This window comes from Cardiocondyla obscurior, linkage group LG05 (genome assembly GCF_019399895.1).
Source record: "Cardiocondyla obscurior isolate alpha-2009 linkage group LG05, Cobs3.1, whole genome shotgun sequence".
NCBI lineage: Eukaryota > Metazoa > Arthropoda > Insecta > Hymenoptera > Formicidae > Cardiocondyla > Cardiocondyla obscurior.
This window is the reverse complement of record NC_091868.1, coordinates 2,129,288-3,013,812: the sequence shown is the minus strand read 5'-3', so window position 1 is coordinate 3,013,812 and position 884,525 is coordinate 2,129,288. Positions and strand designations below refer to the sequence as shown.

Here is an 884,525-nt window from a genome sequence, read left to right as displayed (position 1 = left end):
TTTTATGCAGGTAACGCATAAAAATATTTCCCGCGGCAGGGTTTAAAAATTTTAAAGTTTAGACGAGCATAAAAGTTTGGAAAAATTTATGCTTAAACTACAAACGCGGGCCGTGATAAAGTTGTTCGGCGTTAAATATTACGTTATTTTTATTAACGATACGGAGCACCCGCGGGATTTAAGTGGATGTAACCTGAGCGGCGCGCATATGGGTCAGCTTCCGTTCTGATTGCCCTTTTGAAAGTTTTTGCATTGGAATTTCACACACGTGTAACTATCAAAAGCTGTCTATGTAACTCTGAGAAATAGTACGCGACATTACCCCGAAGGGTGCTAAGTCGAGAAGACACCCTCTGCAGCTTGCTCCCGTCTTCGAGTCGGCCAAATGGATCAAAGTAGAACTTTGCTCGCTCTCGCTCGTCTTTTATCAGCGGATCGCACCGTCCTTGGGATATAAAAATACGTCTTTCTCGTGGCACAAATAGGCGATCGGCATATGTTAGGAATGTAGAATCAATCCCGAGCATTTGTCGTACTCGAAACTTACTTTCGGCGAGCGAACGAAAACGCCGATCGCGTACCGTCGTCGTTTGAGGTTTTTATTCGAGGGGGAAGGGACTGAATAAAGGTTGCCAGACATATACCGCATGATTTATTTTTTTTTTATTAAGTTTATTTTATATATCGACAACAACACGTCATACATTAGAAAACAGAAGGTTTCTTGAAGCAAACTCGAATGAAAAGTTTTGTGGAACAATCCGAGAGACACTATGTGAGTGTGCCGCGCCATCATCTATGGAGTCGTATATATATAATATTGCGTGTTCTTGTGTTTCACATATGTCGCGTGTATGTATCTGTATGCATTTCCATGTGTTTGCACGTGTGTGGATGTATATGTGCGTGTCTCCGTGTACTACGATACTCTTTCTCTCTCTTTCTCTCGTGTCTCCTCGTTTATTTTCTCACTCGCGCATTCTTACACTCACGTCCTTTCGCTCGTTTTTTTTTTTTCATTTTTTTTTTTGTTTCTTTTTGTCGTTTCTTCACGCCCTTTCTCTCCCGCCCTTTCGCTGCATATGTCTGCACTCACATACATTCTTCCCGCCCGCCTTTCTCTCCCTCTCTATCTTACTGTCTGACATTCCGCGTGCGCTCTCCTCTCCTCTCTCGATGTACCGATAATCGATTCGCGTATTTCTGCGGAATTGGGCTCGGAACAGGGAAACTACGCGAGATCGGACGAAAATCGTAATCGCTTTTCATTCGGTCTCGCGTCTTGAGTTGATAGTCAATAACCACCACCCTCTTTTGCGTCCCCTCGCGCACGTCTAATTTCTCTCATCTCTTTCGTTAACCCTCTTTTTCTTCCACCTATCTCTCCCTCACTTTCTCTCGTCGATACGCATTCGCTCTTTCTTTCTCGCTCTTTCTCTCCCTCGATTTTTCTCCCTTTCATTCTCTCCCTTTCTCTCTGTTTCTATTTGTGGTGAATCGTCTCCGAAAATACTATATGTGGTGTTGCAGTAAGAAAAAAAAAAGAAGAATGTTTCTAAAAATAACGCATAACGTATAACGCGCCAGAAAAAAGACGCCGTTCGTCTAAGATAAACGAAAAATTTCGATATCGGTCGCGAGGGGTGCAAACGTAAAATCGAAATTCCAAACGGAAGAAATTTGCACGAGGCGCCCTCCGCGTTTCATCCAGCCGCGCGCGGAATTTCGCACGATTACCATTCTGCCATTTTTGGTGCCTCTATCTCTCTTTTTCTCTCTTCTATCTATCTATCTATATATAATATAATATATTTATATTTATATATATTATTTTGTTTCTTTGCTTCAAAAAGCGGCAGTGCATCGTCGTCGAATTCACTCTCGGGCTTTGAGAAGGGAGGGCGATCGTTCTTTCTTTCTTTCTCTTTCTTTCTCTCTCTCTCTCTTTCTCTCTCGCTCTCTTTCTTTCTTTCTTTCTCTCTTTTTCTCACGCTCTTTTACTTTCTCTCACGCTCACACATGCTTTTTTATCACTCTTACCATTTAATATTCTTCTAAGTTCAATTCGCGACGAAATAGTCACTCTTCGTCTCACGGCCGCGATATTTATCTAGGAACGTCCGGGGTTTTCGTCCGACGGCCTTTCGCAGCGACGAGATGCGAATTTTGACTCCCGTGCCGAAAGAGGTGTCTTTTACATATCTCCCTCTTAATAGCCAAAGATATACAAGAAAAACTAGCCGCGCAGCGCGAGCCAGCGATGCAACCCACCGCGCCTCCTCTTGCAATAATTTATGTACAATTTTACAACCTACGACGCCGCCGACGATATAATTTTATTCTCCTTATAGTTCACTTTTAAGTACACGAATAGGACCTAGACATCGTTAATTTTTTTCATTTTTACACTATACTAACGAAATCTAAACGTTCAATTTTCATTTTCACCACACTAGGAATAATAAATTTTGCCGTATCGTTAGTATACCTTTATAGAAATATGCTTACAAAAATAGAATTTCGTGAGGCGCGGAAAACGCGTCGCTGCCGGATGCGGGCGAGCTTATAGGAATTTTCTCTTTCATCGTCACTTTGATTCGGGAATGAGCCTCGTGCCATCCCTTAGCCCTAACTTTTATTTTCATCGCTCGGCGACCGAAATACCGCGAGTATGTGATTTTTTCTTTTGTGCACCCCCGCCTTCTCTCTCTCTCTCTCTTTCATTATCTCATTCTATATATATCTCTCCCTCGAACCGCGCAGACCGCTCGGACGCTCGTCCCCGTGCGAATAAATTTTTAGCGTGTGAATTTTCTCCCTCGTCAACTTTCGTCGCTCGCACACTCTCTTCCAACTTTGGCCACTTTTACACTTTCTCAATCTTTCCTTATGTAGTGTCGTGCACGCGCATTCATACATTTTTTTTCCCCCCTTTTTCTTTTTCATCTCGCACAACCTCGCGCTCTCGTTCGCATCTCATTCTCTCCCCGCAATCTCTTTCTTATCGCAACTTTCACTCTCTCACTTATGTGCTCAACCTCGCTGTCTCTTGCATCAATCGATCTTAGTATCCTCTCACTTTAATCGCTCGAGTCGATCTCTTCGTTTCTTTTTGTATAGTTTGCCAAGAACGTATATGTGTCTCGAAATTGTGAACAACTTATATATCGTTTCGCTGTCAACGCATCATGTACAATACAATAATACAATCTCTCAATCGCCGTAATAACGGTGATGACAATTATAATCACGATAGGGGTAGTAATAACGTAATGTATATAGTGTGGGGGAGGGTAGTGGACTTAAATCGTCAACGAACAATATCAATAATAGATGGATGACTGGACAATAGTTAATCGCAATAATAATAGTAATCATACCGATAATCGTTATAAAGATGTAATTTGTCATTTTTTTTTTTTTTTTGTTTTCGTATGCACAATAACCTCTTTTGTCCTCTCTCTTTTTTTTCATTCACGTGCACTCTCACGCGCGCTCCTAAACTTCAAGGTAACATCATCATTTAGACTCGTCATTACAATATTACATTATTAGATTACATTATATCATAATACGCTAGCGTTTATTCGATAAATTTTACATACTTTGATACGCAGTATGATGGTTTCAAAAACGGTCATCGGCCAACCAAATTTTGTTCACACATCAATACACCTACGCTCAGTAGTCGAAGTAATTTGTACTTGTAGCCATATATTATAAATATTTTTAGTAGTTCGGCCTCTCTTTCTCTCCTTCGTTTCGCAACTTTTTTTCGTATCTCTTGTTCCATTCGGTCGCCAGTAGTTCGAGGCCCTACACATTTTTTTTTTTTTTTTCTTTTGATACGAATATTTAAATATTATTTTACCACCGTTTTCCTGTCCCGTTCTCTCCCCCTCTTTCTCTCGCATTCTCAGTTACTTTCTCGCACACACACAACACTCGTTCTTTCTCTCACTTTGTTTTACGTTCTCTCTGTCGTTCCTTTCCTACCACCCTATCTTTCGTCACCGTAAACTTCCGAGCTGACGAAATTTCTTCTTTTTCTTTTCTTTTTGTCTTTTTTTTTTTTTACAAATCACGGAAGCAATACGCTACCGATTCTATCGATTTCTCGTCATTTTCGTTTACGCCACTTGTTATCTCTTTTTTTTTTTGTTTCTTTTCTTTTTTCTCTTTTTGTGACGCCTAAATGGTATCGACGTATCTTTGCCAAAAATATATAAAAAAGACATAATCGCGATTTTTATTTTTTTTTATCGAAATCGAAACAAGCGTGTTTCGGCTCGAATGAACGAGAGCGCCAAGTGCTACGGATAGAAGGGACAGAGTTCGTTTTCGCTTTTTACACGCATTTGACGTTCGCGATTTTGTCCTTTCGACTCCTCCTTCCTGAGAAATGCGCGAACGTCGCACGCGACTTGTGGACCGCGAAGTGAAAAGTCTAAATAACGTTTTTTTTTTGGATGCCGTCGCGAGGAGAGACATTTACAGAATCGTGGCTCCGCCGCCGTGCAGCGACGAGGTTGGAAATTCTCGCTGGACCCAACCCCGATGTCTCTCTTCGCGCGCGTTATCCGTTTTGGCGCCCGCGAAAATCCGAGCCAGGCATCGAGATCGAGGCGCGGTCACCGGGCGACCGAGAATCATTCCCGAAAATGTACAATAAATTTCTCTCGGTTCTTTTTTTTTTTTTTTCGCACGCGAGACTACTCGTCCCGCCAAAAGTACACACTGCCACAATACGCTCGTCGAAGACCCGCTCGTCTCCCAATGCACTCGTTTACTCCCCTCTATAACAGCTTTCTCGTCGTCTCTTTCTCTCTCTCTCTCTCTTTTTTTTACAATAACTTTTTTTTTAGAACATCCTAAAAACCACGAGAGGATAGATAAAGTCGATATCTTTTTTTTCTTCTTTTTATTCCATTTTATACACCTAAACGTTACTTGCATCCATTACGGACGGGACCGCCGGTGACCAAGCCGTCAATCGCGATAGTAGGATTCAACCTCTGCTGACATTTCGTCATTTCCTCCCTTCATCTCGCTTCGCTCACGTCCTATCGCGCTTACATTCTATCACTTTCTCACTGTCGCACATCTCCGCGTTCTCGCTCTCAATGTCGCTTTCGCTCGCGCGCTCTCTCTCTTTCTCACATTCTAACACACTGTCATGCTCGCATAATCACCTATTTATCTTTCGCACGATTATTCCCTTTCTCTCGTTTATTTTTTTTCCCTTTTTATTTTTTCATCAAATTAATATTATTATCATGAATCCTCGCTACGAATATGTCGCCCCTTTTATTTTTTTTTGTCTGCCGCATCTAACGTATTTCTTTTTTTTTCTTTTCTTTTTTTTTTTTTATCTTTCGAAATGCAACCGCGACCTTTATAAAAATGTACACTTACTACGTTTAATTGTCATCATTTTCATCATTTAAGATACAACAACATACTATACGTATATGGCTCTACAGATGTTCGCTTGCACTGTAACTCAAATGTGTGTCGTGAATATCCCCCTGCCGTCCGCCGGCCGCCGGCGCGAAAATCGGCTGATCGACGACGAGAGCGGTTACCGAATCGGAGGATCAATGGCGCGCTGAATCGCGGGAGTACCGTACTCTCGTCGTTTAGGCCCGTACTTTTTTGCTCTTTAGTTTTCTCGTTGACGGAGAGGCATCGATCGCCGGTCGTGTGACACGCAACATCGACGTCGGGGCCGTCCCTCGCCGAGACTCGATCGACCGATCGCGCGAACGTCGACGGACTTTCGGGGCATGGATTTTTTTTTTAGTGTTTATTATTCTTAAATTTGTTATTATTATTATTAGTATTAGTATTTTTTTTTTTTTTTTTGGAAAATTAGGACCGTCCCGCGTGCCGAGTCGCATGGCCACTCGGACACATCGGGAGTTCTTGTTTAGAAACTCCTACCCGCGTTATGCTTCTGTCGGGGTACCCGCAGGCAACACTTCCCGGGCTGCGTGATCGTCTTTACATCCCTTTCGCAACCGTCCTCGCAAAACAGCCGACGGTACGGTTTGCGCTACCGCTTGCTACCGTTTCGGTTTTTCCTCTTCCTACATTTTTTTCCTTTTTTTTTTTTTTACTATTTTCAACACGAGTTAATAGAGCTCGATGGGCATAACGGCCTAATGAGAAAATCAGGATGTTAATTTCCACGGTGTGTAAAACGCACGGATTATCGCGAATTCGTGGGCCAATTCTGTTTCTCCGGTTTTTTTCTTTTTTGTTTTTTTCTCTCCATCCTTAACGCCCGTGTTACGCACGGCTTTTACGACATTGTAATCGACACGCCGTGTCGATTCGTGAGGCCGCTCGACCCGCGCATCGGGGGAGGAAGCGTGCATCGATCGTCGGATCGACTTTTGATTTTCGGCCGGCGAGCCGCGGCCGGAGGAAGCATCCCCCCGCCGGGCTCTCCTATCCCGTTGCGCGGGTCGATCCCCCGAATCCGATAGTCTCATCCGATTTTCACTGTGTTGCGAGCGGGCGGGCCCCAGTCTCGTTGACCATGGCGTGTGTGTTAAAACTGGTCGCCGTGTCGCGGCGGCACCAGGCGGTATACTGTATACAAATATCATTAAGTTTTATCATTACAATATAGGATCTTTTTTTTTTTCTTGTTAAGTTTATGTGGCATGTATATACGCATTGTCATGGGAAATGAGAACCAGTCTTATGGCGCCTGTCTGTTAAGCGCAGGCATATTCTGTAACGTAAAAATATATACATCATCTGTGTGGTATGTATAGTGCTGCTCTGTAACTCAAGATTTTACATCCAGTTAATTGCATCTCGTTTAAGTCCTGTACAAAAATGTTCAGCTACGCTTTGAGGCAGATTCAGCCCCGATCGGGTGAGCCCGAGTCGCGCGCGTCTCCCCGTAACTGCCGTCTTTGATTCTTCAGCATCCTCTAAAGAACAGATTCGCGGCGTGACGATTACGAGCTGCGCGAATCGCTCTTGGGGTAAGAACGCGATCCCGCTCCTTTCTGCGAGCGCGGAGAGCGCGCGACCTAGTCTCACGGGGCAAGAACGAAGCGGACCCGCGGGTAGGTTACCATTGGTATTCATTATTTTTTTTGCTTTTTGTTTTTTTGTTCACAAACTGCACGGCAACTAGTGTTCTGTTGATCAATTTTTATTTCTGCTGTTACGTCTGTCTATTACTGCTGGTACCTGTTAGGTATACTGTGTTACGTATGCGTATGCGTGTGCCAGTGTGATATACGTGTCCTCGTGTGAAATGTCTCTGTCCTGTGTCGATCAAATGGTCGTGTGAGGATGGCGTAATCCGTGTGGTGTCCTACTAGTGTGTGACCAAACGTCTCCCATACCTTATCATCGTCGTATTATCATTAAATATCATTAGTATACTATATATAATATTATATCGAAAATAACGGATAATACAACACGTAGGGAATCAAGGGGCTGCGATTGGATAAAAGGGGCTGAGGGGGTGAGAGGGGGGGGAGCTAGTTGAGGGATAGTTGGTGTTTTCCGTGGCTGGGTGGCTCGAGGGACATCGGTTACGGGGGAATTGAAAGGGGCGCTAGCTGCTAACACCAGCTTTGGTGATTGTTATTTCGGTTTAAGGGGAGGGGGCGGGGGCGTTACGCGCGTCCGCGCTCGCGATCGGTGCTCGGGGACGTGGTCGTCGCGGGAGACGCACCGATCGACGCTCGACGTCGAGCTCTCTCGCGGAGGCAGAAACCGGCCGGGAGCGGCCGTCTCGCGGCGCGAGATCTCGAGCCGATCGCCGTGCGCTGGTTAAAACAACTCATCCGGCGCGACTCGCCGATCGCGAGGGCCTGGAACACGGCGTCAATGAGCGGCGGAGCTAAAGTTACATGGTCTCCCCACACGTGTGCGTACAATCGTAAACGAAGTTATTTTTTTTTTTTACTTTTCATTACAAGTCTGTCTACTAAAAACACTAATGATAAATACGTTATCCGGCGGGTTCTTTATACTGAGTGGATTATATTTCCGGAGGATTGATTGAACGGGAGTACGGCGGGGTGAAGAGGAGGGAGGGGGAGGGCGGTTAGATCCATAGATAATTATTCGGGGGACGAAGGGGGCGGGTGTTAAAGGGCAGGGGAAAAAGGATAATCCGGGCAATCGGTAATCGGGCTGAGATAGTTGCCGTGGATAAAAACGGGATAACTGAACGATCCACTGAAGAGGGTACTGGTATTTAATGGGGGCGGGCGAAGAGGGGAGAGGGGTGAGCGGGACTTAAAACCGGGTATCGGGTTACTTTTAATCGCTTGCTTATTAAAACTGGATTGGCTGATACAACTGGTAGAATACAAGTTTTTTTTTTTCTTTCCTTTTACATACGGCTATTACTTCGATATACGGTAGGTAGTTAGTTATGTAGTTGTCGACACACAATTCAATGATTACTGGGCGTTTACTGTTTATACTGCTTTACTGTTTGTTTAATTGTTAATAATTAAGTAAGTTTAATTGTAGTTAGTTAGTTAGCTCTTACGTAGCTCTCGTCATTCATAGTTAATGTGGTTAAATTCTACGCTTGTATTTGGGAAGTCTTAAGGGGCTTTCATGGATTCGGTGAATGTGGGGTGGCGTCGCGACGCCGGCCGCGACGATGCGGCGGCCGCGAGATGCGTACGCGGTGCAGCGACGTCGCACGATCCCGAAACGGATGCTTGCCGCATTCGGTTTCGGTTCGAGGGGGGACGGTTCGCGGCGCGCGTAGCCTGCGACCGTCGATCGCCGCGGGATCGACGCACGACATGCGGGTTACTTTGATGGGGAGTGGGAGAGACCATAGTACACATATATATTATGTAATTATACTTATCGCATAGTAATTGCATTTAATCAATACACGTGTGTATTATCGGTGCAAAGCAGCGTTCCGAACTCCTTGCACGAACCAAAATGTTTCCGTTAGGGCGTGGATAGATAGCGTGTGCATGCGAGGGCGTTTATCTTGTCTGTGTGATCGTGTGAGCGCGTGTCTGTATTGCGGATGAACATCTCCGTCCCGTGGACGTGACTTCTTTCTTTCAGCGAAATGTCATTGCGAGCGAACGATCCTGTCAAGAGGACGGACGTTTCCGAGGACGCGTTTTGAGCGCGTTTCCCGGCGAATTGTACACGAAGCTTTCATACGTCGCGGTACATGCGTTACTACAGTGTATGCGGCACAGCTCGTGCACCTGGTCTCGGAGGTATCTTATTAAGCGTACGCGTGTCACGCGAGGACGATAATGCCCATGGGATAGCCGTGGCCTCGTTTAACGCGCATCTAATGCGCGCCAAGACGAGGTCGAGGCATCGTGGTATTGTGCGCGGATTCGTCCGGAAACGCGCGACGTTGACCACTCCGGGTGTACTCCTTCCTCCTTTTTTTTCTTTTTTTTTTTTTTCTCTTTTTTTTCTTTTAGCTGAATTAACAACAGAACGTCTCACTACGATTTGATATATTTTACGCATGGTCCCGATACGAGTTACAGTAATCGGCGAACGTTTGCTGCTCGCGCGTGTCAGTGTACCGAAGATAATTAGAGGACCCCCCTCTTTCGACGTGTTACACTCGTCGTTTCCGTCCACCACGTTGAGCCACGGCGCCGATCGACAGTGGCGGTCCTCTCGACGGCGATCGTCGCTCGCGCGAATTAGTGTTAAATCTGTTTCTTGTTTCTGCATGTACGTGTGTGTCTGAGTCTGAATAGCCGGTTTTTCAGGATGAAATAAACGGGCAGCGGGCGAGCACCAGTCAGGCTTTGGGTGGGCGTTCGGTCTATGTCGGGCCCCTTTGTATAATTTTAGTATTTTTTTCGTATAAAATCAACACTGAAGGCACATTCTATCGGACGAGTCGGCCCAGTGTGTGCTGTGAGTGAGAATGGGCGCGGGACTCGAATCCACGTCATCCACGTGGCCGCGGCAAGCCTGGCGTGTTTTTTCTGCGGGACCGCGGAGGCCTTATGCACCTCCGCGGCCAGCACGGGACAATCACGGGTGATAAGGGCGGGATAATGGCGGGCGGGGGGGGTGAGGAAAGGGCAGGACAGGTATAATCTCAAAGCGGAGATATCTTTGGTGGCAGCCGCGGCCGGGCCCCGCGCGAGAAACTGTTGTTTCATGTGACAGTTATTTTGATCCGGTTGCCTTCGTCTATTGCGTCGGGTTTTGGGGGTCTGTTCATTTTTTTCGCTTAAGTCGAAATGGCTATTTCAAAATTGAGAGCCGGCCCGACGCTCGCCTGACTTTGCCCAGGCCAAACTCAACGTTCTTCGGGGTAGTTCGTGCCCACAGTCTCGCGCGTGTTCTCGCGGCGTCGTATCGCGATTCCGGCCGAGATTCGCGCCGGCGAATCGTCTGCAATTTTAATAATCAAAAATCGATTATTCAGATATCAAAGCGTCGGAGAAGACGTAGCTCAGTTTATTGCGGCTCGCAAGGATCAGCGTGTAAATTATTAAAAATATATGCTTCTATGGTATCTGTAACTAAAACATTTTTCAGTATGCTGAAAAACGTTGAAAAAATATATATTGTTTCAATAGATTCAATAGATTGACGGTAATTGCGAAATCGTGTATTGTTTGCTGTGGATGCTTCTTTTGCGACCGCCGGAGTCGTCGACGGCGATTCGCGTCGGAGTACCTGTCAGTTATGCTGTATCCTTGCGAGAAGAGGCTAAACCTAAAACCGGTTAAAACGATCGTGCAATCTCGAATAGATTATTCCCCGATCGAATCTGTTACGTGCCGGGTTATTTGACAGCGTTAATTGTTACGATTCAACGTGATCTGCGCTCCGGACGATCGGAGTCGAGCCGTACACGCGCGAACTACGGGCACTGGGATTCAAAACGTGAAGAGTCTGCGTGTATCGTGATGCGTGTGTCAGCGTGTGTACGTATGTGTATCACTCTTATCCTTTACATGTTCAAGAATTTCGACGGAGAAGGAAACATTGCTCACTGGCGTGGAAGAGCGTAGAACCGGAAGCCGTCGCCTCGATCGAATTCGAACGATGGAGATTGAACGTCTTGTGCAAATATCATACGTGCAAGCGTATAATATTCATATCTTTCGACGAGGTATAACGTCGATGAAAAAAAAATCTCGATTGGCGAAATCTTTGATGACAGGTAACGCCGATCGTTCTCGTTCGATCGACGCGTTCGTGTTACAGTTCCGCGATTTATGCGTGGCTCCTAGAGGTCATCCCTAAGTAAATTGATAATACTGCTTTTCCCCTACTGTCCGTGGCACCCTCTGATAACGGCGTAATCTATACAACAGTCGGATGGATTTCTCCAAATACGCGGATTTCTCTAAATGGTAAATGAGCGCCGTGCGACGCGCGCCTCCCACCGCGCGAGCCAAACTAGTTTCGACGAACAGAACGAACGAGCAATTAATTCCTCGTCATAATAGCTCGGCCTCGCGGCGCTTAACATGTTAACGATTTGAGTAACCAAGCGAGAGAAACAACGAAACGCGACTAGCTACTTCAATTATTTGTACAAAACGGGATGCGTCACGACGAAGAACCGAATCTACTATCGCGAGCGGTGGCGCGCGAACTGCACGGCAAATACTCAACGTGTTCAGAAAGACTTATTAGCAATAAAACATCGTTAATACGAAAAAACACATTTCAAGTCGATAATTCGAAGCGACACTTAAACTATTGCGGAATGTATAAAAAATTGGTGGCGAGCGGGAAGATCGGTGAGAACGGCACCGCGCGTATCCGGGCGACGATTTAAGAGAAACAAATCGCTCGCCGGCACGAGCACCGATCTGGAACCAAGTCTTCCAGCTTCGCTCTGCGTCTACGTACTCACTATAAAAACTTAAACTCAACAATCAGGCGAACCTATGGTTGGGGACGTCGATCGAGAAGAATGACTCGCTCGCGTCAAGCGGACGCGATTAGCTAGCTTTTTCGTTTCGTTCGCAGGAATTTTTATATTTTCACAATGTCCCAATGCGTGTGTGTATCGTCAATGTGAAGTTCTAATCGATGGACGTCACATGGTACGCGTGCTTAAAAACAGAGGCAGAGGGCTCGGTAGTGTTTCTCACAGAAATGTCTTTTCTAGGCTTCGCTTTCCTTTGCGTTTCGGGCCTTCGCTTTCTTCCAAACGACACTCTGCGCGCGGAGGGCATTTTTATTTCGCATTCTAGCGAAAATTCGAATTAATTCTCTTTTTTTTTCCTTCTTTAATTTGTTCGATTACGTGATTGCCATTATGCCGCTTGTAGAATATTGCGAGAAATTTTTTTTTTTCCGTGTATGTCGCAGATGTGCGACATATTAGCTGAGGAGAGCTGATTAATTATTATGGAGAATTTGTTCGTTGTTAATTGGCATGTATCACGTGCGAACTTGAAATTATTTTCTTTCTTCGTCGTCGAAGCGCTTTCACGTCTACGGTTTTCAGCGTAAGAAACGGAAGTGAGAAGCTGCGGATAGCTTTTTCTCGTCGCTGTCGCACCGTGGTTGCGTGGATTTATGAGATTTCGAACTTAAAACCAGTGCAGCCGACAATATACACGTTCTGTATTTCGTCTCGGTTGGCTTGCAGAATAGTAAAACTGAAAACCTGTTTTAACGATATCCCGTTCTTTACAGCTTTCGTAGAACAGTAGCGCTTCGCGGTTTTTTTTTCTATTTTTTTTTTTTTTTGGCATTTTACAAAGGCATATTACATGCCGTGACAGATTGAATTCGCTTTCTCTCGCGCAATGCACCTCCGCGCCGGCTCCAGTTTTCTCGATTTAAACGGAGGGTCATTTTATCCACTCTATACATCTTCTTTTTTTTATTTCTTTTAAATATTTTCGGTCAATATTTAACTTTATCGAATTTAACATGGTTTAACATGGCTCTTTTTAGTAGCACCTAATCTTCCTTTTATTTTAATTACGGGATAATATTTCCGGTCCACTTATGTTAAGAGTTTTGTGATGTCTTGGGTAGGTTTAGTGAGCGGGGGTTTAGATTAAGGGGCAAATCGGGGCGAGGGGGAGGGAAAAAAGGGGCATCGAGGAATTCAGGTGGACTTGTATATAGGATTCTCGATGGATAGCATAGAGTTCCAAACGCTCCGTGATCTACAGACATTCAATATTAAACAGATCAATCAACTATGTCGTCGTATAATACCACTAGAATAGTTCATAATCGTTAAGTTATATCAATAATATAATTAGGTATCATTAATGCTGTGTGTGTGTTCTTTCTCGTGTGTGTGTCATTATACTTAAGTCTCAAGTTACAAGCTAGCGTATAAATGATGGGTAAGAAACGATCACTCCGACGGCGGTGGATCCTGCCGGTCCGATTCTTCACGGAGTGTACCGATCGGCTTTCCACTGCGAAAATCCGCGCCTCGGGGCAAGGCAAGTCGGATATACGGCCGCCGTAAAAGCGTTCCACGCACGGTCGATACACCCCTCACGCTCGACGAGGCAGAATCGGGTCCCGTCTCGGTGGATGGTTTTTTAGCCACCATGTTACCGGGTTGCCTCGTACCGTTTATACTATATATCATTAATCGTATTATCGTTATGTATCATTACTCATTAATTATTTAATTAATCGTTAGGTATAATTCAATTAATCGATACTCTTAACCTTTTTATCGTTTAATTATTATTGTTAGGTAGTTTATAGTTTATTAGGTTTCGATAACGCGTACGGATTGGAAGCAAACCTTGTTCACGTGGGGAAGGATCACGGGAGGGGCGTTGGGAGGATGAGCTGGCTCCTGCGGGTTGTCAATCACGGGGGCAGGTTGATGTCTCGGAAGGGACGCACCTGTTGTCCCGCGCGAAAATCTGCGAAAAATCAGAAAGTCGAATAGCGGATCTCCAGTGATTCCTTTTCCTTTATCGTGTGTCACTCATTCTCTCTCTTTCCCTTTTACACTCCTCTTTCGCTCCCGTCCTCTTTCTCTCCTTCTTACGTACCCGCTTTTCTATTTTTTTTTTTTCTTTCTTTCTTCATCGTCTTCGTCTTCTTTTTATTATTATTATTTTTTTTTTTCACTTTCCTACGTTATGCGAATTGCTTAGAACGCGTCACGTCTTTAACGAATTGCAAGTGGCAAGGTCTGATTCGTTTTGCAAGTTAATATCTTGGGCGTTTTCAACTTCGCCTGCATCGGCTCACACGGTCAGGTGTGGAATTTTATTCTATTTCTTTTTTTTTTCTCTCTCTAACTTTCTCTCTCACTCATTCTCACTCTCTCACTCTTTCTTTCTCTCTCTCATTTTTTTTTCTGTCTTCTCCCGTGCTACGCGTTCGGTTGCGTCGGTGCGCTCCGCTTATCTGACGGGACCAGCGATCATTTCTCTCGTCCCGGGCGTGGCACATCGTCTCGTTCTCCGTGCTTGCGCGATCTCGTCCCGTCTGCTTTTTTTTTTTTCTTTCGGTCCTTCCCAGTGTCTCGTCCTCGGAAGTACGATGCGCATCACTTAGAATCGTAATGCCGCCGCACTACTGAATCGCCGTCCATCGTAGGATATGTACTGCGTGTACAGCGTATTTTGACGTATCGGAAACTTAAGTCGTTACTATGGCATCATATTTGATTTCTGTTGCTATTCTGCAATCGACATTACTATTGGCATTCTGCAACGAGGAATCGATTCGCTTTGGGTGTCGTTGAAAGAAGGTGCGTGCACGCTGCAAAAGGTAGTCCTTTCTTAGCATCGTGCGGGACGCGCGTTAATCGCTACGTTCATTTATGTCCTGTATCTGCTGCGAAGTCTATGTGTGTGTGTTCTTTTTATTTTTTTTATTTTTTTTTTTTTTTATTCTTTTTCCTGCGAAGGGGCAGGGGGGGAACTGAGAATGACGTTTATCAACGAAGGAGCATCGATACGTAAGTCTGTAAACGGAAAACCGGCGTCGGCGTCGTGCCCGACGTGCTTGCCTGGCGGAGTTAAAGTGGTAACGTGGTAAAATAAGCGCGCGAAAGTAGGATCGTCGGTGTCGTATCGATACAATAAAAGCCGTGTCCATCGAACGGTGACGTGCGGTGGTTCGATCGCTATTGCCGTCGGAACGTCGTTATTATCGTTCCTTAGGAATAATCACCGTGCTGACGATATCCATTGATTAGCTGGATGGTGCAGTGGCGGTTCCCGTAATTATCGCCCGTATTCGGGTGGAGATCTAAGGGACACAGCCGCTGTCACGCAGCCGGCGCGCGCGGTTTCCGCGCGCGGATAAACCCGCGGATTTGCGAGGCGTTACGGGGGCGAGTCGAGGCACATCGTATTTTCCGAGAGCGCCCTTCGACGTATTCGTTGCGATGCTGCGTATGCGTGTGTGTTTAATCGGTGCATTACTACCTCGCGTGCCCAATGCTGATCTGTCGATTATTTTATATCTCAGATTTCTTCTCGAACGGTACTATCTTTCGGATCGCCTTGCGTTCCTCAGTGCTGAAAGGCGTCGGATTCATGGCATCGTCATCGTGCTTATCGTGGCAATCGGATAATTCGCCGAGGACCGTCGCCGTAACGACAGCCCTTCCGCTTTCATAACGTCAGTTATATTTTATCATTGTCGTTTTGGTTACTTTGAACTCTATTAATAATTCGCTTGGCTTCGATCGATTAATTAGAGTGACCGCGTGGAAAGAAATTTAAACGAATACACGTTCTTGTGAAAGATTCGAAACAAACGTCAATTTCAAATACCTGGGCTTCACTTAATTTTTTTTTTCTTTTCTTTTTTTTTTTAAATTTAATTAATTAATTTTATTTTTTCGTTTACGCGAGCGATGAGCAACACCGCTTTAAAATTTCTTTTGATACGGTTCCATTTGTTTCAAGTGTTTCAGAGCGATTTATAGTTTGCGTTAAATATTTATGCAACACCGTGATAGCATTTCGTTTTGCGCGCGTCGTATGCATAGCCTCGTCGAATGCGTCGTTTGCGCTAGACTTTTCTCTGGTATACGGCGTACAATGTGGATCGATTACGATCACGTTCCCATTCTCAACTCTTTCTCTTTCTTCCTATCTCTCTTTCTCTTTCTCGGTCGTCACAGTCGAGTCTCACGAAGATACGCTCGTGATAAGAGATTACGGATGGCAAGGAATACCGCGGATCTACGCGACGAGATAATGATACGCGACCGATCCCTCCTCAGCGCGTATGCGTGGTAAATGCGTGCATCGCTCTTCGAGTCTCTCGGATTTTCTGCGAATTTTCTGTCGTCGGCCCCCGGCAAACGGGGAACGGCGAGTCGACAGTCGTCCATCTTCCGCATCAAAAGTTGTTCTCCGCTTCTTCCTCTCTTCCATACCACGTCATCGTCTTTGCTTTACTCAGCAACGAGCGTCCTTACACTAATCCCGGGTGACCCGTCCACTCGCGTCGTCGCTTTAATTACATGCAGGAAGTGTTTTTCTTCTATGAGCGAGAAAGGCTCGCCTTCTCGCCGGATAGATGTATTTCGCTTCGTTTTATTTATTATTTATTTTTTTTTTTTTTAGCTTTTAGCTTCTCTCTTTTCTCTTATTTTTTTTTCTCTTTTGGAGGGGAACACCTTGCGGGGAGCGTGGGGTACAGCGGGACGTGCAAACGGGGACGAGCGACTTCCCGGGTTTTTGGGAGGTAGGGACTTGGAGAACGGGTTGCGCGTCCACGTCGAGTGGTTTTTATTTTTTTTTTTTAATCCGTCGACGTGGACACGAACCGCAAAAATTTCGAATCCGACCTGACGCGGCGGGAACAGAGAGATCTATTAATTTTTTTTTTTTTTTTTTTTTCTTTCGATGGTTCGGTGGTTTGCTGAGTTAGCTGCGAGGTTTCGAAACTTCCCACCGCCGGCGGAATATAATATATCGTGTATATATATTATATATATTATATATTTATATCATTTTTTTTTTTTATATTAATCTAAAGAGTGAGGATTGTGGAAGTAGGTCAAGAGGAAGATCGCCCGTCCTGTGTTTTCCACGTGCCCTGGAAAAGTATATACTAAGGCCGATTTTGGTTAAGAATACGCTTCACTTTTTTCATCTCTTTTGATCAACTTTTAATTTTAACGTTAAGGCGCAACGTGATAAACTTGTACTTTTTTCCTTGATGTGTCTTTTAGATTCTGGCCGAAACTGCGTGTGTCCGTGTCGCGTGTTACGTGTACGCGTGTGGGTCCCGTGTGTGTGTGCCACGTTCGTGTACGTGTACGTGTGCATGAGTGTGTGGATGTACGCGTATGTGTGGGTGTGCTGCATCGCGATCGATGGTAATCGCCTTGCTGAGCACTATCTGTTGTGTGATTTTAAGCGCGCGCGCAAGAATACGCGCGCCACTTTGCCGCGCGTCCTCTCGCGCGCCGCTCGCATTTTAGGAGCTGATGCTTTATTTTTTTCTTTTTGGTGTCTGCCAAAAAACGGAATTTTTTCACTCTTCGCCGCAATAAGGCGTAGGCGGGCGTCGTACGCGCGTACCCGGGATCTCCGGAAAGCTCGAACGTCCGAGAAAACCTCGCGATCGCGACGACGGTGCGCGCGTACGCGGCGCGTACGCCTTCTTGCTCTACTCTCTGTGTGTCGTCTTGTGCGCAACCGAAGATTAGCAATCAACGAACAGAATTGTTTCTCGCCAAAAATAAACCCAGAAAAACGCCGGTAAAAGGTACGAAAGGAATCCTCGCGTCGAAAGTGGTATAGTCATCAAACATCGTAATGCATGTATGAAAGTAGTCAGGTTTTTCCTTCGCCGGAAGCTCTGTCTCTCCTGAGTGCGGTCCAAATGTAAACGATGCCGCGGCTCGGGTCGCCGGTGAAAACCTGGGCGAGGGCCGCGTCGCTGATTAACTGCAAATTAACCCGGTTTTAAGCGTCACGCGAACGAAGCGGCTCATGCAAAATTTGTCGAGACAAAAATATGATTGCCCTCTGCAATAATTTGTGCGTTTAACAGTCTGCTCGTACGTACTCTTCTCTTTTTTTATTTTTTATTATTTTTTTTTTCTCTAAATATGCCCTTTTTTAAATATTTATTTAGTATTTCTTGGTGCGTCAGCAGTCCCAAGAGAGGTTTCTTTATCTAAATAGTACTAAGCAGCAATTCAAGCATCTTCTATCGCGTGACGTTTCGCGTAAATGAACACTGTGAGAAAAATCTATTGGTATCGATCACGTAAGCCTTTCCGGCGGACTGTGAAACGAGAGCTTGAGTGTGATACAATCGGAACGCACTCTGTGCAAGCGGGCAAAGACAGAGCTTCTGGCCTAAAATGTACTGGCTTGTGTGAATGGTGCCCCGTCTTGGACCGAAAAAACGGACTCGCGGGGCGCAGAAAAACAATTCCCACAATATCTTACAAGACATTCCGGCCGACCGAGCAAGTCGCCAACTTCGTCATTCCACTTTGTGCTCCGTTACGTCGGCTAAGGAGACTCGTAGGAGACATCGTTTAATCATCCTTCGAACCTTTCGCCCGTGCTACTTTAATGTAGAGGAAGAGTTTTTCGTTGCTGCTATCTACAGAATTAATTGACGCGAACGTTCGACGTTTTGTATCGTCCCGATCTAGACGAAGTGACGAAGATGGCCGACAGGGCTGACAGTCGTGCGCCTTTTCACCTTATTTTGGAGGGTCTGCGTTGTACATCTCCGAGGAGTTCATTAGACTCAACGCGGCGATCTAGCTCACATCCTCACACATCAACGTAGGTTTACTGTTGTTTGTTGCTTGCTGCTAGTCCTCATCTCTCTCTCTCTCTTTCTCTCTCTCTTTCTTTCTCTTTGCTTCTTCATTATTAAATAAGTTATTCTTTTTTTTTTTGTCTTAATACACCTACGATTCCCTACACGATAATACGTATAATCTAACACGACTGCTGGTTGAGACGTATGCGCAAGTAATATACTCCAGGAATACAGGCATTACATGTTCTCATTCTCATTTCGTGTGTGCTTCTCTTGGTACACGCGTGCATACAATTCACACTTTCGTTCTTTTCTTTTTTTTTTTTTTTTACCTTTCTCTCTCTCTCTCTCTCTTTCTTTCTTTCGCTCTTGCTCTTGCTCTCAATATCTTTCACTCTCTCGATTCACGCGCGACGCAGGGTCGCAATAAGAATTGCAGACAGTTAGAAGAAATATTCCCATTAAATACGGAACGTTGATGCTCGTTTCGAGGGAGCTTCACGCGTTAGCGGAAAATCGTTAGATGATAATTACGAAATGAGCATGGGGATACTGCGAGCATGTTGCGAGCGATTGGATAGTATATGTAATATGAAGCCGTATATGTATATATATGTATATATATATATATATATATGAAAATAATACAGCGTGTGGAAGCGAAGGCAGACAAGAATAACCCAATTTTCTGTCAAGCAGGATTAGATCAAGATTTATTATCCTACACTCTTTATTCCTCGTACTCTCGGTGGCCGAAGGGTTGGATGGATAATGACATTTGTGATATCTGCCATTCTCGATGGTTGTGCGCGTTTTGCCTGCTTCTCGATTTCCTTTTTCTCTCCGAGTCGAACGTCGGACCGTGCTTGGACCATTTTGTCCGATGGTTTATCTTTTTCCCGCCTCGATCTCTTCGTTCTCTCGTCACACGTGGTCACACGTAACTTCAGATTCTCACGCACATGTATAAATATTTCTCTGTCCTCTCTGACTGATTCGCGCCTAACTTTACCGCATTCACGCTCGCGAAAGATTTGCCAAAAGTATCGTGCACGAAAGGGTGGGGAGGGGAGAAAATTCCGTAATAACTTACATTTACAAACTGGCCTAATAATTTCTCCTCTTAAACACGCTTTTTCCTAATTTTATCATTTACTAGTCTTGACTTTACAATACATATATGCGGACCCCCCGGTAGGCAAGGAGGTCGGCTCTCTCTGTATAATTTCTTCACTTTTCTTTTCTTTTTTTTTTTTTAGCAATTTTTTTTTTTTAGCACATTCACTCCTCGCCTCTCGACTCGTTTCATTCCGTCCCGTTCGCTCGTTGTGCCCTGTTGCTCCGTCTCGCATTCACTCGCCCTTTCATACCCTTTCGCTCGTCATCTCTCTCTCTCAGCTAGGATCGGTTTGCGCCGAACGTCTTTTGCCCGTGGCTCCGAACTCAGTCCGAAATCGCAATTCGCATAGATTTCTTCTCAGTCGTGACTTTTTTTCCTCGTGCATGTTACTCATATGCGTCTCTCTTTCCCCCTTATTATCTTCGATCCGCTTTTTATCTTCCCCCCTGCATGGTTCAACTCGTCCGAACAAAAAAGATCACCTGTTGAGATCGCGAGATTTCGTGGCTTCAACGACGGTCGCATCAAGGACACTTGGCTCCCTACACGCTTCTACACCATCCACAATTTCGTCGGTTTTCATCTTTCTCCCATGAACCGCCATCCCTTCCATCCCTCGTCGCCCACCCACCCCTAAACACCCGACTGTTACGGACTTTCCGAGAGGTGCTCTCTTTGACGCTCTTCTGAATCCTGAGCGAGATTACTGCGACGTAAACTTCTGACAATCGACATTAGGTTCAAGACGAGAAAACGTAAATGTTTGTCGGGCTATTGTAAAGTACTGCTAAGACGGGAGCTGGAGTATGCACAGCCTCCCGACATTTGCTCTGTAAATTAAAATCTGTTCAGTTACCGAGATGTTAACTTTTTATAGTCCGCGGTTCGTTAATATTAATAAAATTAACAAAATATAAGTTAAATATAAAATATAAGTTGTAATCGTATCAAATGCGAGAAATAAATTATAATTTTTTTAACAATTTAATAAAGTTTGACATTTTTATTACTCGTTGATAAAATAATTAGAGTAAAATATTAAAAATTAATTATTGATTTCGATAAAGTCAACACAAGGATTTAACCATCGCCTTTCTCGAGGACCGTAAAAAGTTAAGAGTTGAGTTTTGCGAGACAGGAGTATCGACTGTCCTCGCACTGTGAATAAGAAAGTAAAACTGTGGCTTACGATTTCTCGACTCGCGTCCTAATATCGCGGAAACGAAATTATCAATTGAAACACAATCTGAAGCGTAATGTAATCTACGTTGAACCGAGACGCCGGAGTAGTCGACGGCGTCTCGAGCACCCTGTAACTTATAATTACGAATTAACCTTCCATATAGGCGGTGATATGTCGATCGCCGGGGACGGCAGTGTCCCCGGCTGATTTTTAGAAATATCCCTGGGAGGTAGAGACACGGAAGACCTCTCGGATTCCTCGGTCGGTTTTAACTCCCCCCCGTTCTCCTGCCCGACTTTCCGAAAGTCGCTCTCATCAATTTTTATTTTCTTTTTTTTTTAATCCCCTACCAAACGTATTGTAGACTTAACATGCTACGTGTACTATGAGATTTATCACACAAAGTTTGCTCACTCGGTGTCAACAATCAGTTTCTTTTTTCTTTTTTTTCTTTTTCTTTTCCTTTGGCTTACGCACGCGATCTCACATAGAAACATAGTTTTACGCTCTAAATTCCATGCTCTCCCTCGTTCTCCCGTTTACAGATTCTCACTCTCTCTCTTTCTCTCGCTCATTATCATTCTCACGTACGGTCGTTCTCCCGGGTTCGCTCCTCCACTTCGTTCCTATCGCGCGCGCGAAAATTCGAGAGACGCGATTTCCGCCTCGCTGAAAACGTCATGGGGGAGATAATGTATTTTTCTGTCCCCCATTTTTTTTTATCGTCCCCCTTTTTTTTTCATCTTCTCTGTATACTACCGCGCCACTATCGTAATCGCGCACTCGCCATAATAAATATACCCTAATTATGTTCCTAATAGTTTGAGGAATTATTATTCTCAATGAATTCGCTTTGAATTCCCACTCTGCCTCCTTCGCTTTCTCTCTGATACCTCTTTCGCTCTCTCCCATTCTCACTGATTTCTCTTTTTATCACGGCTTAATCTCAAACTCGATAGTAATGATCGTAATAATAATAATATAATCATATAATAATAATTAGTTTATTAGTGTGTGTTTTTTTTTTTTCTTTTTAAAGTAGGTATCCTCTTCCTCTGCAGCGTGATACGACCTTCCGCTCGTCTTTATCTTTAGTTAATCGTTTATATAATAATTAATAGCTTGCAAGTGTTAACGTTAAATACTATTACTTACTTCTGCTTACGTGTCCTTAAAACTTACGCGTTTAGGTATGTACGTATGCTTATTATTTCTTCCATTCTCTCGTATTTTCGTTCTCGTTTAATTTCGTTCTGTCCCGTGTACTCGTTTCTCCGTGCGTCGGCCCCGCTGCGTAAAATGTAATATAAACGGCGAGTCGAAAAAAGCTTCCTATATTTTAACTTCGTTTCATAGGTGAACGACTCCAATCTTTCGCCTTCGTCCTTCGGGAATGTGTGTGTCTCTTCGTCACTACATCCTTCTAGCGCGTCTCGTCGATCTCGCCGTCTGCCTTTCTCACGTAACGTTTTCACTATCACTTTACGTGGATCCGTGAAATCCGTTTGCGAATTCGCCTCATCCATTTGCGCTTTTGGCGGCCGTTCGTCGCCAGTTCCGTCCCGCGACTTGATCGTCGCGTCGGCAGATCGGGACCAGTAGCTTCGTTCGGGAGGTGAGGAGCGCGACTTGTTTCTCCCACAAATGAGAGACATATTTCGGCGATCGCGGTGGACTATTGGCTGCTGTTCAGTTACCGTTGTCCAGATACTTTCCTCCGGAATCTCGAGTCTTCCTTCGTGGCTCGAGTACGTCTGTTAATAAGATCTAGAACGATTTGTCCTTCGCGCTAGGAGCTTCGATTCTCGGTCGACGGAGAAATGAAAGAAGCGGACTTCATTTTTCTTTTCCTTTCTTTTTTATTCTTACGCTTTGGATAGATAACCTCGAAGGATCACGCGGTTGTTACCTATGTGTCGTATAGCTGCTCATAATTTTTCAGATTTTTGCGAATAATCCGATCATACGGAAATTCCTCTGTCTCAGCTTGCCCGGTATAGGCGATTTGGGATTTTAAATCAGCAGTTTAGTCTTGAAGATTGTATGTGCTGTTTTTTTTTCTTTTTTTTTGGTTTGTCTGTTAGTTTGTTTGCCGTTTTCCAAAACTCGTGGTCACTCCAGTGGCGAAGAATGTGCGGAATCGTAATAAGTTTGTTACTAATTCACTTAATCCACATTGTAATACGTACATATGTGATTCACGGGGAATTTTGTCTTTTTTTTTATATCGAAATCAAGAAAGACAAAAATCTTGTCGTAGTATCGCTTTGATGCACGGGTGCTTGATTTAGAAAACGTCGATTTAATGTTTTATAAATGGTTTTTTTTTTTTTCTTTTCCGAGTACGAATAGCGTTTTTAAAATAGCGAAATGGTTATTTTCACCATAGTAAAGTCCTGATATATTTTACGAATCGTGCGATCGCCGCTGAAATCACGAAAAGTTGTTTTCTCGTAAATCCAGTGCGATCGAAGAAAAGAGAATGAGAACGATATTGAATTATGGTTCATCGATGGCTAATGTTGAAGTAGCGTATATTCTGTGTGGACGATAATATATATTAATGTTGGGGTTTGTCGTTAAAAAATCATAGTATTGGTTTTAATAATGGTAACTTAGAGAAAGCTATAGACGCGTATCGACGTGAAAGCGCAAAGCTTGCAGAACGGAGGAGCTCACGTAACGTGAGAGTACATTAAGAGTTTTTAAAGTAAGTTATGTTTTAAGTCTTGCCGTCGCGTATTTAGATTTCACGTGGACTATACGGGAATTATATCTCGATTTATTTTCCGTCAATGAAAAACCAATCATTACGCGGAATATTATTATAATTAAATTTCGGGTATTACCTTTTGCAATCTTCGCGTATCATTAAATCAAATCTTCCTAATGACTTTTTAATGTATCATCGTACGGGGCGATAAAAGGGACAGGGTGTATCTGACTGAAATAATCCCAATAACGCAATTAAATTAATTATAAAAAGAAGCGGAAAATTAAGTTGATTATAATAATGAGAAATATATAAATAAGTTTTATCAATGACTGTTGGGTATATATCGGTATGCTTTTCGAGAACGCGATTCCCTAAAATACACTGTGTATTTTAAAAACATTCGTAGTTAAATGTAATAATGAACGTCAAACTACTCTAAAACCGCGACAAGCGAGTCAACGAGATCGAATAACGTAAATCATTAATTTAATCCTTTTTTTGTAATGTCTAAATAGCTTCCACATTACTCCTTTATTCGTTCGTTATCCCGGTTCTTGCCTCCCGTTATAAATGTTTAGACCAAAATCTTAGGCCAGTGCCAAAGAAGTTCTTACTAATTTTAGGCCAAAGTTTAGTGTATACGTAATAATAGTTGAAATTTTCAAAATTTTGTTTTTACTTTCATCTTACAACGCGTGTTCTCGCTCGTTAAAATGAAATAGGTTACTCGCTTTCATCCTCGTTGAATTCGCCGATCGTAAATTCGCGAGTAGTATGTACATTTGTGTCATTTTTACATTTTTAACGTAAAACGAAGACTGGAAAAAAAAGTATTGGCCTGAGAGGCATTCGATAATGTTCCGAAACATACTAAATTAAGATTATTTATTCGCATTTCGTAACGCATACAATTTCGTGAACTTTTTCTGAACGTAGGAAAGAGGGCCATCAGTCATAGATCAATCAATGCGGAAATAAAAATAAATGGTATTCACGCAAAATCAAACGCAAATAAAATTTTAATTTATTTTCTCTTTTTATTGTCGTAATTAATAAATAAAATAATCAATAAATCGACCATTAATCAATTAAAAAATAGTGATTCGTGACTAGGTTAAGACTCACCGCTTGCAAAAAAGATATGTGTGTATGTGTGGTACTTTGTGTATGACCCGGTACAAACTACTGGGAGCATAATTTTAATATAATTATCGTAATAACTAAATATACATAACTAAAGATAGAGTTTAGTGTCAAGCGTGGGATGAATAAGCTTGACAAAATTCTAGCGGCAAAATAGTCGGAAAGAAAAAGGGATAGGGATGAAAAAAGAGAAAGAAAAATATTGATAGCATAAAAGAGCGGCATGGAAATTGCATATGGAGAAAGGCGGGGGTTAATTTTAAATTAACTAAATGTTCTCCGTAAATGACAATTTCAACGATGACAATAATAATATTAATAATTATAATCATTTCATACTAAAATTGTCATATCGATATAGATAATAGTGAGTCTAATAATAATAATATAATAATAATATATTAATAATATAATAATACAATAATAATAGCAATATAATAATAATAGTAATAATAATAGTGCACGGTAGTAGCGAGAATAATGGTGGAAAAAAAATCATAATTAAATTATGTGCATCCGCTACCACTCCAATTATTCCTAATCCCTTCGTAAAGTATCTACAAAAATTCCTAGCGAAAAAAAAGAGTCACAAGTAAGAGTACAGGGGCGCCGTCTCTAATTTTTCGTATGTTCGCGCGTGTGATCGCGTGGTGCAGGTTAAATTACGTGTAAGTGATTGCTATGTGCGTGTCGCGTGTCCATGTACGGTAGGACGAATCGGGGGTTAATATAAACGGAGGAAAAAGGAAGCGCGATTGTGCGGCCCTTTGGCGCACGCTTTTTTTTTTCTTTTTTTTTACTTTTTTCTTTTACGCTACTTTAATCACGCCAGCATCCGTCTGTTTTTTTTTTCCGCTTTAGAAGTCTAATATTTATATATAATTATCGCGTCGACGCACGATTATACATCTCATTACGCTCTTTTCTCTTTCTTTTCTTTTATATATTTTTTTATTTTTTTTTTTTTATTTTTTTGGTTTGCAACAGTTAGAGTACGGCCGGCGCACGATTCTCACGCAGACGCCGCATCCGACCTGCATACTCGTCGCCCGAACTACTCCCTAATTTCGTTACTACGACTAGCCTAATCTCGTTTATACAATCAACCATTAATAAAAACAGCTATGTATATTGACCCGTGCACCGATTCTCTCAATGCAACGTATGCACTCTCTCGACAAACGTACTCTTTATCGGCCCGACAAGTAATGCTCAGTGAGCGAAGAAAAGGGGGCGGATGGAAATGGGGAGGGAAAAAGAAAGTAGAAAATATGGGAAAACGTAAAAGACGGAGGAATCTCATCCTCGGTAGATAGGAACAGGTTCTTTGTGCGGAAATCGCTATGAGCGGTCGCTCAAATACTCATGCGACGTTACGCATTTAGTTTATTCCTTTTTTTTTTTTAAATATTTTGTTCTTTTTCTCGTGTAGTCGATTCTTTGGTATCGATGTGCGCACGATTGTTTCTTCGCGCGATTTCTTATCCGATTTCTCACGCGCAGTGTAATTTAATAGCCAAGCATTTTCACGTCGATCTCAAACCTCGTTGGTCAGTTGCACGCGGCAAAATGAAATTACGTACAATCTAGAGAAAGATTGATATTCGTTTTGTCGATGGAAACGTATCGAGACGAGTCTCGATATGTTTTAATTAATACGTCGGAGATTATATACTTTTCCTGAAAGAAAGAAAGTAGAATGCTACAGATTGCAGCAAAGGTGTCTTTTTATCGAAGTATGAATCGCCATTACGGCATTCATTCGTCGATAAAAAAAGAACCGTTCAGAATTAGAGAGCAATTTATCTTCGCAATATTGAAGCAGAGTTGAAAATAAGATTATCTGAGATAGACTTAACGCAAGATTTTCTCCTCATATTTGCAAATAGGTATTTTTTTGTTCTTTTTGTTTAATAGAAACGGTGCAGGACGAGAAGCAATTCACGTCCCGCGTCGTTTCCCGTCGACGAAGATTCCACTTCTGAGTCCCGTTCGAATCAGAAGAGGAATCACCGTGCGACGTTCAGACTTAGCCAATCTTTGGATATGCTACGCAAACGTTTCGAAAATCTTTCTCTGCGAGTACAACCTCAGTGTCATCGTCTTTAAAACCCTATTCTTATCGTGTGATGTAAAATTAGGCGGTAACGAAGTAATTACTCTACGTTATAAACGAAGATCGGACAAAATCGACGCTAAAAGCTATTCTCGCCGTTCGTTGACCACGCATTCGTCGTGCTTCTTCGTCTCGTTCCAGGAATCACCTTCTCGTGCTCGTTCAGTTGAAACAAGAGGAACGTCGATGAGCGTTCGACACTTTACGACTGTCGAATTTCATCTTAGCCGTAGATTCGCAGTATTCTTTTTTTCTTTATGGACGTATGTCTGTATGTATGTGTGTGTGTCCGAGTGTATGCATATGTTTCTTCTGTCATTCCTGCTTGATTCGTGATTCGGTCACAGCCTGATCCTTCGTTGGCATCTTGACGCCGGCCTCGGACGTCGATGGTGCCTCTATTCCTTGGATTCGTCCGTGTCTCCTCTCCCTTCCTAGCCCTCGTTCGTTTTGCGATATGTTATTTAAGGATACCTGAACACGCACTACGCGAAGGACGTGTACCTCCTGGCGGATGCGATCCTCCCTCGTTGGTCGTTCCTTATCGGGAGCCGACGAGCGCGGGCGAGCCCGCGCACCACGAAGAGCAAGAGCCACGCGACCTCCTGATTCATTCGAGCTGCTCCAGGAAGTTCGGGCTCTTGAAGTACTCCGGCACCGGGTCATCCAACCTCGAGATCACTTTGTAGATGGACTTCTTCCAGCTTTGTTCGGAGTCCTTGCCGCCCTGGATCGCTTTGAAAAATTCCTTCAGCGTCTGCTCCACAACATACCTGAAGTTGCTGGGTACCTAAAAGAGATTCCATCGTTAGCGTTTTCCATTACATCGTGGTAACATGTTAAGACTTACGGTTAACATTTCTACAACGAATAGCATCGGCGTGAATGCCACGGCATGCGACACTCCGCGTAATATAAAAGCTAATCTTTAAAAGTTCTTTGCAAGTTTTTAATATTAGAAAAGTCATATTACGTGAATTGATAAATTCATTTAAGTGATACTACATTAGCTGCTAATTGAAGGGTTACAGCTGAGATGTATAAAATTTAGAGAATTGAGAGAATTAATATAAATTTATGTTTTTACATAGATTTTTAATTGATGTCTTTTTAGAGAATAAATTAATTATCTGGTATACCCTTCATTTAAAAATGCTACAAGCAAAATTTTATCTCTGTACTTAATCCAAGAGAGAGAATAATTGTCTAATGCATATACTTTTTATGATAAAGCGTGCAAACACAATTGTAAATACAGTGAACCACAAAGACGCACGTTAAAATATTTTAGATGAGCGTATAAAAATAAGCGAACGTTGGACGTAATTTTTTTAATACTGTCGCAAGGAGATTCGGAATATCAGTTTTGAATAGGAAATAGAATAGGAAATAGACAAAACGGATACAGTCAGTAATAATTAAGATAATCGAAAAAATTAAAGATACGTGCAAACGTGAAACGTAACATTAACGCGCTATTCTCGGGCGTGAAATTTTTTTTGTTAATACTGTCGCAAGGGAATTGGAAAAATCATAGATAAGAAATGCTCGAGATAAAACGGATACAGGCAGTAATAATTAAGATAATCAAAAAATTAAAAAAAAAAAAAAATAGCAAACGTGAAAACTGATATAAGGTACAAACACCGAAAGCTTAATCTCGTAAAATCGATCGATCGACGATTCCGGCGCCGTTCTACGTGGCGATGATTGATCATGCTCGTCTTTTACCGAAACGCGAAACAATATCGGCTGGAAAATAAAAGAAAATGTAGCGTGTGCGTGTTCGTGTTGCGCACCTGGGGACCCCATACCTCAATGTGGTTATTACGGTTGTAGTGAAGGTTGAGAACTCGGTAGATTTCGGAGTCGCCACCGACTCGGAGATCCTCAGCGTTCTTTACGCCTTCCGAAACTGCTTGTCTCGCGTATTTCTCCATTTGGATATAGTAGAACTCCCTGGAAGCAAAAGAAAAGCGCACGTTATAGACGCCGCGAGATTCGTCGACGGTACATGCTTGATACGTATCGGATAAAATTTTTATATTTATGAATAATACGATTCGGCATGGATTAATATGAGCTCTAATGCAAGTACGACGTGCGTACGTCGGGGTGACAATTAATAATAAATCTTTCTACGTCATCGCGGCTGATTCTTGTCTCGCCTGGCTTCCCCGCGACAGACAGCGGCAGCGCTAATGCGTCATCGATAATTAATTAAAGATCGATGCTAACAGTGGTCTGACGTAAGCGGAAGGAGATGAAAAAAGAAGGAAGGGGCGACGTACATGGAGAGCTCTACGCGAGGCTCTTCTCGACGTTAAGCGAACAGACGCAAAGAGACGATGAAAAAGCTATCGCGTCGGCTACGCAAAAGACACGATGCTCACGTAATTCCGGCGAGTGACGTATAATCAGCGCGAAATTACGCGAGCCCGCCCTTTCCGCGTTCGATCCGCGGTGGGAAAAATCAGCCGTTCCCGGAGATACGTTCATTAATTAATGCGGAAAAACAAACGGGACTCGTTAATTGATGTATAATTGATATAGGAACGGCGATCCAAGTTTTCGAACGAGAAACCAGACGCGAAAGGGCGGCCCTGCTTGCAAATAACGTGCGTGGAAGGGGAAGGAAAATGTGAAAAATACGGGTGCATTTGCTGCACCGAGAGAAATTATTAATACCAAGTTCAAATTTCGTATTTTTTCGCCATTATTCGGCGTCCTTATACATATTCCGTTTATAAGTTTTTCAAAATGCTTTCCCGAAAGATGCAATGGGAATCATTTACGTCGTGTCTTTCAGCGCGCTTTATTCATTACAAGTTCAACCGGAGAAAAAAAAACCGCTTTTTCACGTCCTCATTGATTTTCCGCCTCTGGATAAATCTCGTCGTTGGATGCGTATCGGCAGCAGTCAAGGGTCTGCGTAAAATAAGTAGCGTAGAAAAGTCGGTCGGATTCCTCGAGGACGCAAAGATGGAACGGCTCGACAAAAGAGCGCGATTTACACAAGTCATCGTCGTTGAATATTCGACAATGTAAAGCAACTGCTCGTTTAGCATCCGCTGAGAGCAATTTTTGAGATTGCTCTCGCCGGGCGGATCCGGAACCTCATTTGCCGCGGAAAAACGGGAAAGAATGCCTAGCGATCTAAGTTACTAAAACATTTTTCAACGACGTCGAGCCATTCAAATAAATTTTCATAAATTTTCACAATTGTTCACAAAGTCCCGACTGATTTTTCACGTAACGATGGACACCGTATTTCCACAAAACCATCGCGCCGCCCCGGGGATCGGGAGAGGTCAGGAAACGCTGGCTCTTGCCGAAGAAAACAACGCGTTCTTCCGCAACGTTCACCCCATTCAAAGCTGAAAAGAAAGAAACGGCGGCAGACGAGCGGAGACGAGAGAGCGAAATTCTCTTCGTTCGATATCATTCCGAATTGGTTTTACTGCCAATTAAGATAATTCCGCGCGCTCTTATCAGCAGTCAGTCGGAGAAAGTTATGCACGCGAGAAGAATCGAAAGAGGAGTTCCTCCATCATCCCTTCGCGCATACCGTCCCTCTTCATCTCCTCGAACCATCACCGACACCACCCATCGGCGAGCCACCCCCGCCTTCGCCCTATACATGTGTTACCTGCGCCCATAATCCTTACTCAACCATCCATCGACCGCATTCAAGCTCGTCGGATCGCCAAGTATAGGCGGAATGTGAGGCGAAGGTAGTAGTAGACGGCGACGCTTACGTACCTGCGTTAACGTCGTATATCCTGGCGCACACGCGACGCTTATATACGTGCGATACGCGTACGCGAGTATCTACGAAGTGCCTAATTAAAACAGACACCCGCGGAGACGATAGAAAGAGCGAGATACGAGAGACTGGCCGTATAATGGGGCGCGCGAGAGCGCAAGGGAGACGGCGTCGGCTCCGTAGTCTGTTTGACAAAAAGCCCGAGTGCTAGAATTGCCACTCTTCGACCACCAAGTGCAGAGGATAAGAGCAACGGTGAACGAGAGAAGCCGTCGGCGAGAGGGAGAGACCGGGAGGAAGGCAAGCAGAGCTGGCGAACGCGCGAGCGAGAGAGCGTGCGATAGAGGGTGAACCGCGGGCTCATTCATTATAGTATTGTATAATTAGGATAATAATAAGCTCTCTTCAGGGCTTTCTTGCGCTTCGTTGCAACGGGACGATTCTCAAGCGCAAAAGGAAGAGAAAGCGAGAGAGAACAGGCAAGGAAATATCGATAAGAAGAGAAAGAAATAGAAAGGAAAAGAGGCGTGAATATCTGCAGAAGCGCTAATTATTAGTATTTAATTACGGTGCGCTTCGTCACTCCAAAAGAAATGAAGAACACGCGGAATCCGCGACGTTCCACATTCTTCGAGCGAGCTTTCATTTGATCTTTCGGTTTCCTCTTCGCTTATCTCTCTTGTTACATACATTGAGATGATGAAACATCTCCTTATTACGTATTTATACTCGGAAATTTGGCGAGGTATTTCGCGTCCAGGGTACGATATTTAACTGCACGAATTACTTCGCTCTTTGGAATATTTAAATTTTATTTGAAACGCCGGAGAAAAATAGATGGGCGAAACGAGCACGGAGGTGTCGAGTATTGAAGTAGTTAATGGTAACGGCGTTTGTCGACGCGATGCCTTCTTCAACCGCGATCTTCATCGTTGTCAGTCGCTTTTTAAGCCCGCCGCTTTTATAACGCGTTGCTCGCATATGCGAAAGCACCAATTAAAAAGGGAACTCCCGGGCTCTCACTCGGAAGTTTGTTTTCTTGCAACCGTCATCCCGTAATCACTCGGACAATTCGCGATAAAAAGCGCATGCGGGTCGACATACTAATGAGAAGAAATTTAATTGGAAACAATTGATAATTCTTATGATAATTCAGAAAATATCCTGATGCTATTTCGCGGAGTTTTTTTTTTTTTTCTTTTTTACCTTCCGTATAAAAAATACATTTATAAATCAAACATTATACAGAAGTAGAAATATGGCATAGATTATAATTAGCAATAAAGTACAATCATATTTTGTCGCAATGAGAAAATATTACGCGAAAAAGAGAGTGACGTTTGAATATTGCATCAGAAATTTGCATGATAAATCTTTTTTAAAACTTTTATTTATCAGAAATGTTAAAGATAAGACGGGCCAGAAATAAAGATATTTTATTTCGCGTGCGAGAAACGAGATTTGCCTGGCGACTTTAAGAAATAGGGGCGGACGGGGATGTGGCGAGAAGTCGCACGCCTTCGGTCGTTTTGCGATATACATTGCGGCGCGCGTCTTCTCGCCTTACAATCTCCCTCTTTCCAATATCTATTCAAGGAACGTGCTTCTTAAGCCACCGAACCAGCCAGCCAAGCCCCTTTTAACGGTTATGCCAAGTCAGTAGACGTCCGACAATAGCGAGTGGCGCAGCCCTCGAAGACGCGACTTGGCGCTGAACGTTTGAATCCCTCACCGTTTTCTTAACGAAACTTTCCCACGGCGTTCCCCTTTACAGACGCTAGAAGAAACTTACGGGGCGGTTCGCTATTGGCAAAAGTTCCGCAAAGGGAAGGACCCTAAGAGACCTTTCTTCGTGCGCTTCGCGACGCGACGATCCATAATTTATACGGGCATCTGTAAAAGGGTCTCGGCATGCAGTCGCATTAAATATTATCGATAAGCGCGTTAAATCTCAACGCGCCTCGCGGGGATTATCTCGCGCGTGTATAATTCGGCGCTGTCGGCTGGTAAAGCCGATCGCCGGCTGCGGAAGCGGCTGTTAAAGAATTCGAGAGGAACTGCCCGTCGTCGTCTACCGGCGCTCACGCTCTACTTTATCGCCGCGACGCGAGACAGGAGGTCACGAGGCGTGAAAGTGCGTGTAACGAGAGAGCATTAAGCGTCCGCGCGTTAGAATTCGCGCGCGAGCGCGTCCGTGCGCGGGTGGCCGCGCGTGGTAGATGCGTGTCTCTAGACGCGTCTTCTCGCTCGTGCGTCGATGAGCGCGGCACGGATGGATGAGCGGCTACGTGCGTTTGCCCGCTCGGGTGTAAGCGTCCATTCAGAGGGCGCGTTCAAAAAGGTGTCGCGCGGGGTCTTGATGTTGCTCGTGCACCCTTCTTAATTAGTAATTAACACTTTAATGCTGTCTGCACTCAGACCCGCGCCCGCGTCGCCTCCTCCCGACTTTAAAGCCGCAAGAAGGAGGGTAGCACCGCGAGGGGGTGAGGCACGTCGCGGAAAAACGTGCGACACTAAAACGCAAGTCGGTAAATGATTAACGCTTTACACGTCTCGTTCCTCGGTGAATACTTTGTAGAGTTCTAAAGATCGTCGAGTACGTCGATCGCCGCGTCGAAGGGAGCAGCGAAAGGATTTCCGCAGCTTTTGCCGCGTCGTTTTTCGAACGACGGTTGAAAACGGATATATTTTACGCGCCGCTCGAGCGATCGGCGAAATCGCCTTCAAAGTTAAATTATTAGCTTCAGATTTAATTTACGAATAAGCGTCTTTGGTACTTTCGAGCGCATTATTATTTACGTCGGTGCACGTGATTTCAATGTCCCTTCCGTAACCGAGCGCGATAAGAGTGGGCGCCACTACTTGGTGAACATATCTCCCCGCGTTCTCCGTGGATGGACACGCGTGCCCACGTCCCGCACCACGTGCGTCGTCCGTCCTATCGGCTAAGCCGTCTTTTTTTTTTTTTTTCACGAGCAAGTTTCCTAAGCCTGCGAGACAATCGGCCGGCGATCGTACGGCAGATGTGCCCCTGACAATGAGCTTCTGGGCCCTCGCCCTTCATAAAAGAGGGAACTCGAAGAACGGCGGCACGAGAAGGGGCACTAGAGGGGACAGGCGGGAACGGTCACGGGGGGGTAAGGGGATTCTACGACTGCGAGGCACGACGGTATCGAAGGTTCCGCGTGCCGCACGCGCCGATCTTACAATGCACACTTCTCGTGTGCCCCTTGCTTTTCGACCGCTCGGCCCCTTTTCGTCTCTTCTCCCCTTGCATCTGGCTTGCCTTAGACCCGTTCCCCATTTCATCCCCGGCAACTTCTGTCTTTTTCTCCTCCCCAACTAGTCTGAGTTCTTTTTTCTTACCCCCAGGAGGGGTGCCAAGCATCGACAGACAGATAGACGGACAATTTTGTTAGCTACGCGCGCACTTTTGGACGTAAATCCGTCGCACATGCAGAACGAAATTTATTATGCAAAGACCGCGAATAATAAGAACGATTGCAATCCGTCCGTAGGGTGCGGTTTCACGTTTCGCGCAAACAAGACGAATATTATGTTTCACGAATACTAGATCGAGACGATAGAAATTAAAAAAAAAATTAACTGAGCTACTGCATCGAAATAATAAAGATATTCTTCTGTATTAAATATATTTAAGAAAGAGCGCGGCTTATTTCAAGCGAGATAAAATTTTCAAATGCAATTGAATAATTATTACATTGTATGTGAAATAATAAAAGTTTTAAATTAGAAATATTATAAAAATATTTATGTGAAAGATAAGATCGAATTTTTTCGTGGAAAAAAAATATTTCTTAAGATAATATTAAAGAAATACATATCAAAATTGTTGGAATTCATAATTATAAGTTTCACAAATGTATTGCGATTCGTAAGCAGATTATATGCTTCGCTGTTTAATTTTCGTTAAAAAAAAAAAAAAAAGAAAAAAAGAAATTAAAATAAAATAAAATAAAATAAAATAAACTAAAAATAAAATGTGATCTGGCGAATCGTAGCGCGCGTTTAATTCGTACGAAATTCCCCGGGATTTCTTCTCGACGAGGAAGATTTTGCACGGCGGAAAAATAAGGGGAACGTAACCACATTTCTTGCACTTCTGGCAACGAGCGAACCCCTTAGCAAAAAAGATTGTTCTGCTATTATAAGTTTAAAATTATACATTACTCACCGGAAGTTGGAGAACCACTTGACCAGCTGCGCTGTGTTGTTTTTGTTAAACTTGATGTCGGGGAAGTACATCTTAAGGACGGCCGAGGATGGGTACCTGACCCAGAAGAACATCAGCTTCGCCTTCCTCAGATGCATCGGCGTCAGCGTCGACGAGTTCACCGTGGTTAAGGAAATACTCATTTTGCAATGCATACAAATACACAAAGGTATATAAAAATTCCTATAGAAAAAAAGAGAGAGAGAGAGAGAGCGTTTTCTCGGACGTTTGATTATCTCAAATATAATCGTGTTTTCTTTCGTACCGAATCGGATCAGAAATCGTACAAATTACGGCTATCGCGAGGGTAGGCGATAGAAGGGTTCTTGCCGCGAAGTTGATCTACGATTGGCCGTATCCTCAGCAGAAGCCTTACCGGCTCCTTATACGTAATAGGATCTCTACATGTGGTTTCATCGCAATCTTATTCGATTAATTTGCGCTATTCTTACTACAGTACTCCCAATTTAATTTATCTAAAATATATGAACTTAATAATATATTCATATAACGCGGGACAGATTATTGGCTTGCGAAGTTGGGTGAGACTGCAAGCCGAGGGTGGGCCGAGGCAGGCAAAGAACTTTTGGCTCGGTACGTTGTTGCCGGATTAACTCTATTCGTAGGTGCAGCCAACATTAGCCTAACTCCGTGGCAAACTAATCTAACATTCGTCCGAGCTTCCTCGCTGCAGCCGCCTTCCAAACGAACCATTTTGCGTGGCTTTTTCTCTCTTTCTCTTTCTCTAAAAAAAGAATTCATCGTTACAACCTAAACTTTTCGAGTTTTGCCTCTCTTCTACCTCAAAAAAAAAAAAAAAAAATACTCGAGTTTCTTAACCGTTTCCTAGTATTCTCATATACCAATTAACACTCTAAATCAATTAATTAATTAATTAATCAATTAATCAATTAATCAATTAATTAATAAAAAATAAATCTTTACATAATTTTTTTTTTCTTTACAATTAATATGTTTAATTTTATTATTTCTAGATAAATAATTTGTATCAATTCTTTCTCGAGTAATCTTTATAATAAAATAATAAATGTAATCTTTGTAAAATGTTACCTGAAGGAAATTTCTTAAAACTAGCACAGCATAATTATCTAAAATTTTGCTCTTTAGCATATAAGTATTAGAAAAGGATATTGTAGGCTGAATTCCATCGTAGCTGATATCGCCGGAATTGCAGTCGCTAGCTCGGTCGTTGCTGTCCATCCTAAGGTGTCCGTAGTCCGGACTGCCGTGCTGAGCTGCCGCCAACAAGGCTGGATGCAACATAGCTGGCGGATGGGGCAGTGGAGGGGAATCCCTGAGTTCTACACCTCCACCCGGAGGACTCGCGGGTAAATGATGTGGCCCCGGAGGTGGTACTTGACCAGGATGACTCGCATGAGGATTGAAAAACGGCGAATAGGGCGAGAACACTTGACTCTCGTGGAGGCTTGGATTTGGTATCGCTACGCTGGTTGGCAGGGATACCGGCAGCATCGGTGGTGGCGCGTGGTAAGGTCTCGGTGGTGGAGGAGGCGGGGGACTATCACTACCTCCTTGAGATCCGTTTCCCTCTTGCGCTAGGATTCTGGACACCGTTCTGGGAGTAATTCTTGTATCCGTCACCTGTAAAGCGTACTAATTAGTATTTTTTTTTTAGTCAGATTTATTAAATTTCTTACATAATAATATATATAATTTATATATCTATATATATATAGTAATTTTATTTATGATGAATTATTAAAGTATATTGTAATAAATTTAAAAAATAAATAAATGAATAAATAAAGAGATTATAAAATTTTCGCTAATTTTAATGAATTAAATTTAATATTATTCGAATATTATAAGTGCTTTAAAGTTAGTATTTTTCTATACATATGTACGTATAAAATTTTATCATTTATATTAAAAATATATCAACGGAGATATTGTACGAATATTATCACAAATCTTAATTTATATAAACTATATTAATTTACAGAAATATATTACATTTGAAAAACTGCAATGCTTACCTTATGACGTTTTTTCTTCGGCGTCATGACAAGTGACAGGGCCTCATTTTGTTCCGAGTCCCTGTTTTCTCTTTCGTCGCCTCTCATGTTACAATATTGGTCGCGTTGTTGCTGCTCTCTTTGCTGCTGTTCACGCTGCTGCTGATGCTGTTGTTGGTGCTGTTGTTGCTGCTGTGCCTGCATGGAGGCCATGGCGTATATCGTCGGCGGTTTTGGAGTCTGAAACATTCCAACGCTCGGTCGTCCATGCGAGGGCAGCTGATTCATCTGATTAAGATTGTTTTCCGTGGGGCCAGCATGTGGGCCATGGGGCACACCACCTATGGACCCGATTTGCGAAAACCCCGTGGGTTGTGGAGGAGGGGGCCCACCGTTGAGGGGCCCCCGTGGCCCGTTTGGGCCACCGGGTGGTTGCGGAGCTCCTCTGTCGACCACTTTCGTCCTGGGCGATTTTCTTTCGAGCATTTGGCTCGCCAAAAGAAGGTCTTTATTGAGCTGCTCGGCAGCAGCCTGCGCTGCCTCGGTTTGTTTACCGAGAAACCTCCTCTGTTGCACGAACCTTGCCACTATGCTGTCGATCAGATTGGTTAAAGAGGAAGTTATTTCCGTCTTCAAGATGTCCGCTAATCCTTCCAAATCGGCTCCGGTGATATGAGGACCGGACGAACTGGCTGCGGCTGCGGCACCCCTGAAGACGTTTAACCTTTCCTGGAAGTCTTTATGCTGAATGGGCGTATTGGCTGATTGCATTTGCGGCGTCTGCGGCGTCGAAGGTCCAGTGTTATTCTCCCTCTGTTGCTGAGGTTGACTCGGTGGCGGTGGCGAACTTTGTCGTTGATGCTGCTGCTGCTGCTGCTGTTGCTGCTGCTGCTGCTGTTGCTGCTGCTGCTGCTGCTGCTGCTGCTGTTGATGCTGTTGCCGCACTGCCGCTTCTTGATGTTGTTTCATTCTTTCCAGAGCAGCATGTTGTTGCTCAAAATAAAGTTTATGCCCCATGTGATACATAGCGGCAGCCGCTGCGTGAGGATGATCAGGTGGGAGGGCCGGGAGACCATTGTACGGCGGTGGATGAGGTCGTGGCGGTCTTGGCGGTGGTTGCGGTTGATGTTGAGGACTGGGTGGCGCGTCGCCGCTCTCACTTGTATCCGGCTCCATTCTACTGGAGAGCTCCATGTACTTCTGTTGCATTTCCGCCAATTGTTCGTGTAACATTTTTAATTGTATCTTTAAATTATCTTTCTCCTCCCGTTTCTGCCTGATCGCCGCCGGATCCTCCTCTTCTTCGCTCTCGTCTTCGTCGTCCATCATAGTATCGTTGACACTATGCTGAAGAACGTGATGCACCGTCTGTTGCTGAGGTTGATAGAGCTTGCGTTTTTTGCAACCGTTCACCGTTGCAGGCTGAAGCGCCGGGCTGCTGCGCATCGTGCTAACGATATTCTCCACGCGGGCGCGTTTAATCTCAGTCGTTGGAGAACTCGTTTCGGTCTTTGGCACGATCGGACAAGGAGAATGACTGGGGCTACGTTTGATATTCAGCGACTCTTGAATTTCCTCTTTAACGGAAACCGAGCCCGATCTTGGTGCCGTTGGGCTAGGAGGTAGGCTTTGCTCACAATCCGATCCGTCCAAGTTCGCCCCCGGTTCCATGCCGGCCTCGGCAAAGGCCTCCTCCATCGCGCGTGCCGCGGACGCGGCGTCTTCCGCGCTGTCCTCAGCATCGCCCGGCATCACGGTATCACGATCACTGTGATTCGCGCTATTCACAACGTTATTACCATCACCACTCTCCTCTCCGCCACTCTGCACTGTTCCACTGCGCGCACTATCACTATTTTGCTGTTGATGCTGGGTAGGACTTTGCTGATGCTGTGATTTAAGTAATTCCGCGGTAGTATTATTATTGTTATTACTGTGTATACTGTTGTTATTATTCGGCTGCTCCTGCACGCCGAGAGCGGAGAGTTTGCGGCCCTGCAGAAGCATGTCGCGTAACATGTGCTGCGTGAGATCGGCCGTGGCGGGATCATCACAATTAACCACGGCGCCCGGTTGCAAATTCGAGGCGGGATCCATGCCGGCACCGGTCATCCCGTGGCCGCCCTCTGGCGGGGATCCGCCAGCGTCACTGGCCTGTTTGACCTGCCTTCCTAATAGTTCGTTCAGCATCTTGGCGGGGCCGAAGCCCGGAGCCCCGAAGAAGCCGAAGGCCGCGTGGGCGGAATGCTGCTGGGTTGTCGGACCCGTCGTAGCTGTACCTAGATGACTTTGACTGCCAGTCGCTCCAGCCTGTTGTTGGAGCTGTTGCTGTTGCGGCTGTTGCGATTGCGACTGATGATGTTGTTGCGATTGTTGCTGTGACGGCTGTTGTTGGTGCGACGGTGGTCCACTGCCACTGAAGATCGAGCCGTATAGACCACCACCAAGGAAGGATGGCCGGGAGCTAAAGTTCGGTATACTCGAGTAGCTGTTGCGCGGCTCGCCGGCGTCCACGCGCTGTCTGGTGCGCTTCTGCTTCTTCAAGAGTTGCTGTTGCTTGCTTTCCGTGGTTGCTCCGTAGAGGGCGAAACACTCGGTCTCCTCCTCCGATGACATCATCGGCCGTCTGGTTGGTCGGCCCCCCGAAGGCCTCCGCGTCCCCCCGCCAGGGCTTCTTGTCACCCTCCCCTTCTCGCTCGAATAGCCCCTCGTGGCTCAGCGCGCTGCCTCAGCTTCTGCACTATGTAGTCTTTCCAGGACCCCTACTACAGCTGCCTTTTCTCCGCGTACCTTCTAGCTAATGCTCCCCACTTTGTTCGCCACCGACCACCGCCGCCTCTCTACTTCCTCTTTTGCCTTCGCCGTCTCCTTCTCGGTCTTCTTCTTCTCTTTCTTTTCCGTCTTCTTCGCCGCCACCGCCTCCTCCTCCTCCAATTCCACCTCCGCCTCCACTTCCTCCTCTGCTTTCTCCGCCGCCGCCGCCGACGACGACGACGCCGGCACCCTTCGTTTTCACGACGAACTGCTTCCTCCTCTTCTCCTTCTCTCGCGCTTCCTCTTCTTCTTCTTCCGTCGTTCCTTGCTTTTTCTCTGCTTTCTTTTCACTATTCCTCGCTCCACACCTTCCGCCGTAGAGCTGACGCCAACGGCTGAGCCTGCTGCTCGGTGACTTGGTGTCCGACGTCCGCCTTCGTCTCGGGATGGCGGGTCTTCTTCGGAAGATTCGATTCGTTATCGGGTCTGTATCCGCTGCTGTCGTGCTTCTTACTTCTGCTACAGTATTTGTTATAACCGGGACCGCCGCTGTTGCTACCGATGCGTTTACTCCCGGTGATCGTTGCGATGTTGTTGCCGTTGATGATTACCAGAAGGGAAGCCGGTATTCTGGCGGGCGGAATCCTCGTGCTCCCGCCTGGGAGCTGCATCCTTCGAGCTCGCCAAAGGGCTAAGTGCCCCTCGCTCCCTCGTCTCGATTTCCGTGGCCGCAATTCTCCGATACGTCTGTAGAATAAAAAAAGAAGTCAGTAAATCTTAGCAATCTATACTTGACTGAACGAATATCGCTCGTCTATACAGGGTGTATTATTTCATATTAACAAACTGTCAGTTAGATAGGTTTCGTGGATACAAGTTCATAAGTCCTGTGCCGTTTTGCAAAATTCTTAATAGTTATTGAGAAAAAAATTAATTTGTCTCTCATTAATTTTTTTCTCAATTAGTATTGAGAATTTTTCAAAACGTTAAAAAACTTTTTTACTTATCTCCCCAAGACTTATCTATCTGTATAGAATTTTACACATGGGCTGAGACACCCTGTATATACATATATGTATATGTACAATAAGAGAATCGATTTATAAGCACGATAATAGCACGCGGTAGATTATTTTAAGCCGCGCATATAGACCGCCGTATTGAAAGAAACGCCGTTTCCGTAGATAGGAAGTACTCGGCGGTGTGTACACTTGTCATTTCCTCTTATTATTAGCTCATCTTATTTTAGCCATAAATCGAATGCAAGGAAAGAATGTTTAAAACAGTTCATTATAGATGCATCATAAGATATAAATCACGTAAGATACAACGACGCACCGACGTGTCTCTGAAAAAATATGTAGAACTTAGTTAAACGGGCATTTAAATAAAGAAATGTTTTATATTTAAATAAAGACGCTCGCTCGTATACGCATACATCAACGATAAAAAAAAATAGCAATTAAAAAAAAGCCAAAGTTAAAATCAAATCTCAAAACCTCTTTTTTGTCAGCTGACATTTTCTCTCGCTTGGCGAAAAGCAAGCCAAGCAAGAGAAAACCAATCAGCGCAACAATAGATTCGAGATTCAGCAAATTTAGACGTAAAACACGCTTTTTTAAATAGGAGGATATGTTAGAAAAATATTTCGCACGAGATATTTCCTACTTTTCAAGACGTCCGATTGAAAAAAATGCATTTATTCCTATGAAGAATGACTTTCTTCGTTTACAGGTGACACCTCGCGTATTGTTTCCTGCAAACTCTTTTGACTTCTTGATGCGTATTGGAACGAATATCGTGATGTCCTCGTACGCGAGGGGGAGGGGGAGTTTATGCGTAGGCGAACTATGGAATATTGTCGGCTTATTGAGCGCAGGTGCTTTAAACTGCTCAGCTGTTGCTTCGAATCTCGCGTACGTGTGCACAAACGCGTACGCTCGTACGTTGTATTAGTACGTATTCAAGCTCTATGCCGTAACGCATACGTGCAGCTACACAAACGTCTCACTTACGCACTTATACGCAGCGTCAATTGAACTGCATGACGATCGAAGCTTCTAACAGGCCGTACCATTGACGAATAAAGAGCGATTATTTGCCTTTTTCTTTTTTTTTTTTTTTTTTTAATATATTAAAAGAAAAAATATTTCTTTATATAAACTATTTCTTCGGGCGAAACGGGAAGTATCTTCGATAAAAAGGACCTTTGAGTGGCGATCAACGGAAAAGCGCGAGCTAATGGCTAGGACGGAGCGACATAATGTCGCGGAAGAAGCGAAAGGGAGAAAATCCACGATATAAATGAAGAATCGAAGGCCTCTTGAATTGTCGAATAATGAAGTCCACGATGAATTTACCGAGTCACGCTTTCGAGGGGTTGCTTATCGTCGCGAAATACTCGATAATTCTTCTGAGGGGAAGGCCGGCTCTCTACGCGTTTTCTCTTTCTAATTTCTTCTTCGACTCATTCTTATCAGCCGACAATCGTTTCGTGGGCGGACATTACCGTGTCGCCGTGCTCGTCCACGAGGCGTGCGGTCGGGAAGTAATGACGCGGTAATTTTCTAAACACAAATTTCCTTTTTCAACCCTTATCTCGCACGGTCGGACACGTGACCGGTCGTTAGCGTCCGCTCTCCCTCCTTCGTGAGGTCTGTCCTCGCGTTCTTAGTAACTACCGGCCGTTTCGACACGCACCGCTTCCAAGTGAAACGCACCCCACGTGTATCGAGCACGATCTTCTCACCTGGTAACATGCTATTATCGAAAGGCTGCGCGGCGAAAGTATTCCGACACTCGCGGCCAACGGTAGTACGATTAAAAATGACCGAACGAAGAAACGGAAAGTATCGAGGGAAGAGTATGCGTAATTTTTTTTATATTGGCCGTTGATGTTACGTACATCTTTGAAGAGCCCTGCGTTTTAGCCTCCCCCGCGAGATCAAGCGCGACTAAAGTGCAGCGTCGCGGATGACGTTATCAAGGACGCACCCTCGCGATTGCCGTCAAAGGATCGGTATGTGCGTATGTAGCCGGCTGGCGTGCTACTTAGCAAGAAAACTCGAGATCGTACGTACGGCGCTTGTACACCCGACGTTGACGACGACGTCGCGAACATAAATTTTTCTTTTGCTTGCGAAGAATGAGGCTGCGATTATGAGATTAAAGAAACGAGCGGCAACGAGTGCAAAAAAATCCGTCCCTTGAAACGCAAACGCACAGATTTTTTTTTTAACATTTCCTTTTTACTCCCTTAAATTTCTCGAAATAAATCTATGAAAATTTAGCATCTCTCCGGGATTTTACTGCGTAAATTTATTTATTTGAGTTACCGTGCCATCGCTGAACGACGATTTCGCAGCGAGTCTCCTGATTTTCGATGACGGCTGTACAACGAGTAAATGATTCCAGTAATACGCGCCTCTCGCAATCGTTCAAGGGAAAAAATTAATATATTAAAAGAAAAAAATATATAAAAGAAAAAAAGAAAAAGAAAAAGGCAAATAATCGCTCTTCATTCGTCAATGGTACGGCCTGTTAGAAGAAAAAGAATAAGAAAAAGAAAAAGGCAAAAGAAAAAAAAAATAACGAGTAAATAATTGTAACGACAATAACGAAATATTATCGTCTCATTACGACTTTGTAGTAAAAAGGTTTTCACGTCTCACTTACGCACTTATACGCAGCGTCAATTGAACTGCATGACGATCGAAGCTTCTAACAGGCCGTACCATTGACGAATGAAGAGCGATTATTTGCCTTTTTCTTTTTCTTTTTTTTTTTTTAATATATTAAAAGAAAATTAATATATTAATATAAAAAGAAATTAATATATAAAAGAAAAAAAGAAAAAGAAAAAGGCAAATAATCGCTCTTCATTCGTCAATGGTACGGCCTGTTAGAAGAAAAAGAATAAGAAAAAGGAAAAGACAAAAGAAAAAAAAAATAATGAGTAAATAATTGTAACGACAATAACGAAATATTATCGTCTCATTACGGCTTTGTAGTAAAAAGGTATTCACGGCAAATTTATGAGTGAAACGAGAACACGAAGATCGGCTGCGGCGTGAATAAAGACGCAGAGGAGCGCGACGCTATTTTTCTCGTCGGAGCGAGCCAGATGGGCCCGTCTATGATCGCGCGGGCAATGAGCAGACTATCAATTACTTTTTGTTGCCCCCTTTCTCTCTGCCGGGTATATCGACCGACGACGGTATGCATCCCTCGGCGAAGAGACCACTCCAGGCGGAACTGCTTATGTATCGAATAAGATATTCAACGCAAGTAATTTTCTTATGGCCGCTTCTGAGGCGAAACACCCCCTTCTTCGCTAACCCCCTCGTAACTCACTATACTTTGAGTTTTTGCCTCTATCGGCCGCAGGGTGTCCGGACGAGGGTGAAGCATATTGCTTGCAACTGTCACCCGCGGTCTGCTCTTCTTCTTTGTCGCCGCCGTCGTCGTCGTCGCCCTCGCCGTGGTCGATCATTGTATTTTTAACCGATAACACTTCGCACTCATTTCTTATATTCTCCGTACGCGCTGCGCGGTGACGTCATCCTTCATAGGAATAAATGCATCTTTTTCAATCGGACGTCTTGAAAAGTAGGAAATATCTCGTGCGAAATATTTTTCTAACATATTAATATAAAAATGTATCGTTGATGTATGCGTATACGAGCGAGCGTCTTTATTTAAATACAAGGTGTCCCACCCCATATTGTCAAACTCTCAGAGTTAAATAGGTCTCGTGGACACAAATTAATAAGTTCTTTGCCGTTTTGCAAAATTCACGATAGTTATTGAGAAAAAAATTAATTTGTCTAGCGCAAAAGCGACAAGGAAGCTACGCGTGAGTGAGCGCGACAGACGACGGCACCATTCGTCTGTCACGCTCACACGCCCGCAGCTTCCTTGTCGTTTTTAAGTTACACATTTTAATTATTTTTTCAATATTGGTTGAAAATTGTACAAAATGGCATAGAACTTATTGACTTGTATCCACGAGACTTATCTAACTCTGAGAGTTTGTCAATATAGGGTGGGACACCCTGTATAAAACAATACCGTGGAATACCGCGTGCTCGGAAAAAAAATAAAAAAAATAATAAAATAAAAATGCACGCACTATTTATAAAAGAACTTGCAAGTAACATATAATTATTTTAGTAATTAATTATTTACGAATTAAGTAGATATTTATTTATCAATTAATTAAATGAAAACAGTCAGTCAAGCTTGCCCGTTTAACTAAGTTCTACATATTTTTTCAGAGACGTCGGTGCGGAGATTTATATCTTACGTGAGGAAAAGTAAATCAGACGGCGATTCCTTCGCGCGGAAGTCGACGATCGTCAGGGAGCTTTTCAGAGTACGATCGCAAATCTCCGAGACGTCTACACGACCTTCCTTCAATACATTCCCATGATTTCTCGTGGTGGGAAACGCTAACGTCCGATATTAAAGGCTACAAAAAAAAAGTCCTGCGACGCCCTTCGTCCTCTCTTAGGAAAGGAAGTAGGAACAACGGTCCTTGCCCTCAGTGGCGTGAACGCGGCACCGAAATCGAAAACTGAAAATTTATACAGCGAGAACGATCGCACTTTTGTTTTTAATGATTTATTACATTAATGTAACGATTTATAAAATTAATTACGTTGGTCAATTTAATCTCTGTATTTATATTTATCTACGGGTATATCGTACAAAAGTAAAATCAATGAAGCTTGTTAAAGCTTATCAGTTGTATTTCATTAATACGGACATTGTTAAAAATGTATCATTTACAGTAATATCGTATCTGATTTAACTTGAAAAACAATAAAACGATTGTCTAATAACGTTTTACAAATAAGCAAATTGTCTCGTTCAAATTTTTCAAATCAAATTTTACGTAGAATTAAAAAAAAAAAAAAGAAAAAAAGGGAGAAAATTGTATCAATGTGTAGTTGTAAAAAATACAACGAATAAGATAGCTGTAAAAAAATTAAAAAAATAAAGAAACAAACGTTTAAAGAAGAATAATTTTTACGAAAAGTTAAAGAAAGTCCCTTATTGTCGGCGACACTGCAAGATCAAGGAGAGACCCCCTTAGTAGAATTCAGGTGGTTCGCCGGGTGGCGTCCCCGATTTAAATGTCCAGGTATCCCCTGATTGTATACCCGATCGAGGTAACTTCTCGAAACTCGGGTTCCCCTTGGGTGCTCGCCCCATCGAGAAGGAAAGGCGAAGGAAGAAGGGCAAAGAAGGTAAGAATGCCTCCTTGCGATACGGAAAGTGCGCGTGCCAGCTACCGTTTCGAGGCGTAACCGACGAATTAAAAAAAAAAAAAAAAAAAAAGGGAGAAAATTGTATCAATGTGTAGTTGTAAAAAATACAACGAATAAGATAGCTGTAAAAAAATTAAAAAAATAAAGAAACAAACGTTTAAAGAAGAATAATTTTTACGAAAAGCTAAAGAAAGTCCCTTATTGTCGTCGACACTGCAAGATCAAGGAGAGACCCCCTTAGTAGAATTCAGGTGGTTCGCCGGGTGGCGTCCCCGATTTAAGTGTCCAGGTATCCCCTGATTGTATACCCGATCGAGATAACTTCTCGAAACTCGGGTTCCCCTTGGGTGCTCGCCCCATCGAGAAGGAAAGGCGAAGGAAGAAGGGCAAAGAAGGTAAGAATGCCTCCTTGCGATACGAAAAGTGCGCGTGCCAGCTGCCGTTTCGAGGCGTAACCGACGTTTCGGCTTCTTGTTGTCATTGTTATACTCGACTAAGGTTCCCCCAACGTCTTGGGGTTAAACGAACTTCGGCTTTCTAACGTCTTGAGAAACGGGCGGGCAAGCTGGCTCGTGCCCGGGGGAGGACTAACGGTTTCCGTTTGCCCCAACGTGGCAGTGATTATTCATTTATACAGGGTGTCCCAAAGTCATGTAGACAAACTTTGGAACTAGGTAGATCTCGTTATTTTAAGTAGAAAAGTTCTTTATTATTTTTTATTCCGAGTAATATTAAGCAAGATAATTATTGAAAATTATGTCTTTTGGGCGGAACTTACTGCCCCCCACACCGCGCGGAGACGCTCTATCCATCGGTAGTCCCCAATCCTTGCGTTCTCAATCATCGATAAGAAAAATAAAGGCGCGCGGGGCAAGACAGGCGATTACGATCGGCCCGCCTAGATAAACTGGTCTAAACCAGGAATCAAAGAAAGGCGACGACGCGTAACAATACAAAGAAAATTATCGATGATCAAGAAAGCAAGGATTGGGGACTACCGACGGATAGAGCGTCTCCGCGCGGTGTGAGGAGCAGTAAGATCCGCTCAAAAAACCTAATTTTTAATAATTTTATATTACTCAGAATAAAAAATGGTAAAGGACTTTTCGTCTTAAAATAACGAGATCTACCTCGTTCCAAAGTTTGTCTACATGTAAAAATAAAATGAAAAAAAAAATTAAAAATAAGTAAATGCAAACCGATTGAGAAAAGAAAAATTGTTGTAATATTTGTTGCATCACAGTTAAGTATTCCGTATCGATATTTTCTCTTCTCAAGCTACTCTCTTTTTCCATCTGTCTTACATTCAATATAATTAATTGCGAGATTTCCCTGTAAATTTTTTAAATTTATGAACGACGCGTAATGCCGAAAAAAAAGCAAATAAATCGCTCGGGAAGAAGAAGCACGTCTAGCGATAAATTCCGGTGTTTTTCTTCTCCGTCTTTTATTGGCCGTGGGCTACTTTTCGAGGCAATTATGGAGATACGTTTGCGGCATATTGGCAACCAAGAACGTCCAGGATTACTGGCGTTATTGTCGTCGCCATTTCGAGGCGTAGTCTTCTTATGGCAGCCGGCCAGAACATGTTTTCTCGTTTTTGCGACCACGACAATCATGCCGCGAACATTATCGGGTACCGAGGATTACTTAATTATATTCAATTGCGAAAGTTTCGTATGTTTGTGCAGCGTATAACGGCGGTATCTCCGCAAAAGCGTCTGGCAATCGTCATTTTTGAAAAGTATTTCGGAACGTACGGGGTTTATCGTTTTCTGGAGAAACTAATAGATCGCGCATTGCGTTTTTACGTGTTCGGCATAAAAATGCGGCGCGATCCATACCGAGCGTTGTAAAAAAAAAAAAAAATCTAAAATTCAACTCGTGCGTCTCGTTAACGACACGCGGTTTTAAAGAGCGAGATAAAAACGAACGGGTCCGAAACAAAGCTCAGCGGGAGATCAAAAGTCATTCTCGCTCGAAAGATCTAAAAGAATAGATACGGGGATAAATAGATATACGAATGTGGGCTCCGCGACGAGGGATCGTAGTTTCTAGTGCAGCTGGACCTTGATCTACATTCCAGGGTCCTGCAAACAGACTCGGCGCGCACCTTTGATCACCCTTAAGGCTGGAAACATCTGGTTTGCCGTCAGTTATCGATCGAATATCCCTCTTAGAGAATGACAGATTTGATGTTTATTGCTAATCAACGAAATACAAGCGACGCGCGATATTTCGATTATTTCTCTTTGAATTCGATATTTTCTATTAACGTTGCGCCTAAGGTTTTTTTTTTCTTCTTTTTTTTTAACTGTTTGTTCGTCAAGAAAATTTATTACACGCTGCCTGCTTGAATTAATTTGTCGCCGATAATTTGCGAGAAAAATTTTCGAGAGCGCGCACGAGGAAATGCATCGACGGAACTGCAGAATCTTCTCTTCTTGACATAGACAGATGCGACATGGCACGTCCGCGCAAATCTCCGCGGAGTGAAGCGAGTGCGGCGAGTGGTGGTCTGATCGTTTGAGCCAATCACGCTGTGATTGAGTATAATGGACTTGCGTCTTGTCCCCCAGGCCAGTGGCTCTCGAGCTAACTCGTACGATCTGCAGCCAGCCCTTTCGAACAGTCGGCCGTGGACCAGATCGCTCTTGGGTTGGTTACCGGCAAGCCGTAAGTGACTAGGGCACAGGATGAAGGCTGCGTCCGAGTGAGCGAGCGGCCTGTTGGTATGATAATGAGGAAGGTGACTTCCGACGATCCATGTATCGCGGAGAGCAAGCCACGGGAGAAAGACAGAGCAAAAGTGCCGGAATGCACCGATGACGAAGATGGAGGGCCGTCGAGGAGGCGCTGGGCGAGGGAGGCGCGGGGGAACGAAGGGAGGGTACATCGAGACTGATAGAAGAGGAACTCCGACGCCGCGCGAGGGTCGAGGGTCGGCCAAGAAGCGGACACTCCAATCCACAACGTCCCTTCCGATTCTACATTCATACGTAAGCCTCGTACAGGCTCTCCTCCGCTGTCGCTTGTTCCTATCTCTCGTCTCTTCCTTCCGCGGCCCCCGGTGTAAATTGACATGAGAGACAGGACACGAGGAAGGGGGAGACAACGTGCGTCAGCGGGTCACGCGTATGTACGGACCGGTTCGAGGAGCGGAAGGCTCTTCGTGATCCGCGACGGTGCGGTAGGGGAGAACGTAGCGCATCGCTCGAAAGACACTCGGCATGATTGGCCGTGCGCGTGTCTCGGTCGTCGTGTACGCGCACATTACGCGCGTAAGAGCGAACGGGGAGCGGCGGGGGAGGGTCTCCCGCGGAGCGAGCCATCGGGTGACGCTACGCACCCGATGGAGGATACGAGCCAATTTTCCCAAACGCCGTCAATTCAGCTAACCAGCTAAATTCGCGAACGCGAAGCGAAGGAGGGAGGACCCCGGGGCGTGTGAGAAAAAGGGATCGCCAGAGAAGCGGGACGATGGGCTAAAGTGCTGGAAATAACGCGATGCGTTATTTGCATGAGAAGCGAAAGACTGGCTCGTTCGCGGATATACGATGACGCCGGTACGGGCCGGCGGTTCCCAAGTATGTCGAATGGACGTGTGTGCCGAGCTGTCGCTCGGTTAATCCAATTGAGTCAATTCGGGTTAACTTAAAGTCGTCTAAACAGCTTGTTTAGATCCCGTAACGCATTTGTAAGCGCGTATCCGGCTCCCTTCCTTCCTATCGGTAAGATCTCTCCGCGCTTGTCTTCGATAAGTAGATCGGAGATAAATGGATAGATTGGCGATCGCTGGTTAACTAATCGTACGTCTATTTATGAGTATAATTTTAGTTTTCCATTAATCGGTAGATAATGATTTTTCATCATTTCAATTCTCAAGTCAAAAAATTTTATTTATAATCAGAGAAGGTGGTAGCAAGGGGGGAATTTCTGGCTCAGCTTGTAGAACGATCGATCGTTTCGAACGCGACTAAAGCACTCATTTGTCTTCGTAACCACTTCGCTTGTCAAATCAGCCGCCCTATTATCGCGCGAGTGTCATTAGACTCCTGAGATTTAAACGACCGTTTTGAGCCAATATCCTGACGACAAAGATAACTTTCGAAAGATGGTTAAGTGGCTCGCGGACAATACTACTACCACGTAGTTTCTTGAAAGGGCGATAGCAACGATGGAACTTACATGCGCGTTAATAACAAGGCACCGTGTCTGTCGCAATTACGCTAAACTTGTACACCGAGTCTCGTTATACGCTTCTATAGACTTAAAATGATAAGTTAACCGCGTGCACTGCTCACGGTCGGCGATTATGCCGCGGATAACGCGAATTCAAATCGATTTTGCATTTCTTATTCGCATGAATTGTTTTGACAATAACATCTCATTATCTTACTCGGGATCGTTTAAGCGGAATAATTGCTCAAGCTACGCGTCGCCAATTGACCTAATAATTCCGCTTTATTTCGCATCACGGTGAACTTTAGGAGAGCCGCGTACAGAAGAGGAGTATCCGGAAAGAGTTTACGAACGGCAGGGGAAGGTGCGCCTCCTGCGGAAAGAGGTGGTTGCGACACGCTTCCGCGTTTAAGCTCGCGTCTCTTATTTACCAATTCGGAAGTAATGTAAATAATTGCGCCATCACGAACGCAATCGCGGCACGAATGGTCGAGGGGGTCGGTCTCTCTCTCTTTCTCTCTTTTTTTTTTTTTCCTCTCTTTCATCAGGAGACGAGGTCCACTGACCACGTGAGACGTGCGAGAAAGTTTAGTCCTAGTCGAGCGTCGTCCGATTGTAGCGCGCGACGGGTCAATACTTGCACGCTCCTCGCGAGCGTCCAGGTGTATCGCCTTCCGCACCATTGTCAACAAGTTCCGGATCTGAGACACCCACCCATCTATCGCGGCATTTTTATACGGTCTCTGCCAGCGGTCTCTGCCGTGGTCGCAATCCGGCCCTCCTTCCCCTGGCCTCTTATTTTCTTTTTTTTTTATTCCATCGCTTACGACCGAGTGACTCATTCTGTCTCTTAATAAGATCTATTGCCACCACCCCTCTCTAACCCCCTTAAGCTTGCCCCCGCTTCAGTTGGCGGCGCACACGGTCATCCTATTTCCCTCGCGTTTCTTTCTTTTTCAACACTTTTAGAACGCCGGACGTGGGAAAACGACATGCTCTACGTGCACGTTATCCGCGTCTAGCGCGCGCTGTCGTCATAATAGAGTATACATGCATAAGATTAATTGAGCACAAATTTACGTTGAAACTTTTATTTTTATTTTATTTCAGCGCGTCGTCTATTTTAAAACTGTCGCATTTATTTCGTCGAATAAATTTTATAAAATCCGTGCTTTTGAGAATTGCGTTTAATAAAAGAATTCACGGGCGTCTGCGCCTCGAACGTGTGTCGTTCCCTCGCCTTTCACGCCCTGTTACGAGGCCCCGATGCGACCTACGTAAATTCTGTTTAATTAACGTGCAGATTGAAAGAGGAGAAATTCTCTCCGGTGCGTCCGACGCGTCGTTCGCGCCGGTGCGCGGGGCATCTCGCAGCGGTGATTATGCGCTCGTGATAGAGGCGGTCGAGACGATGACGTACGCGGAGGTCGATTTGTAGAGGCTGCAGCAGGCAGAGGCGAAACGTTGATAGCGATCGTGGCGGCGGCGATAGTGTTGGTGGGTACTTGAGGGAGCTCGCCGTTTCCCTTATTCCTTCAATCAACGTCAGCTGGGGAGGAGAGTCTAGTGTGTACCCTGGGCAAATACTCGCGTACCGCGCACTAGAGCAGCATAGAGCTCGATGACTACATCATCGTCGAGACGACGGTTAGGCTAGAACGCGTCTTCGTTTCCCCCCCTCGCGTCAGACAATCATCGGCATCGATCCTTTTCCGATGGCGCAACCGAATGTTCGTTAAACAACGGTCGGGAATAATCTCCGTACCGACGATTTCCACGACGATTCGGGCACAAACAAATTATAAAGCGTCTCAATAAATTACTCGTCGAACTTTTCAATTAAATATATGCCGGTGGAAAAAAAGATGCGCGCGAGAGCGCGCTGAGAATTTGTAAGCGAAGATAAAAACATCTCCGCGCAAATTCAGAACATGCCGATCGATTCTCCAATGATATCGCTAGCAGAAATAACGGTAAATCAAGAGGAAATTTAGTTAAGGAAAATCTAAAATGGACTAACTCACTCGTGATCCCTTCGTTATTCACAATCCAGGCCGAGAGGTACCACGGAGTACATTTTTGTAAGAAAATGGTATTATTTTTAAAGTGACAATCGTGTAATTGACAAAATCTCATATGTGAAATACAATTGCTAACGTAGCTGGTAAAAATCGAAATAAATGCTGCCAACGAAAACTGTGACTTGAGCTTAGAGCATATATTACTGCAGGGGGAATATCAAATTGAATCTGTGACCAAGTTAGGTGTGAGAGAGAAAGGTAGAGTATTACCATTGTCCTTAATGCACAAACGCTGAGATGTCACGTTTTTCAATTAGCGAAATGCATGAAGTAAGAGTCAAAATGTATAAATATCGTAAAAAAGAAATTAAAATATAAAATAAATCATCCGCGTTTGTGCATTAAGAACGATGGTAATACTCTACCTTTCTTTCTCACACTGAACTTGGTCACAGATTTTTAATACGAAAATTATAAACTATTCCTCCTCCAGTAATATATGCTCTAAGATAAAGTCTAACGCCATTGTAAAAAGAAAAAAAGAGGTTAATGTTTGTTTTAACTTTTACGTTACTTTTCTTTTTGTCTTGAAAATATAAACCTTTAAATAACGCGTTGCGATATTAATTTTTATTCATATTCAGGATTGAAATAAGCCTCATTCCGTTCTTTTGTAATAAAAGAAGTGATAAAGAGAGAGAAAGAGAGAGCGAATCAAAAGGGGAAAGGGAGACGAAAGGAGATCCGATCGGCGGCTAATAAAGGGACCGCAGCGGGAGAAATCAGGGAAGTGCAAGGGCGCGAGAGAGAGAGAGAGAGAGACGCGTGGAGGAAAAAATGAGGCGAGGGAGAGTGCGTGAGAGGAGTGTCCGTGCTAAGGGGAACCGTGGAGCGATACCTGTGCGACTGTCTGTCGTCCGGACGTCCGTTGTTTTGTTACAATCACGTATCTGTGCGCTTTACGCGGGCGCGTATATCGGCACGTCGCGTTCTGTGACGGACCGACACACACCGGGAACCGATCCAGGATGTGAACCTCGTAACCAGGGTTGGGCTCGAGTGGAAGCGCAGAAGCGCGGCGTCGAAAGGTGCGGAACGCGTGTTCCGGCCTTGGCGAGCCGTATCATTGTACCCGCAACGGAAATGATGTCTTAATTGATCCGCCGTTCTTCCGTCGGCCTGGGAGATCACTCGACGACGAGAGGCCCCCGCGGCGTACCGCGTAGGCACGATATTTCGCGATCGACGATGGCAATACGGGCGAATTAGATAATCAAGTGCCACTTGCCGCGAGGGGCTTGCCGCGGTAAGGACAGGAAGTACGCAGTTGTAGGTGTGTGATGCTAATACGTATGAAATTTATTTTTAATACTTTCTATTTTTTTTTCCTTCGTCGTTGTTCTTTATAATTTCATAGAGATTGCAGTTTGTATCTCGTCGAGAACCATGAAAATAGGTACTCAGACATTTTAATTCACGATTTTGAGAACGCATTTATACTCGCGCGAAGTTCAACGAACTCTTTTAATTGTCCGGCACAACCGGAAAGGAGATTCGCTTTGGAGAAATCTTTGGCAGAGAGTGTACCGTACTCATGCTGCAAGTAGCAGCTCATAGCGGCGGATTAGCCTTGCAGTAGCGATGCTTACATCCCCTATAAAGCCTCCGTTGCTATCTCCCTCTCTCTCTCAGCTCCTGCTCCTTTTTCCCTCCCCGCATGTCACCTCAATCTCCCTGCCGCCCTCGCCCACGAAACCTCCGACGGCCTACCCCCCGTTCGCTCCTCGCCATCATCGTTGTTCCTCCCGCGATAGCCCTGCGGCCACAGTATTGTCTGCCGCTCAGCCAATACTGGTCGCGTGTTTCTCGTACTTGCGTTCATTAACAAAAAAATTCGAGAAGAACCAACGCCACCGGTTGCCTGCTGCATCGCCAGCAGGAAAACTCCCCTCCTTATGATACGGTGCATGACATTTTACGAGGGTGGGCCTCGCGAGCCCGCTTCTCCGGGTAACGTTCGCGCTGATCGGGACATTTATTCTTCTTGATCGTTCGCGCGTTAAATCACATGTAATACGTCGACGCGAATATATTTTCAGTCGATCGTCGTCGTAATTAGCCTGGGCTTCGGAACAGAGGAACGCGTTACGAATCAAGAATTTAATTAGTTACTAGCGCCGACGTATTACTTGAATATCGCAATTTTAGTCGAATGTTTAAAGACGTTGACAATCGTTACGCGAATAAAGCGCGAGTATCCGCGAGGTTGAGCCGCGAGAATGGTCGGCAATGGAAGTTGGTTCGGTTAGCGACGCTTGGCCGGATTTGAAAAGTCGTTGATGAATCTACCGGTGGTTCAAGAAGCGGTCCAATGTTACTCAGGATTTTACGGTATGCACGCGCTACCTGGAAGTTAGCTCGTCGGTGATTTGATATTCGTCTAAAAGGGAGAAGGCCGGAGAGAGAGAGAGAGAGGCCGCGCCGAGAAAGGAACGACGGAAAAAGAGACTGAAAACTGCAACCAAGACAGAGACCTCGTTGACGAGTAGATGTGAACGGAGTGCAGAGACGGAAGAGGGTGCCGGCCGGCAATTAATTTTTCGAACGTTCGCAAGCGGACGATAAAAAAAAAAAAAAAAGAAAATAGCGAAGGGGGAAATACATTTGGCGCAGACTGCAGCGAGAGGCGCCGCGGTCCCGGATGAGATTCGAAAAGAGACGGAGACGGTGAAAAATGGACGACAGGATTTCGCGCGCTTTCGACCGTGGATCGGGTAGCCGCGCTCACGAATAAGTCTCGGCATCGTCGACACGGAAACGAGTATTCATTTTCTGTGGTCCTGTGTTATTCCACACGTCGTTCGGCGCTTTATTTCGTCCGTCGAAAAAATGATCCGGAACGAACAGGTTATGTCGTCGGCAGAGCGCGCGGGAGCGTCCGACGTGAATCAGATTAATTAAATTATTTAAGATCAATTAAATTATTTTAGAAGCTTTCTCTAGTAGGAGTTTTATTACGACGACGATTTAGAAGTTCGAAAGGCGCTTGTCTACGTATTCCACTGTTTTCTCGTTCTGAAGTATCGCGCGCGAAAAAAATAAAATTTTCAAAGGTGGTGATTTTTAACGCGTTTCGAACGTTAAAATAATCTCGCGTTATTTATGGATCGCGGATTGAGAAAAGAAATCTATAAACGGAGTTTAAATCTGATTAGCTATATTTTTCAAGGGAAAAACGTTCAAGGGAAAAAAAAAAAACAAAAAAAAAGGAAAAAGCTAATCGACCGGGAGCGAAGTAGAAAACAAGAGATTCCGAGAAAAATGAGCAAGTAAAAATCCTTTGAGACAAAAGTTGCCGCGAGGTGGTAGAATCAGAAGGAACGCATCGAAATGAAGAAGGCGGTCGAGAAGGGTGATCTAGAGAAAGGGGATGCACAGTGGGTTGTATCTTCGCCGTTTCTACCCCGTTAATGAACAGAAGGAAACTTCGGTCTTTGACTTTCGGACAGTAGTCTTGTCGAGAGCACTGCAACCAGACCCTCGAAGAAAAAGGAGTGCCGAGAAAGAAGACTAAATGCTATATCTCGGTACTCACAAAGAGATATCCGCAAGAAAATGTACAAAGATACACTCATGCGAATAAATTCAAGTATAAACCTGGGGCTCGCGTACACAAAGAATGCATTTTCTTTGCATAAAGAATAGAATCAATATAAAATAAACTAATACATTTTTTTTTAACGTACGTAGAGAGAGATGAGTATTAGATCACTGAAGGAAACTCTAGAAAACGCGAAAACGTTGCTGAAACGCTTACGGCCAATTCACAAAGAGAAAAAGGCACAAAAAAAGAGAGAAAAAAAATCGCGGAATTAATGGAAAAGTCTTGCGCAAAAAGAGGAGGTTCAAAAAATTTCGTTGAATCGACCGATAATATCCGTCGCGATCTCGAAGACGGGAGAAAGGGTCGATGTCATGGTTCCCGGCGCCACGTCATTCGATATTTTTGTCAGTAAAACGATATCAGGCAAATTGCATCTGTCCTTTACACCGTGGCGCCGAGCCAGATCAAACAGTATTCGGCTCTGGATATTACTCTTCCCTTGATACTGTCGGTTCCCGGCACCACTCTCTCGTTTCTATCTAACAGTCGGCGACGATCGAGTACCTTCTAAATCGAGAAAGGGTACGCACGGGAGAACACGATAACATCGAACGCGCGGAGAAAAAAGATAAAAAAAAAAAAGAAAAAAAAAAGGGAAAAGAATGATTAGTTGGGAATGCAATCGTCATTTATTTATCCGATTTATTCATTCATCGCCGTTCGAGCCGCTTTCGGCTTCCCTCGTTGAGCAGTAGACAGAGAATTACCGAGCGTAATTTCTGTAACGCGTCTTGAATCTGAAATGACGCGAATTCGTCGGTGGCGGCGAGATCGATACGGGCCGGACACGCGTTTTTAAAGAATTCGTGCGACTGTGTGCGAGCAATGCGTCGCAAACGAACGGTATTCTTATTGACATCGTATGCAAATCGCCCATATACTAAGTCACCTTCTGAGTGCACTGTAAGCATGCGGGTGAACGACGTAAGCAAGCACAACTATCTTAGTGGCGCGACACATACGGGTGACAAATAGGCCGTCGAAATACAACGTCGCTAAAGGAGAAACGACCCCGATTAAAACGAGGAAAAACCGCAGGCACTTTCGATTATCGACGTGAGCGCGCTTATCGCTATCTCTCCGCGAAGAAAAAAAAAAACCGGCGAACGAAAGCGCGCGCGAAACTTCTACGATCCGCGAGCGATTGCAGCAGAAATAGCTTACGCGGACGAATACTTTGCTTTATCTTCGCGTGCCTCGTTAATGCTGATAACACGGACGCGCGACACTGATAACGGTGGTTCCACGCGTGCTCCCGTGGTCGGCACGCGCGCGCGTTCTTTTGTAATGTCCGAAGGGATCGCGCACACATTTACCTGAACTCGACAGACCGGGATCGTTTAAGAGCCATAAACGTAATCCTACGGAATATTTACAGTATCCTCCCCCCGACGGTGGCCGACAGTTGTCTAGCAAATCCTATTTACTGTTACCCAACGTACTATACACACTAGAGATGCTGGGAGGGTGACTATCGCCCCTAGCTAACCTACTGCCCTACTGCCGTGAGTCTCACCCCTAAAAGCGTCGCGTCTCTCTTCGTGGCATTTCAACTCTTACCCTCGGCCTTACCTTATTCTCTTCTCCCCAGTTCTACCGCGTCGACTAACGGTCCTCCGTAGATCGAATCCGCGCGATTAACTCGCGGAATACCGTGCTCCCTAGGCACGCGGATCCTAGGCACGCGCGCGCGCCGCACGAATCTCCGCGAAAAATGCGATATGATAATGTTCCCGGCGTTTCGCTCTAATCGGCTTTGTATCCGCCTGTGACGGCTCACGTGGGCGAGGAGGCTACGGGGGATATCGGGAAGTACTAAACGGACGGCCGGGGCGGCGGAACGGAGGGCGCGGGGAGGGATATACGGTCGGGATCCTAGGGGCAGTCAAGAGAGGCGAGCCTGTGCCAGCCTCCATGAAGGATTTAATTTACATCCACCGGCGAAAAACGCGGAAAACAGTTTATCAAAAAAGTTACCGCGCAGACTCGAGCCGTGGAGCCGTACGAGCGAGAGAGCCGGCGAGAGAATGGGAGAGGAAGAGGAACGCAGGACGCGAGGGAACGGAAGAAAGAGGGTTACACGACGGCAGAAATGAAATTGTCCGTGCATGGATTACCGCCGACTTCGTTATGCCCTCGCATTAGTGCTCTCCCCCTACCAATCCTCTTTTCCTTTCTCGTTCCCTCTCGCCGCCTCGCCTATGTGTCCATTCTTCCATATTCGAAGCCCGGATGCAGCGCATATTCGATATCGCTGAAACAGTGACTCAAACGTAATCAGCTGCGATTCTTAGACCGTCTCCGCCGGCGAATAGCCTTACTGCCGTCGATTACAGCGAAGTACGCGCGCTAGAATTAGAATTCGCCCGAATAAAGATGAAATCAATCGCCATTGCCTGTTATTATTGCGCAATTCTTTCAATTATGTCGCGCCTGCAAATGGGACCAGCCGCGAATGATAACGCTAATGCCGCGTGAACCGCGGGCGCGTGCAATTAACCAAAAGTTTAATCGAACAACGGCGGTCCGATTTCGGAAGTGCGCTTCGCGCGGGCGTGTGCGCCAACAACCGGCTCTCGTTTAGATTTTATCATCGGCTGATGGGAAGACGACTTCATAAAATATCCAGCCGATCGAGATGCGGGCTCCGCAATCGTACACGGTGGTTATGAAATACGCATGAATCTCGCCGGATGGTAGACCGATATCGGCCGTGACGTTTCGCAGCGCGACGGCGGGCTCGCGATCACCAGGGACCGGGCGTAAAATTACTGTTTCGGCCAACATTTACCCCGGCAGCCGCGAGGGTAACGTTCGACTGGACAGAGACTCCGAATTGATTTCGTTTGAAATCCCTACCCCTCGCCATGCCCTGCTCGCCTCCTCCGCGTCTACGGCTCGTTCCCTTCCATCGATGCGCCGTTCGCTACCACCTCCGGCTTTCTCCTCTTTCACGCGCTTTCGTCCTTCCTGTCGTCGCGGAGTGAGTGAGACTGTTTTTCTCGCTCGCGGTTCTCGGAAGCGAAGAGCTCGGCGTCGAGCTGAGTCTGTTTACATTTTTTTAAGTGCTCACCGAGCTCGAGACGACCTATCTTAAAAAACAAGTTCTGTTCGACGTTCGAGCATATTTTTACGAAGTACAATCATTACTTTAGCGAGGTTTAGGCCGACCGCCCCCTTCAAAGTGAAAGAGAAACAAAGAAGAAGAGAGAGAGTAGGAGCTATGCGGGGTAACTTTGCAGGGGTGTACCGTCCGACCAGGCCGAGGTAGGGATGGTTTTTCAAAGCTCCGATAAGTAAGAGAGAGACGAGCTCCTAGGGTCGGCGCACAGGCCGAAGCGGACGTGAACGAGGGACGCGGTGGAGAGCGGCAGCCTGGACGAGGGGGCGGGGGCAGCTGCTTTGAGCGGTTTCACTCTTCAATGGTCCCGGACTATCCCTCCTTCTGCTGCCGTGCCGTGCACCCCTGTTCCCTTCTTCGCCTCGTCCGTTCATCGCCCGCGATTCGCGTCCTCGTCGCACTTCGGCATCGGCCAAGCATTTTTTTATTCGATCGATTCTCCCTACCGGCGGCCGTGCCAGCGCTGCACTACCCATTTGCTGCACTATGCATGTGCATCCTCGCGTGCATAAGGTGCGAAGGCTGGACTGGACTCGAGTGGACTCGACTATTTGGGTACACCGGCAGCCCAAAGAGGCCGAGCTCTAACGTGCCGTGGTCTAACGTGTTTCAATGTAATGGGAAGCAACGTTGGACACCTCGTGATCAAGCTCGCGTGTTAAATTTTATCTCGGCTGTTCGCCTGGACGCCCTAGGAGATTCTAGATTCCCGCCGAACCCGATAAAAAATAGCCTCGATAGGTGAAATAGGAAAGCGCTGTGGATCGCTTCGTGTGCATTCGACACACGTGTTATATGCAATAAAACGTCATTTATCGATTCATAATAATCTGAGGAATAAATAGAGTAGCTAGAGAGGCGCGTGCGAGGGGTTCAAGATCATACGTCAACGACGACTTCTCCAGTGTTCTAGCCTTAAATTTTGCACATCTGTCCCGCAGCTCCGATTCCTGCTGGGATGACAATGAGGCAGTTAAGTCCTCACCGCATCGGCTGAGTACACACGGCACACGAGCAGCGAGACGCGAGAAAGGGGAGGACGAGGACGCGAGGCAAGACCGCGGGAGAAAGCGAAAAAGGGAGGCAAAGTTAGGACGGACCCTTTGCACGTACGCGCGCATACATAACCGGGGGTACACCCACAGAACGGAGGCAACACACGGCAGACACGTACGGGACGTCGAGCGTAGAAGAAGGGTTGCCTAGGTTAGGGACTCGGAAAACATCCTTTGTCGAATACCCTACCGGGACCGCTCAACCGCCCAGCAACTCGTTCAACCCGCTGAGAAAAAATCAATAATTCTTTGTTACCAAGTTTATCTCCTGTCATACCAAGCTAAACTACATTACGAGTGCAGCGCGACTTCGGGATAAGCGCGAGCAAGAAAACGGGAGGAATTTTTTTTTTCGGGGGAAAAAATAATACGTCGATAACAGCGCGAATTTAATAATAATCCGCACTTTGACGCGAAAGTAGAGAGGAAAAAAAAAAAATTAAGGTAAAATTGATTATCGCTACCATTACGTCGCTATATCTTCGCGGTACCGTTTTTCGCCTCCGCGCGGCGACGACCGCGCGAAATTTTACTCGTCGGTTTCCCAACGCACGCGCACGTGTGCGCGCGTGTTCGTTGACGGTGATTATCGGTGCGGTTAATGACAAACGCGCTCTGCGCCCGATACTCGTCATCGCAGCGTCGGAAAATCGTTCACCCCCTTTCCAGAAAATCACGAGTCTGGCCGTACTTAAGCGCTATTTATACCTGCATGCGTGGACTTTATAAACTCGGGGAGAACAAAGGGAAAAAAGAACGTCGGCGGTGCGGTGATCAAATTAGCATGGCGCTTGCATATGACCTACGGGAAAAGGGATCGATACTTCTTATTTGTTGACGACGCGTCGCAAACGGTTACAGAGAAATCGAAGAGACGATGGAGCGCTTTTATTGCGCGAAACGGGACCAATTCTACCACTTGCCCCCCCGCGAGAGTTGCATAAAAATGTTGGCCCTTCCACGACCGTGCACGCACCGCGTGCACACACGCGAGACGCACACACGCTCCGCGCGGAGATCTTCCGAATCGCGGGGATGAAAAACGGCGGCGGCTGTCTAGATGACTGGCGTGGGGTCGTCGCTAACTGCGAGGGGCACGGTGGGCGAGACAGGGTGCAGCAAATGGGTGGCATTGGCGATGGACGTGACGTAATGGATTACCAGTCGCAGTTTCCCGGGAAATTCATTTTTTTTTTTTTTTTATCTTTATCCACGATGATTTTTTTCGGCGGGTCATCGCGACTCGCCGAAATTGCAGGAGTGACGAAATTCAAATCACGACGGGATTAATTGTGCATTACGCGCGATTGTAATTGTCGGCGTTCCTCGTCATACATATATTATTAAGATTATTAATGTTAAAAGTTTATAAATTAACGTCACGAAGATGAGATATCTCAACTTTTCTGAAATTTATGTGAAAAATTGTATAACGATTTAATTAATCGCGTGCTAACGAAAAAATATGTTGCAATTTTATTTATATAAAACTCTTGACCTTTTTCGAAATGACTAAAATAGCCGCGGTTGCATCGCGTTAAGATGCACTCTTGGCGTCAGAAAATGATTGGCGAAAGCGAATGGTTCAGCAGCTCGATTAACGCGAGGAGGCGACCCACCCCATCGTGGCTTGCTTCTGAGTTACCGAAAGAGTGTGCAGGAATCCGGTGGCTTGTAGATCGAGAGTTCGCCTCGGTGCAGCGAGGAAAAAAAGGCGAGTGTCGCGCGCGGGCTCGTGTGTGCGCCGATCGTCCGATGCAATGTCGGAACTGCATCGGCGGTATTGGACCGGATCGCTCGATCGGGTGGCGTGCCCGTTCTTTGCCGCCTTTTTAGTCGGCCTTTGATGTAAAATCAATGGCGCATTTTTTTCACTCCCTCCTCCCCCTTGGGATAGGTCGAGCGCGTTGTGCATCGCCGTGACACGATCTGCCGTTCCGCGCTCCTCCGGACGCACCATCCTTGTTTCACCGCGGTCTTCGTTGGCATTTGATGCATCCGAATTTATTTTGTTACGTCCTTCTTTCTTTTTCATTATATTTCTTATTTTTTTCTTGCCTTTTTTTGTTAAAGAATTTATCTCGATTTTTTTTTTAATTCGAGATCAACGAGAAATTACGCGTTAACATTTTGCGTGGTGATACAAGCGTGTGCATATGATAAATATGACAATTGTACTAAACGCATTTCAGATCCGTTAAGGTGCGTGAGTGTACTTGGCGAACAAACACCGAGCTAACGCGAATATTTCAAACAAATCAATCACCACGAAAGTAATACATCGACAACACACATCTCTGAGAAACGTTCTCGGTCGCTGTGTTCGTCCGGTGCTCGTTCGCCAAGTGTAACACACGTATGTATATTGAAATAAAATTATATTCTTAGCGCATTTCTAATATACCATTATAACCGTTCCCGTTCTCACCGTATAATAACATACAGGATCGCAATTTCAAAGTGTCCCTGAGAAAATCGATTTTTTTTTTTTTGAAGAATAAAAATCTGTATTTATCATTGTGGAAATAGATAAAGCATCGAGCGAGGCTATCTTATACGTGGTGGTTGTGCGTGTAAACGGTAGTCACTTAATTAAAAATTACTTAATTACGATCTTGGCACTAATTAGGTACGCTTGGTTCTCTCTTAGCCGCGCGCACTACGACTACCTCGCTGCCGCAGCTACTTTTTTCTCTCCCGTTCTCCACTCATCTCGCTTCTACCCTTCGATCCCTCCATCTCCATCACCCTTTAGCTGCCTCCTCCATCGATCGGAAATGCGCGAAAGAGAGCGCGTCATGTGGCCGAACGAATGAAACGAAAGCTCGGAGGGTGTCGATTTTATGTAAAAAGCGATTTACGTATTGAGCGATATGCTGACGATAATTCTATAAAGCGATTACGTTGTAAAAATTGGTATTTGTGTGTTTTTCTCTTTTGTTTTTAGCGTGATCTTTGTCCGGATTACGAAAATACAAGCACAGAAAAATAAACTCAATTTTTAAGTATTTTATCGCATTATAAATTATTAACTACTCTCTCGCGTTTTCTCTCTTTCTCTCGTGAATTATTCAAATCCGAATAAATACAATTTTAAAAAACTCAATAATAAAAAAAAAAAAAAAAATTAATTTATGTACGCGTAAGGAAGCGCGGGCTGAGTGAGCGCAACAGACGACGGCGCCATTCGCCTGTCGCGCCCACTCGCACGCAGCTTTCATGTCGCTCTTACGCGTACATAAATTAATTTTGGGAGCGACATATTGTTTGGGACACCCTGTATAGGGTTTTAATTTTTTAACTTAGATATAACTTCTTTTTAAAAGTTGGACAAATAAAATTTTTAGTTGGACATACGTGGATAAACGATGGGCAAACGTATGGCACTCAGAAAATAAAGAAATTGTATCGTGGGGGTACTGATACAAAAAAAAAAATTTTTTTTAATAATTTTTTTTATAAAGGTGGACAAATAAAATTTTTTATTCGACATACGTGGACAAACGAATGCAACTTGATTAAAAAAAAAATATCTTAATTTGAAGGTGCCAGCATCACACACCTCGCAGTTGTCCTCCTTAATTTTCCACGTAAACCTGTCACTTTCGTTTGCAAAGTACAGGTTTTACGGCACCGGGGGTGCCGTCGGTAAATATTTTTACGAGTAAACGAAAGAACGCCGTCAAAGAGAGAAGGAATTACGGTATCGACACCCGGGTGCGGTCTCGTCGTCGGGAACGCGGCTGTAAACCAGCCAGAACAAACTTAAGGCAGTAAAGAGAAGTCGTAATTCACGCGGGACGGCATAACGAGTACATAACAGAGTATTATAAAAGCATTTTATTGTTCGCGAGAAAGTGTCGAGGTCATCGCTCGCGAAAGCATACCCGGGTATCGCGCATTTATTCGTTTCTTTCTAACGTGACGACTGCGTACCGCGCCAGCGGGAAAAAGTAGTCGCAGTAAGGTAGTCGTCATTACCCTCGATCCAATTGCATTTAAGTTTTAACACGTTCAACGCAATATACCACTATATTTCCGAGAGGCAAAAATATTCCTGATAACCATTGCAATTGAGCTCGATTTATTTCAGCCTAGTAAAAAAAAATTATACCCCTCTTGCCTCGCATTAAAACACCGACATATTATTAACAAATTCTTTAACACTTTGGACGTTTTCCAGCAAGCGACACAAACAACACTATGTAACACTATGTCCATTAGTGTGAGAAAGAAGATTCTAGTTGCCTCACTCACATTAATGGACACAGTGTTACAGTATCGTCTGTGTCCTTTGCTGGAAAACGCCCTTTATTACGAAATAACCCTGCTCGATATTTTAATGCGTAAAAAAGAAAAAAGAAGAAAAAAATTCAGTTAATTTAATTATAAAAAATTACGCTCGTTTGTCGAGTAAGTATAAATGCATATGCAGTTTTGACGTGCCGAAGATTCTGGTACTTAGTTCTCTCCACACATAGATACTCCCTAAAGGGTAAAAGGAGTCGTATCCGCCACGGAAACGCACAATAGGTCTCTACGCACACATTTATGCATCGTCGTGCCCGCGCAATTACGTCCCGCACACAGAGCTGCATCGTGAGGGAACGTATGCGTTCACGATCGCGGCTCGTGCGTGCGTGCGTGTGCGTATGTGTGTGTTCTACATGCATCGAGCCTTTCTCTCATCGCGAATTCGCAACAAGTTCGCGAGCGACGCGATAATAGTGCATGCACGTCGTAGAAGTGCGCAAGTAGAAAACAATTATTTCTACAGCAGCGTTAGTAATTAAAGCCACTTATCCGTTTATCAAATAAAGCTCGAGAATGTGGAATGAAATAACTTTCAACCGGAGCGATAATAACTACAAAAAACTGACTGACGAAGTGACGTATCAATTAATACAATATATTTATTAAAATCTTAAACATTCAATAATGAAACGAAGACAATTCGAGTTCGATTAAAATATCGTTTACTCGTAAGATCGGCCCGGTAAATAACACTGACGCTGCTCCCCGAAAAGGCAAGGGTCCCCCCCCCCGGGTGAGCAAGGGTAGGTAAAGCCGAAGGAGAAACGAATCCGACAAGTAGATCTCCCTTCGGAAAAAACAGAAAGAGAATGCGACGGGGATTGAATAGGAATTTGCGCGTTCTAGAACGGGAGAAGCGGAGTCAGGGAGACGAAAAGGGAAGGAGGGATTATGGTCGTGAGTTTGTCGAGGAACAGTGACCAGGGACGAAGAGGGGTAACTCAAGACGGGTCTAAGTGAGTCTTCCGGCCGGCAGGCAATGATAGCCCTGAGAACTGACCCGACCCCCGGATATGTGTTGCGCATATATATGGGGACACAGACACGAGCGAATGTCCAATGTGTCATAACATCACGCGTCTCCGTTCGACCGGCTGGGATCTATGATGACGGCTTATTTCATAAATCGGAGATCCGCGCGACGGACTGACGGGCGTAGAGCGACGCTGGCGAACGAATCTCGACGCGTCTCGCTTAGGTGTGTCCGTAACAATATAAATGTTAATGACCGAACGACAATATAATTTTCTGCGGTGCGCAAAGTACCCGAAGCGCGACAAATAGCGGCAGGAAGTGCGTGTCCACTGGACCAAGTATCCTTACTGGAAGCTTCCACTTTCACGGAGGAAATGGGCCCTCGCTTCTTCCGTTCTCGAGAGGAAAACGCGATGACCGATCGCTGGCGATGATACGCCTAACGATCCGTACAATAAAACCTCCGTACAATAGAGCTTAAAATTTAAATTTACCCGAATTAGAATCTTTACGTATGCAATTCGTACGCGTATGTTCGATCTCGTTTGATCCGAGAATCGTTTTCGGTACGACGCTGCCGCGGGAGCGAATTGTCAGATTCACGAGAAACGGGCGGACGGTCGTGTAGGAAAACCCGAAGAATACGGTGTGATCGCTCGTGATTGATCAATCACTGAGAACTTAGGCGTCTGATCGACGGTCTGTTATATTTTATGCAAGGAACGAGACGATATAATAATCGACATAGCAGGTGGCAGCGACGATGGTCTCGGCCCGTTCTCGTGACAAAAGTACAACAATGATCTAGGGTGGGAAAAGGGGTGGAGGGTCGGCCGCGCACGTAGGAGCGTAGAATAATGTACCGGGGCATTTCCGCATAGGAAGCCGTGCATTAGGCTATCAGATCGGGCACGCGCGACAACAGGCGGCGGAGAAAAAGGAAGCAAAAGTTGAAGGGACAACCTTTACGTGATTAGCTAGAAAAAGAAAGAATTCTACATAGAGCCCGTAAAGCAAAACAGAGCGGTCATTTTTGACTTAATTTTTTTTTCAAATTAAAAAGCTTTCGCAAAGAAAACCATGTTGACCTTACGCTATTTCGATTACGAGCGAATAAATTATAAGCGACTTTCCTGAGAGTATTAAAACTTCTATTAGAAAAATAATAAATTAAAATCTTTCATATATAAAAAATATCGTTATAAACTATTGATAAGGCTGGAAAATAAACAAAATTAATGTACACCGACAGGCGTATTTCGTGTAAGAAAGATAAATGGCAACTTTTGATTATATCATAATATACCGTGACTAACGTGTTCTACATTTAGAAAGCACGTTCATGGTTATCAATGTAAATGAGTCATAGCGCAAATACGACGTACTGAAGAGCACGTCGGATTCTTTAGATTTTAAATTTGATTTTTTTTTTAATTAACGCGGAGAAAGTTGTTCAAATTGCCGGAAAAAAATTTTAATTTTACAGAGAAATTAAAAAAAAAAAAAGAAAAAAAATGCGAGAAATAGTTCACAGTAAAATTTAATAAAATTATTAAAAAAGATTTCGGGAAGAGCAGATGACGAGAATGGCGAGAAAGCGGAAAAAAAACCCCCCTTGAGCCAAATGTACCGAAATATGTTAAGGCGGTAATTAGCTTTGTGCGTACCGTAAAATACGAGTGTACAATTTCGCCGGACGTTTGTAAGTTTCGCAAACAGACTATGTACTCGTTGTTTCATCCGCGATGCTACTCTTTTAGATAGGCCTCATGAATAAAGTTATACAGAACAATAGACTGATAATTAACAGCGATGTTTGCGCCGATGTCAAAATGGATAGAATACTTTTTTTATTCCTTTCTTGTTCGCGAATTCACGCGCATTCCGTGGCATTTTACACGATTATCCCGGCGCGACTCGTGCCTCGCGTTAATTTCGTGCGAGATGACGTTGAAGCGCAGTAAAGAATGCCCCTCGCTTTATCGAGTCGGCTAGCAATATGCGAGGTATTGTAATTAACCCGACCACTCAGAGCAACTAAGCGCTCGTTAACGTTTTATTTATCGTCGTGTGTGCATTTTTTATTTAGAGTATATCCCGACCGCGTGGTATCGCCCAACGCCCCGTAATTGCGGAACCGACGCCGGCGCGCGGCACCGGGCGCGAAGGACTTACGATTTTCACGAGAGTGGACACCCCGCGATAAGAAAGCGGTAATAATGTAACGACGAGGGCACGCGCGCGATCCACCTTCGACCGCCTTGTATCTTGGATCTGTACTATACTCAGCCTAATTATAATCAGGCTAATGCCTGCCGGACAATATGCGTCGGTACCTACGGCCTCCTACGCTCTATACCTGGGCGCTATGTAGGCACGTTACTTATCCCCAGCTGCTCTACGAGAGAGGTAATTAAGATTCGGACACACCCATCGTGACTCTCGTCTCTTGGGCTCTGACCGCTTCTGCAAAGGGAGTGGTCGATCCCACGAAAACCTCGTTCTCGTTTGCATACACGAAACGCGCCTCTGTTATCAGAAACGTCTTCCACGATTCCATTCTTTAAAGGGAGTTACCGCACGAGATCGAAAATGCCCGCGATTATGTAAGGGAGTGGCGACACGGCTGTCCAATTGATTCATTGATATCAAAGGGGACGACGATGCGACGACGCAGCAGCGGAAAAAAAAAAGAGCGCAAAAATTTTATTTTAGTATTATTATTAATTTTTTTTTTTTTTTTTTTTCTCCACGCGCCGGTAATAATGTAACACGAATGTGTAGTTTCTCCCTCGTTACAATATTTATGGATACTTCTCACGTGCGGTTGTTGGCAAAGTTATTATTTTATAAAAGGAGGCAGCAAAATTAATTATTATCGCTGTCCTGATATTTAACTAAAAATACGAGAGGCATACTTATGCGGAAAATGTTGAGAATAACTGGCACAATGCAGCAAATATAGTTTTAATAAATAGGGTCATATATTATTAATGACAAGGCACACAACCGCAATTTCCGTAATCGCAACATTTTCTTCGATGACGTCGTTTATCACTGTGCATCCCCCGGCGCGGCAGATGTCGGAGAAAATCGGAGAAGAGCCAGATAAAAAGGAGGAAAGCGAGAGAGAGAAAGAGAGAGAGAGAGAAAGAGAGGCGTGGAAGAGCAGAGTGAGAAGCGGAGTGGTAGAAAAAGAGCGGCAACGAGAGACGGCGGCCGTGCACAAAGCGATCGTTCGCACCCTATTTTCTCACGCTCACGCTCGCGTCGAATCGAAAGCACGTCCGATATCTTACGGAGACTCGTTGACGTCGCGCGTACATCATCGGACCTGCTTATACCAACGATATTGACAGCCTTCGTTCGATGAAGCACGCCGTGGGGGATGATTGGGGTCGTCTACGATCCAGGGTACAATGTGTGCGCGTGTTCACGTCCGCGGTATGCATGTGCGCGCGTACCCGTCTCTATCACCTCGCATCTCTCCCGGTCTGTCCATCCGTCCGTCTGTCTATCGGTCGACCGATCGGTCGGTTCACCTCCTGCCGCCCCCGCGAGCGCGAAAAAGAGCGAGGGGGAAAGGTAGAGAATACGAGAGAGATGTGCAAGCGGACTCGGGTTCGTTCGTTATCAGATCCCACGGTAGGACACGCGACTGAGGTAGCAGATCCTATCTGCGGTACGGAAGAAATTTTATGTCGTATAATGGACAACGGACGCGTACACGACACAGCCCTAGCCGGACGGTGAAATCCACTTTGCACGAAAAACCTTGGCCGCCTCGGAGCGCGCGCGGGAATCGTACAACGATTTTCCACCTCGAGATATAGCGCGCTATTTCTTTTCAACGTGCGTCATTTGTTTTTGCATATTTTAAATTCGACTATCAATTAATAATCGCTTTAAAAAATTGGCTTTTTATCGACGTGTATCTGATAAACGCGATCCGCGGCGCGGTTCGAAACGGATTTCAAAGGAGGTAATTTTTTTTTTTTTTTTTTTTTTTTTTTTTATCATCCTTCATTATATCATATTTCCCCGACGTAGTGGATATAGCGACAGGTGATCGACTTTAAAATAACACACATGCCTATCGTGTTCCAAAAGTATACATTCCGAGTATTCGACAGAAAAAAAACAATGTAATGTTTATACTACCCTCTGTGCCGATATGGTAGCGACGAAAAGTGATATTGAAAATCGAAGAGAGGAGGAAAATGTGCACGTAAAAATGTTTCGATATGGCTCCGGCGTGTAACTGTTCCGCAAAAGTACGCACGATATGAAGTACAGATGTGCTCGCACGAAAAATTACATATTATTCGTCGTATCGTTATCGCTCCTCTGCGATCGATTAATTCTTGAAAGCGGGTACGCGTAAGAGCGACGTATTTTTTTTTTTTCCATATTATTCAAATCAAACATTACATTATTAAAATTATTATTTTAATTAGCGATGCATATACATATATACAAGGTGTCCCAGGGTTAATGTGACAATGCTCGTAGGGTGATAGATCTCGACAAATTGAACGTAAAAATTCTATATTATTTTACGTTTTTTCAAATTATAGTCGAGATATAAATTTTTTTAAATTAATAAAATACAGCGAATAAGTTCCACCCTCTAGTAGAAAATAGCACAGCCTACTCTAACACGCATGGGCCGACGCTCGATTGCAAATGTACCGAGCCGACTGTCTTGCCGCTATGGAAACAATTTTTGGCTCATGCGTGATTGAGTAAGCTGTGCTATTTTCTTTTAGAGCGTGGAACTCATACGCTGTACTTTATAAATTTTTTTAAATTCATATCTTGACTATAATTTAAAAAAATGTAAAATAGTATAAGACTTTTATGTTTAATTTATCGAGATCTAACACCCGACGAACGTTGTCATACCAACCCTGGGACACCCTGTATATTTATAATTACGAGCAAAATTATTTAATATTTTTTAAAAGCATGTAATAATTAATTAATTTCGTTCTATTTACATTTATTATAAAGTGAACTGGTTAATTTCGACTTGTCGATCGTCATATGTAAGTGGGTACATATTACAACATATGTGATGCAACTGCAATTGCGAGTACATGTCGCCGCGCACGTAATGATGCAATATTTAAAAAATTGGGGTCCCCAGCTGGCTCTAGATTTATCGTCCCGGCTTACATTTTAACTTCCTGTGGAAGATTTCTGAGAGAAAATTTTTTTAAATATGTTATTAGAGTAAGAAGATTTCTGTGAATTCGCGGGGAGAGAAAAAAAAAAAGAAGTTAATCAATTAATTTTTTATTCTTACTTTTTATTATGTAGCGCAAATAAATATGTTTATTTTAATTAGTTTTAAGCAAAGTTCTGATCATTATTAATTTTTTTTAACAAAGAGCATATAGCCGGATAAGCATGCTCCCACCGAGCTTTCAATCGGCACTGTAAGAGATGAATTTGGTATCAAACAAAAAAAATTTAATTCAAATTTCAATTCTAAATCTCTAACATTTTACGAGTACCTAATAATATAAAAATCCATTTTTAGTTTTTATTTTATTTTATTTATTTATTTATTTTTTTTTATAGTAAAAATTAAAATTAATTTATGGCAATACTTACAAGTAAATACTTACGAGTAAAAGCCATAAAATAACGCTTTCGTTATGATTCCTAAATTAAAACCCGATTTTTAACAAAAAAAAATTTTTTTAATTATTTTTTTTAATGCACATGTGATAATATGCATCAAATTTTGACAGATGAGCCTCTCATATCAACCTCTGTACTCAAGAATTATTTTAATTTTTTTGGTTTGGTGCAACATTAAAAAAGAATTTTAAAATTGATTTTTTTTTAATAATTTCATATTTTAACTACTTGATGCAATATTTTATTGATTAAAAAAACCAAATGTACATTCAAATACAGAAAATACAATTATAAAACATATTAGCAATTTATATTTCAAATACTTTAAATTAATCTTCATCACTCTCCTCATTAATCACTACACAGTGCCAAGAAATATTAAAAATTTGACTTTAAATATCTGCTGATCTAGCAATTTTTAATAAATATTTAATATGTGACAAAAACAATTAAACCAACTGATACAGATAACTGAACCAAAGGTACAGTTGTACGCTTACCATTAGCGCAATCATAGCAGTATCGAGAAATTCGGTTCATTCTTCCATTATTGTTAGAATGATATTCAAGCTTCAATGAAGCAGCGAAATGTTTTCGCATTAATATGCCGAAATCTTACTTGCTTTTATTCCAAGTTGGTTGTCATACCTATCATACATGTCATATGTAGCAGGGATTATTATATTATTTGTCACAGCTAGATATTTATCAAAAATTGTAAGATTAGCAGAAATATTTTTTCGCATTTTTAATAATACCGAGTCACTGTGTAGTGAACAATGAGAACAGCGATGAAGATAAATTTAAAATATTTTGCTAATACGTTTTATAACAAATCTAGTATTTTCTGTATCTAAAAATTTATTTGTTTTTTTTCATTAATAAAATATAGTACAAATAGTTGAAATACAAAATTATTTTTAAAAAATTAGTTTTTAATTTTTGTTATAAATTTTTTTTATGTTGCATCAAACAAAAAAAAAATTTTTTTATTTCTAAGTACAAAAATTTATAATCATAATAAGTGTTTTTTTTATTGCTTTTAGTTATAAATATTTGAAACAAAAATTTCCATTAATTAATTTCAAATTTTACTATTAAAAAAAATAATGAAACAAAACAATAAATTTTTTTAAATTACTTGTAAAATAATTTTTGAGATGAAGACAGAAATGTTGATAAAATTATTTTTATTTGGTACTAAATTCATCTATGCAGTACCACCGATTAAAAACTAGGTAAGAACCTATTTGACATGCTTATCTGGCTATGCCTTTTGTTAAAAAAAATTAATACTAACCGGAAATCTACTTAAAACTAATTTTAAAACATTTGCAAAACTACTGTTAAAATATCAAAAAGTGCATCATTAAGAAAATTCCTTCGCGCCATTCCGACGGAAATAAAATACGAGTAATTACGCGCGAAACGAAAGATATCGTCGCGCAGAACGTACGAATGGTTCGCCAGCGTCGATCTACGCCCGTCAGTCCGTCGCGCGGATCTCCGATTTATGAAATAAGCCATCATAGATCCCAGCCGATCGAACGGAGACGCGTGATATTATGACACGTCGCTCGTGTCTGTGTCCCCCATATACATATAAAGTCGGAGGTTGCCGGTGTAAACCACCGGCGCGCTTGAAAGCCGTCTAATTATTTTGGGCGTTCTTATCAAATAATTAGCAATTAATTATGGCTCGCTCGCGACAACAACGCATTTCATTAACCGTTCCTACGTTTCACAATTTACTGCCGGCTGGATATTTTGAAGTAAGAGGTAATTACGTCATTAGCAAATGCGAGCGTTTCGCACTGCCGCGAAAATAAGGTATTATCGTCGCGATCGTTTGGGAACAACGTGGGAAGCGTGTGTGCGCGCATCTCGTTTTCTGAATAATAAAAAGGGGCGCTTGGAGAACGCGCGGTGGCTAATAAAGCTATTGGAATTGCACCGGCGTTGCACAGATGGTATACGACATTCGCGAGGAAAGGGACAATTCTCGGTTCGCGCTACTCGAGCGCATTACGTTTTCCTTCGCGTTCTGTCACCCGTCTTCTTTTTCTTTAGCTCGCGGCGCCGTCACTCGAGCCCCGAGCGCGAAGAAAGGACTCGGAATCAGAAAGAGGTGATAAAAAGCACGGCCTCCTCGACGCATTCAACGGCGTTCGCTTTCTTGAATTCCGTCTCCAGCTCTCGCCCTCCCTCCCGACCCTCCCCCCGTTCTGTTCCTGATCCGCGGTGAACGTGCGAGCGGGGTAGGGTGACTTTTCTGCATAGCAAGTCGGCTGCGCTACTTTTATTCGCCTGTCTCCGCACCTTTAGGTACCTTCTCACTCTTTTCTATCCAGGTATACGAAGAACGAGAGCGGCACGGTACGCTATCCGGGAAGAAAAGCGGAGAGGGGAAAAAAAAAGAAAGAAAAAAAAGAAAAAAAAAAAAATACTGAGAAGACACTGTCTTCTCATTCTCGTCGTGCTTCTCGCAGCTTCATGAAGAGCAACGCTCGTACATGTGGAATTTGCGAGGAGTACAAGTTGCGGAATAAAACGAGAGAGACAGAGAGAGAGAGAGAGAGAGAGAGAAAGAGAAACAGCAATGGGGGTGAAGGGAAAGGAGACAGGGCGGTTAGTACGAGAGTGTTTTCTCGCCATTGTCCAACGCGCGCACCAAGAACAAGAAAAGCTCTTCCGATGACAAGCAAGCGTGCTCTCGGCATTACCGCGGGAGTTGGGGTTTCCAACAGGCTCTGCCCCACCTACCGCCGCGCACTTCTTGCATCGTCGTCCTCTCTATTTATGACGTAAGTAGCACGCTGCACTGTGATTTCTGTAAGTAGCACTCCGCCCGATGGAGAGCGGCACGATGGAGAATAGACCGACTTCTTTGTATCGTTTCGTTCGGCGGAGGCTTCCTTTCCGTTCGAGAAGCGGGCGGGTAACGGGGAATCGTTGTCGGAAACGAGTTCGATACGAGCGGCATGAATGGGAACCGAAATCGAAATGAAAACGGCGAGAAGGTCATGCTCACGTGTCAGGAATAACACAAGCGTGGCGTTGACCCACATTGTTTTTGAAACGCGATTAAACTCATTGAAAACGACCGAAGGTAGATTAATGGCGTCGGGGCGCGTAACCGCGAAAAGCGGGGCAAAAAGCGAAACAAATTTAACGAGCTGTGAATTATGAAAATCGGTGACAGGCCGCCGCTTTTAAATGCTCTTTCGCGCTCTCTCGGGCTCGCGGCCTGCCGGGTCGGCTCTCGCTCCCGCGAGTTTGGTTTGGGCGCGTGCCAGTGTGTGTTGAATCGAAACGATTCGAATGCAAAATAATAATAAAACAGTGGGGCTCGTTGAAGGCGGGCGCGGTGGGCGCCGGGGGTGGGTGAGCGGGTAGACGACAGAGAGGCGGGGTCGACAGCGCATTAACGCAATTAACCTCCAATTAATAACACATCAATTGACACCCGGTCAACTTGTTGCATCAGAGCAGGCCGATAATATGCTGAACGCGTGTGAACCGTACGTGTACATACACGGCTGATCGCCGTGTGCGCCGGCGACGCGTGTGAATACCCCCGGCGTACGTTTCGCTTGCGCGTGTGGACGGCACGTCTACACGTTCGCGCCTAGGCAAGACCGCGGACGTGGCCGTGTTCGTGCGGTCGCGGACGCGTGTTACGGCTACGAGGTATGCCTATCCCTCTGCCCGCCGTCGTAAGGCATAATGACGAAACGAATGTTGCAACAATTTTATGTACCGCGAGGGTGGAAGCCGGTATATCGTGCGTGCGTGCGTGCGTGCGTGAGTATGTACCTACGCGATGGACATGGACTGATGGCCACAGTCGAGTTCCCATGCAACCCCCTGCGAGCACTCACCACATGACACCTACGGGGGGTGGAATTCCGATGCACATGCCGCTGCCGTGTTACCCCGACTACGCCATGTGGGGTACGCCATATGATGCTCACGGAACTATCTTCCTTCGCTTCTTCGGCAAGGGGGAATTGAAAATTGTCGGCGCGCACGGCAACATATAGCAGAACATAAGTTCCGACCGCTCGTAGAATTTACTCGTCGAAAGTCGCGCTCCTCGGCGTCGCTCGATCCGCGATTTTTTTCATACCGTCCGTCCGTTTAAAAAATATCTGTTAAAAATTTAACATCGGCAGTAAAACTCGATTTCCCTCGCGCTCGCCTTGGTGGAACACGCGTGCAATTAGCTCGTCGCGTCTACTTCCGAATTGGCAAACAGTGGGAGAGTTCCTGAAGCCATTTCCGGCAGGGCACCGGCACCTTTCCGTTTCTCCCTTTTTTTCGTCCCACGCATGACGGCACATAGGGAAGTACCGATCAAAAAACAGGAAAGACTAAAGTACGACCCCCCTCGAAGCGTCCCTTCTATCCAGGTACGATCGTCGTCCCGTAGACCTTATCGAGGTCGGCACCATATGTTACTTCTGGAGTAACGAGGGCCGCAACAAGCGCTGAATGAGCCGCAAAAAGCGTAACTTCCCGATCGTCAAAATCTTGTGCTTTGCGCGACTGTTCCTATTCCTGTGCTATTCCCTGTTCCTTTACAATGTGTAATAGGCTTTACGGTCCGTCGAGTGCGCGCGTGCGTTCTTTCAATTGCGATTTCTCGGGCCGCGATCATGGGACGAATATTAACGAGGAAGCCTTTGTCGCGGCGACAAAGTAAAAGGACGTATGAATTAATTGATAAGATATAGATGCGATATAAACGCGGCATAATAACGAGTAGAGGGCCGCGCGAAAGTAAGAGACGGATCGATGCCGGCTCGATTTATAAACACCCGCGCCAATTATCGAGGAAAATCCCGTTTTAAACGCCTTACTTATCGCGTATCCTATATCACAAATTATTTGATTAACGACAAACCGTTACTTCAACACCGCAGTTATTTTACTGCAATGTTAATATTATATTTCGTTAATTAAACGAAATGTTAGCACGAATCGTGTGACCTGAAATTATTTGAAAATATTTCTCGCCGTCTCTAATTTCGTGGATATGATTGCAGCGGGTCGAGCCCGGAGACACGTGAAATTCTGCCGCACGTTAAGTTTCTATCAAAGGGGGACCGTAAGGTTTTGATATTCACTCGGCGGGAAGGAAACGCCGGTCGATTGAAGACGTCGCCTAGAAGCGACGCGTGAAGAGGCGGGATACGCGGGGTGGGCGAAGACAGGAGAGACATAAGATGATACATAAGGGAAACGGAACGAACAAGTGGGATCAAGCTCTCAAAAGCTCGTTAGCGTTAGCGGCTAAGAGATTATCTCGACCTGCATACGCGCTCGACGAAAGTACGTCCTCCTGTGGCTAACATCATGTGATAAAGTAGCGTAAGACTAAAGTTTGCGTCGTCGTTTCGTTACGAACGCCGCCAAGACTTCTTCTCGAAAGAGTAGACCGAAGGAAAAGCTAAAGAAAGAGTGCCGCGACGTGGATGGCGAGCATACTCGCAAATGATGACTTCCACTTGAATCTCGCCCCCTTTTTCTCCTCTTATTAGAAATGTTCAAGTGTCGACGCGGCGCATCCGTCTTATAAAGAGTACTCAAATTCGGGAAAAAAAAGAAGAAAAAAAAAAAAAATTTAGACAGAAGATTGAAGAATATTGAAGGACAACGTAAATTAATGGAACAGAAATACGAGACGTCATTGCGCGGGACGACGCGAATTGCACGAGAAACTGACATTCCGCGAGTATCGTGTTATTTTCGCGGTACGAAGATGCTTTGCGTGCCATTTTGAGAGACGCACCCGGCATTCCGACGTGAACGTAATTACAGGTAATTTTTTTTTTTTTTTCCCAACGTGATGACCGGTAAGTTAGCCCGGGACGCAAAGGAAAATGGAACGTTGACGTGCACGGGCAAGTTTCGTCTCTGCAGCGATGCTCCTTTCTAGTCCCATTAAACGTAATTACGTGTCGTCTCTAACGATGTTCGATCGGGCCTGCTAGCAGCGATGCAACCGTTAGTGCAGAGTAAACCGGAAGTAAAAGGAAATGGAGGAACGGAGGGTGAGGGGGAGAAAAGGGGCCGAGAAGGCTGCAGCGGGAAATGCGGAAAGAAAGAGGCATCGTGAAGCGCGCGCGGAGGAAAGAAAATATTTCGAGGGCGATGATTATGGACGCGCACGTATTGAGCGGCCGAGTTTTCGGAATCTTCCCTTCGTGCCCCCTTTATCCCTTCGCGGATATTGCTTGAGGAGCCTCGAGTGCGCGGAGGGTGCGTGCATTGTACGGCGTCCATCTTATATGCATCGCCCACCCATCCGCCATCCTCCTCGGAGAGTCAACCCCGTCCACCTTATACTTGCATTCTTTGTTCTGCATAAACCCCCTTCGTCCTGGCCCTTTCGCCCTCGTCTTCCTTCAATTCCTACTTCGCGTGTACGCTCGCACGATTTTGCACCCCACCGTGTATTCGCGTTAGCGCCGGTAGGATCGACTGTTGATGAAGAGAAAAAGGAGGCGACGGAGATACGGAGAGAACGCGAAAGAAAAGAAGCACGAGACGAAGGGGACAAGAGAGAGGGACAAGGAAGGCACGAAATCTCGAGGACGAAGGGAGCTGCTGCAGCCTGCACTTAGAAGCTAGTGGGATGTTTTAAGGAAGGTTCACAAGAAGCGAATGATTATTTTCTTCGCGCCGATAACGAACTGTATTGATGAATAATTTCAAATTACAATATATTCTTTCATTGCTTGCATAATTCGAAAAAAGAAAAAAAAATTAATAAGAAAATATATCACAAAGAATAATTAAAAATATAATTATGCAAGCAATGAAAGAATAATAATAAAGAATGAAAAATAAAAGAAATAGAAAAAAGAAAAAAAAAATTAATAAAAAAATATATCACAAAGAATAATTAAAAATATATTTCTTTGATTTTATTTTATTTTTTGTTAAAAAAGAAGCAATTTCAGAAAACGTTTATTCAAAAAAATGATTTTAATTTACTTCGAGTCTTAATTTTTCATATTCCTCGCGTCTCAAATATCGACGAGTTAAGCTCAGAGCGGTGGAACGTCGGCGCGGGGACGATTAAAGTAATAATGAAAGGAATTTGCAACGTAAGAAGCGTCGCGCAACTTTAGAAGCCCGCTACCTTTATTCTCAGATCGTGAAAAATGAAATCTTTGTCTCACGAGCACGCGTGGGTCGGAAGAGGACGGGGCGAGGAGTCAGACTGACGCTCGTCGCGAACCGGCCGCGAGGAGGGAGACGAGTACGCGAGAGCAGAAGCGGTAATCGGAATAGATAGACTTTCCTAGAGACAAACCAAGGAGAATGGGCCATTCATACATGGAAACCGAGTGACTTGGTGGTCGGAGGATTGTGAGAATTGTAATACGTCTCCGGCTTCGTCGTGGAGATTACGTCCCCGTGTGTCCCGCGGGGCTGCAATATCTTGCATTCCCTTCCCTCGGGGTCCACCCGCGCCCCCGCCGTCCTCCTAGACCCCCTCCCTCCCTCCCCCTACAGTCAGCTTCGTTTCCTACCTCTCGTACCCCGCCGCGCCGTTCCATCCGTCGTCGCCCGTTTACTTCGTTCTCGTCGCCGTTGCGGTTCTCGAAAAAAGAAGGAGGAAAATCCGAGATGACTGCCGATGGTAATAGGAAAGACGACGGTGGTGAGATCACGACGGAATCCAGGGTCGAGCGGGAACGGGAGGTGAAAGGACGGTGAAAAAAAAAAAAAAAAATGCATCCGTTCGAATCACATCCGCGAACGCCATCGGGCCTTAAGAAATCAATTAAACGGAGAGGAGCTCGTCGCGCGGAGGGAGATAGCCGAGCCGAAGAGGGTAGAAAGGGGTTAAAGAAAGAGAAAAAGCGATGGGGCTGGGAGAACCGAGCAGACTCTGTCAAGTGGATGAAGCGGGGAAAGACGAAAAGACAGACGGCGAAAGACGGAACTTGTAGTAATCAGAGGATCTCTAAATATACATATATATTTTTTTTTTTCCTAACTCTTTCCTTCTCCTTTTCTTTTCCGAGTCTAGTTCGTTCCCGATTTTCATTTAATTTCTTTTTTTTTTTTAATTTTAAATTGGAAAAATCATGCGTGTGCTACGCGCGCATAGGTTTTCAAGAGATTCGCGCGCATTATTATGTTTGAGAACATTATTTTAATTATTACAATTTTTTTATGGTAATTACAATTGAGATCTATAATGTGTATCGGTTGACTTACTTTTTTTTTTTTTTTTTTTTTTTTTAGGTTAGGGTACGTTACTTTCTGAGCTTGTCTGTCTGTCTGTCTGTCCGTCCTTCCTTCCTTCCTTCCTTTTGTTCGTCTGACCGTCCGTCCTTCCTTCCTTCCTTCCTTCCTTTTGTTCGTCTGACCGTCCGTCCTTCCTTCCTTCCTTCCGTGGTAATATTTTGCATCGTCCTGACGTCTTGTAATACTTGAAATCCACTGGGCACTATCTTATATTGTTCTGCGTTTTTTTTTGTTTTTTATAATTACAGTCGCTCTCACTAACACTGTCACTCGAAAGACGTACGACCGAAAAAAACGACGGTGAGCTATCGCGGCGAGTTTTCACGATTAAAATTAAGAGACGCCGCGACGAACGATATTTGCCAGATAAATTTCCACTCGCGATGTTCGTACCGTTAATTACTTCCACCGGCTCGTCCGCGATCTCTGCATAAGAACCGGTCACGACGTAACGCGAGGTCCTTACGATTCTTCTCGTTAACCCCCGCCGGCCGAATAAACGATCCCGATAGCTTGCGCCAACGACGAATCGGACGGGCCACGATAGGGAACGTTCCCCGCGCACTTTTTCTTCCTCATGTTCCTTATAAATCACTGAACCGAAGCGCGACGAGAATCCCGGCCGCAACGAAGAAGATGGACATGAGCGCGAATCTCAACGCTGAGTATAGGCGGTTACCGGAACCTGCCGAAAAAAAAAAAACATGGGAGCCGGTCCGAAAATGCCCGACGCAAATCCCGCGCGATTCACGTCGGACGCTCCCGCGCACTTTTCCTCAAGTTCTTTATAAATCACTGAACCGAAGCGCGACGAGAATCCCGGCCGCGACGAAGAAGATGGACGTGGGCGCGAATCTCAACGCTCTGAGTATAGGCGGTTACCGGAACCTGCCGAAAAAAAAAAAAAAAGATGGGAGCCGGTCCGAAAATGCCCGACGCAAATCCCGCGCGATTCACGTCGGACGCTCCCGCGCGCTCTGCCGACGACATAACCTGTGCGTTCCGGATTACTTTCTCGACGGACGAAATAAAACGCCGAACGACGTGTAAAATAATACAGGACCACAGTAAATGAGTATTCGTGTCCGTGTCGACGATGCCGAGACTTATTCGCGAGCGCGGCTACCCGATCCGCGGTCGAAAGCGCGCGAAATCGAGGAGCGATTAGAGACACGTCTTCACGCTAGAACTCTCGCGAGGAGACTGAATTGGCAACGAGAGATTTCGGACGGTGAAGAAAAAAGAGAGAACCGCGGAGTGAGTGAGACAGTCGATATGGCCCGATCGTCGATTGACTACTGTTTTTCTCGCTCGCGGTTCTCGGAAGCGAAGAGCTCGGCGTCGAGCTGAGTCTGTTTACATTTTTTTATGTGCTCGCCGAGCTCGAGACGACTTATCTTAGAAAACAAGTCGTGTCCTGTTCGACGTTCGAGCATATTTTTACGAAGTACAATTACTTTCGAGCTCCTAAATCGTCGTCGTAATAAAACTCTTGCTAGAGGAAGCTTCTAAAATAATTAAATTAATCTAAAATAATTTAATTAATCTGAAGTAATCTAAAATAATTCGAATATTTTTTTGTATCGTAAAAATTTATATTTCTTAAAGAATTACACGCGGTAATTCACGCGTGACACTAATTTTTTTTTACATAGGAAAAATTCATCAAGTATATAGTTTGGAAATATCACAAAACATTAATGCAACAAGAGAAGAGTAATAATACATGAAAAAATATGAAAGCACGGAGCAAAGATACAAAACTGTTATCATGCAATATTCCACGTATATCTGCAGAAACGGGACGTTAAAGGAAAACGAAACATACAGAAATACATATTGGAAATAAAAATGTTTCCAGTTACTAATGAAAGAACGATCTTATAAATTTATAAAATAAATTCAAAATACGTTCGCGCGAAAGTGCATAAATGCTCATTTTTCACATATACGACTTTTCAACTTTTTCCTCTTTTTCTCCTTTTTTTTTTTTTACCTTCTTTTTTCAAGTAATTCTTCCCTATTTAACATGAGCTCGTTAATAAGGAATCTATATAGGAGAATTGGTGATAACAACTTTTGCATACCGACACTTGAGGGATATTTCTGTAGGTAGGCACGATGGGGAATGCAAGATGCGAAAGGAGTACCGGCAAAAATAACTGAATAAAATATCCGCGAGAGGAAAAACGCGACGGAGATCTGATCTGGAGAAGGAGGATGGGAGTCGCGGCCGGGGAGCATGCAGGGAAGCGAGGCGGACGAAAAGGGATAAAAAGTAAGGGGTTGCCCACCCTAAGCAACCGCGTCTAGTAAGAAGCATTGGAATCGATATCATTGCAACGTGGGCTCCTCCATCCAGTCTACTCTACCTCCCGACATTGCCACCCGCAACCTCCTCCGTTACGCCGCTCGTCATCAAGTCGACTCTTAACTCTTTCCTTCTCCTTTCCCCCAACGTGAATTCTCATTCCCGGTGGAGGTCGTCGAAGTCGGTGGCCGACTCCTCAGACCCTTTTATTCCTCTCTCTCTCTCTCTCTTTTTTTTTTTTTTTTCGCTCTTTATCTTACTTCGCTACTCCACTCGGCCCATATCCCCTTCCTGTTCTCTCGCCGCTGTCTCTCTTCGTCTATTACGCATCAAGGCTCGTCTTGCTTTAAATCAAAGCTCGTTTTCGCTATTAAGAAGATTCCGCATCGTAAAATCGTTTAATGCTCTGTTAGATTATCGGATGGAAGAACCTGTAATGCTGCGGGCGACGTTCTCGAGTTCTTCCGGTGCTTATTTTTTTTTTTTTTCTTTTTACGGATACGATATGTCGCGTAATTTTAATACTTAATTTACCGGTCAAGCGCAGAAAGCTGGATTCTTTGTAACAATGTTGTTTATATGTATGACGGACGCTGTTGCATATGCACAAAGATTTATTTCCGTTCACGTCGTCTGTATCAACGCGTCATTATTATTTCGGGGCTTGTAATTTTAAGTCGTATGATAAACAACGACGGCTTTTAGCAAATGTTTGTAATAACCGATACGTCTATCGCGCGCGATCAATAAATATTTTAAAATATTCAAGCGGCCCGATAAATCCGGCAATTTAACGAGCTGAAAACGTTGCGGAGCCCCGAGAACGAAGTTAGAGGCTCTGGAAGTTGTCGGCGAGCGAATCGTCGAATACACCCCCATCGAAACCCCATTCGACTGAAGGACGGTGAGTTTTTAAGTCGCGTTCGCAAGAAGGGCACTAGAGGATGTCGGAAGGATGCGGTCGAGAGAGTTGAAAAAGGAGCGAGAAACCTTCAACTTCTGTTTGAAACCGAGCGCAACGAACGACGAAGGTAAGTAGGATGAAACGAAGTCCGGGCGAATGAAAAAGTCACAATTAAGAGCGTTGTCCGGCGAACTTTATAAATGAGATGTAAAACCCAGCGAGGAGGCATTGACCCGCTATTTGTAAATGTCACGAATCCGAAGAAATCTGTAGTCGCGATTGTAATAATTTCGAAACATTCGCGGAGAGAGCAGTCGCGGCGTTTCCGTTCCGCGTTCAGATATCACGCGTTGCGGGAGTATTTTATTATTGGCGATCTCTCTCTGAATAATTATTTTATTAATATATAGTTCAATGCACATTCTCGCGACGCGTGGAACGAATTAAATTTTTATTACGGTATCGACATAATTTTCCTCGACACGTGGAATCTTTTTCTTTTTTTTGTTTTTTTTTGGGTTCTTTTTAATATTTCTTAATTTCTTTCGTTCGAGCATCGAGATACTTTCGCGATAAGTGAAACCGCATCATCGATCGAGTAAGTTAACTCCATGAACGGCGAAAGGTCAGGGGGTTCGACAAAACTGTTGTGCACGTGCACCCCCCCCTGTTAAGCTAACATTCGGCAGACCAAGCGTATTGTGTTAGCACATACGTTTCCTGCGTTCCCGAGTACAGGTTGCTGCTAACAACGCTTTCGTGGGTGGAAATGGGCAGGCTGTTCATGAAACAACTTTTTCCGCGGAACAATTTAGCAAAACTGGTCCGCGCACCGACGTCAGTTTCGAGGACCTTTGAAACTTATTCCCGCGGTAGTTTATTTTTCTTTCGACATTCGCGATACAGCGTCGAAACGCAATACGGAACAGGCTGAAGAATTTCTCGGCGACTAACGTGATATTTTGTGACCACCGAGCGAAGCACATTTTGCAAAAAGCAATTCGTATTTTCGTACGATGCCGCAAGGAAGCGGGCCAGCCTCCGTAACGACGGAACAAGATAATAAAATTCAAATGAAGAAATAAATAAGCAGCGAGGACAATCCTTGGAGCGAGCTCTGAAGGGTGTAGACATTAGACTCGGTTGGGGTGGTTTTCTGCCCTCTTACGTGCTCGATGCAACAACCCTCGTGTCGGCGGAAGCCAACTCTATAATATTTCGCCGAGGAGCGCGGCGACGTAAAGATTTTAACGAGACACGGATAAAAAGGGCCGAGGAAAAAATTTCCTTCTTACGTTTATTTCTTAAAGATCTGAATCGCGCAAAGTCACGAATATAATTTCTGTTAATTACTACGTCTTAAAATTTTTTTTTATAATTTATGAGTAGATTTGAGGATATAAATAATAATTGCAGGCGTACTAACGAATGATACATTATGTAATATTGTGCGAATTGTGAAGCACGAGGTTCGAATGGCTCATCACCATATACATGTATTCCGAAAGCTTATCAAAGCTTGCATGTGTTCTGTTCGGGGATTCGCACGCACGGTGCTCACCCCTTTCGACCCACGTGAGCCGTCGGTTGGTATATCTTCCGAAACCCTCCTTCTCTATCTCTCCCGTTCCCTCCCCCGTCCTTGCTATGTCCCTCCTGCTCCTCGGTTCAATTTAAACTTTGCCCCTGCCAAGCCAAAAGCCGCATTAAGATTTTTTAAGGTTACACGAGAAGCTATATCGCCCGGTGATTTGGCACATCTACTCGAAAGGCTTCGTGCACGTTACCCGTACTCGTCACACTTCCGGAATACCGTTTATTCTTTAGCGAGCACTTTCGTACCTCGTTCCAAGGATATTTCGCGACGAATATTACTTTCCGCCGATTTTCCTTTTCGTTAATTTAACCGCGCTGTTGTCGAGAGATCAAAGGTGCCGCTTGCTTTTTCACGACTGGAAAAGAAATTAGACGGTATGGATTTTAAGGTATTTAAGCAATTGATTGCGACCGTACACGCATGGACTCGCAATTCTCACGGAGACGGAACCCGATTAATGATAATGTACTCTTTCTCTCTCGCTCTCTCGCCCTTGGATAGTATTTTCCGTGGGAGAACCATCCTCCCTGCCTGCGCCGCCGTCACGCCTTAACCCAACCTACCCCAAATCCGTACGAGGGAAGTTTCAACTCCAATTTGCCATTTCGTGACTGCAGCGAATCTTGCATTTTTCTTTCCCGAACAAACGTCTATCATTCTATCACGAACCGCGAAACTTTTGTTCCCGTGTCTCGTCCCACCTTCCGCCTTCCACCTTGCGTGGATTGGCCCGTATCATCCGATATTTCCTTCGACCGAGATATATTCTTGCCGTGCGAGAAACTACGGGCTATAATTAGCTGCGTTGCGCGCCGTGATCGACCCGCGTGAAATCTCGTGTCCTTTCGGTATTTTGTTTTCGCTAATGACGTATTTGCGTACCGCTGCATCCTCGCGTGTCGATTTGCCGTACAAACGCGAGGTAAAATCCGAATAATTCAATCATACGCGCCCGAGTACTTGACGCAATTATTTTTCAGCGCAGCGAATCGCGAAAACAGCTCGGTCGCTTTCGTTTTATTTCTCGCCGTTTTAAGTAGTCGATTGTCAGGCTCTTTTTTTTTTTTTTTTCTTTTTACTTTTGAAATGCGTTAGAAAAAATCTGAGAACGGAAAATGGCTAACGAGAGGAAGATAAACGAAAGAGCTGGACGCGGAAACGGAGGGAAAAGAGGAGCTGCTGCTATTTGGTCGTTAGCCAGTTGGCTAATTTCCAGTAGAAATCATGAAAGCGAGGTCCGCACGAGGGCAACTGGCAGAAGCCAAGGGTGACTCTGATCATTCGATGATGCACTCCGCTAACGTTCATCGACAATGATTTTACTCCCCTTTCGAGCCATTCAATGACCGCGCATCAGTAGCTTGTTCACCGTGCACGGATTGGCATAGCGCTGAAGCTTTTCGATGATTCTCCGTCCAGTACGTGCATCGCTACGCTGCCGTGCAAACTTTCAAGCGTAGACCCTCGATTGGGGTAGGTTAGGCCGGGTTAAAACTCACTCGCAATCTCCTTCTCCCGCCTGTTATATCCCTCTTTTTCTTGTTCTTCATCGTCTTTGTAACTGATATCACTCGTTTTTTTTTTTTTTTCTCTTCGTATTCCCGTATAAATTTATATCAATTATTGCATTAATAATTATTAAATTATATTATAAATGTAATTAAGTACTGCGGTGTCGAGTGATTATTCAACCGGAAGTTATTTAAGAGATTGATTCGGGAGCTCTCGTCGGGAGGAGCGCTCGCTCGAACAAGAGAGAATATACATAATATGAAGATTACCATCGTTTTCCTCGACAATGCGGCTGGTACGCAGTGTCACGTGGGAAAGAGACATTTGTGGAAGAAGCTCGTCCGGAAGAAGAAGTAGAACGGCGGCCGCGAGGGACAAGAAGGAGCAGCCGAGTAGATAGGTAACAAGGAACCGGGGTATCTGGAGCGCGAAGTGCGAAGAGTTTCCACGAGTCGCGCTTTCTGTTACTTCAATAGACACGACGAGTGTGTACCATCGCCGAGGGGTTTGGGCTCGACTCGACGCCGGGCGTAGGGTTGAAATTTCGCCACGCTCAACGCCAACGGCGGAAGTTTTGTCGCGATCCGACGACGACGTCGGCGTTGTCGGGCGCGTCGACGCCGCGACGACACTTGTCCGCCCGCGCTTAGATACCTCGTACACATTGTAAGGCTTTCTTAATGACGGAAGAAATTCTATCATACACGCATCCGTTTAGAACGCCTCCGTGCAGGGAGCGGGTTTTGTCTCCGGGGGTGCAGAAGCTAAGGTTCGCGCGAGAAAACGTGAACGGAGGCATCATTAACGACCGTGACAGCGCGTCATTGGCGTCGAACTCCTCCGGCTCGCATTAGAAAAGCTTCGGGTGAAGGGGGCGGCGGGAGGATGCAAAAAAAAAAAAATCCCGATGGAATGCCCATCTCGTATGCTTGAATCGACTTTAAGATCCGCGCGTATTATTCAATCTCCTTAGTGTCACTAAATACGAATGCGACATTCTCGGGGAAAATTATTCTTGACTCGAAATCTCAAAACGTAAGTGTGTATGTATACCGAAGAAAAGATATGGCGTTTTCTTCGGTGATAGCGGCTAGCGTACGTACGTAATCTTAGGCGGCGGAGGCAAAGGATGAGAGAACGAGAAAAAAATCAGTCTTCGGCAAACCGGCCGGCGCGGTATATTACATGTAGTACATGTGAAACTCGACGCACACGACGTTAAAGTTACATTTGCTAGCTGCAGTCGTCATATCTTCCTCTCAGCGTACCTACTTAAGTAACTAACACCGAACGAACAGCGAACGCGAACGAAAAAGATTGCGAAACGATAAATTGCTAATTGATACGTGCGTGCATGATTTTTGTCGATGAGATTTCATATCTTCGCTCTAAGAATTAATGTTACGGGATATCGATTAACTAATTACTGAAAAAGCGGTAATGATAATAACGCACAAATGTATAAAAATTGTATAAAGATATTAATTACGAAACCGTCTGTAATTGTAATTATATAATAACTACGCAGCTGATTAAAGTAGTAAGTACGAGATATGGAAGTAGTTGAGAGTTAAAGAGTTGCGATATTATCGCGGATTTAATGGTAATGCATCATCGGTGCATATTGCGTTTTATTACAGATAAAAGCGGAATTTCCGCGCGATAAACAATTTACATGCACACGTTTTATACGAAACGAAACAAAACATGACTGGTCAACAAAATTATTTACATAATCTACATTACGCGCTTTGTTAAATAAAATTATTTCGCACGCTTCTCGTAGCGTATTAAAACTGACCAATTATTTGTATTTATTTCGGGTTTAACGCACGTGACATTATAAACGTTTTGTCTATACGCGATACCACATTACCCGATGTTTACACGTTATCACCGCGTTATTTTAATTGCTCCTGAATCACGTACGCACCAAAAGTCAGAGATTTCACACCAGGCGACATTTCCTCCTTAAAAAGTGCGTAATGCGAATATAGATAAAATAAAAAAAAGAATAGAAATGGGAAAGACTGAAACCTTTACCTATAACATTGACTGCGTTTTCCAACGCTGATACGAGAGCCGCCGTTCATGTCGACGCGATTCTTCTCAAGGCACACAGTGAAGAATTGAAGAAAAAAAAGGTAAAAGAAAAATAAAAAAAAAAAAAAAATGAAAGAAAAGAAGGAAAAACCGGCGGCGACGCCGCGTACGTTTGGCGTCTACCAATCGCGAGGCTGCCGAATCCGCGAAAAGAGGGCAGAGCTGACCGTTGAGCGAGTGTACGTAAAATCATCCACCGTCATCGATTCCCTCCCGTCGTCCACCCTTTTGTGGGTGGACCACGAGAGGGCGGCGGGCAGAGGGTGGTCAGGGGGAGGAGGGGGAGGGTGTAGGTCGTAAAGGGGATGGTGAACGAAGCGGGGGTGGGTTGCTGGTTTTCCGGCCGTCGGCCCTCGGTACACCGGCCGTCCCTCGACGCGCCCTGCTTCATAGTTCGCACCCTTCACCTCCCGGGCCTCTCTAGCCGCCCCGAGGTCATCAAACACCCGACGTCAGCCTGGCCGGAGGTGGATGGGCTTGGAACCGGCCATTTTTTGTCTGGCCAGTCAGTGAGTCCCAGGGATCAGTGAATGCGCGCGGGGGCAGTTGTCGGGCGCGGGCAAGAGAGACGAGGGCAGTAGATGCAGGGGTGAGTGCGGCAACCATCGATCAGCCTCGAGGCTGGACCGCGCAATGATTTTTACCCCTTTGTCCCACCGTTCCCTTCTCCTCCCCCGGTCGCACCACGGGCCATGTTCACTATAGTTGAGCTCACATAGGAGAATCGGTGTGTCTGCGTGCACACACGCGGTGCAGGTACGCGTCGCGTATGCAACGCACGACCACACGTCCAGGTAAGCGACACACGCGCTCACGTCACACGGACGCGGTGCATCTATAACTTTTTCTGTCGTCCTCTCTCGGTCTTTTCTCTTTCTCCCTCGCGTTCTCCCGTTCGCTTTCTCTCTTTCCATCCCTCGCTCTCTCGCTCTCGTCCTCGCTCTTTCTCTTCCTCTCCTTTTTTTTTCTCTCTCTGCTTTTTCTCCTTCTCGCTCTTTTTTTGCTTCGCGTCTGCTCGCTCTCGGTCGTTCTGGTATCACGGAAACACGGTTCCTCTTTCTCTTTCTCGTTCGAAACCTGCCAGAGAGGCCGCCTGGCCACGCCCTCCACCCTCGACGGCCCCCAGCCTCCTCCTGCTGCCCTCGTCCGTCACGAACCATCCTCGCCCAGCCACCCCTTTTCATCTCCCGCCTTCTGCCACGCAACATCCGTACGAGCCTGGACCAGCGCGCTTTTTTGCATTATCTCGTTTTTGCAAAAATATGCGGACGCTAATCCGCAGGGCTAATTCGTTCTCCGGCGTCGACCAGCGCACAGCCTACCCTTCCTACCCTTCCTAGCAGTGGCGTTGCTTGTCCGCCGCTCGCTGGACGCGTTGCGACTCTCGTTAGGATGTCTGCTGAGGATAATTCATGGCGAATTATGGAGCTCCGAGCACGATTCGGCGCAGAGCCGCGGATGTTTCTCGTCATTTTCAATTTTCAGTTTCCACGACTCTCCCTCGAATTTTTGGAACGTCGACTTATGGCCGTAAATCAGACGGAGCAAGGCGCGTCGTATTTCCCGATTACAAGAGAGGGGAATAAAAAAAAAAAAAAAAAAAAAAAAAGGAAAAAATCAATCGCCATGGATTACGTCCGAACTCGCAATTCTAAATTAACGGAAGATTAATTCCGGCTTCGATTCTACTTTTTAAACAGCGGCAGAAGGGGGTTATGGAAAGACTTCCGATTCGCGGGCGAAAATATTACATTCGGAACACAACATTTTGTAATAATATAATATTCTACATATCGTATGACGACGCGCGATTTATTAACGTGCCGAACATATTATATCGCGCGTACGTACGCGCGCATCAAAAAGTGATAACACCGCGGTAACACTTTCGAAGTACGAGCCGGTATTAAACACATCAGAATCTATTATCTCTTTTCGAATCGTTGTACATCGAGCACCGCGCACATTCGGCTAATTACGCGCATTAGTCCGCCGCTATAAAGGACGACGGGCGATACGTTAAATCCTCCTTGAATCCTTTAATATAGCTATTCTGCGCCGATGCTGTTAAACACGAGCTGACGAGGCTTACGTGGCGGGAAGTTGCTTCTCCCGGCGATACGCGGATAATAATAATAAGTACCGTCCGGCAGAGTTCCGCTCGGTGCTGGAAATGATTTTTCATCGCTACTCTCGAATTCTCTCTTTATTCCCGCGTAATCCGAGTCTCGCGTACGTCACACACACGTCTACGTCGTGACGGGTTTCGTAGCTCTCTTCGTTTCACCTCCCTCGCCGCACATCTCTCTTTCTCTCTTTTTTTTTCCGTCTCTCCCTATCTACCATCTTCCCTGCTCCCCCTTTTTCCCCTTTTTTTCTACGAGAAAAGAGGAGCGGCGGATAGAAGCGGACAAACGAAGGCCAGGGGATGGTAGACGAAGAGAAGTTATATATATTAAAAAAAAAGAAGGAAGAAAAAAAAAATAAGCGGTAACATGACATCTGTTCTTTCGCTCATTCGTTTGGCTGGCTTCCGCTGTGAGTCGCGATCGCGAAAAGCGATTATTTCATACAGTTAGCCAGACGGATTGTGCATTATGCAGAATTGCGAAACGGCGCGTTTCATCCGAAGAGAAAGAAAAAGAGAGGGAGGGGAGGGGGGCTGGACGAGGAGAAGCGCGGCCGGGGTGGACGAGGAGAAATTCCGTGACCAGCGTGCACGCTCGCGAAACTGCCGGACACGCATCGTCGCATACGAAACGGTGGGAAGCACGAGAAATATCTCGCGTGAAAAATGCACGCCGCGCCTCGAGCGTCGAACCGCCCTGAGTATTCTCGTACGGAGCAGCGCGGCATGACGTACGCGGTGCATAGCTATCGACTCCGGTGTTATGAACTTCTCGGAGAGGGATGCGCGTTTCAACTAGTCTCGGACATAGGAAGTTATAAATGGTAAGTCGTAATGAGACTTTGCGCGAGACGTCTTCGCGACGAGTTATAGCGGGAATGGATTGCCTCGCATTTTTCTTTCTTTCTTTTTTTTTTTTTATTTATTTTCTTTTTATTAATAGAAGACTTAAAGCACCGGCAAATCGATCATTTAATCACCGAATGAAGAAGCGAGTTATACGGTAGGCCGTGCGATACTTTTCTCCAACGTACGCGTAACTATTTAAAGACACGTCTGCCATTGTACCGAGCAATGTGGATTAATTAAACGGTCGCGTAGAAATAAATTGGATTTGTTGGTGCAACGAGAGCTTTACCGCGCCTGCGAAGATACCAATTTCTCGCGGGCGTCCCTTGGCATGTAAAATTCACGACTGATTCCGGATTTGTCTGCGAGGACGCAGACCGGGGTGAGTAATCGACGTTCGATCGGAAACGAATGGAAAGAATTTGGCCGGTTAGTCTGCAGCGCAACGGCGGATGCTCCAACAAATCCGGTAAAAATTAGGCTGTGTAACTGAGAGGAGGAAATGCATTATCAGCGTTTTGAATCATTTAGGTTCGCGCCGGGGCTTACGATAGGAATGCGGACGTATTAAGCAACGTATATCTTCCGTGATACGGATATCCCATGAATGCCGGCAGGAGTTTTCAGTTAATTCTTAAATGACCGGAGTACACCGCTTTTTTTTTTTTTTATGAGAGTAACGTTGCACCGTCGTAAAATAAACTGCGTCGGAAATTGCAAATCAGTTATTAACACAGTATCGCGATCGTATATTTAAGATGCAATTGCACGAAAAATTATACAGAAGCATAGAAGAACGTTGAAAGTAATCGTTTAATAATCGAAAGGTATGCTTCGACCGTGCTTTTTATAAATCGGATAAGATATGAGAATTATATTTTGCCGGGGTTAATCACATATGTGGTGATAATCATTGCAATGATACTTAAATGAAAACTATAATTTCACACTGTCATTATGAAAAGCGTTCCGAGAGGGTAGCGTCATTAGACCCTAACGGCACTTCGCTGTAGGGTGTGTTCAACGGGAGCCTCGCGTGGCAGCCACGTGTCAAACGGTCCAATTTGCCGGGCGGCAGTTATGTTCCCCAATTAAAAAGGTAACTGTTTTCGTTCCTTCTCCTCAATACAATTAGAACAGTTGTAGTTGTTGGATCTAGAAAGCGGAGCGTTTTCACCTGGGCGTTCAATGTCGACAGTAAAGAAATCGAGGTTTTCATCCTCGAGAAATTGGTTTTTTTTTTTTTTTTTTCGCGTCTGTTCTCTTTTTTTTTCTGTACGCAACAGACGGCAAACGCCTTAGTGGAAACTGTCAGCTGACAGGAGACTAATTAATCCGAGTTTCACTTTAACAATGACCGAAAGTTAATTGGTAACGGCTCAGGCACACGTAAGCGTATTAAAAATTGTACGACGTTACGAATTTCCTACACGTTTCTTACGCGATCTGCCGCCGCGAGGTAATTTCACAAAGTAAGTCCCCGAAATTGTTAATTGAAATTATGTGTTCTCTTTCTGGGAATTACATTACGCGGCATTAATCGAGATTTCTTTTCTCACGAACCTACGTGTCTTACTCTTAAGGACGATTTTGTGAGAGAACAATTTAATAGGATTTCGTGTATTTTCTGTCCGCTCTTCCGTTCGGTTGTTGCTTTCTACCACCGCTGCAATTACTGAAAATTGCATTCGCGTTGAATTATATCGAAAAAGAGAGAGAATTCAGGGCTAATCGAGTTATATGATGAAAACCACTGGCGGTCAGCTAGCTTATCGTCGGGGTTTGCATTCTGCATCCGCGAAGCCAGGATAGCCCGCGGAAGGGTTGAAATAAATCGCGATGGTGGATTCGCGCTAACTTCGCGGGTGTTCCGTATTTTATATCCTTGTGTTGCGCCGCGCCGTTCGAAAATTCGACTAAATAAAAATACAGCCGTGCACGACCAATATATTTCTCTGTTCGATCCGTGGTTGCAACGTGTTGCGCATTAATTGAATTACCGTAAGTATTTTTCGGCATCAATGAAACATGTAGCATAACGATACTTTATCGTCGCGGTAAATACATCGTGGCCGGTACAGCCGCGAAATCTAATAAATGCAGAAGACTCCGCTCTCTTCTCGTTTGCGAGCGAGTTTATTCAAGACACCTCTACCTATCGATGTAAGATGGTTACACCCTCGACTTTTGTACTTACTCAATTTTTGCGCCGTACAAACTGCCGCCCCGGACGATTATAATAGAAAGGCACTTTTTCACTGACATGGCGAGTGATTAAAGAGACGGATTTACGATGACGACACATAGTCAGCGGTGCCTTCCCGTTTCGACGGATTCGCGACGACAGTTCGATCGATATCGATTGTACTCGGGGACGAAAACCAACGCGTGTCGCGAGGCCGGAAGTTAGCTCGCAGCTACTAAAGCTCCGTACAAAAGTTTATGAGTTGTATACAGGATGGGGTTGAGTGGGTGGCGGTCGGAAGGGCGGCAAAAGGGGGTAGTTGGGCAATGTGGTGGTTCACGGTGAGCAGTGGGGAGGGAGGGATTGAAATGGTGGACTCAGGAGAGTGAGACAGAAGGGGTGAGGAGGATAGGGCAGCGGCAGCAGCATTCGAGGAGGAAGATAGGCGCGGGCGAGCTTTGATGTACGAGCTTACGCCGCGGAAAGAGAAAAAGAGGGCGAGCGCGAGAGAGGAAGGGACAAAATTTTCGCTGGCAAAGGGATGAAATACGATTTTATTTGCTGCTGGGGCGCGCAGCCGTCCGCGATGGGGTTGGCAGTCCAACTGTCCGATCCCGTGCCGTCCAGCATCGCGCTGGACCGGTATAATGAATAAACTTGCGACTTGCGCCGGCGATAGAAAGACCGACCGTGCGCTCTCGAAAAGAAATCCGTAATTATTCCTGCACGTAGACTCGGCGTATCTCCTCTTTCGATCAATCACCGGCGCGATACCGCGACGATACATCGAGGACACGGATAGTTCAATTTTTACCAAATAATTCGCAACGGAACATCCCCATGACGTAGCGATGTGTCACGGCTTCCTGTGACAGCGATTTATTTTTAGACGAAAATTGCGTTTTCTTCACTTTACTTTTTTAACGGAAGCCATATTTTGACGATGTAAAAAAAATGTATGTGATATATCCGTAACGCTATTAACCACGGAATAATCTCAGACAGGCATTATTATATATCTAGCTTCGTATAACTTGTCTGAATTTGATATTAAAACAAGTAACATTGCGCGCAACGGTAATGAAAGTATTGAAATTGGTTTTCGCGCTGTCGTACCTCCGACGCATTTTCGATGAAATAACGACATTAAAAATGCAACCGGCAGTCGAGCCGTGTCCATTTCCGGGCAGCACATCCCCCGGTGATCGCGCGTCTTCCGCCGCTGCGAACTACCGACGCCGTTGCACCGACTCGCGATGTAATTCGGCGGCTCGGCCGTCACTTTACGAGGAAATTTGCATTAGCCCAGGACCCTTTTGAAATAAAAGGCCAACGAAAAAAGGTGGAAAGGGTGAAATAGCGGAAGGGATGATAGCGAGGGGGGCCAGAGGGTGAGAGAAAAATGGAACGAGAGTACCGGATGCGAGCAGAAAGAAGATAGAAACGCGCGTATGTGCAACGAAAGGTGCTCGTCTAACTCGAGCGCATGCGCCTCCACTATGCATTTGAGCCTCCCTCGCCCCGACACGTCCCTCTCGCGCCCTCTTTTTCTCTTTCCTTCTATATCTCCCACACGTAAGCGCCGGTGAGATTTATCTGGCGATGCGAGAACGTGAAACGCGGGATCTGCATGCGTGCAGGTGCATGTGAGATGCACGTACGCGGGCTCGTGTGCGTGCGCGAAAACCCCGCGGGAAGCCGGAGAGGCTCGGATGTCCAGCCCGCGAACGAGGGAAAGAGAGGAAGGGAGGAAGAGACAGAGAGGGCAGCGGCAGGGTCAGATAGGCCGAAGGAAGGGAGAACGGAGGAACGCAGGATGGAAAAACGTGCGACAAGGACAGCTTCCAGTCCGTTTCTCCCGACCGTGGAATGGCGAGTTGGACGAGGAACGAAAAGGACGAGAGTCGCAGGAGGTGGAGGAGGTAGGTGGAAGAGGACGATAACGGAGAGGAGAAGGCCGAGGGAAAGGGGGAGAGAATGAGATATGCTGATAGAGAGGTCCGAGCGCGGCGGAGAACGGCGGAAAGAGTGGAACGGACGCGAAAAACGAGAGAGACGGGGAGGGGGAGGAAAAAGTGCACGTGTGTGGAAGAGAAAAAGAGCGGAGGAAAAATTAGAGGGAGAGAAAAAGAGAACGAGAGAGAGATGACTCGTACCAGGAGTGGGGGATTGTGCGAGGAGCACGAGGGGTGGTGCAAAGGTGACGGCGAAGCAGGCGGCAATGCGTCGGACGGAGAGAGTCGGAGGCTGACCAAAAAAAAAGGACGGCCGCTTCAATTCATTGATCGCCCGGCGGTCCAAGCGGCGACGCGCGGGGTAAAATAAAAAAAAGCCCGGAGTACGACGGGGAAGGAGGGTCAGGCATCGGGTCGCCGGAGGTGGTGAACGGGGGCAGGGGGCGTTGCGAAAAATCTCCGCGCAAAAAGTGCGCACGAGATGAAGCGAAACGGCGAGGAGGGCTGCTGGCCGGGTTCGGGGGTGGCGAGGAATTTACGAACGACGGGAAATCGTTGGAGACGACCTAACCGGCTCTTTTTTTTTTTTTTTTTTGTTAAAGACCGTCGGGCTATAGGTGTCTATCACTTTTTTTTTCTCATCAGCGATGTGCCGCGCGGGGCGTGCGACGCGCAAGAATTTCACGCGACGTAGGGGGCACAGCGGCGATTCGAGTGCCGAGCGAGTTCGCACCTCCGAGCCGGGTTCCTCGGGGGTTGAAGAGACGACGTGTACATTTTTCAGGATATTGGCAATATTTTACGCGACGTCGCACGCCCCCGTGCCGACTGTGCAAATAGACATAAATATGGCTTACGCGTGATTGAGAGAGAATCCGCTCCGTTGAAGTAACTGACGGTTAAAAATTACGTTTTTATCGCGCTTAAATTTTTGCATGACAATTCCTCGTGTTATCGCGTTAATACGCACACGCGCTTCCTATTTGCCGGCGTCAATATTCGTCCTGATATAGCGTGTATGCAGAACGATTTTGGGCGACAGCGCACCGAACGAATATTGGGTAATTTCTCAAGAACTCGCACAATATACATAATCCTGTTTCCGCCGAAGAAACTCGACCGAGAGGAAGGCAGATGATTTAGAGATGCACCTGGCAAGACTCCGAATTGAAGGAACCCTATACGATCGGAAATAATGTCTTAAAGCGGCTCGAAAACGGCGATATCCTATTTTTCTTCCACTCGAGCAGCCGCTCCTTGCACTTTTCAGAAACATCTGTATTTCGGGAGAACCCTTTCGCATTTCAGAGACAGATGCAAATCGGAAGGGTTCCTCCAGCGAGAGATCGGAAGGAGTCGCGTCTTTGCGGTGACCGCACCCTTTTCCAAATTCTTTTCACTCTACGGCTTTGCTACGCACGATGCATCTGTCTCACCCACAATATCTCGACGATTTCGCTACCAAATTTAGTTCGTGATTCGATACGGCTATTGTGCATTCGCATTTGTCGAAAACGCATCTTGCGGGATCGAGCATGAAAGAACATTCGCGACGGCTTAAAAGAAACTCAGCGTGCTACAAAATGAATAATCATTACGAGTTATAACATTTGCGATTTTTTTTTCCTTCCTCTTTCTCTTTACGATACTATAGATGGGTAGGTGTTTGAAGTGTTGGAAATTAAGATGAGATAAGCGACGACGGAAAGTCCGGCCGGTCGTCAAGTGGCTTTTAAACCGACTCTTGTTCCCCTTCGCTACAATTAATTGTTTCCTTCCTCTATTCTTAGCTCACAAAATCAAGTAAGCACTACAGCATAAGTGTGCAACGTATATTTTATAACGCATTGATATGTAAATTTTTGCACGATAAAGATAAACAATTTTTGATATTAATAAATTAAGATAAATTAATACATAAATAAAAGGTAGTGAAAAATTCATCTTTACGCTTTTTACAATTTCACATTATTTTTCTAAAATAATATGATTTACTTTGTAAATTTACTTCAAAGAACGTTACCGATTTTAATTTATGTAATTTCATCTAGCGAGTTCATTGACGTGTAAGAAACAAAGAAGTCTGGTTCCATAAATAAAAATGTTCTCTATTAGGCACGAAAAAAAAAAAAGGAAAAAAAAATCTGAGAGAAGACACTGGCGGCCAAGCTTTCAACGAAACGTGTACTTGGGAGATTAGTGCGTTTTACTGCGCGATACTTTTTTTTTTATCTTTCTCTTTCTTTTCCTTTTCCACTTTTCTCTTGAGGAGAGAAACGTGTGGCCGGTTGCTTTGAGGATGGACACTCGCGTACATTTTATGTTTCTTCTCTTAAGCAAAAGAGCGAGGACGAACGAAACACGTCAGAGATAGCAGAGTCTCCGCGAAAGGAAAAAAACCGGGGAACGAAATTATCAAATATTCTTCTGCATTTTACGTTTTTATGTACACGTAACATTTTTATATATAAATATTTTTAACTGCTTTATTTCAATCACAATTATCTCGAAATAATTGCGTTAAAATATAAATAGAACTTCTATCGATTATTCGAGTTTCCCTCAAATAAACCGGTAATAAAATATGTACTTTTCGAACTTGCAAGGAAATTATTTTCTGCAGTTCGTACGGAAGGAAAATTCGTCGAATGTCAGCCGCAAGAGTGGCCCCTGTAATTTGCACCGCAGTTGCGGGCACATAGACGGACGCGCACGCGATCACGAGCGATAAATCTTCGATTTTCGACGCGGGGTCTCTCACCTTGGGTGATCGTAAGTCCCGAGGAACACAGGAGGGACGAGGAAGACCCTACGTCACCACACGCGGCAGCTGCCGGTACGTCATACTTTTTCTTTGTCTCAAAGAACCCTCCTCTTCAGTCGGTGCTCTTTGGGGGTACGAAACGGGGGCCACGCGCCCGTGGCAGATGTTCCGTGACGCATGCCCCTTTGCTTCTGCATATTACGTACTTATACTTGGAATTCGCGCGTACAAGGCGAGTAACACGCGACCGATTCCCAATGTGCACGCGCGTGATTCTCAACAACGAACCGAAAACCGTGGGGTGACAAATGTTCTATGGAATGACCGACGGACAATGCGGCGGAGGGGGCTGCATCTAAATTTCATAACAACACCCTTTGCGAAATCTTTCGAGTTCTTGAATCAAAGTTGTAATTTAGACGAAATAGAGAGGAAAAAAAAATGCAATCTTTATACGATGTAAGGCGCCGTTTCCAAAACGAGAGAAATTATAATAATGTAAACCAGAGTTTATAAAAAAATAATATAACGTTAATATAATTATTTGAAAGATGATTTAACTTAATGATTATTAATTTTCATAATTTTAATAAAATTTAAATTTAGTATTAAATAAATTGTAATTTAATTTGCGAAACAAAAAGCCAAACAAGCCAAAAATATTAAAAAAAAAAAAAAAACGTCGTAGATAATAAATTTTAAAACAAGATGAACCAATGTGCGTTTCACTTCTTTGAAATTATTATTCTTGGTAACGGGAGAAGAAACATCCGTATATCTGCATGCAGTACGTCATACGAACTCATATATCTTTAGAAACCGCCCCGCGCGATAACAGCGAGCCTCGTGATAAAGAACAATATAACGGTCTTGTTAAAGATACGCCTACTACGATAAAAGTGAGTCGCAACGCGCAGCGATCAAGCGAAACGCCGCTGAGAGAATTGAACGTTTTAATCAAATCCACAATTATATTAGCGAGCGCAAATAATTTGAATACTTTTGCACATATCGTTGAGTGTTCTAAAAACACGTAAACATCAGTATATACCTGTTGTGTCATTAAAAGTTAATATTTAGTTACAAAAATCAAATGGTATTATTTCGTTTTTATAATGGCCGCGTATTTATCTTTAAATATTTTATATCGTGTCGCAAATCGTGTAAAATCGTATATCGCGGTAGATTATATTTTGGGCTACAATTAGGATATTTCGGTGAAGAGAAAGGGAGACATAGGAGACGGACGCTTCTTGCCTCGGCATACGTCGTCACACCTGACGTCACATACTCGTTAGGGGGCAGATGGCCCCCCTCTCAACCGTGACGTTGAGTTCACGGGGTACCTGGCGGCGTCTATCTATGGGACCTTTCCCTTGCACTTTCCTTCCTTCTCTCTCGTTCCCTTCGGAGTCCCATAAGGTGAGGTAAAATAAAATAAAACTGGCGAAGGGAGTTCCCTTCTCTTCGCGCACACACGCACAGCTGCTCAGGTAGCACGAGCTACTTCCACGTTGGAGGACGGAACTGCCATGGGGCACCCCACTGGTACCCCATAGAAATTCCGTCTGGCCAGACGTTCCCTCGACGCGCACGCCACCGAAGGGGAGCGAGGGAGAAAAAAGAAAGAGGTTATCAAGGTGACGGAACTACGATCGATTTGTAGAGGTATTAGTATACGGAAACGATTCGCGCGCTGCACATATATGTGCAGGGAGCGCAATTCCCGTACAGGGGGGGGATTGAGGGGGAGCGTACTTCCGAATGCCACTATGTGCGCGCATTCATCACACATCGGAAGGCATACACGCGCTCAATTATCTCCGCAACAAAAAGAGAATATGTTTTTTTTATTTATTTAAAAAATATGAGTATACGTATGAAATAACGTGGTACCAAAATTTTGCGTTCTTTAGATCGTATTACTTTTTTGACATAATTTTGATGGGTAAAATTTTTTTTGTGTTTTTTTTTTTTTTTTTTTGAAATTAATTTAAATAAAAGATATAAAGCTAATTTTGTTTTTTAATTGCCAAAGTCTCCTCAAATACCGTTTTGTAAACCTTTATCTATTGTTCGAGACCTTTCACTTGTCTCAAAAATTCTTTCATACAAGAAATAACGATTTTCAACGTGCGCGCAAAATGTGTAAGCTATCGACGCGCATATAACTCAATCTTTACAGATTTTGTGTGAGCTGATTCCCTGCACAATATATTGATACACGAGTAATTGGCGCAGACGGAATGATCAATGCGCGGCCGATACGTCGACAAAGATTTCCGGACAGACATAGATGGACATCATTGTGCACTCTGATTTAACCTAAAGCTATCGAAGCTGTCTTGTTAGTGTGACAAAAATTGGCCGTAGAAATAGCCAAGGAAATTTCTATCTCCTTTCAACCTTCTTTGCGAATTGTAAAAGACGGCCTAATTGCGACGTGAACGTAGCGGGGAAAAGAAAGATTTACAAGGTGACAAACGAGCGTGGCCGATCGCATTGTACGATGTATTTCTGCGCGAAGTGATCCCGCTCTTAAATGATCTCTAAACGTTCAATAACGATGTCTCGAGCGGGCCTTTTCACGCCTCAGTTAAAAAAGGAGGCAAGGAGGCAAGAGCGGGCAGTCGATTTTTGTCGCCCGCTCGTAAATCCCACTAATTCTCAGCACGAGACATCCGGTCCGGAATGCCGGCAAGGCGTCGCGGGGGCGTTTCGTGTGGTAAACATAATGTCGAGCCTGTAAAACCTGTCCCCATCCCCTTTCACGCGCAGCATCCCTACACGTCTTCTCGCAGCGCGTGCCAGCTTGCGACTCGGCAAATCGCAGCTTTTCCACCGATACCACCTGGGGGCGTCTTTCTTTCTTCGCAGTCCCTTTCTTTTTCTAGAGTTACGCGCTCCATTTTCATTATGTATTCCGCGACGTTTGTGTCACATCCTTAATACATCAATCATAAAAAATAAATTCTTACGCACGTAAAAAGAGAAAAACGTTTACTATTACGATTATTTGACACGACCGACTAAAAAATAATTTTGTATTATTATATGCATGTACAAAATAAATTAAGAATTAATAATTAATAAAAATATCTTTTCTTCTGCCTCAATTATCTTATTATTTCATAAAAATTAAATAATAAAAATGAAAAAAATATTAAAATAATCCAAGAAGATAATCCTTTAATATTTTTTTTTTTTTATTTGTGCCTTTGAAATTTTATTGTCCGTAGTAACGTAAAAATTCTTTATGATAAATGTATCGGGAAGAATTCGCATCTTCTCAAAGCACACCAACGCACAGCATTATCCCTTGTCGTATCGCTATCCACCCACTCGAGTCGCCGCTCGTGCGCGCTTAAATCTCTCGGCACGAGGTACAATAAAAAGGGAAAAAAAAAAAACTAGACGAGCGAATAAAGTATTAGGGAGCGATCAAAAAACGTAACTGTTGTCGGTACCTACGTTTCCCCCGCCGTCGTTAAGTGCGGAATTCTGTTCGCGGCAGATTGGTCGATCCTCTCAACGGTATCCGGCACCAATTTCGAGGCTCTTCGTCTATAACGGAAGATTAAAGGTACTAATAACGAATGCGAGCGGGGGAGAGAGAACCGTTCATGGGCTGCGAACTACCGCTACACATCGTCTTTCGCCGCATGACGCACAATGACTTCCGAAACATATGTCGAACGGCCTTCTTCCTTCGTTTTCCCGACGCCGACCCGCATCGAGATGCGTTATTAACGTGCGCGAGGGGGTGGCGGCAAGAGAGTTTTGTCGGTCGAGCGACCGCTTCCGAAGTAAGAGAGAAAAACGCCGGGGAGACCCGGGAGGGGTGAGAAAATCCATTTTCACGTTTTAGACCGCATCGGTTTATAAGACACGTGGGTGGAAGAGGCACGGATCGAGAGAAACGAGAAGGGAACCGGGCCATCTGGTACCAAGTTTGCGGCCTACTACCGTTTCGAAGGTACGCTCCGCCCGTGAGGGTTCTTTAAATCCACCAGAGACACGCACCTTGAGACCTGTCCCGGCCAAGGACCCTCGATCGGCCCTTTAAACATCGACACCGAAGCGAAGACACCGAGGCGCCCTTGCGTCCCTCGTGCCTTCCGCCGCCGACGACCTCGGGGGTAACCGCCGGATGAATAGTATGGTTCTTTTCATTTCCGACTCGCGTGTATTCTTTCATTCGGTCGGCCTCAATTAACCTCAAGCCGGACAATCGCGTTTTCAATTTGTATCGCGCTCAATAACTTTAATGCTACTCTACTAGAAAAGGCGCGCTTCCCCGCGAGCGTTTGCAAGCGTTTTATGTCACCGATTTGACCGGCGCGATAAATTACATCTAACTGGCTTCTTACAAAGCGTCGTAAAATAAATATAACCGTGTGCACGTAAATCAACTTGCATCAGCCAATGTATTCCTATTAAATCAAGTACTCGGAAGTAGCGATCGTAACGCTGAGCAAAACCTTTCGGTACCTATCGATCACACGTGAACATTATTCGTGCCGAGTATTCGTGCTGTTTGCGTGGAAGATCAGGGTGGTGTTGACAGTCGACCTAACCGACAAAGCCAAATTAATTTGCAAATTGCTGTTCAGGCGAATAGGAGAATATTCATTTGCCGTGATCGTGGCAACGATCATATATCGAGCGAAGAAGATAATGCACCGTGTTTTTAAATGTGTGTATAAAAAAAAAAAGGAAAGTATTAAAAAAAACTTGCAATCACAGATGCTGCCAGTATCCTTGGCTCAGTTTCGTAATTCTCGTTATATTCTCCTGCGTTTCTTTGTATTCCTACACGTTTCTCGCCGATTCATTATGGATCACCGATACGTATAGAGGGCAGATAAGCAAAGAATGCATCGTAGAGCCTTCATTGTCATTCAGAGTATATCTGTGGAGAGCTGACAGCGAGTCTCTTATTAGGGAAGGAGTCAGCAAGCATGATTATGTACCTTAGAGCGTCTCCGTCCTTTCTCTTCACTCTTTCCCCCTGTCCCTACCTCGCATTCGATATCTTTCTTTCTTTCTCTAACGGCTCGACGCCCGGCGTCATCCTTGACGTCGCGCGACGACGAAGCAACCGCCACGACGCGAAGTTGCATTGTCAACCCTCAACTCGTTCATATATGCACGCAATGGCGTAGAACAACGAGAAATTGTCGGCGTAGCGACTACAATAGGCGATCGCTGGCTCCCGATTTGTTTCGCGCGAAAAGTCCGTTTCGCGGGACGAGGTGCTTGACTTTTTTTTGCGAATAAAGCTAGTATCGAAAATGTACTTACGTTGTACGTTGCCGTGGCGGTGCGAAAGGTGCCGTCCCCTGAAACAAACGAACAAAAAAGAAATTAATTATTTGTCGAATATCTCAAAATATAATTACACATATACATATATCTCGATGTTATAATAGTTAATTTTATTTTATTGCGCTGTCGTTTAATTTTTAATAAATAGCTACTTCACCCGTGAAACTTTAATCGATAGAAAGAAAAAGTATTCCGCGCTTTTACTTTTGTTTATTCTAATACACTTTTAATCTCTAGCGCTGTTATTCGCACAGTTCTCGTCGGTAAAGTATTTTTATGGAAGAAGCTATTATACATGCTGAAAACTTTCAGAGACCATAACGGAACATTAACAAATTTGTAAAAGTGAAATTGCAGAGAACTAAGCCGTACTCCTCGAAATTTGCATATCTACCTCGCCAATGCCGCCCAAGGCGATATTGTCGTCACAATGAAACCCTCTCCAAAGCTCGCCACCATCCCCAACACAGTCGCATGGGCTATGCAACGCGCGCGTGTCGGCGACGAGCTTTTGCCTCGCGTCACACGTGCCAAAGTTCACGAATTTCGATCGCGCATAAATATCGAGGCGATATAAATATAGTGCTGCGTTCTCTGCCGAGATTCCTCGCAATATACTCCACAGCCAAAAATAAAGGGATTCTCTCGCGCAGCACGGCGGGATTATTTAATCGAAAGCGCATGAAATAAAATTGGAAAAGTGTGTCGCGTATTGGCGTTAATTGACAATAAATCTCAGCATAAATTTTTCTATTAACATTAATCTTTCTCTTTATACGTTTTATTTTATTTTATTTTTTATTTTATTTTATTTTATTTTATTTTTTTTTTTTCGCAGTCAGATGACTCATGTAAGAAAGCATCCGCGACGAAGATATTAGTTCGCGATACGCCCCGCAAGCAATTCGATAGCTTGACTTCATTATTCGTAACTCCAAGCGTGACCGCCCACACTTCCATCCACTGCATTGTTTCAATTGGAATGCACGGCGAAGGATCGAGGAAGTAGAAGTCGGGAGGAGGACGAGAGCGAAGGAGATCGTAGGTGTGAGGCACTGTTCGACGGCAGTATCTGAGACAGTTTCGGCCGGCAAGATTTAACAAATAGGTAAAGTTTCGTCGCGAGGATGCCGGAGTTTGCGGATTCTCCGGCGTAACCTCGACATCCTCTCTCCTCTTTGTTCTCAAGTTTATGATGTATTAGCTGCTCCCTGTTGTATCCCTACCTTTCTCTTTCCCGTTCTTTCCCTATCCATCTTCCAGCGTTCCTTTCCTCCACCGTCAACTATGTCTACTCTCTAGAGCTAGTCAATTTATGCAGCTCCGGGATCTAAGTTGCAAGAGTCTACGTAGCTCGCGATATTACGAAAGATAATAAAAAGACTACGCAATAAGGCCACCTTTTTGAATCGACGAAGCATAGATATTTCATCGTTATATCAATCTTTAAAAATGTAAAGGAGCCTCTTAGCGCAGTGAGAAGGACGAGATTTCTGTCTGCGCATTCGCACGATTCCAGCGCGGTTTGTATTTCGGAAAGCAATCAAAATTTTTGACCGTCGTCTTGCCGTGGCACGCAGACGCCACGGGATTGCCGTCCCGGGATTAATAAACTTCGTCGCGTTTCGGCTTAGCCTGTGGCGTAACTCCGCACGGAGAAAATCAATACCCGATATACACATCCCAAAGGTCCGCTTATACTTGTCGCGCTATCTCGCTTTTATCTCGATCGTATCTCGCATATTGGCGTACGCCTAGCGTCTGCACGTACATCACGCCGCCGTCTACACGGACACGCGAACACGGTGGAACACGCGTAACGCGCCCCGGCGAGCACGCATATCGGCGCCGCCGCCCACACATCGCTTCCCACACCCTCTCGCGGCTCTTCGGGGTGACAGATGGCTTTGTAGACAAAGAACTTAGCCGACTGGTTTTCGTGGACGTTGCGTAACCCGATAAAAGCAGGCCCAAGTCGATCGTTTCGACATGGCGAAGGTCGCCCTCTCCTCCCCCCTCCCCGTGCTCTCTTACTCGACAGCGCGCGGCGTACTTGGGGCGGGCACGATGGGGTTGAAAATCAAATCTGAGTGTCTCGATGGAAATCTTTGTCCGGCGAAGATTACTCCCGGCCAACGCCGCTCTCTTCGCTCCGTTCAGCCGCCCCTTTAATCGTCAATCAGATATTCCCCTTGTGACGGACTGGCGGGCCACGCCGGTCCGCGACCGAAGCGCACTTTGATCGCCGCGCCACGGCGATTAGACGATTAGGACCTTCGCTGGGAGGCATATTACGATCATCGAGGATAGAATTAGCCGCGGCCATTGTGCGCGAAATGCTATTGACGCTCTTGCGTGCTCGCGTTAAACTCTTTTCCGTCGTACGGCGCGGTGCTGCTACGCGTAATAGACTTAAAAATAGTTTCTAATGCGCCGCCGAGGGAAGTACGCGCGCCGATATATCAACGAGCCGCGCAATTATGACGTACGACGCGCGTTGTTGGAAACAGATTTATAATTAGTTTCCTGTTGTTATGACACCGCGTAAAGCGTACGCTCGTTAGGTATAGCGCTCGCTTTGACGATTTAGTCCTCGATACGCTTGTTCGAGCATTGACACGATATTTCTGGATATATATTATACGCGTTACTCATTATACATGCCGAATTATATTTGCGCGCTGTACGAATTACTACGCGAAATACTCATTAGTTAAATTTGTGGAGTATTCATAGTCATCTACTATTCTAAGCTTGTAAATATTGCATCGCACTAAGTTCAGCTAATGTTAAAATCTTTTTAACTTTACTACAATTAATGTGTTGTTACATTGAACAAATGACAGATTTATTAGCATTAATAGCTGGATTTATTTATGTTTAAGTTTAAAAATACGTTTTAATCATTTCCAAGTAAACGTAAATAATTATGTAATTTAGATAAATTTAGTTTAAAAAATATTAGCTTAGTAGTAACAAAATTAATATATTCGCAACGTTATCGATAAATTTTTTTTTTTTTATAACAGATGTATATATATTATAATAATATATATACATTTATAACAGATTTTATATATATATATGTTCTGAAAAGAATAACGATAAAATTATTCAGGGTCTATTGATTTTATGTCGCGATAAAGCTGACTGCTTTCAATCAAGCGGTGTCTCATCTCATACGGCGAGATTAGTTTTTTGAGTTCTCGTCTTACGTTCCATGCGTGATTAAGACGCGAGCACGCGTACGTGCATCCGAAAAAGGGGCGTTGAATCGATGGGTGGCACAATAGGCACGTGGCAGAATCTAATCATCACAAAAAAAAACCTCAGAGCGAGTCTATGTTTTTTTTTTCTTTTTTTTTTCAGTTTTCTATTCATCCCGTTAACTCTCTGGAAATTTATTAATTCGGATCAACGTCAGATGAATTCATTGTGTCACAATTATCTTTCTTTCGCACATTTGGAGCATTGAAAAAAAAGATGAGTAGTGGATCGCGGTTCAAGTAAGCATACCTCGCTCAAGAGAACAGAAAGTACTGAATTATAGGTTTCAACTGACGTTTTCTTCTCTTTCTTAAATTAATCCGGCTTCAGCAAACCACCGATACGGAATGCTAATTAGTAAGATAAAAGCGATATTGTTCTCATTAGAATGGAATCCTGAGGTGGAGGCGACTCGATGGAAATAAATCTGCCAATACGCCTTCGAAGTTCGAACGAATATAACTCTCTTACAATTAAACATGTATTATTCGGATGTCGCACACCAAATGCATCTCTGTTGCGGATTGTTGCCCACCGAGAAACACATATATCTAAAGTTAGCGTTTGATAACTAGCTTCATATTCGATTAAGTCTCTATCATGCACGAGAGACTCGGTTGTATCTAAAAGCGGGCTACGAACATGTGGCCCCTGCCTCAGGAGACGCCCCCTTTATTTAATCGTCAAAGCGGTAATGGAATATTCCGATCGTAACCGGGAAAGGGAGACTTAAACAGCGAGCGAGAATCTTCAAAAGAGTTATAAAAATTTACATTTTAATATATTACACGTCGAACTTCTCTATAATAATTTTTTTAAAAGACAGCTATATATATTTTTTTTTTACGTACGAAGCGACAAGGAGTAAAGAGTACCTCGCGATAACGTTTGTGGTACGGTGGTTTGTAGAGGCGATTCAAAGCGAAGTTATATAGGATTTCTGCGGTTATCAGTGTTAAGTATCCTAGTACGGGACCTGGGTTTCCTTACAGGAAGGACGAAGCAACAAGTGGCTTCTTAGCTCGGACAATCTTAGCTCGGTGTTCAACAAGTGTTTCCAAGTGAGCACACATCTTAAGATTGTGTACTTGGAATATAAATCTTTATCGCGAAATAATTTTCCTTTTAATCACCAATCTATTCCGTGCAATAACAGCGTTACAAATTTTGCATATATATATTTATTATACACGGTTTCAAGATCTTAATACAGTTAATAAAAATAACGTTTAAATAAAAATCATTGAGTGTCGCAATATGTTATTATAAAAAAATTTTTTTTAATAAAAATTATTATTTGGTTTTTCAATGCCAGGCTTCTAATAATATAATGTAATCAATTTAAATGCAAATTTAAACCGTAATAATGAATTGCATGGAATATTTACGGATTAAACGCTGTTGTATTTTCGATGTGATTGACTTCAATTTTAATCTGATTGAGTTACATAAAGAGCGCGACTTTTTCTCGCAAAATACGCGCAGTTGCATAAATCGGCTTATAAAGATGAGATTGAAATCTCCGGCGACGGGAAAATATTTCTTTACGGGGTTCGATTTATTCTCGTTCAAGTCGCTGTCGTTGAGAAATAATACGCGATATTGAGAACGAAGAAAGAGGTTCGGCTAATTTCACGACGAAGAAAAACACGAAGGAGAAAGAGGGTAGCCGGTTCTCGCGTGCCGTGTCTAAATAATAAAATAAAACCGACCCTCTAGTTCCTTGGCCCGCGCTCAATATTCCAACAGCAACAAGTTGATATCTCGTTCCCTCGATGTTTAAGGAGGCGGACGAAGGGGGGGGGGCTTGACCGAAGGAACGAAACGTCGTTGTAAAAATACGCTTATCCTTTCTTTCAAGTTTCACCGACAGGACGATTCTTTACATCAACAGGTTTCTCCGAGGCCCGCGGCCCGGAAAATCTTGGAGGGACAGAATCTCTTTGGCTGAGAGTGGAGGCCGAGAAAACTTGCGGCTCAAGAATACCGTGGGGAAAAGCGGACTTCCTTAGGGTCTCGGCTGAAAAGGGATGGGCGATTCCTTGAGGGTAAACGGAGCGAAGACGTTTGGATCGCGGCGTCTTGTAACCTGTTGAAGCGACATCCCTCGGAAGATAAACCGTCTTTTTACGAGAGAGAAGAAAAGGGTGTCGGGCAAAAATGCCAAAGGGAAACTCTTAGTTGGCGCGATTATCCGATTAAATGTTCTACATAATTGCAAATAACGATCGAGGTATAAAAGTAATTAATCTCTGTATTAAATTACATTAATTTTTTAAGGAATAATTTCCACGGCGGCGGAAAGGAAAAATTATGAGAGTAAAAAAATAAAGGTCTTTGGATGCTCGGAGACGAAAATTGCACACGCTGGGGTGGGTAGTTAAATATGAAGACGGTTTCTAGACGGCAAGATAACTAACAGCGAGTAGAGAAAGAGAAAAACCGTAGGGAACGAAAGATAGGAGACTGAAGAACAAGAGCTCTTTGAAAAAGTGACACCTTTGTTTTCCCAAAGGGCGCTTGAACGTAATGTGAAGGGTTAGTAGTCTCCAGGAAAATTGACGTTACGAGGAAATTACGCGGAAGCGGAGACACAAAACCCTCCCGTGCACTCTCGCACAATCGCACGTACACATGCAGAAACTCGTTAGCGCGTTTAATTATCGCATCAAATTGACACAAGATTGTTCAAATGTTTGAATTTGTCAATAGATGGTTTATAACGTTGCTAATTTATAAAATCAAGCATATAGCAACGTTTACACGACAATTGTTCTGCAACAATGTGTGCGTTATATTCGTATATTACATATTCGTTTTTTGGTTAGATCGGAACAGAAGTCACATATTGAACGTTGCCTCAACGCCCACGTGTCATTCGATTTATCCGGAAGGGCCGATTCTCTCCGAAGGATCGCCTGGCATTCTCCGAAAAAAAAAAAAAAAAAAAAAATAGATCGCTCAATCGGATCTCGGCTTAAGGCCCTAAGAGGTGATCGACCCCGGTCTGACTTTTTAGCAGCGTGTGCGCTTTTTGTGGGCGTGCGGGTTTCTTTATAAGACGTCGCAGGCATTGTGTCACCGTCAATGCGCCCCGCCGGGATAAATATTTAACAGCGCGCGGCTGCACCGCTACGTCAACATCCCGGAGGTTACTTAACGTTCTTCCGGCGGCCACCAGGAACTCATTGAGAATGCACTCGATCACTCGGCTTCCTTTGCGTTCCACCTTGGAAGCAACGGAGCCCGGGGATCTCGCATAGATACGAAATATGCAGAAACGCGATCGCGACGCGCTCGAGCGCACATCGACAAAAAGGAACGCCGCGGTAAAAGGGCAGAGGGACCTGCGCGCGTTGGGGGCGGACGAGGGTGGGCTGCTACGTGACCCACGAGCAAAATGAAAAGGAGATCGCCGATTTTGTTTGTCCACAAAACGCCGCGAGGCGGTTTGGCATTATGCGCCCGTCGTAAATAGACGGCGGTTAGCCACCTACAAGCAGATGATGTGCCTTTTCGGGATGCTGCGGGATTAACGACAGGCGGAGGTAGCGCGAGCCGATCGGGGGAGGTACGAAACAGAGAAACCAAATGACGAGAATCGTGCGGGAGTAATTTGAGATGTTCTTCTTCTTCTTCAGCTGCCATTGGGCAGATGCCGAAATTGGTACGGCGGAGACAATACTGCGGGGATAATGGACTTCTTAATTCGAGAACGTCTAGCTGAATGGATCTATTTCTGTCGGGAGGGACTTGCCGTCCGCCGTATCAAAAAATGTCGGTCGCGATGCAGCTGACACAAATTAAAAAACGCAGGAGCACCGAATAGTAATGGCAAAAGTAATTAAAATACCCGCGACGATTCGCTTGGAAAGCGTTACGTGTGGAAAATACGTCCGGCGCATTCTCGCGTTACGGCTGCAAGCGAAAGAGCAATAACAAATAGAATATTACCGAGACGTCTTTTCCTTCCCAGCATTTTCGCTCGCGCGCTCGTCTTCATTCCGCGGAGCGGAAATTAAAAGTTTTCTTTCCGTAAACGCGAAACGAGCTCTCTCATCTCCGAGACCATCCCTCGCACCGGAGACAAGTATGTACGCGCGCCAGCTCGTGAGGACGTGCATGCGACTCATTGTCAGCTGACACCTGTAGACCTACCTACGCGGGACACGTACGCGGCCACTTACTTACGAGAAAGCGGGGTGAAAAGCTCTCTCGCGCGTTCTTTTCATCGCGCCTCCCGGCTGCCTCGCGTCTACGATGTATCCAGCTTCGCTATATTCATTGCACGGCCCGGCCTCTTTACCTAGCCCTTCTTATATCTTTAAGCCTCCGTCGTTGATTGTCACTTCACGACTCGACGAGTGTCTGCGTCCGAGGCACTTGTTCTCGCACGTTTGTAAATAATTATACGGACTAAGTAGCGCGAGAAACATCGTCATTTTAATCCGCGAGGAGCTCGCGGAGAAGGTAAGAGAAACGGCGAAACCGGTTTATTTATTTATTTATTTCACATGTTTAACGACCGAGCTATTCGCGGGTGGAATAATTCTTTAATGAGGACGTGCGAAAAAGCTCGAAATTATTCTCGCGCTCGTGAAAATTTCACGTCGCCGAGAAAGTCGGATTCTGGCATTATTCCGGGATTTCTTAGATTGCAAAATTTATCTCGCTTAGTCAAATCGTCAATCTCGTCTTTGTCGAATTCAACTTTAATTTTCCCCGCTGCTCAGTATACGAACGCGCTCGATGGCGGCATTAAATTAATCAACATTCCGGCGAAATGCAAAAACGAAAACGTTTGTTTTAAAATTAATGTCAATGGGAAAAAGTGACAGAAATACGAAATCGGTCAAATTGCAATTTAATATTTATGTATTCGAGATGTAAGATTCGATCGTATTGCGTGCTCATGCATAATAAGCGTAATAATATTGCCCGACGTGTCGAAAGTTATTTTCAGACGCAACAAGCTCGCAATATACTCGTGTAATGAGTTAAAAAAATTTTTTTTCTTTTTTATTTCGCCGAGTGACGATTTTTGAAGCACGTGCAATTACCCGTATTGTGAATTCATCAATGAACCTCGGCTCGTGCCATCTCTTAAGGGTGGACGCCGCAAGTAAAACCGCGCGTTATTACGGCCGGGGTAGTTACCATCTGCCTTTCGTTACCTGTAAATTTGTGCACCTGGACACATTGGCGCCACCGCGCGATTCGCCCGTGCTCTCTATTGGTGTACTCGTTTATCGATTCCAACGAAATTGGCGGTTACGACAATAATTTGTCAAAAATCGCGCTTGATTAATATCTCATAGGGAACGAAATGGAAGCGGGGAGTGTTATTTGATTTTTACGAAATCGCCGGCCGATGTTAAGATCAAATCTTTTAATTAAAGCCGCATCATCGAGTAATGCGTTTAATTGCGCGCGATCGCGGGCTCGGCGCTGAAGCCCCGTAAAATTCCGCGGGCGAAAATTAATTTGCACGACGTGCCGGCAAGATGCCCCGGGTAAAAGAAAAACGGCTAATTTCGCCTCCCGTTCTGTCGCACGCCGACGAATACACAATAAAAACCTTTCAACGACGAGCGAATGATTGTTTGAACTGAAGCATCTCATAGTATCGGCGAGTGCATTCGATTTATGCACTCGATTAAACGCAAAAATCCATTGCTTAATTATCCGTAATATCCGTGGCAATCCGTGGAATATCATGGACCGCCGGGCCGAACCAGTTTGAAGAGCGACGAGTAGCGGAAAAAAAAGAACCACCTACGCACGTACACGCGTGCAGTCGATCGGCCGCGCTGGTTGGTCTGGGGGTAAAAACAAAAATCGAGGCCGAGCCCGCAGATACGCGGTTTTTGCGAAATTACGGGTCCCGCCTCGAACCTTCGCACACTCCCGTAAATCAATCGGCGCTTCGACATTCGTATATATTCTCCGTTAATTATTTTTATTCACGGCCCAGCGTATAGGAACGCCCAGTTCGCCGGCCCGGGAGTTCGTATTTTGTACGCATACGCACGGGTCCCTGGTCCACCCCGGCCGCCGCACTTCGCCCACACGTACGCATACAGGCGCGCACGCACGCCGGTCACGTACGCTCACACACCCAAGCGTCGGCGTAAGTGCGCCCGATGCACCAGGATGCGTGCGTGCGTGGATACGTGCGTGCTTGCAAGCGCGCACGTGTCGCCCAGGTACGGAACGCCTGTGTGCGTACGTGTGTCGGCCGCTCGCGCGCGGCATGCGCCCGCGTGTACTGGCGCACGCGTGTGCGTTACGTATTTTTGAATAGCGAGAGCCAGGCTGGTTCGTCAAATTTGCACATTTATTCGTTTACCGTCATACAATCGAGCTTAAAACTCGCGCGGACGCGTGTGAGTGCGCGGCCGCCCCGTCGATGCACGGGCGCACACACGCCGCGAGCTCATCCCTTATTCATAACTCTTCGAAGGGCTTGATGGAGCTCCAAAGCTCACGACACAGCCCAACGATTTTTTTTTTTTTTTTTTAACATTCTGGTCGCCTGTTTCGCGCCGGTCGGCCGGGGCTCCGGTCTTCTTCTCCTTCACAAAACACTTCGTTTGACGAACCACGTTCTACAATAGATCCCGATAATATCGCGCATTCAACGGGATACCGTCGCGACGGCGGACGCAATCCACGGTGACCAGCCAGCGCCCCTTTTTCAGCCAGCTTCTTGGCGAACGCGCGGAGCTCCGGTATTTTCGAAGCCGCTGTTCTCGACGGCACGCCACCCGAAAGCAAACACATTTATCCAAGCGTAATAATTCCGTAGAACTTAGGTACGCGCGGGCCAGCTGCTAATTAACAGTTCAATCGCGCACTCGGTCGCCCCGATAGTTTAATTGATTCCGAAATAGTTGCCCGCCGCGGCGGTACCGCGTGGATGCCCGAGAATGAACCGCCGCGCTACCCTTGTCAGACACCCTGTGGTCAGGAGCCGAGGAGATCCGGCAAGAAATAAATTACCGAACGTTGTACATGGGAACCAAGAATGTCCACCCTTCTTCCTACTCGGCACTCAACCCCGAACCGTAGAGCGGTGTTCGCGAAACAATTCTGAGGCAAATCGAACGCGTCTCCCTCACTTCCGTTCGAATAGGGTCGAAGGCAAAGACAAACCTTACTTTTCGCAAGGGGGAAGGTCGCAGGTTGTCCTCTCGATTAAAAAAAAAGAAAAAAAAGAAAACAAAGCGACAAGTCGGCAAACGCGGGCATGGAGTTACATCAAAGTACCGCGGCGAAAAATAGCGCTGGAAATTAGATTAATCACGCTCTTCTTGCATGTTTCATTTCTTGAAACAAGGAAAACGTGTCTCGATAAATGTGGCTCGCGTACGTTCAAATAAACCTTTTCATAAAAAGCTGTCCCTTTTTTTGGCCTCTCTGTGTTATTGCTCCGCTTTGTGTTGCGTTATTGCGTTTTTAATTTCGTTTCATGGTATGCGCCATATCGAAACGCGTTACACGATTTTTGTCATGGCGCGAGCGTCAGTAGCAAGTGCAGGAAGCAGGGGAGCGTGATATGCGCGCACTCCACGTAGTTTTGGAAACACGAACTTTCAACATGCATGTAAGCAGCCGGCGTGCAGCGCCTGTATTTTTCCGTCTTGCGTTGATACGTTTCGCGTACTCCCCGAGAAGGGCGAAACAATCGTGAAACCGGAAAAAATTTTTCCTCGTTCCGCGTATTCCCGGGATACCCAGCTAGTGTACGCGAGCCTAGAAGTGTACCGCGGTTATTGTGTAACTACACGATACTTCGGTATAGTTTCGGTTGTAAGCGAGTAATTCAAGGTTTCCATACCAAACAACCTCTTATCGTCAAGTTTTTTTTTTAAATCGTTTCTTTTTTTAATTTTTAATATTGACGTTCTCGCCCGGACGGGGAATTAAAAACGACAAATTCCGTTGTACCGGCGCGTTGAATATCGCGATGCAATATATTGACGTGGAATTGACTTAACCCTAAATACGCGATATTAAAGTCTCCTCGATCAAAGCTGCCGGCAGAGTGAATAAGACGCCGCCACTTCTCTCGGCCATTAACAGGAGTCTGCGAACGACAGAGAAGGACGTATCAAGGATAAAGGTATAAATGCAGTCCACGCACACATCTTGCACGAGGAGGATAGCGCCGCGTGTTCGCGACAGCTAGGCACTACACGGCCGCGCATCGACGGCTGGATGCCCGCGGAACGGCTCGTAGAGCTCGCAGCTTTTAAGCTTGACGTGGCCATTGGAAAGAACCGTGGAATCGAAGGAAGAGAGAGAGGCCGACTGCAATAATTATTGGACGCGGGGGGTGGCGGCGGGGCGAGAGGACCGGGCAGACGAGGAGAGGACAGGACGAAGGGACAGAGAGGACGGCTGAGAGCGACGAAGAGAAGGGCGAGCAGGCGCGCGCGCGCGCACGCGAGGGTGCGAGGGACGATGAAAAGTTTGACCGGACGCAGCGAGCACAATGCATCGTGGTCCACCCTCCACCCCCGGGAGCGACCCACCCCATAATCCACCCGCATTGTACGACCAATCAATATTGTTTTATATCGTGAGTCGTGAGACGAACCGGCTCCGCTGGTTCGACTCGTTTGGCGCTACGCTACTCTCCTCGATGGTGGCTGCAGCCCGCCGAGCCCTCCAACTTCCGGGAATTCTTTCGCGTCCATCCATCGTGGAGAGGCCGATGGCCTTCCCTTTCACGATCCTGAGACACCCGCGGGAGAATACACCCAACGATCCGTACTCGCGGACTTAAACCCATCGAATCGCTCGCATTTCGAAAACAATACAGACCCTACGAGTCGCCTTTAAATTATCTATTTTCACGAAGCGCACAACCGAAACGTCTCGTATGTAAGGAGGGAACGACGCGGCGTACGAGCGCGATACGCAGTAATGTCTAAGCGCACGTATTTATAAAGCTGACAATGCATTTCTGATGTGCGAAGCAAATACGTTTCTGTTTCGCAAAAGTAAATATAAAATTCCACGTGTTACGATTAATACCCTGTATCCAAAGAGCGCAAAACATGCGTTTATTCAGTACACGCGATAAATGCAGGTTCATTGATTAAACATGAGAACGATGCACGTATAATTAATTAATGAATGGCTTCCGTGTGTAGTGTATGAAAAACGGTGATTCCTCATTTTTTGGTATTGCGCGATACACTGTCATTATACGTGATTTTCATTCATTTAATTCAACCGAGCCGATACGCGTACGCGCTTAATTAGTTGTTGCGTATGTGCCGAAATTACTCGTACTTTATGCTCCATTTCAACAACGCGTAACAGGGGAAAATTTGAGGTTGATTATTCGATATATTTATACATGGCAAATTTCAAGAAGAGCTGATACGAGCATTATTATTAGCTCGATAAAATCGCTGATATGAATTAAGGTCAAAACATTGAGATTTGAAAATTAATTAACTCCTATTGGAAACATTAATATATATATTTTTTTTTTTTCTTTTTTTAGAATTACACTAATTGAGGCAAAGATCAATTTTTACTAACAAAAAAAAATTAATAAGTTTCAGATATTCAATTAGCGCGATACTCCGAAGATGTTAACGAAGCGTAATCTATTCTTTAATACTGTCCGCATAATTTTGTGACAGCTGATGTCTACTTTTACGGCACCAAGTGAGCGAAGCGAGAAAAACAATTAGCATCGCGGAAAAGCGATAATCATTAAAAATTTCTACGTCTCCTGTTTAAATAGGAAAAAAAAAAAACTACTTTAAAAGTTTAACCAGATGTACGTAAAGAAAAAAATAAATATATATACAAATTAAAATTTAAAGCTGCGAGAGATAAAGATATACTTACAAGATATACTGGCGAATATAGTATTAATTAAAAAGTAATAATAAAATTTAATATCTCAATTCCGAAGTATTTTAAGTGCATCCGCTTGTCAAGATTACGTCAATAATGATCATCAGATTGTCAATCTCTCTATTCTCTCTTCTGTTTCTTTCTCGATAGACGTTCTTTATTGATCTATATTGAGACTGCTAAGATATTTATTAACTTTTGTCCGTTTTTGGTGCATTCGAGATTCACCGAGGGACGATAATTCGAGCGGAGGTCCAGAAACCGGAAAACCGAGGCGTGACAACATTTAGACCGATCTTTCCTCTCGCCAGCGGAATGGACGAAATTTTTTCTTTTCTTTTTTTTTTTTTGCGGGATAACAGGAGAACACGCAAAGCACGGCGCACAATGTGCATCCGCCTGGCTCGCTCGACGAGGATACGTTTCGCTCGCACGATGACGCTGATTCAGGATTATTCTCCCTCTTTAATTATCCTGCCTTCCCTCCGTCCTCCTGCGCTACCTCCGCTCAGCATCAATGCCGCCATCGCCGTCTTCTCTCTTTCGCATGCGGAAAGGACAGAAAGTCCGGCGCGCGACGTGATAACAAATTATCTTCGAGAACACGCTTCTTGGGGCAGGAACCGGAAACAACGATAATAACGATATCTCGCAAGAACCGTCGCGTTCCCTACGGCATTCTTTCAGAGATGTTTCAAACGCGTCTACGTCAGGGACGATTAGATTTTATCTACGATTTTTAGGAAAGGCCGGACAATAGGCCAGCCGAGAAAGTTCTAAGAAGTAAACTTTTAAAGCGTACGTACCGAATTAAATCAAGCGCCCTTTTTAAGCGTGCGTTCGTGAATTAAAATTTATTGGAAACAGCGGAATATTTCGCTGGAAATGTAACATGACAACGAGTCGTTTAAAGATAGCGAATCAAGGACCGATCGGAGTCATCCTCATATGTCAGTGACGACTCGGCTCGCGCTACGCACACGAGCGTACTGCTTAATCATCCGTGTGCTTGTGCTCGTACGCGAATGTGTAGTCGCATATAAACGTAATATGCTCGCACGCCCTCCTTCGCATAGAATTCACTATCGCCTTCCGCTCATCACACGCTCAAATACCTACGCGAAACGAGCGTGCCGGCCGTGAACGTAATCTTCGAGCTGCCATTAGCTCCATCAAAAGTATTTTATTAGCGCTGCCCGTCATTCTGATCGCGTGCGGATTCGCGACACGATTCCGATGTAATTCTTTATCATTTTTTTTTTTTTTTCCTCTCTAAATCTTGATCTGCCGAGAACGCTGATCGGTTATATAGAATATGGTAGCGCGATAAGCAAAAAAAAGCAATACAACACTTACGAAAAGCTGAACATATTACGTCGCAAACGTAACCGCGAGGATGCTATTCTTGTAACAATTATTATCTTTTATATTCTTTTTTTTTTCTGCGAAGTATATGTGTCGTTCGATAATTGTGAGACAGAATTACAGAGGAAAGGCCGATATTTCGCGTCACGCACAAGATTGCGAATCTTGTTGTCATTAATCGTAATTACACGACGGTTTCATTTAATCGGATACGCAATGGCGGGGCATTTGCGTAAGCGTACAGATACGCTTCGCCTCGAAAGAAGCACGATCCGTTCTCTTGGCTGTATTTATCGGACGAATCGCGTGCGGTGACCGCGCTACCGATAATTAGCACTCGATTCTTTGTATCCTTGCTACGCCGGGATTGGCCGAGGTGCATAATCGAGAGGGACCCAACCGCGTTACGGGGACCCAGTCACCGAAGATCCGGCCCCATTCGTCGCGACGAGCACAAAACGACGTGGAAACGTTCGTTCCGGAAGAACAAGTCGATGCACCATTGTCATACTCCATACTCGACGGCTATTTAATGTACGCACGCCTCCACCCCTCCCCCCTCGTCGCCCCTGCCGACAACGAAGCGATCACATTGATAGGAGCCTTCGTACACTTAGGCGTACTTATGTGTCCACTTATGTGGGATATGACGCAAACGCCTCATCTATCCATTTGCGGCAACATTTCTGCGTGTTGCAGCAACATCGAGGAGCAGCGAAAAGCTGCTTTCCCTTCGCTCACGCACGCCGCTTGCATCTCGAATCGTTAAGAAAGTACGAACCCTTATCGCGTTCGGTAATTATTCGCGGATTGATTTCGACAGAAGTGCCGATTTCTCGATGCGAATTATATTTAAAGTCGCTTTGTGATAACGTAGAATTTAATATAAAGAAACGCGCCATCGTCGAATTAATTTTTTTTTCTTTTTTTTTTTTTCCTTATATTGTCTCTGGGAGATTAAAAAAATCAGTTTTGGAAATAATTGAGATTAAATCTAAACAGGCAGTGATATTTAGAACAATCGAAAAATTAAAACGACGACCACACGTGACATCTGATATAAACGTACGAGTTAATGTTGGACGGAATTTTGTATGTACTGTCACAAAGACGCTTTGACGAGAGCCGCGATGTTGAGTGATGCGTAAAATCAGCGGCAAATGGTCGGAATACGCACAATGAGCGTAGTTTGATGCGGAATTACATACCGCGCGACACGAGCAAGCGAACGATAATGTCTTTTCTCACAAATTTCGTTATCAATTTAGAAATATGCAAGTTTTCAGCACGACGAGAATATCGTAATTAGTTTCAATTTTTAATGGATTTGTTTCAATTATCTAAAGTTTACGATAAATCACGTAATAGTTAATAATACGTTTAAATTATTGAAATTTAGATTACTGATTATTATTAAATTATTGCCTCGAAATGATAATTTTGATAGAGAACTCGACCGCGATTATTGAATTTTCAACAATGGATTACGCGTATTCGGCAAACAGATCTTTAATGAGAGTTTGAGAAATGTTACACTCGTCGGGGTTAATCGAGGGTGAACCGGCTCATCTTAGACAGATGTCGAAACCAACTGCGAAGTTCAAAGGGCCGTTATCCCTTCATTACGACGAACTTTACGCGACTAATCTCAAAATTCTCTAAACCGATATAGAGCGCGGCCGTTCCGCCACATCGAGTCTAATTAAACGAGCATGGCGCACATCTCGCAATAATTTCGTAATCTGTCAAAGAATCTTAATATGAAATTGGTAACAAGTGCCATATTGTCGGGTGGATTATTCCGGCACAAGTTCATGCGCAACGATTGATATCTTTCCGCATATATAATTCACAATTGAAATCGATCGATTTTTTTCAGCGCCGTTTCGGGTTCTCTCTTTAGCGTTTTCGGGCGAAAGCGCGATGCGAAATCGCGCGTGATCAAAAACAAAAGGACGTCGTTTGTCGCAGATATCCAGTCCACGTCCCCAAATTCATCAAACCACTACAAAAAAGAAAAAAAAAAAAAAAAGATATCTTCCGCCCATAGACACCAATAAGAGCGCGCACCCCCTCTCTCCCCCGCGATTTTCGTGTCGGCGTAATTTTTTCGTAGCCATCGGCGCGCGAAATGTCCCCGGTCTTTGATGTCGAACATTACAGAGCATGAAGGATCCCGTTGCAAATGAGGGAGAGGAATTCGACGCCCTACCAGCCCCGGTGACCACTCGTAAATTGTTGCGCTTTCTGTCTCACCCATCCCTCTGCCTCGCGCCCTTGTGTTCGCGCTCGCAAAAAGTGATAGCACTCCCCGGCAACGTTTTCGCACTTCAGAGAGTCGATCGCGGCAAGAACGTGCATTGCTGGGGGGAAAGGGGGGAGGTGGTCGATTCTCCCGCGACGTGGCGAGACCGGGAAACAATTAAAGGAAGATGAGGCGCAGTGCCGCCTTGTATGATAATGCGTTTTGTAACCTCTGGCGCATAGAAGGAACGGTACGAGAAGAAAGAAGAGGCGGAGTGTATAAAACGCGGTTATGCAGGTAAGCGACGAGGGAGAGCTACGGGGGATGGCTCGAGCTAGAAGCGAATACGAAGTGGGTTGTCGGGGATGGGGCCAGAGGTTGGGAGTCGTGGTTCTTACTTTGCATTCTTTTGTGTATCCTCCTGAGCCCTCCCTGTCCCTACATAGTCATCCTCCTCCCTCTTGAAGCTTGAACTAACGCCCGTGGTTTTAATGCACTTGTCTACTCCACATACCGTTCATAAAGACACATATGTCGTCTGTTGAACGAGTGGGCAGGAGGGCCGCGGTCTTGGAAAGAGGAATGAGATGGGCGCGTGTAGAATTGCGAAAGGAGGACGAGGCGCGGCGAGACCGAGAACCGCAAACGAGATGAAGAAACGAGACGAAGTGAAGGAGAGAGAACGCGGCGAGCGTAACGATGTAAAATGCATTTTAAATTCTAAGCATCGACCGCATTATGGAAGGATCTCGACTTTTCGCATGCATAATCCCGGAGAGAAAGCGGCGAACCCCACGGAAGTTGAAAGCGGAAGCGGCGAAGTAGCGTTTCGCGATTTTTGTATGGACATGGATTACCCACTGGTTGTTTCAAACGTCATCTAATATTCTGCGCAGTTATCACGAATGCATTACATTATATATTCATATCGTCTTTCTTACAACGTATATATATATAATATATTTCACAAAAAGATGTAAAATATCCAAGTAATTTTTAGTTACGTATGAGTTTGTACGTCGTCGAGTGAGAAATATGTTGCGAGACACCTATAACTTTTTGCTCTTTTTTTTGTCGAAAATTAGGTAAACTCCAGCATAAAACAATTACATTTACATATTTCAAAAATTGTTATCTGATCGTTATACATTTACGCTTAAAATTATTCACGAAAAAAATTGAATTATAATGGCAATAATGAATAATTCGTGATGTTTTTGCTATTAATAAATTACGTCGTTCGCGCATTCATCGGTAATTAATGTGCAAATAAATTATAATCGTTAAATACAGTTTTTATCCGATTGCTTACAGCAAATTAGAAACGCAACGTCCGCAATCGATTTTACGATGTAATATCCGAAAATCCGTAGCGTTCATATATACGTTTTTGATTGCGAGTTGCAGCACCGCGCCAAAGTCACGGACAAATCAAACATCCTAGCCAATACTCAAGCTATTGTTAGTCGATACTGATAACTTATATGTATCATGGAATTGAATTGATCGCGATAAAATTCCCGAGGGCACCGATCGATTTCAACGTGTGATTAATTTCTACGTTTCAATTTGAACATTAAACTTACCTCTTGCGTCCCGGTATCCGCGCACCAACCAGCCCTCTGCTACGGCGTCATTCGTCAATCTAGAAAAAAAGAGGAAAACGGAGCGTTAAAGATCTGTACATATTCATTTCTTAAATAAATGTTTCTTAACAAAGAATAATATCAGCCCTATCTGTTCACCCCTTCAGCGTCGATATAATAACAATTATGCAGCGGAGCATGCGGATAATATCTTTTGCAGCGGAAATGCGGGCGGGCAATTTCGCGAGATCGTCTCCGATATAATAGCGCGTAGGGGGGTTGAGGGGGAGAGGTACACACGGTTACGCGATTCGAGGGAGTGGCACGCGTGAAAGAAACCGGGGGAGATTTTTTTATTCGAGACGGAAAGAAAGCAGGCGCGAGATTCGCGCTTTATTCAACCGTGGGGCGCAAAAGAGCCCTCCTTCGAGATGTAATTAGCACATCTTCTCGCGGCGTGCATGATAATGCGGCTTTTAATTAGTAACGTCCATGTATTGCGGCCGATTCCTCCCTCGCAGCAACGCCCCGTCCGTGCCCACCCACGGGTCTCCATCCCGTTGTAGACGGCGACGACACGGCGACGTCGGCGAGCACACGTGGTCGATTTCACGCGCGCGTACCCTCGCGCGTGTGCACGCCGGGTCGCAGCAACGAACCGTGCGCGTTTACGTCGACGCATCACACGCCGCTGCACCGCACAAGTGTCAATATACGGGTGCGTGTACGCGCGCCTCGACCGAGCCTCGCGTGCACCGATCGCGTTACGGCGTTGCACGTAAGGCGTTTACTGCGGTAGAAAGAGTCGCGGTGTTCGTAAACGACGTGATTCGATGTCTCACCTTGCACCTATAAATCGCCGGTGATTGCATAATCGCGGGAACGTCGGTGGTATAGGCATCGTATGTAAGTCTGCGATAAAAATCGGGGCCGGTCGAATTCGCGATGGGCGAGAAGGAATTGAAAAATTTACGGGCGAGCGTCGCGATTCTCTTCCCCGACCATCTATTTCTAATGTAAACCCCCGATATGGATGCGCGATTTGCCGGGCCGCACCTTTCAATTAAAGTGACGGAAATCACGACCGACGCGACCGACACGACACAGCAATTGTGGAGTCTGCCGGTGGTATATCAAAGAACAAATCGAAACTTAAATTCTAATAATTTTCTTATAGACTTCTAACAATTCTGCGTGCATTGATTTCGACGGTAAAGACAGTTTTAACCGTTGCCGACTTTTAAACTTTGTCGTCCATCACCGATAATGCGGCCGTTGTCGGCGATATGCATGAGTCAGGGACACAAAATGATAACTCTTTGTGCGACGAGTAAAAATAGCCTACGCTACTTCTTTTTTTTGCGATTTTGGTAATTGGACGGTCGGGTGTAGAAAAGTAACGTCGCGACGCGATATTTTCGCACGATTAGACACGAACGATGTACCGAGCGCGGTGCTTTATTTCTATTAAATTGACTTCGGCGAAGGTCGAAAATTAAAATCAACTTGTTTCCACATCTCGCGATTTTATTGCCATTACATTGAACGCAATCGCGCAGATGATGCGAGCGTTAACGCGTCGGATCCTCAATTATCGTGCGAGTCTCCATTCGCATTCTCGAGACAATTGTAGGGGGTGACGAAGGACACCAATTGCTGCTGAGCTAGCGGCAGAAAGCTGCGCTATTTCCGGGATGTGCGCTAATGTCTGATATTAGATCGAGTGTCGCAAGATACCGTGTATGCAGTCATGCCTGATTATGCGAAATGAGGGAAACGAGTGCAAGATAAACCGTCGCGTTAGCTGCGCAGCTTTTATAGCGGAAAGACGTAATCTACGATAAATTTTCAACGCATATATGTACGCGCGTATATTCTTACGCAATTATGATGTCGCAAGAATTAAACAAAGTATGTCACGGCGCGATTTAGTCAAATACTTTCAGATCTATTTTTCTGTATTATAGCGATCACAAAGTAACAAAAAGAAAAAAAAAAAAGAAGAAAAAAATAAAATGCGTGAGGAAAAAATATTATAATGTATCATATTTCGTACATTACACGCTACTACGTGAAAAATTTTAATGATACTTTTCATATAATTTTCAGCGAATGGAACAGCTTAATTCGATACGTATATAAACATGCGGTTGTATACCTTCGTATCTGTAAACACGTTATAAACCATTTAACTGCATGAGACATCGATGAATTAAATATGCAATAACATGTTACATTCATTACGCGCCCTATCGAAATACTATTTTAATTACGGGTAGCACGCGGCGTGTACACGCCGGGGCTCGGACGCCAGTTTTAAAATGCCCGGCCGAAAAGTCAAGTTATATCCGATTTTGAAGCGCGCGATCTGTGTCAATGCCACGATTTACCGTTCCGAGCCTTTCGGGAATTGAACGAATATTGAAATTGCGGGAAACGCACAGAACTTTTGCATAATGAGCTGGCGGCTCACGCCGGCACACGTATGTGCACGCACATCCGTGTCCGGTGTCGGCGCGTACATGAATATTTTCATTTGATTGCGTTAATTAAACTCGCGCTGCCAGGCGATGACCTTTGAAGTTCAGCGGCACGCGGCACGCATACACCAATTACCGATATTATTAATTGCAACGTGTTCCCCATTTTCGGCAATCATTGAGTCTGGTGGTGAGTCGCGCGCCACAATCTTAAACGAGTGTTTTTTTTTCTTTCTTTATATATGTATATATCGGTATTTAAATTGCAATCTATTTTTAACACTATTAATATACATATTCGTAATCAGCTCGTGCGTTTCGCGGTTCAATTGTATCACTGCAATAGCACTCTCGGCATACATCTCACCACAAGCGATTGCAAAACGATGATGCAGTACCTTCCGCATGCATCGTCCTTAAAATTGCTCGCGGTTTTGCGGTTAGATCCTAATCCGCGATGTTGCGAGGAATTAGAAAAATTTAACGGGGAAATCCTCAGTGTTTCTTCGATAAGAGCCGACCGCGAGATGACGGAAATTATTACGAGCACTCGTACGAATCGAGATATATCGAGCGTCGAGAATGTTCCGATAAAAAGTAACTGCGAGCATGAGAAATGTTTTTTTTTATTTCTAAATTTCTGCTAATTAACGTAAAAAGGAAGTAAATACGGCTAAAGATGACCGCGATAATTGCAAAATATTTCGAGACACTGATTGCTTTAATAAAAGAATTGTGCGCGCCGCAACATTGATATTTTGACTCGCATTGATATTGTCTGTATCCGCATTGATTTTAAAACTAACGAGCTGTAAATTTTATTATTTTAAAAATAAAATATATATTTTTTTTTATTTTATATTACGTCACGTCTGTCAAAACTCTCGGAACAACAAAAAGACTTACGGTAAATCAATTAAGTAATAAAAATAACTTTTTAAAGTAACTACAATTTAATAAAATAATTTTGAAAGGGAAAAGGAAACGTGTATATGTGTGCGATGGAAAGTAATTTTATGTAATTTTCGACAGCACGTTCTTGCGGTGCTAACGATTTTCGGGGGTGCTTTCGAGACCTTCGCGCCGTCGTATTCCGTTTTGCTACGAGATCTACCAACCTCCGCCGTTAGGGGTGAAGTACTTACGGCACAATGAGTATGCAAATAGGCCGGCATTCGGCTACATTTGTTTCAACGAGCTTAGGAACGCCGTCTCGCGAAGGAGGCAGCCAGTTACTCCTTCGCGGGGGCCATAAAAGTCTGTCCCGTGTCTCCAGATCTTTACAAAGCGCGAGGCTTTCCGTGCATTTTTTTTTTCTTTTTATTGCCCGTTACTTTCCCCGTGTCGCTTACTCGGCACCGTTTCTTCGCGACGAGTGACGCTACTTTTTCCGCTGAAATATATCGATCGCGAAAGTTTTTTTCGCCCCTCGGTGAACGTTTCACCGCGAATGGCACAGTCCGATTAGATCGAGCTACCTTCTTCCAAGTCTTTCTGCACTTGGTAGGCTCCTCCGCGAAAGTCGAAACTTTCCGAAACTTCCATTCGCATGCGTTCCACCTCGCGTACTTCTCGCCGCGCGCGCGTGTCCTGGGACATTAGGCACCGACGATTCGTATCTGACGAAAGTTTCCGCCTCGCGTCGCGTAAACCTAACGACAACGACGACAACGGCGTCTTAACGCGTCACGACGAGTGGCAGTTCGAAACTTGCCGGATTTCTGACAACGGCCGCCGTTTGGGAACGCTTAAACACCATCCCGCCTCCCAACGCTTGCCGGGACATGATCCATAATAATGGAGGCGAGATTCCTAAAGCACGATGCACGCAGACTCGTTTGCATCTCGGCTCAATCGCTCGATCCACGGGCTGGCTGCAGCGCTAGCCCGATTCTCGAACAATCCTCGAATGATCCTCGAGCGTCGGCGCTCCAGTTGGGGAACGCTATGTAATCAGAGCTCTCTTCGTCTACATGCGAGGCACGCTAATGACGCAGGCGATTAAGCTCGCGCGATGACAATCCACTCTCGGTTCGAAAAACGAGTGTCATTTTTTTTTATCCGGCGGGAGTACGCGCAAAGTGCATAATAGAATTCGCCGCTCGGGGTAATTCTACTTATTTTGTTTTTGTGCGGATTATATTTCTGCGAGAGAGATAAAATTGAACCGTTTGAGTCATAGTATCCGATCAATACCTGTAATTACGCTTATTTGTTATATGCTTATTAAGTTAAATTACCTTTCTTCATCTCTCGCGAATAGTTTTTTTTTTTTTTTTTGCTTTCTTTTTTCCCTCTCGTTTACGTGTCTATAGCGTTCCGATTACAATTGTAGATTTACACTTGATACTTTCCTATCGTTGTATATCAAATCTTAATTGCGCGTAATATTATTTTGACTTGGCAACTTTTAAAAAGATGTTTACCCGAGTGCATGCTGGATTCGTGGAATAAATGATTTCCCTAGACGCGCGCGGTAATTTTACACGAGCGATACTAAAAGTGCCAGCGCGTATCACGTTTGACGCATGAAGGCTGCGGTAAATGTATCTCAAAGCAAAGCGTAAACTCCCACCGAAAACCGAGACGTGCCGCAAGTTTCGCGAGCAAGAACGGATGCGAACTTTGAGACCCGGTAGGCCCCACCGGATTCGTAATCGCGTAATCCGGAGATTTCATTAAACCAAATATCCGAGCTTTCTGTCGCCGGGGCTTAAGTGCGCTCCCTAACCGAGAAAAAGTTATGCGATTCGGTACATCGGAAATCTGCTTTTATCCCCGCCGCAAATTAACTTTAGCAAAATTAATTAAGAACCGGAGCACCGGGGTTGACGCTAAGATCGTCCATAATGGAGATGCGAACTTTAATCCCGTTCGATCAGCCCGCTGTCAAACAAGTAAGCTAATTCAAGCAAGCCGTTTCCACCCTTTTTGCGTGTATGTAAAATTGATTTCTCTCATGGCACACGAGAAACGGTCTTTCTTTCTTTCTTTTTTTTTTTCTTTTGTGTGTTTTTTTTTTTTTTTTTTTGCTTTCAATTCTGGACGCGAAAGTTATAATTGCGTTGTCGGTACGCACGTCGCGGTTATAAAGATGCCTCACCACTAGCGGCGGCATTGTCTTATCCCGCAACGGCTTCGATGCACCAACGTTATATCGAAATACACGCGGAGCTACGCTGTCAAAATCGCCGACGTGAATCGCCGCCACTGTGCGAAAGTGTCAATGCCGTAATACCCATATTTTATCGGCTGCTAACGAATCCCTAAAGGATGTTAAGGAGTCGCGTCGTGTGGGAAAGCGACGTCCATTCTTTCGGCGACAATACGGCCATTTGATAAAAGTCAGCCGATCCCCCTTTCGCCGCGAACAAATATTGGAAGGAGAGCCTCGCGCGCGATAAGCGTGAAACTCTGAATTCGAAGCTGTTTGTAGATTACGGGCGTGGGATGCGTGCGTATGCGTGTGCTCGCGCGTAGCCGCGTGTCGGTGTCCACACTTACTACTCCGCTTTACGAGGCAGATGTTGATAACGGGCGACAGCGACAGAGACAGGAACAGTGACAGCTGCCCCGTATTGTTCGACACATTCGTTGATTATGGGTCAAAGGCCTCTTACGAAGGATCAAAGAATTATACGGCGCAGTCGAGACTACTTTTTTTTTTTTTTTGCGAGCTGATAATTTTTGGCAAGTCTCCTCGAATTGAAAAAAAAAAATCCGGCGGCACGTTACGCTTTCTTCTAGACGTCAGGTATAAAAAAAAAGTTTAACACGAAATCTGTCCCTGCATTCGCAATTTCGCGTAATTTTTTCCCTCGATACGAAGATTAACTTCATTCGTTCGTACTAATTCATTTATACGGATATATGTACGTGCATACTTTCTACGACACGTTTTACTTAACTATTCCTCGATAACCGGAAGATATGAAATTTCCATTTATCGTTAAGTCAATGGCGAGCTGTTCAGTTTAATGAATGCAATCTTGTTTGATATTCGAAGGAAGTAACGAGTATCGAGAACTACGGTCGAGCTCCTTTTTTAAGAGACAGTCTTTATATGCGGCACGTAAGCGCGGCCAATTTTAGAAATACGGTGGAGTTTGACGCGATTAATAAACCCGCGAAAGCGAATAACATCTTTATTTGGGCGTTCGATATCTATCTTGTTCTTGTCAGATAATATGAATTAAGATGCACTCGCGATGCATCGCTGCTTTTAGCGCGATATTCTTTTACGGGAAGTTAAAAATACGTTAACTTGACACAAAATCTTGTTTCTGTCCTGTTTCTTTTTTCCTCTTTTTTTTTTCTTTTCCCTAAACAGACACGGAAAACGCACTGTCGATGAATATCTACATGTCAATGATATATTCTGATCTATTTATAGAATAAACCATCAAAATTAATTAAGTTTCGTTAATAAAATACGCCGCATGCTAAAAATAGGTATAACGTATCAAGATAAAATAATTAATAAAAAATGAGAAAATTCTGAGTATCCACTAACTCGCACAGCGTAGTTTCGAACCGCAGAACTAGAGAAATATTTCGAAAGTAGTATCAACGTTTCTCAGGCCGATAGCCAAAAGTTCGGAGTAGCGATTAATAATTCGTGGCGCTCGAATTACAACCCAAAGAATATTCGATTTAATCTTACCAGTTGAGCAAATCAGTCTTCGCTTCGACCAGCGAAATTTATTCGAAAACTGTGTTATTCCCGCAATGTACATTCGTTTTTGCCGGATTATCAAATAAATGTTCCCAGGTAGACATCGCGGAGGATGATGTCTATTTATTGCTCACTTTGCAAAATGGAAAAGAATGAACTGTCGGTCACGATTTTCCAAACATCTACAAGTATAAAGAGCACCGCTCGGAGCATCGGTAATTTTTTAGTAGCGCGGCATCCGCGAAAGATATTCTTCGGCTCTAGATCTTGATTCGCGTGGCATTTGCCGCGCGAATCGCCGAGGTTCACGAACCTTAAATTGACTTTTTGTAAAATTCATACGGAAACGGAGCGAATCGAGCCAGCGAGATTTAAGATTGCTGAAAATAAAGGTCGGAAAATACCGACCCTATTAATCGGATAGTAAACCAGATGCATTATCGGACGGTCGGCGAAATGTGAAACTCTTCGCGGTAGAAAATAGACGTGGATAATAAACGCGACGTCAAGACCGCGAAGGGCTCCCCGACGGTGGTGACGAGCGATAAAATCGTGCGGTTACGAAAAGCACGTACGCGCATCGCGGTAACGTGACGACGTCGATTGCTACGCACAATCCGAGATTCCAACGATTTCGCAAGGATATTACGAAGCTTCTTACGCACTTGAGATTCAATTCCAAGAATCATCGTCGCTTACGTGCGCCTTACGACGTAAACTGTGTAAAAAAAAAAAAAAAAAAAATTAAAATATAAATTAGCGAGAATGCGGGATTTGTGATATGTGCGGGAATACAGGATCGGCGAGAGATGTCGAAAGTAACCTTACAAACTTTTCGTGCGATCGCACGAGTAGCTACGTTGCGACAGGAAACTCGGAGCGATTAGGCGGAACATAGTCGGGATAATGTGTACACATCGGTGAAAACGGAAATAAATAAAATGCAACGAAAAGCAAAAAGCATAAATTGTATTTCGTAACAATAATATGAGCGAGAACGAAAGCGAAACACTGGTAGCACACACCGCATAAACCGCGCATTGACAATCGCGATGAATAATGGAGGGGTCAATTAAATCTCAATTAAACACCACCAGATAATACGAATCGCGGCTCTTTTCAGCGTCACCCCACCGAGGGAGTAGGGTTTTTTAAACACCACCGGCGTGTTTATTCGCTTCGAAAATCAGCGTGCCTAGCGCGCTCGCGTTATACGATTATTATATACATCTCCTAAAGAATAGCATTTACATTAAAATTAGACTGATGGGCATCGAAAATATGATTTTCACTGTGCCCGTCGATAATCTCGCCATTTGACCGAATCAAATTCTACGCCGACACTTGGCGATACCGATACCCACGTATTATATTCTGTATCAAATTATCCGCCAATTTAATAGCACGTTGTCGTCCTGATTTAAAGCCGCGTCCATCATTAATCACGGACGGCCGCGACTCGAAACTGAATCGGGGTGGCACCAAGTATGCTCGCGTATAACGAGAAATACATTTACGAACGCGTAAACTTTACAATCGCCGCGGAGAGCACGCAAAGTCCGACGACCCTCTTCCGAACTCGAGCGGAGAAGAAAAGACACCGGAACACGAAAGAAATTCTATCCGACGATTTATTTAATTTTTTTACTTTTTTTTTTGGTTCTATTTTTTTGTGACTTCTTTTACTTCCTCCCGTCTTGAATTTCGTTCTCTTTTTCCAGCTCGGTTTTTTTCCCCCTTGCTAAAACTCATAACGTTTACCATTGCGTACGGTATCGCCAAGTTTCGATAACGCGCAACGACTGCCTTCGAAATATCCGAGATACGGTGCGGATGCACAATGATAAGCGAGAATCGGCAACTGGCTCGACGTTTGAACGCTGTATTTACGGGACAGCACCGAAACACTGAACACAGTAAGAGATGCACCGGCCACGTAACTTTACCTTATCTACGATGCGACCATATTATCCCCGAGATAAACACACGTGTCACACTGAGTCACGAACGGCGCGGCGTAGGAGCAACGGTGATCACAGACTGGTAGAGACAGAAACGCGGATCCGTGTGATAGGCGGGACACAAATGTTCATCCGAAGATCGAGCAAGTACTCGGTGGAGCGACACCCGGACACTAGAACCGATCGCCACCACTTTAGTCCGCCTACAGTTCATCCGATCATGTTTGCGAAATCGCGAGGTAGATGCGAAGAGTTAACGTGCGGGATCACATTGTCTTCCGCGAAAGTTTCCTCGTCGTCATCGCGAATCACGTTGCGCTATATCCACGAGCAAGCACCACCGGTGATCACTGTTCGTTCGTTGACCGCTAGCAGCTGGCAACGACTCGAGATACCGCGCAATCTTCCCGTTCACCACGGTCTCGTGCACCACGTTCGCGGATCCGTAGCTCCACGACGTTTGGTCCTTCGTGTCCTTAGGGCATACGTATATATTCGCGAGCGGGTGTGCGCGTTCCTTGGACGTGTACGCACGTGCATGTAAGCCGGACGCCTCCGTGTGTACGTGGTTCCGTGTAGTATAGGCGAGCCGTCGTTTCCCCCGGTCGTACGTGTAAATCGCGCGTGTGTTACGTGTGCGCGCGCGCAAATAGTCTCTAATGTGAGTGTTGCGTGTATGCGTGTTGGTCGGTGTATGCGGTGTACGTGTACGTGTCGTGTACGTGTATGTGTGTATGTGTGGGCTAACGGTGCGCGCGCGCGCGTCTGTACCGGTGGGTATATTACAAGGTGTACGCGTCTTAAGTGATTTCGGCCTCGCTGGTCAGCCCCGGCAGCTCCGTATGATGAGGCCGCCGCTTTGCTACTGACAGACCTAAAGACCACCCTAACCCTGCAGTCGGGGACGAGGGGTTCCCCACCCCCGTCGTGAGCGTCGACGAGAGAGAGACCACCCTCCCCCGCCAGGGACCAGGGCGAATAAGCAACCCTTAGCACCCGATGCCACCTCCACGGCGGCGGCGCAAACGCACTCCTGCCTCCGAGGGTAGTCTTATCCCCACTGACTCTTTCGTAGGAGCGAGACTACCACCCCCGCCCACCCCCCAGTCGATCCCGGTCCTGCCACCACCACCGCCCCCTCCTGCACCCCTCGCGACGCATGCTACCGACGCCGCCGACGCCGACGCCGCCGCCGACGCCGCCGCCGCCGCCGCCGTATCTACCCCTCCAACGCGGACTCGACGACGATGAATCCCTTCCAGAGACGAGAAACCCCTTCTTCTCGTTTCCTACGGCTTCTACGGAGGAGAGTCGTCTTAAGATAAAAACACGGACGATCGGGTTTTGCAGTTAACCCACTCACCCTCGACTCGCATCCCCTCTACACTCGCGTCCTTCCCGTCTCCTCGTCATCCTACCCCTGGTCCACCGATGTATCCCCCTACTCCGATTCACCGGACTCTTACAAGCAGCCTCGAGTCACCCCAACCCTTTTCCTCCGTCCACCCGATTCCTCCTCGCCACGCTGCTCCGCGGATCTCTATGACTCGACGAAACTTTCGATTCTTTCGGGGCCAACCTTCACAACCGTCACCCCTTCCTCCCTCTTCCTCCCCCAATTTTTCCTCTCTTCGCCGACCGATACATCGCGTGTCGACCCGTTCGACGTTATCATACCGTTCACCCTCGGAGTACACATATTCCCCACCCCTGCCATCGCGTTCCCACTGCGAGAGACAACAACAGGACCGACCTCGTGGTTTTTTACAGGACGGAGGGGGAAAGGTGGCCGTATATATTGTTTCATTTTTTTGAACGGTTTCAGGCGCATCGATCTTCGACGACTACACATCCCGTCCTAGTCACGCGCTGATGTGACGCGTTGACAAGATCACTTTCGCCGCGTTTCTTTCCGGGACCGACTCCACGATCCCGGATGTTTCCGTCATCGATACTTTGGCATTTTTTTTTCTCCGCGAATAGATTTCTCAGTTAAACGAAACGACGACAGTGACGAGTTCGCGCGAGACGAAAATAAAAAAGCCTATTACTTCACCTTCGAATAAATGTGATATGTGTGCGTTTTCGATATTCTGTTCAACTTTTTACATTTCTTTTTATTTTTTTTTTTCTATAATTTTGTGAAAAATTAACGTCATATCTGTCAAGGACATTGTGGAACGACTCTGTTCTGGAAAGCGAGCGGAGTTTTAGAGTTCACGCGAGAATAGATAGAGGAAATTAGACATACGATAATGTATTGATCGAAATAAATATACAAAAAGCTGTACAAAAGATAACGACGACAGCTATTGCGACGCGATATGAAATATAATAAGATGTAACGATAAACGAGCATAAAAATAAGATAAAGAACATGAAACGTAGTCTATATTATTGTCAGCTTATGAAAAGTTTATCTATCGGTTTACTTCTTTTACACAGCATTTTATAAAGTTGGTTTTCCCTGAAGAAATTTTCAATTTTAGTATTGTATAAAATTTTATTTGTAAATTAAACGCGAAATCTATAAATTTCATAAAATATGAAGACGGTAAGAGTATTTTGCATAAATAATATATTGGCAAATTAGTTCGTAGATTCTCAAAGGGAATCGTACTCTGCATTATAAATAAGATTTCACATAAAATATTGTATCTTTCTTTTAACTGTCAACGAATAGAAACGCAACGTTGATAATGTAATCCAGATAAAATTTTTAAAAAACGTGATCTAATTGAAAGTATATGCAATTATGAATTTTAATATCGTCACATTAACGTACATATTAAGAAAGTGAAAAGCTTGTCTACTTTTACATTTGTACTAAAAAAATAATTAATAAAGCACAAGCTTATAAGTTTATTACGAATAAAGAAATCATAGTTTGGATACAAAGTATTTACATTAAAATGTACTCGTAAAATATAAAACGATCGAGCTACGCAATGTGACGTTGAGTTGAAAATCAGAAACAAGAAAAAAAATAAAAAAATAAAATAATGAATAAAACTAACAATAAAGTTTCTTTTAAAACGTCATCGCGCGTAATTACTGATATTCGAAAAATTGAAAATTGTATTTATCAGGAATATATATTTGAACACATACAAGAATAAGCTTTGATTTACGATGCGCTGTCACGAAAGTTTTTCCACGCTTAGCCCTTTGACCGCGAGATTGTATCAATTTAAATGCCTGAGAGAATGAGAGTATGATCGTTTATATTTACCCGAAGTTTGGAAAAAGCTAATATCAATTTTAACTTGACGAAGTTGCCGCAGCTTTCAGACGGCCCGTCCGGAATTAAAGGGAATTAAAAATCAAAGTACCTCTCGGAAACAAATAATGCTCGATTATTCGAAGCCTGTATTAATTGAACGACGTTTTCGTTCAAGGCACAACTGCGGGTCGTTGCGACAATAGGCGAGTATCAAATACCGTAACGATTTCCCGGCATTAGAGAAACTAGGAGGCGAACGACTTTCGTCAGCTAAGTCCTTCAGTTGATGAAGAGCGAGAATGGGAACGGGAGCGAGTCGCGGATGTATCGAAACAAATTTTTATGCGGGTCAAGCTTTTCTGCGCTTTTCGAAGCCGCCACTCCCACCCCTGGTTATATACCCCACTACCAATCGACACTCATTTATACTTTTACCACCACCCTACTGCCTCCACCGTGGGGATTGTTTATGACACGATTCGTTTGATTATTAGCTGTTTATACGCGACCATCGATCGAACCGCTAACTGCACGCGGCATTCCGACAGCAAAACAGTTCCGCCGCGCGCTTTACTGAAACCCTTTCGCTCCAAAACCGGACTTCCTTTTTTTTTCCCTTTTTTTTTTTTAAGCGTGTACCTGAACCGACGAAACTGGTTCTACCGGATTGTCCGTTGGCTTTAGTTACTCTCCCTCGTGATCTTAGTTCGATACGGACTATTTCTCGGACGACATTAACAGTGTTCTATGGATACGTCATCGTTCGTCGCTGCAATTAATTTTAAGTGTACGGAAAAAATAAGATAATCACAATTCTTTCGACTATTTCGACATAACAGTGGAAGCCTCTGCTTTACGATAGTCAACGAAAAAGGCAGAGAGTGACGAAACGTCCGAATTTCATTTCGAACTCTTCTCTCACTTTTTCTAAGTTTCACTTCAACGATCACCCTCCCCTCTTTTTCCTATCAAAGTTGAAAAGGAAAAAAAAATTTAATTTACAATTATAGGAAGAATCGACGTTGATAACGCGGTTCTTAAATGGTCACGAAAATACTTGCCGTGATAAAAAACTATGCTAGTTTTTGGAACGTTAATCGAATTTAATATCGATTCGGAGCGTCATTAATTACACCGATTGTTACTCCCTAACCGACTGATTATTAATACATTTCAAATTACGTTTGAGAATAGCTTCGGCGAGGTTTATGTTATTGATTTAAAAACGAATCCGCGCCGCGTCTGTCCCGACCTGTCGCGGGTTAAACGGCTGCCGTCGGAACAATGTTTGACATCTCCGCTTTTCTGGCTGACAGGAGCCGGCCTACCTACTGTCACGAAGATGCTTCCGATAAACTTTTCCCCCCAATTATCGCGCATTTCAATTTCTCTTTTATTTATCAGCGATTCTCGCGTCGGCGGTGCAATTTCGCCGAGTGCTTTGGAACGCGGCGCGCTGCGTCTATCACACGAGACTAATTTAAAAAAAAAAAAACCGAGTTCCTTTCCGCTCGTGAGTTTGCTCGTTAACGACTCGCGCATTATCTCGTTCCCTGTAATTTATGTGCCGGTTTAAATCCCTCGTTTACTCGTCGGACACTTATACCCGGTGTTTCGAGCGGCGCGAAATTTTTATGTAAAATTTACTTCAGTCGCGAAACTCCCGTCACGCCTTTGCGCACGATCGAAGTACTCGAGTCACAATTTAGAAGATACGTTTAATACCGAAATTACGACGACACTATTTTCCCATTTGTAAGTATCCTTTTTCAATTGTCGATGGCACAGCGGTGTCACTGAAGCCGCGCGATATTTAATATCGTTTTAATACGTTACGCGGTTAGAACCGTTCAGGTATTTCGGCGCCTAATGTCTCGGCGCGTCCGCTTCGGCGAGGAGTCGCGTGATTATTCATTATTAGCGTAATTATGTTGCACGGTATATCTTATTTACCAATCGCACGGTCGTTATCGTTCCATTAGTCAGAAGCACCACGGTCGGAGATGAATCTTTTGCACGATCTTGTTGTCACTCGGATTATCGTCGTCGCCGCCGTATTTCCTTTCTCGAGCTCGTTGCGCGGAATTCGTTTTACATTTATTTCTTTTAACGCGACGCACATTTGGCACAAGCACAGGCACACCATCCGTCACCGTCGATATCACCACACGTTCGAGAACGCATCCGCGCGACTATCTTAAGGAGAAGCGAGCGGCGTAGTCAGGCGTCGTAAGAAGAATGAGCGAGTGTTTCACTAGCGGAAGAAGCTCCAGCTTTCTCGAGCAACGTGTCTGCCGAAGGAAAGTAAAATGCTATCGCGGGGTTAAAACTTCGTTCGAATATACCTCACCTCGAGAAGAAACCTGCCCGTTCTATATCAATATCTTTTAAAAAAAAAAAAAAAAAAAAGGAATAAAAATAAAACAATAAAATAAAAAGGATAAAATTAAAAAATTCCAACACGCACTTGTACTTATCTCCGCTGACCGGAAATCTTGCTTCCTCGTTTATCTCAATTCTCCCAATTATCGTATGTTAAAACAAATAAGCGTATCGTAAAAAGAAGAAAAAAAGAAATTCGTCAGAGCCAGCCTTTAGACAGAACCAAGATTTTGATAGCCCTCATTGTTTTCTCCTTCGACTCGCGTTCGCTTCGACGTATTAATTTCCACCGAGGAAAATCCGCGGCGGTCAAGACACGACGAAAAGATCGACTCGGCAGCTCGAACGATCGCGTAATCGAAAAGGGGAAGAGAATCGGTCGCGCGAAAGGTCGCTCGCGAGGCGCGGAAAGGAGAAAGAAAAGCGAAAAGTTAACGAGGAAGGGCCGCGACGTGTCGTCCCTTCGCTCGCCGATTGTCGGCACTCACCTGTTTGTCGCGCCGATTCCAAGGAGACAAGTTCGGAGGACGAGGACGGGTAAGATGTTCACAACATCGGCGCACTCGAAGCCGGCAGATCGACGATCCTCTTCGATTTCCTCTCACTGAAAGCTCGCGCGCGAGCTTTTAACATCACAGTATCTACAACGTCGAGCCCGCGTCGTTACAGTCTCTTATTTCCCGGCACCTTTCCTTCCCGTTTATTACTCCCGAAATTTTTCCTTCCCGGTGGCGTTCTCTTTTTTTTTTTTGTCTTATTGCGTAATAACGAAAAATAAAAGAAAGGAAGAACCGAACTTTCTTTTTCCTTTTTCTAAATATACCTTAAACAAATCGTTCCTTTTTCTCGTCCTTATCCTCGGCTCGCGCGCGCGGCCCCGGTGCCTCTTTTTACGTGGGGGCTCCCGGCCTGACGAACGTGGCCGATCAACGCGCGGGTAGAGAGAGCTTGGGCTGCGTGGCGGAGCGCGAACTTTCGGGCTTGCGGGCGCACTGGCGCACACGGCACACTCGCGTAGGCGGAGAGAGGAGAAGCTCCGGCGGATGCTGTAAGCCGAAGGGAGAGAACTACGCGCGCCGGCCAGCGGCGGAGCAAACCGGTGGCCCCTCTTGGCCATTTTGCCCCGTACGGTGGCGCCTCTACCGCGCTCAGTCGGAACCACCGTCGTTGCGTCTCTTAGGCGCGTAATACGAGCGACGAGGACGGCGCATACGTCGGCGTGAGATCGGCGGCAGGCGGCGGTGGGAAACGAACGAGAGAAAGAAGATCCGCGCGCCGGCCGAAGAGAAGGACCGGCGAAGCGAGCGAACGGGTGGACGGACGGACCGACGGACGGGACGGGCGGAGGGTCGCCGACGAAGGGTTGACGCGGGGGTTGCTGGTGTGCGAGATGCGGCTCGCGCGCCAAGCAGAGAGACAGAGAAAAGTACCACGGGAGCAGGACCGCCCCTTGGCGCTGCTTCTACGCGGGAACCCGAGACCGCCCGGAGCGGTAAAATTGAAGATTTATGCGAGACGCCGTTTACGTCGATTAACGCTACGCCGTGCTGGCCCGTCCGTAACTTATTTAAGGGCCGCGCGCGATTGCCCCGCGTTTTTTTTTTTTTTTTCCCCGCGACGGCCTGAGAATTGCGTTAGCCGCGACTCACCTCGCGCTCCTCCGATCAAGATTTAAGCATCGATGCGCGACGCGAGATTTATTCGCGACTGCATTAATTCTCGACGATTAGTCTAATACGAGGAACGCGTTCGTATGCGAGTCTGAGGTCAGAGAGCCGCACTCTCGACTACTTAAGAAATAAAAAGACCGAACTTTTCGTCTACTGCGAGATAGAGACGGACGCATATGATAAAGCACGCTACGTAACGCGACGAGAAAGCTCGATTTTTCATTGGAAAAGTATCGGAACGTAGCGTCTTACCCCCGGGTGATAACGGCCTCGTCAGCGCTCCTGAACGAGTGTCGAGGAAGGCGATAGCGACGGGAGAATCGACGGTGCGACGAGGAAGATCCCGATCGTGCAAGCTCGCGACGGAATCACCGTTGAACGTACCGGGCGAGCAGGGTCGGCAGGGGTGAGCCGCGTACGAAGGAGAGAGACGGCGCGTACCGTCCCTCTTCCGCCGCTAACCCCCTTCGCCCCGAGGTCCGAGTGCGACGAGGACGCGTCGACGAACGATATGAGCGCCACCGAACTCGTTCGAGACGCGCCGGACAGCGATCGTAGGAGGAAGACGGGGCTTGCGGAGGCTGCGGAGAAGAGAGAAAAGCCCTGCGCGCCGGAGGGGTAGCACAACGCAGACGGAAGCGGCGGAGACGCCGGAGGGAGGCACGAGAGCGAGAGAGACGCCGGAGAGAAAGGGAGAAAGAGAGAAAGCCCCCCGCGCGCTGCAAGCTGACCACCGACCCTCTACGAAGGTATATGCGAAGGGCGAGAGAGATGGACGCGGCGAGGACAGGTGCGAGAGAGCGACCGCGTTTTATCACACCGACGGACTCGCCGCGTGCATGTGAACCATGCGGATACCACGAGGTGTAACATCGGTATTTCCGAGGCGACGGTGTGCGTGCCCGTATCTGTGAGATACTTCGAGCGCGCTCACCTTCGACCCGAGGATTTGCCACGAAAGTTAGAGACCCTAAAATCCGGAAAGAAAAAGAGAGAAAAAAAAGGAAAAAGCCACGATCTCTCTAAACTCCTCCGTTCTCGTTGCGCGCGAGAGGCTGAGGATCCTCTTCGACAGGGGTAGAATCTCGTGCTCGTCGCGCCGATCCGGATTCCCTTCCTCTTTTTTTTTTTTTTTTCTTTTTCTCTCTCCTTGTCCCTCAATCGCAAGGCGTATGTTAGTATCGCGGGGCTCTCGTGTAATTAAGCGTGAATAAACAAGCGAGCGGACCTATAATTTAGTCGGTCAGGACGGAAGCGGTGCGAGCGAGACGGCGATCGTGTGCTCGGTCATGCGCGATTGCCGGCAAAAGAGAGGCTCCGCTACCCCTTTCGATACGCGAAACGAGGACACGCGCACCCTCGCCGCTTGTATCGCGCGGCGACGAGGCACCCACGTCTGTGGTGGTGAGAAGCGCCGGCGGCGGGGTTTGTGGTGGTAGTACCTCGAAGAAAAATCGCCGCGCGTCTGTAGACGTCTGTACGTGCGTACTAAGGGGTTGAGAACGGTATGCGGTGGTGAAAGGGTTGCTGGACAGTGGCGAGCTCCTGCTTAGGCGGTCACCGGCGGAACTACCGAGGAAAGGGGTTGGATTCTGCCACCTTTCCTCTAATGATCGCGCACTACACTCTAGTCCTCTTGCGCGCACGGCGTATCGACGGACACCGTTCGAAGGCACGAATACCCGATCATTTTCAAAGATCTTGTTTTTTTTTTCTTTCTTTCTTTCCGCGATACTTTTCGACTTGTAAAAAAGGGAGGGTCAATTGCGATGTCAAATAATCAACGGTACTACGTTACGTTGAAATATGATTTTTCACCGAGCGTAATTATTCATCACGCGGTAATTATTCATCACGCGGTAAATAATGAAAAGTTCGGAATAATATCTCTAATTAAGAGCCGAAAGCTTTTTCTTGTATTTTCTCGTACGTTGCGATGCATATCAAATATCAAAATTAACGTCAAAAATTGAAAAGCTCATGGAAACGCGAATCCGCGAAGAGGTCCTCTGACAATATTTTATTTCATTTCTTTTTTTTTTTTAATTCATTACGCGCAATCACGGTTGTTTACGCCAAAGTTGCCGGCTACAAACGACAAGCGTCGCCTCAAAGGTTCGACGAAAAGCGATTCTCGAGGTCGAGGTAGTGAGGTATTTTCATCGATAGCACGGTATACGGCTGTAAGCGAAATAAACGGGCCAAACTACGATACGGTAGGCTCGAGCAGACATGCGTCTCAGCGTTATACCACGGTTTTTTTTTTTTTACACACTCCCCTTTTCCGCCCCGTTTAACTCCATCCCCGAAAAAGCCCACTTACCCAATCATACCCCGAATCCACCGCTAGCTCAGCGGTGGCGTGCAAAACTCTCGATCAACCGCCAGTATTTTTATCCCCGCAGTTTTTAAGGTCACTTGTTGCTTCTTACTATGCTAGTACCGCGGGAAGAAACTCGCCCTCTTTACGAAGACCACGTCCACTTTTTTTCTCGCCGCGCAACGTTAATAATTGCGACGGCGGAAAAGTGATATCGCAGAAATTACATTTCACGAGTCTTTAGTGCAAATTGAATCAGTATATATTACGAAGCCGAGTTTATTCGTACATACTATAAGAATCATTGATAAAAAGTAAGAAATAAGATCCGTACTATTAATTATACATACGCTTTTATAAGCTTTTTTTTTTTTTTGCTAAAACTAATTGCTCTTTAGTCGTCTAATTGCGATAAAAATATCGTTGCATTTGCGAGTGAACTTTTTGATTAATTTAAATTCGATGAATAATTCTTGGTATTCTTTTCCGATTGATTCTGTAATACTGCTCTCTCTTAGTCGTAAAATTATTTGTTACATCGCGATACGCTTTGCGCATTAATTAGAACAACGAATCTCTCTGCTAGGAAAAGTCGGGATGCGTTGGCAAGCTTTTCTGCATTCAGTATTTAGCTTGTATTAATGAGAAAATCGAGCTGAGTAACACGCCCTCGTTAACCTGCTGTAATAATCACATCTGTATTTGATAAAAGAAGAGAACAAGTGGAGAACGGATTGTTATCGGAACGCGTTTATCTTTAATCGGCAAAACTTCTTTGCTAAATGCATCTTGCCAACGCATTTTCTCTCTCTCTCTCTCTCTCTCTCTCTCTCTCTCTCATTCTTTTTCTCTCGCCTTTCTCAATATAGTCGTAATATTTGCATTCTAGTTGCGCACGATTACTCGAACTTTCTTGGTGCGGCGATGCGCATCCCTCACCCAGTTTCACCCCTTCGCGCCTCCGTTGCAGCTGCGCACGATATCCGATCAGTGTGGCCGGTATTTTTATTCGTAGATTTTAAGGTCACTTGTTGCTTGTTTAGTTATGTCGGGGTACACACGCGCCGTCAACACACCGGCGCATGGATCGGCTGAAGCGGGCGCGCGAGCGAGAGGGTGAGAAAGAGAGAAAGAGAGAGCGCGTAAATGTGTGTGCTCAGCGGGGGCGTTCGCTTTGGTGTATCGTAATGCACGTGGACAAAGCAATCCGCCGACATGTGTTGAGGATGCTACGTGCAAGCGCGGGATTGTGTACGTGGCATCGGACCGATAGGTGGACGCCCTGTCGATTTCATTTCCCCCATCGGACCACCGGATAGCGAAGGGGGTGCGCCGGCAGGGTTGAGCGTTCCACTATTTTTTTCTGGCTTTTTGCCCCTTTTTTTCCGGGGCGTCCGGATTTCGCGTTGCGGTTTTTTTGCGCAGCTTTCGCTACTCGCGCGTGGTGCTCCTATCCTTGCATCCTCTCCCTCTCCCTCCCACCCTCTCTCTCTATCTCTCTCGTTTTTCTACGCGCGTTTCGTTACTCTCTCTCTCAGGATCCCTCTCTTAGTTTCGCACCTTTTCTCTCTCGCTACGTGTATCGAAATACTCCGGCCTCTCTTACTGCTTCTTTTCATCCTAGTTCCCTCTCTTTCTCGCCACCTAACACTCTTTCTCTCTCTCGCTTTATTTTTTCTGGCTTTTGCTTTTGTTTTTTGTCAACCACCGTTTGCCGCGTTGCACGTTCGTTTTGTTTAGTGAGTTATGTCACGGCCACCAAATCGATCTTCGATGCCTGAATACGTGTGGCCGGAATTGCGCTTGTAAAGCAATAAAGAATTACTCCGCCGAATCTTAGAAGAATCTATAATCTTCTTATAAAACGTGCAATTACTTTAGTTCGATACCGTTCAATTCCCGCAAGGATTAAAGCAGCTGTCAACTTTAGAAAGAGCATAACGTACGATTTTACATATCTATAACAAAATTTATTTTCCCGGTAATTTATCAAAAAGTAATCTAATAAATTAAAAAAAGAAAAGCGTTCTGTAGATTATTCAACTCCCATCTTGCCGCGCGACTAAATATACGTATATGAAAGCAGTAACCTAATGACAGGCGCCTGTGATTGTGCGCGCGTGTATATACAAAATCGAATACGTGCGTGGCAAAGTGGTGGTTGATTTGCGAGCGTCCAGCTTCCATAGATCGAGCAGATCAATGGCATCGACTCCCTAGAGTCAGTCTTTTCTCCCATCCTACTCCATCAAGTTGTAATGTGCATGTGCGTGATCCGCTAGAACTGAGCGACTGACATATTCGATTCCGATTATCGAATACGCGTTGTCGTAAACAGGTGCAATCGGGAAACCTTAAACACGGTTTACGGTGTAGCAGTCATTTACGCCGCCAAATCAATGATAAATGATCTCCGAGTCGCAACATTTACTTATTAATTTATTTTTACCGAACGTAACGTAATTCCCGATGTTAATATCCCGATATTTCGACCCTTACGCAACTTCTCGTTTTCACTCCGGCGCAAAATTTGCGAAAGAAATCCTGGAAGCGGCGATACCAACTTTTCCCTGAAAATACATCGCGTTTCGCCCGGCGAATTCAGCGAGCCGTTGAAAGAGAGCGCAGTCTACAAAACTCTGAATATTTCATCGTTGCTATTCAGGCATCAGGAATATGGAAAGTGCTTCATATTCTTGGACAATGGCGCTACCATTCTGACGCCCGGTTGGGTAATTCGCGATCGCGATTTACTACGGGTACCGCTGACGAACTCCTTACGAACCCACGGCACTTCCGAACTGTTTCGAGGCCGGCGAGTCCGCGGGAAAAGTCTAAACTCGGCGCGCAGGACGTACAAACGGACGGACGGATTGGTGAACCCGCTTGCTGCCGGTGACAGCCACGGTATTAGCATTCCTGGCCGGCCAGCAACTTCATACCCGATGATATAGCACAGCGTGAAACGTACACGAGCGAACCGCGCGCTCGTACGTACGTGTACGTACGACGGATTCGCGACCGCGCCACCGTGGAAGGATATTGGGGTGCTTTCGTACTCGTTTCACCATAATAATTCGCCCTGCATACAAGTACAAGCGTACCGTACCGTACATTTGCGTATGGAGGTTGGCTACGTCGGTACTGAAAGGTACCTCGGTTCAACTTCGCGCTCCCCTTCGCTCCAACCGCTACCCTCTTTTTCTCATCCTCTGTAACGTCCCTTTCCCCTTACCCCGCGCGCCCTCCGCTCGTCGCTCTTCCGCTTCTCGCCCCCCTCTCCCCCTCGGTCCTGAATTGCAGTCAAACAGAGTCGCTCCGCTCCTCCACCTTTGACCATTCGAATTAAACCTTTTAACTGTCGCATTGTTTTTGATGGCTCATTTTCTACCGCGAAATTGTTATTTAAACTCGTTCCGTGTTACGCGCGTATTTCGGGGAGACGGGGCGACCGGCTACTTCCGCTCGTTTCACCTTGCTCGATCACTTTCACTCCCGTAATGTAACGCTTTTACTCATTTTAACAATTCTTTTCTTTTTTTTCTTTTTTTTTTTTCTTTCTTTTTTTTTACAGATCTCTTATTGTTTGATAAGCCCCGTTCACGGATCGTATCAAACGGGAAGTAATTTCAGAGAGCAGAAAAACGGGAAGTTCAAAGGAAACCGCCGAGACGCGATGCACCCAGAAAAGAGAACGGTGAGTCTCGAATGATCGGACGTTGCGTCATCGGCATTGATAGGCAGTATTTACGGAACGATGTTATTAACAGCCGCGCTCGAGTTTTAGTATACACAATTGATTGGACCGTGTCCCTAAACATTAACGCGTCGCTGTCGGGGCTCGTACCTGTATAGACGACGTTTGAATGGCGTCTAGACATTAGTTCTCAGTTCGCAAGTGCGCAACTTGTACTCACACGTAGCTATAAATACACAAAAGTATCCGCGATGCAAATCCGCGGTGTCTGTTATTCGTGAGACACTGCGACGTAGACGTAGTTCTAAATGCGCGACGTACCGAGCGAGAAGCGTAGTCGGATCGGGCATTGGATTTATATTGAAACTTGCCGACGCCGTCTTCAATCCCGGTGCCATCATCGTCGGCGAATCCGTGGGAATTCCGGCAATGAGTTACGCTTTGTCCCCCGCGGACCCGTACTTGCGGCCTAAACCGAAGCGAATTGCGGCCTGGTATGAAAGCTTTCAGAATAGGCCCGGGTTTGCTATATTAGCCCGTAGTTAGATTTTAGTTTAATGATTTCCGCCGGACAATGTCCGCGGTAATGGCGTCCGAATCCCGTCTGCCTCGTTCTACCCGAACACATTCTCCGAATGGCTCCGCGGCGTGAACCCGCAACACGTTCCTCCACGCACTCAGGCACGCGCGCATACACGCGCGCCGTTCATCGCAGAATGCATCCGTAAGTGGCGGCACTTATTGACGTTCGCGCGTCCGCGATCTTAACAATGCGGATTGAAGGTACGCTTTCCAGCGCGGAGACAACGGACAAATCCGGTAACTATGACGACCGATTGTCACTCCTGGGAACTTGCTCACGTTACGTTCGTACGGGAATACTCGAAACTGTCAGCCCTCTACGTCGTAAAAGCATTAGACTTCGTTTCGCGTCTTTGTACCTAAAGAGCGCGCGGTGAAAATCGCTGAACGATTCGCGAATACTCCGGCGCGTTCGTACAGCTCGTCGTCTCTCGTCCGAACGCGTTAAAAAAAAAAATCTCGACGAAAGTTCACGCGACGCGACCGGGTGGAAAATTCGTAGAGATAATTATATATCATATTTTATTCGGATTCCCCGACTGCGAGATATTTCGCGAAGAAGTTACAATCGCGGAACAGTCGCGCATGAAAGTGACCGTTGGAGTAACTGTTAAAAGGCAAGCGGTCTAGCGCCTCGAAAGGATATCCGGCTCTTTAAAAGAGCGTCTAACTTTCGCCAACGTCTTCGCTACGGTGAGTGATCACTCGGGCACATGGGGTCCGCATTTCCTAATGGGGGCCCCCCTACAGGTGTATCCCGTGCCAAGAGCACGCGGCCACGCATCGTGCTTATCTCCACGTGTCGCACACCTTTAACGCATGGTGGATTCTCATAACCGACCGTCTTGCACGCGTGATCCCGAGTCGGTTATTTCTTATCGTGAGAAATGACCCAACCGTCCGTCACATGTCGCTAGCTCACTATTTATTTTATCTCATACCTACGAGGTAACGTCGAGCTAATTCTGCGAACGATAAAAAACGTTCGTGATCCCGAAGTACATTTTTCGTATTGCGACGTATCTTTTTATAAAGCCACTTACAGCAACGTAAAAGATAAGATAAATCCAGAAGTGGTTTTTCCTTCCGTTCGTAAAAAAGAAAAAAGAAAAAAAAAAAAAAAAGAATTATTAATAATCGAGATCGAGAAATATTGCGTTTATGTCCACTTCATTAACCAGATAAAATTTGCATTGTATTATAAATACAATAAACAGGTAACACTGCGGCGAACTGATATATCCGCGTGGCGATTGGTTTAAAGTGGTTTAAAGAGAGGTCGATGGTATCAAATTCTCTTTTTGATGCACAGCCAAGAATATTTTTCCTCATAATACCCAAGCGCAATGCACAGATAACAGATTAATATTCAAACAAATAAATATTTATTTTGCAATCAGGCAGCAACAGGTAGCAACGTAATTAAAGCGTGCAGTTTAAACATTATTTTAACAACGTTTCCGGACACTGACAGGTATGCGATAATTATTGATGGCAATTAGAGGTGTGCGGTAATGTGGGATTATGCGGATTTATAATTTAATCGATATCATAAAGTGATATTTAGTTTTTCTGTTTTATACAACGAGATCAGCGGCCACAGAAAATTTAACTAAAGCATCAGGCTTTTATTGGAAATTATAAATCGCACACGGCCTGTTGCACATTCTGTTTAATTACTCATATAATGTTAAGTTTGGCTTGCATAGAGAGGGCAGTGGCTCAATTTACCGCTTCAACGAATCATTAGGATTAGTTATCTCTATCTTCGAATATCTTTACACGACTATGGATCCTGTTAAGTAATTGTGCGCGGAAAACGGCGCGACAGACAGCCATCAGATAACTGAGAGGTGCGACGAATTAACGTATGCAGGATATATGTACACTGAAACAGATAAGGCGTTTGCTGCGCGAACGGCGGCTAGCGTACGTGACTTTCCTCTCTCGATCCCCCCCCTTATCCCCTCGAACACACGAGTACGGAAGTGTAATAGTGGAGCGCGTTCCGCGGAACATCTACGCTCGCGTTTCGTGTGTGTGACTTTGACGCACACTACGTTAAGATTACGTACACTAATCGTCGTCGTCGAAAAAAAATAACATATCTGCTTTTCAGTGTACATCTTAGAAGCCGCAACACCGTACGCGTTGTGAGAATTTAGCAGAGATTACGACGAAACGTGGCGTTACGCAAAATCGTGTTTCAATGCTACATATTTTACTTCCCGAGGCTCGACGTTTCTGAATAACAATATTTTTCTTTTTCCATTTCTCGACGTTTCACGAAGATTCAATTTCACGACTATTCGACACCAAGAACTACTACATAATGCCGCGGTATCGGTGCTATCATTATTTTTTTTAATTTACTATTAAATAAATATACAAGCAAAAATGCAATCATTTTTCGCATCGTAAAATATTTACATCGGAAGATTTAAATCGCGGCTTTCATTTAAATTGAAAAATAATAAAGAAGGAAACTAAAAATCTTCCTTTTTTTTCCCTCCCCTCTCGCCCTCCCCCCCGCGTTTATTGTAAATTCAGAAGAGTCTGAAATATACCTTTGCTCTTTCTATTCTTGTTTGAACTCCCCCCCAGAGAGATTTGCTGCTTTGACGCAATCCGCGCGCACCTTTTTAATTCGTATCGCGGAGGCCTTTATCTCTTCGGCATAATCATTTCGAAGGCTCTCGGGCTTCGTAAAAATATGAAATAACGGAAAACTCGCGCATTACATATATTCTATCTTTTATGTTCTCATTACCGGCCGAAATAAATGACTTTATAGCACAAAGTAGATATATCCACCGTTTGGCGAATGAGTTTCCTTTATGTTTGTAATTTTAACAATGAAGAGAAAAGGGGGTTTGATTTATAAACCAGCCGAATCAATAAAACGTACGCGAAAGTGAGGATTACGCGATGCGTGAAAAATCCACGTGCTCGATCGTTTCGCCGTACGCCAATTTCAGATGCAAGTAATCGAGTTTTACGCGCAAATCTACATCCGGCACTAGATAACCGTAAGGGACGGAGATTCTAATCAAGATAGGCTTCGAAACAACGGTATCTTAGTATAGCGTTATCATCAAGGGACCATCTTTATCCGCTATAACGTTTGAGACTCGCCACATTCACGGTCTAAGGGACATTCAAGAAATAACGAACTCAGACAAGAGTTATCGCCTAGTGATTAAAGCGATTGACAACGCGCCCGAAAAGGTATTTATCATTTTTGTACATCACAGTCCTTTAATTCCGTTAAAAGGAATAAAGCGATCGGCGTGCCACGGTCATAAGTTTTTACTTTCAACAAATATTTCAAGCCGTTAAAGCATTAATTCGAAATAATTTTAATATTAAAAGTGATATATTCAATATTAACATCGCGAATATGTTATTACTAAAAGGCTGCGTTGCATCATGTTTCATCAATTGATGCAAAACCGAAAATAATTACAATCGACGAGGATTAATTTAGATTACGCTAATGCGTATCGTTTATTACTTGGAAATCAAAAATACAAACGAATACCATTGATAGAGTGCTTTTTAATTAAGCCGTCTTGTAAATTGCTCTCTGTCGGGTTGGCACAGTGGATCACTTCACGCTAATTTTTCGCTGTTAATTACAAGTATTTGTTTGATTATCGACACCGTGGCGAGTCAATAATAAAATCACGAACCGCGTATAATTGTTTTTGTGATCATGAACATTTTGTCAATTTCAAACGCTGCCACTGTGATTCGATGCGCGCGGTTTCGCGAGTACTCACTTTAATCGGCGAGAAAAATGGTGGGAGGGGATATAAATCGATGGAAAAGCCCAGCGTGAGCGGGAAAAGTGTCGGCGACACGCGAGCGTACAATGAGATATTAATACTCCCATTTGGTTTCGATTTCCTGGAAAAACGTTTGATGGAGATAAAATTACCGGCAACAACGGTACAGCGCCACAATAAATCAACCGCATACCCACCGTCATTTCCATTGTATAAAATCCGGCCAATTATGCGGACTCGATGAGGATCGTATCGATCATTATCTTTGATTTCATTAACGATGAAATTTAGAATGAAAATATCCCATGACATATTTTTGATCGTTACATCGTTAATGATCTCCGCGCGTGTTTATTCTCTCGGGAACGTTAAGCGATTCTTTATAATAAACCGCTATTATCTGAACAATAACTTTAATCACTTAATAAAAAAATATCTAATTGAGAAACTGACTCGGGCAGCAAAACATTCGGCGATTATCTTTGCAAAAAAAAGAAGAAAAAAAAAGAAAAGAAAAAAGAAAAAGAAGAAAAAACGCGAAATTAAATAATTACGAAAAATAAATTTTCTCGCGATGGGATTACGCGCGATGATTAATCTAGCGAATTAATACGCCGCCTGAACGCTTCGATTGCGAGGAGATATACCCTCTGCGATTTCTCGCGCCGCGCGCTTCGACAATCAGCCGTCACCGTCTTTGCGTCTATGATTCGGCCGGCATGGAACTTGCTATATCCGCAACGCAAGTTACCATGTCAAACATGATCATGCTCGCAGCCTAACCGTGCCTCGTCCCACACACGATTGCATTTCGCACTCAATAGGGTCACCGTATCAGTGGGTCGTGTGGCACCATAGTGCAGGGACACGATGGGCTCACCCCCGCGTGCTGCACCCTCTGATAATAGCATTATGATTCGCCTGATTGTGGAAATAAACACGGGATCGCGCGGGGTGCAACGTACACATGTACCGCGCCCGTGTATATAAGTATATACGCATATGTATACGTGCGTGCGTGGGTGCACGCACATGCCGGCGTACACGTGCACGACTCGGACAGTTCACGCCGCCGGTTAAATACGATGTGACAATAAATTTCGTTCCGTCGATCGACTGGTCGATCGCATCGTCGATAATTATGATCGTGCGATTATCTTGTCTGCGAGCGATAACAATGCCGCGGTATAATTCGCGAATGATTATTCGAGCAGTATGCGTTTCATCGAGAATCGCAGTCGCCGCGTGACAGAAGACATTTATCAACTTCCCACCCGACTTTATTTGAACACATTTAATTGAAATCTTTAGTGGCCCGTGGACGTTACCGTGGCGTATAAGACTTAATTCGCAGACTCGTTTCACGGCGAATCTAAGGCGGCGACTATTAAATAATTTGACGTTGAAAACTATAATAATATACTGTATTCGATTATGAATAGAATTTCGATTAAAAAATCGAACCTAACTTTATGTTCGTCCAAACTTTAAAATTTTAAGACCCTGCCGCGGGAAATATTTTTATGCGTTGCCTACGTAAAAGTCGTTCGTCTGTTAAAGCTATTCTTAAAATTTTTGGATAGCCTATTAAACCGTTCATATTGTTATAGCCGTTGTAAAAGGATAACGCCGACAATTATTTTTTTATCGATTTAGTAGGAATGCGATGTGAATGATCTAGATAATCCTTATACTTTTTCTTTTGCCGCACTTGCAGCATGTTATGGGGACGATTATATTTTCCCAACTCGTCCCAATTCGTGCGCGTGATTTTAATTGAGGACAATAATCAATTATAATAATTAATTACAAAAAAAATTGTGCGACTTACCGATCGGCATGAGCTTCAGCGGAGTTGTAGAATTCTGGCGTTGGCTGAAACATAAAATAAAATACATTATTGTATACATGTAAGATGATTTATAAAATTAATTAAAAAAAAAAGGTAAAAATTTTCTATTTAATATTTTATTTTAAAGAATTTATATTCACCTAAGAGTTGCTCCGCCGATGCAGGATGCCCGTCCCGGGCCTGCTCCTCCACTCAGATGGGACGTGACGAGCCATCCTTCCGCGCACAAGTAACTCGCGAACGCGACCGGGTGAAGTTACAGTCGCGAAAATGACTTAACAAATTTCTCGACACTCCCGGATTAAGAAGAATCGTAAAAAAACGCCCGGTAACTGTCGGCAGCCCCGAACGACCGACGAACCGGCTGCAGTTCGTATAATTTCGATTCGGCGTGCGGCACTGAGCGATGCGACGCAGCGGAGTTTCTCTTGACCTGAAACAAAAAAATAAAACAATTATTTAGTAGATATAAAATTTAATTAAATGAAAAAAATTAAAAAACGTTATTAAAAATCCAAAGAAAAAAATTGATATATACCCATGGGTTGCTCCGCCGGGGCAGGATACCCTTCCTGGGCCTCCTCCTCCTCTCAGGATGCCTGCGGGATGTCAGGATGATCTGTGCCGCGACGGAGAAGACGCGGGAGATGCGGACCTCACACTCTGACGATGGCGATTGCCGGGACTCGATGAATGTCGCTGAAGAAGATGACGAGCGAAGCGGACTGATAACGTCGACCACGCGGCGCAATTGAAGTCGGAAGCTCCGTGCGCTGCGTACGCACCATACTTTGTCGTTCCGGAACACTTTCTTGAGACACAAAAAAAAGTACAGAACGGTGAGTAAAATAACACACGAGTATAGAACACGGTCGTTCGTTCCCGACTCGACAACGTAAACACTTATTTGTATGTGAGACTGTCCTTAGTGCGGTCAAAATTACGCGTGATTGCGGAGCAGTTAGCAACACGTGCTCGCGCCCGAAGCTCCGCATTAAGAATGACCGTAAGAGATTTCGGCTCTTAGATAGAAAGAGGCAATCGCGTAAATAAGTGAGACGGCAATAAGTCCGATCGTCGCTGTCCTTCTCGCGCAGAGTAATACACATCGAATGTTCCGTGCGCGCTGTGCCCTTTACATAGCCTCATTGTTCGGGAGCACTTTCTTGAGGCACAGAATAAAGTACAGAACGGTGAGTAAAATCACACACGAGTATAGAACACGGTTGTTCGTTCCCGACTCGACTACGTCGACACGTATGCGTATGCGAGACTGTCCTTAGTGCGATCAAAAATACACGTGATTGCGGAGCACTTAGCAACACGTGCTCGCGCGCGAAGCTCCGCATTAAAACTGACCGTCAGAGATTTCGGCTCTCAGATAGAAAGAGACAATCGCGTAAATAAGTGAGACGGCAATAGATCCGATCGTCGCAGTCCTTCTCGCACAGAGTGATACACATCGAATGTTCCGTGCGCGCTGTGCTCTTTACATAACCTCATTGTTCGAGAGCACTTTCTTGAGGCACAGAATAAAGTACAGAACGGTGAGTAAAATCACACACGAGTATAGAACACGGTTGTTCGTTCCCGACTCGACTACGTCGACACGTATGCGTATGCGAGACTGTCCTTAGTGCGATCAAAAATACACGTGATTGCGGAGCAGTTAGCAACACGTGCTCGCGCCCGAAGCTCCGCAATAAGACTGATCGTGAGTGATTTCGGTTCTTACAAAGAAAGATTTCGATGCTCGCCGTACCGTCGCCCGACTACGAGTACGTAAGACATACGCAGACTCTCGATATCCGTCTCGAGTGGAAATAAATTTCCAACGTTACTAGTCTACTGCGCGTTCTGACCTACTCAACACGTGCTCGACTGCCGAAACCGGCTCGGCGCCGGGCCCGTCGACCTCCGCGGTAGTGTGCGTACGTGCGTGTGTTTACGTCTGGCCGGCAATCGTCGCATTCCAAGTTCGCCTGGCGAAGGACGCGCGGGCGGCGGGCGGGCGAAAACCGGTGTGCCCAGCGAATTCGACAGTCGAACGGTACGTAAGATTATCTCGCTTAGTAAACAAACACGCGGCGAGAAACGTTTATCTGTACATCTCTTTAGATACATAACCCGCGCTGAACAGTGACTAGACGATCGACAGATTTTGTTTTCTTTTTCTTTAAAGAGCAACTTTATTCTTTACAGACGGTCACAAAAATATTTTATCTACGCGATCACTAGCTGCGAAATCGGATTAGCTGGATGAATTTCCACTCGAACGTACGTGAAAGCTGTAAACTTTTGCAAATGTTAAAACTGTATCGTAACTCGGGGAAAGGAAAAAAACGTGATTCGCGCGCGTTCTTTCGCCCACGCGGCTGCGAATTTGCGCGGTGCCGGGGATTCCGGCGATGATCGGGCGCTACGCGCGGACCGTCGAAGGTGCGAAGTCCGCAAATATTTCGTAGGGCGACATCGTGTGCAACAGGCGTCTCGGTGCGGGGGCACGTGCGTTCGGGCTGCCTCAGAATCTTCGGTATTTGATCGGTATCGATGGCAACCAATACGCGCGCATTCGGTGTACATAGCCGACGTCCGCGCGAAACGTGCGGGCGTGTTTGTACGAGAATGTGCTTCGGCTAGTGTACGGATAACAGGGTCACTGTGCCAGCAGGACACGAAGGGGTCGTGCAAGCCCCCTCGTCCCCGATTGTCCGAATACGTAACAGACTATTGGCACTACCAGTGAGTATCACGTTTACCGTGGATCGATCGATCGGTCCATTGATCGCGCCGCGTGCTCATACCGCCGCTTTACTATCTATAAACACTATTGCGCGGATTCACTGTCGCTTTAGGTATGCGCCGACCATTAATTATCAAGGCAGATAACATCGGCTGCCAATGCCGAACCGGTGTACCCGGTGTAATATGTAAAAAGCCGAGAGAGCGTTGAAACCATTCCGCTTCTTTCCGTACGGTCGATCGTCCGTCCCGGCGTAATCGCCGGTTTCACGGGCCGCGATAAAACGGTAACGTTAAATATCCTATCGCGCCGTGGATATCTGCATATTCGTCACTTTATCTTCGTATTAATATTTTTCAAGAATCGCCGGCCATCAAAATTAAGCGCGGCACGAAATTTCCAACATATTTTGAACGTTAAAACGATTGCGATACCAACTCCCTAGAGCCCTATTAATTACTCCCTTGCATTCGCAAAGTCGTTTCTCGCGTGACCAGAAAAGGGTGTGGCTGTCATCCGGATGGTCTGCCGAATGTATTAAGACACCCGGCGCGGTGCTCGCGTAAAAGTAACCCCGGGCATTTTGCTCGTAAGTCAAGTGGCACGAAGCACTTTTCATTTCGATCTCCGTTGCGTTATTTCGTGTTATCGGAACGCCGCGCTTACGTAATTCTTTAAAACTCGGTGTCGTAATTATTAATTATTAAACAAACTCTCAACCTCCCCCTCCCCCCCGCCCCCGTACGTACGCGCGAAATGTGCGTAAAGCGCTGGCCGCCGCATTGTATATATCTATTTTTCATTACCTTCCCGGTGTAATTAGAGTACATTTCGGTATCCTTGCGCGAGGCAATTGTATTACATTTCCCGTAGCGACCGAATGTAATTATTTTTACAACGAGCCAGCCCGAACCGGAACGGTGAACGCGGGCTGCTAATGATTCCGCGGCGGTATCGGCACGATGTACGAATAACAGCCCGGCGAACTTGCCGAAAATTCAGACGCGAGTAATATGCCATTGTTTTCGCCGGGCAAATGAAACGTAACATCTTGTTTGAATGGCGCGCGATAAAAGAATCCGTACGCCGCGAGTGATTGCGAACGTGGGCGGAGGGGGAGGGAGGGAGGAGGGATATGGAAATCGATGGTCAAAACCCGACGGAGAAGACAATTCTATGGGCTTAGCTGCGTAATAAGAGACCAGTGTTTTTGGCTCGGCATGGGACGATGTTGTCCGGCCGCCGGGATCACCGTGCATGGGGATAGAACGTAGGTGAAATGAGGGGTGAAGGGTGTCCAGTGACGATAGGTCGCCATGGCAACCGACTGCACCGCCTCACCACCCCCGTGCATCCCCCATAGCTGCAGTCGGAGTTTGCGAGCGGAACTGCATCCTGGCAGAATGGGCCGAGGGGGAGGACGACGGAGGCACCCTGAATTTCGGTGGATAAGTGCGGAGGCACGGAGACGGGGCTTGAAACGAGGGAGCGGACAGTCACCCCTGCGAATCTATGTCTAATGATTATCGCGTATCCTCGGTCCGTCGAGATCCCCATGGAATTTAGCCTTCCGCGTTCATTAAAAATATCAAAGCCTCTTCATATCGGGGAAATCTCCCTCGCGATGGCTTACGGCGGAAGAGATCTACTTAAGAGATGCAAATTATTCGCAAAAATTTTGAAGCGCACCGCGCGCTATTAATAATTTATTGTCGAGCTTGTTGCAAAATAATAGGAGGCGGGGCGGGCTGCGCGATTTGAGTAAGGCGGCTGTGTGCAACGTCAAAGTGCAAACGCACGTCAATGAGGTTAATGGCACGAAAGAAATTGATAGAGTAACGCTTGGCGCACAGACACGCGATCAGAGATAGTCAAATAACGACTTTTACTCCGCGGCGCAAGCAGCGTAATGGTCACTCCCGGGGAATCTCCTTGAACGAGGGCAATCGTAGCCATTCCGCGCGGAACACGGCATTAGGGTTCGCCGCGTGCTGATGGACGTGCACGCGACTTTGAAAGTTTTTCGCGGGGAAGGGTCGCGGTACGGAAGGCGCATTACATTATTTATCTTATTTATCGGAGTTTTGTGCCATTTTCTGATCTGATTCGGCGATAGCGGTCACGTACGGCTGCCTCGCGTCGGAGACAGCACACAAGGTGGCGTGTCAGAAAATTATTATATGCCTTACTTTGCCGTCTGTCTGTGCCGAGTGAATATTTTATTAATTCCATAAAGCGTCCACTTCGGCTTATACTCGTGCGCCGGAGGCCTCCATCACGCCGACGAAACGCACGTCAAAAATGCCAAATGCCCTTTATTCGAAGCAGCACGCTGCTTCCACCGGCTATAATTGCTTAAAGCGAGGCCGTCGCGTTGCTAAAAGCGGATGATAGCTAACACTCGTCAGTAAATCAATCGTTTGCACAGAAAGTGTTGTTGAAAATATATCGCGATGTGTTTTAATAAATTCGAGTGGCGCGCGCGCGCGGACGATCTCGTTATTCACGAGACGGAAAAAAACTGTGCGCGAGAGGCTCGAGCCGGCGCTAACGTACACGCGCGAACAAATGTCTTTTCGAGGAAAATCATTGCTTCGCGAATAATTTTAGACCGACGAATAATTTTACTTTGATCGAGGGAGGGGGGGGAGAGGATCTCGGGCACGAACGCGGACTAATTGGAAGCAAGACGATGAAGGAATTGAAAGTTTGATGACGCGGAATAAGGTACGGCCGGTGTCCTTAGATTTCCTAGGGCCTAAGCCGCAAACTATGAATTTATGCAAATCGAGATAAGACTGGCACGTCTCCATAACCTCGGCCGAACCCCTCATGGCCACCCGGGGTTACGTAGTGGCTTACAGTTCGGACTTTATGCCCTCCGTACGAATCGGACTAGCCAAACGGTCTAAAACTATCCGCGGACTTAACGACTGTTAAGTTCAACTTGAGTTACTATCAAGACCGACCCCGTGTAATCCGAAGGATCTCAGCGAAATGCCCCGGTATGATTGTGTAAGCGCCCACGCTCTCTCAAGTTGCAAAGGAGTCTCGGCCCTCTCGGCGGTATCGCGGTCTGATCGGGATAGGAACCGACAAATAATACGCGGCAGCCGAGAAGTTGCGTTATCGCGCGCGAGTTAGACGTTGATCGTGATGCGATAATTAGCGTAATCGTCCAGATAGGCACGTATCGATACTTGGACGAGCTGGGTCGAACAATATATTTTTCGAGTCTTTGACGTTTGAAATTCTATTTAAATATTATTCGACAAGAAAGTTCACGGTATTCCTTTTTTTTTTTTTTTAGTTGACCATCTCATACGATTCAGGTCAATCGATTTTGTTATAATCGCTCTAAACGGATAATATCTTTTCGCAAGATAAAAAAAAAATAAAAGAAAAAAAAAGAAAAGACGGAGAGAGACTAAATTTTATATGCGAATTTTGTTCATTAAGTACGAGAAGAAACCACGCGCGCGTTATTATATTTGGGGATATTAATTAATTATAATAATTTTTTATAAATAATTAAAATTGAGTGATCTACGGCGTGTTGCCGGTTTACTTACATTTGTTGTCGGTTAGGTTAGGGTACGTTATTTTCCAAGCTTCCGTCCGTCCTTCCTTCCTTCCTTCCTTCCTTCCTTCCTTCTGTAGTAGTATTTTGAAATATCCTGACGTCTTGTAACACTTTAAATCCATTGGGCACTACATTACACTGCTCTGCTTTTTGTTTTTTTTTTTTATAATTACAGTCACTCTCATTAATACTGTCACTCGAAAGAACGACGGTGGATTATCGCGGCGATTTTTCACGATTAAAATTAAGAAGCGCCGCGGCGAACGATATTATTTGTCACATAAATTTGCACTCGCGATGTTCGTGCCGTTGATTACTTTCCCCGGGTCGTCCGCGATCTCGGCACAAGGAAAAGGTTATGATACAAAGCGAGGTCCTTATGACGAATTCACGGCGAAGAACAATACCGGGAAAATGTGCCGAGCGGCGAATGAGACAGATCGCAACGCGAAATGTTCTCCGCGCACTTTATCTCCTTCGAGTTCCTTAAAAATCACTTGCGCGATACGCGATGACAATCCCGGCCGCGACGAAGAAGACGGACGAGACGCGATCTCGCGCTGTGAAATTGGCAGTTTCCGGAACCTACCGAAGAAAATTTTAATGGGAGCCAGCCGGTCGCGAAAATTCCCGAAGCGGCGCGCTTCACGTCGGACGCTTCGCGCGTTTCGCGCGCTCCGCGCGCTCCGCCGACGACATAACCTGTGCCTTCCGAAGCACTTTTTCGAGGCACGAAACGAAGCGCAAAACAATCAATGGAATGACATCGGAGTACAAAAAATGAATGTTCGTTTCCGAATCGTCGACGTCGACGCGTGTTCGTATGCGAGACTACCCTATCCGCGGTCAAAATTACGCATAATTGCGGAGCGATTATCTACACGTCCTCACGACCGAAGCTCCACAATTAGACTGACTATTAGAATTCGGCCCTAAGATAGAATGAGACGGACCGCGCGAAAGAGTGAGAGAGCAATAGTCCGATCGTCGACTGAACGCTGTCCTTGTCGCGGAAAAGCGGAGGACAGAAATTCGCGGCAAATTCACGCGTAACGCCAATTCTTTTCAGATAGAAAATTTATATTCAGACCGCGTATAAGATTTTATTGATTAATAAAAACTTTGCTACGAAAGGGGATAACGGGGACGATTCGATGGATTTTCAGCGCGTGATAATCCTCGTCTTGATTTCAAGCTCGTTTCTCCGAGCGTAGGTAGCGCCGATAGTATCTTTATGAATATTTCAGCGTGCGCTTAATCGTCCACGATTCGTCGAAATAAAAACAAATGTATGTATACTTAGCTGGCCGAGTTCCAAGGAAATAACGAATGCAAGAAATCAATTCCGCGGCAAGATAGCCGAGGCCGGATTTCGCGTCGCGCGTGTGGTAGATCGTCGTGTGTACGTGTTCGCGCGATGTGCGTCCGAGGCGAAACCCAGGCTGAAGCCGGCGATAAGATCGGTCGCGTGAGCTAGCCTGGGGGTAGTTTGCCCCAAATGGCCAGTCCCATTTCCCTCGTCTCTAAGTAGCCGGGTGTTTGTATCGTCGTACGTGTCAGTGCGCCGTCGCCTCGGCATTCGCATTCTCCTCAACACCGACCTGTCCTCGTCACCGTCACACTTTAACCCCCTCGTCCCCCCCCACAGCCGCTCTAGCCGTCGGATCAGCCCGATAACGGAAAATCACTAGCGCGTCCCCGACGCCACGGCCGCGCCTGACAAAGCGTACGTTTTAAACGCTCTTTTTGCCCGCGCGTCGGATGGAATGACAAGATGAACGGTAATTTTCGACTACGCCGATGTCATCGAAGCCGCGGAAATATTTCCCATCGTCAGCGCCAAATCCTCCCGGAACTTGGAGCGTTCATGTCGGACAAGACGAGCGAGTTCTCGAGCGTCCTCGAGAGCGCCTATCAGAAAAGTAGCGCCGGCGAGTAGTAATCTGGCGACAGTTTCATTAACGCTCTTCCGACGGATCCGTCGAGGATTTGGGGCGAAGTGCATGCACGGTACGCTGCAACCCATCTCCTCCCCCTGTTCCTTTCGCAAATCGGCTCCGGTTCGTCCCTTTCTCTGTGCCTGGGAGCACTTTGGCCCATGCGAATCCGGCGGACAAGTACCTACCTGAAATCCTGACATCCTGACGTGGCACTGCACCGCGGTAGTGAGAGATCGCGTTGCCGAGCCGAGGCTGCAAAGCTAAGCTCAGCACATTGCTGTGTACCTTCCGGCTTACGGCCGATAATGTTTTCATATTGTGGCGACCGCGTATGTTCGCGGCACGCCGCCGCCGACATTACCTCGCTTCTTGTGAGCCCGCGGCTGATCTTGCTCGAGAATGGGACAGGTCGGACAATCCTTCATTTCCCTCGCTCTCTCGCCCTTTTTCACTCCCGCGTATCTTCGATCTCCGTCTCTCTCTCCCTCTCTCGTTATTATACTTTGCTTGGCGTAATCTTCCGGCATCCGCTGCGGGAGCGCGCTGAAAAGTAGGCTGAAGGGCCTGCTGCGTGGCATATCTCACCGGATGAGAACTTAAAAGGAACCACGAAGAGAAGAGACACTCGACTCGAGTCAAGGACTCGCTGGCCGTTTGTCTCCGGTGCTCTCTTCGTACATCTTTCTTCGCCTCCTTTTTCTCTTTCTCTCTCTTCTTTTTTTTTTCTTTTTTTTTTCTTTCTGGAGCACGGGCTTTTGACGGTGGGATTTCGCGCGGCTCTCGTCTACCCGTCCTTGCGGCGCGGCCTTGACATTACTTCAAATGGTGCTCATCTCATGCGCTTTCTCTTTTCGAGCGCCAAGTACATCGCGTAACCGGATTCGGTGCGTAAGAGGATTCTCTCGATCCAGGTATCTGTACACAATCCGTTCGAGCTTCGAAAAATAAATAAAACGTGTAACTCTCTCTCTTTTTTTTTTTATTTTTTTATTTTATTTTGTTCCCAAAACTCAGCGTTATTTTCTGGTTGATCGGAAACTAATTTATGCTAAAGTTTTTCATTGATTAATGAAGATCTCTGTCGATCATCGTAGGTGAAAAAATATTTGCAAATTGCATACGTGCAGAGACACATGTAGGATCTAAGACAAAAAAACACGCGTGAAATATGATCGTACGCCATATGGCAATTAAGCTGGGAACGATAAGGGACAGCGAGCAAATATTTGCGGGGTGACGTCTTTACTAGCGACCGATTATATGTGTATAGAACTCATTCGCCTTATCGACATCGCAACAGGCGCAGATTTACAAAAATTAAAATAATGAAATGCGAGCGAATTATTTGGCTATCATAAGCCTCGGTAAATTTACAAGGATTGTAATTAATCGTGAAATAGTGCGATAATAAGCGAAGCCACGAAAATCGAAGATGACGAAACGAGAAAATATGAACGTAGCGAAAAACACTTGCACCGGTTACAAATTATAACGAAAATTATAAACAAATCGTGGGCAACGCCCGTAGATTTTAACGGAATATTAAAACATTTAGCCTTCCATCGATTAAAGATGTACGGGTGACTTTAATTTGCCAAGAAAGGTTAGATTTCTGTTAAAACACCGCGATGCTCAAAGAGCATGTGCGGTCCGGCGCAAAAGAGTTGGGGCGCTTAACTTTAAGCCGGCGCTAATGAGATTGGAACACGGCAGAAATTTTGTATAACGAACCGAAGAAGCTTTTGGTCTTTGAATCAAAGTCCACCTACTTTTCAAATTTACAAAGGGCCCCGGCCCCGTCGATGGAATATACCGGCTGCAGAATATTACAGAAAGAAACTTCTTGAAACTCCGCCAACTCTTATTAGCGCCGATCAAGTTAAGCGCCTGGTAAATAGCGCCGTGTAATATTCAGCGTTTTTTTTTTTAATATTTTTTTTTTCCCCTTGAGATATCATTTTGTAAGGCCTATTACTTTCAATAGTTGCAGCGATACGTGCACGAGATATCGGCACGGGCGAAATCGGGGATTTTTAAAAACCTCGATACGGCAACCATGACAATACCTTTATGTGTCATTAACTTATCCATCGTAATCTGGAGACGTGGAAAGAAATCGTTTACGGGCGATTCCGAATCGGCCATATGGCGGGTTCTGGTACGGGCTTATCGAAAGATAAGTCGATGCTATTAAACCACCCCAACAGACCCCCGCGCACCTGTCCTTCGCACGCCACGTAACATGTCGAGTCCGGTGGGATTTTTACTCCGTTCTGCGGATACACCGGCGGAGTCTTTTTATCGAACAAAGGCTCGCCTTTTAACGAATGTACGGTAAACCGAGATAGGAGATAGTGAATTTAAATGTCCTCGAATATAACAGACGGGACGCACGCGTAGAGAGGGCAGACAAAGCCGAGGGATCGTCGCGACGGATCTATCCGCTCAAAATTTTCGTCATTTCGCGATTCTGAAGTGTCCTTTTTAACATCCTACGTCGACAAAGTCCCTTTGAAAAATGCGCATTATAGTTCGTCGCGAAGAAGCCCGATAACTACAGCGGCTATGTATACAGAAAAATTTTTAATTATTAGTCGACGCGAATTAATAAGATCGCGTATTAATCGATGGATCATCATTTTCTGACGTCAATGTTTTATATTTGCGAGGAGTGCGCTTTTTGGAAAGAAATTGTGGTAGATAAGATAAGCACTATCAGCTTACGTTTTTATGCAAATTTTTTTAAACATTTTACTTATGTCTACACGTTTATATACAAGTTTAATATGGATTATGTTAATTAACTGATTATTGTGGAAATTCAGAAATCTATATTGAAATTATTTAATATTTACTTCCTCGACGTACAGTCTTCAGATCTAATGCATAGTAAATTATAATAAGATCGTCGTCCATAATATTTTCAATCCGGAAACCTTATTTTAATAATCTTTGCCTTTTCTACCCAAAATCTTCTCGCGTTGTGCCATTAATTCTTCCTCAGTAATTATGACTTGACACCTATTCGCATAACGATGACACCTAATGTTGGTGCAGCATTGTGAGTCCGAAACGCACTGAAATTTAATAAACAATATGTGAATTAAAAATATTAAATCGAGACAATAAAAAATAAAAAAAATAAAAATTGGAAAAGAACAAGTTCAAAAATGGATAGAATAAAAAATATAAAAATATATTTTATATTATTTAAAATGAATAATTTGCCGTGCAAATAATCGTATGAATCGTTTGATGTTACAGAAACGTCACAAACAAATATAGAACTCTTCTCATATTTTCCTTATTGATTGTATATGACAGTATTGCGTATTTAAAAAAAAACAAAATAAAATGGCTATCAGAAGAATAAAACATTGCAATGCGTATGCTTACAGGGTCACCATGACGACCACACTTATCAGGAGCACCCATGATAAGAGAGCAGGCGATCAACGCTACAAAGACGTACAGCAGTAATTTTGCCATCTTCTCAGCAGTGTTGTATTCTGTAAGTAAATAATTTTAGCGAATTAGATTCAAATTCCAAAGTGATGAAACATATCTCGAATTAATTATGCTATTGAATTAATATGCTATTGAAAGTTATAAATTATTAAATTATTTTTAATTACCTAATTGACTATTTTAATTATATTAAAATACAGAAAGTCTTATCCGTTTTTTCAGTAATAAAATTTCAATCTTAGTTCTTAATTTATGCGCGACGCATTTAAACTGTTCATGATAGAAGATTGCGTAACACGATAAGTCGGCCGTGAGTTTTATTCTAGCACAACAGGTACATGCGAATGAATCACCAAGGCCTGATTCGTTCGTTCTCTAGTCAGCCCAATCATCAAACTCTACGATCGTGTCTTACAATGTATGTTATTATTGCGTACGAATGTATTCCTAATGTACTGTTAACTACAAAATTACACAATTATTTTGCGCGCATGTCGAATGTGTTGCGAGATTTAATAGCATACGTAGCAACAGTAAATTAGAAATAAAGAAATGTATTGAAATTAAATTTTGTAATGTCAAGAACACGTATTTTATATATTTTTTTTCTTTTTAGAGTAACGTCTCTTTAATTTCCTAAACTTTTCTCAACTTTTTAATTAATTAGCAATATTAAAATATTTTCTAAATAAAGCCCTCAAATTTTATTTTCTCTCAATTAGTAGCAGCTAAAATTAAAAATTTATAACAACTAATTATAACTATAAAATACTTGTATATTTGCAACGTGTATTTGATACGAAAAAATAAAAATCATAGAATTGAAATAGATAAATAAACGATGTGAGTCTCTAAAGATAAAATTTATATATTATTATAATTTAATAAAATTTATCAATAATATTTTAGTAATTATTTAATAAAAACATGCCAATCGAAAGAGTTCACAACAAATATTAATTTTATTATGTGCACATTGTTCTATTTACTTATTGTTAAAATAAGCGCATTAAAACTTGTAAAAATTACTCACTACGTTACGAAAGTTCTTCAGACCTAGTCGTCTCGACGGTTTAAGATAGACTGAACGTTCGAGTTGTAACAGTCAAAGCATTTATACGAGAGATTGGTCTTATGACTCACACAAGTAAGTACAGTAATATATGTATCTGAAGTTTCATGACCATTTAAAGTTAAATCGTAATATTGTACAATTTTGTATATGTGCATGGTATGACGTATTGTACACTCGTGGTCAAAATGGTTGTACACGTAAAACTGCAACATGATTTTTTTTAGAAAAAGAAAATGCGATATCTTTATCACGGTAATTAACATTTGTTTAACCGTTTTTATATCTCTTGTAAGAAAACGAGGTCAGACATGATTACATTTTCGTACAATTATAACGAAACAAAAATACTTTACGTAAAAATATTTGTGTAGTCTCACATATTAATTTTAAATTTATTCGTAAATTTTTTTTTTCTTTACTATCCCTATCTTATCTATATTTGTATGATTTCTGAAAAGTCTCGTACGTACAACGAAGTAATAAGATAACCTTGAATGAACTGGAAATTTCTTAAAATGCTCCGTACTGAGAAAAATTGATTTCTTTTTCATTACTTGTGCAAATTGGTCACTTCGTATTTCATAGTTAACGCGAGTAATTGACGTCGACTCGACGTGCTCGTGAAGTTAATAAACGCTTTATTGCGGAAGTAAATTTGTGGCCATCCGTTACGTCAATCTTCAGCTCGCATTCGCGGGACAAATTGTTTCGCGGATTTCGATTAATGCAGACCGTCTTATACACGCGCGGTAATACGGGAATGCAAAAAGAAAGGCGCCTTCCGGTGATATTCTCTTTCCATTTCAGCAGTATCGAATGCACAAGTGCTTTTTGCCCTTTGCGCCGGCATTCTATCGAGTGCATATTGCGCGCCTCGTGCATTCCATTGATTCTCCGACAAAGCGCTCTTGTTCTTTAATTCGGTTGACAGGAAACAACAGAAAAGGAAACTGAATCATCCGGTAGCATTGTTCTTTTGTTCGCTCATAGTGGCTGAATAGAAATAGTCTGGATTTTTTTTTTCCTGTCATTGGTGAAGCTTCGACATATTATTTGAGCCGAATTACCTTTTTTTTTTTTTAATATATCCGTAACAGTACGCTTTTAAACGACGTTGCCGTTTTACTTATATCGTATATTTGACTCAAAGATTGTCGTTTCAATATTGTCGGCGCATTCACTTACTTACGTAGGATATTTCAGAAAAACGATAAGTTTGTACGCTACGCGTACGTTCTCGAAGGAATTTGTCTCCCGCCTTTGCGATTACGCCACTCACAATTGATACTGATAATTGAGAAAACAAATAACTAATCGATTCGTAAATAAAAAAGTAAAACAACTAGAAATTATAAGCAGCTTTTATTCTACGGCAGTAATACAAAACGCGTTACCGATTTTGACTGTATACATATTGTTGAAAATTAATACGGAACAATATAAATACCCGAGAATTGCATTTAATTGGTGAAAATATAAACGTATAAAGAGTACGTGCGTATGTCAGATCCAGTTTAACAAAATGCAACATAATACCAATTATTTCTATATTATTAAATATCATGCTCATTTATATTGCATTTATATTGTCCATAAACACATGTTTTGTGTAACATTTATAGAGTTTTCCACAGCAATGTTACTTTTATCGGTAAAATGTAATAGTTGGCCAATTGTCCGGTAATTAAATGCCATTTGCATAGATCAACTATTGATAACAAAAATGCAATTTACGATAAGAAGCTAGCGAAACGTCAAATTGCTCAGCGTATGTTTGACGCAACGCTCGTTATACCGTCTATAAAAATATAACAGTGTAATAGAAATCGAGGCAATTCGTTTGCCGATTAATTCAATTATCATTATGATTTTTAACATATCCGGCCAATACATTAAAGTCAGGCACGTACGTCCGCGATCGCCGATTGCAGACTTATGATCCGATGCCTTCCGGCACGCTTGCAAACTTGTTCTCGAGTACTTTCAATTCGTTTCCAGGATTCAACTAACGGCTCATTGTAAAGTCGGCTTTAGCAGTAACACACATCGACCTTTTTACATACACATTATCTCGTTGTTTAATTGATGTATATTTAATTATGCATCTAAAACAACTAAACATGGCGTTCGTGATAGAATCTATAGCATGTAATAATAGATATTAAATTTCAAGCACATCCGATTATGCCCGCAGATATATTTACGATAATCCCTCCAAATAATAATGGGCGCGGTTGTCTAATTCGTTTTAATCATTATTGAAGAACGCAACGTAGTTAATCATTGTGTAAGTACAGTTACAGTGTGCGTGTACAGCAGTAATATCGTAAGTAATTTCTTTTAATCGCTCTTATTTACGTCTAATACTGGTCGGTGCACGACTATGCTAACAGTTTTTTTTAAATAATTATTAAACGCTAAATACGTATTAAAAACTATTTCTAACATCAAAGGCATTGAACGAGGCAATTTCGAGATAAATTTAAAACACGGCCAAGTTATTATTGTATTATTTTATTTTAAACACACGTATGAACTTTTTACAAAGTTTATAATTAAAATATAAATTAAAGAATATATTCTAAACCGGATCTTTTTAATATGTAATTTTTTTTTCAGAGCGATGTTGCACATTCCACATCGCTTAATCAGTTCAAAAGTAATCGGACATTTTCTTCAGCCGCTGTTCTATTAATAAATGAAATTTTACGTAGAAAATAAATACAATCATAGAGATATTATATGCGCCATTATTATCATAAAGAGATAGAAATTAGCGCTAATTATTGTATCACGGTTAATAAATAAATAATACATACATACAATAATAACTCCAATGTAAATATGTTGATATTAAAGTATTCTTCAAATAGTTGTGAAATATATTCTCGTAGGTATAAATTACACATATGTATAATTAATCATTAATTGTGTTTAATATAAAAAAGTGGGCCAGATAGAAAGCTTTAAGTTCTAATTGTTAACAAATAAGACAAGGAATATTGATGGCTTCTAAATGTCTTTATTTAAAATTACTTTTAATATTAATTTTTTTTTTTTTTTATACATGAAAGAAAAGTAATGTAATCACATATCAAGAAGTATTAGTCCAGCATGGTATATTTAGTATGGCATTTTTGGTCCAACGTCTCTTGGGTCGTCTTCAGACGGATTTGTTTCCTTAACGCATATGTTAGCATGTTCCTGACATTTTAGGTGACGACAGCAATCATCTCTTTGTCTACACTAAAATAATAAATAAATAATTATTAAAAATATATTTTAATGATAAAAATTAATACCATATATTGTAATATTGCGAATGTAACCAAAGTTAATTTTACATTTGGCACGTTCTTTTATTTAGATGTATGTGATATATGAAAAATAATCTATTGTATTATATAACAAAACACCTACGGGAAGACTTAAAGGCATGCACTTAGGCTTGGCAGCCTGTGCATTCTGCATTCCTTGAAAAGCAGCTGCAGCCATAGCGATTATAGCGAAAATGGTGAAAATCACGAACTTCATTTTGCCAATATTATCTGTAATAATTATTTATGAAATACTTTTAATTTGACATACACACGTAATATAATATAATTTATAAAAATAATTTAATAAGAATACTGCAATAGAAATTATTAAAACAATTAAACTATTTTAAATATATTCTTTAATAGCACATTAAAAGAAATGATAATAATTTTATTATTAACGTGACACACACGGTTTTATAAAAATAATACGAATAATAATTTATCTAGCCAATCTGATTTTGCAGTTAATGGTTAGATCGCGCAGATTAAATATATTTCTCGACGAGTAACCAGCTTGGTACAAGCCATAAATTATAAGAAAGTATTAAAAAACAAAACAAAATCTGTCTGGTATCGGTCGTCTCGTCACCGTTCAGCGCGGACCATGTATCTGAACAGATATCTGAATGTTTTTCGCCGCGTGCTTTGTTTACTGTTTTGGTCGGACCTTACGCAAAGCTCGCTCGACTGCCGAATTCGCCGAGCAAAAACCGGTCCTTGCCGCCCGTTGCCCGCGCGTCCACCACCTTAAGAATTTCGAGCGCAAGGTGCCGGCTAGATGTCAACACACGCACGCACTCACACTACAGCGGCGGTCAATGGACCCTGCGATCAGCGAATTCGGCAGTCGAGCACGTGTTAGATAGGTCAGAACGCGCGGCGGACTAGTACGCGGCGAAAAACGTTTAGATATCTAGTTTTTCTAGCTCGTCATTAACGAGAAATAATTATCTTGTACTTAGTACGTTTTGAATATTATATTTCTGGCTCCGCGTTGGACAGTTTTGCTAAACAGCCGCGAAATGAACCACGAATTGGTTGGCTAATTATTAAGTAACGGTGGGAATCAATTTCCTCTCGGGTAAGTTGTTGTCTAAATTTTTAGTTTAATTTATTTAAAAAAAAATCGTATACGTTTGGGAACTAACTTACCGTTTGTCTTGGGAGATAAATTAAGTATGAAGTTTGTACGATATAATCGCGACACTGATGAAATTTTCATCTTCGTACTGTATTTATACTTTGCATCACACTTGTGTAAATCAAAAACATCGGAAATATACCGCTTATTCATCTGCTGTATAAATAGAAATATTTGTTATGAAAGACAATTGTGAAATTATATTTTTGTCTCTCCAATCTAAATTATTAATTAAAAAGGTACATTTTTTTATTTATATTTTTTATTTTGTTGATGAAAAACTACGTAATATAATAATCGAGTCATAAGGCGTAACTGTATAATTAATTTTGTCATATTACTATAATTATCTTTAGATAATTGCATTAAGAAAAATATTATCAACTAAAACTTTATTTAAATAATCTGCTGCAAGTACAACTAAGATATAGAAACAAACTTATAATTTCAAACAAACATTTTATTAAAATTGCAACATTATTATTTTAGAAATACAATAACGTCTATTATTAAATGCTTGATAATACCATTCTTTTAAGTTTAATCGTCTTTCAGTTCCAATGGGACATCTTCGCAGCTGTTAGTTATTTAAGATAAGATGAATTATTGCTAAGTATTTTAAGCAAACGTGCATTATGTATTCAGTTGCAACGTTATACTCCAGCAAAAACTAAAAAGGAAATTTATCTTCCAGTAGATTACCGTATTACACAGAAAATTTTAAGTAACGAAAATTAAAGACACCGTATTTTGGTATTATTATATAATTTATTATTTATTAATCACATTAGTTCATTAATATATTTTATAATTTGTGTCAGAATGCATGTGTATGTTAATTATTAATATAAAAATTTGCGTTACACTTACGTACATAAATACAATTTATTTTTATAATATAAATATTACTACTATAAAATAAATTATCATTGTTATTAGAAATCGGTTTCAATTTAGATTGCAACATGAAGAAGGGTTCTTAGTCATTGAGACACGAGAGATATTTGCTGCGTAATGACTAAGCAAGTGTATATTTCCAATTAATGCATAGATTTTTACATATTTTTACTCAAGCAAGATCATATCGTATGTCTTTATACCATAGTCCAAGTCGAGCTATTAATGACAGTTAATAAGCAGGTCCTCTCGGTATGCCCGCACCCACCGGACCACCCGGTCCCCATGGTCCTCCTGGTCCCATTCCTGGTCTCCCAGTACAAATTCCATTAAACGGATTACATCCAAACTGGCCACAGCAATCGTCATCAGTTGCGCACTGAAAAAAATCATGCGAGATTGCGATACTGCACAACATCTTTCGCGTTACCAAAACTTCATTATTTGACTCAATGCACTTGTGGCTTAACGCTCATCTACGTATTTATAAAATTTTTCACTTGTCCGGCACTCAATTTCTATTATGCTCACTACTTGAAATATTTCGAAACGTAACAATTTTTACGAAATTATATTTTTGATATAATAGTTCTGTCATTATTGATGACTCTGTTATATGTACAAATAAATCGTAATAAAAAGATAAAACGTGTTTTTATAAAGAATATTTAACTGAATTAACGTAAAAATATACGTATAGAAATATATAAAATATAAATAACAATCAAGTAAATTAAAATGTTTACGTTTTTTTTATATTGAATTTATTTTAAAAAAATTTCGTTAAATTTTCTAATTGTTTCATCTGTAAACTGCATAAAATTTGTTGTATTTTTAGAAATATTAGTTATTATAAGTACTAAATTATATTAATTTTACATTTTATGAAACAAATATATAAATTAAATTTTTTAATGAAATATTTCTACATGCATATGTATGTAGTTCAATTTTTGATCATAATATTTTATCGATAAATCTTACCCGTACTCCTGGTCGGCTGCAAGCCATGACTAAAGTCATCGAGAGGAGTGCAAAACAAAAGAGCACAAAGAGTTTTCTCATCTTGATTAATTGTCAGCGATTTCTATTCTACACAATACAAAAAAAAAAATGTCAGCAAAGTAAAAAAGAAGAACTTAAACTGTAGTTAGAGCTTTCGTATCCTCACCTGCAGTCAACTCAACCAAATTCAAAGTGAATCACTTCAGCAACTGCCTCGTTTATATATAAGATCAATGTGCACATAGAGAAATCTAGACCAGTAATCTCTTTAAATACGTGGGCGTGTGATACACCTTGAGAATTTTTACGAGTCTATGCTACTTGCGCTCGTCACTGATATTGTCGCTTAGCAGTCTTCGTCGATCGCGCAAATGCTGCGAGTCACAGGTGTAAACACATTACGTCAAGAACTACGTGTTCGCGAATCCTGGCAAATACTCGGAAAAATTATCAACCCCCCCGCAAAGCAATATCACGATAACAAAAGCCTTTCCTCGTGGCACGCGATAGCATCGCGGTGCAATCACGTCGTTCCTTTATTTGTCTATTTATTCAATATTGCGACAATCAGCGCCACAACGTCCTCGCTGGACCGAAAATATCATAATACTGCGAGAGATATAGATTTCAGTATCCGTAAAAGATTTAATTCTATTAATGTTACAGTCACAACGTTGAAATGTAACATGTGCAGTAAACCAACAAAATATTTTTCCTAAAATAACGATTTTGACAACGATGATACTTTTAACGAAAGCGGTGCAAATTTATAAAAAAAACATGCGCTGCGTAATACTTGGATGAATCACCCTTTGGTATCTTTCCACCTCTTCCTCTTTCGCGAACTATCGTAAAGCTATCATTTCTAAATTCATCATCAAAACAGAAAGATATATTCCCGTTTGTGTTGACTTCAACGAAAAGCGAGATAAGATGTGTAAATTCCCAGCGATCGTCATAAGTTGCAAATTAATCAAAATTAATACTCAAGAACAGTAAAAAGATAGCAAAAGTAAATAAACACGAGTAGAAAATTTTTATAATAGTTTAACAAGTACGATCTAATAAAGTACCGCCTCGTTTAAATTGAAAGAAATACTTTGATAACTTTATCGTTAATACTGAACTAAAGTACCGTCGAATTTTTCCTCTAATTAGATTATCGTCTTAAATGTTCCGCATAAAATTTAAGTATTTAATAAAAGTATGCGTTTGTGAAATTTACATTATTATATAAATTACGCTAAATCGTGTTATTTATTTCGAATAGTTTCCATCTCGCGAATAATAATGTATCTTAACGATGTTACTAATTGCAGATTATCCGGAAATTCTTTCGAGATGACTAACGGAAAATTATTATTTAACGCGTCTGTCAAATTCGGAATTGATCTAGCATTAATAATTCGATTTGCACCCCTCCCTCTTCCCTCCCCCCTGATAACGTTATTTCGTTTTCGCATTCCTCACTATAATGTATCTGCGCAAAGTTATTATTTCGACATTTGGCGGAGTCGCGTATGATGTAGCAAAATATAATCACGTTTTGTCAACAGTGTCGTCGTGCCGCGGCCGTCACGGCGCGCAGGGCAGTTTGCACATTCCCGACTTTTTATTGTCCGAAAGTGTCACGATTTGATGTTAGTTGTAATCGTCCATTACGTTTTTCGCTCGCTGTCGGCGATAATTGGCGGCACCACCGGTGTAATATTTCAGAACACCCACCGTGTAACGCGTTTGCGTGTCATTCGAGCTATCAAAACTGTTCTCCAAATTGATTCAGTTGTCGTTTTTCCCTTACAAAAGAAGCCTCTTGGTGTTTTCGGAAAATTACCTGCTGTAGTAGTTGCCGCGTCGTTTTTCTTAAAAGCGATACCGTCTATTAAAGGTATTTAATCAAAGAATTTTACAGTCCGTGTTGAATAATCTGCATAATATATATAATCATCGTTATCCCATCCGTTTATTTTAATGTCACTAGACATATCGATTAATTGATTTTATATTATAAAGCAGTTTCTTCTACGAGAATGACCTCGCCGCGGCGCGTGAGTTCGGTGTTCCAGAATATGATCTAAGTAAGTCGAACTATGGTTCTGGGTATTTGCGCGATATTAAACAATTTTTTTTTATTTTTATTCTTTCAATGAAAAATATAATTGTAACTTTTACGTGCGAGTTCTCATAAATTTCAAGTATTTTCATCTAGCTAAATTAACGATATCAATAGTATATGGATATTATAATGAATTATGTAATTTGTATAATTTGTACATATAGTATTAATTACATGCATTAATAATAAACAACCGATGCAGCGTACACCCAAAAATATGTAAACGCCTAATTCCCACTGTCACTCAATCTCCGACCAAACCCCCCGTAGCTATCATATATAATATTTTCTCTCTACGCGCAAAGTTCGCTTAATTGAGTGCGCCATTATCTGTAATTTAATGCAATGTAAACGATTAAAACGTTTATCAAATTCGGTCTTGATTCTGGACCAACTGATGAGTGGCGAATCAATCCATTATGGCGATAATTGTGCAACTGCAAGGCCGAGTGTGTAACCAGCCGAGGATAGTAAAAATCCGAAAAAAGATTCTAGCACGTATTAGGAAGACAAAATGTTAAGCGAAAATTCGATAAAATAAGACACTCTAGAAAAAAATTACGGGGGGAAAAAAAATGCATTTTTTTCCCCCCCGTACGTGAAATGCATTCGACAGCGCCTACATCTCGCGATGAAATTTCGGGAAATTCTGGGTTATCGCGAAACGAGAGTCAAGCATTTGCAATTATCGATGTGTATTGCATAACCGCGTGCATCGCGCGATTGTTAAAATGACGTAAATCAAGAATTAAGAACTGTTTTTTTAAAGAAGCGATAATGGGTATTTTTCTATCCCGAGAATTTTTAGAAACAAATTCTGTTTTGTAGAATCAATTCAGTGTATCGCTCATAAATTATGATTGTTCTAAAACCTGCCTCTTACCAATTGTGCACACGATATAAATAATACATTAGACATTGCCTTTTAATTAGATTGTCGTAATTTACATTTAATTAAATTAACCTCTCTTAACGATTGAGAGATTTTTACACGCTATTAGGTCAGCATATTTCCGGTATGACCTCCGTGTCAATTCTCGTAATAGAACGATCATAATAGAATTGTCGTGTTTTAGACGTGGTGGTGAATGAATTACCTTCGCTTCCAGGCTGATATCTGAATTAGTCTTGCGTGCAGAGAGTGTGTACATTTGTATCCCTTTCCTTAACACAATGCAACATCTACACGCACTTCCGACTTACACTTCCGAGCTAACCACTCCTTTCCGTTACACGCGACGGCTCAACCCCTAAGAAACCATTAAGCTCGTTATGAAATTACCGTAAATGTCCCAGATAAAAACAACATCTATCAATTATGCGGAATAACCAAAAATTAATTGTTGCAATAAACGAAAAAAAAAAAAATACATTATATAAATATTCCATAATTATAATAAAGATTTATATATAAATTAGTCTTTCACAAATTTTTATTTTAATCGCACTGAAGACGTCTGTTGCTGCAGTTAATATTTTTATTTTTATATATATGTAAAAGATGTTGTATTTAGATTATTGTCTTGTATAGGACTGACTTACGCGACGTAGCTAGCGGATCTCAATACGCGCCGAATATTTGTCAAGCGGAAAGCACATATTATACAAATATATTTTTGAGACATGCCGGAATTTAACAATATTGATATATTATACTTAATTAACCAAGATAAACTTTTGGTTGTTTCAGATAAGGATCGAGATGAGAAGTGAGTGTGGCGAGGGCTTTATGTGCGAAGGAATATCCGGCCCGATACCTTGAGAAAATGAGACGGAGAGGCATTATACATTGACGGAGCAACCTCAAAAGTGAGTATTATTTTATAAAATTAAATAAAATTAAATCAAAATATAATATTTTATAAAAATGTATTTATTTTTGACAAAAATTTTAGTTATTAAATATAACAATAACTTGTAGAAAAAAAAGAAATGTAAAAGCTATATTTGTAATGTATTATTTGAAAGCATTACTTGATGTATTATTCTCAAATTTTGTATAAAATCAATAATTTGCCAGAGTTACATATTGCAAGATGTAACAGAGTTTATTGGACACGATATAATTGTTGAGCAATTACATCAATTCATAAATTCGAATATAGACAAGACAATATTTTTATTAATCTAAAGCTGTTAAATTAAAATCTCCAGTTAAAAGCAAAATATTTATAAACATTACTTGATAAATATTAATTTAGTTTTACATATTTCTATGAGAGAGCGAATCATGGCCTAGTAAGTAAAAAAATGTGATTAGATGACGTTCAACCGTGAAAAGTTAATTTCAATAAAAGGTATAAGAGACGTTCAATAAGCAATTTCCATTATCTGTCTCGGGATAATTACTTAACTATCAAAATTTTTCGATAACTCTTTCATTTTGATCATTCGAGCGATATCAAAATGAAAACCAATATGTTTGTTCATATTGGAGGCTATTTAATTCGTTATTATTTAATACAATAAATTGCGCAAACGTTGATATCTTCTTCTTCTTAAATTACCATTAAAAATACTGAATTTTCACGGCGAATATTATTATAAAGCGATCTAAATTACGGAAGTTGAAAAGAGAAAGCGATTTGGACCATAAAAACTGAGTTAAAGCGTTTGTCGCCATTAGTTAATAATATTTTATTAATAATAATTAGTTAATAATGAACCACCGAACCATCGCGTGTAAATTTTCTAATCGCGGCCCATCTCATTCGCTTGGCAAAATTTCTTAATTCGTTCATTCCGTCGACGAGAATGGACCGAATCAAAAGTACATGACTACATCGTAGTCGGTTTTTTGTGTCGAGATCGAGAACGACTCGGTAAAAGTATTATCTTTGCTTGGACGTATTAAATATTACAAGTAAATCGAACGAAAGTATCGAACAGGTAGCCGGGGGGAAGGAGGGGGGAACGGGGTGAGCGGCAAGCGTGAGCCTACGTGCCGCGCGCTAGGTGTATTCCCCCACCACTCCCACTCTCGCTCTCGCTCTGTCCTTTTCCAGCGGTCGCGCGAGGTACACGTACTTACTATGCGCTATACGGCAGCCACGTGTCTCCGTACCGGAAGTGATACTCATTTACGTATTGCGTGCAACTAAAACCGCTCGGTACGAGAACTATCGTCTCCTCTGCATTCTCTGTGTGAGGAGAGCATGTGTGATAACCCGGTGTGAGGAGAGCACGTGTGATAACCCGGTGTGAGGAGAGCACGTGTGATTCTCCATGTGAGGAGAGCACGTGCTATTACGTCTCCTTTCCTTATAGTAAGTAATATCCTTACGCGTTCGTCTTACCGAAGTGATCTTTTTTATTTCAGTAGTGTAGTATAGACTCGCGCAGTTTAAACTAATTATCTGGGCTTTTTGTTCGCAGGGACCAGTGCGAGGACGGAGTTCGGACGATCTGAGAGGAAGCACTCTGACGGGAGGCCTGATGTTCTGAGAGGAGGAGGAGGCCCAGGAAGGGTATCCTGCCTCGGCGGAGCAACCCATGGGTATATATCAATTTTTTCTTTGGATTTTTAATAACGTTTTTTAATTTTTTTCATTTAATTAAATTTTATATCTACTAAATAATTGTTTTATTTTTTGTTTCAGGTCAAGAGAAACTCCGCTGCGTCGCATCGCTCAGTGCCGCACGCCGATTCGAAATTATACGAACTGCAGCCGGTTCGTCGGTCGTTCGGGGCTGCCGATAGTTACCGGGCGTTTTTTTTACGATTCTTTTTAATCCGGGAGTGTCGAAAAATTTGTTAAGTAATTTTCGCGATTGTAACTTCACCCGGACGCGTTCGCGAGTTACTTGTGCGCGGAAGGATGGCTCGTCACGTCCCATCTGAGTGGAGGAGCAGGCCCGGGACGGGCATCCTGCATCGGCGGAGCAACTCTTAGGTGAATATACATTTTTTAAAATAAAATATTAAATAAAAACTTTTTTTTTTAATTAATTTTATAAACCAATTTACACGTCTACAATAATATATTTTATTTTATGTTACAGCCAACGCCAGATATCTACAACTCCGCTGAAGCATGCAGATCGGTAAGTCGCATGGTTTTTTTTTTTTGAAGCTTGTGATTGAATCTCTTAAACCAGCAACACGTCGTCGACCATAAATTATTCAATTGTAATTATCATAAAAAAAGTATTACAATTAAATTAATGTCCCCAAATATAATTACGCGCACGAATTAAAACCTTTCGAAAAATATCGTACGTAAAGTGTTTCTGCCAACATGCACGAGAGATTTCGCCTCGATAGAGTCACTTAAGCGATAAATCTTTGCCGCTAACATCGTCGTCCCGTCTTTCGTGGTTTTGCTCTGTAGGATCTATCGCTCCCTTAGTTAGTGGACTCGGCCTTCCAGTCGTCTCACTCGCGTTCTTCGGCGTAAACGTCTCTCGACGTCGCTTCCACCAGCATAGTCGAAACGGAGTCTCTCTAGGCTGAAGTGCCGGACAATTTGATAATTGGATCTGCGGCAGTGCCGTGATTTACGCGCAGTAGGGTCTACGTTGACCGTCCGGGTGGCCGCCGCCACGCGGAACCGCTCCGGAAGCAAAGTGGAGACGATTTCGACAGATAGATAGAGACGACGGCGAAGTAGGATAGAGAGAGACACGTCTTCTCGCGAATTAGCTAAAACTATGTCTCTGCTATGGCTAGACGCTGTTTTACGACACTCCCCAATTTTCGTTACGGTGCGAACGGTATCTCGAGAGATGCACGCACGATCAATGTACAATGTTACAGTCACGTTCTGTAACAGAAATGTGCCAATCGCTTGCGCCTCTTGCGTAAACCCCTCGCGTAATTTTTTAACGATGAAACACTTAATTTCGTATGAATACTGTGACTGCATAATTACCATTTACACAATTACGAAACGAACATTTTCGATACGTAAATCGTGCTATATTATATTACTACTCTTTGTCTTATTACGTCAACTGCGAAATCACGGCGATTATTTTTTCGCGGACATTCGCCGGGAGCTTTAAAACCTCTCGGTTATATTCTCGAAAGCTAGTTCAAAGAAATCACAATCACGGAAGTTTGCCTGCAATCCGAACGACGTACCCTCGAATGAGCGCTACGAGGTCGAATGAAATCTGCAACGCTGAAGAAAGTGACGACCCGTAAAACGTAAAAGTGAGAAGGCGTTGAAAAGAGTATCATAAAGTCTCCCTTCGTTTGACGGGATGCTAGGTTCGTTCTCTGTTGCCCCCGCAGCTTAGTTTTTCAGCTTCGCCACGCACGTCGTGACGTGTTAGCCGTAAAACACGAGAAATTGCCGTGAAATAAACTTCGCACGGTAGCTTCTTTACATTGAGAAGATACGAGATAACAGCAAAAGGTTCTTTTTTATAGTTAGAAAAAAAAAAAAATATATATATATATATATATAAGAAAAACGAAATGCACCAGCAATCCATCACGTCACTTTTGCATTCGAAGCTAACTACAGCGTATTTTTCATTAAAGCCGCATTAAATTGTACGATTTCAGATTAGAGTAGCAATAAATCTTGAGAATCGATCGGTCAGATTCTGTAGCAACGAGGCATTAAATAGGATTGTAAGTATCGAATCGCTTTACGTTATTTTATTGAGCACTTTATTTTTTTTACGAACTTTTTCCCGCGGTAGTTTACGCGACCTGTCACGAAAAATTGCGTACACGCTCACGGAACGTTTATAAAGAAATCGAAACTCATCGGTAATAATTCGTAACGAGAGACAACGCGTATTAAATTTAATCAGGCTTTAAGCTAATCAATTTTACAGTCTCTGATGAAGCCACTTGGGTCCGCGCTATTTGTTTCTCGTAGCGCGTGTGTACCGATATAACAAACAATACAGTAACTCGCGGCGTCGCACTTAAATTGTAGATTGACATATGTTATTTTTCAGTTAGCGCATGCTTTTTTTTTTTTTTCGTTTTTCTAACTCGACCGACAAAAAATAAAACGCGCGGAATACTTTTAAGATTCATTCGCGTGAAATAAGGGACGCGGGTAACTTTTCGCTCGCTCTGTCAGGCACTTGTAAAGTCGCCTCTCTTTTATCGGGGAGCACGTTCGCATCGGCGAGGGTCGTTTAAAAGTCCGAAAATTCGCGGGGCGATAATATCGAAGTGTCGAGCGCGGCCGTAACAAATCTCCGCGGAAGAACACCCACGGTTTACGTGGCTCTTCATCCATCCCGTCGTGTAAGAGGATTTCTCGGCTGTAAAAAAAAAAGGTGAAATCGAGGGCACGGGCGTCGCTTTATTCTCGCGGTCTGTCGCAACGACGTCCGCGACATATGAACCTTTTCGCAGCGAGGAGGGTTGACGCCGCGAAAAGAGGAGAAGCCCGGGCTTGTTCTCTCGGGCCGAGCCGCGAAAAAGTTGAGGTGGAGAAAGTATGCGTTGGCCCGCCACCGGCGGAAAGCGAGCCGGAAAAGTTTACAAGAGCGAGAAAAGGTTGGCGAGAGAAGGAGCTCCGTTCTTTCTCTTGACACTCGTATTATTTCCGCCACCCGCACGCATTTCCGCGCGTTATCCTCGCTCTTCCGCGCAACGAAGGCGGCGACAGTGCAGTCGCTTCGTGACAACTGCGTTTCACTGTAAATTGATATAAATAATAGCGCGTGAAGATCTACGTAATTCGTGCGTTTAACAACCAAATTAATATTTACGTATCGTTTTTTTAGATGTAATTTAAGTATATACTACCGAATGTTAATTATATTAATTATATTAATTTCCTTTGGTTCATTAAATAAGCCACAAGTGGCTGATTTATTCGATCGAATATCGGCGACACTATTCGGCGAACGTGATTTAATTTCGAATGACGAAACTCGGACGCGATGTCGTAAGCCGTGGACGCGCCGGAAATAAAGAACGACGAATGCGCGAAGGTGGGATTATAAGGATCTCTGGGCGATAATAATTTTTATTTTTATCTGCGATAAAAGAAATGGATCTTACAGACGAAACCGCAGTCAGATACGGGAGGGTAAACTAACAGTCGAGCTTTATCTCGCCTCGCGTAATCTCAGCTTTACAGTCTTAGGTGAATCGTATTTCCGAATTCCCTGCGCAACACAATAGAGCAATGAAATCCCGACTGCTGGCTTTAGCCTTTTGAGGTTTACGCAATCGATGAAATCAGATAACGTAAATCGATTGCTTTTTTTTTTATTACTAACGCGATTAAAATCAAACAGAATTAACGAAAAAATAAAAAAAAAAAAAAAAAGGCAAAATACCATAAAAAAATTGTTTTTTCTTCTATTAAAATTCCAGATATGCTGGAAACCTTCTTCCATTATATAATTTATTAATGTAACGCTAAAACAGCAGTCAAAATGGTAGTTTTATGCGGTCGAACTATCATTGAGAGATAAATTATATTCTCTATTGTATTACGCTAATAATTTATTCATACGATAATCAACGCCGGGAGAGGAGGAAAAGGCTGGTCACCTCTCTCGGTTGTATTTAGTCAAACGCAGTATTTAACAAAGCTCTTTCATAAATAATCATATTTTGTTATATTTCGCCGGGTGTATGTTAATATCAGTAACACATTAGTGGACTACTCTACATTATTTGAGAATAAATAATGACATCTTTGTCGTTGAGTTGATGCCTCTATTATTTGCGGCAATGTGCGTACAATAGCGGTATTCGCGGTGCTCGCGTATGAAAACGCGGGCGAAGGCTCGAGTAATAAGCGATAACAGAAACGTTCGAGTACGGAATGCGTAGGGAGAAGTCTTAATTTCCTCTGCAACGCCACCCTCACCGTCGGAGGCCGCGTCGGCCGTTTTTTAAGTCTGACGCGCGCCGGCCTTTTAAAGGCTTTTCTTCCAGCTGTTTAGGTTATTATAAGGACCGAAGGAACGGGGACGAGCCACCGTCGAAAGGGTGACCGTTCCCGCTCCCGGCCATTTCCTAGCAATTTCCTGACGCTGTTTTTCACGTGAACTTTTGAACTCGCTCCCCCGTAGGGTACCTTTTCACTGTAAAATATCTACTAAGTAGCGAGCGGCAAGGCTAGCCGGTTATAAATGGCCGCGTGCAAATATCGCAGGTTTTGTTGTCCAGATGCGGTCAGTATATTTAATGTCCTCTGGACGTCGGTCATCGTCGATGACCGCGCGACGAAAGTGTCCTTTGCAGAATTAATGGCCTGTCGCGATATCGATGGGTAAAAATTGACGGAAAACGAGTTCTGGATTTCCTTCCTGTATTTATTTCGCCGCGCGCGATAGCCTGGCTACGTTGCGATATAAAAAAGAAAAAAGAAAAAAAAAAAAAAAGAAAAAAAGTTTGATACGGTTGTTTTCCTAGATAATGTTAATTTTATCGGGTATTACAAATTAACACAAACGTATGTTTAAATAAATCTCGAAAGACTTGCGCGTTTGTCGCATAACGGCGATCAATGATATTGCGCGTGACTGCGAACGACACGCATGTATACGTAATAGAGATAGATGTATCAGATACATCGTGTGAAACAGTAGATTATTCATTAAACTGTTATTTTATTTTTATTTTTATTTTATTTTTCTTTCTTTCTTTTTTTTTTTTTTTGGATTATTTAATAGCAAAATATTCAGTGGGTATATTTTATTTAAAGTAATCTGAAAATATGAATAAACATAAGGGTGCAACGTTTTAGTGGTATTCTAAATTTGAAAAAAAGCACGAACTCTAAGATACCGAGCGTCTAAGAGTTTCGAGTCTTACATGCGTCTCAATGTTCGCCGCGACACGGCACGATTGGCCTTCGCAAATAAATGCTGCTTCAGAGATAAATTTATATACTTTATTTGTGATGCGGTAATAATTATTAGTTAATAACATATTTTATTATAAAATAGAAGTTAATGGTAACTGATTGATTCAATTACCACATAATTACAATTTAACTGGCTCGGATGATAAATAAATAATAAATAATTTAAATTTAATTTCTCAATAAATTCGCGTTATACAGTTGACGTGCAAATAATGATTATTTGTCGTCTCTGCAGACATATAACTCTGTGCGCATGATTCTGTGTGGTACCGTTTACACGATGGTTCAACCTCCCTTCTGCAATTCTACATTTTGAGCGTAAATATCGCATTATAAATAGATCGTTTCCAATAAAACATCTATAGCGGTAACAGTTAAGAAAAAAGTATCAAATAACGTATTTAGTTGAAACAAATTGTAATAACATTAAAAAGACATTGATCGGTATTTTGCGATAATGACAAGATGATAATATTTTTACAACGCGAATAGAAACATCGGTTTATTTCGAATTTAATAGTATTACACCTAATAGTAACATATTAATTTAATTTTTTTTATACATCTCTTTCTTTCTTTCTTTCTTTTTTTTTTTTTTAACAAAAAGAGAAAGCAAACTAACAATTTTTAAGAATCAAAATACAATCGAGCCAATTTGCACATTTACGATACACTTCCGAAACCTTCCTTAATTGACCAAAGTGACAGGGATCGATACCTCGCGCATTTTAATATCAATCCGATGTCGTGAGATAACGATAAAAGCCGGATATCTATTTCGATAGAATTTAGAAATGATTCGTATGCGACCGGTTATTAGAACGCGGGGCATTTGTAGCACGAGTGAAACCGTGAATAATCATCGGCGTTCGAATGCGTTCAGAAAAATACACGCGCCTTAAAGTTCGTTTTGTCCAAAAATGATTTACGTTCTAGAATAATGTATTATACGGGACGACGTTGTCGAAAGGCTCAGAAACGGTTTCCGATAGCACGAGACCAAGTTAGTCTTGACCATACGAAGTAGGTTCACGTATACTGACACGCGTGATTATCAGTGCGCGGAATTCATTGGCCCCCGAAGGACAGGGGTAGACTATTCACATCAATGCACCCTTACCGAAGGGTTGCGAAACTTCGAACTTGCATCCCCTGTATTCGCCCGGCGCTGCCAGGAAAAGCGTTGCGACCTTCTCAAGAACTCGATCGAATGTACGTTTTTTGTTTCGCATCGAGCGGCTTACTTTTAAGCGAATTATTTATTATATTATTTGCAATCGCGTTTATATAAAAAGAAATTAATAATTAAGTATAAACCGAAGAAATAATTTACATCCGTTGTGCCATTTTTTAGTCATTTACTCGCATATTTTATTATTAAAATATTTGTGAAGCATATTATTACGAATGATTCTTGTTTTCTTTTTATTGAGATATTATTTATCGATATATGAATTAGCTCAAATTAAACTACTTGGTGGTGCAATAAACAGCAGTTTTATAGTAATAATATAGTTTTTGCATATCAGAGGAGTATCAATATTATTTAGAACAAAGAAAATAGTATATTTTAATGTTGCGATGTTATCTCGTAGTAACAATTTTATGTTTTTATCGTATCTGCTTGCGCGTGTAACGCTACTTTCGCGAAATCCTGGAGTTGGCCAATAACTTTCCGGTGTTCCCACACAATTTCGCGGACAATACTTAGACCCCTTTTTAAGCAGGTCGATGGTGCCATCTGTTAGTAAATGCATCAACTAATCAATGCTCACGCATGTGCATTATTGTGCTTCCAAGTAATCTCTAAAAGGAAAAGTCGGCAATGAGGGTTCCTAATCGGATCGATGATTAAAAGGTGAATGTGCTTTGAAATTCATTTTGCGTGAAACAAAAATACGTAAAAATAATTGGAAAAAAGTACAGAAAAATAGGAAAAAATAAAAATTCAAAAAAATCGTAAAAAAAGTAAATTAATAACTCACCGAAAATAAAAAAAAAAAAATAAAAATAAAAAAACCCCCGTTTGAAATGCGACGTACACCTACGGAACGATCTTTTTCCGGCGCCGCTTTGTAAAGCAGGTTGCATTCTTTAGGCGTTTTTCATTCTCTTTGATCTTTTATCATATCGAATAATAAACGTTTATTTTAGTAGAATTTTGTATCACTGAAATAACTAATAACTACAATTATAGAAAAAGATTCGGGTGGGATGCTTTATAAGTTTTCGTATGAAACTCTGATATCTTTAGCCACAATAAAATTTTACTTCGCCGTATAAAACAGACGGTGGAAACGTTCTTGCCCCGCGATGCGAATACATATATAAATCCATGATTTCTAATTTTATCTTTATAACGCGAAACTGATGAAACTTCATTTATACGCACAATGCTCTGCGGAGCGCTATGCAGAAATGATAGGGTTCACCTAACAAATGCATTAATGTGATGAAATCGAAATCTTCGTAATTCAAACAATAATGAGTATCAGTTGAATATCGGAGAAGAGCAGTAATTTCGGGATAACATATCCCCCTCCGCAAAAGCATCGGCGAACAAGCCGGCCTCCGCACTCGCGCTTACGTTCGAAAACGCACGTAGGTCCATTACGAAACGATATAATGGCGCAGTCTATTATCTAAACAACGAGGAGCCCAGCAACGGAATCGTGGCGCGGCGTTGCGGGGTTTTGCCGCGAACGTTATTGATATTCCCGGCGGTCGTCTCGCTTTACGTTGAAATTAGCCGAACGGAGGAAGCCGCTACATAACGCTGTCGCGGATACAAACGAGAAGCAAAGCCGATGCACTATCAAGTATCGATCATCCGGCTCGCTCGAGAGCAGCCCGAACATCGTGGAACGACGCGGCGCCTTCTCCGTTCACGTACGTTTAACATCTTCGTCGAGATTCGCGCTTGCTATCTCGTCAATTCGTAAAGCTTCGAACCTGCAACGTTGACTCGCGAGGAAACGCACTTCTCCTCGCAACCGGCGATAAAAATGAAAAAGCACGGGATAAAGAATTAGGCAGAGATATGAATTGGTCATTGTGGAAGAAAAACATGTGTTCTTACGAAAGGGAAACTTTGATGAAGGCAGAAAAAATTCTTACAATAAGAAACTTTAACGAACAAGGTGGAGTTTGAGCGTCTTCGTTTAACACGGCTTGAAATTTGATGTAATTTTTTTTAGAGGGGGAAAAAAAATATAATAAATGTACCTAACCCATTTATATAAAATATGATTGTATCCCTTTCGCAATGATCGATTCAAATATTTCAAATGCAAAGAGAGCCGGAGCGAAAGGCGGAAATAGCGTGAAGTGTGCGCAGAGCGAGTGCCCATTGCCAAAGGGCGAACCGGCCGATCGGACCTTCCCCGTTTGTCCAATCGATCGGGCTAAAGATTTTCGACCCTTAATTAAGATCGCGAGGACACTCGAGTTTTCAATTAAAAGAGTAGCGACGCGCGTTCTCTCTTCTGTTGTCTCTGTTTCTCGTCGTCGTTCTCTTTTTGTTAGAGCCGCCGTCTCCGTCGTTTGCTCATTCATTTCGTATTTTTATCCCTCTCCGTCTCTCTCGTTCTCTCCCTTTCTCGCCCATCCCCCGTATTTTTCTCGCCCGCGCGTTCTTTTTGCCTCGCCCGCCTGATGCGCTGGCAACATTAAATGCAATTTTGTGCAACGCATCCTCCAAGGGTACTCGGATCCCGATGGTGTCTCCCGAACCACTTTTTCCGTTTTGGCCACTTTTGTGGAGTGCGCGTGCACGCGGTCGTGTCATTTTTGTTTCCGACAACGTTTCCGATTCTTTGTCGGACGATATCGAAAAATATTTGTTGCCTCGTTACCTCGATGCTCGAGATCGCGGGCAATATTCTAGCAGCCGGGCGCACCGAGGATTTTCCACCGGGCTGGCCTGCTCATGAGCATTGAAATATTCAAACAACCACTTCATGCTGTTTCTAAATTCTTGAATATCGGAAAAGCTGGGCGTCTCTTTTCAATACCGTGGCCGGCGCTCCCGATCGAACGAAATTGAGATAATAATAGAATAACGCGGGCGTATCTCGCGGCGCGTTCGGCCGCGATCCGTTCTCGTAAGAAGCGCGAGGTTTCTCGGAGAGGCACCCGCTCACCTCGCGATTGTCGCGCGCTTGAAGGGGGAAAAAGTACACGCGGGGGAAAAGCAGGAAGCGAGAGCGCGATCGGGACGGACGGAGGGTGGTATTTTTGGTTATCCCCGTCGGTGTGTCGATACGAGTCGCGAATGAAGGGTAACGGTAACCCTCCCGCGCCCAATGCCAATTTTTGCCGCATACAAAAGCGCGGTACGCGTGCCACACGCGGCGCTTTCCCGCCCACGCACGCACGCACGCATGCACGCACACACGGCACCCAGGCAGAGCGCTACGTGCGCCCGATAATGCTGCACGATGACCATGGGACACTGGGCTGATTGGGGTGTGCAGGCGACCTATGCAGTTTAATTTATGTTGCATCACCAGCCAGTCGTACGTGCATCAATCCGAACAAGTACGCGATCGCGTCTCGCTCGCGTTCCGATGCGGTTTTTCGCGACGCCGACCGGCGGCAACTTCGTCTGATACCACCGACGACGTCCGTATTCGCGGTGCGTATCGGTATACAGAACGCCTCCGTGTGTATGTGCGTGTACGCGTGTATGTTTGCGTGTGCGTAAATGAATGCACGTACATGTTCGTAGACATCGAACCGGCCATGCGTTTGTAGTCAGCCATCTTTGTTAATCGTGAGTATTCGCCACGAATAGACAGATAGATTAAATATACGGTCGCTCGAACACCCTCCCCCGTGAATTTCTCATATCAGATATCGCATTTGCATCGGGTAATGCCAGAGGCCGTTTATTCGAAAATTTATCATGTCGAAAAATTATCTAGTCGATGGAAAGATCCGCCTTATCTTTAACTCGAGGAGACCATATGTCAAAAGAATGCGTAATACAGTTAATTTTAGATTGAAATTTATAACCTTTCGGATTCTGGGCTGCAAAGAATAACTGAAATATTTTAGTGGAAAAAAGAAAAAAAAAGATTGCACAATTATACTGTAGAACAAAAATACTCAGCTCATTTTTGCTTGAAACGAGAAATATTCTTAGCACGTGTTACATTTGTCGCTGCCTTTCGCGATATAAATATATATTTTTTAATAATTCCTAAAATGTGCGATATAATCAAGTTGATATTTATTACAAAATTCGATATTATTTCTCCGAGAGTCTCTCGTTTCTCAGCTTCTTAATTTTTATAATGAAACGAATGTTGACGGCGCAATATGCTTGCCACTAGTCACCGCGTGATTTAGTAATCGCCAATGAGTCGTACTCGCGATATGAACTGGCCGTTTATCAACGCGTTCCAAGATCAAAAGAGCAATAAATAAAAAAGCGCCGCGCGAGTCGCGCGACAGAGTCGGAATCGGCGAAGAAAGGCGTAGGAGGAAAGCTAATTAGCGCGGATCGAAACCTACGGCGCTTGATAAATGGACAGCCAATATTTGGACTAAGGGCGCTTACTCGCCCTCTCGCCAGCCGCGCTTTTTTTCCCCCCCTCGCGTTCCTTTTTTTTTTCTCTTCTTTTTTTTATCGCGAAGTTCTTTACATTGATCATCGCGGAAGACGCGTGATGGTACACGAAGGGGGCTGAACGGGGGATGAACGACGACGACGAGCGTACGCACAACTTACGCGCGTTTGGGTAAATATCTCCGCGGGTATTTACACGAGCGAGCTCGACTCCGAGATAGCCCGTGATTAATGGCCCTTCTTCAGGCTTTATTAACGACCTGTCCACCCAGCCCCGCCTTGACCACTTTTGGAAAACCTCGTGTAGCCGGCAAGTTCGTCATATACGATTTTATTCAGAAGCTTCCTGAAAGCGCGGGAAAAAGGGGGGGGGGAAAGAGAGAGAGAAAGAGGTAATGCTCGTTTGAGCTTTCACGAGCTCTCGTCGTGCCTGTGACGATCTTTCGAAACTCAAAATCGCCACGTGAATCCAACACACGTGGCGGTCTCAAAAATTCGCGCGGTACCTAATTGTTTAATCTACCGAATAAATTGTTTGCTTGTAACGCGTTATCTTTTATCGATTATTCAATTCGCATGTTGCGCGTACGCACGTTAATTGTTATATGTATATGATTAAATCGATTCCGCGAACGCGCATGGTTCTTTCGAGAGCGTACGGTCTTTTCGCTGAACGGCGGACGTTGAGTCACACGGTGAAAAGGCCATAAAGGTACCGTATAAATACACGGGTAATCCTATCCGATAATAGTCGCACGGTCAATTAAGATGACCGTCATAAGAACCAATTAAACGTAAGTGCGTGACCACCCCGGCTTGGGTTACGTATTTACGATCTAAAATTATGCGTTTTCGTCGCCCGCGCTCTCCCATTACTCGCCCTACGATTTCTTTCTCGAGTGGCCTCGCCTCCCTCGCCCTTCCCCTTACGTTCGATTATGTAATTTCATCTGTGTACGTACGCGCACCTGATTTCGTGCCACGCACGTCGCGACTCTTCGCCAGGACGGAAAACTAAGGGGGGGGGAGGGGAAATGCGGGAAGGGGAACACGTTTCCAAAGCGTCGTATAATTCATCGTCAAAAGTCGGCCATAATCGACGCAATTATGCGTATAACGTAATTATCAGTTTATTTCCTCGGCTGTACGATGGACTGAAGCGGTACTCTTTGGAAATGCGTAAATAATATATTTGCGTATAAACGTGACGACCGGATGTGTGATCTACGTGATTAATCGCCGCGTTAATTAAAATGTTCGCTTAATAAGTTCGCTTAAATGGCGGGAAAAACAGCGCGGCGATTCATTTAGCAATTATTTTATGTAGTTTATACGCACGTACACACGGCGAGTGGAGTACTTGGGTGCGATGCCCAATACACTCGTGCATACGATAATGCGACCGAACCCCAAAGTGCACCGCGACAATAACGATTCCAGACGGATTAATTCTCTTCGATGGGACGTCAAGCGCGCGGCGATTTAAGACACGTAACGAGAAACGTCTTTATCTTTTTAAGGTCGGGTGGGTAAAAAAAAAGGTCCCGTGTACGTGGGCACATACGCGGAATGTATGCGATCTGTCGAAGAGTGGCTCTCCCTTCTTTTTTTCTCTTTTTTTTATTCGAAACCCTTTATCGTCCCGGTTTCTCACATTCATGACTGATCACCAAACGAGTCGCCGCAAGGGTACAAAAAAAATAGAGTGCGGCGTTTATCAAATATATATTTGCCTCCCTCGAAAGGCAATCGTCGGAGCTCGGTCCATTTTCTGTACTCGCCCTGTTGTTCCACCTGCCTAATTAGAGGTTTTGATATGAGAAAATCACTTCCGGCTAAAGATAATATAATATTACAACGATGATCGCATTATTGTACACTTTGTGCTCGTAAATTCGCGATTTTCGTGATTAGATTATCCATGATAATCATCATATTGATTTTGCGATAATTTATAATACGGTAATTAATTATTTTATACGTAATTTCTTGATATTTTAAATGTGCATCGATAAACATTATATTATACATTATATTAAACAGTAGAATATTTTGCGCCACGAATAAAACATACGCTCATTTCTCTTTTTCCGCGATTGTTGTTTAATCATCTTGATCATTTTATGCGCTATTCGTTTCCTCTCTTTCTGTTCATAACTGAAAAAAAAAGAAAGAAAAAAAGAAAAAAAAAAGAAGAGTTAAAAATATATTCTCCATTTGGTTTTAAATACTTTTATCGAAGTATCGCAAATCCGACTGTACGTGTACACGCGCGATGGTTTTCTTGGACAACATCAACTTTAAAAGGAGCAAATAAATTCCCGTTCGGTGTCGATACTTTCAGAAAAATGAACGGCAAGGGGATTGTTTCGCGCCGGGAAAAGACCCGTCCCGGACTAGCCCGCGGGTTGAATGCGATCAGAAGGACAACACTTCCGCGGCTAGAACACAGGCAGCGAACGCTACGTATGCTGATATATGGACCCGTCTCGCGTTGATAGATACCAGAAACTTTACAACTTTAATTTTTCCCTCGGCGTCAATTTTGGGTTTTAATCTTGACCTACACCTCGGACAGGTCGCGCCAGACAAGAAAAGAATTATTACCGCTGCAATTAAATAACGCGTGCTCCTCCGTGTGAATCGTATCTGAGTCCCTCGGTACTTTGTATATCTCATTTGAGAAAGAGATTTTACATATCAACAGAATGGTAATATTACGTAAGGCCGCAGATAAGATTACCGATTAAATAACTAAAAATTGATATAAAATTACGCAATCGTTCTACGATACTGACGATACCGCTGGTAAAAGTTTTATCTTAGAAGTGTTTTATTTTAAAATTAGCAGGCATTAATATGAGTTAAAGAAAACGCATGACCGATTAAGAAAGTTGTATTCCTATTTGGGACGTCCTGTATCAGGATTTTTTCGGTTTACCTATTCAGGACCCTTGTTCACGTGAGATGGTATTCATACTCAGGTGGCCGGCTTGCATCTGGCGAATCTATTGTTCACACGTTAATGAAACACGGCCCCGGCTTCGCCAACTTTTATCGCGGATATTTCAATTGCGAGTGCGAACAATTGATACTCTCGACGTATATCCGCGATGGAAACATACGACGCCTTATCGAATTTGTAGATATCGCGATTTAGCGCCGGGAATCAATCGTTTCGGAACGAATACTTTTATCAATTTTTATTGCGTTAATTATATTAGCACGTACGCTCAATCCGAAACTTACAGAACAGCTCGTTTCAGATTCCTTCTCAATCGGTTTGAAAGCAGACGATTGAGATAAAAAATTGGTAAGATATTTTCAAACAGCGTCGTAATTATTATACTTACGATTAAAAGACAGATTATTATTCAACTGTATAGGTTTAGGTTCAGCGCGAAAGAAACACACGTTAGATTCTTTGTAAAAATTTAATAGTATTTGTACATCAGTGCTCAGTTATATACAAGTGTAAATTTTATCACATTTTATTGCGTAGCTAATATCATAAAAATGATCGCGCATCTCCCGATCCTCCCGTCTAAATCTAGCGTTTTTGTAATATTTGCGACGTATAACGTTGTTTTGAAGATTAGTCGCTCGCATGTGCGCTAAAATCAAAGATAGCTTACATTTCGAGGTAGTATCTCTTATTTCGCGAAAATCTCGTTTATCTACCTTTTTAAAAACTTCATCTTCTGCATTACGTTAAAATAATAAATATCTGTGTCTGTTTACACGAAACAGCCCGGAGTCTAAAACTTCAGCGTTGTTTAATCTGACTGTTTTTCTGCATCGCCTTATTATCTTTGTTGCTACGCGCGATACACGCGAGATGTGTATTACGATAAAAATTTAATGCACCGCGGCTAAGACCGCAGGGTGGTCCGAGCGATTTCGCATTTGGAAAGGCCGTCTCGGTGGATGTTTGCATGCGTGTACGCACCGAAGCGTTGCGAGTCGTGACGAGGAAAAAAATGGACAACGTCGGAGAATTTAATACGTGCATTTAACGCAACTTGGCTCGCATTTAGAGAACGCCGGGCGTATCCGCCCAGTATTTTGCATTTCCAATAAAACGTTATGATGCATTTTACGTCGCGCGAGACGTATTTCGCAAAATACGTGCTGATTGCGCCCGCGCCGGTAATTAGGTCGACGGTAAAGTAAAACGTCGACGCGGCGGGGACAATACTTCATCCTGTTCTTTCGACAAATATTACCTACGACGGCCGGTATCCTGACGATTTGCCGTTCCCGGCTTAGACGGTATAAAAATACCTTGGTACGGAGAGCTCCAATATTCGCGCACGAAGCAGTCGTTGCGGGTAGAAATGAAATTACGCACCGTGAACGCGTCCGATCGATTGCCGGGAAAAACGAGCTTAGCTCGGCACGGATCTCGCCCTCCACAAATGAATTTCTAAATCTAGAATCTCCGGCTGATCGCCGGTCAATTTTTTTTTTTCTTTTTAATTCGCGGGCATCAGCGTAGCTTCGCGAACGGAGCTGACGACTTGGTTATCAGATAGTAGACACCGTTCGCGCTGAAGAGCGGCTTGTGACCGCCCATAATAGACGAGTGCGAGTTCTTGCACAAGCCTAACTTGAATCGACGGTAGCTTTTGCAATTCTTTCCGTGGAAGCCCACCTGGCTGTTGATAGACTCCGCGAAGTATCTGTACGAGCGGGCGTGAGAACACGCGCCGCTGACATCCACAGGGCAGCCGATTTGCTTTTTGCCGCCGTTAGGATAAAAGTCGACGTCTCCGATAGGTACTAAATATCCGAGCAATCCGGCGTTAGTATGAATGATCTCAACATACTTTGCGTCACCACTCGAGATCCTAGATCCTGGGCCAGCAAGATGAAAGTTCGGTAAAGCTGGATCTAGCCCTGGAGACAATAAGTTAAAATATTAAATATCCTTGCCGAATATAAATAATAATTTCGATATAAAAAAAAAAAAGAGAAACTTACCTACGACATAACTGATATCGCTGTTAGCGTTGCGAGCGGCGATCCCAACTACATGGGCACCAAGAGAGTGACCCACCAGTGTAGTTTGCGAGGAATCCATTCCGTGTTTCATAAGAAAATTGATCATACTGGCGACAAATCGGCCGACCAGAACGACACGCTTGCTGGCCCAAACGTAGGGCCTGATGCTTATTGAGCTCCAGTCGATGACGATGACGTTGTAATCACCATGTTGCAGATAACCTGCACAAGACGCGACAGACGTTAGAATTAATCTGAGTCTCGTAAATGATAAGTAATACAATTCTATGATATTACAAAGACGCTTTAGATCGTAACGTTATAAATAATGTTCACATACCGTCGCGGACTGAGGTGCACGCCACGCTGTTTCGTGAATTCATCCATCCGTGAGTTACAAAACGCGTTGGTTTTGCGGGATCGAAATGACTATTCTTCAAAGCGGCCTCGTCGTCGACGTAGAGCATACTCGGCTCGGCAGGATTGTCTTTCCGATACAGATAGAAAAAGACGCGGCTCGCGACTTCACTGTCGCTTTCATCTGCATCGTCGTCGCTTAATGTCACCCTCACCAAGTTCTCATTGTCGTCGTACACGTACGCTACTTTATCTTTAAATAACTTTTTATCCAGCGCGGTAAAAATATCGTCAGGAAACGGGTCCTCTTTCATTGGAAGTCCTGCGCAATCGAGAGACGAGAAGTTCGTACATTGCGTGATAAAAAGAAGTGTGCAAAAAAAAAATATGTCGAGTAAAATTTTTTAGTTAAAAAAAAAAAAAATATTAAGACGCAAGGTTTTTTTTTTTGCTTGAATTTTAAATCAACGTGTGAATTCTAGGATCGCTAAGAAATTAATTATTTCTTTTTTTTTTACATGATAAACGTGTAAATTTTATTTTTACCAGACACCGTGCAAACAAGCAAGACCCCAATTAAAGTTTGTATCTTCATGTTAAATTCTTGTTAACACTGTACGTTAAATCACTTATAAGGCGCCCGTCTTCCGTCGATATACTTATATACCATTTTAACGATAAGATAAATTTCATTCTTGCCGCTCGTATCATAACTAGAATCAATTATTCGATAATATCTGAAATGTCCTGTTCGCACAATAATACTTGCATCAAATTTTTACATATAAATTAATTGAAATTTAAAATGTTACACGTTTGACTAAAGCACGATTTACGCTTTTGATCTCTAAATATAACATTATAATAATATAACGATATAATAATATTTTTTTATTTAACAATCTATTTCGCCAACTATTTTAACGTGCCGAGTATTAACGATAAAATAATTATTAAACCGAAACGTAAAACAAAGTTATATAATGGCTTAGTTTTTTAGTTCTTAAGAAGAAAAGAATTTCAATTAATGTTTTAACAAATTTGCTTAGCACTTTGCGAGCTCATTGATAATCGAACGCAATAAATTACAAAACATGCGATGAAAAAATAATACACCGCAAATAAGAGAAGTTTATCACGTTATTATAATTTCGAGCAACAGGCGAGTCAATTTTATTAATTCCCGATTATTTTTTATCTCTTTTGATAACAAAAGAAGAAATACAATAAAATATATAACAGCAATATTCGTAAAAAGAGATATTAAGCAGCATCGATTAGAAAAGAAAATGTTTACTTTAATAAGCCTCAATAAGCTTCTAAAACAAGATCGATATAATATTGATAAGATGTCATTTATTTTTTTTTCAATGTTAATTATCCGATACGTGTATCGTCCGATTCTATTGCCGTATTGAGATTTGCTATTTTTTTTTTTCACTTCTGATTCGCGCCAGATAAATCAATGTCTTTTGTCTTTGCCGAGATTATTCGATACGTTTAATCAGCGAGTGTGTTATTGAATTAACAAAATCTTATTAAGATCAAGAATTAAAAGATTGACAGAAATCACGTGCAACAGATATATATTAATGGATATTCTATCGCGCAGAAGAATTGTACACAAAACGCTAGAAGTACGAAAATGCAAATTAATACAGCGTAACAATTCGATAAATCATATAATTTAAATATAAAACGATTGGTCAGCTCGTATTCCACACATTCCAATATCCCTTGAAAGAGTTTAATATTTTAAGTATATTATTATTCTCTATTATTATATTAATTACATCGAGTTGATATCGGGTTAATGATATAATTAAGCTATCAAGTAAATAGAGTTTTTATGCAATTCACGCTTTGATTGTAACCTCATTTTGGACAATCAATTATTTGTATATCAATTGCGTTATCCGCATTATCAATCATTCTTATAAAACATCAATAAGCGTTAATTATATATATGCATATATAATTTTTTTAATTTTATTTTTAAACTATGCCTTGAGGTTTAACGTAGTACAAATTAAGAAGTAAAGAAGTAGGTGCCTGTCAAAAAGTAACAATGAATCTTAATACCGCGGTGTAACAGAAAATGGAATAAAAGTTAAGCGAGAAAGAGAGGAAAAGAAAGAGACGAAAAGGAAAGGTAATTTTTCTTTTTCTTTTCACGTACATTTTTTAAGTAAACGTTGTCGACAAGTAGTAACGTTAAGTCGTTAGGTGACAAACGATATCAGACGATCTGATTGAATAACGTTGCATCTCGCGTGCGAAATTTGGCCAGCAAAGCGAAGAAATACGTGCGAGAAGCGACTTACATGAGCGGCTAGGAAAATACGACCCCTTAAACGCGCGTGTTTTCCCACCGAGACATTTAATTCCCCCGCACTCACGGGTTTTTATTCGTAATTGAGTCCTACGGCGCGGTCCTCGTCGCGTTTACGTAAATTTTAAAATATTCCAATTAGTGTAATGAAATTAGCGCGCTTATGAAAATTTCGCGGCATTAGCCGGGACGCGGGGTAGGAGGGGAGAGGGGGAGGGTGGGAAAAGGCGACGTTAACGTGTCTATGAAAATTTTCATTTGCACATTGACGTGAGAGACTGTTAAGCGAGCGCGGAAGGATTAAGAGACGGAAACCTGTTGTGGCGTGTGTTCTTTTTAAAAGCCGCGGCGGGTTCTCGCCCTCGGCGGTTACATTTCTCAGACAGAATCAAACAGGTTCGCTTCGCACACGGGAGCGCACGGGATAAAAACCAGTTTTAACGACCCGCTTGAAATTTTTATTGTACACAGAGCGCGCTCAGCGGAATGCATCCGATACAAATACTTTCCGATCTGTAGCGACTATCGCCTTTGTTCCGATGCGTTTACAGGTGTTGAATATTAAAATGAGATGGGTTTATCGGAAAAATCGAGGCACGATCGGCTTACATTTTCCCCCGCGTGCTCTTCGTTTACCTTCGCCTATCGCGTTATTTGCAGACGGCTCCAACGTAATTAACGGCAAATCAACGACGAATAAATATCATTATAATTTTTATTACAATTCGACGCGTGTAGTTCGATACCGAAAAACATTTACAAGATTATAAAAAAAAAAAACTCAACCGACAGATGATCGATCACTTTTTTAAAGCTCCCACGGAAAGTGATTTCTTTTTTTTTTCGAACGCGAAAAAGAATTAAAAATATTTTTTGCACATTTTTTTTTACTAAGGCGTAGGTTATCGCGCTAGAACCGTGCAAAATTATGCTTAGATGACCGAAGACTCGACGTCCACGGTACGGGCGCTTGCGTGAAGCTCGAAAATGAGGGGGACGACGGGGGGAGGCAAAGTGGGTGGTGGTCTGGGGGTGACGGGGGAACGGGGAGTTGGAGCTGTGAAAGCGAGGGCGCCTGCAGTGACTAGCCTCCATCGATTTACCGTGCGGCGCCATCTTGCCACCCTACGCCACGGGGGTTGACCACCCCTCTGCCCCCTTTGCCCCCTCGCCGCCGCCGCCTGTCGGGGTCACCCCCCTCGAGGCAGAGGCAGACATTTTGAAAAATGATTCCGAAAGTCATCGTGGCCCGCACCGGCGTTTTTTAGCGGGCTCGACCCGGCCGCCCGGCCCGCCCGACATCCCTTTTTCGCGCCCGGTCTTTCGCATACGAAGAGCACGGGAAGAAAAAGCGGACGCGCGACAAAAAGAGGGAAAACTATCGTGGCAAAAGACGCGGAAATAAATGAGCGCGTAGCGCGTTCTCGCCGTAGCTTGCGTGTTCTGGTTATTAAGCCCTAAGTGATGAGATTTTCGCTACGCCGGGCGCCAGCCATAACAAAACGCGCCAACTTTTTCATCACATCGAGTCGCAACAATCGTTCCTTTTTTTTCTTTCTATCTTTTTTTTTTATACAAACAGCAGCATTAATCATTGCCGCGTTTATCTGTGAGAAAAAAAAGGTATCGTATCTCGAAGAAATGAAAAATCTTTATTGCCGTAATAGAAATGTTACTTTTCTTTTTTTTTTTTTTAAACATAAAAATATATCCATTGTAATAATTTTACACGTAGCGTGTAAAAATAATTAAAATAGTTATATTAGTTGAGCCTTTGTCAAAATATTGACGACCAGGGGGAAAAGGCGACTTTAATCTCTAAAGTACGATATCGTTGTTGCGCAGAGAATTTATGATTACCGCTATATAACGCTGCTTCGAGCTATCTCTAATTATGCATACGAGGAGAGATCTATCTACGTTCAAATACTAACGGTTGACTTTCTAGAATTACTTATTTTCGGGGAGACATTAATTTCCGTAACTGTGCTCTCGGTATCGTGCCGGCTGCCTCAGAATTCGTGCTTACGTAATTTATATAGCGTATGTATATGTGCACGCGCGGACATCGATATTGGATTAAATTACACCTTCCGGAGTATATAGTTTTCCATTATTTTCCTCGCGGGCGATTTGCGCATTAGTCCGAGATGAAATTACAAAGCACTTAAGAAGACCTCGCCGATTTACTGAAAGGACGTGATATTTTAAATGGACGGTTGCAGCCTGTGGCTGGACATTCCGAATCAAAAGAGGCGAGGAACAAAGGTCGACAGGAGAGAAAGATTTCAATCGTGTCTACCAATCGCGGGATAAACAATACGGGGCTTTCGAGAATGCACAGTGCGGTCGATCGGCTCTCGATTAATCAGAAAAAATTCTTGTTTTCGTGAAAAAAGATCACCATTCTAGACGATGGCGCGGAAACAAGGGATTCCGAAATCTCGTGGGAGACGTGCCACGTGCAATAGCGAAACGCCCATAAAAAACGTAATAAAAATAAATCTTTCGATACACATAGAAATAATATGTCAAGTAATTTATTTAAAACACTACAAGTTACTATAATAACTAATCAAAACAACGGTCAAATAAAAGCAATAAAAAAAGAAAAGAAAAAAAAGAATTGTCGTGCAAAAGTTGGCATACATTTTTAAATGACATCTCATTTATATTCGGATAGAGTGTGCGATCTGCATTGCGACGAAAGTATGTCAAAGAGAGCTTCATGATAGTTTTTTGCGTAAACGCAACGCGAGAATGACAAGAGTAAATCCAGATTAAATAAAGATAATGGAGAAAGAAGTAAAACACTTCAGCGGCGGTTCGCGAAAATGATAAAAAACCGAAGTATGATGCGATTGATGCGCGGCGAAGAGCAAAGAAAACAAATGAAGGAGGAACGGGGGAGCGCGCAAATAAATAATGTAAAATAAGTTTCGTCCGGAAACAAATCGATTCGCGCACGAGGTTATCACAAAAACAGGCTTCATGTACGGCATCCGCAATTGAATTTCGACGAGAATAATGGGCGATCGACAAATTTACAGAGTAGCGGTACATCGTCCTCGTTGCGCAATTATATTTTTATATCGTGCGTTTTACATATGCTTTACATTTAATTAATGAATGGCTACGTGCCGCGATAACAAGGGGCGCGTGCCCTTTTTTTTTCCTCGCGCGCGGCGTCCAGGGAAAAGGAAAGAAAAAATAAAAATAAAAAAAACTTCGGCGACACTTTGAACTTGATTGAGAAGAGCGCAGCGGTATGTAATTATTTTAATCGCGTAACGCGAGTGAGAAGGAAGAAGTAACGTTAAATTGTCGGCATCGAAATATTGCGAATTAATAACGTACGTTCAATTTACCAGTCGCGGCCGTTGGGATTGATCGCGCAGGCAAGAAGCAAAGTAATACAATCGTGGGAGGGAAAACGTGTTATCGCAAAAGAACAGCGACGGAATGCAAATAAGACTGTCCATAATATTCTTTCCTTACTACCCGCGGGCACGGTAGAGGCGTGATGCGACTACGGGCGACGTGTGTAAGAGGAAAAACTAAGATCCATCTGTTCGGCCCTTCTTGCCGCGCTGAAATAAAAGAGGTACATACTCATACGATCGCGCTAAGATGTAAGAAGTGTTGGTAGGACCGGCGCAAAAATAGGCTTCACGCTCGTACCGGTAATTGAATTTCGAGGAGGATAATGGGCGGCCGACAAATACGCGCGGTCGCGTTAGATCGCTTTCGATGTGTGGCGCGCGGGCATTCAGCCAGGCCAGGATGGATCCTTGATGGCTAGATTTAAAAAACCGTCCCCGTTCGCCCACTCCCCCTTCCGCGTCCTGCGTCCCGTTCTCCGCGGCATAGCCGTCGCCATGTGTTACGAGGGGGTGGCGGCGCTTCGTAATGGTGGTATCGGTGATAGTAGTGGTAGCGGTCCAGTCGGCGGCCTCTATATAACTGATGGTGCTTCTGAGTGTCAGGGCCAGGCTGTCCACTTCTTTGCGCGCACGTGTGTACGTGCGTGTGTGCATGTTGAGGCGATTTGCACGTTGGCCGGTTTCTCCAAGTACAGCTAGTATACGAGTGGCGCGCAGATTGTCGCAGGTTTCTTTCCCCGCTTTCTTTTGCATAACGCGTTCTCGATTTAGGGTGAACTTATATAGCAACGGAAATAACGCGATATTAAAAATTCTCGAGCTCCCAGCAGCTGAAGCTTTTTAAGAGTCGTAGGGCGGGATTTTGAAATTTATCGAGCTCGAAACGAATTATATTTTGGTAAAAGGCTGCAATATTCAATTATAGAAAATCATATGTAATTCGTGTATAATTGAGTATTGTAAAAGCTAAATCGAATTTCGTCCTGTCAAACTTCAAGTTTCCTTGGATCGTTCCCCGACAGGTCGCTTTTAATAGGGTTTTCTTTGTTAAATGTATTTTCATGATTCCAAACATGTGCCGTATTAATTACGAGTTGTTAATTAATATTCCGAAGACCGATCGGGCACCGAGGTAAAAACTTTATCTGCTTGGCAAACGCGTCCGCCTTATCGAAGTTATTTTCACTCGAAGCTCTGCGGCGCTCGTTGTCGCGTGTTTCCACAGGATTACCCGTTAAGCGGTGCAAGTAGAACTCCGGCTTCATCGATGATATTGAAAAGGAAGGTGGGAAACGTAGTCGGCGCGCGCGGTGGAGGGCGAAAATAAAAGAAAACGCAGTAGGTGCGACGAGTCAATTAAGGTCGATCGAGGAATCGTTCTCCGCCTATCGCGCGTACACATGCATAAATGCCTACATGCACACATACACACACAATTATATATACATATATATATAGATATATATATACATATAAATGATGGATCTATTGAACGACTGACGAGAGCGAGTACGCCGAGTGTGAATTTAACGAGTGCGAAAGAGAGGCCGAAAACCGAGCGGGAGGAAAGGCACAACGGGGATATCCGGGGTCAAACGTTAATACGCGTATACAGGAACGAGTGAAGGAACGATGCCAGGTCCAATCCTCCTGACAATAATCGGATTGATTAAAAGTCGCCGTCGTTCACCACCACGCAAACCGCCGTTCGTCCGTACGCGAACACGAGATCGCGGGTGAGCGCGGGTACGCCGAGCGATTTATAGGCACGTTTTATATATGCCCCACATACGTATGTGTATTCACGGCGGAGGGTGTGTAGTACGGACGAATGTGAAATCGCGTTCGCGTTTGCGAGCACGTCCAGTGAAAAGCGCCACATCGCCGCGTTTGTCATTAATGAGCTCATAATTGCGCGCCGTCAGATTGTACTTTCGGGATGAATGTGCGCGACGCGCGAGGTAAAAATCGGGCGGGCGATCGAGAAATATTGCGAGACCTTCCGCAGTCGCGAATCCCTCGGACGAAATCCGCGCGGCTCGTAGCTACGCGCTTATTAACAATGGTAATGCCGGTCATGTGGAAGCTAATTTAGACTTATCTCGCTGCTATATCTTCCTCTGTTGCGTACGGGTAGGAAAGCATTCGGCAATCTCGTAATTATTCAGCAGGAGACGCGACTGTATCAAAGCGGCGCTCTAATTCCATTAGGACCGTGTAAGATAATTCGTGATTACGGCGGGTTTGAAAGGTGGCCCGAGAGGACGAAAGAGTGGCCGCGAGCGAAGGTAGGAGTTCGCCTCGAGTCAAGGCGGCGAATCGATATTTTTGACTGCAATTTAGTCTGCATTTAATCAACGTTTAATCACCTCATCAACGGGCCAAGTTAATCCGAGCGAGCTACCTACCGCCGTAGCCGCTTCTATGTATGCCCTAGCACGAGGACGCCATGTTTAAACTCATCATTATTCGGCGCACTAATAGAGCCGCACCGAGGAAAATTCTCTCGGGATTCTGACTCGCGTAAAAAGGTGAACGAGCCGCGCTGAATAGCGATCGAAGGCTGAAAGGCTGCATGTCCAAACCGGTGCGCCGAGAATTGAAAGAACGTTATATTTTATGAAGCTCTATTTGCAGTAAATTGTGAAATAAAATAGTAACCCGAAGTACGTGTAAACGTTTCATTTTATTCGGATATTCAGTATCAAATGTTATGCAAAGCGTATCCTGAAGATTTCGCAAAATTATTAAAAACACGGTGAAAAGTTATCGCTTGTGTTTCTTAGAACAAGAAAAAAGAAACGTTTCCACTGTTAATTACACGCGATTTATATAAAATCCGAAATTCTGCGTTAACATTTACTTTTTTCTTTTTTTTTTTTTCTTTTCTTTTCTTTTTTTCTCTTAAATACGGCAAAACGTTTAATACATTATTACACTAATATCACCGGAAGAATCCCGGTCCTAACAATAGTAAAACTGGTAGACCGTCCTTTTAATTGTGTAAAGAAATTAACGCAGTAAAGTCCGCTTCGCATTTAGCCCTTTATGGGCCACAGAGTCGTTTCGAAGGTCTAAATTACCAAGGGCCGGTCCTTCGAGTTCAGGGCCGACCCTGTCTCAGCCGAGGTTCTCCATTCCCTTCAGTCCCTTAACGCCCAACACGGCTGCCGACCTCTATAAATTCCCTCAGGATTTTTCTTTTCTCTACTTGCCTTAATTAAAGCCCTCCCTTGCTAGCCGTATTACTACGCCTATGGACCCGCCCTTCCACGTCACATTTACCCCTAGCTATGACATTTCCACTCCGGACAGGTACATGACTCTGACTAAATGTCAGACAGTACGAAGGATGTCGAGCCTTTTAAAATTACGTAACGATTACGCTACACGGAAATACACTTGCATCACGTTTTAGCCTGTCACTTAGAAAAAGCATAACTTTCAGATACTTTGAAAGAAGAAAGTTTTATTCATGCAAAGTGATAAAGAATAAAAATCAAAATGTATGCATATAATATAATATAATCATGTAATTTAAATGTCTCTTTAGAGAAGACTTATTAATTGTCAATTATTATAAATAAGAAGTAATCAAAGTATATTTAGTACAAAGCTTTCTTTAATCAATTATCTATTAATATATCGTCTACTTAAAAAATCCGACTTGCATCTACGCTGCTAGAGATAAAACGTCGAGTTAACTTAGACGTATAAAAAAAAGAAAAAAAAAAAAAAAAGAAAAAAAACTTGGCACAAGTTTGTTCGGAAATTTCGTGGACACCCGGTAGCATCGTTATTTATTTGCAGAAAGTCCTCTCGCATAGCGAAAATGCCGTTTTCTGTCTAGCTGGAAAAGTTTCGCGAGTCGAGGGCGTAAGGAATTCCTTAAGCTAAAAGCATACGTGTCCCCATCCCCCGGTTTAAAAACTTTCATCCCTTCTATGGGTGCGCCGGTGTGGGTGGTTGTGAAGTAGTTTGAAAAGTTTTCGCGCGCAAAAAGCCGAGCTTTTCGCACTTTTCTTCGTCGTCTGCGCGAAAGGATGTGCGCGGTACTATCGAAGGAGGGTGAAGTCGTAGGGGATGGTGGAGGTGGATATGGTCGTGCGATGTTAGTGGCGACGGCGATGTTGGGGGTGGCATCTGAGGGTTCGAAGAAGGAGCCCCGGGAGTGGGGAAATCGACAGATAAGAGGAAATGAGAACAAGAGAGAGCGAGCGAAACAGAGAAGGGTGGGGATGCCAACCCTTTCGTGGCAATAGAACGAAATATTAAAATTCTTAGGCGAATAGCGATGAAATACTTCAAGAATTAATTTTAAAGTTTCAACACGGTGGCTTTAAGGGGCAGTAGCAGTTTTTATTTCAATATGCAGCGAGTTGAGTTTAGTTTACCGTATTTTTTTTTTCTTTTTTTTTTCCTCTTTTTTTTCTTTCTTTTTTTTTATTTATTTATTTTTTTTTTTTAAGACATACTTTTTGTTTTAATAGTTTTATGAAAAAAGTAAGTACCGAAAGAGTTTTATCGTTGTGTACATATGCGATATATAAACGTCGACAAACGTATTTGGATACAGTCGTGAAGCGCTACGTAAAATATTTGCAAACTTAGCAGCATAGATTTTAATCTTCGTTCCATTTCCTTTTTCAAACATATATAAATCGAATAAAATATTTTGCATAATTTATAACAATCTGAAATTACATTCTTCGTGCAATTTTTTCATTGCGCTAAATGAATATCGACCGATAGCTATCGTGAATGACGATAAATCTGTACGTTCGCGGAAGCTTTAAACGGGGCAATGAACGAGGGTCGTACGTCCTAAGCAAAATATTCCGCCGCGAAAGAAAGTGTACTAGGCGAAATCGAACACCTCCGTTGCGAAGCGAGCCGTTCCGAGAATTTAAAATGAACTCTACGAGATCGCGCCTTCCTATGTAGGCGCGCGCGTTTGCATAGGATGCAGGTGCAAACGGGGGTTCTATTGGTAAACCGTGGTAGGTGATAGGGACACACAGGGCGGCATCACGAAGTACCTATGTACAGCACACGTAGTGCCATGAAAGAGGATCGGCGAGAGCTAGAGCGAGCGACGGGTAGCCGCGCGGTGAACTAGCTGCTATCCTCGAGAAGCTTTTGCAAACCGAGTCGAACTTGTCGCTTGCGTTGTGTGCGGTGCTGATGGTGGGGAAACTGGTCGGTCGATGCGCTCGGTCGCTGCCGGAGCTGCAGGGGGCTGTTTTTGCGGGTGTGGCTTAACGCACCCCCTGTCGTCCCACTGACCCTCGCCTCCTTGCCCCAGGAACTACCTACCCTCCTCACCGCGCTCAACTACCTATTTCTCCACCCCCCCCTTCCCCCCCTTCCGCCACCCACCGCGTCCCCTTTCGACTCACCCGTAGTCCTTGTGCTCGCCTTCCTTCCCCCTTACCTATTCTCACCCTCCCCCGCGAGACCCGCCGCCGACTACTGTCCGATCTAGCCCCCGAGGGGCGACCATGAGCGCGAAACTAGAGTTACCCGATCGCGTCTACGTGATCAGCAAAGTGTACTTTTCGGAAAATGCGCTTGAAATATGGGGAACGACTTTCTGCGACTTTTACGTGCCCGCCGTGCCGCCCGATGAGTTTGCGTTGTTTGTGTGTAGCCACGATAGCGCGCACTATATTCCGACTATTACTGAAGTTTTCGCACATGCATTCGCGAGATTAACTTTATGCTCAGTTTGATGGCGAAAGAAATTGCGGCTCTCCTCGCGCGAATGCCGCACACAAATTCAACACTCCGCTTAATTCTTTTACACTTTCTCCCGTTGTTTTATTTAAACGAAACTATAACGGAGTCAAGCTGAATAAATATACACGCAATTAAAAAGAGCACGGTCTTTTTTTTCCAGCTCGTAACTAATCGGTATTGTGTACACATGTACGGATAAGAAATTTTCGGATAAGGATAATTCGGTATGGATAAGGAAATTATTTTGCCAATATTTTTCACATCATAAAGTGTAATATTGATTCATTAATCAATGCATAATATATGCGTACGTTTTCTTTTTTTTCTTTTTAATTTACCGCTGCGATAAGAACGTTTATCAAATGTATACTTGAGCGAAGTATTTCATCCGATAAGATGAAGAATGTCGATAGCAAGAATGTGACCCGATCCAAATGGATTGAAAAAAATTAAACTTATCACTTCGCGATAAATTAATTACGCGATAAAATTTGCAAATGTATGTACGACATTTCCAGTCAATTCATCCCACGCAATTATGCAAAGAAACTTAAAGAACGTTTATGCAATTTTTGAAAACTAATTAAATTTGCGAAACTAATATTCATGTTTATTTAGTAATATTTATATCGATTGTAAAAGGAAAAGTGTCGAGCAAAGGTACATTGCCAATTAGTTAATTTTTAGATTAATTATATCAAGTATCTGGAATTAATTGGTTTACAGATGTAAATTTAATTAATTTTTTGATGCAGATGGAATAAGGTAATAAGCAATAATTATTCCTTTCTTTTCAACAAAATTATGTTAATCGTATCGGTTTGTTATTTTAAAGCAAGATTATCGTTTCATCGTGAATAATTAAAATTCGATAAGCTAATCAAACGCATGCCACTGTCACATGCGTTGGAATTTAAAGATATGCATCTCTGTACAGATTAATTCTGATATTTCAATGTATAAAGCGTGCCGAGATAAAAAGAAAAAAAAAAAAAAGAGTTCCTTTATCAATCGATCATCGGGCGACTTCTTAATCTCGTCGTGTAAATAACGGAGTTCCATCCTCCTCTCTTTCTCTCGCGGCGACTTTGTAATAATATAACAAAACGGAAATTCAAGCGAACGAAAGTTGAACAGAAGTTGAGTAAGGACACCAGGCGTTTTATTCATTACAAAGACAAACGGGTCTACTTTCGTTTCCGCGAGACACCTTAATTGTCATAATTTTCTCTAATTAGCGTCTCCTAGTAGAACGATATGTTTTCGCTCCGGTGGGTCCGCGCGACGCCCTCGCGCCGGCCATTAAGACACGGCGCCGCGACGCCGAAAAATAAATGAAAAAGAATCGGCGGAAAATATTCGTGACATTGAAACAACGTCGATTTTTATTGTGGACTGCTACGCGGGCCACGGCCGTTGCCCGACACGGTTTCGATTGTTGCTTTTCTCTCTCCTCATCCTGTTCCCTTTCCCTCTTTCCACCCTCTTTTTTTTTTTTTTTTTTTTTTTTTTATTTCGCTCCTCTGCGTCGCGTCGCGACACACGAAAACAGCTGTTACTTCACCGCCGGTCGACGCGCCGCGCGTTGCCTCGCCGCCGCGGCGGCGGCGGCGCAAACGCGAATTCGAATTCGCTCTTTTTCATTGCGCGTGCCGCACGCATCCCAGCTCGCGGACCTCCGGTACTTCGACCTCCTACGGTGCATCGACCAGCGTCCACATACTCCGCATCGACGCGCCTGTAACACGACCGCATCACCTTCCACTCAGTCCTGACCGCGCGCGTTTTTCGCATTTCTCGTGCGCGGAATCGGTGCAGCTCTTCGAAAAAAAAAAGGAAAATAAAAAAAAAAAAGAAAAAAAGAAAAAAATCATAAGCGCGAACATTCGCACCGATAGACGTTTACGCGCGTTACAAATTGCTCGTACGCGTACGTAGAACATAGAGACGTCGTAGATTCCTCTCTCCTGCCTTTCCGAAGTGAAATCAATGCTTTCGCTTTTTACGGTTCCCGAACACAGCGAGGGAAATAAACGCAAATGGACGACCGTTACCGCTCGCGCTGTTCGAAACAAGCACCCTCAGTTTTCGCTTTTAGATTAGCAGAATAATGAAAACGATAACAAAATTGATTTTTTTTTTTTTTCGAACGGCTAATGGGTAACATTAAATTATTGAGCCGGGTCTCAAAGCAGTTATTCCTCTCATCTCCTTTATAACTTAATAGACAACGCATTAAACGATTGCACAGTCAGCAAATTTACCGTGAATAAATTATACATACTGATCAAGCTAACAGCTGCCCTTTCTTAATGAACGGGGTCAAACCGGACGTGTGTTCCAGATGATGATTAACCGTGTGACTAATTAGAAGAAAAAAAAGCGAGTTCGTACTCAGATGTGCAAACATAATTAGGGCCAATCGGGGGGGAAATAAAGAAGAAAGGGTGACTGTTTGAGGACACACGATCCGCCTTCCTCCGTAGTCTACGATGACCGAGTGGTCATCGTTAATGGCGCCGGTAAAAAGTGTTTACACGCGCTTTACAAAGACCAGGGACCCGCCCAAGATCGGCAGCCCGACGCGATGCCTTACAAAGCGAAAAGAAAATCTCCCTGATAAATTAAAGGGAAGTCGCGCGGAAATATCGTTAATCGGCGTATTTAATTACGATTCAGTCAATGAAACCGCTCGAGCTGAAATTCCTTTAAATATACATCGAAATTGACGGGCTATTAATATTAATAAAGCGCGTCCCGTTAGGCGCCCGCTACTTAGAACGGGAAAATAAAATACCTGTTGTCGGGGAAAAAAAACTGCCGTTTAATATTAAAAACTAAGTGCGCCGCTTAAAAATTATTTAAATGCATGCACATTTAATGTGTATGAAATTAGCGCTTCTTGCCTCTATCGCGCGCCTATATACCCGCGCATTAACATTATGAAATGTATCTTATTTGCATTAAAGCGTGATGCGACTTTAACGCGCCGTCCCGTATCGGGAGGTGAAACCCGAACCGCGCGATATAACGGAAGGTGTTGGCCCGCGTGACGAGCCGATAGAGTGGCAGAGTTCCGCTAATCGTGATGGTATTTTATTCGAACTCGTCAAGAAAATATTGGCCGAAATTGCCGGTGGTAATGGAGCAATTAGCGCGAAAACTGGCGACCAAAGGGAATCGGTTTGACAACAAAATTGGACGACACTTCCGGCGCCGCGGCAGCAAAGTCGAACACGACAAATAGAGACATTATTCACCGTTCACACGTTATGCCGCGCATGTATACGGGCGCGTGCAACACGGAAAACGTACGTATCCGGCGTGGAAGGAGAACAAAAAGTGGGAATTCGTAGCCGCGGATAATCGAGTTTACCGCATGTTATAGAGCGTTAAAATTTCCGCGGGCATTCGATCGTTCTTCCACTCTCCCTCTCTCTCCTTCTCTCGTCGACCCTCTCTCTTTCTCTCTCGCTTTCTCTCCCTCTCGTTCTGTCTGATCGCTTCGCTCTCATCCTTGCTCGCGCCGCGCCGCTGATGGAGACGAGCTCAGTGTCCGCTTACAGGTCGCGTCAATGGTCGAACAATCGTCGGACTATTAGCAAACTATTACAATATCGATGGCAGCCGATGGGTCGATAGATACGCGAGCCATCAGCTGTTGCGCTGATCGGATATCTCCGATAGACTGGGGCTGCCACGGCTACACAGCGACCACCGTCATCCCCAAATTGCTCCTCGTAGATCATTGAGTCCAACTTGGCAATCGGGAACGGGCGCGGCGAGGTGAACGTACCTCGTCTTTTAAAGGCTTTTCTAACTAATGTTTATCTAAATATTTTTCCTCGCTATCTTCCGACGTGGCGCAAATCTATTCTTTTATTAATTGCAGACGCTCGATAATAAAATGCACGACGAGGCTCGCGGCAATAGTTATTTCTTTAATTTCAAAAATTGCGCTTTCGAGTTTTTTTATTCCCCCCGCAAATTTACGCCGAATTAATTTTATCATACGAATCCGATTGCAAGAATTGTTTACAGAGAAAAGAAATTCCCGGCGCAACATGTGGTCGTCCATAGATTATTTCATTCTCGGATCGGGTTCTCAGTGCCATAACAAATCGAACGCTTTTAAATAATAGGCGACATCGTTATCGCGTTTGCAACAATTTATCCCGGCGTTTCGCTTAAAAACGTAATATAATGTTAACGTTCGCCTTTCGCTAATGTTGCGTCAGCAATCGCGCGATCATCACTGTTGCGCGCTTCCCTTTCTTCTCCTTTTTGGCTAAAAACATTTTCATTACACATATTGTTTAATACCTCTCTCGTTCGGAGCAATTTCATTGGGCAAAAATTCCTATGTTACATCGCGTAGAGTGATATCGTCGAGTTGTGCAATTTTTATTGTCCCCCGAGTGGACGGACTGTAAAATGTTGGAAGAAAAGGAGGAAAACAATGCGGATGTAAATGCAACGCCGTCCTACGGCCGGTCCAGCTTAGGGAATAATTTCGCCCAGTAACTCATTCCGTTATAAAAATATATCCAATTACAAAACTCGAACTATCCGCTCCGTTTATTATACGCGTCACAAATCACTGTGTTCCATCGAATCCGTATTTTTGAGAACGAAGAAGCTCGCGCGCGTTTCTCAATTAAGCGTGACCCCGTTACGTACGGCGTTAATAATAACGCCGCGCATAAAAATTAAGACATGCAACGTCTTATTAATTAAACTTCGCGCGGGAGAAATAATTATATATCGCGCCCGGCGTACTTGCCAGTCGTATTAGTGTAAAATGCATTCTTCGTGCTCGCGCTTTGATCTCGGGGCGGAACGTTTTGATAAAATGTAGCATGGCGGCGAGAAAAAAAGTACATAAATATACGACGCGTCAGTACATAAATGTAACCCCGACCTAGGGGAAAACCCGTTGGCGGGAAAAGAGGCGGAGGAAGGGCCGCGCGTGATGCGCCATTCGAAATCGATTCCTGCAACGCAGCGTTGCAGCCTTCGATGAACGGGTCACGACCATGGAAATATGAATGAAAAACGGCTCCGCGCGGTTCTTCGGGAAAAGCCCCGCTTGGAAAAAAAGGAGGCAAACCACGTTGCCTGGCCATCGATCGACCACGTGCTCGGCACCTGTTCGACTCTGCCGCCTTTCTCGATGCTCCTGTAATACTTTCATTGAGATTTCTTTCTCATCTAATGCTCCTTCAGCTTTATATCATTCCGCAAAAGAATTATTTGTAGAAAAAAAAAAGAGAAAGAAAGAGAGAGAGACGCCGCGATTCTTTTATCATCTCGCGATCTTTAGTTACACAAAAATTATTTTTCTGCAGTTTATATAGAAAGAATTTCTTGACGCGCGAGAAACGGCCACCGTCTAAACGATTAATTTTCTTATATATACATCGAAGATTATACCATCATGATTCTTATTTAACAAAGGGTAGATTTAAAAGGAAGGATTTTGCACGACGACGTTTTGTCACGCTCCTTTCGCAATTGTGTTCCCACCCGCGGGGGAGGGATGCGGAGAAATGTCGTCCGCCTCGACGTTTAATCATACTTAAGTTCCTGTTTGGAGAACGCTCCCGCGCTTGAATGTCAGACAGCCCCGTCCAACTAATTATGAATTTCTGTAGACCGCAATCAATTTTCCCCGGGAACGAAATTGCCGGTAAATTGGCGTCGTCGGAGCTGATGTCCAACTATGCTTCCGGACTATCCGTAGTGGTGCCCAGACGCTGGGGATCACGCTGGCTCTTTGTGTTCCGGGGGTTACTATCGGGTAAAGTAGAAGGGAGAGATTGGGCTGATGCCGGTCGAGGTTAGAAGAGAGACGGGAGATAGGGTGGTTTTTGGTAGGTGGGTTCTACAAAGGCGGGAGGGTGCCCGCGGGGGTGGACCTAAGCGAGGATAAAGGAGAAGGAGAAAGCACACACAACCATAGTGTGTGGCTCCTCTTGGGGAGGTGGGTCGGAGGACGATCAATAAGGAGCATCGCTGGTGGGGGGTCTTACCAGGACCTCAAGCTGCCCCCCACGTTGTCCTGCTTAGGGTGAGGGTCCGCAAGAAAGAACCGAGAAAATATTCTGAAAGGGGTCGTCGTCGTATACGTATGCGTATGTTGGTGATCTCAGTCCGTGAACTTTGGCTCCCACCATCGCGCGGGCCGCACACGCGAGCGTCTATTCACATACATTGTCCCACGGGCACGAATACGCGCGGTCCGAGCAGTCTCCACGTGTGTCCCGAGATGACGGTGGCCGTGTATATACGAAGTTACGCGAGAGATGCGGACCGCGTCGGGAGAAAACCGAGAAAAATTCCGAACGTAGGAAAGCCGGAGGAAAAAAAAAAAAAGAAAAGAAAAAAAAAAAAAAATTGTACGTGCAATTACCCATCCCCCGACACCTGCGAAAGTGGGATTCCTTTGGCCACCCAGACCTCTTTTCTTTCCCTCGACGCCAGCGGTTCTTTACGTGGAACGAACTAATCTCTCTCCTTCGGTAGGGAAAAAGAAAAAAAAAAAATTTTTGCCCGACGCTGCGCCTTGTCTTAGTGTAAGGAGCGTCAAATAAAGAGTCGTGAGATGAATGTAAATACGTTTTACATATTACGGAAGCACGCGTTCTACGCGCGGCTCGCTTGTGTTTTCTCAGGAAGCTCGTGGAGGGCTTTTTTTACCGGAAGTCACCTTGAGCGCCGTACACCTGTTTGAATGTACCTTCCAGACATGTAGCGCGTTCTTTTTCTATTAAAAGATGGTCGGTTGGAAATACTCCGCGTAAAAAACGTGAAAGAGTTTCGCAACTTTTTCTTCTATTTTATATTATAACATTATTTATAATCGAACCAATTTATTTATTGATTTTTTTTTAAAGACAATTTTCTTAAAACACGTAATCAACTAATTATAATTTTATAATTTTTACGCGGCAATACCATCCGCTTTAATTTAATAATTTTATCGACATCGAACGATATTGAAAATTTCGTAATAAATATCTAAAAATACTTCTTGGCGTAAAAATACATCTGACTGCAAAATAAAACTTTTTTCAGAGCGTTTTATATTTAGATCTTGAGCTCGAACTTGCTGATAAGAATCGCGGAAAACAATTGCGTAAGAATGCGTCGTCTAGCAAACACGCGAATAAAATTGGAAATACTTCGCGTAAAGAAGATAAAAGAGTTTTGCTTATTCTTCTTCTATTTTATATTATAATATTATTTATAATCGAACCAATTTATTAATTAATTTTTTTAAAGACAATTTTCTTAAAACACGTAATCAACTAATAATAATTTAATATTTTTTACGCGGCAATACTATCCGCATTAATTTAATAATTTTATCGATATTATACGATACGAAAAATATCGTAATAAATATCTAAAAATACTTCTTGGCATAAAAATGCATCTGAATGCAAAATAAAACTTTTTTCAGAGCGTTTCATGGTTAATTCTTGAGCTCGAACTTGGCGATAAAAATCGCGGAAAATAATTGCATAAGAGTGCGTCGTCTAGCAATCACGCGGATAAAAAAAAGGAAGATGACCGCAACGTCGTTATGGTCAGATCGTTTTAAATCTAATTTCCGGCGGGCATCGCGCGCGTCGTACACGATAAGGGACGTCAAGGAATCAGTGTCAATTAACGATGATGAAAGCAAAGGCTTGCCGCGTTACCGGTGATCGCGTATGAATATTCATTTCGTTTGGAGAATTTAATAGATCACGGATACCCTCGATGAACTACGAAGAAGGGAATGTGGGGATGAGAAAAAAAAAAAAAAAAAATTGCGGCAAGAAAGAGCGCACGTGTGTAGACGCCTACGTGTCATCGCGGTGCCGTCCATGTAAGTGACTTCGTCGCAACACCGACGATGAGGAGGCAAACGTACATACGTGTACGTGCCTCTGCGTATATGTACACGTGGATGCGTTTATATATGTACTCGGCGGAAGCGTCTAATCCATCGGGTGGGCATTGTTGTCAGACATATTGGGGTTTGTTCTTGAGGCAGCCCGAGGGAGGTGAAGGTTGAGGAGGATGAGGTGGCGAACGAGGAGATGGCGGAAGGTGGTCAGGTGGGTGGTTCGAAGGGGGTGGGCCTCGGAAAAGGGGGGGGAGGTGGGGGAGGGTGGTTAGCTTTATTGATCTGTAAGACTGCCAACCTACGGACTCTGTGCTTACCCGCGCTCTCCTCTTCGTTCTCTACATTCTCCACCGCCTTCTATTCCTACGGCAGACCTCTACTCGCTCTTTCTCGCTTTTACCTCGCGCGCCGTCTCTCTCCTTCGGCTCATTTCGGCTCAGTCTCTCCTCTTCTCTCACGCACGCTTTCTCGGCCCTTGCAAACACGCATACCAATCCACATTGTCACTCTCTCGCTCTCGCCATTCCCTTTCGTCTCACTTGCTTGCGTCCCCTCATCCCTGTGGTACGTCCCGTAAGCTCTACGTACCTACTCTAGCCACCCTTAACGCTAGCTTAGCAAGGGACAACCCCCGACCACCGCCACCGCCATCTACCACCGCCGCCGCGGCCCCCCCGGGTCGCCCTGCCGTCGTCCTACCCATCTCTGCCACCCCACCGCCTACCCCTTTTCTCTTCTCGTCGACGGTCCTCCCGGATTCACAACCAGCTAACCAACACGCAAGTCGCTTAAATCCACGCTCAACCTAGTCTCATTGTGTTTGTGTAACGTCCGAAGACCGCACGGACAATGCGCGTTCGCCGTAACTTTCTCGGCGCTCACCTCGCGAATTTTCTCCCTTTGCACTTTCTTTTACCCTTTCTTCCACGCGACTTTTTCGCCGCGCATTTCATTACGCGGTCAGCGCTTTCTCGCATTCCATGAATGCCGATCAAACTCGAATGAATGATCGATCTTCGCGTTCATAAATTTTAGATTAACTTTACAAAAATATTATCGAAAAGATGTGTGTACTTAAAGGTCTCCATCGAATTGCCTGTCATCGTATTAATAATATTGCCGATATGAGTAATTATATTTTTACAGAATTCAATAAAATTTAATACAATTTTAAAGCAAATCGCGGAAACGAATATCAGTGTCTTTTTATATAATTTCAAGGAGATAGCAACATTTGCACAACAGCTCGATATCATCACTTTTATAAAGTTGCCGCAGGCATTTTCATATCACTCATCAAACGATATAATATTTTTAAAAATCGACGAATACATTTAATTACATTAAATTTTACAACTTTGCACTCGTGTAACATAATTTATATATGACATAAATAATATATTACATATTTAAAAACGGGACATAATTTTTTTTTTATACTGTGGCTAGGAGATTCGAAGGATTAGTTTTGGATAAGAAATAATTGAGATAAAACGAAGACAGGCGGTAATAATTAAAATAGTACAAAAATTAAAAGACGAGTTAACGCGGAACCTCATATATGTTCATACGTTATAAATATATATTAATATTATTAAAAATATATAATATTTAATATATTAATTATATATACAATTTATATATACAATTTATAATCATTAATGAAATTGTTCTGATTCTCGCTTCACGCTCCGTTATCGTTTAATCTATCCCCCTTTCCTTTCTCACTCTCCCCAAATTTACGTGCCTTCACTCGAGAATGTTATAGCGAACAGGATATAAGCGATTTTGGAACGTTTCCCCCGCTTCTACCGCGTTTCATCCTCCCTGTGAGAGTTTTCCCCCGTTCCAAACGTCCGTCCGCCTCCTCGGACTTTCCTACTCCCTCGCGCATTTTTCTTACGTCCCCCTTTCCCTCCTATCGTACTCTCGGTCTCTTCCAACCTTCGTCGACCATCAGCAGCCGCGCGCACCACCACATGCTCGCCCGCGTCTACACGCACGCGTCGATGAGTACTCCGTCCCTCCTATGACGTGAGATTAAATTCTAACGGGCCACAGCTCCCCAACGTACAGGCATTTTTCTTAGCTCACCGGGGAAAGGACTACGTGCCTAAATTAATACTCACTCCCACGTAGACGGGGTGGGGAGTCGAGGGTGGACACCGACGTCGAGAGCTCGCGCGCATACCAGCTCGCGCGTATGTTTAGGACCACGGTGGCCGTGATAGTATTCGCAATGCCATACGGGCATTTCGACCCCCCGCTGAATTTCTAGCAGCCATTATTTAGCGCGCTTAGAACTTGCTACCCGTGGGATAATGGCGCCCTTCCGTACACCGTGGACCGGTATATAGGTAGGATAGCCAACAGGACTGCCAGAACGGGAGGATAAGAGGAAGAGAGGAAAGAGGAGGAGAAAGAGGACGCGGAGGGTTAGGGGTTTGTGCTGCACAACCTCGCAGCAATCTGGGAATTCCTGTTAGTTCTTTGGGCGTAATGACTCAACCCTTCCCGGCAAAATTACGGGCAAGAGAGCGCCGGATGAGAAACGAACGGTGATTACGTACGGTGACGATAGGGGTACGTACGTACATACCGTGCCGTACCGGGGTACAGCGGAGTCTTGGGAAAAGTCAAACGGGATATTTTAAAGCAATTAATTAAGGCCGCGGCGGAAGGAGTTCTTCTATTATCCGGCGGGAGAACGTGAGGTCGTTTCTCGCGATGAATTTCAGCGGACACCGCCTGAAGGCAAATACGAGGAACCGGAGTTACGTAATGCTTTCATTACTCCGCTGTGCGAGGCTCCCTTGCTTAAATAATCCTCGATTTAATACTAATTATCTGCGATTTATAGAACTGCCGGAAATCTTTACATTTTTCGAGTAATCCGTAAGAATCGTGGCAGCGAGCGCATTCGTCGCGGCATTTAAATGAGATTTTTTTTTATATTACTTTCGCTTTCGTTAAACGACACAGAAACTGAATGAATATTGAGAACGTACATATTTAAAAAATAGTTTTCAATAATTCTAATTACTTTTTAACACACTTAAAATGTTTTATAAATCTCAGGAGACTTTTATGCGAATAAAATATAAATTAAATAAATAACTTTCATTTTTTTAAAACAAAAAAAAAACTCTTTCATTAAAAGATATTTAAAAAATACTTCTCGATAACTCCAATTACTTTTTAACACGTTTAAAATGTTTTATAAATCTCAGGAGACTCTTGTGCGAATAAAATATAAATTAAATAAATAACTTTCTTTTTCTTAAAACAAAAAAAAACTCTTCCATTAAAAGAATAATCGTGAAGGAAGACTTTTTTTATTTGCCATCAAGATCGAACCCACTGACCGAACATAGCGTTTTCTACTCAGAGTGTACCGCTCCGGCGGACTTAGATTTAGGGGCTGCTAGTTGGAGGCAGTTCGCGGGGGGTGGCGGCGAGCCCGGTGAGCCGAAGGGATAGAAAGAGGGGCGAGGTATATGGGGGGTCGACGCGGAGAGAGGGTCGGGTTGGTTCACATTTACATAGCGGACCCGGCAGGACTAGATGACTAGGCGGTGGGATATTAAGAGGGAGAAAGGGGGTAGGTGGTGGCAATTCTGGCAACATGGCCGCGACCGAGCCGCGCGACGTACACCAAGGGAGCTCCTGGAAAAGGGGGAGAGGGTGGCTGAATTTCCTATGCCACCGCCGCCTTCTCTCGCATCGACCACCCACCTTCGTCAAGCCACCCACCTCCGCCCCCTCCTCTTTGCCGGGATGGGTTACCCATCCCGGAGTCTGCTTAGACGCGATTTCTCGGACCTAGCTTTATTCGATTATTAAGGACCGCTATTGGATTAAACGCGATTCCATTCCAGGCGCGGTTCTGCGACTGATTTCAGCACCCGTCGTCGCCACCACCCACTTGACTCGCCTAACTTTCCCTCGCTCTTTTTCCGACTTCCTGTCTCCGTTCGTTCGTACCGCGCCGTTGATTGGTCTCGATGTCAGAGGGGGTAACTTTCCTCCACGGATACGGCATGCCACGTTTCAGCACGGAATGGAGAAGAGAAGGTTAGCCAATTAGATCCGCGACCGCGCGAAATCGGGCGTACAGCGGTGAATTGCAGCGTGACAGAATTTCTCGGGATACGGACACGTCTCTTCGTCCACGAAACGAATCTTTCTCATTTCGGCTGTTCTCTTATTTGTGTCACTGATTTATATACACTTATTTATTCTCGTTACGTTTATTAATATTCGCAATATTAAAATCATCGGTTATTGCAACGACGGAAATTAACTTAAAAAAATCCAACAAGAAAAATCAAATTAACGAACATCTTACTTTCTTGCTTTCTTATTATTCATATTTCATTCTTTTTTTCTGATATGTTAATTAAAACCGATAATTACATTTTCATTCAATATCGTCCCGCTTTTTATCGAGAAGTTTATCCCGGTCAGCAAGAAATCTTGCTTTATCGTGCGTGGAACGACATCCAAGTTATCGCGCGCAAGGATGCATTCTCTCTTTTTTTCTTTTTTCTTTTTTTTTCCGAGTGTTCACCGACGCGGCGCAACAGCCGGGTATTCCTCGTTGCGAGCAAGGCGGACGTTAATCCCCGTCGCTGTAACTTTCAACGGCGGTAACTCATCCGATCAAAACCGTGAAACTTGGAGGCACGAGGCTTAGTCCTAATTTAAGGGTAGAAGTGAAAACCACCCCTGCTGGCGCTAATTTAAGGCCGGCACTGCCCGCTCATTTGTTTTAACCGCTCTCCCGCGGGAAAGTCAGGGATGAAGAGAGAGTACGCAGTTTTGCGGAAATGGTAGAAAGAGAAAGAGAGATCGAACGGGGGTGGACGGGGGGGAGAGGAAGCTCAATAGAGAGAATCGAGGACGCAAGGTACGGGGTGTCCCGGGGAGGTGGGCGAAACGTGGTTTAGTTTAGTTGCAATTCGCGCTGACCGGCTTTGAGTTTGCTTTTACATTTTCAAAATGCGCCATTCGGGCATCGACAGCCGATACTGTTTGATCGTCAGATCAGCAGTTTTGGGATTAGCGACGCTCTTTTTTTTGTTTTTGTATTTTTTTTTTCCTTTTTTTTTTTTTAAACATCGTTTTACCGCAGGTTGTACAAAATGGCCAAGAGTAACGGTTTATTTTTTCGATGTATTTATATCCAGAGATGAGGTAATTTATAAACAAAATTGGGACAGCCGCCACCCTTTTATGTACGACGCGAAGGGTGATATTTCGATTTTTCAGAGATATTCCCGTATGAATGATACATATGTTAAAAACATCTGTTCGTGGCGCCGTGCAAATATCGGAACGACGAAGTTCAAGTGTATATAATATTAAGCAGCAAAGAAAAAAAAAAAATGAAAGAAAAAGAAAAAAAGAAAGTACGCGATGCACGACGAGCAGCATCCGAATTTAAGGCTCTTTAGGGTGCCCCGAGGTTTATCGAATTCTTCGATATTTGCTCTTTTTATTTCGCCGTTCCATCATCCCGCAACGCGTTCTTTTTTTCTCACTCGTCGAGATCACTTTAAAGCCGCTCTCGCCAGCGTCCCGGCAGCGTCCACTTTTCTTCCTTTTTCCTGCATCTGGCCTGCGCGCGCGAGCCTGCTCCTTTTTTATTCGAACGAATCGCTCAGAATCACCCCGACGTAACGGAATTAACTCGCGATTTACCGATTTATTAGCACGCCAGTCTTCCTTTCTTTTTAAGCGCTTTACTCGTGTATTGCTATTTCCACCTTTTTTGCTTTAAGAATGTGTCAATTGGGAGATATCGGGATCAGATCGAATTAAAGAAAAAGGAAATGCAATCGAATAATCCTAGCAATAATAAATAAGTAAAATGTTTGCTAAAAATATGTCGATTAAACCACGTTATTTAACTTCGTATTTAGAAGTTCTACCAAACTAATGTTCGTGAAATTCATTAGTCGAATTAAACTTTTTCTAATTAATTACGATATCGCGTCTTGATGGCAAATTAATTATTACAGCTAACCCGAAAAAATTTCACAGTTAAAAGAACTTCCTTACACCGCGTACTGAATCTTACCGCAATACAAAATCGTCGAATGCCTTACGTATCTCTCGTAGACATCTGCGCGTCACCTCGTAAAACATAAATCGGAGCGAAAGATCGTAACACCCGCGTAGCGCCTATCTCCCGTTCGTCATCGGTTGATCAGAAGAATTCTTTGTCCGCGGCACGGCCGGTAGATAGTCGACACTCTTTTTCAACGAACGAAACTCTTCGCGTTTCGTCTCTTTGACAGCGCGACCGCGACGACACTGAAGGCTCAAAGGCGCCAAAGGTGATCCGCGATCCTTGCGAATCGCGTGAATCGCTGCCGGATCTGAATATCAAAGGCGCTTCGTGGACAAGCGTGGAAAACCTGAATAACGGCTGGGGGTCCTCCGGATCCAGGTGGGGTCTGCACCGGTTCGTCTGGTTCCTTCCGAAAAAACGGTATCGCCCGTTCGGCCACTGGGGGGCTGGCTAAGCCACGCGTTGCATCCCCGCGAAATCTAGCATCCCTCGCGGTCCAGCGCCGCGTCCTCGCGAGAAAAACGAGTTCCTTCCCCAAACGAGATGCGACGTCCCTTGCGTTTCTTTGTCGAGAAACGAGTCCGCGGTGGTCCGCGATTTCAAAACTCGTTTCGCAGTAAACGGCTGCTCGTTTCGTACTCGACAAAGGAAGCTAATTCTTAAAAGACCTCTACGGCGTGAAATGGGAGCGTTACGTTTCTTACGAAAGAGTTAAAGACGTTACGCCGTATCGATCGACGCTCTATTTCGTTCGATTAATTTAGAATCGCGCCGGACTTTATTCTCCACTTATTTATATTCGCGTTTAGAATATAAAATCAGCGTTAATTTGTTTTAAATTCAATTTATACGTCGTAATATTTAATACGCCCGTCACAGAGATTCTGTTTGAAAACCGTAGCGAAAGTTTATAATGATACATTCTTCATTCATCGCGGTAAAATTTTACGGTAAAGTTTAATTTGCATTTTATGCGTATAAGCAATCTCGCAAGTTCCACATCACCGGTGTGATGTGTCATCTGCATGCGAGTGAATATAATTCGCCTCGAACTATAACGCATGTGAATCTATGTGGGGGTCCACGGGAGAAAAACTCGTTTCGCGTTAAAGACGATCGTTTCTCATCCCGACCGGTTCCGAAAACGAGATCATCCGAGAAGGCAGATATTTCAACCGTCTCCGAGATGCAAAATCTAACCGTTACGAAAATAATCGCTCCGCGCCCCGAGCAAAAATTTATTTAGTAAATCTGATTTTGCAGCTAGCAGTTAGATCTTGCAGATTAAATATATTTTTTAACTAGTGAACTAGCTTGGCACTGGCCATAAATGATAAGAAAGTATTAAAAAAAGGAACAAAATCCGTCTTGTATCGGTAGTCAATTTTTAGCGCGGACTGTCCGTGTATCTAAATAGATGTCTAAATATTTTTTGTCTCGACTATCCTACTGTACGTATTGACCTATGTCAATACGCGTTCGACTGCCGATTTCGCCAAAACCGGTTCCCGTCGCCTGCCACCCGCGCGTCCACCACTTCGCGAACTTGGAATGCGAGGCCTCGCGGCCAGATGTAAACACACAGACGCACTTACACTACGATCGTTGGGCCCGGCGCCGTGCTGTCTGGGCAGTCGACCACGCTTTAAGATAGACCAGCAGCACGTGCAGTAGACTAGCGCGCGGCGAAAAAACGAATTATTAACGGTGGAAATCAATTTCCACTCGGGTTATCGCGCGCAGAAAAATTAACTGAACGAAAAAAATAGAAAAGAAATGAAAAATAAAAGGGAACTTGGCGCGTACGAATGCGACAATAATCCTTTGGTCAATAAGCTAACGTTATATTCTCGTATCGTGGTGAAAATTGCGGATAAAGCTCTTCGAACGATCGTGAGGTGGCATTTACTGCGGTATCGAGATCGCGGGCGTACAAAGTGCATCTTGGGTGCCGTAAACCCGATCGGTGTACGCGCGTATCATTGCAAATGAAGGTGCTACACCTGGTCTTATCCGGGACAATAAAAAGGAACGACTTGCTCGCCGCGTAGTTATTGGATAGCGAGAGGTCAGCTCGCCGCAAATGGTTAATAAAGCTTGACGAGAACGTGAGATGCATGCGGGGAGCGGTTAAGGTTGGCGTTAATGACGCCCGCATGCCCGCGCCTTCCCCGGAGATGTGAGCGCGGGTAGAAAAATAAATTGTGACCACCCTCGCCAACCTCAAATCTTTAGTGCCTCTTTTTTTAAATTCTCCCGTCTTTTCTTGGTATTTTCGAGTCAATAAACTCTCATACGCTATAACGCCTCAATTAACAACAATTTTTTATTATACATATTCTTTTTATTGCTACAAAAAAAATTAATAAATGAATATTAACAAAAAAAATTAAGATCCTATTTAAAAATCGAGTTAATTTGCAACTAGGATCTTTTAAAAAATGCGTGGAAAAAAAACGTGCTGCGTAACTGCTTTATTTATTTGTAACTCTGCTCGGTTAATTTTCGCCAGTTTTACTAATAAAATATAACTTTTTTGTTTCAGATAAAAATGCAGAGGAAATCTCGTCGAAGGAGCACCAACCTGACATCCCCGTTGGAAAAAAGCGGAAGAAGAAAAGTGTCGCACGCCGAAACTAAATAATACGAACCGCAGCCGGTTCGTCGGTCGTTTTGCGGGTGCCGCTAATTATCGGGCGCTTTTTTTAACGTTTATATTTTTTACGGGAGTGCCGAAAAACAACGCGCGACAGTGTTAAATTTTCGCGATAGTAATTAATACGGTCGCGTTCGCGAGTTACTTGTGCGCGGAAGGATGGCTCGTCACGTCCCATCTGAGAGGAGGAGCAGGCCCAGGACGGGCATCCTGCATCGGCGGAGCAACTTTTAGGTAAGAATAAATTTTTATTAATTAAATCTTAATTAAAAAAAAAATTTTACCTTTTTTTTTTTATTAATTTTAATAACTAATATACTGGCGTGTCTACATTAATATTTTCTATTTTATGTTACAGTCACCGGCAGAATTTTACAACTCCGCTGAAGTTCATGCAGATTGGTAAGTCGCATGATTTTTTTTCTTCGTAGTTTGTAATTGGGGTTCCTTAAAAAATAGCGCGCGCATAGCGCACGTATGATTTTTTCTACGTAATACAAATTCTACGACGTAATAATATAATAATATTAATAATATAATAATATAATACGAAGTAATAAAAAATCGGGGATATCTCTATTTTAAAAAAGGAGAGGAGGTTTAAAGAACCATGTAAAATAAATCCGTAATTCGTTGTCGAAAATTATTAAATATCAAATAGTTTTCTTTAATATACTATAAACGAAGTAAGAGTAAATGACACGCGCGTACTGTAATGTCCAATAAAAGTTAAAAATAAAAAAAAATAAAAAAAAAACAGATATTTCTCAATTTTATCTTTGCAAAAATCGAACATATCACGGTTTACCGCGAAATATTATAAGCGTCAGAAAATTTGATGAATTGTTACAATTCTGTACGTTGTATAGAGAGTAATTCGAGCATGTAAATTCTTCTGTCGCACGCTCGACCCCGTTATTACACTTGATCTCCTTCAATGGCAGTTGGCAGATCGGGCATTTACAACGTGTCGCAATCCGACGTAAAAAAAATTGTCAGCTCGTCGATGTTGACGCGAAACGGAAGATGAAGATATTGCGGAAGGAATCAGTCGATTGGAAATTATTTCGGACAAGTACGAGAGCCCGTGGCTGGAAAGTTCGAAAATTGAAAATTTCTGTCGGGACGTTGTAATCGGCCGTTACCTCGAATCGGATGAGGGTAGCGCCGATGGGTGGAGGTCGGGGTTGGTTGAGGGATGGCGAACTGTCGAGTCAACGAACGAACGCGCGAGCGAGTGAACAACCACGAACGAAACCTGAGTGATTTATGTTAATTCGTGTTAAATTACTTTGTTTGGCAAATACGACCGGAGGCGTTTTTTAAAGTCTTCGTGCCGATACGGGGGAAAAAAAAAAATACTTAAGAGAGAGAGGGGATAAATTCGTTTTTTGAATATACAGGATCGTAATTTTCTACGATTTATATATGAACAAATAATTACAGCTATCGCCGTTAAAATTAACAATACGCGAGAAAGAAAGGAGGAGCAAGAGGAATAATTCATCAAGTTATAACGCAGCATATACAATAACGTTGTTTAAAAATTTTATACACAAAATTGCGAAAACCACTCTAGTAGCGCGCTTCTGAATACAAAATAGTATTCCATATCGCGTTGCATTCCATATCCTGTTGTGCTCCGTAATGTCTAAAATTTTCAAACGCTCTCCCGATGCACTTGGACGAACAAAAGTTCTTTTCAGTATGAAAAGGGAAAGTTTCGCGTCGCTTGTTATTTTATGAACTTAGAATAATCATAGAGAGAAAGAGGGAAGCGCGTGGAAGTGGGTTTCCATAAATTTCGCGGCAATTTAAAATTACACCACTGGAACGAAAGGGCAAGGAGGGGTACGGGAGATATATCCTCAGTGTCGGACGCATTCCGGATTTCCTCTATTAATACCAAAGTTTGGTCGTCCAAGATTTTGTTCTCTTTTCAGTTATGCTGGCGACATTCGTCCTCATTATTCCGCGCGCTCCGAAATTTACTGGGCGGGGAGTGGCTCTAAATTTGAGCATCATGCATTCCTTGAATTACGAGTCCTTATAACACTCGTACTTTGCATTTACGAGCGCGTATAATTACAAGTTAAAGTAACGCGCGGGCGATGTTAGCCGTAAATGTAATATTCCTTGAAATTTATAATATACAAAATCGTCGCGGCTCTTAGTATTTTACAGTTATCATTGTTGCTGCGAATGGCGCGATCAAAATTGTAATAGAAATGCACGCACGGAAATTAAATATACACGAGAAACAGGCAATATTAAAAAAAAAAAAAAAAAAAAAAAACGTGTGTAAAATATTTTTTTTTTTTTTAGTAATTATTTGCGATATATCATTCTTCCTTAAAATTCCCCTTTGATCGTAGTCTCATCTTCTAAATGGTAACGGCAAACTGCTAATTTCCTTTATGAAACAAGTCGTCGAGGTTTGAATTGATTGCACATAAAATTCGCATATGCATAGCGAATGTGGACGCTGCGAATGTGCATCCCGATGCTATGCGGTGCAGTAGTGGAATTAACATATCAAAAATATTTTGCACACAAAACAAACAATGCGGACGTTGACATTTGTTGAAATTTGTTCGCGCGACACCCAGAATCTTGTTAAAATTAGTATGTGGGAGCGTCTCGCGCACGCGAGAAAAAAAAGGAGGTGGATTCCGCAAATATTTGCGCTTCTTCGTTTTAATTAAAATTCACGTGCACGTAAACGCTTGCGATCTGCCGATTTATAATTAACTTCTCTGTTTAGTGACGCGCGTAATCGGAATGTAATAAATGCAATATCGCGTGGATCTCTTAAGCGGAGCCGGCGGGAATTAAGTCGCGCGTTGTATCAGCCGGCATCGGGCGATCATCACGCGCGGACTTAATTACAAAGTGATTATCGGCGGCTAAGGTCCGGGCACGGCCGGTCGAATTGTAACGCTCGTCTCATCTCGCGCGCCCGACATCGAGTGCGTATATAAATATCAAAACTACCGCGGTGGGATATTCGTTTTGCCACCCTCTTGCGCCCGCCGAGCTCTCGCCACAAAGGGATATTATCGTAATGCGCATTATTAAAAGAAGCGCGGGCGGGGAAAGGGAACGGGCGCTGAAAACTATCGCGTAATGTAACGCCGATAAAACAACGTACGAGTGCACAATAAACGTCCCCATGGCGGACTCGTGTTCACTTTGTATTTTGACGAGCGTACACGCGGTGTACCGACACGCGCACACTCGCGTGTACACACGCGGGTGCACGGCGAGCATGCGAGCACGCGCTTTCGCCCTCTGTGCCATTCGTAACGTCGGCGTAACGGTGTAACGCTATGCGAAACAACGCGCGACCCGGCGTATTCTGCCCACCGTCGTGTTGTAACTGCGCCGTTGTAACGGGCACCGCAATATGATGAACGATGAATAATAAACGGCGCTGCCGATGAACAACAAAACGGTGCGAAGTGTACCGCGAATAATAATTGGCAACCCTTTGGCTGTGTGTGCCCTAGCGACGACAAGCGATCGACGGTACTTTCAGGACGGACGGCGGGAGGGAGGGGAGGGTGGCGGCTGGACGGCGGGCGCGAAGGGTTGAACTGCGGGTCGGGAGCGAGGCGGGGGCGCGGCGTGAGACATTGATTGACGATTTTAGCACGAGCCGGTTTTCTCCGCCGGGGGGATTTAGATCCCGTCCGAAATCGGACGCGTATCCGGTAACGTATCTTCTTTTCCTCCGGAATTAATGCCGCGTGCCGCGCCGCGCTGGATCCGTGATCGAAACGCCCAGTCCGGCAGCGCTTGATTCTATATACATACCGGGCGTATATCTGTGCAGTTCCGCTAGAAGGATGTAGACACAGCTTTTTGCAGTTTTACTTCGATAATGGTTGAAAAGAAACACTTCGGTCGAAGCGTACGGGATAAATCCCGGTAATTACCCACGGTCAAAATAAACGCGATGCAGATGTATTTTTCGTTAATTCGTGAAATTAATATTTATTACGAGATCACCAAAAAGATAAATCCCCGTTTAACAGCTGTTTTTAAATAATCAAGGGGGTGATAATTATTAATTTCATCATTGAAAAATATTGCGGCGCTACGCGTTAAACCACCCCCGCTCTCAAAACCGCTCCAATTAATTTATTAGAGTGGAAAGATTCAAAAGGCGAGAAGTATTCATTGATTTCGCAGTCATCGAATTAATATCTATCGCATTTAATATCCTGATAAAGAGGACATGCAATAAACATACGCCTCTGTAGCCACTTCGTTACAACGCGCATGCAAGCGCAAAATCGTCGCGTTGTGAAATAGAAAATTTTCGCGTCCAGTTACTAGATTTCTCAAATTAAAAAAAAAATAAAAAAAAAAATAAAAAAAAAGAAAAAAGAAAGAAAGTAAGAAAGAAAGAAAAATCGGGTTCACGACTTCTTTTCGTAGACCGTCACTTTCTCCCTTTTCATTCTTTCGGTCGAGGGTTTCTACTCCGGAATCTTTTCTTCGCCCGACCGGATGCCAAGGGCGAGTCAAGACGTCGAGATCTCGAGAATCGCGCGACAGCCTCGCCGCGAAACGGGAACGAAGCGCAGGGTAGAAACGAGGCGCGGGTAGAAACGGGAAGGTCAGAGTAGCGAGCACGACACGGCGAAAGAAAGACGGACGAATAGCGGAATAGACACGTGAAGCGAAGAGAGAAAGCGAGAGGGACAGAGGTAACACACGGTCGGCGAACCAATCGCATGCTGCGCCTGACAACCAGCCTGACTACTATACCGCACCATTGCGACCATTTGAGTTTCCTACCACGGTCTCTGTCTCCGTCCCTCCACCCCCGGCCACCCTCTCTCGCGCTCCGGTACCACTATCGTGCTCCTATCTATCTATATATTCTGTTCTCGCTCGAGCTTTTCGCTTCTCTCTTCGTCCCTTCCGCGCGCTTCCACCTCGTACCGCCGCCACCCGCCCCCTCCCTCCCCCTGCCCCGCGCTCACGGACCGGCCACCCTTCTCGCTCGCTCGTACGCTTCTCGTTTCCTATATCTATCTTTCTGTCTCTTGTATCCTCTGTTCGCCTTTCGCGTTCCTCGTCTCGCCCGCTCGCCGCCCCGCGCGCGCCGTCTCGCTCGCGCCTCCATCGAACCGGCGGAGCACCGGCCGATTTTGCATTTAAATTTGGTAAATTTGCCGGAGTTGGCAAATGAGCTGCGGGCATGGTGTCTAATACTCGCGCACGAGCACGGCCGCCGATACACTGCGTCTAATGCCTCTGGAGAGGGTACGCGCGTACAGTCCTCCGCGAAAACCCTTTCGCTAATGATCGTGAGACGCAACCCCTTGAGATTGGTCCCCGCCGTCTTCTTCGAACGACGACGTCATTCCGCTAGCTTTGTCACAACGTCTCGAATAATTAACGATCTCAGACTTCTCCCTAAAAAAATTCTATCAGGATCCGGAGGTATATAGAGATAGAAATTAAACAAATTTTCCCTGTAATTAATTCAATAAATCCACCGTTTCGATATTACTTAAATTAACGACGATAATAGTACAGTAAGTAAAGGGGAAATAAAAAAAAAACCCAGCAATGCAGATTTGTCTGCAACGCAAAGTCCATTCTCTTTGAATACCGCGTCCGGCCGCTTTGTTTATGTAATATCGATGACACACGTAATAATCCGGAATTAGCGTTTGGATTAATTAAAACGCGCTCCTGCAATACACGCCAGACATTTATACATCGACATTTCATACCATCTAGCGTTTAAATCTTCGTGCGGGTTGTTCAATGTACCGCAAAGTTACGTCGGAATGATAACAAAACGCAGATCGGTCTAGAAAACACTCGGCGGGGAATTGCACGCGTTAACAAGTCGCTTTCATAAAATATCGCCAAATAAAAAGTTACGTGCGCGCGCTCGCGGGAACGTGCGTGGCGGGACCAGCGAAAACAGTTTCATTCATGGGTTCGGCGCATTTTTTTGCTCTCCTTGCGCGCAATAAATCAATCGGCGATAAGCTGATAAATTCTGTACACGCGCGCATCGGCCGGCGGAGGCGGCGGACCCGGTTTCGCGCGGGACTGTACGCACCTACACGTGGGAAATAGTGCATAGGAAATGCAAACGTGTAGCGGAGAACTTCGGACAGCAACCCTCTAATTTTAGCCTGCAGAGGGCAGCACCCCGTCATGCCTGTACGTGTCTGTCCGTGTTGTAAAGTTGCGTTCCATCCCCCGTCGTACAGTCCTCTTTCCAAATTCAACCGGAACAACGCCCGAAAACCGGAAACGTCGTTTCACGGCCGCGGACGAAACGACGTTTCACCAGCGTGTCCCTATTGAAATAGTCTGGCCGCTCCGTGAGATGGTTAAGAAACCCAAGCTTCATTAGGGAATAGTACGCGCTTCCTGAAACAGAAAAAGAGAGGGAAAAAATGAATTATCGCGCTGTCGAAAAGCGTACGTTGATCGATATATTAAAATCGCATTTGCCATCGATGAGGCTGGCCAGCGCTACGCCCGGTGCCCTTCTTTTCAAGATGTCCCCTTGATTATTTAACTTGGAGATTTAATTGTTTTACGCGCGTCCGCATTACGGTGGAACCGCGCCGCGCATAAAATATTTTTTGAAAAAGCGGATGATACGTACCACGCAGGAAGGTTCGTAGCCGGGGAAAAAATGCGCCACGGTATTAAAATTTCACTATCGTATTACCCGCTATGCGCTGGCCGACGTCACGAAACGTTGCATTAATCCACGGACGTCTGTCCAACGTTTCAATGAGAGCGAAGAAAAGGGAGCGCTAAATTGGGATACACGGGCGCGGATAGGGGAGGTAAAACGCGAGGGGGTTGGGAGGGGTGAGGCAAAGAGAAGCCGCTATAAAAAGACCGTCTAGATTCGCTTTAGCGAGTTTTCCAGGTAACTTTCTATCGTTGCCCGGCGGTACAACGCCATCCGCTAATTAGTTCTGCGCGCGTTACACATAAAAATAGAGACAAATTAGGAAGACTCGGCTCCGACTAGTTTGATGTCTAATGTCAGTGATTTTCAATTTTTTAGACCTAGGTATATCGTAATAATGAAACGTATTACTCATTTTAAAAGCGAGTATAAAAATCTCAGTCGTTTTTTTTTTTTTCCTAAAATTATTCACTCGATCGCTGAAAATCTTCTCACTATACGCAACGTAACAGTTGTTATCGATACAATCTGGATTGACGATGGATTTAATTTTAATAACTTCTTGAGTAAGTTATAAGGTGTGGGGCAATCTATACGTCCATTTGAACGGAAACCGGAAACCAAAGGGCGAACGGCATGTGGGCGCCGTGGGCGTCCCCGTGGCGATCTCGCGCTCTTGTTTCTAGGAGAAGGTATCATCATTTTTGCCGTTCCGCCGAGTCTCGAACAGCGACGCGGCACGTAACGTAACGCGACGTAACGTAATACGGAGAAATAATAGGTTGATGAGGGGTGGAGTTGGGGGAGGTGGTGGCCGCGCGGGAGAGAACGAAAGGACGGGGATGAGGGCGCGCGAGTGAGGCGCCTACGGGGAGACAAGGGGGGTTTTGGTGAAGGCAGAACGGGGGCCTGGGGGTGCCGGCGTCCTGTTCATTATGCAACGACGCGACTGCACGTCCCCCCGCGCGCGCGCCACTCTCTTCCACTCCACTTCATCCCCCCGGCGACGCCCCCCTCCCCCTCTCGCTCTGCTCTCTCCTGCGTCCCACCCTCCGGAACAACGAGCCACGGTTCTCCGGTGCAGCCGGAGAACGGGCGCAAAGTACAATCGGGAGGCCCCGCGGTTAATGAGTCGGCCGAACAAAGCGAAAAACCGTCCATTAAATAATGTGCGATGCAACGTCGGCGCAGCCGCGAGACGCGAAATGCACGGAAAAGGGAGATGCTTTTTTCAAAATTTCGAGAACCGCGTTTGTCGCGAGCCTCCTCCCTCTCGCGCTTCCCATTTCTATTTCCACCCTCCCCCTTCGGGTAGTTCCTTTGTGGCCGTAAATCTTTTTCCCTTCGTCCGACCAAGTAATCCGAAGAGCGAACCGGGAGCGATACATCGCCGCGGGATTCGCGCGGTACGCGAGAATCTCGAAGAATTGATCCGCCGGAGACAATGGACCGATCGTTGGGGCGATCGATACGCGCCCATCCGATGCGCGGAGCCCGTACGCGATAACGCCGGCGATCGGCACGCATCGCAGTCGCATTTAATGCCGCTTTTAATCTTCGGCATTTTTAATGCTCGGCAGACCATTTATCCCGGCGAATGGTGTAATCGCGATCGCGAAGAGACAGGACATATAATTAAATGCGAAAGTTTGTTAGAACTACGCGCGGCGTTGTTACTCACTTGTCCCGTTCCCTGATAATTACTGCGATGCATTTATTCGCGTTCTCTCTGCAGCCGGGCTTGGCTGGCTGGGTTATGCTTTTGTAAACCCTTTGAGTGGTTTCTCCGAGGAACAGTGGCTCTGTATGTTCCGCCGCATTGTTGCCCTTTTAAGCTCTAAGGATTTCTAATGCGTCGCGCGACAGTGCTCAGCTAGCAACGCCGAAATGCATATATCCAAGTAATTGCTCGTGATTAAATAGCGTTATTAGGATAATTGACGACGTTACTGCGTCGCCATGGCATGTACGCCGTAGAAAACCGCAAAGCTCTCCGCGAAGCGTAAGAAAACAGCGATACGGCTATTCTTGTTGAATAACAGTTTTACGTTTCTACTCGTTTATTTAAAAATCTCGCACGTGTTTCGATACACTTTTTTTTTTAATTCTATTTATATAATTTTTATTTATTTATTTGCAATTACTTTTGCATAAAAAAATTTAAAAATTAATTAAGTAGAGAGCCTCGCTCGTTGATATCAAAAATAAATAAGAAACTCTTGAATTAAGCTACGGCTACAAACCTAACGCGGGCAGATCCTTACGCGCCATAGGGCTGACGCACCCTTTTAGAACGTGATCTAAACTTTCATCTGTATTTTCATCTAAACTTTCATCTAACCTCCCCTATGCGTCTAATCGCGCCACCCCACCACCATCATATCCTACGAAAGGGCTAGGAAAGGAGAAGAGTGGGGTTTTCGAAGTATGGTGGGGATCCAACACTGACGCAATTGCAAAGGGATAAGTATATGTACATAGATGTATAGTGGGGGTAACGACCCTTAATAAAACGTAGGTCTCGAAGGAAAGCCACCGGTCGTAAAAGAATATTAAGAAAGATCGCCCGAAAAAACGTCTTGCGTGGGAACTTCATGATACCGCTTTCTTGTTTCGCGATAAAAAATTCCTCGACTTTAGAACGCCGGTTTGCCAAGTGGTCGATACAAATACAAAATTCTATTATCTTTAAATAAATAAAGGCAATCGTATCGCGACTAACTCAATATCTCTATGTTTTCTGTAATAAAAAAAAGGAAAAAAAAAAAAAAGAAATAGAAAAAATAAAAATAAAAAAATATTTTAACCACATTTATTTTCGCCGTCTCTCTTAACATCGGAGAAACAAGCGTGAATGGTTTAACATTTTTTTCGAATGTCGATAACAGAATCTTGATACGGCCAATTTCGATTTAGTACATCGATAAGATATGACGAGATTAACTATCACTTCCAGCGTGATATCGGATTTGCATGTAAAAAGACGAGGAGAATTCGCAATCGACTTCCTCAGTCGGAAGCCCGGCGTATTTGCTCAGCGTGCCGAGAGCGGGTAATCCTTTTATTACTCCTGACATCGGGAGAACCGGTCAACCCCGAGATCGCCGGTCACCAGAGATCTGCATTTCTACTTTAGAGAACGAAGGAAAGGGGCAGAACGCTATCCGGTGACACGAGGAATAAAAATTCATGCCCTCCCGTGCGGTAGGTTCGCCGATCCGAGCGGGTAAACCGACGTCACTGTCGTCATCGTCGTCGTCGCCGTCGTCGTCGTCGTCTCTGAAAACTCTCTTCTTTTTTTTTTTTTTTTAACCGCGCGGTTAAAATGCAAATTAAGTCGACGTGCTTAAGAATGTGAGATTATTAAGGGAGACTGCCGACTTGCCGCCCCCGCGGGTACGCGCGGGTCGCGAAAACATTTCCTCGCTCTATCTTCCTCTCATTTTTTTTTTTTTTTTTTTTTTTTTCCGCCTCCTTTTCATCCCCTACCCCGTGCATTATAAAACACATATTACTCCCGCGGCTTGCTTTCGTGTCATATTCTTCCGTCTGCCCCTCCGGGGAAACGACGGAACGTCGGCTACTTGAGACTGCGGGCAATAAACGACTTTGGACGCGCTTCCTCTCTTAAAAAAAAGAATAATAATAATAAACCGCCGGAGTTGGAGAATTGAGTTCGTAGTCATTTTCCTCTCTCTACTTCGCTCGAAAATAAACTCCGCACACAATCCATCCTGTTCAATGCTTAATTTCTTTCTTGCGTTATAAAAAGATATTGAAAAATATGTTTCTTTTCTTTTTTTTTCTTTTCTTCTCTAATCGTGCATATATTTACGTCAAATTATCGTAATGTTAATCTGAAGTTAATAAAAAATTTGAACGTATTACAGTAATTCTATTTTATCTACGGGCGACTGAAAAATATTTGATCGTTGTATGCTTTGTTTTTTTTTTTTTCCTCCTTTTTTTGTCATTTTATGTGTGGTTCGGAATTGTAGTATTTATATATATGTATAAAAGATATATTTTTCAACGCGTTTCACGATATCAAATGCGATACCGATCGGTGAAAATGAATTTTAAGAGTTTGCTGCCGAAATAAAAACATAAATCTGAATGTATTCCAATTTGACACTGAGGGCCGAAAGGGGTTGCAGATATCTCTATTACATGCTCGCTTCAAGCGTTGTCGGATATCCTATTATCTATAAATGCAGCTATAGGATTAAGGAGCGTTTGTGCGTAATATTAATATCCACGGCACCGAAGTGATTGTGCTAAGTGCACTTCCGGCGTTATCTCTATGCAACCGCCACGCGAGGCGTAGATAAATTTGGCTATAAGTATATATGCTGCAATTCGTTTCCCATCGTGCCAACGTATTGGAAAGCACGGGCAGTAACTCAGTTACAGCACAAATTCGTCAATGGCGCAAACAGAATGTACAACAAGCTTGTCGTACCGTTAAATCGATACAACAATTTCGCCGGTTCGCTCCACTCGTTAGACGTGTTCCTCGAGTAAGAGGGCGCCACGCAACTATCCGCGTGCGGATGCGATTCGCATAGTCACCCCTCGCGCTGCGCCGAGCAAGACTTTTCATTCTCTAAGGCAATCGATCGCGACGAAACAGCTGTCTTTCTTCTTCGCGAATATTCGATCCGAGCGATCGACAGTGGTCTGCGTCGGCGAAGCGCGGAAAGAAATGCCGCGGGGATAAAAAGAAGGAGTTTAATCGACGTAGGCGGGTGTCTCCGGCGTAAAATTGACGAAGCCGATCAACAGCGGGGACCTTGATCCAATCAAGACGCGGTATTTATTTTTGCGTTCGTTTAAAAACGTGTTAAAACGCAAAAAAGCAAACGGCCATGGCACTAGGCGGCGAGAGGGGTTGAAGGAGGCAGAAACGGAGTCGCGCTTGGTAGAGAACGAGGAGGAAAAGGGCGAGAAGGAGCGCGACTGACGGCGTGGGGGGAATATACGTCGAGGGAGCGCAGCGAGGGGTGGCAGTGGTCCGAGGGCCCGAAGAGCGAAGGGGGTGGTGTGCATGAGTCGGCGAGGTGGAGGACGGGAGGAGGAGGCGGGGGATGAAAATGCAAAAAGGCGCCGGGGGCCTCGCTCAATACCGGAGCGGCGGCGCAAGCGCTTTCATTTTGTTTTTCGTACGTCGCCGCCGTCGCCCGCTCGTTTTTCCAGGATGGCCGCGTCGCGCGCGCGTTCGCCGATGCATAACGTCGGTAACCCGGGCCCTTCGAGAGGGTTGGCAACGACACCCTACCTTGCCGATTGGGGAAGAAACGCGGCTGCCACCCTCCGCTGCGTGGCGCGTTGGTCGTTCTCCTCTAAGGGGTTGTTCGGAGACTTCGATACTGGTACGCGGGGTCGGCGATATCCTTCAAAGCCGGAAGCCGCGTAGGATCTTTGTATAAACGTCTTCTTTTTTATATCGCGATATAGTTAATTAATCTAATATAATTAAATTTAATCAACCGCGAATTATATTTTAACACGTATCGGTAACAGCCTTTCCTTAAATTAAAATTGAAATTTTTATATGATAACTCTATATAGATATATCTCAATCGTTTTAAGCGTCACTTAATTTCGCAAAAGTTCAAGATCGTGAATAATTAATAAAGCGAACGATTTCTGTTCCGTCGTTGATGTCAGGCATCATATCCCTTTAATATTTCAGCGAGAAAAAAAATTTCTTGCTCGGCATTTTGCGCAATAGCCGTTGCTGCATTATTCAATTTTAGCCAATACCAAGACGCGACGCGCAAGTGCACACACGGTTGCTTCCGACTTGCAGCGAAATGCTTTTAAACGGTTTTGAAAAATTCACGGTGGTGGATCGAGTGTCACGTTTCATTTACTTCTTCATTATCCGCCTCCTTCTCTTTATCCTGCAAATGTTATTATTTTTTTAGCGGGACGGACGCCGCGCCGTTACAATTCTTGACGAATATTTATCTCGGCTTCTCGGCAAAATACGATCAAGCCGTCTCATTAAAAACGGACGAGGATAGATTCGAATTGCAACGTTTCCGTTATAATTTAGTAACTCAATAAAATGCTGGCAAAGTCTCCCCCATTAAGTCACGCGCAGTCAGAGGTTCTCAAAGATGCAATTTGCCGATGAGTGGAAAAAAAAAAAAACTAATAATTCTGAATACAATTTCGGCCGAAAAATAAAGGCAAATATAAGATTTAATTTAATGACCGCGCGAACGACGTGAAATACATTTATGATAGGATTAAAAGGCGGAGGCAGCCAGAGGGATGGGCGGCAGTAAGTAGTAATATCGCAAATATCGACGGTACCGACTATTGTGCGCGCAAGTAATGCGTTGAAACAATTCATTACTGATTTGCAAATGTTTTGTCATTAATTGTAGAGAAACATATATTCATCATAATGTTAACATTACATATTGCACAAACACTGCGGTTTTTTTAAATAATATAGATAATGTGATTGATGGGAAATGTGTGTGCGTGTAAGTGGAGTAAATGGAATAGAATAAATGAATTCAATTGACCGACCTCAGTGTTTTCTAAATTACGTTGCGAATAATTTCCGTCAAGGTTGATTTGTATGATTTTATCATGCATTATCTGGAAACGTGCATTCATTGTTTACGTATTTACTTTCGTAGTTTAGTATGCGAGTATATATTCGCGCAAATGCTCGCATTTCGATTTTTGACCGCGATAAATTGAGAGCTAAAAATCGGATTCCGCGATCGATCTTATTACGAAGATTGAGAGCCACTGACGTACGCGGGTAGATGCAGAATGCGGCGAATAACGATTCAAAAAAGAAAAGGTGAGAGACGCCGACGGATCGACGTCAAACAGTCGCGGTGGTACTTCGTTGCGCACGGTGGTCATATCGAAGTTTAAAAATCATCACCTCGGTAACGCGAAGTATTGATCAAAAGTCGTCGAATTACGGCGGTAACGATCGCGGCCCATTAAGCTCGCTATAATGATGGATAACGTGGAAACGCGCGAAACCGCCGCTCGTCAGCACCAAAATATGGCGCAATATGAGAAAATCCATTTACAAAATGTTTAAGAACTATTATTACAGTAGCAATTACTCTTGATTACGTTAGTATTCAAATCATGATAGCTTCTTCACTGACTAAGGATATCAAATTTCAGTAATAAAAATTAAAAGTGTTTAACAATTCAAATTTCAGAAACAAATAACAAATCTCATATTTTACCCGATAATTCAAAATTAAATAAAAAAATTTTTTTTTTAATAATAGACGTGTAATACTTGATCAATATTATTTTAACACTAAAATATTAATAATTGCAACTGCCCTCGGAATATTGGTTCCCTAGGAAAAAAAAAAAAAAAAAATTGGATTCGAATTTGTTTAAAGCATTCATAACTGGAAGAATGCGCGAGATTTGGGGCAGATTCCACATATGAAAAAATAATGACAAACTGTAACTCTGTCAATAAGTCGAGAAAAAATAAGTTCGAAAAAGGAAATAATATACGGCTAACGAACATTCGTCATACGAATCAATATTTAACGCTTATCGATATTATGGATTTGTTAACAAAGCAACAAAAATTAATAAACGTATTTTTCAATCAGTCTTTAATTAAAGCTTAAGAAGCGATTAAGAATGTACCTATCTCCGAGAGATAAAAAGCGCCGAAGTGAAATTCCGCGCGGCGAGCGTAAACAAATGGGTTGCGCGCTTTCCGCCGATTCCCGCGATATTTATTCCCGTACGAATTCTCGCGGGTGGCCGCCGATTTAAAAATGCGCCACCCGCATCGCCGTGGCACGCGGAGCGGAAACAGCGCGGACTTTTTGGATATTCGCGGGCACACGCGGCCGAATTGACGTCTGTCAGCTTTTGATCATAGGACTGGTAATTCCGCGAAGCTTCCGATTTTCGTGTCGCGCAACACGCGTGCGAGGTAAGAAGATCGCGGGTGTGCTAAAAAAAAAAAAAAAAAAATAATAGTAATATTAACAATAACGCGCGCAAAGAAAAGAGCTGCGAGCATCGCGACGCAGATATCCGCGCGCGATGCTCGCAATCGAACGATAATTGCTGCAGCACGAAATCAATAACGCCTTCCCGCGACGTTTGATGAAAGCAAACGCCGTCGCGATTTGCAGACAGCGCTGTTTCAAAGGTCGTTCCAATACTGCATCGTAATATCGCTAATTTATCGAGTTTACCGAGTCGAATACCTCGCCTGCGCGCGCGTGCTCGCAGTCACGATGCATCGCAGCTCCGGATTAATCCAGCAACACGCATGACATCTTTCTTTTTTTATTTTTTACTTTTTTTAATTTTTTATTTTTTCTCTTTTCTCTTTTTCTCTTTTTTTTTTCTTTTTTTTTTTGGTTTTTTTACATAAACGATTTAGTCACACTTCGGTTTAGTTGTGAAAGATATGATAGTTGAAATGCACGAATATATTTATATGTAGATACAAAAAATGGTAATAATAAGTCTTAATTAATTAGGTTCTTTATATTATACTATGTGTATATTGCAAATTAATACGATCATCGTCACATACATATATTTCAGAATCCTTGTAAATTATGCATTTTTTATATTTATCTACTGATCGGAAAGACGAGCCTGTAATTAAAATTTTATTGCCTCTAATCGTCAATTATTTCGATAAGTGTAAAAAATAGTCGGTCCGTTTTACTCGTTTTACATACTTTCGATTAACGAATATTCTCGGGCAATATCAGCGCTTCCCGTGTCGGATAAGCGACGCGATATTGAGCATAATTCGTGCGTTTATCGCGTCGCGGCCGCTCGTAATCCGACATTCGGGGCTTCTTTGGCGCACGATGGCGAGCGTCGCGGCGACCATCGCGGTCGTTCGCGCGTCCGCGACGGAGCTGGACGGTGGGAGTACCGCGGAAAAACAAAAGAGGGAAAAGCGACCCTCGGAAAACAGACCGATGGCGGGACAGAAAGGGAAGGCAGGAGAAAGGTCCGCAAAAGTACGAAACGGAAGAAAGACCGACGGATGGACTGCGAGAAAGAGAAATAGTTATAGGGTAGATAAGGGGAGAACGGAGGCAGGGGAGAAAGGGGGGGAATAAAGAGAGAAAGAGAAAAAGAGAGAAGAAGAGAAACGGAGGTCGCCGCGGTTGGACATTAAGAACGTTTCGTGCGGCAATTTAACCACCGACGAGGGGGGGGAGGCCGGGGGGCGCGACGCGAACGACGTCGCTCGAAAGGCGCAGGATGCGTGGAAAAGCACGAACGAAAGAGAGAAGTGGAGAAACGAAGGGAGCTTCGGGCACGGATACAGCACACGGGAATTTTTACGACTTCTACGCGCTTGCGCCTGCACACCTGGAGATTAGGTTTAACAACCTTAATTTTAAAAAATTGCCTCCCTCCCCCTGTTCCTCCTCTCGCGCGCTCCTTCTCGCCGGTCGCGGTTCCTGATCCTTTTCCATTACCGCCTCTTTTCCTCTTGCCGCGGCTCCTCGCCGTACCGTCGCTCTCCCCCGAAAACGAAATTGCGCCGCTTTGCGTTGTTGGGAATAAAGTCCTGGGTGCTTCTCGGCACACCAGCCCGCCTTTCACCCTCGCCCAGTCAACAACGGCCGGCACCCACCGACACCCCCGTGGATGTTGAAACACGCGAGGGTATTTAGCCCATTTGCGCGGTCGCCTATAGCTCATCCGGAGTTAGACATCACGACTGACTTTGAGATTATCCCAAAGAAACGCCCCATAAAACATAGGTTAGCCCTTTTCGCTTACGATTTTTCCTATTTCCACCATACCTTTTAATTTCTCTTTCCTTCCCGTTTCCTCTAAAGCGAGAAACGTACTCTATTTTTGATACAAGAAATTGCAACTAAAAATAATCACGCAATAAATTATATATATATTTTAGATAAATTAAAATTAAAATTTTTCTCTTTTGCGCATCGATTGCTTCGTCTCGTATGTCAATACGGCTGTAAGTATATTTATTGCAACTTTAATTATTATGCGCGAATTATTATAATAGTGAGAGAGAGAGTATGCCGTTGGAAAGCCTTTTAGCAGATTTTGCTATTGTTGCTATTACGATGAATTTCAAATGAAATCATGAATAACGGCCGCAAGATCTAATAATTACAACGCAGGTATAGCAGTCAAATTATTATTCGCGTTACATACTAATATTCTGCATGAATCATTACAGTATTGTTTGGTAACTGCTTTTACATAGCATCGTCTCTTGGAAAATCACTAATTTCAAACCACTCGCTAATTGCCAGCAAGAGCCTTTACGAGCATCATCAACTGCCATACTTTGCTGTCTGAATTTAATGAGTTGTCTTTCTAAAAAAAAAAAAAAAAAAAAAAAAACATTTCCTACGAAATAGATTTACCGCTGTCCGATAAACGTAAATTGTAAACGCACGTAAATCTCGTGGCTGAGAAAAATCTTTTCGCGCAATCGGTTGACGACCAACGGCGCGCTGAAAAGGCGCATTCAATTTGACGTCGGGCGAGGATCGGTCGACCGCGCGCACTGCCCAGACGCCTAGATTAATTAACAACTTTAGCGTACGTCTCCTCTCGCAGGGCCTTTTTGGTAATTCCGAGAAATTTTCGTGCCGCACACGGCCCTCTGCCCCTTCGCCCCCTTACAGCCGCAATAAAATCCACGTTGAGCCAGGTTCCAGACTCGTGTGAAATATCGTCGCGAATTATCATACCATCTGAAATTAAAGGGCTGAAATTTCGGGGTGGTACCGCGCCGGCGGTAGTGCCCGTTGGAAAATAATTTTGATGCCGCTCGTTCTACGTATTCCTACGACCAGTCCCGCCACCGTCGCCCCGCCGTTCGCCGCGCGTCCCTCGTCTTCTCCTATGCTCCTCGCTAATCCCCTTTTCCCTCCGTACCCCTTCGCGCCGACGCTCCTGTTCCGGTACTCCAGCCGGTAACGCGGAGAAGGAGAGGACTCGTGAGGAGCACCAAAGGGGTGGTTACCGTGACGAAAGGGGAACGGAAAAGCGCACGGAAGGCACCGGGACCGAGAGCGAGACGGAGAACGTCAATCGCAAAAGCGGAGAAAGAGCTCGGGAGGGACGAAGAGGAGAGTAACGCCGGGAGATTGGGAAAGAGTGCGAGGGAAAGAAAGAGAGGGGATGCTTTTCGCGAGAGAGGGTTGCGCGGTCCACCGCGCCGCGGCGCAGAATCACCCTCTTCGTCCGGCGCCGCTGCGCGCATTTTCCTCCCTCTTTCTGGTACTCTTAGCCGTCCTCTATTTTTTTTTCCCGCTGGGCCACCGTCGCGGCGCGCGCGCTGCTTTTCATCCCTGTGGACCGCGTCGATTTTTCTTTTCGAGCGTCTGCGCAGCCACGCCCCCGCGCCACAATGGCCGCGTGCCCGAAAATTCGTCGCTGGGGCGGCGCCCTTTCCCGCGACCCCCGCGTCTTTTTCGCCGATACCCCTCGCGCCTCAGCCCCCTTTCTCGCGCACCCCCGTGAGCCCCTCTTCCCTGCTCGCTCTCCCTCCTATGCCCTTTTTTCTCTCCCTTTTTTTTTTTTTTTTTTGTCCCGGCCACCCCTCCGCCTCCACCTGCCGTCGCCGTCGACGTCGATCCGACCAGCCGGCGTCTCCGTCGCTCGCGCGTTTGTCGCACTCTTCAGCTTCGGCCCCAGGGGTGTATTTTAAGAGATCCCTCGAACCATCCCCTGCCCTCTTCCAGCGGCGCGATACGTTCCGTACTATATACGATACTTGAGGCGCGTAATGTATGCGCCCGTCTTTGGCCGGGTGTTTACACGGCCGCTGTTTGACGATCGATTATGCCTGATGCTTAATGAGACGCGCCGAAGTTATTACCGATCGGTTTATTGCCTCGTGCTATTTAGGCCCAGCGCCGCTTTCGAGACCAGTATCTCGCTGCGTTCACAGACGCGTATCCGCTCGCGTCTTCCATTCGATCTGAGAATCGTTTGTTAACGTATTTCCTTTTGATCTCGCACCCCGGTGGGACGCATCAATCAGTGGCCGTATCTCCCGTGATCACGTCCGATCAATGAGACGAACTTACTACTGACTGCTTTAAACAGATTACGGCATTTTAGCGCGGTCATCTGTAACTAATACGGGGATGTATCAAGGTTACGCATTAGTCAAGTATAATCGGTAGCGGCATTCAGTCGATGTATCGATATGCGCGTACACGGAGTTTGCGTAATGCGCTCGATAGAGCACGTATCGAATAGAACGGAACGTCCGCTGCGCTTTAAGTCCGGCCGCTGAATAATTCTTCCGCGAATAGAAATAGAGGTTGGCTTATTTAAATATAATCCGCATGTTTAATAAAATTTAATGTCGGACAACCGGTGAAAATTTGATTTTTAAATCACCCCGGTATCAACGAGAGATCTCCGCGAAGCCCCAAGACCGGCATAAATTTTATTAATAAGATAATAATATTAATAAGATAATCAGTGAAATTATTCGCACCTTGCGGAATATGTATTTCCATCATTAATCTCCCGATTCCCATTACAAATTGTGAACCTTCAATAGATTTATTAATTAGTATCAAGCTACTAGCCACGATCCAGACGCGATAAAATTAAAAAAGAAGTCAATCGAAGGGTGGTGGCGAGGGGAGGAGAGAGGGGGGAGGGAAGGCATAAAGAATGAAGCTACAGGTTCGTGATTTTAAATTCCGCACGTTGTCCCCTTTCTCGCGGAATCATCTCGTGGATTCGATATATTCAGACATCGGCGTGCAAAATAATAATACAATGCACATGAAAGACGGCATTATACGCAATGACTGCGTATTCATATAGAACGAAATTATAAATTATTATGTTCTACTTGATTATTCTCGACGACGCGCAGCATTATGCACCGCCTCGGTGAATGCGATGAATTTATCAGGTCAAGAAATACGAGGGATCGCACGTTCGTCTCTCGAGCTGAAATTCGGCGGAAGATATCGACGCGAATCGAGGACTTGTAAGCCGGGCGTATTAGGTTTTTAAGCGTCACGCGAATTGACAAGGTATATCGAACGGCGGATTATCGCGACGAAATAATCGGTCGTGTCGGTGTCAGACGATACTCTCCTCTCTCCCGCGGCCCGTCAATCGGCGCGCGTACCGGGGAAGATTACACTTTAATTATGTTTATCAGCAACGGGCGAAACTAACTAGATTTATCAAGAGCGGTCCGATTTGCGTTACTCTGTACAAATGCTCATAACTCCCTGAATTACAGAATCGTATGAGCGATCGTTTATCTCTTTCTCTCGCCCGCGCTACCGCCGCATCGGCGCGATTTGACGAAATTTAAAGGGCTAATACGCGAAGCCTCGATGATTATGCCGCGGACTGGTAATTACATCTGGATTTCCATTTCGATTCCCGCTGTCGGCCGAACAAGCTGCGCACGACCGTATTCATTATATCAGTTTTCAAAACCCGAGATTATTCAAACATCGAGTAGCTTTAATTCCGCCGGAAGAAGTGAACTGCTCTGGGATCTCATCTAAATCATCGGATTAATAAGTAAAGAAAAAAAAAGAGAGAGAAAGAGAGAGAGAGAGAATGTACAAGAGACGCGTTGCAGATCTGCAAAGGTAGGATCCAAAGAAGGTTCGTAAGCTCGACTTTCTTTGAAATAATTTTCGGGATTGAAGTATTAACACAAAGCAAATATTACAAACGGGATAACTGAGGGAAAAACCGTGCAGCGTTACGGAGAAGACGTGGCGCACCTTCTCGTGAGAATTATAATCTTACAGCGGATGCAAATTACTCGTAATATTCTTGTATGCTTATCTCGTTACTGCCCCCAAGCCTTTTCTTCACGTTGCGCGCGAAAGGTAAACCGAGCGGATTAAAAGAAAGACCGCCGTCATCGAAATTACGCGAGAAATCTCCACAAATCCGTAACCCTTTCTATCCGATCCATTTACTCCGGGCGACGTAATCGCGGTCGGTCGAGTAGAGAAACGCGATCGGCGGCGAGAATCGGAAATCGGACGATGCGGCGAGAGCCGAAAGAAGAAGAATCGCGATTCTTTGACCCTTCCCCCTTCGTCGATACGGCGCTGACCGTGTACCCGAGCTTCTCCGCGTACACGGAAAAAAACTCGACGACGAACAGGTTGGTAGGGGATGAACTAGGTTTGCGCAGGATGCAACAGCAGGTGGGGATGAACGAGACAGCCAGGGTGGAGGAGTACCAAGCAGGTTGATTAGGGGAAGGGAGAAGGGTGTCAGTACCGGTTGTAGCGGGGATCGGAAAGTGGGAAGAGTAAAAAGAAGAGCGCGGAAGAGAGGCGCATCGGCGATATCGGCGACGGCGAACGACGGGGTAGGAGAAGGAAGCCGACCAACGCAAGTCAATCGTGCGTCTCTTAATAGAAAAGTGGGGTCGATTTATGGGTTATAGGTAAACTGCACTCTCACCCCTCTATATCATCGACCCGACCCACCCTTCGGTACCACGGTGTTCGCGCTTTCCTCGCGCCACCCCGTCACCGGTGTCCGATCGTCCGACAGATATCGCTCTTTCGTTTTCCATCGCGGTATCCCCCTTTTGTTGGCGGTCCACGCGTGCTCCACGGCCGTGACCGACTGCCACGTGAGGACCCTTCCATGTGACGAGACCGGCAATCGCGAGGCTAATTGCCTAGAGACAACACCTAGACGATATGCCTCTCAGTCACGGTATATCTACCGTCTTTCGACATAAGTAAAAATCAAAAGCTGGATTTGAGAGCGCTCGAGATAGAGATTTTAACGCGTCTCAATGATCGACCACGGGCTCTTATTAGGAAAATTTTGTATTTAATTTTTGTGGCAAACATAGAAACGTCCAAAAATTATCCTTCCGTAAATAGTTTGGAAATACATTTTCGCTGTACATTCATATGCATAAGTCACACAATCGGCTGTCTAAAAAGACATTATTCTAAACTCGTGATTTATTGAATTTATTTATTTTTGTCTTAAGCATCCAAAAAGAGAACGTTCCCAAAAAATCGTTACCGCAAATTAGAAAAATGTATGCGTCAGAAATAGTTTGTATAATCCGGCAGTGTCGATATCAAACAGCTATTTATCGCGCATTAAGAAATAATTTATCCGATCGTGCGCTATTGCGATCGCGCATGTATGTTGATGGAACGTAGGTTTCAAATAATCTTAATCACATTGCTAGAAAACCGAGATCTCCGTTATACAATATCCACGCGATTTTCTATCTTTAGCCGACGTTGTAATGAATTAGTATTTGCAGACCCGCGCACAGGGGAAAAGAGCTGTTATTCCCGACGGCGTCGTTGTAATTTTTGCGTAATGAATACGCAACTTGCATAGCATCGTGCCCGGAAGTTCGCTATGATTCTCTTTGGAAAATTCATCAGGATACAGGCGGTATACGGTAAATTAACTCGCAGAAATGTACTACCGCATTTTCGTCGATTCATGTTAAACAATAGTTCCTCGAAACGGTTGCACTTACCGAGAAGAAAAAAATAAAAAAGGAAAAAGAAATGCAAAACAAAGAAGAAACCAAATAAACGTAACGTGCAAATGATACGTATAAATTTAAGCGCCCGCCAGATTAAATTAAAAATCTGTAAGATTTGACGGACAATATTATAATATTCATAAATCGCGTAATTTAGTAAAGACATGTCGTTTTATGATCCGCAATAAGATCGTGACACTTAATCAATCGAATAACTTCGTCAAATTTAAACCGAAAAAAAAAAAAAATCCTTACATTTCCGTGAGCTCCTAATAAACCTTACTCAATAAACGATATGTTGCAGCGATTGGTAAAAAAAAATATTCGATGCACTTCTCGCTTCATTCATAATTAATTTTATTTTCCACCATCGGCAGCGACGAATAGAACGCTATTCTTCCGTCACGCCGTCATCGGGAATGCCAATATTACTTTAATATCGTGAATTTTGTGCCAATTTGAAATTCCGCGCAATAAACGTCGCGATATATAATGAAACCCGCACTGTGAGGCGTGTTGCCTCATAAAGTCTCCGTGCAGAAACCGCCAGTTCCAAAATTACTTTGACGGCACGTCAAACGCGCGTAAAAGTTGCACAGGAAGCTTAAGTCGTCTCGCGTTACCAATTAACAATCTCGAATTAATTTAAAAAAAAAAAAAAAAAAAAATTAAAAAATAAAAATAATAAAAGAAAGAAGAGCGAAATAAAGCAAAACACCTGCCGTTCCACGGCGTCATATTCGATAACGCGCGATAACCATGCGATCGGAAGGGAAGGCAGAGACAAAGGTCGTATCGGTCGTGATTCCGTTCCCCTAATTAATGGATTTATTAAAATCGCACGACGCGATGTATCTCCGTTCCGCGCGCGCGACTCCTTTCGACGACGTGTCGGTGACTAATAACCCGATTTCCTGTAAATTTTGCCCGGTCCAGGCGCCTTTTTTTCCATAGGAAATAACCGGTTTAATCAGGGACGGCTTCCTTCCCGTGCTATTTGCACGAAATTTCGGAGTTTCGAGCCCGCACGATACATGTGGGTGGCACAGCTGCGCCGAATGCCGGCTAAAATTAGGATGTGTGCGTGTGTGCACGCACAGCACTTTTGTGCACGTGTGAGGGTGTGCGTGTTTAGGTTCGTGTATGTCAGCGCGCGGGCGCCCAACACGCGCAGAGGACTCTTTCTCCTTCCGTTTTCCGTTGCATGTATCTCACCGGCTCACTCGGCCCCTTTCACCCCTTTCCATTCGCCCTGCGTTCTCTCACCAGCTCTCTCACTCCGCCGCTGGCCGCGCACTTTTTTCTCGTGTCTGCGGACGAAGATCGGTCGCTTGCCACGAGGAGAGAGGACGAGGAGTGGAAAATGAGAGGGGTCGAGGGAGAGAAAAAGCGGCTGAGGGGGTTGGCGGGAGAGACAGGAGGAACCGAAAGAGAGAAGCGCCGGCAGAGAGAGCGAGAGGTGAGCCGGGAGAGCCGAGAGGGTCGATAGGTGGGCACCGACCACCCCAAAAGTCCGCGCACTACCACCCGCCTGGGTACGAAGGGTCGACGGAGGCGACGACGCTCGCTTTATAAATATCTGCCGTAGAACGTTAAACAGTTCCCTCGTCGCTAATGAAAATAGGTATAGAGTCTGGAGTTGGCGTTCGTCTACGCGCGCGCAAATCCGGCGCGGCGCTACGGCGTTCTGAGTTTAATTATTTCTTAAAAAGGACCCATAACGCCCCGTGCGTTTTAATAGTTGGCTCTAACCCGCCGGCTTTGGCTAACACCAGCCTCGCGGCCGCCATATAAAGCGACTAACGAGATGCACGCGAGTCGCGACGACCAAAAAATCGCCGACTCTGTGTTTTGTGACAGCGTCGAGGCCGCTGCAGCATACACGGGTTCGGCTAAATGAGCCGTCTTTGATTTTGGACACGAAGAATGTATTTTTAGCAAATTGTAATTACGCAGTCGTACGTCTTTCTCCTCTTCCGTGCGCGGTGCGTCAAACAATATTATTTCTCGCGCGCGCACCTGTGCGAGCACGAAACGGTATTCATTTACGTTTCACATAAAGAGAATATATGTACAAGGCAAAAATGGCGGTAGACGTCCAGTAAAAATAGGCACGAGAGAATACATTTCCACAAAATTATTATCATGCGATGTATAATTACGCGCACCACGCAGAGAATTGTTCGCGATAAAAAGAGATGCGACGACCCGCGAAATCAAGAAACAAAAAAGAAAAAAGAAAAAAAAAAAAAAGAAATTTAGTTACAACAGAGGGAATCGGGCGATTACTTAATTAATTATCGTACATTCGGATCTCCCGTACCTACCTCGCGGGTCTATTTCGATTTTCACGTTTATTTAGATAAATGATTGAACTCTTGAAACGCGGGACACCGCGCACAGAATCGCCGCGTACCATAAATCCGTCACTGTCGATTATATTTTCCGTTTTCATAATCAACAACAAGGCGAAGTAAAGGCAACGCGATTAAGGCAATTTTAGTTTTCAATTAAATTTTTTTAATAGTAATTCTAACACGAAATTACCCTTGGAACCAATCATTTCTTAAATTGAAATTATTCCGCGTGAAATCGCCGCGGCTCGCATTAAATCCGATAGTACACTAAATTCACATTTCCAAATATTTCTTTACCCAAATTAATAAATGTACAATAATTTAAATGTGTCACAAAAACGCGACAGATATTAGTGCAAAATATTATTGCTTGTATCGTGACAATAATTGCATATTACTTCACTTCACAACCGTGAGGTTGCACGGTGAAACCCCGTACGTAAAAATATATAGGATGGCAATAAATTGATCAGTTTACGAATTAAAAAGAATTATTTTAACCTCAATAAAAAAATTTAAAAAAAAAAAAAAAAAAAAAAACTCTTCGCCGGGGAAATGGAAAACAGCTTGATATTTCCGAAGTTTAAAGAACGAGCACGGCAAAGTCGCGAAGTAAAGAAAAAAAAAAAATAGAAAAAGGACGACATTAATGCCGTGGACTCTACCTCGGCAGGTTATACTCTAGCTGAGGATGCCGGCTGACATCTGAGATTTAGAAGCCGCAAAATAACAAAAGCTTAAACAATTTCCGGCTACAAAAGCGGAGCCATTCTCGTGCCCGACGTCGCGCCATTGTTTGCCCCCGCTGGTCACCGGCAGGAGCTGCGGCACGACGGTGAGTCGGGGGTGAGGACGGCGCGGGTCACGAAGTGCAGGGGTGAGGGAGCCTTATAGCGTACCACGTTAATATCTCGCGAATGCAATATCGCTTTAACGACCACGTTGTTTCTGGAAGGAAACGAGGAACTTCTCGCAAAAAGGAAAAAAGAGACTGGCACACTTTAACTCAGCCCAGCTGGACCTTACAAATGCTCGGCCTCGGCTTACGTTTCTGCTTTGAATAAATAAAGACGTCAGCCAACTTAACCATTCTTCAATTGAATATTTGATCTCATTATCCGGCAATCTTATTATCCTTAACGCTGCTGAATATTTTCTAAATTTCCACATTACGAGTAATGCGTTTGTGTGCTTACATGTAGTAACGTTGTAACGAGGTAATTTTATAAATTTGTTTGTAAGAAATTTTTTATGCGCGAGAACATTATAATTTTATATAAATTTACACGGTATTATACAAAAATAATTACAATGAGGATAAAATTGAGTTTGATTGTCGAAACAATGGGCGATAACTCGAACTCGTTTAAAAATCGGTACCAATGCAGCCAGTTCGGCGTGTGACGTTTAACGGTGCACGTTGCACGTCCCCCATCGCCAAGTCGGATATACATATTTCGGGGCAGCCGTATCTTCGCGTAATCCGCTCCTTACATCTATGGCGGAGTTGCATAAAGGGCGATACGTGCAGTGAGATATCAAACGGACTGGGAGGAGAAGTGTACGTACGGCGGTCGTGGTCGGTGGCGTTGCAACGTCGCGGACGAAGCTTTTATAGTAGTGGTGCCGGGCAGAGATGGTAGTGGTTCGGGCGACGGTTATCAAAATTGCGCGTGCCATTATAATTTTAAAGCCGGCTTTCCTCGTAGTACCGTCGCCTGGTCGTTGGTCCAGGAGGTAGCGGGCGGGTGGCGGAGAGGGTGGCGCAGAACGACCGGGGAAGAGAGGCTGGCGAGAGAGCGGTCCGTGGTGGACATAGGTAGAGGAACAGGAAGGCGGAGGTGGAAGAGGATGGCGGCGGCAGTGACGGCGACCGAGGCAGGGCTGAGGAGGACGGCGGGGTTGGTTCCATGCACACTGGGGATTGAAGTTCGGGACGACCAACCGGGGGCGGCGGGCGAGGTGGAGAAGGACTGAGGGTGGGTCATTTATTTCCCTCCCGCACGGCATAATTTATCGCGAGGATTTTCGCGAGAGCACGCAGAGAGCGCCGCGATAGAGGAAGCGGCAGGTAGGCGTGTGTAGAAAGAAGAGAACCGTAAGAGGGTCGGGCCCGGTGGGAAGGGTGGATAAAGGGTGCCGGCGTCGCTGCCGCTGATGCTAGCCGCTGGCGGTATCAAGGAACCGATGTAAATGGAGGCGAGGTATACTTATCCTACGTGTCGGGTCCTGCACTTTGCGCTCGGCGGAAGAATCGGGTCGTAAAGAAAGGAATCGTAAATGCGAGAAAGAGCGGATCGTTAAACGGAGAAGCCTAAGCGGTGAGATAAAATTTACATAAAAAAAAAAAAAGAAAAAGAAAAGAGAGAATATAACACTGTGAAATATTATCGATATTTCATTATCGGTGAAAAAGCAAAGGCGTCTTCATTTATGTATACGCGTATCGAAGACGAGCAATAATTTTTTTAAATGCACGCTGCCGGTGCTTTATGGTACGAAAAGCTTATTATTCACAATAAATGACTTTATAATCTTAAACTCACAACAAGCCAACACAATTAATCTACCTCCATCCTACACATATAAGACGTTAATCGAAACATGTTGCAATGTATAAACGTATGCACATTATTATATTACACAGCTTTTCGTACTGCCGAGTACTTCATCACGTTGCTACTAGCCTGGAAATATTTAATTACATTCATTATTTAAGTATTTACTCTCCACCATTGTGAAACGAGAGAATTAATATTAACTACTTTTCGCAATTAAACCCTTAAAACAAAGGATCGCTTGATTAACGTCTAATTATCGACGAAAAAAGTATTATTCTCAAAAGGTAATAAAGTTAAACTTGAGTGCCGCGAAACAACCGTCTACATACAAATCGATCGCACGTAAATTTTTATCGGAGTAATTAATAATTTATGCGAAGTGTCTTTTACATTCGAATACTTGTCCGCCGGCTAAATACGTATTGGTAATACCATTAAAATCGTACACTTTCACCATAAGCGCTTTAACAATTCTTGCTCCTTGAATAAATAAATCTCGCCGTTTCCACGAACGGTGATATAATTATAATCGGTAAAACGCGAATTGTTCTTATAACATTTAACATTTTAACAGATTATATATATCGCGAGCGAAAAAATATTTTCGACGCCGCATTCTGCGATCGTTTGATATTCACGTGAGTCGGAAAAAGGGCGTGATAGCCCTAACCGCGTGACACCATCATTGATTTTCGTCCACGCGGAAGAGGTTACCCCTGGCGAAGGCACGTAGGGAAAAGGGTGGACGGTAGGATCAAGGCCGACAAGAAAAATGTGGCGAGCTTCTTCGTAAGCGCAAAAAAATAAAACAAAACAAAAAAGAAAGCCTTGAAAAGCCATGTCTTTCTGGGCAGACACGAAGCTTTCCAACTAACAGGGATCAGAAATAACGAGATAAGCTTAAAGAGATTTTAGTAAGTTTAACAAATAAAAAGCCAAGAGAATAAACAAGGTATTAAGGAATATCTGAAAGATGAGATTCTGATTTTAACGACGAGACAGACGATGTCAGACAAATTTAAACACTTTAACTAAAACGTTTATAATTATTTGCGAAGAAAAATAGAAAATAATTATCGAACATGTGCGTATTAAAAATTAAACTCGACGATATCGCGATGTTAGATTTCATCGTGGAATTAAATGCTCAGCTGATCTTATTTATAAGTAGCAAAACGTCTTCTCTGAAAATTGTGAGAAATCTGAACGCGATAATAAACGACGTATAGAGACGCGATAGTAAGTGACGGACGCGTGACCGTATGAACCTATCATTGATTTCCGTCAACGCACCGGTGGTTAACCCCAATAGAGGGACAATGTCGGGGCAAGAAATACGAAAAAGAAGAAAACGTCGGCGCGACCGACGCAATATTTCGTGCGGGACAGGCCGGAACGAGGATGTCGCGGACAAGAAACGGGGTGAAGTTACGGCGCGGGGAGAAATTTGAATCGATTCGGGAGCCTTGAAAGTCTAAGGGATGTTGTTCCCGAAATTGATCCTCGGCACACGGCGCCATCGTCCGCGTAAAAGTTGCGTACTGCGCACACCCCTGCACCAAGAGCCCCTTCTACGAACCCCTTTTCCACCCCTACGATGGCGGAACGACGAGTTGCTGCGCGAGGGGACAAGGGAACGGCGACGGCGGGGGGCTCGGTAGCAGGAAGCCACCCTGATGCGACCTCAGAGGGGAAAAATACACACGTCGAAGTGCGCTGCTCGCGAGGGTGGCGGCGCAGCAGCAGCGCCGTCGACGCTGATGGTGGAAAGGTGGGTAAAAAGTGCGGTGAGTCCGGATTGGACCGTTATCCTGGGGTGGGGAACCTTCGGGATACCCGCCGCTGCCCCCGCGACCGCTACCACTCATCGCGCCGCCGTGGAAACTACCCTGCCGTCGTGGAAAAGCGGCAACTCTCTTCCCGACCTTGTCTTCTTCCCTGAAAATATTCTCCCTCCGCGAAGAGAGCGAGGGCATAGCCACCCTTGCGTACATCCCTGCACCCTTGCGGAATTCTGATCTTGCTGAGACAACGAGCCTTGGGAAATTTCGATGGGGACAAAGGATCGTTAATTTCGGAGCGACTTCGGCGTGTGGACGTTGAAATTTTAGATAACGAATAATTCGCCCAGCCTTCCTTGGCAATGCGTTATTAATGCTTTTAATGAGCGTCGATAAATCGCAGCCGCGCTTAATAATCTTCAAAACGAAGATAATACGGAGCATACGTGTGCTTGCTGTTTTACGTACAATGGATTACGTCAATCAGCCTTTTCACCTATTCATAGATTTATGCTCATTTTACGGACGTTATTTTAACACAAATTAGATCGCGCTAAAGCAACGTCATCTTTTATTTCATCCCTGAAAATTTCGGTATTAAATTTAATCTCCAATATTTATTTAAAATATGCTCGAAATCAACTAAGAAAAAATATTATTATCTATTTCTATTATTGAAATTTTATCTCCCAGCTTTGTAGCGTAAAAAAAAAAAAAAAAAAAAAACCTGCGCGACGCACTGTATTTTTTATATATTTTTACAAGCAGATTTATACATAAAAATAACCAGCCAAAATAAGTTCCCTAATTCTTTCAATCATTTGTGCCAGGTTGATAGGCGACGTAAGTGCTGACTGGCACGGTGACTCGAAAAGTCTTCTATTCCAAAGGCGGTTATCTATAGATTATTGACTCGATATTAACGGGTGATTATCGGCTCCACGCTGGTCGGTGATATCTTGCGGATCGACGCGTGGTCCTGCGTGGGGAGGGAAAAACGCCGCTAGTTGCGAAAAGCTCCTTGTCGCCTAATGGAAATTCCACGTTTTGTCGCGAGCGAACGGACGGACCGACGACTCGGCGGGCCACTCGGAAAACGTAAAAATTGTCACTTTCAGCCGGCGCGCTTTGCATAATGCGCGTTACGCGGGGCGATCAGCATTCATAGAATAATTTCGTTCTAGAGATGCGAGCATGCGAGCGCGAGCGGGTGCGCGAGCGCGCTGGCGAACGCCGCTTTCGCGACCTATCTGTCCGCCACGGCTGACAGGTTTTCCGTGGACCCATTTTAATTATCTCATCCTCCGAATTATTCGCTCGAGAGAGCGCGACCTGCCTTCGGAAACAGCCGAAAAACTCTTTTTTCCCATTAATCTGTCTACGCCGTTCTGTCTCCGGATGAGATTGTTCAAAGGCGAATCGCCGGTACGTGAAAGGCGAGTGTCTCCCGTTTCGTGAAGCGAATTACAACGGACGCGCGGAATTCGTGATGATTCTGGGCACGGTATACGACAACGATACACGATTATCGCGCGGTAGTTAGTGCAATCGAATTACGATAGTTGCGAATAATTCATATTATATCATTTGCTCGCGGCAGATTCCACGTGTATGAACACGAACATTAATGAGAGTATCGAAATAAATATGCGCCAGCCGGCAAAGTTGCTCGGCAAAACGTACAAGAACGTGCGCGGAAGTGCATGCATGTGCTACATACGCGATAAAATAATTGCCTTCGTCATCTATGACTAATGGATTTATATTTGCTCTAAGAGCTTTTCGTATCTCGCGGCGAACATTCCTAGTAAGCTTGCCCGCGAAATACCGCGAAATATTATCTCGCTCCCCTGGTCTACTGTCGTGTATTTGTACACGACAGATATTCCAATTACTGACGCCAAGGAAATTTTAACATGAGACCAGTTTACGCAGAGCGCGGACATGCCCGAGTATAAAAGAGTGCGTTGCACTGAAAGGCAAAAGGAACTTTGGTGATGAAAATTCTTGCATCACGCAAACGTCCGTGACGCTGCCGTTTCCGCTTTTGCAATTTCACCGAGGAGTGTCACCGGTCGCCCTCGTCGTCGTCGTCAAAGGAACCCGAAATGCGAGCCGGGACAGGCAGACACGCGCATACACATCGCGCCGCCTTTCTGCAGGACGCTTACAGCTTACGGCGTAATTAAAAGCCCAATTTATTCGTCGCGCGCGCGGCACCAAAGACGGCTCCCGTCTCATTCACAAAATCGCGCACGGTCGAGCGCTCTTTCACAATTAGTAGCGTCGTTTTCGGCCGTCGCAATGCGAGACGACGCGGCGCGACGCGACGCCGCGCGAGATGCATGAAAAAGCGAAGCACGCAGGTGGACGAATCGGGGGAGGGAAAGAGAAAAAAAGATAAAAAAAAAAAAAAAGAACGATTCTTTCTAGATCGCAACATACCCCGCGCGCAATGTGATAATTAATCACGCTAAGAAAACCGTACGACCGTGAATCGTTCACCGACATAGGGAGGAGTTCGGCGAAGGGAGGAGGAGAGTGAAGCGGATGTACGATGAGACGGAGTGCAAGACCAAGGGGAGTTGGTACCAAACAGAGAGGTGGCAGCAGCTTGTAGGCAGGGAATTTGGCGGGAAAAACGAATTCGAACACGACGTCGGGGAACGAGCGAGAGGAGCAATATATTACGTTCTTCTGTTGGCCACGGCGAAGAGAAAAACGCGGCGTGCGCGGAAAAAGGAAGGAACAAACGGAGGGACTCCTGGGTCCTCGCGGGGTGTCCGCGCGATCTTCGTCCTCCGCCCCGTGCGTTCGTTCGCATTTTTCTCGCTCGTACCGACACCCTTTCCCCTTCCGCGCTTTTTTTAGACGAGTACATCCAGGTAGGGGAGAATCAACCCTTCACCCGTAACAACGCACCCCCACCATGTGAGATTCACCACTACCACTGCCGCGACTCCTCGAGGGCGAGAGGGCCGCAGGCACGGACGAAGGGTAATTTTTAAAACGCCGCTTGCGGGAAAATAAAAATTAGCCTAGGGAGGGAGGTACCATCGGTCTTCTCTCGGGGGAGAGGAAAGACGGAGGGAACGACGAGCGGGAAAGCCGACGTGTTCGACGAGCGCGTGGGAAGGAGACGAACGGATAGACGGACGTGGAAAAAAGCCGGGGATGGAGGCTCATTTTTCAGAAGGAGAAAAAAATTCGGGAGGGTGGAGGTCAGAATCCTGAATAGTTGACGGTGGGGATTTTATTCGCGGGAGGGGAACGCAAAAAAAAAAAAAAAGCTATCGGGAGTTCTATACCCCTCCAACGCAGCCCCTCGTCACCCCCGCGTCTCTTCGCGGATCGGAGAAATTTACAGGGTGTTCCAGAAGGTATCGTTCCACCCGCATTTGTTGGCGCACGCGATGCGTCACGTGAGGTAACACGTTATAGTATGCTGGCCGATCAATTTGGCGGGAAACGATCGAACCTTTCACGGCTCGAAAACCCGATTGACATCTGACAGATTGGCCGTCGCGCCCACCCACGAACGTTGACCTACTCACATATAATGAATATCGAGACGGGCACTTAAGTGAAATAATTTGGCTCGCAACTAATATCAATTCTAATACAGAAAATACACGGAATGATATTACGACAATGCGATATCGCAAAACGAAAGTTTAAAGAATCGCGTGAACCTAGCGGACAGTTTCACACGCCTGACGATTTAATTTTTAATTTAATTACAAGTCGCGCATGTTTTAAAACGTGTATTAAATAAAATACTTAAAAAGAAAAGAAAAAGAAAACGACAGCCGTGACTTCGGAAAAGATTCTTAATGTCGACTGATATCAAACTTTTGTTATAACTTTTCTAAAATCTGGTAATTGTTGTCCGAAAAAGATCGTATCGCAAAGTGGTGACAGTTCGTATTTCGCCCTCTCTCATCGGGTAGGTATAGAGAAATTTATAGGTTGTTCCAACAGCTATCACACTTTGCGCAGATTTATTGGCACGCGCGATGCGTTCGCGGAGATGTTCGCTACGGCAAAGGGAGAACTACACAGTTCAATTAATTTTACAGGAAGCATATAGATTTTTTGACTTGCGTGTCCATTGTTACTCCGTGAAAGATATATCATAAAAATTACTAAGCCGAGGAGCGAGACGGGGGCCGAGGGTCGAGCGGAATGCGAATTTTAAATTCCAAACATTCGCGGGCGTTTTATTTCGATAACTGTCGTAACCGGCGCCCACGTGTCATTAATTTATCTCAGATTAATGTCAGCTACGTCCATCTTTCGATGTTAAACCGCCACGCCGCACTGGTAGCGTCATTCGAGCGAGCTAACCGCATCGTTATCGTCCCTCGAGGAAAAATCATAGGCATTTCGGCGTCACCGAAAGTATCGGTCTGTACATGTTTATTGGCACATGCGATGCGTCATGGGAAATCGCGTTATAGTGCAGGGATCGGTTTGACGGAAACCCACCGATGTTTCCACGACGCAGGCTCGACCATGCCCCGCGCTACGCGATATAAATCCGCTATCACACGGATTTATCATAACGCGATATATCGTGAAATAACGTGGCACATCTGCAAGGAACGGAAATGAAAAATAAGGAAAAAAAAAAAAAAAAAAAAAAGAACCACGAAAGGACGAGTTAATTTTCTGGCGCTTAAAAAGTTCAATATCGAAACTGGACTAGATTTTATAAAGTAGCGTTATTATTTACGATTATTATTATTTACGATTTCTTGCAGAGATATAAATTGTCAAAATGATTACGCTAATAGAATATGAAAGTGACTGTATTTTAGTATTTAGAGGAGTTACATTAATTTTGAAAATGGAGAGTTAAATCGTGCGCGTTTCTCTTATTTATTCTGCGAAAAGTCAATGCTTCTCATCCGCGAGAAATATCATGATATATATTAGGACATACATCACCGTAGATGTATACCAGCGCGCGTTATTGTACGGAAACAAATATATTAACCAATATTCCTTCTCGAAAATCAAATAAAGTGACGCGGTTTATTAAAATGCTAGCATAAATTTCGCGGCGGGGGCCGAAAAATGAAAGGAGCATCTTGCTACATTTTCCTATCAAAGCTTTATTGCCGCCAATTAAAACTTGTCAGGCTCCAATTCGCGGCAAGTGTCGATCCAAACAATGAAAATCGCAATATGTAGCGCGTAACCCGAGACGGATTCGGTTATTGCGCGGGGACGAAAAAAAAAAAAAAAAAAAACACAAAAATACAAAAAAAAATCCTGAAAACCTCAACGATTCTTCCGAAGGACGCGGAAGCACGAGAGCGCGCATCCGCAACCCACGGTGACTAAAATGCGCGGGATGGAAATTATTTTCCGCATTATACGCCACCGCTTGCCTTCTTCCATTGCGAATCATTCTAGTCCGATGCTGCGCAGCTCTCGCTCCTGATTAAGTTACTCTCCATTCTCGCGCGAACGATCGTTCGTATGTCGAGAACTGTTCCGCGCACATTCGTAATTCGTAGCAGGCCGCACTTAGCCGCACTAAATTGCGTTCGCGAATCTCGTTAGGCAGCGCTTCTAGTCAGGCGCGACTGCTGTTCCCCGCAATTTCGCCCAGTGGGCAGTCGTCGAAGGCGGAATCGTCCTGTGATTTACGAGAAGCTCGACAGGTCTTCCGCGAATAATTTGCAAAATGATGCCGCACGGTGAAATTATCGCGATTTATTTACCGGAAGCTTCATCGAAAAGCCAAAACATATGTGACACTGATACTTGATATTATTTAAGAACGTATATAACATATCGATAATTAGTGTCTAGTGACGGGAAAATTGCGAGCGATTTTACGCGCCCATTTGTATCGTATCTCAAACTACAGCCGTAAATCAGATTTGTTTCAATAATTAGTTAAGTAAACCCCTCAAGGTAGTAAATTAACGATATTGAAATTTCATGCTATCGTATTTCATCGTTTGCAATTCTCATCGTTTAACACCGTCACAGGAGCGTGACGTTCTTGAATAATTTTCCGACGTGACAGTCTTAATATGAGCTAGCGCACGCCTCGCTACGTAATTCGAGCTTCAAAAGAAAAATTTGACGCTGAAAACATTGACTATGTCACCGGATATTTTATCTCAGAAGCGGATAGATCGTTGCCGGCGGAACGTTACATTGTCAAAATTAAAAATAAGACTTTTTTAACGAAACTAAATATCGCGCTCACGCCGCGAAGACTAATTTCATTCGAACCGAAAGGGAGACGTGCTCTATTCTGCGAAATTAATATTTTACGAATTCATAAAACGCACGTGTGTGTTAATATAGCACGACGCGAAAGTATTCACAATATTTATGGATATAAATTAAAAAAAAAAAAGATAAAAAAAGAAAGAAAAAAAAAGAAGGGAGAAACGGAAGTGAAAGAGAATGCAGAAGCGAACGAAAATCGATCACCGGGGAACGACGGGAGCGTATAACGGCGATTTTCTTCAATTATATTTCGTGACATTTGCAATAATACAAAGTACATACTCTAGAATCCCATCAAACAGCAGACACTCGCACTTAATGCACATTTCATTGTATCGTTATAACCATCCCTCGGAAGATCGATGAGATAGTGCCGCATGGCAAATTCGAATACCAGTATTGCGTTCGTTATGTGACGTATTTCCCGATGATCACGGAAATGGGAGCGCTACGTAGTTAAAGGATATTTCTTAACGCGGGGAAAACTAAAATAACGCGAGCGACAGCACGCGGAAGCACGCGAGGTTTTCTTTCCCTCGCCGTGTATTTCGCATTTCCGGCGCCGTGAATAATTCCTAAAACCATCGGGTTTAATTTTAATAACAGGCCCCTTTGATCAAGTTGGAGTCGACTGAGGAATTTGCATTATTTAATCGTAATACTCTAATGAGGATCTAATATTCGAAATTATTCGTGAATTAGATTTTTATCGATTTGTCTCGCGCGCGCGTAATATGCATTCTATGTGACGCGGCTGCATCGCGAGCGCCGCGTATTAGTTCTATTACATTTATATTCCCGACATATTCTCCCGATTCGTTTCTCGTGTGTGGTAACAAACGGCGCGGCGCACGTAGTTACTGCATTATCCGTATGCAAAATAATTACGAATGGCGGTGCATGCGCGGCGGAATTTTATGTAAATCCGAAATCGCGAGTGGCCCGTCTTAAACCACCCCTCTCTCCCCCTCCCCTCATCCTCCCGGACGGCGTTTTATTTTCGCAGAACGCCAAGCTTAATATCCTAATTAATGTAATTTGGTTTCTATACCGGGAGCAACTTCCTCTCACCACCGATTTCTCGCGCGCCTCCTCTCACCCCCGTGTCGCCTTCGTCCCCATTTACCCCGGCTTCTCCACCCGACCGGCGGCCACCCCCTTTCCGGCAACCGAACGACCCGATGGTCATCTAAACTTTTCCCGTAATTAGTTATAAATTTCATTCCCGTTCTACGTAACAATATTCCTATGCGACCTCGCTGGAACACCGTGTAGTGGTGGTCGCGCGGAGCAGGAAACGCTTGGGGAAAGAGAGAAAAGGGATGGAGGAGGACGATGAACGGGAGAGAGGGATAACTTTAGAGGAGAAAAAAAAAAAAAAAAAAAAAACGAGGAAGAAAGACGAACGAGACGAGAGAGAAGGAGACGCTGAATTTCGCTTCCCGCCAGCAGTAGTGCCTGTCAGATGTACGGAGGAAGGGGTGAACGCCCCAAGAGGAGGGATGGATGACACGGGTGGAGGGGCTTGATGAAACCTGGACGATCAGAGAGAGAAAGAGAGAGAAAGGGGCGAGGTAGCGTAGGCTAGCAACGGGATCGGTAAGGGGACAGCGAGGCAGTGTGCGCTAACGAACGAACGAACGAACGAACGAACGAACGAACGAACGAACGAACATGGTATAAAGAGAGCAGGATGGAGAAAATTCGAGCCCTCTACATCCTCTAACCAAGTGGAGGAGCTTGGTGGGGGTGGCGGCCATTTTGTGAGCCGCGAAAAACAGCCCTCCCCGAGATAGCGCGAAGGGGGTCTCCGCCACCGAACCCAGCGGCCACCACCCCTCTTCCCTCGGCTCTCTTTCCTTCTCTCTTCTCTTTCTCCAGCCATCCCTCCAAGAGCCATCCACGAACCCCTTGCGCTCTTGCACACGTACACGCGCATTTCTCTCGGGCGCTCTTATTCGCACCGTACTTTCTACGACCCTGTATTAAGAGCAAAATGTGGACGAACATTAGACACTAACGCTCGTTTAAAAATACATTCGTATTTGCGAACTCTCTGGCAGTCGGGCTCGGCCGCGCGGCATAAAGAAAGCCGAGGAGCTTCGTCGCTAGCGTATAGTAGCATTGGTCCAGCGCGAAATTTTTTCGACGGAAATGAAACTTCTACTCTGCCGCTTAACTCGATTAATCGAAAAAATAAGTCGGGTCTGCAAAAATGTATTTACTGAACTCTTATTTTACAGGGAGAAATCATTTGAAATACGTATACATATATGTACGTATATGTACGAATTATTTTCACAAAGAACAATGTAGTGTGATTTTTCACAAGAATTATAGAAACGTTAATTTTTTTATAATTACTTTTTTTAATTAATATATTTTCTTTTTTTTTTTTTTCTTAAAGAAATTTCGAGCACTCTTCAAATTAATGAACACGTTTCGACGAGGGAGGCTGGAAATTTAAGAGTCGGTTTAAAGAGATAAGCATTTATTAAAATAATGACGGGAAAATAATTTAAAAGCGCGTGAACGCGATGATTTGATTTTTAATTAATGGCGAGTTCGTCGACGCGCAATTATATACACCTCGGCGGTCTCGCGGGCGCGACATGTAATGTAACACTTAACGCGGAATTCATTATAGCGAAATAAACGATTGAAATATATTATACTTAATTAGCACATTGTCGAATGCCGCGGCAAGACCTCATAACCCACATTTTCGCAAAATCAAATTATTGTTATTTTCGGAATCACCTGTTGGCAATACCCAATCCAATAATACCTCACGTCCCGCAGAAATCACGCCGCCACCGGCGTTATATTTCTACGCGACGATTTTTCGATATATCGCAGAATTCGTTTGCGGGCAGATTACATGATATCGTAATCAGCGTTTCGTAATTCACGGACCTCGAAAGTTAGATTACAGTCTTCCCATTTGCCTACGAATCTTTGAATGATTAACGTTACTTCTTTTGCCATTAATTAAAATTTCAAATAACTCTTTCAGATAAATTTTATACGAAATGATACTATTATTGCGTACAAAAAGTTACCCGTTCCAAAGATCGACTGGCTTTGAAGCATCTCGGTGTTTGCTTAGAAAAAATACATTTCAGAGAGCATATTTTATATTAAAAATGAATGTGTGAAAGAACCGGGCGGAAATTTTCGAAATGCCGGAGAAGGAAAGCCGCAAAATATCCAATAAGAATAACACGTTATAATAAAGTATAATTATAACGTGATAATTATAACACACGACGTACAATGCATATATCTAATTAATAAATTCACCCCCGGAAATAATCAAAACCGTACGAATTTTCAAGAAAAAAAAAGAACAGTGGAAACTTTTATATGCCCCAACACACTCCAACGAACCGAGCCGCGCGCTTGTTAGATGGCGGTCGGCTCTCAGCTAGAGGGTAAATTTTTTTTCGGTACCAAGTGCGTGAGGGCACGTCACCCTTAGCGCCCTAACCGCCGCGGCCGATCGGCTGTCGAACAGGTTTTCTCGATCGGGCTGAGGGAGGGTCGGTTTGAAAGCCGCAGGTGCAACGAGCGAAAAATTGAAGCCGTTCCCTCGGTCGGCGAGGGCACGCGGCACTATTTGGTGAGGTTTTCGCCCTTCGGAAGGGCGATTCGCGGTCCGCGAGTTGCCGCGAGGGTGCGTGGAAAACAAGGAGTGTAGGTGCCTCGCGTTAACGACAGGGGAGACGGAAAAGACAGACGCTTCGGGGAAATGCCGTGGGACAATCGAATTCGCAACACGCTCGCCGGGTCTAAACGATCTGTCTTGCTCGGTCCTCTCGCTCTTATTATCGCTTCGCGGCAATCCTTGTTCCGTAGCTTTCTCCATCCTTTCGCGGTTTTCTCTTCCAACTTGTCCCTGCATTTCTCTCCCTCTCCCCCCTCTCTCTCTCTCTCTTTCGCCGTTCGTTCCCCCATTCGCATTCTCGAAGGCAACGAGGGCATTACGTCCAATTACAAGAAGCTTTCAGTGCAGATCAAATTCGGGATGCCGGAGTTTTGATCACGACCCAGAAGAGCGGCTTGGATCAATTAAAACGAGGCCCTCTTGTTGCCTCGTACCCCGTAAATTCGTTTTCGCGGTACGCTCGCGAGGTCTCCGCCTTCTTGCCTGATCCTTTTGATCGGGCTCGCCGGACCGTGAGGTGTCCCTTTAACTTCGCTCAATTGCGGTCCGCGCTCGGAATTGACTGATTGGAAGCGACGTTTATTTAGCTGAAAGAACGGCCTCGGCCGCGATAAAAAAATTATCCGCGGACAGATCCTGTCGCAAGTACGGGAGCGGATAATCTCACTCGCGCTGCAAGATATCCAGGTCTCCTTATTCGACCGTGCGCCGTTTGCGCGCGATATTACTTCCGCGCTATTGAAATTCTTATCGCGCGCGACGCTATATACTCGCGCGGAATATTTCCGGGTCGTTCTCCGACGCGCGTAGGCGTTTATTCAGTCGGCGGGCATTAACGTGGACGGCGACTGCGACTACGGAGGTCGTCACGAAAATTACCTATGCGGGGTGGAGGATTACTTATACGGGGTGGCCGGCGGGGGACGGTGTAGGGATGCAGACGATGTGAAAGCTCAACTACCGTGGAAAAATAAATGTGCCGTCTGGCCCCGGGGGTGAGTTGGCCGTGCAGATCGCAGTTTCAGGAAAGCTGCGCTTAAATTACGGGTGACCGGATTAATCGCGTTTGTCTTACGTAACCTGTCCGAGGCCTTGCCGGAGCCTTGCAAGACAAAATTAACCGAGCCATCGCGAAGCCTCGCTTGAGCGGCGGGAAATAACTTTTCGCTCGCGTTTTACCGCTTACCGTTCGCATAGCAGTACGCGACGTTGTTCAAATGATTTTATGAAAGAAACTTCCGAATTCTTTTGCAAGGCGAGACACGCGTTTGTCTCGTTCAAAGCGGAATGCGAAATGTGAATGATTAAATTATTTATTAGATCTATTCGGCGCGAAAATTGTCTAACGGACTCGTCGCATATTTTTTTTATGTTTTTTTTTTCTTTTTTTTTTTATGGAAGCAAAACGCGGCTCGTTTCTGCTCGCACTTGGTGGCCTTGCGTGGGAACGCGCACGACGACGCGGCTGGCGCGAACGACAACCCGTCGGCGTAAACTGCACCGTAAACTGCATTGCACTCCGGCCTTTACGAGCGATCGAGCAATTACATACCGAGCGTGACGGCGACTCCCGAGCAGGTCGTTTCGTCGACGGCATAGTATTGCACACTCGACCTTTGTCTGCCAGTCTTGTTGTTCTTACGTAGCTTTCCTCCCCTCGCCGCCCCCGCTTCGCGATTGCACGCGATTCCATCACATCCGATTCACCCTTCGAACCCTTTCTCTGGACCTATATACTTTCCGCCCCGCGCAGACTATTCCGCCAACAACCACACATGCCAATAAACAATGAATGCATGAATATGAAAATTTTCATGAGAATTTGCCGGTGTATGTACGCACCGCGATTCCGCGCTGCAACCTCGAATGAACGCGACAGGCGTCGCACTCGACTGCATCGTCGCGCGAATCTAAGTAAGCGGACCTTGGACCGATCGGAGTCGATAAATTTACGACAGCGCGACTGAAAGTGAAGTTAAAATAAAAGCTTGAACTTTGAGACAAATGCAAAACAGTAATCTTTCACGTCTATCTGCGGTCTTTTGACATTACTTGGACTTTACTTGCCGCTTACAAAAAGCAATTGCGTGAATAAAAATTCTGATAAATGATTTGACAAATTATATTATTTTTGCGCGTTATATTTTTAACGAGTAAAAGACGCGTCTCTCTTTCTCTCTTTGCTTGGATATCTTTTCAAAATGCTGAAAATTAATATTACCAAAGGTAGCAAATATATATTTTATATCTCTACTTGAATATATTGCACTTTTTAAAAATTACAAGAACGTACAAATCCGGTCAAGAACTATCAGTTTCTTTTATTGAAAGCATACAAGGATTGCAAAAAAATAACGAATCTTTGTCCAATTAGCGCGACCAGAAGCAGATAGATACCCGTTGCAGACGCAAACTCTCCGAAAAAAAAAAAAAAGAAAAAAAAAATAAAAAAAATAAAAAAAAGAGCAGATTCTGCCATGCCTGGCCCGTGTATGAAAAGAATCGACATTAACGCCGATAGAAAACAAACCTCCGACGACTGTACTCGCGTCGCGAGGGGAAAAAATGCAGCGCAGCGCAGCGCACGGAGGGAAAGAGCGCGCGAGCGGGATGGAGAGAGAGAGGACGAGATGAATATGCGGCTCGGCGAGCATCGGTGCGTTTATTCTTCCGCTGCAGGGCGGCACGTCGGAACATCGGAACGTGGCGGAAGCGAGCGGAACGGGCAGAGGCCTCCTCCCGTAATAACAGATGTAAATTACGTGCGTACACGTACGCGCAAAGGTACATACCAAAGGGGGCCGTACGTGTAGTGTGCGTGTGCGTGACGGCGCGGAGAACCCGACGACTAGGTGAATGCACGCGGGCTTCGCCGTCATCGTCGTCGCCCTTCTCGTCGCCGTCGTCGTCGTCGTGGCAGCGGCAACCGCCCGCTGTGCACGTGTGCGCCCCCGTACGCCCGTAGCCGCGGGTCCAGAATATTTGCAAGCCAAATTTTAATACCGGAATTAATTTGACCCGAGAAGGCCGACGAGTTTGAGGTAGTTAGGTACACACCTTCCCGGGGATGTTACGGCGGCCCCGGCCGGCCTCGCGAGAACCGAGGGGGGCCCGTCGCCTCCTCCTACATCGAGATACGACCTCGCGGTCCTTTCGCGGTCCTCGTCCTCGTCGCATTATGTAAAAAGTGTAAGCTAATTTATCGACGTCGCGCGTAGAAAGACCGAGGGACGGGCGCAGCCTCTCGCGAAACTTTCCTCCAGCCGCGGTACTTTAGCTTTACATCGTGAATTATTATGGCCGCCGAGTTCGACCCTTTTCTCCCTTTCCCGGGGATCCCGCCCGTTACCCCCGATGCGCAGTGACGCGCAACTTTCGACGACTGCCAGATCCATTCCTTCTGTGACACGACCATCAGGTCAGAAATTTTCAACGACGACGATGCGGGCTATTTTATCCCACGCGGTGCTTTCGGACGTATTCAAGTTTGCGCTCGGTATATCCGAGAACGGCGTTATCCTGATTCCCCGGCGTGCAAATTTTCCACAAAGGACTCGGAGTTAAAGGAAAGACAGGCTCGAGCTGAAGGTTGCGCGTCACTGCATCATCTCACGGCTCGGGCTCTCTCACCGCTTCACCCTCTATACGTCTTTCTCATCTCGCTCCGCTCTGTCTGCTCTATACCGTTTTCTTTCTCGACCCACCTCTCATCCCCTCGCGTTCATCTACGTTCGCCCGATACAAATGGCCAAAGTAAACTTCGCCATTACGAAGTACCTGGCGCGGAAGTCACTACGCTATGGAGCCACCCACCATTTTGGCGCTACCGCCACCATCCACGGGAGAGAAACTCCCCTTGGACTTTCACGGAGAGAAAGGGACCCCTTCCCCATCCCACTCTTGTAACCAAACGCACCAGCCGGCCCAGAAGGGCACCCGGAACTTACTTCGCCGAACCAACTCGCGCTCGCTATTAATATTTACGCAAATAACGTGAGCTAAATGAAATTTAACAACGGGCAAACCGATTATTCACGCGCGCGCCGTCCACATATATGGAACACGAGTTACAAAAACTAATGAGTATTAGATTAATTAAATACGTGGAGAACATTTCGAAATAAATTTGCACACAGCTTTAATCACAAGCACATGGGAATAATTGTTCGCCCTGAGGAAAAACGAAGTATCTTTGAAACCCTTTTCAAAGTGGCCCGTCTTTAAATCTAACAAAAGAATAATCAACCAAACCGGATTTTCGACTACAGAACTTCTCGCTGATTATAAGCCAATAATATAAATCGGATTAGAATCAATGAGGAAAAAAAAAAAAAAGAGGCTCATTGTCGGAGTGAGAATTTATATCCGGCAGATTCAAAGAGCGCGATATCGAACTGCTTCGTACCTGGCGGGTAATTAAATTTCGTAATCGCCGGCTTGGGGTCCGAGAGGAAAGAAAATACCCGTTCGACGATTCTAATTAAAATTATTTAGAGGCGGTACGGGGCGATAATTAATTAAGAGTAAGGATACGCCGGTAATTAAAATCCCGCGAAGAAGAGGCCGATCGCATCCCTCTACCTCCCCCCCTTCCTCCCCCCGCTCGATGTGTACTACCGGGGCCTAGGGATGATGAAGTTCGTAGTGAAAGGCGCTCAGGAAAGAGGACGAACGAACGGGAAAAAAAGAACAGGAAAAAAAAAAAAAAAAAAAAAAAAGATACGAGAGGCGAGAGTTGCGATTGTTGACGGGAGGCTATTTTTTTGCGATCCTGGAAATTCGCAGGAGAGTCGCACGCCGCCACCGACGACACACAGAGCATCTCGTCGCGCATCTCCTAGGAGCATTAATTCAATATCTAATTAACTCGATCCTCTCGCAGTCTCGAGATCTCGCCTATTCTCGCGGGCGCGCTGCTTCAATTTTACGAGCTGTCGCGAAAGGCAAGCGGCGGCGTCGGCGATATACCTCGCGGCCGTCGTAAATAGCCTCCGCTTGGGAATCGTCGAATAATTTCAGGGAAAAAACAGCGCGGCTCGGCGGAAGTTTGCGCGATAAATAATTGAGTGATATGCAGCCGAGAGTGATGCTCGACACCGACGCCGCGCGAAACTTTCATTACGCTCGGCCCGTGAGACCGGACGACCGACATCTTGCGATTACCGGCAAATAAAAGAAACTCGCGAGGGAGATATCGGGGCAATACGTACATACAATTTTCCATTCAACTTTTAAAAGAACGAAAAAAAAAAAAAATCTTTCCGTTTTTCTTTCTCTTTCTCGCGCACTCCCATTTTTTTTTTTTCTTATTCTTCTCGCCCTTTCTCTTTTTCTCTCAGCCAGATTGGACGAACTACTTTACGAGCTGGACTACTACTTTACGCCGTACATATTCTCTGGAGCGACGAGGGAAAATCGCCCTCCCTGTGCCGTGTTCCCTTCGGGTTCGACCCTTCGTACCCTCCCTGCCATTCGATAAACTTTGTCGATTACACTTTTCCGTCGAGCGGCCGGCCGACGTGAGCGGCAGCCGCGCCCGTGTAAGTTAATGAATCTCACGTCGGGGGATGCAAGGTAGGGGGATATCCGGCTGACCCGAGGAAACTTGCGTCCAGAATTACGCACGAGCAGAAAAAAAAAAAAAAAAAAAAAAGGACGAAGGTTCGTGCTTGAGGGGAATAATCTAGTAATAGCTTCCGATAGTCTTTTGCGCCAGCAAAATCTGCCACGTAGCGATCAAAGGCCGATAACTGTTAAAACACCGTCTTAATTAATTAGAACGATATTGCACACAAAGCATCATTACAGCGAAGAACCAAAGCTGAAGGGTAAAAATAATTTTTTTTTTCTTTTTTTTTTAAATGGCAGTATGAAAAATTGATGAAAAAGAAATCTTCTTGAAAGAGCATTACGTACGCATAAAAAGCACCAGCGAGGAAATTAATGAATGTCGATTGTTTCGGGATTTGTAAATTAATTGAGGATATATTAATCCTGCACAGTACTAAAGATCAATTAATAATCAATAATAAATAAAGATATCGTGCAAAAAAATTGCTGGCGGATAAGTTGCTAGTAAACGAAAAGCTCTCACTGGAGCGATCAAACAGAAAAAAATTATAACGCTTCAGTCTAAAAGTACCATTCCATAATTAATCTCATCAAAGTGTAATTGCGCTAAATAAATAAGCTTGCAGAAGGAACAGCCGCGGGGGAAAAAAATTGCGCGGCGGAAAAGAGAGTGTTCGATGTTCGATAAGTTTCACGCTCGCGTTACAACATCCTCAGATACAAATACCCCCGTGTTTATAGAATGGAATTTCATTTGCTGAACGAAAGGGAAATAAAAACAATCCGCCCTCGCGTACATCAGCTCGAAGCTGCTTGCGAACTCGCGCGCGGGCGCGCGCGCGCTCGTCCACCCGCCCCGGCACTCTTTGATTTTCACTCTCGGCATCCTTGACCCAGAGACCACGTTCGATTCCAACGTCAGCTTCAATTTTTTTCGCGCGGCTCTTTTTATTCCTCCGATAGCTCACCTTTCTCTTTCTCCGCGACGCTCCTTCATCGCCGCCTCCTCCTTCGCCGTACGCCTTCCCCTAACAACCCCGGCGGCCCCGTCCTCTCGTACGCCGTCCAAAGAGAGAAAGAGAACGGTCCTCTCTTATCCTCGCGCCGCGTGCGCGTCTATTCGCGCCCTATCCTTTCGCGTCGTCGCCATTTTGCGCCCTTCATCGATCCTGCGCCCACGCACTCCCCTGCTTTTCCCGCCACTTTTCTCTCTCTCGGGCGAGTCGGCGGCGTGCACCTCGCGCCACTGCACCCTCCCCTGAATTTTCCTCATCGGTGAAATATCGCCGGTTCTCGAATATCGTCGCCGCCGCTAATACCGTGCGACTCGCCCAAGTCGCAACCGTTCGCGAACTGATTCGTCTTTGCAGCCTTTCGTCTGCGCGATCTCGCACCCGGTTCGAACCGATTTGCATAGAGCTACGGAAGACCGGATTGAAATGCTATTGAAGCGAGAGGGAGAGAGGAGATGAATGTACGAAGCACAGCGCCTTTTATGGTAGAGAGCGATCTCCATTGTCAGACCCCCAGCGGTGCTGCACAGCTCACCCCCCTCCAAGTAACCCTAGCGAGCTGCAGCCGAATCCTGCAGAATTCTGCAGAACCCTGCAGATCTTCCGTTTCTAACTGATGGCGACTCCCGTTCACAATACAATTGCGAAATGTTTAGCTTCCGCGCTTTCGTGGTTATAAATAATACCGCTCTGGAGTTTTAACAATGTGAAACAATACGAAGTAGACGCGGATTTGCGATTAATGCCGGTTTAATAAAGAAACTTTGATGAAATTTAGAGAGAGAGAGAGAGAGAGAGAGAGAGAGAGAGAGAGAGAGAGAGAGAGAGAGAGAAAACGAAACCATACAATATTAATATATATTCCTATCTTAATATCTCAATGCTATTTCCAACAATATTTCTAAAGATATAAAGCTTGTATTTTGCAGAAAAAAAATTAATGTACAGAACAATTTCATGTGCGTAATCTCGCGTTCATTCACTGAACGTTATCGTCAACTTAATTTCAACAAGTAATTCTAGCAACGTTTCCCTCCTCCTTCTTAAAAAAAATAAAAAAAAATAAAAAAAATAAAAAAGACAAAGAAAAAAAATATTCCGCAGCTCTTGATTGCAAATTATGCGACGCACAGTTTGCAGTAACTTTATCTCAACGCCAGTAGACTCTTACTTCATACGTATGATTGTTCTTTATACCCGCGAATGTAATATAACAGCAATAAACCGCAGAGTTATGTGACGCGAGCAATTTTCCTCTTTTATAACGTCCAAGAACAAAAAATGGCCTTCTTGGTGCAGCGCGCACGCAGCCAAAAGTAACCCTGCGTAACTCTAGGGTTAATAGCTCTAATTGTTAATAATATACCGTTGAAGAGCGCTAAAACGAGTGGCCGTGACAGAAACCGGCTTTATGCGCGTAACTGTCTTCCCCGCGAATAAACGTGATCAGCTGAAGTGCGCTGGAGCATGCAAAACATCCCCCCGTCTACTCCCTCTAAAGTGATGCATTTTTGCAACGTAGGCGAAAGCACGCGCGAGGCCGGAGGTTTAAAATACTGCTGCAAGGAGCCGCGATTGTAATTCATATTAAACATCGCGGATGAATTCAAAAATCACCTAGGCGGCGGCGAGGAGAGCCGCGGGAGTGCCGGCGAGAGCGGCGTGACATTTATTAAGTTGTTACGCGGGCAAAAAGCTATTTACCTTGTCGCGAAGTAAATTTCAAACTGGAAGTTCGCCGAGAACTGTCACGCGTCCCTGTGTTTTCGCGTTTCGAACGTGCAAGCTGGTTATCAAGTTCCGCTTAGCAGCGTCTCGCGACATGTCTGTAACAGTTTTCCGCGTGCGATTTCCTAGACTATCTCCCCATCTCTCTCTCTTTCTCTCTCTCTCCCTCTCTCTCTCTAGCCGGCCGAAAGTTTCGTTTGACGTCGGTCTTTTCAGAAGTTAAATCGCGGCCCGACGAAACGTTGACGAACGTTTTGAGGTCGGCGCGGCGCGCTGAAATACAACCGCGCAACTTCCTCCGCGTTCCTCTTGCACCGAAGGGCAAGCAACATTCACGTCTCACTGAATTCATGATCATTCACAATTACGCGCTACGTAATAATATTCTCCCGGCATCAGCTAGCAGCGATAAGCTGGATTCAGTACGTCCGTTGTCTTGATTTAATGCGAATATTCAACCCGACGTTTCGCGATCAAACATTCAGCTTGGAGCCTCACTTCAAAGCTTTGTTCATCCACGGCGGACAGATGTGCCGAGTTCTATAGAGAAATCGTCGGAGGAGTTTCATTGGCGAAAATCCCACGATTTCGTATGCAGAGGCCTCGCGCAGCCTCCTTTCATCGTTCTCGCGCTGAAATCTTCCGGCGACAGGCGACGTGCGCCTCGAACGCCACCATTCGAGCTATCAAACGTGATAATGTCCCACGGTTATCTCAATAATGGTCAGCTTCCTTACGCGCCGCCGCTCTATCGTGAGAATATTTCCCTAATGAATAAAGCTAAAGTCTTTCAACGGCGCATCAATACTACGCGAACTGCAAATCTAATTTCGCTGGAGAGCTGCTCGAAGGCCTCCAGTGAAGAACCGGTTGCTCGGAACCGACGGACTATAGGACGACCGGAGGGAAGCTGCTCTCGAGGTAAATCGATCTGAGACTCGTTTGACAAGGGGAGGCCGGCAGGTTGCTCTAAAACACGGAGTCGAGGTCCCGACCTAAAGTTCTCACCTCTGACCTCACACAGGTATCCAATTTGCAAATTTCGAACGAAAATATATATTCATACTAGTGCAAAACGTATCTCGCAGCGATTCGTATTGGCAAAGTATCGCCGATTTAATTGAAACGGTCCCATGAGGGCTGCTTTATATCGAAATTCCTGTATATAAAAAATTATTGCGTTACGCATGAATTAACTGATTAATTGATTCTATTGTTGCCGTTTATTAAATTATATATCTTTTTTTTTGTTACAGATCGACGCAGCTGCATCCACTGCTATCGACGAAAGTGTCGTCACCGCCGATAATTATTAATTATACGAACCGCAGCCGGTTCGTCGGTCGTTCCGGGAGTTTCGCTAAGTATACGGGCGTGATTTTTTGGCTTTCTTCTAAACGCGAGTGCCGGACAGGAATGCGCGATAGTGATTAATAATTTTCGCGATTGTAAATTCACGGTCGGGGTGTTCGCGAGTGACTTGTGCGCGGAAGGACGACTCGACACGTCCCATCTGAGAGGAGGAGCAGTCCCGGGAAGGGATTCATGCATCGGCGGAGCAACTTTTAGGTAAATATAAATTTTTTAAATAAAATCTTTAATTAAAAAAAAATTTACTTTCTTTATTAATTGATATACCAGCATCTCTACATTAATATTTTGCATTTTATGTTACAGTCACCGGCAGAACTCTACAACTCCGCTGAAGTTCATGCAGATTGGTAAGTCGCATGATTTTTTTTCTTCGTAGTTTGTAATTGGGGTCCCTTAAAAAATAGCGCGCGCATATAATTTCTTCTATATATTAAAAAAAAAAAATTTTATCGTTAAATAAAGAACAGAGAGCTTATAACGACAATAAAATAAAAATATTTTAACATATCTCTACTTCTTAAAAAAGCGCCTGATCGGAATAAAATTTCTAATCGACGTAAGCAAAAAATATAAAGTCCGCGATTACAGGAAGATATAACCAGTGTTAATGCAGACTGCTCATCGAAATTGCAATCGGTTAAATCGACTCGTTGAAGGTGGGTCGCCTCGGCGCCGACCCCCATGGCCCGATTCGCGCCGCGATATAGGCCTATTATGTAATCGGTGTGTATCAAACTGTGTATCAATATGTCCAGCGTACATATACATACACGCGGAAGCGTCTATGCGCGAACGGCCGACGACGTATCGCACAATGCGCGAATGTGTGCCGGCAGCGTGCGACGCGGCGCGCCGTGCGGCGTGCGCCGGGCGTTGCGTTGCGTAACGTGCGGCACGGAACACGTGTCGATACAGCCACATAATGGGAACATAACCGCTATATAGGTGTCCGGGAGTATTTAGGTGTCATGGTGTCACAGGTTAATTGCACATGATTGGTTATTGTCCGTCTGCCGGCCGCATCCAGCCACGTCATTTACTTTCGTTTTCGACCGAATCTACAGCTATTGCGCAAGTCGCTAGCGCTCTCGCGTAACACGCGTATCGCCTCTCCGCCGCTCTCTTTCTCTCTCTCCCGCTGTTCCCCGTCACTTCGACTTTCTCACCCGCGCCCCCCCCCCTCTCTCTCTCCCGTTACCTTTTTTTTTTTCTCCGTTCTCTTCGGCCACGCGCGACACATCCACTCTTGCCGTTCGTTTTGGGATCGATGCCGCAGCTGACATCGAGGGGGTGAGGGAGGTAGGGAATATAAAAAAAAAAAAAAAAATCGGACGGGAAACTGTGTCCACGCAGGGGGCGAGCACGGTCTGACCGATTTATTGCGGCGACCGCGGACGGGCGCCTCCACACCACCGCGTTTCTTTTCTTTTGCTTTTCGCCAGCTCACCCATTCCCGAACCATGCTCTCCAACCGTAATCCGCGACCTTCGTCGTGACGGACGTGCGCCACGTGGATTCAATCGAGAGATCACCCTGATGTATCGAAACCCATCCGCGGGATTAAAGCGGAAAGCCGAGTTCTACATAACATTCCCGCGTGGCTGTGCAACGCGCGCGTATTTAGAAATTAATATCCGAAATAATTCTGAATTTACATTTGAAAGTAACGCGTAATTGAGAGTTTTTTATCAGTGTTAATAAAACGCGCGACAACTAACTTTCGCTGGAAAAAAAAAGTGTATTAATAAAATTAATCGAGAGAGCAACGTAGCTTTACTGTCGATATTTTCGTCGACCAAAAAGAATAGTTTTTATTCCTGTCAGAGTGCCGTTATAAATATCAGAGAAAGAATATTTCGATACGTTTTAGGTAAAAAAAAAAGAGAGAAAACAGAGAGAGAGAAAGAGAGAGAAAGATCAAACACTATAGTAAAGCGATTGATAAAATCCATTGTAGTCCGCATTGCGGATTAATCGTAAGCGCAATTAAACGTCAAATAGATCAATCATGACACAAGAGGAGTAGCCACATTTGGTGGCACATTCGCTTGAAACTAATCATATCAGCATATTGCTATTAAAGCCGGGATTAACATCGTCATCTTATCGATCCATCCGCTATCGATTCAGTACACTTCGCGGCGGACTGGCTCTCTGAGAACTGACCAGGGGGATACGTCCAATAATCGATGATAATGCGATGACGTGCGAGAGAGGTTTGACCTTGACACTGGATCAATTAACGCGCATTGACCCCCTTCGTTCGGACCCCGCCCCAAACTCACCCCTTTCCCTCCCCCCTCGCTCGAGCCCCGTGGTCCAATGCTACTGTGCATACGCGTGCCACGTTAACAGCCACATACGTGCAACCAAACTGCATACTGGGTGGATCGTGCCGGTAGGTATGCAATTTCACGACCGTTCAACACGAAGCTCCGCGTGCCCCAATTCCTTCTGACACGATGACCCAAGAGATACCGCCGGATCGTGAAAAACCGCTGTCGGAAATGCGCTGCAACGATAAGCGTTAAAAAAAAAAAAAAGAAAAGAAAAAAGAAAAAAAAATTCAAGAATTATCTGCAAAATTTTGTCCCAATTAAAAAATGTGCTCGCAATTTCGTTCCGCCGATATCTCTATTTCTACGTAGGAAATCGATCGCTTTTTAACGTTCTTCTACTCCGCTTTTATTATTCCTTTACGTACGCTTGGAAAAACTCAGACGAGGGTGTTTAATGAGTTCGCGAAGGAATTAAGATTTCTATGTTCCCGCATCCCGCATCTCTCTCGAAGAAAGATAACGGTTCCGAGAATGGCGCGCGGCGCTAATTTATCGGGGCGATACGATCCCGAATTCTATGTCGGCGGCGGTTTATCTTTATTAATGGGTCAGCATTAACGTCACCCGGTACGTGCGTGACCGTGAACGCACATTCTACGGAACGTTGCGGAACACTATCGCTGTCAATGACCGATATTACGCACAGCCGTACGTACCGTCGGCTTCTGCGAATCCCCTATGGTAACGCAGCCCCGGCCCATTTCGAGAACCGTGCACCTGTGAAATTGGCACTGCGCTAAACACCCGTGCTTTATTGCTCCTCACGCCGGACGAGCATTGTCTCAGAATTACGCCGCAAACGCGCCTAACGTTGATTAAATACCAGTTTGTTTTCGGACGCCCGATTGGAATACAATAATTAAACGAACGTCCCGGCTGTTCAACTAATTTCGGTAAAGCGCGTGTAATTTCCGGTTGCGAGAGAAGCGGATCCCTTTTTTTTTTTTATTTCAGTGCTTTAAATAACTTGACACGTTAAATTAACAAATTATGCGTTCACAAATGCGAACATTAAAATGTTTCTGTATTATAATTTATATTATTTTTTAACGCTCGGGTGATGTTAGAATTGCATTTCTACAATTACGGAGAGAAAATCTTATAAATATTTAAATAAAATTATTTTCCATCGGTAATGTATTTTATATAAACTTCCGATTAATGTATTTAATTTCTTGTGCGGCTCGTGCAGTGCGCATTACGCGTAAACCTCGGGACGTGGCATCTTTCCCTGGAATAGCTTTTCCGCGAATAGCAGAGGTGATAAATCGTCATTAAATCACATTTGAGAACGCGGGGGTGACAAATAGCGAGCGAGGAAGGATGGTCGATGGAGATAACCGGTGGGGAAGGAAGAAACATTGAAGAACGTGTGGGTGATCGAGGAACCACCGGCTTCTCATTCACCTCGAACAACGCTTCCGATATCGGTGTCAATCCAATCAATGGTTTATTAATCGTCGTGCGAACTATGGAGACAGAGAGAATAAAGGGAGAGCGAAGGGCGGGCAGGGTAGAGCAAGCAGAATACGCACGGGAGAAAGATGCAGGAACGAGGAAGCTGGCAGAGAAACGGAGGGGGATGGTATCACGAAGAATCGGTGGAAATAGAGGGTGCGAGAGAAAAGAGACACATAGAGAGAGAGAGAGAGAAAGAGAGAGAGGCAGAGAAAGACAAAAATGGAAAGCGTTCGTCTGTTTGGTTTGTTTGAACGGAGGACCTTAAACACGTGGTCCCGTTGTACACATGGACGTAGGGATCGACTTTTGAGAAAATAAAAAATTGACCATTGGAGAAACGGAGAGAGCCGGTCCGCGGGAAAAGAATAACGCACGGAGTGAAACGGGAGAGCGCGACGAAGAGAGATAGCGGGGAAGGCCGGGGAGAAGAGGACACCCTTTCGCGCATGCTGTATTGTTTCTGTGTCCGGTCGAAGTGGGAAAGAGACCGGCTGCGAGGGTGTCGATGAACCGCGGGCGCGAGCGAGACCGCCGCTATCGGTTATTGGAAATCTGTATTTTTGTAGGCCATACCGCTCTTCCGCGTTAACCCCATGCTTCTGTGCAGAGTGAATCGCAACCAATGGGTCACCCCGATCGTCTCGATCGAGCGACACGTGGGAGACGTGCGCGCGGGACACTTTCAATCTGTGTCGTCATCGCGGCTCTCTTCCGCGACTTGGCGGCCCAGCCGATGGCCGCGACATCGCCGCCGCCGGCGATTCCAATCTAACGTACAATGCCGCGAATTAAGAGTTCCATTTGCGAGCCCCCGCGGATGACGGGCCGCGGCTCTATCGCGAAATTACACCGCGCGTTTCCGTACGTCCGCCGACCTCTCCTACGTTATGTAACCGCTCGTTAACCACTCGCATCGGAAATGTTACTCGTTCGCGCGATTGCTTTTTTTCCCCCCGACGTCGCCCACGGAATTCGTCGACTCGCTTCCCCGGACTTATCTATCTCCGCCGTCTTATCTTTACTTGCTTCGTTCGCGAATTGTAAAATAAAGTCGCCGCGCGTTTCCAGGGATGGTATCGGAATCTGCGCGACGTCCGACGTCCGCAAATGAACGACATAACGACAAACGAGCAAATAAAACAAACCTCCCCCTCAAAAGAAGAAAAAAAAGAAAAAAAAAAAAGAAAATTCCTCGAGTATAAAGTGCACGAGGCAATTATCGTAAACCAGATATCTCCGTCAGTCGATCTCCCTTTTCGCGCCGATTAGCCGGCTGAAATTTCAAGCGTGAATTCTCTCGTTTGCAAATTTCCCTAAAAATCGCCACCACTTTGACCGGTGCCTGGAAGGTACACGTAGGTACACGGCAGCGCCAGGCGACGTTATTGCGCGCTCGCCCTTTCGCGCGGTAACAGCGTTGCATCGCCGACCGAACGACACGTTGCTCAAAGAGGTCCAATTTTGCATGGCGTTAATCGCATTATCTCGTCCCCGCCCGATCGAAAACTCAAACGGCCGGGCTATCTCATCGTCGCCTCGTCGCCTCTTCGCTTCATTAAGAGATACACCTACCCGGGATTCCGGCCGGCGTGGTCCGCGGCGCTCCTCCGGAGAGCGCGGGCGCCGGCGGTCGCGTGTCGCGCGCTCCGGTGTTCTCCAGCAGGCGCCGATAATGGCATTCTTATTAGCCGCGACATTATCCCGTCGGTCGAAGCTAATAGGAATCGAATTACGCCGATGGCACGATAATGGAAATTAATCGTAATCAAATAGCCGATCGTTTATGCCGGCGCGCGGGCCCGCTCTCGCACAGTCATCGGCGAAATAAGTCTACGTCGCTAATTCCTTGCATCGCCCGCCGCGTCGAGATAATAACGTGACAATAATCGCGAACGGAGCGCGTGGATCGGGCGTAGTTTTTACCACTCCGTAACCTTGAAAAGGCAAGCAAACGAAATAAACCCCGTCGCTCGCGCGGAATCGTTTTTCGTTCAGGAGAAGACCGATGAACACGCGGAAATCATCTGTGCTTTTTTCACGACCGACTTAACCGTCGAATGAGATTTTTTCTTTTTTTTTTTTCCTTTTTTTTTTATCCATCGATTACGGTCAAACGTTTCGCGTTTTCGCAGCGGATCAGATTGACGCGACCAGCGATACGAACGATTTCCCTAAATCAGGTTAACGAGACGGAACTCGCTGAATCGATGAACTTTTCTCGCGGCGTAACTACGTCAGGAAGTATGGCAGATCAAATGGATAATTGCTAATTAGTACCCCCGAGCACTCTGATTCGGGAAACGCGATAATTAGGCACCAACGAGTACGCGTCTACATGGTTTTGCAATCATTAGTTATGTACTTATCGCTGGCCGTAAGAACAATTGACATATAAAGAAAAATTTGTGTACGCCGCATATAATTGGACGCGCAATTTTCGACGCATTTATAAACGCATTTCACGCGCGATACATAATTCATAAGATCGAAGTTATGCGCGATCCCCCGTACTTTAATTAAGCAGTTAATTGTGCAAATTTCACTTGATTACGAAAACGCGGTTTATCATACTTTCGCTAAGCAGCGCGATTAGCGACGAAGATGATCTCGCGCCCGAATCATTTATTCGCAAAGGCCGCGAGATCTATGATGGTGATCACGTAGAAAATGTCGCCGATAATCCGTTAGCCTTTCGCAGTCGGAGGCAGATCGTTAATTCCCATCTTAATTAGCGCATAACGCGTTTATCGCGATGTTTTTAAAGTAGCTATATCGAAAGACCGAGCGAGTTTTGCAATTTTTTCCTTTTTTTTTCAAATTTTTTTCCAGTTTTTATTTTTATTTTTTTTTTTTTTTTTTTTTTTTTTTTTTTTACCAAGTCACTTTCGTTCGCGCGGAGCGTGCCGCCGCGATAAATGGTACCCGATAAATTTACGACGAATTTACCGATAAAAATAAAGCGTAAAAAGAGAAAAGAGACGCGCGCGCTCTTCCTCTTTCCATCTCTCTTTCTCTCTCCTTCTCCCTCGCGCGAAAAAATACGCTCGGTAAATCCGCGCGTTGTGAAACCGGGCGGCGCGGCGCGGCGCGGCGGAGTGTTCGGCGAACGATCGACGACCATTCAAAAGCCGCCGTCTGAAAAGTTTTTCCACCCGCGGCTCCGGTAAACACCGCCACGGTTTTTCTTCAACTTTTCAAACACCCGCCCCGCCGCGCCTCGCCGCCCGCGCGCATCGTCCCGGCGCCTCTTTTTTCTTTTCCCGGCTCGTTCTCCTCCTCACGCCTGGCACACATAACGAACGCGCGCATCGGGCAATCCCGCGGAATTTATACGGTCGTTACTCGCGACGCTTCCACTATTTTCAACTACGTTGCCGGTAGTTAGAGTACTCTCCACGCGGCGAATAACTTGTTCGACTCGTCGCAAAACAGGCGCAGTAATAAAGAGACGTCGTCCCGATCTAATTGCCGTCGTCCTCCCCCCCCTCGCCCGCACCGCGACCTCCTCTTTGATCTAATTGCCGTCGCGACTCGTCGCGAAACGACCGGGCGCGCTATCGAGAGAGATCATTTCGGGATTGACTGCGCTTGTGTTCCCCTTTTGTATACTACGCGTATATCAAAAATTGCACACGCCGCACCGCAGACCCCGGCGACTGATTTCCAGGCAACGCGATATTATAAACCGTGCGGCACTCTCGCCGCCAGACGCAACAAATTTAAAAGCCCGTAACAGATTTCTGGGGCATCGCGATTGCAAGACGCGATCGGGCGATATTCACCGGGACTTAATCGGTTCTCCTGCGCGAGCCATTATTTTCACGTTTTCTGACTGGACGTCGCAATTTCGCGCGGCGGTCCCTCCCCTCGTTCCCTCCCTTCTCGCGAAGGCGCGCGTAAGCCGCCGCGAGGAAAAACCTAGTTAGCGTCGAAATTGTTTCATCATGGGAATAAAGTAAAGGGTGACGCGCGAAGGACAGCGTTCTCTCGACTTGGCGCGCGCGGCTGGGCCCGGGGTCTGAAAAGCGTTACCTCGCAGCAAATCACGTTGTTCCCCGGCTCTCGCGTCTCTATACAAAACGTCCCCCCATGTATCTCCCGGAAAGCAGACCTTAAATATTTCCGTACGTACGCGCTCTCTCCTCCATAAAACGCCCGGCGCGGAGAAAAAGGATAATCACGCGCGCGTATTAGCGCTCAGCCCGAGCCCTTCGCCCGTGCACGTAGCTGCGCGCCGCGCGCTCTCTCCGAGAGCTATTTTTCGAAACGCGAAGCGGGGAAAAAAGACGGAAAAAAAAAAAAAAAATTACGCCCGTCGAGAGCGAACGAGGTCCGTGTTGGCGGCGTTTCCTCTTTTTCGTGCATACAGCTCGTAACGGCGAAGAACCGAGCGCACACGGGCTAAGGGGGAACGCAACGGACGAGAGAAGAATCGCGTGTCCCCGTATGCGCGTGTACGTGCTCCTCTATGCGCGTTGCTCGCTTCTATAAGCGCCGTGCACACCCGTCGTGAATTTGGAATGTTTACCGCGCACGCCGAGCAAATATTAATAAAATGTAATATCTCGCAAATGAGCTCGCCGCGTACACGCCGCTCCGTGCCCCAATAGAGCCTTAGACGCACCTTTGATTACGCGCCGGCTTTACCCCCTTCCGCCCCCCCCCTCCCTTCGCCTCTCCATAGACAAGTTTTTTTTTTTTTTTGTTAAATAACTTGCGACACCATGAACGCTGTATTCAGTTCTCGAACGTCTTTCGTATCTCGGATTTAAATATAGAAAAGAAAACGATTGATTAACAATGAAGATTTGCCCGGTGCGGCTAATTTCACGGATTTTTACTTGCAAAGTCTTGGGAATCTTTCGCCGCGCTGGGAACAGCTTCCCCGAGGGCTGCTGAGCTACACTTGATCTGAAATGATTTTTCTTTCTGCACGCCTTACGTGTGTGCACGTCTCCCTCGTGCATGTGAAAACAGGTGGGAACGTGTGCGCCTTTCGGCCCCCCATGAAGTAGAGACGAGCTCGGTCCCTCGGACGTGTCTCATTGGCTATCCCCCGCGGAATACTGTCGGTCCCAAGTTTCATGGGACCGACAGTATTCTTCGCAGTCGAAAAGATTCGCGGTGGCCGACAGTAAGCACCCCCCCATCGCCGGATGTTCTCCGCAGTTCGCCGATTGTCGGGGTACCCGTAACGAGCTGTCTCTCGAAACGTGTCGCGGACTGTGTGAACCAATCTGTGCGAGAGTGCGAATAATTTCTTACGTTGACTTGTGTTATGCGTGATTTAATTTTTATCGATACTCGGTCGTCGACGTGTAAAAAGAAATCGAAATCACAAAAGTGCACAAAAAACATAAAAAGAAAAAAAAAAAAACATCTTTATGATACTTCATCAAGACTATACGAATAAAATAACGTTATTAGTTAAATTAAAATACACACTCACACACAGGATATAAATATCACCGGCAAGGAAAACTTAATCTGAATAATAAATTAAAATAAGAGATGTATATATAGTCGACGGAATTGATGAAGAAAAATAATAATATGGATATTAAATTTTATTAAATTCCCCGCAAATTTCTGTTACTCTTTTTATATCGGTGAAATTATTTTTATGACCATGAAATGTTGCCGCGACCTCCGTGCAACGGCGATTTATTATTGTATCGTATCTGTAGATTCACTCAGATTTCAAGAAATTGATCCGCGACCTTCACCGGTAAAGCACTGATAACGCCTGTACAAGCGCTGAAACGTCCCACTGTACCCGCGGTTCTACGAAAAAAAATATTTTTTCTCCGACTGCTGAATCAACATTCCAGTATTTTTCATGGAGGTACGAGTCGCTTTTCACCGTGACGGCGTGCTCAGTATTCTAATTTCTGATTCTGGACAGCGAACGAGGCGCATATTTTTTATACAGCGCGTAATTATCATAGCGGTTGTGCGAGGATGCCGGGAATAATATTTTACAAAAAATATTAGGATTTATGCAAGCTCGATCGCGCACATCTATCATTTTATCCGCATGTTGAATAAGACGGGCTCCTCTCCTGCCCTCCCCTCGATTTTTTTTCGCAGAACGCGAACGAGATTTCTTTTGACTCCGTTATTCTATTGAATATATTAAATTCATATTATCTGCGATCTTGTAAAAATCTTTAGGCAGACGTCCCCATTGAACTGTCCTCGCGGTACACATTTTAATAACGGAATATTACGCTCTACTTCATTAAATACTCCGGCGGAACTTACGTGTGACTGTGTCTTTCAAGTAAAATAAATTTTCCAAACGTACGCGTGGCGGATATCAACTTCAAATGGAGTTGACTTTCATTTTAATATAACTTTATACGCCACTCTTTCTCTCACCCTCTCTTTCTCTCTCTCTCTCCTTCCGTCTCTTTCTGGAATTATTATTGAGAAGAGATAAAAGAAAATTAAAATTAAAATTAACCGCGATAAAAATTGATGAAATCGCCCTCTTGGCGGCGCGATTAAAAAAAAAAGGATGAAGCAAGACCTCGTCTAAATTGAACTGTTGCTTAGAACAAATTCACGGTGCGCGCTAATTGCGCGCGCGGCTACGCGCGTTTTTAATAAATCTCATATTTTATCCGCCGTTTCGAACCTTATCGAATCATAGGTATGCGGTTGAACGTCAAACCAATCGCGGTTATCGGCCGATGAAATCGTCATGAAGTTCGTTTCGATGTTCGGCGATATTTGCGGTGTCGGGCGCGAGGACGACGCAGAGCAAATTTTATTTCGGCCCTTCGCCGATTCGGTGCCTCAGTAGTTGAAAAATTCCACCTGACCTTCCATCGGGTCGCGGCTCGCGATATTTCGCTCTGCGGAAATGTGCCCGGGCATTTCCTTTAACTTGTGATATTACTATTTATACGTGCACCACTCATACGCGGAGAATAGTCGAGCCGAATCCTCTTTTCCCTCCCGAGATAATTCGATTGATCTGCGTTTAAAATGCTGTTCTACACGTCGCCGCTTTGTGATGCATAATGAAGTGTTGTTTTCATGTGCGAGAAGAACGGGATGTTTTTGCAAAAATTACGTGATTTAATTAAAAATATCGATCGGGCTATTACGATGACAGTTGAGCAGCCCGTTTCTATCGTACAAAATGTGTCGTTTTAACGTTTTACATGTTAATTTTGCATTCTCTTATTCTCATTATTCGAGAGCGAGGTACGATGTAATTACATGCGTTTAGCTCCGGAGTCCGCAAAAGTGCTTGTACGATCGGTTTTCTGTCAAGATCGTCGGACATTCGCGGGATCACTTAACTTCCACCGAGCCCGATATCTTTTTCCGCGCGCAAAATGTGTTAATAAATTCGCGATCTGTATCAGCGAAACGCGTCTTTCCTAAAGGAAAAGAAAAAAAAAAAAAGAAAAAACAACCGCAACTGTCGCGAGCCGCAGTCGCAGTTTGTCGTGAAATAATTTAAATTGCGCGGAAAGAAACAATTCAATTAATTGCAATCAATCAAAATAGAAATGTAATACGGAATGCGGACTTCGTGCTCGATCCCGCGACCCTTCCATTTTCTTCTCCCGGTTCTTTCCTTTTTCCTTTCTCCTTTTCTTTCCCTTTTCCTCTTTTTATGCATCACCCTTTTTTTGCCGGCAATCGAAAGTGTGCGATCCACTTTCCATTTCTGATCGCGGATAAAACGAAGGAACGCTCGCTAATCGCCGGGGGTCATCCGCGCTCTTTCTCGGACTTTAGATTTCCGCAGGATTTCCGTCGATTACTTTTTTATTCTCCTCTGTAAGTAAAACGGGAAATCCCCTTCTTACACGATTAAAACGTTAGTTTTACAGCGAAGGGAGCTCAAGTCGCAAAGTCGGGCACAAAGTGAATTACATGATATCCCACGCCTGGGAATTACGTCAAAACGACGGTACTCAGAACGAAAAAACCATTGCGCGAAGAAACGTACCTGCCGGTCAACCTTCGCACGCGCGGTAGAAATCGAAAGCGTGATTTTGCAAGCGAAAAGATATACATATATATTATACATACGTATATATAAATGCACGAGTAACAATAAAATCACGTGGCTCATTCAGCGGGGGCTGAAAACGGAAAGTGATCGGAAACAAATACGAAACTAATAATGAATGTAAAATTGACAGATATTTATTTAAACATTTAAATCGGCCGAGATAAATGCAAACAGGCGGCGGGCCGCGCGCGCAAATTGTAACGCGGACGTCGAAGGTTTAAAGTTCGTAGTTGCCAACAAAATAATTACGTTAAATATAATTTTCGCTACGATAACCTGAAAATGGGCCACTATCAGACAAAATTACGTTCCGCGTCATCGGTTCGTAATTAACTTCGAAATTCAACCTTTATTACTTTATTATTACTTAGAGGTTTATATTTCTTTTGTATCGGAATCACGTATTTGATCCGATTACCATTTTTCACGATGCATTTATGAAACGTTCGTTTGTCGCGAGTTAAAAAAAGGAACGAGAGAGAGAAAGAGAAAGAAAGAGAGAGAGCTATTATTATCCGATCCCCATTTGAGATGGTCGCTGAATATTTGTTAATCGATACATGTAAGTTGACGCGCTTCAAATTGTCGGTGAAACTTACGAAAGCAAACGAAAAGAGGGAATTGAAAAATTAATAACGACAGCACCGCGATTATATTTTATCGCCGCGGTTATTGAAATAGTATAAATTCACATATAAAACCCAACAATCGAACGGGATCCCGATACGCGGAGCTATTCGGCATTGCAAAATCATATTTTTACTCAACAAGACGAAATTATATATTCGCTGAGAAACGGACAAATTAGATGTTAAAGGGAGCGCCAATTTTTAGCGAAAAAGGCGAAGAAAAGATGCGGCATCTTCTATGCGTTATTTTGCTTAATCGATTTTCGTGCGATGAAGAATATTGAAAGTAATATTCTCCTTGCAACGCGTAGATTACCGCCCGTGATAAACACCAAGGGACAGGCATGTTTTGCCTCGAATAAAAATGGAGGAAAGTGCGAGTGCGCATGAATCGATGCCCGCGAGACGAAAGGAGACCTTGCCCTCGGTTGAAATCACCGAATTTTTATGGCGGCCTTAGCTCACACAGCGCCGTCGCAGCTAGGAAATCTATCCTCAATATTCCGTCAGGTACTCGTCGAGCACGCTCCACGATAAATTTTTCTTTGATACAAACGTCTTAAATGCGTGTTTCTCGAGGAAACGATACAGTAAAATTTCCACGCGTTTAAAATAGAATTAACAAAGATACGATCATCCCTAACAAAAAAATAATCATTGTTTTTTATAAAAACTTAGCAAAATTTGTTTTTTCTCATAAAATTTTGATGAAATCTTGTTGAATACGCATTACAAGTAAATTAAATATCCTTATAGAAAGACATTCCTTATAATTATAGACAATTTCATATATTTCTGTTAACAATTAGTAAAATAATGCAGATATGTATGTCGATTGCAAAATATCTGAAAATGTTTTTATTAATAAATGCCAAATAATAAAACAAAACGTGTTTTCACCACGCAGTCCACCATTCGCTATCCGTCGGACATTTCACCCGCCGTAAAAATGGAGGAACGCGACGCGTGCAAATATCTTCGATATCTCTTTGATTATTATTTTCACAGACAATTTTTCAGATTCTAAATAATATTAAGCAATAGTCAAACCTGCTTTCTATGTTATTCCATAAAAAATAAAATTCCAAACAGAAAAATGAGACACTTTGCGTGAATTCTCTCTCGTTAATTATTTTTTATCATAAAACTGTCAATATTTCCTGTGCAACTTTACAAATTTACATTAATTTCCGAGAATAGTAAGAAAATTTCTCTGCGTATTGTCGTACACTGCAAAATTTCACGAAAAATAGAAAAGAAATGAGTTTTATGTTGAAAATTGACTTCAATGTGTACGCGAGTGTACATTATATTTTAATTGCATTAGAAGTAAATTATATTTCAAGAAATCATAAGTAGAATTTACGTATAAGTTGACGTTTGAAAAGAATAAAAATTGTAGCAGATCCTTTTACTGTGTTTTCCATAAAATATGCAACGAAAAAAAATATATACAAAAGTAAACTAAAAAATGTTAACGAATTATCACTGGCTTACACAGAAAGCAAATTATTTTCTAAGTTTTAAAACAACGATGTTCTGTAAAATCATTTTAAACGGGACATTCTTCTGCCGACGGCAGGATGTTCTTGCGCGACAACGATATCATAATTTTAAAAATCAGCCCACTTTGCCAGTGTATCCGAAAACACGTATCACAAACCGTTCATACAAACTGCATAGAATATCAAAAATCGTAAGTTTTATCGATAACTCCTATATTTTATATTTATATTCTTTCTTTTTCCACGTGATCCTGAATTGAGGATTTGCCGTCGGATCGCGTACCTGGATAAATTTTTCATTATTTAAGATAAAATCTGATAAAATACCCCACCGATCTAATAATTTTGCATTAATTTCTACTTCTATGCAATGTAAAAATTAGTCTGGTATGAGTTAATTAATACGCTAATCATTCGCGCAAGTATAAATTAATTTCGTGACGTTATCAAGAAAAACTGACGAAAAGGATTGTTTGTAAAACATTTAAAGAAAAATACGGCATATAAAATTTGCAATAGCGATATGGCAAATTTAACTTATCATTAAAAAATAATTCTCTTAAAATTAAAATGATTTCCTTTCTTTTACGCGACATACCTCTCTCAAACTCTTAAAAAAAAGAATCTTAAATAAATTTAATAACACTAATAAATTTATAACTGTTATAAAATACTTTTGAACTATTTGTAATCGATATTGGCTTTCAAGCCAAATAAATACATATTCGTGAATGTAGCTCGTGGAGAACACGTGCAGCGGGTAATAACAAGTTTTCATCGTCTCAGTTTACAATTTCTGATCACGATTATTATTAAAACTGTTCAATATTTATTAATAAAATTTTATTTGTAAGTTTCTGGAGGTGTTAGCTGATAATTTCCTTAAAGAGACGGTATAATTCGAGACACAGGAACAATAAATAACTTGTCGACGCGTACTTCAAAGATTTTCCGCGAGGCATAGGACGTTAATTAAGTGCGCCATTGGCGTGGCTTGACAGATTTTTGCTTATTAACCGCCCATCGCAGGCACGGGTATTGAATTTCATTTATTTTTTATACCGCGCCGGCTGTCAATAGCTTCCTCTTCCAATTTTTCTACCGTTTGATTAATCTGCCTGGTTGCACACACGCGCGTCGTCCGTCTATCCGGTTTCGCGAAACGAAATTTGGGAAAATTTAGCTCGGCCTCAAAATGTTTAGTTATCGTCGTTGGTAAATATAGCGGCGAGTGTGTGACGTAAGTAACAAAATAGATTGCATACAGGCGATAAGTAACGCAACGAGCACAGCCTTCGCGCGAAACATTCTATTTCGTGTTTTGCACGTAAAAATAATGTCGCGCGATTTGTTTGAGAAAAGAGCGTATTGACAGTGGTGACGTAAGTGACGAGATGAATTTTGATGGAAAATGGATTGCCCACAGTATCGAAAGTACCCGATCGGATATGGCGAATAAACTTCTAATGATCATGCGGCATACGTATATGTATATGTACAATTTGCTTGAGCTTTAGGCAAGATATTTTTATCGCAAAATATATTTATCGGGAATGCAAATTATTTATTTCGCTCATATCGTTGTAAGCAATGCGTCTGAAGTAAAGAAAATAGTTTACATTAGTGGAGCAAAACATGCGCACTACCGCGAGAATTTCGCGCTTGTCACTCTCGCGCTAAGTAATTGCAATTCGTTATTGAAAACATGCAATTTAAATTTTTTGTAAGAAAATAACGCCGATTCAATTGATAAAAGCTTGTTCCGCGAGGCTAACTGTTTCAAAGGTAACAACCAAGCGGCGCAAAAACAATACAGACAAACAAACACGATGGGGAATATTTTCATTAAGTTTTTCGGAGAATTTATGTTTACATCAATCCAAGATTGCGCACGCAGGATATCGACGTGGGGAAAATTTCGCGTTAGAACGGCGACGCGGGGTGGACGGTCCATTTGATATCAAGTGAGAGTGGAATCGGAAATAGTAGAGATCGATGAGCGAGACGGAGGGTCAACTTAAATACAGATGCTACGCTAATACCCTGTAATCGATGTTCATTAAATTATTTCTGTAAAATTCACAACGCGGTAAATCGCGCATTAACGCACCGCGTTTATAATGGCGTCCCCGCGAAAAATATCGATTTTTCATTAACGCCGGCCGATTTGCAAATCGGTGTTTCAATTAAACGGCGAAAGTGACGAACGCTGTTGTAAAAATGCGATAAACCCCCCACGGTTTAATCTCGGCGCGATCTTTTTGGATTTACGAAATTGCGGCGAGGTGTGCGCCTCCCACGATGGGGCGCATATGAAAATTATGATCTTGATGCAAAAGTTAATGAACATATTAGCAATAAAGTATCCGCTATATTAAGCTGTTAAATTATCGCCGCGCAATTGCTAATATTTCTTCTTCCGGGGTAATCGATTGTTGTCCTCGATAAAGAGACCTGTGGTATGTGCGTGGCTATTTATATTTCTCTATGTACATCGTTTCTCTCTTCTCTCTCTAGTTCTCACTTTCTCTCTTCCTCTCTTCCTTTTTCGCTATCACTGTATTTGAACGAAATCTGGAAAAACTAAATTTTCCCCGTATAAATTTATAGTAATATATTTTATAAAATTTGCCTTTAGAAAACGGTAGCAAAGCTGAAATCCACTAAAAATATCCGATAATGTTACTTTTCCGCAGAATTGGCCTGCGATATGACGGCTTCTATGTAACCAATGCGATATCGTGTTGATCTCCTTCTAAAAAGCCTATTTGCAAACTTTTCATCGGCATTTCGTTTGATCCGTTCAATCTAGCCACGCTATGTATAATGAAATCCGATTCTCCGTCAAATGAACGAGCATAGCTACGGCAAACTGCACCTGACCGATGCACTAGTCGCGAGCGATACGTTCGCGATGCTGCGCGATGTGTGCGCGGATACATGAAAACGCGAATTGCTAGGTTCTCTCGCGGCGTTTTTATAAACCAATCTATGACAATTCAGACTTGATTTTTTTTTTTTTTTAACAAATTATTCATATGGCATATTACGTATATTTACGGTACAATATCAGTAAATTTGACGTAGATTGGCCTGGTCCGCTTTGCGACGATAGTTCCGCGGAACGGTAATAGTGTGTAATAATATAAAAGATAATATCGCGAGAAAGTAATAACAGTACATAAGAGTAAATTGAATAAAACTTCAGATTCCTGAGACAGATATAAAAATTAAATGTACGTATCGTATTATAAATAAGCTGAAAATTGGTTGGACCATTCGGATGTAACATTTATATTATCGTAAAAAGAGCCGTTTTTATCGACACGAAGATACAATTAATGTCTCGATATGGAGAGGATACGAAAAAAAGTGCTCGCGATATGCAACAGAAAAGAAACAAACGCGGGGAAAAGGATAATAATCAAAGTTGATACCACTGCGATAGCCACGATATTGGAATGCAAATTATTGACGTGTGCATTTCGGAAACCTGATTCGCAAACTTTTCTCGGACGTTACGTTTCATCCAATCGATCTGCCCTCACCCGATGTTTAATGAAATACCGATTTGTGCGGAACGGAAGACCACGATCTTCCGGTGGGATAATACAATTTTTTTTTTTTTTTTTTTTTTTTTTCTCTCGAGTTCGCAACAAATATTGTAAACGCATAAAAGTTTCATCGTCAGTGAAGACATTAATAAATACCAGCGGTACGAAAGTCATTATATTATACATTTAATTATCACTTTAATTAAACGCTTTAAATTATTTTACTACTTTACAAAGATAGAAAAGTGATTAATAAAACTAAAAATTTAACTCATAATTTAAATAGAGATTGCGATTAACTGCCGATACTTGCGATACATCGGAGCACAATTAGCATAAACCTCGGTAGCGTCAACGAATTGTTATACATTAATATTTATTGGAGTGGTCCCGCTGAAAGGAAAGAAGTCAGGTTTCCGATATCAGAGGCCGTACGAAAAGTTCGCCAAAGATGAAACTCGACCGCGGCCGAGCGATATCGCCGGCAGCGTTCTCATCAACGCGATGTCGCTTATCGTCGGTGGTCCTAGCGTATATAATGTAATAGACGCAAGGACGTAGAGGTAACCACCGGCGATACGGTCGGCATAATATTTCAAAGTGCCTAACCGAAACGGGCGGGGACAATGGCGGGCAGCCATCTTTCGCGAGGTTCACATCAACGACGAGCACCGACGCTACCCTATCAGCGAGGCCGTACAACGCGGAGAAACACGAGGAAAAGAGGGTTGCCGAGGGTTGGCCTGAGGTTGAGGGATCGTTTAGCATTCGTCGTCGTTTTCGTTTCTGTTAGGGGTGCGTTCCTCTGTCTCCGACCAGCTCGTACCGCATCGCGCCTCTCGCTCTCCGTTTATCCCCTACAGCCTCCTCCGCCGCGACCCCGCGTCGTTCGAAAAAGCAAGTCTCCGCAAACAAAGGGCCACAAGCGCGCTCAGGCAGCCCTGGCCTGGATAAGCGGGCCGATCGTGCGATTATAAACGGGAGGGCTAATGCTTATTATGCGCCACCGCACGCGCGTGGCTTCAGCGGCAGCATTCGACGCCCTCTTGGGAAACGGAATCCTCCCGGAGGATCGTGTGGCCGGCGATATCGAGCGGCCTCCTCAAGGATTAGGCTGTGACTACGCTTTTTGTCCGCTTGTCGCTTTCGTTGCCGTGGCGTCCGCCTGTTTGGAAGTCGGCAAAGAAGCGCCAGGGAGGATCAGCGCGAATCGAAAATCCACATGGTCCCCCTACGCGTGCGGTTTTAATATGCGCTCGAGTGTTTTCGAACACACTCTCATCAGAGAAAACCGTGGAGAGACCATCGTGCACAAAGGCTGCCGAATAGTATTGCGGTCACCGATTCCTAGTCATCGCAAAATTGCAATTGTGTCGACGGTATAATTTAATTTCCTAGATAAAAGCTGATACTTCGAGCTACAAATTTAACATTTTGACATGTGCTTCCAATTACTACCTAATGAATAATTATGTACCCTTTACACATACTTGCGGATCTGTTTGAAATAAGTTAGATTGTAACATGAGATTCGATTAATTTTACCCTTTTTTTTCTCTCTCTCTCTCTCTCTCTCTCTCTCTCTCTCTCTCTCTCTCTCTCTCTCTCTCTCTCGAAGGAGAACTTATAAAATTTAATTTAAAAAAAAAATTCTTTTTTAAAATAAGTTCAGGTTAAAAAAAACTTTTATAGAGGACTTTGATTTTATCGATCATATTCGGCGCGCTCGTCATATTTATACTGTCATCTTCTTTCGTTTTCCCATCCGATTCATTATTGGAAACAAAGCAGATGTTCGTAATTGGCCGAGTCGTAAAATATAATGCTTATTATACACCGGACGAAAGGCACCGCGATGGAAGCTCTTGCTAACAAATTCTGAAAGGCAGCCGGGCATCCCTGCTGTCGAACTCTTCGACCCGCCTGCGATGTATCTGCACCTGGGTTTGGATCGACCCGCGTATGATTGGTGAATTCTGGTTACGAACAATGGCCGGGATTAAATTCAATCCGTTACACGTGCGACGCCCGTTACTGGGTTAGATCGATCCGGAATTTTTCGAAATTGTTTGGCATTAGGTCCTTCCGCGCTTTCCGAGATTCCACTCGCAGCGATAGGATTTACCGGATCTGTTTAAAATTTCACGTAATACTTTCAACTTAGTTGCGCACAGCGGTACCGAAATTTACGAAACAGCCCGCTCGCGTATGTCGAACATAAACAAGAAACCGAAAGAAAAAAAGTCAAATAAATCAAATGCGACTCAGAGTGACGTACAATTTTTTTTCCCCTTTTTTTTTTTAATTCAAACGTCACCGTGATGCATAATATTTGCGCGTCAATCGGTAATAAATAATTTTTTTTAATTCGCGTAAGATAATATAAACGTATAAATATAAGTATCGATAATGCGATGATCTTGTAATATTAAAAAATTTTAAAATGATATAAATATAAATTTACTCTGCAAAGATAATACATCCACTCAGAAAAATGTTTGCATAATGAATGCGGTTATCGCGCCACCGCCGTTCGGTATCCTTTTTCACTACTTACTATATCGCGGAAATATATCCGATGAATAATATCTACGACGCAGTTGCCGTTTTCGAATTAGCTTGAGCTTCCAGCGGCCTCCGGCGTTTATTGGATACGTATAATCGTAGTATCGCAGCTACAAGTAACAAGCCGATTTCATTTGTTTCGTTACACATGTACACATTAATATGTCTATCAATGAACCGCAAGCGGATAGAAATACCGGAAAATTTATTCCCGATATTGTTTCGCGCGCACAATCGAAGTATGTGCATTACAAATATTGATTTGGGGTTAACGCAAATTCACACCGACATGTAACAGTTTTCATTGGCTTATATGACGATGAATAAAATAGAAAGTACGCGACGCCGGCGATAATCGCGATATCCTCCAGGGAAAGTTCTCAAATTCAACAAAGATTCACCACGAATAAGGATCCTGTACTTTAAGAACTTAATTATTAAGCAATGTTAATCAGCGTTCAGTCACGTCTTATAAATCACACCGCGAGGACGAAACGCTGATACCGTCGACCGAGCAATATGGTCCAGCAACAGTATCGATGTTAGTGTGAGAGATTGACTTCATTCATTTGGGAGTTCATGCACCGATAGTAATGTACCCGCCGATCGATAGCCTAATGAAGACAAAGGTCTCTTACATGATCTCTCACGGCTCTCGCGTGCTATCACAATTCCAGACATCGAAATTGCGGAATTGTCGCCAATTAGGTTGATTATTGAAATTTCCTTCGCGGAATATGTGCATTTTTTATAAAGCGTAATATAGCCGTAGCGCGACGCAATCATTATTTGCACTTATATTTTTATATAAAATAAAATGATAAAGTTTTTTTTAATAATTCATACTGTTATTTTCGATAGTACGCGCGGCATACAAAAAATTCCGTGTATGCAAAGCAAATTTAATGTGAGACAAAATTACTCGCGAATCGCGGAGTCGACATTTTACTAATTTCCTTCAAAAGCTTAATATTGCCTGAATAAAAAGTTCGACAGTAACGCGATGAAATTAGGAAAAAGTGCGTCTTCATTGACGCAGTTTCTATCCGACGGCGCGTGATCTCCCAACGCACGCCATTTTGTCGAGAGTTACTGGCGAAAAGAATCCACATCCACAAAAACGTTTCTGCGTGTATGAGTAGCATCGGAATCAATATTACATAAAAAAGAAAGTATTTCTTTAGTTTTTACGCTTTAAAGTTCACACAACAGCGTGACAATTTCATTAATAATTAACGAAGCGCCTATTAAAAACAGATATATTTTTTTTTTTTTTTTTTTATGAGAGCAAATCTCAAAGAAACTGCGAGAACAGAAATGTAATTCTTTTCCGAATATTTTCCTTTCGACTGATTATTAACGAGTATACAGACAAACGTAGTAACAATAAATCGAATGAAAGTAACTTTATTCAGTCGCGCACATTCCTCTACGGTTCAAATAATTTATTTTAAACGTCAGTATTTTAATCAATGTCGCACTTGCAATAACATAGGCAAACACTGAACAAGGAAAATGGACGTCCTTTTACACCTCATTTACATTTAAACAACTCTTTAAAATTCGCGTACACGTTGCGCTTGAATTAGAAAGTGAACACATTGTGTCGCAATTATTGTTAAGAGCGTTAAATGCAAATAGAGTATCATTTAACGGCGGTAGTACAGAGAACAGTTGTAAAATTCTTGAAAAATTGTTAATCGCCAATTCTCGTCATGTTCAATCGCACGCTATTTGCAAACAGCATTATTGCATCATCGTTTTTATTATCCGGCAAATAAACCGATTTGTCGATCAAGTTTTTTACTCACGTCTCTCCCAATTATTTGTAAGCGTATTATGACGTTCCAATTACCGAAACTTTAATCGTTATAACATAAGAAGTGCATGTGACACGTGAAATTCAAATGTAATTGTGCGAACAGAAACTTACGATTAAAAACTATATATATTTATGCGAGAAAATTCGTCCCCATAAAACAATAAAACTTTTTTTTTTATTTCTCGAAACGAGCGGTCACAACCGCGACAATAAAAATATCTCTTATTGCCGGACGGGGGAGTAATAATAACGTTCGCTAATAATAGGCCGTAACATCTAATGACGATATTTGTCGCAAATTAGAAATAATCACCGATTGTAAGAACAATTTACAGCCGACAGAATCCCATACAGCGCGGAGGCAACAAGCAGTTGTTATCAATAACATTTCTGCAGAGCCGTAATATCCCGGGAAAGTAATTAGAGTAAATTCAGGGGCTCCTGGCGACCCTTCCAGCCGCGCAAAATGGCGGCGGGAACCGCCCTTGCGAAAAAAATTAGGCCTCCTTCCGCCGCGCAGTAAAATTTACATGAAAAAAAAAAAAAAAGGAACGCCCAGAGCGGCATTCGGGGAAACGGAGTTTCGACAATGCGGCTATTTTTATGGATAAATCGAAGGGGTTCGCGCACATAGCTAGGAAATGCCCGTAATTTATGTCACTGGTAAACGCAGAAAGAGTCATAAAAAATATCTCGCTGCCCGTAATAAGGCGACGCCAAAATGCGATCAATACCATGATATTCATTATAGCGCCGTTGTTAAATTTTACCCTTGCGACTCGTCTCAGAGCATTCGAGCAATTGTAGATAATAAGTATTAAGGTAAAACGTTGCAAAATTTCTAAACGCGTAGTCTCAAAATTATTTTTATAATCTTGACAAAATCTCCGAATCGTATGGAAACGCATTACGCTGTTTGTCCGCTTTGCGAAATTATTATGGAATCATAAGGACTCGGAGAACCATATATTTGGACATCAAACAATGCACGTTTACGTAACTCGATAATGGCGCACATTATTTTAATAATAGTGCAACATAGAAACATAATGTTATTCCCGGCATACGCGATCGTTTTCATCAACAGTACGGTATTTTTTTTTTTTTTTTCTTTTTTCGCGCCCTTGATAAATTAATATATAGAGTATCGATTGGAGCTCTCGTTTCTTACTGACGATACATTAAATATTTAATAACCAATAAAAGTATATCGTGTATGCCAAATAATAGTCATGTTAAATAAAATTATGTATTGCATATAGGTAACGATATAATATGTGACTAATAATTTTTAATAATAAATCTTTTCTTTTTTTTTTTTTTTTTTACTAAACTGTAACGTGCAAGATTTTCCAGCTTGGTTCCTGAGAACCACTGATCTCTATCGATACGCGTACGGTCGTGTGCGTGTGTGTGAAAACCACACGGAAGCTGTACCGTCCTGATGAAAAATTCTTCCGCATCTACGCCGGTTTTTCGTACTGACACACACAGATCGTGAAGAATAAGCACGCGTGGAGGAGCATCCTAATTGATTCCCAGAAAATCCAATTCGCGCCTTCATACCCGGGGGTAACGGGTGGATCCCTCATCAAACCGGAGATGACGGAGGAAGGTGACCGGGGGTATCGCGGCGATATTTTTTTCACCCTCGTAAATATTCCCTTCAACCGGCCATATTAGCAAGCGGTACGTTCTTGGCAAGGAGCCGCTGCTACTGACAGGACATTCATATTAGCAAACGACCACACGTCGTCCACTCTTTCTCTTCCTCTGTCTCCGCGTCTCCTCTCCTCTCTCCCCCTCCCCCCCCCGCCCCCTTTCCCGTCTCTCCTCGCGTTCACCGTGGAAACCGTACCGACCCTCCTAACTACCGTCCTCGAGAGAATCCAAGTGGGAGCTGCTGATTGGTAATCGTTAATTACTCCGAGGCGACTTCCTCTCGAGGAGCTCCCGTTCCAATGGTTTTTTTAAATATTGGCGTCCTACCGTATAGATTGGGGGTGTCAATCGTCGCGATAGAAAGTGAGATCGAGGAAAATCCTTTAGCGCGAGACGCGTTAAAATATAATTTGTGAAAATCGAAGTTTTTCTCCATGCGAAACGTATTACGTTTAGAATTAATCGATCCGGTGCTGAAATTTCACCCTGCTGTTAATGTAATTAATGAGCAATTGTGGAAGTCACACGAAGAAGAACGTTGAAGCAATAATTGGAAAGGTTCGATACAAAATTATATATAATTGTATAAATAATTGAAAATTGCAGAATTCTCGGCATCGAGAAATGTCGAAAATTTCGATCCCGAAGGAAACCAATATAAAGCAGTAATTGCTTTCTTCCTAGCATTATTTTCATATTGTCACCAGGGACAGCGGAGGGCGAGAGGGAAGGGCGAAAGGGGGCTGTAAAATAGAAGCTCTCGAAATTGGAGCGACGAGATTACGGCGGGGACGGCGCACCAAGCCGTTCGCCAAAGGAGAGGGCGATACGTTCTCCATTATTACTTCCGCGGATGCCGGCGGCGATAAATCATTACGGTACATTGCTCGATAGAATTTCCCATAATTCCTGAAATATATTCCTGGAGAGGGCCACCGCTAAGGCCATATCGCGCGTACAGGCGCGCCACACGTACTCGCACACAATGACAGTAACTCCCGGGCGCCCTCTCCCTCATAAGATCCCGGAGGCAGCGGGACAGGAGGACAGGAGGAGGCTGCAGGACATTAAGGGTAACAAATGAGGCCGCGCGCAGTTCTCCCGCAGGACCCTCTTCCGACTGAGGTGGCGGGAATGAAAATAAGTGTACCCCGTTTCTCGCGCCCGGGCGCCTTTTTTCATCATTTCCTCCTACCCCCGGTGCGCGCCTCCTTCGGCCACGACGGTCCGCCAGGAGATTTTCAGGTATCTCCGTATTTCGCATTCCCCGGGATTCTCTCCGTTTTAAACGACGCCCCCGCGACTTCGTCCCTCTCGCTTTCCTCCCCCAACCCCCGGAAAAACGCCTTCCGAGATTTACGCGCGCGTACAGCCGTGTCCTCGCAACGGCGCGCAACTCTTAGCGACCGTTACCCGACGGCGTATAAGCGAGGGGTGGTTCACGATTATCGCTGGTACCAGCCGTTACCGGCCGGCACAATGCCGAGGCGGGTACGAGTGCCATGGGCAAATGCGGAAATATTCAGCAGTTACCGGGGATTAAGGAATGCGTTAATTGCGAAATACTGGCCGCGCGCCGCTACCGCCGCCGCCACCGCCGCCGCCGCCTCTTCGTTGTACGAAACGGAAATGTAACTTCCTCCGCGTTCGCATATTCACATGTTGCGCAACTCTTGCCGCCCGGCTGACATTTTTTCGCATTTCGCCTCTTTCCCCCTTCCCCCTTTTTTTTTTTTTTTTTAATTTTATTTTTACCGTACCGTGCTTTATTAAAACTTCTCATTTATTTTGCAAGCGACTTCCGTCCGGCTGATGTGCCTCGCAAATGAGGAGCGCGATTGTCTTAAACAGATAGGCCGCGATGTAAATTAGGAGGTCAATAAAAATATACGCGATCCTTGAACGATCTGTTATTTTGATATGCGCGAGGAAAAAAAGCGTTGTTTCCAATTGAACGACTTTCACGTGAGAACGATAAATCGAATAAAATAAAGATTGCACGAGTGTGCATGTGGGTAAAAAGAATCGGGTCGAATATGCATGCATATGTGTACACACATACGTGCGCGCGCGCGCAATGTGCACGGATGAAGTGACGCGATTGACACTACGTCCGAACGACCGAGATGCGCCAATATTGGTACGCGGGCGTCCTGGTGGAAGGACGCCACAGGTTGATGCCGAGGCATCGCTCTTTATCGGTCGGAAGATTTGATGAAACGGATACGACGTGACGTGCTGTAACGGGATTTTTTATCACCCAATGTACCGAACCGTGCTCTTTAAGTCCCGTGTAATTTTTTTTTTATCGATACGCTACAAAGTAGAGCAAATATTGTTACTTTAAAAAAATTAATAAAATCGCAATCAGAGGTTTTTTTAGAAATAATAATCGATCCCTCGTCGAGACTAAAAACACACGTGCGCGGCGTAATTTTTGGTTGATGCAAAACGCATCAGTAATAATTCTCTTAATTAATTAAACTAATGTAATTGAATACTGTAAAACTAACTTTTAATAATTTGATTAATATTAACATTTTTTTTTTAATCTTAAGAAGCACATGCCCGATTTTAAAAAATATCGAAAATACACCATTTACATCTATAATAATTAACATGATTAATTATACTAATTAATATATAATTATTTTCCAAACGGATTTTAAAAATACAAAAAAAATTAAATAAATAAAATAAATATTAATAAAGAGATTGTGAGGTAAATTTTATAAAAGTAGCAAGAAGACAGTCAATCAATGAATCAATAAGCAGGTGTGCGAAAATTTTTTAAGCATCTTCCCAACATTAAAATTAAAAAAAATTTTTAACTAATATTGCTCCACTTTGATAGATCCTCAAACAGTCCTCCGCGTTAATCGTTCGAGTATAAGACATACGACTCTAAAGATAGATTGAACCGCGAAGAAAGATGGAACGCAATATCGGACAATCAATTGAGTATAGTCGATAAATCGGTCAGGTGAATTGAAAGGGCGCGCGGAAGGAGGCACACTAGCAAAAATAAACTATCGCCGATTATCCGGTCCCGTCTGTAAATGCCACCCTTTTCGCGCGGCATAGGAATTCCACGCACACGCTCTCGCATCCTCCTGCGGGTCCACCTCCGCCCTACGCGGCACTCCGTCCCTCACCTACCTAAAACAAATTCGCGGCCATTTTTCTGTTCCGTGCCCTGCATATATATCCTGGTGTTTCTCCTTCCGCGGAGGCGCGTGTTCCGCGCCGCGAAAAAGGCGCCGGGAGGCGGTAGTCGGTTGGTCAGTCCGCTTTCTGGACGTCGGACCGAGGCTGGTTAACGGGATGAGGCGAGATGGGACGAGACCGGGCGGCGGTGGGCGGCGGGAAGTTAGCGGGTGGCGGACATGGGGGAGTGTGAGTTCGTGGACGCGGCCGCACGGTCGGTACCAGGGTTCGCTGGCAATTTTTTCTCCTCGAGTTTAGCAAGGGAAATGACCTACGATATATTTCTAAGGGGTTTTTGCTGGTTGGTAAGCGGGTGAGACGCCGTTATCCACCCACAGGAGAGGCCACCGCATGCCCCCTTCTGGCTCCCTCCTCCTCCTCCTCCTCTTGGCCCCCTCCCCCTCTCTCCGGGGGTTACCGGACAATTTGCATTTCTCAACCATTAATCTAACCTTCGTCCAGCTCTTTTTGCCGCGAGACCGACTGCTCCTCCATCTCGCATGTCCCACCTTCCTCGTCCTCATTCTCTACCTCCTCGTTCACCTCCCGAATCCCGCGACCGCGAGTCACTTTCTAGCCACCGCGTTTCCACTCCGTAAACTCGACAGAATGCCTTCGGTGATTAAGAATCCACTACGCGCGAAGGAAATTGAATGCACGAGGCGTATCACGAAAGATAATTGTTCACCTCGGACCTTTTTCTCGTTACGATTGCAAGACAATTAATAGATACTCTCATTATTATACCCGGCGTGCCGCTAGCTTCCCAGATTGAATGCCGTTGGCCACTACACCGATGCCGAATGTGGGATATAATGCGAGCCGCAATATGCGTTATATTAATAAAAGATAAACGAAGCGGCTCCATCACTATCGCTCAATTGTAGCTCAATCGACTCGCGAGAAACGGGAAGGTATATATTTCTCTACCCGCGGAGGTAACGAATTTCCACGCGTAATTATCCAGTCGTCGAAACGAAGGGAAATATTTTGACAATGTTCCAATCTATCGCAAATAACGCCATCGAATCGTAACATTTCTCGCGGAATTGTAAAGTAGTTCAAACGGCGCGCAGCGCCGACGCTTTTAAAACATTTCACCGATGTAACGCAGCGCCGTAACATTTCATCGCGCGAATTATCCATGAAAATATTCAGTCTTTCGCCGTGAACCGTTAAATGGAATCCCAGATTTTAATAGTTGCCGTCGCGGGGCCGCACCGGCCGTGCCGCGGGGGGAGGGTGGGCGAAGGTGGAAACGCCGGACGGGAACCAGGGGGAGAAAGCGCGGGGAGGGAAAGGGGGGAGGGAGGGCGCGCAACGAAAACGGAAGGATAGAATTTCCTATCTGCGATATGAGACCGCGGGCGGCGAGGGCAGTGATGAGGGCTAGGAGGGCGGATGCGAACGCGGGCGGGGGCGAGGGACGCGGTCCCGACTGTGCGATGGCCATGGCGGACGGGAATCTGCGGGACGCGGGCTCGGATATCATTTTTCAGCAGTTTTACCTCGCAAGCACGTCCCAGGTATAAATGAGCTTACTATCTCCGAGCAACTCTTCCCCCCTACCGTGATGAGCAAGCGAACGAGCGAGCGAGCGAGCGAGCGACCGACCGACCGACCGACCGAGCCGACCGCGCCACTCGGCGACCCTTTTCCACCGATCTACGGTGGGTGCGGCTGAAGCGTTTGGACATCCGCGAGAAAGCAAAACGAGGGGGACATCCGGCGAAATAAAGTTACCTTCGCGGTAGCGCGAGGCGAGAACCCGCGCGACGTGTACGCGCCGGGATTTTCCGGTGATTTCCAAGACCGCGGCGGGGGGCACATATATCCGAACGTATATACCCGTATATCGGCGAGACTTCCCCGGATAGCCGATCGCTCGCGATCAATTTAACCGAGACATATTCCCGCGAACTCTGTCAGAGTTCGCGAGAACGGGGAAAACGCTGTTTTTATTGCGCGTTGAATTAACGCGCGTCTTCTTTTTCTTTTGCAGGCGCAAGAAAGGACGCGTGTTTGATGAAGATGGCCGAACAAAAACGTGGACTCGCAATCGTTAGAGCGGCGGATGAATCCCGTGTCTGGCGGACGGTACCGCGGTAAAGGGACATTGTAAATTCAAGCACGGGCACTGCAGGCTCCTGATACGCACGTACGCATTCATGCACGTATGCACGCGTGCACGTCCGTTCTTTCGCGGACAGATGAAAAAGACGGGAAATGAGATGTGCTTCGAGCTTGTAGCCCTCTCGCAGAGATGACTAGTAATTTGTTAAAGGATTGACGTCTCGGAAATTGGATATTAAACGAATTTTTTTTTTTTTTTTTTTTTTTTCCTTTTTCTTTTTCTTCCCCTCGCGCGATTCGTTTTCTCTCCGCTCCTCGATTCCAATCGTTCTCCGGATCGCCACTTTATACTTCCACCCGGCTATCGATTCCGAAAAGGACATCGGCGATTAGCGTCACTTTGCAATCGATTAAGTCCACCTTCTGTTAGCGAGAATCCCGCGATAATTATATCATGCGAATTAATTATTGTACCTGGACGCGCCGCGCGCGAGCGCATTTAGGGGTTCAGTATCAAAACACCAGCTGCAATGTTTGCGCTTATCTCAATATCGGTTGATAGGCAATGTTGTTTCATTTTACGAAATTTAATCGCCGGGCTAATTAATATTCCATAAAGCTTAAATTTGTTATTAGATCCACAGTATTTAAGGAATGTTCCGAGATAACGTAGAGTTTAATTCGCGTGCTAAATAAATAAATATACATGATGCACACATTGCGCCACACAGATACCGCGATAAAGACTGGCTTTCGGTGGAGTGCCGCTCCTACCTCTTTCGCGAAACAAACAACTATTCTGAGCGAATTCTGCCGCCTTCCTCCCCGGGGAGTTTCGATTTCGATTTCGGCCGTCAAACGCGCCGCACGATTTATTACTAGTATACAACTAACGCGAGCTTGTCGCATCCGCTAGTGATTAGCGACGCTATTGGTTAATCTGTCGGCGATTATGTCGAATTCATCGGCGCAACGTGCGGAATTCGCTCGACTTCCGATTTAATTATTGCTATTTACCATTTCGAATTCATGATGGAACGTTGCTACGGTCGAATCATTGCCCTTCCACTACAAACGCGAAACTCACAATTGAAATAAAATTACGCGACGGATTTTCAGTCATCTTACCGAATCGTCGTCGACAAAAATGTCTCATTGCATAAATATAATTTTAATTACTAATCATGAATAATTCTAAAATACAATACAAAATAAAATAATCTCGACTCTGCTAATTAATTATTTGAAACAAATTGATTTTGATTTAACGTTTTTAAGCTCTGTATCGTACGTGCGCGAAATATTTAACATAATTTGAACGCGTTAGTGTTTCGTGATATTATCATAATAAGGGTGGCGGTCCACTTTCTTCTCATGAATGATCACGAACGGTCTGATCGAGGAACGGCGCGATAATTCGAAAAGGTGAACAGATGAGGGAGAGGAGAGAGAGAAACAGAGAGAAAAAAAAAAGCGGAAGGCCGTGAGGTCTATGTAAAATGCATCGAGCGACTAGAAGAATCCTTCGTATACCGTGTCCTTTCCCCGTGGGGGACCTTCGTTCTCCAAAATGGCGTGCCCGCGCGATACGCCCGACCCTTCTCTCTACGTCGTCGCACATGGGTGGAGGCTAATTTATTCATTCGTTCCTTTTTACCCGGCGGTAACACGTACCGTACTTTCAGGGCACCCTTTGTAAAAAGGGTGGCTGGGCGGACGCTTACGGCGCATAGCAACGTGCTCCGTATTTACGTTGCCCGATTTCCCGCCTTCCCACTCGCCTCTCCCCGTACCTCACCTCCAACCTACCCTCCGACCACCGCACACGCCGTTACTACTTTTCCATCCCCCTTCAAACTCACTCGTTCCCCCCTTCCGACGTTCCGTCCGGCCATCCTGGTCTCCCGCGTGGAATCCCACCCTTACGCGGTCCCTTTCAACGAGCCCTTTTTGTAAGGAGACTGATTTTTCAACGCCCTCACTGACGTAGAGAGGTGGTGGGCGGATGGTCAGGCGGCTGGATGTCCGGGGGATGTTTCGCCTCGCGGAGATGGAGCGACAACTACTTATTAACCCCTGCAACGTGGCCTACCTTTGTAGGTGAATGCCTACTTCGGACGCGCACGTGGTCGTGGTGGATACCGGCCTGGATCACGCCGTATTGGTTCGCCCTCGTGACGAGGCCCGCGCGTCACTGCGTTCGATCAGCGCGTGTCAATACGCGCACGCGTTCTCCGCGGTTCGAGACACGTGCGCGCCGCGATCGGCCGCCGCCGTCAAGGTATGCCATCACCGTGGATGCCCGTCATTCCGGTTTACCGCAATGAATGTCTTGGGATCGTTCGCGGGGCGACCGCTCAGCATTTGCCGGCGACACGACGGAATACGACGCGAGTACTCTACCGACATCACGCGGATCAGATTCGCTATTATTTCAACAGACGCGAAATATGACGACTAATTACATATAATGATACATATAATAGACTCATTAAAATAATTTTTTTTTTTAAGAAAAAAATAACAACCGCAGCATCTTCAAAACGCAATATACCGGCCATTCAAACGTATGTCAATAAAAATGTATGTACAAGCACACGAAGGCGTTCGAATAATTGCACCCCCGAGCTCTTCATATCACTGCCAACATTTGCGCGCAGGATGCAGACTGACAAGTAATCATAGAAAAGGATTATTACGAGAACGTAAAAAAAAAATCTCCCTGAAAAAAAAAAAAAAAAAAAAAATACAATAGTTAGCTACCGGCTGAAATTCTATCGGAACAACATATATCAACCGCCGCGCTTGTAATGCGATATAAATGTGGCTCCTCGTCATGTATAGTCGGGGATGTACTATTGTACGCGATGTCTCTCGCATAAATCGCGCCGGTCGTATTTCGAGAATTGCTAAACAGGTACGCGCGCGACACAAGTTGCCCCTAACGAAGAAAAGGACGAAGGTTCTGTCTGCGTTACCAGCTGCACGATCACCTCGCGTCTACTCCTCCTTTCCCTCTCCCCCCTCATCGTGTGTCAAACAGCCCCCGGCCGTTTCCCCGTTTTCCTCCGTTCGTTGCATTTTCTCTCCCTTTCGCGGAAGTAATAGAGTCGTCGATTGCAGCGCTGCAAAAGGAAAAGCGAACGAAGATAGAGACAGGGGGAGCACGGGGGTGGCGCGGCAGCGAAGGGGGATGAGAACACCGGTGTTCGTCGCCTCCACGTCGAGAAAAATTCCCACCACCGGAAATCGACCCTCGCGTCCCGTAACGGAGAGACGAAGAGTCGGAGACCCCTCGACGCTTATCGTCGCGCTCGAGGATCTCCCCCTCTTTATTGCTCTCGTCCTTGCCGTCCCTTTTCGCGGCGCGCCCTTCCACACGGCTGTTCTTCGGGCGCGAAGAGCAGGTGGAAGCAAAAGAGCGGTTCACCGGAACGAGGACGGAAAAGGGACACGCGCGAACGAAGCCCGAACGAGCGCGGTGGAAGGGCACGAAGGAGGAACAGGGAGAGCGCGGTAAAACGACGGAGGAGAGAAAGCGTGTCGGAAAGAGGGATGAACGGGGGTTGAAGAGAGAAAGAGGACCGGCAGTTCCGGCGTCGGCTGAGCAGAGGGAGCCAGCATTTGAAAAAAATTGGCGGGGAATGATGGCGCCGTCGCCCTCGACGAGTGGAGCGGAGGGCCCGAGGCGGCGGGTGGCGGCAGCGGCGGCGGGGAAATCGCCTGGCATCCTCCCCGTTCTTCTTTCCTCTCATGTACACGTACACGCAGGCCGCAACGTTACACCGGCCTGCCGGGGTCCTCGAAAAGCCCAGCTGGGCTTTCACGCACACGTGCCGAGAACACCGCGCTCGCGCGGTCGGGGCGGTGCTTTTGCGCAAAGTTTTCAACGAATAAGGCGCCGAGACGCCGACGCGTTGCCACGCCTACGCTACCTTTCCAGGCACGCACGACCGGAATTTTCCCTCTTTCTCGCGTAATCAATGAGAGACGCAAGCCTGGACCACCGTCAGTCGGCGGCGGCGGCGGCGGCGGCGGCGGTGGTAGCGGTGGTAGCAGGCAAAACCCGTCGACGACGACGACGACGCCGCGCCACCACCGCCGCCGCCGTCGCTGCTGCCATCGACATTATACTGGGTTACGTACCCGGAGATATACCAACTTAGAAAACCGTACCGAACTCATACACCGGACATCGGACTCTCCCTCATCAATTCTATCTTTAAACGCACCTTCACCCCTTATCCATCTTAACGTGCGGACGCGTAATCCTGATGGGACATAATATGAGCTTGCACGTCTCAATCCCGCGGACCTACGATACGTTTCTTATCTAGTCACCATAATTTCTCATATGTATATTAATTAATATCTCTCGAGATACCCTAGACCATCGCAAGAACAATCAACTCAAGGATACGCCGGCCGGAAGGTCCGGTTGAAAATATGCAGCCAGCAAGTGGTATCCTGCCGGATCGCATACATGGGATGCTTCTTTCACGCATGTGGACGGAAGCTGCGCACACATGACGAGCGATGCGACCGTGCTCTATGTGCGAACGCACACGAAAGTGCCGATGACCAAGCGGCTTACTGGACACGAATGCGCGCGTGACACGGGACGAAGGGAGAGAAGCAAACGGCCTGGCGAAAGGAGGAGGATGGGGAATTCGTATGAGGGGGACTTTGAAGATAGAACGAACGGGTTCTACTTTCCCCCGGGACGTCGGAATATCAAAGTTCGGCTTGCGTAAGCCGCAGAAACATGCGGGCTGATTCTCGTGAAAACCACCATGCCGGTACCACCGAAGATTAAATCGATCCTGCCGCGACCGTAATATTTTTATCACGATAATTTAATTGCCCTATCGATAAATTTCGATTATACCTTCATTTAGTAATCTCAGCTTGCACCCGTGCTCCGTAAACCTTTCTTTCTCTTTTAGTTTCCCTTTTTTTTCTTTTTTTTCTTTCTTTCTTTTTCTTTTTTTTTTTTTTTTTTAAGAGGATTATTTTAATTTTATCACTCGTATATCGATATCAAAATAAATACTACAAAGTTTTCATTCATAGAAAAACACGCGAAATTTTTTTAATATATTGTAATTACATTTGCAATATTGTAATATTGTAAATGTATTGTAGTTAAAAGTAAATTTAATTTATTTCTAGTTTTTATTATTACTTTAAAATTTCAATAAGAATATTAATATTCTAAAAAAAAATTCTAAAAAAAGAGACTGATTCTGTAAATAGTAAGATAATCTATAATACTTAAAAAGCAAAGTTCGTCTAAAAGTATCGTGTTTGCGGTATTAGTTGAGTAGAGGGACATTTAATGCCAATGCCAATTAAAAGTCCAATACTCGTCATCGATTCGCCCTGCCGTTTACAGAACTCTCGAATTCGCCTACTTCAAAACTGACGAGATCATTTTTCTCGCAGTTCTATGTTATTCGAGGATAAATTTGTCCCCAAAATAAAAAAATAAAAGAATAAAAAAAAAATTTACCTCGCCTAATAAAATCACGATATTAATACAGAGATACGCAGCCAAATGAAACGAGGAAGTAAAAGTGACCGCGCGTGATCGATTTTCATAATCTAGATTAGCACCTTAAACGTTATCGAAATTAAAAAAAAAGAATCTAAAACAAATTAATTTTACTTTCAAACAGAATATTGGTGCAATATTATCTTGCGGCGAATACATAGAAGGTAGGAAAAAAAAGAAAAAAAAAAGAAAAAAGATAACTTCGCTGTGAAGAATTTTTTTCCAACAGACGTGTCCACGCATATATTTGTCACGCGTACAAAGAAGTCCTAGGTGTATCCCGCGAAACTCTACCGCCAATCAATATTTTCGTAGGATTCAACGGGTGTCCTGTTTGTACGACGTCAGTTTACCGACGCGCTCGCTTCAGGATGTATGAGTTTGCCGAATTAGCGTGCTGTTTAATCAGGCGCGAGGATTGTGTCCTTCCAATGCTCGCGTCATGCTGCGGAAATATTGGGAACCAATGACGCTTCGGCCGGGATCTCTCGCGTTTGCATCGCGAGACGCGTGATTTTTCGATGATTCCCGGCGGGATCTGGCGTCCCTTTGCCTCGTCCCGCGCACACGGCCCTCGGGCTAAATAAAAATACAAAAAATAGAGCGCGCGATGACCGATCTGGGAAGTGCAGTTCGGTGTCGGCCGCGCCGACATCGAGGAAATTGACCGGCGTTTGCTACACGCAGCCGCGCTCTCGAAATACTCGAGGAAAAAAATAAAAAAAAGAGAGGAAAAAAAAAAAAAAGAATTTCGAACTCGCGACAAACGCGGGCAGCCGAACACGCGCGAAAGTAAAATGATCTTTATAAATGGATCGATTAAAACGATCGTGGCGTAAGCTACATTTACAGGGAAAACGTGCACGTTTTGTTTCCGAAAATATTTCATCTGTACACCCTTCTCTCCCTTTCACTGCCATTGAAGAACTTACTCCGCAAATGTTTCGCAATAATAAATTTTAACAATCGATCTATTGTTTGATTTCTTTTTACTATTCGTTAATTTACGTAAAATTCTACAAGATATTAATAAAAAATTGACGATCGTAAAGCACTACACAATTAAAAAAATGATAAATCATTTCATCAAGATTTTTTTTTTTTCTTTAAAAGAAGATTTATCTATGTTATTAAATAAAATAATTAGAAAAAAAAGCAACGGTATTCAGATCGATTGATTTTAGTTAGTTGGCATTCAGGTCGAAAAATTGTCACCACCGAGAAATGAACTACGGGGATGTGCGGACGTGCGAACCGATGTTCGTAAATCGATATGATTTACTCTCGCGAATAGAGAGCGATGATTGTTGGCAGAAAATAGGAATATAACGCGGAACGAGCCGACGAACATTTTCCAAGCGAATCGGATGAAGCAAGCACACCCATTTCCTCAGACCGATGCGCTTCCCTCCGTCCTCCACTTACGAATTTTTCCACCCTATTATTTTTCAGCTCTTTAAATTGACGTAATACTCGTTATCGTCGCGGTTGAATATTATAATCGCGCGCGAAGTCGATCGGGCAAATTTTCCACGACGGTGACGACTCAGCGCTGCGGCCTGCCGGCGGTTTCCGGCAAATCTGCGAAAAAACCGCACATCGGCCGTGAATCCGGTTCGGCCGAAGATTTTCAGGCGATTAATCGGCGTGCGGTTTTCAGCGAAACGAGAGCGATAACAGGTTGACCGGTGCGGGGAAAAAAGATGAAAGAGCGCGCACGGTGAGTTTTGATCGTTCTTGTTTATCTCCGACACCCGATATTTTTGCGGCGTCGCAGGAGCCGCGTGAGAAATTAACCGCGGCCGGCGAAGGTCATGGCAATTGAACGTATAAATTCCGATAAATTGGCGCTCCCCGATAAATCAAGTTTTCCGATGTGACCGCGACGAATCGCCGAATTTCATCCTTTACCGACTCGCTGCGCGGCAGAAAGCTCTCTTACCGGCGTTTGTAAGGTGATGAAACGAATTCGGGGTGGTCGCGAAAGGGTCGCTGCTATCGGCGAAAAAAATTTAAAAAAAAAAAAAAAAAGAAAGAAAGAAAAAAAAATCTTCGTTAACTTCTTATGTAAAATAATGTCTGCATAATTATTTAACATCAAATGCTTGTATCAAATACGTGAAGAGAACGATAATATAATCAAAGATTAAAAACGGTACGAGATATTTCTTATTGCAATAGTTCATTTAAAAAATATAATCAATCATTAATTATCACAAGTCAAGAAGAATTAATTAAATGAAAAATCGTAATTTAAGAACATACTTCTAGACAAGTAACATTTTCTTTCCCAAAAAATAAGTAAAATAAAAAAGCAAGTATCGAGCTTCAATTACGTTCCATAACAGAATGTTTAACTTATAAGCATAACGAACCATAAAAGTCTCTCGATATTAGGCGGCCTTCGTCGCGCAATTTCTAATTGCAGTGATCGATAAAAGTGCGGATCGGAATTATCAGAGGCTGTGGATAACAAATGCGATTTTCCTTATCACCGTTTAAATTAGCGTGCGGAGAGCGTCTGTAAAGCGTGCTAATGCAACTTCGTAGCGACGGGGGTGCCGCCACCGCACACGAGGCCGCATCCATCCGAGGCCGGAACGCGTATTATATCCCGCGGCGGAGCGGATAACGCGCAAATATATTCGAAAAGCCGGGGCCGATACAAAAAGGAAGCAGAAAGAAATAGGAGAAGTTCCTCCACTGACCCAGTGCACGGTCGGTGGCGCGTGCGCGGGCGTATTTACACGCCGCGGTGACAAGCGCCGACGATACATCCGCCCATTTTTTTCCCCCATGAACGCGTATCGAAGCGATCCGAACGCGCGCTACCCCCCGTGAAAAGGGTGAGAGAGACGGGCGCGAGAGGGACGAGCTAGGTGCACACGTACGCACACGCACGCTCGCGTGACGGACGCGCCGCATACCAGACACCAGACGATACATAAACGACGAGCGAAAAAGCGTTGGTCGGAGAAAGAAAGCGGCGGAAAAGAGCGAAAAAGAGGTCGTGGAAAAAGAAGGAAAATGGAAAGAGAAAAAGGGGCGAGAGAGACTGGGAAACGAATAGAGACCGGGACGAAGCGTTGGGAAGGGTGGAGTGTACGAGCGAGAAGAACGCAAAGATGCACGCGGCGGCGAGGTGACGCGAGAGCGGGTGGCGGATTCGATGAGGACCGAGCCGCGAGAGGGTGGTTATGCGCCGCGGCGGAAAGAGAGGCCTCGAAAGAGAAACAGCGACGCGAGAAGAGTGGAGGACGTGCCGATACGAACGGAAATGGAGACGAGAGGAGGGCCCGAGCGACGAGCGCGAGAGGAGACCGAGAGAGAGCGCGGTAAAAGGGTGGACGTGGGCGAGCGAGCGAGCGAGGGATAGATCGCCCGGGGGCGAAAAAGAGAGAAAGCACGGGAGGAAAGAGAGGCGGAACGATATCGAGAGGGAACGAAAGAGAGAGACCGCGAGGGTGGAAAGCGGGAGGACGAGAGAGAAGACGCGCGTCGGCGTGCCCGGCGAACTGAGCGAGACAGCCGCATATGTGTTCTGAAACAAACGTTCGATCAGAGTGCCGATTGTTGCCAATCATACGTTGCCGCGGCGTACCCCTCTGTGCCCGTGGCTGGTCCGCGGATTCAGTTCCGCGTTTTTACGCGGCGCGGCAACCAGGGTCCCGTCCGCGCGCGCGGCTATCCGCGAAAACCGCGCGTTAAATGTGTCGCGAATCGTGGTCGACGACCGTGCCGGGCGCGTCTCTTAACTTAACCCTCGCCCCTCGATTCTCAAGGGTCGAGGTCGTGGAGATCGCGGTAGGGTGCGGCGGAAGGCGCGCATCGCGGGCCTTTTCGCCGAGCGGTGTAACTCGCGTATCGATATGGAATGGGCGTGCGTTGCGTGGCCGCGTACGTGCGTGTGCTTTCTGCGGAAAATGTCGGCGCTGCCGGTGGCATTCGATGATTGATGACGACGGCGGCGGACTACGGCGGACGGGCGCGTGTGTGCGTGTGCGTGTGCGCAAACGAGTGTGCATACTTCTCGCATTCGGTGCCCGGCTACGCGCGGACGTACGTACGTGTGCGTGCGAGCGCGCGTATGCGTTTACGTGCGTGCGTGCGCTTTCTCGTGCGCGTACGGCGATGTGTGTGTGCGCGCGCGAGAGGGCACGATGATTTCGGAAAACACGGCGACCTATGCCGACCAATGGCAGCGCGTCTACACGCCGACCGGGCGACGGCGATACGCGATGACCAAGAGAGAGGGAGAGAGACGGGAAGAAGGGAGAGAATGACCGGGAGGGATGACGGAAGTGGAGGAGAACGGACGAGGTTCGCGACGAGTAATAATGAATGTTTGTTGCCGCCGGCTAAGCCTTCATTTTCGCTGCTTCAACTCGCGGATGAGGCTTCTCGCGCGTCGCCTTCCAACCCTCTGTTCGCGATCGCGCGCCGATTCGCCCGGTTCCCTCGTCGAAAACGCGGCCAGACGCAAAGGCGACAGGGGGGGTCAGTCATTATAAATAAGAGAACCGGTTTCATTCCAGATCCAGCGAGACCGTGGAACGGAAATCATTCCTGCGCGCATTCTCATTCAATAGCAACGCGACAAGCAGCCCTATACAATTTTATTTCTATTTTACTTCAATGCGAAAAAGAAAAGAAATTGAGAAAAATTTTTATCAAATTTTTCACTAACGCGAGAAAATTTCATTGAACAGACAGAAATATTTAATACATTCGGCATAAGACTTAGCTCTTCCTTGATAGAAATAGTAATAAGAATCGTCAAATAATATGTTATAAATGTAAGACACACATTTTCGAGAATGATGCAAATTTTTTAAAGAGTCTTACAAAAATAAAATGTACAGAGTATCTATGTTTAACTCATCTAATTCTATTTCTTTCAATAATTAATAAATTTAATCAAAAGAAAAATACATAATTAATCTTAGCATTTGTATAATAAATCGCTCTTACTCGCGAGGGAAATCGAACAGCGCGGTAATAACTCTAAAAGCGTACATCTTCTTGAAGAAATTTATTAAGTCAGCGCCGATAAGCGAAAAACGGCGCACGCGCGGAAGGAAAGGGACTCGCAACTTTCTCGAGGGCGCGAAGAAAGGCGCGCGGAATTAGCGGGACTTTCTCCACTTCTTTCTTTCACGATTTTCAAAACACGACGGGAACGAACGGGTGAGGGAGGGGCAGAACGGCAGGGTGCAAGTTAAACATTGCGCAACCCGATAGCACTCTAAGAGCGCGGCGGCGCGAGAGGGATGCTCGCGGAACGAGAACGAAACGAGGGAAAGGCGAGGGTGGAACAAGGACGTCCGGCCGGACGTGAGAAGGAGGGAGAAAATGAGAGCGGAAAAGGGACCAGGTGGAGGTTGAAAAGAGAGAACGAGACGGATGGTGGGGAACGAGCGCTTTTCACGACGTTGGTACAGCTCGTAGGCGATAGTGCGGAGGGCAGCTCCGGGCGCGCACGCGCTTTTTCGAAAAATCAATAAAACGAAAAGCTTACCTAATGCTATGTTACTACGGGGGTAGAGACTCCGCCTTCATCTACTAGGTATAGATACGGCCCGATCGCCGCCTAGATACTACCGCGGCCAGATGACCATCTGCAGATGAGCGCGGCGGGGCTGTGCGCGAAAGCACGCAGGATGCATCATTTCCATACTTAAACTGGTACACGCGCGAACAAAGTTCATTTCGCGCCGATCAGGGAAAAAAAAAAAAAAAAATGTCACCCACCCCCGTCGCCCCTTCCGGGCATGTCACGTGGGAACTTTCCGCGTGTGCGTTCGACCGCGATCCCGGTTTGGGCTGATTATTTAATTGCTCGAGTCAAGGGCGCTCCCCGCGAGATTATCGCGACGTTAAAAATACTACCGTCCGAATCTATCGGACCTTAAGCTCTCACTGTTTGGCGATATTGAATTTATTACATTTTTACAACGCCGAAGATTATTTCGGTAATCGTTGACGACGTGGGGAGAAGGGTGCATTTAAAATAGCCCCGGTTCGTATTCCGCGCGTTACTTTCTTTCTCGTTGATTTAACGTTTTAAATGTGCTCCACATTTTAACGTACACGCTACATAAATTATTCGATGCGCTCGCGATTAATGGTTTATACGACGAGGCCAACATTCGCCGATATTAAATGATATATCTTGGTATCGTCATAATTCCCTTAGGACATTGGAATCTCATATGTGCACATTAACGAGGTATTTCGTGCACGTTCGCGCTGTTCGCACAAAAGGTATATAAATGCCACAAGACATGAATAGTTGATCGACTAAAAGTAAATGCAAATGATCTATATTGGCGACAACCTCGGCAGCTGTAGGAGACACGAGTTCTCGACGTTCATATTTATCAGAAACTTAAAAACTAATTTTTTTTTCTTTTTTTTTTTAATTAAACCGTAATAAATTAAATCTAAAATTAATATATGTATAAGAATAAATAATATCAATTAAATTGCAATAAGAATTTTTTGACTTTCTGGTATCTGTTATGAGAGAAGAATGCGAACGACTGTCTCCGAAAGATCTCTAATTATATATCTGATAAACAAGACGGGCAACTGGAACCCAAGCCACGAAGGGATCGCCGGGCGACCAATTAACAAGCCTCGCGGCTTTCAAGGCGCCGCGAGATAAAACGACAAGAAAGAACGTTACAGATACCACGATATCCAGCAAGCTTCTGTAAAATAGGGGCTTGCGAATGCGGCGAGCCATGATTAGATTGTGGCTTGTGCTCCAGGCGTCCGACTAGGTTCAGCACGTTAGCGAATTCGGTCCGTTGAGTGTTGACAAGTCCGCATCCTCCTCTCCCGGTGCCTTTAGCGCCGGCCGTGTAACTCTAACGAGCTTAGGGCGCGTTGGCTCTCTGCTCGAGTGCATTATCTGAAACCGCGAGGTGTTCTTGGCTAGAGTGGATGCGTTTCCGGTGCCGCGGCGTGCGCGAATGACATACCCGTTACGTTGTCAACGGTCAGGTATTGAAAACGGATCGATTCGTAAGATAATTCCGGCGAAAAGGCATCCTTGGCCCTTCCCTTATGAAAACTTTTTTTTCTCCTTCAATTTCTGGCACATTAATATTGTATGAAATTAAAATAATTTTTTTTACTAATCTGATTAACTTTCAAAATTAACGTAATAATCACATTGTCAAATCAAACATTTTTTTACGTGTAAAAAAGATTATAAGACAGCAGATTTAATATGTTAATGTAAATAACTTTAGGAATAAAATTAATTTTCTTTTTCTTTCAAAATTATGTTGAAAAATAAAGACTATGTAATTGAAATAATAGACCAAGATTAGTATAATACTCTTTATACAGTTCAAGAGTGTTTCTTTTTTACTTAAAAAAAAAAAAAGGTTTATTCCTACAATATTTTTTCCTTTTTACTGTATAACTATGTCTAGACCTTATCTACTTGGTTTCTATTTTCCTATCGTCGTTTCTTTTGCGAGCATCATCATTTTTTTTATAGCAGAGATAGCGTAATCGTACCTCCCTTGTCTCTTTTTTATCTACGAATGTATATTTCCACCTTGTGTCAACAGTAGCGAAATTATACAAACGGGATTCTTCCCATGGTTCAAATCGAGCCGCGGTAATGTCGTTACTTTTTACTATCTTTGCCGCCAATAAACATAACCGTTTTCATAACTGCCAACCCGGAATAGTCGTCTCCGCGGGAACAAATCGAAAAATATATCTGACAATTGCCGCACAAGGCCGAGGAAAATTAGCTACCGGGGAAACTTTTTTAATTAATAGATATAAAGCCGAAGATATACGTTCCGCGCGTATACGCGTATCCACCGAAACGATATTTTATGTATATGAAATTGTTGCGCTTCATGTGTGGGTATATAAAATATGTTCATAAAAGAATAGTTTTTTTTTTTATACGAATATTATAATAACATTATAATTTTTCACGAAAAATAGAGCTTGCGTTAGCATAAATCTACTACGTAATTATTTATGGCAATGTCTACTTGCCTATCAAATCGAGCGTAAAATTGCTAATAATTTCGTCACGTTGCCTTATATGTACTCGAATATTTGCGAAATTGTACGATTATGCGTGCGCGAATGGTGGCCGGGCGAGCGCGAGCTTCACCTAAGTATCGCGGCAGAAAACCTCGAAAACCCGGTCATTAATTGTCTTAGACGTTTAAGCGGTGTAAACAGTGGAGGTCGCGAAAGGGAAAGCCCCTGGGTAAAAGCTTTAACAAAAGTATGAGCGCCGTTAGCGGAAGTTTTTCCGCGTAACGACGCCGCGGTTCACCGGCAGTTTTCACAATTTTGCGGAGACTGTACCGTGGGGTAACCCTTCAAGTATAAACCACCCCCTACGGTAACCATGGTAACGCGGACGTGGTATTCCTACCCGGCAACTCGCCCCGTCCTACCTCCACCTCTTCCTACGTCCTTCTACCTTCCACCCCGTATTCCGACCCCGCGCCTCTCACTCTCTATCACCGATACCCGAGCCTCCACCCTAAAAACAAGAGTGTAGTTGCCGGATCACGTGGTTCCGCCGCTCTCAAGGGGTGGGAGGTCGAAGGGAAGTGAGGATAGAGCCAGAATAGGATAGAAGGGGTAGTTCCTAATTGCACCGGGTGGGTGAGACACTAGAGGGGCTCCAGAATTGATGCTGGAATTTTGAGGCTAGGTTAACTCTCTCTCGCTCTCTCATTCCTCTTTCCCTCAGCCGCTTCTTCCTACTCTCCGTCTCTTTCTCTCTCTACGTTCACTCGCTCACCATCGTTCACTTGTCCTCCACCTCACTTCTTCCCTACCGCGAGCACCTATCTCAACGCCGGTCGCTCTCCCTCGAGTGAGTCTAGAGAAGCTAGTAGGGGTTGGTCCCCTAGACTGAAAAATGCTGCGGTGTACCGGCTGGACATGGGGTCCTTTTCGAAATCCTCCCGAAACTGTAATGAGAAACTCACTCGCCGATTTTCAACCTAACCGAGCTCTCGGCCCAGTGAGAATCGCCGAAACGACCACGGCGGTCCGCTCGTAATTCTATTTGCCGCGCACCGTACTTAACTTGCAAGGCCCTCGATTTTTTTTCATAACTTAGATTAAGCCGACTGCTAATTTAAACTGCTACCACTCTCTCGTCCGCAATACGAAGCGTTTAATAAGAAGAAGTTTTCACGTATCAATGACATTCTCGCAAAACTGTCTTTCTACGATAATAAAATAATTACCACCTTTAAATATCTTTAATAATAAAAAAATGATTAAAGTATTCTTCAAATTCTTATAAATGTAGTTATATTTATAGCAATAAATAAAGATTAAGAGATTTTTCATATAGATCTTTTCTTCCCTTCCGTCCTTTTTTTTTTTCGTTAAAAATACGAAAAACAAAAAGCAAGATTTTTTTATAGTTTTACATTTTTTTTTTCGTTTTAAAAATTAAAAAAAAAAATTTTTTTTACATTAGAAATCCTGAGAGATTCCTGGGCTCCGCCCTGAAAGTCGAGAGCGAACGAGTCCCTCTTGGGCTGCCCGGCCAACGAAGAGGATAGTTTGCATACGTGGTGCAGCGGAGAGGGTGGCAGCCGGACACAGCCCTCCGATCAATGAAGGCGAAGCGCGCGCAGCCTCTCCGGTTTTTTGAAAATCTGCCCGCCAACCTGGTACTGCCCCTTGTTTATCCCCTCCGCAGTGTCTACATCTGAACCACATACCAAGATGGGGAAACATAGCGACGCCGTGAATACACCATTTTGCTATCAACTCGTTCGATTCACCAGCATCGCCATTTTGCCCGAAAAGAGCTGTTTTTAGCAGCAAAAATTGTCGGCAGCGATACGATGAACAATACGATCGATATCTTACTACCCTATCGTCTTATAAGGAACATTCCGTTCGAGCGAGCGTAAAAAAAAAAAACGCCTTCTTGTAAAAATGATTTCAAGTGTGAAATTCTCGCGCGAAAAAAGCGCTGCACCGAACCGCCCTCTTGCTTTTTACCAGCGCGACCCGCATGTGTGAAAGAGCTACAAAAAAATCAAAAAAGAATTCTTTCTTCGTTCTAGAGAGGAATATGGTGCCATCTACTGGCATTTTTTGTACGAGCTATTCTTCACCCCTCATCCCTTGCGTGCATTCGTCGCGTAAGGGTACGTATGAGTTCACCAACCCCTTGTAGGATGGCGCCACTAAGCAAAATCTATTTTTAAAAATTATTTGTACTAATTTTTAATTTTTTAAATACCGTAATTAATAATTTACCTTTCAAAATAAATTGTTTTAAATATAAAGTATAATATGGCAAAATAATTTGATCCATTATTAAACTATAATGTTAATTTATAATATTGCTATAAAATTAACAAATATCGAATTACATTTTACTTTTATATTTAATAGAATTGATAGAAAAAGTATAAGAAGCTTATTGTGACATAATTTTCAGTCATATTTCTTAAATTCTTTATATTTCTCAAAAGGGTAATGAAGAAAGTGATTGTTTTAATATCATATACATATGTATCTTGATTTTTTAATTGACACGCGTCAAATTAATCTTTGTCAATTTAATCTCCATTTGACGATCTGTTTCTACGTACCTATTGCGTGCGAGACAAACCTAAATTTCAACAGATATTCTATGTGACGGTATGAATATTCCGAAATATCGAGAATTAACGACGAGAAACTAATAGAAAAAGAATTAATTCATCCTGTTCTTAATGAAATGCCCACATCCATGCACGAACATAAACATGGTGATACTATATCATTACATTTCTATTTAAAAATATAAAAATTTTACCCACGAAGGTAACTTTTTTTTTAATCAATACATTGAATTAAAAATTAATTACTTACTGAAGATTTTACGATTTATTTCAATACATTAAACAATTAATATAACTTCAACGTTCGATATTAAATTTATTATTTTTTTTTTTTAATATCACTATGTTACGTGCATCGACGCCACAAGAATACGTATGAAAAAACGTGTCTTTTGTCAACGAAGGAACACCTTTTGTGACTGTACAACGAGATTCGCGCTTTCGAAATCCAGCTGACGGAAGGTCGAGGTTCGGTGCATATGCACGACACTCGTTTCCCGTTTGTAGTTCCTATAGTTCCTATAGTTGCGTTCTTGTCCGGGTTTCGAGAGGACGCGGTAGTCGTGCGATAATAAATTATTCGAGATAGATGATGTTGCCACGCCACAACGGGTCTGGGCTTGCTCTCTGCTCCTGCAGTGTTCTGCAACCGGGTATTTATGCCGAGTCTGGCCGCCATGCTTCATACCACCGGGATAGCAACCCCCCTGAGTTATGTCGACCGCGTTGGTCTTGATAGATTTTACAATTTACGATCGCCGCGTACACGCGTCGCCGAAATATCAAGCTGTCGCGAACTTCTCCGACGGCGACTTCGCGCTTTCGAACGATCGTGCCTCTCACCGTCGAGGGCGGGCGCACGATGCATTTTGACATCATCGGTCCATGACATGACAACCGTCTCGGGTTACGGTATTCGTACTAAACTTAACAATTCTTTAAATTTTATGACGTTACTGTAATATAAATCTTAGCGAATTAAAAGTATATTAATTATAATAAATTAATATATTAAAAAAAAATTAAAATAAATAAAAAACAAATTATCGAGAGAATAAACCTTGCGCGATAAACTGTAGACTAGCCTTGTAGATTTCTAAATAATCGAGAACTACCCGGTTGAAATTCGAAATGAGTTTTAAAACGAGCTGTAGACTAGTACCCGAGGAGCGCTCATCATCAAGCGTAGAACGGGGTTAGTTTTATGGTCCTACAAAGATAAACTCTGGCTGTTACCACCACGCCGTATTATCTTTGGGTGCGAGGTGGAAGCACACTATACACCGATATCGCACTGGACTAGACCGCCATTTCATAAGCTTTCACATCATTTTACCCGGATACTAACCACCGTCGGCTGATGTTCCTCACCCTTGAATCTCTTCCGATGCGTCGCAAACTACCGAGTCAGCCGGATGGAATAAATGCAGACGGAACACGTGGATAGGTCGGAACAAGAGCATCTTTATTTTCCATTCAATTTAGGGATATGCGTTAAGAAACGAGCAGAATCTTTAATCGCATTTATTCACAATTAACAGAATAATAAATGGATAAAAAAATCTATTTAGAATTCAATTAATTTTATCGGCGATATATCAGTTTAAATTTTTCATAATTTTTACCTCATACGTTTGAATGGCAAGTAAGACGAATTCCCACCAGAATTTGATTGCGGCAATGTATTATCACGTAACTGCTTGTATTTTCGAAATTTTCTTACCTCTTACCTGAAACATAAAATAATCAGAGAGTTAGTAACAAAATCGAACAACAGCTCGTAATTAATATCAGTTCAAAGCGTATACATTTATATTACAAATCTTATATTACTTTCACAATTTATTTTTTTACGTTATTATTTTTACAAATAAACAACCATTTCTCTGCTATTTGCGAGGTTTTTAGTAATCTATTTCAAATTGACGTTTTCTGTTTTTAAATCGTTGTTATCGAGCATCACAAATATTTGCATTCGATATACCGTAAAATTAAATTACAAATTCTTTAATTCGCGCGAAGTCGGCGAGAAGGCGATTTTTAGCCTCGCTATTTCTACCTATTTCCAGTAAACGTCTAACTCCGGCAAAGAATTTAACTGGCTGTTCCATCGGCTGCGACCCCAATTGAAAAGGTGCGGACTTTCGCGATGAAATACTAATGCAATTAAATGTCGCCGACAAGCCCACGCCGGATATTGGCACTTCTCACGGCCGCGTAATACTATTACCTTTCCGCCTTTCGACGCAAACACTACGATGCGTCTCCGTCGTTCTCATACCGTGACCGTTGCCGCAATTGTCATACCTCCGCGCCAGCTTTCCCATTTTACCCATCCCATTTTCTGCAACAACGGCACAAAGGAAGTGCCTGGGAATCATCCAATACCGAGTGAAGTTCTCGAAATCCTCGATATCACTTTCCAGTCGTCGTGGATTACGCGACAGCGCGGAGGTCCAGAAAGGGTTGACGGTGATGGCAGCCCCGGATCGCGGAGGGTACGACCCGATTAAGCAACGACGTCCTACGACGCTCGACACTCTCCGCACGTACGACGAGAACTCCCGCAGCTGCTCGGGATTCCATTCGCGCCAATTTCGAGAGACCGATGAAGACGGGAGGGTAGCTTTGGTATGTAGCGTAAGAAGTCGATTATCATTCAACTCGCAAAATACGTGCGAGCGGCGACACTATTACCAGCGCAAAACATCGAGGCATTGTGAAAATTTACTTGCGAATTTTATAGCGAATTTTAAAATGTACCTAGCGTCTTTCTTTTATTAATTTACTAAAGTTGTTTTAGATTTTACGCCCATGGATAACGCGACAATTTTCAAATAATTGTTTAAGAAAATAAAATGTTACCTCGTATTTCATTTACACGCGCGAAATATAACACTTCTTATGACGGATCGCAAATTTGCGTATCCATTTAAAGGGTTAAGAGCCAAGTTTCCTCAATTTCTAGTAAAAGCTCGCTGGGATATTGTCACGGGGATAGAAAGCATGGGTGGAGACGGCGAGTGTCGTGAGGGACGATAGGAAGGAGAGATGGACCGAATTTGTCAGGCTAACAAGGTGTTAGCTTCTCGCCGCGGCGCGCCTCGACATCTGTAATGCTCAAAGTTAATTTCAGCCGCTTCGAGGGCACAACATCGACCGTTCACCCGCAAGAGACGAGCACAGGCGAGACTCCTCGTATAAAACTTCTGAAAAACACTTTCTAGACGACTTAGCATTGCGAAAAAATTAACGTATAAGTTTGCGAAAGGAGGAAAAATATCAGAGAAATTTATATTAAAGGAACAGACATTAGAATAAGTAATATGCGTATTATTAAGCGCTTTTAATTAATTATTAAAAATTTTTTAAACGTTTTTTGAAAAAAATTAATAAAAATAAATACTGCTTAAAGAGAAAATATACGATTTACGTGCGCGCGGTGCTTAATATTAATATTAAAAGAACAAGAAAATTCGATTATTAATGTCACAGAATTATGAATAAAAGAAACTCGTCGACGCTATAAAAATACAGTATAATTCACAGACAAATGTCAGATTTTCTGAGATCTTTGCTCGAGAACAAAATTGCCACCTGCAGAGAAATTGTCACGGTACGAGGTTAACAAATTCGATGGAAATTGGAAGCGTCAACCATCTTATCGTCACTACGACCGAAGCCAAGCATCGTAAAAGGGTTGGCGACGACGGAAGGGAACGGAGTTGGGCGCCGAGCGAGAGATGGAGATAGAGAAGGAGGAGAGGAGGAGGTAGCGGTTTGGCGAGGACACCGGGTGGAGTCGACGGCGTTGCCCCAGCATCGACCAGAATATTATGGACTTATCAAGCCATCCTAATAGTCTCATCAGGATGCAAGCCTGCAGATCTCATCATCCTCGGCGTCCCTGGACCACGTAGAAACGAGCGAGCAATGGCGTTTCCTGGCGTAGATAGTGTTATAGGAAGTAATAGCGGACTGGCATGATTACATGCTGCTCTAAGGTATGGACGACTTCGAAGAATGTCAACTCTCAGTCGAGAATCGGAGGCTTTACGTTGAACTAACATTGAATATCATTCTTTCGCCGTCACGCAATAGCGGGAATTTTCACCGCGAGAATATAAGTTACGCCTCAATAAAAGAAAATTATAAAAAGCTACGATTTCTTTTTTTTTCTGTAGTCACGCTTTTATAAAAAAAAATTTATTTTTAATAATTTTCTTTTAATAATTATTTATTTTAATTTTTTTTCTTCTTATTTTGCGATTTTTTTTTCTGTATCGAATATTATTCTTGTATCTAGTATCGGTATTTTTTTAACGTGTTCAAATAAATAAACGAGTAATGCATTTTATTTGAAAGATCGTAAATTATCAAAAAGGCGGCACAAAACAAATTAGCACTGCGACCAGTTTGCAACCCTCGCTACCACATATTGCATACCGTGTACGCGCAAGCACGAGGAATTACATAGTTTTGGGATATATATTGTTGTTTAGTATGGTTTAGAATTTCCATAGATAACGGAGAATTATAACGGAGGCCGCTGTCGCGGGACCGAGAAATCGTATGCCGTATAGGTATGCACTTGCACGTACAGAACCTTCCTCTTTCTTTTGAATCGAGTCACAAATCTAAAGGAGAGACTCAACATCTAGGGCATTACTCTGTAATCGTTTTGTCAATTCATTTCTTGTATTTCAAAGAAAATTGGAATTTTAAATTAATCAAAGAGTCGTATAAAATTTAGAGCAAAAGATGAAAAAAAAAATCTAGGGCATTTTACGTACGTGAATTTTTGCGACAAGAAACCGTGACGTCGAGAATTTCGTAATCGTGAATATAGTTTAAAATACAATTCGCATTTAATTTACCGACGCAAATTATCAGTCATTAATCATCGTTCTTATAAATAGCAGAAGATAGTGCGCGTCGCCTAAGTAAGTAGCATAAATTGCGGCGGAAGTACAGCGGATCTGATAAGCTCGCGCTAAATTGCGCGAGGGCCGCCTGACCTCCTCATCTTCCCGCCAGCTCCCTGCCCTCCCCCCCTGAGCCGCAACTAATAACTCGGCTTTTTCTTTAACGACGAACTACAAACTAATCTACGGCACACGCGCGCTGTCGCTCGGCGGATATACTATTGGCGACTCAAAACCGCCGTCGGTGCTTTTTCCTCCTTCGTCGTGCGCTCCCGCGGGCTCTTCTCGCGGCTACGAGACGAGCGCGCGTGAACCACGACGATGCAAAAATGGTGCGGCATTGGCGGTCGACCGGGGACCGAGTAACCCACATTCTTTCGGTCGAGCCGTGGACCACACTTGATCGTCCCGTGTACCCGTGAGAGAAGGTTAGGTTTAAGCAACTCTGTGGAAGTTGCGGGCAGGGTCGGTTGGCCCGAGGGCGGCGGCAACTATTATAAACTGTAGCACCTCGAACTACCGCCTCCAGCTTTCCTTCTCTAACACCGGACGGGCCGCCACCCTTCTTCGCCCGGGCGCCCCCTCGCCACCGCCCTTTACCTTGCTTCCACCTCGAATCCAACACCGTTCCCCACACCCACCGCCGGCCTCACCGCCGCCTTCACCGCCACCGCCGCCGTCGCTCTGCGCCAACCGCCCCTCACCCCCGACTCCAAATAACCCAGGAAACCCCCTGCCGAACTAACCCGCACCCCGGAACTCTCCCGGTTTCTCTCCTACGCCGTACCCTCTAATCAATCAACCCCCAGGCATCTCGGCCGGTCTGTACCGGGGATCGCGGCTTTCCAGTCTTCACAGGAACGTCTCTCTATCTCGAAAGACGAAAGCATCGGCTGGACCCGTGGGTAACCCTGTTGCTGCACAGTCCGCTGCAAACGGCCGTGCGCGCACACACACATACCTACGCGCGGCCACGGGCACGAACACGCGTAGGCATGCATTCATCGCGCGACGTGGAATCTCCAACTCTGCGGCAAGCAAGATCGAAAGGTTTCGGGCGAACCTCCGATCGACCTACTTGCCGGGCGTTCCTGATTAGCGTCTTGTCTATTGATTAATGCTCGTTGATTAATGTGAGCCCGTCGCCGGGTGCTCTCAAAGGCTTCTATGTTTAATCTGTGTCTAGTAAGGTATAAATTATTTACGCTCGAACGGGCAAACTGGTCAGTTTGACCGCTAAATACTTGTTTCCCACATCGGCCACGAAGTGAAGCTTTTTATAAATTTTTAATTAGCGTCAGTAATGAAAAGCGTAAAAAAGATATATATTTCGCCGTATTTTATTTCAAATTAAAGTCGCACCGCCAGCCTATTCGCTCTAAAAGCAGAAGTAAAAATCTATTTTTTTTTCATATTCTTTTTAATAACGCGAAGTCTCCTCGCGTAATTGAGCAAGTTTTACCGTCTATTAAATCAATTCTTAATAAATTTATAACCTTTTTCCTGAGCCTTGGTAAATCTATAAAAGCTCGGGGAAGCACTTTGGCATTCCGCCATCTAACCAAAGATGAACACGATTCTTTACGACAACGGCGGTGCCAGGCACAATGCAGTTAATAGGTAATTATCGCGGTACAATTTTGCCCGGCAGCCATTCCCGTTCATTTCCTCGATATCTTCGGACAAGCTGCCGCCGCATTTCGCTGTCTCTCCATCGTTCGGTCTCGATCGTGCATTGCGTTCCAATATCTGCCGTTTTCTCCCATCGATTCAGCCATACAGGGCCTCGGCGTAACTATACGCGCGAGAGGAAATGGAGTAATTATAAGGAAATAACGGGCGTTGTCTATGTGGTGGGTATTGAGACCTTGGGGAAGGCTTTTGCTTCCCTTCGATAAACCGCGGCTCTCGAACGCGAGAATCCCAATATCGCGCTAGATTATCGATGCGCCATAATGCATCGTTATTTGTATCGTAAGCCTACGATGTATATTTCATACGTTTGCGCGTGATTTGATTTTACCCTAAGTAATTTTACGCGAGTCGAATCGATCGTCGACGGCTACGTTCTCCATCTAAATAATTGTACGGTAAAAAAAAAAGAAAAAAAAAAAAAATTGAAGAAAGGCGTAAGAAACGCAGAGCGGCAAATAAACGAATGCGTCGCAGTAGCGAGGCGAAGAACATGATAATGCTCGATACGAGTGTATAATGAGTAGTGCATCTCAATTAATTCCTCTAGACGAAAACGTCGAAAGCGGGTGCTGCGCCGCGCCGTTGACGCGCTTTCCAATTACGGGGTCCAAACCGCGGACATTTATTTAACAACTCGACACTCGCCGTAAAGTCGACGCAACGTCTCTCTGCGAGAGACGTTAATTCGTTAACGTTTAATTGCGCAACTTGGCTATTCCCCGCTTTCACCCCTCCGCCCCCCCCCCCTTCTGATCCAGCACTCACGTGAGAGGCTGCGTGAACGGCGCGTTTGCACGCGTGTACTTGCACGGAATTAACCGACGGGCCAATACCTCTCGTGGCGGTCCCAGGGATACGCGATGCAATTAATATAATTACTTTCGATTACACGGAAGGCAGGAAAACGAGAGGGGCGGGAAAGGGAAAAGGGGGAATCGTCTCTCTATCCTCGTTTTCCAGGCTGCCGCGTCGGCTCGCGCGAGATTGCGCTCACGAACACGTGTACGCGCATTTCCCCCGCACACACTCCAACATTCCACCTCCGTTTCATCGACTCGATCTTTTGACTACTTTACCGCGTCAACGACAGCAAAGAATATCGCCTGTAAGAAAACTTTAACTGCATTACAAAGGTATTCCACGGTGATTAATTAAAGAGCGTTATTTGCGTTTACGTCTTCGCGCTAATACCGGAGTTTCCTTTTTTAATAAAAATCTTTCCATTTTCTCGATTTCGTCCACGTACGTTGGTGATATTAATTTACATTTCTTTACTCAACGTGAGTCTTCACGATCGCATCGTGTCTCAAATTTTTTTTTTTTATTATAAACTCAAAGAAAATAATAGCTAAATTAAAATTGATAAGCCTGCAAAAAAACTTTGATTATGTAAGCCTTATCGCTATTATCTGTTTAATATCTGCTTTTGTGATGCAAAATATGTATTGACCTTTACTCGAGATCACTGCTGTACGACCTTTGTCATTTCTTTACGTATATGAATAACTCAAGGTAAGCCTTAAGGTTCACCCTTTGTGCTAAGTTTATTTCTACCGCAAACTTACTTAATACGAGACTAATCATACCCGGTATTTAACTGTTCAAATTCTGATACATGTTTCACGAGGGAAACGAATTTAATCGTTCCAGTGCAGTGCAGTTTGCGTTATCAATATTCAATCGGCACGTGGTCGCAAAGAATTATCGCGCAAATGGTGCGTCTGAAATATGTAGCAGGAACGAGGGATGCCCTTCGCGCTCCGCCAAAAGTGAATCCTGCTCTGTGCATGCTCGCGCGCGAACAACCAGTCGTGAGTTTACCAGAACGAAACTACACGCGTGGTCTAGATGTATGCAATTTTGACTAGATTAACGCTGCATTATTCAGCTAATTAACTGCTAGGAACCGGCCCAGCCCGCTATTTTCGGTATCCCCCCGTGGAAACAGCGTCGTTTGTCTTGCACCTCCGCTCTCGCAGATACTCGCGCCGTCGTAGATATAGACTTTTTCGACCGCTGATCTTTCAAACTTGCGGGCTGCATTTATTCAGCAGCCCCGCCGTGCGAAATATGACGCAACTGCCGATTATCGTTTCAAGTATTTACATTTTTTTTATTTTTATTTTTTTTTTAAGTATTTTAATTATTTATTGAAATCTTATTAAAACTAAGCAATTTGGCGATTTCGGAAAATGCAACGTACCTATTTAGAGCGAAGGAAACGTTACGAAAGAAATCTGTGTGAGAAACGAGCGAGGTATGAATCGGGGCAAACTTATATTCAACCCTGCCGTCCACCTTTCGTATTGATTTGAAGAGCAGCGGAGCACGAACGAGCTATTCCGAGTTTGGCAATCATGTTCAACGTTGCGACCGCCATCTTCTTCGGGAACACTACGCGATATTGCAGTGACGTTCGGCGTTCCTCTCAAGCGCGAGCTCTCTAAACTTTGGTCGAATCGAGGAGATGGCAAAGGAGGATAAGAGGAGAGAGGCGGGATAGGGGGAGCGCGGCCGCAGAGAAACGGGAAAGGCGATGCTGGAAATGGGAGAATGGCTGAATATTCCTCGAGGACGAGCACTCTGTTGGTAGCGGCAACGGCCGAGTCTAGGCGTAGCCGATCCAGAAACCAGAGACCCAGGTATAGCTTTAATACAGAACTATCTCGATGCCGCACGGATAGACATGCGAGGTACCTTTGCCGTGTTTCAGTGCCACGCGAGTTCGCAAAATCATATTTATCTCGATCTCGCCGCCCAACCGATGAAATCGTTAAGTGGAGTAATTGTAATAAAACGGCGGGCAGCTTAGAATTTAACGGCGATCGTCAGAAAAAGAATAATCAAATCGCTCTTTTTCTAATAATAATTATATTCCTCGCTCGAAAAGATACGACGTTACGGTCATTTACTGCTAAATAGGATCGTCCCATTCCCCGACGTTATCTACTTATCATTATTCACGTTCAGTGTCAATGTGAGATAAAAATTATACGACCACATTTAGCGCTAAATGCGCCGTGAGAATACGGATCGTCGCCTTCATTATTAGTATGGCACTCGAGCTCGAGCTGCGCATAATTCCCTTTTTAAAGATGACCTTCGTAAAAAAAACTCATCTTACTTGCTTTATAAAGAGATAACAGATGCAGGAGTCTCAGTTTCTCATACTCTAAGAAAAACGTTGCCAGTAAAAACATCCCTTTTTTTTATTGCTATCATTAGAATCTGCAGTAAATATCGAATTATTAAAATGCTACGTATTTATAATATTGTTCTAAAAAATCAATATGTCAAATTTATATAGTGCATCAGATAATAATTAACTGCCTCTTAGATTTCATTATGCAAGCGAATATTTATATTAATATTTATAGAACGTATCAAAAAAATTTCATACGTATCTTATCAGCTTAATGGAACATTATAAATAAAAATTCCAGTTTATAAATGACAACGGTAATAGCAGCGTTCGGTGCTTTTAAAGAGCGCGGCTATAAAAATACGCATAGAACGTCGCGAATGTGCGAATTGTTTTCGCGATATCGTCATAGAGCAGGACAATAACGCGTATCGTTCCCGATGCGTGTGCAAGTATCGCGAATGAGCATCTCGAGTTATCGGTACCTGAATGTCGGCGGCGATTCGATTGGCGTCGCGAGTAAGTTCAAATGTGAAGGTATGCGAAGGTATACGCGAAACCAGCGCAAGCATTTCCTCTGCCTCTGGAGGGCCCCAACGGCTACCCCCGAGCAAGTAGCGCGATCGCGTTATGCCGCAGACTAGAACTATCGTTTGCGTAGGTGTGCGCGAGTATGCACGGAGACTCCGTACCGCGCTGCCCCCTCCTCCCCCTCCCCCCTGCTTGGCCCCCTTGCCCGCGAAGCCCCCAAGTCCTCCTCACTTCACCGAGCCACCCACAACCAAACCACCCGTCTCCTCCTTCTCCTTCTCCTTCTCCTCATCCTCCTCCTCTGACACGAAAGCCCCGTGGCCACCCCCTGCTCGCCGTTCACCCTTCCTTATTGCAAGTTCTACGGTCCGTGCATTAAACTATGGAGTTGCCCAGGCATCGACCCGACCCAACCCGCCCACCCACCATCTGGATATGCGGCCCGCGCGCATATACGCTATGTACATTTCTAATCAAGCGATATTGTAACTGCGGTCTAACCTCCAAACACCACGGCCTCCACTACCGGCAACCACCCTCATCCCCGTTCCTCCCTCCCCTCCCCCGTTTTACCACCCCGATCTTCCCTCTCAGTCGTTCCCGCAGGTCGACCTTCCCCTCTTTCCTCTGCCACCCTCACTCGGAGTTTCATTCGAGTCCTCTCCTTCGTACACTATCGCGCTCGTATTAAATTGCCGACTTGCAATCGTCGCTATCCACCACGCGGTTCTCCCCTGGGCGGGCGAGAGGGGAAGAAGGCGATTGACTCTGTGGGATGCAGTCACATGGTCACGGAAATCAGAAAGACCGTGCACAGCGTTGGGCTGGCTCGATATTGGAAAGTGAGAAAGAAGCTGCGGAAATTTCTATATGTATAATACTTAGCAATTGCAACAAAAAAAAAAAAAAACTGTGAAGATTTTATAAATTAAATTTGCATAAACTATTACTTTTTTATTAAATATATCGGAATTTTATATTTTAATTCTCAATCGTGTTTTAAAAAATCAAATAGAACTCGTTATAAATGCAAAATAAAATAATAAAATAATTTTTTACGTCCTCAACATTGCACAGAAGACACGTCTACATGTAATTCAAATGCACGCGACAGAGTAAAGCTCTCGCAAAAAGTATTGGCTGGACTAATATATTTATATTCACCAAGATTAACGTTATGAATCGCCCTGATGTCGATTTGAATAGCGCAATACCTTTCAACGTATGGACTTATAGTTAAAATGTCTTCGTACCTTCTCTGCAAACGGAGCAAAATTCATGGAAAATCAGCGGTCTCTGTAATCGCCGTTCGCAAACCGCGCAAATATGGCTAGAGTCTCGTGACTGCCATTGACTAGAAATGGAATTTATATTCAATCGTAATTGAAGTTACCGGAATCCCGTAACCGAGGAATAAGTTTCCATCGGGTGCAGTAAATGCACGTGCTGCGGCATATCGATACCGATACGTCAATGCGACCCGCGCCACCAGAGTTGTTATTAAACTAAAATGCTAAGTCAACGTAACGATGTCGGGAAAAGCAAAAGAAAAAAGAAAAAAAAAATAGCACGTTAAATCGCACGATTCTAAGCACACATTTGCATCGTAACGATACGTGGAGGCATTCGGTTTAATTGCACGCATGAAGTAACTGCCGCTACCGTCGAGACGATACGCGATTTCATTTTATGGAAAATTCCGACGTCGAGGGTTGAAGTCCATTTCACGCCAAGTTATTTGACGCTCGATTAATGATACGTACATTACGCCCCTAAACCATCTGCTCGAGCCCTTACTTGCTCAAACACTAATGTGCAGTAATACGATTTCGCGAACGATAGATCCGCATAATCCTTGGGGAATCATAACGCACGGAGAAGAAAAGAAATGAAGTGAAAAATTTCGGACGGACAGCGTGACCCCTGAAGAAATTTTAACGGCCTGTTTCACCTTGATACTCCAGAAATCAAATAATCGGAGTGAAATATTTATGCTTTAGAAAATACGTGAATCTTTTTTTTTTTTTTTTTTTTTTTTTATTAGCTTTTAGTGATTATTTATTTTATTAATTTCAAGCATGATTGATAATGCGAGGAAACCGATTATTGTATAATTCACATACGAGTACAGAAATATATTTGCCGAATAAAATACAATGGATGAGAGAATGTAATCTAGTCCTGGACCAAATTTTCAAAAACCTGTTTCGTTGAGAACTACTCTCGAAGCTGGGAGGCTTTCTCACGATACCGATGACCGTCGGTCATCTCACGAGATGACCGACTATCATGCGGAAGAACGTATCCCTTAAATCAGGGGATGAAACTAGTCAAACCAGGTTGACGATAATACGTACATGTGATTTAAGCGACAATATCCTTGTCATTCAAGTATACATTTTTCAATAGTGCCGTAATAAATGATTATTAAAAAAATAAATATATTATGCAAATTATAACACAGTTGCGAAATTAATAATAAACGAATCATTTATCTTTTTGGCTAACGATATACAATCGTGTGAATTAATTTCTTTCATTGTATAACAATTCTGCAATAATTTTAAATAATAATATCGTACTCTTATTAATCGCTTATTACATTTTTATTTTAATTTTGACAAAAGTAATAAAAATATTGGATCCTTTATATAGACTTATTGGTGTAGCAAGCCCTCCCTTTACGATGAATAGTTTTTAATATCCGTCAGGCATCTGTGCCTGCCGTTAAATAAGTTAAGTTAACTCAAAGAGATTCGTCACACGCTATTTCCAGAGGTTTCGCAAAGCACGTGTCGCGTCTCGGTGAATAAATTACAGCGCTTTTCGCGATACCAAGCGAGAAGAAAACCTGTTCCGCCGCGCCTACTTGTTCATCTCGCTACTCGGCCACCGCGCGTTCTCACGGTAAGCCTGGACCAATGGTGATCTCCTGCATGCGCTCTCGGCGGAGAAGAAACTAGATCTCGCAAAGTGGGATGGCAGGTTCTTGAAATCTAAAGACCGAGATTCTGCAACGCAAATACACGCGTGCGGTAACCCGCGAGCTGGTTCCGCGTATTTCAAGAGACGAAAATCTGGGTCTGTCGGTCAGTATCGGGGATGCTGCGGTCCACGCAGCATCCCTCCTGCTCATAAAACAGTTTTTCTCCCAGGCGGGCAACTTCTCAAAATTTACGATCATTGAAATTACGGCGCGCGGCATCCCTACGGATCGTAAAACATCTTTCTGACGTTTAAAAATTTACATCGAGCCGGAGCGATCTGTCGTGCGTTAAATTTATCATCATCGCCGTGCAGTTTTCTCACCCGGTCATTCAGAAGCAACCATTTACACAACCTAGCGGCTCCTTTAATCGGTCTACAAAGTACTGCACGCTAATTGAAGAAGTTTCATCGATAAAAACACCGCTGCTTTTTTCGTCACTCCAACCAAATGTGGTAAGTTAATTATTTTTTATATTTCCTATTCTTTTAACTTTTTTTTTTCTTTTTCTTTTTTTTTTTTTTCTTGTATGTTACAAAACTTTTATCTTTCTCTTTTAATATCTCTGGATTTCGATCGCAGTTTTCTCAGCATTCAATTGCATTGCACATATAGCTATTAATGAACGACACGAATTGATTTTACCGCGAATTATTAAATCGCCCTTAGGGATACCGAGCACGAAGTAATATTCAGGACGAAGGAATATCGAGTTACATCCGAGCGTTCGACGTCCGTGACCGAGCCAGTTTGAGGTTAGAATTATTGATCTAATACTCGAGGAAGCTAAGCCGGGTGTCTACGTTGGTTCTGAGCGTATCTTATACTTCCCATCCCACGCGCCGCGCTCCCGACTGAGCTCAAAGCCTCGAGGTTCGCTCCAAAAGGAGCCCCATAATTAATCGCGTCCCGGGCGAAACACCCCGAACGGAGGTAGCCTTTCGCTATAGCTAAATGAATTCCCCGTGGAGTTCCGCGAAGAGTCTCTGCAACTACGTCAGATATGCAGCTAGGCTTGAATCTTTGCGAATTGCAACATTATCAATTTCGATTAAGTATATTTTAATTAATCGCGCGTTTTCCCTCGCGTGCTTTGTTTTTTTTTTTTTTTTTTGTACAATTAAAAATCTAAACTGAGAAAGAAAGTTGAGCAAATAGGCGAGATTAATAAAACATCGATGATATATATAACGTATTAATAGAATGACGAAAAAGATTAAGCACGTAATAAGCAAGAGCTTATCACGCGGGACATAAATAAATCGCTTCATATTTAATTGTCACCTAGCGTGTCGTCCGGCATTTGATATCCGATAATTCCGTAGGTATTAAGGGTTACCCAGTCGCCTACCTAGTAATTAAACTTCTTCTCGCCGCAGTGTTCAAAGTTGACCGATCCCGAAATTAAATACAGACTAAGCCGTCGCTAATCGCGAGTGGGGAGGAAAAAAAAAGAAAAAAAGAAGAACTAATGTGTAAAACTCGGTCGCTTTATCGGTTAATTCTTCCGGGTGTGCCTCTACCGCAGAATAATTTTTTTTTTTCTTTTTAAATTTCGAGACTGCCGCAGTCTTTACTACCAAAGTTCTAGTCAGTAATGTTTTCCGAGGACTTCGTGGACGCGAGCGCCCATTACCACCTCGATGATCCCGGAGCTGGAGCATCGACAAACACTCGTAAACGAGGTACATACGCCGGAGGTGGAACCTTAGAGCGAAGTGTTAGGTCGGTCGGTCGGTCGGTCGGTTGAGAGGAATAGGGGCGGAGGGAGACGGTGCACGAGAAGGCCAGGTTGGAAACTACGTGCGGCCGGTGATTACGTCGATCGTCGAAAGAACAAACTCCGGATTGGATTAAGCACACGGTGCTACACGGCGCGGCGCCTTCCCCATTTACCGGCCGTGGCCGGCGTCGCCCCGCCACGGTTTACCATAAAGTTTACAACTTCTGTCAAGCTCCGCGCCCGCCGTAACCATACTAGAATGACGACAGACCGACCCTTTTGGTCCACGGCGGCCCTCCCACGATCAGCTCGCACTCGTGCGAGCTCACCGGCCCGCACACCTCGCGCGCCCGCGAAACGAGTGCACCGGCCGAGTTAACGACTACGACTTCTCATTGTGCACGCGAAAACACTGCGATCATTGAGTACGAGAGAAAGTTTCGCTTGGAGGATAAATAGCCAGCAATTTCGAAACTCGCCACGGTTTCACCTACGTGTCGCAAGTTCGACATTTTCCGAGCACGTGTCTCAAGATACTTCCATTCCATTCTCTTTACATTAAATTAAAAGTTGTTAAAAAAATTTAAATTTTAGATTGAATTGAATTAAATTGAAAATTTAATAATTAATATATTAGCGTTCTCTTTAATGATCTTTAAATACTTGTGCAATACGAAGATCGCGTATCGAGCCCGAGATATATATAAATATATATATATATTTTGCATTCACATAGGTCGCTAATGGAAATCATAAAATATTAAATGACTCAATAACAACGTAAAAAGCTTCATTAAAATCGGGCGGAAACAATTATTAATACATTGAACTGTTAACATTATATTTTTAAAAATCATAATTGTTTCGTTCAAAAATCAGTGAGCTCGCGGCGGAAATATGAATGCACAAAAATGGATGCTGCCCCTCGTATGCAAATTACATCACCTATCCCTTCGTACGTTTCAAGGGTGCGTCTATCTACGAGGGTCGAACTACCCTTTCCTTAATTCGCAACTAAGATGGCAGCCGGACTCGCCGGCCATTTAGTTTCCCCAGCGATCCCGCAGGACTTCTTGCTCGTCTCTATAAGCTCCTGTCTATGTGTCGGATCGTATCAGAGGGGCGGGAGGGGTGTAACACCGAGAACCACGGTCATCGTCTCCGCATAACGTGGGGCAGTATAATTTTCTCAATTTCGCCGTGTCTCTCGTGGGGTCGGTCGTTAAGGGCTCGAAGTGAGATTCCAGGGGGTCGAGGAAGCTTTCGGAGAGGGGCTGGTAAGGGTTAGACCGTAAGATAGTTTGATAGGCTTGGTTGCCAGGAGACCTCTAAGGCCTTAGCACAGCTACCTAATGCCGAGAAAGGCTACCCAGGAATACATATATACAAGCCCGGGCTTATAAGTGATCCTGGCTATGTACTTGCCCGCTCGCACTCGCATTATTCGCCTCCGCGTCCGAGCGTCCCGACACTCGAAGCGACACGTATCAAATGAGGTGATAAGAATTTAATGTCGCTGAAGATTAAGACAATCGTGTTGTCCGCATAAAATCCGAATTAAAGAAAAGTTTAAGGAAAAAATAATAATAATAATGATCTCGTTTAATACTCTATAGAACATATGTAAGAAACGTCGATACCGATTATTTTTAATTGATTTAAATTCATTAAAATTTTTAATTATTTTAAATCTATACCGTTTTGATAAAATTTGTTAAGTAAAATTACTGTAAGTTAAAATGATTAATGCAAAGGGAAATAAGAAAAATATAAATAAAATCTAATTAAATTAATAAGTCTAATGGCGAATCTCAGAAATGTCTCTGTGGACGTGAGAAAATTCAATCACAATCAATGCCAGATAAGGAGAACGACGAATGGCTGATTGTGCAACATAGACAATAGTGCAAACGGGAACAATTCCTAGGAAACTTGTTGAAGTTTCTTCACTGGAGGCGGGCAAATGTTCTCCACAATCAAGCGCTTCCTTTAAACGCTTGAAAAGTCGAACGAACGGACATCGAACAAATATCTGATTGTCTCTTTTATACAAAGCAATTCAAAGACAAATTCATTTAAGAAAATCTTTTCTTTAATCGTCATTAAAGTAGCGATAATTAAAAAAGAGAATTAAAAGCATTCCGTAATTCCGTAATTATTTCCAGATCCGCATTAAATCGCGATAATTGCAATCCCGAAGTGTTAAATTTAAAAAAAAAAAAAAAAAATACAATTTTGTGAACATATAAAATTACATTCGTCTATTTAAAATTGAAGAAGCTGTTCCCATCGCGACTTCGTTAAATTAAAACAGACTTCAAGTTTAAACAAACTCTTTCGCGTACGGCCGCGTATAAGAAAAACATTCTGCTGTACGATCCTGTGCTCGATCCAAAGATCAAAATGTCTGACCTCGATGTGAACGAGCGTGGCAAGCTTAAGTAACGTCTCGACAGGGTTTACAGGGTTTCAGCGAGTCTTCGCTTCCTGCGAACGATTTTAGCGCGCAGGCATTAACGTCGCGTAATGTACCTTGCATGCATACCTAGCAGACAACGAGTATAAGGCCAGAGATACTCCCGCGGCCAATGGCTGAACGTGGTAGTCCTGTACAGAACAGTTTTACCGATAAGACCCGCCGTGTTTAACAGCCCCCGGCTAAAGCACCGGTCAAGCCCGCCCTCCACCCATCTACCCTCTTCGCCGCCCGTCGCGCGACCCACACCACCCTCCCCCCCCATGCTCATTCACCATAGAACATAGACCGTGTTATATTATATACGCGTATCTATGAAACTACCATGGAACATCCTACGTAATCGTTGCGATCTTATAGCGATCTGGTGCGAAATGTCGGCAGTCCGAGGGAAAAGCGCTTGTCGGAGAACCACTACGGAAAATCGTAAGGTTTTACGCGGAACTCGCCAATTTTAGAATTACAATATTAACTCGCGCGTATAAACCGCCCTCTTCAAATTGAAACCCCGTGCCGACGTACGTCTTCCGTTTGAGCGCGGGACGCGTAAATCACGCTGCAGGTATTCATAGTTCCGCGGAATATAATAAAGGAGATAAAGTCCAATTTATCGGATGCTGCACGAGAAAGCGCGAGTTAATTGCGAAAGCACGCGTGTTTAATCGCGAAATGTTTTCACCGAGGTTTCACTGAAAATTTGATTTATCGAGGCGCAGGAGGAAGCGTTTGTTTCTTTATGTAAAAGCCATCTATACACGCGAATTACATTACGCGCGGAAAGCACCCGACAATGTGCCAAAAGGCGGGGAGACTTGCAAAAAAGCGCCGGCGGAGGAACGTTCAAGGTTACGGCGCGCAAAGTAGGGGATGAAGAAGAAGAGAAAAAAAAAAAAAGAAAAAGATACGACGGAGCTTTCGGGTGGCGTTGCGAGATCCGTGTAGCGGTCTCCGGGGGCGCAAGAAACCGCCTTAGTGCCGGATCAATAGAAGAAGGGGGAGCCGGTGTGCTCCTACCATAGAGGGAGCAGACGGGGTGGCCGAGCTACAGTGAGAAAGAGAGGGAGAGGGGGAAGAAGCGAAGAGGGTAACAACGGCAAGGGTGGCAAAGCGGGGCGACGGGGGGGCAAAGTGGAAAAATCTTAGGTTCCCCGCGCGTGGAAGAGATCCCCGTGCGGGGAACGTGAGGGTTCACGTCGGTGGGGGTAACCTTAGACAAGAGGCGTGGTCTGTACGTCGTTCTCACCCCACGGCTTTCCACCGAGAAGCAACCCTTATCGCCGACGTACTGGAGGCAACCATGGACGTCGGTCACGACGATTGTAGCGAAACGCACGTAGGCGGCGGGTGGAAAGACGCCACTCAGAGCATCCGTCGGATTTTCATCTTCTTAACACTCTCTCGCACCGTCCGGTTCCCACCTCCCCCTGTCCGCGTTCTCCGCGGGATTCTCCACTCCCGCTACGGACGCACTTCTTTCCTCGCGTTGCGACATCCCTATCGAAACGAAGCCGCCGCACTCCTTTTCTTTCTTCTGTTCCGCTCGTCCCGTTTCTTCTCTCGAAATAACACGAGACGAAAATCGCACGATAATGACGTTTGCGCAACGAAGACAACGGCAACGATGACGATGACGGAGTCGCGAACTGTGGACGAACGATATACCCGCGACGAACGAGAGCCGCGCAAGCGGAGCTTTTTTATCGGGCAATGGGTAGACGAACCCCGAAGAGTGAAACGAAACTCGTAGCGGCCGTGCTTTTTTACGGCGCATGCGGCTGTTCCGCGGGAAAAGCGGTGGTGGGGCGGAAAGAGAATCGAACTCACTACTCGCGGTTCACCCTTCTTCCCTCTCGTTTCAGCACCTCCGGTATTTATTTTTCGGAGAAAGTGAACGAATCGCGGATCGATCCATCGCCGTATCGAGGTACGCATTTGAGCAAAAAATATGGAAAAGCGGCTTTTAATAAAAACTTTACAACGTGTTCGGAGGAAAAAAGCAACAGACATGAAATATTATGAATCACTAAAACGTTGACTAAAAAAAAAAAAAAAACTTACAATTACTTTTTCCCTGTCCAATATACTATTTTACAATAATGTTTTAATAAAATTTACATTTCAAGACCCTTAACAAATTTTTATCTTTCTTCATAAAAAATAAATATTTTAAATCGTTGTTAAAAATAAATTTTTTAATAATTTAACTCGGCGCTTATTTTTCGCTCTTAATAAATTAGCCCGGATTATCATATTCCACCGTAACCGTAAAATATCGCTATCGTCATTTGGACGATTGACAGTCAACTTCCACGCGGTTTTTCGAGCACCTTGAGTGGCTTCACGCAACGCACACTCTCCAGCTGATCGCAGCGGCGGAGGTTTACCGTGCAAATGTGGCAACACGAAACGTTCATACATTTCGGTTACATTACCGTAGACATCATCGGATGTGTTGACGGGAAATACGAGCATAACTCAGCCGACGCTACCTGCCAGGATTTCGCGAAAATCCCCCTTCGCTCTCCTCTCTCTCGTTCTCTCGATCTCTCTCTTTCTCTCCGCGTATGGCTTTCTCCTGTCTCGCACAGCCTCCGCCATCGTCTCGTCCTCTCGCCACACACTTCTCTTCCTCCCCCTTTCCCTCGCTATCTCTCTCTCTAACATTATGCTGAGTGATGACGTCATTTCCTACAGAGTATTATACATCTCGCCGTGTATTTCCGGCGGCCGATTAAGATTCGCCCGACATTCGGCGGGAGAATGAGATTTTCCGTGCATCCGACGACCGTGTTTGCGAGCAGATAGTTAAAACTGTTAAACGAAGCTTGAGCGTGAGCAATAACGAACGACGCGTTATCAATTTTCGAGGGATAAAATGGGAGTCGCGAAAGAATATCACCTGCACCCCGGGTCATCTAATTTCTAGCGGAAATATCGCTTTCATTTCAATTTTTATCAGCCAAGAAAAATTGTCGAAATACAGAGAAGTCTATAATTTTTATAACTCGGAAAGAAATTAAATAAAAATATTACATACATCTCTCGGCGACAGCTTCTCCCAATGGATTCGGAACAGCTCTCGATAATATAGAAAAAATTATTTTTTATATCCGAACGCGGTAAAAGGGCGTTTTAATTTACGCAATTAAATTCTTTTTGTCCCGAAGGCACCTACGCGAGCAAAAAGGTCGAGCGCCTCGTCACCGATTTCTGTCTACTTCTTCCTCCCTTCTCGCTCGCGCTCGCCCCTTTTCCGGCATAGGTCAGGAACTTATCAGCGTGTAATTAACGACGAAGCAAAGTCGTGTCGTTGCCGGGCAAAAAGATACTCGCGCGAATACAATCCCGTAAATTTCCGGCCGCTGGCGCGGTTCTGCCCCCCTGTCCAATGCTCGGCAAGAAAACCCCTTGTTCGGTGTTTTGCGCACAGCGCGCGACGCGACGTGTTTCCCCGGAATCAATTGTTGTTTCGGGGTTTGTTTGCGGCCGAACTACGCCGCGGCCACGCAATGAAACAACCCGGAAATATTACCGTTGCACCGCGAGAAATTATGCGATCAACGTGGCTGTAACGCAGCGCGTTCGGGCTCGCGGGCTCGGCCCGGATCGCAGCGAGTTTTCCTCGATAATCCACTCCCCAGCGATTCATATCGATCACTCCCGTAGCGGCCACAATCATTACGCGCGATTACTAACTTAATTTGCGCTGTGAAAATGTTGAAAGTATCGCTCGCAGGATTTCACGACCGCAGTTTAACGACATTAACGACGTGCGGCTCGTATATTGCGTTATGCCAAGAATACAATTGTAATTCGCGGAAGAAATCGGACGCACTGATCTGACACCGTTTTATTATTTAATGGAAATTATTGTAATTTAATATGCATCCTTTCTTTCTCGTAAAATAAAAACTATTTTGCTTATCAATTTCTTTTTCTTTTTCTTTTTTTTTTTTTAATATACATTCGTAAGTTAATTATTCAGTTCTTCAGAATAATTACGAAAACTACAAGTGATTGACCTAATCGACGATTACAGCATCGTTTTTGCAACCATAAACCACGTAGAGATGAAAACCATAAATAGATTTCGAACGATTTACCTATAATACACCAATCCTACTCGATCTACTAAAAACGACTGCAAAAGTGCTCTCTTATAAAGACAGAATTTAAATCCCACGGGGTATCTTCCAAGTTGCAAAGCCTCTCTGGACCGCAAGATCCGGATTTCGGAGCAGGATAACTTCTCCCGTCAAGAGAGAAAGGTTTCCGAGAAGTCAAAGGTCGTGGGATAGATTCTTTTTCACAAACCGGTCCAAGACGAATCCGAATAAAATAGAATTTCACACGGCGTTGATTTTATCTATCGCTTTCAAGAACGAATTATTATTAAACATCTCGCGGGTGCTATAATTTTTTAAAAAATTGTTTCGGTAATAAAAAAAAAATTTTTTTCGCGCGAGATAGTATCGAATTATAGCACAACGGCAACGGATATACTCGTTAATCGTGTTTTCATCCCTTCACATCGTCCTTCCTACCCAGTCAGCGCGATAGCAACGCACGAGTCTCGGCAGAATCCAATTAATGCCGACGTCTCTCCGCGTGTCTTTCACCATTTTGAATTTTAAGCGACATAATATGCCGACTGACACGGCACGTCAGCCTCTCAAACTACCTATCGCGCCTTCCTTTCGAGCAAAATCGGATATCGTTTAAAACGCGAAACGACACGGGTGTAACCGAGCGAAGAGGGCTTTTATTAAATTATGCTAAAAAATATTGAAGGAGTCGTATCGGTGGGACGAGTCCGCTATTTCGCGCGATATAGCATGGAATTATTATAACGTTGTGTTCACGATATGTTAAAAGCGTCAAATCCGGTAAATGCCCGGAGCGATACAACTATGAATTTTCATGCACGCGTTATCATTCACGGCGCCCGAGATTTGATAGGATGTGGCACGTAGCCGAAACGTAATTAATGAAAAATTTCCTTGGACATCGCGCTTTTACCATTAATAACCGCTCAATGTCGGATTTCATTAAAATACGCGGGATATACATCTTCGATGTGGACCGAGGGATTAGAGATAAAAGGATTGGAATTAAATAGTCATGTTTACGTTGTTAAACGTGCGGCGAGAAACGCGGGAACGGGGGGGCGCATTGTACGAAAAGTGTTCGGTTAGGAATTCAGAAGATAAACTGGAATTTCTGGCTTGCAGATGTAAGCTCGTATTTAGCGCTCCGCGCACCGCCGAGGAACAACGTGCGATAGTTTAATTCGAACTTCGTACGAGACTCCCGTATATGTCACGGCAATAACGCGGAAAACAACGGACCAATCTAAAACGATTGTCTAAAAGTTCGGTTAAACTCACTATTAAACTTGCCAGGAACTGTAATTAATTCGAGGCTACCGTCGTCGCAGCGCGCAATCGTTTCAAGGCCGTGTCTATCGTTAGACGGCGCTTATAAAAGAAAGTGTAGGACGCGTTAAAAAAAAACTGTCTAGGGCCGAGGGTGAGACCGGAGACAGGCATTGAAAAAAAAAATCGCATAAAAAATTATATAAAAAGCAGCTGCCATTATAGAACGCCGGATAATAATAAAGCAACTAATATTAACTTATATATCACATAAAAATACGGCAGACGTGCCGTTAATAAAATGCCAGCGTCAAAAATAGGAATATTATATTATTTCATTTCCCTATTCGCCACTGAGATACTGTTTCAGATTACTTTTCTAATCGGGTTACTTTCTAATCGGGTGATGACGAAATTTAAATAGATAGGTCATTTCTTTATATTCGCGATCATTTCAATTTTAACAGCGGAATGCATAAAAATTGACTGAGTTCATAAAATTGAAAGCGTAACTTGTATCTTATCGTCATATCTATATTGTTATATTTATATTGACCACGTAAATCCACCGCTATTCACGAGCAATTTAAAATATGATTCATCGTTCCGTGTAATAATTCTATACGACAGAACGACGAACAATGCCGCGATTCCTTACCTAATCCTGAAACAATCCCTCAGCCGAATGGCGTCGACGATTTCGTAGGGGAGTAAGGGGATGCGCGATTCTCGAGGGCGAGAAGAGAAGCCCCTTTAGCCGGTCGGATGTGGCGACGGCCGAATAGAGGGAGGGGGCGAAAGCGGGTGGAGAAGCAGGAAGAGGCGAAGGTGGCGGAGGTGAAGGAGAGGAGAGAAGAGAAGAGAAGAGAAAGAGAGAGAGAGAGAGAGAGGGCGGTCACTTGGCGATTAAGAACACGTACTAACCCTGCCTGGTTTTCCACCTCTGCAGCCTAGGATCAATACAACTTAGTTTCCCGTCTCAACCCTCGCCACCCCCTCCCGCCGCTCTTCTCACCCCTAGCTACCCCTTTGCGTCACTACTGCCGTCGCCACCGCCGCCGTCACCGCCGCCGCCACCACCACCGGTGATGTTCTTATGTCGCGAACCAGCACGGCGAAGCTGCGCTTCTTACGAAGCCGCGGCTCTGCAAAACCGACCTTTGAATCTGGCGGATGCAACGGGTGGGCCAAGATAAAGGGGTTTAAATGTGGCGGAGAGCGCCAGGCAGCGCGCCGGGAGCACGAGTCGTCGCCGCGGTACGACGTGCTCGCGCACAAAGTGATTTAAGAACGTTTCAGCCCCGGTTTTTATGTACCTACATGCAACGCGCCGCAGACGTGCAGTGTCGTAATTAATAGCCGGCCACTTTACAGAAACGGTACGCATTACAGTCATAAAAGAATAATCGACCACTTGTTACCACAATAAATTACTTAAATAATTATTTTTATGAAAGACCGGATGTCTCGTTTTATAAAGCCTGTTATTATTATAAAGCCTGTATTAAGCTCCAGAACGCATATAAGTCTTTACACTTTTATATTTAATAATCCGTTAAAGAAAAAAAAAGAAGAAAAAAAAAGGGAAAAGAGGAAAAAAAAAAAAAAAATATAAATTATACTAATTAAATTAATAGTATCAAAAGGTAACATGCATATAATTGACCGAATAAAAATAAATCAAATTCATTAATCTATGTATGCGAAACGAATATAAGTACTCCATATAATTTTAAACTTTCAAAGACTGCACACGGCAGTTTTTCCCGGTGGTTTTTATGCATCTATTATTTAAAGCTCGTTAACTTTTTGCTAGATTTTAATATAATTTAGTGTAGTATTAATATTGATCTAAATATACGTTGAATTTCCATTATAAATGTGAAAGTTGAGTAACCTATCAGACGCGAGAAGAACTTGCGAGGTGCGAAATCAACCGGGAAGCTATGAAGTAGCATGAGTAATGGAACGCTGCGTGCAATCACGTGGATGGGCAGCCGCTCAGGTGCCTCGGCCGGTTTATTTATTTATACGCGATCCACCCAGTATAGGACGCAGCACGAGGAAGTGTGAGGTTCGTAGGTGTGGAAGTCTTCTTACGATCGATAGAGGTTAGTCGCGCCCAGTTCCGCGGATGAAAGCACCCACCTCCCCCTTTTCTAGGCGCTGTGCTAGATGCAGTCAGCTTCGGTTGCCTTCCCGAGGCAGAAAGTCGTCCGTCCGATTCTCATTGTAGATTTCCTCATTTTCTTACCTATATTTCACTTCTCCGCGAGCTCGGTTGAAAATCCGACCGACGTACTTCACTTACTTCCTTGCTTTCTAACACAACATAGAGATATATCCGTGTGATCCTTTCATCTGCGCGTTTCTCAAACTTGCCTTCCCTCCCGTCATCTTTTGTCTACCTATTTAAATCATTTATTCGGTTTCTTCCACGCGTCTTTGTTAGCTTAAATTACCCTCTTTACTTTTACTTTTTTTTTTTTCTCTTTTTTTCTTATTTACAGATTTCTTAATCTCCAAACTTTTAATCAACGTACCGTTTTCGTCTCTCGTCTATTTTCACCGTTCTGTAAAACCACGTTATCTATTTTTCTTTCTCTCTGTTATTTCGAATTAATTACGTTTGTCGTCTAAGATATCCGTTCCCTGCCCGATTACAACCCTCGTACGCGTCGCTTCGTTTACTTTGGATTCTCATTACGTTGGATCTTCGTCTTCGTTCTTCGTTTGCATTTCCCCCCTTAACCGATTGTCCTCGCGCGTGTTCTCGCTCCTCATCCCGCCGCATCTATTTCGCGCTGTTGTTGAGGCCGGCCTCTTCGTTCTTCGCTCACTCGCCTCACAGTCTGTCTTAGTCGCCTCTCCCCCTCCCTCCCTCCCCCGCTCACCCGCCCGTCGCTCTTTCGTGCCTTTCGTCTAGCCACCCTTCCGTGACCGGGGGTGGCCGTGATCACCGCGCATGCGTCCATCCCGATGCAGTTTCCGCGAAACCACCGCGATGTACACGCGATGCCTGCGGTAGGATCTCACGAGACCCGACGTCTCCAGGCGAAGATACGCCACGACCTACCAAACGTCACTAGGGACGAGAGCTAATTTTCTAAATTGCTCCGTTTTCATTCTCTGTAAAATTTAAACCGCATGCCAGAATGAGGTTTCACCTACTTTCAAGATTTCGCACTCGTTTACGTTCAACGGCACGGTGATAATTCGACTTGTTCCCATTTACCTCCATTTGTATAAATTATAAACGACGAACGTTAAAATTCATTTATCAATGTATGTGTCGCGATAATTTTTCTCCACGTGGTTGAAAATACACAAAATAAAACGTGAATTAAGTAACACGAAAGTTTTTTTTTTTTTTTTCGCCAAAAATATCGCCAACAGCTGATAGATAATTAAATTAAGTAAAGAATTATTCATATTATTATCTCTTGATTCATATTTTGTTTACTGTAATATCGAAAGTCGCGCGTCTCATTATACAAAACGCAAGAATAAAATACTTGGCAAACGTTAAATTAGAATTGCAGAAATCGCTGATTTCGAATGCTTGAATGAAAGGAACAACTTTTGCAACATGTTCAATATTAGATAAAATTTGTTATTTAAATACACCGTATTAGCATAAGCTCGTAAATTAATTGTACATTCATGAATTAATATGAAGTAATTCATATAACTGTATTTTTCATTTTTATACGGTTATTTGCAAATCATTGAAATTCATCATCGTATTTTACCAGCGATAAATACGTATTTACGTTGTAAAAACATGTAAGAGACTACTCCAACATAGGAAAGTTATCCGAAATGAGTTTGTACTACACGAACGGAATAAAACGATATGTAGATTCAAACCCGCCAACGATGTTTCGAAAAGTTGCATGGCGAACGTACGAAAGAGGATAACGAGTACTTCAAACTTTACATGTCCGATCCTAAAACCGATGTACCAAATTTCTAACACACTCATCCACGATATTATGCTTACCACGCATGTATAATGCTTTCTAGGCATCGAAACAACCAACTGACATTATAAATGTGTAAACATTAATAACATATAATACATATTAATGAAAATGTTAGAAAAATCATATCTCTTTTTTTTTAAATCCTTTCTATTCGTACTCTTAAAAAAGATTAACGACCTGATTACATTTTTATCGTCACGAAATATCTATAAATTCAAAAGACTTACAAAACGAGCGAGAGCCGTGAGAGATCGAGCGAGAGAGTGACCTAGACTGATTATACGCGGATCTTTGCTATCTGAATTAAATTAAAGCTCCCAAGATGACTTTCTCAGACGTTAACGTATTCCGACGTGCGTGCACACCGACTTCGCTATTGTCACCCGGGCATTTCGCCGAAGCTAGACGCTAAGTCGGCCATTTTAAGCGAGTCCCTCGATAGCTTTTCCTGGGGTACCTGGTGCCACCCCTCGGATGAGCTTCAGCCGGCAGCGTGGCAAGCCAACCCGGCAAAAGCGATTAATTACTTTGAGCAATTTGCTCACCAACTCCACTCAGCTCGTAGACCGACACTATTCTCATTTCTCTGTCCGGGCAGCTACCACCACCCTCTGTGTCCCGTCTACCCCGCGTCGCTATGTATGTGGCCCGTGCACCAACACGACCGCGTGAACGCGTGCACGCACGCACACAAAAACCTCCGCGACTACGGCTGTGTCGGTGCGTGGAATGGCGCACACACGCGCCGGACACAAGGAGAAAACACACGTGCGAGCCTACACCGACACGCCGCGGCGACCATGTGTGTTACTGGTCATTCAACGAAGGTACAGAGTGACTTCCTGTAAAGCTATGTACATCCAACCGGGCATTCTCGTTCGAGTTGTCGAAGGGTAGAGCCGCTGTAGTCAACATCCACCGAACGCTATTTTCCGCCCGAGTACCGGCTGACGCGTTACCGTCGGATCGATCATACCGTCCCGCACCCCGAGCCTCCTTGCGATCGCAGACCGGCAAGAAAAAGAAGGTCGCGTGCTTTCTCACCGCAGCGTCACGCTGCTTATCCGAGCACGTAGGCAGATACATTCGCGTGTAAAAGAAGGGGATCCGCTTCTTTCCGCAAGTCGTGGGAGCGTCGGGAAACGTTAAAGATGACAAATCGAAAATAATAGAAAATCGTGCGTAATAATCTCCCGTCAAGATTTAACAGTATCACGGAACTCGATACGAAAAGCAGCGATCGCATTAGATAAGATTTATCGGATTCTTTTTTCTACATAAAAATTATATCAAATAGTTAACGATTTATAACAGAAATTTATTTAATAAAGAAAAATCTTACTATTTTTTAATTACTCATTAAAGACAATTGTAAGACTTAAAGCGCATGTATTATACCTATATAAAATACGTAATACATGAATAAATCTCGGTATTAAAATCTAATAAATTATAAAAATGCTTAAAGCGAAATTAATGCGATAAAATTAAAAAAAAAAAAAAAAAAATCTAATTTGCGTACTGGAATGTCTATACAAGATCCAAACAGAGTTTGGGATATGGGTCCCATGGGATGGTGGAAACTTGTGCACGCACGACTGAGATGAAATTATCGAGAGGCGTTCGGCTATGCCACCGTATTACGGAATATTACGAATAGCGCGCTCTGACGCGCCGGTATAATTACGTTTTTATGCTAATGCGATTCTGCCGCTCCATAATAAAGGATTACCGTGCAGGTAGTTATTAACCAAAATTTGGTGTAAGCTGACGTAGATAATGTGCTAGCAATAATCGGCATAACGTGCACGCATCGATTCTTCGGGAGAATCACATTTTGCAATCCATGACCAACTTTCTTCCTTATACTTATGTACCTGTCGCATTCGTTAAAATCGTTGCTCGAACACACGCGGGTTGTTTTAATTTTTATATACGACGTACGGACATATTGGAACACGTTAATGTTAAACAATTTGCCTAGAAAATGTTCTTTTATTTTATATAGAAATTCTCCCCCGAGGATTTATCGCCCGCGAATTAATTAATGAAAACTTTTTGTGAATAATTTTTGAGCGAAGCTCAAAATCGACTTCCGAGGACGAGTGATTTAACCGCGTCAAGGAAACGTCGCGCGTTGACAAACTCCCGATACAAAAGATCCCAGTTTCCGAATCTACGGAGATATTAATGTAACGAGATTAATTAATAGAATAGAGGAGGGAGTTAATTTGGATACGTGCGTGTGAGAGCGACCACAGAGTTACTCACATCTGGGGTGCGCCGTCGGTGCCTCTTACAGGACGCTTCAAAATGAGCTTACAAACAACTAATACCACGGGGTTTTCTATGTATTAGATAGGACCGGTAATACCCAACTAATTACCCGGAAAACAGACATCATATACGTATTCGCGAACGAAAATCGTATTACTGCGAAGTTGTTTGAAACTGCCGCGTGGGAGCCGCGTAATCATAGAAGCGCGAAGAGTTCTAAATCTAAGCGAAGAGACTCGTGGACTTTACTTTTTCGGTGCCGGTGGACATACCACATGGGGGAGTAACCTCTTGTTTACGGATAAATGTCTTACTTCCCCTACTTCGCCAGTGTCCGCGGCCATCTTGTTACCCCGCCTTTCCTTTCGAATCCCCCTTGCATTCCCCCTGCGAACGTTAGACTGCCTCCACCACCATCGCTACCGCCACATAACCCTCGCAGTCCCTCGTCTTACCCTCTCTGGAAAATGTGGCTCCCCATACCATTTCGCCCCACCCTCTTTATGCACTATTCTGACTTACCCCTACCCGGCAAAGGAAACATGGAAAGACGCCAAAGTAGCTTGGAAAATTTCTCATCTCTAGAACTTGAAAGAAATGTCTTAATTAGATTATTCTCTCTCTGTGTCTGCACGCGGGATTATGTGCTTCATATTATGCAAATTATTTAAAGCTGCGGCATATAAGTAAAATTTATATGCAAAGTGCAATGGAGTAATTAATTGTTTGCCTCGCAAATGTTATAACGGATATTAATCACATGTAAATTTAAGTCATAATTTATTGCAATCAATTTATTCCGGTAAAAAAAAAAGTGCAAATAAAATTGAAAGAAGTCCCTCTCACCGTGCGTTACTCGTAAACTGCTTTTACTTTTGCCTCGATTGTATTTTAAGAATTGCATAGAGATTTTTTTTTTATTTATTTACTATCGTGTTACAATTACGTATCTGATTTAATTATAAGGGCTTTGGTAACGCTTGGTTTTACACGAAGAACCGTTGCACATAGTTTCTCAGCTAACCCACATCAAGCACATATTTGCATTTATTTGAGAGTGTAAGCATCTCGTTTAAGTATATGAAGGAAGAGTGGTAGAAAGACAGAGAATGAGAGAGAAATAGTACTGGCTGCAGAACACTGAGTCAGATTGGAAGTATTAGACGGATGCTTAATCGGAGAAACCCAATCCTGTCAGAGAATGGAATGTCCTCATTTCCATTGGCCCTTTCACTTCCGAAGATACGCGGTATTTCGCCAATAAAGATAAGAATCCTCGATTACGGCAGATTGTCGCGCTCTTCCTTTATGATACTCTTCCTTTATCTGACGCGTTTTTTTCTCCCCTCGTTTCCGTTTGATTTCACAAACATTTTCTACAAGTGGCTACGAAACTCTATTCCGATTATTATAATATATTTCTTAATTTTAAAGTGTTAATTAAATATTAAAATATATAAAAATAATTATCGGTTTAATATTTGCTAAAAAAAAAATAAGTTAAATTTATTGAATTAAAAAAAAAAAAAAAATATGTTTGCGTAGCCAAAAAAATTTATTTAATAAAAATTAATTTAAAGAATTTATTATTTCGATTTTGTCGGGATTAAAAAATACAAAAGTCGGAAGCAAGTTCCTCGTCGAATTGACGCGTTTAATCGATATCGAGTATTACCCGACCTCACTCCGGGCAACTGGCATCGGTACAGAAAATCGAACCGTGGGATGGGACGATACGGGATGCGACTCAGGCCGCGGAAGGACGAGCAAGGATGTGTAAGGACGCGTTACTGCAGGTGAAGGAGAAGTAGGTAGAACGTGGTATTCTGGAGCCAACGACGATCAATACCCAACAGCCCGGCACGTACGAGTCTGTATAACTATACCAGTGTATTCGGTGTACACCGTAAGGGGGTAGTTGGTAGAAATAGGGGTGGAAACATCCCCAAGGAGCCGATAGTAGCCCATAGCGCTGCCAACCCACCCCATAGTTCTGGCCAATGGATGCCCACTGCGATCTCTAGGTCTGTGCTACGAATGAAGAGCTTTCTCTCTCTGCTCCTTCTATGTCTTCTCTGTTCTCTTTATAGGTATATAAGTATGTACATAGACATATATGTACATGTATATATATATATATATATATATATATATATATATATATATATCTATGTACATATGTATGTATGTACTTATCTATCTATATCACAACTCCCGGGGTATCTCACCGCCTCTGTCTTCCTACCTCTCTTTCTCTCTCTCCTGCATCTCGAGTGTCTCTTAACATTTAAATGCACCTATTCGTTTCCTCGATGGGAGGCAAAGGAGTCCTTTTATAATGCACGAAGATACACTCCGTCTCTCGGCTGCATGCAGCTCGCGCTCCTTGCCAGCGGATCGCGCAATTATTTATGTCTTTGATGCATACGGTACGAATCTTATGCGCGCTATTAAAACGACGTAAATAATTGATATTATCATATTTCAAGGATTAAATATCTCACGTAATTCTACTACGTTAAGTTTCTAAGTTAGTCTAATGGTGATTTTATCACATCGAAATGTATCGCGTTTTCCCCTTGCCAAATGTAACGCGATAATGATAAAACATAGCGAAAACGAGGATTACGTAGGAAAAGTTGTTGCGGACAGATACGAAGAGGGTAGAGTTCTGTCATTCGAAAAGCTCAAGTCTACTTTCTAAATATAACGTCGGAGCTCGCCCCCTTATGAATAAAAGGTACCGCACGACTTCTCCGCACGCGTTGCGTGCGTGCGTGGGTGCCTGCGTGCGTGCATACGGGCGCGCATACATGCGTATGTGAAGTCACGTAGGAAGATCTTCCGACCCCGACCTCTGACTTCTATCACCCGCGTCCTACCTTTGACTTTATTACCAGAGACCGCGAATGAATGGAAGGAGTATGATAAAGCGCGTTAAAAGAGGGTGGTGGACCACTCCTGAGGGCGCGGAAGGGTGCGAGGTTGTCTAGCGTCGGAACGCATTGCACGCGACGGGAGGAGGGTGCGGCGATAGCCGGAGAAGGGTTTCATTCATGAACGTGTTTTATTGTTTCAGGCACAACGCGACTGGAGAACAGAAGAGGCCGGATAATAGCGACGGGAGGAACCGGAAAGCATAAACCCACGCAAAAGTGGAGGCCACTTCAAGCGTTTTCTGCGGCGGTCGCGACCCTCCCGAAAATTATCCCGAACGACCTCGCAGCCGCCGCGGCCTTACCGCCGAAGAAATAACCCGGCTTGAGCGGAAAAAATGTTTTCGCAACAATGAGATGTGGACGCCGCAAAAATATATTCTCGCTGGTAAACTGTGAAAATGGACTTGCAAGATTAAATTGCCTGCCTCTTTGCAGAAAAAGAAATAAACTTCTTTGGGTAATATTTATCCATTAAATAAAAAGGCAGCGTACATCAAAGCGATTAAAATAAATAATTTAAACACCGGAGGAGAATAAAAAAATAACCTCAAGAACGATAAAGAATATCTAATTCGGTGGTCTCACGTTTTGTTTTTTTTTTTTGTCTTAAGAATATTTAACTGCAAAAATAGTTTTTTACTTATTTTTGTTCCAAGACAAAAATTAGATTCGAGTACACTTGTAAAAATTAATTGTTTATAAATTTAAGTCTAATCTCGAAAGAAACGTCAACGTACCTCAATATAGAAGCTTTAAAATTTTTTTAATAAAAAGAAAAAATTTTTTTTTTATTTTCGCGTTTTCGACGAATAATAACTGTACGAGTACGACAAAAATACTTTTAGTTCAGCACTTTAATTATATTATTTGAACATGTTCAGCAAGGGGAAAATTTTTGCTGACGGAGAAACTTTTAACTTAATTTCCTTACCAGCTTTTATCTCTCTTGCAGTGGAAAACTTTAATGAGAGCGCAACGAGAATATGCACTAAAAGAAACTTTCATTATCTTAAAATAATCGCATATGTGTACCGTGAAAAAAATCACAATGCAAGGCAAACTTCTATTGAAGTTTTCAATTCTTATTCTTATAAGCTACTTGCTGTTATTATTAACCTATTTAAGGGTTTTTTTTTCAGATAAAGTCTCCAAAAGCTACAAAATATTTCCCCGTGCTTTTTTACGAAAATTTACTATTTACATTTAGCGGCGTTCCACAATTAAAATTGCAATTTTGACCGATAAATTTATTAAATCTGACGAAGAGATTAATAATTTTTCGATGAAACAATCACTGAAAATTAATTCTCTATTAATGCGAGTGTAATGGATCACGATTATGATTGAAAACGATGAAGGTAAATTAAAACCGGGTCCATTTTCCGAGTGTCTAACACGCTGTTAACCAAGTTATGGTCCTACAACTTAAAGCACTGCCACGCCCCTATGCAACAACCTTAACTTCCGGTACTACATGAATTCTTTAAATCCCTTGTTGCCTGCACCTTTCTCCAACCCTTTTGGGTTGACCGAAGTTCAAACTCGTTCAATGGACAGAACTTTTTCCGTTTCGAAAACCTCAGCTACGTACAGTCAGTAAAGAAATACACATAAAATCCGCCTAACTGAGAGGCTTAGCTCTCGCATTACAGCGTTTGATTATTGCATGCGGGTTTTTGGGATTAATGCGCAAATTGAAAATTAGCTTTTACATAATTTCATCAAGTTGTCAGAACGTGCAAGCGAAATTCAACATACGAGAGGTATATAATAAACGCTTATGTAATTCCCGAATTAAAATACATACATCACAAATTAATATTATCGCTTATAGCAACTCAAATTATTCATTTCATCGTAAAATTACCCGCGCGATGCAATTAAGTCGTCTGTGCATACACGCGCTCGTTATTTCAACACTATTTAGCTGCAGTTAATTCAAGAAAATTTTTCTTCAATTCAAATAAAATTGTCAAGGAATAAGTCGAGAAATCCAGAAATAAGAACTCTCGAATATCGGAAGCATAATCGATAAACCATTTGCTGCGATCTTAATCGTCATTTACAATTTAATTGACTTATCCATTGCTGAAACTCACCCTACCTTCGTATACCTTACAAGATGCACCCGCTCTTGGTAGCTCAAGCTAAAAAGTAGCTAAAACAACCCCGTTTGTCCAGAAAAAAAAAAAAGAAAAAAAAGAGAGCAGATGAAAAGTAACCGGCAAAGTGCGAGCAACGCGTTAAAATATAAGCCGGACTCTTGTGTTAATCGCGTATCTCAAAATTCTCTCGGAATCAACATGCATATATTCAAATTAACGCGAGCCGCGTAAGTGAGCGCGCGAAGGACTCGGAGCCTTAATCTGTTTTAGCAAGGGCGTCAGTAAAAAACCGGCAGACGGCAGAGGGCAGAGGGCAGAGGGAGCCGCGCGTTTTTTTCCAAGACGGGAGGAAGAAACTGCCTCGGGTTCCCAATTAGCGTTCTTACCCAGTCTCGGCGGCCGCGGGGCAAATGCCGAGCTTCACGACGGCGACGGGATGCAAGAGAGCGAGATAAACCGCGCGATAAAACGGTACACGCTCGCATCACACCTACCTTCGCGCCCGGCTGCCGTCCTTTTTTTGTTTTTTTTCCTCTCCTTTTTTACTCATTCTAGCTTCACGCGCGCGTACACCACCGGAAGGGCGGCAAAGTAGAAACGGCGGAGAGACACGGCCAAGAAGAGTTCATATCTCGCGTCGCGTCCCGCTAACTTAGGTGACTCCCGGAGATTTAACATGTAAATAATACGGTAGACGGGAGGTCAAATATTTTACAAGCTTCCACGTCGCGAAAGGATCCCCCGGTAACGAAAACATCTGGCTCGTGAAAGAAACTTGATTAATATCATATTTCTCAAATGCTCTTTTTATACCAAATTGCTCTTTCGAAACGGTAGATGTCTTAATGAAATTTATCGCGGTTCCTTTCTCGCGCAAACTTTTTGAGTCGTTAAAAATTTAAATAAAAAAAAGACTGAAGTATTAATATTTTAAGTGAAAATCAGGAAAACTCTAAAGAAGTTAAATTTTATAAAAACACAAGCTGCGATCACTTTGGACCCAGAAAAATAGTTTTAGTTGCCTACGAAAATTTTCAATTACGTCATTCAAGCGGAATTCAACATCGTTACAATTAGATACAATCTACAATAAAATTAAAACAAATTTTATATAAGATCTATCCACCCGCAGTAAATTAAAAACTATATTGTTACAATAGCGAGTTCCTCAAATTAAAATTGCGGCATTAAAAGTCTCGCCCCTTTTTTAAATTGTTATTTATATTAAAATATTTCCATAAAGCAACTATTAAAGCTTTTTATTTTGCCACAAAATGTCGCATTTAACTCACTAATAAAAAATTCCGCCACTATTATGTAAAGGTACAATTTGCATTTCTGCGGAAGGACGAAAATTCGCGAAGACGAAGGGTTGAGAGTCGCCGGACGCGGGTGGCTCGCTATTTTCAGGCCTTTACGAGAAATTCACGTCGCCGGCGTAATGAGAAGGAATTGTCTCCCGTCTCGGTGCAATGCGCGAACATAATACGGTCAAACATTTTCCCGCCCAGTTCTACCGTAGGCGCTATCCTTTTTCTTTTTACCTATCTCATCTTTTCTTTCACGCGGACAACCATTACATACGTACGGCTGAGAAACGCACGACAGTCGACGGCGCGACGCAACGCAACGCCTGCCCCGCGCGCGCTAATTATTTAATTATTTATTTACCGGCTTCATTTCACCGGATTATATTTGTGGCCGAGCAGGCTTCATTCTTCATAGCGGCCTATTAGCACAACACTCCACACTGCACCTACGCTCCACCTTCGCGGCTCCTGCAGACGACTAATTGTTTACAAAGCGACTCACCACTACTCAGTGTTTACGTACTAATCAGCCCTTGCACATTTTAAACGAGTTTAATTTCGTTCCTTTGACTTCGGGGACTGCGTTATTTAAATTATGCGATGAAATTATTGCGTTTGAGAATTTTTGATCATTGCTATTTGCCTTTGTTAATTACGGATTGCTATAAATATTAAACAGTGTCTGCGGCTATGTACAAATATATATATTTGATAATATTGCGGAAAATAATCGTCCAAAAATTATTAACTACGAATAATATTCAGAAAAACAAGTTGCAAAAATACGGAAATCACGGTAAAAATTACATGTATGTAGAAGGAAAGTAAAGCTCTCGATCGTATAAAAACAAAAATCTGGACATTTTTAAATATAGACGCTTTTAATGTACTTTTATTTTATTAAACTAAAAATTTTATATCAGTGCGCATGAACAAATGAGGGTTCCTCATAAGCTTTATAGATAATCACATATGCATGCATGTTATTTTGAGAGTGTCGTAAACCAAGTTTTAAAAGATGAATTTTAATGGAATACAACTTTGTGTGATCGGCTTTAGCAAGTTTTGTGCCTTATATTTTTCAAATAGCTATTATAATAGATGATTGGCACATGCAACGATAAAATATCTACGTACAAGAGCTTGTAGAAAGTAGCATGAATATTGCGTTACCGGTAAATTAAAACGACTACTAGCAAACAATTATCATTTGTACGAGCTGATATATGTATATATATAGTTCGATATGCGGCGTTTTCGATTGATTATAATTTTCTGTAATAATATGAACCCTCTAATAATGTAAATTACTCCACACATGCCCCTGACTAATGTAACAAACATTTATTTATTTATGAATCATAAATCCATTCTGTACTATTGACGTCCATATACTTATCAAATACGTATTTATCAAAATAATCATTAGCATGTATCGTTACCCGAAACATTCTGTCAATTGTTGGTTAAATTATTTTTCAAATTAAATCTGTACCTCAAAGTTCATCTATCGTTCACCGTCTAAAGTTTTATTTCATCATAAAATTCTCGTTTGCAGATTCACCCATTTATTTACGTACAATTTTAAATAATTTGCAAAAAGAACTAACAAATAAATATTAGGTGTACTTGATATACTTAAATTTATAATGAGCCTCTTATTTTTACTAAGAAAACAAAATCTGCAAAATAAATGTCAAGTGCACGGGAGAAAAAAAAAGAAAAAAAATACATTTAAAAAATTGAAGTATTAAAAATGCATTTTTCCAATGTGTATTAAAATCAGACAAATGTACGATAGCGTGGCTTTGAGGTGCATTCCATTCATTTTGTACACAGACACGTTATTTGTTACGCGACTAACTAACAAATGCATCAATGTATTTTTTCGTAAGAAAATAAACAGATTTTTTTTTTATGGTCCGGAAAGAGTGGTGATAAAATTTACCCTGCAAAATCTACGTCCTATTCACCGTTTTCTCATTTCATATTTATGTTCGGTAATCGCTACTAGTTCCGCAGCTGACCAAACATCTGCTGGACCGGTCGGTCATCTCGATGTCCGGTCTCAAATTGAGTCTCCGATATTCTTTTCTCGCGCGATCCGAACCGGTCGACGACTCTGGTCCATCACGATGCTGCGCGCACCACGAATCGTAGACCAGTTCGTCCGTTACGGAAGCGAACGCGTTTGACCAGCTCTTAATTCCGGTAATGGGCAAGGACTGGTTTCGGAAAGTCGCATCTTCGCAAGGGATTCATCTCTCATCGGTCTTTGCGGGAAACCGTAGTTAGATCAGTAAGCACCGCGACGGAAGTAAGACGAAATTCGATTCGGCACAGTGAGGAGTGAATGTTTTATTAATTATATAAATTTTAATTGAAACGTCGTATCGAATGCGCGATATAAAGTGCTACGGACAACTACTTTTTTTTACATATATATATTTTTAAAAGGAACACCTTTACGAGTTTAAATTCGAATTTTCAACTTTCTAATCAACGCTTTTGAAACGTTTTAAAATAATTAAGTGAGTGCTTTTACAAAACGACGAAATGTTTTAAAATATGCTTGTTATGAATAAAAAAAATTTGAATTAAATCTTGCAAATCTTTGCATTTTAATTAAATAGAAATATATAAGTTACCGACCAGTTCTCCGACGATCCGAGTACGGAGATCAGAAACTTACCCCCCAGTTGCGTAGATGGCTGTAGCAAGCCACCCTAGCATTCGCGATCAATAATTAACCCTCCTCCTACGTACCGGAGCAATTCACAAAATGGCTTCATACGCCATCTCTGAGTGAACCGCCGGACAAGTTGCATAATTTGCTTTGTTTAATCAACAAATGCGTTTTCTTCTAATCTCCCTGCTAAATTCGATTCTTATTCTACATCGCAAAAGTACCCGTGGAGTTACTTCAACGTTGTCTCGAGTAAAAAGTATTCTTTTTAAATAGCCAAAAGTTAAGTGTGTCAAGAAACACGTCGCATAATTAAGAGAATAATATTAAGCGTTAATTAAAACGTTTTATAATAAGGCAAACTTTCGTCAACGGTCTCCTGTCAAGTTTGTGCGAGTTTTATTAGGAACGGATTGAAAGGGGGATGTTTTCTTCGCGGCCGTAATTTACTGAAAACGGTGTGGTTCGGACACTGAGATTAATTCAGTTGAAGTCGGTCAATCTTAAGGCGACAGCTGCCGTTGAAGGAATCCATTAGTAGGCTTACAGTCGTCGTCTTTCTCAGGGATAACCAGCATCCACCTCCGACAGGGGGGGAAGCATAACTCTGCTTTTGTTCGAGATAATAAGCCGCCATTGTTGAGATACGCGGATCCATCCAACGGCCTTATTGTTCATCGACCCGCTTCGCAGAGAATACTCACGATAAGAGTGAAATTCTCGAGATTCGTAGACCGGTCGTAACAAGCCGCGGGGCACCGTTTTCTGTCAAGAACGGCTTCAATCGAGTATTTTTAAACCGCGAATCCTAAACTCTCTAACCTTGTCAAGAAAACGACGTAATAAATTATTAAATCGGTCCTGCAATTAAATTTCTCCGCTTTAAATGTCAGAAGTTATTTTAATCAGCCTTAGATAAAATTTGAAACGAGCTTTGATAAGTACATCGATCTTTTTAAAATACAGATTCAACTATTTCAATTTCTCTGCGGAAGTAAATTATCTTGCATGTGTAGAGTAATTATTATTAAAAAAAAAAAATTAATAAATCAATAAGTTTCTCTAAAATTTCTAAAATTTCAAGCACGTTACTTTCCAAGCGAAATACCTTTTTCCGAACGCGAAATACACATGGCAATGATAATGTAAGTTGCGCAAGGCAATAGAAATCTACGGCGAGCCACGACTATGGAGTCGCCTTGGCTCGTGAAGCGGTACTGCACCCCTAGGAACAAAGTTATATCGGCTCCTAGTGCTGGGATCGGAGTCGTGGGGTGAGGCCCCCGCTGGCCGCTCCCGAGGGAGCGGCGAAGTTCGGTGATTACCTAGGACTCTCGTAGGAGCCTGCAGTTTCGTACTTCGGCAGCGCACTGGCTTCGGATACCTAACAGTCGAGCAAAGTAACTAAGGTTATTCGAGGGTGCGTGGACGGCGAGTGGGCAAGGGAGCGAGGGCGGCAAGAAGCTCGCGGAATATCAGAGCCGGGAGAGAGGAAGAGGCCAGAGGGATGCACCGCGCGATACGTCTGCATCGATGTATCCCTGGCCAAGTAATCGCACCTTCGGGAATACCGGAAGATCGTGATTGAACGGAATCTCCCATGCGACGCGCGTCTCGAATCAGTAAGTTCTTATTTGGCATTAACAGATTCAGTATCCAAGATGCCGAGGAATATCAATCATGAATTATTTCACTACCGTAAATATTTGCGATTGAGTATAAAGCGAATAGATTTGGGAGAGATTAAACCTCACGATGGAAAATAAATTAGAATTAACGTGAAAGAGATTCGATGTGACGTGAGAGCTTATTAATTGCCGTTACTTTAATTATATTCATTTTTTTTTTTCTATTATATTTTTAATTAAATTAAATCATCAAGCCCTCTAATCGCATTGAATAAGTACATTTAATTTTATTTAATTTTTTTTTTCTCTTATTAAGTGTGTACACACACACAAAAAAAAGATAATGCTTTTATGCTTCGTAAAGCTGTAATCTGTCAAACGATACGAATGCGTAAGAACGTACAGATTCTCTTCATCAAACGGTTCCCTCGACCGCAAGCAAAAAAGCGACTGGAATTGAAACTCCGGTAACTTCAAAGGGTACGAAGTATCGTAAGGACGGGATCTCGTAATAACCATAATTCAATATGGCTGTTAAGATGGTAGGCATCCCGAAACGATCTAAGCGCGGACTTTCATAGAGGTCAGAAATGGGTTGTAGTTACCCTTCCTGCATTGCCCACCCTCGACGATGTAGATACTATCTAAGAAGGGAATCCGGCGTTTACTATTGTTCTGTTGCGAGAGATCTCGATGCTCCCGCACGACTGCACCACGGTATTCCTTAAAGTTTGCGGCCGAAACTTTATCTTTGACATGAACTTCTCACAATCGGCAGAAGAACAGAACTGGCTTCAAATCGGTATGCGTTAATTCAATACATCTCTACATATACAATCACTTTGATATAACTTTAATTTTACTTAATTATATCAAACCAAAAATCTTGTCTGTGCAAAACGTAAAAATACCTGCCAGATAATTACCTTTGCGATATAAAAATTTTATGACCGACAGTGTGGACCCATCTTTATACATCTCTTATAATTTTCTGTTCTTCGATCTTACGTAATTGCGACTAATAAAGTAATCAAGCTGGGATTCAGAATTGCCGGACAATTTTACAGGCAACTATCGTTCGATCTCTCATCAAAAACCTAGTTTTCTTAAACGCGTTTGTGCAATTCTTCTAAATTATGTTATTCACTGTAATTCTCGTAAAAAAAAATTCAATCTCTTAACGATAACTACCCTCTTTTGCCTCCTTATTCTATTATACTATTTGATTCTATTCCGGTCTTGCAATTTTTGTTCATTACGCGCGATAGCTTTACAATTCAATGAAGCAAAATTATTATTACTGTTACTAAAAATGTCAAATATTACTAAGTATTTTTTTAAGAAACGTTGAAAATTTTTCGTGACACTTGCCCGAAACGGTCCACTGCTTTATTCGTCGCTCGACCGTTAGATCGAACTGCTCGGACCCCTTCAAATTGTATTTAGTCGGCCATTTTTCTAAAAAGCATGGGGAGGGATGAAATCGCTTTCATCATAGAGAAGAGAAAACGGGATGCTGGAGGGTGACGTTGCCAGCAAGGGTGGTGAGGGGTCACCCAATCAACCCCCAGCAAGCCACGTCTTACCCTCTCTACAAAGTTATCTTTCTTGCCCCTGCTCTGAACGCAGTTAGGGTACCCTCGAAATTCTCAACTATTGACCGAACCACTCTCGACCATCGTAACGATCAATCGGTGCTCATGTTACTAAGGAAGACGAAAGTTTCTTTAATATTTCCTAAGTCAAGGTACGAGAACTCTGCCCGAAGCAAACGTTCCGTCCGCGAAAACGTAGTGGAATAAAAATCAAAATAATTAAAAGCGTCGAGCAAGCAACTTCCAATAATAAGAATTATTTTAAAAATAAATAGCGCGGATGATTTGTTTCATTCTATTATTATAAAGACATGTATGTTGCACGACTGCATTCTTTTCAATACAAATGAATTATTTACATCGCTGCTACTCATCTGTACATTACATCACTGAATGCGAAACCACATCCATCTCTTTCCGTATGAATTCAATCTGAGCGAAAAAAAAAAAATATTAAATAATATATTTCGAAACGATATGTTTATATTCTGAAACATGTCGACGTAATGTAATGCTTGCGTACTCAAGCCCGATTTTCTTTCTTTTCTTTTTTTGCATAAAAATACAGACACAAACGCACTTTCGATTTCGGAGCTAAGCTATTACGCAGCTATCGATTTTCCGCATCCAATCAGCATGAGTAGCGAAACTCAGAGTGATAATGTCAATCCTATTTCGCCTACCGCAAAGTTATCCCATATAAACTTCTGGTAGTTCAACCTACGCGCGCCCGACGCATTTTCAATCTCGCAGAGCCTGTGAACTTTCGCCATAGATTTTATCACTCCAGGAAAAATAAGAACGATCGCGGAGCTACGGGAACAAAGTACTTCGCGACGCTTCGACTAATTCGCTTCAGTACAATTTTCACGAGCGACGACTCATTTTTTACCGCGGCAATTTCGTAATTTTTAACTTTTCCGCGAGATCAACCTTTTTATCCTTGTCCAGCGTGCGATCTCATAAAACACGAAGATCGCGTTTATCGAGGTGCGTATACACTCAGCGAACGAACACCAAACGAACATAGCGACTGCGAGCGTTCGTCGGTGATGCGCGTTATCGATGCGTTACTTTCGTAGTGATTGATATGTTTATGAACGTCAGCGCTCGCTGTTCGTTCGGTGTACGTTCGCTGTGTGCATGCACACCTTCAGGCAAGATATACGATCTTCGGATTTTGTAAAGTCGCACGGAAAAAAAAATTTTTTGAAACGTATTATGAAGACGAGAACAAGTCGCGAAATCAATGACGCCGTACGACTGTCCGGCGAAGCGTCAATAATTTCGACCAGCCTACTAACGTCTCTAATTTCCTTGATATTCGCATCGAAGGGTCCTTCCGCTCCAGGAGCTTAAGGATGCCAGAAATACCTCCGTGAGAAGATATAAACGCCTTGCAAGGGTAGGTCTGTAGGACTTGTATTAATTTCATATCCCTTCCGCCCTCTGACGCCGGGCCTGCGTTCAATCATCTATTTATTGCCGGTCGCGTCCAATCTGGTAAATGCTCTGTCTCTCTCTCTTTTCGAGATATCGCCTAGATGTGAGGGAGTGGCGGCTGGTCATTAATTTCCTCCAGCACTCCACTAAGGATCGCCGATGGAAAACACGTCGCGAGTCTCACCTGTGCAGTGACCAAAATTCGAGGCGACGGGCATTTAAATTTAGCAAGCGCGCGCGAATAATGTAGAGTTATAATTCACCTAGCGATATCGTAAATTAATATTAAAAAATCAAGTACAAGCGATCATAAAACCCGTTATCGCTACGTGGTTTTTAATCTAACGATTTAAAGTAACTAAAAGTTACGTTAACTCAAAGAGCCGATATAAATGAAATTAAAACGCTGAGTAATTAAAAAAAAAAGAAAGAAATTAAATATTTCGAAACGTTAATATTATAAAATAAGCCGTACTCACAGCGGATTTAATATCGAAAACTGAGGAACGATACGCGATAAACGCATACGCTCGCGATTAAAATGGTCCACCGATATGCGAGCGGTCTCTACGGGGGCTTTGCGTATCCGGCGGCGCGGTAAACATAGAAATCCCGAACGGAAATCTCGGAAACGTAGCGGAGAATTGGGACAACGCGCGCCCTTCGAAGTATCGCAGAAGCTCAGCGACGCGGGTTGCTTGGCGCGAAGTTGGACGCGCCCTATTAGCGAAAACGAGCCGATTCCTTGCTTCTAACTGCGAATACGCCGCACACTGAACACCGTAAAGGAATTTGCGGTCCGAGTTGCTACGCTCTCCGAGATCTGCACCGACCTTTCACCCTACACCTTGGGCTCCTCGCCCGTCCTACTCGCCCTCGCGCCACCCATTCCGACGGTTTGCTTCAGCCCCGATCATCCGTAGCCAGTCACCCCAAGGCTAGTTTCTCCCTGAAACCCTTAAGCCCAACTATCCGCAGAAGTTGGAATCTGTAGGTACCTACGCCGCGACGAAGCTACAAACTCGCCCCTTTTCGTAGCAAACTGCGTCGTTCGATATAGCCGCAGACGAAGATTTCGCGATGCGTAGATATTAGAGTTGCTGACCTCGATGATTAAGAGCCTAAAATTAGCGCGAATAAGACGGCAAGAGTGAAAACGCACAATTCAATTCTAAAATAATTCCCTAACGATATTCAAATTTTACAATAATCAAGGAAGTCGCGAGCATTTTAAAAAACTTGTTTTATTGTATTTTCTATGTACAAAAATTTTTTTTTCCAGTTCCGGTTTCGAATTCTAGTTCTCTTTCTAAACCGGTCGGCCTACCGCAGCTGGACCATCTGTATGAGCAACTACTCTCGTGTTATTCAGAAACGCAACGAAAATGTAACGACACTAAGTCGATGGAGTAGTTTGAAAAGTAGTTAAGAATAATAGGCGAATAAATTCAAAAACATGTCTCACGGCCTAGTATTCATTCCGTGCAAAATCGTGCCTGGCGAGAGATTCGTCGTGAGATGAAATTGAATCGTCGAGAGGGGTGGATAAGAATGAGAGAACGGGTGAAAGAACGACACGACGAGCGAATATCAGTGAGTGAGCGAGCGAGAGAAAGCGAAAGAGGGAGAGAGTCCCCGTCCAACCAGGAAAGACGATAAGCACCCTCGGGATTTCCTCTAAGGCGGGGCGGCGAGATTATGGGAGTCCTACGCGAAACTAGCGTCGGGCAATTATGGATGCCGATTGCCGGCATCGATCTGACAATTTCGCGTAGACCGCCAATTTCCATGTGATCTAGCCGCTGCGACTTGGAATTAATTAAGCTTAAGTTACGAGCAGGAGGCCCGCAAGGCGCAAAGCTGCCGAAGGTCGTCCACGAGATCGTCGGAACTTGGAACGATTCGGACGCGTCTCGGAGGAGTATGAGATCGATGCGCCGTGAGGGACATGCGTTTCGACAAGTAAGATATATCTTATCTCAAGTTAGATCCATCACGGCGATATATTAAAACCGGAAGGAACGTCTTACTGCTATCAATCCGAAAATACCATTTTCAATTCGTATTTTTATATTTAAACAATTTAAAAAAAAATACAACTCAAAGTGCTAAAATATTTAAATTTTAATTACAAAACAGCTGCGTTTTAAAATTGTGCACGAGTGAAAATTATTTTCCAGATTGACAGTCTTTGGATCTTGGCTAATCTTACTAATCTTCGATGATTGTCTCGTTCTCTGAGGATGAGACTACACAGTGGCCTCTCAAAACCACGGGCCTAACAATATTACACATCCGCCAATCACTGACAAGAAGATAAAGACGATGCCCGGGACGGATAAACCTTTGGTAAATCTACTAAATTCTAAGTGAATTCTCCACTACTCGACCGCATCGAAACTCATTTGATTAAACTTTTTTTTAATGATCCATGTGTAATTTTAAAAGTAACTCATGTACCTATTATTATATTTTATTAATAAACACATTTTCGCGATCCTACGTAAGTGAGATAACAACGTGGAAAAATAATTAGAAATGCGTTCGATGCCATTATGTTTATAACGAGTGAGTTCTGATAACAAAGTATCGTTCGTGACGTATGAGATAGCGAGCGATATAATTAAATATGCACCTCACATACTGTACGTGATTGATCAAACGGCGATAACATAATTTTATTAATTTACGTATACCGATAAATAATGCATGCCATTAAAATAAATATTTAAATAGAAAATATTAAATTTACGGAGTACGTACAAATTAAATAAAGGAATCTACGGAAATGGCATAATTATGCCAACGCTGTCGAAGTTGATTGTACATACGTAAAGTCAGAGTTTATCACGCTGAATATCGTAATGCATGTACATAATTGACTAAGCGCTTGTGTTATTTCCTAATATTATTTCTTGCTCTCCAGCAAAGTTGCATCTATAGACGAAAACTAAGCAAAACTAGCAGTTATCGTCGAATCGTTGCGTCAAATTGTCTCATGATACGAACATCGGGAGCGTTTAAGTAAGGCTAACAATAATTTAATATATATATTTCGTTTCTATGATTAATAATAATTTTTTATCAAACAATTTTACCTTTAACGAAAGTTTTATTAAAATATTTTTTAATATTTAAACTAATTATAATCAAAGAAAATTACAGTAAAAATTATTAAAAATTAGAAAAGTATTTCATAAAATATTTGCAGCGCGTAAAACATTCGTGAAATAAAAACGTTTAAATTGGCAAAGTTTAATAACAAAAAATATCATCGAAAATTTAAATTCTGATCCTTCTAAATAATATTAATTTTGTGTCGCTTTGTATTAAACACGTTGTGCGCATATAAAGACTCCAGTGAAAATGACGTAATGTATCACAGCTACGATAACAAGATATGTAATGTGTTTTAAAAGAATGTACTCTAATCTATTCCAAACGATATTAATATTCCTCTCATAAAAATATTATTTAACACCGTCAATCTTAGATTTGAATTTAGTGCACGTAATTAATTAATTTTAAACAGACAGAAAGATGTGAGAAATTTATTCAATTTATTCTAAACTAATTTTAGTCTAGTTCTTAATTTTAAGACACCTTGTATAAGCACGGCAACCACTTGTAAGCCGGTCGAAAATACTAAAGACATTCATTTGTTCTGTACCAGTCAGTCAATAAAGAGGTTTATATCTGAATACACTCTTCAACTCGTGCATGTGAAGAAGTAGTGCTTAACCCGACTAATCAAATTATTAATTCAGTATATCTACCTTTATTCGCGAGGCTACGAAATAATAGTTAAAAAATTCTTTCAGATTTCTAGGCAGAGCCATGTCCACGGACGTGCGAGGAATTGTATTATCCGGAATCGCATTGGCAAAGTAAGTGACGTTAATTTATTTCACACGTAAAAATTATGGCAAAATTATTTATTCGTTCATAATCGATTCGATATATTCAAAACAATAACGCAGGAATTTAATAAGTATTATTAAATAAAGCTAATATCAATTTTTATTTATTTAAAATAAAGGTAATATAAAAATTTGGAATATTTTAATATATTTCTAATTAAAATGCGAAAACGTATAAAAATCGTATATTAGATAACATATCCAGAATGTTTTAAAATAAATAACATGTATGTACTACCATGTGCTTTGAGGTTATGTCATTTTCAATATCCGAACATATGTATTAGGTTGGCGAATAGGTTTGTTCGACTTTTTAACGTAGTAAACCATAACTACAAAAATCGAACGAACTTACTTGCCAAACCAATATTTCCATAATAAAATATAAAAATAAATAATTAATTAATCTAATAGAAATATTGAAATTTTATAACGATTTGTTATCATTTTATCTATATTTAAAAAATGTAAAATTTTACTCAAGCATCAGCAAGTTATTCGCGAAATTAAAATTTAGATTTGAAACTTGTGATTTATATTTTAATGTACTTTAAAAAAAAAATACGCATAATAATAAATTTTTATAGAGAAATTCGGGAGGGCCTAATTAAAGATGTGAGCGCTTTAAAAGAAAAATTATCTGACTTTACACCTGGTCTGGCTATCGTCCAAGTAGGCGGAAGGGAAGATTCGAATGTCTACATAAAATCGAAAATTAATGCGGCTCGCGAAATAGGTATTGATGCTCAACGTCATCAGCTTCCTAACACGACAACGGAAATAGAACTCATCAACAAAGTTACCAAATTGAATAATGATCCAAATGTTCATGGAATTATTGTGCAAATGCCGCTTGACTGTGTCAACAAAATTAATTCCCATTTAATCACCGATCTGGTACTGCCAGAAAAAGACGTCGATGGGTAAATATATAACTACAATTTTTAATATTATAATTTTTATCCAAAGTATTTAAACGTGAATTTCATTTTTTATTTTAAACAAAATTATTTGCGTATTTCATAAAAAGCATATTTAATTTTAATACGATAACCTTTAATCATTAATAATTTTTAATTTATTGTTATTGATTTCTTGTTCGTATATAGTGAACGTATGGACGTATTCGATATTACGAAAGTGTGATATATCAAAGAAATTTTGTAACACACTGACCGACGATAAAGAGTACAGAAATAATGCCCTTTGACACTACACTGATAGTAACACATAGTAACACATACGCAGTTATATAATTTAGACAAATAATCTATTTACAGAGAAAAACAATTTATATTTTAATAATGTTCTCAAAAGATTTTTCTAACATTATTCTATTGATTTTACTCATTCAGATAAGTGATTTTTTTAATTACAGATTAAATACTATTAATGAAGGACGAGCTGCAATCGGCGATATGTCTGGATTTGTGCCATGCACCCCGAACGGATGTATCGAATTAATTAAAAAGTTTGTTATTTATCTCATCAAATTATACGCGACATTAGAAATATCTATCATTACTTTGCAATTATATCTCAAACTAATAAAAAAATTTTTTAGGAGCGGCGTGACTATTGCCGGCGCGCAAGCCGTTGTTTTAGGGAGAAGTAAAATTGTCGGCACTCCCGTTGCCGAATTACTAAAATGGCATAACGCAACAGTAACGGTTTGCCACTCGAAAACAAAAAATCTCCCTGATGTCGTAAGCAATTATTTTAATTCATTCTTTCTCGCGTGTGAAACAAAATATAATTTTTTTTTTTTAATTGATTTTAGGTACGTCAAGCTGATATTTTAGTAGTTGGCATAGGTCAACCCGAGATGGTTAAGGGCGATTGGATTAAACCGGGTGCTGTTGTCATCGATTGCGGAATTAATCCTATACCAGGTAATTATTAGAGTAAAATATTCTTGTTACTATTTTTTTTCTAAATTTTTCCTTAATTTTTCATAATACTTGTTGGCGTGGATAATGTTATCACCCTTTCTCTTTAATTTGCTTCCCTTCTCCCGCCTTCGTCTTCATTACGACATAACACATTATACACGACACATGAACAAAAAACATGGTCGATTTTTTTTAGTTTAAAATCAGTTGCGTTCGAGTAAGTACGTCATACAAACGCGTGTGTAATACATTGATAATACAAGTGCGTAAAGCATTTATCTTCAAATATATGAGGAAATACACATAAATTAACTGATCGTAAAGTATATACATATATTAGTTTGCAACAATACGTTAATTTATTTAAAAATAAATTTTCCTTTTTTTATAATTAAAAGAATTTTGTAAAAAAAAAAGAAAAATAAATTTTTTTAACGTAACAAACATAATCAAACAATTTCTAAATTAATTATATTATTTTAGATTCTACAAAGAAAAGTGGACAACGGCTAGTGGGCGACGTAGCGTATAAAGAAGCTGCTAAAGTAGCTTCGTACATTACACCGGTACCGGGCGGAGTTGGGCCAATGACGGTGGCGATGTTAATGAAAAATACCGTGATATCCGCGCAAAAGTCGGCGCAAAAACTCCTCAACGTTCAATGGAATTTACGAACTCTTCAACTGAATCCTGTGAAACCTGTACCGAGCGACATTGACATCTCCAGAAGTCAGGAGCCAAAATCGATCGCTGTACTAGCCGACGAAATCGGATTACTGCCCAACGAATTCAGCCCTTACGGTAGCAAGAAAGCTAAAGTCAGCCTCAACGTATTACAACGACTAAAGAATCAAGAGAATGGAAAATATGTCGTGGTAGCAGGAATCACGCCAACGCCGTTTGGCGAAGGAAAAAGCACGACTTCTGTCGGATTAGTGCAAGCGCTAACAGCTCATAAAGGCAGAAATTCTTTCGTAACTCTCAGACAGCCTAGTCAAGGGCCTACATTTGGCGTTAAAGGAGGAGCTGCTGGAGGAGGATACTCACAGGTACAAGAAAGAAATTTCTTGAAATAGCAATATTGTCGCGGTATTATTTATAAAAAAAAAAATAATAATCATTGTTTCTTATCAGAAATTAATTAATATATAATTTATTGCAGGTGATACCTATGGAGGAATTCAATCTTCACCTAACCGGAGATATTCATGCTGTTACCGCCGCGAATAATCTTATGGCAGCGCAAATCGATGCGCGATACTTTCACGAGTCGACTCAGACTGACAAAGGCCTATACAATCGACTGGTACCGACTATTAAAGGTGTCAGAAAGTTTTCTAAAATCCAGCTAAAACGACTACAAAAACTCGGCATCACGAAAACTGACCCGAAATTATTAACTGAAGAAGAGCAACATCGATTTGTTAGACTTGACATCGATCCAAACAATGTTACATGGACGCGAGGTATGTTATGAAAGCTTAAAAATAATATAATTGTATTTCTAATATATTATTTTGCGCAGTGGTGGACATTAACGATCGATTCTTACGGCAAATTACCATCGGTCAGAGCTCAACTGAGCAAGGTAAGACAAGAGAAACATCGTTCCGTATTTCTGTTGCGTCGGAAATAATGGCAATACTAGCACTATCAACCAACGTCGAGGATATGAAAAAACGGCTTGGTGACATAGTCGTTGGATTTAGCAAAAGTGGCGAGCCTTTAACTGCTGAAGATTTTGTTAGTATAGTATAATTAAAAAATTATACTATTATTTACTTTATTAAAGTATTTATAATTAACCATTTAAATAACTAAAAATCATTACAATTGAGTGTAAGCACACCGACGTTCTTCATAATTGCGCATAAGGAAAACAATTCGCGGCTTGTCTAAATATCTGTCTAATCCTCAGGGTATGACGGGAGCAATGGCGATTCTGCTAAAAGATGCTATAGAACCAACACTTATGCAATCATTGGAAGGTACACCGGTAATGGTACATGCTGGACCATTCGCTAATATAGCCCACGGATGTTCATCTATTATTGCTGATGCTATTGCCCTAAAATTGGTCGGACCGCAAGGCATTGTAATAACGGAAGCCGGTTTCGGATCGGATATCGGCATGGAAAAATTCTTCAATATAAAGTGTCGCACTTCTGGACATACACCGAATGCCGTCGTACTCGTGGCGACCATCAGAGCATTGAAAATGCACGGTGGTGGACCGCCAGTAACGCCCGGAGCGCCGTTAAAAAAAGAATATCTCGAAGAGAATGTCGAGCTTGTTAAAAAAGGTTTACCGAATCTACAGAAACATATCAGCAATGGTCTGAAACATGGTGTGCCCGTAATTGTGGCTATCAATTCTCACAGGTGTTTTTTGTTTTTTTTTTTTTTTTTTTTATAAACGATAATAAATTTCAAAATTTAGTTTTACGACGATTTTGCATCGTCTTTATATAAACAAAATAAGTGATTATAAATATTTTAATTAATATCATCGATCGTAGTTAAATTAATTGATGTTAATTTTTCAGTACCGATACTCAAGCAGAGCTAGAGCTCGTTAGACAAGCGTCATTGGAAAGTGGTGCATTTGATGCAGTGATATGCACGCATTGGGCCGAAGGTGGGGTTGGTGCTATAAATCTTGCAGATGCAGTAATAGCCGCGACCGAAAAAAATAGTAATTTTAAACTGTTGTACAATGTCGAGGACGGCATTGAAGAAAAAATTAATAAAATTGCTAAAGAGATGTACGGTGCTGGCCAAATCGTTCTCGCGGAAAAGGTATACAAAGATTTTCATTTAATACTACTTTAAGTAACATTTTATATATTATCATAAATTTTTACTATCAGGTGCGAGACAAAATCGACAACTATTATAAGTTAGGATATGACAAACTTCCAATATGTATGGCAAAAACTTCGATGTCGTTAAGTGGAGATCCCGCTATCAAGGGTGCGCCAACTGATTTCGTTCTCAATATTACCGATATATTTGTTTCGGTTGGCGCCGGATTTATTGTTCCTATGGTGGGAGAGGTAAATCTTTTTCCCGACTACACGTTTAATTAATAAAAAAATTATTTACCTAATAATTTTTTTTATTATTTTATTATTTATTTCAGATTTTGATGATGCCTGGACTTTCGACTAGGCCAAGCATTTATGACATGGATTGGAACAACGAAACAGATGAAATAGAAGGCTTGTTTTAAATTAAAAATTTCTATTATTTTATGAAAGAATTTATATTTTTGTAATATATGATATGAATTAATAATGTCTCAGACCATTCCTCATATGTTAATATGTAATCAATAAAGTTTTTATATTCAGAAAACTTGCATTCTTTATTACGTATGTACAGCATGACGATAACATCCCGTTGAAATAAATATATCGCGCTTTAAAGTACTACTTCAACATGTTTGTACATTAAAAAAGTGTCGTACGAAAAAGATATTTATTTCACTTTCATAATGGCACGCAATTTCGCCGATCGTGATCTCGGATTAATTTTAATTTCTTCAGTTGTAGGTGTTAAAACGTGTTTATGTAACATTTTCCATGGTGTTTCCGTCAATCTTTCAATTTCATTGCTATCAAACATTTTGCCATAATGCGCGTACCTTAACGCTACGGTATTGGCTACATTATCTGTTATATTTCCAGAAAGATGTCTCTTAACTACAGTATCTTCTAGCGAGTGAAAAGAAATCGTTACTAAAAGGCCGGACATTTTCAAGTATGTTTGAGCGAGAAGTATACCGTAATTAATTTCATTCAATTCATTATTAACAAAGATCCTAAGTGCTTGAAATGTTTTCGTGGCGCTGTGTGCAAATCTACCAAGACTATCTCTCCTGATTTCACCGCCTAGAGTGGATTCGATCAGCTGAGCTAACTCTTTCGTCGTTTCTAATTTTTTACACATGTATCTAACGTCTATAATGGCACGCGCGATTTTCTTAGCACGCTTCTCTTGCCCATAAATTTTTATTATACGAGCCAAATCCTCCTCCGTTGCTCTCTCCAACACATCCGCGGCAGTAATTTGTTCCGGATACCGAAATCCGTCCATTCTCATATCTAACGGTCCGTCTTTTGACAAAGAAAAACCTCTATCTGCCGTATCAAACTGCATCGACGAGCAACCAAAATCGAACAAAAAGCCATCTATACTATTTTTTTTTACATTATATTGTTGAAGTAACTGTGGCAACTCAGAGAATCTGCCTAACAAAGGAACTACTTGCTCTGGATATTTTTGTGATAATTCTTTTGCACGTTCGTATGCTGAAGGATCTCTATCTAACGCAAATATTTTTATATTGGGTGAATGCTCTAACAATTTAGTGGCATGTCCACCAGCACCAAAAGTCATGTCTATGTACACCTTGCCAGGCAATGGTGCCATATGTGCCAATACTTCTTGTGCCATAACTGGCACATGCAACTTTTTGTTAGAACAAACATCATTTTCAATGCTATATTGCCTGGAGTTAACTAAACACAAATAGTTAATTTTAATTAATGATACAGGTGTTCTGTTAATAAAATACCACCTATCACTACCAAACTTATATGCAGCATACCCATACTTAATTCTTACCATATTTTATTAGACGATTTTTTATCAATGTATAATATCTGTTAAATATTCCCTTCTCGTCTTGATTTAAATATTCTATCATCTCTGGAGTCAATGCCAAATTACATTGCTCCTTGTTCAAGCCACTCGCAGTGCTTAATAAAGAACGCTTGTAAATGTGTCCATGATAGTTTGACGAAAGTCTTTGCAAGCTTAAATAATATCGGTTACACTGTTCTTGATTCAGTTGTGTAGTAGCTTCACCCTTTGCAAACGCAATCTTCACCTGGTCACGAATGTGCTGCCCCAAGTCGCTAAAAATCATCGAACCGGGCAAATTAATTAAAGTAAATACGTCGCAAAAACTACTAATTAAATAACGTATATATTTTCTTCATCAGTAATCGTTGAAAGCTGAATGTAAATAATTCTAACCTAGCTAATAATACATTGAGCAACTGATATGTCGTCAATGACAAGCCGTGGCAAATAAAACTATGGCTTTACGGTACTTTACGTTATACTGTCATTACCTGCCAGCTTTACTTTTGTCCAGTGGCCACGATTCCAACAGTCTAATATAATTCTTATAATTACCGGCCATCACGTCCACAAGGTTTTGGAATTGGCGACATGAGACATCGTAGCACGCGTTTACTGGTAAAACGTTCACTAATTTACCTACTACTCTACTGATCATTTAAAGCGATGTACCGATTATAAATAAGTTAAATAAAATAAGCTAAAATACCATCAAATATATATATATATATATATAAATTACAATTTTTAGTACATTTGTGATATTTTTATTGCGACGTATTTACATTTTATTGCCTTCACGATTTATTTATTTGAAAACAACGCATTCGTGATCAGCTAGAAAATTAATTAAGCTTGCATTTGGAAAATTTTAAAAACACTGTTATTTTTCCAGCCTTTCTTCGGAGAAAAATTAATTAATATTACCCAAATCTGATACGAAACTACAATTATGTCGGTAATATCGCGAAACTGAGGTAACTTCTATCTATTGTCGAACACTAAAATGAATATTGGTGGCGGTAGTGCAGGAAAGTGTGGTCACGAAAGAGATACCAAGTTGCTCTGAATACTTCTTGTGTGTATCTACTTTAACCTGTACATACAGTCGTTATACGTTTCGGTGCTTTAAGAAAAAAAAAGCCTGACGCATAAAGAATACGTAATTTAAAATATGTTAAAAATATAATGATGAAACATATCCATCTCTAAGAATACTTTAAGGAATTTAGGATATTCTTAAAATGGTACGTAGGAAACTGACTGATAACCGATTGACATTTGCTCTGACTTGCATTATCATAAATAATTTTATAAAGGATTGACTTGCATTCGTACATAAACGGTCAATGATTTATTCCTTTTTTTTCTAATTGCAGTTAAGGAAATTTATTTCATGTGAAATGTTCTAGCAATTTTTAATCCCTACTAGGTTATATCATCATCAAAAGAAATACATTGACATATCTATATGCAAAATGTTACATCTTTCAGAAATATAAATTTATTTCTGAAAATATTATAACATTGTCATATATATGATACAAATGGATATGAACATGGAAAGTGATACATGCCGTGTATGTTGGACTAAATTTAAATTGAAGGATTTAAAATTTATTTTTGATGAAACAACTAATTTGGCACAGATAATAAATGAAACTTTACCAATTGAGGTATGTTAATTAACTAATTTCTATTAATTAAGTCTATGTGTCATTATATCTTCATTTTTGTTTGTAGGTCTTGCAAGATGATGAATTTAAATACATATGTTCAACCTGTCATAATAAAGTTACCAGTCATTATGAATTTATTCAAAGTATATCAACACATGCAAGAAAAAAAGAGATTGTTCCCTCCTTTGAAGTGAATAGGAATGAAAAATTGGAAAATGTGATAATTTCTAAACTGCACAGTGACATGATATGTATATGTCCAAATTGCAAAAAGGATTTAATACTCTTGCTAAAGAAAAATCCGGAAGACAGTAACTATGCATTTGAAATTACATTGGCTGTTGTAGACCATATACAAAAATCAGAAGAAATTGAACAATCACCCGAAAATGTAACAGAAAACGTAACTGTTGATGTTTCTACACAGAAATCGAATACAATGGATAAAGAGTATAAATTTATATTGAATTCTGATACTGTCAAAAATATGACGAATGTTGATAATCAAGATGCCAATAGTATACATATAGATTCGCCTAAAAATATCGACTATACGAAATCTTGCATTACATGGCAAAAATCTGATGCAAGTGAACACAAACTGATTAGAGGTACAAAAAGAAAATTTCAAGAAAGAGTTCCTACTGAAGCACCTGCTAAATCTTTTAAAGTGCAAAAACTAATACGATTAAATAAAGAGGAACAGAAATCTGAAAAATTAGATGATTATGATAAATTAAATTTATCTAGCTTTATAACATTCCATGTAAAAAACGAAGATGTGGACGATTATAAGGAAGTAGAAATTGAAGAGGAAGATAATACAGAAAGTATGATGGAGAAATTGGATAACAATCTTACTGAACTCCAAGAATCAGAAAAAAAATTAAATACAGAAGAACAAGATAACTCAAACAGTGAATATGACAGATTAAATACAATTGAATTGACAACATTTCAAACAGAAAATAATGAGGTGGAATATATCGTTAGTAATGTAGACATTATAGAAAATAACGATTCAACAGACGCAATAGAAATGATTGAAGATGATTCGAGTAATAATAAAAATTTAAAAAGTAATGTAAAACTGGTATGCGTCTTGTGTGGAGCCCGTTATATTTCGCAAATGAAGTACAGATTTCATATGGACAGGCACAGATTTAATAAAATGGATAAATGTATTTGTATAATATGTGATAAAGAGACTAAAAGTGAAAATTTATTATGGGAGCATTACCTCCATATGCACGAGAGCCCAATGCGATACATTTGCTTGATCTGCAATAAAACATTCACGACGAAGACAAATTTGAACGTGCATCAGAAAAGTTACGGACATTCCGGACACAAAAAAATTCTAAGCGTTGAAATGGATGAAGTTCTGAACGAACCGCAGAAGGTTGTAAAACGAAAGCAAAAATGTACAGTTTGCAGAAAACTAATGAAAGATGTCGATCCGAATAGCGATGTAAAAACGTGCGCTTCCTGCGAAGACTTTAACGCATACCTAATAGTCGATGGAAAAGCAAAAGTAATGTCGCAGCGACAGTATCACTGTGCGAAATGCCGCAAACATTTTATGCGCCAGGAGAGATTAGAATTCCACGAGATGCGACATAACGAAAACATGGATGAATTCAAATGTAGTTCATGCAGTAAAGAGTTCAGTGGAGAAAACGCTTTGTACGAGCACTATCTTTTTGTGCACAAAGGAGTTCGACCGCACGTTTGCGAAGTGTGCGGCAAATCGTTTCAGTTGAAGGCGCGATTGAAGGAACATCATCGAACGCACACGGGTGAGAAGCCTTATCAATGCGAAATATGTGGCCAGCGCTGTATGACAACGCACGCCCTGAAATTTCACAAGAAGTCTCACGTTTCTACGCGTCATATGTGCGAAATTTGCGGCAAATCGTTTCTCAAGAAGCAGAACTTGAATGAACATCTAGAGAAGCACTGGAAAAAAGACAGGAACATATCGCTACCGCAAATATTCACGTGCCCTATGTGCGACACCGAACTGCCGACCTTACGCATGCTGAAGCATCACATGATCGGATTTCACAATCTCGATCGTAAAGATCCCTTAATAACGAAGCAAATACCGCTATATGAATGCAACGACTGCCACGAGAAGTTCAAACACCAAATGACGCTAAAAGCGCATAAAGACAAAGTGCACGAGGGCAACGTCAAGCCTCGTGTATTTCAGTGCGACATATGCAAAGCCGAATATAAAGTCAAGCAGCTGCTACTGAATCACATTCAAAGTAAACATAGCGAAGAAAAGCGGTTCAAGTGTGCGCAATGTAATAAAAAATTTGCGGATATGAAATCCCTGTACGATCACGTTTTAGTGCACACTGGTAGAAAGCCCTTTACCTGCGAGTATTGCAACTTAAACTTCAGGCGAAAAATTGACCGAGACGCTCATCGCCGTGAACATACCAACACGCGGACCTACCGGTGCCCAGATTGCCCAAAAATATTCACCAGCTACATTAGTCGCACGAGGCATCGCAAGAAGGTACACGGAGACAACGAAACCGAATGTTCGGAATGCGGAAAAAAATTCGGCGACGTGGAGGAAATGAAAATTCACTTGAACGACCATCACAGTGAAAATACGTTGTAAATTTTGGAAATAGAATCTATTCAATGATGTAGTTATAAGTACGAAATGTATGTAAGATGTTCGGAACATAAAACCACTTATGAAATTAGATTAAAAGATCTACGGACGGTGCATATACTATATGACGTAATACGTATAATTATTGTTCATAAACAGCTGCGGCAATTAAATAGTTTATTTGACACTCTAGTAAATGATATAGTTTTTTCTCATATACATATAACACGTATAATAAAATTTTTTATGTAACACACGGTTAATCTTAACTTTAAGACGTTCCGCATCATGTTAATTTTGTTGTACGTTTCAATACAGATGTAAAAATGATATGGGAATATTGCTACATTGTATTATCTCCATGTATTTCTGAATAAATATACTTTTCTAAGTACACACCGGTGTGTCGTTTATTAAAATCCCTGACAATGCAGCGTGATCATCTTCATTCAAATTTAAATGGCTACGTGCGCGCGTCACGCAAGTTTAAAGACGTAGTGCAAAAATCAGATGGTCGACCCGTGGACAACCACAATTATGACGGATCCTGGATCGATGGAATATTTATTTCAGAATTGCGAAAACCACTGCGGCATAATGCGCGAAGGAAGTTCGAAAGAAACGCCCATGACTCGCCTATCAAAGCTTCAAAAATCAACGTGAAAAATCAGCGAGCGACGGAACTATTTTCTCGCGGAGTGATATCAACGAAAGATTCGTCCAGCGAGTCGATATTCGAAGGCAAACCGATCGTTTTTTTTTTTTTTTCTCTCGACCGCGGCTGGAAATGACGACGGAAACGACGTGAAAATTTACGTTCCTGCCATCGCGAGAGCTCGCCGAAAGAAGACGATTTTCCTAGAGATCTCGCCGTCGCCGAGAATTTCGCAAAGAGCAAAGGGGGTTTCGTGCAAGTCGCACACAAGCGCGTGCTCTCCGATTCGCAACGACCAGCACCGTTCATTGGACGAGACGTCGAGGTGGAAAGCAAGCGATTCGCGGCACGCACTCATACTTCTGTGTGATCGCGAGTATCTACACGCTGATACCGGCCGCGATTGTGTTCGACGCAGAGTCGTCGCGATTGTACGTAGAACCTAGCGCATCCTCCCTGAAAATTACCTCATCATGTGCCTTTAGTATTTATTTAAATCGTATTTATAAATCTTTATTAAAGATAAAAATGCCGATCACATTACGGCACAGAAATTCGCAAGGAAAGAATAATTATTATTCAGCTCATTTATCAGCAAACGTCGAGATGCAGCGATCGACTCGTCTGCTTCGTTAAAATTCGGAGTTTAGAAAAATTTACATGCTTAAGAATAAACGCGTGGAAGTCTTTAGGAAGCTATTGTGTCCTATGGACATCTGTATAACATATTTGAGATTCTTTTCTCCACGGGAGGCTTCGAGCAACGGTTCGAAAGAAAATCCGGGCACCCAAGACAATTCGGTACGGACGTGGTTACCGGGTACAGCAGGGCGCGGGCCGCGAGCAGAGGGGGACCGCGAGAGTTCGCACGCATATACCGGCAGCGTACATTGGCGCACGGCCAACAGCGAATTCGTTCGCCGGCTTTCAACAAGAACGCGTCGTCGCCGACATACACAGCGTGAGCGCCAACCTAACCGAGGGGGAGCACACATATAGATACAGCCGTTATTAATCCTACGGTCGTGGGCGAGTCGGTTTGTGGAAAATGGCCGGGGAAAAGCGCAGCCAGGATCGGGATGAGATCTCGCTCGCGAGGACGGTACTCGTCGACATCGAGGGCACCACCACGAGCATCAGCTTCGTCAAGGTAACGAGGGTCACAAAGACGGCGGAAGCTGCGGTGAGTGCCGTCCACGCAAAATCGAGCCGAGCCTCTGGGGTCCCGGCTCCATTCTGCGGGGAGCGGCCTCGCCACGGATCTCCTCGCGAAATTCCTTCCGCGGCATAATTTCACCCTTAATCACGCGAGCTCGCGGCTTCCCTCCCTCCCCGTTTCATCCCCCGGGAAGTCGGTCCGGGTCTCGGCGAGGAGTTTGCCTCGTCACGCGCACGTATATACGCGGTCGAATTCCACGCCGGGTTATTGTCCTCGAGGCGCTATTGGGGCGGTGTGCCGGCTCGAATCGCGAGTTTTCGGCCGACCATGAGCAGCCGCCGCCACCACCACTACCACTATCGGCCGCCGCCGCCACCACCGCCGTGTTTGCGAGATGGAAAGGAGATAAAGAGATCTCGAGCTAAGACGACCCGTTCGAATTTTCGGCCGCGGAGGATCGAACCCGTGATTCCCGAATGCTAATGACGATCGAAGGGGGTTGCGGGATAGCGGCCGGAAAACAAATGCTATGTTCTTTTTATAGACCTAGGTCGCGCTAGTATGTATGTATATTGACGCGACGCGGCGAGACGCCGCGAAACGCAGCCGGGTAACAACGAGACACGCGCGTGATCTTTCCCGACGGCGTGTTTCGCTGCCGACGGCGTTTGATCTCACGAATGCGGCTTGTTTCTCTTGCAGGAGACTCTCTTTCCCTACGTACGTCAGAACCTGAAGGATTACATTGAGACGAAGTGGGAGGACGACGAATTCAAGCAAGACTACGAAAAGTTGAAGGAACAGGTAAATAAGGGATTTTAATAGGTCGGCGGAGCAGGTAAATATGAAATTTCGATATGGGACGAAGATAACGACTAAGTGACGTTTGCCTTTGTTCGAAGTTGGGAAGAAAAATGCACAGTAAAAAAAAGCCCTTATATGCTTTCTTTTTTTTTAATATGTATATATATGTATATAGCTCAATGTTTTTAATTTTAAAAAATATGAAATAATTTTTATTATATAAAGAATTAATAGACTTATAGACAAGTTTTTGAATGAAATCTTTTATTTTATAATATTTAAAATGAATAATAGAATGTTACGTTAAGTTAGCAGTTATACTAGTAATACAAATAAAAATAAGAATCTACAATTAGTCATTTATCATGCTACAGATAATAATCAAATTTTATTCCCTTTTTCCCTTTCATCCTGCCAGTATTAAAAATAATATTCATTATAAATGTATAGGCGATTTTGCTTGTTTCAAAAAATTCCTTGAATTAAAATTGTGAAATAAATATAACATCTTATTTTTCAAAACTAATCTTAATTCTTTTATTAATTTCATAATTACTCATAGCTCATCAGTGCTCTTTTTTTAGGCAAAAAAAGACGAGGAAGATAAATTAGATGGCTTTGTAGCAATTAGAGGCGATAAGCCTGAAGAAGAAAAAAACGCGCTTTTGAAAAATGTTTTATGGCAAATGGATAACGATCGTAAGACAGGTGCACTGAAACAACTACAAGGACATATGTGGCGTGAAGCATACAAGGCAGGCACAGTTAAAGGACAGTAAGTCACTATCTTATTTTGCTCCACTTTGTTGTCATCTCTATCAAATAATTAAGTTGAATCTATATGAGCTATACTGTCTTTACAAAATATACATTTTTATTGAATTACAGTTTCACATGTGATATCACATAATTAAACATGTAAAGACATCTATAATTTCCTTTCAAAAAATTGCATATCATAAATAGTGAGATGAATAGTAGTACATGGGCTCACTTCAGTTGTCTTGTTGTATTCTTTACAATAAGATTTTATTCTATGCTTAAATTCTATACTCTTCTGCTTTTAATTTTAAATAAACTTGTAAACGTTTTGCAATCTAGGTATATTAAATGCATTAAAAACTTTTGTCCTCAACAGCTGATTTTAATTCCTTGAAACAGTACTAACAAAGTAAATTTGAATGTGAAAAATATAACAAATTTAATAAAAAATAAAAATTGTAAAACTTGATGAGGAAAATTAATGGTTGGCTTTAATATCAAGCTTTAATAAAATATATTTTGTTTAGCGTTTATGAAGATGTTCCTAAAGCTTTTGAATCATGGACAAGCAATGGCAAAAAGATATATGTCTATTCAAGTGGCAGTGTTGAGGCACAGAAGCTTCTTTTTGGACATTCTGTGCATGGTGATTTACTCAAGGTACTCGACATTAATACATTATACATCATGTGTAATACTGTGGACTTTAAAAAATATCTTGATAAATTTTAACAACTATATTTCGTCCTTTTTTTTTCTTTCTCTTTTTTAGTATTTTAGTGGTTTCTTTGACACAGAAGTAGGTGCAAAACAAGAAAGTAACAGCTATAAAAATATACTGAGTAAAATCGATGAAAAACCATCTGATGTTATTTTTCTCACTGATGTGGTAAAAGGTTCGTATGCTTGGTTTTTTTAATAAAAAAAATAAAAAAATATTGATTTAACTCGATCAAATAATTTTTTATGTCATTAATCAAATTAAAATACGTCCCTTTAATCAATAACAGAAGCTGCAGCTGCCAAAGAAGCAGGTTTATCTACAGTAATCGTAGTACGTGAGGGTAATGCTGCACTAACCGATGAAGAAAAAACTATATATACGACTATTAAATCTCTTTCGGATTTGGTGTTTCAAACATCTACAAAGCGACAAAAGTTAGAAACGGAAGATGACAAAGCTAAAGAAGGTACTACTGGTACTGACGAGTCAGCGGATACGCCTGAAGATGTAGAAATGTCCGATGTCAGCGAAAAAAAAGCCGAAAAAAACGATCCGAAAGAGGTAACTGAGTCTGCTGGAAAGGAATGTGTAAAGGATCAACCATCAAAAGATACTTCAATTTCTTCGGAACAAGTGAAAGAATCAATAACAGCCGAAAAAGATGTTTTAAATGTTACTGAACATGAGACGACAGAATCTGATGCCAAACTTAACGATGCTAAGGAGGATACAAGTTCCTCTGAAAGTGCAAAAATCTCCGCGAAAGATAACGCTGCAACGCTAGCCATAAAAGAAAATGATAAAAGCACTATAGCAGAAAAGACTGAAAAAGATTCAAATAAAATCACAACTGAAGTTACTGCCGATGATTCTATGAATGTTTCCGAGTCTGTACCAAAGTCTGAGACTATTACGTCTTCCGAGAAAAAGATTAAAGATTCTACAGACGTTGCAAAAGATGTACAGGCCGAAAGTGCTGATAAGATACAAACGACTGAAAGTGACGAAAAAGCAAACGGACCACAAACTAGTGACAAAAATATAGCGAACAAACCTGAAGAATGCTTGACAGCGAAAAAAGACGAAGTAAAAGAGGAATCAAAGAGTGTTTCAGATAAGCCTGAAAGCGAGAACATTTCGGCGAAGAACGAACAAGAAGTAACAAAGAAAGAGACTACTAATGTCACAGAAAATGGAGACACTGTAGAAACACCTGTGGAAAAAGCTGTAATATCAGAAACGGAAGCTACAGACGTAAGAAAAGAAACAACAGCCTCAACTGAGGTGTCCGCAGAATCTGAAAAAGTCGATGAAAAAATAGCACAAGGAACAGAAACGAAGACTGACACTGAGAATGAAACTGCAAAGCAGGAGACAATAAAAAAAGAGGAGACAGTGAAAGAAGATAATGTAGTGGATACGAAAGACAAAAATACAGTGGAAACGGAAAAGCAAAAACTCAACGGAACCACACAAAACGGAAATACAGATGTGCCAGTGTTGGACGACAAATTACATAGCAACGGACTGAACGAAGGGTCATCGAAGGAGACGACGAATGAAGACGCGGCAGCGCAAAACGGTGAGCCCGAGAGTTCGTCAGAAAATAGTGCGGAATCCATAAAAGTTAAAAAAGTCGTCGATTCTGCCGTAGCCGACGGTGCCGGAGAACCCGACGTTGTTCCTCCCGTAGTTGTAGCGGCGACGTCTTAACTTTGTTCTTATACAGTTTAAGAAGCCCTTCATGCATAACCCCAAACCATAAGTACTTATTCGCAGATATAAACTGATATTAATTGATCCCACGTACTTCATGTAAATCGTACTATGTCAAAAAAAACGTAACGCGCTACTTTAAGATGCAGTTCATAAAACTAACATTTGTTTCGGCGGCCCTATAACGAGAGAAAGATAGAAAAACTAATACGATACGAAAAAAAAAAAAAACGCTTCAAATTTTTAATTAATCTTGGACGTCACTACAGTTATGCATTTTACTTTTTTTGATGATTAACTTGTATCTGTTAACTATTTATGTTAACACGCTGCTTTCTTGTATCGTAAAAATCAGCTCTTGTCGTTAATTTTTTCACGTTTGACTTTCAGTTTTGCTTATCGTAATAATTTTTTTACAAGAAAAGACAAAGAATTGTTATAATTAAAGTTACAAAATTTCTTTGTAGTTGTAATTTCACACGTGATCGATTTAAAAAGTGATCAAACCAAAGTGTCATCTGCCGTAATCGTCTATTGTTCTTGAGAATTTTTTTTATCTTTAATATGACTACCCGATATGTCTTAATATCTTTTTTATACTGCCTAAACAGAATACATGGAAACTGATAGGATAGGTAATTTCAATAAAGTTAGCAGTACGTTAAAATATCGATTGTATCTGTGCCAAATGAATTTCAAGATTGGAAATCTTATTTCATGCTTTCAGTGCTTTTCGTCGTGATAATTTCATAAATGACATTAAAAGAGATCTGGTCGATGTTTTATTTTACTGCTGCAACCGTGAAACTATAAAAATAATTATTTTAAGACCGCCTTTAACAGTCGTTGTCTTGTAGATTATGTCATAGATCTTTGTTGCGCACAACATATTTAACTTTAACGAAATGAATGATAATTTCAATCGGACACATTTCAAGACTAATTGTAGATATAACGTACAATAAACTTCACTCAATTACGTTAGCTTTGCTCGCTGTTTTTGTTGCATAAGAACTTTTTTAATAGTAGGATTTTTTTGCATCGATACGCTTTCTGCCATCGTTTTGTCTGCCTAATATGGTTCGCGTAATGTAATTTTCTAACTTTTTTTTTTAAATGAATGTTGCAGTACAGAACCGTTAACTAATTAATGTCACGAAACGAAATTAAAGAGCCTAACAGAAGTGTACTTTAGTTTTTTGTACGCAATTTAGTTCGCCGCTTAATTTTAGAGGTGAATGGCCCGATATGGCTGCTCAAAGTGACCCAGTAATTAAAATTTTAAAAGGCCACGTAGCCAGTTTTGAATCCACTCTCTTCTAAGTTTAATCGTGTAATTTAGAAACATTCGCGGAAGAGCATATCGATTCGTAGATTTACTCTGTCATTCCTATAAATTAATATTGCGTTACGAAAGTCTACACACGCGAAATGCATTTATATTATCGCTTAACAGTTAATCTAATAGCGAATTTAATCACCCTCCGCACTAACGTGTTTCTAAAACTTTCGATGTGCGTTCTTGTGTGCTTTTATGTGAAATTGCTGAATAGAAAAGAAGTGGCAGAACCACTTTGCCGCTTTGTTTTAATAACTAGCTATTTAAATAACACAAGCGATAATGTAGATATATTATGTGAAGACTGTCACTCATTTTTGTGATGCTCAACAGTAATATTCTTAAAACATATGGAAACTATTAGAAAATAATGATAGTAGCGGCTAAAGTGAGATCGCACTTTCGGCAGATAATCAATTACTGTTACTTTTACTGATATTCATTATGCCCATTCCTGTTAAATTGACTGTGATTTAAGAATATTGATAGGCATAGGTTGCTCGAAACGATTCGTTGTTATCGGTATGCGAAAGCGATCGTCGTTCGTGATATTCCGTTGCGATTATAATTTTTATTCAGATTTAGTGTCCCGCGTCTAGTCGAAGTCAGTCAGAAATTAGAAGTGGCGGAGACTTCTATAGATCGATAGACGCTTTCGCGTTGTTTGCTTTACATTACGTTCGTCGACTATGCTAGGGAGACGCGATGAGACGAGGAACGCAACGTGTCTCGTACCGTCTTACATTAGCACGCACGTAACAGAACGAACACAGAACCAATACACGTGAACAAGCACGGTTTGATATTTTACAGCGTATACTCTATGTATGACAGACCTCGCATATTTTATTTAAGTCCGCCTCGAAGAGAACAGGTTCGATATTCGCGGAAGATTGTATTCTCGTCATTATATCATTCGAAGAGTAATCGAGACGAAAACGAACTCTCATGCTTTTAAACACGTTTACCGAAGCACCAATAGTCTAAGACCAGTGACCGAATCATTTTTCATATGTAAACGTACGATTGCACGGATAAGTGATTCGACAATTTCACTTATTCGTTCCGTCGTACGTATACGCGTTTTAATAGCACTTATAAAATCAATGTATGGAGTAACGAGAATGGCAAGTGTTATGTCCTATAATCGCACATACTGACTGAGGAATTAAGTACCGAGGAGAGAAAATGGAGGAATATTATCGCACACAAAAGCCAAAAAGCTGCCACGTGATTTACGACAAAAGTTTTAACCCCGAGGGTGAGCTCAAGATGTGCCCGAGGATCTTCCCGGCTGACTTTCACGACATCGCCCGAATCATCAATTTCATATCATTCATACTACTGGTTTGCGTCAATAGTCGAGAAGGCCAAAAGGCACATCTTGATCGCACGTTCGAGCACGAGCTCAATTACGCCGGTTACGTAATCTCTTGACATTCTCAATGCATTGGTCGTGCCAATAAACGTTTTATAGAATTGCCGAATAAATGAGGAAAGTGTTAAGATTTAATTTGTTAGCGAAAGTTTTTAAGTCGGATGTTGACTAAAGAAATTTATATTGAATAGCCAAAACCTAATGTAACACTGCCTCGTTGTTTACTATATGAAAACGGCTCGATTAAAGCCCATATCAATTTCTGCAATACTATTAAGATACGAATTGTATTTTATTCTAAGACGACACGTGCAGCGCGGTTCTATAATCTTACGATTTAACAATAGATTTACCAGTTGCGATCCTAACGAGAAATAGAAACGAAAGCCCTGTTACACATCGCGCCTTTGTAATCGCAGCTTGCAGAAAAACTGTCACCCACCCAAAGCACAAAGAAAATTACGAAACGATCGAACAAAAAATTTCAACGTAGGATTATTAACAGAAGTAACCTTATCATATTCATTAGCGATATTATTTGTAATTCATTGGCTATATTATCTGTAACACATCAATGTAATTGTAGGAGAGACGTAAGGACTTCATCGATACTTTTTAACTTTTAAGACTAGACATCCCCACAAGGGGAAAAGTGGAAATCAAATATCAATCAAATTTTTTTTTTCATGAAATTCGTTTTATGTATAAAGAAAAACTGGAGTGTAAAAAAAAACACCCCAGGTGCCTGCTGAAGGGTTAAATTTATTGTTTAAATATTTTTAATAAATAATTTTTTAATTTACAACGACTGATATTAATACAGTATTTTGAAGATGTATTTTTTATAAATTATTTTTCATAAATATTTGAATTTTATAAATGAATTCTGTATATGTAAGACACTAAAGTACTAATTAATTTTAATTTTAAAAATGTACAACTCAGAATATTTTTTAATACTTAGATCGATATTTGATTTCTACTCTATTGTTCCTAAGAGCCCATCGCATTTTCCTTTTCTAATATGTTTACAACGGATCATTTTATATTCTTTCTTTAAGGAAAAGTTCTAGTTTCGATTGTTATTCTTTTGTGATATTCTCATGAATATACATGTGTGTATACATTAGATTACGAAAGCACGAGTGGATATAGGTTGGTTTGATTTTTTTAATTTATATTGGATCGCGATACTTTTTAATCGCGCTATCGATGAATCCCTATATATGTTTACTGAATCATACAAGTCTCGAAAGGTATGCGTTGTACAGAACTAATCCGCAGATTCTGTTCTTTCTAAATTTTTACTGCATTCACAGAGCAAAATAAATGAATTTTGCAACTAGAATTACGACGTTTTTGTTTTTTTTTTCTTTATTTCATTCTCCCATGTAAACGTGTCATGTAACATGTATGTACGTGTACGAGTTTTTGAATCTAAAAGTTATGTATATTTAAGAAAGTGCGAACTGTATACGTATGCTAAACTTGATTAATAATCAATCGATTTATAAAAGAAGAAATTGTTCCTTTTTTTATATATATATATATAAAATATATATATCACTTTCTACCGAACCATTAATTTGTAATCGTGTAACGTCGGTAAAAATCTTAATCGAGATGCCAAACTCAGGATAACGAATTTTTAGTCGAAGAGAATGACTATATACAAAGTGCAGTTTACCTAATAGTATGTATGTATGTGTTGTTCTCGTACATACATATAATATATGTATTGTTCCCAAATCGTTATCAAGACTTATAAATTAAGCTTGTCCTAATGTTCGCGTTTATATTAAAATACCGAGCTGGAATTTAGCTGCACATTTCCGACATCATTTTCGGCACTTTCCTTTGTCTTTGCGCTCGATTATTAGAAAGGAGACGCTTTTTTATATTATAAACACTCCTTAGAAATAAATTTTTAAGATGAAGCGTTGCATGGTTTGTTAATGCTTACTCAGCATCTCCTTGCTAAAAATGGAAAGCAGAAAGAATAGGCGTCGACAACGAAATCGACTTGAAATATACGACTAAGTCCCAGCTGTATTATAGTACAATGGTACTGTATGGTAACTATCTTAAGATTCGACATCAACATTTTAATTTCAATTATGCACAGAACCGAAAAAGCAAATAACTAACCAAGGCTTGTGTTAATTCAGTCAAAATTGCGCTAAAAGTACTAGTTTTAAACAGAATTTATATGTATATTCGTATCATATAGCTGGCAATAAAAAGATAGGGTGCCTCATCAACTCTCGAATTAATAATTTCTTTTATAAATTAAATAATTACAATTTACAGTAAATATCATTTGCTGCAAATGTGTAATCTCTATTCTATTATATATCTTGATGGCTAGTTTTGAAATAACATATCCGTGGTGTAGCTTATTGTCAATGGAAATGAGAGGAAACGTACTAAAATCTACCCCTGGAATTTGTCTTATTAAAAATGTTATTAATTATTAATTCTAAAAGATATTGAATCCACGACATTTTTCTGATATCTGCCGAAACGATGAGCCATCCTAAGTATCACATTTAAAGAGCCTACACAAAGAAAAGCTATACTAGCGATGTTCCGAGGGGAAAAGAAGTTACAACAAATTAGAAGCCACGCGTACCGTAACTAGATTGATATAAGTTAAACATTGTTAGTCGATTGCAACTTTTCGGTCCTTTAACTCGTCCATTTTACTATCGCCCCCGTTAGTTCGTAACGTTAGATTAACTCATTAGATGTATCTTTATCGCAATACGATATAATAATAGTTATAGCAGCGTACTTTACGAATTATTATATGTTAATCAATACTTTTATTGCCCATGTTTAACCCGCCGATTTTATCAGTCGATAGGTCGTACACGAATAAAATATTTACAAGCCGATACAGATACTTCTGGTATGAAGTACAATAAGTTTTACTGAGTTTTACCAACGATTATTAATTTATCACGTGTAGATATTTTTTAAGCAATATTATTTAACCTCGAAATAGCAGTGGTTTATTTTTTTTTTTTTTATTGTTATATTGTTCAAAATCTACTGTATTCAGATAAAAACTATCTACTTTTAATTGAGACACATTTTTCATTGTTGGATTATCAGGTTCACATTTTACTAAGTTTCGCAATGTAATTGTATTGTAAGAGCAAAATGTATTGAATATTTGGTACTGGAAATACACGATTAAAAAATGTAAGCCTTTTTCTTTCATTCCATGACGCAATCATTATTATCTAATAAGATGTATGTATGTACATTTTATCATCTTTATGTTTGTACTTACAAAAATTTTTCTATGAAATTGGGACAATACTAATGAATGTCTAAATTATAATTTCAATGTATAAAAGGGGTAAAAATGATTAAAAATTACTTTTTTATTCTAAAAAAAAATATTTTATCAAAGCTACATAATTTCTGAAAAAGAAATAATTTATATTAATATTATTTTATAAAATTCAAAGTAGATAAAAATTTAATTTTCAATTATTGATTTAAATAACTAGAACATTAAAATTTGTTGATATTTAAAGTATATCCTGATATGAGAAAAAATACTTTATATGTTTTTCCATATTATTTTCTGTACTATTAAAATATAAAATAAAAAAAGGGGATGGGAGACGAAAATGTAATACAATTGCCATGAAATTAAATCGAAATTTTGCAAACCAACAATGAACAATGCATAGAAAAATTAATGTGACTCACCGATGATGTGATGGGGTAGCTCTTTTGTTGCCTGATGCCTCTCTGAGTCTGGTCCTCCTCTCAAATGGTTACACGTCCAAGGAACGCTGCATACACACACACTTTTGTCGTTGATGCTTCCTCTCGAGTCTGCTGAAAAATATAATTTTTATCTAATTAATTCATATGATTAGAAATCTGAAACTAAATACGATATAATCATCGCAAAATTAAATCAGCTTTTTACAATTAATAATGAACAATGATTTTAATATTTACCCAAGAGCTACCCCGACGTCGCCCGATGCTCCCTGAGCCTGGTCCTCCTCTCAGATGGTTACACGTCCAAGGAACACATGAATACTGCACACACACACACACTTTGGTCGTTGATGCTTCCTCTCGAGTCTGCTGAAAAATATAATTTTTATTTTAATAATCCATATAATTAAGAAACTGAAATGGGATGATATTTAAAGTATTATAATAGTGATACGGAAAAATAGTTTTTTTTTTTTTTTCATACAAAATTAAAAGAGAGGACAAGAGAAAATACAATATATAATCATCGCGAAATTAAATCAGTCTTTCCAACGAACAATGAGTAGAAGAATGAGGAGAGAATGAATATTATTTACCGAAGAATAATCCCGACGTCGCCCGATGCCACCCTGGGCCTGGTCCTCCTCTCAGTCATCCTCTCAGTCCTCTCATCCTCTTAGACGGTTGAATTTCCAAGGCACACGCATACGCGTATGGTACAGTCCACGCGTCCCCAGTTACAATCGCGTGAAATTACCTCAAAAATCTACGACGCAACCCTCGCGCGAAACTTTGTACGGCACTCCCGACGAAATAAAATCCCGCTAATACCGCGACGGAGTCGCCTAATAATCGCTCGTAACGGAACGCAAGATGGCGAAATAACTGAGGCAGTTTGAAAAGACCGACTTCACGCGCCGCTCGTGTACAGTCCATGTCAAGGCAGATACAGAGCGTTTGCTTCGGCGACGACGGCTTGTGTACGTGACCTTGGCGTGGTGTGCGTTGAGTCGCGCACGATGCCTTGCACATGTGTGTCGCGTAACGCCGGCAGTCGAAGACTGCGAGAGAAAGCGTTCCTCTGGCGACCAAGGACGGGAGAGGTAGTAGTAGAGAAGGAACGTACGCCAGCCGCCGTCGCCGCAACAAATACTTTACTTGCCTGTACCAGGCAACCGAATCGGCGTTATAACCGTCGCCGTTAGAGTACACCAAAGAGCAGATATGACATTTTTTTGCGACGACAGCGGCTACCGTACGTGATCCTAGGCGTCAGAGACAGGGGATGAAAGAACGGAGAGAAATAAGTCATCGGCAATCCGGCCGGCGCGGTATTACACATACATAAGAAACTCGACGTACACGACGCTAAAGTTACGTTCGCTAGCTACCGTATCTTGAGGCGAATAATTTCGAGTTCGAATCACAATCGTCAAACGCGCAGCTAAGACGGAATACAGTCTCTCATGAAATACGAAAGTCATTAATATACCTCGCGAAAATAGCTCGCTTCGAGACCTCTGCCGGTGCAGGCTTGCTTCGTGATCCCTCGATCGCGCGACGAGACTTCGATTGACCAAGTTAAAGCAATGTATTAGCCCACGCGGTGGCTTGAATCGTCGATACGTTATGAATACGATGTACGGGGTATACGTTTACCATTGTACGCAGTCAATTCGAGCTCTGCTTACCGCTCAAGTTTCGTCGGAATTTCAGCGCGGCCCGGGAGCGACTCACCTACGCCGCGGTACGAAGAACAATGACTCAAAGTAACGAACCAGACTGCGTGATTCGGAAAATGTCGCTACCTCTGAAGTCAAGAGCGTCAGTTATGTACTTTTACCTCTGCAATTAAAATATTAATTTTGAATAAACTTATTCTTTTAACCTTCTCACTTTATTGTTTTAATTTATTTTATTTTATTTCATACCCACATTAATTATTTCTTAAGTTTATAAAAAAAATTTTTTTAATAAATCAAGATTAATTTATATTGTTTTATTTACGTTATTAAATTAATTTTGATCTTGATTTATCTTATCTTTTACGTTTTGCGATCCTTGAAACTCCAAACTATCCTCTGTTTAACTGTAGAGCAGTATAAATTAATATATAATTTTTAGTTAAGTTGTATCACATATTTATAACAAATATAATTTATAAAAATAAAATAATTATATTTAAAAGCTCTTAGTACTAGCAATTTGTTTCAAAGACTTCAATATTTAAACCTTGAGGCTTTAAATTTCATGTTAAAATCCGATGCATAAATAATTGGATCCTAAGTACTTAGATAACCTATACTTGTCCATTAATTTAATTTACATTTATATGTTCTTTTATTCGAAACGTTTTAAGGAATTATAGATGTTATTACAGATAAATAAATAAGAAAACTGCTGCATATTTTGAAATAAAGTCTATAATGCTTTCAGTCTTTTTCAGTGTAACAATAACATATTGTACATAAACTTAAACTTCTAATTATTATTTAATTAGAAAGATGTTTAAATATTACATTTGTACAAATGTTACATTATACATATTTTATATATTTAACCTTTGAGGTAGGCACTTTGCTTGAAAGCATTTAAAAAACTAAACTTTGACAGAATTAAACATAAAGTAACAAATTAATATATATGGTACTTTATAAAATAAGATACTATTTGTTTTTACTTAATATTATTGTCGAATTATATTGTCATGTTATACTTCTAATAAAGCATTTACTTAAACAGTGTATCTTGTAACATCAGTATTAATTTGTAAATAAGATATAAACATTTCTGATGTCATAGTATTATAAATAAAAAAATAAGCTTAAAAAAAAAAATACTGCTAATGGTACGTAACATTTTTAAACATTTAAATTGACTCTGAAGAAATATGTGAGTATTGATTATCTATTACAAATATAACTTGTTTTAAACAAGTTTGTTTCTTAAACAAATTTGTCATTGTCACATTTTTACTCAGTCATTTAACAAAACAAAGCAATACTTTTAATCTATTTTATAACAAAAAAGCAAACTTTTAATCAATTTTAATTGCAATGCAACTTAGATACTGATATAAATAACCATTGTTATTTTTTTATATTTCTGTTAACATGTCAGTATAGCTTTTACAGCGTGGACACTGAGAATAGTCATGTAAAAAGACAACCTGAAAAATATAAGTCAATAACAGCAAAGATAATTATTTGTATAATATAACAAAGTGATAATATTATTTAAGATTGCTATTTTTCTTCGATAAATTATGAAAAATTATTTAAATTAGCACTAACCGTAGGATGCTGAGGACAATGAGCCCTCACTCTTCCTCTTGTCCAAAATCCACAACTATTGCAGATAATAATTGTATGTGGTCTGTTACAAATGCATGGTAAACCTGCATTTTTATTAGAATCTGTAATTTTATCTTTAGTCTTCATGTTTTTAATTCTCATAGTTGACATTTTCTGAAAAAAAAAAATTAAAGATATTAAAGTAGATGGAATAGTATCATATATCTATCACTTAGCATATCTTACTTTAACCTATACAACAGGTGTCATTACAATATTAAAATATCTATTTGTAACGACATTCTGATTATACATAGAAGTATTATCTATATTTGCGTCTTGTGACATGTAATAAATACACAATACATACTCACATTATGCATCTGAAAGATGCAAACAAACTGCCAATCTGACTAACTGCGGTTTTGATAAATTATTCTAATATAAATAATAAGAACCGATATAGCTAGCTTACTTAGAAATATTACGAGATATACAACGCACATACACACGTCTCTAGCACGCAATATACTAACTGACAAAAGCCAGTCGCTGAAGTCCTTTATGTAGCTATCGTAGATCGACAAAGGCAAACATCATAAAAACAAAGGGGTATATGCGTCGAAATTCACCACAAACTCCGTGTCGGTTAATTTGAATGTTTGAATATTAGAAATTTTCAATAAACGTATTAATTTTTCTATCCTAGAAAAGCTTTGTTAAATTGAATGAAACTTATCGTTACTGCTTCCCTGCCGTGCATACTCTCTCGTTTGGTTCGTGCCATAAGAGTCTGCTTAATGTTTATTTCTTTGTGCGTTATCGTGCACCGTTCGCTATATATATGTATATATGAAACGCTTATATTTCATGTGAGATAAGTACGAGTCGATCGCTATTGGCAAATCGAGGTAGTGACGGGATTCAAGCGTCGTTTCATTTTTTAGTAATATATTCAATTCAAGTTTTAATCGGACGAAATATCACACGTCAGTATATTTCTATTTTAAAAGCGTCTTTAATTTCTATCATTTTTATTTTGCCTTGAATACAAATCTGCTATTTCTATCGACATTTGCTTGTGTTGCTTCGATATATACTTGAAAAAAAAAAAAAAGACGTAAATAATTCTTTATGATTAAAGCATTGTAAAACGTAGATAGCTGAAATGATTTCTTCAATATTCATGACGTCTTTGCATGCATGTAAGATTTTTATTTTAGGAATAGACACCCCAAAGTTTCGCGATTCCAAATATCCAAAAACGCTTAGGAGGTATCGAAAGTATAAGAGGAATAAGTATGTGCTCTGACCATTGGTCAGGACGCCGTTCCCGCCAATTCTGTTACCATTGCCATCTTTGACCGACAATTTGAGTTGCAATATTACCAATTCAGCCTGTTGATAAGTAGATGGCACTGTGATTGCTCATTTGAAAGCTAACGTACATTTTGATATAGTACATTGCTAAGGAAATACAGGTTGTACAAATCATACTGACGTGAGGCATCCGGCAGGCAGATTTTCTTGGAGTTTGTTATTTAACAAGAAATAATATGGCCAACTCAATTCAAAATAGTATGAGGGACATATTTTACAAAGTGCAGTTTAATAAAACGGATCATCCTCAGCATATGAAGAGTCTCACAAAGTTGTATAATAAGGTGAGCTCTGCACTTCTTTCGGAATCTTTTGATTTGATATTTTTTATAAAATAATTATTTTAAGAAAACCTTCTGGTTTATTTCTAAAATTTATAATCTACGACGTGTACTTTACGATACTTTACATACACTATTTGTTTTTCAGTATAATTTAAATAAGTTCTGGAAAGATTTTGTTTGGTGTCTCCAAGTACCTCTTTCAATACAAAAAAACCATTCAAATGTTACAAACACATTAGAATTCTGTGCCAAATTTTGCATGAGCTTCTATCCATCACAGGAGAGTGAAACAACAGAGCCAATATCACCATTTCTTGAAAAGTTATTTAAATTTCTTTTATCAAACCATAATGCTAAGGACAAAGGAGTAAGGTTTCGCATATGTTTTTTTCTAAACATGCTCTTAAATTCGATGGGTGATAATGCTTTTATAGATGACAGTCTATGTGACCAAATTACAGTCAATATGATGGAGAGGTTACTAGATAAGTCACCCAAAGTCAGAGAACAAGCTGTTTTTGCCTTATACAGATTGCAAGATCCCTCAGATGATGAATGCCCTGTAATAAAAATGTATGTCTTTCATGTACTGAAAGATCCAAATGCTGACGTACGTAAAGCAGTTCTTACTACTATGGGCAAAAATCAGAAGACCTTGCAAGCTGCATTGACACGAACGCGAGATATTGATGATTCTGTACGTAAGAAAGCATATGAGTTTATTAGTAAGATCACAGTGCGTTCCTTAACTATTGAGCAAAGAGAACGCTTATTGAAAGATGGCCTTGAAGATAGATCTGAAAGTGTTAGAACATGTGTAAGTAATGTATTATTACCATCATGGTTAAGATATTACAAGGGAGAGTATTTGAATCTCATTCATGCATTAGATGGTGGATTAGGAACAGAAACTGCAACTTCAGCTTTACAAATATTATTCAAGTAAGTGTATATAATAAAAATGAATATTAATAAAATAATATTTATACTTTATTATTATTAATTTTTTTTTTTATATAGAAATGCTGATTTAACAAATTTATTGGAGCAAGTACCATTAGATAAAGATTCAAAGTTGATTCCACTGAATAACTTAACAATTGAGAATGCTTTGTATTGGAAATGTGTAATACAACATCTCCATCGTCTTTCATGTGTGGAAGAATTAGAAATTATTATTCCAGAGTTATCAGAGTTCAGTAAATATATAAGTAGTTTTATATCTCGTATGTCTTCTCAATCATATGAAGCATGGGTTGATGAATGTCATAAGTTTATTCTATTACAACTTTTTGAAATATCTACAACATATGATCTCTCAGATGAGATGGGCAGAAAAAATCTAAATGAAGTAATAATTAAAACTTTAATAAGTGATCACTGCTCTCTTAAAATAATTGAATGTATAGTACATCATTTGGCAAAAGTGATACCGGATACTAATAATATGTTAAATGCTGTTGCTAATGTTATAAGTGACATTAGGTTACCTTTAAATGAAATTGTCACACAGGAAATTACTGAAAAAGATCGTCATGAAAAGAAAATGCAGGTGAGTATTAAAATTTAATACTGTTAAAACAATGGTGTGCATTTAAATTATTTAACTCTAATTTTATTTCAGATAACTAGAAAAAAGGTTGAGGTATTGGAACTTGAAGAAGGATTATATAAAGCAATTAAAGAACACAATGTTTTAGAAGTTGAAAGTATTCAAGAAAAGATTAATTTCTTGAAAGAGGAAATAAGTCATATATCTAACACACTCGAACCTCAAGAAATCATACAAAAAGAGAAAAATGATACCTCCACTATGGTAAAATGCCTTAATATTTTGTATACTGCACTTCAATCTGTTCTTACATTAACACCTGTACTAAGAGATTTAATGTGCTTTGTTTTGGACAGTCTTAAGGTAAGCACTTATCAATTTTATTTGTTTAATTAAAACGTTTTTACTGTATTTTATATATCTTTATTGTTAACATTTAATTTTATGTTTATTTTAGCATTCTGACTGTAGTGTACGTATAATAGCTTTAAAAACGTTAAGCGTTTACTGCATTTTAGACAAAGAATTGGCTAAGATGTACATAATGATGCTATTTTATCAATTTTCTCTTGAACAAGAGGATCCAGAGATATGGGTGGTGTCTTTAAAAGGAATATTTGATCTTTTACTTATATTTGGTTTAGATTATTTTGATATATTACAGTCCCACAATAATACCAGTCAGAATAGATCTGAAAGAACTCGGACACTTTATACACATGAAGAATCTAGTAATAATATTTCTGTAGCTAATCGCCCTGATGTAGAGGAAGGCTCTTGTAATTTTATTAAAATTTTAACTGGATTGCTAACTAATGAGGTAAACAACAATATTTTTTAATTTTATTAAAGTTGAATAAGGTGTCGGTATTAATAGCCATATCTGAAAATTTACAGAATCCAGATTTGCGTTTCACTGCAGCAGAAGGGCTCTGTAAATTATTGTTCAATGAACGAATCAAAAGCAGTAATCTGATATCGCTTTTAATAATTATGTGTTATAATCCAGTCAATGTCGATGACGTTTATGTTCATCAATGTTTAAGCACTTTTTTTGAAAGTTTTATAATTAAAGTACCAGATGCACATGAAATGTTCGAAAATGCGTACTTTCCAACGTTACGGATTATTTGTGATGCACCAGATGTTAGTCCTTTACGGGATATTAATGCATACCATGTATCCAAGTTTATATTGAACTTTATTAGAAGAGGATATCAAAAAAACAAAGGACAAGAATCATTCGATGTACATAATAATATTGCATTTTCTTTGTTAGCTGAGATTTTAAATCCAGAAAGCAAGATAGATCACGAAATTCTTATCAAATCTTTGCCAAATTTATGTATTCAAATCGAAGATGAAGTCTCGAAACAAAATCTGAAAAAGGCCATAAATAATGTTATAAAAATGGTAAGTATATTCTTTATTTTAAAATCTTGTATACGTTTTATTATTAAGTTATCAATTATGAAACTAATTACATTTTATATATTTTGCAATATATTTATTATACGTGTGTTATAATTGTAATTTAATTTTTTATGGCAGGTGCAGGAGGATAAACAATTGGTTAAATATGTTAAGCTATTCGAACGAAAACTCGAAACCTCTTCTGATGAAATAGAAGTTAAAATAGAGGAAAGCAGTGAAAGTGATGAATAACGTACAAATTTTATACAAATTAATAATTTTAGATGTTATTGTTAATATTAATGCATGTTTTAATTCTCAACAATATTACAATCAAAAACGAGACGAATGAGGAAAGATAGTTTCATAATGATATGTATGTATATATTTGTCAGTATTTTATTTAAAATTATGAAAGTTTTTATGTATTTTTATCATATTATAAAAAAATAGTTTAGTCGTATTTTAAACTAATTTAATGATAATTATATTACTATTTTTAATATCTATTTGAAAAAGTGTATCATGTATGATTTTGTGTTAAATTTTGTCCAGGAACTTAAACTTTACAAAATTAGAAAAATTAGTAAATGACAAATATGCACGTTGATGCCATACGATTATCTAAGCGCTTGTAAAAGATACACAACGATAATGCATAAAATTTGATAGTTCGCTTAGTGGCTCTCTCTATCGACGTGCTTGCGAGCACCAAGGCCTCTCAGATAATCCAGTAAGCATCGTTAATTCTTAATTGCATCGATCTTCGGCTTTGCAACTGTTTTCTCACGTAAGCGAGACAACTTGGATAAGTTTGCAGGCTCACTTGTGTATGCGCTTCTAAAATTATCAACATTGCAAGTCGTATATACGTTATTGTAGACGTAAAGACAAAGGATTATTCGTATTTTTATGAAATCTGATTTTATTAATTAGCCGATGTTAACGTTCGTCAATAATGCACAGAACCGAAAGAAACCGACATTTCATTAGTCCACAAAATCTCCACATTTTTGAAATAAAAATTATTTTTTACTTTTATTTATTGTGACTTAATAAATAATCTTAACATTATTTACAACTATTTATCTATTTTTATGCGTAATTTGTAAATGGAAATTTTCTTCGATTCTCATGTATCTTTGCCTATTTCATAAAAGGAAGTACCGTCGGTTTCTTTCACTTGTGGTTTCTATTTTTAAAACAATTTATGTTGTAGGCGCTATTTGCTCTCCGCGTGAGGTCTGATGAAGATGAGTAATGCACACGAGGGAGATGCGTATGACTCACTGTAATACTTCTAAATAACGAATTATTTGCGAAAAATTGCAAGAGGTATTTTGTAAAAATTTATTAATATTGCATTTAACGTTAATTCAGAAATTTATTTTAAAAAAAGATAATTTATTTAATGCAATATTAGATTCATTGTTCGTAATTGTTTTAAATATCGTGGTTAAGAATTACTTATATAATTATTGTTATACGTATAATAATTATATCGAATTTTTTGAAGTCAAGACAAAGACGTGAGATTCCGAGGGCTATTTGTATATTGGAAAGCAGATATGGTGTTCACTGCGACGACGACGGCTAGCGTACGAGACTTTCTCCGTCTTCATCCTCTCCCTCAGCCGCCGAGGGCGGGGAAGGTAGTGGCGGGTGGCGGGTGGCGTTCCCCTTAGCCGCCGTCGCCGCGTCTAACACCATATCTGCTATTCAATTGTACATACCTAACCTGATGGTGCTTCCTCGACTGGCCATCAGAATGCGATGCGGTCAGTGCTAGCAACATGGCGGGCGTGCTGTTCGAAGATATTTTCAACGTGAAGGACATCGATCCGGAGGGCAAGAAATTCGACAGGGGTGAGTCCATATGGGAGTTCACGTTTCGTTACGTGTGGGTTTCGGCTCGTTGCGGCAATGCGCGCACCATTTTCAGCGTTAGAATAGCAGCGTCTCGCGAGCTGCTCAACATTGCCGATAGCGCCGGCAACGACGAGCACATGGTGTAACAGCTGAGCGGTACCCGAAATCTTCGAGCAGTTGAGAAACCTCTCCGGGGATGAATTTCATCCGCTCCGGTCGCTGTCACGGCCGGCGGGCGAGGTTAATTGACATAGGCAAATAGTTCCGCGCGCGGAACGCTGATCCTCGTTTGTCGATCAGCAGTTGAACCGGCGTGTCAGTGGCGGGCGATTTGAACAGTGGCGGCTAGATCACTGATGAAGTTCGTCAGGTAAAACTTGGAGACTTCTCTTCCACCTCTCTTTGTAATATAAAACATAGCCCCGGAATTTATTTTATCAAAATTACTCACGCATCTTTGTGATTGTGAACAGGGATTAACTTCAGCGATTGCGAAGGACGATCTTGAACTTGATTTTGCGGATGTATGAAGGAAGCACGCTATATTTCTGAAGCTAACTTTCATTTGGAAAAATGTCGGTTTTATCCGAGAAGCGTTATTACGATTATTGCGATATTTGACTACGAGAGCCTGCGCCGATTTCCCTTCATCCGGAAGGAATTTTCAAACCCGCGCGTTTTGCATACGACAGGTGTCGATATCTCAGTGTACTCGTCCTCGAAAGACCTCGCGGCCCTGATAAACGCGGCCTTTCCGCTCTACGTTTTTGCCGTACGCTCGTGGACCACGAGAGAGTGGAATTTGCAGAGCGACGTAGATTGGAGGAGGCGACCATGACCGAATTCCCTGCTGGAATATATTGGATCTTCTCTGGTACCGTATCCTATCAATTTTGCCGCATAAAGATTATCAATATATTAAAGCAACTTCTTTTTTCAATAACGACTTGAAACGATACTTGACAGAATGCGTTATTGGGAAGTTATCAGGCTGGCAGGATTAAGATTAGCGAATTTAAATATTAAAAAAAATTAATTTTTCTCTAGTTATACAATTTTGCTTATAAAATAATTAAGAGAAGAAGTAACAGTATTTTTTTTCTTTTTTTAATACAGCTTTTGTTATTAACTACAACGTTAATAACAATTGTGATATATTAAGGTTTCAACAATGAAAAGAGAATTGAAATTGTTGCTTGTGAAAGTTGCTGATAATCTGGTAATTACTTTTTTATGTATAACGTTTTTCTGTCTCTGTCTTTTTCACTTTCTCTCTTCTCTCTCGTAAATCCTATAAATCTGTTCTCACGTTCATTATTATATATATTACAGACAGAGAGCTACAATACAAAATTGGCGATTGGCATCTCCGATTTAGATAACCCAGATTGCCAGCGACAGGTCCATTGACGTAGCCCAGGATGCTCTTCCTCCTATTGCCTTCTCTTTCTCATCTTTCATCCCGCGTTCGATAAAACGCGCTATTACCATACACGGTGTGTGTCGACTAGCGAACGCTTCTCTCCGCGTGCGATTGTGAATTCCAAGTCGATAATTGGGTAGTGCCCATCGCTGGCTGACGAGCGAGCGTCGCAAAACGAGAATGCCAAGAGCGAGGAGGCAGGAGAGCGGGACGTCTCTCTTCTCTTTCCATCTCTTTCTCCCTCTTTCTGTTTCTCTTTCGTGAGGGATGGAACCGGGTACTCGCTTACGACCGGTCGATGCAGCGAGGATGCCCGCAGCAGCAGCAGCAGCGCCGAGCAACACGGCATTCACGTAATATGACGCGACTGTATTGCTGGGCTGAGAAGAGAGAGAGAGAAATAGATAGGTGGATAGGTAGATGGACAGATGAAGAGAGATCGAGAGAGGGGAAAGGGAGAGAAAGACAGAGGGTGGAGGCAACGAGGATGGCAAAACGGCGTTGCGCGGAGAGCTGCGAAGCAGCCGGGACGTGCGGGTTACGCTTGGTGGGGATTGACACGGTCAAGGTCAGCCACGGTTCTAAGGTCGCGGGGGGATGTCATCTCAGAAGGGAGCGCCTGAATAATACTCTGTCTTTTTCTCACTCACCGCCTCCCGTCCCACCGTTTTGCCCTCTCGTTTTTGTGTATTTTCGACTTCGCTTTCGGATCAAGTCGTAAAGAGAACGAGCAGCCTCTGTCTTCCTCTCTTCTGCTTTCATTTTTTTTTCTTTTTTCCTTTTCGTTTTTTTAACGCTCGTGTGCGTGTCAGCTTGGACTCGTCCGCCAACTGATGGAGGAGCCGTCTTTATTTCTTCATCTCGCGAGCTTTCCTCGCCGTATCGTAGAAACGCGAAACCGTTCTTCATGCACATGCGAATTTAACGAGTAAAATTAGGAGTAAATCGAAACTATTAATTTTTTAATATTTAATGTTATCAGGGCTACTAGTATTATAAGGCTAGTATTATAAGAATGTATGGAAAAGTATGACTTTGTTCTGCACGATTTAATTCGTCGTTGTTAGTTGATAACCGTTCGAAATAGGAATTAATTTTTATTTTGAGAATGCTCCAAGCTGCAACGTGCCGCACCAGGACGCTTTGACCGTGCGCCAATAGTTTCTTTAACGATCCAATTAAATGTAAGTGCCGCGAAATAATTACTGGCTGAATCTCCAGCGTGACGGTTTGTTGTAACATGTAAAGTATCACGTATCTATAAGAATATCTGGGCGGGATCAATAACAAACATTTAATGTTAATATTCCCAATAACGTTACTATTATCGTATCGGGGACACCCATCTAAAAAATTACCTTAAGATTTTGTCAACGATAATGCACGACAAATATGTATTTCACGTATCTTTTCACGCGTATTCTAATTAATATGAAAATAGGTAATTTTATTTTACATTTCTCTTTGCCTTTCCGGGATTTAAAAGGCGAGTGTGTGCGTCTATGTAAATCGCCGTTTGTTTCGCATACGTTGTTCATTTTACTTAATTTATTTTTTCGTTCCCGGCTCCTTTTCTCCTTGTCCCGGCGACGACGCAAGTGGGTCACGGAAAAACGGGGAAAGGGAGCGTACACGGAAGACGAAGGCTCTCAGCTCCTCCTCGTTTGTTCAACGATTAGCCCCGGTGCCGTTTGTCAGATTAAAACGAATACGGTGCTTCGCGTTGCCTCGTATCTCGAGATTTTTCTTCCGTTCTCTTATCCACGCTGGAGCTACGGCCACTAGAATTCCCGACAGAATCTTTCGACGAAAAATACATAAATTATATTACATAAATTTAGCATCAACTTTCTGTCACTGAGGTTCCTATAAATGTTTAAAAATCTAATAAAATTTCCAATATTAATTTCGTTAATAAATATTAGCGGAAATTAAGTATTCGCTGAAATTACTTTAAAATTAAGTAGTATAATTAATTTTATCGAGCACTGAAAAAAAAGAAAAAGAAAAACATTGTGTTTGAACTGAAATATTAATATCTTCATATTTAACGTAAGAGTCTAATTTCTGTTAAAGGTCGATTGAAATAGAGACGGAAAGTTGGCGCACAAATTGTACGAGCGAATAATTAACTGTATCGTCTGGTCAGGCTTACGCTACGTATCTTATTGATCTAAACGCTCGTTCTTTTATGTAACTTCGCGATCGGTCTAACGAGATCGGGCTCGACGGCGGTGAGTCGAATCGATGCCGTTATCGAAGTAACGGCATGAAATGAGGCGGCAACCGTATGGAGATTGGCCGAACGTTTATGCATGATAAAGTGCAACACGCCGCAGCTAGAATCGCCTGCCGTTACTGCGTCAAGAGATTACGCTATTATATTTCAAAACCCCGAATAAGTACAGCTCGCCAACTGTGTCAAGTATGGATTCCCATTGTCGGCCGTGTACTGCTCGATTCGAGTGCTAATCAGATTTCGCTTATTTTATTAACTATTGCGATCGTCGGATGCTCGCTAGATATTTTAAATTATCGTTTCCTTACTCGGAGGTAATCATAATCAGGGAACATTTAAAAATGAATATTTTAAAAATCAATTTTTTTTAGTCGCTCGTTTAGGATTCGGTTTCAACGTTTTGCCGCATCGGGGAAAAAAAATCGAGACCTTCGTCATCGCGTAGCATCATCGCGATTCGTCACCCGGGTGACGCGGACCAATTTTTTTATTTCTTTTTTTTTTTTTTTCCAATGCAGTTACAAGAGCAATAGCAATAACGGCGGCGACGACGGCGGTGCCGAGCAGCGTGAAGAGAGCGGCGAGCTCCGGAGTAGGTAACGCGCGGGGTCGCGATTGGCCGCGGCGGCGCTCGCTGACCAATCGGCGCGCGCGGCCGCGAGTTTCGCGCGCGCGGTGCCGGTGCCGCGGTCGAGGCCGACTTGGTCAGTGTCGAGGTAACGCGCGATTCGGCGAGGAAAAACTAACCGATAGGTACGCGGTTGCGAAACGCAGGGAACGTAACGCAAGCCGGGAACGCATTCGCGAGTAGACGAGAAGTGCGCGTGGCTGGCCGCGGCGAGAGAGTGGGCCGAGTAGACGCCAAAATTCGCCGGAGTATTTAGCGGTGGACCAGGCAGGGAGGTGAAGTTTACCGATACCGCGGAACAGAGAGAGATAGAGCGTGCGCGCAATGGAGTGGAGGTCGCTCGCTGATCAGCACGGAGGACGGAAGGGGTCGGGCGGGGGGGTCGGAAGGGGGGCAGGAGGGAGAGTACCCGGCTGCCTTCAGCAGTTTGGCGTTCGGTGTTGCTAGGCGCGAGGGCCACTGTCAGTGCCAAGGCGGTAGCCGGTAACTTTTCCTCGAGCAGCCGGCCACTGAGCTTTCCTCCTTTTCTCCGCCGTTTTTTTTTTTTTTCCTTCTCGAGTGGCCCGTTCAAGTTCGCGGTTCCCTTTCGCGGCTTTTTCTTCACCACCGAATCTCGGCCACCCTGATGTCCGTTCCTTCGCGAGCATTTTGCGCGCGCGAGCTGGCGGCGCCTGGCAGTCGAATTCACCCGGCGCTCGCCGCCGTCGTTCGCTCCCGGTTTGTTCTCGTCCGCGTGCGTGTGTGCGTGCGTGCGAAAAGGAAAGACCCGGCGCGTCGTGCGACACGCGGATCGCGAGACGGAAAATCGCCGAGGCGGATTTACGCACCTCAGTTTCTTGTCGACGAACGTCGCCGAGCGCGACGCACCGTGAGTATCTTATATAATTCTTATTTACGTTACAATTCGACGAGGCACGCAATCGATGCCGATCGTCTACGTTTTTCGACGCAACCGTCGCCTGCCTTATTTTGTTTTATAACTAAAGTCTCTTGGTGCATTTGTAGCTGGCTCTGCGTTGCTCGAACGGAGGAAGAATAATCCGCATTAATTTTGCGAGCGCTCGTCACGAGGAAAACGTCGGGGATGCGTGAGAAAAAGCGAGAAAGCGCTCTCATATGGAACGTGTCGAATTATAATGGACTTGGCAATGCATCGCGCGTGGCGTCGCAGTCGATATTTAACACGTACGTATACGTGTACGCTATTGTGACAAGGTCCTGCGTCCGTTTCCATCGAAGTGGATTAACTTCAATCTCTGCTTCATTTATCTCTCATCCTCTCTTCTCTAATTTTCTTTTTGAAACTCCAATTTAATATCAAAAAGTAAATACTGAAAAAAAAAAGAAGAACTATTTTTAGTGTTGGAAACACTGATAACGAAATGAATAATTTCTGTAAAAGTCGTAATTAAAAAAAAGGTAAATTAATCCACATCGGTGAGAGCGTCTTAAAGCAACTGAACATTTTAGAATAGAAATTATTGCGATTAGTTCTTAAGCAAGGACTTCAGTCGAAAAGTATCGTTGCAATGTCGTCCTAACATAAAAATAAAACTACATATTTTTCTTCAGGCGCCTTTGCAATTCGCGTACGCAAAAGCTGGAGGTGATTTATACTCGTGAAACTTCTCTTCCACAATAAATAACTCGCACAAAATTAATAGAAGCAAATGGAAAATAAGCGAGCAGGAGTACAAACGTTTTTACGGAGCTAGGCCGATTTTTGCAACGATACATCAATTCTGAGAACGCCATGTTCTTTTAAGTCAAATGCGTCGAATAGATGAGCTACGCAGTTATGCGAATAGAACATTACGATACACGGATTGGACATGGTCTTAAAAAGTCGCCCGCAAATCGAATCGCGTGTTAGTAAGATACGTGTCTCGAGAACGTCTCTACTCCGCTTTTAATAAGTCGGGCAGGAAGTACTATATCTTTTAATTCAGGGTACTTATTTGAGAATCGCCCAAGAATTTAATTTCCCCGATTAAAACACATCGTTGCCCGATACGTTTTGCAATAAGTGCTTTGTAATAAGTCCAAGTTACAAGCGTTTTAAATTTTTATTTAAAGAAGCACGTGAGAAAGAACTCGTTGTTCATCACGAGCCATTTCTACCGACGTTGATTAACTTTAATCTCGGTTTAATTTGCTTTTTTATCTCGTTCCAGTTCTTAGAAATTGAAAAAGATAAAAAGCAAGTTAAACCGAGATTGAAGATAATCTATATTGGTGGAAAATGGCTCTGAAGTTTGAGAATCGCGAAACCAATGCTGGACTATCGGCGAAACGTCGCTCGGCCGCCGTTTTTCGTTGCGCGACGATCCGTCTTCGCGGCAATCGCACCCAGAATGATGTTTTCTTCCTTATTTGCATTTCTGAGTCACACGCGTGTCTGGTGGTTATCTATTCACGCGATCCGCCGACGCGGCGCGACGTGGCGGTGCACTTGTGAGCGATGGTTATTTCACTTCAACGTAACATTGAACGCGAAAAATGCAGCATTTTTACTTTTGCGACGGGGCAATCGTTTCACAGAATGGCACTAAATGTGAAAATGTGTTGCTTGATTTTAAAGAGAAGGGAATTAATTGATCAATTATGGACCGCTCGCGTATTATTCACGAAAACGTGGGTTAACATTTTTATTTCGATAGGAAATTCTGACTGAAATTTGCAATACAATTTTTTATTTTTTTTTTTTTTATCGTCATTTATAAATAGATATTAAAATATCACGTCGTTAAGATATAAAGAATCGGCGCGTACCGCGATGCTAATAATGAGTCTTCATCAAACAAAGTCACGTCTTTAGTTTAAAACGATTGTGAAAACCAAGTCTTGCCAGACGAAGATGAAGAGTTCCGCGATTATCGAATGCAAGATTAAATTTTTCGTAGAACATAAATTCTTTGCGAGCGCGCCGATTAAATTCTGTGGTGCGATATCTGCGGATGCCAATCAGGTGGCCGGGGCTCGTTCATCTCGCGAGGGGTATGCGTGTCGATAACAGAATATCGTTGAACGTGCCGCTTACCAATCCTGCTGTGCCCGTTTTAAATAGTTTCGAGAAGAGCGTCGAAAGGCCGTTGATTAAATTGCAATTATCGCGCGTCTCTTCTGCAGACCTGACGTTACGAGAAATCGGAGACTCCCCTCCTCCCCCTCCGATATTTATTGACTACTTTAAATCGCAACGGCGAACGTGGTAACAATAAATAACGAGCACATATTGGTATAATTTTTCAGCTGTCAGAATGTAGCTTTTCCTTTGATTTCTTTTTCTCTGATAAAAACGATAACCTAGATACGATACGAGAAACAGTATTTATTCATTTATATTCCTGAATGTAAAGATAAAAGTTATTTTATCTCCGTGCTCGGTAACGTCAGTAATTTCGATTTTGTAATTTTATTTTGCAAACATTTTAATATCGAGAATTTCCAAGCGCTTTTCTCAGCACAGCGGGAATAACGCGACCACGTCGGGGCTCGCGAGAAATTATAAATATAATGAATATCACGTTGCTCGTTTCGATCGATCTAGCGCGACGGTGCGATACAATCGGGCGTCGTTTCGGCTACATTTTTGCCTCGCACGTGGCGCGATTTGAAAGAGCGTATCCCACCTTGTTCGAAATCGGTTCTCTGGGCGGTTGACCTTGGGACCAGCTGACAAATCGAGGAAGACTAACGAGAAGGAGGGAGAGGATTGCGCAACGCTTTGAAATATCGTGAATTTTAAGACCGGTCGTCAAGAGCTTCGCAGTCTCTTTGTCTCTGGTATAGAGAAACAAATTTCGTCGAGCCTAGGATGTTTGTCGAGCTAGAATCAAATATATGCAACTTTCTATCTCTTATTTTCTAAAATTTGTTGCTATTTACTGTTTCGCATAATTTATTTTATCGTAATTAAGTGTGACAATCCTCTCCCTTTTTTTTTTTTTATTCCTTCGAATTTGTTTTGATCGAGCAAGTTCGCTTCAATATTGTCTACATTTTTGTTTTTTAAATCACTTTAAAAAGTAGGAAGAGAAAGTTAAGTTGTTGAGTGGTTAGGCCGTAATTATTTTTGCTTCCTAATTGGCACAATTAATTCGATTAAATTGATATCTCGTTTGAAGATTTATTAATATTTATGTTTTATCGGTGGGCAAGCTTGGCGTGAGTGCAGATATTCAATGCACAATTTAAATATTTATAAAAAAGAAAGATAGCAGTTATATTTAGCGGAACGAAAAGTGAGGTATTAACGAGGGGCTGTAATCGATATTTTAGTTAAAATATAATCAATTTGATACATATTTATCGAAATGGCAATCAAAGTTAGCGGCAGAATCAAAAGTGCCTTGTTCCTCTCAGGTGTGTCTAATGTATCAGAAAAATTATTACAGCACTCGGTGCGAGATAATCGAAATAGCGATACATGAGTCATTCTAACAGCTAGCGATGTAGCGGAGGACCAGCTTATACGCTCTAACATTACCGTTGCAAAAGCGAGATGAAAGAGCTCAAGAGCTCGACCGTCGTCATAGTTTGAAAGTGACGGTGGAAAAGACGGAACGGACAGCAGGAGGAGAAGATGGGTGGGCGGGAGGAACCAGATGGGAAGGGGAGTACCGAGAGAGGGTGAAAAGAGCGCCATGTTCGCCCTCTGACGCTCTTTTGAAGGTCAAGGTTTTCCGCCCCTCGTTGATTGAGAGAGAGAGAGAGAGAAAGAGAACGAGGCGCCGAGAGAGGAGGAGGGAACAGAGGGAGATTGTAGAGAATACGTACGTGGGTGGTTGGTGGAGGGTAAACCGAGGGACAGAGAAGGGAGCTAGAGGGTGGCGAGAGCCTGGTGCCCAGTATTTATAGCGCTTGCGAACCGGTCGATAACGGATAGCGACATTGCGCAGTTGGGAAAGCCCCGCGTCGAAGCCTGCCTACGCATATCGTCCTCCTGCCACCCCCTCGCCGTTTCCACCAACCCTTTTCGCTTTGACTTGACCTCCCTCTCCTCCCGTTCATTCCTTCCTCCTCTTTGTCTCTTTATTAACAGCTTAAATTTAATTTTTACTTCGATGCGGAGAGTAAACGTTTAATTATCTGTTGTGTCGTCTATGTTCTTCTATATGATTTTCCCTTTTCTTCGGGTTTCTTTATCAGTTGCTTTCTTCAATTCCATCTCTCTGCTTTTAGGCTAATTTTTTTTTATTTTTTTTTTATGTTAAACATGAAGATTATTTTAAAAGGGAAATTAGAAAATTTCCGCTGAAACGTAAAAATATTTTTAACCGTCCTTAAATATATCTTTATGCACACGTGGCATGTCTCTAAATAGAATTCTGAAAATTTAGATTAGTAAACCTTGAATTTTTTTCAAGCAACGCTTTGATAAGCAAGAATATTCATTTTTCCTAAAATAGTTCGGCGTAAAATTAAGTACATTGGGGATTCTATTCGCAACGCACAAAATAATTCTTAGTTAAGCAAATATGTTTTTCTTAGATCCTCTCAAGCGTGATCTTTAAAAGCGTTTCATGATCTGTCGTCAACATTTAATTTATATACTTTCGTAGAAATCTTAGTAACAAATCAAAGATTTAAACGGCTGGAGAGTGCTGTAATAATTGATGTGTGCTTCGCACCGAACACATTTTATGTTCATTTTTAAAGTACTCATTTCAAAAAACTGTAATGACTTCCTTTACGTATCTTTCTTTCGCCTTCTATCTATCTCTTTTTCTTGAATAATTCCCGGGCAAACTCATTGTGAGAATATTCACTCTACTCATAGTCCTAAGTATAGCAGCTATACGTGTATTTTCGATGCAATTCATGGGGCGCTTTATCGGAAAATGACCGAATGGTGTGGTGTGAGATGTTAAATTAAAACTGCGATCGATTATCTAGAATAAAAATTGTTAATAAAATGGGTGACTCATCGCGACGGCGTTAACCATTTCGCGGTCACTTTATTTATAAATTCTCACACTTAAGGAATTGTAAGATATTGTATCAAGTATGTGCGATTATTTATCTTTAATATTTGATACGTGGAAGAATTTTTATATTCTCCAAATAAAATTGACGCGTTTATTTTATTATTTTGGTAGATAATTTTAAAAATCAAGTTAATGTGTAATATAATTATTTGTGAACGAGACTTGTATAGAAAAAAAAAAAAATAGAATGAAAGGAGAAATGAATAAGAGAAAAAAGTCTCGAAGTAGGTAGAGTAGTTTGTAGACAATACAGTGTAAAGGCAAACACACTGCCTTTTCTTTTAAAGAAATAAGAATGGCAGATGGATCATTTTCGTGCAGCGAAATAGTAGATAGTTTAGGAAAATGAGCACATATGAATTTTATCAAGATATCTTTGCCAGTTTTTTTTTTTTTTTTAAAGTCTGACAACTCATTATTTTAAATCGTGCATTGTATCAATTTTTTCTTAAGGATAATTTAAGAGAGAAAATTGGTGTCCTTGCTATATGTATAATTCATAATTAAGAGAAACAGAGAAAAGATTGATTATTTATAGTGCTAATGCAAAGAACATTCGGAGCAAATTAACGTAGACAATTAATCCAACTTACTCTCTTTTTTTTTTGTTCTCTCTGCTGCGAGAGAGTAACATTAATACGAATTTACCCGAAAGATATGGAGAACGTAGCTGAGGTGCACTAGCGAGAGGGTGGATGCACCCTTTTCCCCTCTTTCGCTGAGGGGTGGTACGAGCACAGGGAGGGTGGCCGCCCTTTTCCGTGGAGAGAGGAGGTAGCTCGTTGGAAAATTTACGCCGGCAGCGGATGGACCGTAAAGGTCGCCGTTGCTGGTTGTCTCCTCTCTTCGGCGCCGTCGCCGCTGGTTTGCCCTCCTTCGTAAAGGTTGCCAGCTGAGAGCAACGTCAGCAGCGAGAGTAGATCATAGTGTTGTCGCAGCTTGCTCCGAAGTTATGTGTTTTTTCTATTACGCGAAATGTGAATTCTTTGAAGGCGGAAGGAAGAGTTTAATGAAGGGAGGAGTATTATATGAGAGTGGAATTAATAAAAAATAAAATAACGAGAGAAAGGGGGGAGACCAAGAGGGCGGAATTACGGGAAAATAATATGGAGGGACAGGTCAAAGCAGGTGCAAGCAGGTAATTTTCTTGTCTTTTTTTTTTCTTTTTTTTTTAACCCAAAATTGTGAATCTCTCGGTCGGCGCGAATGAAAGGCGGAGTAATCAGTGAATTATTTGTGCGAGTGACTGCTGAAATAATTTCTTGCGAAGCGATAATCCTTGGCAGCATTATGCTTTCAGGTTTAATTCCACTAATAAGGATAAACTCTCGTTGTATTTAATAATCTAAGGAAAAATATTTTTTTTTTTTGCGCTTTAAAAATTTAATCGAAATAGACAATGGTAGTGGGAGGATTGGTTCGAGTCACAATGCGTTTAAGTGAAAAATCAGGTTACGTCACGTTGTGAAAAGTAATGAGTCGGGGACCAGCTTGCGATGCTGGTTTTAATAGATAGATGTACGTCTCCTTTCATTGTTCATCGACGTTAATCTATGGTGCCGATAATGGCCCTCGAGATCAGTTGTGTCGCGTGAGAATGATATCACGTCAATATTAGATTGTCGCGGTGCGGGCAGTGTCACACATCGACGAAATCAATATCGAATGCGAGACCTCGGATCTCAAGGACACACGCACGGCGAGATAAGCCCGTCGGAGGCGCGACGCGTGTAATTCGCGATCATCCAATTGTTCGTCACACTTGTAAAAGGATCGATTGTTATCGGAACTAAGAGGACACGCGCAAAAGACTTTGCCGTCTCGCCGCGTGCTCGCGAATGAAAGATCCCTCTCTTTTGTCGACTTCGACTTTTTATTTGTAAATGTAGTACTCTTGTTCTTGTGTAACACAATGTTCTTATCTAATCTAGCGTTACACATTGAGAATTCTCTGAAACACAATTGTATTTTTATTACGAACTCCGGGCGGTGCAGTTTCTTTGCCATAAATTTAAACCTGAAAATAAGAAGAAAAAAAAAGATTAGAAATATACGAGAAGTGCCAGACAGCAGAGGCAAAATTAAATGATCTTTTCTTAGTAATATTTCAACCATTCAACCATTTTTATTACCATTTAACTTTGGAAGTTCTTGGTAAAATATTAAAGACGTAAATTGCCATACGTGACAAAACGTTCAAAGGATCGACGACGTAATGTACTTACTTTTTTTATGCAACGATATACATATTTATATTAATAATTTTGCATTTAAAGTATTATCAAAAGTACACTTTTATCTCGTGTACAGTAATTGTATGACGGACTGCCTCTCGGAGTTCGCATTATTTTTTTTGGCTTGCGCATAATCTTAATTGGTAGCGCAGCATCGCGCAAGAATTCTTCATTATCGAATCCGGAATTGACTCGGCATTATTATCGTTCGAACAAGCGACGATATGGCAATAAGCGACTCCCGACAATTAAGTGCAACTACTTCGTTTCAATTAAATATTAAAAGCTGATGTGCGTTGATAACGCGAGGTGATAAAAAAAAAGAGAAAGAAACGTGTTTAATTTATTAATTATAAATACGAAGATAATAGATATTTTTAATATTAGAGAAATATAATCAAAAATAAAAAAAATTTACCTTGGCTCTTCCATAGCAATATTAATTAACTCCGTAATATTGCACGGTTGATTATTTAAAATCTTATGTTGTACATTGCGTTTTTTATAATAATTTTTTTTTTCTGGGTTTCAGTGAGCAGACTCCATTGCGAATCGGAATCGTTCAAAATGGATCTTATCCTGGACATCAACAGTTGGTTGTATCCAATGGACTTGGGTGAGTTTTCCGAATGATTGGCTAATTAATTACTATTGTTGGAAGATTCGATTTGTTAGGGGGATAGAAAAATATATTCGTAAAAACTATTGCTTCTTCATTTCGATGCCAGGACGCGCACGAAAGTAGTAATTTCCGAGCGAGTTACGACCATCGTATTTCATCAGTTTTCCGTATTTTTTCGTACCGCGGAAAAAAAAATCATTTCTTCGATTCTGTTTTATTTTTAATTACCCTCAAACGCGTTGAAAGCAAAAGCTCGTTTCGGACGCGATGTGTGTCTGAAAGATTTCAAAGGTGGTACGTTCGAAAAGTCACATTAAAATGAGCGGTAATGAACGTTGAAATGATTTGTGCGCGCTCTGCCTCGGTTGTGTTGCACCGAAGGACATTTTATTCACGAATATTTCATATGTGCACGACGTACGCGTTTGCATGGAAAGTATTGTTTGCATAAAGCTTTGAAAAAATTTTTTTTTCGCCTAATTGCGAAGGAGAACCCTTTCATGACGTTTAATTATGAAGAACAGAAGTTTTTTCGTGGGTCGCTTTATTTAAAGCAATTTTTATATCAATCTTAAATCTCTTTCCGCGAAGAAAATATGTTATTGTAATTAATATTCTTAGAATTTTGCGCAGATTGTTTTTAGATATGTTCCTAATTATCGAAATACGTCCCGTGGGACCTTTATCGCTTCGAATTTCGACGTGCAAAATTATAGTTCGGCGTTTATGCGCGGACATAATCTTTCGAAATATTATTTGGCAACTGTAAGATATCATAATTTTGGTTTTTCTCGCGTGTCTTCGAGATTTCGCCAGTGGCACTTCCGATTTCTTGCTTAAACATGGAATTTAAATAATGCATTTAATTAATATACACAATATATTATCTTCATTTCTCAGGCGTACATTTTTATAAAACTCTACATGAAAATAAGTCTTACAACAAAAGAAAGATTATGTCGTATGCAAATTTTAACGAATCTTCTATTCCAATCATACTTTCCAAGCAATCAACGCGCAATTTTTATTTTTAATTAAAAAGTCGATACTTTCGAAATTCTATTTTTACGTCGCGATATTTAATTTAACGAACGATTGCGACTGCACCGTGGTTCTTATCGGTTCGCGATTATCCCCCGAATTAATCCGATGCCCTGCGTGTGCGGAAACGTTTCCCTCGCGCGTTCCCTTTTTCCAAACCCGCCATCTTTTCGCGATCGCACCGGTTATGCCGAAGACACGATGACGTGCGATTTATCTTCCGGCCTGGCCATCTTGCTGCAGCGGAGCACGTTGCGTCTCGCCGTGGAGTAGCGCGATTAATGCTTCCTCGTCTCTGTACTTCGCCAATGGAAACTCTCGCTGACCGAGTCCGACTTCGAGGCTCGGTCTTGGCTCCGCCTCTGGATTACTGATGCGGCTGCAGCGATTGGCGAAGTTGGCCCGAACTAAGGGCCACGATGCCTCACTTTAACAGAAAGATATAATCTGCCGTTTGCCGGGTCGCCGTGTCTCGCGAAAGTGTTTCCATTCCGCTTACGGCTCGGTCTTAATGCGACCGTTTCGGCAGCTCCAGGGCGAAACTCCACCGTTTTTATGAATCAAGCCCACCCGTCCCCGCAATTTTCAGTCGCGCAAAATACATTTCCTAGATCGACCCAGTTCTCGTGGAACTGACGTAACAGGGGCTCTCGAAGAGAGACGGAAAATCAGCTTTGCGCCTTTCACGTTCCGAATTCAAATTGTGCCATTTGGTAAAGTAAACATGTGGATTCGCGTAGGTGATAAAGAAGAGTCTACGTGATTAGTTTGCGAAATTGCTCTTACAAATACGGGGGGTACGAGGAAGCTTGCGATCGCGTCGGCCGAATAAATTCCGTTTCGCGCACAACGAGGAGTGACGAGTAAAAAAATAAAAAAAAAAAATAAAAAAAAATTAAAATTAAAATTAATTATAGTGGAGTACGATGACGAAGGTGTAATTAACAGATGCAGATGTCGCGCGACCGAATCTTACGTACTTTAAATTGGATTGTTTACGCATTAGTCCGAAATTACAACTCGCTTGTCGGGGGAGCGTATTCGATACGGATAATTGGGTGAAGCTGTGTGCGTATTCGAGTATAAGTACGTGACGTACGTGCATATGTGCGCGCGCGGCGGGAAGGTTAGTCCGTAAGGGCCAGGCAGGCGAGTCTCGCCGCGCTGTATTGACGCGCGGCGTTCAGGCTTGCGCGAGATGACGCAATCTCCCTCCCACTATATAATATCGCGCCCCTCGCGCCTCCGCTCACCTCGCCTCTCGTTTCGCCCGCCCGTTTCGCCCCCGCGGGCCCTCGTTTCCGCAGCTCAGCTGCGTTTTCCCACTCCGGCGAAGTCCCTTCCGCGAGCGCAGGTCTTCCGTCGCGCGCCTCGCCCCGCGCCCAGCGCCCACAAGTTCAATGCCAAGGTCAAAGCGGCCACGACTCGCAACCGTGTCGGTCGCAAGTGCGCGCGATACTCGGTCGGTTCTCGAGGTGGAGCGCCGACGAGAGCGGCCCGCCGCGCTGCGTCCGGTGTCCCTCTTTCCGCGTACGTCGCGCTTCTTCCTCAACGACAGCGAGAGTAAAACGCGTTCCGCTTTCCTTTCCGCGCGAACGGCGTACGCGGTGTGACGTGCGTGACGCGCGACGCGACGGACAAGTCCGCGAGCGCGCTCGCCTTCGTTTCTCGCGTCTTCCGAGTCCGCCGACGACAGGGCTCCGCAGGTGCGGGCCGCGCTCGAGTGCGCGTGACGCTCGTCCCGGCGAGCGGACATTTTGAACGGGCTTACGGCCGCCGGAGTGCCGCGACGCGGGGATACCTCGCGGAACAACCGGGAAGTCGTCCAGCGGCGACGCGTGGGCGTCGGCGAATCGCGAGGAGAGCGCGTAGTGCCCGCGGCCGAGGTAGCGTCGCGATTTTGTGATGCTGTGAGGATCTCCGCTCGGTCGAGAAAAATCGGCAAGGTCGCGCGAATGGATCCGTCCAGCGGAAGGAGCGTAGCGCGCCGCGCCGCGCCGCGCCGTCCCGAGACCGCCTCACGGGCCAAGATGGCGGCAGATTTCGGACAGGATCCGACGGACGCTGCGCCGCGCCGCGCCGTACCGAGGTAAGCCGCATCGTTGTGTCGAACCCCCCTTCTCTCCCCCCTCTCCAGTGCGAATACGTACGTATGTATATATCGCCGCCGACCGCGCGCTGTCACGCGTTATCGATCTCGTGGGAGGCTCTCCTCCCCGCGAGAAGCCGCCGCGGCTCTCTCAAGGTCACCGCCGTGGAACGCGCGCGCGATCTTGGGGCTCGTCCTCTTTCCGGTTCCGCATAACCGATCCTTAATTGGTTGAATTGGCCGCTGGAGCGTGATTGATATTGCGTATCGTCGTTGCGCGTGCGGCGGACACTCGAGTCAATTGTCCCGTCATTTTTTTTTTTCTTTTTTTTCCTTTTTTTTTTTCGCGATACATCAGTCTCATAATTAGTCTCGCAATCAGTAATTTTGTTTACGCTCCCGTTAGGATCGTCGAATTAGAAATCGAAAAGAGCAAGGAGCATCGTTCCCCGAGTCTCTCGTGCGATCTGCCCGCCTGAAATAGCCTGGCCGTCACGCCGTTAGCGTAAAAAAACTTCGCGACGAGTGGCGAGCAGCTGATATCCATCCGTGGGCACAGCGTTTCGGTTGAATGAGGGTTAATTTAAGCGCGAGAGATATCACCGCCGCCACGCTCGACCGGATGATCTACAGTAACCGCCTTTGTTACGTTGTAGCACTATTATGATGTAAGCCCGGCTCACGTACCTACTTTTCGCGGAGAGCGGCAAGATCAATTGAACGCTCCGCTCTCGAGCTCGTCCCGATAATAGTACCGACGAAATTAGCCATTTATCTCTCTGTGTCACGCGAAAGCGAGCTCCTTTCGACACGTTAAGTCCATTTAATTCCATTTAATCGTCGGCGAACGGAAGTAAAGAATCTGCGGTCGCAGCACGCGATTTTAGTCTTGCTTATTATTTTGCCTTTATTAAAAAAAATAATAATAATAATTAACGATATGAATAATTAACGAGAGAATTAATTGCGATGAATTTCGCAGAGATTTGTGATTGATTAGCCGTCTAAAATTTCGTACACCTCCGCGGAACCCTTAATATTTACTGAACGGGGACGACTGCGTCGCCGACGACGACACAATGACGACGACGACGTAGTATCGATTAAAGCCCGCCGTTGCACCTGACGCTGGTGCGCGCCCAACCTTGACCCTGTGCTCCGGAGCTTCTTACATATTGCTCCCGGCCCGGAATTTCGCGTGGGAGCGAACAATTTTTCATGCTGGCCGATCGCGCACGGGACACGGAACGTTTCACTTCGAAGTGCGATTTGCGTCGCAATAATCACGGATACCTCTTTCGAGATCTCTCTTACGACAATCTCCGAACGTCGACTAGAAACGATGAAGCTTAATTGCTTTTAATTCGAGTTTCTTTTTTCACAGCTTGACTTTATAGCCAGCCGCTTTATTTCGTGACGCAAAACCGCGAATCCCGCCCGCGAGCTCGCGTATATATATTTTTTTTTTTCCTTCTACAGAAGTTGGACGCGCACCAAGGTTCGTCCGCGCAATTTGTATTGTCTATTGTGAGTCCCTTGCGTACGTAGGCAGACGTACCAGATAAGGTGGCTTGAACTTTTGCAATGAGACTCGCCGCGACGTCGAACGTTTCGTTTCGTCACGTAGCTTTTGTGCCGCTCGCGCAGATAATATCTTCGATAGGTTTTTCGTACGAGCACGCGATCTACAATCGTTTACTTTACAATTACGATGAAAGCGTCGCGGTTTATGGAGACCAACTTCAAAGCGTGCTAAAGTGCATTTGTTTCAGGGCGGCTTCGTTCAATTTTCTTTTCCTTTAGCCGTTCCAATTTCGCTCGGCACTATGCTATATACAACGACCTCCTTTCAGCAATTTCCTCTCGTCCTCTTCCTTGTCGCTTCTCGTACCGCTTCCTGCATTCGCTCGACCCTGTCCCGAGCTTCTTTCCCTTTGTTCGTATCAGTTTTATTAATATTGCAGTCCAAGAAGCGCCTCGGTCCGCTTGGTTAATTTAGCTTCGCGTAAGCGAAATAAATATTACTTTGACGATACGTGCACGTCTAATGCGGTGGAAGGATGGGAAAGTACCTTCGGCAATTCGCGAGGTGTGATTTTATTGATCGGGATATCGAAATCCTATTAAATTAATTTGATTTGACGATAGTGATTTGATTTGAACTGCCAATCTTGTTTTCTTTCTACCTGCGATTAGCGAGATTCCGCTTGCTCGTGCGAGTCAAGTTTCGTAACTGGAGATTTAAAGCTAATTAATTTAATTATTAATTTTTTTTTCTTTTTTTTTAATCAGTTTAAGAACAAAAATTTAATTGTGTAAGAGAAGAAACCTTATTTGTGTTAATATGAAATGTTTTACTTCTGACGTGTATTCTGCCTCGATTAATTTCGCTTTTTCGTAATTTTGCGAATTTTGCATTTACTTTTGATCCCGAATCGCATCCGTCTTGTTCAACGAAGTGCACTTGACGCAGCGAGACGCAAAGTGCATCTCGACGGGGCCGCGTATTTATCGAAATAACGTTCCGCGCACGATGAAAAGGGTGGATCCCGTCAGTTTACGCAATCTAGGCAGCACCCGCCAGCGAGCGGATGCAACGTGACTGATGCAATCGCGTTACGGCGATGTGTTTTCGATGCATTCGCGCGAACGCTATTATTGGACCCGTTTATATTCCGTCATCGCACGGCTTGTCCGCGGAATTTTTTTTTTTGCGCCCGAGAAACATCGAGATCATCCTGCGACGAAGCGCAGACATCCGGCACGAATAAAATATGCCATTATCTAGTCGCCAACGAGCTTCTCGTGCATCTTATTTTATTTTATTATTTTTTTTTCTCTCTTCGACTTTGTATATAAAGATTTACAGGTTCCCGCACATAAAACTTGCAGCTAGGAAAAAGAAAAAATTATTTTACCTTAGATATTGCTGTCTGCGAACGGGCTGGATCTCTTACGCGAGTGACAAAGTATCTCCTTATCTGTTCAGGTGACAAATTCCGCCTCGTGCTGGCGACGACGTTGCGCGAGGATGGATACCCAGACGGTAACGAGTGGAATCCTATGGAACAGGAGGGCGGTTCCAGGGCAGACAGCTTTGAGTACGTCATGTCCGGCAAGGTGTACCGAATCGAAGGCGACGAGGCTAACAACGAGCCCAGCAGCAGACTGTAAGTACTTGTTCTTCTTATCAAGCATATTAAATCGGTCTGGAAGAAATCAGCCTTTCATCTCTCTGAAAAATATAATTTCCTGCACTTAGCAAAGTTAATTAGTAATATTTAAAAAAATTAATTTATAATTTTCGACACGAAGATAAAAATCGAAGGCAAACCTTCCAGACTGATTCTGCCATTTACCCGGCAGTCAAAGATGCGTTTGCACTTCCCGAAAGTAATATTATTTCTTTAAATATATTTTTTTACGAACGTGTCTTAAATAGAGTTATCATTATTGATATCTTTATTTTTTTATTATTAATTAATAAATCTTAAGGTCTGTTATCAATTTTTTATTTGTTTGACAATCTTGTGCAAACGAATCTATACTTTTTTTATTTTTCTTACAACATCCGAGCAGAATTCTGTAGAACTGCAATCTCACGGTACGCAATACTGCCTTGTGTTGTTTCTATATCAAGCAACTCTTAAATAAATTTTACAAAGAGCAGCATTATCGATTGTGTATCATTGTTTGTGCACATTAGCGTCACTTTTATTCTGCTCGGATTGTACACCCTTATTTTGTAACTCTTATCGACATATTTACGCGAGTATAACATACGGCGAAAAAGCCGCGCGATGACAATTTCACGACGATAAAAACGCTGTCGCTGAGAGTTACAAATTATGCCCACTAGTACGGTGCGTATCGGGTATACGCACAGACGCACGTCACGACGCGTGACGTCGTACGAGCGACACACCGATGTGCGACAAACTTTCTGCTGTGCGATCTCCTATTGGCTCGCTTCCAAACGCTCTCAATGAAGCCCGCGAGGCTTCCGAAAACAACTTTCTATTGCCGCCCATAGAAAAATTGGCTCTCCGTTGTCGTCGCGTTAGCGCTCTAAACGAGATCTCTCAACCGAAACGCGAAGGCGGTAATTAGCATTTCCATGCAATTAGTAGGACGGAAAGGCAAAGGACTTAAGCGAGGCAAATTTCACCGTTTTAATTAATCGGATGGCTAAATAAATAAGATTATTCCGCAAGCGAATTGGTTAAATAATTTCAATTTGTTATATTGCGATGTTTTAATTTGTTTTTTTGATACGCATAAAAATTTCCACGCGAAATTACCCACACGGAGAATTACTACGGATAACGCGATAATTCGAATAACGGTAAGGCCAAGATTGTTGTGTGTGAATTACGTGATACGCAATTGCCCAAACCTTGGCACGATTGGTCGAGCACGCCGAAATAGTGCGTCATCGGGTGGGCCATTTTTAGCCTCGTCATTCATGAACTATGGACTCACTATTTTTTCAAACGCAGTCGACTATTCCATTGCTGGGGAAAAAAAAGAAAAAGAAAAAAAAAAAAAGAAAAAAGCGCCGCGAACCGACTTAAATTTATCTTCAAAAATACGCAACGAGCAAACATTATTGTTATAAAAATTGTCGGATCTCCACCGTTTAAAATCGCTTTTCGGTCGGCCTGGAAGCTTTGTTGCACGCGACTGTTGGGTTTTCCATTTAAACGTGTCGGACGAAATGCGGAATTGCGCGATAACCCCGCAGTTTGACCGACTTATCGCGTTAACCTTGGGACGTGGCCGTAACGGTCGGTCGCATCGGTCGCCTTTGCTGATTTCGTCGCAGGTTGTACCAAGACGAACGCGTAAAACGTGCCGTCGCGCTGTGCTGGCGTGATTAAAGATAGAACGCAGATCGTAGGAGAAGAGAAGACGCCGCGATAAGACGGGGAGGGACGGAGAAGGAGCAAATAGATAGAGAAAGAGAGAGAGAAAAAAAAAAATAAAATAACGTGTGCTTTAAAGTCTTTAAACCTTTTGCTAGGTGCTTTAAATCGACTACGCACAAGTGCGGAAGCGTTTTATCAAATACGACGTCATTTCGTAGCGCTTCTATGCGAGGTTCGCATTAATATGCTCGGATTAACGTGTCTCGATTAGTTTGCTGCTCGTACGATGCGCGGCCGATCTCCGTCGCGGTTAAAATGTTATCTCAGTCTTGTGTGGTTTAGGATGTTAGCAAAATTCTCATGTATTTTGCAATCCGATAAGAGGGAAGTTCAGTCGATGTTTCGTCGCATTGTCTCGAGCATCTGAGTAGTGAGCGGCTGAACGACTTTGGTCCGTTGGATATTCTCAGCCTAATGAAATTAAAAGAGATCAAAATTTCTTGTTTAATATTCGTTAATTAAAGAGTAAAAATTATTGATTAATATCTTCGTTGAACGCAAAAGAAAAAAAAAAAAAATAGAACGCAGTGTATACATTAATGTATATGGCTGAATTTGAGATACTAAATGTTGGAGGATCAAGATTTATACTTCCCGACTGCTGCACGTTACACACCGAGTCAAGGTTGTCAAGTATTGGAATACGTCATGCGTAATCGGACGAGCTTACATTACACGCCTGTTAACGATGCGCGGTAATTGTTTTTGTACGCTGGTCTTGGCAGCTCCACTGTATTTTTCTAATTGATCATTTGGTCGCAGACGGCACGGGCGATATATTTTCTAGCATTCATTATACATTTAACGAGCATTTGAGTCAATAAGCTTATAGCCGTTATCATTTTAATTTCTTAATGAAAGACAAAGAAGCCCGCGCGTGTCTCCGTGTCATCCCGAAAATGTTTCACGTCGGGAAATATCTCGTTGTTAATATTCCTAAAAGCGTAGAAGAGAGCCCTTTCGTTCGCTACAAACGGCGTTTTGCGATTATCGTTCCTCTAATCGTGGTAGTGGGAATTCCGAGGAACCTCGCGCGATGAAAATGTAATGCGGAAGGATAGCGAATGATAAGAAGATATCGCGTTCGGCAGAAGCAACGCGAGTGCTCCGTGGCCTCAAGTGTGGATGGATCGAGGCGGATATTTGCGCGAGGAGATGCCTCTTGATGTGGCACGACGATTATGCGCTATCAGACGGTCGGTAAGAGCACCCGGACGAGGGAGATCAACGGAACAGAGCTTTCGGAGGACAGGGAGCCACTCTGCGTTCACTCGGTAGGTAATGAAGCGGGTGAACACAGCTGGTGGTATCTCAGTTTTCTGAGGGCATTGGCAACCCGGCGGTCAAATGTCAAGAGCAATCGCTGAAAAAGATCGCCCTGGAACAAAGCACACCTGGACCCGAAGTCACGTCGGCGGCGATTACCGCGAGGTTCCCATAATCGTCAAGTTTCCCGATTCTTATCTGGTCTTATTTATTCCGCTCGTTTACTTTATTTTAATTTTTCTTGGAGAAAATGTTAGTCGAACGAAACGTCTTTCTGAAAATCGTCACGAAAATACGCATCGCGCTTTATTTTTAAATAGTCTTGAGACTTCGCGTTTGCATTTTAGATCAGTTATTCGCATTTTATACACACTTTGATCATTAAAAGAAATTATCATTTGCATCGCGTGACGCGAACTCGCCACGAGAAGCTTCTACTCTGAATCCAATACGAGTTGTAGATAATTGAAAGCTGGCTGTGATGATTATCATTTGATTCGAGATAAATACAAGAGTGCCTCGGTCCCGTTTCGAGAGATGGCGTTTCTAGTGGATTTGCAATCGCGGCATATGTTTATCCGCCTGTTAAATAATATTCCGAAGCCACACACGCTGGCGCTAACTATTCCGCAATATGGGCAGATCTTATTTTCGTTGTAGCAAATCGAGAGTGGGAAAAAAAGATACGCCGAAGGTCGACATCTCAGGTTTTGCAGGTAACTTAGGCTCTCTGGCTTCGAAATTATCGCAGTTGTTACGGACTCATCGGGGCTTTTGCTCGAAACGTGATGAAATAATATAAAGTCGAACTGCTAGTTACAGCGTAATTTCCGTTACCACTGTAATTTGTTTGTCCGTTTCGCTCGCTCGTCTACGAGGGGCGTGACAGCTGGGGAACGAATTATTGATCGGGGGTAGCTCGAGACCCCGGAATGAATATAGCTAATGCCGCCTCGGCGATATCGGCAACGCGCAGGTGCAGCTCTCTCACCCCGTTGCCGCGACGCGATCTTTGAAAAGAAATTCGAAACTCGAAATTAATTGTTTAACTCGGCCCCTTTTTAATTACGTCAATTATTTACGCGCGATCGCTTAATATTCACGCCGCGAATCGCCCGGGAACTTTCGCCGTGAGTCACTGTACCAATCGACGTCTCTATAAATTAATATAATTTCTCGAAATATGACGGCAACGCAAAGCGGAAGCGTCGTTTGATTTAGAACTGTTCTCCGTCGTGTGTTCCTTATCGGAATTGAAGTGCGAACGTGCCGTTCTAATTTTTATTCGGCGGTTTATCAAAAAGATTATCGACGCGAGTCTCGCGTCGCGGTAGAACCTGTAGCGCATATTTCTTCGATCTCGTCGAGGATGCGGGAGTCCGTGAGAGTCAGCTGATCAGGATTAGTGCAGACGCGTGCGCATAGTGCCAGCATTTCTCAATTGGTCGATACCACGGCTAGGACGCGCAAGGTCGTCCCGGGGCTGTCAAAATCAGCTGACGCCCGTACGACCAATCAGCTGACGGGACCGAGCTTAGGAGAATATCTCCCTCCACCTGAAGGGGGGTTTCAGCTCCACGCTGGCCGATTTTCCGACATATTTTCCGCGATATTCTCTTGAGCGTAAACTCGGTTTGCTAATCGAATGATCAAGGCATCTCGGTCGCAGCCGCGCTTACAATTTACGATGCGCGTTATTAACTCCGGGACATGATTGGAAATTCTTTCGTAAATACGTAATCCACCGGGCTCGGAAACATCGTTAAATATCTGTAGCTTGAATTTTCGTTCTCTTCTCGGCAAAATTTAATTTTTTTTTTTTCCTCCGCGGATGAACGAGGGCTCAATTAAATCTTCTCTCTACGTAGAATTGATTCTAATTGCAGTCTCGATACGTCTGTTAAATTCGCGTTAAAATTCTTCTCTCCGACCTCGCGGCGCTGCCGTCTAAGTGCCTGTAGGTGGTAAAACCGCACCGGCTGAATTGCGCTCATATGCGCAACATGTCTCGGCTTTTCTTCCTTGTGACTCACGTCTGCCACGGTCACACATGCGCCTCCTAATATCTCGCTGGAAAACAGTGCCCAGGACCGTGTCGGAAAGCGGCGCGCGCGTTATATGCAGCCGACGCGGCGGAAAATTTAACCGCCACGTCATCCGACGTTGCGCCGCGAGCGAGAAAACTCGGGCGGGCGGATAAAATTGTCACGGAACTGCCGTCGCGCGTTACGTAAAATCCGCGAGGCGCAATCGCGGGGCGTGTTCTGCATTTTTGGCAGCCGACGTGGAAAATGCATTTCCATTTCTTTTACGCGGGTATCAGCGCGATTTCGATAAGCGTTACACGCGCCGAGAGTCTCGCGGCAGCTCCGCGATACGTTCAAAGCGACGTTACGACCATGATACCGACTATGCTTTAGCCCTTTGACTATTCCGACGATTTTGCTAGACGTTAGGACTAAAGATACGAGGATTAATGAGATATTAAAGTTCTAAATTATTTGAAGATGCGTAAAAAAAATTGAATACCTCGCGCTCCTAATTCGCTGTTAATTACCGTACCGTGATACTTAGCGAGACGAGATGCGAAAGATTAATTCTGGTACGTAATGCCGTTCCCGCGCGCACCAAAATTTCTCATTTTAATCCCTTTACGCTAATGAATTCGAGCGAGAAAATTGTTTTCCAAGCCAGATTGGAGGGGAAAACTGCATTTCCGAGTGGCTGCCGCACTGACCCGTATTATCGTGCCGCCACGTTCTTCGCAATGCTCCTCTCCCGCTGCCTTGTACTCTAGAGATTGTGAATATATCGCGTGTACAACGAATGTGCGGGAAGAGGAAGAGAGTCATACCCGTCGTCACGTAACGCCTGACGTATTACGCAATCACGTTCCGCGTTGTTGTGTTTATCAACAGCTGATTTGATTCTCTTAGACGCTGCGCTTCGCCGCGCTCTCTCGAATTACTTTTCGCGAATTCCTCGCTCGCGAACGGACGCACGACGAAATGCATACTTATTGTTAGATCAACGACAGATCCGCGACGTATATCGTTTACATCAAGCAGCCTATTCTCGCGATCAGCCGAGCTCATTTGTAAACCGTCGTCGATTCTTTAACTCCGCGAGACGTTAAAACTTGGTACGAAATAGAGCCGCGTTATAAAGTTCGCGAGCGATACTTTGGCTCTACCCAATCATGAGCGCTTAAATTGCGATGCCGACGTCACTCGTTGCGAAAGGGGAGTCGGCCCGAGTCCACTAAATTGCGGCACATTAAAATATCTCGCGGTTGAACCGAGCATTCTCATTTTAATAGCCGTTCCGGAGCGTCGGCGGATTGAATCGCGTTCGTATAAAACTCGACGCGATATATAATTTAAATACGCCGATTTAATTCGATTATGTCTTTTAATCCGCGCGAGGCGTCGCGGGAATTAAACGCGGTTATTTCGCGGAAAATAATTAAAAACATTTCGCGACGTATTGTAATAATGCGCGAGGGAGTTGTTTACCGCGGGTTTGAACTTTAGCGTAAGAGCTTAGCCGGAAGATAATTAATCGAGGGGGAGGGACGCTCCTGGGCAGGTAATTTCCTTCCTTCGATACCGCTGTGGGTGTTGCACCGTTGCCGCCAACACTCCGCAGGCTCACCTCCCGGTTGCGAGCCAGGCTCTCTCCGGCTCCCAGGGGTGACCCAGTTTCGTTTATCCCCTCGGAGTCAGCCCACACTTGCCTGGCGAACACCTCCCTCGCGCACACCTACGCCCGTTTGCCACGAGCCATGCCCACATTTACAATTTTCCCGCTTTCGATTCCGCATTGTTTTTCCGCTTGCACGTGTTGCGAACATCAAGCTCGGATTGTTTCAGAGATTTATTTTCGGTGACTCCGTGCCATTTTACCTTTTTTTTTTGTTTTTGTTTCTTTTTTTTTACCATTTTATTTAAATTAGGTTATAAAAAGTTACTCGCCCGAGATACCAGATGATTGCGATGTTCTTTTTGTAACGCGCGGATAAATATTGAAACTAACAACAGGCGGTATGCAGTTGCGCGAATAATTCTGTTTAAACAAGGTTCGAAAATTGGAATGTATTTTAAACCCACGTCTGAATAAAAATATTCTGGTGATTACGCGCGGTCCTACGTTTTATGTATTCGATTGCGCGGTTTAAACGGGAACGTGAGGGTTTCATTTAGAGGGAATGCGAGAGATCGGGCGAGTCTTAGGACTAGGACTTCGGTCGTATTTTATTTCATCTTTTTGCCGGCCTGTCAGGCGATACGGGTCAGGCCGCGACAAATGCGTGTAAATATGTGTGCGCGTTAAATTAGTAAACTAGAGATCTCTAGTTTCGACGGTCGCTCGCGCGCGCATCCTCGCCGGAACCGCTCCTGGGGAAAGGTCAGACAGTCAGAGGCTAACCTAGTGAGTGGAATTAGGTCAACCCCTGACAGGGACCCCGTTCTCGCGTCCCCACTTTCCCTGAACACGCGGAAGAGTCCACGTTGTTGCATTCACAACCAGGCCAGGTTTGCGCGTAGCCGACTTCCGACATCATTTGGGTCGAGGGATTTCTCGGTTGATCGAAGGTCAGCTGGCTGCTCTCGTTCTATATCCACGTAGTAAGTAATCTTGCGAAATATCATTTTACCGTAAAAGAATCGCTACGAAAATTAGTCTTTTCTTCTTTGCGATGACACAGTCAGCGGGTTTGGCCGAATTAATTTTAATCTTGAAAAAGGAAAAAAAAGAACGAAGTTCAATTTCTTTCTGATCTAGGACAGGAAAAAAAAATATACCGTTGAAATTATTACATCGAATTCGTGTCGCGCGCAATGTATAATTTGTAGTCGGGATCGGTCGGTTCTAGTTCAGCGAGTCTGCTAATAACGAAAGATAATCTTTGCGTAACAGTTTAATTAGTTGGGCGCGAAATCGTTCTTAGACTTGAAAATTTATCTTGTCTCTAATTAATATCGCTCAAGGTCGGCAGGCACACGGGCGTATCTCTATGTCCGCTGCTCACAGGATTAAGAGTAAAAGCTGATTTCTTCGGATCGATACTCTCGCTCCTGTCCCCGTTCTCGTTATCTTGATGCTTCTCTGCTTCGTGCTTTCAGAATTTTTTTTATCAAATTACGAACGAGGATAAATTAAATGATTCGCTTTTGACATTTCGCGTTTATTTTCAAAACTCTAACTTATCGCGATAGAATTTTCTCGCAAGTTATTTTATGTAGATCGCTGCTGCAGTCGCGACGTATCAACGTTTTATGTTATTGCTGCTGTATATATATATATATTTTTTTTTTTTTTAAGCCCCGCGTATCTACGCACGTCATCGTGATAGTGCAAACCGTGACATTGAGCGTGCAATAGTTACAGACTTCGCAGCCGAGCAATCGCGGCTACGTGCCCCGACCGCCACGTGTTGCTTCAACTCCCCTACAGCCACTCTTCGCATTTGCGGTATGTCCGACATACGAGTGGAAAGGCCCTCGGCTACCAAGCACCGCGTGCGCGCGTCAAAAGACTTGATTTGTAGCACCCTTTCGAGCAACCACGTCGGACAAAAAGTTGAAACAATAGCGCGTTATTAAACCTTTCGGAAGCCTGCGAAAAGTCAATCCATTATTTCCATCGGTGATTTTCAATAAATTCGTTTCCGCGCTCGCTTCGCGCTCGAACGACGAAGGATTTAATCCTCGACAGCGGGGCGGAATTCCGCTTCTCGGAAGAGGCTCTTTTACATAATTCCCCCGCGCGTAGCGACGTTCGCTTTTGATTTTCGCTCGTGCCCTCGCCAAGCTGCGCGTAACATTCGCCAAATCCTTCGATTTTACCTCGTCGATTTGGCGATCCGCGATTCCCCGCCGACTGTTGAAGCGTGCGTTTTGCATTGCCAGGGAAAGGGCTGTTAATTATTCCGGACGTACGCGACGTACGATCAATTAACCGCGTTCAAACATCACGACGATGGACCAAGAATAGCTTCGTTATGTGCGCTGCACCGAGTGACGTAGCCGAGGAGCATGTAGCGCGTCGTGCACCGGCTCTCAATTACATAACAATGATATTTAGCCTGACTAATGCGTCGTCAATCCTGCGTGAGCGCGTGTCTTGCGGCGTTCACCGACGCGCGCGGCGATAAGAACGACTTCGCGACGCGAGGGATGCGTAATCGCGGCATCAACAGATAACGGGGCAGATCATTTCGGGTGCAACGCTCGACTAGTCCCCGAAAAGTTATCTCCGCGCCCGGCGCCTTCTGCTAAACCCGTTCGCTTCTCTCACGCCTCCGCGCACGCATATTTTATATAATAAACAATCGTGTCGTCACGCGACACAATTTCTGGAGCGACGTTTAACGAGGAAAACGAAGAGAAACGGCATTTAATAATAGTCAGCGCGAAGAACTGTAGTATGCAAATTCGTCCGCGCGCGGCTGTTGCGAAGCACGTCAAGTTTATTTCCTTGCTCTTTTCTTACATAATCAGTGCTCGCGTTTGACGGCCGAGCCGCCATCGTTATCGCGTCTCTCTTTTTCTCTCTGTCTCTCTCTTTTCATTCGTTACACCGCGTAGTAGGAGAGCTCCCGGTTCCGAACGATAATCGACTCTCTCGAGTGCGCGTGTGTGTTGGAGCGGCGTAGGAGGATGAGGTGTACAGAAGGAGAAGGTGGAGTGGCGCGCGGGGGGGAGGAGGGGGGGGGTGCGAGGCAAAAGGTGCCTCCTCGACCCCTCCGGAGGAACCCGGTCGCGCGCGCGCGCGGGTGGGGGTCCGCTCGACCGCGAGAGAAGAGGGACGGAAGGAAGGGATCGAGTGGAGGGCAAGGGGCGGTCGTGACGGGGACAAACGGGCCGCGACCGAGAAAACGGTGCGGGCAGCGCGCGCGCAGGTGCGCGCTCCCCGGTTCCTGGCCGTCGTGTCGTCGCGCGTGCCGTGTCTGTCGCGTTCGCCGCGATGCGAGATGGCAAGGCTTAAAGGCTCGTTTACACCAGGTCGGGCCGAGCGACGTGTCGCGTCGCCCTCGCGCGTTTCTCGGTGGTGACGAGAATGACGGTTCCGCGCGATGACCACAACTCGCCTGCGTGTAGTGGTGGTAGTAAAACCGCGGGTAACAGTGTTCGCGACGATGCGGTAGTGGTAGCTGTCTAAGATTAAGTCGACCCTGGGTTACTCCAACCCGCCGCTGCCCGAGGAAGAGATGCCACGCTGCGCTCCTCGTCGTCCCCTCGGCCACCCACCTGTCGCGGGGCTCGACTCGGCTTCTTCAGTTCTCTCCTCGTTCTTCTTCCACCGCTGGCTCTTGCTCCACGTTACTCTCCTCGTCGCGCCCGCGGATTCCCGAGGACGGCCCATGTCGCAGCACCTTAAGAATTAACGCGCTTGTTTGCGTAAGCCACGTTTCGCGCGATTACACGCGCCGACATTGAGAATCTCTATTACTTAATTCTGCACTTCTTAGCCAGCATCCAAGTATTTCTGCTTCTTTAACGAAAATCAAATTCGTTGTTTCGTTTCATTAATAATTATAATTTTCTATGAAACAGCTCGTAACTAGCCAGTTTTTTTTTTTTTTTTTTTTTACTGGAACTGTTTATCACAAGGAAAATTCCATCGCTACTCGTTTTTTTCTTTTTTCTTTTTTTTTTTTACTGAAAATATTTTCTTGCGCAATGCTTTGATGTCGTAAATGTTTTAACGCCTTTCCAGACGGTACTTTGATATCGTAGACTATTACATTTCGTTACGTTGACCTACAAATATTTCTTATCAATTTCTAGCTTATAGTACCACGTTACACTTTAAAATCCGAGGTAACGACAGCATGCTTCCACATTTTACGTCAAAGTTACCATCGTTTGAAAGATAATCGACCCGATTTGAATGTTCACTCTTTATCCATTAAAAAATCGCATTGACGTTTAACGATGTCGCTTATTCCTTTGCTTGCCGCAACGGTTCGGGGACGTCATTTGTGCACTGGCAGAGTAAGTTTCATTTTTCACTTAATCGCACATTGTTGTATCAAGAGGCGAGAGCGCGCCGCCGATTATAAATCGAGCCCGCTGAAGGAAACGGGCACGCTTGAGTTTTCGTACGCTTTCAAGGATCGGCCAGTCTCGATTGATCGTCCTTAAGTAACGTAAAGGACGCGCACCTTCTGACGCGAAACGCGGAGGGGCTATTGTTACACCGCGGAAGGAACTCGCGGTACCGCGAGGCGTTCGCCGTTATTACGACGTGCTCGATTATTAAACCGCGAAAGTGCACGTGCGTGCGCGGTGGCATGCGCTCGATAATTAGCGACAATTATACGTGCGACAACGCGACGAAGGTCGCGATCCGCGGAAACTCCGCGCGCGAGCATGGGCTCATTATTGGACGCGTCCATCCTCCTCGAGTCAACGCGCGGCGAATCGATCGTTTCGGTAGAGTGACCCATATCCCGCGTAAAAGTCCGCGAAAGAGAGTAGCGGGTGATTCTGTCCAAGTTCGCGACGTACGTCGATCGGCTTCACGCGCGGATCGATACCCGTCGGCTGCGAAATTTCGGTAAAGCGGGCTGAATTTTTTTCGGACGGATTACCCGAGTCGCTTAGGACCATAGGCTTCTTGAGAAACTTGTTTTCCAGGATCCTTTTTTTTTTTACCTCGCAACGACAGGTGAATTATATTTCAATTTTTTAATTTTTGTATTTCTAAATATCGATTTTGTAACGAGACATTATCTATATTTTAAATGTTCTATTTTCTCTTCAAAGTACTTCAAATTACAGATAATCATTTAGTAATCGTTTTTTGCTGGTTATTTGTCTCTCGCTTCCATCTTTTGATGTTAATTTATTAATGTGATAATGTAGCATACACGTAGCGTATGTAACAACATATCGTGTCAAGGTTGAGCGCATTTTGTAACGTTATAGACGCGAGAAAGGAATCTACTTAAAATCGTACAGAGAGAGAGAGAAAGAAATTGCGGAAGAAAATCGAGTCTATCAGTTTGTCTCGGTTAACTTGAAACTTTTGCGATAATTATTAAAATAAAAAATAAAAAAAAAAAAGAATTACCTTAGACCGCGATTATTATAATAAATTAACAGCCCGACGCGGTGGAGATGAAAAATCATCCTTGGCGAACAGGCGCGGCGCGATTGAGATTCGCTTGACACGAGCCAAGTGATCCTGGGCTTTTTCGCAACCCCGATAATAACGGGACCAACCCCGGTCCCTGGCACGTTCGCGAGCTCCCTGGCTACGCGATAATGTTTCGAGGTTAAACGGATGATGGGGCGTGTGTGGCCCAGCGCCACGCATCTTGGCATAGCTTTTTCGGCCACGGGATTGCATAATCGCGCGACGCGGCCACTTATCCGGATCATCCGCGTTAGTCGCGCCTAGTTCGTCGTGCGGTCCCGCCGCGTGTATTTTCTTTCCGCGCCGAGCCTCTCCGGCGTGTAATTATAGATGGTTAGCTGGTGCTTAGCGTCGATAGTGAGATTAGCATCGGGATCAACGTCGCGAATCTTCACACGGATCCGCGAGCCGATATCCGAACTCTCGGCGAATTTCGACGGCGAAGCGTTTGATGTAACGTCCAAAATTACGCGTTTTAAGAGGAAAAGTGTCGCTCTTGGAGAACGTAATCCTGCGACTCGTTGACACCGAAAGAAAGAGAGAGAGACGTGCCGATCGATTGATTTGACTTTTATCTTTGTCTTTTTTTTTTTCTTTTTTTTTTGTCGCCGAGTTATGCGGATCCTTGGAAAGATCCACGTGTCGCGCTATTAACAGCGGCGCTAGGTGACGACGATCTGTCATGTCGATCGGACTGGAAAGATCCGTGAAAGGCACGGTGTGCTGGATCGTGGTAGCACGGCAGAATCGATCGTTAAGCTCGTTTAACGGCAAAGTGGTCCAATTACATCGTTACCGCCGAAGCAAGCGTCGCTTTGGATTTCCCACCATGCGTGTGGCCGCCATTGTCTCGCCTACCTTTTTCTTCTTTCGCTCTTCAAAGACCGTTCCTCGTATTCTATTTCGATTTGTCTTAACTCGCGCACGGTCCAGTTGCAAGCGTTTCATTTTCCGGCAAGACCTGTCGCGAAATTAGAGAACGCACAGAGTCGTATCTCTCTTTTTTTTTTATGATTAATACACGCTTTTCTCCGCGGCACGGTTAATTAACGTATTTGATACCGGAGTAAAAGCGCACGCGAGTTTCTTAGAACACGCGTACATTTCTCAGCAAATCCGAAGTCAATTGATCTACTTTTCCCAATTAAATTTCTATCAATCGCGTTAATTTTATCGAGCGATCCGTCGGATCGATTTCTCTTACGCAGGTATCGAAATACCGTCGAGCCGCGAAGTTATGTAATATCAAAATATGCTTCTATATGATCGAGCTTATTCATAGCCCCGGTGGTTCCATCTTTTACGGAAATCTCGCGCTTTTGGCACGCGTGTTCGTTAAAGGAGCAACGAGAGAGCCGAGCCGCTGCCGCACGCACGCCGGATTGTATAACGGCCGCTGCGGCTGGGAATCGTTTCTACTTCTACTTCGCTTGCCTGTTTGCGGCTAGCGCTGCCGCTGCAGTCACTGGTTCGCGCTTCTGCTCTAGGCCGGGTTTAGTCGCGAGCGGCTCTAGCCGTCGTTTAGTCGTTGCGCGAATCGCCCGCGAGTCGCATGACACGCACGATATATAATAATTAATTCCGTGCCTTCCTCCACGCGATCACCGAGGAATTGTCGTACAACGTCGACCGAGGGTCACGTATCGCCTTGGCGTTAAAAAAATCGTCGCTGTGAGAAGTCCCCGGGTCCTCCGAACCGACGGAGACAAGTTTAAGACTCGTCTCGGGCGTCTCTTCTCTCTGAAACAGTGTCTATTCGCGCGTTCAGGGCTACAATTGCCTACGGTGCGGGTCGTTGAAGGGTCGGAGTCGAACCCGATCGGTGCCGCGGACGCATAATCGACGGGGACGCGCGCTGCACGTAGTCCGACATCGATTTATATTCCGCGAGCGAGGAGATTTACTCGGCACGATAAAATTCCGCGTTCACGGTCCAAGGTCGTGATTGTGTAACGCCATTTGCTCTAGAGCAGCTCGCGCCAGTGCGAGCTCGCCTGCAAATTGCAATTGTCTCCCCTGGCTCTTTTCGCGGGGACATTCCTCGGCCGCACGGTCTCGCGGCCGATTTCTCGGATCTCGCGAACGGCGTCCGATCGTCACCCAGGGATCCGCGGTGCCGATCGACGTCAATCGATTACGCGCGGAAGGTCACGACGCGACCGGTCAAACGGAGTCACCTGCCGCGCCAGGATAATTTTGGACCCGCGCGATACACCTGTTGCGGGAACCGGGCAAGGTCGGCACGGGTGCACGATTGTGCAACCCGTCGTTCCGCGTGTCTAAAACGGCCGCCGATCGACTGCATTTGGCCCTCTCCCTCCCCCTCCTTCCCTCTCGCGTCGCGCTGCCCTGGTGCAGCAGCCGCACATTCGTGATACCACCGCAGTCGCCGCTAGTTAATCACGAGGGATAATCGATGTCGGCTACGCCGCTGCACTGCGGTCGCTCTCTCGACTTTGGCGGAAAAGAGACGGGTCTCAAAGTGCGCTCGCCAACAGCTTATTTGCGGCAGTCGGTCGCGCCTCTCGGCAGCCCGTCGTCGGTGAACGAGGTCTTTGAGGAATTAATCAAATCGACAATTAAACTCCCGGAGATTGCGCGTCGATCGCGGATGCGCGCCGCGTGTTCTGAAACGCGCAGAAAAATTAAAAAAAAAATTAATAAATAAGAAAGAAATAAAAAGCTGGCGACGTTGAGACGAGACGACGGTACCTTGTGCGAGAGTTGGAATTGGTCGCGGACTCGATTGACGTCTTCGTGGCCCAGATAATTAAAAGGACGAGTGTCTCGCGTTCGAATAAACGCGGAGTATGTTTCCCTCTAATTCCGAGCCGCACAATAAGATTGATTGCCTCATTGTTTCGCGATATCGAACGTTCAATATCGACCGATATATAGACAAATAATCCGCTGATACGGATCCCGGGCGAATTGTGCAACGAGACAATATGCTCTTTCGACGAGTCGCGAATCGAAATTGGCCCCGAAAGCAACAAACGCGAGCGGTATGATAATCCACTCTGTTCCACATGCATAATGTCGTATTGTGAAATCTCGTGATTGAGTTGGAAAATAATCGACGACAGATAATCGTTTCTTTATCGCGCCGCACCTCCTTTCCCTCCCCTGCCGATATTAAATCAGTATAAATCAAAGACAATGATATCTGCAATCGCGAGAGAAAGAAAGAGAGAGAGAGAGCTTTCGTAAATAAATTAAATTCTCGGTCGAAAAGTGAAACAAACGGTGACGTTGAAATAATTCCTTTCGCCAGCCAGCTCTTTATATTTCTTCTAAACGTGATAAATAAATCTTTCCGATTTGCCCGTGATTAATTGAATGATTAATTAAATCGATCGCAGTTAAAATATCCCGCGCGGAACATCTCGGGGGATTTAATTTCATATTAATTTCGAAATGAACTCGAAACGAGACGGCACGGTTCCAATTAAAAAGTCATCGTTAATCGGAGACTGGCAACGTCCTTGGGGCGCCGTCTGTGAAAGAATTAGCTGTCTGAAGGCATCGAGCGAAGATGCGTCGACTCTTGTCAACGTGCATTAACGGATCGCGCTTGCACGACGCCGAAGAAACGCGTCCCGACGCCGCGTCGGAGCGTCGTGGCACCGGGGACAGTGGCTGCTATTATTAGTACCGTCGTCCTCTTCTCGTTTCGTGTTTCGAGGGGGAAAATAGCATCAGCTGACATCCTTCTGAACGGCACTGGTGCACACGCCCGAGAAACCCTTAACGCGTTATCGCCGTCCGTTTTCACCGTGGAAAAGATCCGCGATCCCTTTAGACGGTCCCCTCGAATACGTCGCGATCACCATCGAGCTCCTCGCGAGGCGAGAGTCCAATTGCACGAAGAAGGTAATCGCGGGACTCTTGACGAGCGTCGTTACATAAGTGTTAACAGTTTTAACGCTGCGCGCAAAAAGTAGAGATTGACGGCGAATTTGACGTTTACTTGTCAACGAGACGCGTTTCCCTCGTATGTCCTATGTAGCGTAAGAGATAGCGCGACTCCGTTGCAACATCGACAGGGGTGAAACTGGAGTGCAGACGAAAGGGGAGAAGAGATAGACTGTAGTGATTAACGAGTAAAAAAAAAAAAAAAGTACACGAGAGCGAATCGAGCGGAAGCGAGCCAATACGAGATCACAGGGCAGTTGGGGCTCGTGCCAGATGCGCGTTTACACGGGCCCTGAATACTGTAAATGCACTATCTGGTACGACATCTCTTCTGTCGCCGACAGCATACGTGTGACAGCAACGTTTTTCCATTTTTTTTTCTTTTTTTTTCTTTTTCTTTTTTTTTTCCTTTTTTTTTTTAATGCCGTGACATGTAGATAAGAGTGCATTAACAATCGACACGATTGTCAGGCCACGCCGCGGCACTTCCTGCGAGTTTTGCGAGCGAGAGCGAAATCAGGAAGTGGACGCACCGCCTCGGATCATCCCTAAACTTGCGCTCGGGATGATCCATCATTGCGCGTACTAATTTCTTCGATGTACATTGTATAATATTATTTCGACATTCGAAAAAAAGTTTAAATCAGAGAGAAAAAAAATTAATTCTGGAATTTTAACGCATTTCTATTCGATTGAATTAAATATTTTGTAATAAATTTAATTAAGACTTTTTAATTGAAAAAGTTATCCGGCAATTTTAGCAAATTTTATTATCTCACAAATTGATGTTTTTATATTTTCCGTCTCTGATTTAAATATCACATTTTTAGTTTAATTTAGTATTTTAATTAGCAACAGCGAAATACGCACGCAATAAGTTAAGAATTGTTCGTAAGTATTTCTGAAGACGAATGAGTTTAACTTTCATCTGCATATATACATATCAATACTGTATTTGTATTGGTGATTTTTATTCAGGAATATCGAACCCGTCTGCAGCAACAATGGACGGTAATGAAATAGTTAATGTCTTGCGTAAGTTTACACTTTGGACAGCCGGCGGAGTGTGCGAATCTTAGCCGTGAAGTTGGATAACCGGGTGCTTCTGATAATTATTCTATAAGGAATCTCTTCGAATATTGCACAAATATGCCGAAATAAATCAATCTCGCTGACTGTCGTTGTCCCTTTTCCACCCCGTTTCCTCTTCTTTCCGCGACGCGTAACATCTCGCGGAACAAGAGTGCAATTAAAGAGAACGCATCGGTGAAACGTTTCCCGTTGAATTTTTTTTTTTTTAATGCGATATCATCGGCAATGACGGTTCGACCCTGTATGAATAAAGATGTAATGGCGTTCGTGCGTTCGTGACGAGAGATTTGTTAATGAAGACGTGCTTGTTGCATACTCGTTTCATGTAACAGAGCCTCTCGCATATACGTAACAATTTATGCGTGCCAGATAAATATGCCCGCATACACATCGCTTATACATAGGATCACATATTGTTGTATCGAATGGCAATAAAAATCATCTAATGCGTTCTTCATTTAATTTCACCAGCGCCTTTTAGTGATTAATTTGTAGACACAAATAAATTACATGGTTTTAAAGTTTCTTTCTTTCTTTTTTCTTTTTTTTTTTTTTTTTTTTATCTCTCTCTCTCTCTCTTCATATTAGCGTATTCATATGATGGAATCGGAGGTTTTAATCGTAATTATTTAATTATATTATTTAACAACGCAATCTTCCGTAAATATTAATAATATAAAAAAAGAATCGAATATTGATAATAGAATATTAATTTAAAGTGAAATCACTTGCAATTGAAATTTTTATTTTTAGATAAAAAAGGGAGCTTGTGTTTGTCACGTCATCTATTCTCATTCATCTTGTCCGTTATTTATCGATCATATTTGACAGGTTCATGGACACAAAAGGAAATTAAATCGCCCAGCGACAAAATGTCAAACTGCTTAGCGGAGTTTGAAGCGTTCTTTTAAAATGTCTCAAAGTAAATGCTCGGTTGAAACAATTTCGCTTGAAATGTGTGTGCTTTCGTTGCGGATTAAAACGTGAAAATGTTTCGAGATTAAATTATAATGTATACGTTGCCGTGTTGCACTTTTGACGGCTGTGCCTGACTTGCCGGTCACGTAGATTCAAAGGGCACAGTGTTTTTTAATTCTTTTTTTAATGGCCGGAAGGAAGAGAGAGAAGGGGAGAGGTTTATTCAAGGTATGAACGAAAATTCGGACTTGGTTAAAAATAATTGACTCACTGAAGCGGAGTGCCTCTTACAGATTTGAAGTATTGTCGGAAGCAAGGTCAATCGATAGAGAAACCTCGCAATACGTGTGCCACGAATCTTTCTTTCGCTATTCCTCTCCCTTCTCTCCGCCGCTTCGTCATGAATTAAATGAAATTTAAATGTGCGCTTTCGCGATCGCGTATGTAATTCACGTATTCGCATCGTAAAGCTCATATATATACGTTATTAAAATAATTACAATCGAACGCGCAATCGAATACATTTAGCGTTGACATGTCGAAACAATTACAGGATAATTTAAAGTTAACGTTGCTTTTTTTTTCTTTTTCCACAATACTTTTAAGTCACGGAATCTCATGATGGTAATTACGTAAAGTAATCAACTGATTGTCGAGCGACGGAAAGGAGAATTTTATTGCCGTCTCACTGCGAAAAATTATCTACGCGGCCCGATAATTTCGGCGTTTAATTAATACTCTCCCTCCGCACAAATTGATATATCGCGTGTTATTACGTCCGGTTTAATTTTTAATTCTAAACTCGCGCGGTCGAATAAATCGTTTCGTTAACTCGCAATTTATTTGACTGCGATAAGCCACTGTTTTAAGCGATTATATAGCAAGTTCGAGCTTTGCGGCTGAGAAGTAGGACTCGGTTGACGGATTAATACTTAATCGCGCACATTTCTTCGCTCACCCTTGCATCTCTCCTTTCTTTCCGACTTTCCACGTCGAACACTCGACCACCGTATATAATTTATTTAGTTTAACCTTATTCAATAATTTATATTACTAAGAAATCAAAACAATCCGCTGTAAAGCTCCGATTTATATACGTACCTTTTAAACGTCGAGATGACGAGGAGGAAACGGTCGCCAGTTCAACTTGAAGAACGAAGTATTCGAAAAACGAAGAAGACTTCAGGTCGACGGATGCATCTTCTTTCTTGGTCGTTTAAAGGAAGCACTTCCTTTAGCGATCGGCATGCTGGCAGTGTGGTTAGCTGGTTGTGTGGTCAATCTATATACACGACCGCTATCTGCACTGCTATTATGACGGTCGCAAATCTGCTGCTGCTGAGAGAAATATTGGTGACAACCTCGAGTAACGAGAAGGTTCTTGAGCACAAGAATCGTTCAGTCATTTAAACACGTAACTTTCGTTGAAAAGACATTTTTTTTTCTTCTTTAAATTAAAATTTCACGACATTTATAACAAGTTCATTCTTTTTAAGTTGTTACGGTAGAATTTTAATAAAGATGTCTTTTTAATGGGATCGGAAGAATATTGATGAGATGGTTGATCGATTCTCTTTTCTTTGTAATACCGAGAGTCTGTTATTTGAGAATCTTTTCGTTTTTTGCGTGTATCACGAGATGATTATTGTGTAATTAAGCTAATATATTCGACATAGATATAGTTCCCCTCACGTGCACGCTTTCCACTTCGAGAGATAACATTATTTCTGAAGATCCAGAATCAGCAGCGAACTTACTAACAGGGATTTTTTTATTTTGCTTGCAGATCAGCCTACGTGTCTTTCGGGGGTCTGTTGATGAGGCTGCAAGGTGATGCGAACAATCTGCACGGCTTCGAGATAGATCAGCATATGTATTTATTAATGAAGAAACTTGCGTTTTGATACGTACCGGCATCCCGTCGTTCGAAATCTCTTTCGACAAACGCTGCCTCACCGAAGAAACTTGCATTTCATACTTTAATATGTAACATCAAATTATTGTACGTGTTAATTACATCGATTTGTCAATTCTTCTCGACGACGTACATTGATTATATTTATATAAATTCTTTTTACTTGAAAAAAAAAAAACAAACTTTGCGCTCACATGTATTATGAGTTAATGTTCCAAAGGAATTATGACTAGATCTTAAGGGAAATAATAATATTTTTCACTCTAGAATTTTTTCCTTGTTTCTTAATCCTCGTTATTTCCCGCACCGATGGCAATTAAATTTATGGAATAATTGTTAAATGGTAAGATTGCTCTAAATGCATCAACAGTCGTCGTTTTTGATTCAAGAGACAAGTACAGATTAATGAAAATCGCCGATAAAAATTCTTATCGACTTCAGGAACGCTTATCTCGATTTAATTTACTGCAAAACAAGGATTAATCTTGCCATTTGAAATTAATCAGCGGCGATTATATAGTTGGAGTAGGAGGAGCAACGCGAATCTTGGATGTTGACCAAATCGCCGTGAAGTGCATCACCAAGTGCGCCATCGAGAAACAAAAATAGGGACCAGGTATTGCTGCACACTCGCCTATCCGTCGACGTATTCGTGCACAGGCTCCTGCAAATGCTCATATATTTCGCTGTGTAATTAGATAACCGACACTTGGTACACTCCCAGGATGGCGATCTATTTGAATATGATCTATTTCCTTTGAATTTCCAATCGACCTATACTTCGCGTTGGGCGAAGAACAGTTTTTCATGCCCACTCGAGATACCCTGCAGTAAGTAAGAAATAAAAATGAATATTAAAGTCCCGATAAGAGAACTAAATAAAGAAAAAAAAATAAATATAGAAGCGTTACAAGTGGGGGAAAAAGTAATTTTAGATAAAAATAAATCGCGGCTTTTGGAGAACTAAAAATGAATTATACGTGCGAGTTTACTTCAATTTATATTTGTACTCTTTGTCTTGTGCATTCGAGGCGAGGCGAGATACGTGTTTCTCGCGAGCGTGAAAGAGTTGCGTGAAATAGGCAGAGAAACCGTAGGCGTCGATCTCGCGGACGAAAGACGGACTCCACGCGACGGTTAATTTATGTAATTAAAATCGAACCATTCCCAACCTTGCGTTACGCCGTCGCAATGCTGCGCCCTCGCGCGATGCAACGGAGGTGCAAGTGACAACGCGAGCGTGGGCCGAACGGACACCGCGCGCGATATTGCGTAACATTCACGACCATGCGCAAGATGGCTGATGCTTAATAAGGGTCCGATCCTAAATAGATTGGCCCAATGACATATAATTCGCTATCGTCTGCTCGCCGTTGCATAATGCACCTTGCGCCCGCGAACGAGAAATCAATGCCTCTGGTATCTCCGATCGCAATTTGACAAATAAATTTTAAATACGCTCTCTCATGCCTTATTACTTAACGTCATCCGCTAAACTGTGTAGAAAATAAATTCTTTACTAATAGCTATCTTAAACGTGAAACGTAACTCCGCGAACGTCACTTCTATCGGATTATTTACAAGCTACGAGCTTTCGTTGTTAAATCAATAAGTATTCAGCTTCGTGGTGATGATAACGCGTAGGCATTGATCAAACGATGTGCAGACGGCGAGCCCTTGCTTGTCCGGGCTCCAGTCCAAAGAACTAATGGGTTGCGACGAGAGCGAGCAGTTTTGCAGCAAGCTAACACTGCCTATGACTCCTTGCTCAATCCCATTGGCATCTGTAGTTTTCCTTTTTTCTGGATAATTACTAAAAGAAAAAAAAATCAATTAATGAATTATATACCATCTTTATAATGTAATGTCTGCAACTATGTTTCATAAGGTATGAATATAAATTTACTATTTCCAAAGACAGATCGTTCCTCCGCCGCCACATGTTGCAAATAATTCACGATTTTGTGGCAAGTGCTTGACCAGCCATACCGTTGATTTGTGCGCCTGAAACCATGTAGTTGATGTTAGAAATATACGTTTACAGACAAAAAAAAGAGGCTATAAATTTTTATCTCGCTTACCTTTTCAGCAAGATAAGCAAAACCTTTTTTAGGATGCTGAGTCTTTAAGTCAAAGACATAAAACTTGGATTCTAACGTAGTAGCGACTAGTTTGTTCATAGGAATGTCTTTTCTATCGAATTCAAGACCGCAAACTCCATTCTTCAAATTGCTTTCCCATCTCAAAGACATAGTCTTCAAGTCAAACATTTTAACGTCTCCGTTATCATATCCTGCTGCTACCACTCTTTCCTCAGAGTTGTAAGAATTACCAAATCCAACAGACCAGCAGTCTCGTCGACTCTCCCCTTCCTTAGGTTCCATAACTGCCACCGGTCGATTCTTTTGTCTGGGATCCCATACTTTTACGCTTCCATCTCTGGATCCAGTTACTAATTCCGGTGCTCCACATCCTGTACCAACACCTGCCACTCCGTCAATGGCATTTATAATCTGTGAGTGGGCATTGACTGAATAAATTGGTATCGAAGGATCCTCCAAATTATAAATGTTTAATTTACCCTGAAAAATAAAACTTTGTAATTGATGTTCCGACTGCACGCTTTTTTACAAGACATCAAATGCAAATTTTTAATATAACAAATATTAGTTATAGTTAAAGAAACCTTGAAATCACCAGTAGCTAAGAATCTGTCACGAAGACTGGAAGCCTTGAACGTTCCACATTTTATCTGATTAGATCTCTCAATATTCTTGATGAGTTTCAATTCGCCGCTCGACACCTCGTAAATCTGTATAATCCCGGTACCACGAGGGCGAGATCCCATAACCACAAATTTTGCGCTGCATGGTATCCACTTTGCGTCGAATAGCGAATAATCCACTGATTTTTCAATGTGGCATATTACTTGCGGCTTCGATAACTTATCCATACCAGCCAAGATTCCCGTCCGACTTCAGTTTCGCTAGGAAAACTGGAGTAGCAGAGCTTGACAACATCTAAACTGTTTATATGTAACCACGAAGATACATTTTGACATTTATGCCATCTAGAAACAGCTGTTTCAAACAGATTACAAAGTGAAATGTACTGTCGATTAATACTATTAACAATATCTAATTATTTTATTTGTTTTTAATTTATTTTTATTTTTATTTTATTTAGTTTTTATTTTATCTCATTTTACAATACGTTTGATTCATTTAGTCATAGCAACCATTACAAACGAGGCGTGGCTACGAAACTAGCGGGAAAAACTGAAGCTCTCTTTCCCTTCGGTGTCTCGGCACCGAGAGACCTCTCGGTCGACGAATTTTATTATTTTATTTACTTTGAATTTCTTAATCACCTATATGAACGCATGATTTAATTACGTCTTTCGCTTTAAACGTAATAATATAGCGAGCGGTGCACAGTTAGCGTAAAAAAATAATAAAATTAAGCTGACACTTACTTTTGTGGCACGAAAAGTGAGCCAAACGAGAGAGAAATCAATCTGCATCGCGGAAAAGCGTCAATAATAAATTTAATTTGATCTAACATGTTTCTTTTTTTTTTCTTTTTTTTTTAAGATAGGACAAATCGAGAACTGAGAGATTTAAACATCATAGTATAATCTATATATTGTAATTTTTTTTTCTTTTTTTTTTTACAAATTTACAAGTCGCAGATACTTTCTCGTGAATATTTCTGCCTGCAAATTTGAACGAGTCGTCAGTGTGTCATTAATTCTACTTACTTGGATAGCTCTATCAACAACAATAATAATTAATAAAAACTACGTGATAACAAAAACGATAATAACCGCGAGCGCGTCTCGCACGAATCTTCCTACAACAGTTTGCAAAGAAACGATGCGGCCGTTCTAATTTAATCACTCGACGGCTGCCGATCGAGGAGGAAAGATAAGGAAAATGGGAGGCCGCTATATATTAATTATGTATTTTTTATTTAACATCAAAAGTAATGACACTTGGGTTGTATTTGTATCGGTTTGCGATGCAACTCACGTGCGTGTATGTTCTTGTATACGTGTATATGTACTGCGTGTGAAAACGAAACTTATCGAACAGTAATTAATTAAACCTGCGGTTAAAAGGAGACTTCGTCGATCGGAAAACGGATAGCTGCTGAAAACGGGCGTGATAAAGTGTCACATCCGGCTATCTTCCTACAATCTCGCGCGGTGTCTCTCTACACGCCGTGTGTAAAGTGTATTGGACGTGTGGTGGGTAACCCGGCGTTTTCTTTAACAAACGCGAGAGAAAAAAAAAAAGAAAAATTAAAAAAAAAGAAAAGAGAAAAACAGGAAAGAAGAGTATATAGCACGGTCGGACCCCGTGACGAAAGAACGTTCCCTTCGCCGAGAATGGGACCGCCCTTTGGTCGAGGCCCTCACCGCCGCTCGCACGCGCGATCTATTTATTCGTTTCAATTATTTAAAATATGTACAGTATTAATAAAACGTCCGCCTTCCTTTCTCCCTTTTTCTTTTTTTTTTTTAAGGATTTTTTTTTTAATCGCTCAATGATTCCGACGCGGTTATGCGGCGGGCTGTGCAGGCGCGCGACGTCAAGATCCGTTCTCCAAATAGAGACCGTCTATTTTTTTTTTTTTTTTATTTTTTTAATTGTCAAAGAAAGATAAAAAATGAGAAATCGTACTTCTCGCGGAATCGGGAGTGTAATGAACGAGTGAATGAATAGATGAAAGCGTGTGTGCGGGTGTACATGTGTCTTAATTGCGGAGAGAATCACGGCACTCCTGCCTTCGTCCTCGGAGAACGAAGAAAGGCACACGGAGCGTTGCGTGACGTGTTCGTTTTCTTTATTTATTTGTTAAATTCTTTCTTTTTTTAATCCGAAAACACGATGAGAAAAGAACAGACAAACGAACGAGGATTCCTCCCGCTAAGGTAACGCGCGCGAATATGTGAGAAGCGTAACATTGTCCTGCACTGCCGAATGAATAAGCTTGAGACGCTAAATGCGCGCGGGTGAAAGAAGCGTGTAAAGCCCGGCGTCGTCCCGCTCAGTCCACCGCAAAAGGATCGTGTGGTCTTAGACCGAGATTTCCTCCCCGCCTGGCGTGTGTCCGCTTTTCCGCTCCTGTTTTTCTTTCCTCTTCTTCCACCTAATCCTCCGCCTACTTCTCTTCTCGCCCCTATTTATTTCTCTCCCTATCCACCATCGCGTCTTTTCTACTTTGTCCATAATCTTTCCTTTTTTTTTTCTTTTTTTATTCGCTTATACGTACTTTGTTTTTTTTTTTTGTCTTCAACAACACGATCTAGACTAAACCATATATAATAATTACATCTAATAATATCTTATTGTAACATGTATTATTATTATTATTATTTATCATTATTATTTATTATTACTATTATATTATATTATATTATTAATAATAATTAAATTATATTAGCCTAAAGTAAAGAGGCTGCGCACGACGCAAAGCTTTATTTTTGGGCTCCTACAGCCCCCCGGGCACGGAACACCCTGTCAACAACGCTGCGGATCTTCTCCGTGGTTTCGAAGATACCCATCGTACACACGTCTCTTCCTCTTATCGCATACATGCACACAGATATGCTTTCTCCTTTCGTTCTCCTTCATTTTCTCACCCCTGTCTCTCCACCCCTTTCTTTCCATCTTTCCATTCTGTATCTTCTCACGCGCATCCATTCCAGAAAAGAACTTGGCTATTCCCGACAGTTCGCCGAAAATAACAATCGCCCGCGAAACGTCTTAGATCTCCACATTTTCGTTGTGATAGAAGCAATCAATCTACGACGGAGAGGTAAAATTGAGCTCTACTCCGAATTCCAGTTCGGCTCTATAATTCCCGTCAATCTCTCTCTCCCTCTTTCTCTTCTAATTAACAGTTCCCATCTATAAAACAGACAGAGGAGGAGAATTGAGAATAGCCTCAATCGGGATCGGCGTCGATCGGTCTGGAAACGCCGTGGCGTAATTTAACAACGTTCGAATCGATAGACCTCGCGTGGCGCGCATCGCCGACCTCGATGGCGAATTGGACAGTATTGAAGTTTGAAATGTCGCCGATTCCAGTTCCCGACATACGAAACTCGCGTGTCACCCTCGTCTATCCGATGCCTAACTAATGATCCGACCCCCTCGCGCTCACGACTCGACTCGCGAGGGAGAAACCGCAGGACTCACCTTGGACATCTCACAGATGTCTTCGGGATCGTCCCTTTCGTCTGACCGACCGTACACAACCGGGACACAATTCGCGCAGCTTGCCGCGCGCGTAACAGAGAAAAGTCGCGAGAGGCCGAGAGAACGCGCGTCGCGTCTTCTTTCGTGCTCGCGTGTCCACTCGTAGCGAGATTGAAGGCAACGGGCACCAAATGGTGGGAACCGGCGAAGGAAGAAACGTCTCGCGTCTACGCGCATACAGGACACCTCGAGAATATCTCGATTATTGAACACTTAGGGTAGTTTTGGGGCCTGGGCCGCCGAGCGAGCGAGCGAGCGTCGCATTCGCGTCCACTCGTTGACCCGCGTTCGCCACCACCTACTTGGAGAACGCGATTTCCTCGCGGTTACTATAACATATCGTTGTAACAATGTGATCGCGATCGCTCCAGTTTCCTCGCAAAGCGGTACAACCGCAGTGAAATATATCAAGCATGCGTTATCACGACGCGAACGGAAAAAGAATAAAGGTGTTACTGATTTGCAAAGAAAGTGGAACGATTGCCGTTCGATCGCTACGAGTGTCTCTAATCACGCTCGAAGATTCTTTTAATGATAAACGAATAGCATATGATTTGTTACAATCTCTTTGTTCGCGACATTGCCAATTTTACTTCGCGAGAAGCGTTACAATATATTCATTTTACAAAACGCATTTTTCTTGAACGACCATCAATTTTGAGACATCGCTTATCGTTAAAGAAAACTCTTGTCGTTCAGACATTCTCATCCTCATCTTCGCGTCAACGATAAGCAGCGCGATCACGTTCGGAGCAAACGCGGGCAACGACTGAAATAGGTTCTCGAGAAACGTAGAGGGAGGATGTATTCGTGTGTTCGACTGCAGGATCGCATCGATGAGAAGTCTCGGATCGTCCCGGCCCGAAAAAAAAAGTCGCGTGGCAGACATTTTAAGTCACGATTGTGTTGTTTCGACACTACACGCACAACGTACATACATGCACACGCATATCACATGTAAAATAGCGCGCTCGCCGGCTGGCTGACAGAGATCGCGAAATCGCTGCTACACAGGGCGTTCCGCGTTGTGGGGGGGTCAATGATTTATAGCGAGCTGTCCCGCTCTGGCGTTTTAAATCTATGAAAAACTAAGAGAAGGAATTTTCATATTCTTCATTTAGCTTTTATCTAAGTAAGAACGTTTCTTTTTTTTTTTTTTTTTTTTTTTTTCACTTTTTTCGTCCCGCGCGCGGCCTATCTCTTTCTTTTCCTACATCCTGCACAGTGCATTGTTAATACAAAGCACTCACGATACTTGGCGTTTGCCAGTTTCGTTATCTCGTCTTGTTAAACATTATCGCGCTCTCACCCTTTTACTCATCACTCTTTCCCTTGGCGCGCGCGTACGCGCGCGCACGCATTGATCAATAACGTTTCGTAATTTATATATTTTCTCGGATGGTACACGGCATAATTCTCCATTTCATCTTCTCTTTCTGTATTCGCTGGCAACCAGGCCGCGATCTTTCATTGCTCTACTTCGCATACGCGATTAAATAACGTGTCGCTTATTAGTCCGTCCTTATCAATCGTATATAATGATTCAGTTGATACTTATTTTATATATACTGTCCACATATCTCTTTGTCACTCACTGTCTCTTTCTTTCTCCTGTTGCTCGATCTTGACGAGACGAACCACCCCGCTCTCTCCGTTAGAATTAATCTTCACACGCATTTTCCGTTCTACCTCCCCATATGTGTGTCGCCTATGCCAGTGTGATATTAATCTCACGCTAAAAATTGTAACTACGGAAACTACGCGATACGTTTCTCGCCGTTGTTTTTCCTGATAACTATGCGGATTAAGACTCGAAACCGAATGTATGTTGTTTATTAATAATAATAAATACTGCGAATGCGGTTTTATTTAATTATATTTTATTATTTTTTATTTCATTTAATTATTTATCATAATTCTTTCTCTCTCTCTCTCTCTCTCTCTCTCTTTCTTCCCTTTATTATAGTTATTTTATCATGACGTATGACTATAGACCGCACCTGATACCTTTCAGATCAGGTTCTTCATTACGATTAACAATTAATTTTCGTACGAAGTACTTCAGCGTCACGCGAAATCCCTAAGAATTTAACGGTTCTCCTGTTACATTGAGCACTTTCTTTCTTTGCTCTTTTATGTCGGTCTCTGATCCTCTTGTTTTTTTAATGAGTCTCTCATCTTTCGTCTTCCAGCTAAAGTTCTTTCTCAATGGAGGACGTGTTGAGTCGTGCCGATCTAAACGTACGGATGTTTTGCGCACATTGGATCGACGATCAACAAAAGCCTATTACGAAGTTTTTTTTAGTAACGCAAAGATGTCTACGATAATACGCTACTAGTAGTAAGAAGTCGCGTGAATGTAGTAAATCGCATTCGACATACATAAGGACGCACGTGATTCCGTGATTTTCTATTGCGCGTAAACGCCTCGCTTCTTTCAAGTATATCCGTTTCCGTTACCGCTTCAGATTTCCGTTCTCCTCGCCGTTTCGGCTTCCTTTTCGCGCTTTATTGAGTTATTACGTTTCCTTAGGCCTGACACTCGTGTATCAGTCACGCTGCGACGCTATCGACTCTGCGACTTTCTATTTTCCGATTCCTTCGTTCCATCTTCGAGTGACGCTCGCAGAGTATAATTCCATTTGGAATTTGACAGCAGCAGCAGCAGCATCAGTCATCATCGGAAAGCCCCGTAGTCGTATTGTAATTGGACGCGGAAAGGAAAGCGCGGCTTTCCGATCGGCATCGTTCGCATTATGATAGTATGGTGGAACTCCCTTGCCGATATGCCTTCTCCTCCTCCATCGACGGTCTCTCGAACATGGGATCAATTTTTGAGAGTGCGAAACTCAGCACGCGCGTGCAAGCAATTGGCAGCGAAGCCAGAACGACGAGCGTGCTCTTTGTACCTCGCGCTGTACCTACTTAGCACTAGAGGGTCTTTTCCGTGTACGTTATAATCTTGCGTCCTTTTTGCCGTGAGAGCTAGCGCAAGCTTGGCGCATTCTTCGTTGTCCACTCGTTACTCTCTTGACATGTGACGCGGACAGACCCAGTAGCACATCCCTTGTGAAATGTGTTACATCTGTTCAATATGAGTGATGTATATATTTTTCTTTTTTTTGTTTTTTCAAGTGTATATCTTTCTCTCTCATTTTCTCTCTCTTTCTCTCTCTCTCTTTCAGGTGTGAGTATGCGTCTCATTCTCTCTCATCCTCTCTTTCTTTCGCTCTCTCTTTCACTCTCTTTCTCTCGCTCTCATTCTTTCTTCCGTTCATTCATCCTCTTGCGCGCGCGTTCTGTATGCGTGTGATTTAATCCTTTTTGCGTTTAATAATAAGTTTCTTGCTCAAGCCAGCCGCCTGGATTTCGGCGAAGATAGAATCGTCTCGTTTCGTCGTAGATAAAGATGGCAAACATGAACGGTAGAGCTGGCAGCCACCATACAAATCTGCAACGTACGTGAATTACATGTTGCTATTTGTTTAATTTTTTATTTCTTTTTATTTTACGTCGTCCTATATATTGTTATTTTTAATATAATTAAAATTTAATAACTGTGATGTCGATTCCGTAATCTGTATACATGTCAAATATTAAAAAAAAGTTATAGAAATTAATAAAATATACGTACTTCAATGGGAACATACGGAGACCCTTATCCATACCGGGCGTGTAACTTAGGAACGCAGCAAGAGCGGTTTCGAACACGAGACCGAAGTTCAAAGCCCAGTTTCTCATTCCTTGATGAATAATCGAGTTGCGGCGCGTTTTACAGACAATCAGATCAGCCCATTGCACAATTACAATCGATACGAAGAAAGCTGTGTGGCAAGTAAACTCCAACGTTTTACGATCTCTGTAAGTCTGTTCATAAAAAGAAACACATTCACATAATTAATTTATATATTATTTCTCTAAAATGCAAAAAATACCGAATTCATATAAAACATAAATATAATTTTCCTATAAATAAATAATTTAGAACAGCTCATATTATATTAGAAATAAAATATTTACGTAATGTTTTTTTTTTATCGACAAAGGAAACTTAGCTCGCTGGAAATAAAATAATTTTGATTTATTTAAAAGCGTTCTATATTAAATTAATTTAAATTTCACTGTACTAACCCATTCCTGACCGTAGCTATCGGTAAGATCGTTAATAGCCTTCGAATCCCATTGTTTCCGGATACCAAACAGATACAGAGGCAGGAATCCATTCTCAGCCATGATAACGAAGTAGACGAAGAAGCCAGCCGCGGCTTGAATCATACCGATTTGGCCGTACGCCATCGAAATAAGCCTAGATACAAATAAATACGTTAAAAAATATTCCTTTCGCGCAACCAATGTTAACACATAATCAGCATTAGCTTTTGAAGGATTCTGCTTTTTGCCGAAATCGGTTTGTTATATTAAAAATTAATATTTCACGCAATACTTCGAAGATACTTCGAAGTTACAAAACTAAAAAAAAAAATAAAAAACGGAACGTTGAATAATAGTTCTCGGCGTCTATCCGGGAAATATTTTCTGTTCCGCAAATAATTTACGGTAGCAGAGGAGGCTGGCGCATTTCAGGATCCTTCAGAAACCAGGAAATCTTTGTCACATCAATCGTTCGACTCTGATGTTATTTCTAAGTCTAAGTTCGTGTTAAAGTTACGGAAGCCATGGTCACCGGTTAGGGGCAAAATGCAGATTACTTACCAATAGGTAGACGATTAACGATCGATTCTTGACAGTGAGGCATGCCACACAGAGCAGACAGACAGATCAGACAGACAGATAGATAGATAGACAGACGAGTGAGCACAGCTGTTGCAGATTTTACGACGGCTAGTTATATGGTTAACATCGAAGCTGCCCATTTCCCCGTAAATTTTTTTTTTTTTTTTTCTCTTTCCATTAATAACCCGTGCTACTTTAGTTAGTAAAGCTTACCCCGCGCACGTTTCCAGTCTGATTTGCAAGTTAATATATGCGAGTTATAACGAGTGCTTTCTACTGACTGGCACAAGTATTCTTACGCTACAATTGAAAATCAAATTCAAAGCAACGCGATAGACCACGTCCGTGATAAAATTTTATTTCATTAACGTTATTATTAATATTTAATTTAATATTTAAAATAGATTTCACAAGGAGCGGACTTGATCTTTGCCCTTGCTTCGAATGCGATTCAATAATCTGGCTAGAGAACTTGTCTATTATCGCTAATGCTACGTTATCAATGCTGTATTGCAAATAATTATGCACCGTATAATTTAATGCTAATCGCGACAATTACTAGGAAGGTAAAAACAAATATTTCCTGCTTATTAAATCGCAAATGCAATTGTAGTCTACAAAAACAATTGGCAATTTATAATTAATCAGCCCGATTTATTGATGGCCAAGCTATAGAGTAACTTTCTGAAGTTTGCTTTCTTTCTGCATCTAATTCTGCAATCGTATGAAACTTATTAATTGCTACAAGTCGCTAATCAGATTGCGTTCAACCAATCGATGTAACTATCACCCAAGCAACTAGTGTAAAAGAAGCATGCAATTTTCGCATGAGTATTTGTGCGCAGATTTAAGCCAAGAAAGCGAGTCGCACGTGATTGCGACGAATTAATCGTAATTAAATTAGTCATACTGAGTCAGTAAATGACTATTGAGATTCAGGTTTGTAAAAGATATACAAAAGTTTGCAATTGACGAGATCGTTATCGCAAAAGCGTGCCAGAGGCACTGTTAAATGTATTAAAAAAAGAAAAAAAAAGGGAAAAAAAATTGCGGTTCGACGGCAGTTAAAACTGCCGACGTTTAACGTGATAAAGCGGCAAAAACCGGCAATTGTAACGCAATCCGCGACGGATCACGTCGCTTTTGCTAGAGAAAGAGGCTGTCTAAGCCGTGCATGTGGAATCGTTCGTTCTCGAAAGCTGCCCACGGCTGCGACGATTCTCGTAAGTAGAGTTGCTGTCTAACGTTAATGACAAGTGTTAAAAAAACGTAAAAGATCAAAGATAGCGAGAAAGAGAACATTCGGGGCGAAACGTGCACTCCGCGGAAGACTCGTCGGCTTTCCCGAATTCACCGGGACTTTTTTTTTTTTTTTTTTAATCCGGTGAACGTTTCCCGACGAGCTACCCAAGCCTCCGCTTATCGTCGAGTTCCATTAGGCCTGTACCTGTCTCTGGAAATGTTGCCTCTTGCAGAATAGCTGCGAGATTATTAAGCATTTGCAGTACCCGACGTAATGAAACGAAGCAAAATCTCCAGAAACAAATGTAGACCGATCGAACTGGACGATCGGCAGGCTGCTGCTGTAATAAAATTAAATTTTGCAACTATTTCGAATGTACAGCTTCCTCAGATTTTGAATGCATATCTGCAATAGCCGAGTGATCGATTATTAACAGCAATAGAGCTTCTCATGTTATCACCCGCGATTTGCACGCATACATCATGTGCAACGATTAGAAAAAAGTAACACGTATAAAGTTGTAGCTAACAAATCTCAGTGTTAGTCGTTAATCAGATAAAAGATCTTAGGTGTGTCTAAGAAAAGCATTCGGCATTCTCAACATCTGAAATCTGTTCTCTAAAGGTAAAACTTGCTTGTGCTCTAAATGCTAGTCAACTAAATTCCTAGAGTCGAATGTCGCGTGTCTGAGGCGCAAAGTGTCTACCGAGTATATTTCATTTACGATTCGCGATTAAAAAAAAAAAATACGAAAGTAAAGAGCAAGTAAAAATTCCTATCGGCGAGTATCAAAAACAGTCTTGAACGTAATAACATTATTTTTTGACCGATTTTTATTTTTATAATTAATAAATCCGGTAAAAAAGAAGTCTTCGCGAAATAGAGAAGACAGTGGTAGGTCAATAGACACTCTGTTACGTGCTGTTACGTATTAAATGTGTACACATTGCGGTCCAAGTTAGAAAAACGCATAATAGCCGTCCCAGGACAATTATTACTGCATCATGCAGGTGAATAGAGCGCGACACGCGTAAACGAAGATTTCTAGGATGGCTAATTACTTCTAACTCGGTTCACAAGCACATTCACCTTGTGTGTGGGCGTGTGTATGTTTTCGGGTGTGCATGTATGTGTGTGAGATCTACTATCGTCAGAGCAGTCAATTATTATCGGAAACGCGACGCGCAAAACGCATTTTGTCCCGTTTGGTAACGCAACACCGATATGTAACAGCATTGTTTCATCATCATCGTTATCGTCATCATCGGTATTACCGTCAATTAACCCTTTGTTGGACATACTAGTTTGTTGCTTCTAATCTATCCTCAATCGCTGGCACGATATCAGGCAACGTTCCGCGCATGCTGGGAATCGAATTTTCTGGTTATCTTATTAGTCCGAGTTTCTACTTGCCAAACAAAGGATCAATCGGATCTAACAGCCCTGGCAGGTGTGCTTAGACGTGTACGTGTTATGTGAAACAAGTAATGGTAACGGTAAAAAATGTGTATATGTGAGAAATGTGTGTATGTGACACGGAAGTAATTATGGACGTAAGTGCAATAGGTTTCTGCTGATATATTTTTTTTTTTTTCTTTTTTTTTATTAGGTGGGTAATTGAGAGACCCACCTTCGGTTGACAAGATTGTCTCTGTAAGGATCGCGTGGCTGCCGTTTCATTATGTCCGACTCCGGTGCCTCGTAGGCTAGCGAGATGGCCGGCACCTGCCATCCACCACTGATTAGAAAGTGTACTAACTACCCCTCACCGTGTTACAAAGAAGTTATATGCAAGATATATTGTACCATTATTTGGCGTTCTATGTGCATACACCTTCCGTGTATGCACGCGCAGTGCAAGCGAAAGAGACAAAGAGATTTGGAGATCGCACAAGACAATTTAGCGCTTATCATATTACACGTTTGTGGGCGACGATCATGCGGCTCTTTCGAAACACTCGAAAAGCCGGTCGGACTTTCAAGATGCTCGGGAAAGCAGTCGCAACAATTGATCCCATCCTAAACGCAGCCAGTCCCGCAAACGAATCGCTCTTGCGTAGAATTGCATGAGAGAAATAGTGCTATAAAAATGCGCTAGAAAATCGTGGCGTAAAATTGCGTCGTAGTGTGGCAAAGAGATACCTGAACCAGTAGCGAATATCAGCGAGTGTGTTTGTGCGTGATATCAGACGCTGCGTTTAGATAGGCGGGCCTGAAAGCGGCCCAGAAACAACCCGGGAAAATGATCGTTTGTGCTGCATCTGATGCGAGTGGAATAAGGTCGTGGTCGTAATTACACGCGCCGACTTCTCGTCCTTTTTCCACTTCGACATTTTCACGCTGCGCATCTCCAATCGTTACCATCAACTCTCTCGCGGTCTCTCCGATTGAATTATTCTCAGCGATGCTCGATGAATCACGTATACGAGGAACGAAAAGCGTACGACAATTCCAACGTTACAGCGAACCACGAATTAAAATTTCAAGTTAAAAATTATAAAATCTCTCTTTGAAGTTAAAGCGTCACCGAGGCATAAAAATTTAAGAAACGAGTACAAAGCTCGAGGGGAAAAAAAACCGAACCGTTCATCGAGCACTTCTGGAACGCAGGTGAAAAAAAAATCCCTTCTCTTTCGTGCACTTCGAGTACGAGCTCGAACTTTCGTTGATATCACGGCGCAACCCCCTGATGCACATAATCGGCCTTATCGTCGCGAATAACATGAGATGTCGAGCTAACGACAATTTCTATCGGGCAATTTTCATATAGCGGAATAACGCTCGTGCACGAGGGGGGGCTACCAAAGCAATTTTCCCACTTCCAATTAACACATATACATATAGATTCCCCCCGTTTAGTAAAATAACTTTTTTTTTTTTTTTGCAAAATTATATCAGTCGTTTCAGCACCCATTAGAAAGTTGCCAGTCGCAGAGTGGGTAGAAGGCAGCGGCAGTAGGCAGCGCATTACAGAATAAAACGTGAGAGGACTGTAAAGAATAAAAAACTGCAAGAAAAGTTCATGACGCTCAAAAATGTACAAAAGTGTCTTTCTCTTTTGGCGGTGATATATGGTGGCAAGTAACGAACAGTATAGTAAATAGTAAGTATAGTAATAGTAATATATAGAAGTAGTAGCAGCGGCAGCTGTGATATAGTAGATAATAGTAATGGCAATAAAAATTCAGTAACTATAAGTAACGATGCTGGTTCGTGATTATAATAATAATGATAATAATAAGACTAATAGATAAGGATAAGAATAATGGTAGTAATTACTGAGCATCAAATATTAATGTAAATATATAGTTATACGTATCTATATATATATATAAAATATATATACTACTCCTGCAAGAAGATTTCCATGACACGATCAGATTCGTATTTTTTAATTTTATTTTTACTCTTGTTAAATAAGAGATGTGATTTAAAGAGTCAAAATCTGTTATATTTAGTTAAAAGAAAAAATACCACACTACTGAATTATCCTAGAAACTCGCGCGATTATTATTATTCTCATAAAAATTTTTTTTTCTTTTTTTTATTAAGTAATATTCTTTCAGGAGTGCCATATATGTACGTGTAAGATCAATTAGAATTCAACTAACCGATTAAGATTTAAGTTTCGTCGATCGATGCGAAGCTATTGTTAATCTCCATCACCGATGCATTCGAGACATAAGCATGTTCGTTCCTTCCGTAAGCGAATCCGTCGACGAAACTTACTTCTTACTGAATTACGAAATGATTAAGAACGATCGTTGCTCAATCGACAGTGGAAAGAAAAAGGAAATAAATCGCTTGATGCAGAGCTTGTACTTATTAATTCGTATTTTCTTTTTCTAAGAAAAATCCGGTAAATTCTATGGAGGAAAAAGAGAAAAAGAGTTGCTGTTGCGAAATGTGAAAAAGATAAAAACTAAGAAAGATATGCAATGCGCATCACACAGGTGTAGAAATCACACAGCAAACTTGCGACTATTCTGCATCTATCGATTCAGCTGCACGTGTGGCTTGTTCCGGCTGTATAAAATTATTCAAGTCAATTTATGCGCTTGCAGTTGGACAGAAAAAAAAAAAAATATAAAAAAATAAAAAATGAAATAAAATAAAATAAAGCTCCGGATAAAATTTCATCCAGTCTGTCGTACGAGCATCCCGTTAATTTGTCTGGCAACAATCACGTTCTTATTCATTTATACGTACACCGCGCTGGACTATTGGATGGATTCTCACTAAGCCATGATAAATGAATCAATTCAAAGTTGAAAAAAAAATAATTCGTTTTCCTGAGCAAGGCGCAGCAACGATAAAACCTGGCCCGAGGCAGTAAAGGCAGCCAGGAATAATGGAGGTAGATAGAGAAGATAGAAGTAGAAAAACGATGAAAAGAGAGATTAAAAGAAGATAATCACGTTTCATATATGCAAACCGACGTACGGATGTACGAAAAATTCTATTCTATCGTAATACTAATCTACTCAAGTGTCTACGGATAAAGAAAGACAGAAGGAGCACTACCGTTTACTCTATCAGAACATTTCGGGCTTCCGGAACGTGCGAAACTTTCTTATCGTTCAATCTCTATGTCATTCAGGTCTTCGTGGCCCACCGGTAATAACGCGGAGCGATTTCGCAAAGTATAACGATCAAGTAAAAACAGTCGAGTTGCACATTTACGATAAACATCACACAATAGTCACAACACAATATACAAATTCCCTTGCATTCCTTAATACTCGTATCACGAATTAAAGGGGAAGACTCAGAGACTTACAGCGACAGGACGCGACACGACGAAGGGATAATACGAAAGAAAAATATATGTAGATAAAACATATGCCTACAGAATATACGAAGGGAATAAAGTAAATTTGTACGTAAAGTGGCGTGCACGCACGCAAGAAAGAGAGAGAGAGAAGATGAAGGAAGAGAGAGAAACGAAAAAAAAAATGTAACAGGTGTAGCAATAACGAAAATGAGGACTTTAAAGTACGGAAAAAGGCGAAATAAGTAAAATGCTGAAGGGAAACGATCATGCGAGTTCTTCACAACGACGCCTGTCTGTTTCGTGGACGTCTCAGCAACCCATATATACCCCAAGCCAGTGGTAGACCAGGACAAATGACGACCGTAGCGAGGAATTATAAAACGATAGGAAAATTGAGCTCAAGGAGAATAAAACTAGAGATACTATAAGAATAGAGTTAAATATGAAAGAAAGAGAGAAAGATATATAGAGAGAGAGGCTGTACAATGCGATTGGCTTACCTTCGGCGCAACGAAATAAGATTAATAAGACTGAGGATCATCGCAACGGAAGAGCCTGTGACCGTCAATTTAAAAGAAAGAAAAAGTATTTCGAAAAGAAAGAATTCACGATTGCCCGTCTCGCAATTAAATCGTCTCACTTTTTTTTTTTTTTTTAGGAAATAATAAAACTGATCGTAGGATCATTATTTGATTCCGTCGTTATTATTCTTTTTTAAGAGCTTAAACGATTCTCAAAAGATCGACGATAAACTATGGACGAGCAAGCGTCACTTAACATAATTAATACAATTCAGCTTATTGTTAGAGCGAGTATAGAATAGAAGACGAAACAAGAGATGAAAAGAAAAAAGGAAGAAAAAAAAAAAAAAAAAAAACTGCAAAGAAAGCTCGCGTGTTTTCCAGCGACCAAACACCTTGGAGCATTGCATCTGCGTGTACCATATCCCGTTATTACCTTATCCACATTTTGTCCTAGCATGTCCCACACGAACGATTAGCTTGGCAAATTAATCCCTACATCGCGTGAACTTTATCAAACGGCGAAATTTATCAAAACTTGCCGGCAATGACCAAGCTTATAATTCAAGCTCGTATTAAGAAAGAAAATTAACGAGCATGAAAGAAAAAAAAAATTAATATCTGTATTACTTAGAAATGCTCGAAAAAAAATATTGAATGCGATACCGCTCGGCAAATATCTGGCGCATAATTTGAATAAAAGATATTCGTGTACGAGGAATTAATTTGCCTGCAAATCCTTGTTACCTAGTTCACACAATTCCTGTCGTAAGTAGATATCGAACGACGACGAGTTAGAAAGAGACGTGTACCAATATGCATGTCGCCTTCCCGCACCGAACTTTGCGTTATATAATAGAAGATAGAACAGACTAACTACTAAAGTCGTCGTAGACGGACGAAGTATAGCCGACAGAGTGAGAGAGCGATCGCCGTGTGATTGAATTTCCGAAGCTCTGCCCGATTTTTAGAAAAAAGTTGGAAACGATTACTTGAAAAAAAAAAAGTCGCTTTGAGAATAGTTAATAAGTTTCATCGATATTTCGAAAAATCAATCGGGAAAAATACTTCGAAAATACAGGATATCATCACCGATGACTCTTTCGAATTATAGAAAATCTGACGTAGCTCGTCACAATATTCATTACTGATGTGTTACCTTTCATTAACTAGCTTGTCAGTGAAGGGGTTTCGTGGTTGTCGCTTCATAATATCGCTCTCTGCCTCCTCGTAGGCTAGCGAGATGGCGGGTACCTGACGTCACATTATCAAAGAGCTCAGTAATAACGCCAACAATTAAATAACAAGAATGTCTTCGAATGATGTTGAAGTAAGAATGCTGACGTGTCGTTCGTCTTATTTAAAAATTCGATTGTTAAACTTTTCATATATTAATATTTTAATATGTATGTAAAAAAAAAAAATAAGATTATAATCGAATCGGCAGCATTCTTATGTACAATGAAGCATAGATAGAAAATAAACCAAAAATAATCAACTAAAAAATAAATTAACCAAACTGTTTAAGAAATTGATTCTGGAAAGAGTTATGGGATTTCAGAGGAAACTTGCGGTATCTCGCGTATTTAAATAATAAGCGGCTTTCTCGCAGAGATCAAATTCCTGAAAGGAAGAGTTAAACTACGAATTCCTACTCCCACTCATATATTTTTTTGTTCGTACTCTGATATGTTTTGTTCTACTTTTAAATTATTAAATCCCTGTAAGACAATCTATCTAAATTATACTATTATTTAAACTCAAGCTCCATCAGCGCGATTAATCTAAAAGGGAAATAAAAATATTCAAAAGATTAATCTGATGAATACAGGCTGCTTGACCACCATCCCGACTTCTCTGGATCAAATGCATCGCTAGCTATAAAAAAAGATATCGAATAAAGTTATTAAAAAAACCATTAATTTACGATGCATTAATGCAGCTGTTGTATCATTTTGTAGATTTAGTATCCCAAACTCATCACGCTCGTACCTATCAATCAATATAAATGTCAAAGATTATAATAATTTTTAAAAAACAATCGTGCCTTCGTGACTATACAAGTTATTATGTCATGATGGAAAACGCGAATGCTGAAATAATTCAATTAACTAATAAAGAAATTGAGTAACAATTTTCGAAGAGCTTTTCGCGACATGCGAAACTCTCCTCTAAATATTGTTACTCGAATGAAATCATCGATTTCTTGTAGTATTTCGTGACTTACCATGTCGGTTCCTAAATCGATGCAAAGAATGGTGACAGTACCCAGCGGCAACGGGATATCGCAGAGAATAAACGCCAAGAAAGGCGAGATTTCGGGTATATTCGAGGTCAGGGTGTAGGCGATAGACTTCTTTAGGTTGTCAAAGATCAAACGACCCTCCTCCACGCCTGTTACGATCGAAGCAAAGTTGTCATCAAGTAAAATCATGTCTGCTGCTTGCTTGGAGACGTCCGAACCGGCGATGCCCATGGCGACACCAATGTCAGCTTTTTTTAGAGCAGGCGAATCGTTCACACCGTCGCCTATATAAATTAAATTTGTACACATGTTTTAATTACAGGCAATTATTATATCATAATTAATATAATTCTCGTATTTAAAATTAAGTTTATTTGTACTAAATAATATTCAAGAAAGATTTAATTCTAATTGAAATATATCTTTCGTGTGCTGCTAGAATTTAATAAATTCGTATTGATTTTCTCACAGAAACCTACCAGTTACAGCGACAATCGCGCCCATTCGCTGGCAGCCTTCGACGATGATGAGCTTCTGCTGAGGCGAAGTACGGGCGAACACAATTTCGGTGTGGTACCTGAGAATCTCGTCCAATTGGTCGGAGTTCAGTTCCCTGAGTTCGGTTCCGTGAATGACCGCGGCTTTAGCCTCACGAGGATTTACTTCGGATACCGGGATATTTAACCGTTGCGCAATGTCCTCAACGGTTTCGTTACCTAAAAATAAAATAAAAATAATATTAATAAAATAAAAATTATAATTAAAATATACAAAACTATTGTATTTTTCATTATTTTCTAAATAAAATAATCCAAAATCCGTATAGAGAGTGTTATAAATTTTAAGCACAGAATATTATCTAAAATACGTCTCATTAAGAGATTATATTCATAAAGCGACGTAATCGAAATCGACAAATAAAATAAAGATACCACGCGATATCTAATCTCGTATGTCATTCTAAAATTGTTTATATGACAAAGCACATAAATAGTATGCGAAGTGCACCTTCAGAGATGATGCCGACGGATTTGGCAATGGCTTTGGCAGTGATCGGATGGTCACCGGTAACCATGATGACCTTGATGCCGGCGGAACGGCACTTTGCGACCGCGTCAGGCACCGCGGCTCGCGGCGGATCGATCATAGACATCAGGCCTACGAAGCGGAGCCCGTCGACTGGGAAGTTAGGATCGTCGGCGTTGAATTTGAAGCCAACCGGGAACTTGTCGGACGGCAGTGTGTAATCACAGAAGCCGAGCACTCGTTCGCCAAGTCCGCCCAATTCCAAGTATGCATTATTAAACGCTTCCTTCATCTCTTCGTCCAGAACCTAAAATATCAAAATTAAAAAAATTAAAAAATGCAAAAAAATTATGAGAAAAAAAATATAACATATAAATAAAGTATTAAATATGTTACCTTTTCTTTGCCGCCGATAAATATGGTCGAGCATCTGTCCAAAATTCTTTCAGGAGCACCCTTCATCACCAAGAGATGTCTAGGATCGTTAGGATCGTCCGATTCGTGAATAGATACCTGATATTTGTTAGTGGAGTTGAAGGGAATTTCGCAGACTTTCTTATTGCGTTTCCTAATGCCCATAACGTCGCCCAGTGCCAGTTCCATGCATTTGAGCAATGCGGCCTCAGAGGCGTCGCCGTTTACCTCACGTTTCAGAATCGGCTCACCTTCCTGGCCCGGCTTGAACTCTGCGCGATTACACAAGGTCGCAATCTTAGCCAGCGCCTTGAATCCCGGACTAGTGCGATCGTATTGCAAGCCGGATTGATCTTCTGTGGTATCGGCGTCAATAATCTGATTGTCGAACCACATGTGCGCCACTGTCATACGATTTTGCGTGAGGGTTCCGGTCTTATCCGAACAGATGGTCGAAGTCGAGCCTAGAGTCTCCACAGCCTCGAGATTCTTCACCAGGCAGTTCTTCGAGGCCATTCGCTTAGCGGTCAGAGTGAGGCACACGGTCACAGTAGCGAGAAGACCCTCCGGTACGTTCGCCACAATAATACCGATTAGGAAGATAACGGCATCGAGCCAATGATAACCCAGGATAAAAGCTATGACAAAGAATGTGACGCCGAGGAAGACAGCGACACCAGTAATGAGGTGTATAAAGTGATGAATCTCTTTGGCGATCGGCGTTTCACCGGTATCCAGGCCAGACGCAAGCCCTGCGATCCGTCCCATCACCGTTTGATCGCCACAACAGATCACCACACCTTTTGCCGTGCCTTCCACCGCATTTGTTGAGAAGAATGCAAGATTCTTCGTTTCGAGCGGATTCTCGTTCGTGAACTCGGGCGACCTCGATTGCGGTTCGGATTCGCCCGTCAGCGAGCTGTTGTCCACCTTGAATCCACGAGCCTCGATAATCCTGATGTCGGCCGGTATCCGGTCGCCGAATTTAACCTCGACGACGTCGCCCAGCACGAGATCCTCGGCCCGCAGAGTGAGCTTCTCACCCTCCCGGATTACGGTGGCGAATTGCGGCACCATGTTCTTGAACGACTCCATAATCTTGCTCGACTTGCTCTCCTGATAGTACGAGAATATACCCGTCACTATCACGACCGCCGCGAGGACGATGCCCAGGTAGAGATTGTCGTCGTTCGGGTCCTCGCTGGTCGAGGCCTGGATCGAGTACGCGATGAAGCAGAGGATCGCGCCAATCCACAGCAGGAGGGCAAAACCACCGAACAGATTCTTGCAGAACTTGACCCATTCCGGTGTCTGCTTCGGCGGCGTCAGGGCGTTCGGCCCGTCCCTTTCCAGGTTCTCCTTCGCTTTCGCATGGCTGAGGCCCTATTATTATTTTTATACAAATATTATTAACGTTTTTCTCTCCGTTAGTCGAGCCTTCAAATCGCTCATTTAACATCGTTCTGCGCTGTCAACTAATTCCCACTTTATAATATCTTTCCGTTTGTACTTTATTCCACTTTCGTAGAAGAGAAACTATATTATTTTTCTGTAATATTTTCAACATATTACTATCGATCGACGCGCTGCGCAATTTCGACTTTAATCAAATCTCAAAAGGAGATCATCGTCTCTCACCGCATGATATTACTCACGTTTTCGGGGTGCGTCTGAAATCTTTGATACAGTTCCTCGGGTGAGATTTTGTGGAAGTCAATGTCCAACTCCTGCTTCAGGTCATCTAGGTTGTCCCCCCTTCGCTTTGGGTTCTTCCGCCGCGACTGTTAACAGGAACAGACAGAGAAAAAAAAAGAACGTTATCAATGGATTTTCTAACAGTTGTCTTCATCATATCGCTCTGCATACAATCATAATACAGTTTACAATTACAAGCTTCGAAGCGATTAGCACCATATTATCGTATTAATCGACGAGATACCCCGATTATTGACAAAGTGGAAGAAAAAGACGTGATTGCCGAGTTAACGGAGTTGAGATTAAATACCCAACGACGAGCGAAGGCAGTCTCTGAGGTCGAAGAAATCAATTGCAACGTCGAGAAGGAAAGTGAGTCGGATTATAATGATATCTCGTAAGATGAGATTGCACTAGAATGAAAGGAATGTTTGCAAGAAGAGACATGTCAGCGATAATAATTGATGAGTAACCAAGTTTCAGTGCGAACGATAAAACTGTATAAAATAATATACGTTACATCTTAAGCTTACATTAAAAAGATTTCACACTTTCTTTTTTTTTTTTTTTTTTTTATCGTATAGTAAATTTAGTGCAATCTTATCTCACCTGTATACTGTTATTGAATAAAGTATACAAAGATATTTTTTCTTCTCTTTCTTTTAAAAAAAAAAAAAAAAAATTATTTTATTAAAAGAAATTATATGCGTTGATCATTGAAACTCGATAACGACATCGGGACTTGATAGAAGAAGTCGACGACCTAAATCGCGAACAAAGATCTCGTCATGCGTTATAGTAATCACGAGAAATATGTGAAAATGAAAACGCGGAAGTGTTGAAAGTCTGTAAGCACGATAACGGAAGAACGAAAGAAATTTCCATTTTCTCCCAAAACGGAATTGTTGAGGCATAGTTAGAAGATAAGCGTTACAGCGATAGACGTCGTTGCCATATAGAAACCATGGAATTACAGAGATTAAATATTGTAGAAGAAGATGAAGAAACGAGGTACAGAGACAAAGAGATAGAAGACAGAACAGAACGAGAGAAAGAAAAAGAGAGAGAAAGCGAAAGAAACTCCGTTTATTCCATTCGCTGGTCAAAGAAGCGTACCAGAACCCAGAGATGTTAATTATATAGAATTCGTGTGGACGTTAAGTCCATTTCTGAATATACCTTGTACATTCCATCTGCGGTTTTGTTGTCATCGCGAATGTTGGGTATCGTGGCGACCCTGTACGAATCTGAGCGGCCATGCTGTAAAAAATGGGCGATAAAAAAATCATGAATAAACCATGCGGGCGTAATACAACAAAATACGAACAATTAAAATAAACGTATAGGTGTACATAACTTAATAATAAAGGTAAAAAATAATAAAGGCGCGTGTGTGTGTATGTCGAGGCGACGTTTCGTATCTCTCGCTATACGCGGATGAATGGAAATAGGAGTACGATCGCACGAATGAAACTTGAAGAATCTCTCACGGTGTCAGACTTAAAAGTACGTTTTTAGCGAAGTAAAAAAAAAAAATGTGAACGTCGCTCACGCGTGAGACGCATATTTCGAGTGGTTTGTTCCAAATCTTAAACGTCAATTCCAAAATGGACTGGCCACGCGATCGTTATCGTTCGTTTAGATTCACCGCGAATCTACGCCGTCGTCCTAACAGATCAGTTTTCTCACAGTGCTCGCGGCCGTACCGGGCGCAACCGCGACCTTCTCGTGAAAGAGAGAAGGAGAGACGGACAGACACGTGGCCGGCGCGCATTCGACACGTGACGTCGGTGAGAGAGACGTCCGCGGTGCGCGGAACAGAGGCCCGATTTTCAAGAGCGACCTCGGCACGACCGCGTTCGGATAACGACCGCTTCCGGTAGTGTGCCGGTTCAATGGAGATCACTCGTCATCGTCCACTATGCTCAATGCTCAATGGTATCCCGTAATCGCGATTACGACAGCCCACGCGGCGGACGCGGTGCTTCGTCTCGGCAGGGTAGTCGCGATACCTCAAACCATTTTTTCTTTTTTTTTTTCCCTCCCCAAATGAGACTATCGGGAATCAGAATTCACGTTATCACCGTTCGAGCGGAAAGATACATTTTTTTTTCTCGCACAAGTGTGAGAGAGAATTATTATAAAATAAGATCACGTATCGGTTTCTTTCTTTCTTTTTTTTAAATAAATTTTTATGCAAAAGGTAATGATTCTTTTGAGACCGCTTAAAAAAGCTGTCAAGTGAGCGACTTAAACGCGTACCGTTTAACTTTTTACCGTGCATCAAGACGCAAGTGTTAAATATTTTCGATGATCGCCGATTATCGAGGTAATTAGCGATAGACGGCTGATCACCCAGTGATTTTCCAACGCCACCATCTCGACCATGAAAACCGACGGCATTCTCACGTACCGGATGGACTAACTAACGAAACGCGAGACTCGTGACGTGGTCGCGCTTACACGAGCGCAATTGCAGGGCCGTTAATTCTGTCACGGCGGTTCGTTACGATCGTCGCGACGATTAGATAAAAGACCGCGTCGGCAAATCGCCCGATTACGATCGTAAAAACGTAACTCCGACTTCGCGCGTTACGACTGTCCGGCTCCGCTGTCTGGTTCGCGGCCGCCGGTTCGTATACGTAAACGATCAATTTCATAGGTGTCATTATCTCTGGCCCATCGTCGCTCTCGCTCACGTCGTCATTGAGGAAGCACGATTATGCAATTTTACAGGTCACATACGCACCTCGCTGATTGTTCGTACGCACACGCACAATCGCGTCCGCGATAGCGCGTCGGCGTGCCACCATCCGTTGCGTAAAGCGCACAAAAATTCAAGATAAATTCGTGCAAGCGAAATATTTTCTCAGCCTCGCGGTCAATTTGAAATCAAATTCATTCCGGGCCGACTTCTGTTACATTACGAAATTAATTTCAATTTTTTTTTCTTTTAGCTACTTAGTTAAATTATGCATAAATAAATTATGTACATATATGTGATCGTTTTAGATAAAAAAAAATTGTTAGAGAATTTATCGCGATAGAAACTCAGGAAGTGAAGAGCATCAACGCGTCTCGTAGGCGCAGGATGAACGCGATTTCGACCTTATGCAAATTTGCGCGGGTCGGTATCATTTGCGAGTTCACAGATCGAGTTACAGAGCCGGCTCGCCACCAGAAGCGGAAGTGGTCGAGCTTTGGCGATGGGCAGGAAAACGCGTCAGGTCTCGGCGATTAGAACGCGTTCTAAGAGCACGTTTTGTTACGCGGTTCTTGATATGATTTCGTACTTCGCGTTCCCCGTTACATTATTTTACGTCGCAAAAATTGTATAAAGCGAGAATTTAATAATTCCATTTGATGCCAGTTGCAAAAGCTGTTTCTTAAATTCTGTTATAACGTGAAAAAATAATCTAACAGTCTTCTCTCTTTTTTTTTTCATCTTTTAGTTACATACAATTACCTAGCAATAAATGTTGCACATTAAAAAAAAAAACATATAAACAAAAAATTACTTTCTACTTAAGATATAAATCAAAGCGCTGGATTTATTCAACTTTTATCGATTTACTCTATAAAAATCCTTTAAATTAAAATGAATTTTTGATGTCGGCTCTAGAAAAAGACGATCCTTTTTCACAATTGCATAGAGGCGTTGACTTAAGGCATTAAGGATTAACTTTCAACGATCGTGCCGCGGCGCCGAGCGTGAAGTCGGCGTCGACGGCAATCGCGACGCGGCGGCAGTCACGGCGCCGCATGCGGCTCGACGTCGCGTGTCATTACCGGAATCGACTTGGAACACGTTGAAAACCCTCCGTGAAAGATTCGTTAAAACACGAGAGATTAAAGTGCCATTTTACGCACGTCACCGTGATACTATTATCAGACCCACGAACGCATTTCCTGTGCAAACGATATTTTTATCAACATAAAATTGAAATAAAATCAGGCTTCCCTTTGCGTTCCTTCAGGACAATTTATTTTAATGACCGTCATCATGTCGGCTATTTGGTTAAGCTTTCCCTTTCACTCTCCGCTATCACATGTAAACTTGCCGAGAATTTCGAAATGCCTGCATTTAAAGGGCGAATTTTTTAAAGAGCGATCCACGATCTACTTGCCAGTCAAGCGGTTCGCCAGAGTGATGGCATCGAATGACAACCACTCAGGCATAACCAGATGATAATTCTCATAGCTGCCAGTTCCCTTTTTCTTTTTTTTTTTTTTTTTTACCTCTCTATATTTTACATTCCGTTCCACTTTTCTCTCGTTTTTTTCCTATGCACCTCCAAGGGGGGGTTTTTTTTCTCTCCTCTTTCACCCTCCCTTTTCTCTTTCTCTATCCTTCTCCCTTTAGCGTTTCTCGCCGATTTGGCTCTATTTCTCTCGAGCCGCGGGTCGATGATGGCGACACGGAATCATCGGTGGAAACGCGCATGCGACCTACGACCTAGCCATCTCTAACGAGCGCCTCCCACTGTCACGGATCAATACCCAAGTAGGGCACCACCGGCTATACATGTTCTCTTTCCTTCTTTCTCCTTCGTCCCGGTCTCGTCTTGTACAGTCTCGTCTTGTCTCGTCTTCGTATAGAGCACAACGTACCTAATAATATTCACAAGCAGGGTGATACATCACGACCCCCATGATAGCACGCACCACGCGCGCGCGAGGCCAGCGTACAAGCGGGACCTCTCCCTACGTTACGACTTTTATCGAGTAGCCCATGGATTACATCGAAATCAATTATCGACAATTGATAGTATATTAATCAACAGAAAGATACATACTCCTGACATTAGCCTAATTACGTTCGTGCACATAAAACAGAAAAAAAGAAAAAATATATATATAGAAACTCTGTACACCCGAGAACAATAAAATGATTCACCTTCCCAGTGTTTGCCACGCGTTGTATAATTCTGTATTACAAAACGAACTTTATTACGTCAAATGATGTGGATTTTACGATCCGAGCCGACGAATCGCGTCGCACGGCTGATCTTTTTATCAAATCGGGTTGATGCTTATCAAGTCTATCTCTAATTGCCATCCGATACAGCCGCCTCTCAATGAGCCTGGATAGATAACGTGAGAAGCCGTAGGCTTTTGCTTTTATATCGATCGACGGGTGTGTACGCGGAGTCGAATTCTCAGAGGCTTCGCGTTTTAACGCGAAATGTAGCTTATATTTAAAAATAGCCAGGCCTAGGTAGCATTCAGCACGCACGATGCGAAGTCTCTCACGCCGGCGATGCAAGACCGAGCGTGCTCGTTTTCTGGCAAAAGTGAAGATACGTATCGTTTGTAAAATGCAATGACCGTTACACGTGCGACATTGAACCGCATTTCACCCACGACAAAGCCGATTTCGCAAAGGGAACAGAGTTAAATTATTTATGAGAAAGACACGCGCGCGCGCTTTATTGCCGATCGATATTATTCAACTCATATCAGTCGCGATATATCATGAATAATTTAGGCCGGGTCAAACTTTCTTCGATATCACCAAAAAAAAAATTATTGTCGCGAAAAGAAAACGGAAGAAAAAAAAAAAAAAGTAAAGAGGCCTCACTTGTATAATTAACGTTGAGAACGGAAACAATTGTAATGAAAATTCCCAGTACGTTAATAAGAAAGATTTGACGTTGCAATGTGAATTGGCATATCTTTGAGTCCAAATAAAGCACTTTGGCGGATGCCGGAGGTACGTACGCGCGACTGGACCGAGAAGAAACTTAATGCGAGGGCATGAGATTTGTCAGGCCTTCTCTTTGAAAGGCAGAGCTAATAAGATGATCAAAGCTGTAAACTATGTGTCGCGTAATTTCGTGCGCGCACGGTGCGTGCGTGAGCTACGGTTACAAGCGGAGCCCACCGCGGCTTTTTATCATCCACAAAAATAATGGGGAAATTAATCAGAGACTATTTACAACTTTCAATTTTCGTTTATCGACAAGAGGCGCTTGTTTATTTGTGCCCGCAGCCCGCACCCTCTTCTAATGAATATTCCAATGTTTTTCGCAAATATGGAGACACGCGATGTGGATGAGCAGTTTGTCAGCTGGTCGATATTCGGCCACTACCGCTGTTTAGGACGTGAACACCACGTTGCTATGCAACGGCTGGCTGACTGGCTGACTGGTTGACTGGCTGACTGACTAACTGACTGACTAACTGACTGACTGACTGACTGACTGGCTGGCTGGCTGGTCGTCTGACTGGCCTTGCACGCACCCTCACGCATTACTCACTCTTGCAACCGCCACGAGAGGAGATCTACGCGTGTGACGTCACGCGGAGTGCGTGGCACAGGACGTTTTACGAATTGGGTCAAGAGGGAGAGATTGGTCATTTAACTCGAGCGTGCTACGTGCTCCCTATATGCATCAAATGTGATTTGTCCGTCGAGCCGATTTTTTTTTCTCATCTCAAATACACCTCGCATTCGCTCGTAAATTTCCGCACTTTTTGGGATAAAAATAAAAAATGTGGAAAATAATTAAAATTTCTTTGACAGCGTCAGACGCGAGATTTTCACAATAATATTTAGTTCTAACTCGTTCGGTGAAGTACTCGATTTAACTCGCCAGATTCAATGTGCACGAGCGATTAGAAATATTTTTTTTTTTTTTTTTTTTACTGTGGAGAAAAAAAAAATATCCCATGTACCTTGAAATATATAAATAGCGAATAATTTAAAACAATAAGTCTGACGATTAGAAGCACGCCATTGAATGTTACGCAATAAGCAAATAACATACCTTCGGAATTAAGAAACCCAGTCGAGTCTCAAATACGTGTCGGTACTTCTGTTAATTTTACTTAATTTTATGTAACACGTCAATTACAAATACAAGAAACACAAAGTGCTTTGCTAATCTCTCGATTGCGATCTGTTGAGAACTCGCGCCCCGTTTACCTTGAAAAAATTGAATCGCGTGACTTCTCGAGAGGCGTTTTATCGATCAAGTGTCTTAATTCGCATATCGCCGAGCAATGTTTACTAGAAATGTAATTAAATGTAATCAATTTTTAACAAAAAAATAAAATAAAAAGGAACGAGAAAACGATAACGTTCATTATCACGAGTGGAGATCCTTTCGAAACCAAAAACATAAGCTGACATAATTGGACGCGTAACGTACCATTTTGTGCCATCTAATAATAATGAATAAAATTTGATGCAAAATGTACAAACAGTAAAAATTTAATCAGCCGAAGTTTTCGGGATCAATCTACATAATACTCCTATACGCGAGTAAACGAAAACAGTTCGTATAATAATTAAAATTGTATTCGTTCACTTTGCAAGACAACGTATCCTTTGTATTCGACAAAGTTCGGAATGTTTTCGCTTTAATTACATTTCTCATTTCTGCCTGATACCTATTTACGTGAAGAATTGTGTCACCGCAAACTGTGTTTCACTCCCTGATTCAATCTCATCCTAGATTAAACTTCGCGAACTCATTTTTTCAATTACCGCAATCCAATTATTCCGCCATCTGACGAGCCGCGTAAATGACTTGTGGATTATTCAAATATGAGCTGTCGAGGCTTCGGAACATGGCGAAATATCTTAAGGACGTTCGCGGAATTGAATTTTAAAAATCGGACGGAGGGGGAGGGGGGAAAAAAAAACTTTTCGCGAGATTATAGACATAAGTACGCAAGAATAATCTGTTATTCGGACAACAAAAACGAAGAGGGAAGAAAAAAAAATCCGGTGTCGCGATACTGCGCTCCCCCACTTTTTTTTTTCTTTTCCGCCGTGTAAAAACCGGGATATTTATAGTACAAATCGAATTCGCGGAGATTACTTTCCAATAAAAGTACGAACAAGCTTCGAAAAATTCCGTTTTCATCGATATTCTCATCCGCGATGCTGTGCGACGTGGCGCGCGGTGAGCGCAGGTCGAGGTTCTGTGATTAAAATTGGATTTTCGTCTATTCTCGTCCGGTCGTCCCTGAAAGTCTTTAAGACATTGAATGTATTTATGTCGTAGTCGTTAGATTTTCGTCTTTCCATCGCTCGTGCTCCCGTCCCTTTTTCCTACTCATGCACCGTCATCTGGCGCCTTATCACTGATGCAGCTCAGAGCGATTGACATATAAGTAAACGGATACATGTGGTCAATTAATAAGTCACTGCGTATGTGTTTTGGCGAACACCACCGTCCTCATATCCGGTTAACGTTAGTTTTCGTTACTTCGCGGAACAGCGTTTAATTTTTATTAACCTCCAACGACATAATTATCCAAAGATAAGATTTGTACCATTTACTTCAACTCGCTCCAGTAGCGCTACATATTTTTGTTTCGCGACGAAACGTAAAAACTAATTTCCGAATATCTAATTAATTAAGTGTGTGGTAGATATGTGATGCAATAAATTAAACATTGATTTTTTTTTTTAAATTTACCTCGGCGAATAATCACATACACACAATGCGGGATTACGTATTTAAAATTCATCGTACAGAAATTTACATAATGACATCAATGTATATGGCTGGTAATTAATAAAATACGGCATGAATTCATTAAAAGACGTCAATATACATTCTCTTGATCCTAAACGTCTTTATGTAGATCAGTATATGCAGTGGCCTCATATGCTTCGCAAATTGGATTTTAGATTATCCGCCATCCTGAGGAAACTTTGCAATTTATACGGATCATGTGTGCTAACGTGTCATGGAAATTTTCGCAATAACAACGATTTTCTCCTAACAACCGACACGCGATCGGGTTAGCGCATTTATTGACACGTCTTTTATCTCGGGATCAACATACGAATCGATTCATTTTCTCTGCTTTGGCATTGTACCATTTTATAAAGCCACTAAAGTTTTTCATCGCAAGTCACGATCGAGGAAAAATTTAACTAAGACAGTCCGACACTGAATGGCACCAAGTCTACGTTTAAAAAAATAATTTTTTTCTTATTCGAAAAATTGGATATATATTATATTTTGCCGCTGCGATGGCCTCTTGTTCTCGAAGAGTCAATTCATTTGTATTTCTTAGTCTCGATAAATAATATAATCTGCATTGTGCAAAGTTCTCTTCGTGACGGAAAGAAAAGAACAATTGCAATGAAGTAACACGAGTTTTCTAAAGTTGTCTATTGAATCTACTGTCTACTCTAAATAGATCTACGCCGGAGACAAAACGTGTGCGAAATACAGGAAAAAAATATGACGCGTAGATGCGACGCCATGCACAATGCTTTCAACGAGTTTATTTAACTACTCATTCATTGCATGCGAGAATTTCAATTAAAACTAGAGACGCAAACTAACTTCGACAAAAATTAAATTGTCACATTTGGTTTAATTATAGTAAAAACTAAATTGAAAAAAAAAAAATCAAATCAAATAAATTAATATTTCAGATATATGTACATGAAACTTCACAAGTTTAATTTTAACTCGATTATTATTATTAATATTTTATTTTATTTTTTTTTTGCGAAAAGTATAACATTTGTTAAAACAAAATCGTGAAAAATTAAATAAAATTTTGCCATTATAATCAGCGAAAAAAACAAAAAAAATGTTTGACTTGAATCTCCGATGAAAATTAACTATTCATTCATCCGTTAGACACAGGAAAAAGTCGATAGAGAAGGCCAATGCATACACATGCGCGCAATCGCTTATTTTTCTCTTTCTATACGATACCGGTACGCGACCGGTTCGTGCTAGTTCATTTTAGTTTCGCGTTCCAGTCGAGTTTGAGATAGAAAAGAGGGAAAGATAAAATCGCGCATAATCCCACGAACGCAGGGGATATCGAAGAAAAAAAAAACGAGAGAAAGATGCATCATATATCTACGACTAAAGCTGCGTTTCATCATTTTTATTAAAGAAAACAACGCTCCGTGCCACAGTACCCATCAAAGAACTAAATTAATTTCTTCGACTTTCTCATAAAAGGCTCCGCCGGAATTCGAAGAGAACGGAATTAATTAATGAACAAAATTCAATTAAGAAAACTAAAGTGCAAAACTTGAAAATAATCAGTCTAACGTTTAAGAAAGGCCAGATACTCCGCTTTGATAAACAAACTTGTCGTACATTAAATAAAATTCATTATCAGAATATTAGCTGTCTGATAAGTAAACGTTTAAGAAAAGCAATATCCTAATCTCCTCGAACAACATAGTACGCTTTCACAGTTATGAAATCGATATATTCGATCGTAACATACGAACCGCGTACACACTCCTTCAAACTCACGTGAAAGTTTATAGTTAAATAAACTCGATAAGTCCTACTTTTGGCCTGTTACGCGGGTCAATCTCTTTTATTCTATTGCTGTACTGCTGTAAAAAGTTTCTAGTTTAATATCCATATTATGATTCGAACTGTATCGATTAAATAATATTCAATTTTTATGAAACTATAATTGATATTAAAGAAAATTTTTATTTCACTTTTGGATGTGCATTTTTTTTTTTTTGATCTGAGGAAGCTATCGGTCACTTTAGGAGAGTTATACAGACCTTAAGCGAAAGTCGAGAAAGCAATTAAATCCGATGGATCACAATTAGATTAACAGACTTTGAACTCGAAAGAATAAAACGATAAGCTTAATCTATCTTCACCTTGAATCCCATCTCAATTTTTAACTAAGATAAAAATTTAAATAATTCGTAATTAATATTAACATGTACCTATTTAAAAAAAAGGAAAAAAACAGTTAGAGTTCACGTCGTTTTATTAAAGATTTCCAGAAATTACTCCAGTAAAACGATGTCCTAAAAGATGTCACAAAATTTTACATAACTGCCTCATTATTCTATTAACGAACATCGAGATAATCATTGAAAGGGTTCAGTCGTCATGTAGGGGACGTCAACCCATTGGGGGAGAAGCAGAACTACCGGAGCGAACCGAAAAAAGAAATTCTCGCGTTCGCGAATCAACGATCGCAATCAAAGCCTGCGGGCCACGTCCGATTATTTAAAATATACTTTCCGCGTTGATTACATTACAGATTACGTATGCTTTCGCGGTCTCGTTGTCTCCCCTCGTAATGCACATTTCGGGCAGCCACGTGTGAAATCATGTACCGAAAATAACATTTTATTCGTCTAGAAATAAATGTAATAAGATAAAGAGCCAAGCGGAAGCGAAGGAAAATACAAGAGACCTTCCAATTTAGTATCGAACATTTTATTTCCAGATAGGACTTGCGCTCTGAACTGACGTCCCTTAAATATACCATGGATATCGATCCAGCCGATGGTCGAGTTTCGTTCCAGTTGAAAGCTGGCATGCTATTCCAAGGATGTTACTCGGAAATAGCGGCCGAGTCGTCGCCGATATTACCGAAGTGAATCGAGGCAAATTAAAACAAATGGAATTAAATCGGAAGTTGAATATCACCGACTCGCCGAAAGCGAACACCTTACACCACTCGATATGAAATCGATGTTGAAAATCAGCAGACATCTATTTAACCGTCAGCGCAACGAAAACATGCTGAGGAAGAAAAAAAAGAAAGAAAAAAAAATCAAATAAATGTTATAACGATAGGATCAGTGACGAAAACAAGAGCGATATAGGGCCGACGTTTGAAGAAAAGTTTAGCCCTCGCCTTATCGCGATCGATTCAGCGCTTCGACGATGAGTGGCACCAACAATTGCGAAGCAGAAGTTCGACCAGTACGTGATGTCGATCGAAATGTCAAATAAACCGCGGGTGAATCAACTGATAGACGGCTTAGGATTACTTGTCGTGTCATCATTTCGACAATTTCGGCAGCGCTCAAATACCCCGAAAAAAAAAAGAAAAAATAAAACGTACGAAGTCGTTCATAGACGAAGATAGACGAAGGAAATGCTCCCAGGAAGCAAAATTTTTTACGTCGAAGTTTTCGATGTGAAAAGATAACGGCAAGTCTTTTTTGGTTACAGAAAAAAAAGAAATTAGTGGCACGAAACTTTAAATATCTTTCTCGAACGTCCAAGGGTTAAACACCTAGCGTTCGAAGTCTCGGAGCAGACACCGGACAGTCAGTGAAATCCTGAACGATCCGGATAATACCGGATACCTGGCAAGGCTATCCAGAAAACAACCTATGTTGATGTTCATCTTCGAGCCGTACATGTTTTCGTGACTCTTTCGAATTTTCATTTAGTAGACAATAATTTCTAACATCGTAGAATAAACGTGGCTATAAATTTGTAATTTTTATCGTCAAAGTTAATTGTGCGATACTTGAATACGCCTTTGCTTTTTTATCTTGTGTTTAATTTAAGTCATTCTCTTTTTACGACGCTGTCTAGCGTAAAAAATTAATTAGATCGCTTTTTATTAATAGCCCGGCGGTATGATACGAATCGGTATTCTTCTAAGATGCTAATCATAATGACGATAGACATAAAATAAAAAGAAAAAATAAAAAAAAAAGAAAGAAAAAAAAAGAGTTTAAAAACATCCTAGTGAAACGTGCCAACGGCTTTATTACCGCGCTTATTACTATAATGCACGTGTAATAGATAACGTCGAATAAAAAGCGGATAATTCTGACATTGCGGAAGAGTGATAAGAGATGCTCACTGCCTCGGCGCTAAGATACGAAAAAGCGCGGCTTAACAATTTAATTCTGACTGACGGGTGATTATATCAATAGGAATAATTTATGTATGTGTTAAAATTAATAGAATATTTGTGGCATAAAATTATCATATACAAATTATTTGCATTTACTGCAATTTTGTAAAATATACAAAAATAAAATTACTGAAAATGCAGAGAAAGTGGTGAATATTTTACGTATGAATAACAAAGATCATCATAGATTTATAAAGCCACAATTAATTCTCTTCCAAGGGAATAAAATCATCGCTCGCAATCAAAGTTTTTTTTTCGCAAAGTTATTAAAAAAAAATAAAAAAAAAAAATGAAATAAATAAACTTGATGTAAACAGAAAATTTGCATAAGGAATTTCTGGGTCGTTGGAGAAATTAGAGTCGAGAGCACTCTCCTGCGGATTCCGAAAATCCGTAAAAGGATCGGAGGTTGAATTGGAAACCGTTTCGCGTAAATGCAACGAGATGCAATTCGTTCGCGGAAACGCGCGTATAATCCCAGCTGGCCGATTCGAGTGCGCTAATCTAAACGATCGATACGCGGCACCGATGATGTTTGACGAGCATCAAACATTGACGATTCAATGTCGCGCAGCGTCGCGAGGTACGTCACTCACGCGTGAATGACGACGATGACGATGACGACGGTAGGGTGCTCGTGAGGCGGAAGTCGGTCCAAGGCATTTTGCGCGATGAATGGGAAACACTAGTAAGAGACCGTGAAAGGATTCTGGCCAGCCCGATTGAGCGCAGCATCTAAAATCTCGAACTCGCGCGCAGTTAATCACGATGAGATCGAACCTGATGAAAGAAAAGCTGTTTATTCAACGCTCTGATTCGGGCAGCTGCATCTTGAATTTCAAGCGCTAAGACGGCCAGACGAGAATTAGATAATATTGAATAACAGCATTCAGCTGTCGCCAAAAGATTGCATATCTTACGGAACACTCGGCGGATGTCAATGTGATTGATAGAACTTCGTTTAGCCGAATAAAAATCAAAATTAGATTTTCATTTATCTCGCGAATCCCGAACACGAGTACATCGAAAAGTAATGGAGTGACTAATGGAAAACTAACAAAAAGATGCCGCTGAGGGACGGCAAAGGGAGATGTAGAAAGAGAACGGCGGAGGCGAAGAATAGTGGAGCTTCTGGATCGAGGGCGTGTCGCTGATATCCCTCGAGATTACACGCTTGTTTTTGACCAGCCCGCAGACATGTTATTGCCGTTCGTATTTTGGAATTGGAAATAACGAGCGAAGTACAAAGTGAAAATTACGCGGGGAACCTAAAGAGCTCGGAGCAATTAAATCAACCACCACAGATCTAATTTGCGGCTCGTCGCAGAGATCTAACCTGACCCTAATCACTGAAAAAGTAACAATGCCAGCAAAAAAAGCTCTCGGCTACAGCCTCATAAATTATTTGATTATTAACTATCGCGTCAAAGACAGGTCGTAAACGTATTATTAAAAGTGACGACGCTGTCACATGGCAACGATGCGCCAAATTATATACACATACACAGAACTCGATCGTTTTAACGCGATTTCGGTTTAGATTCAACGAATCGGCGATTACAGAAAAAAAAAAAAAAAAATCCTGGGGATCGGGGGATTTAAAGTGCATTGGAAACTCAAAGTTCTAATTAACGGAACGACCTTATCGAACGATCTAATTTCCGTTCGTTATCGACTGTATTGGTGGAAAGTGCGATATCATTGCTTGCCGAGGAGCTTACGTGCGGAACACGGGTTCGCAGCGATTGAACTTTAACGCGGCTCTAAAAATAACGGTCGCCGTAGATCTATCCTTCCGCTAGTACCACGACGACGCGCATAATTAATCGATCCGTTCGTCTTCGAGCGGCGTTTCCGAGAGCGGGATAACAAAGGGCGACGATGTTCCGAAGCCAGGTGCTTGTCGACCATCGTCGGGGACCACCGTTGCGGAACGTCCACCGGCGACGGGACACGAAGATAAGGGTTCTCCGCGAAGAGAGGCAATCTTGCGACCCACGGCGAGCCGGAGCGAACGAGCTTGCGTGCGGAGCAATCTGCGCAGAAGCGCGCTGAGAAAATCACTAAGCGCCGTATTTGCATCGGACGGAATGATCGCAGCAAAATCTTCATCGAGCTCGAGAATCGGACCGCTCTGTCCCCGCCGACTGTCGACGAATCACCTCGGCCGATACCAAGTGACTTCCGGAACCGACTTGTTTTAACAACGGAGTCCGAGAGTCGGCGAAGAACTCGTCGCGAAATGAGCACTTCCGGATACTCGGGGGGGAAAGAAAAGAAAAGAAAAGAAAAGAGAGAAAAAAAAAAAATTGTCGACGCGCGCAATTAGCGTTTCTCAGTGGGATCATCCCGTCATTCATTTGGCGGAGCGCGATACGAGCGTCGACGATCGCACGTTGACATTTAGATAAGCGGTGAAGTGTCGTACGACACTGTCGAGAAAAGCGGCGCGCGAGGGAAGCGACTAGTTCTAAAAATGGAACAGGGGAAAGAGTCTACGATATGAGCGCGAGGTAAAACTTCGCTATGTCCCGCAGAGCCGCGGGACTTAACCGACGAAAGGAAGGCGAGACACAGAAAGAGAAGCCATACGCGTGACAAAGGTGAGAAGAACAGAACGAGGAAGTTACGAATCGGAAGTTCCTCGCTTTCCGGTAACGGTACAAACAGAAAACTAATCAGCGACAAGCTGGTTCCAAATCCAAAGGGAAGGGGGAGAGAGAGAGAGAGAGAGAGAGAGAGAGAGAGAGAGACAAGGATAGAAAGGTACCTAGCCTACTATCGAACAGGTAGAATTCCACCTAGGAAGAGAAAGGAGAAGTGCACGAGAAAGAGAGGAAACTAGAGAGATGGTCCCGAGACCATTTCTTTCTACATCTCTTTCGCGCATACTCGTTTCCGTCTTGAACATTTGTCCTCCGCGATTTATCTAGTTCGATCCGTGAGACGTAATCTAGTTCACTCAGCTAGAAGAGAAGTCCGCATCACCGAAACGTCACTGTCCGCGGAGCAGACCTCAAGCGGACCGATCTGTCACTCGAATCAGCTGCGCTTGACAGACACCCCGCTACCATCATCTCCCCGTAAAGTTCTCCGTTCGCCAGCGTGCCGACAGCCCTCTTCGAAGGGCCGCGCGGGAGGTTCACCTCCGTCCTTTCGGCAACTCTTCGTGGTCGATGACGATTGCTTGTTCCATTCTCTCTCGCACACAGGCACGCACAGACACACGCGCGGATTTCTTTTTCCCTCCCATTCCTCCCCCGCCTCCTCTCCCCTTCGCTACTCGTCGACGAAGCTCTAAGCACAAACCTTGTCACCCATGGCTGCGGCGAACGGTGTTCGGTGAAAGATAGAAGATTAGCAGCGCGGCTTCGGGTGGACCAGAGACTGACTGGCGTTTCGTGTCGTCGAGGACCGCCGGCATCATCGACCCGTATTCCCCACTGCAACGACACCCCCGCCGTGCGGTCGCTTCCCTACTCTTTCCGTACCTCCACCCGTCCTCCTCTGTTACCAACGGTGTTCATCCCGCACGTCATGACCCGTCTTACTTCTCTCTCTCTCTCCCTCTTTTTTTCCTCTCCGTCTCTCTCATTCTCTCTTTCTCTCCGCTTCCCTTTACCTCTCCTCTTTCGCCCTACTAGAATCTACACGCGCGTCTAGGGAAAATTCCCTCGTTCCCTCCTCGAATCTCGTACGTGAAATCAAGTCGTATTTGAGAAACGGAGTAAATTGAAAAAAATTCGATGCTTTCGTGTCATTTAATTTTGTACGTCAACGATATGTGTAAAGAAAACCATATGCCAGCTGTCGCGTCTCCGTCAGAATTAAAAAAAAAAAAAAAAGAAACAAAAAGCAAACGAAAAAGAATGAAAAATAAAAAAGAACAAAATCTTTCTCGCTGTTCCGGCTGGTATTCACTGCCCAAGTGCAAACGAAGAGAACCACGCGCGGCGGTATTTTCTTAATAAAGTTATATAACGAGCTTAACTCCTGCTTGCGAGAAAAATGATTTTATTCCGCTCTATTTTCGCTACGTTCGACGACCGATTGATTTTGTTTATCGAGCAACGCCGGGGCGGCGGGGAAAAATTCAATTGCCGATCTCTCTGTCAATCAAAAAAGCTCGACGATAACTGCGGCGTACAGGAAGTAACAAATATCCATCCCAATTAGCAATTTACCTAGGACCTAGTGCGCGTCCGCCACCCAACGGGGCTTGCCAGACCTGCGACTCGCTTGCAGGCATCCCCTCGGCCCCCCTACTTGCCTCGTGCCCCTCGTGCTCCTCTCTGCGGTCGTAACAACACCCGTTCACCGGCGAACCCGGTTGCGCGCGCAACCCGTTCGCCAACAAGCTCTTCGTCGCGATGCTACCGCCGTGCAACGTTGGTCTGCGCCCCCGAAACGACAGAGCGCAAGCTCCCGGTGGCCGGTGATTCTCATCCGAGATGATCCTCCACCGTCGGCGCACGGAATTTCCGAACAGCCGGCGGAATTTCAGGCGAAGCCCGGCCGCGGTACGCGAGACAGATTTCGGCGAGCGAAAAGCCGACAGCGGGCACGGGGTTGATAAGGATGAGGTGGGGATAATCGACACCCTTCGAAAATTAATTTCGCAATATCGACATATTTATAATTCGCAATTTTTAACGAGTTCCATCGAGATGGTTTTTTTATTCCGTTGTTCTGAAGCGATCGAAAGGCTTGACAAGCTTTAGCAGAGGCAGGGAAACACGTGATACAAAATACGATTATCGGTAAAAAAAAAAAAAAAATAACGTACTTGGAGAGAGAGGGGGCAAGAGGCAAAGACCAGGAACCAAAAGACAAAGAGCGCAATATAGATTGACTTTTAACGATAAAACTCATCTAAATGGCTCGATAAGTATCCACACGCTATTATCGGAGGGTACGAATGAACGAATACAAGTAAATGTTACTTTTACTGCTCGTGAAACAAAGTTAAATGTTGAAGAGAAACTGGCTCGTTTTATAACATTTAAAGGGACCCAACGTAATCCGCTTTGTCAAAGCTTTTCAGAGGGGCTTTTGTTATGCTTGATCTATTCTACTTTTTATCAGATATATTAGCCTGTGATGCTAAACGGCTACACGGCAATTAGAAACAAATCCTCACTTAAAGATATTGAGCTTAAATAAAATCGCATCCGATTTTTCTCCTTAACGATAAACATCCTCGCCTTAAGATATTTAAAAAAATAAATAGTAGTTCTATTCTTTCACTTAGCGCTGAAAAGCTTAAGGTTGCGCCATTAATTAATACCAGCGCGATCCTCTCTCAATGAAGCAAGATACAAGATTACATTTTAGTGACGTACACAGTGAATAACCCGGCTAAGCTTGTCTGTTTTTTTTTTATTTGTTACCGGCAAACAAGATTAATATTAATTATTCAACACTGGGGAATATTTTTGCAACTCTAATAATAACGCGCAGAGGACGCATCACAAATTTCGATATTAACATAAACGAAACGATCGCGTTTTATTCCACACGTTAAAAAACAAACAAAAAGAGAAAAAGAAAAAAAAAAAATTTAAAAAAATATGAAAAAAAAGGGAAATAAATAGAAACGAGATTTTTTAAACTTCTACAATATATTGTCTAAACTTTTAGAACTTCGCGGAACGCGGAGTACCATCAACGTCTGCAGTTTAAGAGTTTCAGAATTCTGATGTGCTCCGACAATGAGTATTCAAATTCAAATCCTTCCTCGTCGCCAACTAGGAGACGCCTAGGGGCGATTGTCTAATGCTCGAAGGAGACTCGGACAAGTTGAGAGCCATCGCAGGCCGCGATCTGTGCTACTGGGCTACGTGTTCGCGTCTGACGGGCGCTTTGCCTGACCGACCGACCGACTCTACTGCTGTTCATCTCGTCGCCTCTCTTTCTTTCCCGCCTGCTCCAGCGTTTCGTGTCGTCGTCGTCGTCTCGCCTCGCTCGGCACTCTTCTCACGATACGCGTTACGTTATGAGCCAAGTTTCAACTTCCGAGGGTGGTATTTCCGCTCTTATTCGCGGCACTATGTGCGAGAGGGAAAATGAGTTCTACTTTCTTCACCCCAAAACCGTGAGAAGTACCACATCCCTAGACAAAAGTCCTCAGAAGTTCACTATATTAAAGGTACACGACGTTTTCGCAAGCGAGGATTATAAAGATTGTTTCGCGAGACCGAAATTGACGAAGAATCTCTCTCTAATAAAGAATCGAGATACCAATCGCATTTCAAGATAGCTTTCACAGTGAACTTTAGAGTCGCACTGTTTTAAAAAAAAAATAAAATAAAAATAAAAAAGCGCCAGAGAAATGTAATGATGAAACAATAACAAATTCAAATCTTTTCAGATTAAACTGCAAACAGAATCTCTCCCTCTTTTTTTTTTTTCTTTTTCTTTTATGTCATCTGACAAGCGAAGCTGTTTTCTATTGTTCTGCTAACGAGCGCAATGGAAATTTCATCACGTGCCACTTGCAAAAATATTATAATAAAATGATTACGAATAAATATATCCACGATCTTTCGTGATATGAATTTATTTGAGCAAAATTAATTTTCGTTTGTCTGTTAACTTCAGCATTTCGCGGAGATTTAATTTCGCGATTTTTGCACCGAGTAAGTGTCGTCAATGTTTACATTTGTATATTTGTTAACGCCAATTTGGAAGGTGGAGATAAAATGTCAATCGGCGGCGATCGTTCGTTAAATTATTCGTTAACGCCAAGTCGCTTTCAGACGTCGCGTCTTTGTGATGAATCATCTCATTACTCGAATTACCGGATAATTACCTCCGTCATCGCCGTCAGCCGTGGATCTATTTTGCAGTATAGGAATTCACGAGTCTACCGAGAGCAAAATAAATTTTAACAAACGCGTTAACGAACGATAAAAAAAAAGGGGGGCGTAAATTATTTAAACGAATATCGAATTTAAGCAGCACTAATTTTCATTAATTTTAAACGTTCGGACAAATTGCTATCGTAAAAAAAATACGGGCTATCGGTCGTTCATATTTATACCGAGATGCGGCAGAACTTTATAGTGCCGTTTTATATTTTATTCTTTTTCTTTCCTTTTTCTGTTCTAAGAGACTCGTGGCTTTTAAAACTTCTAAATGACGCGCGTTCGATCGTCCAGTTGATGCTAAAGATTTTGTTTTTTTTTATTTTTCCTTTTTTTTTCTCCACTTCTATTTCGTCATCGGCTGCGAAGGGTCATCGTATAAGTCACAGGTTATCGTAAATAAAAAATGAAATGGAGGAATAAAATCGCGATCGACCTAGAAAGGAAAAAGGGGGAGACTATGCGCCGTGGAAAGAAAGCTCGGCCAGTGGAAAGACCGGGCAGAAAATGAGCGGGGGAGATGGGACAAAAAATTGCCGCGTGACATTATGAAGGCGTTCGATTGTCAATAATTCGATGGCAAGCTTTCCGAGTCAAAGGGCTAACGCTCGCCCCGTTCGCATCACTTGACATGGGATTATTCGTACAAACGTACCTGCGAGCACGTGCGACAATAGCAACGGCGCCTGACGAATAATATCAACGCCCGGAGAACGAGAATTAACGTTCACATAAGTCAGTTCATAAAATACGAGATAAAACACGAACGTCGGACATAAACGAGGTTCTTTTTCTGTCACCGACAGTCTGCGGAGTAATAGTCGTAGCTCTTTTTTTTATTTTTTTTTATTTTTACTAAAGCACCGATACCCGATTGCTGATACTGAAGGAATGGAAATTGCCATTTCCAGTCTTTGACGTGTGTCAATGCGGTCAATAATTTCGTCTAAGCGTATACGGTGCCCACGATCACGGTCGGTCGTCAACTTTACTCTTTTATATCACTTCCCTACTTCGCGCCGTGTATGAAAATTTACGGCAACTTTCCGAGTATAAACGTCAAAGCTCCACTTCTCCTTCCCTCCTTCGGTCTAATATAAGCAGTAAAGAAGCGTAACTCTTCGGCTCGAGCCAACATATCAGCAGTAATATCTGATCAAACAAAAGCATAAAGGGAAAGAGCCGCTGTAACAGCATCATTTATTTGCATCATTTGTCAAAGCCGGGAAAATAACACGTGTGTTTAAATGGCAGGCAATCTGGCCAAAAGTACGCGCCCGGAGTGAGCGGCCCTACTGCTTTCTGGCGCGGATTTTTCGGGGCTTTTACGACGCGGGTATTTATAAACAACTGACGAAAGACCCCGGGACGCGTATATCTCGTGACGTAGCCGGGATGACGGGCGTCGACAACGAGAGCGGCTCGATATTGCGTCAATGAGATTCCGCCGTAGATATCAACGACTACTACTAGACTACTTTGAATCGCGTTTAGCACGCGATTTATTTTCCTCCTTTTACTTTTACATCCCGACTCCATTACTAAAAGCAATGAAGTGCTTCTAATATTAGACGGTAATTGCATAAGTGCACCTAAACGGTATTATTATATTTATCACGTTCAAGTAAAAGCGCGTGAGATCGACGCCAGCGATCACGCTTCACGCCGATCGAAGAATTTAATAGTTTGAAATCTTCCACGAAAAGAAAAAAAAAAAAAAAGAAAAGAAATGAAAAACGTGCATATATTCAAATCTCTTACTATAGAATGGAATGATAAGTAATTTCGCTAATATGAAGACACTAATTACTCTCTGGTGTTACAATTAGGTCTTGTAATTTTCCGCGGTGCAAGGCACGTGGACGGTGCAATTCTAAAAAAAAGTAAAGACAGACAGATAAACAGAATTTTTTTTCTGCTACTGCAATTCAATATTTTATTGCTTATCACGTTCTATACTGTTTTCGCGATGACATCATCCGATGTTCTTCTTCACTAAATTATCTACGAATAAATACCGATTCTGATAAGGACAAGATAATTGAAATCGATAAGAGTGACGATGAGAGCTCGTATCCCGATTCTGATAAGGTGGATCTCCCGGCCACGGATGGCCCGGATATGGTTGATCGTCCGCGCGTATTATCGCGCTAGTCACAATTGCGTTGACGTCGGCTCCATATTAATTAGACAGCGTGATTTATCGCGCCTTAAACTGCCCGTCGCTCAATTGCGAATTGAAAAAAAGAATTGGAAAATAACGAGAAGGACTTAACGGCCTGGGCAGACCCCCATTGTCACGTACTAATTATTGTCCGTCAATTGCGAGTCGCGCGATTTCGTTCGTGACGAGAGCGTGGTAACGTCGAGCCCGCCGTTCGAGGAAGCGAGCGACGAACGGCGGTCGTTTCTTTGAACGCGGTGAGTCTATGTACATTCAAACGATAAAAATGTCACATTCGCGAGGCGCGAAAAGAAGATCGAAATAAAGTAGACGCGCGTTATAATTTTGTTACAAAGACGGGTAGAGTTTCGTAATCGCACGTTGGATTGCGCGTATATAGATTCACTGTCAGTGTTAATTAGCGAAATTCCGGGGAATTTTTGGCACGTCTCGTATGATAGACGCGAGCAGCGGGGGGGCAAGGGCGGGCATGTTCCCGTCGACGGACGCGCGATGAGGAAATCGCTCGTGCGCACCGCGAGCGCCAGGTTTATCTCGTTCTCTCGTTTATCCTCCTTCAAGCCAGCCTCCAAGGAGACTCTCGGTCCAGGCACCGACGGTGGTCATCGAGCGGCTGCCGGGCGATTTGCAGTGACGCGAGTTACGCAATCGCCGCCTGGCTGGCCTTGCGCCAATCTCACGTATCACTCACGCACTCCTGCTCTCCTCTCCTCTCCTCCTCTCTTCTCTCGCGGAGTTTTGCCGGAACAGAGAGAGGACGAAAAGACGAGATACGGGAGCAACAAGACGAAGAGCCGCGCGTGTTGCAAACCGTATACGCGAAGGCAATTCGCGTCCCTCTTGTTTCCGCGTGTTGCACGTTCATCGCGATACGTTTCGATAACTGACCCATTCGATCGGCTGCCAGTTTACGGCTTTTAATTCAATTTCCTCCGTGCGCGCGCGTATCACGAGGCGGGCTACGAAATCTCGCGATCTCTGATACGGGAAACGGGGACTGCCATTCGATAGGAGAGAATATAAATTTTCGCAATTGCTAAAACGTGTATGTTATATACGTCACAAAAAAGCGACTTCCGGCCTGTTATCGTTTGCTACGAATAAATTGATAAGGTTAAAAAATAAAATAAAATAATAAAAATTTTCGCGGATACTATGAGCTGCAGGCTAGATTTTTTTTTTTTTATATCGCAGCCTAAGTGCAGTTGCACCGAGTCTATTGCTCATTTGTGTCACCGGACGATGCGGCCCTATTTGACCGTTGATTTGCAAATCAGCGCATTCGGTTGTACTACCCGGCAAGCATTAATTCCGAAAAACACGGGGAAAACGCTCGGAAACTCACATCCTAATTACATCAACGAATATTAATGAGTTTCCGATATACGCGCGACTGTAATAATTTGATAAAACGGAGGGTGAAATTTGCACGCGTGAGTGTAAGCGCGCCGTGCGTGTCCGCGATTTAATCGCGTGTTCAGCAAGAAATTAAAAAATATTAAATTCAAGATAAAAACGCAGGAGTCGTACAATCGCGATTTCAACTTCTGGTGCCTGCGCTCGAAAGACATTCTCGATTTCGAAGATACGTCTCGTTAAAAAAAAAAAAAGAAAAAAAAAAGAAAAAAAACCGTTGGTATTACTCGGCACACATACTCGAATGCGTATTTGACGCATTAAAGAATGCGCGATTGTCGTCACCGCGTTATGCAACGCGCGTTATCAAACTACTATCGTAGTGCCATGCGCACCCGGTACATCACGTGCGCGAAGCTCAATCGTCGATTACGAACGTTTAAAGTGTACAAATGGCGGTGGCAGGCGTCTTTTAAACCGCATCTGTTGTCTGCGCGGTAAATTGTTCTCGTCTCGCGCATCAAACCGGAATATTCTTAGAAATAGAATTTTAAAAAAATAAAAAAAATAAAAAAACCGCGTACAATTTGCGAGCACGACACGCGGGACAGAGACAACCGATTCATTGAACGCGGAAATAGATCCCTCGCCCACCTATCCGCTATTGTAATACTCGCTGAATGAAGCTGGAAGATGAATCGAATTTCTAAATTCTCCTCTCTGTTGTGTCACTCAATATTCAAAGTCGCTCCGTAGGTGAGACGTACATTGCAGCCCACATTCCCGGCGCATTTCGATCGCAAAGAGAAAGGAGGTTCGCTCATCGAATGAAAAAAAAACAACACTGGACGTTCTAATCAAGAATACTTGACCAATCGATTATCGCAATAAATGCGGTATCAGGCGACTTAATGCGCGCAAAAGTTAATAACTTTCGTATCACGTCGCAGCTGCGATTTAATAGACTTAACAGCGGATAAAAAAAAATATATGCAATATGTATAAATAATTTTTCCGTTCCCTTCAGTTCGCTAAAGAATCCTGCGCTCTGTGTAACAGCGCAAGATGCTTTCTGCAAAACGCTACGATGCGTAATCATGTCGAAGCACGATAGTCCATCTGGAAAGCTGCGGCGAGTCGCAAGAGCTCGTCCGAGAATTGTGTGTCGGCGGACAATAAATAAAAGCACGTCCATCCAGTGCAAACAGCGCGGGTTCGTGACGTCACCTGGCTACTAGCCACTTTGCTATTATTATTCATCGAGATAAAAAAAAAGAGAGAGAGAGAAGAGCGACAAAAGAAGTGGATGGGAAATTAATGTATAATAACTCTGTGTGCATTAATTGCGCCGTCCCGCCTACCGTATTCGACGTGAAAACATTCTAAATGAAAATGTTCCCTTTTGACGGGAGAAAAGGACAGAAGGAGTGGAAACAAAATGCAGCCACCGAAACGAACGTTCGTATCTAACAGCATTCAGAATTGTTGCGTCGGAGTTGGCTTCCAGGGGTCATTGTCGGAAGTGCACTCTAAATCGAAAGGTATCTACATATGCCGATTTTCCCATATCAGACTGGCAGCAAAGTCGCGAACAATAGAAATAACGGCGCGACTCGAGCGCGGAAAATATGAGATCCATATTTCGCCAGGATGTCGAACAAGTGCGCGCACAATCGATTGATTTTTTTTTAATCTTTTTTTTGTAATTTTATTTATATCAAGAATCCGTAAGAAATTCCTAGTAATTTTTTTAGCCTTTAAATACCGCTTGTCTAAATATCAGGACAGAATGCCACGTAATATATATATTATATATATAAAATATATATTCTTTTTTTTATCGTGAGATCTCTTTTAACTTGGCACTTGACACGTGAACGAAGCTTTTCGGCTTCACTCTCGCGTGACGCCGACCGTGAGCTACCGCCTTTTGACAGATTACGACCATCACCGGTTAGCTCTGGTTCGAACACACGTCAAGCAAGGAACGCTGGCTATATGTTCGATCCAGTTCGAACCGGTAAACCGGCGACTAGCGGTCTCGCGAGATTCAATTCGCGCCACAGTTAATGCACCGGATTACCTCATCGATAAGAAATTCGCACTCGTAAAAGTTGCACGCTGACGCTTCTTATCGTGCAGTTTGAAATGAAAAATACGGAACTCCGCCGCGATTTCGAGGACGAAGAAAAAATAATATTGATAATTTAAGAAGTAAGTGACGTTAATGTCGGCGGCAACAGAAGCGATATTTCATAATGTCGCAGTTACGGCATAAAAAGTTGAATGTGCATCACGTCGAGCACATGCATATTTAATTTTCTGCGTAAAATTAAAATTCCCGGAACATTCAAGTTCGCGTGAAATTGCCAAGTCCGGAGAATTCCGAGCCTGTCTGACTACCGCGTGCCTTTTTCCACTGCAATTGTCTGATTCGTTACCCGGGATTACTACTCGACGAATTGAGATACATACGAAACTGAAAATTGATTGGAAACCGTTTCCAATCTGCTCACGTCCATTCTCAATTTCCGGTGATGTAATTTTTCGCAAGTGAAGCCTTGCATTTCGCAACGAAACCATCTCATCGCCGTAAATTTTGTCTCGATTATTTAATGGAAATTAAACTAAATTTTTTCAAAGCTCTGACGTCGGCTATACTTTTAATAATTATGAGCGGAAGGAAAATTCGAAAAAAAAAAGAAAGGAAAAAAGATGATCCGAACGCAACACTAATAAATACCGATATGAAAAAGTTCATGAAAAATTCCGAAGCTTTCTCAGGTATTGGAAAATATTTCGATACAATTTTCAGCCATTCTCGTTCAACAATAATCCTAAAGATCTGTCGAGAGCGATTTCTTGCGCTCGACATTCGGTCAAGGCTTTTATTCGGAGCAGCTTCCGATAACCAGATTCCGTAGGTTGGCAAAACCAATGACCCTAATCGCCTTCTCGATATACTACACAGCGGTTTCTCAGATAACAGCTATCGGAAAAATGCAAAAAAAAGTCTTGTCGTAAGTTTCGGGATAAGAGAAAGATCGCAAAAGCGAGAATTTATTTAAATGCGCGATACGCAAAAAAAAAAAAATAAATAAAACAGCAAAACAAAAATTTCAAATACCTCGCCTAAAGTAAAATTTACCTCTGAAATCTTCAAAACTTCGAGGCGCGGACAATTTAATTTACCGTCAAACATTTTATCTCGTGTCACGTCCGTATCTAAGATATTCCGAGAAATTGTCGAAAATCTTCACAAAGACGGCGCTCCGGGGTAAAGTCGTGCGAGTAATATTTAAAAAATGTACGACATGCGGGAGATGAAAAGTCTTCGGAGTAAACGCGGTTTACTTATTCGCTTTTATTCGGCCGGCGATGTTAAGTGAACGGTCGCCGAGATAAATTGAAATTTTATTTCCGCATTTCGGCTTCGGGAAGTATGATTTCGGCCATTCTCGCGAATCGTGTCTTAAGTCCGCGAGTCTTGTTGCCAAGAGGAGGCGCGCGCGATAATCTGCATACGTACATACAGACAGATAACGCATGCACGTGCGTACACGACAGTGTCCGCGGCGGTTGACCGTGACTGTATCTGCGTCGGAGGAAGAGACACATTACGTTCAATCTACCTCCGTCGCTCTCGGCTCCGACTTCTCGCGGATCTCTCGTGCGAGAAGAGGAACGCGAGAAAAAAGAAAAAAAAAAACGAAAGAAAAAGCACAACGCGCCGCGCCGCGCCGCGACACGCCGTTCCGTTCCGTTCCATTCCGTTCCGGCCGGTGACTCATTCGCGCGAAGCGCATTCGCAATGTGAATCACGTCCTGAATGTAATGTGATTAAGCTGAAGGGCCGATCGTATTGCTCTCTTTGTCGAGTTCCGGGAAATGGAAGAAAGTCGAAAGCGCACCCTTTCGCTTCTGTTAAAACATTAAATTAGGAATTTATTTTCTTGAAAACTCTCGAGGGAACCATTAATATGCCATTAACTACTATTGAACATCAAACTTTCACCTAAATTCTTATTTCTTCTTCTTTCTTTAATATAAGATGTAGCTATTATATATATATATATATATATATATATATATATATATATATATATATATTTTTATTTTTTTTATTTTATACTCTAAATTAAAAGAATTCTAATCTGAAATCGAAAAATTAATTAAGCTCTTTCATCTCGGTAATATTCTTTATTATTATTTCTCGGCCGTTGTTACCTGCTCTTTTATATTCAATGATCTAATTAAATAAAGATAATTCATTCACGATTTAAATTTTATTCGCATTAAATAAAATCGTCCGTTAATCGATCTCTCACGCACAATTCCAAATTTCTTTTTTCCTTTCTTTTTTTAATTCTTTCCCCTCGTTATTTTCCTATTTCCGCGGATTATTTCCGGCAGCGTGAAGATTATTCAGCGCTCGCCGATTATTCCGAGCGTCGCGGCTCGGAATATACACGGCATCGTCCATGCAAATGAGCTAAGGGTGGAGGAGACGCTGTTATTCGATTCCGAAGTCGTATGCAACGCGCGATTCGAAATCGCTCGCGTGAGTGGTCGATATACTGCGCGGCGACAGAAAGAGATTGGCGGCAGAGCGCTTTCGCAGCGCCAGAAAAGACGGCTGTGCGCATCTCGCGTACGTGGGTAGCCGTCGGTAAGAAATTGGCAGATAGTGGGCGTGCAATTTCGACACAAAATGACAAGCAGTTAACTCGTTGAACGACCGCCCTCTCGCGCATATCCCTGGTGGCAAGGCGTGATAACAGGAAACATCAAACGCAAGTGGAATAGAAAACTCCACGCAGCAGGCAGCAAGAAAAAGAGAAGAGAGCAATGTCCTTTAAACATCTACAGTTAATCCTAATTTTTTCCCTATTTATTCTATCATTCTCCTTTAAAAAAAGAAGAAGAAAAAAATAAAACCCACCCCAAGTTCGTCTATTCGTCTATTAAAATTTCCCAAGAGCAGCAAAATATTATATAATAATATCAGCTGTGGAAAACGCACGATACCTATGCGGTGGCCGTAACAGGCAATTCGCAATGAGTCTAATGAACGCTTTATCCTTGAAATTTCATTTCTCGGCTATCAAATCGAAAGCGAAACGATACCGGTGGCATACCTGCGTGATAAACCGACCGTCCGAAAAACCGTACGGTGATATCGAATAAATGCAATTACACGGGGGGGTAGAAAAAGAATGCGAGGACGGAGGAAAGAAGGGTAGAAGTCTGTAGGCCGGGGTGAGGCGAGAGGTCCTCGAGTGAGGAGGGGTGGCGGTGGTTGTATCGACCGCGCCGCACTGCGGGGCTTTATCCCCTCTCGCGCCACCGCCACCGACGCTGTTCACCATCGTTTCTCTATCCGCTAACACCCTTCCGCCCCTACGACTGTTCCTTGCTCACCCCCTAGCCCTCCCTCCTCCGCTGGTGTCGACACATGTACGAAACGAACGTACGGTCCCTTCCTTCCTCGAGTCGCTGCCTCACCCTGCGCCCTACAGTCGGTCAGTAACCCACTCGCTTCCGGAAAGCGATTCACCGAAAACGAGCGAGGGAGTAAATTTTTCACGTTTCCCACCTCGCGCCGTCGAATTTCGGTGCGGACGCGTGCTCACCTTGAAATTTGACGATCGATAGGCACGCATCGATGGCCAACAATCGCCGCTCGACAATGCGGAATACGATAATGCGGGGGAGAAAAATAAAAAAAAAAAAGAAAAAAAAAAGGGAGCAGAAACGTATATTAAATTAAACGCAATAGGGCGTGAATAACGATAAGATATGTCAAACGGCATTTTTCATGACGAGGAAGGAGACGAAGGCGCGAGGACGGGAGAGAACATTTCCTGATGTATCAACTATTCGCGTGAATACCGAGAGCTTTGAGTCGCTTCTCTATCGTAGATAGCAAAAAGTACGTTCGCTTTTTACTCGAGTGTCATATATCAACGGCATTTCTCTAGGCGTCTCCCCTTTTGCGAAAGCACGATCCTTTCAAGTTTCACTCAACTTCGCGAACGTCTACTCTGCTTCGGAATGATCGATCGAGATGATGGAATTAATATCGATAATTATTTTCAACTCATTTTTTTTCCCCTCACTTTTCTTTACGCCGGATTCTCGATTAAACAACCGCCGATCAAACTGCATTTGTTTTAATCATAGGAATAATTTTCTTCTTCTAAAGAGAACCTATTCCGAGTAACGTCGACGCCGAAAAACGCCACCGCGAGCTAGGAAACCCGCAAGAGATAAATAATTGCAGCTCGCACTAGCCATCCGGCGAGTAGCCGATCGATCGCTATTGACAGATATATATATCGGCGATTTAACGAACGGCGCGAAACATTACGTAACCCGTCAGCGTATCAGACAATGGCAGCCGCGACAGCGCCGTAATTCATAACGTTTTACCTCGTTCGGGCGTAACATAAATCGCCGCTACGGCGCGGCTGAAATAAACGGCCGCGATACGGCCCTCTTCCGAGAAGAGTTGCGTAATGAATTAACGTTAGCGATTCCCAACCACCTTCTGAAACCGGCGCGCAAAACGGCGGGCATTCAAATTTTCGTTTCCTCCTTCTCGGTCGCCGGCGCGGGTTACGTAACGCAATGGACGTTACGTAACGTGCCGAACGTACATATACGTACGGCCGCGGAGAGTCGTCCGGATCGAACACAATAGAACGAAGCTACACCTTCGCCTTAAACGGGCTTTTCGCTCAACGCTTGCAGCGCGAATTGTAAATTTAGGTATAAACGTCGCGGCGAAGTGATTTATTGGATACGCCGGCGGTCCGGCTCGCATCTGCCGCGAATGCAGCTTGCGTAAGAGCATTTCTCGATACACGCGAGGGAGACACGCTCATTCAATGGGTCTTTATAAATAATTAATTCACGGCGATTCAGGGGTGGCTAGTATTAATAGTCACGTCGTAAACAGTCGTCTATGGCTGCTTGAAAGTGGCCCTAGATTTAGTTCAGATAAATCTATTTCGTCTGACTTGTGATATTTTTTCTTTTCTTTTTTTTATCTGACACGCGACGCAAGCTGCGATTTAATTTTTTGATAATTTTACCGATTACCTTGGCGGATCTGTATAAAATATAATTTTAATTGTATTCAACCTCATCGTCGAGCGCCTACGAACTACGCTGTTGCAAATAGAAATTATTTGTCCGCGATGCAATTTGCCTGCATTTTAAAACAGCCCGTTTTCACGTACAACCAACAGTTCGCGCGTGAAACAGCCATTCCTCAACGAAATCCCTGCTGACGCATTCCTCTCCGCGGCGCGAGATCCCTCTGCGCGTCATAATTTCTCCGCGAAGTTAATACGAAATTTTTCAACAAAGCGTGAAATTCTACATCGCGCGTAACAGCGCGATAAAAAGATCCGTCAGCCGGAAGGAGCTCGGTGCGCTCCGGTATTAAGACCGCCAAGCGGAATTTCGCTATTCCGTGGACGCGAAATTGAGAGTTGTCATTTCCTGATGGCGCGCAATTCCACTTTAATAATCTCGTCGAGTTTATTACGAGGGAAGGGCCGGGTTAAAGACACTGAGTAGGACGTCTTATTTCCCTCGAAGGCTGAAATTCCGCGAGAAACCGGCCGCACGTATCCGGCTGCCGAGAGACTTCGCGGCGCACGGACAGGAAATAATAAGGTTTCGTCGCCCGTGTTTATCGATTACCAATCAACGGCTCGTACACGACCATTGGCGCAGCGGAAACGAGCTATGTCGCATTCGGAGGTGCATCCATCGATCGTAATCATCGAACGTAACCGATTACGCGTCATCGATAACCGCGGCTCGACATAATTTGAGCGATATAGGCTCGACACATCGAACGAAACGGGTATACATACATACACATGTACATATACATACGCGGTATAAAATAAAATTCAAATGCGCGGGTAATACGTCTCACTTTCGCGGAGAGAAATGCATTTTTAAGGGCGCGGTTAGGAATCGAAATCGATTTCAGCGTCCCGGAGTTTACCAGGAATTGATACGGCTAAACGCGACCCTTATCGCGTCCCTCTTCCCGTTCTCCGCAAACATCATTTCTGTCTCGTGAAAAAATAATAATTATCTGAAGCATCTTATGTGCTCGCGGACGGAAGACATTTTTTCTAGACATTTTCGAGATTATCGGTCGATCAAACGGCGCGGGTCCAGCGGAGATAATGCCTCGTTCGCTCTGATAAAATTATGTAACGCCGACGATCCGACGTACGTAACGTACGTACGTGTTAATAGCTTTAACTTTAATTAAAAGGTACTTGAAAATTGCCCGTGTCACGATCACGACGGGGGCACGAGCAACGCGACGATCGCGTTTCGCGATATTTCCCACGTCAACAAACAGTCGTAATTTTTAATTAATTCAATAGAGGCTATCGCCGGCCTCTAATTGCAAAACGTGGTAATTCTTACGTCGGGCGATCGCGGATAATTGACGTCACCGTCGGGAGTATTATCTGATAGACGTAGATTTCCCTCATTCATCGTTGTATTATAATTAATCGTGAAATATTGAGATATTAGTTGTGGGATACGGTAATAATGTCAATCATTTCGCACTGGCGTGAAATTGATAACAATCCCGATTGTAATTAATTATTTCACAGTGCATGCTCTTATGCAAATATGAATCGGCGATATTATCTCTTTTCTCACTCTCTCTCTCTCTCTCTCTCTCTTACTATGAAACTTATTTAAGAAAATTAATCCGTTACGCGCTTTCCTCTCTGTCTTTCTACAGGACCTGCGTAGAGTGCACGCTACATAAATTGGCGTTGCAAAGACGAACGTGCGAGTCAGGCCTAATTACACGCGTCATTGCTCCGGGCTTAACGAGTATTATAGATAATTACGTGCCTCGCGATCAGTCAACCCGAGATGTGTTCTTTTAATCCTTTCCTCCAGAAGCAAATTTGTCTAATAAATTAATTAAGCGAGCACTGGAATGAGATCAGCGGATGTCGGGGTGCAATCTACGCGCACGATCCGATCTGCGCCGACGAGGTGGGGCAGTAAGGGCGCGATTATTAATAAGTAAAACACGGCGTCGCGACGCGCCGGTCACCGCGAATCGCGTAACGCAAAGGGAGAGGAAGAGGATGGCTTCGTGCCAGAGCCACTTGAGGAAGACAAGTAGCACACTCTCGAGAGGAGTGTGCTCCCCTGACATACATCGACACACTCGTTAAAATAACGACATAATGGCTAATTCAACGATAATCAGCGCAAACCGTGGCGTTCGAATTAGCATCGAAGGTGAGACAAGACCGGCGTCACTCGGAGAAGAAAGGAAGAGCACCGAAGCACGATTGTCGATTCCGCTGAATCGCGTTTTAATTAATTGCTCGCGTTAATTGCCGCAACCGCCTCGCCGTGGAAAAAAAAAGAAGGAAAAAAAAACATTTCCACCGCAACCGAGCTGTATGTCGCGAGGACCGGAAGAGGGAAAAAAAAATACTAGAAAATATGAAAAAAAAAGAAAAAAAATTATTTAGATATTGCAAGAGAGAGGACATATTTTTACGAAAGCGATTGCTCAATTAGAGTTAATTAAACGCGCCTCTGCGTTAGTTCTAACTTGCAGAGGCTGCATAAGGAAAAGTTTGACGCTTCAAAGGTAAGTAAAGTTCCAGTTCGCAGTGTACATGTTGAAATAAGAGATATTTATGCAATGCGGAGATAAATGTGAGAGAAATACATGTATTTATGTGAGCTCCCTGTGTTTTATCTTTATTCAAACAAAACCGCCGCGATATTTCCTTCGCAATCACCAATATGTATTTATACGGTGTTCCCTCGTTTCTTTCTCGCCGCGGATACCGCGCGGTTCCAATTTTTTTTTTTTCGCTTAATTATTTCACGCAATTGATATAATATATAAACGTAAAGCGGCGCTCGAGTAAATTGTTATTGCTTTTCGAATGGCGTGTTTTTCGCGGCTCTAAAATTATCTTTATTTTCTACCGCTTCCGGGTCAGCGATTCGAAAAAAAAGGGGGTTGCGCGGGGGTGGTGCTAAATCCAATCGCATCAAGACCTAAATCGACGTTCGTAAATCCCTGATGCGGTTTACGCGCCGCGTGCCGCCATCTTGCCGCAACCGTGCAAAACGACACGCGACCCGAAAGACTTCGCTCGCGATCGATCTGCAAAGGGTGCGTCCGATGATTTTTCACCTGCACTTCCCCTCTGGGAAATTATCACGTGCATACGCAAAGTATCCGAGACACACGAAATAAGAAAGGAAGAGAAAAGGGGGATACTTCGGGCATCGAATTTTATTTTATCCTCCAACTTTTCGCGGTGGAACGAAATACGAGAAAACGAATGAGAAACATCACCTCTGCGTGCCGTAATATTACTATTTCCCCGTACGTTACGCGCTCCTCTTACCTCGACGTGAAATTTAACTGCGATAGCGAGAAAAGGAGCTCTTTTATTATTTTATGATAAAGACCACCAGTGGTTAGATTAAAAGAAACAGCATATACATATATATTTTTTTCTTTTTTTTTTTTTCGTATCTCTATAGTTACCGCAGGCGTAATTCACTATTCGCCACATTTCTAACTCCTGAAACGTGATTCTAGCTGTTTACAAAGAAAACAGGAAAAAGCCACAGCGCAAACGATATCAAATTCCTGTACGATAACGTGTATCGAGTTACTTAAAGCTGCCGACATTGCAGTGTTTATCCCATAAATCGTTCCCCGTTACGGCCCGTTATGCGTTCAATGTGTGCGCGCCCATGTCGGATCTCATCACGCGGAGTACGCGGAGTACGCCGAGTACGCGGAGTACGCGGCGATAAGGGGGAAAGGGGGAAGGCGACCGGAGTTTGCGATATGGCCGCCATAGGCTACATCTGCTCCCGTAGATCTCTCCCTCTCCGATCGCGGCTAGCCGTGACCTTGACACGAATTCGCGGAGGTATTCGCCGATTCCGGATCTTTTCCTCGTCTTACGATACTACGGCTGCTTCGAGTCGACTCGTGACCGGCGATAAGACGATCACGCGAGATTACGTTATTTAATTATTAATTAATTCTTTTTTTTTTTCTTCCAATTATTGAGAATAGAAAAGATAAGATTTTATTTACGGCTTCAGCAATATTTCGGACCTCTCGACCGGTGTTTCCAGAATGAATTAATATGCTGGATCGTACAGCGAACGGGATAACGAGGGATGCAAACGTCGAGGGATCGTACATTTTAATATCCGATCGAATTTAAAATGCGTCGTACGAGCCTCGAAACTTTGGGCGCGCGGGCGCGACAATCGACTTGCAAATTCGGATACTTATCGGTGAAAGCTGAGTACTTCGCGGGGACAGATCGCATCCGAAGTTTTCACCGAGGAAAGGAACCGCCGTGAAATATTCACCGTGGAAAATTTCGGTAGGTGGGCAGTTAGGGCGCGATTTCTAGGGCGCCGTATACATCATCCCGCTCGTCTCCTCGCGCCCTCGGGCTTGCAACATTAAGGGTGGAAAATTGAGATTTATGTCCGGCCCGGGGCGGATATACGGCGGAGCTATTGCTACGCTGGAAAAATGGATGTAACGAATGCTCGAACGGAAGTTCATCGATCCGGAATTACGTACGTGCGTCGAGAAAATATGCATTTCGCGTTCGCGTGTCCGGATGGAAATATGCGGGGGGCCGCACAATAGCGAAATACCGCAAATAACCCGCTCCTCCGCTATCTGCTTCGCCCATCGGCCGAAGGTACAATTTGAAAATCGAATATTCGGAGAATGTGGCCGCGGTAATAAAGAACGGAGCCCGCGATATATTCCCGGGCCGCGAATAAGCCGCGGGAGATCACATCTCACGAACGGCTGAGCCGCTCGATGGGATATATGCAGCCTACGTGAAATTTTATAGTCACGCCGGCACTCGTGCGGGCATGCAGCAACGTATTCAACATCGAATATGCGAACTGGACATTTATCAGCGGCAAAAAAAAAAAAAAAAAAAAAAAAAACACGCACATACAAATTCGCGTTGTTGATTTTTATAATCTTAGAAGCGATCTTAAACATTCGCGATGAGATCGAGATTCGACTTCGGCAAGAACAATTAACTTCTCGTTTGGATCAACGTGAAGACGACGGCGATTTAATTTCGTGAATTAATTATAATCAATGTGTGATCTTCCGAAGCGTCGCGAAGTTGCTCGCGCGAAGTGCAGAAAAAAAAGACAGAGAGAGAGAAAAAAAAAATATATTCGCCGTTCAATTTCCGCACGAGTTCTGGGAAAGTGGAGCTGAACCCCCCTACGATTGCACAATACCACGTGAATGACGGAACGTTCCGGCTGCACGATCGGCAAGAAAAACTTGTCGAGAGACTAGCATACTAATTTCTTCGCAAGTAACGCGCGTCGTGTCGCATATTCAATGCCACGTGCGAGGCATTCTTGTCTTCAGAAGACGATGCAATCGTCGCCTCGCTTTCTCCTTTATTATCGCGTCCGCGTGATTGTTCGCGTCGACGATTTAGAAGGAAAAGATTTTCGCCGAGCGCGACGAACGCAGGCTGGATTTGCTGACGTGTCGCGACCACAATCGGGGACGGTTTCGCGTCAGAGTAAATAATTCAAGGAGGCCTCGCGAGAATCCGGCGAGAGCGACCGTTGCGAGCGGCCAGCGCGGCCACTCGCGATAATAACAAATAATAACCATCTAACGAGGTGGAGATATCGATACCGAGCGCCAAGGAGAGGAAGAGCGAGAAGGAGATATTTTCGTCCGCTCGCATAAATATCCCGCGGAAAATATTCTTATCGCGTGAACGTTCATCGCGCCAATCGAGCGGTCGGTCTATTTCAGGAAGCGCGCATTCTCTTCGACGGACAATTAAAATACGCGATAATTGACGCGGAAAGTCTCCCCGAGGAGAGACTCGCGTCGTCTTCGTTTCACAAGTTTGTTATTAATAGATCTTCGATTGCTCGTCAGATTTTTGTCCGAGGAATATCGCCGATAAATGTAACTTTTCTCTAAAGGGGAATAATATAAAAAACCCTTTTTCCTTTTTTTTTTTTCAGAACCGTAAAAGCTACGAACGTCATCCGCCATAATCGTTCCATAATTTCTCTCCTCGATAATGGCTGGGACTGTTATGAGTCACGCCGTGCAGTGACACCTGCACGGCGTATATTTACATTCGCCGAGGCGTACGTTTTAAACCGAGTAAAAAAATCGAGCGCACGGAATTATCGTCCGAGGTTACGTGGTTTTTTTCATTCACATTCTTCCTACTACGCCACCGTGCGCGTCGCATAATTTACCGTCTAATTTACAGCTCCGCCCGAGGCGTAAAAAAAAGCGTTGGTAAAAGTGGAATGGGAAGCTAAAACAAATCGCGCGTTGGAGCGAAGAGCTCGCCAGTGTGGTCCGCGGCACCCACGAAGCGTTAAACTTTGAACGCGGAAATATTCGCCGGGGATCTCGAACGCGTTTGAAATAGCTTTATCTCAATTTATGTGAATAATCAGGGAAACGTACGATAGGAAAGACCGATCGTCAGGGCTGTAGCCGCGACCCGAGCGGACGGTTTTATCGTGGCAGGGCGTGGTTACGCCGGACAACGCGACGTTCCTGCGTGGACAACGGCGGACACATGGCGCCGCGAGCTATATCGCGTTTCGGCGTTCGCCGCCGCGGTCGATCGACGTCGATTTGGCGGCATGCGACTACCTGAGGAACGTCGTCGACAGGTCGGCGACGAAGGCGGCGACGATCGCCGCCACCGCCGCCGCGACGACACTCGACGCGGCGAGAGAATGAATTTATATCGCGGACTACGTTCAGAGCGTACACCGACACCTCGACGCTCCTCGTCGCGGCATCTCGCGTTCAGGCGTGGTCGGCCCGCCGCCGCCGCTACCGGGGGGGGGAAAAGAGGGAACAGAAAGAGAATACGAAGAGTGTACTGACCTCGATGTCTAGCTTCCCCTTGGACGCCATCTTGACAACAAACCGGGTGGCGCTCGGACTGTCCGACCTGACGTTGTTGCTCCGGCTACCTGCTGCGCGCGTCCAGGCGCGTGTTACGACTCACGCCGTCGACGTCCCCGATGTTCTCTTCCTTCGCCGTCACGCACTAAGAGCACAATCCGTGCGATCCCGCCGTGGCACACGCGCGAACCGATCGCGCGCGACTCAACTCACGCTCGTTGCCCGTGCGCCGAAAACGCGCCACTCCGCGCGAACTCCGACGCGAACGCCCGTCACCGAAAAGAGAAAGAGAGATATGCACACTCGCGAGTCTCGCGACACACAGATCACACACACCGCGGATCGCCACTATGGCCGGTGGGGGCGCTTAGAGAGAGGCGCGCCAAGCGGGACCGAGAACGAAGTACTACGGGCGCCGTGACGTCACGGCGCGACGCGCGTTCTCGCGGAACGCAATCTTCGCAACGAGATTCTCCAGGAGGTTTCACGCGGAAACGACGCGATCGAATGACGAACGAACGGTGAGCCGACTGTCTTGCGACGTTGACGCTAGATCCCTTTGATTCGACTTATTCAACTTCGACGAAACGATCTTACCCGGCGCGAGTCCCGCCGCTAATTTTCCCTCGCGTCAGCCATTTTGACGTAACTGCCGCTAGCCGCGCCTATGACGTAGACGTAGACTGTGTCCACCACCGGCGCCGCTGGCGCAACATGTGTACCTACTCCTCGCCCCGCGTTCGCACTTTAACTCACTCGTATCCTTTAATTAAAAAAATTTGTGCTGCTAACTCACGCCTCTTTCAATGAATAAAGATATAATTGACATCTCTAATGATATATTAGCTCCGCTTCTTACCCCGAAAGTGGAAAATTCAAATGTAAAGTCGGAAGGACCGAGTGCGAACACATACAACGAAACAGTGCAACCGGAACGAGAGCAGTACCAATCACAAGCGTTCTGTGTTTTACATGCAAGTGATTCAATGCTTCTGATTGGTTCTGCATTCCTCTTGCATGTATATGCACCCTTATACGTACGCTCTCGATCTCACGTTTCGCTAAAGAATGTCGCGCTTCGTTCGAAGAGACAACACAAACTCACACGTACGCTAATCGCCGTCGCTAAAAGCAAACGTCATATGGCCGTATCTGGTCGTCAGTTGTACGATACATCGCATAGAAATGTAATCTGGAAGGCAGATATAACGTTTGCTTCGACAACGGCGGCTAGCGTACGTGATCTTGCCGTGGTGTGAGTCGATTCTACACGGAACGCGCCGTACATGTATACCTCGTAGCGCTGGTTACCAAGGACTGAGGAGTGAGGTGCGCGCACCGCTACTTCTACCCCCACCCTACTCGGCGGCCGAAGGAGGGGATAGAGAGAGGGAAGTTATAGATATTTGCCGCAGTCAAACGCCATATTGCCCATATCTGGTTTTCGGCGTTTATACACGTTGCCAACGATTGTTTCGATAAATACATACACGTGAAATATACTTTACAAAATAACATTAATAATAAAAAAAAAATAAATTAATAAATTGTAAAACATAACGCAGATAAATTGTTGGATGGTGTCCAATTCACATCCCCCTTTGACATTTGTAGAAAAATTAAATGGATTATAAAACCTAATGCAGATAAATTGTTGGATGGTGTCCAATTCACGTCCCCCTTTGATATTCGTAGATTTGCAAATGCGACACGCAATCGTGATAAATATTTGAACGAAGCTTTTTTAATGACGTTAATGATATGTTAGGATATGTTATCTCGCGATAACGTTAGAAAGAACATATAACGTGCTGCGAAATCTGATAGCGAGTATCGCGTTGTGAGGAATACCAAACTGCATTTATCAAAATGAACGTCGAGCCTAAGCGCAAAATCTTAGTGACCGGCTTCGGCCCGTTCAGCACGTACAAAGTGAATGCCAGCTGGGAGGCAGTGAAGGAACTGCAGAAGCTGTGGGAAAATTCAGTAGAGTCGGCCGATATTGAACTGATCACGGAAGAAATCCCGGTCTCGTACGACTATGTGTCCGAGCATATTCCTGATTTCTGGAAGAAATACAATCCATCAGTAAATAATATTATAATTTAATCAATCTTTGGACATAAACTTATTATTCCTTATTGTTTTAGATTGTTATACACGTAGGAGTATCAAACTTAGCTGAATCTTTAACGATAGAGCACTATGCTTACAGCAACGGCTACACTCGTTTTGATATATGTAACAAGTGCCCTGACGAAACAAATATTGAATGTCAAATTCTGGAAACTGCAATAAATGTTGAGGAACTTTGCGACAGTGTAAATAAAAATTACGAAAAAAGTAAATGCAAAGCCTGTCCGTCGAACAGTGCAGGCAGATACTTATGTGAATATATATATTATCAATCTCTTTCTATTGATCCGACAAAAGCTTTATTTGTGCACGTTCCAGACTTTGATAAGTATTCAAGTACACAAGTTGCAAATGGCTTGTATGATATTTTGTGTTATTTATTAAAAAATTAAAAAAAAAACGGTTCTAGTCTTCAAAGAATGTTATTAATTAGAACAATAATGTAATTTATAAAAATTAATGTGTCTAAATTTCTCATCTTATATATATATGTATCCAGAAATAAAAAAATAAAAAACATATAATAAAAAGATGTAATATAAATGATATGATATTAATTTCGTATTTGATTATAACAAATACAAGTTTTACTTTTATTGTATAAATGTTCAGTTTTGACACAGTCCACACAATTACCCTCCAATTACTACACGCTGTAACTCATGATCCGGGTTGAAATTTCGTTCTTGTGGGTGGAATGTTATATCTGAGCTCGTGAAATTCTGGTTTTCTGATCATTGATGCAACATGCCCCATTTGAATCGTACAGTCGGGATTTAGATTTGGTGGTAGCAAAGTGCATTCTCGTTCTAAGATGCACGCTAATCCTTCTAATAACTCGATGAATCCTATAGACGCTGCTGCACGTCGTAATCTGTTTACCTCCTAAGTAATAAAAATTAATTATTTCATAAAAATTCTGTCATTTAATTGTATTATTTTTTTGGCTTATCTAATTTACCTTGTAAAAATTTTGTGTTTTGTCAGGTAATTTTCTCGCGTGTCTTAAAATCTTTTGAATATCGGATTGCAAACCAACTTGGCGAATCCATGAAGGAGCATTTTGTGTATAACTTCTCTTTTCAGCTGGTCTAACTGGGAAACTAACTGGAGAACTTTTAACTGTATCTAATGGACCCAAACTATTTAAATTTCCTAACCACGGTACAACGTCAGATCCAGGTTCTAATACCGTTAGCATTAAATTAGATTTTTTTTTAGTATCTGCCCAGGAATATATAAATCCGTACCATTCGTTATTCAACGTACATAGGGCTGCCATATTTTCCACCTACAAAATATATCGATCATCTAACAATTGAATTGTGTGCTAATAATTATTAAATTTTTAATAAAACATTACTTTTAACGCTCCGTGAAGTAATACACAAAAAGACGGCATTTTTCCGTCATCTCCGTTTTCATCGGTATCTGAATCCTCTTCTAACGATATACCTTGCATACTTGAATTTTTTTCTGTTGCTAATGGTAACATCAAGTGTCTAGAAATAGAACTTGGGCTACCAACATCTCCTACAGATATAAATCCACATATTTCTATTGTTTTTGATATTGCCAAGCCTGGGGATAATTCAAAATCTGTTTTCTTTGTATAAGGCTGAAACACACAATGCAATATTTATAATTGTTTCTTATAATCTAATAATGTGTTTTAATAACGTTTGTCACTTTACCATGGGAGCTGGCGATAATAAAATGCGAGAGCCTAAATGACCACACTTTAGATATCCTTGGAAGGAAACATAATTTACTTCAGCTAATTTCTGAAAGCAAGTCATAACAGAATACTTGCTAAGTGGTGGGTCTGGAATTAGTACAATGCTGTCACCACCGGCTAGATCAACTAAACGTTGATAGAGAGGTAAACCAATCTGCAAACTGGGATCTGAAAATATAATAAAAATTATAATAAACGAATAGGATTAAAATATTTTATGTATAAAAAATTGGCAATAAAATATTTATGTAAACGATAAATAAAAGTATATTCTTGTTTTAACTTACCCTGCTGTGATCCAATGCAAACTATACTTAATTTTCCTGGATATGGAAAAGGCAATGGAAAGGAGCTCACATCTTGCATCATATTTAAAGAACTCAAAGAGTTGTTTAAAGACATTGATCCTACACCAGGATTACCATCTGTAATCAATATTACTTGGCAAGCAGTAGTATTACCCCATTCTGCCATGATTACATTATTAACTCCATGCAATGCCCCTTCAATGAATGTCTTGTCCCATTCTTCTATTGTTTGTAGCTTTGCGCGAATGCTGTCGTAATCGCGAGTGAATGGGCAAACTATTTCGTACAACGACGAAAATACGATCTAAAATTTAAAATTCGTCAAATTTATATGTCAACATATTTATTGTAGTAATTATTATCACGTTCTTACCAGTGACACAAACTCTAGTTTTGAGTTAACTTGCAAGTAATGTAATAAAGCATTTATTCCGATCACGGCTAAATGATGCCGCGTCAATGGTTCAGTTTGTAAATTGTCATTTGTTCCACTCATTAATACAGGTCTCCTCATCGAGAGAGAGACGTCCAGTGCTATAATCGTAGGCATTTTGATGCCCGAGTGAAATTTCGATCAATATGATTCAAAATTAAAAGCACTTAAAATTTCCATAATACATGTATCAACCGTCCACAACTTTTATCTTTCTTTACATGTACGTTTCTAGATTTTTTGACAACACTTAGCGTAGTGTCGACTAAGTATTTCTCTTTCGGCTTAAATAATTTTTAATCTAAAACGTAGGTTATGTCGGTTACATAGAGAATCAAGTATTAAATTTTCCTGTACGTTGATATTTTTTTTTTCACAAAGACGTTCGTTTTGAGCTAATGAGTACTTTAAAATTCATTAAATATTTCTATCGTGCTAATACACTTCTTGAGTTAATAATTCTATCGTGATATATCGTTCCAAGCGGTTCTCTCGTACATACATACATAAACGCCATACACACCGATTTGACCGATGTATACATTATTACATACATGCACAAACTGTAGATTTACATTAGCAATAAATTTTGCATTACTAGAACAAATTATGCGCACGTTTCGCGTGCGCTATTTTGCGAAAGGTCCCAATTCGTGCGTGTCATTATAATTAAAGACATTAATTAATTATAAAAATTTTTACATGATGATTACATTATAATTGAATAATCTACAGTCAACGCGACGTGTTATCGGTTCAAGAGAGCTAATTACAAGCTACGAAAAAAAATCAAACAACTTTCAGGGCGAGGGAACGAGTTTGCTATGCGACTTGCCGAAGATCCTGCCTGACCCTTCGCCGAAAGAAATGAGAACGGAGATTCACGTGTCACCGAGAAGCCAGCGATGCCGTACAATTATTTTACAATATAAATTAAACAAAGTATAGGTGTACATTTTATTAACAACAAATATACTTATTATATAATTATATTTCTAGTAAATTAATTAATTTAATTTATTATATTAATTATTTACTGTAATTTTCTGTAAAAAAAACTTCAACATTTTATATTTGTTTTTCTATTCTTTGCGAGTTTTATATAGATATTATACTAATAAATTATTAAATGCTAAATCTATCTAAATATGTTGACAATTATTATCTACAACTATACAAGTATAAATTTTATTTGTATAAAAACGGCTTATTTATATTTCTGTATGTATGTACATATATCACATTAAATATTTTAGTTCAACAAGTATAACATTTTTTTTTCTATGATTTTTCCTACGATAAATTATAATAAAACAAAATTTGAAGCTACTAGTGTTTATAATATCCACAAATAGTTTAAATGTATAAAGAGCCATCAGCAGGGCCTAAATATCTCATAGAAATTAATATCACATCGATTAAAGTCCACACACCTAATCCGCCGAAACTAAATAGCTTGCCGATACCTTCTTGCCAATGTCCCAAATAAAACCTGCAATTCATAAAAATTTTACGTGAAACTCGCGTTAATCAACTATTTTAAATACATTTAGAAAATTATAAAGCACCTATCTGCACCAAATCCTCCAAGAGTGATGCTTAAGATTAAAGCTGTGGACCAACGATATCCAACTGTCCAGTTACAAGGCAAATTTTTCATAAACATCCGTCTGCCTAGGCATAGTATGTCATCTTTCACTGTACAATTCGTTCTATAATATTGCTGAGGAGATGCTACCGAGCTGCAGGAATTTTTTTGCTGACATTGATGCTCCCAGTGGTCAGTTTGATAACAATAACGGCACATGTATTTCTTTAAGAAAGTCTGTTCTCCCTATTAATCAACAAAATATCAAATTTAATTAAAGATTTTAACGTTTAAATCGAAGATAATTTTTTTTTTTACAAGTTTTACATACTATACAGTCAACATGCTCCATCACTGAACAGTTTGCCTCATAAATTGCTCCATATTTGCAGTTGGGATTTAAACCACACCTTAGACATTCTGCACCTAACTCTGTACAAGGTATCCCACTTGGGCATTGATCATCTCCAAATGCCTTCTCCTACAATACAACAGTCTAGATTACATTCACACCCACTCAACTTATTACTTGAATTTAAAAAGGTTTACCTTCTTGCTGCTATATGCTGGTGTAGAATTCAAATTAGCTTCTTTCAGAGCGTAACTGGTTGCAGTACCTGCAAGAATTACAAATATTGAATGCCAAATTACGAGATGTACGTAAAAAAAAAAAAAAATAAAATATTTAAACAAGTAAAATTTAAAAAGTTTAAATTAATAAAATAACGAAGTATTTCAAGATTTAGACGGAAATTATTTCTCGTCCGTCTCGTTGAGCCTAGGAAACGATTCACTCACCGTAATCCATACGAGCCTCTTGGATAGAAGTTGATAGAAGCGCCATGAAGAGAAATATCACGTTTTTCGAGTTAATCCGCACGACATTCATTCTGGGCGAGGGTTATCCTCTCATCAACCGTTAATGCTCGCCTCGCTGATTTAGAATCCTCAGGCTTTCGTTAATCGTGCATGCGAGAGAGGAACACGTTGGTGTCCCGTGCCGAGTATGCACCTGCTGTCATCAGCGAAAAATCTTCGACACGGCTATCTCCGGATCGAGCGCGTCACGAGAACAGAGAAAACCTAAATTACAAGAAAAGGCGGTTTTCCTTCATTCTTTTTTTTTATATATATTAACTAGATACTACAAAACGCGCGCAAAGCATTAGTTACTGTCTATCTTTTTTTTAAAAACAGCTGTATTACATTTAATAATTTTTGACAGCGAACTACAGGTGATGTATGTTTCTCGGCGTGGAGTTTCCGAAAACTGCGAAAAGGTGTTTGGAGGTTAGAACTCGGATAATCAGAGCTGTGAAACTTCAGAATCGACGAATTTATCACCTTATTTATTTTTAATTTCTCGGTCATTTATGCAGGCACATGATTAAATTACCGTTCTTCTTTCATTGCAATTGAGAATTAAATATTATTTATTCGATTATTTAATGTATTTTGTACGCGAGGCACTCTCCCACTTTATTTAAATATTATATTGCTCCAAAGACTTTTCACCTGCTTGCGATAAATTATAAAAGTCGTGGAAAAAATTAAAAAAATAATTACCAATCTGGTCTCCGCATAGTTACATGTGCGATGTGACGCGCATGTAATTCAGACGGTACATACATCGCGATGGCAGCCAATCAGAATCGCTGTCCACCGATCTTTCAACGTATGTAATTTGTTATCGTTCGCTTTTCCCTTTGTCAAAAAAAAAAAAAAAAAGAAAGACCTCCGCGAATTACTTCGAATTATTCGAATCGGAATCAGAAATATCGGGATACCGAAAGGCATTTACGTTACCGAGTGTATCAATGACGTAGTTTCATCGTGCAATTCGTATCACTTGCATCTTGACAGAATCGGCGACACGGGCGACGTACGACGTTCTTATGGCTGAGTGATTGGAATCGTTGGAATATTTGCGAGCCATGAAAGCGATCGTTTTAGAGGCCACTGCTCTGGCGAGTACGAAAGGAAAAAAAGAACGCGAGTGAAGTTGGTGAAGGGCGAAAGTGCGGTGCGAAGTGCGAGCGATGCGGCATGCAAGTCTTGCGGGCATACCAATGCATCCACGTTTCCGACAATCAGCTGACTTCCGGTACCACTGCTAGACGTTGAGATGTTAGTGAGGTGTTTCGGTAGTTTCGCTTGACGGAGTGATCCTCGTTTTTCTTTTCTCTTCTCCTGTCGCTACAGGAAAAGCGGCGGTGGTCCCTTTCGCGAGCGGTGCGCTTCTTTTTCGCACCGCCCGCAGTTCCGGCCGGAACGAAGAGCGATGATCCCCGCCTAACCACAGCTTGCGGAATTGTATCTCGAGGTTTCCAAGTCTTTGTGTTATCGCCGATCTCTAGTGGGTGGTCTCTGTCGCGCCACATGGTAAGCGCGATCCCGCGATGATAGGATCGTCGAATAAGAGTGAAATATGAATTTTTTTTTCCCGTTGCGCTCGAAGAAATAGAATGTCTTGGTTATTGCGCGTGTCTTGTTTTGCAGGATGCCGTATGACACTTGCCGCCGGTCTTGCTGTCGTGGATAATATGAATTCGGAGGGGACCGATGGGTGCAGTCAGGGCAAAGCGGAGGTCAGAGTGGACGTGGGCTTGAAAAATGACAATCAATCCCTGGACCAAGGCGCTATGACGTCCAAGGTGCAGCTGGAAAATGGGAGCGAGGAGCAGTTGAGACTGAACAATAATAGCGACGAAAGTGACATCAAGCTTGTGCTGCCCGCGAGAACGTCCGTTGTGCTTTCCAATGGGACGAATTCCGTGGAAACCCCCGTGTCTGATTGTGCCAATTCTCTGGAGCAGGATGTTTCTCAAGATATAAACATATCTTCCATGTTTGCAAATGCGACCGCCAATATCAAGCCTCAGACTGTGAACACCAATAGTGTTAATTGTCAATTGAAGCATAAGACTGTCGTGAATGCAGGCTCATTGAATCTGCCTAAATCCCAGATGCACTTGAATCTTTCTTCCACTCCAGCAAATGTACATCATAATCATAATTCAGCATCAGCTGTTCTCAATTCCACTGCAGCTACCAATGCTGTATTACATTCAAGTGTGTCTACATTAAATGTATCGGTAATGCCTCCTAATTTATCAACAATTAAGCCAAATGATGACATGGACATGAAAAATAATGTGGATTATGCATCTGCCATAGAGAAATGTCCTTCTAAAGTTTCTTGCAGTTCAGATTCTAGTCCAGAGGCTGATTGTTCCTGGACATCAAAGTCCTATGGATCTAAACGTGTACTGAATAATATAGGCGGTAGTATAGGCTCAACAAGTCAAGGAACTTGTTGTTTTTTGAGACCTAATATTAATGGCAGTAGAGAAGTTGCTGGACCCAGTGGACTGCAGAGAGTATGTTTTTATATACTCGCTCATATGATCGATTATTTATAATTTATGCGTGCATATGCACGTGTTCACGGAAATAAAATTTTTTTTTTTTTTTTTTTTTTTTTAGATTTCACAGAGGGAACAAATAGAACGAATGGATTCCAGTTCTGGAAATGAAGGTGATATGTCTGATGGAGAAGATTATTGTATTTATACCTATAAAGGAAACGATCAAGTAATTCATTTAGACCAACAAGAAGAATTAAATCAGGATCATGCAGCGAATCCGGAAGCAGAAGGACAGAACCATAGCGGTAGATCGAGTCCGGAAATGGATTTTCTGGAAATGGACTTTGATCCCGGACCTTCCTGTGAACTGGTAAAATATTCGTTGTAGCGTAAGATTAAGTCAGATTATATATTTTTTTTTCTCTTTACAGGATACTGGAGATAGTGATTTGGCCTCTATAAACGAAGATATACAGAATATAGCCTTAGATAATATAGAGCAAGACCCAGTGTTAAATGATCTGAGCAGCGGAAAAGTCGTGTCTAGACAAGTATTGGTAACAATGCCACAAACTTCGAAACAACCCGCGCAATATGTAAATCATACTACTTTTCAACAATGCACAAGTAATCAATGTACAGTAGAACAAAGTGCAAAGCCAACTTACTCAGCTCCATGGATGCCTAGTACTAGCGCTGGAACTGGTAATCTCACAGCTATGGCTGTTTGATTAATTTAATTTAATAATATATATGTTATCGTATAAAATATATTCCATATTGTACGAAATTTACAGGAAGATGGGACAGCGCGACACTATATCGCAATACAGGTTGTCCCGTACGTGAAAATTACGGTTATCATAACACGAGTGGCGATCTTATATCACCTGGTGATAATAGAGATTCGGATTCCGAATTATGGGCCGAATCCTCAACAGCATCTCTCCCGGACAATTCCAATTTAAATGCCAGGAAGGTTAATCTCATTTCTACGCTTTATCATCGAATAATGGCTAAGAAACTAATGCTCAATAAGCATGCTGCGTTTAATCAAAGCGGTGATTCCAATCTGGTTAATATATTTACTATTAAATAAATTTAAGAGTTAAGCAGATTATTTTTATTAAATTTTAAATAATATTCGAACAGGAAAATGAATTGTGTAACGAACGATTAGATGGGTTACCGCCAGTGGAAAAAGTAATGCTGTGGAGTGAACAAGAAGCCACAATAAAGCAGGTTACGCAAATTGGTACCTCCGCCTGTGGTGCTACATCCGCAATTAATGCTCTGGTAATAATAAAACTCACGAAGCATATAAAAATTATACAACTTACGAATTAATTTGTTAATGCATATCATCGTTTTTAGTTGGCCTTAAATGTATCATTTTCTCTGGAAGTACTAGTGAAAGGTGTAAATACGAAATTAAGGGAACTAGGGGTGCCATTGCCGAGGTATCTTGTCAGTCGTTCGGTAGCAGGAGCAACACATAAAGATATAGCGCGAGGGATATCTTTATCCACGAACGGCGCAGCTGTAACAAAGTTTTTTGCATTTTATCCAGAGAGAAAAGTATCATTATCTCATTGGTTGCATTATTGGATTTCCAGGGGTAAGAATATGCAATTTTTTAAACAGACAATATTAAAATTTAAAATATACATTACCGAAACACGTAACAAGAGTTAAAAGACGCTAGCGCAATATATTATACTTCTAGGTGCTGCACCGATCGCAACACTAAATTTACAACATTGTGGTGAAGGCTGCGATATACCAGATGCATGGCATCATCAAATGATATTCGGTGTAGGACAGGCTGGTATATACTTCACAAATCCCTTAGAATGTTTGCCTGAACAGGTTTGTACGATTGTAACTGAAATAAATAAAAATTAATTATTAGTTGAAATAATAACTGTCGCCGAATTTATTTAATGAAAACTGTTTTCTTGTGACGTGGTTTTAGCTCGTGTGGCATCAATTAGTTAGCCCTAGTATTTTATTAATACGAAAAACAGACGTTTTAGCACATTGGAATGCAAATACAGATTTATCGCCGCTTGCGACAATGGATCAAAAGTGGCGGAAACTTAATGTCCTTGGTATGTTAAGTATATAATTTATATATTATTTTTTAATTGCAATAATAAATCATTTATATAATACAGGGCAAGTTGTAAATATGGTACGAGAATCAATGAGTCAAAGGCAACAACCTAACAGTACGACTACTGGGGCAACTCATATTCGTATTCCGGCGTCTTACCAAGCAGGAATTACGTTGGTCATGTGTGCCGATTCTGCCGCAGCAACCGAATTGTTACACGCAGAACAACTACCACTGCTCTAGTCTAAATCGATCAAAAATTAACATACCGAACTGGTCCACATGGTTTGCAAAAATCATATTAGCAGACCAATTCAATGTTCTTACTCATAGTTTATTTACTATGTAAATCAGCAGAATGGAAATAATTTACATTTTTGACACAAGACGCGTTTGTATTCGAAGAGAATATTATCGATTAAAATATATTTCAATAGAATATTTCTGTTTTATACGTAGTTATATTCATCGATTGTCAAGTTACAGAGATTATATTCTTTATAAATGCTTGTATAATAAGCTTACCTTGATTAATGTTTATTACAAATATTATTTCTATAAAGAGAATACGAGATAAGTAATTTGATTTTTTATTGCTAATTTTTTCCTTTATTCATATTTATTAGTTCTTAAAAAAAAAGAAAAGAAACGAATGCTGTATGCATGTAGTCAGAAACTGAAAATTTATATTACAATGATATTTTGTCAAGGCAATTTTTGCACAAAAACAATACTATATTTCGTAAAAATTTTAATGTAGAGTACTTTAATCACACATATTTTGTTGGAATCAGGAAAGAGTGTTTATTGTAGATATGTCGACAAAAGAATAAGCTTGTGCCGGCAAAGCTGATATAGAACCATAAATAGTTTTATATACATATACATAATCCAACAAATTTTTTCTGTTACTTTGGAGAAGTTTTTTTTTCTTACACGTCCGACATACTGAAATGATAAAAATTCTTGTTAAATCAAAAATTATTAATAAGAATATCTTTTTTTTTGTTTTTTTGTTTTACCTTTCTATAAATGGTGCACGCATACTCGATGTAATAAGAGTTGGATTAGCTTCGTTGAGCTTAAAAACGCTCTCGATACGAGCAATTTCGGTTGAAGTTGTGTCCATGCCACAAAAGGCTGCCCAATCATTTACAACCATACCGGCAGCAATCACATTGCTGCCTCTATTCACTGTTCCGGTCTGAAATATAATTACCCCTTATAATCGGAAAAAAGAATTTTAATCGTCTCGATATCGTCTATCGGGGATATTTATCTTACCGCAAGTGGCACTTGCAAAAGAGAGGACAACTCGTCTTGTTCCTGAATAGGCATGTTTGGATGCACCAAACCCCCTTGATTGGATAAAATGGAATATGAACCAACGAGAACATTGCTTGCAATAGTTTGTCTAAATACTTCGACGTTCAAAGTATCGGCTAAAATTTCCTCAGTTTCCTTTAATTAAAGATACGTAAATTAAAGCTATTTAAAACAATAAACGAATTTATTTGTTGATACAACAGAAGATCTATGGAAAATTTTACCTTATCCAGATCCGGATGAACTAAGGCGACGTAATCGTTACATGCTATAACGTTGCCGAGAGCAGAGAGTCTCTCTTCCACTCTCTGCACTTTTACATTATCTGGTAACGCATTTCGAATGTGTTGCAATTCTGTATCTGTTGTTGTATTTGGTACTAACAATCCATTTTTGTTCGCTAAATTACAGATAAACAGGTAAATATATGTACAACATATATGTACATACAAATTAATCGAACTTAAATATAAAACAGATGTCTAAAGTTTAACAGCAACACGATAAAAAAATTTAATTACTACCGCGGCATTTTTATTTAAAATAAATACTACTTAATATTTGAGCAGCAATTTTGTCATAAAATACCATTTCAATATATTTACCAACGCATAATCGGCCTATGATACGACATCCTGCTACTGACGCATGAATAACTGGAATAGTCTCGGCTAATTCTGCTTCAAATACACTGCAAATACATTATCAACAAATGCATAGGATCAAGTTATAGTAAAATAATATAGATTAAAATACAATAGGCAAATTTTGATTTTTTATCAACGTGTTACACAATAGATTGAAATTTCACGCTGCTTATCATTGCAATTTCTTTCTTAACATTTAATGTCATACCGGTCAAACGACTATGGCACGTTCCTAAGGTTATAACGACAATAGAGACATCCGTGCCGCAATATTGCAAGGTTAAATATCATTATCGGATTAACAAGCGAAATTAATTAATTAATCAAACGTTGGACCAGTGCCGATTTCGTGCGATTGCGTTATGAGTGACGTCACTTACCTGTAAAAGTTTTCAGAGCCGCCGATAGCGACCAGACAATAGGAATTCGTCAGTTTTGAGAAGACGCCGACTTCGTTATTATTCTCGAATTGCACGCGCACTGCCATGATGATGAGATTGTTAGGACTTTTACATCGGCGTGCCCGGATCGGAGAGTCGTACAAGCGCTCTTGATCTTTGCGAGTACTCGCTCGTGCGTGAACGCTAACCTCTAAAATTAAACGAATGCCGTTCGCGGGCACGCTCTGCACGAGGGATTCTCCTCCAGTGATCCAGACAAGACACTGGATAGTGTCGCCTCCTTCCGTTTCTTGTTAGGTAGCGCCTTTGGATTACATCCGCTGTAAGGCGCGAAAATATAAATAAATGAGACATGCACGAGTTCACTTTCGTATAAAGACAATTAAACATAAGGATCATGTTGAGAGAAACTGAAAAATTTATCAGTTTCAAGATTAAAATCTTCTGAAAAAAAGAAAGAAATTTATCGTTTATGTTACGATATAAACATTATCATTAAGAAATAATTAATATACACAATAATTTAACATAACAATAATTGCAATTTTCATAATGTCGCGGTTTAACTTAAGAACATAATTTGTAACAATTTTTTATGACATGAGAAACTGCAAATGTTTCGTAGGAATTGAAATGTAATTTTGTAAAAGAATATCATTTTATAATAAAGTCGTTCTTATACATTTTTCATCTAACATCTCTATTTCAATGTAGAACAGTGATAAGTACATTTGATGTTGCTTGTGCGCATAAAAACGCCGGAAATCATTGAATCGTAACAATCTTACACTGTTATAACATATACATTTATTACATACATCGCTAATACGTAATATTTTTTCTGTGCATCGATGCGCTTATACAAAGATGCACACGACATTGATAATAATTTGATCCCTAATTTGAGATTAGGCCTGAAATTTAGAAAATACAGCATAATCTGTATGAAACTTGAATCAATAATCGTTTTTCTTTTTTCTCTTTTGGAATGTTTAATGCGCTACAGAGTCAATAAGAAACACACAAAAAGATCGACCGATTCTCTGCTGTAGATTGTATCGTCATGGAGATTAAACATTTTTGTACTTCCACATCTCGCCTAAGAGAAGAAATCAATTCTCCGAGGATGTGCCACTATCAGAGACGTATAAAATTTACGAAGAATTTACGAAAGTTTTGTCAAAATGTCTGATAGCACCTACAATGATCTATAATATTTCTAAAGGTTATCTCTACGAAACTAAACTACAAGATTTTTTCCAACGTTACCCTGAATAGATATATACAATGTTGAGCATCGTTCTTGAGTTCCTAAATAATATAATACAGTTCCATCGAAACAAATCGATCGTTAGGCAAGAGGACTTGGAGTCGTCGTATGTTCTCATGATGAATATAAAAATATACATCATAAATATAACCATGACTTAGGAAAGGTAAAGAGGATCGTAAAAAAGAAAAAATTATACTTAAATATGAAGTTTCGGTTACTGTGATTCGCTCGCCAATTACCGTTCGAAACAAAACACGTGAAGCAAACTCATGATGGATGAATCTATGAGAACAATTTTATAAAAGATCTGCTATTGGAATCATTTGGAATATTTCGATGTGTTCAGAGAAACGCTGGACGAATGAATGCGTCGTGATGGCGCCGGACTAACTGGAGCCGACGGAGATGGTCCAGTGGGCGTTGTTGGCTTGGAGCCTTTTCTACTTCGCCTCAGAGTCGAAAACGGGCTGATACCTCGATTAACGTGTTCGTGAGCGTAAAGTAACACTCCGATATCGCGGTTGCCCGCCTCCAAGGCAATCTTCAGGGCTGAACTGCCGTCTACATCAACGATAGATGGGTCGCAGTCCGGATGAGCGAGGAGCAGTCTCACGATGTCGGTGTGGCCGTGTTCCGCGGCGCACATCAGCGCGGTGCTCCCGTCTTCATCTTGGATATTAACCGCCGCTCCAGCATCCAGGAGTAGTTGCGTCATATCCTTGCGTCCGTGCGACACCGCCAACATCAGCGCAGTTTGCCCATGCTGTTACGCAAAAATAATTATAAAAATATTTAAAAAAAATAACGCAGAGAACTAATTAAAAATAACATAATGACGTAATGCTCTTCTTAATTTATTACAAATATAGGAGGGCTCACCACTTTTGCCCGGATGTTGACGTCGGCAAGTTGGAACAATCTATTCGCCACCGAGGCGTGCGTGGAATTTCTGACTTCTGCTAGAGCAGCTAACATCACAGCCGTATAACCAGCTACGTTCGCCTTATTAATGTCGCAGACTTTCGAGTCCAACAATATAGACACCACGTCGAAATTACCGTGAGAGACCGCGTAGTGCATTGCCGTATTTCCACTGGTGTCCGTCATGTTGACGACGTACTCCAGCAGAGTGCTGGAATATTCCTCGAAACGGTCCAAATAATCCTCGACGTCTAACGGATTTGCGTTAGATGTGCTGGATATTTTAAACCACTCCTGCTGTATAATATTGGTGGCGTTCTTAAGCTGGTGAGAGATATTTCTGCTAGGCGATTTCTTAATGCTGTCGTTGAGCACCTTCATGGCGGCCTGCATCTCTTTCGAGGGCTCAACCTTTTTTCTGGGCTTGTCTTGAATCGGTTGAAACAGAGCTGACTCCGGTAACTCGGACTTTTCCTCGCTATCCGCCTCCTTCTCCACGTTACGCATCTCTTCTGACGCAATCTTTTCATCCTTGATTCTCTCGGACTGCAATTGTTGAATGCTGGAAGCAAGAGAGAACAATCTTCTTAATATCTATTTTTAAAAATCTTTGCACTATCTAATAAAATTCAATAATTGGCGAAATCGATCTGTGAATTATAAAAATATCATTAAACTGTATAAGTTATTAATGCTAGGATGTAGATATTAAAACGTCACAAGATACGAGGGATATTAATAGCAAAAGGTGCCTGGTGTTGCAAATAATATTATGGAGGGAGAAACGTTACCCTTCCGTGGCCGGACAAGACCCAGTGTCGGAGACTTCGGGATCGTTAAATAAACGCGGATTTGTTTGTTGTTGCTGCTGTCGTTGTAACATCGATCCGTCAAGATCGGAAAAGCGCTTATTCGTTTAACATTGCGAGATTGCTAATACGACGCGCATCGATATCGGACTCCCCTCGCGATATTTTCGTCGCGGTGATTGTGTCAGGTGGAGCGTTTGATGACGCACTCGGTGCACGCGACCATGGACTCTGAAGAACAACAAACTATCCGGCACGCTTGACCGGCACGAAACACGTCAAACGCGGCAACACAACTGGCCGACCCTTCATCCCTTCCTTCATCCCTTTCAGCGCGAAACAACCTTTCGCGGCAACGATCGACCACAGAAATAACAGATGGCGCGAAACGTGGTCGAGCGGGAATGGCAAGAAAAGGTTTGAAAGGACAACGAGTTCAATCCGCTCGGTTGGAAATAAATTTAAGATCGCACGACGAACTTAAAGTCGAGACGTAAAAAAATATCAGTTACATGTAATTAGCGAGTGAATAATTAATATTTCATAAAGTTTCATGTATTGATTATCGAGTAAATTCATTATTCTTGATTTATATTTTCGTAACACGAGTTTTATGAAAAATTATGTTAAAAATTAATTTTTTTACGAATAAGATATAATTTTGTGATAAGAATACTTAACTCTTAATTCTTAGAAAATCTATATATTCTCTTTTGAGTATCTTAGACAAGATAAGATAAAAGAAATATGTAAGAAAATGAAAATGACTAACCGATTACTGCTGTCGTATTGTTCCTTATTGTCTGCGTCGTATCTTATCACACCGGCGTTTGGTATTTTCGTGTAGGTGTCCTGGCGTTTAAACTGCTTCCTGTAATCGCTGGTATTCAGGGGAATATGAGACGGCCTGGGAATCCTGGATGCCGTGTTACTGTTTTGATGATTCAGGTTGTTTTCCGCGTTGTTCGCAATCTGCTTTGCCAAAGTTTTGATCGTCTCTTTGCAGTTGTCGCAGTAATTCGCTGCACAAGAGATCGAGATATGCGGTCTCACTGATTCGCCAACAGATACGTCGACCAGCGTCTTTTTTATCGTCGACGTGCCGAAATCTCGGTATTTCGGCATGAGAGCGGAAGTGTCGGTACCGCGTGACATGGTCCTCACCAGATCGTCCACCATCACCGCCACTGATTTGCTGGGTTTCGTTTTCGTTCGCGTGTCGCCGTAGTTGAACGAGTGACTTCTCAAGTTCATCGAGTTCAATGACACCGGTGGCTGCGCTGCAACTGGATCCGGTCCAACGCATACACTTCTGGTGGAAGAGCCGAATCTCACCCCGATTCCGATCTCCGACGTCATTGGTTTGGCAGTTACGCTCACGTGTGAACGCATTCTAAACTGTTCCGTTACCTGGACCATCTGATCTCGTTTCTCGACAATCTTCAACATTTCTGGACTGCACTGAGTGCTCTTGGAGGAAGTGTCTTTCACCAGACTATTTTTATAATTTTTCAGAGAGTGTTCCACGAACCGTTCAACATCTTTATTCGTCAAGATATCGTTCATACTCAATCTTGTTAGTGTGCCGCAAGAGCGTTTTTTAATCTCCTTTTTCGTTTCCGGTGCAATGTCTTCGATTAGGAAATGACTGCATTGAAGACTTCTGGACTTATTTTCCGTATTAGTGCCAAAGTCCCGGGTTGACTGTTTCTTTCGTACTTTCGGTAGAATTTCTTCCAATAATTGAGTACGAGCTAAAAATTTCCCGCTCTGAGACTGGAAATCATAAAACCTGGAAAGATTCGACGAAGTTTCGTTTGCTAGCACGGTGCTCTGGTCCTGGATCTCAGGTAAAATCTCCTCGATTCGCAGATGACTTTTCTGTAGCGACGGCTTGATTGGAGTACTTGTTATCATACCGACATCTCTTGTTCGAACCTGCACACAATTAATTATTAATTTAATATAATGTCCGATAAACTTAAATACAGTTATTAAAATATTCGCTTAAAGTAATTATTTTCTTGTAAATCAATACTAATTAATCGTCATCACTGAATTTTTTATGTAAATATATTAGTCGCCTTAAATATTACGAACCATTGCATACCGAGCAGATTATATTGCCGATGACATATCCGGGAAGTTTCAGAATGAAACGCAGCATAGTATTGAAAAATGGATACATATTGTAATTAGTATTTTTTCCTGTTTAATCTCGGCGTATTTATTTATACATACTTATGCGATATATATACACGCGCGCGAAAATCGTTAAATTTTAACGATATGAAAAACTGACACGCGAAGCAACGTAAACATACGGCAAAATTGTGTATCGCCATTTAAATTCCGATTTTCACTTCTAATTGAAGAGGCAATCGCCACTCACTTCCAGACGTACGTCGAATAATTCAACGAGAAATTTCAGATTTCAATTAAAAATTTAGGTCTTGAAAGATTGCATATATAATCAAATGCGTAAAAGTTTAGAAAATTCTGATCAAAGTTGACTTAAGTAGAGATCTAATTTTTAATTAATTAAATTTATATTATTTTTTCAGAATTAGTTTAAACACGGCTAACATGGTTTCTTTTAAGATCAGATAGGATAATGTATTAAATAATAAAATAAATACATAGCTAGTACGATGACTAAATAAAAATGCAATTCTTACAGGCTGGTGAGTTACTCCAACGTCCCTTGTCATGACGCTGCACATAATTCCTATGTCTCTGGTAGACACGCTTTCAGAGTTCTTTAGATTTCGCAAAGAGGTACGTTGTTCCGAGAACGATTGGCTGCGATGCCTCTGCAGGGTGTCGTTGTAAGAATTTGTTTTACTCAGTTCATCCACTTGCCGCAGGAGATTACGCTTCTCCTCTTTCAATACAGAGACTTGCACCTGGAAGGAAAAAAAAAAAGAGATTATGCATCCGAAGTGATAAGCCTGGTAATAATGTGAGCTTTTATCAAGCCTGATAGAATTGCACTGTGTGAGAAACGGTAATAAGCTCTTGGCATTACAGAATACAATATTTAAGTATCAATTTTTAATACAATTGCAAAAGTAGAATCAATGATTAATATTCTAAATAAAATTTTGACTTTGTTAACTTGATTATCTTAAGTCAAGTTTATTTAATTATTAAAATAACAATTTTCACGTAAATTGTATGAATGCAAATATATGGAACATCTTTATTTAAAAGTATACAAGGTGAAAATATATTTCATATTTTCACATTGTTTATACATTGAACAATATGCAACAAGAACAACGAGATCGTGATAGCAGAAGGAATATCTTACGCACGAGCATTTCGTTAGAACGGAAGAGCTCGCATGGGTGCAAATTACACGCCGGGCGATGAACGTTATGAAAGCGTAGGTGGGAGAATAGGAAATTAGTGAGAACTCACCTGCAGCATGGGAATCGCCTTGACCTGTTCCTCGAGCTCTTTCATACGTTCCAGAGATGCAGCCATTTGTTCTCTGATATTCTGCAACATATAAAAATTGTTACCGCCTTCCTCTTCTCACATTTCACAAAATCACGCACCAGTTTATGCATCTACGTGTAGAATTAAAAAATTATATGAAGCAGGGATCGTTATTAAAATTAGAAACTTCCAATTAGACGTCAATTACAATGCTGGACGCGGAAGGAACGTATAAATTTAAAACAATGCTCAGGATGTGAAATATATCACGTTTGGATCTTGGAATATTTTGATAGCTCAAATTTTAATCGTGAACAACATACGTATGGAAATAATTATGTGTTTAAAATGATATATAATTACAATATTGCACAACATAAATTTTGTACCTGAAGAGCGCCGGTGCTAAGATTCGAGTTGCCACTTCCGACGCTAACGTTGTCGGAGTCTGCCGGCTGGTCTGTCTGGACTGCATTTTGCACCGGTGTCGTCCCGTTTGTGCCATCTAGCGAAAAAAAGATCAGTGTCGTGGGAAACTGCCTGCTTAATTATTCGTTGCGTGTCCCGATGCGAGAAAACGCTTTGTTCGCTTTGCAACGCGTTACATTTAAAGTCGCCGAGACTGTTACTCGAACGTATTCACTTCGGCTATTAATGACGTAATTATCTCGGTTACCAATCACCAGTTTTGATCGTTCCCCGACGCTAGATATGAATACGAGTTATCGAATTATATTGTTTCGCGACGTTGTTCTACATATGTACATCCTTACGTAACGATCACAACAAGTTAAGTTTACCTGCTGCGGCGAGGAACTTTTTAATCGGCACGTAAGCAGCCGCGTTACGAAGCAAAACGTTATCTCGAAGGAAACAACGAAGAAATGCGATAGACGTTGCAGAAAATTCCCCTCGACAATGTCGTGATATGCTTCGTGGGCTCGGCCGGCGGCGATGCGGAATTTTCAGCATGCAATTCGTGACAAATGAGCACGTTTGCGTGAGGCATTTTGCCAGCCGGTCTTAGTTTTTACAATCTATTCTTGAGCAAAACGTTTCTTCGACGAACATTTAGCTAGCTTAAATAATTAAGAATCTGTTGAACGGAATATTATAAAAAATAAAAAATAAATGAGCGGAGGCTTTAAAAGTTTAAACTCTCGAAAATCGTTCTGGGTAACTATAGTGTTTAGTTCAGAGGTTAAAATCGAAAAAGTTGCAGGAATATCCCTGCCGATCGTCGCCTTTAAATCGAGACGTCTCGAATCATGCATCACGCGTACTGCACATGTAGATTAGGTGAAATAAAAAAGGTCTAAACGCCGCCGGTCACCGTGAAAGTTTTCGCGTTGGGGACGACGAAACGTTGTCGCCGTGTGCCGATCGTGAGATTGCGATAAATTCGTCATGCGGAGAAGCGAGAGAAATTAAACGAGACCGGCCGTCTGGACTGTTGCGTGCCAGGATTTACCGTGTATCGCGTGTCACTCGGTCTCCGTCGCACTATCAGCGTTTGTACGAAAGGACTTTCAAAGAAAATTGAAACTCGTGACGAGATAAAACAAATCCGCGGCCGAGTCCACTTAATTAATCTGACCCTTTTGACCGGCGAGAATAATCCACAAATTTATCGGCGCAACCGACGGGGCTTTTTCTCTTTTAACGGAGGACGCGCGGACGTCAGCTGGCACGGATTCTATTCTCCGTTCACGATTTCCAGAACTTGCGCCTCGAGCGGTAATGCGCGAATAAGATTTCTCGAGCACTGACACTCCGATTCCACATCGTCCCTGGCACTTCCATTTCTCGCTCGTGCACGATCCAGGCAGATGCACTTGTCGAATACGGAAAACGGCATCGCACCACGCTCGCAAGTGGCATAACGGCATGACTGAACGTCGGCGTATAAAGAAAAAAAAAAAAGGAGAGAGAAACCGATCTCGAAGGTCGTTCGATTTCCCGAGGCGAGATAACGTTCGCACGCATGCTGATAACGGATGGACTTGTTTGGAGTTAGATAAAACAATCTGTTAATTGCTCGCGCCGCTGCTGCAGCGACGCTGATCGGCGATAAACAATGGCAACCTAACCCACCGCGGTGATCAGATTGCACGGAAGAGCAAACAAAAACGAGGCGAACTGATGCAATCGTTCCTTTTTACTTTGGCGTCTTTTACATGTGACTGCCGCGGAGGCTGATCGAGCAAAGGTTACGCGAGAACAACAAAATTTGTATTATGACCAAAACATGTTGTCTGCGGCACGAAGGACGCTCGTTGAAATAGACTCACGGTATTTCCGCTTTGCCTTCATTTTGAGGAAGGGTATCCTCTTCAGGATGAAGCTTTTCAATCCCATTTTCGTGGCTGGCCGTTTTCTTGCCGGTGCCGCGAGTCGTTTACATTGATCCGCGCGATTCCTCCGAAAGCCGATGCACTCCACGTCGAAGGCACTCATGTACTAATAACCGGCGGTTTCGGATGAAGCTACTGCTTCGCGAACCGATCGCCGTCAATTCGCGGACTGTCGAAGACACCAACGCCCCTATCGAGTCGCGCGTTGAAATTCAACCACAAAGTGGAAGACGTTGGCGCACTGGTCTACGGCGATTAGCGGCCAACTTCATGGTGACGCCGACCCGCGCGGGCGTCGCGAGTGCCGGTTAATTCGTTCGCGAAAACGAGTGGCGTTTACGGTTTTAGTGTTGGGCCCCGGATGGAAACTACTTCGTCCCGAGATCGCCGGTTCTTCGCCTCCCCGATGGACTGATCGAGAAGTCGTCCTCGCTCACGACGTCGGCCGATTTCCCCCGGATGACGCAGCCGTACGCCGAGGAGTCAGCCCGGGCAGTCGATGGGATCCGCGACCCGCTACGAGGTTAGTTTTATTTTCACTTATTTCCCATCGTCACGTTTCGGCGATCTGGGTCGCTTGAGAACGCTCGCCCGCGCGGCGACTTTGAAGCCGTCCGGAATCGGGCGATATATATGGCGCGAGGCGAGGCGACGTGAGAGGCGATCACGCATCGCGTAGGTAGACAAATTCGTTCGTTCGTTCGTTCGTTTGCGCGTTCGCGTTCGGTCCCGATATGTCTATCTCGTCGGTCGGCGACTTCTCGCCGCCGCTTCGACGCCGCAGTTTGCGTTTGACTGCTGCAATACGGTGCCTCGGCAAGCCGCGCCGGCTGCTCGCGTTAAAGGTGAATGAGAGGGGACGGGAGCCTCGTTTCCTGCGCCGACCTTCTCTTCCTTCGAAGCCTCGCCGATTTGCTAATCTCGCGGGAAAGAAGAGCGGTATCCGGGTCTCTGTCAGCTCGCGCAAGAATAGCGAGGCTGCTCGACGACACGAGACGCCACGATCGGTTGAACACGAAGCGAAGAAGCAAGCGGAATAGTAATCGTGCGAAAACGGCGTTGATTAAGCACGCTCTCGACCGTACCATTAATCTCGCAAATGGATAAACGTGGTCAGAGATACTTCAAACGTCGATGGCCGGTAATTTGTAAGAAAGCGGGCTGATAATTAAATTTTAATGACTTTGTTCGGAGACGGAAAAATACGTCGGTGAATTAGCTATTTATCTAGTTATTTTGCATAAATAATTTGTATCGTCGGTGAAAAAAACCTTTACGGTTTTTTAAATAAATATGTTCTGTTTAAAATTTCGCGATTTTGTAGTTTCGAGAGAGTAGGAGGGACAATGATTTATGTGTGCTTGTTGTGCTTGAAAGAAAACTTCGGCACAGGGCGGGGGAGGGAGCAGGGGGAGGGGAGGGTGAAGGGGAAGAGGGAATAAGCGGAGTAATAGTTAATGATGTGTAGAAAATTAATGATCCAGCCGAAAGGCTTCTGTGAACCTTTACAATTTTCACGCACACTTGTACGCGTCAGTAATTAATATCGCCTGCTGGCGATTACGCAACAATGGACGTTATCTACCGTAATGACGAAAATTGATGGGTTTTACCCTTTCTATGATAAAGACGTGCTCACGACGGAAAGGCGTGTGGAAAGAATTTTTTTTTACAAACGCGCCCACAATTAGCACCGTAATTGCATAACAACGTTAAACGTTGATCGCAGGGAAAAATTACATGTAAATTGCCAGCGATAATGGATGTAAAAATTACACTAAAAATACACGAGTGGCAATTATAAGATTTTTTTTTTATGATATGCGCCAGGAAAAAGTAAAGATGTAATTTCATACATTAGTATCTAAACTCAGCAGACTGCGCGATCGAAAATTGGACTTAGAAACACAGCTGTTTTTTTTCTCTATTTTTTTTTTTTTACCGAAACATACATAGAATAAATTAAATTAAGATTTTATTATTAATTTATATTTTATTATATAGTAGGCAATTTACGTGTAGATCTTTTCACGGCGTAGCGGACGTACGTAATTTCTTAAATCAGGCGTTATTCGCGTCAAACTCGTGACGATTGTACAATACAAAGCCGTCGCGAGCATCGCCACCGTGGCAATTAATTACGCTATTTGTCGCAATCACGTCACACGTAGGTACACACGCGAGACCGAATCTTAAGCATAACGAGCTTTTTCTACCGATCGCCAGGTTACTACGTCGTCGCTTCAGCGGTCTCACGATTTTATTTTCGTTCGCTCCCGACGTGCACGTGCTTCGGAAATAGTTGAACCAGTTGTACGTGCGCGCGCGTTTAGCTCGACAGGTGCAGGCGACCATATGTGACCACCTTACCCGTGCAAGGTTGCACCGAAATGGCTAGGTACGGCGACGTGAAGTCACGCTACGCAACCGATCGGCCTGGACTGCTAAGCCATTTCGCACGTTGCGAATTTCTGTAATTCAATCGCGTTAATACTCCGCGGCGAGCCGGTTATTTTGAGATCGGCGTACGGCGAAAACTTCGACGTCCCGTTTTCATTTTGCAACATCAGCAGGCAGCCTCGTGGTGACACCGTTTCGCATTTTCAATTCGAGCCACGGTGGTTGGAAATCGTTCCGAAATTTATTCCCTCTTACTTTACCGACGATCTCTTTCTCGGGGATTCCCTTCTGATACTAACTTAACGAATACATCAAAAATAATAACGCAGCGATTACGCTTACTTTCTTACGAATACGTTCTGATAATTGCAAAGGCCTGTTAAAGAATAAACGTCTAGTCGTTTCGCGCTGAATTTGCGACGGTACCGAGGGTGTGAGGTTCGCCGGATTGGGCCGTTTTCAAGATGTACATTTTTAAAGACGGATTTCCGCACTTTAGGGTGCGTTACTCAGGGTGGGAACTGCCCCAAAGTGCGGATACTCGTTATTAAAAATTTATGTTTCGAACATAGCCCAATCTGGCCATCCTGTCGCAGGGGTGTTGCGTCAAAGCTTGGGACGGGCAGTAACGATGTAACGGCGGTGTAACTGCGGGGTAATACGGTTGCGCGTATCGTGGAGAACGCGGTGCAACCGCCACCGGTACAACGACCGGAAGCAGGTGGTTCCAGCCACGCACCGACGGCTTCCACGGCGCGTTCCGCAGCGGCGAGCCTCGCGAACTCGTACGGTACGGTACGTACCACCTCCTTCGCGTGCCCACGAGGAGAAATGACCACCGGCTATCTTCGAATCGCGATTTAATAGCACGTAAAAGCCGCAAGAAACCGCCGCGGCGGCGATCTCCTCGTGGGATTTAATCGCCGAGCTACGCCGGGGATGCTCGTTGCTCCGGTAGATCCGATCTCCGAAGGACGCGTTGCAATGTGTTATTATACTTTAAGATCTGTTAATTGACGGTTTAAAACGCGCGTTTTTGCGGATATTAACCCTGAACCCAGCGATGTATCTCGAGCATCTCTCCTTTCGTTGTTAGAAGCGTGATTTATTATTCATTTCTACCTTCGCGGAAATAATGAAGGTTATTAAAAACTTTCTTTCTTTTTTTTCTTTTTTTTTTGTCTTGTCAGCGTTTTTAGAAAGCTCGATTGGTATATTTGATCGATTTCATTCTTCAGCATTTTTCATTAGAATATTTAGCGATCAACTGCAAAAGGTATAATAGAATAGAATTTCGTTGATACATACTCGAGTTCTGAGTTCGTTAACTTAGAGGCATTGAAAGCCAGAAAGGTTCTCCTTTGACTCGTCCAGTTTTCTTTTTCCAAGAAGTTTTAGGGTACGTCCTATCTTTCTTGTGTCTCTAAGGATTGTGTAATGCTAATTGCCAGCTGATTGGCGAGAGAAGATACCGGGCTCTTGCCTCGCGACACGTTCCCGTCGTCGGCGACGTGCTGTCGGTCGCACGATAAATCGTAAAACGAGTAAGAACGCGCCGGGTTGTCTCGCCGAAAGAGACAGGGGAGGGAGGGAATTCTTTCTTCCACAATGGTGAGCTCCTCTCGCATCCGTGAGAAACGGATGCGATTGTCGCAGCGCGAAATGCAATCGGCTTAGGTAGCAGCTTCGTCTGCCGCTGAGAAAGTTGAAATGCGTACCGCGTCCGAGATTATTCGGTAACTTGATAGCAAAATAAAAGATCGCATAGATATTAATTAATCGCTACTTAATTTCGATTTTAATCAGATGAAAGAAATATCCGAGTCGTAAGACAAACGTCTCTTGTCCAGGTTCTCGTTTTGAAGCTAAAGATATTTTGAGCGTCCGATGATATCAGTTACACGTCACATTAATTTGTATCGTTTTAATATTTGTACTTGTCGTGGGAGAGCGCCTTTAATTGGAAAACGTAAAAATTTGGAGAATATCGCCGGGCGACGGTCGACTTTCCAAAGCGACACGTCTTTTTAAGACGTTTGAAAGAAGTAACGGCGATCGGGCTGGCACTTTTAATGCATCTGATAAAATTAAAAGCCTGCGAAATAAAATGTTCGACGGTGACAGCACCGACTTCTTTGTAATTAAAAGCAAGCGGTACATTTAAAGAAGTTATAAAGTTCCAAACTTATAATATTTTCGCGAAGAATCTTATATATCGGCGATAAAAGTCATTTATTATAAATTCATACGGATATACTAAGAAAGAAAAAAAAAAAAGAACAAAATGTACGTATATGTGTGTACATGCTCGTGCTTTTACTTTACGCGCTTTTTCTTTTTAATTTTACGAGTTAATTGAAATTAAAAATTTTAATCATTTTGAGAAATTTTATTGATAATCACGCTTGAGAATATTTCAAAAGAAATAAGAGAAATTGCTGTAAATTAATTTCAACAAAAATTAACGCGGACAAGATAAAAGACCGTATTTCGTAGCGTTCATAAAATTATAGCGAAAAACAATTAATATAGCACCAAACGCATTCACCGTGCAAATTTGCATCGTAGATGGTAACGGAAGATGCGAAAACGGAGCGAAAAAAGAAGAAAAAAAAAAAAAGAAACATTCCGTGTTCATTAACTTGCTTCCTCGCGACTAATTATAACCGTGCACTTTCGATCGGCGTGGTGCTGTTTGATTATCACCTTAGACGCCGAGACTTCACGCGCTAATGATTTCTAGCGCCCCGATGATTTCGAACAATTCAATCCGCGTGGCGATTTATTCCGCGGGCGAGAACTCGTGAAATTAACACCGGTGCCGGTAATAAGGCGATCGTGAAACGAAATAATTAACGTGTTCCGATGCCGTGGCGACTTCAAAGCGGCCCTCAAGACACGGAAGGGGCCGTTTCTCTTCTCGCGCCGCTTGCTCGCTATACAGCGGGTCATTGGGCCATGAAGAATCCGAAGATGGCCGCGAACGGATTTAGCGCGAGAAAATCCAATGTGCGTGAAAAATTATCGGGTCTCTTTTATTTATTCCGGTCTTTCTCGCCGCGGCCGTTAATTCGCCGCGCGCGACTCATTGTTTTCTACGGCGGTAGTTGTAAAAGCGGTTTTTTTTTTTTCTCCCCTCGACGTTCCGCCGGTTTTCGCGACAAATCACTCGAGCGAAGTTTACCGTTAATCTCGAGATCAGAGAACTCTTTGTCTTCTGACAACGAGAAACTGTTTAACGCGGAATAGATCACAAAGTTATCCGGAACAGTCGCGCCGAGTTTCTAATGGCTATTTTTGCGAGCGAGACAAATCTCCCGAGCGCTAATTCTTTTGCGCATTATTGTGGGAGAAAAATTAAGATTGCAGGTAGATTTTTATGGAGCTTACCGGTCGTAATATTTCTGAGTTTTACCAAACGGCGACGACTTACCGGTTTCCGTGGCCAGTCGACGATCGGTGGTCTTCGACGACCTGCATGATCGTTGGAGGGTCGCCTCGAAATCGCCCACGACATCGCTGAGATCCACAACTGGCGAGGGATGCGAGTTCGCCTGTTGCCTTGGCGGTGGGCGATTCAATCTCGGCGAAACAGCCACCCCGTTCGTAGCCGTGCATTCTTGTGATATTTTTGGCATTTCGGCTTCTATGCCCGCCAGCGCTGGGCTCACCTAGAATCGAAAATAGAGGAAACTATCCAACACAGAGACTCTTGTTCGCTACGTCCGATATGAATTATATGTTAGAGTAGCGCGCGCCGCACTTTGTCCAGTGATTTATCTCGAATCTTCACGGTTTCGTCGTCCCGCGGTGAACCACGTTTATTGTCGGGGTCGGTAAATTTTAACGTAACGGAAACGGTGTACAAATTAGGCGTGAGAGTATAAATTAATTTGATAGTAGTGCTCATTAAAATTTTACCGTAAGCATTAAGGTAATACGTATAAAAAGAAAAGTGGAATTATAATTTAATATCAAATCGTAACGCATCCAAGCAATTATTACGGGCACTCATCTGAATGTAGAAAATATTCGGGTGGGAGAAGAATTGTAACGCATGACTGATTTCGTTTAAGCACCACGTAATGGCGCTTCTAATATACGCGATTAGAAGGGTCGTTTATTAATTACCAGGCCTAAAAGAACTTCCATCGACTGGCATTGTCTACGACGTTCTCGTTTCTTACGTCGCTCCGTGCTGTGTCTGTCACCAATACTTCCGGCTGCGACGGCCTCGCAATATCGCACGAAATCCAAATCAATATGATATCCGTAGGGACAACAAAGACACTTTGCGCCGGAAACATACGCCTGCACTCCCACTGCAAATAAAAAAAAAGCTGTTGAAACGCTAAAGTTTATCTCCGATAAGACCAGAATTTACTGTGAGCCAACTGGTCAAGGTTGAGACGTTAAGATAACGTAGATATAATTTCGGCAAGCTACGTTTGTACGAAAACTACTATATTTCTTCTCTAAACCTAAATTTTAAATTTATTTAATTTATTATCTATCACAATTGAGATTTTATATTTTTTTTAATATGCTGTAAAAGTATACAAGTAATATTTTTTTATTTATTAACGTGTAATTTTAAATTTAATTCAATTATTTTCAATATCAAGTGTTCAATCAGAACGAATTAAATTAATTGCCAGAACGACGGATTTAAATCATTTCGTATAACAATTAAAATTCGCGATTGAGGGAAAACATTTTTTTTTTTCGGTTAAATCTATTGTTAGAATTAAATCAATCCAGGGGTTGTTCATCTTTGTCGAATGAGCGTTTGTTCGAGGTTAATGGCCGCGGTGCAACGTAAACCGAAATATGTTGTAACCATTGGCAAACATCCAGAGGAACACAGTAATAATAATCTCGCGAAGTTCGTTAGTCGAGAGTGAATACGGAGATTTCATTTAGCGTCACACCGCCCGTTCGTAGTATCATAACCTGGCGATGACTTAATGAATTCCATCTCGACGCATCCCGGGTCTTTTACGTTGGATTTCCAATTATGTTCGGTCACGCGCGCACTTCCCTTATCTTTTTTTTTCACATTGCGAACGCAAAAAGGAAAATTAATATCTTATATAAAATAACAATGGTAATAGTATAACGCGTAATAATTATATTTTTAAAGTAAAGAGAATTATGTAAGAAAAATAATTTATTGTAACAGAGAGAGTAACCCACGACTGCCTTAATCCCCTTTTTTTTATTTATATATATTTCCATTTTATGTTATATAATTTTTTAATGTAGAAATAGGCCGTTACATTTCCGCGTTTATAATTTCCGATTCAATTACAGTTGACGGTTTCCTATTATAGATGCATATACATTTATATTAAAAGTGACTCACCGTTTCCATTGAAAACGCGGGTCGAGGGAACGACAGTCAGTGCCATGATCCCAGCTGATCGTCAAATGCACGTGCAAATTCGCGTTTCCATAATTCTGAAAGTGCAAATAAAGCTCATTAGTCGTAAACATCACGTCAAAGGACTGATGTGTTGCAATGAACGCATTGCCTGTCCGTAGAAATATGTAAAAAAAAAAGAAAAAAAAAAAAAAAAAAAAAAAAAAGAAAAGAAAGAAGTTGCGAGGAATGATAGATTTTTCAAGCGAAAGTAGGAACAATCGCTTGCACGCCCTAATTACAATTATTGCACAATTGACATAGCTGTAGTTTCGCGGAATAATTACATAATTTTCATAAATATCTGACATACCTTCGTATGTCAGAATCGCCCAGCGTGCTTCGATCTAGCAACTACGCCTTCGTTTCTTCAAGCTGTCAAATTGGACGAAAGTTTGTTCGCGGCAAAATTTCTTTCGAGACAATGAGTAAGATATAGCGATTATCATTTAATAACATCGGCTGTGCGGTGCAAAATCGCACTCTTTCAGAATCGCGAACTACGGAGAAATTAATTAAATCGCTCGCGCTTGTTTATCTTATCGTATCTTTCTTCCGCGGGCTTTTTTTATTACGATACTTTCTGCAAGTCATAACACGATCTACGCGGATAACTCGCTTCATACAGAACTGTTTAGCAGCTTGTCGAATTATCCGTGACTATTAAATAAATATTAAATTGAAATAGGTAGCTTTTTTTTTGTCCCCAAGCTTGTAGGCCCCTTCGTGTTATTTTAATCTCTTACACGTTTGTGCGAGCTCGCCGCGCATTTTTTCGCTAATTGACAGTTATCCGCACGACTTGGGAGTTTGCGACGAAGCTGTCGCGATATATCATTCACGCGTTCGTACGCTGAAAGAATTATTATACGCGTGTGGTGGCGCAGCGCGCTTTTAGGCACCCAGTATTTGTCGCCCTTTAAACCGCAGAAAGGTATAAACCTCCTTAAACATGGTTTTCACGATGCGCCCGCGACAGCTGAGCTAATTCCGTATTCCGGATTTCTGGTCGGACGCGTCTTCCTGCGAATTCTCGCCCGTCTATGAGGTTTTTAATTGTTGCGCGGGCGGAGGATACCCGGGTATTTTTACAAACACTTCCGGTGCATCGCGCGCGACTCTTTATTTTTTTTTTTTTTTTTAGTGCAACCCTCACAATTTCCTTGCTGCTACCTGTTTTTGCGAGTAACTGATGATATTTTGTATAAATTAATAATACAGTTATAACCACGTACGATAACGATCAGACGTGATGCAATAAAAGAATATGCCTGACTTTCACTTTCCATTTAAAAATTAATCAAGTCTCTTGCATTCAGAATAATGTTGTTTTTTTTGTTTTTTTTTTTGTTTCTTTTTTTACTATTACTTAATATGATTTTCTCAAATTGCGAAATATCACGGTTACTTACTCTTCGACTTATTCCTCGATTTGTGGGAAAACAAAGTAAATAAAATTGAGAGCAGGAGGAAGTCGTTCGGGTTGATCAAACGGACCGGCGGAAATCCTCTTGGTAGCACTAAAAATTAATCGTTGATTTGTTTCATCGGAGCTTGGCCGAAGCGGGCCTTAGATGCGGCCCACGCACAGTGTAGGGAGACCCGTCGGCGGTTATCGCCGTTGAATGGAAAGTAAAGCCGGCGAACGCTCCACGCGCTCGGAAACCATGGCCTAATTTCAGAAAAACGACGGACGCGCGAGCGTGTCGATAAATCGCGCGAAACTCCCCGCCGGAAAAACGCGGAGCGCGTCTTACGTCGCGACACGTTTACGCGACAGTGCCAAGCTGAATCGATACGCAGTGTTTCTATCGCGTTGATAAGCTCGTGCCGCCCGATAACGAATTATAGCGCACCCATACATGCGTTGTAGGAATTGGGGCGACACGCACGATGCGTGACGCCACCGTCGGAATTAATTACCCGTTGATTGTACGCGAGGTATCGCGAGCTCCTCACCTTTCCTCTTTTAGTACTCGAAGGGCTTTTTTTTTTAAAATAATTCTTTACTCTTTTCAATAGTAAATTTGATGAGATAAAAATTAAGTTAAGAAAATAGGATTAATTATTGCATTAATTTTTTGACTATCCTAAAGTCGGTTTTATCTCATATTTTTAATTCAAAACTGACGTTTTGAATCTCCTAGCGACAATATTAAAAAAAAAAATTCTGTCCGACTTTCTGTCTTCGAATATAAAGCCGGCGGAGTAGCTGTAAGAACACGTGGCAGTGAATAATGATCGTGTTTGTCCTTGCAAGGCTAATGCCCTTGTACGACCACTTTCATCTTCGATTATCTATCAGCGTTGCCAGAAAATTATCTTACAACATTGACGTCTAATATACGCGTGGATGTTGTAACCTGTTCAAAGCTCTCACACGTGCCTCGTTATAATCGCCGCGCGGCAGAAAATGCGTGCGCGCTAGATAAAGTAACTTTCAATTTCGCCAGTAATACCGCAAGAAGTGAATATTACATCGGCTATCGTAAGTCTGATCGAGCCGAGAATTTCAATTATAATAATCAAGTCGCCGGTGCACTCTTGTTAACCTGCGCATGCGAATGGCGTAACTCTAGCGTGTACATATGCAAAAAAAAAAATATATATGCAATTTATTACGATGATTATCGCGTCTTAACATCCGTTTATTATACACTTTATAAAATAAACGGTGATACGCGCGGCATTGAAAAGAGACCTGCTCTCGTTTTTCGCGGCGCTCGGGCTAAATGCGATCGGGAAGAACGATCGGCCGCGAAATGAAACGCGGGATTCCATTAGCGGAGGATACGGAATACCTATTCGCGAACGCGCGGCGCAATAAAGCGGAACGATGCCGCGCGGGAAAAAAAATCCCGCTTATCTCGCCGACAAAGGGAAAGAGTTGTTTGCCCGGCGACGAAACATTTCTCCCGTGTCGGATCAGATAAGGCCGCAATGTCGCGCACCGTACGCGGAAAGAAACCCCGGCGACGTGTCGCGTTGTCGTCTCCTTGGCCTCCGGCCCCGCGATTACAGGCACAATGGCTCGTAAACAATAGAGAAATCGTGCGCAGGAGAGACCCGGTACTCGCGTATCGCGTGCCATCGATCCTCCATCCGCCGTTCGAGCGCGATATTATGATACATTCGTCGTGAATTATCGTCCCGGCTACCGCATATGGCGAACGAGATCGTTTGCATCTGCCCGTTTTAACGTGCTCGCCCTCCCAGATCTTCATAGATAATATTGAACTTGGCGCGGACTATTATTGGACCTCTCGGAAATATTTTGAATGTAATCAGATGTAGAACTGCACACGAGACGCACATGATCACGTATATAACTTTTCTATTATCGATATCAAAGATTTATTATAATTAAAATTAGTTGATTAGTTGAGGTAAATTTTGAGTACGTAGGATATATTTCCAATTAACGCAATTAATTATATTTGAAAGGTTAGCGCAGGGTATCCTCCTTACCGTAGTGTATTAATTAAATATTAAAATCACACCGAAAAAGATTTGGTGCGATTTTAATATTTAATTAACATGTCTAGGCAAGCACGATTTTCGCGAATTTTCCCGCGTTTCATCTGCACAGCGCTAGGGAGCGGGGAGCGCGGGGAGGTGAAAGAAGTCCCTAGCGCGCCGACCAATCACAGCGCGCTATCGATCGCCTGATCGCGAGCTCGCGCTGGGCCTACATGATTCTACTGCGAACATGGAGGTGCGCGAGCCACGTGCTGCCACAGAAATTTCGAGACGAAGATGTCGAGGTATCCGCGTTCTCGTCGTCGTGTACCTATATCACTCTTTATTCCGCCACGAAATCTACCTATTCAAGTGCCGAAATCTTTAACGATGAGTCATTATTGCGGAGCTTCCGGCGCGAGCACGTGTTGATCGCTCCGCGTTTCCGCGTATTTTCGACCGCGCACAGAACATTTCCGCGTACGAACAAGCGTCGACGTCGTCGACTCGGGGACGAATGAACATTTTCCGCACTCGTGTGCTACTCTACTCATCGTTCCGCACTTTATTTTGTGCGTCGAAAAGATGCTCCAGAAGGACAAGGTTACGGCGGACACAGCGCGCGCGGAGAGTCCGACCTGAATTGTGCTGTGCGTTCGACAGTACCAACCTGCGTTACTCGCGATCTCCTTCAGCGAGTTATGGTGGCCGCCATCGTTAGAGTTATTGCGGAGCTTCGGGCGTGCGGACGTGTCGTTAATCGCTCCGCATTTCGGCGTATTTTCGACCGCGCACAGAACATTTCCGCGTACGAACATTCGTCGACGTCGTCAACTCGGGGACGAACGAACATTTTCCGTACCCGTGTGCTACCCCACTCATCGTTCCGCACTTTATCTTGTGCGTCGAAAAGGTGCTCCGGAAGGACAAGGTTACGGCGGACGCAGCGCGCGCGAAGCGTCCGACCTGAATTGTGCTGTGCGTACGGCAGTACCAACCCGAGTCACTCGTCACCTCCTTCAGCGACACTCAGCAAGTTCCGGTAACCGCCATTGTCAGAGTGTGAGATCCGCACCTCGCGCGTCTTCCGTCGCGGTTCAGACTCGCGATCCGTCTCGAACAAGTGACGTCTCGACGCGTCCCATCTATCCTACATCGGCTGAGCAACCCCGAGGAGCACGGGGAGAGAGGGGACGGGCCGCTAGCTGCAGTCAGCCGGTTCGTATTGCGTAGGTTCGGGAGTCTACGTCGGTAGGCACGGGGAGCGCGGGGAGCAGGGAGACTGCGCCGCTGGCTTTGCTAGCGCTGGTACTTGCGTCCGGTCACCCGCACCAAAACACGCGCGCGGTAAGATAAAAACAATACGCCCTGAATAACACATCGAACGGAATAGAATATTCACCTCAATTTTTCTGTTTCCAGATATTATTCCACCGTCGAAGAAGGACCACCCCGACATCCCGCGGACATCCTGAGAGGAGGAGGAGGCCCAGGAAGGGTATCCTGCCCCGGCGGAGCAACCCATGGGTATATATCAATTTTTTCTTTGAATTTTTAATAACGTTTTTTAATTTTTTCATTTAATTAAATTTTATGTCTACTAAATAATTGTTTTATTTTTTTGTTTCAGGTCAAGAGAAACTCCGCTGCGTCGCATCGCTCAGTGCCGCACGCCGATTCGAAATTATACGAACTGCAGCCGGTTCGTCGGTCGTTCGGGGCTGCCGATAGTTACCGGGCGTTTTTTTACGTTTCTTTTTAATCCGGGAGTGTCGAAAAATTTGTTAAGTAATTTTCGGGATTTTAACTTCACCCGGACGCGTTCGCGAGTTACTTGTGCGCGGAAGGATGGCTCGTCACGTCCCATCTGAGAGGAGGAGCAGGCCCGGGACGGGCATCCTGCACCGGCGGAGCAACTCTTAGGTGAATATACATTAAAAAAAATAAAATATTAATTAAAAACTTTTGCCCTTTTTTTTTAATTTAATTTTATAAACCAATTTACACGTTTACAATAATATATTTTATTTTATGTTACAGCCAACGCCAGAATTCTACAACTCCGCTGACGCTCATGCAGATCGGTGAGTTGCATGCTTTTATTTTCGTAGTTTGCTTTGTAGTTTCGTAGTAAACTCTTCGGTCTCTTGAACCGATAAAACACGTCGTCGTTCATAAATTACTCAATTAGAATGACGCACTCGAAGAAGAACAAAACGCTTTCGAAAAATAGCTCACGCAAAGCGTGGGCATGGTTTCTTGTGGTTAATATAAATTTTGCCCTCCCGTCGACTTTTACCACCGGCATCATTTTTCTCAAAGCGCGATATTAACCGCTAGTACTTATAACGAGGCTTTTCGTTGCGTATAAATAGGAGGCAAAAGAAGAGTGAGGAGTGAAAGATAAAAGAGTCGTGCGTCGTCAAAGTACAGACGCGCAGATCAACAGCGAGCGAAAAAGGATGCGTCCTGTTCGCGCGACGTGGAAATCGGATCCCGACGGATCCCCGGGATCGTCTCGAGAATTGTTCCCGAAAATCGTCCTGTCGCGGCTCGTAATTTATTCGCTGTTCCGCGTGTTCGGGAGCTCGTAAAACTCCATCGTCGTATACCGAACGAGATTGTATCGTGAAACAACAAGTTACAAAGCTCGCGCGTCACGCTTTACGCCCGTCTATTTCATCTAACGCGGGCTTTAGAGCCCGATAAAGCGCGCGTGTAAAGCTCAATATATCACGCGTGTTTCTCAAACATCTCCAAGCGCGCGGCGTTTGTCGGTCCTTCCAAGAACCGGTGCTCTTTACCTTTTGGACCATTTGTCACTTTCAACGCGCGGAAACGGCAATGACAGCTGTACGACGAATTTTTGTGCACTCGCGCTACCTTTTAAAGGAATTTATAATCGCGCCGCGCTTTTTCCAGCTTCTCGGTACGGGAAGAATATCTAAACCACCGTCTTTTCTATCGCCCACGTAAGATATAATTTCGAAGCGTCCGCGAAACGCGCATTCGGGATGAATTAAGATCGACCAATGCGTATATTCGTGAGCGTGTGTTGTAAAATGTAATCGGCAACCCGGAAAGCCGTTCGGGATCGATTCTTTGTTATTCGAGCGACTCGGGCACGATGGTCAAACCATTCATTTTCCGCTTTCTAATGAATGCCGCGAGCGGGAACGACCGGCTCGAATGTCGCCGCCACAAAGGTCGAGACACTCCGTCCGTTCGACGTCTGCCGCGCGGTAAAGCGTCAAAGTACGCACGGCACTCGGGAGATTATGACGGATTTGTGGACACGCGCACGCACACGCAACACGAACGGCGCCCACACGTCCTCCCATTAAGGCCTTTCTCAATGAACGCGTGCACGCCGAAAATATCACCGCGCCGGATGACGACCGTAACGTATATTTTTGTCATCTTCTCACCGCGGAGACGGCGGCCTCTTCTTCGCGGCTCTTTCGCGGCGCAAAAAACAGGAAGTAGCGACTCCTCCGCGGCGACGCAGCCTCGCGCGAATTCACGTGGAGCCGAGCACGCACGTGTGTTTTTCTCTCTTTTTTTTTTTTCTCTTAAACAAATAGCCAGCGGGAGGGATATTTTTGTACCGATTGAACAGCGAAAGGCGAAAATGTAACCCAATACGATAAATTGTTATAAAAACGTTAGGTCTACTAACCGCGAGACGAGGTTTATCGAGAAAGAGAATTGTACCAGGATACTTTTATCTCCGTGAGTTTCAATAACAATCGGTACCGATTCGGTTCCCGAGGCACCCATTTCCCGCAAGTCGGCATTTTATTTGCCGTTATCGCGAAGTAACAAACGAGACATTCGCCTCGAGGATTTCCCAACACGTAGCGTACCGATATACCACGATTTAGTTGAGCGTGAAATTGATCTCCATTCCGCGTCCGCCCGCGACAATGGGACATATAAATAGAAATTAAACTCGAATGTAGATCGCTATCGGTGGCGGAATCAGATCGAGACACTCGGTACACCTACGAGGAGACGTGCCTCTTTTTATCCGCGTGTGCTTTTCTAACCGACTAAGCAATCAATTGATTCTCGCTGCAGGATATCTCACATTCACCGATTAAAAAAAAAAGAAAAAAAAAAAAAAAAGAAAAAAAAGAATAGGAAAATGTCCTTTCAGGTTTAGAATTAGGTTTTCGTCGTATAAATCAACGTGACATTTTAAACGTGACTTACCGGCTACATATTTAATTAAACAATTCGAAAGCTTAGTAGAATCTGAAGCGGAAGAGGAAAATGAACGCCAGTGTAAACTTTGATCCTACGCTCAGATAAATGAAAATTACATCGTCTATTTACCGTGAATCTAAACATAGCGCGAGTCAGTCGAAGGATAATCATGCTCTCTTTACCCGTCGTGTTGAATTTGTGATTATCGCTTCTCATTAAATTGTGAATAAAGTGTGAATACCGTTAGCCCCGAAGGCCGAGAAATCTTTCACGTAAAATCAGTCGCTGATAATATTTTGCGATAAATATCGCGCGTTTATAAGTTCCGCGTAAATTAATGCAATTTTTAATAACCGTCTTAAAAATTCGGAATTGTATTATAAATCTATAATGTATTTTTTTTTTCTTTTCTTTTTTACGTAAAATATAATTTTCTACAACTTCAAATAATCATTATGACCGTCAGTAAACTTAATTTAGAAATTAGCAGTCAACTGCGAAGTCTGAAGAATGACGCAATGCATTCGAAGTAATTTTAAACACTGAAGCGCAATAGAAAGACTCGTAAAAAATTTTTATTTATTGCGCCACTGTTGTCACTGCCGATTTTCAACGAGTATCGGAAAAAATACGTAATAAAGTAAATCATACAATGCTCGTAGTTGAACGTCGAGAATGCATCTTGCGCAATAACCCGCATGACGACGCGTCATTGAATTTCGTATCGCTATCATCCCGCGACGTACCAGAATAAGAACAATATACTATAACGGGATAGAATATTAACCTGAGTTAATGAGATCGCGTTTAACACACGTGTGCCAAAGAGAAATTAGATACCGCCCATTTCTAGGTATAAATAGTAAATGCGCTTATGGTATTATGTATCGCGCGGCGCAATCACAGCTATTAGATCGAAGCCAATAAAGCTACGTCCACGCCATTGAATTCGATTCTTACGTATCCTGCTAAAGAAGCTCGGGTTGTGAAAGAAGCGATAAAAATAATAATGCAGTCGTACCTCGAGGTGTTCGTTTAAAAAATTGATTACGTTTCACATATTTTACTGGATCCTTTTCCGGCGAGTTAGTGCCTGCGGTAATGCTGGGGGCGGAATAATAATCAGAAGCCGAGAACGCGTGGAGTAATGAGAGGAATACTGAATGAAATGTTTCCTGAGCGCTTACTTGATCGTCAAAGATTATTTAGATTAATTCAACCGCATCCTACTTTTGTTTTATCCGCCGTAGCGTATCTCACCGGCCGCGAAACGGTGTGAGTATGCCTTTATTGGGGCCCTCCGGCTCGCGGAGCCTTTTGCAACGAGGCCTCCTCGCGCGGAGGCGTACAACGCGTGGGCGTTTCACGCAAGACTTCTCTCCCGTACACGCTTGCGTGCCGACTTCGTAAACTCACACGAACGCGCGCCGCGCGACTACGCCGGCAAACAGATGTAAAGGGTGCTTAAAACATTCCGGCACCTGTGCCACCACCGGGCTGTACCTGTGCCGTTCGCGCGAAAGAAACTATTCATCGATTCGTCATGTCGCGTTAAAGGGAAGCACGGCTGATGCATATCTACATGCATTATGCAGCCGGCGTCACGCTGCCTCTTTTCATTACCAGAAATCTCATAGACTTCGAGCTAGCGTTTTCTCCTTTACCGTTAAAAAAATAAGACAAAAAATAGAAGGAAAAAGAACGCCAACTTTTAATACGATTCACGGCTAGGAGTTTAAAAAAATTATAGGACTTAGGAACTTATTATATCGTTCAATAGACTCTTGTATCATATCATTGAGTGTTTGGGTTTTTACTGCTGCATAAATTTATTATCGATTTTTTAATCGAGTATTAATGAGCTGAAAGATTTTTTTAACGCGACCCTCTTTTCGCGAGGGTATACAATTTTTTGAAAAAACCAGTTTGCGAAAGAGAACGCCGCGAAAGATCTCGATATACACGGTGTTGCGTCTAGAGGTCTTCAGGTTCAGGCTACTTGAAAAATTCTCACGGCCATCGCTTCGCTTCACCCGGTACATGGTAACGAACGTAAGCACACCCGTAAGCCCACCTATCAACCTCTTATTCGCCCATGCACATTACGCACACGCGTACGGCGCGACTTGAATAATACGACTCGCGCGGCCTGAGCGTAGACTTCACTCCTTTAAGAGCGTTTAAACCTAAGAGCTGAGAACACACTTCGCACTAATAATCGTCGCCGTGAAAAGCATCAATCGGGTATCCCGTTAGGACACCTCGTTAATTTTTAACGACAATCACACCGCTTCACATACATTTTCCGGCCGCGATCGCGATTTTACAGCCGCGACGCCGCGCTCCATTAGTATCTCATGAAACTTTAATTATTATAATGAAAATCGATTTTCTCGAACATTTCCCCGAGCTTGTTTCATCATGAATATTAAACTCTTCGATAACAATCCACGATTGTTTAAACGTTTGTTAAAAAAAAAAAAAAGAAAAGAAAACTTAAAAAACACGCGCGCTTTCTCCGCGCGAATCGTCCATAAAATGAAATTTACGTGATTTCGATTACCAGATGCGACTACGATGAATATTAAACGAGCACTTCGCATCGAAAATACTAATGTTTTAGCGAAGGCCTCCGGCGTTCACCTTGGCAACTATCTCGATCGTGACTTCACAAAAATCGCAAAATTATTTCTTCAGAAAACATATTTAGTAAATACATTTCGCACAAAAAATAATATTAGTTTTCACCGCTAAATAACTCGCGTTGCGTTCGCAAAATGTCTTACTGCGATGAGAATAACGATGATTCGTTCTTACGACTCATTATAGCGATACTATGACTCCGTGATATATTAGTTTATTCTTACGACGTTTGTTTAACTATTAAGTCTACCTCTCCACCTTCATATCTCGCTCTCTCTTTGATTAAAGTCTTTGATTGCCGTTCCGGTTGTTCAATTAACGTTCCTTTTCATCAAAGCTAAATCACGTCAATCACATGCACTATGTTTATCAAATATTACGGCTCGGGAATTCACTTAATCACTTCACCGATACCTCCGCGCATTTAAGCGTAATTAACAATTATGACGTCAACGGTATGTTTGTACTCAGGGCAAAATTTATTTGCATCGTAATAATGCGTAATAATAATTTAAAAAATGAGGGTGAATTATACGAAAATTTACGAAATATTTTACGGCATAATTTTACATCTATTATCTATTATCTATTATAAAGGGGTAATGTTTCTCGCAGCGGAGATCAATTCACATCTAATGCTCGGTATCTATCAATCGTACCGCGTAATCGTTTACTTCGATGACTGTTTAGCTTGAAAACGGAACTCGATGCGCAGAAAGTCATCCGCCGACGAGATACTACGCGATTCTAAATAAACGTACCGTGTAATTGCAAATAAACCGCGCGGCGTTTCTGAAAGAGAGGCGCCTTATGCGGTAAGTAAATTAATTGATCAAACGGTCGAATAAGGAAAACGTGGTGAGATCAATCGCAGCCGACGTAAGGAAATTAATCGGGATGTGTAGTCATTTAAAACAGATCGTAAAAATGCTCTTTATTTCTCCTCGTCAATTTATTTCAATATCCTTACGTTATTGATATTTAACTTTTTAATTAATCGTCAATCGGGTAATAATAATTACTAGAGCTTTTATTTGAATAATTTTCACTCGACACGTCGCGTCGTTACTACGTAAACGTTTCTCCTTTTCTTTCTCTATTGAAGATACGGGATGAAAAAAATAAGAAAGAAAAAAAATCTCACACGCATATACGGTAAAGGATTCATTAACTCGACGACGTGGACGCCGTCATCGTTTCACCGTGCGTGATTATCGTCATATGGATAATTACGGGGGAGGGGGAGGAAGGGGAGGCAAGTGCAACGGGAACAAAAACTCGGCCAAGAAAGGCAACTAAGCGAAGAGAGATTTATTTCGAGCTGACCGACTCGCCGGGTGTATTCTACTCGAGCCTCTCATTATTGTACATGTATGGTCGTGTTGCTCGCGGCCGATTTTTCATTTTTCATACGGCGGGATGATCGCACGTCAACGGTATTTGTTTATAGCACCATAAACGCCCGGGGAAAAGCGACTCGCATGAAATAAATATAATGACTAGGCGTGGCACTCGATCACCGTGATCGGAAAATATATCCTTTTGGTGATTAAAAAACAATTCTAAATTATTAAAAAGAAAATAAATATATTACCCAATATTAATAGACGTAAAATTACGCTGTAGAAAATTTTTCGTTTACCTGACATTACGTCCCGGTCTTACGTTAGTTTAAGTATAGCTTGATCCGCTAATGAAGAATGAATACGAATCTCGCAAATAACAGCGCCGCGCAAAAGGATTACGTATTCAAAGAGCGTGTTGCCAATGCGATTACGTTTTGCGCGATGACGTCGCTCGCGGTGTCTCAAAGAGATATTTCCATAGTTGTCAAAAGTGTCTGATTATTTACGCGACTCAATCGCGCTTGGAAATAATGTCAAGGTCCTGGCATTACGAATAACGTGTTTATTCACTTTTACATTTGTAAATGCTTCTCACGATCACGGTGATCACAAATCGCAAATGAGAAACAAGTAGTTCGCAAATAAATATATGATGAACGGAAATAGTAAACGTTATTTTTTAGATTTGAAAGAATGTCATTTTTTTTTTTTTTTAAAGAAATTAAATAAAAATAAAGCCTAGAAAGTAAAGTGACTATGCGTCTACGCGTATTTCTATAAATTCGTGCATTTTCGAGACTGTTATATTCTAGACAGATGGGAAGAAATAGCTGCTTAATGGTTCGATGAGAAATCTGTTACTTATGCCGACAGCTGCATCCACACGTGAGGTGTCATGGGAACGCACGCGTTCCCTTATCGTTGTCTAAAGTTGTTGAGCCGAAAGTGAAAATACGTTTCGATTCGAAATTTGATATACTGGCACTAATATTTCTTCAATTTTTCTGATATATTCGTAACATTGCACTTTCCATGAAAATTAATTTTCTTATATTTATTATTAACATTTATGTGAATCTAATATAAAAAAAAAATATATACATATACATGACGTGCCAACTAATCAAAAAAGCTTAAATATATTTAATCAACGTAATGAAACAATTCCTTTTAATTGGTAAGAAAGCTTGCAACTTTTTAATTTGTAATATTTCACGGTGACTCTGTGAATGATACAACAATTTGTGCCGCGCATTAACATAGGAATGGCGTACAGATAATTGTGTGCTAAATACTCCCTTTTGTTACAAACCAAATAGACTTGGATGTTGCAAGGCATTATGTAATGGCGCACATGTGGATTGACGCACGTGTGGACGTAGCTCGGCGTCGTCGGGCAGGAAAAAAAGACGGGAACGCGGAGTTTGTTTGCACCTGCTACTGCATTCTCGAAATGCATGCAGGAGACGCTTGTCGTATGGAAATATCTCATTAACGGCTAAAAATGACGAGTAGGGGCCGATGTCATCGATAGTAAAAACCCACGCAAATTAGACACACGTTACGTATCGAATTGTCGGCGTGACGCAAATATAGCACGAAAGAGTGTCCGATTACCTACGCATTATCAAGTTAATATAATTACATATCTATTCCGAATTATTAGCAATCGTACTATCTCTCCACCCACGCGGTTATAAAACGATCAGCCGTTTTCGACACTCGCGTCAATTAATTTTTAACGCAGCGTACTCCGCGCGGTGTTTTAACTATTGATGTAATATTCATAATATTAAATAGGCTCTTCGAGAGCTGCGCAAACCTCGCCGCCAAGTGCAATAATATTCGTGTGTGCCGTATTGAGCGTTAATCGAAATGTAAATGGCGATAGCGGGCGAACTATCTCCACGAGAACTTCGCTATCGCTTCGGGGCACGGCGTGTGTTATCACAGGCAGCGCGAATAGGTATATAACATCTTAAAGCGCGGTTAAATCACGCTTTTATTCGTTTTACGCGGAAATGGCGTTTACTGTCTTCGCTTTAATGGCGACCTAATCCCCGGGCAATTATCGCGGCCTGTGCAATCCGGCCCGCGAGAGCATTAATTACGCGAAATGGGAAAAAAAAAAAAAATTACGCGCGCGCCGGAGGCGCCTTCGTTTCTGCAAAGAAGTGTGAGCGCGAACGGGCGTAGAGCGTTACACGGTATCCGTTTAGTACTTTGTTCCACGTTTAAAAAGTCACTGGTGTTTATACAACCGATGACTTCACCATTTACTTGCGTTACTTTTACAATTGTTCCCTCCGCGAAGAAAAGGGAAGCGAATTTTCTACACTTTCGAAACATATTTCTGCTTCGTAATCAAATTATATTGACTACTTTAATCGTAACGAATTAAAAAAATATTATAGGTATCGGAATTTTTTTTTTTTTCTGCTTAATTTTCTTCTTCGTTAAATAGACATTTTTTTTTTCTTGATTTATCATATGAATTAAATTGAATGGAAGATTGAAGAGCGATCGCATTGACTTTTTGACATTTCGAGCTCGCGTTCTGGCAGAACCGTTTATGAAAAGGTGAAAGCATTCAATAAATACCAATACGTCGCTTTAAACGCTAATAACGTTTCCTACGTTACGGTAGGCTTGATCACATTGCTGTCAGTCGTAATGATCGTGACGTGATGTTTAGCGTACACGCGCGCGCTCGTACGTAGATTTGTATGCGGGAAAAATTAGTGTGCTGTTAGCCGAGCAACGTGCTCGATGCGAAGTCTTTTTAACGTACGCACGCGTTTGTTGAAGCTACGTTCGTTTTTCACGAGGAAATACCAGCGTGCCGTTCGGAGCCAAAGCGATAAATAACGCGGCCGCGTGCACAAACGCCTTAAAAGGGGCTCAAAAATAACATTCGTAATAAAGCCGATACGTGATATACAGGCCTGTCGTAAGGGTGTCCGATAACACGGCCGATACAAAGAGATAAGTCGCGATACCTAGAAATAACGATGCAATCGCTCGGAAATAGTTCTGTAACGCAATATGTAAATCGAAAACTGTCGTGGGTGTCCCCGCCTGAGATTGAAATACGATAATCGTATTATATACATCGCGCAAGGCTGATCGCGCCGATATTCGTTTCCCTTTAGGCTAAATTAATGCGATCGTCGGATAATCACGGTCGTATTTAGCGGCAAGTGAAAGAACGTTGAATTAATATTTCCGCTAATCGTGCACCTCTGCTAATTTTTTTTATGCCCAGACAATTTTTGCCGTAGCTTGAAATTTTTCTTTCTTTTTTCTTACACCGATTCTAATTCTGCTCTATTGTAGTGCGAATATATGCGATATAAATTTGTCGCGTTGCGTGACATTTAGTGCGTCATTCCCGACAAGAGTTTATCGTAAAACAATAACGTAATCGGCTTCACATGTAGCACGGGTTATTGACTCGGGACGTTTCAGCGACTAATGGATCTGCAAAGAGCGCAGCTCGTATGAAATTATTATTTAGTTATCAAATCATTTAACGAGTTGTGAAATGTCTCGGTTATGAAATAATAACGCAACGCGGGAAAATCGCCGTGATCTCTTCCGAACGCTCATTAACGTGCCACAGGGAATAAATTTAATTTGTAATACTCTCGCCAGGTAGTTGTAGGAATTACGTGTGCTCGAGATTGGCCCCAGATCTAATTTGAGATTCTAATCGTCTCGAGCTGGCGAGCTTTCGCAATATAATAATCATTTAGCAAGCGTAATGTACTTTTAATCAAGATATCGTAACTGAGATATTAATCTTTCCCTCTTTATGCAAGTGGCATTGTCGATTAAATATCAACTAAGTTAAAAAGTCTTGCTAGGTAGGTTTATATTAATCTAATAATTCACGTTTACGCCGCGGCGCGCAAAAAGCTTTCTCGTAATTACGAACACTTTAATTATCCTTCGCGTTAATTCCAAAAGCGTCATCGGTGCAAAGACTTTATCATCAACTGTTTAAAATATTAATCTTCCGTTGGAAACCATCCTTGCTAGATCCTTGCTAAACGTATATACGACCAGAAGCTAAAATATATTTCAATCTTTTACTAAATGTACTCAGGATTTCTTTAGAATCGAAAGTCCTCGTTTCTCGTTCTTTTTTTTTCTTTCTTTTTTTTGTTTCCCTTCGAGTTTCTCTCGGGTCTAATCTAATCTAAATGGACCTACGTATTAACGCAAACATGAAAATGACCCACTAACCTGTCAGTCTTCTCCATCCTCACTCGCCACCAGCCGCATCATCGTCGCGATCGTACGCCAGAACGCGACGATGAGGACGGCGGCGATGTTGCGCCGATCGATTGATCCTGCACGGTCGCCGGCGAGATCGCGCACAATTTCTACATACACCGTAGTCTCGGCACAGTCTCGGAGAGGTGACTGGGAGATTCTGTGGACCGACGGTTCTGGTTCACGACTGGTTCTTCTCCTCCTCCTTCGGCCTCTGGCCAGCTCTGGCCCCTTCCATCGGTGAGCACCGTTCGCGGTAAGATACGCGGAAAAAGAGACGCGGGTAAATAGGCGGCCGTGCGCGCCGCGAGGATCCAAGAGAGAAGGCAGAGGCGGATGAGGATGCTGAAGCTCTCGACAGGTTGCCCTCCGTGCACCCGAAGAAAAGGGACGAGACGGGGTGGAAACTCTCAGAGCCGCCGTAGGGATCGGATAGGGTCAGGGACGCACTCGCTGATTTTGATTTTGATTTTTGTCCCTCTGCTTCCTTCAGCGTAACCTTCAGTGTTTCCATAAACACTGTCCAGAGTTTCGTTTATTTTGACCAATAGAGGCTTTTACGACGTGATATTTGCGACATAATACAAACGCTGGTCGTTATACGTTTAATTGAAAGGGTTTATTATTTAAATAATAATTTTTTAATTTGTATTTTTGTTAATTGTAAATTGTAAAACCTAAATATTTCTCGTGCTTTAATATTTAGTTTGTTTATTTTAATATTACAACGCGTGATACTGTGCGATATAAGCACGAATGTGATAGTTGTCATTTAACAAAAGAGAGGCATTCTTCTGGCAAATCTTCGGCCCTGAATAGGCCCTTTAGAACTTTACACCCCACTACCTGGCCCCGACGTGACCCGACCAAGTCTGAGAAGGCTCTTACCTTTGTCCCAGGTAGAAAGCTGATAGTTCCGAAAGGACGCCTTTCAGGATAAAAAAATAAAAGATCTTTTCTATAAAAAATTGGTCAGTAAAGTTGTGCGAAAAATTATGTTGAAATTCACAATTTTGTCCATTAGCATTTTATTTTATCAAGAAAAAACTTTTCTTCGCGCAATGAAAATTATTATATGGAGAAGTCGATAATTAGTTCTGATTATGTAATTTGGCTACTGACGTTGATGCTTTTTGGTAATTATGTCAAGTCGCTTTTAATTAAATAGCAGCCTGGAATGTTTGCAATGCCATAGAACTAATCGCTAACGAGCGGTAATCTAATGATTATTTGTTTCTCGTCAAGTGCCAAAGTCAACATAGTTTAATAAAGCAACTTGCACCAGCCGGTGGCAATGACCTGATCGTGCAAGTGCGCGAATTCAGCAGCTCGATCCAGCCGCAGCTGGTGCACTTGCATAAGCGATAAATGAATTTCGTCCTTACATCTCTGTTTTTCCTCACGTTGCGCCTGCTAATAACGCACTCGAGAAGAAAAACCCTTGAAGCTAAATTTCAATTATTTCTACAATATTTCAAAACAATTCAAAAAATATTAAATCCACTCGGTTTTATTAATAAAGCCTCTGACATTCTCTCGCTGGATGAGATAACTACTTTTGGGTAATTAAATTCTCTAAGCTAAAATTAAATATACATTTTTTTTTTTCTCTCGTGTTCTTCTCATTTGCGTACGAGTCGATTAGGTCCAGCTGGAGCACTCCACGCAGCCATACAAATAGATCTTGCTCTCGTACCTCACGGTGATACTATCTTCGTCCGTTGAATCCCTGTTCCGTATTTAACGAGCGCGGGTCAAGTACCCGTGTTAAACATTCAGGCATATCCGCGTACGATGATATCAGGCAATTAGGCGTACATAACTGTCGTTTACCTAATCCGAGAACGTTGATAAAAAAAATCTTTACCAGTCAGATAGCAGTCGCTTGTATATTCACATCATCTTTCTATCGGAGCGTCGGCGTTTCAATTCGTATACGCGCTTAAGTAAAATAGGCCTTAGACAGACGACGAACAATTAAATCACTTTTACCAAATGCAGTCCGCGCATTCGACGCGTACATGTCTCAATCCGCAAATCGCCGAATGAAAAAGTCTGGAATTTCCAGTGGGTGGACCAGTTCCTCCATCTCCGAAGATCTGTATACGACCGTCGCGTCGTGTCCTTTCACGCGACGGATACATCATACCTCTTTACGAATTTTATGAAGAGCGATGAAGCATGTTCGCGCACACGCTGCACCGTCATTCTTTTTTTTTTCTCTTTTTTTTTTTTCGTCAATCTTCCCTTTTCGGCCGCGAACACTTTCACTTTTACACACGCCGCTTTAGAGCTATTCCTTAAATAGACATCCAGCCAATCAAATTTTCGAAACCCCGAAGATGGTTAACTTAGAAACGTAATGTACGGTCGCGGAAAAAAATTTTATTCGTACCTTCGCTATTCGTGATTTTCAATGCTATTATATTTTATTAATCCTAAGTAACGAGAGAGATAATAATTAATATATAAAACAGTAAAATAATATACAGCGCATGCAGGATTTAATAATAGAACACGCGAGGGCGATAAGATTCAGATCATTTTATTTCCAAAGCTTTTATGCACATGTAACGATCAACTGCGTAACAATACTGTTCCTGGTGATCATGAAAGAGATTTTTCTTACTTTTTTTTTTCCTTTACCTTCAACATTTGCACACCGTCGCGATTCTTCGACTCTTCGCTTCCACGCTCACTTTCTCTCTCTCTCTCTTTCTATCTCTTCGTTTTGTTGCGATAATAAAGTAGTCAAGAATTAAATAGCTATTTGTCGTACATTATATAGAGAATATATCTATAGTTCGTTACACACGTAGTTTCTTCTGGTAATCAAATGGCGAGCCGTATGAAAATCGCTCGTACAATAAATCGTCGTAATACTGCTCGAGTTATCTCGAGTAAACTGATCGTACTCTAGACAGAAACGCACGTAATACAACACCCACGAGCATTCTCGACGAAAGAAGCCTAAGGATACGTTGCAGCGACGTTACGTTTATACAAGATATTAGTTCGGGTCGCGCTAGCAACCAAAATTACCGCACGCTCGTTTCCTAACTTACGTTTACAGTCGACTACGTTGGCAATATAAGATTACTTCGAGGATTATTGAAAACGGATATCAGGAAACCGTCCCTCCCCCAAAACGCCTGAATATCCTCTCCTCGTCCCGTCCCTTAAACATTACAATTTTACACTAAGACTTTTGAATAGTGAACAAGACCGCGCGAAGTAGTGTTACGGGACACGTGAAGTTTCTTACATAGTACGCAAATAGGAAAACTCCTATCCTTAGGAATATATTACGTTCGAAAAAGCACCTCCTCTCTTACCTCGCGCTCGTACGTTTATTTCCTCTACACGCGTGGCGCCTGCTTTGGCTTTCGCGACGGAGTAACATCGGTAAACTTACTTCATTTTGGTCTATTCTGAAAATCGAAGCTACCGCGAAGTCTCTGCGCGTAAATCGAGAGAAACGTGTTGTCGAGAAAGATATATTAAACTTCGTGAGAAAGAAAAAAATAAATAAATAAAAATGAAAAAAAAAAGAAACGATCACTTAAGAACGTTTATAAAAATGTTACAATAAAATATGCGATATAAATATCGAAGCGGTAACCGGTAAGTGACACGAGTTTCTCGACTTCTCGCGCGAGAGATTGATCGTCGACGAGGAGACACGGAAGGCTTTTTATTGTACAAGCTTTTTCAATGGGAACCGACTAATTTCGAGACGGCGATGATTACGGGAAGGAGTTACATGATTTACAAATATGTTAAATACCTGAGAAGAACGTGATCACGAGCGCTGGCGAGTCGAATCGCGCGCCACCTTAATATATCCGTCCGCACATTATTTTCTTACAATGACGTGTTCGCCGCTACGCTGCTCATTAATCGAGATGTCGATGTCTATAAAAAATTCCAAAGAGCTATGCGAAAAGCTACGAGGATGACGGGGCAATAACGTATACGCGTGTTTAAAAAAAAAGTAAGAGTTTAAATGGACACATCGAACACTTTCTCTCGCTACGAAGTTACGTAACATTCAAATTGATACTCCACATAGTAGTCGCTTAGCATCTCGGATATCGTCGCCTAAATATATACAAAAGTCCATCGTATACGACTGAAAATCGCTCCTCTCGTTACTCGCGAGTAACTAGCGAAGTCATTCGAATGATCTAAAGATTTTGCAAACGTTTCTATTCTCGCGTTGTTAAATCATAATTGATTGGAGGCTGCGATCTTTAGATCAAACGACGACGACGGTATACCTCTAATACATTCACGTATGCATAGCGGGAAATATAGTAAGAATTCTACTTATTTCATCTTTCGTTTATCTCGTAAATTATTTTATTAAATAGAAAAGCAATCAATTTCTTACAAATAGGAAATAATTTTTTCTTTTGGAGATCTCCTAAATTTTGCAATTGCAGTTTTTTCGCTGGTCTAATAACTGATGGTTTTTTTTTTATTTTTTTTTTTATGGAGCACGTATTATTCGATTTTATTGAACGACTCCCCTTATTTTATTTGTCTTCTAAATTTACACTTCTCTCCCAAAAGGAAAAAGCATTAACGTAACTGGTTTCGAAGTAACTCGTCTTCTGCTGTAGCACGTTAAAAATTATATTTATTATAAAAATTTGTCGCAGGTTGAAATGTTGAAAGTCGCGTCGCGATGTCGTTCTCTTTTACTTTCTTATCAATCTTTCCGCTCCAGTCTGTAATCAGCCAGTAACAATCATTCCGCGCCGAACATTAACGACGTTTATGTAAGCTAATAAATATTAAAGCGTATTACGTCGTTTCATAAAACGTCAGTCGTGACATCTTTCTTCGAGTTTTAGGATCTCTTTGGGACATTACCGTTCTCTTGGTCTATAGACTTTTTGTTCATTTGTGTAACTTCGAGTGATGAGTAAATGGAGCAATAAAAGTATGCACGTTTCAGTCAGAGGCAACGACCTAGAGTATCTCGAAAATAATGTATGCCAGTAGCAAGAGCACTCCGTCCTCAAAGAAAGATCTTCAGCCGATTGTTTGTTAAATCGATTTCTATTAACAACGAATTTTATTTAAGACTTTTATAATTTATATAGCTCTTACGATTTTAATTACAATTGAGAAACAAAATTACATTGAAAAAACAACATTAAATTCAAAATTAAATTCCATTAAAGAAAAAGAAAGAAAGAAAAAAAAAATTATATAGCCACCGAGATACAGACAATTTAAAATTCTTTAAAGAGAACTCGTGAAGCAATTTATTTATACGATTTATACATTTATACAGGGATTTAATTTCTTTCCCGAAAATTAATTTTAACATTTAAGAAGCATTCTGACGTCACATAACTACCACCGATAGTTTTAATTCGTAATGAGCGATATTAATAGAATTTACATATCGATAATAGTGAAATTGCGAAATGACATGATACAATTTTAAATATTTATTAATTATATATGCCGCGAATTAATTATTGGATAATGGTTACAGTACACGAATAATACGACGTAATCGGAGTACCGTGTTGTAATATTTACAATGATATGTAACAGTAAAAGACATCGCGCGTAACGTAGATCCTCGCGCTCTCCGCGCGACGTATCTCTGATCTCTGCGCGAAAAGTTTCTCCACCTGCTAGCACATACGTACGAACGAAAACAAAAAAGAAAGAAAAAAAAAAAAAAAAGAAAAGACAAGAATAAATTTGACGAGTGGATATAAGGTGAATGGACAAATGAAAAAACAATTTACAAATAAATATAAAACATATATTTAAATTAAATGCCACAAAATATCTTGCTTTATGATAATAAACCTGAATTCAGAGTATCCCCTTTTTTTTGTTTTTTTGTTTGTTTTTTTTCTTTTAATTCCTCCACGTGAAATTACAGTGTTAAAAAAAAAAGTAGATCGATTATCCGTCGTTCTAAACATAACGTGCATACATTTGAACAACGTGGCAAATCGGTATCTAATATCGGTGCGTCGGTAATTAAGTGAACGTTACACGCGCTATTTGAGGAAAGACTTTATTAAAAAAAAAAAAAAAAAAAAAGAAATTCACTAAAACTCACCAGCAATTGAGCTCGCTGGACAAGTCCTTCCGATCTCATCGATATATTCAGTCTTCATCAATTTATCAATCTACCGTGTGTCAATCCACTGCACCACAGTTTCACGCGGATTCGTTAGAATTAATTAAAATACTAGTCATTTCATGCCGCGCGCGCTAACGAAGCAAGGGGGAGGTCGAGTCGAAGAAAAATACAATTGTCGCTTCTCTCTTTTCTCGGTTTCCTTCCCTTCTTTCGGAAATATCGTTTCTAAATGAAACTTAGGTACGTAACGAAGCGGGTTTTTTTTTTTTTCACGAGTTCGGCCCGTGAAAAAAAAAGATGTAAATTAAAACAAATTCATAGAAATTTATTTCAAATTTAAGATTTAATTAGATTAAAAAAGAAAAATGTTATTAATATCTGGTTAACTATTAATAATATATATATATATATGTAGAAAACATTTCGTTTACTTCTCAATTACAAATATTAAATAAACTGTGTTAATCAATCTAATATAATTCTTGATTTAAATTTTAGAAAATAAATTTCTATGAATCTCCTCAATTTTTCTCTTTTTTTTTGTTTGTTTTTTTTTTGTTTTTGGTTAATTTAGAGAGACATGCAGCACTGATTGATATTCTCTGCGCTTTGCCGATAACTGCGAAGAACGTAGGAGCTTTCGAAAAAAAAGCTTTCCGAATGACGCGTCTTATAATTAACGAATTATTGCTACTAAATTGATTGAGGATCGTATATTATTGCTCTACGATTGGGCAATAACGTGGAAAATTCGTGGTTCGTCCAATCACCGAGGCATCGTTAGCCAAGGAGCGACTCTTGAAATCTTTAATCAGTGCTCTTCGTTTAGTGACACAAGTCGACGCAAGCATCGGACTGTTATTTTTCAACGTGACTTTGTCGACCTGTGTCACTAATTAGAAAGCACTTAATAACGGTTCGCCGGATTCGCGTCGTTTCTCGGTACCGCTCGCAATCCGTTTGTATCGTTACGTGCCGAGCAATGAATACTGACTGTGGTACACATAAATAACTTTCAGGAGAGTACGTTATCTCACACGTGGACGTGGAATTTCGCGAAAATGCGTTGACGCGTGTATTCTGCCAATCGCAGCTACCTGTATCTCGTCTCACGTTAAAGTTAAGCGGCTGGGACTTAGAAATTTTTTTTCTTTTAATCGCGTTTAAGCGCTAAACGTCGCCACGCAGTTTTCATCGCTCGACATAACAATCGTTACGTGATAACGCTAAAAGAATCGGGAGGGAACCGTATTAAATGCGGTATTATTCTAACAAAGTTACGCGGGTAAGACGGCCGTAGTGAAGCATTCGGAGTTTCCCTTCTTGTGAGTCAGTAGATTTCGCTTACTCCCCTTTGCGATACTCTTATAGACGCGTGTACATCGTACGTAATACGTTCTTATGCAGCTATACGGTTAATTGATATCCGTAGGTACGCGGCTAATTATCTGCTTACACGATTTATGTACAAGTTATCACGATTTCAGGTAGCCGAGAGAATCAGTGGCGACGATGCCGCGGCATCGTTCTATACTGCGCGGTAACAATAATCAGCGTTTGTTACACTTGACACAACGTAGCACACACATACACACACGCGCGCGCGCATATACTCCATATTAATTTCTTTCGTCTTTTTTTTTTCCTAAATAACTGTCGCAAATTGGCCTAATTTTCGTAGCTCTTTGACTCCTCGCTATACGCCCGCCGATAAAGCAATTTCAATTATCAACGCGAGCAACGACTCGAGCGGAACAATGCAGATTGTCTCCGCGGGATTAGTAATTTTTTTCTTTCTCTTTTATTTTTCTCCCCCTTTTTTTTCTTTTTTTTTCTTTTTTTTTTTTGACAAGGCTAAATCGATAAAAGGCGTCTCTTGCGTGCAAGACCGCGAAAGAATCAGAAAAGGAATAGAATCGCGCCACGTTCTTGCCGCCGAACACATAAAGACACATCTACAATTATCCTACTAATCGTTAATAGTTAAATATCACAATCTATGATAAGAAATCCGCGTATATGCGTGTCGCCGCTATCGCTAGCTACCCGCGCGCGTTTCTTCGCCCGTTCGGAAAAATCGCGGCGCGCGGAGATACAAATCAACGAGTACGTACAAAAATAAATAATCGTCTTGGGTGAATGAAGCGGGATCTGTGTGCCTCGCTAATCTGCCTGGATCCGCGCGCAAATCCACGTGGGCACGCCAACGATTTCATTTCGATCGAGCCATCGTTCCGCGAACAAAGCGCCAAAAAATAAAGCAATGATCTAGATATCGTTAAAGAAATTCCCGAGGGTTTTACCTTCACAATATTAATTTCTTTCTATTATACGCCGTGTACCGTAATCCAGCAATTATATAAACAGTGACGCAGCCGCACTACATTATTTCGTTATATATGTGTATCAAAAATTTCGTTTGTTTCTATTCTACGCGGATGAGGAGGAATAAATAGATCTAGCACTTTATCGGGGCCTTAATCAAGCGCAATAATCAATCGTGTCACACAATCGTTCACGTAGATCCACGCGGACTTTTACCGATAAGCAGAGGCGAATACAAATTTGCTATTATTGAAAGGGCAAATAGATGAAGCGACGCTTACTTATATCTTTTTTACAATGTGTTTGTATATAAACCATTATCGTTTCTGAGATTTACCGTATGTCCAAAAATTAATATTAAAACCGTGACGGAAATTTTTAATGTATAACTTTCATCTACCGGCCCTCGTCAATTTATATATAGTATATAAATCAAAATGCAATTCATTTTAAGGAGATTACATTCGATTTGTCCCTCTGTTATGCATTATATATATATTACAAATTGATTTTGTTTCGCCGCGAAGTTCAATATAAAGTAGAATAAAACCACGTTGAAAAATAAATCACTCGGAGTTATGATTTTTGTTATAATCTTATGGAAAAAATGTAAAAAAAAAAAGAAAAAAAAAAGAAGCGGGTACAACATTAAAATAATGGCGCGCTTCGAATTCTCGGAATATACATTTATGCAAAAGGGATAAGAGATCGTGATCAATAAAAAAAAAAATATATACTATATATATACGTATATACAATGTATGTACAGTCAAGATCGTACAACCATGTGTACAATTTGTTCATATTTCATGGAGAAACAAGCCTTTTTTTCTTCTATGCAAAGACTATATGTTTAAAAGATACTAAACGCCTCTTTATATACAATAGAATAGATATAATAATCTGCTATCTATTTACAAAATTTATGCACAATTCAATAACAAAAAAAAAAGAAAAAAAAATGCACGATGCTCTGTACTGTGAAAATAACTACATACGTATAATTTCACCGTTTTAAGTTCTATGTGTAATTATCTTTTTTTTTCTTCATTTAATTAAAGCTTGGAATTTGGCAATAATTTATAAGAAAGCAATACATACAAATTAAAGTTCAAAACGTAGAAATCACAAAGAATATTTTATAAATCATGATCATTTTCTTGTAAAAAAAACTTTTTTTTTTTAAAAGCTCAACGTAATGAGTTTTAAATTAGAAATAATTTGTAATATCGTGGCTAAACAATTTTAATTTCGACTATGATTGGAATTTCAAACAAATCGGGATATAACAGATATACTCCCGATACAAAACGCAAATTCCTTACCTTGAAAAGTAGTTGAAAATCGTCTAAAGGTTTCCATATTCCACTGCAAAAGATTCGTGATGCGTTGTTAAAAATACAGGACCGAAGGAATGTTCTGTGGCGTGTCACAAATTACATGACAAGTCACTCAGTAGTGCACCGTAAGGTTTCTGTGATATCGCAGCGTTCTAGCGTCTTCGTTCATTCGCTGTTATCAGGACACGATCTCAATCGTTTGCGTATCTATTTGTCTTCAATTCTTTATATCTATTCTACATCATATATTCAGCGAATAAACGGAAATGGGACATCACCCGGTCTTTCTTTTTATGGAGTTTCACGAAATCAGGTACACGTCCAGATACGATTATCGTGAGCCGTCGATCGAGAGTTCATCCGTGATCCTTCACAATTAACGTACTCATGATCCGAGTCTGAAAGCTTCATGCTGCGCGATATTGCGACAAAATCACGTCACGTGTTGAAGAATCGACAGGAGTGTCGTCTAAAGCGATTTATGATATATCGCAATTGATCTCGTTGCGCGAAGTAATTACATAATGATGATGGCGGAAACAAGATTCTTCCCCCTCGACAGGCTGTAGACGTAACATCGACTGTGACGGCGATGACTAGGATGATGACGTGGGCGACGATGAAGAAAAAGGGGGTCTCGTGAAGAAAAGGAGGTAGACAAACGACGCCCGCGGCACACGGTCCTCAGCCCGGAGTGGGTGGGGTCTTGTGTCAGTGAATATTAAAGTTGTATTGTTTACGGCTGGATGAGATGCGGAGCCATCGGCTCACCGCTAATGGTTCCGGGTGACAATTTGACCATGAGATATCGCTAAAGTGAGGATACGGTGACGATGTGGTCGTCGCTTCGACCTGGATCGACGCAGACGTCGGAAAATCCTGTGACGATTGACACGACAGTTGCTCGTGCTGCAATTTAAGCCTTTTCTGCGGTCGCGATGTCGAGGTCGCATGATTCAGTCTTTTACCATTGATTTGACTGGCATGCTGCTGTTCTAGCTGCTCCATCGGTTCAAAAAGATTCAGACTCGGCATAGAAGCTTGCATCTGTTGATAACTCCTGACTGAGACAGGCGATTGTGACGAATGACTATTTGGCCGTGACTGTATTTGCATCATTAACTGAGATTTGGAATCTTTGGTGGTATAAATAGGCGAGTACATGGTCTCGGTATCAATGTCCATTGGAGTCTCTCTTTCGATGACCGTTGCAACCACCGTGGGTGGTTGTACGCAAGTGGTTGGCAGTGGTGCCGATACAACTGGCATTGTAGGAGTCGTAGTAGTACTTGGTATCAAAGTAGCTACTCCTGGTGGCTCTTCATTGTTGGTGCTTGGTAATGGAGACAATGGTAACATCACGGATAATGGTGCCATCATCGAATTTGACTGTTGTTGCGATGAGCCACTGCTACTGTTGCTACTACTACTGCCAGTAATTGTAGAATTGACCACTAGCGTGGGCTCTATATTCCGCAGGTCCTCTGAATTGACGAAGTCTTCCTCAAGTTTGGTCTAAAAAAGAAAAATATTAGCAACAAGTAGAGTAAGAATTATAAAACTCGTAAGAAGAGGTGGCGTTTAAGTGCCTAAAAGAAACCATGCCTTACAGGTTTAGTGGAGCCATGCGGGGCCAGACACCGATAAAGCAAATCAACAGCCTGCAATAACAAAAACAGAAAACAAGTATCAACCGACACTCTGCGTCTGTCTTTACGCGCGTTAGCTTGGTGTTGTGTCACGATTGAGTCGATCGATCCGTGTTTGTCAGCAGAATTATATAATTCTATATTTCTTTTTTGTTTCTATTTTAATTGCAAAATATTTTTACGTGTAAAGAAATTTATAGATTAATGATATGTATTGTTTCGCCAGACAATCAAAGTTTAAGAAAAATTGTGTACATGTACTATTCTCATTAATTTTAAAATAATCTAATCTAAAACGTAATATTAAAGTCGTACAACATAAATTTAAAAATACGGTAACATATTGATATAAAATTAGATCAATCACTTATTTTTGCGAAAGATAGAAAATTGTGAATTTTTTCAGATACTATTCGGTTTCAAATACATATTCGGATTCCAATTTCTTTACCACTAAAATTTCTACAATTCTTACAAATTAAGATCAATTGGATCAAATGAAACAATCTTTACACTTTTAAAAAGAGATATATCTACATCATCTTCTTCGAGCCAGCTTTTCAATATCTAATACTATAATAATATGCAGAAATGAAAGTTCTTTTTAAAGCATAATAATTTAAAAAAAATTAAAAAAATAAAAAAGAGAATTTCATGCACAATATCAAACTTATCGAAACGTATACAATAATTTTGACAGAAAATAGGAGAGCCACATATTTATTTCCCGCATTTTCTTAAATACGTCAAAAATAATAATACATGTACATTAAAAAAAAAAAAAAAAAATAAATAAAATAAAAAAAAGAAACAAAAAAGAAAAAGAAAATGGAACTTGTACAGTTTTATTTTAACTACACACAATCAAACTGAAACTTTCATTTCATCATTGTGCAAGCAATCTTGTCTTCGTGGCACAGATTGCTCGCGCAAAAGAGCTTTATCATAATGGTAACAATAGCGTGGCAAATGAAGAAGATTCACACTGAGGACAGTACAGAAACAGGAAAATCGAAAGGAGAGGAAAAGAAAGGGGAGGACAGTACATATGTGTGAGAAAAATTTTTAACAGAAAATGAAAAAATACAAAAGCAATGATTTGCTTACCTTTGGCAGTGGGTACGTGTCCGGTAGCGATAATACGGGCGGTGAGCTCGGTGTTTCCGAGTCGGCAATGGATACTGGGGTGTTAGGAGCAAGAGGATTATTCAGGTTGGATACGACAGCAGCAGCTGCAGCGGCGGCGGTAACGGCCGAAGACACGGTGACGGTACCAGAAACCGTCACTTTCGTCGTCTGCCGGTTACCGCCGCTACTTGGTTGCTCCTTCGCAGCACGATGTTCCGCGAGGAGCTTGTCGAAGGTCTTGCTGCGACCGACGACCGTTCGGCGCAGCGAGACAGTGTGCGCTTTGCATGTAAGCGACCTGGTGCAGGGCTTGCCGGTCTCCTCGTTCCATACGCCGCAGTGTCGGTCAGGATCGTATTCGCGGTCCTTGAGCAAAGAACGATCCGTCTTGATTCTCTTCCGACGAGGCTGGTTGCTGCTACTGCTGTTACTGGGCCCAGGACTTTTGTTTGGACTGCCTCCGCTGCTCGTCGACGTGCCGACAAGATTCGAAGAACTGGCCACGTTAGGAGAGGCATTTTGAACCGTGATCGACTCGAGAGGCGATCGGGGTGACGAGGAGATCGGCAGCGAACCACCTGCAGACAAGCTCGTCTGATCCGCAGTACGCTTAACGGTCGTGTGGTTCAGCTTCGCGCCGCCGACAAGAGGAATTACTGAAGAAACTGAAGGAGTTTGTGCTTGGCTGCTTCTTTTTAACTTGGAAACCTTGCAGAAAGGAGTTTTTATGGACGGTTTTGCGATTGGAGTCGCGGGAGGCGGGAAATTTGCCATGCCGGAAGGATGACGACACTCTGTGGCAAAATAGAAGACGTATTTACAAGTTTAATCCCTGCAATACAAGTAATGTTAATAAGTTGCAAATATTTCAACAATATTTCTAATAAATTTTATAACTGCAAATTAAATCGTTACGTATATACACATTTTGTCATATAAGAAGATATTGATATTATGCACTTGATAATAAAATTAACAAGACTGAGAATCAAGTTATGCTCTGCATTTAAAAGCAATTAAGACTTAGTTCATACAATTTATTACACTAAGGTGATAATAAAATACTAATATATACCCATATGTTGAATGAGAGCTTGTGGTTTCACTATGGCATCGCATATTTCACATACAACTCCATAAAAAACATCTCTCTCCGGACAAAATCCATATAAATCAATATCTGAAAAATATGTCAAATTAATACCAAGACAAATATCGAAGAAAATAAAGAAAAGAAAGAAAAATAATTTTAACAGTTATGTTTATACATCATTATTTTGATGTTACGAAGAAACTAATAATTTTACCATCTGAAGAAAGGCGTGTGACTGAACTTGAGGGTTGAACTTCTGTCTCTTCATCACCTGAAACAAAATATGATATGAAATATGACTCGAGAAGATGCAACGCAACAGACAGAGTTGAATTTTGTAAAACTACACCATGCAGGTAAATGGGAAATATTTAAAGCATGTGATCTATATCTGCACGCATATATTCTATATTTAACAGAGCGTTAGAATCGTATAAATTGCAAAGACCAAAGATTTATGCTGATCAGCATCACGTATTGAAAACATTGTTTATTTTGAAAAGTCTATTGAACAATTGCATTCATAAATTACTAAAACATTACTCTCAAATAATTTCAACAAGTAATCCAACTTTTAAATACAAAACGTGAAATAAAGAACACAGAACTGCATGAATAAGTCAGCTTTATTCCCTTTATTTACATCTAGCATACATGCATAATAACAGCTGTTGTACAAAATTCGAGAGAATTGATTCGGGAGGGTAAAAAACGTCGCGGTTTTCGCTTTATCTTTTTATCTCGGTAACGGTGTCTGTTATCGGAGGGGGAGGAAGGGGTACATCGTCAGCCGCGAGCCTGTCTGCCGATCGTTTTACTCTCGGCCGACAAGTTCGACGGCATACGCTCGAATTACATAATTGTTAGTCCTGAAAATCATTCGCGGGCTTCGATGTTTGCGGCTACAAGGGGGTGCACGGGGAGCACGCACGCGAGAAATCACGGCGTGCCGTCGTTCCCCCCCGTGCCGTTGATAGATCGTACACAACACCCCCTTCGACATTACCCTCCCCCCCCGCTGCCCCCGGCGATACAAGCGCGCGCGCGCGTGTCGCGCTCCCGTCAGCCGGACAAAGAAGCGTCGAAGTGAGGTTAGGTGCACGTACCCTCCGACGCCCGCGGCCGTGGCGGTCGGGCGTGCGGAGGGCGCAGGGTCGCGATGGAGATTGAGCGCACTTACTCAGCGGCTTGTCTCGTCCGATTCTTTCGATCCAGCTGGACCAGGGCTGGCCGTGAAAGAATGTTGGGCTGTCACTTCCCGACATTGCCAATGGCGCTCGCGTTCCGAGTGAAACACGGCGCGGTCCTCGCGTGTATATAGCGTGGCGAGATTGTTTTTCGGGGGCCGGGCCGCGTGGACTGTCAGGTGCGGCGCGGTAATGTACTCCACGCTATATCTACTCTCCCTCACCCCCGCGATCTCCGTCGCACCCGTCGCGGCCGTCGCGTGTGTGCGTCGCGCCGTGGCCAGACGCATTTGCCTCCTTCTCCCGCCGCCCTTGTCCACAGTTCTGCGTTTCCCTGCCCCCGCAAGCAGCGCACCCGCCCAGTCCACCGTATACGCGTACACGCGCGACCAGTATTCCCCTCAGCGAATCCCGACAAACATATCCGCGCCCGACGCCGTTCCGCGACGCGTCGTCGCGCGACCGAAATGCTGGCTCCGTCGTCCTCTCGCGTTTCCGCGTGGCTCGGCTTCTCGCGAATCCACCGTGCACGCACGCACCCACACATACACTCCCGCGTATCGCACGCGCGCACGGCGAAAACTGCGGGATCCGCTAGGCGGTATTGGCCCGCTGCGGCCTGACGTCACGTGCACTCGCGAGCACGGACAACGTGCGCAGAGCCAATCCCGATGGCTCCAGCCGCTCGCGACGCTGCGCGCAAATCATTGGCGTGCCGACCGTCCTGCACGGCAGGTGGACCGTGTCGCTCGTTCCTCCGATGTCATTCACATACATGATTTCATTGATAAATTTGTATTCAATGCAAACCGCGCGATATGCCTCTCTGTCTCTCTCTTTCTATCTCTCTTTCTCTTCTTGATCGCACCCACACGTACGCACTCATGCGTACGCACGTGTGTACTCGAAATATACTCCAAAATGTCTATTCGGCTTATTTTATTTTTTACTTTTATTTTTATTCGTCGCTATTAATACTCTGCATTATTTTCTCTATGCATATGCGCAAACTATTTAAGTGGCCGAGGGTTGTATTTTAAATTTTAATACGCTTGAGGAAACCTGTTTCAGAACGCACAATAAATGTACGCTTCTCATTCCCTCTTTCTCATTCAAATTTCTTTATGAAGCAAATCGAGATACCCGAGATGGTATCACGAATGATTAACGTTGATTTTAAATCGGATTCGAGATGTCGAAAGTTCCAAGTCTTTTGTAATGAAAAATTGTTAGTCACTTTTTATTGTGTCGTACGTACATAAACGCTTACAAAGATTCAATCAAAAACTTGACTATAAAAAATTAGCAGGATGTTGAAATATTGTAGCAACACATCACCGAATTATTAAACGCACTTTCGGCTTTGTAATGCTTCAAAATAAACACGTTTCGTAATTAATTTCGAAACTTATTAAAATTTATTACGTTCATATTTAGAGTCATATATAATAATAGTTCTGCGTTTTCACGTATAAAAATTTGATTACAGATTCTTAAATAAAAATGAGTCGTACGAATTAGCACAGTCATATGATGTTTAGATTTCTTTTTTTATTTTTTTTTTTTTTCTTTTATTCGAATTCTCTGTCCTCGAAAAACCGGATCGATAGTAATCCCGATTGACGACTCGAAATCGTGAAGTCGCATATTTCTTCAAATGATCGCTCTGACTAGGAATAATCGCTGTTGTCCACGATTTCGAACACCGACAATTGCGTTCTTATATCACTGGAAAGCAAATGCTTGAATTTACAGTCTTGTCAGTTGTCCAATTTTCGAATTACACCCTGGTGTCTTAGCCTGCGAAGAACGATCTCGTGTTCGGTTGAGTCTGGGATGGTTGGGCGGTATTATTTGCGTCGCCACGATGGGCCTGAATCGCTTGCCAGTTGATGTACCAGAAGGGCTGCTTATCCCTTGGCCAGGTCTTGATTCTATTTATCAGATCGATGTCGCCGTGAGCGTCAACCGGGAGATCGGCTGGGTTTATAGTGCTCTGAGTCGATGCAGTTCCAACTGTAAAACTGCTATCTCCGCTGTCGATTCGGTTTCCGAGCACCGCGCTACCGGTAGTTGGATTTCCTTGAGATCCTTGGTACGTTGGCATTCCCTGAGATCCTTGATACGTCGGCATTCCCTGAGATCCTTGGTACGTCAGCGTTCCCTGAGACCCTTGATACGTCGGCATTCCCTGAGACCCTTGGTACGTCGGCGTTCCCTGAGACCCTTGGTACGTTGGGACGCAAGGTGATCCTTGCATTGGAAATCCTTGCGTTGGAAATCCTTGCGGTTGAAATCCTTGCACTGGAATTCCTTGGGCTGAACCTCCTTGACGCACTGGAATTTCTTGAGCCCCTTGATTTATCGGCATTCCTTGAGTCCCTTGATTTATCGGCATTCCTTGAGTCCCTTGATTTCCTGGAGTTGCTTGAGCCGCTTGTTCCGCTGCTATTCGCTCATCAATATATTGAGGTAGAACTTGAGGCAAACGGCCACCGGTACCAGCATGCCACGGTCGTTGCGACTGCACCGTGCAGAAAACAGCGACAAGTATAGCGTATTTCAGCTGTAATAAAAAATAATCTTTAGTATAAAAATCACTAATATAATATTCTTGATTAACAAACAATAAAAAGTCCTCGCTTCTCTCTTCTGAATACTTCAAAGTATTTGTTATATATTAATCAAATTATATTATCACACATTTACACATTCAAAATTCGTATATGCATAGAAAGGATTTCTCTTAATAAATTAATTATTATTTTAGTAAATTATTATATACTATATTATTTACCATGACTGTCAAATACTTGGTGGTGTTCGATTAACTCGATAGACATGTAAAGATTTCGTAGATGGTACTCGACGATGCTGGGAAACTTTAACGATCGTGCGATTCACCGTTCGAATCTGAAGTGCTAGTGTGCCAAGCATTTCTTCTTCTATATAAATCGCTCGGTTTTACCGCGTTCCCCACTACGGTACGAACGAGTCATCCCACGTCTGTGGGAAACTTGACTGCAACTTCCCCCGGTTGTTAGATTTGCGATATTTTGCTGGACGCAAAATTTTTCAAAATAACGTATACAAATAGCCGCTGGACAAGAAAGTATTCCGCGAAAGCGCATCCCGCGGGCGAACTTTCGTGGAAATAATTCGCAATTTATCACGACGATAAAATTCTTATGTGACCGTCGGTCTTCTTTTCAATCTTTGGTTCATTCGCGCGCTTAAATTCTTTACTAACTAGCAATAAGAACGTTGATATATTTTATTTTATAGAAATCAAAATTATATTATTAAAGTTTGCGTATCGTAAGTTTTACATTTGACATATTTGTCGACTTACAAATCTGGTGACAATCTTATTTCAGCCTATTCTTTTTTACCGTTTACGTATAATCCTGGATGGTTTTTTTATCAGGTAGTAAATCGATTAATATTTACAAGACCAACATTAATAAATGCAGGATGTGGTCAAATTATAAAATCCTTAGTCATTCCACTTGACAATTACATCGTAAAATGCATTAAGACTCGCATTAATGAGCAATGAAGAGGAAGACAAGAATATCCGCATTGATATTTTGCATTAATTATTTTTTTATTAATATGTTTAATTAAATTTGAAATAAGATATGTTTATTTCTAAGAAAAATTAATTTTCTATTTTTTTATATTTTTTTTTATATTTTTGGTATGGCTTTAATTTCACTATCGCGAATATTTGTTCGTTTGAATTAAATTTTACTCGAAGAAATTTAGAGGAAACGCTTGATACCGATTACATTTCGATGTTAGATTAGTTCCCCAAGTTCATCCACATACAAACATCTTAGGTTTCACAATTTAGCTCGCTGATATATTTTTTTTTAATTTTTATTAATAGCGCGAACCGCGATAGTAATACGGAACAACGATGCAAGCAATTAATAACACATGACGTTAAATTAAGTGTATTTTCCTCTAGGCATTTACTTGGAAATCGGTTTTCTGTTGCATTTTTGCTCTTATCTTCCGATTTTTATCTAGGGGTCAATTTCCAAGCCGTAATTTCTTTATTAGTTCTTTAAACGAGATTTGTTTTTTTTTTCTTTCACGATGCGATAAAACATACTTTCATATTTTTAGTGAAAGACTCATCGCACTTATACCGAATCGGTTCACCCAGATTTCCGGTTTTACCGTTGGCGTATCGATGGGAAAACCGTAACAGATAATCTTCGCGATGCGCAGGTTCTCATGTGGCACAAAGGCACGAAAGGCTTTTGCATACAATTTCAATAAATTAAGTCGTATTACGGAAAGTCAAACAATTCAGGATTTTAATTTATAATGAGACGCGTGATGGTATCGCGTGCCGTTGTGCGTTTAATACAAAAATTTATATATAAACCTCATTAAAATAAAAATCGGCGCTGCATAAGTTGAATGCGAAGACAGGCCTTATCTTTAGCCGTATCTTGAGCCATTTTTACATGTCAACAAAATTTTCTCGGAAGCTCTCCGATGAGGTGTACGACGCTTCTTTGTGCGCGGCACCGGCTACGTGCTCGCGCATCTAATTTACAGCCCGCTTTTGCAATTTTCCGTTCCCGCGAATTGCTTGCCGCGCGAAACAGAAATATAGCTGGAGCGGTAAAATATTTACGGCCGGATCTTCTCGCCTGCATATAACCGTGACGAAATCAGATTGCGAGGATTAAAAGCCGCCAGCTGCTGCGGGCTTTAATGGAAACGATGCCAAACCGGGTTTTTCCCAATCAGCTTTGTACCATCGAGCGCAATAAATTTCGCCGTCAGAAGTCACGGTTCCCGTTAAAAATGATTAAGCGAAACGTCGCGAGCGTCACGGTTTTCATTAGTCTTGTCATCGAGATGTATATCGCGGCAAACGTTTAATTACAGGAAAAATTAAAAGATCTCAAATTAGATTAATTATACTAATGTCACTTAAGTGCTCCAGCTAAAAAGATATTCAAACGATTTCGTCATATTTAAAAAAAAAAAAACACCTCGGAAAAAGAATTTACGTCGCTCGAGTCTTTATTACATATTTATAATTATATAATAATTAATACGTCTCGCGTGCCAGCACATCGATGTGGGAGTAAATTGATCCCACCGTCTCTAAAAACTTGCCGCGGTCTGTTTATAACGTAGGTAGCCGCAGCGTAAAGTTCGGAATCTTCTACGTCATTGGAATAACTACGCGTCAGACGCTGAATGCCCGCCTACGAGAATAAAAAACGATGATCTTTGATATGCAGATCAGTGTAAAACAAATAAACGATGTGCTCCTGCGAGGTCCCGCGCGCTGATGATCGTTGGATTTGTATTTGTAGAAAATATAATAATCGCGGATATAAATATTGCAATTAATATAACAATCACATCGGAAGATTCTGCTATTATCTAAAAGAACGTAATTATGATTTGATTGGATAAACACGCCAGTCTTGAATCGATAAATATACGTGAATAAAAAGAAAGGTACGTTACGAATGGAATAGATTGATTTTCTTGTGCCAGGATGGTACGGCAAAACTAGTCGTGGTAATATTACGTAAAAGCTATTATGTCGAAGTCGTTTATCAATCCCAGTCTCTTATCAAATCTTTTTAAGTCTCTTAAATATGCACTTTTAAATGACGAGTCTCACAAAATCATGTAAAATATACAAGTTTCTTTGGTAATATTAATAAAATTTATTTTAATTTTTTTATTGAATTATTCTCGAAATATTAACTTTATGATTTAAAGTTTATGAGATAAAGATAGATTAATAGAGCAACGTAAAAGAATAACGTACTTTTTTTTAAATCATTTATAAGCAAATTAGCCGCAAAGTCTTTTTCATTTTTATTTACAATTTTCTTTATGAAATTACATAATTTCTGATGCACGTCGAAAACGATACTTGATTTCTTGGAATCATATGACACGATTACCGTCCGAAAAGTACATACATGCTTTCAAATTCAGAGCCACACTACTAGATGGCCATATTAGTTTTACTTATTGTTAGAAGTAGATAAAAAATTAGAACAAAGATATATTTATTAACATTATCTTTTGACAGTTTTCTTAAACCGTATAATAACGCATATGTCACGATATAAGTAATTAAAATTAAAATTATATATGTATAACATACAATTATATTTGTGTAATTTATATTTTTACGATAGCAATAATTACATAATAATATAAAATTAAAAAATATTAAAATCACAAACTGACCTAAGTAGAGAAAAGTTCTGATAACTTGAGCTAAAGAACTCGAGCAGAACAAGTTAACATAAACTAATTCACATGTCACTTCTTATCAGTCATCTTACTTATCTACTTTAATATCACAAACGAGATTATCGTCTCAGCAGTATGTTAATAACAAAATTATCTCATTTGATCCGCGAGAACTTCGCTTTTACGCGTTTTACCAGCCGCACGATAAATCCCATACTTTTTTTTTTTTTTATTTATTTCAAACCCAAAGGGAGAAATGCGTCGCATCCGAAGCTACATCAGACGGTCGTTATGTCAACTGCTTTGCTTTTGCTAAATCGTCTATGGACCGCGCATGTCGAGCACACTTCGTCGCTTATAAAATCATTACAATGACCTTGGGTCAATAAACGCACTCCGTTGTATCGGTCGTTCAAATGTTTCACGTCTCAATCACGGTGCGATCGCACCTTGCAGAACATACGTGTTTATAGGACACGCGTACGCCGTTCTGATAACGAAAGATCGCGACAGTAATTACAATCTTTACGCCGTTCGCGCGTTCTACAGAGAGTAATCTTCTTACCGTTCATTAAACTCTTCGTCTGAAGAGAGATCGCAAGACAAACTGTATTCATAATTATTTATAATTAAAAATTAATCATTTATTGTTAAATTATAGTTTTATCCAAAAGCAATTATATTTTTCTCTCGGTGCCTCAATGTATCGCGTCATGGATATGTTTCGGCTTTCTTATCTGCGCTGTAATACCTATCGTTAGACTTGGAAAAGAAAACACCGAAGTTTGTCCACCGGCGGAAATAATAATCGCGATAGATTTCGTTAAAGTGTCGTTTTTCCTAGGTCAGTTAGGTCCATTCAATTATTCAATTAAGACTCATCACCGCCTATTGTCAGTGTCAGCGATCATCCGCGAAGGGCAGATTAAAGTCTAGCGGGGAAAATCTTAGGAGGGAAAAATCTTAGCGTGCCATTTTTTTTTTCTCTCCGCGTGTGATATGTGTATTTCTGATGTCAGAATCGCGCTTTTAAAATTCATTCGAGGTGCCGCGTTTCAGGGTGATTTAAATAACTCAGGCTTTTTTTTTTTCTCTTTTAATTTATCGTTTTTTTCTTTTCAAGTTTAAGCGAGTTTTGACAAAAGGAACGTGTAGCAACTTAATTAACTGTGTTTTATAAATATGAGATAATTTTACCTCGTGCACGTTTTTCACTTTCAAATCGATTTACAGCGATAAAGTAAATGAAATATAAATAAAGTGGCACGCATGATTCAATAGATCAATTACGTCAAGAAGTAATGGAAAATTCGCACATTTAATCGTTATTTTCTTTATCCGAACGTTATTCCGTTGTTGGTCCCGAAAGAATGGCACTCTCACGTATAGGCGCACATTTTATTTTCCCGTGGCAAACGGAGAACGGATTTGGATAAATTGGAGCTCGCTAATCGTAAGAAGAGGTCAGTAGTGCAGTTTAGCCGCTCGTATAAGAGCGGCCCGAACATCAGTAACTCCATTAAAGTAGATCAACGTTGCACGGTGCCGTCATGTACGTGGTGGTGATACCGTTCTTTTTAGGTGAGATTTCGGAATTATTCCAGGTGACAGCTGGACGTCCAGCACGAGGGCTGATCCGGCGCGAATCGGTATTTCCGATATTTTCGCGATCGATTCTCGCTTTGCCGTAGTCTCTCTATTATAAGTACGACCAGGTAGTCCGCGTGTGAGTTTGCGTGTACGCAAATCGAACGGCCGATCGCGCAACTGAACGGTTCATCAGAAACACGAAAAACGTTAGGTAATCGAGATATTTGCCGTAGACATCGGCCAGTTTGACGTCACCGTCGCGCTAATCTAGGCTCATTCAAGCTTAACCGGCCCATTCAATCGTTCTGGCGGTCGAATAATACGTCGCCCGATCAGCCATTGTAACTTGCCCGGTGCGCGCAATGACATAATGATATTAATGTTATTATTTTATTTGTTTTTTTTTATTTTTTTTTTTATTTTTTTTTTTCTCCGCAGCCGCGCATCTCACCGTGGACCAGCCGTGGAAACATGGGCCGGAATACACGTTTCAGGTCCAGGTGAATTGCACGGCGATCCCGGAGGAGAGTATCTACGGCAGCGTGCGACTGAATTTGGTGTCGAAGCTGATCTGCCAGCCGAAGACAAACGCATTGAGCTGCCACTTCGAGGACTCTAAGGCAAACAGTTTCGTCGTCGACAGTTCGGACCCGTCCGAATCGGTGGTGCCAGCCGGCCCGATAAACCGGCAGCCAGCCTACGAGATCAACGAAGATCAGTTTGAGATTAAATTCAACGCACGGGGCCTGGACGGTTTGATGGTGAACGAGAACATTCAGCCGCGCGAGCTGGACATGATCCGCATGATCGTCGGCCAGCTGAGCGTAGGCGCCGTCCTCGACGGCACCAGGAACGATTACACCTTCGACACGACGGAGAACTTCACTCAGGGCGAGTGCTACACGACCTTCAAGATTGACAAGAAGCTCGTCGGGCGTCCGTCGTACGCGAAGCCCAGCTACGCGCTCGACCCGATCTTCGGTCTGAAAGACGGCAAGATAGCGCAGATACGTAAGATCCGGAATCTTCACATGTGCACGCATAAGGTGCCGTACTTCTTCGGCAGCGCCGAGAGCTTTAGGGATGGAAGCGACATTATCTCCGAAATTGTAAGCACACAATTTGCCGCTCAGATATAATAATTTTATTAATTACACATGAATATGTCTCCACATAATAAAAATTAATTTTACGGGAACTAACAAACCCTTTAACGATCCTTAAATTAATTTCAAGATTTGTTGTACATTTAAAATCAAGTCTAGCTTAATTAAAATGGTAATTTTTAATATGCTTAATTAACATGCTTAATTGCCGAGTTTCTTTCCTTTTTCTTTTGTCCTGCGGCAGAGCCTATCGGATAGTCAAATCATCGTAACGTCGACGGAAATTATATCCAGCACGTCGAACGTGATAACGACGAGTAAAGTAACTGAGGCAGTGATAACAACCCTTTACGAGAATGTACGGGTTAGACTCGAATCAATTCAACCTGCGAAGAGCGAACCGCCAGCTGTGAAAGAAGCTGAACCCGCCAGCATCTTCATAGGTAGGTGGCTAATCGACAGTTCATCTGAGGAAGATAACTAAATGGTTTTAATCATCAGTGTTATTACGGTGCACGAACAGATGAACGTTTGATGTGAGAGGCGAAATTAAGAGATTCACTTGCAAAGTGACTTACTTTGATTTAATCTCGATTTATATTTTTATCATGCAACAAATGTCAAGCGGTTGCGGAATTGTGTACGGAACATTGCATCTTCACACAAAACGTATTGCAATTATTACGTTACGTGTGACTGACATTATTAATTTGTCGCATCAATGTTGATAAGAGAAAAAAAAAAAAAAGAAAAAAAAAATTATAATAAAAATGTTTGAGTTCGATAAAATTTTGTGAGAACGTGGAGCTGTACTATCTGTATTATACTGTAAGAACAGCAAGAAATACAAATATATATTAAATTCGCTTTGTAATTAATAATTAGATCTAGTTTATTAGATTATAAACTTTTTATTGTAAATTATAACTCGGATCAATTTGACGCAAATGTTTTTTTTTTATACGTGTCATTTGCAAATTATGTATATGCAAATAAAAAATTGTAAAAAAGTATTATTATCATTAAAAAATAAATAGTGACAACTATTAACAAGGGTGAGTAAAAGCGAGACAAATTTATCAATTACACTTAGATTTTGCTCGCACTTGCGACGTCGTTATTAATCCAATCTTAAGTACAAAAGCGTGATGTTCTTATCACAACCAATACGGAAGATATCTGTAGAATTCAACCGGAAGTAATATGCCGTGAAATTATTTTCAAGGATATGAATCAATTTATCTTTCCTATAAAGAGGAGGCAAATAATAGACAGAAGCATCAGTCAAAGAGAAGGTATCAGCTATGCTGGCGACGATTCTGCCGTTTTTTTTAGGTACGTTTTTAAAAATCTTTTTGTTAATAATAGTCAAAGTGCGTCAAATGATTTTATATCAAGTACCGAGTGAAAATCGACCAGTGTCGGTTTTGTGTTGAGAATTTCAACTGTGTTCTCTATAAGAACAACAGCCTATGTTATGTGTAACGTTATTATTTTTGTCTACAGCGGTTTCATTCACTTTCCTATTATTTCGCAGTCGCAAATATTACTGTCAATGATCCTCATCGGCAGTCTGAATGGGCGACGTACGGTCCGGAGTACACGTACAATGTTCTCGTGAACATGTCTCTGGCCAATATCGTACGGGAGGATGACAATTTTTGTGTGATGATGGCCACCGAGCTAAAGTGCCGACCGAAAGGAGAGGACAGTCTCAGCTGCCGTTTTCAGAATTCTCAGATCAAACGTCCCGATCCAAGCTACAACAGATGCTCGAACGCGAAGGACTTCGTGCCCACCAAATACAAGTTCGTCGGCGACGAGCCCTTCGAGATAAGATTCAATCCGAAAGGCATCGAGAATTTGGTGGTGCCCAGATCAATTCCGAGATGGAGACTTGATATGATTAAGGTCATAGTCAGTCAGCTTAACGTCGGCTTTGAGGTGCGAGAACGTCGCGATAAATTCACTATTATGGAGAACTCGACGGTGGGTCATTGCGAAGTCGACGTTAAGATCATCCGTCAAAGTTTTACGGAAAATGACGACGATTCTACCGAGAAGAGCGAGAGTTTCGAGATCGGATTCATGCCACCGGGCGAAGAACTTGGGCACACTTCGATCGTGGAAAGATTCCAAGTGGAGAAAGTCCGACACCCGAAAAGATGCCCGCGAAGAACGATATACTTTTTTGGAGATTACGAGGATTATAGTCACGGTGACAAGCAGGTTTACATGGATATGGTAAAATTATAATAATAATTTATAATCGTTCATATTTATAGCACACAAAAGTTCCTAGTCATCTTTAATTAAAAGGGAAGCTATTATATTCAAAACTAATAGCATTAAATTTTTTTTTTTATTATAGAAGTCTTCTAAAAGATTAATTTCTCGCAATAAAGTATTTACTTTTCTTTCTTTGACACACAAAACTTCTAACAAAAACAGTGAATTTTTTATATTTTAATTTTTAGATTACTTCAATGAGCCATATCACAATCTCGAAAGATGAATTTGTGTCCTACACAATATCGGAAGGCATAATGAAAACTGCAAATAAATCACGGACTATGCGACCTTATCAAAAGATAAGCCTAAAATTAAAGGGAATAGATCTTGCTCGATCTTCACTGCCAGAGATCCTAAATCCAGCATCGACGAGTCTATTTGCTTTTTCAAATCTACAAACTATTCTACAAAAAAAATAATTCAGAATGTTTGTAGTTTTAAAAAAAAAATTCAGAAGACCGTTTCACAGATCTATATATAAATTATAAATATTTCTTATTAATAATTAATATTTTGTGATTTGTCACGTTATTTTGTTGAAAATATATCACTAAGTAAAAGTGAGTAAACGTATATTATTTTAAATACATATCAAAAATATGTCACATTATAATAAATTTACTTCACTGATATTAAATTTTTTTTTTTTACATATAATACATTTATGTATTAATTCTTAATATTAAATTTATACAGCACTACTATTTTTACGCATTATTACATTGATTTTCAGCGGTATACCAGCTTCCTTTAGTGTTTCAATACGATTACGCAGTGTTTCGATACTGTAATGAAAAACTTTTGGATGATTTAGCATGTCGTCACCTGTTATACCATTTTGTTGTAGCATATCGATTAAATTACTTAACTTCGTTAATTTTATTCGTAAGATAGATGGATATTTGGCAACTGTTTTTTCAAAGAGTCGTTCGTCTACGTGTAATTTGTGGATTAGATAACTTTTAACACTTCCATGTTCTTGCAACAGTTTCTGCCGTACATCATTCGCTTCTATATACCTATAAAAAAAATTACTGTTAATAATTGTGAATTATTTTAATTTATTATTTCAATATATTTACTGTCATAAATTTTACATACTGATCAAAAATACGTTCAGATTGTGTTAGCATAGCAAGATTTGGGGAAAGACCTTTTTCTTTTACAAGTTTAATTCGATTTTGTATAGTTTCTATATTAAAATAGAAGATTCGCGCATGTTGTAATATTTTGTTGCTAGGAACTCCATTCTGATGTAACAAGTCGATTAACTTATCCAATTTCTCTATATTCACCCTTAAAATACCCGGCACTTTTTTTAATGCCGAATGAAGTGTTTTTTCGTCAACTTTTAATTTATTTTGTAAATATTCGTTAATATTTTCACAGTGTTGCATTAAGCTACGCTCCATTTTATTCTTTTGGATAGCCCTGTATGCAAAAAAGAAATATATTATATTCCTAATTTTTAAATATTTATGTATGCTGAAAGGCAGATATTGCGACGGCAGCTAGCGAACGTGATTTTAGCGTCGTGTGCGTCGAGTTTCACATGTACCGCATGTATATACCGCGCCGGCCGGTTTGCCGATGACCGATTTCTTCCCGTTTTCTCATCCCCTGCCTCTGCCGCTTAGGGTTACGTACGCTAGCCGCTTGTCGTCGCAGAAAATGCCATATCTGCTTTTCGGTGTACTATTTCGCGTAACATATTCACATTTATTATTGAGCCTACCTTGATATAAGTTTAAGTGGACATCGTATAGCCCATGTTTTAATTTTTAATTTTCCTGTATTTTTATATAATTCGCATCTGTGACGTATATGATTTTCACTGTATCGAAGTACCCATACATCTTTTAGTATATCTTTATTATTAACATTATATTCTGCAAAAGAAAAGATTATTAAAAATTTATTTTTAGATATTTTACATTTTACTATTATTAATTCATAAATTATTATGCGTTAATGTTACTATGTTAAACTCACCATATAATATATTCAATTTCTTATCTAAAGATGAAACTGGAATCTTCATTAGAAATAAATTCAATACTGTTACTTGACATAGTTGCTGCACACTGCACTGAAAAAAGTACAACTTTAGAAAATAAAATAATGCAGTAACACTATAATATTATTACCTTACAAATTTGATTACATTTAAAATTAAAATAAAAAATTATTTCTTATAAATAATACTTAAGCTTTTACCTCATATATTTTAACAAATACAAATATAATAATATTTTTTTAATATGTAAAACTATACCTCTAATTTATGAGAAAGATATTCCATTCTGTTATATGGATAAGAATCTTTATCTTGTAAAGTATAGAGCACATAATTTGCTAATTCTTCTTGAGTCAAACATAACCATGGTATAAGCTGATTATTGTCCATATTAAGTACCTTGATGCAATTAAGTTTATCATCAAGTTTATTATTTTCATATGCTAATAACCAGATATTGTTTTTAATAGTATCTTTTTGTATTCCAGCTTCTATCAGATTGTAATAATTGTTTAAAATTTCAGCTCTGGACCTTTTCTTCAGATATGGATAGTCATCAATAATTTTCTTAATTTCTGTTTTTGTCAAACCAAGTATTTCCATAAGGGTGTTGTTCAGAATGCGTCTGACAGGCATGTAGTTGACAAGATAATCATCATAGTTTGATATCTTGCAAGTATGATCCACTATGTTCACATCCTTACAAAATGTTCTATTTTGTAAAATATAATTGATCGAATTAATATAAAACGATAAAGCCGGTCGGAGAGTTTGCATCTGACGAGATGGTGATTTCACTAAAAGATTAGTTATCTGTAGCACCAAGTGTTTGGCCATAATCATTTGTCTGAAAATATGGTAATTGGTATTTATTTCAGTGCATTGCAATTGAGTTTTGATAAATAATAAAATATATTAACATACGTAATCAATATAACTTTTGGGTAAAAAGATTAAACCGAAAGTCGTGTTTCACGTCTCAGAGCAGCTCGTCAGGATCGAAACACAGAAATGACATGCTGCATGGTCACTTAGGTACGTACTTGCGTCAGATTCCAATTCCAAATATATATACCGAACATATAATACCAATGTCAATTCAAGTATAATATAATTTCGGGGGAAATTAACCTTGCCTCACGTTGCGAAATATGCACACAAGAATGTTGTCGAGTCTTGCTGTTTATGTCATGCCTCGTTTTCCATTATAACCTACAATCGACACGCTACGACTCCGTTTGAGTTCGTGATTAAAGCGTTAGGAGGCAGGGGAGTAGACCGTTGGTTGGAGTGCGCTGACCAGCGCTGACGTTTGTGAGTTTGTGACTGGTGACTGCCTGTCACCGGTATTTACGGACGAATATAGTTTCACAACGTTATTATAGGAAATAACAGAACGAAACGGCGTGCAGCAATAAAATTTCATTAACACGATACTCTCGCTTGTCGTAGTGAGAGTGAAAGGTATTTTGGTACACGTAGAAAATCGCAACAATTCTTTTATCTCTGAATTCTTGATTATCACGACGAGCCAGATTTTACGGTATTTCCACTTTTTCAGCTGTGCTGTATTTAATTGACAGCCATCCTTTTGAACAGGAGGAATAGTTAGCTTTAAATTGCTAAGGAAATTACGCTTGGTGTCGGAATATTTAAGTGGCTAACGTTTGCCCGAAATGGAGGACGCGCAAGAAGAGGTTAGTCGTCTTTATATATTTATTTAGATGTGTAGAGAATATATGTTCGCAAAATATGTGAATCTACTGTTATCAGAAACTGAAATTATGTAAACTAATAATGTTTTTATTATTCCTTTGAAATATTTTTAGAACATATACCTAATGTACGCTGAAAGGCAGATATGGCGACGAGAGCTACCGAACGTGACTGTAGCATCGTGTGCGTCGAATTTCACATGTATCGCATGTATATACCGCGCCGGCCGGTTTGCCGATGACAGATTTCTTCCCGTCTTCTCATTCCCTGTCTCTGTCGCCTAGGATTACGTACGCTAGCAGCTGTCACCGGAGAAAACGCCATATCTGTTCTTTCGTGTGCACTATGTAGACTACATCTAATTACGTATTAAATTTATAGTAAATTTTTTTTTATTACAAATTTCAATTTTAACTATTTTTTTTAATGCCAATAATAATATATTTCAATGTCTGGTTGATAGAATTTTTTAATGCATTTTTATTGTTTGGTATAAACAATTAACTTTGATTTTGATTATTGTGAATACAGTTGCAATTTGTGGTGGATGATGTAAGCAACATTATCAAAGAAGCGATTGAGGTGTCAATAGGTGGTAATACATATCAACATAATAAAGTTAATCAATGGACATCAAATGTGGTAGAAGCTTGCTTGGGCAATCTTACAAAATTACAGAAGGCTTACAAATATATTGGTATATAAAACAAATATTAATTTTGTTGCATTATAAAAAAGAAGAAGGATATATTAAGTTCTATTTAAACATGTCGTTTATTTAAATATTATCTCTTTTTTAATATCGAGTTATATGTTTATAGTGACTTGTACAATCATGCAGAAAAACGGTGCTGGACTTCATACTGCAAGTTCGTGTTATTGGGATAATGCTACTGATGGCAGTTGCACAGTACGCTGGGAAAATAAAACCATGTATTGCATTGTATCTGTTTTCGGATTGGCTTTATAAATTTATTTATTTGCCATATAAATTCTATAGTTAAAAAAAATTTTAATTATTTGCAATTATAAAATATAGTAAATGCCATTTTTAACGATGGGTTTGTTCTAAAGTTTATTCAATGACAAAACTTAATATTTTTGCACACACTGCAGAAACTAGGAAAATAGTGGAGCACAAATGATTGCGTTGTTTAAACATATACAATGCAATAATCGATACATGTGATATAGATAGAATTGGACGTACATAAAATAAAGATTGAGCTAAGATATTATTAACTTTCTAGTATTTACTTTTACAAAAAATTATATTCTTTCTATATACATTGCAACTTTATAAAAAATAAATGCAAGAGGATATTAATCTTAACTAATGTCGCGAATATGGTTTTCGCAGAGCTCTCTTCTTTATATTAAATGCAATGTTACTCTTCTTAATCATGACTTTTTAGAACAAATAATAAAAAAACAATTAAAATTATATGGATATCATGATCAGATTTAAATACAAACTACAAAATTTTGTTAATTACTGCTAATACAAATATAAAAAAAAAAGAATAACAATTAAAAATATTTTTTTATATTGCACGAGACGTGTATCGTAGTATAATTTTAATATGCTATAGATTTTCACATAACGTACACTATATTGCATACTGTGCACGTTAAATAAAAAATTAGCTACTTCCAAATATCGTGTGAATAATCTAAAATATATACAAAATTTAAAAAATGCTTTTAAATAGCTAAGTATTAAAAGCTTATACAATAAATTTATGAAAAATACTGTTTTATGTTATTCTGACATTTATTTTAAATATTTAAATGATAAAAAAAGAAACAAAGTTAGAACAAGTTTACTTGCGTTTTGAATTTATTTAATGATAATAATTTTATCAATTATATATAGTTATTTAGTTATATATAATGAATATTTTGTATAATTAGATTATTTGTCTCGTGAGTAAGTATAAACAGATAATTAAAATAAATTAATATTATTAAATTAGATACTATTTGCATTAATTAATGCTGTCAAAATATTAATAAAATAGAAGTATTAACTTTGTCGTTAAAATAAAACAAATAAAAATAAATTATTTAAAAAGAACAACTTTTTTTTACACAAGAGTGTGAACAATTAAACACTGAGTTCAGTATGATCATAATTCTGTTGTCTGAGGTAGACTTTCATCATCACTTAATATAATATTATCATTTAAAAGAATTAAATTGTAATTTAATTTACTTCCAAATTCATCATCGATGTATATATCTTCAGTCGCATATAGATTGTCTTGCATGTTCTGTAACCGCAATTCAATAAACGAATTAATAATTTGTAAAAATCAAAATTAGCACAAATAATAATAAATAATAATTTCCATTTTATTAGGACTCGTGCACAACAATTAAAATTATTCTTGCTAATTTACCTTTTTACGTATAGCTCTTGGAGTATATATCATTGTTAAATTATTCAGTCTTGCAGGTAGAGAACGCCTTCTTGGTGAATCTTTTATTACACCACTGCTCAAAACGGTACGTATATTAACATATTCCCTTTCATCTATTTTAACTTTTTGCGGAGTTGATATAATTTTATTTTTAAAAAGTATCTTATTTTGATTCGTGTCATATGAGTTCAATGACTCTTGATTTCGCACCGATGTTTCAAATTCTGTTTTTGACGGTGTACAACTGAGCGTTGGACTATTAATGAAAGCTTGATTGAAAATTTGGTCGTGTCTTGCGGTGATAGTTTCGTCATTAGCTTTTGCATTTTTAATGTCACTTGTTTCTAAAAAACTGTTATTATCAGATATCGATCTTTCAATAATTTTAATTTCTTGATTATTAATATGTTTTGTTCCGTATAAATTTTCGAATACAGCTTCGCATTCTTGTATATTATTCTGATCGAGTTTAGAATTATAATTTTGAGGCGTTGTTGAGCGTATTATTTCCGTAGCACGATCGAGAGCATTCTTCAGGTTTTGTATTGATTTATTTGGAACAGTTACATTTTTTTTGGACATATTACTCATGTCTTTTAATGATTCTTTGTTATCTTCAATACAATTACCTTTAATAAAAAAAAAATTAAATTTTATATTAACATTTTTAAAAATACATCTCAATTTACCTTCTTCCGCAATCTCAATTGTATATGTTGCATCAGTAACTTTCATGTGTGGTAAGGTGTATTGCGCTTTATCATTATCATTGGTACTACAAACTGTTTGTTGCGTTTGAGGGAAATCCTACAAGTACGAAATAATATATACACTTATAAGTTTTTAATAATGTAAGTAACGTTTTACATACCTCAATGTGTTTCTTAGTATTGTGTCCCATTCGTGATAAGCAAATTTCTTTTTCTTTTCTCCATAATGTTGATTCATAAAAGCTTTTAGTATCTGAATGCAAAACTTGAGGTTGTATTATTGCGTGTCTAATGCTGGGAGGCATGCCCGTATATGGTATCTGTGATATATTTAATAGAAAGATAATATGCATGTGTTCATTATATTTCCAAACTTGTAAATTATACGATACAAAAAAAAAAAAAAATTTAAGCATGACTAAAAAAAAATTGTATTTTACGTAAAATACCTTTCGTTGTGGAGTATATGATTTTGAAATAGCCCCACATTCATTTGAAGGTGATTTGCATTTAGGTTCTATAGTAGTTGTATGATTTACTGGTTTACATTGCACATAGTCGGGACTCTTATCTTGTGATAATAATGAACTTGTAGCTTTTGGATCTAACATATAAAATTAAAAGATTAATTACAATTTAAATTAGGGTTAGAAAAATGTATTAAATATTAATTTTACTTACTTGAAATTGAATAAGAAAAGGAGGGTAAATCATTTCCAGAGAAAAAATCTTCTCTTCTACTAGCTATTAATTTTTTCAATCGTTTTATGTTAGCTCGTGCGTTATTTCCCTCGTCAAGGTCTTGCACTATATTTGAAATTTCTGCACAACGAGTACAAGTTGTGGTAGTTTCTATTTTAATTGGACTCACGATGCTATCATTAATTGCAGATATAGCTATCTCTTTATTAATTTTAGAATTTAAGTTCTCGTTGCATTGTTCTTTCTCTAATTTAAGTAGTTGGTTGGACGTAGGTTTTTTCACCGTTGTAGGATGATACGATTGTCCAGCGAACGATTTGTTCATCAACACCTTATTTTTTGTATACGACATAGAAGAAGCCTTTTGATGCAATGTATCGTTATACAAAAGATCATTATTTCCATTTATATCTGTAAATGTGTCATTTTTTTCTTCTTCTTCCTCGTGCATCATCTTAAAACATTAAAAAAATTATAGTTACACATCTTACATTACGATATAAAAAAAATTAATAATGATAAAAATTGTTCGCAAACAGAAACTGATTTATGGTACATATGATTTTACCAGTAGTCTGTGAAGTTTCCTTCCTATTTTATCCATATCTAATGTTATTTTCGTTTCATCTGGATGCAGTCCTGCTTGCAGTAAACTACAGAGAATCGGTGGGACATTTTGTAAGTTTATAACAACATCTCCTTTCCGCATGTACTGTCGTTCTACATTTGATTGAACGTATCCGTTCCACGGTATATTTCCTATAAAATATTAAATTAAAAATGATTGTTATTAAATATTTGTAAATTATTTTATTTAGAAATAAATGCAAAATGCTTGCCTGTACACATTTCCCAGAGTAAAAGCATTAAACAATAAACATCAATTTTTTTATTAAGATGTTGTTCGTAGTATATAGCCGGTGCTTGCCATTTAAAATTTTCTAGTCGCAAATATCGTTCATAATCATGTTCTACATATACCTAAAAATAAAAGCAATAATATAAATATTATATTATGTGAGAAAACAAATTATATATTAAATACATATGTCAAATAATCTTTCAGTATTAAATAAAAATTAAATATATAAAATTGCAGTATAAGCTCGTCAAACTGTTAAAATAAAACTATTAAATTATTAAAATATAAAATTATAACTCCTATAATTTATAATTTAAATTATAAATTGTGCGAAATATAATAAATAATAATCTTTATCGTAAGAAATAATCTATCATATTTAGCTATGATTAGGGCAACAAGAGTTCCGTGTTCTGAGCGGCGCATGCGATTAACATCACGACACGGTACAGCGAATTTATTCAGAAACGAACATTTTGTCGAAAACAATGCCAGTTGTTTCCGTTAGTGAAACGCTCATGGGTGTGTCGTGGAATCACGGATGTGACGTAATTCTTTTCATTATAGTCTATTCTATCTGTGAACTTTTTAAATCCGCTAACAAATGACCTTAAATTCATAAAAGTGCATTTGCGTGCATAAGCTAACAGAATGTGAATAAAAAAATGCACGTTCTATCGTTTTAAAAAGGATGTGTTAAAAATAATATAATCACTTTTGAATTTTAAGTGATCTAAATTATGTATTGTAAAAAATAAGTATGTAAGTAAATAACAGTATAATTACTTTTAAATTTGTATAGTTATAATAAATCGTACACAATTTAAAAAGTTTTATGTATGTATATGTGTGTGTGGTATAGTTTAAGATAAAATTAGTATTTTAAAAATAGAGTTTAAATTTTATACCTTATTCATATTTCTAGCCAGTTCCCATCCGCCAAGTTTGACTGTTGTATCTGATGCGAAATAAACACAGTGCGAACTAATTGCTGTATGAATATAGCCCCTCATATGACAATATTTTAATGCGTTCGCTAATTTCATCCCGATTTGCATGATTCCTTGTATATTGATTTGTTTGCCTTGTTCATGTATGAAATTGTACAATGAATAGTCAATGGGCTCGAAGATGGAGACGAGGCCGTGTTCGTTTGTGTATGTTGTAGCCATTAGTAGCAGTATATTAGGATGCCGAATTTCACTGACAATTACAAGATTACAATGTTATATAAAGCAGAATATTTCAATCACACTATTATCTTATAAAAATACTCGCTGATATTTATTTTAATAAAATTATATTCATTAAAAAGCGAATCGTAACTTTAAATTTTGCAGATTCTTTATATATTTTAATTTAATTTTTTTTATTATTTTATTTGTTTCCATACGTGATTCATATGTAGATAGAATGGTTCCTGTACCTAAGTATTTCCACATCTGCTTTTATGGCATTCTGACATGTTGGTAAAATATGTCTCTTGAGCGTTACTTTTGTATTGTGCCATTCTGCAGAAATCAACTCGAGACACTTATTCTCCGTGCCCGTAATAGATTCAATCTCAAATATTTCAGAAGCAGGTATATGTGGTACACCTGGTATAGACTGTATATTCCACAATTTCTGGTTGTCTTTTTGAGAGGACTGTTCAGCTTTTTGTTCCTTTGGTAAATATACAATCCAGTCTGGGTCAGTAACATCTCCATTGGACGTTTGACAGTGATTCGCAAATTGGTGTAATAAATTTCGATAATATTCACTGTAAAAAAAGAAAGCATATTGAAATTAATTTAGTATCTCATAAGATGTATTTTGCTTAAAAATATTTATTATTATTATTATATGTTTAGACATATAAAAATTCAAGAATTAAAGAATATTAATCAATTAATAAATATAAATAAAATAAAAATTTTAATTTAATTTTAATTATAATATATAATTTGTAATTAAACATATTTTTATGAAAAAAAAAAAATTGCTGATTATAGCCAGTGTGTAGCTGTCAAAGAAAATCAATTTGCTTTAGCAATAAAAAATTCAATGTATCAGTAAAAAATTTTCTATTACAAATTAACTCGATGTTACTTCGTTTTCCATGTATATGTACATGTAACAAATGGAAATCTAAGCAATCCTGAGAGTCAAACGTAAATAAATTGCATAAATGACAGCGAATCGGTGCTTTTCCCGTTATTTCCTCAGAGAACTTGCAATAAATTAATACCTGAAACTACGGGGGCTTGAAAGAGCCATAATTGCACGATATATTCGATCGAGACTTGTTCTAATCTTTGGCAATTCTTACAGACTTTGGATGAATAACTGACATACGTATGTCGATCCACTTATACAGCGAGTGTAAATAATCTCAGTGACCGATTGCTTGACTGACGTCGCTTTTTTTTCGCCCACGTAAATCGTCGACGACTCGTAAAAGTGTATTTACTGCGGAAAAACGGTATTAGTTAGTATCGTGCTATCCACTTTAAGGTAAGAATAAACTGCGTGAAAAGATACCATTTTTGCAGCGACAGCGAAGCTGTAACGTAATTTTCACCAAATAAAGGGTGTCTGCGATTATTTTGACACTGAGTTCAGCAAAGTGAAGAGTACAAAAGTATAAATTATCCAAATTTCAGCACGATTGCATCCGTGTTTACGAGACTCGTCTTCACCTCTCCGCACAGTCTAGTACCTCTTTCTATACTATAGTACTAACATATCTACTTTAACTAGAAGGGGCATGAAGATAGACATATTGCAATTAACCAGTCAGATCGCAGAAGTAACTCAATCTCTGAATCCGTGATCGTGATTGGCCACATTCGAATTGGTGCCTTCGGCGTCTTGGAATCGCGGCGCTGCCGGCGTCGCGAAGTACGATGAAGAAGAGCCGGTTGCCGGGGAGCGATCTGCATCGTCCAGCCTTGCTCCAATTTTAAATTTCTTTGCTGGACGATTGGCATCGAGAAACGATCGAAAAATACGCTAATTCGATCGGAGTTCGATACGGTTTCATTGCGGAAGACACATTTTCGCGCAGGACACCCGATTCGAAATCTGTGCGACTACGTCACGAAGACGAGGACGAGAAGATTCGACGGTGGCGTTACCGCAACCATCTTGTTCGCGAAAGAGAGAGATGACCATTACGGCGAAGACCCGCGATGACCGGTGAGTTCGTCAAAAAGACGTTTGTGACGTACTGCAGTCGAGAAAAATCAGACGATCGCGTCGTACGCGCCGAATACGACTGCCGAGAACGGAGTAAATCAGCGTAAGTATGAATATTCGCGAGTCTCGACGTATTCGCGATCGCTTCCTACTGCGGAACAGCGGCCGATACGTTGGTCGTGATTTTTAAAATTCGTCATGTCTTACAATTAGCTAATCTCGTCGAAATTTAGTTTCAGATAATGAGCGTCAATAGGAGATTCTCGAGTTTCGAGGCGCCGGATGAGAAAGAATCGTGCAAATAAGCGTATGAGAAGCGAACGGAGCTCGTGCCCGACTCTGGCGATTGTGTGTGCATGCGCTTCATATAAACGTAAGTTTACAGAATCACGGTGAATATACGGAAATTATTACTGTCTGTACACTTAGCAACCGTCAGCATTTACGTCAGTGCCTGATTTTTGCTTTTATAATAATTTTTAATTCTATTATAGATGTGTGGAAATTCTCAGGAAGAGCCAAGCGTCTTTCTTTGGCTCTCAAGAAGATAAAAGCCATCAGCAGTCTTAAATAGTAATTACAAACTCGTATGCGACCTACTTGCGTCCCTCTTGAGGCGTCGGCGGTGTCGACTGAACATCTCTGTCCACCCGCGTGGCTGTTCTGAAAATCAGAGCGGTAAGTTACATTTTTATAGCACAGCGAGTTTTAATTTTATATTAAAAAGTTCTTTTTTCTACGGGTACTATTTCGTCGCGATAAATGGAATATTTTGAACATCTCATTTATGTAAAATCTGTTCTTCTGTTTAGGTAACAACTCAGGAACTCAGGAACAGCTAACGCATCGCCGATATCAGTAAATATTCAACCCGCAGTTTGTAAATCGTTTTCTTGCGAGAGCTAAGACAGTAATCGAGCGGTAGAAATGTACTATATGAGTTTGATGTGATATAAATGATAATTAATATACGCGTTTGTAAAATCACCGCGTCGCGAGTGCACAGTGAAAAGATGATGTTGCTCCACATCGCAGACGCTGAGAGGAGGAGGAGGCCATGGAAAGGCATCATATATCAGCAGCACAATTTCAAGGTGTGCATAATTTTGTAATTATAAAATATTAACAGTTTTACGTTATTTAAATTAAAATATTAATATGAAAATAATAGAATTAAATTTTTTAGAATGTTTAAATAATAGATAACTTTGGTTTTAACTGTTTAATTAAAAAACTTATTAGAAACTTGTAAATTGCTTTTATATGTTACATATTATTTTAACCTCTTTAAAATTCACATTTAATTTTTGTTACAGGATCGTCGAGCTGCTGATACGCATCGATTGGTAAGTCACATATTTTTTTTATATTTTGAGGACATGAGCCAAGCAAAAGAATTAATTTGCTTTGCGGAAAAGCGGCAATAATGAATTTTATTCAATTTAATACGGGTTTTTAAAGATAGAATTATTTCTGAACGGTAAGATATTTTGGTTCGGGACTTGAAGAGAGATGGGAAAAGGGACATGTAAACCTATCCTATAAATTCTTTTGTAGCACAATTTTGTGTGATTGTGGACAATTAAAATTACTCACTTTTTGATCCATTTGAATGTGAATAATTTCTTCATCACGATTATTCCCCGAGCAAAGTCACGTATCGCGACAACTACGATATCGCACTATTCTTAAATTGTCAGTGTAAGAACCCAGACCAACCTTGGTAGGAACACGAAAATCAACAACCTTGTTCTGTCGTAAACACATTTAATATGTACGATTCTACCTATTCGTTTTGTAACAGTGAAATAATATTCCTTAGAAATATTTAAATGGTTGAATAATGACATTTAATCTTGTAAAAAAATTAATAGCTTGCTCAAAATTAATTAATTAGAAAAAAAATATTTGGAACGGAAGAATATCCCATGACTTTTATACAACTCCTATTTATTTGGGCAAATAATAATTACCGTATAAAATATATCAAACGTTATATAAAATTCGCGAAATCAAAGAGTTTAGTTTTTAATACCGACCATTACTTATGACATACGCTACGTGTTTGCGATTAATAGTTACTCTTTCGTTAGATATTTTTTTATTGCATGCATTCAAGCTGATATGTTCCGCGTCGCTCATTAGCTTTCGCTTGGCCATGTAGTAAAATTTCTGTCGATGAGTTTCTCCTCGCGAAGGAGATTATTTATCACGCGCAATAGACTTTTTTTATGCAGATCTATATGTGATATAAAGTGCGGGCCGCGTGTTGTAAAACGTTTTTGATTTTAAAATGTTGTTACTTAATATGTTTAATGAGAAAAACATCTGCATGTCATGAGAGAAATAAACTCATAAGCTTGAAAGTTGCATATACCTACGTATATTACTGCGAACTTGCTAATTTACGATTTATTCGCACGATGCACTTTCGATTCGATCGTTTTGCGCGTGCTGAGAAATATGGAACGTGTATTTACATATATAGATTTGCATGAGTCTTAATGGATATTAAAAGGCGTCAATCAAATGACAGGGTGCCGAGAGACCGACATGGTCAGGGTGCTCGAATTTTTATTTATTTATTTGCGTGTCAAGTATTTGATCGTGCAGCTTTTTCATTTATCAGGCTTAACGATTGCATCGTCTACATTATTTAATATTCACGTAAACATATCAATCTACAAGTTTAATTTTATAAATTTTATATTTTATACTTAACTTTGCAAGAAAATATTTTATAAATTCGAGTAAATTTTTGCAGTTGATATTACTTTAACTAAAAGATGCAATTTAAAGCAAGACAGCAACTGAAAAAGACAAGTTTATTACTATTATATTTTTTTGTTAATACGGGTGGGTTAACATTCAATTACATTACTTTCACAAACTAGAATGAATTTAATTCTGCCAGTATATTTGTTAGATCCACGGCAATAAAAACAATTATCTCTTGAAATGCTGAAAAAAAAAAAAGAAAAGAACCTAAAATTTGTTCAGGAATTAGTTAAGATTAAACTCAGTCATATTGTGGGGATCGTTTGCAAAAAGGTTCCAGTCGTTCCGGTTCAAATAGGTTTTTAGTATCTCCGGCGACGCGTTCGCAGCAGGCGGCTTTCTTTATTATTCTCGCTCAATAGCACAATAGTCGTTCCTTTTTATTCGTCGCCGGCACAGTTCGCGGCTTTAAATATCGATGCAACTTTATAGCGGCACGGACTAAGCATGGTAATGCCGCACAATCTCGCTTCGCTCTACGAGATAATAACAGTCATCGCAAACCGTGGTCTACGTACGTACGCGACCGGTTGAAACGTCCAGTTAACGGTACGCTGCCGTTGCCCAAATCTACGGGAGGTCCAGCCGTTATTCTTCCGGTCGTAATTAGCCCGTGTCTCCGACACGCTCGAACTTTTCGGAACATTTTCGCGAGATATATGAAAAACAATCGCGATCTTTTCACCCGGCAAAGGAGAAACTCGGAAGCGAAGTCATAGAGTCTCTCTCCCGCACGTGTTCCTTTCCACTTATATTGCGAACCCGATACGTCTTTCTTCCTTGTGCGGATGTAGCGCCGATTGAAACAAGCGGCTGAGATCACTCAATTATCTTTATGTAAATTCGTGAGTATATTCGATGTCTATCGCGATGCGTTTCTCTTTCGTGCGATAGCGCTTGTAGATATCGAGCTCGATAAAATAGCGACTGGGTTGTAGATCCAGTTCATGTTGCCATTTCTTCTATAACGTTATATCATTTTTTTTTTTTAATTAGTTTATCTTGCACAAACAGAGATTCAGATTCATGTGTAAACAAGGGAGATAATATGGCACAAGCTATGAACGCGAATATCAAGTGTTAGTTTGGAGTGGAGGTACTGCTGATACATGTAACATTCGTTTTATGAAAGTGATTAAATATTTTTTTAATGCGTTTTTATCAGTTTATTTGAGATATATCAGCAACCTTCACCTCGCACGGCATCGTACGTCGATACTTTACTGTTTTCTTAAGTCAGAAGATAATCAAAGTGGCTTTTTCTCTTTAATACGAAGATAATGAAAACGTAGCGGCAAATATTCTTTTAAATAGATACACACGTGAGTCAGCGAGCTTACTTTAAAGTTACACAATTCATCAATTAAAACAAAAAAAAGTATATGTATTCCAAGCCTTAGATTTAGAACGAATAGAAACTTACTTGAACCATTTAGCGATCTTGCGGACGCCCATTTTACACGTGGTTGATCCACTGCACTGCCAAGTTTCGACAGATTGACTGACGCGATACCGATGAGTACTATGAAACGACTGAAACTGACTGAACTGCATGCAAGAGTGCCGCGAGAGATCCACTCCCTTCTCACGACTAAAATGCAAAACTGTAGTAGCAACGTGTACGAACGATACCTCCATCTGATAGTTCCGATGGGCGCTGTTTTAGGCACGGCTCGCATTTCATTCCCACTCCATTCGATCTGTAGCTTTTGATTGATTGACTGATCTTTTTACATCGAAACAACAATAAATGAATGGACGAGGTATTGAAGAACCTATTTAGTTAGAAAAATCTGGCCTATTCGAACATTGGAAAGTGCAGTTAGAGGCAGCTTGATAAAACAGTCGGTATATAAAGATATATGTTAATTCCAAAGATTTAAAAAGATTAAATTATGATGGATAGCAGCACAAGCATAGAACTGGACTACTGCGTGTGGGATAAATTTTATAACTCGGGGAAAAAGAAAAAAAAATAGTAGTCATTAAATTGGTGATCATACTTTATAAAACATTTAATTAATTTAACAATAATAATTTATTAGCTTTGTTTTTAAAATAATGTACAAGTTATATTGAATAAACATTAAATATTTTAATATACATTAACATTTTGGTAATTGAGATATAATTTTTTAACGATTAGTGTTATCAGAAAATGTACATCATTTATAAGATTTTTGTTAATTAATAAGCGCTCCTGTAAGTTATCTTCTCTTATCTTTTTTGTATCATTTACGTTCTTGTGCATTCCATCACGGTTTTTTCTTTATGGTGCTTTCATTTCTTGTTTCACGCAGAATTTGAATGCCTCCCATCCTTCATTTCGTTGTTGAGACTATAAAAAGTCGAGTTATCTCACATTAATCAACAGTGATTAGCAATATTCCTATTAATACAATGTATATTGTCGAATAGTATTATGATGCTATGTATAGAGCCTGAAAAACGACAGCCATTCGTACAGATCTCTTCGCAGTTTTGCAGTACAGTCGCACACACACCGACGTTATTACATTTTATACAACAGACATTCTACATTATTGAAAATAATTATTTAAAAGAGCAGTCTACATGTCAGAAAGTGTCTGTAAAAACTCGTAATAGTTCACCTTAAAGCCTCTGTGCAATCGATCTTTCATAATTGCTATAAATTCTTTGTAAGAGAGTTGGCCGTCTCCATCTACATCGAATAACGCGAAGACTGTGTCTATTATGTGAGTCGAAAGCATAGTCCCCGTGCATATCTTTACTGCTCGTTGAAATTCATCTAAAAAAATATACAATGTTAAAGAGATAGAACAAAAGAGCTATGTTTCAAGCAGATATAAAACATCGGTTTCGATTAGCATCTCAATCAATGCGTACCTTTAGATATAGGATGATCGGCTAACGTATACATTCGCATTGCTATCGAAAAGTCGTCCAGATTATTTAGAAATTGATAGAAGCGTCGAAACTCTTCGAACGTGATACCAATATGCAAATCAGCTCGATCCAGCATTCTGTCCAAATATTTGTCGTACCTGTACATTTAATTGTTAAATTTATTACGCGTCTGTTAAATTAATTAAAAGAAATACAGTTGTAAGTTAAAAAAAATTTCCATAACACTTAGTATAATTAATTTCGACGACTATTAAAATGTTTAGCTTAAAACGTAATTTTTTTTTTTCTTAATTATTCAACTTACTCATCAGGTTCGAGGTATGTGTATCGCAGCAAAATTTTTGCAAAATCTAATTCGTTGATCGTGTCATGCCCTTTGCTGAATTCATGAAATTCCAATTCTAATATCTCGTGCTGTAAATTCTCCATAAAGTGTTTGAAATCGTCATATTTCAATTCATTAGTGCCGTCTTTGCCAAAAAAATGTATCATCAAACTGGTGTCCACAGCATGACGTCGTTGCAAACCCTACGTGACAAATGGAACATAAATTAGTTCTGATTTACGATAAAACTTCCGTTGACTTAACTATTGTCTGTTTGATAGATTTATTTTAAAGATTAAATTAAAAGTTACACAAAGAAAAAAAAAAAGCATCTAGTTAAAGATACGCGTAAATAATATTGCGGTACCTGATCGTCGTCGATGAATTGGCCTTGAATTTCTTCCGGCGTTTTTTGACGTTCCTGTAATTGTTCCAATTCCTCTTTAGTTTCGCATCCATGACGGCCTCTCCACGCGTGACTGAATATCTTCTCCATCTGTATCAAAGTCGTAGACGTGAGACAAAATAATTCTTAATGCGACAGGTCGACGCGATTAATTGCAACACTTTTTACTAACGGATACATATATCAGGATTACATGATAGAAAGGCAAAATGACGGCAGTGTTTCGGCATCCGAGGACATGTTAGTACATCTGAAATAAGTGGCGAATAGTGTTAGAGCAATGATTATTGGTATGTTATAGCCCAGGTGTTTCGATAATAAAACTGATAAGCTGCATGTTGATACATTTAATATTGATATTAAAAATTTGAGACAGGTTAGTGATAGTGATTGTATTCAGCTGCGCTGCACACATATCCATGAAGGTAGATTAGTACATACTCTTCCAAAATGTAATTGATAATGTACTTTACAAAACTTACGTAAGAATATGGGACGATTTGGTTTGATTTATTCGGTTGAACTTCGCGAAGTTTTGCCCTGCCTAGATTTTCTTCGCTCGGTGCAATTATGGCACGTAACTAATTTATTGAAATAAATAGGAAAGTATTAACTTTAAACGAGAATCATAAAATCATCTGATTAATGAGTAAAATAAAAATATTAATAATTATTATTAAATATAAAAAAAAAAATATTTGCAACTAAAGATTAGAAATAATTTGTAAATAATTTTTTAATAATACTTAAAGAACTTTCGTCCACAGAATAAAGTGGCTCAAGGAAATAAATAGAATAGCCGTTAGATAAATTGATTTCTTTAGCTGAAAGAATTATAACGGGATCTCCATATTGATTTTCTAAACATCGGTTGATGTTTAACTTCCGACATCGTTTTGATCGAGGAAAAGTTTTCTTAAACTTTTCTGAAACTCACTGCACGCTTTGTTGACTCGTCGAGATCTCGTTCTTTTAGGCTGCCACCAAGTAAACGACGAATCTATAAGAGCAACAAAACCTCGGCTGATGTAAATCGATAATTAGTATAAAAGTTTCGATAGTTTCGAAGTTTCTTCTTGGTACATCCATCCCCTAAATATTCTAGCTAGCATGTGCAAATTAGAATTAAATGAAATTTCGTTTGGTACAATCATAGATTTATAGTTATGTTTAAACAAAATCCTTAATGTTAGAAAGCTGAAACATTTTCCTCTTCTTAATAAATCGCAATAAAGGAACAAAATATTTGTTCTTTTGCTGTCACAGTAAAACAAATTTAAATTTTATTTCGAAGACTAAAATTTAAAAAAATTAAGAAGTTCTTTTTTTTTACCACTGGCTCAAATATTTGTGCATGCACTAAAAATTTGCGTCTATAAGATTTTAGTTGTCTTACCACGAGAAATTCAGTTTTGTCGACTCTTTCGTTTCCGTCGGTATCAAACATGTTGAAGGCGATTTGGAAACCAGTTTTCGGCTCTGCAATGAGAGATCAATTATTGTCATAAGTTTTTATTTTTATTTTTGTTATAAAATTACTGTAATCTAGTAAAGCTACCAGTAGATAACTTACTCGTAAGGATGGATAGGAGAAACAAGTATTCCGTGTAAGAAATAATTCCTGAAAGTAGAAATAAGAACAATTAATTGTCTAGTAATTAAACAAAATTTTTAGAAGTTGTATATTTACTTAAAATAATTTTGCGCGCACGTTATTAATCTTGAATGCAGAAATTGTGTTACTGTTTGTCGTCTTTTTTTTTAAGTAGTATACATATATTTATATTTAAATTATTAAAAATTTAAATTCTTTAAATTGGATATATATTTTCTGTAAGATGGAGACGTTACAAAAATTTATGCGATATCTCGAGAAGCAAATCGTTATATACTCGTTATACGCATGATACTATCCCGTAAATTTCATCAAACCTCGTCGAATTCTTTCCTCATTTTTCCCGCTAATCCGCATTTAAAGATAACGAGAGGTCTGCAGTATTAAATGCGTTTGAGACATCTGGAAGTAGGATATGTCAAACGCGAGTTAGACACGCCTTACGAAATTTTAGATATTCTTTTAAAAAATCATCGCCTTCGGGGAGGATCAATAATTTAGAATTTAATAGTAAAACCGAGACCCGTGGACGTATCTAAATTCTGATTTTAAATATACTCCCTTGCGGCGTAGTTTAGCTCGTACTTAATATAACGAGAGGAATATGAATCGTAGCCACCCCATAAAATCTCTTTGTGATTACGAAAACGTAGAAAATTAACGGCAAAAAAAAAAATATAATAATAAAGGAAACGAAAGTCCTGTGCTTGTAAAACTGCTGTTTTATTTTGCTTTTAAAACATTAATTACAAGAGTAATATAATTACCTTTGTCTCGTAAATTTCGGAACATACGCGTGCTTCCGTGGCGTAGTGAACAAATCGAATTTCTCATAACATCGAGCTCTTGATCCGTTAACACGCGCCTTTTTAATCTCGCTAAAAATATGAGATCGTATGCAGAAATTAATTATTGTAAAAATGTGTTACATACATGTACATTTGTATTACATACGTCGTGGCTCGGCATCGATAACGCTGTCGAGGAAGTCTTGCGGAGTCATGTACAGTTGACCATCGTATACTACCGATGCAAATTTTATGAATCTCCTTTCTCTCGTAGTCAGTTTTACCGCTTTATGCAAGTCATCTTCTCTCTATAAGACCAAATTATTGTGATTAGTGAAATTACCCGGATATACGCTCGTACGTAAGCTTGTTATTTATATCATCCTTTTTTCTTCTTATTCTCAAGTTCTTATAAGTAGTTAAAAAAAAAAAAAAAAAAAAAAAGAAACTAAAATATTTACTTTAATTCTAAAAACATCGCACATATTTTTAAATTCGTCATCGTAGAAACAAAAAAAAAATAATAATAATTCTACATTTGCATTAACATTATTGAGTTTTATAATCTCTCTTCTTCAAATAAATGTCGAATTATTTAATCGAGATAATTATCTAAAGTGCATCGCGTAAATTCACCTTTAGTTAAGTATACGCAGTCGTATACGCCTAATATATTGCCTGGTAAGCTGTACTTGAGTACCAAACGATATGCTCTCGCGTAACGACGTGAATCGACGACCTCGTCCGGCTAGATTGAAACGTTCGGCTCGGGAAACATCAAATCATTGAGAACGCATCGGCTCGAAAGAGTCATCGTGTTCCTCGCCTAGTTAAATTATCGTTCGCTACCTCGCACGCATGAGATTGCTTTTATTTAATCCTGAGTAATGGCACATTGTTACTTCGATACGGCAACACGAGCCACCGTTCCGATCTAAGATGGTATCTCTTAAATAACGATTACTTTCAATTACAAAGCGACGTTTGATAAATACAAATGTATTTTGTTCATCTAGCGCGGAAATAAGACGCACTGGCGAAACGTAAAAGTAAACGTAAAAGGGAAAAAAAAGAAAAAGAAAAAAAAAATACGATTGTTTCGGTTAATTTAAATTAAGTATATCGTGCCCAATTAATATTCCAGACGTATAACGTTCGTTCTTGCGATAATGCGAGGCATCACCTAACCAACGCGTACCGGCACGTCCTCGCGTGTCTACCCGGGTAGGACCACGCAGGGTGTTAGGTTGGCATGTTCGCGGTGTCGAGGGTAATGACAGGCGTGGTGAGCACATTATGCTAAGTGCGAGCGACCAGGCCGCTTCTTTTCGTCCTCCCGGACCTCTTCCTTCGTCGTTCTTTTGCATCACGGTGATTAAGGCCCCCAACTCGAATCTTTCTCTTGTCTTCCGAGTTCTCACCTCGGAGATGTATACCGTTTACTTCTATTTTTTTTTTCCCTCCCCCTCTCTTTACTCTTCGCCATAGATGCTTATGGTTTTCAATAAAAGAGCACGCGACGTGGCCGTGTAGAAACTGTTTCCTGCAAGTTGTTTCGCCTCGTTTCTCGCCTTAAATCGATAGCGAGAGGCAACGGCGATTTTTGTGGATGGGTGTTAAACGGAGGCGTCAGCATGCGAGAGGAGAAAATGCGGTAGACCTTGAAGCACTACGCTTTTTCTCCGGTTCTACACGGCGGTCAGGCGATACACGAGATAAACAGCGAGGTGATTTTATAATATTAGAGCAACATTTGATTTAAAATGACCTAAATCGTCCAAAAATTTGTTTCCTACTTTTTTTTTTTTTTTTTTTTTTAATGCTAGTTAAGTTTGCAAATGGGTTGTTATTTTATCTGAAATTAAAATGCATTCGCTGTCGAACGTATTGAATATCCGAAGCTTCGAAGTTACGTGTCGATGCGAAAATTATTTACCACCTTTTACCTGGTCATCAAACACATTTACTCACACACGTCCGGTCGTCGGTGTGTAATGCAATACGGACGATGATTACGGATCATAATATTTATGGCAAGATACGATGGCGCCAAGATTACCGAAGGAAATTGAAATCAGATTTGTGATTTTGCAAAAAAAGAATAACGTTGCTTGAATGAGAATATCTTGAGGGAGACTCAGAAATAAGATTATTTCGAAACTAAGATTATTTCGAAGATTGAAAAAAATTTAACGTAAAGTTTAAAGAGGTATGTAATGTCCGTCAAAATCTGATAAAATTCTCGTTCGCCTTTCGACGTGAAGTGAATCGATTTCCGCGTATCTTTCGTAATATCAACTATACAGATTCGGAGAAAAAGGGGAAAAAAAAGAAAGAAAAAAAAAAAAAAAGACAGATTCGATCGAACAGTGAACAAGGTTGCAGTATATTGCCTCGTGCTAGCCGAAATACTCAAATCAGATTGATAGCCGCGTAAATGTAGGCTGGGTGGTCCGAGTCATTTTTATACGAGGAAGGTCCTACCCGGGTTAATCGGTCACGAAAACATTTCAAGGGGTTGCCCATAGACTTGACTTTGGCCCCACGATAAAATCAATCCTTCCAATTCAAAGAAGAGAGTAGTGGTTATTACCGGTCCTGACCGTCTCAATGTCCGAGCGGGCTTGTAGTGGTCTACTTTATTGGATATTCGAATGAAGATCAAGTTTTCCTCGATATAAGTACCATAGATTAAGCGCCGTAGATGCCTCACCTTAAATTTCTAATACTCGACCCGCTCACTTTTCCTGCCCGAATACAATTGAGAAATAAAGTTCGAACATTTCTGCACGGTATTTAACTATTTGTTTAGTTTCTTTTTTTTTTAATATTGCAGTGATTTAATTAACGTGCAAATATTGCATGCGTAATAAATTTTTTCTTGTTAAATTTCTTGTTAAAAAGGGCTCGAAACATTTCGTATATTTATATTAATATTTTTCTGTTCGACGAGTAAGAATTTATTTTTTCTAGCTATCTCATACCGCGAGTATTGCAAAAATGTTACCAACCAGAAGCGTTGTCATGTTGCGTGTTACGTGTGAACTACCCTGAAATTATCGCATAGCGCTCTGTCATTAACTGATTCGGTGCTTTTCTCGCACACCCATATCTCGCTTACGTCGCCTTCAACCTTTGAACCAATCAAACCGCCCATGTTCGAAACGACTGGTGTGTTCACAAATTATCGGCTACGTTTCATACGAAATATGACATGCAAATTTTTTTCTCTTCCCAAATCGTTAACTTTCTAATTTGGAAAATATATAAAAAGAAGTATCCTCCAATGTACCTAATTAATTTTACACGAAGTCACACACTACTCGGTTTAGATTTGTAATAATTTAAAAATATTCAAAATTAAATTTCTAATCCTCGGATAAAAGTAACTAAAAAAAAAAAAAAAGACTGGACGACGTATTCATCTCTGACAAACTCGTTGACATAAAATTTGCATAACGTAAGTATCGACGTCGGGAATTTGCAAAATCGATGGTTATCCCGTCGATCCCTCACAATCACGTGGTGATGGACGAGGCTCGTCGAAGATTCCCAAATCGTTATTTATTACTCACTATGCAGCGCACTTAGTTAACCGCCACGTACACGTGCGAGCTAAAAACGGGAAGGGACGAGGGGGGAGTGGTCGTGAAAGAGGCGCGATTCCCGCTGGACCCGGCGGCGGTTCTTAAATCATAATCCTCTCAAAATATTCAATTATACCGGCATTGTTTCGCCGTTGATACATCGTGCGGTAACACGCGACGTGCACCAAGAGCCCCACCCTCGCAATCTTCGCATGCGTCCACTTACGGCGCGATGCGAACTGTGTGGCGCGCGTATGAGAACACCATGGACGCACGAGACGCGCGGATATCCATAACGCCACCCACACCGCTATCGGCCGGTCCATTAGCCCAGTATAATGGGCACCCAACGCACCGCGTCCCACACGCTAGCGCTAATTTCACGGTGGTTTAGGAAGCGTTAATTAATTTAGACGAATCGCCGCGCGCGCTCATTTGCATTAACTCATCGCCGCGATGCTGGCCGACGAGACATGGGCCGTGCCGAAACACGCGATTTCGAGCGCGTCTCTTTAATTTATATTTCACATTTGTATTAAATTTTATATTCCATATGCACTTGCACTCCCTCCGCCTGTTGCGCATCAAATCGTTGAAATTTTTTTAAGTTAAATTTTGATTTTTTTATTTTTTTTAATGGGTAATTATTTAAAGATTCAACAACTACAAGTATTTTTTTTACGCGTATGGAAAGTTCACACTCTAAGTTTATCATCGCACTCGCGATAGTCTGACATGAGATTTTCGCAATGGCAGAGGTCCAAAATTTCGGTCGACACTATTATTACTATGAGATGGACAAGCGTTGTAGCACGGTTTGTTGTAATTCAAAGATTCCTACGTTGTACTTTGATACAAATGTTGAAGACGTTACGTCTATAATGTCTGTTAACGTTATAATAATATGAATTCAAACGCAGCTTTGCTCAGCTGATAAATTGAAAATTAACAGAGATAAATTAAAATAGTAGACCAGATGTAATGTCGCGTCGTATTTTTCGCCGGAGACATGTCGAGACGCGTCTCAATTGAAAATATCTTTGATTAACGTTTCACCGCAGGTACCTTAACGTGCGATGCGCGCAAATTGATTATAAACATGAAAAACGATCGAACGTAAAATCCATTCACGCCCACGTCGACGTCTACCCACGCGACTGATACTATCATGCTAATCAGACCACATTCACGTGTCCTACCGCGTCGGAATTCTTATCCCGTACCTTATCGCCAGATTATCATTTGGTACCGCATTGTGTGCATGTTCGAGGACAGTAGTGAAATGTTTAGCCAGGCTATCCGCAATACGGGCTTGTAAAAGTGCAAAAATCATTTATCTCTATCTGGAAAGCAGACGATTGTATAGAAAGTTGAATTAACAATGCGAAAGACGATTCAGTTAAATATAAATACGAATGAAAACTAAATTTGCAACATATTAAAATTTCTATACTTTGATTCAACTCGTTTTAGAATTATATTGTTTAAGATCAACAGCTTCACTCTTAAAATATTATTACATAAAATCTGTACGCACACATCGGTTATTATTATTATTATTATTTTTTTTTTTTAAGAAGGAGACATTTAATTTATAGAAAAAAATTAAATCGGAAAAGAAATTTTTTAAAGAAATTTATCTTAAACCAAACTGCTGCGAAAATCATTACGCGAAAGAACGGCTGTTTCTTTTTTATTTAAGAATGATACCTTGACTCGATGTGTTCCAATATTAATTATCCTTATTCAATTTCTTACGAAAGATCGACAAGCGGTATCGGATAGCATGGCGTTGAATATAACGTATGTGCACACGTACGTGCCGATTGACGACTTTTGGAATCTTTAATTGTACGGCGTCGGGAAGTCCGCGTCTGATTTATCGTTTATCGCCGATAATACGTATGAAGGTATACGCGGCCGATCGATCACTCTCCCGCGTCCGAATTATTCGCGTACACGAGCGACGATGTTTCTGCTAACGTACATAAACGGTGATGTGAATAATGGCGCGTAACTCGTGCAGGGCGATCTTGGCGCAAAGCGTTCTTCGTGTAATGATTGCTTAGCCATACGAAAGAAAAGATGTATTGCTCGAGTGCTTACCGAAGTCGTTGATTTTTTACAGTGGCGAAATATTTTAAATATTTTATTAAAAATAAATTTAATTCTTTTTAATCGTGATCGGTTGATCTAATTAGGAAAAACTCGAATAACTTCAAAACTAAATATCTCGCGTTCTAAAAGAGATAAGTACACATCTTTAAAAAAAAAAAAAAAAAAAAGAGTATTTCTAGTTGCACGAGCTTTGCTCTGCGCTCTGATCTCTCTACGTATGTATACATCCTGAAGTCTTCCTATAATGAATCTTGATTCGAAAGAACTTGTGGATATTATATTATCGATAAGAGCATCTCGATAAAAGGACCCAGCCCATTAGTTACCGCAAACCGCTCGTCATACGCGACGTTCGATGATAATGTCGTGCCGCATGTCTTAATAATGCGTAATATATCAGATGATACATTTCTCCCCTTTCGTCCGCTAAACAATTTATCCTCGATGAAAATGATGAGGACTCGCTCTAGTTCAAGATCGCATCGTGGAATGCAGTGAGGAAGCCTTTCAGTTCTCTATTTTAGATTATAGACCGCAGATTGCTAGGTGTTTTAAATCAACACATTTTATTTCGACGCTAATATTACTTTGATATTTTTTATTAACAAAATTGCGTTACCCAGAAATATTATAAAAAATGTGAGAACATTGAGAAAATCGTTACATACGAATAGCATTACACATACGAACAACATACAATTATTAATTTCATAATTTGCAAATTTAATTTAAAAAAAAAGTATATAAATAAAAATTATATTTCGTGCATTTTGTTAAATAGCTTTCTCGATTATTTCTTTTATTTTTAATTTTTGTAAAATGGTGTTTCACGTATTCAACGATATCGCGACATACCTATGTACATCCGCACTTCTGATATCAATCGACCGCCTCGCGCTGCAAGTTGCAACAACCTACGCACTCGGATAAAGGCGACAGAACCGATAAACAGAGCGGTTAAAGCTTATTTCAGTCAAGATCTGCCTTTGTAAACGTACGCTGCAAGAAATATATAATATTTATCATTGTTTAAACCTGCGATTTTAATCGCGATTGAAAGATCTCACTCGTAAGAATCGTACGAATATTGAATTTACATCCGGAAGTAATAGCACGTTGTTAAGCTCACGCGATAGGTACCAGTGTACTGACTATTCGTATATCACGATGACCTCATGTCTCGAGGTAATTGTCTGCGGGAAATAATTTGGATGTTCCGCGTAAATTGTGCGCAGACGTGCGTCGTATCACGTAATATGACATTTTGGCACTCTTACCGCTGCCGCCCTATTCTCGCCGAATTCTTGGCAGCGACGTAGTCAAAGAATATCTTTGGCATTCTAACACAAGTCGACGCGATGTGACGAGGTACGTCGGAGTTGTCACGCGTGGACTGCACGCGTTCACGATTACATGTACATTTATCGTACAATCGCGCGAAGTAAAATGTGTACGTAAAAAAAAAAAAAAAATACGTTTCTCAATTAGAAAGTCGAAGCAAAGCCGTATATCGTTTCTTTATTTTTTTAAGATCAAAAAATAATTTTTTAATTAATTTTTTTTTTTTTGGCAAAAAGATAACGTTTGAATTTTTAGCTGCGTATTATATTTTAGTAAGAGTATCGTTCCACGTATGTGCCAGCTATGCCAGATTTGCGTAAAATTGTAATTGGTCGGTCACGAATGATATGAGATCCGGTGTGCGACTGTCAGGAACGCTTGATACAACTTTCCCATGTTCTCACGCGCGATAATTAATGGGTACATGTGCTGGGAGGTGCGGAAAGGAAGCAGCTTAGGGTACGTTGCAATCGGATTAGGGTGTCTCCGAAGGGCCGAGTGCCCTTCGGATCTACATTTACGGGATGCAGCTCGGCTGCAAACTGCGACGCGAAGTGCCGGCTATTTATCTGCCTCGTTTTGTAAGGCAAAGAATGTCCCTAGAAGGCATCCGCATTCTCGAAAGCGTCGCGTGATCGATGGTACACGTATGTCAACACTCAACTTGCAGTTGGGAAGTTTCTCGTTAGTGAATGTCCCGAGGTATTAACAGTGCGCCGTGACTGAAAGCTTGACGTTAAGGATGTTGTAATGTACCGTATTTTCCAAATTAATTCTTCGTTAAAGAAAACAGCCGGGAGAAGCAATAAATTTTAACAAATTTTAAATCATAACTTAATCAGTAATTATTGCGTCGGTTAATTTTTTTTTTAAATTATCAGCTCGCGCTGGAGCTGCATAAAATATTTTTGTACAAACTATTTTTTATTTCGTTCAAATGTTTGTGACAAATTACCACATTGATTAGGCTCAGTTGCAATATTATTTAAATTAAAAAAAAAAAAAAAAAAAAAGAACAAAGATAGATACGTGAAGCCTTACTCAAAGCCAAAATAATTAATACAACCAGGTCTAAGTCGCCTAAACGTAATTTTATAATTTACGGTACATTCCCTTGCGTCTGGCGTTCCACGGTTTGGAAGAATCTCAGGATTCTCAGGCCGTAATAGAGACGTTCGAAGATTCAAACTGGTTAAGCCGTATCGACTGTGTGATCGTTCGAAGGGCGTGGCGTCGATATACTTGAAGATCGTTTGACACAAAAGCCGATCTGCTTCCTCCGGGCCATATTATTAACGTGGCGTACCTACACGTCCCGGTCTCACGACCGAAGATCGAACGAGATCAATCGCAGGCGCCTTCATTCCTGGACGCGTTCGAAACTTCTTTTTAAACTCGCCGAAGAATCTCTCCACTTTCTCTACCGTTCTCTCCCTACCTTTTGCCCGTCTTGCGGATTTAGCGATCTCGAAGTCATTCGGAGATATAAAAGTTCCAGCAAGACGAGAAAGAACGTTTTTATTTTCGTTACCTTTCGTTTCGTTGAACGAATAATTATTTCGCGTAAACGATACCTTCCTTCTTTATAAGACTTTTATTTTAACATCACATAAAATATTTCCATTAACGTTCCGATGCTAACTTTATTCCAAAGTAAAATTATTCGCATTGAATATTCTAAGAATTTTTTCTCGCAACAGGATATTAATTAATTTCTGAATCTCACCACTTTATTTCTAAATAAAAAGATTAATATTGAATGATATAAATATTGATCCTGAAAAAAATGCGATGATAAAAAGCGGCATTAAGGAATCGCCGCGCACTGATGCGTTGACGTGCAATTTTACTATGCACTGCCCATTCACGCGCACGTGGACGTAAGTCCACGTGGCGTCGCGACCCGTCATTCAAGTTCGCGCCACTGGCTCTGATAACGCGAGATTTTGTGCCGGGACTGTACTCTGTTATGCGTACCTTGCGAGGTTTTAAAGCGTGCACCACCTTCGGTCGCAAGCACTGCTGCGCTAGTAGAAGCGTGACGGAAGCAGCTGCCAGCAATCCGATGCCCTTCTGGATCCTCCCGAGGCTGTGGTCGGCACGCCACGACACGTACGAACGCGTGACATTGCGAAAGCGTTGCGTATACGACGACACGCGTCGCGAGAGGCACGCTATCGTCGCCATGTTCGACGCGCGACCGGCGCATGCCTCATCGTCTGCTAGCTTTACCACGTCTGTCTGGTTCTGTGAGTCACTATCTCAGTCTTGCGCCTGTGTCTGTGAAGGCAATCAATAGCCGCTTTTAGCAGAAGTGTTACTTTTGCAACCGTTGCAAAACTCGCGATTCTACTTGGCGTATAGCTTTCAGACTCGTTTAATATCAAGAGCGTGCGTCAATTAAATTAACGATTTTTGCAACAGTTGCAAATGTAGCACTTCTGCTAAATGCAGTCAATTTCTTCTACCCGAACCGGTGTTATTGCCCGAGGTAAACGCGAAATGAAAAAAGAGAAAAGTAATAATAATAATAAAAAATACCTTGACGCACTTCCCTTAATTATTATCTGGACAAATGTTCAGCATAATGTTATAATACGGCTATTTGACGTTTTAAGTACTCTCGGATGAATGTTTTCATCAGTTTTTTAAAATTCTCGTATGAACATTATATACATTGTATATATATGTATAATGGACGTAATTATGAACTCATTTTTACATTATCTTGACACTCACATAATCTGACAGAATCTACTTATCTATTCTTATGGGGTTCTCACACAAGTATCATTATCACGATATTAATATTATTTGCAGTAAAATAATTAGAGACAAACGTTAATAATTTCAAACTAGAACGGAACAGAAAACTGAGTCTGGACATTTTTTAATCAGTCGTCGATGTTAATAATAAGAAATTTAATTAAAAAAAAATAAGTTTTAGAATTTATCTCTAACATTTTTTTTACATAATAAAAAGATTTTTTTTTAATTAATTAATAATATTATTTAATACATAGTAATTGTTGTGACAGCCCCTTTAGAACAGAACCTGATCTATCCTTTGCGAGACGATCCTGCAGGGCATATCGTAATCGTGCATTAATTATGATCGCTCTGGATGGCACGTAACCACGTATAATAAAATAAGTCGAAGGAACGTGCAACAACCTTCGCTACGTCATTGCGAGAGGAGCGAGGACCTGAAGATACCTCTTTCGCTTACCCGTCCCGCTTTCCCGTTTATTTTAATCTATTTTCCACATTTTTAATTAAACGGTTCCTCAGTGTCCGTACGGCGGATAATCTGGTATTCGTAGCCTTTGCGCATGGGAGAAATTATCTTCTGCCAATATAACTCCATACTATCATCCTGCTCAATCATGCGCGGCCCTTTTAAACGGCCGTGTTACGCATTTCAACCTGCGTTTCTCGTTGCCTCGCTAGAGCCGGACAGAATTAGCGAAGTTATAAGCGATGCGAGCTCGTCACGCGAAAGTTGCTTGAAAGTAATCGCTCGAAAGCGACTGAAATCAGGAATGATCGTTCGTTTCTTTCAATTTTGTTTTTTTATTTATTTTATGGATAGCAACATCGCGAAATTGACAAAATTTAAATTACGACTGATTAGTAATCGACGAAAATAATTTTCGTTACTTTTTTACATATTTTTGAAAAGAAAAAAAAATTCTTTTTTATTCGAATATTATCTTATATTTCTCGAAATATTGGTGTAAGATTCTTCGTTAGTTTTCCTTGTACCGTCGGGTAGGATAGATAGGAATAGAACTGAGGAGGGTCGTGTAGAAGAAGGATGTTATGTAACGAAACGGAGGCTTCTTCACCCACGTCTCGACACCGACATGTGACGCAACGCGAAAAGAGTTCGACGCGCGTGCTAAAATTACGCAGACTAATAGATATACATATACTAGTGTTACGATTGTAATGTGTATCGACCACTTACGTTTTTACCAAATCTTTATATACTTAGCTCTTATACACACACTTGCAATGGTTAATGATGTTTCCTGATTCTAAAGAAGTTTTATGTGTCTCTTCTTTTAGTAAGATTTAAGATCCAATAACATGCATTAGTGGATTTTTAGGAAGTATATATTATGCTTTTGTTAAACTATGAAAGGAAAAAAAAAAGACGCATCTATAGTTACGCTTTTTATAAATGAAATAGTATCGTGTTGTATAGACTAATGAACGTGATTAACAATCGAAAGCTCTACAATCTTGACTGTAAAATCAATTCTGATTAGGGGTGATGCGCTATGATTTTACGAACCATGTTTGCGTTTCGCTTGGAAGTCGAAAGTTAAGGCGGAAAGCATTTATCGAAGAACGTTAATAATAAATTGAAAAACGCACGTTGTAGGCCGAAGGTCGGGGTTATGTTAATAGAGAAAATTATGATTATGGTTATAATCCGTAATTACAAATGGTTAAATGCTGCGAGAGGATCGGCAAGTGGAAAAGTAGTAGAGGCACGTCTGCACTTTTGATATATTAGATATTTTGATAAACTTTTATAAAATTAATTAATATTTTACTATCTCCAATATAACAAATATTTTATTTTTTCTAAGTTTAAAAATTTGTTTAAATTGTTTTAAAAATTTAAAACATATAAAAATAAATTTTAAATTATTATTCTTTTTTTAATTGTAAAACTGATGATTTGACGACAAAGTTTAGTCTGAAAAAAATATATATATATGCGCCTGGTATTAACAATAAAGTTTATTTAACATTCTAACGATAGTAAACGTTTGCTCGGAAAATATAATTATTACGAGACAATTATTTGAAGGGCACGGAAATTGCATAAATACAGGGTAGCCGGACAATGCACCGCAATCTACGTACTTTTCTCGTGCAGCAGAGCGACTTTTATGTCTTATCGTGGCATCGATCATTAATTATAGTACGAGACAACAATGGGTAGAGATGCAGACAACAAAAGAGGGGAGGGGTACGGGTCCCGCTCCATATTCTATATTTCTGCGTGCTTGGGGAAGCCACATGTGCGCAGGCTGTAATAGTTTCCGGCGTTCGATAATCATGTTACACGCTTTAAACTTACTAATCTTTCGGTGATGTCAACTGAATTATATTTATTAATTTTGTATAAATACCAGACAGCACAAAGCGCGCGTTGTTCGTCCTTACTTCTTTCTTAAAGAAAACTATTTTAAAATTAATAATTTTCGGGAATAAACTACGCGCGACTTTGACTTTACGATTTCCGTATTCTTTTGCCGGTAATTGAGCGGTACAAAATGAACCAAACGACAAAATTAATTGACATCGCGAGAGAAAAAAAAAAAAACGATAACAATCGGGTAATAATGAAATCTCTACGTTTCCATTTTAAATAGAGAACCGTAATTTGTAAAATTAAATATTTATGTGCATCACGCACTTTTTTACATATTGTGATATTCAAGATACATGCATTATAAATAGCATCTATAATTTACAATTAAACTCCTTAGAAGTTACTATCTCTTATAGTTGCACTATCTGAGCTGTTTTGATACATCTTATTTAACGTATGTTGTGATATTAATCGGCAAAATTACGTGAATTTGTCGTACGCGGAAGATTAATAAATACAATTTTACTTTCCGGCTGCCGGTTGAGCTTCTAAAGGTGCGTATACACTTAGTCAACGAATAGCGAACATTCCAAACATATCAATTGCCACAAAAATGACACACCAACAGCACACATCACCGACGAATGTTTGCGGCCGCTGTGTTCGTTCGGTGTTCGTTTGCCAAGCGCATGCACATCTTTATGCCACGATTAATCTATTCGTTTCTTACTTATAAACGAATTTATAACTAACTTACGTGGCTTTTCTTTTCTAATTTGTAGTAAACGTATATTACATGCACTTACCTGAGCATTTCATAAATGGCTAGTAAATACTTCATTTGCTAATTGCAAAGTTGCTAAAAGAATGCGTGAATTATGTGAGAAATCACGTGCAAATTATGCACGCATATTAAAAGCGTTGATCAAGACGTTGATTAGAAAAGAAATGTGTTATTAATTATTTTTATCGACAACAATGTTATATTTTGAGGACTTCCCAATGGTGAATATTAGTATAATTCAGTTAAAAATATTTAATGCATGCCGTATAGTGGAAAATCAAATAAATTCACTTTCCAACGTCTTACTTAAATAAAATGCGACGTAATATAATTTTAATACCGTCATAATTAGCGCGATGTAATTTAAACAACCGAGATTATCAGGAAAGTATATGATGTTCATTTATAATAAAATGTTACATATAAAACTTTTATATCTAGGAATGCAAATAATAATACATAATGAGGTATATATCGAAATTTAATAACAACGCAGTGTTATATTCAATAATATTTTTTTCTTTATATTTCTTTCATTACTTCTAAAAATTATATGGCGACGATATGGTACGATTCTGCATCCAAGAAGCGAGAGAAAAAATAGGCGAGCAAAATATATGTTATTTAATAATTGATTAGAGATGCTTATCAGAAATTTATTTGATCGGTAATTTTATTAATTTTCGTCGTTCTTTTTTTTTTTTTGCTCGCCTATCTTCTCTCCCTTTCTTTCTCTCTTTCTCTTTCATCCTCTTTCGCAAAGACAGCAAAATAAAATGCACTTTTAAGAATTGTGATAGAAGAGAAAAAGGATCGCGGGTTTTGAAGATAATATCACAAGATAATATCAAAATTGGTAGTATTTTCAATTAAGAGAGGAGAAAATCGTCTTGCGGATGGATGTATTACGTATTTCGTCTGAAATACTTATTTTACGTTAAATACTTCGTGAATAAAGTTTCAATCGGCTCAGCCCCTCGCTTTTATCTTTTTAATCATTAAAAATATTCGTCTATGATCTTAATAATTTCAGTCTATGAAAATTAAATATATTTCGAGCATGGCAGTGCTAGACTGGTTCCGTTTCAACCTTCGGATCTAGAATTGTGCTGACGATGCCTGCATATCATTTAACTTTTTATCGTGTTATATAAATTATTTCCTAAACTAATACATGAAATAAGAAGTGAAAAAAATTTCTTTTTTTTTTTTTTATTGTTTTAGTAGAAGAGTCCGAAAACGTAACAATAGGGTGATTGATGAATAATGGTCGTAGATTTATGTACACGGAGTTCACTGTTTACAATAAATAAGTCTTTAATAAATATGTTACTACATATTAATAGATTCTACAAAAAAAAAAAGGAAGAATAAAATCGCTGCGAGGTTTCTTGAATTTAGATAGATACTGAATGCAAGAAAACGTGACTGATTTTCGTTAAATAAAATTAGAAAAATAGAAAGAAGTTTAATTAGCACTCGGTAATCAATTAACTTTTAAATATTAAATGTTGATTTATTTAGTAAAGACCTAATATAACGATTTGTATTATAATTAATTTCGTGAAATTTAATCATAGCTGAGACAGAGTTTAAAAAATAATAAGCATTGCTTTCGTTAGTTGGCGAGAGACTCGCCCAGTGCCATGGAAAACAGTATAGCATGCATTAAAACTTTCGATTGAAATATTAAGTCAAGTGTACGGACTAAATTCGCGATAACTTTGGTTGTTTATTTTATATATCGACATGACGTGTAATTTGGAAAGCCGAACTGCGACAAAGCTAATTATAATGTAATAGAAGCGTTAATTAAAACCTTGACACGTTTCGACACTGTCGAGCCCGCCGCGAGTAACGAGCGTTTAAGGTAAAACTGGAGGCGCGAGGAATAATAATTCATGGAACTCGAATGACCAGCGTATGCAATTTATCGACCTGATTAATCGTTCTCCTTGATAAAATAAGGAAATATTCTCTTTCTCTCTCCACTTAGCTCCATCATAAATACTGAAATCACGCCGAACGAAATTTTGCTCCACACATGCCAAATTACACATACATACGTCGCCCGTATTTATAGCATTTGATTGCGAGATTGCGAGGCAAACTTACATTTTGATTAATTCGCTTGCAGAAATTTTCAACCTCGCGACATTTAATTATTTAAACATAGATCGTTACAGACGATTCTCGAAATATCTTTTTCCGTATACTCTATAATTTATATATGTATAATTTATGCTAGTTAAAAAATTACTTTGTTACGTAGTGCATTAAGCGTAATCGAAGATTCCCTTATTTTAGAAATATAAAAATTTCGGCACGACATATGCCATGTGCCACCTGCTCGTCATATGAATGTGGAGTAAGTCCTAAACGCAGAGAATGATTACTATGTACACGTAAGTTTACAATGACGTTCGCGCACAAGCCACCCATGCGAGAGGCGCGTTACATCGCTAATCTCTCTATCGGAAATCTCGTTGTAGTCTGTGGGATCGTGTCAATCGTATCACTGTCCTCGTAGTTGCTGTCGTCTAACCTAAACGTCGTTGCTTCCGCGATATCTTCGTCGGAAGCTGTAAACGTGCTAGACTCTACCGTGACGATCGAAGACTCGTCCTCGACGAGCGAAAGGTCCTCGTCAGATTCCTGTGAGGATGAGGACGAGGAAGGGGGGACTAATGCGAATTGAAGCAAAGGGGTTGTCGTGTAGGCGCATATTTCTTCGGAAACTTTGGTGGTTGGCGGTGAAAACGCTACTTTGCTTCTCGAAGTCGTCGTAGTCTCCGGCATCGATTTGAATCGACCCGACGAAGCCGCGTCGCCCTGGAAAAATTTTCCTACCCTATGGGAGCCTATCGGTCTCGCGATATGATTTTTTGAGGAGAGCGGTGACTTTTTACGATTAGACTGCGGCGAGTTCGGCCTTGTGATAGAGAAGAGAGCGGTTGACGCACCAAGAAGAGACGGCGAAGAGGACGATGCGGCTATCGAGGCCCGCTGCTCCTCGCTGCCGAGCGCTGTTAGCGACGAAGAGACCCGGGATGAGGAAGTTGTGCCACGGCTGTACTGCTTCCGGGACGGTGGTGCCGCCGTGGTCCCCCGGCTCGTCCGCTGCGGTGTCGTCCTCTTCCTCTTCTTTTTCCCGTCCGTCAAATCAGGCTTTTTACTTTGATTATCGGCGACGTTGACGTTTGACTTTTTCGCATTTGACGTTGGTGCTTTGTTCTTACCGAGCGTGAGATTCCTGACGCTGCCGTCTATCCGCGACTTCCGCTTCTTCGCCGGCACCGAGAGGGCTTGCCGCCTGCAGGCCTCCTCGCTCGCCGCTCCCTCGCAGGACCTTTTAGATTCCGGTATACTGCTCGCGCTCACGATCTCCGACGACGCCTCTACGACTTCCGTCACCGATTCCGTTAACGAATCCTCGGCCACGTGGCATTGGGGACCGGGCTGCTCGCTCGGCCTGCACCGCCGCTTCCGCTTCTTCCTTTTCTTTCGTTTGCGGCATCTGAACTTGTCCCTGCCGTCTTTTTCTTGGGGCGGTATCCTCGGACAATTCGCCAGCACGTCATCGCTAATCTGGCGATGATGACACCAATGACGTACTTTGTGTTGCGAGCCCATTATTCGCTTTTGCAAGTTCTCCACGCGATCGGACGGGGCTACCTGCGTCAGCACCCTGGCGTTCGCTGACAGCCTGCCCAAGTTGTGGCCTTTGGCTTGTACTTTCTTCGGATGCCCGTAACGGTCCAGGCCGAGGTACAGCGTTCTGTTCGTTGTGGACCAGTACACCGAGCTGTACGTATTATAATTGTGCTGCTCCAAAGTTTCGTTGAAAACGCACCCCGCTGTGCAATTCGGCTGAAACAGATATTGATCGAGTTGAATTAATCTTATTTAATCACGGGCTTAATTATGTATAGTTGCATGACGAAGAGTTCTTACAGCTTTAAAATAGAAATTGTCTATAAATTCATCAGGAAGTTACTGCGTTTATTTAGATTGTAAATATTTTACGTAACAAAAAAAAAAGAAAAAAGGGAAGTATTTTAAACTCATTTCCTTTAAAAGAGAAGTTTTGCCCTTTTCTTTTCAGTCGCTATCTCAATTAAACTCGCGGGGACACTCGATTGTATACGACACGATGTCCGTTCAATGTTAATGGGCGATGCACACGTGTGCAAAACGAGGTTAATGCAAGTTAAAGCGCTAGCCGTACGGCATTAAGGCTAATGCGGAACCGACCGACCGTCAGGCGATGGTGCACAGGGACATTAAGTTTTCTTGGAGGGCTGTTCCGCGATCTTGTCGCTCGCTTTGCAGTAACTTTGTAGATGAAACGATGGTCTTCTTTCCGGATAAATTATACTCGCCGGTTTAAATTTAAACGAAATAAAACCTTATTTGATTCGTAATTTTATAAGGTTTTACGCACTTTTTTTTTTTCTCTTTATGTTGGTCGTACAAATTTAATTGTAATAAGATTAGATGAAATTGCGCACAGGTGGTTTTAATGATGCGATACCATTAATTACTGCGATACGATTTTGGTAATAGTTCTGCCAGAACGGAATTATTTATGATATTATAATCGTCCCACGATCGATCGTAATATATCAGTGAAGAAATGCATTTCGTTTAATCCAATTAGTGGATTAATTGCGTTATTAGACTCCGGTTTCGAGAAGGAAGACTCGATTACACGCGTCGTGCTAATAATCGTAAATCGTAGGATTGAATTTTTAATTTTATTTATATGTGTAGCGGTCACGCTACTCGCGATGTTATCGGATATACGTCGGGTGGAAATGATTTTGAATTGTAATATCACAATTTTTATTATTTCACGACGGAGGGATAATTTTCTGTTCGCACGTCACGTGTTATGCGCTTTGCGTGAAAAATAAAAAGGACTTTCCTCGTGACGTAGCCAAATAACTTTGATAAAGGATTTTCCGATCGTTGTTCGGTAGTGACGGTTTCGAGACACATCGCGCGATCGTTCGCCATATATATAAGAGCAGATTTACGGGTTCGGTGTCCAAATTTGTGGCTGCGCACTGGCGTGGCTGTTAAGTCTTGGGTCGCGGAGTATATTCTTGTTTCGACGATGTCAAGAAGAAGCTCCGCTCGTAAAGCACGCGAAATACGATGTCGGTGTCTACCACGCGAGAAGACACATTACCGGGAGGAGTGCCAGTGGTTCTTTAGCGGCGCGATGTCGGATAATCTTCCTTCTGTTGAATTGTCTCTTTAACTCTAGCCGGCACGGCGCGCGGCCGGTGAATCTCTCTTTCTTTTCTTGATAAGTATCCAGCTGTGAGATGTCGAGATTGATATTCCGTATAATGTGCTAATCGTGGAAGGTTCAGAAGGGTTATTTTGATGTTACGTAATTATCGAGTATGCCAATATGTTACGTTAAGCATCGATGCAATATATAAGACAATATATTTTAATAAATCTCGTAATAATTTAAATTAAATTAATACTCTATACATATATTAAAGAATATTTATCTAATTAGAAAAAAAAAAAAAAAAAGGAAATAATGATTATTAATTTTGTTATTAAAATATAATTAGAAAATCGAGTTATTCAATTTAAAATAATTTCGCAACTATTAAAAGGTTTTTAAAATACAGATTTATTATTAGCAAGATTATAGGCCGAAAATTAGAAGATTCTGAAAGCGAGAATTAATTTAAGAGTCAAGTGTTCTCAAGGTGCGTATTCATCTTCGTATTTAGAGGCATTCTTTCAAACGCCCACCGGTCACCCACGAGCCACGAGTCGCTCGCCGCCACAACAAGAGAGGGTTCTCCGGAGTTAGTCTGTTTGGGTCGAATGGAACTTGTGAGCGAATCTCTTTCTCGAGCCGCTTGTTCCTTTACCTTCGTCCACCTTCCGAGCACGGGCCTATGCACGGCGCATAAACAGCCGTCTATCATAATATTTGTGCTTGTGTCGGCGACTTGAATTATGTTGTAACGACCAGTCACGAGATGGAGACGACCCGAAAGAAAGAATTACGTGGAACGGGGAGGTGAGGGTTAGCGGGGGGTTTCGTGGGTGCGCGTATGGGCCTGATGTACGACGGGCCAGACGAGCTCCATGTCCGATTTTAACGAGAATACACCCAGATTGGATGCTGATAAAATATCGAACTTTATCCCAAACTGAACCCCACGATGGGCGGGGAAAACGCCTTTCAACGGATTAATCTCCCATCCCGATGAATCAAACGCGAGATTTCGACAAGTTTCAAATGGGCCATCCTGTTGCGTTTGAATAGTTTCGAGAATATCGGCCGCTTTATTTTTTCAGTATCTCGTTGAAACGGAGCTTAACAAAGTGAATTTTGATTCAGAAACTGATACGAAATTGAATTGAAATAAATTTTGAGATTATTATCTATTAATATGTATTTAACATACGTATCCTCGTTATTCGAGAAAATATTTTTAGAAAGAATGATCGTGACAGCTAAAAAAGAAAAATAAATAAATAAATAGAAAGTATCTGATTTGAGATATAATTTATGGATTTAGATGTATCTCGATTACAGACATGTTACATGCGTGTTTTATGTGCGTAAAGACGTAGCCAAGAATAGATACATTTTACTAAACCTCGCTGTTGCAGGTATGACTACCAAGGAACGAGATCTTTTTATTAATTATGTCGTCCTCGTATTTAGGTATACATTTTTAATTTAATTTATTTCTACTTTATTTTATTTAAAATTTATTTCTACTTTAATGAGATACTAACTCGTCAGAAAATTCTATTACAGTTTCCATAAATTAATAAAAATAATGAACTTTAATTTAATACCTCGAGAGATTCTTTTCTTCTTTTTCTGGTTTGGTTACAATGATACAATTGACTGACAAAGTGAGAAACGTCAGATTTCCATCGACTGATCGTCACGAGAGAAACACATGTGTGTCGAGGAGTCGTAAAAAAGAGACTTCTTTCACGACGAGAAAAAAATCCGAGCATTGACTCACTCCGAGATCACCGAGCTTTATCGCTATTTATTCCGCTCATTCGTTTTTATTGAATCGTGAGTCGTCCACGTCTGATCGCGGAAAGAAAGGAGAATTCGAATTGCGAGCGACTGGGTATTGACCGAGTCGCATTACCGCTCTCGCTTATCTCGTCTGGCTTGCTTCGGCCGCGCGTTAATTTATATACGTATATACTATCTATCGCGAGATGGGTAAAGGTTTGTACGGAATCGTGTCTCATCAAGGGACACCCTGCGGCAGCTCTATTTATCGATTGCGTGGGCGCCCCGACTCGCCTCGTTACACTCACCGCTTCCCTCTTTTCTTTGTTACTTCAATATGGTTTCTCACATTTTACAAGATCCGGAAGATAGGAATGGAATAGAACGTTACGATAATAATATGACGCTAAAATTTTCTTTATTAATATGCGACGCAACTTGTACTATACATCACATTACGAATGCGAGAAAAAAAAAAGAAAAACTATATATATATTAAGTTTCTAAAATTGCAATAATATTATACACGTCGTTTTATCTCGCAACGAGATACGCCTAATCCAATTGAGTGTCGTTCAAATAAAAGTAAATGAGGCTGCTTGATGTTCGCACCTCCCTTTTTGTACCACCTCCAGGTATTATCAAGCCTTCCATGCGAAGCCGGTTGAGACGAGTGGAGGCCGCAGGGTGAACGAATTACGGGCCTGCAGAGTGGAAAATGGGTATCCACAACCTCCGCGAAGTTAACACCATTTTCAGACTTTTGATGTTATTGATAAAAGTTTACTGGTTCTTTTTTCAACAATTTTAAAGATTTCTTTTTCTTTTTTTTTTAATGGAGAAACTGATTTTTGTTTTTAAAGTTATAAAATAATATAACAAAGTATTTAGCATTTTACATAACTGAGTTTTCAGCGTTTTTTATTTTTATTTTTTTTTTTAAAGGCAATGCAGTCTGACGATATTCTCGAACGTAATAGGGAATCGCTGCAGATATTCCGTCGATTGGCTAGTTGATTCGCATAGAAGTAAATGGTTGTTCGATACGATTTTGTACCGGTTGTCGTGCATTGATCTGCATTGGTTGCGTGGGAATGAGAGTGTAATCTGATTTGAAATCTAGTGGCAGATTATTTTACGACATCGATAAGCATCTCCGCTTGGAGCGGGACTTCAAAGTGATACAGGAAATAGATAGAATCTCAGGTTATTTCATACGGAAGCTTCGTAAATACATTTCATGTTCCATGGAAATTAACATACCGATCTCATTTTATGTATAAAGCCATTGATATTTTTTTTTCAAATTTTTTTATCCCGACTGTCGGCATAGTAATCGTCGTTAAAATTGTAAACTGCATAATTGTAATGTTTCTTTTTATTCCAATACACGCTTTTGTTTTATTATTACTTCTTCAATGTGTTGCACAAGAACGCTGCGTTTTACTTAGAAAATTATCGTAAAAGCCAGAATGCGGTATAATTAAACGAGTCAGTAAAAGCGCGATTCGATATCTAATAATCACCCGCACGTGTAAAACTAAATTTCTGGTTAAGCATTATCGAGTCTAATCTCCGCGGCACATTGCTTCGCGACGCTATTTCCATACACCTTCGATTTCCATTCGCCGAGAACCGCCTTTGAAGCTGCACGGGCGAAACGAAAGGCCTCGAATTCCACGGGGTACAAATTAAGTATTTAAGATAATTAGCCGAAGCTCGCGTTTCTCGTGGAAATCAACCGCAACCTTGCGGGCACCGATACCATCTCGATACTATCTCTCATAAACGTTCTTTCTTAGAATTTTCTTAATCAAATCCACGTGGCCCAATTTGCATACAAATGCGTAGGTCAGAGTCCATCCGCTACTTTAAATGGCAAGACTATTCTCGAGTTTAAATGAAATATGTTCATTTTCAAAAATTAAATGCTAAGTAATTCATTTTTTTTTTTTTTCTTTTTGACGTAAAGCAAACGAAACGACACGATGCCGGTGAGAAATTTTGCGACGTACGGATTACGTTGAGAAATTTGGAACTGAAGAGTTTCGTATTGTAAACAAGTTGTAATAATAGAAATTATAAGACCGAATTGTAGTACATGAATTATAACGTAATGTTATGCATCGTGCTAACTAGACTTTGTGATCTTGACTCTTGTATCTTTAGATTTTCGTGCGCGTATATACGAATTGCCCTGTAGTTATTTCCAACTGTACGTTTGCTTAAACAATAACCATCCCATCTTGGCAGCTGTCTTCACGGTGAAGCGAAGCGTGGCGCTTCCAATTCCTTAGGCAAAATTGTAGTGCTTGTAGCAGTTATTGCTTGTAACTCTTAGCCGATTGCAATACACATACAGGGTGAAGTACGTGAAAACTATATTTCTTGATGGATAAATATGACATATTTTACATTGATTAAATTTCACTTTTTATTTTCTTTTTAATTTTCTGATAATTGAGAGTAAAATAAGAGTGAATGGTTTTAAAAGTAACCGCGTATAATAATAATAATTATTATTTTAGTCTGTATGAGTGTCTAACAAAATTATTTTTTCTTTTCTTTTCAGATTACCGTGCGCTGCCGAGAGTCAACACTTTATTAGTTGGCGAATCTCCAAAACCGTAAGTTGCTAAGCTTTATAGAACGATTATGCATGAATTCGGAAAGACCTTATCAACAAAAATGAGAGATAATTAGCGGGCCAATTTACTGTCAATTTTCGTGCGGTATAATTTAGCGTAACGTGACTCCCTCTACGGTTCGTAAAAATCAATCATAACTCAATCTAGGTAATCGGTACAACCTTCCTTTTACGCAAAACTGAACAAACGAGTAAGTATCCAATTTTTGGAAAAAAAACATTATATTTTGTTTCACGAAAGATCGTGAATATTCTCCTCGTTCACTCCAAGAAAAATCTAAAAATATTTTAGACTTTCAACTTTTATTAATTTATTTTTTTTTTTTAATGATTATCGATTATCTCCTCGGCATTAAAAATGCAAGTTCTCTGACAGTTTTCTGTTCTCGGAAAATCATATGAAAGGAGTACGTCTTTTTCCCGTAATGATACGTTTCACTGATTCGTACTTGGTCGCCTATACGGCGCGATTATTTTACGCGAAAGAATTTAAAAGAAAAAGCATGAAAGTGGCAAGTACCGGATACGAGTGGTCACTTTACTGTGAAATCATTTAAATGTTAATTATTTTGTCAATAACTCATATAAGAGTTAAATACATAATTACATTTTTTTTTCTTTTGTTTTCCTTTGAGTTTTTTTTTCTTTCGTTTCTTTAGCTCGTAAAATTAGTTGAATTTTATTATCGTGTTTGCCAAAAAAGGAATCGTGTACGCATGCAGTTTCTCACTTATCTTTCCAGTCGTGTAGACAAAAAGAAGTTTTGTTGAAGTGTAATTAACCGTGAAATTCAATTATCGAACGATGAGGAGTCAAATCTCAGAAAGAAATCGATATAAAGTAGTAAATTGAAGTCGTATCTATTGCCGATGCGAAATTCCTCATTTAATACACGCCTGAGTATCGTCGGGAAAGCGAATTTAGTGCCATAACAAATGTCAAATCGTTTATTGGTTGCGCGTGATAATTTCCGGCGTTTACAAGTACAGTTTTGATAAGATCGTTCCAAATCGAGCATCACTGTCGCGTTTCTCGCAATATCGCGAATGATCTTCCGGAGATCCACAAGGATAAATCGGAGCGCGATACAAGGACGCGATATTTTGCACATACAAACTTACTACAAACCTGCTCTTATACAGAAAAAAAAAAAAAATAAGAGATCGATTACTTCGCGAGAAGTACAGTGGTCATGATTAATGGTTTCATCATTTCTATTCTTTATTGCTTCAAATTAAAATATAGCTCGCAGAATCGCGAGAGATATGAATTTATGATTGTAAAAGAAGTAATATTGTAAATAATTTTTTTTAAAGTTATTTTATTTTATTTTATTTTTTTTTTAATTCTTTATTGGCTTTCTGTAGTGTGTTATTATTTCCCGTTAAGGTTTAACTTTGTTTTTCAACTTAAAAAAAAGATATGTTCTTTTTTTATGAATTTAATATAATAATATAAGTAATTTAGAGTGGAATATTTCTCGTATATAACGCATAAAAGTAAAGGCTTAGCATATCGTTTGGTCGCGAAGAACGTGCGAAGACGGAAAACATTCGATAACAAGGGAGATATTTAACGTTCCGGACACGCGAAATGGCGCCTCTCGTTGTGATTGCGCCGTCAAAGGTACCGACTTTACGTCCATCTAGATTGGGATTTTTCAGGATCGGCCGCGCGAAAGAGGGAATGCCCGCCGCGAGAGTTCGTTTAACTTTCAAATTGACCCCGATTTAAACCGCAAAAAGACGTCGACGGTGCCGGTAGACACGACTCTTCGTGGATCCAATTTGCCGGTGAGGTGTGAAACGATACGTCGGTCGTATAGGCCCTTAGCGGAAGGAAAAGATGGGCGTAAGTTGGCGCCTCGAGGATTTTTACGCCGACGATGTCGAAATTATTCATAAGGATGAAACTTGTACGAAAGACGTGACGATTTTTGTATAATACGTACTTAAGTTTTGTTTTTTTTCCTTTTTAATATTACGTTGTACGAAGCTGTTTTCAACTTTTTAAATATTTTTCTCGTTATCTGTAACATGCTGATATAATAGTCGATACGTAAAAATTTTTTCATAATTAAATTCGAAAGTATTTCGTTATTAATTGCTGATGTTACATTGCTATGCTAGATAGGAAATTCAACGTTTATGTTACTATTTGAACGAAAAAAAAAAAAAAAAAATGACGGTTAATAACTGGTATAAAATATAGCAATTTCACGATCTCTACAGTGTTATACGCTATAATAAATACACCCCGCATCGTGTATATTATGTGCAACCACGTAGCAGAAACTGTACGAGAACTTGATTGCAATCAGGTAGAAGTGCAACGCGCTCTTTGAAATCTTCTTCGTGGATCATCTTGTCCGCGGCCAATCAAGTGCAATTATTAATGTTCCTGATAATACCGAGTGTATTGAAAAAATCTTCTTCGATCAGCGACCGTCAGCACGCAATTGCATTACGTACGGATTCCAAGCAAGGTTATTTTGCGATTTTTAGGTACAATTTATTCCTTTTTATTTTACCAAGTACTTAGTAAAAACCGATTAATAAACTCGCCGTTAAAGAACTTGCAGAAAAAAAAACAGAAATTACCAACATACATATAACATTAAAAAATTGACTTTATATTTCGAAGGTTATTATTAGAAGCTATTTATAAATTTATAAGCGTGATTCTATATTTTGCAGATTACTAACTCGTGGAAAAAAAAAAAGAGTCTTCGTTCGATGTGCCTTTCATTTCGCACACATAGAAATATATATATATATATATATTTTTTTTTACAATTAAAAATAAAGCCACGCGAATAGGTCAACGTCGAAATGCATGTCGGTTGGTAGAATCCTGATTTTCCAGAATCCTGCCCGATTCGTGTCGCAGCGATGACGGAATTTATTCGCATTTCGAATCAGCGATTTTACTATCGGACGAGGTCGGTCCTCGAAGCGAACACGTGTTCGATGACGCTGATGACAACAGCCATCGCTCGTAGGGATGCACCGCGTGCTCGAACGACCTTCGAATCTATTCTCGACTTAACGTAATATCTGCTCCGCGTGTTCCGAGTGGTCCATTTGCATCTGGTAAGCTAGGTAGACCGATAATCAGACGGTCGGGTCGGCCGACCGGCCGGCTTTCTCGAGCTGCCCTTCGTGCTTCACGCTTCCGATTAACCGCCGAGTGTTTCGCATTCCGCGGGTAGGTTCTTCTGCTGCTCCGTTCACCACGACGACAAAGCAGCATGACGGCGGTTCTCAAACTACATTTTACCGCTCTGATGCTGCTTTAATTCCAATACGAGAACGTTACTGACGCGACACGACGACGGGCGATATGTAGTGCCGCGCGATGGAACATTGTACATAAATTAAAGAACGCATGACGTATGCAATATTATTAATTTTATTTAATTTAAATATTACAAGCCTCTCACAAGCGCGCTATTCATTCCGAATATACTTTAAATCCTAATATTTTAGTCAACAATATTAAACCGAATTAAAACAAAACGTTTGATTTACTTGTTACAGAGAGTCGGCGTAAAACAATGTTGATCCAGTTTGATTTTCGTCAAGTTTGATAATTTGAAGATTGATTTAAAGAAACGTGAAGGGAGATGAATTCACAACCATGAGATCCTTCGTTCTTTAATTATCTACCACCTGAAGCAGTGCAAACAGGAAATAAAACTGATCAACCTAATTGTGGGTAGGGCATGTGCACAGATAATATGCCTGGTATAAATGAAACGATACGCTACATTGAAAGCATCAATCCTTGGAGTAGAACGGGATTACTTATTAGGTTTGTATATCGAAACGCAAAATACAATAAAACTAAAATTGACTAGTAACGAATTGATGTGTAATAATCGTTTTTTTTTTTTTTTTTTTTACAGCTTGCGGAAATTTCTCGCATCGCTGGGAATTTATTTATTACGTGAAACGTTGTGAAAAAGTCAAGTAGCTCGTAATACTTAACGCATATTTTCTTTTCTTTCGTTACTATCCTGTCGTAATGGAACGAAGTGCGTGTCGCGTGCGATTAACACTATGCAAAGTGCCGTGCTGTTGTCGTATTCCGGTGATTATTACGCACGCGATTGTAATTAACGTTGCTTTCGCGAGTGAGTGCTACAGTTAAAGAAGGCTGAGAGGAGGAGGAAGGCTGAGAGGCATCGGCTGCTCCGTGACGGCGGAACAAGCTTCAAGTGAGTAATTTATTATTTATTTGTCATTTTGCCTGCAGAATCAATTATTTATTTTTGCGTGTCAAAGATATTAAAAGAGAATTTTGCATTGTTTTAATTTTGTACAATGCACGTTTACATTAGAGATATTTTTTAATTTTGTTTAAAAATTGTTTATAATATTTTGCGAGGCGTGATCCGATACTCGTAAAAATGCATGAAAAAGTTTAAAGAAAAAAAAAAGCTCTACTTACCGAACCGTAAAGTCCACCGCAGGAATCCATGCAGAGGAAAAGACAAGTCGCCATGCCTTGAATGATCAATTGTCCGTTTGCTCCTACCGATTTCCTTTGAAAGATGGCTAAAAAAAAATATATATTTATGTATAAAAACAATTATTAATAGTAACAATTAAATTTTTTTTTGTCAATTTTTAATTATTATTTTAAAGAATATTATTTTACGTTTAATAATTTTCGCTGCTAGACTGGAAGTATGTGACTCTTTTATTCTCGATTCCTTCGATTTTATATCTTCCGGTGTGCATATTTTACACGTCACAAACAAGGCCGAGCGTCAGGCCGTGTTTTCTACTACCCGTATTTCATCGTTATTGTATCATCTCTTTCGGCTTAGCGCGATTTCCACGATTCTCCTCGCGACGTCATGATTAAAAATCGCTTCGTTTTGAATTGAACTCCGCGCGCTCGAGCGCTCGTAGTCAGCCATCATAATTGATGGACTTTCTCCGCGGCAACTTCATATCGACGCTCTCTCGAAACAATGATGGCCGCTAGACCCCCCGCAATGATCGTCGAACGATACCTCAGCACGTCGCAGATAAATTTCGCCTTCGTGCCGGGCTTGGAATTTCTCACCGAGAGCAGGTATTACATTCAGAAACTTACGCACCGCGATCGGCAAACGTTGCGAGCCGCGAAAAGCTATTATTGTAACGCTTTAACTTACGCAGGCGAGATACGCGACAAAGACGCGGCATACGTAACATCGCGCGAGGTAACAAGAGGATTCCTTAATTGAAAGACCGAGAAGCCGAGTCACAGGAAAAAAACGTAAGGAACGGAGCTCCGCGCGATTAAAAAATTATATATCGAGACAGCAATTTCTTATATAGCACTTTAAATGCTCTTTGTCCCTTTATATGTAATTTATACGTACATTCGGACGTTAAATACATATACTTCCATAGTTTAATTACGTAAAGTTCGTGTGGCATAAAAATTATTATTAAATATATAATAGTATTCAACATATAAATTATTTTACAGCGCGCAGCGCGTGAAACCGGGACGAAGAACAGGAGAAAGAGAGACGCCGATAAGGCGGTGAAGTGGGGAGACTGAAAACCGAGCGGCCGAAGTCCAGCGGCAGGTGTCGTCCTTCTCCAGCGGTCGAGCAAACAACACGCAGCACAGAGCACTCCGTTCATATCGGAATTAAAGCTCCTTAAAGAGCACCAGATTAGGTAAGTGATTCTTTATATATAAATTTTAGGTACGTTTTTGGTATGTCGCGAGTCAGAGACGAGAAGGGGGCGAGGGGTTGGACGTTAAATACGTATACTTCCATAGTTTAATTACGTAAAGTTCGTGTGGCATAGAAATTAATATTAAATATATAATAGTATTCAATATATAAATTATTTTACAGCGCGTAGCGCGTGAAACCGGGACGAAGAACGGGAGAATGAGAGACGCCGATAAGGCGGCGGAGTGGGGAGACTGGGAGCCGAGCAGCTAGAGTGCTAGCGGCAGGTGTCCTTCTCCAGCGGTCGAGCAAACAATACGCAGCATAGAACGCTCCGTTCATATCGGAGTTAAAGCTCCTTAAAGAGCACCAGATTTGGTAAGTTATTCTTTATGTATGAGTTGTCGTTACGTTTTCGGTGTGTCGCGAGTAAGAGACGAGAAGGGGGCGAGGGGTCGGGGGCGTGAGCGGCGTACGGGCCTCAAGAACGGCGTACGTGGATCTCGCGCGCGGTGATCACGCTTCCCCCACGCGCAATAGCCTAGTTCAGAGCAGCCGGCCACGCGGCGGACGTGTCGTTGACCTACAAACGAGACCTAGGACAATCTCGGCGACTCGCGGGACTCGCGCGCGCGGTGATCACGCTTCCCTCACGCGCAATAGTCTAGTCCACAGCAGTCGGCCACGCGGCGGACGTGTCGTTGACCTACAATTGAGACCTAGGACAATCTCGGCGACTCGCGAGACTCGCGCGTGTTGTGTTTTGCGATCTTCGCTTACGATGATCGAGTTACGCAACCAAGGGCGCTAGTAAGTTTCGTGTACGCCTGAAAATAATTGTACACGTGTTCTACTAATATTCTTGATCTGTATTCTTATACTATAAATCATGCTCTCTTTTTCTGTTTAGATTCGAAGGGGGATCGTGCTCTCGCTGCCGTCGAAAGTATTCTCGCCGCCGAAATCATGAACATACGAACTGCAGTCAGTTCGTCGGTCGTAAATTTCGAAAGTGTCGCTTAGTTTCGGGCGGATTTTGTTGTACGAAGGTTAGGAACGCGAGTGTCGTTTAGTTTCGCGCGAGAAATTAATTGAGAACCTTATTAGCTTTTCGCGATTTTAAAGTCACGGTCCGGATTTTCCGCGAGTGCCCACGTGGAAGGATGACTCGACTCGACACCCTCACTGAGAGGAGGAGGAGGCTCAGGATGGGCATCCTGCTTCGGACGGAGCAGCCTGAAGGTGAATATTATTTATATAAAATTAAATAAAAAATATATAAAATAATCTCTGTCATTTTAATAGTAATTCTTAAATTCTGCGACATATTAATTATTAATTAGCGGGCAGCTAACAGCATTAAATGGCGGGTCTCGTGTTCGGCAAAAAATAGTTATGCTTGTACTTTTACTAACGCAGAAATTTTTATTTCTATTTGATTTATACATTTTTATTGCATTTATATCAATACTTAATTTTTTATTAACAAAGCAAATTTTTATTTTTCTGTTTCAGATTTGGACGTAGTGAAAGTAAAATTATTGCCAATAATTAATAAACGAACCGCCGGGCGGTTCGTCGGTTTTTTCGAGAGGTCGTATAACTTCGCGCATTTTTTTTTATTTATTATTCGAATTTTTTCGGAAGTATCGCATAAACTTCGCGCGATTTATAATTTAATATTCGGTAATTTTTTTCGGGAGTATTGTTACAACTTCGCGCGATTTATAATTTAATATTCGGGTTTTTTTTTGGGAGAATCGTACATATTAGCGCGATTTATAATTTAATATTTGCGTTTTTTTTTTTTTTTTTAAAGAGTCGAACATATTAGCGCGATCTTTAATTTCTTTTTCGGGTTTTTTGTGAGTGCTGTGCAATGAAGGAGAATTCAACAACCAACCAACATCCTGAGCCAGTTAACAACCAACATCCTGAGAGGAGGACGAGGTCTAGGAGAGACATCATGCAGCAGCGGAGCAACTTTAAGGTAAAAATTATTTTTTAATTATAAAATATTAACAGTTATCACACCATTTACATAAAAAAATTAGAGATTTTGATAATCAGTAAAGACAATAAAATTTTAATTTTTGAAAAAAATATGTTTCGATATTTGAACATCTCTATATTAAATATTTTTATTTGTTACAGGATTGTTGCCGTAACTCCGCTGCGGGGCACATCTACAGGTTAGTCAGTCATATCTTTTTCTACTAACTATAGGGAATCTGCTCTACTCGTTAAAAATAAAACATATCGCGATATAAAATTAAATAATAAAATTCAGTCGTGTCTCAGGCAATTTTTCTACAAAAGATTACTATCTGTACTCACAGAATCCATAGGGAGTACAATTATAGGCGCACGTTTGTGCAACTAATTTAACTAGGGATATTTTTAGAAAAATATTTATTATTTTATTATCGTTTCAATTTTATAAATTTTTTTTTATGGAACGGTAACATTTCGACGGAATAGAACGAACCGAAAGTAACTTTACTTAAATGTCCACATATCTGACACGTTTAAAGTACACGTGCTGTGAAAAAAAAAATACCGCTCGTAATATGAATATAAACCGCGTTAGCGATCGCGTATGGTTTACGATGCATCACAATAACGAGCGCTTTGAGATTTAACAAAACCAATAAATTTCCTCGCGCGCGCATTTTACAAGTCGTTACCTTAGCTCGCTCCGGGCACAATGAAGCAATTATCCTTAGTATATGAGCCTATGTTTCAATATGTAAATACTCTTAATAACGACAATAAACCATTTGTGACGTAATCGCAACGTTTGTTATACGCATAATTTTAGTAAAGATATTAAATAGAGTTATATCTTTCAAAAATTAATTTATGAAAATTATTTTTTAATGTTTTCTTTTTTTCCGGAAATAAGAAAATAGAATCAATACCTAATGAGCAAGTATTGAACAATTGTCTTATTAAGAGTAAAAAATTAAGGGGGGAAAAAATATTGGGAGGGAATAAAAAGTTCTTTTTTTTTTTTTACATGAGATGAGAGTTTTCTCAGTTAGCGAGCATATATAGTTTTCATCTCATTGAACGCTTCGGTGACTATATATTATTTCAAAAATCTCTCTACAAATCGTTCAAAGCGTAAGTCGTGTATGAGGTAGAAATAATACAAGCACGTTTCGCTCGTAAATCAAAAATCGCACAAAAAAGGATTGCCGACCGAAGCGATGTGGCTAACTGTACCCATCGATTATTCAGATAATGTCATAATCCGCAGCGTGGATATATATCACACATATACCTTTCGCGGCTTTTCAATTGCACAATATCGGATTATTTACGAGTATTTTTATATATATTATATAAAACAGATAAGTTTGATGATTTATTCAATTAAAACAGTTCGAGAGAAGGTGTCTAATTGACGAATAAACTGCAAATTTCATCTAAAGAACACTTTAGAAAATATTCAGGGATATTTATTAGCAAATAAAATCAAATAAAAAAAATAATCGCAACGTTTTATGATAATTATCCACATTGATAATCATCCTCTAGATAAGTGCATAGAACGATTTGATACGGATGAGCTATTCTGCTAGTTAAGATCTAGCTTGGCCGGCAGTCATCAATCTATTAGCTGTCGTTTTCGTTAATTTATATCATAGGATCGTTGCGCGTCGATTAGCGATCGTCATGCGGCATTGCTTTCGCTGTCCCCTGGTTTAATTAGCAAGGCCGAGCTGCCCCGACCAGTCTCACTCGAGTAATTGCTCGTCTTCGGTTTCACGATCGTTGGCTGCCGGGGCCGCACCTCGCGGATAATCTCACAAGATTCCTTTCTCTCCCTCTCTATCTCTTTCCGCACCTCGCGGTCTCGTGCCTCCCCTTAGAAACGCGAAGAGGATACGAATAATAAACGAGCGTCGCGGTGTGTCATAAGCGCGGTCGGCACGTTGCCCGTTGATACGCCACCTAAATCAACGTTTATTACGGAGGGCCTGCCCCCTTTACAGCGGGCCCACTTTCGACTTTCGAGAGCCTCGGCCGTACCAAGGACTCCACGACCTCTCAAATGTCTTTCCGATCCGCGGCAAATTCTCAACAAACGCATAAAGAGCGAAGGAAAAAAAAAGAAAAAATTGTTTTAAAGACTTTACTCGCGAAAAAAAATTTTAATTAATAATGTTTATGTTTTATTTAATTTTTTTTTTTTTCAAACACTTGTACTATTTTAATACTTGTAAAAGAGATATATAACATAGACTTTCGTTCATCGTTTCACATCTAATGAAATAAATTTCTTTGCCTATTAAATTTCTGGGCCTTAAGCCGCGCATTCGCCAATTCCGTCATCTGGACTTTAGTTCCGTTGACCGCGTGTTCCTTTCTCGCTTCCTCGCTTTCCACCGGCATCGACAGCATCTCCTTTTTGTCTTTTCGGGGTTATTAGTCTTGGCCGGGCGTCAAGACCGCCTGTGGTGTTTTAGCTCCGTGTACCTACCTACCCGCCGTTTTCATGGAAGGAAAATAAGATGTCTGGAATTTTTATAGATTCTGCCCGAGAGGCGCCTTCCACGATATTCGTGGATGCTGTCTCGTGTCCGATCAAAGCACGATCGATTTACATATTGAGCGTAGATAGAAAGAGAAGGGGAGAGAGAGAGAGAAAGAGAGAGAATGTGAAATTAACATGATTAGGTTGTTTCTGAAAGATGCCAGCTGAAAAACGTTTAACGCTACAAATTGAGAGGAGTATCGTGGGATATATTGGTTGACGGGATTACCTACCGCGTGCAGAAACTGTTAAAGAATTATGTGAGAAAATTACTAAAGTTCGCTCATTATTATAGAACAATTTCACTTCAGTTTAATTAATGGAATATTATTAATATAAATTAATTGCGGCAACGTTACTTGATGTTTCCTAACATCGCGTTGTTTTAAACGTTTATACAGATACCGGCAATGTTGTTCATTAAATACCGGATGGTTAGTTTATTCCTTAACATATGCAAATATGACTGATCCTGTCTTCGTTTTTTAACGTACAATTAGAAACATCGTAACTGTCCCAGATCTCGTTTTAAATTCTAAGGACGATTAATCGTTGACGATTCACCGCTCGCGATACCGCGACAGGAGGATGCGTTCGCTCTAACAACCGCGTTCGCGATAATCTCACCTTAATTAAAAGTCTTTGCTGGAAACACTTTATTCGGAAGAATACCGCAAAACACTTCAAGAAGTGGCGGGATTTGTTACATCTGTATTCTGACGCGAATAAACCTCGTAAATTTGCAAATGAAACGGAGGGAAAGAAGTAGCAACATCTAAAGCTTTAATGAATACAAGGGCACGATAAATCTGTCACGACGTATCCGCAACGAACGTAGAAAACAGCGTAATACCGCAGACGAAACAGGATAAATAAAATTAAATCGGAGTAATACACGGCGGGAATGACGTCTAAATGAGGAGCGCAAATTCACAAAGCGGGGTAAAGGCCGCGTTGCGCGAAATTCAATTACAGAAGACCGCGTCTGGCGTAGGATTTAAGGGAACAAACAACGTCTCCTGAAAAATTCGATAATTCTCTCTGCATTCGGAATCAAGTCGCGCCGCTATCCCTTTCTGCGCCGCAAAAACACGTGACGCTTCTGCGAACGTCGTCCGTAGAGTTACGAGATCCTATGTTGTCCATTTAGCGACGTGAATTACTCGCGAAACGTATTTATTAAGCCGCGAGCCCCGTCGGCTTTTCGTGCCTTTGAAATCCTAGCGCGTGGTGAGCTATCGCTGGCAGAAGCATCCGCTCGTAGCGACGTGGAATTCAGTTGGACTTGAATAAAGAAATACGGGGCACCCTCGGATTCTTGAATGTTCTCTTCGTAATGTTTTTCTAACGCTTCATAATTTTTTGTAAACGTTATATTTGATTTTTTTTATATCGACAATTATACGCGAATATACAATTTGACTGCGGAACCTTTTCTCTTTTTTTTTCTTCCTTCCGTATCTCAATTTCTAAGGATTATCAAAGGAGAGATTTACGCAAGGAGATACGCGTGTTGTTCCACACGTCGCTGTTGTTTCTGTATAGGCGCGACTCCACGAGAAGGAGTTATGCCAGTCGGTGGCCATTTAGCGGCACAAATTACTCGAGCAAAGAGACCGTGGACGACGATTTATCACCGAACGCCGCGGTGTACCGCATACCGTCTCTCTATACCTCTCTGTGTCATTTTGGTTCTACCCGTGGCTCTCGCCTCGTCTGAGCCCTTTCTTTATATGACTGTCCCTTCGAGGCAAGACGCGCTTCTGCCAGCGAAATTAAATACTCGAAATGGTTATCGCGTATTTTGAACATCGCTATAACTTTTAAAGATATAAAATATCGATTTAAAAGATTTGTACGTAGGTACTTTCTATATTGAAACTGAACGCAATTTTAGATTAAAGATGTCAAGTATTTTTTTTGTCTTTTTTACTTATACAGTATTTAAAAAAAATTCTATTAGTTGCGAGATGATAGATAATAATAAATGAGTTATCATGTTAGAAGTCATTGACAATTAAGTGCAACTTGAATGTTATTCGGTGTCCTTATCTTCGTCTTTAGTAAATTGCGCGAAGTGAATGTATCTTTATGGCACATTGAGAAACCTGGCATACTTCCAGCTGTTACTTTAGCCCTACCTTTCCTGAATTGTCAATGAATGAAGGCATTATCCTATTTCCGGGTTTAAAGAAGCGCTCGAGTTACAGACATTTCTCAAATTACGTTAGGATTACGCTATCGTTGACAGCGATTAGCACGCACAGACGCGTTTGAATTTAGGAATTTAATTGAATTTATTTCAGTTTCGCACATTTGACTAGAAAATTAATTTTTAATCTTAATACAGAGCTCGGGGAGGGGGGAAGGGAGAGGGGGTTTCCGTTTAGAAATAAAAACTGAATACAGTACACGATTGCTTGCTAAGCGATATGCAATCTGATGAAATAATTGCATCGGAAAATTTAAGATTCGTAAGTTTGATATGATAGGAAAATATTTGCATTAGCGATCGGTTATCGATAATACATCGATTTAATTCCGAGAGTTTAAACAACGAGGAACGTGTGAGAAGAACGGTTTATTATGGCAGAAAATACGTAGCATTAACAAGATTTCTATTTCGGTACGCCATGAGGACAACGCCGGCAACGAGTCTATTCCTCGTGACATAACCCTCGGGTTAGTGGCCTCTTCTTGACACTCATAATTCTCTCCCTTAATTTCACTTTTTTTTTAATGACACGTGCGACAATTAAAAACTGCAGTCGATTTTCAAAGTAAAAACAGTGACGATTTTACCTCCTCGAATCAAGTCGGCTCGAATATAAATGAAAGAGCATCCTCGAACGATGAGATCATTATCATTAAAATAGAATACACGTAATTAATTTTATTAACAAATAAGCTATTAAAAACAAAATTTATAATAAACTGTGAGTTTCGAAATTTATTAGGAATAAATTAAATAAATTAATTAATCGACGAGCAGCAAGATAAAATATAATATTTTCTAATTATATCATAAGGACGTTATTTGGATTTAGTTAATTAGCTTTTGGAAAAAAAAACCATAGTCTGACGAATCGAGAAACTTGACGGTATCGTTGTTTGTAAAATGCAGCTGCTGAAGTATGTCATATCTTACGACATCGGTGAATAAGCACACATCCGTGTCGGAGATTATTTTATTGAATCGCTTTCCGCGTGGCTTGTTTCCGCTACCGTAGTGACGCATGTATAGTTCATAACGACGGGCCGGCGAGCATTTTAATGCGCCTGGAATAATTTCGGCCTCCTCTCGACCGATGCCATAACATTTACAATTATTTGATGCATATTCTTTCAACAAACACCGCGGCTTTCAATGTAAACGAGTTACGTTAGGCACGCGGATGTACGAGGTCTTTTACACCTGCTTGTATAACTCCATCGTTCGCGTTTGCATTGTCTGCTCTGTTTATTTTCTCGGCGATTCTTGGTAGATGTTCTTCCACTTATCACCCAAATTTGTTACATTTCCAAATTTGACCTAATTTTTTTATTTTTTTTAAATTTTATTTTAATGTTTTATTTTTTATTTTATTTTATTTTTTTTTAATAACGTCATTCGTTGAATAGAGAATAAAATAGTAGAGTTAAAATTTTTTTTATTTTAAAGCGTGTGTTAGTTATTTTGTCAAATATATCCTTCTGGTTTATCACGCGTACGTATATAATTAATCTCGCCTCGCTTGTAATTATATTTTAATCGCAACTTAGTTGCTAACCCGGCGACCTCCAAATTGTAGGCGGTGATTTAAAGCGACGGGGTGGACCAGCGTGTGTCTACCTATCACGTGCCAAGCTTTTGGTTATTTGTCCTCGTTAAAGTTTTTAGTTTCCACTTAACCTAAGCCCACGATATCCACGCTAATTTGCCATGAGATAGGATTCGAGCGCGGCGGCGAGCGTTTGGGATTTAATCAGATGAGCGTAAATTTTATCCGCCATCGCGATAAATCCTCCCGTTTCTTCTTTCATCGATTCCAATCTCCGTGCCGCTGCCGAGGAAAAAGTAACTTGACCACCGGGCGGCGTCTGCGTTTCTCCGCTCGAATAATGTATGCGTTCTATTCGATAATTTAGGGATTTACCGTAATGCGTGAAACGGAAAAATGTGCGCGGATTGCATAAATCCTGTCGACCGGTGCAAGTGATTCACGTTACGGAGCTACGATTTCCCACGCGTGATTCGTTTTTCTAATATCACAGAAAAATTTTAATAAAAGATATCACTAACAATTTCGAAAGGAAAAAGAAAAGCATTTCTTCTCCACTGGTTGTAGAGCAAAAAATAATACTTTCTCTCTCGTCCTCTTCCAATCTAAAATATAGGCTTTTATATATATATTTATGAGTTTTTTTTTTTTTTTTTTTCGTTGCTCGCATCATCGAGATCAATTCGCTCAATGCGCACAATTTTATTGCCGTCGTTATATGACGTTTGCATTCCGCGCCGCTTGTGTAAAGACGCTGCCGCGAGATGCGTGCCTCGAATCACGTAGATAAACGAATATTACGTGACGATACGCACGGATTCGGCCTTGCAGGACGCAACGGTCGGCGAAGTCTTGGGATGTATCAATCGATGACGGGGAAAGTTCGTGCGCTCGATTCGTCAGACTGATTCAGATTCAGAAATATCGCGCGTATACAACTGCATGGTTATTTCCGATGCGCGCCTGCAAATCGGCACGTATCGATCACAGGCGTTGAAAATAAATAATGAGACAATTCAATGTATTAGTTATCATTATTGCATTACGTTATCACGTATGTGAGATTTTACGAGGAACCATTTTACTGTTACACATACGCGATATTTTATATTTTTGAATTATTTTATTATTCTATAGTTAATACAATGATTCCTATCAGCGATTGATCCCTCGACTATTTTAATTAGCTGCTCTCCCGTAATGCGTATTAAATTTTGATAAAAATTTCGTAATTTTTTCGTAATTAAATTTGCATTAAATTCCCGCCGGGTTTATTAAAATTATCGTGACATATATGCACACTTCAACTCAACGAGGTTTTATGTGATAATAATAAAATTCACTATAGATAAATTTCTTTCGATAATAGTATTTAACGGAATAGCAGTGCAGTACTTATCGTTAAAAATCTTCAATTAAGAACGAAGGAATTTCCTTATACATGGTTTAATTGGATAAACGAGAAATGTATGTAAATTCGTTATAAGATATCAGAGTAATACTACATTCGGTACATCTTTTTTTTTCGAAATTCCTCTTATAAGCCGCACAAGTATGATCAGAAGAAAGAACTAAAAGCACAGACGTTTGACAAGAAAAAAAAAAAAAAAAATAGCTGATAATAAATATCAAGATTTTTAATTTAATTTAACGTGCTTTCGTAAAATTTTCCAATAATTAATTAATACGATATAAATATTTGCGTGCGTGTGTAAGGCAAAAAGAAAAAGTTTGATGTCTCAAATTGCAACGTACGTCACATAAAAATACCATTGAGTGAAAAAGGCCGATAAAATCATTCAAGGCGATCGAATCGATCAAATTCGCATACATCTATCCCGTTATTGACGTACACTCGCTATCTGGCGCGATGCGATGTCGGCAATTTACAGACACACGATGTGTCAGACACGAGCGACGTCGTACGCCCTTGCTTCATTAGTAATTACCGACGCTTCTGGCACCATATCCTCGATGAATATTGCATGAGAGAAATTTCGCTTTATGCTTTTTATTGCGCGCCTGCCATCGCGAAAGAGATAATCGGTCTTCGTCTGTTGTTTATCAACGGTATGCAATTAACGCGACTTGTCGCGTCGATTTTCGCTGGATTACGCGACGGTACAACCAACCGTTCGACTAACGTAAATGATAAACAAAATAAACAAATTAAAAGACTCGTATATATTTAAATGTTGCTGCGAAATTAATACAAAATCTGAGAAATTATATATGGTTTTTTTTTAAATATTTTAGATTGTAACAGTGACGTGATAATGACGTATAAAGCATAAATTGATATTAATATTTATTATTAAATTAATATTGCAATTTTATTAATATTAACGCGAGTAAGTTATTATTGTAATTAATCGTGCTACTCGCCGGCACGTTACAGGTGTCAAATTTTTTTTTCTTTTTTCTAATGATAGAAATTAAAATAAAAAAAAAGTTTTGAAGATATACGCAGATTTACAGATGTAACACGTCGTAGTACAATTAACAGCTTGTTTTTTTTTTTCGTTAAACGAACATCAACACTCTAATTGAGTGCCTTTCTGCTGGGCTTAAGTGCAGTTAGCAATTAACCGACACATTACAGGTGTAAAATTTTCTGTCCTTCTGTTAAAAGAATTGGGAAAAAAAAAGTCTTTAGAAATTTTGTATGACATTCTTTTTAACAGAAAGGGAAATAATTTTACACCTGTAATGTGCCGGCGTGGGACACAATCAATTACTAACTTAATTAGAGTGTTGATGTTCGTTTAACAGAAAAGGCTGTTAATTTCGCTACGACACGCTACATCTGTAAAATCTGTGTATATATCCATTAACACCAACGCGCGGTTTGTCAGCGACTTATCGCGCGAGACGTATCATCGATCATCGCTCTTTCAAGCGTTGTCAAAAAATGAGTGTATCCATTAATGAACGTAAGTCACTTATTCCTGAATTATCAGATTATGTCAAATGCGTTACGCGTCGTAACCTACGCACCCGTAAATGCACTGCTTATAATTTATTACCCCGAATACAAAGTACGATTATTAATTAATCTTTTTTTAATAACATCGACGAAAAAAATAATAAAGCAATATTCAAACGAAAGTACGCGACTGCCCTTTAGATATTATCTGTGACGTCTATTTGCAATCTATATCGTCCTTTTTCATAGAGGAGGAGGAGGAGGAAGATACGATAAGTACTTTGATACTAAGAATCGATGAATTCTAGTCACTGGTATAAATCGAATAATTTTCTATAAACGTCTCGCAGACGCTCGCAACGGCACGCTTTCGCGGAAACGTTCCTCCATATAGACGTGGAAAATTTTTTTAGGCGGCAATTCAATTAAATTACACGGTTAGATAAGAACGTCGGTACCAGACTGTCAATGTATAAGGCTTATTGTCGCAAATCGCGAGCACTGTGTTGCACTGAGCTCGTAACGACGTCGTAAACTCGTGCGCGAGTTCCGACGTAATTAATCTTCGCGCGACCGTAAAATAGGGCACGGTATTAGACTCGCGGACATAAAATGTATAAACGCATGTAAGCCGCGATCAGGGATCGATGTGCGACATCGAAGCCTGCGTTGTTTATGAATAATTAAAATAAATGGTATCACATATTTTTCGGTAAAAATAATTTTTTTTTAATCGTCGATACAGTTATATAATTATATTATTTTGGCTTTAACGCGATTGTATTTTAAAGAGCACTAGTAATAATAGCACGTAACCGCTTGTCGAGTTAAGTAATGTACATAAATTTCACGCAGTAATATTATTAGATATCCAACTCAACGAAATAACGAAAAAATAGATAGAAACAAATTAGACGTTTCTGTCTATTAATGTTATTTTGTAGTAATACTTCGATTGTGATTTTCTTTCGTAATACGAAATTAAATATAATTGAAATATAATTACTTCTCAATCAATTATTATTACGTGTTACGTGCTACCGTCATTAAAAAGAAGTGCAATCTGTACTTTGAGATAGCACGAGAGCTGTTTTAATTCTGTGCCCTACCTTGTTATTAACCACTACCTCGCACCATTTTCTCATTATTTTTCTTGTAATACGCCGGCTCGATATTTTGTAATCGCGCGTTCCTATTGCTACAATTCCTTTAATAATTTCTCCGACATGCTAAGTGAAACTAACGTAATGGCGCGGCACGCAATCACGGTTTGCCTGTGGGAGAAAATCTTTTAAATTTATATCTTATTGATCAACCGCGTAAACGTTAATTAATTGGTACGTTGGGGTCCCTTAAAAAGGGATTAATCTGTCGTTAAGGGATTTTATATCCTGGACATATCACTTTGCGGTAATCGTTATCGTTTAATACCCGATGATTTTATCTCGTTAATCACTCGGCGATCAGCGATTACGAATCGCGGCGGTATGAGTATTATTGTTACTTTACGACACTGCTTGCCTCGCGAAGCTCCTAATTCTGGTTGCATTAAACCTTTTTGAGACGTTCACTTACGTCGCGTATTGAGTGCTCTTGTACCGTTTATAACAGACAGGTAAACGATCATGTACGCATCTGTTCTTAAAAACAAAAAGCCGTATGGTACACCTCGAATGTCTCATCCGCGTTTATCGATTACATGCTCGTAATAACAGAGCCGGGTTAGTTCCCATCATCATTGATTTTCCGAAGTGGCGAGCTACGTTTAATCGATGTGTTTCCAATCATGTCAGGAGCAAAAAGATCTAATTAATGCCACGTCAAATAATACGCGGAACTGAGCTTAACTTTTTTTCTTTTTTTTTTTTTTTTGGACATACCTATGCGATTTTCAGTCTCATAATCCTTAGTTCTCGTCGTGAATTAAGTCTGCGTATCCAAACCAGAATAAGTCGCGAAAATTAAAACCGTACGGCTAACTGTATTCAAATAGCAGTAGGAGAAAAAAGGGGAGTTAATTTAATTGGCAAAGGAAATTTTTTATATTCAATAATCGAAATGAACAATAATGTATCTGTTTGTTTGTTTTTTTTTTTGGTAAATTTAAAAGATAACTTTTAAATACTTGTCTTTGAACCGATTGATATCCACTGAGCGTTCGTCATATTAAACGGTGATAATTATTGTGGAAATGCGCAAGTTGTTTTGTAAAAGAAAATGCAGATATACGTGAGATATTTACGTCTTCGTGCACAAATCATGGGAGTAAATGATATGGTCAACATGTTGATGCATCTCTGCGATGCAACGGCGTATTAATCGCGATGACAGCGACACGTTGAGCGCAAAGAGAAGTAAATACGATAGAGCTTTCAAGCCAGAATCTGGGCAATCATCCGTAAAATTAATGTCCGCGATTTCTTATCAATTAAATTAATTTCAAACGTCAACTTTTCCGTGGAGCTAAATACCATTAAATACATGATAAATAAAGAAGAAAAGAGAATAACTCTCTAATAGCACACTATCTTCGTCATTCAATTTCTTATTGCTCATATTTCAAAATGTAATATGTCAATTAAAAATTTTTTTTTTTTTAAAAGGATAGAAAACAGGCTAAAAATTTAGGAATAAATATACTGAGGGTATTTGAGAAATAAAAAATAACGTTAAAAAAAATATATGCGTTTAAAAATCGTTCTAGGTATTTGCGTGTTAATAAATGATAAAAAGTAATAAGAGTTTGATGAAATTTTCGGTAAACATTTTACGAACGGCACGCATCTCGTGTGACAAATCGAACTCGCGACTCGACGCACTTATCGCGCCGCATCTTAATTACACGGCTTTTTACGTGAGCACACAAACCGCGCGCGGCGCTCGTCTTATTATTTCACAGATACGGGTAAACGAGATCAAAAGAGCAAGCAATGAATTACGCCGCGTCGAACCCCCTGTATTTAGCGCTGGCACTGTGGCTCGCGTCCGGACAAAGAAAGAGAGATACGCGATCGCGTACGTTCATTATACGATATGAGATTGTCACGCACGTCTTTAATATCGCTCGCTGCATACGCACTGGTACACTCCGGGAAATATTGAGAAATTAAAGTGATTACGCTGCGTAAGCACGTACTCAATACGCGGAATCAGCTGTGGCGATCGGGCCTTTACGAGCCGAACACACTGTACGTAAGCTCCTCTCTCGGAGTTAAACCCCGGAATTAAAAAAAAAAAAGAAAGAGGGAGGAATATCGAACGGTCGTTTCTGATAATTCATTTCATTTACCAGACCTGTATTCAGGTGCGCGCGATCGCATTCGTTTTACGATGCCGGATCGTGTCACGCACGTCTTTAATATCCACCCTACGCGTACGGTATCTCTATATAGAGAAGCTTTGAGAAATTAAGATGATTGCACTAAGCGCGTATATTCGTTACGGAGCCGCGGCCGAGCCATCAAGCTCAACGCGCCTCGCATTTCTCTCCCAGGAAAGAGATTTAAAATGGGTAAAAAGAAGAAAAAAAAAGAAAAAAATCAATCATTATTCCTGCATATAACGCATCTCATTTGCCGGTTGTGTCTTTTTAGGACATTACGCGAGGTATATCCGTTCGCAATAAGATCGGTATCGTAAGCAACGTCGCGCCAAATGGACACTAAAAGCAGGCTTTAGTACTACTCAATCGCGTAATTCTCGACCGACGACAAGCTTTCGATAGTATAAATGCCAATTCGTCGATGTTACGTGTTTCCGTTTCGTTGCGAATTGCAACTTTGCGTCATGGCTTTATTCATTAAAGCGAGACGGCGAGTGGCTCCATGAATATTGACGTTCGAGATAAGTGTCATAGATTATAAGTCGGCTGAAAATACGTATCCATCGCACCTAAGATTATATCATTAAGGGAAAAATGGCTTTATTAAGCGACAGGATTGTAGATTAAAACGTTTGGAAAACTTGTTTCTTCTTTAAATACTTTAAATGGCTTATAATTATATTAAAATCTTACTCAATAATTAATTTTTATTTGCGTGAAGTACAACTCTTATTTTTTTAATTTATTTTTTTTTTTTTAATTATGATTACGCGTAGTCATTTTCTGAATAGTATTATTAAAATTAAACAATACGTCTTACAACAACGGGAATAATAATCGTTTAAAGTAATAATAACGTATTGTTTTCAAAGCGACCCGCTTCACACGCTCGTATAATGTACTTAAATGACATATCCTCGCCTGAACACTTCATTAACGTAGTTTACTACCAGACAGAAATTACCCGTGTCGGAAGGTGGAGAAGAATATCTTGTGGGCGTGAGCCGTACGCCTTCCTAGTTTAGTTATCCTTTTCGGTTTGTTTGAAGTTTCACCGTGACTATAAAGTATATAAAATATATATTATTCGTGCATTTTCTTCAATTAATAGATTTGATTAATGAGTTTAAAGTTGTTGAGTGGCAATTAGCTTTGTTAAACTCGAAAAAGAAAAAAAAAAAAAAAAAGAAAAAGAACGAAAAAAACGATTATAAATGTACTTTTAATTGATAAAATTAACAATTGTCTGTTATATAAAATATAATTGACGATTTATCTTTTCGCTTTTCTCTTGATTTCTTTTTAAATCCTTTTATTGCCGAGGAAATCTAATCTAGCGAAAATTCTTCAATTGGTTTGAGATGTTAGCGACTTGAACGGATATTAAGTTTAATGCATTAATAATTCGTTTAGTTGCGGTCTAAATGAGTCTCAATTAAAATCTGTACGAGATGCCTTTCACGAACGTCTTTTTTTTTAACCGATCGTACGCAACCTGTTGGTAATCAGCGATTTTTTGATGAATTATTAATTACTATCATATAATCGTGCGAGTAACCGTTGAAAAACTATCTTATCGAAACATCACCTTATCGAGTTAGCTATTAGTTTAACTCTTGCCACCAACAAGTTTTCAAACGAGAGTAGTTTTGATTTATGCACGAGTAATTAGAATGCGTCCTCGCGCGAAGTGAGCTTCTAACGAAAAAGAAAAGAAGAAACAAGAGATGATTGTGCATTTTCGATGCTAATCACGGAAATTTAATTCGCACTGTCTCAGTCGACGTAATTCATTAAACTGATTGAACGTAGATTGTCCACACTTATTATTTAAATGTATAATAAATAATTAGCTTGAATTAATTATAGAAAGCACGAGCGAATGTAGTTAATACGTATTTAAGCTGCGACGCAGCACGATGCACGGGCGCGATAAGGGATGAGGAGAATAATCGACTACCACTTTTCTGAAATAACTTGAAACGAGTTGCGGCTGCGTCGAAATAGCTTAATACGTTCAAATAAGATGAAGGTGCACGGTGATGCCGGTCCGTGCGAGAAAAGAATAGTCGTGTAGTCGCGGACGAGCAACAGGTTATTCTTACGTAGAACGTTGCGCAAACATATGCAGCCTCGTATTCGCAAACACGTGATCGATGCACGTATACTTACGATTAGTTTACGCGGTGTAACACAAGGGGAATTCGATTCAATTATTACATTATTCTTTATTATTAATATATTTATTCTTTGGAAAATTAATTAGAATAATTATACAAATTGTTTTACAATGCAGTAACGTTTACCGTTGCCTTTATTATGTCTTGACACACATGTTACGTATTCAGTGTTGAGACTGTTTGCCTCTCGAGATGCGAGTATGCGAGCGTATTGTTTCGTACGTGTGATACCACGAGTTGTTCCACAGACATTGGCATTGATAACTTGCTATCACATCGCGCATAACGACCGAGGCGATGATAATTAAAAACGAGACCGATGTGTAACACATAAATTAATCGAAAGTCAGATGCTGGGATGTATGCATGACAAACATATATTGTGTAACGTTTCGCTTTAGGAATATTTCACTTCCAGTGGAGACCGGGCAGGCTTTAGTTAAATGTAATGCTCACAGCGGTCTCGCGTCGTTGAACTTTACGTTTAAATTATTGAACGTAATAGGTGTTATTTCATTATCACATCGATCCGCTCGTTAATGTTTCTTATCGTTGGCCCGTTCATCGCAGATAAAATTACATGTCAATGAACGCAGACTTGTCTGCGTCTTGTTTGAAAAGATGCGCGGACCGTATAACGTGATAGAGAATTATTTGAAAGAATACGTATGCATAGTTTCGAAATTTTATCGATTAAAAAGATTTAAAGTACTTGACATTAAAAAAAAAACATTATTTTTGTATAGTTGTTATTTACTTAAAAATGCTATCTTTTATTCGCGCGAGATCTATGTATAAGTTTCGATAAGTATTTAATATTTTGCATGTTAAATATCTAACGGGACCTATCTCCAAACGACACACACACAAAAAAAAAAAAAAAAAAAAAAGAAAAAAAAAAACATCATAATCATCTTACGTAATAATCGTGCGAACGATCGTGTGCATTTCTTTTATCCCATAAATCTCTATCTACGATGGCAAAGCTAAAGCTTAAATAGAGATAGTTAAGGCGGTTATCGAAATTTTTTTGCGTAGGCGTGGAAACGACGCCTCCCCAATTACCGAGGTACGTAAGTATACATTATGTCAACGAGAACGAGCCGAAATTTATAGCGTATATATCTCCCTGCCGAGCTCCGGAATAACTTATCGGAAGTATGTAAATTGAAAAGCAGCGCGCGTGGGTAGGGTAGTATTAGGTAGAGAACCGTGGATCGTTTGTTTAGCGGTGATCCCAGGGTGGACCCCAAGTGGGGGTTGGTCGAACGACTTAATCTTCGTAATGAATGGCTTCCACTGGCCACATGATTGGTGTGCATTCTTAATTATTTATTTGTAATATCCGGATAGACGGGGAGGTTCTCCGTCGCTCGCGCGCGAGCTTTATTGTGCTCGAGGAGGCATTAATAGCTCGATAGGGATCCAACGTGACGGTGCACGATCCCTTCGCGCTGACGTTGGACCTCTTCTCGACGAGAAGGCGCAGGGGAGCGGGGGGAGAGAAGGGTGGTAGATCATCGATAAGCAGGTATTTCGGTGCGATATCGTCTCGATCGCGCGGTTTCACACGACGAAAGGAAAGTGAAACCAGTTTAACGTTCGAAAAGTAATGTGTCTCGATGACAGGACGATTTCGGTATCGCGATACCGCTGGACGGGAATAATTAATGTTACTGCCACGCAGTTTCAAAGTGTAAAGATAAATGTCCGGTGTACATATTTATTATTTCTTACATTTAATCGTATAAGACTTTTATCGTTACTGTTTTTTTTATATATTTTTTATTTTTTTTATTTTACAAATTCTTAAAAATAATTAACGAATGATTTTTTGATTAAAATATTGCATACTTCGCGAAGGAATCGCAAGGTCGAATTTCCGTCCTTTTTTGTTCGCGATGCGTTTCGTTGAGGTCGTTTATTTCTCACGTGTCTCCGGCGGACGAATTTGGACGCCTCCGTTCGTGGCGAGGGAAGCTCGCTGACCCGGAATCCGGCAGTAGGAAGCAATGAACTTTTGCGTGAACCGCGGTTTGCGCGTTCAGGTACAGTTACTGGGGCTACCTCATTTGTCTTTCGACTCGGCCGCACTGCAGTCGCGAGTTATATTTAGTCGATCACTATTTCAGTGCGCACCGTGGGCCACTATTGCTATCTGCCAATCCTGCGTTTTATCACAGACACGCGGAATAGTAAATTCGTGAATCGAATGATCGCGCGATTATATCAGAAACCGCGTATCTATTGCGTATCATATTTACTACGACACTTAGTGCTTTATTTGCAAGTGTATTTGTCGATATTATACTGCATGTCATACACAATTTACTTAAGGAGTAACAAAATGTCCACTAAAACAAAATATTAATATCTTTTATGAGTTAAGTAACTTTTAATTATAAGAAAAAAAAAAGAAAAAAAAATGAGAAAATGGAACTCGAATACATGCGGAACTTGCTTTATGCGCGAAAATGCGTTTTTATCACGTTCTCCAATTAAGCATTATAAATTATCGTTCATTGACTGAAACGACGTATAACGAGTAAAACGCAAGCGATTCGGAAATCCCACACTCTGCCTTTATTCGATTGCGCGTGCGGTGCGATGAGTATCAAACGGGTTTTCAAACCTGACCGGCTATCAGGAATTTATTAAGTTCCAATTAAGACGTTCGCCGACGTTCGCGAAAAGCATCAATGGCACGCGGCTATGAGGAGTGATGGGCAACTTCGCCGTAAAGCTTACCCGATCGTAATCTATTCGGCCGAAGATTACATTTCTGTCTATCGTATATTTATCGCTCTATTAACTAGCGAAGCATATCTTTTAACATTGCTCAGGATAGATCAATGTGTGCGCTGTACAATAATAATATTAACAAATTTATACACATACAGAGGTTCTCGTGATATTTCGCTGTGATTTTATGTGATCGATGCTTGGAGATTAAAAAGATTAGTTTTGATTTTAATTCCCTCGCTCACCGTTGTCACATCAATTAAACGGATAAGTGATTGGCGCGTCGCGATGTAGGAAGTTTAGCTTGCTTCGTCAAAGATATTCAAGGGGAACTAATTGAGTTACACTATTTAATCTGGCTACGTCGTCTTAAGGGATGCAAATTCTTAGAATTTCAAATTGCTCGGGACCGCTCTCCCTGCTATTGTCTCGATCGTCGAGGGAAGTTTGGAAGTGGAGTACGAGTCTGTGAGACGCGATTAACCGCCGTCGTTGTCTCGGGACCGTCGGTGGCTTCATGAATTCGTGTGGCGCATGCATTATTCATGGTGTCGTGAATTATCGTTGAATCCTCGAGGCTGTATTATCGTGATGCAGAGAGCAGCACCCTTGAAACTTCGCGACTTCGCGTGACGTTTGTTAGACCGTGGCTAGGCCTTCACTTCACGTCGCGAACAAGAGATGATAAAGGTGATCGTTTCCATTGCGAATCCCGACGTTCCCCAGATTGTTGGTAATGAGAAATTGTTGCGAATAATTCGGAATGCGATTTTGTCGTCGCGTAACTGTGCGAATATAATTAATCACGTCTCGCGCGAGGACGATTATTGTCGTTAACAAATGGTCGCTCCTGTTTCCTTTGTTCTTTCTGATATAGTTAAAATTGTATTTAATTTTTTTTTTATTATTTAATTAATCGTGAGCTAGTCGTTAAAATTATGGTTTACGTAAAGAAAATAATTGAAACCTTGTTTTAGTACTTTTTCTTTCGATTGCACAATTTTACGCAGAAATGATTTACTATCTAGAATCTTCAGATAAAATTAATTAATCGGTATTTCAATTCCGAACCATCGGACAGCTGATTCCATGTGTGAGATTTCACGCGTAGATGTGCAGAAACTTGTAACCGGCGGCGGCGGTTACGGGTTCGACTTACTTCGATTCTATTCTAAGTTGACCTATAGAAACGGTTCCTTCCCTGACGCGTACGAAACTCTACCTTGTATTCACGTCGTGCCGCCGACTCTTCGTTTTCTGAGTGGTCGAAATACTAGCGATAAATTCGAACGGAGCGTCTCGCCACCGTACACGGAAGCTTCAATAGGTTACTCGTTATCCCCTTTTTGTTTGGTCCACTTTGTAAACTTGCGATATTTCGTCTGCAAATTTTTGCAAATTTTATCAAATATTTATTTAAAAATAATTGCTTTCGTAGAAATTTATGCGCTTCAACATAGTACAGTAGTAATTTGAAATACCGTAATAAAAGTAGCGGAATATTTTTCAAGGCCGTGAGACTAATATTTTATACGAATAAGATTGATAGAAATAGCGGGACGAACGGTGATCATTGGAGACGTGCCAGTTGCTGGAGAATCGTTTGCGTAATGAATACACGTGTAACATATTAAATGTTTGCGATTTTGACAAGCATAATTCACGATAGTTTAATAGTAGAATGCCGCTTCATCTATTTCGACTGTCTCGTTTCTTATTTAAATATCCTAATTGTCAGCATTATTTCAAAAAGTTGGAGGCAACGTTACTTATTGGCGTATTACAAACGAAGTGTTATAAATCAAGCGTAGGCGACTTTGTGACACAGCACTTTATTTTAAATCTGCCATATACTGACATGGAGATGACATAACAGATTGAGTAATAGCGCGCAGTGATTTCTGTAAGTGTTAACAGCGTGCTGTGTGACAGAATCATTCAATTGGCCAAGTTACGTTTAACGCGCTGGTAAATTCGCTATCTATCATTTGTCGCGGCTAGTTCGAGTCATTACTTCGACGATATGTCTAAAATGTACGTCCCATAGTTTAGCCTTTTTTTTTTCTTTCTTTCTTTTTTTTTTTTCTTTTTTTTTTCAAGAATTTATAAAAGCTGCGCGAAATTTTAGAAAACGGATAAACGTTCAAAATAATCTCTTCGACGTCCGACGTAACGCGCCGGCTCTGTTCGGTTTTCTCGTAGGTGTGTATAATACTTTCGACAAGGTATAATGAATGAAGGCAAGCGCCGAGGTGAGGCCAACAAAACCGAGAGTCGATGAGTTTGGGTTTTCGCTGCCAAACGCGCGACGTCTCGCAATAATTATCTGAGTTCAATGACTTCGTAGATCACAGCCAACGATTAGATAACATCACGAAATTAGACAACGTTACGATCAAGCGTCGTGCACGAGCACGATTGCCGGTAATTTCGCGCGTAGCCCACGCTTGATTACGTGGGCTTGATTAATTATCGCGCGATCTAGCGTGGTCCCTGTGAAATATTGATTCACCGAGTTGTAAATTAAAAACAGTCGGTCGGATCAGCGGGCCTCGCGTTAAACAAGCGTACGCGACAGCGCGAACAACCGTAGCAACCGGTTTCTCCGCTCGCATTTTCACCTCGCGGAAATATAATTGAAGCAAGTGCGTCTGTTGTTTTATAGCGCGCTCGATTTCATATTACACGATTACGTAACAATTTAGAGAGAAAATACCGAGAGAAAAGAAAAAAAAAAAAAAGAAAAAAATAAAAGTGCTCGACTCAAAACGTAACAGAATTTAATTAAACATTTTTGCGTGTGATATTTTTCCGGCGACACATTTTAACTACCGCGCGCACGCGTATTTAACGACGCTGAAATAGAATTGCACTTTTTAATGAGGCGCCAGAGACTTCGACGTGTTTCTTGTATTAATACGTATGGACAGTTTATTAATCGATGATAAGCGTTATCTAACTAGACAGATTTTTTTTTACAATCTCCCGCGATAGATCGTCATCAATATCATTCGTAGCGTTGTTCAACGTTGATCTAACCGTCGGGAAATCTTTACTTTGCATCCACTAAACTCGATCGGACTGTGACAGATACGACTAACGATAGGACATATACGTGACGAGCGATTTCACGAGCGATCAATCAGGACCACCGTGACCTACGATCTCCCTAGGGACAGAATTCACTTAGGCCGTCTCCAATCATTTCCCGATCGTATCCGTCAGATAGAAAAAAAGAGTTCACGACACGTCGCGACACGGCGCTAAGAGAACCGTTCAGGGCCCCCCAGCGCGACACTTCCCTCGACTATCGTCTACATACCGTCTTCTTGTTATGCAATCAAGCGCCAGACAAATGTGCCGGTAATGCTGACATGCCGATTAATTGTATAACAAACATTTAAGAAGCGGAGTCTTTAATTTCGCGCGGTGTGTCTCCCTTCCTTTTATTTTTTTTTTGCAGCCGCTTTTGCATACAAATGTCATTAATAAAACTTAAAGAACATTTCCGAGCTTCTTCTTTTTTTTTTTTGCCAAAAGATCGTTGCTGCGATAAAAAGATTTGATATCTGGGGGAATATAATGGAACTTGAGTGTTAAGTACTCGAGTGTAAGAAACGTTTGAGTGGTATCAATATTTAAAGTCAGCTTGCCGCTTTATCTCTCGCTGTTCAAGCCATGTTCTTGATAATGTTATGCGCGAACTAAGTAAGATAAAATATTAGATATGATTATATAAAAACGTCCACTCGACATGATTCAATGTTGCGCACGTAGATATTTTCGCGTTTCTCTTTCGCGTCCTTCTTTTCTCTCCTCCGTTATTTTTATTCGTACTTTGTCTTCGTCTTCTTTCTTCCTTTGGTTTCCACTTGTTGATCTCTGACATTGGCCCCCTGTAGGGCCGTCAGTTACCCCAAGAGCCCCCGCACGCACCCTTGACTGACAGAAACCAAGAGCTTATGATATGTGGTCACTTCTCGACGATTGCCGACTGCGTTGTAGAGAAACGTCGCTGTGAAATATTTAAAGGGTCGTGTAAACAATATCATAAAATACTTTCAGACGATAGTATGCGGCCGTTATCAGCACATAGCTCTATTTTCGTAGCAAATTTTACGTCGCCTCTCGAATATCTCAATTTTATTTTTAATTTTACATCCGAATCTGTATCTCGTTGCATTCGGGATTCTTATCTACTTCCGCGTGTACGATCTTTCCTAACCGAGTACAATGTGTCGTAACTTCTTCTTACATCTACCTCGTGCGTTATAAGACATCGGAGGCAGGAAAAGACCGAGCGTCGACGCATTAAATATTTTTCGGTCCTGGAACGGTTAAAAATACGATTATTCGTCATTCGGTTCGGGCGAACAGCATTTACCGCGTTAAAGTGTCGCCGGGGTAGCGCGGTCCGAGAATAGCGCAAAACGTGAAACGCGAAAAAGCGGCGAAATAAAACTCTCCCGTCCTTGCTCCGGGCGACTCGAGTTCGACGCACCTGTCTCGGCTAATCGTCGCTTTAAGTGATCGCGCCAAGTTCCTCCAGGTACGTAGACCCGCGCAAATAGGCAGTTCTTGTTGTCTAGCGCGCTTCGCCCCGGGGGATTTGCTGCTCCTCTTCGCTTAATCGTCCCGCGTGCATCCTCGGTCGGCGAGTGCGAATCCATCCGGAACGACGCTCGGCGTCGTAATACCGCGCGCCTTCAAGCCGCCGCGCCGTCCTCTACTTAGGCGCATTAAGGATAAGGAGACTCTTACAACTCTTAACGCGTTGGAAATTAACGAGTTATCGTTCGCGTTCGCACACGACTGCCAAGCGTTACCGCGCCGGTTCGCGTTCGCAAAGAACAGTTTACCTGAGAAAGTTCAAAATGCCGACCCTGCGGAATGAGAAAGTGTCGGAGAATATGTGGCTGAGAATCAGTAACTGGAGCACTCACTTTTGGGAATAACTTCTTTCAATTATAATGGAACTGTGTATTTTTTTTCTTTTTTTTAATAAGTAAATTTATTAAATTAAAATTAGATTAAAATTGTTTTTGATTTTAATTTTATAAATAAAAAGAGATTTTTCCGACGTTTTCTATAAATTTATTTTTGGGTTTTTCGAAGCACAATGCTTATTCGTTTTTTACTAATTTTAGGGTATTTAACGTCGCGAGTGCTTTTTCCGTTGTACTTCACTTTATTCCGCGCCGTTATAATATCGTCACGGCTGACTGGCGCGCTTAAAAGCTTTAAAACTAATTATCCCCGCGAAAGGAAGAAAAGACGTCCCGCAGATGGAAGCGAATTGTTCGTTCTTTGCGACGCGATCTCAACGAGACAAAGAGCCAAGGGCGAGACGAAAGCGCGGATAAAGGACCCGGCATGTCGTTTACGCGATAATTGATTCGAAAATCCCAAGAATCTTGCCGACTTAAATACCCATACTAAAAGTGTCGTTAAGGGCGTAAAATTAAAGTGCTCGTAAATAGATTCCCTGTACGCAGATTATCAGAAATAAATTTTTTTTTGTTCTCAAAGTTTTTAAACTGAGAAGTCTAATTAATTTTAAAATAAAAAAGTTTAATTCAATAGAAACTAATAAGAAAAATTATTCGGCAAAATTTTTCCTTTATTCTTTTTTTTCCACACATGTAAGTAGCATATTACTCAAAGATGAAACCTATGCACATTAAACTCGCGACAGTGAGTCTATTTAATCGTCATGCGGCACATCGTTAAAAGTGACTAATCGGAGGAAAGAAATCAGATAATCTCGTTGACTATTTTATTGATAAAATCCAGAGTCCCAACAAAGGGCTTTTTATAACCGTGGCTTAGATTTAATATATTAAAAAAAAAAAGAATAAACGAAAGAGAAGAAAAAAAACCGCGTCGGTCGACTAAGAAAGAATCAATGAGACACGAGAGAGCAGATCGATGTGGTCGGCACCTTTGAGTAAACGAAGGGTCCAAGGTAGCGCGCGGCATGCATCATCATCTTTCTAAACCCCTTCGCGTCCGGGGGTCGATAAACCCCCGGCGCTCCTAATCAGACCGCGGGCTCGTCGGTGGTATCTCTCGTGCATGCCTTGCCTTATCCCCTTTATTGCCGGATGATCTATCGTGGTAATATTGAAAAATGGCCGTTGCCCCCTCCCTCCCCTTCCCCCCGCGCGCCGCGTGTAACCGGCCATCGACGACAGATCCGGAGATGCATAATATACGACGGACCTCATTGGGAATCGCCGGGGCTTTTCAAATGTATATTACGGAAAGCGGTGCCAACATCCTGTTCCGTTCAACCGAGGAGAGAACACGCTTAACTGAACGGAACGATCGTCTTAAAAAGTAGAAAAAGATTGTTTTGTCGTCGAAGCGATTTAGGCAGGACGAATAAATTATTTATTTTCTAGAATAAAAATTAAAAAAAGAAAAAGAAAATTAAAAACAATCTATAAGTTGTAATTTTTAGTATAACGAAAAAAAAGGGATTTGTATATTTTGTAGAAATAATTCGACTCTAGATTTTTTTTCGAAAGAAACGCTGTTAATTCTCATTCTTTCGCTGACAAATATTACGAGCGCGCGTTTATATCCTTCGCCGGAGTTGATTAATTAATATTATAAGTGATAGTGTCGTGGCAATTATATCAGATAGGTGAAATAAAACGTCTCGGAAGGCTTATATGAATTATCTACGGATATGTCAGAGCAGCAAGAACCTAAAGAGGTCTTGTGCCGATCGTTCTGCCTCAGGGTTGTTTATCGAGCGTATCGTGCAAGTTCTTCCTGTCAACTGCACACTGCGCAATTGAATGATATAGACGATAAAATAAGGCAAAACGAGAGAGATATATGTTTGCGGTAGGCCGGCAAAAGCTCGCACGAACGGAGATTAAAAGGCGCATAAATGTCACGCTTGTCTGCATACGTTACGATGAACCATTGAGATTTCTTAAGGATCGTTGGCGCGAACGCTGAATCTACAATTATTAACGGGCACAATTAATTGAATACGGAAACAAAAATGTCTCGGTCTAAAAATATTTCGCGCATTTGACTTTCCGAATGTTTCAAAATTATTTCTATGTAATTATTCCTTTAAATTAATATTCTAGCAAAATAGCTTGAAATAGTGAACCGCTCGAGTGGCTTATTCCGTACGTTCTAATTATACATTTGAGTATTAATCTTTACATCGTTTATAAATATAACCCTAAGTTAAGAAAACCGATGTCTTCGAGGAAACATCTACGTACCGCCGGACAAATCAATCCCTCGTTTGCGTCTCGGAACTTAGCAGAACGAAATTCTGAGGAGAAACAATCGTTTCGGATCGTAAAAATCGCGGGAGTAAACACGTGTTAAAAAATACGAAGACGGAATATAACGTGCTAGTTGAGAAAGTCGAGAGAGATCGTGAAGTAATCTTTTTATCCGGATTATGACATAGAGATTATAAAAGCCGCGCGTTTTAGTGATCAACACGACGTTGAAACGGTTTTCTTGCCGCAATTAAAAAAAAAAAAAAAAAAAAAAAGAAATACTGCGACCCTCAAACGTATCTCTTGAGACGAGATTATACAACGTTTAACAGCTTCACAACGCAGTTAATGGTCTGTGACTAAGGATAAAGAAAGCGACAAAGTTGGATTAGCAAATTTTATCGATAATGTTCATGCAAATTTTCGTCAAGAACCGGTAGACATTGGCATACTTTCGATACCGTTTTCTTATTCTCTGTTACGTTTTTTTCTTTAATAGATACGCGATTTTAGAGTCAAACAAGAGTCTCGGTTTCCATCCCGTCCCATATAAATCACTATAAATCTCTATTCGAAGCGAGCCGCAAAGGTTTTTGAACTCCAGAACTGAAACGGATTATTTTATGAATTACGTGGGACATGGTAGGTCGATGATATGCAGTTCAGTGGCCGTGTACCTTGCCTGGTTGATTAGAATATATCAAATGTAGTCTACTGCCGAGAGCATTATCTAAGTTATAGCGCTCATAAACGATACAGTTATTGCCCACTTAATAATTATTTTACGTAAACAGCATGGCCGCTATAAATATTCCCTTTGTGTCTACGGCGAATCTATATATACACACTGAACGTTGCTCCTACACGTATCTATATTTCATTTTACTCTTTTTATTTCATACACTTTTATTAAAAAAAATTTTGCAACGTGGAGACGTGTATTTTATTACGTTTCCATGACGGCGAGGAATCCGGAAGAGATTCCCACTGCCGCGGAAGCTACGCAGACTATTTTCTTTTCTCTAACCACGAATTTTTTACGATTTGGCTGTTGGCTTGAGTCATCGCGTCTCGCGGGTAAAGAAAAAAAAAAAGAAAAAGGCTGGGGCTCGAGCTATTCGAGTATACTTTTCAAATAAACGAACCGCTAACAATAGCAAACAATAGGAAACTACGCCGGTGAACGCTTAACGTGCGGGTAAAAGTGGCGTTAAAATGCGGTGTACGTTCCGCGAGCGAGAAAGAGAGACGCGGCAAAGTACGCAATAATACACAGCACGTTTCTCACACCACGTGCCCACGGCGCCCACGTGCCGAGATATACGCTAGTGACGAACGCTTCTTCGTCGGTGCGTACGTGCGATTATCTTTTCCACGTTGCATTAGCGCGACTCTGCCATTACGACAGCGACGATAAGAGATTGCGGCGAAATGAGTTTTGCGGTATGGAATCGCGAGGGCTTTTCATACACGCATTTCGTATTTCGATAGGCGATTAGACGTGTCGTCTGCGAGATAAACGGTCCGCAAATGAGGTGCCGGGCGTGGATTTGATTATTAATAGCGCAGCTGGATATAAAACTAATGACGAGTCACCTTACGTACGGAATATACGATGCTTTCGGTAACCGGTTAATTGCATCGTTTCAGAACTTTCCTATGTCGAAAGCAGCTCGAGGAAAAAGAATAAAAATATAAAAAGTAAAAGAAAAGAAAAGAATTTTAAGTAAATAATTGAGAGTTTCTTTAGTCGTGAAAGTAGCGTTGTGCGATTGAATGAATAAATAGGAGGAGGCGTCGTTTGATTTATTTCGTATATGATAGCGATTTGATTTAAATGTTTACACGGGCACACGCATGCACGTACACATACGATTGACAGAATAAAAAAAGATAACGGGAGACAAGCCAAAGTCTTGTTGAAATTTAATACCTATTCGAAGTAAAAAAAAGGGGGGGAAAAAAAAGAAAGAAAAAATTTGCGCCGGCTTTTTCTACGATGAAATTATCACATTGGAATGTGATACAGCATTACCGATAATTATTAATCGATTGGGGCAATTTCACGCGCTGATATTACCAATGACAACTTGCAGTCGTGCGAGCAGGCCAGCACGCGTCGTCAATCGAGAGTTATTAATGGATTATTATTAATTAATAAGAATTAATTATCAATCGTGATCGTTGTGAAAGTGTCAGGAGGTGAGAACCGATCATTAATCTTGTCGGGTGAACGTGTAAGCTACGAGATACGAAGTCGCCGAGGCCAATTCTGGTCGGAAGTATCAATATCGCGCTTTACACTCCAGGTTTTATTACAAGTTCCTGTCGATTCTGAAATCGTAACCACGCGTTATTTACATCCGATATAACAATAAGCTATCGGATTATGCCAAACGTAGAAAAGTGAACGAAACGCACGTTAGATAATAGCGGTAAAGTAGATAGCCATAAACTGCTGCTGTTACGCAGGTAGATGCGTACGCTCATATCGATAAGTCCGGGCAGTTAAACGCAACGGTTCCCAAACTACGTTGAGTTAAAAACGATTTCGAATCGAAGCAAGCGGCCTCGAGTGAGCTCGACTTTTTTTTTAATAAAAATTTTGAAAATAATATTTTAATTGGCTGATATTGCTGCCAAATTACAAACAAATATATATATTATAGCGCTGGGTTACAGATTTTAAACATCAAGCGAAAAAATAATTTACAATTTTTTTTATCTGTAGAAATATGCACGATTATATTAATATATTTTGATTTTTAATATTGATAAGTGTATTTATGTTGAACGTGAAATTTTTAATTAGAATACCGCTCCTTGATCGGAGAATTTCGAGAACCACTGGCTCAATGTTTTCCTGTTTAATCCGATATCGCGCGTAGCGTCATTATGTCGTCTATTTTACAGTCTGCTAGAATGTCTATGGTATTCTCGTAAATGTTTTCAGCTTCCTGTTGTAAAAAAAGTATAGATCGAATTTTTTTTTTTTTATTTTTTCTTTTGGAAAAGCATACGTTTCTCCAAATTAACTCCTTGACATTTGCATAAATTGAACAAAGCAAATTCGTACGACAGCGATTTTTACACTCTATAAATTAAACTGCGATCATTAAGAAGTTGAACGACGTGATAAAATTGTACAGCGCGGATAAACTTAGGTTGAGAGATTACGTTCACGTGCTTCTTCACGTTTTTCTCGACGTTTAAACGCGACGTTAACGTCATAATCTGGACTGTTCCGGGCGAGTATTATCGATGTTTAATGCGCTGCTGTCAGTAGCCGCAAAGATAAATCGACGCGGACATCGATTTGTCCGCGAAAGATTCGCGCACGTTTCTATCCGCCGTGAAATTACACCCATAAACAAGACACACCGGTGAGATAAGATCGCGCGCGATCCACCTATCGATGCGCGGCTGATATCGAATAGGAGATAAGTATCTCTCGCTGCTAGGCCTCGTTGAATTATGCCATTATGGCGTGGAAGGGCGGCTCGGGAGGTAGTTTGCGGCAAAATGTTGTTGATAAGTTACGATCATACGGAAACGACAGGCGATAAATCGCGATAATCATATACATATGAATCTACTTGACGAGAAAAAGCGCTGATGGACCCGACAGGCCGTGGCGATCGGCACAACGGCAATGATAATAGGCTCCGAGCGCGAAACGTGCGCGATCGACCAAGACCGCGAATTCACTTTTCCGATTCAGAATCGTGAGATTAGAATCGAGTAACGCCTGCGACCTTTTTTCTTACGAATCTGAATTTAATTCCGCAATTATTTTATATAAACTTTTAATTCGCGCATTTATTAGAATGAGAGTAATTTTGCATTTATTTTGCAATATATGATATATTTTATTTTTACTATTATTATTATTTTTTTTTTAATTTTTTATTGCCACGTAATAATATCTCGCGTGGAAGAGGGAATATTTATTTTTTATCGCATTTGCACGTAATATCGAGGTTGCGAGCACCATTACCGGGATATACATACGTTTACGTTTGGCGGTAATCGGCAGGCAAGATCGCTGCTCCCTTTGCTCCCTGCACGCGGAAAAAAGAACCGTCGACGGTCGCGGGCAATCAAAGGGCGCATGAACGTATGTAATCGCGCTACCACGCCGAAGACGGAAGTTTCCGCGTTTACATGAAGCGCGTAAACGAGACATGCTTTATAACACACCGGCGGGACGCGCTCTGTGGGATTTCACCGCGCGAGGTGATATTACAGTCGTCAAGTTGTTCTTAATCGCGCCGATCTTGCCCCGTACACGCTGTAATTCCGATACAATGAAACACGGAAATCCACAAGGGGGGAGCGGGTAAAGACGGTGGAGATGCGCAGAGGATGCGTAGAATAGGTAAAACTTCTTTCCCTACCGGGCCGACCTTCCTCGAGAGATGAAGGGGCGTTATGATTATACTCGAAGTATCAATCGCGAAAGTAATGGACTGTAATAATGTTCTGTCGGCGGGCGTGATTTAATGCATTATATGTGGTGCAAGCATTAATCGTGAAAATCGTTCGGCGTTCGGGGGGAAAAAAGAAATCGCTGATGAATAGCGAGAGAAATAACGCTCGCGGAAATAGGTGGCAAACTACTCCGGGTAAATCGTAGCACAATTCGTTTTGCACGATTTTCGCGCGCGATCGGTTCGCTCTTGCTTGTTGTATCCGTGATAAATTTTTAATTTTTAATTGTCAATTTTTCATCGAAATTCGCATATTAATCGCAGCTATCTGATCCAATCGAACAAATAAAGTCTCGACAAATCTATCCGGGGTAGCTAAATTTTTCTCACGAATGTCCTCGCCGCGAGGAACCCAGATTTTCTCACGAAGAGAAAACACGCGCCTATTTAGCCTTTACGACATTTATGCTCGCACGATGATTCTTTCGACGTAATGGATACCGACAAAAGACACCCGTCAGACGGACAAATCTAAAGAATACACGTCTCGGTTCGCTATGTGGGGCTTTCTAAAGGCTCGTCTGACACGCGTCGGTCCTCCGTGTAAAAGTCCCGCGGGGAACTGGACGTGAAGAGGCACGATACGTCGAAAACTAATGCATCTGACCACTATCTCGGGCACACGACGAGAATCAGTCAAAATCCATTAAGACGGAGGAGCATAATTCCGATAGGAGGTAACGTAACGCGATACCTGTGCACCCTGCTCGATACATCATACCGCATCGGTCAACTTAGACGTTACATCGTTAATGAGGATTTACTTAATGACGCTCTATCGATTATGAGACCGATGTCACGTTTATCACGCGTTAATCACGTTATTAATTTTACATAATCTCGAATTAAATATTTAATATTGATTTATTTATTTAATATTGTAATTTGTAGTTTAATTATTAGCATAGGTATTAAAAAACATTATTTGGCGTGCTAAATTGTTTCGCAATAATACACGTACGGAGTCACGTCGGGCGTCAAAAAGGGTCGCGTTTGAGGGCGTTAATACGCCAAGCGGGTCGCGTGATAATTGCGCGATGTCGACGATAATTCGCTAATTGTTGCGCGTGGATTTCTATTAACATAGTTTTGGAATCTAATCGGCCGATCGTATTTCTTGTCGGTCGGCTATGTGGAGACAACTCGAGGCGTCTCCCTTTCCGGCGCCTTAGCGCCGCGAGAGTGTCGCAAATACGAATGCGCGACAATTTCCGCGTACCACAATCGCGGATGTACCGTTAATCTAGATAGCTCCTTGTCACATTCACAAGAGATCTCACTTTGCGAGTGCTTGCCTTTAATCGCTCAGGTTTAACAGCCGATAGCAGGCGGAACTAACGTCTGTCGTTCGCGATGCAAATCGCAATCGCTAGCGGTAAATCAATAGTAACATAATTATACGGTAATTATTACATCTGGCAGATATTTAGCGGTGCAAATGCCTCGATTACGCATCGCGCGGCTACATTTTTTTTCTTTTTCCTTTTATTCAATTGAAACTCAAGTTACAAATCGTCGCGAGCTTGTTAATCGTGCGATATCGCCGTTTAATTCGCTACTTTCGCGATTTTTAAACGTCGCTTACTTAGAGTATTACCATATCAAATCACTTAGCAGTAATTTCATGGTAATCTTCTCGCTCGTGATAGTCATATCAATTGCAGATAAGAAGTCAGATATATAGATACACGAATGTCCTTATTACGCGCGTATATACACGTTTTATTTCGTACGCTAGTCTGCGGTCTGACGTTCAATTTCGGAATTAATCAAATTAAAAGGAATCTTGATTTTTAAAATAAATTGTATCGTTAATGCGTACTTATGCTTGCGTTTGCCTTTTGTACTTTCTTAAAAAAACGGGAGGGGGAGGGAGAAAGGAGATTAAGAGATTGCCGCCAGCTTATAAGAATAAATAACAAAAGGAACGGCGTGTAAGTGATCGATTAAAGGGTCATTAGCATTCTTTCAACATTCGTTTGAGTTACTTACGTCCGGGATATTTCAATTAAAAGCACTAGACCAATCAAGCGCGCAGCATGCTACGTGTGCCATTGGAAGCTAAGTACCATACAGCTGCAGGGGTTCCAGAGTTTCAGTCGTCGGTTTCATATTTATTGTTCTTCTGGAGAACGCGGGGTTCTCATTTTCTTACATTTTCTCTTTACTTTCTTTTTTCTTTTTTTTTTTTTTCAAGTGGGACAATTTAATTTCTTTCGAATCGAAACGCTGCAATTATCTCCCATATTCCCACGGCACGAAAGCTAGTTATCTTTCTAGATCTGATATCTATTTTGTTAAACGAAACGATATATTTATAACACGATCATGTATTTTGCAATGTACGATTGAGATTTAATTGTACGTGGAATACTCATGTTACTTGTGCAACGCTGACGTATTTTTCGGTGCACTTAACTATTTACTGCCACGCGTGGTTATAAAAGAGGACGAATTAAAAAGCGATCTTTTAACGAAGCCGTACTTGAGCGAAATGTATTTTGTGCGTTACGCATTCCGCGTACATTCGACGTAACATGATTTAAGATACTGCCTCGTAATTTTGAGTCGTGCTTTTTCTTTTGCGGTCGCGGGAGCGCGGAGGTAACCAGGGCTCTCGGACGAGCGACGAAATTTATTACGTATTAATTGTACGCGACCACGTCGTCGGTCATAATTACGTTCGATGTTTCGAATCACGAGGACTGCACGCGGTTTACGATCATAACGAGGAAGTACGCAAATATGCGCGCGAGACGAGAGTACACTCTTTTTTTTCGACGACTGATGCTCGAACCAAAGTAGAAGAAAAAAAAAAGGGATCGAGGGTAATAAATAATTTTAGAATGTCTTATCTTAACAATAACATAAAATAAAAATTTTATGAAGAGCATAAAATATAACAATCTGCGTTGGAATTCCAAAGAAAAAAATTCAATGTGTACCATTACGCAAGAATAGATACCTTCCGTTTAATTTCGCGTAGGATCGTTTTGGATATCGATTTATTGCCGAATAACTATGCGCGCGAGATTAAACGCACGGAAATTGATCGAACAAAATTGATTTAGCGGTAGGTGCCGACTCTTCTCGTTAATCATTGGGATTATCGTGGCTTCTTAAGGGAATCATTTGTTATCGTTATCCTTCAGCGTGTTACTAATGAAGCAGATAAACGCGTGAGTCGTGCCGAGTAAAAGTCGTCAATGAGGAACCTTAATTTTTCACAGCTTGCAAGCGTGTTGTATTCTATTTGACGTTTCTGATTGTATTCTTCGCGCGCGGAAGTTGCTCGTAGCACGCTCGTTGTTAACGTAATGTCTACGGTATTTATCTATTTTATTTTCAAAGGAAATTTTTAATCAAATGCAAATAATGCGGTTACTGACGAGATATCCGTTATACGTGATGGCATCACGCTCGTATTCGACATATTTACGTTTCCCTCCTACGGAACTACTTGAGTGCAACAAAAATTACAGGCGCGAACAGATTGGCGGAATGGCAACGAAGTCGATCTAAAAACGTTTAAATTTTTTTACGAATGTTCGAAGTGTTCCATATCGACGCGAGCTAAGTGATAACTGATGAAGCGAAACGTACTTAACCTACTTAATGTTAAAACACGTGGAGAAGAACGCTATGGGTGTTTTTATTAGTTTAAACCTGCAACGAAAGCCGAGTTCTTTCTCAGAGGGTGTCCCGCAACCGTTTAAATTCTTTGAATAACTCGCTGACTTGCGGTTTTCACGTTTTAATTTTGTCACGCTATAATTTATCACTTAAAACAATCTATTCGCGATTATTTGTTCTTGAAAAAAATAGACATTTTAATTATATAAAAGAGTTAGATAAATAAAAAGATTACGCGTTATATAATGTGTTAGCTTTTGCATATTGCAAAAAAAAAAATAAAAAATAAAAAAATACGTTGCATAACAAAATATTCGTGTGGGGCGCATATCGGGAACGTTAGATGAAGTCAGTGTCGTGGAAAATTTCTCACAATAACTAGTATCTCTAGAAAATTCATAGGCGTGTCTATCGTCATCCATCAACGGGATTTTATGCGACGGAAAAAATCGACATCGTTAGTCTATCGACGAAAATCACTCGTCTAAATATTGAAAAAGTATTAACGGTATTAATGTATGAAAAAATCTACATGGTGCTGATAAGTAGTATCCGTACGTATGCGTGCGCGTGTGATGCGTATATGTAGATAACGTCGAACTCGCAATTATTGATATTATCGTGCGGAAGAAGCTGGCTGAATAACGATGATCACGCGTTACATCGCGAATAAGAATTCTCTCTATAAAAAATTGTTGCGTTCGACTTAATTTTAATATTTAATTAATGTGTCCAGGCAAAGACAGTCTTCGCGATTTTCGAGATCGAGGACAAAGTACTGTCTTTGTCTGGACATACGAATTAAATATTACAATTAAATCGAACGAGAGTAACGAATAGATAGACGCGGGGGGAGGTGGGGTGAGGCGGGGGGACGGGGTGAGAGCGAGCGCGAGCCTACGTGCCGCGCGCTAGGTATTATTCCCCCACTACTCCCACTCTCGCTTTGTCCTTCTCCAGCGGTCGCGCGAGCACACACGTATTACGCACTGCACAGCAAGCACGTGTCTCCGTACCGAGAGTAATATTCATTTGCGTATTGCGTACAAGAAAAATCGCTCGGTACGAGAACTATCTTCTCCTCTCCATTATCTGTGTGAGGAGAGCACGTGTGATTCTCCGTGTGAGGAGAGCACGTGCGATTAAGTCTCCTTTCCTTATAGTAAGTAATATCCTTACGCGTTCATCTTACCAAAGTGATCTTTTTTTTCCAGAAGTGTAGCGTAGACTCGCGCAGTTTAAACTAATTATCTGGGCTTTTTGTTCGCAGGGACCAGTGCGAGGACGGAGTTCGGACGGTCTGAGAGGAAGCACTCTGACGGGAGGCCTGATGTTCTGAGAGGAGGAGGAGGCCCAGGAAGGGTATCCTGCCTCGGCGGAGCAACCCATGGGTATATATCAATTTTTTCTTTGGATTTTTAATAACGTTTTTTAATTTTTTTATTTAATTAAATTTTATATCTACTAAATAATTGTTTTATTTTTTTGTTTCAGGTCAAGAGAAACTCCGCTGCGTCGCATCGCTCAGTGCCGCACGTCGATTCGAAATTATACGAACTGCAGCCGGTTCGTCGGTCGTTCGGGGCTGCCGATAGTTACCGGGCGTTTTTTTACGATTCTTTTTAATCCGGGAGTGTCGAAAAATTTGTTCAGTAATTTTCGCGATTGTAACTTCACCCGGTCGCGTTCGCGAGTTACTTGTGCGCGGAAGGATGGCTCGACACGTCCCATCTGAGAGGAGGAGCAGGCCCGGGACGGGCATCTTGCATCGGCGGAGCAACTTTTAAGTAAGTATAAATTTTTAAATTAAAATCTTTTTTTTTATTAATCTAATTAATTATTCGACATGTCTAAATTAATATTTTCTTTTCTATGTTATAGGCACCGGCAGAATTTTACAACTCCGCTGTCATGCAGATTGGTAAGTAACATGGTTTCTTTTTCGTAGTTTATTTCGTAGTTTAGGATCTCTTAAAAAATAGCGCGCGCGTAGCGTGCGCATGAATTCTTCTAGTAATTAAAAAAAACAGTTGTTAGAAATCAGGGCACACATACACACGCATAATTTCATTTATTCACGCCTCAGCGTAGTGTAGTTCTCAATATAGTATACGTTTTTTAACTCTGTACGAATGAAGGCACACTCATTCATGAAACAGGTTTGTCGTCGCGTCTTAATATCGCGGTTTAAGATTCGGGCAATCGACCCCGTGTATCCCCATACGTCATAAAAAGGATTTCGGACTGAGACATCGGATATTAAGCGGTCTCCTTTTGCGCGGAACAGACGTACATCCCGCATCGTGTTGGCCCGTTAGCTTTCGTGTTGCCTTATTAATAGTTCCGCTGCGCACCTTTTGCTTCTGCACGGTTCTGCAATGGGCCCTGTCTAGCCGACGGCTTTGGCCTGGCCACCCGCGATACCTTGGCAAGAAAAAAAAAAAAAAAAAAAAAAAAAAACTGCGATAGTTCGTGTCAGAAATTTCTAATGAAGAACTAAAGATTGAATTTTTTCTACTTTGGAGGTCTTTCCTGGCTTCATGGAAAATTTGCTAACGATTAAATATTGTAATAAAGTAGAAATGACACGAGGATAGAACGTTTTAAAATTTATTTTTAGTACAGATTAATTTTTTTATTCTTGTTACAACCAATCTCGATCTTTTCTGCGCGCAGGAAAATGTGGGTATTCGTAATCGAGTAGTTCCAGTTGCATTTGGCGATGACTTAGAATTTTATCGAATCAGGCGTGAAATTTGCAGTCCTTAAGCCGTCGTCTTCGACGCAGCTTGATTAATCGAGCAACATTGATCATTAATTATAACTTGCACTCTGAATACAAATTCGGAAGAAAGTGTCAACGATCTCGCTTTGCATATTTTATCATTCGCGGATTATCTGAATTATCGTTTCCGCATCGACATCGAGAATTCTGCAAGATTTCAAGTTATAGCTATCGCCCCAACCGGTTATGCGTTCTTCATTTAGAAATAATATGCAAATACGTGATGTCATTTGCTTGCAAAATACGTTCATGTGAATAATGAACTTTTGCGCTATAGTACGACTATTTAATTACAATAAAAAAATTAACAAAAGATTAAAAAAAAAACAAAGACATTGCGTTATGTTGCGGAGGCGGCACGTATGGAATGTAATAATTACTTAATGATTCTGTGAAAATTCGTAATTTCCATTAACAAGCGGCAAAAAAACTTAGCGTGCCTTCCCAATCATTAGAAGCTCGTTACGCGGATACAGTACTTTCCCACAGAGCTGAGTTTCCACAGCACGTTTTTCTTTTTTAGACGTTTTAGATGTTTATTGGAATCGATCCCTACTTAAAAAAAAAGATGTAGAGATTTTATTGTTGCCCTATTATTGCCACATTTTTGTGACGCCGATCGGTTCATTTGGCTCACTTCGTGCCGCGAGAATAAATGTTAACTTATTTTAATGTATTACGAATCCGTGATTAGTGGACACGTACTAATCGATTAAATCAATTAATTATAGCCTTCGTAAAAATCGTAAAAAAAAATATTTAAATGTACATTTAAATTACATTTAAAGAAACGGGAGGTGTTTAAAGTACCATGAAAGATAACGTATGCTGAAAGGCAGATATGACGACGGTAGTTAGCGAACGTGACTTTATTATAGCGTCGTGTGCGTCGAGTTTCACATATACCGCATGTATTCCGCGCCGGCCGGATTGCCGATGACTGATTTCTCCCCGTTCTGCCCTTCGATGTACATTCGTAGTTCGTTGCCGAAATAGAAAAAGCCAAGAGTATTAAAAAAAAACTAATTTAATTATAATTTTTTGATTAAAAAAAAAAAAACTTTTTCACCAATCTTTTCATTTTAAAAGTCAATCACCGCGATTGTTGTTTGCCTAAATTTATTACAGAATTGCGATATGATTCTCGTTACGATTTAGCGTTTCATAAATGAATTGGAAAGTTAATCGAAAATGAAATGTGGGTCATGATCTCGCGATCCCTATAGTTATTTCCGCCTCGTCTTAATTATCCCGTTTTTGATAATAGCTGGGAGCATCAAATCTCTTTAAAACTTCCGTTATTATCACGCTACACAGACAGATTTATCACTTCGTTCTCCTTTCTTTTTTATTCTTACTTTTCTTGACAATTTCTTTAATAAATATTGTCGTTACTGGCAGAAAATTAAGATTCACGGTGACGCAAGACAATAATAATTTGTTGGTCAAAATCGATTGTCTTGATCAAATTATAGTTTAGGTTGGTCTGCTGATTATATTTACATTATTAGACGATTTTTATCGAACTAATTTGTCAAGGCGAATAATATAAAATAAAATTTCTAATCAAAAAAGCAAGCCGCGTAATCCGTGATATATTAAATAAAAGCTACGAGCTTTTTTTTATATATATTTTTGCGGCAGAAAACAGGTCCGTCGCATTCTCACATTTACTGCCATTCGCGCGGTTCTAAAGAAGAATTCAAACAGAGTAGAAACATCGCCACATCGTATTTTTTTTCTTTTTTTTTTCTCGAAGAACAGAGACCTACGCGTCTCGTTTTTGCCGCCTCTTGATTATTCATTGGCAGCTGTCGATGAATATTCATTTTTTAGCTATTTTATGTCTCGCGGACTGACTGCAGTTAGCAGATGTCGCATTAACATCGAAGAATACACGAAGATAAATACACAGAAATCCGTGAACGAGAAAATCATCCGCCGGCTCGTTCGCCCCGCCCGGTGATCGCGCGATGCTATCGACCCGCGGGACACGTTAACATTCCTAGGCGAAGTTCTCCTGCTAAGGAAGACGAACGTATCCAGAAGCGAGATTCCACCGGTTGAATTCCTCGATGATTGATCCGCCGAGGCGGTAGTCTGACGTCGCGGCGCGAGTGCACGGAATGTTTAACTCCAATTACCCGAGCCTCCGAGATTAAAGTAGTCGCGCTATTACCGAGGACGTCCGTCGTCGTCGTGATCGGGCATCGCGTTTGGGTAGCTTTCAAAGCCGGACTAAACGCACCGCGCACTGCCAATCATCGTCGTCATCCCGGCCACTTTACGCGCGCGAACGATACACCCGAGCCGCCGCCGTATTTGCGCACTCACCTAGAGCACGCATTACGCAAAGAAAGTAATCAGCCGGCGAATAGTACAGAGTACGCGCGGCCGTGCTGGACGGTTCATTGATTTCCCCTCCGCGCGAGCGACAGATCGGGGCGCCTGTTACGCTTGGCTCGTCGTATCTCCAGTTGCGTGATTTATGTAAATCAGAATCGCGCGCGCGAGCGAATAATTAAGGTGGTCGAAAAACATGTCGTGCTTATGCTAAACTCAATACTGCGTGGCATTCTATCGAAAAACATGTTCGAATTTGCATACCGTGTCTTACAAAACTCTGATGATCTTAACATTTTATTATTACTATAATTAACCGTACATTTGGTTCGTGCGATTGGTAATTATCGATATCAATTTGTAAATTGTATTTAGCGGCGCGTACGCAGCGAGTTTTCAAAGATTAAAAAGAAAAGAAAAAGAAAAAAAAAAAGGAAAGGAGCAACAGTGTGAAAAGAACGTTGAAATATGTATTGTCAATTTTTGCAAATGGGCTTTGTCGCTGGAACTGTGATTAATACTCACTAATTTTACGCTCAATTAATACCCTCACGTCTCGTTTCGTTATTGTCATACCGGTTCTACGACGGCAAGTTCTTGCGGGATAATATACCAGGGGGACGTTACGTTTCTTTTATTCGGTTACTTACACATTTAAACCCGCGCGTTTCTGTTACATAAGACTATTCGCAGAACTACACAGAAATAATATCATTGTTATAAAACATTTATATTTTTATTTTATCTGAAATTAATGTTAATTAAAAAATTACTCTGATAACGCAATCGTGGCGTATCAGATATTAGAATGAATTCAACGTGTCTCTGACAAATGTCTTATTTTAATTTAGACATTTTTTTTGCTTCTCTCTTGATTTTGTAAATAGTATAAAATAATTAGTTTCGAATTAATTGGATATATATATTTCCTTTACGTTATGTATACTGTTATTTAATATGGAATTAGATGATATTAAATTATGATAATATCTTTAGGAACGACTTAATTTTAGATGAAATAGTTTTATCGAAGTTTTCTCATCGGCAGATTTTAAGGTCAAGTTTAGTTAAAATTTCAAGTGGTTATATATATGTGTGCGTCTTCAGTTAACCCGATTTCATCGGCTATAAATAAATGTATTCAAGTAAATGCAAATAAGATCACACTTTCTAGCGACTAAGCGCACCAGGCCATTAAAGTTTCGGCAAAGGTCAGCGCGATCTAATTACGAGAACAGTATTCGTGAATCGACACCCTTCTCGATTCGGAATTTAAAAAAAAAAAAAAGAAATAAAGAAACGTATTCAAATATTTTATTATTAGTATTCTACGTTTGTCAATCATTGTTTTAATAATCAGTTATAAAATTTAATTAATTTTTTGTATTTAATATTAATGGAGTAACATATAAACAAGAGAAATATTATTAAGCGACTATTAATTAAAACTGTACTGTCCGAAAGTTAGCTATTTCAGGAAAAAAAAAAAAAAATTAGAGTATATGACATACGTATATGTATAATATATGTATAATACGTATATAATATCACATCTGATACATATGTAATTATATATAAACCCAGCGATGCAGCTCTATCCGCTCCGTTCTCCGGAGCAGTGATCGGAACGCTGCTTATCTAACAGACAATTCGGGACAGATATCAAGTTGCAGCGGTGACAGTCGACCCCAGATCGATTGCTCGACAACCACGCTGATTTTGTGAAATTCTCATTTGAGTAGGGTGTCGAAATATAAGATCGATATTTGCAAAAATCTTTCGTATCAATCAAACGGATTTGGTGAATGGACTTCTGATGTATACATATAATTAACATTGTTTAAGAAATTCGAGTCGGTTCAAGGGTACCGTTTGATTATACATTCATTCATTATAGACGAAATGAATCGGTCGAATTTGACAGAATTAAAAAAAAAAAAAAACCTGCAGTCGCTGGAGAGAATTGTGATAATTACGACAATTAACCAAATTAAATTAAATAGAATTATTCATACAATAAGATAAAAAAGAGGATTAAGAAATAATTAATATAAAAATAATATAATTTTCATTAAAAAAATATAATTTGTTGAATAGGAAATTTTCAATTGTTAATTAGAAAGACGAACATAATCTCTTTAATCATTTTATTGTACGTGAGAAAATTGAAATATCTTAATTTGAATTGTCGTTAAACAACGAATTTCTTTATACTCGTCTAAAAATGCGAAAAGATGCCAATTTGAGATTAAAATAATTTCGACAACGTTGCATAATTGGTACGTATGCTAAAAAGAAACTTGTCAAACGACTAATTTGTCGTTTTATTACAAATCATGATTTAATCTAAACCTGTAAAATAATTTTATTATATAAAAACTTATTGAAATCTCTTATCTTAATTTAAGATTTTTTCTATCTAAAGTTGTCACGTATTTCATCACGTATCAAGAAGTAAATTAATTATTAATAAGTAAATACGGATGTTTAAATAGGAGAATTGAGAGCTTATTAGCTTTATTGTTTTACTTTACGTCGAAAACTTATCTAACGCGCCGATGATTATTCGTTAATTAATCGTCGAGCGATCGTTTATAGAAATGTACTCACTGTAGTCCGAAGTGTCGTCGTTGGAACCGTTCACCGTACCGTCCGGCAGGATTTGTAAATGCCGATTCTTGATGTACATTTGTATCTTTCCTCTGTAAGGTCCGGTCATGTGAGAGAGATTAGCCGATCTCTCGGCCCGAATTCCCGCGTCACCGATTGGATCGATTGATCTCGCGTTCACTGCACCGATAATTCCGATCCCTAAAACACTTAAGCCGTTCGCGATCGGTCTCGCGTTGGCTCTGAGCACACTGGACGAACCGAGCAGTCCGTATCGTCCGAACACGATGAAGAGAAGTAGGAAAGCCAGTTGCAGGGAAGAATAAACGCGGCACCCACGTCTGATCCACTTCCCGCTCGCGGGATCTCGTGCAATTTCGTCCCATTTATCCTCCGTACGTTTATCGTACCGTCTCGAGAAGTCTACTCGCCTACTTTTGCTCGTCCACGTGTCGTTCCTACCGACATTCTCGCCGTAAAACCCCTCGTCGACGTCTCGAAAAGACCCCCGGTCCTCGGGGATTTCCTCCTTCGCGCGAGTACACGAGCGGTGACTAGAGAAAAGAGAGATTCTTCTTGCGATTTGCGCCCCTCCCAAATAATCGACCGCGTCCGCGTCGGGAGCCTCACTCCCACGGGACGCCGGCTGCGGTCTCGTTTGAAATCGATCCCGGAGACTTCGACGCTTCGCGATCGAACTCCCGCTTGCGCTCGTCGCCGCGAGCCGATATCCTTCCGTCTCGTCGCGTAACCGGGATTCCGCTCGCTCGGTCTTGTCCTTGATGACATCCTCGATCCCACCCGGAGATATCCTCGATTCGCGACATGCTCCGGAGACTCCGACTCCGTCTTCTTTCTCTTCGCCTTCCCCTTGTCGTCGACGTAACGGCTGCGTTAGCACGCGACTCCGCGCCAGGAAGTCGCGTCCGCCTAGGATCGTTTCCCTTTCGATACCGATTCTCGGAACCGTCGCAAGTGAGCTTTCATCGTGCTTAGACGACGAGCGATTTCCGGTATTTTGCCGATCTTTCGGGGCGCTCCGTTGCAATTTATTCAATCCGTTCGCGGAAGTTGACACGTGAATCAACGTCGTCGCAGTCGGGCAGCCGACATGGGAATCACAGTGCAGCACCCTATGCCTGCCCGTGTCGATCTCAGCGGGCATGACGGTCTCATCAGACGCTTCTCCCTTTGCCCTCCTCTCTCTTATCCACGTTGATATAATCGTCGCTCGCCGATTTATTATAAATCGTTGCGTTCTCGCTTGTATTTTCTTTTCGACTCCTACTTTTCGCCGGCGCTCCGCGCGATTTCGAAATAGATCGAGTCGCGATCGTAGCCGATGCGGTATAGGCGAGAGCCGCGCACGTCGCCAGTTGGCATTACAGCCGATTTCAGGTCACTTCCGCCTCCGAAGAGGATGCCTCGAGACGACGTGGGTCGCTGGGAACGAGGGATGCGGCTGCCAATCCGCTATTACCGTCCATGCACGTCCGTTGTCGCGTTTTCGATTCTCTCGCATTCTTGCGGCTGCTGTCGATCGTACTGGTACGACGTTCTCCGCGCGCTCTACTAACGGTTTGGCGATCTTTCTTTATCTGTTGGACCAGCTGACCGCCGGATTCCGGAATAACTCGCTGTAAACGGGAAACGACGGGATCGATGCGCGGGATGACATCGGGTCAGCGGTTAATCTCGCGAGCTCCACGACAGAAATCGATTGCTTTACTTTTTTTTTTTGGCTTTTTTTTGCGCAATATCGCCAAGGATACTCGAGACACTGCGAATGATCCTGGCAGTGCGTCGGTCAGTCGTTCCCTGGTGATTGATAGATCGATCAATTTTGTCACAGTATGTAGGTTGACGATTAGCTACTTTCGCTCGCCTTTCTTTCTCTTTTTCTTTCACTTCTTCTCCCCTTGTGACTGTTAATCAGCGAGAGCTGATCGACACGCGTTTGACTTCGCACCGTCTTTTTCTATTTTTTTTTTCTCCCGCCGAATTTGTTAGTCTTATCGATTTCTTTCCTTGAATTTTTTGTACCTCGTTCCTTGTATCGTGGTTAAAAAAAAAAAGAAAAAAAAATCCTTGCGCGTGAAAAATACGGACAGATTCCTGTGTAACGCACTATCACTAGTTTACCACTGGTTATCGTTATCCGAAGAAGAAATATCGAGACCTTCCTCGATATACGGTAGAATACCCTTGCATTACAAATTTCGCGAATTCGCGCAGTAAAAGGTTTAAAGCGAGAAAAGTCGACCGGGAAACCGATCTTCTGATAACCGATCGGTGCGTCGCGACGGGTGAACATGCACCTCCCAATTTGTAAGAAATGTTTCCAAGAGTGCTCGAAAGATTTCTTTTTTTTTTTTCTTTCTTTTTTTTTTTTTGTCTACGGAACCCCGTTCGCCGCCGATCTCTTTAATTCATGGGTGGACACAGCGTGCGTTCGCCAATTTTTTCGCGGATGAAGTAGGGACCAAGTCGAGCTGTGTGATCGGCCAACTCCCGATTGTCACAGGGGGAGGGGGTCGCGGCCACGCGCGGGGTTATCTCGCAGGGTCGTCGGATGGTGCCGGTGCGGCGTCCGAGAAACTACTGAACGAGTGCTGCAGTTCTCTTCCCCGACTCGCTGGGTTCAGGCACGCTCCTCGGTTCGCTCTCGCAGCGAGACCGAACCGGCGCGGCGGCGGCGGCGGCGGCGACGGCGGCGGCGGCGGCAGCAGCAGCGGCAGCGGCGGCGGCACACGAGCGCACACCACGGCGGCTTAGCAGCGGTGGCGGAGGCCAACAGTGAAATCACCAACACTATATCAGCGGGACACACGACGCGACTTGTTCTACTCACACGGGCCCGCCGCAGCATCCATCCCATCCCGCGCTGCGAGAACTCGAAAAAAATCCGGCTTGGTAATAATGATCGCTGTCAGTCGTCGCTCGTCGTCGCCGTAGTCGAAATCCTCGTGGAAACCGTCTTCGTGGTTTCGCTCGCTCTCCTGTTCCGCTCGGTATCGCCGCGTAACTGCATATCCCGCTTCCGTCTCATTTCAAACGTCGTGCAGCACGCGACAGATCTGAATGCTCGCTCGCTACCGCGCCAGAAGGACCACCGCTACTGATTATCGTCGCCACCACCACGCGCCACAGCTTTTTCTCTCCCCCTCGTATCTTTCTCTCTCTCTTATGAGTTGATAAGTTTCTTCGAGACGTTTTTTTTTCCTTTTTCTTTTTTTTTGTCCTTTTCTTCGGCAAGAACTTCTTATCCCTCTCACTCTCGCCCGACACGTTCGTTTTCTTCCTCCGCTTCCTCTTCTTGGCTCTCCTGCCTCGGTTTCTTCTACTCGTCTGTCTCTTCCTCGTCGCTCTTCGTTCCGCTCTTCTCTCGTAAACCTCGGCTCTTCGTCTCTTCTCTTTTCGACCGCGAATCGTTCTCCAGCTCTCGCCTGGTCTATGTCAGATCCGTCTTGTCGAACACCTCCTTTCTCGCTCTACTCTTTGTTCTTCTCTCTGCGCGATCTCAATAGAAAGACGGTTATATAGCCAGGGACTACTGGCTCATCGCCGGGAAGAAAAGGGTGCTCGGTGACAAAGGCCATGAAGGAGAACGCGTACAAACACCTGCGAACTCGCGAAGATAAATCGCTCGGAAATCACCTCTTGCACGCGCGCCCGCATTAGGATTTCTCTCCGTCGTTTCTTTCTATTCTCGCTTTATCTCTCTCGATTGCTCCTTTCTGTCGTTACCACCTTCCGCATGCAGTTTCTTTCAGCGGATCGCTTTTTGACGTTTTTTATCTATTTTTTTTTTTTACACGATATGCTAGGATCGAACGCTGCTGCTATTGCCACAGCTAGTCATGTACGGTTTGCGACGTCTCGTTCTCTTCGGTTGAGGCTTCTTTTTCCCATTTTCACTTATTTGGAATCAAAAGTCGCCTGGGTCAAACGGTACGCTGGACGCTTCTACGAACAGAAAGCAGATCGTCTTGCGGTTAGATCGAGTTTGTGTAATAGCGACAGTTAAGCCGCCGTATTTCAGGCGTAACTCGAGTTCTTACACGAATGAATAAACTTGCAGGATTATGAGTGAACATTCATTGATTTAATTATGTATTAGACGATTAATGGCAATAATTTATTCTCCGCGATGCACGATTTTATCTTGATAATTTTTTGATAATTACAGAAGAGCACGAGTATTTTTACTATTTATTAGTCGCGATATTTCTCATTTTACGTCTTGCTCGAAGAAATTTAAATTGTTGAATTCACGGCATAAAGTTCTGTGATAAATGGAACTGCAATTTTATTCCGAAGAAGTAATTGTGGACAATTAAGGCAATGGGCGAATTTAAAGAAAAAAAAAAAGTGTACGAGCGACATGTATCGATTGTTCCCTCATTCACTAGAAGACTATTGCTGGCGCACTCCAGAAGTGGCAATGTCTACTTCTTACGCGCGCTTCCTCTGTAGCAAGATAATAGAGAGATATCTCTCATCGAGTAACGCGACAAACGCGTTCCTTGTACATGTTTTTTACTTTTATGGTAACTTGTCGAATTTCCGATACCGTGGGGAATATCGCGAACACAAAGGAAACAACGGGCGAGCACGAGTTAACCAGCGTTTTTACAGATTTGAATTATGTGATACAATACAGCTCTAGGGATTTTCTGTTTTTCCAGTAAAAAAGAAAGAAAAAAATATGTATTTCAACAAGTGAAGTTTAAGCTTTACTTTCTTCGTTGTCTCGAGCATTAAAGATTTAATTAATAAGAAACGCTCAGTCAGTTTTTCGTACTGTATAATAGTTAAAATATATTTGCGATATATTTCGCTATATTTTTAATTAAGTATAATAACCGGAGGAAAAATTAAAATTCGCCCAACGTGGGGCTCGAACCCACGACCCTGAGATTAAGAGTCTCATGCTCTACCGACTGAGCTAGCCGGGCGTGTGGTATCGTGTTAAAATATAGTTTTGTTCAAGGTATTTTTTCTTTCTTTTATTGCGTACATTAAGCTTAATTTATTAATTAAATCGAGGAGCTCGAGATTTATATCTTCAAGTCTTTTAGTCGTTCCGCAGAAACGAGCACCACTTAATTAGGAGGCGCCGTTGCGTTTGCGTTAGTTCGTTTATTGTAACGAGCCGAGCGTGAGGATTTTTCATTGATAATATTATAATCCCGCAAACGATCGTAACTGAACTATAAAAGCGAAAGAAGAATAAGTCGCAAAATTGCGCGATGGCATTAATTTTAGCTTATGCAAAGTGCAGTGCGAACGTGACAGTAATTAATTTCACTTGTTAAGATATTTTGTCCCGACGTATCTCACTCGATTCATCATCCGCGAAAGCTTCCGCGCCAATGGAAGTTGCCGGGGTTTTATAGTTTAATAATAGAGCGGCGCGCGGATAGAGTGTTTGCTTATCGCATCTTTGATTTCCAAGCGAAGACACGACGCCGACGTTCGTCGCGCGCGGCTTACGGGGTTGGACGTAAAGGCCGAGGGGAATATGACGAAATAAGGCAACAAAAACGCGAAATAAGATGCAACAAGACGGCGATCGGCGAGCGGTGGCGATGGGGTGGATGTCCCATCCCTCCCGGACGTGAATAATCGAAGGATAATTTGAGCCAGCGGGCACTTCATCGCGTATTTTGTACGTTTACCGAGCCGCGTGCCTCATCAGTACCACGCCCGATAAAGCGCAAAATTTTTGTAGAATAATATAACAAACGCATAGGCTTTAAGTTGCATACTTATTATTCTTTTTATTAATTTAAGAAGTATTTTACTTATTATTTTTTTCACGGCTTGTAAAGTGATTCTGTGAATTTTTAAAGTAAAGCGGTATAGATTATTATCAATTATTATTGATGCTAAATTTATATCTCGAGTGATAAAATATATCAAAGAATCTTTAAATAGGTATCGCCGTAATTGAAAAGTCCGGTTAACTGAAGTGGACAATTGGAAATAAAATAATAAAAAGAGATTCCCTTCGTGAAATTTGTTGAAGGCCCTCCCTGCGTAAGTGGTTAAAAGAGCCTTCGTAGACGTAGGTATACTTATACGTATGTACATAGACGCGAGCGTACACAAGGCAGTGTAATTCAATGTGCTCCAGGGGCGATTTTTATTTCTATTCGCTCGTAATAAACGATTATCGTAATAACAGTGATTACGCGGCCGGTTCACCTGCGCGACTTTGAAGTCAGAGCACACGGGGCATGCATGCCAGAGTAAGAAGATTAACCCCTTAACTGATTATCTTCGTCCGATTTTTTTGATAAGGAACCATCGATCCCGTTTCCTCCGCGCGAAGTAAACATCCCAACACAGTTTTAAACGATCCGTTTTACGTCCACTTTTGCGCTTACATATCTTTATGCCTTCTAAGAGCTGTGAAAAAAAAAAGAACTGCTTATTTGAAAAATTTAATTTATCTTGTATTTTAAATGCGAAATTTTTAATTTATCTTATAATTAAAATACAATTAAATTTAAATATTGTAATTGCAGCATAGTTGGTCAATAATATTTTTTGGTTGTTTTTTTTTTAATTAAATTTAATTTGTTGAGGTACAATTTTTGATTTAATTAATTTTATTTATAATTTTTATCTCCAAAATTAAATACAATCCTAGTTATATATAAATGTGAAGCGTGAAATAAATTCGAAAATATTTCTCATTAAATTGCTTTCACGCTTTTCTAGTGTCAGGCTATTATTTACGGTCATGTTAGATTAGATAATTACGCCGATCCAGTGTATAATCCGATCGATTATTACTTTTTTTTTCCCCCGATACGTATTCGATTCTGGAATAAAGCCATTAATAGTTGAGATCACGCATCGTAGATCGATCAGATTACTTTATACTTATCGGCCTTTAATTACGGTATAATAATTATAATAGAAAGACTTCGTGCCTTCACTCGGTTTACGATACTCCAGGTTTAATACTGTACTACTCGGAAATCGCCGTTTCAAAATACAGAAGACTCGTGACACGAATATGTCTTAAATTTTTTATGAGGTTTGTCGCAATAATTCTAAGAAATTTTACTACACATAATATGAAATTCTCGAAAAAAAATCTCGTAAATAGATGTTTTGAGAATTAAAATTATATATCGAAGAACGTTAAGCAATTCAAATCTTTTACGACAAAAAGAGATAAAAAGAAAAAAAAAACTTTATTTCTCTTACTTTGTATTTGTACTCGCTAATTCAACTTTAATTAGTAGAAATATTTAATCTGTCATAAATGATTAGAGTTTTAATATGACGTTAATCATCTTGACGATAAAAAGATGCCGTTTTCTCGACTCATTTATGCTCGGCCTTCTCTTTTTTTCTGGATCTAAATGTACACAAATGTTTACACTGTCGCATTAAAGCCCCCCTGGACTTTTTATTGAATAGAAAATCAAAATATCGTAAAGAAGCAAGTTGTCACGCGCCGGTACCTTTGGGAAGGGCTTAAAAAGGGTGGCCCCAATCCACCACAAAGATTTCATGTACCTGAGAAGCTCGGGTACTCCACGCGTTTCAAACGCCACACAAGTTGAATTCGAGATCAGATATTGTTCAGCTCGTGACTTCCCCTGCAACCTATGATAAATGAAACTAATCGGTCAGGCGAATGACCGGGCAACGTTACGCTCACACGACGGAGCCGGCTGTAATCGCAGATAATTTAAATATTTTCGTAACTTTTTGGGAAACCAAATTATTCCTAACTTTGCGCACGATTATCTTATCTCCGGTTCATAAACATCTCGGAATGATTGGATTAATAACAACGAAAACGAGTACATGCGAGATTATTGGATTAAGCGTTTTATGAAATTTATTACGGGCGCAATCAATAATTATTTATTCCTCTGTATTATTTCCACCACTCGGCATTATCACTGATAGTGTAATTTAATTTAAAATATGACCTAGATATTAAACGTAAAATGTTATTTTCGTCGAAAGATTCATTTATTGCTTAAAGATTCTATAGAATTCAACCTACGGTTTAAGTAAGAAATTCTTACATTCACAGCTCACGGTTACGTACGCCTTTCTTTCCCGATGAATACGAAATCCTGCCGATCTCGAAACGTACAGAAATATCTCGCGTCGGATAAGATCGGTTTTTCGGGATCTTAAAATCTGGGAAAATGTCGCTCGGGCTTGCCTCTAATGCGATTCAATTCGGCATTCCGGAATGGGTATAGAATTTCTCAGGACAGAAAAGGGCTGTCGCCGAAGGGGAAAGGCGAGGAGGGTGACCGGCACGATCGCCTCGAAAAAACAATTCCCGCGCCAACCCCTTCGCCGTGATTAATGTATGCAAAGATAGCGCGCGTTCCGGACCGAACTCACGTATTAGTTTTCAGGAAGAGATGGACGAGAGTAAGGGAGGACCGAGCGGTCACGCGAGAGAGGGACCGAGAGAGGGAGGGAGGGGGGGAGAAAATAAAATGCTCACACTCGACCCGTTCATTATAAATGCCCCTGTGTGTCTATTGTCGAGGCGCGCTAGGTGTGCTCGGGGGATCCGTAAACTCTTTCGGGGAGTAGCAGGGAGACGGACTCCGTAGGGCGCCGCTCCCTCACGACGTGCGTCGGGGCCTCGATTTTTCGGGGCCGGACGATAGATGCGGCTCGCCGATAAGAACAGTGTACGCCGATTTTCGGATCGACGCTCGTAAGCCCGCTCGCGCGTGATCTCTGTAACACACGCGCTCACAGACACGCACGTACCTTTGACTTGGTCAATCAAAATTAGACAGTTACATTTAACGCCAAATGTGATAATATCTCTGTTCCGATGATCTGTTTGGCATTGATCTTTTCATGCACTTTCTAATGCTGGCTTCATATTTTTTACTCGACAAATTATACCGTCGCGTTAAAAAGAAATTGCGTCACTCGCGAGAGTCGTCAAGGAATTCTAAATTGATTTTTGTTTGCTTGTTTGAAAGCCATTCCGCGTTCTTTTTTTTTTATTTTCTTTTCTTTTTTAACTTTTTATGAGAAACTGCTTTTCTGCAGTGGCCGATTAAAGACCATCTCCAACCGAGAATTTAGCCTTCAGCTTGATTTTAGAAAGTATATAGTTCTCCGTTTCCTGAAAAGCTCTTGAGCTGAGATTTCTCAAAGCCAGCCGACGCAGAGATCACGTCGCCGTCCGGAGCTAAGCACAATCTCGGTTCAACGGTCCGCGAGATTGATTAATTGAAGGTTACGGGGTTCAGAGCGTTAAGTGGTTCACCGAAATCTTCCTATGGGCTCTTGATGTCGGGAGCGGCACGAGAGAGGGAGGGACCACGTGCGTGGAATCGGAGCCGGTCTCGAACGGGGGACAAAGGGAAAAAAAAAAAGAAAAAAAACGAGATGAGAAAAGCCGAGGAAGAATGCGACCTAGGCCAGTTACCGCTTTTCGTGTCAAAACACGACGCTAATGCATCATTAAAGAAACGCGTCTCTAGCGCATCGGCGTAGCGCCGACCACGGGAGACACTTCATAATCGATCGGCTTACGTTGCCTTTTCGGCTTACGCGGGAATTTCCTTCGTCGGATTTAGGGTTTTCTTTTTTAATGATCTAAAACGTACGATTTATTTAGACCCTTTGTCAGGAAAATTTATTTAGAAGAACGTTTAATTTCGCGAGGCGAAGCGCGTATAGGAGGTGCGTGCTTGCGCAATTTGTAACAAATAACGAGACAGCTTTGTAAAATGAAAACATGCAGTACGGAGTCGTTATTATTCAATAATGACGATTTTTGTAATGTCGAGGAGGTAGGTGTGCAAGTATTTGGGAAGCGCAACGATCAACAGCTGACGGAAAAATATTTTTTTCGGGATAATTCATGCGCGGGTGGGTTAAGATATTAAATAAGTGAGATGGGCGCACACCTCGCGGAGGCAGGTTTGGCAGCCAAGGGGTTAAATGACAAATTGATGCGCCGTTAAATTGGAGGGCGAGGCAGTGCAGGTAGATGCAGTCGGAGATACACACTCGTAATTTCTAGGTACATCCGGGCGGTTCGGGCCCAGGCCTCGGCCGAATTTGCGTTGCCCCGGGCCGTGATCGTTGCACGTCGCAGTCTCTAAATTAGGTTCAACTCGCGCTGATTGGACACTGGCGCTCGGAGGGCGAGAGTCCGATCTTTCTCGCGGGTGGACCGATCGGCGATTTATCGCGGCCTGATCGACGATTATTAAAGTCAAGTGCGCTCGAGATCATGCTTGTAGCATGCTGCCGCGCCGATTTGCATGTTGCTAACCACCCACCTTGTTTGTACGCTCGCCACGCTTGACTTTTCGGGCTACTAACGTTGATTTATCCTTTCGCACACGTGTTGCATTTAAGCCATACTTTTATTCATCCGCTCATTTGTTGGAATATTTGTTGGAGACTTGCCCCGTGATTTTTGCAAAGTTCAAGCGCTCTCCCTTTTCTTCCCCTCGCTTAAAATATCGTATTTTAATCGTATCGATATAAAGTGTAGACTTATACTTAACTTTTCATTACGTGCTAACTATGTATTTGATCTAAAAACGAGGAGTAAGTTTACGGATTTTCTTATAAAGTATGGAAATTTGGTTACCGAGCTAGCTTGTTTATGCAAATTGAGTAAATCAAGGTTAGTCATGTCCGTCAGCACTTTAATAATTTTCATTGATCATTTACTTTTACGGGATTTTATCACCGCTCAATCGGCGATTATTGAAATCAAGTACGTGCGCACCTTGAAAATGATCCTTATACATGTTGTTAAATCACGTATTAAACTGCGTGAGATTTTGTACGTGTAAAAGTGTCCCGTGCAAGAAAGAATTTTTATATTTTACTCAAACTCTTCAGGTTCAGCGCACTGGCGCGGCGTTACGTTGCATTTATTATTATTATATTAAAAAAAAAAATCTTTATTGAAAAAAATCATAACTGTAGCAATGTCACATGCGTATGTCGAAAATTACGGACGTCAAAATCCGCGGAAATATATGGGAGAAAAATTGCGGGATGATACTCGTCTTGATATTTTGCTTTACAAGAAGGCTAAGAATAGCGAGCGAAACGAGTTGATCTCATACAATTTATACGTTAAAACCAATAAAAACCGCCGAGTCTAAAATGACATCTGGCCAAGATAGAAGCATGACATGTTGCAGCCAGTCCCGTCATTCTAAGGGTCAGTGATGTCGGTTAATCCTAATTACAGTTAACTAAAGATTCCGCATGTATAGGGTGTCTCACGTTTACCTTCTTGTATCTTAAACAAATTTTTTTTTATACAATTTTTCACTTTACAAGACCGGTTTTTTTTAAGCCTCGAAGAAACTTTCCAGAAAAAAGTTTTTTAGCTGAAGATTTTGAAACAATAATTCTCCAAAAATGGAGAAATCTATATTTATATGCAAACAGATAATTAATATACATATAATCGATTTCATGTACGACCGTTGCAATAACGCTTGTACGGAATTAGCGGACACTTAACTAATTGTTCAGCCACGTCTAAGATAAATTAACGCGCAAGCGGCACCGTTAATTCTTTGATCGGGCTGTACGCGCCTTAATGCGTTCGGCGAATTCATCACGGGTATCCTTTATCCCATCAACGCGCGAAAGCAAAAAGCACAAATGAAGCGAGAGAAGCGGATGATCGTCGATGACACTTTCTCTCGCAGCAAGTGATTCGGAATCACGGGAGGAAATTAATGGGCGACAATAAGATAATTGGCATGCGTATACGATAAATCATCATTGGTAGAGATATTGATTAAATATTCGGATTAGAAGAAAGAATTAATATCTGTCAGTTTTATAACGCTTCAGTCAAAGATTTATCTAAATGCAATTCTGGCGTCATATAAGTGTTTTTTTTTTCTTACTTTTTATGGAAACCATAAATTGTTGTAATTTAAAGGTTTGCATGGCTTTCTATCTTACGAATACTCGTTATGATAACATTTAACGTAAAAATCCATTACTTTTTTTTTTATTAATAAAAGGAATAGTAAACGTGAACGTTTTTAGTCTGATTCTTCTACGTCAGATATCATTCTTCAAGATATAAACCGCTTCTTATCTATCGGAATGCAGGATAATTTTTGCATTTCTTTATTTTGCACGCTTTCGAATTAATTTAAGATAAACCGACGCGATACGCGCAAGGAAGAATCTAATTAAGGAACTGAATCGCTCGATTCATCTGCTTGATTCATCGAAGATCTCGGGTGGAATCGTACTGCAATTATTTACACGTGCTTCACAACTATCATTTACGTCATCTTTCTCTTTTTGCTTGTTTTCCATCGTATAATTATATTATATGAAGCTTTTAGACGACATATATGCTCCTAAATCATATTATTTAGAGTGAAATTAATTTGAGCCGCAAAACTTAAAAAATATCACGTAAAAGTTGTTTATATTAAAATCGTATAATTAAGCTTCTTCGTTGAAGTAATTCTTAAATAAGATTAGGAAAAGGTGCGGAGTAGGATATGCGTGATCTTGAATATTAGTGAAAGTTATGTGTTTGGGCGATACGATAGGATCATAAAGTGCCTTAACATTGGTCCGCATACTTTGCCATGGAAGATGATATTAAAATGCAAAACTATCTCGTGTAAGATCTACCCTCGATGAAAGTCGCGGCGCCTGCTTTACCTGCTTTAATCTTTCGCATATACTCTTTTTTTTTTTTTTAATATTTTTAATCAGGAGGAAACCTTCATGAAAATCGCAGATTAATATCAGCAAAGAGAAATTCCCTCACAATTAACTTCGAGAAAATCTCAACCGAATAATTTATTAAACAAACTGCGTATTTTAAAATCAGACGAATAATAGCGTCGTCAGGGATTCACTTAACGTATAATATATAAAATGCAAACTTGTCGCGGCACTTAATGTCGTTGCCGTGTTTTACAGATTATTTTACTGGGTAAGCTCCTTAGCACGCGTCGCACGTTCGATTTCCGAGAATGTTAAGATATGTCAGCAGCGATTCTCTCAGCGCGACAAGAACAGCAGTGGTACTAAAATAATGCTGACTACTGTAATTAGATTCTTTCTTCTTCTAGCAGTACTTATATAAATTAATGTCTTGTCGTGTACGACATACCGGAAGTCTGTTAGATTTTTTTTTTCTCCCCCCTCTTTTCCCCCCGAAACATTGAAAGTGCGCGGGTTTCAATACGTGCCATAACTTTTGCACATTCGTCGCGTGTCATTATACGTATATATCCATTGATAAATACTGAATGAAACGAGCCAAGTGAAAGAGAGCCAGCTTTCCCTTTCGCAGATTGAATTTCCTCGAGCAGAACGAGGAACCTTCCTTGCATACACGCCGGAGTTCCTTTTCGTGCGGCGGGTTTTGCACGGTGCGCCGAAACTCGGTCGAGCTCATTGACTCGCGGTGCATGTAAATTTATTCCGCCGAGGTGTGGTGGCCGCGTGTAAATCGCGCACGGACAAGCGCGAGCCTCGCCGCCTCCGCGTATAACGTTACGTTACGTATCGAGCCGTTCCGATCAAACGTAGATCGCGAACGCGGACGGGATCACTTTTGTTCTCTCGCGCGTATCTCGCCGTGGCGAGGAGGAATAATTTCGATAGGCCGGGCAGGGCCAGAGAGGTGCGAGAAAGGCGCGGTGGAGCTTTGCGTGCTCCGTCACGTCTTTCGAGAGGAATTCGACGCTCTTTATACGTTCTCCTCGGCGGAGGCTCGCGACGGTACTTGCGCTCGCTCGCTCGCTCGCACGCTCGGAAGAAACCGCACTTGGGTGGCGCACGCGAGGTCGAGAGGATCGTGATGCTCTTTGTTCATTGCGCCGCGGTCTTGCGGCAGCGTGGGTTATTAACGTAACAATTCAGCGGCCTGAATGCGGGGCAGTTAACGGGGTTACGTTTAACATAGGGCGGCTGCTGAATCCTGTCTTATGAAATTAGAGGACCGGTAACGCTAAATTACTGGGGATTTGAAATACTTGACTGACATCTCTCACGTTAATAGAATCGATTGCGGGTAATCGAAAGAAAGTGAAGGAAAAAAAAAGAGAGGAGGAATTTTATTTTTGTTACAGGCCTTTGTGTGTTCCTCATAGACATTGCGTTTTACGAAAGAAAGGTTATTTAAATTATCTTACGTTTTCTAATTATTTGAATCAATGATCGCGGGCGTGGCAATCGATATGCGTTACTGCGGTAATACCAATTTTCTAGCTAGTAACAATTATCGCAATCAAGATACTCGCGGACAAACTTAATCACTCGCACGCTCATCCACCTAGATCATTCTTAACCACCCGGAAGCGAATACATATTTTTACTTTAATGCTCCTTCCACATTAGTTATCGGAGTATACAAGGTGTGCCAAATGTTGCAGCTTTTCTTGTTACAACAGATATTAAAAAGAAAAAAGAAATACTTATTAAAGATAAAATTATAGTCTATTTTATTTTATCGTGTCAAGTATAATATCAAAATTATTAATAAAATTATTTGTATTTTTTATTATTAATTATTTATATTTTAGTTTAAATTTTATTTTTTTAATTGACATAATAATATTGTAACTTTAATTAAATGTGGTGTTATCTTTTTTAATTACTTTGAGGACAGAAACGCGTTTCTGTATAGTCCTTCATATGAGAAAATGCGCAATATCTGAGACACCTCATATACAGGGGGCCCTCCGAGCAAGCGAGATCTTCAATATCGCAATCGTGAGCAGCTGAGATGGTGTTAATGCGGACCCCCGTGGTTAACGCGGACCCCGCCGGGGTAATGCTTCGGCGAAGCCCTGAATCCGGTTCAGTGGCTTCTCTGTATGTAACTCGTTGTTATTTTATATCGTTTTCACTAAACTTTTCAAGGATGCGGTAGTAAGCACCCCTGCTGCGGGAACGCAGCCACCCACTAATGGTATGCAACTTTCGGTCGCGACTTTCATCCGAGTCCCTAATAGCCCAATAAATCTTAAGAATCGTAATTTAATTATACAATTAAAATAGAATTTACAGTAAAGCAACGTGTGTATAATTTGAGATAAGTATATCAAACGTATCTTTCAAAACACGTTAATAAAAGAGACAATTGATAAGTCGTAGCTGCCAAGTTCTTGGTTAAATCATTATCTTTAAATATTTCTAATATTCGAAAGACGCTGCTATTTTGGATTGCTTCGCGGTGGACATTTAATCGGCGATAAGTTTCCTCCTTTTATTTTTTTTTAAATTTTTGCTGAAAGTAAAAGCTTTATACTCGCATCGGTGTATCGACAATCTCCATTACCGCTTCATTTTAGGTCCATACCGCGGTTACGTGTCGTGCACGTTCGATAACATCCAGCCCAGCTCGCGCCGGCATCGAAGTCATTAGCGAGAAGAGGTGTTATCTTTTTTTTTCTTTTTTTTTTCTCTTTTTTTTCTTCCCCTCTTCTCTCCGCGGGCGTTTATCGTGCAGGCGTCGCATACCGCGGCCACAGAAGACTGTGGTAGCCGGGAGAATTCCCCCTGCAACAATGTTCGTCGTCGTTATAGCTTGGCAGAAGTCGAGTAGTCTCCCTTTTTCTTTGCCCCTCTTTATCTCGGAGCAACTTCGCGCGCCTCGCGACTTTTCTCACTGTCTTTGATTTTTCTCGGACAACTCTTTCGCTGGTTATCTGAGGTCACGGCGCACACGTCGCTTCCAGGCGAGTGCGGTTCTGGACCCGGCGCGCCGTTCTATTAGCGAGGCGTAAAATCCGACACGCCGCGCGAATGCGAGATGCGGGCTGATTGCGCGGTTAGATCGGCGATGGCGCGAGAGTGACGAAAAGTCAAGGAAAAAAAAAAAAAAACCGCCGAATGAAAAACAGGGGTTTTGTGTTATTTAGATCTCCTCGTGTACCGCCTCCGTTTTCACGGCGGAAGTAGCGCGTCGCCACGCGCGTCTGCCAACGAAATCCGAGATGTCGATGGGCTCTCAGATACGTTTCTACCCGCGCATGTAGATCTGGCTGCTCGATAGAAGAAATTTATTGATATTGCTCGGGGGCGCTGAAAAAAAATGTCGCACGACCCACTTCAGATTAAACTAGTTTACTAATGGAACGCAACCAGCCGCGATGGCTCGTCTATAACGCGATATTTATTGCGTCGGAATCACGCGGCCGGAGTTTTTATATCTAATGGCGAAATAATATTTCGTGGATTTCTTTTTAGCAAAGACCCAACGTTTAATATCTTTTTATAGATGCTTATGAAATTTTCCTGACGTGTCCCCGCGATACCTGACATACCGTCGCGCACTCGATTATTATCCGGTACTTTTATTGCGGCACGTCGTCGCGACGAGCGGCTGACAAACGACCGAAGGAAAGTTCGCGATCTTCGATAGAGATAGTTTTCCTACGCGGGACGTACGTGGTCTAATTTTATTGCCCATACATCTTGCTGCTTTTCCCGCAAGCGGAATTTTATTGCCCGCTTGTGCGTGCCTGAGGCGGAAAAATTTTTATCTGTAGGCACGGTAATGGCCCCCGTTTGTATCCGTAGAAATTTACTTGCTTTTAAAGCTGCTCGTTGTTTGACGCACCTCGTCAAGAACACTTCCATAATTATGTTAAATATCGATAATTACGGATGCTCATTAGTTACGTTCGTATACTATTGTTTCCGCGTAGATAATTCGATTTTAAACACATGAAATTTAGACGCCTTTCCCACGAGTAACATTTTTAATAATATTTTACGTAATATATACATCCCGTACTAAATTTAATGGAAAAGAAAAAGAAATCGGTTTAGTTAAATAAATTTTTTTTTATGTTTGGAATTTACTCGTTTTCGCAAATATGCACTTTATAGAATATCACGATGTCGTGAAATGCAACTCGTTTTTATATCCATTTGATCATGTGAGATCAACTTGCAACCCCTGCACGCCGATATATCAAGCTTTTCGTCTTCTTGCGTTTGTCATGAGTTACGAGCCACATCCGCGATGACTGTCTTTAACAACTGAGTGAGCGCGAAATGAGCGTAGGAAAGTCGCATTCTTCTAGCAAGTATTAATCATCGTAGATTAAGCGTGTGCCCGCCATTAAGTAAGACGCGCGCTTAGCGCGACACGCTTCGAGCAAATTTGCGCGGTTCACCTTTTAACGACACCGGCAGATTAATCAATTAATAAATATAAATTATATAGTTAAAAAAAAAAAAAAAAGAAAACTGAAACCGATACAAAGTTTACTCGGTGATCGTAATAAATCGAAGTTTGAAGAAATTAATGATATCTACCGAAAAAAAATTAAGCAAACAGACATTAATAAATGAACAATTAATTCTTTAACAAATTACTCGTTCTCGTAAAAGAACCTTTTGAAGATCGACGTTTATGCTAATTTATCAAGTTCTTGTCGTGCAAAATTCGCATTTAAACCGTGGATATAAGAAAGATTGCGAGTGAAAGGAACGGAACGGCGTGTCTTCGCGACGACACAGTTCAACTACGAAGGTCGGTCAATGGCCAACGGGCAGCCGACAACAAGACTCGCGAGAGAAGATGCGAAGGAAGCGCAATGTCGTAACCCGCGCGACAGTACCGGAATATCATTACGTTCAATTGAGCGAGCGACAGTGACGTTCGTTCAGTTGGCCAGCTGGCGCATCGATGCATGCGAGCCGACGGTAGTAAATAAATGAATAAATGCAGAACGAGGAAAGGAGAGAACGGACCTGCTACAATCTCACGAAAACGTGATTACTTGCCGGGCCGCCCGGTTTTTCGCCGCAGGTTACACGCGGTCCACGACGACGCATTTCGGCTCTCGGTTAGGTGGGCGCGGCTAATCTGATTATGGAAATGAGATGACACCTCACGTCTTTTCGCGAATCGTACGAGGGTTTAACGTCTCGCGGCTCTTGACGGGCTTTCCGTCAAAAAGCAGGGGAACTGTTACCTGCGCTTAACGGAGAACCCTTGCCTCCCTTTCGATCTGCGTTTGCGAGCATTTATGATTCTTTACTTTTATTATTCCTCCCTTGTGATTATTCAATCATTGCATGTTTGCCGGATAATCGTAACGGCATGTATTTTTATTTTACAGTTATTTTTTTACGTGATATTATTTTAATGCGGCGAATAAAAGGAGGCGAGAGTGGTCATTAAATTTTCAACTGTTAAACGTCCGTGCCGAAATACGTCACGCACTTATTACGTCGGTAACACACGACGTCGATCAGTGTTAACTGGTAGTAAAAACAACTCGTGCTATTTATGCAATGCAAGGAATCTCATATTTGTAACACGATTGTTATTCTCACGATTAGTATTCCAAAACTAAGACCTATAATTTGTAGATATTGGGGCAAAATATTTTATAATTTGCAATATATAATTGCGATGATTGTCTTCTTTCTTGTAATTTATAACTAAAAAATATAGTTATCCATTCTTTTTTTTTTTAATATATCTACGTACACGGATATTTTAAAACTTAGCGACGATATACTTAAATTCATTTCTATCGCAACAGAATAAAACAGTAAGAATACAAAGACAAAGTTCTTTCTTCGCGTGAGAAGCAAGACTGACTGCATTCTTTACGGAACGTCTCACGTAACGAGATTACATCTTCGCCTTTGAAGGATTACCCGTAACTGACGACTTAATATTTCTTATTTAAAAGACGACAAATCTGATTATGATAATAAGATGGCACAATGAAAGCTCACATAGTTCGCGAAACTTTAGAAAATCGTAAGTTAGGCACATGTTTGTGCAACACGTTCAACACGACATTTTTTCTCCTAAATATAAAACAATGTTGTACGATAAAATTAATATGTAAAATATTATAAAAGCAATAAAACGTAAACGGAGTTATTCGGTTCGTGTCGTGGCCTCTAGCTACGGCGCGTTGATTAGCGAAGGAAACATTGACTTTCGCCAAGTCTGAGAAGGCGTTATTACAGTGCAAATGATAGATAATTGCCGTGCATATGAGTTACTGACGAGTGCACAGGAGAAAAGATAAGATTTATTAGCTAAACCTATTTCAGTCATGATATCTTGTCTAAGCCAGCTAAGCTATTTGAAATAAAATGTAAATTGAAAAATATGCAGGATACGAATCGTGTAAAAAAAAAAGAACTGAAGTAGCTTAGGGAAATAAAATTAATCCGAGGTTGAAAGGCGACAAAAATTTGAGACAGTAAAAGCCATTGAATTTTTAGATCCGCGCGACAAAAAAAAAGGAAAGAAAAAAAAAGGTGTTTGCTTTAAGTGATGAGTTTCATGATTGCAGTTCAATGTCATATAATTAGCAAGTTAAACATGATTCGGATACTGATTGAGTAAACGCTTGAGAATAAATCGATCAGTCTCGGGCAAATAGCTCGCAGACATGAAACGGGATACTAAGTAAGCATATCCTTCGAGAAAGTGGAGAAGCAACGAGGTGTTTGCGCTTTGCAGGGTGTAGCCCGAGTGAATGGTGCTTTTATAACAGAATCGAGTGAATGAAGCAACTGTATCGCACGGTTCAAAGATTTGTGCGTGCAATGAATCACTTTTTACAATCTTATGAAAGAAAACGTCAGCGCAAGTCATAAATATGTTAATTTGCAAATATTTGCCTGCGATACACGCGATTCGATCGAACATTTGTACGTGAACGATTCGATGTAAGTAAACGACGCAAATATCAATTCAGCGGTAACATCATCTCGTATTTGGATATTTTATTGTTCGTTCAATAAAATAATTTAGTTAAAATCGATATATCTCTTATTTTCTCTTTCTTTGGATTATAGGTTTTCGATTAAGTTTTCTTTTTGTTAGAAATCTATTACCTCGTATTTACACGCATTCATCAAATCACCGTCAGCAGCAGCTCGCCGCCCTAATTTCTGATTCTCGTTTGCCATAATGTCCGTCATAAATTTCAATCGCGCATGGTTCGACCTGACGTAAGGGAATTTCTAATTTCGGAATGTCGCAACCTCGGCATCGGAAAATAAAATGAAATCAATCAACTCGGTGCGCGACATGTGCGACTGTGCATAAATTATATTTATGTAGCGGCGCGAACAGAGATTTATCGTCTTCTGATGCGGCGTGCCACGCAATGAATAGTTTTTGTACAATTCCACTAATGACAAATTATGATAGTACTCGTCGTAAATTGCAGAAAGGAAGAAAATAGAAAAGATTACCGTATTAATTTTTTTTTTCTCAGAAATAGTATTAACTAAATTTAATTATTAAAAAAGAGACCATTTTTATTCACATTAATCATTAAATCTATTTTTTTTACGCAACGTTATGCAAAACTTGTGGTAGTTATAAGCTCAATTAGTCACAAGAAATTAATTGCTGTATAATGCTATATACAAAAATTATAATAAAGCCACAAGAAGTTCTAAGTATAGTTTTAGATAATCAGTTTACTACTAGCATACTATAATTTTTGCATATCTCGCAATAATTATCGGGGTGGTCGAAGTGCATAAAAACTATTGCAAAATGATTCTACGGTTTCGACCACCAGTCAACATGGCTCGGTGAATTATATTGCAACACGAGTGGTATCTTAAGTTCAGCACACAACGAAATGTTAACTCCGTTTCGTACTAACGCGTTATTTCGAAAGAGAGAGCGCGTAGGATGCTTACGGTAGCGCGAAGCAAAGATTTTACGCTCGTCGTAAATGTCCTCGGTCACAAATAATTTTCTGTCCGTACCTTAAAAACCGCGATAGCGCTCATCCGATTAGACTAATCCCGCGGTACGATTTCGGTATAAACAGGACCCTGAATATCAACTATCTCAAAACCAGATAATAAATTCGTAATAAAAATTGTTTAGGCATTTTGGCAGTTATAAAAGGCATTACAGGCCGTTTATGCGTTTGTTATAAAATAATATTAATATGTATTTGTAATACCCAAAATAATAGTTTTAAGGTTGTAAGCGATTTGTAACGTTAAATTTTTTAATTGGAAAAAATTTAATAATACGCATGAAAGAGAGAGTGAGTCGGAACAAGTTTGCCTGTTGGCGTGTCATTATCAAATCGATTAGCTGCAACTAGTGTGGGCGCACCTTTATCTCGGGGTTCATTTATATTGACGGTATCGGTTGGTTTACCGAACGGGTGTAAGTTACACGATGTCCATATCGCAACACCGTTCTACGATCCTCTCCTTCGGGGCAACAGCACTTGAAATAAGAGGCGCACGTGACATATTAGGTAACCACGGCGTAACGAACGAAAAAAAAAAAATAATTCGTGCTCGTAATTACGGTAGCAACATCCAACGCATAATTTTGTTATCACTGTCGGCCGTGTTGTCGAATCCGGAAAACGGTACGAGTAGTAGCTTGTCGTAATGGAAATATTTTTATTTAATTAATTTAATTAAATTTTTTTTTTTGAAGATTGAATATTTGTGGCATCTCTACAATTAAATTATGTATTTCTTTTTGTTACAGATCAACGTAGCTGCATTCACCACCGTCATCGAAAGTGCCGTCACCGCCGATTAATAATTTTACGAAGCCGGTTCGTTGGTCGTTTCGAAAGTTCGTTGAGTATTCGGACGGAATTATTTGACTCTTCTAAACGCGAGTACCGAGCATTGAACGCGCGAAAGTAATAATTGAGTGATTTCCGCGATTATAAAATCACGGTCGGGGTGTTCGCGAGTTACTTGTGCGCGGAGGGATGACTCGTCACGTCCCATCTGAGAGGAGGAGCAGGCCCGGGGGGCATCCTGCATCGGCGGAGCAACTTTTAGGTGAGAATTAATTTTTTAAATAAAATCTTTAATTAAAAAAAAACTTTTTTTTTATTAACTATATTAATTAACTATCATGTCTACATTAATGTTTTCTTTTTTATGTTACAGCCAACGGCAGAACTCTACAACTCCGCTGAAGCTCATGCAGTTTGGTGAGTCACAAGATATTTTTTTATACTTTGAAATCAGGGTTTCTTAAAAAAATTGCGCGCACATGATTTTTTTCTAGTTAAGTTAAATAAATGACGGTTTCGTTGCAGCAATAGGTTTACTAATTTGCTCGATAAAATGTTTTTTCTTTTTTTTTTTTTAACGTACTTCTGCGGTAATCAGTTAAGTTATCCATTTTATTAGTTGCTTGCGATTTTCAACTAATTGGATATATCTGCAACTCTAAGACAGATACTGGCGCGGTGCAGGTCGTGTCGTTTACTTCGTTCATTAATTAGCGTTGTGAGCACTCATTATGTACAGCTCTGTAGCTTTACGCTGTACAATGCGGCAGCACTTAATGCCGCGGCGAATAAAAGTAGCGCAACGCGCGCAATGCGTGGCTGCCGTGCCACGGTAAAATGAAAGGACGCCGCGCTACAATTATCCTGATTACAAAAGCGTTAAACGGCTTTTTGCTAGGATGTAAACGAGGTCGACGCGATCCCTCCAAATCTCGTAAAACGTCGATCGACGTAGCCGATGTCTCTCTCACACATATTCTCGTATGCGTAGATATCTCGCGTCAAGCTTCCGAATTATTTGTGAGGAAAAAAAAAAAAGAAACGTATTAACGGCTTTTACGTTTCTACGATTCCTCGATGTAAGACTTGATTAAATGGTTAAAAAAAAAAAAAATAGATTATGAAGTTAAAACGTTGCGATAAGATCTTCGTGCAAATTATACTGTCAATATATATTACTTATCACATTACTGTGAATGCTTCTCTTACGCATTTCGTAAAGATTATAAATTATTCAGCTCTCGAGAAAGTCGCGAGGAAAGAGTCGGCGTGTGGCCGCGTACGCGAGTCGCGCGAGAATCGAAGAATCCGTGCGTGAAATCGTAGGCTGCGGTTTACCTTCCTTTAAAGCATCGCGAATCCCGAGAGGGTTAATAAAACCGCGCGCGTCTGTTGGAGGCTGTCGCGGACAGACGGACGGTAATTACGAAGCGCGACGGGACAGTCGGAACGGAACGCGAAGTCATTCTTCTTGGTCTCGCCCATGGGGAGGTAGGCAGCGGACCATCCATCATCGTAACGCCGTGCTTCCCGAGCGTTTGCCGATAGGTCGTCCCGGGATTTACACGCGGCGCGAACAGGAACGCCGGGGATCGAGATCCCTATCTATCCGTCGGGGCGTACGGGCGGATGTGCATTCGTGTGTTCCTAAGTGGCTCTTGACCTCGCACTTCCATCCTTCTACGTGGCCCGCGTATATGCTCGTTTACCCGCGGCAACGCCTAAGCCATCATTGCCGATAACGTCATTCTTCGTAGACCCCGAGGTCTACGAGAAGCAGACACGTTTCTTGTTCATTCACCCACTGACAGCCCGAAAAGTCGATCGCGGCTAGCGGTAGCTAGCAAAGTCGATTTCGTGGAAACGCCGCGCATAATAACGGCGCGTGTCGGATTATTATTAATTTTCTTTTCCTTTCTTTTTAATTTTCTGAGAACGGTGGGACGAAAATAGAAGATGAATGGAATAATTTTGTCAACGTCGAGTTATTCGAGCAATTAAAAATTTGATTCGGGTTACAGACATTGTCGTCTGTAAAAATTACGAAATAATCGACGGGTAAATTTTATTTTTTATGTATTCGTACTTGTAATTTGGATTGATTATTTCGCATTTATTTGGGGTCCGATAAAGAATATATATGCGTACAAACAACGATTTTCGCGACCTATGGAAAGACGGAGAGAATTCGCAGGCCGACCTTGCGACCACACGCGTGCACGAAGTGCGTGTAAAGCGATAAAACAACTCGCCGCGCGATATCATACTTTACGGCGTCGTGTTACATCGCCAAGATTTATATAACTGCTATATCTACGAAGGTGACTGACCTATTTACCGCGCTCGGTGCTCGTGTTATTTGCAACGAGAGAGACATGTCTATTAACCCGGTATACGCGGACACCAAAAGTCGTAATAATTAAATTATTATTTCTCTTAATAATGGTTAGCGAAGTTCCTTTGATATCGAGAGGTTGATCGAGATTTTTTATCTCGACTGGCTCAAGCGACCAAGCCGACGTGCTTTCTCAGTCTTTGACGCTATCGTAATTTCGTTTGCCCGAAGGATTATGTCGATGTTGTCGTCCGTCCGTACCCACCAATCTGGTTAAAATTAACGAACTCGACGTGAATCTCATAAAGTCACGCCGTATTCGTATCTGTCCCTAATGAGCGGACGAATGTGTCCTACGAAGTTTTACAGCGCCTAATCTTCTTAAGAATTTCTTTTGACCGTGACCACCAATATCGCGCCGTATCCTTAAAATTATTTTTTGTCACATGAATAATGTATCGTTATTCTCGTACACTTTTTTTTATTTAAATGAAGTATTGATTTAAAAATGTATAAAAGGGTCAGTAGATATTTGTCGCAAGTATGCGTATAAGTGCTCATAATTTTATAATAAATTTATGCAAGGACGTCGGTTTTTTTTTTTTTTAATAGTTTGTCAGATCATCTGAAAACATTTTCTGCAACTCGATTAAAGAGACCGAAATAACCGTTAGCATCCGCGTTAATTATTCCGTATCATACGTTCGCAATCGCGAGTTTGTTTCTCGGATCCATAAAGTCTGCGCTTGATCGACCCGTCTCTATCCGGAGATAACGCGCTATAGCTTCTGCGAATAAATCATGCCGTCTCGTGGAAAGGCCTGGCCCACGCCGTACCGGAAGCCGGAAGAGAATCATCCCGGGATTGAATCTCGGCTAACGGACAGTGTTCGCTGTACGCATGAATCACGCGCATCCTTTGCACGATGCTAGAAGCGACGAACTCGGAGCGAGTGACTAATAACGGCGTTGTGATCGGCTCGTTTTCTCCTAGCGGTGCTCAAATCGCTAAATCGCTGTTGAAAGATTATAATCAACGTACGTGTCGACTTTCGGGCGCGAGACGCGGACGGGAACCGTACACAATGGGCCGTGTTACGGAGGAATCGGTTCTTAATCGCTCCCGGGATGCGCACGTGGAACCAAGGATTTGACAGCCGCGCCTTCGAAATGCAATATCCGTTTGTTAAAAAAAAAGAAAAAAAAAAGCGTAGCTCAACACGCGGCTCTCTGCTCATTTAGTTAACTTTAATAACGAAACGTTAGATAAAACCGGATAAACTATGTTGTATTCCGACCGCTCTTAATTATAATCCGCTGATTTGTGAATCGCCGCGCTATTCGCCGAGAACGAAAATAGGCTCGGTACAGCGAGAATTCGTGACCAATTCGGGCCCTCTAATGACGACGCGAGCGAACATCCGCGAACGTGACTAAAGGATTAATTGCTCTTCTCAGTTTTATCAACGATTAATCGAGTTTCATAAATTCTTATAGCAGGGTATATGCCTAACATAAGACTCGGTCCGTTCAGTCCGGCGAGAGGATACCGCCGTTCGTTGATTACGCCGTAAGACGTAATACTGAACTCCGGCGGTCGTCTCGTTAAAACGCGCAACGTCGTAACTCAGGACGCTCAACGCGTGAGGGGAGGGAAAAAAAATGAGGAATAAATGCCAACTCTATTGTTCCGTGACTTATAGCAGCCGGCTATCGCGGCACCGCGTTGCTATATTATCGGGCTGTTTGCTCTTCCGCGGCATGAGCGTCGCGCATTAGAAAATATACGATAAGCACCGGTACGATAAAGAGCGTGTATTCTCATGCGCGGGCACGCGATGCAGATTAGCATCTTGTTAAAATAACACGCGAGCGGAAATAAACGCGGGATTAGAGAAGAATTGCACCGCCCGTCGCGTTTCGCGCATTCGACTTCGGCAGCGTGCGATCCGCGGCCATTAAACGTAGCCGGCCTCTATAAACGTGGAAAGATTCGCGTTGTTGAACGTTTCCCGCTTGTTCGATAAGTGAAATTATTCCGCGAGAATGACGCGTCGTTATAGTTTGCGGTCAAGTAACGAGTCAAATCTCTGATTTAATCTCACGTATTTACCGAGTTGGTCGCAGAATCGACGAAATTGGCGCCCAAGGTATACGCACGATAATGCACCGCGCGACGACCTTTTTAGAACGGTAGTTTTCGAAAATTGACAATCAACGCTCGTCTTATTACGGTCCGCCAAGGTCCACGCCAAAGATTTCGCCGAAGTGTCGCTTGCAATTTTCGTAAAAGTCACTTGCGTCGTTGCACGAATACCGAATCGGGCAATCGCCGACGTCAGCTTCGATTACAGCCGAACTCAATGGCAAGGTCTTTGGCCTCGGCACCTCGGTGCATTAAGGTCAAAGACAGCAACCGCCCTGTTACCGATCCGTGCCGATCTGCGCATTTAGTGTCATCCCGGTATCAGACGTCGCATTAATAAAATCATAACTGATCAAAGATACATTCTGAAATCATTCCACAGAAAGTAACATGAAAAAGATAGCGATCCTACGCGTTTAAAATTAACCCTAATATTTCCACGCTATTTTCCGCTTAAAAGTTTTTTTTTTTTTTCCTCCATAAACGACTATTAAGAAAACAATGTTATGCATTAGTATAAATATTTTTTGAATTATTAAAATACTAATTGAAAAAGTAGGTAATTTATTGAAATAGCTGATCTAACGAGCGTTATTAAACGTAATAAGTGAAGAAGACGCACGATAATGATAATTTTATGTAATGGCTCGATCATGTCCGTGACGAATAGTGCCGCGACACACGCGTAGGAAAAAGAAACAAGGGATCCCTCATTGCGGGACAATTCACGGGGTCAGGGTTGAAAGCGTGGGCGAGAAGCGAGATAAATCATTTGCATGAGGTTTTGTAGCGCACCGCGTGTTAACACGCCCACGATGCTGTACATTACAGAAACTGAATTCCAAATCTTGCTAGAAAGTACACGAGATAAGAACGTTGGATATCCAATTTAAGAAATTATTTTATGGCAATTTGCAACAAAAAGAATGAGAGACGATCAAAGAGATGGTATTTCTCGTTTGATTAGTAATTGATAATCTCTTAAAAATAATTTTAATTTTCTCTCAAAAATTTTATGCAAAGGTATTAAGCTTCGAGATTTAATTCTTCGAAATTCGAGACAATTCCGAGATTGATTTTTATATAAAATCCGTTCGAAGTTAAGATACGGATACGGGAGTGGAAGGATGCCTAAAGTGCACGTTACGAATGACAGGATTCTCTTGGAAGCGTGGAAGTGCGTAAGAAAAATATATATTTTTGCGGGATAGAAATTGTAGAGCCCGGAATAGTTCGTAGGGCACGTAATGACCGACGATATCGGTGGTTGAATCGGAAATTACACGGCCGCACGATATACAAGATACTCTCGAAACGCCGGCTTTACCGTTGTTGTTGCGCGAAGCTCCATAATTATTTGCGATTAAGTGAATTGGATAGTGTGTTATTATAGACGGCCGAGAGATTTCATGGCAAGAGTCGCGATGTCTATCGATAAGAGCCCGCGATGGTTTTTAAAAAAATATTGCACGGGAAATTGGAGGTGGACGCGGTGGACAAGCAACGAACAAGTAGGCGTACGGGCTTCTTTTTATTATTCCAGCATCAAACTGGCCAACGTGCTTATTCTATTTGCTGATTGCATATCTTTGCGGGTTTTAGTATGAACCTTAACATAACGAATAGCGTGCAATAAATGCCAATAGGAAATTTATTTCTTAATACAACCGGATACTTTTTTAATGTAACGATATCGATTATAACGGGTTAATAAATTAGTCTTATTATAATTAGATTCGCATCGGCATCGTCGGCCTTGGTTTGTAGTTTGGCTGGAGGGGTCCGAAACAGGAAAGCACATTCTCAATCAATGACTTACAAAGAAGCCTATGATTATTAACTAATTAAGTTGATTTATGTCAAGCTGGTTAATTTATTCGTTTGTTATTTAACTGACATTTTTACATTTGTCTCTCTGGATTCGGGCAGGCTTATGAAATTTTAAGTATGCATTTATTCATATAGATCGCTCATTATTATCTCAGGTGTGGACGAAAATGGTTGGACGCGCGAAGATGAAGTTTGAGTTATAAACTAGACAATGTAGAAATATGTCGTAGTAGAGAAAGTACTATGTTAAACCGGCGGGAGTGAATGTACCGGGAAGAATTACATCGAAACAAGTGTCGAAACTGGTTTCGAAATCCGATAGAAAATAACATCTCACGATTTTCGTATTTAGCAAATACTTTTATTAAAAAAGAAAAAAAAAACAAGGAACACATATTCCTAGATGTTAATTACGGCGGCATAACCTTTTTTAAATATTATAATGCAGAATATGAATGGTTTATTATTAACTCTCACGATACTGAAATCAAGCTGAGAAGTCCGAATATATCGAATGATTTATTTTTCCTCTACTTAGTTTTTTTAGGTTTCTAAATAATTTTTAGCAATAAATAATCAAACTTTTCATAAGTTTTTTTTGATAACGAGAATACAAATGCTCGATTAATTATTCGCAGCAGTTGAAACATGGCAATTTATGTAAAATATATGTATATTTTGATATCTATATCATTTAACGCGTACTTTGAATTCCTGTTCTTATATGCCGAAGTGGTGTGTTTACCTCCTTATGACTAGTTCTCTAGCAACTAGCGATTTCGTCAAATTTACACCGTATTAGCATGCGCGTGTTAAGAAACGGACGACGTTTGGCGAACGGGCGACCGTATTACGAGACGAGATCGGTCAGGTTCGGTTCTCCGCTGTTAAAAGTACCGGCGTTTATCCGCCTTTCTTTCGAGAGCAGGAAAGCGGCTGCCTTCGGAGAGCTTTGAATATTCATTTAAATCGCGCAGACCGAAGAAAAACGTGAAAATTTGTAAGCAGAGGGGCGGCGCGCTCGCCGATGGGTTCGTTAAACCCATTCGGCGCCTATCGCGAGCACAATTGGCAGTTTACTTAATCAGTTCGTGTGGGACGGTCCGCGAAGAAGGGTAATTAGTCACTAATTAATAGTAGCCAGGTGGGGGAGCGAGTAATTGCCGCTTCTCATGGGCGATAGAGATCGGGAAATTCTGCGGTAAGATCGGGGGGGCCCCCTCGTTAAATCGCGGACGCCGAGGGATGGGCGCGCGTACAGAAGCGCGGAACGTGGCGTTCCGAGGAATGCGTTTTGCTTAGCGGCAAATTGGGCTGGGAATTGTCGGATTATGCGCTACACGAGTTTCGTTACACGGCTCGTTAACGTAAATAAGTGCGTGCCGCGAAATGGCCGCGCCGCGCCGCGCCGCGCCGAACGAGGAAACGCACCGGGAAGAATGGAAAGCCGTTCGTTTATCGCCGACTTCCCGCATTGCTCCATAAATTAATCGCTCGCAGAAAAGTGGATGTGAACCGCACGCCTGTTTAAGCGCGTATCCTTTAGGTCCCTTCGTTAACGCGGAACATTGAAATAATACGCTGATCTTAGATCATCTTTTTGTTTTCTTCGTATCATTGCACGCACGCGAGATAACGAAACCGTTTTACTTATATTTTATGCATTTAGATTGTTTAGAAGATTGATGTTGTACGAGTTTTTTTTTTTCCTTTTTTTTTTTAGTGTAGGCATTCTATTTTAAGTTTTGAGATAACCGTCTGTTGAAAATAAATCTCTGTTTGCGTTCTAATTTACGTTTGCCTCATTTGACAGAAGGTAATGATTTATAAGCTCTATAAACCGCATCTTACGTTTCTCGATCGCGTCATTAAACGATACAGGTGGAGATACATCAAAGAACGTAACGGGGCACTTGCCGTAGCGGCAATTCTGAGAAGAAGGAGGCTGCGCGCTTTTATCTTATCGAGAGCGTTTATTGTTACTCTTTTTCGTTTACCTACGATCACACACGCATTATATTCACGTCATCGTATTACACACGTATCTCTATCATTGTATCAAATTTTTCGTGGCGATATTGAGAGAAAAAGAAAGAAAGAGAGAGAGAAAGTGATAGAAACGCATAATAATTTTTATCAAATTTTTGTCTTTATATTTTATATTAAATTAAAAATGCATACATGCATTAATTTTTGTTTTATGTCATAAAAATTATTTACATTTACCAATCGCAATTTAATTTAAATAAATTAGATTAATTTACTCACACAATTTATGTGCATGTACTTTAACATAAATAATTAGTTATACATTCGAAGTTATAGCGCGCGCGCATATATATATATTTGAGATATAACATTATCATAAAATATTAATTTATATGTAAATTATATGGTTTTTCTAAGGAGATAAGTAAGTGCCAAATCAATAAGATGAAAAGCATAATTATAAGGCTAATGTTTGCGGATTTTTATACCGTAACACGCACGTGACATAATGGCCTGATAAGAATTATTGAAATTTCAGGAAAGAGCTTGCTAGAGACTTGTTAATACGATAACAAGTTATTCTATCCAAATCGCACTAACTATTTTTAGTTACATATGTCACGATTGCACCGTCAACAAAATAATTTATTACTATTAATAAAATGTAAAATGCATAAAATTTAGAGAACATTCGCAGACTTATCTTAACTTCTAATAATTTTTTTTTTACGATTCCATCGACCTTACCTCTAAAATCTAGTCTGGCATTTTAAACTTAAAGTATATTTACATCTTTGACATTTTCTAGTATGTTTTGTAATATATTCCGCAAGTTTGTTAGCGAGATTGAAGCGAGAGCAAGATCGTAGTTTGTAAATTGTTATTTAAAAAATTACCGTTGAAATTGTTAGTGGAATTATTGCTTAAGTCTGTCAATATAGCGTTACTTGTCCTTTTAACGAGCTTGTAGCAAATCTCTGGAGATTAAAATGATCTTGCTTTCGTCCCGTTGTGAACTCTTCAAAGGCATGTATTCGTGGGAATTAATAAACTTAGCATTCCGTACCTTTTTTATTCCGTGGAGCTTATTAAATTGCGCGGACTGAGAGGTATGAATTAATTCGGTCTTCACGAATCACTTGTAGTTTTGGCCGATCACTTTTAATCTCTCCAGACGCAGCAGAGTGCACGCACAACGCGTATCTCGCGGAAGAATTGCCGCACACGTAGTCTCGGAAATGAAGTAGAAAGTAGTCGTTGAGGTCGCGCTTAACATTTTATCAAATCGATATAACTAAATTTTATTTTCAATGCGTTACCGTTAATCATTCGTCGAATTACGTATTTAACGATTACACAAAATTAATTTTAAATTGTATAAATACTGAAGTCAGCTAATTATCGGTCTTTGACAGGATATGGTACCTAGATCCACAGATTTTATTTACTTTTATTTAGAACGATCTTCAGATTTATAACTTGAGAGAGAAAATGTATGTAATAAATTCAACATTCTCTACAAAATTATGAATCGTATTAAAAAAAAAAGAATTAAAAAAAAATAGGAGCTTTTTTTCATTTGACTCGGACATACATTACTTCGAAATCTATTAAAGATCAATATGTAAGCTCAGTGCTTCACGTGTAGCGATGTAATAACGTAACTCGAACACGAACGCCCGCGGCACCGTCGTGCTTGCCACCTGCTCATCATCGTCTGACGGTGCTTCCGGGGAGGAGTAGCGTGCGGCTATCGCGAAAACGACGCCGAAGACACGCGGCGGCGTCCCTCGTCAAACGTTAGAGGATCAAAGGGCGTCCCCGCGTAGTAGGCACACGTAACATAGAAATGTCACTGATTGCGTGCACGCGTTTACGCCTCGCCCCCGAGATTATCCGAGCGGTATCGCGCGCGTTAACCAGCGGCACGCGGCACCCGGCCTTTTGCCTGTTATCAGGTCGGCAGGTAGCTCGGTGATTAGAATAAGGTCTTATCAGCGTGAGCGAACGCGGGGTACTGAATCGCGTAGCGGGGTATATCCAGTATCCGGGGCCCCTCCTCGCACGAACCTACGTACTCCCGAGTGGAGGGACAGGTGCCTCGGTGCTTCTGTCTGTCTGTCTGTCTGTCTGGTACCGCTTGTTGCCGCTTACTTTGCACTGTAACTTGAGCGACAAACGTTCGTCAAAGTATCGCGAAGAACTTTGAGCAATCGACCACTTGAAATTCCGCGTCTACACTGAGAGAGAGAGAAAAAAAGAGAGAGAGAGAGAGAAAAGAAATCTTTCCTTGGACTTAACGTTAGCGTGTACGTTTTATTATTGCAAAAGCGACATATGAAGAAATGACATACTCATCGAGTTGACTTTGAGTCGACGAGGCGTGATCCGTTATAGCAAAATATCCGTTTAGAATCGAAGTAATGCGAGCAAGCGTCCGTGAGATTGCAACGTCGGCTTGTTAGATGGGAATGACGCGACGGATTATTATTGTTCCATCGGAATCAAAGAAGCGTGATGCACACGGGCCGGTTTAACACCCGTTGCGCGGTGTAATTAGCGATCGCGCTCAAATCAGAGCGTACCTGTAATTTTCAAGAGAACCAAGTACGAACGCTTATCTCAAAGGGTATCGCCACAGAGATCTTAGGGCATTGCTGTTGGACAAATTATTAAAAAAAGAAAAAGGAAAAAAAGATATTAAATATGAAATTTTAAAATAAATTTATAGAAAAATAAATTAAAATATATAATATTTTTTTTTTAATTAGGATTTAATTTAAAGTAATTTCCCCTTCGTTAACACGTCTGCGGAAAGAATACAGGTGTACATTTTTCGTTAGATTTTTTTTTTTTTTACTTTTATTACTCATTTAGCGGCGTCTCCTTTTCCTGGTCAAGCGTTGTAGCATTAACGTCAATCATCAATATTCGTCAGTGAATAATTGCATCTCTCGAAAAGAATCTCACGGCGCCAGTGAAGTATCTCGCCTATTCTGACGCGGTAAATGAAGCGCACCTGTTTACGCACACGCACATGATACATACACGCAGGCAGAACATACCGAGCGGCCAAACGCGCTCGCCTTATTATCCCCGTTTCAGGCCCCGTCCTACGAGTCATGCGAGATAAACCTGTTATATCTTTTCCGGATCTGGTTTCGCGATGGCGAGCGCGAATGCAAGCGACGCACATTAAACAATCGGAATTTATAACGCACGAGCGAGTACGATGTGAGACCGAGCGTTCCGTCGCGATTTTTCACGCAGGCTCGTCGTCCTCGTCGCGTCATCGGTGTCGTCGGTGTCAGACTGTCTTCGTTATTATTAAGATCGTTAACAGAATTAAGACGAAATAATTTGCACTTCTCATTTTTTTTTTTTTTTTTTTTGGTAAGATTTTAATTATAAAATGCATATTTAAAAAGGTACTTAAAAATTTTTTGGGATTTGTACTTATCTCCTATGGTTGTTAACTACTGATGATTACTGCCAGGCGTTTTATATTTTTTTAACATTTACACTAAGAAAAAAATCTACTTGTTTCGTTAACAGACCCAGCAATTTTGAATCTGGTTTTAAACCAGTTATTATCAATTGATATTTTATTAATTTTACGGATGAATAATATATGATTGATTATTTATATGTATTAATATTTTAATTTATTTTACTGTTACGTTACTTACATAAATGGAAATATGAATAAGCATTCGAGCTTATAGAAAAATTAGAAATAGATTAATGAACGTGCTTCGATCATTTAGAAATTTTTTAATCAACAGTAGAAAATGCAACGTGTTCGCATCGATAGGAAAGATTCCTGCATCAATTTTTTAAAAACATAAAAAAGAAAGAAATGTTGCATACAGAGTAATTCATAATGGAATAAAAAAACTATAAAAATAAAAAAATATTTTTTTTATAGTATATATTTTTAATAGAATTGTTTTAGACATTTTCTTAGATAATTCCTATGTATCTTTTAAAAATGTTTCGAAAACATCTTGAGTAAGTTATCTTATCAATTTCTACCAGACTTCGATGTTTACTGAGTCTTTTAGTCTTAATTGTCTCAAAACGCTGGAAGTGGAAAAGGCAAATGGTAGGATAAACGACTGGTTGTACAGTATTTGGACGTATGTGTTTTCAGTTGTTGTTATTAGTTATCTTTTTGTTTCTGTGAACATATTATCTGGCAATAATTACAACGATCATCTTATTAATTAATGAAATTTACACCTTTCGTTTAGCTTGACTTTAGGTATCGAAGTGTGGTCAACTTTCTCGACATGTTCCGTGTCTTGTTGAGTAGTTCTATTACTATTATTGTCTCTGTTGCAGCGCAACATTACAGCAAGTGTTATCACGCACATGTACATACATTATAATAGTAGTTCCAATTAATATCCTCACTTGAAAGATATTACTACAATATCACAAATACTTATCTTTGTAATTGTTTCAACGACATAGTGAACATTTAAGTATTCTTAAAACTTTAATTTAGAGTTAACAATGATTTTAAAACAAATTAAAGAGAACAAAACCACAAAAATGTATACGCATAGAGACAAAAGAATATGTTACGTATGCTCGATTTCAGAATTTTCTTCAATACATCTATAATCTTTTACATTTTTAACATATTTATAATACGCACTTATATATATCTATATATATATATATATTCTATTCACATTTCAACGTGTACGAAGATTATAATAAGAAATTATGGAACAAGAATTATTAACTCTTCGTAGACGCTTGAAAAAGTACGTAAACGTTGCGGTGGAAAATTGAGACGCGCAAGTTACTTTCCCCCCGGGAAATTAATTAATTAATAGTTTCTCGCGTATCAATTAAATCATTTTCGTAGATATGTTTTAAGCGCATATGATTCTTTGCGTCTGTGAAATAATAAGCATTGCGCTTGCATGACAGATACGTCAATGAGATTTAAAATATATTTTAACGCGTTTTATAATATTATGCCAAATTCACGCTTACATCAAGGCGCAGCTTTGCAATAGGAACGCGCAACTTTCACTACGGAATGTACCTACAAGGATGTTTAAAGTAGCTTAAAGAGTTCGTACGGTAACATTGAGTATGCCAGCAAAAGTGGCACAAGGAGACATACAATATTGCATTACACCTATTATATTGTTAACATGAATCCCAGCGGGCTACGCACAACCGATTAAAGTAACAATTATTTTAAAATATGTCTCTTCGCAAGCAGCATTTGTAACGTTAACAATATAATTACTTAACTTAATCGGACAATCGAATAATATACGCGATAAAATTATAATGCTTTTTAAACTTTTGCGCTAAATTGACCAAAATGTTGTGCCCGACGCTTCATCTCGTTATCTAATAAATTATTTTTATGTAATACACATTTTAGTAATGATATATTATATAAACATTTGCGTAATAACATACATAAATAACAATATAACAAATATCACATGTTTAATTAATAAACATTTTTAAGTGATATTCACGTTGAGCGTTTGGTCTCCACAATAAAAATTTAACAGAATATATATGTATATATATCTCTTTTTTTCTTTTTCTTTTTTTGTAATTACATATTTATAACAAGTTGAATATTTATATCTCGAAGCATGTTGAAATGCCGATTTAAATTTTCGCAAAAGTTATCACTTTTTATTGCGCAACTACCTGAAATCGCCCGTGAACGTTCGCTACTTTAAATCTATTTGGTCCTTAAAAGCCGGCGGGTGTAAAAGAAATACTTGCAGTTAGGATTGGTTGCAATTGGCGGGCGCTAACGATCTGCAACCGCGAGCTATCTGAGCGCGCCATCACTTCGAAATCGATTGCTCCTCGAGAACCTCGGTGGCTCTGAGCTTGATCTCCTTCCACGAATACTGTATGTCCTTGCTCTCACTGAATCGAGAGCAGACGGCGAATCGTAGGAAATACATGTCCTTTATTTTAGACGGAACCAAATGGATATTTCCCGCGCCGTTGATTCTTTTCAGCAGCGTTTCATTGAGCTCGTTAGATCCCTGCAAATTATTATACTCGTGAAAATGATTCTGGTATTTATCTTTATCCAAAGGTAGGTTATATTTAATTCAATCGCGCTAATTAATGTACTAGTGAGAATAGACGACGACTTACTTTCAATCGGAAGCAAACCAATCCCATGAGAACCTCGCTCACGATTTCAAAGCGAGGATCCGTGAGGACCAATGCCTCGAATTCATGCGCCTGAGCTACGTGCTTTCTAATGTACTTTTGTAAATTCTCGACCCCGTAGAGCCTCAAAACGAACCAGAGTTTCAAAGATCGGAATCTACGTCCAAGCGGGATTTGCCAATGCTGTAACAAAATATACTTAGCTCGTTTATAGGCATAATTTTTTTTAAATCGCGTTTTTATTTAATTTTATTAGTTAGATAATGCAAATTTGACAATAGAAATTTAAAGAACTCTTAGGGATTACCCTGTAATCTGGTGCTGCGCCTTGCATATCGTGCTTCAGGTACAAAGGATCGACATTGAAAGCGTTTATGACGTACGTAGGATCTTTAAGCCACATGGCAGAACAGTCGAAATTAACTAGCATCCATTTATGGGGGTTAAAATTAAACGAATCTGCCGTTTCGATACCTTTCATTAAGTATCTAAATTCCGGACAAATAAAAGCAGATCCTGCAATGAAATAAATGTTTTATATGAATTTAATGAAAAAATCTATATTTTTAATATTTTCTTTTTTTTTTTTTTTTGCAAAATAAGAAAAGTACTATTAATTTATACCTGCATAAGCAGCGTCTACATGCAGCCAAACATTTTCACGATTCGATACATATCCCATTTCATCGAGACGATCAAAGGCGCAGTTAACAGTAGTACCCAAAGTAGCAACGGCCTGTAAGGTGAAATTTTATACAATTTTTTTTATTTGATTAAAAAAAGTAATATCATTTATTTGATAAAGGAATATTAGACAAACGGGACTTACGTAAAACGGTATGAATCCTTCTTCTCTATCCTTTTTAATTGCTTCGGCAAGAGTATCGCCGCGTAATTTATATTTTTCATCAACTTCTAATTGCCTGAACTTTACTCCACCGAGAAGTCCAGCACGTTCAACTGAACTATGTGCTTGGCCTGAAAAAAAAAAAAAGAATCTTTTGTCATAAATAAAAAAAAAAATTTCTTATAAATATTGAAGAAATTCAGTCTTAACGTGTTAATTAAAATTGCTATTACAGTGAGAAAAAAAAATATATAAAAATTCGCTATTCTTTTAGAACAATAGCGGCTCGTTGCATATCATTCCATTTGATATTTCTAATAATTATAGAAAAAAGAAAAAAAACAAAAATTGCAGCATTATTAATCGTGCCGGAGAAAAATTGTAGAAAATTTTTCATTACTTTTTTCTTCGTTTTGATAAAGCGCGAATTTATTATGGGCGTCCAGAATATCAGCAGAAAGTTCGGTCTGAAATATAACTGGAGCGGTTATTACGAGTTGCCATGGCGACAAAGTGCTGCTTGATGAAGTGCCGTGAACCCCATACTCACCCTATCATTCCATCCCTCTCAATCTCTCTATTCACATACCTTTGCGCTGATTGTGCCCGGTCACTGAAAGCGACCGGACACTTTTCAGCGTTATATCTACGTTCGCCGAGGCATTGCAATGAATATAAATGAAATCCTACTACGTTAAATTAAATAATACTTTATTAAGAATCTAATTGTTAATTACGGCTATGTGGCACTTTAGAAAGTTGCAATATTTTTCGAAGTTACTATTTGTTTTTAATATTATTTCCGCTTCAACGTGAGGCCTAACTGTGCCACAGATCATTTAAGATTCATTAAGATACATGTCACAGTTCAAGTATTTATTTCAAGTCATCGAACCGTTTATATTTGACGTTCATTGTTGCGCCCTGCTTCTCTGCTTAATTTAAAATGAACATAGAATCGACCGAGAGTAATCGATGTGATTTAATATTCTACATGCGGCATATAAATTTATCCTTGATCACAATTAATAAACAATGAATATTTATTTTGCTACTCTTATATCAATTCTTGCGTGTTAATTATACAGTTTTAGTATAGAAAAAGAAAAAGAAAAAAAAATTAAGATTAGTATACTCACAAGAACAATATGCGACTAGTTTGTCGATAATCTCGTTTTCCGTCCAGTCGGGATGCTGTTCTTTAACTTGTTTTATCTTTTTGGCCTTCGCTCCTAATAACGCTACCAAAGTAGCTTCGCTGGCAGTTCCCTGTGGCGGAAAATTATACCTTAAATGCACTTAGTAGTGCCTTCCTTTTTAGGAATGTTAGAAATGATTTTTCTTTGAATATTCAGATATCTTTTATAAGATAAATGCTATGTGTAACATGTCGCTTACCTGAATAACGCCACCGCCTTTCCCACCGCTGCATGCAAGGAATTCTTTCGGTAAGTCCAGCATTTTTCCCAGCCAATCTAATACGATCACTTCTAGCTCAGTACAAGCTGGACTCGCGATCTAAAATTCAAGAAATTAGTATTAAAAAAAAAATTAAAAAAGAACAATACGTCTTTAATAATTCATCTTAGCGTTTGATATATTTTTAGACTCTTTATTATTTTTATTTTTTAATATTGCGAAGGTAAATTATTAAAGAAACAATTTTTTTTTTTAACTACTTCTAACATTTATATTTTTTAATACGAGTTTCGATATTTACCCATGTAAATCCAATACACGCGATGGCTCCGCTCAACATATCGGCTAGAATCGCGGGATACGATTGCGCAGTGGGAAAGTATGCGTGGAATTTTGGACTCTGCCAATGAGTGACCTAAAAAATTTAATTTTAATTTATCTTTCATATCTATTTACGTAATAATCAACGTGCCAGGAATAAAGCACCTGAATTACTTAATAAATTAATTTGCAATAGTCTCAGGTAAAATATGACTTACGCCTGGCATTATCACTCTATCGATATCGGCCATTATATCGCTCCATTGTTCCGGTTCGTGCGGTGGTTCGGACGGCAATAGGAGTTTCATGTATCCCGGTTCTACCGTGGGCAAAACTCTCCTGAAAATTTTCACGTACGGGACATATTTTTATAAAGTAAAACGGCAGGCACAGAATATTATCTATTACAGATTTGTCGTTAAGCGGTTTCTCGATTACGTTACGTCGCTTAATTACCTGTCTCTAATGTTTTCCAAATAATTTGTGATGTATTCCGCCATGTCTTTAGCGTAATCCTTGAAACTGTCGGGATCCATGATTTGTGTTTCCTTCTACCTGTAACGTCGAGATAAACCTATTATCAAGATGTAACAATATCGAAAACACCCTTTCATTTATGCTGCTCGTGCATTAAGTGGAGTAGGTGTGGTTCTGTAGTATCCTTGGCATATCAATGTGCATGAACATTGTAAATCAATGTACGGATATCATTCGCATGTCCGTTCTTATTTATTTTTCAAGAATAATTGTGAGCATTTGTCAGAAAATAATAACGTTCGAACTTCCGCGTATTATGCGACTGATATGTCATGCAGATTACTGTAGGGATCTTGCTATCAAGATGACCATGGTGATTTATAGAAAGCGTGCGAAAAGGTTGAAGTTGTTTTGCTAGATTCAAGGATGTCTGTTAATAAAAAAGAACGATTGTAGATAAGAAGAGAAAGTCATAGGATTAAAGGAGGTAAAGCATAGAAATTCCTTAAGGACGATACTAGAAATTGCATAACCATATATTAAACTTAATATATTTTTAATTAATTAAATGTCGAAATAATCTTCGTGATATTTATGATTAAATTTACGTTTATGTAAAACAAGATTATAAATTCAAGAACTGTAATATTCTTTTACTTTTTTTTTTTTTATTATTATTTAACTTAAACGAGCAGCATCTATTTGCGTTAGCTCACACATTCTACTTTCTTTTTTCCAAGGAAAATCACGGCGTAAACGGTAAAAAAAAAAAGCATATTACACGTAAACACGTTTGGCCTTTCGAGCGAAATATTTAATGAGTTTAGGTATCAGTAATTGCCGACGTAAAACCAATGACGTAGATCTTGAGAAACCTCGGCAGCCGGAAGGTGAGGGAGATGCATGTGTGTCTACGTTGCTCGATAGAATGTCCACGCGATCAGGTGTGGTAGGAGAAGGACAACGAGATCGAAAGAGCAGCCGTGACGATTGGCAAAATCGCCGTCGCGTAAAGAAGTAAGAGCGAACTCGCAGTAATGACCATGACTCATTTTCATGGAGCTGGTTTCGTTCGAATCGGCCAACAATTTCTCACCGATTTATCATATCGAAGTGGGATATTGTTCGCCACGGGTTTCTACCCGCTCTCGCTATGGCTCAACAGTTGCGTCGCGGCTTTTTCAGGAGCGATCGGAGTAAAAGAATCAACGTCGAAGCTTTATATCTGTGGTGACATTAGTCTAAGTATCTACTGGCATGCCGTGCTGACATGATACGACAGCAGAATTGAAACAGAAACGCGTCACGACGTGATCGTGACAGCGCGTTGCACCGCGTTTCTGCTGCGCTTTTGACAGCATATCTAATACGGCATATTTTTGCTATAACACTGCCAGCATTTTGTCGATGCATAATGCGCGTCATATAAATTGCAAAGCATGTCGGATTTGGCTATCTCGATTGATAATTAATTATTAAAAGATGTAATCGCGTAATTTGCATATGACTGAGAATGGGAGCAATATGGTAAAACATGTCACAATTTATGGCATTGCATTTATTTCTGAAAATAGGGAATAATAATTAACGACTTTCGAGGCGTATTGGTGCACGAGGAAAAACCGAATAAAGGGAACGAAATAAAAAAAAAACGAGTGTATGTTTGTACGACATAGGAAATTCCCTGACTCCACGGTGGTCAGGGAATCCCCTCTATCTCGACGTAAAAGAATATCTCTGTCGAAAGAAAAGTATACGAACGTGCTTTCCGCGATTATTAATAATTAGAGATAACAGCGGATTATCGGAGTTGTTTCCGATCGGGTTATCATAAAGTCATCACTGGCATTTATTTGAATCGGCGCGGCGAGCGCCGGTTTTCGTTGCTTATTAATTATTATAATACACGGACACTAATTGCAATAAGAAGTATTTGATATAATAACGTCATCGATATCGCGTACTTATCGAGTCAAGAGAGATAATGTTATACTTAATTTATCGAGTAATATTTGTGATCTCGCACTCGATGCGATTTTCTCAGATAACGGCCGGCAACGGCGATTAAACAGAAAATGAAAAGCTATTTTGCAAATGCACTGCGCGAGAGTGAATGAAAACATCGAGATATTCGCGTGTTAAAAATGTGGGTCTCAAATATAGCATACGTCGAAAACGTTACTCTTATTCGTACAATTATTCCGACGGGAATTCCTATTTATAACATATCAATATACTGAAAATAACTCGCGAATGTTGGATTATTTCGGGCTACCGTTTGGTCCTTTCTTTCGAAATTTAATCGTCGTTTACGAAAAGCGTGACATATTAATTCAACGAAATAACGTAGTTAGCGAGCTTTTCGCTCGGACTGTGTCGGAGAGAAAGCTATAACGAGGCGAAAGCTTAATAATTAGTTTTGAACACCCTCTGCACATTTAGAGACTATCAAGCGCTATTAAAGTTACTCCTCGACGTCAATTATAAGATCTTTAAGATCCTAAATAGCTATTTCGAAGCTAACTCAGTCTCTTTATCAACGCATAAAATGTTTTCGCAATGAAACGTAAAATCGTTCAAGAAATTATTTTACAAAATCCAGCAGTCATACATATTTCAATTACATCTTACAACAAACTGTGACGGAAATAACGTGGAAAGCACTTGCACGGGTATTAAATTCAAAATCAAAATTGTCCTATGCGTTCTACGTAATTCTAACTTCAAAGAATTTACTTGAAAATCAAAGATAAAAAAAATTGGCCGAAAGTTTGACTTACGTTTGTTTGAAGTAACGCGTACCTCGATGGTCCGGCGATTCACCGTGTAGTCCTTCTTGACAGCCGACGATATCCACGTGCTCGTACTGACTTCGCGAGCCGGTGGAGTGATCACAACCTGTGTTCCACGACGAGTTGCCGCTGCATTCGCGTCGTACCGCGCTTTATGTAACTCCCCACTTCCTCGTCGTTCACCAAGAGGTGCCGTTCGACCAATCGCGATCACGTCGAGATTCGCTTGCCTCATCCCGTCGCGAGTACCACGGTCGAAGATCGATAACGGATATGCAATCGATAACAGCTGGTCACTCGGTTAGCTTGGGCGATGAACGTGTTAACTTTTACGCTGCCAATGACAGGAAGTGCAATTTAGTTTTTACTCGGCCATCCGCGCGATTAACTGCCCGACGTTACGCCACCGGCGTCGGTTGATAATTAACAAATAATTAAGCGTCCCCGAATGGAGGAACTTCATTTAAAGGAACTTAAAAAAATCTTTTTGCAAATTTCTAAAGACTTTACAAGACTCCTTTAAAAAGTTTTTATCGGTATGTGTCCGGAATGTAATTCCTTTTTGTATTCGATATATCTAGTCATTATTTTAACTAAACTGTAGTATAAATGTATTTTCGATCTTAATTAATTCCTTTCAAGGCAACGGCAGCGTATATTGCGTTAAGGAGACGATGTTGTGAAATTGAAGAAGCGTAGGAACATCTGGAAGGCAAAATTAGGGCGTCGTCGTTTAAAGCGACGTCACTTGTAATTTGATTACGAGTGCGAAATCAAGGAGGCATTCACGCGGTAAATCGAATTATTCTAGATAAGCATGATTTCTGGTTTTCAATCGTACTCTTCTTGTCAGAATCCTGAAAAGAAACTCTTAATGCACACTAGTATACAATCTTAGGCAACGCGATTGTGATGTAGAAAGGAACTTTAGTAACGAAAACAGCCGTTCTTTCACAATAATGAAGCGGACGAAGGTTATTCTCTAAGGAAATTAAGTATAAAAAAAAGTTTCCCAAGCCGAGTATTGTTAAACCTCTCCTTCTCTCTTTCGCACACACGTTACACGTGTTTTTCTTTTATCTAATTTTATATTATTGCTTGTAATTACGAATATTATTTCAACCAAAAAAAAAAGATATCTCGTACGCTGCCTTTTTATTTTTATTTTTTTTTCTTTAGTAACTGAGAAGCTTATAAAGCTATTGATGGTGTGAAAAAGAACGTAATGGCCTAAATACTTAAGAACTTATGCATTAATGAATGCACGTTTATAGCTCCATTTATAACAAGTGTTTATAACTTTTATTGCGTTAGTAATTAGTGGATGCGTAATTGCAGGCTGTTTCAGTCGAAAAGAATTATCTGCGTAATAGGTTTCAAGAACTATTTGGGTGTTATCTCGACTGCATAATTATCTTTTAGTTGATATTATCGTTTAACGTCATATACAGATATAATATACGTTTTGCTAAATAAATCGTAAAAGCTAAAAAAATAAAATATACATTTTGTTAAATATATCGAGAGAATTCAGCTAAACTTTTTTATAAAATTATTATAAATATTATTAAGAATACTGCTAAAATTTGTATAATATTTATTTAAAAACTGTTATTAAAATCTATTCTAAATAGCTACTAAAATGTTATCTAGCAAAAGATTTACACTTTAAAAACTAAAAATAGATTTTTTACGTTCAAGTTATCTCATTTTTTTTTTTTTTAATTATTAGATTTCTTTATGCACTTACGTGAATATTGATAATTATAATTAACTCGTAACTATAAAATTAGCAGAACTACTGCTCGAGTATTTCTCAATGAAGATTTTTATCGTAGAAAAAGTCGGATAGTGGATTTTTCCGAGCGGAAAATGTTAATTCGTTGGATATGCAGAGTCGATAATAATCCCGAAACGACTTGACATAAGAAGACGAAGAAAGTAGGAACGGAGGCGTGTACTCGGAAAAAGTCATTTTCTTTTATCCGAGAGCAGAAAAGAGGGATGAAGTCGCGCTGAGAGTAGTCGTCGACTCTCCGAGGACTCTTGCTCGGTCGGATTTTCCTCTTTCGGCTCTTTTTCCTTTTCTCTTTTACCGCCGTGCTCCCCGCGCGTCGAAAGGAGTTAAACGGGAAGGAATACTTTTTCTTACTGCACTGTGCCGTCGTCATGACTACCCGTCAGATCGGCTCGAAGTAATTGCCGGGATTTTCCGGAAATGTGTCGCGAGTCATATTGGGCCACTCTCACACGCGTCAGACTTGCCCGCTGAGTTGTTTCTCTGACGTCAACAGTCGGTCGGCGTTAAGTATAATTTAGTAGATAATGCGGAGAAAAATGTTCCTCTTAGGACAATCTGTTTCCCGAAAAGCGATTTCACTTTAAAATCGGCCGGTGGAATAATTCTTACCTGAAAGCGAAAAAGAAAAAAAAAGAAATTCTTTCGATAAGTATAACGCGTTAAATTTTTATTCACCGTGAGAAATTTGTTCTTTAAAACAAATTGTAGCTCTTATTTCCCAAAGATAATCTTCTAACTGTAATTCGCATTTACGTTGCGAAATTGTCAACCGCATAAGGATCGGACAAAAGAGAGAATAGATTGGAGAGACGGCAATTTCCTGATGCTCTTTACCTAGTTGAGTGGCAGCTCTGAAGTTATTCGACCATACCGTGTCTGTGGAAACGACGAGGTTCACCATTGAATCCTCAGCCATTGTCAGAATCGTAATACCGGCTACTTTGACACTTACTCGTGGTTCCGCACGTCTTTCATCTCTGTGAGAGAAAATAAGAAACGATTTTGCCGCGTGTATGATTAGAAGGAATTTTTTTTTTTATTTTTTTTTTTAATTTAATTCTCACAAGTTTCCCTTAACGCGGCGGTAACAAGTATTTTGGCGTGACCTGGGATCCTATGTTGCTGGTTAATGGAATACTCTTGTCCACATCTCTTTTCTTTTCAGACTCGCGATTGATTTATTTTCGTTTAAGCCTCTTCATTCTTCATTTATGGTGGAAACCACTAATTTCTTCCGGATAAGTATTATCCGCATATATACTTTAACGAATTAATACTTTATACGTTGGGGGTAATAAAAAAAAAAATGTCTGTAAACGGATTAAGTAAATTATGAAAATTCCCGGGAGTTGTAACTATAATTAATGTTATATTAGTTTGATATATGATAGGGCTTGACTTAACACTTCGATGAAAAAAATAGCGGTCGTTTTTCTTCACAATAGCCACCACTTTTGCCTGATAGCTGGATTTATCCTTTCCGAAACAATGGGACTCGTATTTCGCTTTCATACATAATGCATTGCATTTAGCGATAGCTTCCTGGTAGCCGCTAAGAAAACGAATGGTGTTGAATAATAAAATCGACTTCTTGTATACTAAAATTCCGGGGTAAGAGCATTGATATCAACGAGAAAAAGGGCAGTATAAAAAATGACAATTGGAACATGTAATAATTATGTTAATAGTGATATATCTCACTGTTAAATGGAATAAATTAAACAGTGAAATGTAATTGATTGCTGTCACGTAAAAGAACGCTAAACGAATGAACAATATTTAATTCAAAAATATTAAAATTGCCTTACTTAATTTATTTTTTATTTTTGTAAAAAAAAAAAAAAAAGAATTAAATATTCTGTGAAACAAATGCGAGAAGATCTTGATGTTTGCAGCATATCAGGACAGTTTTATAACCTAACCATTGGCTATGAACATCGAGATAATAATTGTGTAACGATAAATTAATGATTGGAGCGAGCGTAACAATTATTTTTATTAATATTCAATGTTGATGAAAATTTATGAAGATATGAAACATTAAATATTCGTGCACATGACGCTACCGTGAAAAATAAATTATTAACCAGAAAATCGTGACGCGTTTAGTCTTATGAAGAGCTGAAGAACTCTGTAAAATTATCTTTGTTTTTGTCACGATGAAAGGTTTGTTGTATTAAAATAATTTAGTAAACGATTAAATTTCGATAGGCATTTCGTATTAATAATCTTATTCATTATTGTATGGAAGCTTTAATATAAAAAGCAAACTGTTACACTTTTGAAAAGAGGTTATATATATAATAATAGAAATTAAATTTATTTCTTTTAGGTTTAACTTGTTTCTGTTGCTACGTTAATCAAAAATCGTAGAGAAACCATTACGAAACAAAAAAGAAAAAAAACGCATAAATAGATAACGAAATTAGATAACTTTCTCAAAAAGATTCTGGCATATTAATTTGAAATGGAAACTGTTAAATATTACGCAAATTTCATAGATCCTCACTGGATCGCTGTAGTGGCAACAGGATTATATACACATCTGCGAGATATTTGTATAATCGGCCTGTGTTTCGATGAGGATATTAATAATAATTTGCCCTTTGACCCATCGTATGCATCAGTACTCTTTGTATTCTCGGTTTTATGCTTAGTAGCCGAGTACAGACTGTGGCCCGTGACTCTTAAAGAGCCACCAATTCAATTACTATATATCTATGAAGTGAGTTTTAGAGTTATTGTTAAAGATTTCATTAAAACCAGTTTTAAAACGATAGGTATATTTACACACGTCTTTTCGATTAAGCAATCAAATAAAATACGCGTATAAAATACGCGTATAAAATACGAAGTTATCGAATTTAGATAATTGCCCGAACAAGATATCCATTGGCGCGAACAAAATAATATTAATATTTAATTGCAAAATTAATATTAATTTTATTGTACAGATGTTAATTGCTGCATTGAGTACGAATTTAGCGATCCATATGGTATGGATACCAATGATGCATGCGATTTCTTGTCTAACTAAAGAATCTAGTAAATGCGTACGTATTAAATAAAAATATAACACCGTTGTATTTTTTATAAATTTATTTTTCTTTTATTTTTAAAACTGTATGGAGCTTTTGAGACACAATGGAATTTTTTGGTCGATATTTAGACGCTTTAATTAGATATACTTATTTTAATTTAGTTGATGTGGGTGAACGATGCTATGGGTTTCGATAGATATACTTTGTTGTATTCTTTTGCGAACTATATGACTTCTGACTATGCAGCTATATACATGGCATTTTGCATGTCGTTATTGTCGTTCGTGTGGATGCTAGACGCTACTGAATCTCTGGATATGTTTCTGGACACGTGGAGCAAGTAGCGAATCCTGAAACTTCAAATTTTTTCCGCAAAATTGTCGGACATGTAATCAAATTACGGAGCAATTTTAATACGTATTTAAACATATTTCCTCAATTTTTAATCAGAGAAAATCTATTTGCAAATTTAATATATATTCTTAATATCTTAATATTTATTTAAAAAGTCAGTTATTTTTTAATATTTCTTTACAACTTCTCAATAAAATATTTTATCGAAATTTAATACTTGTCTAAAAATTAAATAGTTTTCACAGAAAAATACAATTAATATAAATTAAAGTGAAACATACCAATTAATTAGAATAATGGATCGATTAAGTGTTTTAATTGTACGCTTATCATCTAATAACTATTTTTATTTTTTGAAAGATCCTTACATTCGTCAAAAGCAAGACATCCTAAAGGCAAAAGGACGGTTACCTTCAGCAATCCTGAAGTGACTCAAACATTTTTTTATAGATTTTGTCAAATGAATCCTTTTACAATAAATTTTAGACTTTACAATTTTTTCTAATATATTAAGACTTTGTAATACGTTTATATATATTTAATTAATATTTGTGTTTATGGTATGTCGTCAAATTATGATTGTATTAGTCTCTTATGAAATTGTCATTAAAATATATACATTTTTATATTTTTTTCGATTATATTAAAACTGACGTTTTGAATCTTCCATAGATAACATTTAAAGAATAGAATAAAATACTTTTGATTACTTGTCGCAATTAGGAACAAAGTTTTGTCAAAGAAATTTTACTTATTTGAAATTTTTAATCTTAATACTACAAAAAAATAAAACGTGGCTTATGAAAAAGAAGGCATTTATTTCGTTCGAACTGAAGTGTAAAGTACAAATGGTATAGATAATATAGTGGTAATAATATAATAATTATAATCGTTAATAAATATCAATTCAATTAATAATACAGTGTATCCCAGTATACTGCGGGTAATTATTATTATTATTATTATTATATACGGTAATTGTACTAACGGGATGTGTTCAGTGGCAGCGTTACATTACGTAATATATATATCTTACAGTGATCTTTTTCGTCGACCGACAGATAAAAGCCGTCTTTCTTTATAATAAATCCATTTTTCTATGGTCTATTAACTGTTCGCTGTGAAAGAACATTAATCCACGACGTTGAAAAGAACACCTCTCTTAAATATTAAATTACTCTAAATTGCAAAAGTAAATTGTACTCTGATACGCTTTTTTGACTTTTCGTTTGTTAAAATCACAATATAATTTCAATAAACGTTTCTTAACTAATTTTTTTTTTTTATGTACAGATTAATATTGCTTTTGAATGTATTTTAATACACGTTTATCTGGTACAATTTTGAGAAAAGAAAATTATTAGTAGACGAAGATCATGAAAGATTGAAATATTGCACAGCTTATAATATTAAATTTTAATTCATTAACTTATAACCATAATGTCTTAATTTATTAAACCAATTATAGTATAATTTTTTGGAATAAATTAAAATACTTGTAGAACCATTATTAAAAAAAAAGAATGTTACGAAGAAGTCAGTTGGTTGAAAAAGGGAGGTGTCCTTAACTGTTTTTTTTTTTTTTTTTTTGTAAGATACGACTTGAAGAGCACTCTTATTTTCCCTCTTCGTCCTTTTTTTATATTTTTCTTTATCTGTCTCTTGTCTCTTGTTTCTTCAACTGAACAGAATTCGGTTGAATTAATTATGTACGATTTTGCTCGCGCTCGGCCCTATAGTACCCCGTTTACAAAGTGTACCTTTGTGCACGATTAGGCAGTGCTTAGAAAAAGTTAGGGATATGTGGGATGAGCATAACGTTCTTGTATTTTTTTTTTTTTTGCGACCGACGGTACTCGGTTCCTCGGTTGCGATAAAAATGTAACATGAGATCTCTTTAAATAGTTTAAATGATTCCGTAAGTACGTATTCAGATATAAGTTCCGGTATTACAAAAACGGACATCCGAACTTATTTGCCTTCAATCATAGCGCCAATTATTCCAATTATACTCACGAACTAAGCAAGCATATAGACTAATCTAATTTAACAACGACAATGACTTTGAGCCGACATGTTTTTAACATTAATTATATTAAACGCGACAATAATGTTGGAATGGATTTAAGGAACGTGTCGTTATTTTAATTTTCTCTCCTTCGATTGCTCGTTTGGACTTTTTTTTTTTTGTAATTCGTATAAATCTTTAAAATCATCGTCAATAAATATAAGTACGATTTAAAACAAGAGTATTAAATATAAATCGATCGCAAATAAAATTATCGTGAGCATTTCTTTTTTTTTTTTTCTACCGACAGTCTTGGGGATTCTATTTACTGATTTGTTTCTCACGTAATTATTGAAACCGACACAACATGTCTGTATAATAAATCAGATTTTCGGCGATGTGAGTATGAAAGAATGTACGCTGAAATGCAGATATGGCGACGGCAATTAGCGAACGTGACTTTATTATAGCGTCGTGCGCGTCGAGTTTCACATGTATCACATGTATGTACCGCGCCGGCCGGTTTGCCGATGATTGATTCTCCCCGTTTTCTAATTCTTTACCTTTGCCGCCTAGAATTACGTACGCTAGCCGCTGTCGCCGCAGAAAACGTCATATCTGCTCTTCGGTGCACTCTCCTAATTTTTACGAACAATTAATGAATCTTGTATACATTATAATTTAAATAGATTGTTTTTTTTTTCAAGTCTTACCGCGTCAAAATTTGTACTTATTAAAAATATACTTAAGACGTTCAAAGTTAAAGTACATTTAAGCCATTTAAAAGACACTGTAAAGATATTTTAGAAAGACCGTAAGGTGTTTAAAATCTCGATCTTTCAGATATGTTTTAGGTATCTTTTAAACGTCTTTTGGAACTTTAAAATATCGGCTTTGATCTCCGCGCACATTTCTTTCGTTACGGACTTACTGATTTCGTTTTGCACGCCAAATATCTTTTCGATCAACGTTTAAAGCGCGTACACGTAATGCTTCTAGAAATGTTTCTTGCATAAAATGATCGAGGTGCACGGGTCGAGCGAATGGAAGAGTTCGAGCCTTATCGATGTACAGATACACGATCGATCGTCGACGCGTATCAAGTGTACAGTCATAAAATGGCGAGTTTTCTTATTACGCAAATTCAAGTATACAGCAGTCGAAATTAATTTAAAGTTGTCTGCAATTCAAGCTGAACACAATTACGGCGTTCAACGTTTAAACATATTTCTTAACGCGAGAACGTCTCTTCATGTAAATTAAATAAGTTGATCCGTTGTTTTAAAAAGAAAAAAAGTAATTACGGGTTATTTTCACAAACAATCGATCGCATCTAATCGACGTACATTCGTATAATTAGGCTGCCTATTTCTTTTCATTTCTTTTCTTTTTTTTTTCTTTTTTTTTTCTTTTTTTTTGCCACTGCACACACGCGACGCGCGCTCGCGCGCTACTCAATACAGTTACTTAACGATAATTCTTCCGTCCTCCAATAACCCCATTCAAATACTGTCTCTGCTTAGAATCTACTTGACGGGATCGACTCGATGGTGGGAATGTCTGGAAAAAACTAAGGGATCTAGAATGAACGATGATTTGGACATGCGGGCACCAAGAGAACATGACTTTTTAAAATGACAGTCACTTTATCGCATATATAAATTTTTCCACGTAGATTTAGAATCACTAAAAATTTCCGCGAAGGATAAAAAGATCAATGAAAATATTTTCAAGCTGCTCGATTAAAATTTTTAACGGCAAATAAGAAAATATGTTTAAAGTAATTTTTAACAATTAAATCAAGCTACGTCGGACGTTCGTTGTAGCTTGAAAAAAAATATACTTTACGTTTTAAATTTTTTAAACAATGTTTCCTCGAATTGTTTGACAATTTGGCATATAGAGTTGGGATTATTTTAGTTAACAGTGATAAGCAATTCAAGCAAAAAGAATAGGAAACCCTGCGGCTTTTCTAATTCTTTTAAGATCGTTTGGAGCACGTTGTATAATTTTTATTTCGTTGGATCGCGCTCGGTGCTCGCAGTCTACGAGGAACAACGATTGCACGCGGGGACGTGTATTGTTGTAGATATACGCAACTTAATATCACAAATTCGTTGAAAAACCATACGCAAACACGATCATTGGTAGGACAATTATACAGCGATGCGCAGTGACGCAAATACTGTACGCGCCGGCACACTCATACACATGTTAATTACAGTATTCGTACAAGTGCTTACGATATACTCCTAACGCCTTCTCTCCTCGGCTTTCTTTACTTTCCCTAACCAGTAAATTGACTATTAATATTCCCGTTGAGAATTTTACAGGTTCAGTCGAGGCTCGGCGCGCGGAAAGGTTTTCCTGCGAAAAGCGCGACGATATTTTCGCGCGTGCACGCGGGATCGAGAGGTGTCGAAAAGCTCGTCGATCTAGACAGAATTTTTAAGTTGATTTCCTATTAATATTTATTAATAAAATTCGCGGTTTAAATAATTACGATTAATGATCCTTTTTTCATTCTACATAATAACGTTTTTAATTTTTTCCTCACTTGCCAGTTAATTAATGATTGACTTAGAATTTGCATCGTCTCTGTCTAATTTTCTGCGATAATCTCATTCACGTGCGGTACAAATTAATTTTTTTCTAAAAAGCTTTCCGCCGATTCACGAGGCTTCGTATTTTTTTTTCAACAAATGTTAAATAGCGATCTCGTAATTTTGGCGTAATTGTTAATTAAATCTTAACGTTCGGATACGGGAGAACGATAAGGCAATTTTATTTCTATGAAAACGGCGCATCGACGAACCATTCCGGATGACTAGAATACAATTCTGTTACATTGATCTTCTCCCCGTGACTTCTCGTGCACGCGCGTCTTCGTATACCTCGTGCCGTACTCTTCGCGCTCCGATCTCCTTTGAGAGATGACGTAAAATAAATATTAAAACTATATCGAGATATATCAACGGTGAGCATATTTTAGCGAATGCGAATCTCATCTCTCTCTTTCTCTCTTTCTTTCTCTTTCTTTCTCTCTCTTTCTCTCAGTGTTGTCTGTATGTTCGTACGTGTTCTCTGTTTGTATGTATATGCATAATATATATTTGTATTTATATATTTATATATATATTTATATTTGTATTTATATTTAGACTTTTATGTCCACTATACCGTAATTATAATAATTACACTGCGCGCCCACGGTATTTTATGCCCCCCCGCCTTTCTCTCACGAACCCTTTTTCGTCCATCGCTTTACTTCGTCGTTTCGCGCGCCTCTATATAAATCTATATTTATAATATATTTATATAATATAATATAATATTTAATATTATGATGCTATCGGTAATGAGGATGACGGTGACGGTGACAATGACGACAATGAGCCGATGTCGCGACAACTAACGATACCTTAATGATAATTCCTAATTATGGCAGACTATCTACGGTAGGATCGTCCGTCGTGAACGAGAGTGCGTTGCTTTCAGGACTCCTCCGCATTCAGGAGAACGAAATGTACGCCGAGGATACGTCCCGCGGGAGGACTCGTGCAGAAGAACGTAAAAACGAATAATCCGACGACGGATCCGCGTCGTCGTGCGAAACGGTAATCGCGTTAACGTATATGCGTGTTATATATATAATATGTATATATGTGTGTGTTTTGAATGTACGTGAATGCCCTTGATTAAATCGTTACAACACATCTAATACGTTCGCCCAATTCGCGGCATAAATTAACGAACGGATCCCGGCTGCGCGAGGACGAAACGCCAACCTAACAACCGACACTGACGACAACAACGCGATATTATACCTACACGTATATACGTAATATAGGTGTATGCACGGGGTGGTTTACCGATTATCGGAGCCGACGCGAGGATAGGGATCCACGTTAGAAAAAGTCTCTGTCGCGTATCTTTGGGTATTTCACTACGTACGATGTACTATACAGATAAGTATATGCTCGCGACTTGACCGCCTTTTTCGTTTGTCACCTTCCTACGTGTACCGTCGCGTTACCGCAACGTTCCTTTTCGTTCACCCTTGACCCCGGAGTACGCGTGTGTCTCTGCGCGCGACATCGCGTGTAATTAGTACTTTCACTAGCTGCACCACTACGAGGAAATTGGCTCTCGCCGTTCGCCGTGGCTTTCTCGCACACGGCGAAGGTGGACGAGCTCTCCTTTGCCTCCCTCTCGAGATCCTCCAAATATTCACGACGATCCCTGCCATCCGACGTGACGGACCAGGTCGTGCCGATCGAGATCCCGCGAGCACCGTGCATAACGTAGGTCGCATTACTCAACGTGACGTGATGTGGAGACTCGAGTAGACTCGATTAATTATTCCTCTTCCTCGCTTTCCTCCCCGGGACCGTACATGTCAGCCAGCTTGTCAAATCTCGGGCCCCAGGCGCCTAAATATTCGTACTCGTGTTGCTCGTCGTCCGTACCTAAGATTAGAAAAAGACGAAACTTAATGTCGTACCTTATTCATTAATATGCATATTATATTTATTTTATATAATTCTTTGTATTGTGACAAAAAGAAAAAACAGAAAAAAAAACAATTCGCGTAAGAACAATTTTCAAGAAAAAAAAAAAAAAAAGAAAAAAAAGTTAAAACTTTAAAAAATTCTTTTTCTCACATACCGGAAGCTAGAGATTCTAAAGAACCCGCGGTGCTTCCGCCACCTTCATACGCGTAATTCCGTAGATCGTCGAAGGGTGGTGCGTTTGGATCGCTATCGGCCCTTTTTTTATGATCCTCGATGAAGACGCCAACATTTGGTTCTGGTCCAAGTGGATCTGAGAATCGCGTTTCAATTATTATCCTTCTTCGTATTAAAAAAAAATAATTTTCATTAATTTCGTTTTACAATCGAGGAATATAACGTACAGGCTACTTTACACGGAGGCAGCTTGCCACCCATTTCCGGTAACGGTCCACCGATCGGAATCTGCAGCGGCGTGATATCGAATGCAGTCATGTCGTCTTCTCCGCCACCCTCATCGTCGTAATTGATAATGTTTTCCCTCACGTCGTCGTCTGGGCCGGGATACTTTATGTGCGCTTCTCTTCTTCTGTTGTAAACGACGAACACCAATACGAGAACTGAAATTTTGATATTAAAATAATTAATACGCATTCCGCATTAAAACCGTTTTTAATATATCGAAATAATACTTCTCTGCTAAGAGTTCAAGCAAGTGCAAAGTGTAACAAAATCCACAGCAGCTACTGTATTTTATGATATTACAATGTAAAACAGACGTCAGTCGGAGCATCATTCTCGTAACGAAAGCTTATTCAAGAAAATTTTATGCGGGTCTTTAATATGCAGTTTTAATTAGCGTTCAACACAAAGTGCTCTGTGAAAATAATTAAAGCAGACACATTTGCGTAACAAAGTATAAGTAAAAATAAAATGGAAAGTAAAATAAAGAAATATAAGCTTTCGTGATGTAAAAACTTTTATTTTTTCGGCTGATCATTCAGTTGCCACAAAAATAAGAACTGAAACATAATTAAACGTGCTTAGAGACATAAAATTAATAAAATAATATTACTAAATGCGCAATAATACGCAGAATACAGACACTTTTATTAGAAAGAAATAGAAAGCGTGTACCAAAAGATATATTTGTCAGTTTTAAATTAAATTACCTGATCGATTTGCATATAAATACTAACCGAGAATGATTAAGAGGCAGACGAGAATCGCTGCCAGAGCTCCCATGCTCAGTTTGAGCGTTTGGCCCTCTTGGACCAGCTCGCAATTCTCGCCCCAGAAACCGTCGGGACAGATGCACCGGTATCGAAGTCGCGGGTCCTGGTTGATACATCTGCCACCGTTCAGGCAGGGGTAGTCGATGCACTCGTTTTTATCCATGCACCCTTTATTATCCGGCGAGGGAATTCTTCCCTCTCCGCAACTACGATGAAAAACATTATGACATATCGATTGTATCCGAAGATAAATGGAGTTGTCGTCGCGATACCTACGTGCAGTCGTACTCGTTCCACAGGTCGATGCACTCGAAAGGATCCTGACAAATGACATTGGCACACGGCTTGTTCGAGGGACAGTTTCTGTCCAAGTTTCGCGCCATCGTCGCTTGACCCCATTGAGTTCCGTTCATGGCGGGTGGTAGCGGAAGATGTTTCCCTTCCAGCCTTATGTCGTCCAAACAGCCTGAGATTTGCGCGAAAATTTATCTCATTAACAAATTTATTTCTTCGTTGTTAAAAAATTAAAAGAAAAAAAAATTATTCGTACATTTGTTGCAAGCAAAGGAAAATATCAATAAAAATTATGCAGCAAATTTTTTTTATTATGCAAATTAAATGCATGGGATTTTAGTACGTACTTGAATAACGCGTTTATATTCATATGTTTTTTGTGAAGAATGTCAAATTACCTTTCTGATAATCCGCGTAAACTTCAAATGTACGGACGCCGGTGTATTCCGCTTTGCCACCCGCGTAGACGCCTTCCTGCTTATCCACGAGGAGCCATTGGTGACCCTCGAAGGAGAAGGTCTCATTGAACCTTCGTCCCTCGCCACCGTCTAATTCTAAAGTTGCGGCAGATCCATATCTCGACACTCTGACCGTGTGCCATTGTCCATCGTCAACGGCTATTGCCGATAGCCAGATATCTCGTTCTTCTGTTCTAAGACTGTTCAAGTTGTACCTGAAGTGCAGTCTGCTGTCTTTGATCTAAAATTATAACAAGCAGGTGTTTTAAGTAGACCGTTAAACACATTTTTTTTAAATAAAATTAAATTAATTAATCATAATTATATACATAATAGTATTAAAAAATCTAAGCATTTCAAAAAGTAAAGAAATTTATGTTAGATAAATTCTAAAAATTTTGTTTAATATTTAAAATAATTTTATAATAATTGAAAATTAGCATACCTCCAAAATAGCGTACTCCCGATTGTGTTGATCGCTAACTCGGAACAGTTCGCCGTGAATTTCCCGGGTACGGAATCTCAGTTGCACCTGAGTGGAATACTTGTCCGGCTCGAAGGACAACGCATACTTGACGTAACTCTGAGGCTTGAAAGTAGTCGGGATTGTCGGCGTCATGCATCCGAGACCGGTCCAGCCAGGATTGCACTGGCATCTTGCCTCGGTGAAGCTGCCGACGCAGGTGCCGTGTTCCCAACAGCGGAACGTTGATTCTTGATTATTGCAAATCTCCTCCGTTTGCGGGCAGCCGGCGACGCTGTTCCGCGAGAGACCTGGGTGAGCGAGGTCGTATAGCTTGCTGTTGTGGAAAAGATTTTTGATACAGCCGTCGAAGCCCTTGCCCACCGGCATGTGCTTCCACTTGTAATGCGTCGGATCGAATTGCTCTACGTAAAGACCGCCGATTTGCAACGGTGCGTTCACATTCAGATATTCGTTGAACGGCGGTATCGTGCCCGTGGCTTGACAACTAGTATCGTTGAATTCCGGCGGACTTCCGTCTTCCAGCTCGGATATCTCCGCGGACTTGCAGTAGTCGATGATGAGCTTGACAGTCTGTAAATAATTCTCGCGTTAGAATTAATATTAGATTTATAATTAGATTTAATCTAATATTAATTAATATTAAAATTATTTTGCATTAAAAAAAATTATAGCAGGTTTGTATTTAATTTAACAAAGTACATATGTAACATAATGTACATTAATTAACTTGTAACATTTATTAAAAAAATTTTCAAAGGCTATCGGTGCATTTGTTCGCTTTATTAAATTTTGCAAGTAATTAATATCACATCGATTACTTTACCTCCGTATTCCAGAAGATGTCGAGTCGATGCCACTCGCCGTCGTCCAACGTTTTCTTCGGTTTCACTTTTAACTCCAAGGTTCCAGATCCAAAATCGATTAATAGCCTCGGTATACCGCGTTCCAGTTCGACCGAAATAAAGTCTGTCGATAAGATTAACGTAACAAAATCATTTATATACGATATCAAAATTATAGTAATTCGGGGGGGCTGAAAATCTTACCAGAAACCATTACTTCGTCAACTTCGGGAGGGACGATCGGGCCATTGTACAACAGCAATCCGTCTGATTTTCTTGTGATAAATTCAAAGCTTAAGTGACTGTTATCGCACATTTCTAAGGCGGGATACCACGCCCAGCCGTTGCCTCGGAAACTTCTAGCTGTCTGCTGACACCTCGGGCCATTGTACCCGGATGGACATTGACATCTAGAGTTGTAAAAAAAAAGAAAAAAAAACATAAGAAGCTTAGACGGCGATTAACAAATAAATTATTTAAAAGAATAATCACTTATATATGCAAAGATGAGATTTTTTTGCTAGCGAGCTTTGTAAATGCGTATGATTAATATTTCAATGTAGAACTAAATTAATTTTCACTCACGATAATCCAAATCGATCTTCCACGCAACGTCCGCCGTTGTAGCAAGGACTGTTCCTGCAGGACTCTCCTTTGCTGAAATTTCGTGCTCCGCAGGTGCACTCGGCTATCACGTCGACGCGTACGCCGACGAGGGCGGTCCTGTTTGCGTTCACCATGTACGGCAAATTGCTAATGTCGAGGGTGTTTGTACAACTGCCCTCGCACATCTCGTTTTCGTAGTAACACTCGTCGATCCCGACCATAGTTATGTTGACGCCGACATCCTTCTCGATCTGTCAGAGATTTTTAATCAAAGCTTTATGTTCGTCTGAATTTTCAATTTTTATTTAACGCAATATTTTTTTTTTTTTAACGTTTCAAGTATTTTGTATGTATTTCTGGAACGACGTTTACCTCTTCGCGATGCATAAGTACGATGCCGTTAAGCCTGACCGGTTTATAGTACAGGGAGCCATGTGCGGCGAACCTAACGTCTGTCAACGGCGGATGCATTCTCCTTAATTGAACGCTGAAAACGTCCACGTTGTCTCTGTCTATATTCAACAGATGCGACAGCTTGTCCCTAAATAGATCCGCTTTGCTTCGCGACAAAGTTTGATTCTGAAAATCGCGTAAATCTTTATAGTACCTTTTTCACGAATTAGAATACATAAATTAAAAAACAATTATATGTTGGATGTTTAATAATTTATTTTGGTATTATTGGTGTAATATGTATGTTATTTATATATTTGTGAAATTCAGAGACTCTCACCTGATAATTCCAAACGCGAATAAAGTCCTCGTCCGTTATTCCGGATATTCTAACTGAGCCTGAATTTAATACCGCTTCGTGGGGGATACTCTTAACGGTGACAGTCACATTCGCTGGCACGTCCGTTTGCGTGTGCTTCCGATCGTAGACTTTGAATCGTAGATGATATTTGCCGTCGTGTGTACCAGATTTCATGTAAATCATCCCCGAATCCTCGTCGAGCCTAAATTGTGCATGCTCCAATCCTTCCCAGTAAAACTTTTTGTCTGGCAAATCCCAGTCATCCAGATCGTACACATATACCCTTCCTATCTCAGTATCCGGTGATTGTCCCTAAAAATTAATTTATTACACTCCATTATCCGTGAGATTTTCGAAGAGCTTTGCTTAACATAACTTTTTTTTTTGCATTATACGAATAGAGAATGAAAAACATTTTAATATGATGTAATATAATTTATTTAATTTAATGAAATTAATACGTACTGCATAGTTATATACAAAAATTTCCTTCGAGCCAGGTTGCATTTTATTATCGTTTACATCTCCTATGATAACCGTCAAAGTACTGGTCCCAGACATAGAAGGATTCCCGGAATCCTTAATGACGATAGGAATTAAAAATTCTTTTTGTTGTTCTCTGTCGAATGATCGCAAGGATGACACTACGGCCATTCCATCGCCGTTAGCCCCCTCTGAAAAAATAATGAATATTAATATATGTCTAACTCTTTATTCTTAATTAAAAATTTAAAAAAAAGAAAAAAAAGAATTGTAGCGTTGTAAAAGAGTTTCGTCAATTCTCTTTTCTTTTAAAGAATCTTTTATATTGTAGTAAATTTATTAACCAACTTACTGTTATCACTCTCAACTTTAAAGCTAGCTCTGATAACGTCATTCGCATTAGGATCCATCCGGAAAGTAAACGGAGGGCCGTTACTTCTTGATCGATCGTCGTCGTCAGTAGCGAGAATCTCGACAACCTTTTTAGTTTGCGCGTATTCTGGTAAAACAGGACGATAATCCTTGAGGAATCTCGGTGGGTTGTCATTTATGTCCTGTACAACGACAGTTAGGGTGGCTGTTGCAGTCTTAGGTGGTATTCCATCGTCGATTGCCAAAATTTTAACCTTAAAAAACAGAACAGTATTCCGTCGTTTCAATAACTTTCATGCCACATTAATTTGCAATTTTTATTTACTAGACTTACATAGCGCGCGTCATTTACTTTGTTCTTTCTATGTTAAAAAAAAACTGTTTTATATTTAATAATTCTCAATAATATAATATGACTTATAAGGCATAAATAAGGCCGAGTGCCGGCTATTTCGTTATTAGCCGTATTTTATCGCTATTTTCATCGTTCTCGGGTTAGCGTGATTTTGCCCGCGACGTCATACGATTAAAATTCGTCAGCGTCGCTTTCTTTTTTTGAATTGAACTCCGCGCGCCCGAGCGCGCGTAGTCAGCCATCATAATTGACGGACTTTCTCCGCGGCAACTTCATACCGACGCTCTCTCGAAACAATGATGGCCGCTAGACCCCCCCGCGATGATCGTCGAACGATACCTCAGCACGTCGCAGGTAAATTTCGCCTTCGTGCCGGGCTTGGAATTTCTCACCGAGAGCAGGTATTACATTCAGAAACTTACGCACCGCGATCGGCAAACGTTGCGAGCCGCGAAAAGCTATTATTGTAACGCTTTAACTTACGCAGGCGAGATACGCGACAAAGACGCGGCATACGTAACATCGCGCGAGGTAACAAGTGGATTCCTTAACCGGAGGACCGAGAAGCCGAGTCACAAGAAAAAAACGTAAGGAACGGAGCTCCGCGCGATTAAAAAATTATATATCGAGACAGCAATTTTTTATATAGCACTTTAAATGCTCTTTGTCCCTTTATATGTAATTTATGCTTACATTCGGACGTTAAATACATATACTTCTATAGTTTAATTACGTAAAGTTCGTGTAGCATAAAAATTAATATTAAATATATAATGGTATTCAACATATAAATTTTTTTACAGCGCACAGCGCCCGAAACCGGGAAGAAGAACGGGAGAAAGAAGAGACGCCGATAAGGTGGCGGAGTGGGAGACTGGGCACCGAGCGGCCGAAGGCCAGCGGCAGGTATCCTCCAACGGTCGAGCAAACAACACGCAACACAGAACACTTCGTTCATATCGGAATTAAAGCTCCTTAAAGAGCACCAGATTTGGTAAGTAATTCTTTATGTATGAGTTGTCGTTACGTTTTCGGTGTGTAACGAGTAAGGGACGAGAAGGAGGCGAGGGGTCGGACGTTAAATACATATACTTTCATAGTTTAATTACGTAAAGTTCGTATGGCATAAAAATTAATATTAAATATATAATAGTATTCAACATATAAATTATTTTACAGAGCGTAGCGCGTGAAACCGGGACGAAGAACGGGAGAAAGAAGAGACGCCGATAAGGCGGTAGAGTGGGGAGACTGGGAACCGAGCGGCCTGAACGCCAGCGGCAGGTGTCCTTCTCCAGCGGTCGAGAAAACAACACGCGGCATAGAGCGCTACGTTTATATCGCAATTAAAGCTCCTTAAAGAGCACCAGATTTGGTAAGTTATTTTTTATGATGAGTTGTCGTTACGTTTTCGGTGTGTCGCGAGTAAGGGACGAGAAGGGGGCGAGGGGTCGGGGGCGTGAGCGACGTACGGGCCTCAAGAACGGCGTACGTGGATCTCGCGCGCGGTGATCACGCTTCCCCCACGCGCAATAGCCTAGTTCAGAGCAGCCGGCCACGCGGTGGACGTGTCGTTGACCTACAATTAAGACCTAGGACAATCTCGGCGTCTCGCGGGACTCGCGCGCGTTGTGTTTTGCGATTTTCGCTTACGATGACCGAGCTACGCAACCGACGGCGCTAGTAGGTTTCGGTGTGCGCCTAAAAATAATTGTACGATTTTTCTACTAATATTCTTGGCCTGTATTCTTATACTAATTCGTTTTCTCTTTTTTTGTTTAGATTCGAAGGAGATCGTGCTCTCGCTGCTGGACGTGGAAGTGTTCTCACCGCTGGAAATCTATGAATATACGAACTGTAGCCAGTTCGTCGGCCGTGTTCTCGGGAATTCCGTTCAGTATCGGGTCGAACTTATTGTACGAACGTAGGTACGCGACTTTCGTTATATTTCGCGCGAGATATTAATTGGCGAGTGTTGTGATTAGATCTCGCGGTTTTAAAGTTACAGTCGGGGTTTTCCGCGAGTTTCCAGTGGAAGGATGACTCGGCTTGACAACTGAGAGGAGGAGGAGGTCTAGGACAGGCAACATGCTTCGGCGGAGCAACGTTTTGGTGAGTGTAATTTTTTAATTATTCTTAAATAAATTTTTAAGTATTTATTTGAATATTTTTGTCATTGGAATAAAAATTAGAATAGAAAATTTAATAATTAAAAATGAAATATATTATCTTTAAAAATATTTAATTTAAAAAGATTTTATTTAGAAAATAAATAATTTTTTTTATTGTTTAATTGAATAACGAAGTAAAGTATAGTAAAATTTTTTTTTTAATAATAGAACTTTTTATATTTCTTTCTACAATATTCTATATTTTTCTGTTACAGTGTCATCACAGCTTCTTTGCCGTAACTCCGCCGCTGCGCATCGAAATGGTGAGTCGCATATTTTTTTAATGCATGACGTTTGGGGGGAAATACTTATGCAACATGCGAAAAAATAATAATTATAAATTTCGAAATAATAAAAATAATTAATTTTACCGAAATAATACAAAAATAAACTGGTATTCGTTTTCACGGCGTAAAGTGAGTTAAACGTAATAAAAAAATTAGTATCGTGGAAAAGCGGCAACAATTAAAATATCCATATCACATTTTTAACATAGAAACGTCATTTTCGTTTAATAAAAAAATCTTACCTGATGTCGAGGAGTTTCTTCGCGGTCTAGGCTTCTCTGTATCGATACGGTTCCGTTTTCGTTGATGAAAAACTGTCTCTTTCGGTCGGAACTTCTGTCGATGGAATAGGAAACTTTACTCTTGCCACCTTGATCCGGATCAGTAGCCTTGAACGTTTCTAAGCTGCTGCCTATGCGGGCATTCTCCGGCACGGTAGTCTCGATATTAGCTTTCTCAAATTGCGGCTGATTGTCATTGATATCTCGCAATTTTACGACCACCCATGAATAAGCTACGTGGTATTTGTCATTGTCATTGTCCTCACCCTAAAAAAAAATAATTGTCCGGTTAAATTATCGTGAATTTTTCTTTTGCAAGAAAATTATTTAAAAGAGATTTTATCGAAATAATATTTAATTAAAATGGCTTTATTTTCATTTTTTACATTTATTACTAAAATTTATGTTTCTTGTTACACTTCTCGCTTACCTTATCGTTTACTTGTATTCTAAATCTAAAGCCATTACTCTGCAGTTGGTCCTCGTAATCCAATGACTGTACGATTTTCAAAGATCCCGTGCCGTCGTTATTTCGCACCATAGTAAATTTATCGGCACCGTAACCGCTGTTCTCGATCACCTAAATTGCATTGTAGAAAGAAAAACACTTACTTTTCGATAGGAGAGAGCGCGAATATAAGCAGAATGCCGTAGAATCGCAACGTGGTATGTTATAACGTTAAACATTCTACTTCGAAAATCGATCGCGACGTTAAGACGATACCTTGTATTGGAATTTATTGGTTTCGTCTTCATCGTGAACGGTCACGGTGAGTATCGGCATCTCTGGCAGATCCGGCCCTTCCGTCTCGTCCACCTCGGTAAACCACTCGTCCTTCGTGAATTGCGGTGGCATGTCGTTTATGTCTTTGACTCGTATCGACGCCGTCCCGGTACCTACCAAGAAATGCATAGAGATGCCGGAACGATGCGATGATCTCTATGGAATATCTAGTCGGCTCTTAAAATATGCAAAACGGCTACGCCATTGCCCGCGAAAATATCTGCAGCCGTTACACGCATATGCCGGCTCGGACTTTCGACTTCTGTACTTGAATACAGATGAACTCCCCGGAATGTAAGATAAAGGACGCGCGAAGAAAACGGATGAGAAATTAATATTTTAGTACAGCGAGCGCGATATACAACACGCATAATAATAATATAAGCAGGGAATAGTCGATGCTCGTATATTTCTACAACGAATGTTTTATTAAATAATATTTAAAAAAAAGAATTTAATTTTTAGTAAAAATCGCGGTAATTAGATTAATTTGTGCGATCGAAAATTAATACTATAACGTGATTTTAAAGCGGCCTAAAAGAAGCTTACCCTTTAACCCCCCTCCATCCATTGCGACAACTTGTATAGAATAATCCGGGGTGCGTTCGCGATCCAAACAGCATACGGCAGTCTTGATTACGCCAGTTTCCGATTCAATTTCGAAAATAGGCGACCCAGTCTCTTCCTCAATAACGTTCTTCTCGATAGAATAGATAAGTTTAGCGTTCGTCCCTTCATTTGGATCGTCGTAATCCACGGCAGTCATTGTCATCACAACCATTCCTGAAATTAAAAAAAAAAAAACGGCGTTAAACTTACATAAAAAATTTTAGTTTATCGGCAAAAATTAATTATAATCGCTCAATAGACAGTGAGGAAGAAACAAAATTATTAAGTTAGTCACTTTATCTTTGGCGAACGTTAAGATCGTCGGGATCGACACGTTCGTCGCGTGCGGAACTGTAGATTTCCGAGTTAACAGCGTAACTACCGCGAAAGGGGAATCTGATCAGCGTAACTCTAATGGTATGGGAATGTAACCGCGTCCGTGTATTAGCCCATCGGCTATCTCCCACAAACCTGCGGTGCCGTTCTCGGTGACGTTGCCGAAGTAGACGCCCTGCGGGAATATCGGGGCGTTGTCATTGATGTCCTTGAGGTTAACTTGAACGTCGGCGTAGCCCACGAGACCTTCTCCACCCTCGTCCTGAGCAAACACGGTGAACCGCCACTGTGGCCGGCCATTTGGCTGATCTCTGTCCAGTGGCTGCGCCAAAAGAAAAAGTAGAGTCACGCGCGCGCTCCCTTTGAGAAGCCGGTCGTACGTAGAAATTCGTCAAAGATCCCCGCGTATTGACGGTGGTCTTTACTCGAAATTCAATATCGTACCGCGACGCCGATATTTGAATAATTCCATCGCAATATTGCACTGCTGCCACGTGCACAAATATCTGCCTTTCCGCGGTCACAGAAGAATTAATTCCCGTCTCCGGCAGGTGTTAGATTACGTCAGGTGTTTAAATATCGACGCGGAACAAGCCTCGCACGCGTTTTTCTAATCGGATCTTAAATCAAATCTTTATGCAAATATACAGTGACAAATTAATTTTGTGACAAATTAATTAGAAGATAAAAAATGATATATTGCCGTACCGCGACAGAAATTTAGCGAAATTATTAGATTTTACTTTTTGATAAAATTAGGAAATTTTATATCGAGTAATTAAATACTATCGAGCAAATCGGAAACAAACCTTTAGGACAAAAATCTCTCCAGTCGTGCGGTTGATGTCGAACTTGCTGTTCGCGGGATTATCAGGATCGATACCTTGCCCAGTTAGGAAGTAAACAATGTTTTGCGGTCTATCCTTGTCTCCGTCGGTGGCGGTCACCTGTGATTCAAATTATTAATTGCTAATTGACCGCGAGCCCGCGGTATGAACGGAGTAAACGTTCACTTGGCGCACACAATTTCCAAAAGTTCGATGTAACGATTACATGGGAAGAGTAATTACCCCAAGAACGCGTTTTGGCAAAGTCCTGTCGTCCTCCTCGGTAATTTGTGTTCTGTAATTTGGTCGTTCGAAGACGGGCGGGTTGTCGTTTACGTCCTTCACGTGAATTACAACCGTCGTGTAATTCTCTTTCAAGTTGTCCGACGCAGTAAGCCGAAGCTCGTACTGCAAGATGCACGCGGAAATTTAGTCATAAAATGTCGCATGTAAATCTATAGATGCAATACTGCAAATACTAGGCTCTCATGTGTACAAAGAAATAATTGATGCAATTAACACCATATCAATTACCACTAGACATAATTAATTCAATTATCATTGTTACAATAGTTAATTGATGTTTTATTGATTATCAGCTAGTAATAGATTAACTCAGTTGTCGCATTATTAATTACCATATTATTGTGATATTATTATTATTTTCAGTATTATATCTAATACTAATCTCTCGATCGAAGATTATGAAATGCAAATCGTGCGTGCATAAAATTAATTTCTCGTTTTTATATTTGAACTGCCTTTCAAGAAATATTATATAAAAGTAAAGCAATGGTTTAAGATAAATCTTTACTCAAAAGGTTGAAATAAAAATTGTTAAACTGTTTCGGACTAAAAAAGATACGATAAGGCGTTAGGTTGAATGACATTTATAGCGACACTTACCCTCTTTCTCGTCTCATAATCCAACGCACCCGCGACGTAAATGGCGCCGGTCATGTTTTTTACGGCAAATGCACCGCCTATGTTCCCGCTCGTGATCTCGTATCGAATACGCGAGGCTGCGACAGAAAGGAGGGTGTTTTTTTTAATAAAAGCAAGGCGGGATTCTCCATCCAACGACGCTCTCGTTGTAATCGAATGAATTCCGAGATAAAAGTTCTCTCGCTTGAGGCAAGTTTTATCAAATAAGAAAGTTCGGAGGACGCCGGCATGAGAGGACTGGTGTCCCCCCGATCGATCGCCATTCGAAGTCCACTCGATACTTTCGATCTAGTTCCGCGATAATTCTCACATTCCAAGATATGGGTTTTCAGTAAAAGTTACTCGACAATAATGGTATCCGGTGAATTCTATTTCAGATCGGTTCAGACGAACAGTGGGATGCTTAAAAATTGGGAATTGCACATCTCTTTTAGTAATTCATTTCTTTGTTCTCGTGTTCTCTTTTTGCAAACGTATATCTAAATATATATTAAAAAAAAAATTATTTTTAACATAACAGTTCGAGATGAATTATTACGCGATTACATTAGTGTCCTTTCAAATAATCCTGAATGTATTTTGACGTATAATTCAAGTTACGTTATCCGTAAATTTGTAATGCAAATACCTGAACAATTGCAGATACGCGCATGAGAATAATACGTTTATTTGCATAAGCAAATTCTGATCGTAAGGTACTCGCGTTCCTTCTTACATCTCTTTTTAACGTGGTTACATAATAATACTGAATGCCCGTTAATTTAAGAAAAATACGGTATCCACTTAATTTAAACGTATTTTATAAATGCAAATAACGAAAAGGTAAACAACAATGGATATTTGCCCAGCGGTTATAAATTAAACGTTTCGAAGGTACCGTGAAAATTCGTATAATGGCATGTTTATCTGCGTTACTCGAAAAGATTAAATATCGAGATGAACTAAATGAGATGAGGCTCTATTTAAATTACTTTTGGGCATATTGCGCGTAACTACACGATCCGCGTTTTAGTACCGAATTGGAAATGCGCTCGCTAAGACAAACATTTCTACAGTTGGATACATACATAATTACTAGTCACGGCGCGGCGGGTATCAGGGTAACGATGTGAATTTTCGGAAATGGCAATCCTTTTGCGACACAATAGTTGAGAATGACGTTCGCAATTGTATTCGCCGGGGGAAATTTCTATGTCGTCATGGTGGACTTGTCATCTCGTGATAAACGGAGCCGCGGTACGAAGTTCCCTCTTCATCTCCCCTTAATTACCCCGCATGTTAGAATTAACACTACATACATTTGCAATTGGCCGCTCAAATATTTTCGAAACAAACACACGGGCACACTTATAGATCACGCGTGTTATTGCACATTTATGTGTAAGATAAATGCGATTGTTTCATGTATTTGCATAAGCCGTGAAAGTTTTCTTGCAATTTATAAAAATATTACAACGCGAGAGAATCTTTATTATTTTTTATTTTTTTTTTATGACTGATACTTACACTCGTCGTGATCTTTGGCGGTGACGGTGAGCACCGTGTGCTGAATGTCCTCATTTTCATCTACCTCTGCCTCGTAGAGGCCCTTGTCGAAGTACGGGGGATTGTCGTTCTTGTCGGCGATCCCGATGCGAATGAATTTTGTTACTGTAACATGTCAAAAAAGTATGCATTGTTAGACCAATTTGCAATAGGAAATCAAGTTGTTTGATCGGAAACGGCGTATCCACCGACATTGCGGATCGTTAAAAAATTTTTTATTCAGAGAAATAGTTTGTGAAATGGTCAGAAAGAAGTTGCAGATTTAAAATAATTGTGTCGAAACAAATATTTGTTTTCGCTTTAATTTGACGGTACAGTTTTCTCCGCGTACAAGCAACGTTCGGATAATAAAGCGCTCTTGTTAGGTATTTTCTTAGATATCGACAAAGTATAATATTATAGATCCTGCTTATAAAAGTTCTTTAGGTTAACTTGAGTATACTTAGTTTATATACTTTAGATAAACTCCGCGGTAATGAGCACTAATATATTCATATGTTTTATGGCGAAGATTTAAAACCCAATTAAAGTCTCTAAATTAACTCCGTACAATACGCGACAGAATTTCTTATTACGCATCAATTTTCATCACGGGTGGGAAACTGCTGTCACACGTATGCGAATCAAATGACGTATAAAAACAAAAAGAGAAGCGTTTCCTGGGAATTGTGATACCCCACTGTAATTTTATTCCTTGCATTATATATTCCCGCGGCCTGGTCTTAAATGCACTTTGCACTAAAGTACGGAACTTGGATGATAAAGAATCCCAGACCGTTAATCATTTTTTCGCCCCACTACGGAAATTTAAGATGGGCAATTACCGGTCCCCGTGAGCAAAAAGGTTAAGTAGTTTCAGATAACGGCACTTCATTCCAGAAGTAGACATTTATTGATGGAACTAGGTTGCCCGTTAGAAGAAAAATGTATAATTGCGGGAGCTTTTTCTGGATCGAAGCATTAAGCCCTTAACCGCACTTTATGGTGGTAAGGAGAGCGGTAAACATCGATCGGTTCCGCATAAATTTTGCATAATCCGCGGCATAATGCGCAAGGAATGTTTGTCATTTTATCGGCACGCCGCGGTTCATTATAAAGGGATTTAAACGTGCGATTAATTACGCCCGCGCCGCGTTATTAAAAGTTTAGACGACGCCCGTATAACGCGATTAGCGAGCGGCGAATTTGTTTCAATTAATCGCCAAATTAAATCGATGGGGTGGGCCGGGCGCTTTATCCGGGCCGGACGTTCGAATTCGCGCCTCGTCGGTCACTCTCGTGCCAACTGCGACAGCCGTTTAAAAGCATGCAAGGTAAATCGAGCGTATATTTATTTAGCGAAATCGTCCGCCGTTACGTAGGGAAACGACCGATACATGTGCCGGGCGTATCAGCGAGAGCGAAACCTATTAAAATGCATTTCCGCGTCCGTTCCGTGCGGACGATACGCCGCGGCCAATTTGCTCCGAGAAGCACCCTGCGCTAAGAATTTCCCCGGTTCGACTCCCGCGGTCGTTTTCCTTTGCTCGGGAAATACTCGGTTGATTAAGTTAATCTGAACGTGGCTTCCGTTCCTTTCTCACCGTTCCCCGCGAAGTGCGAGATAGTCCCGAAGCGTAGAGCACGTGTGCGCCTTAACCTTACGAGTGCACGGCCGTCGTTTAACTTAATTGAGAGTTAATTATATTCGAAAGGATCTTTTCGCGATTATGTTCTTAATTCTGAAGTTAAGCTTCGAGCTATTTTGCCGAAGACGTTTTACAATTCACCACCGTCGACAATTTTTTTTTTTTTTATATCGTTTATGATCAACGAACAGATGTGATAGGTCGCTATCAGTAAAAATAAATTGTTTAACAGACTTCTTTTTTTTTTACAACAAATAGAGAAAGGTTACTATTTATAAAATACGCTTATGAAATAAATATATTTGTTTAATAGATTATTACGTATTTAAATTATAAATTTTCCTCATTTAATTGCTTATAATTAATATGAATATGAGTAATGGGTAAATAAATTAATTGATAATTATGGTATGAACGCGCGAGTCTGTTGATCGAGTTTATTGTTTGTTCAATAACTATTTTCTCTTGTTTAATCGCAATTTTAAAGAGAGAAAGGTAGAAACAGCAGTCAAGAAATATTGTTACAAATACAACGTGATTTAGGTGTAACAGCGAAACGTAATTCTAGAGCCCGCGTTAATCTAAACAAACTGCGAGACAAAGGAGGCTGCATGCTGCGCCGCCAATATACGCAATTAAACAGCTGCGCGATCCAATCTCGCGCGCGGAAATCTGTTGTCGTACGGGATTGTCATTAAACTTCAGTCGACCGTTATTAAACCGTCGCCCATTAGGGAAGAAATTTATTGTTGGCTAGCGTCAGCCAACTTCTAGGAAATAACCACGGCTCATTTTCGCGAGGATCGCGCGATAACGGTCGGGGAAACATGATTGATTCGTAAGCTCGCAGGCTTCCGACGTAGCCAGGATGAAGTTACGTACCGGATGCGTGCGCGCATGGAGCCGCACGAGGAGAGTCGTGATAGGCGAAATTTACGTAATGATAATTCATCATTGCGCTTATCGTAAATGTTGCCGGCCCGGCTGTACATCATTGTTAACGGAGAACGTCAGCTTACCTTTTAATAGATTGCATCGACTTTACACGGTCCCGGCGACGCATTGGGTTTTAGCACTAAACGCGAATCGCACGCCGCGGTAATGCGATACTAGATTACCATAATCGAGATGGATCGCGCCTTTTTCGCGAGCGGGCAAGTTTTATGTAGTTACGGGAATTTATCATCCTTAGAAGCGACGAAGATACACGTTCTGAAATTAAACACATGTAACTGTCAGTGGCTCTTAAAAAGTTTCTGGCTTTATTCGACCTGCCGCGTGGTATCGTTTGAAAACAAGTTCTTGACTATTCAGGTATTAAATCTTGATGTTTATTTAATATGTTTGTCACTTTTAAATAATTTTAAAATAATTACAACTTGCTGGTTACGTTCTGTGAATATTTAATTACTTGACTATGTTACCTTAAAAATCACGCGTAATAACAATATTTGATAAATGAATTAACAATATAAATATACCGGAAAAATATGCGACGTTAAAAATTAACACGGGAATTAATCACAAGTAAGCAGCTTAGCGTTAATGGACATTTGAGTTAATTATTAAATTATTTACGTGCACTAATGAAATTTCGTTCGTCAAATGACATTTTAAGCCGTACAGTAGTACATAATAGTTAGTAAAATTTTCCGCTTTCACAATAGTTAGCATTTAATTGAGCCGGTCGTAACGAACAATAAATTTATTAAACTTCATTATCAAAAAATTTATTCACCTTTGTATTTACGATTATGGCGGCAAAAAGTTTCCCCGCGTAAACGTCGCTAAAGATTTCCCTTCGAGTCGCGGTTAAACGGAAAAATCCCGGCGTGCTAACGAGAGGATTAAGCGCCGTCATCGTAAAAACTCGGCGCGAACGATCGAAGGGGATACGATCGGCGATTTCCTCGAGCTTGGTGCATTCGAACCCGCGGTGCATCAAGACTCGTCGGGGGTGGCTACACCCAATGACGGTCCCACGAAACGCGTTACTGGGCCACAGGGTAAGAAATCGATGAAGCCCCCACCCCTCCGCCCCTATTACCCCTGTCTCTCCCCTTTCGCACCGAGTGCAGCGTCGTCCCAACGGCGCCGAGAGAACATTCGCTTCTTAGCCGCACCCTGCTACACTCGATTGGTTCCTAAAATACGAGTACCCTCGAGGCTTTTCGCCACCCTCGATCCCACAGACGAGAGCGGCTCGTTAACGCCAAGACGGTCCTCGAGGGTCATCTGCCAGCTTGGAATTATACGCCAGTAAATTAAGGGCCGACCATGCGCTTGTGTCAGCGCAAGAGCACACGTAGATTTCGCTTTGATTAATCTCGTAATTTTATTAGAGCTCGCTATGATAATCCGCGACAGATAGAGGATCGAAATATGTAAATTGTTCTGAGTAAATATCGAAAGTCGTAATATCTACTTATTTCACGGTTATAATAAATATTAGGATGTCAGAAATTGGCGTAATTAATACGGATATTAATGCAATTATTCATATAAATAAGAAATATTTTTGGAACGCCGTTTCTTGGTTTTTACTTTTAATTTGGAGTATTTAGCCAGCGTAAATGAAAGAGGTAATTAAATATTATATCCGAGAAATAAACGAAAAAGAAGAATATATTTAGATTGAATTTTTTTGCCGTTCAACGTTGCTGAATTCTTTTTCATGCGGCGAAAATCTCTGTCAAATTCCTCAAGGGATCTATTCGTAGTAGTAAAGTTTTCGCGGTTGGCTTGAGATATCGCGTGCAAACTTAATATTCCACGATTTCAAAGAGATGCGCAACACATTTTTATGCTCTCGCCTTCTGATTACTTTACGATCCGTAATGCACTTTATACATTGCCATTTGGCGTAATAAAACGAACGCGTTAACGATTTTATGTCAAGAGTGACGGGTTTATTGCTAAGAAGCTTTTATGGTTTTTTATTTTTATTATATGAAGGAATGCAAACTTGACGATTAATGAAAAAATATTACATTTAATTAAGTATGTTTCTAAAAATTTTTTTTTGTCAGTAAAAATATATTTCGCTATTTTCATCTCAAGTATTAATAAAAAAAAAGAAGAAAACATATCTAACTTTCGAAAAAGTCCTGAGAGGTAAATCGTAAAGTGATTAAGTCCCTGATCATAAAATAAAATACGGGAAAATCGTAACTTCGCGGGAGTGTACTGATTTTGTGATGTTCTTTCCGGTGATTTACGTCCGTTCATTAGTCACAACGGCAACGAGAGAAATATAGATGACGTGATAAGTAGAGACATCAAGCTTATAACATTCCGAGTTTACAAAAGCGATTTAACTTAGCGCGTTGATCCTCTCGAAGACCTACTTTTATGGCTTTCTGATGCCGTGCTCTAATTATGTTTAATTTAATTACCCCGGGGGCGATTATCGGAACTCTGAGAACGGTTACAACACCGATTAGCGCTAATCTTCATTAATTCGATTTTCTCCCTCCGATAATAAACCAGCTCGCCAAAGCTCGCTGTTGGTGTTTTTTGCTTTTCTTGTTTTTGCGAAACATTCCAGGGGTATTTTTTATATGGGGTTTTTTCTTTTTTTTTTCTTCGAAGCTTTCTAAGCGATCGCACAATTATTTCTCAATGAGCTACGAAATGCTGACGGGGTGGGATAAGATTGGAAACTGGCCAATTGATCGATTAACGCAAATTACGGCGTACACGCCGCCGAGAGATACCACCGCGGAATTTCGCCGCAAATTTATAGCGGTAACACGCGCGATGTAAATTAATTATCCGGATGATCAGGCCGCGTTGCGCGAAGTTTATATCACCGCGGCTCGCGGATCGGAAAAAAATCGGCACGTAACGTTCGTTCCATTCGTTAGCGTAATTGGAATATGTCACTATTTTACGTCGGTGACGTAACCGCATTATGGCCAATCTGCGTAATAGCGGGGCGTTGCGCGCGGCTTTTCGCGTAGCGGGCGCGCGGGCGATATTTATTAAAGTATAATAAAGATAAAGAGAACAAAGAGAGCTAATCTGGAAACGAGGGTAATCAATGAAGCTGCTATTCAATTACAGAACAGCTGTTATTGCAGTCCACGCGGCTATTTTCGTAAAGTTTAATAGACAAAGTTGGGCGCTCGGTTATATCGGCCTGTAACACGTTTCGTTGCTAGTTTTCAAAATTCGAAGTTTGCGTAATAAGCGACAGTCTCCCTTAAGGACCTTTGTGGCCGCACTTGCAGCGAGTCGGCGCAATCACGCGTAACTTTTGATCCTTCCGTAATTAAATATCTCTGTATGCACTTATTTCGGTATCGCAACGTTCGCCGTTTCGTCGCGTCGTTGTTAAGATTGAATAACGTACGCCGGTTCGCAACCGGCACAATATCGTCTCCCTCGGCATTAGCGATATCGACATAATTAAGAGGATCGTTATTAACTTTCGCATTTCGAGAAACCTGACGGCAGTTCTGAGGGTCCCCTTGCGCCTTCCGCTTATTAATACCTCGATCCCTACCGTCTCACGTGAAAGCCGACAGGCGATTAATTAGTCCTCCGTTGTTACGCGCGAAACACACGTAGTTATTAATCCTCCGCGACTGCTCGAGCAAGGTAACTAGGTGCAGGCAGAGGGCGATCGATTCTGACAAAATATCGAAGGAGGGACGTACGACTTCATGAAGTCGGATGAAGGGCGCTTGTAACGAGACAGAGATTGATTCGCCGAGATTCACCGCAACGTCATCCGACATCTCTCTTTCGTCATGTCTCGGTGAAAAATCGTCCTATCGGAATGAGGTAATCCGCCGTATTTCAGCCGTCCTGCTTCCTTCCTTAGCGAGGATTTGGTGGATTGAAAGCCCGGCGCGTAAAAATGTTGCGCCTATAGCGACGACGAACCGGCGTATCCGAAGTTTTCACGAAAATTCCGCTCGCGAATTACACGCTCGGTCCACATATTTCCCGGTCGGATTTTTATCCGCGACTTTGTACATTATTAGCGGTGTATTTAGACGTTACTCCTGCGTTAAGAAAACTATTTATGGTTAAAGTTGCATCTGCGCCAAATTGCCAATTGAAAATAAATTCAAGCGAGAGCCCTGCTATTGTGCGAACCGCCGTCGCGGCATCGATAGATGCACCGGTGTAGTTAAAGTAAAATAATGAGAGGAACAATGCCGCGGGAGGGAGTTTCCTCTAAAGGATTACTTCTTTCTTCATTAATTATATCAGTTCTCCATTGTGTACCTCCAATGCCACTGCAATAAGAGCGCGGCGCCTTCGGGAAGGAATCTCTCGTCGTTCACGCGGCTAAACGAGCGCGGTAAAAAAAGAAAAAAAAAAATAAAAAGAAAAATAAAAAACCATGCCTGACTTAATTACATCCCCGCAGGCCGCGGGGTAAATCTCGGACGAGATAAATAGCCGGCGCGAATATATTGCCGTGGAAAAAATGGTGTCGCGCGTCGTGGGCGTGCAAAAAGCGTGAGGCAAAGGGCGTCCGGAGCTTTATCGCGTGCCCGTGTTGTACATGCACGCGCGGTATTCGTCCGGGACGCCGTTGCTATCGGTACCGTGCTCCGCGGCGGGATCCTACGAAAGGAGGAAGCGAGAGGACGCGGAATCGGGGTTCCCCGCGGAGAGAGCGAGCGACGTCGACGCGGCGTCGCCCATAATTCGCCTCGTCCTTTCTCCGTCTGCGCGACTTGAACAAAACGCCCGGATCTGTTCCGTATTTCACCTGTCAGTCTCCGCGAGCTGTATCACCGCGCCGTTACTCGTCGCCGTTTTGCTCCTTAGGGTATAAATCGCGAGAACGACGTGCGTATACACCGGCGGCCTCGGCCGAGCGCCGATATCTCCTTGCGCCCGTAAATTTTTCTCAGGATTAATCCTTCTCCCGCGGGCAGTATATCGCACGCGGTGACGTCCGGGGTTTCCTGGCCGTAATTCGGACGAGCTCGTCGGCCAATTGAGAGCCGACTTGTCGAGATCGAAAGCACTACGGTTTTATCGCGACTATCGCGCGCCGCGAGTCGACGTTTAAAAATTTTACGAACGTGTACGATCAATTTGGAATTTATTAATTGTACTTTAGTTAACTTTTCATACTTTAATCGTCTCGTCAGTTGAAAAACGAGACGTTTTATTCGATATCGAATTTTTATAAACAAGGGAAAATGAATATTTTCGCCGACGAGAACACAAAGGAGAGAGGCGCAAGCTTTTGCATTGAAAAAGTTAAACGATTACGTGATGCAAAGTTACGGGTACCAGTCGTAGCGGGCGGCATAAGGCGCCTCGGGTAAAAAGTATTAAAAAAGTCGGAAAAATTGACAGGGACGTCACGGGTTTGGCGAACTTTTAAACGCGGCCGATGCCGGAATTTTAAACGGACAGCGCAGGCCGTTTCGATCGTCCGCCACCGTCGTCGTCGTCCTCGTTGCCGTCGTATGCGGCGACGAGAAAGAGATTTACAGCCTCGGCGTGCCGGACTCCGAAATTCCTCGTTCGTTCTTGCACGATGACCACCGGCCGCGCTCTTCCGTTGAAAATATTCGATATTTTTCTCCCGTAGAGCGAGAACGCGGGACCGTGCTCGGGTGGGAGGCGAAAGGGGAGAATGACGCGGCGCGAAATTTACTGTCGACTTTGGTAGCTCTCGGGGGGTGTTAGTGAGAACCATATATCTCGGGAGCCGGACGACGTCAAACGCTGGACGATATATTTTGCTTATCGGGAAACGTTAAGCTCGCGCGCCCAGCGAGGATTATTTCAGCGACGAAGTCAATCGACGTCGAAATCCCCGAACGTCGCGAATGAAAATCGCCCGCGAACGCCGCAGATTGCGCCCTCCCGCTTCTCTCGCTTACCTCGCCTCGCCTTTTCGCCGCATAAATCTTTGGTTAGGACGCGGGATTCTTTTCGCGCTAACTGAGATTACGATCGGTGCCGTCTATGCGATATGGAAACAGACGGAGTTAGGAGAAGTTAGCGCATTTGCTTAATCTACGCCGCGAGTGGCTGCTCACGGGGAGGAAGACGCGAAGTAGTTATGCACGGCGGAGCCGGGCGAGCTTCGAGTATCTCGAGTGTGTAAAGTATGGTCGAAATGGATTCTCGCGCGTTCAAACGCTTCTGTAATTTGTTATATGAACAAAACGCGGGATAATTGCGGATTTTACCGTAATTATTACGCCCGCAGTCGTACGGAATACGTAACGTTTCGAGAAACGGAGAGCGAAGCGATATGTTATTATTCGCCGCGAGGGTTTCGAGCCACGGTATAGATGACGGCGCATTTCGCGTTACGACAGGAATTTCAAGAAGGAATGACTTTGAAGATTGCTTTATATGTTTGTCTTATCGAGGTAGAGTGGCTCTGAAAGTAAACGAACGAGAATACATCTATAAATTGAATGAAATCGTTCGGATTTTTCCCTGATCTTCGGTATACGCTCTATTTATTGTATACTTTTCAGGAGAACAATATAAATTTCCGTTGTTACATGGTACGGGATATTGGTATACGCTTTACCATCGTTCGACTTTGTTCAAATAAATTGTTCTTCTCTAACATCGAGTTGAGATATCCAGCCGCATCAACGGCGTTTCAGCTGAAAGAACACAACGTAACAGAAAATACCGTGACGCCCATAGAAAAACGTGACCCGGCTCCATAAATTATTACTTTATTATATGATACTTCGTCGCGTATTACAACGTTTCAAAACCGCCCTGCTCCCTTTGATTATATAGAATTTCTCAGTCTGCCTGCTTCGAGTCAATCTTCTCGCTACGAAAGTTTGTCCGCCCTTTCGCTACCCGGCATATAAAGTGGTTAGAAGCATTACGCTGTAAAACGTATATCGTCGTTTTTGTCCACATGTTTATCGACGAAGACACTCCGCGTGCTCGTATATTCGCGCAACTTTCCCGGGGTCTTGTTTGCGTAAAGATTTATCGACACCGTTCGAAGGGAAACTTTGCTGGTCGAAGTATAGAATAATGTTGCCAAACGAGACGATGCGGCGGGTGACGTTGATCCACGATCGGAAGTGCGCGAAGTCGGGAGAATGTTTCCGCCCGAGCGCAAAGAAATGTTTGTATCGGGCTAAAAATTTGCGGGGGGGGAGAGAGGCCAAAGAAAAGCAGACAAACCGAGTTTCCGACGACTATCATTAATTCTTTCTCAGAGCGCCATATTTCACGTCGATGCTTCACTCAGCGTGCGCCGAGCGCGATACGCACGATTGTGTCTTTAATACGATCCAAGCGCTTTTTGTGTACGGATAATATTTCTGAACCGAATTTAGAAAACGGCGAGCTTATAATTTTTATCGCGGCGCCTTGTCAACAACGGTTTACGTAGCTTCGGCTTATGATCAACGCGATTTACTGTATCAATATTTTTTTTTATTTTATTTTTTATTCGCACCGTAATATCGGACTTTCATGAAGCTATTTGCAATCGAAAACGTTTCTCTTTGGAATATCTTATTTTAGATATTTTCACGCAAGGATGGCGACAGAAAAGTAGGAGAATATCCACCCTCGCGTTGCTTCCTTCGGCTCCGAACGCGGTAGGAAATGTATTCAAATACCGGAGAACAAGTAGTAAGAAATGGCGTATAACTGCCGGGTGGAATTCTTGTAGATGGGATATTGTGTCGTTGTCACGAGTGCTCAATAGGAAAAGAAATTTGCGCGTAAAGCATGAAAAAATTAAGCGGCTACGCTTTCAATGGCGGTGATATTATCTCGAAGGAAAGTGCCGTAATCTCCGGCGTCTTCGAGCAATATTTTATATCTGCGATCTTCTCGTCGCGGCCGAAGGGGAGGGAAAAAGAAAAAAATATCTCGCGTGCTGCAGACGCCCTGGGGACCGGTTTGCCGGGTAGCTTTGCTGCTCGATGTAAAAATTTCAACGACCCGCTCGACATCGGATTTATGCAATATGAACGCGAATTTCCGCGCGCTTTTACATTAGAATAATAAGAAAGCAGTAACCGGATTTATTCATGAGCAGTAGCCGGCAACGTAACCGAAGAGAATCGCGAAATATCGTAAGCAAATATCCATTATGCACAACTATTCTTACGCACGTTTCTCAGCCCGGGCAATTAATTTCCAACGACGAATTAATAAAAACTGTACATCCCTGTAAATTTTATATACTCGCTTGAAACAGTTTCGCTTTAACAAGTTTTTAATCCACGTTTCTGTGGAAGCACGATTATTTTATAATTGCACAAATTTATTTATTTTGTAGATTTTTGCAAATTAAAAAAAAAAAAATAAAACCTATATACTTTCCGTTTTCATTGTAATACGCGTCTGTTTTAATTTGCATCGTGTCCAAACTTACGTAGAAGCTAAAATAAATATATATACATGAAAGAAAAAACAACGCTTTTTTTTATTTTTTTTTTTTTGTTATATGTATACCGGTACTAGTAGTTATCAAATATTTTCTCTCGTTACATGTACAGTTTCTCTTTTCAGCCAGTTTTAATTGAACAAATACGACCGGTATTCTCTGCCGCAGGGCAAATATCTCGAATGGGCGATGCGTTTGGATGCACGAATGTTGCGCTACTTGGGCTTTATTACCACTCGTCCGCGCACGGTTTTAATCGCCCCGTATGCCGTGATGTAAGTCCGATATACCTCGTTTCTCACGGCATAATTTCTACGAGATAATTCTATAGAGGATAATTACTTTCCGTAAAATTAGAATAGCGCACATGGCGGGGCAGCTCGACAGTTTACACGGCGTAATATAATGAAGCGGATAATCAGCTCTCGCGAAAACCTTTAGGATCTATTCATTGACCGTGATAAATTGCAGAATTTTATCCGTTATTATTTCGCCTTTAATGAACGTCGACTACGTGATTACGTGACTGCTGAGAGTCGAATTATTTCTGAATTAAAATAAGCGCACGCCTGTATAGGTTCAGTTAAGTTAGAGTTGAAGGGATAATGATTCTTAAGGACTTTCGTGACAAAAGCCTTGTCGTTAAATCGAATGAAATTTATGTAACGACTCGGATTACGTTTGGAATATAAGAGAAGGGAAAATCAATCGAAATGTAACAAAACTTTAATTAAGAAAAAATTACGATGTATCGGATTTATTTGGTATTTAATTCTAATTAAACCTTTTCATATTTTAATTTTTATCACAATCGCAATTCTTGCGACGTTTATAAATGCATTTGGTCAGCAAAATTGCCTAGAGAATTATGTTAAAATTATTTATTAAAAGGTCGTGCTGTTTAAATACGCGTGCGAAATTGTGTCGCGTTTAATTCGTGGCATTCGTTAAGTTACTAATACCGTAATAACAAAAGGGATTATTGCAATTATTGCTAAAATCGCTCGAAATGAAAAACATATAAAGAGACGAGCGCGTACATATTTTATGATTGTACCATTACTGTTTCCGTTCTGATGACTTAGTCGACATGGCTTGCCCGGATTATTATAAATTCCTCTTTATGCAAATATGGAACTGCGCGAACAATGCCATACTACTAATTTGCGGACGGTTCGTTGGAAGCGAAGTTACTTGTTGGCAACCGGCTACCCGTTACTCGTTGTTTCCCCGGGCATGCATGCTGGTCCAAAGCTGATATCAGCTGGAGTATACCGAGCTTTCTAAACATACAATGTAAAATCCTACATGCTATCCTGTCTCTCTGACGTATGCAATTCGTAGTATTAGAGTTGCGCGAGACGCGAGGGAAGTAAAGCAAAAGAAAAAGATAAAAAGAATAAAAGAAATAGGTAAAATTAACAAACTTGAATAATATTTTATAAGAATACGTTTTATCTAATAATACTATTTGACATGAAAAAAATAAAATGTTTAAAAATCGAGGTCGGAAAAAATGGACGAAGCTCGCCATCGCTCTTTTCAAAGAAGACTAAATTGCATTATTCTCTTTCCACGTTTATTTTTGAGAATTATATCTGATCGTTATTCAAAAGCTTTCAATGTTATTAAATCGTTTTAAATCATTTTTTAGTTTCAATTCGCAATCAATATTTGGGTTGAAATTTCGAGGAGTGGTTTGCTTCGCGTAACGCCTGTACCGCGAGTACCACCGACAGTTTAGATCGCGGATATACGCGCTATAAATCAGGCTTCGCTCGGCCCTCGCCTCCGTTGTCGCTGATAATGAAAATCTCACGGCGGATGTTCGCGGGATTCTTTCGCAATTCCGGGCGTAGCGTTGCGACTTTGAAAAGTTGCCAAAATAATTTGCGCGAAGATCGGGATGTCGGGACGCGGGCGCGACGAATCCTCCCAGGGCGGTCGGCCCCTTTTTCCTTTACAAACCGCGTGAGTGCGACCGAAGTCGTACGGCGGCCGTGGTAACGGTGAGATTAAAAATTCCCGTATCTCCCCGGGTGCGAAGATAACTCGGATGCTTGCTCGCGATAAAAGCCGCACCGCCACCGTGTCCCGCATCGTTCCCATAAATAATTCCCTCTCGACGTTGCGAAATCCGGGCACGCGTGCACAGGTGCGCCACCGTATTGATTTACAACGGCGCGCTTAGCTCGCGATGAAAAATTAGTTGCAATTCAACGAGCGGTATTGGTGGCCGTTCCCGGTGACTCTCATGCCGACTTAATCTCATCGTGATTCAAGGGATAAGAGGTCCTCCGCGTCCGCGAGAGATACCAGTTTCTTTACATAGTACGAGTCCTAATATTTTTCTCCCGCGGGTCTTCAGATTATTTCTTACGTTATATATCAAAGTCTCGCCGCCAAATTTTATCGTTAATATTCCGCGCGCTATCATTATTCACGTTGCCAGCCTAGGGTATATGTACCAGTTTTGAAATATTCCTCCCACTTGAAGAGAGACTTGTCGCGTGTCAAACTCGAGAAATTTGCCGTGAGGGAAATTTAAAAGTACGTCATTTTACGGAAGAGAAATCACTTTTTGGCGAAATAATATTTCAAGCGCCGCTTCCAAGCGTGAAACAATTAATTGACCGAAACGTTTTGTAGATAGGAATAAAAAAAAATTGTTTGTCTAGCAATGTTTCGCTTGAAAAATAATATTTGTCGGGCATCGATATTGGCTAGGATATATCGGAGATATATGATCGATTATTTTAAACATCGCATTGTGCGGTTGGACGTTAATTCGGAACTTCGAGGAAGCAAATATTTACCGTATCGATCGTCGAGCAAACGTATGCCCCGACTCATATCAAAAGCTAATTACACGTATAACTTACGCGAGACGAAACAAAATATGATAAAAGGATGTCAACCGCTGACGACAGTTTGACATCCTTTACAAAAACTCCACATTGTATAACATCTTATTAGTATTAGCACGATACGCGCGAATCGATACGACAGTATAAGCGGTTCTCAAGCGCAGGCAAATTATTGAAGCGTCTTGCTTTTAATGACGTGCTGCTTTGAATTACACTTGATTGGAATTCGCATGGCTTAATTTGCAAGCACACGTACCGTGGAAATGATACGTGCATGTCCAATCGCTTTTATATGAAAATAAATCACTATCTTCTCATTACCGCGTAATGCATAATTTTTTAAACACAACCGTGTGGCAAAATTAATTTTATTTATTTCAAATAAATCTTAAATTTTCTAACAATCTTATCGATTATTATTATTGCTGAAATGTGGTACATATTTTTAAATATAATAAATAGCACTTTAGATATTTTAATAAATTAATAAAAAATAAAAAAAACTGCGAGGTGTACATAGAATTTGAGCAGCTATTTCTTACTCTGCCACTTCATTAAAATCAGCTCGCGAATTGCGGGAGGGGATGGGAGGGAGGGATTGCTCTTATGAGGCCGCAAACTACTACGCCGAGAGAAGTTCCGGGAAAGCTCCTCCGAGTTTTCCGTCGTTGTCGTCGACGCTCTAGTCATCGTCTGTCACCGCTGTTGAAAAGACGACGGCGAACTTGCCGAAGGAATGCGGCCGAACTGCGCGAAATTCTAGCTGCGTCAGGGTAAGAACCGCTGATGAAGTCGTATTATCGCGCGTCCTCGTTAAGAGAAGTCCCTGCCACGGCCTCGTGGAATGGGAAAGCCTCTCCGTTTCCCACGAACGAAGGAAGAAAATTCCGGACATTCGAAATGCGGGTTCCACGGTGAACCCCGGCGGGAATAAAGAATATAAACTAATCCCTCTCGAAAAAGTGCGGGGGCCTCTTTTGACCGTCGATAGCTGTCAGACAGCTCGGCCGCTTTCGCTCGAGAAGACGTAGCAAACGCTCGCGGAATGCGCACGCCGCGGATGAGGTCGGAGGAATTCGTGTTGTTTGACGGGCGTGCGTTACCGCTCGACTGGGAAGAGTTACTTTTGGAAGCAATTTCGGGCTCCGCGATCGTACCGCTGCGAGTGTATCTCTCGTTCGAAGACGAATGAGTTCGCTCCTCGAAACTCAATCGTCAAAACTTGGAGCGAGCTACTATCGGGGAACGGTAATTCAGTGTTACGCCAATACAAATGCCGCATCGCAATACCGGCGCGATAACTTTGTTTTAAGAAAATTTTGTTTCCCCTCGAGATTTTCAAGCGGCCATCAATTTTCATAATCCGGCTGTTTCTCCGTAATATTTCTCCTTAGCGTTTCAATTTCGCGAAGATAAATCTCGTATCGCGTGAAGAATGATAAGCGCGCCGCGAATAAAATTAAGGAAACACTTGCGCAGATAGACAGCAGGAGATATTAGACCATAGAACTTTTGCAGACAGACTCGATGCGAATTATTCGCGGAATCAAATAATTTCTAGATATTTGTCAGGGAATGTTAATTATTTCGTGAAAAAAAAGAATTTAATTACAAACAGCAATTTAATTTACATATTGTAAAATTTGTTAATCATTTACTTCGAAATGTAATTTGATTCAATCAAGTTGTAATTGTACATTTACACAAACAGAAATATTTGTGATATTACATTATTTAAATACTAACGAAATTTCATTGTTCGGCGATAGGATTAAATGATTATTCATGAAAGTTCGAAAGTATCGTGCACTTTAATTTATTCGCCGACTCAATAACGCGCATTGCGCGGTCTACGTGATTTTAATGCCGCGCGATCTTATTTCGATTCGAGCTATGAAAATATACGCGCGTCGCGGAACATTATGCGACAATAAGCGCGGGCGACGCGCTGATGAAAAACGGCGCGAAAGCAGGACGAATTAATTTCCGGTGGGTAGGAATTAATTTACTGCCGGTTATAAATTTCAGCGGCTGTATCAGAATTCTAATGGTCACTTTGCGTCGTAATTCTTCCGGTAAGCATGCGTGCGGGCTGAAAATCTAGTAGCACCGAGGATCTCAAACTTTTTTGCCTCGCGCCAAACCGCGAGAAATAATGACTTTCCCATTACGTTGATTAACGCTACGAGAAAATTGTCCCGCTCATTCGCGAATGCTAAATTCTTATACTAACTCTCGTTAACGAGACGGTTGAAGACCCGCGACACCGGGTTGTTAAAGCAATGGCGCGCCCAGGTCGAACAGATATCGCCTGGCTTTTTACTGCTGAGTTTTACGGGGTCATTTTCGGTAGGCGGGGGTGGAAAATATTAAATTTTCTTTTTTTTTTATACGGCTCGCAGTCGCGGAGATGATTCCTGCAGCACGCGTGTTTTATAACTGGTCTGAATTATTAAAAGCTTCGTTGGAAGTTAGAGCGACGTTTATGACTTCGTCTGCGACTTGGTTTCTCGAGATGAGATTTTTAAGTGTATTTTTGAAGATAGGTCGAGACGATTCTCCGGGTCTTAAAAAAGCCTTTACGAATAAGATTCTTTGACATTATATTCTAAGCGAGTGATGTTTACGAGGAATATTTTCAGCTCGTAAAAGCAGAGATATTGCGAATAAATGTTTCAGCTTTAAACGCAGATAATTTGATACCAGCGGTGGACGGTTTGACCGAACAATTATGAAAAGTAATATTATCCTGTAAAAATATTGTAAAGAATATTTAAACAAATATTGAAACAAATGGAATTTCAACGAATAGATATTATAGAATTGGAAAAAAAAAAGAAAAAGAAAAAGAAATTTAGCTACGAAAACGCAAACTTCAATATTGGACAGAAATCCAACGATATCTCAGCTTTTGCGAAAAGATTTTAACGAGAAACTGCCACACGACAGTTCCTCCGATATTGGAGTAATAATTAAACTTAAATCGATATGGCTCGACCGACCAAATTCGCTCGTTATCGCGTTCAGCGACGGGATTGCTAGTGAAATCTCGCTATGATCCCCGACGAACGAACGCGATAAGAACTTTCTGAACGGACATATTGATCTAGAACGAAGGGTGGGTACCAGCTGCCTGCGAATGGACGAAGTAATCAGAGTCCGCGCTTCCGCCGATTATCAAGTCGAATTGGCGACCGAAAGATTGTAACCGAGATTACAAATGCGATTGGTTAGCCATCGATTGACCAAGAATGTAGTTAGCCAGTTTCATTCGGGATTATGTCGTTATAAATTATGGTTTCATAATCAGTGGTTTGGATTAACCTTAGATTAACCTATTAACTTTTTCTTGTTACCATCGAACATAATTGTCCGCATACGTTTAAAAATTATAAGCAAAATCACATAAGTAGGTTCTTTTACTTTTTGTATAATCATTTAAAATTAAAAAAATAATAATAATATTGGAATTATATTATAAATTGCTAACAGACCGATTTTTAAGTTTCACGCAATATTTTTCAACTTACGATTACACTTTTAATTAAATTGATAAGACTTTAACAAAGTTCGATCAATCCCCCGTATCTTAATCGGCTTCACTACATTCTATTTAGCGCAATATCGTCAGACGATTCAGTTGCTCACGCGAAATTCGTCGATGCAATTAGCTTGTCGCTTTTGATTAAATGCCTCCTGCATGCCGTGGTAACGGCCGCGTTAAATCCAATTGGCCATCGTGGGGGATGATAAACATGACAGCAGTAAGACGCGGCGAAACGGACAACCCGAATGGCAGCTCGCCATTACAGCTAATGCGATAAGTGCATTTCCCGCTTGTCGAATAACAACAACGTGTTTTCTCTCGTCTTTTTCCACCCTCGTCATGTTTTTTCATCCCCTTTCTTCGTCGCCGTTGAGACACTCTTGAGTCCTCTTCAAGTATGGCTGGAGAGGCTAACCTGCCGTAGATCGTTGCGCACGTCCGCTGCTCACTTTGAGATGAAATGACTTTTATTTCAAACACGACTCATCTGCCACAAAGGTGTATATATAGTACATATATATATACATACATACATATATATATATATATATATATATATATACTATATATATGAAAGGTACTGCTGCAGGAGATGGTTCTCCAGTGCACAGCGTACCTTTCAACTCACGATCAATTTCTACGATCTGCAGTTATTTTCTTCGGGTACGAAGTCAGTCTGACGGGTTATCATTTCTCCTTTTTTTTTTTTGCTTTTTTTTTCCCTTGCCTTTCCTGCTTCTAGCATCGAATATTTCATTCGCCGGGTTTCAGACGAAATTATATTAAGCAACGTTAAATCGAAATTAAATTACACGCTTGTAATTGCCTGCGAGAAACTTTAGATTTTGAGTCGCTAGCGTTTAATATTTGAAGTGAAAGGCTATCGATGCTCCAGCGATTTTCGCTAATTTTCACAAATTTAAATTGATCAAAGAAAGCTTCCTCTTAACTATTTATTATCGTCACGTCGACGAAGGATTAAGAGGAAAGAGAAAGAGAGACAGAGAGAGAGAATGAGGAGAGTAAACTCGGTAGGAACCTACATAACTTTACCCCGGTGAATTTCCTCCGAATCAAGCGGAAAAGCGGCCGAGAACCGCAAGAGCTAGCCTTTGAAGCGGCGAAGCCGACAGCAGTCCATATTATTAGTCGCCTCAGCTAATTCATTTGGCGAGATATACACGCTAATTCCTGATGTTCCCCACATAGTGTCTCAGATACGAGGCGATGCACTTAGTTTTCCGCCGAGGTTTCCTTCCTCCGCTGCTTTGCTTTGGAATGCATGATTGCTTTAAACGCGGAAATTCGTAAGCGATTAGAATATATGTACGTAGGTACTCATAATATCAGAGCGGTGTAAGAATGCACATAGCGTGCGGTAGATATCGATAATTTTGCGCTCTTAAGCTCGAAACTTTCATATTTAATCGTTAGAAAAATTGGCTCTCTTTAAAGTTCACGTAAACTATTTGACTTAAAAATAAATTCGGCGAAAGAAATTAATTAAACGTGCAAGTCTGTATAAACCGTCATCTTTTGATTAACGATAGCAAAGATAATATTTTAAATCAGATTAACAAATTTATATATAAATATTATATTTTTTGTTTATTACGGAATGTAATATTTTACTTTCGCCAGAGATTGAAAAATAGAACAATACATTCGCCGAGTTAAACTTTACAGTCATTGTTCACATAAATAAATTTTAAATATGCACATTTTTATGATAGACGGACGTTGCTTTGTGTAGAAAGTATCCACGCGACTTGTATCGAACAATAGAATCGGCTAACACGTGTTTTATATATGACTTTTACGAAAAAAAAAGAAAAAAAAACTACACCTGACACAAACACGGCCTGTGCTTTGTAACACGGACGATATTTTTTCACCGATTTTTCGCGTCACGTACAAAGCGCTGATCATGCATATTCGAAACAAAATTGATTGCAGCAATATCGTTGAATACAGAATAGCGTGTATGATGTATTATCACTGAACGTAGGGCCGGCCCAAAATTTCAACTTCACCATTAATTTAAATCGCATATAAAAAACCTTATTAATTTCTTTTTTCTCGAAGCCGTAAATTCTATTAAGAGTCACGCGCAAATCTATTCTTCTTTATTTTTTTTCTTTTTTTTTTTTTACTCAAGTTAAATCGTTACAAATCCAATTCAGTCGCGGCGCATTTATTCTCGAATTTCTGAAGAAACCGAATTTCCACATAAGTATCTCATTCATAATCGTCAGCCTCGAGGAAATGCTTGCTCCGGGAGACGTGATTGATTCCAGTGGCGTTATACAGGACCGTGACGTTTACCGACAACGGTTGTAGCTGCAAATTGAGCGGAAAGGCGAACAGAGGAGCGCGAGATGCGAGCGCACCTTTAAACCGCCGTGCAAACACGACGTTACTTTACTCGGGCCCGGGAAACCGTATTTTTCCGCGCGAAACACCCGTATTTCGCTGGCAGAGATGGACAAGCGGCCTATCAAAATGTTATAAACGCAGTGCTCCCCGTCGAAATTGCATCATTCACTGGCATCAATCACACGCTCGTCGCGGAACGTGAGAGTATCGTTAAATATTAATCAGCGGGAGATTGTTAATTGATTAAATAATAATCACCGCAGTATTGCTCCTGCACGATCGCGAATAAATCAATACGCTCGTTTATCCAACGCGGTCTAATCCAGTATTTTTTATCTTGGTTGCGTGTATTTATATATTTTTTTCCCCCCTCTTAATATTTGTGCTGGTAGTATTTTTTAACTACAGTATTGTTATACGTCTTGAAACAGATATTTTTGCTCGAAACGCGGCGAAATTCTAGGAAATAAAATTAAACTGTTGCGTGTAGTAATAATACAAATTAATATAATTTATTGACCAAAAGCATTTCGATACGTGCGGAAAGAAATTGGTTCTAACACGTGATACGTACGAATTAATTTATTTCAATTATAATAAATATATTGTAATATAATATTAACATTAATTAATAATAAGTAAATAAAATATTAATTACTGATGGGAAAAATAAATATACATATACATTGATATCGCAGTAATAACGTGTTTACGAGAAACCATAATCTTTTTATTTGTATTTGCTTTCTAAATGCAAAAACTGAAAAATTGAAATTAATATGTGGCGCAATAGAAATATCGTCCTTTAATAATAATTAAAAAAAAAAAAAGTATTTTACACCGTCATATTTAGAGAAAAATATATCGAAATGTGCACGAAATCAAAGAGTTATTTTATACATATTTTTTTAGTTTTTCTTTCTTATTTTCTTAGTTTAAAATAATAAATAAATAAAAACAACTAGCTCCTTTTTTTTTAAGCGCTATTAAAAGCACGGCATAAAATTGGCTAAAAGTGAAAATACGGCAGAACAACACGGGGAGAATATTCTGAAACGCGGGGAATAACGGAACGCTAATGCACTGTCGGTCGATCGGGCGATAAATAATCGGCTTTCATCCACCGCCGCTCGTAGCTATATAGCCGAGCGCGTTTATTTAACAAATCGCAATGCCGTGAAAAAATAACGATGTAAGTTTCGTTATTAGTGACAAACGCGTTGCAGTTGCGCACTCCGCATATTCAGAACTCCCGCATTGAATCGCATCCGTCATTGATATTTTTCTGTTAATAAAACACACGCACCTCGCGGGGGAATCCGTGAAATGGATTGTTTCGCTGGCCGGTAATGACTTCGATTGTACCGCCATCGCGGCATTGCGTTTTCGTAAATTCCATTTCGTCACCCTCGGGGCGTTGTCCTTTGAAATTGCTTTCGCCGAGGGAAAGAAGATTTCCCTCGCACAATACGTCGCCGTTGAATGACGCGCTTCGGGGATTTGCTCTGGCTTTCGCGAAAGGAACGAGAGGAACATCCAAACGTCGCTTCGAAAAAAAAAAAAAGAAAAAGAAAAAAAAAAGAGAGAGAGGGGGAAAAAAAGAAAAGAGATTCTTAGGAAAACTATTAGTTCTCTTAATTTCTGTTGGAGTTCGCTTATTTTTGTTTCTATTTCCTGTCATAATCGCGTCGACCACATTAAAAGAGTTCGGTTGAACGTGCCACGAGGTAATTGCCGCAAAACTTTTAATTAAATGCGAGCGAAGGGTTTCAACATTTTATTTAAAACTCGCAGGATCTCAAGCTCTCGGTCTTTCGAGGTCTTTACGTTTTTCGTATCGAGGTTTTTCAAAAGCCGTTATCTTAAAAATTTTAATAAAACATTCTTTAAGTAATTCGAAGTCGGAGCGTTCTTACTCACGAGGAACTGTCTCGATGGTAGTTTGACGGTTTTATATTATTATTAATTTTTGTAGGATGTTAGACCGCTAGGACGGTATTCATAGTTAGTTTTTATATTTAAGATCGTCTTAAGTACAGTCTTAGTCGGTTTTCAATCGATCACAGGACCGTATTGTCGTCTTAAGACTAGTAACTGTACTTAAGACAATCTCAAATATAAGAACTGACTATAAATTCCGGTCTTAGTCAGTCGTACATAAAGAAAAAGACTAATCGGACGTGCGCCGTCAGTTAATTCTCGGTTTGGCATTTACGCAAAATGACAAATAAGACTGTTGACTTCATAAACATTTAATTTAATGATATGATGTAGAATACATAAAATGAGTATTTGCTTTCATTATTCTTCAATTTATCGAGCGGTGTAATCGCATCTAAATCACCGCATTCAATATTCGGCAGGTGCGATAAATATTGCTAGCCGGCTATAAAGCGATTGACACTTTAATCAATATTATTCATGTGTATGCGTCACGTCCGTGTCGAAGCACTCGCCGGCGAACGAGCACGGAAATATTCAAACAACGTGCATTCAAAGAAGTTTCCGATAATGAAACTTTCTTTAGCGTACAAAAGACAGCTCTACATAATTCGGTTCTGCATAAATCGAGAGTAAACTATTTTGGTTCGAGTTCTTTTTGTTATCGTTCTCTCGGAAGTAATCATATAAAATTTATCTAAATAATTATTAAACAATTGTTTAAATATTTATCCTGTGTATTAAATCATTTAATTATCGCGTTAGTAATCATTTCCGTCGCGACAAATAATCTGGTCAAATAGATGTGTACTTGGAATAGTATTTCTCTATAATTATTGTACGTGCTATGAATATAATGGCGTATGAATTGTGAAAAAATGGAAATTTTAAATGGGAAGATCAACAATCAAGTTTTTTAATAAAAATTTTTTATTTAAAACTTACTTTTAGAGTTTTAAAGTAAAATTTACAAAAAATAAAAAATATATATAAATAAATGACACTATTAAAGAGTCATTTTTAACGGAGAAATTTTTTTAAATATTTGTATAAGAATGAAAAATACCTTTCACGTTTTATATTATCACATTATTTTATTCTATTAAATTTTTTTTTATTTCGAAACGGAAACAAATATATTTAATTAACATATTCCACGTATACGATCTATTTCAATTTGAATTTAAACGTAATTAAGGAATTTAAATTCAATTAATACGAATAAAAAATTATGAAATATTCCGGATATGTCTCTTTATACATATGCAAAAATATACATATTTCTCAACAAGTGGTAAGCATTTTAACAATTCAGCTAGGACTGCAATAAATCAATTAAAACATATTCGAAATACGTTTATTGTAATTACGGTGATTTGTATTTGATCTCTTGTCTGAAATCTGCGAATTAAAAATTCTCTGAGGTTAAACTCGGGGAAGATAAGGCAAAATTAGGAATTCAATGAAACACGAAGGTTTGGATTTTGAGGTAGAAATCATTGGAGTTTCAATCGTTTAGAGTTTAGACCTTTAAGACGCAAATAAATCGATCGTGAATGCAGAGCCAAAAGCTAAATAGTTATGAAAATTGGAAGAAAGATTTCAAAGCTCCATATTGAGGGTAAAAACGAACGCGTTCGATGATGTCTTATCAAAGCGGTGGAAGTTTAACGATCACGATAATCTCCACTTGAAATCTTTCGATTAATCAGAATGTGTGTTTCTTAAAGGTAATACTCTTCGACTTCACGAGGGAAATTATCGTGAAAATTCCCCGGGGCTTCTTAGATAAAGAAAAGTAAAACGTTTGGGGTCCGTTGGTTTTTTAGTGGAAATACAGGGCGCACCGAAAACCTATCGATAACTTTTAAAAGTAGTTTCCAATATAATTAAACTTTACTCCAGTATTTTTCAGTAAATGTGAGTTTCTCGCTTTTGCTCGGAAGTTTAAGCAGAACGTTTCGAGACTTGTTTTACAATGTTTTGCAGCTTAACGTCTGAGAATTATTTTTTATCAAAACTTGTCGGTGAAAAAATCTGACAAAAAAAATAATATTTTGCAAATAAATTGATCTTATTTACACGCGAAAAGTACACAGAGAAAAAATATATATTTTTTTAAATATAATTTTACTTAATCTATTATTGCGTGTAGATTTTTCGAGATTTTCCGATTAATATTTAATCAAATTACGCACGTATGCGTTCTGCTTGTCATGTACTATTTTTCGGGAAGCAAAATATATGTGAAAATATAAAGTCTATCGGCATAAAATCCGCAACGCGCATTAACCGTTTAAAATATCGAAATCGCATTGCGTTACCATACTGTAGGTAACACTTTTTGCATTACAACGTCAAATGTAAAGCTTTATGAAAACCGAGTGTCGCGAGAAGGCAATTCGAACATAAACAATCTATCTTGACAAGTAGTCATTCGACGTTTACAAATTTTTTACTGCATGTCAGTGAGAAAATAAAAAACAAAAAAGGAATCTACGGTGATCGAAAATCCATTAATACAGCGCTGGCTTTCCGGCTGCGATTTTCCAGACTGCATTGTAATTGGGAGGGTGGAAATGTATGATACATTTGTGCGTCCAAAGTGCATCAGAAATGAGGCCGCTTTTTTGAATATTTTCCGGCCTCGTGTTTCATCCTCGTATTTTCTGTGATACTTGTCATTATATGAACCGGCAGCGCTGCCGGCGGGGGCGCATCGTCAGGTTCCGTGACGATAAATCGGATTTCCGTGTAACGCAGGATCGGGTAATCGGATGCAAATGATAGGAATCCCGAAAAGGTCGGAAACGAGCGATTTCCGCATGACAAAATACGCATCCGCGGCGCGCGATTTTCCACGGCGAACCTGCAGTTAAATACGAAATGAGTGCCTTCATGAGCGTGTGTTAGCGGATGAATAAAACTGAGTCATCCTTAATCCACGATTATGTCGGTTACATTTAGCGTAATGTTACAGGCAGAGAAAGAGAGAGAGAGAGAGGGAGAGAGAGGGAGAGGGAGAGCGGATTGCACGTTTACAACTTAATAAGATTTCCCATGTAGAAATTAACAGCTCTTTGATGTGAACAAGTTTTGGAATGTGGCGAAATGATTGAAGTTTTGTTATAATTTTGTAAAAGAAAAGCTTTTACTGCAGAAAGTATACGAAATATTTTATTAAAATATTCATCTAAAAACGATAATATTATATTTGGCCATTATTTTAATTTAACTAAGTATATTAAATACTCGGTGAAAGTAAAAACGCGTACAAGTATGCTTCAAAAAACTACCGTCCAAGTTATCGAGGCATGTGCCTTTCAGCTACATTTCATGTTCATCATAAAGTTAAATAATCAATTAAAAACCTGATCATAAGTTTTACCAGGCAGTCTATTTATTCGTAGGACAAAAACTTTGAACGGTGAATAAACAGGAGAAGTTTAACGATCTGTCACCAATATTAATACCTCTACCGGCGAACGGGCGGATATTACGCGGGACGGGCGCAAAAATTCTCAACGTTGAATTTCTCACGTGGTGCTTTTTATAACGCGCGTAGGCGCATGCATGATTTTCCTTAGAACGAAAACATGAAAAAATATTCTGCGAGCTCGTTCCATTTTATATTAGCGCGTAACCTGAAAGAGCGTTATAACGAAATAATTTCCAAAAAAAAAAAAAAAGAAATTGTTAGAAAATGAAAAAATTACACGAATTTAAAATAAATTCTCATTAAACTCGACACGTTTCATAGATAAATCCAATCGACAATAAAGTTACCTTTACAATAATTTTCTTTTACTCCTCCGAGAAATTTTTAATTAACCGAGATCACGATGGTATTTTACATCTCGCACCGAGTTTTGTTAAGTTTTCATCCGGTGTTATATTATTTAATCGAATTTTTTTTTTTCTTTCCCCCCCGTGATGAAAACGCGAGGTGATATATGCGTCGGCGAAATCGCAGCTCCTCGGTGCTTATACGGCGAAGGGAAAGGGAACGCCCTCGCGAATCTCCGTTTCCGGAAGTCCATTCGTTGCTGACGCGAGTCCCGGCGATCTCCGGGACGCGCCGGGATGCACCGCCGGGAGACATAAAAGCGGATGCTGCGTCGAGCTGCGAATAACATCGTAAGGAAGCTTATCTCCCCGTTTGCAGAACGTAAAATACGAAACTAGCTAGTTTTCATTACGGAGTACACGCGCGTGTATGTCTATATCTTTTACTCGAGAGATTTATGTAACGTACGAAAGTTAGAATTGGACTTCAATAAAAATCAGATGACACAAGTGACAAAAAGCAAAGTAGCCAAATTTTTGAACGTTTGAAAAAATACGGGCTCTTATTTTTAACGACTTATTTCAACGAAATAGATTATTATACAATTTTGTTTTTTTATTGCGAAGAACAAAAATTATGAAAGGCATATTTTCGTGAAACGTACATAATAAGACAATTGGAAAATTGTTTATTCTTTGAATTCTAACGGGATAGTCGTAAATAAAAGACCATTCGATGCATTCACTTTAGGATGTAAGCTCGAAAAGTGAATCGTACTACTAGTTTTTTACAGTATCGTAAAAGTGCACGATGGATGCGAAACAAGAAGAAAAACGCAGTCAAAAGTCATAGCGCGAGCGGAAGCCTCTTATCCGCTCGCAGAGTGGCCGTTAAATCATCGATATAAGAGTCGAGTGCAATTCTTAACATCCATTCGTGTTCTCTTCCTTTCTCTCTCTCTCTCTCTCTCTTTCATCTCTATTTTTCTTTTTCATTTTTATTTTTTTTTATATTTTTTTTACTACATTGCGATAAACGGCGTTGAGAGGATTTACTGCACCGACGAATCGAGCAATGGCTCGCGTGCTTCGTTAACGGAAAAGCGTCGGAAGCTCTTAAAGTGTCGTTTTCATATCGTAATGCTCGGCATCGCGATCGTGCGGGAAAATAGCGAGTATCTTTACGCGACGTATGTCGCATTCGACACGACGTTATCTGCCGCGTTACATGATGCAAAAACCTATTTGCGTATCAGCCGTGTCTGAAGTTATAAAAATGTTAAGCTCGTATATACATATATATATATATATATTTTTTTACTTTTTCTTTTTCACTCGCCGTTCTTGCATTCTCGAAAGAATTAGAACAAGAACTGCGAACGTGAAATTTATGCATGACGAAGCGAGACTAACAAAATTCTACGGATAAAGAATGAAAGACGGAAGATCTATTTAAATAAAAGGCAAACGTTAAAAGATAAGAGTAGGAAATAGCACAAGAACACCGCCCGCTATCTCTTTGCTTGGTGAGATTAAAATACATGGTATTTCAGCTTCTTTGAACCCGTCTCTGCGGAATCCTTGCCCCTCCCCGAACTTTGGCACGTTTCTCGTATGCGCTTCTCTTCTCGGTGTATTATTATTCGAAATCCTTTACGGTATTCGGTAGTTTTAATTTTACAGCAAAGCACAATAAAAATATTAAATTACACACTTTTTAATTATGTTATAATTATCCGGCTGTGAGAGAAAAAAAAATGTGCTTGTGTTATTTTGAATTTCTATTAAAACGCAAATTAGGATGCCGTAATTATATGATAAATGTGCAACAGGAAATAAGATTGAAATAAAAGTTGAGGAAAATTATAACGTGCTTTTGAAATTCTATTTGTTTCTTCATTAATAAATAAAACTTCGTGATGTACTTTACTTTTTATAATTATTTTTGCAAATTATTCCAGCAATTAAATTATATTTTCTATACGAGAGGCGAAGAAAGAGAAATATTTTATCTAATAATATTATTTATTTTCTTTTTTATATATAACAGGTATGCTATATTTTCAAATTTCTCGCTTTCTCTCGTTTCGTTCTCTTATTGGCACGAATGAATTACGAATTTAATTTTGCGGCATAGAACGCTTCTTTCTTTATTAATTTATATTTTTGCCTGTCCCGTTGTGTGGCATAACTTTCCGTTAGGTCCCCCGTGAATATCCGTTAGCAAAGTACAACAACTAAGTACTTAAATCTTCGGGTCCCAGTGGAGCACACAACCGCTACACGTTATTTCTGAGCTTGTAATATCTTCGGGGTTTGTAATAATAATAATAAACATATCGTACGAGCGCTTAAAAAAATATTTATGCCAAAGGAAAGGGGGTCTAATAAATGATCCAAGAAGTAGACCATTAAAAAGGTAAAGATTGCTCGAAAAGTCCGAAAGTCTGGGTTGGATACGTTGGAACTCTCCGAGATATTTACTCGGAATGAAATTCTCTTTTGATTTCCATTAGATATCCATTAGGCTGTAGAACCGTTCTCGATCTTCCATTAGACATGCAGCTATCGTTGAACGATCGCGCGAAATGGAGACATCAAAAGCGCAAGTAATAAAGAAAGTTAATTTGAAATTGCGGCACGTAAGATTTTAGGTGGCGGCTCGTCAATTAAAAGTTTGAGGATTAATTATTTAGGCACCCTCCGGTACGTGGGCTCGTTCGGCTCCTACGTGCGAGTTTTATGTTACGCGTGTCGCGCACTGTAATTCTTTCGAGAAAATTATATTCAGTTCGGGACGGTCATGTGTTAAAATTAAAAATTTTCTTTTACCGCGTGTGTAGCCGGTAGCTTTTATTGCTTTTGTTCGTTCTCATCTACATTTTTAAAATTAAGGAGACGACCGCGTTCCCATTTCCCAGTCTATATAAAGCTTTTAACTACATAAAGCTATGTAAATATATTTATTTGACATTCCGCGCAAGAAGGGAAATACAATTTCCAGAGAAAATACAAGAGCAACACACGGAGGTCTTTTTATCTGTTCAACCTGCATCCCCGTGTATTTTTAATATAAATAAATGTATTTAGCCGTTGTTTATAAAGCGAATGCGCGCGCTGATCGTTTTTCTTGTTTTTTTTTTTTTTGTTTTTTTTTCTTCTTTTTTTTTTGTCGGACATTGATTGTCGACGGGCGTTGCGGCGCTTTGTTTGCGCGACATTCCAGCGGGCGCGGCGGCAGCCGTCACATAACAGAAAAAAAAGCCGGTAATCCATTTTACATCGTCGTTGCCGAAAGGTATACAATAACCTTAGAATTTTATGAAGCAGGTGGCTTAGTTTCGCGAATATCGCGTAACCCGAACGAAATTAAAATGTCGCCGATTAGGTAACTTTAGGTGCCACGTGCTCGTCGATTCCGGATATGAAGCCGATACGTGGATTTCTAGCGGCGCGCCGCGAGCACGTACCTTCATATTCTTCTTCGAATTACATCCCATTCTTCTCGACACGTGCCGGCGCAGTACGTTGCGAGCCCCTCGGACCCGCGCGAGATTTAGCAATCGACAGAAATTAAATTGACGCCGCGTAAGGGCGATTTTTCTTCAATTTCGCGTATGACGGCGCAACCCCGAAAATTCGTCACGCGATGTAAATGCGACACGCTTGGCGCTCGTCGAATATCCGACGAATGCGCGCATTGTTCCGCGCCCGGCTATAGAAACGAGAGCGACGTCCGTAGCCTTTTCTCTTTCCGTGAAATACAGAAATGTTTGTCCCTCGCGTGCATTACCGCGTAGGGGCGTAGAGGAACAACCGTGCACACGCACTGCCAGTGAAATATGTTCGTTCGTATATCACTCGGTGAGTGCGTGCTTTCGGTTGTTCTCTCGTGTACACGGAAACCATGTAGTAAAAAAGAGACAATCGGTATAACGCGAGACGTCCGCTGTTGGAACATGTAGCCAAAATCCGCACTTTAATAATTCTTTCCATTTTCAGTTCAGACTATTTTTTTTTTTTTCTCTCTTTTTTACAAACACGATATTTTCCGCAAGGCACTTTAAGTTCTATTATTAAATATTTCTTTAATGAAGATAACTGTTGGATTTTAGCCACGCAAGCAGAAAATAGTGATGCGCTTTAACGAATATTTAAACGAACGTCTAACCGCGTGGTATTAAAAAAAATAAAAAATAAAAGAAAACCCGTGTGTACAATTACGAGGTTAAATTTTATCTTCTCGTGTTATTCTTCCGGTAAAAATTCTAAAAATGAGGGGTTTCTTAGAGCTTAACGGGGAAGGGACGTGCAGGTCTGTCGAGGTCCTCTTATAATCTTTGCAATCTGCGAATCAGCACGTGGCGATGCATTCGTATGCATCCGCGGAAAAAAACGCTCGGCTCCGCATACCTGCGCCAGGTAATTAAATGCTGCGGCATGCTTCGTTTGTATTCACATACCATTTTTTTTTTATTCCGCGCTAGATTATAGAGACCCGATATACGAAGTGTGCGTGTGCGCTCGAAACCGGATATAGGTAGTAGTTCATTTTTTTTTTTTTTTTTGGGGGAGGAGATTTTTTGTCTCCAAAAATAGGTCATTTGCTTCGGAGTCTAAAAGTGCGGAGGATTCGCAAATGCGCGGCGTGTTTCTCTGAGCGATTTTAATATCATCCGGGCGACCGCGTTCAGGTACACACGGATCTTATAATTGAGACGCGGGTCTTTGGTCCGGTAACTTTAATAAGAGATTTTTCCTTTTTCTCTCTCCCTTTTTCTCTCTCTCTCTCTCTCTCTCTTTCTCTCGGAGTATTTTTTTTCTTTTTTCTTTTTCTTTTTTTTAATCATCGCCGGCGTTTGAGCTGCGACCGATAGCGATTCGAACGAGAGGTTAATATCGGAACGTTCGATTTTTCCTCCTTCTCCTTCTCGTTTTACGTTCCGGAATGCGAAAGAAAAAGTTTCGCTTGAAAACAACCGGAAAATACTGAATTTTTATCTGTCCGCTTGAATGTTTAGTTTTAAAAAAAACGGCTGATCGATGAAAATGCTGACTTTTCGATTTTTCAACTACGAAGACGTAGCTTCGGGCGGATTTAAATGCTATTGAAATGGAACGTGCCGCAAACTCTCCGCGCGACAAATATCTGTAGGGCACACGATGAATACCCGTCTTTCGGAGTATCGGCGAGGTACGCGAGGTCGCGAGATCGTGTAACTGCTGCATCGCGTATTCATTACGTGACGTCGTTATCGTTGCTTCAAACACGACGGAAAGCTGCGGAATGAATTTTCATCTCTAATGAAGACACAGGTGCACATAAGGAAAAGTTCCCCGCTAGTTTTGACGCCATCTGCTTCACCGTTAGCAGGATTTTCAGGCAACGCTGAAACTGCCTCCGCCATTCAACTTTTCCGCTCGTTTTGTATAAACGAGTTTCATTTACCATTAATTAATATGATTATTAAGCCGTTGCGTAACTTCCCACCACTTTTTATCGTCGATAAAGTGTATCCTACTTTCAAATATAACGGAAAGCCTAGTAGTTCCTTTTTTCTTCGAGTTATAAACCATACAAAGTCGTCGAATTAACAGAAGAACTCGACAGAAAGTTCGAAAGCATTACGATTTCAAAAAATTTTAATAAAACTAGAGTAATCAATTTTTTTTTTAATTCAAAAAATCTTAATTTAATTACATTAAATATTCAATTGATGAATACCTATTTAATATTATGCAAGCTCAGAATTATTTGATACTTTTAAACACCAAACACCGAAAATTACGGTGCAATATGTGTGTCCCTTTTTTTTTGCGGGTACAGCGAAATTCGCGCTGCTGATCTTTTCCATTTTCGCCGGCGTGTGTTCTAATAAAACCGCGCTTGTTCTTCGGGACCTTTCTCACTCGTCGGCATCGTTTGCACCTGCCATATTTAAGTCGGGAAAACCAATTACGCGCCGTGCCAGGGCTCGATCCTCGCGCCGAGATTATACGAGCGCATACGGGAGTTTGCAAAACGGCGAACGCAATCTTTATCCCTAGGCGCGGGGGCACGAGCGGCGAAAGCTAGCGCGGGCGCTCTCTCTTAGACGAGGAGATGCTAGGATTCCTGCGAAACGCAACATAGGGGGATGCTAATTAGCGCGGAGACGTTCAGCGCGGAATTTTCGCGTCCCGGAGTGCCAGGCGTGAGTGCCATAATCCGGAAGAGTTTAAGGGGATTAAATAATAAAACACGCTCATTACGCAAACGAGCTTGCACCGTGTAACCATCGCAGTCCCGCGCTCACAGACGCGTTTGTGCTCGCGGTGAGCGAGCGTGGATAAACTCGAAAAGAAGCGCTTCTCTCTCTCTTTCTGTCTCTCTCTCTCTTTCTCTCTTTCTCTCTATCGCACGAGTTATTCGAGGGTTATGGATCACAAACGCGCGTGAGAAGAACTCCACGTGCAGTATTCTCTTGCAAACATAGAATTAGTAAGTTTTATCATTTCTCGTAAACAGACGAGGACGGAAATTTAAACAACCTAAGAATTTCTCGAGAACTTAATGAGAATTTAAAAGAAGGGTCGAGAAAGGAGGAGGCCACGCATAAAAGTTTTCCCTTTTGCATAGTACGTAATTGTGACCTACTGGATCTTCCACTTTGATTACAAAAATTAAAAGTCTAACGCAGGAATATAAATATATTAAAAATTTTTCTCTTTATAGTTACGAAATTGCGTGAAACTTGTGCGTATTTGTTTTAATAAGATCGCTTTACTTTTTTTCTTTATATGGATAAAGAATTTTATTAATATTAATAGTTTTATTTCACATTTTAATTTTTAACGACCTTAATATATTTTTTTTTTTTTTAATATTCACGGTTATAAGTAGGTACAAAGCGAAATATAAATGACACTAATATATGCTTATTACTACCCGTATTGCATATTCAAAGGAACAATATTGATTTGAAATTTAATAATATCGCAAAATTTATTCAATCGCAAGCGCTGATTGATAAGCGCTGATACTTTTGACAATATACTTTTTGATGACTCTCTTCTTTTTACATTTTAATATGTATTTCAAGAATTGATTACATATACATTTTTGCTTTGAAATGTATGATTATTTTAAATGCACAATATATTTTAATAATAATATGGAATTTTTAACACGCTTATTACGAAACAACTTTTTTTTTTTTTAATTTCGATTCTAATACGAAATAATACGGTATTTATAATACGTGAAACAAAGAAAGCTTGTCTTGTCAAATATTCCCGGTGTCGTAAATGGCACGCAATAGAAACGTGAAAATTAGAGCGTGGTGGCGGGATTAGATACAGATCGTTACGCATTGAGGGAAATTTAATTGCGCGAAGCGCTATAAGGGATGCAGTGCCATAAACCACGATACAGCCTCAAGCCGTGCATCACGCACGAAAATTCGAATTCACCAGGATGGTAATTAGTGAGGTTTCAAATAATTGTATCACGCAATGCCCGTATTAAATTATGCGCTACCTGCAAAGTATTGTTTACTCTGAAATTATTTCCAAAAGTACAATTAATTTGCGGAATAATCGAAATTTGTACCGCGTTCTGAAGAATATCTTCAGCAAATATACGCGACTCCTCAAACATTGCGTGATTGCGCGAGAAATTTGTGCGATATTAGATAATAAGTAAATTAACAAACGCGCTAATAGTGACGAATCACTCTAAATTAGCGTTAATAGTGACGAATCACACTAAATTAACGATTACACGTTGTGAATTACCGAAACCGGAACATACAGATGAATTCGGTGTCCAGCTCTCGCTTCGTTGCAAACCGGAAACAAAAGGGCCCTCTTCGATATGCAAGCGCTCATTCAATCGGATTACGTAACGAGTTACTTTATTTAAACTACACAAAAGCTTTTTGAAAACTCTTTTATAATCTCGAACATTAAATCGGATATCGGGAAAGCCCACGTATCTCCGGGAATAATAAACTTATTACGGGTTCGTTATTAATTTATATCCCTGTGGTACCGAATGGCTCGCGAACAAACATGTGCTTTCATTTCGGTCGTAAAAAAGGCAGGTCCGCTAATTTGTGGCGGCACAAATCGGCCACGACGTATTCAACCGCAACTCATCGACCTGACAACACGTCCGGGTATATAAAATATTTCGATCATCATGCAACGGATAAATGGCCGATCGACAGTTTACGGGTATCGCGTGTCGTCAATAAACGATATTTTCTGGCATGTCGTTCGTGTATAATTATACATCGCTGATAATATCTGATTTGCGGTCTCAATTAATCTCTCGGAAGAAAAAAAAAAAAAAAAAAGAAGAACATTAATCGTACGAATGTCGGCACGACGACATATAGTTTCCGATAATGGTAGATTGATTACGCAACGGTTACATTTAAAGATCTAACAGTTGAGTTTAGTGAATTTCAAATACGCGCATTCGATATTTATATGATACTCGTGAATTTACGAAATTGAATATTTTAAAGATATTACTTTATTTTAAATATTTAACATTGTTTGATAACATCACGTAACTAGTAAATTCATAACGGCGTAAAGGATCAAATCAACTTTGGTCGGAAATTAAAGGAAAAAAAAAAAAACATTGATATCGAAAACTAATATTAAACTAATTAATAATAAAATAAGACAAACGTCGGAGTTTGCAGGAAAAAAAAAGAAAAAAAATAGGTACAACGATATTTAACGAAATTAAATATTTGGCAATCAATTACGCGCGAAGTAAATAATATATATTTCATATTTCAATAAGCAATATGCGTGTTCAATCAACATTATTTTGATATATTAATATTATATAATAAAATAAGTAGCAAGCACAAAAACAAGTTGCGCTCGAGGTCCTGCGAAAAGAAGTGACTTCCTGGTTAATTGAAAATAAAGTCTAGTTCGTTTGCGGACGGCTGCAGGGGAAAAAAAAAATATGGAAGGGGGCCGCCCGCCCGTCAAGTTAAGCCAGTTGCGCTTTCGCAATATTGAGCGTGGCTTTCCTTTGTGTTCATCTCGCGTCTATTAATCTTACGGCGTCGCGGGGTGTCTCCGTAAATCCACACGACGGAAATGCGTTACGTAAATAGGATTTGCGGTTTTACGGCAGCATATTTTATGCACCTGTACAAACACGCCGGCCGGATTACGGTCTCGGAAGATACAATATGTACAATTTGTATCCGCCCGCGGAGTCTCGCGGCCGTCCGTGACATGTTTGGCCGGAATTTTTTCGGCGGCCGCGGCGCAACGGCGAAAATTCCGCGCCACGGAGTTTCTTTCGAATCCGGCCGTCCGTACGGTACTTAACATTAATCCCCGCTGGTTCTTAATCCCACCCCCGTTTTGCCCCGCGGTCGTAAATGAAATTTTCCGCAGAGTACAAAGCCGGAGCAACTCTTTTCCCCGACAACCTTTCCTCCTCCCCCCTTTCCCCTCCGTCCGGTTTCTTCGTTAAAACACACCGGGTAATTGCATTCCTACGAGAGAATAACTCATGCTCAACGGGATTTTATTGCCGGCGTGTGTTTTAGAGGCATAGACAAAATGAACTTGTTAATTATATCGTCCGTCTGCAAAACCGCGAGCATAAATCTTTGTAATAGAGAGTAGTAGCAGCTAGGGAGGGTGGTGTAACGTCAATCCCGACATTTTTTCCCCCCATTCCCCTTCTACCGTGAGATTCTGCTAGGAGCATTAAACGCGGCAAAGGCGGCAAAGTGAGCGAAAGCGCGGCGGCGTAGATGTCGCGAAAGAAAACGCGATTACACGGGGCTTTTCCCCGTGGCTTACGATTTCACCAGTCTTTTTGATCGTTTCTTGTCGAATCGCGGGATTGAGTTACGGTATGTGTGTGATCGATTGTACATTTTCTGACGGCGGTAGCGGTCCGGGCCGAAAAAGAAGGGCGCTTCAAAGGCCGCCGGGGGTATCGACGGCGACGGTAAGAAAAATAAAAAGGGGCCGCTCCTCTTTATGGCTCGAGGAGTTCGTAAAGTGCCGTAAAGTGCGCAATCTCGCAGGTAACGCAAATATATGGGCGCGGGAGAGCCGGATTGAGCGATGTGTCCCCTTTCCGGGTCGGCCGTCATAAATCATAAGTGATAAAAGGACTACGGGCGTGCGGCACCTATCGCAGTCAGGCGGGATCGCGCGCGTTTAGGCCATTCATATTTTCCGCGAGAAAGGAGGCTCGGTTGCCCGGGAATAATCGTTGCCTCCGACGCCCCCGAAACAAGTTTTGTTCGCGCCACTTTTGGCACGCGAAATAAATGGCACTACTAATTGCCAATTTATCGCGCTCAATAACGAGTTACGTTTCCCTGGAGATTTCAGACGTAGCTTTCGGCTGGTTCAGATCTCGGGAGCCGCGCGAGAACGATCTCTCTTTTGCGACAAATGGCGCAAAATACATTTTCCTTGTATACGCCCCGGTATCGAGAATCGAAATTACAGCGAGCGACCGAGCTCTCTCTATCTCAATTACATTGCGGGATATTTTTTTTTTTCTTTTCCGTTTCGTGGCTGGCAAAAGAAGAATTTTTTTCGATGCTACATCTTGATTTATATTTCTTTCTTGAAGCGTTTAAAATGCGCAAACTGCGGACTTGATATCAACCGCGAATTTCTTATCGTATCCTTACACATCCGTTATAAATAATTAATTTACAATGCTTAAACGCGCGATGGGCAGATTCTTTCTGCGCCGTGCGCGGCGAAATAATGCATGCAGCATTCTGCTCCAGTTTAGTTGCGAAATGATTTTCAGCACCCACGGCCGCGTCGCAGTAAATAGAATTTATTATCACCGGTTTGCTGCAATGAACGCGAACGTCCATTCGCGTGACGCAGTACGCGCGAGTGAGATAAATATATAAGATTTTCACGGTAAAAAGGCATTTTACAGTTCGCCGCGCTTTATTGTTTGATCAGGCGACGCGCCGATGCGTTTGTTTCGCCGTGACGAGCGATGCATTATGCAACACGTTGCCGGCACTCGGACAAATGAATTGAGATAACGCTTTCATATTCGCAATGGCCGAAAATATTAGCTATCTGGCCGCGGTGCTCTGCGGGGCACGCTTTGATTTTGCGCGAGCAGCAACATGCAAAATTGGCTCTGCAAAAAAAAAGAAAAAAAATAAAAGTACCGAGCTTGCGTTTATTTGACATTCAAATAGAAAAATCCCGGGTGGGATTTATTTTCCCTTTATGCGCATCATCCGCGAATTTAAACGCGTTTCTTAGGAGAATTCAACGATTCCGATCGCGCGGTGTTCGTCGCGGAAAGTAAATGGCCTGAACTTTTGCCTTTTATTTAAAAGAGCATCGCCAAGAAAAGCTCACGTGCATAAATAAATTCCGAGGATCGCCAGAGTACCTCTTTTCTCGTTCCGGAGACTCCTTGCTCATTTTGTCGGTGTGTCTTTGAAATAAATCATGCGACTTTAAACGTTCTCACCTTCAATGGAAATCAGCAGCGCGACGGATTTCTTTAAAACTCGCGCGAGAAACGGGAATGTACTCAAATAGAACGAATACTTCGCAAAGTAATCCCCAGAGATGAAGTACCTAACTCCATATTTGCCATGTAACCGTACGTGGATGGCTGCAAATACGTTCTATTGACAAGAGCGGACTGCACGTCGCGTTATACGTACGGAGGAAAATGTGCGAGCGTAGCTGTCGCTGTCTTTGTTCCGCCGTTTAGTAATGCGCCACCTCTCTTTCTGGACCCGCTAATGCCGCTGTTAATGTTTATACGCGCCCGACTGACCGTTTGTAGTTTCCTCGCGTTCATAACTTTTGGATTTGCTGATTACACGGCAAGTCAATCCCGTGAAAATGGAGGACAGACATGTACGCAGCGCCGAGCATGGATTCGCAATTATATTTTAGCATATATGTATATGCGGGAACGTCCTCGAACAGTTTTACCGTTCTCTCGATCCCGAATTTTGCAGAATTTTCGCAATTCGAGTTTCAGCAGATATAAAGTTATTATTCGGTTGATCTTTTGATCGTCAAATACGTCGTTAGTCGGCTGTAAAATCCAATCTTTTCGCCGAACTCATTTGTTATTCGGTGAAAACGATTTTGATTATAATTCATAATTTTTAATATTGAATATTTATGTAATTCCTCGACTACTGATTTAACGCCGTGAACCCTAGCGCGATTAGATTTCTGTCCGACTTGCTGAAAAGAACGGCGCAGTTTCCGCAACGTTTCTCAGCGCAGATATTTATTACGAGCCACATGTTTTACGTTCAATCTGTAATTGCGTTACGTTCTTATTTAACACAGCAATTGCTCGCATTTTTTTTTTTCTTTCTGTATGTTTCGCGTGTAACTAAGTTATAGTGCTCCTTCAAAAGAAAAATATTGTAACAGTGCGTACGGGTGCATAATTTCTGTCTACGGAAGCGAGTGCAGTATATTTGCATTTCCAAATTAAAAACTAGCCTGCAGTAATTGCGGGCTCGAAAATTATGCGCTATGCTTTTGAAGCGCCTCGCGTCAGTCGTGAAAATTTATTATTTATGTCGCGGCGCCTCCATCTAATGCCACCGTGATTGTTATCGCGCGCAAAATTAATGATTGTTTAAATTCAAATTAAATAATTTTGCGCGAAGTAGCGCGAAGTTTCTTTCCGACGTGATCACGCGGAGTTTTAGAAACGATGCAAAGTCTAGTAACGCGAACGTTGGAAATTATGACGGCAAGTAGCGTGAATTATTCAGATAATTAATTTTCTCGCATTCTACGAGTAGCTTGTAAGATTTCATTTATTTGCATTCAGTTACGGTACAAACGTTGCGCGGAAGCCACTGATATTCGAAGCTTTGAATGCCTTTTAAAAATAAAATATACCTTCCGCGATCGGAGGGTTGTATTAACGCTGGCAGCAGTATCGACCCCTCCGTAATTTTCGTTCGCGGTTTACTTGTATTTCGATTTGAGTGACAATTTTGTCCCAACAAATGGCAAAAGATGTTCCCTAATGACGCGGGAGAAGCTGTGAGGAAAAGTTCCGTCGCGGTTGTCACAAAGTAACTGACAAGTCAATTACGATCAGGCGAAGGTAGGGTACGTCTCGGTGGATCCTCTAATAAACGTTGCGTTAAAATAACGGACCGTCAGTTAAACAGAAGCTCTCGACAAAGCGAAGTTTTAATCTATCGAGTGGACCTTTGCGGAGCCATAGTCGATTCCTTCGGTCACGGGGAAAAAAAAAGAGGGCCGCGCCGGTGTCGTTGGAAACGAAGGGATTATTTTCAGACTTACCGAGATTCTCGGACCGGGTGATTGAGACGCGGTGAAGATCAGACAGCGCGCGGGGGGCGGGGGGACAAAGTTGCGAAAAGCGGAAGCGAGGAAAAAGCGGGGCGCGCGAGCGATCCTGCCGCCGATCGCCGACGGAGGCGGGTGCTTCAATAATTGAGACGAGACGTCGAGGCTACCGGGACACCGGGAGAAAAACCCGAGTTTGCGCGCGCAAATATGCACAGTGGCGGAATTAAGTTCCACTTTGTGCTCGTATCGCCATCGCGACGCGACGAATGAGAACGGGCCGCGAGGAAAAAGTAAGTAATCAGCTGCGCTGCAAATTCGACGAAGCGAGCGGGCTCGGAAGCGCTGTCGAAGGTGATGCATGATCGAACAGCATGAATGCTGGAAAAGCTTCACGGGTTGAAGATTCCCGAAGTTTATTAAGCGACGGCCTGAGGGGGAGTAAATGAAGGAGCTTCGACGGGCTTGTTTGCTCCGCTTAATGACGTCGAGCGTTGCCTCCAATCGGGAAGAAGAGATGATTGAACACCACCGGACACTGCAATAGACATCGCGACATCCCTTTCGAATTTAATGAACAGTGCTCGGCTAATAAATGATGTCAGGTCGTATATTGATCTGTTGTTTATTGTACTCGTGCTTTTTTTGCCGCTTTAGACATTTGTCACATTTACTTAACGTATAATGAATCACGCTTTTAAAAAAGTAATATTTTTTATTAAATTGTAAAGGAGGCTTTCATACATTTCGTGGTAATCGATAATAATATTGAAATTACTTAATTGTAATTACGGAATAAAATTTAGACGTAATTAATATTGAAACGTTAATCCTTATAATAAGAATGTTAAAGTTATATTAAAGTCACTTGGCTATCTATAGAAAATATCTCAATATCCGATTTAATAACATACTTTTAATTTGTTTAATATTCGATATTATAATTATTGCCGTAATAAAATATTAAATTAAAATTGCGAAATAATCCTCCGTGAATTTAAACGAACAACATTTCTTTAAATAATATCACATAATTATCGTTTACAAGAAACTGATAGCTTGATGTTAATGATTGGTTTCTTTCAAAGTTTTAATCAAAATAAGGAAAAAAAAATGTACTCTGATTTGAATTAGATAAAACATTCGTAAAAGATGAACTTGAAGTTCTAAGGAAAAAGAGTCCGCGATTAGCCGGTACACTTTAATTGCGCCAGTGTTAAGAGGGACATAGAGCCAAATAACTCCGCGATCGTTCCGTTAACATTTCCCGTACAAGGAGAGGCCGATTTGTTGCGAACAATAACAATAATTTTGACGAGTCGTGATACCGCGCCGGAGTATCTGACATTCGGAATTTCGACTTCCCTCTCCCCCGCGCACCCTCGAGATTTACCGATATGCGTGTCATCCGCGGCATGCCTATGATTTGCCTGCTGTCGCCGACGGGGCTCATTCATCGGTCCCGGCGAACTATAACCCGGCGACATAAATCCGTGCCGACCGGTCGGCAGCGAATTACACAAAACGCGGGCCTATGGCGTCTACGGGCTGGCTGCCTCGATATAAATCCGCGATTCGACGGGATACCTCGAGCGCGGTTTCGTGTACGACGTAATTACCACCCTGTCGGATTGATTTTCCGTTCGTTCAATTGAACGATACCCCGATTGGCTCGCCCGCAGGTCGGACGTGCCGTGTGTTGGCGCACAATACACACTCGCGTGCGTGTATCGGCATAGGGAGAGAAAGAGCCCTTTCAAAGCGGCACCGATGGCCCCGATAGCCCCGATTGGCCGATCGACGAAACTGCGTGCGACCGTTTGTATCGCGGCCTCGTGAAAAGAATCACCCTTTCGCCGGCGACACGGAGGAAATTCGACGTCGTGGAAATGGCAACCTGGGTATTGAATTTTTGTCATCGCTCTGTCGCGGATAACGACCGGCTGCGATTTTTCCGCGGCCTCGCTTCTCAACGCGAAGAAGCTCCGGTGGAAAAGAGAGGCCCCGCGTACCGCGTGACGGATGAATGGAAGCGATAGGTGAAAAGGATTTTAGACGGACGTTAGGAAGATGACGTTAAGTAACTGTTAATTCGATTTCGCGCGGGGCGTGAAAATTACCGAGTTACACGTTATACGTAGCGACGTGAAAAATATTAAACACCGACGACCAATATCAAATTCACGCCAGCCTTACATTCGTCCCGATAAGAATTAGAGACTGACCGTTAATTGATTTAATTCACGACGCTGATAATTTTTTTTTTTTTTTTTCTTCTTTTTTTTCTTTTACTTTTTCGCCGTCACCGGCATAATTTTCCTGACCTTTTAGAATTGTGAGAACTCGCGGGATTCACCGAGGAAACCGTATTGTACTCAAACTATTGATCGGTAGTGCCGCACTGGTGCCGCACCAATACTCGTAATCTCGACCATACTTTACGCCGGTGAGTTCACCTCGATCTCGACCGACCGAGTTTTACAAATTAAAAAGGGAAAAAAAAGGGAGTAACAAAAGTGCGGGACGGAATAAGCTGCTTCGAGCGAGGCTCGCCCTCCCCCGAGTCGCGCAGAAATTTCAAACAGCCCGAATTGGGGCGGACAGAAAAATTCGCGCGGCCATTTTCAGGGAAATCTCGCGATCGTTATATTTTTCGTGCTGCACGTTAAAAATACCTTTAAAAACTTCGCGGTGTAATATTCAGTTACTGTCCGCCATTTGAAGCCTCCGCTGCGAGCTTTTCAGTAAAATTCACGATTAATCTCGGTAATTCTCGCGCAGCGAAGAACACCTTCTCCGTTTCCCGGCAATTAACGATACGTCCCGACCGTTTTCAGGCAGGTAAGCCGGAGTTGTACGCCGGCGTTTAAAATTTAGGATGGCTTAGCGTCGACTGGGCGCGATTATCAGTCGAATTTAAATGGAAGGCGCGCTTAATTTTCAGCTCTCGTCTGTACCGGGATTATAAAGGTACTGTGTATCAAGATAATTGTAGAAATGCTTAAACGCGATAGGTTACGAAGTTTCGCTGCCGCGAATATCGCTGGAAGAAAGTACAGCAACGTTTATAAGAGAAATAAAAATAAAGGTAGAAGTCAGATGAGTAGAGAGAGAAAGAGAGAAAGAGAGAGAGAGAGGTGGTTGAATTTGTGATAGAAATGACGTGACGATCTCGTTTCTTTTCGGCAAACAGACATCCGCTTATATCCAGTAACGACTTATCGCGAAACGGAGAAAAAGTTTCAGATAGCCTTCCAACTTTCGTAGTTTGGCTGCGTAAAAGGCGAGCACCGGCGAGATGCTTTCCATCTCAAGTTTAAACGCTTTCCTTGCTCGTTAACCCGCTGATCACCTGTTGGCAATCCGACCCGAAGAGATCCGACGTCAATCTGTATTCGGGTCGAGGAAGCGAGAAGCGCGGAACGACCACTGCTTGGAATTAATTCGCGCGAACGTCTCTCGTAGTGGAACATGAGGTTATATTCCGTCACTTGGGGTCCGTAACGCGGCAACACTTGGAGAACTCGCTACGATATCGTTACAAAATTGCCGTGAAAATAGAAACGACTGAAATTTCCATACTTCCCAAAGAAATCGAGATACTCTTAAATGCGGGCTCGAAACACGAAACTTATTAATTCGTTTATTCGCTGGCGTTAATACCGGACAAAGATTTAATATAAACCGGTGACTTAACGTTAATGGGATACGAAATTCAGAGCGAGTACCAAAATGAATTTGCGGAAATGCGAATTTCGCGAAACATTTCGTTGCATTCTGTCGCGCAAAGGCCATCATTTCAGGGAAACTATGCGAATACGTTAACTTTCATCGGTCGTTACAGTTGGAAACGTTGCAGCGACATAATTGAAGGAAATGGACTGCAGTCTCTATATTCATCCTCTTGTAATTTCCAGGATGCATTTAACGAAACTCTTAATAACCGCGCCGGGCGGGCGAATAGGGAAAATCGTTCTGGCTTCGATCGCGGAGTATCGTGTGATTCAGCGGCAAAAAGCGGGGGCTTGACTTGATTTCCTGCCGAATTAAACGCGGTCTTGTTTCGCGCCTGCGACCGTATTAATTTATCAGGTCGTGTACGAGCAATTTGTCGGCGTTCGTGACGTACATGCGAAATTCGTGCGAGCGTGCGACGATGTTCCGCGTTTTCTGTCATTAAAATTCGCATCGTCGCGCCATTGTTTCGCACTTGCGACGAACTTTCGCAGTTTCGCGATCGGCGGAATAACCAGATTCAATTCGTCAATTCCGCCGTTTCTCTTTCACCCCTCTCCCTCCCCCTTTCACGCTCGTCGAAAGTGCAGCCTCGCTTTTACAGACGCAACTGGGATTCGGCGCTCTGTTCTCGACATCGCCGCTCTTCTTGAACAAAAAACGAGATCGATGACACGCGGTAGCGAATTTCACAAAGCGACGGGTACAGTCGCGTCACTTTCTGTCCGTTCCACTTCACAACATTCCGCGAGATGCCCACGACGTTGTTTTTGGCGATCCGCTTGTTTCGGAATATTTTTTCGCCATTTTTGCGATCGAATTACGACACGGGATACAACGGGAAAGGTAAATTATTCGGATTGAATGGTTTTTTTTTGCGCGAACTGATATTCTACAAATTTCTAAGTGACAATCCTTTGTTAAAAGAATTCTTTGCTCATTTTTTTATTTTTTTATTTTAAACAACCGTTCTCCATAAACATGGCACTCGGTAATTCTAAAATACGAAGTACTTAAAGAACCTTCAACCAAGGAAATATCTAAAAGTAACTTCGCCCGTCTTTGTCTCTGACGAAAAACTTCTTCCTAAGTAGGACTCCTTAAAATGTCGCGGGATGGATGTTATTCAGCATCACCGGCAGCGTGCTTATTGTACGATATTAAAGTACGCGCAGGGGGGTGGGGGACGAGGAACAATCGTACGAAGTGCAACGAAATGAAATTCTTGATCGCGAATGCGCCGTTAGATTACGCTTGCAACAACGGCTGCGTTCTGCCGCGGAACCGCGCTGTTAAATCGGTAAACTATTCTTCCCGCCTGAACAAGCGGGCGCATAATCGTGCTCTACTTTCCCCGCGGCTTCTCGCACAATCTCGGACGTACCCAGGTAGGTGCTGTTGGTAATAACCCAGAAGAGTTTTAGCGGATCAACCATTAAACCACGTTCATCACATAAACCAGCCGGCCCGATGTAGACGACGGACCCAGACCACTAGCAGGATACCACTGCCGGTTCCCCCGCGTACGGTATCACCTAGTTTACCGCTTCCGGTCGACCTCCTGCCGGTCGGAACTGTCGCGCCGGCCCGACGCACACTCTCTCTCTTTCCCTCACGCGCACAGCAAACCCGGGAGAGAACGTTTATCTTCGCTGACCACCGAAACTGACCGACCGACGTCGTACACACCTACGGGCACCCAGGTGCACACGTCACTAAAGAGATTCACCACGAATTCGCAGAATACCACTGTCCTTCCGGCCGCGAGTCGGTGTGCCAGTAGCCCGAGCAACTAGGGTACTCGGACGTTTCCTTCGACCACCGATAGCGTGCTCCTCGCGTCACCCGCTTCCGTTGGCTTCTGACGGGGTTTACCGCCGCGGTCAGAATCGCGCGCCGATTTCGCGCACCTCCGTTATATATCCGCGCGCGTTATCTCGCCGGCACCGGACGTATCGGCACGTCCTGCGCTGGATAATCTGCCGTCGACATGTTTTTTATCTTCCTTGACGTACGTCACCTCTGTCCGACGGCGTTTACGGGTTCCGCGCGCGTTTGGCGGTACACGTGTGCGATCGCGGCTCGGTTGACGCGACAGATGCGGAGAACGGTCCAGCGGGAGAGAAGAGCGATCGAGACGGAGCGGCGAGAAAGGGAAGAACGTGGAGTGCGAGCGGAGTAAAGAGTCGTGGATGCGAAAGCACGAGGGAGAAGGAGAGGGTAACGGACGATCGGCGATAGGGAGGGAGAGTCCGACGGAGGGTGCAGAGAACGACGTCGGCGTCGGCGTCGGCGTCGGCGTCGACGGCGGTGGTGGCGGTGGCGGTGGCGGCGGTGGCGGCGGGAACGGTTATTCCTCGCGGGGACGACGCAGGACGAGAGACAGGCTCGCGCGCGAACGTGCTACATGCGATACACACGCGGGGAAAGCAATGGATATACGGAGGCCGACGGCCGCTGCGGGGCCCAGATTTGCGCAGCCGCGCCAAATCAGTCGGGGGCGCACAATCCACCCTCAGTCAATATACTGTGTCACCGTGTAACGCGGAATCGCGGCACCGTCGGAATGCGGCCCCGCCGTAAGTGCACCTGGTTGCAAGGACGCGGAAACGCGCCGGACGTCTCCTCGAACGAACGAGAAAGCCTTGCGGGTCCATCCGCACGCCGCGCTTATCGTACGCTGGCTAAATCGAAGCCGAGAAATTCGTCTCCATCGCTAAACGGTTTAGGATATTCTGCGGTTTTTATTCGGTATTCGGAAAACTAGTCTCGGTAGCTCTTTGGGTAATTTTTTTCCTTTTTTTTTTACGGAAGTAATCTATAGTAAAGTAATGGAATGAAAATTAATTTTGACGGCTTATTAGGGCATTTTATTCATATTGCAAATGAAATCATGTGTACTTGATATAATTCTAAATTGCCTTTTGTAGCATACCTCTGAGTTATTTAGTTCGTTTGAAGAGTGCGAATGGGGGCAAATGCCATAGAATAATCACTACGCGTTTAATCACTATGGTATGTCCATTAATCAATCAAATAGCTGAGAGTTAAACAATGAGATCTCTATGAATGACGTCAGTGGAAAATGTTCTATGATGCCACGCTTGAAAACTTGCAATTTTCACGCAATTTTCATCTACGCGTATATTTCGTAATTATTAAAAGTAATAAAAACATTTTCCAGAATGTAAATTATTAAACTTATTCTCACTTGCGCGTAATAATTCTTATTAAAACGTAAAATAAATAAAACTGTAAAATATAATTTAAAAAAAATGAAGATGTAACTTTATTAAATTTAATTTCAAACAATATCAGCTTAAGAAGAATTTTATTTTTGAAAATAAAATTCACGTTTAAAATAAAAATGACGATATATTAAATATAATTTATTTATTCGATGCTTAATTACGGGAATCGTTTTGTTTTTGTCAATCTTAATTCCCGTACATGTTTTTTCCCCGATTACTCCGAGAGAACGCGATTGCGAATAGTTTTACGCTCCGTTCGCGAGGAGCTATGCACGTTCTTCGAGTTTGCGGCTAGCATGCTCAGTTGAATCCAAAACTTTGATTCAGCACTTATTCAGCGCTCTATTTCTCTGCGTCTTGCACTAAATTCGCATCGGAGAAAACGGGTTTTCCTTCCTCGGGTGGGAAGGATAAAGAAGTGTAAATAAAAGACGCGTCTCGTAATGCGTCTTCCATATAATACAGCGCTGTCAAGTGCGAGAATGTCTCCCTTGCACTCTCTTTGGCATGCGAAATATCTTGATATCGCATCTCCGAGTCTGTCTGAGATTGGTCCGTCTCGAACGTAAGGTGTCAATGCTTCGCATTCTACTGCTATTGACGCACTATCTCGCGGAAAGAGATCTATCTGCGTATCTTAGAGAAACTTCGCTAAAGGTCCGTCGTGTAAAACTTACAAGAATTTTCCCAAGCTATTATAAATTTTTCTGATAATTAATTCAACTTTCTGTTAAACTACGCGTAAAGTTTAATTTCGTTGCTCGGTTATATTAAAAAAAAAAAAATTGCATTTAACTTTTGCGATCAAGTATTTCGTAAGAGGAGCTCTGCTGGCCGTGCTCGTATAATTGACAGGGAAATAGAGAGAACATGATAGCATCAAGGATATGCACGCACGTGTGTGTAATATGTGGATAGGTAATAGCGCTTGTCAACAGATTATTCGAGATTATGATGAATATCCGGTACTGACAACCGTTTAAATATACAGTTACATTTGCTCTGGATTCGAGCGCTGCGTTAAATCCTCGATCGGTGCAGCTCGGTATGTACGGAATGCTGTCCGCAAATCCGGGACCATTCTACGACGACGTGCTGCACATAGCCGTAAACAAGAGCGACAAAACGTAGTGGCGGTGCCGGCAAAGTCCGGGTGGTCTCTATATTACAACGGGAACATTGCAGCCCCGGCTAATTAAGAGCGCGCGAAATAATCGAATTAGATTTTATCTCGGCCGGGACGCGGATCGATTCTCGGAGAAGGCAATCGATGAGAGACATGAACCGGGTAGGGCTTATAAACGATGTTATGGAAATGACGAAGTAGATTAAGCTCGTTTACCGTGCACGTCAGAGATTCTCAATGTACGTGCCGTAATCTTTTAAATCTTGTAAAAATCTTTAGAAAAAAAAAGAAAGAAAAAAAAATCTCGCTCTCCTCCTCTCTTTCTCTTTTTATCCATCCATCTATTGCTTATCTCTCTCTCTCTCTCTCTCTCGGTTATTAAACGGATTTCATTAATCTGCTTAACGTATTTGTGGGATCAAATTATATGTACGGGAAAGATGAAAATACTTGAAATTCAAATGCGTGTTTGAAGATAGATGGAATTTCCAGTTGCGCAAACCCCGAAGCTATCTTTCACCTCTCTTTCTCACTTTCATTTTCCGTATTTGACGTAACATGTCTTACACCTAAAATATGCACGTCAAAAAGTTTTGCGGTTGGATTCAAGTTGAAGTTAGACCGCAATTGTCGAGGAAGTGTGTCAAGGTGGTGCTGATACTTCCAACAAAAGATCACATAGTTTTAGAAGTAGCATATAAAGTATTTTAAATATTAATATTAATTTAATTCTTTTTTTCCTCTTCCTTCTTTTTATTTTAAACGTTTTATGTCTCAATCGTTAGACTCTTTGTTATTGATTAAATGCCGATAATGCGATGATTAATATATCAAGATTCGACTTCGTCACTCCGTTTATAATTCTTCCCTTCTCGTGTTTAATCTTATTTTATTTATTACAACCGGCGAGGTTGAGAGACACTTCTTCAATCTTAGAATTTTAAAGTCTTGCATAGTCACGGGGAAAATTCGAGAGGAGAAGTCGTGCATCTGTTCGCGCAACCACTTTCAAGCGGCTGTCGAGGCATTACCGCAATCCACTGGATCTATCATCCTTCATTGAATCTTCAAAGAGCATTTCGCATTCAGCTCTGACATTCGCTAATCTATTCCCGAACACGACGGACGAGATCGGTACTTTTCGACTTATATCTTGGCGAATTTCTTTTCGATTGGGATATATCTGAAATATTTATAAATCGAACGAATATAGGAATATTAGCGGTTTTTTTTTCTCTGCATTTCTTGATTAATAATTTAATTTTAAAATTAATAATGACCTACTAAGCGCAGTCGGAGAAATAATAAGACGATAATATATTTCTCGAATAATACATTTATTACGCCAATTTATCATCACCGAAATTTCAGTCTTTTTCGTTTCGGACACGGTATTGATATATTCTTGGCAGTATAAGTTTAATCCCTAATTTCGAATGCTAATAAAAACAAAGAAACTTGCCAAAGTGATTCTCATTTGTTCCAAAAACCTAGCGAGATCCGTCAAAGTCCAGGGAAAAGGGTTCGTGAATATTTCTTGTTGCGAAAAGCTTCGGCTAAAGTACCGGAATCTATTTCCGAAGAAGAACGACGACGTGTAGGTTGCGCCAATAAATAATATACGAGCCGATTTGCCGGGGAGTCGTTGCGCGCTTCTTATACGAAACTTAGAACAGGTACGAATGCACTGCGTACCTTTCGATGAGCTGTATTACCGCGTAATACAATGTTAACGAGAGCGACGTCGATAATATATAATGAGGCGACTAATAAGGATGAGTATTTCCAGGGCAATTTCGAAACTTTCCGGATATTCCGCTGCGCGCGTATGATACAAGTTGAAAATACCGCCGGCATAAACAATCTTTTACAGCTAATGCCAAATATCGGTTTATCAGATCAAGCTGATTGTTTGTAAAACTGTACGAGCCACATTCTCACGAGGGAGTTAGATTACAGTCCATATCATGAATTTTGTAATGGTATCGTTTCCTCCTTTATCGTCAGTAATTCGAGGCACGGCCGAAACGACGATGTAAAACGAAGAACGGTCTCCCATGTAACGTTACTCTATAGTTTCGAGACAGTTTTATTATATTTTCCAAGAGAGAATAATCGACGTTTCCATTTGCGATCATGCGATAGTTCGGCGCAAAGCACGCTTACGCGTAATAATAATAATAAAACCAATTCAATGAGCGTAATTTGTTCTATGATCCGAAGAGATCTATCTTTCAAAAACCGTGGCGCGACTGAACGTTTTGATCGTACTTGACGCTTCTACTTGATCACCTTCCATTTACTAATTGAATATCGCGCCGTGTATTTCGAGGTAGACAGGAGTCCGATCGGTTACAGTGGGTAAAAAATTGATATTAATAACTTTGGGGTAAACGAAATGTATTTACTAGCGGAGCGACGCTTTTTCTCATTGATTGTTTGTTAACCGTGACATTTAGACAGAGTAACAGTCGAATTTATTCATGGATAATCCCTCTAAAAAATGACGTTGACGTAGCATTTGAATATTGCTCGCACGTGTACTTAGCTATGCATAGAGGCTAATTACATCATAATTGTTACGTAAACGCGTTGATAATGGATTTCACGAGATCGAGTGTCATAAATAGTCGCTATTAATACAGTAACCAATTTGACGGTAATCACGCGTGTAACGCATTTCTACCGGCGTAATTTCTATGAATTTCAAAGCTACTGGATTAATTACGGAGGGAGTATAAAGAAAATCTGCAACGACAAATATAATTTCGAAGAAAGATTTATATTCGTTTACAAAAGCCGGGCGTAATAATATTTCAAAATCTACATGCGTATGTGGGTTTAATGTAAAAGCACTAACGGAACGCAAATCATAATTTAATTCGTCAATAAATTTTATAAATACGTTAGCTTAAAAAAAAAAAAAAAAATATATATATAAATTTTATATATAAATTTCGAGCGCAATGCTGCAACTCTTCATTCTTCCTACGGCTCTATCGTACATTCGCATATGCAATGACAAAAGATCCGAGCGTAGATAGATATTTTCCGAACAAAGAAAAAGCCCGGCGATATCGGCGAAACATCAAAAGTGTTTTTCTCCATTTAGTTGGCATGCGCAGTTCGCTGTCGATCGTTACGAGGACGATGCATTGGATGATCGCGCGTAGAATGCGGGACCGGTAAAATGCGATTTGCAGATTCGTCCGACAAGCGGTACGACAAGTGGTTGACAGGCACGGCGGTCGACACCGCATAGCAGCTGATCGAAAATTCTATTCTCCGGTAAATTCATGCGAGCTCACGGATCCGTCCACCCGTTCAATGGACGACGAAGCTGCAACCGGTTAAAACGCGACGATCGACCGAAACGTATGCCTGCAAAATTTTTACTCTCGCACTTTGATACCTGATATTTTTTTTTTTTTTTTTTTTACCCGAGGTGTTTGAAGCTCAAAACCCTGCATTTGGTCTCTTTTTTTCCATTTTAGTTGCGTATTTAAAAATTATTTATTTGTTTCGTGATATATGATTGCGTGAAATTCAATTACACGCTTTTACAACATTTATTAATAAATTCATCATTTGACATCGTTCTTCCATTTTTGAAGTAGACTTTTATGAATATTTAAAAATTAGAGTTGGACGTAAATTGTTAAAAATATTTAATATTTTCTGCTGGCCACGCTCACTTTTATCAAAACTAATACGTCATATAAATAGATCATACACGTATGCTTTAACTCGTGCGATATTTAATTTAATTAATTTGAATACTTTTAAATTGACTTAGTTTAGATTAAAATAAATCAAACGCTGGCTTTGTTTTACAATTTCATTATAAAAAAATTGCACGTGAGAACGATATTACAGTTCGCAATACATTTGCTAATTAAAATTGATTTTATGAAAGTAGATCATAATTTCAATTAACAATATTAAATTTACTAAACATTGCAGAATGCGCGTTATTTGATTCTGCTTCTTCTATGTTAAAGAATATTGTTTTACAATTAACAATTTTCAATGATATACTACGCCCGTCCATACGTATACGTACTCATCTTACATAACGCAAACAAGACCGAGTACCGAGCGCGTTTTTTTATTATCCGGGAAGAAGAACGGGAGAAAGAGAGAGACGCCGATAAGGCGGTGGGTGGGGGGGACTGGGAGCCGAGCGGCCCGAGCGTCAGCGGTAGGTGTCCTTCACCGGCGGTCGAGAAAACAACACGCGGCACAGATTGCTCCGTACATATCGAAATTAAAGCTTTGTTAAAGAGCACCAGATTTTGTAAGTTATACTTTATGTATGAGTTTTCGTTACGTTTTCAATGTGTAGCGAGTAAGGGACGAGAAGGGGGCGGGGGTCGGTGGCGTGAGCGGCGTACGGGCCTTGAGGACGGCGCACGTGGTTCTCGCGCGCGGTGATCACGCTTCCCCCACGCGCAATAGCTTAGTTCAGAGCAGCTGACCACGCAGCGGACGTGTCGTTGACCTACAATTAAGACCTAGGACAATCTCGGCGACTCGCGGGACTCGCGCGCGTTGTGTTTTGCGATCTTCGCTTACGATGACCGAGCTACGCAACCGACGGCGCTAGTAGGTTTCGGTGCGCGCTTAAAAATAATTGTACGATTATTCTACTAATATTTTTGGCCTGTATTCTTATACTATAAATCATGTTCTCTTTTTCTGTTTAGATTTGAAGGAGATCGTGCTCTCGCCGCCGAATGTGGAAGTGTTCTCGCCGCTCGAAATCTATGAATATACGAACTGTAGCCAGTTTGTCGGCCGTATTCTCGGGAGTTCCGTTTAGTATCGGGTCGAACTTGTTGTACGAACGTAGGAACGCGAGTGTCGTTTAGTTTCGCGCGAGAAATTAATTGGTGAATGTGATTAGATCTCGCGATTTTAAAGTCACGGTCGGGATTTTTCGCGAGTGTCCAGTGCGCGGAAGGATGACTCGGCTCGACACCCTCACTGAGAGGAGGAGGAGGTCTGGGAGACATCATGCTTCAGCGGAGCAACCCTAAGGTATGAATATAACTTATATGAATTTAATGATCGTCTTATCATTTTCATAATAATGAAAATAATTAAATTTTGTAGTTAAGAAAGAAAGAATTGTTTATGTTTCTAAGAGAGTTTGATGTATGAGATTTTGTCCAGATAACAGTACTTTATTTTTAATTTTTTAACTTTTTTTTTTTATAAAAAAATTAATTAAAAGCGCGTAAAAATTTTTTTCTTTTATCGGGTAATATTGGATAATATTGGATATTATAAACATTTACAATTAATATTTTTTATTTTTATGTTACAGTGTCGTTGGTTCTGCTTTCCTGTATAACTCTGCTGCTGCGCATCGAATCGGTGAGTGGATAATAGATTTTTATATTGCGTTATGATTTCTGTATTATGGGGAACTATAATTTTATGTAATAAAATCAATGAACATATATTAAAGCATAATATAATATTACGGTAAAACAATTCGCGTAATTCGTGTGTATAACATTTTAATTATCACGGTATTTTTAAAGAGTACATTAAACAATTATTTTGTTTTAATGGTACAGTTAATTCGTTGAGAGGCGAAAGATAAAATAGTCCGTGTCTCTCCCGTTTTATAAAATATTAACTTCGGTATATGAATCTGTAAATTTTCTGTACGTTACTTTTGTTCGTTGAAAAGACGTTCTATCTTGAAAGTAACAATAGCAGCCTGCCTGATAGAGCCATTCCTGAACGATGGAGTTGTAATGAAATACTGTTTGAACCTTTCGCCATTCGCTTGCCAAGTGAAAAGAAAAAGTGAGATATTTCAATGTCGGAAGTTTCGTCGAGAACTGCTGACTTGCTCGGAATTAATTTTGCAGACAGAAAGGGTGGGCGGCAAAGCGGGAGGGAGAGATGATTTCAGGCGAAAGAGTGTTACTTTGGATTAATTCTCTAAGAAATGGATTTACGATGATAAAAGAGACGAAGGTGCTAAACATTGAGCGCGAGGTCTTTTCTTAGCAATGATATCCCTAACGTTAATCTACCGTAAAATAATTTTGTCCGAGCACGATGCGAATTTAATTTGCCGGACAATAATACTCAGTAATTATCGCGAGCAGTTAAAAGCAATCCATATAACGGTTATTTAATCGCGCAATTAAATATGACATATTCTTAAGTTCTCGCTGAAGTATTTAAAATAAGTTTGCCAATTATAAGGTTAAACTTAAATTGTGGTAAATTACTGCGGTTTACGATACGAGTGTCGTAAAATATTTTACCCTCCCAAGTTATCTTTCTACGTAAAATATTTCATCAGATATCGATTAGGCAGTAATGCCTGGTATAAATTAATTTTGCAATTATTTAACTGATCCTAAATTAATGGGCACGTTTAGATCAGTAATTACCGAATTAATTTCGTGCATTACCGTCACTATATTATCTACCTGCGTCATAAAGCATACCGAAATGGTCACGACTCGTACGGATTATGTTTAAGGAGTTTCCACTGGCGGTACTGAAAACGGCGTTATTAATCATTCGTAGCTTAAAGTTTTCCGCGATTTCTCGTAAATTTCATCTAACTCGCATCCAACGGAGTTAGAGCAACTTGATACTGGGTCAACGATATGTAAGGCGCGAGTACAAAGTGCTAGGTACGCCCTGTGCAGCAGTTTACATCCTGGAGCATTCTACAAGATTCCGAGTTTCGCAACGTAGCATACGGAACAAGTCCCCGTAATTAAGTCGATTCCGTCCATTCGAATTAACTTCAATAATTTATTTCGGGATGCACTCCGTCCCGTCCCGTCGACCTGCCGTTAAACTTCACTTTCGCGACGTTAGCAGCAAAGTAATAAGCTCGGAACGCAGCTTTTAATATGACTTTGAGCGCGATTAACACAAAATATATTTTGAAAAACTACGACACTCAAAATAAATTGACCGCTATTTCTTTCCCAATTAATCGTTCAATCGAGCATTTATTTCTTCTTTTTATTTAACATTACGTAGCACGTGCGCATACACGTCGTATTTTAAATTATCAGCTGTACGTTATTTGTTTCCGCCATGTGAACTTGATTTATTCCAATCTTGGTACCGCGCGGTACTTCAATATTTGAATATTCGGATGTATTCGGAATCTGAATCCGGCAACCAGATTCAATATCAGCTACTCGCTTAGGGCGGTTATCGCGAAGAGGATCGCTCGCCTTCCTGACGTGCCTTCTCCAGACCAAACGTATTTTGCGCCGTCCGCGACTTTTGCCCGCGTCTAGCGAACTCGGAAACTCATTTGCGTGACTAACAATCGATCCCGTCGCGCTCTCGGATCGCTAGATTTTCTGTAACGGCGGGATAGACCCTCGCGCCAGCTATTCCCCTTATTGCGCTTCCTGTCACGGTGTATTGATCCGGAAACACGTATATTCCGACAACAACATCGACGCTGGCTCCCGCGAGAGACCAGGTACCACGGATATGATTCTAGATAATGTTCGGTTCGTGGTGCTATCGAGTGTAAGGTTTAACACGATTTCCGCCGGATGCCTCCGCCCCCGGAGCGCTGATCTCTTTGACACGCGCGAGGGATTCTCGATTGTCTCCTATTCTCGTTTTCTAACAAGAGTCACGATGAATCGAACGGAATCAGGGTAACGCCGCTTTTCCTGCTTTTTGCCGCCCGCGGACTTTTGATAAACGGCACCGAGAGATTGAAGGCGTTTGATGGATGAATTATTCGCCGCGGCACGGCGCTCCGCGGTGCGAGACCAACTCGTAAAAATACGTGATTTATAAAGGGCAGTTTATTTTCTAAGCGTAGAGAAAAGTACTTAAAAAAAAACACAGTGACAAATTTTATGACGAATTTATATTCACGAGAATCGTGCAGGTCTATTTTTTAGGTGTATTTGTACTTGCGATCAAGTTACGATTTATGAACTGCGCGATATTTTTTTTATATATATATATTTTTTTTATATTTATACTTTTCTTAAATAGTCAACGTAAGAGTAACTACTTGTATATATTTATTTCCTAGTTACGTTTCTTATAAATGATCCATAAAAAAGCTTCATCGCCAAAAGAGCATAAAATTGATTCTACTGATACTTTACATATTAACGGACGTTGAAAAGTCTTATAAAAAATCGCTGTAAGAATAATTATACATATCGAAAATCCATAACTTTGTGGGGTTATCAGAGTGGGTGTGGCTTTAAGGTGCTTACTGTTAAATCACCCGAGCGTCGAAGAGGAGTAATAAAGCTGCCTTCGTTATTTTTATGGTTGCCGACGTTGCCGTAATATTTGTACTGGTCTAAAGCACTTTTGTAATTCCACCCGATCAAATCGGGAATATCAAGCTCCCTTTTTTCTTTATTTTTTTTTTGTTTTTTAACACGCGAGTGATATACCCGAAATATTTTACAAAAAAATTGTGCGGATTTTTACGCCAAAAATATTCCAATGGAAAACACACTACTCGCGCGCTTCGCGATTGCGATTCCGATCCAACGAGTCGCGACAAAACTTCTATTTGACGGGCAAACTTTGCCCTCGCGTGCAACATCGAACTTCACAAACAATTAATCCGAGGGATATCGGGGATCCTACCTAAAGGTCGGCAACCAGCATCACATTTCCCTGATTCTTCCCGCAATTGTATTAGTGCACGATGCACGAGCAAGGGATACGAAAATAAAATGAAAAAGGTCATAGGCTGCGAAAGAAAATAGCGCTTTGCGATTGTACGTCTAGGAAGATAATCAATTTTATGCATCAAAGATTCACTGATATTTTATTCAAATGCTAGTTATTTCTTTTTTATTTAATTTAAAATTAATAATTAATAATTAATATAAAATTAATTAATAAATAATATGTGGAATAAAAATTGGTTGAAGCGTAAAAGATTGCAACGATTCTAAATTAAAAAATTAATAACACGCATGTGCATTGCATAATTCTGAGCAAAAGGTTATCGCATAGGTTATAGTTCATTCTGTTTAATGTAGTGTTATTTACTATTATTTTTTTTTTTTCGTTGTAAAAAAACGTGTTTCCAGAGAAAACCTTTATCGCGTGTGCAGCACATTTCCCACTCATTTTAACCGTGAAACGTCCAAGCGTTTACTTCATTGAGCTGTGTTACATGACACACTGTTATCACAATCGAAATGATGCAAAACGTTGTTTATCTCGAAAACGTTCTGTATAATGTACAAGGGTAAATCGGCGAGAGCAGAATTTTTCGGGTGAAAGGTTGGATCTCCGTGTTTCTCAATTCAAGTCAGCGCTTTTAAATTCGCATACATACGAGACAAAACGCGAGATTGGAATGTCAAAGAGACACAGTCGCGAGTTCAAGAAGAACAAAGATAACTATTGTAAAATAGTGAGGTGAGTCTGTATAGAGGAGTTGCTTCGCTGGGTCGATTCCTATTGTCATAACTGTCCATAACGTTAAAAAAAAAAAAAAGAGAAAAAAATGTTTAAAGAAGACGCTTAATGATTATATTGGAATTTTTTTTTACCACAATTTTATCCCGAAAGTATAATAAATATAGGTATATATCGCACAAATTTATTTTATTCCGATAAAGAATCACGCGTAATGAGAATACATTTTTTTTCTCGAAGGAGACGCGATTTTATGCAGCATGAGTGTCGTAGTTTACGTATCGATAATAAAAAGTTTAATAAAAAACCGTGCTATGTAAAGTTTTACATGCACGGAGGGGGGGAAAAAAAAAGTAACTGCGTATGAAAGATGTGCTCGTTAGATTTTTGCGCTCAACAAGAGCGTGTAGTTTTATAACATCCATTGTGCATGCATTTCGAGTTTCATGCGTATTTTAGTAGGATAAATGCAAATTACGTGGATTGTCACGTGCACTGAAAATATTTGCGTTTCTCTAAGAAAAAGCATATGCGAAATCGTATTGAACGCGAGATCATATCTTGCCCATATTTTCTATTCTTTTTCCTATTTTTTTTTTTTTTTTTTTATTTCCCGTGTCTTTTCAAAAAAGATTTGGCAATATAATTTTTATTGCATAAAGGGACTTCATAGCGACCTAGATTTCAACTCTTTATACGCCGGGAAGCTAGATGCCGTAACTAAAGTGACCATTCGGTTAACTTGTGCGTCATTCGGTTAGATCGAGGAGGTCGAAATTACGATGTGATTCTCCTTTATGAGCGCTCTTTAATTACGAGGACATAAGACGAATCCGCTTACCCCTCTGGCTCCTCGTAGCACAAAATTGGAGATTTCTCTTAAATTTCTACGGTAATAACTGATATTCTCACGGATTACGAAAATTGAAAAGTCTTACTACGAAATTTATTTAATATTTTTATTAAAATTTGTTAAAACGCCTAATAATTTCTTTTCTTTTTTTTTTCTAACAGATAATTGTTAGAAAAAGTAAAGTAGATTAACTTTGAGATAAATCGAAATTAATATTGTAAAAAAACATATATACGTATATTTTAGAATTTTTCTCGTATACCTGGAAATTATTATCGTATCGATCAACCCCTCTTTACTTTGAAGAATTAAAAAACGCGCTTTTCCTCATTCACTCAATCCGACGCGTTTATTTCACACAGTTTATTTATCTCTTTCTAACGTTCAATAACTCGATAATTAAATTTCAACTCACAATCAACACACTTATCAAACAAATGCGGGCGTTTGTGTTATTTGGGTCAGATTTTCTCTCTTTCTCTCTCTCTCTCTCTCTCTCTTTTTTTTGCGACGGTAATTTACATGCCGGATAGGATTCTTTCACGCGGCAAAAAGCAGAAGACAATTTGTCGCTCGGCAAAAAATTAGGGCGGGTTGTTTTTCGATTTTAATTTGCTCTTGTTTCGCGTCTGGTTTTATTACAAACACACACGGTCTCTCGCACACCCTCGCAGGGCTCGCAAAAGCGGTATACCCGGTAAACCGGTTGTACGGAAAAAAAATTGCGAAGTTAGAAACGTTCTTTAGAGACATCGATCCGGTCGGTTTTTACTGCGCGCAGATCATTGCCGGATCTCGCTGCGAATCTCGTGCTTTGTTACTCCCCAACCGTCATTGTGAACGACGTTCGCACGTATCTCTGTATGTGTATCTGACGTTTTCGCGTTCACGGGCTCCTTGGTTACCGTTTTCGCGTTGCCATTCGTGCTTTTGTTGCATAAAGTAATGATGACGGAGAGGTTCCGATGCACAGGTGCAGTAAGCAGGGCGACGTCAATCTTTCGCATCCGATGTACCCGGCAAGTTATTCCGAGATTATCATTTCTTTACGTAAATAAGATACGCGCGGCTCTCAAGTATCAAAGAGTGATTTACGAGAGCTGATAAATATTTCAATCGGCCGCATCTGACGCGTAGTTTTCATGAGAAAAGTAATAATATTAAAATATTCCGACGACTAAAGTTTCCGGCAACAAGATTTAATCTTTCCTGCGATCTTAAATTCAGTAAAATTGTGATTCAGGAATGTTATTTAGAAAGAGAGAAAGAGAGAGAGAGATTTAATGTCGGATATTATTAAAGAATCGAATTCGTAAGCGTACGATTTGAAATTTAATAAGTAACATTGCAAATAAAATTAATTATTAGATATATTTTTACTTATATATCATGTTGGTAAAACAAGTATCATTCTCTACAGATCGCGTGTTATATTTTGAGAAGTTTGTTAAGTCCCCGCAAGGATTATAATCCTAAAAGTTGCCGGTGAGTGCCCGCCTTATGCAAAATTCATTCGACATGGTTTAACCGCGCCCCGATGGAAATAAACTATTCGATGTTTTGCAGGAACGGCACTTTTACGAAGTCCCCGTATCCCAGCTAAATCCAATTTGCAATACCCGCGGCCATATCCGCGTAGAAAGATTCATCAAAATTTCATTCTTGCTCGCTTAAACATGAGGCGCGAACGAACTCCCGTAATTATCAAGCCGGCCGCGTAATAATGGCGGGTTTTATTTCCTCCTTTTCGCATTCCTCTTTTCATTTAACTACCCACGAAGTTGCTAAATAGATTAACATGTTTCGCACGAGCCTTTACCCCGCGATTTGCAAAAAATTATTTCCAGCGTCATTTTATTGCAACTCGCGATTTTTGTTTATACGCCAGCCACATTAAACTTGCATAAAATTTTTCTCGCCCAAGAATCCGATAAAAAAAATCGACTCTATCCGAATAATGCAAAATTATATTTATATAATTCACATTTGCATGTCGTTATTACGATGCTTTCCTTCAAAATAATTAACATGGAAAATTGTGTCGCAAAAATTATACGGTGTCTTTTAATATTTTATATTGTCATATTTGATTCCGCTAATTTTCAACGATAATCATGACTTTTAATATAAAAGTAATTGTGATTATGAGAAATTTATATCGCATCGTGTCGCTTAAAAATGTCGGTCAAAATGGAAATGCAAAATAAAATGCAAGAATTCGACGTCGATTCAATTTACATCAAATCTCATTATCAGCAGACTTTAATTATGTTATCTCATTAAAGAGTTTAATTATCAGCAAAGCGTTAATTATAGAATCTTCGAATTTCCATGTTATTAAATAGTGAAGAATTACGCACTCAGTTCTTTTTCGTTTTTATTTATCTTTCCTTTGATATGAATTGCGAGTTAATTTTTTTTCGAGCGTGCGATAAGAGTTGCCATACGTAGCGATTTACAAACGTTTCCCGTTGCATACTTTGCCAATAAAAGGCAATAAAGTTACTATTTAACTAAGCTCAATGGAAAACCGTCGAGTGTTTTTTATCGCTTACAAATTACAATTTTTATTTAATAAACTTATAACTTTTAAAGTTATATAATTCCGTAATTGGGTCAATTACTCAGTCTCTTTACTGCGAAAAAGTCAACTTAATATTTATCAAAGAAATATACTCGTACCGAAAAAAAATGCGCATTGAAGTCCATTTCCTTTCATATTCGCCAGCGAGTAAAAAGCGTCAAAATTTTGCAGAATTTAATATTCTTTCCCTTCGCGGAGGATTGTCGTTAGCATGCTGTTTTTGCGAAACTTGCAAACTTGAAATAATAAAAAGAATTAAAAAGAAAAAAAAAAGAAAAAAAAAATAACAAGAGCCACGAATAACGTCGGCCCTTTTTGGTGAAATTTTTTTCCCGCAACTCGCATGCATAGCTGCCATTAATGGAAACTTTGGGAGGAGAGGGGCGGGTGGGGGGTAGGGGAGGAGAAATTCGATATTTCAGGAGAAAATTTACTGAATTCTACCTGTCGAAATCCAATTGCGATTAACGTCAAATGTGGGGAAATATTCATGCGCGTCGAAAGAGAACCGGGTATCAAGGCATTCCTGACAGATGACATTCCGCATGCCGAACTATTCATATTCGTATCAGTTTTTTTTTTATTCCTCCCCGACGGTCATCATTTCACATCCAACGCGTGATGAATCTTCGGTTACCCGCAATATCGATAATGCCATTAGGTTCTCGATATGATTCACGTTTTGCCTTGCAACTCGTAAATAATCCCGTGGACAATCGTGGACGGGAGAACAACATCGCGGAGCGCTAATTGGCAGGACGTGTTTGTACCGTGTCTACAAAAAATACGACGATACGCGGGGCGCACCGGTACTCGGTTTAGAAAAATATCCAAGGTAAAAGTAAACACGTATCCGCAAACTCTTTTGATATGCGAGTCTCTATCACGCCGTTTTCGTCAGATTGACATCGGGCTAAAGTAAATAACACGCCTATCACTAGTTACTTCGTTTTCAGATGCGCGGCATATATATCGAATAAAAATCTAGTTTTCGTTGGAAATTAATAAAATCGATGACGGGAGACGTGACGAATCCACACTGCGCCGTAACGGCGAAGATTGCGAATTCAAAGGGAGAAATTTCGAGTGACGTTTGATAAAATCGCCGCGGTAAATCTGTATGGAGATAAATGCGCCTTTACGCCAACTCGGTTTCCTCACGGGCACACAATCAGATTAATGATAGGAGAGATTCATTTATAAAGTATATCGATTACGTTCGGACGCGAGGACCGCGCAATTATTTTCAATCATCCAAACGGGAAGATATAAAATAGGAATATTGAATTAAGCGCGTTCCACTCAACGTCTACTTGCTCGGTTACGTTGCGGGAAGCCAGAGATTAATAGCTTCGTAACTGGAAAACCTATCGTCCGTTCTGTTCGCGGATTGTCACGGGGCCGAAGTTAGTCACCGGCAAACTGCTCAGCGGAAAGTGTTTTCGGATATTTGTTCGCGCCGCCCGTTTCACTTAGCCTGGATGCTCGCAGCTTATCCGGTGAGTTATACCGCGAAACTTGGCGACGATTTTTATGTCGACCCGATCTGTCGCTCGTGTTTCTCAGACTAAGTTTAACGGTACGTAAGTTAGACCGTAAGAACTCGGGGCTTCCGGGTAACTGAGTTCGACCGCGAGCACGTCAATAAATTTCGCAAAACGTCGCATATTTTATATCCGTCTTATTGGTCATCGAGAATGGGTACCTCGAGGCGCTTCGTGTCAATTTTTTATTTCTCTTTAGTAATTTAATTTCTATCTCTTTAGATAAACGTACAATAGAGAATACATTTTTTTTTTAATAGAAAAAAAATAAACTCTGCATGTAAAAAAATTAAATAAATAAATAAATAAAAAAAGAAAAAAAAATACGTAGCTCGGGAATTAATATAGTTTTTAATTTATAAAAAAATTCTATCTGTGAGAAGTCGCGAGTGCTCTTCAATACGTTAAACATTTCAACGACTGCTGGGTGGGTCGATAAAAATTCTGAATTCAAAAAATTGCGGAAATACTCCCTTGATTTAAGCGAACCAGCCACTTAAATGTTTCGAGAAATCGGCAATCTTGACGTAAACTCTAGACATTAGTCATCCGTTCACGTTTAGGGCTAATTCCACAATCAGAACGCGGGCCAATATGCCGGAATTAATTCCAGCGTTGTAATTCGAATCGGGAGATGAAAGGATTACGTTACCCGGCGGCTGGCGGAGAGTAGAGGAGGGCGGGAGGGGCGGGTGATAGAGGAGGCAGAGGTATAAGTACTGATTGAATAGAGACGAAATGACGTCACGCTCGCCGTCGCTGTAGCATTTAATCCCGCTTCTTGTTCGTGCAATAGAGCGGATCACTTGGAAGTGCTCATTACCGGAAGTTTCGAACGCGGGCGCGATACGTCGAGCATCGCGGAGCCGCGAAGCGATTATTGCATCCGCGCCGCGCGAATATGCGATCAGATCGTTCCTCGCGCATTCCCTCCCCCGCGCCAGGTCCCCACATTGCGGCCGTCTCGATGTTGATCGAGGGATTAACTTTCGTAATACGTTTTGCATATATATCTATGTATATCCATCGCAAGCGCGGTAACGAAATTTCCGGAATTTCCAGCGGATTATTAGCCAAATTCCGAACGCTGGCCGCCGAGAATGCCTGCGGCCTTTCGCCGTTGTATTCGCGAACGAGCTCCGGCGCGACTAAATGCGCCGAAGAGCTTCCAGAAGTTCGCCCGCGCGTCGTTATTATATTTCAGATATACGCGCTGCACACGTGTGCTTCCGAGGGATCGAGGGAGAGAAGATGGTATATCCGGCGTTGGTGAAAATCAACGCTGCAACGGATTATACCAGGCTATTTTCCATCGCCCGCGATAACCGTAGCGTAACGCGACGCATAGGCAATGAGCGATCGATACGCGATCCCTTCGAATGCGATTGCTCTACGAGGGATGCCCTTAATCCATTAAGGCCATCTGCACTATCGTAGTACGCGATTGCTACTCGCGTTCGCTTGCTAGGTTTGTATCTTTTACGCGAGTTTTGCATAAGTAGTTACAGAAACCTGCGCGGATCATTAGAAAAGTTAAACAGTTGCTTGTTTTTTAATAGTTGAAGAATATTAATGCGATTCTTTTTTTTTCCTTTTTTTTTTTTCTTTACATGCACTGAAAAGATTTCATATAAAATCAATCGTTTAGTCAAGAACTATTTGAATTCTTTTTAATTATTATTTTTTAATAACATTAGTAATTAGTTGTCAAATAAATGTTGAGAAAATAATCTCGATTGAAGAAGAGAAAAAGAAAGTTTTGATTGGTAATGATTAAGAGACATTTTTGTTATTTTTATGACATTTCATTGATTCAGTGTATAATTCATTCGTGACAGTATCACGAGCATATTATTTATGAATAATATTGAAAACTGTAGCAACTAGCTTTTAGCAAATGAGAATTTGAGTGACGCAGCCGACGTCACCTAATCTTCGGTTTCCGCGATAACTCGCGTCTGATAGAGAATTATCGTGTAAATGACAGTTTCCAAGCAAACGTCAGTTTGCCGATTAATCACGTAATGAATAAGGACAAAGCGCGATGTAATCGACTAAAGGCCCGGAATTAATTATCACAGTTGAATTTCGTATTCTTCGGCGGTACGGTAGCACGGCTTAAGCGATTCCCCGACGATAATTGCCTTCGGTAATCAAGATAAGTGCTAAATAAATAAAAAGAAAGAAGCGCATGTAATATAAAATACATTTTGCCAACTTTGATCACTCGGGTGAATTTCGTATATTTTTTTCCCTGGACTCTTTCAGGACCGAATTTTACGTTTGTCTGTGCAAAGTGAAAAATACGCGGGAGCCGTGCGAGCGCGAAATTCTTTAAATGAGGTAGTTGCGCGCAGGGAGAGGCAAACGTTGAAAGAGAGTTCGCGAAACTTTCTTCCTCAAAAAGAATCCCGAGTAACGAATGTCCCAAGTTTCGCTCCAATTACTGTATATTTCTTACTTTGCATGAACATCGGCGTGAAAGAGCGGCGCGTCTCGCGAACAGCGAAGGCGAAGGGGAAGCTATGCACCATCTCGTAGCGCCCGAGTGGCGCTACGGCTGTTGATAGAATCGAACGGTCAATCATTATCTTGAAGGGATTGTCTTGGAACTATGCGGGGTGAGAATCGATAGAATCGCGTTGTGTCGAGTCAGTCATGTCGTCGCCAGTCTAGATTGCATACCGGCGATTCCCGGCATTTACAGAAGCAAATGGGACGCACCGATTTAAGATAGATGGATATCACACGCTCGCCGGGCGCAAAGCTGCGATCTCTCGCAATTAAATCAAACGCAAGGCTTCCTCTCGTTCCCACTCCGCATTCGATTAGGTGATTTTTAAACGAGCGTAATAACGTTTCGCGAATGCTGCGTCGGAGGGGAAAAATAATGCCGCATTCGATATTAATTGGCAGCAATGTGCCATTAAAGTAACTGCTTTTGCATTAACGTGCGGAATTTGCACGGTTCATTAATTTCTGTCAATCAATCAACAATGCTCGTGTTTAATTGAGATTGTTTTTCGCCGGGGAAGGAAAATTCTGTGCGCGATAACGTTTAATTGTCGATTAATATCAAAGTTTAGTCGCAGACGAACGTGGAAAATACAAAATCTTATTCCCGCTTAACAAAATTTACTAAGAGCTTTTTCATCTCGCCTTCGCGAGTCGCGGGACTACGCGGGATAATAATTTGCCTTCGGGTTTTACCTCGTGTCTGTCGATAGACTTGAATCATCATTACAGAGCGACTAATGCGGAATTCGCGATGTCAGGAGACGGCGGCGCGAAATCTCGTTATCGGGAGAACGGAAAATGTTTCCTTATATTTAAAATGAGATATTGATTTTGATTTGTACATAGGCGTGTATAGGAAACCGAAGTTTCCAGCGATCGCGGAAATCACGTTGAATATGGATTCTGCTTCCAAGCGCCGCAAGCAGAATAATTTCCGACTTCGTCGACGTGATGGGAATTGAATCGTGAGAAAAATAAAGGGGAAGACAAGAAAAAGGGTGTAAAAGGGATAACAACTCTTCTTCCCATCTAGTTCGCGAAAGTCGCCAAATGTAGTTTTGCGTCGGTCTCTCGATTCTCTCCCGCTCGGCGAGTATCGCTTGCGTGGACAAAATAAAAAGCTTCTCGCGCGAAAACTCCCAAGAGCAATCTTACGTGCGCTACACTTCCTCCCGTCGTGCATTAGCACCGCTTTACGATGCTTCACTTATGAATTGTTTTAATGTGGTTCTATTTAAAATTACAAGCGTATCTCCATTCCATTTATTCGGCTTCTAAAAGTAAATGCGTCTGAATTACTTCGGGATTATTTTTACCATTTCGAATATACGTTATAAAATTGTGGAATATAGTTAACTATTCGAACATTTTTACGCCGCGTGTTATATAACTGCAATAAAATGTTTATATAATCGAATGGATAAACTTTTAAAAATCTGTACAAAGTAACGTATATATTTCGGTGGGTTTACTTCGTTTATTTTATAATTATTTTATCATTCTCACATTCTATACATATATTTTTTTTCACACCTGTTAACGATGAAAAATATTCGTCGTCTATAATTTTTAACGACGTTAGCTGAGCACGGATTTGTAAACTATCAATTATTTAAAATTTGTTTTTTGTAATCTGATTAACATACCAATGGGCGTTTACGTACATTTATAAATACGAGCGTTACGCGATATATTTTATATAATAATAATAAAAAAAAAGAGAAAAACGAATATAGCTGAACTTTTATGTAAATTATCGTTTGACGTTAAATATTTATACGTGTTTAAAAGTATTATTATATTTGCAAGGGATATGAATATATGTATGGAAGCATAGCAGTGCGCAATGGGAATACTCTGCATCTAGTGGTGTATAACAAGTTACTTTGCGGTCCAGAGGTGTAGTCACGTGCCAGTTCGAAGCCCTAGAGAATTTTATATCGATGCTGCAGTTAGTTTTCCGCTCATAATTTTTTAAACTTCGGTTTAGTACATGTGCCCATATCATTCCCCAAAGGAAAATAAATCTCCCGAGCGTCACGAGACGCGCAATCACTTGACAATGTGTTGACGCGTGAGTTTAATTTCAACCGAAATATTAAGTAAAAAGATTAATAATAAAAAAAATAGGTTGATTGATCAAAATCTATTGAAATCATAAATTATTAAGTTATAATTTATTACAAGATTATTCTAGATTAATTTTTACTTTCTATATAAAAAGATTGGAATTTTTGGATCGAGTAATAAAAAAAATAATCACGCTGGTACAACGTGATATATGCGAAATATATTTGTTAAAATACATTCCTCGTTGTCCCTCTTGTTATTACTTTTTATTGTCATTTATTTTACTGTAAAAAAAAAAGAAAAGAATTTAAAAAAAAGAAACGGTATTTAGCTTTGTCATTAAATACAAATACGATTTCGCGTGAATAATGGTATTATGTTTTTAAAATGACCATTTTGCATGTATTAATATGTCTGGATGTTCTGCTAGTGAACGTTTCAAACTTTTATATATTTTTAACAACAATTTTCTGCCATCTATATATCCGGTTGATAGTTTACCGTAAAAAATATAAAATGTTACGCATTTTCGAAATGCGTTTATGTCAAATAATAAATACACAACGGCACGAAACCATTTATTATTTTATTATCTGTCAGAAAGTGACTCGTTGTGCTTTGCATTAACCAACAGAGAAGTAATAGGAATTAAAAATTCTACCCGCGTCGAAGCGGGTATATTTTTCTTCGCTGACAGTTTTCTAGCCCGGAGTGAACGGCCTCCGATCTCTTTGTTGGCGCGCGAATGCACGAGCGCGATGGTTAGCAATATGCGACCGATCCTTCAAATATTCGATTGACGTTACATGCGCGAAGGTGTCTGGACCGAACGCGAAATTAATCCCAGCCCATTGCAAGGCGGGCTTTTATGGCTTTCCGATGCAAGCCGGCCACCTGTGTGGATTTTACCTGTGTTCGCCCGCGCGAATTATTTAGCTGGTCCGAGTGCGATGAAACACGCACTTGGCGGTATTAACAGAGGGATTAACGGTGCATGCGAATCCGTATCTGGCCGGCTATAATTCTAGCTTTCTCTGCGCGCGCAATAAGAAATGCATTCGCGCGCTGAATGTGCTCCCAAAAAAGATCGGTTTACAGCGGGGAATGGGTCCGCATCCATTGCCGCCATCTGTAACAACGATTTTTGCAAAGTTCGGATTTACAGCGGTGGAAAAGTAAGCGCCGAATTGGAATCTAGGGTATCACAAAACGATCGGATGTCTTTTCAGTTCGCGGATATTACACAGAAAACCGAGAGAAACGTACTTGTTTTGACAGCGAAAAGGTTTTCGACGAGCGAAAGATAGACGGGCGAATGATTTTTAATTAAAATTTTATTAGAAGCTCGAGATCAAAATTTCACCGTTGAAATAATGAGTATTAAGGATTCACGATATTGATTACGGACAATTAAATATGACCGATGATCGTTCGTAAAACTGTCGCTGATACGCGGTGGGCGAGATTTATCTCGATATTTCACGATATCTCGCGTTCGGAATATAATTTAGAAATATTTCGATATACAGAATTTTAAACGTGATAGTCTGAATCTCCATCGGCGCCGCAGCGGCGCGAAATAACTCGTCATTCCGTGGAGCAGACGGAATATTCACGCGGTACGAGGCATCCCTTACGTCGAAGTATTCCGGGGCGACCTCGGGGTGCTTCACGGCCTCGGTCGCTTTTCTACAAAATCGATTTTATACGGGCGGAGATGCAGCGGAGTGCATTATTGTGCTCGTTATTTACCGACGTGCAGCGAGAAAACGATCGTGCGTCGTGTAGCCTTCCGCCGTGTGGCCGCTACCGTTTCCGTTATACTGGCGTGTCTGGGCGCCGTCGATGGTTTGTTTACGCGACGTGAAAATTTGCGACGCTAGGAAGTTTTTACTGCTTCGCTCCACGGGCACGATGATGATGCACTTACTTCGTAAGTGCAGTTAGTCGCCGGAGACTAATTGCTTGTCTGGTCTGTCGCGCGCTTTTTTACATTAAGCGAGCATTCCCTCGGAAATCTATGCTCGTAATACGTGACCGGTTTCGCGAAAAGATACACCCGAGCGGTTTCCCAATCTCGGCTATCAAGACTGAACTTGGTGAATATTTTTTTGCCCCAGCTGCATTAATCTTGCATTTACATATTTGGATGTGATTTTATTCAACATTATCTTTAACTTGACGCGTTAGTTTAATTTCAATCTTGATCAAATTGTTAGTTTGCGTCTAATATAAAAATTTAAAGGCGCGTACTAAAGCAGCGCGTTTAACGTTGACCGTCGTTGATAATACAATTCGCGTCCACTATAGGTTATTCAGACTAGAGTTGCCCCGGCTGGGTCAAACCGGATCGTACGAAGTTAATCTAGGACAGTGTACACGCTGCGTGCAGAATAATCTTATTAAAGTTGCACTAAAGTCCAGTTAGATTATATTGTGAGACAAATAGCCCATGGTGCGCACATCGCGTGAAGAAATCTCGTAACAGCTAGGCCGCAGAATTTTATTCCTCTGAGTAAATAGAGCCATCCATCATGCAACACATCGATATGTCTCTCGACGAGAAAATTGTATAGAAAGTATTGTGGAAAAAAAAAAAAGAAGTTGGAAATTGATGAAAATTTCAAGTTATAAAAGAATCCTCGCCTTCTTTTTTCAAGCTTCTACATTAAAACCGGTTTTTCGAACAATATTTTTTAACTAAAAACGCTTCTTCGAGCAAAATAATTAATCAGATAATTTACAAAAAAAAATTGGGGTGGGAGAATTTATTATTAATTGATCGAGAGATGAGTTTAAAGTTATACGCGCACATACCAAAGCGTTCTCTGTACGGTAAAGGATATATATCACAATAACTTTTTTCCAATAAACGTAATCTGTTTCTTATACAGTTCGAAAACGTGGAAACATTCACTGGATTTTTCGAGGCGTGAAAAATATAAATTGCTAATCGCCTAATAGTACGTCGCATCCATTGCACACGTTATCTAGCAATGCATTCGGTGTCACGTGTGCAGTTTACACTACGCTACGGAATGCAGAATGCATTTGCGATGTTCGCAATACCCAAGTACACGCAGGATATAAATTGTATCCGATACTCTCATCGCCAATCGATTAATCTAACTAATATGCTCGCGTACGTGCTGCATGTCGTCGAATCGATCTTTATATAACACCGCGTTATGCGTTAAACATACGCGACAACTGTCGCCAGTGAGATTTATGTATCAAGATCTCACCGTACGCTTTAAAGGAATAAATAAATTCGAACGGTGCTATTTATTCGGTAACTTTTTTATAGAATCAAAGTTCATTTTATTTAGAAAAAAAAAGCAAATTTAATTTCATTTTTAAGTCATTCTCTTCGTCGATGACGAGAACACATTTTGTATCGTAATGAAAATGATTCTTTCGTGCCATGTGATTATTAGTAATAACGAGCCTCAATGCTTGCAACTCAATTAATGAATTCGTTAGCGCTGCTAATTTTATTGTCCCTTTTATATAGAGCAAGAAAATATTTATATAATTAATTTCTATAAATTGTCGGCCGTTCTCTCCGTATCCTCTCCTCTGGTTTGCGGTAACGTGACCTGAAAAAATCTCCCGGAATAATCGCGCGTGTAACGAGAATGCGTCGCGCGACGGCGAATGCTACGAGGGCACGGCTACATTTTCATAAATTTCGGAGTTTATTGCATAAACGAAACTTCACGCGGACTCGATGCGTTCACGCTATTGCACATCACGCGTTTACGTGCAGATACCGTTCTGTCGCGTTAAGTAATTCCATTAAAACGCGCGCATTTATCGCCGGTCTCATCTCGTTCGATAGCGTTCGTTAATACCGGATCGAGCCCCAGCTACGGGATTTTAAATAGTATTTTATTCGGTAAACTATCTATTAAAGTCATGTATTTCCACAGTTCCTCAGTCTGACGTTAATTGACAGTAATGTGTCCCAGCCCCGTCCGATAATATTAAATTTACTATCACGGGTTATTTGCCAATCGATAACGAACGGCCGACGGACACTAAATCGCCATTGTACTTTTTAGACCGTCGTATTTTCGTTCGAGACAATCGTATTTTTTCCTTTTTTTATTTCTTTTTATATATTTACGAATCGTCCGATTAGTCGACGGCGTTTTAACCTCGATTAAATTTTTAGAAACATCTTTTAATTTCATAATTTATTCCATATTACTTTTACTAGGGAAACAATCGATGATAGATTTAAGGTAAAAATAAAATCTTATACGTGAAATACAATATTTCCGTAAAAATAGCAGCGACATTTCTGTCATATTTTTACCCCTCCCTCCCATTAATAAATGTGTTCTCGATCACGAGGTAAGATGGAAAGTTTGAAGTACTTATGAAGCACTCTGAATCTTTAAGCGGACGTTAGCAGTTTCTCGGGGGTTACCTGGACCTACTCCGGGCAGGTCGGGAGAAAAAATGCTCTTCTTTAACGGGGATTTACGGAAATGCGATAAGGCCCGCTCGGGCGGGCGGAGAAGATGCTCGCGCGAGAAAGATAAGGAATTTCGAGAGGCGCCTCTTCTTTTTCGGCGAGGCGTAAATCCTTTGCCGGCCTGTCTTTTGCTCACCTAGAGCAGCGATGCGACGCCGGTAGCGCGAATTAGATTGCGTCCTACGTACGTATAATGTAAATTGGATTCACGATGATTCGGAAGAGTGCTACTCTCCTTCTATCTTCTCTTTCTTTCTTGCGCGCCGTTTTCTCACGCCGCTCGTTTCTCTACGAAAAACTATCACGTCTCGAGAATTTCTCAACTCAGTTGGGAGATCCCGTCCGAATTCTCATGAATATGTACGAAGTGGGAAATCTTTCAGACACGCGAGACTACTTATCTTTCTTTCGCGGATGAGGTAATTTGCGTTCGGTTTTCGCGATTCCGCGTTCAGCTGTCGCGCGTAAAGCACTAGCGGGTATCGAAACGAGCGCCGGCTGAAAAATTGACGTCGATTATCAATTTGATACCGACGAATAATCGCCATCGGATACTTATCGACATCATTGATATTCTTACAATTGTTTGCAGCTTTGTTAGTTGAACGTTTATGAATATTTTCGTTGGATATTTTTACTGTCTTCTCCAATTCTATGTTAAATATAATATAAACATTTCATCGCGTAAACGCGTATGCAGTCTCTCGATTTACGCGATACCTTTTGTGCGCGATTTTTTTGCGCGGTAAATAATCCCTCCGTTTACGCGATACTTTTTATACGTAATCTCAGTTTTGCACGATCTCATTTTACGCGGTCAAAAAAAATATATCCTTCTACGTGGTATATTTAGTAAAATTATTATGTAATCAGCGAGCTAAAAATTTTTGCTTGGCTGTATTTGTGATTTTAACTGGTTTGGTGCTGCACCGACAAATAGAATTTGCTTTCTGTGAAAATAATGAAATAAATATTTTTGCAACGTACACACAGGCTTTCCTTTTACGTCGTCTCTCGTTTTTTATTTATCATTTTATTTATTTATTTATTTTATTTCTTTTTATCGGCAAGTTTCATTTGTACGACTTTAAACCATGTGAAAAACTACGCCGAAGGGTATCTTTCTCGTAAATTAAGGAGCAGTTATGCCGTATTATCTTACGTTAGTTCAATATATGAAGGAGAATGTTGTCGAAATATTCATTATTACGCATTTGACATAAAAAGACTTTATTGAAGATAATGAAAACGACCATTCGGTATAGACTGTATGTCGAAACATTGAGGTTGAATCGAATCTATCGTTTTTGGAAACGTTCTTCGGTGAGACACACACTCGCGACCGTATACTTGGCTTTCGCGAATTGGCTCGCTTTAATCGAGCCTAGGCAAAGGCAAACACAATAACACGCTCGCGGGCAGCTCAGGTGTTCCGTTGTACCTCGTAATATTAAATATTATTATGCCGTGCTTTGATACGCTTGGCATAGGCCCGATTTAACGACGTAGAGACTCTCAATACGCAAATCCGTGTATCTGACAACCATCACAGGAAGCTTATTAAAGTAAACGTTATTAAAGCCGAGATGTTCCAACGATCGGGCTGCTCTCCGCGAAATTTCACCCCGGAAGATTGTATTTTCCTCACAGCGGGCTCGTTCATCGCGCGGTCTATTGTACGTTCGCGCACATTGATTCCCGCAATTCAAGAATTGCATTTTCCGAGATTTCCCCGGATTCTCTCGCGCACAATAGATCCGCGTTTCGCGTTGGGTCCGGTGCGCCAGGGGAGCAATTAATACCCAGCCGCGTTTATCATCGCGTGCGAACAACCGGGCTCGGAATCAAATCGCGTTACGGCGTATTAATACAACTATCGCGTAACGATATCGCGAAATCATTAGTGCGATTAACGTTAATCGCGTCGAAGCGCGCGGCAATAATTACCAGCGAGAATTGCGCTTTATTCGTCGCGTGATCTCGTCGTCGTCGTCATCCTTCTCGCGACGTGAAAAACGTATTTAACGGGGGAGGAAAAAAAACGGAAGTGCCGCAGAATTATACGGCAGCGTGGGGTGAATTTTTTTCCTCCCCTTACGAGTCCATTACACGTCGAGATAAGTCGGCGAGGCGGCTGGTTTCAGGAATCGCAACTACCATTCAAGTTGACCGCACGTCAAGCGCTTCCGGTAATACCCGAGATTTATAACGCTCCCCGCGAACGACAGCTTCCGCTTTTACGCGGGACAAGCGGAGACCGTCGGCGAGATAAACGAGCGCCGTGGAAGTTTCTTGCTCCTCGGAAATAATTAATAACGGCGCGAGTCTTGGCGATTCCGAAATTGGCGCCGCCCGATCGGAGGGAGGCGAGCTATTAGATATTCAGTCGAGGTTTTTTTTTCTTTTTTACTTTTTCCGATGCGTACATAATATTTGTCAAACATTATTTCGCGAATTGTTAATGAGTGACACCGGGGAAGCACAATTATTTTGATTTTGCTGTTATTTTGCGCTGTTTAGCATAAGTAATAAAGAAGAAATTGGGACGTTTTTAATTAGCAAAATTAACGCGACGCGTCACAGACGGCTCTAGCAAATTAGACAAGTAAAACTCGCAAACGAGAAACTGCATTAGCGTTAAACGTGTTACGCGAGAGTGCACGGGCAGTTCGTGCAACTAGTGGCTAAACATTTATGAAAGGTGTTTATCTGGCGATAAAATTCGTTGTTGCGCCGGAGACGAATAAATTCATTACCACTCTTGTTCTTTATATCTGAATATTATGTAACATTTATTAAAATGCCTGGAGTACACGGAGCTCCGTCAAACATGCGGCTCGTGGGCGAATTTGCCGCATTTAAATGCTTTCGGGCATTCATAGTTTATTAATATAAAATAGACATTGATCGCGTAGTGGCTGAATATCTGCATGCTCAATAATTATTACGCTGGTTCCATCAAGCGTAACGGTAAATTGCAATCGCTCCCGCTAAAAGCAGTCAATAAAAATATTACAATTCTCGGCAAAATAATGATTGAAATGAAACCGAGAGCAGCGAACGCAGAATCGGGCTGCTAATGCACTTGCGAATGTATTTCCACGGCGTTTTTTTTTTTTTTTTAGTGCGACTTAATCTGAGCCGTAGTAAACGCGACACATTGAAGAATAATGCTGTTAATTAAATAGACCGCAACGGTTTCGTTAAATCCGAGAAACGTGCGCAGCTTGAAGTGCATCGGCAACGAGAAGTGATGCAAACTCCTCGCGATCGCCGTTACGCTTGTTGAATACACCGTTGATCTTCGCCGACCGGTAGCGTCTTTTTCCTCTATTTTGTCCTCTGTTTCCTTTTTTCCTCGTTCTTTTTTTTGCGTCAGATAAACGAACGCGCGACGGAAAATTATCGGTAGCGGAGGCAATAGTCGCGACCCGATCGGTTTATCTCGGAGGGTAGAAAAGGCGAGACGCACCGTTGCTCTTTGCCGGGCGAGCCGGAAAATCCGCACACGTGTGCCGTTTAATCGAACACGGTGTAGAGACGTCAGGGAACATGAGAAGAAATGACAGAAAAAAAAGGGAGAAACTGTAAAAGAAATATGGTGCAGAAAGAAAAAAAAAAAAGGAGAGATGAAAAATATTGAAACATTCGTGCGATAAGTACGGTAAAGCAAGGAATCGCTGTCGAGGGCGAAAGATAAAAAGAAAGTGTGATCGCGCGGGTAGAAAAGACCAGTTTCATTTATTGCAAGATGCACTTCAGGAAGCACCGATCCGGTGTATACGGAGCGGTATCAAATGCGAATTATGCAGAGTACGCGCGAAACTGTTGCAGCCTTCTCTCTCTCTGCCGTCAGAGGCACTTTGCTGTATATAGAGCGCATAGAGCGAGGCTCGGGTCGCAGCGACTTAATGGTCCTCGTCCAATTACCGTTATTAATTGTCATTGTGATATATACCGTGGTACATACATAGCGGTTGCTATTAACGTCTGACTGCGCTTGTAGAAGCCTTTCAGACCAATGCGCACATGGCTCGCATATTATCAGATGCGCTTGTCGATTAGAAAATTAAATTTTGCGCCGATTACAAAACTGTACGATTATATTTTTTTTTTTTTAAGTGGACAGAAGCGCGAACACGAGCAATCGACGACGACCACCCGCGAATAGAATATTAAAGTTCATTGAGCTTAAGTATTGATTGCAAATTTTCGTCATCGGCGGAAGCTTTTAAATTTAGTGGCAATTATCGTCGTAATGAAGTTTCAAATCGACTTTTTATAGGGAAAAAAAAATCTAGCGAGTTAATTACAAAATAAAAGCACATTATGAGGTTTTGATGCTAAGCTAGATAAAGCTCCTTAATTATCGGCATTAATAATCTGTATTATACGATGCGTGAAATAATAACTTTCGAAAAAGGTTCAAAATAACGCGAAGAATGAATGAACGAATGAATTTTGCTTCAAGTTTTTAAATATACTAGACATTAATAAGCGAGCGTAATTTACTTTTTCTATTTTTCACATTAAAGAAAACTAACATTTAATAATTTTCAATAATATACCGCGGATGTACGTACATATTTTACATGGAATAAACAGGGCAGAGTGCCGGCCGTGTTTCGTTAAAACCCGCATTTTATCGCTATTTTCATCGCTCTCGGGTTAGCGCAATTTTTATCATTTTTCCCGCGACGTTATACGATTAAAACCCGTCAGCGCCGCTTTCTCCTTTCGAATTGAACTCAGCGCGCTCGAGCGCTCGTAGGCAGCCATCATGATTGACGGACTTTCTCCGCGGCAACTTCATACCGACGCTCTCGCGAAACAATGATGGCCGCTAGACCCCCCCGCGATGATCGTCGGACGATACCTCAGCACGTCGCAGATAAGTTTCGCCTTCGTGCCGGGCTTGGAATTTCTCACCGAGAGCAGGTATTACATTCAGAAACTTACGCACAGCGATCGGCAAACGTTGCGAGCCGCGAAAAGCTATTATTGTAACGCTTTAACCTACGCAGGCGAGATACGCGACAAAGACGCGGCATACGTAACATCGCGCGAGGTAACAAGTGGATTCCTTAACCGCAGGACCGAGAAGTCGAGCCACGAGAAAAAACGTAAGAAACGGAGCTCCGCGCGGTTAAAAAATTAAATATCGAGATTTAATTTCTTACATAGCACTTTAAATGCTCTTCGTCTCTTTACATGTAATTTGTACGTACATTCGAACGTTAAATACATATATTTTCATAGTTTAATTACGTAAAGTTTGTGCAGCATAAAAATTAATATTAAATATATAATAGTATTCAACATATAAATTATTTTACAGCGCGTAGCGCCTGAAACCGGGAAGAAGAACGGCAGAAAAAGAAACGCCGATAAGGCGGTGGAGTGGGGAGACTGGGCACCGAGCGGCCGAGGGCCAGCGGCAGGTGTCCTCCAGCGGTCGAGCAAGCAACACGCAACACAGAACACTCCGTTCATATCGGAATTAAAGCTTCTTAAAGAGCACCAGATTTGGTAAGTTATTTTTTATGATGAGTTGTCGTTACGTTTTCGGTGTGTAGCAAGTAAGGGACGAGAAGGGGGCGAGGGGTCGGACGTTAAATACATATACTTCCATAGTTTAATTACGTAAAGATTGTGTGGCATAAAAATTAATATTAAATATATAATAGTATTCAACATATAAATTATTTTACAGAGCGTAGCGCGTGAAACCGGGACAAAGAACGGGAGAAAGAAGAGACGCCGATAAGGCGGTGGAGTGGGGAGACTGGGAACCGAGCGGTCCGAGCACTAGCGGCAGGTGTCCTTCTCCAGCGGTCGAAAAAACAACACGCAGCATAGAACGCTCTGTTCATATCAGAGTTAAAACTCCTTAAAGAGCACTAGATTTGGTAAGTTATTCTTTGTGTATGAGTTTTCGTTACGTTTTCGGTGTGTAGCAAGTAATGGTCGAGAAGGGGGCGGGGGTCGGTGGCGCGAGCGGCGTACGGGCCTCAAGGACGGCGTACGTGGATCTCGCGCGCGGTGATCACGCTTTTCCCACGCGCAATAGTCTAGTCCACAGCAGCTGGCCACGCGGTGGACGTGTCGTTGACCTACAATTAAGACCTAGGACAATCTCGGCGTCTCGCGGGACTCGCGCGCGTTGTGTTTTGCGATCTTCGCTTACGATGACCGAGCTACGCAACCGACGGCGCTAGTAGGTTTCGGTGTGCGCCTAAAAATAATTGTACGCGTATTCTAATAATATTCTTGACCTGTATTCTTATACTATAAATCATGTTCTCTTTTTCTGTTTAGATTCGAAGGAGATCGTGCTCTCGCCGCCGAACGTGGAAGTGTTCTCACCGCTGGAAATCTATGAATATACGAACTGTAGCCAGTTCGTCGGCCGTGTTCTCGGGAATTCCGTTCAGTATCGGGTCGAACTTATTGTACGAACGTAGGTACGCGACTTTCGTTATATTTCGCGCGAGAAATTAATTGGTGAGTGTTGTGATTAGATTTCGCGATTTTAAAGTTACAGTCGGGGTTTTCCGCGAGTTTCCAGTGGAAGGATGACTCGGCTCGACAACTGAGAGGAGGAGGAGGCCTAGGACAGGCAACATGCTTCGGCGGAGCAACGTTTTGGTGAGTGTAATTTTTTAATTATTCTTAAATAAGTTTTTAAGTATTTATTTGAATATCTTTGTCATTTGAATAAAAGTTAGAATAGAAAATTTAATAATTAATTTAAAATAAAATATATTATCTTTAAAAATATTTAATTTAGAAAGATTTTATTTAGAAAATAAATACCTTCTTTATTATTTAATTGAATAACGAAGTAAAGTAAAGTAAAAGATTTTTTTTTTATAATATAAATTTTTATATTTCTTTCTACAATTAATATTCTATATTTTTCTGTTACAGTATCATCACAGCTTCCTTGCCGTAACTCCGCCGCTGCGCATCGAAATGGTGAGTCGCATATTTTTTTAATGCATGACTTTTGGGGGAAATATGCAATATGCGAAAAAAAAAAAATTATAAATTTCGATTAATAAAAATAATAAATATTAACGAAATAATAAGAATAGGCTTATATACACTCTCGCGGCTAAAACAAGTTAAACGAGATAAAAAATTAAAATCGCGGAAAAGCGTCAATAATCGGATAATTATAAATATTTCAGCGTTTCGTTTTTAAATAAAAATTTAAAAAACAACCGACGTCTTTTCCTTTTTAACCACAATTTGTTTAAAACGACGAGTCAAAAGTTCTTGAATTTTCGTTATTAAAATTTAACAGGATCGAGCAGGCACTAAGGTATTGCGGTATGTTCTAAAACCGTCAACAAGTTAGCGTAGAAATTCAATAATACTCGTATGACAAGTTCGCTACTGATATTAATAATAGAAGAGGAGTTTAATTGGAAACTAACGCAATTCGAGCGTCGTTGTACATGTGAACACCGCCCGACGTGTTTTTGAATATGCAAATTTTGCTACCGCATTAAGAATTGTATCACCACGCGCAAGAAGTAATTTGATGCCGTATACCATGTGCAATTACATTATTTTGTGTTGGCAAATGCCTCATGTTCATTCGCTCCTCATTATTTCCAGAATAACATATACATATATGTCGCGCGTAATGATCCGCATTTATTTCCCGCTGACATTTATCATTTTGCCGGAACCGCTTGACATGAAACTCGCGTATCATGTGTCACTCGAACTTCATAAATCGTTATTTTTATTGAAAGGAGGGACGGGGGAAAGATAAAAATTAATTAAATTGTAATTAAAAATATTTTCTGCAATTTCAATGAGCTTGAGAGTCAAACGGCAAGTTAAGTAATTGCGATAAACAGCATTATCTCGCGTTTGCAATTTACTTTTGCGAAAAGTGAAAAGATACTTTTAGATGTATTGAAAAGCACTTTCAATAACGCTATTATCCCATCTGAAATTGAACGATAAATCAGTAGAAAAAGAATTTCGTTCTCGCAAACTTAAAGGAAATTTATTTTTACCGATGTAAGAATTGAATCGCGGAAATGTTGGCGGGATCTCTGTTCGCGTTTTACTTTTATTAAAGCTGATATTACGTATAAATCATGCATTAAACGTAAAGTTTTATGATTACCGACTTGATCTGGAATATTCAGATCGATATTGTAATAAAGTCTGGAATCTCATTTTAGTAAAGTTCATAAAATTGATTAAACTCAGAGCTTCTAGAAGGATTGAACCGTCATTTCTGATATATTGTAAGCGTAAGGAAATAATGGATTTCAAAGAAAATAATAGGAGATGCATTTTTTTTGTCCCCTCTTATTTATTTGCAAAATTTCAATTTCAGAAAAGTCAAATGCCGTTCTATATTTTACAGAATATTGATAATAATGTCATGTTATTAACTCAATTAATTTAAAGTCTTTTATTAAGAAATTTTAAACTTAAATATCTCGTCAAGAAATTACCGTGAAATTCATACAAGTCCTGTGGAAGGTTTTATTAAAATTAAAATTCACAATTTAATGAACTTGCACAAGGTAGCGTAGATATATTAAATTATTATTGCGATTCGTCGATAACCTGACAATTTCGTTACCCCCGATACTTCGCGACCAAATCTCTCTCTCTTTGCGACTTACGTTCCTTTGCGATTTAAATTCGTTCTTTTAAACCTCGAACGATCACATGCGAATTTACGTATCGAAGTATCGGTCATTGCGATTGAAAGGAAAGTTAATCGTTCACCGGTCCCGATTGCCGAAAATAAACTGTGCCCGGGCATCTGTGATTCACTGACGCAGTATGCACAAACTACGGAACGAAACCTCGCGTGGATTCTGTGCGAACTGTAAGTCGATAGTCGATCCCCTATTGCAACCGCATGCACGGCGTATCTCAAGTGAGACAAAGAGGTGTCAGAATTCCACCGGTTGCACCGTTTTGCACATTCATCCTAGATTACAGAGATCGTTGACCGTTTCCACGTTCGCCTCTATAGAGCGCATTGTCATGGAAACCTTTGCTACGTTCATTTTTCAACAGTCTATTTGAAGCCATCCATTCAGTCTAATTAATTCCCTCCAATCCTGTCAATTGTACAATACAATTAATCGATTGGAAAATGCTAATCGCGCCGGGTACCACCGTACATTGGAAATCAAACAACAAAATTAATACAAATAGGAATATTACGTGCGATAGGATTGATAAATTGCACGGAACATCTCTACTCTTCTTCTCTCACGGTAAAAGCTATCGTGAACAAAATGGCAAGTCTCTATCTATTAACCTCAACGAAATTAGGTACTTAACTGAATTGAAAATTAGATTCCTCGTTATATTCCTGATGAGAAACTTCGTAATTTTACTTTGATAAAATCCAGAGGTTTTAAAGATCGAAACTATTTTTTCTTGAAATATCATATTTTTATGCAGTATGTAGTTTGAAAATTCACTCTTTATATATATATATTTTTTTTTTTCCGGAGTATTAATTTCGTAATAGTATTACGTTTGTGTCTGGATTTAAAATTACATAATAAAAGTTTTCAACGTTTGCTAAAGGGTCGGTTTCCGTAATTTAAAAAAAATGCAAAATTTTACAAATAATTTTGCTTAGTTAATATCTGAAAAATCATGCTCGCGGAAGAATTTTACAATTTTTTTGTGCCGTTTCGTACGCAAGAATTTTGACAGATAAATTATCTCAGCTCGAGGCTTCCGCGTTAATCTCCGTTGTAGGAGGCGAACGGCATGAAACGTAATTAGTCGCGCGGATGTAACGCTGTATTTCTCCGAGAATTCTAGCATAAAATGTAGGAATTGATGAGCAAAGCTCGCGCTCGTATACACTTTATTTTATGTTGCGGGCTGCATTCGGTTTTATGGAGAAACACGTAGCTCGCGTGGACGTTATCATGTTCAATAAAAGTTAGGGTTTGCATGTTTGCTAGGGACTTGTCTGTATGCTCCAATATTATTCTATGGACCATTGGCGAAGTGCTGTGCATATGCTCGCTTGCAGTCTCGGACTGCAAGATTGGGATCTTTATTTAAAGGACGTAACACGTATTATGTGCACACACGGCGGGTATATTGAGTTATATAAAATTTAACAGACGCTATTAAGCATTAAAAAAAGGGGTTGCACATAGAAAATGTCTAGATTTAGCATTTAAACAATATATTATAATTGTAAAATTATTGAATTCAAGAGGTTAGAATATTTGTTTCTTAATATAAAAAATTTTTCTTATTACTTAAAAGATTAAATACGCGCATGCAGTACATATTTAAAATGTAAAAATTGAAGAAAGCGATTAAAAACTAAAAGGAACGGGAAAATAAATACAAACAAAAATGTAAAGTTTTCGCTGCTGCAATAAAAATTTTTTCCATTAACTGGATTTTCCGTACGACAAAAATATGAATAAAATGCAATTTGTCGATTACATGGAAAATTGGATCGAAAATTGCATTCCTTTTTTTTTTTTCGTTCTCATAGGCTTACACAAATATACGTATATTATTTACTGTGCTATCGAATATTTGATTTTCCTATTTTTACTTTTATTTCATTATTAAAAAATTACCATTCTACATGCATTGTACATGCATTGTATTTAATTTTTATACGTCCTTACTAATGCAAAGACTGATAAATTTATGAGGTTAATAACACCAAATTAAAGCTACGAAAAATACAGAAATTCGAATAATATAAAAGAAAAAGGGATGCTGTTTCTTTGCAATTTTTACTGTCTGAATCAGCCGGTTATTAAAAGTTCTGCAATGAAATTAATGGCTGCATTATCAGCCATCGCGTAATGAAGCGAAAACTTTACTTGAGAAATACCGAGCTTGGCAGCAAGCTTTCAAGAAATAAATAATAGACGCTATTCGCAAAATTACGTAAAACGACGTCGCTGGCGTATTTGATAAAAGTGACTATTCTTTCGTTAAAGGGTGACACGTTCGCTAAGTAAACGATTATTTTCGCAATGATTATCGGCTTATGATGCTCCCGTCGGTTCATAATTACGCTCGGTACATTAATTTGCTTTTCTGTCTAATTATGTTGTGGATTTTCTTCATCGGCGTCCGTCACGAACGATTGAATATAATTTCGATAACGCTGAAACATGATGCGCCGCGCTGTACCGCAAGAGAATACCGTGTAATTGTAATTTACCGCAATCACAATACTTCATAGGAAATAACAAAATTATACAGGGCAGCAAAACATGCGTAAATCCGGAACAATTTTCCTTCCAACTGTAATTACTTTTTAATCAAATCGAACGGTGTTCGTCAAAAAAAAAAAAAAAAAAAACATTTTGCTAAAATCTTTTATTTGGTTTTTAATTTTGTTACTTTATCGTACGTCGTATTTGCCGTAAATAAATAAAAAGATAGGACTGGCAGCGTGCATAGCAAATGACAAATTTAATGTTAGAAGTAGTTTCGCTTATATTCGGCAAAAAAAAAAAAGAAAATAAAACGAAGGAATTTTCTCGTAAATGAAAAATGCACGTAATATTCTACAACATATTTTAGTCTCTACGATAAAAATTACCTACAGCTGAGAATAATAGGCGTAGTATTTTAATATCGCGTAATGATATCCGCTATTTATATTTGCAAATAAAGAACATGTTTTTTAATAAAGCTTTTGGAAAAAAATTCTCGGCAGACATTGGAAACATTAGATCGTGTATTCTTTGAGAAGACGTAAAATTCTTCATAAGTATTGACGTTCCTCCGTAAATAGGGAAAAGAAATAGGGAAAATATTCGTTCGAAGCTATCCGATTTAAAAATAGCGATATCGTGATTTAACGAACTCGTATATTGGAGTTAAAATCTCTCAACCGTGTAATGCCAATTCTTTTCGATAGTAAGCCGATCAATGTGAGTTAGCTTTTATATAATCTAACATCAATATCAGTTCACGTCAAAATACCTCGACGCGCAATCAATTTTGTTTGAAAATAACTCGAAGTGAACGTTGAAAGAAGCATTCTCATTGCCATATGAAAGAACACTTTAATTAATTTTGTACGATAGTTTCTTATACTTTTAAGGATTGTTCAATTTTTTTTAAAGATAATCTTTTTTTTTTTGTTTGATAATAACGCTGATAATATGCATTACTCGAGAATCGAGAATTAAGACTTTTGCTGTTCACTTTTAATGAATATTTTATTTTTATAAAGATAGTATTTTCTTTTTTTCTTTTTTTTTATAACACAATCGTTCAAATATCTTTAATATTTACATACGTTATAACTAATTAATCGATATTCGAGAATTTTGTGCATTATCTGAAACCATCGTACCGTGACCGAGCCTAAATTGTAAAAACCGAACCGTGCCGCTCGCTCTCTCGTAACGTTGCCCGAACCTCACGCACGCTGTAACCGTAAAAATGGGTGCCAAAATGAAAGTTTTACATATTCCCGCGGATTGTTTTCAACCGGCGTTATTTCGACACGGTCCGTCATTGGCGATTTATTGGCACGTGAAATTATCCTTCGAAACTCCGCCGGCGAAATTCCACGCCCGCGTGATTCCGCGGCTCTCCGTCGGACGAATACGCGTCGCAACGAATGGGGAAACGTGTTAAACGATATCGCATTGCATGCAACACTCGCGACGAACGAAAGTGCAGCAATCGAAATTCAGAGACGGCCCTCGCCATCGTTCGGATCTCGTTCTCTCTTTCTGTCCCGCCGGATGGCGCATTGAACGAAGTTAAACTCGCGTCCATCGATCCGGAACTTCCGCAGGGAATGGACCTCGGCTCTTAAAATTTTATTCCACCGCGAGCTGCGGCATAGTAATAGCGGGGCGACATAAAGAAAATCGGCTGCGGAAAGAAGGTTTATGTTATTCAAAGAGGTCCCGCGAAAGTATCGCGCGCAATTGGCTTCAGCGAATTTTGAGGGGAAGCTTTTTGTAGCCGTCATTAAAGTATATCTGAAATGTCAGAACTACACCCAGTTACAATTTTAAAAGCAGATACGTTCGGTTGAAACTTTGTTCCTTCTTTTTTTTATTTAATTATATTCCTCAATTATATTATTTGAATAATTTCGCGAACATTTGCGTTATACATTTATTGTCAACGTGGATGTAATTCGTTGCGCAAATACTTCTCTGAAACTCGGTTCATTCGGTTCGAATTGGCAAAGTTTGCTGATTTATTTCGACTGTTTAAATAATACTAACGGCCGGAGACCATGTTATCGTATCGCGCGGTTGCCTTAACGCGAAATGATCTGTTTGACAATAACTAGTGCTAGTTCCACTGTAACACAACCGCAGATAGCGTAGCTGTATCGCGCGTCAGGAAAGTCAGTCGAAAGGGGCACAAGTGGCTGCGGCAATCAGAATTCAGAGACCGTTTCCTTTGGCGGGTAGCCCGGCACGGCCCTTAAAGTCGCCCTTCTGCCTTCCGGGCTCTCTGTCGCCACATTGCGCGCAGATAAACAGGAGATCGTACGCTCTCGCTTTGAAACTTTCCCGGGTAAGTTTGCCAGCTGCCGGGGTCGGCGAACCAGAGCCGGGCTAGTCGCCTCTGTGTGGTGGTCTCTCGGTGTCCACAGAGATTGCGTCGGACAGAATCGATATCCTGGCGGAAGCGTTCTGCGAGACTGCTGAAATGCACCTAATTGAACGGTTTGCTTCGGAAAAAGATTCAGATCGGTGCGCATGTTTATTTCGCAGCCACGGAGCAGCCGTTTACGAAACTATATTCTCTTTTTATTATAAAATTATTATAATTTCCGAAAATACGTTATTCTCGTTTTACTTATTGAATAAATTAGATTTAAAAAATTGTAGGAATATAAATTCGATTCTCGACAGACTGCGAACATATCGGACTAGTCGAAAGGTTTCTTTGAATTATCGGGGTGTAAACTTTTCATGTATCACGGATATCTTGTAATCCGGCGGGAAGCTGAAACGATCTAACATAAGCTAAGATCTAATCAAACAATTTAGAACAACATGCCATATAGTTGATGCAGCTCAACAATATCGTCATAAAGTACAGAACTGTTATAGATGATATGGGTAGAAAACATATTCGATCCACTGATCTACCGAAAGTTTAGTTGTTGTTCTTGGTCCCTCAAAGTTTGTAATGGAAATTTTGATTTATCCCATATAAGGTAACCCAAATGCGTGTAACAAATCTGCTTTGTGTGTACAATATCTTAGGATATATGATAGCTTTAACTAAAATAACTAAAATAGCGATAAATAATAAGATTCTTGTAGAACAATGATATTTAATGACGTGAGGCATATAAAAATATTATTAAATACGCGTAAATCGCGAGAAAAGTATATTCTTAAAATAATTTCTACGTGATTAAATTCATCTTTTATTTCACGCAATCTTACATCTTCCTTTCTATCGCTCAAAGTAACTAGTTGTTTCTGAGCCAAATCAGGTTTACCGTAAGTTTATTAGGCGAGCAACTGGTTCCAGCTCGATCCTAACCAAATCCTAGCCAAAACCCAATTCGTTCCTCGTAAGTTTAACCGGCGCCAAATCGAAGTCCTGGAGACCTAAATCTAACATCGATCAAGTCTTAACTCCAACTTAACTCGTTCCAAATTCTGTCGCGAATTAGCCCGAGCTGATGTCTAATTCATCTAAATCGATTTACTTTGCAATGTAAATTAAGCCTTTTTCTCGATTTTACATAATCTTGAACAATTCTGATTAAACTTTAATTGCGAATCCGGTAATTTGTTAATATAACACAAAGCTAATACTAATTTTATCATAATCTAGAATAATTTTGTATAAGATAATTTTCTAACTAGAGAACCGGAAACTTATTAAAATAATTATTTTTTGAAACATAGCGTAAAAAATATCATGGTTGCATTACGATATTTAAGAATTATTCAAGAATCATTGTATTTTCTTTCGCATTTTCTTAATACTTTAATGAGTTGAGTCTCTGCCTTCTAAAAATTTAAAGATGCTATTTTTTCTTACTACCTTTTAACTCTTATATTTTCTTTATTCTTAATATTTTACGACTTTTCCACTTTCACGATGTTTTTCTGTTTTATCCATACAGTTTAATAACTAAATCTTAAAACTTTGTATATTATGAGAACGTAAAGACTGCGAGTTTAAAAATTACAGAAAGGCTATAAAGAAATTAATAGTATACATACGCGTATATGTAATAAATAGATAGAAAACGAAAAACCTTTTCGGAATCGATACTTGATACGTGGTCAACTATTAATTGAGGTAAAAAAAAATTGATGTCGAAATAAAACTGAAGCAGCGGACTCTCTCATAAAGTTTACCAAAATGGCGAGAAAGAATTTATTGTTTCGTACAAAATACCTTTCTTGTCGAGATGCTTGATCTATATGACACTAGTTCAATTTTCAAGAGTCACGGCCGCTGTTTTTTTAACGGAGCACAAAATGTAATCAATTATATTTATCAGCGAGCGTAAACGTTGCCTTTGTTACGGGCGTATACAATGCGTGATACTCTAAGCCGTATGTGTCAATCGAAAGAGTTATTCGAAACGTTCGGTACGATATCGATGCTAAAATAATTCGCATTCAATAGCCAATTCAATTGAAAAGAGTGCTTCTGGAGATATCGCGGATATTGAAAAGATGATTGATATATGTAAAAGCTTTTTTAGGATATCCTTCCACTCTTAATTATAATAATATTATCCCAAATTCTATAAAATTAATAACATTACTATATATTAATATTAAAATTCTGTACATTCGCTCTCAGTTTTTAATAATTAAAAGAATTTTAATTTTTTTCCATAATGGAATTAATAATCTTATTGTTAAATAACAAAATATTATTTAATAACGTTAAATAGAAACTATCTAATTTAAAATATTTTATCACTTTCTTTTTACAATTTTTTAGTTTTATTATTTGCCGTCAAAATCTGTAAGACTCATTCGAATTAGAATAGAATTCGCGTGAGAAATGATCAATAGATTTTACATAATCGGACTCTAATTAACCAAGTTCAATTATTAAGTTTGTGAATTTTAAATTGTCACTAAAATCTAATTATTTCATCAGTAAATTATTACAACTTTTCGCGTAACATTTCTCAAATTTTCTGTAACTTCGGATATTTCATTAGCCATGTTGCGCCACAGTTTTAATTTGCTCCGGCACAATCAGCACAGATCGCGGTTACTTTATTGACGAATAAATACGGCATGTCTAGATAAACTTTGAAGCAACTGTTTTTAATTATCGCGTTAAAACAGAATTAACTAATTTCTTCAGTAATGTGTCGTAAGAGCAAAGAATTTCTTTCCTTTATTTTAAACACATGTCAGAAATAATATGATTACTTTTCACCGCAATTTTTTTTTTCTTTTTTATGAGAAAAAATTTTGAAGAATCCTTCAAATCTCACAAGATATTTTTCTCTTGTGGTCATACCTTATATATGTTTCCTGTATTCTCTAAAAGTGTTGAACGGGACGTAGGAAAAAATTTATCGCAAATCCTATATGTTTTATACTTCATATCTTCGCGCTGCTTATTTCTACGTACTATATCGTTCATATTTTACGGCATATATCGTAGAGGGAGGATTACGTTTGTTATACGTGGATGCATACGCTTGTCACTTGTACGCAAACGCAAGTTGAAGCGCAGGGAAAATTGGATTTTGTTTTATGTCCCGAGCGACAATTCTTTGCCGAGCTCAGATGTTTGCTAGTTCCTAGCGCGGCTTTCATTCATAAACCATGAACTAATGCTATAAAATAACACCGCCGGTACCCTCAGCTGTCACGCGAGAATGAATGAATGGTAATTCCGAGCTGCGGGATCTTAGTCTTTTTATTGAAATCACGGTTTCGTGTAAATATTAATAACTTCCCGTAGAGAAATAGAAGATTGGCGTTGAATTGAAGGCGCTGAAAGGCTCGGAATTCGCCTTCGGCATATTAATTTTCCGAAGTATTTACGGATCGAGTTATTACGTCTCTAATGTCCAGTAAAATTCAGCAGTAATGTGTATGTATATGGAGGGCGTAAAAAAAATCCCGGGTAACGTTTTCCAAGCATTACAACGGCGCGCTATGCTTGAGAAACTTTATTAATTTGATAACATTTTTTTTTAGCTTAATTAGATACGTCGTGTATATGAAATATATCTTGTTTAACGAGAGCATTTTTCATCGACGAAGTTTCCGGATAATTAAACAGAGTCGTAATTATCGTGAACGTCTGAGCGCGAAGTCAAGTAACCCTATCCCGACATTCGCCGGTGGGAGACGATCCCGATATTCGCTAATTATTTATAACTAAAAAATGATCGGCGCAAGCATACCAAATGTGTATATATAGGAAGATCATCTGGGTATATGAAAAAGAGCGAGTCACGTTATATCGGGGTTTCATTTCAATATTCATTATGACTGCAGCACCCACGCGAACCTCGGAGTTCTATTCACATTTATCTCAGTCGGCTTTTTTATTTTCCATTCAGTCTAACCGTTCATTGTTGGCATTTCGTCGTGGCTAACAAGAAAATAAATAAATAAGTTATGCGCATGCCTGCGCACTTTGAATATACGTGTCGATTGTCATCGCGGAAAGTCGGCTGCAATGTTCGCAGTCCGTTAAAAATGAGCAGCCAGAGGAAAGTATTATTTCTTTCTTCCTTTTTTTTTTTTAATTTTTTCTTTTTTTTATCTACCATATAGATGTATATATTCCGCTTATTATGCTTGCAAGAGTGATACACAGTTGCGAATAATTACAAGAGCGTATTTTTTTTTTAAACAAAGGTTTGGTACGAAACAAAGCTCTCTTCGACGATAATATAAAAAAAAAAAAATGGTGAAAAAAAGAAACAACCCTTTTAATATCGAGTTGAACAACATGCTTGTAATTCGCGAAGCTACGAATATTCGAAGCCAAGCCCGTTATTATTTGCTTACGTGAAAGGAATGTCAAAGAGTAAAGTTTCACCCAAAACTCAGTAAATCGAAACGGCATTATGTCGAAAGCACGCGAGTGCGAGTTGTTACAATTTTGCTGCTTACCGAAAACATTTTTCTATGTTCGATCGTACCTTCCGCGAGCGTTAAATAAATAATGTCGCGGTCACCAGTTCAAACACTTAGAACTCATCTCTTAGCTTTTGCCGACCCGGTATTATCTTAGCATAAATACGCAATTTTTCTTGCGAGGTAGTTTTTATTTTTATAGCACGGTAAATGTTATGTTAACGTTATTAATTATTATTTATGGCAGTACGACGTCGGCAGTGAAGTAACGTAATATTTTTTAAATTGGAGGCATCTTAAACGAAATTAGACGAAAAATAGAATCCCCGTTACTTTCTTAAAAGTTCTTCGCGAAGCATTTTACGTCCGATAGTGTCTTTGACGGAATCGTCCAACGAAATAGAATAAAAATATGAAAGAACAAGGGCGGAATAAAATCGCGTATTCCTCTTTTTCTTACAACCTTTAAAAAGTGCTCGCCAACGAGCGCAACTTAAGAATTCCGAAAATTGAATTTTCTGCATATTGAATCATATTTCTCCGCTCTGCGCCGTGTCTACAGAAACCTGCAATTCCCACGTGAAAAATTCTTTTTTTGCGGAAATGACGAAGTTCTAAGTTACGGTCTGCGTTATGTTTATGCGCGCATTTGCATCTGCAAAATAAATATATGCCAAGACACCGTTAGAATTCGTAATAAACTTTTTACTGTATCGTCTAACTTGCATTTAGATAAGAAAGATTTAAAAGCGGAATAATGCAAAACCAGATTTAAAAAGGCGACAACGCGTATAAAATATCTCTGACAAGGCAACAAATTGTTCTGAATTAACAATTTATTAATTCGATCGATCTAAAACTAATGTAATAATTGCATTACACATTTAAGTAAAATTAAAATTAAATACTTTATTAATTTAAAGCTTCGTGGAATTTTTTACGAGCAAAATTATCAGTGTAATGTATACAAAAAATATGCATTAAATATAAAATTAGAATTTATAATATAAATTTATAATATAAATTGTAATATTGTATGATGATTAACATATGTATAAGTATTACGTGCGTTTTTAAAAAGATTGACTTTAATTACGTAACTTACAACAAGAGTATTTCGAAAAGTGCATTAAAATTAAATTTTAATGACGTTTAATTTTCAAACTACTTCGTTTGTCCATTTCGTTCGTAAGAATATTAAAAAAGAATTGTTCGAGGACGGGAACTAGAACGCTGACACTGATTGCGAGCTATCGCGCCATATTCCTTTCCGCGACCTCGCGCGAAATGAGATTTGCAGAGAGCTTAATGGACCGACGAACGAACAATTGGATCTTGCCTACCAGTCCTAGTGTAGATTCCCCCAGCCTCTTATCTTGAAACGTCACTGATTCTAACTTCAAGTTTCATACGCCTCGCATAATGCCCGTCCGCGCGAAATCGAGAGATCGCGAACGTCCGACACGTCGCCGAACTCGCGAAGGCACTCTCCCAGAAAATTATACCTTGCATCGCGTTATCTCGCGGCGGTGCGTGTCAATATCCTGTCAAAAGTAACAATTTGTATATTGACGTTTCGCTCGCTGTAAGATTCTCGTAACCGCGACGCGCCCCCGCCGCTTGCCGCGGCCTGTTCTCCGTATGCATCAGGTACTTTCAATTCAAACACGCTTTTCCGCCTGACAGACGAGACGTGAATTATAGCATATCGCGCAGGGATACGAATCTTTCTTTCCTCTTCGCGTAAGAAATATTTAGTCTAAACAGAATTTTCCTTTAGCTAATATTACCATTATTTGCTTGAATATGAAAGAACGTTTGCAATTTTTTAATGGACGCCTTTCGGAAATTAACTATTTCAGTTGTGAGAAAGCGTTTTTACAAATTAGATTTTTGTGAAAAAAAAAAATTTTGTTGCCGGAAAACGTACGCAGGAAAATTATTTTTTAATAAAGTGTCGACTTTGTGAATTAAATTTTTGCCGTAAAAAACTTTAGCTACTTTATCGTTCGTAATACACATAACTTATTTTGGTGTGGTATAAAGTAATTTTTTTTTCTTGTGATAAACATTTTTTTTGACACTCAATTTTTCAATATTTGTCAATAAAAAACGTGCCAACAAAAATAGCCTCTTTGTTAGATTTTAAATGGTCGTAAAAGAAGGTCAACCGGTTCAAGACCCATCGCGCAAAAATTAATTAATGTAAAACTCGTTAGTAAGAGAACAAATATCGGGGGCGCGGACGAGTTTGCATAACCGTGGAAAGATAAAGCGTTGATCTCGAGGCTCAAAGAGATACCCAGATGTTATTGATTGCGCTCGTATACGGAGCACATTCCGCGGCATCGCGTACCGAAGAGCAAGAAACTCGCGTTAACCCCGAAAAGAGATGAACGCGCCCGCGTTTGCTCGTGCGGGTGTGCGGTTCCGCGGCCAAAACTACGAATGCAATTTAACCTTCCCGTTTGAGGCGCATCCGAAGAAAAACATAGAAGCGGCGGGTGTAGCTAAAGCTGCCGCGTAATTCGACTACCAGACGGTATGCATATACTCGGGGTGTAGTCGACCCTTTAACCTGCGGAATCAAGAACATCGTCCGAGAAGACTAGAGACCGTACCGCGGATGCAACGAGCGTGAAACGCTCGGTTTTTCTGCCTCGCGAGCGAGCGCACACGTCGCCCGCCAAAGCCACCGCTTGAAACCCTCGGGGAAAAATGCTACTGGCGAGTCACGACAATAAAAATAATCATTGCGCGAGCGAACGGAGATCACAGGACCCACACCCGGTCTTCTGTACATTCGTTATCTCTCTCTCGAAAACAATCCCGCGCTCGCGAATAATATCTTTGACGTTTATCAACGGTAAAAAAAAAAACAAAACTGGATTTTCGACAAAAATCGCGGTATTTCTGCGCATTTTTTTTTATTTGTTTGTTTTTTTGCCTTTTTTTTTTATATTCGCCATCCAACATGAAATAATGCTTTCTAGCGTTTTATGGAAATTGAGAAATTAAAGATTTATTTATTTTTTTTTTTTTTAGATTAACGCTTTTTGATACGAATTATTTTTGGTGCTGAATATCAGTTTTAGTAGCAGAAAGTTAAATATTCTTATAGCGATAAAATTGTTTTTTTTTATCATTGATTTATATGAAGTTTAGAAAACATTTACACTACTTATCAGATATTTACGAACGATTTACATATCTATGAATTAATTAAGTGTTAACCCATTAACAATTTTACAATCAAATTATCTCATTTCTAATTCCGCTTTTATAAATTGAAAATATATTATGCAATAATTACAAGACAAATTTTGTGCGTTTTTTGTGAAAGTAAATAGATAAAGCTAGGATAGAATAGAGTCCGACTGTACTGATAAATAGAAAACGATTCTAAATTATGCTCTTTCTTGCATAAATGAAGTACTGTACGTTAATGATTTACACGCGTTCCCTCGAAATTATAACTTTGTTGCTATCTTCCACGTTAATTATCGCTATTGCGCGATTAATTACGACTGGCGCTGCCAAATTTCACCGGCGCGGTTGAATGTACGAGTCGCTTGTCCGTAGCAAAGAACACCGATGAAATTTTACAACGGTTTGCTGCATTGTTAACGGCACGCCGTATTGTTAACGAGCGTGTATCTACGATTTAATATGCACGTTCACGCCCCGAAAACGCCGCGGGGTTCAGCAGTTTAGCATAATTGTTATTTAACACTCGCCGTTGTTACCGCTGAGTATCGCGCTCGCCGAAATTGCACACAAAGAAGTAGCCCCGATTATTTGCAGCGAGTCCACGCAGTCTCAACCGAATTCGTTTTTTCAACATTATTATTTACGTCAATCGCGCCGACAGACATCTAAAGGCTTAATGATGATTTGATATTTAAAGGAATAAAGTAGTATGATTTTTAGCATCTTTGTACATGTAAATTTTATACCACGCGGAATTACGCTTTCAAATATTATGAATAGAAAATGTGCTCTTCTATTTATTCCCTCGCGCTTACTCGCGAAGGAAATTATATATTTTTCGTGTAACTTTTTATCACCGCGACAAGGATTAGACTAATATAATCCATTAGCTTAAGATCGGGCTACGCGCGCCAAGAGTCTTGCTTGAAAATTCACAGCCGTCCGTACCGTTTTCCCTTTAACGTCCAATGGCGCGGTGCATAATTTAATTTTAATAATTACGATTTAGCGTGGCGTATTACAATTTTTCGCTTACGCGGTTTACAACTTTATCTTATACACAGAAATCCAATATTAGCGGAACCTCCCCCCTGCATTTCTTATGTTAATTTTGAATTTAAATACACAACGTTAATAAGCAATCTTACTTTTAATATAAAAGTAAAGTGTTAACGCCCCTTCGTATATTAATGTCTTCTTCTTTTTTTTTTTTTTTATTATTGAATTTGTAATTCAAAAAGTCCACGAGGGAAAAAAGAAAAAAAATATATATATATAAAATAGAGTCGGGGAATGTAAATAAAGTGTAGAAACCTCTTTTTCGTTTCTTCTACGCTTTATGTGTTACGTCGTCTGTAAAAATATTATTCGAATACTTTCGACTTTCCGCGTTGGGCGAATCGTTTTCTATTTGTACCGTGCAAAAATATATTGCATGCAGCGTATGATATCAACGGGAAGGAAAGGTTTACATGCCACGTTTACGATATCCGGTGTATCTAAGCGACAACCGCGATGTCAACGCTTTCTTCTCGAAATAGATAGTCAAGATGGAAATAGGATCCCCAGCTAAAGAATAAAATTCCGCGACGGTATGACTAGATTTTTTCGGAGTTATAAAATTTTTTTCCTTAATGGTATTTGCTTGAGGGATAGTGACGATACTATTTTCTGAACAATATACTTTGAAAAAAAAATTATCTAACTAATAAGCAAGTGTTTAATGGCATACGAACACGTAGCTTAGATTTGATAAATATTAAAATATTATAAATATTATAATTAACGGGGTCGCGATATTTTTGTTAAATTCAGGGGGTCGTTTCCTACAACGTTGCTAAAATATTTCTAATCCGTGGAAAATAATCTAGATAATGAATGCTCGCAACAAAGCGCGGAAAATGCAAGTAATTCATTTATTTAAATTAATTAGGAATGTAAGAGGAGGATTGTTTCATGTAAATTAATATCACAAGGTCTTGAATATTTTACGCCGGTTAGCGCTACGCTTAGTGTTTTCGCGTTACCCTGTATTAACATCAAAATCGCTTTGTTTATTATTCACGCCGGCGACTCAAACGGGCAAAAGCGACGGGCTCCGGGTGACGTCGCATTACTCGATTACTTCTCGTAACGCGGTCGCGACAAATACCAAGGGAAAACACGGTTATTCTCTGCGAAACAATTAACAATTATCAGCAATTGATTCACTCTCGCATTTTGCAAGCGTATCGAACCGACGGCTATTTATCCAAGCAGGTATTCGGCGAAATTTATTTATTCGAAGTAGAACTCGATAAGGGATGGGAAACATAAATTATTGTTTCATTCTGATATTTACGAGCGATTTTCAGTTTAATTTATGCGTGTAAAATATATGGTGCGTACAACAGTATATTTTCGTTCGCGCGTTTTCGGATACTCCATCGTGTTTTATTCAGTCATTACCCGATTTTGTTGTACCTACGTATAATTTTAAATTATCAATATATATATGTAACTGATAAAATTTAATGAACGCGGGTTTAATGTTTCGTAGACATCTCATTAAATTCTTGTTGCTCGATTATTACTCTTGAAATTTATACATTAATTGGATGTGAAGGCTATGTCTACATAGCTTTCACTGAAAATAGCTCCAGGCTTAAAGAAGATATTCACGATTCACAAAGCTCGCTCTTGGTACGCTCTTAAAAAAAAAAAATTAAAAGAAGAGAGATACAAAACGTTGTGGAGTAACTTGTCTCTCGATAATTTCGGAACTCAGGCCGACATCTGTAAAATAAGGAATTACACCGTCTTGGCGTGAAAATTCTCACAGGAGCTTCGCTTCTTGTATAAGAAATATCTAATCTCGCGCAGCTTTCAGGCCGTCGTATATCTTCTTCAACGTTCAATTTTCCCGGTGACTAATAGCGGAAAAGGGATGCGTATCGACCGCGTATCAATCTTATTTAACGATAACTCGCGCACTATACGTGCGTGCATTATAATGTGACGTAATTCAGTTCGATGCGACATGGCACAAGAAAGACAACAACACTGAGAGTTAATTAATCCCTCGAGATTCTTAGCTTTATCATTCGATCGATAAAAGCGCGCGTTGGCTCGGCAGAATTTATGTTTCCCGAAACTATATTAACTATTACAGCCTGCATTCTTATATCACTTTTATAGTTTTTGCTTCGCGAAAGATGTGTAACCGTATGTACGTTGATATCGATCGACATATCGAGGCTTTAGTGTTTAAAATTTCATGAAGCGTACAACGTGCCACTCTAGTGATGAAATGTATCAGTTTCACAGAAAAAAAAGGCTAAAAAAAAAATCTATCGAAGCATTAAAAAAAAAAAACCCTCCCAGTATTTCTTTATGAATTTTTGAACGTTTGAGGCAGAGATATCGTGAAATATCAATCGGACAAATTTCTAGTCGAATCGGTCCTTTAGTTTTACTATCCATTAAACATTTTCATTTTTATTTAGAGAAAAAGAAAGAAAAATTTAGCAAAGTTTGCGTTGAGCGTATTAGATATACATAAGTTACTTTATTGATTGTGACATAATTACATTGAGTAGCAGAGGCGAGTTTTCATCGCCAATAACGATTATCAATTATAATTATATTTGCATAGGAACGTGCAAAATCTGTTCAAAGTCACTTTCAGTCAATCCCGTTCCCTCTAAATCGCGAGATAGTGTATAGGTACGCAATCAACTAATGCAAGACGCAAGCTTACACAGAGGGCGACGTCGTAATCATGTTAATGTACGAAAGTTCACACCATGAAAGTTCGATAATGCAAATCGCATGTTACATGGATAAAAAAGAAAGAGTCCTAAGAAGCTTTGCCGGCCGAAAGCGCTTTTGCGAATTTCCCGGAGGGCGACACACTTACTTTTCGGAATAATATTAAATTTACCGGTAATTTACTTATCACTACGAGCCAGTAATCTTTTCGTACGGCTCCCTCGTTCGTATCGTCTATTTTCAACGAGTAAACTTAAAACGAAGTAATTTAATAGAATGTGCCTTTGTTAATTAAATATTTGAAGTTGATTTTTTTTAATGAAACGCTTCTTTTTTTTTCTTTTTTTTTCTTCTAGTAAAGTAATTAAATTTATAAAATTTTGGACCGCGTGATTACTTTCTTCGTTGTTGGCCGGTCGAGCGATAAACGAGTTCTCGCAATCGCTTAAAAACCGGGCTTATATTGTTCCTGTAATCTGTTCCTTCGCGGAAATTTACAGCGTATGAGCAATTTGATCGGTATCGCGCATGCAGGCGAGGTTTTAAGTAAAATTTTTTTCGTACCACCTACCTGAGTTAGGTTGGCCGTTGCTGTTGGGTCGTGCGGAAGGTGCTCCGTCTCGAGCCTCCACTTCCAAAGCGTAAGCGCCCTGCTTCTCGCGATCAAACATTACTTTCGTGAAGATCTCGCCGGTTTCCCTGTTGATCTCGAAGTAATCCTTGCCCTCGTTCCTGTCGCTGTTTACCACGTAATATGTGACCTAGATAAATAACGCAAAGTTTATTGACTCCATCTATTCTCGCATGCGCAAAGTAGTTGGCAAAGAATGTCATAACTCCGGATATCGCATCCATTAGCGAGGAAAAATAATATACTTGTTTGCTCAACCCCTTCGGCCATCGCGCGAGATCAGTTTTTTTTTTTTTCATAATACCACTCCTAAGTATTTTCATCTTGTACTTTATACAAACGAAAAATTTAATTAAACAGGGAAAGTGGTGGAGTTCTTGGCGCGAAAAAAAATATAAATTGATCAATCTTGTCAGATTTATTATAAATTATTCTGGAATTAATTAGTTAAGATTTATATAAACTTTATAAAGTATCAACGTGTATATTTAGGGCAAGAATAAATTTCGGTCTCACGTGAGCGTACGATCTCTTTTGTAATTTAACTTTTCGTCGCTTTACTTTTATTCGCGAAAATTACCTTTTCGTATTAAATCCCATACGTGTATAAATTATGCGAGACCCCGAATAAAATCGCTATTAACGGAATATGTAATGACATCGAGAGTGTGGAACTTCGAAATGATTATCGCGAAAGAATATTTAAGTGAGTTCCGCGCCGTAAGACTTTACTCGGACAAGTTGCGAACGCGTCGGCACTTTGTGCCTTCCAATTTTATCTTAATGAAACGGCAAACAATGTTACTGTAACCCGAACAAGACGGTGCAATTTTACGTAATGACGGAACGATTTTCTTTCAACGTAACTTCGTACTTCTTGGTAATTTCTCAATTAACAGATGAAACAAAAGTACTTGATTAACTAAGCGTTAACAATGTTTTCGTTACATAATCGGTTCAGTAAATTCCAAAATGTAGGTACGTCATAACGAATTCGCGTTGAATGTCACGTAAAATACCGTCTGCATTAAAATATAAAATTATCTATTAATTACATTATCATTGAAATTTTTATACGAAACTGATAATTGATCGGACGCTTTTTGTCGCAGTTGTGAATGGTTATAAATTTCTAATATTGTTATAAATTGTATTATAAACGAGCTTTCATTAACACGAACGTGAGAAATTGATGCGTGCATATGCTCGCAGTTATATTTTATTATTATTTTATTTTTTTTTTTTTATATCAGTTACGATCGAACTTTGCAATTTCCGCTCTTTGATTTTTACAAAATTCTCCATTTGCTACGCGATTGCCAATAACGGTGCGCATAGGAGGAAAAAAAAGCGGACGAAAGGACGAAGAAAAGACGATATCGGGTTTGCAGCTACGCGATTACCGTGCTCGACTACACCTCGGATTCACATTCGTCGTGTCCCTTTTGTCTCAGCCGTCGCGCGCGTTTCCGTCCCGCAAATCCCACGTCCGCGCGCATCGCGTACAAATACATGGAACGTACATATTTGACACGTTCTTCGCGCGCGAAGAGCTTCCATGCGCTTTCTCGGCGAAATTTACAGTCGCGCATACCTCACACTACTTAATCGGCAAATTTCCGCGCGGAAACTCCGCGATATTTCACGGTTGCTCCGCTTCCGCTATTGCCGAAGTAAGGTTCTTCTTTTTCTTTTTTTTTTTTAGCAGCCGCACTACAGGCTGTTTCCGCGACGCTGCTTTGCGGCTTAAAACGATCTCATTTTTGGTTAACGAAAAACATGTGAATTAGCTATTAAAATTTAAAAAAAGGGAACACGATATAACTTGGTTTATTCTAAACCTTATCATTTCTGAATTTTACTAAAAATAATAACTATATATTTCTTTTAAATACAAAAAATAAAAATTTTTTTTTGTTAACGTAACAGGTGAAGTTAACAAGTAAGCGTATAATAAAAGATAACGAAAATATATATCTAGATTTGATGAATATAGGCAATATATACCATTGGTTTGTCTCCCGTAGAAATTCGCAGTTTGTTTCGCAATGTTCAGCGCGCTCTCGTAATCAGCAGTTGTATCGGTGTTACAAAATGCGTTCGGTAACGTAGCAACCCGAGGGTTTCAATGCAAAACGAATGATAATCACACGATTAAATGTCGGCGCGGTGTACATTCGCGCTGCTGGCATATCCGTTAATGCGATCATACGTGATAAATTCAACGCCACTCAAACGCGCCCGTCAGAATTGCGTTACTCCGTTACTCCAAGTTTATAACACTCCGCCGAGAATGGCAGCACATTTTCGCATGAAACATTAAAGTTTCGACACGACAGCCTAAGTTATGGCGGTGCGTCTAAGCGCCCTGCAACCGCCCCTTATTCCCCAATTCCCGCGCGGCTGCTCCTCGTCTCTCTCGAATCAGGACTTCGGCGACTGAGCTCCCCTAAGTCCTACATTCGAGCACTCGGCAATACCAGGCGCGTTCTTTAGTTCTTTTGTGCGGCTTCGCCGCAATTCTCTTTCAATCGATTCACTTGAAATCGGATCCCTCGGTAAAGAAATGAGAAGGCTTGTATCGAACGTAATGCGTTTTTCTTGTCTTTCTTTCTTTATAAGCGTGGCTCAATTTCTTTATCAATTTTAATCAACATTACTTGTTATTGATCGTTTTATGAAATTAAACGAAATACTTTTGTATCGTAACGATAATATTATTTATTATATTTGAAATACTTAGCAGAATTTTAAATTTGAAAGAAAAATATGAATATTAATAATGAAATAGATCAAAATTAATTAAAAGAAACAAAACTATTTTTCCTGCTTTTTTCTCTCATACGTTTGATAAAATTAACTTAAATTAATTAAAAAGCGGGATTATTTACGCGTATATTTATTCTTTCATGAATTTAAATGAAATTAAAATCATACAGCAAACGTTGCAATAAGACTTACGGTACGAAATAAAATCGCAGAAATGTATCGTAAAAAGAACAAAAAAGTTTTAGATTTAAAACGAAATAAATTAAGTATACCTGCATTTATGACGCTAACATTACGTATCGAATATAAAGGCTTTGACGTTTCGAAACGTCCTTCTGCGTAGTAGAATTTAATGTAGAATCCGCACGATACTTCTTATCAGAATTGATTGCGCTCTATCAATTTACCTGATTATTGGGAAACGTTCCGTCCTTGTCGATAGCGTTCACTTGGGTGACTTTACTGCCCACCGGTTCACCCTCAAGTACGGTTTCCTGTTCTCGTTCAGTGAACAGCGGTATCTCGTCGTTAACATCCTCCAGCATGATGTACACGGTTGCCTCGGAAGCCAGTTGTTGAGCCCCATTATTCTGGTAGGATTAAATTCGCCGCGATTACAAGACGATTATGCGCCGTGCATACCGCTCGATTCCGACTCTTTTTTTAATCTTCATCCCCGCGTAAAATTACGAAGATGCGCTTGTATCTAAATTTCTACTCGGTGCTTCTCTCGCGGATTACGTAAATTTAATATTTTAACAACAGTACGGAGTCCATTCTTTTCTTGATTATTTATGTTCTTTTACAAAAGCTTCACGTTATACGAAATAAGAGCGCGTATTAAAGTTCGAGTCGTACCTCCACTCGTATGGTTAGATTGTATTCCTTTATGCTCTCGTAGTCCAGCGGATGGTTAACCTTAATATCGGCCCAGGTCGTCGACTGCTCGGCGCGTTGCTGAAGGTAAAACGTATGAAACTTGTTCGTCTGCGCCGTGGAACCGGGCATTAAGTGGTAAAAGACCGTCGGATTATTGTCGATTCCAGAGCTGTCGACACACACAAAGGGACGTATTACAAAAGCGCGCACCGGCTGCCCGTGAGCGCCGAGAACGACTTAACGAAACGGAAACGGAAAACGGAAAACGGAAAAACCGAAACGAGAACGGAAATTTCTTAAGATAGAAGAGAGAAACTAAACGGGAGTTGTATATACACGCCGATATTTTGAGCGTAGAACAACCGACACCTCTACGTGACTCGGAAATCGAAAGCCCGATTGTTACGCGCGTTACGTAATATTTGAACTTGCACTTTTCCGATTCGTAAAAATGATATTGGTTGTTCTAGTTCCAAAATGCGGATGTACAGGATATACCTATTGTCGCCGTCTCTTTCGCTGATTCATGCAGTTCGATTTAAATAAAAAAGTATATAATAAAAAATATATAGATTTTTTTACGTAGACGTTGTGTTGCTATCATACATGTTTAGGTACTTGATTTTAAATAAAAGATTTAAATACTGCTATACCAGAAAAACGTATTTATAAAATTTTTTACTCGAATATTATTTTTGTATTTAAATTAAATGTGATGGCGTAATTATTTTAATGCATTTAGAAATACAAATATGTTATACTAATTAATGTTTTAAAATTTCAATTTCAACTTATTACGTGGCGCAGCTTTAAATTTGAAAACATACGTAATAAATTAATGAATATATTATTACGTTTCTTATCTGGACAACGAAATTGAAATGTAATACTCTTAATTAACGTGTATATTCTACGTTATTTTTAAAGCTTGCATTATAATTTAACTGGACTTTAATTTAAATAAATTATTAATTTGCTTTGAAAGATTATAAACCTTGTACTAAAAATGATAAAAGAAATAGATGTCAATTTTTTTTTCTTTTTTTTTTCCGAGGAGAAAACAATTTTAATTAATTCATAAGCGAAAGGGGTAGCGATTACTTCAGGCTATCCTGTACGTATGTATACATTGAAAATAGGTTGTTATTAATGTAATGAGAGAAAAAATATTTCGAAATAAAAAGATCGACATGCGAGACGTCGCATACGCGTTCATACACGCGCGAGCGTATGTGTACATCAGAGAAGAAAAAGAGAGAAAGAGAGAGAAAACGAGACAAGTAAACGAATTAAACTTTCGATCGTCGTTATGGGAAAAAGAATCTCCTTCGCCGGAGCTTGTTAATACATCTAGGGTAAAACGGGAGGTAATAGTCCGGCGATCTCACTGATCTCTATACGTTAAATGTGCGCGACGGCGACGACTCATCAGCCGTATCTTTTTCCCATTATCTTCGACGCCGTCCGATGGCAGCGATCGGGACCGGTATAATCTCCGCGTTTACAGAATCCCTTCGAACGGCGTTGTGCAAAAGTGGGTTAATCCGCGAAATAAAAAAAAAGGAAGATAAAGGAGTCGTACACACAGCTGGGCCAGCAACATGAAACTCCGCATTTCAAACTTAATTTACTGAAAACTACTCTGCTTGTAATGAATTAATCCACTTTTCCATAACGCCGATTTTTTTCTTCTTTTTTTTTTTTTTTTTTAATTTGCTATAAACGCGTGTAACCGATCTCTTCGCCGTGATGCTAGAAATAACACGATTCGCGTACATGTTTCTACGGTTACGTTTTATTTTTTTTAATTTTTATTATTATTATTTTATTTTTTTTTATTTCTTTAAAGTCGCCTGGGTCTCGAAATTATACCGGTCAAGATTCGGTAATTAATTCGGCGTATAGTGATCAGTGACGATTTTACCTAACGCGCCGCAAGTCTTTGTTTCCCGCCGTCGCCCGTTCCTTTTTTTCATTTTGTTTCCCTTCCGTTTCCCTGTTCGGTGCGCTTGACACACAATTGCACGTGTGCATACAGTCGTAAGATATTGTTATATACGCGCGTATCAACAAGAGCGAGCTCTTACCGAGAAGTGACCACAACCCTAGGCAAAGTTCACGCAATCAAAAGGCACATATTTGCCACTCTAGCTACATTTCCGTTCGCTCGCGCGGGCCAATTGCTATCCACGACTGTTACCGCCGTTAATTCGGTGGCAGAAGTGTTGCAACCCTATTGTATGTGCTATGTATTAAAATGCACGAATTTCGAGCGCGGAGTCGAGCCTCGTGAATGAGTGATTAGTCGATCGGATTGTTACTTGGTGACGTATTGTTATTTGCTAATGTACCTTGTGGACACTTGAACAACAGTAGCGCGTCCCAAATTCACCTGATTGCCAAGCTCTAATTGTTGGGACTCATTAATATAATTTTAGTCAAAATTGGAATTGAATATACAATATTTAAGAGATCCCCTTATTTTTTTTTTTTTAATATTAATTATTTATTAAAAGCGTAACGTATGTTTTTTTATATTTACGGGACCATCTCGAAATCTGATTAATCAGTTGATTGGCAAATGAAATATTAAAGTCTGATAATTATAAAAATTTATTTATCAGCGTGTTGCATCAAATTGAAAGTTAAATTCATTTTTAATAAAGTTGAATATTGTGTGGAATTCTTTATTATGCTTTTATTACGAAAATTTGTTTAAAGCGTAGTTTGTGCGTGCAACTAATTAACGACATATAAATTTTTCCAAGATAATTACTCGATGTTTTTCAGCCATTTGTTGTTGATTTTTAATTAGCACATTTAATTATACAATTAGAATTAACAAATATAAAACAAGCCGCTAATTAATGGGTTCAATTGGTAAATAGTGCGCAGGTATTTACGCAATCAAGTATTTGGTTTGAAATTTTGATAAACCATCGAAATGGTTTTTGTAAAAATCTATATAATGTAAAATATTAATTAATATTATAATTAAATACCGGATAAAAGATGCAAGGTAAACTTCTGCCTTTGAAACTCGCTTGAGCAATTATGGCGCTCCAAGGCAATGAAAATTATGCAGAATTCATTATCAACAATTAGCTTTCATTTACTAATTTACGATTCGCATAATAGCTCATTCGAAATTAATTATTTCAATTATGCATATTAGTCTAATCTCTAATTTAATTTAAATAGATTAAATTAATTACGTCGCCGATGAGGGTGCCTGTATGGCTGCGTTAAATCAGCAAAATTGGCAATTTATTTTGCATGTCTAAAAACTGTCAAATAAAATATTCTACTTCTATTTGCTACTCGCGACAATTATATTAAGCCGTCGCGTCGTTGAATCGATATATAATTGATTTAATAATATCCGATCAGCATTTATATCGAGCATCGAAAAACTTCTTAATTACATAATATCTCTCCCTCTATAAATATGAATTTCCAGTTAGGAATCATCTCGAGAATCTCTCTCTCTTGATTAATGCCTGCGAAACCATAACGATCCGATTCAATATAATCACTCACATGTCCGAGCTCATCTCATTGGCCGAACGAACCGCACGGCTGTATTACATGCATGTTCGATCGTCCGCTCGCCCTGTGTGTTTACGTATATGTATGTATGTGTGCCGCGCGTGTGATACGTGCGTCTCCTTGTCCCGCGCGTATGAACGTAGCGCCGCGTGTACGTACACATGGCTGTAGACAGCTGTCGTGTCATCCGTTAGACGTTCACGAAATGTTCATCGATCCGAAAGGATCCCGCTGTCTCCCGAGAGGAATTTCTCTCTGGTTCAAAGGGCGCGCGAGCGAAATTGACAGCGCCATTTGTCAATTCAAACACGGGCACGATGTCGGCGCTACCGCAGGATGTCCCAGAATCGCCGGTCGATTTTTAACAGTTCATTGGCCAATTTGGAATTACAGTTCAGGGCGGGTATTCGAGGAGAAATAATATTTAAATCACGATCTAAAAATGGAAATCCTTTCCCCCCCCCCACATTCCCCACCACCCCGTACGCCGAGGATCGATGAAAAGTTTGTAAATTAAGCTTTCGAATAGGAAACTGCCGCAGAAGCGGATAAAAATAATGAGGGGAAAAACTACGTAGGTTGCTTAATTTGTTAAATAAAGTAACGATCCCCGGGGGAAGAAGGGAGGAGTACTCTTAGAGTAATTTTTACACGAGGATGATTGTCGTTCTCTTCCGCAAGTAACCCTTGTATATACAGAATCTCGAATTGAACGCGTTATTTAATGGCCCGCTCGTAAAAGTCAAAGTTCGCTTTTGTGGGCCACCTCTTTTATTACATATGATTTACAGGACGGTATTAAAATGCCAATATAAATGTCAACTACAAAATCATTGCCTCTTGCGAAAAGATTATTCCGAGCGTGGAACTAGAAGAAGTCATTGAAACGGGAATAAATCTCCAGATCTATCTTACGGTTTGTCTGCATTTTATCTCGTAGTATTATTACTCTCTTTGTGGAAATTCCGCATGCGGATAAAAGTAAAAATAAAATTGATGCCGAGTCTTACGGAGTCTTATCGCGAAATTGAAAGTGACGCGGCGTGAGACGGCGCGGTTTAACGATGATATAATAATTTTAATATCGCGATCGTATCAATTCGAGGGCTAATTATGTTTGCAGTTGCATACACCGTAATCATGTTATTCGATACGTTCAAACGAATGCGTAATTTCTACTAAACAAGACTATAAGCAGATATGGAGCTCGTGAAAATTAAATCAAAACGCATCGTTAAACGTATGCGATCTCCGGCGCAGATATAAATCCCGGATTACAAGAGTTAAATGTAGCAAACGTCTCAGGTATTGTACATCACGTTTAACGAGATCTTTGAAAGATTTAATCTACGGGCATCGCCCCGGTAACGCCGTCGGTGGAACAAGCTCGTTTGTGAATACGCGAAGATCTGTTAAGTGCTCGTGTTTCGCCCGAAGCTCAATCATTTACGCTGCGCTCGTGTTACGTTTTAAACATCGTCGCGTTTGAGTTCGCCGGTACCGAGATATTGCGAAACGTGCACTATCTCTCGCTCAACTTTAAGCATAAAGCGAGTTTCAGCATTAAAATGTCATTTCGCGAAAATTCTTAAAATGTCATCCAGATCTTAAGTCACGTTCGTCTCGGGACGTAAAACGTATATTCCAAATACGTTTCGCGAGCGATTTCACATTCAGATTTTTGTCAGAAATTACGCGGAGTTAAGATTTTGTTTGAAAATTACAGATAGTCCCGCGCGGATACGTCTCGAGTTGCTTTATTTATTTAAATACGCTTTACATTATTTTATTGCATCATTACGCGAAATATATTAGCTTGAACGTATCGAACATGATTGATGTATAAAATTACTACAATAAACGTTGCAGACAAAACGTTGTAGATTAAAGTGCCCTAATAAAAACTCACTTTTTAATATTAAACACAATTTGGTTTACGAAATATTTACGAAAGTCACGACTGTGATAGATAAAACTATCAGTATATTTTTGTCAATAAATTTGCCATTTGCCATATTTTATAACTAAAAACACTTTGTTTTTTTATATTTGTCGTGCAAAAATTCGTAGGATGTCGAAAGCGTCGAATGCGTCAAGTTGAATGCACCGAATTCTGCAATTGGCAGTGGTGCGGTGACGAAAAATACCGCGACATATCGAATGAATGGATATTAATGTTGACAAACGTTTTTGATAATTAAAAACTCTCGAAAAGTATTTTGTTACGATTGTATAAAATATAAAAAAAAATGGCAATTTTTTTTTTTTGTAATTTACAATAGGTGCATCGTCGCGCGTTTTTGTATCACTCGACGGTGAGTGATCAATACTGAAGCTCAAAATAAATTTCAAGCAAAACTTAAATGAACATGCGAATGCTCGATTCAATCTGCGCAGTTGTAACGCACGTCTGCGCTTTTTTACTCTTATCTTCAATTATAAATTTATATTTCCTTTATCTGTAATCTATTAATATAAATTTGTAATATATAAATATATTGCCTAATGTTAACTAACAGCATTATTAAAAGCTACATAGCAAACAATTAAACAATTTAAAATTATTTTAAATTTCAATTTTATACTTTCTGCTGTAATAGAAATTTTATTAACGCATTTAATATGCATATTATCAAAAACACGATGCAGATAGCGACTCCCAATTATATTTGCAAGGCAAAAAACGGCGATTGTATTAGTCAAAACGACTGTAAAGAATTTGTCGTTGTTAAAAAAAAAGACTGGGATTCTGGGACGTTCGTATATAGTATATAGGATATCAGGTAAATGATGACGGTTCGAACGATTATCAGATCGGCGATATTGGATGTCCCATAGCGAGATTATTTTGATCAAAAGATAATTTTTGCAATATCGAAACTGTTCTGGAACACTCATTTAAAATTCGTTTAAAACACGGAATATATATAGCGCACGTTAATATCGACAAAACTGAAGCAGCTTTGAATCGCGCGATTAATATCCCGGAATATATAACGATGCAACTCGATCAAATTTCAAGGCTGTCATTAAACACAAAAGATTCTAACACGCAGCGCCGCTCATTGCTACACCTCGTCTGTGGAAGATAAATTACAAAGAGCGATACCAAAATTAATCAAACTAAACGTATTTTTAAATAACCACAGATCTTTTTATTCGTTTGAATTATTATTTCGAATTTTTGTGCGTTGAGTTCCTTTGCAAGCTTTTTTCTGTTGCTCGCTTGTTAAAAGAAATTTTTCTACGAAAGAAATTATTCATCGAAATTGAGCCGATAAGAGGAGGGTTGCTTTAAAAAGCACGCTAGTTTACTCTCCGCGGAATCCCTCGCTCAAAGTTATACATTGTTAACGTTAGCTCGCGTAAAATCTCGGCGTCTCGTAATATCAATATTGATTGGCGTTCTTCGTTTGGATAAAATCTCAATTTTTTCCCTTCCTCCTCTTTTTTTTTCCCCCGGGCATAATGTAATTCGGCGCTTTATTAATCGCGACCGGCGAGCGCAAAATAAATTTACGCCGCCGCGCAACTTTTCGTTGATTAATTCCGATTGCTCGTTAACGGCGCCATTGAAGCCCGAATGTTAATTTAAGAGAATTTCCACATTACTACCGGAATAATAGCGCAACTCGTGCCCCTGACAAATGACGCTCGTACGGTGATTTTAATTGCTCGTTACCTGTGGGCGACGTCTGACGGACGATATCACGTTCGCGTCGAGTGGTTGGGTAACACCGTAGTGTCGGTTAGTATGATAGTACAGCTCATAAGCGTGATCCTTAGTCCGGAAGTTTGCGCTGCGAGTGGACGTGTGAGTGTGTGCACGCGCACGTTGTACAACTACGTTTAATGTGTGGGCATAAAAGCGAGCTGGTAGAAGTTAAGATTGTCGCATAGAGTGATATGTGTAATTAAGTCATAGAAGTCAGAAACCTTACAACCTTCAATCGGTGCATACCACCCCTGAACCATTGGTAAGCGGTGACGATGCAAGTATGTATGTGTGTGTGTATGAGTACGTGTGGACTGTATGCGTGTCGTATGTCGCGTGATTACGAATTCTCTACGCGCGCGTGAGCGCATCATTAAATCATTCCAATACAATTTCGTCTCCGGCGCGATAAAGTCTGCCGACGTTGCGGAACAATTTTCATTCATTATATCTGGTCGCACATGTACCGATTAGACGCGATATATGTATAATGCTAGGTACGGAGATAGCGCAGGTAGTTTAGCGACGTGTACTTATTTTCGCGAGAAAGCGATTTACTCGCGGCGGTAAAATCGTATTGGAAAAATCTGCCTTCGCTCACTTGCACCATAAAGATGCGGGAAGTCAATGGTACCGTTTTTTACTTGAACTCATAGTATCCCTTTCTTTCCTTTCCGCGGAGAAAAGGGCGGAGAGGATTTCCCGCCGCACGTTTCGATCTGCGAGCGTTACGCAGCGTCGCAGAGTCAATCGGCAAATGCTCTTGCTCGCTTAATTTTAATCGGGGAAGGTATATGTAAATTACTACTGTACTGCTCGACGTGTGATACGAGACGGTGACTTCAGCAATCAAAAAGATGCTCTAACTATGTTCATCAACTCCAATCTAAATCGTAACTCAACTTGCTGTCGAACGGCGCACAAGGAGGGTCCCGCCGACAAAAAGACACTACGAGAACACACTACGCTCTCGAAGAACAAAGAACAAAAAAAAAATATATAAAAAAAAAAGAATATAATAATGGGGGCTGAGGAATAAAAAAAGAAAAAAATTTCTTTTTTACGTGGTTACACACGCCGTAACCTGACGCAAGGTTAAGCAACTGACGAAACATGCCCAAAAATTAATTACGGCATTCACGAAACGTATGTCGATGATTGGATACTGAATGAGTATGCGTGTCCTGGCGACGAACCAAGATGTGAATCGATAGCGATAACGGACAACAACCAAGGAGGGAGTAAAAACGAAATACGCGTACGCACACGACGTGCTTCGGGGTATAGTAATCGACTGCGATTGCGAGATCAGGCATCGGGGGGGAAGGAACCAGCGGAAATCATAACTTGCGCGATCATTAATCGACTTCGCGCGACTCCGATCGCCGCGGGCAACGGAGTCTCAACGCGAGCTTCGCGCAACGGAAATAGTAAAACGAAAGTAAATTTTGAAAAAAGCCAATCTCGGTGCGATAAAGAATAATTGATACGAAGGAGGTAAAAAAATAAACGAGGCACGCATGAATGGTGGTACTGCGATGAAAAAGAAATGAGATAACGGCAACGGTTTGGTCAAAATCAATAATACGTAATCCAGGGAAGCATCTATTCGTAAAACATGCCCAAAAATATGTTTACGGCACACACAACAAATGTATGAAAGATAGATAGATAGATAGATAGAGAGATAGAGAGAGAGGAAGAAAGATAGAGTTCTGCGTCTAATTCCGGGCGCGCGCGAAAAGTACGTCGCGTTGCAAAATAGCTTTGGCAATTACTGTAATATACAATATCGCTATTGAATCGCAGCGCAGAAACAAACACGTGACTTAAAACACCCATCGCTCGTTAACGCTGCGGCTTTAACGCGCTGTGTGGCGCGGATTAATGTTAATTAATGCGTTTCTTGCTGGCTCGCGAATTATCCGAGACGAGAGAAGCGATTATCGGCGGATAACATTATGTATGGCGTGTGTATAATAATTATGGCAGATGACATCTTCGCGCTGAGGCCCGCGTGCGTGGCACAACGTTGATGAGGAAAGTTTCACGGAAAATGGCGTGCTAGCACGTTAGACGAAACGTTTTGCCGCATCCCTTTTCGGTTCCCATTAAACCGTGGCCCTAACGAGTAAACTCTCAAGGATTAATCCTCCGAAATGTCACTAACGTTAGTAGCAGCCTGGCGAAATTTGCGGCATTCATAAGAACGTCGTTTAAACGCGTAAAATCGATTACGTTTAACGCGATAAGAATATTCATTGCGTACGTCGAAAATGTTAAGCGGATAAATCGCGTAGGAATTTATATACTGGAAAACTTTGCAAAAATTAAGATTCTTTACATCTTTGATTTAAATGTCGTGCAAAAAATTATTAATATCTATTTGATTGAATTAAATTATGTAACACGCGATCTGTTATAATATTACAAAAAATAAAACAAAAGATTCAAGTCAATGGTGATAATTAATGAAAATTATTAAAGAAAAATTTTCTGTACGCGATAAATAATTCACTTGACGCAATGTCCGCTATCTATAAAAAAAAAAAGAATAAATTTAAACCGCATTACGGTTTTGCTTAGCTCTCGAATTACGCGTCAGCGCTGTTCCTTGCTAATATACTCGGGAAGAATCGAATTGTGGCGCGTGTTTAAGCGAGATAAGCAAGGGGAGGAATATTTGCGTGACACGGCGGAACACCACTCGTATACTGAATTTACAATAAAACCCTGTTTTGCACAGACCGCGCGCGTGCCCGTTGCATCTGGCACTCTCGTGCTGCGTGCACATATGTAATTAGCCAATTCGTTCCCGCCGGAAATCCATGTGTCTCCGCGAGGCCGCCGTTAAAAGCGGTATGTCAAGCGCAAACTGCCCATTACTAACGTTTTTTTTTTCGACACGGCTCTCGCAGTATGTCTGTCGTAAAAAGACGCATTCTGCCACTTATTTTTTTACGAACATATCATGGCGTTATTATTACCAACATGACTTAACTGTTACATTTTTTTTTTCAAAGCCACATACGATTTCGTGATAAAATACAAAATTAGGTAATTTTTTTTGTATAATAAAATAAGATTTTAATCAACGCGGTTATTTTTTTAACAATTTGTGCAGTTGTATTATTCGTCCTTTTCACGACAGTCAGCGGTAATCTTTACGCAACAATAGGCGACAAATAATTAATATTTAACAATGATAGTAACCCGGCTCTACTTGTGTCGATTGCTATGCAACAATAGGGCTCGCGCTTTGTTCGGAAAATTGCACTTTGCTGATAAATGCACCGAGAGAAATACCCGACGCGGCTCCTCTTCGGTGCTCCGCGAAGTTTCTTATATTCTCGCGAGCCTGCTCGGCATGATCTACAAATGAAAAGCGGCCTTTGGCCGCGTCGCTTATTCAATTTCGTGTAGACGAGAGAAATATCTTGCCGGCGGAAAGAAATGAATTCGCGCCGCGGAATTGATTAAAGCACTCGCGGAGGAACGAAAATAGTTTCATATTCGCGTATTGAGATGCAGCAAAACGTTTCGAGGACATAATCCGCTCAACGGAGCCTACACAATCGCATTGTTGGCAAGAATGACAAGAGCGTTCGCGTTTAATCCGCAAAAAAAGGAAAAAAAAAAGAAGAAAAAAAAAAAATATCGCCGACGCTAACGAGGCCGGTATCTCGGTCATGTGTGTCATGTGCCGCGCCTACGAATATGCATGTAGCTGTATGAATGCGTTTCGCGTGTGTCTGTATAAATGCAAAGGACGTATTCACGCTCGAGCGAGAATGGCTCCGAAACGGAAGCGATGGTTCCTACACAGTTTCCCAGAAATCTAGAATCCAAAGAATGCAATTTAGGATCTTGAAGAGTACTGCTGTACATATAGATATTTCGATCGTTCCTTAATTAATTTATTTCGTATTAATGTGTAATCGACGCGAGAAGTTATTTCCGAGCATCGGTAGAAACGATCGTAGCTAATTTAAATTCTCATTAAAGCTAGGCTATTGCTAATTCGTTGTCGGATAGATGACTTGATAGATAACTCGAGATACTTTGTTGCTTGAAATTTTTTTTTCTTTTTACATTATTCGTCTCCGCGTTACCCCGCCGAGAACCATCGCTCTAACGTTCACGTGCTGCGCCGTAGATCGACTAATCTTCACGACAATTGATCGTGCAGACGTGTTTATCCCTATACGTTCGACATTCCGACCGAGTCTTCGACGATTCAGCCCTAATTGCGAGAATGAATGCTTGCGAGCGAGCGTATGAGCGAGCGGGCGAGTAACGGCGCGCGTCGCCACCGTGAAATAATGATACGTGTGTTTGTGTGTTGAGTGTGTTAAGATGCGTGTAATATGTGGATTCGTACACAATATCAATTAACGTGCACAAGAACAATACTGCCACGAGATTGCGTGCAGGGCGGGTTCGTGCAGAGAGCCGCACGGAGCATTGACAGTGTTGACAGACCTGGCTTTAATAGACACAACTTTAGCCCCGACGGCCATGTTCTCTTTAATGTAGATCGGGCCATACACTACGTGGTCCCATACGGGCGGATTATTTGCACGGTCCACAACGTCAATCTGAACCTCCACCGTTCGCGACAAGGGTGGGTAGCCCCTGTCTTTGGCCATCGCCTCCAGCTTGTACGTCTCGCGCTACGGCCAGACCGCGTGTATAACAAACGGGAACAAAAAACAACGGCGTTAGTGTATAGGCGCCCAAGGCTCGTGGCAAAGGGGGAGAGTACATGGATGGTACATGTTGCTCCCCGTAGATTCTTTCTGAGAGAGAAAGGAAGAAGCATCTCTCGGCCTTTGCTGCCGCTGGGCGATCGCTCGCGCCCTGCCTCGCCCTGGCAGCATCCGCCAACGCCTGGAACGCTTATCGAGCGCGAGCTCGCATTATGCACGCGCCCTCGTGCCAAAAAATCGCACGCTCGGCGAAAAACTATGGCAAAGAGCGCTCGCACGATCGCGATCCGTGGTACTCGAACAGTGCGAGCTCCGGATGACGAGCTGCGTGATGGACGATCCGTAACCTGTATTCTGCGCGTGAATATCGCAAAGGCACAGCAGTCTCTCTCGCAACATCCTTGCCTAAACTATATAAGCACGCTAGAAACGCCTGTAGGTCACCGCTCCGCCTTCCCGCATTTGCATTATTATGGTTGCTATTGCGTTATATTCGCTATGATTCGCGCGGTCATCGCTGCGTCTTCGGATTCTTTGAAGAAGCATTGGTTCCTTTGGCTCGTGCTTCTTAAATGCACAACGATCTCTTTAATTTTCAAATTAAATTTTTAATTGATTTCGATAGTAAAATAATTCTGTAGATCGCTCGTCGTTTTCAATTTGCAATTATTCTTGCCTTGTCGAACCTTCGCTGTCTCCAAGTGTCGTCGAAGAGCGACCACCGCGGCTCGCTACAATACATATTGGGAAAAGATAGTGGTAGCAGTATAGTAATAGTAGTTGTTGTAGTAATAGGAGAAGGAGTGTCTGCCAATCAGCGATCTACCGCGCCGCGCTTAACCATAAGTGCCTTCACAAATAAAAATAGGAAAAATATCCGTGATATTCTATGTACCCGGTATGTCGAAAAACGAAAGAATATCGGCGTGTGAGTAGGCGAACAAAGTAAAAGTCGGACGGGTGTAATGCGGTCGGAAATGAAATGGAGCAGAGGTAAAAAGGGAGAGCCCGGAGTACGTTTGAAAATAAATCCAAAGCGCATAGAGGAGCTCGATGGGACGGAAAGACAAATAAAATACGTGAGTAATTGAATGGGGAAAGAAACCGATGGGCTAGCGGGTGGGATGGAGGCGAAATAAGGGGGGTGGTTAACGCGAAAAAAGAAATAGGAGCAGCACTACATGGCACGGCACGGCATGTCACGTGTCTTGTCTCGGTCATGTCGTGGCATACAAACCTGGCTTTCACCGTCGTCACTACAGTACCCACTGTGACATTTTCTTTGATGTGAATGGGGCCGTATACATTCTGATCCCACACAGGTGGTTTATTGTTTCTGTCTACGACGTCTAACTCAACGTCCACGTCTGCGGACAAGACTGGCATCCCTCTGTCGGAGGCCCGTACTCGCAGGCGATAGCTGTCACGCTAGTGGCAAAACATTGGGCCGTCAACTTATAAGACATTTTCTTTCGGGATTTTATAGTTGGCGGTTTTTTTTTTTTTTTTTATAATTTTTGCGATTGTTTTCCGTTTCGTCACTCTTTTTAGTTTTCTTTTTCTTTCGCTTTACTGCTTTACTGCTTTTTTTTTTTTTTTTATCTCGTCTTTTCCGTTGGAGTTTACGAAAGAGCTAAAGCGTCACTCGGTGTCGAGAGCGTCCATATGAGAAAGTACCCTCGACGGTCTTTCCGCTTTTTATCCGCGAGCGAAATTGAAACGGAAGAATAGAGAAAGACGAACAGATAGAAAAGATAGACAGAAAAACAGAGAGATAAAGGACCGTGCAGTCTCGTAGGTATCCTGGAGGTAGGACGACTCCGTTGCGTGTTACCTCGGTGATGGATTTGCTGTCTTCGTGACGTACAAATCCATTAACTTTCCTAATAATTTTTGCCCAATTTAATGGAAGTGCATCGCTTATACGGGAGCAAAATTTACTGCAATGAACTCAAACATGCTTTAGTGAAGCGAGTCTTTCGTGAGTAATTTCGTGATTGCAACATACAGCGGCGTGACGATGACGATGACGATGATGAAAATCGTAGTGACGATGGCGGTGACGTCGATCGTGATTATGATGACAATAATGACCAAGATACTACATCGCCGACTTCTGTTGATTGACAAGGCATCCATGAGCACGTGCCTTCGGTAATTAATTTTAATTAAACAAGTAAATTACAAAAATTATGGACAAATGTAGACGATGTAGTTGCAATACACCTACCTGTCGAATGCACACTCTTGTATATTTGAGCTCATTGCTGTATTAATTGTATTAGTTGATTAATGCAAACAGGTATTTTGCTGGCGCGCTATTTAATTTTATGTTATTTTACATCGGCAATGATAATTAACGAAATTATATTGTAATTATTAAAGGAATATTTTTTTCCTAATAAAGGAAAAGCGCAATTTCAAAAATCGGCTATCGAGCTACGCTGGTTGCATTAAACAAAATACTATGCTTATCTTTGCTTATCCGAGATAACACGAAAGCGGAGGATATACTAGATGCTTTAGAATTATTTTTTTACTCATAGATCCTTTGATTAATTTACAGATGTTTTTTTGTTTTTATATAAAGTACGTCATAATTTTTTTGTCTTTTATTAAAATAATATTAACACTAATTTGAGAACATTATTTTTTTTTAATATTAAATTCTTATTAAAATTTTGGGAAGCATCAAAGAATCTATATTAAAAAAATTAATAGGTACTTCTAAATTATCTAGTATAATAAAATGTAATAACCCAGCGGATAAATAGTAATAAAAAATAAATATTAAAGCTAATTAAAAATTATATTAAAAAATTATATATTGTAAGAAATATTATAAAAGATGATACGTATATATAGAAAAATTGAGTTGAATTAGAATTGAATTTAATTAAAGAACTTAAAAAAAAATTAAAAGTAATTTTTAGTTTTTGGAATTAATTTCTTAATCTTTGCCAAATTCTTAGAAATTTTCTATCCACCCGCTGGTCTTAGGTAAAATATTAACATCACGGTTTACATTAATAAAAGCCCTGTATCATGTCAGTTGCTGGAAAATCGTTTTTACAATCGGCATCCTTCGTTTCCAAGTAAATTTATGTTTTCAAACGTTTGTCTATAAAAGATCTCATAAAATTCTAATAATGAAAATTACCGGCTCTCTTCCTGGAACATTAAAAATAATTATTGAAGCTGTTCCAGTAATATGGAACCAGATCCCTGTTCAACATTTAATATCCAACGGGCAATTTAATTAAATAATTATAATTTTATTAAATACGCTAATAAGTATTAAAAAAAAACATAATGTGCTGTTAAGTGAAATATTATCACTTATGCAATTAACAAACTATAGAAAATTGTAAATAAAAACATAGCATAATTTTAACGAAGCAGATTGTATTTAGTGCGCAATTAATAATTTACGATAGAAATAATTTATAGCATAATTTATATTAAAACATGAATAAATTCTCTGTAGTTTAACATAGAAAAATTTAACGCAGCCGAAAAATTCATATGTAAAATATTTAAATTAATATTTCTAAAATGTCCGTTGGATATTCGTCACTGCGGATAAATTGACAGGTCACTGGCGGCGATAATAATACGATATAATAAAGACATCCTTCACTTATGGATACATACGAGACCAGGACGAAAGAGCGAAAATAGATAGCGCGGTGGCACGTATGTGTACACACACAAAGAAAAAAGAAAGACAAAAAAATAAAAATAAATTACATCACGCGTGATAGAAATTTTTGTAACGGAAATACTGGAGAAGAAACAATTAGAAGTATTTGATAGAAATTGAGCGACAAGAAGTAAAAGAGAATATAGCAGAGTAGATAGAGAGAGACTAGAGAAATAGAAATAGAGAGTGACGTCTCCGAGTGACAGCAACAACAGAGGCGTAAAATCATTGAAACGATATAATATTGAATAATTGAACGGAAAGGCGGTCTAGTATTAGCAACGAATATTATACTTTTCTTTTGCGCTGGTATAACAACGGTCACATCATGATGTATCTCGATGCAAGGTGTGAAACACAAGAATATAGATCCTACTTACTGGAAAACAGCCCTTTTTTTTTTTTTGTCATCATCAAATCCGAAGAAAGTAAATGGTGCAATGAACACAAACATAAACAATAAGAAGTTCAAATTAGTTTCTTTACGAAATCAACCAATGCAGGCATTTTCATGCAAGCGAGAATGCGATAAAGAGGCATCGGGAGACGGGCGTGGATGGAGTAGAAAGACCGGGAGGGAAAGGGGACACAAAGAGAGATAGAAAAAGAGAGAGAGAGAGACTGGCGACAGAGGGTGAACTGGAGGGAAGGCTTAAGGGGGAGACAGGTTGTGAAAAAAAAAACATGACGACCCCTCGTCTGATTCGTTTAACGACACTCAAAAACCGATGGACGTTATCTTTGATCGTCGTCGTGATTAAGTTAATCCGCACGTTTTCGGCTTCCCTTTCATTCCGTGATTACTTCCGTTTTATGTTTCATTCGCATTCTTCCCGTTTTCGTCACGACAGTGGTATGCCGCCCCAATCACAGAAGAAAAAATGTCACACCACGGACAGTTCTCTTATGATCTATACATATGTATATACACATATTTGTACATTGGTAAACGCTCTCAATCAAAAATACTTTTCGTGTTCTTTTCCTTTTCTTTGTCAGTCACGTCATGGTACACCGAGGAGAATAGGATGAAAATCGGGGAAACGTGTCAGAGAATATGTTAGAAAAAAAGAGAAATTAAATGCGGGAGGGTAAAATAAGATACGAAATATAATTGATTAAAAGAAACAAACGTAAGAACGCAGGCTTTGTCTAATGTATAAAATAGTTAAAACATAGATAGATGAGATTTTAGGCAATTAATCAATACAAATTAAATAATAGTCAATAAATATAATGCAGATATAGAGTAAAGTAATAATCAACATAACAACAAAATGCAACATACGAAAAAGAGTTCTTTTTTTTTTTTTTTTAATAAGAGATGAAAGAAAAATTCCAAAATCAGAGACAGACGTAGGAAAAGATAAAGATAATAAGAGAAAGGGGGCGAGGACGGATGTAGGAGCGAGAGCGAGATCCGTTCCTGTAAAGGAATCAAAAACACATTCATATAAAATATGCAAGCATTGTCAAAAATTGTTTATGTCTGATGCACCACAAAATGCGTAGAGGTTGAAGTACACCGTACGTGGGGCTCAAAAAATGTTGTTCCCACCTGCTCCTGGAAGTTCAAAAAACATCACTTCCCTTTTGAAAAACATTCACAATTAATAATGTTAGTTGATTAATTAAAGATCATTAGTTTCCTCCGAACGTTTCCATCTCTTTTTGTCATTATCTCTTATTATCACTGTTTTGCATTTTTTTTTTTTTCCTTTCCATTTTTTTCCCGTTTCTCCACAACGCGTAACACGTACAAAAATCATACACATCCTTTTCTTGGCTACTTTTGGGAAAAGTATGAAAAGTGCACACGTTCGCGTTCGGTCAGCCGCGCACGTGCGGGCCGAGCCGCACGCGTCTATTGTTTTTTTTTTTTCTTTTTTTATTTGTCTGCAAAATCACACGCGTCGGCATTTTGCAACTCGCCAAATTGATCGAAAATCATGATTGGCGTCGCGGCGCAAAACCGAGAAACGCGGCAAAACGAATGGCGAACAAAGAAAATTAAGTGAAGAGAAAAAGAAGGACGGTAAAGAAAAAGACACGCGCGTAATTTTTCTTTTCTTTTCTTTTTTTTTTTTTAATCTTTGCTTTTCGACCGCTTATACGAAACTCGACGACCGATTTTCGACGAAAAGTGAATGAAAAAACTGGACAAGAGGCTTCGTTTGGAATCATTTAAAAAGGTACTCGCGCCGCGAGTATGTTCTCAATAGAGAGAATGAGAGAGACAGAGAGAGAGTGTTCTGTTGCAAAAATAGCCCGAACGGTCGATCGATTCAGGTACATGAAGCGTTTGAGGAAATCAGGCATAGCTAAGTATTTACCATAGTGAACACATTGTGCATATCAATGGGAATTAAAAAGTTCTATACATGTGCCGTAAAAAGGAAACTCATTTCGTTGCATATTAGTGATGAGAGAAATAATTGCCGACCAAACGTATATTAGTATACAAGTTTATCCGCTCAGCAACAAAACGGATTCGTGTTTAAATATAACGTAAGTCAACGTAAACGTACAATATATCGGCAGAAGGTGTACACTCAATTTTTATATTTATATGAGATTATGTATGTATATATATATATGTATATATACATATATGTATATGTATATAATGTATATATATATATATATATAAAGATATAGTATACTACGCATATAGCCTACACATTCCTGGGACACGCGACACTTATTCAGGACGAGTCAAATCCGCAGGATTAATTAAATTTTGTTTAAATACATTTATATAAAATAGAATAATATTAATCACAACGTAATTAAAGTAACGAGGAACGTTATATTGCGCGGTGTTAACGTCGCGGAACGCTTACATTGCTGAGACTTCCGTTTTCGGGTGTATCTGGCGAGCAAAAGAAGCTAGCAAGCCGCAAAGAAAAATTGCAAGCCTTCGCCCACGAAAAAGTGGGTGTGTTCCAGGAAAACGATGCTGTCCATACTGCTAAAGAGAGACGATATATAGATCAGCGATTTAATATGGATACTCACGTCTAGGGGCTTCTTTAACACGATCCAGCCAGACTCTGGCTGGATCTCAAAGTATTCCAGATTCTGCTCGTTATTCGGCGAACTCAATGAGTACACGATTGCGCCATTGTTGTCAGCATCCTCGTCGGATGCCGATACTCTTAATATGTTTGTTCCAATGCTCGCGTCCTGCTTCACGTTTTCCACGTATCTCTGCGAAATTACAATTGTGCGTAAGTCGGATGTCTTCAAAAATATCGCGAGATATTTCATTACAGTAAAAATTACAGAGCGCGCGTTTAGCAATTATAAGATATTTCGTTTTATTACTGCGTTTAATTGATTACTCCACTTATGTAGGCACACTTTTTATTTTTTTTATTTTTTGCCCCTTATTTTCGCAGTTGCATCGCGCGGCTGAAAAATACTTTGGCTCAAATTCTTATCGGATATATAACAGGCTTTTAAAATAAAAATGGGCCGAATTCATAATTTACAAGATCCACTTTAGATTAGCCTCGTATCGCCGCTTTTACAAATTACGACTTGCCGCAAGAGCTCCCCGCTTGCTGCGAGCTTTTTATATTATTACGTCGATAAAGGGTGGGGAATGTACAATATTTTGTACGAGCAAAACTATCGCCGAGAAGTTACGTCGCGGATGTATTATTTCTCGAGTCGGATGCGTCGGGGCGTAACGGCGCCGTTGATGGTGGTTTCGTCACGCTCAGTCTTACTTCCGGACATCTGCCGTCGCGTTTCTAACCCGTATGGCTTCCTAAACCCTCGCCTCGGGGTTAAGTGTACCCACCTGTCGATCAAACAACGGCGGGTTGTCGTTCACGTCCGTTATTTCGACGGTAAATGAGCAAACACCTTCCAACGAGGGCTCGCCCTGATCCGTCGCCTTGACGGTGACGGATACAAATTTTCCGTCGTCGCCTTCGCGATCGAACACCTGAAAACACAGCCGGTTATTAAATACAAATACATCGGGGAATCTTTTAATATTCGTAATATCTGCGAGTGGTTTGCATGCTTTGCAGTTATATAGATTATAAAAATTTTCACGACGGTATAAGCAAGTAGTACAGAATTTGTTTATATTTTATATATATTTAAAAAATTAATATGTCTCGTCGCTCTTAATTAATATAGCCGAGTGAACAGAAAAGCGAAAAGTAATAAAAACGTGTTTAAAAAAAAAAAGAAATAATAATGTAGATATATTGTCGTATTGATGTCTTTTTGATAAGAAATCTTTATGTATTCGCGGCACGAACGATAATTAGAGTACTAAGTACGTTGCATGCTTATCGTTCAGCCTATGACGTGTATAAAAAATGAAAGAGTGGAGGCTAGTTTCAGAAATTGTTGGATGTTTTTTAATGCATTCAGAATATTAAATTCACTCTCCAACGCGAATTGCATTTGTATTACTTTTTAAAATTAACTGAATTGATAATCAACAGAATATTTGCGACTTCGTCGAACATTACTTGTTATTTTAAGCTAAATATAAAACAGTATAAAAATAAATTTGCACTCGCAGCTGTATTAAAATTCGAAAAAGAGAAACAAAAACTAAAATGCAAAATATTATAAAGTATAATATTAAATTAAAAAAAAAATATATATATATATTTTTATACACGTCAAAATATTTGATTTTTATACTGAAGCAGTATTTTAATGGACGATCAGTTGCGTCAAGTACCTTATTGGTCAAGACCTGACCGGTTTCCTCGTCAACTGTGAACTTGGTGCCTTTCTGATTAGGCTGTTGAACGATCGAGTACTTGACTTGCCCGTTGACACCTTTATCCTCGTCAGTCGCTTGTACCTTGATCACCGTGCTACCATTCGGCGCACCCTCCTCCACTTTCGGATAGTACATCCCGCAATCTTTAAACACCGGCTTATTATCATTGACGTCAGTTATGAAAACGACGACGACCGCGGTGCTAGTATGAATAGTTTTGTCGCCGTTCGGGCAACAAGCGCCGTCGTCCAAGGCGGTGACGTTTAGCTCGTATTTATCCCGATCGAGCGAGATTTCTTTCCCGTGGAGCCGAATCACGCCGGTGATCTCCTCAATCACGAATTGCCCCGACGTGGTGTTCCCGCCGACGAAGCGGAATCGAACGTTGTCGCCGTCCTTGTCGGAAGCCACCACGGTGGTGACCAGGGTGTTCGGTCCGGCGTTCTCGTCGACGTTAGGCGTGTAAACCTGCTGAGAGAATTTGGGCTCCTCGTCGTTTTTATTCTTCGTGTATATCCGCACCGTTGCCGTGCCGGTTTTCGACGGCTCGCCTAAAAATTAGACTCATTTAATTGCCTATTACGTATTTAAATTAAATTAAAAAAAAAAAGAGTAGCAAAAATGTATATTTTAACAGTTCTTTGTTCTAGTTTACCTTTGTCTTTAGCAGTAACGATGAATTCGTAGTAAGCATTATTATTGTCCGCGTCGAGCTGTTTGTTATTGACAATAATACCGTTGGAGTCCACGCTAAAGTGATCATCGGATACTAAATACTCGATCTCCGCGTTTGCTCCTGAATCAGCGTCAGTTGCCTTAACTTTCAGTATGTTTGTGCCCAGCGGGATATCTTCGTCGACGTTGTGAGCTTGGTAATCCGGCAGCTCGAACTTAGGAGCGTTGTCGTTCACGTCCGATACGCGAATTGTTAGCTGCGAATTAAGCAAAATCACGTGAGGCTCCTGAAACGCTTGAACTCGAATAAATGTTCAACAAGTAAAGAGGAGAACGGGCGGGTTTTAGAGTGCGCTATATTTTCCGAAGGGAGAAGTCGTCACTCTTCGCGAAAACAGCCAAAGTTCGTGAAAACGTAAATCTAGTTACCTCGACCGACGTTGAGAAACCACCGGAGTCCTCCGTGGCCGTCACTATCAGGGAATATATGTGGGGCTGCCGTAGATCTTCGAAATCCAGTTCTTTCGCGAGTTTCACTATTCCGGAAGTCGGGCCGATGTTGAACGTACCCGCGGCTCCTTGACCTTGCGCCTTCAGCGTGTACCGTATCTCCCGATCGGCGAACGATTTGGCTTTCACCGATATTATGCTGAAAAAGTTTGAGCGCGTGATATTTACACGAACATCCCGCGAACTTGACAGCTCGGGAAATAAGCAGCGCGCCTCTCGCCGTAAGAATAAATTTCGAAAAGTCTTATATTTGTCACGTAAACGGGCAACTCGGTCGAATTCAGATCGAAACTTCGAAAAGTCAACTGACCCGAAGACAAACAGTTCTGACAGTAAAGTGGACTAAAGTCAAATAGTTGCGATATTCAAATGCAAGCAGCCTTGCGCAAATAATGCCGTTGAGAGCAAATAAAAGAACGCCAAGCGAGCTGGACATGAAAACTCAATTATCAAGTAACCCATAAATAATCAATTTGAAAAAGAAAAAGAGAATCAAGCATGTTACATTTTTTTTTTTTTTTTAATATTTCTTATATTTTTTAATTTTAATTATATTTCGTACAGTAGCAACAATTAATCTAACGGAAAAACGTTTTTATTTTAAGAATCTAATTCGATTAAATTTAATAATTAAAATTTAGCCCAGAAAATAATTGGTAGCAAAGTAATATAATTTTTTTTCAAGCATCTAACTCGATTAAATTTAATAATTAAAATTTAGCCCAGGAAATGATTGGTAGCAAAGTAATATAATTAAAAAAGAAAAGAGTCAATTGTGTGGTCGGCAATATTTTAAAAGTCAAAGCCGGTCTTATACGAAAGTTGCCGCAAGTTATTTCGAACGTCATGAAACAATTCGAGCTGCTCTTTCTCTCAGTAAGCATAAACTGAAAAGATTAATTGGCTGCTATAAGACTTGCGAACTAACTCGGAGTCTTTCTTCTGGTTTTCTGGTATCTCGGCCTCGTACGCCGTCATATAGAACTGCGGTGCGCGTTTTCCACCGACGATCGATAGTCTCTCCTCAGGAGTCGACTGGAAACGCCTCTCGTCGATACGGCCGTTCTGATCCTCGGCTTTCACGTAAAGGACGTACTCCATATCCAGCTGGAAGAGGTCGGTGCCTCGAGTACGTACCACTCCTGATCTCTCGTCGACCTCAAAGCGACCGCCGGCTGCGTGCATAGCGATTAAATTAATTAATTAATTGATTAAAGGACTTGGGATACATTATCTCCGTTCCGCAATGAAACTCACGCGACTAATCGATCGCGACGTCGAATACACGGCAATTGTATCGCGACTTTAAAATTTCGTTTGGCACTTGTGGCCAAATAGAATTTTAATTTCGATTAAAATGATTAGCCCGCCAGAAATGTAAAAGCTTCAAAAATTTATCGAGGTCGGTAGAACAAAATTAATTCCTATTATAAGTGTTACCGGAAACCAATATCATTAGTTATCCACCGATTGAATACGCCGAGCGTATCGCGTATTAATAACGCGATATGAATCGCTGCTTCGTATCTCGCCGTGAAATAAAAATTATTTGGTCGATTTCGAAGCGCGGATTATTGTGGGAAAATATTCGGCGTAACAGTCATTACTATATTATCCTTCAAAAGTGCGCATACTAGGTCGCCGTTGTAATCATTGGGCGCATTTTCGATGGAAACAATGCACGATTTTACGCCGACGTGATGCATACAGATTAATAATTAGGCCGTACGTCTGCGAATGTGCAACGTGTCTATACGGCACGCTCATGAAATCCAACGCGTATTAAATTCAACGTATATATATGTCTCTCATACAATAATTAATTCAACGGTCAACTGTTCAATTGCCGGAATATTCTCTCGTTTAATGAAAAATTTAGTGTCGAATTGTTGATTGATATTTTATAAACGTGACAATTAATCTTTTTTAATTAATAACAATGTGACAGTCAATTCTCGTACTTTTCTACTTTTCTTGCTAAATTAAAAATTACCCGCGATATTGCATACGATAATCTTATTTAAAAAAAAAAATAAAAAAAAAAGAAACAGTTGAAAAACTTTCCTTTCGTCTAGCTTTTTAAATTCAATATACGTTCGAGGACAATTCACGCGAACGTCGGTATGTGAAATTGAATTTCTGGAAAATTTCATTAATCCTTCACGTGTGTTTTATTAATATTCTCATTACGTTACATCTTATCAGTAATGTGCGGAACGTAAGCGTTATGGCTGAAATATCGGATCCCGATTACTCGTGATATTACGTACTTCGGTCTCGTACGATGAAGTAATGGATGTTGTGGTCGGTGTCAGGATCTCTGGCTTGAAGGGTGAACACGTGAGTGTTCGGCGGTGCATTCAGCTGTACGACCGTTTGCATCGGTAGCGGCCGATTAATGAAATACGGAGGCTCGTCATTCACATCCTTCATGTTGATGATGACGCGCTGATTGTCGGTATCTATAACGTCACATCGATTATCGCGTATACGTAACAGCCACGCGGGTAAATTAACAATGTAGAGCAGCGTTACTGGCGCGCCACTTGCATGTTGTTAAATTTTAATCGCTATTGCGCAAGGTCGTTTCACGCTTATTTTTTCATGGAATGCCCGAAAGGTCGGCGAACCTCGAGACAATTTTAGTAAAAAGCTACTCGAAGCGTGAACACGTCCCAGTGAGAAATGATTGACCGATTCGAGATTTATTTCGACCGTCATTTCTCACTCGGAAGAAATGCTTCTACGGTGATGTCTACTGAGAGATAAAATAGTGCGGTATGAAAACGACGTGGTGATAACAGTAATGCGTGTATCGTTTGTTAATAGAAGTAGGCGATTGAGATTGCTACTTACATTGAAATCCTTTGAAAGCCGATGATGCGGGAAAAGAAAAGAGTTATAATTACTATTAGAAATATACATTTGCGGGAACTATATTTTCCAAGATACGGCAGACAGCTACAGTAGTAAATGTTTTATATATTCTTATTGAAATTTTCTATTACACGGATGAAACCGCACCCTTTTAATTATAGAGCCCCAAAGATACAGCGAGAATTAAATTAGAAGCGTGGATATGCACGTGAGAATGGGTCAATGAGATGTGCCATTGAGATTATTTCAGGCAGTACTTATCGAAACAAAATTTTACCGTCGTAATATGGGCACGGGACACCGGGTGGATATCGTACGCACGGCTCTTCACATGCGAAGAATATCGAAGCAAAAATTAATTAAACTGAATAAAAAGACCGTCTCAAAATATTATTAAAATACCATAAATTATATAATAAAATGCAATAAACGAAATTACGCGAAATAACTTTATTAAAACAATTTAAAAAAAAAGAAAAAATTCGTTTCCTATATAACGACAAAATTTAATTAATTAATTAAACATTATTTTACTGAAAACTGCCAGTTGGAAGATTAATAGATAAAAATTGATGAAGTTCTTTGTGATAGTACCTGTACCTGTGTTCGTAATCGTAACCCAGAAATCGATAGTCTTTTCCGGACCCAACTCTTCGTAGTCCCATTTCTGTTTAACCATTACGGAGCCGTTTGCGCCCACGGTGACCCATTTATTTTCGTCTCTTATTTTGTAAGTCTCTTTTTCGTTCTCTTTTTCCAAATAAAACGCGATCTTGCCCTCGACGTTTCCGTCCGCCTCGGTGAAATCGACCTTCTTCGTCGGTCGCACCGCTCTGGTGACCCTCCTCTTCTGTATGCGATGCACTTCCGGCGGATCGTCCGGTTCCGAGGTGAGGAACCTCACGACAACCTTGGCCGGTTTCTCCGTGCTGCGGCTCGGCGTGCGTAAGTCGTGCGCCTCGACGATCAGCTCGCACTCCCTGTCCTGCTCCGGATTCACTTCCGGCTCGCCGGCCAGTAACAATTCGCCGGTTTGCGGTACGACGATCAGTAGGCTACTAGGCGTGACTAACTTATACGCGACCTTGTCCCCGTCGGCGTCCTTGGCCGTGACTTTGCCCACGGTGGAGAACCTTTTCCAGCCGGGCTGCGCCACGTTGCCCTTGCGCAAGGTGTCTAGGTTCGTCGGTCTTATTTCGAACACGTACAGCTCGCGCTCGAAAATCGGGCTGTTGTCGTTCTGATCGAGCACGTGGACGATACCACTGATCTTCGAGGTACTCAGGAAATTACCGTCCGACGCGTGTATCACGACGGTGTAAATCCCGCGGGTCTCCCGGTCGAGAGGTCTCGCGGTGACCACTCTGACGCCCTGCATCTGGCTCTTCAGGGTGAGATTGAACCCGGTGTCGTTCGACTCGCTCTCTCGAAGAGCGAAGGGACGTTCCCCTTTGTCGTCCGGTAGAATCTTGTAGTGAACCGGAAAACTGCCGCGTGCCCTCAGTACCGGAAAACCGACTATTCGCGTGCCAATCGGCGAGTTCTCCGGCACTTCGCCCTCGCCCAGACGGTCGTGCGAAAAGGTCAGCATGTTCCGGCGATTTATGACGTACAGGTGAAGGTCGTGGGTCTGCGTGCCGTTTGCCAGCTCCTCCAGAACGATCAGGTTAACCGAACGGTCCACCAGCGGCGTCAGATCCGACGTCGTCATCACCAGGCCGTTTCCCAGCACGGTGAAGTACTTGGAGAACCCGGTCTCCAGAAGACGGAAGTTAGAGGCGCGACTCGCGTCGCGCCGGAATTGCGTCACCTCATAACCGGGATAGACATCGTGAGGCAACACGGCCACCTTGGCGTAAATTACGGAAGTGATTGCCAGTAGGAAGACGACGACTCGTGCGTTCCACATCCTGCTGTTTGTACTGCTCCCCCGCTCTCTATCCTCTCTATCTCTCTCTCGATCCGCCAGGTACCTTTACTAGAGCATCAGTGTTGGCGTCAACTGAAAATAAATCGCAGAGAATACTATTAGCCAAGTAACGAGGCGCGACGTCGACGTGAAAGGTACATTCCGAAAGGACGGGGGGAGAATTTTAATAAAGGAGGCGGAGGTAGGTGCTAGCCGGGGAGAAATATGCGTCTACGAATTTATTAAAACGAATAAACTAGCGCGCGGCGATAATGAGGCCGCGATGGCTAATGGCCGGGCTTAAGCTTCCCCACTGATTTTGTGTGCATTTTCAATCATTGCATTACGAATCCGAACAGTCGGCCCGTAAATTCATTACGCGTGAACAATTTACGCGCGCATCCCGTGGCGCTATGACAGCATTTATATATTCGCGTGTAATTACACGCGCGTTGGCCGCAACGTGAGAAAGCCCTTGTATAACGTGATTAACGTGCCTAGCGCAAAAGCTCACGACCCGTGTTACGTATTGGAGGCAATGCAGCAAATTAACCTTAATTTTATTTTCGATCGAATACTACCTGTGCCGTAACGGTGCATTTAACAGCCGCTTCCTAACGTATCTTGTTCCGCGGTGTATTGTGCGCGCCGCAATTCGCAACGGGCACGTAAATTTATTTTATTACGATTATTATTTTTTTAATAACGTACTTTGATGTCGCCGTTTGTAGCTTACTTAAATTTAAAGAATCTAAACGTTGAATAATTTCAACGAATCAAATTGTAACATATTTATTGTAATTATTTATGTGCGATATGATTATTCGGTCGGAAATATAATGTGCATACTTAATTAATGTGAAACGGATAATACTATCAACCATGTTAATTGTATTTTATGAAAATTCTCACGTATTCTGATTACATAAATTTTATCTTGATGCCGCTGCATATATATCTATATATGTATATAGCGTAAAGCTTTGGAGCAATCTAATATGATCTCATATATCTTTTCGAAATGCGACTATCTTAATCTTGCGCTTTATATTCAATTACAGCGAGGCTGGTATTATCATTCGTATAAAATCCGCATTGCACGAAACGCTTACAATTTCGGTATTATGATAATACTCGCGGGAGAGAGGAAACATCGTAATTTTGAAGATAAAGATACAAGCTGCATGTAAAACAGTGCAAATTGAGCAATATGCAGAGTATATTCAAGCCTTACGATAACACCTGAGCTCACCTTTTTATCAGGCATAATTTTATAAAGCTACTTTCGGTTATACTTTGATTGAAATTCAGAAACAGCTGAATATACGAAATAAAATTGGCAATAAATAAAAATAATCGGGCAGAAAAAAAAGAAACTAAAATAAATTAATTGTAATTAAAATTAAGTTCTGGCACGAATTGCATCTGAATTAAATAAGTTTTTGAGAAAGCGTTTGCTGCTCGAAACGTAACTACGCGACGGAGATGAAGTATTACGAACAACACGCCTTTACTTGTCGTATACTGTGCAGGATGCGACGAACAATGTCCGCATGTACCGGAAATAAGAGCCGGCGCGTACGAGTTGACCATTGTCATTTAGTAACCCTCCGTTCCATTTGATTCCATTCACGCCCTAAGAGAACCGGATGTGAGGTCAGCCGCGGCTCGTTTAAGTTCGAAACCGCTCCGACGGCCGTGCCGAAAAAAGAAATGCGCGAACATAACTGTCTTTATGATGCAGTGCGGTTGTAACGTGAGCGGAAAAATTCGACGCATTATTGCCTTCCGCGCTGCAATATTTTACGAAGTAAGGAACATAGATTTATACATTTAACGACTATCGATTGCCAGAACGGACATATAAATTTAACGGTAGATAAAAGGTGGGTATGAAAAATAAAAAATAATATAATCAATTTTAACGTAAATTTTTTTTATTTTTTTTTTAAGCAATTAAAATATATTTTATTGACTAGCAATTTGACAAATTATTTTTTAACAAATCAAGCGCAATTAAAAGTAGGATATTGTAATTTATATATATTTTTCTTTAGAACATTTGAAGTATTTGATTAAGAGAAAGTAATAAAATATTCTTCACGACGTTTCGTTGAAAGTAGACAAAATTACGTTTATCTTTTACGAAGGCAAATAAAAGGAGAATATATGTATTTGACTTCCTTGCTTTATTTAGGTAATATTCTTTCGGCTGTGTAAATTAATCTCCGCCCGCGCAATGTAATTACGCCCAATGTGGGAAACGCGCCGGAAGTTCCCCGCTCGTCTGCATTCCTGGAAATTATTTTGCGCAGCCCCGGTCTAGTTTGCACGTTTCCCTTACTTCTGCCCATCCCTCCAGCTCACCTTCTCCGTCCCTAGTTTTTATTCTTTCGGAAAGTTACAAGCAGATGTTGCGATGTTGCTTTTGAAAGCAACCCGTCCGCTATTCCGCCAACTGTTGCGTTAATAGCGCACAAATTTCTCGCGGTTGCGCGCAATGATAACAATATTCGCGGGTCGATCCCATAACGCGAGCCGCCGAGTATTTTTTATGCGTTAACAGCGCACCTTTCAACAAGGCAATAACACGGAATATTTTAAAGAATTCAGTCTACACCGCGCTGGCAATTGTTTGTAACAATATCCCGGATTTCTTGGCAAATCATGGCTGGTTGCGGGAGAGTTTGCTAATTGAAATCCGTGATAAAAATTTTTCGTAAGGCTGAGAAAGAGAGAGAGAATGTGCGTATGCGTGTACGTAATGTGTGTGTCAAAACTGTTTAGAAAGTACAGCCTGTTTAGCCGAATACAATTCCGATACCCGTTTAATTAACAAACATGAAATTGAATTCCTAAACTCCAAAATTAAATTCCTCGAGTATTAAATTATTATCCCGCGAGAAATTAATATTAATTAATGCACGCACCAGTTTCTAATTTAACCGAACGCCGATATATCTTTTTGCATCCGGCGAAACGTTTAAATTAATTTATCAGCTAATTTGATACAGGAATTAAAATAACGCAAGAATTTAAAAGCGTTGGCAAAATTTCTCTCAAATATAATCGTATACCGTTCAAATTTATATTTGTATAACAAATGTATAATACTTTACAGGTCGCTTTTTAAAATGAAAAGATAAATCCGAAAAAACGCGCGATGCTTTTTCGTCCGGGTTTACGTCATCCGACTGAATTAATTCAGCACCCACATTCGGGCGCACATGAACGTGACGTTTTAATAAGCGCTTATTTGAAAACTGTTTAATTGATTTCTTGACAATTGAGCCGCGTGCACGGGTAGATATTGAATTAATCCGCCCACCGTGTCGCTCCCGTATCTATTTTCACCATGACGAAATACTCCGTGCATACATTCGCATCCCGTCGGGCGCGCTCGCGCAGAATAATCCACGTTCTCTCTCGCACGGTCGTCCCGGTTGCTTCCGATCGCCTCTCAGTCGTCTCCCCAGCGGCCTCTCCTGTCTCGAGAAGTCGAGACCTCGAGTCCCTCGGAGGGATCGTAGTCGAGGGCCCGCGACTCGGGAGCAGATGCTCCGCCGGTCTGCGAGCCTACATTATACGGTTAAAACCGACGCAACACGACACCTAATCCCTCCTCGAAACGTATTAAATGACTTCGGCCAAGGCAGCCAGCCGGGGTCTCCGGCACAGAATGGGATATACATTCGCGCGCTGCTCGTAAAAAAAAAAAAGAAAAGAAAAAAAAAAAAGAAGAGACCCGGCTTATTCCGGTGTACTGACTTCGCGAGAATCGGCGCCGCACTCAAGAACGTAATGCACCCGCATAAGACAGCCTGGCCCTTTCCGGAGATAATCGGTCGGAATAACGTCTTGAATTTTTCTCACTAGCAATCGTAGAGCTTGTCCTCTCCGGACGACTCTTTGAAATAGTTAATAAAGACAAGGTTCTTTCTCGGTGATGTAAAACCAGCCGCGCGTAACATTGCAGGAAAAGAAAAATTTAATTGTATCGTATATACGTACGTATTATTTTAAATAGCAAAATAGTGGCTTTATTAATTAAAATAATTTGATATACATTTACTTTGTAGAGACAATTTTGATATATTGCATAACATACGCACATAATTACGTGTATATACTTTTCATATATCGATTATTAGGTATCATGATTACCGAAAGCACGGTTGTTATATTTCGCTTTAGGTTTCTCATGCAATTATAATATTTATTATGTTTGTTCTATTCCACATTAAAGATTAATAAAATTAAAATTGTTAAATAATATATTAACCAAACGTAACTATCTACGCGTCGAAATTATCGGTCGTATAAAATGCATTTAACAATTCATTCAAGCAATTACGAGTTAATCGTGATAAAAACGCACAGTTTGCGTGCGTCAAAACGTTGGTACGCATCGCGGTATTATAATTTATTCATAAAGTACGGTACTATACAAAATTTATTAATTTTAACGTGACAGACTCGTGAAGACTGTTACGCTCAATAAATGTCTCTCGAATTATTACGCAATTAGTAAGTTAAATGAGATTAAAAAGCATCTTGTTTCACGTTGATGTTAAAGGGTACCTTTTTTTTTTTTCTTGATAAGAAAACGGCGCGAGGATTACGTAAAGGTGTTAATAACGCCACTTTCGTTTAAATACGCGAAGGAATTGATTAATCCCCTTCACGATCTCTCGTTTTCATGACTAATGCACCATCCGCGATTATCGTTGAACGGCAAAGAGCGTGGATCCGATAACTCGACTTTAATCAACAGGATTAATAGCCATCCTGCGAAGTGTAATAGACTCGTCATCTATCGAAAAGAGAGAACGGTAATTAAATCGTCGTTGAAACGGCAAAATTACGCGCGGCGTAAGTTACGGTACAAAGTAGGTGTAATAACACGGGGCGTCTCCATTCGCGAAGCTAAATACTTACGAAGTGAAACGGAAATCGCGCATTTACATCTAACAACAGGAGAGAAGTCAAATAATGCCGCTTAATTATTCCCGAGACTCGTGTTGCCGCGTGACGGGATTTACAAAGTTATCGACGGAAATCTGCCTCGCCGAAATTAACGCGACATTTCGAGCATATGCGTGTATATTAAAAGGAAAAAAAAGTAACCACGTTGTCCGTATAAGTAATTTATATCCTTACGATCATGATTCTTCGAAGCGAAGTATTATACAGATAATATTAATTAATTATTCGGGCTTTTGTTGCAGGTGACCAGCGCGAGAACGAAGTTCAGACGAACTGAGAGGAAGCCAGTTACTCTGACAGGAGGTCTGAGAGGAGGAGGAGGCCTCGGAAAGGCATCCTGCATCGGCGGAGCAACTCTTAGGTGAATATAAATTTTTTTAATAATATCTTTAATTAAAAAAAAAATTTACTTTCTTTATTAACTTTATTAATTGACATACCAGCATCTCTACATTAATATTTTGTATTTTATGTTACAGTCACCGGCAGAACTACAACTCCGCTGAAGCTCAAGCAGATCGGTGAGTCAAATAATTTTTTTTTTTCATTGTTTAAAATTAGGGTCTCTTAAAAAATAGCGCGCACGTAGCGTGTATTGTAAACGTAAGAGTATTTTTTTTTTTTTTTGCTAATGTTACGCGGGTAATTCGGGCAACTATGTTTTCCACAAGCGTTATCTAAATATATCGTCGTCGGACCGCAGCACCGCTCTAGTATTATCCCGTTTCTAGTTCTATTTTGCTTGCGGAGATAAGAATAACAAGAAATGTGCGAAATTAAGAGGAAAACTTTGTTCTATCATAATGCTGGAAATACTCCTTGTACGGTCGCATGCACACACTCCGGGAATAGTAATAGAGTATGCATAATGTCGCGCGAGAGGAATATGTAAAACTGCATCCTGCACAAGCAATATGTTAGTCATTGCAATTTCAGTTACTAACTCAATTCACGTAACCAAATATACTTTCAGAAATATACTTTCAGACACGCCTTTTTGTTTGCCGAAGTAGAGAAATCGATTTTAATTTGTCAAAAGTATTTATTAATTCAAAGTTTAAGAATTTAGACAAAATTAAACTGTTTCGAAATTTTATTTAAAAATAGGTGTTTAATATATCGTACAATAACGAGTAATCAAATACCCGTCAAGTAATTAATTTTAATTAAAGAATGCTCCAAAAACAGATTAATTTTATACTCCTTAAAAATATTTTTATATAAATTCCTAATCGCCAGATTTTTTTTCAAAAATCTGACGTCTTTCCAATACCGGCGTTAAAAAAAGAAAATAATAATCTATTTAAATTTTATTCCGAGTGCGAGTTTAATAACGCGAGAAAATTTAAAGTCAAATAAATCTCACTATTCGCAGAGTTAAGTTTTAAGGGAGATATAATTTTAATTCCGAATTTATTTCGCAAGATTCTTGAGAATTCTCGCCAAGGAACGATATTGGTAGGAAAATTACAGATAAAGTACGACGTCGGTGCAGCTTTCTTTTATACGAAGTTCGTTGTAATTTCTAACGAAACGCGCATTTATATTAAATGAACTGCGAGAGAATGCCTACTTCACCTTCATACAAGCGACCTAAATGCGTAAAATCGCATGGGCGCGCGTACTGCCGGTCGTGGATAAATCTTGCCCTCCTAATAGGCTTATGTCACGGTTAAAACTCGGTCTCTTTAGATTGCGCTCGGTCAGAGAAAGAGAGAAAAAACGAGGGAGGGAGCGAGCGAAAGAAACTCCGCTCGCCGCAGCCACGACTATTTCATTCATGAAAGAGAAAAATTAGCTATCGCTCATCGTCCCGTGGGAAATTTAATTTTTATTCAATTCTATTTCGCCGACTTTAAAAACCAATTCTAGGGAATCGCAAATGGCTTCGACATATCACTTCCCTCTCCTTTCTTTGCGAGATTTTTATTGTTTGCAAAATTACTTGCAGGCGATGCATCGCGCTGATGTTTGTGCTTTATTTAAATTCACTTTTACGCGGCACACGGTCTTGCGCGTCGGTTTTGCAGCAGTGGATTATACATTACAATGTAGTAGCAAAGTTAAAACCAGGCAGGCTTGTAAACATTTGTTATTAGTACCGCGGTAATTTATATGCAACAGAAATTGTTTGCGGCATAATAAACTGCGAGCCGAGTTCGATCCACCTTGCTTGTGAAAGGCCGCCTGAAACGCACTTTATTCGTTCCCTATCGTAATTTCAAAGGCTCGGTTTATAATCTTATCAGCGGATGCAGGTACGATCTTAACAGCGACGATAGAAAAAGCTTTTAAATGCGCCAAAGAGTATATATTGCCACAAACTTCTCGTAGCATAAAGCCCTCTCTTTGTACATCGTGGAGTGTTCATTACAGCTGCGATTTCTATGAAGGAGCTCGGCGTTTTAGCCGCGGTAAGTTCCCAAATGCAATCGGAGCAAAAAAATTCACAGGAAGCATTTCTTGCTCATCTACTTTATTTTCTCACGTCGTAAAGACATACAGCTTAATTGGCGTTAACATTATAATTAATTACGTACAAATAAATTAGTTTCGTAATTTATAAAATAATACAAAACTACTAAAATAATTATTTAACAGAGAATTAATTTTTCACTCAGAGGGACAATTATTTTTTTATTTTTTTATTTTGCTGTGTAGAATTGTTGTCGCGTGAAAAGGGAAAGAGAACCAATTAAAGTTTTTTTTTTTTCTAAACGTACATAAAGTACATATTTATTCGAATCTATAAGCGACTAAAATAAATCTGCGTTACGCCATGATTGGAAAACATGAAGGAACTGTATACGACCACATTTATTTATCGCTGTTTGCCGTTGTAAATATTAAACGATATATGCGGTGTGTATATTCGCAAATTACCGCGGCTGCTGCGCCGACATATGACAAACTTTGATCACCATTTATTAAAAAATTGGAATTACTTTTGGGAGGGAAAAAAAAAAAGTTCTTGCAGTCGATCAGCTGATCAATCAATTATCGCTAAATATTAATTTACTGAAGACAACATTTTAATATGCAATTTTTTCTCTCTCTCGCGAAAAACTGTTGAATTTTATATTTAAATTGACATACTTTTTATTCGATACACTAAATACATGATTAATCAACGTAAATATGTAATTACGAGTACATTGCGTTGTGTGTCATGAATACTAAAATTAATATTTATATATTGCATTTTGTTTGATGCACGTTGTTTTACGTCAAACACGGGTTGAAAATAAAATTTTACGGAGAAATCTACCCGCGTGTATTTTTTTAACAATGTTAGAAAATATGACGAAATAATAACGGTCGTATAAAAATTGCGGAAAATATAGAAATAAACATGCGGGAGTGGGAAATCACGCTCGAAATAAAAGCTGCTTAAATTACATTGTCGGCGGTTTTATTTAGCGAATTTGATTATATCGATAGAGCCGTAGTTGCACGCGCGCTCGCATTTATTACGGCTGTTCGGTGTTACTCGCAATTAGAAGGCAACTGTTGGCATTGTCGAGGAAAAATATACGCTAATTGCTAGGAATACGAATTTTAATCGGGCATCACTATTCGGCTCGGTGTACGGCCGTATAAACCCAGACTGTTTGGTTAACTGTTACACATCGAATCAACGTGACCGTTTCGTTGAATGGGTTACCTCTGATTCAACACATAGACGAGGCGGAAATTATTTGGCCAGTTAAAAATTACTATTTCAAATGTTCAATAAAAAAGAAAAAAAAAAAAAAAGATACTTAGCCGAAAGCTCTCGACGGTTGTAATAAACTGTTAAATTGTTGATGTAAAATTAAGTTTTTATCTCGATCACAAGCGCAAACATAGCGGGGACGCATTGGCAGTCTATTTGGCGCTTCTCGAAAACAAGTTTTTTCCTCCGAGTCACGGAAGAATTTGTCGTTCGACAAAAGTTTTTTTTACATTTTATTCCACGCACGACGAATCAATATTTGTCTATATCGAAATTCGACACCGCGGGGCGCGAACGCGGATTAAAAATTTTACCGCAGCAAAAATTCGCGGATGCCGCATTCACCGCGGTGGAAAAAGAGAGAAAGAGAGAAGAGAGAAAGGTATCGGAAAATGGGGTAGCGCCGATCGAATGCAGCTTGCATTGGGAGGTCATCGGCGCTTATGAAATGAGGCAGTTGCAGCGCACGGGATGGGCGATGCAGTCCGAAATCGACAAGCCGTCAGTTAACGTCAGTATCAATTTTAAAGTAAACCAGCTGGTTGTAGGGCAACATCGTCGCGGAAAAAAAAAGAAAAAAAAAAGCCGATGTGACTGACGGCGATGTGTTTGCTCTGATGCCGCGACGATTTTAATCAACCAATCAGCGGGTCAAGAACTTGCGGATTAAAAGCTCCATCCGAAGCCTCGGTTTAAAAAACTTGACGTGGGACTGCAGTACGAACACGTCGGTTAGTTCCCGCGACGTCGCACGAAGCTATTTCGGGACGCGCGTTTAAAATCGATAATTCTTTGCTCTTTATGAAATATTTCTAAATGTTCATAAATTCTCTGCGATTAATTATAATTTAATTATTAACTGGAGCATTTAATTTGAATAGTATTTAATACAAACCCGAGCGTTATTTTAAATTATATCGAACTTCTGACTCGCGACTTTGAACATTTTGCCTCGTGGAAAAGAAAATTAAGATGTTACGTTTTAAAGTCGTAGGTGGCCGCAATTTTAAGGGGTGGGTTAAGAGGTTTCAATGAGAAAACAAGCCGAGTCGCGCTCCTTGACGTTTCTATCTATTAAAGAGACGATCATTTTCGAAGGTAACGAAGCGATTGTCCGAGTAAAGTATAATGCCTCACCGCGCATAGTGCATGATCAAGCGGCGGAACGTAGATCGGAGTGGTATACGAAGGATACACTTTCGTGGCGGTGAAAATTGACGTGCCGTACGCGTCGTTTAACAAACACTTTGCACGTGCACGCGAAGATGATAATTTAAGACCGCTTGCGGTGCTGTTTGCGGGATAGTATTAGAAGGAGAGCGATCCGGCCTGTTATTAAAGACCGCCCGCGTGATATTTTCTCGTGCACGCGTAGCTCTGTGATCCTCTCTTCGGGGATTAGGCGGGGGCCTTTTAATCTTTTCGTCTGCCACGTCAAGTTGCGAGAGCGAATCCTCGGCACTCATTTCTGACATTTCGCGGAAACAAACTCCTCGGTTCATCGGCATGCAATGCACAGAACGAACAACCGAAGTCGCGTAAAAATTTTTCCTGTTAAAGAAACGTGATATTTTATTTAACCCTTTTTTTTGTTTTTTTTTTGTTTTCGCAAACCGCACCGCAATGCGATGTCTAAAATTTTTTTACAATATTTTTGGGGTATTTTTTTATTTTATTTTATTTTATTTTATTTTTTTATTAATTAATTTGAAGAAAAGCAATCTCGAAATTTAGTGGGATTCTGTTTTTATATGTACAAACAGTCGCTTATTTAGAATTGAAAATTGTTGACTTATTTATCTCCAACGTGATAACATTCTGCGTCGACACGACACTCAAAATATCGCACGCGAATAAATTTATATATATATTTTTGTATATAAAATATATTTTATTCGACTTGAATCCGACCGTTTTAAAGTAAATATATCCTCGTGAAAACCGAATATTATATTTAAAACTGTCACACATATGTGCTCCGCGAAGAGAGAGAGCGTACTTTCGGAGTACGGTCGCACTCTCGTGTCAGCGATTAGCGATGAACGTGAAGAGATCCATTGAGCCAATTAAGAGGTCGGGGAGAGCACATGCTAACGAGCTACGTAATGCTTTCTGAGAAAGTGACGCGGCCGTCTGGACAACGACGGAATGTTCGTCGTGACGAACAAAGGGAAGAACACGACGGGAGAAAAAAGCAATGGACGGAAAAAAAAAACAGGGGCGGGGAAAAAAAGAAAAAAAGAAAAAACCGATGACGACTAAACGGATGGGGAGGTAAACGCGCAACTATAGTTCGTGTTTGACGTTGGACAGGGACTAATGAGGGGTTGCAAGCTTATCGACACAAGTCGCCGCGATGAACGGCAAAAGGAGATAACCGCCGCCAAAGAGCGGCACTTTCGATCGGCCTTTCTCTTTTCTCTTTCGCTCCCCGTGGAAACGGCAATTCGCTATGTACACCGGCATATTATCTTCGTTTGACGTATCCTCCCCTGCGACATTCGTCTCCGTGGAGCGCGACTCCGCCTGTGCTTGCGCTTGCATCTGACGTTTTAATTGCTTGACGGATTAATCAAGCGAGTTATGTATAACATTACGGCTATTACGCTATGCGCCCGTTTCGCATCCCTATTGCATTATTTGATACTGAATTTCCGCGTAATATCAAATCTCGTGCTAAGGGTTGATTTTGAATTAGTCGATCGTGATTAGCGTTCGCTGCGTCTTGAGCGCCGATCGTTTTGCGAAATGATTATTATTTAATGTGAACTTCTTATTAATCTTGTTACTTTATTTTCGTCGAAGTGTACGTTCTTTTACGTTTAACGCTCGGGTCGAGTTATTTCACAAAGTTTAAAAGCAAATTAGTTATTTTTTAGTGGTTACTCGATGCTAATTAGCTACAACATTAACGGCACCGCGTAACTCGCCGTAATTGCTTCTAGAGAGCACTTGTCATTCGACAATGGTGCTAATTATCACAGAACATTTCGAGCAATAAAAAATAAAAAAAAACACTATCGCATAATTTCATAATGACAGAGTTGCATTTAAATAATTATTTGAACTATGCAAATTTGATAAAGTTATTAAACTTAATAATTTTTTTTTTTTAATTTTTTTACAATAAAAGATAATGTGATATTTCGAGCAATTTTAAAGCAAAGAGAAAATAAAAAAATAATTAATTTATCCTGCCGCCTGGTTGAGAAACGGATACATTTACCTCGAAAATTTCCGGGTGATCGTATCTCTAACGGCATCATTAGAATGAGATACCAGCATAGATTCTACTAAAATATCATAATGAAGACCCGCGTGCTTCTGCGAGTCGGGGACCATTAGTTTCGAAGGAACTCCGTACACGTTCCGCGATCACTGCGAGATAGTTCGCAGGTATTTCCGATAAACTTGACGAGCAAATCTCTCCGACAATCGGCAGTAACGGACGTAACGGATATACAAGGTGTTCCAAGTTATCTGCGCTTCCTTTCATTCATCCCTTGAAACAAGATAACATTGTGATAACCCGACATGAAATTCTCAAGTCCCGTAGCTCCTCGTGGCTCTGAATAATTTAGAAATTATCTCAAACGTATTTCGATAGGTAATGTTATAATTTTTTTTCTCTCTCCACTGATATGGGGAAATTCACGGTAAAGAAAAAAAAAGAAAGATAGAAAAGGGATATTGAAATATTCGGTGTAACAAATCTTCGGTCTTTCTCCGTTAGTACATCGTCGTGTTTATCTTCGTGCATACCCGATCGATGCCAGCTGTGAGGTGCATAATTCTGCGGGATCGATCGAGAATGCACGGTGCTTTCTCCGGATAATCCGCAGTAGAGAGCGCGGTGCGCAACCGATTTTCCATCGTCGACGGATTTTCACTGCGACGAAAGCCAAATCCTGATAGCGCCGGATAAGGAAAACTCGACGATAAAATGGGGGACCCGTGGAAGAAAATGGCGGAATGCGGGTATATGAGATTTCGTACGTGTGAAAGTGTATTACTACGAAAGCAGCAGAAAATTCGGCGGGCATTCTCCGCGATCGTGAATTGAATTCTGCTTGCGCAGTCACTGCTGACACACTTTTCCTCGGAACCTTAAAATTTCGACTGATTTTGGATCACAGATTTCGCCGCGGAAAGATACCGTACACATTTTTCCGATTTATTCGGACAGTTATTAAATTTTATTTATTTAGCAAAGTGAACAGTCGATATATTTAGCAAATTGATAATAATCACCGTGGCAAAGAAAGACGGCTTCGTAACGATTCATACGCCGCAAAGATTGTGGATTATCATCCAGTATTTCCGTTCAATCTTCTTCGGTATCTCGTATATCCCATTTATGGCTAGTGCCCTCGCCGTAACTCAAAAGTTACACCTCGTATAACTTCTTCCTTCATGCACGGTCAAACTTTATACTGATTTATGTGCGGCTTGCAGCCGTGCGTTTCCTCCTCATTGTCAACCGCACGGCTGTTGTGAACTCGTGAAAGCCGAGGGCTTAACGCAATTATTTCGCGTGTGTTTAATTGCGCCTGAAGTACATCTGGTCGATGCTTACCGAGAGACGCGTGCGGCAATATTTAGCTTTTGTTGATCGAGACCGCGGGTGGTGGGAGGGGGGGAGGGCGAAAATCAAACCTTGTAGTTTATTCTGGACCGTACTTTTCCAACTCGGGCGCAAACGCATCGTGGCCGAGTAACTGGTAACGCAGTTTTCCCGACGGATCGCCGCCGGCGTTCGGTTAACTAGGTTTTCCACTTTTGACTCAGGTGAGCTTTCGGTCCCCCTTCTTCTCCCTTTCCCCCCCTGACCCCTTATCTCCTTCGATAATTACGATTTCCGGTCTCGGGAACGTCGGCGCCGAGCAGCGTCTGTCCGCGCGACCTTTCGCGTTTAAGGGAAGAAAAACCATCGGAAATCGGGAAAGCATCTTTTCTTGCTTCTCTCTTGGTCAGGACCTGCCTCTCACTTTCTCCGAGCGTCGGGCAAGACCGCGAGAGAAAACCGTTCGCGATAGCGGCGGCGGCGGCGACGTCAGGGCGGAAGGAGACAGAAACCACTCCCGTCGCGACGTCTGATCTTCGCACATCGATTCTCGCGGGCAAAGGCCGCCGGCGCAGTTTAGCTCGTAAAATATTTCGGCCGCCGCCTTTGGAGGACGGCCATTTCCCTCTTTCTCCCTTGGCGTTCCTCGTACTTCCCTTTTCTCCACTTAGCTCCTCCGCGTCGCGTACTTTTTCTTTTTCCCCCCCTCGCTTCCTCCTGCCGTTCTTTCATTCCCTCTTTGGCACTTTGCCTTTTAATATGTCTATCCTCCTTTCTCCCGTATCGTTTGATATCCCCCCGTCTCGTCGTCTAACTATCTCCGTCTCTCCCTTTTTAATGTCTTCGCCCTTTCGCCTTCGTTCTCTTTTTCGTTTCCTCTTTCTCTTTTCTTTCTCGCTGGTCGTGGAAGGGTCGAAACTTGGCGCTCTGTCTCTTTTCGTCTCGCACGTCGGCACTTCGGGCGTCTCTTGATATAAGAGAGACGTTAGAACAGGGGTTCGCGGAAATCCCGCAGCGACACAGAGAGTCGACCGAGACGACGACAAACTCCCAGCGGGGATGGCACTCCGGAGCACACCGGGCGTGGAGAGACCGCGGAAAGGGACGGAGGGGTGAGACGAGGGGGTCCGACGGAGACGAGAGGACGCGCGAGGGAGGTAAAACTGCGTCGCGAGACGGAGCGGATGTGGAGGAGGGCCGACAAACGAGGAGACAAACGCGCCCCGGTCGAAGGAACACGCGTGCGGTAGAATGCGCCGTAGAGAGGAGCAGAAACTAGCTGACTGAAGCGACAGAATTCTAAAGATACGACCGAAGCGGGAGGGCCGCGCCGTTAGAAAAGGTGAGACAAAGCGGGCGAAATTTATCTCCCGCTGGAATTAAACCCCCCCCCCTCCCCCTCTCCCTTCTCGTGCACGATCAGAATTCTACACGTACGAGTTTTATAACAATTTTATGCGACTGTAAATGTGCGAACATACCCCCTCGAAAGAGACGCGAGCTAGGTGAATAGGTAGCGAACGAATCTGTTGAAATACGGGAGAGAAGAGTAATAAAAAAAAGAAAAAAAAAGAGAGAAAGGGAGAAAAGCAAAAGAAGCGAAATTTACTTTGTTCGGGAATTAAATCTTTCGGGAGAGCGGTCAGATGTTACAAAATGATATGCGGTATGATGTGCGATTTAATAGGTGTTTGGAAAAAAAGAAAAAAGAAAAAGAAAAATGAAAGAAAAAATGCAAGCGGAACGGTAAAAGAAGTGACGGTTATTTAAGTCGAAAGAAAAACTCCGAGGCTGTTGGTGGAAGCTGCTGGAGGCCTGAGATGGTGCTGGCGGTAGTAGCGTGGCTACGGTGATGGCGTAGCGGCGATGGTGGGGTCGAGGGTTGTCAATCGATAGCGGTTGCATGCGTCTGAAACCACCCTCGTCGCCGCTGCGCTCTCTCGTCTTCTCTCCCTTTCTCTTTAGCGACGCTGTATCATTGCCAGCGGCAGTTAATCCGCGAAGTTTCCCTCGGTGGTTCCTCGACGCGGCTTACCGTCACGATGGCGTTTAAAACTTTTGTGCACCAGCACTTTTGCCATGAGCACAGTCTGACTGCCATTAGAGTCGCTTCGCGAGCAAGCCGTTCTTTCTCTCCCTCGAATTGCGGCGTATCGCGTCGTCTGTGGCATTTAGCGAGACGTCTTGAATCGCTTTTCCGTCGGCGAAGCCAAGTCCTTTGCATCGGCCCGATAACATTAATATCTTTATACCGACGATAACGTTTGATGCACCTTTGTGACATGGATCGGATCAGGTCCGCGGTGCTCTCAACAATCTTTTAGTACAGTTACTTTTTCCTGCGTCAAAGCAACCGGACGTTCTATCTTTCGATATACATTTTATCCCGCGCAAGAGCCGATCGAGCATGAATTTTCGCGCGAATTTTTCTATTAAAATTACGAATCTCAAACGCAATTAAGCGCGTATATTAATCTTGCGAGAAAAATTACCGCGCGTATGTTTATGTAGTACGTCTTGAAACGGCGGCGCGTGGAAATGTCACTGAATAATAGTTCCCTCACAGACGCGTACGTGTAAAAAGAATCCGAGAATCTCGTTTTCACAAGAGTCGAATCCACTTTTTGCGCCAGCGGCTGAAAGCCCCCATTTATTTCCGCGAACTACGAACGCGATGACACGCGGACGTGCCGCGGCGATATCGTGAAAAAGTGAGTCGCGTAAAAAGCCTCTAACATACGATATCTCGCGCTGGTATCGAATCCTTCGACGCACCGTGTACTCCTCGCGGCAGGTATATTGGAGTATCACACCGCGTTATTCGGACGGCTGTGTAACGCGAGATCGGGTGGGGAGGGAGGGTGAAATTACGCCGGCACGCGTAATGACCAAGTGAGTGATGAACACTGGGGATCACGACATCTGGTAATTAGGGAATGCACGGAAAAACGCCGGATGTCGGTGCTTTCTTTTGGTAAATACGACGTTAGTCCGGGTTCAAATTTAATGTTCGTCATAATCACGCTGATAAAAGCTTAATGGAAAGATGAAATAAATTTCTTTTTCTTTTTTTTTTTTACCATGGCTTATCTTCGCCTTCCGAACGTTTCTGTTACGAAACTTTCACGATTATTGTTACACGGAATAACATTGACGAAACTTCACGTTACGTCGACGAGTTATCCGACATCGATTCTGCTTTCGAAATTATCTTCAGCCTCGAAGGATTAACACGTATAGCGCGTACCGTAATACGTCTCATTGTTACGCTGCAAAACGGTGCCGTCGTGGTTGTCGTGCAATGTTGATGGAAGGATATCCGCGACGGGTTAGCAACCTGCCATTGGCCGACCCGACCATCTTCTCTAAATCAATGAACACGCTGGGATCTGGCAGATGTATAGGCAAAGCCGTGTCATTAGGCGCGGAAGAACGTCAAGAGAACTATACCACCAGAGTAGATTGCCGTCTCGGGATATTACTTTGATACTGCGATCGATACGTTAATCTTTAACCCGCTACCATTTTTTTTCAACGGCCCTCTCGTCCGCACGCTATAATTTATTCTATATCTGCTTTACTCGGTAGCTCTAATCTATCTCGCTTGATCTGCGTCAACATTAACGGCTGGGTTTACAAATATGTTTATCAAAGATTTTATTCCACTTTTTCTAGAAAAAAAAAAAAATTAATAAAAATACGTTGTGGAAAAAATTTTCTTTTTTTTCCTTTGGATAAATACTATGAAATATAACTCTTTGAAACAAATATAAACACGCTTGTAAACTCCGTGTGAATTTTTGTATTGTTTTCATGAGAAAATATATATTTCACGTTTTCCAAATGTCTGCTGGCCATTATACCGCGCTTTCTATTCAAAATGGATTTAACAAGTTTAATTTTAATTGGTAAATTCAGAATATAATTACTCTTTCTATCCTCCCCCTTTTATCTCTCTCTTTCTCTCGCACCTTTGGATAGAAAGTATTGACGGACAGATCGTTAGTGGAACTCGTAGCTTTATCTGGAGAAGTCGCGGTTGAAGTGCGGTTAAATTCAATTTATAATTTAGCTGCAAATCAATGAACGGATATCCGAACGGGACGCATAAATCATTTCGGATACGAAAAGATGGGAAGAACGTGCACGTACGCGCATTCACGCATATATCATTCTCAGCCGTCTGGTTTTGGCACTGAGATACGCATTTACGTCCAAGTCTAATCTCAAAGGCAGTACCTTCTGTTTGCGGCATAAATATTTTATGTTAAAATTTTCGATCTCGTGGAAAGTCGGGTACGGTTTCGTGTCCGCTCGAATGTCGCGCTCCGCGATTTTCCGATGCGCGACGGAATATTTCCATTCGATGGAATAAATATGCCGGAATTTCAAAGAGAGCGTGCGGAGGCATCGTATATATATGTATATATATAAATATACGAAATTCAAACGGTGAAAAATATATTGTCGCGTAACGGAATAAATGACTTTACGAAATTGCGTGCCGAGGCTTCGCCTACGTGTGCCCCGTTCTGCTTTTTCGTTATCGCGCTAAATGATTTTTGTATACGTAGATGTATCTGAGCACGAAATTTAATGCTATTACTTCATTTAAATGTTTAAATCTACCACCTCGATTTTGTTACGCGCTCATTTTATTACGCGCACGTTGATAAAAAGACGACGGATGAAAATAACGCCTCAAATTTTAACGTAATTGTCTTCTAAAGACATTATAAAATTTTTCTTTTTTTTTTTTAATATAAAACGTACAATTCTCGATGATATTTATTTTAATTTTTCTTTTTCTTTTTTTTTACTCTCTTACGTAATACTCTTCTTTTTCATTTTCTCAATATCACATGATCGATATTCTCTCCGCGACGTAAAAATGACTGTGTAAAAATAGTTGGCGGCCTTTGAACTTTAGACGAGGCACATTTTGTAACATTTACGCAACTTTTTCTAAACGGGAGTCCAATCCTAGCGCGCGCACGTAAAAGGAAAATGCGCAAACCGCGGCGATGTAAGTAAACGTCCGCTGGATTACTGCTGGCTTTTCAACACCGGGAAGAAATAGATGAAACCGGGAGAGCGTGTCGTCGCAAAACATCCCGCATCTACATTGGCCAGGCTTCTTATTCCTTGAGCAATATTGCGAGGACATTAAGAGTAAAGTGGATCAAGCTGGCGATGCAGTGACCCACTTGTATTTCTCGGTTTTCGATATATTTTTTAGACCCGTCTGAAAAGTCGTATAAGCTGGATAAGCTGTCGCTCGACGTGTGCTCGAAAAGCGTACACGTAACAGGATTTGCGCGGTGAAAAATTCGTGCGGGACTTAAAAAAGCGTAATGCCTTGCAATTCTTCAGGCGATAAAGATCCCGGTGAGACGCGACGCTTGTTTCGAACTTCGCTTCCGCCCTGTTTCGCTTTCCCCGTCAAGAATATTTCTCGCAAATTACGGTAATAATACGGCGGATGATTTTAAATAATTCTCGGATTGATTAAACACGGTAACGAACAACTGTATAACCGTTCGTTTCATACTTTCTCGTTCAGAAATTAATAAATATATCCGAACAAATATTTCGCGATAGTACGCGAACAAAGAAACACGCCGGTGCGCGTTTGAATAAATATTTTGCAACACCTTGCGTCGGCTCGTTGCGTGCATTATGCACGGCGAAGGGGACCGATGACAACGGCGTTGCAACGAGTCATTAACATCGCCGTGCCCGTGTACCTTCTGTCTTCACATTCACGCGTCACTGTCTGTCGAAATGAATAGCCTCGGCACCGTTCGCGACAGACGTCGTTGAAGAAACCGCGGAAATGCGTATGCCAGACTACGAAACGCGTGTAAGGAGTCTCGATGGGCCGGACAAAAGAGTCCCGGAATCTTTTTTTTTTTTTTCCTTTTTTTTTTACCAAGGACACCCTGTGTAATGACCTCGAGAAGCCAATCGAGTGAAGGAACGAGTGCGAGCGGTCCGGCTTTCAGACTCTTTAGAGCCGACGGTAACCCTTTGCTCTCCGTCGACACCATATGGCGCGACTAACACCATAACACACGGCGGATATGTAAAATCCGAGCGGCGCGGTACCAGCTCGGTGATTTACATGAATGCCCGCTGCGACTAATTCGAAAAATACGCCTCGACGTTAAGCACGGTGAATAGGTCGTTTCTACCTTCGTGACTTTCGCGATATTCGCGAGCCATTGACGAAATATGCGTTCTCCCTTGGCGACGAGATCGATAAACGTTCTGCCGACGCAATGTTGTCCGGCTTCAGCCACGTTAAATTTTCATCGCGGAGCCTGCGTGATTAATTTCAACGTGACTCTCTTTGACCGATCAGGAGCACAGAATTACCGAAGTTATCTTTGCGAAGCGACGAAAGTTAAAGTCTTCGGAAAAAAAAATTTAATTAAAAGACAAAAAGAAAAAAACCAATTTTAGAATTAAATATAAATAAACTTTGTTTCGTTAATTTATAATTGTATTAAAAAAGTGACGACTGTAATATTCATTCTAATCCATATTGATCGGTGTAATCCGGCAATGGCTCAATAAGCAAATCGTCCCTTGAACGATCAAGAATTACAATTCTCTTGACGATGTTCCGGCAAAATTGACTCGTTTAGAACCGATGCCGGATTTATTGCGTCTCACCGTCACCTTTTAAACGAACGAACGCGAGTAAGTAACGGCGATAATGGGCAGTGATAAAACAAGCGTTACGTCGTCACGGCGGTTGTCGGGACGTTATTCGCTCGCGTAAATCGCCCGCGAGATAACCGCCGATGGTTGATATCCTCGGCGGTGCTTAATCAGCAGTTAAAACCCCCCCTTTTCCCTTATCCGCGCACTTTCACCTCCACCTCTGTTTCTATCTCCGTTTCTATCTTTATGTCTGTCTCTTCTCTCTCATCTCCCGTCGCATGAGATTCGCAGCTGCCGGCTATAAAATTGTTCGATTGAATCGTTCAGGCGCTTAGAATGATCCCAACGTCGCTATTTCCTATTTACGAAATTGCGCCCTCCCCACATAACTGCCCGATCTTCCCGCTTCGATTTCTGCCCCCGTTGTGCTTCCCCTCTCGGCGTTCACCCCTGCACATTGTGTTGCCGACCCGCGCAACGAGAACCCAACGCTTCGAGAGTGGTGAGAGATTTCCCTCGACGGCGACAGGGCACCCCTGGGCCCGTTATTGGCCTGCGTGCGGACGCTCTCCTAATTAGTATGGATGCGTGGCCCAGCGCGGCCCTTTTAGCGTTAGCGCGTATCCCGCGGAGTTCACTCTCAATCAAGGTCGAGAGAATGCAAATATCCGAAGTGAAGGAGCGGCCTGAGGAGATCATCGAGCCTGTGGGCGTCTTCGAATAAAATTAGGGTTTAATTTATCGTTAGAACGTTGATTTTGAATCAACACGAGGAATCAACTATGCGTAATTGAAGCCGTTGAATAAATTAGAATCTTTTACTGGATGATAATTTTATTTTATTAAAAATAATTACTCCGGCGTGATAAGAGAATTAAATTTTGCGCGACAAGACGTGGCAGTCGCTGCTCCTCTCGCGGTATGCGCGGAAAAAAAATTACACGTTAAATCATAATGTTTCCACAAACGGTCGCCTTTTTTACCATCACGGTATAATGCTGCTTTTTTATCCGTATGTTCCTACATCCGTGTTTTACCGAATAATCACCAAGATTCATAACCCTCATTAATAATCATTACAAGCGGAAAAGTCTCCAATTTATCAAGGAGACGGAGAAGACATAGAAAACTACGCGGCATGTAATCGTGTGTGTTACAGTTGACTGCGCAAGCATTATGTGAAAACTTATCTTGCTTCGTCCGAGTTTTATTCTCTTTCTCTTTTACGGCGCCAATAAAAAACTTCATAATTGCATATACAACAATATATTTTCAATTAATATACAAAAAAAAATACATATACATATAAATAAAATACATTTTTCTCGTTTAAAATTTATAACATTTTGAGATATTTACGGTGCGAAATATAACGTGCGATCTATTCGTATCATAAAACTTTCAAAGTTATTTGTAGGATGCGACACGAGAGATTTCGAATGCGATTACCTGCCAAGAACTGATATGCCCCAAGAAAGGCGACAAAATCGAATTCCGATATTACATAATAGCGGAATGATATCAGAATTACTATAATGATACGTAGCAAATGTGCTTATCCGTGTCACTCATAAACAGTCCGCGATACAATTTCAGTAAAAATATCGGAGAGAATATAAAATAAATAATAAAATCTTTCGCCTTAGCTCGACAAACTAAAATTAAATTGAAAATCGTTTCGTATTTTCGCGACCTGAATCGAGGACGTAGATTTTTAATGCTGATAGAACAAATAAATTCTTTATAACAGTTTGAACTTTAATCTTGCAGAAGAAAAAAAAAAAAAAAAAACACAAAGGTTATTAACGAAAAGATTCGTCCAGGTTTCTCGAAATACGCTTCGATTTTCCGCAGGTAATCGCGGGGTAAAGACCGTCACCGGTAGAAAGTTCTGATTCGCACTCACGACACTGTCTAACCGCCTAAGTCCCGCATGAAAGTTCGCTCGTGAACAGACGCGATAACGGCGAAATGGCGGAAGCGTTTTCGCACTCGGGGCCATCGGCATCTCGTACGGCGAAAATTTAAGTCTCGCACGTGCGCAAATAACAATGAACCCGAATTAGACGTAACGGGGTGGCGGGGCCGGGGCGCGAGACCCGCGCGGGAACACCCATTTCGCGGTAACGGGGTCCTCAAAGTTCGCGCGGTGCATTTCCGGCGCGTGATGCAGCGGGGAAAAGACTTGGCGGAAGCTGTCCTCTCAACGGAGGGGTCCGTGGCCGACATGCCGTGCCGGCGCCTCTGAAAGGCTCCTCCACGGCTCGTTAGCGAGCGCGACGAAAGGGCGCGAGAAGCGCGGGACGAAGCGGCAAAGGGCGAGGGCCGTATTCGAGGAGAGCTATGTAAATTTCGTTCCCGATTCGCGGTGACGTTACCTCAGGAATCGCGCGGTACACCGGGTGGAACGCGACGCTCGCACGGAGATAACTCGAGCTAGCTTGGCCGCACGAACAATGACAAACGTCAGACGCCGGCGCTGCATATTTCAGGACATCACGGCGGTGCCGTCGGTCGGTGGCGTGTCCTGCTTCGTGCCGTTTTACCCCGCGTCACAGGGAGGCTGCGCGAGCTCCGTGCGCGATGGAAGAAGCTCACCCTCAACTGAGAAAAAAAAAAAAAAAAATCGAGGATGGACGTCCGCGCGAGCGAACGCCACGCGATTCATGTCCGGAGTCGCGGAAAAAGAAACCCGCGGAGATCACGCGTTTTATTTCAACGTCGTCGTGTTAATTTTTCACCGTACTTTTGAATAAAGAAATGAAGCTAACAATCGCGGTAATACGGCGGGTAATCCCTGCCGTTAGGTCGAAAAAGCACAAGTGGTTTAGTACTAATGCAAACGTACGGCCGATTCTAGACGTAAAATTTTCATGAGACAAACGTACGTTTTGTCCATCGTACATATTTCACTGGAGGGAAGAAATAATATATTTCTTATATTCGGTTATGCTTTAACGAAAGCGGACGCTAGTTACAAGAGGAACGAAACATGAATGAATTTCAATTATAATAATGAACTTTTTAACGTTGATTCGAAACAGACGTCGACGCATTATAAATCTTACTTTAATCGCGAAAGCGAATGCGTTAAACACACGCGAGATATACAGGTATCATTTCCAACGTGTGTCGAATATTTTACACGCAGAAGCTATCCGCATGCAGTATCAACGTGCTTGTAGATACTGTTAAGATAAATTGATATACTTAATAACGCCGTTCATAGTATTAACAGTTTGAGCATGACAGAATACTTAACGCCGCAAGAATTAAACTCGAAGACGTTATATTGCGGTAACTCTAATTAACCCTTAACTGATCTCACGAGGTCTTAACCCAGACCATGATATCACATACGTGATATTGTTCTCTCAGACTAGTCACGAATTAACGAGGATAAACGGCAAGAACTTTTTATTTTTATACTCACTTGCTCTTAAGAATTTAAGTGACAGACTTCTTTCCATCCTGTGTCTCGTAAACTTAATTATCATTAACTGTCGCTTAGAATTTATTTATAGAAATTGATAGAAATTAAAAACAAAAAATTAATAGAAATAAAATTAAAAGTAAAATATTATTTAAATTTTTTGTTTGAAAATCATTAATTGCTCGTAATAAATTTTATTATTAATATTAAAAAAAGAATATGAAAGAAAGATATTTAATAATATTCATACGTTTTGCGTACTTTACAAATAAAGTTCTTTGCGAACTTGCGACTGTATCGACGGTCTCGTGTGGAACGCTGCATATTTTTACGGTTCAATCGGAAGCGGCCGATTTTTGTGTCGCAATTTCACATTTCTTTCCAGGAATTATAATAGCCTTTTCAGATTTGCACGGTCGCGATGTTATTACCTTGTAATTGCGGCCAAGCGTACATACATACTCTCGTTTCCCCGCGAATCGACCGCGAGACGTACGTGAACTTCGATCTAACATAAGCCACGGTTTAGAAATCCCGCCGCACGCAAATGTTAAAGAGTCCCGTCTGCGATACCACTAGCAACAGAAAATAAAAAAAAGGAAATGACGGAATTGGCGTTGAGCCCCATCCGCGCGAGGTGGGGCTAACTGAGAAATGAACTGGAAACTGAGAGAACTTTCAATACGAGTTAGCAGCAATGGAAGACGAAAGGTTCCGCGGGATTTGTAGGGCGAAGCCATCTCGGGCGATCGATAAGCATCGACTACGTTAAGAATAGCTGGACCCATCATTTATTGACCGACAGATGAGCCCGCAGCACGTATCTCAAAAGCGTCTATCCCGCATGATTAGCTCTATCAATTCGTTCGACAAAAAAAAGAAAAAAAAGAAAAAAGGAAAGGAAATAAAATATATTACGTTTATATTTGTCAACGCGAAATAGAACATTGAACAATAATTCAATCCAGATAGGTAGTGATTTTTCGACATTTTTCGCGTCTCGTATATTGCATTTCTGCCCGTCCTTCCCGTTTTATTGAACTGAAAATAGTTTACATTGACTGACCAGGTGCGGAATACTGTAACGTATACAACAATCGCTGTCATCTGAACATTGTGTATGTAGTTTAACGCAGACGCGTTCTGAATTCCGCGCGTTTCACGACGCTCGGTGCCGCGCTGTTTTCTCTCTCTGGTCATTTGCTCCGGCGTCACGATTTTCACGAGTTCTCAAGTACAAAAGAGCGCACTTGGTGGTAACATTTAGTCTCGCGTGCGTCCACCGCCGTCAGAAATCGGATTAAGATTTTCCATACCGGCTGATATTTTTCTGCAACCAAGCTTTTATTGCTGTAATTGTGCCAGGAAACTTTGGCGTTACGTACTTTTAGAACGCCAAATGGCGACTAAATAACAACCATGAATTTATCAACGTTTGTGGGAGGACAGAATATTTTTACTAAATGTATTACTTTATTTAAAAAAAAATTAAGGTTTAATTCTGAGCCGCGAAAGACCGAGTCGGTATTATAAAAAAATAAAAAAAATAGATTCTTTTCGTCGTTTTTCTTAAGATAGATTAAAGATAAAAAAAACGGGCTTTTAAAAGTTTTAATTTTAATTCTCAGTGACCTAGTAAACTAAAGCGTGCGACGTGTGTTAGCCGAATTCTAATTTTCCGCCTCAGCGGCGTTTCGAAAATTCACGGTGAAAAGTGCATACGCCGTTCTATCGAATGCGTCGATTCTAATACAACGTTCTAAATTGGTCTAAGAACACTGATCGAAGCCCGTTGTCCCCGATGAATATCTCGCCCTGCGCAGAACACGCCGGAACTTCACCGGTGCGGCACGTACGGTCGGTTTGGAAAACGTTGACCCGCGAACCGGGGGGGTACTTCCGCCGTATTTCGGGACACTGGCAGGCTTCCACATTACGCCGCGGCCGCTTGGTCATTGACCTCATTTCGCAAACCGCCCGAGGGTGAATCGCAACCGGCGACTTTGTTTTGATGCGACGAGCGCAATTAGCGGCCGCCGCCGTGCGGTTGCAGCGTCTGGACCTCATCGGCGTTGTCCTACGATATTATCCGGGAAATTTCTGTACGCGGAGGTTTCCCCGAAAGCACCAGCCGTCCGGGAGCGCCTCATTACCGGAGGTAAAACGGGCCGGGATTGCGAATAGCTGAATAATCACACGGCCCGGAGATCTCGGGTAACTCGAATGCTCTAATAAGTAACGCAGATGCACAAAGTACACGCGAGGGCCATCGCTTTTCAGGTCTCCTTGCTCGCTTAGGTATCGTATTGTACGTCGAAGTAAAACTTGCGGCTCGTATCGCGGCGATCGTAATGCGCAAGTCAGAGGAGCCAGGGAGATAATAGGCGGCCGAGCTTTGTCCGATTTGCCGCGTACGATGGACTGTGATGTAAGAACGTCGAGTATAATGCGTATACAACGGCGACGGGATAAATTTAGATCGCCGTCAGCGTGTACGTGTGCAACACAATATTCAATGGAACGCCGGAGCGCGCCTTTAAAAAGTCGGGGACGAAGCCCCGCAACGTGAGGATACGACGATTGCGCGACAATCAAATTAAGAAATTCAACAATAGCCGTAAAATAATCGAGAAAGGTTTTACCAGGGTGGGAAGAAGTGTGACTGTTAATTTAATTAGCGGGAGAGCGCCACCGTGCATCGCCCTATTTTCCAAAGTTCTCAATTATCCCAATTAACCGTACTAGATAAATTGCGAAACTTCACTAATTCACTTAATTGCGCGCTGGCCTTACTTTACGGTGCTATTAGAAAATACGTTGCGGCCATATTAGGTATTAGCATTTCGGTCTGAGTTTTGATTGAAGAGACCGGGCATTAATCGGGCATACCTACGTATCGCTACGCCTGGCAGTTTTATATCATATGACTGATGATACCGCGCATATGGATACGTCCTACAATCGCGACAATCGTGTACAATTGTGCCTTTGAAGCCCGGGAATATCGATAGTTTCCCCAGCACGGCCCGTACTTTATCGGATGAATAGATGGTGGATCAAAACGCGATATTCGAAATACCTAAATTTCATTCCGCGCGCTTTCCACGACCGCCGATGTTCATTTCTGAAATTAGTGGATTCAATATTTATAGATTGGATTAATGCGGGTACTATCTGTTCGCATCGGCGTCTCGTATTTACCATTATTCAACGACGTTAATAATTTCGGATTCGGCTGCCCTTTGTGCGGCGGGAAACTTTATCAATAATTAATTATGTATGCGCTATTTTTTTTTCAAACTCAATAGCATTAAGCGTTTAAATAGCTCGGTTTGTTAGGAATTTTAATCGAAATTATTTGTTCGAAATTAATTTATAATTAACATCGAATTTCTCTTGTCTCTTGGACTTTTGAAGAATCTCATCTTGTGATATCTGTAAAGTAAAAGAACAGAGGAGAAACGCGTGATAATTTTGATAAACAGTCGTACAGGTAATTCAGTACATAAAATTGTGTTATATTTCGTTCGTTCTCGCGTCGAAAGCAATTCGCTTTTTACTTCCTAATGTCACGACGGCTTTGGTCATGTTGTAGCTCGATATTATTGACATTTTTTTAGATATTTAGGCTGTATTGATAAACCGGTTTTGCAGAAAAAAAGAGAGAGAAAGAGGAGAGACTCGCGCGCGAGATGAAAAATAACGATCAGTGATTCGATAGGACGAAAGCAATTAACTGTGCCCTCCCGATCGAGTGCCCGACCGGTGCAGTCATCAAGCGGCGGATCATCGTCGCGGACGTTGCTATATATCTCCGCGGCTCGCTGTCGCTTTCGTTCGGATCTCATCAACGTGAAAATGCGAGAGAAAGAAACCGGTGGGAGCGATAGAGAGACGAAAATCCACGTTGCGACGCCGCGAAAGCAATTAAATTGTGCGCCCGGGAATATAGTTACTGCGGTCGCGATGCTATACCTCGAGACTATTGACCGTACCCCGGCCTCCTCCCCCCGGCGGGACGCACGCCGGGAATTTAGAGATGAATCCTATTTCGCGGGGCATTCAAAAGCGACGAAATTATACGAATCACTCCAATTTCGAGATTAACCCGAAGGCACTGACTGCGCGTTTATCCGCGCTTGTCGTTAAAGCGAACGTCTCGCGCGCGCGTCGCGGGGTTATCGTTCGCGCGAACGTAATATCGAGCACGCTCGGGGACGTGTCTGTCTCGTCAGAAAAGTGTACTGTCAATGGAGAAAAAAAAAGGAAAAAAAAAAAATGCAGATTTAACAAAAAGGTCAAGTCAACTGTCGGGGAGTCGAATACTCCCGAGCTTTTCAACGGCCGGTGAAAGGAATATTAACGCGCGATATCTCGCGATATAATCTGGACCGCTCGCGAAGCTTTTTTCACGTTGCGACAGGTATTCCAGGCATGCCGCTGACACGCCGCGGTGTGCCAAATAATTTTGAAAATAGTTGCGATGCCTCTCCCGGATGCGCCGGGCGCGGCAGATGTGCTCCAGGGATCTATTTTCATCGTGGAACCCTCTTCGAAGACCCGCGGACTTTGCGGTTTTTTGACGAACATCGCGAATATGCACAGCGAGATATATTCGCCGGCACGCGAAATCGCTATATAAATAACGTTTGTTTACGTGCATATTTTTATTTTATTTTATTTTATTTTATTCGAGGCTCGATTCAAATCCTTTTCCCGCGTTAACATTTGGCACACAGATTTATTTATAACATTTATACATTTATGTATTTTAATATAATCACGTATAGATATTTATTCCACGTTCCGGTTTTGTTTTTATTTCCTCAAACGCTTTTCGCGGCGTATAAAGTGATGAATGTGATTCCGTTGCGATTTGCAGATAAAAACGGCTCGAAATATGGTCGGGGCAACTTGTTCTTATTTGATCGTAATAGATCGTTCGTTATTTTAATAGTTGCGTGAGCCGGGGAACGCGAGCCTGGTTGGAAGTGAAGGGCGGCTTAATTATACATATAAATCCGGAATGTCCGTCGACCGGGTTGATTAATGTTAACATCGCTGAATAGCTCCTTTGTAAATTAACCGTCGAAAATCGTACGAGCAAACGTTACGCGCGTTATTTATTTGATATATCCCGCGCTTTGAGTAATTCCGTACAATCCTTAATTAATTCACAAGATATTTAACGATGGTATTAAATGTCACGTCGCCCGCCCAGCATCTCTCAAGTCTTATCGACGCGCCGGTGTTTCTAAAACGAATTGTTTTTACGAACGTATATATCTCGATAGCTGCGCGGAGTTCATTATTCATTCGAGAAATCTCGTCTCTATAAATCCAAATAAGATCGCGTCGGATGTATTTTCGACGATCCGGGATAAGCTGGGAAAAATAACGCGAGATTGATGGCGGTATACAATTATTCGACATTAGACGTCGACGAGCTGGCTCTTCCAGATGCAAGATAATAACAAAATTTGTCCGCTTATCGTACCTCGAGTGCGAGTATCCTCGGAACGCGATTGTTGAAATAATGTATTAAATATTATAACGCGCAGTAACAATTTATCAAGATCCCATTAAAGAAGAGGCTCTCGAGGAGAGGGCCGAAGGGAAAGAAAAACGAAACGTGCTGCTGCGACCGATTACGTAAAGGTATTGCGGCGGGTATATTTTTAATATTATCCGCGCGGCGATATCGATTGGGAAATTTTTTTTTTCCCTTCCTCGGCCGGCTATTTAAAAAATTTGTTGCCCAGGGCAAATGAGCCTTTCGCGCGGCTGTTACTTTCGCCGAAGCTCGCAGCACTCCCCTACGTATTATGACAGCCCTACGGGACTAACCGGGTAAGGAGGCGAGTACCGGGGCAGAAAATTGTCCGGAGTTCAAAGGGTCAAATCCTTCTCGGAGCCGGCCTCAGCCGAATTATTATCGATCCGTTTGCTCCGTCGAATTCGCGGGGTCGCGCGGCCTTTCACGGAGCATGACAGAACGATCGTCCGTCGCGGGTTCACGTGGCTTCTATTGATTTACTACGAGCCTGCCGGTTTCGCGAAAGACCACACCGCCCCGCTGCGACCGTCCGCCGTGAAAAGTTCCTTCCGCCCTCTTCCCCCGTACCCTCGCGGCGAATCGATCCGGTGTCAGTTGGAATCTGCTCGTAACCTGCTGTCTGAAGTATACGGTCACGCTACTCCGCAACAATGTGTCACGGAGGTTCGTTGACACGGCGTGTCGCGAGAACGTCAGGGCGCTAACTCGCGAATCCGCTTCGAGACGCGCGAAACCCGTCCGCTCCGGGATGGATTATCAGGGAAATGCGTGCGTTTGCAAATGGAATTTAATTCACCAAGACGCTTTGAGTACGTTGAATAATGTTAATGTATATTTTGACATTTAGTTGGAAGACATCGTATTACAGGCGACAATATTTTATTTAATAATAAGCGTTAATAAAAAAAAAAGAAAAAGAATTAAAAAAACAATTTTATTTAGCGAAACGTTCTAGTTAGTCATCTAATGATATTTCCTAAGTACAGTTATTCGATAGCATGCCCGACAATGAGAAATCGCTCGCGCGATATCACTTCAAGAGTAAAAAAAAAAAAAAAGAAAAAAGTATGAGAAGTGAGGAGTCATAAATCTTTTTCAAACTCTCATCGAGCCGGTCAAAAAGAATGAAAGAGACGTCGAGCAGCCATCATGGTTGACGGCACGAAATACGTATCGTCTCTCGTTTAGGCGTGAAGAAGCGAAATTAAAGATAATTAAAATGTTGAAATATCAATATTCCGAAGCCACGTAAGAGTTGAATGCACCGGGCGGTCACTCGACAGTAACCCTATACGAGATTTCGCGTAGGGCAATATCAGTCGATAAAACTGAAGGCCTTTTTTTTGTTAAAATACCAACCACGTATGCAATAAATTTTCCTCGAAACTTAGAAGTCTCGTTTAAATCGCAATTTAAATAATTGACGCAAAATATCGACTATAAATGCACTGCTTCGCTTCAGTTTTTCAAACAAAAGTTTATCGTAATACCAGCAATTATTGATAGAACGAAAAAAATTTACAACGCAAGAGAAATTTCAATTTATTCGGAACAGAAGAGAGAACGATTATATTCACAGTTATATGAAATATACACGGCTAGCTAAGTAATAAGTACATCGATTCTTTGTAATTAATGGGATTTAATTAATTAAGACGCGTGTATAAATCTTGAGAAATAAATCATTACACGTAAGATAAAGAACGTGAGAACTTTTGCGGAAAAAGATGCTGCGAGATAACGTGATATTTTTTTGACCCAAGCGTGTCAACAATTACGTCAACTGCGATTATGTAAGAATGTTCGTTGCGCGAAAATGCGCGATTCGCGATGAATCAAATTTAATTCTCTCGCGTGCGATCACCGATCCGCGAACTTGACACAAGTGCGCCAATAAATCAACCGAAAGTGCAACTCGGTACACACTGCGCGTCTTCGGTGTATCTCGGTTACATCATCTCAAATGTCACGATTTCCTTTGGAGACGAAATTATAAATGCACTGGAGATAAGGAAATAACGTCGCGACGTATCTTTCAGCGGGATGCAACACAGCAATGCTACGCGTATTTTAAAAAGGGAACGTATCGATGAATGTGTGTGTATGTGTGTGTGTACAAGGATCATGTAAGTCCACCTGCCGTCAGAGGTACGCAGGATCAAGGGCAAGTCGCGTGACGAAGATACGACGGACGGTCAGACGGACGAATGGACGGAAGCGACGATAGGGGCGATAGTGGCGGATGATGGGTCGGAGCACGACGGAGAGAAAGATAGAGAGGGAGAGGACACCGAGGGTGAAAGAGAGCAGGTCGCAGGGCGTACGGGCCACATCCGTGCCTCCTTACTTCGGCAAAATCAATAACCTGTTTGGGGGTGTAGGAGAGAACCTAAGGAGAGAGGCCGCGGCGCGGCACCGCCACGCCGGATCCGCGCGCGACCCTCAGGTGGTAGCGATTTTGATACGTACGCTGTCTGCCAGCCAGGTGTTGTAGCGTATCTTCCTGTGCGCGGCCCAAGTGAACGGCTCCTCCCGACCAGGACTCCGGTGCTCTGGCGTTGCGCAGGAGTGCGAGGACGCACTCTTTCCCGCACACCCCCCCGCCCCCGGCGTATACGCCACCCTCCCGCGCGTCGAGTTGCTCTGCACCTGCGACACTCCCCGGTGTACGTGCAACCTCCACCCCCGGAAAACCACCCCGGCAGGAAAACAAGCGCGTTCGCTCGCTCGCTCTCGCTCAGGCCAGGCGGCGAAACAGGCGAGCCGAGCAGGTATATATCCGGATCCGTCGGCGTTGGTGACCGCCGCGAAATTCGAGCGGCGTGTCACTGCACGGGCGAGCGGCTGCGTCTCGCTCGTCGGGTTACACCAGTTCGCCACGCTCGTTGAGGCCACCGGCGAGCTGGGGCCGACGATCGCCGAAGCTGCCTACGGCGAGGTTCCTACCGCCCGGCACTTCCGCTCTGGACACTTTCACCCGCAAGTCCCCACGGGCGCCGCGGCGCACTCCCTCCGAAGCATCCGCCGGCACGGCTCGAGTAACGATCGGCGCGGCGCGCGAGATTAACACGATTACCGCTGGGGAGAAAAAAAAGCTGACGCCACGGCTAACGCGTTTTCCTGCGCACGGCTCGCTCTCTTTTCAACGGGGCACGCACTTCGCGAGTCTCTCCACGGACGTACGCGGGTCGACGACGTCGCGCCAACCCCTTTCGCGCTGGGTGGCGCCCTCGGGAGAGATAGGGTGCTCCGGTATATCGCGCGCGGTGGTCGCCTGCTTCGTATCACCGTAGTCACCGCACCACGCTTCTACTCCACTCCGGGCACGGGCGCACTTGTGCTTCTCCGCTTTCTCACGCGCAACTCCGATGCGAGGCGCAACTCAAGAGACGCGACGCGCGCGCGCTTACGAGCTGTCGCGACTGTGGGGCGCGGACCACTACCTCGACGAGCCTCCCGGATCGTTGGGTGAAACTTGGTGGAGTTGGTGGGGCCGTTCCGGTCGACGTGCGAACTCCCCTCTCTCCGTCGTCGTCCCCACTATCCGGATGATAGACCGATGGTCCCTCCACCGCAGCCCCTTCGTTCCCTTGTACGCGCGTCCCCTCGTACCCGTCGCACCCCTCGCCGTGACGCGGCTTTACTATCACAGCCAACGCCACCGCCGCCGCCGCCGCTACCGCCGATGCCGCCATGAGGAACGTCGAGCGGCGGCGTCGTCAACCCCTCGAGGGGGTTGCGAGCTGCGCTCGCGCGAGCGCGCGTTCACCCTCGCGCACCGGCCATGCTTCGCTCATCTACGTCGTCTGCGTGTCGTTGAAGCTGCCCTCGCGCGCGTTACCCTAACGCCAACGTTACACGATCGAGAATGAAGATAACGCGACGAGCACCGAGATCGAAGATGACCACCCCCCGGGCGGGGGTCAACGCGTCGGGTACGACGGCCTGCGGATTCTTGGCAGACGAAGCTTCTCGCGACGGGTTGAAGCCCGGGGGAGTCTTCTCGCGGAGCATCACGCACGCGGGAAGCCCGCGGAGCCACGGGGGTAATCGCGAATCCGATTCTCTCAATCCGGTTTAGTGCGATTTCTTTCGTTCGCTGCCCCATTTTGTAATCGCGAAGTTTAACGTTAAATAATGAACGCTTGCGAACGGCGGATTTAATTTTGTCGTTATTCTAAAAAAATTTTCATAAGAAATCTCGGCAATCTTCCCCCTACGTCGGGACTGATACGTGAGTCGGACAAAGGGGAGGACGAGTAACAATCTCGGGAGGCTCCGGGGAAGGACAGCCGTTTCATCGAGACTGTGCCGACTTAACGACTTTTTCAAGTTAATTAACGTCGCATATTCACCTTTTCGCGTTTTTTTTTTTTTCCTTTTTCTCTTTTCGCGACTACTAGCGCGCGGCGGGGCGAGTCGCCGCATTTACATATACCTCCTCGGAAGCGACGAAGCATCTGGCGGCGATAAGGAATCGAAGCGGTAGACCGTAGCCGGCTCGTTAATGAACTGGAAGGTACACTAAAAGCGAACGAGAGACGCGGGTGAATAATTCCACCTGGCGCTGCTAACGAAAGTCTCTTCCACCTTGTGACGCGGCAATAAGTATCGCGGTCCGTATCAACGTCGTGATATACTCGAAGTTCACCGCGGCGCATCCGAGCGGCATCCTAAATGTCGTAATCTCGCTGCATGACGTCCATCCCGTACGGCTTACGGGATGGACATCGAATCCTGCGCGGTATGCACCGGCTGCATATCTATTTTTTTCACGGCCTTTGATTCCGCGAGCGGCTATATCGAGCTACTACAAAACAAAGATAGCACTCCGTCCCGATTTTCCTATATAAAACAAAATTATCCATGCAATTAAAATTTTCTTTTACAGAATTATTTGGTAATTAAGGATTTATTAGAATTAAAGTCCCTTAAATAGACACGTTATTTTCGATTGTTCGCAATGTTGAAAATAAAGTTGTTAAATCGAGATACATCGACCGAGAGCAATTTGTCAAGACACTTTGCATTTCAAAGCTGCTTTCTTCGGCGCTTATTTTAGGATTGACTGTTAGCGCTAATATACGACTGGAATAACGAAGTCAGAAGAGTGAAGTTGAAACGTAGAAACAGCCGCGTGCTGGAGACACGTATTTAGGGTGAACACGAGCAGCAGGAGGGTGAGAACTATTGATCTAGAATAATATGAAGTGAAATAGCGACAATCCCGCGTCCGTCGTTAAATAATAATCTTTTAAAAAAATAGAAATTCAATTAGAGCGCAATTTATTACATTATTTTCTACACAGAAATTATTTAAATACTTTTCAGCTCAATTTATGTCAGGTCGCCCGCGTATTGATCCTTCCACTCGTCGCGTTTTTTCGTAACTTAAGAGATAAATGAAACAGAGATCGTCAGATATTGAAATGTGAAACGGTATACCCGAAATATCGACGATAAATTAATTACTACAAATTGATTGCCGGAGACTAATTAATTACGCATCTCTGCGGTTTCTCGAGTTATAATTAACTTGTTACGTCGCCTCTCGTTCAAATGTCTAGCCGAGTATATCGTAGGTTATTTTCGAACAGTTTCTCATCTCTCGGAGCGGCGATGTTAAGTAAAACGGCATATGATCGTTAGTGCTATCTGATAACAATGCTTCAAGTGCTGTTGCGCGTGCAAACGCGGTTCCTCGACGTATTCTTATTTTCTTTCGAGCTACGCCCGCTCGAAGCCTTGTCCGAAGCTATCATTCGAGCCCTTGTTATTATCGGCAGCCGACGTATGCGTATGTTGCGTATTACGCACGACCGGATGCAAGCGGCGTAGCACGCGCCGTGCTCGCTCGTGCACGGCTGCCGGTTCCCCGTTTCCTTCTCCCTTGGTAGTTGTCTTTCCCGACGTTCCCGTTCCAACGAACGCCGTGACCCTCGTCGCAGGGTGCCCCGCCGAAACACAAAGCGTCACGACTCACGGGAGTCCGAGGAATCCTGATAAATGACGCAATGACGATACCTCGGCGAGCGCCGGCAGAAGATTAATGCCTCGCATTGTCACGCGATACCGAGGCGCAATTTGACGCAAATCCAATATGAGAAATATATTGAATGTCTATCGATCGACGACTTAGGTGACTAACGGATTTTTTTTCACTTCTTTTCTATTTTTTTATTTTATTTTTATTTTTTTTCTGTAGCGATTTTCGAGTTTATGCGTACTTCATTTGGATTTTATGAAATGACGTGAAAAAATAATGCGATAATCGCGCTGATAGCTCTGTCGCAGTTATTACTTTAATCAAACATTAATAGCGCAATCGATTTACTTACGTATAGTTATGGCAAGCTTTATCCCAAAATCAAAGACCTCGGTATTTTTCTGTATTTAGCTTACGCGCACCTGACGTGCACTGCAGCTGGTATCGCGTGTATTCCATTCAAACGGAATTATTCATGTGTCTATGCATTCATGCCGCGCGAATAAACCGTCTTTACAGTTTCATCGGTTTCATCGGTTTATACGTGGTA

General features: G+C 41.5%; 32 protein-coding genes, 4 long non-coding RNA genes and 1 other non-coding gene across 70 annotated transcripts; 15 read left to right on the top strand and 22 right to left on the bottom strand.

Moving 5' to 3' along the window:
• Positions 1 to 641: 641 nt before the first annotated feature.
• On the bottom strand, positions 642 to 40,049 carry LOC139102799 (homeobox protein prospero). Of its 4 annotated transcripts, none has more exons than XM_070656940.1 (5): positions 37,014 to 40,049; positions 36,148 to 36,630; positions 34,957 to 35,111; positions 28,795 to 28,954; positions 642 to 27,785 (listed from the first exon to the last, which is right to left on the bottom strand). In XM_070656940.1, exons 1-5 carry the CDS (start codon positions 39,609 to 39,611, stop codon positions 27,606 to 27,608), a joined length of 3,576 nt encoding a protein of 1,191 aa, XP_070513041.1. In that variant the 5' UTR covers positions 39,612 to 40,049; the 3' UTR covers positions 642 to 27,605. The 4 variants fall into 4 exon arrangements, with proteins under 4 accessions (XP_070513041.1, XP_070513043.1, XP_070513042.1 ...); XM_070656942.1 differs by having other exon boundaries at positions 28,810 to 28,954; XM_070656941.1 differs by having other exon boundaries at positions 36,148 to 36,618.
• A 153-nt stretch (positions 40,050 to 40,202) lies between these two features.
• Positions 40,203 to 158,569, bottom strand: LOC139102754 (uncharacterized). Its single transcript, XM_070656878.1, has 5 exons — positions 158,506 to 158,569; positions 136,458 to 136,569; positions 121,249 to 121,307; positions 102,880 to 102,917; positions 40,203 to 40,493 (listed from the first exon to the last, which is right to left on the bottom strand). The coding sequence occupies exons 1-5, from the start codon at positions 158,567 to 158,569 to the stop codon at positions 40,314 to 40,316; spliced, it is 453 nt and encodes a 150-aa protein (XP_070512979.1). The 3' UTR covers positions 40,203 to 40,313.
• A 2,295-nt stretch (positions 158,570 to 160,864) lies between these two features.
• LOC139102523 (omega-conotoxin-like protein 1) lies at positions 160,865 to 162,788 on the bottom strand. The gene is made up of 3 exons (XM_070656467.1): positions 162,646 to 162,788; positions 161,541 to 161,653; positions 160,865 to 161,221 (listed from the first exon to the last, which is right to left on the bottom strand). Exons 2-3 carry the CDS (start codon positions 161,631 to 161,633, stop codon positions 161,087 to 161,089), a joined length of 228 nt encoding a protein of 75 aa, XP_070512568.1. The 5' UTR covers positions 161,634 to 161,653; positions 162,646 to 162,788; the 3' UTR covers positions 160,865 to 161,086.
• Positions 162,789 to 165,689: 2,901 nt separating this feature from the next.
• On the bottom strand, positions 165,690 to 167,269 carry LOC139102529 (uncharacterized). The gene is made up of 3 exons (XM_070656474.1): positions 167,163 to 167,269; positions 166,108 to 166,235; positions 165,690 to 165,933 (listed from the first exon to the last, which is right to left on the bottom strand). Exons 1-3 carry the CDS (start codon positions 167,230 to 167,232, stop codon positions 165,811 to 165,813), a joined length of 321 nt encoding a protein of 106 aa, XP_070512575.1. The 5' UTR covers positions 167,233 to 167,269; the 3' UTR covers positions 165,690 to 165,810.
• Positions 167,270 to 188,962: 21,693 nt separating this feature from the next.
• On the bottom strand, positions 188,963 to 384,201 carry LOC139102966 (pancreatic triacylglycerol lipase-like). 2 transcript variants are annotated; one of them, XM_070657201.1, is made up of 4 exons: positions 191,450 to 191,741; positions 190,887 to 191,225; positions 190,526 to 190,768; positions 188,963 to 190,441 (listed from the first exon to the last, which is right to left on the bottom strand). In XM_070657201.1, the coding sequence occupies exons 1-4, from the start codon at positions 191,496 to 191,498 to the stop codon at positions 190,032 to 190,034; spliced, it is 1,041 nt and encodes a 346-aa protein (XP_070513302.1). In that variant the 5' UTR covers positions 191,499 to 191,741; the 3' UTR covers positions 188,963 to 190,031. The 2 variants fall into 2 exon arrangements, 1 of the variants encoding a protein (XP_070513302.1); XR_011545807.1 differs by lacking the exons at positions 188,963 to 190,441; positions 190,526 to 190,768; positions 190,887 to 191,225; positions 191,450 to 191,741 and adding exons at positions 313,995 to 314,280; positions 382,412 to 382,543; positions 382,670 to 382,801; positions 383,029 to 384,201.
• On the top strand, positions 326,130 to 349,949 carry LOC139102967 (uncharacterized). Its single transcript, XR_011545808.1, has 2 exons — positions 326,130 to 326,284; positions 344,746 to 349,949. It is a non-coding gene; the product is annotated as an uncharacterized lncRNA (long non-coding RNA).
• Pug (pug C-1-tetrahydrofolate synthase, cytoplasmic) lies at positions 358,292 to 364,541 on the top strand. Of its 4 annotated transcripts, none has more exons than XM_070657371.1 (13): positions 358,292 to 358,396; positions 359,194 to 359,259; positions 359,880 to 360,215; positions 360,671 to 360,763; positions 360,857 to 360,998; positions 361,073 to 361,184; positions 361,668 to 362,233; positions 362,347 to 362,650; positions 362,710 to 362,927; positions 363,103 to 363,566; positions 363,731 to 363,983; positions 364,055 to 364,240; positions 364,327 to 364,541. In XM_070657371.1, exons 1-13 carry the CDS (start codon positions 358,371 to 358,373, stop codon positions 364,414 to 364,416), a joined length of 2,856 nt encoding a protein of 951 aa, XP_070513472.1. In that variant the 5' UTR covers positions 358,292 to 358,370; the 3' UTR covers positions 364,417 to 364,541. The 4 variants fall into 4 exon arrangements, with proteins under 4 accessions (XP_070513472.1, XP_070513469.1, XP_070513471.1 ...); XM_070657368.1 differs by lacking the exon at positions 358,292 to 358,396 and adding an exon at positions 358,724 to 358,743; XM_070657370.1 differs by lacking the exon at positions 358,292 to 358,396 and adding an exon at positions 358,966 to 359,060.
• On the bottom strand, positions 364,525 to 365,941 carry LOC139103035 (probable methyltransferase-like protein 15 homolog). Its single transcript, XM_070657373.1, has one exon. The coding sequence runs from the start codon at positions 365,814 to 365,816 to the stop codon at positions 364,665 to 364,667; it is 1,152 nt and encodes a 383-aa protein (XP_070513474.1). The 5' UTR covers positions 365,817 to 365,941; the 3' UTR covers positions 364,525 to 364,664.
• Positions 366,838 to 370,848, top strand: LOC139102964 (zinc finger protein 675). Of its 4 annotated transcripts, none has more exons than XM_070657198.1 (3): positions 366,838 to 367,081; positions 367,329 to 367,510; positions 367,578 to 370,848. In XM_070657198.1, exons 2-3 carry the CDS (start codon positions 367,373 to 367,375, stop codon positions 370,149 to 370,151), a joined length of 2,712 nt encoding a protein of 903 aa, XP_070513299.1. In that variant the 5' UTR covers positions 366,838 to 367,081; positions 367,329 to 367,372; the 3' UTR covers positions 370,152 to 370,848. The 4 variants fall into 4 exon arrangements, with proteins under 4 accessions (XP_070513299.1, XP_070513296.1, XP_070513298.1 ...); XM_070657195.1 differs by having other exon boundaries at positions 367,267 to 367,510; XM_070657197.1 differs by having other exon boundaries at positions 367,247 to 367,510.
• Enoph (enolase-phosphatase E1) lies at positions 371,687 to 380,033 on the top strand. Its single transcript, XM_070657199.1, has 6 exons — positions 371,687 to 371,953; positions 372,665 to 372,766; positions 373,351 to 373,541; positions 374,056 to 374,188; positions 374,301 to 374,424; positions 374,539 to 380,033. Exons 1-6 carry the CDS (start codon positions 371,852 to 371,854, stop codon positions 375,963 to 375,965), a joined length of 2,079 nt encoding a protein of 692 aa, XP_070513300.1. The 5' UTR covers positions 371,687 to 371,851; the 3' UTR covers positions 375,966 to 380,033.
• A 1,263-nt stretch (positions 384,202 to 385,464) lies between the features above and the next one.
• LOC139102419 (uncharacterized protein CG13380-like) lies at positions 385,465 to 386,662 on the bottom strand. The gene is made up of 3 exons (XM_070656303.1): positions 386,100 to 386,662; positions 385,726 to 385,899; positions 385,465 to 385,601 (listed from the first exon to the last, which is right to left on the bottom strand). Exons 1-3 carry the CDS (start codon positions 386,106 to 386,108, stop codon positions 385,530 to 385,532), a joined length of 255 nt encoding a protein of 84 aa, XP_070512404.1. The 5' UTR covers positions 386,109 to 386,662; the 3' UTR covers positions 385,465 to 385,529.
• Positions 386,663 to 387,039: 377 nt separating this feature from the next.
• Cap-g (Chromosome associated protein G) lies at positions 387,040 to 391,983 on the top strand. 3 transcript variants are annotated; one of them, XR_011545693.1, is made up of 8 exons: positions 387,040 to 387,389; positions 387,535 to 388,331; positions 388,410 to 388,941; positions 389,014 to 389,304; positions 389,399 to 389,761; positions 389,839 to 390,354; positions 390,493 to 391,087; positions 391,574 to 391,983. XR_011545693.1 is itself a non-coding variant. In XM_070656277.1 (7 exons), exons 1-7 carry the CDS (start codon positions 387,282 to 387,284, stop codon positions 390,604 to 390,606), a joined length of 2,721 nt encoding a protein of 906 aa, XP_070512378.1. In that variant the 5' UTR covers positions 387,040 to 387,281; the 3' UTR covers positions 390,607 to 391,548. The 3 variants fall into 3 exon arrangements, 1 of the variants encoding a protein (XP_070512378.1); XR_011545692.1 differs by lacking the exon at positions 391,574 to 391,983 and having other exon boundaries at positions 390,493 to 390,730; positions 390,910 to 391,547; XM_070656277.1 differs by lacking the exon at positions 391,574 to 391,983 and having other exon boundaries at positions 390,493 to 391,548.
• Positions 391,984 to 392,109: 126 nt separating this feature from the next.
• Positions 392,110 to 431,939, top strand: Rpb8 (DNA-directed RNA polymerases I, II, and III subunit Rpb8). Of its 3 annotated transcripts, XM_070656300.1 has the most exons (5): positions 396,990 to 397,381; positions 397,519 to 397,698; positions 405,270 to 405,353; positions 411,479 to 411,659; positions 431,542 to 431,939. In XM_070656300.1, exons 2-5 carry the CDS (start codon positions 397,650 to 397,652, stop codon positions 431,657 to 431,659), a joined length of 432 nt encoding a protein of 143 aa, XP_070512401.1. In that variant the 5' UTR covers positions 396,990 to 397,381; positions 397,519 to 397,649; the 3' UTR covers positions 431,660 to 431,939. The 3 variants fall into 3 exon arrangements, with proteins under 3 accessions (XP_070512399.1, XP_070512401.1, XP_070512402.1); XM_070656298.1 differs by lacking the exons at positions 396,990 to 397,381; positions 397,519 to 397,698 and adding an exon at positions 392,110 to 392,220; XM_070656301.1 differs by lacking the exon at positions 396,990 to 397,381 and having other exon boundaries at positions 397,391 to 397,698.
• Positions 431,940 to 432,657: 718 nt separating this feature from the next.
• Positions 432,658 to 438,929, bottom strand: Wdr92 (WD repeat domain 92). Its single transcript, XM_070656288.1, has 4 exons — positions 434,357 to 438,929; positions 433,752 to 434,252; positions 433,577 to 433,674; positions 432,658 to 433,483 (listed from the first exon to the last, which is right to left on the bottom strand). Exons 1-4 carry the CDS (start codon positions 434,621 to 434,623, stop codon positions 433,276 to 433,278), a joined length of 1,074 nt encoding a protein of 357 aa, XP_070512389.1. The 5' UTR covers positions 434,624 to 438,929; the 3' UTR covers positions 432,658 to 433,275.
• A 148-nt stretch (positions 438,930 to 439,077) lies between these two features.
• Positions 439,078 to 492,014, bottom strand: Atpalpha (sodium/potassium-transporting ATPase subunit alpha). 6 transcript variants are annotated; one of them, XM_070656262.1, is made up of 11 exons: positions 491,625 to 491,993; positions 455,768 to 455,848; positions 454,549 to 454,674; positions 452,876 to 454,276; positions 452,462 to 452,786; positions 451,933 to 452,169; positions 451,436 to 451,737; positions 445,544 to 445,638; positions 442,068 to 442,242; positions 441,571 to 441,803; positions 439,078 to 441,387 (listed from the first exon to the last, which is right to left on the bottom strand). In XM_070656262.1, the coding sequence occupies exons 1-11, from the start codon at positions 491,652 to 491,654 to the stop codon at positions 441,267 to 441,269; spliced, it is 3,126 nt and encodes a 1,041-aa protein (XP_070512363.1). In that variant the 5' UTR covers positions 491,655 to 491,993; the 3' UTR covers positions 439,078 to 441,266. The 6 variants fall into 6 exon arrangements, with proteins under 6 accessions (XP_070512363.1, XP_070512362.1, XP_070512364.1 ...); XM_070656261.1 differs by lacking the exon at positions 445,544 to 445,638 and adding an exon at positions 450,368 to 450,462 and having other exon boundaries at positions 491,625 to 491,992; XM_070656263.1 differs by lacking the exons at positions 445,544 to 445,638; positions 491,625 to 491,993 and adding exons at positions 450,368 to 450,462; positions 470,534 to 470,673.
• Positions 492,015 to 492,891: 877 nt separating this feature from the next.
• LOC139102416 (pyroglutamyl-peptidase 1) lies at positions 492,892 to 494,327 on the top strand. The gene is made up of 2 exons (XM_070656297.1): positions 492,892 to 493,733; positions 493,796 to 494,327. The coding sequence occupies exons 1-2, from the start codon at positions 493,515 to 493,517 to the stop codon at positions 494,171 to 494,173; spliced, it is 597 nt and encodes a 198-aa protein (XP_070512398.1). The 5' UTR covers positions 492,892 to 493,514; the 3' UTR covers positions 494,174 to 494,327.
• Ints14 (integrator complex subunit 14) lies at positions 494,148 to 496,772 on the bottom strand. The gene is made up of 6 exons (XM_070656284.1): positions 496,201 to 496,772; positions 495,807 to 496,131; positions 495,476 to 495,687; positions 495,145 to 495,399; positions 494,743 to 495,072; positions 494,148 to 494,666 (listed from the first exon to the last, which is right to left on the bottom strand). The coding sequence occupies exons 1-6, from the start codon at positions 496,375 to 496,377 to the stop codon at positions 494,442 to 494,444; spliced, it is 1,524 nt and encodes a 507-aa protein (XP_070512385.1). The 5' UTR covers positions 496,378 to 496,772; the 3' UTR covers positions 494,148 to 494,441.
• Positions 496,773 to 497,342: 570 nt separating this feature from the next.
• Positions 497,343 to 499,565, bottom strand: Amx (TM2 domain-containing protein 3 almondex). 3 transcript variants are annotated; one of them, XM_070656295.1, is made up of 7 exons: positions 499,193 to 499,371; positions 499,055 to 499,118; positions 498,647 to 498,931; positions 498,398 to 498,465; positions 498,180 to 498,329; positions 497,829 to 498,094; positions 497,343 to 497,752 (listed from the first exon to the last, which is right to left on the bottom strand). In XM_070656295.1, the coding sequence occupies exons 3-7, from the start codon at positions 498,735 to 498,737 to the stop codon at positions 497,617 to 497,619; spliced, it is 711 nt and encodes a 236-aa protein (XP_070512396.1). In that variant the 5' UTR covers positions 498,738 to 498,931; positions 499,055 to 499,118; positions 499,193 to 499,371; the 3' UTR covers positions 497,343 to 497,616. The 3 variants fall into 3 exon arrangements, with proteins under 3 accessions (XP_070512396.1, XP_070512397.1, XP_070512395.1); XM_070656296.1 differs by lacking the exons at positions 499,055 to 499,118; positions 499,193 to 499,371 and adding an exon at positions 499,415 to 499,565; XM_070656294.1 differs by having other exon boundaries at positions 499,055 to 499,371.
• Positions 499,566 to 499,705: 140 nt separating this feature from the next.
• Positions 499,706 to 503,913, top strand: LOC139102405 (uncharacterized). 2 transcript variants are annotated; one of them, XM_070656280.1, is made up of 10 exons: positions 499,706 to 500,230; positions 500,348 to 501,228; positions 501,335 to 501,586; positions 501,648 to 501,921; positions 502,014 to 502,195; positions 502,369 to 502,512; positions 502,591 to 502,834; positions 502,943 to 503,085; positions 503,192 to 503,327; positions 503,394 to 503,913. In XM_070656280.1, exons 2-10 carry the CDS (start codon positions 500,356 to 500,358, stop codon positions 503,573 to 503,575), a joined length of 2,430 nt encoding a protein of 809 aa, XP_070512381.1. In that variant the 5' UTR covers positions 499,706 to 500,230; positions 500,348 to 500,355; the 3' UTR covers positions 503,576 to 503,913. The 2 variants fall into 2 exon arrangements, with proteins under 2 accessions (XP_070512381.1, XP_070512380.1); XM_070656279.1 differs by having other exon boundaries at positions 499,708 to 500,230; positions 502,014 to 502,291.
• Positions 503,914 to 504,180: 267 nt separating this feature from the next.
• Positions 504,181 to 505,977, bottom strand: Eif6 (eukaryotic translation initiation factor 6). The gene is made up of 6 exons (XM_070656293.1): positions 505,686 to 505,977; positions 505,264 to 505,349; positions 504,883 to 505,058; positions 504,617 to 504,793; positions 504,355 to 504,536; positions 504,181 to 504,280 (listed from the first exon to the last, which is right to left on the bottom strand). The coding sequence occupies exons 1-6, from the start codon at positions 505,790 to 505,792 to the stop codon at positions 504,265 to 504,267; spliced, it is 744 nt and encodes a 247-aa protein (XP_070512394.1). The 5' UTR covers positions 505,793 to 505,977; the 3' UTR covers positions 504,181 to 504,264.
• A 402-nt stretch (positions 505,978 to 506,379) lies between these two features.
• Kank (kank) lies at positions 506,380 to 538,463 on the bottom strand. Of its 4 annotated transcripts, none has more exons than XM_070656268.1 (10): positions 538,235 to 538,463; positions 522,273 to 522,367; positions 521,039 to 521,229; positions 520,341 to 520,578; positions 512,543 to 512,658; positions 512,133 to 512,213; positions 511,388 to 511,615; positions 509,482 to 510,647; positions 507,859 to 508,462; positions 506,380 to 507,742 (listed from the first exon to the last, which is right to left on the bottom strand). In XM_070656268.1, exons 2-10 carry the CDS (start codon positions 522,316 to 522,318, stop codon positions 507,299 to 507,301), a joined length of 3,114 nt encoding a protein of 1,037 aa, XP_070512369.1. In that variant the 5' UTR covers positions 522,319 to 522,367; positions 538,235 to 538,463; the 3' UTR covers positions 506,380 to 507,298. The 4 variants fall into 4 exon arrangements, with proteins under 4 accessions (XP_070512369.1, XP_070512370.1, XP_070512371.1 ...); XM_070656269.1 differs by lacking the exon at positions 538,235 to 538,463 and adding an exon at positions 523,742 to 524,133; XM_070656270.1 differs by lacking the exons at positions 520,341 to 520,578; positions 521,039 to 521,229; positions 522,273 to 522,367; positions 538,235 to 538,463 and adding an exon at positions 514,445 to 515,790.
• A 6,437-nt stretch (positions 538,464 to 544,900) lies between these two features.
• On the bottom strand, positions 544,901 to 554,504 carry LOC139102406 (ataxin-7-like protein 1). 2 transcript variants are annotated; one of them, XM_070656281.1, is made up of 6 exons: positions 553,101 to 554,504; positions 552,135 to 552,191; positions 551,903 to 552,007; positions 550,807 to 551,621; positions 549,661 to 549,711; positions 544,901 to 549,565 (listed from the first exon to the last, which is right to left on the bottom strand). In XM_070656281.1, the coding sequence occupies exons 1-6, from the start codon at positions 553,183 to 553,185 to the stop codon at positions 548,762 to 548,764; spliced, it is 1,917 nt and encodes a 638-aa protein (XP_070512382.1). In that variant the 5' UTR covers positions 553,186 to 554,504; the 3' UTR covers positions 544,901 to 548,761. The 2 variants fall into 2 exon arrangements, with proteins under 2 accessions (XP_070512382.1, XP_070512384.1); XM_070656283.1 differs by lacking the exon at positions 549,661 to 549,711.
• A 145-nt stretch (positions 554,505 to 554,649) lies between these two features.
• On the bottom strand, positions 554,650 to 556,064 carry LOC139102413 (collagen alpha chain). The gene is made up of 2 exons (XM_070656292.1): positions 555,905 to 556,064; positions 554,650 to 555,673 (listed from the first exon to the last, which is right to left on the bottom strand). The coding sequence occupies exons 1-2, from the start codon at positions 555,905 to 555,907 to the stop codon at positions 554,903 to 554,905; spliced, it is 774 nt and encodes a 257-aa protein (XP_070512393.1). The 5' UTR covers positions 555,908 to 556,064; the 3' UTR covers positions 554,650 to 554,902.
• Positions 556,065 to 560,633: 4,569 nt separating this feature from the next.
• Positions 560,634 to 562,839, top strand: LOC139102412 (uncharacterized). The gene is made up of 3 exons (XM_070656291.1): positions 560,634 to 560,940; positions 561,388 to 562,058; positions 562,300 to 562,839. Exons 1-3 carry the CDS (start codon positions 560,910 to 560,912, stop codon positions 562,537 to 562,539), a joined length of 942 nt encoding a protein of 313 aa, XP_070512392.1. The 5' UTR covers positions 560,634 to 560,909; the 3' UTR covers positions 562,540 to 562,839.
• A 146-nt stretch (positions 562,840 to 562,985) lies between these two features.
• Positions 562,986 to 564,891, top strand: LOC139102411 (vitellogenin-2). The gene is made up of 3 exons (XM_070656289.1): positions 562,986 to 563,390; positions 563,593 to 564,299; positions 564,533 to 564,891. Exons 1-3 carry the CDS (start codon positions 563,360 to 563,362, stop codon positions 564,764 to 564,766), a joined length of 972 nt encoding a protein of 323 aa, XP_070512390.1. The 5' UTR covers positions 562,986 to 563,359; the 3' UTR covers positions 564,767 to 564,891.
• A 58-nt stretch (positions 564,892 to 564,949) lies between these two features.
• Positions 564,950 to 567,597, bottom strand: LOC139102408 (transcription termination factor, mitochondrial-like). The gene is made up of 6 exons (XM_070656285.1): positions 567,289 to 567,597; positions 566,623 to 567,211; positions 566,340 to 566,436; positions 566,083 to 566,236; positions 565,449 to 565,778; positions 564,950 to 565,366 (listed from the first exon to the last, which is right to left on the bottom strand). Exons 2-6 carry the CDS (start codon positions 567,205 to 567,207, stop codon positions 565,036 to 565,038), a joined length of 1,497 nt encoding a protein of 498 aa, XP_070512386.1. The 5' UTR covers positions 567,208 to 567,211; positions 567,289 to 567,597; the 3' UTR covers positions 564,950 to 565,035.
• Positions 567,598 to 567,673: 76 nt separating this feature from the next.
• On the top strand, positions 567,674 to 569,318 carry Dlc90f (dynein light chain 90F). The gene is made up of 4 exons (XM_070656302.1): positions 567,674 to 567,828; positions 567,926 to 568,061; positions 568,612 to 568,777; positions 568,902 to 569,318. The coding sequence occupies exons 2-4, from the start codon at positions 568,041 to 568,043 to the stop codon at positions 569,048 to 569,050; spliced, it is 336 nt and encodes a 111-aa protein (XP_070512403.1). The 5' UTR covers positions 567,674 to 567,828; positions 567,926 to 568,040; the 3' UTR covers positions 569,051 to 569,318.
• An 821-nt stretch (positions 569,319 to 570,139) lies between these two features.
• Positions 570,140 to 580,627, bottom strand: LOC139102401 (uncharacterized). 4 transcript variants are annotated; one of them, XM_070656272.1, is made up of 12 exons: positions 580,159 to 580,627; positions 576,558 to 576,620; positions 574,204 to 574,539; positions 573,686 to 573,980; positions 572,755 to 572,896; positions 572,484 to 572,674; positions 571,895 to 572,369; positions 571,663 to 571,817; positions 571,375 to 571,533; positions 571,193 to 571,310; positions 570,483 to 571,132; positions 570,140 to 570,353 (listed from the first exon to the last, which is right to left on the bottom strand). In XM_070656272.1, exons 1-12 carry the CDS (start codon positions 580,371 to 580,373, stop codon positions 570,210 to 570,212), a joined length of 2,943 nt encoding a protein of 980 aa, XP_070512373.1. In that variant the 5' UTR covers positions 580,374 to 580,627; the 3' UTR covers positions 570,140 to 570,209. The 4 variants fall into 4 exon arrangements, with proteins under 4 accessions (XP_070512373.1, XP_070512374.1, XP_070512376.1 ...); XM_070656273.1 differs by lacking the exon at positions 580,159 to 580,627 and adding an exon at positions 579,254 to 580,113; XM_070656275.1 differs by lacking the exon at positions 580,159 to 580,627 and adding an exon at positions 577,554 to 578,669.
• On the top strand, positions 575,546 to 576,854 carry LOC139102421 (uncharacterized). Its single transcript, XR_011545695.1, has 4 exons — positions 575,546 to 576,060; positions 576,197 to 576,330; positions 576,452 to 576,635; positions 576,770 to 576,854. It is a non-coding gene; the product is annotated as an uncharacterized lncRNA (long non-coding RNA).
• LOC139102420 (uncharacterized) lies at positions 576,948 to 678,124 on the top strand. Its single transcript, XR_011545694.1, has 15 exons — positions 576,948 to 577,051; positions 577,274 to 577,303; positions 607,298 to 607,352; positions 610,912 to 611,185; positions 611,280 to 611,591; positions 612,860 to 613,056; positions 613,242 to 613,436; positions 613,969 to 614,300; positions 614,574 to 615,048; positions 615,213 to 615,250; positions 649,182 to 649,302; positions 649,406 to 649,698; positions 649,793 to 649,832; positions 677,161 to 677,465; positions 677,577 to 678,124. It is a non-coding gene; the product is annotated as an uncharacterized lncRNA (long non-coding RNA).
• Positions 580,755 to 594,006, bottom strand: LOC139102409 (calcium uptake protein 3, mitochondrial-like). Of its 2 annotated transcripts, XM_070656286.1 has the most exons (12): positions 593,782 to 594,006; positions 584,925 to 585,066; positions 584,738 to 584,848; positions 583,929 to 583,976; positions 583,752 to 583,834; positions 583,293 to 583,355; positions 582,838 to 582,936; positions 582,317 to 582,445; positions 581,929 to 582,152; positions 581,604 to 581,761; positions 581,348 to 581,505; positions 580,755 to 581,073 (listed from the first exon to the last, which is right to left on the bottom strand). In XM_070656286.1, exons 1-12 carry the CDS (start codon positions 593,989 to 593,991, stop codon positions 581,005 to 581,007), a joined length of 1,494 nt encoding a protein of 497 aa, XP_070512387.1. In that variant the 5' UTR covers positions 593,992 to 594,006; the 3' UTR covers positions 580,755 to 581,004. The 2 variants fall into 2 exon arrangements, with proteins under 2 accessions (XP_070512387.1, XP_070512388.1); XM_070656287.1 differs by lacking the exons at positions 582,838 to 582,936; positions 583,293 to 583,355.
• On the bottom strand, positions 597,878 to 656,850 carry LOC139102403 (uncharacterized). The gene is made up of 3 exons (XM_070656278.1): positions 655,650 to 656,850; positions 611,825 to 611,931; positions 597,878 to 601,571 (listed from the first exon to the last, which is right to left on the bottom strand). The coding sequence occupies exons 1-3, from the start codon at positions 656,812 to 656,814 to the stop codon at positions 600,156 to 600,158; spliced, it is 2,688 nt and encodes an 895-aa protein (XP_070512379.1). The 5' UTR covers positions 656,815 to 656,850; the 3' UTR covers positions 597,878 to 600,155.
• On the bottom strand, positions 660,535 to 660,607 carry Trnak-cuu (transfer RNA lysine (anticodon CUU)). Its single transcript has one exon. It is a non-coding gene; the product is annotated as a tRNA-Lys (tRNA).
• Positions 678,125 to 690,085: 11,961 nt separating the features above from the next.
• Positions 690,086 to 698,545, bottom strand: Ddc (aromatic-L-amino-acid decarboxylase). 2 transcript variants are annotated; one of them, XM_070656349.1, is made up of 11 exons: positions 697,525 to 698,545; positions 694,724 to 694,822; positions 694,486 to 694,606; positions 694,248 to 694,361; positions 693,926 to 694,045; positions 693,667 to 693,796; positions 692,510 to 692,658; positions 692,305 to 692,416; positions 691,988 to 692,196; positions 691,663 to 691,863; positions 690,086 to 691,547 (listed from the first exon to the last, which is right to left on the bottom strand). In XM_070656349.1, exons 2-11 carry the CDS (start codon positions 694,801 to 694,803, stop codon positions 691,341 to 691,343), a joined length of 1,443 nt encoding a protein of 480 aa, XP_070512450.1. In that variant the 5' UTR covers positions 694,804 to 694,822; positions 697,525 to 698,545; the 3' UTR covers positions 690,086 to 691,340. The 2 variants fall into 2 exon arrangements, with proteins under 2 accessions (XP_070512450.1, XP_070512451.1); XM_070656350.1 differs by having other exon boundaries at positions 697,547 to 698,545.
• Positions 698,546 to 699,231: 686 nt separating this feature from the next.
• Positions 699,232 to 703,214, top strand: LOC139102526 (uncharacterized). Its single transcript, XM_070656473.1, has 3 exons — positions 699,232 to 702,062; positions 702,292 to 702,390; positions 702,540 to 703,214. The coding sequence occupies exons 1-3, from the start codon at positions 701,805 to 701,807 to the stop codon at positions 702,720 to 702,722; spliced, it is 540 nt and encodes a 179-aa protein (XP_070512574.1). The 5' UTR covers positions 699,232 to 701,804; the 3' UTR covers positions 702,723 to 703,214.
• Positions 703,215 to 703,530: 316 nt separating this feature from the next.
• On the bottom strand, positions 703,531 to 880,606 carry LOC139102525 (neural-cadherin). 3 transcript variants are annotated; one of them, XM_070656470.1, is made up of 37 exons: positions 880,459 to 880,606; positions 847,751 to 849,158; positions 847,434 to 847,481; positions 846,550 to 846,741; positions 845,208 to 845,454; positions 844,199 to 844,418; positions 843,750 to 844,026; positions 843,050 to 843,645; positions 842,144 to 842,290; positions 841,354 to 841,545; positions 835,870 to 836,060; positions 822,639 to 822,828; positions 822,188 to 822,370; positions 818,952 to 819,141; positions 722,884 to 723,027; positions 721,339 to 721,454; positions 720,676 to 720,840; positions 720,415 to 720,552; positions 719,741 to 719,927; positions 719,210 to 719,443; positions 718,601 to 718,773; positions 718,307 to 718,456; positions 717,838 to 718,143; positions 714,763 to 715,036; positions 714,393 to 714,601; positions 713,907 to 714,239; positions 713,546 to 713,752; positions 713,153 to 713,424; positions 712,772 to 712,977; positions 712,549 to 712,691; positions 711,684 to 712,295; positions 711,179 to 711,479; positions 710,763 to 710,952; positions 710,451 to 710,692; positions 709,656 to 709,871; positions 709,409 to 709,564; positions 703,531 to 709,209 (listed from the first exon to the last, which is right to left on the bottom strand). In XM_070656470.1, the coding sequence occupies exons 2-37, from the start codon at positions 849,063 to 849,065 to the stop codon at positions 709,100 to 709,102; spliced, it is 9,072 nt and encodes a 3,023-aa protein (XP_070512571.1). In that variant the 5' UTR covers positions 849,066 to 849,158; positions 880,459 to 880,606; the 3' UTR covers positions 703,531 to 709,099. The 3 variants fall into 3 exon arrangements, with proteins under 3 accessions (XP_070512571.1, XP_070512570.1, XP_070512572.1); XM_070656469.1 differs by lacking the exon at positions 835,870 to 836,060 and adding an exon at positions 834,406 to 834,596; XM_070656471.1 differs by lacking the exons at positions 703,531 to 709,209; positions 709,409 to 709,564; positions 709,656 to 709,871; positions 835,870 to 836,060 and adding exons at positions 710,213 to 710,273; positions 834,406 to 834,596.
• Positions 799,201 to 800,403, top strand: LOC139102528 (uncharacterized). The gene is made up of 2 exons (XR_011545713.1): positions 799,201 to 799,994; positions 800,277 to 800,403. It is a non-coding gene; the product is annotated as an uncharacterized lncRNA (long non-coding RNA).
• Positions 880,607 to 884,525: the final 3,919 nt, after the last annotated feature.

Coding starts and splice junctions, on each gene's coding strand:
- Atpalpha (XM_070656262.1), bottom strand. CDS start 491,654: ATGGCGTCCAAGGGGAAGCTAGACATCGAG. Junction 445,639..451,435: donor TCGATTTAGGAACCGACATG/GTAAGTCACGAA, acceptor GGTGGATGGCAG/GTGCCGGCCATCTCGCTAGC. Junction 441,804..442,067: donor ATAGCTACGGTCAGGAATGG/GTTAGTACAGTG, acceptor TTTTATGAACAG/ACTTACAGAGATCGTAAAAC.
- Cap-g (XM_070656277.1), top strand. CDS start 387,282: ATGGCCAACTCAATTCAAAATAGTATGAGGGACATATTTTACAAAGTG. Junction 388,332..388,409: donor GCTTTACAAATATTATTCAA/GTAAGTGTATAT, acceptor TTTTTTATATAG/AAATGCTGATTTAACAAATT. Junction 389,305..389,398: donor TTGTTTTGGACAGTCTTAAG/GTAAGCACTTAT, acceptor TGTTTATTTTAG/CATTCTGACTGTAGTGTACG.
- LOC139102416 (XM_070656297.1), top strand. CDS start 493,515: ATGAACGTCGAGCCTAAGCGCAAAATCTTAGTGACCGGCTTCGGCCCG. Junction 493,734..493,795: donor GGAAGAAATACAATCCATCA/GTAAATAATATT, acceptor TTATTGTTTTAG/ATTGTTATACACGTAGGAGT.
- Wdr92 (XM_070656288.1), bottom strand. CDS start 434,623: ATGGATAAGTTATCGAAGCCGCAAGTAATATGCCACATTGAAAAATCA. Junction 434,253..434,356: donor TAGCTACTGGTGATTTCAAG/GTTTCTTTAACT, acceptor TTTATTTTTCAG/GGTAAATTAAACATTTATAA. Junction 433,484..433,576: donor ACGATCTGTCTTTGGAAATA/GTAAATTTATAT, acceptor TTTTTCTTTTAG/TAATTATCCAGAAAAAAGGA.
- Ddc (XM_070656349.1), bottom strand. CDS start 694,803: ATGGATCCCGACAGTTTCAAGGATTACGCTAAAGACATGGCGGAATAC. Junction 692,659..693,666: donor ACTAGTCGCATATTGTTCTT/GTGAGTATACTA, acceptor TTTTTTTTTCAG/GCCAAGCACATAGTTCAGTT. Junction 691,864..691,987: donor GCGCAGCACCAGATTACAGG/GTAATCCCTAAG, acceptor ATTTTGTTACAG/CATTGGCAAATCCCGCTTGG.
- LOC139102966 (XM_070657201.1), bottom strand. CDS start 191,498: ATGAAGATACAAACTTTAATTGGGGTCTTGCTTGTTTGCACGGTGTCT. Junction 190,769..190,886: donor GTGCACCTCAGTCCGCGACG/GTATGTGAACAT, acceptor CGTCTTGTGCAG/GTTATCTGCAACATGGTGAT. Junction 190,442..190,525: donor CGATATCAGTTATGTCGTAG/GTAAGTTTCTCT, acceptor TATTGTCTCCAG/GGCTAGATCCAGCTTTACCG.
- LOC139102409 (XM_070656286.1), bottom strand. CDS start 593,991: ATGGCGACGATAGCGTGCCTCTCGCGACGCGTGTCGTCGTATACGCAA. Junction 583,977..584,737: donor CCGAAATTTACGAGACAAAG/GTAATTATATTA, acceptor TTCTACTTTCAG/GAATTATTTCTTACACGGAA. Junction 581,506..581,603: donor CGATCATCCTATATCTAAAG/GTACGCATTGAT, acceptor ATATTTTTTTAG/ATGAATTTCAACGAGCAGTA.
- LOC139102799 (XM_070656940.1), bottom strand. CDS start 39,611: ATGATGTCATCGGAGGAGGAGACCGAGTGTTTCGCCCTCTACGGAGCA. Junction 35,112..36,147: donor ACGATGGAATTCAGCCTACA/ATATCCTTTTCT, acceptor ACCACGGTGAAC/TCGTCGACGCTGACGCCGAT. Junction 28,955..34,956: donor AAGTGGTTCTCCAACTTCCG/GTGAGTAATGTA, acceptor TTTTGCTTCCAG/GGAGTTCTACTATATCCAAA.
- Eif6 (XM_070656293.1), bottom strand. CDS start 505,792: ATGGCAGTGCGCGTGCAATTCGAGAATAATAACGAAGTCGGCGTCTTC. Junction 504,794..504,882: donor TTCATCCGGATCTGGATAAG/GTAAAATTTTCC, acceptor CTTTAATTAAAG/GAAACTGAGGAAATTTTAGC. Junction 504,537..504,616: donor TTTTGCAAGTGCCACTTGCG/GTAAGATAAATA, acceptor ATTATATTTCAG/ACCGGAACAGTGAATAGAGG.
- Dlc90f (XM_070656302.1), top strand. CDS start 568,041: ATGGAGGACGCGCAAGAAGAG. Junction 568,062..568,611: donor TGGAGGACGCGCAAGAAGAG/GTTAGTCGTCTT, acceptor TTGTGAATACAG/TTGCAATTTGTGGTGGATGA. Junction 568,778..568,901: donor GAAGGCTTACAAATATATTG/GTATATAAAACA, acceptor ATATGTTTATAG/TGACTTGTACAATCATGCAG.
- LOC139102419 (XM_070656303.1), bottom strand. Junction 385,602..385,725: donor ATTGTCCTCAGCATCCTACG/GTTAGTGCTAAT, acceptor TATATTTTTCAG/GTTGTCTTTTTACATGACTA.
- LOC139102405 (XM_070656279.1), top strand. CDS start 500,356: ATGACACTTGCCGCCGGTCTTGCTGTCGTGGATAATATGAATTCGGAG. Junction 502,292..502,368: donor AAAGCGGTGATTCCAATCTG/GTTAATATATTT, acceptor ATATTCGAACAG/GAAAATGAATTGTGTAACGA. Junction 502,835..502,942: donor GCATTATTGGATTTCCAGGG/GTAAGAATATGC, acceptor TTATACTTCTAG/GTGCTGCACCGATCGCAACA.
- Kank (XM_070656268.1), bottom strand. CDS start 522,318: ATGGCACTGACTGTCGTTCCCTCGACCCGCGTTTTCAATGGAAACG. Junction 511,616..512,132: donor AGGCGATTCCCATGCTGCAG/GTGAGTTCTCAC, acceptor TTTTCCTTCCAG/GTGCAAGTCTCTGTATTGAA. Junction 508,463..509,481: donor CAATACGACAGCAGTAATCG/GTTAGTCATTTT, acceptor TCTTGCTTCCAG/CATTCAACAATTGCAGTCCG.
- LOC139102403 (XM_070656278.1), bottom strand. CDS start 656,814: ATGCCCGCTGAGATCGACACGGGCAGGCATAGGGTGCTGCACTGTGAT. Junction 611,932..655,649: donor CGACGACACTTCGGACTACA/GTGAGTACATTT, acceptor ATTTTTTTTTAG/CCATCTTTCAAAGGAAATCG. Junction 601,572..611,824: donor GCGGTGGACTTTACGGTTCG/GTAAGTAGAGCT, acceptor TATCTGTTTCAG/CCGAATTGCACAGCGGGGTG.
- LOC139102401 (XM_070656272.1), bottom strand. CDS start 580,373: ATGGAGGTATCGTTCGTACACGTTGCTACTACAGTTTTGCATTTTAGT. Junction 572,370..572,483: donor GGAAACTTCACAGACTACTG/GTAAAATCATAT, acceptor TAATGTTTTAAG/ATGATGCACGAGGAAGAAGA. Junction 571,311..571,374: donor ATACTAAGAAACACATTGAG/GTATGTAAAACG, acceptor TCGTACTTGTAG/GATTTCCCTCAAACGCAACA.
- LOC139102525 (XM_070656470.1), bottom strand. CDS start 849,065: ATGTGGAACGCACGAGTCGTCGTCTTCCTACTGGCAATCACTTCCGTA. Junction 845,455..846,549: donor CTTCATCGTACGAGACCGAA/GTACGTAATATC, acceptor CTATGCACGCAG/CCGGCGGTCGCTTTGAGGTC. Junction 709,210..709,408: donor TTTAGAATCTCTAGCTTCCG/GTATGTGAGAAA, acceptor TTCTAATCTTAG/GTACGGACGACGAGCAACAC.
- LOC139102754 (XM_070656878.1), bottom strand. CDS start 158,569: ATGAAGGATTGTCCGACCTGTCCCATTCTCGAGCAAGATCAGCCGCGG. Junction 136,570..158,505: donor GCGGGCTCACAAGAAGCGAG/GTAATGTCGGCG, acceptor GCTTTCAGTGAG/AGGAAATCGAAGAGGATCGT. Junction 40,494..102,879: donor CCGCCACGGCAACGTACAAC/GTAAGTACATTT, acceptor TTTATTCTACAG/ACGTATCGGAGAATTGCGGC.
- Amx (XM_070656296.1), bottom strand. CDS start 498,737: ATGAATGTCGTGCGGATTAACTCGAAAAACGTGATATTTCTCTTCATG. Junction 498,466..498,646: donor AGAGGCTCGTATGGATTACG/GTGAGTGAATCG, acceptor TAATTCTTGCAG/GTACTGCAACCAGTTACGCT. Junction 498,095..498,179: donor TGGAGCATGTTGACTGTATA/GTATGTAAAACT, acceptor GTTGATTAATAG/GGAGAACAGACTTTCTTAAA.
- LOC139102412 (XM_070656291.1), top strand. CDS start 560,910: ATGTACGTGGTGGTGATACCGTTCTTTTTAG. Junction 560,941..561,387: donor GGTGATACCGTTCTTTTTAG/GTGAGATTTCGG, acceptor TTTTCTCCGCAG/CCGCGCATCTCACCGTGGAC. Junction 562,059..562,299: donor GCGACATTATCTCCGAAATT/GTAAGCACACAA, acceptor GTCCTGCGGCAG/AGCCTATCGGATAGTCAAAT.
- LOC139102411 (XM_070656289.1), top strand. CDS start 563,360: ATGCTGGCGACGATTCTGCCGTTTTTTTTAG. Junction 563,391..563,592: donor GATTCTGCCGTTTTTTTTAG/GTACGTTTTTAA, acceptor ATTATTTCGCAG/TCGCAAATATTACTGTCAAT. Junction 564,300..564,532: donor AGCAGGTTTACATGGATATG/GTAAAATTATAA, acceptor TTTAATTTTTAG/ATTACTTCAATGAGCCATAT.
- Enoph (XM_070657199.1), top strand. CDS start 371,852: ATGGCCGGGGAAAAGCGCAGCCAGGATCGGGATGAGATCTCGCTCGCG. Junction 372,767..373,350: donor ACGAAAAGTTGAAGGAACAG/GTAAATAAGGGA, acceptor CTCTTTTTTTAG/GCAAAAAAAGACGAGGAAGA. Junction 374,425..374,538: donor TCTCACTGATGTGGTAAAAG/GTTCGTATGCTT, acceptor AATCAATAACAG/AAGCTGCAGCTGCCAAAGAA.
- LOC139103035 (XM_070657373.1), bottom strand. CDS start 365,816: ATGGTAAGAATTAAGTATGGGTATGCTGCATATAAGTTTGGTAGTGAT.
- LOC139102408 (XM_070656285.1), bottom strand. CDS start 567,207: ATGATTATGGCCAAACACTTGGTGCTACAGATAACTAATCTTTTAGTG. Junction 566,437..566,622: donor ATCTTTCTCATAAATTAGAG/GTATAGTTTTAC, acceptor TACTTTTTTCAG/TGCAGTGTGCAGCAACTATG. Junction 566,237..566,339: donor GAAATTGAATATATTATATG/GTGAGTTTAACA, acceptor TTTCTTTTGCAG/AATATAATGTTAATAATAAA.
- Rpb8 (XM_070656298.1), top strand. CDS start 392,148: ATGGCGGGCGTGCTGTTCGAAGATATTTTCAACGTGAAGGACATCGAT. Junction 405,354..411,478: donor GTTGTATCCAATGGACTTGG/GTGAGTTTTCCG, acceptor TTATCTGTTCAG/GTGACAAATTCCGCCTCGTG. Junction 411,660..431,541: donor AACGAGCCCAGCAGCAGACT/GTAAGTACTTGT, acceptor TTTTGCTTGCAG/ATCAGCCTACGTGTCTTTCG.
- LOC139102523 (XM_070656467.1), bottom strand. CDS start 161,633: ATGGCAAAATTACTGCTGTACGTCTTTGTAGCGTTGATCGCCTGCTCT. Junction 161,222..161,540: donor GTGGTCGTCATGGTGACCCT/GTAAGCATACGC, acceptor ATTAAATTTCAG/TGCGTTTCGGACTCACAATG.
- LOC139102529 (XM_070656474.1), bottom strand. CDS start 167,232: ATGAAAATTTCATCAGTGTCGCGATTATATCGTACAAACTTCATACTT. Junction 166,236..167,162: donor TTTATCTCCCAAGACAAACG/GTAAGTTAGTTC, acceptor TAATTATTACAG/ATAATATTGGCAAAATGAAG. Junction 165,934..166,107: donor GCATGCCTTTAAGTCTTCCC/GTAGGTGTTTTG, acceptor TTATTATTTTAG/TGTAGACAAAGAGATGATTG.
- LOC139102526 (XM_070656473.1), top strand. CDS start 701,805: ATGGAAACTGTTAAATATTACGCAAATTTCATAGATCCTCACTGGATC. Junction 702,063..702,291: donor AATTACTATATATCTATGAA/GTGAGTTTTAGA, acceptor TTTATTGTACAG/ATGTTAATTGCTGCATTGAG. Junction 702,391..702,539: donor CTAAAGAATCTAGTAAATGC/GTACGTATTAAA, acceptor ATTTTAATTTAG/TTGATGTGGGTGAACGATGC.
- Ints14 (XM_070656284.1), bottom strand. CDS start 496,377: ATGCCTACGATTATAGCACTGGACGTCTCTCTCTCGATGAGGAGACCT. Junction 495,688..495,806: donor TTGCATTGGATCACAGCAGG/GTAAGTTAAAAC, acceptor TTATATTTTCAG/ATCCCAGTTTGCAGATTGGT. Junction 495,400..495,475: donor TATTATCGCCAGCTCCCATG/GTAAAGTGACAA, acceptor TGTGTGTTTCAG/CCTTATACAAAGAAAACAGA.
- LOC139102964 (XM_070657198.1), top strand. CDS start 367,373: ATGATACAAATGGATATGAACATGGAAAGTGATACATGCCGTGTATGT. Junction 367,511..367,577: donor ATGAAACTTTACCAATTGAG/GTATGTTAATTA, acceptor TTTTGTTTGTAG/GTCTTGCAAGATGATGAATT.
- Pug (XM_070657371.1), top strand. CDS start 358,371: ATGATACGAACATCGGGAGCGTTTAA. Junction 360,764..360,856: donor TGTATCGAATTAATTAAAAA/GTTTGTTATTTA, acceptor AAAATTTTTTAG/GAGCGGCGTGACTATTGCCG. Junction 361,185..361,667: donor CGGAATTAATCCTATACCAG/GTAATTATTAGA, acceptor ATATTATTTTAG/ATTCTACAAAGAAAAGTGGA.
- LOC139102406 (XM_070656281.1), bottom strand. CDS start 553,185: ATGTCGGGAAGTGACAGCCCAACATTCTTTCACGGCCAGCCCTGGTCC. Junction 552,008..552,134: donor CACACGCCTTTCTTCAGATG/GTAAAATTATTA, acceptor CATATTTTTCAG/ATATTGATTTATATGGATTT. Junction 551,622..551,902: donor AGCTCTCATTCAACATATGG/GTATATATTAGT, acceptor ATTTTGCCACAG/AGTGTCGTCATCCTTCCGGC.